This window comes from Cervus elaphus, chromosome 20 (assembly GCF_910594005.1).
Source record: "Cervus elaphus chromosome 20, mCerEla1.1, whole genome shotgun sequence".
Classification (NCBI taxonomy): domain Eukaryota; kingdom Metazoa; phylum Chordata; class Mammalia; order Artiodactyla; family Cervidae; genus Cervus; species Cervus elaphus.
In genome coordinates this window covers 134,573,169-135,679,568 of record NC_057834.1, presented here as the reverse complement: position 1 = coordinate 135,679,568, position 1,106,400 = coordinate 134,573,169, and the positions used below count along the sequence as shown (strand labels likewise).

At 48.5% G+C, this 1,106,400-nt stretch overlaps 3 protein-coding genes, 1 long non-coding RNA gene and 2 other non-coding genes across 12 annotated transcripts; 5 read left to right on the top strand and 1 right to left on the bottom strand.

The window, feature by feature from the left end:
• The first annotated feature begins 17,145 nt into the window (after window positions 1-17,145).
• ASB18 (ankyrin repeat and SOCS box containing 18) lies at window positions 17,146-89,116 on the top strand. Of its 2 annotated transcripts, XM_043878149.1 has the most exons (6): window positions 17,146-17,389; window positions 39,661-39,783; window positions 43,512-43,779; window positions 64,607-65,111; window positions 87,486-87,599; window positions 88,794-89,116. In XM_043878149.1, exons 1-6 carry the CDS (start codon window positions 17,185-17,187, stop codon window positions 88,977-88,979), a joined length of 1,401 nt encoding a protein of 466 aa, XP_043734084.1. In that variant the 5' UTR covers window positions 17,146-17,184; the 3' UTR covers window positions 88,980-89,116. The 2 variants fall into 2 exon arrangements, with proteins under 2 accessions (XP_043734084.1, XP_043734083.1); XM_043878148.1 differs by lacking the exon at window positions 39,661-39,783.
• Window positions 89,117-107,985: 18,869 nt separating this feature from the next.
• Window positions 107,986-111,209, top strand: GBX2 (gastrulation brain homeobox 2). The gene is made up of 2 exons (XM_043877060.1): window positions 107,986-108,952; window positions 109,993-111,209. Exons 1-2 carry the CDS (start codon window positions 108,427-108,429, stop codon window positions 110,514-110,516), a joined length of 1,050 nt encoding a protein of 349 aa, XP_043732995.1. The 5' UTR covers window positions 107,986-108,426; the 3' UTR covers window positions 110,517-111,209.
• Window positions 111,210-141,429: 30,220 nt separating this feature from the next.
• Window positions 141,430-716,466, bottom strand: AGAP1 (ArfGAP with GTPase domain, ankyrin repeat and PH domain 1). 5 transcript variants are annotated; one of them, XM_043877472.1, is made up of 18 exons: window positions 716,275-716,466; window positions 522,612-522,670; window positions 515,583-515,670; window positions 494,443-494,528; window positions 490,703-490,844; window positions 485,290-485,424; window positions 434,678-434,805; window positions 432,937-433,092; window positions 424,963-425,055; window positions 352,506-352,610; window positions 327,865-328,033; window positions 307,852-308,010; window positions 270,945-271,106; window positions 216,061-216,215; window positions 212,682-212,772; window positions 209,591-209,813; window positions 151,870-152,125; window positions 141,430-149,562 (listed from the first exon to the last, which is right to left on the bottom strand). In XM_043877472.1, exons 1-18 carry the CDS (start codon window positions 716,435-716,437, stop codon window positions 149,359-149,361), a joined length of 2,574 nt encoding a protein of 857 aa, XP_043733407.1. In that variant the 5' UTR covers window positions 716,438-716,466; the 3' UTR covers window positions 141,430-149,358. The 5 variants fall into 5 exon arrangements, with proteins under 5 accessions (XP_043733407.1, XP_043733404.1, XP_043733408.1 ...); XM_043877469.1 differs by lacking the exon at window positions 716,275-716,466 and adding an exon at window positions 554,306-555,729; XM_043877473.1 differs by lacking the exon at window positions 307,852-308,010.
• Window positions 583,102-585,069, top strand: LOC122677435. Of its 2 annotated transcripts, none has more exons than XR_006335782.1 (3): window positions 583,102-583,200; window positions 583,576-583,648; window positions 584,935-585,069. It is a non-coding gene; the product is annotated as an uncharacterized LOC122677435 (long non-coding RNA). The 2 variants fall into 2 exon arrangements; XR_006335781.1 differs by lacking the exon at window positions 584,935-585,069 and adding an exon at window positions 584,269-584,339.
• LOC122678509 lies at window positions 663,279-663,379 on the top strand. Its single transcript, XR_006336175.1, has one exon. It is a non-coding gene; the product is annotated as a U6 spliceosomal RNA (small nuclear RNA).
• Window positions 716,467-991,613: 275,147 nt separating the features above from the next.
• TRNAG-UCC lies at window positions 991,614-991,687 on the top strand. Its single transcript has one exon. It is a non-coding gene; the product is annotated as a tRNA-Gly (tRNA).
• Window positions 991,688-1,106,400: the final 114,713 nt, after the last annotated feature.

Here is a 1,106,400-nt window from a genome sequence, read left to right as displayed (position 1 = left end):
AAGCTCTTTCCCGTCTTCTGTAGCATTTTATGGAAAAGTTTGAATGAACTTTTAGGCCAACCCAACAGAACAAGAGGGCAGGGGAAGGGATAATTTGTCCTCTCTGCCTGTTTGGTCCTGGGCCTCAGCCTTTTCCATCCCTTGGATTAGAACTTAAACCACAGGCTCTCCTGGTTCTCAGGCTTTTGGACTCAGGCTAGAGCTGGACCACTGGCTGCCCTGGGTCTCCTGCTTACAGAGACAGTAGGACTTCTCAACCTCCACAATCACGCGAGCCAATTCCTCATCTGCCTCCAGAGAGCTAGTGTGTGTGCTAGTCACTCAATCACGTCCAGCTCTTTGTGACCCCAGGCCTCTAGCCTGCCAGGCTCCTCTGTCCACAGGGTTCTCCAGGCAAGAATACTGGAGTGGGTTGCCATTTCCTTCTCCAGGGGATCTTCCCCACCCAGGTATCAAACCTTATCTTCTGCATTGTGGGTAGATTCTTTACCATCTGAGCCATCAGGGAAGCCCACAGAGCTATTAAAACAATTCAAGTATTTCATGGCACCCGGCCAGGGCGACCTCAGCTTCCTTTTCACAAAACAGAGGCTTTTGCCTGTGGGTCTTTGCTGTTTGCAGTCCAGAGCCCAGAGGTCTTCTCCTTTGAACAGGAGGCCCCTGTTAGTGTTTTTGCCTAATTGACTTTGTTTTGAATGTATTGGTTCATTTAGTCCTTTTATAGTTGAGTCTTGCTGACTGGAAAACTATTCTCTCCCTTTTTATATTTTTATATAACTGTATATAAACCACATCTATTATGTGTTCTCTTATAAAAGAAATAGGTGCTCATTACAGAGAAAATATAATGCAGATGAGTGGACAAAGTGAAATAAAATACATCCTTCAAATCTTTAAATAAATAAACACAGAGTTTTCTTTTTTTTACAAATATTGGATCACAGCATGCATTCAGTTTTAAAACCAGATTTTCACTTAACACTAAACTGTAAACAAATTTCCATGCCATGAAATATCCTCTCATCACAGATTTGCATAGCTCTATAGAATTCCACTGAATCAATGTACCATAATTTATTCAGCCAATTTCCTATTAATTGGATATTTGGGTTATTTCCAACTTGCAGGGGTTCATCAAGTGATCCCTCCCAAAGAAAAACTCCACCACAGAAATGGCTCCCAAGCCTCCAAATGATAGTTTTTCAGCTTCAGCAGTTTTTAGATCTAGTAGCCACTGAGAGCATGTTCTGGTCGTCTCCTCTGCCCCGTGGACCTGTGTTCCCCACACTCGTGCGTGCGTGCTGAGTCCCTTCAGTCCTGTCCAACTCTATGCAACCCTATGGACTGGAGCCCGCCAGGCTCCTCTGTTCATGAGCTTCTCCAGGCAAGAATGCTGGAGTGGATTGCCGTGCTCTCTTCCAAGGACTCTTCCTGGCTCAGGGATCGAACCTGAGTCTCTGATATCTTCTGCATCAGCAGGTGGGTTCTCTACCACTTGGGAAACCCCTCTGCACCTGTACCACACTGCTAATCATTGTCACTTTGTATCATTACCTTCCAAGGAAGGTCCATCTTTTACATTTTTCTCAAAGTTTTTTAAAGTATTCTCATATATGTACAGTATTGGTTGGGGAGGTGATACTTCATCATGATTACAAGAGTATCATTTCTACTATAGAAAAATGAGAAAATTCAGATTTTAAAAAATAATTGTTTAGAGATAGCCACTGTTAACATTTGGAATCTGTCCTTTCAATCTTTCTCCATGCATATAATTTCGTAAGTACTTCACCAAAAATAAAACCTGTAAGAACCTGCCTGCAATGCAGGAGACACGGAAGACTCGGGTTGATCCCTGGGTTGAGAAAATCCCCTGGAGGAGGAAATGGCAACCCACTCCAGTATTCTTGCCTAGAAAATCTCATGGACAGAGGAGCCTGGCAGGCTACAGTCCATGGGCTCGCAAAGAGTTGGACAGGACTGAAGCGACCGAGCATGCACGCAGTATTTTTTTAGTTGATTCACTTGGATTTTCCAAATAACTGTATTATCTGCAAGTAATGTTTGCTCATTTTGATTTCTTTAATATTATTGTTCTTTCTTTCCCCTAGTTGTCACATTGGCTAAGCTTCTTGAAGGGTGTAGAATACTGCTAGAGCTCCCCTTGGCCTCAGGCTTCCACACACCAACCTTGTACTTATGTGATGCTTTTGGCCCCTTTCTAATCTTGTATCTTTCACTCTGGGGGAACTTTATTGGTATCTTTGGGAGAGAATCTGCTTGCCTGGCTTAGGCCCCTCTGGATTCACTTGAGATCTGCCCATCTGAGAATAAGGGACTCTGTGGTCTCTCTGACTCTCTGGAACAGTCAGTCCTCATTGGGTGTGGGTGGGGAAAGTAGGGTCAGGGACTGTGTACCTTGCCTAATTCAGGGATTGCTAGCAAGTTCCTCTGGTTTCAGATCTAAAACCACCGACTTCAGTTGGCTTTCTCAGTAGTGAAGCTAACACTTTGAGTGGCATCTGTCTGATGCCTCCTCTCAGTCGATTCCAAAGTGAGACAAGGAAGATGTAATAACATGATATTGGCTTGCTATTTTGTTCTTAATGGTAGTAAAAACTAATCTCTGTTTTAGCATAAATATGAGGTAGGTTGGCACTTTTAGAAAGATAATCTGTATCATGTAAGAAAGTATTCTTTGATCTAGTCTACTACAAGTTTTGATAAGAAATAGACATTGCATGTTATAAAATAGTTTTCATGTCTATTGAGATGATGTATGGTTTTCTCCTTTGACATATTATGAGATAAAATTTACTAGTGAAAGTAGCTCATTCGTGTATGACTCTTTGCGACCCCATGGACTATACAGTCCATGGAATTCTGTAAGCCAGAATACTGGTGTGGGTAGCCTCTCCCTTCTCCAGGGGATCTTCCCAACCCAAGAATCAAACCAGGGTCTCCTGCATTGCAGGCAGATTCTTTACCAGCTGAGCCAAAAGAGAAGCCTAAGAATACTAGAATGGATAGCCTATCCTTTCTCCAGTGGATCTTCCCATCCCAGGAATCAAACCAGGGTCTCCTGCACTGCAGGAGGATTCTTTACCAATTGAGCTATCAGGGAAGCCCAAAATTTATTAGTAGATTTTTAAAAAAATAAATTTGGCAATCCTACAACAAACTCTACTTGGTCATATAAATTCTTTCAACACATTGCTGGATTTGATTTGCTGATGTTTTACATAGAATTTTTGCAATTATATTTGTAATTGAAATTGGTCTAGTTTTATTATTATTGCTATGATTGCTATCATGTTTTTTGTGTTTCACTTTGGCTTTTTGTGAATATTTTCTTTATTTTTAAACTTTTGTTGACAAAATTGATGTGCTGTGGTTTTCTGTTCCTGCCTTATTTAGTTTTTGTTTCTTTCTACCTTAAAAAATGTTACCCATTTCATTAAGACTTCCAGACAAACTAAAATATATTTTCTTGAAGATTTAAAATTCTATTCCTTATCTACTTATAGCCTCTTTTCTCCCAAGGTTACATATTTTTGCCTTCCTTTTGCTTTTTACTGATCTTACTAGAGATTTTTTTCATATCTTTTTTCAAAATAATGTTGAATTTTTATATCACCTTCAGTTCAGTTCAGTTCAGTCACTCAGTCATGTCCGACTCTTTGCAACCCTATGGACTGCAGCACGCCAGGCTTCTTAACTTAAATTCTTAAATTCTGAAGTTAAACCATCTTAACTATTTTTTTAAGTTATTCTATTTCATTATTTTCTAAATTTATTAGTTCTACTTGGTTTCTTGCTTTCTTGGTTTTATTTTTATATTACTTCTCTGTTGCTGAAATGAATGCTTAATTCCTTTATCTGCATTCTTTCTAGATACACAATAAAAGCATCAAAGGCTATGAATTTTCTTCTGAGAACAATATTAGCTGTCTCACATAAATGTTGTCATACAGCGCCCTCATTGTCGTTCATTTGAAACAATTTCTTACACTGATTTGATTTATCCTATAACTTTTGAGTTGTTCATAAAAAGTACTTATATTTGTTTTAAATATCCAAGTGCTTTGACGATTTTGCCTATCGAAGACTACTGTTACATTTCCATTTTATTCACTTGCAGCCAGAGAACATAAATACATTCACTGGAAATGTACTAATATTTCCTTTATGATCTAGGATATGAACACATGTCCACGTAACCCAGACATGTGAAAAGTCTATGTGCTCTTGATTTAAATTCTATGAAATAAAATATGTATCTACTGCACCTGTGTATTTATCATATAAAAATAGACAGCATATCTACCCTGCCCAAGACACTGGGCAATTTCCTACTGATTTCTGTCCAGTTATTATCTTGGTTAAGAAGAGTTTTTCTTCTTCTCACACCATTATCCAGTTGCAAGTCACTTGCTCATTTTTCTACTGGGCTGCCTGCCTTCTTTTAATAGATTTGTAAGCATTTTCTCTTCAGTGGGCTTGTGGGTACCCAGACCACTAAGAGTCAGCTTCTCTCCTGTGACAGGCCGCTGAGGGGAAGAGCAGAAAGGCTGGGCAGTCCTGGAGACACCAAACATCATCCAAACCAGGCGCTCATTGGCTGGCAGGCTGACCTTTGACACACGGGGTCTGGAAGGTGAGCTAAGGGACCCTTCTGCCCTGGATCAGTCCCCATGGAGGCTCCTGGGGTTGACAGGGGAGTCTTACTCCTGTCTGTCTGGGGGATTTTTTCACTCATCCTCCACCTCCCCCAAATCAGGTCATTTTCTGGGTTCAGAGTATGAAGGAACTCTCAACAAAAGCTGCCCTGAATATTTCTGCCTGGTATCCATTTCAGTTGCTTTTTTCTTTGCAATAGCCTATTGTTATCTTTTTTATATTATAAAGTATGATATATACAGAGAAAGTAAAAAGTGAAGTCGCTCAGTCATGTCCAACTGTTTGAGATCCCATGGACTGTAGCCTACCAGGCTCCTCCATCCATGGAATTTTCCTGGCAAGAGTACTGGAGTGGGTTGCCATTTCCTTCTCCAGAGGATCTTCCTGACCCAGGATTCAAACCCAGGTCTCCCACATTGCAGGCAGATGCTTTACTGTCTGAGCCACCAAGGAAGCTCCTATATATACATCTGAAGTATATACAGAGAACTTCACACTAAACATACACACACTCGACTGCTCGATGGATCATCAGTAACACCCCTGTAACCCCCAACCAGATCAAGAAGTAAAACTTTACCTGAAATTTCCCACTTTCTCCCTCTTCTCTCTCCTGAAAAATCAATCACTATCTTGATTTACATCCTTATAGTTTCTTTTCACCCATTTTCTAATCTTTATGTAAACAGTGTCACATGGAATTCACTCTTTTGTGTTGGGCAACTTTCATCTATTCAACATTGTGTTTGTGAGAGTCAAGCTCTGTTGCAGGTGACTGTGGTAAATTCCCCTTCATCGCTGAATCCTTCCTGTTGTAGGAACACCATTTATTTATCCATTTTACTGTTAATGTACAATCCAATTGTTTCCAGTTTGAGGCATTAGGAGTGATGCTGTTATGATATTTCCTGAACATGCTTTTTATGGGAATGTGCAAACATTTCTGTTGGGCATTTACCTAGGAGGGAAGTAAGTTTGTACCTAGATGTGAATGCTTCAACTTGAGTAAATAATCCCAGTTTTCTAAAGTGGTTGCACCAGCTTATGCCCTAGTAGTTTTTGGAAATTGCTTCACATTATCAAAATTAAATTGCAGGCATTCTGGAGGCAGTGTAGACATATTTCAGTGGGGCTTTAACTTGCATTTCTTGGGTAACTAATGAAAGTAAACAGCAAATAGATGGGGAAACAATGGAAACAGTGACAGACTTTATTTTGGGGGACTCCAAAATCACTGCAGATGGTAAATACAGCCATGAAATAAAAAGATGCTTGCTCCTTGGAAGAAAAGCTATGACCAACCTAGACATCATATTAGAAAGCAGAGACATTACTTTACCAGCAAAGGTCCATCTAGCCAAGGCTATGGTTTTTCCAGTAGTCACATATGGATGCAAGAGTTGGACTATAAAGAAAGCTGAGTGCTAAAGAATTGGTGTTTTTGAACTGTGGTGTTGGAGAAGACTCTTGAGAGGCCTTTGGACTGCAAGGAGATCAAACCAGTCCATCCTAAAGGAAATCAGTCTTAAATATTCATTGGAAGGACTGATGTTGAAGCTGAAACTCCAATAATTTGGCCACCTGATGCAAAGAGCTGACTCATCGGATGACAGAGGATGAGATGGTTGGATGGCATCACAGACTCAATGGACATGAGTTTGAGTAAATTCTGGGAGTTGGTGATGGACAGGGGAGCCTGGCGTGCTGCAGTCCATGGGGCGTCAAGGAGTCAGACACGACTGAGCTACTGAACTGAACCGGCTGAAAGCAAGGCCCTAGACGTTGATGTGTTGCTGCTGGGAAACCCGCTATGGGGACATGTCCGTGCAGGTCTCTGGGATATGTTTATACTTGGTGGTCTCCCTTTTTCTAGTTGATTTGTAGGAATTCTTTATATAGTCTGAGAGTGAGCACTTTGACATCTTGCAGGTATCTTTCCCCATTTTTTTTCTCACGAGATGATGCTTATGAAATATTTTCCAATTCCTTTCATGACTGAAGATCTGTTTCTGATTTCTCATCCATGACCATTAGATTGGCTGAAAATGGAGTTCCTTGAGATAGTATTTTCCCCTCAAAACTTTGTGGGGATTATTCTGTTCCGCTTTATTATTACATGAAGAAAACGCTACCAATTAGGTAATGTGCGTTTTCTACTATAAACCTGTAAGAGTTGTTCCTTTTTCCTTGAAATGCCAAAATGTCATTGGAATACATTCAGGCATATTTCTAAATATCTTTTCAAAAAGTCTCTTGAAGGCTACTTTAAAGACAATTTAATCTTTTATTTTTAAAGATGATTAAAGAGAATTTTAATTTGGAGAAGAGATATTCTTCAGCTCAGGAAACTTATCATAGCCCATTTTTTTGCTATGGACTACTCTAATACTGAGTTGGCCAAAAGATTCATGCTGGTTTTTTGAAAAATTGTATGCAAAAATCAAACTAACTTTTTGGCCAACCCAATAAACTGGAATAGACGGGGGGGCGGGGGGGTGCTTAAAAAACTTATTGCTCACAGCTCTGGAGGCTGGGACGTCCAAGATCAAGATGCTGACAAAGTAGTGTCATTCTGAAGCCTCTGTTCTGGTTTGCAGGGGGCCGCCACCTCACCATGTGTTTACATGGCCTTCCCTCTGTGTGCCCAGGGAGAGCGGTTCTTCTACAAGGACACCAGTTTTATCAGATCAGCCCTGACGCACACTCAGCACCTCATTGAACCTAAGCCACCTGTTTAAAGGCCCTGTCCCCACCAGAGTCACATAAGCCATTAGGGCTTCAACATATGGGCTTGGTTGGGGACACACTTCAGTCCACAGCATAACTTACTTTGTATTATTTCCTTGTTTACATGTTATATTCTCTCTGCTCCTATTTCTCCTAAGATATAATGAAATTCCTGAATTTGTCTTCAATGTTACTTTTTTTTATATGTCTCTTTTTGTCCCCTTTATAGTCTGAGCATGAGAAATTTTCTGTCTGGTCTTTTAAATCACTGATCTGATTTTCTGCAATCTCCAATCACTGTCTCCATTTCATTTTAAGACTTAAAGTAATGGTTTTCATCTCAGAGCAATCTTCCTTGATCTCCTTTTTTCCGTATACACAGTGTTCATCTAGATTCTCAGTGGCACCATGAATCAGAGATTTTCTCAAATTTTCTCTCGTTTCATGCAGCAACTGTTTCATAAAGAGACATTTGCTCTGATAACTTAAAATAACCTATCCTTTTGCTCCCCTGAATCAGAGTTTGTGTTGGTTTATCCTTGGGTGGGGAAGGAGAGAGGAAACAATGAGATTCGTGGCTTTCTAAAAACAGTAGTTCAGGTGGAGGAATAATTATGTATTATTTCATAGCAAATTACCCCGAAAACCTAACAGCATAAAGCAACAAGCACTTATGATTTTTCAGTTTCTGTGGATCAGGAATCCGGGCATGATTCATTGGAGGAGGCTCAGCTCAAAGCTTCTCATGAGGTTGCTGTCATATCAAGACTCAACGAGGCAGGCGATTCCATTGCCAGGCCCCGTCAGTGACAATCGGCAGCCTCAGAATATCCACTTTCAAGTTCACTCACCTGGGACCCTCCAGGATGCTGCCTCATCACGAGGAAGCTGGCTTTCTCCAGCAGGAGCAGTTTGAGAGGGAGAGAAACAGCATCCAGAAGAGAAGCTGCAGGCCCTCTGTGACCTAACCTCCAAAGCCAAGCCATCCCCTCTGCTGTACCGTGTCGATTAGGACCAGGTCGCCAAGTCCACACTCAAGGGGAGAGGATGACGCAGTGTGCGGAGATCAGAGATGGGTCAGCAGGGCCATCTCCCAAGTTGCCCACTACAGTTGCATAGATAATGGACCGTGTGTGTCTGTGAGGTCAAAGATTTTCAGACCCAGACGAGAGAAGTGTGTGTGTGCTAAGTCGCTTCAGTCATGTCCAGCCCTTTGCAACCCCATGGACTGTACCCACCAGGCTCCTCTCTCCATGGGATTCTCCAGGCAAGAACACTGGAGTGGGTTGCCATGCCCTCCTCCAGGGGATCTTCCAGACCCAGGGCTCGAACCCGCGTCTCTTATGTCTCCTCTATTGACAGGCGAGTTCTTTATGGCTAGCACCCTGAGAAGACACAGTTTAACCTTACAGACATGGTGCTTTTCCATAACAGATTTGTGTAGACTTGGAAAGAATCAGTCACAGGCACAGCCTGGAGCTTCACCAGTGGGCAGAGTGTTTCTTTCCAGGCTTTTGTTCATTTGTTTTGTCTCATTTTTTAACATACGAAGTGAAACTGTTAGTCACTCAGTCATGTCCGACTCTTTGCCATCCCATGGACTGTAGCCCGCCAGGCTCCTCTGTACAAGGAATTCTCCAGGCAAGAATACTGGAGTGGGTAGACATGCCTTCCTCCAGGGGATTGTCCTGACCCAGGGACTGAACTTCCATCTCCTGCATTGCAGGCAGATTCTTTCTCATCTGAGCCACCAGGGAAGCCCCTTTTAACATAGAACCGTCTGGAATGGCCGGTGCGATGCTCCCTTCTGAAACATGCATGACTGAAACTGGAAGGCCATCAGAATGTAACTGAGATGCTGATGTTCTCGGGGCACCGGAGGGGCTCGGGGCCCTTCCCCAACCCGCGGAAGAGGCAAGACCCACCCCACACTCAGCCCAGGGCTCCTCTCCACTCACACCTGTGGTGAGCTGGCCCACCCTTCCTCAGTCTTGTCTGCCCTGTTTCTCAAAGAGATTTCCTCAACACTTTTGTCGTGGCGAGGCACTTCGTCCTTAACTTCAACCAGATACACATCTTCTGCACTTTTCTCCCTTTGCTTTATTTCCAAGACTATCTAAGATGGGAGGGCTTAAAACCTGAAAGCAGGTTACAAACTTTGCCCCTGCATCCTTGAATTGGTCAAGGTCAGAACAGGGGTACACAGACGGCTTTGCTCCATCAGGTTGATTTGCTATTTATTTCTTTCTGGCCGCGTCGGTTCTTAAGTTGCCGAACTCTGGATCTCCATCACATCACGCAGGGTCTTTCACTGTGGTGCACAGACTCTCTAGATGTGGCTCACGGGCTCCAGGGCACTCGGGTTCAGCAGTTGTGGCCTGTGGGGTTTCAGTTCCTGACCAGGGATTGAATCTGCCACCTTTGCACTGCAAGGCAGATTTTTAACCCCTGGACCATCAGGGAAGTCCCTATCAGGTGGATTTTAACTTTTAACCCTCAGAAGTCAAACTTTCCACCTTACAATATTGTGACTTGATAGGTGAGGCCCTGTCTCCCCCAGCCGACATCAGTGACACCCACAATTAGCTGGGTCACTCTTGAAAAACCGTGACCCCGGTGGTCTCGGCTCAGCAAGGTGTCTCTTGATCAGGAGAACGCCCTCTAGCCACTCGAGATTATTTCAAAGCACTTGCCGTTCTTTCTTTATCCATTTCCCACCTACGTCACAGTCGCTCCTGGGTCTTTGCTCGCAAAGTCCTTTTAATGTTCCCGGTCCCTGCCTCAGTCCTTGGTCCTCTTTGCTTCCCTCCCATCCCTTCCTCATCTTTTGTCACAAGACTGCATCTCAAAAGAAAGAGCAAAATAGAAAAGAAGGAGGAGGATGAAACTAACAGAGGGCAGATTTGGGCCCAGCGGGGGTCTGAATGCAAAGAATGGCCACACAGTTCTGAAGGGCACATCCCAACCCCTGCATCTGCATCCTAGCTCCACCGCTTAGCTGTGCGCCCACCAGGAAGTTACTTCACTACTCCATGACGATGAGAGCCTCTGCCTCGCAGGATGGTGGAGAGAAGAGGTGTTCGTACATGTAGCATCTTTAGAAGACTGCCTCATGTACAGCAGGACTGTATAAGAAGTACACAGTATATACTATATTATATACATATGCTACACTTTTTAGTATATTCTATACCATATACTGCAGTATACAGTATATTATATACCATATACTACAGTTTTTAGTATATTTATTTTTGGGGGCTCCAAAATCACTGCAGATGGTGATTGCAGCCATGAAATTAAAAGATGCTTACTCCTTGGAAGGAAAGTCGTGACCAACCTAGATAGCATATTAAAAAGCAGAGACATTACTTTGCCAACAAAGGTTCATCTAGTCAAGGCTATGGTTTTTCCAGTGGTCATGTATGGATGTGAGAGTTGGACTGTGAAGAAAGCTGAGCACCGAAGAATTGATGCTTTTGAACTGTGGTGTTGGAGAAGACTCTTGAGAGTCCCTTGGACTGCAAGGAGATCCAACCAGTCCATCCTGAAGGAGATAAGTCCTGGGTGTTCATTGGAAGGAATGATGCTGACACTGAAACTCCAATACTTTGGCCACCTCATGCGAAGAGTTGACTCATTGGAAAAGACCCTGATGCTGGGAGGGATTGGGGGCAGGAGGAGAAGGGGACAACAGAGGGTGAGATGGCTGGATGGCATTACTGACTCGATGGACATGAGTTTGGGTAAACTCCGGGAGTTGGTGATGGACAGGGAGGCCTGGTGTGCTGTGATTCATGGGGTTGCAAAGAGTCGGACATGACTGAGTGACTGAACTGAACTGATACCACATACTACAGTATATAGTATATTCTATACCACATAATACAGTACTTACTGGGCTTCCCTGATAGCTCAGTTGCTGAAGAATCTGCCTGCAATGCAGGAGACCTGGCTCAATTCCTGGGTCAGGAAGATCCGCTGGAGAAGGGATAGGCTACCCACTCCAGTATTCTTGGGCTTCCCTGGTGACTCAGCTGGTTAAGACTCTGTCTGCAATGCAGGAGACCTGGGTTCGATTCTACTAACTAGTTGTGTCAATAGAAATAGAAATTAACTATTTCTTGAAAGTTAGGTAGAACTCATCAGAGGAACTATCTGGAACTGGGTTTAGGGGAGAGGTAAAGAATCTGCCTGCAATGCAGGAGACCTGGGTTCAATCCCTGGGTCTGGAAGATTTCCTGGAGAAGGGAAAGGTTACCCACTGCAATATTCTAGCCTGGAGAATTCCATGGACCAAACAGACATAGACTATACAAGAATCGGACACGACTGAGTAACCGTCACTTCACAGTATATAGTATAGTATATTCTCAGCATATCAAGAAGTGTCTGGCATATATGAGAGGTCAAAAAGTGTTTATTGATGGGGGAATAAATTAGGAATTTGGAATAAACAAATATACTATACATAAAGTAGATAAACAACAAGGACCTACAATATATAGCATAGGGAACTATATTCAATATCTGTAATAACTTAAAATGGAAAAGAATCTGAAAAAGAATAGGTATAGATATTTTATTATTATTGTTCAACACTAAGTTGTGTCCAATTGCTTGCAACCCCATGGACTGCAGCACACCAGGCTCCTCTATCCTTCACTATCTCCTAGAGTTTGCTCAAATTCATGTTCATTGAGTCAGTGATGCTATCTAACCATCTCATCTTCTGCCACTGTCCCCTTCTCCTTCTGCCTTCAATTTTTCCTGACATCAGGGTCTTTTCCAATGAGTTGGCTCTTTGCATCAGGTGGTCAAAGTATTGGAGTTTCAGCTTCAGCATCAGTCTTTCCAATGAATACTGAGGGTTAATTTCCTTTAGGATTGACTGGTTTGATCTCCTTGCAGTCCAAGGAACTCTCAAGAGTCTCCTCCAGCACCACTATTTGAAAGCATCAATTCTTTAGCGCTCAGCCTTCTTTACGGTCCAGGTAAGCCTCGGGCTGGTGAGTCCACTGGGTTAGACAGTGAGATTTGAGCCAAGAGCACTGAGGGCTGACCTTCAAGGAACCTGAGTGTGGTAGGAGTTCTCCAGGACTTAAGAGTTTAGCAAGGGCCTTTCAAGCTCAAAGGAGCACTCAGTCTCAGAAGTGGACCCATTTCACAGTGGAATTTTGCCACGGTCACTCTGAGTTAACCTGGCTATGCCTGGTGCTTGTCCCTGACCTGAAGTCACAATGGGGTCTGCATATATGCAACTGACCGTTTTCTTAAACCATGACCTTCCGCTGGCAACCAACTTATTGAATTTCCTCCTAAGCGAGGCTGAGACTAAATTAGACCCACACTGTTTGCATTTATTCATCAGGCATTGTTGTCTTGCTGCACAATAGTTCAAGACCAGGAGTATTGATAGAGAAAAACTTCCAAGGCTGGTGGTCTCAAAGACATTATATTCATCTCTCTGCACAGTTATACCAAGCTCATCAGATGCAAATTGCGTGATTCAAGAAATTTTAGATAACATTTATGTTCTTCTATGAGGATCTATGTTATTAGTCTTCATCTAACCAGACTTGTACACACAACTTGATGTAAGTCACATACAATATATCACTGAAACCCATGAATCATGGTTGTTCAGTTGCTCAGTCATGTCCGACTCTTTGCAACCCCATGGACTGCAGCACACCAGGCTTCCCTGTCCTTCATCATCTCCCGGACTTTGCTCAAACTCATGTCCATTGAGTTGGTGATGCCATCCAACCATCTCATCCCTCTGTCATTCCCTTCTCCTCCAGCCTTCAGTCTTTCCCAGCATCAGGGTCTTTTCTTGATACTGGGAAAGATCATGAATCATGGTACCCTCTGATGATTATTTAAACCTCCAAGTGGAACAATGAAGCGACCTTTAACTGATCCAGAGAAAGCCAGGATCTCTCTACCATTGATTGCTTAAATATATGCCATACATTTCAAGGACAGTTGGTGAAGGAGAAAGTCAAATACAAGATTTCCAAGAAGTTCAAGGGGAAATATTGGTACTTGGTCCCTTCCTCCTCAAATGATGGCTCAGCCCGTGTGGGACTGAGGCATGGTGGGCAGTTGGGGATCCCATGAACTAATCAAAAAAGGAAAGACAAACAGAAATCAGAAGATTCCACAGTGAAATAAAGAAATTCGTGTTGCCTTAAATATAATTTGTGTTAGTTACATTTCAATTCCTAATTTATACATAGCAGGTTGATAAAGAATTACATTATAACAAAATTAGCCAGAATAATTAGCATAGTATATGTGCTACTGATTAAACACCCAGCAGATAGCTTGATAATTAAGAGCAGTGAGTGCCATATTTTGAGGCTTTGTCATCTTATTATCTGCCTAACAAGTGCTTCATCTTTACCTCCCTTCTGATTTGAAGTTTGATAGCAATCTCTAATAATCCTCATTTTATTTATTTAAGTCACCTTACCCAAATTCCAATCAATTTCCTGTGATCACTACATTTCCTCTCTTTGTATTGACACAAATGAGCTGGTGTTAAATTTCTTTCCAAATGTAAGGCATCTTATGCTACAAAGCATTTGTGTTTGGAATTTCAGATTTAAAATCTCTTTCAAAACCCATCATTCTTTGGTTGGAGAATGAACCAGAGGCCAACCACAGACTCTGCAAGTTAGTCAGACATCTGAATACAGATCCCCAGAGTTCATTTCTCCTTTCCAGGCAGAGCCCCATTGCCAAAGATTCCAGCAACGTCTCCATCAGGGTCCATCAGCAGCCCCTCAAGTGGTCCTGCCTGGTTTCTCTGAAGACCCTAGCCTGTGATGCCACTGTTCCTCTGCTCGAGGAGTCTGGGGTCGGCTGCTATCCTTTTAACATTCAGCAAGATTTTCTAATAGAAGACCAGAGTTCAATTACCAAAGAATGGAAGGCTTAGAGAGTTGACTCACATTCTTTGTCCTATGTCTGTTGCATCTCTTTCAACCAATACCAGGATGTGTTCATGACTTTAAAGGCAGAGTGAACACACTACCTACATCAACCAGGAATACTTTCAGCTGCAAGTCACAGAAAACACATGAAGAGTACTTAAGGAATAAAGACAGGAAGTCTGGAAATTGGCAGCCTGAGGCTGGGACAAAGGTTCAGAAATGTCATCAAGGAACCATCTGTCTTGCCCCCTCTTTCTGTTCCACCCACCTGAGTATGTTGAGACTTCATCTCATGTCTGTCCCCTCATGACTGTAATATGGCTGCCACAGCTCCACACATCATGTCCACGTTCAAGGAGAGAAGAAAGAGAGAGGAAAGAAGCGCCAGCCACTACCTCCCCTTTCAATCAGGAAAGCAAAAAACTTCCCAGATGCACCAGAGCAGATCATGCCTGCTCTTACTGGCCACAACTGTGTTACACGGGAGGCTAAGAAGTCTAGTAGCTAGCAAAGGAGACTAGGGCAGATATTGCTGACTAAGATCAACATAATTCATCACCAGGGGCCAGGCCCATTATCGCAACAAAGAAAACCCAGGCTTGTTAGGTAGGAGGAAGGAGAACAAATATTGGGTAGGAAGTCCAGGGCTGGCTCCTCAAATACAGATGTAGACGTGTCAGGGAAAAGCATCAGCATATGGAACAGAAGCTGCAAAGTCCTGCAGAGAAGCTGAGAGGAGAGGGGTGTGTTATTCAGGGTTCTCCAGAGAAACAGAAGCAAGAGGATGCGGGGGGACTGTGTGTGTATATATATAGCCTTAAAATAAAGATACACAGGATTTATTTTTTAAGAAATCAACTCACATAACTGTGGCAACTAGTGAGTCCAAAACCTGAAGGGTAGGTCAGCAGGCTGGAGACCCAGGAAGAGCTGCAGGTCTAGTCCAAAGGCTGTCTGCTTGCAAAATCCCTTCTTGCTTGGGGGGCATCAGTGTTTGTTCTATGAAGGTCTGCAACTGATTGGATGAAGCCCACTCAAGTTATGAAGGGTCATCTGCTTTACTCAAAGATCACCAACTTAAACATTAATCTTATCAAAAAACCTCACAGGAACATCCAGAATATGTTTGACCAAGTATCTGGGGTAGCATGGCCCAGCCAGGTTCACACATAAAATTAACCATCACATGGGGAGACAGAAAAGAAAGAGGTGGCAAGACTGAGACACAAGTTGAAGGGGTCTCTATAAAAGCCATATGAGTACATACATACATACTGGATTGGCCAAAAATTAGTTCAGATTTTTCCCCCAAATCTTATGTATGGGTTTCCCAGGTGGTGCAGTGGTAAAGAACCCACTTGCCAATGCAGGAGACACAAGAGAGGCGGGTTCAATCCCTGGGTCAGGAGGAATCCCCTGGAGGAGGAAATGGCAACCCACTCCAGTATTCTTGCCTGGAAAATCCCACGGACAGAAGACCCTGGTGGGCTACAGTCCATGGGATCGGCACAGAGTCGGACACGACTGATCACAATACCAATATATGTATAACTGAATCACTCTGTGTGCCCCAGAATCTACCACAACATCATAAACCAACTACATTTCAACTGAAAAACTGTTTAATTTTTTTAATTTTAAATATAGAAAAAGAAAAAAACTAGGTGAGGGCAGAGAAGATATATCACTGGAGGGCACAAACTTGCAACCAGTGAATAAGTAAGTCCTAGAGATCTCGCACACAGGGTGGTGATAATAGACAACAGTGCTATACATGAACATCAAACTTTCTAAGAGATTCAAAAAACTTAAGTATCTACACCACAAAAAAAGAAAAAAACTTGCAAATCTGTAACATGACAGAGGTGTCAGCTAACAGTACGATGACAATCGTATCACAATATATAAATGCATCAAATCAACATAACCTACACCTTGAACTTGCACAGTATTATGTGTTTGGTATATTCCAATTTTTAACGTAAGCAAAAATTAACTTTTAAGCTAAACGGCCCAGCCGGGGCCCCTCAGTTCATCAGAGTACCCAGGCACCTCTGGAGTAGCTGTGTTTTGTGCCCAGGTTGATGGAGGAGATACAGGACCCCTAGAGACAGAGGTTATGGGGGGGAAGCCCCTTATCCCCAAGGAATGCCCAGAGACCAGCATCAGTGCCCTGCACTTCCATTGGGCATGGAATTGGATGCTTTAAGCCGAGGTTAGCATCCTTAAGAAGTACAGAGGCTGCCGCTCACACTTAGGTTACTCGTCTGCGTTCACTTATGTGACAACCTTGTCTTCTCCGGACCAGCCAGTCCACCTCTGAATTTAGAAACCAAAGAGTTCCCTGCATTCTCCTCAGTTTCAAGTCAGGTCAATTTATAGTCAACCAGACTCTCTATTTAGATGAAGTGAAGAGGTACAGTGGTGTATTAATAGAACGCTAGAAAATGTTCCTTTCAACAGCACAGATATTTGCAAGCCCAATCTTAAGGAAAAGGATTTTAAACATTCAGGACAGAGTCTCACTTTGACAAAAGATGTTGATCAGCAGTGCCCTGGACAGCTTGACTTTTTACAACCTGTGCTCTCTGCTTCTCCCACTCACAGACGCCTTTACTGGCCCCCTCTCTAGGATGCTATCGGAGGCCTTGGGGAGATTAATTCCCGTCTCCCTGTGGAAGGGAGCGGGGAGGGCTGCTGGCATGTGGCCAGTCCCCGGGGCTGTAGCTGACCAGTTTCTTCTATTTATAGGCACGCCCACAGCCCTGGCCACACAGCTGCTGGCTTTGGACTCAGTTGAGAAGAACGATTTGGTTAACACACAGGCGACAGTACAATGTCGATCTCTGATCGCCTTCCCGATTACCCGGTCAACTCAGATTTCGTAAGGAAATTAAAGTCAGCCCTGGAAGGCAGGGATGAGGCGAGACTGAGGGACTTGATCTGCGCTGACGTTCGGCACGTGGACGCCGTGATAGAACTGGCCAACGACGACTGGATGAAGGACCCCTCGGCCCCGCTGCCCCCCGGGGTGCTCGTAGGTAACCGCCAAGTATCTGCTGGGTTCCCCACTGTGCACGCGCAAGGGGTGGGCTTTGGAGTGTGGAGGGCGGATGGTTGAAACAGGAGAACGATACATGGCCAGCTCTGTGATTACTATTTATAAACATACGTACACGCTGCCTATATTGTGTATACATATATGTACATAGCATATACCTGTGTGTATATACAGTATGTATCATAGCATATAGCTAAATGTCATAGTATGTATACACATATTTACTATGTATATACACAGTATTCATATACATATACTAGGTTGGCCAAAATGTTCCTTCAAGTTTTTCCATGGCATCTTAGGGAATAAATAATATATATAGGTACCATGTATATAAATATATATAGTATACATACAGATAGATATACATATAAGGTATACTATAAGTATATACATGTATTATATATATATATATATTTATATATACTATGTATACACACGTATGTGTGTGTTAGCTGCTCAGTCGTGTCCGACTCTTTTCAACCCCAAGGACTGTAGCCCGCCAGGCTCCTCTGTCCATGGAATTCTCTAGGTAAGAATACTGGAGCGAGTTGCCATTCCCTTCTCCAGGAAATCTTCCCAACCCAGAGTTCAAACCCAGGTCTCTCACATTACAGACAGATTCATTAACATCTGAGCCACCAGGGAAGGCCTTATACATATGCACACACACACACACACACACACGCAGTATATATCTGTGTATTACACAGGCAATAATTAAAGCAGTACAAAAAGTTTAAAAAGAGAAAAATTAAACTATGGCGTCAGCATCCCAACACAGGGCCTCTTCTCATTTCCCCACTCTTTTTCTGAGCTAGCCTGTTTGCATGTGTAAGTTCCCTCGACTTACGTTCGTGGGGTAGATATAGTTTTGTGCTCTGCTCTATTGAGTTAATATACCTAAAGTGTTTGCCATGTTGCTACCTGGTCTTCTTAATTTCAATCACCTATTGAGGTGATTAACCACGAAATGCTTAAACCAAATTCCTACAAGAAGGGACTGTGCGTTTACATTTTTACTATCAATAATACTGTAATTAGTGTCTTTATTAGCATTCATATGCTTTTTTTCTTATTCAGGGTTGTGTCCTTAGGATAAATTCTTAGGAGCAGTATTCCTGGGACAAGAATAAATTTTCCAAATTGTTCTCTGAAAGGATTTCTATTCCATCAGTGAGTGTGTGTGTCACATCCCACCCTGAACATTACGGGTGATTAATACTCACATTTAAATCTCCAATTTAGCCAGCGTACCCTGGCCCTTCTCTAATGCTTACTCACCCGCCCTCTCTTTACTGCTCAGGACCAAGCCTTATCCACAGGGTTTGGGTTTTCTTTGCAGACCTGTTCACATGTGACTTGTCTAGTCAGGTCCTTGGGCAATATCTCCTCATGTCTTTATACCTTTTTTGACATTTTGTAGGTCTCCTTCATAGATATAATACCGTTGCCACACTTGCTGAAAATATTTTCCCTGACCTGAGATTAACTTTTAATTGTACCAGGCTGCTTCCCAGCTTGTCAAGTGTGCCCTCCGCAAGTCTGTCTTGACTCCTAAGGGATGTGCATGGCTCCCCTCCCCACACGAGACAGATCCTTTCCCAACATATGTGTGTGAGTGCACACACATGTGTACCATTGCATGCGCGTGTACCATCACACACACACACAAACACGTGCTCACTCATGCAGGCAGGGCACCAAAAGGGAACACACTTGGGCCCTTGGTGCTGGCGAGTGGAGCTATAATGTGATGAAGGGCAAGATCAGAGCCTGGAACTTCCGGGCATGATCAGAGCATGGCACTTCTGGGCATGATTGGAGCCTGGCGCTTCCGAGCAAGACTGGAGCCTGGCACTTCCGAGGGGGTGGTCATCCCTCTGCTCCTCCCTCCCCCAGCCCTCCTCACCCCTCCACCACCTCCGCTTCCCCTGTGCTGCCTTTCACTGGGGGTATAAGCAACCTGCAGAAGGCTTTAGGGAGAAACCAGCTCCTGCTTCTTCTTTTCCGCGGTGTTTCTGATACCTGGGCCCCAGTCAGGGCGAGGGCCCAGCAACCGTGTGCCCAGAGAGCACTCCGCCTCTGTTCCGACCTTAGCTCTGCCTGGATGGGCCGGGTCCTCACCGAGAACGCAGACGGTACCGGCATCAATCCAGAAGCCTGCACTGGGGCGTGGAGGGGACTCTGAACTCCTCCCCTGCGCTTCCCAGGGGTGCTGAGCTCTAGGTTCTGCATTTGCCCTCCCGAACCAGCCTGCCCACTGCCCAGTGCCCGCTCCTGGGGTGACTTGGTGAATCGCGTCCTCCTGGCCCCAAGCTCTCTGACCCCTTGATGGGTGCAGCTAAAGCCAGGCTCTGCGAGGAGCGGGGAGGGCAGAGTATTTGCTCTGGGGACCTGTCCCTGCCAGAGGGCCCCTGTGATCTGGCTTCAACATTGGGCCGAAGGCTCAGCCCCCAGGTGTCAGCTCTTACCTCTGGGCTTGCCCCTTCAGACACAGGCAGTGGGCCTCCCAGGGTGCCTCTGGAGACCCCATCGCTTCCCTGAGCCCTGCGTGCCCGCGAGATGCCCTGGATCCCCGCCACCTGCATTCTGCCGGGATTCTGGCTGGAGCGAGTACCCGCTCCTCTTTCACAAACCCATCCCAGGGGGTTAGGGCTTTGTATATTTGAAGTCCCTGAGTTAAAATTTCATTTCTTGTTCTTTAACAACAGATATGTGTGTGTGTGTGTGTGTGTGTGTGTGTGTGTGTGTGTTGGTCGCTCAGTCATGTCCAACTCTGCGACCCCGCCAGGCTCTTCTGTCTATAGAATTCTCCAAGCAAAATTACTGGAGTGGGTAGCCATTCCCTTCTCCAGGGATCTTCCCAACCCAAGGATCGAACCCGAGTCTCCTACCTTACAGGCAGATTCTGTTTACCGTCTGAGTTACCAGGGAAGCCCAACAGCAACCTTAATTTGTTCTTTCTTTATTCACTTCATTCTGGGGTGCGCTGGGTCTTCATTGCTGACCTCTGGGTTTCTGCAGTTTCGGCGCACAGGCTTCTCACCACGGTGCCTCCTCTGGTTGCGGAGGGCGGGCTCTAGGCCTCCCGCTTCAGGAGCTGCTCCAGGACGGCTCTGGAGCGCAGGCTCAGCAGTTGTGGTGCATGGTCTTCTTTGCCCCTTGGCCTCTTGGCGTTCCCTTGGATCTCCCCTGACCAGGGATCGAACCTGTGTCCCCTGTATTGGCAGGCAGATTCATAACCACTGGACCACCAGGGAAGTCCAATCTGTTCTTTCCATTCATTTATTAAATAGCAGAAATATTTTCACAATAGGACACACAGTCAGAGCTACACGTTAATAGAAATTACAGGTAACATCTTACTATTTTAAATAGCTAAATCTCTCAGTATTAATAACATATTTTTACTAATCCAGGATAAAAATCTAGCCTATCCAACAAAAAGTAAAATATCGTTTATTTTCACGTTGCTGATTTCCCTGTGCCACCTTTTTTATCCCCACCTTTTTACTGCGCACTTGAAACCAATGAAATTTGTGTGAAGGGAGCCCTATTCCCTCCCGCAGTGAACCTATAGGTTCTAAATCACACCCGTATATTCTTCTCCCTGCCCAATGGCACAATTCAAAAGGGCAGGGACAGGTCAGTGCTGCTGACAGGCTGTAAGGACTTGGGCTTGTTCTGGGTTGTTTTCGTATCAGGATGCTGGTAACTGAATGATTAAGCGCATGGCCTTAGGGCACATCCTGTTACCAGTGATTTTATTGCAGGGGAAGCAGTCTGGGCTTGAACCTGGGGTGGAGATGCATGAGGCAGCTGACGTGTGAGAATAGGATTTGAAGGCAACATGACAGGTTAGGAAAGAAGATCTAGTTAGGAGGTGATGGAAAGCGGGCGCCCAGGTCCAGACAGTGGGCTAGGTAAGTGACAGACAGAGATAAGTGACAAAGCTGAGAAACGCTGGGAAAGACTTAGCGGGGAGTAGAGGACAGGGACACCAAGTCAGACAGAAATCAGAAGGATCTATGACTGTGACGAGGTTTGAGCTTTTGCTATGAACCCAGCAGAACGAGGGGAGACTGGAAACAGGAATAACACAGAGGATGGCACCCCAGGAGTGCAGAGCCCACCCGGGGTCGTCACAGGTAGCCTGTCAGGCGCCTCAAGGAGCCTTGGAGTGAAATGCTCCAGCGGGAAGCTTGGGTTCTGCCGCCCATGACCTGTGTGGCCTCAGAGAAGTCGCGTTCCCTCTCTGAGTCAGGGCCTTTACTTGTCACTAGTGCGTGAGGTTTGATTACTGCTTCCCAAGCAGGGGTCCCTGAGCAAAACTCCATGGAGGAGCAGACTTGGGACGTGGTCCCTGGAGACCCATGCTGTCGGAGGATGCTGGAGGACAGGGTAAAGGCTTGCGTGGTTTCACCAGCAGTAGGGGGGTGGCGTGGGAGTTGGCAGGTTTGGGGGAGGGATTGGTGGTTTGCAGACACTCTTTGGGAAATATGGCTAGAATCACTGTTGAGGCCCCATCCAGCTCCACGCTTCTCTCAAGCCATGATCCCCAAATCTCACTGTCTCGGCCTAAAATGGAATGATGCTGCCTTTTTCCAGAGTGTGGGAGTAAACGGGCTCTTTTCCAGGGGAGGGGTAATTGTGAGTCGTCGGGCAACACACCTCAGAGGAACAACAGCCGTTTGCATTCAGACGGACACGTGGGGGCTTTAGAATGTGTGGCGAGTGGTCAGAACTTGGGGCAACATCTTGAAATGCTGCACGCATTGGGAGTGGATACAGGAAAGAATTTCAGTTCTCCCAAGGAGGAAGGCAAAGACCAAGGGATGATGAGCAGAAAGACGGGGAGGGACCCAGCAAGGGGCGGGCTCTGAAGATGCCCCCAGACCAGGAAACACAGGGCCAACGATCAGGCTGAAAGGCGTTTCAGGGGAAAGGGAGGCTCAATCGTCCATCCCAAGGATAGCCTTGGTTGAAAGAACTCCGAGTACTATTTACAGGATGATAATTTGCAACAGTAAGATAAGTAGCCATTCTTTCTGCTTGTCAACATAAATATCCAGGGACCATGTTTTGCTCAGTGAGATCCCCATGCTCGTGTGTGAGCTTATTACTCCTGCAAAATAGAGCAGAAAAAAATAATTATTATTTATTTCTGCAGATCCATGTCAGCATCCCAGTAAAAGCATAGGGAAAAGAGGTACCAGCCAGGAAAATGGCAGGAATGACATGTTCTAGAGAGCCCTTCAGGTGTACATGGGGCCCCTTGCAGGGGGAAGAGGACAAAGGAACTTCAAAATTCAGCCTCGGCAGATAACAGGGCAAAGTGCCAAAAATACTTGCCCTGCCTGGCCATGGGGCAGAAGAGTGGGCCTCAGTCAGGTTTTCCCTTAAACATGCAACTCACCTGTGCCCTTGGGAAGCTGCCTGCTGTCCTGCAAAGATGTACCTGGGATGCCCCGTGGGGCAGGGAAGTGCATGGAAGTCTCTAGCGGGCATTCAGTCCCAGTCAGACTCAGATTGGCCTGCTGTGAGGAACCAAGGAGGTTGTCCTGGAGCTGGGCAGTGTGTGTGTGTGTGTGTGTGTGTGTGTGTGATGAGGGGAACAAGCCTCAGCTCCAGTTCATCCCCAATCTGCTCCCTCGTCTTTCCCACCTACCCACTCCCAACAAAAACCTCCCTGCCAGGACAAAACCCAGGCTCACCTAGACCACTGTTTCTCCTAGATCCTGTAGAAGGTCACTTCTCTAGAAAGCCCACTCTGCCCACCCAACACACAGACCCACCTCCTCCCACCAGGAGAGCACAAAGCCCTCAGTCTCCGTTTCTGAAACACAAAACCTTGCTGAGCTAATCTTTATACCCACTGAATGTTTCATTCTCAAATATGACCTCCTTGAGGTCAAGACCTTTGCCTGGTGTCCAGAGCCAGGCAGAAGGTCTTAGCCCTCTGTGTGTGTGCTCAGTCATTCAGTGGTGTCCAACTCTTTGTGTCCAACAAGACTCCTCTGTCCATGGGATTCTCCAGGCAAGAATACTGGAGTGGGTGGCCATTTCCTTCTCCAGGGAATCTTCCTGACCCAGGGATCGAACTTGTGTCTCCTGCACCTCCTGCATGGGCGGGCAGATTCTTTACCACTGAGCCACCCGGGAAGTCTAAGAAGGGCTCAAAGTCTGGATGGCCTGCCTGCATGGGCAGGCCAAACTCTTTTGCTAACATTCAGCCAGGTGGACACAGTCTGCACTTCCACAGACACGACTGGAGTGAACTCTTTCCACAAAGAAATATTTGATTCTACTTTCTGCTAAAGCCAAGTTTGTACTGTTTAGTATTAGCAACAGTGGACACAGTCTGCGTTTCCACAGACATGACTGGAATGAGTCATTACACAAAGAAATATTTGATTCCGCTTTCTGCTAAAGCCAAGTCTATGCTGTTCAGTATTAGCAACAATGGAATTATTTGACCTCACCTCTTTGCAACGCCTATCAGCTCACTGACTTGAGAGAACACAGCAAGGGAGAAAGGATGGCGGGGGAGGGGTGGAGAGACCCTGCTTGCCCCCCAAATGCATCAACTATACAATTTGGTAACTGGCGTAATCAAACTACTTAAGAAACAACTGATTACTAATTGCTATTATTAAGGATGTCAGCATTCCATGATTTTGCTGCTGATATATTATATACAAGTCAAGATGCTACTTGAATTCTTGATTGAAATAGAAAAACTAGAGGCATTATGTTGTGTTTGGGGTAATGGTATTTAAGCATCTGGAGGCAAGTTAAAGAAATGCTAATTGGGTTTTTATTAAGAGAGCTCATGCCGCCACACATATAGGTGGAGAATAAGTGTGGGTTAACGTAGGATGGACAAGGGCCCAATGGAGTCTGCTGGTGGAATTCAACTCTTCATTCAGTCAGCTCGATATTTAGCATGCCATGTGGTCAGGGCTACACCCACCTCCTTCTGCATGCAGGGGAAGGTCCCCCACGGAAAACTCAACAGTTTAATGTAAGTTAAAAAAAGCACAACTCCCACCTTGGAGGACTCACATTTGAATGAATGACAAGCGCGTGTGCATCGACAGTGTAATAGACAAGACAAGAGACTGCCAGTGACGTGACCTGGGTTCAAACCTGGCTCTCCCACTATCTGTGTGGTCTTTAACCTGTATGGTCTGTTCTTCTATCTGAACCCTAATTTCCTCACTTAAAACTATAGGATTGTTGGGAATTCCCATGCAGCCCAGTGGTTAGGACTCAGAGGCCCAGGGTTCAATTTTTGGTCAAGTAATTAATCCCACAAACCACACCATGCAGCAAAAAAAAAAAAAAGAAAGAAAAAAAAAATGGGATTAGTGGGGTCATCTCTCAGGGTGCTTCCAAATGGGACAAACTGGAACTCTAAGACCAACATGTGGTATTTTGGGAGATGGACAAAAACCCTGTTGCCTTCATGGGTGTGTAGAATGGGCCCAACTTTCATAGGAACTGTTGGCTCCAAGTCAGATGGGCAGGAAAGGTGTCTCCTGGTGACAGGTGGGTTTATGAGGTTGAATCACCAAAGAGCAGCAGCCTGGGCCAGAGCCAGCCTTGTTCTGATCGTTAGGAGAACAAGTCTGCAGACTAGAGCCAGTCCATGCTACAAGCAGCCCCAAGTGGAGACAATGATGGAGGAATCACGTGTAGTGAGGATTCCAGTAGGTCTGTTTCCCAAGGACTGCTGTCTTTCCCATTTTCCTGGCACAGGAAAATGAGGCTCAGAGAGGTTGAGTTCCACATCTCAGGTCCCACAGCTGCAGAAGGGGAAACCCAGAGCTATTCCTGCCTGTAATTGTCCTATGGCTGCGTTCCTATAATTGTCCTATGGCTGCATTCCTATAATTGTCCTATAGGCTGCATGCCTATAATTGTCCTATGGCTGCATTCACAGACCAGGACACCAGAGTTCTCGCATTCCCTTACAGGGCAACAGTCAATTAGGAGCAGCACACAAACCAGGTATGTTCCCTGACTTACAGTCAAGGGTTCTTGACACAAACCCACCCCAAGACATGTAGCTGGAAGAGCCATGAAAAATGTCCCCATGGAGGCTGTGACAACTCTTAGAATTTACATTACACACACACATACAGCCACACATGCACGCAGACACGACATCAAGAGCATGGAGTCCATCACTTCAAATAGTTCAGAGTATCAAGAAACACTTTTCAAATAGTATTAAGAAATACTTTACAAATAATAAGAATATTAAGGAAAAAAAATGGGTGAATGAGTGGGTGTCTCGGCTGCAGAATAGAAAACAAAAATGGACAGCAGGAAGTCAGTGATGGCGAGGAAGGATGGGGAGACACGGGCTCTGCTGTCTTGGCTGCAGCCCTGATCAGAGCGTGTGGGGGCAGGGAGACCCTGCTCGAAGCAAAATGAAATTAAACCTTTCTAAGTACTTATAAATCAACACCTAATGACACTATCCCACCACCAGCCGGAGCATTGCTCTTATTACTTTGATTCACAAGCCAGGAAAAGATCCGGAATTATGCACAAATTATTGTCCCATCTTCTTAATTAACGCTGATTGCAAAATTCTTGCTAAAGTCCTTGCTAACAGACTCAATTATGCGCTGCCTGAATTGATTCACCCAGATCAAGTGGAATTTATTAGAAATACACTTTCCTACAATAACATCAGATTATCTTTGAATATAGTTAAATTATTTAGGAATAAAATAGTTCCAGCAGCAGCCCTTGCTCTAGCTTCAGAAAAATGTCTCCCACCACCTAGAATGAAGATATTCCTTTGCTTTCCACCAGACACACACCCTAAGCTCTTTTTTTCCCCAGAAGCAGGTTGAATCGCTGTGATGAGATGAGATGTATGCCTTGGAGCTAATGGTCCAGCTTCAAAGCATATGGGCAGGAAGAAAAATCCTGCAGGGTCACGTCTCAGCTTCCCCCGGTATGAATCGTCACTGCCTGTGGAACACGGTGAAATTGCAATTAGACTAAATCAGGATATTTTCAGAATCAAAATTGAGAAACAGGCTAATAAAGACATAATGTATGCTGATGACACACTTCTATTAGCATCATTCCCCAGCACACTGGAGGGGTTCCAAAGAACAAAAAGAAAGGAAGATGAGAGGGAAGGTGCTTCTCTGCCTTTCCAGGAGGGCAGTGGTCCCTGCAATGAAACACCCTGCTCAGGATAAATATTCCAAGGAAACCAACTGGAAACAGCAAATGTACTGCCCGTAGCCTGGTACCAAATACTAAGCCAAGAACCTGGGCATTGAAAAGGGTCTGGGCTCATCCTAGTGGCCGTACATAGTAAATATTAATAGACAGAACAACATATGGAAGACACTAAAAATCTCCTGGACTGTCCCTTTAAAGATGAATGTGCATCTGATGGGCTGTGATGGAAAGGAAGGGGCCCGGACAGAGGGAGCAGATGTGCAGCATACAGCCCACCCCCCGCCAGGGAAGTGGGACCTGGCTGGAAACAAGGTGTGTAAGTCAGAGGAGAAGGAGGAATCCCTGGGCGAGCAAGTTGGGATTGTATTGTGCGAGGCCACAGATTCTAGACATAGGCGTTTACATGTGTTGGGAAAGGCAGTGAGGAGCCATTCCGCAATGGAATGAGGTCATCTAATCTGGAAAACGTTAAAGTCTCGCACAGGTAGGAAGGATAGAGGTGGAGAGACTGGTGCCCTGAGACCAGCTGCAAGCACCCACTTCCGTCCTCCTTTACCACCAGAGTCCCTGTGGCAACACAAGGGGCCCGGCTGGAGAAAGAACAACACCATTCCTCCCTTGAAGCCGGGGTGGCTGCGTTCTCATCAATAAGGGGCCAAACAGCAGCTCCAAGATGACAGAAGAAAGAGTCGGTGAATTTGAAAACAGATTAAAAGAAAGTATCCAGCCTGAAGATCAGAAAGGAAAACGATTGGAAATAAAACGAACAGGGGCTATGGGACAACACAGATCTGACACATTCAGACAGAATCCAAGAAAGAGACGAGAAGGAGAATGGAGCAGAAAAAGGGTTTAAAGGAACAATTGCCAAATGTTTCCCAAGTGGGATGAAAGATATAAATTTACAGATTCAAGAAGGTTAGCAAGGGCCCCCCTGGTGGCTCAGTGGTAAAGACCGCTGCCTGCCAAAGCAAGAGACACAAGTTCCACCTCTGACCCGGGGAGATCCCACACGCTGTGGAGCAACTAAGTCCTTGCAACCACAACTACTGAGCCTGTGCTCTAGAGCCGGGGGGCCACAACTACTGAATCCATGTGTTGTAACTACTGAAGCCTTCGTGCCCTAGAGCCTGTGCTCTGCAACAGGAGGAGCCACCGCAATGAGAAGCCCTCAACTCAGTTCAGTTCAGTCACTCAGTCGTGTCCGACTCTTTGTGACCCTGTGGGCTGCAGTACGCCAGGCCTCCCTGTCCATCACCAACTCCCGGAGTTTACTCAAACTCATGTCCATTAAGTCAGTGATACTATCCAATCATCTCATCCTCTGTCATCCCCTTCTCCTCCCACCTTCAATCTTTCCCAGCATCAGGGTCTTTTCCAATGAGTCAGTTCTTTGCATCAGGTGGCCAAAGTACTTCAGCTTCGGCATCAGTCCTTCCAATGAATATTCAGAACTGATTTCCTTTAGGATGGACTGGTTGGATCTCCTTGCAATCCAAGGGACGCTCAAGAGTCTTCTCCAACACCACAGTTCAAAAGCATCAATTCTTCAGTGCTCAGCTTTCTTTACAGTCCAACTCTCACATCCATACACGACCACTGGGAAAACCATAGCTTTGACTAGACGGACCTTTGTTGGCAAAGTAATGTCTCTGTTTTTTAATATGCTGTCTAGATTGGTCATAACTTTTCTTCCTAAGAGCAAGCATCTTTGAATTTCATGGCTAAAGTCACCATCTGCAGTGACTTAGGAGAAGCCCTCACACGGCAACAAAGAGCCCCCAGTCACCACAACTAGAGAGAAGCCCGTACAGCAGTGAAGACCCAGCACAGCCAAAAGTAAATAAAGAAATAAGCAATTTTTAAAATTTTTTTATTTTAAAATTTTTTAAATAAAGAAGTTTACCAAACCCAAAGCAGGATAGACACAAAAGAAAGAGACAGATGTGTGCCTGGTACCCGGATGCTCCACTGTTGTTAAGTCAAATTTGCCATGAGAGTTAAGAGCACATTTCACTGCAGTGAGGGGTGGAAAAGGTATGCAGAGAAAGATGCAATCACTTTCCTATTTGAGGTTCATGTGACTTTCCTGCCTGTAAGCCTGCAGGCGTTCCTTACTGCGTATAGCAAAGGCTTGCAAACTGTTGCCTGTTTTTATAGAGTTTTATCAGAACACAGCCCTACCCATTCATTTACATACTGTCCATGGCGGTTCTCAAGCTACAATGGCAGAGCTGAGTAGTTGCCACAAAGGCCATAAGATGCACAAAACCTGAAATATTTATTATCTGACACTTTACAAAAAAGACCCAGCAACCCCTGTCCAACAATGAACAGTTCCAATTTTACAGCCCGTGTCTGAGGGCTTAAAATATGTGCTGTGAACGAATCCACTCCACCACCTCTCCTGGCATCTCTTCACCCACCCTGTACTCCAGTGACTGGTCAATACGGGTGCTACTCACAGCCCACCGAGGGTAGGGCGTGTTCCATAAAGTGTTCGCTGTGACAATTGACAGCAAACCTTTAGAAACATTGACATCAACTTGACAGTTAACATAATACCCACATGTGTGATTACTGGACGTGGAATTCTGCCTTTCTCCATTTTGTTTTTTCTTGTAATTAATTTTAATTGTATCCTGAAAAAGAATCACTCTATGACAAATTGGGACCAAAAAAAAAAAAAAATCCTTGGACTGCCCTGGTGGTCCAGTGGTTAAGATTCCAAGCTCCCAATGTCCAGAGTGGGAGTTTGACTGTCCCTGGTCCCCTGGTCAGGGAAGAGCCTGTATGCCACATGGCAAAAAATTTAAAAATAATAAAAAAAAAATTTTTTAAATCCCTAGTCCTTCACCTGAGGTGGTTGAGAAACCCTGGTCTGCCCCAGGCCTCAATGACATCCCCCCCCAAGCCCTCTTGCCCCTCCTGGCCTTGGGACAGGCCGTCTCTGCTGCCCTGTGTTCACCCACTCTGGCGACACGCCCACCCGTCCTTCCAGGTGACCCAGTTCACAGCCAGGTGATGTGGCTTGCAGGGTGTTTGCTGGGCATCCACACCTGTGAGGGGGAGGGGAGAGGGCTGGATGGGCAGAGGGGAGGTTGACCTGCAACCCAGGCCCCCCCCACATCTCAGCCAGGCCCCAGGGGAGCGTTAGAGCTGACCCAGGTCATGCTTTCCCCACATGAAGTCACCATGGCAGGACCCGTCTACCGGCTCCCTCGGTCTCTAGGTCTGCCCCACTGGGGGCTGTCCCGTCGGGAAGGAGGTGGCTCTCTCCCCAGAAGGAGCTCACAGCGGAGCAACAAGTCCTCCCTAATAGCAGCGTCTGGGCAGCACACCTCTGTGTCAACCAAGGTCTAGGCCCTCGACTCTAATCCCCAGACCTACTGGCGGTGGCTCACTTTCTCCCCAGGTCTCCACTCTGCCTGCCTGGTCTCCTAAGCGCCCACCCTCCAGACTGCACCCTGGGCCCCACCAACACAGCCTTGAGGTCAAGGATGCTTGCCTCCTGTTCAGCCCGGGATAACAGGACACAGGTCCCCCAGCGCAGGCCAAAAGAGGAAAACGGACACCCTTGGGGACCATGAGCCATCTTTTCCTTCAATTCCCTCTGTACTTTACTCAGATGCCACCTTCGGAAAAAGCCTGTCCCACCCCTACTTCCTGTCATTCTCATAACTTCCGTGATCCATACTCATCTTCACACCTGGACCCCTATCCATCAGGGATCTCACTCCACTTGCCAGCTAATAGCCATCTAGTCTCACTCTCTCTTACTAAGTGTAGTCCTCCTTAGAGGCAAGGATTTCTACTCTGAAGCTCTGTAGGCCTCTGGTACCTGAAAAATGCCCCCATCCATGTACACTCAATATAGAATATTTCCAAATGGTATAGAAATTTACCCTTCTACCTGCAAACTCTGAAATATGTTTCACTAAACTCTTCTAAAACTTGATTTTTAAAAAAATCTTTCAGGGGACTTTCCTGGTGGGCTTTTGGTTAAGAATCCACCTTCCAATGCAGGGGACTCAGGTTTGGTCCCTAGTTGGAGAACTAAGATCTCACACACCGCAGGACAACTAAGCCCACTCACCACAACTACTGAGCCAGCATGCTCTGCATCGTGTTCTCCAAAACAAGAGAAGCCTGGCTCCACAACTAGAGAAGCCCCTTTGGGCCACAACTAGAGAACGCCCATGTGCCCCAACAAAGACCCAGCACAACCAAAAACTTTTTAAAATTAAAAATCCTTTCACAATTGGATAGATGAAAAAGATCTCTTTTTCTAACTCGCATTTCACATTGGTAAAATTGGATGTTGTGTATATGTTTTGCAGTCATTTCTATTTCTTATCATGCCTTTTATTTTTCTGTTGGAAATTCAAAGTTCTCTCTCTTTTTTTTTTTTTTTTTTTTGCAAACAGAAAAATAAGGTCAATGAACTTTCAATCGATCAGACATCACTGGGCTGGCTTTGCTCTGTGCAGAGCTGCAAAACAACCAAGAGACCACCAGGCGTACCCCCCCCCCAATTGCAGGATCAGTAAGCTCCTCATTTCTAGGAGGGATGTAAAGGATGATGAGATATAACCATCAGACCAAGCCAACTTCAGGAGAGAAGCATTTTGCTCCCTGTGTGAGATTCATAAAAAACAATCAGTCTGAACAGGCAATTTGTCTCAAGAGGCAGGAGCTGCAATTTTATCATGTAATTAAATCCCCATGACAGTTGTAAAGAAACGCCATCACCTTTATCAGGGAGAGCTTCAATGAGCTGCTCTCCTGCACGGTTCCCCAGAGTCTGTAAATGTCCTTCCAGGGCTGTTTACTCGTGGTTGTGCCCACCGAGGACCAGGCTACTCCATCTCCCCCTCGGCCACCGTGAGGGGCGGCGCTCAAGGGCACCTTCACTTCTGAGCATCCAGAAGAGCCCTCCTGGACTCTGGATGAGAGCAGCTCTTGACCTTTGGATGAGATGGCATTTCTGATGAGAAGTGACCGTGTGGCTTGGCAGGATCTGCCCCGAGCTGGGTCGTACTCTTTGGAAATAAGTTAACGACACCCACCCCCCGCCCCTATTGTATTCTTCCACATGATGGGAATGAGATTTCTTAATAATGTGAAATCAGTACAGACAATTTAAGTCATTATTAATAGATACACTTGGTCTGAGGAAGTGCGATGCTTTAATGTTTTGTTAAATGAGGTGTGCTGTGCTAACATTGTTATTTGGAGAGAAGGTTAGGATACGTCCATGTTTCGGATGCTATGTCTGTGTGACTGGCTTCAGTGAGTGTGGATGTGTCCTGGGCTCCTAAAAGCATAGTCTTACAGGACTTCTCTGGCCGTCCAGTGGCTAAGGCTTCACCCTAAGATGCAGGGAGTGAGTGTTCGATCCCCAGGCTGAGAGCCAAGATCCCACATACCTCCTACCAAAAAACAAAATATAAAACAGAAGTAATATTGTAACAAATTCAATAAATGCTTTTTAAAAAATGGTCCTGAAAGAAACCAGAGCCTTCCATACCTGCCCAGCTTATTATTTTTAAGAAATGTTTTTAATTTTTTTGTGACTTGCTTCTTCCACTTACATATTTTTTGATGTATAGTTGATTTGCAACATGGTGCTACTTTCACAGCAAAGAGATTCAGTTATACATCCATATATATATTATTTTTCAGATTCTTTTCCCTTTTAAGTTATTACAAAATTTTGAGTATATAGACTTCCCTGTGCTGTACAGTAGGTTCTTGTTTATCTATTTTATATATAGTAGTGTGTATGTCAATCCCAAATTCCTAATTTATTCTCCACGGTAACCCTTGGTAGCCCTAAGGGGGAAATTGCTGTCATTTTAAAAAGCTTTAGGGAGGGGGAATGAAGGAAGAGTGGCCTTTAGAAATTAAAAAAAGGAGAGTGAGGATCAAAAACCGTGTGAAAGGAAACCCATAGTAAGACGGGGCTTCCGTGCCCGGCAGGGTGTTATGCTTAGTCGCTTGGTTGTGTCTGCCTCAGTTTGACCTCATAGATTGTAGCCCACCAGGCTCCTCGGTCCACGGGACTCTCCAGGCAAGAATGCTGGGGTGCGGGCCATGTCCTCCTCCAGGGGGTCTTCCTGACCCAGGGATCGAACCTGCTTCTCCCTCACTGGCAGCAAATTCTTTACCACGGAGCCACTGGGAGGCCCAAGCCAGGTGGTACGAATGTGAGACTTAGTCCCTGGGTATTTACAGAAACGATTCATGTAGGAAGCAGAAAACTGACCAGGATAACGGGATGATACATTGGCATACTTGAGAAAGTGCTCAGACTTTCATGATGTCCCCAAAGGGGATGACATCTTGCCCCACTGTCCATTTACTCGGACACTAGACCCCAGAAGGAAGCTAGACCTTGGCCTAACAGCCTAGGAAAGAATCCACACAGTAGCCCTTTTCCAAGAGCACATGGAAACCATGCCTCGTGGCCCAAACACATGGAATGTCGAAGCCCCAAATAAGCAGGCTGACCCTGTAACAAACCCACTAGCTTCACATATCAGGCTCAGCTGGGTTTTCCACAGAATATCATCAGAACTCATCCTCTGATGCTTCTGATGAAAAGAAAATCAATCATTCATCAATTCAATGGCAGGATGCAAAGACCCTGATATCACATGAAAATAATAATTACCATTTGAACACTAGCTTTTGTTTATCTCCTTATCATTGCAAGGTGGATTTTTTTTTTCATCTCATTTGATTGAGAAGCAAAAATTCCCTCTTGTTAGCTACCAATGCTACAAGCCTTGGTGGGGGAACAGTTTTTGTGTCTCCCACGGACAAAACATTATACTTGTAAGTCCCTAACATATTCTCTACAACACTATATTCACATCCGGTGAACTACCTGGCCAGCTCTTAGAGAGATTTAGTCTGTTCAGATTCTGGGCTTCCCTTTCGAGCAAGGGCTGCATGTTAGAGGCATCTGGAAAGTCTCTCACCTGGCTGATTCTCAGGCTGTACCCTCCAACCAATTACATCAGAATCTCTCAGGCATCAGTGTTTCTAAAGCTCCCGTGATTCTGGAATTCAGCAATGCTTTACATGTACCATGTATGTTATTTCTCCAGTTTGAGATTTTTAGCAAGATTTTCCTAAAGAATGACTCGTATTTTCTCCATCTTCTCTGAAAGATTTTCAATCTTATCTATGCCTACCATATCTATGCCTACATCTCACTGTATTTTAATGAGATAAACATGTCACAAAATAAAATTATCTTAGTCCACCCTGACTTCTTCCTAGTGACCCCAGAGCTCCAAGTGCCCCCACTTCTTTTCTAAATACTTCCAATCCAACCTTTTCATGATCCATTTAGGGACCTTGCCCAAGACTGATGTCAGTTCAGGCTTTGAGGAATCAAGTTCTCTTCCCATTTGAAAACTAAAATTCTCATCTCCTGGTCCTTCTTCTGTTTTATTCAGTTCCTCAAAGATTTTGACAATTGCTGAGCAACTTTGCATGTAAATTCACTCTTGAAAGAAACTGTTTTTCATATCAACTGAAGCAGGTAGAGAAGATTAGTCATGGGTTGCATCTTGAAGGCTATATGTTGCCTTTAAAGGAAGCTGAGAAGGTGAGAGTGATGAAAATGAGATACAGACAGTCCTCTGCCTATAATTTAATAGAATTATTTCATTTTTTGGTATTGAGCTGTATGAGTTCTTTATATATTTTGGATATCTTACCAGACATCTCATTTGCAAATATATTCTTTCATTCAGCAGGTTGCCTGTCTGTTTCATTGATGGTTTTGATGTGCAAAAGTTTTCTAGTTTGAATAGGTCCCATTTGTTTTTGCTTTTGTTGCCCTTGCCATAGGAGACATATCCAAAGAAATATTGGTTAGACTGATGTCAAAGAAGTTACTGCCTATATTTTCTTCTAGAAATTTTATGGCTTAAGATCTTATATTTAAGAGTTTAATTCATTTTGAGTTTATTTTTGTATATGGTTTAAGAGAGTGGCCCAGTTTCATTTTTCTCCATGTAGTTGTTCAGTTTTCCCAAAGCCATTTATTGAAGAGATGTTTTCACATCACATACCCTTGCATCCCTTGTTGTAGATTCACTGACCATACGTGCATGGGTTTATTTCTGGGCTCTCTATTCTTTCCACTGATCTATGTGTCTGTTATTGTGCCAGTACCATACTGTTTTAATTACGTAGCTTTGTAGCTAAAGCTGTAGTAATTAAAGTCTGAGAGTATGATACCTCCAGCTTTATTCTTCCTCCTTGAGATTGCTTTGACCGGGAATTCCCACATGTCCAGTGGTTAGGATTTGGTGCTTCCACTGGGGCCAGGGTTCAATCCCAGGTTGGGGAACTTAGACCCTGCGAGCCTCTTGGTGTGGCCAAGAAAATAAAATTTAGAAAAATAAAAGGATTGCTTTCATTCTTTGAGGTCTTTTGTGGTTCTATACAAATTTTAAGATAATTTTTTCTAGTTCTGTGGAAAATGCCATTGATATTTTGATAGGAATTGCATTGAGTCTGTATATTGCTTTGCATAGTATGAACATTAACAATATTGATTCTTCCAATTCACGAGCACCAAAAATCTTTGTGTCACCTTCAGTTTCTTTCCTCAATGCCTTTCCATTTTCTGAGTACAGATCTTTTACCTCCTTAGGTAAGCTTATCCCTAGGTATTTCATTCTTTTTGACACAATTGTAAATAGGATTGTTTTCTTCATTTCTCCTTCTGATAGTTCATTATTAGTGAATAGAGATGCAACATATTTCTGTATATTAATTTTGCATCCTGCAACTTTACTGAATTCATTTCTGGTTCAAGTACTATTTTGGTAAAATCTTTGGAGTTTCCTATATATAGTCTTATGTCATCTGCAAATAGTACCAGTTTTACTTCTTTCTTTCAATTTAAATGCATTTTCTTTCTTTTTCTTGCCTAATTGCTGTGGCCAGGACTCTGTGTTTCTTGAGGGTAAATACCTTTTTGCCTCTGAATCCCCCAAACCCAGCAACACATCCTAGAACATAATATTACACAAATGATTATTGAATGAATAGGTGAATGAATGGGTGGACTTTGGGCCATTGTGGGGGCTTTTTGTTTGTTTGTTTACTTTGACTTTTTTGATGTCATAGTCACACATACAGCTCTTTTTCTTTAGACAACAACCCTGCTATGCTCCTGATAATCTCCGTGTCCTACTTATGAAACCAATTCCATCTACCATGAGCTATTTTTAAAAGCTCTCACAAAGAACCAAGTCTGTTTCTGGACTACTATTCCCTACCCACTGAAATCAAGCTTGGGTATTTAGGGCACTGTTGACAAATATAACACTTGGAAAGCTAAATTTAGCATAGAACACAGGGTAGAATGGCTCTTATCACTGGACTCACCTCCAGGCTTCCACCCCTTTTAAAAATAACCCATGACAACATGCATCAGGTACAAAAGAATGCTCCAGTTTAAAGCACAGTCTCCAGCTGGATCCTGGATTATAGTTGTACATGAAAAGTCTTTCAGAAATGTATCTATTTACAAACTATCAGCCTGAGAATATAACAGGGCAAAATGGCTATGTTTAAAGAAATGAGATATCCAAAGAATTAATATTGCTATTGAAATGAATAAGGCAATGACATAATTGGGAAATGAAAAGGGAAGAGTCAAAGGTTTTGTTTAGTGGACATTCTAGAAGGGAAACGGTCTTCACAGTGATGCATCATTCTCTGTACGCTGCTGTCTCTTGTGTCCAATGAAACCTGTGTGTTCCTTGCAAACATGATCTGTATACTCTAGCGTTGCATTTTCCACAGCACCCAGCAGTGTTCGCAGTCACCCCCATCCCCTACGCTATCTGCCATCCATGTGAGCTCTTCAGCCTTCAAGACACAGTCAGCTCGACCTATTGCCTGCACAAAGGCAACACAGATGAGCAGACAGACGGCCACACCTCTCCTGTCCCCTTCTGTAGAGGAGATGTGGGCTTTACCGTCAGAAGAAGCTCCAGGCCTTGGGTCAGCCTGTGGAATACATTTATGCCTGGAAATCAGGTCTATGATGAGGGTAAAACACATCTTTACTAAGTCATGCTGCTGTTTAGTTGCTAAGTCAAGTCCAACTGTTTTTGACCCCAGGGACTGCAGCCTGCCAGACCCCTCTGTCCATGTCATACTAAAATATTCTTGCCTGGCCCAGGCAAGAATATTGTAGTAGGCTGCCATTTCTTTCTCCAGTGGATCTTCCCTACCCAGGGATCAAACCTGTGTCTCCTGCATTGTAGGTGGATTCTTTACCGCAGAGTCATAAGGGAAGTCCCCTTATTAAATCACGAAAGCCAGTGTTAGTTGCTGAGTCGCGTCCGACTCTTTGTGACCCCAGGGACTGTAGCCCGCTAGGCTCCTCTGTCCATGGGATTCTCCATGCAAGAATACTGGAGCAGGTTGCCATGCCCTTCTCCAGGGGATCTTCCCGACCCAGGGATCAAACCCCGGTCCACATTACAGGCAGACTCTGAGCCTATCTGATACAGCCTATCTGAGCCACCGTAAGAGCCTCCAATTTCCCGTCCACCCTTTACGGCAAGTTCCACTAAGAAAGACCCAGGGTCCTCTGCTGGGTCCCCCTTTTCATGGAAAATCTTGATGAAAGGGGCACCCCAGGGAATATAGGACCAAAATAAAGGCCCAAAACAGAGATCCTGCTCAGGCTTCAGAAGGGCTTAAAGAGAGTAGGGAAGGTCAGTGGGCTGCTCTGGGGAGTGAAGGAGACTGAGAGAGAGGCACGTGGGAAAAGAGGGTGCCTAGGAAGTCCAGATGCGACTAAGGAGAGGCTGCCTCATGAGCCCTGTCCCTTGATGTCGGAGCTTTTTTCCTGCTGTCTCTCTGCTGGGTGTTTGTCTGCAACACCATGCAGTGATGAGTCCCTAGGCTACCGCTGGTACCCAGAGGATGGCGGCCACTGATATCTCCGCTCCCTCCCCCCGAGTCTTTGTGCCTAACTCTCCTGGGCACCGGCTCCACAGCTTCCCCTCCGAGGACCAGGCCGCCCCCTCCTGCCACCTTCCTCCCTGCATCCTCTGGGCACATGCTTTGTTACAGCTCACAGCTCCCGGGAGCCCCACTGCACTGGCCCTTCCCAACTTCCTGGCAGGGGAAAACTAAGAACTGGAAAAATATGTGAGAACTGGGTTTTATCTATGCTTCAAGAAAAAATAACCTCATTAGTCTTTGTTTAAATTTTTTATTGAAGTATAGTTCATTTACAATGATTCAGGGTTACAGCAAAGTGATTCTGTTTCATATATTATATGTATGTGTGTGTGTGTGTGTGTATACATATCTATATACGTATATATTCCTTTTCAGATTCTTTTCCATTATAGGTAATACAAGATATTGAATATAATTTCCCATGCTTACAGCCTTGTTTATCTGTATTATATGTAGTAATGCGAATCTGTTAATCCCAAATTCCTACATGCATACATGCCAAGTCACTTCAGTTGTGTCCGACTCTTTGCGACCCCATGGACTGTAGCCCACCAGTCCCCTCTGTCCTTGGAATTCACCAGGCAAGAATACTGGAGTGGCTTGCCATGCCCTGCTCCAGGGGATCTTCCCGACCCAGGGATCAAACCCATGTCTTCTGTGACTCCTGCATTGCAGGTGTATTCTTTATCTCTGAGCCACTAATCCCAAATTCCTGGTTTATTCCTAATTTATCCCTGTCCCTACTTTCACCTTTGGTAACCATAAGCTTGTTTTCTATGTCTGTGAGTCTAACTTCTTTTTTTATAAATAAGTTAATTTGTATCATTTTTTTGGATTCCACATATAAGTGATATATTTGGCTTTCTCTGTCTGACCCACTTCACTTATGGGGTGATGTATGATAATCTCTAGTTCCAACCATGCTGTAGCAAATGGCATTCATTCTTTTTTATGGCTAATATTCTTATTATATATGTGTGTGTATGTGTGTGTGTGCATGTGTGTACCCACATCATCTTCTTTATCCATTCATCTGTTAATGAACATTTAGGTTGCTTCCATGTCTTGGCTATTGTATGTAAATAGCACTGCTATGAACACTGCAGTGTATGTATCTTTTTGAATTAAGAGTTTTCATCTTTCCTGAACAAATGCTCAGGAGTGGAATTGCTGGGTCATATGGTAACTCCATTTTTAAACCTTATTAATGTTTAGACAATAAAATAAGCCCTGAACTAGTAGCCAGTAACTAGTGAGTTACTAAGAAAGAGCTGTTACCATTCATTAAAAAAAAACGTGGCATCTCTCATCTTCAGCAAGAGAGGCACATCTTGGGATCAGTTCTCAACAGCTGGAAGAAACCTGCAGGCCCCAGATGATGGTGCCTTTGGGAATCCCCAGTCTGTCCTACCATGGGGCCTCTGCCCGGGACACCTGTGCAGACCTGGTCATTCGCAGTGTCCGGCTGGGTCTCCCTGACACAGCCTCAGGGCCGACACCGCCCTCAGAACACACATCCGCTCACCACTGGCCACAGCAGCTAAGGAAGAGGATGAAATAAAAGAAGACATCCTACACAGCAGGAAAAAGCTGCCCGCCTATTTCAGGCTGTCTGCCCGCGTGTTGTGGCGAGCTGTTTGGGAGACACACAGATGGGCCTGGCTCTAAGAGTTAACATGTATACAATCGCAAGGGGGTGGCTGAGCTCTTTGGCGTCTTGGTGGTCACATGATGCTGGTCATACCGAGTGACGGTTATCACATCAGAGCCCACAGGAGTTATAAATACACCACCACCCAGCCCCGGCTGGATGACAATTGAGTAATGACAATAGAAATAGCTCACACTCCAAAAGACCATCTTTCCCCTTCCTGGAGAGCTTTTCTGAGATCATCAGCATTGCAATGGACGGACAGCCAGAGCCAGTTCGAGGGAGGCTTCAGATCTTTCAGAAGATGGAAAAAGAGCCTCAAGCAAGAGCTGAGTCGCCGGTCCTCGAGTACCATGCTGCCTTGGTCACAGGAGACCTGGAGCATCTGAAGCCCCTGATGGACAAGTTCTTCCAGGATGCCAACGTGGTGTTTGAGATCAAGAAAGATGAGATGGTGTGGCAGGTGAAATCCCCGGCCACGTTTGGACTGTCAGGTACCTTTGCTCTTTTAAAGTCCTGTTATTTTTAAGGAGCTGCTAACACATGTCTGAACATATAGCTGCAGCATGTAGACTGCTCACCAGGGTGCTGCATTTAACATGCTTGAAACAAAGACATCGAGAAGCCAAACTCTGCGTGTACGATTTTTCAGACAGTTTCTAGGTGATCAAATATGAGCAATCAGATTGGAAAAGCCAAACAGTGGGTGAGGAGTGCCCGTGCGATGCTGGAAGTGGCCTCTTGTCTTTAAAAAGAGATCTGGTTTGGGTGTTGATCTGCCAGAGCCTGGATCTGGCAGCCAGGGGGTTGGGAGATAAAGCACACCCTCCTTCGAGTGCGCCTGGAGCGGGCCCCCGGCGGGCAGGGCTGAGCATTTCCTCTGTGAATCTGTGAACTCCAGGGCAGAAGCGGGCATAGAGCCAGCCATGGGCAGGGCGAGCCCTCAGGAGACGCTCCTCCTGGATCCCAGGGCAGCCCGGGAAGGGGGAGGAGGGGGAGAAACCAGAGGGCCTCAAGTCCTATATGCCTGCATTCTTGCCGCCTGGACGCTGTCGCTATGCACCAGGCGGGCAAACAATGCCCCCAGGTAGAGAGAAGCCCGCTTGCCCCCATCTGGGGTGGACGGACTAGCTGACCACCAGGCTGCAGTGTGGCTTCCTCAGCTGGAGCTCTGCCCTGGCCACCCTTCCACCCCTGCCTCCCGATGCCACCCGTTTACCAAGAGGGTCCACATGTTGGAACCCGTGAGGATGCAAGGCTCTGTGATCAGCGGGCCAAGGGCCAGGGCCCCGTGCTCTTGACTCGTGAGCTCTGGCAGACCAAGAATGAGGAAGGGTGGTTTCCAGAGCACTGACACAGTCTGCCTGCACCTCACACGGGGAGAAGGGAATAAACCCAGACCCTGCCAAAGGGCTAAGCAGCTCAGAGCAGCCAGCGAGGCGGCAGGGGCTGTGGGGAAGCGGGCACAGGTCTAGTCTGGGCATAACCCCTCCCAGCCAAAGGCACCCCAGCGCCTTTCCAGGTCTCCTCTCCCTCACCTGTCCCAGATCCTGTCCCAGACGGGGCATGCATCTTCCTCCAAAGGGCTGTGGGATGATCCAATCAAGAATGCCAACTGCCTGAATGCCTGATTAATGTATTTTTTAATCACATGCCTCATGGCCCTGGACACACTGGCAACATGCTGGAATGATGTAATTTCAAATAGATATTAATGTCAGCTCGTGGTCTGAATCAAAGTTTCCTTCCTCTTTACCGCCTTAATCTTTCCACCCCTAAGTGTGCTGTTTTTCTGTGGCACATCTGTATGACAGGAAATCAGAGCACCCTGGCAGGGAAGGGATGTTGAGTTATTACCGAGCAAAGCGCAGCCCGGAGCGTTGGTGCTGGCCCGTGGCCTCAGCACGGGCTGGGAAGACAGGATGGACGCTGCTGGCCTCCACGCTCTTTCAGCTCAGCCACCTGACTGCTCCACACTGGTCCAGCACCAGAGATGACCCAGCCCAGGCTGAGAACAGGGGCCCCCATGCTTCCTACGGCCAATTCTGCGCCTCGTGAAGGGAGCCATTGGGAAGGGAAGACACAGGTTCACAGTCGCCAGCCCCTGGGTGCCACACCCACGATGGAATGCTGGCCCCCTGGAGCTTGTGGTCCCGGGAAACCATTCCCATGGAGGATGATGCTAAGGGGTAGCTCAGACGGTAAAGAATCTGCCTGCAATGTAGAAGACCCAGGTCCTATCCCTGGGTGGGGAAGATCCCCTGGAGAAGGAAATGGCAACCCACTCCAGTACTCTTGCCTGGAGAATCCCATGGACAGAGGAGCATGGTGGGCTACAGTCCACGGGGTCCCAAAGAATCAGACACGACTGAGAGTCTAACACTTTCACACACACACTTTTCACACATCACGTGGAGGGAAGCCTGCTTCTGTTTTGCTCCCGGTGGCACAGCCTGGAACAGGGGAGGGGATTATAAGAAGTGGATTGCTGATTCAGGTTTCTGGACTGAGAGAGCTGCCTCAGAAGGGGATTCTCTCGGAGGCCCGATAGAAGCTCATCACCGTCTCCAGGGACCTGGAGGAGGGGGCTGGCCCTAAGCTACGGCAGAGCTAAATGGCCATCCACGGCCTCTTCCTATGAGTCCAGGGGAAGACTTTGGCATCTTGGCTGGGTGAACAGAGCTGCTGATGGTGGGTAGAGTAGAGCTGGGAACTTAGCATGCCCTAGTAAATGGAGCACCTGCTTCCTGGCCCTCAGTACGTAAACTTCCTATCTAGGGAAAATGAGTAGAATCAAGGAGGAGGAGCTGGCCCCTACAAGAATGTATTCTCGCCTGGAGAATTCCATGGACAGAGGAGCCTGGCAGGGGGTCATGGGGTCGCAGAGAGTCGGACGCGAATGTAGGTCACTGTTATCATCAAGGGCCAGATCAATGCCTCCATCAAATCAGACCCAGTGAAGACAGGGGTCAATGTAGGACCACATCCCCAGGGCCTCCGGCCACCATCACCCACCACCAGGACGACAGGCCCCTCTTCTCCCAGCAGTACACAACCTCCAGGCTGGGCCTTGGGGACCCGGGGTCAGGCTAGAACCCTGCACTGCATTGAGGTAGGTAATTATGAGTGGTCTTTCAAAACTGCTCAGCATGGGTCCCATGAAGGAGGTGGCCTGTGAAAAGGGTCTCCTCCACAGCTCATTACAGCCACGGTATCGATTCTTCCATCATTATCAGAAGGCATCCCTGCCATGTGAAATCCTGTCCCTTGAAGTGTATTCACCAGGGACAGCTCTCCCCATTTCCAGGAGCGCTCGTGGCCGCTAACAACCTTCCACGGGCCTTTTGAAAGCCCAAAGTTTTCAGAGAAGTGAAATGTATAGCTCCTGCTCCATTCATCCTTCAAGAAAGAGCAACCTTACACACACACAGACACACACATGCGTGCACACACAAAACCCTAAAAAGCGCAAAGAAACAAACCAGGATTGTGCTCAATGCAGACCACCACATCAAAGGGTGCTTCTGAAACCCGGCCACTTCCAAGACAACTAAACTTTCTGAGTCCTTTTCTTGAGCAGCCTTGGTGATGTGGGTCAGTTTGTTTTGTCTGTTGTCTTCTCCTCTTAATGATAAAGGGGGTGAAATCGGGGACTCAAAAAGAGAGGGCTTGGATTCCAGAAAAATCCACAGCTCACTTTCCACCCTCCAGCTGCCCCAATTCAGAGCCTGGAAAGTGTGAATTCCACCTTGAATGCTCCTGCTTGTTCAGCTTTTTAACTCCTCACATCTTCCCTGAGTCCCCAGTCACCCTCATATTTGGCAAAACCCTCTTGCTTGTCAGTAACACGGCGCTGCCCGCCGCGGCCCCGATCTCCTTCTGTCGCTTCTCTCCCCCAGGTCTCCATCCCTGCCCTCTCCGGTCGCCCTCTGTGCTGGGTCGCCCTCTCCTTCCCCACACTGCCTTCCCTTGCTGTCCCCCTGCCCCTCTCTGTCAGGGCTCTTAGACCTCTACCCCTGAGACCTCCCTCCATCCCTCGTCTGTGGTCCAGTCGGATCTCCCGGTTTCTCAGTCCCTAAGTCCCGAGGATCTTTGCGTAGCTCCCCACATGCCCACCTGGCCCCTCCTCCTAACAGATGGTTTCCCTCTACTTCAGTCATAACGGACACCGCCCCTCACGAGCGCCCCCCTTTCACCTTCCCTCTCCCCACTCGATCCCCAGGCCTCTGGACCCTGGAGTATAGGCGCGAGCTCACCACGCCCCTGTGCATCGCCGCGGCCCAGGGCCACACAGCCTGCGTGCGCCACCTGCTCGGCCGCGGCGCCGACCCCGACGCCAGCCCCGGCGGCCGCGGCGCCCTGCACGAGGCCTGCCTGGGGGGCCACACGGCCTGCGCCCGGCTGCTGCTGCAGCACCGCGCCGACCCCGACCTGCTCAGCGCCGAGGGCCTGGCGCCCCTGCACCTCTGCCGCACGGCCGCCTCGCTCGGGTAAGGACCCGGGGCCCCGCCCTCCGCCCCGGCCCCGACCCCGACCCCGACCCCGACCCGGGACCGCCGACCCCTGACCCCTACCTTCGACCCCGCCCCTGGACTCCCTGCATTGCGCGGCGTCGGTTAGCGCCCCAGGCTCCGCCCCTGTAGGCCCCGCCCACGGGCCTGTGGCCCCGCCCCCAGACTCGGGCCCCGCCCACCGACCCCGTCCCAGTCCCGGACGCGCTCCAGGCCCCGCGCCGTTTGCCCCGCCCCGTATACCCCGCCCCCAGAGCCCGAAGCCCGCGGCCTGCACCACTGTCCCCGCCGTCCATCGCAGCCCCGCGGCGGCCACCAGGCCCGCTCCGCCCGCGCCCCACGCCCGGCCTAGGGCCCCAGCCCGGCCCGCGCCGGTTTAATTAGTGCTTGATTGCGAGCGCGGGGGGGGCGGCGCCACACGGAGGTAATGAGCCGGTGATCACCGGCCCGCAGACGCCCGAGCTGGAGAATGCTAAAAGGCCACTGGCGGGGTTGGAGGCTGAAAAATTAGGGTTTTTAATGATAATTTTATGCAGAATAATTGTCACAGTGTGACATAAATGGTTAGCTCCTCGGGCGGGGCTTTGGAGCCCCACAAGCCAGTCGAGCTGTGCCCGCATATTCTAGCACCACCCCTACCCCCACCCCAGGCCCAGGTGCCGGGGTTCTAGAAGTTCTGCCGGTTCCGGGTCCAGCCCCGTGACTGTCCTTGCGGAGGCCTGTCCGCTTTGGGTCCAGTAAGTCCCGGGAGAGGCGGCAGGTCCCCGTGTTATAGCACGGGCCTTCTCTTGCCGGGTTCCCAGCTTTCCTTGTGTCCATCTTGACGTTTCTTTTAGTCAAAATGTGCTAGTCCCTTTTCTCGGGTTTAAGTTTTCGTGGCCTTCTGTCTCTATGGTGAGGATTAAATAAAAGCATCATGTTAAGTGCAGGCAGGCAGGACTGCTGGGCTCTCAGGAATCAAGATGGGGGCACCACCTACCAATGTCACCCGTGTTCAGAGCAGGGACTCAGGAAGCCACGCGGACCACCAGGAGGCTTGAAGGTGACTGAAAACAATATAATATCTAAAAGCAGCATTACTGAGCTGTAATTGCATGTACTAAGGTGCACATGCTTAAAGTATGCAATTTGATAAATCTGGACACAGGAATGCAGGTGAAACCATCCCTATAACCGAGGTCGCGAACCCAACCATCACCAGCAAAATGTTCCCTTGTCCCACCGGAACCTCTCCCCCACTTCTCCAATTTCCCACTGACTGTTTTTTTGTCACTGTGGTTTAGTCCAAATTTGCAAGAATTCTGTGTAAATGGAATGTAGTCTCTTTTGTCTGACATCTTTCATGCAAAAATCTTACTTTCAGATTTTTTTTCTTGAATCACTTTTTATTTTTATTTTATATTAGAGCATAGTTTGATTAGCAATGTTGTCTTAGTCACAGGTGTTCAGTGAAGTGATTCAGTTATACAAGTCTCTTTCTGTGGTTCAGTCACTAAGTTGTGTCGGACTCTTTGGGACCCCACGAGTAGGTAGATACATATATCTATTATTTTTCAAATTCTTTTCGCATTTAGGTTATTACAGAATAATAATGTAATTAGGTTATTATTACAGAATAACTTAAATGGGTTATTTAGGTTAGAGCAGAGTTCCCTGTGCTATACACTAGGTCCTTGTTGGTTATCTGTTATAAATATAACTGTGTACATATCAATCCCCATGCTTTTGAGATTGATCATACTGTTTTGTGTATCCATAATTCACTCCTTTTCATTGGTGAATGGTATTCCTTGGTACAGAATAACGCAATGTGTCTATCCACTCACATGTTAAAAGACACTTGATCATTTCCGACTTGAGGCTATTGCAAGTAAGCCTGCTGTGAACATTCATGTACCAGCCTTTGTCTGAGTATATGCTTTCATTTCTCCTGGATAAATACCTAGGCATAGCGGTGTCACATGATATGATTAGGAAATGACCAAGCTGTGTTCCAAGTTGGAACTACCATTTTACATTCCCACCAGTTACATATGATTGTTCCTGCTGCTTCCCATACTCACTAACACTTGGTACAGTCACTCTTTAGCTGTTAGACATTCTATAGGGATTTAGAACTATTCCACTGCAGTTTTGATTTGCATCTCCCTAATAACAAGTGATGTTGGGCATCTTCTCATGCACTTATTTAGCATACATTTATTTTCTTTGGTGAAGTGCTTGTTCAAATCTTCTGCCTTTTAAAAATACCGGGTTGTTTGTTTTTTTCTTAAAATTTGAGATTTCTTTATGTATTCTGGGTAAAAGCCCCTTATCAGGTACATGGTTAATAAATATTATCTTCCAGTCTCTGGGTTATAGTTTCTTTCCTTAAAAGTGTCCTTTGGAGAACAGAAGTTCTTACTTTTGGTGGCATCTGATGCCTCAGATGGTGAAGAATCTGCCTGCAATGCAAGAGACCGAGGTTTGAGCCCTGGATTGGGAAGATCCCCTGGAGAAGGGAATGGCAACCAGTATTCCAGAATACTGAAATACAAGTATTCCAGGAATACAAGAATACAGTATTTCAGTATTCTTGCCTGGAGAATCCCAAGGACGGAGGAGCCTGGGGATTACAGTTACAGTGCATGGAATTGCAAAGAGTCAGATACAACTGAGCGCTTAACCCTTACAACAGATCCATTTTTTTATTTTAGGGGTCATGTTGGGTTATTTTCTCTAAAAAAAAAAAAAAAAAAAAAAAAAAAACTTTGCCCAACCATGGCCACAAACATTTCCTCCTATGTTTCCCTCTAAAATTTTAATAACTTTATATGTTACATTTAAGTCTATGACCCATTTTGAGTTAATGTCTGAATATGGTGTGAGGTAGGAATTAAGGCTTTCTATTTTTTCTGTGCATGTAGTTATGCAGTAGTTCCAGCACTATTTGTCAAGGAGCCTTTTCTTTCTCCACGGGTTTGCCTTTGCACTTTAGTTGAAAGTCAACTTAAGGACATATGTATGAAAACAAAACAAAACAAAAAGGGCATATGCATGGGTTTATTTCTGGCTCTCTTGTCAAGTACAGGCAAGACAGGGCAAGGCCTGACTGACTGAATAAAGACCCAAGGAGCCACTCCTAGATGCAGACACTTGTAGCACTTACTTGCACAGTGAGAAGAAACACAGCCACAGGTTCCAGTTCTGCAGGGTCCTTGCCCTCCATGCCCAAACAAAAGGAGACACATTGTGGCGATGTGACTCTCAGGATGCCCTGCTGTAGCACACCCGAATCTGGATGTCAGGTGAGCTTTATAGGCCACAGCTCTGTTCTCAGGCGGGCAGGCCAGGAGTCCCAAACCTCACCAGAACCCAGGAAGTGACAAGAAACATCTCAGGACAGCCTCCCAGGGGACACAGGGAGGCGCGTGGACAAGGGTCTTGTAGCAGCCCCTTAACAAGTTCTGGAGGATCGCAGGGTGCTCTGCCAAGACTTGGACCAGCAGTGGTTCAAACTTTTATTTCTGTGGCCAGTGTGGATACATGCAAGGCCACCAGGGCTCCGTTGCAGAGCTGTTGCTCTGTGTCTCTGTTCTGTTATACCTTGTTCTATTGGTCTTTTTTGACAGCAGTACCACCTTGTACTGAATGCTGTAGCTCTGTAAGAAATCTTGAAGTCAGGTCGCATAAATTCTCCAGCATCATTCAAAGTTGTTTTGGCTATTCTAGCCTCTTCACATTTCCACATAAATTTTAAAATCAGTTTGCCAGTTTCTACCAAAAAAAAAAAAGACCACTGTGTTTTGACTAAGGTTGATGTGACTCTATAGATCAATCTGGGGAGACTTGACATAAAAATATTGAATCTTTCAACCCATGAACACAATAAATCTCTCCATTTATTTAGCTCCTAGTTTCTTTTAGCTTCATTTGATAGTTTTTAGTGTACGACGCTTGGATATATTTTTCAAATTTATCCCTAAGTTTTTAATTTCTGGTGCTTTTGTAAGTAGTATTTTTATTTAAATTTCTGTGGTGTTAGCTACTATATAAATTGATAAGAATTTATTTTTCTGTATTAATTTGAAACCTTGCTAAGCTTAGTATTTGTTCTAGTAACCTCTCATAAATTCCAAAAGATTTCTATGTAAACAATCATGTCATCTTCAGATAAACAGTTTCACTTCTTTTCCAGTCTGGATGCCTTGTTCTTGCTTTATTGCACTAGATAGAACTTCCAGTGCTATGTTGAATAGAAGTAGTAAGGGAAGACAACTTTCCTTATTTCTGTTCTTGGTGGACTGAAAGCTTTAACTATTAAGTATGATATTAGATGTAGGTATTTTGTAGATGATCTTTTTCAGATTGAGAGAATGCCTTTCTATCCCTGGTTTGCTGACAGTTTTTTCTATGAATGGATGTTGGATTTTCTCAGATGCTTTTTCTGCATATATTGAGTTGTTCCTGGAGCTTCCCAGGTGGCACTACTGGTAAAGAACCTGCCTGCCAATGCAGGAGACGTAAGAAACACAGGTTTAATCCCAGGGTTGGAAAGATCCCCTGGAGAAGGAAATGGCAACCCACTCCAGTATTCTTGCTGGGAAATCCGATGGACAGAGGAAATCCCAAGGACATAGGAGTTCACCCTATGTGTGTATTTTTAGTCTGTTAATATAATTATTTACACTGGTTGATTTTCAGATGTTAAGCCAATCTTGCATTTTTCAGACCACAATTTATAAATTCCTGGGTTTGATTTGCTGAAAATTTTAAAACATCTGCATCTACGTTTGTTAAAGGTATTGATCTGCAGTTTTTTCTTGTAATGTTTTTGTCTAGTTTTTATACCTGATTGATGCTGGCCTCAAAAATGAGCTGAGAGGTGCTTGTGTAAAATTATTTTTATTTCTTCTTTAAGTGTTTGGTAGAAATCATCAGTGAAGCTGTCTTGGCCTGGAGTTTTCTTTTTGAGCAGGTTTGCAGCTATTAATTCAATTTAATGGCTATAGTGGTATTCAGGTTCTTTCTTGAGTGAGTGAGCTTTGATAGCTTGTATCTTTCAAGAGATTTATCTCTTTCATCTAAGTTGTTAAATTTATTGTCATAAAGTTGTTTTCTATTATCCTTTTAATAGCTGCAGAATCTGTAGAATCACCACTTTCATTCACGATAATGGACATTGTGGTTTTTATTCTTTCTTCCCTGATCAGTCTATTTTGGGTTTTACTGATTTTCTTTTTTGTTTTACTGTTTTATTTTCCATTGATTTCTGATATGATCTTCATTTCCTCTTTTCTTTGCTTATATTGAATTTCATTTGTTCCTGTCTTTCTGATTTGTAAGATGGCAGCTAATGTCCTTGATTTGATGGGTTTTATTTTCTAATATGACTTCCCGGTGGCTCAGGTGATTGTCTGTGATGCAGGAGACCTGGGTTCAATCCCTGGGTGGGGAACATGCCCTGAAGAAGGAAAGGGCAATCAGCTGCAGTATTCTTGCTGAGAAATCCCATGGGCAGAGGAGTCTGATGGGCCACAGTCCACGGTATAGGCTTTCAGTATTACACATGTACCCACTATGTACTACTCTAGCTGAATCCCACACGTTTTAATAGGTTAAAATTTCCTTCTCAATCAGTTTAAAATATTTTCTGATCTGTTTTTTTCATTTGTTTCTTTTGAGTTTTTTTCTTTGAAAGATAGGTTATATAAAAGTGACTTTGTTTCCAAATAGTTGGGTATTTTTCAGGTATCTTTCCATTATTTATTTCTAATGTAATTCCATTATGGTTAGAGAATTTACTTTGTATCGCTTTGCTCCTTTTAAATTTACTGAGTCTCTTTTGATGATCCAAAATATATTCTATCTTGGTAAAAAAATTTCTGTGCATACCAGAAAAGAATGCATGTTCTACAGTTGTTGGGTGGAGTGTTCTATAAATGTCAGTTAAGTCAAGTTGCCTATATCCTCCCATATCCTTCCTGATCTTCTGCCTACTTGTTTTACATGTTGTTGAAAGAGGGATGTTGAAATCTTTGACTGTAACCCTGGATTTGTCTATTTCTCTTTGTAGTTATATAATATTTCAAAGCTCTATTATTAGTTATCAGTACATAGATGTTTAGCATCATCATGGCCTCTTGAAGAACTGGCATCATTATTTAAAGATATTCTTTGTCTCTGGTAATATTCTTTGCTCTAAAGTCTACTTTGTCTGATATTAAAATATCTAGTCTGACATTAATACACATTTCTTTTGACTAGTGTTAGCATAGTATACTCTTTTCCATCTGCAATAGTAATCTATTGCTATGTAACAAATTACCACAAACTTAGAGACTTCCTACAGCACACATTTATTGTTTCACAGTTTCTATGAGCAGAGTTTGGGCATGGCTTCACTGAGCCCTCAACTGCAGAATCTCTCACAAGACTGCAATCAAGGTGTCAACAAGGGTTAGGGTCTCGAAGGGTCAGCTAGGGAAGGATCTGCTACTAGATTCATATAGTTATAGGCAGAATTTAGTTCTTTAGGACTATTGGACTGAGGGTCTCGGTTCCTGGCTGACTGTTGATTAAAGGCAGTGCTCAGTTTGTGTCTTTATTTTTCAAACGGATCTCTTGGAGTCAGGGTATACCCTAGTCTTTTTTAATCCAATCTGGTAGTCTTTGCCTTTTAATTGAGTGTTTAGATCATTTACATTTAATAAGATTTTAATATGTTTATGATCAAATCAAACAGCCTGTTATTTTTTCTATTCATATCATCCATTCTTTGTTCCCTTTTCTTCTTTTTCTACCTTCTTCTGAATCAACTATTTTTCATGATTCCACTTTATCTCCCTTTTTGATTTATTACATATAACTTTTTGTTCCATTATTTTAGTAGTTGCTTTAGGGTTCATAGTCTACATCTTTATTTTACCACAGTCTGCCCTCAAGTGATGTTATACTACTTCATGTATAATATAAAAAACCATATGACTATTCTTCCATTTCTCTCCTCCTCACCTTTGTGCTATTGATATCATATCTTTTACTTCTGTATATAAGTCTCAGAGTACATTGTTAATATTTTGGTCAAACAGTCAATTACCTTTTATTGAAACAATAAGAAAAAGTTTGTATGTTGATCCACATGGTTCCCATTTTCAGCTCCCTTCATTGCATCTGGGATCATCTTCTTCCTTCTCAGAGAACGTTCTATAATATTTCTTGCAGTGAGGGTCTGCTGGAGATAAATCCCGTCAGCGTGTGTGTGCTTGGGAAAGCCTTTGTTTCATGTGAGTGCTTGCGAGGCGCTCTTGTTGGGCAGGGGATTCTGGACTGACAGGTTCCTTTCTTTCAGTGTTTTAGACACCGGGCTCCGCTGGCTTCTAACTTGCCTTTTTAATGGGAAATCTTCTATCCATCATGTTCTTTTGTATATAGTGTCCTTTTTCCTGGCTTTAATATTTTCTCCTTATCACTGACTTTAAGCAACTTTGTCATGATGTATTTTGATGTTGTTTTCTTTATCTTTCTTGTCCTTGAGATTCATCAATTTCTAAATCTGTAGGCTTATACTTCTCTCAAATTTGGAAAATTGATGGCAATTATCTCTTCACATTTTTTTCTGTATGATCCTTCCTCTGCCTCAGGGAGTCCAGTTGCATGTATGTTATACCACTTGAAGTTGTCCCACAGTTCATTAATACTCTGTTCATTTTTCTCTTATGTAATTGATTTATCATTTGTTCTGAAGTCCCTGATCTGCCATTAATCCCATGTAGTATATTTTTCATCTCAGACACTATAATTTTCAACTTTAGAAGCTCAATCTTAGGCCTTTTTAAAATATCTTTCTTGTCTTTACTTAACATGTTAAGTCTTTCCTCTAGCTTCTCAAATATACAGAATATAATTAAAATAACTATTTTAATGTTCCCATCTATCAATTCTATCATCTGGGTATGAATAACATTTTATTTTTACTTTGTTCCTTTTGTAAATTTCAGATTCACCTAGGCATAATATGTGGGAGATAAGATATACACATACAAGATTCAAGAGTAGAAATGCTTATGAATACATTTTTTGATGATTTTTTAAAAGCTATAAGTAGACAGCCATTCTGCAGGGATACTAAATGAAGATTAACTTCTGCATCATTTTAACTTACAATTTCTATCCTTGAGACATTTGGTAGGTGATTTGCTGGTGTACAAAGTTGCCATCTGATGACAGAATTATAGAAACCCCATCTACTTTCAAAAAGCACAGCTCCCAGGTTTCATTATTGGATGAACCATTCCTACAAGCATTCAATAGCCAATTGTTGAACTCTATGAGGTGCTGGACTTGTGTTACACTATAGTCTATTTCCTCAAGATGCTTTCAATTTCAATGGAGAGGAAGGTAATTTACATCAGTGTGCTAGACACTGGACCAAGAGTATGCAGAATACACTATGTGTGTGGAAGTTGAGGGTGTGGGCTGGTAGATTTCAACTGGAAATTTTCTAGGAGACAAAGGGGCATCAATTTTATTAAAGGACATAAACCAACCAAATCAAAAGAAAATGGGCAAATTATTAGTCAGTTTTACATTTATTTTATTCAGTTTTGATATTTTTATACCTTACAATTTCATATGTTAGAGGTACACATATTGCTACATTTGAGGTCTAGGTTGAACTCTAGCTGTGCAAGCTTGGGCAAGGTATTTCATTTCTCTGTGTCTTGGTATTCTCATCTGTAAAACAGAGATAATATTTGAGCCTTCTACATAGGGTGACCAGGGGAATTAAACGAGCTAGTGTATGGAAAATGCCTAGAAGAGTGCCTGGCACGTAGTTAAGAATTATGCAGGTGCTGATTACAACTGCTGAGGTCTCTTGTACAATCACTGTGCTATCTCATGGGAATTGAAACAATATTTCACTAACTTTAATTAATATGGGGTTTTGTGGTTTCTTTATCTCCATATTTGTTGGTCATCTTTGATTTATTTCCAGTAATATTCCTAGTCAAGAGCATACTCCCAATTTTAACATGTGCCTACAGAAAATATAACCCATCTGATGGTATTCCATGTCTAGGAACACACCATGCCTCCCACCCCCTCCTCAAAAGTCATGTCTATATTCAGTTTTCTTCAAAATTAAGTTCTATAAATGCAGCATGGTATCCTGGATTGGATCCTGGAGCAGAACATGAACATTAGTGGGGAAAGTGGTGAAATCCAGATAAAGTCCACAGTTCCGTTAATAGTATTGGATTGATGTTAACTTCTTAATTTTGACAAAGGCACCGTGATAATATATGATGTGGACTTTACAGGAAACTGGGTAAAGAACATTTGCAAATTCTCTGTACTATCTTTTCAATTCTTCTGTAAATCTATAGTAATTTTTAAATAGGATTTTAATAACCAAGTTTGCTTCATACCTTGGACTCAAATCTTCCACCTTATAGTCTTAGAAAAAAATGTGGCTTTTTACTAAGAAATAAGAACGTATCGCCTACTCAGAACACAAGGGTATTGCAGACCCTAACAGCAGCCCTTAAGACAAGCCAAGAGGCTTACATTCAGTTGTCATAAGGAGCTGAGGCATATGCAGAGCTACTCAGCTTACACAGTGTGATAGGAACTAATTTCCTGACTTCAGTCGGTTTTTCAGAAATCATTCAAATCCAGCACATTGCTTAATAAAGACTTTTAAAATGTCTTTGTATTAAGATGGGCTTTGTAAAGACCTCTTTTCTTTTGTCTTTCTCTTCCTCTTTCTTCTTTTTCTTCTCATTTTCTCTTCTGTCTCCATGTGTCTCTCTACATGAGTCTTTCTCCCTGGTGATTTCATTTGACAGTCTTGACTTATTTAAATCCAAGTTATTGAGGAAAAGTTTAAGATAAGTGATGGACATAGCATAAGTTCAGGCAGAACTATGCAACAGCTGACTCAGAATCCCTTCAATATCAGTGATTTGATGGAAGATGCTGGCAGGTCCCACTGAACACCTCTACAATAATATAGCCAACTCCCTTGAAGGATGAAAGTTAACAGATGTCAGAGAGGGACTGAGCTTTAGACTGCGGCTTTTCAGCTCTGAAGAGTCCCCCTAAAGTTAGACTCCGAGGAGGTCTGGCTTCGGGTAGTATAAACATTATCACTTTGACAGGAAAGAGCGACTTTTTCCAGAATCTTTTTATACATAGTAGATTTTAGGTCATCCTTAATTTTTTTACCTTTCAGTAGAGAGGGGGTCGTTGACCTACATACAGAGCCATTTCATTTTCTTACTCTTGATGACAATGGTCTCCACACCTAGGGACCCAGTTCTGTTCCAACCCCTTTTAGTCAGCAATTCTCCATGGGTGCAGGACTTTAAAACCTTTGAGTCTCTGAGTTCCTGGGATTAAAAAAAAAAAAAAATCATCTGTGCTTCCTTCCAACCCGCAAGCTTCAGAATTCAGAATTCAACACACAAAAAGGAATATCAGAGCTTTAATCTAGGAACCTTTTGAAGAGATTTTCCCAAAAAGAAAAGTTCCAGTAAAGTTACTCTCTTCACGTTAGTAGCCTGCATGCCAGCCTCGCCCTATTTATTACCAGATTCCACTCCTTGACCCTTTTTAAAATTCTGAGATAATTAAAATGAGAGAAGAATTGGCAGAGTCCTGATTCTTTTTCTCATCTAGAGCTGTCTCGATTTATGCAAAAGTGAGGCGAATTCGCTTCCTTCATGAGCCTGTCAGTCAAAAATCATGCACGTTTACTTCTCCATCCCAGCTGTGTCAATTCAACTAAATAAAAGTTCATTTTAAGCCAGAATTGGACTTGTGGAAGCAGCTAATTATCTTAGGAGGAAAAGATTATTGAAGAAAACTACTGGGCAATTTTTTTTTAAACTCAAACCTGGCAGGATCAAATCTTGGCAGAGAAAAATGAAGTATGCCTTTCCCTGAGGCAAGAAAGGCACTTTCTGGGCCGGATTTGAGCAGGAACAATTATTCTGAGTCCTCACCCCAACCCCAAAGCTTCTGCCTAATAACAAGAGGTTTTGTTGCATGAGCACCAGCTCATGGGCACTGATGCACAATCCAGAAAACAGTCCACTTTCTACACCGCAGATGAGTGAGTGATTCATTATTCACATGGAGAGGAGAAAACATGATCCACTTCCACAGGACTGTGAGGCATCTTGAGGAATACCAAAGAACAAGGTGTCAGTGAGGGGCTGCCCCAACTGGATAATTGGATATTTGTACAGGAACTTCACATTCTGAGCACATGCAAGTGTCTGACTTGCTATGATCCTCCCCACAGGCTTGCAAGGCATGGTTATTCCCAGTTTACAACTTAGAAAGCTGAGGCTCACCAAGAGCCTATGTTTTATCAGTAAAATGGAAAAACATGGGCTCTTGGTAAAAGACTACCACGTAGAAACCATCAGAACCAGGTTCAAAAGCCAATGTTGGCTCTTCCCTGGCGATCTAGTGGCTAAGACTCCCCATTCACAATGCAGAGGGGCCCAGGTTTGATCCCTGGTCAGGGAACTAGACCCCACATGCCACAACTAAGGGTTCACATGCAGCAACTAAATCTCCTATGTGCTGCAACTAAGACCCAGCACAGTCAGACAAATAAATCTTTTTCTAAAAAACTGAGTTAAAAAAAGAAAGCCAATGTCATAAGAGAGATAGATGTTGAAAGATAACTTCTCCCTTGTTAACCTAATTTTTTTTCAAAAACCGCGAATTGTCAGAAAGTAGCTCTGCTCATCTCTGATCATGACCTTTCAAACATGCTCTGTCATAGGTTTATCCTCTTTCCTTGCCGCTTATAGAACCTCAGGTGGATCCCTCACCTTTCTGGTTGCTTGCCAAGTTCTGTTTGAATGCATACAACTCACTCTTAGGAATTAAAACAGGTGATCCAGGCCAAATCCAATCTTTACCCTCTGGGCAAAATCAGACACCTCAAGAAAGATATACAGATGACCAATAAACAAATGAAAGGTCCTCAACATCATTAGTCATCAAAGAAAAGCAAATTAAAGCCATGAGGAAATATTCTTTATGTCACACTCTTTAGGATGGCTAAGGCAAAAAGACAGACAACACCAAATGTTTGCAGGAATGTGGAGCAACTGGAACTCTCATACATTGTTGTTGGGAGTATATAATGATGTAACCTCCTTGGAAAACTGCTTAACCATTTCTTTTAAAGTTAAATATATACCTACCAGCAATTCTACTTCTAAAAATTTATCCAAAAGAAATAAGAACATATGCCCACATGAAAACTTACATTAAAATGTTCATAGCAGCTTTATTCATAATAGCCAAAAAGTGAAAATGCCCATCAGTATCAAAAGGAGAATGAATTTTTAAACTGTGGTATAGCTATGCAATTACATGTGACTCAGAAATAAAATAGAATGAGTTACTTGTGAATGCAACAATATGGATGAATGTCAAAGACATGTTACACTAAAGAAGCCAGATACAAAAAAGTAGAAAATTCTAGAAAAGACAAAACATGGGGGAGAAATCAGAATCATGGTTACCCATGGTGACTGACCAGCAGCAAACACAAAGGAACTTTTTGGAGAGATGAAAATATGCTACATCTTGGACATCCCCCATGGTCCAGGGGTTAAGATTCGGCCTTCCAGTGCAGGGGATGTGGGTTCAGTCCCTAGTCAGAGAACTAAGATCCCACCTGCTGTGTGGTATGGCCAAAAAAAATTTTTTTTAATATGTTATGTCTTTATGTCAATGTGCATATGTCAGAGCATATGTCAATGTGCTATGTTGATTACACACATCCTCTGCCAAAATTTGTACAGCTATACTCTTCAGACATGGGCATTTCTCTGTATGGAAATTTTACTTCACTTAAAAAATATATAAAAACACGTATATAAAACTTTTCTCTCATACAAGAGACACAGATGTAAAGAACAGACTTTTGGACTCTGTGGGAAAAGGCAAGGGTGGGATGATTTGGGAGAATAGCACTGAAACATGTATATTACCATATGTGAAACAGATCGCCAGCCCAGGTTTGATGCCTGAGACAGGGTGCTCAGGGCTGGTGCACTGGGAAGACCCTGAGGGATGGGATGGGGAGGGAGGGGGGAGGGAGGGTCAGGATGGGGAACACATGTCCACCCATGGCTGATTCATGTGAATGTATGGCAAGAAACACCACAATATTATAAACGAATCAGCCCCCAATTAAAATAAATCAGAAAAAAAAAAACCATTCTCTCATACAAATCAAAGTTCCCCCACCTCACCCCGATCTTTTTGGTGACTGTTCAGTCATTCTCTTTTCCAGAGGGAGCTGGGGTTCACATCACTACCTAAAATGAGAGTTGTTGTTGTTCAGTCACTAAGTCGTGTCTGATTCTTTGTGATCCCATGGACTGTAGCATTCCAGCCTTCCCTGTCCTTCACTATCTCCCGGAGTTTTTTCCAACTCATGTCCACTGAGTCAGTGATACCATCCAACCATGTCATCCTCTGCCGCCCCCTTCTCCTTTGGCCTTCAATCTTGCCCAGCATCAGGGTCTTTTCCAATGAGTCGGCTCACTGGAGAATACCCTTGAGAGCCCCGTGGACTGCAAGGAGATCAAACCAGTCAATCCTAAAGGAAACCAACCCTGAATATTCATTGGAAGGACTGATGCTGAAGCTGAAGCTCCAATACTTTGGCCACCTGATGCGAAAAAGAGAGTAGAGTCTTTTATTTCACTTCTCTCCTCCTTCTCCTCCCCTCACGCTGATGCCTCTGGGTTTCCCCCTTCATCCAATGCTGGGGCCAGGGCAGGAGAGGAAGGTTGCCCATTTCTTGTTGAGGAGGGGATACTAGTGAAGCTTCCAGAAAGTCAGATACTCCTTCAATGGAAAGCAGGGCAAACAGTGGAACTGAATTCTCAAAGTTTGTTCCTTCAGTCATTCCTCAGTCCACCAAAATGCAGAATTTCACTTGCAGTTTGCGGGGGGCAGGGGTGGGGGCGGACACGGGGAATTTGCCTAAAATATCATTAGCAGCCACAACCATTGAACACTTCAGAAGCAAATTAAATGGCAGCCATTGCTCCAAGGAAAACCATAAGGATAGACATGGCCGGGCAGTTTCCTTCTCCATTCTCCCTGCTACCCTTCAGGATTTGTCCGTTCATATCAGCTATTTCAATTGTGAATATCTATGCTTGATAGTCTCACAGCTGAGCATCCTGGAAGAAAGGGAGGGAGAAGAAAATACAGAGCAGAAAGGGGCGGGCGGCAGGTCCCCAGAGGAGAGGCTCAGTAGAAGGTCCAGAGAAACCAAGTGGGAGCTGCTCCTCCATCAAAGTCAGGGCAGCGGCTTCCCCATCATCCTTCAGCTGGAACCAGCCGGGGAGTCAACGCACAGAGGCAGTCTCCCTGTGATGGCTTCATTGGAAAGCATGGCTGTGTTGTCCCCCCACCATGTCCCCTGTGCACCAACCCCCCCGCCCTGCAGTCCTGCCTTGCTCAGCATCCAGCCACACTGCTGCCCCCACGGATGGACCCAGACTTGGCCCCAGCCACCCTGCCCCAGGGACGTGTCTCCAGCCCATCTGCCTCCACGTCAACTCCAAGGAGGAACAGTAGCTTAATGATGATTCGACATGACTGGTTCATGACACCCATTACTCTCAGCGAACACACTGGCCAGGAGGGGTTCAGGCAGCAAGTACAGGAGGACAGTGAAGGGCAGTCAGGAGGGTCCAAGGATTTCCAGCAAGTGAAGCTACTGCTCCGGAGACAGATGCTGAACCCACCTGACAGAGGGCTTGAAAGGAAGGTCTGTTTCCCCTCGAAAAACATGTAACTGACCTTTGTGAATTTCACCCTGGTTTTGGTGCTTCTTTGTCCTTGTTGTTGCATTGCTCTTTGGGTACCATCATCCTCTGACGACTGTTGAAGTCATTCTCTTCTCCAGCAGTAGCTGGGTTCACATCTCAATCAGGAGGTTCTGACTTGACTGTGGGGTCACCGTTCTCTCCTGGGTGTCTACCCTTGAGATCACTGCTTCAAGCCTCAAAAACCACATCCTCACTGAAAACCAGAGAGAATGGAATCTCCGATGCAGACTTGCCCAGAGGGCTGGGTGAGAAGCAGGTTCCTGTTCCCTGCCCGCTAGCATGAGGCCCACCAGCCAGGCAATGTCCTCAGCCTTCTGTGCCTTAGCATCCTGTCTGAAGGTGGTCCAGGAGCCCCATGGAGCGCTCAGAGAGGAGACCCTTCCCCCTGCCTTGACCTGGTGTACAGAGCATGGAGGATGCTCTCAACTTACTGAATGAACCAATGAATGAAAGGTTTAGAGAGAGCTTCTGGGAAACGCCTAGTGCCTTGCCTGACTCACAGAAGGTGCTCAGCAAACAGTACCTATGGGAGGAGCAGCAGGGCGGGATGACAGAGAACTAAGCCAGACGTAGCAGCCGGGGCCTCTGCTCTGCCACCACCTGGTTGGATGGCCCTATCTGAGTCACTGGTCTTCTTCTGAGCCTCAGTTTCCCCACCTACAAATTCCACCTACAGTGCAGACTTGTCACAAAGCCTAAAGATAACATTCTTCTAAAAAATAAATTAAAAGACCACGTGCGGGGAATGCACTGATGTCCCAGCTCAGAACCAGAGGCTATGAAATACTACTTTTGAGGGTTTTGTGCCACGGGAGGGGTGGGGAGGAGGGAAGCTGGAGAAGGAAAGCCTGGAGCAGGCTCTGTCTCGTGGGGTGCAGAGCAGTTTGGCAGGTGGTGTGAGCGGGTAGGAAGAGGCGAGCGCTGAGGAAGCCGGGCTGAAGCGCTCGGCACCATTTGCATCTGCCCGGTGAGCGGGGATGCGGTGCTATGGAAAGATGCTGGAGGTGGCTCGGAGCTGTGTGCCAGATGAGGGCTGGGAGTCCTACTTCTCTCCTTACAAATAAGTCAAAATGACATTAATTCAGCCGCCCTTGATGGGTTCATCTCTATTAACTCCAGCCTTTTGGCTCAAGCCACTTTTTCTGTGTACTGTCAACCTTGGGCCCCGTAACAGCTTGTCACGATGATCATTATCAAAGACGGGGAGGAGGGATGGTGGGGGGCTGGGGGAGTGTTTGCCCAAGTTGCTTCGTATCAGAGGCTGTTCAGACAACAGTGTCTCCTTCATCTCATAAGACAGAGACAAGTCGTTTTGACATGGTCAGATAAGAATGTACCCTTGGCTCCTGACAGTGACGGTCTCACGCTGTCTGCCAACAGGGAAGCCCATACTGTCTCCAGGCCTTCCGTATTGTGTCTCCCAGGACAGCAGGACATCTGCTCGAGAAAACCTTGCTTGGCAGGAAAGAGCTCAGCCAAAGCAGAGCTTCCCACACAGTCCTGCAGAGGCTTGGGGGACGCTTTCCTGCTGGGCCATTTCTTCCTTGACTGGAGACCCTGACAAACACAAGGTCAGGTCTTTCAGGTCCCCAAGACTGTTACACTGCTCTGCTTGTCACTAAGGACCCTCCACCCACCCCCCACACTCTCCTCTCCTCTCACCTTCTCAGAGGTGCTGCACTACAGCCTTCCCAAGATCTCTGCTTACACCTGGACAGATCAGTGGAAAATCTGAGAGCATTCTGGAAACCTGGAACGCCGAGCTGACATTCTTAGAATCCATGAGCTGTGGCTGGCGGGGGATGGTTCTGTTATTAATAACCTCTGCTGTTGTTCTGCTGTCAGACTGCAACTCTGATTCACTTTGGAAAGTGAATTTGAAAATACTGGCAAGCAAGAAGGAAATAAAAGCACCCTTCACCCCACCATCCAGAGGTGAACACGCTGGCTTGTATGTTTCCAGGCTCTCTTCCCATGCGTGTACATATCTACTCTTTTTTTTAATAGGAGTGTTCGATGCTGTTTCAAACCTGGTCTTTACACATGACCACTGCAGACAGCTTTCCATGTCATTAAACAGGCTCCCACGCCTTCATTTTTAATGACTGCCCAGTGCGTGCCAGCCAAGATGTGCCCCAGTCAATTCGTTGTGTTGTTTTCTCTCGTGCCTGCGGTCTGCAACTTACATCATGACCTGCTCTAAGGAAGTGCCAAGGTTTAGCCAATTAGAAGCTCTTCATTAAAAATGAAAAGAGTATCCTCGGTCCTCCAGAGGCTGGGCCAGTGTCCTCATTCTTCTGAAAGCTATCTTTGTTGCAAAGAGCAACCTGGCCATCAGCCTGTTAGGCTGCGGACATGGAAAAGAGACCCACTCGTATTTCCCGGTGGACTTCTTCAGAGAGGCTGGGCTGCTTTAAAAAAAAAAAAAGAGAGAGAGAGCAGGAGAAAATGTTTGGTAATTGTTTGTGAGCACACACAGGCTCAGTGGCAAAATGAGACGGAACCTTTGATTTCTAACCTCCTGCTGCACTGTTCAAAATTCCTCCCAGAGAGGCACGGAGGAAGCAAACTGAAGCACTCTGATTGTCAAATTTGCATCCTCTCTTAGCTGCTTATTGTCCCAAAGGACGTTTCACATCAAATCGTACTTGTTTGTAAAGATCTTTCACCCAAGACAGACCACTTCTCAAGATACTGCTGATATGGAGGATAGAGAAACATGGAGAGAGGGTTTAAAATATTGCGGGTCCCTGGGTAGAAATGTAAACAGATTTAACGCCAGCGGCTTCCAGCCTGGAAACCCTCAAAGGATCCAGTGCAGAGTCCCAGTCAGGTAAATACCAGGAAAAACAGCAGCCACGCAAAGGAAAACTGAAAGACGTTCATTAAGGAAATGCATTTGTTCAACACACTTTTAGGGAATACCAGTAGTGGGCCAGCCCTGCCCTAGGTGCCAAGAAGCTGAAATAAATACACGTCCATTTCTATACCCAAGGAGCCAACCATCCAAGAGAGACATGCCGAGAACACTTGAAACACTGGTGTGACGAAGGCTGCACCCGTGGACGGCAGCTTAGGCATGAGGAGCACGACAACACGGAGGCGTGACCGAGAGGAAGAGGGAGGGAAGACAGGATGCATCCTCAGAACCACACCTGGCCACGCAGGATCCAAGCACAGGATGGAGCATCGGGAAATAAACCTGGCGAGGCCACAGAAGCCGGTTCATGAGCTGTCCTGTGTCCCAGAGGAGGGAGCCTGGGATTTCTTCAGCAAGTAGGAAGATCCTCAGGGTTTTCAGCATGATTCACACTGGAAAGGCTTTTTCTGGGTAGCATGGAGCTCGTTAAGATTGGTACAGGAGAAAAATTAGCAGATTGTCCACTTTGGGCAAGAAAGGATTTGGGGCTTCCACAGAGGACCGTGACAACAGGGCTGGAGGGAGGAAGCAGTTCAAGTGATTATTGAAGAGATGGAATCGACAGGGCTGAGTGACCAACTGAAGGAGGTGGAGATTGACCTCGGGGAACTGGGAAAAAACAAAGGGTGAGTAACGTACAGAGCAAGACCCCGAAGGAAGCAGGAAAGGACCACACCGGGCCACAGGATGGAGAGGGAGTCCCTTCCTTAGATACATGAAGTAGCGGAGGACGGTCATGGAGAAAGACTCTGCCAGTTGTCAAGGTCGCCTCAGCGGCACACAGCAGGAAGGTCAGCTGACGCTGGGAGAATTGCACTTGCTGAATAAGTAGGGGTAGACTGCTGAGAAGGCTGGGAGTAGAATCAAGACCTCTTGGGATTTCCCTGGGGGTGCAGTGACTAGGACTTCACGCTCCCCATGCAGGGGCCCGGGTTCGATCCCTTGTCAGGGAACTATATCCCACATGCTGCAACTAACAGTTCACATGCCCACAACTAACGATCCTGCATGCCACAGTGAAGACTGAAGATCCCTCATGTCGCCGCTAAGACCTGGAGCAACCTAAATCATCTTTTTTAAATAAAGAAATAGGGTTTCTTGGGGATGGTGATCAACGTGTAGAACAATCACTAAAGGGCAAGGAATGAGGAGCTGGCCTTCAGTCCCAGGAATTGTGGACCAAAGGGCGCTGAGGACCAGTGAAGCGCAGAGGCCAATCTCCATGACGGGGGTTTCCTCCAGGGGCCAAGTGGGGAAGAGAGGGTGGGTGGTGAATGGCTGCCCATAACGTGGCCAGCTGATGCAGGGGATGGCCATGTCCCCTCCACCCAAAGGAACCGAGGATGCCGAGAAGAGAGAAAGAGAGCTGCCCAGGGAAGGAGTGAAGCCAGGAAGGGCTGAGAGGGCCAGGGGCCAATGGGCCAAGTCTCAACAGAGCAGAGATGAGGAGGGCGCCAACAGGAGGGTGGGCTACAGGGACCAGGGTCTCACCCTCTGCAGTCAGCATGTGGGCCCATTAGACTCCAAAGGTGGAGCAAACACGAGGGCAGAAACATCCCAGGAGGCAGCCCAGGAGTAGGGGCTGACGTGGGGCTGCTGTCCTGTCAGTGCCCATGAACGCCAAGGGCCAGCAGATGGAGGAGGGGCTCGGGAGGGTCTGTGAGACTGTCCTGCTCTCAGGCTGGGTCAGATTTGGTTAGTTCCCCACCAGTGTCCAGGGCCCCAGTCCAGCAGGCCTATCAGCAGCTGCCCCCTGGGCTTAGGTGGAGATGCTCCAAGTCCTCCCAGGTGTGTAAGAAGCTCTAAGGACACTGCCCTCCTGGGAGAGCACAGTCTTGGCACCGGCCTGAGGGACCTGGAGGCGGCAGGAGACACCCACCTCAGGGGGAGACTGGCCTCCCCTGGGAGCCGAGGAAGCCCTGGACAGCACAGTGGAACTTAGCTACCTCCAAAATCCACATTCCGTTCAGGGAGACTTCAGTTGAAACAATGATGGTCCTACAGTTAGGCAAAGTTGCATGTTTTGCCCACGCTTCCAGTCCTGTCTGAGGACACCCCAGTGCCAGTCCCCGCGGTGTCCTGAGGGACCGATAGATGTCCTCCCTGGGAGTAGGGCAAGCCTTGCCTCACACCATCACCAAAAGCAGAGGTATATGTCGGCTGATAAACAGCCCAACAGTTTAAGGGGCCCTCCCTACAACCGTGACTTCCAGGCCCTCAACTGCCACCTGTGACAAACAGCCCAGGAAATTTGTCTTTCCAGCATTTGAACCATATTATCTTTTCTCTGGCGACTCAGACAGTAAAAGAATCTGCCTGCAATGCAGCAGACCTGGGTTGGATCCCTGGGTTGGGAAGATCCCCTGGAGCAGTGAATGACAACCCACTTCAGTATTGTTGCCTGGAGAATCCCATGGACAGAGGAGGCTGGCAGGCTACAGTCCATGAGGTCGCAAAGAGTGGGCCACGACTGAAGTGACTTAACACGCACACATACGGTGCTACTTTGAAAGGTGTGTGCTGTGCTTAGCCGGGCAGTCATGTCCAACTCTTTGCGACCCCATAGATTAGCTCTCCAGTCTCCTCTGTCCATGGGAATTCTCCAGGCAAAAATGCTGAAGTACGTTACCAGGCCCTTCTCCAGGGTATTTTCCTGACACAGATGGAACCCACCTCTCTCAGTAGTCACAAATTACAAAGTTTTAACGCTGCATGTGGAGGAAAAATTTCCTAGCTATTTCCACCATTTAGTAACTGGTGAGCCTTGTAGCCTCCACCACCCCCATCCCTAGCTTCGCCGTCACTGCATTTCTTTTGAGGGCCAGTGTGAACTCCTGTATAGCCTGGGCACAGTGGAGATCTGGATTCCTGACCTTGCCATTTGAGCACCAACTCCCCAGGGGAGACGGGCAGTGGGTCCAAAGCCCCAGAAGCGGTAGGCAGGACGTGCGGGGCTGGGGCAGGCAGGGCGCGGATGCCAGCTCACCGCCCCAACCCAGTGACCGACCTTGACCTCCCGCAGGTGCGCGCAGGCGCTGCTGGAGCACGGTGCCTCAGTGCAGCTCGAGGGCGGCGCCGGCCGGGACACGCCCCTGCACGTGGCGGCGCAGCGCTGCCTGGACGAGCACGCGCGCCTCTACCTGCACCACGGGGCAAGCGTGGACGCGAGGAACGGCCGCGGCGAGACGGCCCTGAGCGCAGCGTGCGGTGCAGCCCGGCGGCCCGATGAGCACGCGCGCTGCCTGCGCCTGTGCGCGCTGCTGCTAAGGCGCGGCGCGGCGGCAGACGCACGCGACGAGGACGAGCGCAGCCCGCTGCACAAGGCCTGCGGCCACGTGCGCCCCAGCCTGGCGCGCCTGCTGCTGCGGCACGGCGCCGACACGCACGCGCTGGACTACGGGGGCGCGTCGCCGCTGGCCCGCGTACTGCAGACTGCCGCCTGCGCGCCCGAGGCCGAGCCGCAGCTCACGGTGCAGGAGCTGCTCAACCACGGCTCCCCCACCGTGTGGCCCGACGCCTTCCCCAAGGTAAGAGGACCCCCGGGACAGGCCGCGACGACTCGGCCTGCAGCCCGATGCCATGCTGCGCTTCTCAGACTTTCCGGGGCCGGGGAACCCCCTGGACACGGGTCCAGGTGCAGATTCTGAATCCGCAGGAGACGGGTGGCGGAGTCTGGGTTTCTAGCAAGTTCTCAGTGAAGTCTTGGGACCACACGTTGAGGAGCGAGGGCTGGGAAGCCTTTTCTAGAGTTCCTAGGAGATCAAAAGGTTGGGGTGTCAACGAGCATACTCGAGTGTGACCTTGCCAAAGCGTCCCCTGGGAGTGCCAGGGACTTAGTTCTATGATGCTGTGACGGCTCAAAATATTTTGGCCAAGATATCTTTGGGTGTAATTGGTGAACAATGAAATCAGCCCCTTCTCATATCTGGTATCCGACTTGAAATTAAATACCCTATGTGGTCATCCACCTGATTAATGGGATTACCTCACCACACTCCTGTGAAACACTTCAGACTCCTAACATTCCCCAGCTGGGTGTCGGTCAAGTGAAGTGTCCCATCTAGGGTCAAGGTTGTGCAGGGATCTCAACTCTACTTTGCAGACTTGACTCTGAGCAGCTCCTCGCCTTTCCACATGTCAGATCTACACTGAAATGAGACAGATGAAGAATAAAGATTTCTTATCAGATGGACTTCCCTGATAGTCCTGTCGTTAAAACTCCAAGCCTCCACTGCAGGGAGCAGGGGTTTGATCTCTGGTGGGAGAACTAAGATCCTGCATGCTGACAGGCACAGCAAAAATAAAAAATAAAATCTAAAATAAATTTTGAAGAAAAAAAAAAAGATTTCTCATCAGAGAAAATAATCAGAGACAAAATGTTTCCAAAAGAAAAGTTCTCAAAATCCTGGTTAGGAGGTTGTCCTCCCCAAAGACTTCATTGAAGGGAGGCCATTCTATTAGATGGGCTTCCCTGGTGGTTCAGAGGGTAAAGCGTCTGCCTGCAATGTGGGAGACCCGGGTTTGATCCCTGGGTTGGGAAGATCCCCTGAAGAAGGAAATGGCAACCCATTCCAGTATTCCTGCCTGGAGAATCCCATGGACAGAGGAGCCTGGTAGGCTACAGTCCACAGGGTCGCAAAGAGTCGGACATGACTAAGTGACTTCACTTTCTTTCTTTTTATTCCATTAGATGTAAAATTGGCTATGCTTAATTTAAAATTTATCCCAGTCTTGCCAATCATATGCGAGAGACATATTTTGGCCTGATAGGTCTTACACAAATAGCTTCAAAACTGTTATTCAAAAAGGATAGTATGCTAGATGATCTGAAATAGTGAGATTCACACAGTTCTCAGATGCCAACTTTGCATTGTGGGTGCATACAGAACACAGCTCTTGTCTCTCAAAACATAGGTGAGACATGGAAAATCCACCCAGACAAGTCCCTGGGTGTTCCCTTATTTGACAAAACAGTATGACAATTTCTTATGCCAACTCTTGCACTGTCTTCAAGTAATTCTCTTGAGACACTCTACTCATGCTCTACTAGTGATTTCAATTTCCTGGGCTCTTGAAAGGGAAGAAATGCCAGCATTTTTATAGTCTATAACATTTATTTTACAGACTTCTATAATATATTCATAAGTTACATTTTGACATTTCCCAATATTAGCAGGCTTAGTCCATCAGCTGGTAAAACAGAAACAAATAAAAATCTCCCACCCCTCCAGTTCACACCATGAACCAAGATGCATCTTTCAGCCCTTTTGTTGTGAAACTGCATAAAGAATGAATAAGAAGGCTTCCCTGGTAGCTCAGTGGTAAAGAATCTGCCTGCCAATACAGAAGAAACGGGTTCGATCCCTGATCCAGGAAGATCCCACGTGCTGAGGAGCAACTCAGCCCGTGTGCTGCAACTCCTGAAACTGTGCTCTGGAGCCCAGGAGCCACAACTACTGAGCAGCCCACATGCTGCAACTGCTGAAGCCTGTGTGCCCCAGGTCCTCTGCTCCACAACGAGAGGCCACTGCAATGAGAACCCCACGCAATGCAACTAGAGAGTGACTCCCGCTGACCACAACTAGAGAAAAGCCCATGCTGCATGAAGACCCCGCACAGTCAAAAATGCATAAAATATATATATATTTTTTAAAGAATGAGTAAGAAACAAAACAAGAAAGAAAGACTTTCCACGATGAGCCACAGTGAAAACCACCTGGGGCAAATTCTTTTAAAGAGGAAAAAGTCAATATATGTTAGTGGTGACTAGTCATACCCTTTGTTGGCCTGGAGGTCCTTCGATTTGAGTGATCTCCATCCAGGTGTCTGTCTGAGGTGTAGCACCCCAGGCAACATTCTCGGGACAGGACTTGCAGCCCGTGAACTCTGTTTCCAGGGCTGGAGGAATTGCCCCAGTTTGATCCAGAGATGCAGGGCAAGACCCAGTGCCTCCCCTCCGGGCCTCCAGGGGCCGTGTCCTGGGATCCCCTCGGGGAATCCTTTGTCAGCCACTCAGGAATGGAGCCGGGTCAGTGGGGTGCAGGCTGGGTGAGGTTTGCATCTGGGACCGGCTAGTTGCAGTGCAGAGCCAGGGGCCAGGAGAGGCCCTTGGCTCCTGGAAATGATGATGCATCTCCCAGCAAGTCCACACCACTGTGGAAGGAATCGGAGTTTCTCTGAGAAATCTTAATCTCCAGACGGCTTTCACAGGATAGCCTTATGGCCTGCCCTAAACAGGGCCCGGTGCAGAGTTGGTTGAATGAGAGAAGAGTATTCCAGCAACTTCACCGCCCCAGGGCCTGCACTGAATCTTTAGAAATGGGCGTCCCACCTCTTTATTCTGAAGATCCCCACACCTCCAGAGGGCATCCCCGCATGGGTGCTAAGGGGGTCCACAACCCCGCCCCCAGGCACCAGCGCTAGGAACAGGTTGTGGACAAGAGCGCGTTCACCACCGCCCTGGGCATCCTCCGAGCCAATGTGAGACTCTGGCCTTGCCGCCCCTCACTCCCCACCCCCATACAACCAAAGCGAACACTCTGGAAATCTGGCAGGAGCATCTTCCTCCACCCAGGCCCCCTGCGCGTGCTCCACCGGGGAAGGGGTCTAATCACCCCGCGGGACATCAAAGGGCAGACCCGACTCGCTCAGCAGCCCCGTGGAGCGCGCAGCAAACACGCTGAAACGAGCCACAAAGACGCTCGGCAGGCAGAACTCAGCGCCATGGCGAGGCGTACACAGAAGCACCGGGGAATGTCACAGAGCACGCCGGCCGTGGGCAGCCGCCGCGCTGTAAATAGATGTAAAGAGACACCCACGGAGCTCAGAATTACTGAGGCAAAAGGTTTCACAGCGAGCTCATGACATAAATCACAGTTCCCCCCCACGCCCAGACAAAGGCGCCAGCACCGCGGCGGGCGGACTCAGAGCAGCCGTCGGAGCCGCGCGCAGTGCGCGGCCGCCGACATCAAAGCGGTGTCACGGCTGGGGACACTGGCGTGTTGACAATGCCAGGCCTTTCTGCCCGGCTGACCGCTAGTTAACACCAGAGTCAGGTCGGGGCGCAAGGGCAGGTGCAGGCGCGGTGTTAGGCTGCAGCCAGGTTTGAATCCTGGAAGTTGGGACGGAAGGGTTCCGCCTGGAGGAGAGCCGCCGGCAGGAGGGCGGAGAAACGCACGCGAGGGTGGGTCTGGACTGGTTGCGACTAGTTGAATTCGCAGGTTGGATGCTTGGTCTAGAATAAGGACTTTGCTCACCTTCTGCTGGCCTTCTGCCCCTCACTTGGGCAGTCATAAATAATTCCCGCTTGGAGGGCCTCCCAGGCTTCCCTGGTAGCTCAGCTGGTAAAGAATGCGCCTGCAATGCAGGAGACCCAGTTTCGATTCTTGGGTCGGGAAGATCCGCTGGAGAAGGGATAGGCTACCCTTAGCCCAGTATGCATGGGCTTCCCTGGTGGCTCAGATGGTAAAGAATCCACCTGCAATGCGGGAGACCTGGGTTCCATCCCTGGGTTGGGAAGATCCCCTGGAGGGGAGCATGGCAACCCACTCCAGTATTCTTGCCTGGAGATTCCCAAGGACAGAGGAACCTGGCGGGCTATAGTCCTTGGGGTCACAAAGAGCTGGACATGACTGAGCGGCTAAGCACAGCACATGAGGCTTCCCAGTGGCTCCGCAGTAAAGAATCTGCCTGCCGGTGCAGGAGACTGGGGTTCGGAAGATCCCCTGGAGGAGGAAATGGCAACCTGCTTCAGTATCCCTGCCTGGGGAATCCCATGGACAAAGCAGCCTGGCGGGCTACAGTCCATAGGGTTGCAAAGAGTCGGACACGACTACAGTGACTGAGCACACACACAGACCTGCCCACGAGTTGGAGACATGCCTAAACACCAGTGATGAAAGCTTCCCCCACAGGCATCCTTAAAGCCTTGTTCAACAAACATTTCTAGGAGCAGCTGTGCTCCAGGCTGGAGTTAGTGTTTAGTTGACACATAGAGCTGCCAGTCACCTGGGTGAGATGGCCGTAACTCAGACAACCACATACACCACTATGAAGTTGCTGTGGTGTGAAGGCCCTGCAAACCTTGAAAGTGCCAAACGTGGGGTGGGGGGGGAGGTGCACTGGGGCCAAACCTGGCTGGGCGGAGGTCCAAGGCTCCTTCGAGCTCTTATAGTGCAATCCCAGATCTGAAGGCTGGAGACACAGCTCTGTGGAGAGGGGAGGAGAAATCATTCCAGGCAGAAGGAACAGCAGGTACAAAGGTCCTGGGGCAGGAGGAACACAACAACTTATGTGGGGCGGGGAGGGGAGGGTAACGCAGTAACTGGAGAGGAACCAGCAAAAGGGAACCAGCTGAGCTGGGACACTAGGCAGAGCCCTCCTTCAGAGTTGGAGCCTTTGTCTTAAGAACAGCGGGAGTCTATTACATCATCTTAAGCCATCAAGAAAGTGAAAGTGTTTGTCACTCAGTTGTGTCTGACTCTTGACAATCCCATGGACTAGCCAGTCAGGCTCCTCTGTTCGTGGAATTTTCCAGGCAAGAATACTGGAGTGGGTCGCCATCCCCTTCTCCAGTGACTCCTCCCAACCCAGGGATCAAACCGGGTCCCCTGCATTGCAGGCAGATTCTTTACCAGCTGAGCCACCAGGGAAGTGACATAATCCAATGAGAACCAGGGGTCGGTGGGGGTGGGGGTGACTTCTCTGCTCAGGGGTAGAAAAGATGCTGGTGTAGAGGGCTGCTGGAAACCACAGACTGTCTTGCACACCAGGTGAGGGATGGAGGTAGCTGGAACAAGGGGAAATGGAGGTGAAGGACGAGAATGACTAGGGTTCTAGAAACATCTGCAAATCTCACGTCTTGCCTCTCCTTCTGGTCATTGACCACGCTGCCAATATGGACCTGAAGTTTTTGTGTTTTCTTTTTTACCTAATTATGGAATTTGGCAAGGGGACTTCACACTCCAGTTTCCCAGGGTTTTCTGTGAGGGGAATCTGGGTGGAGCAGTAGTCAAAACCCAGGGCTCCTCCACCTGCCTTCACACAGTGGTGTGTACTCACGGTCCCCCATGTGTCAGGAGGGGTGAGCTCTCAGCAACAGCGCGCCTCTGTTTCCCTGGCTCTTGTTTTATTTCTCCATCCACACAGAAAGCAATGTGCCCGTGTGATTTTTCCCCCCTTAATTTTCTTTCTGCCGCCTCATTAGCCGGAGAGAGCGTGCGCGGACCCTAATGACATCAGCGTTGTCAGAGTGATGCAGCCGCTGCGTCTCGGCAGACAGCAAGGAGGCGGCGGAGATTTTTAAACCGTGTTGGCGTAGAAATAATGAAGGCGGCCAGCTGCCTGGCAAACATGAGGGGGCGCGGGAGTCGGGGGTGGGGGCTGGTCAGGGGGTGGGGAGGGCCTGGAGCCCCAAAGAGGTGGAACAGAGGAGAGACAGGAAATGAATTCCCAGAGACAGGCAATAAGACTTTGTCACAGTCCGTGACCCCGGGAGGAGGGGTCTGGAGGAGGGTAGCTCTTCAGAGGATGGGGGTGGGGAGGTCCAGGTTGCATGCAGTCACTGGGAGCCATTGACTGTTTTGCTGAGAAGTGAGAGGGCTGATGGGAGTGTAGCTGGAGGCTCCAGGTTGGCCTGAGGAAGATCTGAAGATGCAGGAACTGCCTGCTGCTAAGCTGCTAAGTCGCTTCAGTCATGTCCGACCCTGTGCGACCCCATAGACGACAGTCCACCAGGCTCCCCTGTCCCTGCCTAGAATACCTCAGAAGACAAACAGGCTAGATGTGCAGAGGTCCAGTGTGAACTGCTCTCTTTAACGGGGCATTTCCTCCCAACGCGGAAAAGGGGCCGGTGGGGTTCAGGGGCTGTTGTGCTCCGGGGAAATGCATGTTGTTGGTGGCTCGTGTAAGCCAGAAATACCAGCACGTCAAGAGCCCACCATGGGGTGCAAGGCTGGGAGACTGCACGCCTGCCTGGCTCTCCTTTGCAGCCCAGCCTCCTGTGTTCACTCTCTGTCTCTCTCCTTCTCTAAAGCCCACTTAAGCCTGGCCTTGTGACCATCATGGGTTAGGGAAAAAACAAATTTGGGGTAGGGAGGGGACTAGAGATGATAATGGTGATATGATTATCAGTTTCAAAGAACAGCTGCTTCTGTCTTCATGTTAAAGTATCTGTGACGAGATACACAAGAGGAGGGAGGGAAGGATGGAAGGAAGCAGGAGAGGGGGAGAAAGCAAATCCATGCACCAACAGGAAGACCTCATGTCTGAGTCAGGAAGGGCCAATGCACCTCTGCTGCATGGCCCTAGTTTTCTGGTGATCAGGTGGACATTACAGGCAAACGTTCAAGTGGATGCTGGTGGTGGTGCAGTGCATTGTGGGAGATGCAGTGGAAAGTGCAGAGGTGGAAACTGGGGAACCCAGCTTGCGTAGCAACCTGCTGACTCTGCTGCGGGGAGGCGGGGAGGAAGAGGCCTCCTGGTGGAGCCCAGGTGGCCAGGAGAGTGTACAGACTAGGACCCTCCACAGAGAAAAGGACCATGGACTTCCCCTGCGTGTCCACAGACCGCGTGTCTGGATCTCACCTTAATCAGAAATGAATACAGGGAAAAATAAATGGATTCATGGGGGAGCAGGAAAAAAATGAGATAGCATCATGAGAATAGAGAGGAAATCTGTACCTCTCCTCAAAAGATCCAGAGGAAAATCTGAGAAATTGTATGCCTGTGTGTCGTCCTGTATGGAATGCAAGATGATACAGCCTTTAAATCCATAAAACCAAACAAGTTAAGATGAGAAATCAACAGAATGGCATGAAAAGGAAGATGGAGGAGATAAATTTATACCAAGAAAGCAAGAATGCAATGGCAGATTAGATTACATTCAGTTCAGTTCAGTCGCTCAGTCATGTCCTTCTCTTTGCGACCCCATGGACTGCAGCACGCCAGGCCTCCCTGTCCATCACCAGCTTCCGGAGGTTGCGCAAACTCAGGTCGATCGAGTTGGTGATGCCATCCAACCATCTCATCCTGTCGTCCCTTTCTCCTCCCACCTTCAATCTTTCCCAGCATCAGGGTCTTTTCCAGTGAGTCAGTTCTTCACATCAGGTGGCCAAAGTATTGGAGTTTCAGCTTCAACATCAGTCCTTCCAATGAATATTCAGGACTGATTTTCTTTGGGATGGACTGATTTGATCTCCTTGCAGTCCAAGGGACTCTCAAGAGTCTTCTCCAACACCACAGTTCAAAAGCATCAATTCTTCGGTGCTCAGCTTTCTTTAAAAATAAAGAAAGCTGAGATTACATTAAAGGAAGTAGAAGGCAGAACTGATTCCTAAAGAGAATCAAATCAAGGATGCAAGTGAGGGTGCTGTGCTATCTGTCTGTGTGACCCAGATCCAGTCCCTGCTGTCTCTCTCTTCTACTCTGCATCCTGACAGGTTGTGGGCACTGTGGTTAGGACCTTCGAGCTAACACACAGTCCCGTATAGCTGGCTTCTGGCTGGGTTCAGCCAGGGGAGACACCATGGGAAATTGGAGGTGGAGGGAGGAAAAAAGCCAAGGTGTTTCTCATCCTCTTCCTCCATCCTGAGTAGTTTCTATAGCAACACGTTCATCTCCATGGCTCCAGTATCCCCAGACAGCTCCTTCTCAAAGTCACAGCCTCTGCCAGGCAGCCCCTGCCTGATTTGGTTCCAGCCCCCCTTGAATCTCTCATAACAAGAAGCACAGGCTTCACGATTGGTTATTTCTGAGTCTCAATGACATCACCAAAGAACCATATGCCTTCCGAGCTCAGTAAGTCAGCCTTGCCCTCAAAATGGTCCTTTTCTTGGTCCCTAAATGGCTTCCAGCAACTGTTCCAACCAGTTTCCTGTTCAGATCTAGCCTCTTTTCTCTAGAAACTCTGAGGAAGTCCTTCTCTGTGTTTTATTGACCCCAGTTGGCTTCCTGCCCTTCCCCAAACCATTAAATGGTAACGAGAATAGAATGATCATGATTGAATTAATCTAACTGTCTGGAGTGTTGGGAAGTCAACCACAATGTTCACTACAAAGGACTAATGTTAAAAGATCTTAATTGCAAAAGAAAATAAAAGTCAAGAAACTAAAAGACAAAGTGATAGTCATAAAGGGAAGAGAACCAACTCACAGATAAGTGATGTTTTTGAAGAACCTACAACAAATGGATCAGAAATAATCATCAAAGACGTAATAGAAGAAAACATAACTGTGCTGAAAAGTCTCAAAGTATAGGACTTGAATGGATGTTCTCTACAAATCAATGATGGGAGACACATACCTATATACAGTCTAGCAAAAACATTCTAAAAAGGCACAGAAAAACCTAGCAAAGCATCCAAGTAGAAAACAGGTTATTCCTAAAGGAGTAAAAATCAGGCTAGACTCTGAGTTCTCTGCAGTATTATCATGGGACAATTAAATATCATCTACAGATTTTTTTTTGACCATGCCATGTGGCTTGTGGGATCCAAGTTCTCCAACCAGGGATTGAACCCAGGTCATGGCAGTGAAAGCACCAGATCCTAACCACTGGACCACCAGAGAACTCCCCATCTACAGATTTTTTAATTTTTTAATTGAAGGGTAATTGCTTTACAATGTTGTGTTGGTTTCTGTCATACAACAACTCAAACCAGTCATAGCTATATATATATATATAAACTATATATGTGTATAGTTTAATGTATATGTATGTATAGTTTAATGTATATATATATAAAACTATATATATATATTTATATATCCCCTCCCTCTGCAGCCTCCCTCCCACTGCACCACCATCCCACCCCTCTAATTAGTCACAGAGCACCAGGCTTCCATCTACAGATTTTTAAACAAAATGTTTAGATGCTAAAATTGTATATTCAGCCAAGATAGCTTGCATTTTTCTGGCAAAAGAAAGTTTTAGATATCAAGGTTCATAAGACATGCCTTCTGAGTGCTTTTTTTTTTTAAATAAAAACATACTTCTATTTATCCATTATTTATTCAACAGATATTTATTGAGCACCAGCCATTTGCCAGAGTCACACTAGGTGCTTAGGATACCTAATGAGTGACTAGACTGGGGGGAAAGTTTTGCCGCCCTCATGGAGCTTACATTCTAATGGGGGAGACGAGCATTAAACAATGATTATCTATGCTAATGGGCCAATAATAAATAATAAATGGGCCAATAAACTGATAAGGACTGGGAGAGAGGAACCAGGGTAGGAGGCAGCATGTTTTAAAGAGGGTATTAGGATGGATGGTTTTGAGTAGACTTGAGCGAGGTGAGGGAATCAGCTAAGCAGGTGTCCAGGAAAAGAAGAGCCCAGTAGACAAGCCAAAGTCCACGACTCTAAGACTGGAGTGAGCCTGACTCACGTGGAGAACAACAGGGGAACCAGCGAGGCTGAAGGTGGAGAGAACCCATGGGACAGCATCAGGGGGTGAGAGAGCTGGAGGAGGGGACAGACTGTGGGGTCTCTAGGACACTGCAGTGACTTTGGCCATTGGAGTGGTATGGCCTGACTAACATTCTATGAGGCTCCTTGTGGTCTCCATGCTGAGAATCTACTTAAGGAGAAGCAGAACAGAAGTGGAGAGGTGGGTTAGGAGGTTGTGGCCACAGTCCACCTGAGGGATAATGGTGTGGATGAGGGTGGTGCTCTGAAAACAGGGAATGCCTGGTGGCCTAGTGGCTAGGATTCCAGGCTCTCACGGTCATGGTCCAGGTTCAGCCTCTGGTGAGATCCCACAAGTTGTGCGGCACGGCCAAAAAGGAAAATAAATTATGGATTCTGGATATCTTGTGAAGGTAGAGCCAGCAGGATTTCTTGACAGATTGTATGTAGGATGCGGGATGCGTGAGAAGAGGAGTCAGAGAAGACTCCAAGGCTTTTAGCCTGAGATGCTGGAAGGATGGGTGTGCCATTGAGGGGTAAGGGGAAGCTTGGGGGAGAGGAGGTCTGGAGCTGGGGGAGACTCAGATGTTCTGTTTTCAATGCCTTAAGTGTAAGATAGAGCCAGCCACGAGGAGATGATCAAGTAAGCAGTTGGATATTCAAACCTGGAGGTTGGGAGGGAAGTCTGACCAACCTGGAGACAGACTTTAGAAGGTTGGTGGCCTCTGGATGGTGTCTGAAGCCAGGAAATTGAATGAGATCACCAGGGAGGGAGAGGGAACAGAGAGGAGGAATGAGGACTGAATCCAAGGCCATCCCAACATGAGAAGACGCATAGGTGAGAGAGCAGCAGAGGAAACTGGGTAGAAGCAGCAGTGTGGGTGGTGAAGGAATGAACGCGTGGCTTCCGGAAGCCAAGGGAAGAACGTATCCCAGTGGAAGATGTGGTTAGCTGTGTCAGAGGTGCTGATACAGCCCCAGGCGAGGCAGAGCCTTGACCACCAGGTGCAGCCAGCTCAGGGGTGCTCTTGGAAAGGGCTGATGGGGTGGGGGTAGGGGAGGCTGAAGGCCAAATGGAACGAGGGTACTCCAGCTGACCAAGAGATGATGGGGAAAGACTGTCTCAGGAATGGGAAACTCAGTCTGCAGATTCTCTCAACTCAACCTCTTAAATACCTCTCAGTCATCTTTTTCCATCCGGCCTGCCACCAACTGAGTTTAGGCCACCACCATCTCAGTGGTAAAGAATCCACCTATCAATGCAGAAGACGTAAGAGACCCTGTTTTGATCCCTGGGTTGAGAAGATCCCCTGAAAGAGCAAATGGCTACCCACTCCAGTATTCTTGCCTGGAGAATCCCATGGACAGAGGAGCCTAGTGGGCTACGGTCCATGGCGTTGCAGAGAGTCAGACACGACTGAGCGACCGAGCATGCATGCATCTCTCCCCTGGATTGCAAAAATATCCTCGTAACCCAACACTCTGCTTCCAATATGGCCCTGTGGAACTCTTCTCAACACTGTAGCCATGGTGATAGTTCTAAATTAAAATCTGACCCTGTCACTTCACCACTCATCACCCTTCAAGGGCTTTCCGGTGCCCTGAAGATAAAGTCCAGCTTCTTATCGTGGCCGACAACACTCTTCCGGCTCTGACCTGCTGTCCTCTCCCATCTCAATTCTCACTACCCACGCACCCCCCATGTCAAACCTCACATCACAGTCAATATTTTTTATATATGTATAATTTATTTGCTTATATTTGGCTATGTTGGGTCTTTGTTGCTTTGTGAGAATTTCTCTAGTTGCAGCAGTCGGGAGCTACTCTTCATTGTGATGTGTGGGCTTCACACTGAAGTGGCTTCTTTTGTTGGGGCAGGAGCTCCAGGGAGCTTGGGCTTCAGCAGTTGTGGCGCATGGGCTGAGTTGCTCCACGGCACAGGGGATCTGCCTGGACCAGGGATGGAACCCGTGTCTCCTGCATTGGCAGGCAGACTTTCATCTACTGCGCCACCAACGAAGTCCCACAGCCAGCACTTTCTGTCCCCTCTCACCTCCCATGTTTGAGAATTCTTTTCTATACCTTAAACATCCTAGTCTTCAGAACTCTCCGCATCTTTTGGAACTCCCGTTCTGTGTTGTAGCTTGAATTTCACATCCTCCAGAAATCTTTCTTTGACCAACTCACCACGCCATTGCAAATCTAGGTCTGACTCAGGTATCATTTCTAGCACCTGGTGATTCCTCCACCAGAGTACTGTGGCACCTACATATTTATTATCATTACTACTACTACTACTATTATTATTATTATGAGGCTATGTTGCTTGGGACTGTAAAATTCTGTGAAGTCAGGGCTTGCCTTTGTATCACACAAACATAACACAATCTCTAACTGCTAGTGAAGTGAAGTGAAGTCACTCAGTCGTGTCTGACTCTTTGTGACCCCGTGAACTGTAGCCTACCAGGCTCCTCTGTCCATGGGATTTCCCAGGCAAGAATACTGGAGTGGGTTGCCATTTCCTAGGAACTTGATAAATATCTGTGGAACGAATGGCTTAAACAATCTGGCTAAAATAAAGAAAACTTAAATAATTTTAAGGCAGTTTGCAAAACTAAATGCAACTACCAAAAATTATTTCTGAAGGAGATACTTAACATAAAATAAGAGCTTGTACTAATTATAATCTGGAACACAAACTTCAGGTATTATTAAGGAGAGAGAAGGATTAGTTAAGAGAGGGAGACATCAGAGAAGGGATCATGGCACATCTAGAACACAAAAGATGCTATTTTGATGTTCAGAGAAATATAGGTTATTTTTTTTTATTTTGAAGGTAACCACTAGTAAAATCTTAAAGAAGAATACAGAATTCCAAAATATAAAAGATAAATACAAAGAAAATACAAACCTGTATAACAGAAAGCAGACAACAAAGGAAACAAGAAGCATAAAAAATCATAAAGAATAAAATGAGATAGAAATAAGACAAGGTAGATTATAACAATAAATGTGAATTTCTTGTTGTTGTTGTCCAGTCACTAAGTCATGTCCGACTCTTTGCAGCCCCATGGACTGCAGCACACTAGGCTTCCCTGTCCTTCACCATCTCCCAGAGTTTGCTCAAACTCACACTCATTGAGTCAGGGATGCCAGCCAACCACCTCATCCTCCTTTGCCCTCTTCTCCTATCGCCTTTGGTCTTTCCCATCATCAGGGTCTCTTCCATCATCAGGGCCTTTTCCAATAAGTAGGATCTTCACCTTAGGTGGCCAAAGGATTGGAGCTTCAGCTTCAGCATCAGTTCTTCCAATGAATATACGGGGTTGATTTCCTTTAGGATTGACTGGTTTGATCTCCTTGCAGTCCAGGGGACTCTCAAGAGTCTTCTCCAGTACCACAGTTCAAAAGCATGAATTCTTCGGCACTCAGCCTTCTTTATGGTCCAACTCTCACATCCATACGTGACTACTAGAAAAAGCATAGCTTTGACTATATGGACCTTTGTTAGCAAAGTGATAGCTCTACTGTTTAATACACTGTCTAGCTTTGTCATAGCTTTCCTTCCAAGGAGCAAGTGTCTTTTAATTTAATGGCTACAAGTCACTGTCCATTTGGAGCCCAAGAAAATAAAATCTGTCACTGCTTCCAATTTTTCCCCTTCTATTTGCCATGAAGTGATGGGACAGGATGCCATGATCTTAGTTTTTTGGATATTGGGTTTCAAGCCAGCTTTTTCACTCTCCTCTTTCACTGTCATCAAGAGGCTCTTTACTTCCTCTTCACTTTGTGCTGTTAAAGTAGGATCATCTGCATATCTGAGGTTGTTGATATTTCTCAGCAATCTTGATTACAACTTATGATTCATCCAGCCCATTATTTCATGACGTACTCTGCATAGAAGTTTAATAAGCAGAGTGACAATATACAGCCTTGTTGTACTCCCTTCCCAATTTTGAACTAGTCCTCTGTCCATAGAATTTGCTATGCAAGAATACTGGAGTGAGTTGCCATGCCCTCCTCCAGGGGATCTTCCAGGTTCCAGGGATAGAACCTGAGTCTCTTGCATCTCCTGCATTGGCAGGCAGATTCTTTATCATTAGCACCACCTGGGAAGCCCCATGAGTTTTTTTAAGCTACCCTATTACCAATATAGAGACTCTCAAACACTTTAAAATAACATGAAAAAAAAGGTTATAATTAAAGAGTAGGCAGAGGCAATTCTTGGAGAAGGAAGTGGCAACCCACTCCAGTATTCTTGCCTGGAGAATCCAATGGACAGAGGAGCCTGGTGGGCCACAGTCCATGAGGTCATACAGAGTCGGACACGGCTGAGTGATTTAGCAGCAGCAGCAGCAGAGGCAATTCTAGCAAAAACTGAAAATAAAATGATACACTGATCATATGAAGTACAGAATTCCAGGGAAGTGCACAAAATAAGAAGAAAAGATTCACTTGACATTGATAAAGGACACAGTCCATAGTTCCCTGATAGCTCAGTTGGTAAAGAATCTGCCTGCGATGCAGGAGACCCCAGTTTGATTCCTGATTCGGGAAGATCTGGAGACAAGATAGGCTACCCACTCCAGTGCTGTTGGGCTTCCCTTGTGGCTCAGCTGGTAAAGAATCCACCTGCAATGCGGGAGACCTAGGTTCCCTACTCCTGGGTTGGGAAGATCCCCTGGAGAAGGGAAAGGCTACCCACTCCAGTATTCTGACCTGGAGAATTCCATGGACTGTATAGTCCGTGGGGTCACAAAGAGTCAGACATGACTGAGTGACTTTCACTTCACGTCACAGTCAGTAGTGAAGAGATAATCGTTAAGAACCTTACATGCCAAAAAACATTATGTTAAAATGGAGAAGCTAACTGAAAAATAATAATTCTAGATGATTTTTAATTCATATCTCAGTCTTTTCCATAGATGAAATGGGAAAAAATATTTAACAGTTTCAAATCATACAGGTGAGTATACACGTTGAACTTCGAGCCATGCAAACAGAATACAATACTAATACTCCAAAATCAGACATATTTAAAGCTGTAATATAATACACCAAAAAATCAATAGCAAAAGTCAATTCTTAAAAACAATTTAACTTTTTAAAACTTTCATTGCACACTCCCAAATGAATATGGCATCAAGAGTTACTTAATTTGCAGACTAAGAAAGAAAGACAGTGACAACCGTGTGACTCAGAACCAATGGCTCTGACCACACCTCTGTTCAAAGGAAGCACTTTAAAAATTACTGTTATTGTGACTTAAGGCAAAACACTGCAGGCAGATTCTTTACCAGCTGAGCCACAGGGGAAGCCCAGGAATGCTGGAGTGAGTAGCCTGTCCCTTCTTCACCGGATCTCCCAGACCCAAGAATCGAGGAAAAGCTATGACCAACCTAGACAGCATATTAAAAAGCAGAGACATTACTTTGCCAACAAAGGTCCGTCTAGTCAAGGCTATGCTTTTCCAGTGGTCATGTATGGATGTGAGAGTTGGACTGTGAAGAAAGCTGAGCACCGAAAAATTGATGCTTCTGAACTGCGGTGTTGGAGAAGACTCTTGAGAGTCCCTTGGACAGCGAGGAGATCCAACCAGTCCATCCTAAAGGAGATCAGTCCTGGGTGTTCATTGGAAGGACTGATGTTGAAGCTGAAACTCCAATACATTGGCCACCTGATTCGAAGCAGTGATTCCTTGGAAAAGACCCTGATGCTGGGAAAGATTGAAGGCAGGAGGAGAAGGGGATGACAGAGGATGAGGTGGTTGGATGGCATCGCCAACTCAATGGACATGAGTTTGAGCAAGCTCCAGGAGTTGGTGATGGACAGGGAAGCCTGGCATGTTGCAGTCCATGGGGTCGCAAAGAGTCGGACAAAACTGAGCGATTGAACTGAACTGAAGGAAAAACATATTGCCAAGTTAATTGAGCGGTCAATCCAATGAGCTAGGAAGAGAAAAGGAGAAAAGGATTAATAAGATGAAGGCAAAAATTAATGGATTGGAATATTTTTAAAGAGAATTGATCAAAGAAATCCAATAGCTGATTTCTTGACAAAAAAATAATTAAAATAGAATTCCAGCAAGACATTAAATATGCAAAACACAGTGCAGAGACAATCACAGTGAATTTCAAATGAGAAAGGGTGCTTATTCCTAGAGTGCGGATAACTGCCCCCACCCAAATTTGTTCTCCACCTGCATGGACCCATCTGCAAGTCTCCTCGCTCTCTACAGGGCAGTGTCCCAGAAGCAGGGGAGGAAGGAGAGTGAGGTCAGAGGGCGTGTTCACTAGGTACCCTCTCAGCTTGAGGTTGGTGTGAGTGTCCCTCGCCAGAGATCTCTGCTCCTGGTAAGACACCCCACCCCACTCTCTCACCCCGCAGGCCCAGGGGCGGGAATCAGCGCCACTGCCAGCTCTGAATCAGCGCACTGTTCCTCATGGTTTTTCTGCACACACACCTGGCTCAACAAGCCCTGTATCAATAACCCTCCTGGAATAATCCTACCTTAAATGTGCCCTCTGTTTCCTGTTACAACCCTGACCAGTACACATGCAATGCTGAATTTCTTTTTCCAGGAAAGTATAGATGAACAAAATTAAGCCAAGAATAAATCAAAATAAAATATGCCAGTAACTGTGAAAAAATTGAAAATATTATCACCTGCAGCTAAAGGTTCAAATGCAGAGTCCATCATGCTTTCTTATTTCCTACAATTATCTACTTTTCAAAACCTCCCCAAGTATTAAAAAGATAGAAATCGTCTCACTTTTACTGAGTTAACACTTGAGTGACATTAAAATAGACAGTAATGTTAATAGCTCAAAAAGCTAAAACTGTAAACCAAACTTATTTATTAAAAGATGAAAAATATCTTAACAAATTGAATCTACCATTCTATTCGAAGACCAGCCAAACAGAGACTGTTTTATGAAACAAAAATAGGGCAGTACTGGATCATCTTTTTGTAGTGACTTGGCTAGAAAACATTAAAAGCTTAAATCATAAATCTATAATACAAAGATATTTCCTTAACTTAGAACCAAGTATTTATCCCCTTCATGGCTCACAGCCTTGCCATGGCAACTGCTGCTGCTGCTAAGTCGCTTCAGTCGTGTCCGACTCTGTGTGACCCCATAGACGGCAGCCCACCAGGCTTTGCCGACCCTGGGATTCTCCAGGCAAGAACACTGGAGTGGGTTGCCATTTCCTTCTCCAATGCATGAAAGTGAAAAGGGAAAGTGAAGTTGCTCAGTCGTGCCCCACTCTTCGAGACCCCATGGACTGCAGCCCACCAAGCTCCTCTGTCCATGGGATTTTCCAGGCAAGAGTACTGGAGTGGGGTGCCATTGCCTTCTCTGTGCCATGGCAAATGGGCTTACATAACTTGAGGAAGCTATGAGCCATGCCGTGCAAGGATACCCAAGACGGACAGGTCATGGAGACAGGTAGTGGAGAGTTCTGACAAAATGTGGTCTACTAGAGGAGGGAACCCACTCCAGTATTCTTGCCTGGAGAACCCCATGAATAGTATGAAAATGCAAAGAGACGTAACACCAGAAGATGAGCCCCCAAGTGGGAAGGTGTCCAATATGCTACTGGGGAAGAGCGGAGGGCAGTTACTAATATCTCCACAAAGAATGAAGCCGCTGGGCCAAAGCAGAAACGATGCTCAGTTGTGGATGCGTCTGGTGGTGAAAATAAAATCCAGTGCTGTAAAGAACAATATTGCATAGGAACCTGGAATGTTAGGTCCACAAATCAAGGTCAATTAGACACGGTCAAGCAGGAAATGGCAAGATTGAACATTGACATCTTAGGAATCAGTGAACTAAAATGGACGGGAATGGGCAGACTTAATTCAGATGACCATTATATCTATTACAGTGGGCCAGAATTCCTTAGAAGAAATGGAACTATAAGGAACTATATTCCTTATAGTCAATAAAAGAGTTCAAAATCCAGTACTTGGGTACTGGACAGAAACTGTAAGGCCCTAAAAGAAGCAGAAGAGATTAAGAAGAGATGGCAAGAATACACAGAAGAATTACACAGAATGGTCTTAATTACCCAAATAACCACAGTGGTGTAGTCACTTACCTACAGCCAGACATCCTGCAGTGTGAAGTCATTTGGGCCTCAGGAAGCATTATTACAAACAAAGCTAGTGGAGGTGATGGAATTACAGCTGAGCTATTTAAAACCCTAAAAGATGATGCTGTTAAAGTGCTGCACTCAATATGTTAGCAAATTTGGAAAACTCAGCAGAGGCCACAGGACTAGAAAAGGTCAGTTTTCATTCCAAACCCAAAGAAGTCAAAGAATATTCCAACTACTATAGAACTGTGCTCATTTTACATGCTAGAAAGGTTATGATCAAAATCCTTCAAGCTAGGCTTCAGCAGTATGTGAACCGAGAACTTCCTGATACTCAAGCTGGGTTTAGAAAAGGCAGAGGAACCAAAGATCAAATTGCCAACATTCGTTGGATCATGGAGAAAGCAAGGGAGTTCCAGAAAAGCATCTATTTCTGCTTCATTGACTATACTAAAGCCATTACTTCATGGCAAATAGAAAGGGAAAAGTGGAAGCAGTGACAGATTTTATTTTCTTGGGCTCCAAAATCACTGCAGGTGGTGACTGCAGCCATGAAATTAAAAGATGCTTACTCCTTGGAAGGAAAGCTATGACAAACCTAGACAGCATATTAACAAGCAGAGACACCAGTTTGCTGACAAAGGTCCATATAGTCAAAGCTATGTTTTTTCCATTCGTCATGTATGGATGTGAGAGTTGGACCATAAAGAAGTCTGAGCACCAAATAATTGATGCTTCTGAATTGTGGTGCTGGAGAAGACCCTTGAGAGTCCCCTGGACTGCAAGGAGATCAAACCAGTCAATCCTAAAGAAAATCAACCCTGAATATTCATTGGAAGGACTGATGCTGAAGCTGAAGCTCCAATCCTTTGGCCACCTGATGGGAAGAGCCAACTCGTTGGAAAAGACCCTGATGCTGGGAAAGACTGAGGACAAAATGAGAAAGAGGCAGCAGAGGATGAGATGGTTGGATGGCATCACCGACTCAGGGGACATGAATCTGAGCAAACTCTGGGAGATAGTGAAGGACAGGGAAGCCTGACATGCTGCAATCCATGGGGTTGCAAAGAGTCAGACACAACTTAGCAACTGAACAACAACACAAAATTTATGTGAAACTACTATCCAAGATTATGGTGAAAGATTAGAGACAGTCCTATTAAATTTAGGACTAACATGATGATGCCCACTATCAATTACTGTTATTTAACATTGACTTTTAAAGCTCTAGTCAATGTAATAGGACATGGAAAATAAATGTTAATATTGAGGAGGATAAAATATTGTTACTTGCAAAAATGATTGTCTATCTGAAAAATAACCTTAATTTTACCGTCTGAGCCACCAGGGAAGCCCTGAAAAATAACCTTAATTTAAAAAAAAAAAAGTATACTTATAAATCAACGGGGATTCCCTTGTGCCTCAGCTGATAAAGAATCTGCCTGCAATGCAGGAGACCTGGGTTTGCTCCCTGGGTTGGGAAGATCCCCTGGAGAAGGGAAAGGCCACCTACTCCAGTATTCTGGCCTGGAGAATTCCATGGACTGTATAGTCCATGTGGTCGCAAAGAGTCGGACATGACTGAGCGATTTTCACAATGGAAAAAAAGAACACACTATAGAGAAAATGAGCAAAAGACATAATCTAGCAATTCATAAAAGAAAGACAAATGGTTGACAAAAATAAATATTTCAACTTGTATCTATCAAATTTAAATAATGAGATGATCTGGGTAGGAAGAAAGAGGTCCTCTCATACTTAGTTCTTCAAAAAGGGTAACAAATTAGACACTTACAGTTTGGCAGTATGTTTTAAGACCTTTAAAATATACACAGTCATTGACATGCAGTTCTCCTTCCAGCAATTCAGTATAAGCAATCTAAATAAGAATGGCTGGACACAGAATTATATTCAGAGGTATTCATTGTTGCTAAGATCAAAAAATATTGATTCAACTTACAATAGTTAATTCATTGAATTCATTATGATACATTCATACAATATTATATGGCTACTAAAAATAATGTTTAAATGCTCATTTGTAAGTCTTGAATTGTTCACAATCTATTTTGATGAAAAGTCAAGTTTCAAAACAATATGCAAATCACTAGCTCATTTTGTCATATATACTAATTCCTTTCTAAATACATAAAACCTTAGTATATACAAAATGTTGATAGGTGTTATATCTGAAAAAGAGAAATCTGAAATTTTTGAATCTTGCTTGGGCTTCCCTGTGGCTCAGACGGTAAAGAATCTGCCTGCAATGCAGGAGACCCAGGTTCGATCCCTGGGTCGGGGAGATCCCCTGGAGAAGCGAATGGCAACCCACTCCAGTACTCTTGCCTGGAGAATCCCGTGACAGAGGAGCCTGGCGGGCTACAGTCCATGGGTCGCAAAGAGTCAGACACGATTGAGCGACTGACACTTTCACTTTCACTTTCCGTATCTTAAAGGGGCGATACATCTGAAAGAAGCTAGGTAGTGGTTTAGACACTGTGTCCTGTCTGACTTTTGCCACCCCATGGACTGCACCCCTCCAGGCTCCTGCCAGTGGGATTTCCCAGGCAAGAATACTAGAGTGGGTTTCCATTTCCTCCTCCAGGGGATCTTCCCAACCCAGGGATCGAACCTGGTTCTACTGTACTGGAGGCAGATTCTTAACCGACTGAGCCAGCAGGGAAGCCCAGAAAGAAGCCAGGCAGGTTGTAAAGGGGGCAACTGCCTTGAGTGTGTTCAGGAGCCCCCGTGAGCAGGATGCTGGCCAGGCATGCAATTGGTTCTGACTGTTGTCTACTGTGGTTATTTGGTGCCTGACCTCAGAAAAAAAATTGCTTAACCTCAGTTTTCTCAACCAAGACATAAACAGAACAGTTTCACAGCACTTGGTAAATACTAAACCTCAAAAATAGAGAGTAATGAATTTGCCCTCTTGTTATTTAGTCACTAAGCTGTGTCGTGACTCTTTTGCAACTCTGTGGACTGTAGCCCACCAGGCTCTTCTGTCCATGGGATTTCCCCAAAATCAAATCTAAATTCCAGCAAGCTTCTAAATCCAACTACTAATTTACAGAAAGCAGAGAAAAAGCGGCATCCCACAGGGATACAATCAGCAAAATCCCAACAGTGAGAAACTCCACAGGACAAATAACCCAGTTTCTTCAACAAATAAATCACACAAAACAAAAAAGAGAGATCTGAAAATATGTCGTATCAACCAATGTAAAGGTGTTGGTCTTACCTGAATTCTTATTCAAGCAAACAAATGATTGATTTGATACAATGGCATTTAAGAGAAATTTGTGAATTTAAACATAGAGTATATATTAGATGATACTAAGAAACCGGCTTCCCATGTGGCACTAATGGTAAAGAATCCATCTGTCAATGCAGGATAGATGGATACAGGTTGGATCCCTGGGTCGGGAAGATCCCCTGGAGGCGGCCATGGCAACCCATTCCAGTATTCTTGCCTGGAGAATCCCATGGATGGAGGAGCCTGGCGGGCTGTAGTCTATAGCATCGACAGAGTCAGACATGACTGAAGTGACTTAGCATGCATGCAGTAAGGAACTATTGTTAATTTCTCAGCTGTTACAATGATTCTGCATTTGTGTTTCTTCTAAACGTCCTTTAAGAGACACACAAATGTTTACCGATGACATGACAGGCTACACCGAGTTTGCTTTAAAATAACCTGAGGGAGGGGCCTGGAAACGTGGCGAGGGCGGGATGGGCCCTGAGCTGACGGTGGACACACGAGGGTGTACCCTACTGTTCAGTCCACTTTTCTGTGCTTTCAGACTTCTCCATGACGACAACAAAAGAGTTCTACTTTTAAAAAGCAAACGCTCTTTCCATCTTTATGATGAAGCTGATGGACTTAAATTGCAGAATTTGCAAATCAGAAAACAAGCAGAGCCAGTAGGGACTATCTATGAAAATAAAACAGAAAGGCAAAGGGGAGAAAAAAATTCAACAGCGAAGCAACTCTTCTCCCCCAACTTCCTGACACATCAGAAAACAAGCCAGAAATTGGGAACGCCATCCTAGTGCAGACAGACTCCTTCCCCACCCCCCACCCCCCAGCCCACACCCGCCAGCCGTTCTGATTCCTTTTCTCTGAACAGCTCTCCAGACCAGAGAGCCTGCATCAGCATATCCCTCCTGGGAACTCCTTGGCCCAGACTGCTCCGGGACTCCGCCAGGGGCCCGACCACGACCCTATTGTATTGTTACTGGGATGCTGTTGTTCCCTGGGAGGGTCGAGAGGTCACACAGCCAGGAAGTGGCTGAAGCGGGATGCAGGCACCCCCTCCCAGCTCCCCAGCCTCTCCCACCTGGACCCAAAACCCACCCCACCCAAACTGTGCCTCCCACTGTTTCCGACCAGGTGCTGAAGAGCTGCGCCGCGGTCCCTGCGGTCATCGAGGTTCTTTTCAACTCCTACCCTCAGCTCCGCGTCTCTGAGTCCTGGAAGGAGGTGATCCCTGAAGAAGTGTTTCAGGTGAGGAGTGGTCCACTCTTCCTCCGTTAGTACAGACTGTCGTCTTACTTCCGTTCTCCACTGGGGTTTTGCGCTCATATTCAGGAAAGGATGAAACATCTGGGGAAGGAAAGAGAAGGGCAAATCAGGGGCATGTCTGAGTGTTTCTGTTTTTCTTCTGGAGGCTCAGTACTCACTCAGCCCACGGGTCTGGTTGGGGTGCTGTGGGCTGCAAGGACCACCCTGGCTTAGGAAGCTCAGGGCTCCATAACCAGTCTCCAAGGGAGGGTGGGCCACAGAGATCCAGAAGCCTGTGTGTCCACTTCACCTTCTGACATCTCAGGATATGACCGAGGCAGCTGCGGGCCCTGCATTCATACACGACAAAGTCCACAGGTGACTGTTGGTTAAGAAAGGAACTTTTTTTGTGTAGAAGCCTCTAGAAAATGGCCCCTCATGTTTTATTGACTTGAGTCCCATGCAGATTGTACACATGCATGCTAATTCGCTTCAGCCATGTCTGACTCGGTGCGTCCCTATGTCCCTATAGACTGTAGCCCTCCAGGCTCCTCTGTCCATGGGCTTCTCCAGGCAAGAATACTGGAGTGGGTGGCCATGCCCTCCTCCAGCTGATCTTCCTGACCCAGGGATCGAACTTATATCTCCTAGGTCTCCTGCATTGGCAGGTGGGTTCTTTAGCAGGTTCTTTACCACTAGGGCCGCCTGGGAAGCCCCCTGTGCAGATGAGGAATTCGAGGAGATGACCTGTATTATCTGAGATCACCCAAAACAGACTTCCCTCTGACTGGGCAGGAGCCACCCTATGGAAAAGTGCCCAGACCCGCTTTGGGTAGGATCTGGTAAAGAATCTGCCTGCAATGCAGGAGACCTAGGAGACCTGGGTTGGGAAGATCCCCTGGAGGAGGCCATGGCAACCCACTCCAGTCTTCTTGCCTGGAGAATCCCATGGACAAAGGAGCCTGGCAGGCTATATATAGTCCACGGGGTCGAAAAGAGTCGGACACGACTGAGCGACTAACACACACACAAACACACACACAGAGTGACTTACACACGCACGCGCGCACACACACACACACACCATCAGTAGCCACCAAAGGATTCCCCATGCCATCAGGGCTCTTCTCTCTGGGAAAAAGGAAAGAAGTGTGCCGGTTCCACGTGCCCAGACTGACACTCCCTGCCGTCTTTCAGATGCACCGGGCTTTCTACCGGTCCCTCTTCGCCTTGGCGCACACGCCCCGCTGCCTGCAGCATCTCTGCCGCTGCGCCATCCGGAAATCGTTTGGCAGAAAGTGCTTTTCTCTCGTGCCTCTGTTGCCCTTGCCGGAGACCCTGCAAAATTACCTGCTTCTGGAGCCAGAAGGGGTTCTGCGCTGAAACCCAGCATGTGGCCCAGGACACAGTGCTCTTCTGACGGGCCTTGGATGGGACCTCCCACCCACCCAGTGCACAGACCTCACCCTGCTTCAGGCTCACCTGGGCGCGGAGTTGGTAATAAAAGCCCTTTCTCCCTCTCTCAGGGTTGCTTGTGAGAATTGAAACTGTGAATGTCATAGTACATGTATCACAAAGTACCTTTCCACAGTTCAGTTCAGTTCAGTGGCTCAGTCGTGTCCGACTCTTTGCGACCCCATGGACTGCAGCACGCCAGGCCTCCCTGTCCATCACCAACTCCCGGAGCTTACTCACACTCATGTCCATTGAGTCGGTGATGCCATCCAACCATCTCATCCTCTGTTGTCCCCTTCTCCTCCTGCCTTCAATCTTTCCAGCATCAGGGTCTTTTCAAATGAGTCAGTTCTTCGCATCAGGTGGCCAGAGTATTGGAGTTTCAGCTTCAGCATCAGTCCTTCCAATGAATATTCAGGACTGATTTCCTTTAGGATGGACTGGTTGGATCTCCTTGCAGTCCAAGGGATTCTCAAGAGTCTTCTCCAACACCCAACACCACAGTTCAAAAGCATCAATTCTTCAGTGCTCAGCTTTCTTTATAGTCCAACTCTCACATCCATACATGACTACATGGACTGCCTTTCCACAGAGGTTGAACTAAAAGGTGTATGTATTTTTCCCAGAGTTGGTCTCCCTGCTCATGATGGTTCAGCCACAGTCCTGCTGTCCCCACTCCCAGCCTTCAGACCCTCTGACTTAGGGTTGGAAAACTTTACACCCCTTCTAGAGCTCAGCCCCCCAGGAAGACTCTGCCCCCCAAACATGACAGACGTCCACACGCAGAGAGGAGGACGCATGCTTCCGTAACGAGAGCCCTGCCCAGGGGCCTACTGGTGCTTCCAGGTGCATCAGCGCCCAGAGCCCCTCGGAGGACGCTGGCGGGGTGGTGGGCAGACACTTTGATCCTGTGCGAGTCTTCTGTCCAACGGCCCCAGCAGACCCAGCTGATCCAGCTGTGGGGGACAGTCCAGGATGCCAGATACAGACGCAGGTCCGTGGCGGTTGCCCTCAGCTCAGCCTGAGCATCCATAACAGGAGGAAGCTCTAAAGCCTAGGACTGGATTCAGTTCAGTTCAGTTCAGTCGCTCAGTCGTGTCTGACTCTTTGCAACCTCATGAATCACAGCACGCCAGGCCTCCCTGTCCATCACCAAATCCCAGAGTTTACTCAAAATCACGTCCATTGAGTCGGTGATGCCATCCAGCCCCTATCTGTTGTCCCCTTCTCCTCCTGCCCCCAATCCCTCCCAGCATCAGGGTCTTTTCCAGTGAGTCAACTCTTCACATCAGGTAGCCAAAGTATTGGAGTTCCAGCTTCAGCATTAGTCCTTCCAATGAACACCCAGGACTGATCTCCTTTAGGATGGACTGGTTGGATCTCCTTGCTGTCCAAGGGACGCTCAAGAGTCTTCTCCAACACCACAGTTCAAAAGCATCAATTTTTCGGTGCTCAGCTTTCTTCACAGTCCAACTGTCACATCCATACATGACCACTGGAAAAACCATAGCCTTGACCAGATGGACCTTTGTTGGCTAAGTAATGTCTGCTTTTTAATATGCTATCTAGGTTGGTCATAACTTTCCTTCCAAGGAGTACGCATCTTTTAATTTCATGGCTGCAATCACCATCTGCAGTGATTTTGGAGCCCCAAAAAATAAAGTCTGCCATTGTTTCCACTGTTTCCCCATCTATTTCCCATGAAGCGATGGGACCAGATGCCATGATCTTAGTTTTCTGAATATTGAGCTTTAAGCCAACTTTTTCACTCTCCTCTTTCACTTTCATCAAGAGGCTTTTTAGTTTCTCTTCACTTCTGGACTGGATTAACCACGTTTTTATATCTTTTATATTCTGGTGCTTTGACACCTGGGGCCTTTCGGACCGGGACTGCCCCCCACCCCACCAGGGTTAGCCAGTTCTCAAAGACAATAAACAATGTACCCCCAAGTATCCTTTTCAAATACAACTCAACCAGCGCAGGGCTCACCCCCACCACCTCCCTGGTTCTCCTGTCCCTATCCCCCTCACCGCCACCCCAACCAGGGCCACCCAGACACCTGGGGGCAACCCCTCTGCCTCCAAGCCCACTGCAGTTACTGAGATTAGCCAGTCCTGTGCCCATGTATCCATCCCCATGGAAACTGCAATCAAGGCTCCTGCCCACATCTCCTTCCCCCGCCCCCACCTCCTGACCAACCCTGGTTCTCCCCCATGTGGTGTGGCCCTTCTCTTGGGAACTGTAATAAATGATCTCTTTGCTGGTCTAAAGATCTCTCTTCTCATCTGTTGGCCTTGCATGTGTGTGTGCTGTCGCTTCAGTCATGTCCAACTCTTTGCAACCCTATGGGCTATATAGCCGGCCAGACTCCTGTCCATGGGCTTTTTCCAGGCAAGAATACTGGAGTGGGTGCCCATTTCCTTCTCCAGGGGATCTTTCTGATGCAGGGATCAAACCACTGTCTCCTTCACTGCAGGCAGATTCTTTACACTGAGTCACCGGGGAAGCCCTCTGTTGGCCTTACTAGACCTCAAATATTAAACCCCATATTTTAAAAGAAGGACTCTGTGAGCATCCTCTGAGGATAAGCATTGGCTCCATTTCTCTGCAGTTTGAGCCAGTGCACAGTGCAGCTGGGATGAACCTCAGGAGTGGCGGGGACACCATCCCACCATGGCAGTCTGGAAGGGCGCTTCACACCCCAGCAGATGACTGCTGTCTAAGGTGGGATGTTGTCTGCACCATGCGTGAAGCCCACTGCAGTGCTGGAGGGCACCTGGCAGGGCCACCCAGTGAGGGTGGACGTCACAAAAGGAGGAGGCAGGCTGGGTCTTGGGGGATGGTCAGGTTTCAACACAGCGGGTCAGGCCAAGGGAGGCATAGGACAGCTGACCCACCCACACCCTGCCCTTTGAGATGGACAGCTCACCTGACCTATGTAAGCCCAGCTCAAGACCTCACACACACACACCTCACCTCGGGCAGATGGCTCTCCCCAAGCCTCTTCCACACAGACGATCAGGAGCCACCACTGGGTCAAAAGGAAAGTTGAACAAAGGCTGGGCTGCAGGAAAGTGCATGCACTGTGGAGGGACAGTGATTGGGCCCGAGGGGAGGGTCCCCATGCTTTCACGACTGGAAGGAGGCAGGGCTGGAGGAGCTGGGAGGCAAATCGGGAGGACCTCGGCTTCCAGATCAAGGGTTCTGAACTCCCCTGGACAGGCTGTGAGGAGCCATGGAGCAGCAGGTGAGAAGGTGTGGTCCCAGCGAGACATTATGTGTGTGCCTGCTGTCACTTCAGTCATGTCCAACTCTTTGTGACCCCATGGACTTCAGCCTGCCAGGCTCCTCTGTCCATGGGATTCTCCAGGCAAGAATACTGGAGTGGGTTGCCATGCCCTCCTCCAGGGGATTCTTCCCAACCCAGGGATCGAACCCAAGTTCCCCGCATCTCCTGCATTGCAGGCAGATTTTTCACCTGCTGAGCCATGGGGAAGCCCCAGGGAGATACTGGGAAGTTCCTTTGTCCTGGAAAGGGATGCAGTACACTGGAGGAGTCCACGGTGACACCCCAGACGTAGGGCTTCAGGTCCAGGCTGCTCCACCGAGCAAGAGGAACCGTTCCTTAACCAAAGTTGGCTGCAGTTTGCTCAGGTGGGAAGTGAATGCACGCGCACCTCTCGGAATGGGGTAGGACTCAGCGAGATCACGCATGACAGCAGCAGGCTTCTCCACTCTGAAGGGATCTTGTTAAAATGCGGATTCTGACTCTGGCATCCACAGTGGGGCCTGGATTCTGTGGGCCTGGGAACTTTAACATCGCTAATGAGCTTGGGTGACACCCCTGCCCCTGGGTGGTCCTACTGAGTGCACAGAGCAAAGCCTTAGAGCCAGAAGTGGTCCAGAGAAGGAAGACCATAAATGGTTCCTTCTATTATTATGATTCTTTTATTATTAGAAGAAAATAGCCTAATACTGGGATAAAGACTGTAAAAACGGAAAAGCAAAGTGACGTTATTTATGAGAACAAGTGAGGAAGGCAAACAGTAAGAAATACAGCCCCAGGCACCACTCAGGAGTCCTGGCCTCGAAGGATTTTGCAAATGAGAATCTGAGTGAACCTGCCAGCCTGACACAGCCTATTCTTCAAGCTCCCCTCTCCATCTCACCCTCCTCAGAGAACACTTTGGTTGTATTTCTGAAATGTACTAAATTTTAAATATGTTTTGGAGTCCTGCCACAAAGTAGAACTCTTTTAAAACCGTACCACATAGCTTTCAGGACTGTAGTTCCCTGACTAGGGATTGAACCTGCACCCTCAGCAATGAAACCATGGAGTCCTAAACCATTGAACTGCCAGGGAATTCCCCATATTGACTTCACATTTCTAAAACTCTGACGAATAATGACCAATTAGTACATTTCCAAAACATACTTCCCCCCAAATTACTGCTTAAAAACAACATGATTCTCACAGTGAACCTCAGACACCTCCCAGTAACTGCCTGAAATTCCTCCAGGGCTGAAGAATTTGTTTTCATTATTTCATTCCCAAGAATTTTATTGGACAGCAAGCAAGGAAATCAAACCAGTCAATCTTAAAGGAAATCAACCCTGAATATTCATTGGAAGGACTGATGCTGAAGCTGAAACTCCAATACTTTGGCCACCTGATGCAAAGAGCTAACTCGTTAGAGAAGACCCTGATGCTGGCAAAGATTGAAGGCAGGAGGAGAAGGGGGCGACAGAGGATGAGATGGTTGGATGGCATCACGAACTCAGTGGACATGAGTTTGAGCAAGCTCCTAGAGATAGTGAAGGACAGGGAGGCCTGGTGTGCTGCAGGCGATGGGGTTGCAAAGGGTCAGACTCAACTGAGCAACTGACCAACAGCAAAGCAAAAACTAAAATAACTGAAAAATTTGTGATAGTGATGACTGGGTCTAGTCCTGGCCTGTGCTCCACGTGGGAGGAAGTTCCAAAATGAAGGAGACTTGCAGAATTCCACATAGATAAGAGAAAGAAAAGAGGGGAGGAGAAGGACAAGACTAAGAGAAGGAAGAGAGGAGGGAGAGAGAAAAGATATTGGGGGAGAGAAGTAAGTTAGCTGAGAAATATCTGAAACTACCTTCTGCTTTAAAGCTAGAATTATCTTGGCTGACTTCTTTTCCAAGGGAAAAAAACCTACCCTGGTATTTCTTTTATTAAAGAGTAAAAATGTTTTCCATTCTTAAACAGTTCACATAGAACATCATTACTTTTCTCTCTGAGTATATTACATAAACTCAATTCCATAAGACCTAAACTTTCTTTAATTTTAAATGTAGTGTTTAATGACGCATTCACATGGTTCAAAATTCAGAAGGTAATAAAAGAGCAGATGCTCTTTCCACTAAAAAGGAAAAAGATAGCAGAGGAATATTTTCCCTGCAACTTTATTATCTCTGGCTATACAACTGCCATCTGACCACAGAGAGTCACCCTGGTTCTAGTGACTCCAGATGTGCTAAAAAGGATTCCTGATTTATGGCCATGAGTACATGGGACAAAAATGGTGGTGGTTTGGGGGTTATCTTAATCATCAGATGGGATGGAATTCATTGATAGTATTTCAGACTTTAATTCCTGCTAGCAATTTTCTTAAGGAAAAAATAAAATAACTGTGAAAAAATTTGTAGCAGGGATGAAAATACAAAATGCACACATGAGGTTCTCCGCCAGCGATGGTCCTGAGAAGATTCGCCCCTCTGCAGCAAGAGTCACAGACACAGCCCACAGGCAGGCAGGGCACAGACAGGGCCCCGTGTGACGTACCCTCTGCCTAAGATTCTGAACAGCCTTGGGCTCCTCTCTCTAGCGTACTCAAAATCCATCTAATTTTAAGTTACATAATAGGCATCAATTCCGCATGTTTTGAAGAAAATCAAAACGATGCTTTAAGAAGCATTTGCAAATCCCAGTAACTGTATATAAGCACCACAGTTGCCATCTTCGAAATAAACCTTGTTTTCATGTTGATAGGGCAGGCTGTTGAACTTTGGCAAAGGACACTTAACCCTCTACAAAAGCAGTGTAAAATACAGGCTTGGAGAATGAGCCGATCTGCTCCAGTGACCGGTCCTGACAGCGGACGTCTGAGAGAGCTTAATCACTGCAATTGTGGATGTTATTAGCTTGCCAAGTGCTTTTCATCTCTTAAGGGCTGCCCAAGGACCAAGTGATAAACCCGGAATATTGCATCTTTTATTCCATTATTTCAAGAATAAATTATTCCTTAGTCAAATTTTCTATGTGCATTTTGGATATTCATAAGTCCCAAAGTTTCAACTAGGATCAATACTGCATCTTATTTTTGGCTTTCAGTAAGCATTTCAAACCCCGGGGCTTGTCTTGAAATTGTCAGCATCTTTCTATTTTAAAACAAAAATTAATCCCATTACATTGCTAAAATAAGCCTAAGGTCAGTTTCTAGGGTCCAGCCGAAGGATTCCAGTCTTGAAACTTATTTTCATGAAGTCCTGCAGGTGGCGCCATAAGCAAACGGTCTTACCCTGCCCACCCACCGGCTCTCCCCAGATTAAAAAGAGAAGAAAACAAGATTTTGACTCACAGGATAAAGGGGAGGAGGGTATAGGAAAACTATAGAATCGTGACGTATCATATAGAATTGTGCTGCAATAATTTTTAAAAATCGTAATTAAAATATTGATTATGGCGTTGCCTACTTCCTTTGTATTAAATATGCGCATTTTATAGGCAATGTGTTTCTAAATAAATATAATTTTAAGTTGACTCTTTTACGATGCCATAATGACAGCCCAATCCTCATTTGTGTGTTCAACGTGTCCTTTAACAAAATTATACATTCACCACTGCGATGTAACTAGCTGGGTTTTCAGCCTTCATCTCATCTTCCAGAATGGTATTTCTTCTGTCCTAACACTCTGCTTAATCACTCCAATAAAAAGAGTAGATTTCTTTGTAATGCAATTTGTAAGCAATAAACATGATTGAGAATGCAGTATTCGCTGTCGACTATGTTTAATGCAGGGTTTTAATTCGGTGTGTAATTATTCATTCAGTAGGCACTTTTCCCATTCACATATCTTTTCCGGGATCTGGGAAAAGTTGGTTAAGTTGGGAAAACATCGGGGCAACAGGACTTACTCCCACTTTGGGCAAGCAGGAGTTTGATACAGATGTTACAGGAAAAGACATTTTTCTTTTATCTGCTAAAAACAGGAGGTCACATTAACTCCTCTTACAGACACATAAAAATGTGATTATGGGTTCTAAACAGAACGCAGTGGGCTCCTAGTTAACACAATGAGATTTCTAGGAAGTGATGCATAAATTCTTCAAAAATGACACATTTCCACGTTTCATTCCAATTAAATTACTGAGGCAGCTAACAGCGATGAGCACAGAGAACGGGGGTAAAATGAAGGTTTTCTTCTTGTAACTGTATCTCTGTGAAAGTATATTTTTATGAGAAGCAGTTAATATTAAGCTATTATTTTTCAGCTGCGCTGGAAGGGATATCTCGACTGTCTCTTGTCGAGCTCTCCCTGGAAGAGGCTGCTCCTTTGTTTCTTGGGTTTGTTAATAAGAAGAGAGAATTGCTTCGCTGGCTTCGCCCGCCCCCGCCCCCCACCCAGGTCTCTGGAGCGAAAGGGCCCAGCCCGAAAGGGGTCCCAGGTGTCCGTCCCCGGGGTCCCAGGTGTCCGTCCCCAGGGTCCCAGGGTCGGGCCCGATACTGCCCACAGGCCTGCGGCCGCGTGACTCCAATATGCCCGGAGCTCCACTTGGAACCGCGACGCGGGGCCGGGGGTGAAGGGTGCCCGGAACCCCGCGCCCACCCGCGATCCGCGAACACGCGGGGCCGGTCCCCCCCAGCGCCCGGTGATCCACGTCTCCGGATGATCAGTGTCCTGGGACCGGCCGCGCGGGGGGTTCTTAGCCTAGCGGTGCGGGCAGGGGTGTCTGGACGGGGGGAGACCTGTCTGGGCCTCTCGGACTGCCCCCCACCACCCAGCCCCGTCAGGAAAGCCTGGGCGCGTGGGGCCCCCGCCCCGGGACTTCTGGGTTCAGGGCTGCTCCCCCGCAAGCAAGGCCGGAGGAGCGCGAGGCCGCCCGGAGGGAGGCGGGAGGGGGCGTCGGAAGACAAAAGGCTGTGAAGCTTTAAATTCAAAAAAAAGATGTCTTCGAAAGCCTCGTCCTGGGGTTTGAAAGGCGCTCCGAGGACAGCGGCAGAGCGATCCCAATCAGAAATGCGATTTGAAGTCCTAATGAACTTGATTGCGTGAACATTTATAATCCCCCATGGCCCTAAATGAAATCAGATATAATCAGAAGATACAGGGAAGGGAGTGTTTACAGCCGACGCCGGGCGGCTGCGGGACGGGGAGACGCGGCCCCGGTATTGATGTCGAAAATGATGGATAACGCGGGAATGGCAAATATACTATTTGTCTAATGGCTCGGCAATTAAATTCCCCTGTAAATGACCCATGCCTCATTTCATCCTAATCTATGGAATTTTGATTGAATTCGTCAGCTCTAATTGAAAAATACTGCACTTTAATGTCTGCATTGCAGTTTCAGGACGAGAGTGGTTTTAATGAGACAGTGCCCCCCTGACCCGGGAATATTTGAGACTTTTATTCGGAATTTAAGGCCAGAAGATTGCTCAGCTGAGCGCTGCGATACCCGCCGCGGTATCCACGTCCATCTATCTCCAGACGCGATTTAATAACCGCACTCGGGGATAAACGCGGCCCCGACCCTCGCACCCATGTGGCCGCCAAGGGCGCCGCATCCTGAGATGAGAGCGGAGGGGCCTTTAAGGTGATGCCGTGGTGCGCCAGCGGAGGGGGGCTTCCAGGGAGGGGCCTGTCCCCGTCCCGGCCCCCGTGCCCAGTCGCTCTCCACCCCCCACCCCCAAGCACCGGGCCCCATCACTGACCACGGCCTGCGAGACTTCCCTGGCCAAACCCAGGCGTCCCTCCGGGAGGAGGTGGCCCAGCTGGCTGCGACCCACGCGCGCCAGGAAATGGGGGCGGCCTCCGACGCGCTTTATATGCAAATGACGAAGCGAAGCCATCCCTAAGAAATTAGCTACTTGCCGAAGCATATTTACTAGATTGAAATGAATTAAAGAGAAACACTTTAAGTCGTGCAAACGAGATAATTGGGCCACATTAAAACTGGAGATGTTTGCTCCTTTCTCCACACTCTTCCCCCCAAAAAATCAAGTTGAGGGGGGGCGGTAAAAATCGCCCCCCTACACACACACACCTGAGACGAGACGATCAGGCTCCCGCTGCTCAGAGAACGGACGTCTGGAAGTGCGAGGGGCTGGTCCCCGTGCGGACCTGACCGGGCGGCCCTCGCGCCCGTGTCTGGGCAGCCCCGCTCCCCGGCTCCAGGGGGCCGATCCCGGCCTCGGCCCGCAGGGCGCGCGCTAGAGCCAGGTTCCTGCGGCCGCCGACGCAGGGCGCCGGTCCGCCCTCGGGCCTCGGCGGGCGGCTGCGTCCCGCCCCCCAGCTTCGTCCACCTCGGTGTCCCTACGGTGGGATCAGGATGGGACCCTGGGGAGAGGCGTTTGGATGGAAGTAAGAGGCCAGAATACTCGGCTCGCCTCTGTGTTAGTGGCTCAGTCGTGACTCTTTTGCGGCCCCATGGAATGTAGCCCTCCAGGCTCCTCTGTCCATGGAATTCTCCAGGCGAGAAGACTGGAGTGGGTAGCCAGGCTTTCTTCCAGGGGATCTTCCCGACCCAGGGATCGAACCTGAGCCTCCCGCAGGTTGCCGTCCCCCTCCCCCAAAGAGGAATGTGTTTTGAGCTTTGTTCGTTTAGCTCACAGAGTTTACAGATCTTTCATCTAAAATGAAATAATCTGAAACGACGAGAACTCGTCTCCCTGGGAAGGCGGTGCCCAGCGCGCCCTCCTAACGCCAATCTTGGTGATGAGCGCGCCCTGCAGAGGGACCCTCCGAGACCCGGGGCTGTCGGCGCCTCCGCCTCTGCCTCTGCAAAGAGTAGGACGGCCTGCCGACCCAGGGGCGGCGCTTCGGAACTTCTCTCCACCCCGGGCAGGCGTCCTGCGTCCTTAAATACAGTCCTGCGTCCTGACTCATCGGTCAGAGACTGCCCCAAGTTGAGACTGTCACTCTGAGCGCACAGCCTTGCGCCCCTGGCGGCCCCGCGTGCACCCAACACCTACATCACTCCGGAGGCTGGGGGGCCGTGCTTGCAATTTACAGACACCCACCCCACCCCCCACCATCCTCTGCGGGCCAGGCGCCCTGCCACCATGTGCTACGCGATCTACTTGGGTCCCTACGACTACCCGTGACAAAAGTAATCTATTAATTATCTGCGCTTTAGGGATGCAGTCAGACCGTTGGTGAGACAGAGCAGGCGTTCCCGCCCATTACGCAGATGGAAAAACAGAGGCCGGAGTGGGCTTAGAGGTGCATCCAGACCCTATAGGCCCAGATGTCAGAGGGTCTCTTATCCTTTCCGTTTCTAGGCCCTGCTCAGGGTGAGTCCAAGAACCAGGAGAACTTTACATGGACTATAAAGAGAGCCGGCGTAGGTTTTCTGTGATCACGTCCAAAATCTGATCATATTTCTGAATGCCTTGTGTAATCACGGAGGTCTGATTTTTACCCCTCTCATTTGTGACAAAGCTTTCTCTTGTAGCCTAGACGTCTAAAATGGAAAGAAATTGAGACTTTTTCTTGTGCAACTGAAGCCATGAAAAATACAGACTTCTCAGACCTAATCCTGCAAAAGGGGAGCCGCCTTCAATTTCCTTGGAATCTCAGAGCCCAAACAAGCCCTAAAGCAGATGTCATTATCCGCATGGCCCATAGGCGGCGCTCTAGATCCCTGAGCGCTCTGCACACTTGAGGTGTTTTGCAGGCTAATAAGTTTGAAGTTTTGAAGCCTTAAGTAAAACTGGTTCCTGCCTTTTCCTCGTGGATTTATTACATATATGGCACTTCTTTGACTTCTGTTTGCAGATATGAATTAACCTTGTTAGGTTATTAAAATTAAATTGTCAATGCAAATTTTGCTTCCACAATAAATTACTCACTTCTTTACATGTTAAAGCATAAATTTCCAAACAACTTACAATATGCTGAACGCATTGAATTTTAAGGGCTTGGGGGTTAGAAAGAACGTTAAGAACATTAAGAAGTCTCCCCTCTCCTAAGTTTTCTGGGGTTTTCTTGTTTCATTTTGGTTGCAGTTTAAGTGGGTAGGAGAGAAACTTGAGGACAGGGAAAATAACCACCAAGAGATAAGGTAGCCCCAAGAGTCCAGGAGGAGAGTTGAGGGGCAGATGGCTGGAAGGGGGCCCACCGGCCCAGCCTGCACCTCTGCCGGGCTGTGGGGTCTGTGACTGTCCTCCATGGCTGCTCCGCTGTGGCCTGGTCGGAACAGGCAAGGGACACGGATGGAAGCCCCCAGAAGCAGCCTTCGAGTCCCCTGCAAGGGGCAGTAGCCTCAGCATGGCCCTGCTCAGTACCTGGGTGTGAAGGAGCTACAAGAATAAATTACCCCCAATGAGGGGGTTGTTGTGCAGGATAAATACAACATAGTGAGGTTGAACAGCCTGTCTTTAACACCCTATTCATCATTCAAAAACAAAACACTCTTTCAACAAAGCCACATATGCAAGGAGCAACACACCCCAGGAAAAATACTTTCATTTCCTGCAAAATGCAGAAATGTACCCTACGGAATCGTGGGGGACAGCCGCCTGAAGTTTCCCGGGTTTTTCCCACTGGGTCTCAAAGAACTGCATGCCTCTCCCCCTCATTTTCCTGTCTGGTGTTCTCCCGAAATGAAAACCCAGGCTGGGGTGGGTGTGGGCACGCGGGTAGGGGAGCGGGTCTGCCCTCTACCCTGCCTCTTGGTTCCTCCTCTCTCTAGAGTCTGACAACTACAGACTGCACCCTGAAGGAAAATATAATTGCTGATAGCAAACTTATGCAAATTGAGCACTCTGTATGTTTTCAGAAGATCAATGGAGGAAACTCAAAGAGATGCTTCTGTTTCAGAGGCCAGGAGATCAGCATTTGCAGTTCTCTCTCTTCGATCCCCACCCAGGAGGGGTTGCATACTGGGGGGATGTGAGGTGGCAAGTTGTAGAGGTTTGTTTAGAGACCTGCAAACAAGGATTGCCTTCTTCCAGTACCACTCCAGCCTTCTCAGGCAGTGGCTCCAGGCGTTGAGGACAGTGTGTGTGTGTGTGCGTGTGTGTGCGCGCACACGATGAGGACAGTGTGTGTGTGTATGTGTGTGTTTGAACCGGGAAACAGTGCAGGCGTGTCCCAGCCTGCCAAACGCAGAGGACCAGGAAACTGGCTCACCCTTTTGGGGCCCATGACTTACCCTCCGGAGGATGAGCAAAGGAGCCCAGGAAGGCGAGGATTCAGAGTCTTGGGGGTGGGGGTGGGCTGGGGTGGGCTGGGAGCCAGGATTGAGGCCTGTGGCCCGCCTCCACGGACTGCCCTTCTCATGGGCTCTGGTTCTTGGTGGCTTCCAAGTGCCCCCTCACAGGCGAGTCCAAGATCTACACGAGGCTTCTCCAGTGTGGAAAGGATCCACCCCAGCGATGCGAGGCTAAGCCCTCTCACTTCCTGGCCCTGTAAGCCGGGTGCCCCACAGTTAGTGAGGTGTTCCTCTTTACCTTTTCAGAGGGCCTCCGCATCTACTGCGTTATCTCCATTTAATGGTTGATTATAATCAAACAGCTCTCTCCCCCCTCAGGCCACACCCTCTCCTGTCCTCGCGTAGGAAACGTCTGTCATTTAAGACAGACCTTGGAGAGTCAGAGCTGTCCTTCGGGAAAACCTCAGTGGAGCTGGGTGGGTCAGTTACAGACGTACCTACCCTTGAGGTTGCAAGATGAGCTTATTGATAAGCAGACTTTTTACAACGACCTTTCCCCCCCGGAAGTCAGGGGAGGGATTCACCAGGAGGGGCAGAGGCCCTGCTAAGTCTGCCTCCCCATTAAGCCAACATCCCCCGCCTGTTTACAGCCATTGCCCTGCCCTGTCCTGTGACATCCTTTCTGGGTCACAGTTTCTTAATCGAAGGGGGTGGCAAGCAGAGGAAACGCAGCCCTGCTTTGCAAATATCTCCGCAGAAGAGGAGAGACAAGTTCCGCCTGGGAGCATCCCCGGTTTTCCTTCCGTGGCTGTAGAAGCTGAACTCAGAGCGGCCCCCTTGATGTGGTTGGCGGTTGATCCAAACACTCCCTTGCTCCTTGCAATGCGGTTTCCAAAGGGTTAAATGGATGAACTCTAGGTAAACCTCGTCCCCTTTAAAAGACAACACCCCTGCAGGGGGTCGGGGCCCTCCAGGGGTGGCAGCTGAGGCCCCGGATTGGGAGGCCCGGGGGGCCCAGAGACTCCAGTCTGGAGTCCCTGGACTGGGTCTCCCGGGACACAGGATCCCCTCCGGAGCGCTGGAAGCGGAGGACACGCTGGCCATCGGTGGCTTCCCACTTGAGCATCAACTGGACGCTGGCTGCGGCCGGCCCAGGCCCGTCACTGTGTGTCCTCCGCCTGCCAGGACAAGGCGGCAGGGATGGGAGGGGATGGGACGGAGGCGGACAGCAGCTTACCCCGGCGTTCCGGGAGGGGTGCCCGTCCGGCGGTTCCCAACCCAGGCTGGCGCACCTCCTCACCCCTCGGTGCCCTCTGCCCGCCTCCCCGGGCCGCCGCTTCTGCTACCGAGGGATTAGCATCTCTGTGAAGTCCCGGCAAACAATGCCCCCCCTGTGCGGGGAGATGAAAAGTCCGGCGCCGGGTGGCGGGGCGCGTTTGAAGTCCCCGAAAGGTGGGGCCGCGGGGATCCGAGGGGACGGCTGCGTGGAGATGAAGGCAGGTGAGAAGCGCCGCGCGGCCTGCGCCCGCCTTCGCAGCGATCCCAGTCCTGGGGCTCAGGACGGCCGTGGCGGGAGCCAGCCCCCGGGGAACCCCAGCGCGCTCTACTCCCCGCGCCCCAGGCCTCTGCCCCGCAACTACCGCCCTCGGGCCGGCTCCCGGGCCGGCCTCCGCCCGATGCTTCGTCCTCAGAGCCTGGAACCCCAGGACGGCCGGGCTCAGTGCCCGCCGAGGAGCCCCTTTGCGCCGGCCTGGGTGCTTCCACCGAGATGCGCCGGCCCGGGGCTTCCAGGGACAGCGTGGCAGGCAATCCATTACCCCCTCGGCGGTCATGAGACTCCCTCTCCAACCGTCAGGGCTCTTCCGAAAAGGAACCAGGACCCCTGCCTGCGCCCTTGGACGCCGAGACCCTGGCTCGGGAGTCTAGGCCGACGTGGGGTGGGAGAAACCTGGGTCTCCAGGCGTTCGCAGCCCGCGCCGGGGGTGCGCCGTCAGCGCGTCCGCGCCCGGAGCCCCGGAGCTCCCGGGCGGCGCAGCAGCCCCCAACCCACCCAACCCTGGCCCCCAGATCCCACCCCGGCTCGGCTCGAGGGCCACGCGGCCGTGGCTCCGCGCGTTTCTCCGCTCTGGGGTGGCGAGGGCGGCGCAGGTGTGAGGGTCAGGTTCCCCCCCCCCCCCCGCAGGGCCACGGGGAACAATTTCCAACTCTTCCAAGAATATGCAAAAAAGGAAAAAAAAGAAAAAGTCTTCACGTTTCTGGTCGGCGGTTTTGTTTGTGCAGTTTTGAAGGTGGGGACACAGAGCAAAACTTTCTACCTAAGAATGCCGCTGCCCACACGGTCCTGTAAAGTGTTTCTTCTTCAGGGCGCTTTAGGAAGGGAAAAAAAAAAAAAACAAAACCCGTCCTGCTTTCTGCACGGCTAAGGAGCAGAATAAAGAAACCAAAGACTTTTATTTTATAAACCACTTGATCTTTGCTTGGGAAACTCTATTAATTGAATGGGTTTGCCTTTTTTGCCAGTCCCCTTTATCATTATTTATGGGCTTTAAATTGTTTAAAGTTCCCTTGACGTTCAATTTACAAGTTTGGGGACTTTTTTTGTTCTGCCTTTTGTCCTGGAGAAAGACATCGTGTTGGAAGTGCTTTGAAAGGCCAAACACGAGAGGTTGGCAATGAAAGGGAAGCGGGCGAGATCCCTTTTAATTCCGTCCTGTTGGTGAATGGCTCTTTTACATAATTGCAGGCGCTATTTCAAAGCCGGCCAAGGGCTGACTTCACTTAGAACCACATGGAGTCTATTTTGGGCTTTCAGATTTAAAAAAAAAAAAAAAAAGGCTGAATAAAATAGTTTAAAAAGATGAGGCTTCAATGCTTTCTGCTACTTGCAAATTGGTGTGTCTGATGGGGAATTTTACACAAGCACCCCTTTGTAAGTTCGTCTTGGGCTTGGGAGGGACTGTTCTGGGTTAGCTGGGTGTGAATCCCAATTGCCCTTCCATAAATAAAACCCATCCCAAGCTATTTCCCAACTATTGCCAGGAGCAAGGGCTGCGGCAATGACCAAACGATCAGGCCACTCAAAGTCCCTATAAATAAAAACAACGTGGTTGCCCGAGAAACCGGCCTGAAGCCTGGGACTGGGCGCCGGGAGGGAGCGCCCTGCCCGCCAGGCCTGCGGGCTTCTCTGCTCCCTCGGAGACCCGGGGCTCCCACTGCCTTCTCTCCACGACCACCCGCGACCTCGACCCTGGCGGCAGCGTGACAGCGCGGCGGTTCGCGGTGCTTCCTCCTCCGGGCTGGACTCGGCAGGCCACCGCAAGTCAGCGGCATGAATATTCATTTACTTGTGCACTGAGCATTTTATACTCAGGCTCCATCCATACACCTGCGTGCAAAAGCTGACTGGGCCAGCCCCGAAGCGTGGCGACAACTTAATTACCATCACATTTACTGATGTCTGATGTTTTAAGTGGCCTAATACGGTCTTGACACCAGCTTGGCACCGGCCGAGGAAAGTGTCCAGGGGCTGGGCCAACTTCATCCCGGCGGGAGGTTCCCCTGAAAAAGAAGTTCGCGGAAGTTAACTGGAGTTGGAGGACTCGGATCGCCCTACGGCAGCAGCTTTCGGTCTTCCTCACCCGAGAAAGTGGGGCGGGGGCGGGGGCGGGGGAGGGACTCTTACAGGAAAGTTGCAAAGATGCGTGCCGGACGGTTTTCCCGCGCAGCCTGGGCCGCTGAATTACCGAGGGCGCTGCAGTTTGAGGCAGTTGCCAGCTAGGCAGGTCGGAATCGGAAGGATGGCTAAGCCATGTACCTGTCTCTCGCTGCCCATAAATCTCTCCACGGAGCGGAGGAAAAATTCTAAAGGCTTTTATTATCCACTCTCCCCACGCTCTGAACGCTTTGCAGGTTGCTGAGGTGCCCCGAATGAATCTTGTTAATCACGGTGAAACACAGGGATCCTTTTATGACGCCAACAGTCGTTTTCTAAGCAGTTAAGCATTAGATGAGAAAATATGACTGCATTGCATTCCAGAAAAAGCACACTAGTAAATAAAAATTCATATCGATGAGACTTCTCTGAACTCGCTAACAAAAGGAGATTAGTATTATAACCCCTATAGTCAATACTTTCCACGGCAATTTATGGAGGCAAATAATATACCATCAAATTGTTTCAAGTGGACTTATAATTCAATGGACCTAAATCTTCTTGCTGAACTTTAAAGGCAGAATGATCACCAAAATAATCAAAGGCACCTCTGTTTCTCAGAGGGTAATCAAAAGACGGAAGTCCATAGAACAACGTTTATATGCCAAAAGAGGAACGTGGATGGCAAATTTGTTAAAATGAGCAACAGCTTATACAGACATGCCAGTGTCAAGCAGCGAAGGGACCCGGCTGTATCAACGTAAAACAAGCAAGGAGTCCGCGCGTTTTCCCCTTAGTATTCAAAAAACAAGGTAACCGTTCCCAAGACGGTGTGTCTGTTAAGTATCTCATAATGAGAGGCAGTATTTATTATGCTCATAAAGAAATCAGCCTTTTGCCCTGGGCTTTGATTTTTTCTTTTTTTTCTTTCCTTCTGGTTCTTCTTTTGCAGGAGTGAAAAAAGGCGTGCTTACAGAGCCTACACATGCCTCCTTCCCCATGCCTCCATCCCAACGGGAATTCATTTTCCCTCGCTCCGCCTAAGCCACCTCGGGGTCTGGGCGTGAAGGGAGTGGAGGCAATACAGGCAGCGTCCTAATGAATTCCTTTCAAGCCGCCTGCTGCCGGAGCCATCTATTACTGCGGCCTGGAGTGGGGAAACGCGCCGGAGACGTCTTTGTCCGGGTGGTGGTGGGGCGGGGGGCGGGGGCGAAGAAGAGGGCGGCAGGCAAAGGGGCCAGCGAGTTTTCTCAGCACTCCGGGGCACTGAGGAGGCACCCTCCCCTCGCTCCTTCAGGGCCCGTTGGGTGGGCAGCGGGTCCCCGACCAGACTCCCGGCTGAGATGGTGGTCCGGAATTAAGACGTCCCCCCGAGGGGCCTTAGGTTAAAGCCGGAGAAAGAAGAGCGAGAAAGCAGAGCATCAAAGAATCGGGTCGATAAATTCATAAAGATCGATTTATCTTTATCTCCCAATTAAATGTGCTTGTAAGTGATACATAACACACGTCCAACACGGGCCAACTCCCCAACCACTAGCTCCTTGGCGTGAGCTGATTTTTAATGACCAGCGTAACAATGCCCTCTCTCCTCTCCTCCCGAGGTCCGGGGCCTGTCGGCCGTTTCGGGCAAACGTTTAGACCCGGGAAGTAGGAGCTGAGGCCCTGGAGGCGCGTGGAAGCCCCGCGCGCGCTGGCGCACTTTGCACCGTCTACCCTTGCCACGAAACGATTACATTTTAAAAGGGAACACAAGAGCTGAAAGTTTGTGTTTTTACTATGCTGAAGGGGATAAGAACTTTCCTGGCACCCGCTCCCTCTCCGCCAATTCCCCTACTCCCAACTTCTGGGTTTTGGCGGGGGGGGGGGGGTTTGGGGGGGGGGTTGTGTGTTTTTTTACCATTGTCGAGACAGGGAAACTATCCTGAGGGAACGGGCTCCATCCTGCAGTAGGCAGAGGGGAACCGCGCGCCCTCAAGTCCTCGCGCTGGAAACCCGGCGGTGGCGCCGGGGTGAGCGCGCCCTCCGTTCTCAACGTGCTTAATTAGCGCCTATTTACAAAACGCAGCTTTTATTTGAGCAAACATCATAAAGCTTTCATCAGGATAATCTCACGTTATACAATCCGGCGGCGCAGCAACACCCCCCTTCCTCCCCGAGGATGGAGCAGATAAAGGACTCGCTTTATTATCATAATTATCGTGGCTGTTATTTTGGTGCGCGCCGGCAAAGTGTGTAAATAGGTGCGATGATTAAGAATGTCATGAAAAATGAGAAGGGATCGCTCGCGGGCGGGCCCGGCTCGGGATCGGGGAACCGGGCACCTCCCCGCGCCGCTGGGGACGCCGGGGCGCCGTGAGGAACCTGGAGGGTTCCCCGCAGCGGACAAGGGGTTGCCAGCTCCTGGCAGGCGCCCTAGGGGGCGGATCTGAAAGGGCAAGGGCCTCGCCCCCAACCCCGGGAAGCTCGCCCGAACCCCGGGCGCAGCAGCAGCAGCAGCACCCAGCAGGTTTCCTTCCCAAGCATGTATAAAAGAAAGAAAATAACCCGCGGTTTAGCCCCGAATGCTACCCTCGGAGGCCTCCCCGCCTGGGCTGATGCCGCCGAGACCCGAGTTTCGAGCCTCGGAGGTGCCAACCGCCCCTTTCAAGTTTGCGCGGAGCGGGCCGGGCGCACACGCTCCGGCTCGCGGGCCCGCGCGCTGCGCTGGCAGCGCCCACGGCCAGCTCGCGGCCAGTCGCGGTGGAAGGGGCGGAGTCCCGAATTCGCCCCACCCACTCTTGGTGGTAGCCAATCGGCGGCGGCTCCAGGCCCCACGTGAGCGGAGCCGGGCCCGGCAGCAGGCAAAATGTGAATGAGAAAGAAGAGCGCGATTTAAAGGTGCTGGCGGCGCCCGCGGAGGACAAGTGCGCCGGCTTCGCGCGCGCGCTCCCCCAGCGGCTCGCCGGAGGCGACCGACAGCCGGCCAGACAGACGGACGCGCCGACGGCTGCGGGCCCGGGCCAAGGGCCGCAGGAGCGACACGCCAGGGCTCCGGACGTGGGGCCCACGGCGGGCAGCAGCTCCGGAGAAGCCCTCGCGGGGAGGGCCCGGGCGCCCGCTCCACTCCAGGGCGCACGGCCTCACCGCCCGCACCCGCGCCTGCCAGCGGCATGCAGCGGGCCCAGGACTGACGGGGGAGGGGGGCACCTGCTCTCTGGGTCCCGCTCGGCCCCTGCCCGTGACTCCAAGCTGCGCTCCCGGCGCCCGGGGGGCTTCCAGGAGGCGGCGCGGCGCGGGGACGTTTCGCCTCTCGCGGGCCTCTCCCGAGCGCGTCTATGAGCGCAGCGTTCCCGCCGTCGCTGATGATGATGCAGCGCCCGCTGGGGAGTAGCACCGCCTTCAGCATAGACTCGCTGATCGGCAGCCCGCCGCAGCCCAGCCCCGGCCATTTCGTCTACACCGGCTACCCCATGTTCATGCCCTACCGGCCGGTGGTGCTGCCGCCGCCGCCGCCGCCGCCGCCCGCGCTCCCCCAGGCCGCGCTGCAGCCGGCGCTGCCGCCCGCGCACCCGCACCACCAGATCCCCAGCCTGCCCACAGGCTTCTGCTCCAGCTTGGCCCAGGGCATGGCGCTCACCTCCACGCTCATGGCCACGCTGCCCGGCGGCTTCTCGGCGTCCCCCCAGCACCAGGAGGCGGCCGCCGCTCGGAAGTTCGCGCCGCAGCAGCTGCCCGGCGGCGGCGGCAACTTCGACAAGGCGGAGGCGCTGCAAGCCGACGCGGAGGACGGCAAAGGCTTCTTGGCCAAGGAGGGCTCGCTGCTGGCCTTCTCCGCGGCCGAGGCTGTGCAGGCGTCGCTCGGTGAGTCGGCGGCGCGCGCGACCCGGGCGCGGGGGCGCGCCAGCTCCGGGTTCCCTCGGGGGAACGGAGGGAACGGAGGCCATGCCCCCGTGGGACCCCCGCCCCCTGCTCCCCCGGCCAGAGGAGCGGGAAGATGGGGCCGAGCTGCGCCAGCGGGGCCTGCGCGGGGACGGGGGCGGGGAGCGTCTTTTAGAGCCACCCAATAAGTGGGGGGTGGGGGGTAAGAGGGGCGTGCATTTAGCGCCCCGGGGCCAGCTGCTGAGTGGAGCCGCAAATCTCTCCGCCGGCGAGGTTGGCGGAGTCTTGCACGCCGCCCAGCCCCCGGCGCTGTGACCTGGGGTCCCGGGTAGGTTTCAGCCTCGAGGGCAAGAGGGTTGGGCTGCCCATCTCTGCAGTGCGTGTGCCTGAGGGCGCCGAGACCTATTAACCCCCTTTACCGGGTTTGTCGCTTGCCTGGGGGAACGGCGTGAGTGTGCTGGGGTGTCTGGTGGGAACTTCTCCTAAGGCTACGAAACTTCCATTTGACCAAAACCCGACACTGTCTGGGGTCTGCACCCCCTCTGCGCACCCCCTCCCCGGCTCCGGATGCGAAGAAATTGAAGTTCACCGAATTTTCAGGCTGGGTGGGGGGTGGGTGGAGACGGGGGAGGCAGGATGAATGGTGAACTCCCCCTCAGCCCTCACCCAGCCCCTTCCCCAGGGACAAAGAGGACGCTCTCTCGGGCCTCGCGCCGCCTGCTAACTTCTGCCTTAAGCTGCGGGAGACTGGGAGGGTGCGGAGGAGGCCCGGCGGCCCCTTGAGTGATGGTTCTGGGCAAAGGGCCGTCGCCTGTACTGTCGCCTCCTCTCCCCTGAGCTTTCTCACGCCTCCCCTCCCCTCTCTACCCCTCAAAGGCCAGGAAATCACAATGTGTTAATGTCATAGAAAGACAATCCGCTAAGGGGGGTGGGTGGGGGGGGAATGCCCGAGTGACGGTGGGAACGGGGAAGGAAGGCCAGTGTGCGAAATGTAATAAAACGCCGTTTGGTTTTGCTTTCAGTCGGGGCTGTCAGAGGGCAAGGGAAAGACGAGTCAAAGGTGGAAGACGACCCGAAGGGCAAGGAGGAGAGCTTCTCGCTGGAGAGCGATCTGGACTACAGCTCGGATGACAATCTGACTGGCCAGGCGGCTCACAAGGAGGAGGACCCCGGCCACGCGCTGGAGGAGACCCCGCCGAGCGGCGGCGCCGCGGGCAGCACCACGTCCACGGGCAAGAACCGGCGGCGGCGGACTGCCTTCACCAGCGAGCAGCTCCTGGAGCTGGAGAAGGAGTTCCACTGCAAAAAGTACCTCTCGCTGACCGAGCGCTCGCAGATCGCGCACGCCCTCAAACTCAGCGAGGTGCAGGTGAAAATCTGGTTCCAGAACCGCCGGGCCAAGTGGAAACGGGTGAAGGCCGGCAATGCCAATTCCAAGACAGGGGAGCCCTCCAGGAACCCCAAGATCGTCGTCCCCATACCCGTCCACGTCAGCAGGTTCGCCATCAGAAGTCAGCATCAGCAGCTGGAGCAGGCCCGGCCCTGAGGGCCCAGGGCGGACCACGGCCTGGACCACCGTGGAGAAGCCACAGCTGCGGGGAGGGAACCCATGGTGGGCTGCACCATGTCTGAAGCAAACCACAGAGCCACCCCCCAACTTTGGACATCCCAAGCAAATTGAGAGTATATCCATTAACGAGCTCGAAAGATTGCTTTTGAAGGAGCTACAGCTACACCTGGAAGACACACTAAAATATTTATTATTCTATCCTACTTTGTACATAGATATCTATATAGATTGGATCTCAGCTGCAGTATTTTGAAAGTTATAGGACCAAACTGCCCAGTAACCTCCTCCACCTACATTCCCTGAAGAAAACAAAGCCTCCGCTGCAACTTGCCACGCACCGCAGCCTCCTTTCCACACTTTTCCAAAGGTAAACATCACGTGCAAGGACAAACACTGGGGTCACCACTTATTTTTGTTTCTGTTCTGGCTTTTTTAGTTGACTGAGAAGCAGACGTTTTAGGGGGCAGCCTGGAAATTCGCTTTGCTTTGGTTTTGCCTGGCTTTCTTTCCTGGGTTGCATATCCTATGAGCCCTGTCTGAAGCACGTCTCCGTTGTGTTTAATTTATTTCAATGTAGTTTATTTTTCCTATAAGTTATGACATTAAAACAATCTCAGTCTTGTGAATAATAAAAAAAAGAAAAGGAGCGAGAAAGAGAAAAAAGACCAATTCTTGGGTCTCATAAGTATGTCTAGATTTGACTGTTTAGAGGCACCCTCCTGCCTGCCCTGGCCGAGCAGCTGGTCTGAGACCAGCATCGCATGAACACCCCCTGTCCGGGGCCTCCTCAAGCTGGAGGGACCAGAGCCATCCAGCAGCTCACCAGGTTTTAAATAGAGCAATAGCTCCAACTGGGTTACCAATTCGAGAAAACCTAATTTCCACCTTAGACATCTAACCTCTTCCCTTCTGTTCAGCCTAAGCAATATCTGGGAAGCTGGTCAACTTTGGCCAGAGGAGGAGGTGGGCGCCGGAGGAGGGTCAGTGAGTGCGGGTATGGGTGGCTTTGCATAAAGTCTTCATTCCCTAAATCGACGACCGCCTGAGTAGGGGACGCGTTTCCCTCCAAGCATCCCCCGACCTGAAAAGAAGCGGTGCCCGCTCGCGGCGCAGTGCCCAGCGCCGAGAGATCGGGTTCGGGGTGCGATCTTCCCGACAGGGGCAGAAACCCAGCTAGCGGAGCCGGCTTCCGGGCAGCGCGGGGCTGGGAGGCGGAGGCTGGCTGCGGGCGCCCGCGGGCCGGCACCTCCCTCTCCGGGCGGGGTCGTAGGGGGGCGGGACCCGACCACCGCCCCACCCCGAGGAAAGCCAGCCAGTTGCGGGGGGTCGGCTCGCGGTGTAGGGTGAGCCCAGAGCACCTCCCCGCCTCGGGGGTGGGCTGCAGCCCGCCGGGCGCCGGAGGGGAGGGCGGGAACCCCGGCCCACTCCAGCACCGCGGACCGCGCCCCCGAGCCCGGCCCGTTCTGCGCGCGGCCCCTTTTCCGACCCGAAGCACCCGCCCGGACGCGAGCGGCCGGGACCCTCCGGAGAAGGCCGCGGAGAGGCCAAGGGTGACCCAGGGGCGCGGAGCGGGCGAGCGCGGTCACGGAGACCTCGCGGCCGCCGAACCAGCCGCCGGGGGAGCAAAGAGAAGCCGTGGCTTCGCCAGCCTCAGGCTCCCCGGTGGAGGCCCGGGAGCGGGTTTGAGAAGCCGCTGGGCGCCGCGTTCACCGCGGTTCTCTGCCCAAGAGGCGAAACCCATCGCCATGGATCAATACGAATATTGACTTAATTTTTACGGCCTTCAACCCGTCACCTTTCCGCGGCGGAGGGGCACTGGGGACCCCGGTGTCTGCCCGAACTTAAGGCGCAGGGCGAGACCCCGATTCCCGCCGCGTCCCTAAGCTTTCCAGGGACAGAAAATGGCCCCAGCCTGGTTTTTGAGCGCAGTGATGTGGAGTGGCCATTCTCCTAGGGCCTCAGTCCGCTCTTGGCGGCGCGCAGAGCCGTGGGGGCGCCTGGCTGCCCCTAGCCAGCGCCCTGGGCCAGTGGTGGAGGGGTGCGCCCCGGCCGCTCCCCGCCCCGCGCGGCGTCCGCCAGGCCCGGCCTCTCCCGCCGGTCGCCCGCCAGTGAGCGCGCCCGCCCGGGAGGCCCGTTGGCGTCATCTCCTCGGGGAGGCCCTCCAGGCCCCAGGCCGCTGCCGCTGCCGCTGCAGGGGAGGCCCCTGGAGACACGCCGTCCCCACCCCGCGCACCCGGGCCGGTCCGTTCCCGGGCCGCATAGGTGCCCCTTGCACAACTGTGGCCGGTGGCCTGGATTCCCGGGCCTGCGAGCCAGGGCAGCTGCCGCCTTCCAGCGGGGCGGCGATACCTCCACCTGGCACTCTAGCCCTGGGGAAGGAGCCCTGGATGTTGAGAGCAGGACACGCCCCTCCATACACCTTTCCACCATAACAGGTGTGACACCCCTGTCACCTTTTCCAAAAGCTCATGGTGGGGATGAGAGACACATCAGGGAGGGACCCACTGGCCTTGGCTTCACACACCTGAGGGGGAAGTGAAGCTCCCCAGGAATTGGGGGGGCACCTTCAGGGAGCCCTACACAGGAAGGGGCTCAAGCTCCCAGGCCCATCCCCAGCTGTGCTGGCCCTCTGCCTCTGGAAGCTGCAGGAGTGGAGGGCCCCGGGGTACCCCAGCTTTGCAGACACCACACCACTGCCGGGTTGGCCCCTGCCCTCTCTGGGCTCGGTGCCCCCTCCTTACCGACCCCAGGACGCTGGGCGCTCCCTGAGAGCCCAGCCAGAGGAGGCCCAGGCCCCAGAGACAGGCCGAGGGGAGGAAGATAAACAAGCGGCGCTTGATGGCCGCTGTCATCATGGCCGTCATCATGGCTTTCATTTGGCTGCCTAATGAGTCACATCACAGGCAGAGAGAAAAATTGTCAATCGCCCGGGCCCTAATGAATTTTTTTGCAAATTGTAATCAAGCCAGGCCGTCTCAGCTGGCTGATTAATGAGACCCACGAGGCTCGGCCAGCACCTCCGCTTTTTATTCCATCCCGTCCTCCCTGCACTAAATTAACAGCAACTTGTCTGAGCTTCAAATTAACTCCCAATGATTAATTCTGATGGGGGGGCCTGAAGAATAGCTTGTTCTAATAGGCTCTGGCCTGAGATGCTGTTGGAAATTAATACACTTCCCCTTTGGCTGCCGGCTTTAATCCAAGGTTGGGTTTTGACATCACTATATTTGTTGTTACAATAAATTCCACTTACATCTGCAGATCAAATAATTACACTTGGGAGCGCCGCGGACCTGCGCCCCACCCCCTCCCTGCGCTAGGGCTCCTGGGGGCTGTCTGCACCCTGGGTCCACCAGCGGGGGCAGGGGTCTGAAGTGAGGGGGGACTGCAGGAAGAGACACCAAATGGGATGAACCCCAGCCCTAGCCCCTCAGAGAACTGGGTACCCCTGGCCTTTGTAGAACCAAGGGTGCTTTGAAAACCTGAAGTCACATCTCCACTTTCGGGGGCAGGGCCCTCTTAGATTGGTCTCGGGTCTCAAATAACCTCCTCCCCCATGCCCCGCAGGGCCTGGGAGTACCCCTCGAGTCAGCGCCTTGGGCCACCAGTGCTTGGATTTTTCCCAACCCCAGCCCTTGCTGGAATTTTGGAGACTCGGCACAGGCTTCTGTGCGGTTTTCCCCTCCAGTCCTCAGGCCCAGGGTGGTTCTTTGGCAGGGTCTTTTCAGCTAAAGGGGGCGAACTGGGGTGGGGTTGGGTGGGGAGGCCTCCCAGGCCTCTGGAGACCGTGTTTGCCTGGCTGGACCATCCAGATGCCATGATTGTCCACGTGCTGGCCCGGCCACACTAGGTGTGTAGCTGCCGCAAGTACCTGCCTTGCAATATGCCCTTTCTCTTGGGGTCAGTGCCTGCTCCTTCTTGCATCTGTTTGTTGGAGCTTAATTGACTTAATCATTTCAACTGTGTCTGGCAAGCCTAGCACGGGCTTCTGCGGCTGCTCCCTCTGTCCCCAGGCCTGTCCCACGCGGAGACACTCTCTGTCCCCCCTTGGCAGAGGACTCTGGTGAGTAAGAAGCCAGCAGGGACACTCTGGCAGCCTTGGGATCTGGTCACCACCTGATTCTCGCCTCAGGGCCTTCTCAGCTCCGTGTGGAAATCCTGAGTGGAGGGTGGGGTGAGGTCCTGAGTGGTTGGAGCACCGTGCATTTCATGGCCTTGGTGGAAGTGTCAATCTTGGGTGACCCACACAGGCTAATGGCCTGCTAGCACCCAGCCATGGCCTCCCTGGAGAGGATGCTCTTATGTATGCACCCTTATTTCTGTCCTGGGAGACCCCAGGCCTCTGCTCAGACACTCATGACTGGAGCAGGCAGTCTGCTTGGATGCTCTGATGTGCCAACCTTTCCCAGACAGGCAGGGCACAGCAGGGCCTCATCCTGCCAAAGCTGAATGCCAGGCTCTGGGGTCTAGCCGGGAGCCGAGGTCTGGGGTCTACCAGGAAGGAGGTGCCTGGGCAAAGGGAGGTGGCATTAATCTTCATTTCGGGCCCTTATGGTGTAAACAGGAGAAATATGATCTTGGTAACCGAACGTGAATGCAAATCACACCGTCAGAGTAATAAAGCGCTTGAAACTCCGACACACAAAAGCAACACCATATGTATGAAGACAACCTGCATAAATTATAAATCACATCATAAAAATTGATTGCCTATTTGAACAGTTCAGAAGTGAAAGACCTAAGCTGACTTCCGCCCTCTCTGGCTTTGGGGCAAGGTCAGGGAGCACACGTTTGATGGGCTTTGGACCAGGGTACCCAGGCCCACTGTGGACAGGTCTGCTCCTGTGGAGGCGGGGCGCGCACAACCGGCTCTGCGCCACCAGGAGGGCACAGGCTTGAAACTCTGGAAGCCCTCCGGGCTCGGTGCCCACGGGGATCAAGGCCTGGTCTGGCCGCTCCACCAGACCAAGGAATGCTGCCCTTTCAGCCGGCACACGGTGCTGCCCGCTCAGACTGCCAACTCGGATGCAGAGGTCCCTGCTGAGGGCCGCCCTCCCCACAGAGTTAGCAGCGTGATGGATAGGGTGTGCATGCAGGCGGCTGTGCGCATGGAAGAGTGTTAATATGTGTACAGGTGTGAGGTTTCCCTCTCACGTCTAACCCCGCCTGGCCAGGTCTGTTGGTTTTCCTGGATTGCGGGTATCCAAGAGCCAGACACCCCGGAGGAGCCGTTCCCAGGCGCCTGGCACACAGCATCTTCCACCTCCAGAAGCTGGGCCTGCGCCTCTGAGGTCTGCCGGGCTCCTGTCCCACCGCGCGGAGGCCCCCGGAGCTGGTCTGGGTTCCCCACTTCCCACCCTCCAGAGCCCTCCCGCCAACCTCCAGGGTGCGGCGCCCCCCTTTCTGGTCTCCGCCAGTCACCCTTCCCCACCCCCACTCCGCCTCTGGGGTCTCCCCCGGGGTCTGGACTCTGGGCTGCTCTCCTCCCCACCCCGAGGTCCACCCTCGCCCCGACCGCCAGGAGCTCCCCCCAATACAAGTTTGGGGCCTGGCCTGCTCGCCTTCCACTGCCTGGGGCAGCCCCGCCCCGGAGCCGGGCCGCCCACTGCGCCAGGCAGAGGCCCACTGAGCCAGGCCCGGGCCGCTGGAGAGACGCTGCCGGACCGCGAGGAGGCCCTGGGCCTCGAGGGAGAGAGGAAGGAGGCCGGGATCGAGGAGGCAGGGAGGCGGTCGGGGGCGTCGAGGATGCCGCCCCCCTACCCCCGGCGACCTTGGCGGGGACGCTGTCCCGGGTCCGGAGCTCGAAATTGGAGGAGTGCCCCCGCCCAAAGCGTGACCGCGGCTGGAGAGCGGCCTAGGGCCCCCGGGCTTTGGGGCAGAGTCCGGTCTGGGAGGCAGATGTCTCGCTGGGCGCCCCCGGCCCCCCCATCTATTTCCCGCCACTGGACCCGCGCCTTTGTCAGGCCTGTCCGGCTCTGGTGTGGCCGCGCGCCCTCTTAAAGGGCCCGGCCCCCCGGCTCGGGCTCCACGGCCGCCCGAATGACAAAGCCCGAAATGGGATTACACCGACCTGATCCCAGGAAGCCCGCCCCCCGCCCCCGGCCCGCGCTCCGGCGGCCTCACCCCCGCACGTTCCCCTCTGCCCCTCCCCAGCCCGACTTCCGCCCGTGCACCTGGCTCGGCGGGACCCTGAAGCCCCCTGAGCGCCCTGGGGGTTTGGAAGTGGCCGCCGGATCCCAGGGAGGGAGCTCGGCCCGGCTCTGAATGACAAAGCGCGGCCCGGCCACCCCGCGGAAGGAAACGGAGAGGGGCTGCCCCGGCCCGCTTGGAGGGGCCTCCCTGCGGCCCGGTGGGGGCGGGGATGCGCAGCCCGGCTGTCAGAAACCACGGCCTGGTGGTCTGGACGGAAGTTGCCCCGAGCATCTCTCCCAGGGGGCCACAGGGTAGCTGGGGCCTAGGGTGCACGTGGGAACAGGAAGGACTCACCCCTGCACCCAGGCCTTCACCTGCCCGCTCCTCACACCGCCCTGGGGGCCCACAGCCAGACTGGGGCAGTGGGCCCCGTCAGGGAGGCAGTGCAGTGGGGCCTGGATCACTCAAAAACCTCGTCTCTCTCTCCGAAAGCTCTGGGCCCTGAGGCCAAGGCCACTGGCTCACACACCCAGCCCCCTGGGTCAGGGGTCAGAGGCCAGGGAACAAGGACTGGCCTTTTGGGGAAGGCTGGTGATGGGCAACTGTTGGGGAGACAGAGCTTCCCCCAATCTTGTTGGTGGACAAGGGGTGATTGGGGGTGGGGCAGGGCTGGTGATACCTGACCCCTTTTTTGAGTTTTCCTGTTTCTTCAAGTAGAGAGTCCATCATCTGACAAGGATGAAGTTGAGTAGGTCTTCCAGAGAGGGGGGTGCAGAGCAGCACAGAGGACACCGGAGGGGAGTCAGATCTTAATGGTAACCCCCTTAGCTAACCTTGGGCTTCCCTGGTAGCTCAGTTGGTAAAGCATCCGCATGCAATGCAGGAGACCCCGGTTCGACTCCTGGGTCAGGAAGATCCCCTGGAGAAGGGATAGGCTACCCACTCCAGAATTCTTGGGCTTCCCTAGTGACTCAGCTGGTAAAGAATCCACCTGCAATGTGGGAGACCTGGTTTCGATCCCTGGGTTGGGAAGATTCCCCTGGAGAAGGGAAAGGCTACCCACTCCAGTATTTTGGCCTGGAGAATTCCATGGACTTAGTCCATGGGGTCGCAAAGAGTCGGACATGACTGAGCAACTTTCACTTTCTTTCACTAGCTAACCTTGACCAAACCAGCGCACCCAACCTCCCTCCCCTCTACTCTCCCACCCCCCTACTCCCCCCATCCCCCACTCCTCCCACCACCCCCCACGCCCCCCTCTACCCCCACATCTGAACCTTTGTGTCTTCTCCTGATGACCTGGCACAAGGTCCCAGACTTCAGGATGCCTTGGTTTCTGGGGAGGTTAACAATAAAGCACAGTTGATGTGCGTGGTAACATCAGGGCCACCGCAGCAGCCTGCCTGGGGCCTCAGTGCACAGTTTTGAACTCAGACCACCTGGGCTCCCACCCTTGGGGGTTTAACTCTCCGACCTCAGTTTCCCCATCAGCATCAACAGGGCTGATCCAAGGGCCTGATGTGGGCTCAGGGCGCTGGGCAGCACGGGGCACACGGTTGGCATCATGAATCACTGTTTCCATTTTTATTGGAACAGAAGCAGGCTCCCCAGCTGAAGTCCAGGCAGAACCAAGGGCTGCGTGGACACATCTGCCTCTGCAGGGTGGCCTCAAGCGCCTCAGTGAGCCGCCTTCCACCTGTCCAACCCGGGTTAGTCCCACCACGGCCAAGGCCGTTCACTGTTCAATCCTGTCCTTTATAGAGATGGCCTGGAATCAGCGGCTCTGTCTTCACTCACTTGACAAAACAGGTTTAGGTCCTGCACAGGTGCCTTCTGCCCTCAAGGAGCCCAAAGTCCGTGGGCGGAGAGAGCTGCCTGGGCTGGGGACCACCCAGGGCAGGAGGTACCTCTTCAGCCATGAAGACCATCTCAACTCAGACTTCTTCCATGAAACCAAATGGCTTCAGTGATCCATACGTGCTAGCTGATGGGATCTGCTGTGATGGCAGCTAAGTGACAACTTAGACCCGAAGTCGGGGGTCCCTGGGGTGGGCCTGGGGGGAGGCAGGAGTCCAGCTGTAGTTGTTCTGCACAAAGCCCGACATCGGCGGTCTCAGCAGCTGTGTCGATTACAAATAATGATGTGATGTCTTGTTTCAGAAGGGGTTTCATCATGCCTCATATTTGTACAATTCCTCCTCGGCACAGACACTCATCTCCCTCCAGAGGGGCCTGGTGGGATGATTAAGAAAGCTGCCAGGAGCCCCAGCCCTGTAAAAGCTAAGATAAGCTTTTCAATGCATTGTTGTTGCCATCTTTAATCAGAAAATCTCCGAGTTGGGTGAAATCCAGCCACACTCAACATTTGATTTTGTGCTAACTTGGGACACTCGGCCACCCACATGCAGAAATAGCATAGACCTTCAGGTGATCATTCAGAATATTTGTGTTACCAAAGCTGTCATTTCACATACGTGTATATGATGATTACTTTTGGGCTTTAGACTATGGATCATTGAAAAATGTTTATCAGTAGTTTTGAAGTGGATTTCCATTTTCCATGACCATGGCTGGAATTTTTTTCCCCCAATAATTTTCATACTTCAGGATTTTGAGAGCTCTAAATTGGGAGAAAAGAATGATAATTGCCCATCTCTAAGTGAGAGATTGTTAATTTGGGATTTACAAAGGACTTTCCTTCATGAATAATAGTGAAGACAAATTTGTCTTCCTGCCTCATTTTGCAAAGTCACATTTGTAAAGTCAGGAGGTTTCCATTCTTCCCTCTAATTACACTTTCCCTCCAGAAGGCAGTTCTGCAGTCCAGTGGCGGCCACCCGGGATCGACATGAGTGGACCAGAGTGGGACCCTGAGTTCCCAAGAGCATCTTGGAACTCTGCCATCTCCTTACCCTAGCAGCACCTGCAGTCCAGAGCGTCTGTACCCAGGGTTTTGGCATCGCTACCAGGTAGTTCTTTGTGGTATGGACTGTCCCACGAATGTCAGAGATGGGACCCTGTTAAATGACAGCCAAAACTGCCCTCCAGGAGACTGGAGCTGTCCCTAGCTAGGAACACTTCTCCTGGGCAGGGACCTAACAGGACCCTGGGTGAAACACCCACCCTTGGGCACTCAGTGCCAAAGAGGAAGACAGCTTGTCCCAGTGTGGGGAGACCGGTGTGCCCTGAAGTTCGTGGCAAGACCCTCGTCCCCAGCCGGTGTGGGCAAGAAAGGCACGCGGGGCAGAGGACCTGGGCGGAGGCTGCCCCACGAGCAGACATTGACCAGAGCCTGCCATGGAGCTGCTGCCAGCCCCCAGGACTGCCAGCCAGCTCAGCGCTGCTCGCATCACCAACTGCCTACAGCTCAGTGCCCTGAGGGCTCACCTGGTTCCTCTGCTGCTCGGGTGCCCTCTGGGCTCCAGGATCTGCTTCTGCATCTGTGAGAGTGATGCTGGTCACTTGCACGCAGCAGTCACAGCCAACCGCAGCTGGGGACAGCCACATGAGATCTCAGAGCTCCAGGCACCCGGGCTGAGCGCTGACCATGAACATGGGCAGTTTCACCCAGGGAGTTCTCTCTTCCCAAGTCACCTTCCTCTGCAGAGGTTGTCCGGCACTTCCGTGGTTCCACGCCCCATCCCTTGAGCTCTGTGTATCTTGGGGGGCACAAGACCTTCATGGGGGTCCACCTTGGCAGCCCAGAGCTCTTGAGGGGTCTCTGCCGACCTTACTCCCCTTGGGCTTTTCCAGTGCTTCCTCAAAATGAATGAATGAATGATAACAGTAATTATTAATAATAATTGTTCTTTTCCCCTGATACTACCCAGTCACCAAAGAAATGGAGGGGTTTGCAGAGAAACTTGGAGATGTTTAGCAAAGTCCTTGGTGAGAGCAGAGACCACAACTTGCGTGTCATTCAGTCCTTGAAGCCCAGCATCCACCAACACCCTAGTGCTGCCATTGCTTCAGCTGAAGGAATTCAATGGTCCTTTCAGTAATGTTCTCATTAACACTGTCTCTTCTTGGCTGGACCATCTTGGTCTTGAAATGATGATTTAGTCAGATGAGCTCATGTCCCCTCCAGCCCCCTGGTCAGACCCTCCAGCCCAGATGGGGAGAGTTCCAACTCCTCCCTCTCCTCTCCCTATAACCCTGCTGAGAGACATCAGAGGAGTCCCTGGGAGGCCAGCGCGTGGCTGGCGAGAGGACAGGGATGCTAAAGATGTCCGTGCTTTCCAGATTAACTGCTCACGTCAAGGCAATCCCAATCAGAATCCCAGAAGGATGATCTGAAAAGTTACTAAATGATTCTAGAGTACCTCTGGAAGACGGATAAACGGATGTGGTTGGGGAATTACTTTTGGTCATTTTGTTTATTTATTGAAATATAGAAATAAACTGCAACTTTGTCAGAACTTATTGCCTGAATGTGTATTAATGTATTCGCTGCATTTTTTAAGGTAAAGTTGCTATGGCATGTAGTGTACGTATAGAAAGTGAGAAGAAATGAAGACGCAGCAGATTAGATAGAATTTAGCATCAGGTTAGCTTTGAAAAACGATGTTGTCATATATGGATTTTAGCACATGCCACCCTTTAAAACCTCTTCTGGAGGAGATCAAATAGCTGTAACCTGGTTAATTTCGGGCAATGGATATTTTGGACTAATATGGACAACATAAATATGTTTTAGGGCTAGTGGATATACGGCATAAGGATTGATGAGAAAATGAAAACCTGAGCTTTATAGTTTACAATCCATAAACCATTTTATAATGTTCAAAGATAAGATTCCATTATTGATAACATTGAATACAATTACCCTGAACATTGATGGGTCAAAACATTTCACTCGATTATGGAATGTTAACACAGGACTTGTTTTGATTCTTGGATGGACATAATAATGCCAACTAACTTTATTTGCTTTCTTGTTTACATGTGGGGGGTTTTGTTTTTAAAGTTATTTTGTTTAAAAAAGCCTCAGTAAAGATTTATTGCTGTTAATAAATAAAGAAATACATGTAGTTGATTATAACATTGCATTAGTAACACAGCAGTGATGCAGTTACATATTTGAGCTTCTTTTCCAATATAGGTAAGTACCAGATGCTGACTATAGCTCCCCATGCTGGGCGGCAAGACCGTGTTGTTCATCTGTTTTATATACAGTGGTGTGCGTCTATCAACCCCCGGTTCCTAATTTATCCCCCACTTTTCCCCTTTGGTAACTGTAAATTTGTCTCCTATGTCTGTGAGTCAGTTTATTTTTCTGTAAATAAATTAATTTGTATTATTTTTTATATTTCACATGTACATGATATCACATCATACTTTTTATCTGATTTTACTTCACTTAATATGATAATCTGTAAGTCCATCCAAATTGCTGCAAATGGCAATATTTCATTCCTTTTTTATGGCTGCGTAAGAGTCCACTGTGCACTGTTGTTTGGTTGCTAAGTTGTATATGACTTTTGCAACCCTGTGACTGGAGCCCACCAGGCTCCTCTGTCCATGGAATTCTCCGGGCAGGAATACTGGAGTGGGTAGCCATTTCTTACATATGTGTGTATATATAAATACACATGTACATATATATTTGTATATATACATGCATTTTATATATACATTATACACACACACACATACATACCACATCTTATTTATCCACTCATCTGTCAATGGACATTTAGCTTGCTTCTATGTCTTGGCTATTGTAAATAGTACTTCAATGAACATTGTGATGCATGTGTGTTTTCAAATTAGGGTTTTTATCTTCTCCGGATGTATGCCCAGGAGTGGGATTGCTGGATCATATGGCAGCTCTCCTTTTAGCTTTTTAAAGAGCCTCCATACTGTTAAGCCTTTCTGACCAGAATGGGATGATACCTCATTGTGGTTTTGATTTGCATTTCTCTCATAATTAGCAATTTTGAGCATCTTTTCATGGGCTTGTTGGCACACGTGTGTCATCTTTGGAGAAATGTCTATCGAGGGCCTCTGTAGCTGGGGAATTTTTAAAGAGAAGCATAACGAGGAGAGCACTTTGATAAAACACACATCTAATGTCCGTGAAGGATGGGCCCTCTTCTGAGCCCTTACATTTATCAATTAATTGAATCTTTACAACAGCCCTCTGAGCTATGTGTTGCATTTAACCAGAGGAAACTGCTGGTGCTTGCTAGAATTTTTGTATCTGCAAAGTGGCAATTTTGTATCATTGTCATCCACGCTTTGCAGATTAAAAAAACCAGGGCACAGAGAGGTTAAGTACTGCGCCTAGGTCACACAGCTAGCAACTGGTAGATCCAGGATTTACCTCCAGACAAGCTGGCTTCAGGGCTAGTGCTCATAAGATGGTATGATGTAGCTGACAGATTACTCAGAATTAGACTCTACAATATATGAAAATGTGATCTATGATAAAGAAAGCTCCACAAGTTTGTGGAAAAGGAAGAATAGCTGCATCGTGGCATTTGGAAAAACTGGCCAATTAGGGGAAGAGACATCTTTACCTCCCACCTTTACCGCAGATCAATTACAGATGGATTAAAGAGTTCAATGCACAAAAGGAAACCTCCAAGACCTAGAAGAGAGGATTAGGTGAATAATTATCTGCTGAGTGGGGAGGACACCAGGAAAGAATAGCAAAGCCATCTACATAAAAACACTGGAGCTCTTGTTCATTAAAAAGATCATAAAACAATTAAAAGTATAAGGAACAACTGGGAAAATCACTTGTCAGAAACTTGACAAGATGGATTAACACGTTTCCATGTGAAGAACTAGAATACAAGGGAAAGGAAATTGCGGGAGAGCATAGAAGGACAATTCATGGAAAGGAAAAAGCAAACTGATTCCACAAACATCTGTAGAGCACGTATTTCTTACGAGACCCTCTTTTGGTCTTGAGAAGGAACTTGCCTTCTATGGGGTGAGACTGACGTGAAACAGACCAATAAATGAATGTGACCTAATGCCAGGTGTCGTGAAAACAGGTATGTGACAGGAAGGAGTATAAGGCAGAGTGGGGAGACGGGGAGTGGGAGGTGCCATTTTAGATGGAGGGCCAGGGACCAGCTTGCTGATGAGGTGACGATTGGGTACCTCCCAGAAAGAAGTGAGGGAACAAGAAATGCCCAGGTCTGGGGGCAGAGCATCCCAGGCAGAGGGACAGCGATGGGACTCACGCTTCTGGAGCAGACTGGCAAGGAGGAGGGCCATGGGAGCATGGGACCACAGAGGTGGCCAGACTCCCGACCGTGGAAAGCTTTAGAGGCTCTGCGAAGGACCTGGATTTTATTTCAACGGATACAGGAAGACATTGGAGGGGTCAGAGTACAGGAGTGCATACTTTTTCTCTAATTGCTAATAAACATATAAAACTGTCCAGAGATAACAATTAAAAACCAAAGTGAAGCAGGAAGGTAATTCTTCAAATTAGCAAAGTTTATAACATAAAAATGACATAAGAATCTATATTATTCCTCTAGCGCCACCTGGGAAGCCCCGAAAAATTTAGAATGTAAAACAATTTGTAAAACCAGACGCTGATATGGTGTAGGGAGGTGGATACTCATTCATGGCTTGTGGAAGTACATCCATTCAATAAATAGCACTTGAAAAGCCACCATGCTTCCAAAATGAAAAGACAACTTACAAAACGGGAGAAAATATTTGCAAATGATATAACAAACAAACGGATTAATTTCCAGAAATACAAACAACTCATGTAGCTCAATATATGAAAACCTAAACAATCTAATAAAAAATGGGCAGAAGATCTAATTAGACACTCTCCAAAGAAGACATACAGATGGCCAACAGGCATATGAACAAACACTTAGCATCATTAATTGTTAGAGAAATGCAAATCAAAACCACAATGAGGTATTACCTCCTCTGGTCAGAATGTCTGTCATCAAAAAGTCTCAGTTCAGTTCACTCACTCAGTCATGTCGGACTCTTTGAGACCCCCATGGGCTGCAACATGCCAAGCTTCCCTGTCTATCACCAACTCCCGGAGCTTGCTCAAACTAATGTCCGTGGAGTCAGTGATGCCATCCAACCATCTCATCCTCTGTCGTCCCCTTTTCCTCCTGCCTTCAATCTTTCCCAGCATCACGGTCTTTCCAAATGAGTCAGTTCTTCTCATCAGGTGGCCAAAGTATTGGAGTTTCAGCTTCAGCATCAGTGCTTCCAATGAATATTCAGGACTGATTTCCTTTAGGATTGACTGGTTGGATCTCCTTGAAGTCCAAGAGACTCTTAAGAGTCTTCTCCAATACCATAGTTCAAAAGCATCAATTTTTTGGCACTCTAAAAAATGGTCCAACTCTCACGTCCATACATGACTACTAGAAAAACCAAAGCTTTGACAAGACGGACCTTTGTTGGCAAAGTAATGTCTCTGCTTTTTAACATGCCGTCTAGGTTTGTCATAGCTTTTCTTCCAAGGAGCAAGCGTCTTTTAAGTTCATGGGTGCAGTCACCATCTGCAGTGATTTTGGAGCCCCTCCAAAATAATCTGTGGCTGTTTCCATTGTTTCCCCATCTATATGCCATGAAGTGATGGGACCGGATGCCATGATCTTAGTTTTCTGAATTGTTGGCTTTAAGCCAACTTTTTCACTCTCCTCTTTCACTTTCATCAAGAGGCTCTTTAGTTCTTTGCTTTTTACCATAAGGGTGGTGTCATCGGCATATCTGAGGTTATTGATATTTCTCCCGGCAATCTTGATTCTAGCTTGTGCTTCATCCAGCCCAGCATTTTGCGTGATGTACTCTACGTATAAGTTAAATAAGCAGGGTGACAATATACAGCCTTGATGTACTCCTTTTCCTATTTGGAACCAGTCTTGTTCCATGTCCAGTTCTAACTGTTGCTTCTTGACTTGCATGCAGATTTCTCAGGAGGCAGGTCAGGTGGTCTGGTATTCCCATCTCTTTAAGAATTTTCCACAGTTTGTTGTGATCCGCACAGTCAAAGGCTTTGAAGTAGTCAATAAAGCAGAAGTAGATGTTTTTCTGGAACTCTTTTGCTTTTTCGATGATCCAACAGATGTTGGCAATTTGATCTCTGGTTCCTCTCCATTTTCTAAATCCAGCTTGAACATCTAGAAGTTCACAGTTCACATACTGTTGAAGCCTGTGGCCTAGAGAATTTTGAGCATCACTTTGCAAGCATGTGAGATGAATGCAATTGTGCAGTAGTTTGAACATTCTTTGGCATTGCCTTTCTTTGGGATTGGAATGAAAACTGACCTTTTCCAGTCCTGTGGCCACTGCTGAGTTTTCCAAATTTGCTGGCATATTGAATGCAGCACTTTCACAGCATCATCTTTTAGGATTTGAAATAGCTCAACTGGAATTCCATCACCTCCGCTAGCTTTGTTCATTGTGATGCTTTCTAAGGCCCACTTGACTTTGCATTCCAGGATGTCTGGCTCTAGGTGGGTGATCACACCATCGTGGTTATCTGGGTCATGAAGATCTTTTTTGTACAGTTCTTCTGTGTATTCTTGCCACCTCTTCTTAATAATTTCTGCTTCTGTTAGGTCCATACCATTTCTGTCCTTTTTCGTGCCCATCTTTGCATGAAATGTTCCCTTGGTATCTCTAATTTTCTTGAAGAGATCTCTAGTCTTTCCCATTCTATTGTTTTCCTCTATTTCTTTTCATTGATCACTGAGGAAGGCTTTCTTATCTCTCCTTGCCATTCTTTGGAACTCTGCATTCAAATGGGTATATCTTTCCTTTTCTCCTTTGCCTTTCATTTCTCTTCTTTTTTCAGTTATTTGTAAGACCTCGTCAGACAACCATTTTGGCTTTTTGCATTTCTTTTTCTTGGGGATGGTCTTGATCTCTGCCTCCTATACAATGTCATGAACCTCAGTCCATAGTTCTTCAAACACTCTGTCTATTAGATCTAATCCCTTGCATCTATTTGTCACTCCCACCGTATAATTGTAAGGGATTTGATTTAAGTCATACCTGAATAGTCTCGTGGTTTTCCCTACGTTCTTCCATTTAAGTCTGAATGTGGCAATAAGAAGTTCATGATCTGAGCCACAGTCAGCTCCCAGTCTTCTTTTTGCTGACTGTATAGAGCTTTTCCATCTTTAGCTGCAAAGAACATAATCAGAACATAATCTGACTTGGTATTGACCATCTCGTGATGTCCATGTGTAGAGTCTTCTCTTGTGCTGCTGGAAGAAGTTGTTTGCTGTGACCAGTGCGTTCTCTAGGCCAAACTCTATTAGCTTTTGCCCTGTTTCATTCTGTACTCCACGGCCAAATTTGCCTGTTACTCCAGGTGTCTCTTGACTTCCTACTTTTGTGTTCTAGTCCCCTATAATGAAAAGGACATCTTTCGGGGGCGTTAGTTCTAGAAGGTCCAGTAGGTCTTCATAGAACTGTTCAACTTCAGGTTCTTCAGCATTACTGGTTGGGGCATAGACTTGGATTACTGTGATATTGAACAGTTTGCCTTGGAAATGAACAGAGATCATTCTGTTGTTTTTGAGATTGCATCCAAGTACTGCATTTCAGACTCTTTTATTTACTATGAGGGCTACTCCATTTCTTCTAAGGGATTCCTGCCCACAGTAGTAGATATAATGGTCACCTGAGTTAAATTCACCCATTCCAGCCCATTTTAGTTCACTGATTCCTAAAATGCCATTGTTCACTCTTGCCAACTGTTTGACCACTTCCAATTTGCCTTGATTCATGGACCTAACATTCCAGCTTCCTATGCAATATGGTTCTTTACAGCATCAGACTTTACTTCCATCACCAGTCACAGCCACACCTGGGTGTTGTTTTTGCTTTGGCTCCATCACTTCATTCTTTCTGGAGTTATTTCTCCACTGTTCTCCAGTAGCATATTGGGCACCTACTGACCTGGGGAGTTCATCTTTCAGTGTCCTATCTTTTTGTCTTTTCATAGTGTTCATGGGGTTCTCAAGGCAAGAATGCTGAAGTGGCTTGCCATTCCCTTCCCCAGTGGATCATGTTTTGTCAGACTTCTGCACCATGACCTGTCCATCTTTGGTGGCCCTACATGACATGGCTCATAGTTTCATTGAGTTAGACAAGGCTGTGGTCCATGTGATCAGCTTGATTAGTTTTCTGTGATGGTGGTTTTCATTCTCTCTTCCCTCTGAGGGATAATGATAAGAGGCTTATGGAAGCTTTCTGATGGGAGAGACTGACTGTGGTAAAAACTGGGTCTTGCTCTGATGGGCGGGGCCATGCTCAGTAAATCTTTAATCCAATTTTCTGTTGATGGGTGGGGCTGTGTTCCCTCCCTGTTGTTTGATCTGAGGCCAAACTATGGTGGAGGTAATGAAGATAATGGAGACCTCCTTCAGAAGGTCCCATGTATGCACTGCTGCACTCAGTCAATGGCCCTGACCCAGCAGCAGGCCACCGCTGACCCACGCCTCCACCAGAGGCCCCTGGACACTCCCAGGCAAGTCTGTGTCAGTCTCTTTTGGGGTCACTGCTCCTTTCCTCTGGGTCCCGGTGCACAAGCTTTTTTTTGTGCCCTCCAAGAGCCTGTTTCCCCAGTCCTATGTAAGTTCTGGCAGCTCTATGGTGGGGTTAATGGTGACCCTTCCAAGAGGGCTTATGCCACACCCAGCTCTGCTGCACCCAGAGCCTCTGGCTCTGCGGCAGTCCACTGCTGACCCAAACCTCCACAGGAGACACTCAAACGCTCAGAGTCAGGTCTGGCTCAGTCTCTGTGGGGTCTCCTGGTGTGCCCAGGGTTTTGTTTGAGCCCTCCAAGCTTCTCTGGCGGGTATGGGGTTTGATTCTAAATGCAGTTTCGCCCCTCCTGCCATCATGCTGGGGCTTCTCCTTTGCCCATGGATGTGCGGAATCTTCTTTAGGTGGGAGCCAACATTCTCCTGTTGATGGCTGTTCAGCAGAAAGTTGTAATTTTGGAGTTCTTGCAGAAGAAGATCAGTGCACGTCCTTCTACTCCACCATCTTGTGCGTCTGCCACGCCCTGGCTATTGTAAATAGTGCTGCAATGAACACTGGGGTGCATGTGTCTTTTTGAACTGTTTCTTTGGGTACACGCCCAGTAGTGGGATTGCTGGTTCATGTGGTAGCTCTATTTTTAGGTCTCTCTCTCTCTTTTTAAGTATTTATTTGTTTGCCTACACCGGGTCTTAGTTGCATCATGCAGGATCTTTCATTGCCCACATGGTCTCTCTAGCTGTAGCATTCGGACTTAGCTGCCCCAAAGCGTGTGGGATCTTCCTGACCAGGGGTGGGAACTACATTCCCTGCATTGCAAGGTGGATTCTTAACTTCTGGACCACCAGGGAAGTCCCTATTTTCAGTTTCTTAAGGAACCTCCAGGGCTTCCCTTGTGGCTCAGCTGGTAAAGAGTCTGCCTGCAATGTGGGAGACCTGGGTTTGGTCCCTGGGTTGGGAAGATCCCATGGAGAAGGGAACTGCTACTCACTCCAGTATTCTGGCCTGGAGAATTCCATGGACTGTACGCATGTGGTCATGAAGAGTCAGACACAACTGAGTGACTTTCACTTCACTTCATTTCGAGGAAACTCCAGAGTGTTCTGCATAGTGGCTGTATCAATTTACATTCCCACCAAGAGTAGAAGAGGGTTCCCTTTCCTCCTCACCCTCTCTAGCATTTATCGTTTGTAGGTTTTGTGTGGCTGGCACAGCTGTCTTCTGGACTCGAGTGTCCATCTGTACCCACTCCAGGCTGCTCTCTCCTGAGGTCTCACCAGGAGACCAGGTGCAGCCTGGCTGGGCATCCCCTGTTCTCACCCCACCCCACCCTGGTAGGGGCAGACAGTGCCTTTTGGTGGTTTTTGTTTGGACTCAGTGAAGAACTGACTCATTGGAAAAGACCCTGATGCTGGGAAGGATTGAAGGCGGGAGGAGAAGGGGATGACAGAGGATGAGATGGCTGGATGGCATTACTCACTCAATGGACATGTGTTTGAGCAAGCTCTGGGAGTTGGTGATGGACAGGGAAGGCGGGTATGCTGCAGTCCATGGGGTCGCAAAGAGTGGGACACGACTGAGCGACTGAACTGAACTGAGCTGAGCTGACTAGGTGGCTGGGGTGGTGGGCAGAAGCCCCAAACCTCAGGGCTGAGCTGGTTTGCCACTCTTACTGCGGGGTCCGGGCCTGAGATCAGGGCTCCTATATGTCTCTATCAGCTCTGGGGTACCAGGGCAGACCTGTGGGCTAGACAGGCCCAGATGCTCTGAGGGTGCCAGCCAAGGCCACATCCCAGAAGCCAGCTCCCTGGGGATCCTCAGGGAATAAATTCTTGAGAGCAAGGAGACCCCGTCAGGAGGCCAAGGACTCGATGCCTGGGGCTGCTGAGTGGGAGAGTCAGGGGAGGAGGGGCTCGGTGGGTGCTTTCAGCAGGGCTTGGGGTCTGGTGAGGAGGACTTCATGTGCAAGAACAGCTGGTGTGCAGAGAAGGAAGGTCAGGGCATGGAGATGGGGGGAGGTGAGGGAGAGAAAGGAAAGGTCTAGGGTTTTCTTTCTTGGCACCGCACGAGGGCTCTGTGTGTTACTGAATGAATGGGCCAACCCAAGTTCTGAATGGACCTTCCACTGAATGGACTGATGGGCCGACCCCTGTTCCGCTCCGGACCTTAGGTGCTGGGGCTGTGGCTGCCGGGAAGGACATCTGTGTGAGTGAGACCATAACCACCCCCAGTAATACACGTTCTGCAGGGACAATGCCAACCAGAGTGGAGACGACATCCCCGCCTCGCTTGCTATGGGACATGGCCACGTGATGGGGTTCTGGACAGACCGCGAGCTGGAAGCCTTCCAGGAAAGTGCCCTTCCCGCCTCTGGGTCTCTTCTCCCGTCTGCAGCCCGGCTTACAGCCGCTGCCTGGGGCCATAAGAAGGAGGGTTGTCCTACTGAGTGTCGAGTGCTGAGCTCACTGGAGTCCACGTTCCCCAAGGACTCCACCCTCCTTGGCAGGGCTTGAGAATTTTTACTTGATCCCTGATGGAACTTGAGTCTAAACTTTCTGTCTTGTGGCAACCACTGCCGATTTGGGGGCTTTCCATTTCTGGCACCATCTGAAATCTACCCAACACAGTGTGTCCATGAAGGCCTCCCCACCCTGCCCTGGTTCTCACTGCCATCCTGTATTAGTTGGGGACTGTGGGTGGTGCCCGGGGCCCACCACCAACCATGAAATTGGAATCTTCAGGGATGAGGCCAGGGTCCATATTCTCTAAAAGCCCCAGGTAATTCCAGTGAACAGCTATAAGAGTTATAAGGGAACAGCTACAAGGGAATGAGTGGTCTACATAAACAGAGGAAAAATGGAGTGTATTTGTTCTTCCTCCAGCTATTATGACGTCAGGCACTGGGAGCCCATCTCGCTGCCCATCTGGGCAACTGCGTGTGGCAAGCTCCAGGCAGTGAATGAATTTCCTAAGCAATGTGGAGAGGTCAAATGTATTTATTCAATACATTTATAAGCACTTACTCTATGCAAAGAGGAAAGTGAAAGAGTTGACTTAAAACTCAGCATTCAGAAAACTAAGATCATGGCATCTGGTCCCATCACTTCATGGCAAATAGATGGGGAAACAATGGAAATGGTGACAGACTTTATTTTCTTGGGCTCCAAAATCATTGCAGATGGTGACTGCAGCCATGAAATTAAAAGACACTTGCTCCTTGGAAGAAAAGCTATGACCAACCTAGACAGTATATTAAAAAGCAGAGACATTACTTTGCCAACAAAGGTCCATCTAGTCAAAGCTTTGGGTTTTCCAGTAGTCATGTATGGATGTGAGAATTGGACTATAAAGAAAGCTGAGCACCGAAGAACTGATGTTTTTGAACTATGGTATTGGAAAAGACTCTTGAGAGTTCCTTGGACTGCAAGGAGATCCATCCAGTTCATCCTAAAGGAGATCAGTCCTGGGTGTTCATTGGAAGGACTGATGCTGAAGCTGAAACTCCAATACTTTGGCCACCTGATGTGAAAAACTGACTCATTTGAAACGACCCTGATGCTGGGAATGACTGCAGGCAGGAGAAGAAGGGGATGACAGAGGATGAGATGGTTGGATGGCATCACCGACTCAATGGACATGAGTCTGAGTAAGCTCCAGGAGTTGGTGATGGACAGGGAAGCCTGGTGTGCTGCAGCCCATGGGGTCGCAAAGGGTTGGGCATGACTTAACGACTGAACTACAATGATCTGGCTTCCTGGTAGACATTAAAGAAAAGGAGCAGCAGAAAAAGCAAGGAAGGCAGCCTGGTATCGGAGGTGTCCATTGCTTGGATCTGGGTGCAGTGTTGGAGGGAGTGATATGTGGTCAGCTCTGGGAGGTATTTTTGGAGAGGACAGGTGATAAGAAGTCATGGCCAGTGTCTGTACATTTGGACAAGCATCTGGCAAGGGCGAGCTGATGTTTACTAATGTGGGACTTATTGGGAAGGGAAAAATTAATTTCTGCTTTGAAAACAATGCACTTGAGATGACAATTAGATTTCAAAGGCACTGTTAATTGGCTGCCCCAACACCTAGTCCCAGCCTCCTTTTCTGTTTCTCCACCCACGGAACAGAGGCCAGAAAGGATAAATATTTGTGGCTAGTTCCATCACTTTATCCCGTGGACATGAACACAATGTCTGGAGCTATGGCAACTGTCTTTTGACTGTGAGGTAGCTTGTGAAGGTAGTGAAACAGCATGAAAGAAATTGAATTAAAAAAATGAACCAAAATACTGCTGAGCCGCAGCACCAGACCTGGACTATCTGCTTCCAAATACTCTGTTATGTGATACGATTAAATATCTTCCATGCTTACGCCTCTCTTACTTGAGTATTCCATTGTCTATAGCCAAATGCATTCACAACTATACAACATCCAAATACCTACTCAGCCACGGATATAAGAATCTAGAACTCAGGGCAAAGACAAGGTAAGAAATATAAATTTGGAAGTCAAGGGCAAATATTGAAAGCCCTGGGCCCTGATGAGATTGTGAGAAAGAAGACAATAGGTCAAAGATCAAGTCCTGAGACATCTGGCTTTTGGGAATCTAAAAAGGAGGAGGAGCACCCAGCAGAGGAGACCAGGAGGGACCTAGCATATGGTGGGTGTGTGTGCATGTGTCTATACACACACATACACAAGTGAGACCTTTGGTTTGGGGGTCATGTGCTACATGTCTATGCACTGCTCTGCGATCTGACTATTAAAAATTTATTTTATTTTATTTATTTTTGGCTACCATGGGTCTTCATTGCTGGGTGTGGGCTTTCTCTAGTTGCAGTGCAGGGGGTTCTAATTACGGTGGCTTCTCTCGTTGGGGGGCATGGGCTCTAGGGTGCCAGGGCTTCGGTAGTTGCGGCACATGGGCTTACTGGCCCTGTGGCATGTCCTGGAATCTTCCTGGACCAGGGATCAAACCTGTGTTCTCTGCATTGGCATGAGGATTCTTAACCACTGGACACCAGCGAAGTCCTGCAACTTGACTTCTTATTAGCAGTGTATCACAGTCACCTTCTTACCTCACTACATATGAAGTGAGAGTGTCAGTTGCTGTCGGGTCCAACTCTTTGCAACCCAATGGACTGTAGCCTACCAGGCTTCTCTGTCCATGGAATTCTCCAGAGAAGAATACTGAAGTGGGTTGCCATTCCCTCTCCAGGGGTATCTTCCCAGGCCAGGGATTGAACCCAGCTCTCCTGCATTGCAGGCAGATTCTTTAGCATCTGAGTCACCAGGGTCTCAGGTCTCAGAATATAGGTCTACTTTTTTTTCTTTTTAATGGCTACTATTATTCTATTATATGGCTATTCCATAATTTAGGTGTCATATGTTAAAAAATCTTCCATCCTATTGTTTTATACATGGAATTGGTACGATTAGCTAGCCATTTGGAAAAGATAAAATTTTCACAAATGGAAGATGAATGAAAAGCTTAAATGTAATAAAATACTATTAAATGATAGAAGTGTACCACAAGAGAAATTGAGTTTTGCATAACTGGAGTGAGGAAGGATTTTCTATGCATCACACTAAGGGTAAGAACCATAAAAGTAAAGACTGAGTTGAAGACATAGGTGTTAAAATTCTGTACATTAAATAAATCATAAAATTGGAAAAGAAATGAAACAATGAAAAAAAATTTGTAAGTGTTCTATGTAAAGAGCTAATGTCCTTTAAGTTTACACATCATTAAGAAAAAGGTAAATATGCCAAAAGAAAAGTGAGTGAAGTATATGCAAGAGTGTGTTGCTGTTGTTTAGTCACTGAGTTGTGTCCGACTCTTTGTGACCCCATGGAGTGTAGCCTGCCAGGCTCCTCTGTCCTTGGGATTTTCCAGGCAAGGATACTGGAGGGAGTTGCCATTTCCTTCTCCAGGGGGGTCTTCCCAATCAGGAATCAAACTTGTGTCTCCTTCATTGGCAGGCAGATTCTTCATCACTGAGCCACCAGGGAAACCCATATGCTAGGGTAAACAAAAACAAAATGCAATTTGTTATTATGCATTAAAAATGTCAACCCCAATGCTGTTAAAATGCAGACAAAGAGATCGTATTCTTTGCCTTTCAAATTGGAAAAAAAAACAAATGTTAGCACTATATCAGTGACGTGCTGGGAGCCAGAGAGCCTCGTTCCTGAGTGAGTGTTTAAATCATATGAGCTTTTTTTTTTTACATGAAAAGTTGTTCATGCTCATTTAAGTTTAAAGAAGTAGGTTATCATGACAATTAAGAACTCCGTATGATTATTGATTGAATCTTGGATGAGAAGAAAATCAGCTATAAAAGACATTATTGGGACAATTGAGGAGATTTGAATATGGACTGCATATTATATCATATCAATGGTAACCGTCTTGGGAGTGATAATGGTCTTGTAGTTACGACAGAGAAAGTCCTTGTGCTTATTTATTTAAGGGTGAAAAAATCATGATGTTGGTAATTTACTTTCAAATGGTTCAGCATCATGTTTGTGTGTGTACATTGTCTATCTCCTATCTATGTATCTATTATCTATCATCTAATCATATATCATCTATACAGAAATCAATGGGTTAAAATGTTAACAATTGGTGAATACAAATGAGGCATCTCTGAATGTTCACTGGAATATTTTCTTCTTCAGCTTTTCTGTAGATTTGAAAATTTTCAAAGCAACACCTAAAGGGAAGAGTAGGCCGCCAACAGTTTGAAGGTATATATATTTTTAAAAGAAAAGTACACCTGGGACTTCCCCAGCTGTCCAGTGTTTAAAACTTCACCTTCCAATGTAGACAGTGTGGATTTCATCACTGGGGAACTAAGATCCCGCCTGCCACAGGGTGTGACCATAAAAATTTTTTTTAATAAGTAAATAAATAAATCTTTTTTTTTTTTTTTTAAAGAGAAGGATACCTGTAGTTTTTAGAAGCCTGCAAGGACACACATTCAAATGCTATGGGTTCCCATCTCTGGTGTTGGTAGTTGTTATTTCACTTTCTTTCCTTATTTAAAAAATATCAGAAAATTTGAATAAACAGAGAATAAGTTAAAATCGTGAATAATCTAAGAGAGAATCCCTGCTGACATTGGCTGCACGATCTTCTGGAGTGTTTCTATGCACATATACATGTGGTGTGCTAAGTCTCTTCAGTCGTGTCCGACTATGCGACCCCATGGACTGTAGCCCGCCAGGCTCCTCTGTCCATGCGATTCTCCAGGCAAGAACACTGGAGTGGGTTGCCATACCCTTCTCCAATATGTACATGTGCATATATGTAATTCTGTGTATTTTTTTCCAGCCAAAATAGAGAATTCATGGTATGTACACTGTTCGATAACTGGCTTTTTTTCCAAACTCTAACTCTGCGTTATAAACAAACTCCTATCTCCTGTAAGATGTTCATTGCTTGCATATAGATTAGGGGGGATTTTAATTAATTTATTTATTTTGTGTGGTATTGCTTACTTTTTAAAAATGTTAATACATTAATTTGGCTGTGCTAGGTCCTAATTGGGACATGTGGGACCTAATGTCCTGACCAGGGATTGAACTGGTGCCCCTTGCATTGCAAGGGGCATGTGATGTGTGTGTGATATGATATATGGTGTTTGTGTATGTGGTCTGTGTATATGTGGTGTGTGGTATGTAGTGTATGGCTTGTGTGTGGTATGTGTGGCGTGTACTGTGTGTATTGTGTGTGTGGTATGTAGTGTGTGTGTGGTTTTGTGTAGTGTGTGTGTAGCATGTGTATAGTGTTTGGTATGTGTGTAGTGTTCGTGTGGTAAGTGTGTAGTGTATGTGTGTCATAGTGTGTGTGTAGTGTGTGTATGGTCTGTGTGTAGTTTGTGTGCGGTATGTGTGGTGTGTAGTGTGTGTGGTTTTGTGTAGTGTGTATGTAGTATGTGTATAGTATATGGTATTTGTGTAGTGTGTGTGGTATGTGTCTGGTGTGTGTGTAGTGGAGTTGTGTGGTGTATGTGCGTCATGGTGTGTGTGGAGTGGAGTTGTGCAGTATGTGTGTAGTGGAGCTGTGTGGTGTATGTGTATCGTGGTGCATGTGGAGAGGAGTTGTGCGGTGTGTGTGTGCACGTGTGCGTAGTGTGCCCTCCGCAGTGTAGTGAACCAGTCCTGTCCCTCCAGCCTGGTGCGCAGACAGACCTTGAGGCCGGAGCCGAGCGTGGTCAATACCACGTGCAAATAAATAAGTGCTAATTGCCTGCAGTGTCTTTGGGTGTCAGGTGCGGTTATCGGACCACATTTATGGGCCAATTAGGCTCCTCACCGGACTCGCTGGTGATAAATCGTGGCTTAGCGGCTCTGCGAACGTGCTGGGGCCTGGGGGGCTGCCGGCTGTCCCTGCTCCGAGGAGCTGGGGCCTGCGGGTGGGGGTTCAGGGAGCCTGACTGGATGCTGGCCGGGGGCCGGGGACAGGGCTGAGGTCCTGCTGCGGCGGCTGGGGACAGCTGGGGGACCTGACTGCCCACGGGAGGGGCAGATACTGAGCTGGGGGCCTCCCTACAACCTTCCCCCTTCAGCCCCTTCACAGTCACATGAGGTTCAATTTTCTCAACAGCAGAACCACCCAAGAAAATGGTGTGTGTGTGTGTGTGTGTGTGGGTGAACTGGAAATATGGGGTTAGCAGGTGCACACCAGTATGCATAAAATAATCAATAAGGATCTACTACGCAGTGCAGGGAACTACATTCAATATCTTAAAATAACCTGTAGTGCAAAAGAATCAAAAAGTATATAGATAGATATATTATAGGCTATATATAGGATAGATATGGGCTTCTCCGGTGGCTCAGACAGTAAAGAATCTGCTTCCAACGCAGGAGACCTGGGTTCGATCCCTGGGTCGGGAAGATCCCCTGGAGACGGGCATGGCAACCCACTCCAGTATTTTTGCCTGGAGAATTCCATGGACAGAGGAGCCTGGTGGGCTACAGTCCATGGGGTTGCAAAGACTCAGACACGACTAAGCATGCATGCACGGCATATATGAATCGCTTTGCTATACACCAGAAACTGACACATACTGTAAATCAACTATACTTCAGTATAAATCAATAAATATTAAAGGAAAAAGAGAAGACGGTGCCACCGGGACCGCTGGGTGGGCCGTCCGCACCCCAGAGCCCCGGGCAGGGCTGTCTCTGCCTCCTGAGCCCTCGTTCAGGCGATATTTGAGCGGAGCGCAGGCAGTCTGGGGCCACCAGACGGACACGGAGTCGCGGATCCCAAGTGAGCCGCAGGAGTGGGCGAACGCAAGGGGGTGCCCCGTGATGGTCAAGGGGTGCCTAATGCGAGAGTGGGGGCCAGGCGGAGGGGACCCTCAGGGTGGGGGAGACCTCCTTGCGGAAGGGGCAGTTCTTGGGAGACCCCAAAGATGAGGAGGAGCTGGCGGGCTGGTGGGGGGGCGGTTCTTCCCAGGAAAAAGAAAAGATGGACAGAGGTCCAGAGCAGGAAACAGGCCTGAGTGCTAGGGTGAGGGGCCCTGGGGCAAGAGGCGGGGCTGAGAGAGGTGGGGATCAGAGCAGGAAACCCCGAGGGGGTCCCCTTTAGGATGGTGGGCTTTCCCGTGGGAGCTTGAAGAAGTTTCGAGCAGGGGCGTGGTGAGGTCAGGTCCCCAGGAGGACGGGTGGTCGTGGGGAGGAGGGCTTGGAGGGGCCTCCAGTGGGCAGGAGACGAGCTGTGGTCTGGTGGGAGGGGGCTGGCAGGCAGGGACGGAGGGAGGGGAAACACTGGAGCCCCGTGTGCGGGGAGGAGGTGAGGCGGCCCTGGTGAGCCCGACCTTCTGGATGGTTCCCAGCTCTGTGTGCTGAGACTGTGGTGAGGGGTCTGTTTGAGCTTTCTTCCTTCAGATTCTCGATCTCAGTTTGCTCCCAACCTGAAAGCTTCCTAATTTTTAATCGACTTGTTTCCATACTTTATTAATCAGTTAAGGGATCATTTTACCAGTTTTGTTGTTGTTCAGTCGCTAAGTCGTGTCTGACTCTTTGTGACCCCAAGGACTGCAGCACGCCAGGCTTCTTCTGTCCTCCACTATCTCCCAGTTTGCTCACAATCATGTCCATGAATCGGTGATGCCATCCAACCATCTCATCCTCTGTCATCCCCTTCTCCTCCTGCCCTCAATCTTTCCCAGCATCAGGGTCTTTTCCAATGAGTCGGCTCTTCGCATCAAGTGGCCAAAGTATTGGAGCTTCAGCTTCAGCATCAGTTCTTCCAATGAATATTCAGGGTTGATTTCCTTTAGGATGGACTGGCTTGATCTCCTTGCAGTCCAAGGGACTCTCAAGAATCTTAGTATGAGTAAAACACACATTAATAAAAAAACCTAACCACTTTCTTCAAAGTCAGTGGCAAACCGTGAGCTTTAAAATGTACCTCAAAATAACTTTTAAAAAATGCTTACTTATGGGGAACAGGTGGACAGTATAAAGAAGAAAAGAAAAACCACTCAGAACCCCTCATAGAGAGATGCCATTGCTAACATTTTGGATATTTTTTTCTGGATACAAGAATGTCTTTATTTACATTGAAAAAGTCTCTTAATAGAAACAACAGTAAAAAAGAAAAAGAAAAGAATGTCTTTAATAGATTAGTCTTAAATACACTGTTTCCTAATTTTTAAATGTATATTGTATCATTTCCCCAGGTGATAAACACAACCTGAAATGACTTATCTTCCCTTATATATGCATACACATACATATATATATATATATATATATATATGTATGTATACCTGAATCGCTTTGTTGTACACTTGAAACCAACATAATATTATTAAAAACTGTAGCCATGAACATCTTTTACAAAAACGTCTAATTAATCACGTTACTCCTTGGCCACATTCCTAGACATTGAGTTTGCTCATGTAATTAACACATATTTATGGAGCTCCCACTGTGATGAAGGCTTGGCTGGACCCTGGATTCCTGGGCCAGAGGAGAGGTTTTCAGAGCCTCTGCACACAATTTCACATCGCTGTGCAGAAATGCTATTGTACCTGGTCTCCATCAGCAGCGTGTTGGGGGCAGCTCCATTGCAGGCTGACCAGCACTGTAAGTGTTCGCTTAAAAAAAAAATGTGGCTGTAAACTCTAGGCATTCAGTCTCGACTTTGTTATGTTACTGACCTGGCAGAACGTTCCTCAGGCCGGCAAGTTGCGGGATTCAGCTGCCCACCCCTGGGGCTGGAGAAGCTGTGACCTTTCAGGGGGCAGAAGGGATGCTCTGAGGTTGACGCAAGAGCGCCGGAGGGAAGATGGGAGCGGTCAGAAAGTGGCAAACCAGGATGGACCAGGAGCCACCGAGCGACACGGAGCCCAGGCCAACCTGCCCCCTGGACAGCTCCCTGGGAGGGTTTTGGGTGTCGACAGACGGGTGTGTTTGGATGTTGGGGAACCTAAGGGTGGAGGGGCAGAGAGCCAGGGCTGCCCACTCAACAGCTGTTCCCCCTTCCTTATCACCAGACCCGGCCCTACGGCCCCCCTGCAGCCCTGAATGACCCCACGCGGTCAGGCCTGTGGTACGTCAGTGCCACAGGTGGGATTCCAAGGACGCTGAATTAGAAGGGCCAACTAGGCTGCCCCTTCCCTTCTCCTCGCCTAGAAGGCAGGCACTGGACGTGGACTAGCCCTCAGTGGGAACCGGGAAGAGATGAGCACCCACAGATGGTGGTTGACCAGGTGGCCAGGCCCAGGTGGCCTTCTGGTATGGTCCAGGCAGCCCTGGCCTGCCTTCCTCCTCCAGCTGTCTTCCCTTATTTAAGCCACGGTTTTGTAAAATCTCTTACCAAATAGATAACCAGTATGCATGAGACATTACTTTGCCAACGAAGGTCCATCTAGTCAAGGCTATGGTTTTTCCAGTGGTCATGTATGGATGTGAGAGTTGGACTGTGAAGAAAGCTGAGCGCCGAAAAATTGATGCTTTTGAACTGTGGTGTTGGAGAAGACTCTTGAGAGTCCCTTGGACTGCAAGGAGGTCCAACCAGTCCCTCCTAAAGGAGATCAGTCCTGAGTGTTCCCTGGAAGGACTGATGTTGAAGCTGAAACTCCAATACTTTAGCCACCTGATGCGAAGAGCTGACTCATTTGAAAAGACCCTGATGCTGAGAAAGATTGAAGGTGGGAGGAGAAGGGGATGACAAAGGATGAGATGGCTGGATGGCATCACCAACTCAATGGACATGGGTTTGGGTAAACTCCAGGAGTTGGTGATGGACAGGAGGCCTGGCGTGCTGCAGTCCATGGGTCACAAAGAGTCAGACATGACTGAGCGACTGAACTGAACTGATGCACGCGAATGGAACTGACTCCTCCCGAAATCACTTTTCTTTGTCCTTTTGGGGGTTATTTCCCAGAAGACAAGTCAGCTTTGTTATGGTTTGAATTTGGCCTACTGGGGGTCATGTGACTGGATGGCCAGGTGGCATGCTGCGTCCCCAAGGATGGTGTCCCCTTCTGTTGCACAATTTGCAAGACATTTTGTGGTGATGTAGGCTCCCCATGCCATGGGGAAATCTCAACAGAACTAAAAACTAGTATGTCCTGCGATCATGTGGTCCTGTCTTTACTGACATGGAAGACTTGGGAGCGGGCAGGGGAGAAGCCATCCTTCTGTCTGTAGAAAGAAGCATCTGGAAGGTGCTCAACTGACTAATAGTGGTGACATTCTGGTGGTGGCATTTGGGATGAGTTACCTTCTTTATGCTTTTCTGATTTGGGTGGTAAAGATAGGATGTATTGTGCATGAGAAATTTTTTTATACATATATATATTTTTGGGGGATGCTGGAGACAAACATCTCTATTAAAGTCACCAGCAAAATTTTGGCAAATATTTAATAATAGCATCGTGCTAGAATGGGTTTTTTTCCTAGACACTGTGGACACCTTATCACATATCTAGCACAGTGCAGTCCAATGCAAAGATAACATCCAAAACATATGATGTATCAGAGCTTCCCGGACCTGCCAATTCCTGGCTGGAGGAACCAGGGCCTCTTGGAGTTTCTCGTAAATAAAAAAAGTCAGAAGAGCTGCTCCTTGTTTTTTATCTCTTGCCAAGACTACAGCCCCTGGGCCAGTTTCCTCAGGCAAGAGGCTGCCTGACCCTAAGAGAATCCCTTTGGTAAGCGAGTCCAATTAATCATGACAAATAACCCCTCCCCCTCCGCCCCTGCCCCACCCCCAAAACCCAAGGAAAACCTCCAAAGAAGCGATGTAGACATATTTCCATTTCTTTATTAGAAAGAGGCCTCTACTCTATAGCCACCTCTCTCCATTACTTTACACATTTTTCTTTTTTTTTCCCCCCTTAGAATACTGTACAGCTGACACAAAAAATCCCAAGGCAAGAAAATACAAACTGGCATATTTAATCAAAACAAGCTCATATGAAATAACAAGCAAAGTGAAATGTCTGTCAATGGTTTTAATTACAGTACAAACAATATAAATAAAGCATCATTGAGTCATTGTGAAACATAAACTTGCTGAATGAGGTAATATAAAAACAACCGAAAGAAAAAACAACAACAACAAAAGAACCCATCTCTGGATAAACCCCAGGCTACTCTTCCATCTTCTATACACGGCTATTTACAGAAAGAGAGAAATGCGCTAGAATGCGCCGCGTCTAGGCCTTCCCGTTACCTCCCCAAAATGCCTCTTGGTCATCACCTCTGACCTGCTCAGGCTTCCTTCTCGGTAACACACCCAGCCGCAAGATGGGAACCCTGTTCCAAGTCAGAGTCAGGAGAGCGGGGGGTCTGTCTGGGGCCGGAAGCCGCTCCCTGGGACCCACGTGGTGGTGCCAGCGGCTGGCATGGCCCAACACCAGCCCTCCCGGGGCCGCCAGCCCGCATGCCTTTGATCAAGGGCGCACGGCATCGCCAGAATTCGGGCGCTAAGCCAGGGCGAGGGTAGGAGCCTCAAGAATTTGCTGTATTTTAGATGCAAAAACCCGGTTGTAGGAGAGAAACTGTGCTGCTTTTCAACGTTTGGAGGAGGCGTTATTTCTAAGACCAAGATGCGTGAACGGCCATAAAGCACTTTCTAAGGGTACCCTCTGCCTAGCCACTCGAGTCCATCAGCGCGCCTGTAATAGTCCTGGAGAGGAAGGGGCGGGGACCCTGGGGCGGGCCTGGGAGGGGCGTGACGTGCTCACGTGGCCAGTGACAGCGGCCTCCCCAGCTTCGGGCTCCGGCGTCTGTCCTCCCAGAGAGACGTGCCTTTTCCCCAGGTGCACCCCCAAGTACAATGGGCTGCCCACCAAGGTCTCTGTATGAAGCTGGGCCCTCAGGGTTTCTAACACAGGCGTCCATGAGGGATGGGGAGACCCAGGACGTCCTTCGTCCAGCCCCCGACACCCCTTTTAACTTCCACGAGCCAGTGCTGAGTGTGAGCCTCCAGGGGTTGGGCACTCTCTCCGTTTTACAAGAGTATTTGAACCTGCTCAGACATTAGCTTCCAGGCCGGCGTGGGTGCCGCCTGGCAGAAGGGAGATGGGGGAGTGGTCCGATTTGGGGGCAACTGTGCCCAACAGAGAGTGCGTGTACCAATGGGGTTTGCCGCACTCCAAAGGTCCCCCAGCCCTCCCGCATCTCATTTGGTTCCTTTCTTTCATCTGCATCTCAAGACGAAGGTCACGGAATGCTCACTGACCCTGAAATCTGGATCACTCATAAGTGCTAAGGGAGGACGGGCAAGGCTCTCCCCTACTTCTTGACCAAGACCCTCAGGGGGTCCTTCTGGACAGACGCCAGTCAGACCCAATAGAAGACAAGCCTCACGCCCGCCTCTCACTCACACGGGCACCCTGCCTCACCTTGCGCACGGGCAGCACCTGCGTGGGGCTGGGTGTCCCGGGGCTGGGGACAGCTTTCAGGACCACCATGCGTCTTAGCTGGGCACGCCTGCCCCAACCCTACCCTCTCTTTGGCACCGAAGGCCTTTTTGTTTTTTGGATGGGATGAAGGCCTCAGATAAGGACATTTTAACCAAAGAGGCGAAAACCCCGAAACCAAATGCTGTCAACAAAAAAAAAACAACACACTCTTAAGTGAAACGTGGTGAGGAGAGGTTTTCAAGTTCACGGTCACGGCCGCCTTGCTTTGGGGAGGGTGCCTATTACACAGGTGAAACAGAAATATGTCTAAAACATGGGCTGCAAAAAAAGAAAAAAAAAAAAATCACAGATTAAAAACAGACTCTTGTTTTACAGAATCCCCTGCTGATGAAACGTCCTCTAATTTCAACTAGGACCAAGACCACAACAGCCAAACTGGAAAAGAGGGTTTGCTCTATGTTTAAAATCAGCAGACGCCCAAAATGAGACAGGGAATTTATTCATATTTAAAAAAAAATCTATTTCAGGACAGCGTTTGTTTTCTAACGGGAAGAAAATCTGAGGTTTGGAGATAATAATGTCTTAGGTGGCTGAGACAGACGGGGCTGCAAACCCTGAGTGGCAAAGTTTGTCTCTTGGACGTCACAGCATCTTGGGGTCCTGGAACGACTTCCTGGCAGTGACGGGATTCAAAGTGCATCTACCCTAAGTGACCAGTCCCCTCCCCTCCCCGCTTCTCTCATCTGCATAACCGGAAGGAATCTGAGGTCTTGACTGATGGGCGACCTGATTTAGAAACCAGAACCGCAAAGAGCAAAGAAGCTGTGTCGCGCTGGGCAGGGCAGGGGGCAGACCACGCCCTTCTCAGCCAGCCGGGTGCGTATCGGGGACCCCGCCCACACCTGAAGGCCCACCAACCACCAGGCTTCCTGAGGGCACTCACTGGGGGGCGGGGGCTGGTCCAAAGAAGCACTGCTGACTAACGGCTGAGAGAGGAAAAGGCGAGTCTCATGCCAAAGGCCCTTATGTAGCTTTTTTGGTGAAGGATGAGGGTGAAAATGACTCCGAGACACGACTTCACAATGTGAGACCCACGTGTGAGGAGGCAGTTAGAAATAAATTATATTTCCTGGGGAAGAAAGATGTGTCTCTCCAGCACGTTTCTTTCTGTCTGAATTCCTTCCTGACGGCTTTCTCAATTCGTGCGCTTGAAGGACATAAATACAATCCAGGGGAGCTCTGGGAAAGTCGCGATGACCTTGGGGGGCGCTGGAGGGGTGCAAACAGCAGGTTGTGGGGGAGGGCCGCCTCGCCTTCCCACCGTCTGTGCTTTCTGAGCAGCTTCTGAGACCCGGCCCGGCTTGCTCACAGACACCCTCCAGTGCGACTCGGCTTCCGCGCCAACCCAGGCGGGAAGGCGGCGCGCCCCCTCTTGCTTCCAGAACATTCTACATGCAAGGAGAAAGGACCGGCGGGGTTGGAGCCACAGGAGCCCACGTCACCCCCAGGAGCACAGCTCGGGCTGGGGGGTTTGGTCGGGCAGGAAGCGGGGCCCACTCTGAAGGGGAAGGAGGTGACCACCACGGACAGGCGTGGGACAAGGCGAGTGGCACCCCTGAGAAGGAAGCGAGCTCCCGCAGGGTGGGTGCTCACCGACCAGGCACACAGGCTCAGGGAGGGACAGAGGAGAGAGAGAAAGGGAGAAGAAGGCTTTGGAGGGGGGGTGGGTAGGAGGAGGGAGGCAGGCAGTGGAGCCATATCTTGCCAGCCCAGGGTGCCCTGTAAGAAGCTCTAAAGGGAAGTGGGGCAAAGACTTGGATGCTGGGCAAGATCGAAGGCGGGAGGAGAAGGGGACGACAGAGGACCAGAAGGTTGGATGGCATCGCCGACTTGATGGACATGAGTTTAAAGCAAGTTTTCCAGGAGTTGGGGACGGACAGGGGGGCCTGGCGTGCTGCACTCCATGGGGTCACAGAGTAGGACATGACTGAGTGAGTGGACTGAACTGAGGGCAAAGACTCTGAACAGGGTCTGAACATGAGAGCGTCCAGCCGCCTCTGGGTGCCAGAGGAGGCGTCTGCAGGGGGGAGGCCTGTGGCATCAACAATGTGGCAGAGAGTGGGGCAAGAGAGAGGGGTGGTCGCGGCCTGAAGCAGCGGGAGTGAATGGCATGAGGGAGACCCCCAGCTGTCCTTCCCTAGAAATGCGAACTCAGAGGAAGTGGAGGGTGCACTTCAGTGGGTGGGTTGAGGGTGCGGGGCAGGGTGGGCTCACTCCTGGGGGGGCGGCCCTCAGAGCCCAGCTCCCTCCTCTGATGCATGAATGGAAAGGGGCACTGATGGGCTCTGCAGGGACAGGGGCGCTGGACGAGAGGGTCTGGCAAACGGGCTCTGCGGCCAACTCCAGGGGACACTGGCTCGTGGCCGTGTGGCCAGCTCGGGGGGTGGGGGGGTGGGGTTCCTGTCCCGTCTGCGTCCTGTTCTTAATAAACACCCACGTGTTCTAAGCAGCCAGCCCCTGGCTGGGCGTCGGGCTGGCACTCATCACATGGGACCCACACCCTGCAAGGCCACTGGGTTTCACTGCTGCTGAAGGACCCGGGGAAGCTGGAAGCTGCTCAGGGAAGGGCGGCGAGGCCAGGTGAACCCAGGTCTGCTCAGCCCTGGGGCTGACTTTCTCATTGGACTGCTCCCTAATGAAGCAGTGACAGCTCCTTTGCAAGCACGGGGCATGACGCTGGACGTGCGGGGGTGGCACACAAGTGGGAGGCCCCCAGGTGATGATGGAGGCCGAGGCCGGCTGCCAGCAGACCGCTTCAGGCTGCACAGAACCCCAGCGGAGGAGCCAGCTAGGGTCACAGCCACGGCCCAGGGCCCCGCAGGAAAGGGGCTGATGGAAGGATCGCAAGCCCGAGGAACGTAGGAAGAGCTACTCTCTCCTGCACCCGAGGCCCCACGGTCAGCAAGCACCCACTGCCCTCACCTGCTTTCTGGGTGATTCCACACTGCGGGGAGGCTTCCTGGGGGAACAGGGGGCTGCACCTGCTTCTGGGATCAAAGACTCATGACCGTGACGCTCACCATTCATCTCCTGGGGAAGACAGGGGACGAGAGGGGGGACCTCGGACCCTGTCCTGGGGAACCATCCATCTGTCTACCCTAGTATTCAAGGTGCACCCACGCACCGGCAGAAATCAAGGCTCCTTTCTCTGCAGGCTTCCCTGGCCACCAGAGAAATCCAGAGAAGTCTGTGACACCCCCAGGGGCCCTTGTGAGTGGCCACCTGACCACATGCCTTCCCCGGCCAGTGGGTTCCTGGTCAAGAAAAAATTTTAAATTCTGAATAGAAAAGGTTACATGGATTCTACAGCGGTAACTCCCTGGGTCATTGTCATGTCCCTGAACTTACATGAAAATAAGCCATGAAAACGCGACTCCCTTCCCAAACTGGTTATGTCTACCACAGGCCCTGCGTCCTTGCTTCTCTGGCCTTGGTGTCAGTAAGGCTTTACGATGGGAATGAGAACACTGTCAGCAGAGAAAGGGTTTCTAGTTTGACACTGAAACACAGATGAGCCATCTTTCTTTTAAAATAAAACCCTTGAAACCCACTACCACCTTCTCTCTGTTGCCAAAACTTGGGCTCAAAATTTAGCAGGCTGCCTCCTGGAGCACATCACCATAGCTAAAAATAGCAGGAAAGAGGTCGCCTTTTCTAGGGAGGAATCAACGAAGCCCCAGCGCTGGAGGGAGGGAAGGGAAGAAACCAGCGTAGCATACCGGTCGTGAAAGGCTAAGTGAAAAAAGAAGTCATCTGGGAAAATATTATATTATAAACACATCTAATAATCTGTACACACTCATATACATCCCAAAGAGAAGCCTTACAAGGAATTTCATTTCTTTTCAAAAGAAGGCTTCACTATGATAAAGCATTCCTATGATGGGAAGTAACTACAATGAAATAATTTAATAATTTTGTTTATACTCTATCTGCGTTCACTACATAATAACGTCTATGCTAAGGTGGGGGGGCAATGGGTGTGGCTGGATTAGAACAGTAATGCGTTCTTCAAAAATAGGAAGGACTTTCTTTTTTCCCCCTCTATTCACATTTAAAATAACCACACAGTGATGAAACACAGAATTAAAAACCGGGCGGAGGGATTATGGCCCTGTCCTCAAGGTTCCCAGGCCGGAGGCTTGTGCACCTGTTTATCCTGGGAAACGGCCGGATTCCACCGAGCTGCGTGCAGGTGAGAGATGCCCGTGAAACACTGACCCATGGAGAAACTGTGTAAAGCTTTATTTTTTTTCCCCCCACCTACTTTTAATTTTTTTTTTTTTTTTTAAAAAGTCAAAGAAGAGGAAAAACTCTTACAAAATAGAAGGTTTCATATATGAGAGCAAGGGACTTCCCCGGGGGCAGCCGGGGGAGTGCGGTCCTCTGTTTTGGTGCTGCCGATCCTGTGCTATCCTTCAAGGGGACACCCCGAATCCCCATCCTACCACCAAGGGGCTCAAGGCACAGTCGGCCCCTCTCTGTAGCCTACGGTGTCGCCACCTGGTTATGTCTGGCCACCATGCTGGAGGTGGCCCAAGTCTGAAGCAGCCAGAAACCACGACAACGGCAAATCGGGTGACGTACTGAAATGATGGGCCTGGCCACCAGGTTTAAAAAAAGACAAAAAAAGTCTCAGGGAGTCTCATGAGTCAGTCTGTGCCCCCACATTGGCAGCGGTGGTCAGGGTGGACCTTTGCAAAGCGCTAGGGTCTGGGGTTTGGAGTCCCCCGTGTCTGAACACAGCGCTTCCTCGCAGTTAGCAAAAGCAGCGTCGGAGAGCAATCATGCTTTCAGTAATGAGCAATCACGGGCCTCTTCCCCCCAGTATGCTTGCTTTTTTTTTTCTTTCTCCCCTTTCTTGATTTTAATAAGCAAATGGTACCACCATCTTATTCTGATGTGCTCCTTTTTGAAAGCTGTATATCACATTAATGGAAGTGTTTACTGCTGGGAATATTTCCCATGTACAATGATCTGTAACCCTCTTGTCTCAACTAGTTGCATATTATTAGTTCACATCCAGTTCAATTTATAAATTAACAGAGGTGCCATTTGTCTGTACAAAAATCAATGCATATTTATGAACTTCTTTTATTCAAATAGATTTTCAACACATCTCGTCTAAAGACAGAATACAGAGGCCTGCGTGACTTGGGCCGCGTGGGCCCCGGAGTGACTGAGACCCCAAGACACCCACCTTGGCAGGAGGACACAAAATATCTCTCTGGTTTGGGCAAAAAAAAAAAAATAGCCTTTTACACATTTACTGAGTTTACTAAAATGTGCTTGAAATGTCGTGGTTAGCGGAATTCGTGGTTTCCTTTTGAAATTCCAAGTCACTCTTATTTATTTTTTTCCATTTTGTTTTGCACCAAGGAGACTGCAGTCAAATAATACTCAGCAACTGATTTCCTCTCTTTGGACTGAAAAATTAAACAGATACTAAATTATGACAGTGAATTTAGAAAGGAGGGCTCCAAGGGCTTGGGAGAACATGTCTGGGATAATACGCCGCTTCTCAGAGTATTGCGATCACATCGTGGCAATCACCCGAGCGTGCTGTGTAACTACCTCCGCCGCTAATACGCTTTCTTCCCGGTGATGAGTAATCATGTTCTATTAAGCAGCGGTAATGCTGGAAGAACTCAACTACACGAGCGTAATGAAGCCAGTATCCTCCCTGGACAGATTAGCTACAACTGATTTGACACATACCATCATAGGGGCTTCAAACCTGACAAACTCTGCTTGCTTCTGATTTATGCCGTCAAGCTCCTCGGAGAAGAGATGAAATCCAAGTGTTCCGTTTGGTAGAGGTGAAATGTACTGATGTGCTTAACTGCCAGTTAAGGAGAGTCACCCCCTTCCTGCTGGCTGCGTCGCCCTCCCCCACCCCACCCCCCGCGCGCCCCCCCCCCCACCGCCCCTTGTGCCCTGCTCGTCTTCTCCGCCGCCGGATGGACCAGGGGTCCCGGCGCCGGTGTGCTACCATCAAGAACCCAGGCCCTCCGGCCGCTCCTGTGTTGTCGATGAGGGGGAGTCTATGCAAAGGAATCAACGCTGCAGCCTCTTCGCGCCCCTCGAGGGCCGTCTGGGTTTTGTGATTTCGCTGGGGGTGAGGTGGGGGGAGAGGGGTGGGGGTGCGTGGCCGGGGACCACCAGAAGTGAGGGGGACCCGACGGGACTCACGTGGGTGACTCCCCAGGGCGCGCGCGGGAGGCTGCGGGCACACCGCGGTCCTCAGATGACGGTGGGCACCCTCCCGCCGCTGTTGTTGCGGTTAGTGTTCTTCCGGGACAGGTTGGGGGTGGCCATGAGCGCGAAGCGCTCGTCGGGGCAGCCGTATTGCAGAAGGACCTCGGTGCACTCCTGGCTGGAGGCCTGCCGCGCGTAGGCCAGCGCCGTGTTCCCGTGTGCGTCGCGGGCCATCACGTCCACGCCGTACTGCGGAGGCAACAGAGCCGCGTTAGAGTCGCGGGAGGGCGGGGACCGGGCGGGGACCGGGTGGTGGGTAGGTGGGTGGGGTCCACCCCGCGTGCGCCTGCGCGCAGGTGGGCGGATACAGCACCGGAGGTGCGGACATGCGCTCCAGGACGGCTGGGGAGACCAGTGCCCAGTGTCGCTGGCACAGCCTGGCAGCCCGCGCTCCCCGCTCAGGTGTGTGCTTTTAAGGAAACAAGGTGGTTTCTGCGTCCGAAACGGACCAAGGATAATTCTAGTTCTGCTATTTCTGTTTTGACTTTCCCATTGTAAACACAAGAAGATCACGCTTAGGATCTCAGAGGCAGTTCATTTCCATTGTAGGAAATAGGTAAGGAATACCTAAGAGCACAAGAAGGAAAAAAATCACTTATAATCTCGCTATTCAGAGATAATCTTGGTTAATAGCTCAGTGATTTCCTTCTAATGGTTTTCCTTTGAATCTAAATGCATATATGGGTAACTGAGATTAAACTGGCACAAATTACCTTTTTCTTTTTTTTCTTTTTTTTTAACTGAACAGTGCACTCTGGTCATTTTCTTAGGTCATTAAAAATTATTCATATGCGTGACTCCTAAGAGCCACACAGTATTCCTCCCCATGAGCATAATTCAGTTCCTCTGTCCTCGGTGGCTACACATTTTGTGGTCAAGTCGCCACTGGTGTAAACAGTGCTGTGATGTATGCCCTCATGCTGACTCTATCTCAGGGTCTCTGATGGTCAAGAGTGATGACTAGAAGGGGAAATACGAGATTAAATTACACCAATGTTTTTAAGCGTCCGGGTCTTGAGAAAGGGTGGACTGATGATCACTGCTTCCACCACAATGGATGAGAGTCTCATCTCTTGTCTTCAGGAAGCATCAGCATGAAAGGGACTCTTGGCCAATGTGAGGGGGAAAGATGGCCTGTGATTTGTTAATGGAACTAACTGTCTTCTTCCCCCTCAACTTCTTATGTTGAAGTCTTCACCCCTAGTACTTCAGAATGTGCCTGTGGCTGGAGACGGCGTTTTTAAAGAGATAATTAAGGTTAACTGAGGTCATGTGGGTAATGCTCTAATCCAATATGACCGATGTCCTTATACGAAGAGAAAGGGACACCAGGGATGCTCACACACAGAGGAAAGGGCCTGCAAGGACACGGTGAGAAGTCAGCTGTCTGCAAGCCAAGGGAGAGGCCTCAAGGAAAAAAGGTCCTGCTGTCACCCTGACCTTGGACTTCTGGCCTCGAGAACCGTGAGAAAATAGATTTCTGCTGTTTGAGTCCCCTCATCTGTGGTATTTTGTCAGGGCAGCCCCGGCAGATTCATATGCAATTGCTTTTATAAGAGGAAGCTGAACACTGAGTGATTCTGATACCTCTGCGTCTAATTCTCCCATCATACACCTCCCAAGAGTCAGGGAGAATATGTACAATGTAGCATCCTTCTTGGCTGTGTTGGACAGACCATGCCCTGCCCTGGGGGTGGGAGGAGAAGAGCCCCCCCACTTCTGGACAGTGTCCCACTACTGTGAGCACACACCTCCCCTTCCTGCCCAGGGACCCTCTCAGTCCAGCTGCCATCCTTGGAACGGGGGACCTCCCCTGGCCGAGGACCCCAAGGGCTTGAAGGTAGCTGCCGCGCAGGGTGAGTGGGCTTCTCGGAAGCAGCTCCTGGCTGGCACCATCATGTTCTCCCTTTTTCCTCCCCATTCCAGCTGCATGGCAAATGCCTCAATAGAAATGTAAAATGACAAACTTTTCGTAATAGAAATTAATCAGAAGAAGCCCCCTGACAAACTCCTACCACATCAAATCTCAAGGCCTAGGGTCCGACAGTTCTGCGTTAGGTGAATGAAAAACCCAAAGGGGTGGTAATGGGAAAACCACACGGACTGTTGTGTTCATATCCACCCTCTTCACCCCCCCACCCTCAAAAATGATGTGAGTTTTCCGTAAAAGGAACAACAGGGTCATGACCAACTAAGTTTGACCTGAGGGAGTCACTGCAAAGATGAACTTGACAGAAACTGCAGAAAGTGCTATGCAGAGTGGAGCACTCTGCCTGCATGGGGGCGCACACCCCCCTGAGTTCATCCCTCTCTTTTAAATTGGTTTTGCGTGGTCCCTCACAAAGGTGGGCTGAAAGGCAGGGGGCCCACCCCACACCTAAATCCTAACTGCCCGATTCCTAGTATTTCCCACTTTTCAGGTGGATGACCATAGCCTTCACCCAGAAAGACGCCCCTGCCTCGCCTAGGCTCCCCGGCGGGCGCTGGGCCACCTACCCAGATGAGCAGCTGGGCCAGGACCACGTTGCCCTTCCGGCAGGCCAGGTGCAGCGCCGTCCGGCCGTCAGCCTCCCCGCAGGTTTCGTTCACCTCGTCCCGGGAGCCGTGCGCCAGCAGCAGGATGACCGTCCGCAGGTCCTCGTCGGCCGTGGCCCGCAGCAGGTGCTGGCCCAGGGACAGCTCCGTGCAGGGCAGGGGGGCCAGGAAGAGCTTCTGCTCGTACTTGGCCCGGATCCACCGCTCCTTCTCCTCCCTGCAAGAGCCAGCAGACGGGCGCGGTCACAATCCCAGGGTGGGGGATGGAGGCGACCCCTCTGCCCCGCCACCAGCCTGTGTGGTGTGTGCCCAGGAGGCCGCCAGGGGAGAGGGCATGGCAGAGACAAGTGTGCTCACCGGGACCAGGAAGCCTCCCCAGGAAAGCCTGCCCTGCAGCGTACAAAGTGGGTCCCCACCTGGAGCACTGCCTGGGATGCAGACTGTCAGGCCCCATCCCGGCCCCGCCCCCAGCAGAACCCCTGGAGGGAAGCGTTTCACCAGCCCTGCAGGGGATTCTGACACCCTAAGGTGTGAGAGCCTTGATTTCTTTTGCTTTCCGGGTCCGCACCATGCAGGGCGGACGCCACCGGCCAGAGGCCCGAGCCTCACGGTTAAGCAGCCACGGTCAGAGCCAGGACCCCAGAGCACATGGCCAGAGTCCCCCCGGCAGGGTGGAGGGCTGACCCCCCCCACCTGACGTGACCTTGGAGGGCTTAGCTCTCCACGCATCTGCTCAGATGCATGTGTGTGTTGAACTCAGGAGTCCAGACACTCCACATTCCTGGGGAAGAAAATGTGGCTGCAGACCACGTGTGAAAGAGCAGCGACTCCAGTGGGGAGTTTGGGAAAGGATGCAAGCAAAGCTCCTGTGCCTGCTGACTTTTCGATCTCTCCAGACACCTGGGGGAAACCCCAGTGCGGGGTCAACACTTCCTTGACACGCATGCATTCATCACGTGTGACATTTGTGTTTCCCTTTTTGACTTACTCTGCGCTGTATGACAGTCTCTGGGTCCATCTACGTCTCTACAAAATGACTGAGTTTCATTCCTTTCTAGGGCAGGAATAGAGACGCGGATGCGGAGAATGGACCCGTGGACATGGCGGGGTGGGGGGCAGGGATGCTTGGGGGGCACGAACTGGGAGTGTCACTGACACACGTGCTACCACGTGTAACACAGACAGCGAGCGTGAAGCTGCTGTTTATAACGCAGGGAGCTCAGCTTGGAGCTCTATGGGGGTCTCGATGAGCTCTCAAGACAGAGGGGATACATGTATACACGTAGCTGACTCCCTTCACGGTACAGCAGAAACGCACGCAACATGGGAAAGCAATTATACTCCAATAAAAATAAAAAGTTTTCAAGCAAATAAAAAAGACTGAAAAAAAAAAACCAACCACCCCAAGTCCTTCCCGCCAAACAGCAGCTGGGTTTCTGAGGTCAAGTGTGGTGGGGCCCAGTCTACAGGCAGGCGGGTGGCCCCCTGAAGCTGAGCGGGGGTGCAGGAGGACACCTGGGAGAGGGAGTGAAGGTCTCAGCGGGGAGGGGGCTTAAGAATGGCAGCTGCCCCTCCCCCAAAGCACCACCCTGGCTGGGTGGGTGTGGCCACAGGCCCCCCCTTCTCCCGGCTCCAAAGAGGCCAGGGAGCAGCTGGACACACTGGATGGGGGGCTGGGAGGAGACGGGGGAGGGCAGGATGGGAGGAAGAGCTGAAGAAAGAGAAAAAGAAGCCGACAGCAAGGTGTGTTTATACGGACCGGAAGGAAGGGGCCCCAGCCGTCCACTCCTGCCCTCTGGCCGCTACTGGTGGATTTCAATTCTGGCTCCTCAAATGAGGGGTGAAAACCACTGAGAACAACTCAGCGATCCTCAAGATCACAGCGCTGCTAGGGAGGGGGGGAAGGGGGGCAGAAAAATGCCAAAGACAGAAGTGAGACTTCGCAAGGAGCTCTTGAAATGAGAGAGTCCCGGGCACAGAATAAGGCGGGGGCAGAGGTGCTGGGGTGGGGAGGGGGCAGCTCAGGCCCGACAGATGCTTTCTGCTGAGGCTGATGAGAGAAGCCGCAGAAGCCTGCGGATGAGAAGGGACTTGATTACCCGTGGAGGCTTACACATGCAGGGGCCCACAGCTGCCCTCCCCTAAAACTCAGCCTTTTCTTTGGGGGTGTCAGCAGGGCACACAGCTAACAAACCGCTCAGAGGAATCACCTGGGGCCTCCGCCAGGCCCGAGAAAGAAAACTCGTTACCGTGACATTTTTTTCTTCCAGGGAAAAAAAAGACCCTGTTTACACCTTTTACCCGTGTTTACATTGCCCCTAGTGATCCAGTGTCGGGTTAGCCCTAATCTGTTTTTAAATACTTAGGCAAACAAATTCTTCCAGGAGTAAATCTGGATTAGTTTTGCTTCACTTCCCGGTCCATACGAGTGACCCCAGAGCGACCCCCGACCCTTTCATTCGGAGATTTCCAGGAGGAACACGTGGCCGCAGCTGAGAACTCACACCCGCACCCCAGAGCTCGGAGGCCCGCTGCACACCACCCCTCGCCCGGGCCAGAAGACAGGCACAAAAGCGCTGGTAACATCTTGGAAAATAGTGGAGGAGGTGAAAGACAAAAAACCCTGGACCGGCCGTGTTTTTCATGTTATTTAAAAACCTTATTTAAAATGTATTAAACATATGTTGATGCATTTCATAAATCGCCAAAGAGCAAAACGTGAATTAAATGAAAAGGGACAGTGGAGGAGGGGGGAGCATACATCCAGATTTTCAAGTTCCAATCTGCTAGTTCTCATTTTTTTGGTTGGCATTAAAATCAGACGCCTTTTATTCTGCTCTGGTTGATTTTAATACTCATTGCCAAATCATTCAGGGGTAAACCAGAGGACGGAACATAGGAGCTACCGCGCTAACTGCAATTATCCCCTTTTCTTGTTCATGTGCGAATACCCCAGCCAAAGAACGAGGTCAGACCCACAGCCTCTGGCTGCTCTCCTGTGGTCTGTCCCACCCTCCCCACCCCAGCCTCCCAGGCTCACCTGTATTCACTCAACTCACGGCATCTGAATCATGAGTGCATTTAAGCGGTCCTTTGCTTTTAAAAACCAGTGTTGTTCCCAATACATAACAAAGGCGGGTCCAGGTTTTGTGGGGCTAAAAGCACATACCATTTAGGGAGTCTTCTTTTTTTTACATTGGTATGTTGCATTTTCATTTTTATTCAGTTCAAGGCATTTTCTTTTTCTTTCTTTTTTTTTTTGGGGGGGGCCACAAGGCATGTGGGATATTAGTTCCCTAACCAGGGATCAAACTCTCACCTTCTGTGTGGAAGTGTGGAGTCTTAACCACTGGACCACCAGGGAAGTCCCCTGGGGCACCTTCTTTAAGAGGAAGATTCAGGGACTTCGCTGATATTCCAGTGGTTGAGAATCTGCCCTCCAATGCAGGGGACACAGGTTCAATTCCTGGTTGGGGACCTAAGATCCCATATGCCATGGGACAACTAGGCCCTGGTACAGCACTTAATGCTATTTCCAGGTCATGTCCTGTGATTTCTGCCCACGCTAACACGCGGGAGGAAAGCCGAATGCTGTGTGCTTCCTGCAGTGGCCAGAGGGAGGCAAAAGAGAATCGACTCGTGGAGATAAAAGGCTGCGGTTTTTCGGTGTTGGAGACCCCGGGGTTTGGGTGCTCAGACCTTTGCAACGTCAGAAACTTCAGAGCCTTTGTTTCCTCACCTGTAAAATGGGCACAGCGACATATCCGCAGGCAAGGCGGCTTTGGGACTCAAAGTCTCATGTGTGGATGCTGCTCTGCCTGACCAACGCGCTCCCCCGGCAAAGCAGCAGCCGTGGGCGTTGGGATGACTGAAGAGACCAGCATCTCACGATTCTCGCCATGATCGTGCACACGAGAGCTCACCGTGGGGGAGCTGTGGGTGACACGGTGGTGTCGGTGGCAGGAGCGTGGGGCCTGAAATGCCCGCTGGGTACTTTAAGCTGACTGTAGGTAAGAGCTTCTCTTGGGCAACGTGCTCAGCAGGGTGGGGTGGGGTCCCTGGACAGAGGCCTTGACAAACCCAGGGGGGACCTGTGGGCCTCCCACTCCTGGGTGCAGGTGGGCCAGAGAGACTGGGGTGACGAGTGCTCAGAGAATTCAAACCACCCGAGAGCTGCCAGGGCCTCTGGGGCCAAGTCTGGTGGGCCGCTGCCCATGGCCTTGAGATAGCTAAAGTCCTCCTGGATGCTACTGGACTCAATTATACCTGTCCCTCCCCTCCCTGCCAAATCCATGTGTTGAAGCCTTACCTTCCAGTGTGACCGTATCTGGAGACAGAACTTTGAGGAAGGAATTAAGGTTGGATGAGGTCATGGTCCTCATATAAGAAGACGAAGCTTTCTTGGCGTGCCCAGAGCTAAGGCCACGTGGGGACAGAGCCAGCAGGGGTGTCTGCCGGCCAGGGGGAGGCCTCCACAGAAACCAGCCCTGCCCACACCCTGACCTTGGACTCTCAGCCTCCAGAACTGGGTGAGGCTGGCCTCATCTCCAGAAGATAGATTTCTGGTATTGAATGCTCCCCCACCCCCTCGTCCCCCAATTCGTGATATTTTGTTACAAGTGTCATTACAGCAGCTGGTCTGACCAACGCTGGACAGCCACGTGGCCCATCGTCTCCGTGTGGCTTCTATACCAACAGTTAACACGTGAAGGACAGATACTCTGATAGTGACTCCTTTCCTGCGAGCTTTCTTTGTGCACCTGTGGCTGATTCATGTCGGTGTGTAGCAAAAACCACCCCAATATTGTAAAGTGACTATCCTCCAATTAAAATAAATGAATTAATTTTAAAAAGACAAAAAAAAAAATCATTCTGTTTATTTACTCATTTGGCTGTGTTGGGTCCTAGCTGTGGCGCATGGGATCTTTGCTGCATCATCTGGGATCTCTAGCTGGGGCACGCGGGCTTTAGTTGCTCCGTGGCACGTGGAGGGGCAGATCTGAGCTCCCCGACCAGGGATCGAACCCACATGCCCAGCACCGCAAGGCGGATTCTGCACCACTGGACCACCAGGGAAGTCCCCAGAATAGCCTGTCTAAAACCAACTGCCCCGAGAAACCACAATGCCAAAGCACAGGTGCCCCAAAGGTGATTCTGGGATCCCCGGCGTGTCTCAGCCCAGCCTCTCATTTTCCCCAAGGAAGGCCAGTTCAAGAGCAGTGTAGCCAGCAGTAGATCACCTCACCTCATTCCAGTCCCCTGGAGGCCTGCTGCTCACAGCCTCCGTTAGCTAATGAGCTAAAAAATGAATTATTGGCACGGCCGGCCGTCAGCAGAGAGGAAGAGGCCCGGCTGCTCCTCATTTGAGCCCCATGCTGACACACCTTTAAATAAATCAACCGCAAGGGAGCAGGGAAAATGAGAGAACGGGCCACTGATCAGAAGAAAGACACCGGCCCGGTCCCCCCAAAGAGAAGGCAAGACGCGACTGGAGGCACGATGGTAAATATTCTCCTCTCCTTCTTGCCTAAGGGGAAGCCCTTTCCAGGTGACCCGCCGGGCCCCTCTGGGCCCCAGAAGCTGCCTGGTATGTGAGCTCAGGATCCGAGGTCCCAGAGGCCGCGAGTCCAGAGTCCTGCGGGGTCTGCTGGGCCTGCAGCCTGACAGATGAGGCTTTGCCACACGCTTGACCTTGAGGGGTGCAGACGTGGCCGAGGCGCCACCAGAGGCAGTCCCGGGGGCACGCCTCACCTGCAACCCGCAGATTTAGTGCCTGCCAGATGGAGTCAGGTGCGAGCACCAGCTCAGGAGGCGTGGACTCCCAGACGTGGGAGCGCGCTTCCCGTGACGGTGCTGATGGTGATGGAGATGCCGGTGACGACAGTACCTGGCTTTGTTGACGATGCCTGACCCCCGGAGCACCCACCATGTTTTTACAAGTGACCTACGTGTTGTGGTGGCTCAGTTGGTAAGGAATCCGCCTGCAATGCGGGAGACCTGGGTTTGATCCCTGGGTTGGGAAGATCTCCTGGAGAAGGGAAAGGCTACCCACCCCAGTATTCTGGCCTGGAGAATTCCATGGACTGTATAGTCCTTGGGGTGGCAAAGAGTCGGACACGACTGAGCGGCTTTCACTTGCACGTGTCAGAAGCTGGATACCATGCATGTGTGACAGCAGAGGTGAGGCCCTACGTGGGGAAGTCCTGACATTAAGGAAAGCCTTCAGGACAAACGAGATGGGGCATTTCTGCGCCAGGCTTCAGGCAGTGGGGGAAAGGGTGGATTCTGTAACTGACAGACGTGGCTTTTCCTCTTGTGAGCTGGGGCGGCCAGAGGTAAAGGCCTGGGGAAGCCCGCACCATCCAGGTTTGACAGGGCAGACGGAGGTGGCCCCGGCTGGGGAGCTGGGATGAGGTTCCCAGACCTCACTGGCTGTCAAGACTGGCCTGCGGAGGAGGAAGCCCTCCGGCTGGTGGGGACTTGCTGGGAAGGGCAGGGGAGCTTTCTAGCCCACGTGGGCTTGAGCTTGGATGAGCGCTGGCTCTGGTCCCCTCCTGTCCATGGTGGTGTGAGTGTAACTCCCGGGGCCTATTAAATATACCAGGTGACCCCCCACATGGCAAGGATGGCCAACTCAGACCATAACAGAGTCAAGGTTAGAGTCGAGAGGAGATGATGACAGGGGAAATCTGAGGCAGACACGAGCCTTTGTGTTTTGCAGAAGAAAATGTGTAAGGTCAGGGCTGCGGGGAAGGAGCGCTTTCCTCCAATCTCTGCAGCAGTGACCCATGTGTGGGCCGGGCCAGGTCCCCCTGTGGGTCCCGGGGGCTGGTTCCACAGGGGTGAGGCCTGCTGGGCTGGGCGCTGGAAGGCCACTGCGGAGCTCAGCTCTGGGGGGATACGGGGTCACTGGCGAGCCAGGTGAGGTCTGCAGGCATCCAGAAGCCAAGGATGGCACCTGGGCAAGACCAGCCAGGCGACAACAAGGACAGCGTCCACGGCGAGGGCTCACCTGCGCTCATGTAACCGAAGGGGTGTCAGGGAAGGCTGGCTGTCCCCACACTTCAGCCCCTGATACGGGGGCCAGGGCCGCCTTACCCCAGGGAGCAGAAACACTGCAGCGCGATGCCTTGCCCATGTGACGTGACTAGCACGTTGTCCTCAACAATGTTCGCCGGGGTTTTTGTGTGTGTGTAATTTTTTCTTTCTTCCTTCCTTTTTTAAAAAAAGTTTTATTGGAGTAGAGTTGATTTACAATGTTGTGTTAGTTTCAGGTGTATAGCAAAGTGTATCTGTTACACATGTATATACACCCACTCTCTTTTAGATTCTTATCCCATATAGGTCTTTACAGAGTGCTGAATAGAGTTTCCTGTGCTATACGGTAAGTTCTCATTCATTATCTATTTTATATATAGCGGCATGTATATGTCACGGGCTTCCCATGGTAAAGAATGTGGCTCAGTGGTAAAGAATCTGCCTGCAATACAGGAGATGTGGGTTTGATCCCTGGGTCAGGAAGATACCCTGGAGGAGGGCATGGCAACCCACCCCAATATTCTCGCCTGGAGAGTCCCAAGGACAGAGGAGCCTGGCAGGCTACCGTCCACAGGGTTGCAAAGAGCTGGACACGACTGAAGTGACAGAGCAGGCACGCGTGTGTGTCCAATCTCTGCTTGTGTTTTACAGTAAACCTTGGCCTTCCTCATCCTTTCTCAAGCTTTATTTCCTAATTCAGCCTGGGCCAAGCAATGGGCTTCTGGTGATCGATCCACAGACAGGTCACTGCTAAACAGCTGGACTCTGTTCTATATTCTAGGAAAATTCCCAGTAGCATCAGAGCTAATGTTTACTAAGTATTGCTGACGTGTTAGCTGTTGGGCTGAGCAATTATCTAGTTTCACCCTGACAACACCTGGTGGGGCAGGTCCTACCACCGTCCCCCTTATTTTACTTATTTTTGGCTGCGCTGGGTCCTCATTGCTGCGTGTGCTTTCATGTAGCTTCAACAAGCAGAGGCTACTCTCTAGTTGAAGCTTCCATGCTCTTAAGCACTGGTTCAGTAGTTGGGGCAACCCAGCCTGGGTGTGGGATCTTCCCAAGCCAGGGATCGAATCCACATCTCCTGCATTGGCAGGCAGATTCTTTACCCCTGAGCCACCAGAGAAGCTGCCTTCTGTCGTTTTAGGAGGTAAAGAAAATCTTGCTGGGTCCCTGACCTGTGATGGCTACTGTGGCTGCTCCTGGTGGTCACAGCCTGAGCTCTTCCTCTGGGCTCTGCTGCCTCCCAGGTAGGGACACTTGAGCCCGTCCAGAAGGGCATCCCCTGGGTTGTGGGATTCCAGCTCTGTCCCCAGTACCCTGCCTGCCTGCTCTCTTCAGCCATCTCAACACCTGGTGGAGGGTCAGGCGTGAGTGGCTTTGCAGAATCTCGAGCTGTGCCACCCAGGGTGGAGTCAGCACAAGCCACAGACAGGTGTTTAAATTACTCAAAAGAAGTCCAGCTCCTCCAGGCACATCTCCCAGGCCGAGTGCTCAGTGGTGATCGGGAACATCTCTATCACTGGGTCTAGAACACGTTCATCTTTGTAGAGGAAAAGCGCTGATCTCAACAATCTGGCCGGGTCGGGAAGATCCCCTGGAGGAGGGCATGGCAACCCGCTCTAGTATTCTTGCCTGGAGAATCCCATGGTCAGAGGAGCCTGGCGGGCTGCAGTCCATGGGCTTGCAAAGAGTTGGACACACCTGAGGCAACTGAGCATGCATCAGACAATCTGGCCATTTTTCCCTCTCATTTTTTTTTTTTCCTTACCAAAAATTATTTGGGAATGAAGAGAAAGGAAAGCACCAGTGCATGTGTGTGTGTCTGCGGGGGGGCGGTGGGCATGGGGTGGTGGTGGAGGGGCTGAGCAAACGGAAGGCAATGCAGATGCCAGCACTCAGGACAGAAGCTGGGTTCCCGGGGGACCTGTCACTGTGGGTGCAATGACATAACCTGAGCACTGCAAACGCAGGTAGTCGGTGAGCAGCGAAGGGCAGGGCGGGTCTCAAAGGGCTGAGTGAGAGGCGCCCGGACTGGACCTGGGCCACCCTCTTTAAGGAAACCCTTCTTGCTGCGGTGGGTCCCTCATGCGCTCGGGGGCTGGGGGGGCTACAGGATGCAGACGCAGTCCACTGCCACCAGCTGCATCTGGGGTCTGGCAGGATGGTCCAGCGGGCTGCCAAGGGGGTGACAAGGTTAACGGGTTGGATTCCCAGAAAACACTGCTTTAGTAAATAACCAGGACGCTTCCAACTGGCTTTCAGCTCCTTTGTGTGGTCACCAGGGGCAGATGCGGAGCCGTGACCGGACGCCCCCCAGGTCCTTGCCCGTTGCTGAGGCAGGCAGGACGGACGATATTCTGGAAGGATGTCAGGAGTGGTCCTGTGGTGATTCTGGCCTTGGCCTTCCAGCCTCCACAATCACAGCTTTCTCTGGATAAGATTCCGGCGGGGAACAGCTTTTCCCAAAAGCCCGTGCAGTGTCAAATCTCATGCATTCATTTTTACAGGAAACCCACCCCCCAAATGTTAAAGGGCCAGGAACTTTCTGAGTGCTCGCCACCCTGCTCCTTTCAGAAACATCTATTTGCTTCCCCCCCGCTCGCGGAGTGGGGAAGAATTTTTTTCAATGGCGATTTTAAAGGAGATTTCTGTAGCCAAGTATATTGGAGTGGAGGAGTGTCCTTAGGGAGGACGAGGGGAAATTGGAGGAGACCCGCACGGCTTTAACGGTGACCCAAGAGGACAGGAAGAGGGAGGAAAAGTGCTAGCTAGCAGCAAGGAATTTCCCAAGTGTCTTTTGGCCTCAAGCAAAACAGGAACTGGGAGGGGAGGCATGGTAGAGGGGGCTGGAACAATATGTTAGGAAAACAGAGGGGCTTCCTCTCTCGGCAGGGGGAGACCCCGGCCCGCTGCGAGCCCCGCACGCATGCCTTCTCCCCCGGCCGCGTTGCCAAGGGGGCCGGGCTCGGGATGGACGGAGGAGGAGGAGGACCAACAAAGACCGATGGCTATTTATTCCTTAATTACGAAAGCTTTTAAGAAACTGGCCACTGTAAATTCCACACGCGGAGGAGAGCAGGAGGGGACGGACAAGGATTTATGCTCACGGGGCAAAGACAAAATAAATATCCTGCCTGACTTTGGATCGATATTATGAGTGTTTTTGCCAACCTGCGGGGTGCTTTATGAGCTCGGAGGAACAGAAGAGGATCATTATTAATTAAATAAAGTCAACTGTATTAGGCTTATTACAGTCAAGTGTGCCAGGCAGCAGGTGTTGGAAGCGGCTGGGTGTGGGTGGGGCCAGGGGCCGGCCTGGGGAAGCCCAGGAGTGCCATCCCTTGCTCAGTGGCAGGCCTAGGGCACGCGGGCTCAGCCCTGCGTCGTCCTGGAAGGCTGGGGTCCGTGCGCCGGTCTCCCCCTGCATCTCAGGCTGAGGTCCAGGTAGAGGCCTGGGGCCCCTGCGGATTTGCGGTCACAAGCACTGGGAGCCTCCCAGCCCCTTCCTGTTTGGAACTCGACCAGGCTGAGTGGGAAAACATCCCAGGATCCAAGCAGAGATGCAGATACATCATCCCTCTAAACCTTGAGGGCAACCTATGGGGCTATTGCTTCGGAACCTCCAAGCAAGAATAAAGGAGAAGTCAGGCTGGGTGACCAGCTTGCGCCGGCCTGGGAGTGAGAAGGCATTCGGTGAATTCATGAACAAACACTGGCTCAACTCCACAACTTGTCAGGAGTCTGCGATGTGTCGGTGGTCTCAGGTGAGAAGAGACCTGGCCTCTCAGGGACCCCGATTTCCTCCTGGAGAGGAAGTTCAAGGCCCCCAGGGGCATCCGCTCTGGAGGTAAATGATGGTAGGCAGGTCCTCGCTGTCGCCTGGGGACTGGGTGAACCCCACACCGTCACCCCAGACATCTCCCCTCTCATCGGATCTACGCAAAGGGACGCCTCCCCTGAGCTTTCTGTTTGGACAAATACTTTTGTATGGACAAATACTTCTGTACATCAAGTGGCACCCAGGGCAGCCACCTACTCATAGCTTTCAACCACCTCACTGACGCCCAGAGATGTGGCCAGGATGCAGCTGATGGGCCTCTCCAGCATACAGATGCAGTCCCGCCACTACCAGACCTAGACCCACAGAGGGGGAATCACTGAGCCCTTCCCTGGGCAGCCCCCCGAGGGTCTTATCCGCTGGCCTGCTGCGAGCGACCTGCACTGTTTTCTCAGGCTCCATTCATGGGAAAAATTCATCCCAGAAGGAAAGAAAATGGCCAATGTTTACCTGCTGGTTCCTGGATGCAGCCCACCTGTCTCAAACCTGTCACTGACCATTCAGGAGGCCACCAGGTTAGAAAAGGTGGGTGGGAGGGGGGCTGTCTTCCGGATGCAATGGACAGAGCTGGGGGGGTTAGTGAGGGGCCCAGAGGCCAGGTTCAGGGGGCGGGTGGACACGGTGAGGAGGCAGAGTGGGGCGGCTGAGAGCAATTTAGAGAAAGTTTAACTCTTAAGGCAATCATTTCTGAAAGCACGTGATCCTAGCAGAAAAAGGTCAAACATCAGATTCATTCCAGAAGCAGATGAAATATTTTCAACATTGTTTTTCAAATTTTTAAGTTCTCAGAATTTTTATTGAAAATGTTTTTTTAAGTTTTCAACCTTTCCCCCTATTTTCTAACCTATTGAGAAATAAGGCCACAAAACACAGGGAGTGAAAAGGAAACCTCGCTATATCACCCCGCCTCCACTCATCCCCTCTCTTCTGATCTCTGTGCTTCCTCCTTGTCATTTCCACTCGCAGACATATTTCATCTCACTGGGATTTTAGTACAGACACCTCTGTTATTCTGCGCAAAGCTAGTCTGACAAATTAAGTTTGTGAGTTAATTTGCAAATTGAGTGTGTGTTTTCACACAGTCACCGTAGCCGAGCTGCAGAAGCCACGCACGCCCTGGATGTTTCTGTAGTCCCACATTAGGAAAAATGCGGACAACCATTCAAAAGCATAAATCCCGATAAGTCTGTGCCAAGCGAGAGGGAGCCTGAGCCAGTCAAGTGAGGCGGTCCTAGATTCCGCGTAATGTGGCATGAAACGGGACGCACCGCGGTGGTACTCGCGTCAGACCTGGTGCCTGGACCCCCATCACAGAGAATTAAGTTCACCATAACGTGGCTGATGGGACCGGCTTTGGAACATATCACATCATAAACAGATGAGGGAAGAGAAATGGCCCTTTTCCTCCGCTCGGAATACTGTAAAATGGATATAAGCCTCTGCCGGGTGTGCACCAGTGCCCCTTAAACACCAGGGAGCCAAAGCTCCACGGCTCTTAAAGGAGAAATCGAGGGACAGAATGGAGGGAGGCAGAGGGCCAGGCGTGACCCAGTGACTGCTGGCTAAGTGGTCATTAAGCAGAGAGAGACTGAGGTTGCAGGGTGCAAACACATATGGAAAGTGATGGAGAGGTCTGAGTAGGTTTCTAGTAAAAACTGCCAAGTGGTTTTAAGAACTACAGTTCTTGGTAATAATATTATTATTTTTAAGACACAAGACAAATGACTCTGAACAGCAAAGAATCTTAATTTTCCTTTTAGTTTTTTTTCTGGGGGCTGGAGGAAGGGGACTAGAAGAAGAATCATATGGTTCCTCAATGGGGAAACAAACAAAACAACAATAACAAAACAGATTTTAAAAGAGGAAAAGCATTCCAGAAAGCCTGCAAATGGATGGAGGCATTTAAAACATGTGCATGTCATTTTTTTCCTCAAACTATGAAAACATAGAAGCATGCTGAGATACTAACACGATTGGGGGGCAACTTGATCCACACTCACACTCCTTACATAGGGGTGGCCTGCCAGCAGCTACTCACACCAGGCAAGATGAATTCCATTCCAGTGTAATGACAAGTGAAATTTTACTAAAGACTAGATATCCCTCTTAGAGAAGATCCAACAAATGAATAATGCTGGTTTTTCATTCTCAACTAATCTTAAATGTTCAGAACATCAGACCCCAATCTACACATTCATTAGGTAGTTTTTTTTTTTTTTTCTTTTTCTTCTAAATTTGGTTGTGACGGGGTGGAGTTGATCACAAGAATAATGCATCGGAAGTGATGTGAATTTGTGAATTCTCTAGAGTAAGGAAAGCATTATTATTAAATAAGATAAATCCTTTCCTTAAAATCACCAAACCTCTGTCTAATGGGATCAGGAAGCAGAAACAGGACAGATGTTTTATTTTTCACAATTGACACAGAATTAAACTATTAAGACAGTAAGACTTGAAAACATTTGTGACACGGGATTCTATCTGCTCAGCTTTTTCCTGGAGAGGGAATCTTAGAACAGTGGCATAAAGAAGACCTCAAGGATTCACTAGCCCAGGGCTGGTTCCATGTGGGTGCAGGCTCTGCAGCTGGACCTTGAGCTCAGAAGGGGCCTGTGCTTAGTTTAATGGTCTGTGGTTGCTACCTTGAGACTCTTGGTAATTACTGGACAAGGGCCCCACAGTTTCATTCTGCATTGAGCCCCACAAATTCTCTAGCTGGCCTGGGATGGGCCAGTGGCTTTCAAGTATTGCTGGTGGCAAAGCTATCACCAATCCACTGTAGTGAGGGTTCCATAAATCTAGATTTTTATAAGTTTTTAAGGCAGTCTTCTGATGCTACATTCTTTCTGCCTTCTGGATGCTAACATTTCCTTTCACAGAATCACTGTTATAGTAAATGATTTATGTAATTTCCAAGTGAAGAACCAGCTACTACCCCACATCTATCCCCCCAGTACATTTTAAAACCTGACTTAGCTGGGAAACTCCATCTGCCCAGCCCTTTCCTGTGGATGGTTTTGTCCACGGCAGGACCACTTGCTGAGGCAGCTGGGTGACCAGGGCAAGTCTCTGCTCCCAAGACCATGCTCTTCCAATCTGTCCTTCTGCATTAGGATGTTTGAGAGACTTTTAAAAAAGCCTTTTAGAAAAAAAAAAAAAGGATTTCATCGAGACAGTCAACACTCTAGCTTAAATATGTCAAAAGTCCAGACTCTGGGAAAATCCTACGGAGGATCCTCAAAAAATTAAAAAGAATTATCACAGGTTCCAGTATGTCACTCAAGAAGCAACAGTTAGAACCAGACATAGAACAAGACTGGTTCAAAACTGGGAGAGGAGTAAGACAAGGCTGTATATTGCCATCCTGCTTATTTAACTTATATGCAGAGTACATCATGCAAAATGCTGGGCTGGATAAAGCACAAGCTAGAATCAAGATTGCCAGGAGAAAAATCAACAACCTCAGATATGCAGCTGGCGGTGGTGGTTTCGTCACTGTCATGTCTGACTCTTGGGACCCTATGGACTGACTGCAGCCCGCCAGGCGCCTCTGTCCATGGGATTCTCCAGCAAGAATAGTTGTGTGGGTTGCCATTTCCTCTTTCAGAGGATCTTCCTGACTCTGGGATCGAACTGGGGTCTCCTGCATTGCAGTCTGACTCTTTACCGACTGAGCTATGAGGGAAGCCCCACTAAAGAGATATCTCCAAGTGGAGATGCCAGGGACTGAACCGGGGGCCTCATGGATGCTAAGCATGCGCTCCACCACTGAGCTACAGCCCCAACGTGATATGCAGATGGCACCACTCTAAAGGCAGAAAGTGAAGAGAAACTAAAGAGCCTCTTGATGAGGGTAAAAAAGAAGAGTGAAAAAGTTGGCTTAAAACTCAACATACAAAAAACTAAGATCATGGCATCCAGTTCCATCATTTCATGGCAAATAGAAAGGGGAAAGTGGAAGCAGTGACAGACTTTCTTTCCTTGGGCTCCAAGGTCACTGTGGACGGTGACTGCAGCCATGAAATTAAAAGGCGCTTGCTCCTTGGAAGGAAAGTTGTGACCAACCTAGACAGCATATTAAAAAGCAGAGACATTACTTTCCCAACAAAGGTCCGTCTAGTCAAAGCTATGGTTTTTCCAGTGGTCATGTATGGATGTGAGAGCTAGACCATAAAGAAGGCTGAACACCACAGAATTGATGCTTTTGAACTGTGGTGCTGGAGAAGACTCTTGAGAGTCCCCTGGGCTGCAAGATCAAACCAGTCAATCCTAAAGGAAATGAACCCTGAATATTCATTGGAAGGACTGATACTGAAGCTGAAACTGCAATACTTTGGCCACCTGATGCAAAGAGCCAACTTACTGGGAAAGACCTTGGTGCTGGGAAAGATTGAAGACAAAAGGAGAAAGGGGGCGACAGAGGATGAAATGGTTAGGTAGCATCACCAACTCAATGGATACAAATTTGAACAAAATCCAGGAGACAGTGGAGGACAGAGGAGCCTAGCATTTTGCAGTCCATAGGGTCAAAAAGAGTCAGACATAACTTAGTGACTGAACAACAACCAGCAACTTCAATTCTGGGTTTATAGCCAGAAGTGTTGAACGGATATTTGTACTCCTGTGTTGATAGCAGCATCACTCACAATAGCCAAAATGTGCAACTGAAAACGTCATCGACAGAGGAACAAAATGTAGTCTATCTATGCAGTGGAGTATCACACAGCCTTGAAAATGAAGGGAATTCTGATATAGACTGCAACATTTATGAACTTTGAGGACACGAGGCTAAGTAAAATAAGCCAGTCACAAACAGATATTGTATGATTCCTCTTACATGAGGTCCCGAGAGCAGCCAAATTCATAGAGACAGAAGATAGAAGGGTGGCTGTCAAGGGCTGGCGGGGAGGGGGTGGGATTTGGTGTTTCATGGGGACAGAGTTTTGGTTTGGGAAGATGGAAAAGTTTTGGAAAGAATGGTGGTGATGGCTGCATGACAACGTGAATGTACTTACTGCCACTGGACTGTACACTTGATGCTGGTTAAAATAGTCAACTTTATGTTATACGAATTTTGCCACAATTAAAGATAAAATCCAGAATCTGAATGCTCTCTTATTCCCTCACAAGGACACCACTATGTGAGTCTCTGATGTTTCATGCCTGCATTTTGATGGCTCATGTTATTATACCCCAGGAACTTAAAATTAACATAATATTATTACTGATACTAATCAGTGTGGTCCATATTTGGTTTTCCTGTGGCTCAGATGGTAAAGAATCTGCCTGCAATGCAGGAGACGCAGGTTCGATCCCTGGGTCAGGAAAATGCCCTGGAGGAGGGCATGGCAGCCCACTTCAGCATTCTTGCCTGGAGAATTCCATGGACTGAAGAGCCTGGCAGGTTACAGTCTGTGCGGTCACAAAGAGTCAGACACAACTGAACAACTAACAACTTTCACTTTAAAATGATCCCCAAATGTCCTCCAGAGTTGAATTTTTCTTCCAATTCCTAAGTCAGTCAATGAGGAGGTAATGCACTTGGTCACCCCATTTCTTTCATCTCTAATCTAGCAACAGTCCCCTCCAAACGCTCTCCCCAACTTTGGTCTTGCATTATTACATTGATTGTTTCAAGCACTCCAAGTTATTTCTACTGTAGAAGGTCCCCCATCCCGTTTTGTCTGATTCTTCAGGTCACGTCTTTTCCTCGAGAACACTACAAAGGCTCGAGGTGCACCCCATCACATCAGGGGGTGCAGCGCGGGGGCGGTCCCCGATGCCGAGCCTGAGCACAGGGCTAAAGCAGGAGCCCCAGTTCTGTCCCCCATCTGGAACCTTCTTCCCCTGAAAACCAACAAGTGATCGGAGGCAGATACCTCGGGCTGGTGAGTCTCCTGTTCCTCTAGACCTTCCCCCAGGTGTCGCGGCATCACTTGGTGACCCCTGATCAATGATTACCTTCTCAAGGGGCAAGACAGAGCCTTCTCCCATTCTCTCATTCTTTCTGTTAATTAATTGGCATTTTCTGTAAAGAGGCACCCCCCTCCTCCTGTCTGCCTTTCTGGAGTATCACTGTAGACTCTTAAAGACTTTAAAAAATGAAGTGCGTCATATAAACCATCATGGACATTAGGCTGTTTGATTCTTAAATTGTTCTGGGTTTGGCCAGCGGAAGCCCCTGTGTGCAGCCCATTGTCCTATGTGACATGTCAGCTTTTGTCCCTGTCGGTCTCCTGCTTCCTGGCATAGCAGGTCCATCCGACTTTCTCAGATCTGGCGTAAGACATTTCCTTAAGGATTCCTGATTCCTTTTCAGAGAAGTCACCATTCATTTTGCTTTGCTTTTGTAACTTAAAATTGGAGACAATTGTAGATTTACATGTAGTGGTGCTGGTTTAGTTGCTCAGCCTGATCTTTTTGACCCCATGGATAATAGCCTACCAAGCTTCTCTGTCCATGGGATTCTCCAGGCAAGAATACTGGAGTGGGTTGTCATTTCCTTCTCCAGGGGATCTTCCTGACCCAGGGATCGAACCCTTGTCTCCTGCATTGCAGGTGGATTCTTTACCCATTGAGCTACTGGGGATTCACATGTAGTTAGAAGCAATACAGAGATTCCACACACCCCTTACCTAGTGTCTCCCAAGGGGAGCACCTTGAACACAGCATAGTATATTAATCCAGATGGCTTCCTAGTGATACAATCCAGCCATCGTGTTCAGATCTCTCATTTTGCCTGCGGTTGTTTGTATTTGTGTGTATGGACTTAGTTCTACGCAATGTCCTTCCACGTAAGTGTATCTACCTCCGCGTCAGGACATGGAGCGTTTCACTTACAGGGTTCCTTCTTGTCCCCCTTTTATAACCCAACCCACCTCCCCGCTGCCCATTCTCTGCATCCCTAACCCCCTCCACTTTTCTGTTCTGTTTCTACCATTATGCCATTTCAGGAATGTTCTATCAGTGGAATCGTGTGATATGTACTCTCTAGGAACAGGCTTTGTTTACTGAAAGCAATTCTCTGATGACCCATCTAAGCTGTGGTGTGTCTCCCAGCTCACCCCTTTGCACTGCTGAGTACTATTCCGCAGCACGGATGTATCCCAGTTTGTTCAACCCGATCACCCACTGAAGGACGTCTCCTCTTTTGGGCTGTTACAAATAAAGCTGGGTGAATACTACTGGAAAAGGTCTCTGTGTGAATATTAAGTCTTCTTTCTCTGGGATAAATTTCATGGACGGCAGCTGCTGGGTCACGTGGGACTTGTGTGTTTAGTTCTATAAGAAAAGAAGTTTCTTTAGCCGCAACACAGGCTATGTGGGATCTTTAACTCCCAGGGATCGGCCTTGTGGCCCCTGCAGTAGAAGCTGGACCGCCAGGGAAGTCCCAGTTCTACTGGGAAATGCCCAACTGTTTTCCAGAGTAGAAGAAATCAGAATTTCAAAACAATAGTTGATGAAAACCGAATTTTATTATGAAAAAGCCACTGGGAGGGCCTTCTGAGTTAGAGGAACACAACATCCCTGTGCTTGAATGAGAACATGGTACCCTGGGGACTGGGGCCAGCCTCTGTCTTCATCCCCCCAACCCCCCGACACTCCTGGGCAGACGGAGAGGCACAGGTTAGTTTCAGAAAGTAGATGGAACATAAAAATGAGCAGACACGCAAATGTGTGTGTGTGGAAAGCATGGCTGAAGAGACAGGACGCAGGGAAGAGAGAGTGGGTTCACGGGGACTTGCCTGGTGGTCCAGTGACTGAGAGCCAGCTTTGCCATGCAGGGGACCCAGGTTTGATCCCTGGTCGTGGAACTGAGACCCTACGTGCCGAGGGGAAACTGAGCCCGTGAGCTAGTACTGAAACCCATGCACGCTGGAGCCCGTAAGCCACAGCTAGCGAGTCCGTGTGCTGCAGTGAAGATGCCACATGCTGCAAGTAAGACCAGACACAGCTGAAGAAATAAATACATATATATCTTTTTTTAAAGTGGGAGGACTTCTCTGGTGGCTCAGCGGTAGAGAATCTGCCTGCCAAAGCGGAAGACCCAAGTTCGATCCCTGACCCCGGAAGATCCCACATGTCTCAAAGCAACGAAGCCTGTGCACCACATCTGTTGAACCTGTACCCTAGAGCCTGGGAGCCACAGTTCAGCCTGAGCGCCCCAGAGCCAGTGCTTTGCAACAAGAGAAGACATCGCAGTGAGAGTAGCCCTGGCTCCATGCAACTAGAGAAAAGCCTGAGCGGCAACAGAACTAGCACAGCCAAAAATAAATAAATCAAAGTGGGTTCATGCAAACACCGTGGGCTTCCCCGATAGCTCAGCTGGTAAAGAATCCACCTGTAATACAGGAGAGACCCTGGTTCGATTCCTGGGTCGGGAAGATCTGCTGGAGAAGGGATGAGGTACCCACTCCAGTATTCTTGGGCTTCCCCGGTGGTTCAGCTGGTGAAGAACCCGCCTGCAATGTGGGAGACCTGGGTTCGATCCCTGGTTTGGGAAGATCCCCTGGAGAAGGGAAAGGCTACCCACTCCAGTGTTCTGGCCTGGAGAATTCCATGGACTGTATAGTCCATGGGGTCGCAAAGAGTCAGACACTACTGAGCGACTTTCATTACATATACTCACAAGTGAGGACTGAGTTTACAAGGGGGTCAGAAAATGTGTAGCCCCACCTCTGCCGGTTTCCAGTAGAATAAAGTGATGGAAACAACACAGATCTGAACACTGGAAGGTGCACAGCAGACATGCTGGCTGCTCAACACCGTCCAGGGTCTTGGCCCAAACGGGGCCCTTGGGTCTCCTGGCAAAGCCATGTCTTCGTTTCCACACCGCCTCCCCGCCCCTCCCGAGTCTCTCCAGGGCACATTTGGAAATTATTTAAAAAGATAAAATGCCTCTAATCTGTTACCCATTAGAAGACACATGTGAATATTATTTTCTAATTTGTGACTCTTGAGTGTGTGCCTCAAACACCAGAGAGACGTAATTGAAACAATTATGTCTCCTCCTGAATATTTCTATCATGCTCCCGAAATAAGAGGGTGGATGTGTCCTCCTTGCGTGATATGCCCGGGGGTTGAATGGATCCTTGAGAACATCAAAGTGCTGGAGGAGAGCAACCACAACACTGCAATTTCCAGCCCGCCCGGCGTTGGCCTGAGCGGCTGGGGCCCCAGGGCGGGCAACGGCTGAGCCGAGAAGTAGGGAGCAGCGGGGTTTCCCGGTAAATCTGGAATCTTCCCTGTAACCCGCTGGCCCCAAACTCCCCGACCCAAGTGACTCATTTGCAGCGGGAGCGCTGCAGTGTGAGGCAGGAGCCTGATTTACAACATGAGCGGCGTGGATTTTTTTTTTTGTTAAATCCAGTTATAGTGCGACTTGAGTGACTAACTCCTGAAAATTGGTAATTTCTTGGTGGTTAGCAGTAGAAGGTCCACCAATGAGAGGCAAGGCGTGCTAATAAATTTATAGGGCATTATATGCCAATTAGATCTCGTCAGCCATTCAAAAGGCAGGGCCACCAATCAGGCTATCATTCCACAAACGCACCCTTTATCACGGACACTCTTGCAATTCAATCCCTCTTTATGTGTTTGAAAAGCAGCATATTAATGCTGACTGTACAGGAATCTAATTTTCAGAGGCCCTTCCTGGTGAAACCACCTCCTCTTTCTTCTCTGCAAACACCTCTTTGTCCTCCTTGGGAAACCAGGACTTGACATGATGAAATCTACAAGGAACAGGATTCCTTCCAGACTCTGGGTTTCTCCACCAGACACAAGCCCTCAGGGAGCCTCAGGGTTACTGGAATCACAGTGTTATTCAGTCAGGCACCACTCAGTCGTATGCTGGTACCCAAGGCCTCGTGGGCATCCGTGTTCCATCTCATGATCACTGGACGGTACATCTGCTGGAACACACAGTCCAGGCAACTGGGGGACCCGGAGGCACTGAGGTCAATTCATCCTTTTCAGAACAGTGAGGAAACACATAGGTTTGCTCAGGGAAACAGCATGGACGCTTGCTCTTTGCATTAAAGCAGTTGACTGGACTGACTTTAACTTTGTATGTTTTCTTTGAAGGAAAAAAAAATTCACAGAAGAAGTGTATGCTCTTTGAGAAAAGAGCCAATCTGTAGAAAAGTACCAAGTGGGGCTTCCCTGGTGGTCCAGCGGTTAAGAATCTGCCCTGCCAATGCAGGGGACACTAGCTCAATGCCTGGTCCGGGAAGATTCTATATGACTCGGGGCAAGTAGACCGTGTGCCGCAACTGCTCAGCCTACACTCCACAACAAGAGAAGCTGCTGCAACGAGAAGCCCGTGCAACGCAAGGAAGAGCCAGTAAATAAATTAATACAGTAAAAATAACTGAAGCAATAGCTTAAAAACACATACAAAGTGGGCTTGGCCACTGTCACCCAGGTCAGTGGTCGGGCTTGCCCCCTTTCCGCCTGGACATTGCCTGCTCTACACAGCACCAAAAGTACAGTCTGCACCCCTTGTTCTGCAATTCCCTGAAGTGACGGATGTCAACTCCCTTCCGACTCTGTACTTTGAAACACAGAATCCACCCCCCAAAGTGAGTTCTTTGAATGTGATTTGATTACACCATCATCTAATGGCCTGTGAAGCATTCATTCTTTCAAGAAATAGCAATTGAGCGCTCACTAGGAGTGAGGCACTGCACTGAATCAGGTTCTGGCTACAGGTTGAGCAGAGACAGACAGACAAACAATACCTCACAACGGGAAAAGACCTACAGCTGTGGTGTTGACTGTGGAAAAGCAGTTCACAGAAGCCACACACGCTGAATATGAGAGAGAATCCGTGTGTTCTTGGTTTTCAACTCTGCAGACAGACCTGGATTTAGTTTACAAAATTTAAAATGTAGCTAAAACCAGATGAGAAAGGAACACTACTTCCTGGAGCTTAAGAACGGACAATGTATCAGTAAATTTTAGAGCATCTACAACTTGTGATTTGGGCTTCTCTTCATGAGAAATGCTGAGCTGGAAGAAGCACAAGCTGGAATCAAGATTGCCGGGAGAAATATCAATAACCTCTGATATGCAGATGACACCACCCTTATGGCAGAAAGTGAAGAGGAACTAAAGAGCCTCTTGATGAAAGTGAAAGAGGAGAGTGAAAAACTTGGCTTAAAGCTCAACATTCAGAAAACTAAGATCATGGCATCTGGTCCCATCACCTCATGGGAAATAGATGGGAAGACAGTGGAAACAGTGTCAGACTTTATTTTTTTGGGCTCCAAAATCACTGTGGATGGTGACTGCAGCCATGAAATTAAAAGATGCTTACTCCTTGGAAGGAAAGTCGTGACCAACCTAGATAGCATATTAAAAAGCAGAGACATTACTTTGCCAACAAAGGTCCATCTAGTCAAGGCTATGGTTTTTCCAGTAGTCATATATGGATGTGAGAATTGGACTGTGAAGAAAGCTGAGTGCCGAAAAAGTGATGCTTTTGAATTGTGGTGTTGGAGAAGACTGTTGAGAGTCCCTTGGACTGCAAGGAGATCCAACCAGTCCATCCTAAAGGAGATCAGTCCTGGGTGTTCACTGGAGGGACTGATGCTGAAGCTGAAACTCCAATACTTCGGCCACCTCATGTGAAGAGTTGACTCATTGGAAAAGACCCTAATGCTGGAAGGGATTGGGGGCAGGAGGAGAAAGGGATGACAGAGGATGAGATGGTTGGATGGCATCACCAACTTGATGGACATGAGTTTGGGTAAAGTCTGGGAGTTGGTGATGGACAGGGAGGCCTGGCGTGCTGAGATTCATGGGGTCGCAAAGAGTCGGACGCGATTGAGCGGCTGAACTCAACTGAACTGAACTGTGGCTCAAATGGTAAAGATTCTACCTGCAGTGAGGGAGACTCAGGTTCCATCCCTGGGTTGGGAAGATCCCCTGGAGGACGGCATGGCAACCCACCCCAGTATTCTTGCCTGGAGAATCCCATGGATAGAAGAGCCTGGAGGGCTACAGTCCATGGGGTTGCAAAGAGTTGGACACAACCGAGCGGCTGACACATGTGCGCGCGTGCACACACACACTACAGCCTGTGAATCTCTTAAACAAATGTTTTAAGTTCATGGAGGCAATCACCTCCAGATATATCTACCGTCCACTAACCCAAGAGTAAAAGGCAACCTCTCTGGAAATGCTGGCTCACTGACATGGGTATCAGAAGCAGCTGCCGTTTCTGGATGGTGTCAGAGAGTGGCGACTCCAGGGCGGGAAACCACCCGTGCTCCTTGCTGAGTGGTCCTGTGGTTCCCCAGCAGAGCTGGGGCCATCTGACCACTGGAGTCACAGAAGCCTGCACAGCGCTGTTCAGAGAGACCTAGTTACTTGCACAGGAGATTGGAATATACCTCAGGCAGAAGGATGCTTCTGAACTGAAGATACTTAGAAATCAACAAATGCAGGAGAAGGCTTTCTCTGAATGACCTGTATCTGCCTACAAGCAGGTCCTCCATAAAAAAGAACTTCATGGCTGTGAATCCCCTCCCTAGGAGTTCCCAACCAGGGAAGAGGGACTCTGACCCAAGGAGAGATGAGGAGTTGGCACCACACCCACACAAACTTTGTCACAAGCTTTCATGGCTCTCATCTGGTCTCCTAGGGACCCATTTATCTTTCCCAAAAGTTGTTTATTCTATAAGCAGTATTTCTTCGCTTCCCGTTCCATCATGAAGATGACTGGTGTATAAAGCTCTCAAATCTCACCATCCTTTTCATATTTACATCTTTCCCAAATGCCCGATGTATGCAAAAGTAAAAATGAATATATTTATGTGGCTTTTCTCCTGTTAATCTGTCCATTGTCAGTTAATTCAGAGGCCCCCACAGACTGTACCTAAGAGTGTAGAGGAAATGTGTTGTTCCGCTACTTCACACCCTCCCCACTGCTTGTGGAGGGGTGCTGAGACCTGGCAAGGCTGGGACCCAGGAGAGGGTGACCAGCATGAGTGAGGTCCAACATGAAAGGACACTAGAGAAGCCCCCTGCCTTTCTGGAATGGCTATCGCGGAGGCCGAGCCACTCTCTTGCTCCAGTGGGGAATCGGCCCGATCAGCACGTCAACACACTGGACAACCAGGCCTCTGTGAGCGGTCCCTCGGGCTGGGGGACCCTGAGCATGTCTCACATACCTTCCCGAACCCTGGCGCGGGCTTGGTGCTGGTGCTTTATCTGACTTGCCACACCCCATCACTGCCTTCCGTGCAGGCTGAGCAGCCTTAAGGCCTCCGCACACCTTCCTGCAGGAGGCGGGAGGGTCTCCACCGCGCAGGCCGCCTGTGACACGCCCTTGTCCACCAGGATGGCGGGCCTCCCCCCCACCTCTGGCTAGATCCTTCTAGACTCCTGGATAATGATTAATCAGTCTGGGCTAACTGAAGCCCACCTCCCCGGGTTGGTCCTTCACGGACAAAGAGGATGGCTATGTCTCTTGTTGTCACCTAACAGACGCCCCTCTGCACCTCGCACGGAGGCAGAAGAGGGCCTTTACGGAGGCTGGTGATCAGGTGATCACGTCTGGGAGGATCCCTGCCCAGAACCTCAAATGGTCCTGTCCCCACCCCCCACCCCCACTTCAGCAGGAACCTCCCGGCAGGTAAAAGGCAGATGCCCTGAAGGACAGTGTAGTCTTTCCGGGAGGGGGCGTGGGGGGCGCTCCCCTCTCCTGATGCACACAGCCTGACCACCCCCCAACCTGGGCCCCCTCTCACTCCCACTTGGCCCTTAAACGCCACTGAATGCCCATCCCCTGATGGGCTCCATAATGAGAAGCGCTGTCAATCACAGCTCCATTAGCCGGGACAGACTTTCACTTCCTGAAACAATTTATTGGATTCCCAGAAGCAAATGGGCCTTCTTCCTTTTCAGCCCGGTTTTTAGGGAGCTATTCAGAGGGAGTGTGTGTCCCTTCGGCTCCTGCTGGGCGGCTTTGTCTCCTCCATTTACTCATGAAGACAGTTTCCTGAATTTACCTACCTCCTCTGTCCCAACTCCCCACCCCCTGCCCCCCCGGCCCCCCCCACCCCGGAGTATTTGCCAAAACTTTTCTCCCCCCACTGGCTCCGTGGCTACACAATACCCACCAGCTGTTTCCAGCTACAGAACCAGGGAGGGAGCCGTGACTCTTATTTGCAGATTTTTGGAGAGGAGGCGGGGCAGGGTGTGGGGGAGGGGACAGGGGAGGCACACACTTGAAGAAATTAAAACTCAGCCCGAGAAATAAAGGAGCCAGGCTGAAGAATGCGATGGGTCTGAGCTGGAACAGTGGGGTCCTGGGCTTCCCCCACTCCCTTATTTCTGACCAAGAATTCTATAAAGCATAAAGATGCCCGAGCTCAGATTGTTATCGTAGAAGATTTCCAAATTCGGGGACTGTATGCACACTTCCAAGATCTATGTTATGAGTGGCACAGCCTGACTGTGATACGATTTCCAACTGCTTAAAAAAAAAACCCACACGACCTACAACATAAGCACTGCTCCAAGGGTTTCAAAGGTCAGCATCCCTCCCAGTGATGAGTAGAAAGAGAGGATTTGAAATTACATAAAATAATATTTTTCTTCTCCTGCTCTTCTTGAGGAATAATATACACCTTGCAACCACACTTGAGCTGGGAGGCCCTACCCTCGAAGCATAAATCAGTTTAACTTTTAACCTGGGAAAACAGGCTGAAGGAGGCAGAGTTATGTTGTGCCTTCTGAGAGTCACATGTCAATAGTAAATCGGCAGTTGGGGTGTGTGTGTGGGGGGGGCACGCGTGAACGCCGCTGAGATCCGATCAGGGCAGAATTATGCAGCCACGTAAGAAATAATATCTATTAGGCTAATTTAATCACCGAATACTTTACAGATGAATTAGGATTTAGAATCCAATTATTTCCGACATTCCGACTGTCAGAGCCTGTTTCTGAGCAGGAGGGAGAGATAAGGGAGGAAGAGAAGGGCAGATTTTAAAGATACAGTGAACGAACCACATGGACCCTCTTCTGCTCCCAGGCTGCCGCAAGAGTGGACACGTGACAACTGCCATCAGGCTTTTTTTGGCCATCACCCCTCCCCAGTGAACCCAAGGCCAGGACGCGGGATCTGCTATCCCTGACGGACAAGCCATTGTCCCCGGTGGGAGCCCTCCTCCCAGGCTGGCACGCCTTCTCAAAGGAAGCTGGCCCGGCCACATCCTGGGGTGGCCCATGGAGCAGGACTGCTCCCCAGGCCTGGAAAACCACAGAGTGCCCTCGGGGGCCATGGCAGGGGCCTGCCTACCCCTCTTGCAGGAGCATCCTCCCACCCCCGGCTCTCTTTAGAGCCGGGTTTTTTTCATAATGGTCAGGGCCTGGGGCAGACAGAAATGAGGAAAATGGAGCAGTCGTGAATGAGTGCTGGGGAACCACCCCCCACCCCCGCCACTTGCCGGGCTCCGGGGTCTACAGTGAGCCAAGACTGCTGGGGACACGGTCAGTGGTTCCAGGTGTGGGGACATGGGGATGGATGGAAACTGAGGCTCGGCTGTGAGGTCAGCACAAGAGACCTGGCAGGAGCAATGCAAGCGAGTAAACAAAACATTCTTGCAACTGAAATGGGACTGATGAATAGATTTGTCTCAGAGTTCAGAGTCTGCAATTACTTAAATCCAAACAGACGCTTCCCTGGAGGAAAATGACTGGAAAAATAGATCTGCAACTCTCTTTTTTTTTTTTTTTAGGACAGAAATACATAGGAGGCTTTTGCATCATGGCTGTTTTGCAATTCTCAAAAAGCTTCTATATTCTCATAACAGAGTGGGAATGTTTGGGGGCGGGGGTGGAAACCTCCACTTAGAATTCATTCCAGAATGATCCTTACAGCATGAAATGAATGAATGAACCCAGCATTTAAATTTTAATATGCCGGTGGGTCACGGGGCTGGCCGTCAAGACTGAATACACTTGTTTAAGTTTATGGCCACCATGCAGACCCCTCCTCTTCAGAAAGGCACAACTAAAGCAGGTTACAGCCCCTCCCCGCGGGGGCCTCCCAGCCCTACCATCAATGGGAGGGAAGTTGGGGTTTACAGACCATGGGCTTTTACGATGGGGGTGCTTCCTGCCTGCCTCGACAGACAGGTCCACCCTACAGATGTGGTGGGTCCTGTACGCTTTCTTCCGCCTGGCACACAATGCATCCTTATTATCCTTCTAATTACTGAGCTGGACACCCCCTGCTCCCTCACCACTAGAACCTTTGTGTGTGTGTGCACACACACACGCACACACACATCTATCCCTTAGATTTGTTTAATTGAGCACAAGGCATTACAGAGGATCTCAGAAGAGACCTTCCTCGTTCTAGGATGATTTATTACAGCTCTTGAAAACACCTGTTCATCAATTTATCCTTTTGTAAAAAGATCAGACTTAATATCCAGTTTCTTTAAAGTACTTATAAAAATTTCCTATGGAATACATTAAGTTAAAAAACCCCACATAATTATAAGAAACTCTATTTCTCTATTTAAGAGTAATTATAAAAAGCTTCTCAAATTAGAGTGATTATTTCTCTCTGTGTATGCATGTACATACACACACACGATTATATGGAATCCCAGTGATACATTCTTGGTAACAGGGGGTGAGGTATTCTCTACATAGCAAAGGTGAGCTGCTAACTGCTTGAAAATAGTCTCTTCAAAGCAAGGCAACAGGAGAACCACTTGAAACGTGCAGGCCTCCTTTGATGAGTGCAGACCAAAAAAAGTCACTTCTTTATGACCAAACAAAAACTATCCTTTAAACTTTCCCTTAGGAAAAAAGTCAGCCTCCAAAGTCGTAATATCGATACGACAGGGCTGTAGAGGAACCAACCCTGACATGTGACAAACCCAGCTCCCCACACTGATGGTTGCATCACGGGGAACACACAGGACGAGGGAAGGGCTTCCCTTGTGCCTCAGCTGGTAAAGAACCCGCCTGCAATGTGGGAGACCTGGGCTTGATCCCTGGGTTGGGAAGATCCCCTGCAGAAGGGAAAGGCTACCCACTCCAGTATTCTGGCCTGGAGAATTCCATGGACTGTATAGTCCGTGGGGTCACAAAGAGTCGGACACAACTGAGCGACTTTCATTTCACATAGGACAATGGAAAATCCAAGACCAATCCTCCTGTCAATCACGGATTCACCTGTAAATTCACTGAGTCAGCCAGTCTAGAAGGTGAGGCCTCCTTGCGTCTTCCTTTATTCTTAAAATTTTATTTTATATTGGAGTATGACTGATGAACAATGTTGTATTAATTTCAGGTGCACAACAAAGTGATTCAGTTCCACATATACATTTATATATTCTTTTCCAAGTTCTTTTCCCATTTAGGCTATTGAAGAGTATTGAGTAGAGTTCCGTGTGTTATACAGTAGGTCTTTGTATGTTAAGATAACCAACAATCCCCTTTGTTGGTCATCCATGTTAAACAAAGCGGTGTGTACATGTTGAACTCAATTTCCTATCCCTTCCCTACTGGTAACCATAAGTTTGTTCTCTGTGAGTCTGTCTCTGGTTTGTAAATACGCTCATCTGTATCATTTATTTTAGACTCTGCACGTCATACGATATTTGTCTTTCTCTATCTGACTTACTTCACTTAGTAGGATAATTTCCAGGTCCGTCCATCCTCTCTTCTTTAAACTTGGTGAGATTCATAATCCAATCGCCACTGCAGGTGAGCTGTTTGCCCCTGACCCGCCTCTTGGGGATCATCTTCCTTTCTGTGGAGGGGGGTTGAGTGACGCTTCCCCAGCCCTCAGCTGCCTGGATGCCTGGGAAAAGCTCTCCCTCCCTGGGAGATCAAATGGGCAGCGGCCTCCAAGCAGGACCTGGTCCGTGAGCCACCGCCACATGCCTAATTAATGACCCTGCTGGTCGCAGCTGGAAGAGCTGAGCTGGGGGTGATTAATTAAATTAGCTGGCAGAGGAAATTACAGTGGAAAAGCCAAAGTTTGATTGCTCCATAATTAACCGCAGTGCAAATAATATCTGCATCTATAACTTCCAGCGATGAGATCAGAAGCCAATTGAATTTGGCACTGATTGAAGCTGTAAATATCCTGTGGTGAAAAATGATAGGTTTGTTCTAGAGGGAAAACTTACAGAAATGGACAGCTAGCGAATGTGATCGGGGAAAGGGCACCAGGGGAAACCGCAGGAAGGAAGCCTTACCTTTCAAGCTGCCTTTTTCCAACATTAAAACAACTCCATTTTTTTTCATATTTCTTTTGGATTAGTGATGAGGCGTGATACCCCATATACCCTGTCTCTACATTTCAGATTTGACTTCCCAGGCCTGGAACCTACGTGAGGGTTCCATTTCCCTTTCTCATTCCAGGGATTAAAACGCAATCCTCAAATAATTTCATAGGCTGATACGAGGGGATCGCTTTCATCTCCCCCAGAAAAGGAATATTCTATTTAGACCATCAAATGTAGGAGCTATTGCTGCTTTTCTGGATAATGACATTTTTTTTTTCTTTGTAACAATTTCATGTTCAAAATATGGTTTCATTAGCAATAGGATTCTGCTTAAAAGGAAAAAAGTATTTTATACAGATAATTGCCCGGCACAAAACTGCAGAACTTTCAGCAGATGGAAACATGACATGTTCCACCACCCACAAACGTTCACTAGTAAGTCATTTCAAAGCAGAAGTCATGCATTTCTACAGGAAAAGCTCTTGCTAATGACTTGGTGACTTCTGACCAAGAGGAGTGGCATCTGCCTGACAACTGGTCAACATTTTATCCCCATCTTGACATATAGAGAAGCTCTTGGTCAAACGGAAGGGACCCGAGATTAAAAAAGGGACATACAGGGAGTCTGGGATCAGCCGACGCAGCTGACACAAACCTCATATATGGAATGGATTAGCAACAAGGTTTACAGTGTAGCACAGGGAACTATATTCAACATCTGGTAATAAACCATAATGGAAAGAATATGAAAATATATGTATAACTGCATCACTGTGTTGTACAACTGAAACTAAAACATTTACATCAACTACCTGTGCGTGAGTGCTAAGGTGCTTCAGTTGTGCCCGATTCTTTGCGACCCCATGGACTGCAGCCTGCCAGGCTCCTCTGTGCATGAGATTCTTCAGGCAAGAATACTGGGGAGGGTTGCCTTGCCCTCCTCCAGGGAATCTACCGAGCCCAGGGATTGAACTCACGTCTCTTATGTCTCCTGCAACTGGCAGGTGGGTTATGACTAGCGCCACCTGGGAAGCCCCCAAAATACACTCCAATAAAATAAATCTTAAAAATGTGACAGACCGTGGCAACATCTTTTTCAGTTGGAGTGTAATTGCTTTACAATGCTGTGTTAGTTTCTGCGGTATGACGCAGTGAATCAGCTGTATGTATACATATATCCCCTCCGTCCTGAGCCTCCCCCGACCACCCCACCCTCTAGGTCATCACAGAGCGTCGAGCTGAGCCCCCGCTGTTAAACAGCAGCTCCCCACTAGCCATCTGTTTTACACACGGTAATGCACATGTGTGAATGTTGGACAGTGGCAACTATGGTTCAGAAGCGCACGCCCCGGAATTTCTCATGAGTTTCACAATAGTCTACTGGGTAGACCAGGCACGTGTTGCTATTCTCAGCTTTTCCTTAGTGAGGAAGTTGGGGCTCTGGGTGGTCACTGATAGGGCAGAGTCTGACCCAGCCTCCCTGGTCCCAGCCCTCATTCTAGCCTGGGACTCCCCCCTCCCCCGTTTCTAACTTTACGTGGTCTTCCTTCCAAGAGACAGCTCCATCCTCAGCCCAGGCTGGGACGTGCCCACAAGCTCGACCTCTGGATGGAGAGAAACACGCGGGCAGGGCTGCGACTGGGGGTTGGATGGTGGGGTCACAATAACTGAAGAGAAAAGGATGGTGTGGCGGACAGATTAAGACTCTCCAGAGCTGTGCACGACTAATTCTTAGTACATGTGACCACACTGCTGGGGCAGGGGGCTTGGAGTCAGAGGGCCTGTGGGGACAGGCACACGGGTCAGCGAAGCAGAGCCAGGGTTGGTGTAAGCGGGTGCCTTCCCTTGGACAAGGCCAGCAGATGGCTCTAGAAGGAACGCAGACTCCTCGATCCACTTTGGACTTCCGACACTCAGAACTGAGAGACGAGGAATGTGTGTGACTTTAAGGCATGGAGTTTGTGGTCATTTGTTACCGAAGCGGTAGAAATCTAAATCCACACCATCAGGAAGACGATTGAGTGAAACACGTCAGGGAGCGCCCTGGACGTTGGGCAGCCCCCGCCCCTTGTGGACACAGGGTCTCCACGGAACCTTCTGTGCCTTCGGCCTGGGGACTCCACAGGCCCCCACACTGCAAACTGCCCTCCAGATCTCCTCCCCAGCTGCCCCTCCAAGCCGCCAAGTCAGGAGGGTTCTGGACTCTCCAGAACTGAGGCTGGAGACTTGAGGAAAGAGGCCATCTGTCCTCCCTTCCTTCCTCTTGTCGGCGAACCATCCTTCATTGGCCAGTTGCATTTGCATGACCTTCCAGCAGAGGCTTAACTGTCTTCGTGTCTGATTATCTTTCCCAGAGTGCCTGCAGAGGGGACAGCCCCGCATCAGATGGGCTGCAGATGTAAAGAGCTTTCTGCCCATCTCTGATGGGTTCTCCAAGCACAGGGCTCCTCTCCCGTCGTGCTGTGTGTGTGGATGTCATTGGCCCCACTGGGAACTGGGGGGCACCGGAGGGAAGAGCTTTTCTTTATTTTTATTTTTTGGCTGTGCTGGGTCTTCGTTACTGAGCATGGGCTACTCTCTAGTTGCGGAGTCTGGCTTCTCATTGGGGTGGCTCCTCTTGGTGCAGAGTACAGGCTCTAGTGCACGGGGGCTCAGGGCTTCTGCTTCATGCGCTTTGCTGCCCTGCGGCCTGTGGGATCTTCCCAGACCAGGGATGGAATCTGTGCCTCCGGCATCAACAGGCGGATTCTTCAATCACTGGACCACCGGGAAAGTCGGGGCTTTTCTTTGTTTCTGACCCAGGAGTCACATCCTGAACCAGCTCCATGGAGCCGTGGCAGGCTAACTTGCTGCTCAGAAGGACCTCAGACCCTTCACGATTTCCGACTGCGCTGGCCTTGGATGTTGGTCTTCAGCATCAGTGAGACACCTGTTAACGTGTCTGGCCACTTCCTGCCTGGGGTTTCTTTCTCTCCTGGATGAAGCCTCCCTGGGTTTCCCTCCTCCCCTCCTCCCACTGCAGTTTTGCATGTATCACCTTCTCAAGCCTTTTCTCAGCAGGTCTGTCTCCTCCCCCGGCAGCGAGGCCCCCGAGGGCGGGCCTGGTGTCCCCAGGCCCAGGTGTGGGCTGGAGGTCTGTGTGGTGTCGCCCCTCCTGAGGACAGGACTGGAACCTCACCGCTCGAGCTCCGAGGTCACTGCGTGGGGCCACACCTCCTGCTGGGACGAAGGCAGAGTGGTGGCGAGGAGAGGCGGGCAGTGGGGTGGTCGCCCATCTGATCACACGGATGAGGGCTGCTCCAGGTGGAAAGGAAGGTGTGACCAAGGTCAACAACCTGGCCCAGGGCGGGAGCCTTTGGAGAGTGAGCAGTCTGGCTCAAGGACAGGACTGCTCTAACCCAGAGGGCAGACGGGGTCCAGGGTGTGAGAGCATCAAGTTACAGGAGCCAGGTAAGGACCAGAAATGTGAGGATGTCAGGAGATACTGAAGTCGTTCAAGAGGACACTTGGCAGTAATATTTATCCAGGGAGATCATCCCTTACAAGGCAAAAGGACCCAATAAAATGAACCCTCCTCCCTCCAGTAACTTCTCCTGGGATGCATTCTCCTGGCCATCAGAACCCAGGCGGCGATGATGCTCGACTCCGCCTCTCCACTTGTCCAGACTGTGGGGCCTAGCAATTTCACCAAACACATGTCTAGGTGTTACTGTGAATGGTTAACATCATCGACAGTCAGCTGCTTTTAAGTGAAGATCATTCTCAACCAAGTGGGTGGGTCACACCCAATCAGTTGGAGGCCACTGGAGGAGGAGAAACCTGGAGGTTTCCTGGAGGACTTTGGCCTCAAGATTGTGGAACTAACTTCCATCTGAGTACCCAGCCTCTGGCCTGCCCTACAGATTTCAAATTTGCCAGTCTTCACTATCACATGAGCCCATTCTTAAAATACATTTTTCTCCTTGTACATGCATAGGTGCATGTGTGTGTGCACACCTGTGTACACACACACACACACACACACACAGAGTTGGTTCTGTTGCTTAGGAGGAGCCTGGCTGACACAGCAGGTTTCTGGGGAGAGAAGTGATCCGATCAAAGCGGTGCCGTCCAATCACAATCCTGGAGGGGACATGTGGACCAGCTTCAAGAGACTGAGGAGCATGTGGTGAAGGGTGGAGACAAGGGCAGCATGCTTGGCGGAGGGTTGCAGGGCAGAGGGTACCACCTTTGGGGAGAAAATTGACACCATTTAAATTCTTCAAAAAATCCACCACCTTTGATCTAGTAATGCTCCTTCTAGGAACTCTTTCCTTAGAAAGAAACGAGTTGTAAGCCCCTCAAAGAAGGATACACAAATATGCTCATTGCAACCTTCTTTCGGCATTTCAGTACAAATGTTCCCAAAGTCCAAAGGTGAAGGACTGAAATGATGGCTCAACCATCAGATGAACTACTGCGACTTCATTAAAGATCAGGTTGTAAAAGAAATATGCAATTAAAGAAAGCAGATCATGATATAATACTAGTGATGGCTTAAAAAAAAGGCTATAAAATAGTTTTTACAGCACTGTTTCTTTTCAAAAATTTTGCATTGTTGTTGTTCATTTGCTAAGTCGTGTCCAACTCTTTGTGACCCCATGGACTGCAGCATACCAGACTTCCCTGTTCTTCATTAATCTCCCAAAGTTTGCTCAGATTCATGTCCACTAAGTTGGTGATAGAATCTAATCATCTCATCCTCTGTCATCCCCTTCTCCTTTTGCCTTCATCTTTCTCAGCATCAGGGTCTTTTCCAATGAGTCAGCTCTTTGCATCAGGTGGCCAAAGTACTGGAGCTTCAGCATCCGTATATGTAGGAAGACTGTATGTAGTACGTCCTATGCTGACTGGTGGTGACATCACAGATACGTGTATGTAGATGCACAAACAGTACAGTATATGCAGACATATATGTATATATTTTCAGCTCTCCATGGGAGAGCTTCCCAAAATGTGGACCTTGACCTTCAGAAGGTATTTCTTTGGGAAGGTTCTGTTAAGTAAGCCTGGGAAGCACTGTCTTGCTCAGAGCAAAGAGTCCACACCCCTTACTGGCAGAAGCCACTGTATGTTTACTTTGGTTCTCAAACACACCTCTGTTTCCAGAAACACCTGTTATCACTCGCTGGAATTAAAATGCACAGGAGTACGTTCTGGATTTGACACAGTCTCCTGGTTCCTATGCCAAAGAAGGTCTGGCTGGTTTACCGCCCATGTTTAAGACGTTCAGGAAAGAGATGTTCTCAAGACTCCAAAAACCACAAAACAGTCTCCTGATGGTGAAAACAGCCTTATGTCCATCACCAGATCATACTGGGACCTGTGTGTGAAGGAGGCTCACGATGGGGCGGGTGGGTCCCGGTGGAGCTTGGAATCTCCTTCTGGCTTCTGGAGGTTCCTGTGTGACAAGCCAGCCCCATCTGTGACAACCCGCTTCCATCAGGCCTCCTCTGCAACCCCGGCCTCCGGAAATCTGTCCTCATGGAGGCTTCCCCTGAACAGGCTTCTTCTCCAAATGCTGGGTTGGCCAACAAGTTTGTTTGGGTTTTCCCTAAGACGTTACAGGAAACCCCGAACTTTTAGGCCAACCTGATACATTTTGGACCCTGAGCCACCTGCTCTGATCCAGGATTTCAAATCTAGCCCCACTGGCAGCATCTCTACAGCTCGCTGGGTTGTTCACACATCTGTTCTCATGGTCAGAGGCCCCTCTCAAGAGCCGGGGATACAATAGACTGTATTGGAGTCTCAGGAGGAGGGAGTCTCAGGCTACTTCAAGTACCTGGGAGCCCCAGCAGGTTCCCTATTTACCTGAAGGTCTTTGGAAACCTAAGTCTAGGGTTTCCCTGATAACTCAGCTTGTAAAGAATCCGTCTGCAACGCAGGAGACCCTGGTTCGATCCCTGGGTTGGGAAGATCCCCTGGAGAAGGCAAAGGCTACCCACCCCAGTATTCTGGCCTGGAGAATTCCAAGGGCTGCATAGTCCATGGGATCACAAACAGTCGGACACGACTGAGTGACCTTCACTTTGGAAACCAAGGACTGGAGATGGTCCAGAGTCCCCGGCCCTCATCCCAGGCCGGAATACTGTTCCCTCTGACGACTGCGGCAGGAGACCTGTGCTGGTTTTGGGGGCCCCACTGATGTCGCCTTTTCTTGTTCTGTTTTCTCTAGTTTTCTTAATAAACTTAATAAAGCTCCGCCCCTCCCCCCGGGCAGGGGCGGGCAGTACTAAACCTTCCCCCCCCCCAACAGCTTTTTGAGGTGTAATTTATATACAATTCACCCATTTAAGTTTACTACATTTCAACAATTCCGAGGGCATGTACAGGGCTGTGCAGCCATCGCCACAATTCACCGTTAGAGCCTTTTACCACCGGCCAAGGCTCCCCCACATCCATCTGCGCTCAGCTCCCACTGCCACACCCAGGCCGCCACTCACCTGCTTTCCTTCTATGTGCGTGTGTGTGCGGGCTCGGTCACGCAGTCGTGTCCTACTCTATTGTGACCCGTGGACTGTAGCCCATCAGGCTCCTCTGTCTACCGGAGTTCCCAGACAAGAATACTGGAGCGGGTTGCCATTTCCTTCTCCAGAGCGTATTCCTGAACCAGGGACTGAACCTGTGCCTCCGGCATTGCAGGTGAATTCTTCACCACTGACGAACCAGGGAAGGCCCTTCTCTCTTGATGGATTTGCCTTTTCTGCCTGGCTCCTTTCACTGAGGACTCCAGCCCTATAACTATTCCACTGACAACTGTTAACTAAATGAAAACAGGACTTGCAAATAAAAAAAACACATCCGAGGGAGGGCTTTGCATTGAAGAAATATTTGGCCTAATGTTCAACCAATTCAATGAATTTTTCATACCATTTCCACACGTTTGTTTTGGCTCAGAAATACCTACTATATTTAGGTACTAGGTTTTATGTAGACTGTTAGTGAGTATAAATAGACTCTTCTGACATTTAAAATGAACTTGAAATTGCTGAGTTTAAAATCTGAAAAGTAAGAACAGCCTATGCCATGCTGGATAAAACCTGATCGCTAACTTCCCAGAGTACACGATGCGGATTAACCCTCAGTATCTTTAGACATCAACTGGTGATAAAGTTGTCCATTCTGAAGAGACCGTTAGGGTAACTAACCCGAGGATCGGAGAAGTCTCTTTATACGGTGTCTTTATCTACACTCAGTCTAACTCACACCAAAGACATGTAGAAACCTTTTGTAGTGGATCATAAATGGGGGAAAAGAGGAGACTCGAAGACGGGGCTCCTTGGCGGAGCTCTGCTCAGCGTCTGATGGACACTGATGTTAGGAGAAGTGACCCATGCTGACACACGGCTCACACAGGTCAAGAACCTGCAGTTTCTACCAGGTCAGGCCGCTCACTCTCACAGTCAGGCGGTGTGGGAACTCCAGTCTGGAAAGGACTAATGTATTACCAAGGACATCGGGACAAATCTCTAATGAAAACTGTCATTGGACCTTTAATGAGAAGGAGGGCTGGCCACTCTAAAGGACTGTCTGGAAGGCAAAAATGACGGGCTCTTTGTTCCCGGGAAGCTCACAGCCTCCAACCTCCTGCTCTCATTGACGGCGGCCCCGAGTTGCTTCTGGAAGCTGGTGGTTCTGATTTGTCTGGAAATGAGCCTGCAGGTACATGCCACCCCCTGCCCCCAGCCAGTCCTGGCTCTTTGACCAGGTCAGAGTTTGAGGAAAGGGCTAGGGGATGGGATGACGCTGATGGTTCTCAGGGGCAGGCTGGCTGAGGGAGGAAGGCTCTGCCAGGCAGGAGAGCTGAGGCCAGATAACTTCAAGTCCAGGCAGGGGGCCTCGACATATAAGGTCTCATTTTAGCCTGAGATGCAGACTATACTCAGGCTTGGGGACAGGAAAATCATGTCTGAAGATCCAGCTGCAGGGTCCAGGGAACCAGTCCAGGTCCGGGGGCTGAGGGAGGATGCCAGGGCTTGGGAAAATGATCAAAATATAAGACATTCTGCCAAACAGGGATAAGGCGGGAATTCAGGGGGATCTGGGCACAGCAAGGTGATAACGTGTGTACCATTTACTGACCAGGGAGCCTTGGGGGCGCTTTACACACTTCTAGAGCTCGAGATGTTACAGAAGGCCGAGCACCGGAGAATTGATGCTTTCCAACGGCGGTGCTGGAGAAGACTCTTGAGAGTCTCTTGGACAGCAAGGAGATCAAACCAGTCCATCCTAAAGGAGATCAGTTCTGAATATTCATTGGAAAGACTGATGCTGAAGCTGAAACTCCAATCCTTTGGCCACCTGATGTGAAGAACTGATGCATTTGAAAAGACCCTGATGCTGGGAAAGACTGAAGGCAGGAGGAGAAGGGGGTGACAGAGGATGAGATGGTTGGATGGCATCACTGACTCGATGGACATGAGTTTGAGCAAGCTCTGGGAGATGGTGATGGACACAGAAGCCTGGTGTGCTGTAGTCCATGAGGCTGCAAAAAGTTGGACACGACTGAGCGACTGAACAGCAACAAAGGTATGGCAGCAATCTAAGTGCCCACTGGTGAATGGATGGATATAGAGGATGTCATAAACATACACACACAGTGTACTACTACTTAGCCATAAAAAGATGAAGTTTTGCCATTTGCAACAACATGAATGGACCTTGAGGGTATTATGCTAAGTGAAATAAGCAAGATTGAGAAAGACAAATACCATATGATTTTACTCATATGCAGAACATTAAAAAAAAAGAACAAATCAAACCAAACATGGTAATGGTTACCAGAGGGGAAGATGGAGAAGGTGAAATGGTAGAGGGGTTTAGCTTTATGGTGACTGATGGAACCTTTCAGTGGTAAGCACACTATAGTGTATACAGAATTCAAAATATAATGCTGGATAAATTAGGGGTTTGGGATTAACAAATACACACTAATACATATAAAACAGATAAACAACAAAGACCTATGACCTACTGTGTAGCACAGGGATCTACATTCCATATCATGTAGAAAGCTGATAATGGCAAAGGATCTGAAAAATACAGATATACATGAAAAAGTGAAAGTGTTGGTTGCTCAGTTGTGTCCAACTCTTTGCGACCTCATGGACTGACTGTAGCCCACCACGCTCCTCTGCCCATGGGATTCTCCAGGCAAGAATACTGGAATGGGTTGCCATTCCCTTCTCCAGGGGATCTTCCCAACCCAGGGATCGAACCTGTGTCTCTTGTGTCTCCTGCACTGGCAGGCAGGTTCTTTACCACTAGCGCCACCTGGGAAGCCCAATGTTTTAAGCCAATGTTACCTGAATTTTAAAGGAAAAGATGTCCTTACAAAGACTGTTTATACTTAATGGAAGGTTTTCCCAACTTTTACTCTTAGAGCAGTGTTAGCAGGTGGAGGGAGGGGTTGAGGGCGCATTTCCACAAAGGATGACCATTTTCTGAAACATAACTATCTTTTTTTCCCCTGTCAGATGTCACCCATTGATGTGCAGCTATATAATTACTTGATTTCAGGAAGAGCCACTCCATGTTATAGGAACATACAGGGCATGCCCTTCTCTTTGCCAGACCATCTAGGCGGAGACTGATGGCTGACCCTGAAAGTCCAGTGACTGGGACTTGGAATGCAATGCAAAATACCCCAGGGATGGTCACTGCTCTTCAGCTTCTGTGAAAATCACTTGTGACTCCTGAGTATCACCTCATAGGTACCGAACATGAAAGTTACAAGGGATGCAAAAGACGTCTACGAGATGAGTCTGCTTCCCCAGAATCAAAGAAGAAATATCATTTCATTCTGTTCTGCAGAGTCGTGCCACTCATTGGGCCACAGAATGGATCCCATAGGAACATACATTACTTTACACTACATCATAAGAAAATAATTGCATTGTCTTTCCAGAAACGTCGTTCCTGTTTGTCCCAAAGGGCTGGCTCAGTACCAGTAACACTGCAGATACTGATGACGTTCTCTGATCATTCACTTGATTAAAGGACACTGAAGCCAAGACGATGTGTGCACACAATAGTTTTCACATGAGCTTCTTGAACCTGACTCCACAGTACATGAACCTGGAGAAAATTCTCACCCTCTAAATACTTGGTGATTTTTTTCCTTCAAAAACAACAGATGACATTTACCTAGAATTCAGGCCTTTATTTAGAAGCTTAGGTACTTGTCATGGTGCTGCATATCCTGCTCATTTAATCCTCAAAATCATGATACAAGGCAGGCTCTATAATTATCCCCATGACGCCGACGGGGTGACTGAGGTCAAACACACAGAGGTCAAACAGCCCAGGATACATGACAAGTCAGTGACAAACTAAGATTTGACCCCGGTCAGTTGAACTTGAACCTCAGCTTCAGAACCAGAACCATCTGGACATGTACCAAGCTTGACCCATGCATCTGACGTGTACCATGCGCCGAGGTCTTAGTGGCTAAAAAATTAAAAACAGCCACTGATGAGAAACTGTATTTCAGACATTCCTTTGAAAGAATAAGTATGCACACAAAAATACCATTGACAGAAGCAGAAACCTTTTCAAGTAATTTTTTGAGGAATAGATGTCAGCCACAAAAATAGTACATATGCTGCAATGCTATTTATATAAATACTTTGGTCACCTGATGCAAACAGTGGACTTATTGGAAAAGACCCTGATGCTGGGAGAGCTTGAAGGCAAAAGCAGAAGAGGGTGGCAAGAGGATGAAATGGCTGGATGGCATCACTGATTCAATGGGCATGAACTTGGGCAAATTCTGAGAGACGGTGAGGGACAGGGAGGCCTGGTGTGCTGCAGTCCATGGGGGTCGCAAAGAGTTGGTCATGACTTTGTGACTGAACAACGTCTTGTCCTGACAGAGAGCAAATCCATGAACACTGTTTAATAGAGATCAGCTGGAAGGGTCCGAGGCCACTTCTTGGGGTGACAGAAATGTAACCACAGGAAAGAAAGTGACATGTGTATGTGGTTGTCAGAACTGCTGGAACTCCTGGCTCCCTCAGATGCGTGCAAGACACCGTATCCAGAATATGTGTGCATGCTCAGTCGTGTCTGACTCTTTGCAACCCTATGAACTGCAGCCCACCAGGCTCCTCTGTCCATAGGATTTCCCAGGCAAGAATACTGGAGTGGTTTGCCATTTTCTCCTCCAGGGGATCTTCCCAATCCAGGGATGGAACCCACATCTCCCGCGTTGCAGGCCGACTCTATTGCTGAGCCACCCAGGGAAGCCCAGGCAGAACATACCTTGATACAAATGTTTAAAAATTGCCCTTCCCCACCTCACTAAATAATCCAGTAATTGCGAGATTTCAGGATGTATCGCAACAACCTCACAAGGACATTTTGAGTGAGTTTCTTTGTTTACATTCGGACTGAGAATAAAGTATTCAAGGGACTGGCACGGGTCTTGCACACTCAGGGCGGCCTGTGAGCGAAAGCCTCCTGCAGTCCGGGCTTTAGTAAATGGATCTGCAGAGTGAGTGGGCTTTGCTGAGCTTGGGGAGGGAGGAGGCCTTGTGATGATGAGGGGGAGAGACAGTGGACGGGAGGGGTTAGGCCAGGGGAGCAGGGTTTTGCAGGCGGCAAGGCCAAGCCACGCTGGGGAGCATGGTTATCAAGGTCAAGGGTGGTGCCGATGACACCAATAGACACACACGGATGTGGGGCCTTCCGGGCCACAAGATAAACCACTCCATCGAATCTCGGCAGAAGCGCTCCAGGGAGAAGCCACGGAGACCCGCAAGCTCATCTTCAGGGGCGCAAAGGGTGCCCCAGCCGGTGTGTTTGATGGGCAGCACTAGGGTTTGGGAAGGGCACGCCAGAGCCGGTGTCTAGAACGTCAGCCCTGGGTCCCTCATTAAACCACAGCCCAGGTGGCCATCGCAGGACGCAGGGGCTCCGCACAAGACCACTGTCCAAAGAGCCCCCTTTCGAAAAGCACCGGGAGACGGGCTACTGTAGCAACAACCAGACTCCACCCCCTCACCTTGGGAGACAGGTTTGCACTGTAAATACGCACATTCTCTGCGCTCCGGGTCCCCGTGTGGCTCCCCCTTTGGATAATCACCCAAGTGTCCGCGGGCTGGCCAAACACTGGGGCTGTTCTGCAGAGAGCCGGAAGGAGGGTTAGCAACGGGACAGCAAAGCTTGCCAGGCTGCCTGCGAACACATGGGTCAGGGGACCGCTTTGATGGCGGCTTCACGGCCAGATGAAACCCAGCCTCTGGGGGGGTGGGTGGGGAGCGTGTTTCAGAAATCAAGCGCGACCGGCAGGTGCAGAGGACCCGGCAGGCACAATAACGGGGTGAGCGGTGCAGAGGCAGCCGCGGACTCCTATCTCAAAGCCGGCGGCCACGTTCCCTGCCCTTGAATAAGTGATTCAGCCTCCCCCGGCCCCTTGATTTCCAAACCAGGTGGGCAAACATGAGGAACAGAGTCCTCTTCAACCTTGTGCTGAGACCAGCGAGTTCTCAGGAAGCCGTGATGAAGTCGGAAGGCTCGCTTCCATCTCAGCAGAGCACCCCCTCCTCCAGGAGACAGGCTGTAGAAAACCACACGATGGAGAAGCTGCTGCCAGTCTGCCCTTCCTGCCTCTGCCTGCATCTCTCCCCACCTCCCTCGAGCCTCTCTCTGCCCTCCGTCTGCTGCTTCCTGCATCCTGATCTCTGCTCGCTGTGAAGGCTGAGCTGGGATGAAGGCTGCTGGCTTTATCTGGCCTCCTGGGGTTTGAGGGGAGGGGAGTGGTCAGGGTCTAGAGGGACCTCGGTTGGGCTGAAGAGCTGCCTGTGAGCATTTACAGAGGAGGGCAGGCGAGCCCTGGAGGTCAGGTCCCAGGCCAGCAAAGCGGCAGCACGGCAGCCAGTGGCCGCAGACCAGATGCCTTGGTGCCCGGGGCGGGGGAGAGATCAGGGATTGTCCTGGCAGCCCCCCAGCCAGCAGCCACTTCATGGGCAGGGGCCACACTCCCACGGCCGAGGCTGCCCTTTCCGGAGCACTTGGCTGCGGGCTTCCCTGGTGGCTCAGTTGGTAAAGAATCTGCCTGCAATGCAGGAGGCCCTGGTTTGATTCGAGAAGGGATAGGCTACGCACTCCAGTATTCTTGGGCTTCCCTTGTGGCTCAGCTAGCAAAGGATCCGTCTGCAATGTGGGAGACCTGGGTTCGATCCCTGGGTTGGGAAGATCCCCTGCAGAAGGGAAAGGCTATCCGCTCCAGTATTCTGGCCTGGAGAATTCCATCGACTGTATAGTCCACGGGGTCACAAAGAGTCAGACATGACTGAGTGACTTTCACTTTCAGTTGGCAGCTGCCTAGAGCATGCCTGCCTCCCTGCAGAGTCCAGGGAGAAAGGCAGGTGCTAGTCCTGAGTGACCTGCAGACCTCCAGACCCTCAGCTCTCAGCAAAGGTGGCGCATTTGACAAGAGGGCTGCGGGTTAAGGAGGGCAGAACATGTGTCTGGGGCGAGGCTTGGCCTTCACCGTGTCCCAGAAGAACTCCATTCCACCCACGCTATCCACACCGGGGGTCTCCGGGCCTCCCTGGAGCTCAGCCAATGACCTGGGGGCCGCTGCCCTGTCCTGCTCCCGCTCTCCCGCACTGGGCACTGCCGGTCGGTGGGAGGGCCCCACCAGCCCCCTGGTCCCGCCTGCCGAGGTCTCCACCCTGCCTGGGGTGTGGGGACATTGGGTCCGAGAACACTCTGGATAAAGAGACGGACCAAACTCATGCCCAGGGTGGGAGGGGGCAGGACACACCTTCCACCCTTGAGCTGACCGTGTCAGAGGCTGGAGTCAGGACCAAGGCACGCAGAGAAACTGGGCTGGAAGGACACGGAGGGCGCCGGGCCGGCCCCGCTCTCAGCCTCTGCACTCTCTGCAGCCTGAGATGAGCCTCTGCGGGCGGCCAGCGGCATCTTCCCACCTGACCTGTGCAAGCGCCTCGGCAGACAGGCACGGCTGCTCCCACTTTACAGATGACAAGACTGAAGCCTGGGCATGCTCTGCTAACTTGCACCAAGGGGCAGAGGGAGGACCAGAACCAGGGTGGGCCGTTCCCATAGCTACCACCTTTGTCCTCTCCGGAGAGCTGTTGTCTAAGGCTCCGCAACAGAAAAGCCACTATGCTTGTTACCATGAGAATAAACTCCGTGAAGCGCCCTTCCCGACTCACAGATACTTTAGGAGACGGAGATGGTTGGGAGTGGGTGCTCCTTATGAGACAGTGCTGGCCGGGGCCTGGGGTTCACTCCTCACCCGGCAGGAGCCTCTCGGGCACCAGTGCCCGCCTCCAGGCTTCCTGCCCTCCAGTCTCCCCATCGGTGTCAAGCAGGCTGGCTCCCTGCGTCTCCTGCTCACCAAGAGATCTTGCCAAGGAAGGAACCCGCAGTCAGGGAGAAAACCTCCCACTCCCGGGTTACTACAAGTCTACGCGAGATCGGTATTTCTAATAAGCACCCCTAAGTGCCCCGGTTTCTTCTCTTTTCTCATACAAAGCGCTCAAAGGACCCCCAGCCCTTCCCCAGAGCAGACACACAGTCCCAGCCCCAGGCAGCCTGTACTCCTGAGAAAGGCTGACCAGCGTCTCCTCCCCTGAGGAGGCAGGCGGGTGTGACCACGTGTCTGGGGAAAGAAGAACTCAGTGCCTCGGGATGGACGTGCAGGAGACTGACCGGTCATCCCTCGGTGCGTGCTAAGCCCGAACAAGAAACTAAAAACGCTGGCCATCACGTTCTCCGGCCGCCAGTCTCCACCGTGCTCAGAGGGCATCGTGGTCCTCAAGCGTCAGAAAGAAGACCACGTGCCACACGGCAGGGGGTGGGCATGGGTGAGGGTGAGGCCCCTGCCCCAAGCTGCCCGCTGGGTGCGGCAGGAGGTGGGGGGACAGGCCCAGACACACTGCCATCTGGCCATTCTGCGTCCTGCTGAGCCCTGAGGGCGGCTGTGCTGTCTCACGGCTGGCTGGTGCCACAGGCAGTACCCTCTGGCCACTGACCCCCCAACAGCCCCGCGGCAAAGCACGGGGGCTCAGAGTGTGGGTTCTGGAGCTGGGCTCCCGGGGACAGACTCTCTGTCACCGGGTACCTGCCGTGTGACCTCCGGGGGGTTCTGGGAAATGTCGAGTATCAGGATGCCGTGCGACAGCTAGGGGACCTGTGCTCAGGGCTGTCAGGATGTCGGGGGGCTGGCAAGGCAGGACAGTGTCGGGGGGGGCTGGCCTGCCCGCCCGGGTGCTGTCGGAAGTGGACAGCTCGGGGGCTGGCAAGGCAGGACGGTGTGGGGGGGGCTGGCCTGCCCGCCCGGGTGCTGTCGGAAGTGGACAGCTCGGGGGCTGGCAAGGCAGGACGGTGTGGGGGGGGCTGGCCTGCCCGCCCGGGTGCTGTCGGAAGTGGGCAGGCATGCGAGAGCCGGCACACTCGGTCTTCACAACGCTGATGGGCCACATGGATCCACCTGGAGGTTGTGCTTTGCAGGGAGGATGGTGAACGACCGCCTTCTCAGTCTCCCAAGGACTCGCTCGCCACCACCCCCAGCCTTTGGGGCTCAGCTCACCTCTGGCCTTGAAGGCTTCAGGGTGCCGAGTGTCAAGGGCCAAGGTCACCTTGCTTTGGGCCACAGGCTCTTCAGTTGCGAAGGTCTTTCACGAGCTGCGTGAGAGGCAGTGGTCTGGTTTGGGATGGTTCCCCTCAATGGTATTCGTAGACGGGTGGGCTTATTTCAGGACGTTTGATTCTATACCATTGATCTATATGTCTGTTCTTATGGCAGCATCATGATCTTGGATTATTATAATTTTGCAGTAAGTTTTGAAATTAGGATATACGGTTCTTCCAACTTTGTTATTCCTTTACAAAATTGTTTTGTCTGTCTGAAGGCCTCGTGAGTTTACATACAATGTATGGCATCAGCTTGTCCATTGCTGCAAAAAAAGGCATTTGTAACTCTGAAAGAGACTGTGTTGAATCTGTACATTATTTTGGGGAGTCCTGCTATCATAGAAATATTGTCTTTGAATTCATGAACATGGATGTCTTGTCAGTTATTTGTTCTTGTTCAGTCACTGTCATGTCCAACTCTGTGACCCCACAGCCTGCAGCACACCAGGCTTCCCACTGCAGCACACTATCTCCCAGAGTCTGCTCAAATTCACATCCCCTGAGTTGGTGGTGCTATCTAACAATCTCATCCTCTGTCGCCTCCTTCTCCTTTTGCCTTCAGTCTTTCCTAACATCAAGGTCTTTTCAAATGGGTCAGGTCTTCGCATCAGGTGGCCAAAGTATTGGAGCTTCAGCATCAGTACTTCCAATGAATATTCAGGACTGATCTCCTTTAGGATGGACTGGTTGGATCTCCTTGTAGTCCAAGGGACTCTCCAGAGTCTTCTCCATCACCATAGTTCAAAAGCATCAATTCTTCAGTGCTGGGCCTTCTTTATGGTCCAATTCTCACATCCATACATGAAACTGGAAAAGCCATAGCTTTGACTATATGGACTTTTGTTGGCAAAGTGATGTCACTGCTTTTTAATATACTATCTAGGTTTGTCATAGCTTACCTTCCAAGCAGCAAGCGTCTTTAATTTTACGGCTGTGGTCACCATCCACAATGATTTTTGAGCCCAAGAAAAAAAATCTGTTGTTGTTATTGTTTAGTCACTAAGTTGTGTCTGACTCTTTGTGACCCCATGGACTGTAGCCCGCTAGGCTCCTCTGTCCATGGGATTTCCCAGGCAAGAACACTGGAGTGAGAGGCCATTTCCTTCTCCAGGGGTCTTCCTGACCCAGGGATTGAACCTGAGACTTCTGCGTTGGCAGGCAGATTCTTTACCACTGAGCCACCAGGAAAGCCACAAAATCTGTCACTTTCCACTCTTACCCCTTCTATTTGCCGAAGTGATGAAACCAGATGCCATGATCTCAGCTTTTTGAATTTGAGTTTCAGACCAGCTTTTTCACTCTCCTCTTTCACGCTCATCAAGAGGCTCTTTAGTTCCTCTTCACTTTCTGCCATTAGAGTGGTATCATCTGCATGTTTGAGGTTGTTGATATTTCTCTCAGCAATCTTGATTCCAGCTTGTGCTTCTTCCAGTTGGGCATTTCCCATAATGTACTTGCATATAATTTAAATAAGCAGGGTGACAATATACAGCCTTGTTGTACCCCTTCCTAATGTTGAACCAGCCAGTTGTTAGTCTTCTTTAATTTCTCTCAAAGATGCTTTGTAGCTTTCAGTATACAGGTTAAATTTATTCTTCAGTATATTATTCTTTTTGATGCTTTTGTAAATGGAATGGTACCCTTAATTTTTATTTTGGATTGTCCATTTCTTGTGTATAGAGCCACAACTGAATTTCATGTATTGCTGAGGTCCTTTATTAGCGCTAATATTTCATTGTGAATTCCTTTAGATTTTCTATATACAAGATTATGTCATCTGCAAATAGAGACAGTTTTACTTCTTCCTTTCTAATCTGAATGCCTTCGGTTTCTTTTCCTTGCCTCATTCCCTGGCTTGAACTTACAGTACAAAGTCGAAGAGGAGTGGAGTTAGCGGACTTGTCTTGTTCCTGATTTAAGGGTGGAAGCTTCCAGTACTTTACCATGAAGTTTGATGTTAGCTGTGCGTTTTTCATACATGTCCTTTATTAGGTTGGGGAAGTTTCTTTTTATTTCCACTTTGCTGAGTGTTTGTATCATGAAGGGGTACTGAATTCTGTCAAATGCATTTTCTGCATCTCTTGAGATGACTAGTATTTGCCCTTTAGTCTATCAATGTGGTGTATTATTACATTGCCTCACTTTTGACTGAACCAACCTTGAATTCCTGGGGAAAATGACATTTGATCATAGTATATAATCCTTTTGTACTGGGGCAGACATAGAGATATAGCATCTTTGGGATGGCATACTGGATATGTCAGGCCCAGTTAGAGTCTGGTAAAGAAAGAGGACTGATAACCTGGGTCTTCAGAAATGAGAAATAAAGTCCAGGGACTTGGGCTAAGACTGGGAGAGAGACTCCACACAGGCTGCGGGCATTTGTTTACACTGCCTCGTGTAGAGCAGGGCTTCTCATATTTTAATGTGCCTAAGAATCACCTAGAGAGCTAAAATTCATCACTGGGCCCCACCACAGGGACAATGGGGCCCAAGAATGTGCACTGATGATGCTGCAATAAACCACTCTACAGATACAAAGCAAAATAAACACGGACCACATCCTTTACACCAGCACCTGAGGGGGCAAGGGTCACCTGCCTCTCTCACCATCAGCACGCAGGACCCAGGCACAAAGCCGACCGGGTTTTCCAGACAAAAAGAGCCCAGGAAACTTCCTAAATAAGATCCCCTTTCAGCATTAAATCTGCACGATTAAGTGGGTGGATTAATGACTAGTTTCATCTTACAAATGAGAAAATGCCCTGGTTTTTTAAAAATCACTATCATAGAAGATGCTGCCTGTGGAACCAGAACTATTCTCTGGTCCAGCTCCACATTTCATCATGCAGATAATAAAAAATATCAGTGTGAGGCTTTTGGGAAAACAAGCTGAATGTTTTCAACAGACACTGTTGGGTCAGGGATTCAGGCAGGAGAAGGATGTGATTATGGGAAAATCTGGGGCTTGAACCCTTTGACTACACTGGCTCATTCATCAGTTTAGGTATCAGCACTCTTTTTAAAAAAATTTTTAAATTCAGCACTGTTTTCCACAGAAGCTCTAAGGATTAGCACTGACATCGGAAAATTAAGACTTCAGAATCATGACTGAGTAACTTAAAAAATCAGGTCTGCTATATGAATGCAAACTAAAATGAATGATGCTTTATTATCCTCAAGTTACCATGAATGGGGCTACGAGATTTTATACATGGAAAGATATTACAGTTACATTATTATACATAATAAATTTACAGTAATAATATCTAAATGCAGACACAGGCTGGTAGGAGTATGAACTGGGGCCAAGGGGAGGAGACAGAATGGATACGTGTAAATGCAGTGGTACCTCTAGATGCCACAACTGGCCATCGGATGTGGCCACGTGATGCTGAACAGGAAAAGGACAAGAGCAGCTGGAGGACCAGAGATGGGTGTCAGAAGTTAGGTCCTGAGTTCAAATGACCTGTCCCTTAGTCCTGGGAGACCCTAGGTAAATGGCTCCAGGACCCTGACCTCACAATCGCTCCACCTGGGAAATGGGGCGGGGGGTGTCATCCAATGTTGCAGGATGGCTCTGTGCTCAGAAAAAGTGCCGCATACCCTGTGAGCTGGGCTTCCCAGGAGGCACTAGTGGTAAAGAACCCGCCTGCAAATGTAGGAAACACAAGAGACACAGGTTCGACCCCTGGGTTGGGAAGATCCCCTGCAGGAGGGCAAGGCAACCCACTCCAGTATTCTTGCCTGGAGAATCCTATGGACAGAGAAGCCTGGTGGACTATGGTCCACGGGATCACAAAGAGTCGGACGGGACCGAAGCGACTTAGCAATGCACACTGTGAGCTCTGGGCCCAGGTTCATTTGCTTCGGCCTCTTCCTCATTATGAGGAAGAGGAAAGCAGAACCTCCCTCAGAAGAAACAAAGTTTCTGGTGTAAAATGATCCAAACGTCACTGAGAGGAAGGACCCTCTGGAAAGTTCTCCGCTGTGGAGGAATCAAAACACAGGCAGTTGTTTTAGACTATTTCTAGGCACCTGCTTAGAACGTCTCTTATGACACATAACTCAAGCCTAAGGGTTCACCTCCACATCACATTGCTCCGTCTATGATCCCAAGTGGATGTGGGCTCAGAAGTGGTCAGGGCGCCTACAAGAAACAGATGCTGGCCGATGACTGCATTTTCAGCTTTACATGATAGTAAAAATCCTTACACATAAAAAAATTCCTGACTGTCTCCATGGCTACATTTCAGAAAGTAAATGAGAGAGATTTTCAACCCAAGACGGCTCCCTGGTAGCAAAGCTGGCTCCCCCACACTTGGTTTCCTGCAGGATCAAATAAAAGACAGGTTCGTGTGCGGCAGGCAGACGTGATGAACCAACAGCACTATTTCGTCCATCTGTTTCAAAGGCAGATGACAGTAGAGTTATGCTGCAAAACGTGGATCCCACTTTACTTAACCTAATGGAGAACCTTGTTAGATCCGCCTTTCTTATAATTAGGGCCGGTCTATCCCGAGAGCTTAATCAGAGAGTGCTGCCAATGCGTGGATTCCCTCCACACTCCCTGCCAGCAGTTTACTGGAGGAATGGCTCTGTTGTCAACTGTAATCTTCAGGTATTATTTTTGAGGCAGTGTTAATGCACTTCTCATTTGTACATTTCCCTAAATGGTTTAATACTTATAGTGGAATATTTCTGATCTGGGTGCAGAGCTCAGGGAAACCCTAGCTTATTTAGCAACGTGCTAATGAGGACCATCCAGTCAAGGAGAGTCTCTGAGTTACAGCTCTGGGGTCTGATTCCAAGCTGCCCTGCTCCAAGAAGTCACTAAAATATCTGAAGTCAAAGACTAGGTCCCCCGAGCAGCTGCTGGGTTTGCCGAGCCACAGACGTGTAAACTTCACAGGCAGTAAATGTCACTCCTGCGCGGGGGACGGCGTGCCTGTAAACCCAAGGCTCCTTGAAGCCAGCCAGTTGTCCCCACATGCTCAGGACGCTGTCCCCGCCTGGACCTGAGGCTGGGAGGGCAGGCCCCCCCGCTCCGGAGGCTGGGGCCAGGGCATGCCCGCTGACAGGCGCGCCGTGATGACAGAAATGCACCCGGAGTTGCAATTAGTGGCACTGTCATTTTCGGGGGCTCCTGCCAATTAATTAAGCCTGTCAAACAGAAAAACCATGGCGCTCACATGATAATTTATATTGGAAGAGACCAGCCTGCCGGAGCACAGCGGCTCCCTCTGCAAACAGAATTCTTCCCTCCGAGTGCGGAAACGCATAAGAGAAAATAAATAAAATAAAACAACAACACGAAAGGGCGGATGGGGTGGGGTGGGGTGGGGGCTTGGTCCTGCATGGGGAAGAAGAAAGTGAGGCTGTCCTTGGGATAATTGTTAACTCTGATCGCCAGAGTCGAAGACGGGCTGATTAAAACTCCCGAGGAGCCCCCAGCTCTCTGAACCCTCTGCGTCCGTCTGGGATGACAGAATCAGAGGAGTTTATTCATACCATTAAGCCCCAGAGAACTTAATTGAAAGAAGAGCACAGCCCGGACCTTGACAAGCGGGAGGTCACAGTAATTGCTGCCGGACATATTTAACATTAAGATAATCAGGCCATTAATTACCCTTTGGATCATTAAATCAGCCAGTTGCAAAATGAAATTTCTGCCTCTATTACTCACTTGAGAGACCACAGGGGTGGCCTTTAATTTATCAGTGAGCTTGAGATACAAAGGCTGGGCTGGGGGGAGGGCAGGCGGGGAGGGGGGAGGGGGTAGCCCCCCCTGCACCCCCCGACTCCCCCTGCACGCGGTGGCTCGGGCGGCAGAGGCAAGGCATCAATCCGCCATGCTCGGTGATCGTGGCAAATTAACTAGGTAAGATAACCTCCGCTTCCAAAGGCAGAGGCTGGGGGTATGTAAATAGATGAGGGCAGACAGGGAGATCAGAGTCTGCACACCACTTAGCAGGATAATAAAGGAAATCATCCTTGATTATCAGTGCTAATTTGGACACTGCCGGTAGCTTGTTATGCGTGTTCTGAGTAGCATTTAATTAATTCAATTGCTTGTTAATGAGGGAAGTGACATGTGGGGAGCAGATGTCACCCAACTGCAGATGGGTTCTGGTCATCACAGCAAAGTCCTTTTTTTATCCCCCCCCCATGTTTCTCTCCCTGCCCATTTTTCTTTTTTTTTTTTTTTAAGGAAAGAAAATAGGAAAAGGTGTCAAGCATAGAGGAACACTCAAAAGAGACAAAACACCGACCTCAGCGGGGCCAAGAACTGCTGAAAAATAATAAGATGAGACAATCCTGGGGCCGCGTGGGTCCACATGTTCCCCGAGGCCGCATTTGGATCAGTGCATCTTTATGCCAGAAATTTGAGCCCGAGATTACGATATTGTGATCTTAACGATCAAACCTAACGAGACAGAGACGTGGCCAAGTGGGGCTGCTTTTAATATCTCGGAGGGAGCGGTGGGGATCCAATTATTTTCAGTTTGGATACATTTCCCCTTTATCAATATCTCCATGTGCATAAATAAGATGAAAGTGGCGTTCAGAAATCAAAAGGACATGGAACTCGGATCACTGGGTGGACCCGCTCGGCCTGCGAGTGTGCAGTCTCTCCCACGCAGATTCCTGACATCCGGCCCCACGTCCTCCTCCCGGACTGACAGCCGTTTAGAGGTTAAAGACAAGAGGGGTGCCTAGGGGCCCAGGTGAACTGACAAATGACGGAACCCAGAGAAAGGATGCTCAGAGACGGAAGGGAATGCACACCCATCGGCAAGCTGGGTTCCCTTCCGAGTGGGATCAAAGAGATGGCGGATGATTTCAGTTGGGCTCAGAGCTTTTCCCAAGGGCTCTTTCATGGAATTGAAAACGCAAGCTCTCCACTTCCAGGTTCCTTTGATTTCCTAGACCAAACCGGCAGGCCCCCAAAGCACCTTGTAAACAGGCTACCTGCCGTGAAATGCAAACAGCAACTGGTCCCTGCACACCCTCCCGGGCTTTGGCCAAAGCCCGCCACCTGCAGACACAAAGATGGGAGATGAAGAGAGAGAGCCGCTGAGCCCAGCAGAGCTCAGCTGCTGCCAAGAGGAATGCGGCTCCGGAGGGCTCTGATCGGCCATGGTAGGACATTCTTTTCCCTGCAAGTCAATCGAAAAAGCTTCTAAAGTGCAAGGGGGATGGGATCGAGAAGAAGGACCTGCCTTCAGTGATGCAGACCGGCCCCAGAGAACACCAGCGCGTGGCTGAGCGTGAGAGGATGCACACCGAGGCTTGTTGGGACAGTTTCATTGTGTGCTGGTAATTTTGCTCACAAACACACGATGGGCTCCGAGGCTGCAAGACCCCCTGACATGTGTATTCCAAGCTAGGCAGTTTTCTGTCTCACTCATCCACTCCAGAAAGATGCACGTGACTGTTTTAACATCTTTACCTCCGAATCGTGTCCTGACACGGGTACTGGAGCCTTGCCTGGTTGCTCCAGGCCCCGCGGGTGTCCACAAGACAACGTACCGTCAGGGGCAACCACACACTCAGGCGCTGACCGGCCTGCACACAGCAGACAGCCCCTCCATTAGCCCCTAACGCTAGTTCTCTCTGTTCCCACCTCGCCTTTCCTCTGCAGCCCCATTTACAATCAATATTTTAAGTGTGTGCTTAAATGGTATCAATAGCAATTAGAGGGGAATTCTGATTCCACCCCAGATGTAGTTAATTGTTACCACATCGATCTCTAACCAGCTCCTTTCTCCAAATTAAACCTCCATCACAGTGGGATGAAGGGCACCCTCTCCCCTCCCACGACAATAAATTTAATATCGAATGCACCGGGAAAAAAAAAATGGCAGTTGTTGCAGAATCCATCCAAAAAAAGATTTTTTTTTTCTTCCTGGGAGTAATTAAAAGATGCTTTTCTTGACTAATGATCCCCCGGTTTAGGAATGGGAAGTCAATACGACTTTGCCGCCGTCAGCTTCGATTGATCTCAGTGCTGTTCAAGTTTGAACGGCAGTTCTCGGGGCAGCTGAGAATCGCTGGAACCAATTATGAGCAGCCCGAAGCTGGCCTAATCAGGGTGCAGGGGACAGACGGCTGGTCAGAGGACCCCGCTTCCCTGCGTCCTGTGTCACCTGCAGGCCTGGGCGACACCGTGAGAGGTGGCTTCAGGTGTTTTTCTTGGAGAAGGGTCTGCTGTGTTCTACTTCCCCACGGTCCTGAGTGTGTGTGTGTGTGTGTGTGTGTAAGGATCTGCTGTGTTCTACTTCCCCATGGTTCTGAGCCTGTGTGTGTGTGAAGGATCTGCCGTGTTCTATTCCCCCATGGTCCTGAGTGTGTGTGTGTGTGTGTGTGTGTGTGTGTGTGAAGGATCTGCCATGTTCTACTTCCCCATGGTCCTGAGTGTGTGTGTGTGTGAAGGATCTGCCATGTTCTACTTCCCCATGGTCCTGAGTGTGTGTGTGTGTGTGTGTATAAGGATCTGCCGTGTTCTATTTCCCCATGGTCCTGAGTGTGTGTGTGTGTGTGTGTGTGTGTGAAGGATCTGCCGTGTTCTATTTCCCCATGGTCCTGAGTGTGTGTGTGTGTGTGTATAAGGATCTGCCGTGTTCTATTTCCCCATGGTCCTGAGTGTGTGTGTGTGTGTGTGTGTGTATAAGGATCTGCCGTGTTCTATTTCCCCATGGTCCTGAGTGTGTGTGTGTGTGTGTGTATAAGGATCTGCCATGTTCTACTTCCCCATGGTCCTGAGTGTGTGTGTGTGTGTAAGGATCTGCTATGTTCTACTTCCCCATGGTCCTGAACCTGTGTGTGTGTGTGTGTGTGTAAGGATCTGCTGTGTTCTACTTCCCCATGGTTCTGAGCCTGTGTGTGTGTGAAGGATCTGCCGTGTTCTATTTCCCCATGGTCCTGAGTGTGTGTGTGTGTGTGTGTGTATAAGGATCTGCCGTGTTCTACTTCCCCATGGTCCTGAGTGTGTGTGTGTGTGAAGGATCTGCCGTGTTCTATTTCCCCATGGTCCTGAGTGTGTGTGTGTGTGTAAGGATCTGCCGTGTTCTACTTCCCCATGGTCCTGAACCTGTGTGTGTGTGTGTGTGTGTGTAAGGATCTGCTGTGTTCTACTTCCCCATGGTTCTGAGCCTGTGTGTGTGTGAAGGATCTGCCGTGTTCTATTTCCCCATGGTCCTGAGTGTGTGTGTGTGTGTGTGTATAAGGATCTGCCGTGTTCTATTTCCCCATGGTCCTGAGTGTGTGTGCGTGTGTGTGTAAGGATCTGCTATGTTCTACTTCCCCATGGTCCTGAACCTGTGTGTGTGTGTGTAAGGATCTGCTGTGTTCTATTTCCCCATGGTCCTGAACCTGTGTGTGTCTGTGTATGTGTGTGTGAAGGATCTGCCGGGTTCTACTTCCCCATTGACCTGAGTGTGTGTGTGTGTGTGTGTGTGTGAAGGATCTGCTGTGTTCTATTTCCCCATGGTCCTGAGCCTCTGTGTATGTGAAGGATCTGCTGTGTTCTACTCGCCTATGCTCCTGAGCGTGTGTGTGTGTGTGTGTGTGTGTGCGTGCGTGCGTGCATGCGTGCGTGCTGGGGGAGGAACAGCACATTTCTAATTATATGCCACTGTCAGAATGAATCTTCTGAACAAGACAGAATGGACGGAGCTTCTCGGGAAAACAGCTGGGCCCCTTTTCAAAGAATTAGACTGGATATATTGCACTTGGCTTTTCCTCAGATGGAGATAAAAATTTATTAAAATATTTCTTTTTAGTATTACCTTAGGGCCACATTAGCGAGCCCTCCAGCTGTTTGCGCTAGCAAGCACCGCTTTTGCGAAGACAGCGAGGTGGGGCGGGTGGGGGGCGTATCTCTCCTGGTCTTGGGGAGGCAGGGACCAGGCCAGGCATTGCTTCTCACATCGTAGGTGAAATTCCACACGGACATTCCAGGCCAAACTTTTTCATTTTCCTTTCTGTTTGAGGAGAATGCAGGAGGTAGCGGAGGAGGTGGGGGTCTGGGTTTTCATGATGCGATTATGTTGAGTGGTTTCTGAGTGTATCTGAGGCTCTCCCTCCGTCCCACCAGGACCACCACCTTCAGACGGGCCTCCTTGCCTGTCTCCGCCTCTTCCTACGATGCTGCTGGCTGCCTCTGGTCCTCCGGGGAACAGGTGGGACATCCACAAACACATGAACAGCCCCAACGGCCCGCCCTCTGCCCACCCTCAGTGAGAGTGAAAGCTGCTCAGTAGTGTCCGACTCTTTGCGACCCCATGGACTATACAGCCCATGGAATTCTCCAGGCCTGAATACTGGAGTGGGTGGCCTTTCCCTTCTCCAGGGGAATCTTCCCAACCCAGGGATCGAACCCAGGTCTACTGCCTTGCGGGTGGGTTCTTTACCAGCTGAGCCACCAGGGAAGCCCGCCCACCCCCAGAGTTGCTGTCAAAGCACTGCCCCTGGCTCACGAGGTCTTTGCTCTGTGGCCTTGCCCTTCCCCATCCCTCACTATATCCATGGCTCCACCTCCCCAGGGACCCCCAGGCTTCCTTTGGCATTCCTGTCTTTGCCTAAGCCTCCACCACATGCTCCCCACACCACCAGGCCTGGAGAATCACCCCATGATTCCAAGCCCAGCTCAGAAGACATTTCTCCTGAACTTCCCTGAGACCATAGACCACTCCCGTCTATGAATGCTGCTGGGTCCTGGCATCCTTGGCCGGCTCTGAGCACATACACCGATCACTGCAGACCTAAGGTCATCACCTGGCGACCACTTCTGTTCTATGAGAAAGCACTCGATGAGTATTTGCTGAGTTTAATTAAAACTACAACTCCAATTACCAAAGGCACAGTCAATTCTCAAACATGCTTTATCTTCTTAAGAGTTGAACAGAATTTAGAAACTCCAAAGTTACGCTGGGCAAGACCACATAACCATACCATCCTCACCATAGGAAGTTCATGACAATGACTCCACTTGTGAGAAGGGAAGACTCAAATGTCCGTAAGCTGTAAAGATACAATACGTATAATCTTGCACAGAAGGGGAAGTCATACACTCAGGAACTTAACTAAAACACTCAAGACAGAATAATAAAATACTCTTACATACAGTCTTCACTTATGAAGACGAAACTATTAAGAAATATTTCCCACTTAAAAACTTAACCTACATCTTTGTTTCTAATCATTCCAAACAGTTTCTAGTTATGACAGATGGGAAGACAAACTCTTCTAATTCATGGTATTAAAAATAGTGCATATGCTCCTTTTACACACAAACAGTAAGATGTATAAAGTTAATCTTTTCCCAATTTACTTCAACGTTTTCTGCATTCACACATTAAGCTCAATCCAATTTTCATTTTTCTTTTTTCAGATCTAATTACCCTCTAGGGAAACTACATGTATGAAAAAATACATATTAAAACATGAACTACGTGTAAATCTATGGCTGATTCATATCAATGTATGACAAACCCCCCCCCCAAAACAAACAAACAAACAAAAAAAAACACATGTCATTATAAAAAAAAAAAAAAAACATGAACTAATCTTTGAAGAATGCCCCTAGTGGATGAACCAGTAGATTTCCATATTAGCGTTATATCAAATTCTAAAAACTATAAAGTGTATCACTTCTTCAGTTTGTAGGACAGTTGCCCACAGGGCATATTACACGACATAACTTATGTAGGAGCTCACAGCACTGAGCTGAGAGGTTTTAAACAGAGAGACGTCATGCACCTTTCAAGGACCCCTACCCGCTCTCCACAGAGCATCTAATACGAAGAGTAGGGTTAATGACACCAGCTTCATTCTCTCAAGTGAACCAAAGGTGGCACCCCAAATTCATTGTTCAGCGTTGATGAAGCCCACCAACCTGCCACATCATCACTGCTTATCGGCAGAGACCGACTTCTTACCCTTGTGTTTGGCCCACCCATAGACGGACACCCAGGTTTCCTTGTCTGATCACCAGCAAAACACATGAGCGCTGGTGCTGGGAGACCCAGCGTCCCCCTTCACCGTGCACACACCTGAGACGTGAAGGCTGTGCCCACCCACCACACCTCTGCTTCCGACGCCGGAACATGCCCGCTCAGAACAGCCTCGGAGACGGGACAGTCTACCCTGCCTCCGTGAAAGAGGCTTTCTCAGAAGACACGTCATTTTATCACCTCTTAGGTACATTAAATATGCATGTATACTCAAAAACGGCTTATAATTGCTGTAAATGAAAAATGAGAGACACAATGGCCTCAAAATAAACGCGTTTTTTTACACTGGGTAACAATTAACAGTAATGAGGAGCCACCACATGTTACGTACGCCGTGCTTGGTTGATTAAATGTGTTAGGGATACAGTTTAGAAAATAAAATATGTTTGGTTACTATCAACTCACTTAGTGAGAGGTCAGAGGGGAGTGGAGCCAATGGAGTAGATGCTTATTAAAGACATAAGAATAACAAAATCAAAAGAATCCCAAATTCCGTAATTAGTGTTAACAGCACAGCTTATGCCTATTAGAAATGTATTAATTAAAGTGATATATTCATCAGGTTAGAAGCTTAATACGTCTCTAAGAGAGGGAGAGGAATCCCCAAAGTGTAAAAACAAACGTAAAAAATTAAGGAGCTTGAATTATCTGTGCCTGCGGAAGACCGATTTTAAACACAGACGTTTCGAGCTGGGTTATCAGCCTTCCCACGGGTGGCCGGGGCGGTTCTTGTGGTGGCTGTTGCTAAGGTCACTCCCGGTTCTGTTGAGCAGTAAGCCGCGTGAGCACCCGCCTCCCCGTACCCCTACCTTGTGGAGTCCAGCGAGGGCTTCGTCCGCCCCTGGGTGCTCTCCTCCCAGACGCTGTTGGCCAGCTCGTTCCCGATGGACGACATCACCTTGATGAGCTCAATGGGCCAGTCGTCGAGGTCCAGAGACCGGACTCGAGAGAGGTGGGTGCCGAGATTCCGGTGGATCCCTGAGCACTCGATACACATGAGGGCTCCCAAGTTCAGACTGGCCCAGTTGGGATCTGCGGGTGGAGGAAGGGGACGCCAGATGCGATCGGACCGTCATCACTCACTCCCAAGGCCCTTGGATCTCAAGAGCCAAGTGGCTAACCAGACTTCCCACTTCAGCAGTCCCTCCTTGGAGTCAGGGCCTTAAACATGCTCCCTTGGACACCACTTGCAACTGTCTCAGGCATCTCAGGAGGTCTGATGTGATGGCGGCAACTTTCAAACATCTAAGGCTCTGGCCAAGGCCTTAGAATTTCCCACACAATATACAACTGAAAGCATTGGTTTGGAGAGAAAAATGCACGTTTGGGTACTTCCACAGGCTCTCCTGGTGGCTCAGATGGTAAAGAACCAGCCTACAATGTAGGAGACCCAGGTTCAATCCCTGGGTCAGGAGGATCCCCTGGAGAAGGAAATGGCAACCCACTCCAGTATCCTTGCCTGGGAGATCCCATGGACAGAGGAGCTTTGTGGGCTACAGTCCAGGGGTTGCAGAGCGTCAGACAAGACTCAACGACTAACACACCCAGTGGGCAAACCCCTTGAGCAAGCAGACACACAGGGAAACGAAATGAGGCATGACCTGGTGTCTCTCGTGGGATGGCTGCTGATGCAGGGAAAGAGAAGGAAAGAGAGGGACAGCTGGTCATTCCCAAAGCTACAATGCCCCCGGTACCCTCCTGCATCAGGGGCACATCAACGTTCTTAGTGACATGGTGGGCATGCTTGCAAATTTCAAAGATGAAAGAGAGGCACACCATAATGAGAAAGTTGGACTCTCAGTGATCTTATTTAGGGGTAACCAGCCAAGCAGTTCCCATTTCTCCATCCTTCACTGCTGGCAAGATGGTTAGGTTTTGGCTCAGCACGGTCAACCCTGACTCAGAACAAATCGGAACAGGCTTTGGGCTGTGACACTGCACCACAGACATCTCATGAGTCCAGGGAACAGCCCTGGGGTGCCTGGTGTGGAACCGCTGTCCTGGTCAGAAGTCTGAGGACTCAGGCCCAGGGCCGGCTTCATGCTAGAATCACTAGCTGATTTCCAAAGAGGGGGCTGACCTTGACTGTCAACGGCTTTCACCACTGGCAGAAGCAAATAAGGCTTAAATCATCCAGGAATAATCAATACCTTACTCCAGGTAGACTTGAAGAGTCAACAAAAAAACCAGGTAACTGACATCATATTTATTTGGAATCATTCTATAAATGGCAAATGACCAGGAGTGACTTCACGCTAATTCAACAGAAATCAGCCAGCCATTTGTTTAACATTTAACATAGCAAGGCAGGAAGCAGGTGGAGGAGATCATAGGGTGGCAGGAGAAGGGGGGACACACGAGAAGAGGGGTCTGTGACCTCAGAGATGGTCTTGGTTGGGGAAAAAGAAACGAATGCCTGCAAAAATAATAATAATGATAACACATAAAAAGCCAAATGGCTTTGCCACTGTGTCATCTCTTATGCCCTTAACCTCAGTCCTTCTGTCTTCCCCTTGTCTTCTGAGAAAACACAGCGCGGTCTTAGATTAAATCCTGCTCCGTGACTGGCTCTTTTGGTGACCTGGGATGTCTAACTTGATCTTTCAGACTGTTCATGTCCCTCTAGGAGTGGGACCCACTGCAGTGCCAACTATTAGTCACAAGAATTAAGACAGACCATGTCTGGAGGGATTGGACACAGACCTGAGAGATAATGTCATTTTAGAAATGGAAGCTCAGGATCGCTCTTCTCTCCACATTTGTCAAACGTGGCCTCACTCTAAACAAACGGGCCCCAGAGCCTCCCCTGAACCAGTCTCCCCTTCCCACTCACCCTCCTCAGACTGGGCACTCGCCTGCCCGGCCCACTCCCAGAAAACTCTCTTGCCCTCCAATTGGCCACACACCGTGAAGCCAGTGAGCCACGGAATATTCCCTTTAAAGGGGTCTTCCAGATGGTGGTGGAAACCATCACGGACATGTCTCCCCATGGAGGTTCTGAGAGTACTCAGATTTTGTGCTGTTAAGGATCTCTGATAAAAACACACTTCACGTGATGACTTCTCTTCTAACTTCATGGCATGACGTGGCTTGAAAGTAAAATTTAAAATTTTAAACAAAAGAAGATGCTTTAAAGAAGTCCCTCCAGGAACATGCAGAAGAGACCTCTTCTGTCTCCCGGAGGCCACAGACTTGGCCTCACCGTCCTGCTCTTAGCTGCCCCGCCAGCTGGGGTGGTCTCTCTCCCAGGCGGGCTTTCCCCTTCTCTTTGATGTGTGACAGTCCTGAGATCTTCCTGTTAAGTCACCCCAATCCTACCTGAGCAGCAGCTGGCCTCTCCCTGAACAAACCAGAGCCACCCAGCCGTGCGTCCTGCTGCTGCCCTGACTCCCAGCGCCTCCCTCCCCACCTCCGGTCCGGCCCACTTTCTGCACCAAGTCTGCACGGGGTGTCCCCCGGGTGTTGGATACGACACAGAATGTGGGCAGCTGACCGAAGCCCTAGCACCGGTGATGTGACTGTGGCTCATGGGGTTGCCAAGAGGCATCAGCAGGACTGGTGATAAGCCAGAGTGGAAAAGAATATGCAGAAGCATCCGCACAGGGACAACTCAGTCACTCTGCAGAAATTAACACAACACTGTAAATCAACTACACTTCATGTAATCAAAAAAAAAGGAGAGACAGAGAGAGAGAAATACTTATGGTGCCATCAGAGAGGCTTCTGTGAGAAGGGCACTGTGTTCAAGTCCAAACATTGCAAGGCCTTCCATACCATGAAATCACATAACGTACCTTACACACCGGATGACAGACACGGGTCTGCAGCAGCGTGGGCTGCGTGCGACCACCCCACCCCACTCTGTCCAGGGCGAAGCCTCCCGTCCTCACGCATACTCACTCTGGGTCTCGCAGTCCACGCAGTGGGAGTTCCCGCGGATGTTCCGTATCGACTGCAAGGCCATGGCCTCACTCTGGCTGGTCAGCCGGGACTGGGCAAAGAGGGAGACATATAAACGGAAGCCGTGAGGACCCCGAGGTAAGTGTGCATGACTTCTGGTAACACCCGGGAACCACCGATGGATCGTGAGCAGACATAACACGAGGTTAGGTTCAAAAACGGGACTCCTCTCTAGATGTCTTTGGGCTTCCCAGGTGGGGCTGGAGGGAAAGAACCTACTTGCCAATGCAGGGGATGTAAAAGATGTGGGGGTTCGATCCCTGGGTCAGGAAGATCCCCTGGAGGAGGAAGTGGCAACCCACTCCAGGATTGCTGCCTGGGAGATTCATGGACAGAGGAGCCTGGTGGGCTACAGTCCACGGGGCTGCAAAGAGTCGGACAAGACGTAGGGGCTGAGCCCAGCACACTGGCTGTCTCTGGGATGGGGCCCAGCTGATGGAAAACACATCAGGAGCATGTGGTGAGATGCGTCAGATGAGAGACTAGGTGCCCAAGACAGGTCTGGTGGTTCCTCGTCAGGAGACCACATCCCCATCACACTGTGCCTTGGGGACTCACTTCCCATTTCCCGTTCGGCCAGTTGTCACAGCAACAAGGCCACCGTGCAGTGGGGGGTTGGGGGGGTGGGGGTGGGGGTGGGTGGAGAGGACTGTGCGGGTGGCTGGGGGCATTTATACTTCAACACATACTTCGTCGTCTTTTCTGAGAAAGTCAGAAAATACAAAGGGGGAAAAGAACAACATAAAAATGAGAAACTATCAGAGTTAAGTTTTATTAATAATTTGATATCTATTCTTCTAGCCTTTCTTTGAAAAAAGCACATGCATATAGAGAGAAGAGCTTAAAAAAAAAAATGGCACAGTATATGTTACTTTGGAATCTGTCTAATGACATAGCATCACCTCTCAATGGCGTCACATAACCTCTGGCATCATTTTAATTCATTTATTTATTGATGTGATGGGTATTCAAAAGTTTTATTTTTTTTATTTTAAAATTTGATTTTGGATGTTACTGATTTTCAGTCTTTCGGTACGAAGACTTCTTAGAGAAAGTGTCATAATAACTCTGGCATCATTTTAAATGACTGCATAATATTCCACTTATGATGACTTATTTATGAAGCTTTCTTTGATGGGCATTTAGGCTGTTTCCAGCTTTCCTCTACTATCAAGAGTGCTGTGAAGGATATGTTTACTGCTAAAACTTTACACGAATTCACGACTATTTACTAAGGATGAATTTTTCAAAATAGAGGTGGCCAGTAAAAGGATGTACCTTGTAAGGATTTTAAGGCTTATGATGGACACCTTTAATATAATGGTCAAAGCCAAATAAATCCCGGAGGACACTTGGAATAAGCTTGATGTTTGTGTAAAAATTATTCATAAATTGAAGCGTCGTTATGTCAAATTGTTTGCTGTTAAATAATTGATATCTGACCACTTAATCACAAACTACAATTTATTAAGTGCTACCATTAGAGAGCATAATACATCATTATGGTTTTATTCCCTTTGCTTAGATGCCCAAATAGTCAAAGTGTGTTGAACAATTTCTGTTGGCATCTGCAGTGAGTGTGTGTGTGTGTGTGTGCGTGCACGCACACACATGTGACTGCCTCTGTCTACCTTTATAACCTCTGGGATTGCCACAAACTGATAATCCACGGGCAGCTAGAATACCTCACAGCCCATTCTTTTCCCTCCAGCTGTTCCTTGTGGGTATTATTTCCATGTTGTGCACCTGCACGCCTGGTCAGCAAATGCCCAAGGTGAACGGGTACGGGTCTGCCTTCCTCTGTGCCCAGCGAGTCCTCCTTCTAGAAGTGGTGCCTGCCTGAGAAGGCACACGTCCAGGGAGAGAGGAAGGGCAGCATCTCAAGGCTGGTGTTTGCATCAGGCCCAAAGGTGATGCTGGCCATGTTCACAGAGCAGGGAGCTGGGAGGAGACCGGCAAGAGTGTGAACCAGAAGAGGCCAGCGCTGTCCTCCACCTTCCTGAGTCCGATCACCTGGTGTGGGTTCAGAGTCCGATGTGAGCTACTGTGATTTTTATGCAAAATTTGGAGATGTGTTTTGTCTGTTCAGCCAATTCCTGTTCTGAAACCGGGTTCCTGAGCTTTGTGGGTGACATGTATCTTTGGTCCCTACTGACAGGAGACTCAGAAGCATCCTGAGTTTGCTTCAGAAGCCATATCTGTGGCCATCCAGGACTTAAGTAAAGCCAAGGTGCTCAGAAATGAAAGGCCCTGACTCTCCCCACTGTGGGTATAAAACTTCTCTTAAAAAGAGAGGCAAATTACATTATAATAATAATGACTGTGGTCTGGTTTACCCTGGTTAAAGAGGGTAATAAAAATAGATACTCCATCTTTCTGAAAGACAGACTCCCTTCTTAATGACAAAGCTGAACATAAATCATTGGCAGAAATTTCTTTAAATGGTTACAAATGAAATTGCAGGTTGAGAGGCCATGCTCTTTCTCCTGGTTTGTAGTTGTTCACAGTCTAAAAAATAAAAATGCTCTCTAAGACGTTAGTGTCCCAGAGAAGGGGTTTAAAATATCCAAGCATAAAAATAATGATTTTTGAAGGAATACTCTGATTGGAAAAAGAAAATGAGAAAAACGACCTTTGTATAAGGACTATTATGGGGCAGTAATTCAGAAAATGCAGGTTAAAATCTATTTCTCCTGGCTAAACAAATGCAAAGGAATTAATGCTAATTGAATAAAGATACATACCAGGCTTTATCAACAGAATTTAGAAAACAGACTTTTACCTTCCCTGAACTCTCTGCACACTCATATACATGCATACACTTTTTATTGAAGCCAGTACCAAGGGACAGTTTCCTAACCTGAGATGGATTTGAACTGGGCGGGGGACATTTGTGAGAATGGAACAAGGCTTCTTTTTAAACCAGTGCTTCTTTTCCTGAGGGTATTCTGCCTAAAAACAATAAAAACGGATGTGGACACATAAGCCACAAAAGATTCCATCCTTTACAATCAAAGGTCAATACTTTATATTTGGGATGACTTTGGGAGAGAAAAGACTTAAAACAGGATACTCTGCCATCCGGTTGAGCTACGATACTAATATACAATGCAGGATACGCATCGACAATGCTTTATTATCTCTGTGATCATTTCCCTTTCTGCTTGGAAAAAGTGAATGTTCTGTGGCCATCTCACAGCCTCACAGGATGCACCCACCCCCCAACTGCCCGCGCCTGTTTCCCTTTCAGGGTCAGTGGCTCCTGATTTGGGGGCTGGGCTGGGGCTGGGGGCCTGGGGGCGGCTGCTCCGGGTCTTACCTTGTTCTTGCTGCTCTCGCATGACTGCAAGCTGGCGAGGATTTGGCTCTCAATGGCCTGGACCCACGCGTCTCGCTCCTCGTATGTGGTGGCTTCAAAGTGCCACGTCTGGCCAGTGAGGGACACAATGATAAACTCAAAGTTTTCTTCTTGCTCTGAAACACAGAAGAGTGGTGGGGATGAAGAGTTTAGCTTTCATGAGACCGAGGCCCCTCTGCCAAGTCCCCGGTCATGAAAGGGCCTTTGGGTTCAATCGCGCCTGCATGGGGCCGCGGGCACACACAGGACCGGCCGCCCCGCCGCGGAGATCTGAACCCGCACACCTCCAAACACTCCGGATTCGGTTCCTAAAGCCAGCGTGGCTTAGCTGGGTTTCAATCAATGCTCAGGGGAGGAGGAAAAAGGAAAACCAGCGTGTGATGTCAGCGCCTCTGTGCTGGGCACAGATGAAGCGACTCGGGGATATTGTATTGTAACTGGTGTTCTTGATATTGTAAGTCGGTGCCGGGCTCTGAAATTGACAGCGGGCTGAAAATCAAGTGAACCCTGCTCATCTCAGGGTGCAATTTAATTTCCTTACAAGCCCCTGGCCCCGATCCACAGATAACACCAGAGCAAAGACGGAGGCCTCGAGGGCGTCTGTCATTTCAGGGCAGAAGACCAGGTACAGTGGGGAGACTCAGTGTGACAAGCGAGCCAAATACCAGGTGATCTGAAGGGGCACCTTGTGGACCAGGAAGAGGGCCCCCATGTTCAAAATCCTGCCCCACCAGCTGGCACACCGGAGTCTGGACGAGTTCTCAGCTGTCCTAGGCTCATTTCCTCACCCTTACCACGGGGGCAATCCACCTTCTTCAGCGCGTTTTCCACACAGCTCAGGCCCACAAGGGTCTGGGCCAGGAGACACCCCCCCACGGCCGCTGGGGCACGCTGCTCTCATCTACCCTCCTGCCTCGGACACAAAACAAAAGGCAGAGGAGGTGCTGGGTGGAGACGGCACCGCCAGCTGCGGGGAACCGTGAAGACGTCTGCACGTGGAGTTCCGGGCGCCACGTCTCAGACAATCGGTGGTTTCCCGTCACTGGCTGCTGGACGGCGCGGAGTCACCATCTCCTGGGTGAGCGATCGTTATCAATAATGCGAATGACCCAGCGCCCACCTGGCGGACTGCTGCTCTAGTCTCTTGCCTCATTCTTTCTGCTCACATCTGACAAACCTGTCTGCCACGCTCCTGGCTCCTTCAGCCTGTGTCCCAGGCACCCCTCATGGCCTCTGACCTCGGAGGGGCCCGTACTGCCCGGGCTGGCCCCGCCCCTTCTCAAGGCCCCGCCCCTTCCCAAGGCCCCGCCTCACTGGGAGCCCTTCAGCCTCTGAGACAAGGATGCTCCCTGGGCCTCGGAAGCACCTGCAACCACCTGCAGGCCCCTCACCACCTCCCCTTTGGTCTCAGAAGAGAAGCAGCTCTTACTCCTGTGACTGAGAGACCCTCTCATCCGACCTCACTGATCCCGGGCCAGTGGGGGCCAAACACTCGTGTCTGTCCTGGGGCCAGGGGACCGCTCCCCTAAACAAACACCGACTGCTTCGGAAACAGGCCTGCGCCACCTTTTCACGGAGTCTTTATGTATTTTGAGGACGATAGTATCACGCTCTATGCAACATCAGCATCACTGCTCTTTCAGAGCTTAATCTGCTGGTGGGGGAAGCCTGAGTCCACGGATCCTGCTCTGAGCAGCTGGGGAAGGCGGGTCAGGGCTTCTCCCACCAGCGCACCAGCCTCACTGGGTCACGTTTCTCTGACAAGAGGGCCCACGACTCCCACCAGCTTCTCACACGTCTGTGACCTTCCCTCCCGGCAACTCTTCAGAGCTCCTGTGATAAAGGTGCTTTGTGGGGGTATGGAAAAGCGCTGGGGGGAAAGGAGCAGGTTGCAGGCCCACCCCATGAAAGGGGCCAAACTGGGCATCATATGGAGCAGACCCAGGACAGCTCAGTGAACAGGTTGAACGAGAGGGTCCATGAAGCGGGAGGGGAAGGGCGGCTGGGATGCCACTGGACATCCAGAGCCAGGAGGACTCTTTTCCAAGAGCCAGAGTGGAATAAAAATATTTTCATATAAAAACTGAAAGAGCCAATGACCAAGCGCCCTTCTCTAATGGAACTGTAGAATTCGGAAGATTCTACAAAGAAAGTTTGAGCCAGATGGGTTGGTGAGCAAATGAATAGATATATATGTAGATACATCTAAACAAAAACTATACCAAATGCTGATTCTCTTATCATGTCTAATTTGGGGAAAGTACCCACTTCTAGAGAAATTAAAGTGGAGATGGGGACCCAGGAGTGAAAATGCCCTAGGATTTTTTGCACTGTTGCCCAGGAGAGTTAAGGACTAACTTTAGACCTCGGTAAATTATGTACACGTGAGACAATACCAGGGTTCACCTCTATGAGAAAAGAAGTATGTATGACTTCATGACATGAAGCATGTATGACGCCCTAACAAAGAAGACAGAAATTTAAAATATGGTTAAAATCTTTTATCAAACTAGGAAGAGAAGGGAATCCTCTTTCCGTGGACAAAGAGTAGCTATGCAAACCCAAAGAACATTATTCTTAAGGATGAAATGTTAGAAGCAATCATTTCACATCAGTTAAAGGAAACCCCAAGGAATCTACAAATGATAAAAAATAATACTTGCAGTTAGTAAATGGGCAAGATAGACGACCAATATAATGAAACATCCATTGCATTTCTGTATACAAGGATCTAACAGAAATCACATTTAGATGTACCTGTTTATAAATTCATTTCTTTTCATCTGTGAGGGAGGGAAGGAGAGATACAAAGAAATGTGAATGAGCCAAACAGTTCCCTAAAAGCCACAATACGGAGGGTGACTTGGGACTTGTAGTCAGTGTTAGCTGGTGGGAAAGAGAGAACCTCACACCGCATTAAGGTGATGAATTGACTCAAGAGCGTGCGTGGCCAGAGAGGTTTCACTCGTCTGTGGAAGATGAAAGCCTGGGTGGTCCACTAATGATAATGCAACACCAGAAAGGCTCAAAAGAGCAAACGAAAGCAGGGCGTCCCCTGCCCCCAGCCTGGTTGACAGCAGTTCATGAGAAAAGGCTGGGATTGGAAAGGTGAGCCATGGGAACATGCCTGGATGACCCTGGAAAGCAAAACCATGTTTCACGTCCTAATTGAGAACCCACTGTGCAAACACCCCAAACTCAATTCATCTGACACAGTGTCCTTTTGAGAGGGGGAGTCCAGCGGGGTGACTGTCAAGCCAGAAAGGCACACAATTAATTATATGAACAATGAATATGGGAATCAGAACCCACAGTCCCAATACTTCGGTGACCGAGAGAGCCGCAGCCATAAGCGGTAGTGGCTGTGACTGGCCGTGAGTGTGTTGTGTTTCTAGGGTATGAAGCACGTACTCAGGCCCCTCTCAGCCATGAGCAGGTATGTGTCGGGACTTATGGTCAAGGCGTTCCAATCCATAGTAGCTCACTTTGGTAGTGAAACGCTGACCAAACGTTCTTATGTGAATTTTCTCTTGTTTTAAGCGAATGGCTTGCCCTCACCCTGGAGAGGCAAGGGGACGCTCCTTTAAGTTTTGTCCATGGGGGATCAGGCCACAGCTCTGGAACAAAGATGCCTCAGGTGGTGCCTCTGTTGTTGGGCTGGCCTCTCCCCAGCAGGCCACACTCAGAGGCTCTTTGCTGAGCTGCGGATGCGGACATCTGGGCTACCTGGAGGACGGGGCCCAACTCAGCGCTGGGAAGACGGGGAGGATGACGGGATGGACCACCTCCCATGCCATCTCAGTGCAGCGGCAGCCCACGGTGGGGCTACTCCCAGCCTTCTTTTGGATTTCAGGCCCTGGCGAAGATGTCTTTATACAGAGTCGGTCAGCTAGGTGACCTCACTTCCTGAGGAAGGGATTAAATCTGTGCATGGAGTTTAGTTGCAATCACTCTACACCAGCAGCATCCATGGACCCCAGCTTCTGCTGATGGCTTCGTGTGTTTCCCTGGATACTGCTGGTATGCAGCTGTTTTTCTTTTTGAGGGAGGTTAATATGTTGAAAGTTGCTCAGTCGTGTCCAACTCTTTGCGACCCCATGGACTGTAGCCCACTAGGCTCCTCTGTCCATGGAATTCTCCAGGCCAAAATACTGGAGTGGGTAGCCAATGCTTTCTCCAGGGGATCTTCCTGCCCCAGGAATTGAATTGGGGTCTCCTGCATTGCAGGCGAATTCTTTACCAGCTGAGCTACCACAGAAGCCCAACATGTTAACTTCCCTGATGGAGCAGTAGTAAAGAATCCACTGGCCAATGCAGGAGATGTGGGCTCAATCCCTGGGTTGGGAAGATCCCCCGGAGAAGGAAATGGCAACAACCCACTCCAGTATTTTTGCCTGGGAAATCCCATGGACAGAGGAGCCTGGCAGGCTATAGTCCATGGGGTCGAAAATGGGTCAGACACGTCTTAGGGACTAAACAACAACAATATGTTAACACGTACAGATACAGTTAAGAGTTTTCAGAACTGAATTAGATCTGCATTATGACTTTCTTTTGCCTCCCAAGATTAAAAAAAAAAGAAAAAGGATTACAGAACAGTTACATTTTAAATCATGCTACATATGACTTCCATGAAGGAAAACCTATTTCTTTGTAATGAATCTATTGCATGGAATAATAAATATGAAAACAATACTATTGGGCTCCAAGTTTGTGTCAGGAAAAATGCTAGGATTTTCTTGGCATCATCTCATTTACTCTGATCACTTTCTTCTCTCAAGGTGGCCAGCACTGCTTTGTTTCTTAAGAATGAACAAGCATTAAAAAAATTTCTCCTAGGGTGTCCAGTGGGAGGTGGAGGGGTCTCCCCACTTCCAAGTGAATTTTTCTGTTATTTTCCCCTCACTCCTGATGGCAGAACATGGTAATGAGCTCTTTTAAAGGTAATTTTCCCAGAAACTCCTGGTTACTAGGTGCCATATTTCTCTTTTTTTGTATTTTAAAATTATTATTATATTTAAAATTTTTTGACTGCACTGCTTGGCATGCGGGGTCCCAGTTCTCCCCTCCCCACGCCAGGATCAAACCTGTGTCCTTGTCTTGGAAGGCTGAAGTCTCAACCACTGGACCACCGGGGAATCCCCAGTGTCAAATTTCTTTTTAACTCGTCACATCCGGAGAATGCTGGGGACACACGGCTGTGGGTCTGGCAGGCATCAGTTGGGGACGTTCCAGCTGCCGTCTTCCTGCATATCCTGCTCCGTAGCGAGCGATCCGTCCATATGGGGAGGAGGGACATGCTCACGGACACCAGGACAGTCAGAGCCGGGGATGCTCGTGGCCGCTGTGGTCTGTCCTAGTGGTGGGCACATCAACCAACTGCTCTTATCCAAGTCGGGGCCGAAGAACTCCTTCCATCTCATCTGGGACCTCACCAGACACAGCCCACTGGTTATCCACAGGTGGGAAACCCTCTGCCATCAGGGCCACTACCTGTGGACAGGTGAGAACGCTGCTGACCAGCAGAGGGAAGCAGGGGTGGGATGGACCCAGTGCCTGCCAGGTCCCCGGGGTCCCTGCAGCCAGCTCCAGCCACCTGTCCTGCAATTGGTTTGGATAAGCTAATCCATTCTCCTCCCCCCCCTTTTTTTTTCTGCCTAAATCCATTTAAATTTCCATCACTTCCAAACGAGTCCTGATGAATCCAGTGGAGAAAAGATCTGTTCCTAATGGGAGCCTCTGAGCTGCTGCCTGGTCATCATCTTCTTAGGTCAACACATGGTAAACCTCTAGATTTAGTCCTGGCTTGTATTTCTATACCATGGAGCTGACACTCATTAAGTAAACAGCAGATCTGGGGACCTAAATACTAAATATTACCCCTTCGTCTGTGTGGACAGGACATTCACAAGCTCCTCCCCACGTTCATACAGGACTTCTATAGGTGACACAGCCCCATTCCAACCACCAGCGGACCAGAAGGACCCCCTCACATCCCTGAAGCGACTCTGGGATGCTACTTTAGTATTTGCAACCAGATAAAAAAAAAAAATAAAAATAATTGGCAGTGAGAGGCCAGTGAGTCAGAAAGACAGATCATTCCTCTCCAACGTCACCCTCATTTAGAAGATGAGGAATGAGAAGGCTGAAGTTCTCACTGGCTGCGTTTCAAGTGTTTTCGTTTCACTACTACAAACCGGCTCTTCGTGACCATCACAGCGGCTTATATTTAATTCATTTTGTAAATATAGAATTCAGCCTGCAGAAATTCCTGACGACATCTAAGGGACAGGCTGTTTCTCAGCCTTAGATACACAGGTGATCATGAAAATTCAACCCCCCGGTCCCCTGGTCGTGAAAAAAAAAATCAAAGCCCGCCACACCCAGAGCCCGAAAAGAAAGACCAGTGTTGTCTCACAGTGTGACATTCCAGGGCTTAGCGCTTTCATAAAGTTCTGTGATTAGGCTCATAGGGATTTAAACAGTTTTCCGTGTTTAACGGTTAGCTGTGGAAAGTCCACTATAATAGTATTTTAGCACCATGAACCTGTCGAAACCGACCTGCCCAATTATTCCAAACGACATTAATAACACCGGATATTACACTAATTGCGTCCAGTTTCTATGCAGACGAGGCCCCGTGGGGCTCATTTCGCCTCCTTAGGGGCAAGCAACTCAGCCATCAGACTGATTTCACAAGAAATCCCTCCTCATTACACAAGTCCAGGCTGTCAAACTTTTTTTTTTTTAAAGGTTAATGGGCCAATCAGTCATCAATTATTTTTGCGGAATCTTAGCAGGCAAAGGGTTAAAGGGCTAAAGGCAGCTGCAACTGATTTCCACTTGGAGGTTGTTTTCAACAAGGCACGCCTGACAAGGATGCCTTTTGGGGAGCGGTTGGAAGGCGAGACGGACAGAGGCGCGCCTCCCGTCTTGAGGGGCGGGAGGTCCGTCTTGAGCTGCCCACCAGGAGAACAAGAGCCCCGTGCTTCTGCGGAGGCTGAGAGGGTCCGGACCCTCCTGCTGGTCGGATGCACAGTGGCTTAGAAGGGCCTGCCAGTTGCAGGTGTACTGTGTATGGTGATGCCGAATAGATCTGTTTCTCTCCTGCATTTGCAAGAACTCAAGGTGTCTTCAGACATCATTCATTCCACGTTCTTCATTGGCCAGATGAGGAGTCTGGTCCGTGTTCCCCAGTTCCCCTACAAAGCTGGAACCTAGACCCTGATGTCCATTTCTATGCATGAAGCTAAGCGTCCTTCTGGATGTAGTTAAAGACAAATACACGATGAAAACCTGTTACTTTAATGGTGCAGAGATGACAGTGTCCAGGATGGATGGGCCACGTGTCCATGGGTAGAGGTGGCCAAAGAGTCGAGGCGTCACCGACTCCAGGCTTTTTGACGGTTACCCTTTCAAAGTGCCCCGACCATCGCGTAGCCAAGGCTCGCGGGAAACGGCCGTCCTCTGCGCTCGTGACATCTGTTGTCAGAATTGGGACTTCCGTGTTAGGGTTCGGCACAGGACCCTGAGGACCGTGCTAACAGCAACTCATACCATTGGTCACGCACGTCTCCTCCCGAGCAGAGTCTGCAACGGGCTTCTCCCTGCTCCGTTTTCCTCCTTCTAACTCTCTGTTATATGTCGGCGGTAGAGCCGATTAGCAATGTTGTGAGAGCTTCAGGTGCACGGCAAAGGGACTCAGCCGTACACATCTCCCTGTTTCTGCCTGAAGCTCCGCGTTGTCTTTTCTTTGCATCCTTCAGGTCTTGGGCTCCCACTTTTGGGGTCCTCTCTCCCACAGTGCCCTTCTCCCTTCCTGCCCTGCCATGTCCTAACTAGGAACCTTGAGCTGCCCACTTCGCCCGGCTGGTCTCAGCTCAGTGGTTCAAGAAGGAGTGGGATGGACTATGAAGACAAATGTGTGCTGTGCCTTCCTTTCTTTTGCCAGGAAAAGACCTTCATCACCAACCTCAAACAGCCTGATGGAGCCTCAGAATCCTTCCCAGTCCAGTTCTCCAGGCTGTTGTTCAGTCGCTCAGTTGTGTCCGACTCTTTGTGACCCCAAGGACGGCAGTGCACCAGGCTTCCCTGTGCTTCACTACCTGCCAGAGCCTGGTCAAACTTGTGTCCATCGAGTCAGCGATGCCATCCAACCATCTCATCCTCTGTCATCCCCTTCTCCTCCTGTCTTCAATCTTTCCCAGCATCAGGGTCTTTTTCAATGAGTCAGCTCTTTGCATCAGGTGGCCAAAGTACTTGGAAGCTTCAGCTTCAGCATCAATCCTTCCAATGAATACTCAGGGTTGATTTTCTTTAGGATGGACTGGTTGGATCTCCTTGCTGTCCAAGGGACTCTCAAGAGTCTTCTCCAGCACCACAGTTCAAAAATATCAATTCATCTGTGCTCAGCCTTCTTTATGGCCTAACTCTCATACCCGTACGTGACTACTGGAAAAGCTGTAGCTTTGACTATATGGACCTTTGTCAGCAAAGTTCTCCAGGTAGAACTTTTCCAACTTATTCATCTAAGTTGGAAACCAAGATGGAATGCATTTGCTAGTCTGCCCCTTTCCTAGTTCCCGCACAATCTATACCCTCGGAGACTATGCCAGGCTTGGTCAAACACAGCCTCAGGCTTTTATGCTAATTTTGAGGAGTCCTACAATTTATAAAATAGTTCAATATTTCTGCTTTCAAAGCGAATATTCAATAAGCATGTGGTTTAGATATTTTACCCAATTATGATGAAAATGACCCATGTTTAAGATTTCAGCCCAAACCTACCATAACATTGAAAGTCAGTTTCTATTTATTTTCAGTTTTTTGTAAGAAAACATAAATGTGAAGAATACAGTGTCTGGGATTGTGCAGACCCAAGACCTATAGCGAAAAAAAAATTAGTTAAAAAAAAAATGCCCTCTTGCACTTGAGAAGCTGTTCATTTTAAACAAAAAGAAAAAAAAATCATTAGTCTTTATAGACACACACGGGTCATGGTTCTCAGGTAAATATTTTTGCAAGCTCTCAGCTTGGTAAATGTATTTGTTTAGCCCAGAGTCCGACTGAAGTGTTGTACTGTGGCTTAATTTAGGACAAGAGCAGAATTCATGTCGTGAAAAAGCGAGACCCCAGAGGGAGGTCACAGAGTTAGGACTGTTTACTGCTCTGCGTTATCACAGGAAGATCCTCATGAAACACAGAGAAGGTTTTGATTTTCCCAACACATTAGACAGAGGTGCGAGGGCAGCCGGAGAGCCAGGCCACGAGACAGCTGTTGCTCCCCGAACCACTGGGGCCCACGTCGCGACTTCTAAATTACGGCGAGTGATTGGATCCCTAAATGAAACCTTCTTAGGAGGCAGAAGGTGGCTACGTTAACACGCTGCCTGGCACCCGCTCGGGCCCAGGCATCCTGGGAATACTCAAGGCCCCAGCTTTCAGTTTAGAAAGAGAGAACCTAGAGACCCCTGTTGTCATTTCCCTGGTCACTAAGTGATGCTCCATACACTGTTACTAAGTGATTCTCTATGCGCTTCCCATTTGCTACTCATTCTAACTTAAGTTCATCACTTTTCAGAGGTCCCCTGCTCTCCGAATCTGCTGGGACATGGGGCCCAGGACCCTTCCTCTGCCCAGAGCCCAGGGTAAGAACAAGGAGACTCCGACGGGCAGGTTCCGGAACCTTCCACGCTGCCCCCACCTCCAGCTCTCCTCTCCCAGCTGCAGCTCAGCAAAGGGGTGATGACCTGTCTCATCTTCCTTTGAAATGCTGAGGGCTGGAAAAAGCTGGCAGTCTTGCTTCTCTCCCCAGAAAGCCAAATCCTGGAGCAAGCGCCCATGAAAGGGTTTCCTAAATCTGGATTTATCTGTATGAGATCTTGGCCGTTCGTGGTTGAAGAGGGCTGGCTTTGGCCAATCCTGCCCTGTATGGACACATTCCACGGGCCTAAAATGTCTGTGCTTCGTGCAGTGTGTTCCCAGAGATGGTTTGCCATGACGTAAGCCTTTATGACAGTTTCACAGCAACCAGCGTGTACACAGTTCAACAGTCAGGGCTTCATCTGCCTCTCTCAGTTTCCTCTTCAGCTGTGCTTTGACGCAGGTTTTATGGTCTCCATCTTGGAGAAAGAAATCTAAGCAGGGGAGGAGAGACCCAGCAAGGCCAGGAGTTCATGAAGTGGGGACATGGCAGAGCTGGGATCGGACGCAGGCATACTGGACTCAAAAGCCCAGTTTCTACGTCTGATGGGTCTTTGGAGGACGAGGGTACAGTGGAACTGGGAGAGGTAGTGAAAAACGTCTGGGAAAAAGAAGTTTGACTTTTAAAACCCCCTCTTACACTTTCAGGGGCAATACTTCCTGCTGAATCTCAGCTCCTTGCTATGTAAACGATGCTCAACCTTCTGAATTTTCTTTGAGAGTGTCCGTGGCATTTCTGACACTAGGAGCAGTGAAGTGGTGAGTGCGGGCGCCGCGTTACCTGTCTCTGGACACATGACCTCACTGACTGTCCCCACTTTACAGATGGGGAAACTGAGGTGCAGAGAGGGCGTGGGGATGGCCCCAGCTTTGAGCTAAGAAGTGGGGATGCAAGAACCAGACCAGGACTATTTGCTTAAGATAGTTTTATGGTTTCTGAACAGGAACCAGGCTTTGACGACAAGTGTGCGAATGACTTATGGTGAAGAGCCTGGCTGTAGCGTGGAAGGCAGCCTCAGACGGTGGCCCCGCACAGGTCAGCAGGCACACGGGGCTTGGGGAAGGCCGCTGGGGCGGGGGGTGGTCGCAGGACAGGATGCCAGGAAATCTGAGCCCTCAGCCCTGGGGCCCATCAGGGCTCCGGACCCCCGAATCCAATGTGGCCTCAGTCTCCTCTCGACCTCCAGGCCACCAGAGCCTGGCTGGAAATTCTCCTTTCTCACCCTGCCTCAGGATCTCTGTCTGACCCTCCCTGGGCTGACTGTCAGCCTGTCCCCTCCATCTGCCTGGGGTCCAGCTCTGGGCACCTGCATCGTGGCAGGAACCCGGGACCTTGATAGGGGGGAGCACGTGAACATCTCCTGTAACGGAACAGGACCTGGATGAGGTGGGTGTCTCAGATCTATGCCTGAGGGCTCCAGAGGGTGGAGAGGACATCGCAGAGTAGGCCGGCCACAGACTGGCCTGCTTGTGTCCACTCCTAGAGGAGGGACACTGTTGGCCGTCCACTGGAGGAAGCGGGTGTGAGCATGACCGGGGCCCAAGAGACCAGCCGGAATGAAACTTGTGCTTCTCCACAGTGGGGCCTGGGTGGAACCACGGTGCCTGGCACCTCCGAGTTCCCCCATCTGGCCTTCATGCGGTGGCCAAGGACCCCAGACAAGCATCACATGCCTGCCTCTGGGGCGAGTTCCAGATCCACAGACATGGAGTCTACACCAGGGCTGAGCCGGCACTTCGGGCTGTACTGAACCCAGCTGGTACTCAACTGACATGTCCCATGCATACGACGTGGGTGGGCCTGACACCCCCGGAAATGCTCCTTGATCCCCAATATATCTCTTCTTTACCCATTTACGCCTTTCCATGGGCCTTCTTCTGTAGGAGCAGGGAGAGCTGAAAACTCCCAGAAGAGTCCATGGTTGGCCCACCGCACAGTGGGTGATGGTCCGACCCACCCCAACAGTTCAGGGAACGTGAGGACCGAGGACACGCACACGGATCCCGTGTCATTCTGCCCGGGTGATGCTGCTCACAGACCACACAGCTGGCTGCCTGGCCGTGTGTCCTGCTACACAACGTCCGCTTCTGCTCAGGTCTCTCTGTTTCCAGAAACATGTTTCCCTTGGAGTTGAACATTCCCAAGTCCAGCCTCACCCACTGGACTTCAGATACGATTTCCCCTCGGCTTAACAGGCAGCTATGAAGTGAAGAATCACATCACAAACTTTCCAACCCACCTCGCACACAGGCTTCCGAGATGGAAAAAGTAAAGTTGCATTCTTGTTGAAGGAATTTAAATGTCACCAACTTGAGGAAAGAACTGAGTTTTTATAAAGTAAACGGAGGTTTAAAAGTTAGGGCAATATAATACATACAAATGAGGTTTCCAGCTTGGTTTTCAGAGATAATTAGCCCCAGTGGACAGAAAAAAAAGTGGAAGAGAACATATTTTTGTTTGTTTTCTACTCCTGTCCATGTGTGTCCCTAATTAGTTCTGTTTATTTTCATCCACTCCTGATATTCATCCTTGACTCTTTCCACGAGAACCCAGGAGAAGGGTCATGGAGCTGAGAGATCCGGGCACGTGGCCTGTCTCTGGAAGATGCCAGCTCCCGGTCCTGCAGAAAACCGTCTGACTTGTTTAAACTCCTACCTGTAACGAAGTACCTACCTGGCAGTGAAGATTCAATGAGGAGATGTAGCCCTGGGGCCAGGAGAATGAATATGAGCGAGAAAGGGCTTTGGAGTGAGACCGTCAGGCTCATTTCTTGGTCTTGCCCGTCTGTCACCAGCCTGACTCCTGGGGTGAGCCCTACCATGTCTGAGCTGTTCTCTCTGGGGTTTCATGGAGGGGTGTGGACAAGCTCCCCAGACAGGGCCTGCCCACCACCCCTGAAACTCAAGTTCTAACTCCTTCTACAGGAAACTTTGGTGTCAACAGTATTTTATGGGTACCTCTGAACAAGTTACTCAAGCGAACCAGTTTAAAAAACCATTCCATTTGGGGATGGGTATGTTTAGGGGAACACTCAAGGACTCAGGTTACAACAAAAGTTAGGATGTTTGAAACATGACTTCTCATGAAGGGTCAATTTATAGACAGAAAATAGGCAGTGATACCATATAGGAAAAGATGAGAAATCAGAAAGGCATTCTGATATTTTCATATAGTTACATGAATCCAGTATTATCATCTGAAAAGCTGTAAGACATGAGACTTGGTACATACAGATAACAGTCTTGAAAGAAACCCAAAGTAAATGAAGACTGGTCATGTCACTTAACTGAAGATTCATAAATGTAATCGTGTGCTGAACAGAAATGAAGGAAGGTGAGACAGAGAACTGGCCACTGTTTACTCCAGCATCTTCAGGACCACCTTGAGTCCTGGCAGTTGACGGGACCCTGAGTGCACTGCAGTGTTGCCGTATTTAGATTTCAGAGAGCGGAGAGCATCATGGTCCCGCCCCACCCAGGAGTGCTGGGCAGGACGGACTCTGCAGGTTACCTGGTTGGTCACGGCTGAGAAGTTCCCACTTCTGCAAATCGTCACACCTGTTGTGAGACACTTCCCTGCCAGTATCTCCAGGAAGACCCCGTGAGCAAGTCTCAGGGGTGCCTCCTCCCCCCACCCCAGTTTGGTATACAACCACAGGTAAAACCAGACCTCACAAATATTGCTTAAAGGCTGGAAGTCAATCAACAAATCTGTTGTGACAAATGCACACACACAAGAAAAACATATCTGATAGGGACAGAGGGAAGAGAAATGATTCTGAACCTTAAATTGAAAAACTAACATTAAAACATAGTGAATGAGGACACTTAAAACCCTTTAAAAGACAGCAAAAAATGATACTGCAGGTGACTGTTTCTAAGCTTCTATTTCTTTTCTCTCATTTTTGTCTCTCTTGAGTGAATGCTTTGAAAGAAAATACCAAGGTGGGGGTGGGGGTCAAGCTCCATTGGTACCTTAACAGACGACAGTTTCCCCTTGAGGAATGAAAAAAAAGATTATGATTAAAACAATAGGTCTTTAACAAGCCATCATGAAAATGTAATTTTGTTTTTCAGATTCCTATTTTTTTTTTTTTTTCTGGCAGAGAGCTGGGCTTTCGGTGGCGAGACAGGAGTAATTGTGAAAGGAAGGAAAAAAGGATGGTGATATAAATCAGCAAAGGTTAATGATCGGGATGTGAAGAGGGGGACTTGTTTACAGAAATAGCATGCAATTTAAAATTTACAAGAGATTTAATGCCACTGCTTGGCAATCACTAAAATCAACAGCCCAGAAAACAGTGACATTAAGAAAAATATTACAGTTATAATCATCCCCAAATAAGTCAATTAGTGTTAGGGCACGAGCTTGCGATTACTTGACCCATTTGGCTTGCACTTAAGTGAAAAAAAAAAAAGTCCCCCTATTATACTGAGATCGCTGGATTGTGACCTATTTTGCATCGCACATATTATACACCAGCCTCCATTACAAGGGCTGGGGCTGATGGCGGTGGTTTTCTTTTGCCTGGCATCAAAATAATTCTGACCCTTGACATTTGTAATCATAAAAAAAAGGGCAATTTATAATTGTGTTGTTTCAAATGAAGGTGGGGAGGGGGAGAATTCAATCTGCTATTATACAAAAGCAATGACGGCTGTCTTCAGTGAAAAAAGCAACGCAAGTCAATTTGTGAACTTTGGCACCAGACGACCTTTAGAAACACAACAATATACTGAATTTACAAGCGATAGCAGCCCATGCAAATGACGCGGGCCTGGCTGCTCCTGGATTAGAGCTGCAGAGAGCATTACGGAGAATGTTTCCACAAAACAAATTAAGACTCTTACTTAAATGTCACGGCACACTATTGTATTCGGCTACAGATCATTACACCTGATACTAACACTTTTAAAAACTGTAATAACTTGGGAAATATTACACTGAGTGCCCACACGTAGAAAGGGAAAAGAAAAAAAAGAGGAGAAAATAGGTTTCTGAAGTAATTTAAACATCACCAGTCCAGGACGGCAAGGGAAAGGTCAAAATTTAAGTAAGCTGAAAGGAACATGAATGGTAAAAAAAAAAAAAAAAAAATCAAACACACAAACAAAAAGATGAAAAGACCACAAGAATGACTCTGCAAACACAATCGGGGTGCATGCGGCTTTGGGCGAATCGCATTTCCATTTCTGCACCAGGAGGGAAGGAAGGCGGGAAGGACAGGGTGAGGGGTGCGGAGGGTGTGGGGGGCGGGAGGGGGGCGGCGTTACCTTCGGTGTTGGTGCTGCTGCTGTAAATATTTCGCAGGCTACCAACACGGTTTAGTTTCCATGCTTTGCGTTTGGCTGCATCCCGAGAGCAGAGAGGGGAGAGGGGGAGAAAGAGAGAAAACAAAAAGGAAAAGAAACAAATGAAAAGGGGAGAAAAGAAATGTCAAAGGAGCACGTGACATCACCTCCGACGTGCAGTTCCCAGGAGGCAGGTGGGCGCCAGGAGGGGGCGGTTCGTCTCCCAGCCGGGCCTTCCCAGGCCCGAAGCGCAGAGGGACTCGGGCAGGGCAGAGGGAGGCCAGCCAGCATCCTTAGCTTTGCACAGAATCCAGCAAAAGCCCAGACAAGGAAGTTCATGCACCGGCCTCGTCCTGCTGGTTCTACACGCGCCTACTGACAACAGAGCAAAGCGGGCCTTGTCCCTGGGGGCTGGTGCGTGTGTGCGTGCTAAGTCACTTCAGCCGTGTCTGACTCTTTGTGATCCCATGGACTGTGGCCCGCCAGGCTCCCGTGTCCATGGGATGCTCCAGGCAAGAAGACTGGAGTGGGTTGCCAATCCCTTCTCCAGGGGATCTTCCCGACCCAGGGATTGAACCGAGTCTCTGCGTCTCCCAGGCTGGCAGACGGGTTCTTTATTGCTAGTGCGTCTTTTGAAGGAGCTACCGAGGCCAGTAGACATAAGCCCTTGGATCTGGCAAAACGCTGGGTGAGCGTCAAATCAAATAGCTCCTGCATATGCTGCAGACCATAGGTCTGTAACTCCCAGAGCCGTTAAAAAAAAAAAAAAATGAAGTGTTTTCTCCCCAGACATATTGTGATCTGGACAGGAACCTGGACCAGCTAAACTCAACTCAACACGCTGCGGTTGACGGTGGTTCCATTTTCCTTTCTACAGGAGGAGGCTCAGGGGCTCTGAACCGAGGCACCCAAAGAGCACACGCCCCCTTAAGCTCTCCATTCACTGAAGAAAGCATCCAAGAGAAAAAGACAAACATCAAGAGATCCACAGGGCAGCCCTGGGTTCAGAGTGAAGCGCAGGACAAGACCCCACGGGCAAGGCAGGCCCACCGCTCACACTGCGTGTGGTGACGACCTGGAGTGCTAAGCCCCGCTACCCACCTCCCTGACACTCTTCTCCACACACAGGTCCTCACCTCATCAGCCCCACACCCTCCCACCCCCCGACTCAGGAACTAGACACCTGGGGTAAACAGGTTGCCTCCCATCAGCCCTTCAGAGGAGACATACCGTGAATAGCAAACAGTTAGACAAGGTGGTTCTTGAGAAACAAGTCTTCAGGCTAACGCGTCTGAAGATCCAGCCAGAGACCCAGTGTGGACAGACAGGACGGCCAGTCACCCACGCCCCTGAAGACAGGGCATGATCGCATCACTTTTGACTTCCACAGCCAGGAAGAGAAACTTGTCGAGCCTTGCATGAAGCTTTCATTGGATAGAGAGTGAGTGAAAGCCGCTCAGTCGTGTCCCACTTTCTGCGACCCCATGGACTATACAGTCCAGGGAGTTCTCCAGGCCAGAATACTAGAGAGGGTAGCCTTTCCCTTCTCCAGGGGATCTTCCCAACTCAGGAACTGAACTGGTGTCTCCTGCATTGCAGGTGGGTTCTTTACCAGCTGAGCCAGAAGGGAAGCCCACAAATACTGGAGTGGGTAGCCTATCCCCTCTCCAGCAGATCTTCCTGACTCAGGAATCGAACTGGGGTCTCCTGCCTCGCAGGCGGGTTCTTTACCAGCTGAGCCATCAGGGAGAAGCACTTGTTTAATGCAGGTATGAAGGGCCAACCCGGGGAGGCAGGTGTGTGTGTTTCTGCAGGTGTGTCTGAGGCTCACTGCAGGAAGCCAGGCTGATACACTGGGTCACAGACGCGAGGCGTGCACTGGTCAGGGGCCAGGTGGCTCACCCCAACGCATTCCTGGCTTGGGACGGGCTGGCTGGTCTTGCCTGCGGTAGCTTAGGGACAAACGGCTCAACTTTAGATAGAACAGTGCAGGCTGTCGGGGTGTCAAGTTCTGGGGGCCACAGAACAAACAGGGAGAAGACCAGGTCTCCACAAGGACTTCTGCTGCTGACGCGAATGCCAAGCACTTTGGTGCACACTGGACTTCCCTGGTGCGACAATATGAGATATATTTGAGAAACGGTACTCTATAATCAGGATGCACATTTTATGTTAATGAGAGTAAAAACTAGCTGTGAGTTAGTTGTCACCTGATTCAAAAGGAGAAAAAGTGAAGCTGTAACTAAATGACTAAGAAGGACTCTGTGGCTTGAAAACCCAAATTAATGAGAAAAGTCTGGGAGTCTGGGGTTTAGTGGATGCAAACTGTTGTATATAGAAGAGTTAAATAATAACGTCCTTCTATATAGCACAGGGAACTCTACCCAAGATCCTGTAATAACAACGGAAAAGAATATGAAAAATAATAAACATATATGTTGCTGAATCACTTGGCTGTACGACTGTTAACACAATATTGTTCAGTTGCTCAGTCATGACCGGCTCTTTCCAACTCTATGGACTGCAGCACGCCACGCTTCCCTGTCCTTTACCAACTCCCGGAGCTTATTCAAACTCACGTCCATTGAGCCAGTGATGCCATCCAACCATCTCATCCTCTGTTGTCCCCTTCTCCTCCTGCCTTCAATCTTTCCCAGCATCAGGGTCTTTTCTAACAAGTCGGCTCTTCTCATCAGGTGGCCAAAGTATTGGAGCTTCAGCTTCAGCATCAGTCCTTCCAATGAATATTCCGGATTGATTTCCTTTAAGATTGACTGGTTTGATCTCTGTGCAGTTCAAGGGACTCTCAAGACTCCTTACACAATATTGTAAGTCAACTATATTTCAATAAAATAAATTTTAAAAAGACAAAAAAAGAAATGTCATCTCTAACCTAGTAAGGTTGGTGAACAAGTCCCTTCTACACAGGTCCAAATTTAATTTTCCATCAGTGCAGAAGCTTCCCTAATCTCTACACCCTGAAGGTGTCTTATCTATAAGGTACTGTCCCAGGTAACACCATACCTGGCAACAGGGGCTTCAAGTACAACCAGTATTACAAAGATCATTTGAGACAAAAGAAACCAGTCATAGTTTTTAAGAGTTTCCTTGGGAAATGTTCAGTGGACAAATACCAGGTTCCTCAGGTACATGGGGCTTCCCAAATGGCACAGTGGTAAAAAAAAAATCACCCGCCAATGCAGAAGACGCAAGAGACGCAGTTTCCATGCCGGGGTTGGGAAGATTCCCTGGAGTAGGAAATGGCAACCTGCTCCAGCATTCTTGCGTGGGAAATCCCATGGACAGAGGAGCCTGTTGGGCTACAGGCCATGAGGTCGCAAAGAGTCAGACACGACTGAGCACACATTCATTCAGACACATTCAGGTGCAAGTCATATGTTCAGAGAATTAAGCATGTACTCAATAATCTCAACAGCCTAAGCTCTGGCATCTTGGCCTGTGTTTCAAAAGTTCCAGCAAGTCACAGCCACAGAAACTGCACTCCTCAGTGGAAAAACTTACCTCTTTCTAAAGCATTTACATATAAATAGGCAGAATCAGCGCTGGGCACCCCTCTGCAAGGAAGCGGAGCTGGTGCAGAAAACCTCTTTCCTGCCTGCTCTCCACCTGGCATTTTTCAAACCCCAGCCTCCCATTACTGTGTGGATGGATAAGCAGGAAGTGAACTCAAAGCCTGGTTTTCTATTAACCTATTGATGAAATAATCAATTTTAATGTGTAAAATGTCATGCCTTCTTCTTCCTCCTAAACAAATGGACATTTTCTGGCTGATACAGAGGTCCTGAGACACGCATTTGTCTCCTGGGGCATTGATTGCTCTAAATCCACTTGTTTAGAAGCTTCTCAATGAGAAAATACAATCATATTATCATCAATAAAATCTCAGGTTATGTGCAGCGCTGCTGCGTGTCACCTTCTGAGGAAACGAGGATGCTGCACCCAACGGACCCAGCGGTGAGGCAACCTGATGCTGCTGGCTGGATGCTGGCTCCATGGACCAGCACATACCAAGGCCATCACGCTGGAGGCATCCTTTGACCTCAGGCCTTTGGATTAGTCGGTGATTCTTGAGGACTTCATGTGGAACTAGCTCAAATGATTAATTTCCTGGGTAGTCTTTATTTTAATTAAATATTCAGTTCTTAGTAGAGTTCTTGGTCTATTCTTGCCTCCTTTGTCATAGATTAGGTGACCGTAGGTGTGCTGGTCTATCTCTGGGCTTTCTCTCCTGTTCCATTGATCTGTATTTCTGTGTTTGTGCCAGTACCATACCGTCTTGATTACCCAGTGCTCTGTGCCGACTTAAATGGGCAGGAAATCCAGAGAGGGGATGTATGTCTATGCATAGCGGAAACTAACACAGCACTGTAAAACAACTATACTTCAATACATTTTTCTAAAAAAATTTAGCTTTTAAAAATCTTTCAGGAATATAGTTTCATCTTTTTAAACAAAGGCTAACTTACTTTGATTTTCTCATACATTTCACATAAAACAATGATTTTAACATGAGAATTTCTGGTTATGGGACAAAAAGACAGCAGGGTGTGGGCATTCCATCAGTATTTCCCATTCTACTCTTCTGCTAATTGGATAAACAACAGTCTCTTCTGTGAGCAGTTTCCAGGATGCCTTACGTGCTGCGTGCATGCTAAGTCGCTCAGTCATGTCAGCTCTTTGCAACCAGATGGACTGTAGCCCACCGGGCTCCTCTGTCCATGGGATTCTCCAGGCAAGAATATTGGAGTGAGTTGCCAGGCCCTCCTCCAGGGGATCTTCTGGATCGAGGAATCAAACCTTCACCTCTTACATCTTGTGCATTGCCAGGCGGGTTCTTCACCACTAGCGCCACCTGGGAAGCTCAGAATGCCTTACTTAACTATTGAAAAGGCACAGTGCTTCAACACCACTGTCTCCAATGTTTGAGAACACACATGCACATTTTAATGGACACAGACTCAACCCCACGACATAAAATTCCAGATCTAGCGCAAACTAATCGTCAGTCCCAACGTAGATAGTCAGATCTTTGGCCACTCAATGCAAAAGAGGTGACTTGTTAGAAAAGACCCTGATGCTGGGAAAGACTGAGGGCAGGAGGAGAATGAGGTGACAGAGGATGAGACGGTTGGATGGCATCACCGACTCAAAGGACGTGAGTTTAAGCAAGCTCCGGGATATGATGAAGGACAGAGAAGCCAGGTGTGCTGCAGTCCATGGGGTCACAAACAGTTAGAACAACAACAAATATAGACAGTGAGATGGGCCACATATCACTGCAGCCTGCAAATCATTATTTTTCAAAAATTTATTAGTGAATTTGTTTTTTATTTTCTTGGCCGCGCCACATGGCATGTGGGATCTTAGTTTCATGAATCCATGCCTTGTACTGGAAGCACTCTTAACCACTGAACCACCAGGGCAAGTCCCCAGCCTGCAAATTAAGTGGATCTTTCTGAATCCCAGTCTTGGTCAGCAGAAACGTCAGTGGGCCTGGGAAAGGAAGGCTTTAGCTGGACACTGTAGCATTCTCCCCATAATGGCGACAAAATATGAACCATGGACTTGGGTGAAATACCAGGCAGCTGCTGGACTATCACAACAAGAGGTGGTACACGAGGCAGACAGCTGAAGGTTGAGAATTAACAGCAGAGGGGGCGGTGAAACTCAACAGGAGTCTGGCTGGAAGATATTTTCTAAGGATTAAAAGTGTGGAAAAGGCAGGTTAAGACAGTACAGAGACTCATGCTCCAAATTATAAGAAAACAAAAAGTTTACTGCCCTCTGATAACAAGGGTATTGTCAATTCCCCTTAAAACTGACAAACAGCCCTCTTGCTTATGAACACTGAAGGTATTATGAAAACCAACTTTAAAAAAGGAGATCTTTGAATTACAAAGAGAGGAAAAGAGAGGTGACTTTGGTGCAAACGTTGATAAGTATCGGAGCATGGGCACTGGGGGTGTCACGTGACCCTGCCCCTCCAGAGCAGACCTGCTGATGTCCACATCCTCAACTGACCGATTTTCTGGGGGAGTGGGCTGCCAGGCTGAGGGGTGGGTGGCTGCGACCCAGCTCGCCCAAGTCCCGATGGCTGCCAGCCGTACATCTAAAGAAGGAAAGCTGGTATAAAGTCTAATTCATGGAACATCCCTCTGAGGTGTCTGAGAGCGACACACGAGTGTGCACTGCACACTCAACTTCTTATAATTACTAACAGGCATTCACCACCTTTTCAGAGGAAACAGAGAGAAAGGGAAAACGTGCAAATGATGGCTTTCGACTAAGTCAGAGGAGCTGGAATCACTTAGAGTTAACGACTCCCAGTTATTACACACCTCTTTACATTTGGACACTACAGCTTTTCATCCAAGTTCCCCGTGATGATCATAAGGACTTAAAATTTTCTTTTAAAAGAAAATTCATTGTTTCTCTAAAAAAAAAAAAACAACTTTTTTTTTTTAAAACTACAGCATATGAATGCCTGAGAACTAATCACATAGCAAATTCCAACAGAAGAAACCCTTTGAGTAGCTCTCTAAGCGGAATAAACATATTCCATAGTCTGCTGGCATACTCAAACGAGCAGGGTTTTATCCTAAACTCTTCCTCTGTCATTGCACCAGGAGACCACAGACTTATATTAATGTCACCACTGGTCTCCTCCTGACAGCGCTCTTTGTTGATTAGATAAATATTCCTCAGATAGCTGATTAAAAAATGAGGCAGCCAGGAGCGGTGTGTCCGAGCCCTGCCGGCCATGTTGGATGCTCAAGTGTGCGTGAGTTACATCCCTGGCGTGAACGGCGCAGAGCTGAGGAAACGCAGGCTGCAGCCCTCAGAATCAATTATGAGAACTAATAGGATCTCTTTAGCCCGGCGCAGGAAGGGGCTGGGTTGACGAGGGTGTGCCACTCATCTCTAAAGACTGCCTTGTCTCAGCACGAGACAAATAACCCTCTCCCTTCCTACCGGGGAGCGGAAACTTGTACCTCTTGGAGAAGCCAAATGATAAGCATGTTCGATAGCACGGCTCCCTGTCTTCCTTGGACGGGTATTTATTTACTTGGAGAGATGCCACCGGTATAAATGCCGCTGGGGCCGGGGAACTGCCTTGGCTCCGCGGAGCACTGCAGCCGGACCGTAGCACCAGGATGCTGGATAAAGACGGTCCCCCAGGAACCTCTGCAGGCGGGGTCAGACACCGCTGCGGTTTTGTGTCTCTTCCACTTTAGTGCGCCCGGTGTTCCGTGATCTTTTGTCGGAGCAATTTCATTGTGAGGTTAGAGATTGGAGATTCCTTTTGTGTCGGCCATCTGAACATTCATGTGCTCAACAAGACTGGGTAAATGTTCTGTTCTTTTGTAAAAAAAAAAAAAAAGCAGTGGGCTTTTTTTTTTCTCCCATAAGATGCAACCCCGAAGATTCTTCCACTATGTGAACTTACTACTTTAGCTGTGAAGGGGCTTGACATAATGGTCGTTTCCTAGAGGCTACCACACAGAGAAGTAGTCGTGTTGAAACGTCCATTAAAAGGGTCTTTGAGAGGATTAAACAAAACCAGAGGCCAAGCAAAATAGGACAAATGCGGAGACAGCAAAATAACTTCGTCCTTCCCCGAAGACGAGTGCTCTTTTTGTAATCTGAAGCCATAGAACACAAGACAAAATACCTAACGAAACAGAACTCTGAAATAAGGAATCGATCCTTAATTACACAATTTTAATTCCATTTCCAATAACTCATAACGACTTTCCTAACAGCAAATACAATTTCAACATCGGCGGCTTCTTTAAAGCTCTTACGATTTGAAAACTGCCGAGGGCTTCCACATAGTGGGCTGATGTAGACGAGCACGGAAAACACCATTAACCCCGGAAAACACTGAAAATAAAAACGAAGCGAAAACGCCAGGATACGCCATAAAACCAGAAGTTCCAATTAGGTGGAGCGTCGGTTTCCCTTTCGGCCTAGAAACACACTGAGTCGCAGAGCAAGGGTTCAAGTGTACCCACAATTAATTGGGTATTTCAGTTTGACACTGAGAGTGTAACTTTTAATAGGGACTGGAATAAAAAAGTGAGCTGAAGTAGAAATATCCCCACTCTAGGTTTGGCACATTCTCAGATGGAGATGAGAAATACATCGCTAAGTAATGGAAGCGTCTTTCCGTGTCTTCAAGGAGTAGCTAGCTATTCATTTCGAGAAGGGAAGGCTATTGGGGGGTGGCTTGTTAGGACATTGAAATTGGGGCTTCTTGGCCTCTGGGCGTCACTCTCTTCTGGGATGCCACGAGAGTGTGAGAACAGAAGCCACTTTTGGGTGTTGGGTTCTCAGCATCACAAAGTATATTCTGCTTTCTTTTTTAAAGCCTAGTTTTTCAGTGAACAGGGTTGGTTATACGTATTCCGATGATTCTGTAGTATAAGGACTGAACACCTGACCCTCAAAGCAGAAACAAAAAGCAGGGACCTGCCTGGTGCTCCCTTGTTTAAGAATCCACCATGCAATGCAGGGGACTTGGGATCCATCCCTCGTCGGGAAACTAAGGTCCCATCACCTGGTAAAGAATCCGCCTGAGATGCGGGAGACCTGGATTCAGTCCCTGGGTTGGGAAGATCCCCTGGAGAAGGGAAAGCCTACCCACCTCAGTATTCTGGCCTGGAGAATTCCATATAGTCCAGGGGGTCGCAAAGAGTCGGACACAACTGAGCGACTTTCACTTTCACGCTGTGAGGGAACCAAGTCTATGCTCAGCAACTCCTGAGCCTGTGTGCCCCAACTAGAGAGTCCGCACAAAGAAAGATGCCCCGTGACGCAAGGAAGCTCCCGCATGCCTCGTCTAAGACCCAGTGCAGCCAAATATAAATAAATAAGTCAATGTTAAAGAAAGAAATAAAAAGGAAACCAAATTCTCACTTAAAAGAAGTGAGGTTTGAATCAGTCTTTTCAAGCTGGATGGTGAGGGTGAAGCTCATCCTTTGCGAGCCCTGCTCAGTTGTGCTCACAGAGGCAGGCAGGAGCAGGGTTTGGGAGTGGGTTCGGGTCTTCTGACCTGCCCCGTCTCATGTTCCCTCCCCGGGGGCCAGCTGCTCTGAGAAGCGGGCGGCGGGCACACAGGGACCACCTTAGGCTTTCTGAGACCACCAAAATGACCGATAATGGGAAACACTCATCTTTTCTTTTTTCCTCTTTTCTTCCCTCTTTTTCTTCTTCACAATCTCCTCCAATAAAATACACGGCAAGCCTTTTTTCGATTTTTTTTTTTTTAAACACAACATCTTTTTCAGCAGTTCCAGAAAAAAGTTTAATAAAACTTCAAATTGTGCTATCGTATTTCAAAGGCAATGACCAGTTAGAGCAACTAATCAAAGACATAATGATTTAATGACTGCTGCTCGTGCTCCCTGGAAGGGCTGTAATTGAGGGGCTGTGATCACTGGACCACCAGCCTCAACAATGGCAGACGTTGCATTTGATCTGCAATCTTTGCAGCTGACTTCCTACAACCGCGGAGTTAAATGATACACTTTGGGGTTATTCAGTCCATCACGTTCCCCCCTGTGGCCAGCTGAACCTGAGAAGACTGGGGAAAATATCTGCTAGAAAACCTTTTTAACATTTTGCATTTAAGAAGGACTTCACCGGAAATTCTCAAGAGCATTCTGATTTGTGGCTTGAGAAATCCTGGAAGCCATAAGATCTGTGGTACTTACTGAGTCAATCAAGTACAAAGATCAGAGTGGGAAACAAAAGAAGAATGCTAAACTCCTGATTCTTCTTGCTCTTATGGAAATACATTCCTTTAAACACTAACAGATTTCTTCCCCCTAAAACTGCTTTGACTATAACTTCACAACTTCTTAGCATGGTCCTTGGCTAGTGTGAATGATTAAACAATGTCATTATTATCTTAGGAGAAGCCAATACTGTAGCAACAAAATAAAAAATGTCTCATTTCTTTCATATGAAAATAATTTAAATACATCAACTTTTTTCAGCTTCAAGTAAGAACATATTAGAAGATTCTTAAATATTACTGTAGAAGCAAAATTAATTTCATTGTGGTTTAATATTGAGAATACACTATGACCACTCTAACCACCCACTCCATTTTCCTTCTGAAGTTCTTATCCACCCACATCTGTAATGATCAGACTTACAAGTAGAGCTCTGATAGACTTGTACTAATTTTGTTTGTAAGGTGTTAAAACAGTTACCAGGGTTTTTAAAACTGTCCCTTTTAACAGTTGCATTGTGGGATTAACATATATCATAGTTGTAGACATTTGAACTGTAGCTTGCCAGGCTCCCCTGTCCCTGGAATTCTCCAGGCAAGAATAATGGAGTGGGCGCCATTCCTTTCTCAAGGGGATCTTCCCAACTCAGGGATCAAACCTGGGTCTCCTGCATTACAGGCAGATTCTTTACCATCTGAGCCACCAAGAAAGCCCCAGACATTCCTTACTGTTAAACATTTAGTGATCTCTAATTTTATGCCATAGATACTATATAGGTACAAATAATTGCATACAGAAATATTTATAGATATGGGAATATACATGCTAGAATATAAACTGTATTTCTTTATTTTGCTAAATCTGCTGAGAGGACCCAGAAGAAATAACATTCCAGTAGCAACAAGCATACCTAAACCCCAGATCTTGGTTTCTAATACCATTCCCCAATAAATAGAACCAGGGCACCTTCGGAGAAATGGTTAATTCTAGGACTGAGAGAGGAAAAACACAAGATGAGCTTGAAGCATCTTGCAGTTCTAGGAAGTAAAGAACTGCTAAAACAAACAGGGAAACAAAACCCACCTTAACGGGGGTGATGACAAAAAGGCACAGAAGCCAAATGAAAGAGCTCCCAGTGGCTGAAGGCTGCAACGATGTGAGCACGAAGAAAGACAAAGCAGTGCTGGATCACAACCTCAGGTATAAAATAAACAGCCCACCCGGATATAAGTGATCAAATACATTAATAAATGGGGAGGAGAGGCAAATACTCCAGGCCGAAAGAATTTCAAGTTATTTACATCGGTACCCCTGCTAAAGGAGGGGGTGCATAACTCTCCACTCCACCTTGCTGACAGCGCGTAGCCTCGACGTGATGTGATGAAAATGGCACTTTCTCTCTGTGGTCTTCCTCCCCCAAACCTGTAACTCCAGACTAACCCTGGGAAAAACATCAGACAAAGCCCAACTGAGGGGCCTCCTGCACTGTGCCTGACCAGTCCTCCTCAGAATCGTCAAGGTCATCAAAGACGAGGGAAGTCTGAGAAAATGCCCCAGCCAAGAGCCGCCAAAGCAGACGAGAGGATGACGTGTCTTGGGGCAGCCAGGGTGGGGTAAGGATGGGACGGAGAGGCGTTAGGGAAAAACTAAGGAAACCTGAATAAAATACAGCTTTTAGTTAGTCCTAATGTACTGATATCAGTTCACCAATGACAAGAAACATACCATACTAATAAAAGACGAAAGTAACAGGGAAAACTGGATGTGTGTGTGTGTGTGGCATAGGGAGCTATCTGTGCTCCTTCCTCAATTTTTCTGTCTTACATTTTTCTAGAAAATTAAGTCTATTAAAAAAATACCATATGACATGGATGGACATAGAGACTACCGTGCAGAGTGAAGTAAGAAAGAGAAAAATATATTAACACATATATATGGAATCTAGAAAAAGTGGTACAGGTGAACCTGTTTGTAGGGCAGGAATAGAGATGCAGACACAGAGAATGGATGTGTGGACACCAGGGGGCGGGTGCACAGGAAAGTGAAAGTGAAAGTTGCTCAGTCGTGTCCAACTCTTTGCGACCCCATGGACTATACAGTCCATGGAATTCTCCAGGCCAGAATACAGGGGTGGGTAGCCTTTCCCTTCTCCAGGGGATATTCCCAACCCAGGTCTCCTGCATGGCAGGCAGATTCTTTACCAGCTGAGCCACAAGGACAGGGGGTGGGATGAACTGGGAGAACTGAACTGACATATACACACTACTTTTCCAATGACTTGGCTGTTCGCGTCAGGTGGCCAAGGTATTGGCAAAGATCCCGATCCTGGGAAAGATGGAAGGGAGAAGGAGAAAGAGGGCGACAGAAGATGAGATGGTTGTATGGCATCACTGACTCAAAGGACATGAACTTGGGCAAACCCCAGGAGATGGTGACGGACAGGGAAACCTGAGTGCTGCAGTCCATGGGTTCTCGAAGAGTCGGACACGACTTGGCAAACGAACAACTATATACACTACTACGTGTAAAACAGATAGCTAGTGGGGATCTCCTGTATAGCACAGGAAGCTTTTCTCGGGGCTCCGTGACGACCTAGATGAGTGGGATGGGGCAGGAGGTGGGAGGGAGGCTGAAGAGGGAGGGGGTACACATAGACAGGGGCTTCCCAGGTGGCTCAGGGCCAAAGAATCCACTTGCCAAGCAGGAGACCTGGGTTCAGTCCCTGGGTTGAGAAGATCCCCCGGAGAAGGGAATGGCAACCCACTCCAGTATTCTTGCCTGGAAAATTCCATGGATGGAGGAGCCTGGTGGGCTACAGTCCACAGGGTCACAAAGAGTCGGACACGACAGAGCTACTAAACTGCAGTAACAACGACACGGCTGATTCACTTCCTTGTACATCGGAAACTAACCCAACACTGTAAATGATGCCATAATCAGCATCTCTGGGCAGGAGTGTTTATGCCTCCCAATTATTTTGTTTCTTTAGAATAAAATGCCAGGAGTGACATTAACTAAACAAAGGGAAAATCTAACTTGTAATATATACAGAGAGAACTATCTCATCACAGTGTATCATTGATTCTACTCACTAAGCCCACTTTTACAAACTAAAGACCATCTGAATCTTCGGATGGCATCGATATTACATGTCGCGTGCACCACTGAAACTCCTAACATCTTGAACGCCCACCCCAATGGCCAGTTGTGTGAAAAGACGTGTATTTATTATTGTGAAGGTGGGTTTCAGTGTATGTTTGTTAACTAATCTTCTTTAGAAGCAATAATCTACCGATGCTGGTGCTTTGGGTTGCTGTTCTGTTCCCCTGCATTTCATTTAGAATTGTTGATCTTTAAATGATTTTTCCCTTTTAGTGATTTACAATGCATATTTCATAAAAATGCACCATGCCTGGAAAATCCCATGGACAGGGGAGCCCGGCAGACTACAGTCCGTGGGGTCACAAAAATGTCAGAAAGAACTTTGTGACTGAGTGCAGGCAAACATGTTTGAACAAGTTTCCAGCTAACTTTCAGGGTTAGCTGTTAATGACTAAAAAATAAGCTTTGATCCACTGAGAAAAAAGCTTGCTCTTGATAAATTTAGATCTCAGCTTCTAATTAGCACACAAAATCATCCTTTTAATAAAAGTGACAGAGTTTAATGAAGTTAAAGAGGTGAGCCATGCTAAGCTGGCTTCCTGAGATTCCCTGGTACGTATGCCTGTTTATCTACTCCAAGAAGGTCTGAGCTCTGGAACGGCCTCAAGACTGGTCAGGAGACAAAATCAGTGTCTTAAATAGGGATGAACTGTGATAATTACATATGAAAAACAAGTTTGTCATCACCAGTACATCCAGAAAATACTGTCTGACATAGATATGTTTTATCAGGACACGTGATGCGAGGTGTTCTTCTGATCCATTTTGTATACAAAATCCTCAAATAAACAGCAAGGAAAAGAAACTAAACCAGCTTAATCCAAAGAAGTACTGACGTCATGGCCTGATGGTTTTAAGACTCGAGGTGGTCATCCATCACTTTCATGAATGGATAGGGAACATATAAATCTGTACTCCATATGCATTGTTTGGGTTTTAAAAAAAACCACATTATTTAAGCTTCTAATTCTGTGGGAGAGAAAGTGATGTTTTACAGAGTGGGCAGGACCTGCAAACTGCCCAGAAAAGAGCATCAGGACAGCAACGAGCGGCTGCCTCCAGGGAGGAGACTGGCTGCAGGGCGTGTGTCTGGGCTCAGTGGGTGAACCACTGAATTGGATCAGTGCGGTGTCTACACTGCCTTCCTCCCAAATGCCAGGTGTGACAAAGAACAGGTGAGGGAGGGGGTGGGTGGGGAAATGGGTGCTCAGGACTCCTGCCGCCCCACCCAGCAGCAGTGCTGGGTGACCGTGCGGTGACTCGGGGCTCTGTGCCCCCCGTCCCCTTGTCATCACCTCCATCAGGGACCTCCAGCACCTCCAGGGATGCCTCAAGGGCTAAGGGAGATGACACACCAAGAGGGGCAGAAAGTCTGGGAGGTCAAGACCACCCAAAGTACGCAGACCCTGGTAAAGGAAGTCTCCGACAGCTTGAAGGACACGTGGGTTGAACTCGTAACTTGTATGACCTTCTAATGAACCTCTACATGAGTTTATGGATGCTCCATGCTCCTTTTTTTTTTTCAGTGAGCAAAGTAAAAGCAGTGCTGGAAGTATAGCAGGTGTCTTGAGGACGGGCTTCAAATCTGGCCCCTCCTGTTTAAACAGATTTCATTCTTAGAAAGCATGGTTCAGTTCAGTTGGGTTCAGTCGCTCAGTCGTGTCCGACTCTTTGCAACCCCATGGACTGCAGCACGCCAGAAAGCACAGTCATTAAAAAAACAATCTGAGGACATAGTGAACTCAAGACAAGAATTGTATAAATGGAATGAAATGTGCTACTGAAATAGCTTCCTGTAACTTTTGGTACAGTTCAATAATTTTATGAAGGCCAGACTGTTCAACATGACTCTTACGGCATCATCTGTCTATATGTCTCTCCTTTTTAATGTTTAAACGTCCCATCCAGGAAGGACGGAGGATGCAATGAGTTCGACCCTAAAAGGCCAAGAACCTCCAGCAAAGAGAAACAGATGAAAGGCTTTCTTACCAAAACACTCTGTAACAACAGCTGATGACTACATCATGCGGAGTGGGGGTGACACTATTTGTGGACAATTTTTTTTCACATCCTTTTAGTCATAAAATTTGAACCTGGAAGCAGTTTATGAAACATATAGGAGCTCTCTCTCACACATAGGAGGGTTGAAGAGAGGAATTCCAAAAGAAGACTCTGCTAGAATTTAAAGGGGGAAGACCCGAACTGTCCATTTGACTGGACTTTGAATTTTTCAGATAGCAGGAAGACAAATTTTTATTACATATCCTGGAGACTGCACTGGAGCAGCTTAGAAGGTCGCAAAATTACATCTTCTTAAACAATAAACTGAACATTTTGACAGAGATCAACATATAATCAACCACTAAACATATAGTATCCTGGCTGCAGTATCTGACATAAATACTCCGGGAATTGAAGGCACAAGAAACATCCATAACCTTCAAAAAAATGTACGATCAAGGGGAAAAAATACAGATGATGAATCTTAAGAAAGTATGGAGGCATCTCTGACAACTGTAGAAATGCAGTTCAGAATGGTTTCAGGAATTATTATTTTTTATAATTCCCTCATTAAAGGCATCATGCATATACATATGTATACACACACACAGAGATGTACAGACACATCCACACTTCTCCACTCCTGGCCACACAGTGCTCCAGCAGAATCATCAAATGAGGTCCCAACGATAAACTCAGTGATGTCTCTCTTCTGCTTTTAGCTAATGGCAGAAATATATTTTCTAATAAGTTCAACTTGGATGAAAATGTAAAACCAAATTAGCAAAAATCAACCTCTCTTAGTGGTTCCCAATTTTTAAAAAGCATGCATGCCCCTTTGGATGACTCTGATTCAGCAGCATTCTAAAGTGACTTTATTACTTCCTTGTCAATCACGAAGTCAGTACATGCTCACTTGTGACTAGACAGAGGACCCCTTGTCTCAAGACCCCTGGCACCTCCGGAGGTCTGTTACCTGCAGGCTGGGAGCTCCACTCATTCTTTCCTGCCTCCAGACCAGCTGGGCTTGATGATCAACACAAAGTCCCAAACGGGCAGCCTGAGGGTCAGCAGGGCTGCCACCAGTGACTTACCACATGGAGGAATAATACGACGTCTCTAATCGAGATGTTGTGTTATTGTTACTTAGTCGCCTGGTTTTATCCAACTCTTTTGCAACCCCATGGGCTGCAGCCCATGATGCTTCTCTGTTTGTGAGATTCTCCAGGCAAGAATATTGGAGTGGGTAGCCATTTCCTTCTCCAGGGGATCTTCCTGACCTAGGGATTAAACCCGGGTCTCCTGTATTACAGGTGGATTCTCTGGTGCTGACCACTAGGAAAGCCCTCTAATCAAGATGGTGGGCATCTAAATTTAAAGGCAAAAATGTTTAAATAAAAGGCTAGGTGGGAGGTCAGAGAAAAAGCCCATCCAATGACTAGACACCATGTCAAACGTGTGTGTGTGAGCTCAGTCATGTCTGACCCTGCAACCACATGGACTGTAACCGCCAGCCTCCTCTGTCCATGGGATTTCCCAGGCAAGAATACTGGAGTGGGTTGCCATGTATTAAGTCCAATACTGGACTTAAGCGCCCTTAAGTCACTGGGTTGCCTCCTCCAAAGGATCTTCCCAACCCAAGGATCAAACCCATGTCTCCTGCATTGGCAGGTGGATCCTTTAACATAAACGCCATCAAAAAAAAAAAAAATTAGCAGATGGACATCAGACCCTTTTACCCTCTCCCACGTCAAGGTGCCGTGACTGGCAGGCCCAGCATCCTTCCCGCTGTGGGAGGGCTGAGCGTCAAGGTGTCTTCACCTCCCACTCGGGCGGCGGGAGCTGAGTGGTTAAGTACGGATGAGTACACGACAATGGCTGCTACTAATCGTTTATTGAATAATGAAACTGACACACCTGATAAAAGGTTTCAATCTTGAGAAAAATGATGGATCGTTCTTCAGTTTACTGGCACTGCCATTTGTGTGACAAACGGTGGGAGAGCCCCAGTTAATCTCCGCAGACCTCCAGCCCGAAGAGGCAGCTCCCAGGCGGAGCAGCCAGGTAATCACCAAGAGCTAATGCCATGGCTGCACGCAGCCAGCGAGGGCTAGAGACCGGCGCTTTATCAAGGCTGATCTCCGAATCAATTTGCACAATGGATTTTTTTTTTTTTTGGTGATGGGCGAGGAAGAGAAGAGATAGAGAAAAGAAAGAGCCACAACAAGAAAGAAAGATAAGGCCCGGCCAGAGAGCGCACGGTCCTAAACTTGGAGAAATGGAATTGTCAGTGGGATCAAAGCATAAATGACTTCCGATCGGCTCGGGGTGGCAGACAGATTTTCTCGGTGGTAAAGTCTGATCTGTGGCATCAGAGTGCCCTATCGAGGTTGTTTGTCACCCAAGCAGCGCTGCTGTGCTTGGAATCCACCTTCCGCCCGCAACGGACACAAGATGTTCATTCTTTTAGTAGATTTTTTTTTTTCTGTTATTCTATGGGAGAGTAGGGGGCAGGGAGTGTGGCTTTAAGGACATTAAATATACAACACTCAAAATAGCACACTTATTTCTATGGTATTATGTGTTGTGTCTTATCTTAATTTTGGTACAAATCCAATCAATTCGACAGGCGCGTCTTCTTCCAAGAGACTGATGTAACGTGAAAACCAGAACTTGGTGTTCTGGGTCCTCTGCCTCTCCTTCGTGCCCGTATCACCAGATTGGTGGGAAAGTAATTAAAGAAGATAAGGCACAGGGTGCAATTAGTATAGAGTTGGCAGAGAAGAAACAGCCAACATTAGCTGTGACGACAACAATCAATGTTCAAAACAGAAAGGAGCAAGCCTCTACTTACATTGCTATCACTGCCTACTGGCAAGCAAGTTCAAGACACACGTAAGGACAGGCAGGGCAAGATTTCAGTTACATGAACAGAAATGAGTATGAGGTGCCCCTGATCAATTACATCATCCCCATTGACTACTCTACAGCATGAAACAGTCAGGGAACACGTCTAAACGTAACCAGGAATTTCAGGCAGGAAAAAAGTGTCAAATGCAGTAGACTTTTAAGGATGGACATTCTCTAAGATGACGATGTTTGCGGAGATGAGAGAATGAAACTACACAGTTATTAATTAGGACACACGTGGAGAGTGTGTTATGTAACTTTAAGTGATTAAATCAAAGGTTCTTTAACCCAAGCATGAGTGCTGGAGGCATTAAGAGCCTGGGGATCCATGTCTAGTTGGGGACCCTGGGGAAGGTGTCTGTATGAGAAGCACCACCTTGAAAGCCATCATAACCTTCCTTCCAAGGTTAAGTAAGTTAAGGGGGGCGGGGGGAGTTCCTTTCCTGTTTTCAAGTGGAGAACTTCTCACATAGTCTTCAAGTTGCTAATTGCTCAGTTGTGTCCGACTCTTTGCAACCCCATGGACTGAGCCCGCCAGGCTCCTCTGTCCATGGGATTGTCCCATGGGGCAAGAATATTGGAGTGGGTTGCCATTTCCTTCTCCAGGGGATCTTCCCAACTCAGGGATCAAACCTGGGTTTCCTGCACTGGCAGCAGATTCTTTACCACCGAGCTACCAGGGAAGTCCTTTGGTTCATTAAAGGACTGCAAAGAGTCGGATAGGACCTAGCGACTAAGCACTCACGCATATACCCTCTCCTTTCAGCCAAAGTGCATCTAAAACTCCAAGATGGGGCTGGACTAAACAACACTGAAAACTTCTTTAAGAGCATCTTGTTGGATTCACGTTTGATAACACAAACTTTGGAGAACACACTGGTTTATATCACCTAAAACCACCCTCGTCCAAAAGAAATACTTTGGAACCCAATCAGTAGCTTCTGTGGGCTTTTCCTTCTCAAGCTGGGGACACCAGAAAGCGTCTCCTGCCTTCTCCAGCTTTGCATCTAGGTGAAGGGGCAGGGCCAGCCCACGTGAAATGTTTCAAAGTCACATACACAAAACAGCGCTGTCGCTTGGCAGAAATTGACTGTCAACTGAACTGTATAGATCAACATGAGTTGAGGAAAAGATCACTGGGTCCCCCACCAAAGGGCCAGCCTGTCAGGGTACAACCATCAACTGTGGGCATTCTACACACCTCGCTGTCAGCGCCCAGGGAAAGGGTTCCATGTAGGAACCACTGAGTCCAAGATGCAGAGTCTTTAACAAAAGCTCCAGTTTCAGCTCACAAACATGCAAATCCAGGCTTTACAATGAAGCGGTTTTTCTTCACCTTTAATGGTAACTCCTGCCACTACTTTAGTAGGGACCTTCTGTAACCCTGTCATGACATTGGTTGTGATGGTGCAGACATCTCTAAGTTGGCCTCTGTGGGGGGACGGGGGCTGGAGGAAGACAGTGAATGGTTCACCCTGGAGATCCACCAGAAGAGGCTGGAAGAGCCCAAGGAACGGGGCCCACTTCTGTGTGGAAGCAGCTTTAATCCATCCCAAAGTGCACCGGGAATGTCCACTGACCCCCGGGTGGGTAGAGCATTAACGGGCATGGTACTCTGGGTGAGGAGAAGGTTTCATCCACACCACTTACTGGATCACCTCTGGGGGTTACCGCCCGAAAGTGGAAAAGTCGCTCAGCCGTGTCCAACTCTTTGCGACCCCATGGACTATACAGTACATGGAATTCTCCAGGCCAGAATACTGGAGTGGTAGCCTTTCCCTTCTCCGGGGGATCTTCCCGACCCAGGGGTTGAACTGGGGTCTGCTGCATTGCAGGAGGATTCTGTACGAGCTGAGCCACAAGGGAAGCCTGGTTACCGTCTACCACCCTTGACAAACACGGTTTAACTAGAGATCCCTTGAGAGGAAAACAGTGTCCCTGGGCCTACGTTAGGCGAGCTAGTATAAACTACAAACGTACTGCAAGTGATTTGAGTCCTAAGAGCATTATTTTATTTTAATTATGATTTGTAATTTATTTAACTAATTGATTTATATTTGGCGGCGCGGGGTCTTCAATGCTGCGCTCGGGATACTCCCTACTTGGGAGGCGCAGGCTCATCCCTGCAGTGGCTTCTCGTGCGGCGGGGCGCAGGCTCTAGGCGCACAGGCTTCAGTAGTTGTGGTGCACAGGCTTAGTGGCCCTGCGGCATGTGGAATCTTCCCGGACCAGGGATCGAACCCGTGTACCCTGCACTGGCAGGCCAATTCATATCCACTGCACCACAAGGGAGGCCCAAGAGTATGATGCTAATGCATGCAACCTGAATCCCAAGAAAGGAATTAGGTGTTCTGTCCTACACACACGAATCGCAGAACTCACGGCATCCTGACGGCAGTTCTAAGAGGTGTCATCCTTCCCTCTTATAGCTGGGGGCTCAGGGCAGGAGACACAACGAACTGGCCCAGGCTATTCCATCAGGAAGAGGTGGAAACCCGCTCATGATGGCCTGAGCTCCTGACCACCCCCCCAGCTGCCCCGGGTCACTGCTTTTGCCGTCAGGACTCCTGATGCTGTTCGGCCGGTGCCTGCCTGGACTGGACTGGCCGTACACCGCGGGAAGAAACACCAGGACAGCAGAGGCTTGCTGGTCACTGAGGACGAACAGGACAGCCGGGCGCCTGCAATGCTGGCTGTGCCGCCTTCATGGACAGTGGGATTCTAAGCATTTCATAAAAGTTTGAATCTGTGAAGAATCTTTATACTTTTGATCATCCCCCGCCCCCCGCCGCCCCTGACACCGACTCACAATTCAAGAAGATATTAGAGGAGACAAGTAGAGAAACATTTTCTAAAGTTGGAGCAATGAGTAGAAATAAAACCCTCCCAAGAAATATTTCAGCAAAAAGATAAATTTCTTCTTCTTCATTAGATTAAGGAATTGCAGAGTGAAATGCCTTAATTACCCATGAAGTGAGATGGCCTTACGTGATTGCCTTCGCTTTAAAAGCACTAGAAAGAATACCCCGTATTAAATGCTCCTGTCTTTTTCCAGTTGTAAGAAAATTCTCCATCCCATTCAGCAACCTCTGAAAGTAATCCCACACAGAATAAAACTATTTGAAAACTTTTAATCTACTATATTTTCAACTGGTAAAGGGATGCATGTAAAAAGGCATTCGTTTTTCTTCTGCATCCCCTTGCGTGCGGTGGTTCTGTAGACCACTCTTTTTAAAAAAATTATTTATTTTTGGCTGGGCTGGGTCTCCACTGCTGTGCGAGCTTTTTCTCTAATTCCAGCGAGTGGGGCTACTCTCTAGTTGCGGTGCAGGCTTCTCACTACGCTGGTTTCTCTCGTCGCAGAGCACAGGCTCTGGGCGCGTGGGTTTCAGCAGTTTCGGGAGGTGCAGTTCCTGGGCTCTAGATCACGGGTTCAACAGCTGCAGCACATGGGCTTAGCTGTCCCACAGCAAGTGGGGTCTTCCCGGACCAGGGAGCTAACCTGCATCTCCTGCACTGGCGGGCAGCTTCTTTACCACCGAGCCACCAGGAAAGCCCTTTCGACCTCTTTTAAAAATGGTCTGGGGACTGCCCTGGTGGTCCAGTGGTTAAGACTCCGCGCTCCCAGGGCAGGCAGCCTGAGATCAACCCCTGTTCAAGGAACTATTAATAGATCCCGTATGCCACACCTAAGACCCAGCACAGCCAAATAAATAAATAATAATAATAAAAGGTACGCTTTTCTGATTCAATGCGCTGTTTGGAAAGAATAAATCCTGAAAACACAGGAATATAATTGCATGTGGGGAACAAGCTAGAAGATACTGAAATATCTTTCTACTGGCTCTTCTCCTAAAGGTTGGAGAGAGAAGAAATATATGGTGGTGGTGGCTTGGTTGCTCATTTGCGTCCAACTTTTCGACCCCATGGACTGTAGCCCACCAGGCTCCTCTGTCCATGGGATTCTCCAGACAAGAATACTGGAGTGGGTTGCCATTCCCTTCTCCAGGGGATCTTTCTGACCCAGGGATTGAACCTGGGTCTCCTGCTGCAGGCAGATTCTTTTCAGTCTGAGCCATTAGGGAAAATAAACTGTTTCTCCAGTATTTTACCAGCAATTTATAACAGTGAGGTCAAAGTAAAAGTCAGCTTGTTTGAAACAGTATAGCACCACATAAACTTGCATGTAGATCATGACATTGATGAGGGACAACTGTTGCATTCAATGAGGCCCCCGTAACTACAAGAAGAACACAATTCCTTCCCTGGGGACACGCAGACCCCACAGGGTCACCACCCACCAGCCTCGCCTCTGTGGGCTCTCTGCTCTGAGTCTCCTCGTGATCTTTCTTGGCCCCGGTCCCTCCAGCAAATAACCTGATGGACTCAAGTCTTCTTCCTCTGTTTCATCCCATGTCACTGTGTTGATCACAACCTGCCGTATCATACAATGACTATCTGTGACTCATTTTCCATAGGCAACAGCAACACTGGGGGTTCATGTGCTCGCCTAGAATCTCGCCACATTCCTGGTAGGAGGTAGAGTCTATTTCTGCTGCTTGGAAGCAGGACTTGGTTTTTCCCATAGATCACGGTGGAGTGGACGCTGCGTATCCTCCAAGTCTAGACACAGAAGGAAATGGGGCTCCTTCCTGTGTCTCCCCCTTGACGCTTGCCCCCTGCACTGGGAGGACAGCTGGCCACGTGGGAATGGGGGTGCGGGAGGGTACTGTGTAGGTGCCTCGGCCCACAGCCAAGGTCCCAAGAAGCATCACCAAGAGTCAGACACGTGAGGGACCCGGACTGCAGATGCTTCCAGCCCCGGCATTTACAACATTCTGGGTGAGGCCCCAGACACCGAGGAGCAGAGAAAAGGCTTCTCAGCTGTTTCTGTCCTAATTCCCGATCCACTGAGGGCAGGGACGCTTCCAGGGGAGCGCTCTGCTCGGCGGCTGGACGCTCCATCTGTCTATGTGACCGGCTACAGTGGCAGGGCGAGTGGAAAGGGGAAGGTTCTTTTTATTTATTTGCTTAGCTGTGTTGGTCCTTCGTTTCAGTGCACAGATTCTTTAGTCATTTCAGTCATGTCTGACTCTGGGTTGCCGTGCCCTCCTCCAGAGGATCTTCCCGACCCAGGGATTGAACCTGCGACTCCCCCGTCTCCTGCATCAGCAGGCGGGTTCTTTCCCACGAGCGCTGCCTGGGAAGCCCTCGTAGTTGTGGTATGCGGGCTTATTTGCTCTGCGGCGTGTGGGACCTTAGTTCCCCAACCAGGGATGGAAGCCTTGTTCCTTGCATTGCAACGTGGGTTCTTAACCACTGGACCACCAGGCAAGTCTGGCAGGTACTTTTTGAGGGGCAAGACTGCCTTGAAAACAGCAGTTATAACACAAATACAAATTCTGGGGTATTCAACAAAACAGTTAACAAAATTTGAGCTTTTATATGTTTGAAATTTGATTTAAACCAATAAAACTAGGAAAAATATAACATCAATACAACAGAGGAGGGACTCCAATGGCAGAGCACCTGGGGCAGAGTACTGACGTCCAGTGCTCAGAGTGTCCTCGGGGGCCTCCACGTCCTGGCGGGTGACCCACGCTCGGATGTGTCTGGACCTTGGTGTGCGTCCTTGACACTGTCCTAGCTGACCTTCACCTGAAGCACTGGTTCTCAGCCCTGATGAGTTGGAATCAGCGGGCGTCTAGGCTCCCCAGAGGCCAGCTGGACCCAAATCTCGGTTTTAAATCAGTGATTTTAGAATTGTCCAGGGAGCTGGCTGGCCGGCCCCTCCCTTGTGCCTGCCTCCACTGGACCAGAGCAGTCACGTCGTACACCTGCCCCCAGAGTCGCCCCCTGTGACCTGACCCTCCCACTCTTACAGGCCTCTCCTGCAGGCGCTGCCTGGCCTGCCAGCATTTTCAGTCCTTCTTCCCCACGACCGGGGTCCGCTGGCCACCCCATCCTCATTGTCTCCTCCACTCCCTCCTGCCTCCAACCATAACTCAAGGTTGGCAGAAAAAAAAGAAAGGATCGTCTCAGGTCTTTAAGATTCTATTTACTCACTGGGCAGCTCATTACTGGGAAGTGATATAAAAATGCAAGTATCCCAGAGAAGATGGAAAAGCTGACCTCTGCCAGCAAACTGAAACGGGAAGAGACGCCCGCGTGCCTTGACTATGCAACTGCTGCTGCTCGGGTAGAGAAGCCGGGCTATCCGGAGAACACCCATCCTCACGTTTAGAGACTGGTTCCTCATGGGGAAGAATATGGGCTGATGGGAAATTCCAGAGTACCTAAGGCAGGCTGTGACTGACCCGGGGAGGCAGGGGAGGGGAGCAACCATCACTCACGTACCAGTGGAAGGAAGTCTTCACTAAAGATATTTAGGATTTTCTAAAAAGGAAAATGGAAAGGTTTCAAACCACATTAAACTTGTATATTTCTGTAATTAAGAGGCAGCCAAAAAAAAATGGATTCATTCAACTATAGGAGAGCTTCTATTTCCTGCTCTAGATGAGGAAAAAAAGGAAAGTCACAGCAGCAAAAGAAAAGAGGGCATCTGGTAGTTATTCAAAAAGCTACACATACTCCAAAGGCCCAGGGCTTCTCTGGTGGCTCAGCAGTAAAGAATCTTCCTGCAATGCCAGAGATGCGGGTTTGATCCCTGGGTTGGGAAGATCTGGCTTCCCTGATAGCTCAGTTGGTAAAGAATCCGCCTACAGTACAGGAGACCCTGGTTTGATTCCTGGTTCGGGAAGATCAGCTGGAGAAGGGACAGGCCACCCACTCCAGTATTCTTAGACTTCCCTTATGGCTCAGCTGGTAAAGAATCTGCCTGCAATGCGGGAAACCTGGGTTCTATCCCTGGGTTGGGAAGATCCCCTGGAGAAGGGAAAGGCTACCTACTCCAGTATTCTGGCCTGGAGAATTCCATGGACTGTATGGTTCATGGAGTTGCAAAGAGTTGGACACGACTGAGCGACTTTCACTTCTTTCACTTTTGGGACGATCCCCTAGAAGAGGAAATGGCTACCCACTCCAGTATTCTTGCTTGGGAAACGCAAGAGGAGCCTGGTAGGCTACAGCCCATGGGGTCACAAAACAGCTGGGTCAACTTGCTGGCTAAAGGACAACAAGCAAAGGCCCCAGACCGCCCGCCACAGTGGTGGCTCTTCATGCGGGCACATCATCAGGGCACTGAAGGCAGGTGAGTCTCCCCTCATCCCCCCCAAATGGGGTCACTGTGGGCTGGCGAGTCCTACCCTCCCTCTCACCTCCTGCTGTGGGAGTCTGATCCCACGGTGAGGGGAAAAAAAACTAACGTTTTAGGGGGCGGGATTTAAGAAAGTAGTTGACCTAAACTGTTTACATTGTTTAATTAATTGGCCTTTTCAGGGTAATTACATGTTAATTACAGGAGGTATTCTGCACCCGGTGATGATGAAACTGTATTTTCAAGTTATTGGCTCTTTCTCTTTCAATGTGAGCATTGGATTCACTTGTTCAGGTAAAATCACCAGGCTGTAAACAGGTCATCATCATGTATGCCAGTTTCTAAAACTCCTACCTTAAACCTTAAACCATTTTGCTAATTCTGAATTTGCTATTTTCCAACTGTTGTAAAAATATGTTTTTGTCAATGTCAGTTCAGTTCAGCTCAGTTGCTCAGTCGTGTCTGACTCTCTAGGACCCCATGAACTGCAGCACACCAGGCCTCCTTGTCCATCACCAACTCCCGGAGTTTACCCAAACCCATGCCCATCAAGTCGGTGATGCCGTAGTTGGGGTAAAATGACAGAAGTTTTTAATGGCTTGAATATTAACTTATTATAATTAAGAAATATTCTTGTGAGCCTATTATATTCAATACAAGTCTTTGTTTCATATGAATTTAAGTCTTAGGGAAAGTCCTAGATAAGCCAAGATTTGTAGGAGGGAAGACCACTGAAAAGACACGACCTTCCAAAGGGAGGGGCAGTCACCATGGAGACTCAAGTGGGAGGCTCCTTTGAAGGTCAGGAGAGGACACCCGTGGAGGGTTTAATCGCAGGGCTGATGGGTAGCAAGGGGTCAATAAGTGGGTGCAGTGATTATTGCCAACAGGTGATTAACCTAGATTTCCTGTTTTGTGATTTTCTCTTTTAAAGATACATCACTAACTCTAAATTTTGATAAAAGTTATTTTCTTTTCATGACAGTGAGAAATAATAAATCCTCTGCATGTGTGTATGTGTGTGTGTGAGTGCATGTGTGTGTGTGTGTGTGAGAGAGAGAGAGAGAGAGAGAGAGAGAGAGAGCATGCAGAACATGAAGCTAAGGACTCCAGTAGTTTCTCTCAGGGCTGCCGAGTGACCATGCCTACAGTACACCCTGATTCTGCAGATCAACTGAAGAGGAAAACCATTCCCGCTGCAGAAAGAAGACCAGTCCAAATGAAAACCAAGTCAAAGAACGAAGCTGTAACACCTACTCTTCAATTACGAAGAGTCAAATCAGGTTATTGAGGTGCCCAGTGTGCAACTCAAGATTCCACCTTCTACAGCTCCCACACGGGGTGCAACAAGCCCTTGGGAATTTCCTAAAGTAAATCTACCCTGAATATTCCTTGGAAGGACTGATGCTGAAGTTCCAATACTTTGGCCACCTTATATGAAGAGCCGACTCACTGGAAAAGACCCTGATGCTGGGAAAGATTGAGGGCAGAAGGAGAAGGGGGCAACAGAGGATGAGATGGTTGGATGGCGTCACTGACTCAATGGACATTCTACACGCCAAGAATCTGAATTTGGAGGAAGTAAAAAATCTTGATTTACGACAGTTTTTTCTCAAATGTACTAACATGTGCTTAACTAGTAGTTTCATAATAGGCAGCATCAAGCAATCATTCTGGCAGGAAAAAAATCCCATCCTTTCAAATCTCACTAGGTTTGGAGACTGACTGGAGGAGGAAATGGCCACCCACTTCAGAATCCTTGCCTGGATAATCCCATGGACAGAGGAACCTGGTCAGCTACAGTCTGTAAACAGTCAGACACGAATGAGCGACTGATGATGCCTGGAGACCGATATTGGGAGGTACACAGCCGGAGCGAGGACGAGGGGACAGGGGACAGTCCTCTGGGCACCAGCAGCAGAGATCACCACACCCAGGCACATGGACGCACTCCCCACAATGACTAAAGGCGGGTCAGTGGATGGCAGGAAGAACTCATTACTTCTTTTCCTACAGATGAAAATATCGCTAGCTAATTAAAGCTCTTGGCTGAGACGGACACTAACCGACAAGAGATATATCTCCCCAAGCTTGAGACGGTACCTGGATTAATTCAGGAACCCAAACCACTGAGGTCCCATCACTGTGGTCCTCCCCACGCTACACATGCGCTCGGCGGCCTGCGCCATGAAATACCTTCAGCATTCTCCAAAAAGCTCTCATTAAACAGAAATTAGACGGAGACAAGGGAAGCCTAAAAAATTGACTAGGAGTTCGGATGCTCTCAATGGCTAATGTGTCCGTTTTTCACCTGAAGTCTTCTCCAAATGCAGTTTTGCTATTAGGCAAAACTCAAAGAAAGGTAATCAATTCCAACGAAAAAAGCACTTATCCTGGGAGGACAGTATGCGCGGCGCTTCAAACCCCCTGGCTGCCTGCCAGAACCCAGACAACAGCCATCAATGTCTCTGACTAGGCGAGGAGCACAGGGGCCATGCATAATTGACTAGAAGATGGGCTAGAACGGCGGCCAATCAGCGGGTGATCAGAAACGCGTGGAATATTCAGCACCACTTGATTACATGGAGGCTTGTCCTTTCGCTCTCCTCACGAAATCTCTTCAAGGTCCAGAGTACTGTAATAAGATCATTACTGTCAAGCGGTACGGATCGCAGGCAATGAGTCTTCGGATAGGAACTCATACTTCACAAGCTCCCCCGGTCTGTCTCTCTCTCTCTCTCTCTCTTTTTTTTTGTATTTTACTGCATGCAGAGGCGGCAAGGCGACGAGGTGGCAGATAATGATCACATCACCGCACGGCAACTAGAAAGGCACTTTTAAGAAGAAGCAGGGAGACATCAGCTGAAGAGAAACTAAAACATTTCCCCTCTGCCTTTTTTTTTTCCCCCTCCTTTAAAAAAAATTAAATAGAATTAAACTGTGTGCGGCAGTCGCTTTCATGAACTCGGAGATAATGTCATTGAATTTAACCATTTGAGAGATGTTCTTGTGGCAGCAAAGCCCATTACCCCACAGACAAATGGCCAATTTTCTCCATGTCCCGAGTACAAAAGGAGGCTTGTTAGGTTGTGTGTGCATCTCAGGGGCGACGACTGAAGTTTTTTGCTGTACCTTCTTCTTTCATTGGCGGTTAACATCCTGGGCTTAATACCTGCGGCCCCGCTGTGTGTCTGAGATGAGAAAGGGGGTGGAGTTGAAAGGCAGGGGCGCATTAGCAAAGATTCCTAAATAAACACACCGAGTTCATCTCAAGCCACACCCGCTCGAGGGCGAGTGCGTGGAGATCAGACCCGCCAGCAAGATGAGACGGACATCTGATCAGACTTAGATCAGTCCAAGGCAGGGTTCCAATGAATGACGGGGAGCGAGATCAAAAGCCCCCTCTTCCCTCCGATTGTCCTTAAACACGATCACTCCTCAACGCCAAAAGCCCACAAAGAACATCGTCCTCATAATGAACTTAAAAGCTGGGCTGACTGCCTCTGAGTCAAACATCCTTAAGTCCAAAAAAAGTTACGTCATGTCCCCTGGATGTTCTCTAATCCCGCATGTTCTAATTGTCTGCAAAGTAGCTGAAGCAGTGATCCTCAACCTTCCTGGAATGTATACCCCCTGCCACAGACACATGCAACAAGAGCCATGTTGTTTGTAAAGGAGCCGTGTTGTAACTGGGGTCCTGAGAAAAGAGGCTGGGGTCAAAACTAGCAAAGGAATCGCTGCTTCCAGGTTCTTAAGGGCCATGGTGGGGGTGGTGGGCACCCGGCTGAGATGGGGAGAAGCCTCTCCAGGAGCCTCGGGGCTGACCCTGCCTGCAGAAGGCTCCTCGTCATGCCCGAGCCGCTGAGGGCCTGGCAACATGGACAGCACAGGGGCACGGCAGATTATGCAGACTTCTGAGCCCCAGAGGCCTGAGGCAGTCCCCCAATTCACACTCATCTGCCCGCCTCTGGCAAATCACTCAACGTCACCCAGCTGTAGTCCTCACTTGAGAAAACAGTAGATAACGCCACCTCCCCGTCTGACACTGTGGATTGTACGAAGGATGCAATGAGGTAACACCTGTTTAAGAGCTGAAGTCACTGAACCATGGCTTCCTCCCTAGGGGCTTAAAGGCCTATTCCAACAAGGGACCCAAGACCCTGGGGAGGGAGGGGGCAGTGAACACAACAGGTGGTGATTTGCAGAGTGACTGGATCCATGAATCCCACAAACAGGAAGAGAAGATCACAAGTTTTATGAACTGAGTGTCTGTGTCCTCCCAAAATTCGTCTGCGGTTCATCACCCCCAACATGATGACATCTGAAGATGATGGTGGGGCCCCTAGGATATGGTTAGTGCCTTTCCAAGAAGGGGAGAGAGCGCTTTCTGTGCATTGAGCAAAGGCCACAGTGAGAAAGCTGACCCTGCAGGCCAGGAACCCAGTGGGCTTGCACCTTGATCTTGAATGATGCAGCCTCCAGAATGGAAAGGAGTAACTTTCTGCTGTTTAAGCCACCTGGTCTGTGGTTCTGTTATGGCAGCTAAACCAGACTGAGACCCAAAATGTGTGGTTTTTATTTGATATTTTCCATTTGCCGAGTTGCTTTTACACAGACTGCATTTTGCATTTCATCACCATCCTTTTTGTTGGTTTGTTTTACATCTTCAGGAAGAGGAACGAAGTCTCCCCTACACATGAGATAAAACACAGCCCCGTTTCGTTATTGCTGGGGCCAGGGGCACAGACGCAGCATACTTAGCTAGAACATCTGAGTACGCACCTCCTGGGCGCCTTTATCTCCTCAAGTTGCCCGGACGCTTGTGTCTAATGTAGAGCATCTGCGGGTCTGGGGGCTGCATGAGACAGAGACGCAAGAGATGTAGACAGGCCATCATGTCTATCTTCTGAGCATGACAGCTTCCGTTTGCATGCCTGTACCCTTTGTGGTAAAATACACGCAGCGAGGCAAAAGGAGAAAAAGGACACAAGCCGTCCGAATGGCAAAGAACACACCAGGTGGACAGTGCTCTGCCTGCCCTTCCTGGACGTTGGTCTGAGCAGATCACATCACACCCCCGATTTCACGGCTAACGAAGTGCCCTCCAAAGACTCTGACAGCTCTACCATTTTTTTGAGAACGTCAAGAAGATGAGAAATTATTTGAGAATCCCCTAAAAGTCAGTTTGACTTGGGAGGTCTCTCCACCCAGGCAGAATTCAAGTCCAGGGTTCCTGAAGAACAACGCCCATCCTGACTTCTGCTGATGGACACTGGAAGCTGTGAGAGGCTTGTGCAGAAGAAGGACTCCGAGTGTTAGGGTCAGTAAAAGGAGGGCTCTGCAGCAGATCTGTACACGTAGAAAGCAAGCTTGAGAACAGTCTGCATTTTTCAAAGGCGAGTCTACTCGTCTGTGAGGCAGGAAGTGGAGTGTGTCCTACTGCACCAGGAGTGTCAGTGGCTGGAGCTCCAAGCCACCTTGGGTGTGTCTGTCTCAGCTGCTTCAGTCGTTTCTGACCCTTTGTGACCCCACGGAAGCTGTAGCCCCACCAGGCTCCTCTCTCCGTGGGATTCTCCAGGCAAGATTACCAAAGTGGGTTGCCATACCCTCCTCCAGGGGATCTTCCCAACCCAGGGATCAAACCCACTTCTCTCACATCTCCTGCATTGGCAGGCTGGTTCTTTACCACTAGCGCCACCTGGGATGCCCCCAAGCCATCTCATACCAAAATTTCTCATGTGTTCACTTTCTGTACTTTCCCCCCTTTCTTTGGAATAGCAGATATTTCACGCTGGTGCCTCCAGGACCCAAGGTGCTAGGCTGGGGTCCCTTGGGCTCCCTGCACAGGCTGCTCTGATGGCCACAGTTTGTTTGTTTAGAGATCTGCTTTCTCCACTGGAGAGTGGGCATTCTGAAGGCAGGGGCCACCCCAGTCACTCTTCCATCCAGTCCTAGGCATAGCTCCTGGCCTGCACTAGGTGATTAATGCACTTTCATGGAACTCAATCTAACGCTTTCGTTTGCGTGTACTTAAAAAAAAAAAAGGACCAAAAAATCCTTCTCTTGTTGTTGGCTCATCATGATGGGAATCGTCTGATCTGGCTTCTCCTGCTGTGATCAACTCATCTTTGTTTATTTCTGACCCGCAGACTTCCACAAAGGATCTGTGAGCACCGTCAGCTTGTGTGTGTTTGTGTTGGAAGGACTGAACCCTGCAGGATGGCTTTTGAGTCAACTGCGCCCCACCTAGGATGTCAATGTCTAGAGTAAACCCACATCTACTCAATTTTAGCAAGTTCATTCTTGTGGAAGCCAGAGTTACCACCTGAGAACTCTCTCAGGAAAAATGATCTGGTTTGTGGGGAGTAGGCAAGTCCATCAGGATATCCAGTGTCTCCTAACATGCCCGCCTCAAGGGCAAAGAACCCAGCCAACCTGGCCCCCTCATCAAAGGTCCTGCATTGTGGGGAAATTGTCTAGGAAGATGTTAACAGTTCTCGGGGTTTCACATTTGCTCTAATTAACTACTCAGTTCAACGATTCAGAGGCACTAACCTACTAGTTTACTAAGAAGGAGGTTCAGTGAAGGAGTCTTTACTGCTAGAAGGAAATATGGTTGATCACGGAATTTTGATGGAGTGGATGATGGAGACCTCTGACTGTCTTTCCTTTCACGGAAGGCAGCTGAGAAGATTATAACAAGTAGACACACTGCTGCATTGTTTACAAAGTAGGAGATCCAAGAGTGACCCATGATGGTAACACCTGACGGCTTTCCCAGTCTTCTCTGATTTTCCCCACTAACCACTTCCAAATAACACAAAATCCCACGAGAAAGGCCCCATGCTGGCAGCTTCTTGGTCATCATTATGTTTCCTGGCAGTCACGTGTCCTCCATTGCACGTAACATGGAGCAACCAGCATATTAACTGTGCCCACAGAGGGAAGGTGAGAGCATCAAGGTGAAAAGACACTTAAATAACAAAAGAAACGAACTACCCTGCCATATCCCCAGATTAACCAGTGATGCTCCCAACTGCCCGACACTCAGCATCACCCAGTGGTCACAGATGAACCTGAGGCCCCACGCACCTGCGGGCTGCTGCTTTTCTGTAAGAATGAGTATGTAGGGAAAAAAAGTTGTACAATGCTCCTGCAGAATTCTTCATTTCCTCTCCAAGTGTCTTCCAAAATATCAACTAATTAAAAAAACTTTCTCCCTAAGATGAAAAGACACTGATCAATTACAGCAACATCTGTTTTCTTGAGGGCAGGAGAAGGGGACGACAGAGGATGAGATGGTTGGATGGCATCACCGACTCAATGGACATGAGTTTGAGTAAATTCCGGGAGTCGTTGATGGACAAGAAGGCCTGGCGTGCTGCAGTCCATTGGGTCACAAAGAGTTGGACATGACTGAGCGACTGAACTGAGCTGACTGAAGTGAAAATGAAACTGTTTTGTGACTAATCACTACCACTGGGGTTTTAGGCTTCTATAAATAATGACATTTAATGAAAGAGTGATGCCTTTTGTGGCATTTTATTAACGAAGATAACCACTGTGTATTAAATTTGCAGAATCTAACATGAAGTTCTCCATGTTAGCTTTCCCTGATTTTTATAACCCATTGTTGGTTTATCTTTCTTCTGGACCACCCACGCCCTTCTTACATATTCTGCCTGAAATCACAGGTACAGTCCCTGTGAATACATTTTTGAAGAATATATTTATTTTGTTTTCTTTTGTTGTGATGCACGTTGAGCACACGGGCTCAGCAGCTGCAGTGACTGGGCCTAGTACCTCCTTGGCATGTGGGACTCTGGTTCCTGGTTTCCTGACCAGGGATTGAACTGTGTCCTCTGCTTTGGAAGGCGAACTCTCAACCACTGGACCACGAGGGAAGTCCCCCTGATGTGTGTCTTATTCCCACATTAAGACACTGAGTTCCTTGGGGTGAGAGAGGAACTGAGTTTTATTTGTCTTGTTTCCCACTGAGCCAAACACACAGTGCTTCCTCTGTGCTTGTTGTATGATATTTGATGAAAGAATATAATGATTCACAACTCCAGGCTGTCCTTTGAAAGAACGGAGGAAGACTAAGTCTCATCTGACCTCTGCAAACTGGAGTTAACCATGCTGGAGGCCTCACTTTGGATGGCTTAGAGGGTGCAGCTGTGATTGGCAATTCGTTGTGATGTTTCCTCTACAGAGTAATATTTCAGTGTTTATCCATGATCAACCACACAATGGGTCTAAAAAGACCCAGAATGATCAACCAAGGGATGGAGATGAGAAGGATAAAATAAATTCCCTTCTGAGACCGTTAGAACAAAGCACCAAGAACCCAAGGGGACAAAAAAATAAATTTTAAAAAAAAATCAAACAAAAAGAAAACAATAACAAAATGCCAAGAAACAAATAAAAGCCCCAACAACAACAAGATTTCTGAATCCTCTCTTGTTATGATAAGATTGGGTAAATCCAGACTGGTCCTGCATTTTTAAAGAAACATCTTTGCTCTACCACCTCTGAATTTGATGATCCATATAAAAGTCAGGGTCTTTACATGGAATCTGAGAAATATCAAGGAAGCCACTCTGCCTGCCCCACTCCTAGATTTAAAAGCCGCTCCACACACCTCAAAGACTTGCTTTTTGCCTGGTGGAAAGAGCTTGAGGCAGAGAATCAAGAGACTGTTCTGTCACCTACCAGCATCCTGACCCTGGACAAGAAAGCCACTTAACCTCTCTCCACTTCGCCTTGTCACTGGGGAAACAGGGAAATTAGCACTTGATGCAAACTTGCATGAATGTTATAAATCTAACGAGAACTACCCGATTCGGGACCACGGAACCGGGACTGCAGAGACGATGGGCACAGTTGCAGCCATGATAACCTCTCTCCTGGACCCTGGATAAGAATACCCAGAACGAATGGCAGGATGGCAATTCAAAGGCAACGGCAAAAGATGGCAAGTCATTAGTGATCAGCAAAATCCCCACTGCCCAGGGGATGTCCAGGCACACTCCCTTCAACTTAGCTCTGGCCATGAGCCCCCAGCCCCTGGGGCTCACATCCTTCCAGAACCTCGGATCCGCTACGGTGGCCCAACCAGTGCTGGACTTGCCGTAGGGGACCTGGAACCTTGCCTCTCAGGCAGCCCTGGCTCTGACAAAGTATTCCTTTTAATATCTGAGCCAAAATCTGCTTGCTTGAAGGTTCCACCCGCTAGTCCCAATGAACTCCGTCAGGGCTACTCAGGACGCGCTGGGACTGTCTCTCCAAGGCTTGAACACAGTTAGGATGCCCTCACGCCCCTCGTGCTGGGTCACCATCCTCCTTCTCCATATCTGAATTTACTTTTCTTTTTTAAAAAAGCTTTTAATTTTATATTGGGGTACAGCCAATTCACAGCGTTGTGATAGTTTCAGAGGGACAGCAGAGCAGCTCAGCCATACATCAGACATACACACATATCCATTCTCCTCCAGGCTCCTCTCCCATCCAGGCTGCCACATAGCATGGAGCAGAGCTCCCTACACTAACAGTAGGTCCCCGGTAGTTATTCGTCTTAAATAAAGCAGTGTGTACAAGTCCATCCCAAACCCCCTAACTATGAAGTCACTTTGGTTGGTCTGTAATCACTGTAGAGTTTAGCCCCCAGATCTGAACTGACTCATTTTCTTAAATATAACTAAGAATTCTGAGCAAACCAAATTCAATTTAAAATCGAGACTATCACTGATACTTTAATCCCATTGTTCCCAATGGCCTATTAAATAAGAATACAAGTAGTAGTATTCATGATACAGAAGATTTTTTTTTTTAAAGCTAAATGCCGCCTTCACATTTTTCATGGGAAGCCTGGAGGATGCTGGTTTCTAAGAGGCTTACCCTCAAAGTTATACTCAACAGTGAAGTGCCCCATTGCTGACATTCTTCATGAATGGTCTAGTTTTCCCAGGTAAAAACATCACAAAGGTGTTTTTTATCATTACAAATGGGGCCACAGAACTGGAAAATGTTCACGTATTTTTAGAGAATGCATATATGGAAAGAACAGACCTACACCTGCAGAAGACTCCAGGTAGGTGGGTGGGGGGCCTGATGCCCAGTGATGCAGAGGGCACTGGAGACACGCACAAGGTCCTCGCATGGTTAGCACCATGGCAGTCAGCCCCTCGCCTGCCCAAGGACACAGCTCAGCTCTCAGTGCTGGGAACACCTAGACACACACCCACCTTTCCAAGGCACCTCTGGCTTAGACGAGAGTTGGACTATAAAGAAAGCTGAGTGCAGCAGAATTGATGCTTTTGAACTGTGGTGTTGGAGAAGACTCTTGAGAGTCCCTTGGACTGCAAGGAGATCCAACCGGCCCATCCTAAAGGAGATCAGTCCTGGGTGTTCATTGGAAGGACTGATGTTGAAGCTGAAACTCTAATACTTTGGCCACCTGATGTGAGGAGCTGACTCATTTGAAAACACCCTGATGCTGGGAGGGATTGGGGGCAGGAGGAGAAGGGGACGACAGAGGATGAGATGGTTGGATGGCATCACCGACTCGATGGACATGGGTTTGGGTGGACTCTGGGAGTTGGTGATGGACAGGGAGGCCTAGTGAGCTGCGGTTCACGGGGTCGGAAAGAGTTGGACACGACTGAGCGACCGAACTGAATTGAATGTCACCCACACTAGTTTATACCTCGCAGTTCTTCCACACTCAGAACCCCCAACCCCGGAGGGGGCTGGAATACTCTATGATATTGACTCCCTCTATGGGCTTCCCAGGTGGTGCGGTGGGAAAGAATCCACCTGCAGATGCCAGCGATGTGGGTTCAGTCTCTGGGTCAGCAGGATCCCCTGGAGGAGGGCATGGCAACCCACTCCAGTATTCTTGACAGGAGAATTCCACGGCGCCTGGCAGGCTGCAGTCCGTGGGGTCACAGAGTCGGACAGCACTGAGCGACTGAGCACGTGTGAGGGTTGGGTTATATCTGAATCCCAGTGACCATGTCGGAACTCAAAATATTCATGAGGGAACTCTTTGGTCACAGTTGCTACTCCCATAATTTACTCGACTCAATCCATTCATTTTAAATTGTAAATATAGGAAGATGACAACCGTTCTAGTTAATTCAACTATTCTGTGTAGACCTATTCTTCTGCAGAAAAGAACCTCTGTAATCGAGTCTGATGAGGGCCAGGGCAGCGAGGAAGTCAGGAAAGCAAGATCCTTATGGCACCAAGGGCCCCCACGTGGACAGAGAGTTTCTGGATTTTCAGGCAACATAGATATTTGATGAGGGCACACTTTTAGTCTTTACCTTCTGAACAAAGACACCGCAAAGGTAAGAAATACCCAGAGACAGAAACTTGGTGCTCAGCTGAGAGCCTGGGCAGAGAGCGGGGTTCCTTTATGGGCTTCGGGGGGACAATTCAGACGTGCACACGTGGAGCTCCAACCCCTCCCCACAGCAGGGCTCAGGCCAGGCCCTTGGCGGGCCACGGGGGACAGAGACTTCCGGTCTACTGCACTGATGTTAGATCAGGGGCCAGATGTGCCCAGGGGTGTGCAAGAGGCACTGGGAAAGGCACGAGCAATTCACAGCTTCTGCTAGCAGCTCCCCGCGGGCCCTCCACTGCCCTTGGAGGCAGGCCTGGGTGGTGGCGTCAGTAGCTCTGATGTCTCTGGTGTCTTATCGGGTTTGGCCGAGGAGGTGGCGGCAGGGTACCAGAAGCGACGGGGACAGGGAGGCCAGGGGCTTCTCCTGGGCTCCTCACCCTCCGGGTCACCAGATGGCACACGTCCTTCTGTTGAAGGACATATCCCCGGATGGAGGTCCTCCCCAGATGCCTCCCTCTGGGTCTTATAACCAGTCCCTCCTTTCCCTGTCACCCCCTGGGGCCCCACACCATAGCTCTTCCCACACCCTGCCCATGCCTCCACTGACAGTCCCTGTGGAAAATTCCCACCAATGACCCAGCTGAGGGTGCCATATTTTCCATGGAACCCGGAGTGAAATAGCTGACTCTCAGTGGAATTGCATTTTTCTCATACGTTATAGAGATTTGAGTCTAGTCATCTGATCCAACGGGGTGTCTCAAAAACTACACGATTCACCCATTGTATGGACATCGTCTAGAGAACTTGTTATATTTACAATTGCAACTTTTCAGCATGAAGTCAAGCCAAAGAGAATACACTGGCAATAATAAGTCACAGTGCTTTGCAGGAAACAGAAATAGAAATATTTTTAATAATTAAAATTAAACAATCCTCTAAAATATACAACTAGGTTTCACTTTAAGAAGGCTTAGCTTTGATGGTTCTCACAATACACTTTGACTAATAGTTATTAAGAAAATTTTAAAAATTGTGCATCATTGTGAATCTAAAATTATCTCAATTGAACAATGTGTTCTGACTTCAAAGATGTTAAAATGTGGGGGAAAAAATAAAGAATAATATGCCTTGGATATAGCCTGTCTCCCCAAAATGACTCATTTATGGTTGGAAAGGTAACATTTCCTAGGGAAAAATGATCCGTTTTCTTTTTACAGAGAACTTGTCTTACTTTCTAGTGGAAAGATGTCATGGATATGGCATCACAGGGACGGTCCTCTTAACTACAAAGTGAGGCATAGTGTCCTTTCTAGTCATTAGCACTGAACTTCTGAACACACATCAACCGACACCCATCAAACATGCCCGAGATGCTGTTGTGATTTCTAATTTGGGTGCTTCTGAATCTGTCTTTCTGTTTGCATCACCACCTCGGCAGGAAGGCCCCTAATGAAAGGGTCCGTGGCTGGCTTGGGGCTGAGGATCTGACTCAGCCTCGTCAAAGGCTATTGCTCAGAGCCCACGGTACCACCGCAATAACGCAGGAAGTGGAAGATGGAAACATTTCAGGCATCCAACAAGCCTACTGTCACTTCTCGAACTTTCTGCGAACCCACTGGATGACGAGGATGCTGATTTGAACCGGCAGCCCAATTAAATGCGCAACCACTACTAATTTACTTTCAGGCTGGATCTTATTCACACAGTTTTCACTATGCCAGGAGGTGGGTGGAATGAATAGAAAGGATGAAATGTGTGTAATGAAGTGATAGGTGGACTTGATAATCAGTTTCTACCAAGTGGTACCTTTTAAAAAAAAAGTCATTAGTTGGAAACACACGACAAACACAGTAAGATGTTTATCTGTGAAATGGGCCTGAGACCTTTCCCTGAGGCAAATCTTACTCTTCCCCTGGGCCCGTGGGGCACCTGCTCCCCACCTGGCCAGTGGCCACACATCTTCCTGACTTTACCCCAGTCCTCTTGTAGGAGGGGGTGTGTGGCCACCCATCCGTGGCTGGGGGCTTTTTGCTGAAGATTTTGGAAGGCGTTGCATCAATGCTCAGCATCTGTGGGCGATTTATTTTCCAATGGGAAGGCCAGCGGTGTCTGAGTGGGTGCTTTGATCCACAATCATTATTTTTCACCACTGCTGATATAACAGAATCATCCTCATTTATCATAACAGGAGAAAATCGGTTTTTATGGGCTAAACTTGTTAGCAGGAAGCTATGGGAGGCAAAATGGTAAGACAGGCACTGAAAAAGGGCTTCTAGACTCTTTCCTGCCACCATGAGAGAGCCCCAACAAGCTCCCTGACACTCTGAACCTTGGTCTCCTCATTATAAATGAAAATGCCACGAACTCACAGAATTATGGTAAACGACATAGCACGTGTACCGTAAACTCTGCTCCTGCCTTGCTAACAAATGCATCGTGGGTTTATCTCATTTAAGCTTATCTTCAGATATTAGGAAGGAACAGGCACTTTCTTTCACACTCAAACTTGCAGTCTGAATAGTCAAAAGAGTATTTCAGAAAAAGTGCAGCAGAAATAGAGAAAGAAAAGGACGTAAGCTATAAAGGTTGTTTCCGGCATACATGGAATCCTTGTTGAAACCAGATTGTTTTACTCTCACTGGTCTCACCAATCATTATTCATGTTACACAACAATGTTTTGACATTTGAACTTTCCTTTGAAGTATTTCTTTAACTTGTTTATTACAACGTAATAATTTCACCTCCCACCATGCCTGTGTACCTGTGTGCATGTCCACCTCCACTGGCACACCAAGGAATAAAAAATGTAAGTCCATCAGAAGGAGCCACTTCTGAGAGATCATATGGGCCCAGCCCTGAGCATCAAACCTGACTTCAACAAGTCAGAGGAGAATCAAGACAGACGGTGCCCACGGAAACACTAATGCAGCTCACAAAACACCAAGAGTGATGGGCATTAATAGAGGGTGCGGTTATCATCAGACGAAGCTGAAAGCCAGGATCGGAGTGGCTGTCTTAACTTGAAATTAAGTCGAGCCGGTATCAGGGAAGATTGCCACCTCAGGAGGCTGGTCTTTTTTGGAGGACGACACCGTGGCAAGGCTCGGCTGAAGCGGACACACCCGAGCCCAGCTTGCCGAGGTCGGGCAAGACCAAACAACCTGCCCAGATGTATCGGGGGCTGGGACACCAGTGTTACCACGGACCCAGCGACACCTGTCAGGAGGTAAGACAGCCAATGTGGTTGGGCAGTCTGGAGGATCAGTGGGTAGAGAGAGGGCCCCCAGTACCACCTTGTAAACAGGAGGCACACGCAGTGACCTGCACCCCCGAGCGTCTGTGGTTCAGGGTAAACGATGCTACAGATGAGAGGAGTGAGAATGACTTTTCAGAAACGCGAACTCTGCCCCTGCAAGTCCTTGGAAGGTGGGCTGGGGCGGGGGGGCGCCTTACCGTCAGCGGTGCCGGAGAGGCCGTCGGCTTTGAAGTTGCTCGTGCTTTTCTTCCTCCGATGCTTCTTTCTGTTGGCGTGAGGGGAGGGGGGCGGGTCGAGCTTGGGGCTGGCGGTGCTGGAAATGCTGGGGCTTGAGCACAGGGGGTCACCCAGCCCCGGGTCTGCCGCCGGACCGGAAAAGGAAAAGAGCGCAGAGGTCAGCACGGAGAAACCAGGCTCTGCCAAGGACCACAGCAACGTTCCTCCAGTTACCAAGCCCCGGACACAGTCTCCGAACCGCGGCTCAGAGCAAACCTTGTGTTAAAAGGTCAGGGCTCCCCATGCCCGAACATGCCACCTGCCATTCCAGAGCAGCAGCTCCTTTCGGCATCTTCTTTTTGCTCAGGAGAATTTACAGTCCTCCTGTTTTGTTTTGTTTTTTAAGATCAGTGCTTCTCCAACTTTATTACTTTAAAAAATGTGTTATTGGAGTAGAGTTGATGTGAAATGCTGCTTTAGTTCCAGGTGTACCCCAAAGTGCGTCAGTGATACATATACACATACCCACTCTTTTTTAAAGATTCTTTTCCCATAGAGGTCATTATAGACTATCGAGTAGAGTTTCTTGTGCGACATAGTAGGTTCTTCTAAGTTATTCATTTTATACATAGTCATCTGTATATGTCAACCCCAATCCCTTCTCCTTTCCCCCAGGTTACCATAAGCTTGTTTTCTACATCTGTGATTCCACTTCTATTTTGTAGTTAAGTTCATTTGAACCCTTTTTTTCTTTTTTTTAAGATTTCATATATAAGTGATATCATATCATGTTTGTCCTTATCTGATTTATAAAGTTCTCTATTTTGCATGTTTGGAGTTCTGGAAAAGGAAAGTTGGGGGGGAGGTTTTTACTTGTTTATTTTTCTCTTCCCACAAATAATTTGATATATTAGGAACAAAAGAAATACTCAGGAATACATAGGAGAGTGTCATCTTAAATGGGGTTGACTCGTGTGTGTGCTCACACACAAGATACAGGTATTTCTGATTGTCTCCTTCCCTCAACATTCTGTAGGACCAAACATCAGTTAATTACTAGTGAGATGCCACAGGCCACCTCCCTGTCTCACCAATGTCTAGCAACAGTGCTTAGAAGTCCACAGTAGACCCGGCAATTTTTGATTCACTGAACCCTCTCACCAAAATGTTAAAATCAGTGCACAAATGTGATCATTCACTGGAAGTGAAACTCTCAACTTATGATGTCTAACTTTACTTTATCAGAGAAAAGAACACAACACCCTTAAAAGACATGAAATGAACATGCAATTCAGCAGAATGAACAAGTTCACTGAGAAAGGGATGAAGGAACACCACCCAGATACCTCCAAGCTCCTAAGAATTCATCATTTCATGACACAGCGTCTTTGTTAACTCAAAAGACAGAACCTTCTGTGCAACGAATGGATAAACATTCATTCATTCAACGAATGTTCTTCTGAGCACTTACTGTGAGCCAGTCAGTTTTCTAGACGTCCGGGATCCACTGCTGAGAATAACAAAGGCCCCCGTCTGAGTGGCATTTAGACAGCTGAGGGGCCACAACCCAGACTTTGTTACAAGGTGATGAGAGGGGAAAGGAGCCCATGGAGGGTGGACATTACAGAGGTGGTGGAGGGGTGGGGGGGACAGAGAGGGTCTTGATGAGAAGGCAACACATGGGCCAATGCTTAAAGATGGTGAAGACATGAGAACTCACGTGCATACCTTGGGGAGGAGGAAGTTACCAGAATCTGACCCTAAGGCCAGGTGTGCATGCTGGCAGTGTCCCAGAACCACAGAGGGGAGGACGGGAGACTCAGAGAGGGTGTCATCAGAGAGGAAGAGGGGCTCGGACACTGTCTAGGACCGGCTTTTACTCTGGGGAGCCCCTGCAGGGTTTTGAACATAAGGATGACCTGATTTTGAATATAAAGATACTTGAGGGCTTCCCTGGTGCCTCAGTGGTAAAGAATCCTTCTGCCAATGCAGGAGAGATGGGCTCGATTCCTGATCTGGGACGATCCCACCTGCCGCAGGGACAACGAAGCCCGTGGGCCATGACCGATGAGCCTGTGCTCTAGGTCCCGGGAGCCACAGCTACTGAAGCCCGCACACCGAGAGCATGTGCTTCACAAGAGAAGCTACTTCAGTGGGAAACCTAAGCGTGGCGACTGGAGCCGAGCCCCCGCTCGCCACAAGCAGAGAAAAGCCTCTGCAGCAACGAAGACCCAGCACAGCCGAAAATAAGCAAACAACACTTTTATAAAAAGATACTGCAAAAAAAAAAAAAAAAAAAGAAGATACTGCAAATCTGAATTGAAAATACTTCTATTTTCTGAACCTCTGGCACATTTTAGCATGTATTAAGAAATATTAAAAAAAAAAAAAGCTTAGTTTCTTTTAAGCTCTACACCCGGCTCCAGGAATGCCCTAGGAAGCAACTTGCTGACGTCCTAAGACCAGCAGTGCCTTTCCCCTCCCCGCATGGTCAGGAGGGTCAACCTTCTTCCCATCCCCGCATGGTCAGGAGGGTCAACCTTCTTCCCATCCCCGCATGGTCAGGAGGGTCAACCTTCTTCCCATCCCCTGCCGAGCCAAGGCCTCTGGGAGCCTGTCCTGGGAGGGGTGGAAGAGTCAGCCCACAGCTCCTTCCTCCAGGAGAACCTGCCTCCAGGAGACTGGGACTCTAGGTTGAATCTTTATCCACGTGGTCATTTCTTCTTCACTCTCTCCAACTTGCCGCCTGCTCTCCACCAAAGGCACGCCCACCCTGGGTCTGGCTCCCCCCCTATAGACCCTCCTCCCCCTCCAGGTCCAGGGAGCATGGCTAACTGGAGGAGGGTTCACTCTGTTGCTAGCTTTTCACCTTTTTAAATGGTCCCGGTCTTCTGCAATACAAATCTTTTAAAGAGAGCATTTCTTATACACATATTTTTTTAATTTTTAAAATACGAGATCCCACTGTATATAATATACCCCATTGTACATAAGACTGTATGTAGACATCAAGGGGAAAAAAAGGTTAGTCTAGTTGATGTTGTTGTTGTTTAGTCACTAAGTCATGTCTGACTCTTTGTGATCCCATGGACTGTAGCCCGCCAGGCTCCTCTGTCCATGGGATTTCCCAGGCAAGAACACTGGAGTGGGTGGCCATTCCCTTCTCCAGGGGATCTTCCTGACCCAGGGACTGAGCCCTCATCTCCTGCATTGGAAGGTGGATTCTTTACCACTGAGTCGCCTGGGAAGCCTCCAGTCTAGTTAATACTTGTGGACAATTTCAGAGAGTTCAGAAGCTGCCTGATACTGCTGAGGCATCCAGGGACCCCAGGATCACTGGCTGATCCTAAAGCAAACGCTTTTAACATGTTAGTCAGTGCTCAAGCCTTACGATGAATATGTTTGTTATTTACTTTCTGCCCAGGTTTCAAAAATCTTCATGCTCTGACCATATCCTCTCTGACTCTCAAGTGTTAAGAACCCACCCTGTGCCAGGCTGGGTGACAGGCCATGGGGAAACTGGTCCCAGTGACCATCCCCATCCTCTAATAATGGAGGCTGATGGGGGGGTGCAGGCCAAGACAGCTGCCCTCTGCCGCAGCAGGACTAGTGTTTTGCTATTTCCCTCTGTCCCTTGGCACCACAGTTCAAAAGCATCAATTCTTTGGCGCTCAGCCTTCTTCACGGTCCAACTCTCACATCCGTACATGACTGGACTAGAGGATGAAAACCTCTGTCCCGATGGAGTTGACATCTAATGACTGAGAGGATGCCTGTCTGGTCTCTTGCTTGATACCTCCAGGAAAGACTAGATCTCCTGGGCAATCGGAGTTTGAAGAGGGGGAATCAGATCTATGGAAGAAACACCAAGATCCCCTGGACAAGGAAATGGCAACCCACTCTAGTACTCTTGCCTAGAAAATTCCATGGATGGAGGAGCCTGGTGGGCTACAGTCCATAGGGTCGCAAAGAGCTGGATACGACTGAGCGCCTTCACTCACTTTAATCCTATGTAAACAGAAGTGCCACCTACACACAGAGGGAAGTAAGGTGGAGAACCATCCACATGTCCACGGTCACCGAGGCAAGCTGGCTCCGTGGCCTCCCTTGAGAAACACGAACGTGGCTCCAGGAGGAGTCACCAGGACCCAGAGTGTGAGTGACAGAGACAAAGGAACCACGAGCCCGGGAAAGGGCCAGGAGTGAGCTGGCGTGGGGAGGGTGGAGGGCAGAACAAAGAACACGGGTCCTGATCTGGGCCCCGAAGGCGGGGAGGGAGGCGGGAGGTGAGCTTGCAGAATAACTCAGGGCTCTCATCTAGTAAAAGAAACGGTGACCCCAGGGACCAAACCAGAAAGCAGGGCCAGCTGTTTGTGAGCCCCAGGAATCCCGTCTCAGACAAGGAGGGGCATGAATAAAGGAAGTGATGTGCACCCGTTGCTTGGAAACCAAGAAGCATTCCCCGTCCACGGTCTGGCCTGCTGCTCACAGGACCAAGGTCCGCCCAAGAGCACCATCGCCGAAGTCTAGAGATGGCAGGCGAAGCTGGAGCCCCATCTCTTCTCCCCGCCCGGGTCAGTGCTCCAATGCTGGCCCAAGCCCTGCACACGTGATCCCAAGTCTCTCGCTGGAGGAAGGACAGATAACCACGATGTGGTCGGGTGTCCACAGGGGGTGGGCTAAGCGGGAGTCAGGCACAGAAGTCCCTGGGAAAACCAGGTGCCCCACGGTGGGGTCCATGGGGGCAGGCATAGCTCAGGGGTGGACAGCTGGGCACAGACAGGCAGCCGCCCAGGAATGAGGGGTCCTGCCAGGAACAGAAGGCTGCGTGTCGGGGCCAGGGGCCTGACTGCAGCAGCTGGAGCACCCACTATGCAAGCGGCCGGTGTCTGTGGTCCCAAGGACAGGGTTGGGGTGGTGAGTCACGACGGAGCCGAAGCAGGGGCAGGCCGGGTCATGGTCAGGGAGGCCTGGGGCAGAGAGGGTCCCCGGCAGCCCTGGCTGTTCTCCAGGCTGGGTGTCACGTCAAGGATGCTCTGGTTTCTAGTGACCTGGGTTCCGCGTCTGGGTGCTGGTATCTGAATGCCTGGCTCCTAGATCCTGAGAACTCCCTTTCAACAGAAGGTGTTTAAACAGTCCCCTGGTTTAAAATACGACCAATCAAAACACAGTGGGCTTCTGTACTATGCTTTTCCATCTCCGATGACACCTCCTGCCTGACAAGGTATCCCTCAGCCTGAAGAGCCTCTGACAGCCCGACCCCGGACCCCGAAAAAGCACCTGCAGAACACCATCTGCTCCTCCTGAGAACAAATAACGCATCTTGTTTTCTATCAATTAGTGGACAAGGGACAGACGGCCCCGTCGACGGCCTTAAACGCGAGAGGGGGCAATGCAGAGGGCAGAAGAGGGGAGACGGGTAGAGAAGAAAGCCACAGCAAAGGAGAAAGGGGAGCGCCTCATTACGCCCCCTCTCACCCGGCTTTGATGGAGGGACCGGGAGTCCCCGAGACGCGGCACTGAGCCGGGATGGGCCAGTCCTCCGCCATCCTGCGCGCTCAATGCCGGCCATTAGTTCTTCCCAATCGGGCATCAATGTTCAACCCACACCCCAAAAAATACATAATACGAGCAATAATGATAACAATCTGCAGGCTCTCGAGCTTCGGGACGTGAAGTATGAGTCAAAGAAGCAGTTTCACTTTTCACTCGGCGAGCTGACAAGCATGACTACAGGGGGAATAAAATAACATTCCGTCCGCATAAATATCAAGCAGCCCGCTCGAGACTGATGGGCCAGGAATGTATTCTTAGCCATCATTCCGGCAGACAGGCCCAAGGACACTCATAACTTATTTTACAATCATTTAGTTTCAGCTCAAGTGGAAAACGTGACAACTTATCTCTGCTGACAAGATGCCATATCGAACCTTACAATTAACTCTCCTCCGATTATCTGCCCAGCCGATCATTAGCTGGGCCATTTTCGATGAACTGTTGCAGGGAGCGTGTCTCGGTGATGGCCGCCGATGCCAGGTGTGAGGATGGGTTTTTGACATCCCCGGCCGCTATTCAAATAGGCCGGGCTCCGTGCCCCAGACTCCCAAGGCCCTGCTTCTCCCAAGGGTCTCCCAGTGTGTGCGCCAGGTGGGGCGGGGCCGGGGGGAGTCCGTCCGCACTGTCTACGTGCGAGCTGAGCATCCCCATGACTATTAGCATCGCAACAAAACCGGTATCACTATGGCCAGTGCTCCTCCAGTGGACGTGTGCTCCTCACCCCCCAGAGTCTATTTCAGGGAGCCTGGGGCTCTGGAGGGACGCCTCCCACCACTCCTTCTTACTGAGCTTGACCTGCAGAGGGGACACCAAGAATCCCCTGCAGGACTCCCCCAACCTCCCCACATACACGCTGTCTGGAGGGGCTGCTGATGGTCCCGAGGGCAGGCTGACTGTTAATTTCCTACATGTTGAAGAAAGAGGGCTTCCCCGGTGGCTCAGCGGTAAAGATGCCACCTGCCAATGCAGGAGACACAGGTTCCATCCCTAGATGGGGGAAGATCCCCTGGAGAAGGAAATGGCTACCCGCTCCAGTATTTATTCTTGCCTGGAGAAATCCAGCAGATGGAGGAGCATGGTGGGCTACAGTCCATGGGGTTGCAAAGAGTCGGACATGACCGAGTGATGGAACAACGGGGAATGCTTTAAAAGGCATGCTCACAAGAAGCCTGGAGGGCTTCCCTGGTGGCTCAGTGGTAAAGAATCTGCCTGCCGGTGCAAGGAGACACGGGTTCAATCCCTGGTTCAGAAAGACTCCACACGTTGAGGTGAAGGGAAGTCACAATACCAGGGCTCCAGAGCCCGGGAGCCACGACTGAGCCCATCTGCTACAGCTACTGAATCCTGAGTACTCTAGAGCCCGTGTTCCAGGAGAGAAGCCGCTGCAGTGAGCCCAAGCATCACAATTATGGAGTAGCCCCTTGCTGCAACTAGAGAGAAGCCCAGGCAGCAATGAAGGCCCGGCAGAGCCAAAAAATCATAAGTAAATCAAATTATAAAACAGAAGCCAGAATGTCGATTAAAAAAAAAAGGGAAAGGACCATGAATGCATATTAGCTCTTCTTTCTCACTCTCACATAGACCCCACCTTACTTATTTGGCAGGATTAGGAACCACATAGAACTAAAAAAAAATCTTCATGTTTTGGTATTAGGACAAATTCAAAAATGATCAAAGACAGAGCTATTTGTCGGGGATGGGTGGTGGCGGTGGGGGAGATCACTGGAGAGCTAAAACCTTTCAAACACTCAAGATGAAGTCATCGCAGGAGCCGGTCCATTAAAACCCATTTCCTTCAAGACAAAAGCCGACGGTATAAAGCCAATTTGGACCTTCACGAAGGGCTCTGCTCTCCCTGGAGCTCAGAGAGACGTGTGGGCCGGTAAATAAAGAACCAGGCCACCTCTGCCATCCAAGGAAATCACAACATCCCGGGCCTCTGTTAAAAGGTTGAGTGTGAAGCGAAGTTCAAAACCTCGCCCCTTCTCACAGTCCTTTTGACGGGAGCTTTCAACAGGAGGAGGTTTACTTGAATCCCCATCTCTGAAGATGTTTCAGAGCCCGGCACATTGTCCAGCTCCCTTTGCGGCTGGCGGCGCGCGCTCAGAGGGTACGCGGTGTCAGAAGAAGGGGCAGCGGGGACACGGTGGGGGGCCCGGGAAGATGACAGCTGCTGGGGAAACGGGAGCGACAACACAGCGTCAGACGGACTCACAGAAGTGGGAGGAAAGGAAGACAATAGAAGGGGCCGGGGTGAAGGCAGAAGACGGGGAGAAGGGTGTCCTACCCGGCTGACTTCCGTTCCGCCTCGAGGTCTCAGCCGAGGAAGCCGGACGGGTCGGGATGGGTCTTCATTTACCCGAAGCCCTTCCTTACTGACATATGTTTCCAGAACAGCCTTCAAAATCCCCCAGAAATTCTGATCGCTAATTAGGGCATGGGGTTTCGTTCCGAGGCAATGAAGATGTTCTAGGCCTGTGCGACGGTTGCCCCTAAAAGTACTGAACTGTCGGCGATAAATGGGTGAATTATATGTGCTCTCAGTGTTAATTTCAATAAAGCTATTTTCAAGCAAAAGGGAAAAAAAGGCGGCGGCGGGTGGCGGGGGTGTCATTGTATTAAATGGGCTTCCATGGTGGCTCAGTGGTAAAGAACCTGCCTGCCAGTACACTCCTACACGTAGGTTCCTTCCCTGGGTCGGGAAGATCCCCTGGAGGAGGAAATGGTGACCTGCTCCAGTATTCTTGCCTGGGAAATCCCAGGGACAGAGGAGCGCGGCGGGCTACAGTCTGTGGGGTCACAGAAAAGTCTGACATGACTGAGCAACTAAACAGCAACAGTGTATTCAGTGCTCAAAGCCACGAAAAGGAGGGAGACAAAAGAAGGTGATGGGACAGGCTGGAAAGTCTGCAGGTCCGGGGTCAAAGCAGGTGGTCCCAGGGGGACTGGGACATTCAGGAACCTAAGCTAAGCCGTTCCCAAGACTCAGGCCGCACCATCGAGCGCGGGGACTTAAGTGGCTGCCCGGGTCTCCAGACACCCGCCAGGACCCAGTTGGACGTCTCAGATAGAGGGTGGACCCTGTGATGGTCATGCTCTTGAGGGAGCTGCCCCACGCCCCCCGTGTCCTACGGAGGACAGCACATGCCGCTGGGGGGAGCCTTGCTCTTCGCAAGCTCCCTCGTGGTCACCCCCTTTCTGAGCCACACCCCCTCCCCTCCAACCTCCTGGGACACACGCTGCCCTGCGCGCTTCACCACCTTGCCACCTGCCCCTGCCTGCCCACGACGGCAGGCTCTGTAAGTGTCTCCTCGGGTCCCTTTAGTTTTTCTTCCTGCTGGCTGCTCAGCATGTCCTGATACCATCGCCCGATCTGGGGGAACGCGAGCCAGGATTTTATATTTAGGGGTCAAAAATTAAATTGTTCTCTAGTTGATTTTCAGCTGAATCAAGCTGAACAAGTTTAAATTAATCTGGTGTGCTCCCGAAAAATGCAAAAAGGTGCTCTGAGCAGTACCGTTAGGTGGAAATGAAATCATTTCAAGAGACTCCCACCTCTTGGCAGCCTCATCTCTTTTTACATAATCAGCCACAACCCATTTCTCAAGTTGGGCGCTGATGGTCGCTAAATGACAAAGAGATTCTCTTGTACGTGGGAGGCGCCACTGGCTGAGCAGGCTGGGGAAAGGCTGAGACAAGGAAACTCAGTTAAATAGAGAAGTTAATTAAATGCACGATCCTACTTTGATAACATAAATTTCCCATCTTTAGAAACTTAGCTGTTTCTATGAAAAGTTACTTGGAATCAAATTCCCAACTCCTGCACAAGAAACGGTCCTGACGGAGGTAGGAAGGCAGGCTACAGTTCCACACGTCCCCAGAGGGCTCTGTCCAGGGTCCTGAATGTGCTCAATTGGTTCATTCTGAGCAAGACACAGAAATACACGAAGACAAGGCTGTTCCTTCACGGCACATCCCTGCTCTTCATCTACTGACATCATGTGGTTTGAAAAAGTAGAGCAATGGTGCTCCCAGCTTTAAGAAAACCTGATACACAGAAGCCCAGACTAAAACAGGAGGTAATTTGATTGTGACAGATCCTTCCATTGGTCCAGGGTCACAGTGTCAAAAAGGTAAATAAACAGTAGAGTGTGCTTGAGCATGCTTAACTATTTCCCTACTGCTTAGACGGACTGCAAAATTTTTTTTTACCATAAACCAATACTTTTCATATATTTGTAAATATTCATAATTATTGCATGAGGGCAGTTTACAAGGGAAGGGCCCAAGAAAATGAGCTCTGAGTTCCCCCCCGCCCACGGCAGTGTGTGAGGGGTAGCACTTGCTGGCTGACTCCCATTTCAGCTCTTATTTTGCATGCCTCCTGAGAGGAAGTTCATGGTCCTCAGAACGGCTGACATCAAGTGGCCGAAGAGGAAGGCAGATGGGGCAGGGAGAGAACCACAGCATGAGTTCCACGAGAAGAAACTAGCCCGGCTGTCGGATCAGAAAAGCAGCTCAAAATTCCACCTGGCTAAGTGGCTGGGCAACCTCATCTCCCTTGGGTCTCAGCATCTCCACCACATTGGGCGAAAAGGCACCCTGAGCAGCTGGCCCTGGCCGGCCACATCCCAACCGGCCCCTTCTCTGTCTCGGGCGACAGCAGCTCCGCCCTCTGGGAGTGCAGGTCAGCAGCTCGGTCCAGCCTGACTCGACTCTTCCTCTCACACCCCTCAGCAATCCGGGAGTACACAGCGCCACACGGCGCCTGGACTTGTGCTCAGGGCGGCGCTGACCACCTGCCAGGTGGGTGGACAGACAGACCCGCCTGCCCCGGGCAGGCTGTCTTCTAGAGGTGTGCCAGCCAAACTAACACAGCTCCTGTCCTGGAGAATTTACATCCCAGTGACGAGGTGGTGTCAATAAACACGGCGGACACAGACACACACACTCACACAGAACACGGGCGATGGTCACACTGAGCGGAAAGGCAATCTGGGTGGGCGTGAGGGTCACCGGCCTGCTCCTCGCCTAGTCCTCAAAACCCGCTAAACGTGGCCACAAAGGGCAATCAAGTCTTCGTTTTTAACAGTAATCATTCACAAATACCAAGAGTTGGCGGGGATGTGCAGAAAAGGGAACCTCGTTCACTGTTGGTGGGAATGTAAATTGGTGCAGCCACTATAGGGAACACTGTGGAGGTGTCTCAAAACACTAAAAATAGAACTACCACATGAGCCAGCAATTCTACTCCTGCGTATTTATTTGAGAGAAAAAAACCCCACTAATTTGAAAAGATACATGCATCCCAATGTTCACAGCAGCATTATATGCAGTTGTCAAGATACGGGAGCAACCCGAGTGTCCATCAACAGCTGAATGGGTAAAGAAGATGCGAGATATCTACTTATCTACCGAGCTAGCTAGCTAGACATCTATAGACACATACAATAGAATGCCACTCAGCCAGATAAGAATGAAAAGGTGCCACCTGCCACAACACGGAGGGACCTGGAGGGTATTCAGTGAAACAAGTCAGAGAAAAACAAACCCTGGTGTCACTTATATGTGGAGTCTCAGAAACTAACTAGTGAATCTAATAAAAAAAGAAACCGACTCACAGATACAGAGAACAAACTAGTGGTTACCAGCAGGGAGAGGGAAGAGGGGAGGTTGCAAGACGGGGGTGGGGAGTAAGAGCTACAATCTACTCTGCATAGAATAAATGATAAGGACGTTCTGTACAGCACAGGGGACACAGCCAATGGTTTATAATAACTATACATGGAATACAACTTTTAAAAATTGTGAGTCACTACGCTGTATACCTAAATCGAATGTAAGACTGGACATCAACTATGCCTTGACTAAAGAAAAAAAACCAACCATCCAATAAGTTGACACTGAGGACTCTCAACACAGAACTGCAATACCAGAAACATATACTACTGATCCCCAAAGAAGATTATTTGGATGGCATCATTGACTCTATTGACATGAGTTTGAGTAAACTCCGGGAGCTGGTGATGGACAGGGAGGACTGGCGTGCTGCAGTCCATGGAGTCGCAGAGTCAGACAAGACTGAGTGACTGAACTGAACTGAAAGAAGATTATAAATTTAGGGGGCAAAGCTCTGATAGCTATTAGAGAGGGGCTGGGAGCCCAGGACCAGATGACCCTTTCCGTGACATCCTCCCTGCCCCTCTTCCCAGCTCCCACACAACACTGCACCCCTACCACCACCTTCAAAGTGATGTGATCTGATTCTGGGGGATCTCTCCCTTCCATGGTGGTGTCCCTCTGAGCTTTAACTTCTTTATGAGTGTCTAGCAGCAAGTAGACATCAAACACCAAATATAAGTGCTCAGTAAAGTCTTCCAAAAAAAAAAAAAAGGCCAAGACACAAACTGCAGCACAAAAAACCCTACATATTTAAGGAAAGTCTCTGAATGCTGGAAGAAACAAAAAATCTAATATATCTATCATTGTATATTTATGACCTAGAGGATTTAAATGCTGGCTGAAAAATCTGTATTAAATATCCTTCCAGTTTTGAGCCCTTTGGAAAATAAATGATTACCCTATGACGATGATAAATTGTACCTTCTTTTCAAAAAGATCTCAATTTTCCCTTGGGCGTCATCACATGTAACATTATGTTTGAACTCAACAGTGGCTTTTTTTTTTTTGGATGAAATCAAATGGTAATTTGCAAAGTCACAGAAATAATATCTTCTCAACATTTAAAATGATACTTGAAAAACTTCTTGTTCTACATCATCTCACTACTGTCTCCGAAGCCGTGGGATAGGAGGCTTGATTGTGGTTCCCACGCCTTTGTTGAAGGTGGGTGGCAGGCCAGTAAGTGATGCTATCAGGTGCTTCAAACGTCCGGCCACTTGAAAGGGAGGCCCCGCGGGTCTCAGAAACTCCATTCCTTTCCGCACACCTGGGCCCTAACAATTACCCCACTCAAGGGGTTGGGGGATAGGAAGCAGGACCCCCTCCTGCCTTAAGCCCCTCAGCCCACAGGAGGAAGGGCACAGGGCTGGTTTGAAGGGTGGGCTCCATTGGTAATCCCGTCTCAGTGGTTCTGCACAGACCCCTGGAGCTGGAGAAGGGCAGTGGGCAAGCCCTGGGGACCACAGGTGACAAAGCCCCCGCTCAGACGAGCATGATCTGACTACAGATGTGCACAAGACACCAGTCTGCAAGTAACTACCCAGCACCCGCTTTGTGAGAAGCACTGTTTTAGGCCCTGGGGAAACAGCAGAAAGACACTATGTGTTTGCACGTGTGTGTGCTAAGTCACTTCAGTCATGTCTGACTTTTTGAGAACTTAAGGACAGTAGCCCGCCAGGCTCCTCTGTCCATGGGATTCTCCAGGCAAGAATACTGGAGTGGGTTGCCATGCCCTCGTCCAAGGGATCTTCCCGACCCAGGGATTGAACCCAAGTCTCTCAAATTGGCAGGCGGGCTCTTTACCACTAGCACCACCTGGGAAGCCCATGTGTTTAAAAAAACAGATACAATTAGTGCAAAACCAAACAGACCAATTCAAATGTAATTCGATACTGGACTTGAGGAGGCAAGATGTACTCAGAATACATTTATTTAAAATTGCATCATGAGCTGCTGTGGGCACCTGTCTCACACCTGTATACTCTTTCAACAAACATACATTTTTGATAAAAATGTGGATCAACTCTATATTTAAATGTGAGGATTTGTCTTAACGAAATTTTTTTGAAAAGTGTGAGATGACTTCTGTAATGCCACTGAAAAGAGAATATTTCTCTTTCCCGCTGTTTTAGAATTTTGCTAACCTGCTGCTAATGACTAATGACTGTGCTACATATTTTATGTAGATTCCAAGGCTGGGGTTAATCTCTTAACTTCCTCTGCCTGAACACTAGATGCTATCAACTCACTCATGTCTCTAACCAGAGGCAGGTGAGGGTTGGTACTGCATTCATCTGAATAAAGAACTTGAGACATTCAGGTCGTCTGCACTTTGAATTTGGGAATCAGTCTGTGTGGTATTAATAAGAAGATGAGGCTAATGACACTGAAAGAGTGAAAGTGAAGTCGCTCAGTTGTGTCCAACTCTGCGACCCCATGGACTGTAGCCCACCAGGCTCCTCCATCCATGGGATTTTCCAGGCAAGAATACTGGAGTGGGTTGCCGTTTCCTTCTCCAGGGGATCTTTCCAACCCAGGGATTGAACCCTGGTCTCCCGCATTGCAGGCAGATGCTTTAACCTCTGAGCCACCAGGGAAGCCCATGACATTCACCAGGTCACAAATATTAATATGTATTAGGTACGATAACAGAGGGCTTCTCAGGTGGTGCTAGTCATTAAGAAACTGCCTGCCAATGCAGGAGATGTAAGAGACACGGGTTCGATCCCGGGGTTGGGAAGATCCCCTGGAGGAGGGCATGGCAACTCACTTCAGTATTCTTGCCTGGAGAATCCCATGGACAGGGGAGCCTGGTGATCTATCGTCCATAGGGGTGCAAAGAGTCAGGCATGACTGAAGTGACTTAGCACGCAGGATAACAGAAACTTCTCCAAACCAGATGGCAAATGAGTAGATCAGAGTGGGCTGTTTTGTCTCTACCCAAATCTGGTAGCTAAGATTTCTTCTTTGGAAGGAGACTTGTAGCTTTCTACATTTGGCAAGCCCTACATTCCGATGATGCAAAAACTGCCCAGTGCATTCAGGGACTGGCAGGCTGGCGTGGTACAATGCATCGGAAGCCCAAGATTCTGACCACTTAGGATACAAGCATACCACTGACTCTGGGCTGGAATAAAACGAGTAACTCCCACGGATTGTGCCCACGAGGAACAAAGGCTATACCAAAGGGTACAAACCAGTCCATCCTAAAGGAAATCAACCCTGAATATTCATTGAAAGGACTTTGGCGGAAGCTGAAGCTCCAATACTTTGGCCACCTGATGCGAAGAGCTGACTCACTGGCAAGAGCTGAGCCTGATGCTGGGAAAAATTGAAGGTGGGAGAAGAAGGGGACAACAGAGGATGAGATGGTTGGATGGCATCACCAACTCAATGGACATGGGTCTGAGCAAACTCTGGGAGTTTGTGATGGACAGGGAGGCCTGGCGTGCTGCAGTCCATGGGGTCGCAAAGAGTCGGACACAACTGAGCGACTGAACAACAACAAAAGGGTACTCAGATGAGCCAGCTCGACTAGGGTGACAACACCCTGCTTCTTCTGGAACAATCCCAGGTTATGTCTGTTTTGCAGCATAATTAATCACATATGGTCACCACAACCTCAATCTCATTCTGCCATCATTTCTGAAAATGACAAAAAGAACAAAGCTAAAAGGAAATCTAATAATTATGACTATTACGCTTCGGGCAAGTAAGAGGTTTCATGAAGGCTGAAAAGCCTGTCTGAAAACCTGCCCTAAATTTCTGTGTTCTATGCTATTGAATCTCATGACCATTTCATGTCAATCTCAAATCGAAAAGCACATGTGGGACGTATAAAGTTTGTAACGTGACACATAATTTTAACTTGCCTGAAAATCTGTCAAAGATTATATTTAGGATAGCTGCCTCTCCCAGTAACCCCGTGGATGAAGACACCATGAATAATATCTCCATTCAAAACCGCAGACCAAAGACCATTTCATTTCTGAAGTGCTGTTTAAAGTATAGCCTTCTTCAGTAGTTTAATAATATTGGCCAAATGAGTGACTCTTATTTTGTCTTTTTCACAAAAATGAGAAATCAGAGTGTAACATCTAAAATTAATGGTGGTGTTTAAAAACTAATATTAAATTACTTCTGACAAAAAAGCAGTTAATAATTCAGCCTTCAGTCCAGAACATTCTTTAAAAAAGAAAAAAAAGAACTGACTTCCTTCATACTACTCTAGTTTTATCATTTTACTTTCAGTATGGCCTTGGAATTTGGGCTTTGTCCTGGCAAAAGTAAAATAAAATGCAATAGAACACAATAAAGAAGAAAGTGTTTGGAGATCTTGACTTGGATTTGCGGGGAGTTCAAAGCATTTTCTTTATCACGGCTAAAATTTTGTCAATATGGTTCCATCAGATACTATGGTGGATCTTTGGGGAAATTGCTGTAAAATAAAATGAAAGATAAGATTGTGCTCCCAAACATAATAACTGACATTTTTCTCTTTTTCCTTGAGCAGGAGCCCAGCCCCCTGTGGCTAACGGAGGGTCAGTGAAGGATGCGGTGGCCCCGGCCGGGAAGTAGAATCTGCCGCCCGCTATTCACCCGGGGATCGCTCATTCCCATTCTCCCCATGCCGCCTCTGATCCCCGGGGGTGAGGTTAAAAGAAGCGAGCCCCCACAGCCTCCCCAAGCAGGATGCGACCTCCTCGCCTCGGCCAGCCCCCAGTCCTCAGGAAGACGAGTCCTCCCCTCTTCTCCCCGCCCTTCCTCCCTGCAGAAGGTTCTGGCCATCCGTGATGCTCTCTTACACACACTCTCGCCAACTGTCCCTGCCCACACTCCCTGTGATGTCCAAGCAGCAGTCCCCAGCACTTTCTGGCAACCGAGATCGGTTTCGTGGAAGACAGTTTTTCCACAGATTGAGGAGGGGGAGGTTTCTGGATGATCCAAGTGCATTACAAAGACTGTGCCCCTTTTTTCTCTTTTTTTTTTTTTTTTTTTCCTTTTTTCCTTTTTTTTTTTCCTTTTTTTTTTCCTTTTTTTTTCCTTTTTTCTCTTTTGTGGCCATCTCAGGATATCCTGCCTTGACTTGAAGGTTAGGGTTCGTGCTCCGACGTGAATCTGAAGCCACTGCTGATCTGGCAGGGGGTGGAGCTCCAATGGTTATGCCAGTGATGGGGAGACACAGGTGAAGCTTCACCCACTCACTGGGTGCTCAGCTCCCGCTGTGCAGTGCGGTTCCCAACAGTCCCTGGACCACTGGGGACCCCTGTCCCACAGCATGGAGCGGCTGGGACTGGCTAGCTGTCTCCTGCTCATCACTGGGGTTCTGTCACTTTTGGGGGCAGAGGAGACTCTGGGCCCCAAGGTGGGGGGGGAGGCTTTTAGGGTTTCCTGCAAGGTTTCCTACCCCAGGTTCCTCTAGGTCCAGGGGGCTCTCACCCAGGTTAGACCCCACAGTCACCCCGCTTCCCACAGTCTCAGACCCTCCATTTCCTGGCAGCCAAGGGCTCTTGGGAGCAGCTGCTATTTTTAGTGCCCTCTCTGGTTCCCTGGCTCTGGCTCAGAAAAGGAAGAAATCAGGGTATGTATTTTCTTCCTTCTTCCATGAAATTCAAGTTCATTTTCTAATTCTAGATCTCAGGACACTTTTTCCCAGGTGAAGGTGTCTCTTCTGTCCTTTTCAGAGACGGACCTTTGGAACTACAGGTGACTGAGTTCTAAAAACATCCCGGAGGTAGGAGGGCAGCGAAAGGTGTTGGGCTTGCTTGTCTGCCGGGGTGTTTATGTAGCTGGGGCAACTCAATGGGTTTCTGCCCTTATTTCATGAGGGTGAGTGGAAAATGGGGGAAAAAAAAAGAAGATACTGGTATTTGTGAAGAGAGCTGGGGACTTACAAGCTTAATATGCAAAATGGGCACAAGAATGGGATTCGGTAGGCACTCAAAGTGGCGAATCTACACGACCTTGGCTACTTAGGAATTTAACCAGATCTGTTTTGATTGTGAAGAAAGAGATCAAAATGATGATATGGAGACAGAGTGCAGAGAAACAGGCTGAGCTGAGGCGTAATTTGGAATTGCACAGTATTTTCTAGCCCTCGGAAAAAGCACAGCCTAACACCACTCTCTGATGAGGCGCTAGAGCCGCTATTCTTAGAAATTCAACATTTTTTTTTTGGCCGTGCTGAGAGGCTGGCAGGACCTTAGTTCTGGACGGGGGATCGAATCCGGGCCCCTTACAATGGAAGTGCAGAGTACTAACCACTGGACTTCCAGGGAATTCCCACAAATACAACTTTAATACGTGAAAAAAATCAGTAACAAAATGATATCGCTAAGTATCTGACTGTATCTGACTCCACGTCAGAAGAGTCTCTGGAGGAAGCCTGTTTGTTCAAGCCGTGCTCGTGTGGGCAAGGAGAAGGGGTGGGCAAGACCAGCATCCAGAGCCTTGTTCTGGGATCCGGCTGATGAGAACGTGCACTGACTATTGAACACCGCAGTTTGCTCAACGCCATGAGACTCTTACGCTATGGTTCATCCTCTTGCGGACACGTCACGTGTGTGAGTAATTCCAGTTACTCCTGGGGTGACGTCTGCTTCCCAGGAGACGGGACGGGCTCTGCGGCTTCCCCATGGCTTGGCCCGGTGACTCTGAGTTGAATTGGGCCTCCTGCTGTCTCAGTCATGTTCTGCCCTGGGTGGCAACGGGCAGGATGGGCGCAGGGAGCCTGGTGGTGTCCTGACTCTGGTCTGTTTGCCCACCAGGTCCCAGCTCCCCTACTGCCCACCCCCTCCCCCCGCCCCAAAGCTTCAAATCCCCACCCACCCCCGCCTTGCTCTGCTCCTCCTCACTCTACCAACACCAGTCAAGGACCACACCTTCCTGACCACTTCAAGCTGCAAGCTGAACACAGCTCCTAACGAAGAGAAAGTGGAAATTCTCAAATGCTCACCTCTTCACTTGTGCTTTTCCTAACTACAGAATTCACATTTGGGATCAGTTCAGTTCTCAGACGGTAAAGAGTCTGCCTGCAATGTGGGAGATCCCTGGGTGGGGAAGATCCCCTGGAGAAGGAAATGGCAACCCACTCCAGTACTCTTGCCTGGAAAACCCCATGGATGGAGGAGCCTGGCGGGCTACAGTCCACGGGGTCGCAAAGAGTTGGACACGACTGAGCGACTTCATTTTCCTTTTTATTTTCAGTTCAGTTCAATGGCTCAGTTGTATCTGACTGTGTGACCCCATGGACTGCAGCACACCAGGCCTCCCTGTCCATCACAATCTCCCAGAGCTCACTCAAACTCATGTCCATCGAGTCAGTGATGCCATCCAACCGTCTCATCCTCTGCCGTCCCCTTCTCCTCCTGCCCTCAGTCTTTCCCAGCATCAGGGTCTTTTTCCAGTGAGTTGGCTCTTTGCATCAGGTGGCCAAAGCATTGGAGTTTCAGCTTCAGCATCAGTCCTTTCAATGAAAATTCAGGATATTTGGGATATTTTACATAAAATATTTGTAAAGTATTTTATGTAAAATAAAATATTTGGGATAACTTTATGTAAAACATTTTACATAAATAGTAAGTATTCATTTCTGAATGCTGGAGTGAGAACAAGGGGAAACAGTTGGATCTTGTATGACTCCCCCACCCCACACTCTTTCCACTCAGGTGCACGCACACCCAGCCCATCTACACACACGAGATCCTGCCAGCTGCGTGACCCTGGCCAGTTATTGAGACGCTCTAAGACTCAGAGCTGTAACAGATTCAGTGAGCAGTGTGTCTAAAGCACTGAACGCGGGACTACGCAGGGCAGATGACTCTGGTACCTTATGGAAGCCTTCGGGGAGGCTCCCTGGGCGGACCGTGGTGGAGACACACCCCGTCCTCTGTCCATGGCATCTCCCAGGCAAGAATACTGGAGTGGGTTGCCATTTCCTTCTCTAGGAGATCGTCCCAGACTAGGGGTCAAACCCAAGTCTCCCACACTGGCAGGTGGATTCCTTCCCATCTGAGCCACCCAGTCCTCACACCTAAGATGCTTCAGTTCTAGTGGGGAAGATGATAGATAATAAAATCAACGGGTGACTCACAAAGGTTGGAAGGCGGGACGCCGTATGGAGGGAAAAGAGCAGGGAGGGGGGCTGAGGGCGATTTTAGATTGGGGGTCACAGAGGCCTCCTGGACTAGGTGGTATCTGACGGGACATGAGGGTGGGGAGGCCACATGGGTGGGGGAAGAGGTTCCCCAGCTCAGCAGGGATGAGGCCCCGGAGCGGGTGGGACCACACGAGGGTCCTGCTGATGCCGATTCAGAGCATGAGGACACCTAAGCGTCTGTAACATCTTCCCCAGTCATTACACGGAGAGCAGCGTTTTCAGGGCGATGCGGCATCCCAATAAGGGCTTTACTGTGACTTACCTAACCACTCCTCTATTGCTAGTCACAGAGAGTACAGAACCTTAACACATCTATGATTAAAGCCAGTCATGCCATAATCCAACTTTTGGAAATAAGCAGAAACACAGGCACCGGAAGGGTACACATCCCCCAGACTAAAAGTTTTCTGTAGGAGTTTTTCGTTTGTTTGTTTTAAGAGCAAAAAGCTTCTCTGCATTTTAAATTTTTCTAAAATGTAATGCTTTATAATTAGGGAAAACAGAAAGTTATTATCGTCAAAATTAGTGAAGGGATCAGTGAGTTAACCCACTTGCTAGAAGAGAGAAGGCAGACGTCCCAGAGCAGGCTGAAACATACATGACTGACACCCATGTGACATGGTGTTCTAGCCACATGATACATAGATGTCACATCCATTGGTGGCACTTTCGCACCAGCATATCTATTATTAAGGCTTCTAGAAATCAAAGAATTTTAAAAATGAAAAAGAGCATAATAAACACTATGGGGAAAAAGCGAATATTGTTTGAAAGGACAAATAGTTTCTTTAAAAAAAAAAAAAACTGTCCAGGAATTTGTATTCATGTGATTTGATGGCTAACACTTTGGTTTATAGTTTTGCCAGTGCCCTGGAAGGCAGACGTGTATAAAAACCAGGGGCTGGTTCAGGCAATAACCCCAACCTTGACTGCTTTAGATGGTATCACAGGATGATAATTTTTCCAGAATGGGTGGCCCGGATGCATGCTGCCGGCTTACAAATCTCATCTGGGGGCCTGACCCGCGTGTCTTGCTGGCTCTGCTCTGCCTTCTGATTGATGGCGGCCTGACGTGCCCCCAGCCTTCAATTTCTCTCTGCACCCCCACCATAAAGGCGTCTCTCCTGGAGACGGTGGGGTGGTGCTCCTGGACACCGGCTTCCGGGGACATTTTGATGTCAAAGGAAAACAGCACTCAGACAGGAGATTTCTGACGGCAGTTTTGGGCAGTAGAGATGGTTATTTCACCTTCTGTATCATTGCAAAGCTTGAGATGAAAGGAACCAAGGAGCCAACAGCTGGTTGCAAGCTGAGTTTCCGGATCTCGTGAAATTAAGTTGAAAATTTTGCAGTACATTTTTCTGTTTTGTAATTATATAATACATTGAAGCATTTCTAAAGGAGCAATGCTTCCCTCAGTTATAACTTCAGAGCCCGGATAAGGACTGCATATTTATAAACACCATGAAAAACAGAAAGCCCATGTAAAAAGGTAACTGGTATGGTTGTGATCTTGGCTAAATGTTACAGAGAGAAGATTTCCTGTCGGAGATGAAATCCTGAACTGCAGCCAGGGAAAGATCAGGTGTGGGAGTTGTAAAATCTATTTATCAATAATATCATGCTCTTGGATACTGTATTTTAAATGTAATTATAATAATTTTCTTGTAAATAAGAACACATTTTAAGAGACTCTAAAATATATAGAGAAACATTCCTCTGCTAATGCAATGAGATTTTAAAAATCCCACTGCAGAAATAATGTAGCAATTAAAATAGCATTTATAACTAAATATGTTTAAAATGTTTCTTCCTATAAAAGAGCAAAATTTTAAGCCATTTAAAATAACCATCTGTTTCCTTGTGATATAAAATTTTTAGTATCCTTGTGTAATTAATATTAATATCGCTTTCTGTTAATAACCTTATCTGTCAGAGAGTAAAGCAAAGATGTAAGGGAAGATATATTCACTGAAAGAAGTTCAAGAATGCAAAACCAGTGTAATGTACAAACACTAAAGGAGTAGACGCACAGAGAGCCTGAAGATAAGCCTGATCTGCACACAGCTCTCTCTTGACAATCTATCAGCTGCCTATCAATCTATCCCCTATCACTCTACCTACCCACCTACCTACCTACCTTTCTCATTCAGCCGGCCAGCCAGCCACCCACCCCAACCTGTCTATCTCTGCTTAATGATCTATCAACCACCCTACCTACCTATCTAATCTCATCTGCCCCTCGGTCCACCCATCCATCCCCTCACCCACTCCCAATTTATCTCTCTATTGCCATCTGTCATCTATCTATCTACCTACCTACCTGCTGCTGCTGCTGCTAAGTCACTTCAGTCCTGTCTGACTCTGTGTGACCCCATGGATGGCAGCCCGCCAGGCTCCTCTGTCCCTGGGATTCTCCAGGTGAGAACACTGGAGTGGGCTGCCATTTCCCTCTCCACCTACCTACCTACCTATCTCCCTTTAACCATCTTACAACTACGTGTATTTTTACAACCACTCCTCTCTACCATCACTCTCGCTCCTTTCTTTCTATTGGTATTTTCAAAAATTTTAAGCCCTCGAAGCATGTATTTGTAAATTCTACAACAGGAAGCAGGGTAGGGCTGGAAGAAGATCTGATCAAATTTTATTCCAAGAATTGAAAAAGTCGTCAGGGAGACAGTATAACTAAAGTTCCTTAAGCTACCTGATTCCTAGGTTGAGAACCTGAGGAAAGTACAGGAATGCAGAATGAGTATTTTTCTGTCCATAGAGTGGTATAACGCCATGAGAAAATGTCCTGTATTGCTTAAAAATACACAATGTTATAAAATTATATGTTTTAATGTTGCAAAACCTCACTGAAAGTTTTATTTCATTTCTTGGAGAAGTGGCACATATATATTTGATGAATCTTTTCACACTACTCTACTTATATGTCGCTGGATGTTGGGGGAGTAAGTGAAGCTTTCTCTTTCTCTCTCTCTCTCTTTTTTAAATTACCCTAAAATCGAAAGTTTGCAACTAAAACTGCTGGGACCAAACAAACACAAGAAACTAACTGTACAATTTAGTTTTTAGAGTAAAACTAAAACTGACTGTGAAACTTCTAGACTTCCAGGAGAATAAGGGGTTAGGGACCTGGACCCTCTGACTCCCCCCAACACACCTCTACCTCATCGTTCTATACCTATGATCACCCAAGTGGACACAGGAGTTAGCTTGCAAACTGAATTACTCCTCCCTGAGAATCTGAGGTCACTTGACTGCCCAGATTCAAGCCCAAACCTTTTGGGGATCCTTTTTCTAACCATCCTTCCTACCTGGGGGTCTCCCTTCCAGCTAAGTCCCTTCATCATTCACCCCACAAAGCCCCCACACACCACGCCTTTCCCAGCCTGGGACACACACCCTTCCCTCCACCCGGGAGGCCCACATGCCCTCCTAACAGCATTTCAGGCCAAGTAACACGTCTGTCTTCTCCAGGGCCATTTCCAAGCACACCCCGGGGAACCAACACACATAGTAAAGGGCACGATGTGTTTGTTGAATGAATGAATGAACGGATAAACCACTTTTATAGTCTCAGTAGGAAGAGGGCTTAGTAATTCACACATTCATTCAGAACCCCACTTCTGAACACAAACATGTATATCACAGCTACCCCTTACTATCCTCACTTCACTTCTTACCACTTGACCAAGTACATTTCAGTCTGTTTATTGATTATCTTTTTCCCTTTTCTCCTCCAGAGACCCAGGAATTCCTTCTTGATCCCTGGGTCCACTGCCAGGCTCAGGGCAGTGACTGACACACCATAAGCGGTCAACAAATATTTGTGGAATACCTGAGGTTAAATATAAAATTAACTAAATGCCATGAAATGCATTTTCACAACCTAATCTAGATTATCCCTGTTTACTTGAGCACTGACCTTACTTATGATTCTGAAGTGCATTGAGATCACTCAAGGTAGGAAACTCAGTTTTAATCTCTGACCATCAACTAGTTAAAAAATTTGTGCAAGGGACTTCCCAGGTCATCCAGTGGTTAAGAATCCACCTTGCAATGCAGGGATCCGAGTTCAGTCCCTGGGTGGGGAACTAAGATCCCACAGGCTGTGGAGCAACTAAGCCCGTGCAATGACTGAAGCGCACGAAACAACTAGAGCGTCCGCACAGTGAAATGAAAAATACTGCACGACATAACGAAGATCCTGCCTGCCACAACTAAGACCTGATGCAGCCGGAGAAATAAATGTATACTTAAAGAATCTTGCACAAGGTGCCCGCAGGGTCCACTGTGAATGTTTCATGCCAGAAGCTGAAACACTGTTTCCATCTTCTCTGTTCCAGGTAAGGGGCACTGGCTTTGTTAGGAAACAAGTTTCTAGAGGAGCAGGCAAAGCAGTTCTGTTTTAAATCTTAAAAGCTCAGAGAATTATTAGCACAGGAAATTGGCAGAGAGGCCCGGGAGCTCACTTGGCAAGCCTACCACACCACCCCTGTCACCACGGGGTCCGCCCCTCTTTGGGGATCACCCAGCGATGATCCAAGTGGACTCAGGGGTGAGGTCAGCGCATTTAATGAGTGAGGAGGATGCTGTGACAACGTGCGGGCTGTGGTTTCAGGGGTCTGGGTAGACAAGAGGCTCGGGGAGGAGGCAAACGAGAAAGCCAGATGGGGTGACTCTGGACACGGTCACGGGATGGGAAGGGGCAGGGACCTGCTTGACAGGCAGGAGACAAACAGACAAGCAGGTGCAGTGACAGCCACGTCACAGTCAAGCTCAGAAGAAAGGACATCTGGGGGAAGGTGGCTGGGCCATCAAGGCCACGTGGACACTGAGCCCTGAATGGCCATGGTGACTCGCCCAGATCCGAGCAGAGCACAGGCTGAGCCATGGAGAGGGAGCCAGGGAGGGCGTGGGAGAGCTGACAGAGAGACATCGGGGCCCTGGCCAGCTGTCCTGCTGCTAAGCCGCTTCAGTCGTGTCCGACTCTGTGTGACCCCATAGGCGGCAGCCCACCAGGCTCCCTCGTCCCTGGGATTCTCCAGGCAAGAACACCGGAGTGGGCTGCCATTTCCTTCTCCAGTGCATGAAAGTGAAAAGGGAAAGTGAAGTTGCTCAGTCGTGTCCGACTCTTAGCGACCCCATGGACTGCAGCCTACCAGGCTCCTCGGTCCATGGGATTTTCCAGGCAAGGGTACTGGAGCGGGGTGCCATTGCCTTCAGCCAGAAACAAAACCTCAGGAAGACACGCCACGTTCAGCGGGAAGACACGGGGTGTCACATGCAGGCGCTGGCAACGGGGGTTCATGTTTCTTTTCAAGATGCGTTTGGAAGACTTTAGGGAAACAGGAAAAGAAAGAGGCAGGAGATGAGACAGGACGGATGAGGCAGGGCTGCAGGGCGGGTGGCCAGTGGGTGAGTGGCCGGCACGCACCCCAGGAAGTCAAGTCCATAGAACTCACCACAGGAACTGGTCCTTCAGTGTCAGGCTAAGGGAAGACTCGTGTGTGAGTGGCCCTGCGTCTGCGGCTCGAGCCACTGGGAAGATGAGATGGTGGGGAGGTGGGTGAGAACACAGATTTCCAGAAGGACGCCTGGTTCTGCTTTGAATTTAACGAGCCTGAGTGAACTGGCCAACGGCCGTGCAAGAAGGTCACCGGTCACGTGTGTGCAATGGAGGAGGGGGCGGCAGGCTGGCTGTGACCGTGGTGGTCTTCCCTGTTCAGAGAGCTGGCTGGGCCCACTGGAGCAGGGCGTGGGGTGAGGAGAGAGGCTGAGTCCTGAGCAACATCACCGATGTCAACCCCGAGTGGGCCTGCTTGCTGGGAAGGACCCAAGACCCAGGAGGATCTTCTACAGGAAGCAGACAGGGTAACTGCAGGGGCAGAGTCCTTTGGGAGTGAGAGGTGATGGGTCCAAAGCTGGGGGGGGGGGCGACGCTTTACAATGGATGCCCCATCCTCCGTGAAGGCTGTGGCTCCAACTGCAGGGGGGGCGGTGTGGGATTAGTGAAGCTTAGACAGGGTCGGCAGGGGAGGGCGAAAGTGAAAGATTCGAGAGCAAAATGTTTGAAACGGTATGCTGAAAAGTTACGCCGTATCATATTTACACTACTCTGTGTCAAAAAGAATGGCAGAAAGTGAAGAAGAACTAAAAAGCCTCTTGATGAAAGTGAAAGAGGAGAGTGAAGAAGTTGGCTTAAAGCTCAACATTCAGAAAACTAAGACCATGGCATCCAGTCCCATGACTTCATGGCAAACAGATGGGGAAACAGTGTCAGACTTTATTTTTTTGGGCTCCAAAATCACTGCAGATGGTGACTGCAGCCAGGAAATTAAGACACTTACTCCTTGGAAGGAAACTTATGACCAACCTAGATAGCATATTAAAAAGCAGAGACATCACTTTGTCAACAAAGGTCCGTCTAGTCAAGGCTATAGTTTTTCCAGTAGTCATGTATGGATGTGAGAGTTGGACTATAAAGAGAGCTGAGCGCTGAAGAACTGATGCTTTTGAACTGTGGTCCTGGAGAAGACTCTTGAGAGTCCCTTGGACTGCAAGGAGATCCAACCAGTCCATCCTAAAGGAGATCAGTCCTGAATATTCACTGGAAGGAATGATGCTGAGGCTGAAACTCCAATATTTTGGCCACCTGATACGAAGAGCTGACTCATTTGAAAATACCCTGATGCTGGGAAAGATTGAGGGCAGGAGAAGGGGACGACAGAGGATGAGATGACTGGATGGCATCATTGCCTCAATGGACATGAGTTTGGGTGAACTCCGGGAGTTGGTGATGGACAGGGAGGCCTTGGCGTGCTGGGATTCATGGGGTCTCGAAGAGTCAGACACGACTGAGCGACTGAACTGTGTCAAAACTGTCACAATTCCTGTGCTATACAGTAGGTCCTTATTAGTTGCCTATTTTACATAGAGCAATGTCTGTCTTTTCAATACTCTGTAATGGCCTCTATGGGAAAAGAATTACAAAGGAGTGGGTGTGTCTACATGTGTAACTGAATCACTCTGCTGTACATCTGAAACTAACACAACTTTGTAAATCAACTCTACTCCAATACAAACTTAAAAAAAAAAAAGTCACAAATCTTTCCTGCAACTTTGACCTGCCATTCTGAGTTTGGTTCTCCTGATGTACACAGAGTAAGGTTCCTGCTTGTTACTTTGACCACTGTTTGCATGTGCTGTTCACTCCCCCACCCTCCAGTTTCAGAGGAGTGGATCTTAACCCCAGCTGCACCTGAGAAGCCCCCTGGGGACACCCAGGCTCAAATCAGCCCCCCTCCCTGGCCCCAGAGGCAGTACTTTGGAAAAGCGCCCTCCAGAGGAGGACCAAGGACCCCTCCCCCGGCTCCAGAGCCCCTCCCACCTCCCAATCCCTCCATCCCTCTTTCTCTGATGGGGGTTCCAGAGCCTTTTCCAAATACCCCTATCCACTGCTGTGGACACTTCCCCATTTGCCAGTGACCTTCTGGAAACACGGCCCCATGGAAGAGGCCTCTCATCTCCTAGGGAAGAGTAAAAGTGAAAGTGCTAATTGCTCAGTCGTGTCCCACTCTTTGCGACCTCATGGACTGTAGCCCGCCACGTTCCTCTGTCCGTGGCTCTCTCCAGCAAGAAGACTGGAATGGGCTGCCATTCTCTTCTCCAGGGGATCTTTCTGATCCAGGGATTGAACCCACGTCTCCTGCAGGCAGATTCTCTACTGCTGAGCCACCAGGGGAGCAGAGGAAGTCTCAGCATCTCAGGAGACAAGCTATGCCTGGGTCTGTCTGCAGACGCTGGGTTCCCATTCAGCGTGTGCACAGCTGGTGTGCTGAGCCTGAATGCCGAACCTCTTTCCCTCAGCTGCGCTTTGTGGCCTGACCCACCTCGTGGCCTCTGAGTAGGGAGGACACTGAGATGACGCCTGCCAACGTGTGTCAGCCACGTGTTCTCAACACAGGCCTGCAGACAGCCCGGGCCACCCTGGGTCTCCTTCAGGCAGTGTTCCCGGGGGTGGGTGGTTCACAGAAAAGCACAGTGGGTGGAGGTTAAGGCACGGCCTGAGATGGATCCAGCCTCCTGCTATTTCTGTTTTCTCACCAAAGTCGGGATGGCACTAGCCCACCGCCTCTGCCCACCCCGGGGTCCTTGTGCTTGGCAGGCAAGGGGCGTTGGACGGACGCCACGTGACGGCATCACTGGCGGTGGTGGCAGGACCACCGTAGGGGCCAGCCACATGCCCTGCCTTCGGTCTTGAGGGGTGTTCTGGGAAGTGGAGTCGAAAGTCTTGCTGTGGACGAGGCACTGCCATGAGGTTGGATGCAGTCATTCTCTCAAGAAAGGAAACAGCCTCCCTTGCCTTTGGGAAGCATTAGCTGGTGGCTGGGAGGGCCCAGGGAGCCCAAGTCTCCACAGTCAAGTCCAGGGTTTCCTGCCCTCGGTGCTCCTGACTTTGAACAGGATGGTTCTCTGTCTTGGGGGAGTTGCCCCGTGTTCACCAGCTTCTCTGCCTTCTACCCGCCTGGATTCCAGAAGCAAACCCCTCCAACCCCCTCAGCCGCGACAACCTAAACTGTCTCCAGACACTGCCAAATATCCCCAGGGGAAGGACACACAAAAATCACCCTTGGTTGAGAACCTCCGGTCTAGATGAAGATACTGAGGGCCAGAGGGGCCCAAAGATTGGGACCAGGCACCATGGCGACTGGCAAGAACATTCTTCTCGGCCATCTGTTTAAAATGATTTTCAGACGTTTGCCAGGCAACTCGAGAATTGCTGGCCTGCAGGTTCGGAGTCTTCTGCTGTGTCTGATACCGGGGGCAGCATTTCCCCGGGGGCCAGCACCTGCTGCTAGAAATAGCTGGTAGGAAAGAACTGAGCAGGGAAGTACAAAGTAACAATGTTCTGATTGGGAGGAAAAAAATACACCTTTCCCCCCTGTGGCCAGATACCCTAGGAAGCTTCTGCTTTCTCCTCGGTCCCACGCAGAGAAAGGGAAGCGGGTTCCGCAGCAGAAGGAAACTGGGGTCATTCTTTTAATTAGGCCGACCAGCCTGGTGGGGGGAATAGACTGCGGCAGCTGAGCCTGGGACTGCCCAACTCCGAGATGAGAGCCCGCGGGCCCTTTAATACTGAGAGGAGTGGAGGGTTGATGACAACGCCCCGGGGATGGCTTCTGAATGCCAGCCAAGATTTGGGAGAAATGATGAGAAAGGCAAAGTTCAGGATCAGTGAGAGAGGGAAAATGTCTTGTGTTTCTTCCCTTAGAACTAGCAAGCCTATGAAAAGATAAACAATTTTTATGATACTTTGTTTCAATACGAAGAATTCATTCCTCCTTTAAGCAAATAGGAGAGGGCAAAACTATAAGCTTTGGAATCGGAAAGCCCTGGGTTTGAATTCTGGCTATTAAAGGAGTGCGGTCTTAAAGTTTCTAGGCCTTTTCGAACCTCACTTATCAAACAGCGATAATGACTCTCAGGAAGTGGGCATTAGACGGCAGGCACCAGACGCAGAGGGGCCGCTGTACCAACTCAGACTCGGGTAAGATGGCCCACAGGCACACGGAAGATGCTCAACAGTGCTGACGTCAAGAGAAGCACAAATCAAAATGACAATGATGTATCCCTTCACACAGGTCAGAATGGCCAACATCAAAAAGTCTACAAATGATAAATGCTGGAGAGGGTGTTGAAATAAGGGAACCCTCCTACGCCGCTGGGGGCATGTGAGTTGGTGCAGTCACTATTGAAGAACAGGGCTTCCCTGACGGCTCAGCTGGTAAAGAATCCACCTGCATTGCAGAAGACCCCGGGTTTGATTCGTGGGTTGGGAAGATCCCCTGGAGAACGGAAAGGCTAGCCACTCCAGTATTCTGGCCTGGAGAATTCCATGGACTGTGTAGTACATGGGGTCACAAAGAGTCGGACATGACTGAGCAACTTTCACTTTCACTATGAAGAACACTATGGAGGTTCCTTAAAAATTAAAAATACAGCTAACATAGGATCCTGCAATCCCACTCCTAGGAGAATATATCTGGAGAAAACTCTAATTTGAAAAGATAAATGCACTATAGTGTTCATAGCAGCACTCTTCACAATAGCCAAGACAAGGAAGCAACCTAAATGTTCACTGACAGATCAAAGGTCAAAGATGTGGTATGTATATGGAATACTACTCAGCCATAAAAAGAATGAAATAATACCATTTGCAGCAACATGGATGGACCTGGAAATGATCAAACTAAGGGAAGTCAGCCAGATAGAGACAAATATCATAGGATATCACTTAACATGTGAAATCTGAAAAAAAAAAAAATGATACAAACGAACTAATTTACAAGACAGAGACAGGCTCACAGAGGAAGAAAATAAACTTAGAGTTAGTAAAGGGGAAAGGGAAGAGTATAAATTAGGAATTTGGGATTAACAGATACATACTACATATAGAATAAACAAAAAGGAACTATTGTATAGCCCAGGGAACTATATTCGCTATCTTGTAATAACCTATAACGGAAAGGAATCTGCACAAGAATAGATATATATGTATAACTGTGCTAACGACCTGAAGCTCACACAACACTGTAAATCAACTGTTGTGCCCTGGCTCCGTTGCTAAGTCATGTCTGACTCTGTGATTCCACGGACTGTAGCCCGCCAGGCTCCTCTGTCCATGGGGATTCCCCAGGCAAGAATACAGGAGTGGGTCGCCATTTCCTCCTCCAGGGGGATCTTTCTGACCCAGGGTTAGAAGCCCCACCCCCATCTCCTGCACTGGCATACGGATTCTTTACTGCTGAGCAACCTGGGAAGCCAACTATAGTTCCGTAGACTCCCAGGTGAGAGCGGTACTGTCATTCACTACCGCCCCCTGCTGGTCACATGCTAAAATTGCCAGCACAGAAGCCAAGGAGAGTAAAAGAGTGCTCACGTTGTGGAAACTAAAGTCAATGAACAGACAGAGAACATCCCCAGAACCCATGTTTATGGCACGATCTCTGTAATCGCGAATTCAGGGCTGCCTGTCCCTCCTGGAGCTGGCTCTGTGGGGAGGGAGAGACCAAAGGGAGTGCAGGACACATGGACCAGAGCGGAAATGTGTGTTTCTCACAGTGCGTGCATGCTTAGTCACGTCTGTCTCTTTGCGACCCCATGGACTGTAGGCTGCCAGGCTCCTCTGTCCATGGGAATTTTCCAGCCAAGAATACTGGAGTGGGTTGCCATTTCCTTCCCCAGGGGATCTTCCCAACCCAGGGATCAAACCCACATTTCTAGCGTCTCCTGCATCAGCAGGCAGATTCTTCACCAACTGTGCCACCCGGGGAGCCTAAACTCCTGTAAAAAAATGTTCATGATGAAAAAAAAAAATTTGAAAGTTTGCAAATATGCAAATTTTTGCTTCAGATTCAGGACTGGTTGTCTGATAACCACAGATTCAGGTGGGAAGATGTGTGGTTACATGGCGTGAAGGGAGCAGGCACTCCACACCTTCCACATGGAAGCCTGCAAGATGGGTGTGGCTCTTATACATGGGGCTGATGAGGTCGGACAGTGGCCTGGTGCAGGCAGGCTGAAGTGAAATATTCAAGCAGCAGTTGAAGCAATGCAATACTGCCGGCGGCAGGAGATTAAGTGTTGGAGCGAAGCAATCGGGGATGGGCTGGAGCCAGCGGAACAGCCTGACAGCCGGGAGAAGGAACCGGCGCCACGGCTGGCGCTGGCAGGAGCTGCTGGCAGGCCTATGGGCTTGCCGACGAGACACGCAGGGACACTTGCAGGCGGTGCACGTGGCTCACGGCATTGGCTCGGGCCGTCAGCACAGGTGGGACGCCCCTCTAAGTGCATTTTGCCTCGGGGCAAGGTAAGACCACCAAGTATACTACAGATGACCCCCCGAGGGTCCCTGGCTACCCACAGTCATGCTAACTCTTGGCTAACACTTCTGGAGAAAATGACCTATAGAGAAAACGATTAATGCCCCCCCCCCAAAAAAAAAAATTCCAGCCTTCCAAGGAGATTCCAGAGACTCCTCAGCCAATAGTTGTTGCAGAGATAATTGCTCTGAATCTATCAATAAAGCCGAGCTGCCCCTTCATTGACTGCGAGCACCAATTTCTTTCACCCAGCATTATAAGTTGGTGTTCACGGGCTCACTCCTGCCATTACAGTGATAAACAGTTTAAACCACAACAGGGTCTGACATGTAGATCAATTCTGGGTCCATAAAGAATCTACACAACAGGTTCTAGGACAGGAATTTACAGCCGCCAGTTTTTATTCTCTCTTGCTGCAAAAATTACTTCTGTCAAACACTTAGGAGAGTGAGGAAAAATGTAAAAAAATTAATTTTTCATGTACTACCAGAGCAGCCTTTCTCAACGCCGAAGCTCAAGATGAATATGTTTCTGCATTTAAAAAATTACTCGGAGCTGCATGTGGCGCTGAGTGGGAGTGGGTCCCAACCCTCCGCGCTGACTGCGAGCCGGCAGACAGCAATTTGAAACCCTGAGCTGAGCTGTCTGCATTTCCTCTCGGGGCAGCTGTGGGTCTCACGTTAGCAACGCCAAATTATATTAGACATTTAATTTTAAACCTCAGGTACTTAAATGTAAAACCTTACCACAGTAATAGTCATAAAGCAGTGGGGCATTCCATCTCACAGAATGGATTCTTCTTTCTCCTCCCCCCACCCCACTTAATTTAACCAGGACCTCCTGTTTTGTGGTTTTGCACACCACAAAGTCATCTAGGTAATTAGGAGTTTGCTCACAGCTGCTTGAAAGGCAGAAAACCCCAGGGTACCTGTAGGTCCAAAGGGAAGACTTGACAAAGTTCTCTGGAGCCAAAGTCTTAATTTAGAGTGGACGATGGGGTAGAGGAAAATGGAAACCCCACGTTATGTATTATTATGTACAATAAAAATGTGGGATAATAAGAAGGCATATTCACCAACACACAGGCACTCGGATTCAAAAGCTGCTGTCGTCCCCCTGCCCCTATTCCTGCGGCTACCACTGGGTAAGCTTTTCTATGACTCTGACATCCAAACCAGGGACACAGGGGAAAAAGATGATTAATTTTAAAAAAAGGGTGGTGTTTGTATTTCACTGAGACTTAGAGAAAAAACACGACAGAGAGCTCTTAATCACTGTTTCTTTTGTGGTTATTTTCCAAGCGTGGCAGGGAATGCGGATGCCAAGTTGAGGTCCTGAAATCCATTCATAACTGTGTTTTCTTGAAGTCAGCCGTCGGATCCTGTGCCCTGGTTTTTATTAACAATTGCTCGGGGTATGGCAGGATGGTACCATCAAGAGGGAAGCCGGGATGTTACTCTGGATGCAAGTGGGCCCCAGTCGCCTAGAATTCTTGACAACATGTGCTCCGAACCAGGAAGTCTAGCTGGAGCCTGGGACTCTGCGATTCTAGCCAAATTCCAGGGGCTGTCAGATACCACTTAGTCCGTGGGCCACACTTTGAGAAGCAAGGATCTCGAGCGATGGTTGTCAGACTTCAGCCCACAGCATCATTCCATGGAGGGTCTGTTAGCACAGATGCTGCTGGGCGCCACCCCTGAGTTTTAGATTCAGTGGGTCTGGGAAGATCACCTGGAGGAGGAAATGGCACCCCCACTCCAGTATCCTTGCCTGGAGAATCCCTGGGACAGAGGAGCCTGGTGGGCTGCAGTCCATAGGGTCTCAAAGAATTGGACATGACTGAAGTGACTTAGCACCCATGCACGGGACTGGGATGGGACTTAAGAATCTGTATTTCTAACCAGTTTCCAGGGGATATTGCCGTCACGGGTCTGGGCAGCCTATCTGAGAAGTGCTGATGCAGAGAGTCTGAGGCCTGGAATCAGGCCTCCTGGGTTCACACAGCAGCTTCACCAGGAGGTGACTTTGCATAAGCGATACTGAGCTCTTCTTGTACCAGAGCCTCCCCGCCTGGAAATGGAGCCAAGAGCGGCGCCCACTCCACGGCGAGCAGACGTGACGGTCCACACGAGGGCCTCAATAACATCAGCTCTTTCTATCATGACTGCTGTGTCTCTCTTCAATCATATCTTGGGTGTGACACAGCCACCCGTCCTTAGGAAATACAGATGTGAGGGAAAATCCCTGTGAAACTCAGGACCCTTACTTCTGTGAAACATTCTGTTGTCTCTCTTGATCTTTGCTACTTGAAATGTCAGCTCTAAGTTTTAAACAAGATGCTAATTAACTCTGCAATTTAAAAAAAATTTATTTATTTATTTGTCTGGGCTGGGTCCTTGTATCCCTGAGGTGGGCTTTCTCTCCTTGCGGCGAGGGGGGCTACTCCCTGGTTGCGGTTCGAGGGCTTCTCACTGCAGTGGCTCTCGGTTGTGGAGTACAGACTCCAGGCACAGAGGCTCAGCAGCTGCGGCTCCCGGGCTCAGTTGCTCCCTAGCTCTTTCCAGACCAGGGATGAAACCCGTGTCCCCGGTATTGGCAGGTGGATTCTCAACCACTGGGCCACCAGGGAAGTCCTAATGTTGCAATTTTGACCCCTTATCATTCATCTCAAATAGATGGGGAAACAATGGAAACAGTGACAGACTTTATTTTTTGGGGGCTCCAAAATCATTGCAGATGGTGATTGCAGCCGTGAAATTAAAAGATGCTTACCCCTTGGAAGGAAAGTTATGACCAACCTAGAGAGCATATTAAAAAGCAGAGACATTACTTTGCCAACAAAGGTCCATCTAGTCAAAGCTATGGTTTTCCCAGTAGTGATGTATGGATGTGAGAGGTGGACTATAAAGAAAGCTGAGTGCCAAAGAATTGATGCTTTTGAACTGTGGTGTTGGAGAAGACTCTTGAGAGTCCCTTGGACTGCAAGGAGATCCAACCAGTCCCTCCTAAAGGAGACCAGTCCTGGGTGTTCATTGGAAGGACTGATGCTGAAGCTGAAACTCCAGTACTTTGGTCACTTGATGCAAAGAACTGACTCAGTGGAAAAGACCCTTATGCTGGAAAGATTGAAGGCGGGAGGAGAAGGGGATGACAGAGGATGAGATGGTTGGATGGCATCACCGACTCAATGAACATGAATTTGGGTAAACTCCAGGAGTTGGTGATGGACAGGGAAGCCTGGTGTCCTGCAGTCCATGGGGTTGCAAAGAGTTGGACATGACTGAGTGACTGAACTGAACTGCACTGAACTGTACAGACCAAGGCAATCACCTTCCGTGGGAAGAGGCTTCCAACCAAATCAAGCGTCTGGAAATCAGGGAGTCTCTGATGAGACAGAAGGTGCGGGGGTGCTTTGGCTCACACCTGTGACCAGAGGCAAAGAGCTACTGGGTAGAGGGGGAGTTAGCAAGTAAGGCTTTTTTTTTTTTGGGGGGGGGGGGGGTGGGCTGCACTTTGCATTATGTGGGATCTTAGTTTCCTAACCAGAGATCAAACCCGTGCCTCTTGCATTGGAAGGACAGAGTCTTAAGCCTCGGAGCTCCAGGGAAGCCCCCTAGCGAGTCTCTGTGCAAACGGAAAATTTATAAAGAATGGATTTTAGGTTCATATGCTGCTTCCAATGCTTTTCCTAAAAAAATATTCTGAGCATGTGGGAGGCCAACACTTGGGGGTGAAACTTATTCTTCTTTATTATTACATAGTTATACTCCCCAAACATAACTCTTATGGCACATAAAGAACCAAGCCCAAAGGCTGCTGCCCTAGTCAGGCTGCGCTGGGTGCTCAACAATTCTCAACAGACAAGGAAAGCTCTGGCCGGGGGCAGCTGCTGGGCAAGGCAGGGCCAGGGTGGTGTGTGCACCAGGCCGAGGGGGCCCAGGTCAGCTCCTCCTACCCTCAAACACGAGCGCGTCTTCTCAGAAAGAGGGCGACGGCAAAAACCTGCTCAGACAGCAAGACAATGCTAACTGAAAAATGGATACACTGCAGAGAACTGGGCAATGCAATTAAGTGTGTGATGGAGAAGGAAAGGGCAACCCACGCCAGTGTTCTGGCCTGGCAAACCCCATGGACGGGGAGCCTGGCGGGATATAGTCCACGGGGCTGCAAAGCGTCAGACACGACTTAGCGATTAAAACAACGAGCAGGTGGACTACTTGCCCCTCCGGAAAAAAAAAAAAGTGACCGTGGCAACAACAGCACATCTTCTGGGACAGAAGCCACAGGCGTTCGGAGCCCTGCACACCTAAGGACCACACAGGGGCGGGAAGAGCACACCCATCTGAAGATAAGATCACAGAGGTCGCCCGCCAAGGCTGTCCGGTCGGCAGGTGGAGCGGGGAGGGTCTCTGCTGGAAACACAGCCCCGTCTGCTGAGACGCTGGGCCTTCTGGGGCCCCGATGACTGTGAACGCACACGTGTCACCTTATAAGGGAATAAACTGCAGGCGGCTAATGTATAACGATTTCAACCCCATCACTGAATTTCTGGAGTTACTGTCATGATACCAGACGAGAGGTGAAACGCCCAGCCCCTGAAGAGGGTGGAGGCAGAGATTTGCTCTCCACGGAAGCATCTCGTTTTGTCTGAGGAAGGAGCGGGGAGTGGGGTACTGGGCTCTGGGTGAGGCCTTGTGTACACCCCAGGCCCGCGAGATCACAGCATCCTTTGGTGCTGCCTTCCCAGACCCCGCTTCCCCTCCTGGGCCTGGAGATGCCACTCCTTAAGGCCTCTGCTTGGCGGCGGCTGACGGAGGAGTGTGGGGGTAACCGGCGACAAGGAAGCTGTTTACCCAAAGTACACGTCCTGCGGCAGCAGCTGCTGGGTCTACAGGGAAGACCTGATGCTGAATCTTTTAATTAGAACAAATTATGCTAAAATTACTCTAAAACCCTGTCTGATAGATGACACTCTACAGTGGGAATTCCTTTAAATACCGGTGAACAGGCCACAGACAAAAATGCCACAGGCAAAGCATGTTGCGGTAAGCGGGGCCTCGATGCTGCATAATTCATGCACTCACACATATGTCAAGATGGTTTCCCGGGAGCACGTTTGCTTCCCAAGATGTCCACACTTGAAAAAAAGAAAAAAAAAAAAGCAAGGGGGAAGACTCTCCCAAACTTAAGAGGATATACCAGGAACATGGGCCAATGGCTAAGGAGGAAGAATTATGTGTTTTGATTTGATGCCAAAAAAGTGAAGCCTAACCACCTACACTGGTTCCACACTAATGCTGGAACATGAAGGCCACCTCGTGGAGGGACGTGTGAGCAGGGGAACAGCCTCTCCTAAAGCCTCAGTTTCCCAATCTGTCAAGTGGGGCGAACCTCCACCGCGTCCCTCCACTGGAGCGGGACACGGGATGACGTGGGTGAGGCTACCGATCGAGGACACAACTGCTCCACAGGTGGACGGCGGGCTGCACGCCTCGGCAGGGCGGCCGCGCTCACAGCAGAGCGCCACGTCCAGCCCCTGGTTTACAACCGAGGACCGCGAGGCGGCCGCGGGTGCGCGGGGCCGTGCCTCTCTCTTACCACTGCTGACGGCTGTATTTGCAATGACCGTAGCCTCGCTCCACTGGTCGGCACTGGAGACAGAGTAGGACCGCTGCTGCATGCCGTCCGCTCGGCTGTTGAAGGAGCCCAGGCTGACGCCGCTCGCCATCTGAGACCCAGGCGCACTAGTGACATTCCCTAGGAATAAACAAGTCAGGTGAACACCAGTGCGCACCGCACACCCGAAGCCGGCACGAGTTAGTCTAGGGCTACGCGCCTGCGCGCCGTGGACCTGACGCCGCGCGCACCTGGCCTCCGGATTCACGGAGAGGAGAGGCAACGCCGCAAGCAACAACGCTCCGCAGGAAAGCAGGGTGAAGCAAGCCTCACGGTGCTCGACAAAGGAACCCAAGGCTTCAGGTGGCTGCAACCACCGCAAGCCAAGACAAAGACATGCACCGCCATCTCTAGACGGAGCAGCGGTGAAGACAGGAGACCCACTTCTGGGGAAAAAAAGAAAAAAACTACTCCCGGTGGGGCCTCCCTGGGGCCGCAAGGGTAAAGAATCCACCTGCCACTGCAGAAGCCTCAGATCGATCCCTGGGTCGGGAAGATCCCCGGGAGAAGGAACCCACTCCAGTATCTTGCCTGGAGAATTCCACGGACAGAGGAGCCTGGCGGGCTACAGTCCAAGGGGTCGCAAGGAGTTGGACACGGCTGAGCGGCTAAACAAGGATATTCCAGCAGGCCAGCGAGACAAGGTGGATCCTAGAGGAGTCCTGCTGCGTTGACGTATCGGTGCAAGCGAAACCATCACCAATAGGATTCCACTGTCTGCTGCCAGAGTTATTCTCATGGGACAGCCATACTTTATTATCAACACAAATCAGCGTTCCTAGATGCGACATGGGTGGCAGAGTCAGGCTCTTAAACCAGGTAAGTTTACTCTTCACCTTGAAAAGAGGCTACACGGAGGGAAAATAATCTTGGCAACTTCACAGCATGCAGTGTGGTGAAAAATGGGTCCATTTTATACCTAATGATTTGAATCAGTTGCTCAACATCAGAGTGAATTATTGTCCCCACAATTTCAGACCCAAAAATATAATTAAGCGCCTTTCTCTAAAGCTCAGCCAATCACACCTTGCTGCTAGGGAGTTCACTGGATCTATAAGGAGATCTTTGAGGGCATTAAACGTTTTTGTGTTTTTTTTTTAATTCCTCCCATTTTGTTTTTGTATTTTTTAGTTTAGAACCAATTAAGTTCTAAATTGTTTCCATAAAAGGTTTTCATAGCCCACGATTTTAAATACATAGAGCATACTGCTGCTGCTGCTAAGTCGCTTCAGTCATGTCCAATTCTGTGCGACCCCAAAGACGGCAGCCCACCAGGCTCCCCCGTCCCTGGGATTCTCCAGGCAAGAACACTGGAGTGGGTTGCCATTTCCTTCTCCAATGCATGAAAGTGAAAAGTGAAAGTGAAGTTGCTTAGTCGTGTCCGACTCTTAGTGACCCCATGGACTGCAGCCTACCAGGCTCCTCCACCCATGGGATTTTCCAGGCAAGAGTACTGGAGTGGGGTGCCATTGCCTTTTCTGATAGAGTATACTAGTAGTCCCCAAATCTGGCCAATTACCCATGGAGCTTTTTAAAAAACAGCAGCTGCAAAAAAAAATTCAAATTTTGATTCCAACGGTCTGGCGGGTAGAGCTCGAGGGAACACACATTTTTCAGAAGGACTTTGGTGGTCCTGGTGAGCAGCAAGAGGTGGAAACCAGGGCCCAGCCACAAACAAGGCCCTCACTGTCATTGCACGAAGCGATTAAAGAAGTGGAAAGATCCTGCTCTTAAAAATATATTTCTACCTTAAAAAACGATGCCGACTACATGCTGCCGTGGAAAGTGGGTGCATCTCGAATATCGCAAGGAAAATAAAAACTACAGTGGGAAGCTTTTCAGCACCAAGCACCACTGAGATCAGAGATGCTCTTGAGAAGTGCACCTGCCCTGGCTCCTCGGCCAAGCTTCAGGGGTCCTCAGCCAGCCAGCTCCCCGTCTCCCTCCTGGCTCGGATGTTCTGATTCTAGGACTTGCTCGAGCCCCAAGAACATGGAAAGTCTCACGTCCTGAATGATAGCGTCAAAACCAGCGCTGGCACCCGCTCCAGGGGCAGCAGGGGGCCAGGTGTGCGGCATCTCACAAGGGTGGGGTGCCCAGGCTCAGCAAGGCACTGCGAACAGCCACTGCACACGCTCCTCGGGGTCTTCTCCACCTGCCATCACTTAGGGAGCTGTCCTTGGGTGCACTTCGGCCAGATCCCTGCACAACGGGGCACTGTAACAGGAGCTGAGCGGGTGCTCCCCTCGGGCAGCTCGGCAGGGTCTCCCCTGCGCTGACACCTGAGTCTCCCACCACCTTCTGTTCGCACCTTCTCCCCTCTTGGGGAGGACACCCACCAGGCAGCATCCATCAGCTCGGGTACCTCTGGCTCCCTGCTCGGCTGGACCAGGTGGGAATACTGGAGTGTGAAGTGGGGGTGCACATGTCTGGGCTCCCTCCCTGAGCGGGTGCCCAGGGGTCCCTGTGCTGGAGGCTCGCTGGGGGGTCACCCCCCTCCTCTCCCTTTGGGTCCGGGGTGGTCCTGGTGCCACCTGCACTACGCCCTGGCGTCCCTCTGCCCACACCTCCGTCCCTTTGTAAAGAAACCCTTCTGACCAAAAAGGTGTGGTCCTCAGCCTTCTCTTCCCTGTGGGGATGCCCGTCCCACGCACCCACCATTTAAGAGGGGCTCACAACCTCTCCCGAGGCGCTGAGGCCCTTTCTGGTTTCATCAGCAGAACTCAGAAAAACACTAATATTTTTGGGACTTCCCTGGGGGGTCCAGTGGTGAAGACTCCAAGCTTCCAATGCAGGGGGGTTGCAGGTTGGACTCCCTGGTGAGGGAACCAAGATCCCCGCATGCTGGGCATGTGGCCAAGAAGAAAAATGCTAACATTTTTATGGTGGATGAAAGGAAAAGAAAGCAAACAGGAGGAAAAGCACAGGGATAAGACGCATGTGGGCTGTGACCCCACTCTGAGCCAGGCCCCCCCACCCCAGGCTGGGCTGCCCACAGGGATGCCTGCTGTTTAGTGAGAATGTTAAGGCGATGCTTCCATCCTCCCTTCAGTGCCCACCTGTACCTCTGACAAGTCCTTATCAAGGGTGGGCCTGTGTGTACTCAGTCATGTCCAACTCCTTGTGACCCCATGGACCCACAGAAGTCCACCAAGCTCCTGTGTCCATGGAATTCTCCAGGCAAGAATACTAGAGTGGGTTGCTATTTCCTTCTCCAGGGCATCTTCCTGACCCAGGGATGGAATGCAGGTCTCCTGCATTGCAGGTGGATTCATTACCGTGTGAGACACCAGGGAAGCCCATCAAGTGTGGGATTTATCCACAAAATCTCATTTCATACTACCTTTAGGCACACAAGGCCAAAACACCTGAAAAGCCAAGAATAAGCTCATCATCTATCCATCTTTGGGCTGATGAATCGATTAGGTGACTTTTCCTTTGTTCATTCTGTCTGGGGTGTGGCTCCGAGGACAACCAGCCGCAAACCCTCCTGACACATTTGCTTCCATCAAAAGGTGGACGGGATGATCTAAGTGTGTCTATCCCTGACTACTCAGTACCAGACTCCAGGAATAAGCGTCCACACACACTCAGGTGCCGAGCTCAACCTCAACTCCAGATCAGGGACACAGGAAACGTTCAAGTGGAGACATTCAATAAAGGGCTAATCTTAGGATGATTAGCTCTTCATCTTAAGGTCAAACATCTACCATAGGAAAGCAAAGGGGTGGATTCATTACAAATGTACACGCTAATGAAAAACTATGTGATGACGCTGATTGTACAAGTGGTTTTTCAACTTCCAGTTGCTTGCTGAATGACATTTTTAGCATAGTATGCTGCTGGTGGATCCGCTCTGGGGTTCAGATCCTGAGGGGGCCCCCAAGGAACCAAACTGGGGTCTCTGGAGTGAAGAAATTCCCGTAAGGCTGTGTGGTCCTGGTGTCTGATTGTAGAATCTGTATGAGACCCAAAACAGCTGTGTGGAATCCTTAGGCAAGCCCACGCCAAGGGCCCGCCAGCTGGCGAGGATCTTCTTATCCCTACATGCTCAGTCATGTCTGACTCTTTGCGACCCCATGGGTTGTAGCCTGCCAGGCTCCTCAAGGGGATTCTCCAGGCAAGAATACTGGAGTGGGTTGCCATTCCCTTCTCCAAGGGATCTTCCTGACCCAGGGATCTAACCTGCATCTCCTGCAAAGGAGGCGGGTTCTTTACCACTAGTGCCACCTGGGAGTTTCTTCACTCCAGAGACCCCAGTTTGGTTCCTTGGGGGCCCCCTCAGGAGCTGAACCCCAGAGCAAATCCTCCTGGGAGGCGCTAGTGGTAAAGAACCCGCCTACCAAGGCAGGAGATGCAAAAGATGCAGGTTCGATCCCTGGGTTGGGCAGATCTCCTGGAGGAGGAAATGGCAACCCACTCCAGTATTCTTGCTTGGAAAATTCCATGGACAGAGGAGCCTGGAGGGCTACAGTCCATGGGGTCACAAAGAGTCAGACACGACTGAAGTGACAGGCATACAAAAGAATGAAATTCTGCCATTTGCAGCAAGATGGATGGACTTGGAGGGCATTAGGCTGAGTAAGATAAGCCAGACAAAGACAAATACTGCATGATATCATGCATACGTGGCACCTAAAAGCCACAACAAAGTGAGTATAACAAAGCAGCAGACACATGGCCAACAAAGGAGCTGTTACCAGTGGGGAGAGGGAAGGGGTAGGGACAAAAACTATTAGGTATAAAATAAGCTTGTACAACATGGGGAATATAGCCAATAGTTTATCATTCTAAATGGAGTATAACCTTTAACATTGTGACTCACTATACCTGTAACTTGCATAATAACATTGTACTTCAATAAAAAATTTTAAACACATTTAAAAGGATAAAAAAATCATATAGACACGCACCAACAACCCACCAGAACAACATATATAAGAATGTACATGGCAGAATTATTCAGAATAGTTCCACACTAGAAACGGCTGAAATGTCCATCCATCCACCACGGGGATCTCGTGGGAGATCCTCACCAGTAAGATGGAGTGGACCGTGACGTGGGCCACCTCAGGACAGACATCAGACAGAATGTGGGCCCACAGAAGACAAAGCCCAGGGCACCACCAGTCCTGGTCCCCACACAACCATACAATGGGGCAAACCCAACAGGCAAACCCAACTGTGGAGCAGGAAATGAGACGAGGCACCCCCCTTCATGTGTGAGTAGGGGGAGATGCAGGCAGTGGAGGGATGGGACCCAGGGGGCTTCCTGGGCTGCCGGCCACCTGCTGCAACTTGACCTCCACGCTCGTCACCCACATTGTTGTTTAGTCGCTCAGTCGTGTCTGACTCTTTGCGACCCTCGAGGACAGTAGCCCACCAGGCTCCTCTGTCCATTGGGTTTCCCAGGCAAGAATACTGGAGCGGGTTGCCATTTCCTCCTCCAGGGGATCTTCCCGACCCAGGGATGGAACCCACATTTCTGTGTCTCCTGCACTGCAGGTGGATTCCTTACTGCTGAGCCACAAGGGAAGCCCCATACACTTAGCTAGAACTTAGGAGTTTGCGCTTTCTAAATGTATATTCTGGAGAAAGAAATGGCACCCCACTCCATTACACTTGCCTGGAAAATCCCATGGATGGAGGAGCCTGGTAGGCTACAGTCCATGGGATCGCAAAGAGTTGGACACGACTGAGTCACTTCACTGTATATTAAATCAATATCATTTAGTCCCCCCCACCTCAAAAAAAAACTCTTAAAAAAAGAAAAGAAAAAACTCATTTGAATGGTTTGTGAATGCAGAGGTCAGATCAGGAAGCATGAGAAAAAGTCATTAAGGAGCAAGGAGACAGTTTCACCAGCGTTAAGTCCCAAAGAGTGGTCCAGCCCTACGAAGTACGGGATGCTGGCGTCCAGAGGAAGGGAGGCACAAAGGGACCGCTTTGGTATCGTCTCAGTGTTTCCCCCCAGGGTCTGCATTATCACGACAGACATGGTCGACTTCCTGGTCCACTCTGAACTCAGAAGCCTGCTTCCTCAAAGACCCCTTCTCTGGATCATCTGGCCGCTGGCCTTGATGGGCAGGGGTGGCTGCATTACGATGCTAATCCATGGAGCCTCACGCCAGCCCCTTGATATGGAGATGTGTGTGCCCACTGGGCCGGCTGATTAGTGCAAGCTTCCATGTGTCAAAAGCGCCAGATTCTTCCCCAAGAATAATTTTAGCTTTACTTACATCCCTAAAGTGTGAGAGTTGATTTGAAAAGGTACTTACCTCCACCATATGCTATTTTTCTTTAAACAATTTGCATTTCAAAGTGAATATGGCATTTATAGCTGAATGAATATCAGTATGTTGCCTGATCTCACACAAGCATGAAAAAGATGCTGGTTTTCTATTGAACAAGAATGTTTTCATTCGCCAAATGACATCAAAGACAGAATTCCTCTTTTAAGCTATAGGCTTATTACATTAAAATAGCCTGTCATGATTTAAAAAAAAAAATACCCTGAAATAAGGCTTTTCATAGCATTCAAATAGAGATTCATCAACAATCTTTTTTCTTTAATACAGAATTCTGCTCACTGCATGTCCTGAGTTTGGTTTATCTTCAATAATGAGATTTGATCCTTCCTACCAATGCTTCAACTGGGAAAGCAATACTTGGCATTTGGCTTACTGGTGAGTCAGCCTGGAAAAGGGCAGAAACTCTTGGTGATGGTGATAATGAAGTTTCATGCAGTCTGAGAGTGGAGAAGAAAAACCCAAAGAGGATTCTGTGAGTGCGTGAATATGAAACAGACCTTTATTTCCGTTGTGGGACTTTGTAATTTTTTAAAATAATCATAATTATAGGAAAAAGATTGATAGGTACTCACTGTTTCCCCTCGGAGGTCTCACCCTTTGAAATACAGACTGCTCTTGGAGGCCTTTTTTTCATTCCTATGTGGCTTCAAATCTTATTAAAAAAACTCAAGAGTTCAAGGTTACCATGTAAACCTATGGCTACGCCCCAGCCCGCTCTGAGCATGGGAGGGAAAACCAGGTTGGCTGGAATCAGGTTGGGACAGTGGAGGCCTTCCTAACGGCTACATCACTTCAAACTAGGCCTTCGCCATCTGTTCTGTCCTCTAATTATAAACCCAAAAATAATATAATTCACAACACTACCATAAAAAGTGAGATACAAATGATTTAAGTGCCTGTGAGGAGGGCCCATTCGCCTCACTATTTGCATTGGAAATCTGCCCTCCTTTTGGCAACCAGGATTTCAGGCTAAGAGGATTTTTTTTTTTTTCTCCCAAGGACACTTTCAGTAGCTTTTCTTAAAGATGCAGGCGTTCAGGACTCAGCACTATGGGACAGTTGTTTTGTAAAAGAGCGCAGTTCAACACGTTTACCACTGAGATAGGAATCTTGTGTTTCTCAGAATGCTATGCATTTTGTTTTTTTTTTTTTTTTTTGGTTATATATCTTCTGCAGTATGCTTACTGGAGAAAAAAGAATGTACAGAGTCCAGACTCAGGGGTAATGACAAATCTAATTACTCTAAATAAAATATTGTGGCCATGCCCAGAATTGAAAATCCTGGGATTAAGACAGTCCATGGTTATTTCCTAAAATGTGGAAATAGCTCATTTTATTCCAATTTCTCCCTGTTCTAAAGGTGATGCCAAGGGGAAAAAAAATGGGAGTATGCTTTGCTGTAGGAATTACTTATACTTATTTTGCAAGGTTATACAGATATGCAGATAATGTAAATTAGAAGTCTACCAGAATTGCATCCAATAGATCAACTCATTGTTGGACATTACATATTTTTCTTAGTTATGACCACAGAAAAGATGTAATATTCTATTACACTTCTTTAATATAACTTCCCATCCATTTCTCCTTATTGTTCCAAAACCTTCATAATAATTTTAGATCTATAACATCTTACTGATTTAATGGAGATAACTTGCCATTAATGGAGATAACCTGCCATTAATGGAGATAACCTGCCATTTTCTTACCTCTGCATTGTTTTGACTGTTTGAAATTTCTCATTACTATAAACAATATTGCAAGGGACATCTACTTTTAGACAATTCCTTAGGCTGATATCCTAGAAGAGTTATATTAATGATTGGGTCAAACAGCATTAACATCTTTCTGACTCATGATATATGCTATGAATTAATTTTCTTAATGACCAGTGTGGTGTTGGAGGAGACTCTTGAGAGTCCCTTGGACTGCAAGGAGATCCAACCAGTCCATTCTAACGATCAGTCCTGGGTGTTCACTGGAAGGACTGATGCTGAAGCTGAAACTCCAATACTTTGGCCACCTCATGTGAAGAGTTGACTCACTGGAAAAGACCCTGATGCTGGAAGGGATTGGGGGCAGGAGGAGAAGGGGATGACAGAGGATGAGATGGCTGGATGGCATCACCAACTCGATGGACTTGAGTTTGAGTAAACTCTGGAAGTTGGTGATGGACAGGGAGGCCTGGCGTGCTGCGATTCATGGGGTCTCGAAGAGTCAGACACGACTGAGCGACTGAACTGAACTGAGTGGGCTAAAAGAAGATGGAACCTGAACAAACAAGTCAGGTCATAGTTTGTAAAATGGACACAACAGTAACGATGATGATCACAATGATGAGATAATCATAACAGCCCCCTGAGGTTAATAATACAAGGACCAAATTACATAAAGCACTTTGTCAACTGCTAAGCTTCTGAAGATGGTAGTTGTTATTAATTTTGCCAATGGTGAGTTTTCCTTTTCCTTACAGTTTAGTTTTTTTCAGCAAAAATGGTGACACTGATAATTTATGTTTGACTTTAAAATCTAAAAAGTCTGGATATTCTACTCCTGTTTCCTGTGTGGCAGCGTCCTGGTGTGTGTAAGTTGTCAGACTGTTTGCCTTGTATCTGTGTTTCGCTGTTCTAGTGAACACTTCCCATGAGCCCAAGCACTCACTCACTGGACGGTGTTTCTTGAACCCCTGCTCCTGCACACGGACATGTACAGTGTTTAGCCTTGGGACAACTTGACGACACTCTTCCCACTCTTAGTCTCTCCACCAGAGGTAATGCTGAAGTCATCAGAAGTAGAGCAGATAAAGTGAAAGACAGAAAGAGAAGAAATCACGTGCTTGGGGCTAACGCAAGCAAAGGATGAAAGAGAGGACCTCACGGTGAGGACAGGCGAGCTGGAGCGTCCATGGCCCATCCCACTTACATCTCGTCGCTGGGACGCTGCACCACCGTGGGGACGGATAGAATTTGATGTCTGCTACGATTTAGGATGAAACCCTTAAGCCCATCAGAAGGTAAGTTCTAATAACTGGAAATGGCTTTAAGTATTTACTCCAAAGACAAAGCCTGTGTCTTCCAGATGAGTGGTGTGGCATTCATTCTTGCCGATGACACTGGCACTTCTCATCCTGCCTGTTTATATGTGAGTGATGAACACGTGGCAACCACTCATTCTGAAGATGCTGACGGAGAGCAACCACCACTTGTGCTTATTTACATGATGCTTCCTTAGCCACAAGCCATTTCTCCATACAGAAGATGTATTGGCCCCATACAGGTTCTATGAACAAGTTTACATGCAGTGGTTATAATGAGGTATGACAACATTACACAAAAGGAGGTTAACACTAAGGATTTTCTTTTAAGTAATAAAACATGAATTTAACACTCACACAGTTAGTTCAGTTGCTCAGTTGTGTCTGACTCTTTGCGACCCCATGGCCTGGAGTACGCCAGGCTTCCCTGTCCATCACCAACTCCTGGAGTTTGCTCAAACTCACGTCCATCAAGTTGCTGATGTCACCCAACCATCTCATCCATCCCCTTCTCCTGCCGTCTTCAATCTTTCCCAGCATCAGGGTCTTTTCCAATGACTCAGTTCAATAATGTTTTATAATACACGAAGTCCAAGATTCTCATATCTTGTCTTCTAGTTCCTTATTTGGCTCTATGCCCTTAAGAACTTAGTTTAATTGTTCAGTCCCTTCTCTAACATGTTCTTCCTTCTCCATCTGATATATGCAATAGGTATGTTTTGCACAAAATTCCCTGTGACTGAGCAGCGCACTGTTTGAGGGCAGGTGTCTGGCTCTCGCTGCATCTTATAAGCCCTTTCAAGGAGGCGGCCGTGATGCCCACACCACGGCCCCACGCGCAGGCCTGTCCACCTGGACTTCCTCCTCTCCTCTGCAGGTCTCACAGAATCGTCTCTTAGGACTGAATGGAGACCCTATCTGTGAGCAGTGAGGACGCCGAGGGACCCCATGTTTGCAACTGTGAGGATGTGAAGGGGCTACTTGCTTGTGAGTCAGGACATTTGGGGGTTGCCTCCTCACTAGGAATATTCCAGAGAGAGGCAAGGTCTCTGTAGGCGTGGTTACTTGAAACGCCAGGCCACAAAGTTCAGAGCTGGTAAAACATCAGGACGACTTGGTTCTCCTCTGCCAATGTGGGAATGGTTACGTAGCAAGTAGGCCAACCATGGACTTGACTCTGGCACAGAAAGGCTCTAACCTGAGGCCCTGGTCCCAGTCATGGCCCCGGCCAGCCTTCCTGAAGACCGTGGGTCATGTACTGACGTCTGTCTCAGAGCTCTGCCTCCCCTAGCCCTTTTCCTATAGCCCTTCCATGCTGACTATTTTGCTGACCATGAAAGCATCGTATCAACAGCTGAAATCCTATTCTCCACTGAACACACACATTTTTGAGAGGGGAGAAAGTCTCTGCAGCAACTTTTATTTACTTATTGGAATATCTGTTCCCATAGAGATGTACAACTTAGTATTGCCAACATCCCTTGTATGTTTATAACAAAAATCATGAAGAATTAACTTGCTTTTGTCAGTTCTTACAGAAAGGAACACTCCATTTGGAGTTTAAATGACTGAAGATGGTTTCCTTAAACTGGAAGGTGTGGCTTTGATTTTTACATGAACTGTACCCCAATGGTCTGAACCACAGAATACTGCAATGGAGGAACCGTTATCTGAAAGCTGACATAGTTACCCTCAATATTTATCACTTACATCTCACATGACGGGTGATATCCAAGAATATTTACTTCATGCAAAAATAATTGCCAGGTCATGACATTAGGAGAGGAAAACAAAGGAAGAGAAATAGTGGTCTACATCTCAAAGAGTTTACAGTTTAATGCTGCAAACCATATAGTACACATTTGCCTAAGCCTCAGTGGGAAAAACGTATAAACAGAGAAACAACTAACAGTAAGAAGGCATTTCTCCTAAGAGCAGAAGACGCCGAATTAAATAATAGCTTGAGTCATTTCACTTCAGATGTCACCAACTTTCTCAAATTCTAGTCTTAGAGAAACCCCACGAGACATTTTTAACCTAAAAATAATGAATTAGTACTTAGGCACCAAAACCTAGCCCGCTGAAACCTGGTTTATGCAAGCAGACCTCACCATGTGATGCTGACTTGGGGGAGTATTCTGGAGCAAATTAATTCTCAACCAAGAAGGCAAGCGTCTGCAAGCGTTCCGCCAAGTTACAGGAGTTTAGCCGACGCGTCCAATTTATGTACCGGCGGGTTCATGCTGTAAACAGAACCCAGGGTGTGGGCGATAATCGGGTGACCAAGGCAGGGACGGGGTGAGAAGCCAGGCTCTGAAGTCCTAACAAGCCTGAGACGTGACCACCGGGAGGGGATCGCTCATCCGGCTCACGGAACAGGCTCTGGAGTTATTACCATGTCTCCTAGACCATCTGAAACTAAACAAAGAAAAACTTTTGTTTCTACGAGACAACCATGGATCCAGTTTTGATGTTGCGTGATTTTTTTTTTTTTTTTAATAGCTATTACCACTGTAGCAGCAGCTTAGCGATTCGGCGTCTGCAGTGTGAGCAGTTTTGATAAACAGCCTCTGCGGGCCACACAACGGGGATAATGTATCCTTAAGTACCGCCAATGAGCTGCCATTCTGCACAGCCAATTACTTCTGTGCGTCTGTCACTCAAAGGAAAAATGACTGAGCCCATTAGATCAAACCTTTGTCACTGTTCCTAATGCACTCTTAGGCCTCATTAATCTCCGGGAGCAGCAACAGAGCCGGCGGTGTCTCATTGCCTCCCCCGATCAGGCCCACGTGAAGCCTCTCATCTCTCCCCCAAGTGCTCCGCGTTAATCAAGCTCTCCTTATTACCCCAGTCCCTGTCACGGCGGAGAGCGCGCTCCCTCTTAAATGCTCTCATTATGACCCATCTTTAGAGCCGGCTAAGTGGAAAAAAAAAAAAAAAGAGAGAGAGGAGAGGGAGAGAGGGAGAAAGAGGACGGGAGAGAAAGAGGAGAGGAAAAAGCAAGTCCGATCACATTAATATTCATGACAATAATTAGTATTCTAGGTCACTGAATATTCATGCTATTAGTTTGGTTTTTTATGGGTTTGCTGGATGTCCTGATTACTGAAGTGTGGAGGAAAACAGCATGGTTGAGACTTTCGATGTCAACGGCGGTTCAGTCCGCAAAACACGTTGAGATCCTTGCCTCCCCCCCACCCCAGAAAAAAAATCAGCTCGACCCTTGGGGATGGCTTTCCTATTTCGAAACCGCTGGGGGCCTGCGTGGGGGGGAGGTGGAGGAGAAGGGAGGGGAAAGGTTTCCCCCCTTTCACAGAGGTCCCAGCGTCAGTCTGGTGAGGATGAAAACACACCCACAAACATCCAACAAAAGACGCACTTTGGGGACCACAAGACAGCTGTCATCTCGAGATGGAACGCCGCAATCAGGAGCTGGGGAGGACGGGAATAGAGAGAGGGTGGACACACAGAACCAAAGCAGGGTGCCCCGTGGAGATTCGGGGACGTCCTGATGGGGACATCTCCTGCTGCCATCGTGGGCGGAGCTGGGGGGTGGGGGGCAGGGGTTTAGTAAGTCTAAGCCACTAAGTCTACCCAACGGCTAAATAAACACTTCATGGCACCTGCAAAATTAATTCAAAGACCTAATTTCTCAACTCTCTTCCTTTTCTTCACTGGTGATGAGCAGGACTATCATGATGGATTCCTGACACAGTGCTGAAGAGTCAGGCTTTGGAAAGGCACAGGTTGTGTTATCCTTAAAGGGATGGAGGTAGGCACTGTTCTCCCGTTTTTGAGATGAGGAAGTTGGGGGTTTAGAGACAACTGCACAAGGTCCTAAGATGGGGGAGTCAGCATTCAGTTTAGTGACTCCAAAGCCTGTGCTGTTGGCCCTTACGTTTTCCTGCTTTCTATTGAAATGTCAAAATAACTGTCAGAGCTGACATAACTCTGTCTTCAGTCATATGTGGATACAGTTCTACCAACCTGGCCCAAAACTCATGTCAAAAAGTATTTCTGGACATTTGACCACCTTCTCTGGAAAAGTTCTTTTCAGAAAGTTTAGTCGCTCAGTCGTGTCCGACTCTTTGCAACCCCATGGACTGTAGCTTAAAAGGCTCCTCTGTCTATGGGATTTTCCAGGCAAGAGTACTGGAGTGGGTTGCCATTTCTTTCTCCAGAGGATCTTCCCGACCCAGGGATTGAACCTGGGTCTCCCACGTTGTAGGCAGATGCTTTACCGTCTGAGCCACCAGGGAAGTGGAAGTCCTTCCACCTTCTCTGGAAGCATCCCTGAAATGACAGGTAGATTCTCTAAAATGTGACTTCTGATGGGTTCCCTTAGAATGGCAATGTAGGACTTCCCTGGTGGTGTGGTGGATAGGAATCCACATGCCAATGCCGGGGACATGGGTTCTATCCCTGGTCTAGGAATATCCCACATGCTGCGGAGCAACAAGCTAGTGAGCCATAATTACTGAGCCAGTGCTCTAGAGCCCACCAGTGGCAACTACCGAGCCCATAAGCTGCAACTACTGAAGCCCGTGTGACTAGAGCCTGTGCTCCACAACAAGAGAAGCTACAGCCACGAGGATCCTGTGCACTGCAGCAGAGAGTACCCCCCGCTTGCTGCAACCAGAGAAAGCCCGCACAAACCATCAAAGATCCAGCACAGCTAAAACTGAAAACAAATGAACAAAAAGAATGGAAAAGGCACATGCTGCCCTGGGCATCCTGAGAAAGTGATCTTGGGAACGATGAAGGGAACGATGTGATGGGGAAGGGGGAATTTAATCAGGTCTGAATCAATAAATATCTTCTGGATTCTCCTTCTTCTTGTTGGAGTAGATGCTGAAGTAATTTTTTCAAAAATCCATTGAGAGGGAAATGTCCTATATCCATGTATGTTATCCAAAAATATTTTCTTTCTGCCTTCAGACTTGATTGATAATAGTTTGACTCTACATAAGCTTCTAAATTCAAAATGATTTGTCCATGTAACAAATACAAGGTGTTGCTCTTGAGAAGGCCAAGGTCTATAAGAGTTTTCTTCCTTGATAGGTTAACCTCAGTCTTTCCTTAACTTGGATGCTTTGGGGAACTTGTCCATGTTGACAGAGCTTACTCTCCCATCCAATTTGATACTTGACTCTTCAAATGGGAAGACGCTGGCATTTTCTTGGTCCTCTCCAGCATCCTTTCTTCTGTTATATCTTTGATTGCCAGCAGTATCTTTAGCCGTGTGCTTTATAGTTTGTAATCCATTTACTGAAATTTTTATTTTTGCAATTTCCCCCCTTAATTTCTCCTCAGATTTTTCATACACTCTTTTGTTTGCTTCATCTTGTGAATGCAAGAAGCAACCTCTTAAATCTTTCTGATGATAGCACTTGTTGCTGCTTAGTCACTCAGTCGTGTCTGACTCTTCTGCAACGGCAGCCTGCCAGGCTCCTCTGTCCATGAGATTTCCCAGGCAAGAATAGCTGAAGTGGGTTGCCATTTCCTTCTCCAGTACATCTTCCTGACCCAGGAATTGAACCTGTGTCTCCTGCTTGGCAGGCAGATTCTTTATCGCAGAGCTACCTGGGAAGCCCTGATAGTAAGTTGTAATTTCCATTTGCAGTGGAGTTGGGAGCCTCCCCATCTTCACTGCAGCCCTTCTGCTCTGGTTAACTCACAAGTCCCAAAATGAGGCCCAGGCTGGGTCCACAGTATGCAGGTATGACAATGTGTTTTTCCTCCTCCTTCCCAACCCCCTGGCAAAACGTGATGTTAATATCATCAGATTTCCAGCATTTCAATGTCTGAGATGTAGTCAGCATTACAATACTGGCAAACCACTCCCCAATACTAGGAATAGCATAAGGCTCACCCTCCCCCCAAGTAATTTTCTATCCCATTGCCCCTTTTAGACCCACCAGCTTCAGTGGTCTTATTTGTGTGTTTATCGTCTGACTCCTCCAGCCCCCGCTGGCGTGTACAGCCCTTGGAGGGAGGGTCTCGTTCCACCCCCTGAAACTCCAGAGCACTAATCAGGGCTGGGCAGGCAGCAGGCTCAGTGAGGATGGTAAGGGGATGATACAGGAGGCAGAGCAATACACTACCCAAACCATCACACTTGTTGAGATAATCTAAAAGTCAACATCGACACAGCTAGGCATCATGAGACTTGAAACGCGGAATGCATCATGACGGCACACTAGAAAACCAAGAGAAACATCTGGATAATTATTTCAACTAAGAAACAGTTAAGATGGCTGGATATAAAAAATACAAAATCTCAGAGCTTTCTTATTTCTTACCAATTAGATGATATAATAGACACCCCCCCCCAAATATAACTTTCACATTTCACCAAAAATTATAAAGTAATAGAATGGATTAACAGTAATCTGGTCTATCCTAACAGTAATGGAATAAATTAACATACAGAGGGGTATATAATAAGTTTGAATAAATGGGAAAGAAGTGTGTTAGAATAAGAAACTCAATATAGCTAAGATGTCAGTTCCTCTACTACTAATTCATAGATTAACAGCATGACAATTAGAGTCACAATGAGATTATTTTTAGGGGGAAGAGAAGGTTTCAAGTTATTCTGAAATTTATTGGAAAAAAAATAAATGGGTGGCAATAACCAAGAAAAACTATAAAATCAAAGAGTAATAAGAAACTATGTTATAGGTTATATTACCAGGTATAAATCGAGCCATGAATCTAAGACAGCGGAGGAAATCCACACAATGTGGAGAAAGTAGGTCAATGGAATAAAATTTTAAGCTCAGAAACACAACTAATTTGATTAAATGAGTTAGTTGCACAAGAAAGGAGACAAAGAGAGTCAACAGCAAAAGGAAATAACAAAGAGAGAAAGAAGAATTAGTTATGTATTTGAATAAAAAGTTTAACTAGGTTTCCTATTACACATAATAGACTCAAACAAATTAGGGGTTAAATATAAAAAAGGGAAAAGGAACAACAATAAAATTATAAAGCTCTGAAATATATATGTGTGATTTATGATCTTATTTCAGGATTATTAAAGGCTTTCTAAATACCTAAAATAGAAACTATAGGAGTACACGTCTTATGATTTTATTATATACCAAAGGGGGAGAACCTCTATATGTAAATAAGACCATAAAATCAAAAAAGCAAATAGTAAACTGGGGAAGTATCTGCAAAATATATTACAGAGTGTTAATGTCCTTAATATACAAAGAGATCTTACATGTCAATAAGCAAAAGACAAGTGCCTAGTGCAGCAACGGGCAAAGGAGACATCTAAACAATACGAGATAAGAAACACAGGTGGCCAAAAGACATAGTGATGTTCAACCTCAGCACGAACTGAAGGAATCCAAATGAGTGAGGCATGAAATATTTTTTATTGCTTGTGAGATTAGCATAGACTCTAAAAGTGTGTAAAAGTGAAATGAGCACTCACTTTATAGACAGAAGTTTATTTTATATAAAACCTCTTTAGAAATGAATTTGGAAATGTGTAACAAGAATCTTGTAAATGTTTGTATCTGTTTACTGAGTCACTTCAACTACAGGCTTTTATTCTAAGACATTAGTAAGTTATGCACAAAGATTTCAGAATAAGTGTATATCAGGTCAGGCCTATGTGAATGTAAAAGTTACTAGAAGGGAAGGCACAAAACATCGATCTGATTCAATAACATGAAGATAGAAAATGAATAGAAACAAACAAACAAAACAAGCTAAAAAGAAACATCAGTTAATCCAGAGTTCTAGACCAAAGTGGCAGAATTCTAATGAGTTGACAGTGAAAGATGAGGTTAAGTAGTGTGGTAAGATCTTTGTCAAGTTGCTCTAAAATAACTAACGCCTATCTTTCAACTAAAAAAAATCCATCTCTTAAAAGCAGCAATGATTTACTTTGAATTAAGTTTGCTGGGTTGGAATTCTTCCTATGAGACAGTTCTGTGAACAACAGGGCAGAAATCACTCTTGCTGGACCCCCGTTGATGACACTGTCCAGGGCTTAGCTGAGGGTACCACACAGCCGGGAGCCCTGTGACCAAGAGGGGCCTCCTTCCCCTAAGTGGTGCTGGGCTCTGGCGGATGTCAAATTCCCACTTCTGAGTCCCTACTTGTTCTTGTTTTTTTTTTAATTAATTTATTTTAATTGGAGGATAATGACAATACCGTGACGGTTTTTGCCGTACATCAACATGAGTCAACCACGGGTATATATGTGTCCCCCCACCCCCCAATCTTGAATCCCCCTCCTATCCCCTTCCCCACCCTATCCCTCTGGGTTGTCCCGGAGCACCAGCTTTGGGTGCCCTGCTTCATGCACTGAACTTGCATTGTTCGAGTCCCTACCTGTATTCCAAGGAGGATGAAAAATCTACAGGGCTCCCTGAATGGCAATGCACCCAGTGTAGGCTGATTACCAGGTTGTAATAAACCAAGGGTGCGACCGGGGAAAAAGGATTTCGTTTGTGCCTCCCATTCACCCAACAGCAAGCCTCTTAAAGAGAAAGCAACTGGACATTGCAAACTCAATCCCTTGGCTGAGGCCTACGACATAACATCTCCTGCGGATGTGATAAGGTTTATATGGCATTGGTGTGTTTTCTGTTTGTTAACAAACAAGACATTTTCCTTAGGACAGGAAGTGGTGGTTAAGCTCCAAAGAGCACAAATAGCAAGATGACGTTCAAACCCCAAATCTCACATAGCCCACACAGCTTCAAATTGTCAGGACTCTTTCCTCATCCTACTTGCCTGGCAAGTTCCCACCCTTTCTTCCCACACTCACGGACATTCCCTGGAAGCCTTGTCCCATCTCCTGAGGTGCAGCCAAGCCCATCACCTTGGGCCTTCACACCCCCTTACCTGCCCTGACTATGGGACTGCACTGATTCATCTACGCATCTCTCCCACCACCCAGAGGCTGAGATTCCGGAAGGCAGGGATAACACCTCATATTTCTGCTCCCCCGGAGTGCAGGACAGTGACCAGCACACATTAGAAACTTCATACATGCTTGTTGATTTGAATAAATAAATGGAGAGATGTGGCATGATGGTTAGAAGGGGAAGTGGAAAGTTGGTGAAAGGGTGACTGCCTTGCATAGAAGTTCTGGAGGTCAGGAACTTGGGATTCACACAATGCACAATCCCTGGCATGGGACAGATACTCAATAAGTACTTTTTGAACAACAAAAAAAACAATAGATTAATGATGACATCAGCTTTTTATTCACTATAGAAAAAAATTTTTTTCTTGGGTACTTTTCTCTCTTCCCATAAAGTTAGCACACCATCCTGAAAGGGAAAATTCACATATCTCTTGGAAGGAAGGTCAGTAAGCCATGAGATCCCATAGGGTAACCTTATCTGCTTCCTGGAGTGAACTAATGTCTCTGTTACGAGAAAGCCCAGTTTTACTTTGATTAGTAACAACAGTTGACATTTGTGTGGTGTTTATGAGTTTCCGCAGTACCTGCCATCACACCTCTGTGACGGAGGCAGGCCAGGCCGGATCAGCCTCATGGAAAGCGCGGTCAGTTACCTACCCAGCACCTCGCAGCACCCGGCAGTAGAACACAGGCTGGCGGACCCCAAATTCTGTCTCCTTTTTATTAGCCTCCTTTTGCCAACAATGTCATTCACACCGTGGAACGATGGGGTCAGCATCATTCCTCTTTAAAAGCATTTAGCATTTCAGAAAGGAAAAAAGGCAGCGTGTTTAAGAGGCAGGGACACATGTTAGGAATGACTATAGCACAGAAATCTATTTTGAGAAAATCGGATGTAAGCTGGAGACAAGAAAAGAAAAAACTGAAATCTGTGAAGGGATTCCATTTGTTGGAGGAGTCCGAGTTTGTGGGTGGGAAGACTTTAAGTTCTTCTCACCACCTTTCCTCTGATAAGAAATCACGGAAGGCAAAAGCCAGAGCATGGTTTGCTAAGACTCTTAAACAACAATGAACCACAGTACCCTGAAGGGCTTGCGTTGCACCCCGAGGCTGGGAATTTCTCAACACATCTATTTCGAGAAACACTGATTTTCTCTGATGATGAACGAAAGACAAATCCTCCTTTAAAAGAGAATGCAAAAAACCAAAGGTGTGTCGAAGAAGACGTAACAGTGACAATACAAAACCGAGAGAGTCTGAAATTTTGTGCAGGTCCAATGGTTTCCTTTAAATCTTGCTCCAAACTGGTATTTCCGTTTTTCTATACACATTTACGACAAATTAGTTAGGACTAATCCTTGACACTCTAACAGTGAATTGATGATTTTCAGAGGGCCCTTAAATCCTCCATCACGTGTAAGATGCAACTTTCAACCGCCCAGCCCCGGAAAAGCCTAGTGGTCCACGCATCTGTGACTCAAAGAGCCACAGTTTGCTTGTGGGCAGTCCTGGAACCCAAGGGTGTAGGGGGAACAAGCACCCACAGAAGACATGAGAGTGTGTCCCTTAGCCTACAGTCTAATGGGCAAAGCCTCCACTTAACCTGAGAAGCTCAGCACTGTCTCCCACATCGGGGCCACCCATCACTGGAGTCGGGCCGGATCTCTTCGGCAGGTCGGCTGTGAGCTTACCTGAATTTGGTGAAATGTGCAAGCTGCTCATGTCCTTGGACAGGCCGTTGGTTTTCGGGCTGGAGATGGGTGCGCAGGCCGACGTGGCTCGGGGGGGCCTCTTCCCTGGGACTTTCACAGTGGTTCTCAAAAGATCAATCTCTTTACCGTGAACATTCTGCATGTAATCCTGTTCAAAACATTAAACATCCAAGAGAGATTAAAAGGGAGACCTTCTACAATCTAGGACAAAAGGTTCTATGAGACATCATGAGTCGTCATCCTATGACCCTTCCTCGGTGGTGAGCACTTTAAAAAATAAGGAGGCTTTGATCTGTCTTGTCCTGGTGGCGTCATCATTACACTGAAATTAGCTCTGCCTCTGTGTCCTGAACTAGCCCAGGCCCTGGAGATACAGGAGACGCAGTAGATGCTTCTATGCAAGAGGATAAAGACAATAAATAGAGACATGAAATCCTACTCTGTGAGTTGATACTTATCAGATGGCACGTGAGGAGCCTGGGCTCTTCCTGTGAGTTGCAGGGAAAATTCCATGGAGTAGGAACTATTTTGTAATAACCTTTTTGTCTCTGATGGCGACACCCTAGAATGTCTAGCTAAGACTGAAGTTGTCTGCTGGGAACTCAGGTAAACACTCTAAGAGGCCAAGCGTTTTGTTCAGGAAGATGTCTGAGGGGTCAGTGGCAGGGTGCTGAAAAAACATGGAGGTCCCTGATGGATGTACAAGAGCTGGATGTTCAAGCAGAAAGCACATTATTTATATTCAGTATGAGGTTTCTTCAAGGGATTCACTGTACTCAGAAGCAGTGTCTTGCTGCTGTCTGTGTCTTGGAGGTGAACGACTAGCAGTTATCATGAAACTAAAGAGAAGTCTAGGTACACAGTGAGTTCTCTGGGCCATCATCCAATTCCATGTGGAGGAAAACAATACTTAGGAGTCAGCTGATGGACAGGGAGAGAGGAGATGGCGACTGAGAGCCCGGGTGAGGAGTCTCTTGGCGCATTAGGACTTATTGATCTTTTCATGCATTTTTATGGGCAATAAGCCCCCTTGTCTCTGCAGACATATCATTAAACCAACATCACACACTGAGAAATGATGCAGTCTATCTAAATCACTGTTGGGTAACTAATATTTCAAGTGTTTTAAGACTAATCAGGGAAGGAAATGAACAGATTCCTTCCTTGGCAGAATCCTTTGTGTGTGTTTGCTAAGTCGCTTCAGTCGTATCTGACTCTGTGCGACCCCATGGACTGTAGCCCGCCAGGCTCCTCTGTCCATGGGATTCTCCAGGCCAGAATACTGGAGTGGGGTTGCCACTTCCTCTTCCAAGGGATCTTCCTGACCCAGGGATCGAACCCATGTCTCTTATGTCTCCCGCATTGGCAGGCGGGTTCTATTTACCACTAGTGCCACCTGGGAAGTCTGGCAGAGAATCCTGGGGGCATTAGTTTTATGATATCAAAGAAAAACCAATACATGTGTATTTAGTATAAGCAATCAAGTTCAAGTCAATCTAATTTTAGAAGGACTACCAAAGGAGCCAGTATGTGGGCTGCAAGGGACCCAGGGAGACGGGAGCAGCGAGCTGTTTCCTTATAGCTGCCCGTCAACAGGGTCAGTAGATACAGGGAGAGAAGGTGATGGTCTAGCAGCAAACTGCACAGTCAGAGGGACCAGGAAAGTCGGTCAAGGTGTGTGATGGACGCTCAAGAGGAGACACAACGTACTAGGGAAGCCAAGAGAAGGACCCCACTGGCTTCTTTTAACTGCAAGACAAGGTCAGTATTTCAGGAGGTGAAGCAGCTGAGAAGCAGGGACTGGTCTATCCAAAATCAGGAAGTTTTCTGATAGAAATTATGGCCCAAGAAAGAATCCAAAGTCCAAGATTCCAACACAGGGCAAGAACCCAAATTGAGTTGTCAGGACAGACAGAGCCATCCTCTCTCGGCCATATGCAGGAGGGAGGACCAGCTAAGCGTCACACCTCCCCCTGGAATTACGCAGTTGAGAGTCATGGCCACGTGGGGGCCACCCCAAACTCAGGAAAGGGGCTGGGAGAATTCTCAACAGAGGAGGAGGAAGTGGTGGAAGAGAAACTCCATCACACGAGGGGAGCCTGTGATGAGAATACAGAACCCCAGAAGGTTTGGCGAGCACCAGCCCAGCAAGAGAAGATGCAACAGGGTCATAGGTGACCACCCAAGGACAGACCTCATATGGCCAATTCTTAGCATAGAACAGAAGCTCCAAAAGCCACAGCTGGACTCAGGAGGAATGTGGGACTGTAGACAGATAAAGGATCAGGGGCTGCACCACAGCGGGGGCGAACTCAGACCAGCTCCTCCAGGGAGGGGCGAGGCTGGGCCTTCCTCAGTGATGATACACCATCCGGATGGAAGCGCCTGCACCGGCTCGGACGCTGTCAGTCGGGGAAGCCGGGGGCATAGGCGCTGATGCATCCGGGGCTGGACCAACTGGGCATGTCATCTCCCATCTCTTGGTGGGGGGGGACATCTGCCAGGGTTGGCCATGGGCATGTTGGAAGGAGAGTTATCACGGGTTTCAGGAAGGGAGATGCTGTGTCCAACTGGGAACAGACTAAAGACTCCACTTGAAAGTTAAGATGCTTAGAAACTGCTAGAACCTGCCCCCCCACCCCCAACATCCACCACAAATATTATTTACTATGAAAAAATTGTGACTTCAAAAGGATGAGGACAAAGGATAGAAAGAAAGTCGTTATCCTTAAATTAGGCTGAAGGGTAAGGCAGATGGGAGGAAACACCGAGGTCTCGTGATGCAGCTCATCAAGAGGATGGCGAACAAAAAACACGTAGAAGTGACCTTCAGTCAGCACAGGACCAAGGGTCAAGGGCATTGTGAAAAAAAGGTTGTTCTCAAGCAGTTTACATTTACTTCCCTTGATACCTACTGAAGAGGGGCAAACCTCAAGTTTCAAAACCAAAGTTAGGACTTGTAAATAATGAATTCCTTCTTGCATAGTTACTCCTTTAAAAATATCAACTTGCTATAACTTTCTTCTTTAATGCCAATTCTTAACAAATTAAAATACAATAACAGGAGTGTAATTGAGCATTTATGGCTTATGGGCTCTGAAATGAGCCTAATCAGAGAGTGACTAAGCCTCAGCATGGCCTCCTTTTTAATAGGCATGTTTTAACATACAATAACCAGGATATTTTATTTAAAATTATTATAGAAATGTACCAAGTGCCAGCTCTCCAGATCTGAATGCGGCGAAGGGACCCATTTATCTTTGGCTCAGCACGGGCTGAGGGAATCTGTTTTTCCTGCCTGGGTTAGGCACTTCAAAGCACAGAAGAATTAGTTCTTAAGAAATTCAGAGGGTAAGTTTGGCAGTTCCTAAATTTCAAGCCTCTAACATTGCTAAAACCTTTACAAGATGCATTTCCTAGTCCACACAAGTCTTTCAGCTTGGTGTTTTCAGAAACAGGTGGATACCTGAATCAGTGGCTTCTAGCTTCTCCCAAGAGAAACCACACGGGAGTTTTCTGGTTTTGAAAGAATTACCCTTTTCATCTGGCCCCAGCTTGGGACTTGAGGAATTGAAGCTACAACCTCTAAATAATGTCGCCTCTTTAGAAGTGGGACGTGGGGCACAGTGGTCCAAAGTAGGGACCTCGCAGGGCGAAATAAAGCCTGCGAGCTTGATTTTGATATGCAAATGTTCCAGATACATCCCTTCCCCGTGTTCCTGGTAGAAAAATGCTGATCGAGGATAAAAGGGGAAAAAACCCTTTAACAAGGCATGAGGGTAATTCAAAGCCAAGTACTTTTAAACAGCACTTAACAAGTCCCTGGGGCCCACTCAAGAGCCCAGCCCCCCAGAGGTGCCATCTCCTGCCCCTCAACAGCTTGAAAAAGTAGTAATTGCAAACCTATTTGCATTTTTCTTCTCAAGTTGTCCGTGCTCGTCGCCTGGATTATTTTTTGCAAGCAGGCGCCGGAGCGGAGGGACCCATCCCCGACCGGGTGGATGGAGCTCGGTAACCGCGCCTGGCGCCCCCCTGCCACCCGGCTCCGCACCTTTGCCATCCCTTGTTTTTTACATTTTCCTCCTAATTATGTTGCATCTATTGCCGTACACTTAATTAGCTGCATTAATGTGATTTCTTTTCACATAGTCAAGCAATTAAGAGCTATGATTGAGTTTCATTCAATTAGCCTCAACAAACATGCTAATTGATGTCCCAGATGCAAATGAGGTACAGTGAGGGAACCTGCTAGCAACTGAGAGCGTGTCAGGGACCCGCAGCTTCCAGCTTGCTGACGGCAGCGTGGCTCCACGTGGCTCCCACCTTCCTCGGGCCGCCTCTGGAGACGGCGCGGAGCCCCGAGCACCGCGGTGGGTGTACCAGATCCCTCCCGACTGGAGCGTTAATGAGTGCGCCGCGGTAACGGTTTTGTCCTAAAATCTCACGGTTACAACTTTCCAGGACAGGAAGGTCATCACTGAAGAGCACTAAGTCCCAGCCAGGAGACCGGTATCAAATCCCTATCAAACAAACAAACAAACAAACAAACAAACAAACAAAAAACCTTCCAGGAGTTCTCCCCATGTAGCCAAGGGAACAATGTGTGAGTCTCATCTTGGCCATCCCAGAGCCCTCTGTGTGTGTGACGGCCTACAGTTCTCAGTAAATGGTGAGTTCATCTTAGTCAGCTTGGGGGCATTTGGCCCTTGAAGTTAAGCTCAAAATACAGCAATCCATCAATAGTCCCTAAAAATACTCTTACTATATTGATTCTCACTGCTTCCCATCCCTTTGTTACCTTTGGCTGTCTGGTGAAAGATGGTTTGCTTCATGTGTTCATAGGGTACCAAAAAGCAGTTTAACAAGATCTCAGAGCGAAACCCAAATGCATCCATGATGTGATTGGCATCTCAAAGTTAGATCATCAGAATAAAACACATAGCTCTGAAATGCAATCAACATCACTCCAATTTCACATATACTTTTTAAAGGTATTAAGACTATTCGTTTCCATAATTACATGATGGAAAAAATTACAGGAATCTGTATTCCAATTAGGTTTTCTCAATAAGTTCTGGTTCCTAACTGTACATAAAATGTTGAGAAATTTAGAATTTTCTATTACTATCTAATATGTTGTCTAAGTGAGATAACTGTTAGGACAGACCAATGCTTTGCTTTGGTCTTTGTGTCATGGCTAATCTAATCAAGCATTTTCTCCTTGCATAATCTAAGTTCAGCAATCCTCCAAGTGTGGTCTTCAACACCCTATCAGGGGATTCACAAGTTCAACGCTATTTTCAAAACAACCCCAAGACATCGTTTGCTTTTTCCCTGTGTTGAAATTTGCTTTGATGGTGCAAAAGCGGTGTGAGTAATAAATACTGATGACTTCTCAGCATGGAGCAAGACCATGGTAACCAGGTTGTGCTTTGCACATTGTCTTTATTTTACTGATTCCTATGCTTTCAAAATAAAAACAAAAATCAGTTTCATCCAAGGATGTTCTTAATAAACCAAAACCTACTGATTAAAAGCAACTGTAACCCGAGCCTTTAAATTTCTTGGGTGGTGCCACGGCAAGTACACTCCAGGGCTGCTGCTGCACTTTGAAAGCAGGAATGCTCTTCCTGAAGTGTTTCATTCACAAGCTGAATTTGTCACTTGTTTGCTGGGGCAACACTTCTACTTGAAAGAAGGACTATGTCAGACACTAACTGTGGTGATTCAGTCTTGGGTGCTTGGCACGTATTTTCTTGAAAATGAACAAAGTAAGTACTGCAAGGAAAGCAGCTGACAGTATTTGTGGCCAGTGATAGAATTTGAGCTTTCTAGTGATGATGTGAAGTTTGAAAACTTGTAACTCTCACCATGAGATTGATACCTTCCAAATACCCAGAGACTTTTTTCTGACAAGACTGGTGGTGATATTAATGAATGTGATTTGGGTGGTATTAAAAGACCCTGATTTAGAAAAGGCAGAGGGACTAGAGACCAAATTGCCAACATCCATGGATCATCAAAAAAGCAAGAGAGTTCCAGAAAAACATTTACTTCTGATTCATTGACTACATTAAAGCCTTTGATGGTGGATCACAAGAACCTGTGAAAAATTATTAAACAGATGGAAATACCAGACCACCTGACCTGCTTCCTGAGAAACCTGTATGCAGGTCAAGAAGCAACAGTTAGAACCGGACATGAAACAACAGACCGGTTCAAAATTGGGAAAGGAGTACATCAAGGCTGCATATTGTCATCCTGCTTATTTGACTTATATGCAGAGTACATCATGAGAGGTGCCAGGCTGGATGAATCACAAGCTGGAATCAAGATTGTCAGGAGAAAGATCAACAATCTCAGATATGCAGATGACACCACCCTCATGGCAGAAAGTGGAGAGGAATTAAAGAGCCTCCTGAAGAAGGTGAAAGAAGAGGGTGAAAAAGTTGGCTTAAAACTCAACACTCAAAAAATTAAGATCATGGCGTCCAGTCCCATCACTTCAAGGCAAGTAGATGGGCAGAAATGGAAACTGGTTGATTTAAAAGACGCTTTCTCCTTGGAAGAAAAGCTAGGAGAAACCTAGACAGTGTATTAAAAGGCAGAGACATCACTTTGCTGACAAAGGTCTGAGTGGTCAGAGCTATAGTTTTTCCAGTAGTCATGTACAGATGTGAGTGTTGGATCATAAAAAAGGCTGAGTGCTATAGAATTGAAGCGTTCGAACTGCGGCAGTGCTGGAGAAGACTCTTGAGAGTCCCTTGGACCACAAGGAGATCAAACCAGTCAATCCCAAAGGGAATCAACCCTGAATATTCATTGGAAGGACTGATGCTGAAGCTGAAGCTCCAATCCTTTGGCCACCTGATGTGAAGAACTGATTCATTGGAAAAGACCCTAATGCCAAAGACTGAAGGCAGGAGGAGAAGGTGGTGACAGAGGATGAGATGGTTGGATGGCATCACTGACTCAATGGACATGAGTTTGTGCAAGCTCTGAGAGACAGTGAAGGACAGGGAAGCCTGGTGTGCTGCAGTCCATGGGGTTGTAAAGAGTCAGACATGACTTAGCAAGTGAACAACAACTCGATGAAAAGTATTGCCATTTGGAAATCCGTGTACCTCAGTTAAACAAGCTTCCTGAAATGACTGGTGCTGAATGTCACATGCATGGATACAAGTTCATTCAAAGTGCAAGACAGGTCACTGAATTTTAAATCAGCAAGGAAGGAAGAATTCATTGAATTCCTAAGCTTTAAGAAACTGCCACATGTCGAGTTTTGGCGGCGTGTCCGAGAAGACCCACGATCTGAAACGGCTGTTAAAGTGCTCCGCCTTCAACCCTCCTGCACTGCTGGTGGGAACATAAGTCGGCGCAGCAGATGGAAAAGGACAGAGGTTCCTCAGAAAGCTAGGGCTGCTGTGTGTTCCAACAACCCCACTCCTAGTCACTCCATCACGTCTGACTCTTTGGGATCCCATGGACTGTAGCCTGCGAGGCTCCTCTGTCCACGGAATTTCTCAGGAAAGAATAGTGAAGTGGGCTGCTAATTCCTACTCCAGGGGATCCCCCTGGCCCAAGGATCAAACCCCCATCTCTTGTGTCTCCTGCATTGGCAGGCAGATTCTTTATGACTGCGCCACCTGGGAAGCCCAAATATCCAGACAAAAATTATAATTCAAAAAGACAAATGCACACTACTGACAACAGCCAAGACGTGGAGACAACGTAAAAGTGCACTGACAGATGAATGGATAGAGTGGTGCACACAGACAAAGACTGCTACTCAGCCACAAGAAAGAATGAAGTAACGCCACTAGCAGCGACGTGGGTGAACCCAGAGACACCATACTGAGTGAAGTAAGCCAGACAGAGAAAGACAAATATCACATGACGTCATTTATATATAGAAATCTACAGCATGACACGAAGGACCTCATCTAGGAAACAGACTCACAGCCATAGATCGCAGGCTTGAGGTTGCCAGGGGAGGGAGGGGGCGGGAGAAGGAGGGACTGGGAGTTTGGGGTTAGCAGATTCAAACTGTTATACATAGGAGGGGTACGCAACAAGATGCTACTCCACAGCACAGGGACCTATATTCAGTATCATATAATAAACAATATGGAAAAGAATATGAAAAAGAATGTATACATGAATCGCTGAATCACTGTGCTGCAGAGGAGAAATTAACACACCACTGTAAATCAACTATGCTTCAAAAACAGAAAATTTTAAAAGCACACAACATTTTAAAAAAATGAACTCCTCCTTCTTCCAACTAAATATCTTTATGAAAGTTTTTTTTTCACACACTTTAAAAGCGCTTTGAAAAAAAGGAAAACAATACTGCTCTGCTCACAATTTCCTTTTGTTATGGAAAATATCTTTTTCCTAAACAATGTTTGTGGGATAGTATGTAATGGGTGGGTTATTATTATTTTAAATGAATTCTAGAATGTCAAATTTTTTCTGTTCTAATTTCTCCCATGACAAAATCAATAGATATAATCCACAGAAACAAAAACTCATTCAGATTCCTCGATTTTTAAGAAAGTATAAGGGCCCTAGAACCACAAGTCCAGCTTAATGTTCACAAACCAGCCAAGGGCTGGGTGTGTGTGATTTTATGCACCCAACTGGGGGACGAGCAGGTACTAGACATGGTCAGCAAGCTGTCTGTCTTCTCCTGGAGGAGAGGAATAACTCAGTCTTCCCCATTTTCACACTTCACGCATGTCTAGTTTCAAGAGGAACAGAAGTCTGTATAAATCTTATTTTTAAAAACCTTTACTTCTGGGCTCAAAAAAAAAAAAGTATGTAAGAGAAGCCACTGTCAGATGCCCTGCCATTCCCAAACTCTCCTTAATGCTATTTTCTAAGGAAATTTGTCTATAAAGACACACATAACACCATCCCTTCAAAGAGAGGGGCAAACGCTCAAGTCCGACACATGTGAATAATAAACAATAGCCTCATAGACAGTCACCGGCACAGAGGACAGTGACACCCTGAAGATACCATGAAGATATTGTAATACTTCGAGAAATCTTCCAGCCACATCTATTCAGCTCACACACCTCAAAGAGGATAATTTCTCCTTATCTCCACAGGACCACAGTTACAATAGCAAGGTAGGAGGCAGCTTCAAAGAGAAAAGCCTTGGGAGAATCAATTTGGTTTCCCAAGACGGCCAAGAGAATTCCAGAGTCTCACTTCTGGAGCTGCTTCGGAGCAACCACTTGGCCAGTGCGTAACCATGAGAACTCTGGCCGCTGCAGGGAGAAGGCAGCCAGCAAACTGGATGTCTCACAGCGACTGAGGCAAAGGCAAAGTTGACGACGCCTGACTCCGAGCAAAGGCTTCACTGCGCCCGGGTCAGTAACCTAAGACCCATCAGCAGAGAAGGCTGGTGAGGCGTCATGTGAGTGGTGGCACCCTTCCCGTATCAAGGGGCGCTCGACACCCTGGGGCAAACCTCCCCAGAGCACACGCTGTCAGCGCTCAAGTCCATGCTGGGCTCAAGTCCAACATAAGCTCGGTCGCAGGTTAATACGCATGCATGCTCAGCTGCACAGCTGTGTCTGAATCTCTGCGACCCCATGGACTGTGGCCTGCCAGGCTTCTCTGTCCATAGTATTTCCCAGGCAAGAATACTGGAGAGGGTTGCCATTTCCTTCTCCCAGGGATCTTGCTGACTCAGGGATTGAACCCATGTCTCTTGCGTCTCCTGTATTGGCAGGTGGATTTTTCTTTACCACTGAGCCACCCGGGAAACAGGTTAATATAATATACTAAATCAAAATAGAAAACTTCCACAATGAATTATGAATATAATCTTTGTGCTTCTTGATTGTCTCGGTCTTGATTGACCTTGTATATTGAGCTTTACACTGCAAGACAGATTTTTCTCATTTTAAGTTAAATTGAATATTACTCAGTTATAACCCATGCATGCTCAAACCTAGCCTTACAAAATGAATGTGTTGGATATGCAGGTCTCTTCCAGAGGCAAGCATGAGTGAAAGTTCACTGCAGTGAACTTCAAGGAGCCAGCACCATTCCTGGCTCTATGAGTATTTTTATAATTAAATATGGCTTGAAACAACTGGACCCGTACTTAGATCTGACAAAGTCTGAGTTATGTAAGAATATTCACCATAATGATAATTAGATCTATCTGAACCTTTTTAAAACTCCAGATTCCTTGGGATGCATTTGCTAGAATGTGAAGCACTTAAAGAAATAGACTTTTTAAAGACAGAAAAAACACACACAGTTATCTTCCAAGGACACTAATGATAGCTATCTTCTTCTACGGTTTTAACCCAACAAGGACAGAAAAATTCCCACTTCAGTTTTTGCCCAACACAAAATTTCTTCTAATTTCAAAACTTTGACTAGGCCTGTCTAGAAAAAAAATGCTTTTTTGCCTCCCTGATGCAGTTTTGGGAGTGATTCTGTTTTCCTAATGCTATTTACTGCCCACCAAGGTGGTTTACAGTAATATAATCAGATTCATTTCAAATGAAGAGCGGTCAATTCACTGACTAATATAGTTCTCTGGTTTTCTAAAATTAAGACTATCTGCAGAAGACAGAGCTTCTCCAGGCCAGAGGATGGCCTCAGAGTAAGAGCGCCTGGGAGGCTCTGTCTGTTAGGGCTTGTGGACTGTTTCATCATCCCGGGTTCTGATTTCTCATCTTTAAAAATAAGGATAATAATTCTTGCTTCAAGCAATTGTTGTCATGATTAACCAAGATAATACATAAATAGCTTGAAAGAATCCCAAAGCCCTTAATAAATGTTGGCTCATACTGCTCATGTCTAATAAAAATACTGAAATATCTGCCCTGTGATTTTATGTGGGCATTTCCAGAAGTATAGGTGTTATCCCCACTGGAGGTAGCCATTCCAACACGATAAGCCATTGGCGGTGACTTGCAATGCTATTTTTCACTTAGCAGGATATGGGAAAGAAACTGTCCTCTGCAAATGCATGACATTTTCTACTTTTTCTTCCCTTTCTCCTTTTCTTTCTTTTTTTTGGTGGGGGTGGGGGGAGAGTCGTGGGGTGGGGGAGACATGTAGAGGGTAGTCAGACATTTTTATTGCAAAACGCCGTCTGGAAAAGATGCAAAACAAAATTGCTAAAAATGCAAGGGAGAAAAATACGGGAGAAAAACAAAAGGCCCCCTTCCCCTTGCTTATTGAGTTCAAAGGCATAACAGGCAAGCGCCCTGCAGCCAATGGGAAGCTACACTAATTTTAAAGCCATAAAACGCTATCAAGTGCCCTGCGGGGCAGGGCTACACTGAAGCTCGTGGCACCTAAATAAGATTCGGTTCATTTACTTCGCAGCTTAGCCTAATGTAATCATCAGCGGATTCTTAGCCTAGAGTTGTAACAGGCAAATAGCCGCTGCGGCAGAGGCGGCACTCCCAGCCATCGACGGGGACGCCGCTAGATTGCTGTTGATTAGAAAATTTTTCAGTTTTGACAAGCACTTAATGAACATAAATCGCACCTTGATTGGTTTCCATTTGGGGCCACGGGCACACCTGAGAAGAAGCCATCCTCCGAGTCTGCATTGCTCCCTTCCTCCCAACACCTTAGCAACCGGCCGGCAACCGGGTTAGAACCGGAGCAGCACACATTTATAAAGTCTAATGACGAAGCCCCATCTCTCGGCAGCAGGGAAAGAACATTCCCGCGCTGTCCCTCACGTCCAAGCTCTCCCACTGAGAGTTCTCCACAGCGACTTGCTGCCAGTGAAGAAAATGGATGCATTTGATTTATCTACCTTTGGTAAGGATTTCCAGCCACAATTAGTAACCCTCACAGGGCCCCAGTGGAAAACAGAGTGAGCTGTTGCTGTTGTTTTACTTGCTAAGATGTATCCAGCTCTTTTGCAACCCCGCTGACTGTAGCCCGCCAGGCTCCTCTGTCCATGGGATTCTCCAGGCAGGAATACTGGAGTGGGTTGCCATTTCCTCCTCCAGGTGATCTTCCCGACCCGCATTGAACCCGCATCTCCTGCATTAGCAGGCAGATTCTTTACCACTGCACCACCTGGGAAACCCTGCAGATTGGGTATAAGGATGAAATATGCTGTGTACTGATAAGGCAATGTCCCATGGATTCCTCTAGAAGCTTTACTCAAACTCACAAGCTATTATAAAAACATATATATACTTTTTTTTTTTAAAGCAAGAAGGCAGAAGACTTTTTCGATGTAAAAAAAAACATGTTAGGCAGGATCTACCCTATCTGATAGCTTAATTTCTATAGAGACAGGAAGGCTTTCTCTGATCTTGGGCTACTTACGGTCACTCTGTTCTCAACATCAAGACAATGTGTACCTTGGTAAGCCAGCTTTTTGGCCATTTTTTCCCCCTGTAAATCTAAACACTTTCAAACCCTGAGGGCTATATAAATAAACAAGGAATTCCTTAGAGCAGACTTTGATAAAGAATCTAACATTTTTGTGTAAGGTATGAGTTTTTCAGTGGTCACTCTTGCCAACAATAGTTGTAGATATTCCTTGAAAATATTTATTCTACTGTGACGGTGTCATTCCATGGGTCTGAAAGCCTTGATACACAGGAGAAATGATTTCTCATACTATCTGAAACTCGAATGAATGCCAGAAGTATTTCCCAGACTACCCAAAGAACAGAGAAAGGCAGCTTCCCTCACCTTCAGAGGGCGCTCGGCAAACACAGAGAGCCCACGCGCGCAGGGCTGGGTGGGTGTTTTCACACCACGTGGGTTCTAGGCCATCATGCAGGCTATTAGGCCTCCAGAACCCCCCTTGTTCATGAAGGGCCCAGCCAGTTTCTCTGGTATTTCTCAACCAGGGCCTTGGTTAATGTATGGCATCTTTAAATTCAGCTATTCTCAACAGTTCTCCCACCTTGCAGTTTTTAACATTAAAACTTCAAGCTCCAAAGAGGTATCTGTACACCTATGAAACTCCAGTACTTTGGCTACCTGATGTGAAGAGTGGACTCATTGGAGAAGACCCTGATGCTGGGAAAGGCTGAAGGCAAAAAGGCGGAAGTGGTGGCAGAGGATGAGATGGGGAGAGAGCATCACAGACTCAGTGGACAGGCGTTTGAGCAAACTCCCAGGAGATAGTGAACGCCAGGGAAGCCTGGCATGCCTGCAGTGCATGGGGGTCACAAAGAGCCAGACACGACTCAGCAACTGAACAACATCCACAGTAGCCAAGGAGGGAAGGAAGCCAAGTGTCGACCCACAAATGAATGGACACACAGAATGTGGTGTGCATACTGGGGACTGGTTCCAGGACTCCCAATAACAAAATCCACAGATGCTCAAGGCCCTTAAATAAAATGGCAGAGTATCTGCATATAACTTACACAGATTGCTGTGCTTAGTCACTCTGTCGTGTCCGACTCTTTGCGACCCCATGGGCTGTAGCCACCAGGCTCCTCTGTCCATGGGATGCTCCAAGCGAGAATACTGGAATGGGTTGCCATGCCCTCCTCTGGGGGACCGTGCCAACCCAGGGATCAGACCCAGGTCTCCTGCATTGCAGGTGGATTCTTTATCATCTGAGCCACCAGGAAGCCCCTGTAACCTTTCTCTTCCTGTAAATCATCTCTAGACTATTCCTAATACCTAATATGATATAAATGCTATGTAAATAGTTGCTAGCGTGTGAGAAATTAAAGTTTTTGCTTTTTGGAACTCTGGATTTTTTTTTTTCCCAACTATTTTTGATCTTCAGTTGATTGAGTTGTGGGCTGTACATACCCAATGGTACTGTATGTATATACAGTGGATTATTACTCAGCCTTAAAAAGGAGAGAAATGCTACAACACAGATGAACCTTGAGTAGCAGGAGACTAAGTGAAAGCCCAGCCACAAAAAGACAAATACTACGTGATTCTACTGATACGAGGTACTCAGGAGCGTCAAATTCATAGAATCAAAAAAACAGAAGGTGGCTGCCAGGGGCCAGGGGAGCGAGGATTCAGAGTTAGTGTTCAATAGGGGCAGAACGTCAGTTTTATAAGATGAAAACACCCCAGAGATGGATGGAGGTGACTGTGGTACAGCATGATGAATAGCCTTCTCACTCCCGAACTATATGCTTAAAAAGGCAAAGAAGGTAAATTTTATGTTGTGTGTGTAAGTGAAGTGGAAGTTACTCCCTCAGTCCTATCCGACTCTTTGTGGCCCCATGGACTGCAGCCCACCAGGCGCCTCTGTCCATGGGATTCTCCAGACAAGAATACTGGAGTGGGTTGCCACGCTCTCCTCCCAGGATCTTCCTGACCCAGGGATCAAACCTGAGTCTCTGGTGCCTCGTGGACTGGCAGGCGGGTTCTTTCCCACTAGAGCCACCTGGGGGTTCCAGTACCGGGCTAAGACTCTGTGGCATCCATATCACATCCCCTGCGTGTGGGTTCTCTCCCGACCCTGACATAAAGCTAATCTACCTTTTTTTTGGCGGGGGGGGGGGGGGGGGGGCGTCTAACCTGTGTAATGTGGGTGGTTTCCTCCGTTCCAATCTCACCAGGATTTTTAAGGCAGAGCCAGGATTACCAAGCATGGGTTTGGAACCCAGGCCGTCTAGGAGCAAAAGCTCGACGTGAAGCCCCGGTGTGGCCCTGGGCGCGGCCACGAGACCCCCTCTGCGGCGGTGGCCTGCGTGCTGAGCCCACACGAGCCCTAGGCAGACGGGGCACAGGGCACAGTCCTCAGGAGCAGCCAGGGAGCACCTCGCGTGGAGGACGGGCAGGAAGGTCCACCTGCACGATGGACATCAGGCGGGAATGAAGCCAGACTGGAGAGGCGTGTACAGACCCAGGGCAGCTTCTGGCACCACGGCTTACTCAGGGGCAGCAGGACCCCGTAAGTGTCCATCGCAGGATGAAGCGGGCGGAATGCTGCAGTGCCATACGGCCAGGACACGCCAACATCGTCTTCCCAGGAAGAAAGGGAGGCCTGTCTTCTCGGGGTTAGCAGTCCTCCATGACTCAGAGGTTCTACCTCTGGAAATCCGGGCGTGGATTCTGTCTGTCCAGCCTTGCAGTCTGGCTTCTGCAACATTCTGGGGAGACCAAGGCAGAGTTCTTCCAAGTGTAACTCAATTCTCCACCTCAAGAGACGGGGGTCCACCTTCATGGGCATGCAGCTGGCCAAAGGGATTCTCTGTGAATCCTCAATCGTCCAGTAAAATCTCCTGATTTTATGTAAAGATGGGTCATTTTATTTACTTTATTTTTGGCCATGCCATGTGGCTTGTAGATCTTCGTTCCCAACCAGAGATCGAACCCGGGTCCTCAGCAGTGGAAGTGTGAAGTCCTAACCACAGGACCGCCAGAGAATTCCAAGGATTCTGTTATTTTAAATGACAGTTACCAGCAGGGGGTACGGGCAACAGTTGCTCCTCTTACAACAAAAGGTTATCTTCCTTTTTACCTTGAAATATTTCTTTTGAGAAGAATGTGTGCTCTGGAAAGCATCTCACATCTTTTTGTTACTTTGGCATCCATGAAAAAAAAAAAAGTAGATTTCCCCCCCCATGATTTTGAAACTAGAAACTTGTTGAAATCAGCATTCTGATGATAATTCAGAGTCTGAGTCTATTGAGGGGGAAAAAACAAAGAAATGTCAACGGCATACAGAAGCTAAGGCTGTGTGGAAATGGAACGTCTAAGCCACTTGATTAAGAAGGAAGGTGCTATGAGAAGGAAGCGTCCGGTTCTGCAGGGCAGGGGCAAGTGACCGCACTCCACTGGCTTCTCACTCGGGCAGCATATAGAACGAGAAGGAAATCCAGGAAGGAGGATTTCAAAACTGTGAGCACCTCAAGTACACGTCAGTCAGCTGTGTCAGCCAGCCACCCGTACTCAGCGGGAAGCCGGGAGAACCTTCCCGGTCAGGGCCCCGTCAAGTCCTTGGCTCGACCTGCAGCCCCGAGTGAACTCTTGCGGGTCCACTTAGGGATGCCCGCGCACGCGGCTTTGTCAGCAGTTATTTCAGCCGTGCCCTCGACGGCAGCTCCCTCGACAGGGAAGATGAATGGGTGGCCGTGCTGAACTGTGCGGCCCCGAGGGCCCAAGTTCTTTCTCATTATCCCCTCCACTTTTCCATCAAGGTCTCCCTAAGGGCTCACATTCAAGTCCACAGAGAGTGAATCCAAGGCTCTCGGAACCGGCTGCCCTTCACCCACCCAGACCACAAACCAGCCAAGTGTCAGGAAACCCCGGGATGCTCAGACGTGTCTCCTCCAAGAAGGTCAAGCACTTAGGGCTTGTTAAAGGTCTTATAGTTACATAGGTCTTCAGAGAATCAAAAAAAAAAAATACATGATTTGAGAGAACAGCATTGATACATATACATTACCATATGTAAAATGGATGGCCAGTACAAGTTTAATGCACGAAGCAGAGCACACAAAGCCAGTGCTCTGGGACAACCCAGAGGGATAGAGTGGGGAGGGAGGTGGCGAGGGTACAGGACGGGGGACACATGTGTACCCATGGTGGATTTTTGTTGATGTATGGCAAAAATCATCACAGTATTGTAAAGTAATTATCCTCAAATTAAAATAACTTTTTAAGAAAGAAAAAAATTATTTGCCTTTCTTCCTTTCTGTATCTGAATTTTCATCTTTAATAAATACATAATAATGAAATCATGAAAAAAAAAAATACAGACCACGGGGCCGCAGCAGAAGTCAACAGCTTGCTTTTTACTATTTCAGTCTTATTTACGTATTTAGGGTTGTCTGTGCAAAATGCCACGTGTAGATGAAGGAGCAGTGAAGCTGGTCAGTCCTGAAAGGCAGGTGACCAACCTGTCCCAGTTCCCTGGGGCTTCCTGCATTTTGGCACCGAACATCCCGCATATTAGGGCAAACCAGGGCAGTCGGACAATCGACTCCGAGTGCCGACAAAGCCAAAGCAGCTTCGTTACCTTGGCTGAGTTCCTCACGTGCTATCTAAACTGTGTTCTAGGTTCCATTTAATAACAGCATCATTCCAGGTTCTATTTAATAACAGTACTCTTGAGAAAGAAAGGAATCAAATCAACTGCTTTGTTTTCTGAATCCAGTTTTTTGTCTTACCGTGAGACTCATCCCACCCACCAGCATCAATCTTGGGGTGGGGGGCTCCGACTGACTCCAGGAGCCTCCATTTGCTAAGAGTTCTTGGTGGCATTTTTGGACACACACACTCTGAAGAGTCTCAAATGATCTTAAGAAGATAATACTACCACACATCCCCTGGAGCGAACGGACTCTCTCTCTGGGTTTCCCGAGCAGATGCCGTCTGGCCAGTTTCTCAGGGTCTACCTTAAAAGGCATGCTGAGAAGCAGCAGAGCCTGACCCCGTGCAGAAGGGGAAGGACACGGGAGCTGATGCTTCACGAGAGGTTCCGCCACAGGCCAGGGGCACGCGCAGTAGGTTATGGAGGCAACGCCATGGGCGTGCGGGCTCCCACAGCCCTCCCCACCCTGCCCCCGCTCCCGAAGCAACCACCCCGCAGTGCAGGAACCACCGACCGTTAGGAAGCCCTGGGATGAAATCCACCATTCCCTCTCCCGCCTGTGTTCACATCTCCCCCTCTCTACCCATGCTGTAGGAGGGAGGTGGACCCCGGCAGGCCAAGCCAGCCACTGCCGACAGTTCCCGAGACTCTGGGGAAGGGCAGAGTAGGCCAGGGGGTGTCGCAGTGGGCGAAGGGTAGGGTTGAGACTCCCCGGAGCGCAGAGTCAACAAATCTGGGGGCCAGAGGTATCGCTGGTATCAACTTGTAGGGAACGGTTTCCATCTGGGTAGGATCCGTGTTTGGTCAGTTTTCCCTCTAATTCCCAGACGATCACTCCTATGACCTGGCCACGTGTTGGTGATTCTATTCCACTGCTCTGAGAGGGTCTCTTCTCCCTAGGAGGACTGTTTTGGGTTTTCAACAACAGGAAACATGCCTGGGGTAAAAACGCTTCCTTCAACGACGTCTAGCTGAGGTCAGGGAAGGTTCAGGGACGCCTGTGCTGAGTAAGTTCCAGAATGAGGCCGAGCTGCGTGTCAGAGGGACCAAGGACTTGGGGCTCCTAAATAATCTGTTGTAGGATGCGTCTCGGGGTGAGACATGGAAAGACAAGTCTCGGCAGACTTCTTGGGAAGAAGACGTGGTTGGGAGAGGATTTGACGGAGGAAGGGGAAACTGAAGCCACGGTGACTGGTTGGGGGCGATGTCACGGGGCCACCACCTGAGGCCATGAGCTATTCATCTCGGGTACGCGAGTTATGACGGGGCCCGGCCATCCAGGGAGGCCATCGGCAGGAGCTTCCCTGGCAGCTGACCCATCCCGAGCACTCGGGAGGCTCGGCCTCACCCCAAACCCACTGCCTGCTGCAAAGCTGAGGACCCCCGGTTTCACGGCTGGCGGCCTGTTTCTGAAGCCACGGTTTCCAAGAGCATGTTGCTCTGCTAGGCCTCCACAAGCGGGTGCACAGCTGGGGTCAGGCACCCACTGCTTGTTTTGTCCAAAGGCTGGGTTTGTTTTCTACCCCACCAACCTGTGAGAGTCCCCTGGACCGCAAGGAGATCAAACCAGTCCGTCCTAAAGGAAATTAACCGAGTGTTCATTGCAAGGACGGATGCTGAAGCTGCAGCTCCAATATTTTGGCCACCTGATGCGAAGAACTGGCTCATTAGATTAAGACCCTGATGCTGGGAAAGACTGAGGGCAAAAGAAGGGGGCAGCAGAGGATGAGACGGTTGGATGGCATCACCGACTCAATGGACATGCGTTTGAGCAAACTCCAGGAGTTGGTGATGGACAGGGAAGCCTGGAGTGCTGTAGTCCATGGGGTCACAAAGAGTCAGACACGACTGAACAATAGCAACAATAAGCCTGTGTGAGACGCCTGCTGGGACTGAAACTTGTCCAAAGGATGATCTTTTCATAAACACTTCCACGGACACCTGTGAAATAAGGAAACCATATCTGTTTCCCTCGAGGATACAAATGACCTCTTCCGGGAGATTTTTTTTTTTTTTTTTAAGGGCATCCAATGAAGACATTTTAAAAATACAATAGCTGTGTGGATTTTTTATTTTTTTAGCAAATTAGGAAATGGTCAGCTTCCTGCTTCCAGAGCACCCAAAGTCAGCTAAAGGTAGAACCCAATGCTGCTGGAGCATCTTGTCCAAGCAGATGTCTGAGCAAACCACCATCTCCGGCAGCCCGGGGAGCCGATGGGAGGGCAATACGGCAAGGCAGGGGTAGGAAGGGCGTGTGGGGCGGCCCTGTCCAGCAGCACTGGTCAGTGTGGTCATCTGGGGCTTCATTTGTTTTTAAAATTTTATTTATTTTTATTTTTGGCTGTCCTGGGTCTTCGCTGCTCTGCTCGGGCTTCCTCCAGTTGGGGCGAGCAGAAACTACTCTCTAGCTGTGGTGCCCAGGCTTCTCAATGCGGTGACGTCTCTTGCTGTGGAGCACTGTGACTTTAAACTGGCTAACACAGGAGCCCTAGATCAGCTCAGATCAGATCAGGGGGTGTCTGGCCTTGCAGACCACGCTCTCCGAGGCAGGCCACACCCTGCAGGTGATGCATTTGACTGCAGTATGACAATCCAGCACGCTGGCCGTTTTCCATATGACTAGATTCAGTCCTTTACGCTTGCCCTCATCTTCCTCCTATGCAAAGGGCCCCAGATTCTTGGGTTTAACAGGGCATCACGTCCGAGGTGACCAGTGGTGGAGTCAGAGTCCAGGCTGATGGAGCCCTGAGCAGTGCATGTGGGCACAGGAAATAAAATGTCCCAGCAGGAAGAGAGCGCCAGGGCAACAGGAAAATGCTGATTTTGAAGGGGCTGCTGGGGCTGCTGCAGGCCCGCCTAACATCTGTTTGAATCTTACGTTTGATGCATCTTAAGCCTAATTGCTCTCGACCCCCAACCTCCCTATTATCAGAGTATTAATTACCTGATTAAAATTCTGCCCTCATAAAAGCATGCCAGCTTCCTTTCTGATATATAAACCATCTCATCATCAAAAGTTAGGAGGGTACAGGGTACCTGGCACGGGTAGTCCATCGAGGACAACCACAACCTCTGTAGAAAACTCTGTCTGAAAATGTCGTACTGTTAAGCCAGGTTCTTTCTTGTGACTCCCAGCAAAGTAACGGGTTGTAGGATCTGCTACTTGAGAGCAATGTAGGTCCCCTGCTCTGTGACCAGTAAGAGGTGGATGATGGACAGTATGGAAATCGGAAGCTACCAACTTGGGCAAGAGTTCCGCTATACTGAACCCCTTAGGCATTCAGCACAAGTGGCCAATGAACTTAGTGGTCTTTCTGCCATAATACATCTTACCTTAGAAGCCAGTGTGACAGGTATCTGAGACAGTTCGGTTCCATCCCCTTTTGAGGTTTTCCAGACTCGAATAACTGGGCCATTCTCCACGATGTACACCTTTGGGACCTAAATTAGCGCTACATCTGAATGCTCCCGAATTTCTTATTAAGGGAAGTCAGGATTCTGCCCTTGGACATACCCTTGGTACATCTTCCCATCTGGGACCAAAGAACGCACAGGACTAACTCAGCCACGGGGCATCTGTTGTGTGGGTTCAGTCGCTCATTCATGCCTGACTCTTTGTGACTCCATGGACTGCAGCCCACCAGGCTCCTCTGTCCATGGGATTCTCCAGGCAAGAATACTGGAGTGGGTTGCCATGCCCTCCTCCAGGGGATCTTTCTGAACCAGGGACTGAACCTACGTTTCCTGCATCTTCTGCACTGCAGGCGTATTCTTTGCTACTGAGCCCCTGGGGAAGTGATACTGGGCATCTGTGGTTCCCAACACCTTAGACTAGAACATTCCAGCTACCTGCCAAGAAATATACCCGAAACTCACAGCCCTCTAAATGTCCACCCAAAGTTTGGTTGTGAAAACAGACTCTACGAAGGATTACAATGAAAGTCATGACATCTCTGTGTGGTCTAGTAATTCAAAGTCACCACCAGATTAAGCCACTTCCTTAGGGAACTGTCTACCTGCATCAGCACTGCAGCTCCCAGGAGACCTGCATTAACCGAATTGCACTTTAATATGACAATGGCTCTTGCCTGCCATAGAATTATAAAGCCCCACTCTGCTCCTTTGCTATATTCCAATAATATCCATACATACATAGGGAAAAAAAAAGAAAACATGGCACTGAGGACCATCACGAGAAGCAGCCTGTGCGGGAGAACTTCTGAAGAACAGATGGCAACCATATCATCAAGAGGTAGAGATGAAAAGTAAGGGAGTATCGGCCCTCCCACAGGAACATTCCAGAACCATCTCCTGTTGCCACCATCCTTCCCCCTTGACAAGAAGCCGCCAAGGCCCCTCTGAGGGGCTCAGCAGGAGACTGGAATGTGACTGGAGAGGCGTCACCCATCAGAGCTCACTTTCTACAGGTCAGTGAGACCAGCAAGGAGACTGTGACTGCACGTCTCCCTCCAAGGAACAGAGCAAACGGGTCCATAATTAGGTTCTGTTCTCTGATGGGGTTTTTAGGAAGAACTATGCCCGGGAAAAGGCACCTCCCCGTTGATGGAGCAGCTTTGGAGAAAGAACCCCAAAGACCCAGATGGGGGCATGATAGTCACAGGCAGGCCTCGCGGGATAGTGTTAAGTCTCTGGTTTAGGCCACTGGGGAAGCAGCCTGACTCTATGTCCCAAATAACCCCAATAAATCAGCACAAGGAGTCTCCTCAGTCCAAGAAGAAGTGTGTATCTCAAAAGCCTACCTACTGGTGAAGCGTGAAAGCTTCCCCACCAACAGAAGGAACATGCAGAGGGGCCTAAAGACACACTTGCTTTTGAGCCCAGTTCAGAAAGGGGAAGCCCCTGCTGGAAGAGAAGAGGGAAAACGATGGTTCACCCCAGCCAATAACTGACACGGTGAGGATACCATCTGTTTACCGTCCTACTGCAAAGGCTTTCCAAAAGGTAATTCCTCTTCCTGTTTGGAACCAAAGAATGTCGGGCTAACTCAGTCACTGGGGATCAGTAGCTCCTGACAACTTAGGACTAGAACACAGCCACTCCAGGTACCTGCAAGGACTATGAAAGTCAAAGTGGAAGTCACTCAGTCATGTCCAGCACTTTGCAACCCCGTGGACTATACAGTCCATGGAATTCCCCAGGTCAGAATACTGGAGTGGGTAGCCTTTCCCTTCTCCAGGGAATCTTCCCAACCCAGGGATCAAACCCAGGTCTCCCCCATTGTGGGCAGATTCTTTACCAGCTGAGCCACCAGGGAAGCCCTGGAAGCAAATTCACTCCAGCCAGCAAGTCACACAGTGAGGATACCATTTGCTATTTATCCTACTGAAAAGGTGTTTTCTTTTTAACAAAGGTAAATGTTCCTGAGAGTACAGCGGGGGAAAAAGCCAGAGGAGATGAACTGATAGTCTTTCCTAGAATTTGGCATTCCATACCCAGAGCCCATAGAAGCATACCCTCTTCAACTCAGGAAGGCTATGGCTGGGAATGTGTCTGCAGGACACAGATGTGGGCACAGAGGTGTCAAATGAGGACGCTGATCAGAGTGACTCACAATGGTAAACATCACTGAGAAAGTAAGTTGGCTCGCCAAATGTCGGTTCAGTCCACTGGGGGACATGTACAGGAGGAATGTTATGTAACTATTAAGATGGTGGCATACAGGCGTGCTTGCTGACATGGGCAGGGGCCTGAGATCTGGCATCGTCTAGCAGAGCAGGGAACACGCCGTGTGCACGAGCGGGCTGCAGGCCAGTGGAAGGAAAAGGCATAGACTGTAGACACGGCTAGGATACACCTCAAAATGTGAGCACTCACGTTTCTTAGGGGATATCTGGGAGAAGTACATTTTCTTCGGTATGTTTATCTTTAACTTCTCATTAATCACAGTGCAATTTTCAAAAAGTACTTAAAATTAAAAGCTTAACGTTGTTGTGCTTAACAATGATGTAGTCAAATGACCACCTAATACTATATATATTCTAATCTACGCATACACCTACGTGAAGGCAGATCAACGTCACGCAGGGTTCATGGAATGTGTTGTCTGGGAGAGCCGCAACGACTGTCTTCAGGTTTTACCAAAGCTTTCCTAAAGAGCTCCCCATGGGTAGGACGTCTACATTTCTCCTAATAATGAAATCACGTGTCTTTTCCTCTACCTTATATAAATCACCAGGATAAGAGATGTCATTACACAGAGGAAACGAACCTGCCTTACAAACTGGCGTGCGTTCTTGGCGGACAATAAAAACTGACTCTGACACACGAGTTGCGTTCAACCCTTGGTTTTGTTGTTCTCAGCGGCTCAGGCTGACCCTGGGTTTCAGTGCGCAGTGGGTTCCCTACAAAAGAACCGTCCAGTTGCGGACTTTCTAAGATGCGACTGGGTGTTCACATGTGCAGTCACGTTCCTGGCCCACGTGTCTGGTGTCCGTTGTCACACGCGTTCGTCCCCTACAAGTGGTTGCGCTTTTGTGTAACTTACTGCGCAGTACTGTGGAGAGGACGGCAGCGCAGCATCTTTATTTCAGGCCCAGGACGTCTGGGAGCAAGCGTTGGAGCAGCTTGATGTCGCTGGTACTACAGAGAAGGTACCAGCTGTTGTTCTGTATTACTGTGCTTTCCAAGGTACTGTACTGTAGGATTAAAAATGCTTTTCTCATTGTGTTTTTTACGTATTTTTTGGAGAAAAGTATTATAAACCTATGGTGCTCAATCGTGTCCGACTCTTTGTGACCCCATGGCCTGTAGCCTGCCAGGTTCCTCTGCCCCTGGAATTTCCCAGGCAAGAATCCTGGAGTGGGTTGCCATTTCCTATTCCATGGGATCTGCCCAACCCAAACTGAACAAGCGTCTCTTGCGTCTCCTGCATCGGCCGGCAGATTCTTTCCCACCAGAGCCACCTGGGAAGCCCATAAACTTATTAGCGTACAGTACTGTAGGTCGATCGTGTCAGCTGGGTACCTGGGCTAACTCTGTAGGACTCACGAACAACCTGGGCTTGTGATTTCACCCTCAGAATGGAGCTTGTTTGTGTGTAGACTTGCTGTAGTTGTTTCCTTTTAGTCTAGATTTTCAGATAGATTTCTCTTTTCTCTTTGACTATTTGTTCCTGTCTTTTACTCTCATTTAAAATACTACTTTACTTAAAAAAAAAGGAAAAAAAAAAAAGAACTACTATAAGAACACCATACAGACTGAAAATAAAGGGTTATTCTGTTAAAAAAAAATTAGCTAAAAGAACACTGACATATAATATCAAAATAGAATTTAAGGCAAAATCTTTAATTTGGGAAAGAGGAAGACTACATACTATTAAAGGAATGCTCTATTAAGAAAGTAACTTTCATTCTGTTCGTATTATAATAAGATGTAAAATTCATAATATTAGAAAATACTCATTTTGGTTTAAAAGTAAATTTTACTAATTAGAAAAAGGAATAATCTAAAATAAAATAAAACGGTACTTTAACCTCCAACGGAGCTGAAAGGCTTGACTGTGCGTGGACCCCCCTGTGCCCCCACAGCCCAGTGCCTCTAACTTCTCCACGGGAGCGACACTCACATGTAAACTCGGGTGGTAGGTCAGCACCCCATTGTCACATAGGGTGACGTACTTCTTCTTCCATTCCTTGTTTAACGACTTGCCACTGCGCTTCAGCAGCATGCCCTACAAGCGAAAAAGAAGACAGGCGGAAGTTAACATAAACCATCAAGTCCTGCGTACGTATTTTAAAAAAGAGTAGGCACATAGGTAACTTTTAAATTGGTGAACTTCCATTTTCCCTTTGCCATCTTAAAATGGAAATGACACTTATTTTTGGCTTGGTCATTCAGTTTTCCCCTTTCTTTTCCAAAAAATATATATACATCCAACCAATTTCCTTTTGTGTATGTGAGTGCAGAACTTAATATTGTGACATTAACGAGTGCTAAAATGTGCCATTGGTTCAACCAATATAATACAAACCATTGTGATGTGATATATCATACCTTTTCCTATAACTAAGCTGTAAGCACATGCAGCTCCTAAAGGTATTAAAAAGGACTGTAAATTTCCTTTTCTAAAAATAAGACACTAACCATATTCTTCCTTTACGATATTTACAAATAAGAACATTTTGTTTTACAGTTTTTCACTTCAGATCTTAATTTATTAAAAATGAAATTCCATTTGCAAACTTAGCAATGGCATTTAACAGATGAACTGTGTATAATTTACTTTAATCCATTTTTAATGAAATCATATTAGAGCTTCTTAAAAACCATTCAACACTTGAAACCGACACACAAGTATATTTAATCCAGTCTTCCTTAGATGACTGATGAGAATTTGCTCTTGTTTTTACTACCAGTTCCCAGCAAACCTTCTGTCTCATTTCTAGGCTTTCTTGAGTGAAGAAAACCGGAGGCAGCCTGAGCTCTGCCAGGCCCAGCACCTTGAGTCTGCACTTTCTCTCTCCCTGTTGGGGCTTCAGGCCCTCCTGCACGCACGTGTTCTGAGTTGCTTCAGCCGTGTCTGCCTGTGTGTGACCATGGACTGTGGCCCGCCGGGCTCCTCTGCCCATGGGATTCTCCAGGCACGAATACTGGAGTGGGTTGCTGTTCCCTTCTCCAGAGGATCTTCATAACCCAGGAAACGAACCCAGGTCTCCTGCATTGCAGGCAGATTCTTTACCATCTGAGTCACCAGGGAAGCCCCACGCCCTCCTAATCAAGTCAGTTTTAAACTTGAGCTTTCACATCTGGATTTGTCTAACTCCCGTCCACAGAAATGAAGGGGAACAGGAGAACCTCCCTCCTTGCTCTTCCTCTTGCTGCTCACTTATTAATGTGATCAGGGCTTCCCTGGGGTCCAGTGGTTAAGAATCCGTCTTCCAAAGCAGGGACGTGGGTTTGATCCCTGGTCGGGAAACTAAGATTCCACATGCATTGGAGCAACTGAGCCCAGGTGCACCAGAACCAGAGAAGCCAGCACACTGGGACTGCTGAGCCCGCGCGCTCTGGAGCCTGTGCCCCACAGCGAGAGAAGCCTGCCCGCGTGCCGCGATGACAGCCAGCACAGCCAAGACAAGGAGAAGCCCGCGATCATCAGTATGGCCGAGAAAGACTAAGACTAACGCGGGTTAATTCACCCAGATGGAGGCAGAGAGAAAACAGTCAGTCTGAGACAGAGTCTGACACCCTAAGGAGGTGAGGCCTCCGGAGAACTTTTACCAGCCCCCATTCACCTCCTAATTCTATCAACCAGGAACCAAAGTACAAGAAACAACCAAGAAGGCCTTTTTTTTTTTTTGCATGGACTGCAGAAGCCTATTGCATTTGTGACCCCATGGACTGCAGCATGCCAGGCTTCCCCGTCTTTCACCATTTCCTGGAGTTCGCTCAAACTCATGTTCATTGAGTCCGTTTCCCAGTATTATGACATTGCTTTTTTATGGCCAAATAATGGATTAAAGAAAGCCGAGCACTGAAGAATTCATGCTTTTGAACTGTGGTGTTGGAGAAGACTCTTGAGAGTCCCTTGGACTGCAAGGAGATCCAACCAGTCCATCCTAAAGGAGATCAGTCCTGGGTGTTCATTGGAAGGACTGATGCTAAAGCTGAAACTGCAATACCTTGGCCACCTGATGCGAAGAACTGACTCATTGGAAAAGACCCTGATGCTGGGAAAGATTGAAGGCAGGAGGAGAAGGGGATGACAGAGAATGAGATGGCTGGATGGCATCACCGACCCAATGAATATGAGTTTGAGTAAACTCTGGGAGTTGATGATGGACAGGGAGGCCTGTCATGCTGCAGTCTGTGGGGCTGCAAAGAGTCAGACACAACTGAGCAACTGAACTGAACTGAACTGAATTGAGCCACCTGGGGACTCTGACCACAAAGTTTATTGTTTCTGAGGGAAAACATTTCAGACTTTGAGGCAACTAACAAGTAAACCTTTGGAAGATCATTTTTTTTGCAAGTTCTTATTTAAATAAGCACATGACATAAAGCTGCAGACCTGGATTTCTTGGAATCTAATCCTATATAAACCAAACAGGGCACTGAGACCAACAAAGCGAACGAGCTCCACAGAAAAACGTTAGCTACCATCGGAGGTGATACAGGTTTCAGGGCACAGTAAGAACTAGTGTGTATATGGGGTCTCAATTAGTGACAGTGAATTAGTGGCGATGAAAAAGCAACCACCTAACATCATTAAATGTCCCTCCCCAGTGGGATTTCTACGATTTTAAAACTTAGCCTAACAAAGTCTGACACAGGGACTTCCCTGGTGGTGTGGTGGTTAAGAACCCACCTGCTGATGCAGGGGACACTGGTTCGACCCCTGGTCTGGGAAGCTCCCACGTGCCATGGAGAAAGCAAGCCTGCATACCCAGAGTTACTGAGCCCACACTCTAGATGCCATGCGCCACAGGCACTGAAGCCCGTGTGCCCCAGACTAACCCCTGATCCGAAACCAGAGAAGCCACCGTCGCCATGAGGAGCCTGCCCGCTGCAAACAGAGAAAGCCCGTGAGTAGCAGCAAGACCCACCACAGCCAAATAAATAAACAAAATTATACACATTTTTAAAAAGCCAAATAAAATTATACACACACACACACACACACACACATAAACAAGTTCTTCTGTAGGCTCACATTTTCCCACCCTCCATTTCAGATGGAATTCCAGCAATACCAGGGGCCAGGGTTACTGTGTGTTATCATTGGCTAAGAGCTGCCCTGGTGTTTCAGAAAGCCTTTTCTTTTTAAAGATATTTTACTATATTCATTCATTTATTCATTTGGCTGTGCCGGGTCTCAGCTGCAGCCGTGGGCTCTAGTTCCCTGACCAGGGATCGAACCTGTGCCCCCCGTGTTGGGAGTGCAGAGCCAGCCACTGGACCACCAAGGAGGTCCTCCTCAGAAAGCTTTTCCTTTCTTCCTCAAATGCAAGACAGGCCGAAGGTCCCACTCCGGGGCTCCGTGAAGAGGGACACACAGGAGTCCTCAGGCCGTCTTCGGGGCACTTTCAGGAGCAAGTCCTGCACGGCCTCGTGAGGGGAATGAAGACTCCTTTCTTGAGGGAATAAAGGGACAATTCACCAGGAGGCCAAGTGAAGAGGGGACATCATAGTTTTCTGGGGACTTAAATTAGGCAATTTATTGGGTGCTAGGAAAACAATATCTTGCTAAAAAAAAAAAATCCAAATCTTTACAATCTTAAATAAACCCCGTGGTTCACCTCAGAGGATTATCTCTGATTACCTGCACTATTCAAACACTGCAGAATTCAGCAGGCCTGAAGACCACTCTGGTGTGCTCCGAGTCTCATTTCTGTCCTTCAGTCTTGGCCCCAGCTGGGTTTATCATTCCCCCCGTCAGACACCAGGTGGGGACTGACCGAGTGGCTGCCTGGCTCCTCACTTCACACGTACACACACGTCGGGGCCGCCCGGATGCCAGTCTGGGCAGAGGGGGACCAGGTAAGGTGCACGATTCTTTAAGTGGCCTGAGCACGTGCTGACGCATTTCTAAGCATCGCCGCGCGTTCTCTCGCTCACTCGTCCCCCATCAGCAGCAAGGCAGGGGCTGCTGCTATTACTGCTCCCTTGGTTCGGACGTGAACTCTGACCACAGAGGTGAGGGCGCTCATTAGCTGATGGGAAGTGATGGGATCAGCCACCCTGCCCTCTCCACTCCTGCTGTTAGCACTGCGGGCTGCTAAGTTCAGACCTGGAAATGACCACCGCGGTCGAGCCTACCAGTGTCCCCGCCATGGCTCAGCCCAAAGCCTTCAGTCCCAAAGCACCAGGTCCTTCTCTCCTGGCACAAATCCCCAACCCAAGAGCGGCGGGTCATCCAGGATCCTCAGGTCACTCAGGTCGGATTCCACTCCTGAGGGGCGGTGGCCGATTGGTACTGGTATTTCATATTCACACAATGAAAGAAATGACAAGCACCCTCCTAACAGGAACAGATTCAAATGTGCCCCCTAAAATCTACTGCACGTGGACCCAGGGGAAGAAGTTTCTGTTTGCTGAATCTTAAGAGTACCCTGAGAATGTCCTAAACACTGAGTGTCCTTGAGAGAGGGGAGACCGCAATGAGGAATTTATGGAAGCACATCTCAAGGCTACTAAAAAATTCCAGGAAGGGGTGGTCAGGGCTGTTGCGAGTGGAGAAGGTCAGATCTCCTGATGGAGGCTCATTGAGGCCCAGTGAGGCCACCCTTCCAGGAACCGCCTCCCTGAACTGTGCAGGGAACGCAGAGTTTGTGTCTACGTTTCCAGATCTCATGATGAGTCAAGAGAGAGAAAAACTGGAGCTTTAGGGACAGCTCCTTATTGTAGAATGTCGGCAATGGATTATACACTATCTGCGTGTAATTCAGGCCAAGCCCAACACATGCGCAGGTCAGACGCAGGCCCCTCTGTGTTTGTGACCTCGTGCCAAGAGTCAGCAGAAGGCAGCAGCGGAGTCTGGACCAAGGCGCTGGACTCACAGCAGGCCACATGGGACCGCCATCCTATCACCCAGACAACGGCCATCCACGGCCTTTCACTTCCTGGAAGGGGAGTCCTGGATTAATGCCCACAGCTCTAGACGTCAGGGTCCACTTGTGCACATATCCATGTGAACCTTTAGTAAAGGTCAGCCACGACACCAGGAGAAACCAGCATGTTCGGTGGTCTCTCCGTAAATAATGAAGAGAGCCCCATCCTGAAAAACATGATGGGAGGCGAGCTGTTTGATGAATTACGGTAGAAAGCTAGGGCTTCGGAGGCAGCAGGCAGGACGAACTCGTGTAATCAGAGGTTCAGTTGGACTTCAAATGAGGAGACTCAGGAAACAGCTTCAGTGGATTCAAGACGTGTTTCCTGTTGCTTCTATTTTTTTTTCTTTCTTAAATTAATTCTGAACACTGATTTTTAAAGAGTAATTTGTATCAAGTGGGAATCACAGAATAGCAGAATCTCAAGAGGCTCTGAAAGGTGAAACATTCAGTCCCAAATCTGCTAGATGAACTTTTGTGCAGGATCCCTGCGTGGGGCCACCCTGCTTGAGCATCCCTGTGGACAGTGGGCCCACTGGTCTAGATCCCTTGAGCTGCCTGAGCAGGAGTCCATGGGTAAGCAGAGACGGCGCGGAAGGGCGGGGGGGTTGGTCTGAAAGTCTGGAGCAGAGCCTGTCCCAGCATACCCTGACTTCAAGGGACCAAGGCTGGTTGCTACAGATGTCCAGTAAGATATCACAGCTATACAGCCAAGCCTGGTCTTAGCCCCCAACTCCTCTGGAAGCAAAAGGTTCCAGTGCTCTGACAGGGTTTGTTCTCCTCTGAACACAGTCAGGATCCCCCAAAGTGCCAAAGGGGGAGAACCCATAGCCTCCCTTTAGGACAAACTTCTACCAGTGAACCACAATGCTCAAACATGCCAGGAAGCCCTTCACTGCATCTGGCTGAGCCCCTAGACTGGATCCCCCTGTGCTTCTGCCTTCCCGAACTCACACACTTTCTACTCTAAGCGCCAAGGAAAAGGAAAACCCTAAAAATAGTTCATTTTAAACTTTTGAAGGACGTGAAGCCGTGATCCCACCAGCTAGAAGATGACAGAGGCCGGAAGGCGCTCTGCCAGAGACAAGCGGGCAGGCAGAACCCTCGGCGAGCGTAGACAGTCCTGCTGATCCTAAGTCCCTTTGATCCTGTGTGACCCAGGGCAAAACCGCACGGCAGAATGTCAAAATGTATCCTCGGTCTATCTTTCAGATGCCACTTTTGTACATGTAAAAACGATTTCCTGCTTCAGACTGTTTCTCACTGACCATCGACCCCAGTGTAGATGTCAATTATGGTTAATGTTTTATTTGACTCCTGTATGGCTTATGCGTCTGTTTTAAAAAAAAATTTTATTTCAAAACAATATTGGGCTCATTGTGAGCCAGATGCTGCTTTAAGAGCCTCACAAGTTAAGAATTACCCCGCCCCCCCCCCCCCCGAAAGCTTATGACCACCTGCTGGTAATTACTCTGATTATCCCCATTTTACAGACGAGGCCACTGAGGCACACAGAGGGTATGTAGCTTACCCAGGGCACACAGCCAGCCTGGTAGCTGTTCTCAAGATAACTTCCATTTGCACCAGGCTTTGTGTTATTCCTGCCCCTGTGTGAATTATCCCACACTGACTGGGGGATGCCTGAGACTCAACTTACCCAGCAGCAGTGAAGTGATGCTCCCTACATTGAGTTTAAATCTAAAGAAACTCTGACAGCTTCTGCTTTGGGGAGCTCCAACCAAGAAGCCACACTGTGCTCTGTCCATAGTCCTGAGCCACAGAATTATGAGAAATAATAACAGCTTTTTTCAAATCATTAAGTTTTGGGCTTCCCTGGTGGCTCAGATGGTAAGGAATCTGCCTGCAATGCAGGAGACCTGGATTTGATCCCTGGGTTGGAGAGGATCCCCTGGAGGAGGAAATGGCTACCCACTCCAGTATTCCTGCCTGGAGAATTCCATGGATAGAAGACCCTGGCGAGTTACAGTCCATGGGGTCACAAAGAACCCGACACGACTGAGCCACTAACAGACACAAGTCTTGGAGGAGAGTACTATGCACATGAAGAAGTGAAGCTGCTCAGTCGTGTCTGACTCTGCGACCCCATGGACTGTAGCCTACCAGGCTCCTCCGTCCATGGAATTTTCCAGGCAAGAGTACTGGAGTGGGTAGCCATTTCCTCCTCGAGGGGATCTTCCCAACCCGGGGGTCAAACCCAGGTCTCCGGCACTGCAGGCAGACACTTTCCCGTCTGAGCTACCAGGGAAGCCCTATGCACAAACAGATTAGAAAAACAGAAGTAGCATCTGGCACTTCAGTAACAAAAGTCAAAAACACGTAGCACTGGCTTGGAAGCAGGCAGCAGATCGAGGCTGGGGGGACGAAGTAGCTGGGAGGACCGTGAGGAAGATGCTCCCTGAGGCTGGAGAAAGGGGGCCGACGTGGGCACTGGCGGGATGGGCAGTTAGCAGATCTGCTCCCTGCGGGAAGGTGCAGCATAGCCAGGGCGCCCAGTGAACCCCTGGATGGACCTGGCTAAGAGCAGAATGCCAAACACACTACCTGCTCAGCTGAGTTTGGGAGGAGGAAGAGGAATTCAAGGTAGTTTTCAAGCAGACTTAGAAAAAATATTTCTGATTTCAAAACCTTGCTGGTCCAGACCATGAGAAAAACGGTCTTCTCAGCCCCAGCTTCTTCTTTAGCAGAAACCCCTGAGAATAGGAACTGGCCTCAGATCAAAGATCGAATCCAGAGAATGCTAGGAGTGAAAACTGAAATTGTTCATTGCTAATCCGTGTCCTTCTCTTTGCAACGCCATGGACTGTAGCCCGCCAGGTTCCTCTGTCCATGGGATTCTCTAGGCCAGAATACTGGAGTGGGTTGCCATTCCCTTCTCCAGCATATCTTCTGACTCAGGGATCGAACCGGGGTCTCCCACATGGCAGGCAGATTCTTTACCATCTGAGCCACCAGGGAAGCCCTGAATGCCAGGAGATGTGATTTTAAAATATAGACACCACCAAGGTGTGTCATTCAGACCCCTTTCTCCAGAACTCAGAAAGATTTAAGGTAGGCCCTTCATGTTAGAGAAGACCTGTGGATCAGAGACAGGGATGTGTAGACTGGCCTTTGTCTAATGGACAGAATTTGTAATTTGATACAAAAGACACCCATGAGGTTTTTTTTTTTTTTAAGGAATTACACCACTTTGGACTAAAAAGCACAGAGAAGGTTCAAAATGAAAAGAGGTTCTGGGCTTCCAACCCAAGTACAGCAGGAAGCAGGCTGAGGAAGCTACGTAGCTATGAACACAGGCCACTAGTTATGGAGGAGGAAGGTCGACTCAGACAGAGACCAGGACCCAGGAGGATGCCCCTGGGAGCATAACATCCCCTTGCCCAGAGAAGGGCAGACTGGGTGCCCGGCTGGGTTCAGAACTGGGGATGAGAAACAGCTACAGGTGTCCGGTCCCTCTCCTTCTGGGAATAAGGCATCAGCTCCTGTGTATCAGTACCGTGTGAATGTGCATATGTGGAACATTACTTATCTCTTGAGTACCTGGTCCTCAGACGGAAAGGATTCTACCCCAGGAGCCTCATCTACATGCATACCTGACGTGGGTGACAGTCTTGGATGGAAGCCTGATGCCATACGGAATGAGACCCTGTGAATCAGGGTGAGGGTGTTTTGCAGCTGCGAGGGCAGACTGAAGCAGTCAAGTCTACAAAGATGACCCTCAAAAACCCAGCTTGCTGTGTCGTCCCGGGACCCCAGACTCAATTTAACCAATAGAATGTGCTGGAAGTGATGCTATTATTCTGGCCAAAGCCTGAAGGAGGCCTAACATGCTCCTGTTTTTATGCCCTTGGGAGCCCCAGCATATCCTTAAAAGAAACTGGACCATATTGCTAGGAAGACAGAGACACAGAGAGGCAGAGACCCTGAGACCACACAGGAAGAATGTGGGTCTCATGTATGGGACAGTTGTCACTGACCAGTAGGCATCAACCCCCTGCCAACAGGAGCCACGTCTGCTGATACACTGATACAAGTGATGGAATCACCATGGGCATCCCAGCCCTAGAAGGCATTTTGTGGGCAGAGATGAGCTGTCTCCAACATCCCAGGTCCAGATTCCTGACCCACAGAATCATGAGCAATAAGAAAATGGCTACTGCTTTAAACCACTCTGATGTGAGTTGATCCCTGGCAGCAGATAACCACTGCGGCACAAGAGCCAGAAGCAGTAGTCTGTGCTCAAAACCAGACGCATTAATGCCGCCTCCCTGTCAATCATTTCACCCTCCAGACCAACTGCAAAGCTTTCAACATCTTTGGCCTGTTTGCACAGTAAGAAATTGATGGGCTTCCTCCCATTTCAGATTCCCCTTCTCTTACTTGGAAATGGCAAATGCTGGTCTAATTGTTTCCATTTTGTTCTTTGATGCCCCAGAAAGGCTGATTTTTTAATGATCTACAACCACAACATCAGACTCCAGGCAGGCATTTCTTGCTTTCTTGGCCCAAGGACCACTTTCTACAGTGGAGCAAAGAGTAGAATTGTCTTTTCAGCTGCAATCTCTTTATTAGCTGTGTGTAGTCCTGCCTGGTCCCAAGAGGTCACTGAAAGCCAAAAGCAATGTTAAGTATACAAGCTTTAAATAACTTACAAAGTTAATGTAATGAATGTAAGTGGCTTCTGAAATCCATCACTCAGTGCCCGTTGCAGCCCCAAGCTGTGATAAAACACCACTCATAAATTTATATTAAAACTCTGCTCGATAGCAATTATTTACCAACAAAGATTTACTGACTGCGTTCAAGGCTGGGGGTCTTAAGCAGGCAAATCAGTCTTTGTTTTAAGTCTCGGGGACCAGTGGCCTTGGTGCCTGAGAGCCCAGAGAGCATCACGACACCAGGAGAACATTTAACGGCCAGGGTCCTACGAGGCAAGGGAGGACCCGCCCGCCGCAGGCTGAGCCACGGAAAGATCAGACCATCAGCAGACACATCCATGAAGCGCTGATCTTCGCTCAGAGGCAGCATTTCTCATCTGCTTTAACAGCCACTGGAGGCCACACACACATTTGACTGAAAGCAAAGGAGAGTCCGCGTGTGATTCAGCAGTCATATAAATTGAATTATCCCACTGCACTGGAGGGTGTACGACAGCTCCCTAATTATCAAGTTTAAAAAGATGGTAGTTTTTCCAGGGTTTGAATCCATTCACACAAGTTCAGAAATGTTTCATATTGCTGCTTCTAAAAAAAGAAGTGCTGTTTGCATCCTTCTTTGGTTCTGTAAGGGACACTGTTAAGGGTGCCTCAGTGTCATGACGATTCCCGTTCTTAGTAGTTTTGAGTCGATTCTCCTGATAGCAGTTCAAGGTTTCTATGAATTTCTAAAATATCACAGAGGAAAGCTGGCATCTTTACAATAGTCAAAGAGTATCATCACCAATCACTTAAGTTTCACATTTGCATTCAGTACTTTTACTCTCATCAAGATTGTTCCCATAAAATGTATTAAACTTATCTATTTGTGCCTTAGACAGCAGGAGATCAAACCAATCAATCCTAACGGAAACCACTGGAAGAACTGACGTTGAAGCTGAAGCTCCAATCCTTTGGCCACCTGATGTGAAGAGCTGACTCACTGGAAAAGACCCTGATGCTGGGAAAGATTGAGGGCAGGAGGAGGAGGGGAGGACAGAGGATGAGATGGTTGGATGGCATCATTGACTCGACGGTCATGAGTTTGAGCAAGCTCCGGGAGATAGTGCAGGACAGGGAAGCCTGGCGTGCTGCAGTCCATGGGGTCGCAAAGAGTCGGACACGGCTGAGTGACTGAGCAACAACAACAACTACTACTTGTGTTTCGCCGACTTAAAAATAAACTAGAAAAGCGCATTTGGTTGAGAGATGCATTTCATCACTAGAAACTGGGGAAGCAGAGTGTTCAGATGATCATATGAGGGACAGGGACATTCTTCTCCCTGGTCAGGGGCTCCTACAGAAGCCCCCCACCCCTGATCTGGTGTCACTCCCCGCTTGTCTCCCCAGTAGCCTGCTTTTCCAGAACAGAACTTCACTCTCTATCCATCCTGTTCCTGCTTTCTCATTATGCCAAGCTGTCGCTTGCAGAAACAAATACACACTTTAGAGGAACATACATGCCTGGACCCAAAGGAGTGGAAATTCATGCACAGAAGTGTCTGTTGCAGGGGTGGGGTCTGCACCCTCCTCCGCTCGCATCCCTGCATCACTTACACACTGGACCGAGCTGACGCTGCGAACTCCCCTTCTGGAGAGTTGGATGTAAAAACCTGAGCCTCGGGCTCATTCTTGTTTCAACAGGAATCTCAAGGCCAGTGCACCCTACAGAGACTGTTCGCATTGGGAATCCTGCAGGACTGGGGCTGGCAAAGTCTGTCCTGTGAGCCAAATCTACCTTCCGCCTCTTTTCTGTAAATAAAGTTTCATCAGAACGTGGTCATGTCCGTCCTTACATATGGCTGCTTTACATGGCACGTACAGTTCAGGAGTTGCAGGAAAGATGATGTGACTTGCAAAGCCTAGAACACTTACTCTCTGGCCCTGGAACCACACAGAAGCCATCAGCAGCCACTGACTTAATTTAAAATTGGCACATCCTGCTATTTCCCCCCTAGTTCCCATTTTGCATGCTCCCCTTACTCCTTGCCATTCCTGGGGAAGACCCTGTTACACTTATGGAAACTGGGCTTCCATAACCTCTACTGAAACAAGCATCACCTGGTCCCTTCGACAGTGGCTGTTCTGGGCTGAATTACAGCCTCCCTGATTCTGATGCTGAAGTCCTAAGCCCAGTCCCTCAAACGTGACTGCATTGGGTGACAAGGCCTTTGAAGAGCCTGTGGTTAATGAGGCCTTTAGGATGGGCCCTAACCCCATGTGACAGGTGTCCTTATGGGAGGAGATTCGGACACGGGCACACACAGAGTGAAACTGGTGTGAAGACACGGGGAGAGACGACCAGCCCCAAACCAGGGAGAGAGGCCTTGGAAGGAAGGCATCACCGTGACCTCGGACTTCCAGGCTTCAGGACTGTGAGAAAATGAATGACTCTTTTTAAGCCCCCTAGTCCACGGGACTGGAACCAAGCAGGACCCGTCAGGGCCTCCCCGGGACGATGCCCTACGCACTGACCTCCCCCCACCACATGTCCTCTGCCTGCCCCGTGTCTGTAGAAGAAGCTTAATAAACGTTTTAAATACATTTAATCAGAGAAGGGAAAAGCAATGCAGAAAGAAAGCTATCAAGCAAGACAAAACAACAAATTCTTCAGCCATTAAACAAAGTCAGGGAGCTTCAGTTCCTCCTCCGGGGTGACAGGTAACAGCATTCTGCACTAAGTCCTCTCAGCTGATTGGCGGATAACGAAACCCCGACCAGGTGGGAGAAGTTAACTGGAAGCTGCCCACAGCATGGAGACCACAGACCTGTTGCAGCCAGAAGGCTAATGATGCTGAGTCCCGATTACCTCATTACCAACCAATCAGAAGACTGTCCACGGGCCGATCACACCCCACACCCCGCCTCCCCGACCCTGGTTTTAAACGCCTGTCCCTGAAGGCCATCAGTGAATTTGGGTCTTCTGAGCACAAGCTGCCTGGACTCCTTGCTTAGCTCCCGCAGGAAACCTTACTTTCCTTCACCACAGCCCTGTGTCCCTAGACTGGCTTCACTGTGGAAGAGCAGACCCAAGTTCGGTTCTGCAACAGTACTTGGTGACAGCAGCCCTGAAACACTAGTGGAGTGGTGGGCAGACAGGTTGTGAGTTGCTGCAGCAAAGAGAAGTGGTCGGGTCCACCAGCGCCAAGCCCAGCAGGTGGTACAGCCTGGGCTCACCACGCATGCCCCGCAGGTCCCCACGACAGACGGCATCTTCAGCTCTCAAATCCCAGCTCACTGGAGCCTCACTTTTCACTCCCAGCAGGCCGTGTTCCCTGGGTGTCTGTGAGGCACCTCAGATCCAGCATACACCAACAGACTGGGAATGCTGGGGAACCAGGTCTTTCTGAGCTTGCACAGGCTAGCCCTACATAATCACCCCAATTTATAGATGTTCCTAGTTATATAACAGCTCCAAAACCCAGCATGTCTCCATATATCAAAGCAATCCATCAAAAAATCCGAAACCAAAAATAATAAGGCAGGGAGGGTGTAAAACCCCACCACTCAATTAAAACGCCCTCCAATCAAATCAGGATGAGTGACCCACATGAGAGGTTTAACAAGGAAAAAGCAAGTGTGACAAAAATGACAAGACTACATATACTGCGGATCAAAACAGCCTGTGGCTCTAGGTGTAGAAAATACTCTTTAGTGCAAGAGGAAAACCAGTAGTAACAGTTCATTCTATGCAAGAAAATAACCTCAATTAACTGGCTTCCCCAGACCCACCTCAAATGGAAAAAGATTCTAGCAAACTCATACACGTGAGGCTTGGACGTCAGTGTTGGTAAAAGGAGACGGATTGACTTGACCAGGAGCTGCAAGCTTTGCCCCGACTCCTCCATTTTAACTTTCCACCCAGTTTAGAGTGTTTCCATAGAAACAGCAGGAAGCCCATCTTAGCTGAGCTCATTTTTTGGAATAGTGATATCTGCCTCCAAGGCCCCCATCCAGAGGCTCTACTAAACCACAAACGGGGGAGGCTCCGCTCCAGCCTGCGGAGGGAGGTGGGGGAGGGGGCCAAGGGACCAGGCGAGGATTGGGGATCTCTAACCAGCGCCCCCCGCCCAGTCTTGTGATGCCCTCCCCTTTCTGGTTATAATATTTCTGTCATTCTGCCAGGTTGCAGGGTACAAAGGGTCCCACTTTAATTGAGCTGTCAGCATCTCCGGCAATCCTATAAAGCCCCGATTATGCACGGCGGGGTTAGTGACATACTTGTTATTGTGGATGCCCTATTTGCGAAACCCAAGCCCGCACCACGCGCGGGTCAGCTCACCCGCACGACCTTCCTGTCATTAGCCGCCGATTCCTACCTCACCGCTGAGAAAATCACACGGCGCGGCTTCAAAGCGCCGGCCGGGACTGGATTCGACCAGGAGCTAATCACCCACAAATCCAGCTCAAATGGCAATAATTGGCTAAACTGCTCCCCTCTCCAGAGCTCAGCAGTAATTTGGGATAATAAAGAAAAGAATTATTCAGCCAACTGCCCCGGAATGGATGCCTTGTGACCGACACACTTCACATTTTAATAATGATGGACACAGAATCCAATTTAATTCCATGTTAACTGAATAACAAGATAGAGAACAATGATAGAGAAGGGAAAAAAGTTTGTTGGGTTTTTTCACCCCACTTTTTAAAAAACCACGTTGACCTGAGGAATGCTGAAGAGATGTGTACTTCAGGTGAATGATGGCTGAATTATGGCTGAATATGAAGTCCCAGCAAGAACCAAATGAATTCTTCTAACAGGGTCAGGGAAAAAATAACAACAATGAGCCTATTACATACTGGAATAATTTAAAACAAGAACCAAAAACAGTTCTCACATCGAAAGAAAAGACAGGAAGAAAAAACCTATTCCCGCCAGGATGGACAGACCCTTCTTGATTTTTCCAGTTAACATTATATCTTGATCGCCTTGTTTTCCTTCCCTCTCACCCTGCCTCCGTCTGACACCGGTGTTTCAGCAGCTGTGATGAGAGCTTCAGCCAGGGGACGTCTCTGCGGCCGCCCCTTGACACTGACCGCTGTCTGGGGGCCCTGAGGGTGCATGACCGAGCAGGACTGCTCCATCACCACGCTCCATCCTGGGCTGGTCCCGACCTCCCACCCAGACCACCCCTGGAGGTGAGAACCACAAACAAAACCACAGGCTGGAGATGGACTCTGCTAGCTCCGAGTAGGTGAGGTGTTTTGTTTTTCACTAAAGAAAATCAAATTGAATTCAGTCTCCCGACTTGAAAGCCAGGAAAACCCAGTGTCCAGACCGGTGACATGAGGCCAGGGGTGGAGGGACCCCTCCTTGCGACAGACGGTGGGCACTGCCCAAAACACTACACAGAGATGGACATGGCAAGGGGAATTCTGCACTAAAAATAGAAAAACCTGTGGCTGCTTCTTTATCCAAGCAAAGGATCCCTAAACCCAGTCACCAGCACATATACTATACACCCCAGGGCACCTATTAGTGTGCATGGGATTGGGGTGTGTGGGGGCGTGGAAATCGAGTGTGTTACATCAGGTGAGCTACGAGTAGATTTCACATCTACATTAACTATGTATAGCCAAAGCTATGGTTTTTCCAGTAGCGTATGGATGTGAGAATTGGACGAGAAAGAAGCATAAGTGCTGAAGAATTGATGCTTTCCAATTGGGGTGCTGGAGAAGACTCTTGAGAGCTGCTTGGACAGCAAGGAGATCAAACCAGTCAATCCTAAAGGAAATCAACCCTGAATATTCACTGGAAGGACTGATATTGAAGCTGAAGCTCCAGTACTTTGGCCACCTGATGCAAAGAGCTGAATCCCTGGAAAAACCCTGATGCTGGGAAAGATGAAGGCAAGAGAAGGGGGTGACAGAGGATGAGATGGCTGGATGGCATCACCAACTGGATGGACATGAATCTGAGTAAACTCCAGCATACGGTGAAGGACAGAGGAACCTGGCATGCTGCAGTCCATGGGGTCTCAGAGAGTCAGACACGACCATGTATTAGTCTTCTGCAGGGAGATGGGTCTTTTCTCTCTAGACAAACACTTCTAAATGTCTTCTCCTGGGACACACTCTGTTCTTGCTTCTGTCTAATCTCTCCTGTGTGTGTGTGTGTGTGAAGTCACTCAGCTGTGTCCGACTCTGCGACCCCATGGACTGTAGCCTAGCAGGCTCCTCCATCCATGGGATTTTCTGGTCTACCAATTTCTCGCCCACCTGACTCGGGCACCACCCCTGCTCAGAGCTGGTTTCTCTCCAAGCTTTCCCCTGGAAGGCCTCACCCACGGCTGTGGACAGCTCTCTCCGGGGTCCCCGGGAGACTCTATTCCTACCCTATTCAGGCCAGAGCTCCTCATCACACCTACACCAGGCTTCCTCCAGCAGCGCTGCCAAACTGGTGAGAGCTGTCGCCAAGCAAGGCACCTCTGCAGAGCCATCTGCAGGAGACTCCCCTCCTCACGCTGCCTCCTCCCCGTCCTCAGCTTAAGCACCCTCAGCTCTGGACCTGCTCTGCCCAGCCGGGCCACTGTGAGCCCCGAGTGAGAAGCGCGGACCCCGCCTGTGGTCAGTTCTCACATCGGCTGTAGGTGTAAACCACACGCCAGGTTCTGAGAGTTCAGCAGTAAACGAGGAGAACTCTTTATATAGGTTATCTGCGACAGGCTCGGTCAAACAAAATGTATTATTAAGTTTAACTGCACTTTTTTTTTTAAATTCTTCGTAATGTGAATACCAAAAGTAGGGTGTGACTATGTAGCTCACGTTCTATCTGATCGTGCTGCCCGTCCAGATAACATCTGATCCTCCCTGTCGGGCTCCGGCTTCACCGGGGGAGGCACCGTTCTCCTCTGCTCACTGCTGTTTCCTATAACCTGGCACATAGCAAACTTTTAAGAAATGCTTGTTGAACAAATGAACACATAACCATAACACATAACACATAACAACCATCACCACGGACGGTAAAACATTTCATGAAGGTTAAATAATTGAGTAAGGTCATATGACAATCCACCTACAATGCAGGAGACCTGGGTTCAATCCCTGGATTGGGACGATTCCTTGGAGAAGGGAAAGGCAACTCACTCCAGTATTCTGGCCTGGAGAATTCCATGGACTGTATAGTCCATGGGGTCACAAGAGTCGGACTGAGCGACTTTCACTTTCTTTCATACGACCAGTGAGGAGTAAAGCCCAGACCTGCATTCACTTGTTTGCAGGGCTCCGGTCCTATCACGGTAACGGTGCCTGCACTGTACTGCAAAGTTGATTAGAAATATTGTTGCTGCTCAGTCGCTCAGTCCTATCTGACTCTTTTTGACCCCGTGGACTGCAGCACGCCAGGCTTCCCTGTCCTTCACCACCTGCCGGAGCTTGTTCAACCTCATATCCATTGAGTTGATGATGCCATCCAACCACCTCATCTCCTGTCATTCCCTTCTCCTCCTGCCTTCCATCTTCCCCAGCATTAGGGTCTTTTCCAAAGAGTCAGTTCTTTGCATCAGGTGACCAAAGGATTGGAGCTTCAGCTTCAGCTCTTCCTATGAACATTCAGGTTGATTTCCTTCGGGATGGACTGGTTTGATCTCCTTGCTGTCCAAGGGACTCTCAAGAGTTTTCTCCAGCACCACAGTTCAAAAGCATCAATTCTTTGGTGCTCAGACTTCGTTATGGTCCAACTCTCACATCCGAATGTGAACACTGGAAAAGCCATAGATCTGACTATACAGACTGGCTAGAGATGGCAGGCTCATAAAGGATCCCGTCAGACAGCAAGTCCGTACACATAGTCTTACTGTACAGACGCTAAGTGTGAACTGCTACTCTGGATACAAGGAGGTATAGAGAGAAACAGCCCTCATGGCCTGCCCCTCTGCATTCTTCTATCTAACTCAGTAATTAAGAGGCAGGCACAGGCAGAGGAAGGCAATTCGAACATGGACACGAGTTTCTATCGGATAAATCAAGAGGGAGGGATTACTCACTTGGTTTCTAGTTAAGAAAAGAAGAAAGCTTGTGCAAATAGCCATGTTTCGATTTTAAGCCAAGACTTAAACCAGGGCAGCACCCACGTGGTGGGCAGGCTCCCACTGCGCCGCCCACCTGCTGCAGAGGGCGAGCCTCCAGCTCTCTGTAGTGGTGCTTCAGGCAGCCTCCACTGTGCGTGAGAACCAGCACAGAACGGGAATCCACGGCCAGCCAGTCCCTGGTATTGCCGAGTCCCGGTCTCCAGAAACACTCCATGGGCAATCTTTTTATGAGCAGCACAAATATTTCCTTTCATGACTATCTACCATCCCAATGATAATGGTGATGATTGGAAACTGTAACTAATACTACTTAATTTCTTGGAAAGGCTTCCCAGGTGGCTCAGTGGTAAAGAATCTGCCTGCAAGGCAGGAGACCCTAGTTCGATTCCTGGGTCAGGAAGATCCGCTGGAGAAGAGATAGACTACCCACTGCAGTATTTTTGGGCTTCCCTGGTGGCTCAGCTGGTAAAAAATCTGCCTGCAATGCAGGAGACCTGGGTTCAATTCCTGGGTTGGAAAGATCCCCTGGAGAAGGGAAGGGCTATCCACTCCAGTATTCTGGCCTGGAGAATCCCATGGACTGTATAGTCCACGGGGTTGCAAAGAGTTGGATACGAGTGACTTTCACTTTCACTGTTCTTGCCTGGAGAGTCTCATGGACAGAGGAACCTGGTGGGTTACAGTCCATGGGGTCATAAGAGTTAGACATGACTTTCACTTTTCACTTTTACTTAGTGACTAAACAGCAACAACAACTTATGGGACACTGAACCATACGGTGAATTGAATAGACAGTAAAAGAGAGAGACAGAGACAGACAGACCATGTTTCTGGAAAAACTAATCTAGTCATCGCCATGTCCTGGGGCTGGGTGTGCGCTCAATGTTACCACTAAACACCCAGGACGGCAGGGTCCCTGGTGGTCTAAAGAAGATTGTGCTGAGTTTTCACTCCTGACGGTCAACTGCCAGTGCTCCTTACAAGGTGTCTGGCTGAAGGGGGCACCCCTGCTCTCAGTCTTTGTCTAAATGAGTGAGTTCAAGAAAAGATACCCAGGACCCCCCGGACCCCCTGGGGACAGGTGCAAAATGGTTCTCTTCCTCCCACGTGGGCCCGCGGCCTCACATCTAAGATGTCAGGTGTGACTTTTCTACAGATTCCAGTGTCTTCCCCTCAGTTTCAGCGGAGGAAAGGTCAAGTTGCTGAAAATTGTGATCAAATGGATACATGTGCTTACAAATGTGAATACGCATAAGGAAAGTCAAGGGTCATCCCTAGGATCACTGCCTTGGGGAGCAGGAACCGGCGTGCCCACCAGGGTCACCAGTGGGTCTTTTCACAGACAGCAGTCAGTTCATCTGTCTGAATGTACCTGGAGCTAAGGAGAGGGAAGAGAGTGGCCAGCATGCGCACCCCCAGATGGCGAGCAGGGACCACTCTGCTGAATACACAGTGTGTGGTGGTGTCAGAGCTGAGCGTGAGGGTGCGGTGGCTTGCATGTGCTTCTTTTTTTTCCAAGCATCCTCTACCGGTGTGTCTTCTGCTCCAACTTAGTGGGTGTAACAGAGACGGAGAGATGTGCACCCCAAACATGGAGTAAAATCAGTGACGTCCACCACCCCTTACTAACACACAAATTCTGGATAATGTTCTCAACAGCTGTCAAAAATGTGCTTCAGGAAATGTCATTAAAAAAAAAAAAAAATGACTCTACCTGGGACTTCCCTGGGACTCCAGCAGTTAAGAATCCCCTTGTAACACAGGGGATTCGGGTTCAATCCCTGGTCAGGGAACTAAGACCCCACAGGCTGCAGAGCAACTATGCCCGAGAGCCACAACCACAGAGTTATGAGCCACAGAGATCCCGCAAGACACAACTAAGATCCAACCAGCCAACAAATAGACAAATTTAAAAAAATGCTTGCTGAACCAATGACAAGAACAGAGACCAAGTGCCTGAATAATGTATCCTATCAAAAAAGACTATACCTTGTTTCACTCCCAAGTCCTCAAATATCAAAATTTTAAGGTACAAAGGAGGACAAAGTGATGTTCAACCAATCCTCTGAGGCACCACATTAGGAAAAAAATGACTCCAAGGGTTTCACTCTAGCAGTTGATTGTTAATCAGGACAATTTAATGATGAAACACTGCAAATATTGTGTCAGCAAGTTAAAAATGGTCTTGTTGTTTCAATACAAGAATCACTTAGTCTATACTATATACAAAGTATTGTATTTCATGCCCCATTTACTGTAACATATTAGTGGCTTCAGTCATCAAGTAACAACTGTTTCTTTGCTGGGCTCAGATATTGGGGAGGGGGAACCTATGGTGGGAAGAGCCCATTGGGGCTCAGAGGGCTGTACACGCATACAAAGATCTGGTCCTGTTCCTTTATGGGCCCTTCAACAATATTAAATAATTGCACATTTAGATTTTAGCTTATCAATGCTTTTTTTTAAATGCCAACTAACTGAAACACTATTTGACATGTTGCTCTTCATTTAATTATTTAAGATTACTCAGAGAGAAGGCTGGAGAGCAGAGCCTTCTTGCAATGATCTGACTGATTCACTTCACTATTACAATGTCAGAAATATTTATTAGAAAAAAATAGACTGCAACAATTCTCTGCAAAGCAAAAAGCCACACAATCTTTAATTATGAATTGCTTGCAATCTCTGGTCACTTCTTATGTTAAGAAAAAAAAATCCAAAGTTGAGACTAAGACATTTCCTGTGTTAGCTCCTCTTTGGTTAAATACTATCCTAGCTACTGTTCATACTTATCTATGATGTGAAAGTAGAAGGTAGGATGAGACAGTGGTGACTGGAAACCTAAGTGGTTAGAAAAAGCTCATTCATATATTGAATCCATAAACTGCCCCTTGAGAAAACAAGAGAACCAAAATGATTTCAGGTTGGTTAAGGGGTAACTCATGACTTCAGGTTGGTTAAGGGGTTTGCAGGAAATGACCGGTGCTCACATAATGACCCCCCACAGAGCAGAGTTCTGTATTCTCCTTTTTGCCTCGACTGCCAGGATGCTCAGAGATAAATTTTTCCAAGTAGGTTTTCTGATAAATGTCTTTCCCTTAGGTGCCTTTTATTGTTTTCACAAGTGTCTAGGTTTCTTTCCATGTAAAATCGAGTTGAAAGAAGAAAAACAATGGAGAGGAAGGTTTAGCCCCAAACTAAGGGCACAGGAAAGCAGTTAAGGGATTGTTTTGGGAGGGGCGGGAGCCCTGTGGCTGGTGATCTCAGCCTGACTCCCCTCGAGGGGCACTCACGGCGCCTACGCGGCCTTCGCTGGGGCGGATGCAGAGGTCCCCCGCAGGACCCGAGCTGCCCTGGGTCCCAAGCTGTTTGTCACCTCTCGCTGCGGAAAGAGGCTCGGAGCCCGGGCTGAGGCATGTCGGTCTTTGAACTGCTGTGAGGGGCACACAGCGGATCTCCAGACAATAGTTCAGAACTTGCTCGGCAAAGCTTTTTTTTTTCCTTCCTTCAAAGGTTGAAATTTGTTCTACAGATAAAAGTAATGCCTTCAGGGAAAATAACTCTAAGGCATTCCTGGCGAATTCAAGTCCCTCTGAGCATCAAGCTCAGGTACAAGTTGACTGTACCTGTGCCGAGGTACAGTCAACTGGGAATGACAAGTTAGAAAGGGAAAGCCAGAACTTAAAAAACAAAAACAAACAAACAAAACAAAAAACTGCTCAGGAAAAATGAGGAAGTTGAAGGCCTGATGCTCCTTGGTCGTTTCTGTCTGAAAGCTGAAAGGCAGGAGAACACACACACTTACGGAGATAAAACACGCTCTCCTGTTGCTTAAAGGGAAGCGACAAGATAAAGAGATGCTTGTAGGTTTTAGGAAGCTGACTCTAGCACACAAGTAACAGCCATTTTCCCCTAAGGACACCAGAACGGTTCTCTGGCCTTGGCAAATATCTCCTCCCATCTAAGTTCTTTGAAAACTTCTCATGGGTGGAGAGGGAGTTAATAAAAGAAACAATATGTATAAGAAAATGCAAGGTGCCCAGAGTACGGGCTAATGGAATCTGAGGCTGGCTTTAATTTTAATGAAGAAAGTTGCCAGTAGCAACAAAACTGTCAGCCGCCGCTGAGGACCATTAATAAAGACGGGGACGACATTAGTGCCGGGCATCAGTACAAAAGGTTCCCCTCGCTTCATGCTGTGCTAAATTGGCTGCCCAATTTTTCTTAAGTGTCCATTCTATTTAGAAGACAATTTATTAATTTTTGCCATTTATTGTCAGTTGACAGGCCATCATTTTGTAGCCCGAATTTTAGATGAAAACTAATTGAAAAGACTGGCAGTATTTATGAGGGGTATTATTTGTCAATTACAGCAGCAAAGACTCCTTGCTACCATCGATGTTGATGCCCCAGCTCTTTGGGGGTGAGGACTGGTACGGCTGGCATTAAAATATGAGGGAGTCTCTCCCCGCTCATCAGCTCATCAATTTCACAGGCATGAAGGGAAGCCACCTTCACATTATAGGGACCTTTCATGGTAGACGGATACGTTATAACTTTTGACAAAGGGGATGTACACAGCAAGTAAGGAGTACAGATCACAGTGTGCACAAAATATAACTCACGGTGAAATAATTCATATTCATTACTTTTTATTATCTCTGGATAAGAGTCATCCTAACTACTTAAGCCATCTGCCTTCTTAATTTTATACAGTTTAAAAATAATTCCCTCTAAATTGCTACATTTTAAAGAAATTCAAGTAGATATATGTGTTCTGCCTGTCAGTTTTCCAACTTGAAGGTTCAATGTCTTCAAAAAAAAACCAAACCAAAACACTAAGCCTTATCTTTTAAAAGGAGAAATGATTTTAATCAGTAAAAAGCCCTCCAGAATCTTGCAGCTAAGAAGTTTGATAAACATATTTCTCTAAAGATGTTGTGTTTATATGCTACAGTGTTATTTTTTCATGTTTTAACTAATGTTTCCAAAACCTCGGATAAAATGTGATGGAGTAGTGAATATTAATTTATCAACTAAAGAAAAATTAAATTATGTATAATGTTGTATGCCCAGCCTCAGTTTCCTTTCTGTAGTTATGGTGATGGTGGGATTTGAAGATTGCTATATCGTCAGAATTATGTCCCATTTGAATTTATACAAACTTGAAGGTTTTCACAATTAAGATAAGCATTTCCCCCAAATGGCAATACTAAATTAAATGATGTATAATCATGGCATCTTGTCATTTACCCAGTACTCTGGCAGAAAAAAACAAAAATTCCCTGAGATCACCCAGGCAGCCTTGTGGAAAGTAGCCATGCTGATCTAGAAGCACTTAAAACAAAACACTTAAAACAAAAAACACAGCACAGACCAAAAGGGATATTTCAGGATGAACTTTGGTAGACCTCTGGGTCCTTCAGTGCTTTCTTTGCACCCAGTCAATTCCCAAGTGACTTTTACACTGAATTCTTGGACATCAGTTACAGGAATACACAGAACATGCTTCTATCAGTCCTTCCTTACCAGCAACTGGCCGTGTATTTGCTGTCATCCCAAAGCTGGCCTGCTGGCTCAGAGGGGCTCCTCTGTCATGCACACAGGGGACACACGTGGAGAGATGAACCACATGGGTGTGACAAGCAAGCCATGTTTTCATGGGCGTCCACTTTTGCAGTTTCTATTTTAAAAGTAATGGCCGCAACCAAGGTGGTGTGGCCCTCAACGGCCATGTTTCGAGCAGCCCAGGAGGGTCAGGGACAGGAGAGGGGAGGAACCACGTCTGGGGTCCCCATGTGACGCCCAAGAGCAGCAACCCAGGGACAAGCTGAGCCTTTCCCCCGAGCTACAGGCTGCTGGGGCGCAACCCGGGTGGGCTCCAACATGCAAGTCCACACGGAACGCCTGTTCCCACACAAACGACTCTGGGACCAGTAACTAGGGTGGGGTCAGGATGCACATCTTTACGTGTGTCTACAGCGGTGTCCTTGGACACACCACAGGAACCAAGTGGCTCAGACACCAGCCGGCACGAGCTGACCCTTACTTAGAAGAGGCCTTTGGGCTTTAGCCTCAAGTGGCCAGTGCTGTCTGCAGTAACTTTTCTTCTGGTTTTACTGAGAAATAACTGACACTCATCATATAGGACTATGGTTAACTTAGAAATGCTGTGAAATGATTCCCACAAAAGGTTCAGCAGACATTCACTTTCTCATAAACATACAGTAAAAAGAAAAGGAAGAGGAAAAGAGAGAAAGGGGCGGGGAGCTTTTCTTTGTGACGAGCGCTCTCAGGACTCTCTCTCTTAACAACCTGCCTACACACCATAGAGCAGTGCTGACTACAGCCATCACACTGTCCGTCATATCCCTAGTACTTACATAATCGGAGAAAATGGCTTTACAGTGATGTGTGCGCTCCTGCTGACAACAACTCGTATCAGTCATAACTATACATACGTCCCCTTCCCCTCGAGCCTCCCGCCCCTGCTAGCCCCCCACCCCCACCCCTCTAGGTCACCAGAGAGCGCCAGGCTGGGCTCCCTGTGTTAGACGGCAGCTTCCCACTAGCTCTCTGTTTTACACTTGACGGTGTGTATCTGTCAATGCTACTTTCTCAGTTCGTCCCACCCTCTCCTTCCCTAGCTCTGCTCACAAGTCTGTTCTCCATGTCTGCGTCTCCATTCCTTCTTTGCATATAGGTTCATCGTTACTATTTCTAGAGCTATTCAATGAATTTAGTAAAGTTGCAAGATACAAAATTAATACACAGAAATCCCTTGCATTCCTATAAACTAACGACGAGAAGTCAGAAAGAGAAATTAAGGAAGTAATCCCATTCACCACTGAAACAAAAAGAATAAAATACCCAGGAATAAACCTACCTAGAGAGACAAAAGACCTGTATGCAGGAAAGTATGAGATACTGATGAAAAAAATCAAAGATGACACAGATAGAGCGATGTATCATGTTCCTGGATTGGAAGAAGCGATATTGTGAAAATGATTGTACTACCAAATGCAATCTATAGATTCAATGCAATCCCCATCAAGGTACCAGTGGCATTTTCCCCAGAACAATTTTTTTTTTTTTTTACAGTTTGTATGGAAACACAAAAGACTCTGACATAAAGCAACCTTGAGAAAGAAAATCAGAGTCGGAGGAATCAAACTTTCTGATTGCAGACTATATCACAAAGTCACAGGCATCAAGACAGTATGGTACTGGCACTTACTTATCTTCTTAACTGGAAGTCTGTACCTTTTGACCACCTTCCTCCAACTCCCTGTCCCCCTTCCTCTGGAAACCACAAATCTGATTTCCTTTTGTGGGAGTCTCATTTTTTGCTTTCTTTAGAATCCACATATAAGAGAAGTGCTGAAATTTAGTGACAACCCTGGCAGGGACATTTATTGGTGGTTCTCCTGGATTAGCCCCCATTTTCATCCCAGCCTGTGTACACAGGGCCAACAAGTGGCCCTGGGTCAAGGTCACTGCCTTGTCGCTGCACACTGTGTCCCCAGACCACGCAGGCAGGGTCAGAACTGGACCGAAAGGCGGCCCACGTGAGCACCATCTGGGGGCCTTCTGTTAAGGCACTGCTGGCTTAGATGTGGAGACAAGAAGACCTGGGCTTCAGCACAGGAGCATGAGAACACACGGAGCCTGAACTCAGAGCGCACAGCCAGATGCCTCCTGGCGCCACAGTCTGGGGCTGCCCCCTTGCCTCCTTGCTGGCACCAGGCGAGCTGCACTTTTTCATATACACCCTCCCCAGAGCATTTCAGGTGAGCCACCAAGGATGAGGACAAACCTCAGGGAAGGAGCCACAGCCCCAGGGATGCTAGGTTCACATGCACATTAGAAATACTGTCAGTACTTCCGAGACAAGACTGGCCTTCCGGGAATGCAGCAGCCCCTGTGCCTCCAGAGATATCCCCTACTCTCCCCACCAAGGGGAAGCAGCCCATGTCTCTGCAGCATGATCAAGGACGCCTCCTCCCTCCCCAGGTGTCTAGCTCTTCAGGTACCAACAGGACTCCTGGTTTCCCAGCATCATGTGGTCTAGATAGAGAGGTCTGAGTCAACATGTATGGACAGCAGCCAGGTGGCTCAGTGGTAAAGAAACCCACCTGCCAATGCCAGAGACTCAGGTTCGATTCCCTGGGTCAGGGAAGATCCTCCGGAGAAGGAAATGACAACCCACTGGAGACTTCCATGGACAGAGGAGCCTGGCAGGCTATGGTCCACAGGCTTGTAGAAAGTCAGACATAACTTGGTGATTAAGGACTACAAAAACCCAAAGTTCAGGAATAAGTCTAAAGGGAAGACACTCTATTTATATTTAAATTTGGAATCACTTCACTTTTAATTCAGTGTAACTCAGCTTTTAAAACTAAGATAAAATAAGGCTGGAATTAGGTTTGAACTCAATCTGTAACTGACTTAATAACTAAATCGAGAAAATACTGATGATGTTTAAATCAGTTCAGTCCAGTCGCTCAGTCGGGTCCCAATCTTTGTGACCGTGGAATGCAGCACGCTAGGCTTCCCTGTCTATCACGAACTCCTGGAGCTTGCTCAAACTCATGTCCATCGAGTCAGTGATGCCATCCTCTGTCATCCCCTTCTCCTTCTGCCTTCAACCTTTCCCAACATCAGGGTGTTTTCCAATGAGTCAGTTCTTTGCATCAGGTGGCCAAAGTATTGGAGCTTCAGCTGCAGCATCAGTCCTTTCAATGAATATTCAGGACTGATTTCCTTTAGGACTGACTGGTTTGATCTCCTTGCTGTCCAAGGGACTCTCAAGAGTCTTCTCCAACACCACAGTCAATTCCTTGGTCCTGAGCTTTATGGTCCAAATCTCACATCCATACATGTCTACTGGAAAAACCATAGCTTTGACTATATAAACCTTTGCTGGCAAAGTAATGTTTCTGCTTTTTAATATGCTATCTAGGTTGGTCATGGCTTTTCTTCCAAGGAGCAAGCATCTTTTAATTTCATGGCTGCAGTCACCATCTGCAGTGATTTTGGAGCCCAAGAAAATAAAGTCTCTCACTGTTTCCCCATCTATTGGCCATGAAGTGGTGGGACTGGTTGCCATAATCTTCGTTTTTTGAATGTTGAGTTTTGAGCCAGCTTTTGCACTCTCCTCTTTCAGTTTCATTAAGAGGCTCTTTAGTTCCTCTTCCCTTTCTGCATAAGGGTGGTACCATCTGCATATCTGAGATTATTGATATTTCTCCTGGCAATCTTGATTCCAGCTTGTGCTTCATCCAGCCTGGCATTTCGCATGATGTACTTTGTATATAATTTGGAACCAGTCTATTGTTCCACGTCTGGTTCTAACTGCTTCTTGACCTGCGTACAGATTTCTCAGGAGTCAGGTGAGGTGGTCTGGTATTGCCAACTCCTGAAGAATTTTCCATAGTTCATTGTGATCCATACTGTCAAAGGCTTTGACGTAATCAATAAAGCAGCAGTAGAAGTTTTTCTGGAACTCTCTTTTTTGATGATCCAACGAATGTTGGCAATTTGATCTTGAGGCTGGAGAACCCCATGAACAGTATGAAAAGACGTTTAAAGAGAGGACAGCAAAGAGAATTTAGGATTTTAGGTGACATTTCCTTTTAATAAATACACTAATTAGTCTGAAATGCCTGCCACACTACCACGAATCCCCTGGTCCAGCCACATCATCATTTCCTTTCACCCACTAACCAGGCCTTCCCTTCCCTTGCATCCCAAGTGTGACACATGCAACAGCAGCTCATGCATCAGCAAGGCCAGGATCTACGTGGGACGCCTGAGAATAGTGTCTAGTTGAACATCACAAAGGAAGGCCTTCATCTTGTCTTCCTTTAAACCTTTTCTGCTTTGCTTTTCTTTCACAAAACCAGGCAAGGATCCATTAGTCATCCCACTTTAAAATAAATGATGTTGAGGTTTTAGAAGTAACAGAGAGAGAAAAACTGAAAGCTCCCCCTCTGAAGCATCCTCTTGGGATGCAGATCACACCGCAAGAGCCAGCCCACGTCCCGGGCTCCAGCTGCAGAAGTGAACTAAACTTGCAGGGATCAAAACTTCCCAGGACACTGGCTCCAAAACCAAGGAAGACTAAAGAACTCTCTCTCATAACTTGCTCCATTAACTTCTACATTAAAAAAAAAAAAAAGTGGGGGTGGAGTGTGGTGGTGTGAAGAGAAGGGGATTAACCTTTTTTTAAATTGCCTTTTATCCTAAAACGCACTAAATTTTTTATTTTTGGTTGCGCTGGGTCTTCGTTGTTTTTGCTTGGGCTTTCTCTAGTTGCTGGGAGTGGGAGCTACTCTTCATTGAGCTGAGCGGGCTCCTCACTGCAGTGTTTTCTCTTGTTGCGGAGGACAGGCTCTAGGCCGGTAGTTGGGCGCCAGTAGTTGCAGCTCACTCTAGAGCAAGTGCTCAGTAATCGTGGCACATGTGCTTAGCTGCTCGGAGACATGTGGGATCTTCCTGGACCAGGGATTGAACCCGTGTCCTCTGCACTGGCAGGCACATTCTTACCACTGTGCCAACAGGGAAGTAAGTCCTAGCCATTTTTGAAACTTCACTCAGGGTGACAGCCACAGCTCAACAGATGATGCAAGTAAAGCTTACGCTAAGAAAACTCCCCAAACCATGGCACTGATGGGTAGAAGCAGAGGCACCAGGCACCGGGCTGGCTTGGACTCACAGCCTTTTGTTCCCACATTTCTAGGCCCTGAGCTGACTCCCCACCATGGAGTTTGTCTGTGGCTACGACTGACCGCATCTCAATCAGTGGCTGGAGAGTCAGCTGATAATCCGCAGCTGCAGTGCAGCTTCAGAGGAATCGGTTGGCTCCGCCTCTCTGAAGAAGGGCATAATAGCCACCTGGGAAATAAAACTGTGACAGGGTGGCCTGGCTGATGCCACTTAAGGGAGCGACCTCAGGTCCTACCCAAGAGGATGGGAAAAAAAAGAGGAAGATGCATTGTCTGTGCCCTGGGCCACGTGGTTTGCCGACCATGATGCACGGTTCAGTTGGAAGCAGAGAAGAAACATGGTCTTTTCGGTGCAATATTCTATATCTGTTGACCTTGATCAAGTACTGGACCTAAACTAGTTCAGCTGTGACAGAAGTTGCCAAAGCTTGATCATAGGATCACAGGGGTTTTCGTGGGTTTTGTTCTGGGTGTTGGACGTGACCCCAGGAAGTCTGGAAGGTAAGGGGAGGCTGGGTGGGTGGATGCTCCACAGGGTGGATCCACTTTTGTCAGCTGTGTAATTCGGATTCCACATCTTGGTCTTAATCATCCTATGAATCTACACATCTAATTCCTTTTCCTTCCCCCAAAGAAAGCCCAGAACTGGCATATTTACCATACTTGCTTCATTAAAAAAAAAAAAAAAGCCAAAACAAAACTGGAGTCATTAGGTGCAGCCCAATGACAGCATCTGGTATTTCTGTACTGGAAGGTGATGAAGATCATGGGCCTTTACTTTGGCATTTTTGCTACTAACGTTGTTTCCCAACTTAACTCTAAGAGCAGGTGACATTTCCAGCAGAACCCAAAACAAACAACCATCCTACTCTCCCATCTCAATACATCAGCCTAAGGGTTTCTCACTTTGCTCCCCACAAAAATGAACTCATTTGTTCTACAAATTTCAGCACTTGTAAACGCACTTATCATATTTTACTCCCTAAATGAGGTTGAATAATATATTCAGTCTGATTAAATTTTCATTAACATTCAAAATCATGGTTCAGTCTCACGGTCTGGAAAAACATTCTGGCTTTTTGAGTCCTCAAATAATTACCAGAGGGTCTTGGGAAGCGATACCTACTCTGGCGAACAAAGAAAAACAAAATCATGTCCCAGACTGTCTACAATAGGCAGCAACTGGAGATGGAAAAGACAGCAAATCCTTAGATGGACCACATCCCCGGGGGACTGAGAGGTTTATCTGTACCTGCCTTGGGGTTAATGAGAAAGAAACAACTAACACCACAAAGAAGTTGACATTCCCAAGTCCAGGGTTTTTCTGATTCAGTATCTGAAGCAGTAAGAAAGGCACAACCTTGGGCCTTAAAAAATTCCTCCCTTAATGTGCCTCTATCACAAGATTTCTATGCTTGAAATAGAGAAGGGGAAGCCCCCCGCTGCCATACAGTCTGTAGAGAAAGACAGATTTCTTGACACACTCTTGGATTCTACTGCCTACATGTGTACTATTTATTGCTTGTCCTCTGAACATATAGATAGCTCCAGTAAATGGAGAGAGAAATGAAGAAGGTCCTCAAGGAAACGCTCATTGATTTCCCTCCTTTGTGGAGTGAACTACCCAGCTGTTGAAATTAAGGGGTCTTTTGTAAGTTGCCCAACTTTTCGGAGGCACGATCCATCTCCCCACCTCTACCTTAACAACCTCTTTGTTGGAAGATGTCAAGGGTCTATCAGAGACAACGCTGAAGCCGGGACACACAGAAGCGGCCTGGGAGCTATCGGGCTGATCTGGGGTCCACCTCTGTGTTCACTCCCACCGCTAATTCATCATGGCCTGGACAGCTGGACTGATTGCCGGCCTCCCAGCACAAAGCGGGGCCGGCTGACCACCCCTGGGCCCCCGCCGAGGGGGTGGAGAGCTGCCCGCACGGGCTGCAGCAGCCCCGAGATAAGTGCTGGCTGTCAGTGCAAGGACAAAGAAGGGCAGGCCCTGGGGAGAGAAAGGAGATAAAAAAAAAAAAATTCCTCACAACTGCTTTATCTGATGAGGGTTATGGCTAATTAATTATAAACTCAATTACCTAACCCTTACTTCAGCAGTCTCTATTCATTAAGAGATAAAACTTGACTGACGGCTAACTTTCTCTCGCACACAGACACACACGGGCGGGCTTGCTTGCACTCATACTTGCTAACACCCCATTGCCTGGAAAGATCTCCGAAGGCACCCTGACCCGTGGCAAGCTGGCCTGATTCCGGTCCCCCTACCCACCGCCCCCCCCCCTTTCCAGCCCCGGCCCCCTCTGCCGCACCATCTCCCATGCTGAGACCCACACTAAGAGGTGACACCCCAGACAACAGACGAGATGTACACGCGCCCCCCGTCTCTGCTGCATGTTAAGTGGATCCTTTGATTTGGGTGTAAAACTGGGAAATCGTCTGGCAGGGCGGTGTTTCCTCTTTCCCAGAGCAAACCTCCCCAGTCAGGAAGAGGCAGGAGAGGGCCAGGCAGGCGCTTCGTATTTTTACATGTCAGTTCCCACCCCCGCCCCCCTAAATTCTGGACAGGCTTGACCTTCTTTTCAGAGGCTCGCACCTCGTCTCAGAGCCCGCAGCCGCTCACAGGCCCGCTTCATCAATAGGCTCTATTCAGCGAAGGTTGTTAATCTCTTTCACCCTCTCCGCTTTGCCCACTTTAATGTATTTTCATGTCTATAAGTTCTTTTAATAAGCTGGGAGGGTCTGGGAGAGAAATACTTCAGGTTTCCTTACTGCTCGTCGCCAAAATTACCTCTGGCGCGCCGCCGACGAGATGGGGCTTCGTGCATCCCAATAGTGGGCCCCCCTCTCTTTCCTTCCCAGGAGGCGACCAGAACCCCCAGCTTTCAGATCGGCAAGCCTCAGGACGCGCTTCCCACTCTCCTCTTCCGGGTCCACAGGCTCCTGCGCTGGGACCTCCAGGCGGCCTTCTGGGTGTTCAGGGAGGACCAGGCTGGACATCCGGGCACAGAGCCCTGTGCCTTGCCCCCCATCAGCCTGGCCTCAGCTGCTAATTCTCCAAAGTGGGGAGACCAAGGGGTACGGCTGGTGAAGTGACACGCAGGGCAGATAGCACACCCGGCCGGAAAACCCCAAAACCACTGTGGCCCTCACATAGACGCCACAGCCACGCCTGGTGCATCATGGGAGCATCCGGTTTAAGAATAGGGGGTGGGGCTTCCTCTGCCCACCCTTAGCCCTCACCTGGTGCATCATGGGACCATCTGGTTTAAGGAGAGGGGGGAGGAGCTTCCTCTGCCCCGCCCTTAGCCCCTGCCTGGTGCATCATGGGAGCATCCTGTTTAAGGGGAGGGGGCGGAGCTTCCTCTGCCCCACCCTTGAGTTGGCCCTGGCCCGGGTGTTCACTTTTGCACGTCCTCCAAGCCCAGACCCCCGCGTCTATGGCGCCTCGCTTCCTCTCACTGCAAGAGCACGGCCTTCCCGGTGGATGCTCACAGTCAGGACCGATGTTCTGCCGGGCACTCAGCACCACGGGCACCAGCGTTCCAGACCTGGCTGGCGCTCAGAGAGCCCAGAGAAGCTGGCCGGCGGGCCCAAGGCTGACCAGCCGGGAGGACACCCGGAGACCAGGTCTCCGGGACGTGAGAGAGCCCCGTGAATGCCGTCGCAGTCCACACCCTGCCTGGGAGCTGCCCCCATCGGTTGTGGGCAGTGAGGGGACACTGCCTGGTGACACAGGTTGTGCCCAGGGCAAGACCCTGAGTCAGGGACCAGCACTGCCACTGACCCAACATCCCAGGGGAGGACCCCTACCCGCAACAGGTGACCGTCTCCACAGATGGACACAGACCTGCAAGACCACAGATCCCCTGGGATGGCCTTGGTGTGAGTGCGCTGTGGGGTGAGACCATGGAGCTCCCCAACCTTGCTGTACAGTCCTCATCTCTCTGAGTCCCCGATAGCACAACACCTGTCTCCTGGAGACAGTGAGAACAAGAAGGTTGATCATGAACTTGAATACTCTTTGCAAACACACAGCAGCTATCCCAAATGGTTCTGAAGTGTTTCTGGTCAAAGGCTGCCTGCCCGGCAACCACAAGTGAAGAAGAGATGCCTCACCATCACATTTCATTGTGGCCTCTGAATAAAAGCTGCCAGGGTAACGTCACCACAGTGAGTGAGTGTGCATCTGGGATGTGGAGCCCACGACACAGGTGTTGTGGCCCAAGGAAGCCAGGTGATCGTTTTGAGAATTTGAGGAATGTCACTGATTTTTAAAGTAAGATTAGGAAGAAGGGTAGCAGTTAATAACTGTGGCTGCTGCTGTTTCTCCTGTATTTAAATAAAACAGAACTTCTCCTGACTGTATTTGAACTGCTGTCTCTACAGGGTAGAGGGGTTTCCCAGGCAGAATCCACCTGCTAACGCAGAAGAAGCAGGAGACGAGGGTTCCATCCCTGGGTCAGGAAGATCCCCTGGAAGAGGAAAGGGCCACCCATGCCAGCATTCTTGCCTGGAAAATCCCACGGAGAGGGGAGCCTGGGGGGCTGGAGTCCACGGGGTCACAGAGTCAGTCACGACTGAGCACGCACACACAGGGTAGAACGTGTGATTCTTCCTCCACCAGTGTCTGTCTCACTGGTCCCTGTGCAGCATGTTTTCTTCTCAATCACGCTCTAACCCACCCAGGCTTGCTGCAGTGTCTGCATCGCAAAGAGAAGCTGCTGACGGCAGTGGTCCAGGCACACTGGATGTGGGCAGGAGGGGAATTGGGTGTGTGGGCCCCTTGGGTGATGGCTGGGACATGGGGAAGCCTGGGTCTTCTTGGAGCATTAATACATCTTGCTTCCTCTCCATTCTGTATCCTCCACTAACGAGGATGAGTAGCAAAGGAGACCAAGGTAGAGAAGCCAAAGATGGAAGGCAGGACAGGTGAGCCTGGAGAGGCAGAAGGACTGCGTCTCAGGGAGAGACATGACCTGTGTACCACTGCAACAGGAAGACAGTCACACTGGGTGCCAAGAACACATTTTCTTCCCACCCAGGGGTGGTGGGGGACTTGAAGAAGCATGGAAAAACCCTGTGTCCTGGAGAAGGGCAGGGCAAGGAACCAGGTGAGGCAGGAAACTCCAAGCCCTACAGGTAACCACCTGCAGTGGGCAGCTCCCCCAGGTATCCTCGGGGCAGGAGGGTGTCATCACGGTGTCCATGGGAACCCTCTCCAGCCACACGCTGTGAACCTGCTACGCACCCGGGACGTGATGCAGATCCATGCCATGGACCAGCACGGAGGAAAGACCACCGGTGGGAAACGCGATGTCAGCTTGTTTACATCACCACCACCACTACGATAGAAGGATTGCTTTTAAATTTGATTGGAAATGATGAATACTTGGAGAGACATTCAGAAAAAACAGTTAATTACAGTCATATGTGTAGTCATAATTGGGCCTTGTTGGCCAATAGAAGGAAGACATTTGCAACTTTTCCCAGGAAATTATATTCGAGATCTTTCACGAGGTGGACCTCGTCCTTTTTTTCTGAGAAAACTTGATGGCGGTCTTTAGTATTCACTGGCATAATTAGGACTGCAGTTAATTTCATTAAATTCTCTTGCTGCTAAATGAAGCGGATTACGAGACATCTTTTATTGCAAGGCGTGAAATTACAGCCTGTCAGCTGCCAATGGTGGGGTGAAACTAATGAATTACAGGGTAAATAACACCAGAATTAACCAGCCAATTTAACAGAGCGCCACTGAGCAAAGTCATTTTACTTAGAGCTTTAAGGAGTAACATGGCCAGGACACCTCTGAAGCACACGCACGACCAGGGAGCCCTTGCTCCTTCGGACCCCAGACACTGAGAGGACGGCAAGAAGCGAAGAGAAAATAGCCATGGATATGACTCTCAAACAGTGGAAAAGCACTAAGAGCCCAAATGAGAGAAACTGTCCCAAGTATTTACAAGCTAAGGAAGAAGTTAGAGGAAAAAAATGATCAAGGTGCAACTGTGTGTTTCTCACTCGGTTTGTGGAGAGGATCAGGAAAAGTTGATCTGTGTGCTCTGTTGAATGGCTATGTTTGGACACACCAAATACACAAGAACTTTGAAAACAGTAGCTGACAGGTGAATTACACAATCAGTATTAGTCTCATAAGTACTGATCTCACTATGAACATCACAATCAATGGATATTATTTTCAGCATGAATTATTCCCCCCCTTTTTGCTGAATCCAAAAATTTGTTGAGATGGCAATTATTCTTTTTTTTTTTTAAGGTCTGAAAATGCAATATAACCAGCTCCCAGTATTAGAAGAAAGCTGTCTGCCTACAAGGATGGTTTTATTCACTTTATTCAGAATCTCACCAATTGCAGACTCTCACCCAGGGGTGTGCTGGGTGTCTGGGGGGAGTAATATGACGACAGATCTTTCCCTGAAGAGGCTCAACACCACTGGGCAACTCTGATAGGTGAATAGACATGTGCAGGTCTTATAGGAATGACCAGAAATTGATATTAAAGGTTAGTTTTTATTGTTTATTTAGCTGCTCCGGGTATAAGTTGCAGCATGTAGGATCAGGTTCCCCAACCAGGGAATTGAACCAGGGCCCCTACGCTAGGAGCGAGGAGTCTTAGCCCCTGGACCACTAGGGAACTTGAGATATTAAAGACTTTAACTCCTCCTACCCTCACGTACTGACGGGACTGTGAAACTGTAGGATCTTATAATTCTCAGGTAGGAAGTAACTTTAAAGGTCATCTAGTAAAGTCCAGTTTCTCATTCTGATGATGTGAAATGTATGCCAGGAACAGGATAACTTCATGGGGATTTTGTCCTCCTTGGGAGAAGAAATAGTGGAGCGCTGGGGAGGCAGGGTTCAGGCTGAGACACAGGTCAGGCGCAGGGATGTCTGAGGGTCCCTGTCTCGGCAAAGGAACTCGGAAAGGCATGTGCCAGGGTCTTGGAGCCTAACTGGAAGGGTAGGGATCATCTCTTTAGTAGTGCTGGCTGCACTAAAGTCACGACTATTCAAAACTAGTGAAAAGATCTGTTTGATAGAATGACAGATTAAATGAATATGGTTAAAACAGTTGGACTCACTCAAACCATGTCCTGTCTTTTCAAAAATGTAAGTTTCTATGCAGAATGAACTTCGGGCTAAATAATCTATGAAGAGGTTCATATTACTTATGAATTTAATAAAGAGTATATACATCAAACAACAACGTTTTCACTGCAGATCATTTTACTTTTGGAGAAAGTCAAAAGAGAGAGTCAAGTGAACAGAAATAGGATGCTGAGTCTGAGGAAGGTGTAAAGGCCAGAATGGCCACACTCCAGAGCGGGGAAAAAAAGAAAAAGAGAATTGATGATCCAGGATTTTTCAGTGCCGGCTTCCTTTCTAATGGAGTGCTTTTTCCCCCTTTTTTTTTAATGGAATTATCTTTTCTTCCTCAGTTTCTGATTCTGTTAACAGATCCACAATCTTTACAAGGACTTATTCTTAAAACCCAGAGTTTCCCAAAAGGCTCCGTCCCCCTCTAGATTGGAGACATGCCGGGCTCCGGGCCCCCGTCGGCCTGTGTGCCTCCTCCACCGACTCCGGATCAGCTGTCGACCTTCTTGTTCAACGTGTTCAACGTGGGATATGACAACTACTGTACAGTTTTTAACTTCGTGGGGCAAGGGGAGAGGAAGGCCACAGCCCTTCAGAGAACCAGGGCACCTCTTTTAAGAAGGTGTTCTGACAAGCTTTTCCATCCTGTGGTGTTTCCCAGGGTCTGCACATCACCAATGGCTTTCTTCAAAACCTTTCTCCTCTGAGTCCCAGATCCAAACCTCCACTCCCAGTGCACTGTTGAACAAGATGCCTCTTAAACTCGCCAGCGTCTGTACAGAAACACACCTAACTAAACACACGGCCTCAAACGTGGCGAGGGTGATGGAAAGTAGGATTGAGCATGTAGTGACATGGACAGAAAGAGGAGATGGAATTTGACAGACTCAGTGTACCAGGGGTCCTGGTGGAAGACCCACAAGAGTGGGCATGTGGCTGTGGTCACAGCTATGTCTCTTATAGCAAAAAGGATCCAGATTGCAATCAGCAGAGGGAAAAGGCACCCGGGGTGGAGTCCAGGGGAGACGGGCCTGCAAGGGGCCCCTCCTGGTGAACCCACACAGCGCACACACAGTTCCTTCCTCCAGGAGTTGAGACGACTTGTGGGAAGTGCTAGACACCAGGGACCCTCACCAGACTCAGCACTCAGGGCTGGTCCCGTGCACCCTCTTCCCAGCATGGACCCAAATTCCAGGCTCCCTGGAGAAGAGCAGTTGCTCGGCACAAACCACCCTGGTTCTACAAACAGTAGGTACAGCGAGCTGCGCTGATCAGGGATTGTGGGACCCTCCCCACGAAATCCAAGTCCCCAGACGTTAGCCAAGAGCCACCCACAGACAGGCTACTCTAGGGTCAGCAGTCAGGCCTACGTGGGAAGTCTCCTGAATAGCTGGTCAGGAGAAGAGCAGCTGGGCAGGCAAGGTGTTCCACCAGGCGGAAGGCCTGGGCACAGGGGCACCAGGGCTGAGCCAGGGCTATGGAGCGGGCCTCCTGAGGGCACAGGCTGGACAATCAACCAGACCAGGAAGAGTCCCAGGCTCGGCTTGAGTGAGTCTACAAGTGTCACTGAGATAGACATAGGGACGCAGGTGCTAAGGAAAGAGAAGATCCTCTGTAGATAAGCAGGGCGGGGGGCCGTGAGCAGGGCCTGACAAACTTGTGGGCCAAGTCTGCCCCACACGCTGCTCTTCTGGGCTTCCCAGGTGGCGCTACTGGTTAAAAAAACCCATCTGCCAATGCAGGAGACATAAAGGACGTAGGTTTGATCCCTGGGTCAGGAAGATCCCCTGGAGGGGGAAATGGCAACCCACTCCAGTATTCTTGCCTGGAGAATCTCATGGACAGAGGAGCCTGGCAGACGGTGGTCCACAGGGTCACAGAGAGTCAGATATGACTGAAGCAACTTAGCAAGTGTACACACTATTCTAGTAAAGAGTGTTCAGTACAGCGGGTGTATCTGTGTCCCCGGCTGTAACTACCTGCATTCACCTTATTCGGCTCTAGACCCTCTGAAATCACCATAAACAGGATTTGACTCAGGAGGTGGCTGGGGGTCCTTCTCAGACGCCAGGACGGCCCAGCTATGGGCTGCCCCTGAGGCTCCTGAACAGAGCTTTGGTCCAGGACACGGTTCTGTTTCTGCCTAGATGGCCCACCTGGCCTAAGGGCTGGTGGCCTGGAAGCTGCTTTTTCAGCTGTTCACCAAGAGAGCCCAGCAGCCAGGCTGCAACCTCGCCAGGTCCTCGGGACGCGTCCTGTGGGAAGCTGTGACTGCTGCCCGTGACGAGAATCACTGGGGGCGGGGTGGGGGTGGATAAGATAACCCATTGTCAGTACCCAGGGTGCCACGCACCAGGCCATTCCTGTGCGGAGGCTGTGGGAAGAAAGCCAGGAAGGCTTCTGAGGGGAGGCAGGGCTGACGGCAGACTTGGGCAGCAGGCCAGGCTAGGTCGGGGTGTGACAGAGGATAAATGCTGCCTGCAAAGGCACAGGGACGAGGCCATACCTATGCCCGGGGACGTGAGTGGTGGGCACGCCTGTGACGAGGCTGGGGCAGAAGCTGAAAGGGGAGGAAGAGACAGGGATGTCTCTCATACGCCACAGCGGTACCTCACACAAGGTCAGAAGGCATCATGGTGCAGTGGGGACCACAGATTTCTTTTAAATATGGAGACATCTGTTAAATCTGTGCTTTATGTTCTTAACTCCCTGGTGAGTCTAGGTTGTTGTTCAGTTTTTGTCGTGTCTGACTCTTTGCGACCCCATGGACTGCAGCACGCCAGGTCTCCTGTCCATCACCAACTCCCGGAGTTTACTCAAACTCATGTCCATCGAGTTGGTGATGTCATCCAACCATCTCATCCTCTGTCGCCGCCCCCCCCCCCCCTTCTCTTCCTGCCTTCAGTCTTTCCCAGCATCAGGGTCTTTTCCAGTGAGTTGGTTCTTCCCATCAGGTGGCCAAAGTACTGGAGCTTCAGCTTCAGCATCAGTCCTTTCAATGAATATTCAGGACTGATTTCCTTTAGGATGGACTGGTTGAATCTCCTTGCAGTCCAAGGGACTCTCAAGAGTCTTCCAACACCACAGTTCAAAAGCATCAATTCTTCGGTGCTCAGCTTTCTTTATGGTCCAACTCTCACAACCGCACACAACTACCAGAAAAACCACCGCTTTGGCCATACGGACATTTGTTGACAAAGTGATGTCTCTACTTTTTAATATGCTGTCTAAGTTTGTCATAGCTTTTTTCCCAAGGAGCAAGCCCCTAGGTTGAGGCTCCCCAAAGAATAATGGAAGAGGCACTGAACACTCTTGAGGAAGGAGCAAATGGTGGGCACACAAGTGAGCAAACAGGAAACAGTGGGGAAATGACAGCAGGATGAGGCTGTGAGGAGGGATGCATGCTTGAAGTAATTGATTCTTTCAGCAACAGCAGAAGAGAACAGACTCTGAGAACCACCTGGAATTGGCTGTCAGGAAAGTCAACACATTCATATCATAACGCCAAGCCGCATCACGACGCCTGGCACATGGCAAGTGCTGGATAAACACTGGGAATTGTTTATAAGTTGCCAAGTGATAAGTAACTATATTTAAAATGAATGTGTGTCTATTCAAAAGTTTCCTAAGGAGTGAGACTGTTGGTAAGTTCTGGGTAGGCACTCACTGAGATGCATCACTGCATTGCTTATTATTACATATGAATCAGTTCAGTCGCTCTGTCACGTCCAACTCTTTGCGACCCCATGGACTGCAGCATGCCAGGCTTCCTTGTCCTTCACCAACTCATACATATCAATCAGTAACTTCTAGATCTAGTTTTCTCTTTTCCATCACAGGCTTCCTGAAGTCCTGTCTACACTGTCCCCTCTTGCTCATTCTTCACCACCGGCCTGTAATCTGTCTTCCTCCTTGTCCCCTCACTGATATCATCAATGACCTCACTGTCCTCCAAACCAGTGGGTACTTTGCTTTTCCTATTTGTCCTCCTTTTTAAAAGCTGCACCGTCTTTTCCCTATGATGGCACAGCCTCTCAGTTCTTCTCCCGCTGCTCTGGTCATGTTTCTCATTTCCCCATGGGCTCTTTTTCACTTGCCCATTCTTATAACATTCATCTTCCTAAGATGGCATTCCAGCCCCACAGTCCCATTCTGTGCAATTCTTTGACCTCATGCACTCTTATTGTTCTTCAGTTGCCATTTCTGTATTAAATGACCCCCAAGTATACATCTTCATCCCAGGTTTCCCTGATCTAGAAAAACATCCACCAGTTGGCTTGCTTTGGGTACTCAGGGCGTGTAAGCTACACTTGCTGTCTTCTGGGGTCCATCCTCCTGTTCTGCTTCTCACCTTGGGACTGGACCAACTTCTAAGAAGCAGACTAAGCCAAAAATCTCAGCATCGTTCCTTCTTCCTCTATCTCCCTCATCCTCCACATCTAACCAAGCCATCAGTACTGTCCATTCCACTCCCATAACATCTCCCAGACACATCCTCTTCCTCTGATTCCCACAGGTACAACCTCCTCAAGCCCAGGAGGCTCTTGCTTAGAAGCACATGTCTGAATGTCAAACCTGGACCAATGGATGTGGAGTTTTGACCCATCACATGACAAGGATTCCCAAGGGAGGGATTAGAAAGCAAGACCAAGAAAGAGGGGATGGTTCTGTTTCTGGGCGCAGGTGAAAATATGGCAGAGAACACAGGGTCTGCTCCCTCGACGAATGTCACTGTGCTGTCTCTAAGCCGCTGCTTTCCTAAGTAGCATCATGACAGCTGAGGCCATCAACAAGAAAGCGGCTGAGTCTCCTCAGAGACTGGCCATCAACAGGTGTGTCTCCTCTGTGTCTGCGTGGTATTCACCCCACGGTAAGTCTAGGAGCAGAGAAACTGCAGCCCTGGGTTGCAAGGAGATGGTGAGTCCCCCGAAGATCACAGTATGATCTGATTACAAACATCCCTCTCACACATTTTGAATAAACAGCTAATATACTCTTAGCTGGAAAATTATTTTGCTCATAAATTATTTCAGATTTTAATTTTCCCCTTTTCTGGTTATACTGCCTCCCTTCATTGACTTTCTCATTTTAAAAAGAAGTTCATAATTCTTTCTAAGTTTCTCTCATCCTGTGCTGGTGACATCTATTTCTGAGCGGAAATCAAGCTACAAAAATTTCTTTCAAATGATGATCATCTGCAAATAAGGAACCGTTTCAGTGTGAAAGCACAGACACCCCCCTTACCAAGGGCTCCCGGAGAGGAGGCAGCAGCAGCCTCCTCCATCTTTGCCTTGCGTTCCCCTCGAGTAGTGGTTCTTAATGTGGTAGAAGTGAAATCGCTGCGAAGACTGGTTTGAAACCAACTTCCCCTCCCCGGGAGCCCATTCACAAAGCCTGGGGTCTGGATCCTCTGACGCCGTGTTCCGCCGGGTTTGTAAGCCTTCCAGGTGACTCTGATGAACAGTCTTGAGAATCACTTAGAGAATATCATCAGACTCAACCCAGACCAAATGAATCTCGATCTCCGTGGAAGGAGCATGCGTGAGCATCTATGTGTATGCAGAGACGGAACAGATGTATCTCCGAGATGGAAAACCACTGGTGCGGAGGTTTTCTCGGAGTCCCTTGTGCCATATTTAAGTGGAAAAGAACACTTTGTGTTTTCACTTTATTGTGACTCCCTCCTATTGTTTACAAGCTTTTCCCACAAAAGACTGCTTAATGCTAGATGCAGACAAAGTCCCTGGTAAGAGGAATACCACGTGTGCGTCTTCTGACTTCTGGACCTTGGTCACACAGAACATCCAACGTGGTTAATTTGCTAAATACTGAAATGTCAACAACATTCAAACAAATGCATGCCTCATTCACTGGAGGTAGCTTAAAGAAGGGCTTTACGCCTGAAATTCCTGAATGGTAAAATTAAACCGAAGTCTTAGAAGCTGGATTTTCACCGCAAGTCCAAAACCAGTGGGTTCACTTCTAATTTGTGCTTTCAAGAAAAGTCTTTGGTCCATGAGATTCCAAAAGAGAAGTCGTCCTGTTGACTAAATGTCATCTGTGGGAACCCAGATGAGGAGGGAGGATGTGAAATGGTCTTTTCTGGCCCCCGGGCCCTTAGTGCTGGAGTCTGTACACCCTGGAGCTACACAGATAAGCCTGGCTTCCTGCTGGCCTGCAAGTCCCCAGCGTGTAGACTCTCTCATTCAAACCAGGTTTTTTCCTTTTTAAAACTAATGATGGTGGCCAGCACATACATGGGTCAGCAAGGGCCACCTGAAATGATATGCAGCCAATCTGTTGTCGTTCAGTCGCTCAGTCATGTCTGACTCTTTGCGACCCCATGGACTGTAGCACGCCAGGCTTCCCTGTCCTTCACCATCTCCTGGAATTTGCTCACACTCATGTCCACTGATTCAATCTCATGATTGCCTAATATTCTGGAGCACACTATATTGAATTCATTAAGTTTTCTAAACACTTATCCATGGGCAAAATTGCAAGAAGGAATGAATACTTCAGAAAGCACAGTGCCTATTCCTCCCGCTACTATATGAAGAGTTAGAACAAATAATTTTTTTTAATGCAAATAATGTTTTTGGCTTTTAATGCAATTATTTTGAAGGCAGACACTCATCAATGGCAGGCTGCTCACCGCCAGCAGTGCTACTGAAGTATTGGTCATGTGGCTCAGCTATCAGTTACAAACGTGCAAAACGAACATTACAGGTTTGTGATATAACGGTCACTCCACCCTAAACACTTCTTGAACTCTCTACTTACAACGTTCATACTCACTTAAAGTTTCTCCCTTTATCTGAAAGAGCAATACACTTATTGATGAGAAAGGGGAATCTTCCTCCCAAACGTAATTACCATGAGCTCCTAAAGCTCAATGGGCTTCCCTGGTGGCCTAGTGGTTAACAGTCCACCTGCCAGCGCAGGAGATGGGGGTCCGATCCCTGGGCCGGGAAGCTCTCACACGCCGTGGAGCGACTAAGCCCGTCTGCCACAACTGCTGAGCCTGTGCTCCAGAGCCCGGGAGCCACAGCTGTTGAGCTCACTGCCCTAGAGTTCGTGCTCTGAAACAAGAGAAGCCACCACAAGGAGAAGCCCCAGCACCACAGTGAAGCGTAGTCCCTGCTCGCTACAACCAGATAGAAGTCCGTGCAGCAACGAAGACCCAGCAGAGCCAAAAATAAGTAGCTGTTAAAAAAAAAAAGAAAAAAAATCTGCCTGCAATGCAGCAGACTCGGATTAGATCCCTGGGTGGGGAAGATGCCCTGGAGAAGGAAATGGCAACCACTCCAGGATTCTTGCCTGGGAAATCTCATGGACAGAGGACCCTGGTGGGCTATATAGTCTATGGGGCCGCAAGGAGGTAGACATGACTGAGCAACTAAATAACAACGACGACACTGTTTTATTGTTGATGATGCCTCTCCACATACATTTACTTCCGTGCGAATGCAGACACGATGATGGCAGTACTGCATTTCCTGAGCTGTGGCAAGGTGCCATCTACTTTACAGAGGCTTTCTAGTAACTTGTTAAATCCACCCAACAACTCTGGAAGAGGGCTGTTCTATCAATCCTATTCTACAAGTGAGCTACCTAAGGTCCACAGAAAGGGTGAGGCGTTTACCTGAGGTGCACAGCTGGTAAGTTGGGTTTCATTCTGAAGCTTGGATCTCTACACCTTGCCAAAGGTCCTGACCCTGAACATCTGTGTCAAAGCTCGTGCCAGTGCTGAGTGTCGTGATCCTTTATGTTAAATGTTCCATCTCAGTAAACGCTTACTGGTACTTTTTTAATGTAAAAGTCTTGCTGGAGAAGACTCTTAAGAGTCCCTTGGACTGCAAGGAGATCAAACCAGTCCATCCTAAAGGAAATCAACTCTGAATATTCATTGGAAGGACTGATGCTGAAACTGAAGCTCCAATCTTTTGGCCACCTGATGTGAAGAGTGACTCACTGGAAAAGACCCTGATGCTGGGAAAGACTGAAGGCAGGAAGAGAAGGGGACGACAGAGGATGAGATGGTTGGGTGGCATCACTGACTCAATGGATGTGAGTGTGAGCAAACTCTGGGAGTTGGTGATGGACAGGGAGGTGTGGCATGCTGCAGCTCAGTTCAGTTCAGTCGCTCAGTCATGTCCGACTCTTTGCCCCCATGGACTGCGGCATTCCAGGCCTCCCTGTCCATCACCAACTCCCGGAGCTTGCTCAAACTCACGTCCATTGAGTAGGTGGTATCATCCAACCGTCTCATCCTCTGTAGTCCCCTTCTCCTCCTGCCTTCAATCTTTCCCAGCATGGGGTCGCAGAGCTGGACATGACTTAGCAACTGAACAAGGAGGCTCTTTTGATATTTAACCCCAGTGATTCTCAAAACCCTTGAACACATTACCCCTCTGCCTGCCCCACCCACGACCTTCAGTTTACACCGGCATTTGAGATCTGGGGAGAGGAAATCACGAGAACCAATGCTTACTGTTGCAGCTCGTCTCTTCCCTCCTTTCTGTGCTCACATCGCTCTCGCCTTGGCTGTTTCTCTGCCCCTTAGCTCTTACCACGGAGGCCCCTTTAGAGAAACTCCCAAGGGAGCTGTTGGGATGCAAACAGGCCCGTCTTATCAGCGAAGCAGGGGGCTGCCTTCATCATCTCCCTGCAAAATCAATGAGCCCTGAGCTTCTGGAATCGCCCATTTCAACTCGTTACTTTTAAATGCCTGCTCTTAAGAACAGGATGTGCATGAGCACAGTTTGAGATCTGAGGCTCCCAGGGGAGGACCAGTGTGACGGACAGAGCCCAGGTTCACATCTCTGGTCAAGGCCTTGCTGCATGCTGGCTGGAGGTGAAGCCTCACCCGAAGGCCAGAGTTCAGTAGCAGCCCGGGTATTCCCACAGGGACGGGACGTGGTCCCCGGAGGACCACTTCTCTGGCTCTTCTCCCCAGTCAGGTCCCTCACAGATACCCTGGGTCACCGCCACAGCGCTCTGGGTCGCCTGCTGCGGGGTGCTAATTCGACTGTTACTCACTGGATATGGCTTTTGAGCACCCCACCTTTACTAAGGAATTCAGGTAACAGGGAAATATATGGCGATATTTACAGCCTCAAAAGTTTGCTTCATTCAGAAACCAGGCTGAAGGGTTTTAGCGGCTTGCTGTTCAGTTTACTCTTTTGATTGCTTTGCTACTATGTAAATCAATTTGTTAATGTTCCTTACAAAATGCATGAGCCAGTGATACTGACAAACACACAAAGCTCATTCGTAATTAGCAGTTAATTAGTAAGAAGGAACAGATGCTGTTCGAGTTTCAGCAGGCGAACAGGTTCTGTAAACAATGCTTATAAATCTAAATGAATTTATTAACCACAATACAACTGTCAAGATTTTGTTGGCAACCATACAAAATATGGCGGAATCCCCAAAATGTTTCTGCGATGTATTAATAATCGCCGTGACAGCCAGGGCCTTTCCAGCACCGGCTGGCTGCCCTCAGCTGCTTTCTTTGTCTTCCTGAGGAGCCGTGGCTTAGTCGTCCCTTCTCACCTCAAATTCAAGACGGACTGATTAGCAACAGCGTTTAATATGATGCAAACTTTGTACAACTGAGACGTGACCTTGTCTCAAAGCTTCCAGCAGGGCTGGAAGTCAAGGACCCACAGTCCTCCAGGAACTCATGACCATCAGGAGAGCCAGATAGGCACCTTCACCCGGATCCCCTGCCCAAGCAAAAGTTCATGTAATGTGCCTTGCACCTTAGAGATGGGCCATGAGGTGGGGAGAGGCGGGACCTAGGCCTGGGATAAAGACGGAAGGTTTCAAAGGGCAGGGGCTGCAGGGGCAGCATCTTAAGGATGAGAAATCTGAAAGAACAGACGATAGATGGAGTGGAAACAGGCCGTGGAACGTGAGGTGTCCGGCGCACAGGGCCCTGGGAAACCCCAGACGCTTTGTGGGGCGGCGGGAACTCGGGGAGGCTGCAGGAGGCCGGATCCCGGCCGGCCGGAGCCCCCCCGCACACCCTCCGCCACGGGCTTTGGCACACGGGCAGTGGGGAGCCTTGGAAGATTCTAGGCTAAGCACTGACGGAAGCTAATTGGCATTTTCTGAAGGCAGCCTTTGGCTTCAGTGTGGGTCAGGGCTGGAGGGGGAACTGGCTGGGGTGGGGGGCTGTCACGCAGTCCAGGAGAGGAGGGGCGTGAGGGCACAGAGCAGGAGTGGACGAGGGAGGCAGCAAGCAGGTGACAGTCAGGCTTTAAGCTACTTTCTTTGCTACCTACTTCCTCAAAGTCATTACCACTCACCACTATTAAGGAATCCAGCGTTCCCGCGAGATTATGCAAATGAAGCTGGAAGGGCGGAGACTTAGTCTGACTGATGAGAGCCATCCCGATGGGCTTCCCAACCCCGCCCCACTCCCCGCCGCCCATGGTCCTTGCAGCCAACCCTTCACATCCTGCCCAGGTCCCCGGGATGGAGCCTCCCCTCTCCCAGCCTTCTAGCCGGCTCCTCCTCGGGTGACCTTTTATTTCAATGGCATGTTCCTGTCCTCTCGGGGGACCTCCTTCATAACAGTCTGCTAGACAAGTAACTGGCAAACACGGAAGGGGACCTCCAGCGGACCGGGCCCTCCTAGACTGACATTCCGGGTGAAATATTTTCTCAAGGCAGCCACAGGGTGTGTGGATGAAGAGCTGGAACGACGGGCCTGGGCTCGGAGAGACGGGAAACTCTGCCCTCCGTACGCTGGTGGACTTGGCACTGGTGGGTGAGGTCAGCTCTGTCCTCAGCTAGTCGGCAGCTGTTCCACTGGGCCCGATGCTACCAGGATGGTGTTTTTAAAGTGTGTGCGAAGCCAGGTGGTGCTAGTGGTAAAGAACCCGCCTGCCAGAGATGTGTGTTCGATCCCTGGTTCAGGAAGATCCCCTGGAGGAGGGCATGGCAACCCACTCCAGTATTCTTGCCTGGAGAATCCCATGGACAGAGGGGCCTGGAGGGCTACAGTCCATAGGACCACAAAGAGCCAGACATGACTGAAGCAATTTAGCCTGCATGCACGCCATGCCAAGCAGCAGGTCAGAGAATCACTGTAGTGGGTTGCAACCGGCAATTTAAAAAAACGGGGGGGGGGGGGGGGCGGGGAGGGACAGAAAAGAATAGGCTGGAATGCAGTGCACTTAGTAAGTATGATGTCACAGAGCTCTGATATCAGTGAGGCATATATGTGCGTGCACACACACACACAAACACTGCATCCCAACATGAGATGCATTTCCTACTGTGTGATGTGACCAATGAATTCTGAAATATGTCAAAACAGCTGGTAAAAGATCTGTGGTGACTTTTGCACCAATCACACCATATAAATGTGGCCAAAGTGACCTTACATACTCCCTCTCTCTAATGATACCCTGGAGTGTTAAAGGCACACGAGAGAGTAACAAGAGGAGGGCGTGTCACTGAGGCCTTGGACAGGAACTCACGTGAAAAAGCAAAGGGATGAGTTTAAAAACCAGCCCCTGCGAAGCCTGAGTCTGTGGGCTTCAGCGAGGCCTCCCTGCCCTTGCCCCTGGGCTGGGCCTTCCCGGGACCCGCAGGGCACAGGCTGCTGCCCCCTAGACAAGGCTGCTCTCTACTCTGCTCTGGGACGACCCCAGAGCTCGGTCACCTGGAGACCAGGATTTCAGGGTCTCCACCCAAACAAGGTCATTGCAGCCGAACTTTGGAGATCCCACCCTGGAAGACCACAGACAACAGGGACGAGGTCCCAGCCATGACCCAGAATGACCAGGATACCCTATGGTCAGACCACACCCCAGTTTCACACATCCCCATCCTCCTGGCCACTCCCACAGTGTGAGCTGGCCAGGCTGGCCTCTGGACACCCTGGGACAGTGCTTGTGAGCCTGTGACACCTCCTCTGTGCAGACCTCTTGGGTTTTTCCCCAAAGCAGGACTCTGCGAAGACGAAGACCACACAACGGTCTAAGTAAATTGGCCATATCACCTGGCCCGTGGCAAGCTTCCAGAACTATTGGCTATTAATGTTATTTTACAGTCTTACATTCTCCATAGAACATTCTCCTAAGTTCAGTCCACAGAAAATCAAAAAACTTTCTTTTTTCCTTCTTCCTTTTTTTTTTTATGTGTATATTGTATGATTCTATCTATGTCAAGCTCAAGAACAGGCAAAACTAGTCGATGGGAACAGAAATCAATAGCAGCTCCACCTTGCTCAGTCGTGTCTGCCTCTTTGTGACCCTGTGGACTGTAGCCCAACAGGCTCCTCTGTCCATGGGATTTCCCAGGCAAGAATACTGGAGAGAGTTGCCATTTCCTTCTCCAGGGGATCTTCCCAACCCAGGGATCAAACCTGCATCTCCTGCAAGTCTCCTGCATTGGCAGGCGGGCTCTTTACCAGCATTGCCACCTGGGAGCCCTGGCTCCACCTTGGGAAGGGACAGAGGAAAAACTCGGGGAAAATCTCTAGGGAGACGGTGATGCTTGGTGTTTCACTGCACCGACAGCCTTTCTTGATAGCTGGCGTCTCCCACGCATTCCTTAGGGACAGAAGGAAGCTTCACCCCCCAGAGACGCGTGCAAAGCACTCCTCTCCACTCTCTGCAAAGGCCTCTCCTCTGAAGGCACCCTCCTGCCCGATCTCCAAGTTCACTTGGAAACCTGATGGGCGCAGCACAGAGATTCCGTCCTGAGACCCTGACGTTTACCCAACACACTAACAGTGCTGCTCAGATCAGCAGACAGCAGACAGACTCATCAGTCAACAAAAGAGCTTAGCTACCCAGAAGAACCAAACAGCAAAAGAGTGAAAGGATGAAGTTATCGCAGGGCTGGGGAGGAGAGAAGACTTCTAAAGGTAATTAACAAAGGAGGCAACACAAAATGAATCGCTAGTCCAAGTTCGATGTATGAAACAGGGCCCTCAAAGCCGGTGCCCTGGAACAACCCAGAGGGATGGGATGGCGAGGGGGGTGGGAGGGGGGTTCAGGATGGGGGACTCATGTACACCCGTGGCTGAGTCATGTCAGTGTATGGCAAAAACCACCACAGTATTGTAAAGTGATTAGCCTCCAATTAAAATAAATAAATTAATTTAAAAAAGATTCTAATCTCAATGCCCAAAATTACTGCAAATAAGGCTGAAGTCAAAAAATAAATAAGGAACGTACATAATGTAACATATATAAAGGCAAAGGCTTGTTGGAAAAGACCCTGATGCTGGGAAAGACTGAAGACAGGAGCAGAAGAGGTGACAGGATGAGATGGTTGGATGGCATCACCGATTCGATGGACATGAGTTTAAGCAAACTCCGCGAGATAGTGAAGGACAGGGAAGCCTGGTGTGCTGCAGTCCATGGGGTCTCAAAGAGTCTGACATGACCTAGCAACTGAGCAACAGCATAAAAGCAAAGAGTTAACATGCTTAATAAATAAAGAGGATTAACAGGACAGTGACGGAGGTACTAGTAGAGAAATGAGCTAACACTGAAACAGGTACTCCACACAAAACAACCCAAGGAGGAGCCAATAAACATGCTTTTAAAAACTGGAAATAAACAGTCTGTTTTTAAAACAGTAGAATGCAATTCTAACATATAAAAATTAAGATTAAAAAACAAATGTATGTGTACACACACACACAATACCCAAATGCAGATGAAAATATGTAGAAATATCACTTGTGAAAGAGTGAACTGGTACATTTTTTCTACAGAAAAAAATGGAAATATTTATTTAAAGCCTTAAAAGTCTTATGCCCTTTGACTAAGCAAACCTGTTAGTAACATATGCTAGGGAAATCGGGACGAATCAACATAAAAAGATGTGGCTCCCTGGGTGTTGCTGCAACCCTTCTGCCCTCGAGTAATAGCAACCAGGGGTTCGGATGGATCCAGGTAAAGGACGCCTCAAAGACGCCTTCGAGGTTCAAAGGCTGGAAAGCAGAAGCAGGTTCCAAACGCCCTCCCTATACAGAGCGATGGAAATTCAAAGACGCACCGTTACTGCTTCATTCACTCGTTCATTCGTGAAACATTTACAGAGCACCTTTATGCTACTAACTGCCACCAAGAGTCACGATTTCTTCTGGGAGGGGGCCCAGAGCAGGTGAGACCAACTAAGTCACGATTTCTTCTGGGAGGGGGCCCAGAGCAGGTGAGATCAACAGGTGACAGAGGTGCTCCAGGAGGGACCAGGGTGACAGAGATGGGGAGCAAGGGTTCCAGACACAGTGAACCTGGACAGAAGTCTGAAAACATGTGGGTGATCGCTGTGAGCTTGGAGGCTCGACACCACGGGTGACTTCTCTTTCTGTCCTTGTATGTGCTCTCTAGTTTTACGACAGCAAGGCTGCATCCTTTACTTTCTCCCTGTGGTTTACAAAACAATTCCACCCGGGCACCATCCCACCCCGCCCCACCTGCCTGGTCCCCTGTGGCTCCTGCCCCTCCGCAGGCCTGCGGGCTTCCTTCCAGCTCCGGTTCTGCCAGGCAACCACCCAGGCCCCAGCGTCCCCTGCCTGGCTTCTCTCTGCCCTTTAGGCCTCACACAGTGCTCCTGACGACCACCCTCTGCCCCAGCCCGGGCTGCTGGCTGCGGGTCCCCCTGAAGCAGGGCCCTGGCTCCGATCCACAACCCCTGTACCCAGAGCCCACGTGCTGACCGCCCATGGGATCTGCAGCAAGCCGTCCCGCCTCCCTCCAGAGACACTTGCTGTCTGTTCCAGATTCTCTTCTGCTGCCTCCCCCAGGCCGCCAGCCCTTCCAGCCTCACTTCCTTGTGGCCAAGTCTACGCCTCAGGAGTCACACGTGACGTCTCATCGCAGAGGAAACCCTGCCTTGTGGGGAGGGGCAGCTCCCCCTTTACCCACAAAGGGGGTGGGAAAGCCACCTTCTCCCTGGAAACTGATCAGTGCCTTGTGCTGCCTGCCGACCCTCTTATCCAGGGGTACGTACCCTCCCCCGAGGCTCAGCAGGGCTTGGTCCACACCCAGGCATTCCAGGCAATAAATACAGAAGCAGGCAGGCAGGTGAGTGCTCCCCCCGCTGTTAATCACAGATGTTGACACCAACACAGGACGGGGAGAATCATTATCTATGAGAACTTTCACACCGCCCTGAATGCTCGTTATTCTTATTAACTGGAATTAAGTTTAGAATGTCTACACTACATAAACTACAAAACGTTTCACCCATTCTAAATTTAATACAACGTATAAAGTACTTGTAAAAGATTATATATGCTTCTGAGCAATTATGTAATCAGGAGTTGATGATTTTGAGGATGCATTTACATACAGGTTGAAAAGTAAGCAATAATTCTACTAAACTGTAAAGAAGACGCTCATGAAACATTGCAGGCAAACCAAACAAGTTCAAGATGAAAATGGAAAGGCACATCAATAATGACGGCAGGGAACATCAGAGGATAATTATTAGAAGTGGAAGGAGGGAGGATCAAGAGAAAGAGAAAGCAAGCCACAGCCTGGAAGACATACCTGATACAGGAATGTTGTCCAAAACTACCAAGAACTCTTTTTAAAAATCAACAACAAAAAAACAAATGACCCAACTGAAAAATGAACAGGTCTGAACAGAAACCTCACCAAAGAAGGTATACAAATGTCCAATAAAGCATGTAAAACGATGTTCGGCATCACAAGTCACTGTGGAATTGCACATGAAAACCATGCGGTACCACAAACACATCTACTGGAATAGCCAGCACCAGAAATACCGACATCGCCAAGGGCTGGCAAGGGTGTGAAGCAACAGGAACTCCAATTCTCTGCCGGCGGGAATGCAAAATGGCACAGCTGCCTTCAGTTTGCCTGTTTCTCATGAAGCTAAAAACATTCTTATCAACAGCCTCAGAGTCTTACCACACAATCCAGCAATCCCATTCCATTGTACTTACACAAGTGAGCTAAAACTTATGTCCATGCCAAAATCTGCACACAAATGTTTAAAGCAGCTTTATTCAAAATGCCAAAACTTGGCAGTAACCCTGGATATCCTTCAATAGATGAAAAGACAAACTGTTATATCCAGACACAGCAATATCATTCGGCACTAAAAAGAAATGAGCTAACCAGGAATGAAAAGACATGGTGAAATGTTAAACGCATATTATTAAGTGAAAGAAGCAAGTCTAAAAAGACTAGATACTCCATGATTCCAACGATATGACATTCTGAAAAAGGCAAAAGTATGGAGACAATAAAAAAAAAAATCAGTGGTTGCCAGTGGTGGGGGGAAGGAACCAGTGCCCCATGAACAGGTGGATTTTTTGGGAGGTGAATCTATATGATGTAATGTTGCAATGATGGATACATGTCAGTGGAGTTTTGTCTAGATCCAGAGGATGGACACAAGATAAACTCTGGACTCCGGGTGATAACGGTGTATCAGTGCAGGTGTATCAGTTGTAACCAATGCACCTGTGTGGTCCTGGCTGTTGATGGTGAAGGACTCTGTGCATGTGTGGGGAGCGAGTATGCTAGAACTGCCTGTACGTTCAGCTTAGTTTTGCTGGGAATTGGAAACTTCTCTAAAAAAATCAAATCTACTAATGAAGAAGAGGAAGAGGGAGAAAAGAAGAGTGAAATGCTGGTGTGTGCCCATGTGCTGTGCTGAGTCATGTCCGACTCTTTGTGACCCCATGGACTGTAGCCCGCCAGGCTCCTCTATCCATGGGATTCTCCAGGCAAGTATACTGGAGCGGGTTGCCATTTCCTTCTCCAGGGGATATTCCCCGCCGAGGGTTGGAACCCACATCTCCTGCATTGGCAGGTGGCTTCTTTACCACTGTGCTACCCAACCAAATTTAAGCCCCAGGGGTGAATCACCAACAGCTCTGACCTCCAGGGACAGCACCCAGGAGGTGTCCGCATAGCTGTGAGTGCCGTGGGCCACACCCCTGGGCCCCCTGTCGCTCAGTTGCTAAGTCATATCCGGGCATCCTGTAAATGCACGAAAGATCAGCTACCCAGAACTCACCCTACGGGGACACAGTTTCCATAAGCATCTCAGAAAAGAGCCCTCCACTTCAATTTAGAGTGGATAACTGGTGACTGAGCTTTTATGAGTTAAGTGCTGGACTCACTGAGGGGTGCATCTGAGACAAATGTGACTATGAATAGCATCTAGTGTAAGATAAGTGATTTTAAAAATTCCAAGGAAGAAGCATTTTGTAAACACCTTTTCCAACCTGCTGTCAGGCAAGTTATCTGGGAGCAGCTTGTTAATGCTGCTGCTTCGTACAGGTGGGAGCAGAAGACCTGGGCTGGCTTGGGCACCCCACTTCCTTACAGCACAGTTTCTCCCCCAAAATGAAGCCTGAGTCCCTCTGACCTCCAAGGTATCTCAAGAAAAACATCCAGCATGCAACCGCTCCCCTGAGGAAAGGACACTTTCTTTTTTTTTTTTTTTAATTGAAGTGTAGTTGCTTTCCATGTTGTGCTAATTTCAGGTGTAGAGCAAATGGATTCATATATATATATATCCTTTTTCAGATTATTTTCCCTTATAGATTAGTGGGCTGGGTGCTGTGTGCTCAGTCATGTCCGCCTCTTTTGCAACCCCATGGGCTGTAGCCCGCCAGGCTCCTCTGTCTATGGGATTCTCCAGGTAAGAATACTGGAGTGGGTTGCCATTTCCTAGTACAGGATAGTGAATATGGTTCCCTATGCCATACAGTAGGACCTTGTTCGTTTTCTATTTTCTATTTACTAGTGTGTATGTGTGAATTTTTACTGGTGGGTCTCTGAATTATCGCAGGCTTGCTGAAGTGGACACTCTGAGAGAGGAACAGGGAGGGGATCTGACCACTTCGATGCCCTCAGACCAGAGCCCTCCCTGGGCTTCCTTGCACTGGAGGGAAGGTGATGCGTACTGGTGACGGATAGCACATCTTTCCTCACAGAGATTTCCAAAGTGCAAAGAAAAACAAAATCTACTAAATAATTAAATAGCTTGGTTCTTCTTGTTCAGCTGCTAAGTCCTGTCCGACTCTTTGTGACTCCATGGACTGCAGTACAACAGACTTCCTTGTCCTTTGCTATCTCCCAGAGCTTGCTCGAACTCCTGTCCATTGAGTCACTGATGCCATCCAACCATCTCATGCTCTGGCATCCCCTTCTCCTTTGGACTTCAATCTTTCCCAGCATCAGGGTCTTTTCCAATGAGTCGGCTCTTCGCATCAGGTGGCCAAAATATCTGCTTCAGCATCAGTTCTTCCAGTGAACATTCAGGGTTGACTTCCTTTAGAACTGACTGGTCTGATCTCCTCAAAGTTCAAGGGACTCTCCAGAGTCTTCTCCAGCACAATTCGAAACCATCAAATGCAACTAATTTAAGAAGCACCCCGATCCTCCCTCCAGTCCCCTCTCCTGGCATCTTCAAGAAACGCCCAGAGCCCAGTCTCTGCTCGTCCACACCTTCCCGGGGCTCATGCTCTGTCCTTGTCCTCCTCCTGGGTCAGATCACAACGGCCTTGCACTGGTAGCTGCTCCTCGGCCCCCTGCCTCTGTGGTTCAAGAAGGGAAGTACCCTGGCTGCCCCCGGGGGAGCTCTGCTGTCCATGGTCCTGCCCCCAGGCTCCTTACTGTTTTCAGAGAAAGTGTCCAGGTAGAAAGTGTCAACAGAGACTACTTGCCTTTTCCTGAAGCGCCTCCATGGCATGTGTTCCCTCTGCCTTCCCCACGTCCTGCAGGGGCATGTGGTCACCTCACACGTGACTCGGGAAGCCCCAGAAAAGCAAAATTCAGGATCACTACCTATGCTTACCTTTCTCTGGGGTGTGTACATGCGTGCTAAGTCACTTCAGTTGTGTCTGACTTTGTGACTCCATGGACTGTAGCCCTCCAGGCTCCTCTCTCCATGGGATTTTCCAGGCAAGAATACTGGAGTGGGTTGCCATGCCCTCCTCCAGGGGATCTTCCCACCCCAGGAATCAAACCAGCATCTCTTAAATCTCCTGCATTGGCAGGTGGGTTCTTTACCACTAACGCCACCTAGGAAGCCCTTCTTTGGGGGTACTTGTCCTAATTCAGTCAAACACACCACCTTCCTGTGTAAATACAGCCTTGGGTCACCAGTACCCAAGGTGGCCTGGCTAAGCTTTGGGGACTGCGAGGCCACCTGTCCCCAGGAGGAATCCTCCCAACCTCTGGCATTTTTGATTACTGGAAGGTTCTACAGAGGGAGGGCCTCCCCCAGCAGATATCAGCAACCCCTGACCTGGCCCTCTGCATTGGCGTGGGACACAGCCACCCTGCCATTTGTGAGGCTTATGCTTCTCAAATCCTCCGACAGATCTTTGAGTGCAAGCAAGTAATTTTCAAGGAAAATACTCCATGAAAATCTTGGAAGCACAATCCAACCCCTCTGACATGATTTAGTGATGAGTCTTATTCTTAGAGGGGTAGCCGGCCAGGCACCCACTTCCCAGCTCACAGGCAGCACAGGAAGGGGTCAGCACTCCAGCCGTTCCTTTGGGGGCCGAGGCAAAGTATCCTGGCAGACCAAAGAACTTTTCAAAGTCATTGATAAGGCTCATTAATGTATCAAAATGTCACCCACTCAATGTGAACCATTAAAAATTATTAGCACAAGCATTAGTAGAAATAGTCATTAAAGTGCAGAAATATCACGGAGAAATATTTGTCACCTTGGAGCTTCAGGACCAGCACTGACTTCCCACTCCAAAACCCTCAGCCTGGGGTGGCAAGAGATATGCCCTGTGGTCTCAACCCAAGATGCTCAGGTCCGAGCCCTCCTACAGCCTGGGGTTTGCAAAGTCCTCACCTTCACTCGAAACCACGGTACAAGCAAGGTCAGCCATGGTGGACCAAATTTCATTCAAACGTTTAGAGACATAAAATCTATAATTTAACTGATAAATCATAGAAAACATTTATAAAATTGATAACTAATAAGAACCTGTTATATTGCCCAGGAACTCAACTCAGTACTTTATAATGACCTGTGTGGGAAAAGAATCTTGAAAAAAAAAAAAGAGGCGGTATGTGTATACCATTGATTCAGTTTGCTGTACGCCTGAGACTAACACAACATTGCAAGTCAGCTATACTTTACACACACACACATTAAAAAAGGAAACATTCAAACGTAATACATGCTTATGCATTAGAAGACAAAGTTCAGTTCAGTTGCTCAGTCATGTCCGACTCTGAGACCCCATGGACTGCGGCACGCCAGGCCTCCCTGTCCATCACCAACTCCTGGAGTTTACCCAAACTCATGTCACATACATTTTCAGATAAAAATGTTTACAGTGGTGTCCTTCTAATAATCTCTCAAGGGGACGTATTTTCTCTTCTCTGCAACTTGAGGAGAAAGAAACACAAACCCAGACTGCAGGCCGTCCCAGGGTTGTGAGACTCCCCCCACCCATCCCCCACCCTAGGGTCTGTGGTGGGATTCCTGCTGACCTCTCCAAGGGGACCACCATCGGGTCCTCTGCAAAGGGAAGGCAGGTGGATCCAACTCAGTTGAGGTTAGTGGTATGGAGGGAGCTTCTGTGTGTGTGTGTGTGTGTTCAGTTGTGTCCGACTCTGCGACCCTGTGGTCTGTAGCCCGCCAGGCTCCTCAGTCCATGGGATTTTCTGGGCAAGCATACTGCAGTGGGTTTGGGAAAACCATTGTTTCTGGGGTTATGAAACTCAACGTTGGTGTGTTTGAATCAATCTGTAGAGAAAAAGGAAGGGCCCCCTGCATATTAGCTTTCATGAAGTAACTTCCAGGAGAGCTAGTTCCATGAGAAAACACTTCAGGGATGAGAAGTAGAGAGATGGAGTCAGGAACAATATGACCCAAGTGCATGATGATGAGGCTGGACTTTGTGGGTCCCTGATAAACCAGATTATGAGAAAAATGCCAGCAGTCCCAGCTGGGGGTAGCTAGGAGTCTGTAGGAGTGAAGAGCAGAGTGTTCCTTCTGTCCACTGGAGCCAAGAACTAGCCAAGCAACCGTCTCATCTGCGGGGCGGGTACCACGTGAGCCTAGTAACTTAGCCTGTGAGTCTCTCCTACTCCTGGTGCATATGCACAGTCGCGACGGCTTCTCAACGTCAGAGTAGTCCTTCCCAGGTGGCGCTAGTGGTAAAGAATTCACTTGGTTAAGTGAAAATACCTTAGTCATGTCCAGCTCTTTGCAATCCCATGGGCTATACAGTCTGTGGAATTCTCCAGGCCAGAATTCTGGAGTATGTAGCCTTTCCCTTCTCCAGGGGATCTTCCCAACCCAGGGATCAAACCCAGGTCTCCCGCATTGCAGGTGGATTCTTTACCAGCTGACCCACAAGGGAAGCCCAAAATATTGGAGTGGGTAGCCTATCCCTTCTCCAGCGGATCTTCCCGACCCAGGAATCGAACTGGGGTCTCCTGCATTGCAGGAGGATTCTTTACCAACTGAGCTATCAGGGAAGCCCAAAAGGGAGACCTGAAAGTCAGGTTAAACATTACTATTTACTGTATATATTGACAAACATGCAAACATACTTAACTTGGTAAGTGAGCAATTGTGCCAAATTTATAAAGAATTAGATGCAATGCTCAATGCAAACATCTTTTGCTTTTCCTAACCAAAAACAAAATATTACCATCTATTTTTCAAAGCAGACATTGAAATAAACACCAACTGCCCTAAGCTGAGCAAACTATTAAGACATTTATATGTGCAGGTGATCATGAAGGAGAGAAGGGCAGGGCAACAGAAGAAAATAACAAATGGACCTAAAATTAATATACTGATATGTATTTTTTTAGAAAGTCATTTATGGTACTTTTCATGCCATAAGCACAACCAACAAGATGTTAAAAATGTGTTCTCAAGCAGATACATTTTAATGCAATTGTGTATATAAACGACTTTGCTTTTTCTTCCCCCACATCCCACACACAGTCATTTTAATTATCATTTTTGGAGGCTGAATAATGTTTTGTTGTGTTGATGTACCATAATTTACTAAACCAAATCAGTGGATCAAAAAAAAAATATGTTCTTTGCAACGAGGCCAAGGCCACCATGCTGACAGCTGTCCAAAGGGCAGTCAATGCTTCTTTCAAAAATCCAGAAGGATAACAGCGCCTGCCCCCTTCGCAGAAGCAGCAGAAATATGTGCATCCACCCCAGAGCTGTTCCCCATCTGTCAACGAGCAGGCAGGGAGGGGGTGGCCACGACACGGGAGGCCCGGCCCCAGAGGCTCCCCCTGCCAACCTAGGGCTCACGGAGTTCTTCTCGGAGACACGCTCAATTTCAACGCAGAGAAACAGGTCTCATTTTCTTCTCATATCATTTCTAGGAGCAATCTGCACCCGTCTACAAATGGTGTTTTGTACGGTTATTCTTGCTGAATTGCAAACAATAAGAAAAGACTTTCATAAATCAACTCTGCGGACTCTCTCCCTCTGTTGATAATAAAAAGCGGGTTTCCATTAGGAAACAAACAACAAAAACCAGGGAAGCCTCCCTCCGACACGGGACACAGAAACATGCTTCCCTTTTGCTGAGATGATCCAGTCCCGGGAACGCACGGGTTACCGTGATACCGTGATGAGTACACATCAAACAACAATAAGCCTGATGTGATGAAGGCAGATTTTTTTTTTTTGGATTCTGCAAATATGAATGTGGGCAGTCTGATGTGAGGACATATCTGATCTAAGTGAGAAAAATATTTTTATTGCTCTGGGAATAGTCACTGTTAACTGAATGCAACAACAAAAAGAGGGGGGAAAAAAAAGAGCATGCAGACCCGAGGGAATTACCAAATCAATTAACAAGTAATTCAGGAACTAATTTCTATATTGCCTCTTAGCACAAAATTGTATCTTTAATTTCTCCTGCAATAAGCATCTCTACAATGATCCTAGCACACAGTGCCGCGGTAAATGAGTTTACAAGGATCTCTTTTTGATTGGCTCGACAACATTATTTCTTCACAGTTCAGTGCTACTGTAGCCAAGTGCTCTGAAATATTTAATTATACTGGTAGCTACCAGTTACCAATTTGCAAGACCCACAGTGAGGACTGTACATTTTAAAGAACTAGTAATCAACTAATTAAAACCACAGTGAATTCCAGATACTCCAATTACAAACAACTGCTGTGGAATACACTTAGAGGATGCAAGAGGGGACCTTGCAGTAGGACTGGCTGTACCGTGGAGTGTGGACGCCCCCCACCAAAGACCTCGCAGCGCTGGTGCTGTTTTGAAAACGCATCTGCATGAGCCCCTGGGTGTTGTCCTGGGCCTGGATTTTTAGTATAACGTGGGAAGCCCAGTGGTAGATGAGGCCATGAAGTGTGAAGACCACAGGTTTCGGAAAGAAGCAGATTTGGGTTTGAACTTTGCCTGTCACTGGCTTCATGAACCCCATGTAAAGCTGAGTCTCAGCTTTCTCATCTATAAAATGTGAAGAGTAACAGCACGCAGACTCCTGGGGTGCTGGACAAGCAGGGAGGCTGCTGAATAAATGCACACACACACACACACACACACACACACACACACAAATGGTTCTTACTGGGAACCAAGTCCCTTTAAATGCAATGATTTTTATTTCTTCTCTTGCTCCTTTTTAAAAGAGTCAGATCAAACAGTATGAAACTGAAAGATCCAACGTAGAAAAACACGGCCAGTCACAATACAATCAGAATATCTGCAAACATTATTAGTTATTTCTTTTTTTCCTTCACAAAAAAAAGCTCCAAGAAGAAGAAAATGCCCAAGATATTACTGTTAACAGTGGAAGGGACACTGGAGTGAGCTTCCTGCCACGTATTAAAGTGTAGTCTTAGGTAAGTCACTCAACTTTCTCAGGACTCAGTTTCCTATCTGTAAAATGGAGATGGCTTCTAGTTTATTAAAAAAAATCCAACAAAACAGCATATATGTTGTGCTAAGACATTGTAATTCGAGGGCCCACCAAAGAAGAGCATCTGGTCATCTGGGCAAAAATGGGATGACCACAGCAAAAAGTAACTGTTACGGCTAACATACATAATTAATATGCTAATACATAAATATATACATGCATCAATACATATATAAATATACATACTTAGATTCTTCATTCTCTGAGATAAATTGGTGGTTTGGTGATTTAGTTGCTCAGTTGTGTCCAACTCTTGCAACCCCATGGACTATAGCCTGCCAGGCTCCTTTGTCCATGGGATTCTCCAGGCAAGAGTACCAGAACTGGCCATGTGCCCGCCTCCCAAGCCTCTGGTCAGCCTTGGGTCTGGAAGCTGCCCGCACCCTCAGATCTGTCTCGCCAGGTCCACTCACACTCCCAACCCCGCGGCCCCTCCTCTCCCAGTCCTCTCCAGCTCCTCCTCAAAGGTCCAGTTCGGTTCAGCCACTCAGTCGTGTCTGACTCTTTGCGATCCCATGGACTGCAGCACACCAGGCCTTCCTGTCCATCACCAACTCGAGAGCTTATTCAAACTCACATCCATCAAGTTGGTGATGCCATCCAACCATCTCATCCTCTGTCGTCCCCTTCTCCTCCAGCCTTCAATCTTTCCCAGCATCAGGGTCTTTCCCAATAAGGGTCCAGCAAATTTCAGCTGAAATTTCAGCTCAAAGGTCCAGCAAATTTCAAACTATCCCCTTCCCCCTTTCCCCCCAACACGTGAGGGGCTAAACAAGCATCTAATTGGTTCTCAGATGGTAAATCAATGGAAGACTAAAAACAGAAGAGGAAGAAGAAGAAAAAAAATCACACCAGGACAACCTTAGCTGTCCTTTCTTACAGGCTATGAAATATTTTTGAGTTGTACATATTATGACGTCAAAAGGGTCAGTACCAGGCTTCCCAGGTGCCTCAGTGGTAAAGAATCCACCTGGCCAATGCAGGAGACATGGGTTCAATCCCTGGTCCTGGAAGATGCCACCTGCCACAGAACAACTAAGCCCAGGCACTACAGCTACTGAGCTTGTGTTCTAGACTCCAGGAACCGCGACCAACAAGCCCACGGACCGCATCTACTGAAGCCCGTGTGCCCTAGAGCCTGTGCTCCGAAACAAGGGGAGCCACCGCAATGAGAAGCCCTCACGCTGCAGCAAGGAGTAGCCCCTGCTCACCACAACTAGAGACAAGGCGCCCACACAGCAGTGAAGACCTGGCACAGCCAAAAATAAGAAAATAATTTTTAAAAAGCGTGAGTCACTCAGTGTGGCCAACTCTTTGCTACCCCGCGGACAACAGCACACCAGGCTCCTCTGTCCATGGGATTCTCCAGGCAAGAATACTGGTGTGGGTTGCCATGCCCTGCTCTAGGGGATCTTCCTGACCCAGGGACTAAACCCATGTCTTCCTGTGTCTCCTGCATTGCAGGTAGATTCTTTACCCACTGAGCCACCAAGATAGGGTCGTGTAAACTGTTCACATTAGGGGAGTCAGGTGCAGTGTGTGTGGGAACTCACTGGATGATTTTTTTACAGCTTTCCCACACATCTAAAATCATTTCTCAATAAAAAGTTAAAAATTTTAAAGTTCTCCTTTAATCCTGCACCGCATTTACTTGTGTTCCTAGTCATCCAATTTTAAGCCAAGTGGACATAAACTCTCCTGTGCTAATTATGATCAATACAGTTCCACGCTTCCACTTAGTATTTTCTACACACTGTTCACACTTTTAAAGAGCCTTGAAACTGACCATTTTAGAGTCTGTATATCCTACTGCTGTTTAGTTGACGGTCACTAATTTAACTCCTTGCTTGTTGAGTATTTTTAGTTCCCAGGGTCTTAATATTATAAATAAACCTGCTATGAACATTTTTGTACACTTAAAGTTTTCTTCCCCTTGCTCCTAGTGAATTATCCTCTTGGGATAAATTTCTAGAAGAGCAATTACAGGGACAAAGTGAATGTAATTTTTTGTCCTTTATATACTGCTAGTTTATACTCCAAGAGGGCTGGGCCAATTTTCAGTAACACAGCAGAGCATTTCTAAAATTCTGTTTTTTCCTAATTTTTGCTAAGACCAGGGTTTTAACACATGTTCTTAACTATAAGCCTAAGTACAAAATGATTTCTCATTGTTTTAAATTTCTAATAGTCCAGGTATGAGCAGAGAAAGGCCGCATGCCCATCCATATTTATTTCCTTCTTGTGGATCTTCATTTCCAAATCATCCGCTGTACGTTACTCACATCCCCAGTGGTATGTTGGCACAGGTGGTGCATGTTTCCAGAAAATTCTTTGTTTTGCATATTAAAAACAATACAAATTATTTTTCTACAGAAGAATTCTTGGGGATAAACATATTCGTGTTTGGGGGGACAAATTACTATCACAAAGGCTATGGTTGATGTAGACTGAATAATGGGGCAAAAATCTGGCAAATATGAAGACAGTCTAGTTAAAATTTGCGGGTTTGAACGGAAACAATTTTTATAAACAAAATTACATAATGAAGACATTTATTTGGATGACCTTTCTTCTGCAGTGAAAAAGTTTTAGGAGAAGCCAGCTTTCTAAAATCATCTTGATCACTGACAAAGCTTTCACTCTTTGAAGATTAAAAGGTGTACCTCTTGTGCTTCACCTAAATAGAGTAGCCTATGTACAAGAATCAGAGTTAAATTTAGAGAAAGACAGATTAAAATTTATTCTGTATCTTAAACTCTAACAACGTAGAGTATGACCTCTCCGATGTAACACATTCTTTAAAAGAAACATGATACTGTTTCAGGGAAAGAAAAATACCTTACACCACTGACCTACTCCATCTACTTTATATATACTTGCTGACCGACTGGCCCTGCCCTGTGGACCCCTAGGAGAGACCACCGGAGGGCACCCGCCCCACCCCACCCTTCCTGGCGCCCAAGTACGTGGGAGCAGACAGCATGAACAATGCACTTGTCCACGAGGCAGGGAAGACAGAGGCAAAGTCCCAAGACCTAATGAGGTATCAGGGCAGCGAGGAGAGAGGACACCGCATCTCCTGCAAAGGAACGCACGTGACATGGGCCCTGAGAACAGGAAGGCTGTAAGAAGCACAAACTGAGGGGCCAACCAAAGCTGGGAGCTCAATGTGTACGAGGAGGGAAGGGAAGGAGCCCCGAGGGACCCCCGATGCCCGGCCATCTCTTGCTGCTGGCATCTCTCGTGAGCTGGTTCCTCTCTGGCCCTGTGCGTGACCTTGATACGGCTGCAGCCCAAGGACCACGGTTGGTCCAGTGCCAGACAGCATGTGCTTTAGAGGACAGCCCCCCATAAACACCCTGCCCTGCTGGAACCCCACAAGGAGGATACCACTGACGTGACCTTTAGCCTGGTTTAGAAAAGATGGTCAGTGTAGGCACAGATTCAATCAGGGGCGGATGGCAAAGGCTCTTGTGGCAACACGTGCTAGACGGTTCCTGGGTGTGACCCCCCACCTCTGCCCTCACAGCTCAGTAACCTCGGCGGGGTGACCCGACCTCCCTCAGCTCGGGACGCCTCATCTGTCATTGGCAGTAAGTTGTGTCTGAGGTTGGGAGAGAATTAAGTGAGGTCATGTGACTAAAGCATCTAACACAGTAACTGACACAGAATAAGCACCCAGGAGGACTGTCAGCGTTCTTACTATAAATCTAACAACAATGATCTGGTCAATTGTGAAGACTTTCTAAGCAGACAGAAACATTAGTGAACAAGCAGAGCAGGGTACGGGTCTGACCGAATTGGGGAAGACTAGCTTTGGGACGGCACTAAGATTTAATAGTGTTTCCTTTATTTGAAATAGTCCATTTACAGTGTGTTAGTTCCGGGTGTGCAACACAGGGATTCACACACATGCACAAACACACACACACACACATATACATATTCCTGTTTAGATACTTTTATTCTATAGGGTCATTCCAAAATTCTGAGTATAGTTCCCTGAGCTGTACTGTAGGTCCTGGGTGATCTAGTTGAGATACAGTAGTGTGTATCTGGGCTTCCCTGGTAGCTCAGCTGGTGAAGAATCCGCCTGCAATGCAGGTTCGATTCCTGAGCCCGGAAGATCCCCTGGAGAAGGGATAGGCTCCAGTATTACTCCTGTACTCTTGGGTTTCCCTGGTGGCTTAGCTAGTAAAAGAGCCCACCTGCAATGTGGGAGACGTGGGTTCAATCCCTGGGTTGGGAAGATCCCCTGGAGGAGGGCATGGCAACCCACTCCAGTGTTCTTGCCTGGAGAATCCCAGGGACAGAGGAGCCTGGTGGGCTGCAGTCCAGGGGGTCACAGAGAGTCGGACAGGACAGAGTGACTAAGCACAGCACAGTCTGTGTCCCTTAATCCTAAATTCCTAATTTATCCACCTCTCTCGATTTCCCCTTGGATACTCACAGGATTGTTTTCTGTGACTGTGAGTCTATTTCTGTTTTGTAAGTAAGTTCACTTGTACTATGTTTTTAGATTTTACACACAGGTGGTATCATACGGTATTTGTCCTCTGTCTGCCTTACTTCACTTAGTATGATCATCTGTAGGTCCATCCACGTTGCTGCAAATGGCATTATTCCATTCCTTTCATGCCTGAGTACCATTCCATTGAATACATGCACATCTTGTTTAACCATTCGCCTGTTGATGGACACAAAGCATGACATTTTGACAGCCAGTGTGATTCTTCCTGCCAGAAAGCAAGGTGCTCACTTGTTTCAGACTTTCTGTTCACAAAGAACGAAATCCAAGCTGGCCTTGAGTGTGAAGTCACTTCAGTTGTGTCCCCCTCTTTGCAACCTTGTGGACCATAGCTTGCCAGGCTCCTCTGCCCAAGGGATTCCGCAGGCAAGAATGCTGGAGTGGGTTGCCATGCCCTCCTCCAGGGGATCTTCCCGACCCAGGGATCGAACCTGCATCTCTTATGACTCCTGCATTGGCAGGCGCATTCTGTACCACTAGTGCCACCTGGGAAGTTGGCCTTAACAGTCCTAAGATGCACTGTTGGGACAGGGAGCTACAGGCCGAGCAAAAGGAAACATTTCTTTCCTGTGGGCTGAGGGCCTCTCTCACTGCGGTGGTCCCTCTTGTTGCAGAGCACAGGCTCCAGGGTGCATGGGCTTCAGTAGCTGCAGCTCACGGGCTCTAGAACACCGGCCCAGTAGTTGTGGGTCACAGGCTTAGCTGCTGCAAGGCAGGTCGGATCTTCGCAGACCAGGGGTTGAACCTGTGACCCCTGCATGGGCAGATGGATTCGTTCCCATGAGACCACCAGAGAAGACCCCGCCCCCCCCTTAACAGTGTATAAAGCGCTTCATCTGCATCACCTGGTATCACCCTCCTGCAGCCCTTCTGGCCAAGGGAAGGGTTAGGTTAAACTGCTCCGCAGACTTTTACACATAAACCCTGGGTCTTGTATTTTGTGGTGCATATCATTTCTTGCAGCATCTTGAGCATTTCGTACAGACCGCGCCGCCACCCATCCACACGGGCCAAAGCATCAGGAGGCTGTGGAGGGTCTGCCCACTCATGGGAGATGGACAGAAGGAAGTTCCCACCGAGGCATCCAGACCTTCCAGAGTGTTCTGCCAATGATGCTGTGATGGCTGACGAGCCAGATGAAAAGCATGTGATGCCCCCACCTGACCCATTAAATTAATCATTGTAATTGGCGACGTCTGCCGGGATCCAGGCTGGATGCGGTCCTCCCCGGGCGCTGTGCACCCAAGTGAGGTAAATTAGGTTTCAGGGCGCCAGGTCGGCGTCAGCAAATTACCTGCTTCTGGGGAGTGGACTGTGCCCCGGTGGGTGCAGGCAAAGCTGATTTGCCACATGGGTGAGCAGCATCTTCTCAGAGTGCTGGTGCCCAGGGGCCCCGCTGTGGTCAGGGGCAAGCAGGAGCCCCATGGACACGGCCCCGCATGTCCTGGGAGAAGGGCAGGGACCTCTGAGGTCAGGTGTGAACAGGATCCCTGTGGACACGGCTCCGCATGTCCGGGGAGAAGGGCAGGGGCCCTGCTGTGGTCAGGGGCAAGCAGGATCCCTGTGGACATGGGTGAGCAATGTCTTCTCAGGGCACTGGCACCCAGGGGCCCCGCTGTGGTCAGGGGCAAACAGGAGCCCCATGGACATGGCCCCATGTGTCCTGGGAGAAGGGCAGGGGACCTCTGAGGTCAGGGGCAAGCAGGATCCCCATGGACATGGCCCCACGTGTCCAGGGAGAAGGGCAGGGGACCTCTGAGGTCAGGGGCAAGCAGGATCCCCATGGACATGGCCCCGCGTGTCCGGGGAGAAGGGCAGGGGACCTCTGAGGTCAGGGGCAAGCAGGATCCCCATGGACATGGCTCCGCGTGTCCGGGGAGAAGGGCATGGCTGCCCCTTTGCTTCCCTTCCAGTCTCTCTACAGTTTCATCTTGGTCACCAATCTTGCTCCCTCTGTGAAAGCAGATGATGGCTGGATGGCTGACCAACTGGCTGTGAACGGTGTCAGACTTTCTGGGGACGTCGAAAGTCAGTGGCGTTGGTGGCTTTTATTCTGCGGACGTCACACAATCCAGCCCCTCGTGCCTGTTCCAGGTACTAGACCACGCAGGTCAGAGGCCTAACGGCAGGTTGGCCAGGGGATTAACTCGAGGTTCCTTTCACTGAATTGATAACTGCCGCTTTCTACCCAACCGAGAATCAAACACACGCACGGCTTACAGCGGCTCGCGGTGATGGCAGGGCACTGGGGAAGGCCACCACCCAGGCCTCTCTGCCTCTATGTCCTGGGAAGGGCTTCCCCACGGCTTCAGGGGCTACAGGAAAGGCTCTGCTCTCACTGGTGGCTCTCTGCCCCAGGGGTGGCCAAAGTCCCATCAGGGTTCAGGGCCAAAATTCAGAATTTTTTAAAAAGTCACATGAAACCACAAAGGATCTACCGTATAGCACAAGGAATTCTACTCAACATTTGTGATAACCTATAAGAGAACAGACTCTAAAACAGACTGGATACATGTAAACCTGTAACGAGGGGCTGCCCAGCGGGCACTACTGCTAAAGAATCCTCCTGCTAATGCGGGAGACATAAGAGGCGTGGGTTCAGTCCTTGGGTTGGGAAGATCCCCTGGAGGAGGGCATGGCAACCCACTCAGTATTCTTGCCTGGAAAATCCCCATGGACAGAGGAGCCTGGTGGGCTCCATGGAGCCGCAAAAGAGCCTGACACAGCTGAGATGACTTAGTACGCATGTGCGCATACATGTAACTGAGTCACCTGGCTGAACATTGAAATGAATACAACACTGTAAGTCATCTCTACTCCAATAAGATTTAAAAAATGAAATAAGATGCTCCCAACTTAGGTTAATAAAAAAGAGAAAAGAAAAGAAATAGAAAGTCACATGGAGACACTTAGTGTTTGGTGTATCCATGGATCCCAGAATTAAGCAGCTGACCTGGGTCTCCAGCAGCACCTCAGACCCAGGTTCCGAGAAAGTGCACCTGGGTTGGACTAGGCAGAGCTAGGACCACACAGAGCAGGTGGTTCCCGGGCCCGCCACAGCCTAGATCCCCGCACACACCACTCTGCCTGCATCTGTTCAAGGTCAATAGGGACTTCTTTCTTTCAAAATATCAACCGGTGGACGAAACTTAAAAAAAAAAATTCTGAAAGCCGGAAGCAAGCAGATGCGGTGTTTTGCCTGTTAATCTCCAAAAGCTCTCTGAGCCTTGCCAGCACTTAAATCTCCAAGAAACAAGCCACCAGGCCAGGGGCACCCAGCCTCGCTCAGACAGGCCTGTGGGGCCCTGCTGAGGGGTCCTCGCTGCAGCCGGATTTACAGGGGGGCATTTACAGTGCTCCTCTGGAATCTCCCCTCCCAATTAACCTGGGGAAGCCCACCCCTTAGGCCTCACCGGTTAAGGGGGGCTGGGGGTTGGGAGGGATCTTGACCAGATAAACACCATCGGTCCGTCTGCAGGGGGTGGGGAAGGACAGACAGACAGAGGTGTGATAAAGCAGATAGTATTCTTCATTTTTTCATTCTCTGAAACCCCACGAGACAACACTTAGTGAGGCATTCGCTTGCTTCCCCTTTTGTCCTCACATACAAAAGATACATACAGGTATTTTCAACGGTGTGAGCAGGATCAACTGACCAAGAATTCTGTTGTTCAGTTGTTCTGTCGTGTCTCACTCTTTGCGACCCCACGGACTGCAGCAAGCCAGGCTTCCTGGTCCTTCACTGTCTCCCGGAGTTTTCAGATTCATGTGCATCGAGTCGGTGACGATATCTAACCCTCGCATCCAAGATTCTACAAATGCAAATGTTCACCCTCTAGTGTGTGTTACTGGGTGCGAGGTGAGGTCTGTGTTTTCAGGGTGAACATCAGAGGCAGGAGGAGTCGGGAAGGGAAACAGGACAGGCTGAGTATGTGGATCATCATATAGAGATGAAAAAACTCGGGAGAGAGGGAAAAAAAAAAGAGCACACAGCTGCCGTCCCCCAAACAGACCTCCCATCTGCCACCCACGATTTGCATGTCACCTTCTCCGGGCTCATTTGTACTTCATTAACTGCCATTGACTTAACAAGATTTATGCAAATGACACCATAGGAGCTCCCTAACTCCCACTGCAATCAAGTGATTATGTATGTACAACTCTCCACAGCAATGAAAAATTAATACGTGACAAGCCCACTCGCCGCTGAGCCGGGCCTCTGGGTTTTTCTTTTCCTTGCTTTTTGCTTTTACATTTCTATCTGAAGCGACCTGATCGCCATCACTTAGGAGAAGGAGGAGACGGGGAAGAGGAGGAAGACGGAGGAGGAGGAGGAAGGAAAGGCAGACGGAGGAGCAGCAGATCTCTCTGAACCAAATCTCCACTGAGACTTCAGAAAGGACAAAGAACGCAGAGGTGGGCCCAGGTCCTCAAAAAATGGAAGTTATTTTGCAGAAGATAAGTCACATTCTCGATGAGAAAGCTTTCACGGGGGAAGGAGGGGAGACAGGATCACTGCCCACCGTCCGCGGGCAGCTCCTCCCACGCTGGGCCGAGGAGAGCCTCCGTCTCACAGCCAACAGGCGAGCTGTAAAACGTGAGCCGGACGCGGTTAAAATAACCCACTGGAACACGCTCCGTCTGCAGAGACATGCGTCAGGCTGCCGAGCGTGCTGGAGACATGGCCTCGCCCGTGTCCCGAAGCGCCCCTGACAAGACTCCTGTGCGCCTGGGGGTGGAGACAGAGCCTGTGACGATCAAACATACTGGCCCGTCCCAAAGCCCCCCCACCACCACCCGGCCCAGCCCCACGGAGGACAGGGACGAGGTTCAGGACGAGGACTCCTCTGCAAAGGGCCTGTGAGCTGGGGTTCAGGGCCCCAACACGCAGACCCAGTTCCGAACAGGGGCTGAGAGTGGAGACAGGGGCTCAGATGCTGGTGGGAAGGGCAGGCAATGGAGACAGGATGCAGGGACCCTGGGCAACCCCGCACAGAGGCGCGAGGACCTGTGTCCGTGCAGACGTGCGATGCTGCAGGCATATCTCAAAAGATTCCTCTCCTCGGGCACAAGGTATTTGTCTGAGGTTGGGGGGCACACGTTTAAACCAAAGCATCTAACTCTGCTTCCTAAGCTTTTTTTTTTTTTTGGCTGTGCCATGTTGCTTGTGGGATCTTATTTCCTCGACCGAGGATCGAATACCCACGGCAGTAAGAGTGCAGAGCCCTCACCACTGGACTGCCAGGGAATTCCCTTCCTAAGCTTTCTGAAGGCTTCTGGCCAATGGGCAGCATAGGGTGCATGGGCTCACGGGCCAGGTTCGAATCCCAGCCCCTCGGCTTCCGAAGGGGCCTGGTCTGGAAAGCTTGTACCACACAGATTTACTTAAAAAATGAAGACAACATAGCTATGTCAACTGTGGCCATGTTAAGGGTTCAAAGAGATATTACGTGAATGCTTAACAAATACTAAGCAATCACTTAATCATTCAGGCCTGCAGTGTCTAGAACATTCCGGCAGGTGCTGCTCTAACTGGGCCCCATCCTCCATAATCCTCTTGCTTCATTTCTATTAGCTGATGTCATCCCTGGCAGGCTGAGGAGTCCAAACTACCTCTAAGGGTCTCCGTTCCTTTATAAAAATACAAATAAATCTGTACGTCTGTGTGCAAACCCACATCAGCCCGTGCGGCCCACAGCAAGGCTCCGACGAACGTGTCCTGAGCACGACCAATCTGGAAATCCGGCTTTGCCGGATCCTCGCTGGCATCTCCTCATCTCAGCATCACAAGGGACTCAGTATTATCTGGAGCCCAATTCCCAGATGGGGATTCCGAGGCCGGGCATGTTCTGCCTCAAGGGGACTCTGACCCGCCAGGTGTGGTCTCCGGGATGCGGGTTTCCCATGTCTGTACGTAGAGGCAGCTACGAGAGACAGGAGCTGGCTGGGCTGCCTATGTCAGGATGCCCCAGGAAACCAGACCACGACTGAGGGGTAAACTGGATTATTTTGAACACTGACAACTGAAAGGCTTCCCAGGACAGGATAACCCTTGACCGTCAACCTCCAGCAGCACACAGACTAAAAGCCTGGCCTGTGCAGAGGAGCAGGGCGCAAACTGAGGGAAGGGAGGCCCCACCCATACTGGGGCGGCAGCCAGCACGCCCACCCGAACCCACGGGGGACGCCATCCAGTGTTGAGTTCTAGCAGCCCAGAAAGGAAATGTCCCAGGAGGGATATTTTAAATGACAGGAAAAGAATTCAATGACTTTCCCAATTCTCTAGTTGACACAGCATCAACAGAATGAAAATTACACGTTAAAATTGCCTTATGTGGAGAGTTAAGTTTATATCAATAAGTAAAGGCAGAAAGAATAAGCAACCATGCCTGCATCTCTATAGGAAAGAAAACCTTTAGGAACACTCAAAACCAGATTCACAGACACAGAGGGCAGACGTGCCGAGGGGGAGAGGGGAGGGGGTGCAAGTGAAGGTTGGGGGTGTGGGGTTAGCAGCTACAAATTACTACACACGGGACGGATAAACAACAGGGCCCTGCTATAGAGCGCAGGGAACTGGGTTCAGTATCCTGTGAGAAGCCAAGGTGGAAAAGAATACAGACAAATATATATATATGTATATGTATATATGTGTGTCGGGGTGTGTTTATGGGGCTTCCCAGGTGGCGCCAGTGGTAAAGAACCTACCTGCCAATGTAGGAAACATAAGCAACTTGGGGTCGATCCCTTGGTTGGGAAGATCTCCTGGAGGAGGGAATGGCAAACTACAACCAGTATTCTTGCCTGGAGAATTGCATAGACAGAGGAGGGATTCCATAGACAGGGGGCACACTATAGTATGTGCTCAGTCACATCAGTTGTGTCCAACTCTGTGCGACCCCATGGACTGTAGCCCAGCAGGCTCCTCTGTCTACGGAATTCTCCAAGCAAGAATTTTGGAATGGGTTGCCATTTCCTCCTCCAGGAGATCTTCCCGACCCAGGGATCGAACCTGAGTTTCTTATGTCTCCTGCATTGGCAGATGGGTTCTTTACCACTAGCACCACCTGGGAAGCCCTATAAATACACACCCCATAAATACATATGAATGTGTGTGTATGTGTACATATAGACATATATATATACATATAATTAAGTCACTTTGCTGCACAGCAGAAATTAAACACAGCATTGTAAATCAAGTATACTTCAATTAAAAAAAAAAAGTGAGAACAGCAAAGAGGAGGGAAGGAGACTGCTCTTAGGGGTTCTCCATGCCAGCCTACACATCAGTTCCCCAGTCTCTGGAGGCACCTTGTGAAACCCTGTGGACTTCCGCCTCTGTCTCACCTGTGATGCTGGGGCCCGCCCACACCTGCGTGCAGAAACTGCCGGGTCCCCAGGTGAAGCCACAGGCTACCTGTTTCAAGCGGAAAGACTCTAGCCCTCCTGAAGGGTGGCCAGTGCCAACACGAGCTCCTACGGGATCCGTGTCCAGCTACAACTGCAGGGGCAGAGCTGTCATCCTGCCCACGGACTCCTCTTCCCCTTAAGCAGAAAACACTCGAAACCAACCGGCCTTCTTCAGAACTAAAAGACGGCATTTCCAGAAGCCACGCTGCGGGGCTGAACACTTTCATTTCATTTCCCTGGGAACTATCACAGCCAAATAGGTCTTGCGAATTCCCCTTTTCCTTGAGACATAAAGTCATTTGGTACCCAGCTTCTGGGCTAATGAAAACCGATTCCAGGCTAGCGACATAGGCCAAAACAAATGCCTGTGTTCGAGTCCTGTTGTGTAATGAGGAAGTTTAATTAAGGCCCCACATTACAGCTGTAAATGTTCCTTTATATAATAAGGTCTAAATGAAACTGAACCTAATCAAAGTTACAATTCCTTCATTAGCAAATTACAAACAAGAGCGCACAGCTGACACACCGGCTATGATTATCACAACTAATTGCCTCGTTGTTACAAACCAGCCTGCAACCGTGTTCAGATGTCCGTCTGCGAGAGCAAATTAGGGCCACGTCGGGCTATTCCTGTGATCACAAGGGGCTCTTGTACGGGGATCTGATTTACCCCTGTTGCCTGGCGGCCAGCGGCCCAATCAAAGCCGCGCTACAAAGGCAGCCTTTGAAGCCAGCGCAGTCTCGAAACGCACTCCATATGCAGGCGGGCAGACTGCACTTCATTAGGTCTGTTGTCACATTTCCCCTCTTCTTATTCTAATGATCCTATTTTAATACACACAGGAACCTCTTCTAATTGATGTCAAGTGAGTGACTTCTACATTCATCAGCGGAGCACATCAAACAAACCTTGGCGTGCGAGCCAGCCTCACAGCGAGGAGAGACCCGGGGTGTGTCTCCGGCTACAGGGCCGGGCGGGGGTGGGGGGAAGCCGCGTTACCTGTTTAATTGGGATGGCTCGACCGCTCCCGATGCTGTCCGCTCGACTCTCCAGGCCTTTCTTCTCTTTGTCTGGGTCACTCCCTTTCCGAGACTGAAAAGCAAAAATAAAGTTAGCCTTTGGGGAAGGGCTGCGGTTCACAGATTGCGGAGGTGAAACCCACCTGCGCGGCTTCTGCAAAATACACACCTGAAGAAGCCCTGCATGAGCTGTGTGTGTACCCCCATGTACGAGCTGTGTGTGTGTGTACCCATGTGTGCCAGCTGTGCGTGTACCCCCATGTACCAGCTGTGCGTGTACCCACATGGGTGAGCTGTGCGTGTACCCACGTGTACCAGCTGTGCGTGTACCCCCATGTACCAGCTGTGTGTGTACCCACATGGGTGAGCTGTGTGTGTACCCACGTGTACCAGCTGTGCGTGTACCCACATGGGTGAGCTGTGCGTCTACCCACGTGTACCAGCTGTGCATGTACCCCCGTGTATGAGCTGTGTGTGTGTACCCATGTGTACGAGCTGTGCATGTACCCATGTGTACCAGCTGTGCGTGTACCCACGTGTACGAGCTGTGCGTGTACCCATGTGTAAGAGCTGTCTGTGTACCCCTGTATACGAGTTGTGCGTGTACCCACGTGTACCAGCTGTGCATGTACCCCCCGTGTACCAGCTGTGTGTGTACCCCTGTGTACAAGTTGTGCGTGTACCCACGTGTACCAGCTGTGCGTGTACCCACATGTACCAGTTGTGCATGTATCCATGTGTACCAGCTGTGCATGTACCCACGTGTACCAGCTGTGTGTGTACCCCTGTGTACAAGTTGTGCGTGTATCCACGTGTACCAGCTGTGCGGTGTATCCACGTGTACCAGCTGTGCACGTACCCACGTGTATGAGCTATGTGTGTACCCACGTGTACCAGCAGTGTGTGTACCCACATGGATAAGCTGTGTACCCACATGGATAAGCTGTGTGTGTACCCCTGTGCATGCACACATATCCCAGGAACAGACTGCTGGGCGTCCATCGCCACCAAGTCATCACACTATAGGGAATTTTCTAAACTTTCCTTCCCACTTTTCCACTGCAAAATCATCTTTTAATTCTTTTGTAAAGAAGTTCAAAATTCAATTACGAGAAACCAATGGACCATACAGGAAAGTAACGCCCAACAGGAAAACACATTCTGAAGCTGCAGTTAAATCCAGCCGAGGAGAAAAGAACTCCTCGCTGCTTGTTTGGGAAACCTGTGACATAAATGTATATATTTAATTAACATCTGAAGGATCTTAAAAATTCTATTAACGTCTCAGCTGTGCAATTCAACGGGATACTCCTAATTCATATCGAGCTGCCATTAACGTTCCTTTTTATTGCTTCTGGATAGTCAGAAACAAGCAAATTCAAAGTTAAACTGGTGTTAAGATACCACAGAAAATAACCAAGGGGAAATAAAGTTGAAGATATCTTTGGGGGTAAAATATCAGTACTTTGGGGGAAAATGAGTGGCTTTGTTTGCCGAGTTCCTGACAGTTTTCTTGGCAATAATGACGTGTGTGCTCACCCTGGAGGAGGGCGGCCAGCAGGGAGGGTGTCAACGGGGGCCCCAGGGAAGCCACCCCAGGACACCATGACTTGGGGACATTGAAGGAGCAACCACAGCTAAGTCTCCATCGCTTGGTGGCATGAGAAACTGTGAGCACGATGATTTTCTGACAGATTTATTTTATTATGAGAGAAAGATCTGAGACTCGTCCTCCTTAATAACTGTGCTGACAAGTGACAACTCCACTCCATTACTTTTCAATGGGAACATTACTCACGCAATATTGAAAATGGAGAAACATTTTCATGTGCTTTTCAAATCTGAGATGATATATGAAAGGAGCAGACTTTGTGGTGTCCAGTGCGGCAATGAGAAGCTAATGAAATCCAGTTTTAAAGGGTGTGAGATGGAGCTGCTGATATATATATATATATATATATATATATATATTTTAAATATTAAAGGGAGTGATGTCATGGGCTATAAGGAGAAAAGTTCCCACGACGTAAACCTGGATCAGGGACTGTGATGAGCCCATGGGCTCCACAGAAGACAGGCTGCTTTGATGATGCGCAGAAGCTGACATTATTTACTGAGCACCTACTAAGTGCCAGGCACTGTGCACCTGTGTTTCTTTAGGATGCTAGAAGCTTGGAATGAGGTACCAGAAAATGGAACAAGCAACAAACAGAAAGTTGTGGAAGAATATAAAACGTGATGTTTAACCTTTGGGCTCGGCAGGAAATAAATACAGATTTATCAATTCCTTGTCAGGAACTTTAGTTAAAGAGTTAGGGGCTCACTTTTCTCTTTCATTAATTAACTGTTTAATTAATAACCTGTGGTAAGAGCTATGTAACAGCTCTTACATAAGTTCTGTTTTCCCTATGTCTCAGTTCATGAGAAAGCTGGAATGTGAGGTTACTATTTGTAAATGAGATTCAAAGCTCACAGCGATGACATTTAAAATTGTTTCACATCAACAGAGACCACTAATGGTACTTTTGGAATTTTAAGAATTCTGAATTTCTAAATCTGGAAATCCATCTTCATTATTCTCTATTAACCAGAATAATTAACAAAACAAACATTAAAAAAATGAACATCTTCCTCAAGGCAGCACATCTGTCTCCACAACCTCTCCGTCGTCAGAGAATTCCAGATTCCACAGGAAGCAGGATCAGGAATTAAACTCCATGTCTGATCACATACCCTGAGATGAATGAGGTGGAAACTGAGGGAAAACTTCCCCACCAAAATGCAACAGAAATTCCCAATGACTCTCACACTTGGGTGGAGAGAACCGTAAAACTAAAACTTCATGAAAAAAATAAATAAAACTCCATGGACCGAGTGGTGGTAATGTGTTAGGCAAAAGGGTTTACTGTGTCTCCATCCTATAGCGACTTTTGGTACAGCAGTCTGTGATATATATTATAAACCGGAAATCCAACAGCTAAACTAAAACAAACCCATTGGACATAAGACACCACAGCACGTATAGATTCCCAGTAAGGTCTCCTGATATTTCTGCCAGCCCTGAGACTACATCACCCACAGCACAGCCTCACAATGCCACTCAAATGGCTCCTTGAAAGCATCAGATCCAAAGCTGCCCTGGGTACCGCTGCCGGGGGGTCAGGAGTGAGTGTGCAAGGCATCTACCTGAGACACAACCAGAACCCTAACAGGAGTGTATCACACCCATCAGAGAAAAGTCAGAGTGACCGCAGAGCCTCTGCAAACAGTGAGCGCGGCAGAAAGAAAGGCTCGGATAAACCTAATTACCATCTCCTTCGTCAGAGACACGTTCAGCTGCCCCTCAGGTGATAAAGGAAGCTGTGAGGGGCACCCCACCAGCGGCCTGCCCCCGAGAACAAGGAGCTTCACGGCCAAGCGCCCTCACTATCACACACAGGCCCGCCTTCCCCTCCAACCGATGAGGAAGTCCGAGACTGCAGGAACACACTGTCCCAGGATCCACGCTCCCTTCCCTACAGAAGACAAAATGCCACTCAAACAGCTCTGTTTATACTATCCATTCTGCTGCCTTATTTTTTTACAGAGTCTCTGTGAACTGGGCAATGGCTTTTCACAATCTTTGGTTACTGGGTGCACTTGGCTCTGTTCTGGGGTGTCGGCATTATATGGCAAGCTTTGAGAAATAACCACGTTAAGTGACATCGGGATTATAAAGGTTGAAGGCAGGCAGAGCAAGGCGCCGGACAATTTGTGGACACGTGGAGGAAAGAGTTGGCGCAGACGTGGGCGCAGATGACAGACACTGCATCCAAAGGAATGCCGATTCCCGGATGGGGGGTGGGGGGATGGATATTCTGCACTCTTTATCTGTGACAGGGTTATTTCTAGAAGTAGTAGCAGCCGCCGTGGCAGAAAAATGCTCGCAGTCTATGAGCTGCAGGGTGAGTATACGCATGTGTTTTTAAATTCCTATATGTTTGAAAATACGTCCTAATAAAACATTTGAACCACATGTTAATAAATCAGGGCTATGAAACTACTCATCCTAAGAGTATATATTACAGGACTGGGAATTCGATGGATATAGCCTTTAAATATTTCTTATTTCAAAATAATTTTTTTCAAAGAAATAAGCAAGATATGATATCAATTCAGCTTTTTTATTAGTGACTGATGGTTCCTACTGCCTACAGAACACAAAACTTGCTACTATGAGAGAGATCTGCAAGTTTGTAGTCTTTTGTAAAAGGTGTGTGTTTGATTTATTTTTTGCTCAGACTTTTGCTTATTTTTGCATGTGTGTATATACAAACAGAAGCATCTGGGACTGAAGAACGTTAGCCCAGGGCGGCACACTGCAGTCACTTTATAAAATTTATAAGCATGGTGTTTGCAGACTGGTGTGTGTACTACTTAATTAACGCTGGCCTCTTTAGGAAGATCTTCATAAATGAGGAAGCCGAAGCTCCTTCATCTGCGCATTACCGTCCCAGCCTGAGTGGGTTTTTATTCACTAAGATTGGTCGATGTAGGGCACTTCCATCCTCCTAGTACACATTTTTCAATAAATATGCTTTTCGCTAATTGAAGTCAGTGATTACTAACAATTGCCAGGGATGAGGAGGTTATGACATTTTACATATTTAAGAATAGGAGCAAACCGGTAACAAGGAGAATCTAGTTTCTTAATTGGCCACGATTTCAAGATCAATTTGCCTCTTGTCATTCCCTGGGTGACACTGACATCTAGTGGAGTTATCACTTTGAGATCTTCAGCGCGCAACACCCACCCGTCACCATCACCATCAGCGCCGTCGCTTTGTTCAGGGTCAAAACTGGCAGTGATAAGATACAGGTTTCCAGTCTTTTCCTTCAACGCCATGATGTAAACCCGCTGTGAAGGTAGCTTCTTCATGACCCCGATTCGGGGTCATGTTCCCAATAGTAACAACAGTGCAATGGATTCAGCTTCTGAAAGGATTTACCCTCAGACCACTTTCCAACACGTAGAGACCAAGCCTCGATCCTGCCCTGGTTCACAGGCAGGCCCTCGCATCCACCACCAGCTGCATTAATTATGACATGATCCATGGGGATCTCCAGTCACCATAAGGACGGGGCTGCCCTGGTTCTGGCACTGTCCGACCCGGCCTGGACAGCTGGCCGCGGTCTGGGCGCCTGGACTCGGTGTATACACGTGTGCACGGCTCCAACTGTGTGGAGGCAGGGGTCCCATCGCTCTGCTCTCCTCTGGGCAGGCAGAAGCCCCATCCCAGTCCACCTCCTCTCGAACCTGGGCTGACTGACAACACCCACGCCTGATGGAAAACAAATCCGGCCGCGCAGACAGCAGTGGGGAAGGGCAGGCTTATCACCCGAGTTACTGTTCATCTGCTTCTTCCTGCCTTAACATGTCTCCTCTGGCAGGTTCCCAGGACACTACTTTCCAGCACCTTCAGACCCCAGAGGTGCCCATATAGGTGTGGGATGGCACGTGCATGAGCAGCCCCGTTTCAAAGAGACTTCCCAGCTTCTCGCCTCTTGCCTTGAAGACAGACCAAAGCCAATGACCAAGAAAGGTGACCCTGAGAAGCTGTCATGAGCCTGGGTGTCCCTTCCTCCCGCCATGCCCTAGAAGAAGCGGCAAACACACAGAAGGTGCTCTGGTCCACGTTCCAGGGCCCCTCCTCCCCGCTACGCTGGTGTCCCGCTCACGGCCCACCCGCCTTCTCTGCGGGCTCCGCCTCAGGTCCATGGAGCCCTGGGTCGATCCACAGCCTGTTCTCCGAGGTGACCCCGCCTCACCTGGAAGCCCCCACCTGGGTGGGCACACGTGTGACAGGTGGATGGATAAGCCACAAGCGCTGCTTAGGTGATTGCTGCCAGTCTCAGTGTGTCTGAAGAAAGTCCACAGTCCAGCGTCTCGTAGTGGACGTCTTTAAGGATATCAGGTATGCACCTGTATTTTGCACACACCTAAGCACCTCCCTCCCAATTAACTGCTACTTCTGCTTATGCACTAATATAAGTTACTCCGTAACAGCGGGATGGTGAGATAAAAATGAAAGCAAAGGACTCTTCGTCCCTACAGGGAATCTTTCCAGCAACCTCACTGCAACTACTGTTGTTTCCAGTTCAGAGAGGTTGAATTCCTTGCCCAAGGTCACATAGCCCCAGGCAGTAGAGGTCAGAGGCTGAGCCTGTCTGATCCTCTGGCCCTCCAACAGCAGCGCCTGCCAGAACTCACAGGGCACGGGGCAAGGATCCGAGGAAGGGAGTAGTTGTGAGGAGGGAGTGTGTGCTGTTGGCAACAGACCTTTTGGCAATAAGACCATCTGATTGGACAACTGCCGTGGACACGGTGGGAGAGGGCCAGAGGATCTGCTGTACCTGGCACCCTCCTTCACCGTGGAGAACGCCATCTTCAGGGACTTCTGTAGCAGTCCAGTAATTAAGATTCTCCACTTTCAATACAGGGGGCGCGGGTTCGATCCCTGACCGGGGAACTAAGACCCCATGTGCTGTGCCAGACAAACAAACAAAAAAAACCCCGCCATCTCCAAATCAGGGCAGGGGATCAGGTAACAGACTCGTGGCCACCCCTGGAGAAGCCTCCTTAGCTCGAGCCAGGAAATACTGAACTTCTTTGCACCGAAGTCAGTAATAATCAATCAAGAAAAAGTGTCAGTCACTCACTCAGTCATGTCCGACTCTTCAAGACCCCACGGATGGTAGCCCGCCAGGCTCCTCTGTCCATGGGATTCTCCAGGCAAGAATACTGGAGTGGGTTGTGATTCCCTTCTCCAGGGGAATCTTCCCAAACCAGGGACCGACCAAGAGGAGAAATCATATGGCTGGAAACAGGGCACCCTGACGCTGAACGCTAGAGTTGAGCAACTTTCTGAGAGAAGTCAAATTTCCCTTTCTAAGACAAGGCACTGGACGCTGGAGACATCCTCGTCGTGAGGCTGGCCTGTGCGCTGTGGGATGTGGAACGCCTCCATGGCTGGTACCCAAACTAGAGCTCCGCAGGACCACGCCCAGCCCCACCCCCCAGCTGAGGCAATGCAAACCTTCTCCAGAAACTGCCAAATTTCTGGCAGAGCAAAAGCACCTGGATGAGAACCCCTGGTTTGAAAGCCTGTACTTATAATACACAGACCTAGTCCCAGGAAGGAAAGTGTTCTTCTCAAGTCAAATGACTCCAGCCACATGGCAGTAGCTCTGCCTGGAGTGTTGTGTCTGGAGTTCTGGGCTCAACTGCAAAACCTTCTCCACCATTGATGGGTAATGTCTGCTGTGTGCAAGGGAGAGGACAGGGTGGCCGCGCTTTTGTGTCCTCTTGTTGTTAAGGGGACATCCCAACTGCTCAGGGAGCTTTTAAAAAACTACACACGCCTGGGTCCCCTGCACAGATTCTGAGCTCATAAACCTGAGCCCCGAGAGCTGATGTACACCAGTGCCCTGCAAACGGTTCTGAAGAAAAGTCCAAGCGGACAGGCTCGTGTCCGTGAGCCTCTACAGACTCCGAGGAAATCCTCAGCACTCCAGCCTAAGGAGCAGGGCGTTTGTCTATCTATAGGGTTTACACATCTCATCTCGAAGGTTGGATGCACATGTGTGGGGAACCCTGGCAGAGTCTGTCACCTGCATGTATCGAACAGGACAAGTCGTTAGCTGGAGACCAAGGGAGTAGCAGGACCAGGAACACCTTTATCCAAGTCTCTGGCTCTTCATTTCTGACCCATCAGGACTCCCTGCAACTGAGCAAGTCCCAGCTTGCTCAGTACCTGCATCTCGGCATCCTGCAATATTCTGAGAGTCCACGGAACTCACTGCCCTTCCTGTTCATTGGGATCAGACACTACACCCGTCTCTGACCACCTGGCGGCCAGAGGACCACTCAGTGACCGTCTCGGGACCCACGCTCCGAGCCCCGGGGGACACTCACAGTGAAGAGGTTGGACCGGCGCTTGGACTGCTTGCGGACAGGCGTGGGTGTGTTGGCCGCGGGCGGCACGTCAATGCGGAGCTCCTTCTGGCTGGTGCTTGGCGTGGACGGCACGGAGGAGGAGTAGTCGCTCAGGCTCCCGCCCCCGTTACTCGTCTGTAACAATCAGAAGCCAAGGCTGTGTTAGGGACACACTCTGGGAGCCTCACTCACCACCTGCGTGGACCGTAACCCACGGGCCGGCAAATCACACACAGCAGGTGCAGCCGACGGGTGGGCCGGCCTCTCCCACTGGCTGGTGGAATCGGCATGAAGGATGCTTGGTTTCCTTCTAGAAGAGAGAGATCCGCTCAGCGTCATTTCCGTTAAGAAAAGGGACTGAAGGCAGGGAAGTCTCTCTCGTTTAATTTTTCTTGAGAGTGAAAATGTAATTATTTTCTATTTCCTCTGAAAGAGGAAGGGACTGGCTGAACTAAGTGGTTTCTGTGGTCCCTTCACTGTGCTAGATTAGAGGCAGAAAGAGCACAATTGTGCCCCAGAGGACCAGAATCCACATTTTGAAAATGACCTCTTAGCGGGATAAATCGGGGGACTGTGATTGACATATACACATCACTACATATAAAAAAGATGACTAATAAGGACCTGCTGCCGAGCACAAGGAATTCTACTCAATGCTCTGTCAGGGCCGATATGGAAAAAGAATCTGAGAGAGAAGGGACATGTGTATTAATACATGTATAAATGACACTCTGCTATACAGCAGAAACTAACGCAACACTGTAAATCAATTATATTCCAAACAAAATTAGTTTTAAAAAAAGAAAATGGCCTCTTGGAAACGTGGATGCATCTGGAAGACGTTTCAAGATTCAGGGAGAGTTATAGATGCCAGTGGTGGGGATGTTAACAGCCTGGACGGTACCTTCACGGTACCTTTGCAGGGCCCCACTGTAAACGCACTTCCCTTCTCCTCAAGCAACCAAACACAGGATGCCTAACCTTCTCACTAAATCTGTTTAAGAAGTGTCAACATAACACCTGTCTGAGAAATGTGAACCGAAGACAGGAGAGCAGGCAAAAATAAGCCAACACTTCCCCTCTGGGATTTTGGTTAGGTTCTTCAAAGCAACTTTTATTATTTGCTTCCAAATAAATAGCAAAATGTTGCAACAGAAAGACACTAGTGGGACTTCTCTGGCGGTCCAGAGGTTAAGACTTCACCTTCCAGCACAGGGGTGCAGATTCGATCCTTCTTCAAGAAGCTAAGTTCCAACATGTCACACACGTGGCCAAAAAAACCCCACAAAATGTAAAACAGGGGAAGCACTATTGTAACAGTCAATAAAGACTTAAAAAAGTCACTAGTTTCCACAGGGCATAAGGGAAAAGGGGACTCTAACCCAGAACTGCTACCGTATTGAAGCATATTGTGGGAAGAGCCAATGAGATTCACCCACAGCCGCTCAGCCTACAAGAAGACGAGAATGAGGACCAACTCGGGGTCATTTAAATCAACAGCAGAGAAGGCGTGGAGACGGGAGCATTAAAGACTGATTCCCATAAAAACACTGGGCCACAGCAGTTTCCGAAGGAGATGTTACGTCAGTTACGGACACGCTCTTATTTGCAAGTTGGAAGAGAAATCCACCTTGGAGCTGGCTGAGCACCCTCTCCGGCAGGCGTGTCCTCCCCGGCTCGCGCCTGCCTTCCAGCCCAGCCTCTCAGGGGACCGACATACCTGGCTGATGTGTACGGCGGACACCTGTGCGGAGCAGACGGACGAGTGGCTGGGTGAGTTAGGGAGGGACTTGCAGGGACCTATGGACAGCTGCTGCTTCTTCCTCGTGGCAACAATCTTCTGGGCAACTGCGGGCAAGGAGACAGAGGAGGTCTCTGTGAGGTTGCTCTCCAAACCCAGGGCACGTGGCAGGGGCCCAGGACCGTCTCAGTCACCCACCGTCCCCTTGCTCCACAGTAACAGAATTCCTGACTTTCAGTGGGACACAGGACGACCAGGAGAGGTATGACATTCCCTGGGGCTTCCCCTGGTCCATCCTCCTGCCCCCAGCTAAACGTGGCCACACGAGCAAGTTCTGGCCAATAGGATGTCAGCAGGAGGGTCACATGGCAGCATCCCAGAAGCACCCTCAAGAGAGATGCCCTTGGCCTATTTCTCCCTCATGGCCTTTTCCTTCTGGCTGCATAAAAGGCACATATGTTGGCTGTAGCCCTGGCAGTGACCTTGGGAGGTGGAAGCCACACTTGGTGGGACATGAGCCCCTTCTAGGAACTGAGTCTCTGGTTTGACAACCCTGGGCAGACTGTCTCAGAAGCTTTATAGGTAAACCACAGAAAATACATATCTATTTTGTTTAAATCATTCTAATGATTTTTCCCCCCAATTACTTGCAGCAAAAATCATCCTAAATAAGACAAGGGAATTTAAACCAAATCCTTTTGGAAATCAAAAAATCTATTTTATTTATCTATTTTTTTTTTTGCATAGCCTAAAGAATTACTCTCAACTCTACAAGCAACTGCATAGAATTACATTCAAGGACATGCAATTATCTCAAAAGACTTTTTTTTAATTTAAATATACAGCTATACACATTGAGAGTTTATCTTAATCAATACAAATCTAAATTCCACCAGTCATAACTTCTCCTGGCAAATAGGCTGGCTGATAAAGCATACCAGCCTATTTAATTGGAAAGGAAGTCAAGGATTAGAAAACTCTTCCTACACCAATAGGTGTCACTCCAGGAGAATAACCGCAGCTTTTATTTGAATAGATGTGTGTCTTTGGGGACGAGCTGTAATTAAGTTCAATGATATTCAATCCTTGTCTTTGCCCAGAGAGTGGCTATTTTTAAAGACATTCATGCAAAGGAACACACACTGTCCCCAGCAGCGGGTTATGACGCAGAAGGAGCATGCATAGTGGCCGCGGATCATTTCTTGTCCAAATGAATACAATGTTAATAAGGAGCTGATCTGTCCACAGCTTATGGCTTTCATGTAAATGAATGATAGTATAAATATGATTAAGTGAAAATGCAATATATAAAAAATGGCTCACAGAGATGAAACAGCAGCCTCATTAGTTACATCCCACCTCCAATAGGCCTCTTATCATCCTGAAAGGATGATATCAATTAATTTATCTTTCCATAGTGTATTGATCATAACCTTCATCAGCTAATCATGTTTAAATTACAGAGGAATATCGCAACACTCTGTCATTTCAAAGCCATTGGCGTATTGATCTGAGGTCTTTGAAGATGCACATTAGAATATTTCAAAAATCACTATGTGAACTCGAAACTAAAACCCAAGAACAGATTCCAACACCTGCAAAACATGTGTTGTATAGGTGAGCTGAAATTCCAAGACCAAAAGTTAAATAACTTACAATCACGATTGTCAGGGTGACTGCCAATTTACTTCCATTAAAAAACAAAAATAAAGAACTTTTTAATTTTATTTTGATGATCAACTCTAATGCATTTTTATTCTCCTCCTGACCTCACAGCTACTATTCAGTTGGATGACCATACAGGATTTCATCTTAAATCTCACAGAAAAAGCATAAACATCAGAATTAAACAGGGCAAAACTATTTGGACAACTCTATAGACATTCTTGACTTCCCTGGTGGCTCAGACGGTAAAGCATCTGCCTACAATGCGGGAGACCTGGGTTCAATCCCTGGCTTGGGAAGATCTCCTGGAGAAGGAAATAGCAACCCACTCCAGTATTCTTGCCTGGAAAATCCCATGGACGGAGGAACCTGGTAGGCTACAGTCCATGGGGTGGCAAAGAGTCAGACACGACTGAGCGACTTCACTTTTCTTTCTTTCTATAGACACTCTTGGTAAGTGTTTTATACTCTAAGGGGGAGTTGAGAAACTTTCTAAAACAAGTCGAATACATTATTAAAATCCTCATTTTATGACACTCCAAATGGAAAAGAATTTTCTCTCCTCCCCACACGGAGGCTAGAAAGAGCAAGTCCATGGGCAGAGAGAACCTTTACCCATTAAGACTCCCACAAGGGGACCGAAAGGGCCGTGCAAAGCATCAACCACACATTAAGTACTAAGGTTCTTCTGTCCATGGAATTACTGCTTTGCTACATTTATAACAAAATATGAAGTCACAGCCTCTAATAACTCATAGCATTCTTTTAAGCCTAACTAGAACTTTTAAGCCTATTTGTTTTATTTCGCCATTATTTTTATGTCTACCCACAAATGGAAGCGAGGAAATGAGTTCCAAATATTTTGTGCTAAAATACATAGACTGCTTCAGAAATACAGGGTAACCCATAAAAGTGGGGGACACTTCACAGGGGGACAATGGAAGTAGCTGACTCCAGAAGGAAGAGGAGACACAGTGACTGGTTTGTAAGGCTGAGCCTCCTTCTTTTCCACACTGAAAAGCCTCCTGCCCACTGTGGCCACACGTGGATGAGGCCCCCCGCCCAGTAACAGCTCAAGGGAAATGGGGTCCCAGAGCAGGGAGGCTCGGTTCTCCTGTAACTACAGTCATCAGCTCACCTGGTATCTGTTCTCCTGTAACTATAGCCTTCAACTGCGCTTGATACCCAGAACATTTAAGGTCAGTCGACTTAAAACATGAATCTTACTTGACCCCCAGATTACACTGGCTGGGCGATCTTTATGATCAGAGATTTTGTCTTCATTTAATCACTCCACAAGTGAGTGTTACATATTTTATACAAATACACGCGATGAATGAATAAAACAGAAACACAACACTTGAGCTCGCGTAAGAGGCTCCGGAGCCTTTATCATCAAGCTGGATGTTACCTGTTTGGGTGGCACGCGCTTGTATAAAGCTGCCACAGGAGCTCAGCCCGAGTCTGAAACGCTGTCAGGGGCAGACCCGGAAAACGTTTGCCCCTTTCCCGGGTGGTGGTGGTGTTCAGTCGCTGAGTTGTGTCTGACTCTCTGCGACTGGGTGAACGGCAGCATGCCGCCAGATGCGAACCAGTTTCATTAACCTGGTATTTCAATAGTACTTGGTGCTGCTTTAAAAGTCACTTCCTAGGGACTAAGGTACAACATGAGAAGCATAATTAACACTGCTCCTGTTACAGATGAAAGTTACTAAGAGAGTAAATTCTAGGAGCTCTCATCAAAGGAAGATATGCTTCCATTTCTTTTTTATCTATATGCGATGGTGGATGTTCACTAAACTTACTGTGATATCATTTCATGATGCAAGCTGAATCACTGCACTGAGCATCTTATATGTCTGTCAGTTTTAGCTCAATAAAATCCAAAGGGAAAAAATATTAAACACAGTCAAATATAAACAAATGAGTGAATAAGCAAGTGTCACTTCCTCCAGAATTTTGAAGTTTTATTTGGGTGATAAATGCCCTTTAACTGTATCCATAATCTCACTGTAGAAACTTCAAATATAAGGAAGCAACTTCCAGGGCCTAGAAAAGGCCTGAGTGGTTCCTGGGGGATGGCAGAGGCCCCTTCTCTACTGGCGTGATGACTTTGAGATCTTTATTTTTCAGCTGTGCCCTTGAGTATGCGTTCATAAATATATTTCCCTTCTTCAATTAAAAAGAAGTTGATTCAAGAACTGAAGTAACCAGAAAAAGCGAGTTATACATTTACTTTCTCCACAGATTTTGAATTTTCTATTGGAGAGATGATAAATGACACGCTTTAATTAGTGTGTAAAAATAAGACTCTCGGATAGCTCCCAAATAAGACCTCATTAAAACCTGGCCTAATGCCCAATTTCTGTTTCTCCTGGTTCTCAAATCATTCGCACTGAAGGAGGAGCAGAAAGAATGAGTCTGGGCCCCTCAAGGGAATCAGGTCCACCTCTCACCAGGATCTGGGGGCCATCCTCCTCCTCTCACCCCCACCACCTTTGACCCTTACATCTGAACAATGGGCCAGCAGGCTGAGCATCCTGTCTGCTGCTGTTTAGTCCCTAAGTCGTCTCTGACTCTTTGCAGCCCCGTGGACTATAGCCCGCCAGGCTCCTCTGTCCCTGGGATTCTCCAGGCAAGAATACTGCAGTGGGTTGCCATTTCCTTTCTCCAGGGGATCCTCCTGACCCAAGGATCGAACCCGGGTCTCCTGCATTGGCAGGAGGACTCTTTACCACTGGGTCAGCGGTAAAGAGCATCCTGTCTACTAACCCGTTTAATCCTCACAGTCCCATTTCGCAGATGAGGAAAAAGAGGCAAGTGGAGCCATCGGCACAGCAGGGGTTCAGACGCAGTCCGTCTGCTTCCAGGAGTGCTCACAACTCCGCCCTGCCAGACCCCGGCGCGCCCAGGACGGGCCTGTGCACCCTTCCGCCCCGTGCCCGCAGAGACTCTCTCTGACGACCCTCCCTGGTCGTGCTGACCACCGCAACCCAGCTTCTGCCTCTGTGCCCTTGGTTGAAACCTGCCATTGCCAAGCTCGACCTCTGGGCAGCCCTGGGCACCACTGACGGTTCCTCCTCCCCTGACACCAACTCTCCAGGGTCCTCTCTGGCAGAACCTCTTTCTTGGCTTCCTTCGACAGACGTTGGGTGCTGAGGCTTCCTGCTTCGGCCATTTCCTCTTCCAGCCAGGGGCTCCCAAATCCACACAGCCTTGCTTCGCGTCCTTCCAGCTTCTGGGACCGTGGATCCAATGACTGACTCCACACCCCCCTGGATGCACCTTGACGTCCCTGTGGCCCAGCCTGGGTCTCACACCGTCTCCCAGCTCTAACTGTACCATCCCCTGAGACACCAGGGCAGGGACAAAGGAGCCCGAAGAGATGGATTCTTCCACCGGAATTTCTTGTAAATTCATCTTCACGACCACTGCTTGGACCCTAACTCCATCCGCCCGTGGCCGGCTCCTGAAGCAGCCTCTGAAGTCGTCCCCCCATCACTGCCGTCTCCAGCATCACTGCCGCCTGCAGAACACACTGCAGGCAGCCTTGTGAGGGCAGCTCTCCCCGACCTGGTTCTACTAACAGTCCTGCAACACGTCCCATCACCACACCGACGTCAGAGCTGAAAGTTCTCAGCAAAACAGGGCTCTTCCATGTGTAGGAGGGGTGGGTTCTCCACTCCCGTTATTACTTCCCAAGGAGCCAGGGACCCACGGCCCCAACTCTTCTGACCTCTTCCCAAGCCCTCCTGCGAAGGCCCAACCCACTTAAGTGACTGAAGTGGCCGCCAGCTTGGCACAGGCTGTCCCTTCTCCACCCCTGCAATCGGGAGCTGTGTGCCCGGAGCTCGGAGGCAAGGCGTGGGCTCCCCTGCTGCCTGGAACCAAGTCAGTCTGGTTCTGGTTTCCACAGAAGAAAACCCAGATGAGTGTTATTGCTCGGTACAGCTATACCCGTAACAAGGAATCATCTGACCCTCTGGGATCTTATCTCTTAATTGGATCAGAACCCCAGCAGGGACAGGAGGCAATCCCAACTCTATGCGACCACCCTCTGGTATAGTGTCGGCCCCCTGGGCTCCCTGCCCACTGCCACGCCAGACAGAGCCCACCACACCTCCCACGACACACGGCGCTCTCTGAATCCCACTACACAAGCTGCCACCATGGCCCAGACCTCAGGTCAGATCCTTCTCAGAATCCGTACCGCGAGCATCACCTCTCCTAGGTGAGCTGTCCTCTCTAACCAGGAGGTTCCTCCAGGGGGACCCTGCACCCAAAACACCCACAGGTGCTAATGTTTTACCCGGGCCTCGACTGAGCATCACTGCATGTTTACACACACACACACACACACACACACACGGGCAGTCAGGGCCGTGCTGAAGGCTGCAATTCTACTTCTTAGCCCTGAATCCCTGGTGCCTGGGGGTAGGAACTGCTCCTCCCCAACCCAACACGCGATCACTCACACCAGGTCCTGGCCTCCAGCTCTCTACTTACGGGACGAGGCCCCTGGACAGCGGTGTCTCTAACACTCCCTTTGCATTGTACCATCTGATGTCTGCAACATCCATAATTAAGCACCTAATTCAGTTCAGTTGTTCGGTTGTCTCACTCTTTGCGACCCCATGAACTGCAGCACGCCAGGTCTCCCTGTCCAACACCAACTCCCGGAGTTTACCCAGACTCATGTCCATGGAGTCGGTGATGCCATCCAACCATCTCACCCTCTGTCATCCCCTTCTCCTCCTGCCTTCAATCATTCCCAGCATCAGGGTCTTTTCAAATGAGTCAGTTCTTCGCATCAGGTGGCCAAAGTATTGGAGTTTCAGCTTCAACATCAGTCCTTCCAGTGAACACCCAGGACTGATTTCCTTTAGGATGGACTGGTTGGATCTCCTTGCAGTCCAAGAGACTCTCAAGAGTCTTCTACAACACTACAGTTAAGCACTTAAGCTTTTTAAAATTTCATTAGCCATGATGACATTTTTGGCATAGTCCAGTGAGTGTTAGCAAATGTAACCCGCAAGATATCTTCTCTCCTCTGAACGATTTACCGGAATCGGTCAATTAACAGGAATGTTGGAAGTGCCACCTGGGGGCCCAGAGAAGGAAGGGAAGGCAGGCGACGGGGTGTGTGACTTGGTCTCTCGTCTCACAGAGCCCCAAGCCGGGAGCAATGTTCTCGGCTCCTCATAACCAGAGCTCCAAGGTTCTGCCAGAGACAGGACCACCGAGAACCGCTCAAACACTGGGCTGGGCAGTCCCTCTTGCCCCATCCGTTCTTCACTCTTTATTTACCGAGATCCTACAACCCCACCGGCTCCCTGTCCAGGCCCCAGGGGAGCAGGGGCTTCTCCATCAGGCTGAGGACTGGCAACCCTCTCAGCTGCCTTTCCCCAGTTCCCCGAGTGTACAGGAGACTTAACTCATCAACCAGGTGTGTAAGGATCTGCTCTCGGACGTCCCCCACCACGACCCCATGAGCAACGTCAGCGTCTGCTGTGTGAACACTGCTGTGAGGGCAGCGTGGCCCCACGTGCTCAGGCTGCGCTGGGGAGCGGGCGAGTCCGGGCCCGGAGAAGCCGGGGGGCGCGGCTCAGCTCAGCACCGCGGGAGCAGGCATGGCTGACCGACATCCCGGAGCCACCATCAGACGCCAGCTGGAGACTGAGTGTGAACCAGGCCAAGCCTGAGCAAGGGGGTGGTCTTCAGCTACTGGGAAAAGCTGGACACAGGCTGTCGAGACCAGGAAGGGTGAGAGCTCTGAGTGAACAATGTTAGATGGGACTCGAAGTATGAATTATAGATCTATTATGGGACTATTTCAATGTTTATAACAGGCATACTTATACAAACCAACTAGCGTGAGATTATCCTTCAATTAAAAAATTAAAAAAAAATCAACTAGTGTGAGACTCTAATTTTTACTCCGCAAAAATATTTCAAAGGCACAATTTGAGGTCGGGGGTTCATTGCTGTTGTTTTTCAGTAACTCAGTCGTGTCTGACTCTTTGCGACCCCATGGACTGCAGCACGCCAGGCCTCCCTGTCCTTCACTATTCCTCAGAGTTTGCTCAGACTCTCGTCCCTTGAGTCGGTGATGCCATCCAGCCATTTCATCCTCTGCCTTCCCCTTCTCCTCCTACCCTCAGTCTTTCCCAGCATCACGGTCTTTTCCAGTGAGTCAGCTCTTTGCATCAGGTGGCCAAAGTATTGAAGCTTCAGCTTCAGCATCAGTCCTGCCAATGAATATCCGGGGTTGATTTTCTTTAGGATGGACTAGTTTGATCTACTTACTGTCCAAGGGACTCTCAAGAGTCTTCTCTAGCATCACAGTTCAAAAAAGCATCAATTCTTTGGTCCTGCTTACAGGGAGAGAAAATACTCCCCAGACTTCATAATAACAGGCCAGACTTATGTGAGTTTTGGGGCTGATTTTGTCTCACTTTTGTGGTCCAGAAGTTAGTTTGAACCACAAAAGTTAGTTCGAAGTAGACCTTCATGCAAGAGTCAGACTGAAGTGAATACAAATACCTCTGGAAGAGGTGCTCTCAACCCAGGCCTCAGAGAGTTCCCTGAGACAAAGACCACTGATCATGAGTTCACAAATAAACTCAGAAGTGAAGTCACAGGATACGTGAGCAGACAAGGCACGAGGAATGCTGAGTGAGCGCAGACAACAAACAGGAAATCCAAACCTGCTGCCACAGTAATGGACTTGTTGGGGAGAAACAAGAAAAGAGGAATGCAGCTCTTTGGCTGCTTTGCATCTAGGATCTTCATCACCATCTCTCTAAATTCCATATATGTGCAGTACTGTACAGAACTGGTGTTTCTCTTTCTGATTTACTTCACTCTGTATAACAGGCTCCAGTTTCATGCACCTCATTAGAACTGACTCAAATGCATTCCTTTTCTATAGCTGAGTAATATTCCATTGTGTCTATGTACCACAATTTCCTCATCCACTAGTCTTCTGATGGGGGGACACATGTGCACCCGTGGCAGATTCATTCTTCAGCGCTCAGCCTCCTTCACGGTCCAGCTCTCACATCCGTACATAAACACTGGAAAACCCATAGCTTTGACTAGATGGACCTTTGTCAGCAAAGTGATGTCTCTGCTTTTTAATATGCTGTCTAGGTTGGTCACAGCTTTCCTTCCAAGGAGCAAGTGTCTTTTAATTTCATGGCGGTAGTTCATGCCATTGTCTTATTTCTATCTTTGGTGCTACCACCCAGAGGTAACACTGACTGCCTTTGCATTGAAAGGCTCTTCTGTTAGAACCTTGGAGGGCTTACCAGGCAAATACTCAACAAATAATGAAAACCACCAGGGGTTGTAAATTTTCCAGCAACAAATAAAAGGTCCCCTAATGTCTCCACTCAGTTTTAAATTACAGTTTGAGGGATCATTAAACGATCCTGTTAATTAAGTAGAAATTAATTACCAAATTATCCGTGTAGTTCTGAATTTGTGACTTAGGAATTAAAAAAAAGTTTGAAGTGAAATTTTTCTCAACTCTCCAAGTTAATGAACTTTAAAGGGGGGTATTCTGTGTTGTTGGTAATCCTATCCCCATCCCCTAGACGTGTTTTCATCTTATCTAAGTTTTGAGTATAGAGGAAGCTATGCCAGAAAAACTAGCAAAAGGAAAAAGAGAGAGGGAGGTGGGGACTGCAGAAGGAGCTATCTCGAAGGCTTCTTGGGCTCTGTGATGCTTGGTGACAACTAGTGAACCACAGGGACCCACAGCCCTGCCTGGCCCACACTCCTCTGGAAATCCTACTGTACTTGCGGCCAGCTGGAAAATACAGTCAGCTCACGTTCTAAGACGATGCGCCCATCTCATGGGCCTCTGGACGCCTCTGGAAACTCTAGAGAGGATGCTCCATGTACTTTCCAAGGTCAACGCGTTCCTGACCTTCAACCAGCACTCCCCAACTGGGTCAAGAAACGAACAGATGGCTCACCAGAGGGGACGCAGTGAGGACGTCAAGAGGAGGGAGGTGGAGAAGCAGCTTAGAAGGGGAGATGGAAACACACGGGTAAGAATCCCGTAAGCAAAGAAGAGTGACGAGCGCAGACTGTATCCTTCAGACCACAGGAGCCACCGAAACTATTCGTGGGCAAGTGACCAGGGCCATGCTTTGAAAGGACACCTGGTCCACGTGGTTTAGAAGATGCGGGTGACTTCCACCTGGACAGTGGAGACAGGAGGCGTGTGGGGCTGCGTGTGGACAAGAGGAGGGGTAGGGGAGGGGGCTGTGACCGAGCTGCCACGGTCTCCACTCAGGATCCCGGCTCTGAGACATTCTGCTTTGATATCTACCCTTGGTGCACAGTCGCTCAGTCCTGTCCGACTCTTTGCGACCCCAGGGACTGTAGCCCACCAGGCTCCTCTGTCCATGGAATTTCCCAGGCAAGAATACTGGAGTGGGTTGCCGTTTCCTTCTCCAGGGGATCTTCCCAACCCAGGCACTGAGTCTGCATCTCCTGCATTGTCAGGTGGGTCCGTTACCACTGATCCACCAGAGCAGCAGATCTACCCTTAACAAAGATTAATATTTTCAAGGGGGGGTGGAATTCTAGGCTGATTACACATCATTTGATGACTCAAAGTGACCTAAAGGTGTTCTTCTAAGGGGATATGAGCTCAGGGATGTAACGTTAGCTAAACCCCCAGAGTTTAAAAACTTTCAGAGCAGGTTTGGACATTTAACCTCTTCTAAGGTATAGTTCCTAAATCTGAGTTTGCCGATCTTCCTTAGGGAGACCAGCGCTCCTGTTCTTTGCTGGGTGTCAGATCTTCCTGTCGGCACAGCGACCCACCAGGAGAAAGTCATTATCCTTATTCTAGCAGAGCTTTCAGCTTTTCTGCCACTACTTTAAGACCACCCAACCGCTCTGTCTGAAGTCAGCATGACCAAGCCATCCTTCGTAGGGACACATGGCGTGTGTGCTCAATCACAGTCGCGTCTGACTCTTTGCCACCCCGTGGACCGTAGCCCGCCTGGCTCCTCTGTCCATGGGCTTCTCCAGGCCAGAACACTGGAGTGGGCTGCCACTTCCTCCTCCAACAGATACATTATCACTTTAAAAGCAGGCCTGGTCTGATCACGTCCATGTTTCAACAAAACAAACTATAAAGCATCAGAATAGTTTTCTAATTATAACAAGTATTATTAAGGAAGGAAATGTTCCCTGTGACTGAACAGATCATAAATTGAATACAGGGGTATATGGGAAACAAACAAAAAACTGCTCTCCTATGCATTTTCTTTTTGGTTCCTTGTCAGTGAAAACCTAATAAGAAGCTCTGCCAAGAGCCCCTGCGCTCCGAGCTAGTCTTCAAGAGAAAGAGTTTGGTGGTGGACCTCCTCTGATGACTTACCCTGTGGACCTCAGCACAAAATATGTCGTTGCTATTACACTTTATAAAAAACCCTTTTAGACCAGATACTTTCTTAAAAAAAAAAAACAACCCTTTAGACGAAGACAGGCCGTGGTTAAAAAAAAAAAGTCAAACTTGCTTTAATTTCTTCTGGTGAAGCTTTCAAGTTTCCCATGAAGTAATGAAGTCTGAATTCTTAATCTGAGATTCTGTTCTTGTCTGTATTCTTTTTATCTCGTTGTATTAAAACAAATTTATCTTCATTTATGTCGCAATTACCTATTAGGGTTGTTAATTTGCTGGAAATGAAGCTATTGTTTAATTGCTCCTATTAATCGGGGGATTTAAATGCCGACTGTAATAAACAGTTACCTTCAGGACGGAGCAAAGTCATGGCTCCTGACATTAATTTCACAATTTCACAACGAGGGGAAATTTCTACTCTGTTCCCTGCAGCTGGATTTCCCCTGTCCTCACAGAGATCATGAAAGAACATAACATTTTTAGAAACTCAAACTGAAATAAATATGGTCTAAGGAGTGTGTTTTATACGTGTATCCAAGTCTGATGTAAAGTTATTATTTGTGACAAGGGGGACATCAAGTCATCCTGTCGGAAACCACGTCCCACTTTTTTGCGTTTCTTCAGAGCACACTGTCCCTTAAAACCAAGCCCCAGAGTGGAGCTGCCAACATCAGGCTTTGGGACCCAGGTGCTGGTCTGGGGGGCAGTGGGCACCAGGACGCTGACTGCCTGCTGGGATTCTAGGCTCCGAAGGACACAGGGTCCCCGTGTCCACACCAGGAGGACTAGGAACACTCACTTCTCTATAGAAAATGTTTCAACTCACCCCAACACCACGCTGCCAAACGTCCTGCAGCTGGTTTTGCCCGCGGCCAGCCTGCCCGGGGCTGGAATCAGCATTTCTCCGCTAGAAAGAAAGAAGGCATGCCACGCAGCCCCGCCTGGACTCCCCCAGCTTTGCAGCGCTGCCTCCAGCAGCCCCGTGTGCCATCAGGATGCCCAGCAGACGGTCAGCTCGGGACATGCTGACGTCCTCTGCCGCACCGAGGAGTCCTCCAGCCCCTCCGCCCACCCTCCCTCCCTCGGGACCGTGAGCTGGGATTCCAGGCTCCGAAGGACACAGGGTCCTTCTCCAGCCGCTGACCCCCGGCGCCCCCCTCCAAGTCCTTCACCACGTCACCCCTCCGTCGCCGTGCGGACTCCGGATTCCCCCGTCCGGGTGTAGAAAGGACTCCAGCCCACCCCGCATCTGGCACAAATCCGACGCCTGGAGGACACCTGGAGAACCAGGGCCCCTCCTGGGGACGGGCTCAGGCTCCTGCTGAGTCTGAGGCACCCAGCAGACACACGAGCCACTCCAGTTTCCAGAGGGTCAAAAGGAAACGGGCACCACAGCGCTGAGGGTGACTCGGCAGGAACGCAGGGGAGGGAGGGACACCGGGCTCGCCCCCTGCCCCCCGCCACGCCCGGGCACAGGGGCTCTGGGAGACACCTGCCAGGCGCACGCGGTGCAGCGTCCATGCCGGCGACCCGCGCGGTCCCGGGACACGCTCGGCCCTGCCACGGCTCTGCCCGGGAGCCGGCTTTTCCCTCCCACGGGTCGGAGGCGGTGACTTCCCTCTGCTCTCTGGCCTGCCTCGCTCCCGATCTGCTCTCTCATCGCATCTTGGAGCAGCAAGATGCGGCAGGCCGCCTGCCGGATGGGGAGATGTGCGCCGGTCGCCCCTCTGAAGAAGCGGACGGCCCTGCCGTGAGGGCGCCCTTCGGAAGAGACGGTCACACGGCCTCCGTGACCAAGTTCACGAAGGTCTCCCCGGAAGAAGGGCTTGCCAGTCTTGGCCGAGTTCCCGCCAACCTCTCTCCTCAAGCTCGCCGTTTCAGATTGAGCGCCTGCCTGCTTCCTGGATATATGTGTCAGACACGGGACCCGCCGCTGGGGGGTAACAGTGCCCCGAAAAGAGGCGTGTGCTTGTGACAAAGCGGGGATAGTTCCCAAGAGGGAAATGCTGACGGATCAGGAATGTACTACACAGACACGGAGGAATCATCAAAAGCAGGGACTATTTAGGGGAACAAGGGGCTGGGGAGGAAAATAAATTAGGAGTCTGGGATTAACAGATACACATAACTATTTATAAAATAAATAATCCACAAGGAACTACTGTATAGCACAGGGAACTCTACTGAAAAAGTTTTGTAATAATCTGTAAGGGAAGAGAATCTGAAGACTATATACATACTGAATTGCTATCTGTTCACCTGAAACTAACACAATATTGTAAATCAACTATGTGTGTGTGCGCTTAGCTGCTCAGTCGTATCCAACTCTGCAACCTCAGGGACCGTAGTCCGCCAGGCTCCTCTGTCCATGGGCCTTCCCGGGCAAGAATACTGGAGTGGGTTGCATTTCCTCCTCCAGGGGATCTTTGTGGGATGGAACCCACGACTCCCGTGTCTGCCGCAATGGCAGGTGGCTTCTTTACTGCTGAGCCATAAATCCACTATACTTCCACTTAAAAAAATTAAAAATTTAAAAAGGCAGGAAAAATCAGGAAAGCATGACCGCAATGATTACAGGAGCACAGAACGTATCAGTGTCCTGCCTGAAAAATCAGCGACAATCACCACCAGATGAGGGCAGGTCCTGATGAAAAGGAAAATGTGTGTGTGTGTGTGCGTGTGTCCCTGTGTCCCCCTAGAAGCTGCAGCAAAGGGCACGGGTGTGCCTAGCGGCTCATGCCTGAGGCAGAAGAAGATGAGCAGTCTTCTCAGACTCACAGAAGCCAGGAGCACGCGGCTGCTGCTGGCCGTGGAGTCCGAGCATCACCAAAGAGAGATTCCAGGGGCGGGAGCTGGTCCTCCCGACAGGCGAGGAGACCTCAGCAAGGGTTGGAACACTGCTGGCCTCCCAGACCTATGGGAAAAGGACTTCTCCTGCGTAACCTCGCCAGCTCAGAAGGAAGAAAGCTCTACCCTGATTTGCCACACACAGCTACAAGGCTGAGTACCATCCACTCAATGCTCACTGGGCATTCATTACTATGATGCCACTTAATGAATAAAGAACTATGAACACACAACAGCAGAGTTTAAAAGCAGCTGGTGGAGCTTAGGTTAATCGCAAATATAGAAGGATTTGCCTAAAGTGTAAATTAAAGAGCTTTCAAAGAGCCAAGCATTCTGGACTGGGGCTCAGGGATATTCTCGCCAAGACCCTGGAGAACAGGGACTTTCACCCAGATTCGGATCAGGCAACAACGACACCGCGTGTGGATCTGTTCAAGAGGCTAAGAGATGATTAACTTTCTCTCTCCTTTATGCTCAAGTTGGATGCAAATCAGCGTCTTTCAAGACAAGGCAAGTGAAGATCCCAACAAACTGGCAATACAATTTAGATGGCAGACAAGGATCTAAAAGATAAATGGCTTAAACAAAGAGGGGGAAAAATGAACCTGTCACTTCTTCTCAACTCATCAAGCTGTCTTGCGGACAGAGTGGATGATTCTGGAGCAGAGCAGCTTCTGACACCCCTTGAAGGGGAAGGCTCTCCTTGGATGCTTTCCACGGAAGCTCTTTGCCATTGTTCCCGCACCAGGAAGGCTCACCTTTTAGAATTTTTTTTAAAGGCCAAATTACAGGTCACAAAATAGACTAACAACACAGTTATGAGTCAGATGAAAGAAACACCCAGGATACAGGCAAATAAAAGTAGCGATATCAGAAGAATACAATTTACGACAAAGGCAGAAGTGATGCAGGAAAAAGGTGACTGCAATGAGGATTTTAAAACATGGAAAAACAGAGGAGACTACCAAGAAACGGTAAAGCCACAGACACAATTATTCAAGCGAAAGGAACTGCACAAAAATGCAAGGGAAGGTGAGGCATCAGTGCTAAGTTGCTTCAGTCATGTCCAACTAACTGCAGCCCGCCAGGCTCCTCTGTCCGTGGGGTTCTCCAGCCAAGAGTACTGGAGTGGGTTGCCGTTTCCTTCTCCAGGGGATCTTCCCGACCCAGGGATCAAACCCACGACTCCTTTGTTTCCTGCATTGGCAGGCAGGTTCTTTACCACTAACGCCACCTGGGAAGCCCCGGGAAGCCCAAAGGAATATGAGAAGATGAAGATAAATGAGGAACAGGAGATGAAAGAGGCCTGAAATAAGAAAATACACGAGATGTGAAGGCCATAAGCAGATTTTTAAATCGGGAGCCTTGAGACAAATACAGTTAAGCACAGGCACTGGTTTCTCTTTTGAAAATTAATATGGCTCGGTTAACATTGGCCTGACCAAATTTGGGAGGTCCAACTTGCTTCCTGTGGAGACATGCGCTCACAGAAAAAAAGGGAGTTTTAGAAACTTCTTTAATTCTCCCATTTGTCATAAGCATATTCTCCTAGAGATACCATCTAACTTTCAAGAAAAATGGACTTATCTATCGCAACTGAAGCTGTTTTCCTATTTCTGGGAATAGTTATCCTTACAGCAATCTCCATAAAAAAGACATTTTCTTCCTAAAGTGGGGGAGAAGACGTCTTGGTTGGAACCTGGGAAAATGACTCCTCGCTTCCCGGCTCTGTTAATAACAAGCCAGCAGCCCTGCTCCTTGCGTGAGACGCCTTGGAGGAAGTGACAGTGACACGCAGGCTGAATTATACAATGTATTGTGATGCAATTAGGAAGAAGGATGAGATGACAAAACAGATTTCCACTCGGTCTTCAGCAGGGCTGTGTGCATTAAGTCATTGTGAGGCTCTTCCCGCCACCCATCAATTATTATTATTTAACCAGCACCACCACACACAGCCCTGCCCTCTCCAGGAGGCGCACGATTCCTTCGGGTAAGTTTTGCCTTTCATAATATTTAATGCAATACTAGGCATTTAAGTTGGGCTTTCCTGGTGGCTCAGCTGGTAAAGAATCCGCCTGCAGTGCGGGAGACCTGGGTTTGATCCCTGGGTTGGGAAGATCCCCCGAAGAAGGGAAAAGCTATGCACTCCAGTATCCTGGCCTGGAGAATTCCATGGACTGTATAGTCCATGGGGTCAAAAAGAGTCAGACACGACTGAGCGACTTTCACTTTACTTTTTCAGGCATTTAAGTTACACGAATTCAAGGGCCCAAGTAAAGAAACAATACAATCCCATAGATTTAATATAGCATCCTAAATATATAACTAATAAGGACCTATTGTATAGTACGGGCTTCCCCAGTGGCTCAGTGGTAAGAAAAAAAATCAGCCTGCCAATGAACGAGACACGGGTTCAATCCCTGATGCTGGAAGATGCCCTGGAGAAGGAAATGGCAACCCACTCCAGTGTTCTGGCCTGGGAAATCCCATGGACAGAGGAGCCTGGTGGGCTACAGTCCATGGGGACGAAAGAGAGTCAGACACGACAGTGACTGAAGAGCAAGTGTATAGCACCAGGAATTCTCCTCAGTCACTGCAATGACCTGTAAGCGGAAAGAGCGGATGTGTGTATGCGCATGATGGGTGCCCTTTGATGTACGGCAGAAACTAACATGGGCTTCCCGGGTGGCTCAGTGGGAAAAAGAACCCACCTGCCAAGGCAAGAGACACAGGAAACACAGGTTCAACTCCTGGGTCGGGAGGATCCCCTGGAGAAGGAGCTGGCAACCACCCCAGAAACTAGCACAACACTGTAAATCAATCATTCTCCAAAAAAAATTTGAAGCAAAATAAATCAGCATCCTTGATCAATCTTTTCCATACATCACGATTACTGAAGAGTTAAGTACACAGCTTTGAGAAACTTTGAGAAAGTTTTTTCCTTCAACAAGAAATTGAGTGTATCAATTGCCATTGTAATTACTCACAGCACCGCAGGTAATTAAAAGGGATCTAAATCTAATTTTATTTACATTTAGAATACCTGAGGTCATTGCCATCAAGATTTCACGTTTGTGACTAATCGTGTTTAAGTGTTAATTAGAGTTCAGCAGAGAATATTGATTGATCTCTAAATTTGCAATCTGCTGTGATTCAGTCACTATGAGGAAGCCAAACTATCCTTACATACTACCATCCGTTTCTACGAATAACTGAAATCCTTCAAAGAATCCTGCAAGCATTTAATTCTGCAAAGTTTCATTTAAAAGAAACAAAATCACAGAGCTCATAATACTGCACATCCTCCCTGTGAGAAAGCACTTCACATTATATTCAGTGCATCTAGACCCACCTTGGGCTTCCGTTGGAGTTCAGTTGGTAAAGAATTTGCCTGCAATGCAGGAGACCTGGGTTAGACGCCTGGGTTGGGAAGATCCCCTGGAGAAGGAAATGGCAACCCACTCCAGTACTCTTGCCTGGAGAATCCCATGGATGAAGAAGCCTGGCAGGCTACAGTCCATGGGGTTGGGGTTGTAAGAGTCGGACACGACTTAGCGGACTATACCACCACCAGACTCACCTTAACACAAAATACCTACAACAATATTTTAAATGGAACAACAACAGTTTCTCTTTTCCCTTAAATTGTGTAATGCAAATTTATAACCCTGCACCAAAAAATGGCAAGAAATGTCATGTGCACACCCATGTCCACACCACCTAGGTTTTATAACTGCCCCGTGTTGCTCTACTTGGCTTATAACACGCCCACCATCCATCCATTTTATTTTTGACACATTTCAAATATGGGGCAGGCACCGGCGCTCTGCTGCCCAACACACTTCAGCGTGTGCATACTTAACGCATTCATTAAGCGCTAAGGTTCCTTTTCCTGTGATTAAATGTACACCCTGTGAAATGCAAACATCTCAGTTGTACCACTCCATGAAGTGACAAATGTCACGTAACTCAAATCACCATGAAGACAGAGAAGGCTTGCACCCTCTTAGCGAGCAGTATTGTTTCCCCTCCCGGCCTGCGTCACCCCAAACCCTCTCTACCAGCCCTCCTCACTCCCTTGCAACCACTCCCCTGATTTTTTTAACAGCAGATGACTTTGCCTACTGTCTTACTAGAACCTCATATAAATGGAATCGTTCATTTAGTATGAATGCCTGCTTTCACTCACCATCACGTGTTGTGAATACATCCATGATAACAAGTTTTCAGACACACATCAGCCCTGGCACACCGAGCTACCAGAATCATGGTTACAAAGTCTTTTTCTCTTCCCAGTGAAACACAGCAGGTCCCTAGAGAAGACAGGGAGCTTCTCTACAAGTAACACCTAATCATCATAAACTTAAAAAATTTTTTTAATTGGAGTGGAGTTGCCTTACAATGTTGTATCTACCATACAGCAAAGTGAATCAGCTATAGGTACACACAGATCCCCTCTTTTTTGGATTTCCTTCCCAAAAAGGAAAGGTCCCCCTTCATGGATCAAAGCCTTGTGATGGCAAAGAGGCTTGTGTAACTCAGTGAAGCTATGAGCCATTCCATGCGGGGCCACCCAAGATGGACAGGTTATAGCGAAGAGTTCTGACAAGTCCACTGGAGAAGGCAGACTCCAGCATCCTTGCCACGAGGACCCCATGAGCACTATGAAGAGGCAAAAGGTGGGACACCAGAAGACGAGCCCCTAGGCCGGAAGGTGTCCAATATGCTACTGGGGAAGAGTGGAGGGCAGTTACTGATATCTCCAGAAAGAATGAAGCCGTGGGGCCAAAGTGGAAATGACGCAGTAAACTCCAAATGCTGTAAAGAACAAGACTGCATAGGAACCTGGAACGTTAGGTCCATGAATTAAGGTAAATTGGAAGGACATGGTCAAGCAGGAGATGGCAAGAGTGAACACTGACATCTTAGGAATCAGTGAACTAAAATTCACAGGAATGGGCAAATTTAATTCAGATGACATTATATATACTACTGTAGGCAAGAATCCCTTAGAAGAACTGGAGCAGCCCTCAGAGTCAACAAAAAAGACTGAAATGCAGGGTGCAACCTCAAAAATGACAGAATGATCTTTGTTTGTTTCCAAGGCAAACCTCTCAATACTGCAGTAATTCAAGTCTATGCCCCAACCAGTAATGCCGAAGAAGCTGAAGCTGAATGGTTCTGTGAAGATCTACAAGACCTTATAGAACTAACACCAAAAAAAGATGTCCTTTTCATCATAAGGGGATTGGAATGCAAAAGTAGGAAGTCAAGAGATACCTGGAATAACAGGTTAAGTTGGGCCTTGGAGTACAAAATGAAACAGGGCAAAGGCTAATAGAGTTTTGTCAGGAGAACGTGCTGGTCATAGCAAACACCCTTTTCCAAGAACCCAAGAGACAACTCTACACATGGACAATAACAGATGGTCAATACTGAAATCAGGTTGATTATATTCTTTGCAGCCAAAGATGGAGAAGCTCTAGTCAGTGGAAACAACACCGTGAGCTGACTGTGGCTCAGATCATGAACTCCTTATTGCAAAATTCAGGCTTAAATTGAAGTAGGGAAAACCACTAAGTCATTCATGTATGACCTAAATCAAATCCCTTAGATTACACAGTGGTGGTAATGAATAGATTCAAGGGATTAGATCTGGTAGACAGAGTGCCCCAAGAACTATGGATGGAAGTTTGTAACGTTGTATAGGAGGCAGTAACCAAAACCATCCCCCCAAAAACGAGACACAAGAAGGCAAAGTGGTTGTCTGAGGAGGCTTTACAAACAGCTAAGGAAAGAAGAGAAGTGAAAGGCAAGGGAGAAAAGGAAAGATAAACCCAACTGAATGCAGAGTTACAGAGAATAGTAAGGAGAGAAAAGAAGTCCATCTTAAATGAACAAAGCAAAGAAATAGAAGAAAACAATAGAATGAGAAAGACTAGAGATTTCTTCAAGAAAACTGGAGGTATTTTCACACAAGGATGGGCATGATAAAGGACAGAAATGGTATGGATGTAACAGAAGCAGAAGACATTAAGAAGTGGCAAGAATACACAGAAGAACTGAACAAAAAGGGTCTTAATGACCCAGATAACCACGGTGGTGTGATCACTCACTTAGAGCCAGACATCCTGGAATGTGAAGTCAAGTGGGCCTTAGGAAGCATCACTATGAACAAAGCTAGTGGAGCTGATGGAATTCCAGCTGAGCTATTTAAAATCCTAAAGGATGATGCTGTTAAAGTGCTGACTCAACATGTCAGCAAATACAGAAAACTCAGTAGGGGCCATAGGACTGGAAAAGATCATTTTTTGATCCAACCCCAAAGAAGGGCAATGCCAAAGATTGTTCAAGCTACCCTACAACTGCCTTCATCTCACATGCCAGCAAGGTTATGCTCAAAATCCTTTACGCTAGGCTTCAGCAGCACCTGAACTGAGAACTTCCAGATTACAAACTGGGTTTACAAAAGGCAGAGGAGCCAGAGATCAAATTGCCAACATTCTTTGGATCATGGAGAAAGCAAGGGAGTTCCAGAAAAACATCTGCTTCATTGACTACACTAAAGCCTTTGACTGTGTGGATCACAACAAACTGTGGAAATTTCTTAAAGAGATGGGCATACCAGACCACCTTACCTGCCTCCTGAGAAACTTAGACTGAGTCTAGAGCTGAAGCTCCAATACTTTGGCCACCTGATGCGAAGAACTGACTCATCTGAAAAGACCTGATGCTGGGAAAGATTGAAGGCAGGAGGAGAAGGGGATGAGATGGTTGGATGGCATCACTGACTCAATGGATGTGAATCTGAGCAAACTCCAGGAGTTGGTGAAGGACAGGGAAGTCTGGTGTGCTGCATTCTGTGGGGTCAAAAAGAGTCGGACACAACTTAGCTACTGAACAACAACAATCCCATTTAGGTCACCACAGAGCATTGAGTAGACTTCCCTGCTCCGTACGGTAATGTGTGTGTGTGTGTGTGTGTGTGTCTGTATATATATATATATACATATATATATATATATATATATATATATATATATATATATATCGATCTCCATCTCCCCATTCACATCACAGACTTCTCTGGTCCTGCCAAGGGTTTAAAAGGAACATAGTGCCCATTTTTTAAGAACACTGCACATTTTTCTAAATCACACCTGACCTGGGGTATATGTGCTAGCAGTAGATAAGAGGACACAACGACTCTTTAAACCACAGTTCAAAACTCTTTCTACACATGGGAGTCTTCTTCTAATCCACCCTACGAAAACATCCTTCATTAACAAAAACTGAGGAACGTTGCCCTTGGCGACATCATGATTCAAACTCACTGAGAAAAATGGCATTAAAAAAAAAAATCCACGGTGGACACTATGAAAACAAGTCATAGAATTTCTCACACCTCAACCTACACACTTGGCAGCAGGTCACAAAAAGTTATCATCTGTATCTCAACAATGTAAAATGTTGAAAACTCAGCAGCGACATGGAACACACAATTCCCAGCATTTATGGCTGAAGACAGCAAGCTCCTGTTTTTGTTCAGTTGCCAAGTCATGTCCAACTCTTTGCGACCCCATGGATTGCAGAATGCCAGACCTCCCTGTCCCTTACCATCTCCCAGAGTTTGCCTAACGTCATGTCCATTGAATTGGTGATGCCATCCAACCGTCTCATCCTCTGTCACCCCCTTCTCCTCCTGCCTTCAATCTTTTCCAGCATCAGGGTCTTTTCCAATGAGTCTGCTCTTCACATCAGGTGGAGCTTCAGCTTCAGCATCAGTCCTTCCAATGAATATTCAGGGTTGATTTCCTTAAGGATTGACTGGTTTGATCTCCTTGCAGTCCAAGGGCCTCTCAAGAGTCTTTTCCAACACCACAGTTCGAAAGTATCAATTCTTTGGCACTCAGCCTTCTTTATGGTCCAACACTCACATCTGTACATGACCACTGGAAAAACCATAGCCTTGACTATATGGACCTTTGTTGGCAAAGTGATACCTTTGCTTTTTATTACACTAAGTTTGTCATAGCTTTCCTTCCAAGAAGCAATCATCTTCTAATTTCATGGCTGCGGTCAGCATCCGCAATGATTTTAGAGCCCAAGAAGAGAAGTAGGCTCCTACCCGATGCCTAGTCTACGGCTGCAGGATGATCAGTGACGCTTAAGAACACGGGCAAAAGTCACACTACAATTTCAACACATCTTAATGTTGAAAAGTGTGAAAATTAAACACACAATCCCGCTGCTTTAACACCCTTCGAGGTGATACTTACAATGAAAAAAGCAAGTGACTGTGAATTTTATCAAGCTATTCAGTCAAGGAAGCTTACTGTTTGTGGTTCTCTCACTGATACTGCTAATGTGACACTGTGTCTGGTGACGATGTGCATGTTTACACACCGCATACGCTTTTCTGATGAAGCTTTGGGAATTCATTTTAAGAGAAAAGATACCAACGTGAATAGAGAAAAAAGACTGAAATGTCTGCTAGTTAATAACCCAAGCCATTAGCATCTATCACAAGAATTAGAGAAAACAATTTGAGAGGAACACCCTCTCTTCACTGCTGACATCCCAAATCCATCGCTGGCTCAGACACAGGGGTAAAAGGCAATCACAGCCTAAAAACTCAACGTTAAAGAAGGGCATGGTCAGAGACAGTTTAGAAAATCCAGACTTTTTTCCTTCTTCCAAAAAAAAAAAAAAATATGTAAGGATAGATGAGAAAGGTATCTAACACAGATTTCTCTTTTGATGGGCAAAAATACAAAAAATGAGGGAGATAAAGTGTACAATAGCTAAAGTGAAAGTGTTAGTCGCTCAGTCGTGTCCGACTCTTTGTGACCCCATGGATTATAGCCCACCAGGCTCCTCTGTCCAAGGAATTCTCCAGGCAAGAATACTGGACCGGGTTGCCATTCCCTTCTCCAGGGGATGTTAGCGACCCAGGAATTGAACCCACGTCCCTGATAGCTCAGTTGGTAAAGAATCTGCCTGCAATGCAGGAGACCCCGGTTGGATTCCTGGGTTAGGGAAGGTCTCCGGGAGAAGGGAAAGGCTACCCACTCCAGTATTCTGGCCTGGAGAATTCCATGGACTGTAGTCCATGGGGTCACAAAGAATCAGACATGACGGAGAGACGTTCTGTTTCACTTTCCCTCCAGTGCAGGCAGATTCTTTACTGTCTGAGCACCAGGGAAGCCCCACAGTAGCTAAAGCCACCCTTTCAGTGTATTACCAGCCCCCCACGCATCCCACGCATCCCCCCCACACACAATGGCTGGGCATCCGGGCCTGTGAAGCTAACGACCATGCTTTCGCCTTGAGCTGGTGGCACCCCGCGCAGCTCCATCCGTGCTCCTGGGCTGAGGCTGGCCCCTCAATGGAGAGTCCTGCCATCCCGTCAGAAGCCTTAAAACAAGCCCACAAACACCAGTAGCCCCACCATAGACAGAGGAATGCTGCTGTGTCCCGGGTCTGCAGAAGAAGGAGTCTGTCACAGTGGGCAGCAGTCACGGCCTCAAGCCTCCTGGGTCCCACAGAAGGAACCTGGGATCTCCTTACAAAGCAGAGGCGTTCCGCCCAAGAAAAGGACGCCTGGTGAGAAGGCTCCTTTAAGAACACATCTCCAAAAGCAAACTGGTGTCTGGAAGACCGACATATGGATTTTCCCAGCAGCTTCCCCTGGCTGTGAAATGGCTCAAAGGAGGGTTTGGGTCCTCCCTGGCCTCTGACAGCTCCTAGGCACCTGGAGACCGTTAACAAGACAGGAATTCACAAGCATCCCCTGAAAAGATACCTGCGCTCCGAAAGCCTGATTTACTCTCTAATAAAGACTTGACCCTTCGTTTGTGACTTCCTGCCCTTTATCTGCATTGAACTGCTGTTAATATCTCTAGTTCAGCATACAAGAGGCATCACAGGACGTTTATTATAAATCTTGCAAAACACAGAAGGCCCCTTTGCACTTTAATCATGTGCTAACAGTTACAATAAGATTGTATTAAAGATTTAAACTGCCCTACTTAAGCCATTTACCTTCAAACGTCCATTTCCAGGGAATGAATCTGAGGGGTATGAATGTCGAACCCGTGCTCAGATTTATGGCACTGGAGAAAATTCCTCCTGATATAACTCTGATGACTGAAGTCTAATGACTGTAGTTTTATTACTTTTTAAGCACTTAATGGGAAAATTTAGACATTTTCACAAGACCAAGCTCCAACAAGAATGGTGCATTTAAAAAGTGACAGGCTAGGGAAGGTCTCAGAGATGACTTTAGAAAATAACGGGACGAAACACCATTGGTGGGAATTTTAAGGCATCCCTAATAGCATACGTTCGCCTCTGACATTATTAGTTTGGTTTTTTTTCTTCCCCCCTAACATCTTTAATAGTCCAGAGAATATTTAGGAAAGAGTAACCATAGAGAATTTTATTATTCTCCATGTAAAATTTTAAAGCCATTTTAAAAACTCCACAGTCTTTAATTTTTTTCCCCACACTTATAACCACCTACCATAGGGAGGTTACAGAACAAATACCATAATTATCACCATGTAATTACCCAAGCCTTGGCAAGGAACAACTGTTTCTATCACCAACCAGACTGTCAGCGGGAAAATTATCTTTCAAATGTTCAGAAGCAAATCTGAAAGTTTCCCTTTTACTTGAAGTAAACCCCCCCACTCCCACCAACTTGAGCCCACAGCTGTGATCCCTCAGGTTTCAATTAATGCCGAGGCAGTAATCCTATCAATCACCGAGGACTATAAATTTCTTATCTTTCTCATTAGCTACACCGTTGCACAGCTTAAATATAAACATACCTTGCCACCAGGCTGTAAATCACCCAGCACCAGGCACTCTGCCCACCGACAGAAGGGGCAGGATGAATTCTGCAAACCCGTCGTGTGCCCGGGACAAGAAAACTGATTTACACGTCTCAAAAAAAAAAAAAAAAAAAAAAAAGCCAACCCAGGAAGCCACCGAGGTTCACACTGACAGCAGACCTCTTTGAGTTTGCTTATTTGGCTTAAAACTCGGGAATGACCTGTCTTTATTAGTATTACTAAGTTTTATGTGCAAAATCCAATTTTCTGCAGAAATGAATTTTTTGCTGCGTCGGCCAATGATTATCTGGTGCTGGTTACCTGTAGCTATTCATTTTTCTAGACCTACATTCTTCAACTTATTTTTTTAAAGCTGCAAAAAAGAAAAAGGAAGAGAATCAACTATCGTCTGGAAATAAATCGGGCCCATCTGTATCAAGAGAGACGGCAGACCCGGTGTCAGGGGAAGGGAGAGCCCCTCCAGGGGACTTGCCACCTTCTGTTCCAGACAACTTTATGAATTGACACACTGATACCAATATCCTGAGCCTCGCGCACTCTGCCACATGTTCATCTAACGCAACTATGCAGTGCGACCCTTTAACAAGAGTTCAGGCTGCTGAATTATCTCCCCATCGGGTGCAAACTTTATAAAGTGTCCGTCCACTCAGAGGAGCTGGAGAGGATGCTGCCCAAAGCAGCGCAGGGGCTCGGAACCCGGGGTCCTGCTGTTTCGGGAGCTGACCGTGCCTCTGCCGTGAGCTTCCGGTTCCCTATCGCATCCCCTTTCTGCCTGACTTAACTCACTGTATCTTTCAAATGAAAATGGATGTGGAGCATCACCTCACCACCTTCAGTCTGCAAAGCACCGAGTTGATTATCTCACCTGAAAGGAAGACGAGACCAGACCAGGCGGCTCTGGTCTGCCTGAGGCAGGGCTGCCATCTAGTGGCCGCCTCTGCCATTGACCTTCCAGAGAGGCTTGGACTCCAGGACTGAAATCTTTCTGAGCATCGAGAACTGTCTGGCATGTTCTCAGCTCAGGTCAGTTCAGTCGCTCAGTTGTGTCCAACTCTTTGCGACCCTATAGACCACAGAATTCCAGGCCTCCCTGTCGATCCACCAACCCCCATTCTAGGGCAGCCAAATATGCTATTTAAAGAGCTTCTGGATAAACTGTGATGAGAAATACTTACTTGGCAGGGTATGGAAAACAGATGACATTAATCACAAATTGCTCTCAGATTACAAACATCCATGACTTGCAGCTAAAAGCCCAAATTTCAAAATAAAAAATAAACAGGTAACTTTTTTTGATGGCATTGAACTGGATCTCAGAAAGATGTGGATTCCATCCCTCAGTCAGTCAGTAAGATCCCTTGGGGTAGGAAATGGCAATCCGTTCCAGGACTCTTGCCTGGAAAATTGCAAGGACAGAGGCGTCTGGCGGGCTACAGTCCATGGGGCCACAAAAAGTTGGATGAGACTGAGCACTCACTTACTCACAAACTGTTATTTAAAAAAAAACAAAAAACAATTCAGTAATGTTTCTATTAAGATTTCCTTTCCTAAGTGCTCTAGTGAGGGTTCCTCAAGTTCCTGAGGATTCTTTGCTGATGACTCCATTGAGATTTTTCGCAAATATTTATCAGTCAAATTACTTTGTCCAACCAGTTCAACCTAAAGGAAATCAGTACTGAATACTCATTGGAAGGATTGACGCTGAAGCTGAAACTCCAACATGTTGGCCACCTGATGCGAAGAGCTGACTCACTGGAAAAGACCCTAATGCTGGGAAAGATTGAAGATGGGAGGAGAAGAGGACGACAGAGGATGAGATAGTTGGATGGCATCACCGACCTGATGGACATGAGTTTGAGTAAACTCCGGGAGTTGGTGATGGACAGGGAGGCCTGGTGTGCTGTGGTCCATGGGGTCGCAGAGTTGGACACGACTGAGCAACTGAACTGAAATGAACTGATTAGTCTGTCATAAAGAGAAAGATTAAGTCAGAAAGAAAGAAAAAAAACAAATACCATATATTAACATATATATGGAATCTAGAAAAGTGGTACAGATGATCTATTTCCAAGGCTTGAATAGAAACCAGTCGCAGAGAGCGTGTGGACACGTGGCGAGAGGTGTGGGGACCAGCCGGGAGAGGAGCGCTGACGTGTCTACACTACCGCGTGTAAAGCAGACAGCTAGTGGGAAGCTGCTTGCAGCACAGGGACCTCAGCTCGGCGCTCCGTGATGACCTGGCGGGGTAGGATGGGAGGGCGGGAGGGCACATCACGTGTACACGCAGCCGATTCGCTTCACTGTACAGCAGAAACTAATGCAACGCTGTCAAACAATTATATTCCAATGTTTAAAAAACTAATTTGTCTTTAAAAGTATTTACAAGGCAGTCAGTGCAACAGAGAAGCGCCTGGGTGCCCTTCTCAGCTCTGCAGTGGTGACCCAGATTCAGGGCCTGGTTCCACCTCCGCATATGCCTCGCAGGAGAGGGGGAGTTCGAGGAGTAAGTCATGTGGTGAGACAGAGCACAAGAAATGAGCCAGCCTCGTGCAGAGGGAACACAGGCGCGGGGATGACGGGGATGAAGACGGGGCGTGGAAGGGCTGACTGCGGTCTGGATGCGGCACCTGCTCTCCTGGAGTTTCCAGTCCAGTCGGGGAGCAGGGCCCCTGGATGGGCCCTCACCACGAAGCCCGTGGAGTCCTTACTCTTTATCAGGACCCGCTCTGATCTTTGTACCACGACCAATTCACGGCAGGTGCCCTCTGGTCACCTGTTACCTGCGGGACCCGGTGCCTCACCCCGGGCACAGGGGCAGCAGAGAGGCAGGCTTCAGGGTTCAGATCCCAGATCCGCCCTCTGGAGAAGAGAGGGGCTTAAGGGACCAGAGGCGAGGAGGGCGTGGGGGGAAGTGGGAGGAGCCTGGGGCAAGGAGGAGGGTGGATGTGGAGAGGTGCAGGGGCTGGTGGGTGGGGGGAGCACGGGAGCCAGGAGCCTCTCAGGACTCTCAGATGGGGGTCTCCACCCGAAAAACAGTGGGGAGTCTCATAAAGACAACAGGAGGTGCGCAGTCTGATTAGACCTGCAGTTTAAAAGCACAGCAGAAAGGGACTTCTCTGGCAGCTGAGCGGTTAAGACGCTGTACTGCAGGGGCTGTGGGTTCGATCCCTGGTCAGAGAACTAAGATTGTGCAAGCTGAGTGGTACAGCCAGCAGAAAAAAAAAAAAAAAAAAGCATGGTAGAAGGACTAGAGGGGGAAGGGGAGACATCTACAAAATGGGAAGTGCAGAGAGGAGCCTGGGGGGCAGGGCAGCGGCCCAGGCCAGGGCACTGGGGGTGGTGGTCACATAGTCAGTGCCCAGAGAGCTGGGCAGCTAAACCAACAGAACTCAGTGAAGGGCACACAGGAAGGAAGGCAGAGAGAGGGGGAGAATGGCCCCAGCTGTCCAGCCTGAGTGAAGGCGGAGATGCGCCGGGACCCCCAGGATCAGAGGGGCACGTGCAGGGCTGTCCTTAGACGAGCTCTCAGAGCAGAACTCTTGGCTGAGCGTGCAGATGTCTTAGTTCAGCAGGAACAGGGTAAGGAGGGAAAGGCCAGGATGGAGCCAGGAGGGTCCCGGACGGCGCCCCCAGCCCCAATCCACAGCAAAAACAACTCCCGGCTCCTCCCCAAATCTGCTCTATGAAGAACATTTTTATGTGGAAGCGTAAGTATTTGTCTTACTGCTGTATTTATTAGCTGCATCAAGTAAGGAGACTATCGTTTCCCTTCAGCCCTAAATATTTAAAACACATCCTTTCTTGGAGCAGGGACTTTTTCCCAACAGCCACAATGCCATTGGTCACCCACGGGTGGGGGGGGGTGTCTACGTCCATGTGCAGGAGTGGAGGTGGACAGCTGAGATGACTTGCTGGACAACATCCATCCCCAGGGTCAGGTTCTGAGATGCCGATGGAGGTGGGGGCAGGCTTGGCAGTGGGAAAGTCACCTTTTGTGCCAACAGCAGGCAAAGAGCTCAGCCAGCCAGGCCACCGAGGAGGCTGGAGGTGGAGACAGAGGGGGGCTTCTCTTTGTCCCCAGGGCCCACAGAAAAAAGCCAGGGTCCCTGCTGACCACAGGATGGCGTGTGTAGAGCGCTACTCCATCGCAGTTTGCCTGCGTTGCTGCCATTTCTGCGCTTTTCATCCCCACAGCCCGGGAAGAGCCCGGGGCATCACATGTCTTGACACCCTCATTTCTCTGCAAAATCCAGCCCGTCCTCCCCAGAAAGAAGATACAGTAAAGGCCCTCCCAGGGACCCCATTCTGGAACCGCAGAGGAAATGCACAACAGTAAGGCACAGGCGGCGAGCTGGATGTGCACCAGCAGGCTGGCGGAGCCCTCGTCTCGGGGGAGGAAGGACCGCGGCGCTTCTCAGCCTCGAGGGGATAAGCGCTGACCTCCCGGCCGTCGGAGAACCAGGCTGCTGCCCGAGGAAAGCACGGCCTACGAAGCTTCCGTGGAGGCTCGTCCTGGAGATGCTGCTCATCTTTGCCGGCACGTCCAGGACAGGAGAACGGCTTTGATTCATCTCCTAGTGAAACCCTACTGCCTCTGCTGGTTTAGAATGCTCTCACGGCAGTTACACCCGCCACTGGGGCTCAAATGAAGGCAACATCAATGCTAATCTTCTCCCATCGAGGGTGGCCCTTCCCGAAACTCGGCGCCCAGTGTTACAGTTCCTCTCCGTCATCTCTGGTCCTCGAGTGGACACCGGGCAGGGCCGGAGGCTCCAACACGGAGCTCTGTACTTCCCTCCTTTGCGTCACGAGGCTGCTGGCCGACGTCCAGTCCAGCGCTGCATTCTGAATTGAATTGAATTGAAAGTCACTCGGTCTTGCCCGACTCTTGTGACCCCATGGACTGTAGCCCGCCAGGCTCCTCTGTCCATGGGATTCTCTAGGCAGGAAGTCTGCAGCTGTGTTCGACCCACCGTCTTATTTTTATCACGACACCTTGAACTCCCCCTCGACCATTCTCAGAATTTACAGTGGGGGGCTCCTTTCCATGAAAAATCAAATTCGTATCTCAAAGATCTGAGTTTCTGTGAGCGGCACGTACACGTGAAATGTGGCCTCTGGAGGTGCAGGCAGTCTTGTTTTCATGGTCAGGGAGGAACTCTGACCTCCCTGGGGGACGAGAGTGAACGGACCAGCCCAGATTCAGAGCATCTCCTTAGGGTTTTTCCCCCACTGCCATGCGTCTCTCTCATCTTACTTCTCTTCCACAGGGAGAAAAAGGGTGAGTAATTACTTTAAAACCATCTGCTTTTGACTCTGAGACTTCGCCGAAAATACCAAAATAAGATCATTTGAAAGCTCTTGATTGGAACCCAAGCACCGACCATAAAGATAAAGGCGGTCTGCCGGAGCGAAGGTAATTAGGAGACGCCTGATAACTATTTTAATTACTGCATTTACACCCAGCTCCACTTCCAGCCCCAGCGTCATTTCCATTTTAAAGGCTGCATTTCCTAGTTGCTGCTTTGCTTTGCTATCAGCAATGTTTGGGATACACACTCCAAGGCTGCGATCTCTGATTTGTGCTTCTCCATCACTTACTCGTCCTGCCTGAATCCCCGTGGAGCTGAGTACAGGACCCTGCAGGCACTGTCCCTTACAAAATCTGGAGACATGTGCACCCACGTCTCAGCCGAGCCACTTACCCTGTGGTTACAGGCCCTCTGTCCACAGCGCCTCTGCCTCCGCATCCAGAAACAGAGGTAACAGTGCTGAGGATTCTTAAAACGACCGTGGGTGTGGTGCTTGCTTTGTGAATTTTCCAGCTGTGGGTTCTGAATTAGATGTATGCCATATTCAGGGGCCGGGGTAGAGGAAGAGAACTGTGTGACATTCTGAGAAAAGGCATCTATTATTTGAATTTCTGTTTCAAAACTTAATACAAAGCAGCTCCTAGGTCTGGATGTTTCACTGCAGAATAGATCAGTGTGGGAAAGACTACAAAATTTAGCTTTTATTCAAGTAGTAACTAGAGACTACGTACTATCTCTCCATGCTGTTCACTTTTTGCTAAGGATTCTAGGAAAAGAGGCCAGTGGAAATGATCAACAGGTGAGATGAAGAGATATTCATCTTAACCAAGAAGGAAAAAAGACCTCTTCAATGAATTTTTGGTAAGTTTATAAGAAGGTATAAACTTCATTTTTCTTTAGGTATGAGGAAAAGAAACGCAACCAGGAAACTCAGTTAATTAACAGTAGATACACCGCGGCTGGGCCTTCCCTGCTGGCTCAGCGGTAAAGAATCCACCTGCAATGCAGGAGCCACGGGAGACCTGGGTTCAATCCCTGGGTCGGGAAGATCCCCTGGAGGAGGGCATAGCAACCCACTCCAGTATTCTCGCTTGGAGAATCCCACGGACAGAGGAGTCTGGCGGGCAACAGTCCATGGGGTTGCAAAGAGTTGGATATGACTGAAGTGACTGAACACAGACAGACAGACAGACAGACACACACACACACTGTGGTTACCCAGAGACACTCCCTCTCCCTGGCCAACTCAACCCTGTAACAGAGGAGAGTGACTTATCAGTCAACTCAACAGGTCCTCTAAAATCAGTTTTAATGAACAAGTAGGTGTGATTGAAAAGAATCAAAATTTATGGTGAGTTGGTCTGCATCGAGAACACAAGGGGGAAAGCAGATAGAGAAGACTCAGGGCATTTTGTCCTACATCCAGGTAAGGATGTAGGACAGGTAAGGAGGGGGCGAAGAGGTCCAGGACCTCCCGGAGGGCAAGCGGGACCAGCTCCCATCTCTGAAAGCCCAGCTCCCAAGGCCGTCTGCTACTTCCAGGATAGTCAGGTATTCTCTTCCAAAGTCCTCCAAGCAAACCCCAGATGCCTTACAGTTATCCTGGGCATCCCTAGGGAGAAGGAACAATGGGCAGCGGTCCCCAATCCACAGCTGGGTATGCTGAGGACGTGATGGGCTGAATCGTCAGGAACGGCAGGAAGATGAAGATGGAGCCCAGTGTTCTGTGGTCCAGCCCAGCATCCATCCCCAGGCCACCCGGAGGCGATGCTTTCTTGGTAAGGGACTCAGCACCACCTGAGATGATGACTCAATACCTATTGAATTCACGAGCCCTTGCGCTGGTAGAGATTCGGTAACAGCTGTCTTTGTGGGATTAAGCAGGAAGTTCATCAAGAGAAATTGAAGTTCCTCGGCATCTCATGTCATTAGCAACAGCTCAGCTTGTCTTGTCGTTAGCAAAGTTGTAAGAAACATCTGGGTTTTGAGATGTTCCATTTACTTCAACCATCGTCTGACTAAAATAGTTAAGTAATTCCACCTGAGTTCTGTGGCTTGTTTTTCGAAACCCTGGATGAATCTGCTTTCAATTCCCATACCACTTATCTTGAAACAGGTAGAAGGGTTAATGATAAAATGCAAAACGTAATAAAACTAAAATGGAAAACGTTCTGAACCCTGGCTGCAACTGTTCACTGGCTCAGTTGTGTCTGACTCTTTGCCATTTCCTCCTCCAGGGGATCTTTCCAACCCAGGGATTGAACTTAGGTTTCCTGCATTGCAGGCGGATTCTTTACCGTCTGGGTCACCAGGGAAGCCCAAGAATACTGGAGTGGGTAGCCTATCCCCTCTCCAGGGGACCTTCCCGAACCAGGAATCAAACCAGGGTCTCCCACATTAAGGTGGACTCTACCAGTTGAGCTACTAAGGGAAGCCCCTCTGAACCCTGGACTCAAATGCTTTCCCAATCATCTACAGACTTTCCCAAACCAGCTGCACGATTTTGGGCATGTCTCTTTCTGTTCTGAAAAAGCTAGACGGGGCAGATAACAACTGCCAGGTTCTGCGAAGGCTGAACGCGCACGTTCTGGCCGGTACCCACTGTGGCTGGCCAGCATCATGTGGACCTGCGGTCACTGTGGTACCTCTGCGTGGCGGGCGAAAACCTGGTGTCCTGTAGCCAGCATGCTAAGGTACACACACGGCACTCAGTAAATGCTGATGGAGGTCAACTCGGGCCAATACCAATGGTGGGTCTCCGCACCGCTTTTCCTAGCTGCCTTGCAAAAGCACCTAATGCAATTTCTTGTGCATGAAACCCATCCATTGAATCAATGAAACGGATCTGCCACTGAGATGACCAAAGAGAGAAGACACAGGGGCCCAGGATCGGGCCTCAGTAAATTCCACCGTCAAGAAGGAGGCTGGGCAGGGGAGAAGCCCACAGACGAGGAGGATGGGCAGCTGCTCCGGGAGGGGGTGGTAGGTGTCACGGAGGGTGACAGGCGAGGGCAGGACCAGCATGGAGAGTGGCCACTGGACCGGGGCCAGACAGTCATGGGCGAGCTGGTGAGAGCTGGAAGGCCTAGTGGGGAAGGGAGTGCGAAGCGGGAAAAATTAAGACAAAGAGCCCCCCGATCGCACAAGGGGTCTCGAGCCCCGACTTCATGGAACTGCTGAGAAATGGCCAGCAGTCTGACCACCCTGCCCGGCGAGGGCCTGCGTCGGCCCCTGCAGGTTGGGTCACCCTCCTAGGGAGACCCCCTCGGACACAGCATCACCGGGCTCGGCATCTCCACCGCAGGCACGTTTCCTCCTGCCTTCCCGCGGCAGCCGGCCCCTTTCCGTGCGCAGGAGCTTATCCGGGCCGCCCTAACAAATCCCCACAGTACTGGCAGCTTGCAATCAGCTGAAGTCTTTATTCTTTCCCGGCTCTGGACGCTGAGAGCCTAACATCTGGGGCTGAGGTCGGGGTGCTTGCAGGGCTGGGCTCGCCGGAAGCTCCAGGGAGAACTCGTTTCTTGCTTCCCTGGCATCTGCTGGCTTGTGGCTCCATCACAGCGGCCTTGGGATCCCTCCGCCCCACCCTCCCGTGGTCCTCCACTGCGCGTGCACTCGGATCCGCGCTGCCGCCTCCTTACGAGGCAGCTTAAGGCAGCTCCTTTCAGGGCCCAACCGGGATGGTCCACGATCCATTATCTGAGGATGCTTAACCACCCTTCAAACCCCTTCCTGCCTCTTAAGGTAGATCCACATTGCCAAAAAATTGATGCTTTTGAACTGTGGTGTTGGAGAAGACTCTCGCGAGTCCCTTGGACTACAAAGAGTTCCAACCAGTCCATCTTAGAGGAAATCGATCCTAAATATTCATTGGAAGGACTGATGCTGAAGCTGAAACTCCAATACTTTGGCCACGTGATGTGTAGAACTGACTTGTTGGAAAAGACCCTGATGCTGGGAAAGGTTGAAGGCGGGAGGAGAAGCGGACAACAGAGGATGAGATGGTTAGAGGGCATCACAGACTCAATGGAAACGAGTTTGAGTAGGCTCTGGGAGTTGGTGATGGACAGGGAGGCCTGGCGTGCTGCAGTCCATGGGGTCGCAAAGAGTCGGACACGACTGAGCAACTGAACTGACTGACTGACAGGCCAGGGGTTCAGACGTGCACACTTTGGGGGCTGGGGCAGGGGGGAGGTACATCTCTTGCCCGCCACACCATCTCAGGCTGCAGCTCTGCAGTCTGTCATTTCAAGACTAATTTTCCCAGCACTGATGGGGGAGAGCCCACCAAAGGCATACTCCCTCCCTCCGCCACCCAGCAGCTTTTCTGGTTGGTTTGAATAAAATTCTGAAATGACTGTTTTAAGACTTGCCTCTCAATTTAGGCTTCTTTTTTCTTTTTTTTCTTGTAAAGAAGGCTTTGTATTTGGGAAAATGGATACATGAGATTTAGGAATGAATCTTTATAAAGTGAGGCTTACTTTTGCTAATCTGCCAGAAAAGAAAAGGGGATCCATAAAAGGAGCCTATTTGGCAACCCTTTGTGATTTTTGTCAAAAGTATCTAATGGTATCAATTCCTTTATTTCCCAAGAGAAATCAATGCACCAAGGAGATAGACTTGCTTCTTCCAGTCTACCGACCTGCAGGTCAGTCTGTAAGCACAGCTCCCTGGTGATCAGAGATGCAGGAAGGGGGCCGCGGACAGGTTAAGGATGTCGCGTGCACACGGGCAGCAGGAGGTGTACCCAAGCCTCCTGGACTTCATCCTGCACACACACCACTCCCAGGGGGAGCGGGTCTCAAGACTAGCCTCCTGTCTCCAGGGTTGGTGAATCCAGGCTGGCAGATGCTGGCAGAGAAAGGAGTGCTGAGAAGTCATAAAGACACTGAGGAAAGTGAACCATGTAGAAACTTTTCCCAGGTCTTTTTAAAGCAGGTTACTAACAAGGATACAGAATAAAGTGCCAACTTTGCTTCTGAAGTATTAAATGCCTAGTCTGACTAGATGGTCATAGAATGCTTACCACGAGGTAGTGGGATCACAGGTGATTTTAACTGGCTTCCTTCACACTTTTCTGTATTTTTACAAACAAGTGTTATCCCAGTCAGGAACAACATGAACATTTAAATATATGTAAACAGATGATACATGAAATATGCATGTGTATTTGCATGGAAATGGGTGTGAACCGGGACTCTGAAAAGGAAGAAAGTGAAAGTTGCTCAGTTGTATCCGACCCTGTGTGACCCTATGGACTGTAGCCCACCAGGCTCCTCTGTCCATGGGATTCTCCAGGCAAGAATACTGGAGTGGGTGGCCATGTCCGCCTCCAGGGGACCTTCCCGACCTAGGGATCAAACTGGAGTCTCCTGCATTGCAGGTGGATTCTTTACCAGCTGAGCCACCAGGGAAGCCCCTCTGAAAAGCAAAACTCCACAGAAAGGGTAACAGTTTAGCAGCCGATGGTTATGTGCCCCCAGCTGCCCCCACAGTGCAGGGCTCACTCATGTAGCCTGGGCTTTGTGCAACCTGACGGGGAGCAAAGCTACAGAACAAGGAGCCCCGCTGCCCTATTGTTACCTGGCCAGGTGGGCGGGGGGCACACGCACCTGAGCCCTACTCCTGAGACTTGGCTCTTTTCCACGCTCCCTCCTTACCTGGACCATGGTATTTATAGCACGTGAGTTAGTGACGTACCCCCTGGAAGGATTTCCTTGGTCCATCATCTTATCTCCTCAACGTCCCACCGGTTCCTGCAGCACGGAACAGTGAGACCCGCACGTCTAACTGCGTTTCTCTGGGAACCACGTGGGGACAAAGGGCAGGAGACACAGGAGGGATGTGGCCCTTGCAGAATGAGGGACAGGCACCCGCAAAGGGCCCCCCAGGAGGGAGACACCCTGGGGAAAGGCAAGGTCTCCAGGAGAAGAGCCCCTGCTCACAGTTTCCAATCTATTTTATGGGCATTTTCACCCCTGTTTATTCTGAATTACCTGATTCACCAGGATATTCGCTGAAGATATTTCATCCCCGGGGATGTGCTTATGAGATCACTGTTCTTCCATGTGTCCTCTAGCAGCAGACTTTCCTTCTTTCGGAAAAACTGCATCAGGCAACACCAACATGGAAAGATGCAGCTGACTGCTCTGGCTGAGTTGGAGTCCAGCCCCCTGGAGCCCTCACTCAGAATACGAGGGGTCCCAGGACCATGTCCATGCCCACTGACCCTCAAGGATGTGTGTGTTGCCAGCCTCACTATGGAGCCAGGCTCACTTTCTGCCAGGCCTGTGGACCCACCTGGGTGCCTTTGAGAGTGGTTTCATGCAGGAAGTGTGTACTGAACTCAATGGAAATACCTGCAAACTTGGGCCCCGCCCCATCTCCACACACCCCACCCCCACACACCCCAGCTCTGGTCTCTCACAGGCAGGGGCTGGTAAACAGTCTCTGGTTCTGAGAGCCCGTTCTGTGAAAGCTGTCCTCCAAGGGGATCTCACATCTCATTCGGGTGAATGTACCCACTCCTACCCAACTCCTCTTCTTGCTCAAAATATTCTGCCCCATTCCAACTCTCCTGAGGACTGAAAATCGTGGGACCCTCCAAATTCTCTTATCAATTCTGAACACTCCATTTGTAAGTAACCCAATAAAAGAATACCTGTACAGAAAAGCCTGTGGCTTGATATGTTTCTCACTGGAGGCACCCAATGTGTAACTAATACCATTTTCCAAATAAACTGAAAATTTTCTGAGCTGAGATGCTACCATGTCTAATGGGAATTATGCAGTGGGAGAAAATAAAAAGGTGAAAGCAAAACATAAATAAGTGGAAAGTAAGAGGGTGAAGTTATCAACTTTAGGGGGGGAAATGAACTAATAGAACAGGACAAAATAAAGCAAAATAACAAAACAGCACCATGTCAAGAAACTCAAAGACTGGCCCAAGGTAAGTGCATCATTTTCTACCAGAGACTCTCCTGTCCGCATCCCCCAGCCCACTGCTGATCCGCAGAGGAGGCAGCGACTGCCTGTTCTCTGGGAGGGCCCCCAACACCGCAGGGGCCTACAGACCGCCTCAGTGAGGCTGCTCACCTGTGCAGCAAAGACCACCGAGTTTTCCCCAAACCGATCAACCCCCTCCCTCCTGCCCGGGAATGTCAGCCTGACTGTCTCTTCTCTAACTGCCAGGCTGCGTGAAGGGCCCACGGCCTCCCCCAAACCGGGAGGCTGATGGCCGGGGCTGCACCCCAGTCCTACAGAGACACCTGCCCTGCCTGGGTGCCGGTGAGCGGCCAGCGTGCCACCTGCCTTCAGATGCAGGGTGCAGACCCCACAGTGCGGCGCCTGGGCCAGCAGAGCTCTTGGCTTCTGTCAAATGAGAATGATGGACCAAGGAAATCCATTTACTATACTAATTTATTCTAAGTGTTATTTATTATAATAAATCCATATATAAAAATAAGTGTATCTTTGGCCGAAACTTTCTTTGCTTCTTCTGTAAAGTTAGATGCGAGACAAAGCTAGGAAAAAAGGGATTTGGGTCCCTTTAACCACAGACTACATGATCTCATCTTTGAAAATTTTATTGTCCTCCCCATTCCAATAAGCAGATGAAACTTCTTTTACTTCTGCCTTCGTGCACTGCTGATCCAGTAACTTCACATACTTTATGGAGTGGATCTTATTACAGGGCTCTAAATCGCCTCTTAAACCAGTGTGTTAGTTTTATGATGTCTGTATTCTGCACGGAGATGGCAAAAGGTACAATTATGCGAGAATCATCCTTATGAGCGCTTCGGATGCCTCCTAGTGGCAGCTCACTAAATTGTAAAACTGAGTACTTGTCTTTTGCTGTTATTTTCATTGAATCTCAGAGATCCTGTCACAGACCTAGTTCTATTGCCCACATATCCTATCATATAAAGAAAACAGTCTGTGTGAATGTGTTTTTGTTAGGTAGCATATCAGAAATAATTCGTGATTTATAATTCAAAATTATAGCACTGCATTTAAGCCAAGATTCCTCACAGGTGAAATGGCTTTTATTAAAAAATAATCCTAAAGGAAATCAGTCCTGAATATTCATTGAAAGGACTGATGCTGAAGATGAAACTCCAATACTTTGGCCACCTGATGCGAAGAACTGACTTGTTGGAAAAGACCCTGATGCTGGGAAAGATCAAAGGTGGGAGGAGAAAGGGACGACAGAGGATGAGATGGTTGGATGGCATCACCGACTCAACGGACATGAGTTTGAATAAACTCTGGGAGTTGGTGATGGACAGGGAGGCCTGGCGTGCTGCAGTCCATGGGGTCGCAAAGAGATGGACACGACTGAGCAACTGAACTGAACTAAATGATCACTTACTGGAGCACTTTCGTTCACTATCGGGTTTAAAAATATAAGAATTACATTGTCAGGACAAAGGTGAAACTTGTGCTGCCAACAGATACAGACCTCATTTCCAGTTTCTGCTTTGCTCCTAAGGGGGCTTCCTGCCTGGACTGGCCCCATGAGTCCTGCTGGCTTGTTTATAAAGCTGGGGGTGAACAGACAAGGCCTCGGGTCCTTCCCGATGTGAAATCCTACAAGCCTGAAGGTCAGGCAAGAGAAGAACTTAAATGCAGAAGACTGGTATTTCATTTAAGGTGCAATCTTGGTGCGGGCAGGGGAGTATTCCCTGGCATCCAGACGACTGCACCAGTGCTCAGTACTTTTTCATTCAATTTACGGACAACGTTACACATGGGGAGTTTCCTGAAATCCCAACGTTCACAGGAAAAAAGCCTCCTTGAACTATGGCTGCACTGGGAGCAGGGCAGGGTCAGGCCACAGGGCTCCCTGTAGACAGAGATGCACACGGGACAGAGAGACACAGCCCCGGGCACCCAGCCAGGGGCATGGAAATGGGAGTGGGTCCAGACGCAAGGGCCTGGGCCCTCCCTGCTTCCCTTAGAAGGCACCCAGGAGGCCTTTCTCCACGGTGACACGATGACACCGGCAGGCCGGTGAGAAAGGTCTGTGGACATCCAGCCGCCGAGGTCACAGCTCTGCCCAGGGCTGGGGGTGCTGGTGCTCAGAGAACCTGCCTGGTCCCTTGAGAGGGCAAGGACCTCTGTAGGAGCAGCAAGGGAAAGATTATCAAAAAATAATAATATTTTTATCCTTCCCGGAAGACTGGCTGCCACCTCCTCAAAAGTCAGCTGACTGCAGGAAATGTGCTTATCTCTTATATTAAGGGACAGACCTGTTGGAAGTTAATATCTGACCAAAACACTAGAAGGTATGGTTATTTTCTGTCTATAAACAATAAGCGCTTTTCAAATGAAAATATCCAGGGTGGCCAGTGGGCAGAAAAGACATCTGCTGGAGGAAACCTGAGTTGGTTCAGACTCCCTGTAAGGCTGAGGGTTTAAAGCTTTGCAAGTCGCTGACCAGTAGTCTGACGTCCAGAGGTGTGTCCCAAAAAAATGATGAAGGATGGAGATGAAGCTTTAGGCAAAGAGTCACCACTGAAGCATTAATTCTAAAAACAATAAATAAATGCCGGGGTGGGTAGGGGCACATGACCATGAAATGTCTAATAGAGGACTGGGCCAAAAAGCTGTTATAGTGACTCAATGGAATGCACTAAAAAAAATTAGAAATTACTTTGTAGAAAAAGTATTTTTGTGGAAAAGCAGATTGTAAAACATTACAAAGCCCAAGACTCTGTCTATTCAGACACATGGGCACCCATGTGCATATACCCCACCAGGCTTTAACAAAAACAGCCACTGCATGGTGATCTGACCAGTGGTATTTATTTCCATATTTCCCATCCTTTAAAAACTATTTCTCTTTTCTTTGGCAAGTCTCATGAAACCCAAAACTTATTCATCAAGGTTTTTACACCTTTGTCTCTGGTAAGACAAATCTACAATCCATTTTCCACAGTTTACTTTTCCTGAAATCAGGGAAGATCACGGATCAAGGTATTAATGCATTGCTCCCCTCTTCACCAAGTTCCCAGTGCTCTGCACTAAATACACAAACTAACCGCAGACTCCAGAGCCTGGTCTCTGGGGACCCCTAGCATCTGCTCCAAGCCTGGCTCCCTGACTGACTCCTGGAGCCAGGGTCTGCCAGGCTCCCTCAGTACACAGCATGTAAAAAAATACCCAAGTCCATGGGGACAAGGTACCATGTCCTGCATCAGAGCATCTCACCATGTAAAAGTCAACCCCCCTTGAGGACTACTTTCACCTTTCACGAAATGAACCGATTTGGTGCTGCTAACCTGGTGGGTACTGAGCGGTTCCTCAGTGAGTAAAGGTTGCCCAAAGTCTGGCTATGTCAGAAAACAGACCTGTGGTTGCGAAGTGGGAGGGGGCTGGGGGATGGATGGGGTGGAAGTGGGTTAGCAGATGCCACTATTATATACAGAACGGACAAAAACCAGCAAGGTCTTACTGTATAGCACAGGGCACTATATTCAATATCCTCTGATAAACCACAACGGAAAAGAATGTATAGATACACACATATATATATGTATACTCATATACACATGTATATAACTCAATCACTTTGCTATACACCAGAAATGAACACAACATTGTAAATCAAAGATACTTCCATTTAAAAATACCTGGCTAAAGTCCATGCTCTATAAGTGAAAAAATGTTATAAAAAACAGAGGACTTCAAAAGAACTTGGAAACATCAGCCAGAGATGGTAACAACTTCTGACTACCCTAGGGAAGTCACATCTTCATGTCCTTTTGATCAGACACTCTGTTGGAGGGTTAAATAGGTCAAAAAGTACATCACCGTTTAATCATCTCAAAAACATTAGAAAGAGCAGAATGCCGTGGCATTATGAACAGATTATGAACAAAAATAAAAGCCATTTGTATGCTTTAATGATACATCAAGCTAATTCAAGCTGGCTAAAGCCATTAGGAGGACTCCTGGGGCAAAACACGGCTCTGATGCCACACTGCAGCAAAGTAGTCAAAGAACCATTTTCGATGGCATTGATAAAATTAATTCTATGAGCAAAAGATAGGCTCTGAACAAGAGTATCTAAACAGAGCACATCTACTAATAGCATGTTTAATGACCTTGAGTTGGCAGTGTGGGAGTTAATTCAGGCATTTCTGCGCACACATGAGCATCGGGGCCCACTCGACGCTCCCAAGGAAAGCAGCACAGCATGAAAAAACCCCAGACTTAGGGAACCAAACCGCCAGAAAAGATCAAAGCGTCCATCAACACAACAGTCCAGGACACCGTGAGGCAAGAGATGGCTTCCTGTCTCTTGCTGTTTATAATAACATCATCAATTTTAACGAAGATTTTAAGATGACGCCTACGCTATGTCTTAAAGAACTGAGAGGCCCCTCCTTGAGATGGTTCCTTCTACATGTATCAGAAACTAGTTTAAGGACTATCAAGTTTCATACCTGATTGGGTATCACGACGCCAGTGGCTGCAGTCTGGGGAGTATGAACCGCACTGATAATCTAGACATTCCCCTCTACCTAAAAACTGTCATTTTGGATAAATGATTTTTTTAAAAAGGTCTTATAGGGCTCTAGGTGCTTTACAATGTCATGTTTGATTCTACTGTCCAGCCAAGTGAATCACTACATGTATATATACACCCCCTCTTTTTTGGATTTCCTTTCCACCTAGGTCACCCAAAGCATCGAGTGGAGTTTCCTGAGATAAACAGTAGGTTCTCATCAGTCATCTATTTTACACGTAGCAGCGTGCACATGGGCTTCCCTGGTGGCTCAGTGGTAAAGAATCTACCTGCCAACACAGTGGACGCAGGTTCGATCCCTGCCTGGGTTGGGAAGATTCCCTGGAGGAGGAAATGGCAACCCACTCCAATATTCTTGCCTGGGACATCCCATGGACAGAGGAGCCAGATGGGCTACCAGTCCACGGGGTCACAAAGAGTCAGACACATATAAACAAAAAGTGTATAAATGTCAATCCCAATTTTTTAAGCAAATCCATCGATAGTCTAAAGAGGTATAAAAGTCAGTCCTCTGGGCCCTCTGAACATAATGTGAGATAAACTCTTACTTCTAGACAAAGAGACTTCAGATAAGGGACAAGCTGATTACATACTGGTGACAAATTAATAATCATATTTTACGACACTTGGGTTATGCAAGGTTCATCACCTCTTAGCCCCACATTAGGGGATGCAGACCGGCTATTGGTCCCACCTTGACACATTCCCCACCTGTTCACTGTGTTTGGAAGATCTGGTTACAAATCACGTGCCAGATAGCCGGCTTGCCTGTAACACGTGGGTTTAAAACTTCCCACCCCTAAGAACTTGAACTCAGGTTTTTTTTTTCCTGAAGAGTAACTCAAAAGTTTTTCTTTTGTTTTTGTTATCTCTGAGAATTCAGTTTACTACACAAAATGCTGCTGTTTTAGTTTTGGCATTCATGCATTATTTCAATTTGTTAATTTCTTGCTTAAGAAATTAACTGAATTTGAAAACGCACATACAAGTGGTACTGACAATGTCATGCTTTATAAAAACAGTTACTATAAATCATGTACACACTTTCTTATTCAAACATAAACAAGGGCTACAATACCAACAGGGCCCCCCCCCCAAATCTACACCCCCACCCCCCACTATACACATACACACACACCCTCCGCCCATAGGTTCAATCAAAAGTCTACTCCACATCAGGGATCTTTGAAATTTCGTGAAAAATTATCAAGGATGGAACAATGTGGCCCTTTTGGGGACAACTTGCAGATTCTAATTTCCAGTGGATCAGACCATGTAAAGAGCTACCAGGCAGGGACAGCTGATGACACCCGTGGTTAAACCAGGGTCAGAGCACCTTCTTAGACTCAAACAGCTAACTTAGACAAACCTGATGACCGTTTTCCTTTTCTACCTACCCCTGCTCCACTGAGCATCACCCCAGGCGGGTAACCGTTTTCATGTCTTCCCTGCTCTTAGAGAATTTTAAACTAGTCAGTCAGTTCAGTCGCTCAGCTGTGTCTGACTCTTTGCGACCCCATGAACCGCAGCACGCCAGGCTTCCCTGTCCATATCACCAACTCCTGGAGTCCACCCAAACCCGTGTCCATCTAGTCAGTGATGCCATCCAACCAGCTCATCCTCTGTCGTCCCCTTCTCCTCCTGCCCTCAGTCTTTCCCAGCAAACTAGTAAACCCCCTTAAAAAGTGTAACTCAAGCAGCTGAACCCTTCTCGCCCCATCCTAACAGGCACTAACCACCCATTTGGCCCAGGAAATTCTGCATATCCAGCTTTCGCTGCAGAGCAGGCTGTGGGTGTGGGTCAGGGGAGGGGGTGAGGGGACATGACCTGATGGGCACAGAGGTACCATGAAGACAAAAAAGGATACACTGGCCCAGCACCAGCAATGTGATGTGACTTCAGGAAGCCAACCCTTCAGTGAATACAGTGTCCAGGCCTCCTAAGATCTGTCTAACATCACAAGCCCTTAAACTGTGATATAAATATCAGTCACTATTACAAATGATAAAAAGGACGTATTAACAGATGGCAACTCACTAGTTCACCTTGTCAATATATATTAAACATATTTATATGTGTGGACACACATGGCTTGCTTTTGAACATGAAAAATCTTTGAAAGTACTCCTTTGGAAAAGAAAATACATTTATACATTGGAGCCACTTTATTATTTCATCTATGGCTTTTTCAGTAGTCATATACGGATGTGTGAGTTGGACTGTAAAGAAGGCTGAGTGCAGAAGAATTGATGCTTTTGAACTGTGGTGCTGGAGAAGACTCTTGAGGGTCCCTCGGACAGCAAGGAGATCAATCCAGTCCATCCTAAAGGAAATCAACCCTGAATATTCATTGGAAGGACTGATGTTGAAGTTGAAGCTCCAATACTTTGGCTACCTGATGCGAAGAGCCAACTCATTGGAAAAGACCCTGATGCTGGGAAAGATTGAAGGCAGGAGAAGGGGGAGACAGAGGATGAGATGGTTGGATGGCATCACCAACTCGATGGACATGAGTTTGAGCAAACTCCAGGAGATAACCAAGGACAGGGAAACCTGGTGGGCTGTGTAGTCCATGAGGTCGCAAAGAGTTGGACACAACTTAGCGACTGAACAATAACAACAATATATACATAGATATACAGACCCTGGTTCGATTCCTAGGTCGGGAGGATCCCCTGGAGAAGGGATAGGTTACCCACTCCAGTATTCTTGGGCTTCCCTCGTGGCTCAGATGGTAAAGAATCCACCTGCAGTGCGGGCGACCCGGGTTTGATCCTTGGGTCAGGAAGATCTCCTGGAGGAGAGCAAGGCACCCCACTCCAGTGTTCTTGTCTGGAGAATCCCCATGGCCAGAGGAGCCTGGCAGGTTACAGTCTGTGGGGTTGCAGAGAGTCAGACACAACTGAGCGACTAAGCTCGTATATATAAGTACAGCATATATATGTTTATATATATAATATACATATAAATCTTTTCTGTGTTGTGTTAGTCCCTAAGCACAGCATGTATATATATATATGAACAATAAATTGGCTCAAATGTAACCTCTCCTAAACTAAAGAAAGGAGAAAAACAACAGCAATGATACCAATAAAAAAACAGGTCACCTCACTGGTGAAAATTAAGCTGGTTCCAGGCAAGAATGGGAGAGACCTAACCGACGCGTCCCTCCCCAGAGAACAGCAGACTGTGGGGTCGGGGACAGGACAGTGTGAGACAACGCCCGCCCAGGAGAGGAGCCCGGAAGCTGCTCACAGTCATGACGCCCTCACATCTGCAATCAGGTTGCACAGAACGGGCTCGCTAACACAGCGGCTGCCCTGGTTCCCGACCCCGCTGTGATTCGGGCTACGGACATCGGATGTGAAACGGGACTCTCGGGGCACCAGCGTGTCCATCCTTGGCAGGAAGGGCTGGGAAGCAAACTGAGGCTTGTTGAGGGCGTACACGACCTGGGGCACGGCTGTGACCCCTCGGGGCTCAGGCCTCCACGCAGGGGAGCCACACGCAGGGACCGTCCCCAGCAGGGGTGAGACCCAGACGGAACAGCCTGCAGGAAAGTGCTTTCCAGAATGCGGACTGCAGCGAAAGGATAGGAAGGTGGGAGGTGAGGCCTAAAGACTGACGCCAATCTTCCTACGATGGGGGCGGCTCTGGATCAACGCTCACCCCCGGGACCACACGAGGAGGAGCCCCAGCCAGCGATGGTCTGGCGATAAGCAGACACAGCGCTTCAAATGCGGTCACCCAGCTTTTCTACCCGGCTACCTAAAACGAAGTTGTTTCTTTTAATATAAGTAACGTGGATCCAGCCTAGAACAGAAGGTCTCCCACATGAGATCACTCAACTGCCCTTGACGTACAACCCGGTGACAAAATCCAGCAGTCTTGGTGAGAAGGAAGCGGATAGATGGCAATCCGCCGTGTACCTGCGTCTTGGGCCCTACAGTCTTGAGCTGCTCTAACGATTACCGTCAGGGCAGACTTCTGCACAGAGGTTTCCTACCGTTCTATGAACACAAGCTTAAGAAGTCCAACCTTCAGTGGGGAGTAGGCCTTAAATGCGTGTAATAGGATGTTCTGAGGATTAACAAACAACCACAGTTTTAGAATACATGTGCAAGAATATTAAATCCTGCATACAACTGATGCTGGGAGGAATAACAGAACAGCATATATATATATATATATATGCAGAACGCTCCCAAGAGACATGGGTAACTTGGTCCTGAGTCAGAGTCGCCCACCCAGCTCAAGTATGAGCAGGGAGTGTATTACTTCTCATAGTGAAGGGAAAGCACATATATAAAACAAAAGTGTTTACAACTCACACACATCAATACCAATTCATTCCAGTGAGTGAGGTGGAGGGGGGGGGTGGGGGAGGGCAAAACAGAGCTCGGATAAGGGGAAATTAAGATGGGTTTCTGTCCCACCAGCTGGTTCCACTTCTCATTCTGTATGAGGCCACTCCTCTTTAGGCATCAGGAATCTTTAAAATACACAAGCCAGATGCCATAGTTTTAGGTGGCTCAGTGGTAAAAATCCACCTGCCAACGCAGAAGACACAAGAGATGGGTTCAATCCCTGGGTCAGGAAGATCCCCTGGAGAAGGAAATGGCAACCCACTCCAGTATCCTTGCCTGGAGAGGAGCCTGGCGGGTTACAGTCTGTGGGGCTGCAAACAGCCGAACACAACTGACCGCAGCACAGCACAAAAATGACGACATACACCACCAAAACCTTAGAGGCCCATTCGCTCTTTTTCATAAACGCCAGGACAAACAAAAAACGGATCCTCCCCTGTCCCTAGGCAAAGATACCCATTCTGTGACACATGCCCTACTTGCGCTCACCCCACGTCCATCACACACCACTGCCACTCATGGCAAAACCAGCCACAAACACGGACACTGGGTGTAAGGTGGGGGATTTAAAGCTGTTCAAAGAATGACTGAAATCCACACTTTCCAAAATCCAACCCCAGGAAGCTAAAAATCATGGCTGGTCCATCATGAAGACCCTCCTCCTCCCAAGATGGTTCGGGTAACCCTCCACGGGGCACTTTCACCACCCACACCAATGTGTCCTCTCTCCCTTTAAGCCCTGCTTGGTCTTCGAAGGGTAGAATTTGCTTCTGTTGTTAACTGGTCTTTGTTTTAGGTTATCACCAAACATCTAGGCTGGAAACTCCCACCACTGCCACCACCACCTTCCCTTACCTGCCCAGAGGCTGAACTAAAACGCCACGAAAGGTGTGCTCAGCAAGGCCTTCTGCCACTCACACCTGGTTCTTTTACAGAACGTGAAACTTCTCTTTAAAAAAAAAAAAATCAGGGCACCAGAACAATCACACCCGTCGAGAGTGAACTTGACTTCCTGCAATCCTGTTTCTTCCTGTATTCAGGCCCTAATCTGGACAGATGACCAGGGACTTTCAAAAAATTTAATGCCAACCACATGCAGAAATCACCATCTTAGCAGTAACACTAGGGCCGCCTACACTTCCTCTCCCAGACATGGCCAGGGCAAATACAGGGCACAGAACGCCCTGGGCAGTCGGCAGTGGGCGCAGAACGCTCCCAAGAGACATGGGTAACTGGGTCCTGAGTCAGAGTCGCCCACCCAGCTCAAGTATGAGCAGGGAGTGTATTACTTCTCAAAGCGAAGGGAAAGTCGCTCAGTCGTGTCTGACTCTTTGTGACCCCATGGACTGAATTCTCCAGGCCAGGATACTGGAGTGGGCAGCCTTTCCCTTCTCCAGGGGATCTTCCCAACCCAGGGATCGAACCCAGGTCTCCCATATCGCAGGCGGATTCTTTACCACCGAGCCACCAGGGAAGCCCCCGGTGCTCTGTTTTAACAACATGCTTAAGGCTCTTGGCTCCCAGACTGGGTCTCAGTGAAGGCGAGTGCCTTTAGTCGAGCTACGTGACTCTGCTTGAGTTCTCTAGCTACAGAACTTCCCAGTTGCTTCTTTTTCCTCTTGAAGATTAAAGTGGATGGCTGTTGTTAATTATTTCTAAGTCCTGAGAATATTCCCCATTTGGCTGACACCTACTTTTACCAACTAACAATGATCATTAAGAGCCGATGATCAACAAATTAAAACACATGTCATCTGATTATTGTATAAAATAGAGGGTTTCCCTGGTGGCTCAGACAGTAAAGCATCTGCCTGCAATGCAGGAGACCTGGGTTCGATCTCTGGGTCAGGAAGATCCCCTGGAGAAGGAAATGGCAACCCACTCAAGGACTCTTGCCTGGAAAATTCCATGGACAGAGGAGCCTGGTAGGCTACAGTCCACGGGATCGCAAAGAGTGAGACATGACTGAGCAACTTCACAAAAAAAAAGCAAAAACAAAAACCAACTTTACTTTAAAAATAACTTTCATATAAATAAAAATATTTTAAGGATAAAAATCACAATAGAGATGGAAGTTGCAGTAGTGCAGATGTTATTTCCTTTGCAGACTCTGTATGATTCAAATACTTAATGGCAATTTCTAAAATAATAACAAAATAGATGGGAAATACAAGCCTGTGCACACACTTCGAGTTGAACATGCCTCACCAATGGAATCACTGAGCAGCTGTCACAGAGAGGAGACATTGTGGGCTTCTACCAGATGACTTCTGGAAAGATCCCTCATCCTGCTCCCCTTGCCCGGGGTCCACTGTGAGGGTGAAAGAGGCATGCCCCAGCACACAGGGGGCCTGCCCACTTCCTGGGACATTCTGGAAGCCTGGTGGGGAAGCCTCGTCACTCCTCATCCCTGATGTTAATTAGTTTATTACATATGAGATGAATTCCTTTATTCATGGAGAGTTAACGTTTGCAAACCTCAATGTACAAGTAAAGTCGTCACATGGAGAAGACATTCATCCATACAACTAAATTCCCATCCTCTTTGTCGGAACTGTGGTGTTAGAGAAGACTCGAGAGTCCCTTGGACTGCAAGGAGATCCAACCAGTCCATCCTAAAGGAAATCAGTCCAGAATGTTCCTTGGAAGGACTGATGCTGAAGCTGAAACTCCAATACTTTGGCCACCTGATGCAAAGAGTTGACTCATTGGAAAAGACCCTGATGCTGGGAAAGATTGAAGGGAGGAGAAGGGGACGACAGAGGATGAGATGGTTGGATGGCATCACCGACTCAATGGACATGATTTTGAGTAAACTCCGGGAGTTGGTGATGGACAGGGAGGCCTGGCGTGCCGCAGTCCATGGGGTCGCAAAGAGTAGGACACGACTGAGTGACTGAATTGAACCAATGCTGGGGATGGGCAGAAATTCTACAAAAGACCACGGAGCAAGACTCCGGGACACGGGCAGCGAGGGAGCCTCTGATGAGAACTCACCCAGCCGGCTGGCTCGGCCCCCAACACGTCTCAGCACCAGAGCTGGGGATGCGAAGCTCCATCTAACCCAAATTCACCCAGAAGAGGCAGCAGCCAAGGATCTGCTTCCCGTCCCACCCATCAGAAACAGGACCCTTTGCCAGGAGCATCCTTGTCCCAGGCCTGGGATGCTAACCCACCCCAGACCCTCCAGTCCCGACCTGCGGGGTCGGGGAGATCGCCCCCTCCCTGGTGCCTCCACAACTCCTACCCCCTGCTCCTCTCCACCTGCAATACCCCCCTCGCCCCCAGCCTCTCATCTGCCATCAGGAGCCTGTCCATGACTGTTTATCCCTTGGGCAACCTTCGGCTCCTTCAGGATAATTTCCCACCTGAGGCACAGCTGTCCTGGAGGTGAGAGATCAAGACTGAGGCAACAAGAAGAAGTAACTTCCAAAGGCTGGCACTGGCTCCCGCCACCAGGCCTAAGGCGCTGTTACTTTTGGCCAGACCCGACTCTGTTCTTTCCGTTTCCCTCTGTTCTTTCCGTTTCCTGTCTTCCTAACATGAAACCCTTCAGTTCAGTTCAGTCACTCAGTCGTGTACAACTACTTGCAACCCTATTAACTGCAGCACACCAGGTCTCCCTGACCATCACCAACTCCCGGAGCTTACTCAAACCCATGTCACTGAGTCAGTGATGCCATCCAACCCTCTCATCCTCTGTCATCACCTTCTCCTCCTGCCCTCAATCTTTCCCAGCATCAGGGTCTTTTCAAATGAGTCAGCTCTTTGCACCAGGTGGCCAAAGTATTGGAGTTTAGCTTCAGCATCAATCCTTCCACTGAACACCCAGGACTGATTTCCTTTAGGATGGACTGGTTGGATCTCCTTGCAGTCCAAGGGACTCTCAAGAGTCTTCTCCAACACCACAGTTCAAAAGCATCAATTTTTCAGCGCTCAGCTTATTTTATAGTCCAACTCTCACATCCATACATGACCACTGGAAAAACCACAGCCTTGACTAGACGGACAAAGTGATTTCTCTGCTTTTTAATATGCTGTCTAGGTTGGTCATAACTTTCCTGCCAAGGAGTAATCGTCTTTTAATTTCATGGCTGCAGTCACCATCTGCAGTGATTTTGGAGCCCCCAAAATGAAGTCTGCCACTGTTTCCCCATCTATTTTCCATGAATTGATGGGACCAGATGCCATGATGGTAGTTTTCTGAATGTTGAGCTTTAAGCGAACTTTTTCACTCTCCTCTTTCTCTTTTATCAAGAGGCTCTTTAGTTCTTCTTCACTTGCTGCCATTTAAACCTTTTTTTTTAAAAGGGGTACGAATGAAGACTGAGCGTCTACAGTGAGGCAGAAACGATGCATGTGTGTCCTGCACGTTCTGTGCATAAAGAACGGCCCACGATAAGGGTCCATCTGTGCACAAAGAGGTGGCTGACGGCACACACGGAACTGGCTGCCGGCCTGCCTCAGGGCGGATGCTCGCCGGCCCCGAGTGCGGCCCGGCGCCGAGGGACCCCTCCGGCAGGCAGGGCCCAGGCTCCCGCCCCCCGCGCATGCCCCGCACGCACGCGCGTACGTACCGTCCTGGAAGACGCGCTCCACGTTCAGCCCGTAGGTGGCGCACGTCTCGTAGTACGTGCACCTCTTGAGGTCGCTGGAGAGCTTCCGCGCCCGGGCGTCGTCGATGACCCGCGGGTTGGTGGAGCTGATGGCGTCTGCAACAGACGGGCAAGAAGAGGTGACACGGTGACCCCGAGCGGCCTGAGGACGCCCCGCCCCCCGCGGCCCCTCACTCAGCAGGGAGGGGATTCTTCTCAGGCCCTGGAGTGATCAAAGCATCGCTTATCCCTGCTCAGCCCAGACGTCAGATGGCCAGCTGTCCCAGAGGGCCCTGTTCCTGGATATGAAATCACAGCATGTCCGCAAAGACCGGGAGGGGAGGGGGAAATGCAACAATGTTAGTCGCTCAGTCGTGTCCGACTCTTCGCGACCCCATGGACTGTAGCCCGCCAGGCTCCTCTGTCCATGGGGTTCTCCAGGCCAGCATACTGGAGTGCGTTGCCATATCTTTTTCCAGGGGATCTTCCAGACCCTGGGATCGAGCCTGGGTCTCTCGCATTGCAGGCGGATTCTTTACCATCTGAGCCACCAGGGGAGGGAAGGGTAAGAGTTAAATAAACGTGGTTCCTGAAGAAAACACGGTCACTACGTGCAGTGGCCATCTATGCACAGGCGCCCATGAAACACACCCCGCCCAACAGCACCAACCCCTCCAGGCACCCTCTGCCCGCTGGACACACGCTCGCGGAGCCCCCGCAGGTGCCTGTCCCGTTCCGGCACAGGGAAACCCCAGCGAACCAGAGGGACAGAAGCCTGTGCTCTCACGGAGGGGGCGTCAGGTCAGCCGGGGAGGGGGCAGAAAGTGAGACAGAGCCGAGGAAGGGCCAGGGGTGTAGGTGGGCTCAGGGCAGGAGACGGGTCGGGAGGGCAGGGGTCAGGGAAGCGCGCCTGCAGGAGATGGCGCAGGGCGGCAGGGGTCCGGGGCAGGGGGGGTCCGAGTGTCTCGGGTTTAAGGGCGATCCAAGGCTGAGAGCAAGAGTGGGAGGTGACCTGGGGCACTGGAGGGGGCCACAGACAAGTGTGAGCACCACATCGGGTCTGAACAGATGGCTTGCGTGGGTGGGCGGGCAGGGGACCCCCCAACCTCCTGCAGGATCTGTGTACAGATGGGGAGATATGGGCACCAGCCACTAGTCTCCTGATAGAATGAACCCTGCATCCCCGCTATTTTTTTTTTTAGCTTGGCCTGCGTGAGCCCTGTTTCCATTCATCCCATGACTCCCGAGTTACAGGGAGGGGCATGCGGTGGGGGGACAGCCACGCGCCCTGCACACAGGACCAGAGGAGGGGCCGAGATGCTCCAGCCAGGTGCTACCGTGAGACGAAACAGGCTTTTCAGGGACTGTTCCGGACGTGGCATTTTTCCCGCGGGCGTGAAGGCTCCTGAGTCACAGGAAACACCCAAGAGCTCTTTAAAGAACAGGCCCCCAGAGGGAGTCTTCTCCGCTGGTCCAGGAAACAGCAGCAGACGAGACAGGAACAACCTCTTAGATGTTTGCTGCAGCACAGGAAATGCACAGGCGCTCAGCGTTCTCAGCGTTAAACCAGAGCAGCGTCTCCAGGGACCGATACACTGATTCTGTTTTCACTTTCTCTTTCTCCTTATTCCCTGTTTGCTTCTCCTAGCCCCATGGAACAAGTTTAACTGACAGTTCTGAATGACCCCCAGGAAAACTAACTATGACTCAGACCGCTGGCAGGGCCTGTCAGAGGGATTAATTCAAACAGTATCTGATCCTGTCTCACCCTCAGATTAATAAACCTGACTTGGATTTCATAACACCTAAGGAAAAGAAGTCTTTTTTTTTTTTAAGGTGTAAACATCTTTTAAGAAAATGGTAGAAAAACAGTTAGAAACCCAGGATTTTCAAACCCTGTGATGTATGTAAACTAGAAAATAAATGCATAGAGCATTAATCCAGCTTAGAACTTATCCTGACTGGGGGTTCCCCACAACCCCCCAGGTCTCCTTCCCTGGTGGGTGCCCACCCCATTTCTGTCCCACTCCGGCTTCCACGACACGGCGTCACGTGTCAGAAACAGACCCTACACTGGAGCACTCTTTTTGTCTCACGTTTCACTCCTGCAACTCTACACGTTTTATCTTTTTTTACAGCTCAGGTTTCACCCTCAAATCAATGCGATCCGCCCGTCTCTAAAACAGGCCGTGTTTAACAAACACCATCCCCTCGGCCCTGATGAATGTCCTCCAGCTCCCCAACAGGACCCGGGAGAGAGCACGTCCACCCACCGCTGGGTGAGGCCCTGCACCCCACGTGTCCTGGAACAAAGAACTTGATTCTCCTTCATCTGCTCCACCCCAGAACCTCCGACGGGGCCACAGGCCCCCAGCACCGCGGGCGGGGGGTGAGGGGGACCTGAGCTGCCCTCACCGCTGTCTCTGGTGCCCCATGCAGTCTGCACAGCAGCAGGATCTAATGGTCCCTGAGGGTGGAACCTTCCGGAAGCCCACACTCACTCCACCTTCCCGCCACGGGGGCTTCTTGGGTGCTCTGGGAATCAGAAGTCTGGGTAATGACCCCTCAGGTGAAGACTGTCCCTTCTGAAAACACTCAGGTCCTGCTCCTTTGGGGCGCGGCTTTGCTGAAGTCGGAACAAGTCCGACACAAGCCCTCCAGCCACAGACTCTTATAAAACTGAGGGAATGAAAGGGGGCTGGTTCCTGCCCTCAGGGCACCCGGCAGGACTTCCCCAGCCTATGGAGCAGTCTCCGGGGCACCCCGAGACCCATATCATCCTGGCGGGAGACGAGCACGGACTCCCTTTCAGCTGGGGAGGGCCACACAGAGGCGACATGCACCTTCAAGGTCAGCGGCCGGCAAACACAAGCGCCAAGCACCCCAGCAGGACCTCAGGGGGTGGGCCACTCATGGGACAGAAGGGAGGGAACCAGCTACGGGCTGGACACTGCTGTGCCCATGGATGCCCCCAGGACCCCGGGAGACTTCCTCCCTCCAAGGCCTGGCAGCGCCAAGGTCAATGGCGGCCCGGGGGGAGTGAGGCCGGGTCTGCGTGGCCCCCAGACTCACCACTCTCTACACCCAAACACACGGCTGCAGAAGAGAGCAAACTGGTCAAGGCGGCTTTCTGGCTTGGACTGAATGCCTATCTTTCCTTTACTCCAGGGACCCTACTGCACAAAGACATTCTGCGTCCTGAGCGCAGACCCCCGAACCCAGGGAGCCGGTAAGGAGATGCCCACACAGACTGCGCTTTGGCTCAGAAATGCCCTGGGCAGGCCTGCAGGGAGAGGTGGCTTGCTGAAAATTAACTGCCTCCATCTCCAGGCAGCTTGGAAAAGCAAGATCTGATTTTAGACGAGCTGCCCACTATAAAACGTTTCATGTCAAGAAGTTTTAGTCCCTTCACTGTACATCCAAAAGTATCACAACACTGTCTGTTAATCAGCTATAACCAAATACAAAATAAAAAGTTAAAAACAATTTTTTCTTTAGGAAGTCAAACACCCAATTCTGCACACATCCGACCGAACACAAACCAAGGGCTCGTGCGGGTGCGCCTTGTCTCGCAGTGACCACTAGAGGGCGCGCTGGGCATTAAAAATCTCTCATGTCAGCTGAGTGCAGAATTGATGCTTTTGAGCTGTGGTGTTGAAGACTTTGAGAGTCCCTTGGACTGCAAGGAGATCAAACCAGTCCGTCCTAAAGGAGATGAGTCCTGAGTGTTCATTGGAAGGTCTGATGTTGAAGCTGAAACTCCAATACTTTGGCCACCTGATGCAAAGAACTGACTCATTGGAAAAGACCCGGATGCTGGGAAAGCTCGAAGGCGGGAGGAGAAGGGGACGACAGAGGATGAGATGGTTGGATGGCATCACTGACTCAATGGACATGAGTTTGAGTAGATTCCGGGAGGTGGTGATGGACAGGGAGGCCTCACGTGCTGCCGTCCGTGGATTCACAAAGTGTCGGACACGACTGAGCGACTGAATGGACTGAACTGAACTGTTGTCCCAAGTTGGTCTAAACCCACCTCTGCTCTGAAAGCTTCAGTTGTGAGACCACTGATCATGACATATATGCTTCGAGGGGGGAGGCAGGGTTGGGGTGAGGTCCTCTCCATGAAACCCCAACTCACATTTTACATCCAGCACCCTGAGAAGATGCCTTTAGTTTATTGCACACTTCTTTTTCTCCCAGCACACTTCCCCACTCCATGATCCTGGATTATCCTGCCAAGGCGTGGATTACCCTGCTCTAAGTTCCATCAGGCCTGGTGCCTTGCATATAGCTAACTGGTCCTGCTGCTCAAACGCAGAGAGTTTCTTATCTGGAGAAGTCTCACATCAGGGCATGCAAGGGCAGACCGGATGTGCTCATTCCAAAGGAATTAACAAAAACAGAACCTGCACCAAGAAATGAAGGGATAAATCCAGGGTTTCTTGGATGTGATTATTATTAAGTTCCTCATTCTTCTGACAAGGCAGTTTTAAAGTTAACCTTCATCTGACTTCCCTGGTGGCTCAGCTGGTAAAGAATCCGCCTGCAATGCGGGAGACCTGGGTTCGATTCCTGGGTTTGGAAGATCCCCTGGAGAAGGGAATGGTTACCCACTCCAGTATTTAAGCCTGGAGAACTCCATGGACTGTACAGTTCATGGGGTCGCAAAGAGTCGGACACGACTGAGGGACTTTCACTTTCATCTGACTTTCTAAAACAATCCCTGTGACCCCTTAGTTAAGTCCCCAGCAGATACCAGCAAGTCAATGAATTTATGATCAAGAGTGTCCTAGGCTCCGCCCCCTCCCGTCCCTGCCTACAGGAAAAAAAAAAAAAAAGAGTGTCCTAGGTGATGTCACTTTACTAAGAGATCAAGTTTTTACGTGACCTAGGAAAAAAAAACAAAACGTACCCATGCAGTAAGATTCTATGCTCTCTGAGGGATCTGCTAAAAATGAGATTTGGATCATAAGACATTAAGAAATACAGCAGAATAAACGAAACTCAGCAATGTATCAAAAATCAGTATTAAAGGTGCAAACATTAACAGAAGTAACTTTTTAGGTTGCTTATAAATTACATTACTTTATGATAGAGAGAATTAAGATGTCCTAATATAGAAATTAGACTTCCTTTCTTTCTGAAGCCCTTGGGGGTGTAGCGGTGTGTTTTGTTTTGAAGTTGCCAAGTGATTTCTCCACTGAACCAAATGAGGAGACGGGCTGATTTCTGTTTCAGGGATTCTCCCTGTAAAAAGTAAGACTTCAGCAGGAAATTATTTCTTCTTTAAACCGTCTGCAAACCGCCCCCGTCTCTGAAAATACAGGCCAGGAAGCCACCGACGGCTCAGTGGCCAGAGCCCCGTGAGCCCAGCTGCCCGGATGCCACTCACCCTGGGTCCCCACCAGGACCAGCGGGATCTCGCTTGTGTTGCGGTAGTTGGCCATGCGGCTGTAGTAGTGGTAGACAGTCTGGAAGCTGATCTCGTCCTCCAAGCTGAAGACAAATATGACGGCGTCCACCCACATGGCAAACTGGGGAGAAAGAGGGCAGGTGAGCAGGGGGCGAGGAGCGAGGGGACAGGGAAGGAGCAGCATCGGGTCAGCTTCGTGAGCACAGGACGGGGGGCGGCCACGCGTGGCATCCGGCTCCTACCGAAACCCGCTTCTGAAGCATCGCTAACGCCCTTCTCATCCTTAGCACAACACACCTGGGCCGGGGCCCGCACCCGCTTCCCACCCAGGCCACCGTGTCTCCAAAGTCAAACCAGACCTTCTTCCCCACGGGAACGTCCACCCCCGTCCCGACTCAGCCGATGGAAAGCAAACCCAGCACACACAGAGCCGACCTGGGGACCAATACGTGGGGTGACCCTGCAGCTTCCTGCTACACCCTAAAATCCCCCCAGAGGCCCCCCAGGAAGCCATGCTGGGACTCCTGAGACGGGGCTCCTCCTCTGGGCAACCACAGCTCAGAAGTCCTCCACCCCCAAGGCCAATGACTCTGTCAACAGAAGAGGTCTTCGTATTGTCAAGATCTGCTGTGGATGAATTACGGCACCCTTCCAGGGAATTAGGACCCACTGCCAGAGACATTAACCAAACCAGTGAACGAAATGAGCAAAAAGGAAGGGGAGAAAATGAAAACCCCACAGCGGCCCGGCTCTTCTATCATTTTATTCTTGTTTTACCTGCATCCAACTGAACTCATATCAGACCCTCTTTCTGGTAAATCAGCCGGAGGCACACGTTAGCTCATGTGATACCCACAGTCACCTTGGAAGTCTGGAGACAAGTGAGCAAAGCACCCCGGGACTCAGAGCTCCCCAGGGTCACACACGCGGCACCAGGCACCGTCTGGAGCCAGACGCCCTTCTCTTTAAGGAAAGACCCAAGTGAAAATGGTGGGGGGGGGGGGGGCGGACATCCCATGTGTTTTCTCTAAAAGAAGCTGCAACTAAGACACAAGTTCTGACAGTCAAGGCATCAGCTCTGATACATTCGGGGAAAGTTTCCATTGGGTAAGCTGGTGTGCTAAGTCGCTTCAGTCCTGTCCAACTCTTTGCGGCCCTATGGACTGCAGCCCTCCAGGCTCCTCTGTCCATGGGATTCTCCCGGCAAGAACACTGGAGTGGGTTGCCATGCCCTCCTCCAGGAGATCCTCCTGATCCAGGGATCAAACCAACATCGCTTATGTCTCCTGCATTGGCAGGTGGGTCCTTTACCTCTAGCGCCACCTGGGAAGCACAAGCTCTGACTTCTACACATAAATGAGAAGGGGATTCAGTTACCTGTGGAGATTTTCTGTGACAGGACAGAATTAAACCTGAAGTTCAGATGGTAACGACTAAACAACAATAACAATAGCAATCACGGCTGATGAAACCTTCAGGGTGGGTGGTGCTCTGAGCCCCCAATTCCTCGAGCTGGAGTTCCCTCTCCAGGGCAGACCTGGAGCCCTTGGGGCAGGTCTCATCACTGACTAACTCTGGTCCAGAGCGGCCGGCTCGCTGGTCTACCACTGGAGTCAGGAAAAAAAGCACCATGTCTGTGCACCTGTGGACCCACCCGTGTCCATCCCGGGGCAGCGACCCTGGACAGCAGCGGCCCTGAAGCCACTCAACCAGCTCCAACATGCATCTCTGCACATCTCTCAACTTTCTTCTTAGACTCTTAACGGTCGGAGCCGAGGTGTGCTCTCTGAGTGTGAAATTACCCCTGCACACTCCAAAACGTGTATGAGCTGGAATGGCGGAAAATCACCCCCAGTGACTCCCACACTTCACTGCTTCATTCACCTGTTCCCAGCGCCGCTGAGGGAGCCGTCGTGACCGCAGGACAGATGTCCCATGGGCGAAGGTCGACTAAGACAGACTCATTGAGCTTAACTGCCCTCACAAACCTTCCAGGACAGTCAGACGCCGGGCCCTGCCCCGCTCAGAGTAACTGACATGTCCTGACCATGAGCTCTCCCAGATTCCTAACCTGCTTTTCTCCACGTTTAACCGGTCTTTAATGTCTCCTTATTACTATCACTGACTATGCTGTTTCATCAAAGCTAAAGAAATTTCCATACTTTCACATCCTTGCGATCAGAACGTACCTTAAGGCCTGCTTTGTTTCAGGACTCGACAGTATTTTTCTTTTAAATACTGGCAAAGCTTATAATCAGTGACACTTTAGACTCACCGGAACGTGGTAACTCCGCACCATTTTTCTGTCGAGCCACACACCCCTCAGCGTATGGACTGCCAGAACTTTAACCACCCCCATATTCAACATCGTTCACTTAAACCACTCAATTTAAGTGCACTGTCACAGACGGGTAAGTTCAAGAAACAACACCAGGGATGTTTTTAGTGCTAAGTTTGCATTAATCAGTCTTGACTATTACCAGCCCTTAGCTCCTTTAAAGTGTTTAGCTGGTAAATTATCATAAAAATAATGTCATAAACTAGGGAGTGAGTAAACCAAAGAAATTTTTCACACTCAGGCTGGTGTTTTTTTTTTTTTCTCCACAATGTCCATTTTTCAAGGAACTCTCAAAGAGGTCACAGCAGGCTGCAGCCTCTGGTTTTCAGTGGAGAATGACCTGGGCTGTGAAGCCTGGTGGGCAGCCTGGTGGTGGTGTTCAGATTTCCAAATTCCACCCAGGTTTCTAAGTGACTGCACTGCTCCAGAGGAAATGGCAACCCACTCACTCCAGTATTCTTGCCTGGAGAATCCCTTGGACAGAGGAGCCTGGCGGGCTACTGTCCATGGGGGTCACAAAGGGTCAGACACGACTGCAGTGACTTAGCATGCTCTTGAGATGAAACACTTATAAGAAAAGGGTGGGAAGCTATAGAAACTTCCAGATGCCAATGCCACTGAGTTGACAAATAAGTGCAAAATCTGCTCTTCCTTCCTTCTTAGAAACACAAAAGGAAAATCAGCCACACAGACCAAACTGCCCCTCCAGGTTTCTGTCTGCAGGAAAACAGGATTAGCCTCTCCCCAAAACTAGACAGCATATTAAAAGTGCAGAGACATTACTCTGCCAACAAAGGTCCATCTAGTCAAGGCTATGGTTTTTCCAGTACTCATGTATGGATGTGAGAGTTGGACTATAAAGAAAGCTGAGCGCCAAAGAATTGATGCTTTAGAACTATGGCGTTGGAGAAGACTCTTGAGAGTCCCTTGGACTGCAAGGAGATCCAACCAGTCTATCCTAAAAGAGATCAGTCCTGACTATTCATTGGAAGGACTGATGTTGAAGCTGAAACTCCAACACTTTGGTCAGCTGATGTGAAGAGCTGACTCATTGGAAAAGACCCTGATGCTGGGAAAGATTGAAGGCAGGAGGAGAAGGGGATGACAAAGGATGAGATGGCTGGATGGCATCACCAACTCAATGGACATGAGTTTGAGTAAACTCCGGGAGTTGGTGATGGACAGGGAGGCCTGGTGTGCTGCGGTCCATGGGGTTGCAGAGTCGGACACGACTGAGTGACTGAACTGAACTGAAAAGCCTCAGTCACAGGAAACATCTTCAGGGGCCTCTCTCTCAGCTCTTCTGCGCACACCTGTGGAGTCAGAACCTCAAGGAGGAGCCAGAGGAGCACGCTGGTCCCGGTGTGCGCGCTGTACTCACCTGGGCCTCCGGGGGGCCGCCTTCATCTCGGATCAGCAGCAGATAGCTTTGTCCGTCGACGACAATCTCTTTCTTGAATCTGCCACCTGCCACACACACACAAAACACCTTGTTACCCAGGAAAGACAGAGCGTGGGGAGGGCGAACAGACGTGGGCTTCGCTTGTGGGAAAATACACCCTAGACTGCGGCCCTGGATGCAGCGCTGAGTGTTTTAGGAGTAGCTTCAGATCTGTCTCCAGCAGCCAGTGGGCTTTGCAAGGACTACTGCCACTCCAGATTCCAATAGCCATCTTTAACCAGGATCGTCTGGGGGCAGAGCACGCAGGCTCCACGCAAGGCCAGGATCGCTGGTGGCTCAGGAGGGGGAGTGCTCCTGCGGGCTTTGTGTGTGGGTTCGGGATGTCTCTCCCGCCCTGGGAACCCTGCTGACACGGAGTCCAGAAACGGAGAGCACCGAAATTCAGCATTCTCTCCTTGGGTTCAGGAGACCGAAACCAAATTTTCATGTGCTGTGAACAGGGAGGGGGGCGGCCTGGTCTCCACCACGTGGGCGAATCCCAGGGCTGAGAGTCTCTGTATTCTCCTCAAGGGAAACCCAGTTCTTGAAACGCACACACAGAACAGCATGGGGATGGCGTGTCCGGGTTCACAGGGCACAAGGGGACGGGCTGCTACCACACACGGTTAGACAGAAACTACGGACGACACCTGCGCGAGACAGAGGGGGGCAGCTGGCGACAGACAGCGTTAGAGACCACGCTGGGTTAGGAGCGGGGAGCCCCGGGCCCCCTCCGGAACGCCGGCGGGGGCGGGGGACGGCCACGTGGACGGGGCAGGCGCTGACCCCTCCAGCACCTCCCCTCGGCGTCCGGGGTCGGACTGCCAGCCCTTCCTCTGGACAGCGGGAAATACACACACCGCTGGGCTCCTCTGCCACCCCAGAGCCAGACCACCTCTCCACCTTCTGCGCGCTGCGCCCACCCCGGTCAGCCCTATCCCCGGGCTTGGGAATTCGCGGTCTCAAAGAGAGGAACGCGGCTCATTTCAACTCCCCGGCCACAGGGGCCTTCCAGAAATACCAGCGAACTGAAAACTCCCAGCAACTGGACGCCTCCCGAGAACCACGCTGCCAGAACATCCCCTCCGGCCCCAGAGGCTGTGGGTCGAGTTCCTTGCTAGCCCGAGTCACATCTAGTTCGGCGCCACAGTGACCCCTGGACCATGCCGGCCTTCCCTCCCAGAGTTCCGGGGTTTGGGCCACCCGGAAGAAGGATCGGAGGCCTGCAGGTGGGCTGAGGCCCCGTGAGGCTGGGGTGGGGGGCTGGATGGGAGGTCACAGGGGTAAGTGAGCACGCACACACACACGGGGTAAGTGAGCACGCACGTACGCACGCACAGCCACGCCGACTCGGGCCCCCCTGTAACGGGCAAGACGCGCTTGCTTACACGGCAAAACTCAAACACCGAAGAAAGCCTTCCAGCATGAAGACGGATAAACCCTCATTTTGGTCCCCCTCACTGTTGGTACGGAAAAAAAAAAGAAGGCGCACTCCGTGGAGAAGCGCTGGAAGGACACACAGGTGATGGCGCTGTGACAGCGCGTGCGCACTGGACCAGAGGCCTGCGCGTGCGCTTCCGGCTCTGGGTGGACCCACAGTGGGGTCCCTGCGCCCCCGCAGCTCTGCAAACAGAAGGCGCCGTGACCCCTGGCATCTTAGCACACGCGGAGGCCGGCCGCTGCCTCGTGAACACAGGTTCCACCTCCACGAGGCCGCCCAGCCGCCCCAGGCATGCTGGGCTCCCGTGGCCAATTCCTCACCGATCTGCGGGGTCTCTAAGGCAGGAGGGGGAGTTCCCGCAGGACCAGCACCCCTCTGCTGCCAGCCGCCACCCCCACTTCCCTGGGGAGCTAGCACCCGGCTCCCCAGGAGTGACGCCTGCTGTTGGCCCTGCCCCTCCCCTGGTCTCTGCGCCCTCTGTCTTACAGGGTAAGCACTCGATGGATTTCACATCTCCTGTTTCATTCACCTTCTTTGATATGTTTTTGTAGAGTTACCTTTACAAGTATGTGTCCAGATGAGTAGATCACAATATTAACGTTAAGCAAGGTTTGCTCAGAGTTCTTTCTGCTCCTCTGTAACCACAAGCAAAGGCCTCTGGATCTAATTTGCATCAGATCTAAAAGGGCGGGGTGATTGTCTTCTCCATCCCTAAGGACACTTCCCATTCTAAAAATCACTATATATTATTCTCCTCTAAAACATGTAGTTAGTATGTCTCTTAAATATTTCACAATTGCAAATATTAGACACTTGCAGTGGACTTGTGTGTGTTTTCTGGGGTTGTATGTACATCAGGAAACAAATGAAACACTCAAATGCATTTGCCATGAACCCAAAGGTTTGATAATTAGGTAAGAATCAGCCAGGTGTTTAAGCACCCAGATTGCAAGAAAGAATATGATTAATAAGGTTATATGTAAACAGTAAGCTCCTACTGCTGGTAGACTGTCAGGCTCAATGGGAACACAGATCACTGAGTACTGCAGAAACAAGCCCAGCAGGTAAATAAAAGAAGACTTTAAAAGCCATTTTCTATAGTTTACTTTAGAGACACAAAGGGAAAAGGCCTTGGGATGAAGGCGTGGGTGGCAGCAAGCTGGTTTACACTCATCAGGGGCCATTGCCCTTGTTTTGTGAAATTCAAACCCACCATCTGATCCTAGCCATTGGATCTCTTCCTACTGTAATGTTAGAGCACACCACCAAACTCTACGTCCAATTTCATGTTTAATGTAGATTTATAAATGCCTGTTTTCTAATCTGATTTCCAATAAAGTCATCCCTCGGAATCCACAGGGGGCTGCTTCCAAAATCCCCTACATAAAATGGTGAAGAATTTTCACATTACCTACGCACATCCTCTTGTATACTTTAAGTCATCTACAGATTACTTATAATATGTAATACAGTGTAAATACCATGTAAAGAGCTTTAAGTACAACATAAATGCTATGTAAATAGTTGCCAGCATGAGACGAATTAAAGTTTTGCTTTTTGAAAACTTCCTGTAATTTTTTTTTCCCCCCACATGTTTCGGATCCATGGTTGACTGAATCTGTGGATACAGAACTATCTACACAGAGAAATGGCTATATCTCCCTGCGGGTCTGTTTGACCCAACTTTGCAACCACGGCCCCACCCTATAAACTTGTTACATGAACAACTGTCAGCCTTCTCTGACTGCCAAATACTATTACATAACCTTAAATCTCCCAAGGGATCATCTTATTTTCAGAAAGTGCGCCCAAACCTGACCCCCGTATTGGGAGCCCGAAAGGCACTTGGCTCAGCCCACCTGCCCACAGGTGTGCAGGGTCCCCTGCACCGCTGTTTACCCACCGAGTCCCCGGGGAAGGCAGGGCTCTCTGTACCTGTGGTGACAACTCCATGAGAAGGGAAAACAGAGAGCCCTCCTGCACTTTGGTCGATTCCTTCCAAAGATGGCTTGTGACCAGCAGAGGCAGACAGCACCACGCTCACACAGGTACAGATGGGCGAGCAGAATCAAGTTCGTCTCTGCGCTTTGGTTTTCTTGAGTTTCACTGAGCACCAAGATCGCGTGCATCTCACGGGCACACAGAAAGGGGACGTTCTTCCTGCCTAAGTTCAACCTCATGCCTGTGCTTGCTCAGTTGTGTTCAACTCTCCTGCAACCCCATGGACTGTAGCCTTCCCAGGCACCTCTGTCCATGGGATACTCGGGGCAAGAATACTGGAGCGGGTTGACCATTTCCTCCTCCAGGGGAATTTTCCCAACCCAGGGATCTAACCTGCATCTCCTGCATTGGCAGGTGGGTAATTTACCACTGAGCCACCTGGGAAGCCCCACGTGTAATTTTTTAAATTTCAGGTTCATTCAACGGTTAGTTCTCAATTTCCACCCAGAAAACTGCCCTGGGAGCCTCTGCTGCCCTTGAGCTTGAATTCTTAGGCGGGTCAAGGTAAAAGGTAGACCTGAATGTACCAAGAAGCAGGGATGCTGACATGGATGTGTTACGAAAAACTTACCGGAGAGAAAAGATCTTTTTTTTTTTTTTAATATCTTAAAAAAAGACTTAAAGGAGTCTGTTACAATCCACTGTGCTGTGCTTAGCCAGTCAGTCGTGTCCGACTCTGTGACCTTTTGGACTCTTTGGAGCCCACAAAGCTCCTCTGTCCATGGGATTTTCCAGGCAAGAATTCTGGTGTGGGTTGCCATCCCCATCTGCGGGGTATAATCCACTGGTGACCAATTACTCTCAAGATTTCAAGGTTACTCCTGCATCCTGGTCTCACGCTGGGGGAACCAGTTTTGAATCTGGGATGCTGATATAGGTCAAAACAGCTGAGTTCCCTCTACTCTTTAAACTTGAGCTAAGCAGGATGGATCTACAATGGAATCTTGTTAAATATAGGGGTGGTCCACATCAAGAGAGGTATAACCGTCTCACTTGGGTTGGCATTTCTGCTTTAACAAGGGAAAAAAGAAAACCGAATTTTCCTGTTACCAAAAAAAAAAAAAAAAAAAGTTTTGTTGGCAGTAAACACTCCCAACAGATGTTTGACATTTCTATTCTTTTGGCTAATTGGACTAAAAATTATTAACATATCATTAACAGGTCTCCAAGAAACAGCAAGCCTTATACTTTATAGTTTACAAAGCACTTCTCTTCCCATTTCATCTCATCCTCCTCACAGCATCTTATGGTGCAAATACCACCAGGAACACCCACATCTAACTGGGTGGATGTTCAGACACTGACCAATCTGCCCCCCCGCCCCCCAGACAGGATGGGGAGAGACCCAAACCCACGCACGCCGCCTGGTTCTCACGTCTTCTCTCTCTGTGTGGACTTCTGCTGAGACAGTTCATGGCACACACTATCTGCAAAAGAGCCTGGAAGCCTTCATGTAACTCCCTACACCCACAGGGCAACACCAAGGATGCAGGTGGTGGGGTGTGTCTCTTCGTCGATCCACTCACCACCATGGAAGGGAGCTGTCTTCAGCTGCAAATGATAGTCTGCCCTGTGCCTGCTGGCTAAGTCACTTAGTGTCTGACTTTGCGACCCCATGGACTGGAGCCCACCAGGCTCCCTCTGTCCCTGGGGATTCTCCAGGCAAGAATACTGGTGTGGGTTGCCATGCCCTCCTCCGGGGGATCTTCCCGACCCAGGGATGGAACCTTCTTCTGTCTCCTGCATTGGCAGGCAGGTTCTTTACCATTAGCGCCACCTGGGAACCCTTAGGAGACTTAGTGCTTAGGAGACTAAAAAGAAACAGACCTGCGAACACTTTTTGTGATAGGGAAAACACCTTTGTATTCTGTTACAAGTTTATCACGAAAGGGATACTGCCTCAAAGACTAAATGATACATAACGGCCCATCTCTGGGAACCCTGCCTCCCAGGTAATGAGCATTAAGCAAAAATACCTGTGTTTAGCTCACAGGAAACATCCTGACCAGGTCCACCTGTGAATAACCGCAGACAGGAAGAAATTAACACAGCCCCCTGCAGAGGCTGATCCTTGCTGTTGTTCAGTTGCTAAGTACTGGCCTTCAGTCCTGACACCCTCTCCGGGGCTCCAGGTCAGGAGCACCTGATTTTCCTAGAGGGACAGTTTCGAGATTCTTGTTGTTTCTGACATCTGCCCAAAACATTCTTCTTACTTAGCCTAGTAATATAATAGAATATCTGCGAAGGGGGTCATCTCCTAATTATTTAGGACTGGTAAGATGAGAGGAATACACTGGAGACAACAATGAATCTTTTCATTTCTCCCTGGGAGAACATAAAAAATTTAATCATGTGCCAAAAATTTCTTAAAATGCATTTCGCTCTTTGATAAAAATACTGAAGCCCACTACCTATCGCTGAGATTTTGGGGAAGTTTTGTATCATGACTTTTAAAAGAATTTTGGATCATATATTTACACTGGGAAAGAAGTTTTATTGGTAACATATTCGATTACAAAATTTAACCAAATCAGACTTCATTTCCTCTGCCAATTTTTTAAAAAAAACTTACATTGTTTTTAAAAAAATCGAGGTGGGGAGGACGACTATAAAAATGTACTAAGAGTAAGGATTCAATTAATGTATGGTGATTGGTAAGTTAGTTCACAGGTGAAACGCTGGCAGTTATGACTTAAGGTGAAATGGAATTTAACACAAAGGCTATGGTCTTCTTCAACAACTTCATTCCATCTAGACCTGAGTACAGCAAAGACGAAAGATCAGGAAAGAAGTCAAAGTTCCAGGGTAAGAAGAAAAATTCAAATTTTGCTGTAACGGAATTTTCCTTTCTCCCATTTCCAATAAAAGAGGTGGGCGAGGGGAGGGGGGTTGAGGTAGTGAAAAACCAGGAAAAAAAATTCACCATCGATCAAGAAAAGATGCAAAGCGTCACATAAGCAACCTTGAAATCACTGGCCTTAAGAATAAAAAGGAGCGGGGAGCGGGGGGCGGGGGTGGGGGGGCGGTGGGTAAAAAGGAGGAGACTTCCTTGGTGGTCCAGTGGTTAAGAATCCGCCTGCTAATGCGGTAGACACGGGTTCCATCCCTGGTCCCAGAAGATCCCACATGCCGCAAAGCAACTAAGCTCTTGAGCCGCAAACACTGAAGCCTGCTCACCCGAGAGCCCATGCTCTGCAATGAGAAGCCTCGGCAACGAGAAGCCGGCACACAACAGGAGAGCAACCCGCAAGCAGGACCGCAGAGCCGGGTGGGGAGGGGCTCCTGGTCCCCGAGGGAGGAGGGATGCTATGCCGGGAGCAGAAGGGTCTTCCTGTCCCGGCCCGACCGCGGGGAGGCTCCGAGATGAGCAAAGTGCCTGCAACACCCAGACGGCATGGAGGGGCCCCAGGAGGAACAGCACCCACACCTTCCCACCCGCCTCGGCGGCGGGTGCCCAGCAGGTTCCTGGAGAGCAGTGGCCGCCTGTAACAGCAGCTCACCTTGGTCTGGAGGGGACGCCCTCAGAGAACAAAGGGACTCATGTTATACTGAGATTCTCAGGGAAGGGAGCACCCAGCCTCAGCCCCGTGTCCAGCACTTCCCGGCAGGGGGCAGGGGGTAGGGGGTGGATTTCGGAGGTCCGGGGAAACGGGAGCGGACAGAGTGGGCCAGCCCTCTGGTCCAGAGAGGTCTCCTCTAGCCTGTGTCCTGTTTCCCCAGGAAACCTGATGCCGGTGGGGGAGCTTCCCGGACCACACCGGGGACGATTCCTAGCTACGAAGCCCTCAGGCGGCCGCAGCCAGCGTGAACCGCCTGAGAAGCGCATGCGTCCTTGCACTGGACTGCCGTCGGGACCCTGCCGATCTCAGGAAAAGGAAGAAAAGGAGGAAAAAACGGGCAGGGGACTGTGGGAGTTTCCTGATGGCCTAGAGGTTAGGATTGTGGGCTTTCAACTGCTGTGGCCAGGGTACAATCCTTGCTCAGGCAACCGAGATCCTGCAAGCTGCGTGGCATGGCCAAAAAAATTTTTTACAGGGTCAGTGGGGGAGAGTTGCAAAGGAGCCTGCAAAACCCAAAGGGCAGATGGAAGAGAAAATAAAACTCAAAAAGCAGAAGGAAATCCCTTCCAGTCGCTTCCCTCCCTGATGCCACTTATTAACAGGCAGCTTAACAAGACAAGAGCTCCAGGAGAAGAATCTGAAACAGCGTGAGAAGAGATGGAAGCCTCTAGAACGTAGGACCAAACCGGCATTTTGGAACAAATGAATAAAATGTGGAGAAGTAAGGGAGAGAAGAAAACACTCCTCCAAGCTGAAATTCTGACAAGGAGGAACGGCAGGAAATAAACTCCATGAAGGAGACGAAAAGCAGGAAGTTAACTGACAGGAAGACAAAGGAAACTAAGGAAAGGAGAAGTGCTACCTCTGACAACAAATGCCCAACTAGAGAACTCGGGGGTGAAGGACAGAGGGACTGTCCTGAAATGCAGGAAGACACGAACCTGCAGATCAAAAGAGCATTCGATCTTCCAGGAGAAGACGACAGAGACTCTCTCAGGATGGAGCCTCGGAGGCCCTGCTGAAGAGCTGTCACGCCAGTCAAGGTGGGGGCTCTTATCCTGCAGTGGGGTTCAAGGTGTACCCCCAGGAACATTCTCCAGAGCCTCTGTAGGGGGTTGGAAAATGGTCAGTGTAGTATTTTTAAAGATATGTACAACTGGTTCTGAACCTGTGACAGTAACAAGCAACTTGCACTGACCAAGCATGTTACACTGCAACCCACAGACCAAGATAGTGGCGCTGGCTGCATCAGGTAACCTCTCTGCAAAGGCAGAACCCACTTCTGGGGTGTGGGGAGGGTTGCACCATCACCCCAGCCTTCTAAAAACCAGCAACCTGCTTTGGGACATGTCCCATCTTCTTGGGAGGGACAAGCCGGGTACATATGCAGTGCGTTTTTTGTGAGATGCAAGTCAGTTAAGCAGCAACAATCAAATAGTTACCAGCTGACTCCTGGGGATGTCACTGTGCCTTTAGTGAGCACCATGGTCCATGGGGGCCCTGCCTGAACAGCTTTAGGGAATGAGGCTGGCTGATTTTTATTAATTCAACCTGGAATTCCAAGAATCTCACTGTTCCTACTGCTTCAGCACTTCTGGATCTACGTCATGGAAGAGTAACCTTGAAATGGCAGATGAAGTGAATATATCTTTGAAGTGTCACTTGTGTAGTTCAGGTTTTCTTGACATCAAGTACATACAAGCCAAAATTAACTGGATGAAAAGGCAGATGTAAAACGGAAACAGGAGACCCTAAAGCCCTATTTTGTGTTTATAAAAACAGCTTCATTGCCATCCCTGACAAGCAGTGAATCAAATTTATAAACTAGAACTTGTACAAGTTTTATTAATGGAACAGCGCAAGGTATCAGAGGGCTACTTAAAGCATTTCGTAAAAGTGGTACTGCTGCTCAAAAAGAAATCGGAAATTAATGTTTAAGGAAGTGGCTTGTTGCTCAATAGTTATACTGAACTTCCTTACATCTTAACTTCAAGAGCTTTGAGGAAAACGTAAATTGGCAGCTTAACATGTGAAACCCGTTAAGAGCTCTCCCCTTCAAACACCACCTTTTCAAGACCACAGTAAATACGGAAGTCCTGGGCAGGAGTCAGCTGGCTGATCGTCATCTACTAAGGATAGACCCAATTCCACCTTCATTACATTTTATTAGCTTTTCCTCTGCGGGAGGAAAAAAAAAAGGTGGGGGGCTTCCCTGGTAGCTCAATGGTGAAGAATCCGCCTGCCAGTGCAGGAGACTCGGGTTCCATCCCTGGCTCAAGAAGAGCCCCTGGAGGAGGGCATGGCAACCCACTCCAGTATTCTTACCTGCAGAATTCCATGGACAGAGGAGCCTGGTGGGCTACAGTCCATGGGGTTGCAAAGAGTTGGAAACAACTAGAGACTGAACAACAATGACAAAACAACCATCTGCAAAAACCCCACTAAAACTGCTGTAAGATAGCATGATCACAACAAAACATGTCTCTGTAATCATGGCTGCAGAATCTCAGATACTGCAGAGAGTAAACCACGCCCTGCAGCATCAGTAACCCCAGAAGGCAGGCAGGTCCCAGAGCCCAAAGCATTCTTTTTCTTGTGACGGTGTCCAAGCGCTCTACGGTGGAAAGGGGACACTCGCTGCACAGACAACCTGGACTCTGCCGTCCTCAGCTCACGCTCTAGGTGTGATGCCAACGCCTGGGCATGTAGCCTGTTCCCTTGGGCTCGGGGCCCCAGACCCACTTAGGCTGCCCTGGCTCCACATGCTGGGACTCTCCTGCAAAACTGTCTTGGGAAGCTAGAGCCCGCCCCCTACCCCCAAAGTTCAAACACTATCCTTCCACGAACTGGGTGCTTCTCCCAATAACTCAGCGGCTATTCCAAAATGGACAGGCAGCCTGCACGGTCCAAACCTCAGGAGACTTGGGGTGACCAGAGGTCTTACTGAGGCCCCTGAATCTGGCAGCTGAGCCATTAAGCTTGGCTCTCGGGACAGACACACACTCTGCTGTCCTGAGAGTGGAGGCTGATAGAGAAGCCTGGTGGGCTACAGCCCGTGGGGCCACAAAGAGTCAGACTGAGCAATTAACACACACGTGGTGTGTTCCTAACCTTAGCTGGGGACTTCCACCTCAGCAAGTGATGCCGGGAACACAGTGAACAAGACAGTATTTTTTTTTTAATATATATTTTCTTGGCCACATTGCACAGTTTGTGGGATCTTAGTTCTCGACCAGGAATGTAACCCACACCCCTGGAATTGGAAGCGTGGAGTCAACCACTGGACAGCTAGGGAAGTCCCCAGGATTTCTGACTGTCAAGGCTAGGAGGAGAAAAAGGAAAAGGATGAGGAGAGCCGGCTGGGTGGGAAATGGGAGGGGACTGGGCACCAGGAACAGACACAGTCCGTGTCCCCCAGAACATACTGGGAACCCCCTGAGCAGATGAGACAGGGGGGCGTCTGGTTTTGAATCAGCTCTCAGAAAGAGAAAATAGCCATTTCTCCAAAATGATGGGCACCTCCATATATTAATAGAATCTAATATTCAGGTGCTCCTCGGAGCGATTGTGGGTTCAGCTCCAGACCACCACAATAAAACATCGCAATAAAGTGAGTCACAAGAACTTGGAAGGTTCCCAGTGCATGTAAGTTATGTACTGTACTGTCATAGTCTTTTATGCGTTCAACCGCATTATGTTTTAAAAAGCCAACATAAGTACCTTAATTTTTAAACAACTGCTAAAAAAAGGCTGACCAAATCACCTAAGCCATCAGCCAGCCACAACCTTTTTGCCAGAGAAGAGCTTGAAATATTGCAAGAACTATCAAAATATGGCACAGAGACATGAAGGGAACAAATGCTGCTGGGAAAAACAGTGCTAACAACTCACTCGATGCAAGGTAGCCGCAAAACTTCAATTTGTTCTTTAAAAAAAAAAAATGCGGTATCTGAGAAGCGTCAATAAAACGAGGGATGGCTGGGAGACCGAAGAGGGAGGCTGCTGGCTGGACACCCAGTGCCGACCGCCAGGGCTGTCCGTGAACCTTCCAGCATCGACTCCTGTCTCTGAAATAGTCTGGTGGTAAATGGAATATATTTAGTGGTGCACATCTGTTTCCTTGGGCGAAAATGTACTTAAGGTTATTTATTTTTAGTGTCCTGTGCATTTATTTTAAGCATCAAAAAGGACAAATTACACAAAGGCGTGCAGCTGCAGGACACAGAGCCGACCTGCTCACCTGGCGGCTTTAAACGAGGCCAGATCCCCCGGCCGGGGCCCGAGACGTGTCCAGGGCCAGCACCTCCGCAAGGCAGGCGTGGGCTGGGCTGGGCTGGCCTGCACCCACCTGAGGCCGACAGACGTGACCGCTCTCAACTAGTGTTTCCTGGTGTGAAAAGAACTTATTTAAAAAAAAAAAATTTGTGTCACGTGAACTCTATTTTTGAACACACGATTTAAAAATAAACATAGAACTGTCGGTTCACACACAATCCTCTGCATCTAACTCAGGTGTTTGTTTTGAGAAGACTAAAACGGGCTGGTGGCCGTGAGGTGGGACCCCGTGGGGAAGCCCAGAGTCCTCTGCAGGTCAACTCACGACATGTGAACACACGGAAAGGCAGGGGTCCCAGACTGTCTCCGGGAGGGGTCGCCGGACAGCCAATACTCCAGGCTTTGTGGGCAGTAGCCTTGTTTGCCTGAGGCATTTTGTTTTTGTTTATTCTTACAAGCATTTAGAAATGCAACAATGCCCCCCCCACAAAGGTCTGGGGCCAGCCAGGAAGCCAGCATCTCCCCCTCCAGGCTTGCTCCCCTGAGAGACTGCCCAGCGATGGTCCTGTTCTTGCCTTAAAACTGGAGAGAGGAATCCAGGGTTTGCACTTAGCAAAAGACTTTAAAACTTTAAAAAAAAAAAAAAAAAGAAGTACATGACCTATCACTTTGTATAAAAAGAGCAAAAAGGATTAGTCTCTTAAATTTTTTCTTTACCTTCTAGGAGTAAGAAGACATAATAAACTACTGTCTGTCAAAAGCCCGTATATATGTAACGTGGTTGTTTTGTAAATACACGTTTGTGCAGATTGCAAAAAAGAAAGAAATGCACCAGTACTTCGACATCACAGACTGGGGGTGACTGCTATGGGACAGCTGTCTGCCCTCAAGGTTCCTGCTGGGGATGAGGCCCTGAGAGTTGGGACTGTCACCTCCCATTTCTGGGGGGGGGGGAGGGGCTGGAACACTCTCAGGAACCGTCTCATTCCCCTGGAAACAGTGTCAGGACTCAGCGGAGGGCGTCCAGCCGGTGCGTCTTAGGACGAACACGCTGGCGGGCAGGAGGGGCGGTGTGCACCGGATGGCGTCAGCTCAGACAGACCCAACTGTTGTCTAACGTGCAGTTAAGTCCCGCTCTGACTGGTAGCTCAGTCGGTAAAGAACCCACCTTTAATGCAGGAGACCAGGTTCAATCCCTGGGTCGGGAAGGTCCCCTGGAGAGAGGAATGGCAACCCACTCCAGTATCCTTGCCTGGAGAATCCCACCGACAGAGGAGCCTGGTGGGCTACAGGCCATGGGGTTGCACAAGTTGGACATGACTTTGGGACTAAACCACCACTTGAAGCGCCAAAAAAAAAAAAAAAAAACCATCTTGAGACTTAACATTTCTCTAGAGAAGATGATCTGTCATTTTGACGGTGAAACTTTCAAGACCCCAGTCTCCTTTTTCCTATGAAGGAAGTGGTTTTGTCTGTCATCTTTGAAGTCAGGAGGTGTCTCAGGGAAGCCCCAGCTGTGTCCCCCAGCACACAGGCTACTATTGCGGGGCTCTGGGGGTCAAATGACACGATGGAGCATGTGGAGATTGCCCGGGGACGCTTCCCGGGCGAAGCCAGCGCACACAGCTGCTCAGCCGACCAGGTGTAAATGCCACCTGGAACTGAAGCCATTCATCCTGAAGCCTCGTCTCCTCTCTGGAGCGCCCGCCCCGACCGCAGGCGCCTTGCCCAGCTCTCAGCGGGCCCTCGGTTTCCCCCTGAATTAATTATAACAATACAGGATGGTGTGTTCAGAGTTCCAAACAACCGGCTCAGAGACACATTTTGTCCTGCCAACTCTGTCCTTGCCAAAAACATAATCTCCTTACTCTTAATTTTACGGCCTTCTTTTTCTTGTTAAAAATGAAGCAGAACCTGCTTTCTCTTTATTTCTTTGAAGTGCCAGTGATAATTTTAGCCTTCTTCGCCTATTTTAAAGGCAACATCTGATCCTCAATATGGCTTATGTGCGAGGGGACAGAGTTATCTGGCAGGCTGTTTACACAGATCAGGAGGATGACAAGGGTCAGTGATAATGTCTATGGTTAGAGACCGAGTTAGCATTTGAAAGAATTAGGGAAGGTGGCTGAACCACTGCTTTACCTACTAAGCCAACCTACCAGAAGGCTCTTCATAAGGTTTCAGATACTCCTCATTAAAAAATTATCATGTACTTTTAATCACTTGGTTGCAAGTAACATGGTAAAATTATGTGGAAACACTGAACTGGCTAGAGTTCAAAACTCCTCAAATTTTATTAGCATTTACAGATTTCGTTCATTGGAACATTAACCAGCACCCAAGAATGCATTCAGAAATAGGCCTAACATCTGCTGAGCAGTGGTAGCTGACAAAAAAAATTTTTTTAAGTTTATTTGATTTGGAAAGGATTTTTGGAGCTGACGGTTTAAATGCATTTCGTATGTCCCAGAAAATAAGGCTGGTATTTACCACATGGCTTGTTTCTAAGTAACTAAGTAAACATTCGTTCTAAACAATTCATTTTTTTAAAAAAATGATTTAAGATACACAGGCTCCTGAGAAGGCTTTTATTGCCCTGACGATACGTGCATCTGTCGGGGAACAATTACAGGGCGTCCTCCAGGGACGCGGGGATTAACAGAGAGACATCCAGCTCGAGGTGACCTGACCGCAGCAGACCCCTACTTCCAGAAGATGTGACCATGGCCAGCAAGTGACATCCCACCTAGGAACCGGTGGGGCACGGCGGCAAGCCCAGGGCCAGTGACCCTCGCGGGGCACCGTCCAGCTAGACACACTGGGGAGGAGAAGGCAAAGATGGGGGGCTCCTCACCCCCCCAGGCACTGAGGCCACCTGCAACCAGAGAAGCTCCTGACCTCCCCCACAGCTCAGACAGCAACCCCACCCGGGGCGGGGCAAGAGAGAGAACCCACGGAACTCAGGCCCAATCCGCACCACCGGGGACGTGGTCAACTCACTATTTTTGTTTTTACTACTTTTATTTATTTTTTATTTGGCTGTGCTGGGTCTCAGCTGTAGCACGAGGGGTCTTTGCTTGCGGCATGAGAACTCTCAGTTGCAGTATGTGGGATCTAGCTGCCTGACTTGGGGGACGGGCGGCGGTCAAACCCGGACCCCCCTGCATTGGGAGCACGGAATCTTAGCCACTGGACCACCAGGGAGGTCCCCAGCCCACTTTAAATTCTCTTCTTTTCTCTCGTTTCCATATGACCACGAGGTAGGTCCCAGGCATCTCACACAGAGCCCTACCGTCCTGACCTGAGCTGCGCCTAAAGCTGCTGGAATACCTTGGCTGGTCATGGGAGCCTGGTCAAGGACAGGCTGCCTGGGGCAGGGGCAGGGGGCAGGGGGCCACGATCTTGCTCCTGGTGGACGCGAGGTCCTGAAGTCACACCCATGAGAAGAGATGAGGAGGAAGGCTGTTTACCTGGAGCAGAAGACACAGCCCCAAAGCAGCAGAGCCCGTATGGGCCAGCTGTGCACCCCTGGGCCCCAGCCAGCTCTGCGCCAGCACCAAGCAGAGTCGTCCACGGGTTTACCCTCTCAGTCCCCGCAAATGACTCTCGGGAGGAAGAGGGGGCAAGGCCACATTCAGGCGGCTGGCTAACTCACCCTGGGCCTCCAGGACCAAGAGTTTAAGTGGTCGAGGCTTCAACCACAGGCATGTAAGTCGCGGGCCCTGGCACGGAGGCTCAGGGCTTCCAGGAGGAGGGCAGTCCCATCCCTGGGGACACTCAGGCATCCAGGCTGTAGTGTCGGGGGGAGGCGGCCCCCAACCCCAGCCATGAGACCCCCCACCCCAGCCGTGAGACCCCACGTCCCTGGATGCTCTGGGGCTCCCGGGTCACCAGCTCGCCTCTGTCCTGTCATCCTGCGCCATCCTTGAAATCACTCGGCCCTCCTCCCCCACCACACACCACGTGGGCCCACAGGCACTAAAGGCAGCACTGGGCATGTGCAGGTCCCTCTCCTGGGAAGGCGAGCCAATTCCCTTCTTCCCCTGAAACCTCTTAAGTCTTTATCAAACTCCGAACATCCATACAAACAAGAGAAACAGCTGCAGGCTCCTTTCAGCAGGGTTTTTAAGAGTCAAGACACACCCCAGGGCATAATTCAAAAGCACATCCCACATTCTATGACTTATGTTCAGAAAGCCTGACTTCTCACCTTGACGTATACAGATCACCTCAAGTTTTCCTTGAGTAGCCGTTATCTTGTCCTATACTTTTCCTTACTTCAGTGAGACATTCAGGTTTCTTCCGTCCCCCTCTTCTATTTCAGACCTTCCTCTTTATGCAGAAGACAGTCCCTCTCCTCTTCCTACTTGGGAAGGACAAGGGCTTCCCACCCCACCTTGAGCACGTCCCTGCGGGAAAACCCACCTTTCATTCTCTGCCTACACTCTTCGGACCATCCTAGTCTGTTCTGCTTGTCAAAGGAAGGGTGCAGAGCCCAGATTCCTACATCCAAGTCCATGTTTTCTGTTTTGGGGTGGGAGGGGGGCTGCCGCACGTGTGGGCTGGAGGGACCTGAGAGCAGAGATGGATGGAGGCATCGCCCCCCCCCCGGCACCGTCACAGCCCACCACCCTTAACATCTACCACTCCATCCGCTGGACAGTTTGATCCGTCTCAGAGCTGATGGGTCCCTTCCCCACCCCCGCCCCCCACCACCGGGAGGACAGCTGCTGGGGACCAGCCTATCCAGGCCCCAGGTCCTCTGTGTGGCCCGTGGCAGCAGACACGAGGGAGGAACACAGAGATAGATGCCTGATGCTCAAAGCCCTCGGGGACACCACGGTCTCCCAGCTGCAAGGGGATGCATCTCAGGCTACCCACATTCTCCATCAAATCCCCACATAATAATACCGGGCAGCCTGAGTTTCCTTCCTTTCTCATCTTGAAGGGAGTTAAAAACAGCGGCAGACACGAGGGGTCTGTGGCGGGGAGGTGGGGGTGCACGGGGGACATCGAGCTCACAAACACAGGACCCGAAACTCTAATTACACGCCCAGATCCTCCTTCACTGGCCTCATTAGCAGCCATCAGCAGGGCACGGATGGCAGAGCAGTAATTTCCATCCAATTCTTTTCATCGGAAGTGAGTGACATCTGTGAAATTCCATCATCGGTGTGAAGGGCATATGTAAGCTGACCGATTCTTTGTGACGTTCCATGAGACCAGCGCGGGCCGGCCACTGAGGCCTGGGGCAACTCCAAGATCTTTGTGTCACTAAGAAATGATGGGGCAACTTCAACACCAGGGTGCTTCAACGCCCAGGGTGTATTATACACATGCTGCTGTGGGTTAACTTTCCCTAAAAATGTGATCCATTCCAAACCCTCGGTACCTGTGGGCCAAAATCCAGAGCCGGCTGTCTTCATGACATGAGGGAAATGTGGACTCAGACACGGGGAGGAGCACCTGGACGACAAGGCAGAGACTGCAGACGCGGCCACAGGCCCAGGACCGCCTGGGGCTGGCAGGAACCAGGACCCGGACTCTCCCGAGTTCCCTCCAGAAACAGCCAGCCTGTGAATGCCTTGCTCGCGGACTCTCGGCCTCTGGAGCCCTGAGAATACAGCTCTGGTTTCAAGCCACCCAGACTGTGGTCATTTGTCAAGGCAGCCCTAAGGACTTAGATACATACACACACATGATTAAAACGGTTATGTGCATGCCCCAAAATTTTACTCTTTGGATTATTAATACTTTCGTGGACTTACAGGTTCCCGACTGAGTTACCTACTTTTACATTGCGGAAAGTGTTAGTCGCTTAAGTCCTGTCCAGCTCTTGTGATCCCATGGATTGTAGCCCACCAGGCTCCACTGTCCATGGGATTTTCCAAGCAGGAATACTGGAGTGGATTGCCATTTCCTATTCCATGTAAATCTTCCTGACCCGGGATCGAACCTGGGTCTCCTTCATTGCAGGCAGATACTTTACTGTCTGAGCCACCAGGGAAGCCCTGTGCATTGCTAATTCACTAATTATAAAAACACACATAATATTTAAATTCATTCCCTCACTTCAAATTGTATCTTTAAAATAATCTAAAGTGGATGTGTCAGCTATCTTTGCCACAAGAACAAAGTATCAACCAAAATGAATCACACAATGAACACACGACAGATGTCATTCTCTGTAAGTGGATGAAACCTGCACTCAGGAGAAGGTTGGGGATGTGAAAACAGAAGGCCCTGACCACCTTCTCCTTCTCAGCCATCTAAAGATCCCCACTGCCATGGGTCAGAGTAACACTAAAGGATCGTTGTCACTCAGTCGTGTCCAACCCTTTGCAACCCCATGGACTGCAGCACGCCAGGATTCCCTGTCCATCACCATCTCCCGGAGTTTATTCAAACTCATGTCCACTGAGTCAGTGATGCCATCCAACCATCTCGTCTGCTGTTGCCCCCTTCTCCTCCTGCCCTCAGTCTTTCCCAGCATCAGGGTCTTTTCTGATGAGTCTTTGCGTTAGGTGACCAAAGTATTGGAGCTTCAGCTTAAGCATCAGCCCCTTCCAATGAATATTCAGGGTTGAATACACTGAAGGATTTTTACATATTAATTAAAGCAAAAGGACAGCCCTGTGCAGACAGGAGAAGCGCAGGGAAGCCCCAGTGAGCTACGTGCACAGACAGAGCCCACAGCAACATGCCTCCCACGGAAAGCTGCTGCCCACGTGGGGATGGCAGTGCTTCAGTCCAGTCACCGTATAAGAGGCAAGGGGGATAAATCGGTAAGCTTCCCTGGTGACTCGGTGGTGAAGAAGCCTCCTGCAACGCAGGAGACCCAGGTTCGATCCTGGGTTGGGAAGATCCCCTGGAGAAGGGATAGGCTACCCACCCTGGTATTCTTGCTTGGAGAATCCCTTGGGCAGAGGGGCTGGAAGGCGACCATCCACGGGGTCCCAGAAGAGTCGGACATGACTGAGCGGCTAACCTTGTCACGCTTTCGATAACAACAGCGAGGAAATGGGAGGGTCTCACAGCGCACCCAGAGTGCAGACCCCTCAGCCCGGCACCCACCAGCAGCTGTGCCCCAACCTGACCCTTTGCTACAAAAGGAGCTGCAGATGCAGCTGAGCGGTAATGGTGTCACTGACTTCCGGCGCCCCCCTGGAGAGGATCCCACTACTCCCGCCTTCTCCATAAACCTGGGTGGCGACACGGTACCTGAAAGCTCCAGAACATTCTGTGTTAAGCTTCTCAAGGAACCAAGCATGGGTAACTGGTGGATGTTAAGGCGTCCGGCAAGGATTGAAAACACTTTGCAATTACAGGTTCCCGGACCAGGAGCAAGGACTCTTTACCTGCCACGGCTTTTCTCACGCACTTCTTTTCAGAAACAGCTAATTCTAGGCCCCTCCTACCACCACGCGGGACTTGCCCTAGCACGTGGATGTCAGTTCCCTGGTCTGGAGAAGAGATGCAAAGATGCACCCACCCCGCCTGGTCCCAGGGTGGCGGCCCCTCAGAAACAGGGGTTCATCGTGGGGAGGAGGGGGCTAAAGACTTCCAGGCACCAGGGGGTATCTGCTCACGGTTCTTCCAGGACCCAGAGGCCCTGACACATGTCCACCGTGGGCACCCCTCTAGGCTGCTGGCAACGCCAAGAATAATCCCTTGACCCGGAATCAAATGGTGAGAGGACAGGTGGCCAGGCGGCAGGGCCAGCCCCTGAAGGGGAGAGCAAAGATCGCAGACACTCTTTCCCCCGACCCAGGAGCCCCTGGGCACCGGCCCTGCTGAAGGGTGAGACACTTCCACCCTGCAGATGGAAGAAAGGACGTCCCAAGAGTGAACTCGAGATGCCTCCCCCCTTACAATAGCGGTATTCTGAAAATCACAGGACACCATGAAATTCGCATGTTAAGAAGTACTGCCTGGAAAAAAAAAAAAAAGACGTACTGCCTGAAAAGTGGAGGAAGTAGGGCTCCTAAGGGTCACGTTTAGGTCCCCCCCACTGGGGACGGTTTTACTTTTGACGCATAAGCACGAGAGAGAAAGGCTTCCGAGTTCATCAAAATCTAAGGGTCCGCCACAAAGAAAGCACAGCGAAGCCCAAACGTGGTGGCAGACACTGGAACGGCAAGAGTCAGCATGATGACAGAACACACCACGGACGGGGCAGGGGAAGCCGGCCCCGGCGGGAGAGCTGGGGACCCCCGCCAGCCACACCAGACGCCACGTCGGGCAGGGGAGAGCCAGCATGCGGCCGCGAACCCAGGGCCCAGACCGCGTAACCTCCAGGGCCCCACCCCCAAGCGAAACCCGGCGTATCCCAGGGCCCACAGGCAGACTGGCTTGACAAGGTAGGGTCATCAACCTGCACAGCCTGCCCCGAGGAATAAATAGAAACCCAAGAAAAACAATCTCTTAAAAGACTCTTGGGTGTAATCCAGGTGACCACGGCTAAAACCCACACTCAGACGCAAAGGCACATGTACACCAGCACACCCCGAGTACAGAGGCCAGGAGAGGAGAAAGGGGGCCACCTTCATCGCCTCTCTAAAGCACGCAACTGTCCAGCACCTGTATCCATTTTCCTGTGTCTCAGTATGCTTTTCCTACTTGACTCCCCCATCCAAGCCTTCACCCCTAATCTCCCTGAAATCATCATGTCGATATGGATAACAAAAACGTGGCTTTCTCCCTCACGTGTCCACCGAGAATTCTGCAAAATCATAGCAGAGCCCCAAACAAAGGTGGCCAGAGAATTCCACCTTCCACACACTTCTGAACAATTACGAGGTACCCAGCAACGAGAGTTAAATACTAGAACAGGTGTTACAGGGAACATGGGAAGCTACTGAGAACTACTGCTAAGAAGACATCTAAGGGACAAAACAGGGTGAAATGTTTAACTTAAAAAAAAAAAGAAAAGAAAAAAGGATAAGATGAAAACAAAATAGGATGGATAACACAGAACGAGGAGGCAAGGGAGGGCTACAGTACAGAGTTGGGTCTCTCCTCGCTCTTCAAACAAGACAAGCGCTGCCATGAAGGAAATGTATAGTTACCTGCATCCATATCTGCAAAGAATGGAACAGCCAGTAAGAAAAAGAAGGAACCAGAAATTCAGTGTCTCAGCGTTGGATTTTTAAAAGGTTACACGGAGAGAAAATATAATTTAGAAAACGGTGTGTGTACACTCTAGCTGGATTTTGGGGACATGGAAGCTACCTGGTTTCCTAGCCTTACTACCATCGTTTTTATTTAAAGCGAAAAACAAAACGTGGATATGTTAAACTGAAGAAGTAAAAGCCTCATGGCAAAAGAAATAGCTTATTCTCATGCAAAAATGATTATTCAATGTTTAGAATATAATATAAAAGGGCAAAACATACTCAAATGTATGGTGGTGGTCATCTGAAATACTCGGGTCTATGACTATGGAACAGTCCATACAAATTATATTATAAACTCAACATCCAAAATGAAGACATGTCCAAGCAGTAATATTTAAAGGCATGACACTGGACTCATATGTGAAGGGACAGAACCACCAGGTAAGAGGCATATTTAACAGTATTCATGGTTTCACTCTATTGTTCCCAATGCCAAGATGACGTTAACGTAACTGGCTGGCTGACAATACTACCGAAAAAGCAACATAGCTACGGATTCCTACGGCTTCGTATTTTACTCTTTTTCTTGACATGGGAATTATGACAGTCGTGATTTAGAATATGCTAACGAAAACCTTGGCCAACTAAACTCTCCTGAGCTGGAGACTGTCTGCCAAAAGAGCATACCTTCGGGAGACTCCTCCTGGACATACGTGCCGGTCAGGTAGCGGTGCACCAGGGCCGACTTGCCGCTGGCCAAGTTACCCACAATGCCCTGCAACACAGAGATGGACAGTCACTAAGGAGCAGTCAGTGTACCACGCTTTCAGCAGCCTGCAAACACAGAGGGTTGGGACGCACAGCAATCGGGAACATCATCTCATTAAATTCTTCTCCGGGAGAAAAGGGGATTCCAGCACCCTCAGTTAACATCACACATCTCTATCAGTCTCCACGGCCTAAAGAATCAACACGGTTTTGGACACACGTTGGTTGTGGCATTTTTCTAGATCCCATGAGTGCTGGTTACACAGGGAACAGCCTGCCCATGTGTATCGGGGACCCTCAAAACTCTCAACAAGGCACAAACGAGGTGAAAGAGGACAGAGAGGCAGCACTGGGTCATAAAGAGAGGAGGGGACATCCTGATACGCTCCATCACGACCTCAGGGCAGGATCAGGAGTCCAGGAGGGACTGGAGGGGAGGAAGCCGCACCAAGGCAGGGCGGAGGTGGAGAGCTGGCCTGGTCTCTGGACACGGGGTCCCACACTGCAGGGCTGAGACGAGGCCACACCAGGGGCCCGCGGTTAAGGCGGCCGAGGCGTTCATGCTCAATGAAACGTGGCTCGAGAGGGATGTGAGGGACCACTGTCCCCGCAGGTAGGACGCACCATCTCCGGGGGCAAGGCTGGCTTTATCCCACCTTCCGCCAGAGACAGCTCCCCCGTGAACACAGCTGACACACCTGGACGCAGGGACCGCCCCTCGGGACTCCCTCCCCCTTCTCGGGAGCTCATCCCCCCCCCACCTTCTGTGTGAAGACCCTCCTGCATGATAACCTCTTCCTCCCCCACTAGGACTGCCCCCCAAACCCACACTGAAGCATCGAATCAACTCCTGCTTAGAAAAAGCAGGACAAGAGCCCTGCCCTGCACACAGTCTCCTCCCAGGAAGAGTCTGCCTCTCTCTCCCGCCAGCCAGGCATCTGGGGTACACCTGCTCCCTCCCTGCTCACCCTGACACCTCCCCCCCAAAAGTTTTTGACCCTATGGCTTCAAAGACACTGCTCAAGGTCACCGACAACTTTGGTTTCTGAAACCCCTCACCTTCCCCTTGCCCTGACCCAAACCCTTCACAGGAAGCTGTAGACGAGGTTCCCTTTCTGCAAACCTCTGCCTTGGGTTTCCTCTTGGAATTCCGTCTCAGCCGTCCCTAGATTCCCTGGATTCTGGATTCTAAAGCCCACCCGAGGGAGCCAAGGCCACATCCCACCTCCTCGTAAGAAGCTTTGGATTCCCACTGTCATGCCTCAGCCCTGCCCCCATTCAGGTAAACCCACACACACCCAAGGCTCTGCATGGACACACCTGACTATTCTCTCTCCAATCTGTTCAGCATCCTCTGTGACCACATCCTCACCCCGCCTCCCAAACCAGACACCTGGAAGTCGTCTCTGATTCCCAACCCGCCTGGAGGACAGTTTGTGAGCATCTCCACCGCCCCACAGGGAAGGCAGTGCAGTCCGTCCACTGGAGCCTCCATCCACTGGAGCTCGTGACAGCCTTTAACTTGTCACCCTGCCTGGGAGCTCCCCCTCCTCACCCCAAGAATACCATAGATTCATTACAATCAACTCTGCAAAAATGCGACGCCCTCATTTCACAACTCTTGGGAAGCCTCCCACTCTGGCTGCAGGCTGGAGTTCAAGAATTTCATGAAAAGATAACAAAGTGTCCCCTCTGCATCCTTACAACCAATCTTGCTGGAGGCACCCTGGCCAGGCGAGAAACACACCCACGCTTCACTCACCTGGGCCCTCCTGCTCTTCTTCACCCAAGAGTTTAGGATGGCCTCCGTGCGTCTCTGCACACCCAACACACTTCACCCTGCTGATGTTCCTGGCTCTACCTCCCACCACATCAGGTGCCCCAGGACCAAGAACTAGGTCTTGGATACTCCTCTGTATCCCTACACTCATAGTTTCTGGTCCCAACAAGGTGCTGGGAAATATGGGATGTATGGGTGAGTGGGTGAGTGGGTGGGTAGATGGGTGGATGGGGTGGGCAGGTGAGTGGTGAGTGGATAGATGAGTGGGCAGGAGGGAGGGAGGAGAAAGATATGTTGGCCAGTTGGATAAATGGATGATGGAGCCAATAACTAGGACAACAAACATATTCAGAAAACAGAACACATTTGACATCGTTAAAATTCGACCTAAAACCCTGAACCCATCCTGTCCTCACCAGTCAGGGTCCTTCCATCCTCAGCTTCTCCTTCCCTGCTTCACAGTCAGCGTGCCAGTGACCAAACCCCATGCTCAGCCTCACCAACTCTGTACACCTAGACCTCTCCCCATCAATTACTGCCCGAAACAAACTCTTATGCATGCATCAGCAAGCAATTCAGATGTCACCTCCTCTGAGAAGCCTTCTTAATGCCACAGCCTGAAACAATGCCTCTTCCCAAAGCCCCCTTACCACCCTCCTCACTTCACCACCTTGTCTCTTACCTCTATTTGCCCAACATCGTATGTTGTGGGTCTGACTCTCTCCAGTGCTGACAAGTGACTGGCTCTCAAGTGTGTCTGGTTCTCTAGCTCCCAGCACGGCCCACGGCAGACGGCTGCCGCCCCCACAACACTGGGCAGATAAATGAATGACTGACTTAACACCAATGAGTAGAAATGAGATGCTTTATCACTACAGCTCCAAGCTCCAGAGATGTGGACAGAACCTAAATAAAGCTGTTTCCTTCCTGATTGGACTCCTGTCTTCCCTCTGCCGTGGGCCTCTATAATCTGAGAATTTTCACCTATTAATTATTCTTTTGCTCAAGGGCACCTGCTGTTTGTCAGCTTCACGCTGAGAAAACCCTAAACAGTATGCCACAGAATTGAATTTTTAATTAAGATTAGGCTGCTTCTTTCCCGAGGAGGAGAGTGCTCGAAATCAAACAATACTCAGTCCGTGTTTTCTATGTGTGAAAACACTCTCTCCTTCTGACACGTCAACGATTTGCAAAGAATTAACTCACCCCTTGCAAGGATCAAATCACTCGATCCCCCAACACGGGGCAGGGGGGAAGGTGTTTTATTTGAACTGAATGGTCACCTCAGACACCTTCTTATGTGTGCACACCATGGGCTTTATTTTAATTTGAAACACTGGCAGAAACTAACAGCCAGCTGTGAGGAGGAAATAAAACAGGGGATGAAAATGCTCTTTAAGCTGCAAAGCTGTGCTGGGATCTGTGGACGGCTCCTGGATACAAACCAGAGAAGATGGAATCGAGCCAGTCTGGGTCCCAGGCTCGGGGAGAAGCAAGGTAACAGGGGTAAAAGCGCCCTGAAATTTACAGAACTGTGTGTGCTGGTGGCGACACGTGACCTCCGTGGGCCTGGGCATCCTCGGGGCAGAACTGTCAACTGTCACGCCGCACGAGGTGTCTTTCTAAATTGATTTCTCTACTGCCCACACTCCACTGCTTACCTGCTAAACACGGAGTTGGCTGAAAAGAAAATTGAGGCCTTTGGTTAAAAATCCCAGTTGGGAATTCAACGAAGACACACAAATAGGATGTGACAAGTTGCGGACTGCTGCCCTCCTCTATGAGGCCAGCGATCTCAGGAGTCCTTCCCTTCCTGCTTGGAGGTGAGCGGTCAGTACGTGCTGCCTGCAGACGTCCACAGGGCCCCAAGGCTGGCTCCGCGGCAGGGAGCCCCAGCGCGACTGGCCATTCATCATCTCCCCACCATCTACCCCACCTCGGGAAGCCGACAGCCTGGCGCTGCCCCTCTGGAAAAGGAAGCCAACACTAGGGAATTCCCTGGCAGTTGGGTGGTTAGGACTCGATACTTTCACCGCCAAGGGCCCAGGTTCAATCCCTGGTCAGGGAGCTAGGGTCCTGCAAGCTGGACAATGGGGCCAGAAAGCAAGCAAGCAAACATTGACATTTTCCTCTCTGACAGGTTCCAGAAGATTTATGGTCAAACACAATATAAAGAGTCCATTTGGGGCTTGCTATTATGTCACGGACCTGCTGCATTTCTGAAATGGAGTCGGGGTTCTGAGGGGCGCTGACCTAAGAGGCCACCCGTCCTGGGTGCCGTACCCAGCAGGACACAATCGCGGCCCTCTGGGCACACACAGAGGTTGCGCTCGAACAAAGGAGCGTTTCTGCAGATGCTGGGAACGCCTTAGCACAGAAGGGGTCTCCCGAGGAGGCTGGGCTGCCCGCTGCTCCTCCCCACAGCAGGAGGGCACCAGTGGGGGTCCTGGCCCACTCCACACAGCTGGGGGGTGGGGGGGGGGAGCACCTTCCCCAGAAGAACTCCAGAATCCTTTGCATTCACTTGTCCAAGAGATGCAGTCCACCCCTCCTGTGAATTCCAGCCAGCTTTACGAGAGAGTTCTGTTTCAGGATTGTAAATCCACCTGTTAACACGGCCACCCCCCCCCCCCCCCATCCCAGGCACTGATTCCAGAACACTGCACGCTTTGGAAATACCAGCAGAGAACAGGTCTGGGTGGGAGGCACCCTCAGTTATCATGGGCTGGTGTGTGGCTCTGGCAGAACCATCAACACCGTCAGTTCCCCAAACTGGGTCTAAACCAGAGGGTCTGATCCTCAGATGACACTTCAATCCTCAGCTCCCCGCCTCCACTGGCCACACTTCAAAGGCTCCACAGCCACACGGGTCCCACAGCTTCCACCTCGGGCAGCGAAGAAAGAGAACCTTTCCACGCTGCAGAAAGTTCTGCCTGCAGCGCTGATCAGACACACAAACTCCTGGCTCAAATCCGGCTCCACCTCGTACTAAAGTGACATTCGCTCAGTCATGTCTGACTCTTTGCGACCCCATGGACTACACAGTCCATGGAATTCTCCAGGCTAGAATACTGGAGTGGGTAGCCGTTCCCTCCTCCAGGAGATCTTCCCAACCCAGGGATCGAACTCACGTCTCCTGTATTGCAGGCGGATTCTTACCAGCTGAGCTACCAGGGAAGGCCACATAGTACCTGGAGCTCTTTGGGCACCTTCTTTATTCAACTTTTTAATATTTATTTCTTTATTTTGGCTGCATTGGGTCTTCATGGTGGTGCACAGGCTTATTTACTCCATGGAACACGGGGTCTTAGTTCCCAGATGAGGGATGAACCCGTGTCCCCTGCACCGCAAGGCAGATTCTTAACCACTGGGCCACCAGGGAAGTCCCCTAGGGTGCGTCTTAATGTCTGAGGCTCAGTCGTCCGCTCTGCAAAGCGGGGACAACTCCGGACCCATTAGAACTAAAGGGGTTGGCTCCCCCAGACAGGGGCCCCGCGCCCCACACAGAGAGAGCACCTTCCTCATCTCAGCACTGTTCCTTCTGTTTCACTCTGCCGGCAGAACCTCACCCCCTTCGGCTGGCTCAGGAGGGCCCATCTGAAACTGGGAAACCTTCCTGGAAATCTCTTGAGGAGCATCTCTGGCTGCTGGCCCGAGACTGCTGACATCATTTCCTGACCAAGGCCCATGGGATCAGCCCTCTGCTGGGGACGTGTCTCAGAGCGCATGGGACAGAGCGGCGCTATCCCGCAGCTGGGCTTGTGGAACCCACACTTCTGCAGCGCCCTGGGACGGCGGGCCGCGTGGGCTCCCCCAAGAGCCCATACACACATACACACACAAAAACACATACATACACACATACACAAACACACATATACACACACGCATACACAAACACACACACCCAAACACACATATACATACACACATAAACACATACATACACACATACACAAACACACACACACACATATACACATACACAAACACACATATACACATACACACACACATATACACACACAAAAACACATATACATACACACATACACAAACACACATATACATATACATACACACATACACACACAAACACATACATACACACATACACATACATACACACATACACAAACACACATACACACACACACATACACACCTATACACACACAAAATCACATATACATACACACAAACACACAAACACATATACATACACACACAAACACATATACACACACAAAAACACATATACATACACAAACACATAATACATACACACATACACACAAAAACATATACAAACACACACAAACACATATGCATACACACATACATATACATACACACATACACAAACACACACACACACATCCTCCAAATGCCACTTATCACACAGTAACATGGTCATTTAATAGTTCTATTGGTCCTTGCTTCCACCTTAACATGACGGGTGCAAAGTGCGGAGGGGCTCAGAGGTATGACTGCAACAGACTCAAGTTATTTTTTATGTCAGTCTATTCCTAAGCTTTAAATTTCCAGGAGATAGTGGAGGACAGAGGGGCCTGGCAGGCAACAGTCCACAGGGTCACCAAGAGTCGGATACGACTTAGCGACTGAACAGCAGACAAAGGTTTGAGTAGCCTCGCTGAATTATTAAAGTTCATAATGAGAACAAAGCTTTTAATTTTTCACTGCTCCTTCGTTAACAGTACATAGTCACATTTTCTTACTAATGAATTACAATTATGACTTGATGGCTAGCACAGAGACTTCCCATGACATCCTGCAAAGGACTAGTAAAGCTGTGGGTGGGTGGGTGTGTGAGAGACAAGCCAATGAGTCACACACACACACACACACACACACGAGACAGAATGGCAGGGGGGCACCCAGCCCTGCACACAGGCCATCTGCCCGGCCATCCATCATGACCATCACAGGCACCCTTGGGGCTCCAGCCCTAACCTCAGCCTCACCTGCAGCCCCTCCACTCCGCAGGACACACCAGACACACCTCTGGGCCCCAGGGGAGGAGACAGCCCCCAGGATGAAGACTTGGGGTGCTCACAGGTCACACCGTGCCTTTTCCTAAGCCCATTCCGAGCCCCCCTCCTGCAGTTGGAGAAAAAACCATGCTCAAGGCCAGAGCGACCACTCACCACTTTGAGCTCCGGGACGGATCGACTCAACGTCCATTCCTGGCTGTTCACGAAGGCATCTGTAAAATAGGAGGGTGAACGCAAGTGAGACGCCGTGACTTAACAGGAGGGCAGGGTCAGTACGCCCCCAAGGTGCCACTTTTCAAACCGGAAAGACATGGAAGGCGGTCCAGTCCCTGGCCTGGGATCACGTCCCCCGAGCTGTTGAGATCTGCCTGCCACACACGGCTGTTCTAATGCCAATCCGTAATTGTCTGTTAAACCTCATCACCCTCTCCGACCCAAGACCACTAAGTCCTGCCCCAGCCCTTTAGGACCCACTGTCCTGGGTGTTTAGACCCTTCTGACCCTAAGTGTGGGCCATTGGGAGGACAATGGAGGCTCTGGCCTTTCTTGAACTGACCCTGATGCCACCCAACTTTGGGTCTCTGGGTTTTCCCTAAAATAATCGTAACTTGTGTGAAATTCCACCAACAAAGTTACAGTAGCTCATGACTGGATTTTGAAAATCCAAGTGTTTACAGCATGTTATGCTTTAGAAGACCTATGTGCTGGACTTCCGATCCTCAATGACACAACAGACACTGAAGATCCAGTCAGGACACTTCGGGGTGATGTGTGATGTGTCGGAAACACCGGGGGTGCCCAGCCACTCTGGGGCCCTCGGCAGGGCCCGGCCCCCCAGTCAGCACTCTCGGGGCAGCCTCCCCTGACCGTCTTGGCCTCTCACCCCCACGTGTATGGGTGGAGGTGACCGCCCCACAGAGAGGACCCCGATGACCTGATTCCCCGTGTCCCCCACCTGCCATTTCCCTTCATGGCACCCCACCCCACCACCCCATCTGTGTACTTAGGGATGGACAGACAGAGCTGGTAATGAACACGACAGCTACCCCGGCGACCACCAAGCGGAAGGCAAACATCTCTCCCTCCAAAGGGCCCTCCCTCTCTATGCCTTTTCTGAAAATTCCCCAGTTCCTTCATGCTACATGATGACCAAGAAGTCAAATCACAAACGGCCTAAAAGTCAAGTAATGCCAGGGTTTCAAATAGATGCCCGACTTTCTAACCCAACGGATGCAGCAACAGGGCATCGACGTACCCCGTTCAGCTCCACTGGGGGCACCGCAGAGAAGGGCCAGAAAACCCTTGGAGAAGAAAGACAGTGACGCCAAAAACTAGACGCCGCCAGCCCCGCCAAGACAGAGGCTGAGGTCTGCCGGCTCAGAGGTCTTCCTCACATCAGAGGAGGACTTCTGGGCAGAGAAGGATGGGACTGGATGCACCAGGAAGCTGGAAAGGGCCTCCGAGGCTCAGCTGAGAGCTGGCGGGGACGGGTGTCCGACAGCAGAGACGCTGGACTCTGGGGACTCGAATGCCCGGCCAACTGGCAGAGAGTGAGCGGGCCCACTGGAAAGGAGTTCAGAAGGAAAGATGCTCATTCAGGAAAGGGAAGGGCAAGGGCCACTGCTCCCTCCACGGAAGTGAGCCAGCTGGGGGCCACATGTCGGGGGGCGCACATTAATTTGGTACCTGCACACCCACTCTTTGGCCGGCGGGCACCACCCTAACGTGTCCCAGACAAGCTGTCCCTGCAGACAAGTTAGCCGTGGGTGCTCTAGCACAAGGCCTGCCTGAGCCCTCGTGCGCACTCAGCAAACAGTACCCAACATCACACCCTCCCAGCAGTGAACAGAGTGATCAAAGAGGTCACCACTCACTCACTCTCTGTCATCAGCTGATCTCTCAGGAAAACAGGAATGCGGATTGTAGGATTGGGGGTGGGGTGACTCCAATGGTCCAAGGAAGTAGATGCCAGTTATTCCATCAGCATGAAATACCTGTACCAAGAATATCCCCCAAAGCCGGGCTGTTGCCGTGCTTCTGACAACCCAGGGCTGGTTATGTGCACGTGGATACATTTCTGTGTTCACTCAGTCACGTCCGACTCTCTGCGACCCTGTGGACTATAACTGGCCAGGATCCTCTGTCCATGGGATTCTCCGGGCAAGAACATTGGGGTGGGTTGCCATTTCCTTCTCCGGGATACATTCCAGTAAGGAAGGCTAAGTCGCCAACAAAAGCCTCAGTGTAAAAAGTGCAACCATCCCAAAGCCACAGTGATGTGTGTGTGTGTGTGTAACCCAACACAACCTTGTCCACGCTAAGAACACTTTCAGAAGCATAAAAACTTCACAGTTGCTGATCTAGGGTTAAGGAACCAGCTTGGGGACAAGGTAATGAGACTTTCTTGTCATTTCCACCTTTCAGTACCCCTCAAATTTTACACCATCTGGCATATAAAAAAAAAATTCAATAACACAGCTTTTAATACTCTTAATACAAAAACAAAGAGGGTAACATGGGAATTAAAATGAGCTTCATTCACGAATGCTCAGCTGATTTTTAAGCACATGTCACCAAAAGATTATGTTTATCACAACAAATATTACATATTCATAATAACTTAAGCAGGGCTCCATTAAATAAAGATGTGTAATTATATAAACACTGGAACAACGTGTGCGGTGCCGTCTTGCTTGCAAATAAATCTTCCCTCGAGTGGAATACATTTGCCTGTGAGAACTAGATTAATAAAATTAATGCTTAATTTAACTGACCAGAAAAACGCATCTTCCATTTTGAAAGATGTACTTTGAAAACGTTTATTGCCTCCATCATTGCCCGATCAGGACAGAATGCCGTCTCCAAAGAGGTTAAACAAAAAACAACAAAGACGCAGCAAAAGCGGTGCACGCCAGAGACTTCTACGTGCTCCTTTATGGATCGGGGCCTTCCCAGGGCTGCACTCACTAAGCGGGGATGACAGAGCTGACAGCACATCATGGGGTGAGCTGGGTGGGGACCATGGGGCCCAGACCAGCCGGCTGCCTTGTTTAATGTCGTGATCTGGGCGTGGCTTGGAAAAATTTCCAGACAGGAGGCAGAATGAGAGGGGAATAAAGTTTATTAGAGTGAGAGACGCTGTTAGAACAGTGGGCCAGCTCAAGGGAGAACCAACGTTGAAGAGGGCTCCTCAGTCCACTTTTATACCCAGGGTATAAGGAGTGGGACAGGGGGTCTTGCGGGTCATTTGCTGATTGGATGAGGCATGTATACTGGGTGGGGGGAAGAGTAAGGCAGATACCTTCTCCCTGGTGGCTCAGCTGGTAAAGAATTCACCTGCAATGCGGGAGACCTGGGTTCGATCCCTGGGTTGGGAAGATCCCCAGGAGAAGGGAAAAGCTACCCACTCCAGTATTCTGGCCTAGAGAATCCCATGGACTGTACAGTCCATGGGGTCGCAAAGAGTAGGACACGACTGAACGACCTTCACTATGGGGTAGGAGGGGAGGTGGGTTATGCTGCTCAGGAGGACCTGAAATCCGTGAATAGTTAACGACACGGGGGAGGGAAGGACGATAAGGGTCTGGTTTTTCCCTTTCTGCATTCCAAGACCCTCCTTGGTCTTATCTGCTCTTCAGTCCCTGGGTCACCACATTTAAGTTCCACGGTGCAGCAACCCTTGAAGGATAAACACACACGCTTCTGGGGCACATACCCTGGAAGCCTGTGTGTGTGCCTGCGAACATGTGTGCACGTGCCCGCGTGCTCGCAGGGCAGTTAGAATCCCAAGCCACAGAAGATGTGCCATTTCAGAAGGGGCCACTCTGAGCGTCACTCGACTGCCCTACTTAGAGTAGAATAATATTAAGAAAACGCATTCCCGCACGCTGATGGAAGTGCAGCTAATGTTCAGTCGCTCAGTTGTGACTCTTTGTGACCCCATGGACAGTAGCTGACCAGGCTCCTCCGTCCGTGGGATTTCCCAGGCAAGGATACTGGAGTGGGTTGCTGTTTCCTTCTCCAGGTGATCTTCCGAACCCAAGGATCAAACCTATGTCTCCTGTACTAGCAGGCAGATTCTTTACCACTGAGCCATTTTGAAAGCCCCTGGACTGGAATTTAGAATACAACACGGCTGGTGACCACTGACTGACTGCACTTAACCTGTGACACCAAGGCCTGTTTGGATGATGTCATGGGGGGCGGGCAAGGGCCCAGGCTGCAGAGGACCCTGGGTAACTGCCCAGCGGAGTTTAGGAAAGGAAGGTAGTTTGTCGTTTCTTATCATTAACGTGGCTCCACTGCAGATTCCATGTTATCTTTTCAATTTAAATCGTTAACAGTGAAAAGAAATGCTCAAAGAACACCAAGATTAGGGAACTTAAAGTAACAGGGAACTTTTATCAGGAATGAAAAACCTGGACTATCAGCTTCTTCAGAACAGAAATCTGGAGGCAGTCAGAGGAAAAAAGTGGCCTCCCCGCAGGTGGTGGTCAAAGCGGCGCACAGCACACAGAGGTGGCTACACCAAGGGAAGGGAAATCAACACAACTTGACATGGGGTGGGGGGAACGGCACAAACATTAAGCAGAAACGCTCAGCCCGGTTCTTCTAATATGCATGCATGCTCAGTAGCTCAGTCGTGTCTGACTCTTTGCAACCCCATAGAGCCCACCAGGCTCCTCTGTCCATGGGGTTCTCTAGGCAAGAACACTGGAGTAGGTTGCCATTTCCTCCTCCAAAGGAATCTTCCTGACCCAGGGATCAAACCGGCATCTCCTGCGGCTCCTGCGTAGGCAGGCAGGTTCTTTACCACTGGGCAACGACCAATATATCTGAAGTTGAAGGAAAAGACACCAGCTCCCCGCTGTCACCCTGGTATGCCCACGGGTCACACGCACGGCATGTTATTATTTTACGACTTGAGAAAGGCAGTCCCTGCATAGCTAAACAGGGACAGCGGTAGAATTCCTGACCAGCTTAACTCTGTATTAAGACAAAGTCCAGGGAAGGTCGGATTGGGGAAGTGCACTGTGACCACACAATTCACACTGGCGCTATGATGCCGAGCAAACGGGAAGCTGCCAGAGCTGCACTTTCCAAGGAAAAGGTGCCCGGGGTTGGGACAATCAGTGCCGAGCCCCAAGAAACGTGAGATTCTCACTGTCTGGGTCATCCACGTACAGAGTCCTCAGCAGTTTCCTTGTTGTTTTTTTTACATTCCCCTTTCATTCATTTTAAGTCTTTTAAAATATACAACAGTGAGCCCTAAAGGTGAAATACAGATCTGGGGAGACTGCGATGTGTCAGTGGAGGTTCTGCCCTGGTAAAAGATGTACTGTTCTGGGGAGTGATGTTGCTGATGGGAAGGTGGGGGTGGGGATGCGGAGGGGTAAGGGAAAGCTCTGTTCTTCCCTCTCAATTTTGTTGTAAACCTAAAACTACTCTGAAAAGATAAAGTCTTAAAAGACGTTTTTACAAAGTACACATACACATGCACACACACACACAAAGTAAGGGGTGCCAAGTCTGGACCCGGAAGACAGCGGACGCAGATGTACTGACACCACCACACTGTATTCACTCCTGTTTTGGTCCTGACACTGCTGACCACGTGGGTCACTGAGGAACACTCGCAGCGCGTAGGAGAAGACACTGCCGGGAGCCAGCTCCTGGTGCCGCCTGGCCCGGGGGAGCCCCGAGGGCATCAGGCGGGGCTCCTGCCGGTCCAACCAGCCTCCACCCAGCAGGCGCCTTAACAAAAGGACCACGTGCTGCAGAGCTGGACCACCGGGCCCCGACCACCTTGGGGAGGTTGGCTCCCCTTAGCTCCCCGAACTCTGCACTTATTTCCGAGGGAGGTGGGCCTTGAGGCCTTCTCAGGCAATCTGAATGCCTGATGCAGGAGGAACGTCGTCATTATACAAACACTGGAGAAAATCCTTTCCTCCGGGCTGGGTTCCTCCTCCTCCAAGCGGGCCTCCGTCCTCCTCCCCATGGGCTGCTGTTTTTCCACACTCACAGGCACCTGCATCAATGTGGCTTCGTCCTCCTGCGGAACAGGGTCCACCTGGCTCTGCCTGCTGACCTGTGGCGCGAGGGCAAGCAGACAGCCTTCCACGGAGGGGCTCAGACAACCTGCAGCTGGAAGTAAAAGCTGCCACCATCTACCTGGCAAAGGAAGGACTTGGACCCTGCGGGGGCGGCCCCCCACTGCACCCTGTCCCCCAAAACACTCATGTGCACCCTTTCTCTGAAACAGCCTGTGCCCCCTCCAGAGGACACACACAGATCAACCTCGAGGGGTTCAGGAAGGCATCTTAAGCGTGCACCCCGCAGACACCCCAAAGCCCCCTCCCTGTTCTTCTGAGGGAAACACAGCCACAAAGGACTCAGGCTTATTTCAGAGAAAAGCCTCTGTCTGCGGCAGCAAAGCAGCTTTTCTGGGCTGCTGCACAAAAGCAAAAGACGGAGGGGGCTTTCCTTCTGGTAGCTCCCCTTCAGGGCCACCTCCAGCCCCATCCTGGCTCCTCCTTCAGAAGGGACAAGACTCTGGACCCCACGGAAGGCTGCTGACACCCACAGAGGGGAGGACAGACCTAAGAGGATCAGGGGCAGGGAGCAGAAACAGACACAAGTCAGATCCAGTAACAAAGCTGCTCAGCTGTTTGTTGTCGCTCCCAGGAGAACTGTGCTGTTTCCCTTGCCCAGGACTTTCTTAAAATTCATCCTGACTCCAAACTCCTTTCAATCCCAGCTTGCTAATAGCATTTAAGTGAGGGACTCAGCCCTGGTCTGTTTTCAAGATGATTCATATGCAGAAAGGCGCGTTTAACCAGGAAATGTAAGGCTCTCCTTATACCACCCACACAATAGGCACTCAAGCCATAAAGGTTCCCCACTTTCAACCCCCCTGGACCAAAGAGAACACAGCGGGTGTGGGTGGGCAGGGACAAGGATGGATTCCCAATTCACAACTTGCTGCCCATTAGGGATCGTGACCTCATCACCTAATTTCTAAGTGCTAGGAAAACAGGTGAGAAATCGTCCAGCAAATATTAACCTCCCACTGGGCAGAAAGCCCCCGGCGCCCCCTTTTCCCCCTGGTGCTACCGGACTATTTGGTATTACTACAGCACCAACTCTTCCACTCTCTTTACTTGACTTGGTGGATCAAAAGTCAAGTCTTAAAACCAGTTGGATTTTGCAAAGTCACTAAAAAAAAAAAGTACTTCCTGTCCTTCAGCAATTTCTTCCAATATCTTGGGAGTTTATTTAATTGCAGGGGATGAAGATGGCTGCAGACTGTATTAACCTTTGGACTCCACCAATAACCAGGAACGCTGACTTAAGATCTTCAGGAAGATTATCCCTTCATTATGTCCATTTCCGCTGAGCCTGGACCAAGCAGTTACACTCTGACATTCAGAAGAGAAGCATCAAAGCTGTGGCTGGACTTCCTTCTTGTGCATTTCATGCTAAAAATGAGCACCATGTAAGAACAAACACAACAACTGCCTGGCATAATACACACCTTGGGGAAAATGATTAATTAGGAGGGACAATCTTAGTAGCCTATCTGGTAGGGGGACTAAAACCATAATAAAAACTTCAGTCGCTCAGTCGCGTCCAACTCTTTGTGAGCCCATGGACTGCAGCATGCCAGGCTTCCCTATCCTTTATTATCTCCCGGAGTTTGCTCAAACTCATGTCCACCCAACCATCTCATCCTCTCCTTTCCCCACAATTCCATTAGGATCCGGTGACCACAGAGGTTCCAGCCAAATCTGAAATTATATTCAGGGGTTAAAAAAAAAAGAAAAACTCTGAAAGCACAGATGACTTTTAAAAAACAATCTATTATCTCCAGGACTGAGATGTTTGTCTGAAACATCAAATTTCCAAGAATTTTTTCTTTTTTTTTTTAACTCTTCTTTTTAGGAACAGAAAAGTGAGGGAGCATATATTTTTAGCTTAAAGCATTCAGAATCCCAAAATATAAAGGGAAACAACAGGGGGGAAGAGAAAGCACAGCTCCAGAGAACAGGAGCGCTGGCAGGCACCAGGGCTCCACTCAGCCTCCTTTCTGAGCCGAGAGAGGAAATGCGTGTCCCTAATAAAATAAGAAATCCATTTCAGTGCATCAGGAAAGAGCCACACTGCAGGCTGGCTAATACATTAATACGCCGATGACTCTCCAATGGAGGATTTAACGGAAGCTCACTGGCAACAGTGTTCCAAGGGATGATGCGACTTCTTATTTGAAAATCCTGCATCTCTATAATAAATGGAATGGACCATAAATCTCTGGGATACCAGATTCGTTCTGGAATTCCCTGGAAGTTCAAGTTGCTTTCCAGGGGCCTCAAAGACCCTCGACGTGTTAGGGGAAACACACTGCCTGAAACTGCCCACCCTGGCCAGACACTGCAGTGAGTTATTTTATTTTTAGGTGAGTTATTTTACAAACAGGAGGTCCTGGTAAGGCACACAGAACTAACAAGTCACCACCAGCCAGCTGGACGAATTCGAGGAAGTCAGGAGGAGACACCGTGTGTCCCACCACCTCCCGGAATCCTTCTTGCTGACATCCGCCTTGACTGAGCAACAGGCGCACCCCTAGGAAGGGCTCTGAGTAAGAAAGATTGGCCAAAGGCAGCCGGGAAGCTAATCTCATCGCCAAAAAACCTGAGACCATGGGCCACTCGGCACAGCAGGTCTCCTGGGCTCCCTCACCCTCCTACTCTCTACCCGGGTGCCCCTTCCCAGTAAAGTCTCTTGCTTTGTCAGCAAGCGTGTCTCCTCGGACAATTCAATTCCAAGCGTTAGACAAGAGCCCCCTTTCTGGTTCTGGAAGGAGCACCCCCCTTCCTGCAATAGAAACAGACAATGTCCTACTCCCACTCCGAAGGGCCCCTCAGTGCAGGGTGACCCATGCCAGGCCACCCAGAAACAACCCAAATCCCACCATCGTCGACACGACTGAGGGTCCACAGTCCCAGAGCATCTTCTCTCCCCTGAGCCCTGATGTGGCTCAGAATCCTTCTCCACACGACCAGCCTTTGATGGGACCCTTTCCCTTCTCCCTAAGGAGCCCCCAAGGCAAATGCTGCCTGCCCAGATGAGCTGCAGGGAGGTGTGCAAGCTTCTCACTTCCCGGAGGAAAGCTGATTCCCTTCCCTCCCATAATGAAGGATAAGCGTCAAATGGATGCTTTTGAACTGCAGTGTTGGAGAAGACTCTTGGGAGTCCCTTGGACTGCAAGGAGATCCAGCCAGTCCATCCTAAAGGAAATCAGTCCTGAATATTCACTGGAAGGACTGACGCTGAAGCTGAAGCTCCAATACTTTGGCCACCTGATGTGAAGAACTGACTCACTGGAAAAGACCCTGATGCTGGGAAAGATTGAAGGTGGGAGGAGAAGGGGACGAAAGAGGATGAGATGGTTGGATGGCATCACTGACTCGATGGGCCTGAGTTTGAGTAGATTCCGGGAGATGGTGATGGACAAGGAAGCCTGGTATGCTGTAGTCCATGGGGTCCAAAGAGTCGGACACGACTGAGCGACTGAACTGAACCCTTAAGGTGGCAGATCACAATGTGGCCGCGACTGTTCACTCTTTGGAGGCTTATTTCATGGCTCTAGGAGTGGATTTTGGCCACTAAATGCCCCAGGGATTTTCAGAAAGAAGAGTCACCAAGTGTGTGGAGGTTCCATTTCACCAGCATTGAAAAGGGTCACAAAACTTTGGAAAGCAGGAGAGTACCTTCTACTTTAAATATGTGTTAGGGTCGCAAGCTACAATGTTATAAAAGGTCAGCTCCCATTCTTCCTGTTAAGCCAACCGCTGCCACCTGAAACCTTCCTATTTTATATTTCAGTTTTGCACACCAAGGCGATCGTGGACCAAAGACTCTGCTGGCATCTGCAGGGGGCCTCCCAGGACCCCGATCGCCTGGCTCAGCCCCACTGATGTCCCCAGGCCTTGGCAGTGACACTGGACCCTCCCCCCACCAAGGAAAGATGCTGAGGCGGGAAGGTGGTCTGAGTCTGGGGTCTTGGACACCTCGCCTAGGCTAACCTTTTCCATCTCTCCTTCCCAAACGAGCCTGGGCTCCGGGGCTTTATCAGATGCCCACTGTGGTCCAGGTCGCTAACACCTCCTGCCTGGCCCACAAACCAGCCCCGGACTCAGGCCACCTTCAGGCTCCTCTCTGTCTCCGGAGCACCACCAACGGGAGCTGGATAAAGACCCAGCCAGGGTCTTAGCACAGAGGAGATGGTCAACCTGAACTGCATGGGGACTTACAGCTGAGCCTGGGTAACTGCTTCTGGAAGTGGGAAGATTAACAAGAATTTTCAAACGATGGTTGGTGTGATGAGTAACAGAAACCGTAACACTGGCTGCCACACTTGGGTCCTGAGACAAGGGTCCTAGGAACACAGAGACCTGGTCCCACCACTAACACACCAGCTCAAGGCCAAGGACACACAGCCTCTTGCCACTGGCTCCTGGCACTTCTAAGCAGCTGTTGGCTGTTCTCTTTATTAAGTCTGAGTCGACATATATATTAAAAAGTAACTTCTACTGTGAAGCTCAGATGCTGCTGGTGGGAACATTCAGTTTCTTCGTGAAAGTTAAGACAGAGTTGAAACAAGAAAATTTTCCTGGTTAAAATAAATCCAGGGGAAAAAGAGACAGCTTCTGTGCATGCTAAGTCACTCAGTCATGTCCGACTCTTTTCGACCTTCTGAACTGTAGCCTGCCTCTGTCCATGGGATTCTCCAGGCAAGAATACTGGAGTGGACTGCCATTTCCTCCTCTGGGGGTTCTTGCCAGGGATGGCTTAGATGTTTTCAATTCATAAGCTGCATTTCAGTCCATCCTGTGCTGGATATAATTGAGTCTGACAGTTTTAATTTCATAAAGAATTGTAAAGAGTCAGGAATATTTTTTAATTCATGGTGCAATTAATGTTTATAATAAGGGGAGGCTTGCTAACAGATCCAATCCAAACCAGAAGATGACTACAGAATGAGCAAGCAGAAATAACTCCTTTCCTGCATGCGTACTCTGTTGTATCCAACTCTTTGCCACCCATGGACTGTAGCCTGCCAGGCTCTTCTGTCCATGGGATTCTTCAGGCAAGAATACTGCAGTGGGTTGCCATCTCCTTCTCCAGGGGATCTTCCCACCCAGGGATCGAACCTGAGTTTCCTGCGTCTTCTGCATTTGCGGGCAGGTTCTTTACCAGTGAGCCTCCAGGGAGCCCATGAATTCTGTCCCCCCAAAAACTGTAAGGTCAGCAGAGGAGTGGACGCCATGTGGCCGGTGGGATCCAGGACCGCACACCCCCAAGAGCAGGGGCAAAATGTACAGAGCCCACTGTGTGTCTGTTGCCATGACCTGCCCATCGCCAGCACAGAGTCAGCGCCCACCTGGGCCTGTAGGGGACACGGGTAAGCGGGCGTGGATGTGGTCAACCACTTCTGAGCTGCTCCAGGAGGCTGAGCATCTGAAGCAGGAGACAGTAACCAGCACTGCCCCAGCTGAAGGTGGGAATTCCTGATTCCAGGAAGCATGTCATTTGGCCTCTTGGGGCCCCATTCCTTAGCCTGGAAGACAAGAAGCCTGCACCTGGTCCCTTCAGCCTCAATCCTAGAATCTTCCCTTCAAGGAACTCCATTCCTTACAGACCCTCAGTGCCCTGGTGCATGGGGCAGGCCAAGCCTCTCCCAACTTAATGGGCTTGCGCTGACCAAAAGGGAGGTTTCACAGACCTGGGTTCCTTGTGATGGGTTCAGAATGGCCTGTGGCTACCATAACCCCTGACTTACCATAGATAAAAAGCAAATTAAAGCAACAAGTGTTGGGATAGTTCTCTTTACAGGGTGGGGACGGGGCTTACCTGGAGTTAGCGTGCATGACTTTCTCCCACAAATAAGCCTGCCGCCCTTGCACAGGGAAATAGGTAGTGATTTCAGGCTGCCCCTACCAATGCCAGTGGCTGCTTTATAAGATTAAAACAAATACTGCCCATGAGGCTGTAATGTCCAGCAAATCTAATCACATTCTTGCAGAAGTTCTGTTGAGTCAGCTGACAGCCACGGATCCGGGCCTCCTCCCTGCAGGCTTGGCTTGGGGCCTCCTGTCCAAGAGATGAGGACACAAGCCGCCGAGTGCAGAGATGAAGGCCTGCTCCGTCGTCACACCTGGGTGTCCACCGAGCACTCCAGGGCCTGCGTGACCCCTGGGCCCCTCTGTCACTGCCTTCCAGGGTCGGTATGGGTCACATGCAATGGATGAAAAATTGGAAGATAAAACAAGTGTGCCAAGTCCCTCTCCACTGGTCATCCCCACACTGCCGGCCCTGGTACCCGCTCTCCTACGTCCCCGCGCACGCACCATCTTGGGCTCCTCTCCTCTTTCTCAGTACAAAAGAACAGCCAGTGGTTACAGAGAGGAATGAAAACCTGAAGCTCACGACAGAGGGCTGGCAAGGGTCACAACATCATGTGTACCCCCCAGCATCTCCGCAGGACTCCACCTCGGTCCCCTTCAAGGGGCATCCTGGGAAGACAGCCCCACCCTGCTCCGCTCCTCTGCTGCAGGCTGGGTGCCCAGCGGTCCTGCATACACGTGTGCACCCACTTCCTATCTCTTGCCCCGGCAAGGTGCCCCCCACTGCACCTCTGCCTGTTCACATAGCACAGACGCGGCCGTGACCCCACGGCGGCTCGAGTGCAGAGTGCGCACTCACAAAACGCGACCTGGGCGCCGGAAAGCCCCAGCACAGCTGCCGCGCAACACACCGAAACGGGGTCACGGGATGGGTGCCCTCAGCCCGCGCCTGGGCACCAGGTGACGCGTGAGTGAGCTGATAAACCACAGCACAAAAACCACGGCAAGGAAGGTGGTCTGCAATGACGGCCACCGCGGCGAAGCTCGCTGGGCGATGCCTCTGAGGAGGAAGAGGCGGGGGGACGCGTCTACTGGTTTGGGCCCTTCTTTACCCTGGGCGTGGGGGTTATCTTTGCTGTAAGGAAAGGTAATAAAAGAGATGCTTCCTTCGTAACGGAGTGGTTCCTTGTTATGCCTTTAAGAACCACAGGAACATGAGAGGACTCTCCCACACGGTCACCACGGTAGCAAAGGAGCAAGGCTCTGAAGGTCGGCCTCAGGGTCTGAGCATCAAACTAGGGAGGAAACAGAGGAGACGGTCCCCACTGTTTCTGGATGTCTTAGTCCTCAGACTCTGACTGTCAGAGATCCGTTCAGACGGTTGTGAAGTGACCAGGTCCATTGAGGGAGTAAAAGAACAGATGTGAAATTTTACATGTCTCCTAGTGGCTCAGCCAGGAAAGAATCTGCCTGTGAGGCAGGAGACCTGCGTTTGATCCCTGGGTCGGGAAGATGCCCTGGAGAAGGAAATGGCAACCCACCCCAGTCTTCTTACCTGGAGAATCCCTTGGATGGAGGAGCCTGGCAAGCTGCAGTCCATGGGGTTGCAGACAGTCGGACATGACTGACCAATGGCAGCAGGGCATATGTTTGGTCCCCAGCTCTGGGGGGCTGCCCATCATCCCCCCCCGACCACCAACGCCCCGCCGACCACAGTTCAAAGCCACTGCAGGAACCAGGCTACACAGGGAGGCTCCATGTCAACGTCTTACCGGTTAAACCAGGAGGAAGAAATCTGAGCCCCCACACGTCCTGGCGCTGACTTACTCCTGGCATTTGTCCTCTAGGTCTGAGCTGTGTTTGCTTTCTAATAACACACGGCCGCTCCGGAGGGAAGGAGTCCCGTGTAGACACAAACAAGGGAGGTGTGCAGCCGGACAGCTCCTGGAAGGGCTGGAGGAGATGCCGAGCAAGGCAGACAGGAGCAAATGCCCCCGGGGGCCCAGGAGATGCACAGGGGGTGCTCCCTGATCCTTTTCATTCCTTTTCCTTTTCGTCACTAAATTTACACCCAAGCGGACGGTCGCCTTCTCGAACCAGACGTGATTTCTGTCACTTGCTATAAAACACTGATTCTTCCGTTAAATCGTCAGGCATCCAAACTGCATCACTTTCCAAATGGAGAGGCCATGACCTCCCACCTGCTAGGGAGCCGCTCACAGGACCTGCTTCTAACTTCACAGGAACGGAGACCATTTCTGGCAGAAAGGATTTTCTGCAGGCAAGGAAAAGCTAATTTAAGATCAGTTCTCAGGGAACTCCTCTATTTAATCTCTGTGTCCTCCTACACGATGCCGAGTACAACTCGGATGCCCTTTTCACGAGCGTTTCCGACTGCACCTTCACATGACCATGGAGGGCGGGTCTGGCCCTCCCTCCAGCCCTGGGGTCCGGGTGTGGGGCGTGTTGGTGGCGGACCACATCCTGATCCCGACGGGATGGCCAAAGAGAGTGGCCTAGCTCAAGGACTCAATCCTTGGACAGCTGACCATGGGCGGGTAACGGGCTTAGAAAAGCCTGGCCCCTCTGCCTAACCTGGACAACTCTAAGAACGTCCCCGGCTCTGACGTCCCCATCCTCCCCACCTCCTTGGGGTGCCTGAACCCCGTGTGGGGCCCGCTTGGGAGCCTGCGGCCATCCTCCCATCATGCAGCCCACCTTCCTCCACGAAGGGGGAGCCAAGCGCCCGCAGCCCCAGGGGCCGGGCTGCCTGCCTTCCAGAGCCTGCAGGCGAGGAGCTGATCTCCGAGGGCTGGAGAGCACGGCAGCCCCACCAGGAAGCCCCCGACACTACCGGGCCAGATCTGGGGAGCATCTTCTGACACCCCACGTTGGGTCACGGGTAACCGTGCCCCTGGGCCCACAGCACCCTGCCAGTCCCTCACCCAGCCGCCCACGCCTGTTCACTTATCTCAGGAGCCGGCAGGGCGCCAAGGAGCACGCAGGACCAACTCCAAACCGGCCCCACCCTCGAGAAGCAGCCTTCTAGGGCGGAGTACCAATGAGCACACAGGTCTGTAAGCGCAGCTCGTGACGCTGTCAGGGCAGGAGCTGTGGGGACCAGGGCAAGGGATGGGGAGAGGCTGCCCCGGGGAAGACAGCAAGGGGCCCAGAGGTGCTGGCATTTAAGCCTGGGACCTGAGGCTTCGCAGGTGGTAAAGAATCTTCCCAGTGGCAAAGGATCCATCGGCCAACACGGGAGACACAGGAGATGCGGGTTTGATGCCTGGGTCTGGAAGACTGCCCTGGAGGAGGAAATGGCAACCCACTCCAGGATTCTTGCCCGGAGAATCCCATGGGCAGAGAGGCCTGGCGGGATACAGTCCACGGGGCCACAAAGAGCCGGACGTGACCGAGCACGTACACCTGAGGATGGGGGGCTGGCAGGGAGGGTGCAGGTGGGCAGCTGAGGGCGCGAGGGGAAGGGACAGGATGGAGAGCAGGGCGCAGGGCTTCTCACAGGGGTGATGCCACCTGGCCTCTAAGCGTGAGAGAATGACACGAGTCCAGCTTTCGGGCTGGTGTATGAGACGCGCCATAAAGTGCCGGCTGCAAGTCCCCCCTGCTCCCCGTGGGCCCAGGCCCTGGAGGTGTGAAGGAGAAAAGCAGAGATAGAGAGGCTCTCCCCGGACCTCTCAGGGAGCAGGTTCAGGAGGGGCAGGCCGGATGTCTGGCTGGAGGTGCCAGGTGGAAGGTGGGTGCAAGGTTCTAACACGGGGAAGGGGCCAGGGACGCACGTAGGTGGAGGTGTCCACACCTGCTGGGCACAAAGGGGCCATCCCTGGGGGGTGCCTGCCAGGAAGCCCCCTCGGGGCTGGGCTGTACATACATAAAACATCTCCGAGGAAAGCCTCTTCAAAGGACATGCAAGCTCAAACTCACGATGAACTTTTGGGGTCTGAGCTTACTCTGTTTAGTTACATCCTCTGGAGATACGGTCACGATTTTTGGCAACTTGCTCTACCTTAAGTGAAGTGAAGTCGCTCAGCCGTGTCCGACTCTTTGCGACCCCATGGGCTATAGCCTACCAGGCTCCTCCGTCCATGGGATTTTCCAGGCAATGGTACTGGAGCGGGTTGCCATTTCCTTCTCTAGGGGATCTTCCCAACCCAGGGATCGAACCCGGGTCTCCCACATTGTGGGCATGCTCTACTTTGCCACTGGCTAACTAGCTAGCTGTTATGATGGTGCTCACCCCTTGGAAAGTTTTCACAACATAACTGCCTGTCTATTTCTAGGAAATTTAATTCTGCATCCCTGCCCTGCCTCCCAAGAACCCAGGAGTCATTGACCACGTTCCCATGCTTGGCCAGGGCTGCAGCCCCTGGGGGCGCGGCCCGCATGATGGGGGCCTCATTGAGGTCAGAGGAGAAGAAAGGAAGGGAGAGGCAGGTTCCCAGGGCAAGAAGTGCCCCAACCCCCATCTCTCCGTCCTTGGGGTTCCTGCTGATGTGAACCCTCAACAGCCAGTAAACTTCACTGAAGGTTCTCCCGGAGATTGCTTTGCAGCACTTGCTGACACGTGACTTCCCTGCGGTCACACCCAAAAGGGACGACGGTGACCTGATCATCTCACACCCAGTGTTGCCCTGTGGAGGGGGACGGAGGGGACGGAGGGGAACCGGAGCCAGTCACAGACGCACCAGCCCCACCTGGATGTTGGCACATCTCCAATGATGAACCCGAGGCCATAAGCAGACTTCGAAGCTGTGCTAAATTTACTTTTGCTTATCGCAATGGAAATGGGTAAAACTTCCCACCCCTGGGCGACTGTCACTGGTGAGCGCAGGCTTTAAAAAGGCCCACCTCTCCCCACCCCCTTGACAAGTGCCAGCCACCTGCAGACACCAGCCCGGCTCACAGGCAGAAGGCACCCGGCACCTAGCACCCAGGTCCTCAGAAAGAGGCTCTCGAGGGGAGAGAATCAGACTCTTCCAGTCAACAGCCCCCACCCCAGGGCTCGGGTGCTCTCACTGGAGAGCTCTGAGACCCCGGCTCACAACACAATCAGAAAACACCCGGCAGTGGGCGGCTTCCAAGAAGGCTCCCGACATATTTAAAATAGCCACGAACCCCTGCCAAATCCCAGGCCCAGACTCCCAAGTGTTTATACGGCTGGATTTAGAACTCTGAAAATAAAACCATTGATTTGGACTTCTCAAAACCAATACTCACACTGGACTGGACGGGGCAAAAAAACCATGAGCAGAGGGAAAGAAACACAATGACCTCACCCAAAGATACAGCGAGAGCAACGCACCCACCCTGAGCTGACGGGTCCAGCGTGCGGGGAGGCCTTGTCTCTGTCAGAGGAGCCCCTGCATCGTGCCCCCAAGCACGACTCCTGGGCCAGCAGGGTCACGTCAGTCTCACGTCTGCCTGCAAAGACTGCAGTGTTCACCCTGCCCACCCAGGGGCTAAGAATAAACTGCGCCCTGGGACTTCCCTGTGGTGACAGCTCTGAGCTTCCACTGCAGGGGGCGCGAGTGTGATCCCTGGTTGGGGAACAGGGATCCCACACGCTGTGTCGTGCAGCCAAAAAAATTAAAGATAAAAAAGATAAGACTAAACCGTGTCACTTCCTGGTTATCATTTTTTTCTTTTAAACTAAAACGTGCTGAAAAGTTTCAAATGCAAAGCATTGAATGTTCGGATTGGAGCTCTGAAATTAAATGTAACCTACAGAGCCAGGCCTGCAGGGGGAGTGGGGGGTGGGGGGAAGGAGTGACCTGCCTGTGGCCACCACAGTCTCAGAAGCCCACCTGGGCCAGACCTTTAAAAACAATGTTCAGTTCAGTTCAGTTGCTCAGTCATGTCCGACTCTTTGCGACCCCATGGAGTGCAGCACGCCAGGCTTCCCTGTCCATCACCAACTCACAGAGCTTGCTCAAACTCATGTGCATCAAGTCGGTGATGCCATCCAACCACCTCATCCTCTGTCATCCCCTTCTCCTCCTGCCTTCAATCTTTCCCAGCATTAGGGTCTTTTCCAACGAGTCAGTTCCTCACATCAGGTGCCAAAGTATTGGAGTTTCAGCTTTAGCATCAGTCCTTCCAATGAATATTTCAGGACTGATTTCCTTTAGGATAGACTGGTTGGATCTCCTTGCTGTCCAAGGGACTCTCAAGTCTTCTCCAACACCACAGTTCAAAAGCATCAATTCTTTGATGCTCAGCTTTCTATTTTATAGTCCAACTCTCACATTTTACAGACTACTGAGAAAACCATTGTTTGACTAGACTTTTTTAACTGAAAAAGGTGTTTTCACCTTTAAAAGGTGTGGGGTGGGGCAGGGGTCAAAGTCCCTGTAGCTCTAACTTTGCAGGGTTCTTTGTTTCAGAAATCAGTATTTAAGCCCTCTGAGCAGTAAAAGTGAAGCCAGTGCGTTGACCCCAGGCACCCATGCATTTATTATTGTCTGACTTTCATTATTTAAAAGCAGAGACATCCCTTTGCCAACAAAAGTCCATATAGTGAAAGCTACAGTTTTTCCAGTAGTCATTTACACATTCGAGAGCTGGACCATAAAGAAGGCTGAGCACCCAGCCGTTAAAAAGAATTCATTTGAACCAGTTCTAATGAGATGGATGAAACAGGAGCCCATTATACAGAGTAAAGTAAGCCAGAAAGATAAAGAACATTACAGCATACTAACACATATATATGGAATTTAGAAAGATGGTAACGACAACCCTATATGCAAAACAGAAAAAGAGACACAGAAGCACAGAACAGACTTTTGAACTCTGTGGGAGAAGGTGAGGGTGGGATGTTTCGAAAGAACAGCATGTATACTATCTATGGTGAAACAGATCACCAGCCCAGGTGGGATGCATGAGACAAGTGCTCGGGCCTGGTGCACTGGGAAGACCCAGAGGAATCTGGTGGAGAGGGAGGTGGGAGGGGGGATCGGGATGGGGAATACGTGTAACTCTATGGCTGATTCATATCAATGTATGACAAAACCCACTGAAATGTTGTGAAGTAATTAGCCTCCAATTAATAAAAAAAAAAAAAAAAAAGAAGAAGGCTGAGCACCAAAGAATTGATGCTTTCAAACTGTGTTGCTGGAGAAGGCTCTTGAGAATCTCTTGGATGACAAAGAAATCAAACTAGTCAATCCTAAAGGAAATGAACCCTGAATATTCACTAGAAGGACTGCTGCTGAAGCTCCAGTACTTTGGCCACCTGATGCCAAGAACTGACTCATTGGAAAAGATCCTGATGCTGGGAAAGTCTGAAGGCAGGAGGAGCAGGGGACGAGAGGATGAGCTGGTTGGATGGCATCATCGACTCACTGATCAAACTCTGGGAGATGGTGATGGACAGGGAAGCCTGGGGTGCAGCAGTCCATGGGATCACAAAGAGTCAGACACGACTTAGTGGCTGAACAAAAACACTTTTATCAAACATACACAGCTGTTAGATAAATTTACTATCAGATAAATTCAGTCCAGGGAAAAAATAGTAAATAGAAGAAATATTTTTAAAAACACTGCCAACTTCCCAAAACATCCCCAAGTGTTTCATACAGCCTGGAAGGCAAACCAGCCAGCCCAAGCGCACCGGCAGCCTGGGGCTCAAAACCCAGCTCACTGCCCGCCTGCCTGGACAGCATCGGCCTCAGCCCTGCCGGCCCAGACTCCACAGGTGTGAACACACACATGCACGGCACACACACTCGCGCGCCGATCTACCACCATCCCAGCTCCGAAAGCCAGAAATCACGGGGGAATCTAGGAAAACCGCCTTGACCTTTTCATGACGGGTTTTGGTTCGGGAAGATGCCCCAGAGAAGGCATGGCAACCCACTCCAGTATTCTCTCCTGGAGCATCCCATGGACAGAGGAGCCTGGCGGGCTACAGTCCATGGGATCACGAAGAGTTGGATATGACTAAGCGATTAACACTTTCAACACTGCGGTGCCAGAGGCAAGGTAGGGAACATCCCTGTTAAGGGACTGACAGCTTGAGGCCCATGAGAAATTACATTTTCGAAATAAATGACAATAGAAAGGGGGGTGGGCAGTAGAACAAAGACCTGAGACCGGAATCTACCCCAGCTAGAGACCACCGCCCCACACCATCCCCTCCCCGCGGCTCACAGACCCGCATGCGCTCTCCCTGACCCTCTCTGTGTGGCCCCCAAGTGTGGGTTCCCGGGGCTGTGAGGAGACACACTGCCGTTGCTAAACCCTGTCTGTTCATGAAGATGCCCAATGCTGCGTCAGGGTCTAAGAGCCTAAGAAGACGAGAGCCTCTGGCCCCGCCACCCGAGGGGCAGCCTGTCTTCCCACCACTCGCCTTCCAGCCCCCAAGCCCCCGGACCACCTCCGTGCAGCAGGGAAGGTCATCGGAGCAGCAGCTAAGCTGGAGCCTGGGTGCCCCTGACTGATGGGGGCTCGGGCACCCTTCTCAATCTCCCCGTCCATCACCACAGACCTCTCTCCACTGATAACCCATCGGTCCTGTTGATCTGAGGTTGCAGGAATCAGTGAATCAACAAAAGCAGAGTGCTCCCAACAGCCCAGCCTGGAAAACATCACGCAGGTGTGTAGCGGCTGCTAACTGCCTTACTGTGACACAGCAAAAACAGCTTAAAAATAAGCATCATTGAAAAAAAAAAAAAAATAAGCATCATTGGCTTGGTCCTCAAACAGCAGAGTTTAGTGGCAGGAGCTCCCCGGGCAGGCAGGGGATGGGGGATGGCCTTGTGGCCCCCTCGGAGGTCCTTTCACTGCACGATGCTGGGCAGCGCTGGACAGCCCCGCCCCTTGAAATAAACCACAGTTTCTATTTCAGCTGCGGCGATCCCGGTCCAGGCCGTAACAGGCACGAGCCATCCGGCACAAGCAGGACAAAATTCTGTTTCACCAGAAACGACACAACAGACTCTCGAAGGGCCCGGGATGTGAGCGGCGGGAGCCAATCTTTCTTCTGAAGGTGGTCTGCACCTGCAGGGCACACTGAGAACCCAGGGAAAGACAGAAAGTTCCAGAAGCGTGTTATGAGGCAGAGGGGCTGGCGCTACGAAAGGCAACTAAGCTGCAGGGCCCTCCCTGACCCGGAGACCCGGGGCATGAAGGGACACGGTTGGGGCAGGCAAAACACGCCCCCCATACCCAGGACCCCCCAAAGGCATGCTGAGACCTGACACCTCGACAGGCCACAGGCCCCAAAGACGGGGCGCAGTCCGGATCTGACTGTCCCAGGGCAGAGACCAGAGGAGAAATCCAGGGAACAGCTGTCTACGACAGAGCCTAAACTCCTGGGCACGGGCGCTTCCCCTCAAGAGAGATGCTTGGGGCTGAAATCCTGCCCTCTGTCAAGTCTGCCCAGATAAATCTCTGGCTGTGTCCTGTGAAGCAAGAGGGCATTCCTGTTTATTTTGGAAATGGAAGAATCGAAAAGCTGACAGGTCATCTAAACAAACAAGCTGCCTTTCAAAGGCTGGTCACCAGGATAAAGGGCTTTTATCTGCAAGTTTTACCAAGTTGCAACGGACATGCACCAGGAACATCTAAGTCTGGAAATTCACCTGAAATGGATTGTCAGCCGGTATCTAAGGTGAAGGACCCTTCTAGGATTTACCGGGCATTATACGCACAAATCACATTATCACCCCAAAGGCAGACCTGCTACAAATAAAAGTCAGCCTTCAGGGGTGGCTGGAGGTAATTTCTGGACATAAAAGGTATTGGTTAACACCTGCCACCCAGGAAGCTTATACGGAAAGCCTGACTTGACCTGATGGAACCTGAGGGCTTAATCTCCTTCCCAGAGATCGGTAACACTCTAAAGACTCAGAAGAAAAGGAAAATGCCACAAAAATTTCCTGCAGTGTGGAAAACTCATGCCTCAGGAATGCAGATCTGTTCAATACCAACTACGTGGGCTTCCCAGGTACCACAGTGGTAAAGATTCTACCTGCCAATGCAGGAGACGTAAGAGACATAGGTTTGATCCCTGGGCCGGGAAGATCCCCTGGAGGAAGAAGTGGCAACCCACTCCAGTATCCTTGCCTGGAGAATGCCATGGACAGAGGAGCCTGGCGGGCTACAGTCCAGGGGGTCTCAGAGAGTCGGACACGACTGAGTGGCTGAGAGCACACACACCCCTGGATCCTTCAGCTGAGGATGGCGCGCACTTTCAGGGCTGAGCTCCGACACTTTCAGAGCTGGGGTCCACCCCCTCCTGGCTTCCCTGGGCAGAGGCTGCTATAGCCCCCACCCAGCTGGCCTTCAACCTGCAGGTCTGAGAGGCATCCCCATGTGTAATAATGTCATGGGACTCATCAGGATGGAGCGCACGGGGAACTGGGGAAGGAGAGTATGCAAAAAGCTTTCCTCTGAACCAGAATTTGGAGGTGGCCTTTGAATCTGCAGGTCAGTGGCTGTGTCCAAACCTCCCAGGTGGTGTAGGCAGGCAAGTACCCTTTGCGGGGGGAAGGAAGTGAGCTGCAAGGCTCAGCACGTGTAACTCTCAATCCCAGCTTCCTGGCCTACCGAGTAAGGTACTCGTGAATTTTAAATTTTTAACTAACTTAAATACTAAGTATCAAATGTACTATTTTCTGAGTTATAAAATGTTATATATGTGTGTAACGTATGAGTTGTAAATAAAGTAAATATTAAATACTAACCAAAATTCAAACGTGTATTTCAGAGCAAAAAAAGAGGCAAGTACACTTGGAAGAGAAAAAAAGAAGTCAGTGGAACCCAAATTGTAACTTCTTTCCAAGGGGTCATTATTTTTACCCATTTCACCTTAAACAGAAGAAATGAATCTTTGACTGTAAAGGAAAGTAAGACTTCTCACATACATAGCTCCCCACTCGCCCTGCTTACTGGCCAGGGTATCAGCAGCCCCCACGAGGCGGGGATGGGGGGACACGTTCTTGGCGTCCCTGCTTCTCTGAGCCAGAGGGCAGCACACACGCTCCCTCAGGCCCACCTCTTACCCTCACTTCCAGCCCGGAGCTGCCATCAGCCCCGACGTTCCAGGAACACAGGAAACCGAGGTACAGACAGGCTACAGGACGTGCCCGAGGACGCACATCCAGAAACACAGCGATGCCAGCAGCCGCGGCCCCAGCCGACAGGCCGCATGGGACCGCGACCAGCCTGAAAGGGCTTCACGATGTGCCCGCTGGCACCCCAAGAGAACATAGGAGACCAAACACAGCGGAGCAGCGTCACAGGGAGAAACGTGCTCACCACCGAGCCTCGGCCAGACATGATGTGACGTGTCGTGGGTGGGACCCAACACATCTCCCGGTTAGTCTCAGGCTGATTCATCTGTGAATGATCTACTCCAAAAGGTCAATAATACCCCACCAGAGTCCCCGGATCGTGGAAGGCAGGGTGAGGACGCAGCGCTCAGAACAGCTCTTGGAAATAAACACGTTTGGCTCCTATCAGGAATGACATGAATCCATGTGCTGCAGATGGAGCTAAGTTTTCCAGTTATACAAATGAAGGGGGGCAGGGGGGTTGGGAGAAGAAGCCAGAGAAGAAAAAAAGACCACTTATAAACTGAAGGTTTATAACTGCCCTCCCCACTTATAAACTGAAGGTACAACAGTCAACAACTTAAAAAGAAGCAGTTAAAATGAAGATCATCAAAAAACACAGGATGAAGCAGCGGAAACAAAATACAAGGTTAATTCATACTCATAGTTTTGAGAATGCATTTGCCCCACTTGGGCAAAGTTACATGTCAGAGCAACCAAAAATCCAAGCATATCCACATATGTGAAATGTTCTATTTTGGGGTCTTTTGCTAAAAAAAAAAAAAAAAAAATACAAGCAATTATTCTAAAGCAAAGCTGCTGGGCCACATAGCTTAGGACCTTTTATTCATACTCATTCTGATCTTCCTGAGAAGGAGAAGGGGATGACAGAGGATGAGATGGTTGGATGGCATCACTGACTTGATGGACATGAGTTTGAGCAAGCTCTGGGAGATGGTGAAGGACAGGGAAGCCTGGCATGCTGCAATCCATGGGGTCACAAAGAGTCAGACTCGACTAAGCAACTGAACAATGACAACAACTGGCCTTCCTGAGAATCAGCCACAGGGACTCTAACACCTACTTAAATCAACAAGGCAGCTGGACCTCAGGGCAGTGAAATGACTTCTCAGGGCACCTTGAGCCTGTTTGCAGCCAAGACCAAACGGATTCCACTGACTCCAGAAGCTGCACCCTCTCCACGTGGCAACGTCTCCCACGATAAACAGAACATTCCTTCCTGCCACCATCATCGTGTAACTCACATACCTGAAATCAGTTCAAGGCAAGAACGCTAAGAGAAAGCAAAGAAAGAAAGGAGCACGGGCTCCAGGAGAATCAGATTAAGGTGAGGCTGGGACAGCACCCAGCACCTTGAAGCCAGAAGGACAAAGGACATCAGGATCATGGGGGGTTCGGTGGCCCAACAGGAGCCCAGGAAGCAAAGCCAAGCCACTGGGGCAGCTGCCACCTGTGGGAGTGGCCTTGGGGGCGCGGGGGATGGGGCCAGACTTCCTTCGAGGTCTGAGATTGCCGCTGCCGTGCTGCGCTCGATCGTGTCCGACTCTTTGTGACGCTGTGGACTGCAGTCCTCCGGGCTTCTCTGTCCATGGGATTTCCCAGGCAAGAATACAGGGGTGGGTTGCCGTGCCCTCCTCCAGGGGATCTTCCCAACCTAGGGATCAAACCCAGATCGCCTACATTGCAGGCAGATTTTTTACCATCTGAACTACCAGGGAAGCCCAAGACCACCAATTCCAGGCCCCCAGACAATGAACACAGCCCCCGTTTCAACATCCCCTGACTCTGCTGTGTGTGGAAGCCTCCGGGGACCAGGAACAAGCCGTGTAAAGAGGCAGCCAAGTCCAAGTGTGAGGGCTGGCTTGTGAGAATTGCCTTCTAAGACCTGAGTCAACCCTTGCCTAACGCATCTCACTCACCAGTGACTCCTGGGTCCATCTTGTGTCTGCTTCTCAAAAACTGGGAGACAAGTCTCCAGGCTCCCGGGTTTCCCTTCCAAACTAAAAATCCCTTAGTGTCTTTGCATGAACTGAATGACAGGCACAGGGGGCGACAGGGAACACAAGATGCCCTTTGACAAGCATCTCAAACAGATGAACATCCACGCGCATGAATGTGAATCCCAATGGCACCCAAATGCAGCCCATGGAATAAACGGAGCGGCCCTACAGGTCAATCAAGCAACTAAGTCAGGCAAAACCTTGCACCTGATGATCGCACCAGAAACAAATTAGATACTTCCAAACAATTCTCAACAAAGGATGGGAAGAAAGGGACCCCCTTTTTCCCTTTCCCTCCCACCAGCTGAAGTGTGCCTCTTTAAATTATCTTCATTGGTCAGATAAGGAGAAGCCAAATAATTGCTTCCCAAGCCTCTGGCTGGTACACCCTGGTACTGAAGGAGTGACTGGGATTCCCATCCTCCAATTGCACAAAGGTCACTTCTTTTGTAAGCTTTCTGAACCTTCAGATCCAGGAGGGATGTCAGAATTGAAGAACCAATGCAAAAAAAAAAAAAAAAAGGAAAAGAAATCAACAAGAAGACATGAGAAAACAAAAGGTCAGGACGCATCTTTGAATTACAGCCAGGCAAACGAACAGATGTGTGCTAACACTTTTTAAACTCTACAAGCATATACAGTTTTGTCTCAAGCAAAGTATTAGCAACAAGAGAAAAGAGAACAAATGGGAAAGCCAAGTTCAGTGGAAATGTATGAGAAAGAGAACGTCTCAGACGGTAACCTACAAACAAGTATCATTGCCACACTACACTCTAATGTGAGCTGGACAAAACCTAGACCGAAACGATGTTGGGCAGATGGCACTTTCTCTCAAAATGATGCAAAGACAATAATCGCCCTTCTTTGTGCTAATCTGTTGACCTTAATACCAATTCTGTTCATCACCTGGGGATGTAACTGCAGCTGCACATACTTTATCTCAACTGATGCCCTAAATAAATAAAACCTCTTTTTCATGATTTTACTCACTGTGTCACCATTTTAAATGAACATAATTTTTCAAATAATTACAGAAAAAGAATAACAATAGCCTGAAAGCAATTTCCCATCATAAACAAAAAACTCAAGCCAAAAAAGGAAAAAAGGATAAATAAACCTCCTGGAAACAAAAACATTCTTTTTAATACCTGACAATGGCATTAGTCATATAGATTGGAGAAACAGGAATCTTTTTTTTTTTTTAAAGGCATTAATTACAGAAATCTCAACCAACTTACTGATCGAGAATCTCCTCTTTTCTACCTGGTAAACTCCTACTGATCCTGCAAGACCCAAATCACTTTATCCCTCTGGGAGGGCTTCATTCACTCCATCCCCTCTTTACGGCCATTTACTCCCCTTTATTGTGTCCTCTGGTCATTTCATTAGTTCTTCCCACAAACACTTATTACAAGTCTATGTGTCAAGTCCAGTCCTCTTCATTCTGCAAAAGGAAGAGGAATAGGACACCCAGAAGGGGCTCACTAGCATTAGACCTGGAAGGACATTAGACCTTCTGACACAGTGGGATTAGTGTTTAGACAGTAAAGAATCCACCTGCAATGCAGGAGACCAGGCTTTAATCCCTGGGTCGGGAAGATCCCCTGGAGGAGAGAATGGCAACCCACTCCAGTATTCATGCCTGGAGAATCCCATGGACAGGGGAGCCTGGTGGGCTACCGTCCACGGGGTTGCAAAGGGTTGGACACGACTGACTGACTAACACTTTTTCACACTTTTCGATAAAGTGCTCCAATGCTCCAGTGCTCCAAAGGAGGTCTGCTGTGCAGAGAAATACAGTCATAACTTCCCCAAAGTACCCATGAAGCTGTGGTTCACAGGATTCACCATCTTTCCCAACAGGCTACGGACCTTGGAAGTCAGGAACTGTGCCCTACTAAGCCCTGGCTCTCTGCAGAGCAAACGATAGAAACTCAAATGCCTCTTAATGCAACAGAACATGAAAACAACCAAAAATACAAAGTGGAACCAGTGCTTTATAGTTGGGTCTTATACTTACAAACATTTTTAACTGTATAACCAACCAGATGGCTGCACTGGGCCCATGTGAAAACTGGAGGATTCTTCAGCAGAGGCCCTTTTGAACATTCCTTTGGGGACAGGATATTCCAAGCCCAGGTTGAGATCAGGAAAGACACTGACAGGTGACTAGGCTGAAACGTGGGCTCCAACTAGAGAAAATTAACACGGCAAGACACAGCCCAAACCTCTGGTGCCCACAGAGCATCCCTGGCTGCCCAGCGAGGCTCTGCCTGCGTCCCAGGTGGGCTGTTCTGTCTCCAGGAAAACGAGTCATCAACCTCATAACTAAAATGATGGGGATTTTCCTAAATGGCTACCTGGAATCCTTAACTTTTTAAGTGAATTCCAAAATAGTGAGTATGTAATTAGTTCAAAATGTCTCAAACGAGAAACTTCAAGGGACACTCTTTCTTTAAAGCCCTAAATGTCCTTCTCAGCAACAAATCAAGTTTCAAAGTGTAGCATGGAAACATATACATCACCATAGTGAAACAGACAGCCAGTGGGAATTTTACTGTCTGACGCAGGTAGCTCAAATCAGGTGCTCTGTAACAACCTAGAGGGGAAGGATGGGGAGGGGGGTAACAGGGATGTTCAAGAGGGAGGGGACAGGTGTATACCTATGGCTGATTCATGGTTGATGTATGGCAGAAACCCACACAATACTGTAAAGCAATTATCCTTCGATTAAAAATAAATTTTAAAAAGGTACTCAAAAAATGGATCAAGTTATTTTAGTTGTTTCATTTCATTGTCATTTTACCTCGCCACTGAAGTTTTTTAAAAAACAAACTATAAAACAGTCTCTTTGCCTACACAAATTGAATGATGCAAATCAAGAGAATCAAAAATTAAACAGCAAAGCCACTCATCAAAACGTGCTGTCAAAAATCAGTTGTAAATGACTGATTTAAAGAGCTAATCTCAGTCCGGGCTATCAACGAATCACTTTATTGTTGTAATCAATCCTCCCAGACAGCAACTTAACACGCCGAAAACACGTGTGGCCCTGGCCTGGCATTGCCTGCAGCTGGTCCCAGAGAGTATCTGCAGGCTGGCCAGGCCAGCGCCAGCGTGTGACACCCTACAGCCTAATGAATCATTCATCATTTGATCTTCCTTTGTATTAAATTATAGTGGTGTCAACAGACTCTGCCCCGTTACATGCATATCAAGTAATAGGAAACTGCCCTTGATCTGACATAAGGCCTCTCTGAAACATTCTTCCTTGTTGTTGTCAGTGTTCAGTCCTCAGCCATCTCTGATTCTTTGCAACCCCATGGGCTGTAGCCCGACAGGCTCCTCTGTCTATGGGATTCTCCAGGCAAGAATACCGGAGTGAGTTGTCACCTCTTTGTCCAGGGGATCTTCCCGACCCAGGTGTCAAACCCTCATCTCCTGTGGTTCCTGCATTGGTGGGCAGGCCCACTGAGCCACCAGGCGAGCCCCTGAAACATTCCAGGGCTTCCTAAGAGGAATCTGAGGACAACAGCCCTGGAGCCCTGGGAGGCGATGGATACACATCACCGGGAGAAAGGGGAAGAGCGTTCTCAATGGGCAACACCATTAGGGATTAAAAACTATGCGAAATCATCCCATAATAGTAGGAGCTTTTAATCTTTAACCCTCAGTTCAGTTCAGTCGCTCAGTCGTGTCTGATTCTTTGCGGACCCCATGGACTGCAACACGCCAGGCTTCCCTGTCCATCACCAATTCCTGGAGCTTGCTCAAACTCAAAAATCTTTAACCCTAAAGCCTTGAATTAAGGTTATAAGAAATCCATAGCAATGTGATGTGTGAATCCGTGTGCATTCTTAAAATCAGATTCTAACCATCTTACAAAGGTACCCGGTCCAAGACTAAGCAAATTCACTCTAAGAGGCCACTTATATAATAATCAGGTAATCTTTTAAAGTTCCTTTCCAAGGGTCAATTCAAAAATTTAACAGCTGAGGGATTTCCTAGGCAGTCCAGGGGTTAAGACTCTGCACTCCTGATGCAGGGAGCAGGGGTCTGATCCCTGGTCAGAAATGGCATGGCCCAATTAAAAAAAATTAACAGCTGAAAGAGTGTAACTAAAGGAAAACTTGCCCCCTCCTCTAAGGCCCTTTACACTTGAAAGGACATCAAAGTTTGCCACAAAGTGGCTGAGATTTAAAGCTAGTGACTGCTCCTCTGCAAACACATCACGTTACAGGTCTGCAACAGCTTACCTGTAACTCTGAAATCCAAACAGGTCTGAAGATGGAAGCCTGACTCACAAGCGTTTAGCAGCCTCTTGGTGGAAAAGCGTATTTATCACACGGAGCGTGAGCATCTCCAGCTTTGCTGCCCTTTGTCAGTGTCTGATTACAGGGTGCTGCCTGACCTCACAGGCCGTGTTCTGCCACACACACCACCTGACCTTCCTGAAATCCTCATCTTCCAAGTCTGGCAAACCCAACTGGTTCCGTGGTTTAAGGCGCTACGGACCCTCCCGCTGCGGACATTCACAGGGAGACTGGGCCTGGGTTCCATGGCCTCAGAAAGCCACCCGAGAGAGTTCTACCCAAAATTCAAAACCTCATTTAAACAGCACCTAAATTGTGCATAATCTACATCACAGGAAGCAAGTATGATAAAACGAGAAGAGCAAAAAGCGGTGGGGCTGCACCTTTTCCTTGGAATTAGATACAGGCCTTACAAAAATCCTGAAAACACGCTTCAAGCCTGTTCGCCAAAAGACAGGCGAAGGAAGTAGTTCTGTGATTACCTAGAACTGTGAAATAAGGCCCTAGAGTTCTGACTGCGTGTCCTCTAATCTAGTTCGCGAACACTGGTTTTCCCACACAACCCACAATGCTAGAGGGTTACTCAAATGAAAGTAATTCCACCCTGAGTAAGGACCACAGGGACAAAGCAACCAAGTGTGATTTCAATTATTACTATTGCTACTATTTTATATACTGCCCTAGAGAGAAAAAACATTCCCGATACACTTCACGCCTTTACTATTCCAAATCCACCATCAAGCCATTTGACCAGAAAGGAGACACCCGAACCCCAAAGCTTTTAACTTGCCTGGATAGCCGCCACGACGGAGCACCTGCCTCCTAAGTGCTGTGTGGGCCAGCTCCACGCCCCCCACCGCCTTCCCCCGACTGGAGGTGTACTTGTCTGGAACTCAGGCAGCTAATTACTATTTTCTACAAAGCCCGTGAGAACAAAGATGCAAGCCTGCTATCAGAGTAAGAACTGCCTGCCTGCAGAGCTGAACTTCCACCAAACACAAGTGATGGCAGAGGTAGCTTATTACAAACCAAGGGTCTCAGCTTTCAATGAGTGAAATAATTCGCGTTGTTTTTAATATTTTAAGGGCATGTGGGAAGGGATGGGAAAATGGTGGGAGTCAAATGTGGTGCCTTCTAAAAAATTCCAGGGCAGGTTAAAACAAAAGGTGTGTGCAGCAAGTTAACTACAGAGAACTGCTATACTTTCATGAATCAAAAAATTCAGATTTTAACACACTGCACATTCGACGGCTTGGTTCCAAACATCTTCCATCACCTGAGGATGAACCGGAGCGGATGGGAACATGACATCACCTGGCTTCAGTTTACCTTAAAAAGAACTTCAGAGAGGGCAGTGGTTTCTTTGTGTCGGCTGGTTTTAATATAGGGCTTGGCAGTCAGCTAACCTGTGAAGTCCACTAAGGAGGAACAGTGTCTCCAGGGGTGGTGAGTTAGCAGTTGAGAACCTCTAATTAAAAATCCACACTACAGTGCTTCACCCACCTCCGTCTCTACTGGCAGCAGAGTTTGGTAATTAGCAGAAAGGACATTACTAACGATTTCTCGGTGGTGGAAAAGACACCCCGACGATATTCTCAGACATCGCTCACAGCCCTCCCTGTGAGAAGAAGGGTGCAACAATCCAGCCATCCCCGTGCCCCCGGCCTCTTCCCTTTAGGGTGCTGCCCAGGCATGCAGAGTTTTGCTGTTTCTGGAGGATTCTGACTCCCAAACAAGTACCAGAAGGTCAGGTGATTCTTGCAAGAGAGTATTACATCTGCCTCCAGAACCTTCTCTGCAAGCCCTCTGGCAGAGCAGATAACTGAGATTTCAGAATAGGTTGTGGGGCTGTGGTTTTCCTGCCTGAATGCCAGTATACATTCCCAGGAAACAGTCGGGGCACAGAGGGGCTCTCACTACGTGATACCACTTGGCAGGGAGACCGTGGGCAGAGACCCAGCTCTGACCACTGGAGTGAACCCTCTTAACCAGCAGGGCGATAGGTGAGAGCTGCCGGGTGAGCGAGGCCACACAGCAGCATTCGCAGACGGGGGCATCTGCAGAGACCAGGCTTGGGACGCGGGAGGAAGCCGCCTCTCCCGGCCAGGCAGCATCACCCGTGTGGTGGCTTCAGGGGCCAAGCCGGGGTCCCTGGGGCAGCCCACGGGTATCACAGGCGGCACACACGCAGTGCAGCCCGAGCTCATGGAGAAAGACACCGATGGACAAGGTGATGTCTCCGCAGACAGGCTCACAGTGGCCTCAGAGACAGACCCTGAAGGGCACTAGCACACGCGGCCGGCGGCAGGGGCAGTCAAGAACTTCCGGACCCGCAGGACGACTGGGGGGGGGGGGGGGAACCAAAAAGACCGCAGTACCGGAGTCCACTCCCTGCACGGCCACCTGCCGGTCAGTGACCCGGGAGGGTCGGTCCCTGATCGCTCCCGACCCAGCCCCGGCGTGTTCTACCAGGCAGGCCGCTGTGGAGACCCCCGCCGGTCCCCGCCCATCCTTCCCCTCCCGGGCCGCGCTGCCCACCTCTGCGCGGGGACCCGTCGATGCTCTCCGCGCTGGACGAGTGCGCGTCGACCGGGGCCCGCCGCAGGCTGCTGAAGTAGCCGCGCGACCGCGACGCGCCGCTCCGCGGGGAGGGCCCGCCGCCCGGCGCGCCGTCCCTGCGGGCGAAGATGCCGCTGAAGAAGCGCAGCAGCCGGTGCTCCGACGCGGCGCCGGAGCCCGCGGCCGCCGCCGCCGCCCGCGCGCGCTCCAGCCGCTGCAGGTCGCTGTTGTCCAGCGTGCGGTTCTTGCTTTTGCTGCGCTCCCAGCGCTCCAGGTCCGAGAGCGCGTCGTTCTTGCTGAGCACCTCACCCACGTCCAGGGTGTTGCGCTTCTCCGAGGGGGGCTGCCCCGAGGCCGCGGGCTCCAGGGCGGCCCCGGGGTCGGCCACCTCCTCCCCGCCCGACGCCCAGGCCAGGCTCCCGGAGCTGCTGTGGCGCCTCCCGCGGCCCAGGGCCCGACCCCGCGGCGCCTCGGGTCGGCTCCAGTGCCGGAAGCTGAGGCTCCGCCGCAGGGGCGCGGCCCGGGTCCCCTCCACGTCCGGGCTGCCCGGCGCGGGCGAGCCCGACTCGTCCTCCTCCTCCTCCATGGCCCGGGGCCTGCCGGTCTGGTCCTCGGGCTCCGGGCCGCGTGCGCAAGGCCGGAGCCGCCCGAGTTCCAGCTGCCCGGTGCTGCGGGTGCGGAAGGTGCGGAAGTCCCAGGCGCGCGGCGGCCGGCGGTCCTCCGGGTCCTCAGCGCCCGCCGCCTCCTCCACGAGCCGCCTGGGCGCGTCCGGGGAGCGCGCGGGCCGGGGCCTCCGAGTCGGACGTGGGTCGGGGCCGCCGGGGCCCGGCGCACCCAGCTGCTCCTTTCTGACCATGGTCACGGAGATGCGGTAGACTGTCTTCCTGGGGGGCGGCCCGCGCGGCATCGCGTCCGCGGGCGGAGACGCGGGTTCGCCGCTGCCGTCCAGCAGGTACATGTCTCCCCGGGCCGTGGCCTCCCGCCAGGGCTCCGCCGCATCCAGCGCTCCGCGGGCCGCCGGGCCGCGCCGGTCGGGGCCCCGTCGCCAGGCGAGGCGGGGAGGGCGGGCGCGCCCAGAGAGGGTCCACGCCCCCCCGCTCGCCGCGAGGGGGGGCAGCGCTCAGGCTGCAGGAACGGTGCCCCTGGCGCCCGCCAGCCCCTGCGCCGCGCGGCCCGAGTGCGGGGGTCCCGGCCCGGGGCGCCGAGCCATGGGCTGGCGGGACCGGGCGGGCGATCAGGCGCGGGGCCGGGCTTGCCGGCAGGTGCGGTCGCGGCGCGCGGGGCCCGGGGCGGGCGGCGGCGCCTGCGGCTTCATTGTCTACGGCGCGGGGCTCACTCGCATCCTCCGGCCTTGTCCACAGAGTCCGCAGCCTCCGCCACTCCCTGGGTTCGGGACGCGCGGGCAGCTGCGCGGGCCGCGGGCGAGGGGCGGTGGTTTAAAATGGAAATACGCGCCGGGGCGGGGCGGGCGGGGGGGCCCGACCAGCAGGGATCGCGGGCCGCGCGCCCGGCCCGGCCGCCGAGTGCCGGGAGCGCGGCGGCGGCGGCGGGCGCGCGGATGCGCGGCCGGGCCCAAGCTCCGGGGTGGATCGCCGCGCGGACCGGAGCCTGGGGTCGGGGACCGCAGATGAGTGTGGGAGGGGGCGGTGAGGGCTTGTTTTGCAAAAGAAAACAAAATATGAGGCCTTTGTCACCTCCTGAGGGTTTTTACGAAGATCCTATCCTCATCAAGGTGCTTAAAGAAGATACAACGCAAAAGGCTTGTTTTAAAAAACAAAGTATCTTAGGTATGGGTCCTAAAGGAGCAATAATGCATTCCTGGTAAGGGCCCAGGAAGGCAACATCAGGCAGGCGATGGGAGTGCAGGTCACACCAGAGCCCTCCAAACAAAGGACCCGCAGTTTCACTCCTAATTAATATTTTGGAGCATTTTCCCAACGTGGAGGGTAACCTCCTGACAGGCAGGCATCTGCTGTCTGAGGTCAGAGGCAAGAGAACCCAGTGAGGAAGAGGAGAAGGAAAGCTGGCCCGTTCCAGCCTTGCACCTGTTAAGTAGGGATGGAAAAGGGAACAAACAAAAAAAAAACAGTACCTAAACTCTGAGCATTCTTGTGAGGACTGAATTAGCTAAGACGTATGTGCAGGCATTCTGTGTAAGCACCAAGTATTTGCCTTTAATATCTAATGTTGGTGTCTCTGCCATCTTTTCCCCACCTGCTACTTCTTGGCTCTCTAGATACTGGTTCTCTGTATTATCCAACGCTGCACGGTATTCAGTGGGCTTGATCCACGTATTAGTTCTTCATGACGTCCTGAGCACAGATCTCTCCAGTTCGCTTGTTTGAAAGTTTCAGAAAGAAAATGTCTCATCAAACTGGATGCTTTTCTACAGGCTTCTCTAGGCCTGGAAATGCCAAGACTGCAGAGAGGTGGTTTCTAGGAAAAGTGCTGGAGGCCAGACCAGGTGTGACCGTGGGATTAGACAGCTGTTTGCAAATGCTGATTTCCCTTCTTTAATCTCTTTAATACTTACGGGGCACTTACTGTGTTTATGGCATGGAAGATGATATAAAGATGAATCGAGGTCTCTGTAGGAGAGAGGTTATAATCTAGGAAATCTGAATTTTAACTCAGTGAAATGAGATATTTGGACTTGATGAGATAAAAGTTAGTTTATTTTTTAAGAGATACTTTATGGCATAGAGGACTTTAAGGGCAGTGAAAATACTGTGTACCCTGCATGATAGATACGTGTCATCACACATTTGTCCACACCCATAAAATGTGAACCTAGAGACTATTACACAGAGTAAGTCAGGAAGAGAAAAATTGTGTATATTAATGCGTGTACATGGACTCTAGAAAAATGACACTGATGAACCTATATGCAGGGCAAGAAGAGACACAGAGAGAACTGACCTGTGGAAGAAGGGGAGAGGGCGACGGCTCAGAGCAGCCCTGACGTACGTGCACCGCCGTGTGAGACAGACAGCCCGGGAGGAGCTGCCGGACGGCACAGGAGCTCAGCTCGGGGGCTCCGTGACAACAGACGGGGGGTGAGGGCTGGCTCAGGAGGGGACACACGTGTGCTTGTGGTGATCCATGTGGCTGGACGGCAGAAGCCAATGCAATACTGTAAAGCAATTATCCTCTGATGAAGAATAAATTTAAAAACTTTTTTGAAAAAGAGTGAACCCTAATGTAAACTATGGACTTTGGGGGATGATGAAGTGTCAGTGTTGGTTCATCAGCTGTAACAAACTTAGCACTCTGGTGGTGGGATGCTGATGTGTGGGATGGCGTGTGCGTGTGCGTGTGGTGGGAGTATGTGTGTGTGTGTCTGTCACTCAGTCATGTCAGACTCTTGGCCACCCCATGGACTGTACAAACTTACCACTCTGGTGGTGGGATGCTGATGTCAGGGTGTGTGTGTGTGTGTGTGTGTGTGTGTGTGTGTGTGTGTGTGTGTGTGTGTGTGTGTGTGTGTGTGTGTGTGTGTGTGTGTTAGTTGCTCAGTCGTGTCAGACGCTTGGTGACCCCATGGACTGTAGCCTGATGTCAGGGTGTGTGTGTGTGTGTGTGTGTGTGTGTGTGTGTGTGTGTGTGTGTGTGTGTGTGTGTGTTAGTTGCTCAGTCGTGTCAGACGCTTGGTGACCCCATGGACTGTAGCCTGATGTCAGGGTGTGTGTGTGTGTGTGTGTGTGTGTGTATATGGGTGTGTGTGTGTGTGTGTGGTAGTGGCTCAGTCGTGTCAGACGCTTGGTGACCCCATGGACTGTAGCCTGATGTCAGGTGTGTGTGTGTGTGTGTGTGTGTGTGTGTGTGTGTGTGTGTGTGTGTGTGTGTGTGTGTGTGTGTGTGTGTGTGTTAGTTGCTCAGTCGTGGTGACCCCATGGACTGTAGCCTGATGTCAGGGTGTGTGTGTGTGTGTGTGTGTGTGTGTGTGTGTGTGTGTGTGTGTGTGTGTGTGTGTGTGTGTGTGTGTGTGTGTTAGTTGCTCAGTCGTGTCAGACGCTTGGTGACCCCATGGACTGTAGCCCGCCAGGCACAGGGGTGGGATAAATGGGAAGTCTCTGTACCTTCTGTTAAATATTGCTATGAACCAAAAGCTACTCTAAAAAATAAGAACCGTTTTTTAAAAAGTACTTTAAAACACACTTGACCGCCCTCAGAGGTCTACCTAGACACATAATCACCACCATCACCGACTCGAGCTCCACCCCCTGCCCCTGGCACCGGAGGATTCAGGAGTGGCGCCTCTAACATGTCCTCACTGAGAAGATGGGCGCCCCGAGCAGATCAAGTCTTGCCAGCTTTGATAGGACCCACAAACCACCAACCTCTACCGCTAGAGCCGGGCAGGAGTCATCTACCAGAACGAGGTTTCCAGAACCCACAGGTCAGGGGAATGTGGAGGCTCAGAGAGGGTGTGCGCTTTTCCCAAGGCTACACAGCTCATCACCGGGAGCAGAACCGGGGCGCACACTGCCCATGTCCACGTCCATGCCTCCGGGCCATTTATTTTGTTAGCTTTCTGCTTTGTGGACATCAGAGAAATGGCGACTATTACTGAATTTGACACTAACTGAACACAAATGATACCTCAACATCTCCGCAAGTCTTCATTTATTCATTGCTCCATTTGTTGAATTTATTCATCAAATATATATATGGAGTATCCACTGTGGCACTCCGCAGTGAGGAGGCAAGGTCTCTGACCTCCAGAATGCACAAACCCGTGAAAAAGGCTGCAGTCCTCAAGTCCAAGTGATGGAACACACACAGATAGGAGGCTGAAAGGACGGTACAGGTACCCTTTAACGGACGACAACCCAGAGACAGCGAAAGCCTCCAATCTTACAGCTGTCGAGACCTAAAGGTCCACCAGGTCTGTAAGCAGAGAGACTAAAACTCAGTAATGCAGAGAGACTAGATCTCTGTTAGGACCAGGATCCAACACCTGAACTTAGCCTGGGGTCTGTTCTCACCATGACAACTTCAAAACATTGAGATGAATTTTAACATGAAATCAGCTGGCCCATAATTAAGATATAAAATATATCTTGATATCTGCGGCACTCACAAGAGCCCCATAATTGGAGGGGGGTGGCCAGCATTTCTTTAGAATGTGAATACTGTGCAGTTGGGCTTCCCTGGTAGCTCAGCAGTAGAGAACCCACCTGCCAAGGCAGGAGACATGGATTTGATCCCTGGGTCAGGGAGATCCCCCAGCGGAGGAGATGGCAACCCACTCCAGTATTCCTGCTTGGGAAATCCCACTGGACAGAGGGGCCTGTTGGGCTCCAGTCCCAGGGGTCGCAGAGAGACAGACTAGACTTCGGGACTAAACAACAAGCAACACTGGACTGTTAGGGTCCTTCCAATCCCTCCGTGATTGTCTGAAATCCAGCCCGGGTTTTGCACTTTGCCGTTGGAGGACGCAGGCTGCAGAGTAGAAGGTTCCATTTGATCCACCTTAAATGACACTGAAGGAGTGAGCTGTCTCTGCTCCAGCCGGTGCTTTCGGTGCTTTCGGCTTTCGGTGCTTTCAGCCTCACTGGCAGCACCCGTTTCCCACCCCAATTATAGCGATTCCACGTGAGGCCCAATGGTCTGCACTGGAAAGCCTGGGAGAATGGCTTCTCCCTACTGCTCTGGATACGTGGGCTCTTCCGAGGCTCAGCCAGAACCTGCCACTCCAGAATCTAAATCCTCTTTCTCACAGCCAGACCTGCCTTTGAAAAATAAAAATAATTATACTATATGTGTTCAGGTGGGCATGGCGCTTTCATCTTCCTGTTGCTTTTTAAAGCAGCCCCTCTAGGCCCTTACTTCTTGAATTTTTCCCAGTCATGGAGTATATCTGTATCACCATTTGGGCTTTTAAAAAAAGACAGAGAGACTGGAGTTGATCTTACTGCCACATCAAAACCGAGCAGCAGGCAGGCAGACAAGCAAAGCCCTGATACTGCAGAGATGCTGGTGTCAGAGAGCGAAGGACTGCAGGGGGGGTCCGGGAGAGGTGGCCGGCCCTATCTACGCCCCCAGACCCCCATTCATCACCCCTGGCAGCTGAAGTTGCTCTCCCAGCCCCAAGCTGATAAAGGTCCTTCGGCCACCCTCCCCTGACATTCCGGTCCCGAGCCATCTCTAGCTGCCTACAAATGAAACATCCCTGGGTGAAAACGCGATCTCGCAAGCCTTCCTTGAGCTGATCAGCCTTGTTTAAAAGGAAACCCCTGGTAGTCCGCAGAGCCATCTGCTCCACGAGCTGCCTTTCCAAATAACAGAACATGCCAGCCAGTCATCACCTTTACAGCATCTTGGCAGAACCCCATCTGGGGCCACAGAAACCGCCCGCCACCCCCCGCTGACCTTGTCCTGGCCTCTGCATGCCCACCCCCCAGGAGCTGACAGACAGCCCTCCCCGCCATCACAGGGCCTGTGACGCTCTTTTCTCGCAGCAGGCTGACTGACCAACACATACAGGAAGCAAAGAATGACACGCATGGTTTCCGGAACAATTCCCCAGCCATCTCTTTCGGCCAGAGACTCAAGTCAGATGGAGGAGAGCAGGAGGAAGACTTTCTAAATCTCAGATCTGCTGCGATGCTCAGCCCCGGGCACCACCCTGCAGGGACTGACCTCGTTAGGGACTCCACTGCCCCTTGTTTTCTAAACTGCAGGTCAAGCTGGGACTCGAGTGGGAGACCCTTGAATCACAGAAGGATGAAGCTGGTGCTCAGTCCATGAGGCAAGGACGTTCTGATCCAGCAGGATAAAGACCACGGGGGGCCTCCGAGGACCTTGGCAGGATCTTCCCTCAAGGACCAACAACAGTGCAGTCGCCGCCAGCCTAGTGATGGGACCATGTGACATGTATGGACACACAGACACTGAAGGCCTGCGCTCCACACATCCGAGTTCTAACAGGAAGCCCCCATGGCGTAACCGCAACGGGCAAGACAGCCATGCTCCAGACTTGCGAGTGAGAAACCAGGTCACCACTACTGCTCACCACCGAGCCTGGTTTGACCGCAGAAGAAAGCATCGTCTCAGTCCACGCCTGTCCGAAGGCATCCTCGGATCTGAGACTCGGGCAGTTCTGCCCACATGGAAGCCAGACAGCTGGGTGCCCCTGCGGGTGGGCCAGGAAAGAGGAGGATGGGAGAGCCAGCCCCGCAGTGTCCTGCCAGCCAGGGTTTCCCCGCGAGCCCTCCTGCGGATTCCAGGTGACTGCTGACTGACAAGATGCCGGCAGTTGGCACCACGCTTGCGCAAGGGTGCTCACACTTGACTCGCAGAGGATTTTGCATTTGAGATGAATCAGTGGACCAGGGGAAAGTGTGACCTGAGTTAAGAAGGAGGTGGGTAAGAGAAAGGCAGGACACTAGTATTTCTACCTGAAACACTCAAGAAAAGGTTTCCAAAAGGGGAGTGGTATGTGGCTTTCATCCAGACTTTCATCCACAGAAGGGTGCGTCCACCATGGCGCTCTGGGCATCCCGGGCTGGGTCCTTGTTGGTGGGGACAGTCCTGTGCATCGTAGAATGCTTGTTGAGCAGCATCGCTGACCTCTAACCCACTGGACGCCAGTAGCAACACACACAGACAGACACCCCGCACCCCCGCAGTTGGCAGATACTGGCAAATGTCTCCTAGGGGCACAATGCCACAGGTGGGAAACCACAAGTCCAAAGGCACAGGCCAGACACTCTCAGGTGGAAAGGAGACAAGGGGTTCCCGGTATTCTCGACGTTTCATTTTACCATTTTACTCATCCAACCAGTCCCGCCTGCTTCTGCATGTAATCAAGAAAAGCTCTAGACAGTCTCTCTATAGAAAGAGAAGCAATTATTTCCAGCAGATCTCTCCCAAAATACGAAGAACAGCAGCAGTTACAGAGGAGGCTGTCTGTGATAGACACATCATCACTTACGATTTGTTTAAATGAATAAGCATCAGGAAAGTGATTAAAATGCTAGAAAGGAAAAACATAAGGTTTCACCTACCTTAATTATTTAAAATGCAAAGCAGGGTGGTATTGTGTTTAATCAGAAAATGTCCTAAGCAAGATGCTTGAAGGTTTGGACCCAGGAGTGCGTCCCAGCACGGCCTAGGTGTGGACAGAGTGCCTGAGCACGCGTAGGAGCTCAGCGCCGCCAGGAGCCCCCGCAGAGACTGCGTGCAGATCGGACGGGCCACAGCTCAGACGGTCCCCTCCTGAACCAGCTCAGGGTGACCATCACTCCATTCTTCACAAATGGGGACTGCTGTTCAAATTACAGCTAGCGAGGGCTGGAAGAGATCTTCAGTCAGTTCAGTTGCTCAGTCGTGTCCGATTCTCTGCGACCCCATGGACTGCAGCACGCCAGGCCTCCCTGTCCATCACCACCTCCCGGAACTTGCTCAAACCCATGTCCATTGAGTCGGTGATGCCATCCAACCATCTCATCCTCTGTCGTCCCCTTCTCCTCCTGTCCGCAATCCTTCCCAGCATCAGGGTCTTTTCAAATGAGTCAGCTCTTCACATCAGGTGGCCAAAGTACTGGAGTTTCAGCTTCAACATCAGTCCTTCCAGTGAACACCCAGGACTGATCTCCTTTAGGATGGACTGGTTGGATCTCCTTGCAGTCCAAGGGACTCTCAAGAGTCTTCTCCAACACCACAGTTCAAAAGCATCAATTCTTCGGTGCTCAGCTTTCTTTATAGTCCAACTCTCACATCCATATGTGACTACTGGAAAAACCACAGCCTTGACTAGACAGACCTTTGACCCATTTCATAGATAAAGCAGCTGACTCCACGGGAAACCACCTGCCTGAGGCCACAGCAGAGGAGCAGAGGGCCCTGCACACAGCTGGGCCAGGAGCCCCTGGGAAAGGTCTAAAGTGAAGCAGAAACCTCAAGTCCACTTAAGCAGGCCAGTGACGAGCAGCTTTTGATTTCAGAAATATGCCTGTGTCAGGAATGAGTTAGGTCCTCACTCCCGAATACAGGAATGTGTCAGAACATCTTCATGGTCTTGCTAAGTGTCAGGCAAAAGAGACTTAAGCTAGAATGAAAGCCAAGCCTCTTACCTGTCACTTTATAGAAACAAATACCAACCCCCGCTGGAGTGACAACCACAGCAGCTCCCGCCCACGGCCACCATGGGGCTGCAAGCAAGGGTGCTCCCCTTTCTTCCATCCGGCCTCCAGCTCTCTGCAGCGGTTCAGCCGAGGAGTCAGAAGGATTTAATCAAGGGCAACACACAACGGTGCACCTGTCCCTTGAACAGCTGCAAAGCAGCCCTGGAATGTGTGTGGAGCAAACCCAAGCAACTCCTACAGATTACCTAATCCTCCCAGCCTGCGAGGGCAAGAGGGGCTGAGCCCACCTGCTAACATTTTCCTCTGCAGGATCCCACAGGAGGGACCCCCTCATAATAACATCTGCCCAATGGGGCGGTCCTACAGACACAGCAAGCAAAACCCCTGTAGGGACCCTCCTGACAGCCTCTGCAGTGGGAACCAACGCCAGGAACTGGCGAAGACCAGCCACCTGAATGTGTGTGACAACAGCTAGGTGTTTTCCAAGCTGCTCTTTGGACCCACAGACTCCAAAGAGTCGTAAAATCCAGAACTCCCGTGAAACTAAAAGTCGAGGACACAAATAATGCCCTGGGAATTACCAGCACGGTGACAAAGCTCACCTTTATGGATAAAAAGCCTATTTGAACAAGAATTCTCACGATTGCAGCCCATGTGGAATCTGGCTGCAGAGATATCTAGAAATCTTTCATCTGTGCCCAGGGGACGTAAAGGTTTGATATGTTTTTCTCTGAATGCTGAAAACAGCATGTTTAAGATGCCTATTTGAAGCTCAAATCCACCCCCCTACCCCAAATCCACAGTGGGAGACACGTGATCAGCCTCCTGCCTTCATTAGCCAACGTGTCACCAGCTCCCTGGTCCCCAGGCTGGGAGGATAAATGCCCCACAGCGGCTGGCAACAGCAGCCACCCCCCTCCCCCCCAGCCAGTAGATAACAATTTGCATAAGAGCTCTGGGGACAGGAGAGAAGTGGGTCACCAGGATCAGTTCTGACACAATAAGATGGAATAAAACGTCCACATCTTCGCATCTGCTCGCTACACCCTGGTCATCAGCACCCAGCCTGCAAAGATCAGGGGTGAGGGGTTCCTGGAGCAGAAAGCTGAGGGGTGCCGAGGGGCACGGGGGAACGCAGGGCTGGGGGTCTTGGCCCAGGTGACTCCGGCAGGCTCCCAGCTTCTGTACCTGGTTATGAAGTTGTGCTAGGCGTGTCTCCTTTAAAAACAACCGCCACCAGCCCTAGAAACTTCCATGAAAAGGGATGGACCAAGGCGGGAATGATGAATAAATCAGCCGTGGGCAGGCGATCTACAGGACCCAAAATCTTGACTGAGTCTCCCCCTCCTGTCGTTTCTGGCCCCCTAGGAGTGCTGCTGAACTGTGAACCTGCCTGGTGACGGACCAGCACAAAACTTTCTAAATTTGGAAAAGGAGGCTCCACCCGCCAGCTCTGGGCACCAGGTGGATCAAAGGTGGCCTGAAAACCTCTACAAACAACAAAGTCCGATAAGCACCGAAGACACGAGCAGCTGGCTCAGCAACGAAGCGGGCACAGAGAGGGGCTTTGGGCACCATGCCGGGGGATCTCTCTTCCACTCCACCACAGGGAGGCGGCCGGGGCAGTCCTCAGTCCATCCAGGTCGCCCCCGCCTCTCACCCCGCAGGGGTCCTGTCCTTCACTGGCCTCCTGGGCCTCCTCCCACAAGGCCACATGCTGAGCTAACGCCATCCTACCATCCTGGCCTCGAACATTCTCTGCCCGCAGCCTCCAGGCTGGCCGTCCTCTCCTAGAACTGCCACCAGTCATTATTTCAACACAGCCTCTCCTCCCCAGTCCTTCAGGCCCTTGAATCCAGCAAAAGACGAGCGACATCCCGCTGTCTACACCAGCCACGACCCTGGCAGCCCCCCGAGACCACCCCCCCGCCCACACTCACCCCAACCTCCAGCCCCTGGACTGACGCACCTCACAGCGTGTCCACTGGCCAGCAGCACGTGGCCCTCACCCAACCCTCCGCATCTCCAAGAGGCTCTCGTTCAAGCTCAAGTGCGGGGGCCCCAGGCCGAGTGCAGACGATCGCACAGCGGGCGGGGCTGGGCACCACGTCCTGCAGACCCCACTGCGGCCCTGGGCCCCCCCCCCCCCCCCGCCGCCCCATGCCAGCGATCAGCGCTGACCGCCTCCCTGAGGGCACCAGGCCTCTCAGGAAGCGTGCAGGGCAGTGGTCAGAGCAGTGGCTCTCCAGCCTCACGACCACACCCTTCTCTCGCCTTCTCAGGGTTGGCACGTCCATCACAATCGCCTCCTCGCCTCAGGCCAGCCAGCCCATGAAACTGCTCAATCATCACCCGCTTAATGAGACACAGAAACAAGAGCCTCCCTTCCATCTGTCTGCCCTTGGCCTCTCCCAACGTCCCCCCCCAAATGAGGAGTGCCCACTCCGTCCCCAAGTATCTCCCATCCTCACCGTCCTCCGCTGGGTGCCCTGGGCAGGCAGGCCTGGCACGTCACGCCCCCGGCATAGCCAACTCTTAGGCAACCACCCTTTCTGCTGCAATCACAGACTTTCAGGGCACAATGCCGCCCAGACCCCCCAAGACTCCCATCACCTGCAGAGTCAAACGCCCCTTCGGCACCTGCACCCCAGGCCCCGGACGGCCCCCCACCCACCCCCCTGCAGACCCCTGCAGCACAGAGCAGCTGAGGTGCTGGCCTCCTGAAGGGTGCAAATTCTGCGTGACTTTGGGAAAGTGACCTCGGATCTCCCCATCAGCCTCACTGATGCCATAAGGTGACAATCCCAGGGCAGATGTGAGGATCAGGTGTGATGAAGGCTGTGAGGTCCTGGCCCCGGGGCTTGAAGCACATGCGTGTGGGCTGAGGCATCCAAGCCTTCATCCCAACACGTCTAACCGCTTGCCAGTCCGGACCGGGCCGTATGGAGCCTCCCCACCACACCCTGCAGGATCAGCCAGCTCCTCTCATCACTGGAGCCCCGGCTCAAGTGTGTGTGTCCATCCCCCCAACACACACACACACACACACAAACACACACACACACACACCTGTGCACACCCCTTCAGGGCATCAGTCACTTGCTCTGACCTGACACTTGCCATGTGCCATGGACACAGCCACCTCCCCGCAGAAGATCAGGGCCGGCAGCTTTCTCTCTTAAACCCCAGCCTTGATCAGCGCTCTGCTGAAGAAATGCTGCCCAGCAGTTAAGGTCATTGATCCAGGGGGCTGATTCCAGCTGAGTTGGGGGCGGGGGGAGCAGCAGGGCCCCCATTACGTCACAAGTACCAGCAGAGGTCAGCTGACTCGCCAGGCCCCGCACCTGCTCGGATGCTCCGGTTTACTGGGCCACATGGCAAGGCCACCCCCGCCCCTTCCAGTGTATCTAGGAAGTCTCCAGCAGTTTAGAGAGAAAGGCGCAGAGGAGAGGGTGAGTCATCTCTTCCCCTGGCCACAAGAAGCCTCAGCTGCAGCGGATCTGGGGTGGCTGCCCCCTGAGAAAAGCTGCCCCTCCCTCGGTAGAAAAGAGGCAAACTCGATGGGGGGAAGAGGAGAGAGTACCCAGAGCCTGACTGCCTGGGGGCGGCGGGGGGCGGGGGGGCTCCCCATGACAGAAGCTTCGTTTTAGGGAGGAGAGAAGGACTGATGCTGAAGCTCCAATCCTTTGGCCACCTGATGTGATGCTGGGAAACATTGAAGGCAAAAGAAGGGGACAACAGTGAATGAGATGATTGGTTGGCATCACCAACTCAATGGACATGAGTTTGAGTAAACTCCAGGAGTTGGTGATGGACAGGGAGGCTTAGCGTGCTGTAGTCCATGGGGTTGCAAAGAGTTGGACTGAGCTGAACTGAACTGTGCCTGTCAGAGGGGACAAAGTCTGCAACCTGCAGAAAGCTTTCCTTGGAGGTTTCTGGGAAGGTGATGCTCCTTCCCCACCCACTCCAAGGGCCTGAGTCTTGGTCAGGCCCACTATGCAAAACAGGGTGGGTGGAGATTCACCCAGGAGTTCCCAGCCCCCCGGAGATGGGGGTGGTGGGCAGGTTCACTGGGACGCTGCAAGCAAAGGCCACCTTCCCAGCCCTGGGCCCTTCCTGTGTGCACGCGTGCTCTGTGCTCAGTCGAGTCTGACTCTTTGCAACCCCCTGGACTGTAGTCCACCAGGGTCCTCTGTCCCTGGGATTCTCCAGGCAAGAATACTGGAGTGGGTTGCCATTTCCTCCTCTAGGGGATCTTCCGGACTCTGGGAGGGAACCACAGCCTCCTGAAGGTCTCCTGCCTTGCAGGCAGATGCGTTACAGCTGAGCCACTGGGGAACAGAAGGAAATGCAGGCTGCTGGGCCAAATGCTTAGAACACCCAGGAAGAAATACAACACCTGAAATAATTCAGAACTCTTTACAGAGATGCTACTGATGAGACCTCCCCTAGAGTCAATGCAAGGATCCAGTGGCTCTGAGTACCTGGCATTTTTCAGAAGAGTGGTTTTCATCACTTTTCAAATGGCACATTCAGGGAAGGCCTGGGAGGCTGTAGTGAGCCCACAGAGATGGCCACTCTGCAAACACCACTTCCTTGCACCCAAAGTGTCCAGGAAACAACAGCTGTCACTGGACATTTCTGGGCACACACAAAAAAGTGACACAAGGCAGCAAAATGTTCACGCCAAAGGCCTTCTTCTCAGGAAGACTGCTCTCTGGAATTACAAAAGTTTATGCCTGAGGAGATTTAGCACATGAGGTGGAGATCCAGGAAAGCCACCAGCACATTCCACCCCCCCCCCCACACCCCAGCATTCACAGGCTGCAGTGAAGCCAAGGGATGAACCTGGGCCTGCAGTCTGCTCACACCGCCCTCCCCAGGCCTGCATGGGGCGGGGCGGCACTAGCCCACCTCCTGCAGCCAGGCCAGCGGGGGTCTCACTCTGTGATAGAGACTGGAGAGCAGCGGCGTGGCCAATCTTTGTGAGCCACGCACGCAACACACTTTCAATTTACCAGCTCGTTTACAGACAAGATATAAAAAGGTAATTCACAGTGATTGAAAATTCCCAGGACCAAAGCCTCCTTGTGGAGGGGGGTGGGGGGGCGGGCCGCCTCCCCGCTACTAGAGGTTTAACCCCAGGCTTTAAACCCCAGCACAGCAGGCAGGGTGGGCTGGCCCACCCCCAGCCAGACCTTCTAGCGTTTCCACCCAGACCCCCAAGGAGCCGGCTCCCCACCACCTTCCTCCTGCAGCCCAGGATCTCCAGGCTCAGCCAGACCAGCCCTGGGCTCCTCTTCCCAAGAGGACCAAGGCCAAGGCTGGAGGAAGGCTGGCCAAGGCCAGGTTCAGCTGGGGGGCCCTTCACAGATGTCAGCACAGTTCATCCCGTTTTATCCCCTAAAACCCCTGTGCCCTGGGTACGGCTATCATCCCTAATTTCACAGATTTGGAAAGTAAGTCGCAGAGGGCATGAAGAGGTGCCCTGGATCTCCCTCCCGGTGTGCCCTGCCCCCATCCCCTCCCAAAGTACCCAGTGCACCCAAGGCAGGGGGTGTGGCTGACCCCACTCTGGGGTCTCCCCACTTGCAAAGGGAGGCTGGAGTGGAAGTTACAGTGGAGAGGAGGCAGGATGAGAGGGCTTTTGGGAAAGCAAGTCAGAGAACATCACTTTGCTCTGCTTAGGGAGGGGGGTGGCGGGGTAAAGAGGTAACAGACTTTGGGAGCAAGCAGGCAGAGGAGCCAACACACACACACAGCTTCTCCCCGAATTCCAAGCGGGGAGGGGGCACTGAAAGTTCCAGGCAGCCTGGAGTAGGACAGGCTCCCATTCATCTGAATCTCCAGGGACAAGGCACCAGTCCAGAAATCAGGATTATCCCCAGATCCCTCCATCCCTCCGTCAAGACCCACCCCGCTCCTTCTTAAGTTCTAAGAAAGGCTGAGCAAATATACCTCTCCACCCCCCCACCCCCACACTGTCCAGGCTCTGAAACTGCTTCCGCCTCCAGCCAAACTCCAGGGCATGTCTCCCTGGAAAACTAAGTGGCCCCAAATCACCCGGCCACTGCCCAGTCCATCTGTGGAGCCCCCCTGCTCCTGGGGAGCCCTCTCTCACCCTCCTGACCTGCCCCAACCCTGGGTGCTCCCACAGCCCTCTCCCCCCTCCTCTTCCCAGCCCTGGACCCTGACCCTGAAAGGCTGCAGGGGAAGTCTGTATGATGCAGCTTTCCCTTTCCTAAAGCGGAAGTGCTCACTTATGAAGCCATCAGTTCTTAGCATCAGACACACTCCAGGTACAATCAGATCAGGACCCAGGCCTGGGCATCAAGAAAGCTGCGCGTGTCCCTCAGGAGACATCCAGACCTTTCTCGGCTTTGCCAATTCACTCCCTCCAAGGGTTACAGTATCAGCAACATTACTTCTGAAGCAAAATCTCAATGCTCCTAGCAACAGAAGACATTTATTTTGTTCACAGGAAACGGTGTGCACAAACAAGCAGAAATGCTTTCCAAAGGAGGTCAAAGTGTAAGGGAAAATGTCCATGAATGTCTAAGTGGCTACCAAGGTTTTAATGACCTTGACAACCAAGACAGTTTAATGCGTTCATGATGGCATTTGAAACAGCGCTGCACCCACCTGCTCCGGCTGCGGTCACAAAGGATCACAGACCAGGGGATTTAAACCACAGAAGTGTGCTTTCTGGCAGCTCTGAAGGCCAAAAGTCTAAAGTCAAGATTTCCCCCTCTATTACTTGTAGGCAGTGTTTTCTCCCTGGGTCTTCACGCCATCTTCCCTCTGTGCCTATCTGTGTCCTAATCTCTCTTCTTATAAGATCGGACGCCAGTCTTATTCAATTAGAGGCCATCTGAGAGCCCTTATTCTAATTTAATAACCTCTCTAAGGGCCCTGTCTCGAAGTGCAACCATATTCTGAGGGGGTAGGGCTTCAACATATAAATTCTAGAGGGGGACACAATCCAGCTCACACCCAGATGTGCCATAGTTAACAAATACCAACGTTTCCTGTTTGTTTGTTTTTTTAAATACGTGCTAAGTTGCTTCAGTGGTGTCCAGCTCTGTGCGACCCCATGGACTCTAGCCCATCAGGTTCCCCTGTCCACGGGGATCCTCCAGGCAAGAACACTGGTGTGGGTTGCCATGCCCTCCTCCCCGGGATCTTCCCGACTCAGGGACTGAACCCACATCTCTTACATCTCCTGCACTGGCAGATGGCTTCTTTACCACTAGCGCCACCATTAAATCTGTCACAGTATTTTGCTTCTGCTGTTTACGTTTTGGTTTTTTTGGCCATGAGGCATGTGGGCTTTTGGCTTCCAGACATGGATCCAACCCACATGCCCTGCACCGGAAGGCAAAGCTTTAGCTACTGGAGCTCCAGGGACATCCCAACGGTGATTCTTAAAGAACAGGGTGCATTCAGTGTACAAGAGTCCCGTCTGGATTTACAGAGGGCATTTTTCACAGTAAAGACTCCAGAGAAACTCTGACTTCATCCAGGCACGGCCACGCTCACCTCGGCTCCTGGCTCCTCAGGCCCCAGTGGGAGCAACAGTCACGAGCTGGTGAAACTCCAGACAGACACACACACACACTTAGGCTCTTCCGGAGGAAGAAGAATCTCACCTCACAGGCTCACTGCCATCATCTCGGGGAAATAAGGAAAATTCACGGCACACGTGTGGGCTGAGATCAGTATGGACTTTTGTGTCTACCTTTCCGTGAACTCTGCTACTGGATGCATTTAAAACTAGTCATGTCTCAAATATGAAACCATAACTCACGCGTATGACCAGCAATTTCAAGTAAAGACCCCCTGACACCGAGCAGAAGGCACTGCTTTCCCTTTTCTCTTGGAGCTACTCTGTTCAGACTGCGTTGTTCACTAGGTATAAATCAAGATTTTACACTTGAAGCTCGGGGGTTTTTTGTCATTGTTGATAAGTCGTGTCCATCTGTGTCTTTGCAACCCAACGGACTGCAGCACGCCAGGCTCCCCGTCCTTCACTGTCTCCCGGAGTTTGCTCAAATTCACATCCAGAGTCAGTGATGCCATCCAATGATCTCATCCTCTGTTGTCATCTGCTCCTCCTGCCTTCAATCCTTCCCAGCATCAGGGTCTTTTCAAATGAGTCAGCTCTTCGCATCGGGTGGCCAAAGTACTAGAGCTTCCGCTTCAGCATCGGTCCTTCCAATGAATATTCAGGGTTGATTTCCTTTAAGATTGATTGGTTTGATCTCCTTGCAATCCAAGGGACTCCCAAGAATCTTCTCCAGCACCACATTTTTTTTTAACGTAGCCCTAAAAACAAGTGTCTGGCGGGCTACAGTCCATGGAATCGCAAAAGAGTTGGACACGACTTAGCAACTAAAGAACCACAAGACATGTAGGAGGTCCAGCCTGCCAAATAAATGTGTCACATTCAAACCTGGGTATCTGTCTCCACGGTGGTAATAAGGCCCCAGGATAAATGGAAGCAGCACTCTCTCCCACCTGGCGTGCTCATTAGCCATCAGCAGCAGGCCTGACCTACCCCTGGGAATGGGCTGTGGTCATGCAGGGGATGGCTTTCCTAGACATGACACTCTCTTCGCTTGTCTGACTGAGCCTGTGTGACTTTTTAGAAGGATCGAAGCTCCCCGCTGCCTTGCCTCAGTCTGCGCTGCCCACTCCCTCCCCTAGAAATCAGTAGATCACAAAGCAGGGTATGATTCCAACAGAGATTCGCCCATAGAACAGGACAGAACCGCCATGGGTGGGGGTGACTGGAAATCTCCACGGAGCAAATTCAAAATGAATAAACCACTTTGGTGGGGGAGGGGTGGGGAGAGTGTGTGTGTATTAATATATGGTTAAAGTAGATTACTCCCCACAAAGGATCCTGTTTGGAGGCTCCGAGGCAATCCAGGGAGCAACACGGGAGCCACCTGCTTCTCACCAACGTAACTGCTCTGCTTGGGACCCAGCTCACACAAGCCTGGCCTGGGAAACACCCTGTTATAATACTGATCAGATAAGAGCTCCTCCCCATCCCCCACCCTCACTTTGGACGTTGAGGGCAGGGAGTGTAATATTGGTGAAATAAAGCGATGTGGATCGAAAGTAAGAGTGAGGTGAGACCAGGATGCTTCTGGACACCTAATTAATTCCATGTTCTCAATTCCAGCATGAATTAATTTTTAAAGCATACGTCTGCTTTTAAATCTATGCTGACCTTGGGTGGAATGCACAAATGTTTCTGTTACCACACAACTCAAAATAAAAAAAACAAAAACACCTAGGAATCACTCTGGAAACAGTAATTAATATTCTTTATTCATGAAAGAGCTTTGTTTGAAATATATGATTCAATCAGAAAGTCATTTTCTTTCCAAGTCTGCAGGGCTTCCTATATGAATGCAAATCATATGACAAAGACACAACATAAGGATTGAAAACCACACGGCTTACTCCTTATAAATGTTCAAATTTGGTCCAGATAGAGCTGTGAGAAGCAACTCAGAGATTTCTGATGGAATATGTTGGATATTTTTATTCTCGGTTTCTTGAGACTATTTGCCTTCGTGAAAATGAAGTAAAGCGCCATGATGGAGGCTTTTCAGATGAAATTATCATCAAGCGCTGTCACGTGGGATGAGAAGAGACAGTCTTTAAAACAGTCCTGTTTTAAAGAGACAGTCTTTAAACAGTGGGTGAGGACTGGAGCAGGTCCACTTTGGGACTGGCCGGGGGAACTACACTGACTACCAACGTCCAGTTCCTGTCACTTGAAATGTGTCACTGCTCTGTGATCACTGCATCCCCACTAAATACACACTCGGACTGCTGAGGACGACATGCACTGGGCGAACCACTCTCCACTCTGGTCTTCATCTTCAGACAGTGATGGTGTACCGATTCAATTTTTTTTTTTTTTGGTCATCATTCAATCAGCAGTACCCGGGATGCAGGATATGGTGCCCTCTTGCAACCAGTCCTGTATCAAAATATTCAATTGGAAAGTCTGTTTCCTTCATCTTGCTATTGTTGTTACATAGTTAAGCAACCCCAGCTGTCCAGGAAATACCACCACAATGAACACATTATTGGGCAGGGAAGAATCAACTGAGGCTCCTGACAACCATTCCACCCGCTACAAAGAAGCCAGGAAAAAAAGAGCCCACGTTAAATACACAGTTATGAATAAAATGCCTCCACTGCCTTTTATCACCTCGTCACAGGCCAGATTGAAATGAGCAGCTAGAGAACACTGATTATAATCTCCTCAGTAACAGTAAGATGTTTCTTCTGGTTCTTTATCTGTATTTTTCTGAAACTGACATGTTTTCCTTTGAATAAGAAAGGCTATTTTTTTTTTTTTAAGAAAGGCTATTTTTAAACGTTAGACTTGGATGTAGGCAGGATTTTTAACAATTTTGTTTATGCTCTGAGTAAGATAGTGGTTTTTTTAACTCTAACATCTCTCTTGTCAAGCCAGCCACATTTAAATCCTTCTTGGAATGTTTCCCCTTTACTACTCAGTGAGAGTGAAAATGTTAGTCCCTCAGTCGTATCCAACTCTTTGTGGCCCCGTGGACTGTATCCCACCAGGCTCCTCTGACCATGGAATTCTCCAGGCAAGAACACTGGAGTGGGTTGGCATTCCCTTCTCCAGGGGATCTTTCTAACCCAGGTATCAAACCTAGGTCTCCCATATTGCAGGCAGATGCTCTAGCTTCCCACTAGGGAAGCCTACCTAATCCATCCAATAATAAACAAAATTGGGATGGATCAGGTAGAAGTGAGCAGTGATGCTACACCACATTTCCTGCAGCAGCAAAGGGGGGAACCACAGAGCGGTTGGGCAACATTCCCTCCTTCCAGAGGAGGAAACAGGTCAAGGATGTGCTCCAGGCCAGACAGCTAAGGAGTGATGGATGAGAGATTTCCCTGAGGCCAGCCGACTCTAAAGCCATGCCCCTTTCCTTCCCTGGGCTGTGCTGCCTTCTCCCTCCTGTTGATCACTGGAAGAACAGGTATTGCTGTCTTTTATATTTTTGTTTGTCTCCAGCATGAAGCCCTCTTCCCCGAGGTTTCAGCAATCTTTGGGCAACAAAGTTTTGGAATCTCCTGTGTTCACACACATGCCGCAACCCCAGCTGTTCTCTTAGCTCAGTTCAGTTTGGTCACTCTGTCCGATTCTCTGTGACCCCATGGACTACAGCACGCCAGGCCTCCCTGTCCATTGTCAACTCCCAGAGTTTACTCAAACTCATGTCCATTGAGTCAGTGATGCCATCCAACCATCTCATCCTCTGTCGTCCCCTTCTCCTCCCGCCTTCAATCTTTCCCAGCATCAGGGTCTTTTCAAATGGGTCAGTTCTTCGCATCAGGTGGCCAAAGTATTGGAGTTTCAGCTTCAGCATCAGTCCTTCCGATGAATATTCAGGACTGATTTCCTTTAGGATGGACTGGTTGGATCTCCTTGCAGTCCAAGGGACTCTCAAGAGTCTTCTCCAACACCACAGTTGAAAAGCATCAATTCTTCGGTGCTATTCTCTTAAGGCCTCTTGATGAAAGTGAAGGAAGAGAGTGAAAAAGTTGGCTTAAAGCTCAACACTGAGAAAACTAAGATCATGACATCTGGTCCTATCACTTCATGGCAAATAGATGAGGAAACAGTGGAAAGAGTGTCAGACTTTATTTTGGGGGGCTCCAAAATCACTGCAGATGGTGACTGCAGCCATGAAATTAAAAGACGCTTACTCCTTGGAAGGAAAGTTATGAGCAACCTGGACAGCATATTAAAAAGCAGAGACATTACTTTGTCAACAAAGGTTCATCTAGTCAAGGCTATAGTTTTTCCAGTAGTCATGTATGGATGTGAGAGTTGAACTGTGAAGAAAGCTGAACACTGAAGAATTGATGCTTTTGAACTGTGGTGTTGGAGAAGACCCTTGAGAGTCCCTTGGACTGCAAGGAGATCAACCAGTCCATCCTAAAGGAGATCAGTCCTGGGTATTCATTGGAAGGACTGATGTTGAAGCTGAAACTCCAATACTTTGGCCACCTGGTACGAAGAGCTGACTCATTGGAAAAGACCCTAATGCTGGGAAGGATTGCAGACAGGAGGAGAAGGGGACGACAGAGGATGAGATGGCTGGATGGCATCACCGACTCAGTGGACATGGGTTTGGGTAGACTCCGGAGTTGGTGATGGACAGGGAGGCCTGGCATGCTGCGATTCATGGGGTCGCTAAGAGTCAGACACGACTGAGCGACTGAACCGATTCTCTTAAGGTGTAATCAATATTGTCACCCCACAGGCCCGTGACCAGGGAATTTGCTTAGGGCACTTTCTTGAGGGTGAGTGAACTGACAGGAAGAATGTAGGGGACATAGTCCCAAGACATAGGAATCCAGCATGTGGGTGGGCAGAGCCTCAGTGGGTGCTGGACCGAGACTGGAGCTGACCAGGTGGCCTGGGTGGGGCCCCGCTTCAGAAAGGCTGCTCAGCTAGTCTGCTGTCCAGCCCAGGTGTGTTTGCAAGTGAAGGCAAGCCCACCCTCTGGCATGATCTGCATGACTTGCGCTAAGGCACTTCAGCCATGTCCACCTCTTTGCAACCCTGTGGACTGTAGCCCACCAGGCTCCTCTGTCCATGGGATTCTCCAGGCAAGAATACTGGAGTGGGTTGCCATTTCCTCCTCCAGGGGACCTTCCTGACCCAGGGATCGAACCCACATCCCTCTCTTAAGTTTCCTGCGCTGGCAGGTGGGTTCTTTACCTCTAGCACCACCTCTACAGTTGACATCATTCTGTATTTTCCCCCCAGCTAAATAACCATTACAAAATTGATTTCAAAAAACAAAGGGGTGCCCAAATCTTAGGCATTTCCTAGTAGAAGGAGTGTAATGTAAGGCTGATTTTCATCAAGAGAAGACATTTTCATTGATGGTATCTTGCCTTTAATTACCCATCCATCCCTGTAGGCTTTGAAAAAAAAAAAGGGGTGGGGGTAGATATTCAAATTAACCCATCAATCATTGTAGAAATCTCTATTTCTTTAGCTTAATTCCGAGAGGCATAATTTCTGGGTCAAAGTGTACAAGCCTTTTATCCATTCACATTTCCAACCTGCTTTCTAGGAAGGGCAAACATTTCAACTCCCCATCATTATCTGGGGGGCTCTCGGTGTTGCCCCACCTACAGCAACACACAGGCTTCTAGTCACAGTCCAAACCACCCCCAGGACACGATCACAGAACGGACATTTCTATATCATTTTCATCACTGTTTTCACTCTCTGCTTGCTTGTTCAACACTGGCATCTCAGATTAATTGCATTTTATTCCTTTGCCTATGGAATCTTCATTTATATTTGCATGAGCTCTATAAACATGAAGAATGGCCATTTGGCTGTAACAGTCGGCGCAAGTATGTTTTCCGTTGTCAAATGGAGATCAGAGTACATCAAAAACATGGATTTTCAAGAACGCGGATGTGCAGACACCCTGGAGCAGTCTTCTCGACGGCACCAGCTCGCCCGCCTGGTTGGCTCTGCCCACAGAGTGGCGGCCCGTCTTGTCTCTGTCTTGGCTGGTCACCAAGGATGCCAACAATCACTGAGACTGGCATCCTCCTGAACCGCTTGCTGGCTCTTCTCAAGAAACATTCTCTAATAAGTCTTTCTGGACATATTACGGGCAGTTGAAGCGAAACTCACAGGTTTGTAATTTGCACGGACCACCTTTTTTTTTCCCTACTCCTAAAATCCATACTTTCCCCCCGCCCCACATTGAGTTTTCTGTGCCCTGTTTGGAAGGTATTCTTCAGAACAGCAGGGTTGGGGTGGGGGTGGAGATCAGGATCATTTGCAGGATCCTCCCGGAGCTCAGAAGATGGGCAAGCTGTAGTATGTGCCTTGAGTTTCCCCTTCTTTCTTCTCTGCTGTGTCTTCAGTGCCTAGAACTGCCCTGGAGAACAATGGACACATAATGGATGCGGGGTGGGGGCTAAGGAGACTGTGGGATGGAAGTAAATAATCCCGCATGCGCCCCCCGCCACAGCTCTCAGAGCAGCCAGGGGCTCCCTCACAATCTCCTCACTCCTCCCAGGTCTGACTGATGCATATTTTCATCTCTTCCATCCAAAGATAACTCCCCAATCGAAAAGACATTTTTCTGATCATCCACTGACATGGGTCATTGTGTTTGATTTACTGAATTCTCTTGCCTTGGAAACTCCACAAATAAACCTGAGCTAGAAATTAAAAAGCCACTACCTTTGATGTAAAAGATACTCTGGAGTAAATAATAAGACAAACCAGCCCATGACCTAGATGGAAGAGCTGAAGTGCTACTAATTGGCTTCACATTTATCAACCCCATGACACTTGGGCACAGCCCAGATTCTTAAATTAGTGACACCTGATACACTGTACGTTCTGCTGCTGTTCACTGTTCAGTCACTAAGTCACATCCAACTCTTTGCAACTGTAGGAACTGCAGCACGCCAGGCTTCCCTGCCCTTTATTATCTTCCAGAATTTGCTCAAACCCATGTGCATGGAGTCAGTGATGCCATCCAACCATCTCATCCTCTGTCGTCCCCTTCTCCTCCTGCCTTCAATCTTTCCCAGCATCAGGGTCTTTTCCAGTGAGTTGGCTCTTCGCATCAGGTGGCCAATGTATTGGAGCTTCAGCTTCAGCATCAGTCCTTTCAATGAATATCCAGGACTGATCTCCTTCAGGATGGACTGGTTGGATCTCCTTGCAGTCCAAGGGATGCTCAAGAGTCTTCTCCAACACCACAGTTCAAAAGCATCAATTCTTCAATGCTCAGCTTTCTTTATAGTCCAACTCTCACATCCATACATGACCACTGGAAAAACCGTAACTTTGACTAGATGAAGCTTTGTCGGCAAAGTAACGTCTTTGCTTTTTAATATGCTGTGTAGGTTGGTCAAGCTTTTCTTCCAAGGAGTGAGCGTCTTTTAATTTTGTGGCTGCAGTCACTGTCCCTCGTGATTTGGGAGCCCAAGAAAACTCTGTAGTGCCCTTTAAAGCCCTGGAATCTCCAGGGCAGTGTTCCTTGGCATGTGGTCCCAACCAGCAGGATCCGCAGAGAGCGTAGCACAGGTGTTAGAAATGCAGATGCTCAGGCCCAACCCAGACCCCCTAAATCAGAGTCTCTGGCGGTGGAGCCCAGGACTCTGTCTCGAGAAGTCTACAGATGCTGCTCAGGCATCTCCGATCACGTGTGCAGAGCACTGCTCCAGGACACAGAGGGTGGACGTCCTTCCTGCCACTTCTGATATAACAGACCACTTTAGATGAACAGTTTAGCAAATGTCTTAAAACAACCGATTCCATAATGAGCCAAACGTTCTATTTTCCCCCACCCTTTCTTGTTTCACCTGAATTCTGGAAGAATGGTACAGCATTGAAGGATCATCAAAGTCACACATTTTTAGAAGACACATAACAAGGCTTTTAAGTGTGGCAAAGTCAATGATGGAATAATGGAAAAATTAAAATCCCCTGGAAGGAGAGGGCAGAACTGCACCCAAAATGTCACCAGGACTTATTCTGTAACAGAAAAATAAACATCTCTGCTAGACTCAGGGGAAACTGAACTTCCCCTCCGCCCCAGAGTCCTCCAGGCCCAGAGCTCTCTGCCCAGGGAATGCACCCAACCTCCCACTGGCGGCCACCTCCTCCAGGAATCGCCCCCCCCCCCACCCGTCCCTAAACAGCAACACAACTAAATCCTAGCACATGTCAAGGGTTTTCTTTACTTGGTTAGTTTCTTATTGGTTTTGGGGGATGGACAGGGGGCCCTATGTGTCACGTGGGTAGTTCTCGGACCAGGGATGGAACCCGTGCCTCCAGGATTGGAAGCCCGAAGTCTTCACCACTGGGCCACCCAGGAAGTCCCTCGGGGCTTTAAACAAGCTTTCTGGAAATCCCTAACTGCCCTCACCAAAGTCAGATCATTCAGAGCCCTCCAAGATCTAGAGGAGCCACCGAACTGACCCTAGTCAAAGTTAACTCCGCAGGTGCTGGAAAACCCCAGGCATCTGGGCATGCACATTTTAGATCTGATCACAGCCTCCATCAGCTTTCGGAGGTGGGTACCATAACCCTTCTCCTTTTTCCAAATAAAGGGCCAGAGCCTTGGAGGGGCATCACTCACTCACACAGCAATGCAGGGAGGGAAGGTGCAGAAATCTGAAGCTATGACTCCAGAGCACCAGCTCCTGCTTTAAGAGACGAGAAACTATAGGAGGAGGAGAGAGTGTTTGGAGGGGAGTTGCCTGGATCAACCTGTCCCTTGTCGGCCACGGCTTTAGCTCAGGGTGCCAGAGGGGTGCCCCACTTCTCACATCCTGGAACCAAGCCCCACAGCCACGGTTCCGCTGTGGCCTCTGCTCCTGTCTTCACGTAGCTTTAGCTTTACAGCAATCACGCCAAGAGGGCACCAGCCTGCTGAGGGGGAAGTGCTTTTCAGGCTGTGGCTGGATACACAACGGACACGGAAAACCCTGTCTCCAGGGCGAGAGCCACTCAGGGGAAGTCACCTCGCTGCTGACTTTAAGGCACTTTGATTGAGAGTCTGACAGTCACCTGCAGTCTCCTCAGGGACCCTCATGATGCAGTGTGAGGAGGGGGCAGAGCTGGCCTGTCCACGGCCCATCAACAGCCCGGATGCAGGGCGAGAGCATCATCACAGTTTCACGACCTGCCCTGAATGAGGGGCTGACGGTTGAGACAGAAACCAAAGCCCACTGCCGGGGGTAGGGCAGGGGGGAGGCGGTGTGGAAGGAGGCTAGGGATGACCAGGCAGCTTCAGGAAAGGAAGACAGAAAGAAGAGAAGGGAGTAGCCCTACGACCACAGTCAAAGCCTCGCCAACACTGGCCCGAAACTGCAAGGCTTTCTAAGAATAAAGGGAGGGTGAGGCTCAAGAGGAGAAGTCACTTGTGCTCATCTCAGTCACCCCAGAATTCCTGACCTTCTTTTATGACTGTATCTGGGGGCAGAGGAGGGGAGGCTGCATTAACTAGAGATGGAATTTTCTGAAATGCCAACAGTCTGCTCTAGACTGATGGGGAAACAGTGGCTACATGGTCCTCGGTGAAGGAAGGGGGACCCCCACGGCCCACCTTGGTGAAGGAAGGGAGACCCCCACATCTCACCTGGGCCCCCCTGAACTGGTCAGCCATGAGCATCGACCATAAAACGATGAGATGAGACTACAACTTTCATGAAAGTTCATACCACACCTAAAATTCTACCATTTTAAAAAAAAATTTTTTTAAATTATTGAAGTATATAGTTGATTTACAATGTTAATTTCTGCCGTACAGCAAAGTGATTCAGTTATACATATGTGCACATTCTTTTTTTTATATTTTTTTCCATCACGGTTTATCAGGAGAAAGTGAATATAGTCCCCTGCGCCACACAGTAGGAGCTTGTTGATTCTATCCATCCTATATGCACCTGCTAGTTCCGAGCTCCCAGTTCTTCCCTCCCCCAAATTCTACCATGTTAACATCAGGAAATCAACCCTGAATATTCACTGGAAGGACTGATGCTGAAGCTGAAGCTCCAATACTTTGGCCACCTGATGCGGAGAGCTGACTCATTGGAAAAGACCCTGATGCTGGGAAAGATTGAGGGCAGGAGGAGAAAGGGACAACAGAGGAAGAGATGGTTGGATGGCATCACTGACTCAATGGATATGAGTTTGAGCAAACTCTGGAGATAGTGAAGGACAAGGAGGCCTGGCGTGCTGCAGTCCATGGGGTTGCAAAAAGTCGGATACAACATAGTGAGTGAACAACAATGAAATCGGGACTCCTTTCCGAGGCCATCACAAGTGATCCCTCAACTGAAAGCCTCAACAGAGAAGGTTCAAACAGTCTGATCTGAAACGTTCTGGCGACTGAGGTGCCCTCGGGTAGATATTTTCTCCCTACTCAGCAATCCACTGAAATACTCTAAGGGCAAGGTAGACTGTGATTAACTGTCAAGACAGTAAGCACAAACTCATCTGCATGCAGTTGTGACCAAACATTTAACCAGCATCTTCAAAAACAGCAATCCGAGAGGTGCCTTCTGGGGCTTCCCTGGTGGCTCAGTGGGAAAGAAATCTGCCCGCCAATGCGGGAGACACGGGTTGGATCCCTGATCGGGGAAGATCCCACGTGCCTCAGGACAGCTTGAGCCCGTGAGTCACAACTACTGAAGCCCAATCACCCTGGAGCCCATGCTCTGCAACAAGAGAAACCACTGCAGTGAGAAGCCCCCACCCCTCACCACAACTAGAGGAAAGCCCGTGTGAAGCCAAGAAGACCCAGCACAGCCGTTAATAAATAAATAACTTCTAAAGTGCAATTTTTATTAAAAAAAAAAAAAAAGGTGTCCTCTGTATTGTCACTGGGCACCGTGCACTGTCAGGACACAGACCCCCCAAGTCGACTTTCCGGGGCAAGGATGACGGTGCTCCCCCCACCTCCTTCATGGGGGAGCTCACATCTACCTTTGTGAGCAACCCCAGTCCACCTGTGCTTTCCCATAGAGTTAATTATCTTTCTGCTCTCCTTCTCCTCTCTTGTCCGAGGGCAGGGCACAGGGCCACAGTCAGCAGCCCCCTCCCGGACGGGGTCCCCCTGACACTCAAAAGGTGTTCTACACAAGCCATTCTTTAAAGTCAGCACCCTCGGCCTGCCAGGGGCATAACGCCAGCCTCACGGCCACAGTCCACTGTGTGCATCTCCGTCCAGTCTCAGATCCCCGAGCCCCTTCGGCCAGCTTCTCAGAGGCTGTCTCGTGGTCCAAGTGCCAGACTCAGCTCAGCCTTGTGCTTATCCCACATGGACGGTGTGAATGATCCCTTCCAGGTGGAGACACTGTAGATGACCTCGAACTCAGGAGACCGAACATCTACAAGTGAACTGTCTATTCCGAGGCAGACTACAAGCTACTCGCAGATCAATGGGGCCTCCCCTGTGGTTTCATGAGGCCGGCTCCCTGGAAAGGCCTGTGTGAGCACCAGTGAGTCCGAGAAAGAGCAGCCAGACCTAGGAAGTCCCCCAGGGACGGGTGGATGGATGCGCACACACATCAGTGGACATGCCACGTGACGGGGACGGGAGAGAGCTGGCCTGGAGCTCCGCGCCCCCATCTCACTCCGCCTCCCGATTAGCTAATCGGCGAGAACTCTGGCTGCTCTTGCAGACTCTCTTCTCCCATCCTCCCACCCTGCCTCCAAGGAGTTGGTCCCGACCACCTGCAGCGGAAACAGCTGAGAATCCCTGGACGTCTGCAAGGCTGATCTTCCAGGGTCAGAGAGCTGGCCCGTTTTCGGAGCGGGAAGGCTGCCTGCAGTCCGGCACCCCGCTCTGTGGCTCAAGGAGCCCCCTTCCTGCCCGCCCCCAGCCTCCTCCACCACAGGGGCACCGGACAAAGGCAGCCTGCACCTCGGGCTCCATCGCCTGCTTCCTTTGATGAGATCACTGGTTTTTTATTTTCTCGGAAGAAGATCACAGGATGTGGAAGAACCCAATATGAGCGCTGGCTCAGACACCGGCGACTCCTTGAAGAAACAGCAGGAGGGGAGAAAGGAGTCACTTTTAACAAAGTCTACTTGTGAGTTGTTTCCACCTCAAACTTGTCAACTGCTGGCTTACCATCCGAAGAAAAGCAAAGAGAATTGCGCTCAGACCCATACGCAAGATGACCTGATCTCCTGGGCCCTGCGGATGGGATTAGGTAAACCCCCAGAGATGCAGTGGGTCTTCCCAGGCAGCACTGAACAGGGAGGGACCCTTCTGTGTCACAGAGAGAGGGTTTCCAGTTGCCCCCATTCTTGGTTCACTATGATCACCCCCGCCCCACTTCCCCATCAACAAACACAATGAAAAGAAATGGTAAAGGGCATGAAAGGGGAAGCCTTTTCCAGCGCGCCGTGTTCACAGGCTTCCCCTCCCCAGGAGGGCAGCCGCAGTTGGAAGATGGTTGCTACAGTCCCGCCCAACTCTGTGTCTTTCCCAATCCTCCGAGGAAATCTGCTGCGAAAAGTGATCCCAAGTCACTTTTTTTTTTCATCTGAAAGCAAGAATTACATCTGCACTTCCTCATCAACAGAGCCCTTGGCCGCCTGGGACTTCCTGAGTCCAGAGGAGCCCCCACTTGACCTCCCAGCGCGCCGCCTTCGCGGGTGGGTCTGACTTTGCACAGCTGGGCCCTGTGGACGCCTCTGCTGACAGCTGTTAGGACATGGGGGGGAGCGGGGGGGGGGCGGCGTGGAGTGGGGTGAGGGGGCAGGGCGAGTTCTGGCACAAGCACCCCTGCAGTCTTGGCCAAACCAAGCCCAGAAGAATCCCTATCTGGATGCCTGAGCTATAAGGCTCTCCTGGGGGTAGGGGTGGGGGGGCGGTCTGCCTGACATCCCTGCAGGAAAATGCAGAAGGCTCCCCGCTGTCCCAACCCAGGCCTTCCTGGCTCCTAAAGCCTCTCCTCCTAAGGTTATCCTGAGGTCAACTCCATCAAGGCCCGTGGCGGCAAGGTCATTCCCCTCAATGCAGCCCAAGGGCCCAGGAAGGAGGGGTGATGGGTGGTGACGCAGAAGGCCCCAGCCTCCTATTTTTTTAGAAATCCTCCCCACCAATTGCCCCAAACCTCAGTGATGAATGAAATGCACACATGAGCAGCGATTCCACTGCACAGGTAGTGGGACCTGCGAGGTGAATCCCTGGCAGGAGGAAAGCTGAGCTGAGTGGGTGGGGGCATGCACCCAGGGGGTGGGGCCGCTTCGAGATGACCCCCCTGCCCCCACAGAAATTAACAGGAAAGCACAGAACCTCGCATCGCTTCAGCCCCAGGAACCCACACTGGGACTTCAGGCTGAGCAGACTCAAAGTGCAAGGAGATGAAGGAAGAGATGGTCCATCAATAGCGAACAACCTAGCTGCTCACCAAAAAGGGATCAAGACAAACAGATACACAGACAGACACACCGATGCAGGCATGTCTGAGATAATCTTGCGCCCCTGCTAAAAGGATGACCCTGACAGCTGAGCAGGTGAGACATCTTTGTTCAGTTCAGTTGCTCAGTTGTGTCCGACTCTTTGCGACCCCGTCGACTGCAGCATGCCAGGCCTCCCTGTCCATCACCAACTCCCGGAGTTTACCCAAACCCACGTCCATTGAGTCAGTGATGCCATCCAACCATCTCACCCTCTGTCGTCCCCTTCTCCTCCTGCCTTCAGTCTATCCCAGCATCAGGGTCTTTTCAAATGAGACATCCTAAGGTCATCTAATCACACAGAAGAACAGGCTGGCAGAGCACACGGGGAAATGAACACACATCACCTGCCAAGTGGGCAGCATCAGACAGGGGCACCTGCTCTGTAACGATTGTTTCCTACAGTGCAGTAACCATGTTACAGCAATAACATCATTCGTGAAAGAGGTAACATGCGTATTATTTTTTTTTACATTTAGAGGTCGATGTCACTGAAAGTCGGAGGGGAGAAAAGCAAAACTCTGCATGGGAACGGAAGGCAGCGGCAGGGAGACCAGCCAGTGGCCACGTGGGCAGGACCGGAACCCCGGCGCCCAAGAAGACGGGGCACCACCAGCTTCAAGGCCCCAGCTCCCTGACATTCACCAAAGAGCTGCTTGAACTGCTCCCAGGAATGCTCAGGCAGGCTTTCATCACACACATACACAAAAGGCATTTCTTTTCTAATTACAAGTTTCCCTAAAACACAACCAAGACATATTTTAAAAAGCAAAAAAGAATTCCACATTTGGGAGCCAATCACATATTTCTGTAGAGTTGCATGTGCCTGAACTGGATCTATAAGATTAGAGAGTTTTGTTTTTTTAAAAAAGTTTAAAACTCCCATTATACATTGTCTCAGTTAATGTGTAGGTCTGCATGGCTAAAGCTGGCTGGTGAATGGTTTATGGAAAATACCGTCCGATCATAACCTGGTTATGATCACAACCCTGATCACAACCCTGATCATAACCAGGGCTGGGGACTGTTGGCAGGCGTCAGGCTGGCCATTACAGAAAGGCCGAGACCTGGTTTTTGGGCAAGAACTCACTCAGAGGCAGACAGAATTGCTTCCTAAGCCACCTCAATCCAGCTCAACAGGTCGGGGCTCTTCTCCCTAGTTCTTTCTGTCCCACCAAACATCACAGGGTTCTCCTTCAAGGGCAAAGACCACACCTGTCTCCCTGCTCAATCAGGCAGGCTTCCCAAGGTGGCAAAGGGTCTGTCCTTTAGAGTTCGCCCCCAACATTTTCTTAAAGGATGACGGGGGGTAAAAATGGTGGCAGGTAAGGGAACATACAAATGACTCACAGATGCCAGCCAGGCCCGTTCACGGCCTCTGCTGCACACACTCCCAATCAGACAGCTTAATTACAGACCTTCACTGTTTATGGACTAGACGTGCCAGGAAGCAACCAGGAAACGCCACTCGGGACTGCTCTCTCATTCAGCTGAGCCTGTCTGTCTACCAGTGGTAGAGACAGTTCTTGGGAGTTTTAGGATTTCTTGACTTCTGAGCTCTGAGATGGGAACTCTGGGGTGGGACGGAATGTGCGGTTCCTTCCTTTTCTGGAAGACAGTCCCTCTGCCCTGTGGCGGGCTGGCCTCTGCTGACCCTTGATCTCCTGAAGGGAGGACGGACAGCACCTTCCCTCCTGGCCTGGAGCTGCAGGGGACAGTGGGGGTCATTTTTAACTGCGAGGGAAACCATCTGGAATCTCGGGAGATGGGCCAGCTTGTCTCCAACAGAGGCAGGAAATGTTCCAGCGGCCCAGGCTCTCAGACCATGACGTCTCCGTACACCTGGGAGTCCAGCCTCTGATCGACCAGACCCACACGCCCAGGCACCTCTGGGTCGGGGGATGGTCTTTGCAGTGAGTGATGCTGTGATGCCCACCACCACCCTGGGGGAGGGAAGGTGAAGAGAGGTTCAAGTGCCTGTGAATCAGGCTGCCCTAGAAGCTGACCGCCACTTCCCCAGGGGACACCAATAACCCAGCGGGGATCCTCACGTCAAGGGACACATAAGTCTTCTTGAGCAACTGTAAGTCTCCGAGTCCTTGATGGATAAGTCACAACTAGAAACGATGCAGATTTCCCCCAAAGGGAAACTGTCTAGTCCGCATGATCTTATCAACTCCTGGGTCCCTCAAGACCTCGAAAATAATCTGAAAAGGAAGTTCCAGCACAGTGGCCTTTGAAGTTGTTCTTCTCTGCTCCGCAAAGCAGAACTGGACGGTCCAGCCACACAGTGGGCTGAACCACGCCGCTTGGGGTTTGACAGACCAAGGTGCGGCAAGCCTCTTTCTGCTCTGCTGTTATCTCTGGGTGAGAGAGACTCCCTGAGATTCTTCGGCAAACAGAACACACCTCGTGTGCACCCAGAAACACAGTGGACACCCGGCCCCTAGGGGCTGGGAGAGCGGGGAGCAGGGAGAGATGGACACAGGACGCTCCGCCCCGTGAGATCATCCCTGACGTGTGTACATCTGCCCTGAGCTTCGCCCCTCGCCCCCAGCAGCTGCTGAGCCACAGCTCCAGCTGCAGAAAGAAATTCCCTTCTTGGCCTCCTCCCCTCCTGCCCACCCTGGAAACACTGGGATTTCCCCAGGATTCTCTTCCAGGAGGAGCTCACCCACCCCCGTGGCCTGCTCTCCATCTCCGGATGACCTTCACACGGACACCCCTGCTCAGAGAGGAGCTTGGGGGCCACTGGCTCAACAACCTTTCCCGCTAGCCCACTCAGCTGTCCCGTGGAAGCTCCTAGGCTCAGCAGGAGCATGGCCAACTCGGAACTCAGCCGGGTCCCTCCCGAAGCCTGAGTGCCACCGTGACCCACCCAGCTCCCCGCCCGCGGCCTTTCTCTGCCAAATGCAATCAACCATCAAGTCCTGGAGCGGCTCCTCTGAGATCTCTCCAGAACTGCTGCCCCGCCTCCATCCCCACTGCCATCTCCAGGCCAGTGGTTCTCGGCGGGGAACACCGGATCCAGGCTGTCTGCAGACGTGTCTGGTTGTCACATCTGGATAGGGGTGCCTTGGCACCTAATGGGTGGAGGGGCCAGGGACGCTGCTGACCACCCTGCCGAGGCCAGCAGGCCAGGTCAGCCGGCCAGGGGAGCAGGACAGCCCCCCTGCTCCAAGTGTCAAGAGAGCGGACGGTGCAGATATCCCTGTCTTGGGCCACCACCCCCCTCTCCTGGATTACTGCCAGCTGCCCCACCGGACTCTCCCCACCTCCAGTCCCTGCGTGCCCAGACTGTGCCCCGCAGGGAAGCCGGGGCCGCCTCTGGCTCCAGGACACACGTGACCACAGTTTTGTGTGTGTGCGCTCAGTTGTGTCCAAGTCTGTGCGACCCCATGGACCGCATGGAGCCCGCCAGGCTCCTCTGTCCACGGAATTCTCCGGGCAAGAATCCTGGAGTGGGTAAGCCATTTCCTTCTCCAGGGGATCTTCCTGACCCAGGGATCGAATTTGCATCTCCTGAATTGGCAGGCGGGTTCTTCACCACAGAGCTACCTGGGAACTGGATCGCAGTTTACTCTCCCCTCAGTCCTAGAAAGCAGGGCCAATAACAGGGAATCTCCCCACTCACAGACAGCTGCTATTCACACTGCAGTTTTTTTTTCTGGTCTTTTATCTGGATGGATGGATGGATAAGATAGACTGATTGATTGACTGACTGACTCAGGCTTGCCAGGGGCTCAGGGATAAAGAACCTGCCTGCAAGAGACCTGGGAGACACAGGTTCAATCCCTGGATTGGGAAGATCCCCTGGAGAAGGGAAGCGCAATCCACTCCAGTACTCTTGTCTGGAAAATCCCACGGACACAGGAGCCTGGCAGGTTATAGTCCATGGGATGGAAAAAGTCAGACATGACTTCACAACTAAACAACAATATATAGACTCTTTTAATGTAAGTGGGAAAAAAAACACCATTTTTTTGGCAAAATTGAGATAGTATTCATCATACTGTTTTGCAGCTTGTGGACATTCCCCCACATCATTTTGCGGTTTATCTTTTATCAGCTTATTCACAGTTTTGAAGCAGAGCAAACACCAGTTTTCCTCGCTCTTTCAGTCAATGTTTATGGGACGTCTGACGTGCAGTCAGGGGATGAGACTAAGCGCGGGTCCCCCCAGGGGTTCCCCTCCCAGAGGTGCAGCCACGGCAGTGCCAGGCTCACTGTTCAAGGCCCTAACAGCACGTGGCCAAACGTGGGCATCAGGTCTAACTTCCTGCTTCATGGCCAAGGGCGCTAAGGCCTGAGGAGGCAGGAGGGTCGGTACCCAGGCCGCAGAGCTGGTATGTGACCAGCATCCCGACGCCCGCCCCTTCACTCCCCTGGCTGTCATCCGGAGAGATCTGAAACACGCCACCCTCTGGCCTGGAGCGTCCATCGTCATGTTCTCCTAAAGACCATTCCAGTTCGTGATCCCGTGAGATGCTGTGCACCCTATGACCCTACAAGGCAGGTCTTATCTTCATTTTACAGAGAAGGGGACCAAGATCTAGAGTGAGTGCCCCACACCATGAGTGGAACCGCACACTGAGTCGGCCACATTTCCAGTTTTCCTGGGGCTGCTGTGTTGAAGCTCTTCAGCTGGGTGCCGTAAGCAGCAGAAATTTATGGTCACGCAGGCCTGGGGGTGAGGCGTCCAGCAAAGTGTCTGCAGGGTGGGGGTCCCTCTGGGGGTCTGAGGGAGGACCTGACCAGGCCTCTCCCTTCTCTGGGGGGTCTGAGGGCCAGTCCAAGTACTCCTTGAATGGCAGCTCTCTTGCCTTCACCTTCCCAGGGTATTCTCCCCTCGATGCACAAATCTCCCCTTTTTATTAGGATACTGGTCACACTGGATCAGGGTCTGCCCTATTCCGTAGGACCTATTCTTAACTAATGACATCTGCTATGACCGCATTTCCAAAGAAGACATCCTGAGCTACTGGGGAGTCAGGACTTCAGCATATGGATTTTGGACGGGACACAGTCCAACCCACAACAAGTGGTGGACATAAGGATTCCAATGGGCTGACTCACCTCCCAGCCAGGAGGTTCCTGGGAAAGCTGGGTGCAGGGCCCCAGGGGATGGGTTGTCTAGAAGTGGGTGCTCAGGCCTCTGCAAGGCAGATGCTGGGTTCTGGACAAGGCCTCTTCCACCCCAGCATTTACCCGGAGGGCTGGACACCCACATCCTTTTCCAAGGTCATGACCATTCCCACAATCAGAGAGCATTCCCCTTCTATTCTGTCTCTGAGTCCAGCGACCACAGAAACTCAGCAGGGTTGTCTTTATTCTTCAGAACAGTCAGCCGGAAAATCATAGTGCACAAAACATCCCATCTCTCCGCTTGTGGCCAAAGCCCCGAAAGGTGTTCCAAGGAGCAAAGGCCCAAAGCATTCGCCTGAAGAAAAGGACAGCCGAGCTGGATGGCTCATTCTCCAGACCCTCTTCTCCGTAAGCTGGGATTTCAAAGCACTGAAAGAAAATCACTATCTACACAGGAGAACGCTGCTGTCCCCACACCCCAGGACGCCGCTCCCTGGGGGCACAACTCTGGCGGGAGTGAGAAAGCGCTGGGAAAGGCCTCATCCACAGCTCTGACACCGACTCTGGAAAAGTCGCTCCTCTAGCTGATTCTTCCTAAAATGAAACCCAACTGCACTCCCTGCTTGTGTTTCCTTGTTTCTCAGGGACTGAACCCACTGAGGCCAAACCATTTAAAATAATCTCAGCAGGACTTCCCTGGTAGCCCAGGGGTAAAGAATCTGCCTTGCAATACAGAAGACTCGAGTTCGATCCCTGGTCGGGGAACGAAGATCCCACATGCCATGGAGCAACAAAGCCGGAGCGCTGCAATTACTGAAGCCTGTGTGCTCCGGAGCCCATGAGCCACAACTACAGAGTCTGAGTGTCTGCGTCGAAAGATCTCGCATGATGCAACAGAGATCCTGCATGACGCAACAAATGCCAAAGCAGCCAAATAAAGAAAATTTAGAAAATAATCTCAGGAATTGGAATTTTTCTGAATGATGGATGAAAGAAATTAATCCATTTTCCATACCTGAAAACTCTCCCAAGCTTTTAGAGCAACTGGCTTTCCTAAGAAGACTACCAGGTAAGGTGAAGGTCAAACCTTATGGCAGCAAACAGGGGAACTAGAGGATACGCCCGCATCTCAGGGAGCTCACCCCTCTCTCTGGATCACGTGACCCTGGGCAGGTTTCTCATTCCAGCTTTCAGAGAGGGCAGCAGAGGCTCAGAAAGATCAGATGTCTTACCCATGGCCAGGCAATTGAACTCTGAGTTTGTCGTTGTTCAGTCGGTCAGTCGTGTCCAACTCTTTGCGACCCCAGGGACTGCAGCACACCAGGCCTCCCTGTCCATCACCAACTCCCAAAGTTTACTCAAACTCATGTCCATTGAGTCCGTGATGCCATCCAACCAACTCATCCTCTGTCGTCCCCTTCTCCTCCTGCCTTCAATCTTTCCCAGCATCAGGGTCTTTCCCAATGAGTCAGGTCTTTGCATCAGGTGGCAGCCCTCCCAATGAATATTCAGTATTGATTTCTTTCAGGACTGACTGGTTGGATCTCCTTGCAGTCCAAGGGGCTCTCAAGAGTCTTTTCCAACACCACAGTTCAAAAGCATCCATTCTTTGGCACTCAGCCTTTTTTATGGTCCAACTCTCACATCCATACATGACTACTGGAAAAACCATAGCTTTGACCAGACAGACCTTTGTTGGCAAAGTGATGTCTCTGCTTCTTAATATGCTGTTCGGGTTTGTTATAGCTTTCCTTCCAAGGAGCTCCAAGGTCAGGATTCAAATTCAGGACACCTGCTGCTTATAACAACAGGTGCCTCCTGACCACAGATCCTGGGGCACCAGGTTGTGCAAGATTCGTCATCAGGGAAGAAACATTCACGCTTCCGAGGGGAAGCCGGCCTGGACTTGAAGCCCCTGAAAACCCACACAGACCTGACAACACACAGCCGCCCACCACGTGCACACTTCAGAGGGCTCGGGGGAGGCGGGGGGGAAGACAGGGACCACTGCATTCATCCTACGGTGGTCAGGTACGGGGCCCTAAAAGCCAAAGCATTTTAGCACAGGCTCCCTCGCTAGAAATCCAATGCTCTTTTCAACACTTTGGAAAAAGATTCCATTTTGACCCAAATAAAAACCAGCATTCTCAGGTTCAACGGGATGATTAAAGGGAGAAAGGGGAGAAATCCGATGAAAACATGGCCACAAAAGCAAGGGGCTCGGGCCTCACTCCGGCTGGGATGCTGACAATCGCCAACGCAGCAGAGAAGGTTCCTCGAAGCCCCTGGGAGGCTCAACTTTTCTGACTGTCTTCTGGGTGGGGGACACCCAGCTGGCCCGCAGCACACGCGGTGCGAACGGTTAGAGGCGGCCTCATTCACAGCCTGAGCAACTCGGTTTCGACACAAGGAATAACTTTCTGACGGACAGTTTCTCGGCTCCGGTTCCCGTGAGAAGCTGTAAACAAGCGTCCTCTGGTGGGGTCGGGGGTGGGGGTGCCGGGGTGGGAACTTCGAAGGCCGGGCTCGCCGCTGTTTTACCGTGTCACCCAGAGGGGCACAATTACGAAAATGACAGTGCTGTGACTTGCGTGGAGACTCCTAAGGACGTGAAATGCAATGTGAACACACGTCCACCATCACCTTGTTTACACACACAGCTCTCAAAAAGCAGAACTCTCATCCAGCGACACGCCAGTGCAAACTCATCCCACAAACGACTCCCAGCACCCCAAGGAGAAGAGACACAGAGGTGGGAAGAGCAAGGGAAAAGCCCCACCGTCTGTGTTCAAGTCACAGCTGCTTGTCTTCAAGTTCCAGTGTTCAGGCCCTGTGCTCGGGTCTCCCCCCAACCTGAGGCTTAGGGGAAAAATCAGCACCCCCTCACTGCCGCTTTTGTGAGAGGGGCTCAAACAAAGCAGAACGCAGAAGCCCACCAGGCTCGCCCAGAGGCAGTGGTAAGGCTGCCCGCTGGGCTGCTGACTTTGAAACAGAAACGCCTCCTACGCGAGTTAGGGCCAGGCAGATCTGCCAACCCGGCTGTCTCTGTTTTCCAGCCGCTGGGCTCCAGCACCTTCCTCTGAAACCATGATGTCCATCCCAACAGGAAAACCAAGGTGACAACACATGCAATAAAGCTCCCCCAGCACGCCATCGGGCACCACGAAAGGAAGGCTGGGCAGACAGCAGCCAGCGGCCGGCTCTCCTGCCTCCTGATTAAATCGGCAGGCTATGTTCTGCCGCAGAAACACAACCACCTCATCAGCAAGGAGAGACGACAGAGCCTTGCTCCCCGGAGAAGCCAGGTGGAACTAGAAAAACAGAAGCATCCGGAGCTTCTCGTTCGCAGCCGTGACCTGCCCAAGCCTGCCCGATCGCGGCTCAGAAAACCAGCCGTGTAGAACTCAGCCATCAACAGGCGGTCGCCTGACAGCCTCAGGTGTATCTGGCAGCTCACCAAAGCCTGGACCATCATCACGGAGCTGGCGAGGCAGAGGGGCCACCAAAAAGCACATCTCGCGGCCCCAGAACACAGCCTGTGGGTCTCAGCTGCGGCCAAGCAGTCCTCTGGGAACTCAGCTCATGGGGTGAGAGGTTCAGTCTGAAAGACGGACTGCTAATTCAGCTTGAGACACCAAATGCGGGGGCAGCCAGCCTCCCAGGTCTCCTGGACACCACGTTCTCACCGTGTATGAACCAGAGTCTGCGGGCCATACATGCCCGGGGACCCTGACGAAGAGCGGCTTAAAGCAGCCAGAAGGGCAGGCCCCTCCCGTCAATGGAGTGTCCAGGTGGGCTGTCCCAGGTGAGGCTGGGGGGGGGGGGGGGTGCGGCGCGCTCCACAAACCTGGACCCCTTCCAGCTCCAATACGGAAGGGGCCCCAGGAGGAAAGAGCTGGGTTCAATCCCTGGGTCAGGAAGATGCCCTGTAGGAGGGCATGGCGACCCACTCCAGTATTCTTGCCTGGAGTATCCCATGGACAGAGGAGCCTGGCGGCTATGGTCCATGGGGTCGTAAAGAATAAGACACGCCTGAGCGACTAACATACACACAGAGGAGAGAACAATCAGAGAGGAAGGGGCAAAGGGGCGAAGGGCCCCCCCACCCCCTGCTCTCCTGTAAGAAGGTCGACCAGAAGCTGCCACATAGCACCCCAGCTGTGTCTCAGGGGAGCAGCCACCCCCCACAGCAAGAGGGGAAGCGTGGGTCTTGGCCTGGGACCGAGAACCACCTCTACCCCATTAGCATTTCCCACCTGCCACAGGCATGCCCAAGCGAGTTTCCAGGCAGCCTTCATTGCGTTCTCACTGCAAGCACGTTGCTTGGATAGTACCCCCCTTTTCCAAGGCACACGGAGGCGCTAACGTCTCACCCCAAAGTCCAACCCATGGCAGCTGCTCCTGAGGGCTGATTGTGCGCCCTGGCAGGCCTGGCCCTCCCGGAAAAAGCACAGTGTTAGGAGAGGTGATCCCCGAGTCCAGGAACTGCTGGTGGGAAGGCAGGGCAGCCACGGCGGGCACAGCGGGGACCACACGTTCCGGTTCGTGGGCATAAGGCCCCTCTCGGCCAACGATGCCCAGCCAGCCGGCCGACCCCACCCCTCCCCACCCCCTTAACCCAGCACCTCCCTGGCGACTTCTGGCTGGTCTGGCTGGTCAGGGGTGGCCAATCCATTGTGCTTCTGGGCGTCACCCCACAAGCCTCACGTGGCTCTTCAGTTCAGCTGTCCTGAAGCACCCTGTCCGAGTCCTCAGGGGGACACCCTTTCATGATCCCCGCCCCCCAGGATCTGAGCGTCAGGACCGATTCAGCTATTTACACATGAAATCGGAAACAGAGCCTTCTCCGCGTGCTGATCTGCAGGCGGGACAAGCCCTGGTGACGTGGGCTGCCCCTGCCCCCCACTTCAGATTCCCACTCGGGGGTCGCCCTGGGATCCAGGCCCTGCCGGCGTATTTGCATAAGAAGGCGCTAGCCGGTTGGCCCTGTCAAAATATTTTTTGACGGACCAGAGACGCGTTTGATGACACGGTTCACCGTTGCCAGGGAATGTGTTCACAATATGTTTCCACAATCTGCCGCGGGCTCTCGGAGGCGGGCTCTTTGTTTTGATCGGCCGCGCGCGGGGCTGTCCCTCAGGCTCATATATTATGCAGGCCGGGGAGGCCCACAGGCCTAGGTTCAAATAATTAGGGGGAGGCGGGGCTGACCGTTGCCATGGCGGCGCTACATGCAGATGAAGGACAGGTGCCTGCCGCTGGAGCCACTGGGCTGCCAAACGCATCAAGGCCGCGAAGCAGCAGAATCACTGAAGGTGAAGACTGAGGCCTAACAGTGCCCACTGCCCCCTCCACGTGTCCCTAAGCCCTTGACAGGTACACAGAACACGGCTGGGCCACGTTAGGACATGACACGGAAGTTGCTCCGGCCAAGAGGCTCCGAAATTCCCCCTCAAACATCTCGAGGAAGAATGTACAGAAAAACAGTTAGCAGAAAGTCCAGCAAAACAGTAACGATCCCATGTAAAAGGTTTTCAGGACGGTAACTTTCCTTTCAACGTGTGCTTTACTTGGCATAAAATCTCCCTATGATGCTCTACTTTGTAGTTTCATATACATGTATTACTACTCTACTGGAAAAAAAAATGCGATGAAGTCTTCCATACACAGTGGTGGAATGGGGAATACCTGCTTCAGAAGTCCTTCGGACTCATGAGGCTTCATAAAAATCTGCTGAGTGATGTCACTGGCTGCCTTCCATGATGTCCGCCCCATCAGGTTAGCAGCAGTGGTCCCCATGCTGGACGCCTGGTCCCCAGCCTGGAGATGCTCCCTGCCACGCGTCCGTTCTATTCTCCTTCTGCTCTGCAGCATCTGCCTGTGGCCGCACCCTCCTGACCCACCCCCTGCCCACCTTCCTTCCGCTCCTGGAGCCTCATCAGATCACACCTCACTGCAGAGGCCCACGGGGGCCTGCCCACCCGCACACCCAGCCTCCATCTCCCCTCGCTCCTCCAGGTCTCTGGGCATGTGCACCTGCTCACCCATCCCTCTGCCCAGACCACAGCTCCAGGCTGCCCTTCTGCCAAGCCCACCCCCAGAAACCCAGTGAAGAGCTCTTCCGTGCCGGCCCCACCCTGCCTGGGGTCCTCCAGGGGGGACACCAGGCTCAAGGCCACAGCCACGGTCCGGCTTCCTGCCCTCTGGTCCAACAGCAGCTGGTCCGATTCAGCGAAAGCATGGAAGGTGACGATGCTTCATGAAGTTGCCTCCATCCATGCCGACGGACTCTCTCCAGAGCCTCCCGAGCCCTGACTCACTGGGGTCTCACGCCCCCTCTCCTCCCACCACAGCTGCCCTGGAGGACGCTGGCCCAGCAAGTGAGTGGGGGCCGGGCCGTCTGCCCACGTGGGCCAAGCACACGGTACCCACTCGGGGCATCCCTCCCTTCTCTTCAGCAAGCACGTCCTTCCTAGGTCCACCCTTCCTCTCTCCAGTCAAGACTTCAGGGCGCATTTCTCCAGTTCTGAACCATCCTCATCACCCTTCAGGCAGAATTCAAAAATAACATTCAAACCACTGAGAAAAATACGCCCCCCCCCAAATTCCCATTCCCAGCAATAAACATGAGCCCTGATGGTGCCCTCTCCCAGGGTGGCGGAAGGCTCGGTTAGGGACACGTTTTCCTGTGACATCCCCGGAATGATGAGCAAGCAGGCGCCACTCCCGAATGAAGACTGGAATGGACTTGGTATCTCAAGGGCCAGCACTGGAGGCTACAGAGATGAGCACGACCAAAGACTCCAACACCGCACCCCTGGGCGCTGTCAAACCAGAGCAAAAGGACTCAGCTCCCCTCATGAGAAAGGCTGAGCCTTTGTCCCACAAAGTCTCCACAGCATCAAATTAGATAACAACGCATGCAGTCTAGTTGGAAAGGCAACTTTATGAGAACGATGAGAATAAACTCAGTATACATACGTGGTGGTTGGGCCCCTTTCTGCTGGATTTCAACCACGAAACCCACCAGAACCTACGACAACACAGGTTACAAAGCGATGGCCCGTGGGCTGTATCCAGCCTGGTGCGGGTTTTTGTGAATAAAGTTTTACCAAAACTCAGCCATGACCATTTGCTTACGCATTTTCACAAAGCAGCTGAGACGCCGCTTAAGGACTGGACAGCCCGCAAAGCCTAAAATACTCACCGTCTGGCCCTTCCCAGAAAGGGTTCACTGACCTCCGCAGAACTTCTAACCTCAACGGTATTTTGTTCCCAAGAAAAGAAAATGTTACTGTCATTCAAGCTACTTCTTCTTATAGAACTTTAAGAAATACATGATCCTCAAGGAAAAGAGAAGTATCTGTGTAAGAAAAAAATAAAAGGGGGGAAAAAAACACCCGTAAAACCCACCGTCATGACCACAACCATCCTGATGGACTATCCTTCCAAACTTCTAGATGCAGCTGTCCTTTTACAAGATGATGGCATTAACCTCACATCACCACTCACCAAGCACCAGGGCCTATCCCGTGGGCCTTACCTGGGCCTCCTCACTGATCCATCAAACAAACTTACAAGGGAGAGTGTGCACCTGTATTCGGTTATCTCTGCTCACAATACAGACATAAACGTGGACACCTACATTTTCCCAAGTTTTGACTCTAATAAAATAGAGCAACAAATACTTGCGCCTTCTCTCTACAAGTATCTCTAATATTCTACTTTCCTGTAATACTGAATAGAATATTCAGTAGGAAAGAGTAGTCCTAATAGAATATTATAGCAAAGTACACCATTCTCAAATTTCTAGACCAGACGTGTGAACATTTTGAAGGCATCGGCCCCTTGCTGTCACGCTGCCTTCCAGATGATCTGGCCAATGCATACTCCCTGCCAGGAATGTGTGACAAGGCCCTAAATTATTTCATGTTAACCTTCCATCAGGAACAGCATTAAACAACGATCACCCTGAAAAGTTCTGGCTGAAACTGAAAGCAAGACAGTGTCGTCGGCAGTTCACAACTTCATACTAGAGTTGTGCAGACACCCTAAATACACGTGCAGACATCATAAATACATCCTAAATACGCACCCTTATGTGTGTGCCATCTTTTAATTCCCTTTCAAGCTGAAGCTTGCAAGGAACTAAAATTTGGTGACAAGGCTGAAAAACTAGGTATTTTGTTGGGGTAATAACAATGCATTTTCAAATAAGAATGGACACAGTCCACAGTTCACTCCCTTTCGGACAATCGGACCCACCATTCCCCCTACCACTGGCAACATACCTTCCTCACGAATATGCAGAGCCACCCTGACCCCGGTCACATGGACCCCCGGGAGGCTCTCCTGCTGCCTCCGCCAGGCTAGTCCAGGGCCCGAGGGCTGCCGGGCATCACACCTTGTCCAGGGAGCCTCAGCCAACCCACCCCGCACCCCCCACGACTGCAGAGGCGCCATCCCAGAGCCCGAGGTGTGGCTCTCCTGTAGCACCCTGCAGCAGTTCAGGTCCAGGCAGAGGTCACTGCTATGTCTAGGTATGGGGAGAGGTAGCTGCAGATGTCAAGGTTGGGGAGGAAAAGAGACGCACCCCGAGTCCCGACTGGGGACCTGCAGCAGCTCTGGAGGGGCTGTGGCCCAATGCTCTCAGTAGGACCTGAATTCCTCTTAGCCACACACACACACACACACACACACACACACACACACACACACCCCTCTAACACACATGCACTCACCGTACAGCATACAGGAAAAACATTTTAATATTCAAAAGTCTTTACTCGTTTAAAGAAATATATAAACATTTAACTATGAAATTAATTCTAGCTGGAATATCCTTTTTTATTTTTTGGCTGCACTGTGCAGCTTGCAGGATCTTAGTTCCCAGACCAGAGACTGAACCCAGAGCCCCTGAAGTGGAAGGGTGGAGTCCGAACCCCTGGGCTGCCAGGGAACTCTCTAAATGGAATATTCTATAGCAGGTAAAACGAAAGAACCAGAATGACATGTATTTCTATTTGTTTATTCATTTACTTATTTCTTTGGATGTGCCAGGTCTTAGATCCTGTATGTATGTAGTATGTATCTTGTATGTATATATACATACAGATGCTATACGCATGAAGCATACAGGACCTTTAGCGGCATACAGGATCCAGTTCCCCAACCAGGGATTGAACTCCAGGCCCCTGCATTGAGACAGTGGCGTCTTAGTCACTGGGTCACCAGAGAAGTCCCCAAAATGATGGGTTGTTTTTTTTTTTTTCATTCACACTGCAGAAGGACACAGTCAGTGTGCTACCCCATGGGTTCTCACACAGAACACCGTGTTCTAAGGACACACACTCGGGCCACAGTCTAAAGAGATGCGGATGGAAAGACACAGACTGCCGTCAACACGGATGGAGCAGGTGGTGGCGGTGGGCCTCCCTCTGCGTCGCTAACGCTCTTTGACAAACACAACCGCAACCACACCCCACAGAGCAAAAGCAAACGGAATTTTTACATCAAGGAGGTGCACAATCCCATGGGCATGGTCTTCTCTCTGGATTTGAGAATCTGAACTGTTTAATACTCTCAATGAGTAGGATACAAGGTTCTCTCAACGGTTAAGAAGCTGCTTTTCAGCAGAGAGCCCCTTGGGACCATGGCTGCAGAGAGCTGCTCTCCGGCCACCAGCTTCAGGCCGGCTGGCCATAGCTCCAAGCTCTTCTGTGAGTGATTAGCGATGACCAATTCCCCTGGAGGCCCCGCTTCTGGACACATGTGGTGTGATCTAACTTATCCATGAGGCAAGCTCACACTGGAATTATCTTTCCAACGGAAACTCAATATTCCTCTGGGGTACGATACCTTATTAAATCTGACCTTTTGTCGTATTACAAATACTAAGTGTTTCATAAAAGCTGGAAAACACTACAATACCCAAGAAAAATCTGACGTAGAAGGCTAATAACTTGGTGTGGCAGAGAGCAGAAGAGTGTCACTGATTCAGAGAAGAACGTCTAAAGTGAAAGGAGGGGTGAAGAGCCAAAAGTCTAGAAATCCATCCCAACTGTGTCACTGGGAGGCACGCAGACCTTCCACTCTCGCCCAGCCTTGCTGCAAGGACCATGGGGCTGGCAGCCGGCCTGGGAGCCCCACGGGTGGCGGGGACAATCCAGCACAGGGCCGGGGAACAGGAAAGGTGCTGAGCGAGGAGCAAAGACGAGGTCCTGACCCGGGAAGGCGCGGGTCACCCTGAACCCTCCAGGCAGGAGCTCTCAGAGCCACCACGTGCCGAACAAGCAGAGGCTGATAACCCGCTATTTCCAAATGAACTAATTTTCTGTTCCCGAAACATGTTTTGCGAATGTTTACCCCAGTTGGCACGAAGCAAGGCAAATTCTGCTGTGTAGGCTGCCGCCCGGAGATTGCTGTGTTGTGAGAGGCATTCTCCATCAACAGGCAGAGGTCAGCCTACAGCACACGCGAGAATCCCCAAAGCAGTCAGTCAGTACGGATGCATTGTTTCTGCAGCTGCGCTGGAAGGTCCAAAGGAAAGGAAAGGCCCATGTATGCACACCTCTCCTGGCTGCGGCGGCCTGGAGAACATGAGGCAATCCGCAGGAAAATGAGCTCAACTCTAGAATCCGCTCAGATGCAAACTGATGAGCACCGCAGGTAACCCCTGTTCCAGTCCCCTCCCCACTCCCTCCAGGGAGCAGGTGGGTCCCAGCTCACAGGCTTATGCTGACCACGCCTTCCCCTTTCTTGGAGCAATGCTTCCAGCAGGGCTTGAGGAAGGGGGTGGGGAGGGGGGCACGTGCCTGGAGGCTCACGAGGGAGCAATGTACCACTGTTGTATTGCAGAAACCAACACATTTCCCCGCCCGCACCCCTCCCCGCGCCCCCCCCAAGTTACAAAGACATTTAAACAAAAAGAAAAGATGCTGCTGGCAGAAGAGCCTAGATGCATCACAATCTACTTTCTACAGGGACTGTCCAGCGTGTGCTTGTGCAAGAAGCAACACGGGTGCACTTCCTGCAAAGGGAAGGTGAAAGCGAAGTCGCTCAGTCGTGTCCGACTCTTTACAACCCCATGGACTGCAGCCCACCAGGCTCCTCTGTCCATGGGATTCTCCAGGCAAGCATACTGGAGTGGGGTGCCATTTCCTGCAATCTCTGTCTGTGTTTCAGGGGTTGGGGTAAATGGTCAGGGCTGAGAACAGAGCCTGGCCCACAGAAACATTATCTAGTGTGGTCCGAATGATCCATGAGACCTACGTGAGTGGCCACAGAACTGCTTCTGTACTGGCTGGAGCTCCCAGCGTTATACAGATCTGGTTGTCAAAACCAACACTGGCGTTTCAACGAGTCAAAGTTGACTTTGGTGAGCCTACAACTAGGACCCTGGGAGTTTAGTTAAAGAAAGCATGGCCAGACCCAAGGCCATCCTCTCCTACAAGTGTCATCAGACCACACTTACCTGGCTTTGCAGAATGGACCCAGACACAAGATCTAGTCTCTGTTCACCGACCTGAGTGCATGTGGGCACGCAGGTGAGAGGAGTGTGCCCAGTACTTAGAGGGTGAGGATGCTACAGACCGCGGACTGGCCAGAGGGTGTGAGAGAGAGTTAATTTGCTCATTCCAGAACCTGCCGACCATCTGCAAACACTCTATAAGGCCAGCAGGGAAGTCAGGGTGGCCAGGACATGGACCGCTCTAGAAGTTCTTGTCTCAAAGGGTGAAGAGAAATATCAGCTTTTAACCTGAGCTAATTCTACTAAGGGGCTTTCCCGGTGACTCAATGATAAAGAACCCACCTGCCAATGAAAGAGACATAGGAAATGTGGGTTCAATCCCGGGGTGGGGAAGATCCCCTGGTGAAGGAATTGGCAACCCACTCCAGTATTCCAGTTGGGATAATTCCATGGACAGAGGAGCCTGGTGGACTATACTCAACGGTGTAGCAAAAGAGTCGGGCACGACTGAGTGTGCACATACACACACACACACACACTCCCACTAAATCTTATTTTGTGTAGCAAAACAAACCAAGAAAATCATTTTGAATGGCTTTCTGTCTATAGACTCCACACAGAGGAGAGGTGAACAGGATTTTACGCTGGGCAGCAGCAAGCTGACCGCTATGCAAATTTGGAGTCCATTCATCAACTGCAGAATCTATAAAAGGCAGCAGGGAAAAAAAAAAAACCTATGGATACCAATGGGCTTCCCTGGTGGCTCAGATGGTAAAGAATCCACCTGCGATGTGGGAGACTCGGGTTCAACCCCTGGGCTGGGAAGATTCCCTGGAGAAGGAAATGGCAGCCCACTCCAGTATCCTTGTCTGGGAAATCCCAAGGACAGTGGAGCTTGGCGGGCTACAGTCCATGAGGTCGCAAAGAGTCGGACACGACTGAGCGACTAACGCACACAAACATGGATACCAAGGCATATACGGGGGTGGAGAGACTGGGGCTGAATCACATACACTATCGATATATGTATGAAACAGATACCTAACGAGAACCTACTGTATAGCCCAAGGAACACAACTCAGCTCCTCTGCGGCAACCAGAATGTGGAGGAAACCCAAAAAAGAGGGGATATATGTATACATATACCTGATTCATTTTGTCAGTAGACAGTAACACAACATTGCAAAGCAACTATTCTCCAATAAATATTAATTTTAAAAAAACAAAAGCAAAAATCTCCTGAGGGTAGAATATGTTTCTACCCAATCCTTTACCTAGGTCACAGATAGAGGTTATAACTCAAAAGCAAAAACGTTCTTCACAACAGCAAAGGCGGCAGGAGCAGGAAGCACAGCCCTGATTTGGGGCTTAAATATTTCAACCCCACTCCCACCCTCCTCTTTAAACCCCAGTGATTCAAAAATGTTTGCACATGAACAGTCACTTTCTGTGTTCTGGACAAAACAAATGCTAATTCTCTGGACATTTTAACCTCGTTTTTAAAAAGTAGTATTTTGATTGCTAGTCTTCATCTCTTCACATATATTTGGGCTGTGTTTCAAGAATGTTTTTTCCTACATTACAATTAATCCTTAAAATTATAAAGTTACAGTCCCCTGGAAAGGCCACTGCAGCATGCCAAAAATGAAAGCAAATGTTTCCCTTCTTTATTGCAAATTCATAAAATGTGAGCTCTGCCCAATCCCCCAGGAGCTGGTATGACTTTGACTTTTTAATTCATCCGAAGTAAAAACCAAAAAAAATTTAAGATTCACATTTGTTCAGTTTACAAGCATCTTCAGGGACGTTAATGATGGCGTTTATAAACTACACAATATATTCCCCCCTCACTTCAAAAATGCAACTAAAAATGCATCTTTCCCAAGCTTTTATTAAGCTATAAAGTGTTTTGTTTTTTTTTAATTATTATGTTCAGGATTTTTAACTATTACTTTTTGAAAATTTGTTCAGGGCAAAAACATGTATGAAAGGTCCCCTCCACGCCAGGCATCCAGTGATGTCAAGCTGAACACAGCTGGAGCGGGGTGATGTTTTCCATAGTCTCACAGGACTGCTTCATGTATTGAGCCAAACTGGCAAAAGGGTTAAGGGTTGGTAGGCAGAAGTGGAAAATGCTAGGTCAAAGGCCACATACCTTGCTAAGGCTTTTATTCCATTCTGTCAGTTTTTTTTCCAGAAGGGCTATCCCAACACACATTCATTCCTTCCACTCATGTAAAATGGAAATCCTATGGTCTGAATGTCCCCCTCAAAACTCACAGGTTAAAACTGACCCCCCACCAAGGTGATGGTACCAGGAGGCGGGGCCTTTGGGAGGGTGGAGACCTCATGAATGGGGTCAGCGCCCTTGTAAGAGAGACCCCAGAAAGCTACTCTGTCCCCTTCAGCCACACGAGGACATAAGGAGAATTCAGGGACTCAGCAGACAGCCTTCAGCTCACCATGCTGGCATCCGGATCTCAGACTTCCACCCTCCAGAAACATGAGCTAAAAACTGTTCTTGTTTATAAGCCATCCAGTACGGAGTAGTTTGTTAACAGCAGTTGGAATGGACTAAGAGGAGGACCCATTTCCATATACCTTAGCCAATATGGGGTCTTTGTTTTTAAGACTGCACTTAACTAGATTAACTAGATGATGAGGTGGTTGTATGGCATCACTGACTCAATGGTCATGAGTTTGTGTAAACTGCGGGAGTTGGTGATGGACAGGGAGGCCTGGCGTGCTGCAGTCCATGGGGCCACAAAGAGTCAGTCATGACTGAGCGACTGAACTGAACTAACTAGATTAAAAACTCACCTCACCCAGTTAATGTTCTTTAAGTAATGCAGCTAAATATATGTATATATTATTTGCCCCTTTATTTCTTTTTATGAACCTGTGCCTGCTCCTTTTGTTGAGGAATTTGCTTTTCTTATTGTTTTATAACAACTCTTTACATATGGAAGATAATCCTCTGCCATATGTTGTATTGTCCCAGTTTTTTATTTGACTTTGTCATTTGCTTAAAGTGTCTATGATGTTCAGAAGTTGTTCACTTATTCAGATGTTATCAAGGCAAACTTCCTTTTTTTATTTTCTGCTTTTGATGGCCATCCCAAGAATATATGACTTTCAAGACCTGTTTTGGAGGAAAGGATTCTGTCTTTGGAATGGCTATAGGCAGAAAGAGAAAAACAATCATTTGACCTAGTTTCATAATAGCCCAGCTCCCCAAGAGACGCAGGATGCATAGTTATCCTGTGAAGTCAGGAGACCCGAGGAGAGCTGACCCCACTGGCTTAAAATACTTTCTCTTGGCATAAAAGTAGGCTACAATGGCTCAGAGATGAGAGCAATGCCAAATGTACATCTGACCCAAGCTTACAGATAAATTCAGGCAAAATGTAATAAGTGCTCTGCCTAGAAACACTAGAGAGATAATGCTTTGAAAAAAAAAAAATATCAGGCTGTGAGTAAAGAATGGGATTGTTCCAGTTTTAGGTCATTTTAGATCATTCCAATTTTAACAATACTGGCAAACTCCTCGGTGGGCCAGTCAGGAGTGTACAGGCGGAGCAGAAAGATGAGGGATGCCGTGGTCAGATGTCCTGTGAAGTCTAGTTCTCTGACCCCCAGGCCCAGGACCCTGGGTGACCGAGCAGAGCCAGGGACGAGGCTCTCCACTGCCAGTCCCTGGAGGTGACAACACCCGCCTCCGACCACGTGAGGAAACACAAGGCGTCACCCCCTCCCACTCTTCACGGAAGAGCTCCGCTCACTTGCGTTTTAGGAGCAGAGAGACAATCCAACAGAGAAGGCACTCAGCTGGCGGGGAATTCCTCCCGTGGGTGCACCACCCCCGGGCAGAGGTTCACTGGCTGCGGGCGGCTGGAAGAACTGAATCTGCTGTAGGAATATCACATTTGGCAAGCGCTCCACGTCGAGACAGCTATGCAGTTAACATTATTCTGCAGAGGCAAAGAAAACGGGAAAGGACAGCACCCAACGTCTGCTTCCACGTCACACAAAGGACTCCCAGTAAAGGCTGAGGGCGTGGCTCCAGCCTCTTCCCCAACCACGTGGCTGTGAGCAGCTGCCCCAGATCCGACCCCAGGCTGCCTGGGGGTGCAGGGTGGGGGCGTGGGGAGGACACACCTAGGGACCCTCGGTGCTCCCCACGTTAAGTGAAACTGACAAGGACTTTACACCAGAAACCTCCGATAACTTCACAGGCTTTCTAAAGGGCAAGTCGGTAACCTGCCCCACGCGTCTTGCACCACCACGAAGCTGCAAGGGACTTCTTCCACCTCCTCAAACACACCCTTGTGCACAGGGCCTTCACACATGCTGCCCCAGCCTGGAAGACATGCACTCATGCCCCCTCTGAGACTGAAAGAGGAGCAGCAGTTTCTTAAGCTGGGTCACCCCCCGCCGTCCTCAGAAACCCTCTCCTGACCCCGCTGCTGGCCTGGGTCCCCCCCACCCCACCCCTGCACCATCCACCTCCCCTCAGAGCAGCACTCATCTCACCGAACCGTGTGGTCATGGGGGCGACTCTGACCCCCCCCCCACCTTCCCTTCTAAGTCTCCAAGCACCTGCCTGAGGCCAAAGACCTCATGCCTTAGCTCACCAGCACCCACAGGGTGCCGAGCGCATTCACAGATGCTCCATGAATATCTGGCGAATGAATAAATGAACAGACATGAACGCAGAACATTTAGGGGCTCTCGTGATCATTCAGCAGAATACTTGTGTGTGTCCCTGTATGTTGTGGGTATAGGGGCAAGTATCTACAATTTTAATTGTAGGAAGAAAGATTTCTGACATGGCCATACGTTCCTAAACGACAGAGAAGTCTTACAGGCGGCTGCCAGCCAGGTGTCACCCTGGTTCCCCATACAGCAGATGGGCGAGGACACCCGTGGTCCACACCACGCTGCAATATGCTAATTCACTGTTAATTACAGCCCTTCCTCCAAACTGCCAGTGGACTGGCAGGTTCTATGGGGAGGGCTGCGCCAATTAGGCACATTCACAAAGGAATATTTTGAAGTAATTACCCATTTATTTTAAAGAGTGCCTTTATCAGTAGATTACCTGGAGTAAAATGCGATAAAGTAGTTCTATTTACATGTGATGCATTTTCCTCTTTTCTAGCAGCTTTTTCTCCCCTTGACAAAGGAAACACCCATGTGCTGTGCTCAGATGCTCAGCTGAGTCTGACTCTTCGCCATCCTGTGTGTGCGCTCAGTCGCTCAGTTACGTCCAACTCTTTTGCAACCCCGTGGACTGTATCCCACCAGGCTCCTCTGTCCATGAAATTCTCCCAGCAAGAATACTGGAATGGGTTGCCATTTCTTCCCCTAGGGGATCTTCCTGACCCAGGCATCAAATCCAAGTCTCTCACATTCCATGCATTGGTAGGCAGATTCTTTACCGCTAGCACCACCTGGGAATCCCATGGACAAGAATAGGGTTGAGCTAAAAATCCTTTCCCTAGCCTTTCTCTTTTTCAGGGGAATAGGGTGTTCTGCTAGTTCCTGAATCCAGGGTTTCTATTCAAACAGATGTAATACATGTCATTAACAGCAGCTGAACGTTTTGGGGGGACTGGGCTCCTGACATAGGCATTAAACAAGTTTAGATTACAAGGCAGAACTTGTTATACTGTAAACTTGCCAAATTATTAAGGTACTTATATCCCTAGGACTATCTGCTTCAAAAACTCACATGAAGAGCATTAAATGCAAACTATTTCTATACAACGTGTATTTATTTGCTCACCTTGGGCAACAGAGCATCCACGTACCCACCCATCTATAAAAATGCCCCTAATCATGAAGAGTGAGCAGGACACCTAAAAGATGAAAGGGCACCCAGGGACTTTGAAGAAAGCTGAGCACCGAAGAATTGATGCTTTTGAGCTGTGGTGTTGGAGAAGACTCTTGAGAGTCCCTTGGACAGCAAGGAGATCCAACCAGTCCATCCTAAAGGAGATCAGTCCTGGATAGTCACTGGAAGGACTGATGCTGAAGCTGAAACTCCAATACTTTGGCCACCTGATGCGAAGAACTGACTCATTAGAAAAGACCCTGATGCTATGAAAGATTGAAGGTGGGAGGAGAAGAGGGTGACAGAGGATGAGATGGTTGGATGGCATCACCGACTCAGTGGACATGAGTTTGAGTAAACTCCAGGAGTTGGTGATGAACAGGGAGGCCTGGCATGCTGCAGTCCATGGGGTCACAAAGAGTTGGACACGGCTGAGCGACTGAACTGAAACTGAACTGAAATCATGAGAAGTGAGCAGGACATCTAAAAGATGAAAGGGCACCCAGACAACCCAGACTAGGAGTTTCATGTAGACGCAGCTGCTGGAATTCAGAGGGGTGGGCACACATGCCCACAAGGGCACGGCGCCAGCCGGGAGGACGAACCTGAGAGAGAAGCAACGTGGGTGGGCGCGGGTACACCTGAGGCAGGACCCCCCCAGCCCGGCTCTCTGTCCACGGCACAGAGAACCGCCACCACACCCCCAACCAACCCCGGACACACTGCTGACACCCCCAAACTCTGTCCCACCTGAACACGGCTCCTGTTACACCCACTTCACGGACTGGCAGGTTCTCAGAAGTCAAGGGGGCTTCCCAAGGGGCTCCAGTGGTAAAGAACCCGCCTCCAGTGCAGGAGACGTAAGAGACACAGGTTCAATCCCTGGGTCGGGAAGATTCCCCTGGAGGAGGGCACGGCAACCCACCCCAGTATTCCTCCCTGGAGAATCCCCACGGACAGAACAGCCTGCGGGCTACAGTGCATGGGGTCACACAGAGACGCCCACGACTAAAGCGACTTAGCACGCTCGCACGCAGGAGTTGGCAGGGAAACCCACACGGGGCCACCTCGCTCCTTCCCTCGGGTGACAGGCTGTGAAGCGTGTCTCTGTCGGCCTGAATAAGCACGAAGGCAAAGACCAATCCGGCAATCGTCTGGATGGTCCAGGCCCCCACGGCGTCACCCCTGAGACCTCATTACTGGGGGCAGGAGCCGGGCTGGCTTGAATTATTCACTGCAGCCCTGGCCCCCTGATGATGCACATGAGACAGCTGCAGGGCAGGCACATCTGGACCCTCGCTCCGCACAGGCCCCGTCCAGCGGCACTGGCTCGAGCCGGGTGAAGGGTGCAATCCATCATCGAGCACCCCGAAGGCCTGCCAGGCAGGAGGACAGGAGTGCTGGGATGACACCCGCCCAGCGCCCCCTCCAGCATGGCAAACCCGCCCCACAGGCGCTTGAGCAGCAGACACAGGCTTCGCTGGGGAAAGCCTGAAACCATGAGCAACTGGGAAAACAAAAATCCTGCAACGGCGTTCGAATTATGATTAGAAAATAAAGCATGTCTGATGGCACTCCAGTGAGATGGCAGGCTGCAGAGCAGAATAACTGTACATAACGATCGACACCACCGTTGACAGAGAACATTTTGCAGGCGAGTCTGGGGTCCCTGACCAATGGCCTAAGAGGTGGTTTCAGCCCCTGAAGACCCAGGGACTATGTGATCTGAAACTGGGACAGGGAGATGGAAGCATTTCTCTGTCCGAAGTGTAAACATATTTATGTGGCAGCTCCCACAGATGCATGAAATTCAGATCATGTTTACGACTGACAAATGCTTTTTAAAGAAATGAAGATTCTTATGCCAAGCTCCAATTTTAGCAGGAACTCCAGATTGTATGTTTTATTCTACCTGCAGCAGAGGATGAGACGGTTGGACAGCATCACTGACTCATGAATATGAATTTGAACAAACGCTGGGAGACAGTACAGGACAGAGGAGCCTGATTGCTGTAGTCCATGGGGTTGCAAAGAGTTGGACATGACTGAGCAAATGAATAACAACCAATGGATATACAGCTATTTGTTTGTTCTTAACGAGCTCAATCTCCAGCTTATCAATGAGGAAACCCCCCCAGGTGGCGCAGTGGTAAGAATATGCCTGCCAATGCAGGAGACTCAAGAGACGTGGGTTTGATCCCTGGGTCAGGAAGATCCCCCGCAGAAGGGCATGGCAGCCCACTCCAGTATTCCTGCCTGGAGAATCCCATGGACAGAGGAGCCTGGGGGGCTACAGTCTATGGGACGGCAAAGAGCCAGATACAACTAGGCAATTAAACAACATCACTGACTCGACGGACATGAGTCTGAGCAAAGCTCCGAGAGACGGTGAAGGACAGGGAAGCCTGGCGTGCTGCACTCCACGGGGTCGCAGAGGGTTGGCCGCAACTTAGTGACTGAACGACAACAACAAATCTCAAACAATGTTATCCCAGGTGGCCCCCGAGGGCTTCCAGCTGCCTCCCCAGCTCTCCTTCCCTCTGTCTTCATCCCCCTGGCCCCATCACTTTGGGGCCCCCATGCCCCCACTGGGAACACAACCTCACGCTTTCTCCCATGCACCATGGGTCTCCCCACAGCTGATCTTACGATTAAAATCAGGGCTCAAGAAAAAGTGCTCAGAGAGCTGCTTCACAGCACCTGGCCACAAACTCTTCCCCACACATCAAGACAGAAAACCACCAAAAACAAGACAAAAAAGGAGGAAGGAAACCACAAAGCCCTCAGTAATAAGCATCCTTCGAAATGACACAGCTCTGTGCAAAACTACCTACTCTGCAGATTTTAAGCCCTGCTTCCCTTTTCTACGGGCTCCTAAGTTTGCTCTTTTGTTGCTCAGTCGCTCAGTCGTAGCCGACTCTTTGCGGCCCCATGGACTGCAGCACAGCAGGTCTCCCTGTCCAACACCCTCTCTCAGAGCTTGCTCAAATGCATGTGCATTGAGCGGGTGATGCCATCCAACCATCTCATCCTCGGTCGTCCCCTTCTTCTCCTGCCCTCACTCTTTCCCAGCATCAGGGTCTTTTCCAGTGAGTCTGTTCTTTAGTTTCTATTATCCCATTTTTATCATCATTATTACCACCGTTAATCACCGGCTACAACTGCTGCTGCTACTGCTGTGATGACTAGCATGTGAGTCAGCAGGGGTCACTTGGAAAATAAAGAGAAAGGGAGAGGGTGCGTGACCCAGGGTGGGTGATGCTACGTCGAACCTTCCCTTGCATTACAACGTCGCCTTCACTCTTGACCCTGCTCCTCCGAGGCTTCCAGGGCTTTCCAGGTGGTTCTAGTGGTAAAGCACCCACCCGGCAACACAGCAGACATAAAAGATGCTGGTTCGGTCCCTGGGTCGGGAAGATCCCCGGGAGGAGGGCATGGCAACCCACTCCAGTATCCTTGCCTGGAGAATCCCATGGACAGAGAGAGCCTGGCGGGCTACAGTCCATGGGGTCGCAGAGTCAGACACGACTGAAGTGACTGAGCATGCACACAGGCTTCCAACACGCTGACCTCAAGGCCCTGCGCTGGATGCCTGTCATGGAAAACTGCTCCTCCCAGCCCTCTGAAATAAATAAAAGTCCAGGGACGGCAATCTGCTACTCCGCAGCTGGGTAGCAGCGGAAGGTCAGGAAACGAGCTCAGCACCTCTGGTGCCCCTGGCCTGGGATGGCTCCACTTTCCAAGGAACCACACCCTGCAGATTCCTCGCCAAGCCCTCTCAGCTGGGAACTCCGACCGGCAGGGTTCTTTCCCAAGCCAGGTTACAAAGGGGGGCCAGAAAACACACGCCTTGGAAATTTACAGAATACAGCCGGCCGGCTTTGACTGCAGCTGTCTGCCTGCCCCGGGCCAGAGATTCCTCCCTGTGACGACAAGCCTGGACGTGGATGGAGGCCAGGCAGAGGGGTAACCCTGTGAGAGTGAGGGAGGGGCGTTGCCAGGCAAGTCGGCTCTGAAAAAGCTAAGAGGCAGAGTCTTGGTCTGGAGACAGAGTCTAAGCCCCCACCCCCCGCATGGCCCCCGCCCACCCCCCCCCCCGACAGAGCACGAAGCGCGGGGCTGGGAAGTCACGGGCTGCCCCGTGGCCGGGACACAGCGGGGCTCACGCGTGCATTTCTAAGTCAGGCTCAGCAGTTCCGGGTGCATTTTTGTGTCTAACATATTTTCAAAAGAACAATATTTGTTTTGGTGGAACACAACATCGAGATATCATCTATCCCTTTAAAAATTCTAAAACCCTAACAAACCCTCAAAGAATGTTCCCACCACAGCTGTCTTGGAGCCTGGGAATCCAAGCTTCTGGCAGCAAGAATCTCCTCTCTGCCGCCCCATCTCCAGGAAGATGCCCGGAGCTCGAGAGTTTGGGGGAGACTCCCAATCCATCCCCTGCAGTGGGCAGGGGGGCCGCACAAGGTTCGGAGTCCAGCACCTTTGGGTGAGAGAAGCGCAGGCTGAGAGGGGTCTAGAACAACACTCAATCCCCCCAAGAGCGCAAAGCTAGGCTTTCGGGCTCCCAGCCAATCCCCCCAACACGCGGAACACCCTCCTCCTGCGCTGGGCTCCTGCGCCCTCTGATTCCTGCAGACAGCACTGAAGGGAGACAATGATTCCATCTAACAGTAGCCGAATTTCCACATAATTGGCTAGAATTCAGGAGTTCCCTCGTGGTTCAGTGGGTGAGAATCCGCCTTCCAAAGCAGGGGGTTCAGGTTCCATCCCTGGTGGGAGAACCAAGATTCCACATATCAGCCAGTACAACCAGAAATAAACACATAAACATATATTTTTTTAATTAGCTAGAATTCATGAATAAGAAGGTAAAGGTAATCCAAGCACACTGTCTCCAGATGACAGCGGAATGACTGGAACCCAAGGACCATTTGGCTACATCGTGCTTTGGTCTTCTATAAAATCTCCCGTTTCCCACCTGAGACGCTCCCCTGCTTGCTTCTGGGAGCAGCCTGGGGTCAGGGAGAGACGGCTCTGGCCTTAGAGACACTGGGACTCAACCATGTTGGTCCCAACTCTGCTCCCCGGGGACTTGGGGAAAGCCCCTCACCCCCCTGACCCTGTTTTCCCATCCAAAGAATGGAAACAAGAACTGAACACCCACCCATTCTTCCCACCTCCCAGCCTCACTGGGTGAATGAGATAATGCGTATAAAATAGATTTATAAACAAGGATAATTTATAAGAGATGCTGCTCCTTGCTTTGCAGCTCCACGCATCAGTAAGGGCGTCTGCCATTATTCTCCCAGGACTGACGTGTGATTCCTTCAGCAACGTGCATGATCTGCCGTGATGCCCCAATATCGTTTCTGGGACGAGGTTCACCCAGAATGTTAACACAAGCCCTGGTGACTGTTTAATTGAAGCAGGACGTGGTCTCTGAACGTGGAGAGCAGTCTCCCCGTCAGTCACACTGTCTTGCCAGCCCTCCCGAAACCCAGGAGCAGACACATGGGGAAATGACGTTCACCTTGTGAAAACCAATTTGGCTTTCACTAAAAGCTGACCCATTGGACCTCAGCCGTCTAGTGGAGAACGCAGCCCTCTCGCCACCCTCCTGGCCTGCACCAGATTCGCCAAGCGGTTAAAAATGGCCATGGAGGGGGTGGGGGCAGTGGCACACACGTCTGGACAGGAATGCCAAGTGCGACAGACGGCAAGGAGGCACCTGCCGCAGCAGACGCCTCGACTCACACCTGGGAGACGGCCAATCTTGGTAATCAATGATCGATATGTACTAGCATCCAAAGAATTCTTCTCTCCAGACAGATAAACACAGTTGCTTTATTGTGTCCATTATAAAACGCATGCTTATCAGAGGAAGTCTAGAAAATCTTTACGAGTAGAAAGGAAAAAACCAGAATTCCAGCTGGCAAGCACCTCTCTGTGCCTGCGGTGTTCTGTGTGGCCCCGCGAACCACAGGGCTGAAGCTGCAGGAGGAAGGGGGCACGGCCGTGAGCACGGTGACATGAGGCCATGGAGGGTGTGCACGGCTTCCCCTGAGCTCCTCAGATCTCTGGCTGCAACTCCAGGGTCATTGACTAATTGCTGGTTGAGAAGAAATGTTACACAACAAAAACGTGCTGACGGGGCAGAGCTGGCAATTTTTAGAAAAGCGGCGTTTCTGCAACTCCCGGTTTCTGATGCAGAATAAGTCTAAAAATTTTGGCCTTTTGTAAATGTGCTTACATGTCTTAAAAGCTGCCTTCCTTATGTTTTTCCCTTAGGGCGTCTCGATCATCAGTGTTTTGCACCTGTTATACATCCACATTTCATTTGGCAACACGGAAAGAAGAAAATAACTAACAGTGACAAAAATAATATGATGCCAAAGGCTCTAGTGCTGAGTGATAAGCGCAAAAAGGCTCTGATCAGATGCTAGGTTAGGTCCCAAGTGGCAAGTACCATCAGGGGTTAACTGTCCAGGCCTGCGACAGTTATCAACCCCTCAGCCCAACTTTCCCCTGTAAAATGAGGATAATATAAGGATACTAATGAAGATGATGGACATGCAATGCACAGCACAGAACACGGACAGCACTCAATATTTAGCCCCACTTATTAACTTTCATTATGACTATTATTAAATATTATTACCCAGAAAAGAAATATGCATGTACAAGCTGAAGCCAAATTTTACAAATGGTATAAGGTGAAAGGCAATATTACCTTTATATGTGCTGGTTGGAGAAGGAATGATAAATGTGAACTTAAAACAGGTGGGTTTGGGGTGGGTTGGATTTTGTTTTGTTTTCCTTTGCTTTTTGGCCACAGTACGTGGCTCGCAGGATCTCTGACTAGGAACTGAACCAACACCCTCGACAGTGAAAGTGCAGAGTCCTAACCACTGGACTGCCAGGGGATTCCCTTTAAAAAAGAAGCTTTTAATTCTATTTCTGTTGTCAAGTTATAGCTGGAGGTTTCCTCAGTTCCTAAGGCAATGGTCATATGTATCTCAAAAGCAAAACAAAATGAACAAATGAATTGCATCATCTGAGATATTTTAATAAGATCCCCCCGTTATCTCAAACAGTTTTTCTTCATCTAAATTCATAAAGAATCAATTAATAGCAAACTTCCCAAAATCAACAGAAAACTCACCCTGGGGCGTAAGCACTGACAGGGAGCTTGTATCCCCTGAGTGCCAGGACCGGGCGGCCAGGGATGACCAGAGCATGTGCGCTGATGGACGCGTGTGCCCCTGGACATGTGAGCTGATGGACACGTGTGCCCCTGGGCGCATGTTCCGGTGGACATGTGCGCCGATGGACGCGTGTGCCCCTGGACATGTGAGCTGATGGACGCGTGTGCCCCTGGGCGCATGTTCCGGTGGACATGTGCGCCGATGGACGCGTGTGCCCCTGGACATGTGAGCTGATGGACGCGTGTGTCCCTGGGCGCGTGTGCCGCTGGACATGTGTGCAGGGGGTTACACACAGCCACCTCTGGCCTACATGTGGGCAACCAGCCCAAAGCACTCCTTTCTGACACAATGGGATAAAACTAATTCACTAACCATCCAGATTTCGAGGGAACTGTTTCCCCATGAAATGTTTCACCACCAAAACATCTACTACACAAGCAGGGCTTGGCGGAGAAGGAAAATACTCACATATGTGGTCAGATACTTTTTTACTTCTTAAAAAAAAAAAAAATCACTGGAAGTTTCATACTTGCAGAAGCTGCTTTTTAATACACAATGGGAAGAGGTATCTCACAAACATTTACCTACCTCCCCCAGAGCACCTAAACTGCAAACACTTATTCTACACTGAGTCTTCCCACGGATTCAGACTGAACACTACAAGAACGAACAGACTTCTGATCTCGGTGTTTGGGCCCAAAGAGACAAAGACCCCCGGGTCCTGAGGAATTCACAGTCCAGTGGTGGTGGGACAGGTTGAGAAACAAGCTTAAATTTTAAATTAGTGTCGGATGGCTGACCAAGCTGGAAAAGGGAGCCGGCAGGGAGGCAGGCTGGAGAGAGGACGCAGCGCTGAGCAGCTAGCAGGCTGAGGTCTCAGCAAGGACTTGAAGGAAGTGAGAATCCCGCCAGGAGGAGCCCTCCAGGCAGAGGCCGCAGCCAGAGCCACAGTCCTGAGGTTGGCACTGGGAGGAGCCGAGGCCTGGCTGCAGGCGGGGGCGGGCGGTGGGGGGCACAGGCCGGCCGGGGTGGAGGCCGCCGCAGCAGGGCTGGTAGCCCTCTCCCGCCAGGCACCAGAGAGTAAACAGTTTAGGTTTTCCGGGCCAGGAGACCATCTAGGATGTCACAGAGGTCTCCAACTCTGCCGCCATTGTCTAAACTCGGTCACGGAAGGTATGTAAGCAAATGACGTGGCTGTGACTCACTTGGACGCAGAGATGTGAATTTCACTGGACTTCCGCGGGTCCCAAAATATTTTCCTTTTGATTTTTCCTCCTTCCCCCAGCCCTTAGGCACTCTCTAACCATAAAAACCATCCTTAGAGCTCAAGAGCAGATGCAGGGGACTTCGCTGGTGGTCCAGGGGCTAAGAAGCCACCTGCCAATGCAGGGGACACAGGTTCGACCCCTGGTTTGAGAAGATCCCACGTGCTGAGGAGCAGCCACAACTACCAAAGCCCTTGTTCTGCAACAAGAGAAGCTACCGCAATGAGAAGCCCACGCGCCATAACCAGAGAGTAGCCCCCACCCGCTCCAAGTAGAGAAAGCCCACACGGGCAGCAGTGAAGGCCCCGGGCAGCCAAAAATAAATGCAGTAGAAAAGCAAGGGCGGGCGCAGGACGGACTGGCTCCTGGGACTTGGTAGGGCCCCTGGAGCTTGTCCCGGGCACAGAGGCCGTGGTACGCGCACACTCGGCAGTAACACGAGTGACGTGGGTTCCAAGCATCACCGAGAAGCTCCCGAGAACAGGCCCCGGTGGGAGGGGCGGAGGCAAAGGGGCCGCTCCACGGGCAGTCACAGCCCTGGGTGCCCGGGGTGGGCGGGGGCTGCAGGACTCTTCCTGTGCCCAGGGTGCAGCCACGTGGGGGGTGCCGGCTCGACCGGAAGTGGGGGACAGTAAGAAAAACGGAGGAGGCATGGTGGATGACCCTGGCTCTAGGGTCTGAACAACCCACAGGGGAAATGAAATGCCCGCCAGCTGAGATGGCCAGGCTACAGGCAGGACACACGGTGGGCCGGGGGGGCTTCAGACTGGAGGTGAGGAAGCTCACACACCACCCCCACCCCACCCTTAGGAGCAGCCCAGAGGCAGGCGCAGGGAGGCGTCAGTATCCACAACAAGGGGGTAAAGACAGGCCCGCGGCGCCTCGTGTGAGGTCATCGGGTCTGGCTTTGCTGCCAAGTGAGTTACAGAATATTTCCATTCTCGTGGCTTTCTGATGCGAGACCAAGGGCTTGAACCTTGACTTGCTGAATAAATAAATGAAAGACTCCAAGGGGGTGGGGGTGGAGGTAGGGGGGCTCCCTGAAGGCTGTTTATATGCCTCTGAAAGTCGGCAACCTGAGGTTTACTATGGCTGCGATCTGTGCCTGATGGTTCTGAGAGTCTGGAAGGGATGGCCTGTTTCCAAACCTCCTCTGGAAACAGGGACTGGCCTGAGTCAGACACGCAGAGTGACTCTCCTCACGGTTGCAGCCCATTCTGGCCCTTTGCGCCTCTGTGCCCAAGGTCCAGGCACTGCCCTCGCCTACCAGGAAGGACCCCCCACTCACTGTCCTGGCCTCGGGTCAAGCAGGCCTGAGTGCAGGTGCCTAGCCAGCCACAGAGCGGGTGCCCCCTCCCCGGAAGGTCCTAGAGAGCAGAGCAAGGACAAAACCCCTCGGCAGTCTGAGCCAAGCCAGCAGTGGTCAACGGGAACTAGGGAGGTCCACAAAGGCCCCACAGGCGCAATGTCCACAAGCGGTCCTCAACTTTCTCTCTTTCTTCCCGGCCTTGAGATGTGACTCATTTGAAAAGACCCCGATGCTGGGAAAGATTGAGGAGAGGAGGAGAATCGGATGACAGAGGATGAGATGGCTGGATGGCATCACCGACCCAATGGACATGAGTTTGGGTAGACTCCAGGAGTTGGTGATGGACAGGGAGGACTGGCATGCTGCGGTTCATGGGGTCGCAAAGAGTCAGACACGACTGAGTGACTGAACTGAACTGAGATGTAATTGACAGATAACACATGTAAGTTCAGAGCTGACAGTATGACGATTTGACGCACGTACATACTGTAAAACGATTATCACAGTAGGTGAGTTAACACCTTCACCTCATCACATAAATTCCCTTTTTTGGTAGGAACATTTAACATCTACTCTCTTAACAGCTTTCAAGCACATAACCCAGTAATGTTAAGGCTTTCCAGGTGGCTCATCGGTTAAAAACAAAAGCCTCCTGCAATGCAGGAGACGTGGGATGGGTGGGTTCTATCCCAGGAAGATCCCCTGCAGAAGGGCATGGCAACCCGCTCCAGTGTTCTTGCCTGGAGAACCCCATGGACAGAGGAGCCTGGTGGGCTACAGTCCATGAGGTTGCAGAAGACTCGGACACGAGTGAGCGACTGAGCACAGAACTGTTAAGCCAGCACGCTCCACGTTAGATCTCAGAACTTAGCTAATATCTCACGGTCTTCCCTTTCACTGACATCCCCCCCACTGCACCCTGGCACCCACCAATCTGTTCTCTGTTTCCGAGGTCTTTCTTCCATGTGGACTTTGCTGAGTTCACATGTAAGTGAAATTGTATAGTATTTGATTTAGTTCTTTTAGCACAATGCCCTCAAGTTTCACCCATGTTATCACAGAAGGTAGGATTTCCTTCTTGTTTATGGCTGAATAATAATCCACTGCGTACACACCCCATTTTTGTTATCCACTCATCCATCCGTGGACACATAGCTTCCATGCCCTGGCTATTGTGACTGGTGCTGCTATAAATGTGAGGGTGAAGCTCTCTCTTCCATATACTGTTTTCGTTTCCCTTGGACATATGCCCAGAAATGGGGCTGTTAGATCACATGGTGGTTCTATTTTTCATTTTTTTGGAGGCTTCTCCATACTGTTTTCCATAACGACTGCACCAATTTCATCCCACCACAGGGCTCGAGACTGCCCTTTTCTTCACATCCTCACCAACACTTCTCTCCTGTCAGTTTGATAAAAGCCATTCTAACAGGTGGGGATGAGATCTCATTGTAGTTTCTCTAGTGATTAATGATGCTGAGCGTCTTTTCATGGACCTGTTGGCCATTTGTTTGTCTTCTTTGAAATAGTCTATTCAAGTGCTTTGCCCCTTTGTTAATCAGATTGTTTGGGGTTTTTGCAGGTTTCTGTTTCAGGGCTGGAGAAGGGGCTCTTAAAGCCATTTCTGGAAGGTTCTGTAGGTATGAGAGCAGTGGCCAGAGCCCTGACATCCATCATGTGCAGTTTTCCAAAGCTGAGTGACCACAACCACTTCTTTATACAGACCCTGACTTGGCAGGGATTCTTTTTTTTTTTCTTTTTCTTTTGGTAGCCACGGAATAAAGCCTCACACGATTTTGCAGTCATTTCTAACACACAGGGAAAAGCCACCACCAATTAACACCCTTCCAGTCTGGCTGATTAATTACAGCAAACACCCCCAAGGCCCTCCACAGCTCACCCCCAGGGTCCATCTCTGGGCCCCGCCCACCCCTCTGTACTGGGCGCCAGGACAACAGACAGAGACCGTCTTCCCGGCCTCCTGACTCCCAGCACCCCCACCTCCTGGTCATCTGATTCCTCCTGTGCAAAACCAGGGCAGGAAACAGACATGCCCCCTGCACACAGGCTAACTCCCTCCAGCTCCCACACTCCCACACACCTGCAGGGGCTCTCTCGGCCCACGAGGAAGGCACCAGCTGTGGTACACTGGGGTGCCCTCTTCCAGAAGTTTCTATCTTGGCTTCAAGTCAGTCCTCCAGGAGGAAAAAACACAGGAAGCATTTCAAACTGATTCAGCCCAGCATCCAAAGGCCTGGGGCCACGCAGTTCACCTGCTGAGAGGAGAACAATGGGCTCATCTGTGCGCCGCACCAGGAGGCCGGGATCCGCGGGAGGAAGCCGCTGACTGCAGCGGCCAGCCAGTTACAGGCAGCTGAGCCCCTCCGCAGCCCCGAACGCTTACATCGCCAAGCTTTGCTTTTTCAGTCTCTTCTTTATTTATTTTTGGCGGGGGGAGCTACATAGTACTCGTTTGGTGACATCCTATTTGGTGGGCTCACTGGTGAAGAATCCTCCTGCCAATGCAGGAGACTGAGGGTTCGATCCCTGGGTCAGGAAGATCCCCTGGAGGAGGGCATGGCAACCCACTCCAGTATTCCTGCCGGAGAATCCCTTGGACAGAGGAGCCTGGCGGGCTACGGTCCATGGGGCCACAGAGAGTCGGACACAACTTGGTGACCGAACAAAAACAACAAGGGTCTCAGTGGAGGCATGCAGGCTTCTCTCCAGCTGTGGTCCTGGGCTCGAGAGCACAGGCTCAGGAGCTGAGGCCCACGGGCTGAGCGGTCCCCCGGCATGTGAGATCTTAGTTCCCTGAACAGGGATGGAAGTCGAGCTCCCTGCATCGGGAGGCGGATTCTTAACCACTGGGCCACCAAGGAAGTGGCTTCACACACTTTCTACATAAAGGGACTACGTTAGTGTGTTTGCCCCATGGACTGCAGCCCTCCAGGCTCCTCCGTTCATGGGATTCTCCAGGGAAGAATACTGGAGTGGGCTGCCGTTTCCTCCTCCAGAGGATCTTCCCCATACCAGGGATCGAACCCACGTCTCTTGCGTCTCCTGCATTGGCAGGCGGGTTCTTTATCACTGGCGCCATCTGGGAAGCCCACGACTTTGCTGTTCACAGCAAGTAAGAAAGGAATGGGGGCCCTGACTCTCACCTTTCTGCACATAAATGAGAAATAACCAAACCCTCCTCTCTGCCTGGGGATGTGAGGGTCCTCTGCTGAGTCTGGACCACCAGTCCTGCCTGCCTTGAGCACCACAGAGTTCCAGAGCTCTCTGCTCCCTGACAATAGGCGGGGGGTTCTAATTTCTCACGCCTGCCTGCCATGGTCACCCTCCCGAGGCCCCCACCATCTGCCTGGGTTTCTGATGTTGTTAGTCAGAACCCCTCCTGTGTAATGTACTACGTGTTCAAATGCAAGGCCTCTGGCTGCAAATCCATGTTTCCTCTAACTTACTTTTTAAACATGATGCCTTCATGACGTCTCAGAAAGTGAAGGCCAATCAATACTGGGTACAATGGCACAAGGTTCCCAAAAGGTCGTCAGGAGGCTTGGTCTTGGCTACCTGCAGGGGTTAGGCACTTTGGTTCAAGCATTTAAGGCGTATCGTGAAAAACCAACGACTTTGCCACGAGTCCACCAGAGGGAGCTGGGGAGGTAGAATGTCCGTCAGCCCAAGGAGGGGCGGCCAGCACACGGACAGACCGCAGCCCCACTGACCGCACCAGTCACAGCGGGGGGACTTAGTTACAGGAGTAGCAGCCCATCAGCAACAGAATCACAGGCACGGGGGCAAACTAGTGGTTATGGGGGGGAGGGGACCGGGACGGGGGCTGGAGATTAAGAGGTACGGACGACTAGGTGTCAACAACAGAACAAACAAGCTACAAGACCGTATTATACAGCACAGGGAAAGGCAGCCATTATTTTGTAACATCAACAGCTTTAAATGGAGTGTGATCTACATGCTGACTTACAACGCGGTACACTGCAACTCAGCTTCCCTGGCGGCTCAGAGATAAGGAACCCGCCTGCAAGGCAGGAGACCTGCATTCAGTCCCTGGGTTGGGCAGATCCCCTGGAGGAGGGCATGGCAACCCAGTCCAATACTCCTTTCTGGAGAACTCCGTGGGCAGAGGAGCCTGGCGGGCCACAGTCCATGGGTCGGCAAAGGGTCAGACACGACGAGCAATCATGCAGCAGCACGCCTGAAACTAGTGTCAACTATGCCTCAGTAAAGAGCGACGGACGCCCATGCAAAAGCCCCTCCATCCGACGCATCACACGCTTCCCTCTCATCTCACTGCATTCAACTTAACTTTTGGACTTATAATTGGGCTGTCCAAGAGTGACGAGCACAAGAAGGCAAAAGCTAGCTCTGTGTGCACGAAGCGACCACAAATGAGCCAGCTGCAGGCGGCAGAGCCCAGCAGCACTCCCTTCGCTGTCAGGCATGGTTTTGAGCTGAGGCCCTGCTCCAGGGTGTTCTGGCGCTCGGGGCTCTGGTCCCGGGAGACACAGTAACCACCCCACAAGAAGGACAGGAAGAGGGAACAGCAGCAAACCAACAGGTGCCTCCTGGGCGGGCAAGGCGCGGCCCCGGTGTCTCCTCCTATAAGGAAGCAGATCTCATCATCTCCAAGTACCAGCACAGTGGGCACGCGGGCTTCCACATCTGGGGAGCGGGGCAATTCTGTCCCCAGCACTGGCCTTAGGAAACACTAGCTTTCTTTTTCTTTTTGGCCATGCGGGGTCTTCACTGCTGGGCACGGACTGTCTCCAGTTGAGGCAAGCAGGGGCCACTCTGTAGCGGTGAGCAGGCTTCTCATTGTGGTGGCTTTTCTTGTTGCAGAGCGCCATTTCCAGGGTGCCCGGGCTCAGAAGTTGTGTTACACGGACTTAGGTGCCCTGTGGCACGTGGAATGTTCCCGGACCAGGCATCGAACTCGCGACCCCTGCACTGGCAGGCGGATTCTTAACCACTGGATCACCAGGGAAGTCCCAGGAAACATGAGTTTTCTGGTCTCAAGGATTGGGGTGGAAGAGGAAAGAAGGCTTAGAGTTGATTCCCTGGAGATCTACAATTCTGTTGATTCTAAAAACTGATTTAACAACCAGATCTATGTGCACAATCCCAACAAAAACAGCCACACAACACCCAGCACCCCGAAGGCCAAGACCCTCAGGGTCTCCCAGGCCCCACCTGCATCCTCCAGACCAGCAGAGGTGCTGCTGAAATGAGAGAAGAGTTGGTGCTCCTGGGTGGTTTCCACTGAACATCTCTGCTCTCCCTGCAGGCTATCTGGGCAATCATCACTGTGTTTACACAACCATATCCAAGAACACAACCTCCTCAGCATGAGAAACGCCTGACGCCCTGTGAACGACGTTCGTAAAGCAGCATGCCCTTGCTTCCCTCCGAAGAGGAAACGTTTTAACTTTGTGGTTCTCTTTAATATTTTAATAATCTGCCCTAGTTTATGCTGATTTATTCTTAAAGGGCTCCAAGGCAAATGAATGCACGTGTTTTTTCCTTAATTTAAAGACAGAGAGGTTCTAAAATAAGACTTCACCACTTCACGCAGCTGTCAACAGCTAGCCTTTGTTCATTGCATGTAAATCATCGATGATAAATATCTCAGCTATATCTGCAGGGAATCTTATTAGTGAGCTCGGTGTGAGCTCGGTTTAGCAGCGGATTTACACCGACAGGAAGTGGTGGGGCGGTCACTCCCCTCTGTTTACATGTCTCACTCCCTCCATCTACCGGTGGCTGCTGAAAATGAGTCTCAGAAAAGTCTGGGCTTAAATGTTTCCATAATGGACACTGGCAAATCTATACAGCCCTGTTCCCCCTGGTTATACATAACAGCATAATTTAAGGCACTGTACTTCATTTAAAAAACTGAAACCAAAAAAAACAAAAAACAAAAAACTGAAACCCTATGAGCAGACAAATCCAGGCCATAGTGGAGCAGCGTGTAAAGGAAGGTAGATTCGAGATTTCAGGGAGTTGGATGTTCTGAGACTATGTTTCAGTGTGTAGGCTGGACTGGGGGGGCCCAGGGTTGCTATCAGCATTTCTGGCGGTCCAGAGGGCATGCTTCTACAGGAAATCTGCTTTTCTAAGTCAGCGTCAGCTCTGGGAATTGGTGATGAGCCCAGCAGTTGTTTGTGAGGCGTCGTAACCATGCTGGAAAAGACTCTTGAGAGGCCCTTAGATTGCAAGGAGATCAAACCAGCCAATATCAACCCTGAATATTCATTGGAAGGACTGATGCTGAAGCTCCAATACTTTGGCCACCTGATGGGAAGAGCCAACTCATTGGAAAAGATCCTGATAAGGGAAAGATTGAAGGCAGGAGGAGGAGGGGACGGCAGAGGATGAGATGGTTAGATAACATCACCAACTCAATGGTCACAAGTTTGAGTAAACTCCAGAAGATAATGAAGGCCAGGGAGGTGGCCTGGCTTGCTGCAGTCCATGGGGTCACAAAGACTCAGTCGTGACTTAGCGACTGAACAACGACCACCGTATTCGCTGGTTCCCCAACACGTCCCTAGTTTTCACCGGCTTCCCCTGGGTGCTGGGCTGAACTTTTCACTCCTCCGCCTGGGGCACTTACTCGATGCTACCCTCTTACTCTCTGAGACCCCTCCTCTAGGGAAATCTGAGCGAGTTCTTCAGGCCTGAAATAGACTCCTCCAGGCTCCACACCCCTCTCACCTGGCCCGTCCCGGGAATCCCAGGAGCCTCAGACAGACGGACAGCCCTCCTTCCCTTCATCAAGGCCATCCAGGGGTCCTGGCGCCAGCCACCGCCTCTCAATAGGCTAAGATTAAACTTCTTTCAAAACTATTTCGGTGTGTCTGCAACTGTGTTGAGATCATATTTTTTTTAAAACCTAGAAAACTACACACCAGATTCCCAATCCTTTAAAATAACAATATTGTTCATGGAAGGCGGATCGTGGTTCCCAGCACACAGACATGCTCCACGTGAAGGAAGGATGGAAGGACAAAGTAAACGGGTCAGGACCATACGATCATTATAAAAGCCAGAACAAAAGAGGGACGAGAGAGCTATTCCTATGTTTATGACAGAGAGGGACAGAAGAGACCACTGCTGATTTCAGTTTTCTTTTTCAGGCTTAATAATAAAAACAGTATTTAAATAGAAAAAAAAAAATCAAAATGCAATTTTGCAACTAAGAACAGGAAGCATTAGAATATGCTTAATCACCAGAAGGGGGCAGCATCTTAAAGACTACGTAAGTCCTTTTCTGTCTTGAGTGAGCTCAGACACTAAAAGCCCATACGAGGCTAAAAACACACTAGGTTTCCGTTTAAATATCTCACTCTTCGCTACCTTTATATCACTTAGAAATATTTTATTACCTGAAAACCTACAATTAAAATTTTAATTAACATGACACATAGTTATGGAAATCCAACCAGTCAATCCTAAAGGAAATAACCCTGAATATTCATCGGAAGGACTGATGCTGAAGCTGAAGCTCCAATACTTTGGCCACCTGATGTGAAGAGCTCACTCACTGGAAAAGATCCTGATGCTGGGAAAGATTGAAGGCAGGAAGAGAAGGGGACAACAGAGGATGAGATTGTTGGACGGCATCACAGACTCGATGGACAAGAGTTTGAGCAAACTCAGGGAGGCAGTGAAGGGCAGGGAAGCCTGGTGTGCTGCAGTTCATGGGGTGGCAAAGAGTTGGACATGAGTGAGCAACTGAACAACAATAGTTATGATATAAATCGATGCAATTATTGGTACATCCATTTCCTTTCAGAGCGGTGGTGCCCTCTTACATTACATGAAAACATTTTTTGAAAATCTCAAAGCCACAGGCAAATCTGATGTACCCTGCCATCTCAGGGTGGCAGAGCTACAGAGCTACAGCCCCACAACCTGGGCCGCATCGTCTGCCATCATCTCACTCCTGGCCAGGGGAACGAAGGCCCTACGCAGGATGGGGCGTCACCTCAGGCTTGTTCGAGGAGTTCAGGCAGCCTTTGAGGCCCCCCTCCAGGAGTCCCATGACCCCCACCCCCCGTCTGATCATCACTGACTGGAGCGCTCAGACATCTCTCCTTCCATGGAGTCAAAATGTGCATTCCTGGGATCCCAATATTCTTGGGGCGGCTTGCAAGGAGAAGCTGCACGCATCCCATATTCGATTTCCCAGTTGGTCCTCTCTTCCCCAGGAAAACAGCGTCCCCCTCCCCCCAGTAGCTTCAGCCCTGAGAGGGCATGGATTTCCAGCCACTACCCTCAGCAAAATTCCATGTTCCAGGAGTAGCTCACAGTAGCAAAGGGCACAAAGGAAGCTCTGGCTTCCCTCTGTCTCAACTCTGCAACAATTCAACTGGTGTCAACTCCCTCCCAGGCATGCCCCACCTGTGAACAAGGAGCCCTGCTCGGAATCACTGATCACACCCACAGCGAGGGGGGCCTGAGTCATTCCCGGAGCATGCTCTGTAAGTCTGGTCACCAGCCACAAGCCCCACCCAGGGTCCTAGTTTCAAAACTGCCAGTCTGGAACCAGTCTCTTCTGGAGCCCAACCCCCCCCCCAAAAAAAAAACCACTGGAAGACACCATCTCGTGCAAAGGAAAGGTCCCCCTCACTCCATCAGCACCAGGCCCCTTCTAGAAGCCGGGGCACGTCTCCTGGCTCAAGAGTGTGGCGCCCGTCAGCAGAGCCCACATCCCGGTGGTCTGAGCTCTGGGGGACAAGCACCGTCCCCGTCTGGGGTGGAGGGGACAGGCACAGCTCATGGCCGCCTCACCGACCCTCTCCGTCCTCCCAGGCCTGGCCCCCTCAGAATCAGAGCCGCTTCCATTCACTCCATCTCAGACGTGAGGGAAACACACACAGCACGTGGGACATGCTGACTCCCTGGGGACAGACATGTCATCGAGAAAAAGCGTGGCTGACTCTCTGAACCCAAGCCCATCAGCCTTCAGGACAGGTTCCCCCAAGGACTGTGGTCAGGGGTTCTAGACCCAAGACCAAGTGAAGTGAAAGTCGCTCAGTCGTGTCTGACTCTTTGCGAACCCATGGGCTATACAGTCCGTGAGATTCTCCAGGCCAGAATACTGGAGTGGGTGGCCTTGCCCTTCTCCAGGGGATCTTCCCAACCCAGGGATCAAACCCAGGTCTCCTGCACTGCAGGCGGATTCTTTACCAGCTGAGCCACAGGGAAGCCTGAGAATTCTGGAGTGGGTAACCTATCCCTTCTCCAGCGGATCTTCCCAACGCAGGAATGGAACCAGGGTCTCCTGCATCGCAGGCGGATTCTCTACCAACTGAGCTATGACCACGACGCCACATTATTTTCTGCTCAAGTCCATCACATCGAGTCAGTTCATTGCTATCACGTGTATGGACTTTTAAAAAAATGTCTCTGATCTTTACCTTTGGATCTGATGGACCGGCTGTGGCTGAGGCCGCAGGTGCGATCAGGGGCTATGCTGGTCCTGACCTTTGGGGGAGCCTCCCTCTGCTTGGTCCCCGTCCCAGTATCATCTCCCAGTGAGGAAAGAGGCTGTAGCGGGGAGGGGAGCACTCTGCCATGACCCCATCCATCAGCAGTCCCACATAGAGGGCATGCCCCTTTCTTTGCACCTCATCCCAAAATAACAGGTAAGGTCCTTCTCAGAGCCTTTTATAATCGTGGCCGGGCTCAGCTTCTCAGACACTTTTCTCCCAGCTCGTCACTCGCGTTCATCCACCACCAGCCTCGTACCGGTCCTCACACACACACCCGGACGCAGGGAGCTCAGCCTCTTTGCCCACCACTAGAGCGTGCACACACCCACAGCCCTGGGAGACGCAGCGCCCGAGAGCAGGGAGGACGCGCCGACGGGTTAGTAACACTCATCTTTGTGGGAGAAATTACGGTGGCTTTCTGTTTATATTTGCATGATTAAAAAAAATAGAACTAGCTTTAAAAATCCGAACCATAAAGAAGTTTCCATTGAGTAAAAACTGGGATAGATGCTGACAGCAAAAGAAAACATACATTCTAATCCTTCTCAGACCTTCTCCTACAGGATCTCGCCTCTTCCTTCCTCTGGACTCTGGAATTCCGTGTCCCTTCACCCGGATCATCCCCACCTTCTCCCTCCTGGCAACACGTGATGACAAGAACGCCAAGGTGACCATCACTTCCTCTAGACCATCTTCACTCTAAAGCAGCCATCCCAAAGGGCACATGACACCTGCAGCTGGCAAGGCCCTCTTCACCATGAAGAGCCAGGAGCAACATTTGAAGAGTTCAACTGGGGTGAAAATTCAAACATCAGACATTGGAAGAAAGGCATCTCTCAAAGCGTAAGGGTCAACAGCATCCTTTAATGAGGGCTGGATCCAGGAGGGACCAGGGAAGGGCGTCTGCAGAACTCCTGGGGAAAGGAGAGCTTGGAAAATGTGGCAGAGAGATTCTTCTAGATGGAATGTCTGTGCCTACCCCCACCCCTCAATTCACATGTTGAAACCTAACCCCCAAGGTGATGGTATTAGGAGGCAGGATGTTTGGGAGGTCATTAGGTCATGAGGGTGGAGGAAATTAGTGGAAATATTAGTGGCTCAGAGTCTGACTCTTTGAGACCCCATGGACTGTAGCCCACCAGGCTCCTCTGTCCACGGGGATTCTCCAGACAAGAATACTGGAGTGCGTTGCCATTTCCTCCTCCAGGGGATCTTCCCCATCCAAGGATCGAACCGGGGTCTCCTGCATTAGCAGGCAGGCATGAAACGGATTAACGCCTTTATAAATGGGGCTCCAGAGAGCTCCCTGGCCCCTCTGCCACAGAAAGACACAGTGAGAAGACGGCCATGGAGGAAGCACAGCGCCACAGGGCACCAGATCTGCTGGGGCCCTGCCCTGGGACTTCCGGCCTCCACAAGTCCTGACTGACTGATGCAGATACAGTCCAGGTGAAGGAAGCACAGCTGAATTTCAATACGGACACAAACAAGTGAGCGCCCAGCATGAAGGAAAGCAGGAAATCCAAACTGCTGCTAACCTTAGGGGCTAGTTAAAATTCCGAAATAAGCTCGGAGAACAAGCCACGTGGGGCCCGCCCGTGCTGGAAGAGTCTTGAAAGAGTCCCATCAGTAACAACAATCTCCCACATCACCTATAAAGGGAGCCCAGCTGTAGTCACTGAGCCCCGGGATAAATTTTAGTTAAGTCATGACGTTTCCGGCATTCTTGATCTGTAATTTACACTAATAATCGCCAAGTTAAAAAAAAAAAAAAGATGCAAAAGGAATAGAAAGAAGAACAATGTGCATCCCTCTGTGAATTTCGAGAAATCCAGAAATTTTCCCCAAAAGGAATTGAGGCATTTGAACGGAGAGAGTGTAACTTCTTAACGACTCGTCTCTGGAGGCCTGTTAATAGCTCTCCTAAAAGCCAATTACTATCCTAAATCAGGATTTCACTATGTGGAGGAGTTAAACGTCATCAGAGGCCAGACCTGACGGGCGTGCAGGCAGTCACGGTGAGTCACGGGTTCTAAAGAGGTCTGCCCATCTCAGCACGCAGGACAAGCACCAGGGTGAGGGGAGGGGCCCTAGGGGGTTGATCGTGGAAGGCTGCTAGAAGGAGAAAGAACCTCAGCTTTCCCTTCATTCTTAAGATATCTTATATTCTTATTAAGATATCTGATGCATAATAAACTCTGAGAACTACCCTCCCCCATGACAATTTTCATTTAGCAGGGGCTTGAACAAAATCCTCCAGGTAAAGTGATAAAGTTCCTTACACTCAGCAAAGGACTGGACTTCAGCTCCTGGGAAGCTATACAGGAGCCACAGGACCTAGGGCTTCCCACTGGGTCCCCACCTCCACGGAGGCGGCTCCATTCACGACGACCACTGCCCTGAGCATCCTTCCAATACAAGAGATCCCTGTGCCACAAAGGAAATCCCGTCCTGCCAGTCCTTCAAGGAGAGTAAGGCCCCCGGTGAGCTCCGAAGTCAAGGCACACCTCCAGGCGTCACCAGGAAGATGCAGAAATCAAAGACAAGTGTCGTCTCTAATTTTCTCTAACTCTCCAGCTGCCTGTATCTCCATGTGCTTTAAAAGACAAGACTCGGTTCTCCTTTGATTGGGACTCCTTCCCATGTTTCCACTTGTTCATCCCTAGGAGAGAGCTCTCCACGTAATGAGATAAGAGGTGTTCATGTAATTAATCAGTGACATATCAGTAACAGGGGTTCTATTATTATGGCCATGTTTATATTTGGGTAAGACCTCCCTACAAACAGTTCAAAAATTATTCAGTTCGAGGCACTGACTCATCCACTCAAACAACGATTTAGCGAGTGGTTCCCCAGCAACCTGCACAAGGACGGACTGACCACGGAGTCAGACAGAGCGTCTGTCTGCAAGGGTCTGAAAACTGCCGCCTTGGCCATTTTCTGTGTCTTGACGGGGTTGCCAGTGACATACAGGAATCCTCCTGGTGGAAATTCTTCAAGCTGAATTGCACTCCAGTGAAACGTGCACCAGAGAGCTGCCACGTGAGCACCTTCCCCAGGCCACTGTCCAGCACCCAGTGGGTCCCACTGCACCCAGAACACGCTTGCAAAGGGAGGCGGCAGAGGTCAGCCCAGGTGGTCCGCCAGGGATGGACCAGTGGCTTCTATTTCTCTCAGATTACACGCCCTGCAGGCGACCTGAGGGCCCAGCCACCCCAACTCCTGCACGCAGGTGTGTGTGTGTGCAGGCGTGTGGGTGTATATACACACACACGTGCTCCCACGCCACAGTGCTGAGTCATACCGAGCCCAGAGCCAACGAACATCCTCACACCTACTGTTTAAACAGGAGACATCACTTTTCCGCCTCGCTTCCCCGACCTGTACCTGACTAGCTGATGAGCCCAACTCCCCTTGGCCCCGCCCACATCTAATCTGTAGTCAGAGCCTGTGTCGACCTACCCGGCGGAGTCTGCTGCGATCCGTAACCTCAGCAGTTCAGTGGTTCCTCCGTTTAGTTTTGGCTGGCACAAACCCGGCAGTGTGTGGCTACGGCTTTTCACCCCCGCCCCGCCATCTCGAGAACTTCTCCAACTAAACAGAAGTGACCAGGTCAGCTTTATTTGGGGGATCTGCACAAAACAAGGAGCTGACCACCCCCAGAAGAAATTAAGATGCTGGTGGATACCAATGGCTGAGAACGTGGTGTGTAATAGATCTGAGTGTACCTGTTAACTTTGGGGTTTTTAGGAAGGAAAAAAATATATTTAGTAAAAATGGACGCACTTCTGTGGGATCTTTTTTGAAATCTCTCCTCCAAACCTACCTATGGCCTCCAGCCTCCACAAGACAGCTGGAACACTCCTTCCACAGACCAGACTCTGCCCTCTTCCCAGCAACTACTGGCCCGAGACAGCCACTCGGGTCCAAACTTCAACAGTGATGGCCACGCGGGGGAGGCCTACCCAACCCTGGCCTCCTGCAAGCTGCTCCAGGACCTTGGCGTTGGCCTCTCACCTCTATGGATCAGGGAGAAGTGAGGATTATCCTGGAAAATGTGCACATGGGTCTGGAGATGGCCAGTTTACTAGGGAACCATTTCAACTTTAAAACACAGGGGCACCCAGGAGGTTCAAATCCTACCAATAGTTATAAATGAATGGAAAGCCCTTTTGAACATTTGCCCCCAATTCCAGAAACACATTTCATCAAAAAAAAAAAAAAAAGTTCTGTAAATTCTTGCCGAAGCTGCTGGCTGGGGTCTGAGTGTTAGAAAGGAAACACAGGCCCCGGCACAGCACGCTGGGTTTCCCGGGACGCTGGGAGGAAGGGCGCTGACCCCAAACTCTGGTTCCCAGCGATGGAGAGACAGGCTGAGTCCCCGGGTGCCCGAGTTCTGGTGGATTCTGGGCTCCCTCGGGCCATCACTCTGGCAGCAAAGATCCTTGACGTCTGTTCCATGCTTTTGATACAAGTCACTGCTGAGAAACATGTTTGCACGTCCTTCTGAAGAGATCCTGCCCTTCAGCGTGAGAAGCCCACTCTGGGCGTCCCTTTGATCTCCAGGTTGCCCTTGAAACCTGACCACATGACTATGCACCGAGCCCATGACCCAGCAGCAGTGGGCTCTGTCAGTGCCAGGAGCTGCTGCTGCCTCTAAGGGGGCCCCGCGTGGCTCTCAATGGGCCGTCGGGGACACCTGGGGCAAGACCAGTCTCCAGAGCGCAGGCCAGGCCAGCACACTGGGACCAGGCAGGAGTCCTGGCCTCGGGGCGCTGAAGGCCATGCTGTAACACCCAAAACGGCCACCACACAGGTCACACCGAAACCTGCAGCAGCACCGCCCAGCCGAGAGTGGTGAGCGCAGCACGCTCACAGATCTGCCAAGGTCAGGATCAACCCGGGGCCAGGATGGGCTGAAACCACGACCAGGAGCCCCGGGGCCACATCTGGGACCAGAGGTCTCGTCTCCTGCAGGGCTGGCATCACCTCCTGACTCCCCCAGTCTGTGTCCAGCATCACCCCGTCACCTCCTGACTCCTCCAGCCTGTGTCCAGCATCACTCCATCACCTCCTGACTCCTCCAGCCTGTGTCCAGCATCACTCCGTCACCTCCTGACTCCTCCAGCCTGTGTCCAGCATCACCCCGTCACCTCCTGACTCCCCCAGGCTGTGTCCAGCATCACCCCGTCACCTCCTGACTCCTCCCGCCTGTGTCCAGCATCACCCCGTCACCTCCTGACTCCTCCAGTCTGTGTCCAGCATCACCCCGTCACCTCCTGACTCCCCCAGCCTGTGTCCAGCATCACCCCGTCACCTCCTGACTCCTCCAGCCTGTGTCCAGCATCACCCCGTCACCTCCTGACTCCTCCCGCCTGTGTCCAGCATCACCCCGTCACCTCCTGACTCCTCCAGCCTGTGTCCAGCATCACCCCGTCACCTCCTGACTCCTCTAGTCTGTGTCCAGCATCACCCTGTCACCTCCTGACTCCCCCAGTCTGTGTCCAGCATCACCCCCATCACCTCCTGACACCCCCAGGCTGTGTCCAACATCACCCTGTCACCTCCTGACTCCCCCAGTCTGTGTCCAGCATCACCCCGTCACCTCCTGACTCCTCTAGTCTGTGTCCAGCATCACCCCGTCACCTCCTGACTCCCCCAGTCTGTGTCCAGCATCACCCCGTCACCTCCTGACTCCCCCAGTCTGTGTCCAGCATCACCCTGTCACCTCCTGACTCCCCCAGTCTGTGTCCAGCATCACCCCGTCACCTCCTGACTCCTCCAGTCTGTGTACAACATCACCCCGTCACCTCCTGACTCCTCCCGCCTGTGTCCAGCATCACCCCGTCACCTCCTGACTCCTCTAGTCTGTGTCCAGCATCACCCCCATCACCTCCTGACTCCCCCAGTCTGTGTCCAGCATCACCCTGTCACCTCCTGACTCCCCCAGTCTGTGTCCAGCATCACCCTGTCACCTCCTGACTCCTCCAGTCTGTGTCTAGCATCACCCCCGTCACCTCCTGACTCTTCCCGCCTGTGTCCAGCATCACCCTGTCACCTCCTGACTCCTCCAGTCTGTGTACAACATCACCCCGTCACCTCCTGACTCCTCCCGCCTGTGTCCAGCATCACCCCGTCACCTCCTGACTCCTCCCACCTGGGTCCAGCATCACCCCCGTCACCTCCTGACTCCCCCAGGCTGTGTCCAGCATCACCCCGTCACCTCCTGACTCCCCCAGTCTGTGTCCAGCATCACCCCCATCACCTCCTGACACCCCCAGGCTGTGTCCAGCATCACCCTGTCACCTCCTGACTCCCCCACTCTGTGTCCAGCATCACCCTGTCACCTCCTGACTCCTCTAGTCTGTGTCCAGCATCACCCCGTCACCTCCTGACTCCCCCAGTCTGTGTCCAGCATCACCCCGTCACCTCCTGACTCCCCCAGTCTGTGTCCAGCATCACCCTGTCACCTCCTGACTCCCCCAGTCTGTGTCCAGCATCACCCCGTCACCTCCTGACTCCTCCAGTCTGTGTACAACATCACCCCATCACCTCCTGACTCCTCCCGCCTGTGTCCAGCATCACCCCGTCACCTCCTGACTCCTCTAGTCTGTGTCCAGCATCACCCCCATCACCTCCTGACTCCCCCAGTCTGTGTCCAGCATCACCCTGTCACCTCCTGACTCCCCCAGTCTGTGTCCAGCATCACCCCGTCACCTCCTGACTCCTCCAGTCTGTGTCTAGCATCACCCCGTCACCTCCTGACTCCTCTAGTCTGTGTCCAGCATCACCCCCATCACCTCCTGACTCCCCCAGTCTGTGTCCAGCATCACCCTGTCACCTCCTGACTCCCCCAGTCTGTGTCCAGCATCACCCCGTCACCTCCTGACTCCTCCAGTCTGTGTCTAGCATCACCCCCGTCACCTCCTGACTCCTCCCGCCTGTGTCCAGCATCACCCCGTCACCTCCTGACTCCTCCAGTCTGTGTACAACATCACCCCGTCACCTCCTGACTCCTCCCGCCTGTGTCCAGCATCACCCCGTCACCTCCTGACTCCTCCCACCTGGGTCCAGCATCACCCCCATCACCTCCTGACTCCCCCAGTCTGTGTCCAGCATCACCCTGTCACCTCCTGACTCCCCCAGTCTGTGTCCAGCATCACCCCGTCACCTCCTGACACCCCCAGGCTGTGTCCAGCATCACCCTGTCACCTCCTGACTCCTCCAGTCTGTGTCTAGCATCACCCCCGTCACCTCCTGACTCCTCCCGCCTGTGTCCAGCATCACCCCGTCACCTCCTGACTCCCCCAGTCTGTGTCCAGCATCACCCCGTCCCCTCCTGACTCCTCCAGTCTGTGTACAACATCACCCCGTCACCTCCTGACTCCTCCAGTCTGTGTCTAGCATCATCCCCATCACCTCCTGACTCCCCCAGTCTGTGTGCAGCATCACCCCCGTCACCTCCTGACTCCCCCAGTCTGTGTCCAGCATCACCCCGTCACCTCCTGACTCCTCTAGTCTGTGTACAACATCACCCCGTCACCTCCTGACTCCTCCAGTCTGTGTCCAGCATCACCCCCATCACCTCCTGACACCCCCAGTCTGTGTCCAGCATCACCCCCGTCACCTCCTGACTCCCCCAGTCTGTGTCCAGCATCACCCCGTCTCCTCCTGACTCCCCCAGTCTGTGTCCAGCATCACCCCGTCACCTCCTGACTCCTCCCGCCTGTGTCCAGTATCACCCCGTCACCTCCTGACTCCCCCAGTCTGTGTCCAGCATCACCCCGTCACCTCCTGACTCCTCCAGTCTGTGTCTAGCATCACCCCGTTCCCTCCTGACTCCTCCCGCCTGTGTCCAGCATCACCCCCATCACCTCCTGACACCCCCAGCCTGTGTCCAGCATCACCCCCATCCCTCCAGGCAGTCCCATCTTCTCTGGATGCACAAACAGGCGTCATTCCTGAAAGGCTCTTGTACTCCCTCAGGTTCTTTCTTGAAGACCTTAGAGATCTTCCAGGGTAAACACAGAACAATAAAACCTTCCTGCTTGCTCTTCAAACAACCACATTGCACAGCTTTCTTCTTACAGGTTTCAAGCTTTGCCACCAACTGTGGTCATACTTCAGGATGTCCCTGTGGTTGAAGGATATCCATGGTAACCTCATTAGGGTTTTTGTTTTCTTTTTAAAATGGCTTCCATTCACGCATTTCCATCAGTTTCACACTCAGTCCTTTAAAAACTGAGCATTACAGATAACCATCCTATTTTAGAGTCAAATTCTGTATAAACCAGGGGGTCAGAAAACAAGGTTGGGGCCTTAGCACCTCAGGTCCCAGTGTACGATTTCAAAGCATCAATCTCTTTGAGCATCAGTTTCTTGGTAAGAAAACCCCACTCCATACCTCACACACTTATCAGACAATGTAACAAGCTCTGCAATAGTGCTGAGCTGGGAAGTCACGGTGTAAGGGCAGCAGGTTAGCAGCTGCTCTGCACCATCACCATGGCAGGGCTGCCTCATGACGGCAGAAACTCTAGAGCATCTCCTACCCACTGCTCAGAAACAGAGAAAGCACCTCTCACAGAGCCCAGTTAAAAGATTCTCTCTTGACCTTTTTTTCACCTTCCACCCTGGAGGCTCAGACAGTAAAGAACCCGCCTGCAATGCAGGAGACGCAGGTTCGATCCCTGGGTCGGGAAGATCCCCTGGAGGAGAAAACGGCAATGCACTCCAGTATTCTTGCCTGGGGAATTCCATGGACAGAGGAGCCTGCTGGGCTCCACAGGGTCACAAAGAGTGGGACATGACTGAAGCGAGTAACACTTTCAGCCTGTAGCTGAGCTGTTGGGCATTACTGACGTACCACTATCAAAATATTAGAGGCCAAAGAAACAAAAAAGAAGTAAACACAAAACATCGCTACGATCAATTAATTAACCGATTCCAGATAACTAGGAAAAACGAAGCGGTCTGAGACATCAGGGCACAGGGAGATGAAGGTCATCCGAGTAGGAAGCAAAGCCACCACCTGGTAAACCTTCAATACCAGCCTGGTCCCCAAAACGCTCCTCATGTGGCCTCACGGTGAGACCATCAGGGCTCCCAGGACGCCTCCGGCATAGAGAAAAGGGCGTGGCTCCCAAAAGCCGGCTGCTCCTCGAGGAAGCCTTAGTGGTTCGGGGGCTTCCCTGGTGGCTCAGGTCAGAAAAAATCCACCTGCAAGTCAGGAGATGAGGGTTCAATTCCTGGGTGGGAAAGATTGCTTAGAGAAGGAAATGGCAATCCAATCCGGCATTCTTGTCTGGAGAATCCCATGGACAGAGGAGCCTGGCGGGCTACAGTCCATGGGATCACAAACAGTCAGACGCGACTAAGGTACTAAACTTTTCACTTTCACTCCCGAAGCCCTCACTGGGCAGACTCTTCCAAGTCTGCAGCACACCCTTACCTTACCTAAAAGCTGTAATTTGGCCAATAAGCCCTGAAAATGGGACAAAAGCTGAGGAATCCATCACTTTGTTTCCTGATTTTCTTTCCAAGGTGATTAAACTGGGTATCTTTTAACTGCCACCGGTAATAACAAAACCCTTAATTCTTCTAAAACTCAGACTATCAAAGAAAAGAAAACAATTTTAAGATATATATTTATACATCTAGACAGAAACAGATGCCTAAGATGCAGGATTTGTACAATAGGCAAGTAGAAAGGCATACATTTTAGATGGGTAACTTTCACCCTAAGAACTGAAAAACTGTCAAGCTTTAACACAAATATTTAAGCAGTGCACCGTGATTTTTTTTTTAAATTTTGGTGAAAATATACACATAACAAAAAATTCACCACCCTACACACGTTTAGCCATGGAATTCAGTGGCGTCAGGGACACCCATCATCATCTTTAAGGTCTCCATCCTCTCACTGCGTGTGTATTATTAGTCTCTTAGTCGTGTCCAGCTCTTTGTGACCCCACGGACTGCAGCCCTCTGTGCGTGGGCTTCTCCAGGCAAGAATACTGGAGTGGGTGCCATTGCCTTCTCCAGGGGATCTTCTGAACCCAGGCATCAGACGTGGTCTCCCACACTGCGGGCAGACTCTTCACTGTCTGAGCCGCCAGGCAAGCCCACTATGTCCCCGGCCCGCCCTCCTTACTACCCCTGGCATCCTGGTGAGAAGACAGTGCCGTGATCATTGATGGTTTCTCACAGAGATGCCGGGAGTGGTAAGGCGGGCAGGGCATGGGACCCACAGGGAGGCTGCCCAGCGGGTCCCGGGGCCCAGGCAGCTCCGAGCTCCACTCCCACCATGCTCCGGCTCTCAGAGTCCAGTCCAGATACAGGGTGCCCTGCCTCTCAGGACGGGTGGTCCTGACGAAGCCCTGATCACCGCTGACCCTGGGACAGCCCCTATGAACACTGCCCCCTGCTCGGTAATGGGGACACCTCCCCCTACCCCCCAACCCTATTCACACCAGGCCCAGCTTGGGTTTTTTTAATGCACACAAAGGCCATCTATCAGCTCAGAGCCGCAGACATGAGGCTTTTGTGCAGCGCTGACAGAGGGTGACATTTCAGGAACGGCCAGCCCGCCCTCCCTCCTGGAGGAGGGGCGGACAAGCCCGTGATGAAGGCACTTTTTGTTTGGGGCTCAATTAGCCCAGAAGCCATTGCAGGGTGAAGACAACACACTCCGTGCTCAGAAGAGTCACCCAGAAATACCCCCAGCGCCGGCCTGCCCACCGACCACACAGTCGTACTCGGAGAGGACTCTGGGCCACAGCCAACCCCAGCAAGTGACCTGAGAGCGTTCCGTGGCTTCCAAACATACACGGGAGTCTGTTCCAAGCAGGCAGGCAGCGAGGCAGCATGCATCCCGGCCAAGGCTTCGGGCAGAGGGTCAAGACAGCTGGGGTTAAATCAAAGCTGTCCAGCGGAGGCCACCGGCCATGGGAGTTGAAATGAGGCAGGTTCGACCCAGAAGTGCCGTGAGTGGACAGCACCCCGCAGTCCAAAGGCTTGGGACCAACAGGATGGAACCCACCCTCCCCCAGCAAATCCCAGACTGCCCGGATCGGCAGGGTGGGACTATGGGGAGTGCGGAATTAGACACCACGTATTCACATCTCAGGAAAACTCATTCCACCTGCTCCCTTTCAGTTTTTTACGTGGCTACGTGAGAATTTCAAAGGACTCGAGGTTCACATTCTGCTTCCACTGGGCAGATCTGCTAGGAGAAGGCAAGAAAGTGGATCGCAGAAAGACCGCAGAGGTGGAGTGCGGCGGGCAGGGTGTGGATGGCCGATGGACGTCTGTGAAGGAGGCAAGAAGCAGCGGTGACCAGAGGGAGAAGCCAAGGGCAGCTCTGCCAGCCCCCAGGGAGCCCAGGAAAGTGTGCATGCCGACGCGGCCAGACCGTCATGTCAGGCAGCCTGCTGAAGGAGGGTCCAAAGGGATGCGCCTCTGCGGTGCTCACAGCGGCCGTCCGCACACAGCATGACCGCTGGTGAACATTCCAGAGATGCACACAACGAAGTTCTCAAGACCAGATGCCGGGTCAACTCATCACAGAGAGGCGAAGGTCCCAGGTCACAGACAGCACAAACGTCCCCTGAGCACCGCCTGCGTCCCTGGCTGGAATAACACCTCACAAACGTTGGTGCAGCTGGAGCCTGCGCTGATGACCACACACAAACATCCTAAGTGCACACCTCACACCCAGGGTACCACTGCCCAAACAGCGGCCCAATTTTAAAAGCCTAGAGAATGAGATGAGTGTCGAGATTGAGGGATTGGATGCAGACCCACGGCACACAGGTAAACGACGCCCGAACCCTATCCCTGCTGCAGAGAGCATCGCTCCTGTTCCTCCTGGGAGGAACAAAACAGAGAGTCACGTAAGATGCAGCTCTAAATGCCATCCCCAGGCAGAGAGAGGAGGACAGATCCACGTGTGCTGGGGAACCCTGGACCGGTCAAGATGTCAAGGGATTAACACAAAGACATCCCTTATTCTACCTGACGCTACTAAATAAGAAATACACACAGATATAAAGTGTACTTGAAACCTTCTAAACTCAAACTGCCCCAGGAACCCCATGTGACCTTGCCCTTACTCACATGCCCTGCCCCTCTTTGATGTTACATGTGTGATGCAGGGAAATGAGTTAGTTGCCTCCAGTAAGCTGCCCTGTGAGCGGACAAGGGCTCTGGACTGGCTGGGAGCAGGGCCGGACGGTGTGGCCGGGACCAGTCGTCCAGCAGCTGCCAAGCACAGGGGGTGAGTCACCCCCAGGGTCCCGTGGCCCTGACGGGAGAGTTTCACGGTACCCAGGGGTCAGACAAGGGCCGCAAACCTGCTGTGCGGATTCAGAGTCTGTGGCGCCTTCTGCTCCGGGCCCTTTGGCATCACTGACTGAGACATTTTCCATCCACAGCAGTTCTGACACCAAACATGTCGGTCTCTTCCACATCAACAACTGATGGAAAAGTTCCAACTCCCGGTCATCCACGTGGTGCCTGAGATTCAGCACACTCTCCCATCCAAGTAGTAACCAGGCCCAGGCCTGCTCAGCTTCCAGGATCAGAGGAGATCGGGCGCGTTCAGGGCGGTATGGCCGCAGGCTTAGATTCAGCAGTGACACTACCCAGAGCTGGTGTCAGGCCCTACAGGCTACGGCCTGGACCCACGAGCTCGCCCCCACCTCGGATGCCAGCGAGAATCACTCAGGCGCCTGCCATCCCTCGGCACAGCCAGCTCTGATCCAGGGGTCCCCACCTCCCGCCCTTGGGTTCCATAATTTACTAGAAGGGCTCACAGACTCTGGAACAGTCCACCTACCCGTTTATTATAAAGGATACAAGTGAGGAGGAGCCGGATGGGGGCCATGTGTAGGCAAGTCATGCGGAAGGTGCATGGGGCCCACCCTCCCGGGAGCTCCAGGTATTCACTGCTCAGGAGTTCTATTTACAGAGATTAATCTCCAGCTCCTCTTCCCTCCCCGGGTGTCGGGGAGGGGAGGGAAGGGAAGTCTCAGCTCTGTTTACCTGATCGGTCTGATGACCACTCCGTGATGATCATCATGATCATCATGATCACTCTGATGACCGCTCACTCCGTCCCGAGGCTACCCAGGGCCTCCTCCTGAGTTACCCTGTCAGCACCAGCCCAGCTACCATCCAAGAGGCTCAGGAGTAACCAAGGGTGCTCCTATCACCCAGGAAATGCCAAGGGTTTTTAGGAGATCAGTGCCAGGAACTGAGGACAAGACCAGATACATTTCTTCTTAAGAGACCATACTGGAGGAATAAGCCAGTGATGGCTACCAGGGCCCAGTCACTTAACCCGCTGGCCCCTAAGAAGGAAGAAACGTGCTCTGTAAGCATCCCAAATTGGGACGTGGAAGGTGACCATCCAGAGGGCGAGAAGCAGAACCAGTTATGAGGCTTCAGGGAGCGGAAGGAGGGGAGGAAGGAGCAGGTGGGAACTTCTGCTTTCCATCACAAGCCCTGTCTGTCCCATTACACCAAGAATAAGGAAGAATGAACCACCACCGAAGTGGCAAAAACGTCAACTGAGAGAGGAGGAAAAACCAGCGAAATCCCATCAGAGGGGACAGGCAGCTACTCTGAGCTGGAGCAGCCTCTGTGGTCTCCCCGTCCACGCCACCTCATCCACCCCTGGGGGTCACTCCCCCCACACCTCCAGCTGTTTCTAAACTATGGAAATGCCCGGCCCCAGAAGCCAAATGCACTCTCTTGTCCAGACAGGCTCTTAACAGCTTGGATCACCTGCTTCTCCGCACCCCGCCCAAGCACGCATCGCTCCGCACTCACAGGTGCCAACGCGCATGGGGCGGGGAGCCGGCCCCCCAGGGCCCCCCTCACCACTCCTGAGCAAGACCCCTTTCAGCAGGGAAGGAAGAGGTGTTTCCGCTCTCAGCAGATTCTGAGCTCCTTTCCTGTTTTTCTTTTTTTAAAGTTTATTTATTTTTAATTGGGGGATAACTGCTTTATGAATACTGTGTGGGTTTCTGCCATGCATCAACAGGAATCAGCCACAGGTATACATATGTCCCCGCCCTTTCGAACGTCTCTCCCACCTCCCACCCTATCCTGTTCTGTTTAAGCTGTAAGATTTTTTTTTTCATGAACCCTTTCTAAAGTCTTTACTGTTTCTGTTTTAGGTTTCGGTGTTTTGGCCACGAGGCCGGTGGGATCTCAGCTCTCTAACCAGGGATCGATCCTGCACCCCTTGCAATGGAAGGCGAAGTCGTAACCACTGGGGCACCGGGAAGTCTGCGTTTGTTTCATCTTTATGCCCAGGTCGCATGTCTGCTGATGAGATGCCGAGAGCCATATCAGCCTCGCGATCGTCCCACAGTGCCCCACACAAAGACGCGCTGTCGGCTACCATACTTTGAAACCTGACGCTCTTTTATGTGGCTAAGCGACCCTCCCGTTCCCCATCCCCCCAACACGTGTGCACCCCTCCCCTAGGTGAGGTCTGAGGCACTGGGTTGGCCACTTTTCCCAGGCTAATCAGATACCACTGAGATCCTACGGAATGCCCAGGGGTCAGCCACGAGCAGCCGATGGCAGGAACCAGAGCCTCTGCTGGCCTCCCTTAACTTCTCCCTGCTTTGCCAGCCTTGGCCAGTTTTCCCACTCGTTGGGCTTTATGTAGTCCTCGCCCTCGCTGTTTTGCATGTAGGTACTCAATGACACTCAACCCCTCAGGCAGCGTGAGCTGAGCCCTTCCTAGACACCTTCCCAGCCGTCCCCACGCACTTTCTCCAGGGCCTCCTCTTCTGCCTTCCGACTTGGTCCCAAGCGCCGTGCCTGCTGGACCGTTGCCCCTGAACCAGGGGTGGCTGAAAGCATCGCCCATCAGGGAAAACCCCAGCCGACGCCCAGAACAGACGGCTGTCCCGGGAGCCCCGATGGGACGCCCAGACAGACCTCAGGCTACTGGTGTCTCTGCCTTCCCGGGGGTCACTGCAGGCTGGGCAGCAATGACCAGGGAGGCCTGGGTCCTGAGGACAGAGGGAAGGCTCCCGTGGGAGGGTACAGCTTTCTCAGAAGAAAAATCTCCCTCTCCCACATTTTCTTCTCGTTTGAAAAGAAGGGAATACTTCCCCTGAAGTCAACAGGAGGTTGTTCGAGACAAGCCTCCCTCTCCCATCTCAGGAAAACGTAGTGACTTTACAGAAAAAAGAAAAGGACACCAGAAACAGAGAAAAGTCAAGATAAAAGAAAAGACAACTCTTTCCAATAAAGCAAACATCTAGAATATTCACTATGCAAATCTGTGCGTTTATACTTTTCCCCAAGGCAGCCCCTTCTCCCAGGTTACAGGAATGCGGAAGCGGGTGAAGGGACAGGCAGGTCTGTGGGTCACCAGGGCCAAGCACCTGGCCCCCCAGGGCGTGGACGGTGCTGCTCATGAAGCCAGACAAGAGACAGGCTGGGGGCAGACAGGGGTCAAGGGCGAGGAGGCCACCCACTGACACTCTCCTCAACAGCTTATCCTCAAATCGGCTCCTCGAAGCTTCCCTCAATTGTGTGGCTGCCTGACCTGCTTCCCAAGCTTCAAGCATCACGTCCCACCTGCATGGTTCTCTGCCACCTTCGGGTCCCACTTGGATGCTGTCACTTATTCCCCTTCAATCAACTTTAAACCTTTTATAGAGTACATTTAGCTCAAGTAATATCACTTATGCCACAGAAGATTCAAGACCCTTGGACTGCAAAGAGATCAAACCAGTCCATCCTAAAGGAGATCGATTCTGAATATTCACTGGAAGGACTGATGCTGAAGCTGAAACTCCTATAGTTTGGCCACCTGATAGGAAGAGCTGACTCATTGGAAAAGACCCTGATGCTGGGAAAGACTGAAGGCAGGAGGAGAAGGGGACGACAGAGGATGAGATGGCTGGATGGCATCACCGACCCGATGGGCATGAGTTTGAGTAAACTCTGGGAGTTGGTGATGGACAGGGAGGCCTGGCGTGCTGCAGTCCATGGGGTCACAAAGAGTCAGACCTGACTGTGCCACTGAACAACATTACTCATGAACTAAAGTCTAGGCTTCTTTTTAATACATATTGGAAGATAAACAGAATCAACCAACATGGCACCCAACACAACTGAGGAAGCCCTCGATCATACCAGCTGTGATGGGCTCACCACGGCTGGAGCCCCCACCTGCGGGCAGAGAACTTGGTCCTCAAGTGCCTGCAGTGTGTTTCCAAACCTCCTTACATCCGCTGTACTTATAACTAATCACATCATTTAATTAAATATTACACAAATCGATTAAATGGAAGTTTTAATAAGAGTAACCATAATTACATCATTTGATTAAACATTATACAAATTGATTAAATGGGAAATTCAATAAGAGGGATTTTTTTTTGCTTTGAAAATGACATGGAACGTTTTGGGAAGATTCAATGAAGACGAGCTGCTTCTTTAAAAGAAAACGCTGTTTAAGCAAATATGCTCAAGTGAAAGAAAAGAAAGTGAAGTCGCTCAGTCATGTCCAACTCTTTGCGACCCATGGGCTGTAGCCTGCCAGGCTTCTCCATCCATGGATTTTTCCAGGCAAGAGTACTGGAGTGGGTTGCCATTTCCTTTTCCAGAGGATCTTCCCGACCCAGGGATCGAACCTGGGTCTCCTGCACTGCAGGCAGACTCTTTACCGTCGGAACCACCAGGGAAGCTCAAGATACCTTTCAAGAGAGGGAGGAGGTGGCAAAAATCAAACAGAGGCCACGATGCTGCTTCTGACTTAGTCACGTGCATCTGCCCATGTCCCAGAGGGGCCTCGGGACGACACTGCCGGCCTGCCGCAGCCCCTGCCAATGCCCCGGGACCGCTTGAAGGCTATGCTTGGTCTTGCTCATTTCTGAAGCCTCGGTCGGTCTCCAGCACGTGCTTAGCACACAGTAGGTTCTCATCAGCTTGACTGAAGGCAGCGAAGTCACACACACACACACACACACACACACACACACACACACACACACACGACAGCCGGGGACCCTGGAAGGCTGTGGAGAGGCAGCTGCAGACATTTCAGAGGGGACCCGGACTGAGAAGATGGGGAAGGACATGGCTATTTCCCTGGAGACGTGAGCACTGGGCAGGCCCCGCCCCCAGGTGCAGACAAGGGGAGGCGACAGCAGGTGCAGAGATGCTGGGGGCGGAGGGCGGGGGGAGCAGAGGAAGGGGGGAGGATGCAGGGGGTCCAGAGCAGGGGGAGCCCCATCCCCTGGAGAACCAGCCCGACCCGCGAGGACCGGGGACTCGGGTCCTGGGCTCTGAGCACTCATCCACACGGCAGCCACCTGCAGGGAGGCCTCAGGCCACAGTCCCCACGGAGCTCCAGGACAGCGGTCGTCGGGGCAGGCGTCAGTGCCGCTAAGCCAACCGCAACGCCGAGCTGTCCTGAACGTCCTGGCTTCGTGCCGCTGTCAGAAGCTGTCGCATCGCACACACTCAGGGCCCGGCAGCGGGGAAGACGGGCTGGCTGAGCCCGAGGGGACGAGGCAGAACCCAGTCCCGCAGGGATGCGGAGGAGCCCTCAGTGACGCTAGGAAGTTAACACGTCTGTCCACTGCAGCTGTCCAGCAAAATGCAGTGATGCTCAAATTCAAACAGAGGTTGAGCCCAGGCCAGAGCCGGAGCACAGCGCTGACCGTGGTCTCTGGACCTCCAGGACAGAGTTGGGGGTTGGGGGTTGGGGGGGTCGCCCGAGCGGCCACTTCACTCTTGGGCCCCCTTGGCCTCTTTCCATAAGCCAATCCATCCTGTCTTCTGGGAGAGCTGTCATTACGACAAACAGTCACAATTTCCCTACCATACAAAAAGGGTTTTCCCAGTAAAATACACATCAGAATAGGACCTGGGAAATGGATTTCTATACAGGGAGGCAAGGGGGCCAACCTTTTAACCTTCACCACAGACAGAGGACCACATCTCCGTCATCTCACAGTGACGGAGACACCCCTCAGCTGCAGGGTCCAGTGGGGGAGCCACCAGCCCCACGAGGAACTGAACTTCTCATTTAACTGAAATGTAAATAGTCACTTATGGCTCAGAGTGGCCCCACTGGAGCGCGAGGTGCTAGATAATACATTTATATTTAAAGTAGTTTATCATGAAGAAGAAGACACCTGAAGTTCCTGGAGTCATACTACTTGCTAGGCACTGTCCTAAATAACCACCTGCATGGACCATCATACCTAACCCTGATAAAGGTGTTCTCATAATAAAACACAGTAAAAAAAAATAGTTCAGTGGCAAACATCCTTTGAAGATTTTTGGATATCCGTAACATGAGCAGCTATGGGTAGATAGACACTTCACAGCGGCCTCTCAGGAATCCTTTCATCACAAAAGACAAAGCAAGTGCATTTTCATAACATCACTAGAATACAAGAGCCTGGCAGGTTCCTCTATGAGTCCCCTTCCACGTGTCACACCGGCAGGCAGGTAAGTCACTCAGTCGTGTCCGACTCTTTGCGACCCCATGAATCGCAGCACGCCAGGCCTCCCTGTTCATCACCAACTCCCGGAGTCCACCCAAACCCATGTCTACTGTGTTGGTGATGCCATCCAACCATCTCATCCTCCATCATCCCCTTCTCCCCCTGCCCTCAATCTTTCCCAGCATCAGGGTCTTTTCAAATGAGTCAGCTCTTTACATCAGGTGGCCAAAGTATTGGAGTTTCAGCTTCAACATCAGTCCTTCCAATGAACACCCAGGACTGATCTCCTTTAGGATGGACTGGTTGGACCTCCTTGCAGTGCAAGGGACTCTCAAGGGTCTTCTCCAACACCACAGTTCAAAAGCATGAATTCTTCAGTGCTCAGCTTTCTTTATAGTCCAACTCTCACATCCATACACGGCCACTGGAAAGACCATAGCCTTGACTAGATGGACCTTTGCTGACAAAGTAATATCTCTGCTTTATGCTGTCTAGGTTGGTCATAAGTTTCCTTCCAAGGAGTAAGCGTCTTTTAATTTCATGGCTGCAATCACCATCTGTAGTGATTTTGGAGCCCAGAAAAATAAAGTCAGCCACTGTTTAACACTGTTTCCCCATCTATTTGCCATGAAGTGATGGGACCAGATGCCATGATCTTCGTTTTCTGAATGTTGAGCTTTAAGACAGAGGGCACTAAATGATGAACCTTTTAAAAGCATCCCTTTAATGCCCTTAAAACGTACTGCAAAGCTAAGCATGGCTCCTTCACCTTGGTTTATGACACTGCCGGAGGGCACAGAGCCCCACATGAGGGGGCTGGTGCCAGAATCCAGGGGATGAGGATGCAGGCTGACACCGGGCCCCAGGTGCGGCTTACAGCCGGCAGGCCCCCACTGTGTTCAAAGGATGGACAATCTGCCAAAACCCAACGTTTAGGAGAGGAAAGCGTGGATACTTCCTCAGAAGGAGCAGAAAGCTGGTCTCGGGTATTCGGCCTGAGCCAGTAGACTGAAATCCTTCCCCTCCGTGTCGCCCTAAGAGGCCTCCTTGGCCCGCTGTACGTCAGACAAGGGCTGATCTCTGAAGACCACGCTCAGAGTAACAGCAATCCCCTCCTCGTCCCGGAGGGTCTGACTGCTTGGAAAGCAAGGCTCAGGGCTGCCATTTACCCCTGGCTCCTCGGTCCAAGGAAGGCATCCTATGTGGTCATGTCTTGGTCATCAGTAGCTTGACCACTTTAAGATTCGAGGGGTAGAGGTCAGGGTCGTGATCATTAAGAGGCTTTGAAAGGTTGTGCAGGATGAACTGCCAAGAGAAGAGCCCCTGACCTGAGAGCTCACGCCCCTCAGTGGGGACGCAGGGCCCACAGCGGCGCCCCCCTGACCTGAGAGCTCACGCCCCTCGGTGGGGACGGCGCCCCCCTGACCTGAGAGCTCACGCCCCTTGGTGGGGACGGCGCCCCCCTGACCTGAGAGCTCACGCCCCTCGGTGGGGACGCAGGGCCCACAGCGGCGCATCCTGCACAGTCGCGGGGGCGGGCCTGGGGAGGCGCACGGCGCCCGACCTTGGGAACAGGAGACCCGCATGTGTGACAGTCTCACTGCAGCCATGTGACCGGGAGCAAGTGCCCCAACCTGCCCGGCCTGTTTCCTTATCTGTAACAGATGGTTGATACCACCCACTTCATGGGGATTTTGACAAGCATTAAATCAAACAGCACCTTCAAGGAGCCGGCACCCCACTACCCATGAGACACTCAGTAAATGCTGGTTCCTTCTCTCCTCTTGCAGGGCCCCTTCCCAAGCCCTAGCAAAGCTAACTAGGATCAAGAAAATGCAGCGACTTCCTAGAATTTACCCAGAAATTAAAAAAAAAAAAAAATCACCCTACCAAAAACAGGATAATTCATTATAACAAGCCAAGTCCCCCAGGGTTATAATCTATGGAGTTCTAAAAGGACAACAACTTCCTGTCTGACTGTAAAAATAGAACAGTGTTTGTCAAAGACGCTGGATCCAATTAATGTGTTCATTTTCTCCGCTGAAGGAGCCACAGCATCTCAGTCTGAGCCCACGGGGAAGGAAATGGGGGCCGATGAGGGGGTGCAGGAAGCTTCCGGGGGGCATGGCTGTCCACCTGGGTAAGAGTGAACGCAGGTGTGGACCGAAACACAGCCCCCAGGAGGAAGGCATGAGGCAGAGCCCAGAGCAAGGCGGGATGAGGCCACCCCAGGACAGACAGACAGACTAGCCATCCCAAGGGGCGGGGGACACGGGGCAGGTCCAGAGCTCAGAGGTGTGGTCCCGGCTGGGCATGGTCCGGGGGTGCAGGCAGGGCTGGGAGGAGACCCTACAGTGTGGGCAGCGGGGAGCAGACAATCCTGTGACTGGCAAGGCAGCCCAGGAGGTAGAGATGTGAACCACAACAGCTCCCCCACAACCCACACACACACTGCAGATGGGGAAGCGGAGCAGCTGACTAGCCCCCGCGTGTCACCCATCTAGAAGGGGCAGAGCCCGGGGCAGCCAGGGAACTCTACAACAGAAGTTACAGGGCAGGAAGGGTTCTAGAAAAAGACGGAAAGAAAGCCCCTGGTCTGGATACTAGCAGGCCTCTCGCTGCAAAGCTCCGGGCATGGGGAGAGAGGTTCACGGTGGCTGGGGTTGAGGAGGGAATTGGGGGCTTGGGGACTCACAGGGTGGAGGGGCCCAGGGACCCATGTGTTCAAGAGCACAGGCTCCAAAACACAGGGAAGAGGCCACGTCCCGCCCTCCCCACTGTCCCGGAGGACCCGCCATCTCCTCCTCACTCCTCAGCCCCACCGCGGCAAAACACGCACTCGCACCGTATAATCACTTGATTATAGCCATAATCTGGTACGATCTGACTACACTGCCGGCTTACTACAGCGTGAGAAAACACAGGAAACGTTTCAATTATGCCCCGTGTAACCGATGTATAAAGGAATCGCTGTCCATCGTGGTGAACCTTAAACGCTATTTCCTTTAAGATAAGCTTGCGACGTCTTCGACTTACAGAGACTTGAAAAGACTACACACATCCTGATCTCTTAAGCGCACAGATGTGGTCTCCATGTGTTAGGAGTTCTGAGTGTCTGCTCATCTCGACAACGTCCCAGAACCGGCTAGTTTATTTGGGGAAAAACTTCAAGCTGGTTCACGGAAGAGCCCCGCGGGTGAGTGAACATGTACAGCCTTGCGTTTTATGAAACAGGAGAAAAGTCAAGCTCAGAGGACATAAGAGAAGGTGCCTTTCAGCCTGGACTGGCAGGCGGCCCCTTCCTCTGCAAGGAGAAGCAGCTTAGGTTCAAACCTGTCAACAGTTTTTAAGTCAAAGGCCTTCGTTTCCGCCTTAATCGCTAAGTCAATTACAGCTCTAATCCGAAAAAGGTATTTAATGGGCCTTTATCTAAGTTCACGGATATTCTCCCCAAATACTGAATTAGCAGTGTAATCTTCTTGTATCCGCACCAGCCAGGCAGATGGCAAGGGCCTCAGAAACTGCCCGGGGCTGTGACGAGGGTCAAGGTTGGCTGAGGAGGGAGCCGGGCCCTCCGCCTGCACCCCCAGGTCAGTGGAGAGGAAGTCCGAGATAAGGGGCACTCACTGCACACCTGGACCCACTAGGGGGAGTTGACAGCAACCCCAACATGTCAGCCACCCCCCACCGCCCCAGATCAGTGCAGGAGATCTGTAAGCCCTCCCACTCCCTCCAACACGGCCTGGGACACCTCAACCTAGAAATAACACCGGAAATGGTGGCTAGGACCACACCCCACTTACAGAGGCCTCTCTGGCCCAAAAGGACACAGAAAGACTGTATCCACTCCAGGAAAACAAACTGGAAAGTGGAGTCAAGGTTAAGACGATGATGAGGGAGGCCCGGCAGCACCCAATCCGGGGACAGCTCACCTTGGAGGCCTCTCCCCTCCCGTGGCCTCTCCCTGGGGCCTGGAGGCCACAGAACAGCGCGTCCTTTAAGGAAGCATTCAAATCCTCTGTGTGCACTGAGTCTGATCCTTAACTTCTGTGACTCTTCCGACAAGACACAGGAACTCTGAGCAGGGTGGGGGCGCACCCACAGCACCCTGAGCATCCCAGAGCAGCAGGTGGTCCAGCAGAGAAGGAAACACCTGATGCTTACTTACAGCCTGCAGAAAGTGGGGGCATATTCATCAGAAGAATGCTACCACAACCAACGGCCTCAAACTCGGTGCCTTGAAACAACACTCACTAGGGATGTCCCGGGTGGTCCAGGGGCTAGGAATCCGCCTTCCACTGCAGGGGGACGTGGGAGCGATCCCTAGTCTGGAAACTGGGAGCCCACGTGACATGGGGAACCAGGCCCACTGGCCTCGACTAGAGCCCATGGGCCACAATGAAGACCCAGTGCAGGCAAAAGTAGAAAAGTTACAAAACAAAATCACATTAACTGACCACCTTCCCATTCTGGAAGTCAGAGCCTGACCTGGGTCTCACAGGGCTGAAATCAAGGCCCCAGGGAAGAACTCTTTCCTTGCCTTTTCCAAAAGCTTTCAGAATCCACCCACATTCGTGGTCCTGCTTCCGGCATCAGAGCCAGCACCCCAACATCAGCGTGAGCTGACCTTTGCCTGCTCACACCTCCCTCTCTGAACCCCCCCGTCTTCCTCTTTCACCTTTAAGTACCCCTGTGATTATGCCGGGCCTACCAGGTAATCCAGAATAATCCCCCATCTCAAAACTGTTAATCACACCTACCAGGTCCCTTCTGCCGTATCAGGTAACACAATCGCGGGTTGTGGGGATCAAGGCACGGCTCTCTAGGGGTGATTACTCTGCCCACACTGTGCGGGGAGAGATGAAGGCCAAAGCGCGTTAACCCTTGGGCTTAACCTGCTTCTCAACACACGCTCCAGAGCAGTCCCTGGAGCACTGCTTGTAACTGGGGGCAACAGAGAACAGACCACGGGGCACAGAACAGGGGTCCAGTGAAATGGGGACAGCACCTGGCCAGAAAGCAGGACCACGGAGGACCTGCGAGAGAGAAAGAGATGCGCCACGCTGGCGTCCAAGCGCCACGACGGCAGAAAGGGCAAGCTGCAGAACAGGAGTTACGGGGTTCCACTTGTCTTTCAAAACGAAAAGAACCAACCCTATCTTACGTCATACACAAAAATTAACTCAGGACAGATCAAAGACCTAAAGGTAGGAGGCAGACCCATACAACTCCTGGAGGGAAACACAGGATTAAACATTCAGGGTCTTAGGCAGTTATTTCTTAAATGTAACACCAAAGCCCACCTGACCAAAGGGAAAAAAAAAACAGACAAACCGGACTTCCTGCAAAACTTTCCTATGCCAAAAAACACCATTGTGAAAATGGGAGAAAACATTTGCAAATCATGTGTCTGATAAGGGCCCAGTATTCAGAATATACAGAGAACTCTTAGAACTTGACGATAAAAAGACAAATAACCCAATTAAAATGTGGACAAGAGATCTGAATGGGCATTCCTCCTAAGATCTGCAAACGGCCAGTACGCACGTGAAAAGGTGTCCAGCACCACCAGTCTTAGGGAAATGCAAATCAAAACCACCATGAGCTGTGGCTTCACATCCACTGTCAAGACGACAGGTAACAGCAAGTATTGGCAAGGATATGCAGAAACTGGCCCCCAGATATAGCTCAGTTCAGTTCAGTCGCTCAGTCGAGTCCGACTCTTTGCAACCCCATGAACCGCAGCACGCCAGGCCTCCCTGTCCATCACCAACTCCCGGAGTTCACCCAAACTCATGTCCATCGAGTCGGTGATGCCATCCAACCATCTCATCCTCTGTCGTCCCCTTCTCCTCCTGCCCTCAATCCTTCCCAGCATCAGGGTCTTTTCAAATGAGTCAGCTCTTCGCATCACAGATACAGCCAGTAGGGACTTACTCAATGACCAAAAGTGTCCACCCATGGATGAGTCCACAAACAAAATGCAACACCCACATATGCAATGAATTCAGTCTTAGAAGGAAGGAGATTCTTTTCATTTTTTTTATTGGAATATAATTGAGCTACGTTGTTGTTAGTTTCTGCTGAGCAGCAAAGTCAAACAGTTATACGTGTCATTCATCTACTCTTTTTCAGATTCTCTTCCCATATAGGGCTTTACAGAGTATTAAGTAGAGTTCCCTGTGCTATTCAGTAGGTCCTTATTCCTTCTCTATCTTATATATAGTAGTGTATATACATCAGTGAAAAGGGAGGAAATTTTGATATACGCTACAACAGGGATGAAACTTGAAAGCATCAGGCTAAGTGAGTGAAAGAAGCCTGTCACAAAAGACCACAACTTCTATGATTCTTATTCCACGAAATGTCCAGATTAAGCAGAACCCACAGACAATATTAGAGAGAATCTGCTAATGGGTACAGAGGTCTTCTGGAGTGACAAAAACGTTCTGGAATTAGATAGCGGTGGATGGTTGTACAACTCTGGAAATACAGCAAGACCCACTGCAGACTATACTTTAAAGTGATGAATCTCATGGTAGGTGAATTACATTTCAATAAAGCTCTTATTTTTTAAAACTAAGAAAACATACCGGATGTCATGGGCATAGAACACCTCAGGAAGCGTCTCCAACCAGTAACAGTAGTAACTTACTCTGGGAACTCGGATCCTGGAGGTCCTTCAACTTTAACATCTGCAGTTTCTCCGACAGTGAGCACACACCACTCTCATAACAAAAAATGGATTAAAACTTTCGAGAACACTCCTTACAGTGAAAGAACCTTCCACCAACACCAGCATCAGTCGCCCCTGCCCAGCACGAGGCGTGTTGTGGGCAAGGCCTCACCCCCTACCAGAGAGAAGGTCGCCAAGACCCTAGACGACATCAGTGCTCAGCTCCCTGGACGATTCGCTGTCCCAGGACACGCAAATCACCCCCATCATCCTATTCTTGTGCATTCTAAGCTGGCACATATTTTAAACTTAGTCTTCAATGAAATGCGCAATGAACTCTCCCCCTTAATTATAAACAGACCCGTCTGAAGCTATAGTAACACGTTCACAAGCTCAATTCTGCACATACTGAACTTCACCCCACAGGACGTCGGGGCTCCTCGTGAAATCACAGCAGACAGCACCGTGTGGCTGAGAGTGTAACAGTGCTATTATAAACTAGAGCAGCTGAATGTTGCTGCAACTTTCTAATCAAGCCTTCTGAGGCTGCCTCCCTCGTCAAGAACATGGCCCCACCCCTAGTAACACCAGCAGACGCAGACAGGGCTTCCTGGACAGCAGGGCGAGGCGGGGTGGGCTGCACTCTCGGGGGCCCTTGTGCTCCTGAGGCCAGGACTGGAGGGTCGCTGGGTTCAAGCAGAGCGAAAGGACATGGATGGAGCCGGGAGAACATTCTGGAAGGGCTCTGAATATTTTCCAGGGCTTGGGAGGTCAGGTTTCAACACATGTGGTTTTCCTGGTCACACTCTATTCTTAGAGTCCATCATGTGCATCAAAGGTGCCGGGAGGCAGAGACACAGAGGCCCCGGGAGCAGAGCCGGTCAGACGCGGACGGGCAGACACGTGTCCACGGGGGACAAGGGGGCTGCAGGGGAGGCTCGAAATAGGGGGAAAGCAGGTGGCTGATGTCGTACGGGGAAACATGCTACGAGGGCAACAGAGCCAAACAAAGAATAAATAACAGAGTGAGGGAGACGGGGGACCCGCGCCCAAAAGGGCCGGACGCTTGGGGCTCCTCACCACGGGAGGAGAGCGCGGTTACACAGCACACTCACGCAGCACACGCAGAGACACTCAGACACACACAGACACACACTCAGAGACACACACTCAGAGATGCACACTCAGAGATGCACACTCAGAGACACACACACACAGATACACACACACAGAGACACTCAGAGACACACACTCAGAGACACACACAGACACACACTCAGAGACACTCAGAGACACACAGACACACACTCAGAGACACACACACAGAGACACACACTCAGAGACACAGACACACACACTCAGACACACAGAGACACACACTCAGAGACACTCAGAGACACACACACAGAGACAGAGACACACACTCAGACACACATTCAGACACACACTCAGAGACACACACACAGAGACACTCAGAGACACACACTCAGACACACATTCAGACACACACTCAGAGACACACACACAGAGACACTCAGACACACATTCAGACACACACTCAGAGACACACACTCAGAAACACAGACACACACACAGACACACACTCAGAGACACAGACACAGAGACACTCAGAGACACAGAGACACTCAGAGACACACACTCAGACACACAGAGACACACACTCAAGACACACACACTCAGAGACATACAGCACAGAGGAACGCACACAGAGACACACAACACAGAGAAACACACAGAAACAGACACACAACACAGACACACAGCAACATACACGCATGTGTGCACACACACACAGACACACAATACAGAGATACACACAGCATGCACGAACACTCACACGAGACACACGGAAACACAAGCACGCGTGCACACACACACTAGAGACATACAAAGATGCACACAGAGACACACAGACACACAAGCATGCAGACACACAGACACACACAGGCTCATGCAGACACACGCAGACACACACAGGCCTCATGAGGAGCTGAACAAGTTCCGGGAATGTGAGGTTCACCACGTGTCCCCCGAGTACAGAGCGACACCCTTTCCCAGGCAGAGGGTCTCACCCCTCCACACAGAGGCCCTGGCCGGGTGCCCATTACCCCTCCTGCTTCCAGACGGGGCCTGAGGCTCAGAGGCACTGACCGCCAGGCCCCGGGTCCAGGGACGTCTGCTCCCACAGCCCCTGCTCTCAGGCCAAACCCACCCCGGTACTGCCAGGTGAGCGAACCTGTCTGGGACCAAAACCTCCGTCACACGAGGCGGGCCTGCAGAAAGCACCCACGTGTCACTCACAGCTCAGTGCAAATCGAAAACACCTCTGCGACCGAGCCAAACAGTCACCGTCACACGGGACCAGACACACGGGCGGGAGCTGCTCTGGGTCAGGGGATCTGGGTGGGCTCTGGCCCCACTGTCCACACTGTGACCCATGACAAGACCAGGAGGCCCGCTCTAGTTACGGACTGGTGGGAGGATTAAGTGGGTTCCTCCAGGTTATGCTCTCAAGAGCTCTTGGCACAGAAACGGCCAATAAACGTCATTAACATGACTGCCATCATCATCATCTCTGGTTCTCCATGTTTCATTAACTCTTGAAAGCCAGCATCCCTGGAACGAGTTCAGACTCCATTCCTCTCACCAAATCAGGAAAACCCCAAGTCTCTGCCCCGCACCGCCATCTCGCTGAGCTGTTGGAACCCAGCAAGCCTTTTCAGCCCTAAAGAAGCAACACAGCGCGAGACACAGCCTCTAAGAGGAAAGACGTTTGTGAACTGCGGGGAAGGCGCGTGCGCCTGGGAGGGGTTGGGCGGTCCAGGTGCCCAGCCTCCCCTCCCCTCCCCTCCCCGGAGCAGCACCCGGCCTCCAGGCTCCGCGCTGAATGCCAGCAGGAAGCAGACCTGCCTGGGTGGCAAGGCCACAGACCCACAGGCTCCAGCAGCCTTCCCAGACCAAACCACAGCCCCCAGGGCCCTGCCAGCTGGGAAACCCGGGGCCACCTCTCGAGTTTCCACCTCTGATCTCCAGAAAGCCAGAGGGCCACAACGGTACCTGCTAAAGACTTGGGTCCTCGGAAAATGATCCAGCCCAGCTCCAAAACACCAGTCTTCAGTTCACACCTGACTTCCACTCTGCCCATGAGAAAGCAGAAGACCACCAACACATGTGTTCAAAACACACGTCCACACACAGTCCCGAGGGTAAGTGCACACCGACACTGCACCCCCCTCACTAAGCTCAGCACACAACCAAAATGATCCTACACTCCTGACCTCGTGGCTTGGTAGAGAAAAAAGTTAAATGTAGCTTCCCGCACTTGCTAAAGCAGCTGGGAAGATTAACACACATTGGTTTGGATTAAGTATACGTATGACTTTACTCCAAGCTTCCCTGGTGGCTCAGCTGGTAAAGAATCCGCCTGTAATGCGGGAGACTGGGTTTGATCCCTGGGTTAGGAAGATCCCCTGGAGCAGGGAAAGGCTACCCATGCAGTATTCTGGCCTGGAGAATTCCATAGACTGTATAGCCCATGGGGTCGCAAAGAGTTGGACACAACTGAGTGACTTTCATAAGTTTACTCCAATGTGCACCTGTAGAGCAAGGGACAGACAGAGGATGGAGCCCCCAGACACCCTCCCCGCCCAGCTGGGGGTCTCTCACAGGTCCTGACATCCTGGCCAGTCTGAGCGCTTAAAGGGTGAGGGTGAGGGCACTTGTGGCCTCACTCCTGATACCCCTGTGGGGCTAGGCACCCCCAGATTCCCACAGGAGGGCTCACCCACAGGAGGACAAGGGGCCAGGAGCCGCCCCCAAGCACTGCTGCACCCCAGATGGCCTAGGTGTGGGCAGCTGGGACAAGCCTGGCTAGAGCCATGGGGCGGGTCCTCCTGTCTGTGGCCGTTGGAGTAGTGGCCGAGCCCTAGAAGATGGGGGTAGGTCAGGACAAAGGGACCTGAGGAGTCCCAGGCCTGTTCCTGAAGCAGGGTTGGTGGGCAGTGTGGGAAGAGGGAGCTGTGACCCCCCCAAGCTCCCAGGGCGCAGCTCCAAGGAGCCCGGGCCACCTCTGCTGGTCAGCCGCAGGCGACCGTGCACACACTCAGCATCTCAGCGGCCCCCCTCTCCTCCCTGAGAACCCCCAGCATGGTTCTCCCCCGAGGCTCCTCCAGGGAGCAGACCCCACCCAGCCCGCAGACACACTCAAGGTCAGCCAGCAGCTGGGGGGCTTGCTTTCCAATCTGAGGGGCCTCGCCTGGCCGCATATGGCAGAGTAGGTGCCCCAGAGGTCCATCCAATCTCCTACCTGCGGTGGCCACCGGCCAGCCTCTGATCCAGCCTCCCTACCGTGGAGCTTTTTAAACCTCAGATACTCAGAAACGGGTCGCGACCCCCAGGCCTGTTCTCCACATCTCCGGCCTCTGCTCAGGTGTGAACCTCAGAGCAGGCGGCCAAGGTCAAAGGTGGGGGGGGGGGGGGTCACACCTGTGCTTCTGGGCGACATCCTCCCGCCTCGCCCAAAGCAACCTGATGGAAAGACACAAGGGCTGGCCCAGCGGGGAACACCCAGCCAGCTCTCCCTGCTGTCCACCCGGGCCTGCACACCCAGACACGTGTGCGCCCTCTTGGGAGGCACAGGGCATCTGCGGGTCAGTTGAGCATGTCCCCCTGGGCCCACAGCCGGGCATCAGGCACTGCACTGGGGCCAGGCTCCATTCACAGACTCGACACAGAGGCCTACAGGATGGGCACGAGTGGCCCGGGAGCCCCCTCCTCGGGGTCTCAGCCAGGCAGACCCACCCTGCTGGCTGCTCGGCCCAGAGGGCAGGACCCCAGGCTCTCCATGAGACAGAGGGATGGCACGGCTACAGGAGGGGCGTCACAGAGCAGGCAGACCTCTGGCCCCTCTGAGAAGTCACGCTTCCCTCCATAACCCGGATTCCTGGGAAGACGATCCAGCCGGAAGAGCAGACCCACCGAGCCGCTGCAGCTCTGCCTGGGGGCACCAGGGCCCCTCCATCCCCTCCAGGGCTGCCCCGGGTTCTAGGACACTGAGCACCAACTGCTCACCGCCACCCCGGAAAACCACCTCCCCGCACCTCTCTCTACAGTTTTATGGGCTGGAGGGAAAGTTTGTTTGACAAGCACAAAAATATATTTCCAAACGGGCTCAAGGCACACAGGTGTGTGGATGAAAGGCTCTTTTCCTCCCCGATCAGAGTTGGGGGGCGGGGTGCCCTGTTGGTGCCCCGAGAGGCTGGCAGCGGGGGGCGGGGGGGCGGGCCCGGGGGCAGCAAGGCTTCTGGTTACAGGGCTAGAAGGGCGGCCGGGACCTCGATCCCTGTCAAGCCAGGGAAGCTCCAAGCGCTGTCTGGGTGCTCGGGAGATGCTGGCCCGCTCCCAGCCAGGGGCTGGAAACCCAGAGCCCCACCCGCTGCAAACTTGCCACCGAGGAAACCCAAGTCAACCACGAGGTTGGTGAAGCGGGGCCATGCGCTCTGCTGCTGCAACGGCACGGACTCCACCCGGCAGAGCAGGCTAATTAAAACGAGCTGCTCGAGATGACGGCTCCCAGTGACCTGCCAATTAACGCGCTGCCTCGCAGACTCCCAAGCTCCTCGTCCCCAAAGCCTACCTGCAATAAATCTTTCTATTGCTGAAGATCACGCTCCCTAGAGCCCTTCTGCAGGCCTCCCATCCAGACGCCACCAAGAAGCTTTCCTAGACTTCTGGCTGGAAGGAGATGAAGCCTTTGTGCACCCAGGAACGGAACCCAGAGGAGCGGACCGCAGCTCAGGGGCGCCATCAGCTGGGATGGAGGTGGAGGAGACAGCGTCTCTGGGGGTCCCTAAGCAGAGGTTCTTTCATGCGTCAGTCAAAGCTCAGTGAAGCCACTTTCGAAGGGTGGAAATACGACTTCTACTACAAGCAGCACCAACCAGGAGGGCCTCACACGCTGACAGATGCCCTGGGTGGCCCCTCTCCCCCAGGGCTGGAGTCCCTGCCCTCTGCTCACTTGAGAACCCAAGCCCTGCCAGGTGGGAGCCCAACCCACGGCCTGACTGAGGCTCCAGACGGATGCGGTCCCTCAAGTCTCAGGGACCAGGCACCACTTAGCATGCAGACTCGCAGCCACCAGTGGCCAACCAGCCAGCAGGGAGATGGGCCAAGACTCGACCCGCCCTTGAGGACAACAGTGACAAGGTCTCAGTAGCAGCTCCTTACTGATATTAACCGTGGGCCTGCGTCCCGGAAGCTGCTCTCCTTAACGAATCTGCACAACAACTTGGGAAAAGATTCTGACGCTGCGAAAGATGGAGTGCAGGAGGAGAAGGGGGCAACAGAGGATGAGATGGTTTGAGCATCACTGATTCAATGGGCATGAGTCTGAGCAAACTCCGGGAGGTAATGAAGGGCAGAGAAGCCTGGAGCACTGCAGTCCCTGGGGTCAGAAAGAGACAGGACTGAACAACAACAACGCAACAGAGGCGTGAGTGCTCCTTGCAGAGAAAAGGAAACCAAGGCACAACTAGAAGGTCATCACACTCCCACCCGGACACCCACCGTGTGTGTGTGTGTGTGTGTGTGTGTGTGTGTGTGTGTGTGTGAACCCTCCTCATCGCCCCTGCCTCCGCCCTCTGGGTTCGACCCTCTCTGCACCCACCGCAGCTCCGGATGCCTTGGCCACACCTGGCTGCAGACCTCCGACAGGTGTGTCCACCTGCCCACCACCGCCTCCCCGCAGCCCGATGTGTGGGCGCTGCTCTCCTGACATTCTGGGTGAAGGGCAGATGGAAGAAACTGCCCCCCTTCCTGGAACATCCAGCCCCTGGGGTTCTGGACTTTCTCCAAACAGCCAACGGTTCTCCCTGACCGTGCGACTCCAGCGGGCTTCCCGCCTCCACCACCAGCCAGCGTTCAACACGCCATGAAATCCCACTCGCGCTGTAAGCTCACCAGGGAACTGTCCCAAACCTGGTTTCTGACGCTATTTCCACTTAAAGAACGTTCCCTTGATAGAATTTCTTGGCTCTGACTTCTTTTTCCCTTCCCTGAAATAACTGGTATTTTCAACACCAGCCCTGTGCAGAATTGGAAGTGGATCTGAGCAGACCCCGACGATGAATGTGGCGGAGAGGAGATTCAACTGCCATTGAGACGATGCTCCAAGTCATCCATCCCAAGTCCTGCTCAAGGGGGTGGCAGGGCCTGGATCCAAACCGTCCGCACCTTAACTCCACACCAGAGTGCTTCAAGGCACTCTGTGAAATTCCTGTATCTTTGTAAAACAGTTTGGGGCGGCTTGACATAAGCACCCTCCCGTCCCCAGCCTCTTGCTCCATCAGGCTCCTCCCCGGTCACTCAGGTCAGCATCCCTGAAATGCCAGCACACAGCTCTCCACTGTCCTGCACACAGGACCCCCCGCTTCACCTCCCAGACCTGCCAGTCGAGGGAAGATCAGAGGTGAGCCCCTCTCTAAGTCCCAGAGAAAACCCCCGGCTTGTCCTTCTTGAGTCTCTAAAGGTGCCCCCCTCACAAACCCTCAGCATGTGCCTGCCAAGAACACGTCTGGGAAAGAAAGAGGATTCAAGTGTTCTCATCAAGGAGCCTGAGACTCTGCCTAGCTCCTCTCTCCCCACCTACTCAGAATCAACTCTGGAGACATGGAGGCCTGGAAACCCCCTCCTGGAAGACGGCAGGCAGAAGGGAGCCGAGTACAGCTCTGAAGAGCGAGACAGACAGGGCCACCTTTCCCGGGTGGTCCCACCTGTGCGGGGGGTGGGGCTCAGGTCATGCCCCCATGTGCCCTCGGCCACCTTTCCCGGGTGGTCCCACCTGTGCAGGGGGTGGGGCTCAGGTCATGCCCCCGTGTGCCCTCGGCCACCTTTCCCGGGTGGTCCCACCTGTGCGGGGGGTGAGGCTCAGGTCATGCCCCCCTACCCCCGAGTGTGCCCTCGCTACCTTTCCTGGGTGGTCCCACCTGTGCGGGGCGTGGGGCTCAGGTCATGCTCCCCGAGTGTGCCCTCGCTACCTTTCCTGGGTGGTCCCACCTGTGTGGGGGTGGGTCTCAGGTGACGCCCCCGCCCTGTGCCCTCCCCCAGGGACCAAGCATTGGCTGCCAAGTCGGTCCCGCTAAGCCTCTGCCTCTCTGCTCTGGCGTCGATTGGCTCCTGATAAGCACTGTTCCATCACCAGAGCGTGCGCTCACGGCTCAGCCACAGGAAGAACAGGGGCTCCCGCCACCCTGGGCATGGTGTCTGCAGAGCCCGCCCCTCGGGGGGACAAAAGAAGATGCTTCGATGCAAGTCCCGCGGACCGTCAGCGCCACCGAGGCAGACACCCGCCTGCACCGCCAGACGGGAGCCCACGGCATTTCCCGGGTCCGCGGGTCGGGGGCAGGGAGGCCGAGAACTGGCATTGCTGACAGCTCTTGGGGGGCATCACGCTGGCACTGGGGGTGAAGAAGGAAGGGCTGGACCATGAGCCGAGGAGCCACTCTGCCCGCCCCGAGGAGCTGAGTTCTGTGGGAAGAATGGCTGGGGGGAGCCCAGAGGGCTTCCGTTTTACAAAGAGCTGGCAAGGGGAAGGCGGGGAAAGCGCCCCAGAGGAGACTGCAGGCACAGGCCCCCGAGTGCCCGAGAGCCGCCCGCCTGCAGCACGCCGGGCACTGACCTCTGTGTCCTTAGGGCCTGTGGTCCCAGCGGCCACCCTGCCCAGCACTCTGGCCCGGACGGGATGTGCGCCAGTCTCACCAGCCCTCCCTGAGACCCACCCAGCCTCCTGAGGACAAATACTGATACAAGGACAGTCCTCATGTTAAACAGCGGGGCCCACCGAAGAGGCAGCCAAGTTCACGGGGCGGAGGGCTGACCGCCCCCCCCGGCTCCTCCCTCGCAGGGGCCCGCACACCTGAGCTGCAGGCCCCCGGGAGAACCCAGGGCCCCTCCTGGCCCCCCACCTGGACGCTCCCATCCCCCACTCACTCAGACAGCTCCCCCTCTCCCTGCGTGACAGGTGGGGGCCACCAAAGCGGGGCCCCGCCCGCACCAGGTGAGCTGAAAGCTGGGGAACAAGAGGCAGGGGTGCCGTCACCACGGGATCAAGGTGACCTTCTGACACCGGAACCCGTCACGGGCCTGTGGCAGCTGGTGACTGGGTCCCTCTGCACAAAGGCTCCCGTGAGGAGCCCTGGGTGACAACAGCCAGGCCCCCAGGAGGGTGACCATCCCTCTTTGCTGGCGGCATCTCCGAGCGGTCGGGGAGCTCTGTGATGAGACCGGAGGCCGGGCGGGAGGAGCCGCCCACTCCTGGGCCACCGTGCCTCCCTGGGCGGTGCCCCACCGTGCCGGCTGGCACAGGGGCCATGACACCTTTGGGGGGACTGTACCAGGGCCAGAGGGCCCAGCGGCGCTGCCCTGGTCCCCCTCCCGGCCTGCTCCTCACAGAGAACAGATGGCTGACGGATTAGAGGGCTGACCAGAGACTCCCAAACTGTTAACGTGTCCAGGCGTCCTGTGGGGATCCAAACGCAATTACAGCTCGGGCACTCATCCTGCGTTTGTGACATGCTCCCGGCGGGGGGCGGGCGCTGTCTTCCGATCACTCATGTGTCCGGCCTTGCGTCTTGAATGAACAATTCTGAGTGGTTCAAAGCAGCGGTTCCCAACCTTAGTGGCACCAGAGAGGCTGGTTTTGCGGGAGACAATTTTTCCACAAACCCCCGGGGGGGAGGGGGTGCGGTGGGAGGAGGTGGTTTCAGGATGATACAAGGGCATGACATTTCTTGTGCACTTTGTATCTAGTCTAATGCCGGCGGTGACCTGACAGGAGGTAAAAGTGCTTGGCCCAGAGGTTGGGGACCCCTGGTTTAAATGGTTCTCCGATACAGACCGACACTGGCACTCCTAAAACACCCACATGGATGCTCGGAAATATCGATACGCTACAGACTACCCATGCCCTAATGAAACACGTGGATGATTCCGTGGTCAACTGCAAAGTGCCTTCAGGTGCATGGACCCAGAAAGAACCCAGGCGGGCTTTTGGATTTCCTGGATTTCCGGAATCCACGTGAGGGGCTGTAGGCCTTTACCCACCAGTGTTTCTGGAAGTAAGTTAAAGAAGAAGTAAAGTCACTCAGTCACGTCCAACTCTTTGCAACCCCATGGACTGTGGCGTGCCAGGCTCCTCCATCCGTGAGATTCTCCAGGCAAGAATACTGGAGTGGGTTGCCATTTCCTTCTCCAGGGGATCCTCCTGACCCAGGGATTGAACCACGGTCTCCCGCACTGCAGGCAGACTCCTTAACATCCGAGCCACCAGGAAAGTAAGTTGGGGGGAGGTGAGAGATTCAAGAGGATGAAACAAGGAGGAGAAAAATGAGGCCACGAGCACTGTCTTTCAGAGCATCTCAGCACGTGGATCCCGCACCGGAACACAGAGATGGACACGGTGGGAGGCAGATCCCCTGGACACCGGGTCAGGGTGCCACCGCCCCTGGAGGGCACACGGCAGCCCATCAGCTGAGCACTCGGGGCCCGAAGCGCTGGACCTCGCTCTGGAGCTAACAGGACCCTCACAGCAAGCACTGTTTCGCCTTCTCACTTGAGAATGGACGTGACTATTTCCTGTGACATCTGGGCGGAACCAGCAACCGAAGGCCCACCTCCCGAGGCCTGGCTCACAGACCCCCACGGCACCTGTCACACCCCACACACATTTTCACAAAGCCGCTGCCTGTCGGGATTGCCCCAGGCCCTCTTCTTTTCGATGCACAGACACCAAGTGCCTGCCTGCCCCCAATTCCCACAGTCACCCCAACGTCACAGGCCCAGCCTCTCAAGGGAAAAGGTGAGATAAGGCCCCCGACAGGCTAAAGGGCTCTCACAGGCTAGGATGCAGTCGTCTGGGAGGCTGACATCGTGGGGCACTGAGTGTCCTGGGGGAGACACACTCCTTTCCACACTGCACACGAGATGCATGCTCACCACGCCATCACTGCACACAAGCCCCGGGGTGAGTCTGCAAGGCTGGCGGGGGTGCGGGAGAGATGCGTAAATCTCACGAAGGGAGGCCACGGGGACGAAGCAGCCTGGAACACTGAGGGTCCACCCCCCACTTCCATCCGATGTGCTCGCCTCGGCTTCGCTAACCTTTGTGTTGATGGATTTCACGGCCCCCGCTGGTTTGGCCTGTTCCAGGATGGAAGCGTGGCTTCACATGCCTTGAGGTTTCACTCATCTCTGTGCAGTTTCCCTAGGACTGTAATCGTTCAGCCGTTCAGTCGTGTCTGACTCTTTGTGACCTCATGGAAGGCAGCACACCAGGCTTCCCAGTCCTTCACCATCTCCTGGAGTCTGCTCAAACTCACGTCCACTGCAAAGTGCTGGAAGAATGTGGCTCGTTTCTCTCACTATGTTATAGATGTTCTCAGCAGTAAAGTGATGTTCACAGAAGCTGGACCAGGAGGAGCCAAGGGAATTTGAAAAGTCGTTAGAAAAGCCGATACGGCAGCCTGGAGCTTTGCTCAGCAGTTGGGAAGCGAATGGCAGATAAGACACAAGGGCAAAGGTTTGCTGAAAGACTTCTTAAGGCCTCTGAACCACAAGAGAAAGCATGTAACTTCGGCAGGGCGGGTACCACGTGGCATCCCGGGGGTGATGACACAGGGCCCCCCTCCAAGTCCACTGCCGCCTCTGCCTCCCTGCTCTGACGGGCAGCAGAGAGCACCTCCCTACGCACCATCCTCAACAGCCGTGTCCTCTTTACACCGGCAAGTGTCTCTCTCTGCCCACGTGGTTCCCCTCTGCACGGCCTTCTGGGTAACAGCAGGCCCACCCGGGCCAGGCGGCGTGCACGGCAGCGGCCTGCTTCCACCAGCTGCTTGGCTCCCCTTAACCTTCTCTCACTTGCTTCCAGGCTCACAGCAGGGCTCGCTCCGGCAGCGCAGAAGTAAAACCGCGAAGATACGCAGAAGATGAGCGCCGCCCCTGTGCAAGGACGGCACATAAGTTTGTGAAGCGTTCCCTATTTTTTTCCATATATACACTACTGGGATTCCCTTGTGGCTCAGCTGATAAAGAATCTGCCTGCAATGCGGGAGACCTGGGTTTGACCCCTGGGTCGGGAAGATCCGACCCAGGGAGAAGGGAAAGGCGATACCCACTCCAGTATTCTGGCCTGGAGAATTCCATGGACTGTATAGTCCGTGGGGTCGCAAACAGTCAGACATGCTTGAGCAGTATTTCTAAATCACCTACACTATCATGTGTTAAACAGATAGCTAGTGGGAAGCTGCTATATAACACAGGGAGCCCAGCCTGGCGCTTTCTGATGACCCAGAGGGGTGGGACTGGAGGGGCAGGGAGGCTCAAGAACGAGGGAATATATATATACAATTATGGCTGATTCACGTTGTTATACGGCAGCAACCAACACAACATTGTAAAGCAATTATCCTCCAATTTAATATGGAGGAAAGAGAAGTCGCTCAGTTGTGTCCAGCTCTTTGAGACCCCATGGACTGTAGCCCACCAGGCTCCTCCGTCCTTCTGATTCTGCAGGCAATAATACTGGAGTGGGTTGCAATTTCCTTCTCCAGGGGATCTTCCCAACCCAGGGGATTGAACCTGGGTCTCCAGCATCGTAGGTAGAAGCTTTATCGTCTGAGCCACCAGGGAAGACATACACACATACACACACACACACACACACACACACACACATACATACACACACATACACACATATATAAAGCATTTCAAAATAAATGGCAAGAACTGTTGACATAAAAAAAGATTCATGGCAGCATCTAAATAAAATCTTTTCAATTCTGTCACAGGAGAAACTGAAGACCACAGAGCTAACGATCACTCGAGGCACAGTGAAGCACACGAGCTTCCAGACCAGCAGCTCCTTGTTCTGGTTCACAGGAGGGCACCCGTGTGTGCTGGACTCAAGGACTGCTGGTGAGATCAGACAAGCCATTGCCAGCAGCCCCCAGAGACCCCCCCATCACCTCCAACACCCACCCACCCCCAGCTCCCACCCCATCACCATCAGCTGCAAAGTAACCTCCATCTTTGCTGGGAACCGGTGGCATCTTGGAAGGACCCCAGCCCTGTTTGTCGACAGAGATCCATGAGAGATGCGCTGATGGCAGGCATGGTTCTGAAAACAGAAACTCCTCCTCTTGGTGGGATGCCAGGAACCACCAGGAGTTCAACCTGGCTAATCTACAACCAGGCTACTTCCAGACCACAACCTCCACTTTTCTTATCCCTGCTGTTCCTGAAAATCAAGACCTAGAAGAAGTAAGGCTGACCCCACTGCAGGTGGCAGAGGTCTGCAGGGCACTCAGCCGTGCGCGCCCCTCAGTTCCACTCTAGGCTCCAATGAGCGACATCCACACGCAAGGCAAAAATCCAATGGAGCTGCCCGATCGGTCCGGCCTGCCTTGGTGACAGCTGTTCCCGTGTCCCTGAAATTCTGCCCCTGACCCCTCCTCACAGACAGACCCTTACAGCTCAGCACGGAGAACGGCTCCCCACGCGAGGCAAAGCTGGGCCACATCCTGAAGAATGAGGAGGGTCCAGCCATGACCCTGGGGGTGGAGAGGCTGACCTTCAAGCAGGGCGGACCCCTGGAGGTGAACATCTCGTGTGACAGAGAAAGCGTGCTTCTCAATTCATGTCTCATTACTGAGTGAGAGCCACCCAGTTACACCCGACTCTCTGCGACCCCATGGACAGCAGCCCGCCAGGCTCCTCTGTCCATGGATTCTCCAGGCAAGAATACTGGAGTGGGTTGCTATTTCCTTCTCCAGGGGATCTTCCCGACCCAGGGATTGAACACGAGTCTCCTACATTGCAGGTGGATTCTTTTACTATCTGAGTCACCAGGGAAGCTTACTATTAAGAAACATTTCTAAGTATAGACAGGTCAACTTAAAAAGCGTCAGCAAACACATGCTTGACTTTATCTTACACTCTACAGATAAGACATTACAATGTGTAATGAATCCATACACCTCTTCTAAAGGAATACCCAAGACAGAAGTAGCAATAAAGTTATCAATGACAATCATCAACCAGATGAAATAACTTAAATGACACTTATCTCTCTCAAAGAGATGGGGACTGGGCAAGTGGTAGGGAAGGAAATACAAGGTGCTTTTAACTTTGCATGAAAACAGTTCCATGTTGCTAAACATACTTCTGCATTTGCCAAATAAATCCTCTACTTCAAATTACCATCCAAATGCTTAAACTCCACTTCTGGCCTTTGTTTTGGAATCTGTCACTTTTGTTTCACTATTTTCTGTCCTAAAAACTGTTTCATTTTTTTCCCTCAATCACTCTCCCTCGTGAAACCTGAACAGCAGAGATACATCTGTTTACATCCTTTGGCACACCACGACCATTGTCATATCTAGGATTTCTTTTCCTCCTCCCAAGAGCCAATTTTCTCTGCCACTGAGAATGCATGCTATAAAGGGATTACAAGCAGCCTGGCCTGCTTTGTTTAATTTATTTGACTGCACCGGGTCTCAGCTGCTGCACACGGGATCCTTAGGTGGGGTATGCAAACTCTTATGCAGAATCTAGTTCCCCAACCAGGGATTGAACCTGGGCTCTCTCCATTGGGAGCACATAGTCTTACCCACTGGACCAGCAGGGAAGTCCCCATCTTGGGCTGTTTAAGGAAGAAGCATGGACCTTGCTCTGCCAGCTAGTGCATGCCGGCCATCTGTGGCCCACCCTGTCCCCCAGGGTCGGGGGTGGGGGGCGTCCCCTTCTGGGCCCTGCCTGCCCCACTTGGCCTGAAGCCCCAACCTCGCTCACGCTCTGTATCCAACAAGCACTCAGCAAGCACTGATTGACACTTGGTGCTCTGGCAGATAAGAACATGCACGAAAGGTGCTTCTGGCCCCTGGCACTGTGAGAACCAGCAGAGCCAGAACAGAGTCCAGCCTGTCCATCACAAAGCAACATCCTATGGGGCCGGAATTAAAGCAGCTGTCTCTGTCCGTCTAGTCAAGGCTATGGTTTTTCCAGTGGTCATGTATGGATGCGAGAGCTGGACCATAAAGAAAGCTGAGAGCCAAAGAATTGATGCTTCTGAACTGTGGTGTTGGAGAAGACTCTTGAGAGTCCCTTGCACTGCAAGGAGATCCAACCAGTCCATCCTGAAAGAGATCAGTCCTGAATATTCATTGAAAGGTCTGATGCTGAAGCTGAAGCTCCAATACTTTGGCCACCTGATGCAAAGAACTAACTCACTGGAAAAGATCCTGATGCTGGGAAAGGTTGAAGGCAGGAGAAGGGGAAAGCAGATGATGAGATGGTAGGATGGCATCACCGACTCAATGGACATGCGTTTAAGTAAGCTCTGGGAGTTGGTGATGGACAGGGAGGCCTGGTGTGCTGCAGTCCATGGGGTCGCAAAGAGTCGGACACAACTGAACGACTGGACTGGACTGAACTGCAGGAGACAGAAGGCTGGGCCGTCGGGGCAGCTCCCTCGAGGTGTGCTGGAGCTGCTAGGTGTTGATTCCCACAAGGAGAATCCACAGGAGAGCTACAACTAACCCTAGTGACATGGCCTCCCACCTCCCCACAGCAAACACCCGACATCTCCAGGAAGTAAATGGCTTCAGGAGATACTGAGTGTGACCACACGTTAGAAGCAAAAAACTCCACCCACCTCTTCCCCTGCTTCATCAGCAGCAGTTGGAAGAGACCCAGATAGGTTTCAGCTCAGTCTCGAATTTCCTCCAAACAAACCTCACACTAAGGTTTCCCTGGTGGCAGAGACGGTAAGGGATCCACCTGCAATGCGGGAGACCTGGGTTCGATCCCTGGGTCGGGAAGACTCTCTAGTGAAGGGAATGGCAACCCATACCAGTGTTTGTGCCTGGAGCCTAGCGGGCTCCAGCCCATGGGGTCGCAAAGAGTCAGACATGACCGGGTGACTAACACTTTAAGGTTTCACACCCTGGCCCGAAAGGACTGTAGTTAGGATGAATGTGTGGTTTCCAGGAAACCCAGAGTCTTTGAATAATCATCCTGTTCTTCCAAAAGCAAAATGCTCATGCTCTGCTGCACAGGTGCGTGAAGCTGGGTTTCACCAACAGCAGTCTGGAACACTTACACTATTTTCGACAGGACAAGGAAATGAGGGTCATAATGATTTTAACCCCCGGCACTATTATTAACAAGCCCTTTGAAGCTAGGTGGGGCATTCGGGAGTGTCAGCCTCACTGAGAACACAGTATCTCATTTTTCCCCGACAGTGGATCATCGAAAGAACAAAATGGCAATAACCAGGATGAGAGAGAGGAGGCTGAGTAAAGAGTGTAATTCTACTACATAGGCTGTATTTACATCCGCATGTTGAAATGACTGCTCATCTCATCAGAATATGTTTTAACTCAAGCTGAAATTTTATAACTATTGAAAACCTCTAACCCCAGACTCCAGGACCACTGAGAAGATTTGGTAATGTGACCCTGGACCAGTCCCAACCAGAAGGAAACAAAAGGAATTCTGAAACCTGACACAGAAGGTTCTCCAGAGTCAACATTCCAGCAGGAAGGCAGATTTTCCTGGTTAATCAACTAGAAATTCAAGTCTGACAACTTTGGAGGGGGGGGGGGCCGGGGGAGGGTGTGTGTCCAACAGACCTCTGCACCTCCAACAGGCCAGGAACACACCGGCCCTCCCTGGGGGCGGCAGGCAACAGCCCCACACACATCTGGGTTACTTTGCTGTAACTTATGGGGAAGGGGGCTCAAGAGCTCAGCTCCCACCCTTTGAGAGCCTGACTTTCACAAAGCCTACTTCCAGCCCCACTGACTGTGAAAAGAATCCTATTTCTACCCCAGGAAGGCCAGTGATCACCCAAAGAGCATCCTTCTTTGGAAAACTTACCTATAATAGAAACTAAACACACATACACACAAAAGAAGCGAACCACAGACCCATCTAGAGCGGGGGAGTCAATCGGCGCAGAACTCGGGACCTTGTAAGTGATCCTGGGGGGTGTGAGGCTTTCACAGAGGTGAACAGCACCCTCTGTGTCTCTGCTGGCTCCACTCTGTCCTGCCCGAACACCTGATGGACCACTGATGGGGACCTCTGCCACTCATCTCCATCAAGTTCCTGAAACCAGTGTAACACACATCTGAGTCCTCAATCATCCTCACCGAGATGGCCACGCATGTGTTCGTTAAGCATCTGTTCACCTTCAAGGGCTTCCCTTGTGGCCCAGCTGGTGAAGAACCCGCCTGCAATGCGGGAGACCTGGGTTTGATCCCTGGGTTGGGAAGATCCCCTGGAGAAGGGAAAGGCTACCCACCGCAGTATCCTGGCCTGGAGAATTCCCTGGACTGTATAGTCCATGGGGTCGCAAAGAGTCGGACACGACTGAGCGACTTTCACTTCACTTCACCTTCAAGGTCAGCCTTATAAAAAATGTCCCATGGTGGGGGGGGGGGGGTGCTTCCCTGGTAGCTCAGTGGTAAAGTATCCACCTGCCAACTCGGGAGACATGAGTTCAATCCCCGGTCCAGGAAGATCCCACGTGCCGTGAAGCAATTACGCCCATGAGCCACAACGTCTGAGCCTCTGTCCCAGAGCCCAGGAACCACAACTACTAAAACTTGCGAGCCTAGACCCTGTGCTCCTTAGAAAGAGAAGCCCCCACAAGGAGAAGCCCCGTGCACCCCAGCTAGAGAGCTGCCCCTGCACCCCACAACCAGAGAAAAGCCCTCACAGCAACGAAGCCCAGCACGGCCAAATTAAAAGTAAGTAGAATTATTTTTAAAAAGAAAATGTCCCACCCAGGTCACTCTGTATTCAAACACTTCCTTGAATGGAGGGAGAGAGAAAAGCCAGGACCTGAGAACAGGGTATGGTCTGAAGCACTCAGGCCCCAGTGGTGCCAGGGGCGGGGGCAGAACACGCGGGCACTGTTGGAAAAAAGCCTGCCAGGCCCTGGGTGGGATGTCATCTCAGATGCATGCTGTGACCCCCAAGTCCATGCGTTCAGAGGACACATGCCATCCCCGGACGCCCCAAAGCAGACCTGCCGGGACATCAGGGCTCAGAGCGGCCACGGCTCCTGCACACGCGTAAGACCCGAGCTCACGGCGGGGTCACGGCTCCGATTATTCTGTAGTCCCGTGAGGAACTAAGGAGCCAAAGAGAACCGGTCACAGACTCGATCTCGGCTCCCACGAGCAGAGCCTCAAGGCTGCCGACTTCCTGCTCTTCCCAGGAGCCCTCACCCTGCTGAAAAGTGATCCAGAAACTGCTAGAAAACGGTGCGGAAAATAGGATCACTTTTTTTTTTGGCTGCACTGTGTGGCTGTGTGGGATGTTAGCTGCCTGACCAGGGATTGAACCCGAGCCCCCTGCATTGGCAGCTCGGCGTCTTAACCACTGGCCCACCAGGGAAGTCCTGATCACCGTCTTCTCTGGCTCAGTCTGTTCAGAAACAGAACCTCAAACCGCACTGTCTGACCCCACCGAGGAGGAAGCCACATCACATCCGTGGGAGAAGGTGCTGGTGCCCTCTGAGTCTATCTACACCTCCCCCCCCAACCCCGCTGAGAAGGCTTCCTGCCCCAGGGTATGGTTGCATCCCAGCCCGCCAGCGTTCGGGTCAGAGCAGCAGGTTCCGAAACACTCCAGGCAGCCCCAGTCCAGTGGCAAGCTCCCTCCAACCTCTCACCTAGATGCTCTGACAGTCTCCCGGTGAAGACGCAAAGCTAAGAATTCTTCCCCAGGCACAGTGAGCGTTAGGAATGTCAACCAGAGTCCCAGACTTGGATTTAACAGTCTCCCATTGTGCATGCTCTGCAGGAGTGGAAACTTAATAGCAATGAAGCAGATACCTTGCTTCCTGAAGACCGGCTACACTGTAACTGGGAGGTACTTACTACTGATGTTTCAGCACCTCCCCCCCAGCTCCCTTCCCCCCCCAGAAACTGCCAGTGACACTGAGCTCCTTTAGCTGGAGCCACAGCCAGCCCTCCTCCTCAGAGCCCAGCCTATCCACTTCCGGGGGCGGGGGTGGGGTGGGGGTGGGGATGATGGAAGGGGGTGCTGGCTGGAGAAGGGGATTCAGCTAGCCCATCACAGTGGGGTGGGGCCACATTGCCCAGGGAAGGACAGTGCCTTGACTTGCCCCCTTGGTCCAGAAGAAAAGCCAGCAAATGGGTATACAGGATGCACTCGATCAGATCATCCCCAAGTCCTGAGAAAGGACAGACTCTCAGCTGCACTGGACCCTCCTGTTCCAGGAGTTCAGTTCACACGGGTGAAAATAAAAATGCAGAGACTCCGGAGCTGCTGGGGAGCTCGGCAGGCAGGCAGGGCTTGTGAGGAAGGCCGGCACAGGAGGCCTGGTCAGTGTCCCACGATCAGTGGGTACCGAGGAGGTACAAGCGGCAGAATCCGATGCTGCAACGTCAGGGTGTCTACAACGCAGCCTCAAAGGTCCAGTAAAAACAAAGACGAAACAACAGCAACGAAAAATTTATACAGGTGGTGGTTGTTGTTTCATCTCTAAGTCTTTCTGACTCCTGTGACCCCGTGGACTGTAGCCCGCCAGGCTCCTCTGTCCATGGGCTTCTCCAGGCAAGAAGACTGGAGTGGGTTATCACGCCCTCCTCAGGGAATCTTCCCAACTCAGGGATTGAACTCATCTGCATTGGCAGGCAGATTCTTTACCACTGAGCCACCTAGGAAGGCCAAGAATTTTCGTTTACATAAAGGAAATGTGGCAAACCATTTTTTTAAAAAGCCTCAAAGAAATTCAACTTTCTTTTTAAGATCATCTGCATGCAAAACATATAAGTTTATAAGCACTTTTACAGACACATCAAACTCATGTATTAGTATCTGATGGGTGATGAGGATTTATGGAATTTTTTTCCTGGCCATTTTTTTTTTTTTAAACAGTGAACAGGTATTTATCAGAAAGAAAATAAGATTTTTATTTTTCGGTGATGGAGGCTGGGAACTGATGGGCTCTTTTCATCTAATAGAGAAAGTGCTGCCTGAAACCACAGGAGGAAACAAAGTCCATTGATTGCTTCCTTTTCATCTCAGAATTCACTTCCACTCTCCTGTGTGCAGACAAGGAGAGGCTCCCCGAAGCCAAGGTCGAGGCTCCAGCCCCCGCCCTGGCCCCCATGCTCAGGGTAGGTTTCTGCTCTCTGGCTTCCAACACCTGACACCTCTGGCTTCTGGCAACGGGCCCACAGGAACCCACTCTTTGAACTGCACTTTGCTCCCTGGGTCCCCAACTCAGGAGATTTGTTGCAATAAATGAAAGTGAGAAATACACAAACAGTTCCAGCCCAAAGAGCAGTAACCCTGCTTCCACAAAGAGTATCAACTTCACTCCTGGAACAAAGGGATCATTCACAATCTGGGCCCTTATCCGCTTTCTAAAAATGTCAGATGGACACCGAGGGCCAGCAGAGACAAATGGTGCAGCCGTTAGAAAGAGGAGGACAGAACGCAGTGGCGGCCTCGCTGCCTAACTCTTCGCGGGCATTCTACACGGCACTCAAAATGAGAGCAATTTCACTTTCAGTAACCGACTCAGTAACTGAAACCACGCACGGGCTGGAGAAGCGAGTCCGAGAAGCACACCCAGGCGAAAGACGTGTAAGTGGCTAGCAGTAAAGACTCTGCCTGCACTGCAGGAGACCCAGGAGAGGCGGGTTCGATCCCTGGGTGGGGAAGATCCCCTGGAGGAGGGCATGGCAACCCTCTCCAGTATTCTTGCCTGGAGAATCCCAGGGACAGAGGAGCCTGGTGGGCTACAGTCCACGGGGTTGCACAGAGTCGGAAACAACTGAAGTTACGGACACACACACACACACACACACACAATCTTCACGAGGGTCTGTGTGAGGCAGATCCACACGTCCTGCTGCAGGACTGTGTCCAACAGTCATATGTCCGATAAAGCAAACACGTTTTGCTGTTTCAAAGCAAGAGATCAATGCCTATGTAAGATGAGAACATTTCTTGAATAGTACAAAGAATATTGATCATAATTACTTTGCTATCCATACTCCTTTCCCCCTCCATTTGTGAGCAAGTATTATTTTATCAAGAAAAAAAAAAATTCTCTTCAAATCTAGGTCTATCTAGACCTTGCTCAAGCAACTGAATGACCATTTGGGGAACCATGCCGGGGAAATGATGGCTACAAGCATCCCTTCAAATCCACACTTCTTTATTCCATGCCCCCAAATATTGAAAATCCTTTTTTTCTCCATGAAGCTGAGTGCCTCCTCCTCACTTCTTACGCTGCCCTCACTGCGAGGCTAGAACCAGATGAGCACGCTACCTTCGGAGAACATGCCACATCCACCTGTCCTTGCATCCCACCGTCACAGTCTCCTCTGCAAAGCTTTGCACACTCTGCTCTCAGACACAGAGAGGTCCTGTAGAGTTTTTCTCCAGCCTCCTCGCTCCAGAGAGGGCACACCCAGGAGGTAAGCAGAGGCTTTCCGGAGTCTTTAAAAGCATCATTTCTGATGCTTTTCTGATAACCAGGCTTTGCCCTTTTTCATCTTATTAAATAAAAACGACGCGCTCTCCTCAACAAGGACAGAGAAAAGGGTTGAAAGGGAGGACAATGGGAAGTGTCCCCACCGTGTCTGTTTGTCCCCTGCCCGCCCGCCCTCCAGGGACCCCGAGGGAGGAAGCAGGATGCGTTGGCTCTCGGGGCAGGCCTGGCGTCCACTGTCCACTGGGCCAGACTCAAGACCACGGGGGGACCAAGGTGGAGCTCCAGGCGCAGGTACCAGGGGCTTCCTTGGCCCAGACAGAAAGGCCTTAATTTTTTAACATTTTGTTTTTATGTGGACCCTTTTGAAAGTCTTCACTGAATTGATTACAATATTGCTTCTGTTTGACGTTTTGTTTTTTTGTAGCTCCCCGACCAGGAATCAAACCCACATCCCCTACATTGGAAGGCAAAGTCTTAACCACTGGACCACCAGGGAAGTTGCAAGGCCTTGAAATCAGTCCTGAATATTCATTGGGAGGACTGATGCTGAAGCTGAAACTCCAATACTTTGGCCACCTGATGTGAAGAGCTGACTCATCTGAAAAGACCCTGATGCTGCTAAAGATTGAAGGTAGGAGAAGGGGACAACAGAGGATGAGATGGTTGGATGGCATCACCGACTCAATGCACATGAGTTTGAGCAAGCTCCAGAAGTTGGTGATGGACAGGGAGGCCTGTGCTGCAGTCCATGGGGTCCTAGCAAAGACTAGGACATGACTGAGCAACTGAACTTAATGTTTTATACTCAGCATCCTCATGGAACAGAAACCTACATTTCCCTGGCTGCCTCGATGACTCCTTCACATGCACCCTCGCACCTCCCCAGGGCACCCAGCACTAACTCCCCGCGCAGACTCAACTGGAAAGTGTTTTGCACTGAAACATCTTGAAGCTTCTCTTCTCAGAAACAAGTGACTTGTGGAAGGAAGACTCAGTGACCTTTGTCCCACAGGTGGCACCTCCAGGACCGCCCTCACACCTCAGTGTCCCCCCTTCCATCTGATGGGGGAACAGAGAGACTGGAGAGGAAAATTACAGGAGTAGGTCCGGACTTCTTCCCTGGTGGTCCACTGCAAGTGAACACAGGTTCCATCCTTGGTTGTGAAACTAAAAATCCCATGTGCCTCTCGAGATTAAAGAAACAAAAAAGTAGGTTCAACATGAAAACTAAACTACTCATCATGGAGACAGCACGGATCCTGAAAAGAACCCAGAGTCGGAGGCAGGAGGCCAGCGCCCTTCAGCTGAGCCAGAGCCCCTCCCTGGGCACCCCGAGCAGGGACAAGACTCATGCGCATATCTCAAGAGTGCGGGGTTAAATTAACAAGGCCCCCAAAAGAGCAGATGCCTGGCACAGTTTAAGATTCCAAAGCAGTTCCGTGCTCTGCATTCTCGATGCTAACCTCTTTAAGCAAAACTAACGCAACGCATCATAAAATTTCAGCCACAGTGGGAACATTCCTAACACTTTCTCCAAGGAGAAGCTGTGCAAAGCATAAGTTATGAGACGTGGCCGGACGTTTGCACACCCACTGCTGCAATGCCGCACGGGGCCTTCCAGACCAAGGGAGGTCAGCAGATTTGATGAGAAAAAGGCAGGTGTGTGTGCGGGTTCACTGTGCTTCCTCATGATGTCTGAGAGCTTGCACTTAAGAATGTAGCTCCTCCTCTGTGAAAAATACATAAATGCAAAACTCACACTTTAATAAGTGGTTGATGAGACCTGACCAAGTTTTTCTTTCTGCCTCCCACTAGGAAAAAACAAAGTTTAAAATACTACAATGAAGTAGCAGCAGGGACTTCCTGGTTGGTCCAGTGGTTAGGACTCTGTGTTCCCAATGCAGGGGGCCGGGGTTCAATCCCTGCTCGGGGACCCAGATCACACATGTCACAACTTTAAAGACCCTGTGTACTGCAATTAAGAATCGATGCAGCCAAATAAATTTTTTTTTTAAGTAACAGCAGGTTCAAAAATCAGTGTCCACTGACTTTTAAAATGGTGTCAAAATGCTACAATAAAGCAACAGTACATTTAAAAACCCTTTCCTGTTTTTTTTCCATATGGTAATCTGACTCCCCCACTGGTATTCCTTGTCCAGTTCTTCTCGCATGACACACTTCACCAAAGTCCTCCACAAGGCAAACTCATCCACAGGCGGGAACACCGGTGAGGAGGCGGGAAGGCAAGCTATTCGCAGAAGGACTGACAGCCTGAGACGTTTCGGTCTGGGCCAGAGGAGCGGGGCGGCGCCCTCAGTGGGGGGCAGCCAGGCGTTAGTCTGCTCCAGGCACTGGGCGAGGAGCCAGCAGGGGGCACAAACCTGTGCAGGGAGAACTTCCCGGAGAACAGGATCCTGGGCTAGGAGCAAGCCCCCATCCTCTGTGCAGCGGTGTGCAAGCACACACACGTACACATACACACGTGCACACACACAATGCACAAACACATGCACATGTGCGCACGCACACAATATACACACGCACATGTGTGCGCACATACATGTACACACAATGCACACGTGTGCACACATGTACACAATGTACACACACACATATACACACACCAGCTGGGGCTTTTCCTCCAAAGCCTGGGAATGCGGTCGGCACATCCTGGGACAGATGCTGTGTGTGTGCAAGCCAATGCAGTCTAGGACTGAATGACATTTATGACATAAAAATAAGATGCCAGCCCATCACAGGCATGGTGTGCGTCAGCCAGAAACCACTCTGGTCCCTGCCCTGGAAATTCAGATTTTACACTGTAAGTCAGGAACACCGAGTCTGCACAACCAGAAACACTCAAAGGCTCCGAATAAGCTTATAACCCTATTTTCTTTTCAACAACGTCACAATATGGATCAGGCTTCATAGCTGTCCTCTGAATTTCTCCTGGGAGGCAGGGGATAAGCCGAGGTTTAGCTTTTATCTCAAATGTGCAACAATTATGACTACCGGGCATATTAGCAGCTGCAGAAAATATGAATTAAGAGTTAACCTGAAGCTACTCCGTGTGGCTGGTGAAATATATTAGAAAAAGCCTTCAAGCCTGTCCTTCAGGGGAAAGCATGCTAGTTTTTTCAATGATGGAGGCACAAAATTTTTAATGTGGCTGACAATGCCATGCAGAAAAAAAAAAAAAAGGAGGGCAAGAGAAAAGCAAAAAAAAAAAGCAAGTGATTTCCAGCAGCGAAGCCCGAGATCACTAGGTGACTTTGGCCTTAAAGCATCCATGACCCGCAGCCCATGGCATCTTGATTGCTGAGATAATTACTGGATTGGATTCAGGATTCAATCATTTGAACTTGAAAGCTCCCACAGGTTCAGCACTGTTAATATTAGAAGTGATAATTAGATTCAAAGTGACAGTGTTCATATGGAGGGCTGCAGGCTCCGAGGACTTCTGTTTTACTCGTGGCTGGCAATGGGAGGAGAGAGGGAGACGCTGGACCCCAGGCCATGGGTTCCTGCACTGCTACCTGCTCCCAAGGCCCAGACTGTCTTCTTCCCGCTGCTATTTGGTCCACACAGACCCTCAAAGTCTGGGCCAAACTGCTTCTCTGAGCTTTACTGGTCCTCTCCTCTGCCCTCCTGTGTTCCCAAAGAGTCAGGGCCCTGCCCAGCTCTGGGCTCTGCCCTCCCCAAAAGGACAGATCCATCCATCCCTCCCTGCAGGGCTGTGACAAGCGCCCCGCTCAGCAAGGCCCTCCCTGAGGCCACTGCAGCTTCAACACCCCCACCTCAAGGCTCCCCACTCCAGTATTCTGGCCTGGAGAGTTCCCTGGGCTGTCTAGTCCATGGGGTTGCCAAGAGTCGGACACCACTCAGCGACCTAAAAGAGAAGGAAAAAAAATAACCTCACACACACTCACGCCCCTTCCCTGCTACCTGCTGTCTGCTTCTCCTTGTCATTCCCCCTAGCTGCACGCTTGACTAGCATTTTACTGACCTCTATTTGTCTGTAGCCTCCATCTACCCCCAAAAATACTCACTCCAGGAAGATGAGCTTGCACCAGGTCATTCACTGTTGACCCCCCAACGCCTGCAACCACATACCCAGTTTAAACACTTCTGTGTGACATTCCGGTTAGAGCCTGCCTCTCGGGGGACCCGGCTCCCGCCACCCATCCACACACAGGTGCTGGGCCCTGCACGCAACAAGCTCCAAGGTGCGTGCTGCGGGGACAGGCAGGACCGGACAGGGTGCCGCGCCTCAAGGACACTCGTGCACACACATGTGCTGGGCTCCGCGTGTCTGTGCCGTAAGCAAGGAGATGCCACAAAGAAGGCACACAGCCCCTCCCCATAGGGGTAAGTGAAAGTGAAGTCACTCAGTCGTGTCCAGCTCTTCGTGACTCCATGGACTGTAGCCCTCCAGGCTCCTCTGTCCACGGGATTCTCCAGGCCAGAATACTGGAGTGGGTTGCCGTGCCCTCCTCCAGGGGGATCTTCCCGACCCAGGGATCGAACAGGGTCTCCTGCATTGCAGGCAGATTCTTTACCGAGCCATCAGAGGAGCCCCATGGAGGGAAGGAAAATAGTTTTCATAGGAAACTGGACAGTATATCTGCCCTTGATGGATTATTAAGCTTTCCACTAAAGGAAATGGGGATTATTCCGGATGGGGGGGAAAAAAAGTCAAAACAATGGGAAATGCAAAGTGCTTTAGAATGACAAGCTTTAAAATTAAAAGGTGACGGTCCTCAAAAGACAAGCAAGGAACGTGGATGAAGCAGGGGTCTAAGTCATACAGGACTTGAAAGCCAGAAATCCTGGAGAGCTAGAAAGTAGCCCAGCCAGGGCCCTGGGCTCCAAATGCATGTTCACCATGGGAAGAATGTTCCAGAAAGCCGATCCACCACCTGCCGGAATGCATGGTGCCAGGCTCCATCCTGTCCTCCCAGCAAACCTGCCTCCAAGTTCATTGCATGCAGTCCGGCTCACTTATCAGGTGTGAAAATGCAAGTCTGTTCAAGGATGCGGTTAAGAAAACTTCCGAAACGCAAGCGCCAGCCTGGAAGAGCTGGACTTGGGAAAGCACCACAGCTCTGAGCCAGTGAGCGCCCCCGCCTGGCAGCCCCAGCCCAGGGTCTTCGAGGACACGTTTCACCACGACCTACCTCCTACCCGCCGCGCAGAACAGAGAAAGGGGAGGATAAAGCGGAGAGACGGCCGTTTCAAGTGGCATTTCCATGACCAGGATGCTATTCTGAGATCCATTCATCCCGCGGGGGAAGGGGCAGTCACATTCTCACTTCATCTGCAGTGAGGACATAATGAGGGACGGCACCAGCGACCCCCGGGGCCTCTTCCATGATCTTGGCTCTACACACACAGTCCCTCCTTTCTTGAACTCAGTTCAGCCAGAGACCAGCGTGCGCAGGGACCACTGGGACTGAGCTGGAGGCGCCAGACCCTCCCCGGGTCCCTGCCAGCACCTCGGCTCCCTCAGAAAACTCTTGGCTGTGGAAAGCTGTTCAAGTGGACGGCTGCTCTCCTGACACGCAAGCCCGAATTCTAGCTCAGGAGGATGGGGAAGGGGGCGGGAGTTCCCTACAGGAGGAGAGCATCCTCCCCGCTGCCCCGGCAGGCTGGCCATGGCCCCCAGCCGTTATTTGCCTGGGCTCCGTGGCACCATTGTGTAAGAAAGGCCAATACTACGGCTCAGAACTCATCCGGGGAGCCCCACGCAGGGCAGAACAAGGTTAAAAAACACAATGCCTTGACCCTCTGAGAAAGAGAGGAGCCTGCCGCCCTTCCTGGGCGTGGGCTGATCTGTGCAGGGGCTGTGGTGAACACACGTCCGCAGTCACTGCACTTGAACATCCAGACGGATGCCGCTCGAAGGAGGTGACACCGCTGTCCCTGGTGTCCCAAGATGAGGAAACAGAGGCAGAGCGCACCCCCTGGGCGTAAGGAGGCCATCTGCAGAGGGCGTGTGCTGCGATCAAACTGAACAACAGAATTCACATGCGGATACGTGGCTTCCCTGGTGGCTCAGAAGGGTCATGAATCTGCCTGCAATGCAGGAGACCGGGGTTCGATCCCTGGGTTGGGAAGATCCCTTGGAGGAGGGGATGGCAAAGCACTCCTGTATTCTTGCCTGGAGAATCCCATGGACAGAGGAGTCTAGCAGGCTATACAGTCCATGGGGTCCCAAACAGTCAGACATGACTAAGCAACTAACTTACACTTATCAATAAGCTTCTCCTTTGACTACATTTCAAGCATTCATCAAAAAAGGTAAATAAATGGCCCTGAAGCCAAGATGGGTTCTGGACACAAAAGTAGTGCAATCAAGGGCCCCGGCAGGACTTCCCTGGTGGTCCTGTGGTTGCCACCTGGTGGAAGCTGACCACCACTTCCCAGGAGGTCCCCTGCCTGCTGGTGTGGGGGACACAGGTTCGATCCCTGGTCCAGGAAGATCCAACGTGTCTTGGAGCAACTAAGCGCGTGCGCCACCACCACAGACAGCCTGTGCCCCAGAGCCCACGCGCTGCAGCTACGGAAGCCCCCCGCCCTAGAGACCATGCTCGGCCACCAGAGAAGACACTGCGATGAGAAGACCACACACCACAACCAGAGAACGCCTGTGTGTAGCCAAAAATCAATAAGACACTTAAAAAACATTTTTTTTTTTTTTAATTTTTAAAAAGAGCAGAGGGGAGGAAGCACTGGGGCTGATCAGTTCCCACACGTGAGAAAGTCTCACAGTGGCCTCCGTGCCGGCCTCCCAGGGCCATCTTCTGAGCTTCTCATTCAAGCAAAAGACAAAAGAACAAAGACCCAACTGGAGTAGGATGCTTGCCATGTGTTTCATCTCAGCCAGAGCGTCCTTTTGCTCAGCAGTCCAAGCAAAACCTTTGATGTGATGCTCGGCACAAATTGCCACCCAGTTTCTAATGATCTGCGGTGCTTCTATACAATGGTAATTACAACAGAGTAAACTAATGAGGAGTGGATGCACACCCGTCCCTAAGACCATTCTCCACTCGGTGGATCCAGAAGAAAAAAAAAAGGCATGAAGCTTTCTTACATAATTTCCTATTAAAATCCGCCTGACTTCCTGCCTGCCACAAATTTTTGGATCTTCATTAGTTCTAAGAGGAAGAAAGGCGAAACCTCTCTCATCAGCGTGTGACTGACGGTGGTTTTTAATGAGCTTGACCATTTCCGATATTTAATGGACTATTACTAGATTGAAAAACAATTCTTTCAAAGCAAAGGCATCCAAAGTAGGGCTGTGACTCCATGCGCTTGATGCTCATTTTTTAAACGTATATTTCTTCATTTGGCTGCACCCAGGTCTTAGTTGCCATATACAGGATCCTTAGCTGCGGCATGCAGAATCCAGTTCCCTGACCAGGGATCAAACCTGGACTCTGCACTGGGAACGCAGAGTCCTGGCTCCTGGACCACCGGGAAGTCCCGCCTCTGACGCTCATTCACCGCTCACCTGTATCTCCCTTCATTCTCACTATATGGGTGCCTCGAAAATATTTTTTGTTTGGTTTTGTTTTCCTTTCTGAAATCAGTAGCCAGAGATGTTTCTTTTTTTTTCCCCCTTCAACTTCCGCCACGACTGACCTGAAGCACCAATGACAAAAATTGAACCGAGGAAAAAGCAAAGTGTGTTTGTCAACTGACAGAAGCGGCAGTGACTGGCAGGGAGATCCCGCCGTCCAGGCTTCATGCTGAGGACCACGGTTCCCCGTCCACTCACCAGGGCCAGCAGGGAGCAGCCTGGCCCATGGCCTGTGCCCCCCCCACCCCCGCAGACAGGGAGGTAAACAGAGGCAGCAGCTCTGGGTTTTCTCTTTACCTGTTTTAAAACATTAATTGTTGTCATTTTTCACTTAACACACTCAAAACTTCTTCTTTAAGCTACGTTGGGATGAGTTAATTTCAATACATCCACATACTTAAATATCATGCAGCCATGAAAAAGACTGTTGAAGAAAAGGCAAGGAAATGGCAAAATGTCATGGTTAACAAAGATTCAGTAGGAAAAACACGGGACACACCACTGTGTAGGTGACACATACCAACCCCTGTAAAGCCCCCAGGTGGGGAAAAGAGAAACCTCCCCAGAGTAACAGCAGCTGAGGGATCATGGGCCATTTTTCTTCTTCTTTAGCGTTTCCCCGTTTTCTATAAGGAGCATGTAACATGCTAATAGTCAGAAAAAAGGTTGGTTCATTCATGCAAATTCTCCTCTTGGTGATCAACTCTGTCTTCTCCATTTTCTCTTCTTCCTGTTGAAAAGTCTAAAACCCAGGCAAGCATCGGCCAGGCGAACAATGTAACCAAGGTACCATTTCTCAGGGTCAGGGCTCCTGCTTCCCTTACCTAGAGGCAAAGGTGGGCAGAGGACCACGGTCTCCCCTGCTAGAACCAAGGTCGCTAACCCTGTCCCACCGAGGAGGACACGTGCAGGCGTCACCACGCATCTCAGAGCAGAAAGTGGCCTAGTGGAGAGGATCGGTCACAAGTGACAGGGCTGGAGAGCAGAAGACCATCCAGGAGACGAAGACACAGCCCCCGGGGGTGAGGCCGAAAGGATGGCAGATGTTCCTGCAGGAGTGGGGAGGGGACGGGAGCAGGTCCAGAGCCCCGGCCCCTAGGGACCAGGGAAGGGGCTCGCAAGAGGGTCTCTTCACGCTGAGGAGCTGGGGGGCGAGGCCCCTGCAAGACAAACGCCGTCTCCCCAGCAAAAGGGAGCCTCCAGTTGGTGTGGGACAGTCAGGGGCTTCAGTCTGGACCACGACGACAAGCTCAGGTTCCAAAGCCAGCCTCTTCACGCTGAGTCCAGGCGTGCAGTCCCCACGTGCTCATAGTCCTCACGGCCACCCAGAACGCTTGTTTTCCAGCCCTGCCTCCAAAACTGCAGTGGAAGCTGGCAGAGAGCCGGGAAGCCTGACACTCAGCGGTGCCCCCGCCCGCACCCTGTGTGAAGAGCGGAGCCCCAGGGAGGCTGAGCCCGGCAATGCCCAGCCTGCACCGCAGGAGAAGAATCACCTGCAGGGACCCTGACCCCGGTGGGAAACAGAGCAGGGGGCTGTGGTGGGTAGAAGAACACCCCCCACATCCTGAGACTGTGTCCCCGACAGGGCCACAGGGACTCTGCAGACGTGATTAAGAATCGATTAAGAAGCAGGGGGATTATTTTGGATCATTTTCAAAGTGACCGTGAGGGTCCTGAGAATTCGGAAAAGAAGAAAAAGAAGAGGTGATGGAAGAGGGGGTCAGAGAGAGATCTGAAGGCTTTACATGGCTGGCTTCCAGGATGGAGGGAGGAGCCAGGAGCCAAACAGCACAGGCGACCTACAGGAGCTGGAAAAGAGCCGGGAATGAATTCTCTCTAGAACCTTTAGACGGAGCACAGCCTGCCGACACCTTAATTTAGGACTTCCGACTTCCAGAACTCTAAGAGGATAAACCTGTGTTGTTAAGTCATTAAGTTAGGGATGACTTGTTACTGCAGCACCAGGAAGCTAATACCGGACCAAGATCACAAGAAACCCTGTCAAAGTCCAGGCAATGACTTGCTCCGTGGAGTCAAGCGCAACGTAACTTTTTTATTTGTATTACATTTGTCATACAGCAAACCAGTAGCCCGCAGAAGACCTCAGCCATGAAGACTGAGAGACCAACACTGAGAACTGGCCACACTCACTCCAGACAGCTCGGGAGCCTGGCAACAATTTGGCCCATAACTGCATCTTCCAGAGGTTACTGCATCTTCTAGATGGACCTGCATCTTCTGGACGTCCTCCTCAAGTAGCACTTCGTGTCCAACTCTTTGTGACCCCCTGGACTGTATCTGCCAGGCTCCTCTGTCCATGGAATTCTCCAGGCAAGAACACTGGAGTGGGTTGCCACTTCCTTCTCCAGGGGATCTTTCCATCCCAGGGACTGAACCTGTGTCTGCTGCATTGTAGTCAGATTCTTTCCCGTCTGAGCCACCAGGGAAGCCCCGGGAGCACTTCAGTGAGGTTTATGTCAGAGGTACTTCACAGCTCACATCCTTTCTCTGACACAAACTTCAAGGCTTCTGGCTCTGCCCACTTCAGAGAGAAGTGATAAATGTCTGGACACAGAGAGGCACATGCACCGGAGGGCTGCCTGCAGTACTTGGGTGCAGATTCTTGCCTCCCCAGCCCTACTTGACCCCCAACATCACACAGAGGCTTAGTGCAAGGGTGCCACACACCTCCCGAGCCCTACAGGACAGGGATTCTGGAAACCCAGCCCACCACACAGTGAGGCGCACACAGCCTCTGCACGGCCCCATCACTGCAACCACCACAGCTCCATGGTCTTCCACCTGCTCGGGCGGGCAGGCAGCTGGGGGCCGGAGATCGGCCTGCCCAGCTTCCCTTCTCTCCCCCACCACTCAGCCTCGACTCCTGCTACGGCTGACAGCCCTGACTCACAGGTCACATGCATGACGGTCAGATGCGTGTGCAAATGTGAGCGCCTCACAGAGGGGATCCCAGGTGGAGACGGGTTAGCACAACAAGGGGAACAAGCTGAATGCGGAGGGTCATCATTCCCTTCCAGCTCTCCGACCCAAAGGCTCAACCCGAGCCCTCAAACATAATACGCCCACTCCCCGGAACTGCTGAGTGGGATGCTGGCTGTGCCACCTCTGCCCTGGGCCCCACGGGTACCATCTGCAGTGGACCCCATGGGCTCTGTGGTCAGGCACCCCCGGATACCAGGCCTGGTTTCTCCATCCACCATCTGTAGAACCTGACACGAGTCTTATCTCAGTCTCTTAATCCTTACTTGCCACGATAACGGGGATTTTATACATTATTATAATAGGCAGCCAACGTACATAAAACTCTTGGCACACAGTAGATGCCCACTAAATTGCAGCTATTACACCACCAGCACAGAGCAAGCTCCAGCATATGATACAGAAATACCAGGTCCCCGGAGAGGACTTACAACAATTGCTTCCCACGACATAAAAGGACCAGTGTTCTAACTATGACGCAGCAACAAACGGGCTTTCTCACAACCCAGAGAGAAACCTTACCAGGCCCCAAAGGCGGGGTTTGGAGCCACTCCCCACACGGAGTTAGATTCCCGAGCAAGGGGGCTTGGAAACCATCGGCATGGCCGACAAGGAAGAGAGGAGAAAAACGCACAGGAAGAGAATCAAGTAACCAACAGCCGAACAGCGATGGAAACTATTCATCACACACAAGGGCCTGCACACACAGAAGCTCCCAAAGAGCGTGCGCGTGCTCCCGAAGATCCTGCGAGAAGCAAGCTGGGGAAAGACTATGACAACTGTCACCAACTATGTGACAAGGGCAGTCTCAACCATTTCTCCCCAGGCAATTCCCACCTGGCCTGGGGAACTTCTCCACCCCATTCTCAAGTTCTAGACCTAAAAGGAGAAGTCCGTAAACAATACCATTATTGCGTGATATCCATAATTAACTATGGATATAATTATGATACCCATAGGTAACTGAGTACACGCTCAGTCGCTCAGTCATGTCCACCTCTTTGCTGCCCATGGACTGTAGCCCGCCAGGCTCTTCTGTCCATGGAATTTTCTAGGCAAGAATACCAGAGCAGGTTGTCTTTTCCTCCTCCAGAGGGTCTTCCTGACCCAGGAGTCGAACCCAGATCTCTTGGGTCTCTTGCATTGGCAGACACATTCTTTATGAAGCTGAAGAAATCACAAAACACCAGTGGAACGATCTGTGTGTGGAGGTGGCTGTCTGTCCCTGGGGGCCTGCTGGGCGAAAGGACAGCCTCGGTCCAGCCGCTGGGCGGGCAAAGACCCCGCTTTCCACCCCTTCCCTCTAGAGTGTGTTGCCTGGACATAGCGGTGGGGAACTGACTGTCTATTCTCCTCGTCAGAGGATACATTGATAAAAATGTATCCTTTCTGGGATCAGTGCAACAATACATTATTTTCATTAAAGAAAAAACCACGTTGATAGAACAATTACCCATCGAGGTCAACATCACAAAGAAATAAATGCTCAGCGCTGTTACTATGAAAATGTCCTTTATTGCATTGTTTAGAATAGCAAAAACTCAGAAGCAACTTTAATACCCAACAATCTGCAGCTAATTCGAAGAAGGCAATGGCACCCCAGTCCAGCACTCTTGCCTGGGAAATCCCATGGATGGAGGGGCCTGGTAGGCTGCAGTCCATGGGGTCGCTCAGAGTCAGACACGACTGAGTGACTTCACTTTCACTTTTCACTTTCATGCATTGGAGAAGGAAATGGCAGCCCACTCCAGTGTTCTTGCCTGGAGAATCCCAGGGACAGGGGAGCCTGGGGGGCTGCCGTCTATGGGGTCGCACAGAGTCGGACAGGACTGAAGCGACTTAGCAGCAGCAGCGGCTAATTCTGAAATGTCTGTTTACTTGAAAGTGTGATAACACATGCAATCCGGCAAAGATGGTCTAGTTTATTACCAGATGTTAAAAACAGGGTGTGAGGCGCTAAACACTGTAGGAGTCTCTACTGTAAGATGTGAGTGGAAGCAAAGACCATCTGAAACGCACAGGAAAACACCTAAACACAGATCCTGAAATGCCTGCTTGTGGACTTTTTTTACCCCTGTCCCTACTTTGAATAACCCTACAATGAACACAGATTATAAATGTCTAAATAGTCTACTCAATAGTCTGTTTAAAAATAACAGGATGGGGACTTCCTAGCAATCAATGGGTTCCACTGGACTCTGGGCTTCCACTGCAGGGAGTGAAGATTCAACATCTAGTCAGGGAACTACGAGCCCACATGCCTCTCGGCACAGTCAAAAGAACAAACAAATCGAGTCTGAAAAATAAATGAAGAATCAAACTCACAAGATGGCTATTTTTCAGGCATTCTCCCCACTTACTATTAACGTCTTGACTTGAGTAGGTTTAAATGCGTCCCACGCCAGACCTCCACACTGATAATCAAGCCTGGCCAGGAGCTGGACAACCCAGATCCTTCTCCTAAAATCAGACACTGCCCCCCACTTGCAGTTTCGCGGGTTTGAAGTCTCCCGTCCCACGCCACTTCCTACGATCACTGCTGCCACAGAAGCGCTACAACTTTACTTCCCCAGCTTCCCTGGGGGCTCAGACGGTAGAGAATCTGCCTGCGATGCAGGAGACCTGGGCTGATACAGTTTCACGGAAGACTCCAGCCTGGCGGTATTTCCATTTCAGACGAAAATCAAGACAAGACCACCACCATCCCAAAAGTATGAAGAGGAACACTTCCCAAAACAGCTCACTCTTTTATCGGCTCCACAGTTTCGTCCCATCAAGTCTGACTGTACAGTTCTGGGATAAATGCTACCAGAACTCATATACACTCACTCACAATCTGCGAGGAAGACAGCGGTCCCTTCACTTTCAGGGGTCTTACGTGGCATCACTTTTCTCAACCCAAAGAAGCATCAAGGGCCTCCAATTTCCAACCACAGGACAGTGGTGAACTTCCTCGCATCACATAGTCCCTGTAATTCACACCCTCATCTGCACCTCCTTTTGACTTTAATTTATGCACAACAATCTTGCCAAGCTCCTACTGCTGGTAGGTATGTGTTTTCTAAAGGTGTTTTTTTCTTCTCTAAAGAATTCATTCCTTGTTACCATAACTTATTGACAAAAGGCTTTTTTGTGCAATGTAAATCATTTTCCATCCCAGGATTACAAGGGTGATATTCCACATTTTCAGATGATTTTCTTGCTGCAAAAAATAAAAATCTAACTCCCAGCCTCCAAGTAAACAGAGATGAATTATAAGCAGAGGCAACAGCCCTGCGGAGCCTACCCCTGGGAGGAGACAGGCCAGGACATCTGTGCTGCAGCGAAGGTCTTCCCACGGGGCTGCTCTGGGACAGCCGTCACAGCTGCTCCCCAGGTCTGCATCGCAGGAACATCCCACGCCTCTGGATCCGTGGTGGAGAGGCCTTGACTTTGAAAAATAGCCATCGGACAGAACACCCACGAAGCCTACCCACTTCATAAACCAGTCCCCTCTCTCGTGATGGAGACATTCGCTTAAGACCACATCAACATCTCCAGTTTCAAAGCAGACATCGATGCGACACAGGAATTTAACCATCAACAGTCACCACCCCCAAAACGGAGGCAAAGACCATTAAAGTGATCAATTTCAATTTTCTTTCCTAAGTTCACAGCTGCCCCATCTCATCACCTTAAGAAAGGTAACCCTGACATTTTAAAATGACATTCACACTCTGTGGACTCAGGAGGAACACATGATAAATTTTCAAGACATTTTTTAAATTAAAAAAATATTCGTATTTTGCAATGGAGACATTTTACCTAGAATTTGCACACGGAATTAGCGTAATGAGAATGTAATACCTAGTCATCAGGCAATATCCAAGAATCGCCCCAAGAAGAAACCTGACCCCTGAAGAGTCCCTCCCCCGAGCATCCTCTTGGATGTGCACCCCTAGATCCCCCACTCAGGGAGCAGAGCCTTGCTGAGCAGGCTCTCCTGTACAACCTTCTATTTTCCTGCTTTGTGTGATGAGCAAGTCTCCTGGAACCGAGGGGAAGGGGGTGCACGGCTACCTCGGGCTCTGGGGGAAAACCCGGGGAGTGTGCTTGGCGGGCGGGGCGGGGGGTCACACAGACTGGCGGGCGGAACCACGGAGGCACCATCCTCGGACCTCGGACCTCGGTCGTGAGCCGCATTCCACCAGCATCCTCTCCTCCAAGGATCCGCACCTCAAAGGCTCTGCACTTCGCTCCATCGCTCACCACCCTCGGAGCCTCGCTACAAAGTGGACTGTAAGCTTCCACCCTGTCCTGTTCCGGTTACATCTGCCACCACCCCCCCACCCCGCCTCACCCCCGGCGTAACCCGCTCGCTCGGAGTAGGACGTCTTATCAATGTGCGTGGGTGTCGCTGGGTCGCATAGGGTCCACCGCCCTAGCCGTGGGGAGCCAAGTACAGCCAGCTGTCACATGACCACGGCGACTCCCCCATCCCCCACTGTTATGACCCTGAGGCTCGTCACCGGAAACACAGATTAACAGCGCCTACACTGTCCCAGGAGAAGGAAACTGCAGCCCACCCCAGCATCCTTGCCTGGAGAATCCCATGGACAGGGGAGCCTGGTGGGCTACGGTCCGTGGGATCGCAAAGAGTCGGACACGGCTGAGCACATGGCACACGCTGTCCCAGGCACTGTGCTCAGCGCTGGCGTGAATCACCCCTTCCAACATCACCCCTTCCAACACAGCACGCCTGGGAGAGATGGACAGCATCGTCCCCGACGGACAGGGGGGCGGGGGCAGGGGACAGTGCCACCAGCCGCTGAGGACACAGGGTGGTCCAAGCTCAAACTGAGGCCATCTGGCCACTGACCGCCACGTCCACATCCACCCTCTCGGTGTCTGCCCCGCAGGCATCCAGTCCGGACAGCTCTGTCCCTGGGCACACACTTGCTGTTCTGTCCCCGGATGCAATGAGACACAGGGCTTCCCCAATGGCTCAGTGGGAAAGAATCCACCTGCAATGCAAGAGACAGGTTTGATCCCTGGGTCAAGAAGATTCCTCGGAGGAAGAAATGGCAACCCACTCCAGTATTTTTGCCCAGGGAAATCCCATGGACAGAGGAGCCTGGCGGGCTACAGTCCAGGGGCTCGCAAAGAGTCAGACACCGCTGAGCACACAGGCACACACACACACCAAAAACACAGCTCACAGCTTATCCTGGTGAGGGTGACGAGGGCTGGAGTGGTCACTTGGCGGATGGCCCCCACGCTGGAGTGGGAACCTGGACCCCACTCCCAGAAGCCAGGCCCATCCAAGCAAGCCTGCATCTCTCGTCCTAGGCACTGATAAAACCGGCGTGGAGGAGGCTGCTTTCTCCCCCTGCGAGGCGTCGGCAGTCACCATGCCCCAGAGATGAGCATGCCCCAGATCTGCCCGGGGAAAGAAACACTGCCTCCCCCAAGGGCTTCCCAACAACGGGAAAAGAAGGAATTTCAGAATCACAAAGTCTCCATTTTGCAACCTCTGAGCGTGAACTCATCCAGACGACCATCCAGATGCTCAGCACATCAGAGAAAGACAACTCAAAAGGTCGTGCCCGATGAAGCCCAGCCTCCACCCAGGAAGTCGTCTGGCCAGACAAAACCGGAACGGCTGACACCAGCCTCCGCAACTACCAATTTATAGGAAAACACAGGGGCGGCATGTTCAAGAATTCTAAGGGGCTGCATAGAAAATTCCAGACCAAGGAAGTGTCACCAGGCGCACCAGTTCCGTTAAGAAATCAACTCCATGAGAAGAGAAGGAAGACAGCTGTGGGACCCACCCGTCGGAGGGGACATGGGAGATGCCTCGACCACCTGCACTGTGTGGACATTTACTCAGATCCTGCTTCAAAGAGACCGAAAAAAAAAAATCATGAGAGTCCCGAGACAATCGGAAATTTGGACACCAACTGGGTATGTGATGATATTAAGAAACTGTTCTCTTTTTTTTTTGACTGAGAGGTGTAGCATACAGGATCTTAGTTCCCCAGGGATCAAACCCGAACCCACTGCAGAGGAAGCTCAGAGTCTTAACCACTGGGCCACCAGGGAAATCCAACTGTTCAATTTTAAGTGTGATAATGGTGATGTGGTCACATGTACATTTTTTTTTTTTAAGAGTTCTCCTCTTTAAGAGGTGATACTGAAACATTTATGAATGAAATGATAGGATGGCTTGGACTTGCTGCAAAACAATGCAGATGGGTAGCAGGGTGTATAGAGCAAAGAAGGCTGGCTACTGGGTTGATAGCTACTGAAGCTGGCTGGTGGGTGCCTGGGAGGTGGTTTTGCTATTCTATGTACATTTTATGTGTTTGAACTATTCTGTAAGTTTTAGAAAGCAACACTTCACTCAGAACATTCACACCTAGACTTTTCTTCTACCTTCAGTCACTACACACACACACACAGCATACGTATACATGAAAACACACACACACAATTCTCTACTTTCTGTGCACACATGAGTGAGTACTCCACTCTGAGCCTCAAGTTCCCACATCGACAAATCGAGAATCCTACCTGTATCTTGGAGTTGCTCGAGGATTAAATGGATTAATAAACATAAGCTGATTAGCATGATTCATGTCCAGTAATCTACAAATTGTTACCATTAACAGAGCCAGTTTCAAACATGCCAAGGTTGTCCACTCTGACAGTTCTGCGGTCCCAAACGGTGTGGGGAGGCCACCTGGCCGTGGCCTCCTGCTGCTGCAAGAGTGATGAGGCCCACAGTATTTCGAGGATTTAAAAGTGAATAACCCTTCTTTTTTATTCCTTGGTTTGCATGTGGCTTGGAGGTTGTTTTTTCCAATGAAAACGTCCAGAGTTTGACCTGCTCATCTCTCTCCTTGGACGACAGGAGGAAACACCAGCTGAGCCCAGCCCCACTCCCCAGGGCTCACTGTGGACAGCTGAGCGCACTGACCCGCACCAGCCACCCTGGCTTCTGGGTCAGGACCCAAGGGGATCAAAGTCAATTCCAGGAAGCCAAGGGGGGAGGGGCGTGACAGAAAATGCCTTTGGGAAGACGTAATTTAGGGGGCGTGGAGCTTGGGCTGATGGCCAGTTTTATTTCTGTCACCTTTAAAATTCTGTATTTTTAAAAAAGTATTTGAAGAGAGTAGATGAAAAAAAAATCAAAGTCGTGAAACTGTCCAGTGCTGGGTTTGGAGACTTGTGAGAAACTCAATGAAACCAATTCACTGATCAGCAGCATCAGTGTTTTCTTGGTTCTTAGCTGGATCAAGAGCCAGAGCTGGCAGGAGGCATGAGGCAGAACCGTCATCTTCAGACAAAGGGAAGACAGCCGGCCCCACGCTCTCCTCTGGACGCTGTCTCTGGGCCAAGCTGGAAGGATACGCTGCTGGGTTCACCCCTGGGGCACAGAGCTTGGACCTCCCTACCTGCCCCTTGGGCAATAACCCTCAGTGTGGGGACCCAGTGAGGCAACCAGGGACTGAGGTCTCAGGGCCAACAATTATTTCTACTTTTCACTAGGCTTCTTTCTGTAACCAAATTTTATTTTTTTTATAATTTTATATTTTTTAAAAACTGCTTTGATCTAAACACATACTCTGTTTTTAATAAACCCGTAACCTCACAGCCACTATTTTTTCCCCAGTAAAATTAGTCTCTGCAATCTCAATGAAGACAGAATTATAATAAACGTATAAAAATACAGACGTGATAAATATAATTAAGGATAACATAAGTAAAGATATTATGGGGGTTTCCCTTGGAGAAGGGCATCGCAACCCACTCCAGTATCCTTGCCTGGAGAATCCCACGGACAGAGAGAGGAGCCTGGCGGGCCACAGTTCATGGGGTCACAACAGTCGGGCCTGAGTGAGCGACTAACACTTTAACTTCAAAAACATTATCAAAGAAGTAATGACGTTATAAGAATAAGTTATAATAAATAAAACACATAGCTGTGTTCGAGTTGGGAAAGTCACTGTCTTCTGGTCTCGCTCACTTTAGGGTCAAGGACTGCCTGACCCCACACCTGCAGTATCAGAGACCTGCCTGATCTGAGTGCATAATGAAACCCCTGTGATGCTGTAGAAACAACAAATCCTCGGGTACCACATACGGGTGAGACGGGGGAGGCCGGGGCAGGGCAGGACACCGTTATGGACTGACCCGTGTCCACCACCACCACCTCCCAATTCCTATGTTGAAGCCCTACCCCCCTCCCCATGTGGCTATATTTGCAGATGAGGCCTTTAAGGAAATAAACAGGGTTAAACAAGGTCATCAATCCAACAGGACTGGCGTCCTCGTAAGAGAGAGACACCAGGATGTGCGCACAGAAAAGGCCACATGGAGACACAGGGAAAGAGGTGTCCATCCACAATCACGCCAAGGAGAGAGGCCTCGGGAGAAACCAACCCGGCCGACACCCTGATCTCACACTTCCAGCCTCAAAGCTGCGAGATGATCAACGTCCGTTTCCCAAGCCTCCCAGTCTGTGATGGCTTGTTAGGACAGCCCTGCAGATGGACCCTGACACAAGTCCTTCCAATTGGCCCCAGTGTCCCCAGGCAATCAGATCTTACCCTGCAGGACCAAGGATGCTTCTGCCTGCATCCGTCCATCAACAGCAGCTGAGTGGCCGGCTTCTGGGTCAGCCGCATTAGGGAGGGTGACTCCCCCTGCAGAGACGCGGCTGGCGGGGGATCGCCCCCCGCGGTGCACCCTTGCCAGCTGAGGATCCACACTGCTGACCTTCAGGACATGGAGAAGACCTGCAGTCTCCTGAGGGGCCCAATGAATGCGTGTCCACTCAGCAGACCTCCGTCTGAGCTGAGACAGCGGGCGGGGAGGAGGCTGGACGCCCACTTCCTCCAAGAAAAGGAGGAGAAGACAGAGGCTCAGGATTTCAAACAGCTTCCCCAAGGGCACACAGATAGAAAGAGCAGGGTCAGCCACCACTCAAAGACTCTCCTCTGAGAGTTTGTGCATATGTATATGCGTGTAGCATATGTACCACCCAGTCAATAGTTACACAACAGAGCAGAAAATGCCAGCGTCTGCTCAGTCACTCAGTCACGTCTGACTCTTTGTGGCCCCACAGACTGCAGCCCACCAGGCTCCTCTGTCCATGGGGATTCTCCAGGCAAGAAAAATGGAGTGGGTAGCCAGGCCCTTCTCCAGGGGATCTTCCCAATCCAGGGATCGAACCCAGGTCTCCCGCACTGCAGGTGGATTTTTTCACTGCCTGAGCCACCAGGGAAGGCCAGAGAGGAGGTTCAAATGAGAACGTGCCGGGTATGAGAGAAAGAAAGGAAGAACACAGCACTTCTGCTTTATTCCCAGGCCTGGAGCGCAGAGTGGAACAGTCAGGAAGGGCTCCTCCCCCAAGCATTCACAGGGCGTTTATTACTGCCAGGCATGCATGCAGCTGGGGTGCCAACGGCCCAGAGGGACAGGAAGACACAGAGGATACAAGTGTAAGGCCGGGCCAGGAAGGAAGCCCAGGCGATGTGTGCCCGCGGGAACCACCTGGTCCACGGGAGAAGCAGCCAAGTCCGGGGCGGAGGGAGGGGGGACCTGGAGCACCGAGGCAGCCCAACCATTTCTCACCATGGGAGCCCACACTCAGCTCAGCGACCCCTCCCTGCACCCGCAGGCCGAGTCCCCTGTCACTCAGCCACCCCATCTCTGGAAAGCATCTCACTTCCATGAAGACTTAGGATGCACCGCTATACTGGGACCGTCCCACCAGCCCAGTGGTTAAAACTCCACCTTCCAATGTAGGGGGTGCGGGTTTGACCCCTAGTCAGGAAACCCAAGGTCCCACAAGTCAGAGGGTGGGGCCAAAAATTTAAAGGGAAAAGAAAAAAAGCCTGTTCCCTGGACCCTTTCAGGGGCCCTAGTTCAGTCCATCACTAGGCCTGGTTCGCAGGCTGGCTGCCCAGGCTCAGAATCACCCCCCCATCCTTCCATTAAATTCATCTGCTGGAATCTGCTAGAATGGGATTCTGACATTTTCAATCAAGAACCCAAACAGACCAATTTACCAGGCTCCCCAGCTAAAAGGAGGAGAAAAACTCTATTCTCAAAGGCAAAGGCCACCTGCTGAGGGTAAAGACTGACTGAATTCAGGAGCCTTTTTAGCGCCCTAAACTCTGAAGGTCATCCCAGAACGGCAGCTGGTAACTGCAAGTCCTGGGTACCCGCCTCGCGACAGGTTACTAGGGCTGCAGGTCTCCTCTGTGCTCAGCAGGGGGGTTCCCCAGGGCCACACATGGCCTCACTCCAGGGAAGGCGCCGTCAGGAGCCTGGTCCTTCCCCGCTCACGCAGTCAAGCTCCACGGAGCTACAGCCACACGGCGGGTCCTCCGTGGGACACTGGGGTCTGGTCTGTGAGGTCCCCGAGCACCTGGAGCCCACGCTGGGGAGACATTTGGGGGTGTGGGTGGGCACGATCAGGGCTCAGAGCACAGGCTGCCTGCCTGGCGCCACAGCCAGGAGACACCCGAATATCCTCCAGGGAACACTGCTGCTGCTGCTGCTGCTGCTAAGTTGCTTCAGTCATGTCTGACTCTGTGCGACCCCATAGACGGCAGTCCACCAGGCCCCGCCATCCCTGGGATTCTCCAGGCAAGAACACTGGAGTGGGTTGCCATTTCCTTCTCCAATGCATGAAAGTGAAAAGTGAAACTGAAGTCGCTCGGTCATGTCCAACTCTTAGCGACCCCCTGGACCGCAGACTACCAGGCTCCCCCGTCCATGGGATCTTCCAGGCAAGAGTACTGGAGTGGGTTGCCATTGCCTTCTCCTGACACAAGCTGAACAGTGAGGACGTCAACTGGGTTAGGAAAAGAGGAGGCACACGCCTGCCCGAGGCCAGAAGCCGGACCATCAGGGCCCGAAGCAGAGCCCAAGATGACAAGGTAGCCCCCAGGGAACTCTCTGCAGAGGAGGTACCCGTAGAGAGGGGCCAGAGCCAGCAGGCCCATGGTCAAGGGCCCCGGATGCTAAGGGAAGCAACTCCACTTTCCTTTCTTCATTTACCCCAGGACTTATTCTAAAAAGGCTCAGGGCAGGGTGAGGCCAGGAATTCCGCCTTCATTCTGAAAGCCCTGGTGAGCCATTAAAGGCTTTTAAGCGGGGCAAGGCCTGGCCAGATTTGTTTTGGAAATCTATTTATGGGTGAGCTAAGCTGTCAAACACGAATTACCACATCAAAGTTCCTGGGCCATCTGAGTGCAGAAGCGGAGACAGGCCTGCCTGCACCGAGGGAGTCTGGGAAGGGCCGTCCTCCTGCACCATGTCAATATAAATACATGTTGACTGCGTACTCATCAGAGATTGGGGACAGCACGCGACCTGTGAAGTGGGCCCGAACGCATCTCGGCAGCCTCCTAGGGGTTATCACACTGTGAAAACCTGAAACCCATGAAGTCATCAGTTATACGGAAGAGCTCGGTAATTCGCCAGCAGGTTTACTGTGGGGGGGAGGGTCTGTTATGTTGTCGGGCCTTTTGGCTTTTTAACTAAGAAAGGCGGGTGACAGCGTGCAAACTCGGGGTGTCCCACAAGAGCAAACCCACACCGGTTTGCTTCTTGACTCCGCTGGGCCCCCCGCCCACCTACAAGGCCCAGGGCCACGGGGACTCGCCGCGCCTTGTATCCCGACACCAGGACTGGGCCACGTGCAGCAGCAGCCCCATCGGGCGGTGGCAGGGGCACCCCGGGAACCTGTCAAAGCAGCAGCATCCCGGGCCCACCCCCCCAGCTCCTGGCTCAGCGCCTCCGGCGGGCCCAGGGCTCACACGTGGTCCGGGTGACCCTAGGCCTCCTGCCATCAGAGGACCTCTGCCCTCAAGGCCTCCAGCCCCATGGCCAGGCCCCAGGCTGGGGCCAACCAGCCAGGACAGGCGCAGGGAGGGAAGAGAGAAGGTTTAGGGCAATGTGGGGAAAGGTGGGCCTGCCTTACAAACCCGCAGGAGCACACAGCGGCTCCTGAACGAGAGCGAGGCCCCCGGGCAGGGCATAGACCACTGAGGCTGTGTCCTCCGATTTCACGATCTCAACCCTTTAAGACAGTCTGGTGTCAAGGAGAAGCTCGTGAAACCACGCTTTGAACTAGAAAAGCATAAACAGGCTCAAGCAGACTGTAAACCAGACTTGCAGGGACGTGGCCTAACCTGACGCAGCCTGGCCTGTGGAACGACCCTGAGCGGACCTGGAAGGCCGGACTCCAAGTGCCGCCAGGGACGAGAACCCCAGCTCCACAGAGGGGCCCGGACCAGCCAGGCCCCCCTGCTCTGAGGAACACACAACGCCGCTTCTGACAACATCCCAGGCACCTGGTAATATTCTCCCTCGTGAACCTTTTCATTTCCTGGAGACGGAAGCCAAGGGCAGGTTCTCCGGCTGCTGCAGAAGTTAAATGTGGCCCTCGAGGGGTCATGGGGCTGCCGGGCAGTCCTGGGACCCCCAGAGACATTAAGGTCTGCTTCCAGGTCAGAAGTCAAGGTCTACTTCCAGTTCAGAGGTCAGGGTCAACTTCCTGTTCAGAGATCTCAGTCCAGCTATGGGCACACAGGAGACACTTCCCAACAGAGAAAGTGAGGCAGAAACGGGGAAGGAAGTGCAGGGGTTATTTTCTTATTCCTGTGTCCAAAAAAAAAAAACAGAAAAGGCGTTTCCCACCCTGCTATTATCCCTCCAAAGTAAAAAAGAAAAAAGAAAGAATAACACCGGAACTCCCAAGCAGGTAAGTCAGCTCACAGCACTTTGCTGACAGAGGAGGACGTGACAGCTGAAGTGGACAAGGGCTGTCATCAGCCCCGACACACACACACACACACACACGGAGCCCCACCAAGAACACATATGTGGAAAGCTTCATAGAAGCAAAATCCACGACTGGAGGAAAGTACACGGAGTCTTCTCCCCACCCCTCCAAGGAAAAGAACTGCCAAGGGAACTCTCCAGAACGCAGAGTTGTCAAAAAGATTCACATAGCGAAGTTTCCAGGAGGTTTACTCTTGGCCAGAGGACAAGAGAGTAATTTCCCTGAGCCAAGCAAAGGTTAATAATCAAAGGAGTTCGTTAAGCCCGCCCTGAGCTCAGGCTGCCAGGAGGTTAGTCATAAAGCGCTGGATGGAATCTGCCTACTCAAGCAGTTGGAGGAGGGGCAGGAGAGACAGGAACATCCTCACCCGGGAGCCAGTTTCCTAGAAGACTTCCGGGAGGAGGCTTCCCAGCGGGGCGGGCGCTCGCAGGTCCCCGCCCGCGTCCGGAGAGGGTCATCAGTAGGGGGACAAGGCCAGCCTCCCCAGCTGCAAAGTGCTTGATCCCAGTGAGCCTGCAGGCCCATGCACCCCACCGGGCATGCCCACCTGAAAAAGCAGCGTGTGCCAGGGTGACCCCTGGCCAGCACAGAGCTGCGCACGGAAGATCGGAGGCTGGCAGGAGCCGCAGAGGTCGGGCCAGCGGACCTCAGCCCAGCACGACTGAGCTTCCAGCCATCCCATGCAGCCACCCCGTGCACCACCCACCAGGCGATGCTCACGCCTGCCTCCCCAGAGGTGGGGCCACCAAAAAAAGTCCTGCAGACATTGCCAAATGTCCTCTGTGGGCTAAATGTGCCCCCTCCCTTCGTTCAGCACCACAGATCTTAGCCACACACTCGCATTTTGGAGAGAAATGGGGGTCAGGGGTCACAAAGTGCAAGATACCTCCCAACCCAGAAGACATCCTCTTCCCCAAGGACAGGTGTGGTCCTCAAAGAGCCTACCGACCTGACCCTGGAGAACACGCGCTGACTCCCGGAGCGAGGGCATAAGACAGCAGCTGATCTGGGAACAGCTTGGAAGCATTTTTAAAGTTTAACTGTGCCCCCACCGTATCTCCCACCCACTCCACCACTAGGTATTTACCCAAGAGAAACGAACATGAATGCCCCCAGGAAGAAGCGTACGTGAGCGTTCACAGCAGCTTATTTGTAAGAGCCAAACACTGGAAACCGCTCAATCAAGATCCAACAACAGGATAAGCAGTGGTGAGCGCAAACTGTGGAATACGATTCAGCGATAAAAAGAAGACCACATGACTGATGCACTCGACTGGGACGGATCTCAAAATCCTGATGCTGAGTGAACAAAGCTGGGTGAAGAAAGGTTCCACCAGGGCGTGATTCCCTTTCTGCTAAATTCTAGAAAGTGCAGACAAATCCACAGTGACAGACAGGTGACCCGTGTGAGCAGATGGGGTGGGGCTGGGGGGCGGCTGGGGCAATGCCTCGGGAGGTGAGAACACCCAGCATCTTGAGGGTGGTTCCGGGGAGGTCTGTCAGAACTCCTCAAATGCAAGCCTTCTGGGGTGTGCAGTTTCTCTTACAGAAACTGTAGGTCTATAAAGCAGTGGAACACAAGAAGTGCAGAAAGAGCACTGCAGCTATAAAATCCACCTCTGAGAGTAACTGTTCCATCCCATGGGGGCACACGACCTTACAGGTAAGTCCTGCCCGAGCAGGTGGGGACTCTCAGTAACAGAACTACACTCCCTCCGCCCCGCCCCACACCTGCTGGGAGGATGCCAAGAGGATGGGGGCACGGCCACCACCTGTGCTTCCCACTCCTTCCCCAGCACCCAGGGACCCGGCCCACCGCCCCACCCCGGTCTGCCCCGGCACAGATGGGGAAGCAGGACTAAGCCACGCCTGCAGGCGAGTCTGGCCTAGAACCGAACAAGAATGCAGCCGGCACCCAAGGCCCCCGGAAGGGACGCTGCGGACAGCGCACACTGCACAGAACTCAGAGAACCGCCGGCCTGGCGAAGGCAACTACTGGACAAGCCCGAGTGAGCCGCCAGCCTCCTGCCCCAGCGCCCGCCTCTCTCTGAAAGAGGGACGGAGCCATCTGAGCCGCTGACCACGCCCACCGTGGAAGGCAGATCCTGGGTCGAGCCCCACATGGAAATCTGGCCCGCTCCCCCACAAACCAGCACTGGGCGAGCACTGGACTTGGCCGCTTCCGGCTCTGCAACCTGGCTCTGCGTGACCTCAGGCCAATCACACTGCCTTTTGCGGGCATCAATTCCTCCCTATTAAGTTAATTATAGCTCAGAGAAAAAGCAACTTCTATTGGCACATGTTCAAAATGAACTGCCGACAAAGGTCCATCTAGTCAAAGCTCTGGTTTTTCCAGTAGTCAGGTATGGATGTGAGAGTTGGACCACAAAGAAGGCTGAGGGCTGAAGAATTGATGCTTTCGAACTGTGGTGTTGGAGAAGACTCTTGAGAGCCCCTTGGACTGCAAGGAGATCAAACCATTCAGTCATAAAGGAAATCAGTCCTGAATGTTCATTGGAAGGACTAATGCTAAAGCTGAAGCTCGAATACTTTGGCCAATCTGATGCGAAGAGCCAACTCACTGGAAAAGACCCTGATGCTGGGAGAGATTGAGGGCAGGAGGAGAAGGGGAAAGCAGAGGATGAGATGGTTGGATGGCATCACTGACTCAATGGATATGAGTTTGAGCAAGCTCCGAGAGACAGTGAAGGACAGGGAAGCCTGGAGTGCTGCAGTCCACGGGATTGCAGAGACGGACACAACTCAGCAACTGAGCAACAAGAAAATGAACGGCTCACCAGCATCTGGATTGTTAAAATGTCACATAATTCGGGTGCCTTAAATTTAAGAGCTATAGTTTCAAGCAGCCTGGAATCAAGGTGTCTCAGATCTCCTGAACTCCGGTGGAATCTTCATAACCATGCTGTTTGGAATCGCTCCCTCCTCCCGCCTGGGAACTTGTCACCACAGGCTGCCAGCTGGAGCTGCGTGTCCTCCCAGCGTGGTCCCTGCCACCAACCATAGCAACGGGGTAAAAGCAGGCTGGCAGGTACGGTGTTCCCTGGACCCACGGTGGGAAGACAGCACTTGCGGGAGACACACACAGACCACGGGGAACCCCCAGCCCCGTACAGAACTTGGGAGGGGCTGAGAGGTTTCCTTTCTGCATCATTAAAACGTCGCAGAACTTCCCTGAGGTGGTCCAGTGGCTAAGACGCTGGACTCTCAATGCAGGGGGCCAGGGCTCAAGCCCTGGCCAGGGAACTAGATCCCACATGCCCCAGCTAAGAGTTCGGTGTCGCACTAAAGATTCTGTGCGCTGCAAATAAGACCCGGCACAACCTAATTAGTTAAAAAAAACTTTTTTAACTTAAAAAAAAATCATAAGGGGAGGGAGCAGGCAGTGTTCATGTGTGAGTCCCAAGTTCGAATCTGGACTCAGCCACCTTTAGGTGTAGATGCATTTGGGGCAAAGCTTTAAACCCCAGGCCTCAGGCTCCTGGACTATAAAATGGGCGTTTGGACCACCTCTGTCCTAAAGGACACACAGCATGTTAAGTCCTCAACAGGGGGGTCCCCCATGCAATGAACAGGTGGTGCTAGGATGGATTTTATTAAGGAAGGGAAAGAGGAGAAGCCAGGAGGGTGCTCATGAATGTTTCATAGAAATTTCTGGAATCCAGAGCAGGCACGGCTGTCAGGGAGGAATCCGGGCAATGGTGTCCCTTACAAGGCAAAGCCACGCCGGAGCAGAGCTGCGCCCCAGGTCTGCAGGCTGAGCCAGACGCCTCCACCTGGACGCCCGCCGAGCATCTACCGCCCTGTGCCAGCTTCTCCTGACCATCCTCGCTGTGCAGGGCATTTTTAAGTACCTGTTGACGTCCTCTGTCCCCCCAAAACTAATCCATAACTAGAGTCTGAAATGGAGCCGTTGGGGCAGGATGAGGTGGGGGGGTGGGGGAGGAGGTGCGGACTTCAGGCCAGCTGGCCTGGGTGTGAGCCTGGCTGTCCACTGCCCAAGTGACAGATCCCAGACAGCTGCCTCCCCCCGGGAGGCTTTCCAGGCACAGGAGCCGGGCCCAGAGAGGACCACGCGTGATTGCAAATGGTCCCCCAAACGAAGAGCAGGAAGTTCTGGGAAAGGGCTCGGCTCCAAGCGGGTCGGCCTGGCATAAGCGCAGCCTGGGTTCTCGGGGAGAGGAGCTTTAGGAGAAGACTCGGCGGGACGCTGCTCCCTTGCAAACTCAGAGGAAGGGCCGGAACCTAAACAGCAGGGATCGTAACACATACAGCAGACAACCGAGCGGACGGCCAGGGTTGGGGGGTCTCTCTCCACTGCGCCCGGGTCGGCCGCCAGCCCCGTGTCCTGCCCCTCTCTGCACAGTGAGAGAAGCAGAAAGAGGACCACGTGGGCTTCGGTCGCAGAAAACACAGGAGGCGCTGGGCCTTCGAGGGCCTTCAAGTCTCGGGGACCCCGCTCGCGCGGATGCAGCTCCTCCCGGCTCCTAACCAAGAACGGTCCTGGCAACAAGACGGCTTCAAGCCGAGAGAGAAACTCACAAATAAACTTAAGTTTCTGATGAAAAGTTTTATTTCCGGCAAGCTCCAAAAAGGCAATCTCAAAGTCATCACTCTTCAAGTCATGGGTTGTTTGTCTTTTTTCCCCAATACTGGAACCCAGGCTTTAAAAAAAAATCCCTGTATCTGAATCTAGAAGGAGTTACGTAACAACAGCCGATGTAACAGTAACTAGGGAAAATGGATCTTCCAGACACAAGTTTCTGGAAAAGTCGCTGCAATTGGCTTGTGCACAGTGTCTTCCTCCAGGATTCTCAGGCAGCGGCTGCTGAACAATCAACGTGCGGTCACAGCAGGCTGGAGAGTCCTGTTCCTAGGCTTCAAGACACGAACCCCCATTGAGACAACCCTTGTGTCTAACCAGTGATCGCTAAGGCTGCCAGGGGTGACTCTGGGAACAAAACAGAACTAGACCACATGCTCCTGTCCTCTCAGGAAAAGACATGCTAACACACCCACACAAATACCACACTCACAAATGTAATTATACATCACATTACATTTCTATGAGAGACATACCGGGAGGAGACGGGGGGCCAACGGGGAGCTTGGCTACAAGGGCGAGTGGGGTGACCTCCCCATTTAAGGTAAAGTCACACACAAGTGGCATTTTCTTTTTAACACATGATTTCATTTGTCTCTGGTTGCACTGGGTCTTTGCTGCTGCATGCAGGCTTTCTCTAGTTGGGGTAAGTGGAGGCCACCTTCTAGTTGTGTCTCCCAGGCTCCAGAGCACAGGCTCAGCGGTTGTCACACACGGGCTTGGGTGCTCCGTGGCACGTGGGATCTTCCTGGACCAGGGATCGAATCCAGCTCTCCCGCATTGGCAGGTGGATTCTTTACCACTGAGCCACCAGGGAAGTCCCTACAAGTGGCTTTTTAATATGTAGAGGGAGCCAAGCCATAAGAATTCTGGTAGCCTGTTGTTGACATGGACAAGCAAGACATCTGAAATCTCCTTCCACCATGAAAATGTGCGAGGGAGACTGGGCATTCTTTTTAACCTAAACTGTAGGAACAAGAGGACCCCCATCCCATCAGCAGGTGACATGGTGGACTATTAAGCTTCCTCCCGCTTTGCAGCGAGAGGCGATCCCCGTGAGCAAGTGAGACGGGAAGGGGGAGGAAAGGGCGGACACTCGGGGTGCGTGGAAGGTCACCCCCACCCAGACGAACGACAAGTGAAGAGGTGACTACTGAGATTCATCCTGCAGTGAGTCCCCCTCCCTAAAAAGCCTGCCTGGACTCAGAAAAGATGAGGGTGACAAAGTGGAGATTAAAAGCCGGGGCTCTGGCTGGGTATTTGAGACTCCACAGGCTCAGCATACAGAAGTCTGGTTTGGAAGCAAAGGCAGGGCGGTGGGCTAAGACGGCCTGAAATCCCAAGTCAGGGGAGAGCAAAGCCTGATGGGCCGGCCCAACCTACGGGCATCCTGGAGTCAGCCCATGCTGTGGAGACAGCGGCCGTAGGGAAGACGTCGGAGGGACTTCCCTGGGGGTCTAGAGGTTAGGACTCCACGTGCTCTTGCTGTCGAGGACCTGGGATCCATCCCTGGTCGGGGAACTGTGATCCCACCACAAGCCTCCCAGCACGTCCCGAAAAGGAAAAAAAAAAAAACAAAAAAGGAGGTGGAGGAAAGATGCTGAGAGACGATACAGGGAAGGAATACGCTGACTCAATTCCTGGAAAGGCCGTGTGGTCACAGGCCAGCTCTGGGCAGGATGTGGAGAGAGCTGCAGGGGGTCAGACAAGGAGGAGGAGGAGGAGGCTGGGACGGCTGGCCCTCGGTGAGGTCACTGCTGGATCACGGGCAGCCCAGGAGACACGCCGCACGTGGGCCCAGTCGGGGGAACGGGAACTCGGGGCCTAATCAGGTTCTGTAATTAACACTGCTAAGTCAGAAACCACAGTGCCATTCTGCTCCGAGTTCAGCCTGGGATGTGCCCAGAACTCTTGAAGCGGAGAGGTGAGGAGAGCTGAACTAGACACCCACCACACAGGCCATGCACACTTGCGCACACACACACACACACACAGAGGTGCATTACTCACACCTGCAGCACTGACCGTGTGCTCACAATGACACTGCTGTGCCATCAGGATTTGGGACAGCTCCACACCTGCTCCCGCTCTCCTGGCCGACTCGGGGGAGCCAAGGAGAGATGCTGAAGGCTGTCCTCACGGATGGGGTTCCTCCTGCTGCCCCTGCACACCCCCAGATGTCGTGACAAGGCCTTCGAGGCTGTGACCCTGCACGTCACTCTGCTTCCAGGAGGTGCTCACGGTGTAACACAACCCAACAAGAAAGTACCCGTGCTCCGCAGCAAATCACGGGCTGCTCCGAAAAGCAAAGTCCTAGACACAGAGGATGGCAGGCCATCCCCTCAGCGAAAACCACCACGGCCCAGGGAGGGGCTGCCCTCCCAAACACACACGTGGTTGGACACAGGATTCAAGTCAGAGCTCAATCCGAAGTTTCCCTTTGGGTTCAAGGCTGAACTGTATCAACATTAACAACAGAAACCACTCTATATAAAACAGAAAACCAACAAGGAGCCACTGTATAGCACAGGGAACTACACTCAATATTTTCTAATAATCTATAAAGAAAAAAGATATGAAAAAGAATATACATGTACATATGTGTAAATGAACCACTGTGCTGTATACCCGAAATTTAGACAACACTGTAAATCAACTATACTTCAATAAAACAAAACATAAATTAAAAGATTAACAACAAAAACCGTGCTTCCAAAACACAAGTTCAGCCAACTGCTCCAGCAGAAGATACCTCATATTTTGCTGTCATTGTCCAGTCACCCAGTTGTGTCTGATCTCTGCGACAACATGGACTGCAGCACAGCAGGCTTCCCTGTCCTTCACTGTACCCTGGAGTTTGCTCAGTCACACCCATGGAGTCGGTGATGCCATCCAACCATCTCACCCTCTGTTGTCCCCTTCTCCTCCTGCCCTCAATCTTTTCCAGCATCAGGGTGTTTTCCAGTGAGTCAGCTCTTCGCATCAGGTGGCCAAAGGACTGGAGCTTCAGCTTCAGCATCAGTCCCTCCAGTGAATATTCAGGGCTGATTTTCTTTAGGATGGACTGGTTGGATCTCCCTGCAATCCAAGGGACTTCGTATTTGATGCACAAGTAACAAGTACCTTGTCCCTGCTGTGTCCGCACCGCACCTGGAACCTGACACCACAACATCCAGATGGTACTGCTTCCAGAAATCCTCTGGATTCCAAACCAACGTGGAACTAGCCTAGGAAAGCTCTGCGTTCTGTTACAAATAACAGCTGAATGGTCATCCTCTGGATAGAGAGATATACAAAGCAAGCAGAGAAGCAAAGTGATGGGTATGTAAGACTTCACCCTGAACATTCTTTCAACTCTTCCATATGTTTGAAACTTTTCAATACAACATGCTGAGGAAAAGAGATCTTCCCTGACTTGTAAACATGACTTTCATCTCTCTCAAGAGCAAACGTCTTGTTCACACAAATCCCAGACCCCAGGCTGTGGGACAGACACCCAGAGGGGTGCCCACAGCCCACCCAGGGGGTCAGGGCTCTGCAGACTCAGGTGCGGGGTCTCCCTTGCCATGCCCCGAGCCATACCAAGCGCCCAGGTGTCTCCAGCAGTGAGCGCAGGGTCCCACCGTTCCAGACCACCCAGAGATTCTTTAATCTCCAAGCAGGTGATCTGGAAACCGAAAATCCTGAGCGTGCCCCCCTCAACCTGCATACCCCACCAGAAGCAGAAGTTCGAATTCTAGAAAAAAAAAAAAACACACACACACACAGGCTCCGAAGTCAAAGTCTAGAACTCTGAGCCACTCTCAGAAAAGCAGCACTCCCACAGGTCCAGACCCTGCTCACCGGCCAGGCAAGGTTGCCACAACTCTTGGAAGCACATGACCCAACTGCCCCCCACTGCAAGATTCTCCTGCCAAGTGAGTTGAGCGAAAGCACTTGGGGTTTGGGATATTTGAGGGGGAAACTCTAGATTTAGGCAGTAGGCAGAAAGAGACAAATAATTTTCTTATGCCCCAATATAAGATGATCAAAAAAACAAGTCCAAATTGAGAAACCTGGGTAAAACAGAAATTTTTTTAAGTGGAAAAAAAAAAAAAACATTTTTGTGTGAAGACACGGAGATTTCTTTGGGCAGAGATGAGTTTTCCAAGGCCTCCTTGGGAGCTGAGAGGCCAAGGTGTCCTGTCAATGACTGCTCCTCACCCCACCCCACCCCATCCCCAGTGGCATGAGCTTCCCATTTTCTGGGGCTCAAATACGGCTTCCTCCAGGAGCTCCTGGCTTCCACTGTGGCTCAGACGGTAAAGAGTCTGCCTGCAATGCAGGAGACCTGGGTTCAATCCCTGGGTCGGGAAGATCCCCTGGAGAAGGAAATAGCAACCCACTCCAGTACCCTTGCCTGGAGAATCCCATAAACAGAGGAGCCTCGTGCGCTACAGTTCATGGGGTTGCAAAGAGTCGGATGCAACTGAGCGACTTCACTTCACCAGGAGCCCCGTTCAGCCTTCCCAGCCCACTGCACACGCAGCCTGAGGCCCGCGCCCGCCCTGACTCACACAACAAGCGGCCTGCTTGCCTCTGCACTGCCTGCACGTGGCCTCTTCCTGTCTATGGACTCGAGCCACCGAGTGAAAAGATAAACACCTGACAGGCTGAGTCAGAGAAGGAGACAGAGGCACCAGCGGAGTGCCAAGTGACCTGCGCTCTGGGATGGGGACACCCGTCCAGGAGACTAACCAGTGGGGTGAACAGGACCTGAGCGGCCACTGCGGCCCAGGCTCAACTGCACAGGTTTCCCCCCCACAAACCCCGGGAAACAATTCAGTCCCTGGAGAGAGACACTCCCCAGGGGCTGTCGTGCCCCTGACACCCACCGAAGAATCTGCAGAGGGGGAACTGATGGCCCGTGAAGTCCAGATGCCCGCCCCCCAGCCGGGGTGACAGGCAGGGTGACTCCCAAAACCATCCATCGGAGCCCCCCCTGCAGGGGCTGGGTGCTTCCTCTCCAAATCCCAGTGCCTGGGGAACCACTCCTGGTGGCTGAGCACCCCTCCTACCCAAACCCCGGGTCCTTCAGGGCATCTGGAGGTAGAACCCTCCTGCCCCAACACGGGCCCACTCCTGCGTTCCCAGGGTCAGACCTCGCTCCGTCCATCTGGCGAGTCACAGGCCCCTTCGCACCTGCACCTGCCTCTTCTTTCAGGGGGCACATCTGTTTCCCTCCCTGCTCCCCTGCCCAGCCCCACCTTCCCTCACAGCAGCCCAGTTCTGAACCTGCCGGCCACTCCCCCACCACCATCGCGGCCACCGCCTCGCTTCTGTTCTGCCTAGCAAGCCCCGAGCATCACCACCCCCCCCCACCCTCTCCAAACGGAAATCCATAATCAGTAGTTTCCCACGGCACAATAAATAAAAGCACTCCCAGCCTGCTCTCTGGGGCTCATGAGGCCCTTCTTCATCTTCCCACCAGCCCCTCCTCCCCAGGTCCCCGCCGGCTGCAGAGATGGGGTTCTGGATGGTCCATTCCTACAAGCTACCCGCCCGGGGAGCCTCAGCCCTCTGCCCGTTTCCTGCCAGCCTCCCTGTCCTGTAATCCCACTGCTCCCATCTGTGTACCCCAGTCCGCACTGGTGGGGCCTCCTGGGCTAGTTCCCACTGCCCTGGGAGAAGCACTCGGGGGGCACCCGTCTGCCTGCACCCCAGAAGCAAAAGACAGCGCCCTGCCCACAGTCCGCACGCCATAGCATCTCACCTCCCGGACTCCTCACATGGGCCGCTTCCCACGCTTGCTGAACAAAATGAGGGGAAGCCCGGCCCTCCCCACTCCCATCCCTCAGAATAAATATTTGCATTGGTACCGCCGGAGACTTCACAAGGCACACGCCCCTCTCTCTCCAGCCCCCGGGTCCTTACATGCTTCTTCGGTTGAGTGTGGCCTTTTGGGGGTCGGGGAGGGGCAGGGCAGCTCTCAGGACACAGAGGAGCAAAGAAAAGAACCCCTTGAGAGTAACAGAGAGCTGGCAATACTTAGCTTTTTTTCCTTTTGTGTCTCCACATAATTGCAACAAACAGCAGAGACTGAAGAGAGCTAATATGTAACCACTCAGACCGCAGATCAGTTTGAACCGAGAGTTGCAGAAGGCGTTTCCCTTCAGATAGCAACATGGGCACCAGGCACCAGGGTGTGAGATGGATTGGGAGGGGGGCGGGTCTAGACTCAGCCACGAGAGCCCCCACTGACCACTGAGGTCAAGCAAGAGCCAGGGAGAGCCGCCGGGACCCCAGGGGTTGCTCTGCATTTTCAAGGAAACCATTTCCTGCTGAAGGGTTGCACCTCACTGCTCCGTGTATAAAGCTGCAATTATTGCACTAACCAGGAATGAAGAGCCCATTGACAACCCTAACTCTAAAATCTTAACATCTGAGACAGCGCCGGAAACGTATCAGGCACTTGACTGTTTCTGGACAAAACACCTGGAAAGGCAAGGGAGGGAGGCAGGCAGGAGGCAGCCACCATCCCGAGGTCTGCGATGCAAACCCTGAGCTGCAAAGAAAGGCTCCTCCAGGCAGGGCCGCCGACAGAGTGGGTTCAGGAGCAGCTTCGCTGACCTGGGAGAAGGGCTAACAGGACACTAACAGCCCCACCAGGAACAGGGAACCAAAGGTGCCCTCTGTCAGGTGTCCTGATAGGCAGGCCTGTTCCCATGGCCCCAAACAGGAAGCCACCCACATGCCCATGGCTGGGAGAGCAGCTGAGCAGCAGAAGCAGCCACCTCCAACCACACACAACACAGAGTCTCACCCTGCGCTAGCCAACTTCGCTTTTCTGATCCGGATGCGGGACGTACCCATGTGGTCAGTTTGTGAAAACACCCTCCCTTAAGACCTGGGCATCTACGTCCTATGCCCACACCCCCCAAAAAAGGGTCCCCAAAAACTACCACGTCTAAAGTGGTCACAATCCCTCCAACCCCAAACTCTTAACAGTACAATCATATACAGAAAATCGGAGATCCAGGCTTGACGGTCCAAAGTATAACTGAAACAACTGTTTGTTGGTCTGAGACCAGGTTCACTAGCTTGAACTAAGAGGAGCAGTGTCAGGATAGGAGGAGACCGAGTCACTGCTCACAGCAGCACCCAGATCCATAGAAACCGCAGTGAAGGGCGGGCGGGCAGGCTGGCTGGCTTACGGAAGTGCCCTCCCTGGAAAATGGGCCAATCTTCCCCTCCAGACAAGGATCCCTGGAAACATAAACAGCAGAATGTCAGCCCACTCCACTCTCTCCGGACCCACTTCTATTTATCTCATTATAAAAGCGTGCCCGCGGTCACTGCATCTGTAACACTAGCTCCTGCGGCAGCAGCAGTCACGTGGAGAATGTGAACGAATAAACTCAGGAAGCGAAGGGTGCCTTGTCTTGGTGCAGGCACGCATGCAAAAAATTTTTTCTAACTCCTTCAAGTATCCTCAGTAGACCTGGTATAGTGTGTCCGTATCAACTAAAAACTCATTGAGTTAAGACTACATCCACTTCCTAAAAGATCCTGCACCCTCTTTAAGACTATTGTCTGAGAATCTGTTAACGGGAGCTTTGCATGCTAAGCTGGAAAGCAACATGGTTCTATTTGCAAGAGCCTGCTGGATGTTGACACTTCTAAGACCAAACACAAATCGTTTGTGAACATGGCCGGTAATTATTTGGAATTCTTCTCCCAGAACCATGAAAAGTGTTTCCCACCCTTTCAAAAAAAAAAAAAAAAAAAAGGCAGCTTCGAAGAAGCACGATGCTAATGACAAGCAGACAGTGTGAGCAGTTTTTAAGATGACACAGTTGCTTGTGTAGAAACAGTGCGCAAACACTCCAACACTGCAGCCCAAAAAAGACAATCCGAACCAAACAGCGAGAGAAGTGTGAGAACTGCAAATGAGCCCCTGGCTAAACAGACACACCAATCTGTTCCCGGAGAGCTCAGGGTGGCCACCTGTTCCGGCTGATTACCAGTGGGAGAAACAAAACGGGGGTGATGACAGCCCCCCCCCCAAGCTCAGGCCCTGGGCCCCCCCCTCCAGCCTATATTTAGTCTGCTCTTTATGGAAAATGTCCCAACCTCGCACACAGACAGCTATTCGGCTGGTTACCCTAAGGGTCCATTAACAGACCTCTTCTGCCGGCACTGGTATCTTCTCTCCCTCTCCCCTTAACTCCCAGGTGCAAGTAAGCCCCTCCTGGCCCGGGTCAGTCATGACCAGAGGCAGAGGGGAGGGACGGGACCCATCACAATGCCGGCCCTGCCCCTGGACAGGTCATCCCTGCAGCCCGTGTGCAGGCTTCCCACCCCACAAGACAGGAGACTGAACGTCCCCCTTGGCCCTCAGAGGCCCCGAGCTCCCGGAAGGACGTGGCATGGAGGAGGCCCAGTGCTCAGACCCCAGGACAATCACAGATCCTGCAGAGATTAGAGACAAACATCTGTAGGGTGCGTGTTCCTTCTCAGAGCGAGGTACTTAACAGAGGGGAGGAATTATGTGGCTAAGCACCCGATCAGAGCCCCGAACCCTGGATTTTAAAAATAACTAAGCCTGATCCGCTTTGCCAAACTCAATCACTTAGGCCTCAAAGAATCCGGAGTGTGGGGCCGGGGGTGGGCGGCACGGGACAGGGGTTTGCTTGAACGTTGAGAAACAAGAGACAGGACCAAAACAGTAGTTAAAACAGCCCTAGAGAGACTCACCAACGATAAACACCTGCAGGGCACGCAGGAAAAACAAAGGTTGCAGGACAGGGGATTTCAGCCTCAACAAAATAAAAAGTCAGCTTTGGACAAGAAACAGAGGCGGCAGTAAACAGGGCCCCAGGCTCCGCGTGGAGGCTGCAGCTCCCTCCGGAGTCACTTCCTCCAGGGCCCCCCAACAGCCCTCCTAAGCTGCTAATAACACATAGCTCTCCTTCTTAGGGAAACACTCTTCTAGCAGCAAAACAACAAACACAAGGATGTATCACCTGCCAAATTATCATAATAAGTGAATACGGAAGAACCTCACTTAAACATGCAGGAGATTTCCCTAAAATTCCACCATCACAAGACAGGAAGGGAACTCCAGGGAACCCCAGGAGTTTCAGGGACTTCTGGTCTACCATCCCTCAGGGACTAAGGAGCGTGTGGTTTAGTCGCCAAGTCGTTTCCAACTTCTTGCAGCCCACCAGGCTCCTCTGTCCATGGGATTCTCCAGGCAAGAATACTGTAGTGGGTTGCCATGCCCTCCTCCAGGGGAGCTTCCAGGAATCGGACCCAAGTCGCTTGTGTCTCCTGCACTGCAGGTGGATTCTTTTCCATAAGCCAAAGGGGAAGGCCCGCCCTCGGCGATGCCCATCCTCCACCCACCACGTTCCTTGCAGGGCACTTAGGATCAGCATCATCGTGGAGGCGAAGTGAACCTGGACTTGAACCCATTCAAAGCTGGGCTTCCATCCCTCCTCCACTGTGTTTAAGCTGAGTCACCAGGAGCAATGAGGATGAGGCGACACCCCCTCCACTGTTTGAGAACGATGCCCAGGGAAGGTGCCCGGTCCGCCGCTGGACTGCCCTCCCCTCCCTGACCATGCTTCTCAAAGTGCGGTCCCTGGACCGCCAAGCCAGCATCCTCTGGAAACTTGTCCACAGCACGCTCTCTGGCCTGCTCCAAACCTACAGAACTAGCAACTCTGCTTTCCCAAGCCCTCCATGTGATCTGACTGCACACTGAACTTCAAGAACCAAAACTCTCAACGTTCCACTGAAGATACTACGGTTAGCCACGCAGACCTGTCAGTCATTCGTCCCTATCAATGACACAGACTCAACACCTGAAACTCACATACACCAGCAGAAAAGGCACCACCCTTCTGCAGACAGTTGGGATGAAAAAGTTGCCAGGCTTCATCAAGCAAATCTTTCTCTTCCCCTACATGCACTAGAAAAAAATCTCACTGCCACCCAAACACCACACCCAAGTTAACCACCACCCCCTGACCCCAAAGCACCCCAGTCCAACCATCTGTGCTCTCGTGACAAGTTTCAGAGCACCCTCTCTGCACGATCAACACCGGTCAGATCACCAGTGAGGAGCAAGAGGACCCAAAAGCCAGAGAAAACCTGAGTCCCTCCTCCAAGTCACACCCTTGACAATTCCTGGACATCCTCCAAGGGCCAGACGCGATACACAGCATCGCTGAGGAGATAAAAACGTGCATCACTTGATTTCCCCAAAGAGCCCCCAGTCCTCAGGCTGGACTGGAGTAAGGAGATGAGCTTTGTGCAGGGAGCTGGGACAGAGAGCCTGGGAGAGGCCAGGAACACGCTCACTTCAGCCAGGTGGAAGGGATGCCTGGATTCTGGAAGGGTCAGAAGCCACTAAGGTATGAAATTTAATCCGGAAGGGACAAACAACCACCTGAGAATTAATTTTAAGGAGGAGACTGTGATACTCATATCAATAACCATAAATCCCCATAGTTACAACTTTGATGAAGCCTGAAATATTATGAATACAGTCAATAGTGTCGAAGAATTATGCTCATCTTATGGCAGGGAGAAGGTATTTGCTCCCTAATCCTGCAACAACCAGATTAAATAAATTTCCATAGGAAAACAGGCTCTTACCACAGTTTTGCCGAGGTAAGCAACTTCACAGAGAACATAAGACCTCCAGCTACTGGCAGCTTCCGCAAGCCCTTCTTCTCTTGGATAAAGGGGGACAGAGGCGCGGATGATTTGTACATTCAACTTGGGGGAACTGTGAGTCATCAGGAGTTCCGTCGCTCACTCAGAAAGGGCTGGAGAGTCAGCATTGAGGTTGACCAGCCCTGCTCATTTCTTTCAAGCAAGTTTCCTACCCTTTCTGGCCCTAAAGTGAAGAGCAGAAGTCGCTCAGTCGTGTCCAACTCTTTGCGACCCCATGGACTATACAGTCTGTGGAATTCTCCAGGCCAGAATACTGGAGTGGGTAGCCTTTCCCTTCTCCAGTATATCATCCCAACCCAGGGATCGAACCCAGGTCTCCCACATTGCAGGTGGATTCTTTACCAGCTGAGCCACCAGGAAAGCCCAAGAATCCTGGAGTGGGTAGTCTATCCCTTCTCCAGCGGATCTTCCTGACCCAAGAATCGAACCAGGATCTCCTGCATTGCAGGCGGATTCTTTACCAACTGAGCTATGAGGGAAGCCCTCTGGGCTTCAAAGGTGGCATCGACATCACGGGATCATCATAAGATGGGTGGAGACATGCAGGTCAAGCACTCAGCTCTCTGCTGTACATGATGCTCAATGGAGCGGCTGCATCGTGGAAGGAAGGGGGGGCCCCTGCCCCATCTTCCCAGGTCCCCCACATGCCGAAGCTCAGCCCTTGAACACCCCCCGTGAGTGCTCTGACCCGGGATGCCAAGCAGAGTTCTCCCGTCGAACACCGGGACTTTTCCAAACCCTCAGAGGAAGCCACACAAACCACCAATGGGGCCAGCAGGGCACTCGGTTCCCCCTGAGCTGCTGCCTGGTGGGTGTGGAGACATGAGACCAGTTAGAGGCTCAGCCATGGCCCAGCTGAATAAGCTGGCTGGGTTGTCATCCTAATCGCTGTTCCACTGCTGGCAAGCTGAATTACAACATGCAATTGCTAATAGAGGCTTTACCCATGCAAGAAGAGCAAGCTTTTTTATCTAACAAGAAAGGGAGCTGATGTGTTTACCTCAACCCCATCAACTCCAGATGTGCTTCTTAAAGAAGAACTGGAGCGGGGACCCTAGGCAGGATGCTCACCCTGGAGACAGCTGGTCCCAGCTCACGTCCAGGTATTGAGAACACCTGGGGCACCGGCCACACCTGGGGGACACCCCAGAAAACTGATGGGGTAAATCTGAGAATGGAGGGCAATGCCTCCTTAAGACTCCAGATACTGGAGGAAAAAAGTAAATCTCTCTTAAGCAAATATTTGAAAAAACACTTTCTTCTTTTTTGGCAAGGTGAACGGCAACCCACTCCAGTGTTCTTGCCTGGAGAATCCCAGGGACGGAGGAGCCTGGTGGGCTGCCGTCTATGGGGCTGCACACAGTCGGACACGACTGAAGTGACTTAGCGGCAGCAATGTTTCAAAACAAGACTAAGAATTAAATCACACGTCCCGTGCCTTCAAACAGGGTCACAGACCCGCTCAGAATTGGGATTCTCGGTAAGCCCTTTCAACTAAAATCTATACAATTTGGTCCATCATTAAGAGATTTTCCAATCCAGACTCTCTGGGAATCACTTTGAAACAAGCATGAGCGGAAACTTCCTGCCCTTCGACGAGCCTGCTCCTCTCTTCCACAGCAAAAATGCTTCAAGATGCCAGAAAACAGGAAACGTTTCTGTAAATTATGGCACAGTCAAATGCTGGAATGTTATGCCAAGGTGAAAAATCGTTATCTTCAAAATTTTTCGTAACATGGAAAAGCGCTCACACTGTGCCAATCAAGTAGTTTTGTGAATCTGACTCCAATTCTGTGCATCTACAGAGACAGAAGATAAAGCCAGGCTGGATATCCTCTAAAAGGCAGATGATCTTCTCTGTTCATTGTGACAAGCGATTCTTAAACGACTGACTATGACGCGCATATACTTCAAAATTCTAGGAGGTGTACATTTTGCCACAGTACCATCCTCCCCTGCCACATTCACAGGCAGGGGCAGATGTGTGTGTTCCTTGGGGCTACTGGGATGCTCCGGAGCTCAGGGGCTACTGGGATGCTCTGGCACAGAGCTCTGACAGACGCATCCGCAGTTTGCATACCCCAGGGCCATGCTCCCCAACCCGGGGTGAGGGAAGAACCCATGACCCATGCCCCACACAACCACAGGAAACTGCTTCGGTGTACTTATCTCGTCACAGGAAAAATGTCGTCCTGCCACAATTGAGCAATCTTCTAGGCTTCCAAGATATCAATGGCACAGATAGAAATCACAACTGCATCCTAAAACTGGCACATCAGTTCTCGGCCTTTTGGCTAAGATCAAGTGTAAAGCTGGCACGGAGTGGGGGAACAGTTCATTGTAACAACGAGATTGCATTAGTAGGAGCGGCGGAAGGTGGCTGGGAAGGCAGGGGGGAAGCCTGCAGACTTGGTTTCCAAGGATCCTTTGGTTCAGACTCACCTCTGACCTCAGTCAAATGTTCAGGAGGTCATTAACCTTCCCTGAAGCTCCATCCTCTATAAAATGAAGCTGGCCCACATTCTCCCACAGGGTCAGGACTGCCACACAACGAGCTTGTGAATATAAGAGCATCCTTACTAAAGTTCTTCTGTACAAATGAAAGGTGCGATCATTGTTAGTAACGCAAAGAAGGGAGGCATATCTGAATGGTTCTTAAAGCCTCATTAAATAAACCACAGCCCTGACACAATACAGACATTCCTTTTTCTTTTAACAGAAAAAATAATAGCCTTGTCAAAGTCCCAAGCAGGATTCATCACTGATTCTGAGTCTCATCAACAAACGACAAGGCTTCCAGCCAAGAAGGAGCTTAAAATCTCAGAGAGTACAGGCAGACAGACATCGAGTTACCAGAAACCATCATCAAGGAACCACACGGATTTTTGGGTTTCTTTTTTTTTCCAAAAAAGAAGAATGAAACCACATCCTCTTGCTAGAAAGTCAAACTGGTGCGTGGGGAGTGCCTGAGACCCCAGAGCTGGGCTTCAAGATGGGAAATGGACCCGAGGCAGGAGGAAGGATGCTCCAATGAGGTCTTTGCATGGAGACTAGGCACTCTCGGCCAGGTGCATCCAACACTCGGGATCAGCTTTCTGAGAGTTTCATCAGACTCCCGTGGATGCTGCCAGGAGAGAGAGAGGAGCAGGGAGCCTTTCACATGAGTGGCCACCACGCCGGAGCCCAGACCCTGAAGGGACATTCCTGCCCGCTTGCCCAGCATCAGCAGCCCTGCGCTGGTCCCTCAGGCCTCCCACAAGTCCTGCCAGAGGCACACGGGAGCCTCTGCCTCTCGAGGAATCTGGAAGCATCTTAAATTGCCAGCGGGGCGGCAGGTGCTCTGACAGCCAGGCCCACAGAAGGCTGGAGCACGGTCCAGATCCTTCCCGGAATTAGCAAGTCCCCTATGGAGACAGGACGCGGATCGGGCAGCCGGGCTGGGACGCGGTTCAAGTCCGTGGGGCCACCAGATGCCAAGGGCATCGACACCACCTTCTCCATCTAACGGGCCAGGCATCAAGCCCAGCCACTCTGGGGTGAGCCATTCAGGCGGCACAGTGCCCTGGCAAGACTGCCCCCCAGCCAGGCCGATGCCCCCTGCTTACAGATGAACCAGAGCTGGGCGATGCCTAAGCTGGGCTTTGGACACACTCCTGGCCAGGCCTCAGAACATCCTCAGCGCTCCTCAACGGTGGCCAGAGGGGCTCTTCCTTGGGACAATTCTATGTTATGGACAACCCACCCTTCAGACCTTTTACCATCACTGGCCAACGGCAATGAGAGGGGGGAAGCAAGGGGATAAACTGGAAGCCCAATAGCAGAGAAATAAGAACCACAGGGATCCAGAGAAAACACAGGCCCCAGAGAGGCAAAAGTCCCCGGCACCTCTCCTGAGGACCTCTGCCTCGCCTGACTCGCAGGAAGCCTGGGTGACATCCCAGTGCCAGGCGTGTGAAAGTGACACCCCCCCCCAGGGAGCGCTCTTCTGATCTGATCCAGGATGTCGGTAGAAAACACTCTGTAGAGGAAACCAGACTCTGCGCAGGGACAGGTGGGTCGGACCTGCGATGCTGCCAGCAGCCGGGGCTGGCTCTCCGCTGGGGCTAAGTTCCGTTGCCTCCACTGTGCCCCCGAAATGGGCAAACACACCAAAGGGGTTGGCCCTACCCTGCGGAGGAGACCCGCCAGCCAGAGCCTCGCCCCCAGCAGCAGCACTTCTCCAAAGACCTCTTCAACGTCCAGCAAGACGCTCGGCCCCGGCCTGATAACCTGTCACACGGTCCGGGGGCGCCAACCGCTCCGGCCGCCCTGGGGGCTTACGGCTGGGCCGGGTCACTCGGTTGGCCCAGGACACGGCCGCACAGAGTCACTTTCTCAGCGGAGACTCCACAGCCCATTAGCACATTATCGCCAGCGATCCATCTCTGGCGGCGCGCTCGCCGGCCCTCTCGGCCTTCCCCTCGGCTCTCGCCCAGTCTTGCGGGGTGAGAAGCACCGCAGTGCCCACTCGGTGGGGCAGCCGCGTGCCATGGCCCGGCGCGTGTGTACACACGCACGCACACACACGCTCGCGCGCGCGCGCACCCGCCCTCCAGAAACCCCGCGGCGGCCCGGCCCTCACCTTCGATGGCGATGACGTGCTCCCGGATTTGGTTCTGCAGCACCGGCTCCTCCACGCGCTCCAACAGCTCGTAGATGGAGTAGATGTTGGGGTGGACCGACTCGAAGCGCTGGATCTCGGCCCGGATGGCAGCCGAGTTGGCCAGCTGCTGCTGGTAGTTCATGGTGCAGGCGCCGCGCCCGGAGCCGCGCGCCCCCCGCCGCCGCCGCCGCCGCCCCGCGCCCCGGGGCCCGCGGGCCGCCGAGCCCCGGGCGCCGCAGCCCCCGGGGAGCCGGGCCCGCCGGGCGGCGGGCGGAGGAGGCGCGAGAAGAAAGGAGCGGGCGGAGCAGGCGCGGGGCCGGCCCGCCGACTCAGTTCATGGCCGGGACGCGCGCCCGGCGGGCGGGCGGGCGGGCGAGCGAGCGGGCCCCGGCGCCCCGGGTCAGCGGGCCCCCATGGAGCGCGCCGCGGCAGGCGCGGCCGGCCCCCGGAGGACGCTCGATCGGGCGCCTTCCTGCGCCGCAGTCGCCTTCCACCCCTAGGCGCTGCCCTGCCGAGCAGCCATTAAAGCCCAGGCGGCCGCCGCGCTCCGAGCGCCGGGGCCGAGGGCCGGCCCGGGGGCAGTGGCCGCGCCGCTCGGGGCGCCCCGGCCGCGGCGTAAGTCCGCGCGCTGCGTCTTGCGCCGCCCGGCGCGCCGGGGCCCCCCGCGCCGAGCCTGCCGTGCGCCGCCCGCCGAGCCGGGACCGAGCCGCAGGCGCCGTGCAAGCCGCGGAGCCCGCTCCGAGCGCTGCCCGGCCAGCCCCCTCCCTGGCACGCAGGGCTCCGGCCCACGTCGGCCCCGCCCCCGCCCGCGCCCCGCCCGCGCGCCCGCCGCCCGCCGCCCGCCGCCGCTGCGTCCTCCGCGGCGCTTCCCAGCGCGCCGGATCCCGGGGAATTGCGCCAGGCCCCGCCCCGCGCCTGCCTCTGGGCTTCCTGGGACTTGTAGTCCGCGCCGCGTCGGGGCCCCGCCGGGACTGCGGGGAGGGGGCGCGCATGACGCCCCCGGGCCGACGCGCGGCCGGACCCCGGGGCGAGGGGCGGGGCTTTCCGACTCGCGGCCCCGCGCGCGGCCCCGGCTCCCGCCCCCGGTCCCGGCGCTGCCCGGCGCGCGTCCATGCGCCTCGGCCCCCGGGAGGCGGTGCGCGACCCCTCCCGCGTTTTTGTTAGTCTCTAAGTGCCTGGTTGGAGGAGCTGCTGCCGCTCGCCTTGGCCCCCGAGCGCGCTTTGTTACCTCGCCTGCCCCCAGCCCCATTTTTAAACTTTCTGTCTCCTTTAGCGAAAGTGACACGAGCGCTTTCTCCTTAATAAACTTAAATTTCTTTCCGAAGGCGAAGAGTCTCCTTAGCCGTGACGGCGCGGGCATTCACACTCCACGAGTGTACTTTGGACCGGCACGCGGCGAGGTGCGGTGACACACCACGGAGGCTCCCTAGGCGTCCTTTTCCCTTAAAATTTAAAAAAAAAAAAAAAAAATGAGCTGTAGGTCTGGGAAGCTGCAGCCCGCTCTGCGTGGGTCCCCAGGCTATGCACCCACCCCAATCCCCGCGTCAGTTCAGCCCGCGGGATCCCCGGGGGCCGGACCGCATTGCAGCAGGGGCCCCAGCGCGCAGGGGGGCTAATCCGAAAGGTTTGAGGCGAACCGGATTGGTGCAGAGGTGCTGCGCTCTGGGGCCAGGTTTGCGCGCACCTACAGGCCTGGGCCCTGCCCCCACCCATCCAAGTGGCCTTTTGGAAATAGGGCTCTGCCGCCTGTCATCCCTGATGAAAGCCCACTGAACCTTCACCGGGTTCAGTTGCAGCCTGTGTGGCTTCTGGACGCTGGTATCCAGCATCCTTGAGTTACACTCTCTGGGCTCACAATTCCCCCAGAAGAATGTGCCGTTTGCCTTCAACACTCACAGCCTTTGCTCACCCCCTCCTCCCTCACCCCAGTCCCTCTGGTGTGCCCGGCGCACTGAGGCACAGTTCATGGCCCCCTCTGTGATGCGCCTCTGGCTAATCTCGCATCCTCAGTAACTGTGGTATCGGAGATGCGGACAGTTGCGGCTTCCTCTTTCTTAACCTTTCAGCGGTCAGTGATCCCTCCCATCCTTGAACCCCTCTTCTCCTGGCTGCTGGGACAACGTGTTCACCGGACTTTCCTATTATCTTCCTGGCTTGTCAGCCCTCTTACCCTCTTAAATACAGAGAGCTGCTGAGTCTCTGGGTCTCTCTTCTCTTTTCTGTATGCCGGGATTTCTATCTTGGGCTTTGAATGTCCTATACAGGTTCAATTCAGTTCAACCACTCAGTCGTGAACAACTCTTTGCCTCCCCATGGACTGTAGTACGCCAGGCTTCCCTGTCCATTACCAATTCCCAATTACCAAGAGTTGACTCAAACTCTTGTCCATTGAGTCAGTGATGCCATCCAACCGTCTCATCTTCTGTCATCCCCTTCTCCTCCCACCTTCACTCTTTCTGAGCATCAGGGTCTTACGCAGGTTAGTGAACCTCAAATTCATATCCAACTGTCTCCTCAACATCTGTTGGATGCCTGCTGGCAATGTCAGTCTGACTTGTCTCAAGCTGATTTCTTGTTGTGCTCTTCCCCTGCTCCTCCTGAAATTTTCTCCATCCTAGTTATGGATGGCTCAAGACAGTAAAGCGTCTGCCTGCAATGCTCAGGCCCCAGGTTCCATCCCTGGGTGGGGAAGATCCCCTGGAGAAGGACATGGCAACCCACTCCAGTGCTCTTGCCTGGAAAATTCCATGGACAGGGGAGCCTGTTAGGCTACAGCCTAATGGGTCGCAAAGAGTCAGACACGACTGAGCGACTTCACTTTCACTTTTCAGGCCTCCTTTTGCTGGGGCTAACCACCTGCTGCCATCCTTGGTGCCTGTCTTCCACATTCCAAATAGTGTCAGCTCGACCTCTCCAAGACCTAGAATCTCCAGCTTCTCACCACCCCACTGCCCCCACCCCGCTGAACCTGCGGTCTTCTTGCCTCTGTTTTGTTGCTAGGAAATGGATCTAGCAGTTTGTCTCCTTGCTTCTAACCTTGTACCTTATCGTTTATTCTCAAAAAGGCAGTCCTAGTGACCTTTATAAAACTCAAGTTAGGTCATGTTAAGCCTCTGCTCAGAACCCTCCTGTAACTCCTGTCCCACTCAGAGTAAAATCCATCTCCTTCCTCTGGTCTCCAAAGCCATACACGCACTTGTTGTTCAGTCACTAAGTCATGTCTGCCTCTCTGCGACCCCATGGACTGTATAACCTGCCAGGCCCCTCTGTCCATGGAATTTTCCAGGCAAGAATACTTGAGTGAGTTGCCACTTCCTACTCCAGGGAATCTTCCCAGTGCACGGATTGAACTTGAGTCTTCTTCATTGGCAGGTGCATTCTTTTACCACTGACGCCACATGGAATGCCTCCTCTGATAACCTGTCTAAAATAGCATCCTTCTTCCCCAGCAATCCATGTCTTCCTTCCTTGCTGTGGCAGGAAAAATAATGGTCCCCAAAGATGACCACATCCTAATCTCTGAAATGTGTAAATACGTTATCTTACATGGCTTTGCAGATGGGATGAAAAGGGGCTTTGCAGATGGGATGAAATTAATGATGTTGAGATGAGATTATTCTGCGTCCAATTTAATCACAAGGGACCTTCTAAGTGGGGAGGCATCGGGGTCAGAGTCAGAGGAGGAGCTATGAAGATAGATGCATGTTTGGAGAGAGAGAGAGAGGTTGGAGGATGCTCCACTTCTGACCTTGAAGTTAGAAGGACGGGGTCATGAGCCATAACACAGGTGGCCTCTGGAAGTTGCAAAAGGCAAGAAAATGAATTCTCCTAATGGTTCCCCTGCTATTGTTCAGTAGGTAAAGAAACTGCCTGCAATGCAGGAGACCCAGATTTGATTCCTAGGTCAGGAAGATCCCCTGGAGGAAGAAATGGCAACCTACTCCAGTATTCTTGCCTGGAGAATCCCATGGACAGAGGAGCCTGGCAGGCAACAGTGCATGGGATTGCAAGAGTCGGACACCACTTAGCGACTAAACCACCACCAGTCGTTCCAGAAGGAACCCAACCCTGTCAATTCATTTCTGACTTGTGACCTCCAGAACTATAAAATAGTAAATTTGTGTTGTTTACACCACTCATTTTGTGCTAATCTGTTACAACAATGATAGGAAGTTAATACACTTGCTTCATTTTTTTTCTTAACCCTTATCCCATCCTGATACAGTACATACTTTATTGACTTCTCTTGGGTGTATTCTGTGTTCCTCACGAGAACATAAACTCTATGAGGGCCAGGATTCCTATCTGCTCTATTCCCTGTTCTATCTCCAGCACCTTTAAGTGTCTGACACATGGTAGGTGCAGAATCATTGCTTGTCGGATTAATGGCTTCCCCCATCAAATTGTAATTTCCATAAACACCTGGACCATTTCCCTTCTGCATAGTCCTGGAATATTTCTGCATGAATATTCAACAAGTTAACCAATGAGCAACTACCTCTCCTACTGCAAGCGCTCACTTCTCATCATACTGGGCATGTAGTAGATGTTCAATAAATATTAGCTGAATTTAAATGAATGTTAGGGGACTTCCTCAGTGGTCCAGTGGCTAAGACTCCACGGTCCCAAGGCAGGGGGCCCAAGTTCCATCCCTGGCCAGGGAACTAGATCCCACATGCCATCTGTAGTTGGGAGTTCATGTGCTGCAACTAAGATCCCACGTGCCAAAACAAAAAAGATTTTGCGTGTGGCAACAAAGGTCCCGCATGCCTGAACTAAGACCTGATGCAGCCAGATAAACAATTTCTAAAAAGATACCCTGAGAGATGCTCAATGATTCTTGTTGTTCTAAGCCACTAAATTTGGGAGTGACTTGCTCTACAGGAATAGACACTAATGGAGAGGAAATGTTGGAACCTGTGACAGTGTATGTGAATCATGATATACGTGAAAATACATGACATTTTTGTTTCTTGGTTCATCTTTTATTGAACAAATAAGAGGCCCCTTGAGAAAGACTCGGGCTCCTCCATCAGCTCTGCTTGTCATCCCAGGCTTATCTGTGCCCATGGCTTACCTTCTGAGACAGGTCGTGGGTTTTCTGTTGCTGCCACCAACAACACAGATGTATGGTTGGAAGTCTGGCACGGGCCTCAACAGGCTAAAATCAAGGTATCAGAGGTCACGTTCCTTTCAGTGGGATCTGTTCCTGTGCCTTTTCAGCTTCTGGAGGATGCCCGCCCTCCCTGGCTCGTGGCCTGTTCCTCCATCAGTTTCACAGTCAGCAAAGGTGAGTTGAATTGTTTTCACATCACATCGATCTGACCCCTTCCTTTGCCTCCTCCCACTTCCCAGGACCTTTGTGACTATATTGATCGCATCTGATAATCCAGGCTCATTTGCCAATTTCCTGATCATATGATTGATAACCTTAGCCCCATCTGCAACCTTAATTCCCCTTTGCCATGTAGGGTAATATATCTATAGCTTCCAGGCATTGTGATATATTCTGTGTGTAACACATTAATAGACTCTACCACTGTCCAGTATGTGTTTTCTGTTGACTATTTGGGGTTGTCGGTATAATAGGAATTGCATTTGAATCTACCTATGTGTAATTAGCAGGGTTTTCAAAAGAAATATTGGGTTGCCAGAATCAGCCTTGGACCCACCCACACCCACACCCGTAGTGCCAAGTAGCGCTTGAAACTCTTGAGATTTGTGTAACCTAAGTCCCCTACCACTAACAAGCTCAGAATTCCCCATAGGAACCCACTGCTCCGTTGCAAAGGAATGGAAAACAGAAACACAGAAGAACACAGTCTTCAAAGACCTCATTTCTTTTGCATCTATATTTTTAGGTTATTCACAAGGTTAAAAGAATATCTTTCTAATACAGAGAGTAAACAAGGTGAGCAGTAGTATCATTTAGTCCAAGGTCATTTTAAAAAGATTTTCATGTTTATGGAATAGCTTAAACTTAATAATGTATGATATATAGTTTTTATCAAGATTTTCAAAATCCCACTGAAAATGCAAAAGGTTCCTGTATGAAACCGAAGTTTTTTGCCTCCAACTGTCACTCAATTGGGAGTGTGGTTCTTGAGGACTCTTGGGAAGCTTGGAGCCACAGAAAGTGGGACTGGGTAAAGTTCAGCGTCAAAGGGAGTAAATCGAAGCTGAGCCTCTAGTGTTACACTTGCGGAAAGTGTCTTGGCTTCTGCTGTCACTGTCGCTCCTGACCTTTCTTCTCCTTGCTCCTGAGACCAGTTGCTCCTTTCCTCCCAGTCCCAGTTACCCTGAGTCACCAGGAAGGAATCTGCCCCAAACCAAGAGAGTTTGTTGTTGTTCAGTCGCTAAGTTGTGTCTGACTCTTTGACCCCATGGACTTCAGGTTCCTCTGTCTTCCACCATCTCCCAAAGTTTGCTCAAATTCATATCCATTGACTTGGTGATGTTATCTAACCATTTCATCATCAGAGTTTCCCAACATCAGGGTCTTCTCATCAGGTGGCCAAAGTATTGGAGCTTCAGCTTCAGCACTAATACTTCCAGTGAATATTCAGGTTTGATTTCCTTTAGGATTGACTGGTTTGATCTCCTTGCTGTCCAGAGGGCTCTTAAGAGTCTTCTCCATCACCATCGTTTGACAGCATCAGTTCTTCAGTGCTCAGCCTTCTTTATCGTCCACCTCTCACATCCGTACATGACTACTGGAAAAGCCATAGCTTTGACTATATGGACATTTGTGGGCAAGGTGATGTCTTTGCTTTTTAATATGCTGTGTAGGGTTGTCACAGCTTTCCTTCCAAGGAGCAAGCTTCTTTTAATTTCATGGCTATAGTCACTGTCTGCAGTCAATTTGGAGCCCAAGAAAACAAAATCTGTCACTGCTTCCAGTTTTTCCCTTTCTATTTGGCATGAAGTGATGGGACGAGATGCCATAATAGCTTATGACCCTTTAAGCCGAAAACAACAACAACAACAAATCACTATATTTTCTCCAATTAAGGAGTAATTGTTATTCAGAGATGCATTCTATGGGTCACAATTCTTTGTGTTGTATTTAGTTGCTCAGTCGTGTCTGACTCTTTGCGACCCCATGGACTGTAGCCCACCAGGCTCCTCAGTCCTTGGGGATTCTCCAGGCAAGAACACTGGAGTGGTTTGTCATTTCCTTCCACAACTCTTTAAGAGGTTGCAAAACCAATCTTATCAGAAAATAGAATAGAATAAATAGTAGACTATCAATGCCTCATAGATAGTGGGTATGAGTATTTGTTTAAAGGAACAATTGTTCTGTGAAAGTTTGGTGATTTGTGAAGACAGTAAGGAAATGCTACTTCTCAGAGGACAAAGTGAAAGTGAAAGTTGCTCAGTCCTGTCCGACTCTTTTCGACCCATGGACTATAGAGTCCATGGAATTCTCCAGGCCAGAATACTCAAGTGGGTAGCCTTTCCCTTCTCCAGGGAATCTTCCCAACCCAGGGATTGAACCCAGGTCTCCCGCATTGCGGGTGGATTCTCTACCAGCTGAGCCACAAGGGAAGCCCAAGAATACTGGAATGGGCGGCCTATCCCTTCTCCAGCAGATCTTCCCAGCCCAGGAATGGAACCCTGGTCTCTGGCACTGCAGGCGGATTCTTTACTAGCTGAGCCGTGAGGGAAGCCCTTTCAGAGGACAAAGGTATAAGCAAACCCCCCACGCCACCCCCGCCTTCTCTCTGGGTCTTTGCTAAGCATAACTTGCCTGCAGTTTCCATGTTGTTTCCAATTCTAGTGCTCTTATAACAAATTACTGCAAACTCACTGGCTGAAAACAGCACATACTTATTATCATAGTTTTGGAAGACAGAAGCCTTAATGGTGTCATGGGGTAAAAGTCAAAGTGTTGGCAGGCCTGCCTTCCTTCTCGAGGTTCCAGGACAGGGTCTGTTTCCTGGCCTTGTCTAGCATCGGGAGGCTGCCTACAGCCCTTGGCTCATGGACCCTTCCTCCATGTTCAGAGCCAGCATCATAGCATTTTAGAATTTCTCTCCCACCCTCCAGCCTCCCTCTTTAAAGGAACTTGTGATTGCATTGAGCCCACTGATGACCCAGAAGAATGTCCCCAACCCCAGATCCTTACGTTAATACATCTGTAAAATCCCTTTTGCCACGTAAGGTAGTGTCTTCACAGACTCCAGCATTAGTACTCAGATACCTTGCCAGGCCTTGAATCTGCCTGCCATTGATGCCGACCTTGCAGTGGAAATAGACTTTGCATATTTCACTGAGATATATAGTGGGCTGTTCCTTTGGCTATATCCACATCAACAGAGATTTAGTGACCACCCTCACAACAAAAACGAAAATCCCAGCCTCTCTGTGGAAAATCTAAGCACTCCGAGTTCTTCTCATGCTTACCTAAATTTAATCTAATATAAAATCCATTCAATAAAATGCATGGGATTATGAAGGGAATCCAATTATATTAGAGTTTTCAAGATATTTAACAATTTATTATTAAGAATATATGTTCTTCTTTATTAACATATTAATTTACAAGGTGTAGCAGTCAGTCTACAAGCAGAACTTTGAATTGCTGATAAGCCTAAACAATATTTTAAGAAATTTATGGTATTTGTGATAGGAAAATATCTGATTTTTCTCACTAACAAAATCTCAGATATTGGTAATACTTCTGTGATTTATCAGTTACATCTAAAATGGAAGGGAAGAAAATGGTAACTCACTCCAGTATTCTTGCTTGGGAAATCCCACGGACAGAGGAGCCTGGTGGGCTGCAGTCCATGGGGTTGCAAAGAGTCAGACATGACTTAGCAACTAAACAACAATTAAAACTTAGTGAAATTAAAGATGTAAATACTTTCCCATGAGAGTTATAGACCCCCTGTTTAAGAACAGGACAAAGTGGGCAAGACAAGGTGCCCAGCCCAGGAAGAGGGTTAGGGTCTTCTAAAGCAAGTCTTTTTTTTTTTTTCCATTGTGGTAAAATACACATAGCATAAAATTTACCATCATAACCAATTTCAAATACACAATTCAGTAGTTAAGTATACTTACATTTTTAAGCGTTCAACCTCCAGATCTCTTTTCACCTTGCTAAGCGGAAGCAATAAACACGTTAAACAACAACTTCCCCTCCTCCCTTCCCCCCAGCTCCCGGCAGCCACCTTTCTACCCTTCGCCTCTGTGAATCTGACTCCTCTAGGTGTCTCCCGTAAGTGGAATCATGCAGTGTTTGTCTTTTTGTGGCTGGCTTATTTCACTGAGCATAATATTTTCAGTTTCAGTTCAGTTGTGTCCAACTCTTTGCGGCCACATGGACCGCAGCACGCCAGGCCTCCCTGTCCATCACCAGCTCCCAGAGCTGACTCAAACTCATGTCTATCGAGTCGGTGATGCCATCCAGCCATCTCATCCTCTGTCATCCCCTTCTCCTCCCGCCTTCAATCTTGCCCAGCATCAGGGTCTTTACCAATGAGTCAGTTCTTCACATCAGGTGGTCAAAGTATTGGAGTTTCAACTTCAGCATCAGCCCTTCCAATGAATATTCAGGGCTGATTTCCTTTAGGATGGACTGGTTGGATCTCCTTGCTGTCCAAGGAACTCTCAAGAGTCTTATCCAACACCACAGTTCAAAAGCATCAGTTCCTCAGTGCTCAGCTTTCTTTATGTTGCAATATGTGTCAGAATTTCCTTTCTTTATAAGGCAGAATGATATGCACACACATATGTATGTACACACACATATATATGGTTATGTGTATATATTCCCTGGTGGCTTGGTGGTAAACAACCCACCTGCCAATGCAGCAGACCCAGGTTCGATCTCTGGGTCAGGAAGACCCCCTGGAGAAAGAAATGGCCACCCGCTCCAGTATACTTGCCTGGAGAATTCCGTTGGCTGAAGAGCCTGGTGGGCTACAGCCTATAGGGTCGACAAGAGTCAGACATGACTTAGCAACTAAACAATAAATATATACATATATATATATATATGAATGTATACTACACTTTCTTTATGCATTCATCCACTGACTGACATTTCAGTTGCTCCCATCTTTTGGCTGCAGTGAATAATGCCGCTGTGAACATGAGTGAGCAAATATCTTTTGGAGATCCTGATTTCCTTTCTTCAGGGCTTATACCCAGATGTGGGGTTGTTAGACAAGGCAAGTCCTTTTCATGGTTGTTACAGTGATACTCAACTCTACCAGGTTCAGTGTGTTTCCAGACCAGGATTCCAGCTCCTAAGGTTCGTGCCAGAGAAAAACAGTTAGAAGTCTAGACTCAGGGACTTCCCTGGGGGTCCAGTGGTTAAGAAGTCACCTTTCAAAGTGGAGGACACCAGTTTGATTCCTGGTCAAGGAACTAAGATCTCACATGCTGTGCAGCGCAGCCAAAAGAAAATTTTAAAAAAGAAATCTAGTCTCAGATTGTCACGGAATAGACACTACAGAAGGACTTCAGAGTCCCTTTCATGCACCAATAAACTGAGGCCCCCGTGGGTGAAGTCATTTCCTGCCCTACTTGTTAGAAACAGACCCGGGAGCAGGACTGACCCTGTCAAAGTTACCAAGCCGTGAACTCACACAGGGTGGGGACCAGCGTGGCTGAGGGTGGTGCTGGCCCCAGTGCAGACACTCCAGGGGGCGGTGGAGATGCCCTTCCCCTTGCCTGCTAGGAAAACAGTCACCCAAGAGCTGTGTCCCTAGAATTTTCCCGCCGAGCCAGTTGCTGTTTCTTCTCTTTTTTCCAAATGAAGATGAAAGGCAAAGAAGCCTCATTCTCCTAGCAACCCGCTCCAGCCCTCTTCTGCATGTGCCGCACCGAGAACTCTGTTTGGTGTTCATGTTGGCTCCTGGGGGCGTGAGAATGCACGCCGAGCTTGGATGTTAAACTGGATGTTTCTAGAGGCACAAGCTAACACACGTGTGTAAATCATTCCTCTGTATACCTGAGTGCAAAATGCATAATAATTCTGAGTATAAGAACTCTTCTCCCATAAAATGGAAGATTAATGTGCTTCTATACACTCTGTGAGCTGATTAAAAAGCTGGTTTCATACACATAGCTGTGGCTGATGAACAAATTAGACATTGAGAAATCAGATGCAAATGAGTAGTTTACAGACAGTTTTGAAATTATATAATCTTCTCCCGGATCATATGAAAACCAAGTAACTGATTTAGGAAGGATCTGTTCAGGCGTCTGCAAGGAGGGTTTCCGTAATGTTTACCAACTTTTTTTTTTTCTCTCATCACATTTGCCATGTATTTTTGCCAGCGTCTTTGCACTTGGGCTTTGTGTTTGTATGTTTTATAGATTATTTGCTACAATATCTTCAGGGGTTCTGTTAAACTTTAGGATTGAATACATTTGGCAAACTGTGCCCTTTGCTGTCCCCTCCAAATATACACAAAACAACAGCCCCCCAGAAGGACTGTTTTTCTGTTCTTCAATTTTTACTTGGTTTCCAAACATAGATTCAGCTTAAATATGTATCAGCTGGCTGCTAAGTCCTTGGCTGGGCACCTGTCAAAGTCATCTTATTTAATCTTTTAAGATATAGCAGGGAAGTGAATGCTGTCCACCAAAGAGGCCCAAGGGTCAGGCAGGAGGTGACCCCCCAAGGCTACAGCCAGACTTGACACCCAGAGTGTGAAGCCCAGTTTTCTGAGTGTGAGCACATGTGCCTTGCTTCTGTCAACTAAAAATATGCACAACATGAGAAGTTGTGTGAAGTGTATTTGGGGCAATATGAGGAGTGCCGCCCGGGAGACAGCAGCTCAGACAGCTCTGAGAGACTGCTCCAAAGAGGCAGGGGGATGGACAATATGTATGTGATTTTGGTGAAGGGGGAGTCCATGGAGTCAAGCACATGTTCTTTGTGGAAAGTTTCTCCTGGTCTTGTGAAGCTTCTCTTAGTCACGAGAAACAGTCGCCACCATGAGGGATTTCAGTGCTTTTCTTGATATGAGGAGCTACAAGCATTGGGCTCATAGAATCAGCTCCTGAGAAGATCTAACTACTAAAGACCTGTCCTGCCAGTTTGCTGGAGCACAGAGGGCCTCATTTCTGCTCTCCACCCTGACCTCCTTCAGGGCGTTGGAGGTCGTCAGCTGCAGCAGCTCATGACTTAACCCTCGTTGAGGTAGATGGCAAGCCCACGGCAAGTGCCAACTTGTGGTTGACACCTTCTAACTACATCAAATCTCCTAACATGAGGGGGGATTCCCTGTGGTCTAGTAGTTAGGACTCGGAGCTTTCACTGCCTTAGCTCGGGCTCCATCCTTGGTTGGGGAACTAAGATCCTGCAGGCGGTGCCGTGCTGGCAAATGAAAACAAAAAGAAAAAACGAAGGGAATGTTTCATCAGTGTGATCACAGAGATGAGCCTGTTATAAAACACATCGAGGTCAACCGGCATGGTTTCTGTGGAAGAGAAGAGCATTTTCCAGCCTTAACCTCACTCTCTCTTGTTCTCACCAGACTCCATGTTTCGACGTGGGTTGATGCTTTTCTAAGCTGTGACCTACCCAGCTCAACATGCTGCCTGACAGTCATCCTCTCCTGCGTGTTGCCCTCTGCCCCCCTGTGTGAGCCTGCCCTGCAGGGGAGCCCCGTGCCCAGGTGGGGTCCAGGGCACATGGCATCCCGCACGCCCGCCAGCTTCCCGCGTGAATCTCAGGAACGTGAGACTCTCAGCAGCAGTGGCCATGTGCTCAGACTCACTCCCTCTTCCTGGGACAGTGGTCATCAGGCTGTGTTCCCTGGAGCCCCTTCAGGAAGCCTGCTCACTGAGGGGGTGGGAAGTGAGTATGTGGGGTTCTCCCTTACCCCCAACACAGGCTCCACTTTTTAAATATGTTTTTTAATAGGTAACAGGCAAGGTTCCCCATTAGATTCACTTCAGGACAGTGGAGTTAGTTACTAGGCAAAACACACCAGTGTTGTTCTTGTTGTTCAGTTGCTAAGTCGTGTCTGAGTCTTTGTGACCCCATGCACTGCAGCCCACCAGGCTTCCCTGTCCTTCACCATCTCCTGGAGTCTGCTCAAACTCATGTCCATGGAGTCGGTGATGCCATCGAAGCATCTCATCCTCTGTCGTCCCCTTCTCCTGCCTTCAATCTTTCCCAGCATCAGGGTCTTTTCTAATGAGTCGGCTCTCTGTATCAGGTGGCCAAAGTACTGGAGCTTCAGCTTCAGCATCAGTCCTTCCAATGAATATTCAGTTGATTTCTTTTATGATGACTTTTTTGATGTCCTTGCTGTGCAAGGGACTTTCAAGAGTCTTCTCCAGCACCACAGTTCAAAAGCATCAATTCTTTAGTGCTCAGCCTTCTTTGTGATGCAACTTTCACATCCATACATCACTATTGGAAAAATCATATTTAGATGATATTTTAAAAGTCAACAGAAGACTGGTTTGTAACATTTGCAAGTAAATAAAATCCAAATTTTGGTGTCTAAATAAAGTTTTATTAGCACACACATGCCCCTGTGATTGCCCATTGTCACTGGCTGCTTGCTTTCACAAAACACAGAGTTGACTGGTCATGACAGAGACCCCAAGGTCTACAAAGTCTAAAATACTGCTGGGCCCTTTGCAGGAAGAGTTGACCCCTGAGCAAATTTCAGAGGGTCCTGCCTAGTTTTAGAGGGGTTTCTGGAAGATATTGCCTTAACAGTAGACTTTTTTTTTTTCCTAATTAAAAAAATTTATCATCTTATCCCATTGACCTTTCTCTCGCTTGAAGAAAATCTGAAAAAATGATGTTTGCACAGCTGCTTTCTAAGTACCCAAGTGGGTCAACAGCAGAAATTTAGTAGTAACAGAGCAGGGGAAATCCTGAGAAAATGCCAGGGAGTCCTTACTCTGGACTCCCTTTTAACCACGGCTATTCTGTGGGCATCCTATGAATACATAATAAAGGAGTAGCACAGTGAATATAGAGCCTTTATTTTGATGCCCATGGGACTGAGTGCGCAGGAATTTTATGAATATGCTGACAGTATTCACCAACCTCAGGCAACTCATTTTCAGTTTCATTGGTTATGTTGTGCCAACCAAGTCTCTGAAACAGTTATGTAATAAAAAAGCAAAAAAAGCTTATTGAGTATCACACAAAGCTGGGTAGAACTTGGTCAGTGACTTGGAAGGAAAATAATTTGGTGTTCATCAAACCAATATTCAGTGAATAGTTAGTGGATGTAGATGTGAAGCTGGGCTATTCCAGGAAGGTAAAAAGAAAAGTGTCTTGGAGTAGCACGAGTCAGCCTCCTCTCCACTACAGTTCAGCTCTGCCCCAAACCTGCATCCCTTATTCAGAGAAGCAAAGCTCTGGAGGAAACTGGAAACCCCCATCCTAAAGTGCTTTGAGCGTCTCAGCTCCATCCAGTTGGATTCCTTCAGAGGCCCACTCTGAGAGGGTTTGAGGGCACAGAGTTGATTTGGGAGGTGATCTCAGGAAGCCAGGATCCCAGGAAGCCTCAGGAAGGGTGGTTGGAAAACACGATAAGGACGGGAAGGAAGCCCGCTTCAGATGGGCTCCTGAGGAGGGTGTTGCTGTAGGCAGCTGGGCCTCCATCTCCCAGGTCCTCTGGAAGAACACATGGGGGTCACCCCACAGTGGTTCTCATCCCCGACAGATAAGGAAACCCTGGTATTGGCCACCACCAATTTATCCTTGAAGGGCTCTCCTCTGAGGCATCAGTTCCCTGACGTTTTTAACCTAGCGGACTCCTGTAGTCACAGGGATCTCAGGTTCCCACCGGGAAAAGCCCGTGTGTGGGTTTGGGAGGTGCACCTAGGGCATAGGAAGCTGTGGTCCCCACACCCTTCTCCCCAAGTTGTGTGCTCCAAGAAGCACGCACCCCGCAGCTCAGTTCTCACGCAGGGGTGGGTGCTGTGTGTCCCCGGCTGCCTGCTGCTCTGAGAGACCACACCACTGGCCCGTCCTCCCCCCATCTCTGGGGCTGCAGGATGGAGAAGAGAGTCTGACAACTGGGGGGCGGGGCTGGTGCAGATAAGGAGCAGAGATGAGCCTCAGGTGGGTGTGGGGGTTGGGGGGACTCCTCTGCCCCAGCCACCACTTTCCTGTCACCTGGAGTAGAGACTTCCTCTCCTGGGCTACGTCAGATGGGCCAGAGGACTGTAGACCAGTGCCTCTCAAACCTTAGTGTGCACACAGGTCACCCGTGTGTGTGTGTGTTAGTCGGTCAGTCGTGTCCGACTCTTTGAGACCCCACAGGCTGTAGCCTGCCAGGTTCCTCGGTCCATGGAGTCCTCCCGGCCAGAATACTGGAGTGGGCTGCCATTCCCTTCTCCGTTGTAGATCACCTGGAGTCTCATTAAAACTGCAGATCCCGGTTCAGTAGATCCCAGGTAAGGCCTGAGATTCTGCGCTTAGAAGGTCCAGGTGAAGCCGTTGGTCTCATCTGTGATCTCATCTAGTGGAGTCAGCCTCTAGTGCACCTGGTTCATCAAAAATCTCTGCTTGGGCTTCCCTGGTGGCTCAGTGGTCAAGAATCTGCCTGCTGAAGCAGGGGACACAGGTTCGTATTCCTGATCCTGGAAGATCCCACATGCCGAGGCGCGACTGAGCGCGTGCACCTCAGCCCCTGAGCCTGTGCTCCGGAGCCCGCAAGTCTCAACCCCCGAGACCACGTGCTCCTGGACTCCCGGAGCCCGTGCTCCCCAACAAGAGGAGCCCCACGATGAGAAGCCTGCACACCACAACGCAGATTGCCCCCCTCTTGCCACGACTAGGGAAAGCCTGTGCAGTGACGTAGACCCAGCACAGCCAAAAATAAAAATAAATACAATTTGAAAATCTCTGGTTAACCAGAATGGTTATAGAAATGGGGTCTTTCAACGTCACGGCTGTAAATGGAAACATTTTTGTGGTTGCTGTTCTAATCCTGGCAATTAAACTTCTCTCTGAAGTATTTTAGACTGTAGACCTGTTTTCAGAAGCTCACAGTATTTGTAAAAACCAAAGAAGCTTCTAGAAGTTTCTTAGAAATGAATGCCACCCCTTTGTCTTTCCCTCAGAAAGCTAATTTCTCTGGGACTCCAAAGTGCCTGCTGGGCCGTCAGCCCACTTGCCGCCTTCCTGGTTACTAGAGGCACACGATCAGCGACAGGTTCACAGGATGATGTATCCTAAGGAGGAGGAGAACTGGTGTTCTAGCCAGTTCTTCCCCCAAGACCTGGAGTGGGACCTCACGATCCTTGGCTTCTGGCCATGGCCCCAGGCCGGGCAGTTCACCCACCTCCGCCTTGCCAGCAGACTGGACCACGGGCTGGCCCACTCTGCCAAACCACCCTTCCTGGAAGCAATGCTCAGCTTGACCAGTCCTGTGCTTGTGATGTCCCCACGCCAGACCCCTGTGCAGCACCTCCAGATGGCTCTTAATTATGGATGAGAGAACGGAGGCTTGAAGCTAGCTTCAAGTCACCTAGAGCAGAGGGAGCAGTGGGACCAAGGGTCTGGTCCAGGGATCTATCCAGGGTGCCCCTCCATCTAAATGCAAACAGATCCTGCAATACGTGATTCAAACTATGGCTACTGTTAACTTCGTGACTTGGGTGAATTCATTACTGAATTGGGCCTTGGTGTCCCCACCTGTAAAATGGAACATATGATTATGTTTCTGGGGACCTTATTAGTAACACTGGCAATCTTATTAGTAACATCAGCTATTAATTCAAATTACACATATGCAATTATGTTATTCTTGGAATAGGAAATGGCAACCCATACAGAATTCTTGCCTGGAAAATCCCATGACAGAGGAGCCTGGTGGGCTACAGTTCATGGGGTCCCAAAGAGTCGGACACAACTGAACAAAAGAGCAGACACGCAGTTATAATGTTTAATGCCCTTTTACATTTGTTTTCAAACTCAAAATACATCTGAATTAGGTTATGCGTGCCCTTTCAAATACCCACTCCAGTGTTCTCTGTGCGAGGCAAGCAGTGCTTTGGAGATTTGGGACATGATGGTAAACAAAAGTGAGTCACTTCCGTCTCAGCGCCGTCGGCAGGGATGGAGGTAAGCAAATACTCTCTCATCACTCATTAACTCATTTCAAGTGTCACTCCAGGGGACTTGAGGTGAAGTACTCTTTATATCCGCTTCAGTGTCTTCTTTGGCCCAAGTGTCCAGGCCAGATTTCTGTTTTCCTTTCTTTCAGGTTCATGTATTGATTACCCTGGAGCCCCTGACCTTCCCTTTGACCTTGACCATCATGGGAAAGATAAGCTGAAGGTCTGGGCTCGAGGAGCAGAATCTGGTCGAGTTTTGGCAGAGGACTGAATTGTTTGTTTGGGAGAGAGGAAGCCAACATTTGCAGAAGAATAGAGTTGAAAAGCCTTGGATGGTAGAAGGTGATTTCAAGGCTCTGTGGGAAGAGATGGGGAGAGTGAGAGACTCAGTGATAAAAAATTTGGTCTAAAGTCTAGAGAGAAAAGTAACATGGCTAATGGGGAAATTTCATTAAGTTTTACTATATGACACATTCTTTTCTTTCCATGGAAGTCAGTAAATTCTGCATTACATGCTCGTGGGTTGGACCCAGATGTGGATTCCTTTGCTGGATGGAAGGAATGTTGAGACTGGGTCAGGGACTATGCAGCATCACTCAGGGTTCCCCTACAGGTACGGGTGTGTGGATAGGGTAGGAGCGGGGTTCCTGGCCTTGCATTTTGTTTACGTAGTCGCGTCTATCAGTTCTGGGTTTGGAGGCAGAAGAACCCCTGCAGCCAAAATGATCCACACAGGGCAGCCCAGCGCTGAGTGGCCAGGATATACGGAGGGTTCAGCAGGGGATGGGAGGCGCTAAGGGGCACCTTTGCAGCACACTTCATCTTGCCTGCTTGTGTGGGATGTTTTATCGTGGTGATGGAGCGGCAGGGTGGTGCATAGGTTCTGAATTGGGCAGAGTCCGGGAAAGCTGATGTAATGCCAGCTAATCTTTGTGAAGCCAACTCCTCTGAGTTCAGCCCAAGCTCTTGTATCACCTGTCTCCAAGATGCTAGAGCTCTCCGGAGGCCAAAAAGGCTTTTAGAGATTCTCTAACCAAACACCCTCGTCTTCATGATGCTCTCCCAGGGTCCCAGGGAAGTGGGGAAGGTCCTGGTGGTAGTATCAGATCAACCTAAGATCTGAAAAGATTGGAGATGGGAGAACTTGAGAGCAGATTGTTGAGAGTCAGATTCAGTCTGGAATGTAGAAAGCTCTTTCCCAATGTGCTTCAGCTGAGCTCGCATTTGATGATCGTCTGCTCCAAACAAAGCAGGCTGGAGTCAGGGTCCGGGTTTCAGTATGGAGATCCAGCGTTCCCTGCCTCTGTTTTGTGGTCTGTCCCCAAATCTCTGTTAAAGGTGGAGAGCTCTTGGTTTCTTCTTACACATGATACTCTGGCTTTTCTCCAGAGAAAGGGCTGTTGTGCTCATATATCCTTAGATGGAGCTGGGTTCAAATGGCCCAGGAACTTCTTTAGTGGGCAAGTCTGATGCTACTCCAAAATTCATATGCTGAAGCCCTAACTGCCAGTGCAACTGTATCTGTAGATAAGGCTTTTAGGAGGTTTAGGGTTAAATGAGGTCATAAGGGTGTGGTCCTAATCCAATAGGATTGGTGGTCTTATAAGAAGAGGTGGGGAGATCCTGCCTACCTCTCTCCACTATATATGGACACAGAAAAAAAGTGGCCTTCATCAAGCCAAGAAAAGAGCTTTCACCAGAGCTCAACCGTGCTGGCCCTGTGATCTCCGACTTTCAGCCTCTGCAACTGTGAGAAATGTTTTTGTTTTTCAAGCCACCCAGTCTATGGTATTTTGTGACAACAGCCCCAGCCAAGACAGCTACTATCCTCCTGGCTTTGTGGTTCCATCCCTGTCGGCAACTTACATGCGCTGAATACTGTCATATCCTACCTGGAAAGCAATGAGGCAACATGTAGCAAAAATGCTGTGTCTTTGGTCTTGTCATTTCAGTCCTGAGTATCTTTAGGAAGTAATTTAGCAGGAGGGTAAAACTGTGTACATTGAAGAGGTTCACTGGAGTAGTATCTTTCAGGTTCTGAAATCAGAAGTATCCCACCATATGATCCAGCAGTCCCACTACTGGGCTTGTACCCAGAGAAAACCACAATTTCAAAGGATGTGTGCACCCCAATGTTCATTGAAGCACTCTTTACCACAGCCAGGATGTGGAAGCAATCTAAATGTCCATGGACAGATGAATGGATAAAGAAGATGTGATGTATATGTATAATACAATGGAATATTACTCAGCCATAAAAAAGGAACAAACTGGGTCATTTGGAAAGACATGGATGGACCTCAAGACTGTCATACAGAATGAAGGCAGAAAGAGAAAAACAAATATCATATCTTTACACATATATGTGGAATCTAGAAAAATGGTATATTACCTTATTTGCAAAGCAGTGATAGAAACACAGACAAAGGACAAATATGGATACAGAGTGGGGAAGAGGCGTGGGATGAACTGAGAGATTGGGACTGACTCCTATATGCTACTGCGTATAGAACAGATAACTAATGGGAACCTACAGTAGAGCTCAGAGATCTCTGCTCCGTGTTCTGTAGTGATGGAAATGGGAAGGAAATCCAAAAGAGAGGGGGTTGTGTGTATGTATAGCTGACTCACTTCGCTGTACAGCAGAAGCTAACACAACGTTGTAAAGCAACTATACTCAAATAACAATTATTTTTAAAACATCAGAAGTATCCCACAGTGTAGACTAGGCAACGGGACAACAGGGTGTCACCTTGTACAACAGAGATGTGGCAAAGACATCTTCATACCATATGGTTTAAAAAGGAAAAATGATACATTTCATATACATTTTAGTTAGAAATGTGAAACCTTTGAATCCATGTGCAGGAAGAGAGAAAGAGGGTATGGCAAAATCGAATGAGTTAATTTAGAGGAGTGGGATGTTAGGGAACGTGAAAAATTTAGACATTTTCCCTTTATTGACGTTTCATTGTTTCTACAGAGAACAAAGCAAGGCTTGTGCTTGTCAGCTTCCAGCCCGGGCAGTGCCTCCCCCAGCCTGTTTGTCCCCTCCAGGCTGAGCTTCCAGACCCACAAGAGGCCTTCCACGCCACGCCAGGGACTCTGTTTCACAAGAGAGCATCCACTTATCACAGGCATTGCGTCCTCCTTGCTGGGTAAACTGTCCCGTTAGTCCTCGATGGTCTCTTTTGCATCTTTCCATTAACCTCGCACCTCGGCTCACCTCTGGTTAATGGAAAAAACCTTCATGGGGCCCAGAGCCAAGACCAATTTCACTTTTCCACAACTTTACCCTGGTCTGCCATTTCTCTCTCTGGGGTGTCAGGCGATTTGCTCTCAATGACAAAACCCCCTGGAACCAGATCCTGGTCTGAGTCGGAGCTGGGTCCTCCTGCTGAGCATCCCTTAGAGGAATCAGGAGATGCCTAGCCTGGTGTTCTGACACCAAGACAGCAGGACTGGGTGCTCCTGCTTTCAGCGCGTGTTGGGGCTGAGTTTCGGTTCACGGCCTCAAAACTCACCCCAGTCCCTTTGTCTGCATGACTGGGGTAAATACCATCTTTCCGGAAATGACTTCAGGTGGGAAGTGATGGCTATTTTCCATTTGTGCAGCACTTTTATCAAGTTTTGAAACGATGTCTTTTCTAATGTAAACAAATGAATGTGAATGATAAAACAGGCACAAAAAGGTCAAAAGAGAAAAATAAAACTACGCCTCCTCTACTAGTCTCACTCGTTGAGAGTAATTGTTAGCAGATTCTTGTATACTCTTGTGTCTGTGCATATTTGCATATATGCATCTGTATGTATATTCTGAATATCTTCAAACCAAACCAAACTAGGATCATACCATGCACTGTCCTAACCTATATATCTTGGTGATCTTTATTAGCACATGAGTTTCTTTAGGGGTGGTTGTGTGTTTTTTACCTCTTTTAAAAACAAACAACTTTTAATTTTGTATTGGAGTATAGCTGATTAACAATGTGATGATAGTTTCAGGCAGACAGCAAAGGGACTCAGTCATACATACACATGTATCCATTCTCCTCCAAACTCTGCTCCCACCCAGGCTGCCATATAACATTGAGCAGAGGTCCTTGTTGGTTGTACATCTAAAATACGGTCGTGTAGCAGCACAGGTTTTAACAGGCGCTGCTTCCTCGATGTATGGCTATAGCATGATTTAGACTGTTTAATAAGCCATTTGATAGATACTCAGGTTTGTTTTGCTGTAATAAATAATGCTGCAAGTGACCGTTTTGTGCACATAACTTTGTGCACATTAGCAAGGTTATTTGTAGGGTACATTTTTAAAGATGGAAATACTAGGTCAAAGGTAACATGCATTTTAAATTTAGATTTCCACTGATGAACAGCCTCCAAAGAGGTTGCTCTGTTTTATTCTTTTGCTGACAATGTATGAACCCACTACACTCCAGCTCACAATGCATGCAAACTTTAAAATTTTTTGCCAATGATAGTTGAAACGTGGGCTCCTCCATTATTTAATAATGGCTTCATTATTAAATTTGCATTTCCTTCATTATGAGTGAGGTTAAACATCTTTTCACACATTTGTTGGCCATTTATATCTTTGGTTCTGTGAAATGCCTGGCCCTTATTCTACTGGGTATTTGTCTTTTATTATTTTATTAAGGAAATTAGCTCTTTATCTGCTTAAGGAGTATAAATCTTTCTCTGGTTTTTCAATAATGTTGGTTTATGAGGTTATTTTTCATGCAGAGAACATTTTAAACTTTTACTTAGCAATTGGAGCCATTTTTCTCCAGTCTCTAGGTTTTAGGGTTGAATTTAGATACTTCTTTTTTTTTTTTTTCTTTGCCACTCTGCACAGCCTGTGGGGTCTTAGTTCCCTGACCAGGGATTGCACCCTCACCCCCCTGCAGTGGAAACTTGGAGTCTTAACCATGTACCTGCCAGGGAATTCCTGATTTCAAGATTATAAAATTTGTGTTAATTTTTCTTCTAGTGTTTTAATAGGGTAAGTTTTTACATTTAAACTCTTGAACCATTTAAAGCAGCCTTGTTCAACAACTTTCTGGGAAGATTAACGTGGTCTGTGTTGTCCAGTGGTAGGCACTAACCATATACGGTTCTAGAGCACGTGAAATGGGGCTAATGTGATTGAATAAGTGAGTCTTCACTTAGTCGATCAGTCATGCCCAACTCTTTGTGACCCTTTGAACTGTGGCCTGCCCAGGCTCCTCTGTTCATGGGATTTTTCAGGCAAGAATACTGGAGTAGGTTGCCATTTTCCTCCTCCAGGGGATCTTCCTGACCCAGGGATCAAACCCACATCTCCAGTGTCTCCTGCCTTGCAGGCAGATTGTTCACCCATCGAGCCATCATGGAAACCCAAATGAGTCTTTACTCTTATTTAACTTTAATTAATTTAGATTTAAATAGCCACACATGGCCAGTGGCTACCATATTGCAAGTCATGTATCTAGAATTGGGCTTCCCTGATAGCTCAGTTGGTAAAGAATCTGCCTGCAATGCAGGAGATCCTGATTAGGTTCCTGGGTCGGGAAGATCCACTGGAGAAGGGATAGGCTACCCACTCCAGTATTCTTGGGCTTCCCTTGTGGCTCAGCTGGTAAAGAATCCACCTGTAATGTGGGAGACCTGGGTTCGAGACCTGGGTTGGGAAGATTCCTCTGGAGAAGGGAAAGGCCACACAATTCAGTATTTTGGCCTGGAGAATTCCATGGACTGTATAGTCCATGGGGTCGCAAAGAGTCGGACATGACTGAGTGACTCATTTTCACTTACCTAGAATTTATTTGGGTGTTGATATTGCAGGAAGAATCTCTTCTCCTCTCCTCCTGAAGGCCTAACCAGGTGTCCCAATGTCACCTATGGAACCTATCTTTTCCCCTTGATTTAAAATGTCACCTTTATCATATCCTCAATTCCTGTGTGCATTTGCGTCTATTTTTGGACACTCTGCTTCCTCCCTTGTTTACACAGAATCTTTGTACCTGCAAAGAGCTTTTAGAAGCTCCTCTACTTACAGCATCTCACAGCGTCAGGATTACTTAACGAAGCATCTATTTGTTAATCTGCATAGGAAATGGTGCTTCTTTCCTTGTTTTCTCCTACATTTTCTATCCCGCTCTATTTTTGACTGTAACATTTAACATTTAATGTCTAAGCTAAGTGATGGCAGAGAACAGGGGAAAATAGCTAAAGGATTGACATGCGAGATTTTAAGAACTAAAATGCACACACACATGAACACAGATGGATTTTCCAAAGAGTTCTTGGGGAGCCAGCTCAAGGCAAGCGGGGACGGGGGTGAAGGTGGGCTTCAGCACCTTCAACTGTATATTTCTGGGCCCTCTCCTCCTAAGCAGCCGTTACTCCTTGTCCATCCCGAGCCTCTCGCAAAGCTCTTGGTCATGACAGGTATCTAAACCCTGGCTCATTTGTCCCACTCAAGGCGTCAGCTCTTCAGAGGGTCTGTACTCTGGCTGATTTAAGTTTCCTCAGGGGTCCACCCCACAGCCTTTTACAGCCAAGGTCCCTAGGGACTCAGATGCCACCCTCTTGGGTGGATTCCCATAAAGTCAGCTCTACCAGGCTATCTTTTCAGCATCCCTTGGCCCAGAGGACACTTGTGCATTTTGGTACCACACGTTGGGGTCTGTGCTATTGGACGACTGCCCTGTCTCCCAGCTCTGCCGTTTCAGGGGTCCCAGTCAGCCCCCCAGTCAGAGCCTCCAGTGGGAAGCAGTCTTCAGTGTTCCCAAGTACCCCCCCACCCCCAAGCTCCAGCCCGGGCAGCAGGGTAGCCGTGAGCTTCTGCATCTCAGTCACTATCCAGGTGGGAGAAAGATATAGGCGCCAACAGCCTCTAAAGAGAAATGTCTCGGAGCCTTTGGGGTTTGGAGGGAGGGTCGTGAGAAATGCTTTACACCCCCTCCCTACCGGCCAGCCCTGCTCCTTTGCTACCTATGATCTCCCATGAGCTCCAGTCTCCGCCGAGACAGCCTGCTAGGGGGATTTTGAGGGTCACGGAGCCTGATCAATCAACTCAGGGCAGGTCCCTGGGGGATGTGTCTTGTTCTCTATATCAGAACCTGAAGTTGGTTATTTCCTACAGTCCTCGGGAATGAGGCCTTCCGTGAAATTCCAAGGTAACACAGGAAAAACATCATGGGTCTAGCCCAGAGCACCTCACTCCACTGCTTTGACTCTTCCCTAATTCTCTTCTCCCTTCCTCTCAACCTTTTAACACACCCTAGTTCTTTTCTCAGAGCTCCTAAGATCATTTTATTTTTAATTAAAAAAAATTTTCTACAAATTTTAAAGGTTACTTTTCATTTTTAGTTGTTGCTAACCACCGGATGTATTCCCCATGTTGCTCAGCATACCCTTGAGCCCCTCTCACACCCAACAGCATGTACCTCCCACCCCACCCCTGCACTGCCCCTCCCCACACTGGTGACCCCTAGTTTGTTCTCTGTATCTGGCGGTCTGTTTCTTTTCTGTTGCATTCACTAGCTTGTTGTAGTTTTTGGATTCTACGTATAAGTGATACCACACAGTATTTGTCCTAAGATTATCTTAGGACAAAGTGCGAGGACAATGTGTTAGTCACTCAGGATTGTTAGTCGCTCAGTAGTATCCAACTCTTTGCGACCCTATGGACTGTAGCCTGCCAGGCTTCTCTGTTGATGGGATTCTCCAAGCAAGAACACTGGAGTGGGTTGCCATTTCCTCCTCCAGGGGATCTTCCCGACTCAGAGATCGAACCCAGGTCTCCCACATTGCAGGCAGATTCTTTACCATTTGAGACACCAGGGAAGCCCACTAGGACAATAGTATTAATAAAATAAAAAGAGAAATTAAAAAGAGTTGGCAAGTACTGATATCCATTATGAGGCTATTTTGCTTAGTATCATAATCTCTAATTACATCCAGATCAATTCAGTTCACTCACTCAGTCATGTCTGACTATTTGCCACCCCATGGACCGCAGCACGCCAGGCCTCCCTGTCCATCACCAACTCCCGGAGTTTACTCAAACTCACGTCCATTGAGTTCGTGATGGCATCCAACCATCTCATCCTCTGTTGTCCCCTTCTCCTCCTGCCCTCAATCTTTCCCAGCATCAGGGTCTTTTCTAAATGAGTCAGTTCTTTGCATCAGGTTGCCAAAATATTGGAGTTTCAGCTTCAACATCACTCCTTCCAATGAAGGAGTTGATTTCCTTTAGGATGGACTGGTTGGATCTCCTTGCTGTCCAAGGGACTCTCAAGAATCTTCTCCAACACCACATTTCAGAATCCTCAATTCTTCAGCTCCCAGTTTTCTTTATAGTCCAGCTCTCACATCCATACATGACTACTGGAAAAAACCATAGCTTTGACTAGATGGACCTTTGTTGGCAAAGTAATGTCTCTGCTTTTTAATATGCTGTCTAGGTTGGACAGGTTGGTCATAACTGTTTTTCCAAGGGGCAAGCGTCTTTTAATTCCATGGCTGCAATCACCATCTGCAGTGATTTTGGAGCCCAAAAAGTAAAGTCTGTTACTGTTTCCACTGTTTCCCCATCTATTTGCCATGAAGTGATGGGACCAGATGCCATCATCTTGGTGTTCTGAATGTTGAATTTTAAGCCAACTTTTTTACTCTCCTCTTTCACTTTCATCAAGAGGCTCTTTAGTTCCTCTTCACTTTCTGCCATAAGGGTGGTGTCATCTGCATATCTGAGGTTATTGATATTTCTCCCGGCAATCTTGATTCCAGCCTGTGTTTCATCCAGTCCAGCGTTTCTCATGATGTACTCTGCATATAAGTTAAATAAGCAGGGTGACAATATATAGCCTTGACGCACTCCTTTCCTGATTTGGAACCAGTCCATTGTTCCATGTCCAGTTCTAACTGTTGCTTCTTGACCTGCATACAGATATCTCAGGAGGCAGGTCAGGTGATCTGGTATTCCCATCTCTTGAAGAATTTTCTAGTTTGTTGTGATCCACATAGTCAAAGGCTTTGGCATAGTCAATAAAGCAGAAATAGATGTTTTTCTGGGACTCTCTTCCTTTTTCAATGATCCAGTGATTTCTGGTTCCTCTCTCTTTTCTAAATCCAGCTTAAACATTTGGAAGTTCGCAGTTCACATACTGTTGAAGCCTGGCTTGGAGAATTTTGAGCATTACATTGCTAGCGTGTGAGATGAGTGCAATTGTGCAATAGTTTGAGCGTTCTTTGGCATTGCCTTTCTTTGGGATTGGAATGAAAACTGACCTTTTCCAGTCCTGTGGCTACTGCTGAGTTTTCCAAATTTGCTGGCATATTGAGTGCAGCACTTTCACAGCATCCTCTTTTAGGATTTGAAACAGCTCAACTGGAATTCCATCACCTCCACTAGCTTTGTTTGTAGTGGTGCTTCCTAAGTCCCACTTGACTTCACATTCCAGGATGTCTGGCTCTAGGTGAGTGATCACACCATCATGATTATCTGGGTTGTGAAGATCTTTTTTGTACAGTTCTTCTGTGTATTCTTGCCACCTCTTCTTAATATCTTCTGCTTCTTTTAGGTCCCTACCATTTCTGTCCTTTATTGAGCCCATCTTTGCATGAAATATTCCCTTGGTATCTCTAATTTTCTTGAAGAGATCTCTAGTTTTTCTCATTCTATTGTTTTCCTCTATTTCTTTGCACTGATCACTGAGGAAGGCTTTCTTATCTCTCCTTGCTACTCTTTGGGACTCTGCATTCAAATGGGAATATCTTTCCTTTTCTCCTTTGCTTTTTGCTTCTCTTCTTTTCATAGGTATCTACATCCAGGTTGCTGCAAATGACATTACTGCATTCTTTTTTATGGCGAGGTAGTATTCCACTATATACACGTACCACATCCTCTATCTTCTTTGATCTGTCGACGGACATTTAGGTCATTTTTATGTCTTGGCTGTTGTGAATAGTGCTGCTATGAATATACAGGTGTGTGTGTCTTTTCGATTTAGCGTTTGGCCTGGATATATGCCCAGGAGTGGGGCTGCTGGATCATACGAGAATTCTATATTTAGTTTTCTGAGGAGCCTCCATACTATTTTCGTAGCGGCTGCATCAATTTACATGCCCACCAGCACGTTGCAGCACAGCAGAAGTGAACACAACTTTGTAAACCAACTGTACTTCAGTGAAAATAAAGTTCTTTCTGTTTTGGGTGCCTTTGGGGAGGCTTTTTCCCTCTCTGGCAGAATTAGCTTCCATTCCAGCTCCTCAGGGGGCTTTCCCAGTGGCTCAGCGGGTAAAGAACCTGCCTGCCAGTGCAGGAGACCCAGGTCCGATCCCTGGGTTGGGAAGATCCCCTGGAGAAGGAACAGGCCACCGACACCAGTGTTCTCGCCTGGAGAATCCCGTGGACAGAGGAGCCCGGTGGGCTACAGGCCATGGGGTCACAGGGAGTTGGACACGACCGAAATGACAGAAACCAGAACAACACAGCACAGCGCACCAGTTCCCCAGCGAGCACGTGCCGGCAGCATCCTACCGGCCAGGAGCTGCCGCTGGCGGGACCCAGCCCCGGGAAGCCGGTGCAGCCCGGGCGCCCGGCAACGCTTAGCGCAGCTATAGGCTCTCCCCATGGGAACAGGCAGAAATTATGCTGTGCTCAGATAAGAGGTCTCTAATTAATAAGAAGTTTAAAGAAGACCAATTTGTGCTCCACGGCGCACAAATTCCAGAGGCCCGTGGCTATTTAGGGACCACACAGCCATAATGGGCCTAATTGTCCTTTATTGAGGAACGGTATGGCACAGCTAAGAGGCAGGAAAGGGGCTCTGGGAAATAGGTATCACGTGGTTTCACATTCATTTTCTTCAATTGCTCGCGAGCAGAGAGATTTTCCTCGCTGATGAAAGGCAAAGTCTTGTTTTCCTCTGTACCAGTACTGAGTTTTGGAAATCAGGTTGGAGGGCTTTTGATCTTGTGTTTAAGTACCGGGAATCTATAGCTGACTCCTGACGGCTTTGTCAACGCTGGGACACCAGAGCGTGGCCCCATTTATATTCAATTCTCTACATCCTTGTGTCTCAGGAAAAATTGTCTCATACTGATAACGAGCTCCCGGGTGAGCAGAGGCAGGAGGAGAGAAGTGGGTTGGGAGATGTGGGTTCTAATCCAGGTTCTGCGTGCACCTCTGAACCCCTTCGTCTTAGAGTCTTGGGGCTGCTGAAGCATTAGCCCCGCAACGTGGGCAGCTGGAAATAGCACAGAGTCCTTCTCTCCTGGTTCCGCATGTCAGAAGTCCCAGATCAAAGGTGTCGGCAGGGTTGGGCACTTCTGGAGGCCCGAGGTCAGCTCTGTGCCCCTCTCAGCTCTGCCAACATCTGTGGGGTTCCTTGGTTTGGGGAGGCATCGCTGCGTCTCTGTCTCTGTCGGCTCCTGGCCTTCTTGAGTATGCCTCTGTGCCTCTTGTCCTCTTTACTTTAAGATTTTTTTTGGATGTGGATCATTTTCAAAATCTTTACTGAAGTTGTTACAATATTGCTTCTGTTGTTTTTGTTCTGGTTCTTTGTCTGTGAGGCATAAGGGATCTTCGCTTCCAGACCAGGGACTGAACCCATACCCCCTGCATTGGAAGGCAAAGTCCTAACCATTGGACTTCCAGGGAAGTCCCTCTTTTCCTCTTCTTATGAGGATGCTAAGTCGTGTTGGATAAAGGGTCTATCTATCTTAGTCCTAGATAACCTCCACTTAATCTTCCCAGGTGGTTCAGTGGTAAAGAATCCACCTACCAAGCGGGAGATCTGAGTTCGATCCCTGGAAGATCCCTGGGAGAAGGAAATGACAACCCACTCCAGTATTCTTGCCTGGAAAATCTCATGGACAGAGGAGCAGGGCGGGCTACATCCCACGGGGTCACAAAGAGTCAGACACGACTTAGTGACTAAACAACAACTAACATCTTAATGACATCTGAAAAGACCCTTTTTCCAAATAAAGTCACATACGTTCATACCAGGGCTTAGGACTTCAGCCTATCTTTTGGTAGGATATGGTTAAACCTACAATAGCCTCTAACCCTGGCCTCCAGTGTTTGAATTTTTGCTGTGAGTTTTATGAGGCAGATCTCTGGTGCTAAGAGTGGCTTGATCAGCTGTCCTGATTATAACCACCTACATCATCCCCAGGGCTCCTGGAGAGTGTTCCTGGCCCCCACTCCAGTGATTTTAATCAGGGTTCTTCATTTGGTTGCAAAAACCGCAAATTGATGCCTTACAAAGCAAAAGCAGAATGTCACAATTCCGAATTGAAATTAATAAGGTCTTTTTAAAAAAAATCTCTCCCCCATAAATGCCAAATTCTTTTTCGCCGCTGTCCTCTGGGCCAGCTGAGTTAGGGTACTTGTTCCCTTGGCATCTTTCTTTCCTCTGAAGGGAATTTCCCTGCAAGCACCTCCTTGCCATGTTTCTTCTGCGTTCTGGTCCCTTTAATGCCGGGGCCTTGTGGCCAACTCCCGTGCTGTTTCCTGTCTAATAGGCCACCGGCTTTGCTCTTATCAGCGCTCCCCGGCAGCGTGGCTCTGGGCTGTGTCCCTAGATAGGGTGTAATTTCCCCTGGTGCTCGTGGAACCTTCCGTCTGTCCCACCTCCTCTGCTGGCCTCTCCTCGTGTTCAGTGCGGAAACCTCACTTTGGCCCCTGCTGGCGGTCAGGGCGGCAGGGGTGACGCGAGAGCCATACAAAGCCCAGGAGCCTTGCCTCCACGGTCACCTCTTCGTTGCTTTTGCAAAACTGGATCCCAGTCTGACCTTGTCAGTTTCTTCTGATGGCTGGGCTGTGTCGTTGGGAATTGCTGATGTTAACGTCTTTGTCGGTCTTCCTGGAGGCGAGGCTGCTGCCAACATCCTGCCTGGAGTTGCAGGAAGAAAGGGGTCTCAGCCTCCAGGAGATAAACATGTGCTTCACGTGCCTGTCATTGGTGGAAGGCCCTGCCCTCACTGGGGCCTGGGCACCCCGTCCAGAGGCCATTTGCTTCCCTCTCTCCGGAGGGTCCACTTCCAGGCTTGGCAGGGGTGGGAAGGGGCATTTCCTCTGCTGGGAGGAGGGCTTACCTGAGCCCTCACTCAGCTCTCCCTGGTTGAGCTCCACGCCACCCCTCACTCACCCCAGTTCCTAGACTTCTGGGGGACTCTGCCTCTTGGTTCTTAGAATCCTCATCGCCAGCGTGAGGCTTCTTAGCTGTCAGTCACTTGTTCCGTTGCTCAGTCGTGTCCGGCTCTGCGACCCCATGGACTGCAGCACGCCAGGCCTCCTGTCGTTAGTACTCCTCATTCTCCTTCCCAAGTTTCAGATCTTATTGCTGCTGTTTACTTTTCCATTTTTTCTTACTCGTGTGCCTTTAAAAAAAGCCCTTTGCTCTTGGATGACTTTATTGTAATATATTTAATCAGCTGTTGTTTTGGATAGTCATATTGTTTCCATTTTCTGTTATTATAAAGAAGCTGCATTGAATAGCCTTAGGCATATCTACTTATACAACACTTATTCTTATAAATTCTTGTGAAAGAAATTGGTGGCTACATATACATATACCAACACATGTTAACTATATATGACACATATGTAACAAGACTTGTGATTTTATATAAGTTCATATATATCATATTAACATATACTCATAGCATGTACTCATGAACTCACACGTGAATGTATGTTTATATATACTCATGCATACTTAATGAGTTTATCATGCTAAGTATATACTATACTGCAACCTAGGTTTGGTATTATCACATATGCTTTTTATTTAAAAAAATGTTTATTTATTTATTTGGCTGTGTTGGGGTCTTAGTTGCAGAACATGGCATCTTCAATCATCACTGCAGCACATGAGATCCTTAGTTGGAGTTTGCAAACTCTTAGCTGGGGCATGTGGGATCTAGTTCCCTGACCAGGGATCGAACCCAGGCCCCCTGCATTGGGGAGTGTGGAGTCTTAGCCACTGGACCACCAGGGAAGTCCCTTCATTTATGTATACACACACACACACACACACACACGCACACATACATGTACACACACATATACACACATGTACACACACAGATATATATTTATTTTTGATTGAAGTATAGTCAACTGACAATGTTGTGTTAGTTTCAGGCGTACATCAAAGTGATTCAGTTATATATATATATATGTGTGTATATATTCATTCATTTTCAGATTCTTTTCAATTGTAGGTTAAGATATTGGATGCAGTCCCCTGTGCTGCAGAGTCGGTTCTTGTTTATCTACTTTATATAGAGCAGTGTGTATCTGTTAATCGCACACTCCTGATTTATTCCTCCCCCCATCCTTCCCCTGTGGTAACTGTCAGTCATATGTGCTTTTCCCTCATTACTTTTAGGGCTCGGGGGTCAGCTGTTTGGGTTCAAGTGTCCTCTCGTCCAGCCCTGGTCCGTGTGACACGACCTGGCCTCTCTGCGCCCCCGTGTACTCTCTGGGAAAGGGAATGACTGAGTGTCCCCTCGCTGAGGCAGCAGTGAATGCTCACGTCTATGCTGAGCGTTCCTGTAGGGTCCTGGCTCAGCGCCCTGTGCCCAGCCCTCGGGAGTGGGCAGCGGTGCTTGCTCTCAGGGTCAATAGTGGCACTCCCCTCCCACCTGAGCTCTGAGTCACAGTAAACTAAGACAAGACAATCAGCAGGTAGAGGCCTGGATGGCACCTTCTTCACTGACGAGGCCGGGTTCAGGAATGGCCGGCTTGCTCCCTGCCTGCAGGGAGAGAGTGAGTTGTGTCTGGCTGACAGGCCTCGCCCTGTCCTGCCTCCAGCTGGGCTGGTGGAGGGAAGGGGAGACAGACTCTCCGGGTGGAGAAGACAGCCGGCGAGTTGCTTCAAGGCAGCACCTGGTACTGGAGGCTGGCATGCTGCCTGCCAGCCTTGCTCTCCTGCTGGCAGTGGGGCTGGGTGGGGGCAGGAGGTCTGGAGGGCTCTGGGAGAGCCCCTCCTCTGGAAAGTCAGAGGGGTTCCCCCCAGCCGACTGTCCTCTGCACCTGCTGGGCCAGTGGGCAATGGAGGGCAAGCCCCATCTCCAGGGCGGGGGGACCATCAGGGCAGGTCTGTTCCCCCCACACCAGGCCACTGGTCTTTTATGGTTTCCCTTGGGAACTTTAGGAGGCTTTCTCTGGCGGCTCAGACACTAATGACTCTGCCTGAAAGGCAGGAGTTGGGAAGACCCCTGGAGAAGGGAACGGCAACCCACTGCAGTGTTCTTGCTTGGAGAATTCCATGGACAGAGGAGCCTGGTAGGCTGCAGTCCATGGGGTTGTGAAAAGCTGAACAGGACTGAGTAACTAACACGCCCTTAGGAACTTAGCAGCACAGCCTCTGCCTCTGAATAGCTAAGTCAGCTGAGTTCAGTCAACTCCAGGTCACGCTCCCCTCAAGGTCACGTGCTCAGTTAGGTCTAGCCCTGTGTTTGACATTCCTATCAGAGCTCCTGCAGTGTGATCAAGTGACATCCTCAATAGCCCCAAAATTAAATAAATCACCTCCGATTTGAACATAAACCCTCTCTTCATTAAGAAGTTCCTGGGGATAACGTAAACCCAGAAGATTAAGTCCCCTTGCCAGCCAAACTTCAAAGAAGTGGAAGTCCCATGGAATCAAAGTTGGAGTTAAACTTTTTGTCCTTGTGAGTTGGGAGTCAAAGAACTGAAAGACCAAAAGTCATGCTCCTGACTTCTAATTCCTCTCAGCTCTGCCAGGGACCTTCTTGCTGGGATGACAGGCAGACCCCCAGAAGGGCAGCTGGCGGCGGGGGAGTCTCTTCCTCCGGAAAGTCAGGGGTTGCCAGCTTGACCATGCAGGGTGGTCAACTGGTGCGTTTGTTTCCAGGGGCTGCTGTAACCTAGAGCCACAAACTGAGGGGCTTAAGAGAGCAGACATTTATTTTCTCACAGCTTGGGAGGCTAGAAGTCCAAAACCAAGATGCTGTCAGGGTCGGTTCCTTCCAGAGGCTCTGAGAAAGAAACCATCCCCTGCCTTTGCTGGCTTCTGGGAGTTGCTGGAATCCTTGTCGTTCCTTGGCTGTGGGCCCGTTCCTCCAGCCTCTGCCTCTGTCTTCACGCCAACTGCTCTGTGTTTCTCTGTGTCCCTTTCTGTCTCTTATGCAGGACACTCTCATCGGATGTACCACCCCCCAAGTCAGTGTGCTCCCACCTTGATTGTAAACTAATTACATCTGCAAGCCCATATTTCCCGGTGAGGTCGCATTCTGAGGTTCTGGATACACCTGCGGATTGCGTACAACTCCCAGCGCCCAGGCCGCGTCCCATACCTTTTAACCCAGGGCCTCTGGGCTGGGACCAGGTTCCAGGTCCTTCTCAACGCTTCCCGCCTGATTCCGACGTGCAGTCACACTTGAGAAGCTCACTTAGGTCTCGGCAGGCCGAGGGAGTCTTTTTTTAAAAGAGACAATAAACTGTGGAAAATTCTTTAAGAGATGGGAATACCAGGCCACCTGACCTGCCTCTTGAGAAACCTGTATACAGGTCAGGAGGCAACAGCTAGAACTGGACATGGAACAACAGATTGCTTCCAGATAGGAAAAGGGATATGTCAAGGCTGTATATTGTCACCCTGCTTTTTAACTTATATGCAGAGTACATCATGAGAAACGCTGGGGTGGTTGAAGCACAAGCTGGAATCAAGATTGCTGGGAGAAATATCAATAACCTCAGACATGCAGATGACACCACCCTTATGGCAGAAAGTGAAGAAGAACTAAAGAGCCTCTTGATGAAAGTGAAAGAGGAGAGTGGAAAAAGTTGGCTTAAAGCTCAACATTCAGAAAACTAATATCATGGCATCTGGTCCCATCACTTCATGGGAAATAGATGGGTAAACAGTGGAAACAGTGGCTAACTTTATTTTTCTGGGCTCCGAAATCACTGCAGATGGTGATTGAAGCCATGAAATTAAAAGATGCTTACTCCTTGGCAGGAAAGTTATAACCAATCAAGACAGCATATTGAAAAGCAGAGACATTACTTTTTTTTTTTTTTTTCAGAGACATTACTTTGCCAACAAAGGTCTGTCTAGTCAAGGCTATGGTTTTACCAGTGGTCATGTATGGATGTGATGGTTGGACTATAAGGAAAGCTGAGTGCCGAAGAATTGATGCTTTTGAACTGTGGTGCTGGAGAAGACTTTGGAGAGTCCCTTGAACTGTAAGGAGATCCAACGAGTTCATCCTAAAGGAAATCAGTCCTGAATATTAATTGGAAGGACTGATGTTGAAGCTGAAACTCCAATACTTTGGCCACCTGGTGTGAAGAGCTGACTCATTTAGAAAAGACCCTGATGCTGGGAAAGATTAAGGGCAGGAGGAGAAGGGGATGACAGAGGATGAGATGGTTGGATGGCATCACTGACTCAATGGACATGGGTTTGGGTGGACTCCGGGGGTTGGTGACGGACAGGGAGGCCTGGTGTGCTGCGGTTCATGGGGTCACAGAGTCGGACACAACTGAGTGACTGAACTGAACTGAGGTGTTACAAGGACTGGAATAAAAGTGCACCCATGTCATATCTGCCGCCCTAGTGAGGCAGGCCAGTGCTCGATCTTGTAGGGAGCCCAGGGCACTTGAACAAAGGGTGGGGATGGAGAGAACCTTGCTCCCCATCCCACCCTACCCCATGGGCTGCCTGTCAATCTATGAGCATTGGCTCAAGTCCTTGACCTCTGAGTTACAGTCAAGTGAAAGAAATCTGCCATTGAGACATTATTTATTTTTGAATTTGAAGTATAGTTAAATTACAGTGCCATGCTAGCTTCTGGCATACAGCAAGTGATTCAGCTATAAGAGAAAGTGAAAATGTTAGTCGCTCAGTCGTCTCTGACTCTTTGCAACCCAGTGGATTATAGCCCATCAGGCTCCTCTGTCCATGGGATTCTCCAGGCAAGAGTACTAGAGTGGGCAGCCATTCCCTTCTCCAGGGGGTCTTCCAGGCCCAGGGATTGAACCTGAGTCTCCTGCATTGCAGGCGGATTCTTTACCGTCTGAGCCACCAGGAAATACACATATGTATAACTTGTAGGCTTTCTGATGATGGCCATTCTGATCGGTGTGAGGTGATATCTCCTGGTAGTTTTGATCTGCATTTGTCTAACATTTCTCGATGTTGGACATCGTTTCATGTGTCTGTTGGCTATCTGTCGGCCTGGAGACATTGTTACTGTGTGTTCGTCTCATCTGGGGAGAATCCACCTGTTCTCATGGGACACGGCTGCCTTCTTGCAGAAAGTTCACTGTCTGAACTGCAGCCTAAGGCCCATTCCAGGGCTTGTTTGCAGCCTCTCCCCGCTCTGCATAAGGAGACCTCTGGTTTGCGTGCCTTGGTACTTTGAGCAGTTGCTCTGCTTCTCTGCTCCGAAGGCTCCCTCTGGGGGTCTGCCCTTCCATGCTCAGTGGCCTGGCTTTCCCTCCACTGTCCTCATCCTCTTGAGGCCCTCCTGAGCTTCCAGCAGTTAAAACTACTTTCCGAATGGCCCCCTCTCCTTGTCCCAAACACATGGGGTTCGAACCCTGGGCCCAACCTGAGTGCCTTCTTTCCTAATTCCTCGTGGCTTTGGTTCTAACGTATTCCTCCATCCTCTGCCTTGTCAACTGCTGAATGAGCAAAAGGAAATAAGATTCCAGGTCTGTGATAGCCACTCACTGTTCTGCGTTCTCATCTCCTTACGACTCTGTTCCCGAGTGGGTCATTCCACTGGGGAACGGGCTCCCAGAGGACGAACATTTCAGCCAGGCTGGACCTGATCTCATTTCTGTCCTCCTGGCTCAGGGCATCTTGGCTGTACCTTCTCGTAGAGCCCTTGTTCCTGAGCTTGTCCTCATAGGGCAGGATGTCCTGGTCCCACAGTGACAGTGTCCCCTTGAAAAGCACCTAAGGAGGCTGCTTTGAGTGTTTCACACTGGTCAGAGTGAGTATCTCGCGAATCTGCTCAGACTTTCTTTAACCACTTGGAATCACGTTCCACCCAATGTCAGTGGTGGTTCTCAGTTGCTCTCATCACAGACTGATGCCGAGTGCCTCCCCCCAACCCCCGACTTTCTGTAACCACTTGGAATCACGTTCCACCCAATGTCAGTGGTGGTTCTCAGTTGCTCTCATCACAGACTGATGCCGAGTGCCTCCCCCCAACCCCCGACAAGGTGGTCCTCCCAGCAGATGAGGGCAGAGATATCAGATTTCATCGGATTCCACTCTTTCTGACCTGTTGACAACCAAGATCATGTTGACAACACGCCCCCATTCCCATTAGGCCTAGAGGTACATCTCCTACTCTGTTTGTATCCTTTCCTGGCCCGGAAATCTCAGTTATTCCTTTAGTACTGTTTTGGCTGTTGCTAAAATCCCACTCTTTCTCCTAGCTGTTAATCTCTCTCCAGTTGAATGCTCCCAGTCTGCCTTATTATATTGTTACTTTTCCTGTCCTGACTATAAGCCCAAACCATTTTGTTTGATTAATGTCACTCTGATTTCTCCTCGATTTTCTGAGCAAATAAGATTCTTCGAGGCACGGGCCTTTCTGGCTTTCAGATCTGCAGCGATTTCACTGAGTTGACTCTCTGCCTTCACACAAGATGACAGCCATTTGTTTCAGAAGAGATCCTGGTTCTTTTTATTTGTTACTGAAAATCGATCACCTCCGGAAGGTGCGTTGGTTTGGTTCTCTGTATTCAAAAGCCAGAGTCAGGGCTTTCATAATGAAGGCGCCTGGAGCCAGCTCGCAGCCCTGTGGGGAGCCCTTGATTAGAGTTTAGTCCCTCCAGTCTCTTCTTTGGTTGTGTGTGCAGAATGAAATCAGTGGCCAGTCAATCTAACGCTGTCTCCCCAGGCTCAGCACCCACATTCTAGCACTGCAACTAACTCTGCAACAAACGCAGAGCTCAACTGCCTTCCAGTTTAAAAGCAGACGCTGTTCTACCCACCAAGGTCAAGGTCAAGGAGGGTCTCCTCCAGCCTCAGCCTCACCTGGCGTGCTGGTGTGTATATTTAAATGTCAGCTGCGTCTGCATGGCTCAAGGTCAAGCTGCAGCAGCTGGCGTGACCACCACCCACGCAGCTCATATTTGGCTAAAGCATCTGCTTTGTTCCCAGAGGCACACGTCTTCGCTAAGGCTTGGGCTCTGCATCCTCCATTCACTGCCCGGGTTTGCTAAGGCTGTCACAGACAGGGAGCATCTGCTAAGTGTCCGTAGCCTGGACTGGGTCAAGGTCAGAGGCTGTTGCCCTTCTTTTTGAAAAACAAAACTGCCCAAAGCTGCAGTGACTCAGCAAGGTCAAATCTCACTTTCATCATTGCTGTTCAGTCATTCAGTGGTCTCTGACTCTTTGGGACCCCATGGGCTGTAGCACACCAGCCTTCCCTGTCCTTCACCATCTCTTGGAGTTTGCACAAACTCATGTCCTTTGAGTCAATGATGCCATCCAACCATCTCATCCTCTGTCACCCCTTTCTCCTCCTGCCCTCAATCTTTCCCAGCATCAGGGTCTTAGGCTTAAATTTGCTTGAAATTGTCAGTATCCACAATCTTTGATTTCTGTCTTACCTAAAGCTTCAGTTATCCTGAAGGTTGCAAACCTCATATGTGATCCTGGACTAGGAAGGCTTGGGGCTGGGAGGAGCAGACCAGAAATTCTACTCTCTGATGGCTGGAGGAGGATGGGCTGGCTGAGCATGCCTGTTCTCTTTCTCTGACTTTCCAATCAGGTCAGGGACCCCAGTTCCCTAGAGAAAAGTAAGAGAGAGGACAAGCAGTCTGAGTGTTGAGGGAAACATTCCTCTCATGGAAACCAGTGTAAATGCTATTAATAGCATTATTCTGTTATTAAGGAGGAGGGGCTCCCTGCCTCTGGATATATTAGTGCTGTTGAGAGGTTTTCACTGATAAGTCTTAGATTAGCTTGCGTAATATAGTAGGCATCACATCCCATGACCATGTAAACCTTGGGACTTCAATCATCCTGTGTGTGTGTGCTCACCTGCTTCAGTTCTGTCTGACTCTTTGTGACCGTATGGACTGTAGCCCACCAGGCTCCTCTGTCCATGGGATTCTCCAGGCAAGAATACTGGAGTGGGTTGCTACTTCCTCCTCTAGGGGAGCTTGCTGACCCAGGGCTCCAGCCTGTGTCCACTGCACTGCAGGCATATTCTTTACTATGGAGCCACTGGGGAAGCCCCTCAACAACCCTACTGAAATGTTAACTCAAATTTTAGGCAACACTTCCACCTGAAATGCAGTTAGTTGCCACGGACTGGCACAGCTCCAAAGTCAATAAAGTATAAATTTAGAAACAAAATTCAGTGTAGTAGATGCATCTTAATTTATCTGAATCCTGGCCAGTCATAACATTTGGAGAACTGACGGTTGTAATTTGATCACTTTCTCTTTTGTGTCCTTGGCTTTGTGATCAAAACACAGGACAAAGGTGATCTATTTTAAGTTGTGGCATTAGAGGAGAAGCTTAAATGATGTGGACTTCTGAGGGATATCCATGAGACCCCAGGGCTATAGGCTGGACCGGAGGCTTCTGGAGTGTGGGTTTTGCTGTCATTTCCATGTCACTGGTAGCCTTGCCCATGTACTCACAGGAAAGGCTAAAATGAACCCTGTGGTGTTGAATTGGGATCAGAGGTATTAGTATAAACTCATGATTTGATAGAGACAGAGAAATACGGATGTGCATCTAAGATGGGTTACGATGCACACACACATGCATGTATGTCTTAGCTCTGTCCCTTAGAGAGCCTGCAAGCAATGATACCACAGTAACAAGGGCGACTGCTTCCCAGATCCTGGTCTCTAAACACCAATCTCCAAAAAATGGAATCAGGGGAAAGCGGTTCATCCCAGTGCTGGGGCAAGCAAAATGCAAGACGAAGCTTGTGGTGCCAAAGTAAGAAAGTGCCCGAGAAAAGAGGGCACCACATAGAAAGACAAGAGTCAATGTGAAGGAAGTCCGCATGGCCAAAGCCAAAACATTTGGTCAACAGAACAGGTGATGATGGTGTTGAATTTTAACATATAGCACAAAATTAAAAGCCATCATGTGTTCATACTGGTATAAATAATTGAATAATGAAGTAAATAAATAGGAGAGAAGAGACAGTGCTGCCTTAGAACAGAATATCAATTGCTAAGTAGAGACAAAAAGAGGGAAATAGAGAATAATCATTAAGCAAGCATCTCAGTGTTAACTGTCGCAGTCGAGATCCTTCAATGCTAAAATTAGTGTGAGAACGTTTGAGAAGTAGGGTTTGCATAGTCTCCAAGTAGCTCCCTCAGCATTCTTATCCACTATGGAGAAGAGAGAGTGACTTCACAATGGAGAAACCCAGCCAACAGTAACTTAACCAAATGATCCAGGTAAATGGCACAGCTAACAATACATCTTGGCATCATGAACCCCTTGATAAGATGCACTGAAAGGTATGATGTCATTTAGCCTGTATTTGCTCCAGTCATGAATAAATGTTGGCCAAACCTTTACTGAGGAACGTCTTACAAAACAACCAATCAATATTCTCCCAAGGTGTCAAGGTCATGAAAGACAGGGAAAGACTTCGGATCTGTCATAGACTAGAGGAGACCAGTGTGACTGAACAATGAAATGCAATATGGGATCCTGGGCAGGACCTGGGAACAGAAAAAGGACATGACAGGAAAAATCTCAGACTCTAACAAGGTGGCAGTTTAGTTAATAATTTCACAGCAGTATTAATTTCCAGTTCTTGATTAAACTATATGTGTGTTAATAGTGGCTGGAAACAGGATATGCTACTTCTACAGCTGTTTCTGTGTCTAAATTTAATTGTGGTGCTGAAGAAGACTCTCGAGGGTCCCTTGGACAGCAAGGAGATCAAACCAGTCAATCCTAAAGGAAATCAACCCTGAATATTTATTGGAAGCACTGATGCTGAAGCTGAAGCTCCAATACTTTGGCCACCTGATACGAAGAACCGACTCATCAGAAAAGACCCTGATGCTGGGAAAGGTTGAGGGCAGGAGGAGAAGGGGACAACAGAGGATGAGATGGTTGGATGGCATCACCGACTCAATGGACTTGGGTTTGACCTAACTCCGGGACATAGTGAAGGACAGGGAAGCCTGTCATGCTGCAGTCCATGGGGTTGAAAAGAGTCAGACGCAATTTGGTGGCTGAACAATAGCAACAACAACTTTTTTTGAGTCTGAAATTATTTCAAAATATGGAGTTTAAAGAGAGGGGCAGATCCAGATTTTGTGGGCCCTGAAACTTGTACAATTTTGGAGGGCTTCATTAAGAAGAATACAAAATGATAGATATAAAATTAGGCACCAAATGAGTATAAAGAGTAAAGAAAGTGCAGTAGGTTTTTTGATACATGCAGTTTGGTAATTGAGTTGCTCTCATACTACAAACACTGATGCGGAGAAAAATATTGTTTTTGGTAAGAGCCTTGTTTGCTTTTACCATGTTGCTGCTCGGTGGCAACTTCGCGTGCTGTTTCATCTAGAACCGTTGGACTTTGTAAGGATGAGAGATGTGAGCTATGGGGGCACATGGTCGGAAAGTTCAGTTAAGTTCCGTTCCGTTCAGTTCAGACGCTCAGTCGTGTCCAACTCTTTGCGACCCCATGGACTGCGTCTATCACCAACTCCTGGAGTTTACTCAAGCTCATGTCCACTGAGTCAGTGATGCCATCCAACCATCTCATCCTCTGTCGTCCCCTTCTCCTCCTGCCTTCAATCTTTCCCAGCATCAGGGTCTTTTCTGATAAGTCGGTTCTCTGCATCAGGTGGCCAAAGTATTGGAGTTTCAGCTTCAACATCAGTCCTTCCAATGAATATTCAGGACTGATTTCCTTTAGGATGGACTAAAAGTTGGGATGGGTAAAATACACATCTTTATACACAGATGTGCCTACCGTTTGCATTAGTGTTGCAGGTCAGTGCAACTTTCGTAGAAGTTCTATTGACACAATTCCCTTGGATAAAGAGACGGTATGGTTTTTCTGTAACTGTATGTGTGGCATTGTAGGAATACTCCTGATGGGAAAGAATTTCTACTTTAGCTGGACATCCACGAGAACTATATCCTCAGCTTATAATATTAATGTGTAATGATTGGAAGGTTTTCACAGACTAACTACTGGCTTCTTACTTTAAACTTATTTTCACTCCTCTACGCATCTATCTGTGATCTGGGCACCCAAGGACACCTTCATGCCACCAAGTGGCCAGCGTCGGGGGGAGAATGGATATATGTACATGTATGGCTGAGTCACTTTGCTGAGCACCTGAAATTATCACAACATGGTTAATCAGCTGAACTCCTATATAAAATAAAAAGTAACAAACAAACACACAAAAGCCAGAGTAGCCATCGGTACATCATGGAGTCCTAGAACAGGTGATCCGGTTATTCCTGGCAGCCATCCATCTGCTGAGATAGCTAGAAATACTGTAAACTAGAAAAATATATCCAGTTAGCCCCCAGTGAATTCCAGTGCTGTGGATGTGAGAAGCTGACTGACAGGAATAAGAGTAGAGAAAGAGAGATGGTAACCAACTGGAATTAAAGCATCTTATTTTTGCAGTTTTCAAAAACAGGTATGACTGTGTCAGTGCATTAGTCAGCCCTTCCTAGAATCTTGGAAGGGCCCTTGCAAGCCAATGGCCCCAAAGCTTGGAGCTCACCGGCTTCACCCTGAGTCAGCCTCAGTTATCCCCCTGAGGGGAAAACTGACCTTTCCTGAAGCTTACTTTTCTCCCACTTTCTGTCCCTGGTTTGCAAACCAGCACCTTGCAGACATTTGGCCAACAAGCCTGTCCTGTCTCTGTTTCCCATGTCCCTCTTTCCTAGTCCCACATTATGGGGCTGTCTTTGTCTCTTTGGCTTCCTTTGTTCTCTTTAAGATGCCACAAGGACTTCCCTGGCAGTCCAGGGGTTAAGACTCTGCACTTCCAAAGCAGGGGCCATGGGTTTGATCCCTGGTTGGGGAACTAAAATCCCACATGCTATGTGGTACAGCCAGAACAAAAAACCCAAAAAACTAAACAAACAAACAAACAAAATGCCATGAACAAGAATCCTTTCCCGGAGGAAGCTAGAGACATGGGGAAGATGAGCGTGATCCTGTGTTATGATTTCTTGTCTGTGTTTCATGCTGATAGTTGGGTTTCTACCATGTGAAAGTGAAAGTCGCTCAGTCGTGTCCAACTCTTGAGACCCCATGGACTATATAGTCCATGGAATTCTCCAGGCCAGAATACTGAATCCCTTCTCCAGGGGATCTTCCCAGCTGAGGAATGGAATCCAGGTCCTCTGCATTGCAGGTGGATTCTTTACCAGCTGAGCCACTGGGGAAGCCCTTCTACCATAGCCATCACCTATTAATGGCAGCTAGATTGTATGCAGTGCTAGGTGATTCCTGTGTTTTATCCCCACGATCCTCCATGCCTCCTTGAGAGGGGAGAGAGTGGTACTCTCAGTTACTCAACCACAGTAGGTCTTGAGCAATGATGATCAAAAGCAGATTTGGCCACTGCGATAAAGTGGTCTCAGAGGTGTAAAGCCTTTAATTAAGGGAGAATTGAGGGAGGATCCTGGACAAAGAGTGGAAAGAGTTGACTTGGTGAGAGGTTCAGGCAGAGATGAGGACAGTGGCTATACACCAGCTGAAACAGGACTGTTTCAGCATGTTTATGATCTTCTGGTGCTAACAGCTGAACACCAACCATGGAGATAGGAAATGATGTCTTTATTTGGCTGAGCTGAGAAAGAGTTTGAGAAATGTTGAGTAACTTGCTCAAGCTCACACAGTGGCAGCTTGTGAAGGCAGGAGTTCATACCTGGTCTCAATCATTGGCTTCAGAGCCTCTAAATTGAAGAGTCTCTAGCCTCTGGCCACTGTTGCTTATTCTGTCCATTTTTGGTGCTGTGTGCTGTGTTAAGTCATTTCAGTTGAGTCCGACTCTTTACAACCCTATGGACTGTAGCCCACCAGGCTCCTCTGTTCATGGGATTCTCCAGGAAAGAACACTGGAATGGACTGACCTGCCCTTCTCCAGGATATCTTCCTGACCCAGGGATCAAATCTGCATCTGTTATGTCTTCTGCATTGGTAGGTGGGTTCTTTACCACTAATGCCACCTGGGAAGCCCTTTTGGTGCTGTTCAAGAAAATTAGAGATACCAAAGGAACATTTCATGCAAAGATGGGCTCAATAAAGGACAGAAATGGTAGGGATCTAAGAAGCAGGAGATATTAAGAAGAGGTGGCAAGAATACACAGAAGAACTGTACAAAAAAGAATTTCATGACCCAGATAATCACGATGGTGTGATCATTCACCTAGAGCCAGACATCCTGCAATGTGAAGTCAAGTGGGCCTTAGGAAGCATCACTATGAACAAAGCTAGTGGGGTGATGGAATTCCAGTTGAACTATTTCATATCCTGAAAGATGATGCTGTGAAAGTGCTGCACTCAATATGCCAGCAAATTTGGAAAACTCAGCAGTGGCCACAGGACTGGAAAAGTCAGTTTTCATTCCAATCCCAAAGAAAGGCAATGCCAAAGAATGCTCAAACTACCGCACAATAGCACTCATCTTACACTCTAGTAAAGTAATGCTCAAAATTCTCCAAGCCAGGCTTCAGCAATACGTGAACTGTGAACTTCCAGATGTTCAAGCTGGTTTTAGAAAAGGCAGAGGAACCAGAGATCAATTGCCAACATCTGTTGGATCATCGAAAAAGCAAGAGAGTTCCAGAAAAACATCTATTTCTGCTTTATTGACTATGCCAAAGCCTTTGACCGTGTGGATCACAATAAACTGTGGAAAATTCTGAAAGAGATGGGAATACCAGACCACCTGACCTGCCTCTTGAGAAACCTGTATGCAGGTCAGGAAGCAACAGTTAGAACTGGACATGGAACAGCAGACTGGTTTGAAATAGGAAAAGGGGTACATCAAGGCTGTATATTGTCACCCTGCTTATTTAACTTATATGCAGAGTACATCATGAGAAATGCTGGGCTGGAGGAAGCACAAGCTGGAATCAAGATTGCCGGGAGAAATATCAATAACCTCAGATATGCAGATAACACGACCCTTATGGCAGAAAGGGAAGAAGAACTAAAGAATCTCTTCATGAAAGTGAAAGAGGAGAGTGAAAAAGTTGGGTTAAAGCTCAACATTCAGAAAACTAAGATCATGACGTCTGGTCCCATCACTTCATGGGAAATAGATGGGGAAACAGGGGAAACAGTGGTTAACTTTATTTTTCTGGGTTTCAAAATCACTGCAGATGGTGATTGCAGCCATGAAATTAAAAGACGCTTACTCCTTGAAAGGAAAGTTATGACCAACCTAGATAGCATATTAAAAAGCAGAGACATTACTTTGTCCACAAAGGTCCATCTGGTCAAGGCTATGGTTTTTCCAGTGGTCATGTATGGATATGAGAGTTGGACTATAAAGAAAGCTGAACACTGAAGAATTGATGCTTTTGAACTGTGGTGTTGGAGAAGACTCTTGAGAGTCCCTTGGACTGCAAGGAGATCCAGCCAGTCCATCCTAAAGGAGATCAGTCTTGGATGTTCATTGGAAGGACTGATGTTGAAGCTGAAACTCCAATACTTTGGCCACCTGATGCGAAGGGCTGACTCACTTGAAAAGACCCTGATGCTGGGAAAGATTGAGGGCAGGAGGAGAAGGGGACAACAGAGGATGAGATGGTTGGATGCCATCACGAACTCAATGGACATGAGTTTGAGTAAACTCCGGGAGTTGGTAATGGACAGGGAGGCCTGGCATGCTGCGGTCCATGGGATCGCAAAGAGTCAGACACGACTGAGCGACTGAACTGAACTTAACATAGACCTAAGTGCAGCTGGAATGGTCAGTACATGCCTTAAAGGAGCTTAGAGATGGTGAGTGCCTCCCACTGGGAACCAGGAGCCAGCTCACAGCTCCGGGGTAGGGTCTTTCTCACCAGAGGGATGAGACCCGCAACTGCTCATCCTCTGGGTCACTGAAGCCCAAACTGGACTTTGCAAAATTGTTAAAAACAACAACAACAACAACAAAATCACACACTGTAGATATGCCAAGAACAGGCTGACAAAATTAGCACACGTGCTGCCGTTTAGTATGAGAATGTCTTCCCCCAAAATCTCATCAATACTGTTGATCTTCCAACTATTCAGGCTTTGTCAGGAAGGCAGGTGGGAGAGGGAGCTGCGATGTTGGCTTTTTCCCCCCTGCATTGTTGTTTTGACTCATTTGTTTGTGAGTGAGATTGAACACTTTTAGAATAAATGTTTAGGAGGGCAATTTGTTCATCAAAACTCTAATTGTCTGTACTCTTTTACACATTAATTTTACTTGCAGAAACGTATTTTTTATTCTTGCAAAGGCTCACAACAATAATATTCAATAGTCACTGAGTCTTTATAATATGCCAGGCACTGTTCTAAATGCTTTCCATTATTATCTCTTTTCATCTTTGGGACAACCTTTGGGGAAGTAGAATTTTTATTCACATTATACAAATGAAAATATTGAGATAGAGACATGAATTATCCTGCCCAGAAGACACAAAGCTGGTTTATCTTAGCTCTGTATGTAATCATAACATCTAGAGATAATTCACATCGATATCAATTAGGAAACTGGCTAAACAAATTTTAGAACAGCCATTCAATGGAATACTGAACAGCTGGTTGGAAGAGTATCCTAGATGCTTATTTATTTACCGAGAGGGAGAGAAGTCTAAGATCTAAATCTGTATCTACCCATCAGCTATCTATCTATCTACCTCTATCATCTATCTATCATAAAAAATCAAGTGGCAAAATAGTAGTAGCCCACTTAGATGGAAAAAACTATGTATTACAAATGTGTTAATGTATGGGTCTGCTTCTGTTTGTATAGACATCATCTAGAAGTATATATTAGAAACCTATACATGTTAGATAAACCTACTTGTTATTAGTGGGTTGGCCACGAAGTTCATTGGGCCATAACATCATATGAAAAATCTGAACAAACCTTTTGGCCAACTCAATACTTACGGAGCATAAGTGTTGGGAGGGAGAATGAGATCATTTTATATGTTTCAATAGTTTGATTAAAAAAATGAGTGTGCATTAGTTTATAAATTAAAAAACTAACAAAACTATGTTTCAAATGGATGTAAGGGGCTTTCTCTCATAGTGCTGTTTTAAGAATAAAATAGGATGATGATGAAACAGCCTAGCCGTGTCAACTTAAAGGTCGATCTCCGTGAGCACTGATTCTGAATCTAACCCGATGCCTGGCACAGGGCACACAGGACATCATTCTTTTTTTTTTTTTAGAAGATGCTTAAAATTTCACTTATTACACTTTTTTGTAGCCAGAGAAGACATTGCATGTTTAACACCAACACCCACCAATGTCTTTCAAATCCTAATAGAGCTACAGTCATGACTGTGAACCCTCTTAACAGAGAAGAGCTTCAGCCACTCATAAGCCAGTAGGAAGCCTCCCGACCCTTGTCTCAGAGGAGAGTGGTTGTACTCTGTGCTGCCAATGTCTGCTGGGAGACAGGGGCTCTCGTCACGCTCCCCCACGGCACTGAGAGACAGCAGCTTCTTCATACCCTTGCAGGACATCGCTCTTGACTGAAGAGTGGGGCTCAGGGGCCAGCCTGGAATGGAAGGGCTCAGGGCTGTGCTTTGAGCAAGGACCCGATTGCTTGAAATCTAAGGTGCTTTTTAATGAAAATAACATAAGAAAAGTAGCATCTGGCTGGTCTAGGTCAGGCCTGTTACAAGGATAAGCATGTTATAGAGAAAATAGCCACGAGATTTGGCCCTGAGAGCTGGGTTGGCATCTTAGCTCTCTGCCCCTCACAGGTGTCAGCCTGTGGAGGCTGTGGGAGCCTCGGGTTGCCGTGACCATCAATTAGATAAAGTGTCAAGGGAAAGGCTTTTGTCAATGATAAAACACGACTCATACATTTTGTTTGATGTATGTAAAAGTATCGTATGAAACCATTCAACCATCAAATGTTACAGTCACCAGAAACAAAACAAAAATTAACTCACAGGGAGCCCACAGAAATGTATTCAGTTTAAGCCTTTAATAAAACTTCTTATTCTTTTCAGAAAAGGCATAAGGGTGGGGGAGGCCCAGGCTCTGTTTATGATGTAGGAAGGTGGGAATAGCTGTGGTCCCCCCAACAAGAAAGACCGACAAAAGGCCTGATGTCTAGGGAGTGACTCCGGACTCCGGGAAGGGCAGGGGCTGGAGCACCTGTTTTGGTCCCACCCAGGAGAGGATGCGCTGGCTGACACACGGCAGGTGGGACGATCTCCACCCAGAGCGTTAGCTCATTGTCACGAGCTCAATGCGGGCCCTTCTGAGAGTGTGGAGTCCCGGGAGCCGGGGACCCCAGGGAAGTCACTCTCCTGTTCATGGTTCTTCTCCACAGACCTGGCTGCTGGGAAAGATGGGAGGGGGTGGGAGAGAGGAGAAACCTGCCCAGGTATGGGCTCGGGGAGGGCAGCTCCGCCAAGACCCTCTCACCCAGGAGGCAGGAGCCCAAGTGGGCAAACCCTGTTGCCCCTGCCCAGGGCTCAGATCCACAGTCATTGTGTCGGGGGAAGGCAACAGAAAAGAAACCATCCTGGACCTAGAACATAAGAAATCTTCTCCGGGGGAGACAGAGAGGAAGAGAGGACCCAGACCCAGGGAGCCAGGCCTGCCCGAGAGACTGAGGATGGACCAGGACACCAGCGGTCCACGCTTGCTCTCCCAGGCTCAAAAGTGTGATAAACAAGGAGCAGGCTCTCCGAGGGGATTGGGGAGGGGTGGGGATGGGTAGGGCTGGAAAGAGAAGAGATTTTTTCCAACTTAAAAAAAAAAATACAGATTAGTGCTACATTTATATCTGCCTGTTTAAATTCTGTCAACTTTTGAGCATGGTAAGTCATGTTTTCCTTTCAGTTAAGCATTAGTCAGGGCTTCCCAGGTGCACTAGTAGTAAAGAACCTGCCTGCCAAGGCTGGAGGCACAAGAGACGCAGGTTCGATCCCTGGGTCAGGAAAAGCCCCTGGAGGAGGGCATGGCAACCCACTCCAGTATTCTTGCCTGGGGAATTCCTTGGACAGAGGAACCTGGTGGTCCATACAGTCCAAGGGGTCACGCAGAGTCCAACATGACAGAAACAACTCAGCATGCACACAGGCAAGCATTGATAATAGAGTATCTGGTGATAATAGGAAATAATTCTGTACTTGAGTTTTTTACTCAGCACAGATGGACCGTTCCCCATCTGTAATGTGCCCCAAATGCAGCTTCATTTTCAAGATACCTTGATGCAAAATACAGCGCTTCACCATTAGGTGCAAACACAAACAAACGAAAACCTCAATATTGGCAGAAAAAGCCTAATGTTGAGAGTAGAACAGGAACCCAGAAGAACGCTCCGGTGCCCCAGGGTTTGGGGTCTGAGAGGAGGGTGGAGGAAGGCTGCCTGGGTCTTTGCTTACCTGGTCCAGCTCTGGTCCAGCCCAGGTTGCCGTGTGCATCCACCTGCCGGCTCTCCCGGGCACAGGTGAGTACCTGGGGCTGACTGCAGGCCCCCCGCGGCTCAGTTCTCCAGCTCCCAGCTTGACCTCCCGCAGCCCGGATTCTGGCCTTCATCACACATCTCACAGCCACCTCCGTGGGGGCCTCCTCTCCAGGCACAGCTCTCTCCAACGAGGCCCTCGCTGCCAGGCAAGATGAACAGAAATTACTGAAATGAACTTCTAACTAGTTTGAGAGTATTATCCTATCCTTGCAGAAATGTTTGTGCCTCCCAGTTTTTCATAAAACTGATTTTCTTTTCTCCCTAACTACAAAAGCAATCTACGGACGTTGACAAGTACCAAGTGTGGAGAGAAGGGGAAATGTCAGAACCAAACCTCAGCCTAACAGCTCACATCTAGTGATTTGGCTTCCATCTGCCTTTCTCGCTTTCTGCCACCCGCTCTGTGACCAGCCAGGACTGCCCTCTGTGTCAGGCACACCTCTGTGTCTGTTGCTGATGATAAGCCCTCCCCACCAAAGGGCTTTAAACTGAAAAAAAATAAAAAAAAGTTTGAATATGGTTTAAGCTTGTATAGTTACTTTCCAATGTTGTGCTAGTTTCTGCTGCACAACAAAGTGAATCACTGTATGTATACATATATTCCCTCTTTTTTCGGATTTCCTTCCCATCTAGGTCGCCGCAGAGCATTGCATTTGTGCTATACAATAGGTTCTCATTAGCTATCTATTTTATCGTGTTTAGTTGCTAACTCATGTCTGACTCTTTGTGACCCCATGAACTGCAGCACGCCAGGCTCCTCTGTCCTTCACTATCTACTGGAGCGTGCTCAGATTCATGACCCTGTAGCTGCTTTATCATGCCCATGTATCATTTTATACAGAGTGTCAATCGTGCCCGTATGCTCAGTCGCTCAGGCGTGTCCGACTCTTTGCCGCCCCGTGGGCTGTCGCCACCGGGCTCCTCTGTCCATGGGACTTCCCAGGCAAGAACACTGGGGTGGGTTCCCATTCCCTTCTCCAGGGAACTTCCCGTCCCAGGGGTTGAGCCTGCCTCTCCTGCATTGGCAGGTGGCTTCTTCACCACTGGCGCTACCATAGGGTGTGTATGTCAATAAGAGGGCTTTAAACTTGCCGCAAAACACCCAAGCACTTCACTTTCTCTGAACTCTATTGTCTTCCTCCCTCTCCCAATTTATGCTTATGTGACTTGAATGAGCTATCTTGACTAGAGCTTTCGAGAGAAAAGCTCAGCCAAGCATCCTTTCCCCAACAGAGGCAACAGACTTTGATATTTTCCAAACCCCTCTGGGAAGAAGCAGGATGGTGGTACCAGAATCTCGCCACGTATCGGAAGTGAAACAGATTTCTGCAAGCAAACTTTCTCCAGGGAAATTAGACCAGGCATCCAATGGCCTTGAACCTTAGTCTCTCTCTCCCTTTGTTGAAGCTAAGTTGGAAGGAAAAAGACCCTTGCTAGCATCTCTTCCTCCTTTTGATCTTCTGCCACCGTTATGTGACTCCAGGCTTGGCCACCTGTGCCAGGGTGGGGGCTGCCCAGAGCATGAAAAGTGACTCTAGTGGGCTCTGAAGACTGGCTCAGATGGGTTTGAAGCACTTTCCACGCTACTGGGCATGAAGTTTGTTCTTCACCTTAGTTGAAAAAAAATGTGAGAAAGAGATTTCCCAACATGTAAGGCAGACATTCCAGGTGGTTCAGTGGTAAAGAACCCACCTGTCGATGAAGGAGAATCAGGAGACATGGGTTCCATCCCTGAGTCAGGAAGATTCCCTGCAGGAGGAAATGGCAACCTACTCCAGTATTCTTGCCTGGGAAATTCCATGGATAGAGGAGCCTGGAAGGCTGCAGTCCGTGGGGTCACGAAGAGTTGGACACGACTGAGCTCACACGTGTTATATTATCTTAAGATGAGCTATACCCTCAATGGAGACATGTTTCTTTCTAACTCCTGCCTGCTCTTACCTGCGGAGGAGGGTGGTCAGGCTTCCTGTCCTCTCTTCATTTCCCCTTTACCTTGAAATCTACAGGTTTGTTTTTTTTTAAAGTTTGCTGTTATTATTATTTAAATAATACTGGATCCTTCCTGACTGCTTAACAGTGGCCGTGACTGTGACATGACCAGCTCTTCTGAATCTTACTGTTTTTCTTTACTTTACACATCAGTTGTTTTGCAAACAGAAAAGTTAGCATAGTTATCTGAGTGATTGGGCTACCAGGGAGTAGGTTTCAGTGCTAATTTCTAACCTGTAAGTTGAAACGATCTTTCCCAAACATTCTTCTATGGAACACTGGCAGGTGTTCGTGGCTATTCCATGGGCAGAGCACCCTGTGATTTAAAACAATTGGTAAAAAGATTTATGAATATTGGTGATTCATGTAGAATAAATATTAGCATTTTAAAGGCTTGTATAAGTGCTGATATAAAGAAGTCTATTTAAAACTGCTAAACCTAGAGTTTTTTTTTTTAAAGGTTATTTGACTCTGGAAAAATTTTCTTAAAGAATTTTCACCCAATTTGAAAAATTCTGAATTGTATTGAATAAATAAAAATTATATATATGTGTGTATATATATATTTCTTTTAACTGGGCCTATTGCTTCACAAGCACTATAGATGTAGGTTTGGGTTACTACTATAAGAAGAAATTCTGAGCTCTCATTCAAACTCTTCCTAATGATGTCCCCCTTCTTCCATGTGCCACTTGTCCTTTGGGCCCCAAGTGTCTTGTTTCTTTGTTCATCCATCCATCGATCCGTCCATCCACCTGCTCGTTCACTCATTCATTCATTGATATGTTTGTACTTAGGGAATCCAAAATGTTTGCCCTTAGAGTCCACTTTGGTGAACCTAAAATCTAGAGATGAAGGACATGACCAATGACTCCACTGAAGGACAGAGAAAGGATGAATAATATTGATTAATCAGTTAATTAACCTGACAACTAAATAGATATTTACTGAATGTCTACCGTGTGCACATCGACATTCTAGGAATCAGCAAACTAAAATGGACTGGAATGGGTGAATTTAACTCAGATGACCATTATATCTACTACTGTGGGCAGGAATCCCTTAGAAGAAACGGAGCAGCCATCATGGTCAACAAAAGAGTCCAAAATGCAGTACTTGGATGTAATCTCAAAAATGACAGAATGATCTCTGTTCATTTCCAAGGCAAACCATTCAATATCACAGTAATCCAAGTCTATGCCCCGACCAGTAACGCTGAAGAAGCTGAAGTTGAACGGTTCTATGAAGACCTACAAGATATTTTAGAACTAACACCCAAAAAGGATGTCCTTTTCATTATAGGGGACTGGAATGCAAAAGTAGGAAGTCAAGAAACACCTGGAGTAACAGGCAAATTTGGCTTTGGAGTACGGAATGAAGCAGGGCAAAGGCTAATAGAGTTTTGCCAAGAGAATGCACTGGTCATAGCAAACACCCTCTTCCAACAACACAAGAGAAGATCTACACATGGACATCACCAGATGGTCAACACCGAAATCAGATTGATTATATTCTTTGCAGCCAAAGATGGAGAAGCTCTATACAGTCAGCAAAAACAAGACTGGGAGCTGACTGTGGCTCAGATCATGAATGCCTTATTGCCAAATTCAGACTTAAATTGAAGAAAGTAGGGAAAACCACTAGACCACTCAAGTATGATCTAAATCAAATCCCTTATGACTATACAGTGGAAGTGAGAAATAGATTTAAGGGACTAGATCTGATAGACAGAGTGCCTGATGAACTATGGATGGAGGTTCGTGACATTGTACAGGAGACAGGGATCAAGACCATCCCCAAGAAAAAGAAATGCAAAAAAGCAAAATGACTGTCTGAGGAGGCCTTACAAATAGCTATGAAAAGAAGAGAAGCAAAAAGCAAAGGAGAAAAGGAAAGATATTCCCATTTGAATGCAGAGTTCCAAAGAATAGCAAGGAGAGATAAGAAAGCCTTCCCCAGTGATCAATGCAAAGAAATAGAGGAAAACAACAGAATGGGAAAGACTAGAGATCTCTTCAAGAAAATTAGAGCTACCAAGGGAACATTTCATGCAAAGATGGGCTCAATAAAGGACAGAAATGGTATGGACCTAACAGAATCAGAAGATATTAAGGAGAGGTGGCAAGAATACACAGAAGAACTGTACAAAAAGATCTTCACGACCCAGATAAACACACAAATGGAGGTACTGCCAAAACAACCATGAACAAATAAAATCCCCGCCCCTGGGAGAACTAGTAAGACACACAGCAAACAAACAAACTGGTGAGATACACAATAAACAAACGCTGACATGTCAGAAGCTGCCAGTGTTACAGAGGAAAGTAAAGCAGGCCCAGGGACAGCAGGTCCCAGATGGGCAGGGTGTGAGGCTTGGAGTGGTCAGAAAAGGCTTCCCTGAGAGGTGACATTTTGATTAAAGATGCAGAAGTAGGTAAGGAAGGCGTCTCCAAGTTTCAGCTTAGCTGAAGCATAGTCTGTACTCAATCAAATGTGTTTATGGAAGTGATTAATTATACAGAATAAAGTTGAGTTGCATGGCAGAGCATTGAAATAACTGGCAAAGGTGAACTGCTCTGGCAAACCCTGGTGGTGATCATGAAAATCAGGCGTATGCCTGAGGACCCAAGAGGGTACGACATAAAAACATTCGAAATGGAAAGAGAAGGAAGGGATACATGTGTGCTGAGTCACTGCAGTCGTGTCCAACTCTGTGCGACCCTGTGGACTGTAGCCTGCCAGGCTCCTCTGTCCCTGGGATTACAATTATAGAAAATTTGGTGTGCTTCCTGAAAATCTTAAGATCATAATAAAGGGTTGTTTGTGAGGCAGTCATTAGGAAGCCGCATGTGTCCACTTCACGGGTCATGTTGCTCTTTTAAAAAATGTTTTTCTTTTAATTTTTGGCTGTGTTGGATTTTCTTTGCAACGTGCAGACTCATTAGTTGTTCAGTTGATTTGCAACTTGTGGGATCTTCATTCCTCAACCAGGGATTGAAACCAGGTCCCTTGCATTGGAAGGCAGAGTCTTAACCACTAGACCAGTAGGGGAGCCCCACATGATGTTCTCACACCAAGCCTTTTGCTGGTAGGGAGATTGGAGGAGCGGATGAGTAGGTCATGGAATCCCAGGGATTTGCCTGGAAGGTTTCTAAAATCTTCATGACATCACTGTAAGGAACTCACAATGTGTGATGGATTCTGATTCATACAATCACACACAGCTGTTGAAAACCTGTACCCACAGAATGGCGATAAATTGACCCATGTCAGCATAAAGGATGGTTCCTTGTGTTGGTCAACATTAAAAGAACCTGAAGCCCCTTACTCATTTCCAGGGATCTACTCTTTGGAATATTCATCTTAAACACAGTTCCTTAGCTCAGATCAGCCATGGACCTGGCCTTGCCCACTCTCCCCTTCTTGGTCCTCACGAACACCAAGGTGGCCTGTCTCCCAAGTTCCGTCATGGCCACAACACTCAGCGGCTCTTCCTTGTTGCTCAGCCTGTTCTCAGCAGTGCCAGTTCTTCCTATAGGCTTGGCGGCCTTCTTAGTAGTGAGCTTGTTATTAAAACTGGCTAAGAGGTTTTAAAGACTGTGCTGTGCTTAGTCGCTCAGTCATGTCCGATTCTTTGCGACCCTGTGGACTGTAGCCCTCCAGGCTTCTGTGTCCTTGGGATTTTTCCGACAAGAATACTAGAGCGGGTTGCCATTTCCTTCTCCTTTAGAGGTTCTGCTTTTAGCCAAATGAAACATCCCATGGATGCCAAGCTCCCCTGTGTCCTTCACACCACGCTTGGTTTCCATAACAGATTCTTTGATGTAGGATGATTTAGGTTTAGGGTGGAATCACGTCCTCTGAAAGGCCGCACTTTCTGCCTCCTTAGGACAGTTCTGGGGGGAGGTTTCTGCTGCCTGATCAGTCTCCTTCCCCTCACTCCTCTCTTCCCCAAACTGGTTTCTCCTCCTCTGTAGACACAACTGTTGCTGCTGCTGCTAAGTCGCTTCAGTCGTGTCCGACTCTGTGCGACCCCATAGATGGCAGCCCATCAGGCTCCCCGTCCCTGGGATTCTCCAGGCAAGAACACTGGAGTGGGTCGCCATTTCCTTCTCAAATGCGTGAATGTGAAAAGGGAAAGTGAAGTCGCTTAGTTGTGTCTGACTCGTAGCGACCCCATGGACTGCAGCCTACCAGGCTCCTCATAGGCACATCTAGAGGCTCCCAATTCTGCCTAATTCAGCCAACACGGTTTAAGGAAAGTTCAGAACAGATCTCCTTAGGATAAAAAGTGAGAATTCTTTTTTTTAAATGCACCATGAAGCTTGTGGGATCTTAGTTCCCCCTGCAAGGAAATGTAGAGTCTTATCCACTAGACTGCCAGGCAAGTCCCAATAATTCTCCCTTTCTTTTTCTTTTTTTAATTGTAGTATAATTGCTTTCAATTATGAGCTGAACCTCAACCATTTTTGACAATTCCAAGATTACTTCCCTTGTAATGTTTTAACCTGCCAAAAGATCATGAATGTACAGGGAAGTGTTTTGTAAAAATCATTTATTTCTTGATTTTTGGCCAGACTGGGTCTTTGTTGCTGTACCCGGGCTTTCTCTAGTTGCGATGTGGGGGCTTCTCATTTCTGTGGCTTCTCTTATCGTGGAGCAGGGGCTCTAGGGGCACAGGCTCAGTAGTTGTGGCACACAGGCGTGTGGGATCTTCCCGGGCTGGGGATTGAACCCAGGCCACCTGCACTGGCAGGCAGACTCTTAACCACTGGACCACCAGGGAAGTCCCACAAGGAAGCATGTTATTTAAAGTCGCGTTGGAGCTGATGCTCTGAGCTGTGGTGTGGATTTTATTTGGGACCAGGAGGCACAGTGGAAGTAGTGTCCCTTCTGACTCTGGAAGTTATTTTCCTATGTCCCAGGAAGTGGCGGTGGGCAAGCTGAACTTGATTCATGTGTGTTCATTACCAGGGGAGAAAGCCCGCCTCCCGGGGTCCAGCCGTGTCCTGCAGAGTCAGTGTTTTTCTTGGCAGTGGCCAGCTTCTGTGCCCTTATCCACTGTGGTCGTTCCCTTGGGTCCCTTCCAACAGGATGGAGTGGGCACACAGGTGCCAAATGACCCAGAAAGAGGCGGTGAGCTGAGTGCAGAGTGGAAAATGCCTTCCATCCTGGCATTCACCAGACAGCCGCATGCTCCCCACCACGGCCTGAGCAGCAAACAGGAAGAAAACCTGCTCACGTTCCCAGCACGGAGCAGGGTGAGTGCCTTCTCACGCTTGCATTGTCTATATTTAGGCTTTTCCTTCGCCGAGGGAAACACCTGCAGGTCACGCTCGCGCTCTCTCAAGGTGCTGACCGTTTTTCCTCCAAAAACTAACACGTCTAGGCGTTGATATGTTGCAGTGACACAAAAATAGTCTCACGCCTGCTACCAGTGAAATATGTTAGGGGACCCAAGAAGAGTCAGTGCTTGGGAATTGCCTCATGAATGGATTATTTCTTACCCAATAAAAGCTTGTTTTGAAAAGTTTGGACTTTTAAAAATTATATGTATTCATTGCTGAGCTATCAGAAGCTACAGATAAACCAGGAGGAAAAGTGGGAAAAATACTTGTGATACCAGAGGTAACCACACTTAAGCATTTGCTGTACGTCCTTTTGGAATATTTTCTACATTTTTTATGTATCAATGATACACACCATTTTATAATGTGCTTTTCTTCTTTCAATACATCATGAATAACTTTCTGTATCAATGAATTGATTTCTGCCACTATGATTCTGGTTCCACTGCCAATGTGTGGTTCTCTCCCCACCCCTCGCCCCACCATAGTTCAGTTCTGTTCAGCTGCTCAGTCACGTCCGACTATTTGCGACCCATTGGACTGCAGCACGCCAGGCTTCCCTGTCCATCACCAACTCCCAGAGCTTACTCAAACTCATGTCCATTGAGTCAATAATGCCATTCAACCATCTCATCCTCTGTCGTCCCCTTCAGCTCCTGCCCTCAATCTTTCCCAGCATCAGGGTCTTTTCAAATGAGCCAGTTTCTTCACATCAGGTGGCCAAAGTATTGGAGCTTCAGTTTCAGCATCAGTCCTTCCAATGAATATTCAGGGCTGATTTCCTTTAGAATGGACTGGTTGGATCTCTTTGTAGTCCAAGGGACTCTCAAGAGTCTTCTCCAACACCACAGTTCAAAAGCATAAATTCTTTGGCGCTCAGCTTTCTTTATCGTCCAATTCTCGTACACGACTACTGGAAAAACCATAGCTTTGACTATATGGACATTTGTTGGCAAAGTAATGTCTCTGCTTTTTAATATGCTATCTAGGTTGATCATAACTTTTCTTCCAAAGAGCAAGCATCTTTTAATTTCATGGCTGCAGTCACCATCTGCAGTGATTTTGGAGCCCCCCCAAATACGTCTGTTTCCATTGTTTCCCCATCTATTTGCCATGAAGTGATTAGGTCCGGATCCCACGATCTTAGTTTTCTGAATTTTGAGCTTTAAGCCAACTTTTTCGCTCTCCTCTTTCACTTTCATCAAGAGGCTCTTAGTTCTCCTTCACTTTCTGCCATAAGGGTAGTGTCATCTGCATATCTGAGGTTATTGATATTTCTCTCGGCAATCTTGATTCCAGCTTATGCTTCATCCAGCCCTGCATTTCGCATGATGTACTCTCCATATAAGTTAAGTAAGCAGGGTGACAATATACAACTTTGAGATACTCCTTTCCCTATTTGGAACCAGTCTGTTGGTCCACGTCTGGTTCTAACTGTTGCTTCTTGACCTGCATACAGATTTCTCAGGAGACAGATCAGAGATGGTATTCCTATCTCTTGAAGAATTTTCCACAGTTTGTTGTGATCTACACAGTCAAAGGCTTTGACCTAGTCAATAAAGCAGAAGTAGATGTTTCTCTGGAGTTCTCTTGTTTTTTCAATGATCCAACGGATGTTGGCAATTTTATCTCTGGTTCCTCTGCCTTTTCTGAATCCAGCTTGAACATCTGGAAGTTCATGGTTCACATACTGTTGCATCCTGGCTTGGTGAATTTTGGGCATTGCTTTGCCTGCATGTGCGATGAGTGCAATTGTACAGTAGTTTGAATGGGAGACTAGAGATCTCTTCAAGAAAATTAGAGATACCAAGGGAACATTTCATGCAAAGATGGGCACAACAAAGGACAGAAATGGTATGGACCTAACAGAAGCACAGGATATTAAGAAGAGGTGGCAAGAATACACAGAAGAACTATACAAAAAAGATCTTCATGAGCCAGATAACCATGATGGTGTGATCACTCACCTAGAGACAGACATCCTGGAATGTGAAGTCAAGTGGGCCTCAGGAAGCATCACTACAAACAAAGTTAGTGGAGGTGATGGAATTCCAGTTGAGCTATTTCAAATCCTAAAAGATGATGCTGTGAAAGTGCTGCACTCAATATGCCAGCAAATTTGGAAAACTCAGCAGTGGCCACAGGACAGGAAAAGGTCAGTATTCATTTCAATCCCAAAGAAAGGCAGAGCCAAAGAATGTTCAAACTACTGCCCCCCACACATCCGAGTGACTCTGGGGTACGAGGCAGGGGTCCTGCCGTGGAATTCGGTTTGACTGCTTACCGGGTTGTGTGTGTGCGTGTTCGTGCTGTGCTCAGTCGCATCCAATTCTTGGCGACCCCATGGCCTGTAACCCGCCCGACGCCTCTGTCCATGGGCCTTCCCAGGCAAGAATACTTGAGTGGGTTGCCATTTCCTTCTTTAGGGGCCCTTCCAGATCCAGGAATCTAACCCTTGTTTCCTGTATTTGCTGCATTGGCAAGTGGGTTCTTTACCTGGAGATGACATCATATCCCATCAGTCGAGGGCTCCATCCCTCAAGACTGCCCCTCCCCGCTCTTCAGATGCCAGTCATAAGTCCAAGCAGATGGTTACTGGTGCCTTTGACCTGCTGGCTATAGATGAATGATTTGATTATTTTGCTGTAGGAGCTCGCTGTATTTAGGGTAACATTCTACTTACTAGGTCACTGGTTTATTATACGAGGATGCAACTCGGGGACAGTCAGATGGAAGAGATGCATAGGAAAAGATACAGGGAAAGGACATACTTTCTGAACCAACCACTCTTCTTGAATATACATGTATTTACCATCCCGGAGCTCTCTGAACCTTGCCTGTTGGGATTTTGTGGAGACATCATCACATAGGCATGATGGATTAAATCATTGGCTATAAGTGGATGACCTTGATCTCAAACCCCTCTTTCCCTGCCCTAAGGTTAGGGAGTGGAGCTGAAAGTCCCAACCCTCTACAAACGTTGGTTAACTCCCTGGCAAGGAGCCTCCATCCTTAGGTGACTTTGGGGTTTTCCCAAAGCCTTTCATTATCATAACACAAAAGGCACCTTTATTACTCTCCTTACAGGAAATTCTAGGAGTGTTCCAACATATATATTTCTTAAAAATCACAATATCATAATGCAGTATAGTTTTTAATGACTGTGTATTACTTTACCATAAGCCATAACTTATTTGATTGGTCCTTTAATTCTTTAATAGCCGAGTAGCGTCTAATCTCTCACAACTATTCCTATAACAAAAGTTGTATGTTCATCATTTTTAGTTTGTTTTGTATCTTAGTGCACAGAGTTGGACTGCGCATTGCCTCCAGCTCAGGACGCTCTTATCTTCACTCATCCACTAGAAATATTTCATAGCTTTTAATTCTAGCTTCTTCTTCACCCCATCCCAAGTCTCATTCCCTTATAGATCCTCCTTTTGGATATTTTATGTGTGTCCTTCTGATCTATTGGTTTGGCCAAAAAGTTCACTTGGGTTTTCCAATTTTGGCCAACCCAATATTTTCCAAACTTTGATTTACACACCCGTGTAATTTGGTGAAGTGTATTCTAATTTGTGTGTTTTAAACTTTGCAGTCCTTAATTTTCATTCAGTGTCATATACTGAGCTTTTCTCTCCTTGATGTATGTAGCTCTTGTTTCTCCTTTTCTGGAGGGTACTCACCATGGGCACCCACTGTTATGTATCTGTTTATTTCTGGTTCTGACCTTTTAGGTTATTCCTTACTCTATTTTGTCATAAACAACACTGCAAAGAACATCTTCAAATGCGTTTTTTAGTGAAAGTTGTCTTGGGTCCTGGAGTGGGACTTCTGGGGTAATACTGTGCAATTTTCACTAAATATTTTCAAATATTACTCTCTCAAAGAGCTTTGCAAGTTTTTTACTTCTACTAATGGTGTGTGAGGATTCCTGCCTCTCATTTTCCCCAATATTATCTCCTTTTCAAATTTGGGCCTGTCTGTTAGGAACAAATGATAACTTTTATTGATTAAATTTATGATTATTAATAAGCCTATTTCATTCTATGTTTTGTAGCTGTTTGTTTTTTTTCCCCAATTTGAGAATAAACTATTCATAGCCTTTTCTCATTTTCTATGTTTTCCAGATGTGTGTATGTATATATATGTATTTTCATCTTTCTTATAAAAACTTACAGGGACTTTGCTGGTGGTCCAGTGATTAAGACTCGGTGGTTCCACTGCAGGGGGCATGCATTCTATCCCTGATCAGGGAACTAAGATCCCACTTGCCACATGGCACAACCAGGGGGAAAAAAAAGAAATCTCAGAGTTCATTTTTAATTACATATGCTAAAGTATCATCTTCCAATCAGTTATGTGCTGAGTATCTCAGAATTGAAATCTTTGCCTTTCAGTTGATTTTAAATCAATTTTCCCCATATGGCTTTGTCTTTCAGAATCTTGTGCAATAAATAATTTCTTACCCTTTCTTGGTTAACTGTATCTTTGCGGTTGTTACATTCACTAAGTCACGTCTGACTCTTTGAGACATCATGGACTGCAGCATGCCAGGCTTCCCTGTCTTTCACTATCTTCCAGAGTTAACTCAAACTCATGTCCGTTGAGTCGGTGATGCCATCCAACCATCTTATCCTCTGTTGTCCCCTTCTCCTGCCGTCAATCTTTCCCAGAATCAGGGTCATTTCCAATGAGTCGGCTCTGCATCAGGTGGCCAAAGTATTGGAGCTTCAACTTCAGCATCATTCCTTCTAGTGAGGGTATATTATTTAGAGGTGGTATTTTTTGGACAATGAATGTACATCAGAACTCTTTGGTTATAAGTGAAAGAAATTTAGCTCAAATCAGCACAAAGCAAAAAAAGAGAAAAAAAAATTGGCTCACTTAGCTGAGATGTCAAGGTGTGGTATTAGTTTCAGGAAAAGCTGGATCTAGGGGTTCAACGTTGTTATCAGGGCACTGGCTCTGGCTTCTTCTATCATTTCCCTGTTCTTCTCTGTCTGGGCTTGGTTTTTCAAGTGAGAATTCTCAGTGTGGTGTCAAAAAGGAACACCATCCACTCTTGGCTTATCATGTCCATAGAGATTGCAACTGAGTTTTTCCTGATAGCCCTGGGAAAAGTTGTGAGGGAGACTTTGCATTATGGATGGAGTCTCATACCATCCTTGGGAGTGGGGAGAAACACGTCTTTGATTTGAAGCCCTAGGAAAGTCCCCCAGAAAAGAACAGTGGTTTCCTAGACAAGTACTTGCTGGGCAGTTAAACATGTGCTCATATTTCTAACATTCATTTTTTGATAATACCGATTCCAGAATGGTTGGTGCTCCCCTGGCAGATGAGCCCGCTCCACCAACAGAGTCCCCTCAGCCTCAGCAACTGCAAGCCTCCTCCCACCTCCCTGTCTCCCTCCTCCGGTCTGGGTCAGTCCTTCCTCCTGGGCAATAGGGTCCATCAGGGAAGGTCCACCTCTTCCGCCTTCATAGGAGACTCGTGGTCATGGCAGCTCTCTCTTGCACCACTGGCTTCTCCTCTCCACACATTTTGCCCCCCAAATCACACAGAGAAAGAGGGGTTGCTTTTGTGCCAAGTCAGCCCCCCACGGTCCCCTAAGGTGGTGTCTAGATAGCCATACTCTCCAGATCACTGTGCTCTCCCCATATTTGACTGTCTTTGTTCAGGAATCCCTTGGAACCAGCAGGAAATCCAGAGATGCTGGGGAAGATGGCCCCTGAGTGGGGCCGGATAGGGCCAGACATCACCTAGGAGTTCTGGGCTCAGCCCAGCTGATCTGTGCTGTGACTTAGGGCTGCTTTAGCTTCTGGGTCACAGGTCAATTCGGGGAGAAGAAGCGGAAGGGTCTGGGGGCAAGGGGTGGGGCTAGACTGTAAATGCAACTTGATGCATCAATTGTAATTATTTAGGGCCTGATTGTCCATCTTCCCCCTAGTTCCCTATCTCTGTCTGGCCGGGCAGGCTTGGGACACCCAGTCCAGCCTTCATTGTGATCCAGAGGGTATCAGGTGCCTTTCTCTTTAGAGAGAACCTGTGTGGGGGCCGGCTCTGCGGCTGTCTGAGGGTCTGGGCTGTGACTTCCCGATGGAGGAACGGGAGGGCAGAACTGCCTGGGAGACGGCACCCGCTGAAGATCTGGTCCCCTGCCGTCCTCCATGGGGCGAGGCGGATGGCCCTCAGGTGAGACAGAAAGTGGGCATCCATCAGGTTACACAAGGGCAGGTCACAAGTTGGGTGATGGGTTTCTGGAGACAGCAGACCAGAATGGACTCAAGATGCAGAAGAGACCTCATAGGAAACCATGTGCTCGCTCTGCTGGATGGGAGATGGGGGAAGAGATAACGCTTGTCCCTGTCGTGGAGGCTGACCGGATGTGAGTCCTCTTCATGGTCCTGATGTGGGTGGAGGCGTGGGTACCACGCTAGTTCTGAAGTGTGCTTTGTGAGCGCTGGATGCTGAGGTCCCCCTGCTGGGCCCCACAAGGATGCCTGGGGGCAGGTTACGTTTTCTGTCTTGTGGGCTGAGATGCCTAATAACCAAGGATTTGTACGTTACTTACGCTACTTATGACCTGGCGCTCTTACTAATATTCACCAACAGCTTCTAAAATGGAGTATTCATAAACTACAATTGAAGGGTTACTAGCGTACACCGAGATTTGTTTAGTTGGATTCTGGATAAACTGGCTGCCGTTTTCCCACCAAGCCTGTGTCTGTGTGTATTATCAAGGTTCTCATTTAGGGGCAGGTTGTTTTCTTTTTTATCAGTATGTTTTTCATGCTGTCTTCAACTGAGCATAGTGATTAGTTTTAGCAATCAAAAATCAACTTTACTAAGGTGTACTTTGCATACAATAAGGACTTCCCTGGTGGCTCAGACGGTAAAGCGTCTGCCTACAATGTGGGAGATTTGGGTTCAGTCCCTGGGTTGGGAAGATATCCTGGAGAAGGAAACGGCAACCCACTTCAGTATTCTTGCCTGGGAAATCCCATGGATGGAGGAACCTGGTAGGCTGCAGTCCACGGGATCGCAGAGTCAGACACGACTGAGTGACTTCACTTTCACCTTCTGCATACAGTAAAATGCATCCATTTTCTGTGTACAATTTGGTGAGTTTTGACGTGTATTATCCGTATCACCACCACCTCGACCAAAATGTAGATTATTTCCAGCACTCCAGAAAGTTCCATGGTGTCCCTTTGCCGTCATTCTTCACCCCCACCCCTCCAGGTAACCACTCATCTGAATGTTTACTGAGTATTCAGGAATTTGTGGTGCTTAAACACTTTGCAACACACTCACAAGGGGTCTGTACTGAAATCTCTCAGTTGGCTGTTGTTCACAGGCCATTAGTTCATAATGGAGAGTCCTGTGGAAGAGCACGTGTTCTCCTCTCATTTGGTAACACTGGTGACTCACTCCCCTCTGCCTTTCACTTCTACTACAGGTGGGAACCCTGTGAGAATAGCTAGAAGCCTTGGTTTAGAGCTGCACCCTTTCTGAACCATCAAGAGCCTACAGACAGTGACAGCTGAGCATGGCCTGTCCCCCATCTACCCCCCAACGTTTCCCTCCTTCCGGCCACCAATCATTTCCCCTCTTCCCTCAGAAGGTACCTGATACCTAGACCTGTGTCTTTTATACCAAGGGTCATGACCCTCTGGGATTCGTGCAATCCATTTGTAGGGTTATGATCTGCATTAAAAAAAAAAGAGATGCAATAGAGAAAACTACTTAGTGCATTGTATTAAGGAAGAGTGAGCTTCCCATTGGCTCTGTGGTAAACAATCTGCTTGTGATGCAGGAGCCATGCAGTAGACATGGGTTCGATCCCCGGGTCAGGAAGATACCCTGGAGGAGGGCATGGCTACCCACTCCAGCATTCTTGCCTGGATAATTGCATGGACAGAGGAGGCTGGTGGGCTACAGTCCAGGGGCTCACAAAAAGTTGGACATGACTGAAGCGACTAACACTTGTACTAAGGAAGAGTAACTAATGTATTATGAAACTCTTGCTTCATTTATGTTTGTGTGTTTGCATGTACATAGATGTGTATGTGTGAATGTGTGGACATAATGGGTTACTATGGAAAATGTATATTTTACTGTGGGTCACAGACAAGAAGAACATTTGAAAAGTACTGGTCTGGAAAAGCCCCACAATCTCTGTCTTCATCTTGTGCTGAGGTTACCGGCTGCAGAGGTGGGCGTGGATGTGTCTATAGAAGTCACCCTGGGGTCACCCTGTCCCCACCCCGGGATGTTCTGGCTGCCCTTCCCTCCTGCTGAGGACAAAGGCAGGCAGGCTGGTTGGCATCTGTCCTGCTCTGGGCGGGTCCAGTCCATTGTAACTCTGCTGCACCCCCTTGCCCCAGACTCATCACCACTGCCCTGCCCCCAAGGACACAGCCACGGCTCTTCTTCCAGGACTCCATGGTCTCCACACCTGGCTGGTGGCTACCATGGCTTTTCTTGTCCAGCTCCAGCTGGCCACTCTGGGCTGCTGCTGATTCTGCAGGGCTCAAGCCAGATGAGTGTTTTTAGAGCCTGGGGACCCTGGGTCCCGGCCCAGACTGGGTGAGAGCTACCTGGTTGTGGCCTAGGGCTACCCCATGGGGAATGGTGACTGAGGACAGAAGGCTCCAGGAGTGGGATTAGGAGAGGAGGAGGCAGTGCGCAGATGGTGGGTCACCAGGTTGACTTTGGGGGGACTTGGAGTGATCTTGATGTGCCTGCAGGTCAACCCAGGAGGGACAAGGATGGGTTCTGTGATGGGCAGAGGGGGTCCTCTCCAGCGCGACACTGGACATCTTAGCTGGAGACAGCCCCGGGGGCCAGGAAGCTGGCAGGCCCTGCCTCTCTGGAACAGGAGTGGGAGAGCCTCTTGGACTGCTCCTCCTCTCAGAATCAGTCCCTACTTACTCCGAGCATTCTGCCCCAGCCGAGCTGGAGCTGCCCTTCTCCCCCTGCTGGTTCTTGGAGTGTTTCTTATCCTTTTCCATCATGGTTTATCAAGGGGTATGGAATGGAGTTCCCTGCGCTCCACAGTAGGACCTTGGTATTTATCCAGTTTATAAAAAAATTGTTCACATCTGCTAATTCCAAGCTCCCAACCCACCCCTCCCCCTCCCCCCCCCTCAGCAACCACAAGGCGAGGTGTGTGTGTCTGTGTCGTAGATAGGTTTCTTTGTGCCACACTTTAGATCCCACATATAAAGGATATCTGATATTCGTCTCTTTGTGACTTACTTCACCAGTATGATAATCTCTGTCCATCCATGTTGCTGTAAATGGCATTATTTCATTCTTTTTTGTGGCCAAGTAATATCACTGCAGATGGTGACTGCAGCCATGAAATTAAAAGACATATACTCCTTGGAAGGAAAGTTATGATCAACCTGGACAGCATGTTAAAAAGCAGAGACATTACTTTGCCAACAAAGGTCCATCTAGTCAAGGCTATGGTTTTTCCAGTGGTTATTTATGGATGTGAGAGTTGGACTGTGAAGAAAGCTGAGCGCCAAAGAATTGATGCTTTTGAACTGTGGTGTTGGAGAAGACTCTTGAGAGTCCCTAGGACTGCAAGGAGATCCAATCAGTCCATCCTGAAGGAGATCAGTCCTGGGTGTTCATTGGAAGGACTGATGCTGAAGCTGAAACTCCAATACTTTGGCCACCTCATGCGAAGAGTTGACTCATTGGAAAAGACCCTGATGCTGGCAGGGATTGGGGGCAGGAGGAGAAGGGGACGACAGAGGATGAGATGGCTGGATGGCATCACTGACTTGATGGGCATGAGTTTGAGTAAACTTCGGGAGTTTGTGATGAACAGGGAGGCCTGGAGTGCTGCGATTCATGGGGTTGCAAAGAGTCAGACATGACTGAGCGACTGAACTGAACTGAACTGAACTGAATATTCCACTGCATATCTGTACCACGTCTCCTCTATCCATCATCTGTTGATGGACATTTAGGTTGCTTCCGTGTCTTGGCTATCATGAACAGTGCTGCTATGAACATAGGGGTGCATGTATCTTTTTGAACTATAGTTTTGTCCAGATATATGCCCAGGAGTGGGATTGCTGGATCGTATGGTAACTCTATCTTTAGTTTTTTAAAGAACCTCTCTACTATTTTCCATAGTGTCTGTACCAATTTACATTCCCACCAACAGTGTAGGAAGTTTCCCTCTTCAGACTTGGATTATCTTAACCTAAAATGCAGGTGTTAAATCAAATAAATTCAAGTGTTAAACCAAATGTAATTGGAGCCCCAAACACTTCTTGAAGACATTCTACATGCAATTTAGGGCTCCCTATGCAAAAGGGCTGACTCATTGGAAAAGATGCTGATGTTGGGAAAGATTGAAGGCAAGAGAAGAAGAGGACGACAGAGGATGAGATGGTTGGATGACATCACCGACTAAATGGACATGAGTTTGAGTAAACTCCGGGAGGTGGTGATGGACAGGGAGGCCTGGCGTGCCGCAGTCCATGGGGTCGCAAAGAGTTGGATATGACTGAGTGATTGAGCTGGATTGAACTGATGATAAAGGGCTTCAGGACGCCCCAGAATCCCTGAATTGGACCCCAAAGGAGAATTCCAAGTTCTACCCAAGGTGTGACTGAACATTCAGTGGGAGGCACTGCTCTCAGGCCAGCTCTTGCTCACTGATTCCGTGTTTCTAAGGATACAGGACATTGTCCTGCTCTGCAGCCGTGGAACTCCATTCTGCAGTCAACACATGAGCTCTGCCACCGGTCTGCAGGAGAATCTTTCCTGCCTCCCATTAATAAACACACTTCATTTAGATGCATGCTTTCTTCCTCTTCAAAACCACACGCGCTTTTGAAGGCTAAGGAAACACATCTTCCTCTTTTATTGCCCATCACAGCCAGGCACATGCACACAGTGGGTGCCGGTTGACTATTTGCTCGGTGGAGCTGCAAAGTCCAAGGGGAATGTTCTCCCTTCCCACAGTGGACTGTTTCTCTTTCTAAATCTCCACCAAGAGCTCCATCATGGTTTTCTCCACGGAGTATGAGTCTGATGAGTCTGTGTCAGCTCTGGCTCTTCTGATGCAGGAAAGTATTTTTTTAAATTTTATTTTAAATAACTGCACCTCCAGTTCTGAAACTTGCCTTCTTAATGGAAAATAGCTCCTATGTGTACATGAATTCCTTGCTGGGGAGGCGGTGTGGGTGTTGGGTGGAGCAGGGGGAGGGACGAGGTGTTAAACACCATGGGAACAGGATGCATTGAAATAATTGAAGGGTGAGGGTGGTGGCTGTGTCCTCCCATTTAATTAAGTGACTCAGACAGTCATTGGCTAAATGGAGCTTGGTGCAGTGGATGCCCCAAGCTGTGTGACTCTGGAGATGGAGGAAGGGCTGTAGCTTGGAATTCAAGAGACCAAGGGATACCCCCCACCCAGAATTCAGCCTCTAAGTCACTCAATGATTTGGGCAGATCACACTTTTGTATTCCAATATCCTCGTCTATAGAAAGTAAAGAATCTGCCTATACTGCAGGAGACTCAGGTTCAATCCGTGGGTGAGGAAGATCCCTGGAGGAGGAAATGGCAACCCACTCCAGTCTTCTTGCCTGGAGAATCCAATGGACAGAGGAGCCTGGCGGGCCATAATCCATGGAGTCACAAAGAGTCAGACACGACTGAGCAGCTAACACTTCCATCCTCCTCTATGAAAGGGTTGGGTGAGTGACCTCAGAGCTCCCCTTCCTCGCTGACACTTATGAGCCTGTGACATCCTTTGGGCTCTAACATTCTCTGGTTGAGAGGGCAGAACAGAGCGGAACAGGACAGACTCTGAAGTTAGGCACAGCTGGTGGAGGCCCCAGCATGACTGGGGTCAGTGTCATACACAGCATGGATGTGCAAATGCAGGTCTGACCAGTCCCCCAGCACTCTAAAATTCTCAATTCACCAGGGTGCTTAATTATCTAATTTTTCTGGTTTTCCATTAATGTAGCTATTGAGGGCATTTATGAAAATATCTTCTCATGCAAACAGTTATGCCAAAGGCTTTTCTGTTGGGGTTCAGTATTGTACAGATAGGGCTTCCCAGGCAGCCCTAGTGGTAAAGAACCTGGCTGGAATGCAGGAGACCTGGGTTCAATCCCTGGGTCAGGAGGATCCCCTGGAGATGGGAATGGCTACCCACTCCATATTCTTGCCTGGAGAATCCCATGAACAGAGGAGCCTGGAGGACCATAGTCCAGGGAGTCGAAAAGAGTACGATGACTGAAGCAACTTAACACACACACATTTACACATTGCACAACTCAGAACAGACACATCTCCCAAGAGCAACTGTGCCTTGAAAAAAATAACATGTAAACTCTGTGTGTAACAAAACCAAAAATATTGAACATTGAAGTACTCTTCCATGTGAATAAGAAGGAGCACAGTGCCTTGTGCAGAGTCAAAGCTCCAAAAACGTTAGAAGGCACGTGTGTTCTCTCTAAGTTAGAGACCCTGGAAGGCTCCAGAAACGTGGAGCTATGGTGATAATGTGTAATGAACTCACTGTGTATTGTGGTCGCAGGAGACGTCTCTACCATATGGTATATGGGTTTCTTCAAAAAATTAACTGTTGTTAATTGTGATTAACTGATAAACTATAAAGAGAAATGGGCTTTTTTTTTGTCACAACTGTAATGACCCTACTTTAAGAATAATGTGAAAAAATAAAGTGAAAATGTTAGTTGCTCAGTCGTGCCCCACTCTTTGCAACCCTGTGGACTGTAGTCCACCAGGCTTCTCCATCCATGGGATTCACCAGGCAAGAATACTGGGGTGGGTTGCCATTCCCTTCAACCAGGGGATCTTTCTGCATGAGGGATCAAACCCAGGTCTCCCGCATTGCAGATAGACTCTTTACTGTCTGAACCATCAGGGAAGTCCAAAAACAAATATTTTGTGTAAATATTGTCTTAGCCTTGGCAAAGAATACCATAGCCTGGATGCTTTTAAACAACAGAAATGTATTCCTTACAGCTCTGGAGGCTGGAAGTCCAAGGTCAAGGTGCCAGCAAGGTAAGTTTCATTTGAAGCCCCTGCTCTTGGCTTATGGGGAGCGCCCACCTCACTGTGTGCTCACTCAACCTTGTCCTTGTACCTAACTGGGAAGAGATCACGAACTTGGAGTCTGTAGCCCCATGAGTGGGGCTTCACCCTTATGACCTCATTTGACTCTAATGGTCTCCCAAAGGTCTCATCTCCAAATACCATCCCACTGGGGGTTTAGGGTTTCAACATTTGAACTTGGGCGGGGAACACACACATTCAGTTTACATCACATATAATATGTATCTGGGTTTCCCAAGTGGCTCAGTGGTAAAGAATCCACCTGTCAATGCAGGAGACATGGATTTGATCCCTGGTCTGGGAGAAGGAAATGGCAACCCACTCCAATATCCTTGCCTGGGAAATCCCACGGACAGAGGAGCCTGGTGGGCTACAGTCCATGGGACCACAAGGAGTTGGACACAACTGAGTGACTGAGCACACAGACAACCCCCAGACACTTCACACGGTGAGTCCCGGCCTACGTGTCGTTTTCTCTTTGGGGGACAGTGATGCCCACCTAATTCTCCCTCCTCCTCCTGCCCTTGGCTGGGGACCAACTTCTCCACGACCACACAGCACATATTCTCTGTGCCATGTGAACCATCACAGATTCCCCGTGCATCAACAGTGAGATTTTGAGGTCCCTCAGGTCAGGGGAAAATACAGTCAAATTCCTCTTTGAACTTGCCCGGTTGCTGAGAACCAGGCTAGGAGGAGGCGCAGGAATGTTTGCTGATTGCATCAGGCCCTTAGCCCTTAGTTCTTGCCAAAAGCAAAGCAAATGCAGTTGGAAATTTCTCTCCTAGACCCGGGGGGCATATTGTCATTGTTATGAAACATTAGCAGTTAGGAAATTCATGACAACATGCTACTGCAAAACCATCACCAGTCAAGTATCAGGAGAAAGAGAAAGGAATCAAAGTTTATAGGTGAGCACCAACTGACAGGTTCTTTTCATATGTTGTTTAATTTAATCTTCACAATAAGCTGACGAATTAGTATTTGGTTTCCCATAGTATAGATGAGGAAGCTGGGCTTTCTGGAGATTATGCAATCTGCCCAAAGCCACACAGTTAACAAGCGATAGGGTAGGGAATAAAACTTGGACTTGTCTGATTTATAAATCTATGCTTTTTTCTTATATTAGTGAACCTTCCAGTGTACTATACATATTTAGGTATATTGATCATGGTAAATCTCAGATTCCTCTTTATTATCAGGGATTAAACACAGTCCTCAGAGCTTCTCCCCCTGACAGTGCAGGGGGGTCTTTGCCCAATTCAGTAGCTCTGACCAATACCTGTGCCTTTTCTGGTTCCACTAATACATTACCTGTTAAATCTGAAATGGTGGTGCTCACCTCCTTTATGTCACCTCTTTTTTAAAATAATAGTTATTTGTCTGGCTGGACTGGGTCTTAGTTTTGGCATGTGGGCTCTAGTTCCCTGACCAGGGATAGAACCTGGGTCCTCTGCATTGAGAGCGTGGAGCCTTAGCCACTGGACCACATGGGAAACCCCCTTGTCACTTCTTAAGTCAAGAAGTCAGGCATTTGTTGAGCTGTAAGGAGGAACTTTAAAACAGGAAGAAAGAGCCCATGAAGGGATGCTCACTATCATAAATCATCAGGGAAATAAAACAGACACAGTGTGTTATCACTTCCTCCTCAGTAGGATAGCTCTGATCAAAGATAGAAAATAGTAAGTGTTGGCAAATATACAGAGAAATTAGAAGCATGCATTCTATGGTTGGTGAGAATGTAAACTAATGCACCTACTTTGGAGGAGAAGGGGATGACAGAGAATGAGATGATTGGATGGCATCACCGATTCGATGGGCATGAGTTTGAGCAAGCTGTGGGAGTTGGTAACAGACAAGGAAGCCTGGTGTGCTGCAGTCCATGGAGTCGCAAAGAGTTGGACACGACTGAACTGAACTGAACCTTATGACTCCGAGCTCCACTTGCAGGTGTATACCCAAGAGAAATAAAAACACAGGTCTGCACAAAGACTTGGGTGTGAATGTCCATAGAATTATTACTATAAGAGCCCCAAAGTAAAAATAACCTGTCCATCAGTGGATGAATGGATAAACAAATGTTGTTTATTCATATACAATGGAATATTATTTGACAAAAAAAGAATGAAGAACAGCTTCAGGCTACAACGTGGGTGAAGTTGGAAAAAATTATGCCAAGTGAACAAGTTAGTCACCCAAAACCACATATTGTACAATATTTATTTTTGCCACACCTGGTGGCATGTGAGATCTTAGTTCCCAACCAGTGATTGAACCCACATCTCCTGCAGTGAAAGCATGGAGTCTTAACCACAGGACTGCCAAGGAAGTCCCCATATTGAATAATTTTATTTCTATGAAATGTCCAAAATAAGCAAATAAGCAGGCAGTAGACAAGTGGTTTCCGAGGGCTGGGGAGGAGAGGGAGCAACTGCTAATGAATACAGAATTTCTTCTTTGGGGTGACAGAATACTTAAAAATTACGTAGTGAAAATGGTTGTGCAATATTGTGAGTGTACTGGAAACCACTGAATTATGCCCGTAAGTGGTTGAATTGTATGGTATGTAGGTCGTATTTCAATAAGCTATTATTAAACAAACAGGTGACGCTAATGGTAAAGAATACGCCTGCCAACGCAGGAGACTGGGGTTTGATGCCTGGGTCGGGAAGATCCCCCTGCAGAAGGGCATGGCAACCCACTCCAGTATTCTTGCCTGGAGAATCCCATGGACAGAGGAGCCTGGTGGGCTAGAGTCCATGGGGTCACAGAGAGTCAGATATGGCTGAGTGACTGTGCACACATACACACAAACAAAAGGATGAAAGAAAGGAAGGAAGAGAGAGAGAAAGAAAGGAAAGTATCTCCCTCCTGTCCTTGCAGGGTCTGGGGTCAGTGAGGGGCCCCTCCTGCTCTGAGTCCTTCAGGCGCCTTCCTAACACCGTGCCTCTACCCCTCCTTCTCCTCTCCTGGGATGCTCTTCCCTCCCCATCTGCTTGGCTGCTTGGCAGACCTACTGTTCCACCATCAGGTCCCTGCTCCCCCACACCCACTCTTCTCTGTGGTTTTCCCGGATCAACCTGGCAAGTTGCCTTACCCTTTCTCTGTGCCTGAAGGCTGTGCTCCTTTTAGACACATCACGTGGTATCGTGGTCCCTGGCTGCCTGTCCATCTTCCTGCTGGCCCTGACGGCCCTCCTGGGGGGCTGAGACGCTGTCCCATCTCTCTACAGGTACCCAGCAGCTGGCATGGGGCCTGGCAGACAGCAGGGGCAAGGTGGATGCTTGCATGGCGAACCACACAAGCCCACACAGACACCTTCCAGAAACACACATCCCTGGGGAAAAGCCAAGGCGGAAGTCACTGAATTTCTCCTCTACCAATTTCCTCCTCCTCGTTCAATTTTGGGCAAGCAGTCAGGTATATGCGTTCCCACTGTGGTTTAAAAAAACCCCAACAAGCCAGATTTGAAATTCAGGAAACTGGAAACACGGGCCACTTAGGGCTGAGAAAGGCTGGCAGATTCTGCTAGAAATTCAGAGTGCCAAAAACGTCAAAGGCAATTACCTTAAAAATAGCAACTTACCTTGTGCTACAGGGCTATTTTTCCTTGTGTACCATAAACAAAATTGAATTCATTTAATAATTTACTTGCCAATTCTGAGAGAGCTTGGTCAGAATAGTAAATAATTTCAAGGAAGATAGTAATTGCTGCTAAGCTGCCAAATGAATTTGTTTACTACTTAGATAAATTCTTTAAAGGCTCTTGACAATATTGATGAAAAGTTCTGATTCCTAATTGATCAATTACAGCTTGTATTACTTAGGAATTTTGGTTGCAAAGCCCAGAAAGTCATGTGAGCTGTTTAAATAAGAAGGGAAACTGAAAAAAGTGAAAGTGAAGTCGCTCAGTCTTGTCCTAGTCTTTGCAACCCCAGGGACTGTAGCCCACCAGGCTTCTCTGTCCATGAAATTCTCTAGGCAAGAATACTGGAGTGGGTTGCCATTCCCTTCTCCAGGGGATCTTCCCGACCCAGGAATTGAACCTGGGTCTCCTGAACTGCAGACAGATTCTTCACCATCTGAGCCACCAGGGAAGCCCCCTCCTAAGTATATTCTTCAACAATTTGCCTTTTAAGTTTTAAAGTAGATAACTACATGGTGCTCTATCATGTGAATACACTATAATTTATTTTAGCATTTATATGGTTTTCAGGATTTTTCAGCTGCAAACCACGCATCCATGTTTATATTATTGCACATTTGTGGGAGTTTCTCTACAGGATAAATTTCTGGAAAGACAGTTTCTGAGTCAAAGGGTGCGTGTTTTAGAAATGCTGGGTGATTTCGCTAAATTGTGCTCCCAGAATGCAACACCAACTTACACTCCTAAGAAGGGTCTATCAGTGCAATTTATGTATTCATTCACACATGCATACATTCAATCAACCAATTAATCAATCACCCAGTCAACAAAGTATTTATTGAGTTGTCTTCTACGTGTCAGGTAGTCAAGTGGGTATCATGTTGAGGGAAATAGAGACAACTCCTGCTCTAGTGGGGATGACAATATGGTGGGGAGATAGATGTGAGTTATTTTATTTGCTTTGATAAATGTGATAAGAAAAAGGTGTGGGGACTGTGAAGCCCAGAGTAGCTGGTAATATCTACTTTGGGGGCGTCAACCTACATTGCCTGTGAGATTGACCATCTGGCACACCATATTTTAACCTCTCAAAAACTAACAAAAAACTCTCTCTGGCCTGTTTTTCTTCCTTTTTTCGCACTTTGGTTCTTATTAATTCCCTCTAATTCTGTATCCCTAGGAACAATTTAACCTTCCATTTTTCTATTTAGCCTTCTTTATTAAATAGGACCAACTGTTGACAACTTTATTCCCTTTTTTTGGGTAAATTGTTATGCTTTTATATAATGTTTAGACTTTGAATTTTTTGGAAAAGATTTAAAAACTTTAATTGCAGTGAAACACATAACATTAAATGTACCATCTTAACTATTTTTAAGTGTATAATTCAGCAGTGTTAAATATATTCACATTGATCTCTAGAACTCTTTCATCTTCCCAAACTGAAACTCTGCTCCCATTAAAGAACAATATCCCATTCCCTTTTCCCACAGCCCTGGCCCCTGCCATTCTGCTTTCTGTCCTTGTGAATATGACTGCTCTGGGGATATCATAGAAATGAAATCACAGGGTATTTGTCTATTGTGGCTGGCTTATATCACTTCACAACATCACCTAGCATAATGTATTCAAGGTTCATCCATATTGTAGCTTGTAGCAGGGTTTTCTTCCTTTTGAAGGCTGAATAATATTCCATTGTAGTGCTATACTAAATTAAATATTGCTTATCTGTTCATTGTAGTGGAACCTGGGTTGCTTCTTGTCGCCGCAGTTCAGTTGCTCAGTCATGTCCGACTCACTGCCACCCCATGGACTGCAGCGTGCCAAGCTTCCCTGTCTTTCACTATCTCTGGAGTTTGCTCAAACTCATGTCCATTGAGTCAATGATGCCATCCAGTCATCTCATCCTCTGCTGCCCCCTTCTCCTCCTTCGCTCAACCTTTCCCAGCATCAGGGTCTTTTCCAATGAGTTAGCTCTTCGCTTCTACATTTTGGCTTTTGTGAATAATGCTGTTGTGAACACAGATGTACAAATATCACACGGAGACCCTGCTTTCAGATCTTTTGGGCATACACCAAGAAGTGGGATTGGTGAATCAGATTGTAATTCTGTGTTAATTTTTTGAGGAAACACCATGCTCTTTTCCTTAGTGGCTGCACCATTTTACCTTCCCACCAACAGTGCACAAGTATTTCAATTTCACCACATCCACCCCAACAGTTTCTCTTCTCTGTTTTTCTTTGATAGTAGCCATCCTAATTGGTGTGAGCTGGTAGCTCACTGTGCTTTTGATTTGCATTTCCCTACCGATTGGTGATGTTTAACATCTTTTCATTTGTTTCTTGGCCATTAGTATATTTCTTTGGAGAGCTGTTTATTCAAGACTTTTGCCCATTTGAAAAAAATGGGTTGTCTTTTGTTTTTCTTCCATTTTAAGATACAAACATGCAGGAGCAAGTAGGGTGAATTTTGAAAGATGCCTTTGAAGCTTTTTTTTTTGAATGATAAGTCCTAGCTTGTGGCCCTGGGCAACATTCTCTAAGGAACGGTCATTGCTTCTGTTCAAAGTTCCAGGAGTTCAACACCCACGGAGTTGTTTTCAGAGCCCTGGCCAGAGGCTAGAGGGACATTGGGTTCCTCCAAGAGCTTTATGGATGGTGCTTCCTGCACTGTTTGCTCCTGGTTGGGAAGGGTCTCCTAAGAAAGTTCTCGCCAACCTTGGGTCTCAGAAGAGCCCCTCACAACCATGCTCCATACCTTCTCACTCTCTTCCTTAGAGTCCTTGATGAACCAGAGCAGGACTCCCTAGGTTTTCCTCTGTTCTCTGTTTCTTGTTTGTAGGATATAAACTTCATTCAGCCTCCCACACCTTCCCTGAGAGTCAAAGGGCAGATTCAAACAGTTGCTCATCTGTATGCAGGTCAAGAAGCAACGCTTAGAACTGGACATGGAACAACAGACTGGTTCAAAATTGGGAAAGGAGTACATTAAGGCTGTATATTGTCACCCTGCTTATCTAACTTATATGCAGAGTATATCATTGGAAATGCTGGACTGGATGAATCACAAGCTGAAATCAAGATTGCATGTGTGCTCAGTCGTGGCTGATTCTTTGCAACCCTATGGACTGTAGCCTGTCAGGCTCCTGTGTCCCTGGAATTTTCCACTCAAGAATGCTGGAGTGGGTTGTCATTTCCTATTCCAGGGGATCTTCCCAATCCAGGGGTTGAACCTGGGTCTCCTGCATCGCAGGCATATTTTTTACCTTCTGAGCCACCAGAGAAACCCCTGGAATCAAGATTGCCGGGAGAAATATCAATAACCTCAGATATGCAGATGACACTACCCTCATGGCAGAAAGCAAAGAAGAATTAAAGAGCCTCTAGATGAAGGTGAAAGAGGAGACTGAAAAACAGGCTTAAAACTCAACATTTAAAAAACCAAGATCATGGCATCTGGTCCCATCATTTCATGGCAAATAGATGGGGAAAAAACTGGAAACAAACTTTATTTGTAAAGTGACATACTTTATTTTCTTGGGCTCCAAAATCACTGCAGATGGTGACTTCAGCCATGAAATTCAAAGATGCTTGCTCCTTAGAAGAAAGGCTATGGCTTATCTTTTGTTGTTCAGTCACTCAGTCATGTCCGACTCTTTGTGACCCCATGGACTGCAGCACTCCAGGCTTCCTTGCCCTTCACCATCTCCCAGAGCTTGCTCTAGCTGATGTCCATCGAGTCAGGGATGCCATCCAACCATCTCATCCTCTGTCATCCCCTTCTCCTCCTGCCCTCAATTTTCCCAGCATCAGGGTTTTTTTTTTTTTTTTTACAAAGAGTCAGCTCTTCACATCAGGTGGCCAAAGTATTGGAGCCTTAGCTTCAGTCCTTCCAATGGATATTCAGGACTGATTTCCTTTGGGATTGACTGGTTTGATCTCCTTGCTGTCCAAGGGACTCTCAAGAGTCTTCCCTAGCACCATAGGTCTTTAGATAGATATTTTCAGGAACTGATTTCATGATCCCAATCCTTACATTTCCTCCTATCTAGAAAAGCACTAAACCCCTTCGTGGTGACATCAACTCTTTGTGACTAGCATGAAACCTTTTATAAAATGAGTACTTAATTGCACTGAACTTCCCCTTCACCAAAATCTTATATACTGACCTTCCTCTACTGCTCTTTAGAGCATTCTCTCAGAGCTCTCTGAGGTGCTAACTCTTGGGCTGCAGTCCTCATTTTGCCCCAAATAAAACTTAACTCACAGATCTCATGTTGTGCATGTATTTAGTTGACAGTTATGACCTAAATCTGCAAAGGCGATGTAGGCTTAATTCATACCAATCCGAACAAAAGGTGACCAAGAGCACATGTGGAGAGGAGGCGAGAGTGGGAACACGTCCTCTCCAGGACATCAGAATTGCCAAATCAGAGGTGGCCTCGATGACCTTGACCCGCGTCCGCTCCTCTCCAAATTCCCTTCTCTGTGTTTCTTCCCCTCCGCCTTACTGTAGCCATGTTTGTTCTCACACATCTCTTGCATCCTTGGAGGAGACTTCAGGTCCTTCAGATTCTATAAGCTGAACTATTGCCAAGGCAAACAACTCTTCTTCATAGAAACATCAATCGACTGTCAGTGCATAACCTCCAGTCAGTGAGTTAGGCGAACAAAGTCTTTGTTCTTAAGAAATTTGAAAGCCTAATTAGCTTTATTAGGTGATTCATGAATCAGGCAGCCTCCCATCAAGTGATGGGACCAGATGCCATGATCTCAGTTTTTTGAAACTACTGCACAATTGCACTCATCTCACACACCAGCAAAGTAATGCTCAAAATTCTCCAAGTTAGGCTTCAATAGTACATGAACGAAAAACTTCCAGATGTTCAAGCTGGATTTAGAAAAGGTAGAAGAACCAGAGATCAAATTGCTAACATGCATTGAATCATAGAAAAAGCAAGAGGATTCCAGAAAAAACATCTACTTCTGTTTTATTGACTATGCTAAAGACTCTTGACTATGTGGATCACAACAAACTGTGGAAAATTCTGAAAGAGATGGGAATACCAGACCACTTTTCCTACCTCCTGAGAAATCTGTATGCAGGTCAAGAAGCAACCGTTAGAACCAGACATGGAACAACGGATTGGTTCCAAATCAGAAAAGGAGTACGTCAAGGCTGTATATTGTCACCCTGCTTATATAACTTATATGCAGAGTACATCATGAGAAATGCTGGACTTGATGAAGCACAAGCTGGAATGAAGATTGCCGGAAGAAATATCAACAACCTCAGATATGCAGAAGACACTACCCTTATGGCAGAAAGCAAAGAGGAATTGAAGAGCCTCTTGATGAAAGTGAAAGAGGAGTGAAAAAGCTGGCTTACAAGTCAACATTCAAAAAGCTACAATCACTGGAATAGGTTAGGTATTAAATCTAGGTTTCATATTATGGGCTTTTGCACAAGTGATGCCATTTTAGGCCTGTTCTTTTTCTACAATACCAGGAAGGCAGATTGGAACGGAAGAAGGCAGAGGGATCCCTACATAAAAGGAAATTTAAAGGAAATGCTCCATTGATTTGAAAAAGGAAAGAAGGAAAAGAAAGAGAGGAAGAAAGGAAGGGAAGGAAGGACAGACACAATAAAAAGTGATGCTTGGAAACCAGCACTCTTGGTCAGTATCAGCGGTTCAGGTTGCAGAGTGGAGACTCAGGACCACTTGTGGGGAGGCTGGTGTTGACTTAGAAAAAAAAAATAGTCACAACCTATAAGTTGAGAGTTATGTTTTATTTGAAAGGGATTTTTAGAACTTCAAGCTCGGGAGACAGAATCTTCAGTGACCCTGAGAGAACTGTCCGGAGGAGGCCGGGGTAGGGGGAGTTAGGAGTTGGGGGGAAGGAGTCAGGTTATACAGAAGTTTGCAGCAAGGAACAGGTAGTCTGAATGTCAAAAGATTGCTGTTCATTAAGGAAAATGAGATGTCTCAAATTAATGAATTTAGCGTTTCTATGTAGGGGAAGATGCAAGAGTCTGGACTTACTGAAATCACTCCCTTCATATGCATCTCAGTCATCTGGAGCCAGCGTCCTGTGATTTGATTTTTCACATCCTTACTTAGTTCCTCACTCACTGAGAGAGTGGCACAGCTTCAGAGCTGCAGGCTTTGTTTTTTCCTGGGCACACTCTGGACTCAGAAACACATCTGGAGGGCCGAGTCGCTGATGGCCATGACATCCGTGCTTATTCACATGGCAGGAAATACTGCGTTTCACACTGGTGTTTGCTCCATTTGAGGGCACTGCTTTTTCCTTCTGGAGACTGGGATAAAGTGTTTGTGCAGGGTTTCAAGGCTGTCATCCTTGATCTCCCTTTGTGGAAGTGATGACTTCTGAGTAGTTAGGAGCCCAACACTGGTTTCTACACAGTTTCAGCGTGAACACACAGCTGTGTCTAGGGCCCAGGGAGGATGCCCCAGCTGACCCAGCTCTGTTCCCTAGAGAGTAGTGGGTCACCAGCCCACTGTTAGTGGTGAACTCTCTTGTCTGCATTGAGGACCATGGCACCAGCTCTTGCTGCCATGACCTGCAGGAAAGGCAACAGGACCCAGAGAGTTCGTGCAAAATTGTGTGTGATTTCACATCCACTTCCCTGATAGCTCAGTTGGTAAAGAATCTGCCTGCAATGCAGGAGACCCCGTTAGAGTCCTGGGTGGGGAAATTCCACTGGGGAAGGGATAGGCTACTCACTCCAGTATTCTTGGGCTTCCCTAGTGGTTCAGCTGGTAAAGAATCTGCCTACAATGCCGGAGACCTGGGTTGGATCCCTGGGTTGGGGAGATCCCCTGGAGAAGGGAAAGGCTACCCACTCCAGTATTCTGGCCTGGAGAATTCCATGGACTGTATAGTCCATGGGGTCACAAAGAGTCGGACACGACTGAGCGACTTTCACTCACTCACGTCCACACTTCAGCTCCCCAAACATGAAGGTTGTTAGAGGAAGCCTTTCAGCAGGCCCTCAGAGAAGGATTTCTGCGCATTACTTAAAAAATTTCTAGAGTTGGCAATAAATATCTGGTTATTAAGAGTCAAAAGATAGTTTGGGTGTGGTTCCTGGGTGGCTCAGTGGTAAAGAATCCATCTGCGAAGCAGGAGACATGGGTACAAGCCCTGGATCGGGAATACCCCCTGGAGATAGAAATAGTAACCCCCTCCAATATTCTGGTCTGAGAAATCCCATGGACAGAGGACCCTGGAGGACTGCAGTCCATGGGGTTGCAGAAGAGTCAGATACGACTTAGAGACTAAACAACAGCAACAAGGGCTGAGAACTAGAGAAGATATCTACTTTTTTTTTTTTTTTTTTTGCTAAGTATCTATCTGTATTCTTTCCTACCTGAAATTTTTATAATAAGTACATATAGTGTATTTCTTTTTTAATACAAAGCCACATGTGTATAAAATCTTAAACATGATGTAGGTATTAGGAGGATTATTTTCATCAGGAGAAGGAATCTACAGTTTCAGGACTGTGATGCAGGCAGGAAGCAGTGAAATTGGATTTCTTAAGTCATGGAGCTGATAACCCATCCTGACTGTGCTGCCGACTGGCTTTGGAGTAAATAATGTTTCCTCTCTACCGTCCTCATAATAATACATTATATTTAAACTGCTTTCGAGACTCACCGTACTTAATATACTTCAGATGGACCCTGTGACTTCAGGAGGAACAGGTTCTTTTTCTCATTTTACAGCTGAGGAAACTGAGATCCAGAGAGATTTAGTGACTTATCAACACCAAGATAGAAAATGAATGTCAGAGCCCGGAGCTGAGATTTTAAAAAAATACTATTTATGCTCTTCCACACCGGGGATTGACAAACTCTTCCACCTGCTTGAAGACACAGAATCTGCACTTGGTCTAAACATTTTGTGTCTCAGGCCCTCTGTGTTTCTTTCTGTCTCTGTTCTTCCCTTGGGGCTCTTTGTAGAATTGAGCTCCAGGCAAGCTGTACCCTAAGTCTGCAGTTTACAATCAAAGGGCTTCCTCCTCCTGAGGGCATTTGCATGTGGGAGTTTCTATCTAGCTTGCAATTCACCCTATTGTATATTTACAATTGTCTCTACATGTGCCAAGTCCCTTCCGTCATGTCCGACTCTTTATAACCCCACGGACTGTTTCTCACCAGGATCCTCTGTCCATGGGATTTTCCAGGCAAGAATACTGGTTGCCATTTCCTCTTCCAGAGATCTTCCCAACTCAGGGATCAAACCTGTGTCTCTCAGGTCTCCAGCACTGGCAGGCAGATTCTTTACCACTAGTGCCACCTGGGAAGCCTTCCCACAATCGTCTAAGGGGGTAGAGTAGATCGGATGCTAAGTTTTTTTTTTTAGTAGTTCTTTTTCTTTTTTAAAATTATTTTATTATTCTTACCATTATTCTATTTACTTTTTGACCATGCCACACTGCATGTTGGATCTTAGTTGCCTGATCAAGGATTGAACCCATGCCCCCTGCGTTGGAAGCACAGAATCTTAACCACTGGACCACCAGGGAAGACCCTAATGCTAAGTATTCTTAACACCAATGATAATAATCGTGTCTCCTCCCCTCGGTTAATGTCCACTGGAACCTGCGAATGTGACTTATTTGGCAATGGGCTCTTGCAGACGTAATCAAGCTAAAATGAGGTTAAACTGAATTAAGTGGAAAGTGAAAGTGCTCAGTCATGTCTGACTCTTTGTGACCCCATGGACTATACAGTCCATGGAATTCTCTAAGCCAGAACACTGGAGTGGTTAGCGTTTCTGTTCTCCAGGGAATCTTCCCAACCCAGGGATCCAACCCAGGTCTCCCGCATTGCAGGCAGATTCTTTACCAGCTGGGCTATCAGGGAAGCTCATACTGAATTAAGGTGGACTCTAAATCCACCGTAGGGCTTCCCAGGTGGCACAGTGGTAAAGAACCTGCCTTCCAATGCAGGAGACACAAGAGACTTGGATTTGATCCCTGGGTCGGGAAGATCCCCTGGAGTAAGAAATGGCAATGTACTCTAGTACTCTTATTTGGAAAATTACCTGGACAGAAGAGCCTGGCGGGCTACAGAAAATGGGGTCGCAAAGAGTTGGACATGATTGAGCATGCACGCATGCACACACACAGAATCCACTATGACCAGTGTCCTTATAAGAAGGGGGGAATTTGGACACAGAGACAAAAGGAAAGAAAGCCACATGCAGACCAAGACTGGAGTGACACGGCTATAAGCTGAGGGGTGCCAGGGTTGCCAACACCCACCGAAGTTAGAAGAGGTGAGACTTCCCTGGTGGCCCAGGGGTTAAGAATCTACCTTCTGATGTAGGGGATTCAAGTTCAATATCTGGTCAGGAAACTTAAGATCCCACAGCATGTGGGATGGCAGCTAAGCCTTCTAGTTGCAGCAAGAGAAGCCCATGCACCACAATGAAGACCCAGTGAAGCCAAAAAAAAAAAAAAAAAGAAAGAAACTAGAAGAGGTAAGGCAGAATTCTCCCCAAGAGCCTTTGGAGAGAGCCTGGCCCCGATGACACCTTGCTCTTGGACCCCCATCCTCAAGAGCTGTGAACAAATAAATTTCTGTTGTTTTAAGTCATGCAGTTTATGGTCATTTGCAATAGCAGCCACAGGAAGCTAACATACAACTTTTCTTTTTTTAAATTAAAAATCGTGTGGTACATGTATATAACGGAACATGACTCAGCCATAAAAAGGAACACATCTGAGTCAGTTATAATGATGTGGATGAACCTAGAGCCTATTATACAGAGTGAAGTATGTCAGGAAGAGAAAGACAAATATCGTATATGAACACACATATATGGAATCTAGAAAGATGGTACTGATGAACCTATCTGCAAGGCAGCAGTGGAGATGCAGAAATGGAGAACAGACATGTGAACACAGTGAGGGCAGGAGAGGATGGGATGAATTGAGAGAGCAGCATGGAAACATACACATCACCATATGTAAAATAGCCAGCGGGGATTTGCTGTAAGACGCAGGGAGCTCAGACTGGGGCTCTGTGATAACCTAGAGGGATGGGAAAGGGTGGGAGGTGGGAGGGAGGCTCAAGAGGCGGGGGACATATGTGTACCTGAGGCTGATTCAGGTTGATGTATGACAGAAACCAACACAACATTGTAAAGCAATTATCCTCCCATTAAAAATGAATAATAAAAAATTGTGAAGTGGGTAATATGAGGAGGGACTTGTAGCTCTTCCTAGTGAGAAAATGTTCCCTGACATTTTTGAGTTTGGTACATTCTTCTGGTATATTTTAGTGCTCATTTTAGTATGTATATAACCACCACCCTTGCAAACGCTCAGTGCCTGCATCAAGCATTTTATGGGAATATAATTTGTTTACCAGTATCTTCTTCTTCATCTTGGAACCTTCAAAGTCTAGCAAAACGTCTGATAAAAAATTTATCTGTTTTCTTTTTTAAGCAAGATCCATGTTTTATGAACAGGTTACTCTCACATGTCTTGGTGACAAGTTTGGTACAAAAAATCATTCTTAATAACATTTCTTGAGTGAATGAATGACTATAAGAATGTAATCTTTTTCTTTGCTGTGAGAAATCTATGACAATTTTTACATTATACAATCAAGTCTGTATCCATGTAGGATACATGATCTCTAATATTGACTTATTTCAGATATGGAGAATAGCAGTTAGGATGCTAAACTTTTCTGAAGACAGAGGCCAGATTCTTACTTCGAAAGAGAATAGGTCTGGACTGTTTTAGGACGTATGTGGAGTGGAGAGAACTTATTTTTCCTTCCAACTTTAACGACATAAGGTTAGACCCTCATTCAGGTTCAAAAAGCAGCTTTGTTGTTTTCAGGAACAGAAGATTCCAGCTCATCTTTTTGGTGTGATAGCTTCTGAGTAACGACTTCATCTTTGTTCTTTACATCAATTCATTTCAGCCTTTATAACTGGCATATCACACAGTTTATTGGATTGGTCCAATCTCCTCGAATTCTTTCAACCTAGTCTATACTTTCCTGAGTCTCATACTGACCTGTTCTCACTAAATACAATTTCTAGTGGTTAGAAATTTGAAATTCAGGATAAAGGGAATGTCTATTGTCTAGGAAAGAAAAGAGAACAACTTTAAAGAGGCATAGAATTCACACATCCTTTTAGTAAAAGAGAAAGGGAAGTCATTTTCTAGTTTTGACACGGAAAAATACTTTTGTTACTTATTGTCCATAAAGGTAACTTAAACTCTACTTAAAAACAGCAGGAACAACAACAGAACAATTTCGTATAATAATATTTGTTGGGAGCTTTTCCTTGGCGGGGATGGGAGTGGAGCACGGGGAACTGGGTAGCCGTGCCGGCCGGGAATTTTTACTTTCTTGTCTGTATATTGCTTGAGCTTTCTAAAGCGAGTTTGCAATACTTTGGTGATCAGAAAAAGCAATAAAGAGAAATTATTTCCTTGAGGGTAGAAGTGTTTGGGAAGGAACGAGGCCTTTTAGAAAACAATTTCTGGAAAGCCTTATAAAATCTCAGGTAAGCTTCTGTTGCTAGGGAGTTGCTAAGGAGCATCAAGTTCTAATGGAAATCTACTAGCAGTGATGAATGGGTGAAAGAAAACGCTATCCCCCTCTAACGGGTAGGAGAACATTCTTGCCTTCTGATTGGAAGGGATCCAGGCTAAGTTCTGTGGCTGTGCCAGAGACAATGTCAGCTTTGCCTTCTGGAAAGCCAGTGAGCAGAGTGAGTGCTATAGAGGTGGAAATAAACCGCGAGCCACCTGGCAATGCCTGTGACACATAACCTGGGCTGATGCAGACACTCACGTATTGTTGAGTCTTACCACCAAAATGGAAAATCACTGGGAGACGACTTTTGATAAAAACGGCAAAGGAGAACAGTTGGAGAAACGGACTGAAATGTTCATATTCAGCAAGCATTAACTTACTGTCGTTAATCAGTTCTGATGTCCCCCAAAGCCAGGTTTAGCTTTGGAGCATCAAATTCAAGGAAGGATTAACTGTTGTAAATTACAGAGATAGATTTTAATCCACGTCTCTGCAAGATAGAGTTGGAATTGGTTTACGCCGATTTAGAAATGCTGATGAACGGACCAAATTAAAATCAGACATTTTTATACTTTTAGTCATTACTGGAGAGCAAGAAAAGGAGTGGGCTGGAGAAATTTTCTCCAGAGGCTTGGGAAATGAGGTAGTGGCCAGCACCTGGGTCAAAGCCCCCTGGTGACTCCAAATGCCCATTTTACAGGAGGGCTAGGCCTGCTTGACCATCAAGTGTCTGAGGACAGGAAATTGTACTGGGTTGGAGGGAGACAAGGCAGCACTCAAGAAAGCTGGCTCACAGGATGGGCTGGTCGAGGGTGTGAACTCCAGGCATTAATGGTGTGAGACCACACTGAAGTCAGGATGATTGTTGTCGTACAGTCTCTAAGTTGTATCTGACTCTGCAGTCCCACAGACTGCAGCATGCCAGGCTTCCCTGTCCTTCCTGGTAATTGGACTTCTCTGGTGGCGCTGGTGATAAAGAACCCACCCGCCAATGCAGGAGACGCAAGAGACATGGGTTCAATCCCTGGATCAGGAAGAATCCTAGAGAAGGATTCCCAGTTATCACTCCAGTATTCTTGCCTGGAGAATCCCATGGACAGAGGAGCCTGGCGGGCCACTGTCCATAGGGCTGCAAAGAGTTGGACACTACAGAAGTGACATAGCATGCACGCATGCAATCACAAGAAGTCAGGATAGTGCCTCAAAAGGGTAGAGTTCAGGGAGCTCCCTCGTGGCCTAGTCGTTAGGATTTGGCACTTTCACTGTCGTGGCCTGGGTTCAGTGCCCAGTCGGGGAACTAAGATCCCAGCAAGCATGGCCAAAAAAAAGAAAGAAAGAAAGGCTAGAGCTCTGCATGAGATCAGGGTCATAAGAAGCAAAGAAAGTCAGGCTGAGTGCCATGGTCATCTGAGGGTGCCCACGGCTTTCGTTTTCCTGCTGGTTGTCATTGTTGTTGTGCGGTCACTCAGCCGTGTCCGACTCTTTGCGACCCCATGGACCGCAGCACGCCAGGCTTCCCTGTCCTTCACCATCTCCTGGAGCTTGCTCAAACTCATGTCCATTGAGTCGGTGATGCCATCCAACCATCTCATTCTGTTGTCCCCTTCTCCCCCTGCCCTCAGTCTTTCCGGGTCTTTTCTAATGAGTCGGCTCTTCGCAACAGGTGGCCAAAGTATTGGAGCTTTCCTACCGGAGCTTACAGCATATTAAGATGAGCAGATTTAACGGGAAAATGCAAACAAGGTATGCTTCCAGGGGTCGTTAACCTGGATTTTTGGACTGGGATCATGGAAAGGCTCTGTGGGAACCTCTTAAAATTGTTTGCAATATTTTGTGAATGGATCCACCTTGTTTATTTCCTGCTCTCCTCTGGCCTCCACCTCTTAGCTGCTGCTCCAGTGAATCTCGTATGTGCCAAGGCTGCAGCCGCCAGAGGTCTCCAAAGCTGATGGCTCGTCGTGTATCAAGAGTGGAACTGGGTTCAAGACAGAGGTAAGAAGACGAGCCTTTCCCCCAGTTCAGTGCCACACTGTCATGTGCTCCCTCAATGCTCTGTTGTGTCCAGAGGCTCATGTGGTTCTTTTATAAAAGCAATTCTATTATCTCCCAGCCCAAGCCTTCTAAATATGGAGCCTCAAAATTAGTTCAAGGCACGGAGGTTGCAGAAGTGAACAGAGGCCCTTTATTCTTCCTTCTCTTTCACCTGCGATGTTGACCCTTCTTCCCAAACTGAGTCTCCCCAATTATTGCCTGCATGCTCAGTTGCTTCAGTTATGTCAGACTCTTTGCAACCCTATGGACTGTAGCTGCCAGGCTGCTCTGTCCTTGGCATTTCCCAGGCAAGAATACTGGAGTAGGTTGCCATTTCCTCCCCTAGGAATCAAACCCATGTCTCCTACATAGGCAGGTGGATTCTTTACCACTGAACCACCTGGAAATCCTTTTAGTGATATTTGGGGAGCTAGTATACCTTGGCCCACCACACAATCTAGAAGTCTTCACGTACAAGTCTACACGATAATTCAGGTGGAAGGTATGCTTGGCTGCACTAAGTCATAAAACCTGGGGCCTGTCCCCCGGATTGAGAGAAGCTTTGGAGGATGAAGCTGTCCTATGGGAGACACGAGAGGGTAGATCCTATGGGTTGGGGTCTCTCCACGGCCATCTTCAGTATCATACAACTGGAGAGGAGAGAGTTAATGAGAGAAGTTGAATAATTCACTGAACAGCGGGCTAGGATGGAGTTCGGGTGTAGTAGCACTTAGCAGAGACTCCTGCGGAGTTTTGTAACGGGGCTAGAAGAGAGGAGCAGGAGGCAGGTGACCACAGGAAGGATGGACTCGGGTGTCTTATGGTAGCTGGAGGCAGGGCGGGCAGAAATGGGGCTGGAGGGGGTCCTTTCCAGGTTTTGCCTTCGCGTGGTCAAGTCTTCCACACCTTATCAAGTGGCCTTCAGATCCTCCCGCAAAGAATGGACTCTTCCTAATTACTGTTTCATGTCTGACCTCAGAGGGTGCTTCGTGGTGGGAAGGGGTGGCAGTGGAGGTAGGGTTGGTGGGAGAGACACTCTTCCAGATGACAGAGTGACGTGACAAAGTGGGGTGAAGGTTTGGCTGAGGGTCAGGATAGCAAAGGCTGTAGCTGCAAACCATGTGCCTGTAGGTTGGCAGAGAACAAACCAGTCAATGTGACCGTGGGGTGGAAATAACAGTTTTAATCTGATGAAAGTCCACGATAGTGTGAGCGTTGGTGAGAACACAGGTGACCTAGACTTCTTGCTCCGAGGAGCAGTAGCAGCTGCAGCTGGGGAGAGGACTTGGTCGAATTTTAGAGTTAGAACAGGAGCTGGAGTGGGAGAGCTTGAAAAAGAGGATGGAATGATGGTGTTGGAATGGGAGCGGAGATGGGGGTGGCCATCAGGACCCGCAACTAATGAGCAACAGGACCCTCAGAGCAGAGGACATCACCGGCTTGGGTCCAGAGTGTATGTAGTCAAGGTGGAGTCTTTCCAAAATCGTGGCTTTTGGAGACCATAAATTCCTTCTCGTAGAGAGCATCCCTGAGTCATAAGACGGTGGACTGAGTTCCTGACAGTATCCAAACCCTGGGCTGGTGCAGGCTCTCAGAGGTGGCCTTTACCCTTTTCCTGCTCTTTGGGAAAAATTCAGGGGCTGATGGGAGGCCCTGAAACCACAAGAAATCCACCAGCAGAAATGTCTCATGAAGAGGTGGAGCTGGCAGTGGCCACGCAGTGGTGTCCTCTCCTGCAAAGAAACATTCACCTTCTTGCTCAGCTAGGCTTGCAGGACCTGCCGCTCTGGATGTTACCCACTGTTGCTGCAGCCTGCACCGTCTGAGAGGCTGTCAGCACACTCAGAAATGGCCCTTCCTTGGATGTTTTATAGCTTTCTGCTTTTATTTAATATGATTCTATGAATTCTAAGTAAGCTCATTCATCACACCTTCCCTGGGTTGTGTGCAAACAAATGCGTCTCAGGTCCTCTGCAAGCCCTTCTGTGACAAATACCTTCTTGCTGAAAACCTGCGGACCAGAGCTCATAGAATGGGTGAATGTCTCAGAAGAGCGTTTTTTTAGTTAAAAAAGTTATGCACACACGTCACAAATGTAGACAGAGCTAAAGGATAGATAATGAAGATAAAATTCCTCCTTTTACCCCAGGAGCTTGACTTTCCTTCCCAGAAGGACTCCTGCCATTTCCCTGGGGGATGCACCATTGCATTCCAGAAACTTCCAGGCATGTACCCATTTTTGAATTAATGCCTTTTCCAAGCACTGATTGTTATTTTTCTCCAATGACTCGATCTTCAAACCTAGCCGTGGCCCCAGGGAAAGGGTGAAGAACCCCCTGCAGCAGTGACAAGGAAGGAAACATGTCAATGGCATCAGTCCAGACGGTGACATCTGGCTAGGGCAGTGGCTCCCAGCCAAGGCCGGGGGTGCCCAACTGAGGATGTCAGTGGGAAGCTGGCCTCGGAGTTGCTCTTCAAATGCATGGCTGTATTTTTCTTTGCTGCTGAGGGCTGTCTCTTTCTGCTCAAAGGTATTACTAGATTCACCCCCAGACTGAAATAGTGTTGTGCTGGGGACTGTCAGATCACCCTGCCATCTCTGGGACTCCACCACTTGGTTTCATAACCTTTCGCCTGCGAGGTCGGAGGGAAGTACTAACCCACCCCTTGCTCTTTGCAGAGCTTGTCCTTGAGTGCACATTGCTGTCTCGACCGTGAATTTATAGATTGTGAGCAGGGAAGGCTGTCGTTAGGGCACAGTTTGCTTCACGAAGCTTTACTGTTTTTATGACAGCTGCCCGTGGAAAGATGAAAATCCCGAGGAAGTCTAAACAGTCATACCCCCCCACCCCATCAAAGAAGTCAGGCCAGACCCAGTGCTACAATGTACTCCAATCTGTTGATATGCCTCTTAACTCGGTGGATATCCGCTTTGAATTATGTGTACCAAGGGACACCCAGCTGATGTATTTATACTTCGGGATGCCTGGGAAGCCTTGTCTTCACGGTAATTCATTTATTTACGGAAAACAAACATATGGCTTGGTGATGTGTTGGATATAAATTATATATGCATATATATTCCTATTTTTTATGTCTATATCTCAAGCCATAGATGATTGAAATGGAAATAGAGGATAGAGATCATCCTTGACCTCATAGATTTCAGTTCTACGCTTCATTTTAAGGTGAGAGAAACAAGAACCTGGAGAAAGTAGATGACCTGCTAAAGGGGGCAGAGCTATTTGGTGGCAGAGCCAGGCCAGAAGGCAGGAAGGCGCTCGCCCTCGGTTTCCTGCCCCCCACCCCACCGCGGCATTCATTGTCTGCTCTTCTCTGCCCTCTGTGCGCCCTTGGCGACTAGGCCCTCTAGTCGCATTGCCCTCCCCAGCTGGCTTCTGCTTGGGTTTGACCATTGGGAGGTACCCTGGCATTAGATGAGGGAGGGGCAGGAAGAGAGAGAGGCTGGGGCATTCCTCCCGGGGCTCCCTGTTTGGACATCCCATCTCCGGTAGTAGCTCTGACCCATCACCATGACTGCGCCCTCTTTCCTGGTTCCAGCTCTCACCCGTCTTCGGTCATGCCTTTGGCCCCGGGATGGTGATACTGCCCTCTGTGGCATGTCGCTGGGTTCCCCACCATCTCTCCTGTGGTCCCTCCGCCCTGCCCACACCTCTGCACCCGTGCAGGAGTCCTTTCACCAGAGTCTTTCCATCTGGACTGCGTTTCCTGCCAGATCCCCGATGGATGGATACACCAGGTGTCCTGAATCCCCCCCACACACAGGTCTTTCTTACCTTCACATGCTGACTGGTGTGGACATCTTGGCAATAGGCTCTATCACAGAGCTTAGCACACCAATGTGAGCAAATGTTTGAGGAATGATTTAACAAATGCATATGTACTCTAATCAATGCCTGCAGAAAAATTAGCAAAAATGGGATGCTGTCTCATATTTAAGCAAAGTATATTCATTTGAAGCATCCCTAAAATTGGAAAATAATGCTGATGAGCAAAAGTGCTGGTATAAGGGTGCTTTATCTATAGTATCCAGGACATGGAAGTCACCTAAAGGTCCCTCAAAGATGAATGGATAAATAAGTTGTGGTACATATTTATTATGGAATCTTAGCCATAAAAAGGAATGATATTGGGTCATTTGTAGAGATGTGGATGGGCCTAGGGTCTGTCATACAGAATGAAGTAAGTCAGAAAAACAAAAACAAATATCTTAACGCATATATGTGGAATCTGGTAGGCTTCCGAGGTGGCACTAGTGGTAAAGAATCTGCCTGCTGATACAGGAGATGCAATACAGATGTGGGTTCAACCCCTGGGTCGGGAAGATCCCTTGGAGTAGTAAATGGCAACCTGCTCCAGTATTCTTGCCTGGAAAATCCCATGGACAGAGGATCCGGGCAGGCTACAGTCCATGGGGTCACAAAGAATTGGACACGACTGAGGGACTGGCCACTGACACTACATGGAATCTAGAAAAGTGGTTCAGATGCACCTATCTGCAAGTCAGGACTAGAGACACAGACATAGAGAAAAGACTTCTGGACTTGCTGAGGAGAGGGAGTGGGGTGAACTGGGAGACTGGGATTGACAGATACACGCTACCAAGTGTAAAATGTCAAGGCGCTGGTCTTCCCAGGGGTCACGCAGAGCTGTGAGAGCTGGACCATAAAGAAGGCAGAGTGTCAAAGAATTGATGCCTTCAAACTGTGGTTCTGGAGAAGACTCCTGAAAGTTCCTTGGACAGCAAGGAGATCAAACCAGTCAATCTTAAGGGAAATCAACATTGGCTATTCACTGGAAGGACTCATGCTGAAGCTGAAGCTCCAGTATTTTGATCATCTGATGTGAACAGACGACTCATTGGAAAAGTCCCTGATGCTAGGAAAGACTGAGGACAGGAGAAGAGGTGTCAGAGGATGAGATGGCTGGACGGCATCACTGATGCAGTGAACATGAACCTTGGCAAACTCTGGGAGATGGTGAGGGACAGGGAGGCCTGGCATGCTGCAGTCCAAGGGGTCACAAAGAGCCGGGCACAACTGGGCCACTGAAGAACAACAGCAATATGTAAAATAAGTAGCTAGTGGCAGCCTGTTGTATAGCACAAGTGCTCGGTGCTCTGTGATAACTTAGATGGGTGGGATGGGATGGGGTGTGGGAAGGAGGTTCAGAAGTGGGGGGATATATGTATACATATAGCTGACTCACTTCAATGTACAGCAGAAACTAATATAGCATTCTAAAGCAGCTATACGCCAACAAAAATTAAAAAGAAATAAGAAATTACAAAGACTGTCCAAAGAAATTCACTATGACTTATCAGAGAGGTGACCCGATTGGTACCCTATGCTAGGAAAGCTCAGCAGGTAGATGACGTGCACACGCCAGCCTGCACATGGCTGTCCATAAGCCCAGCAGGAGATGGTCTGTGAAGGTCTTAGAAATCTCATTCCACTTCCTGATTTTACAGAAGAGAGATCTGTGGTCCAGAGGAGTAGAATGAACTGGGGAGAATGAATAAGAGGTCCCCAAAGAGGTCCACTCCCTAATCCTTCGTAGCTGTGACTGTGTCACCTTACCCGGCAAAAGGGACTTGACCACTGTGATCAAGTTAAGGACCTGGGAGCATTATTATCCTGGATTATCTGAGTGGGCTCAGTGCGATCATGGGGTTCTTGCATGACGGAGGCAGGGGCTCAGAGTGATAGGAGATGTGATGATGGAACGAGGGGCTGGAATGACATGAGAGAGAGAAGCCTGAACCATGGAACACAGGCAGATCCCAGAACTGGAAAAGGCGAGGAAGTGGATTCCTCCGTGATGCCTCCAGAAAGATCACAGCCCTGCTGATTTACACTTGGCCTCCAGAACTGCGAGGTAGTAGGTGTGTGTTGTCTAAAGCTGCTAGAGTTTGTAGTGACTTGTTACAGCAGTGCTATGGACTGAATGGCATCTCCACCCAAATTCCTATCTTGAGGCCCCAACTCCCAGGGTGACTATATTTGGAGATAGACTCTTTAGAAGGTAATTTAGGTCGAATGAGGTCACACGGGTGGATCCTGGTCCAGCATTTGTGTCCCTTGTAAGAAGAGACACCAGAGTGCACACGTGTGTGCTCTCTCTCCTTGCACTCTCAGAAGAAACGCTTTTCAGAGAACGTGGCCAATCGTAAGTCAGGAAGAGTGCTCTCATCAGGAACTCAGCCCCACTGCACCTGAATCTGGGATGTCCAGCCTCTAGAACTACAAGAAATACATTTTGTGATTTCAGCCACACAACCTGTGCTGTTTTGTTATAGCAGCCCTAGGCGACTAATGCGGTTACACAGTGTAGTCAGAAAAGCCAAGGGCCTTTCCCAAGTTCTGTCCGTCACTCAGGTTCTCCACTTTCAGGTGTGTGTGTGTGTTTAATTAAAAAATTTTTTTTGGCTTCACTGCATGACTTTCAAGATCTTTGTTCCGCAACCAGGGATCAAACCTGTGGCCTCTGCAGTGAAAGCACAGAGTTCTAACCACTTGGCTTCCAGGGAAGTCCCTCTTCACTTTTAAAATGAAGCTAACGGCAAGGGGCCTTGAGCACTTCATCAGGAAGCTCTAAGGTTCTAGTGCAATAAGTAAATGCTCTTTCAAAATTTTAGAGTGTTAGACAATTGTAGAGTGCAGCATTTTTTTTTTATAAGCTAGAGGCTTTGAGGGGTGGTGTATTATACTGAACTTGGGGATACCCAGGCACCCAGGTGGATGGGAGGCATGGATGTTTGTGATGATGAAACCAGAGCTGCCATTTCCAGACACTAATTCTTAAAATAACGCTTTAGAGAAGCCCTAAAAACTGACTTTGGACTCTGTCTATTTGAAAGGAGATTTGGCTTTTTAAAATAGTTAGCCTAGTCAAAGGGCCTGACCATAAACTAGAATTGGAAGGACTGATGCTGAAGCTGAAGCTCCAATACTTTGGCCACCTGATGGGAAGAGCCGATGCATTAGAAAAGACCCTGATGTTGGGAAAGATTGAAGGTCGGAGGAGAAGGGGATGACAGAGGACGAGATGGTTGGATGGCATCACCGACTCAACGGACATGAGTTTGAACACACTCTGGGAGATGGTGGAGGACAGGGAAGTGTGGAAGGATAGGAAGGATAGGATGGTGTGCTGCAGTTCACAGGGTCACAAAGAGTCAGACACGACTGAGCAAATGAACAACAACAAAACCATAAACTCTCAGCTGTTTTGCCTTGGTTTTTGGGTTAACTAGAAAACTGGAGAGCAACACGGTGGTCAAAGTCCTACAGTAGGGACTTCCCTGGTGGCCCAGTGGCTAAGACTGCACTCCCAATGCAGGAGGCCTGGGTTTGATCCCTGTTCAGGGAACTAGATCCCAAGTGCTGCAAGTCAGAGTTGGCATGCTGTAACTAAGAGTTCCTGTGCTGCAACTAAGACCCAGTGCAGCCAATTAAATAAAAAATGAATGGTAAAAATAAAGTCCTACAGAACCTCCCATGCACACAGTGATAGAGGCATAGGTGGAGAAGAGAATGAACTTTCCAGGGATCAGAGGATTGTATCTCAAGGCTGAGAGAGGCTTCTACGAAGATGGGGCCCGAGGGCCTTCACAAGAGGCTGGTTGGTTAAAACAGTGTGGATTTGGTGCCAAAACAGACAGACAGACTGAAGGAACAGAATGGACTAAAGGAAGGAAATAAGGAGCTCAGAGACAGGTGTAGCTATATGTGCAGATCTAATATATAATGAATGTGGCACCATTCACCACTGGGGAAAGACAGGCTGCTCTGAAGGTCCTGGGAAAACTGGCCAATGAAATGGAGAAAGACGAAACCAGAATACCACGCAGCAAAGATGGAATCCACTTGAACCTAAAGGTAAAAGGCAAATTATAAAGTTAATTGTGTGTGTGTGTGTGTGTGTGTGTGTGTGTGTGTATGTGTGTGATGGCGTAGATGAAGCCAACTGCAGCGCCCACCACTGGGAGCTGAGATAAAGAACATGGTAGACACACAAGCCATAGAGTCTGTGCAGGACTTAAAAATGATGGAGGAGATGCTCACTTAGCAGCATCTCAAGTGTGGAGTGAAAACTTAAAAAGCATCTATGCAAGGCAACCCTATTTATAGAAATGAAAAATACCTTTCTACAGAAAGCAATAGGCTCATCTAAATTAAAGAAGGTATTTACTAACCCATTGGCATGGTTGCTTTGATGGGGATGGTTGAAAGAGTATAAAATGGGACAAAATAAGTCACGTGAGAGAAGAAAGATAATTTAAACAATAATTTATAAGGTTTTGTTCTCCTCAATTCCCAGAAAAGCAACCTGTGACCTAGTCCTGGCTCTGTGGTGGTGTTGTTCAGTGGCTCAGTCATTTCCGACTCTTTGCGATCCAATGGACTGCAGCATGCCAGGCTTCCTTGTCCTTCACCATCTCCTGGAGCTTGCTCAAACTCATGTCCATTGAGTCAGTGATGCCATCCAACTATCTCGTTCTCTGTCATCTCCTTCTCCTCCTGCCTTCAATCTTTCCCAGCATCAGGGGCTTTTCAATGAGCCTGTTCTTTGTATCAGGTGACCAAAGTATTGGAGCTTTAGCCTCAGTATCAGTCCTTCCAAAGAATATTCAGGATTGATTTCCTTTATGATGGACTAGTTTGACCTACTTGCTGTCTAAGGGACTCTCAAGAGTCTTCTCCAACACCACAGCTCAAAAGCATCAATTCTTTAGATTTCAGCCTTGTTTATGGTCCAACTCTCACATCCATGCATGACTACTAGAAAAACCATAGCTTTGACTAGACGAACCTTTGTTGGCAAAGTAGTGTCTCTGCTAAAAAGCTGTCTAGGTTTGTCATAGCTTTTCTTCCAAGAGCAAGTGTCTTTTAATTTCGCGGCTGCAGTCACCATCTGCAGTGATTTTGGAGCCCAAGAAAATAAAGTCTGTCACTGTTTCCATTGTTTTCCCATCTATTTACCATGAAGTGATGGGACCAGATGCCATGATCTTTGTTTTTGAATGTTGAGTTTTAAACCAACTTTTTCACTCTCCTCTGTTGACCTGTGTAGACTTTAATTTTAATGAACTCAAGCAGCCCCTTGAGAACCCTTCCACAATGCAGGTCCCTGGGCCAGATCTTTGGGGTTTGTTTTTGGATTGGTTTGGGGTGGCAACCAGGATTCTGAATGAACAGCCTCGTTCTGCGATTCGTACAGATGTGGCCGATGTTCCACTTTAGGAATTTAGCAAGACTCACTGTCCATGGCTCACGTGCTTCCTCTCCTTGCCAAGTGCTATGGGAGTTGGCCTCCATCTGGCCTGTAGATTCTTGGTCACCCTTGCCCCCCCGGGATCTGCCATCTGCTCTATGCTAATCAGATGGCTCTGGTCTGGCCCCATGCTGCACATGGCCCTGGCCCCTGACTCCTCGCCTCACTGGTTTTCATGATGGCTATCACTCCAGCTTGATACCTGCAGCTCCTGCAGCCCCATCCTCAGGAACCAAGACAAGGTGACCCCTCTGGCCTTTGCTGCAAGTGAGGGCACATCACCTGGTCCTGGACTGAGAGTCACCGTGGGCCCAGATAGCCTCCAGGAGCCCCTCTGCACACGGCAGACACTGCGTGGTTTGCACGGCCCTGGGAGCAGGGGAAGGACAGACCATGGCTCTTCTGTCTGGGTGGCACATATCAGCCTGGCAGAAAATCAACAGCCATCATGTGGTCAGACAGCCACAGAGGCTTTCAGAGGGCAGAGGGGGACTCACAGGGTAGAAACGCAATGTCCCCGCTCAGGGCTGCCAGGCCAGATGACATGCCCTTAACAGTCTCTGCTTTATTTCTGGGGATCTGAGCTGCATCACGCACATCCCGGCATCGAGCCCCACCAGCCATAGAGACAGAGGCCTTTTCTTCTGCAGGCTGGTGACTTCATTACAGATTTCAAGACGGTGGGGAGCTCGGGAAGGCTCTCTTCCGCCAGGCCTGGGACAAAGGCTGGGAAAGCAGAGGAAGCCGCTTGGGTCGTCTCCGGCCGAGAGGGGGCAAGGGAAGAGGCTGGGAGAGGGTGAACCCACATCCAGGGCCCCGATTGCCACGTTAGTCATGCCCCGCCGTGACCGGGCACAAACACCCCTCTGTGCATGGGTATCGCTGGGGTGGGGGCTGATGTCCTCTCTCCCTTCCCCAGGGAGGAGGTGGAGGCGGGAAAGGGCAGGTAGTGAGGGATGATAGCAGAGCGGGCACAGGGGTCCCCAGCACTGGTTGTGTCCTGGTGGGGACCCGAGTTCACATGGATGTCTTCCCAAAGTTCCCTGGGAAGCTTCCACCATAACCAGAAACCAGGATATCCTCCTCCTAGGGTGACCATAGGATTCAATAACAAAGTAAAAGTTAGGAATGAAAAAACTCTTCCAAAAAACTCTACCATGGGTCAGACAAATAAATCTTAAAAAAAAAAAAAAAAAGAATTACTGATGTATAATGGTAAAGAACTCACCTGCCATAAAGAACCCGCCTGCCAATGCAGGAGACTTAAGAGACACAGATTCGATCTCTGGGTTGGGAAGATCCCCTGGAGGAGGAAATGGCAACCCTGTCCAGTATTCTTGCCTGGGGAACCCCATGGACAGAGGAGCTTGGTGGGCTACGGTCCACGGGGTTGCAAAGAGTCAGACACAACCGAAGCCACCTAGCACCCACACATAGTTGATTTGGGGCTTCCCTGGTAAAGAATCTGCCTGCAATGCAGGAGCCACAAGGAGACACTGGTTCAATCCCTGCGTCGGGAAGATCCCCTGGAGAAGGGTAAGACAACCCACTCCAGTATTCCTGCCTGGACAATCTCATGGACAGAGGAGCCTGGTGTGTTACCGTCCATGGGGCTGCAAGGAGTTGGACAAGACTGAAAAGACTTAGCATGCATGCACACATAATTGATTCACAATGTTGTGTTAATTTATGTCGTACAACAGAGTAACTCAATCACACACATTTATATTCTTTTTCCTATTCATTTCCAGTATGGTTTATCACAGGATATTGCATATAGTTCCTTGTGCTCTATCGTAGGAACTTGTTGTTTATCCATCCTATATATAACTATATATTTTATAGTTTGCCTCTGCTAATCCCCAATTTCCAATCCTTCCCTCCCTCTCCCACCCTCTCCCACACCCCGCTGGGCAACTACAAGTCTGTTCTCTATGTCTGTGACAATTACAGACAATTAGATCTTAGCACTGGTGAATACAATGCCACGACAGTTTACACAAGCGCTCTTATTTCATTTGGACAACCACAATGTGGACAAGCGCCGTGAGCCCATTTCACAGATGATGAAATTGAAACCTGGACAGTTCAGGTAATGTGTTCACAAAGTTGCCTTAGTTGGCAGATTCTTTATCTCCAAGTTGAATGATTCTTCCCGTGAGTCAACATCCCAATTGTTTACCCAGCTGAAAATTCTTCTCCTTCTGAAGAACTCGATCTAGCCCCAAGCCCAACAGGAAAGCAGTGCCTTCTCCGATTACTCTGGCTGGTGCCAGCCCAGCACTCAGCCTGGCCGGGTCCCTTCCACCATCCCTCTCCCTGGGGCAGATGCTCAGCTTTCTCCTGAGCTGTAGCTCCTCTTTGGGACCTGTCACTTCTCCTTTGGCCTGATTTGAAATGATATGAGTACCCTCTGCTCTAGAGCCAGCACCGGTTAGTCCATTTAGGCAGGTGTCCAACCCTGGCCATGGGATTCATCCATCAGCTGTGTGTTCTTGCAGCCCACACCCTCGGAGGACAAATGCTAGCTGGTCCTCATCGTGGGGGGCCTAGGGACTTCCCTTGGCACGTGGCAGGATGTAGATCTCGGGACAGCAACTCTGGGTGCTGGTCTTCTTCCTGACTTTAACACGATGTGTCTTATAGAGACCCACGTGGTAGAGTTCCAGTTCCTCGTCAAGACGTGAGGCCCTTTTCTTTATCAACTAAACAGCTGAGTGCATGCGAGTTCCTGTCAAGCTGTAATTGAACAGCAGAAGGACGTCACAGATTCACTCAATAGCAGAGAACGCAAGGACCAGGTGTTGACATGCGACAGGAGGGAAGCTGGCGTGTGCTCTCCAGAAGTCTCAGAACTGCTGTGCCCGTGGCTGACACCACCCACAAGGAGGGAGGGTTCTGCCAAGTGTGAGAAGCCACGGGCACCTGGAGCATCAGCGCATCTCCATGCGTGGGGAACCTTGTGCCATTAAAGAACTCGACACGCTCTCCCTGGGTCTGTCGGCCCCTTTAGTTCATCCTTCCCCGTCATTATTCTCTGGCAAGGTGAATGAGCAGGCCAGCGTGACAGCGGCGTGGCGTGGTGACCGAGCATGTCGTGTGTTGGAGGAGACCGGGTGAGTCCCGGTCCTGACACAGGTGATGTGAGCTTTGTTAAGTTCACTGCACTCCTCTGGACCACCTGTCTCTTTTCGTGAAATGAGTGTATTCACTTCCTATTGCTCCTTGTATCAGTTAGAGTTCTCCAAAGAAATAGACCAAGAGATTATGTGTGTGTGTTTGTGTGTGCATGTGTGTATGCGTGTGTGCATGCCTGTATTGCATTTATATACATATAAAGAAATTTATCACAAGAAATCAGCTTACATGTGGTGGAGGCTGAGAAGCCCCCAAATCTGCCATGGGCAAGCTGGAAACCCAGCAAAACTGATGGTGTGGTTCTGGTCCCAAGCCTGACAAACTGGAGACCCATGAAAAGCCAATGTTTCAGTTCGAGTTCAAAGGCAGGAAAAACTCAGTGTCCCAACTCAAAGCCAGTCAGGTGGCAGGAATCTCCCCTTACTCATGGAAGGGTCAGACTTTTGTTCTGTTCAGGCTTTTAACTGATTATAGGATTCACCCACATTAAAAAGGGCAATTGCTTTACACAGTTTACTGATTCAAATGTTAATCTTGTCCAGAAACACAGGCACATTCAGAATGTTTGACCAAATGTGGGGACACTTTGGCACATCACAGTGACTTTACCTAAGAAGTATGCTTTATCCTGCAATTACACTCATCAGCTTTCTAGCAAGTTATGAGAACTATCACAACCAAGGCAAAGACTGAAGCACTAGGCTTATTTTTGGTCCTAAGATAGCTCAGTACAGGTTTCTAGAACAGATGGATTTGAGAAAATATTTGACTCCAGAGTGCTCCTCCTGTGTTAACCACCCAAAACTTAATCTGATGTGAAAGACAAGGGTGGGATGAATATCAAAAACTGCAGATTTCTTATGTGAAGAACAGGAGCCAAATGGGAGAGAATGGGCAGAAATTCTGTCCTTAGTTTTGAGAAAACAGTCTAGTCAACCAACCAACATAACAACCAACCAAGCATCCAACCAACCACTAACCAATCAACTAACCACCTACCAACCAATTAAGAACCAACCAACTAACTGAGAACCAACCAGCCACCAACCAGCCAACCAACCAGCTAACCACTAACCAATCAACTAACCACCTACAAAGCAATGAAGAACCAACCAACACCAACCAACCAGCCAACCAGCCAATCACTAACCAATCAACTAACCACCTACCAACCAATCAAGAACCAACCAAGCAATCAAGAACCAACCGACCAACCAGCCAACCAGCCAATCACTAACCAATCAGCTAACCACCTACCAACCAATCAAGAACCAACCAACACCAACCAACCAACCCACCCACCAACCAATTAACCAAGCCACCAACCAACCAACACAACCAAAGTTGTTATTGAGTGGAAAGTACCAATCCCCTAATCAGTAGTTTTTTAAGATTCTGTTTTGAATTTCCTGGTGGTGCAATAGGTAGGATTTTGCCTGCCAATTCAGGGGACATGGGTTCAGTCCTTGGTCCAGTAAGATTCCACATGCTGCAGAGCAACTGCACCCATGAGCTGCAACTCCTGAGCCTGGGCTAGATTTCGAGAGCCACAATTACTGAGCCTGTTCTCCACAACAGAAAAAGCCACTGCAATGAGAAGCCCATGTACTGCAATGAAGAGTAGCCTCTACTCGCTGCAACTAGAGAAAGCCCCCACACAGAAATGAAGACCCAGTGCAACTAAAAATAAAAATATAAAATAAATAAAATTCTTCATCAAACTGTGTTCTACTGACTGTATGTATCTGAAGCATTTGCTAAAGACACAGAGTGCTCAGCCCCACCTCATCCCTGTTGGGCCAAAATTGCTGAGTGTGGTGCCTAGGAATTTGAATTTTTAGTGAGTTTCCCAGGTGATTCTGATGCATGCTACTTGAGAACTGCTGCCTCGTGTGTGCTGAGTATACCGAGAGCTTTGATGTACTGCAGGTATGAGATTTCTTTTGGATCTTGACCTTCACATTTTGAAATAAGTAGATTTGCTTTTATATCACAAAGAAAAGGCTTAGCCCTCCCTTCCCACTTCATTATTCACTAACTTCAAGAGGAAATTGCAAAAAAAGAAAAGAGATGCATTTGAGAGTGGCTGCCATGATTTCTCCCCAGAACATGTTGGCAGGTGTAAAATTGCAGATTGAATCTGTCCCACGTGTGGGTTGTATCTCTGGCTGGTTTTGATCCACATGCCTGTGTGCTGCTCTGTTTAGACCCTTCAACATTCTGGTTATATTTTATTCCTTAGAGTCAAGTTGCAGTCAAGCTATTGATTTGGCTATTTTGGGGGCACGAGCTTTATTTTATGTTGTCAAGGACCCCAACCTCTGGATGATGAAAGAATATTATGAACATACTTATTCTTTCATATACTTTAAAATCTTCATATTTGTTTTGAAAGAGAGAAAAATTTGGAAATATTTACTTATTTTTGTACCACCAAGAAGTAACAACTGTTAATATTTTGACAGATTTCCCCCGTCAATTTTTAATTTAAAATTGAAGCCATTATCTTGTACCTGTCAGACTGGTCCTCTCCTCACTATAATTCTACATCTTTTTCTTTTCTCAAAGCCAACCAAAAGTTATGACAAACCTAGACAGTGTATTAAAACTCAGAGACATGTCTTTGCTGACAAAGGTCCGTATAGTCAAAGCTATTGCTTTTCCAGTAGTCAAGTACAGATGTGAGAGCTGGACCATAAAGAAGGCCTAAAGCCCAAGAACTGATGTTTTTGAACTGTGGTGCTGGAGAAGATGCCTGGAAGAGTCCCTTGAACAACAAGGATATCAAACTGGTCAATCCTAAAGGAAATCAACCCTGAATATTCATTGGAAAGACTGGTGCTGAAGCTGAAGCTCCAATACTTTGGCCACCTGATGCAAAGAGCCGACTCATTGGAAAAGACCCTGATGATGAGAAAGATTGAGGACAGGAGAAGGGGATGACAGAGGATGAGATGGTTGGGTGGCATCACCGACTCAATGGACATGAGTTTGAGCAAATTCCGGGAGATGGTGAAGGACTGGGAAGCCTGGCGTGGTGCAGTCCATGGGGTCGCAAAGAGTCGGACATGACTGAGCGACAGCAACAAAAACAGTCTCTCTCACGAGGTTGTTACATATCCTTGTGTTCCACTTAAAAATAATATAAATATATATTTGTATACAAATATGTATATAGTATTGTTTTTAAAAAACTTTATATATAAGTGGCACATATTATTCTGTATCTTGTCTTTCTTGACTTGGTTTTAAGTTTTTGAATCTTTGCAAGTTGTCTTGTATGGGTTTAGTGCATCTCTTTTAACATTTCTTAAATTTTTTTATTTTTTAAATTTTTGGCTGCATTGTGTGGCATGTGGGGTCTTAGTTTCCTGACCAAGAATTGAATCCATGTCCACTGTCGTGGAAGCTTGGAGTCTTAACCACTGGACCACCAGGAAGTCCTGGTGCATTTCTTCTAACAGCCAAAACTTGTATGTCTACATTTATTTTATTTGCCCATTCCCCTACTGGTGGTTGTTGACTTTCAGTTTCCTCTGTTGCAGACAAAGCTGCAATGAACACTGGAGCTTCTCTCTCTGTATATAGAGTTTCTCGAGGATATCAATCTAAAAGTTAGATTGATGCACTGTGGTGCAGTCTCCATTATAATAAGTGTTACAAAATACTCTCCAAAAGGCTGAGATAATTTATTTTTCTCACCAGCAGTGTGTGAGAAGGCCAACCCTCCTTCTCTTATTTTTGCTAAACCTAAATTTACCTAATTTTAGCCAGTCTGTTTGATAAAATGACACCATGCTGTTCTAATTTTTAGGTTGTACTAATCATTATTGAGCTTATCTTACAGGTTTTTACAATACTTTTTGATGAGTAACTTAAAGCCCACACCTATAGATTAGAGAGAATTTGTAAGAGGAATAGTTTAGACTTTTTAAGAGAATATTTCAGTAGAAAGTAATGGATTCTTGCCAATAAAAGTAACAAAACTCTAAAGATTGGGAGGAAGTAAAATCCTCTGTGCTCATCAATCCATCAAGCTCAAGGACCATGTGATTCATCATCTATAAAGGGACACTCATGAGAGAAGATGTCATTTCTCAGGACAGTGGTGGGAGCCAGGACTGCCCCCAGGCAGCAGCTGCTGGGAATAGCTTGTGGGTTTTGTGCTGTGTTGAGTTGATCACTGTGTTCTGAAACTTAACAAGCTATTAGGGAGACATCTTTCCATGCCTTTTCATGAGATAGTGATTTATTTCATTTTTTTTCTTTGAAAAATTTCACTTGTAGAAAGATTATAAGAATGAGGTAATGCATTTCTATATTCCTGTTACAGTTTTGCCATTTTGTTAACATTCTGCTGTATTTTGCTCTGTCTCTGTCTTTCTATATATGTAATGATTTAAAAAAAATGTTTCCTTTAAAAAAACTATTGCTTCATTTTTGGTTGCACTGGGTCTTTGCTGCTGTGGGAAAACTTCCTCTAGTCATGGTGACTCGGCTTCTCGTTGTGGGGGCCTTCTCTTGTTGCAGAGCATGGGCTGCAAGTGCCCAGGCTTCAGCAGGGGCCCCATGAGGACTCTGTAGTCGTGGCTTCAGTTCAGTTCAGTTCAGTTCAGTTGCTCAGTCGTGTCTGACTCTTTGCGACCCCATGAACCGCAGCAGGCCTCCCTGTCCATCACAAACTCCCGGAGTCTACCCAAAACCACGTCCATTGAGTTGCTGATGCCAGCCAACTGTCTCATCCTCTGTTGTCCCCTTCTCCTCCTGCCCTCAATCTTCCCCAGCATCAGGGTCTTTTCAAATGAGTCAGCCCTTCACATCAGGTGACCAAAGTATTGGAGTTTCAGTTTCAACATTAGTCCTTCCAATGAACATCCAGGACTGATCTCCTTTAGGATGGACTGGTTGGATCTTCTTGCAGTCCAAGGGACTCTCAAGAGTCTTCTCCAACACCACAGTTCAAAAGCATCAATTCTTCAGTGCTCAGCCTTCTTTATAGTCCAACTCTCACATCCATACATGACCACTGGAAAAACCATAGCCTTGACTAGATGGACTTTTGTTGACAAAGTAATGTCTCTGCTTTTTAATATGCTGTCTAGGTTGGTCATAACTTTCCTTCCAAGGAGTAAGCATCTTTTAATTTCATGGCTGCAATCACTATCGGCAGTGATTTTGGAGCCCAGAAAAATAAAGTCAACCAGTGTTTCCACTGTCTCCCCAACTATTTGCCATCAAGTGATGGGACCGGATGCCATGATCTTAGTTTTCTGAATGTTGAGCTTTAAGCTAACTTTTTCACTCTCCTCTTTCACTTTCATTGAGAAGCTCATTAGTTCTTCTTCACTTTCTGCCATAAGAGTGGTGTCGTCTGCGTATCTGAGGTTATTGATATTTCTCCCAGCAATCTTGATTCCAGCTTGTGCTTCCTTCAGCTCAGCATTTCTCATGATGTACTCTGCATTGAAGTTAAATAAGCAGGGTGACAATATCCAGCCTTGACATACTCCTTTCCCTATTTGGAACCAGTCTGTTGTTCCATGTCCAGTTCTAACTGTTGTTTCCTGACCTGCATATAGGTTTCTCAAGTGGCAGGTTAGGTGGTCTGGCATTCCCATCTCTTTCAGAAATTTCCACAGTTCATTGTGATCCACACAGTCAAAGGCTTTGGCATAGTCAATGAAGCAGAAATAGATGTTTTTCTGGAATTCTCTTGCTTTTTTGATGATCCAGTGGATGTTTTCAATTTGATCTCTGGTTCCTCTGCCTTTTCTAAAACTAGCTTGAACATCTGGAGGTTCACGGTTCATGTATTGCTGAACCCTGGCTTGGAGAATTTTAAGCATTACTTTACTAGCGTGTGAGATGAGTGCAATTGTGCGGTAGTTTGAACATTCTTTGGCATTGCCTTTCTTTGGGATTGGAATGAAAACTGACCTTTTCCAGCCCTGTGGCTACTGCTGAGTTTTCCAAATTTGCTGGCATATTGAGTACAGCACTTTCACAGCATCATCTTTCAGGATTTGAAATAGCTCAACTGGAATTCCATCACCTCCACTAGCTTTGTTGGTAGTGATGCTTCCTAAGGCCCACTTGACTTCACATTCCAGGATGTCTGGCTCTAGGTGAGTGATCACACCATTGTGATTATCTGGGTCGTGAAGATCTTTTTTGTACAGTTCTTCTGTGCATTCTTGCCACCTCTTCTTAATATCTTCTGCTTCTTTTAGGTCCGTGCCATTTCTGTCCTTTATTGAGCCCATCTTTGCATGAAATGTTCCCTTGGTATCTCTAATTTTCTTGAAGAGATCTCTGGTCTTTCTCATTCTATTGTTTTCCTTCATTTCTTTGCACTGATCACTGAGGGAGGCTTTCTTATCTCTCCTTGCTGTTGTTTGGAACTCTGCATTCACATGGGAATATCTTTCCTTTTCTCCTTTGCTTTTCGCTTCCCTTCTTTTCACAGCTATTTGTAAGGCCTCCTCAGACAGCCATTTTGCTTTTATGCACTTCTTTTCCATGGGGATGGTCTTGATCCCTGTCTCCTGTACAGTGTCACGAACCTCTGTCCATAGTTCATCAGGCACTCTGTCTGTCAGATCTAGTCCCATAAATCTATTTCTCACTTCCACTGTATAATCATAAGGGATTTGATTTAGGTCATACCTTAATGGTCTAGTGGCTTTCTCCACTTTCTTCAATTTCAGTCTGAATTTGGCATGGGGGCTTTAATTGCGCCACAGCATGTGGGTCTTCTCGGACCAGGGATTGGACCCATGTCCCTTGTATTGGCAGGTGGATTCCTACCTACTGCACCACCAGGGAAGTCCTGTAATGATTGTTCTTATTACAGAGTCATTTGGGAGTGAGTCAGGGACATCATCATCTTTTACCACTGAAGTCTTCCGTGTGTATCTCGAAAACAAGGATATTCCTTTACCCACGCAGGGTACATGTCATTTTCAGGGAATTTAGTATACATACAATATCCATACTGTCTAATATACACTCCATAATAAAATCTCATCAGTTGTCTTCATCATGTCCTTAATTGCAATTTATTATTTTTCCTGATTCAGGATCCTATCCAGGTCACGCATTTTGTTTGCTTGTCAGGTCTCTTTGAACTTTTTAACCTGTGACTGTGGCTCATCCGTCTCCATGTTTCATGACACTGAGACGAAACAGACAGGCCAGCTGTTCGGCAGAATGTCCCTCAATCTGAGTTTGTCTGATTGTCAGCTCGTTACTAGGGTCAGGCCATTCGCTTTGGGCAGGAACACCGGGTAAGTGATGCTGTGTTCTACGTAGTAGATCCCACCAGGAAACTCCTGATGTCAGTCTCTTTCAGCCTCATTCCTTTTAACAGCTGCATAATAATTACATTCCATCCTGCGGATGTAATATAATTACTCCAACCCTGCCTCTATAGATGAGCTTTTGGGTTGTTCCTAGTGTTTGGCTAATGAAAACCATGCTGTGATAAATGTGACAAAGTTGGGGCGGGAGATGAGAGTGAGGTTCAAAAGGGAGGGGATACCTATGCATACCTGTGGTTGATTCATGTTGAGGCTTGACAGAAAACAACAAAATTCTGTAAAGCAATTATCCTACAATAAAAAAATAAAGAAACTAAAAAAAATGTTACAAAGAGTGCCAATGTTAGAATCATTGGAATGAGCGTGATCAGGGAAGTAAGAGAGTGAAGAAAGAACAATGGAGGACATAAATTTGAGTGGATTGGGGATGGTGGACTCGTGTGGGTAGTGGGATGTGATGGTAAAAGACACGATCACTTCGGCTGCAGGAGGCAGGTTGGGTTGGGAGGAAGGAGGATCACTGCTCAAACAGTCCAGGGAAGAGAGAGGAAAGGCCGGACGTTGAGCAGTGTTGGTAAGTAGCTGGAAAGAAAGAGAACAATTAATAAACATTTACAGGGCCTTCCCTGGTGATCCAGTGGTTGAGACTCTGCCTTGCAATGGAAGCGACGTGGGTTCGACCTCTGGTCAGGGAAATAAGATTCCGCGTGCCACATGACAACTAAGCTCAAGTGCCACAGCCAGAGAAGCCTGCAACATAGAGGCCCTTGTGCCACAGTGAAGACCCAGAACAGCCAAATAAATAAATAGGAATAACTAAACATTTACAAGTACCGACACACACTGCAATCTGGATGAACCTTGAAAACCCTGCACTCAGTGAAGGAAGCCAGTCACTGAAGTCCCCAGGTTGCATGATTCATTTGTGTTTCTGCCTCACCACGCATCTTGTGCGATCTTAGTTCCCTGACCAGGGTTGGAACCATCGCCCCTTGCAGTGAAGCACAGAGTCTTTCCCACTGGACCACTAAGGAAGTCCTGCGTGATTCTTTTTGTATGTTATCTTCAGAATAGGCAAATCCAGGGAGAGAAGGAACACATTACCAGGGGATGGGAGGATGGGAAACTGGTACAGAGTTTTCTGGTTTGGTGAAAAAGCTTAGAAGCTAAAGAGCATGGTGGCTGCATGACTTTTGTGAGTGCACCGAATGCCCCTGAATGGCACACTTCAAAATGGTTAACTCTATGTTATGTGAATTTCATCTTAATAGAAAAAATAGGAGATTAAAAAAACCTCAGGACACAGGACTTCATGGACATTGTGATGTGGTGAGGAGGAGGGAGAATTGGCTGTGTTTGACTTCTGGTTGAGGCCCTTGTGTAGAAGGTCTTACTTATTAACTGAAACAAGGTTTTCAAGAAAAGGAACAGCTCAGAATGGGAGAAAATGATGTGTTCAGATGATTAAGAAGCTATGTATATGGTAAAATATAAAATATATACAAAAACCACAGAGCAGGTTAATGAAACCCAATGTACACAATACTCAACTACAACAATGACCAGTCATGGCCAACATAGCATCATCTGTACCCCGTCCACCATCCATTCACATACTATTTTGAAATAAATACCAGACATCATATTCCATCATCCATTAATAGCTCAGGACGTTTCTCTAAAAGATGAGGAATTTTTTTTTGATGAGGAATTTTTTAAATGAACTTTCAAAGTACCATTAATACAACAAAAAAAATTAACAATGATTTCTTAATATGATCAGGTTGTCAGCCAGTGATCACATTTCTAATTGTCTCATAATTTTTTCTTATTATTTCTTTGAATCAGGATCCACATAAGATACAATTATTGTGACTGAATACTGTGCCTCTTAAATCTGTTTTTATCTTAAAGCCCCTTCTCTCTCTTTTATAATTTACACGTTGGGAAATTAGGTTATTTGTCACATAGAAGCTCCTGTGGTCTGGATTGTACTGACTGCTTCCCTATGATGAATTTTACATGCTCTCCTACCCTCTTGTATTTTCATAAATTAATTGGTAGTTGGGTCAAGACTTGATCAAATCTGAGTTTAATTATTTTTTAAACAAGAATACTTTATAGGTGATGGCATGTTCTTCCATCAGAAGACACATAACACCCAGTTGCCTGTGTGTGTGTGTGTGTGTGTGTGTGTGATGTTAATAGTTGTTGTTGGCCAATGTCTAGTTAACCCAGACAACCTGTTCCCAAATTCCTGATCCTTTGAAACAATGTGAGAAAATACATGTTTATTGTTATTCTAAGCCATTCAGTTTTGGGATGATTTGTTATGCAGCAATCCAACCAGTCCATCCTAAAGGAAATCAGTCCTGAATGTTCATTGGAAGGACTGATGTTGAAGCTGAAACTCCAATACTTTGGTGGCCTGATGAGAAGAGCTGACTCATTTGAAAAGACCCTGATGCTGGGAAAGATTGAAGGTGAGAGGAGAAGGGGACGACAGAGGATGAGATGGTTGGATGGCATCACTGACTCAGTGGACATGAATCTGAGTAAACTCCAGGAGTTGGTGATGGACAGGGAGGCCTGGCATGTTGCAGTCTATAGGGTCGCAAAGAGTCAGACATGACTGAGCGACTGAACTGAACCGAATAGAAAGCAAATACAGAAAAGTTGGATAAATATCAGGAGACCCATTAATATAATTCATCATACTAACAGAGATAAGGATAAAAACTTTAAAAGCCATCTCCAAAGATGCAAAAAAAAAAAGCAAAAACAAAGCTTTTGACAAAAGGCAAAACCCACTCAATAAAATAAGATGATGGGTACTTTCCTAATATGCCAAAAATAAACACACACATATTTTATGTTCCCAAACTAGCACTTTACTTAGTCAGAAACCACTTGAGGATTTCTCATTAAATGAAGAAAATATGCTCACTATTTTCACTATAATTTAACAATATGTTGGGATTATGAACTCCTGCATTTGACAAGGGAAAGCAATAAAAGCCATTGGTATTGGAAAGAAAAACTAAAACTATCCCTATTTTTAAATTTATCCAGAAAACCCAAGTAAATGATGAAAAGGCTATTAAAAAAGAGAGCTTAGAGAAATGACCAGTCATGAAGTTAATGCATAAAATAAGGGAAGGGAAAAATAAAATAGCTAGAATAAACGTAAGAAAAGCCTTAAACCTGCTTAAAGAAGGCTATAAGACTCTCTTGAAAAATACAAGGTAGAACTTGAAAAAATGGAAAGACATACATGTGCTTGGGTAGAAAACTCAACAACGTAAAAGATTCGAATTTTACATATTAATTTATGCACGTAATGTGATTGGAATAAAAATACCCACAGTTCCCCACCCCCCAGAATTAGGCTAGTTAATTATAAAGTACATTGGGAAGAATGATCAAGCAAGAATAGTTAGGAGAACACTGAACATGATCATTTTCGTCTCAGTGATGTTTTTCTCAAGTGCTTGTGGGTTTGAGAGGCCAAGTAGAAATGCACAGCTGGGTAGATGACATGCAGGGCTGCGGCCCAGCAGTCCCCAGTGACCCATCTGGGTGGCATAAGTCTAGGAGGGTGCCTGGCCTTTCCCTGGAGAGAGTGGATGGGCTTTTCCAGGAAGGGTGTATGGAATGGGTTGAAGACTCAGGAAAACTAGACTTGGAGGCTGCAGTAGTGAGTGGGCAGGTGATGAGGGTGGGTAAAGGTCAGAGGGAGAGCGAAAGAAAGGAATAAAAACTAGGGAAAAAGGAAGAGGACCAAGAAAGATGATGCTACAAAAACCAAGAGTGTGCAGAGTTCTCACGAGGAGACAACAAGAGCAAGCAGCTCAGAGTCTTGAAATGACAGCTATTCCATCTGCATCTGATAGGTAGAGATCCATGCATATATACGAGGTGGAGGCGTGACTGAGGTCACTAGTGACAATCACTTCCAACATCTTCGTGGCTTTCCTCCCAGACCTTGCTCTGTGGCTACATATGTGTAGCATCTACATACATAATTGCAAATAAGGTCATCATGCTAAGTTCTGTAATCATTTTCCACTCAGCGGTGTATTGTGAAACTCATGAAGTCATGCCTTAGTCACCTAGTTCAGTTGCTCAGTCATGTCCGACTCTTTGCGACCCCATGGACTGCAGCACCCCAGGCTTCCCTATCCATCACTAACTCCCGGAGCTTGCTCAAACTCATGCCCATCAAGTTGGTGATGCCATCCAGCCATCTCATCCTCTGTTGTCCCCTTCTCCTCCTGCCTTCAGTCTTTCCCAGCATCAGGGTCTTTTCCAGTGAGTCAGTTATTTGCAGCAGGTGGCCAAACTACTAGTTCAGTTCAGTCACTCAGTCGTGTCCGCCTCTTTGCGACCCCATAGACTGCAGCACGCCAGGCCTCCCTGTCCATCACCAACTCCTAGAGTTTACTCAAACTCATGTCCATTGAGTCAGTGATGCCATCCAACCATCTCATCCTCTGCTAAAGTACTGTCTGACTTAGTAAAAACTTGGCAGAAGTGGACTGAATTGGACAGATTCATTCATTCATCTGAATATTTAATGAGTGTCTCGTGTGTCAGGTATTAATCTGGATGCTTGGGACGTTTGGTGAACAAAACGTTCAAAGATCCCTCCCATATGGAGCTTCTGTTCTGAACAGACAATAAACAGTAAATATGACAAATAGGCACATATGTAGATGGTAGTAAGTGCTCTATGGAATAAAGAGTGGGTCGGGGAAGGGGGATTGGGAGAGAGCAGGTAGGTGGTAGGCTGCAGTTTTAGAAACGGTGATGGGCAGGACTCATGAGAAGCGGGGAATGTGAGTAGAGCCTGGAAGGAAGTGGGGCGCTTGGAGATGCAATTCACAGAGAAAGGTACTTCGCATGTGCAATTCATATGGAGGCAGGTGGGGGATAAATGATGATATTTCTAAGTGACACTTCTCAGGTGGCATTAGTGGTAAAGAATTCACCTGCCAATGCAGGAGACATGGGTTCAATCCCTGGGTCAGGAAGATCCCCTGGAGAAAGAAACGGCAACCCAGTCCAGTATTCTTGCCTGGAGAATCCCATGGACAGAGGAGCCTGGGGGGCTGCAGTCTATGGGGTTGCAAAGAGTCAGACATGACTGAAGCGACGACATGCATGCACTGCATGTGGAATTCCGGCCCTGATAGACATCAGGGAAGGAGACGTCTTGCAGGTGGTTTAGAGTGTGGGGCTAGAGCTCACAAGGCGTGTTGGCCTGGAGCAAATGGCTGGGAGCTTTGGATGCGATTATGGACAGTGATGGTTTCCAAACTCCAGTGTGCTTGGGCTCCAACTCCAGAATTTCGGATTCAGTAGGTTTGGGGTGGGCCCTGGGGATCTGCATTTCTTAGCAAGCTCCAGGAGGTGCTGCGGGTCCAGGCAGTACACTGTGAGAACAGCTGGGGTTGAGCAAAGAAAGCTGAGCTAGGAATTCTTAGAAAAAAGGGAAACGGGCAAAGAGGGCCTTCAAAGAGGACTGGTAGGGCCAGGGGCTAAACCAGAGCAGATTCCCAAATCCAAATGGGGCTAAATCTCAAGGAAATGGGGGACGGGGCTGCAGAACTCAAAAGTCTGACACATAGGGCAGGCAAGTGTTGTCTAGGTATGGTCATCGGGGACCTGCATGAAAGCTATTTTAAAGGTCTGGGATTTGGAGTGGAAAGAAACGAATTCTCCTTTAAGAAGCAAAGGAAAGGCAGATCTGATGACCAGGAGGCATGAGGTTAGATCTGAATTAAGAACTCTTTCTCTGTTTCATTGTGCTTTCTTGGTTACTACTTTGACCCGAACGGTGGAAACCTTTCACAAGACATCATGACAGAAGGAGAAAAAGATGTCTGCTACACCGACTAGTGTAGGCACATGTTCTTTAATGATAATTGTCGAAGCTGCTACAAGGAACATTTGATTTGAACTTATCCATAACTTAGAAGCACGTTTCTCATATTTGTAGGATAATTGATTGCTATGAGCAACTACTGCTTCTTACACAGTGACAGAATGTTTGATGCACTAAAAATAGTGCATCTTAAAAGTAGACTCAATCAGTATTTAATTACAAAATATACTGATAGAACATAAAATATAGGACAACATAGCAGAAGCAATTACATACACATCAGTTTAAAACAGAGTTTAGTAATGAGATACTGTCACCCAAAGCAGAAATCATAAAGCAAAATATTGGTAGATATTACTTTGCAAAAGAAGACTTACATTATATTGAAAGATAAAAGGTGAACAACAAATTAAAAGAATTTTAAATATATATTGCATATGCGTGTATGTAAAGAAAAGTCAGTATCTTCATAAGATTAAAACATTATTTGAAATCAGCTTCTTTTACAAACACTGCATTAGACAAATGATCAAAAGATAGAAAATTCTCAAAGGAAGAATTAAAAATTGGCAATAAATATTTTAAAAAGTATGTCTTCATTAATATTCTTAGGAATAGAAATGAAAGTAATAATCAAATTTTAGCCTTTCAAAACGATGAAGATTAAGAAAATAAAAAGTGTTAAAACCCAGTATTCTCACCAGGCAGTTGTATGTTGTGGAATTTTTCTGAGTGGAATTTTATTTTTAATTCTGTAGGATCACAATATGTTTAGGATGGGATAAAGTCAGGAACAACCGGAATGTTCAGTAACAGGAGATGGATTTTATGGATTATGGAGTAGACTGCAACCCTGAGAAATGATGCAGAAGGCAATGGCACCCCACTCCAGTACTCTTGCCTGGAAAATCCCATGGACGGAGGAGCCTGGTAGGCTGCAGCCCATGGGGTTGCTAAGAGTCGGACACGACTGGGCGACTTCAATTTCATTTTTCACTTTCATGCATTGGAGAAGAAAATGGCAGCCCACTCCAGTGTACTTGCCTGGAGAATCCCAGGGACGGGGGAGCCTGGTGGGCTGCCATCTGTGGGATTGCACAGAGTCAGACACGACTGAAGCGACTTAGCAGCAGCAGCAGCTGAGGAATGATGGTATAGGAGGAAGTCATCTGGCTTGGTGAGTGACCTCCTCCCCCCCCACCCCCAGCTGGGTTAGTGTGTCCAGGACCAGCTCTGCAGGATGTGTGGCAGCCCCCTTGGGTTTCCAGGCAGGCCGCCTCTCCTTTGCTGACTAAGCTCTGTTGGAACTTCGCTGACCATTTTAATGGAGACCTGTTCACCGTGTGTGGCAGTGATTTATGCCTATTGGTGGAAGAATTGATGCTTTTGAACTGTGGTGTTGGGGAAGACTCTTGAGAGTCCCTTGGACTGCAAGGAGATCCAACCAGTCCATCCTAAAGGAGATCAGTCCTGGGTGTTCATTGGAAGGACTGATGTTGAAACTGAAACTCCAATACTTTGGCCACCTGATGAGATGAGCTGACTCACTGGAAAAGACCCTGATGTTGGAAAGATTAAGGGTGGGTGGAGAAGGGGACGACAGAGGATGAGATGGTTAGATGGCATCACCAACTCAGTGGACATGAGTTTAGGTAAACTCTGGGCGTTGGTGATGGACAGGGAGGCTTGGCATGCTTCAGTTCATGGGGTTGCAAAGAGTCAGACATGACCGAGCGACCGAACTGAACTGAACTGAACTGGTGTTTGTAATTGACAACAAGCTCTTCCATTGCAAGGATTCTGTCTTACAAATTTCTCATCAATTCCCTCCCTAACCCCCTCTGCACTGAGCAGAGTACCCAGCCCACGGAAAGTTCTCAGGACATGAGTGCAGCAGACCTTGAGGATGGAGTTGACACTGCATTTTTGTAGCAAGGCCAGAGGGCACAGAGTGGGAAAGCCAGGATCCACAGGCTGGCCAGTGTTGAGACTTGACCCTGGTCAGAACTGGCAGGGATGCTTCAGAAACAGATGACTCACAGGTTTTAAGCCATACTGTGTATGAGCCTAGAGATACGTTTTTTCATTTTTTGGCTGCACTGTGGAGCTTGTGCAATCTTAGTTCTCTGACCAGGGATTGAACCTGGGCCACAGCCATGAAAGCTGCCAGTCCTAACCTTGAGGCTGCCAGGGAATTTCCAGGAAATCTGCATTTTAAACTCCTTCCGCAGGTGAGAACGCTGCTGCTGCAGAACCAGTTCAGGGTCCAGAGCTGCGTCTGGGGAGCCCCAGGCAGAGCAGGGGCTGCACAGAGCTGGCTGGAGATGGAGGAAGTGGAGGGAAGAAACTGCAGGTGTGTTGGGTGATTGCTCAGAGTCTGTAGGAGGGGGTGCAGGTGAGCCGTTTGATCTCTGTTCCTCTGGGAAGAGGGTTTCAAAGAAAACAGGACTGGGGAAACAAGATTGGCTTTCTGCTGGAGCCAAGACATTGAGGCGGATCTTTCCATCCTGGTTCAGTTGGTAAAGAATCTGCCTGCAATGCAGGAGACCTGGGTTTGATCCCTGGGTTGGAAAGATCCCCTGGAGGAGGGAATGGCAGACCTGCTCCTGTATTCTTGCCTGGAGAATCCCATGGATAGAGGAACCTGGTGGGCTACAGTCCGTGGGGTCGCAAAGAGTCAAATATGATTAATTGACTAACAGTTTGTCCTCCCATCCTGGTGGAGGAACCTGAGTGAGAGAGGGAACTGCTTTGCCAACAGGTTTGGAAGTGACAGGGCCCAGAGTCCGGGCTAGAATAGAGGGGGTGAACAGGGCGTGGGGACCTGCCTGGTGGCCCTGACATCACACCCATGTGTCACAGCCCCTGGGGCCTGGCTGTCTCTACCACGCCACGCTCTGGGACTGCTTTTTGCCTCTGGCTTGCACATAATGCCAATTATAAGGATAGCAAACACATCCTTAATGCTATCACAACAGAATCTCTGAATAATTATTTTTACTTTACTTGATTATGTTGATCCAGTACCCCAGGTGTGTTGGGTATAATCTAGCAGTTTGTTGTGGTGGAAGATGAGTCACTCAGGGCCGTACTCACTCTGTTCCCGGGGCAGACCGTCCATGCAGGGTGTCTGTGACTGGGGGCCCACACTTCTGTGAAAGTGCAGTGACTGATGAGGATGAGGGCCCGTGGCTTCCATCAAATCGGAAACTTAGACATAAAAAGATCAAAGGATTTGTTGGACTCTTGGAATATGGTGGGCTTACTGTCTTGGGAGGAGAGAGGCCATTTTTGCTTAGTTTGTTATTCAGTCTCTCAGTTGTGTCTGACTCTTTGTGACCCCATGGACTGCAGCACACAAGGCCTCCCTGTCCTTCACCATCTCCCAGAGCTTGCTCAAACTCATGTCCATCGAGTCAGTGATGCCATCCAACCATCTCATCCTCTATCACCCGCTTCTCCCACCTTCGATCTTTCCCAGCATCACGGTATTTTCCAATGAGTCAGCTTTTCTCATTAGGTGGCCAAAATTTGTGTCTTGACAAAGAAACAGCCCTGTGCCCCTGAGCTGGGGTCAGGCTGAGTTCAGAGTATGGCCAGAGGGTGGGGTTTTCTGGCGTCACAGAGTCTCCCTCTCTGGGGAGAGCTGCACTGTGATGTTAGGATAGCCGACTCTAGGAGGACAAGGTCTTCTGATTCTGAATCAAGTTCAAGTGTGCCACTCAAGATGTTCCCTGCCCAGGTCCAGGTTTGCTCCAGTCCCCTCCCTTCCTCTTTGTTCTGCTCCTCTCTCCACCCAGGAGCGGGGCCAGACAATCGCTGTCCCCTGACCATGGTCTTCCTCCCTTTGACTTGGTGCCTGCCTGCCTGGCTCTTCAGGAGCCCCTGTTTATTTCTGAGATTCACAGTCCTTCACGGCCCGAGCCAAATGTCATCATGTGCTATAAGCCACCCTCCTGCCTCCCAGTCACGGGATGGAACTTTCCCTTCCCTTCTTCCAACCGGCCTTGCATCTTGACTGTTCCTCCTTCACACCTCGCTGCTTCACCTTCACTCCTGGCCTGGGCTGAGCTCTCCTGCTAAAGGGACAAGACCTCCCTCTTTGCTGGGCAGGGCCACATCTACGGCAGCTGTCAATGCTTGCCCAAGACCTAGCGGGAGAAGAAGTTGCCCTTTGGAAGATGTCAGCAGAAGAAGACGAGGGGAATGGAGAGGATCCGGGCTTGGGTAAGACTGGCTTTTATAAAAGAAAGTTGGCCCAGGTTTCCTACTTTTCCCACTCTGATTACCAGCCCTCATAGACTTGGATCCAGGTCTCTCTGCCCTTGAGCGCTGCCAACTTGTGAAAGGGCACAGCTAGATTTTATTTCCCTATTTTATTTAGAAACTCTTACATAAAGAGGCAAGTTGTTCATTCTAAACGATTTGTACGTGTATCAGCCTCCCTCTGCTTCCCAGTGGGGATGACTCTTAAAAATGTGATAATTTGTTTTGCTTGGAGCCCACGTTTTGAGTTCGGGGTGTGTTAAAACCACGATTCTGGTACTCTTCACGATAACACTGTTGTCCTTGCTGGCAAAATGAGCAAGGACCTACGTTAGTGAAACTCGGCTTCTCTTACTTTGATGCAAATTCTTACAGATTGCTTCCTGCTCCTTTTCCTTGCAAAAACTAAAGCGTACAGATGGGGATGAAGCCTTAAAAATAAACTATTGTGGAGCTCCAAATACTGAAGCAGTATTTTCCACTTTAACTGTGGCTATTGACAGATGCTCTTCCTTGTGGTGTTTGTTAGATTTCCCTGAGGTATTTCTCTGACATGTAATAAGACATGATTTCCTTAGTCACGCTCCTTACCTCCCCACCCCCCTCAAACAAAGTGTTAGTCATTCAGTCGTGTCCAACTCTTTGCAACCCCATGGACTGTAGCTCATCAAACTCCTCTGTCCATGGGATTCTCTAGGTGAAAATACTGGAGTGGGTAGCCATTTCCTTCTCCAGGGGGTCTTCCCAACACAGGGATCGAACCCGTGTCTCCTGCATTGCAGGCAGAATTTTTTGACTTCCCTTGTGTCTCAGACAGTAAAGAATCTGCCTGCAATGCGGGAGGCTTGGCTTTGATCCCTGGGTCCAGGAAGATCCCCTGGAGAAGGGAATGGCTATCCACTCCAGTATTCTTGCCTGGAGAATACCATGGACAGAGGAACCTGGAGGGCTCTGGTCCATGGGGTCGCAAGGAGTCAGACACAACGGAGGGTGTCACACAACGGTCACTTTCCTTACCCCGAGTCACTTCCCAGATGGTAAACGCGTAAGGATTCCAGTTCATTATCAACAGGTCAGCCCTCTCGGCTTGCCTCGCTTTCTAGCAGACATGCACAAAGGAGATGGGTCCCCTGCGGACCTGCTTCTTTCCTCTCTGACCACATCCTTGTTCAGACACCTCAGTGGCTTTTGTATCAATGGCCAGCACCCACGTGTCTCCACGCGCATTGTGGTCCTGTTAATAGTAGTACATCAAGCGGAGACGTGAAGATCTTTATGTCCCTGTGTCATCCCCTCAGCGGCCTGCTTTCACCCCCCACCGTTGGAGGAGAAGAATGTGAGCCCGGGACGCCAAGCTTGAGTTTTCAGAGCAGGACTTCCCTGGCAGTCCAGGGGTTAACGCTCTGAGCTTCCACTGCAGGGGATGTGGGTTCAGTCCCTGGTGGGGATCCCGCATGCCATGCGTGGCCAAAAAAAAGAGTTTTCAAAGCTGACATAGACCAAAGCCTTTTTATAGGCGAGGATTCTCCAATCTGATGCTTTTGAACATGAAACTACATGATCTAGTTCTGGCTGAAAAGAGACTGTGCAGGACAGGGCACAGAGAGAGGCACTCTGGACGTGTGCTGGTCTGGGGGGGGAGGCAAGGCGGCTTTGGCCTGGTGTGCTGGCCGCAGCGTGAGTGTTGTCAAGTTCTGGGTATGTTCTGAGGGTGGAGCTGATGGGATGAGAGGAGTGAGAGAAGAGAGGAGACGGTGGTCCCTAATTTTTCTGGCACCAGGGACCAGCTTCACGGAAGACAATTTTCCCGCAGAACCAGGGGTTGGGGGGAATGGTTTCCGGATGATTCAGTTCAGTCACTCAGTCGTGTCCGACTCTTTGCGACCCCATGGACCAAAGCATGCCAGGCCTCCCTGTCCATCACCGACTCCCGGAGTTTCCCCAAACTCATGTCCATTGAGTCAGTGATGCCATCCAACCATCTCATCCTCTGTTGTCCCCTTCTCCTCCTGCCTTCAATCTTTCCCAGCATCAGGGTCTTTTCCAAAGAGTCAATTCTTTAGGTGGCCAAATATTGGAGTTTGAGCTTCAGCATCAGTCCTTCCAATTCAGGACTGATTTCCTCTAGGATGGACTGGTTGGATCTCCTTGCAGTCCAAGGGACTCTCAAGAGTCTTCTCCAACACCACAGTTCAAAACCATCAATTCTTCACCACTCAGCTTTCTTTATAGTCCAACTCTCACATTCATACATGACTATTAGAAAAAAACCATAGCTTTGACTTGACGGACCTTTGTTGGGAAAGTAATGTCTCTGCTTTTTAATATGTTGTCTAGGTTGGTCGTAACTTTTCTTCCAAGGGACAAGCATCTTTTAATTTCATGACTGTAATCACCATCTGCAGTAATTTTGGAGTCCCCCAAAATAAAGTCTGTCACTTTTAGGGGTCAGTTGGCCATTTTCAGTGGGAAGTCATTGGTGACCTCCAGCAGGTGGACTGGATAGAATGGAGTGAATGAATGGAGAGTAAGGACCTAGAGGTATGTATGTGGACACATCTTTTGAATAGTTTTGCTACCAAGAGCCAGGGGGCAAGGGCAGGCTCAGGGTCCAGAGGTAACTGGGCGTGTTCGAACAGTTTTTGAGATCTTGGCTCCCGCCCCTTCCTGGCCTGCTGCCCGTTTCCTCTGGGGACCCATGTGGCTCATGCCCATGGAAACTTGACCTAGGGCAGGTGCTAGAGCGCATCCTTGGACTTAAACGAGTACCTTGTTAAAGCTGACACAGCAGCGGTTAATGATGCCTTGTGTCCTGATTCAAAAGCCCTGACTAAAAATAACAACACTGCCGAGCCCTTGCCCAGCGCTTTGCCAGCTAATTAGCTCATCCGTGCCCCTTAATGGTTTGATTTATGTGTTTCCTCCCTCAGTGAGGCGGGCTCCCAGGTGAGGAAATGCTGAGATGCTGGTCACGTGCCCAAGGGTGTGCGGAGCCCTGGGTTTGCCAAGCCAGGCCCAGCCCTCCATCGCCTTCCTGCTGACGGCTTCTCGGGCCATGGGTGGCCCCTGTGCCTGATCAGTTTCAGGCTGGATGGTCAGGAAGCCGTCCTTCCTGGGGAGCGGGAAGATGCTCAGACATTCTGGGTGTCGGGAGTTGTAGGGGTGAGCGTGGGCAGAGAAGAGTGAGGGAGACGGTTGAGAGGGAGAGGAGACAGATGTTGGGGTGCGGGCATGCCCAGCTCATCCAGCCCCTCCCTGGCCCTCCCCCACCCTGCCATCACTTTCCAATGAGATCATACAGGGAGCTCGGGTCTGCTTCCTCGCATTCATGCCCTCAGTCTCTCTCCCACCGTGTTCCAACATACGGGGTCCTGAAGTACATTATGGGTGGTTTCCCCAGTGCCAGGCTGGGAAGGGCTGGGAAGGATACAGTTGTGAATGCCAGGTGCACCTTGGTGGGGAGTGGTGGTGACCGCAAGTGCTCACGTTCAATTCCCTTTGAGCAGCTTGGCCAATTCCTCAATCACCCCATCCCTCTGGACTTTGTCAGCCTGGGTAGCTTGGCCCACAGGGCTGTGATTTAAGAGGAAAATGCTGCTGCTTCTACATCTCCAAGATCCCATGGCTCTCACGCGGTAAGTGGATGGCTGACGGACAGCAAGAAAAGAGAATATTTGTGGGAGAAAGTGGCCACGGTCCCACCTTTCTGGGGGAAACTCTTCCCTAGATTAAAAGAAACTTCACTATGAAATCTTCCCAGGGGCATAAAATAAATATAAAATAAATATAGGTTTCTCTGGTAGCTCAGATGGTAAAGAACCTGCCTGCAATGCAGGAGACCTGGGTTCAATCCCTGGGTTGGGAAGATCCCCTGGAGGAGGTCATGGCAACCCACTCCAGTATCTTACCTGGAGAATCGACCTGATTAATGCTAAATAATTATAGCCCTCCTTGCCTTGAAGATAAAGTTGAGAAACCCTTCTCCTGCAAGGGAAGGGGGAACCTCGGCCTCTCCTCGTGTTGTTTAGGAGGCCTGCTGTGCTGGGCAGCCAGCTCTGCTTTGGAAGCTTCTTGGGGAGGAAAGCAGGCGAACCCCAGCTCACCAAGCCCATCCTGGTTTTGGCCGCCAGTGCGGTTCCTTCTGGCGTCACTGGACGCCAGGCCTGCCCCCTGCCACGTGTCTGCTCCTGCCACCAGGGTGCCCTCTGTGCCGCAGGTCCCTGCCCAGCTTGTCGGTCCAGCGTGCTTTACTTTACCTCCTGGGCTCTGACCCTGGGACTGGAGTGGGGCATCTCCTGGCACTGCTCTTCCCTGCCAGGCCTGGCAGCCCTCCTGCGTAGACCCCTTCCCCACAGCGACACCCGCTCCCTTCCCAGTTCTTGGATCCTTTTCCTGCTGGTGAGCCTCAGGTGGGAGCTAAGGGAGACCCTTAGGAGACCGCTGGAGTACATGTGTTCACCTTTTAAGGGGACACACGAAACTAACAGGTTAGGGACACGGCTCTTAAGCAAGTGATGTCACGCTTGCTGTGCTTTTCCTGACTCTGGGCTGTAGATCCTCACAGACAGCAAACCAGTGCATCCCAGAAATGGCTGCTTCAAGCAGGAAGATTGATTTAGACTTCCTGCTGTCCTTCCCCTCCCATGTTTCTTTTTTCCTTCTATGTGGATGTCTCCAGGTGGTGCTTGTGAGGCGAGCAGAAGTAATGCCATGGCAGGCAGCTTAGATTAGGAGTAGGCCTTCCTACTTCTGGGTGGCAAGATTATCAGGCCACCTGGATACAATCAATCAGCTTAACACTGACCGCTGTTTGCCAATTAGGAACGGGGTGGAAACCCCCGGGGAAAGTCCCGCGTGCGAAAGTTTTGACCAATGAAATTGCTTTATCTGCTTAAACCAACTACCAATGGCGTGTGCTCACCCTATAAATTTGTGTAACAGCTTGGGCTCGGGGCTCTCTGACCCCGTACCACTGCGTTGGATGCGGCAGGAGCCCTGACTCGAGTCAGCAATAAACTTCCCTTTTTGCGAGTTGCATCGTCTTGGAGGCCTTCTCTCTTCCCGCTCTGGGATTCGGACATCGGGCATAACAGTGCTCCTGGTAAAGAACCCACCTGCCAATGCAGGTGGGTTGGATCCCTGGGCTGGGAAGATCCCCAGGAGAAGGAAATGGCAACCCACTTCAGTATTCTTGCCTGGAGAATCCCATGGACGGAGGAGCCTGGTAGGCTACAGTCCATGAGGTGGCAAGGAGTCCAACACAATTGAAGTGATTTAGTATGCATGCCTGCTCCATGAACAGGTTATGAAGAAGCTTATTTTTTGCAACTTGAAGAGGGAGAAGGAAGTGAAAACTGGATTTTCGCTAAGGTTTTGTGACTTTTTGTTCTGGGGTGTGGATGGAGAACTTCAGACCCTCCCCTGTCCCGCCCATGGGCGGAAAGAGACCCTAATGATCCCTGCTGGCCTCGCTGAGCAGTGACCTCCGTGGCTTTTTGGGAGACCCTCTGGGTCTCAGGCCACTCCAGCATTGAAGGTCTCCATCCTGAGGGAGAGGTCGGGGCAGTGTGACAGCTTCTGGAAGGAGCATGACGCTGCGCTTGACAGGAGATGGCAAGCAGAGAAAATCCTTTACCTGACTTCTGTCCATGGTATCCCAAAGGGCTGTTTTCCTGAAATCAACATCATCAGAATGACTGGTCTTTCAGAGAGAACGCAGCCCCTGGTCGGGTGGACGCTGGGCCAGACCATGGTCCAATGTGTCAGGGAGAAGAAGCCAGATCTCAGGACCTTTCAAACCATCAGAGTCCTGCTGCCCCTTCCCCGAGGTCATGGCTAGTTAGTGACATTACTTCCAAGGTACAAGGGAGGCCACTCCAGTAATTCTTCCCAGGACAGTGAGGTCACTCCCGTCCCCAAGTCAGATAAGCAGCCGGTGGTGCTAACGGAGGCTACTTGCTGATCACTGTCAAACCTCCTCTCGCTAACAGTCCCCCCACCCAAAAGTAAAGACAGCGGAGAATGGAATATTGTTAAGATCCTACAGCTGGTTGGCGATTTGACAGAGACACGCCTTTCAGATGGAAGATCCTTGGCCTCTGGAGGCAAAGAGGTTTTATTTTTAAATAGCTTTATCTCTTTATTTGGTTGTTCTGGGTCTTCCTTGCTGTGCACGGGCTTTCTCTAGTTGTGGCGAGCAGGGGCTCCTCTAGCTGTGTTGCTTGGGCTTCCAATGGCAGTGGCTTCTCTTGCTGGGGAAGCAACAGCTCTAGAGATTTGAGACTTCGGTAATTGAGGCACATGGGCTCAGTAGGTGAAACTCCCCGGCTCTAGCGCACAGGCTCTGTAGCTGTGGTGCTTGGTCTTAGTTGCTCCGAGGCACGTGGGATTTTCCTGGATCAGGGAACGAACCCATCTCCCCTGCATTGTCAGGCGGATTCTTACACACTCAGCCACCAGGGAAGTCTGGCAAATAGTTCTTTTACTAAGTATTGGAAACATTCTCAGTTGCACGCCCTGTGACCCCATAGGTGGGTGTTTTCAGCACACAGTATTTAACCCTTATTACGCTCCCTCCCTCCCAAGGTAATTGTCTTGCCCGGGCAAAACAGGCTGTGATTTAGACGTGAAGGTGATTCATTCCGCGGCCAATGAGGTTGCCGCCTGGCCTGCTCCCATCAGCCCTTTGCAGATATCGACGCTCATCTTGAGGGTTACTAACCCGGAAATGGAGCGCGCTGTTTCCGGGGAGCGCTATTTTGCTTCCCTAGTGTGACGTTTCTCTTCCGCTGTTTCCCGCTGAGCCTGGGGTGTTTGTTCTGCACGTGGCATTCACGCTGCACCTTCAGCCTCTCTGGCGGTTGCTGGCGTTCTCTGTATGTTGGCAAAGCATTTCTCAAAGTAGGTTCCGTGGAACACTGGTTCCGTGGGATGTTCGTGGACAGAATAGAAAAAGTACCATTTTGGGGGAAATGCTGGGTTCCTTATGTGACCAGGTTCCTTCGTCTGGTATGGTAGCATTGCTCAGTTGTGTCAGACTCTTTGCAACTCCATGGACGGCAGCCTGCCAGGCTCCTCTGGCCATGGGATTCTCCAGGCAAGAATACTGGAGTGGGCTGCCATTTCCTTCTCCAGGGATCTTCCTGACCCAGGGATTGAACCTGGGTCTCCAGTGCTACAGGCAGATCCTTTGCCGTCTGAGCCACCAGGGAAGCCCAAGACCAGGCTCCTTAATTGTGTGCAGACGTGTGTTTTCGAAGGAGGGAGGGAATATACTGCACTTCCTAAGCATATTTGAGGACGGAGAGCTTCCGGTGGAGAACACCTGCTGGGACTCATGTTCTCAGGAAATCTTGCATCATCTTTACTATCATTACTCTGCATGCTTTTTTGGGCAGATTAAACAGATGAAATGTTAATACTGTATTACATAAATTATACTATGTAGTAATATTCTAAGTATTATAAAATATATGTAGTACATATACAATTTTACATGACGTGTGACTTATATAAAAATATGATTGTTTCAAATGTGATCAATATAGAATTAATTAATTTTCGGCTGCACTGGTTCTTCATTGGTGAACTCTTTGCTGCAGTGTGCGGGCTTCAGTAGTTGTGACCCTCAGGTCCTAGGGCACAGAATCAATAGTTGTGGTGCCCGGGCTTAGTTGCCCTACATTGTGTGGTATCTCCTAGACCAGGGATCAAACTCACGTCCCCCATATTGATAGGTGGATGCTTATCCACCAGACGGCCAGGGCAGTCCCAGGTCTGCCTCTGAGCAGGGCTGAGGGCTAGTGCTGTAGGAGGGAATGATTGATGGTCTCCTCCCACTTTCCAGAAAGCATGACGTCAATGGGTGGTACTTTTCTGGTTGTAAGCGCTTTTGTACGTTGTTAGTTAAAGCTTGGTGCATGCCTGTGCTTTTCTGCCAGTGGGTGCTCATGGGCCGTGTGGCCAACTCCACAGAAGGGAGTCCTCTCTGGCAGCTGATGGAGCCAGTAAGTCTCCTTGTCTGTAGCTGGATGGAATCTCTGCCCCTCTTCCTGGGCCAGTGCCTCATTCTCCTCGCCCCCAAAAGCCCCCCAACCCCTTCAGAGGACTGCTGGGTAGAGTCCGTGCCTTACTGCGCATGTTCCCAGCTCTGGATGGGACCCTTCACGTCCGTACCTTTCCTTTGCTTTCTGGTCCAAGGACCCCCCCAGCTAATGGTTAGGGGCCAGGTTATAAGAAGCTCCTGTAGTCACCGCTCATTATGGTCCCTCGTCCTATGGTGAGCAGGGCCCGATACTCTCCCCTCGGATCTGTGCCACCAGCTGCTGGCCTCCAGCCCTGGGCTTCCTTGTTGCCATGGAGATGCAGGATCCCAAAGGACCTGGAAGGCACCCAGGCCTGCACGACCTGGCAAAGACCTAGCGTTGAGGAGTGGGGCAGAAGGTTGCTGACTGTTGTTCAGTCACTCAGTCGTGTCCAGTCTTTGTGACCCCATGGACTGCAGCATGCAAGGCCTCCCTGTCCTTCACTATCTCCCGAGTTTGCTCAGACTCATGTCCATTGAGTCGGTGATGCCATCCAACCATCTCATCCTCTGTCACCCCCTTCTCCTCCTGCCCTCAATCTTTCCCAACATCAGGGTCTTTTCCAATCAGGTGGCCAAAGTACTGGAGCTTTAGCTTCAGCATCAGTACTTCCAATGAACATTCAGGGTTGATTTCCTTTAGGATTGACTAGTTTCATCTCCTTGCAGTCCAAGGGACTCTCAAGAGTCTTCTCCAGCACCACAGTTTGAAAGCATCAATTCTTTGGTGCTCAGCCTTCTTTATGGTACAACTCTCACCTCTGTACCTGACTACTGGAAAAACCATAGCTTTAACTATAAGGACCTTTGTTGGCAAAGTGGTATCTCTGCTTTTTAATACACTGTATAGGTTTGCTGGAGGTGGGGGTGTTAAGGTGGATCTGTTATGTTTCTGAGGGTGGAGGTGACTAAGTGAGACTCCTGCAGAGTTGGCTCTCTAGCAGGAATGGAGTTCTGGGCACTTACCAGCAGAGATTGCTGAAGGTAAACTCAGTGATGGGTAAGGCTGCTGGTCAGTGGGGAGGTAATGAGGCTCAGGGATCTATTGATGACTGGATGGATGAGGGTTTTCTCAGGGGTGAATGAAATGGACAGACAATTAGGATAAAAAGTTGTGTTTCATACTGTGCGGCAACTAAGCCCACACACTGAACTACTGAACCCATGCACTCTGGAGCCCCTTTGCCAGGGAGAAGCCACTCTAAACAGAGAGAGGCCTGTTGCCGAAAATGCAAAGATCCTGCATGCCGTAGCTAAGACCAGATGTAGCCAAATAAACAGATGAATAAATATGAAAAAAAAAAATAGTTGTGTGTGTTGACATGTGTCTCCCAGAAATCTTCATGGAAGTCCCAACTCCCTGTGTGGGCATCTTTGAATGTGACTTGGGAAATAGGGTCTTTGTACATATAATCAAATTAAGAGGAATTAGTACTGGCTTAGGGTGAACCCTAAATCCAGTGACTGGTGTCTTTATAAGAAGAGGAGGTATGGACACAGACACACAGGCGAGATGCAGTCATGGGGAGGAAGCTCATTTCAGGGGTGAGGCAGGGCCTGGAGTGATGTGGCCACTAGTCAAGGACTGCCAACAACCACCAGAGGCTGGGACAAGGCTCTAGGGGAGAGTGAGACCCTGCTGACATCTTGATTTTGGACTCCAAGCCTCCATAGCTTTGAGAGAGCAGGTTCCTGTTGTTTTGAGTCATCCAGTTTGTGAGGTTGGTCCCGGCAGTCCTGGGAGCTGATGTGAAAGTCAAGAACCAGTGAGTAGGAGGTTCTGTCTGCAGTCACAGCAGGAAAGCATACCCTTCGTGCAGTTCCCAAATCTAGGTGAGTTCACGGCGGTCCCTGTGGTTGTGGTCCTGCCCCTGATGCATAACTGGGCTTTGGAGCTGGCAGAATTGCACACCCACGCCCAGGTGTGGAGTAAAAGTATGGTAGTAGAAAGGACCGCGTCGAAGCAGTCAGGACACAGTTGACGTGCTCCCGCAGCATGGGCCAGCCTGCAGTCTCAGGACGAGGTTCCCTGCCAGCCTGGCAAGGGGCCTGTTGTAGTGGCTGTCCCAGGTCCCTTGGGCTGCAGGCAGGTAAGATCCAGAGCACTCACCTTTCTCCTGCATCCCTGGGCTCTTTCTCCTTCTTCCTTGTGACCGAGCACACAATGCAATAGGCCACTCAACCTCACATCCCTTGCTAACATATTATTAGCCCTTTCTCCAATACTCTGGCCACCTGATGTGAAGAACTGACTCACTGGAAAAGACCCTGAGGCTGGGAAGGATTGAAGGCAGGAGGAGAAGGGGATGACAGAGGATGAAATGGTTGGATGGCATCACTGACTCGATGGACATGAGTTTGAGCAAGCTCCAGGAATTGGTGATGGACAGGGAAGCCTGGCATGCTTCAGTCCATGGGGTCGCAAACAGTCAGACACGACTGAGCGACTGAACTGAACTGAAGGCAAATCACAGGCAAACATTACATTAAATAAATTGGTCCCAGGCATTTGGAATTCGGACTCTTATTAGCAAAATTTCAGTCTTTGAAGCATCCTTCTGAGCCACCTGTGACCAGTGAGAGAGTTATTGTCAGTCTGTTCGCCTTCTTGATGTCCTGCTGATTTCCTGGGTCTGCGTCAGCCCTGCCGGGTGTAAAGTGAAGTGGAGCAGGTCAGTGACTCAGTGAATCAGATATAAGTCCAGATGAGAAAGCTTCTGGTAGCTGACTGCATGATCTCAGTGGGCTGTCTCTCTCTTCCGAAAATATCTTTCTGCTTTGTATCTCAGGCGGTATATCTCTAAATGCCTGAATGATGTTGAAGGGGACTCCTTGGAAGACATTATTGCAGCTTCCATGAAAGAGATTCTACCCTTTGGTAAAACCGAAGCCATGGAAGATAAGTTTGCAATAAAAGAACAAATCTGACTCCATATTTAATCTGTTTCTTTTACTTTAACCTTTGTATTCTATGTTGCCTATAGCTTGAAATATATAGGATAGCGTGAGCGTTAGTCATTCGTTTGTATCTGACTCTTTGCGACCCCATGGTCTGTAGCCCATCAGGCTAGCCTGTCCATGGGATTTTCCAGGCAAGAATACTGGAGTGGGTTGCCATTTCCTTCTCCAGGAAATACGTAGGAGAGCTGGTTCTCAAGGCTCTGACCTTTAAGGGTATGACACTGTCCCATTCGTATGGAGATTAAAAAATGCAGAACAGAGAATAAGAGTTGTCTTGTTGGAGATTTACAGGAATATTGTAAACTGACCTGTGTGGACAGCTGCAAGAACAAACGATTCCGACACCAAGAAGTTTGCAACAACCAATCACGCCCCTCCCTCACCTCGCCTTTAAGAACTTTGCTGATCCCACTCCTGGACAACTATCCGGAGAAAACACTAATTCAAAAAGATGCATGCACTCTGATGTTTAAAGCAGCACTGTTTACAATAATCAAGACATGGAAGCAACTTAAATGTCCATTGACAGATGAATGGGTAAAGAAGATGTGGTGTATATATATATATATATAGGAATACTACTCATCCATAAAAAAGTATGAAATAATGCCATTTGCCACAACATGGATAGACCTAGAGATTATCATACCAAATGAAGTAAGTCAGAGAAAGACAAATATGTGATATCACTTACATGTGGAATTTAACATATGATACAAATGAACTTATTTACAAAACAGAAACAGACTCAAAGACAGAAAATAAACTTATGGCTACCAAAGGGGAAAGTGAAGTGAAGTGAAAGTATTCGTTGCTCAGTCATGTCCAACTCTTTGTGATCCCACGGACAGTAGCCCGCCAGGTAAAAGGGGAAAGTGAGGTGGGAGATAAATCAGGAATTTGGGATTGGCAGATGCAAGCTCCTGTGTGTAAAATAAACAAGATACTACTGTATAGCACGTGGAATGGTATTCAATATCTTATAATAAACTATAATGGAAAATAATTAAAAACATAAAAGCGCTTTGCTGAAAACCTTTGGGGAGTTTGGGTTTTGGGGGGCACAAGTCACCCATTCTCCTTGCCTGGCCCTGCAATAAACCTTTCTATGCTCCAAATGCCAATATTTCGGTTTGTTTGGCTTCACTGTGCATTGGCACGTGAACTTGCATTTGGTTAACAAGTTCATTGTATAAAGCCTCCTGGAGACTAGGTACCAAAAACACTGGAGGAAATCATTTCCTTTTGCGTCTCTACCTATGTGATTTTCTACGGCTGGTCAGAATCAAGAGACAAAAACCTAACCCATACAACCCAACACACCTTAAAAAAAATCCTCAAACCAGCAGCATGTGGTACAACCCTTAGTGTCTGAACCATGGGCTTGAACTGCTGAAATAACAGCAAGAGGAAGAAAGCAGGAATCACTTCCACAATCAAAGGCTGTCTTAATATTTTACTACATTATTTAAAGCTTGGAAAGGCAGGAGCCTTCACAGAAAGCTACCCTTTGAACATATAAAGCAGTTTTAATGTAAAAATCAACTCTGACTTTAGATCTATTTTAATTTAGATTTCCATTTATTAAGGAAGCAATAAAATACTCCAAAAAAGATCAAGTTTGACATCTGATTAAGACGTCCAACCAACCTCTTTACCCATTAGTCTGTGTAAGATGTGAGTCTGTATCTTTAGGCATCCTTTAAAGAATTTCATTGGCCAGCTTTCATTACCTTTCCCCTTTTAATACCCTCTAGGTACCAATCTCGGGAAATGTTTGTGATCTGGTAGCAGAACCATTTCTAGTTCCAACACTCCATGAGATGATGAAGAAGTTGATGAGTCAAAAGGTCACTATAAAAATTTAATACAGTCATGCGGCTAGGTTAAAAAAAAACCTGCCTGTGGTTTGCTAGCCTCTCATTTATCCCCTCACAGTAACCTCTGTGTTACCAATGTCATAGCATCAAGATGGAAGGGAAGAAAACATATGTAAGTAATAATGCTGATGACACTATCAGCAAACATAGCATTTGTTTAAAATTTTCCGCAGGGTTACTGACGAATTTGCCTTGATCTCTCTATATACCTGGCTTCATCTCTTGGACCAAGGTTTCTCACTTTCAGCACTACTGACATTCTGAGCTGAGTCCTTCTTCACCCTTCTTTGGGCTGGTTCAGCTTTTGGACTGTCCTCTGCACTGCAGGAGGTTTACTGATCTCCCTGGTCTCTACACACCGACCAGATGCACCCACTGCTACCCACGACTAGTATCTACCCACGACTAGTAGCACTTCCTCGGCCCAATTGAGATCATGGGAAACATCTCCGGATGTTGCCGCATGTGTCAAATGTTCCTGGCGGAGCCAAGGGGAGTTCAGATCCCCTGCTTTGTCGTTATGGCTTGCAATGCTCTTGGAGGACAACCTCCCTTACTTTCCCCTGAGAGTGAGCAGGTTTCAAGGTCAATTAGGCCAATCTAATAGTTCTCTTTTTGCAGGATTTACACGGGAGAAGTGGGAGGAGGAACGACCAAGGACAGAAGGAGGGTGTGCGCAATTCTCTTTTCACCCCATTGGAAAGGGTAATATGGGATTTGTGGAACGCTTCTTGGAGAAGTTGCTCTCAATCTTCCTGGACTAAAATGTCAGCTGGGGGTGGAGAGGGAGTTGGGGGGGGGAGAAAAGAAAGGGGGCTGTGTTTTATCTCATGTCTGCAGCTGCCCCCTCCCACCAGTGCCTGGCACACGGTGAGTACTCAGAGACTGGTCCATCCACAGAGACTGATGGTAAATTCCATCCTGAGTCCTTCTCGCTCAGCAGTGGTTGTGCCCCTCTAGACCACGCTCAGGGGTGTCCATCCTTATGCACAAGTAGAGGGACTTAAGGACTTCCAGTCTTGGGCAAAAACCACCCAGCAAATATCATGTCTTTTTGTATAACTGATGGGTATCTTCCTTTGCCACTTTCTTTCCCACTAAGGACATTTTTGTCATTCGTTTAAGTACTAATGACTAACTGGCTAACAGATTTCTTCTAAAGTTGTCTTTTGCAATGATGGTAGTTGGCTGATTGGTTAAAACTGTAACAGAGAAGAAGAAACCTGACTTCACATTGGATGGATCTGCCTCTTTTACTCTAAAGTGGAAGCAGTGACAGACTTAATTTTCTTGGGCTCCAAAATCACTGGGGACAGTGGCTGCAGCTGTGAAATTAGAAGATGCTTGCTCCGTGGAGTGGACGCTATGACAAACCAAGACAGTGTATTAAAAAGCAGAGATATCACTTTGCTGATGAAGGTCCATGTAGTCAAGGCTATGGTTTTCCCAATAGTCATGTACGGATGTGAGAGTTGGACCATAAGGAAGGCTGAGTGCTGAAGAATTAGTTCTTTCAAAATGTTATGGTGGAGAAGACTCTTGAGAGTCCCTTGGACAGCAAGGAGATCAAACTAGCCAATGCTAAAGGAAATCAACCCTGAATATTCATCAGAAGGACTGATGCTGAAGCTGAAGCTCCAATACTTTGGCGACCTGATGCAAAGAGTCAACTTACTGAAAAAGACCTTGATCTGGGAAAGACTGAAGGCAAAGGACAGACAGAGGATGAGATGGTTTGATAGCATCGTGGACTCAATGGACATGAGCAAACTCTGGGAGTTAGAGGAGGACAGAGGAGCAAGGCATGCTGCAGTCCTTGGGGTTACAAAGAGTGGGACACAGCTTCATGACTGAATAACAAGAACTTTTACTTTAACCTTTGTATTCTATTGTTTTTGTCACCAGTTAAGAATGTTACCTGTAGCCCGAAATATACAGAATAATCCATTCTCAGGGCTCTGTTTAAGGGTATAACACTTTTCCATTATATAAAGATAAAAAGTGGCAGAAGAGAGAATAACATTTGTCTTGTTAGAGGTTTATAAGAACACTTTGTGATCATACCTACATGGACAGCTGTAGGAACAAAGGGTTCTGGTGCCAAGAAGTTTACAATAACCAACTACATCCCTCCTCTTTTAGTATAAAAGAAGTCTGAATTTTAAACACAGGTGAGGTGGTTCTTTGGGACAGTAGTTCACCATCTTCTTGGTCTGTTGGCTATCTAAATAAAGCATCTATTTCTTGCCTCAACACCTCATCTCTTGACTTATTGGCCTGCTTGTTAAAGCCTGGCTTCAGTTACAAAAACAATTTATCTCCAGGACCTTGCTGAGGCTTCCCAGGTGGTGCTAGTGGTAAAGAACCTGCCTGCCAGTGCAGGAGACATAAGAGACATGGATTTGATCCCTGATCTGGGAAGAGCCCCTGGAGAAGGAAATGGCAACCCGCTCCAGTATTCTTGCCTGGAGAATCCCATGGCCAGAGGAGCCTGGCAGGCTGCCGTCCATGGAGTTGCAAAGAGTCTGACACAACTGAGCAACTTAGCCCACAACACATCACATGCTGTGGTTCAGAGAACATATTCCCATAGCAGGGCTCAGAACGCACCGCCCTGATCTAGGCTGGTTTATCCTGAGGCTGAGAGTCTAGAATCGACAACTTTAGCACTGACCTCTCTCCAGAATTCCAGACTTTCAACTTGACTTTCCCGCTTGGATGCCCAGCAGACTTTCCCAACCTACTAAGTTTAAAACTGACTTCTGATTCAGTCCCCTGACCTGCCCGCCAGCATCCTCCTGTCTTAGGTGATGGCATTTTCAGACTTCCAGTAACTCCTGCCAGAAAATTTGGAAACCTTCTTCATTTCTCTCTGTCTCTCCCCACATCAAATCCGCAAAGAAATCTTATTAGCACCGCATTGACTTCTGAACTTAGCCAGAGGCTGACCACCTTCCAGCACCCTTTGCTGCATCCCAGGTTCACATTATCACTAAATTTCTCCTATTACTGAAATGAGAACTCTCTCATTTCATCCCTGAACCCTGTCTTCTCTCTGACCCCAATCTTTTTTCAACACAGTCGACAGAATGATCCTTTTAAAATTAAATATAATCAGGTCACTCCTCGGCTCAAAAATAATCTCTCAGGGATGTTTTCCTGTCTCATTAGAATAGAAGCCATAACTAAGGCCACTGTGTCTCCCCCACCCCCATTGTGGCTCAGCTGGTTAAGAATCCTCCTGCAATGGGGGAGACCTGGGTTTGATCCCTGGGTTGGAAAGATCCCTTGGAGGAGGGATAGGCTACCCACTCCATATTCTTGAGCTTCCCTTGTGGCTTAGCTGGTAAAGAATCCACCTGCAATGAGGTAGACCTGGGTTTGATCCCTGGGTTGGGAAAATCCCCTGGAGAAGGGGAAGGCTACCCACTCCATTATCCTGGCCTGGAGAATTCCATGGACTGTATAGTCCATCGGGTTGCAAAGAGTTGGACATGACTGGACGACTTTCACTTCACTTTCACCCCATTGCTCCTTGGCCTCATCAGTGGCCACTTTTCCCATCACTCTTGGCATCCCAAGGTGCCTCGTTATTCCTTGGCCGTTCCAGGCCCTCTCATCCCAGGGCTCTGTGCTCGTTCCTCTGCCTGAGATGCTCTTGCCCAAATCACCCCAGGCTGGAAACCTCCCCCTGCCAGTCTTTGCTCAAATAGCATCTTGTCACCTTGGTCCACTCAGACCACCCTATTGGCACCTGACCCTTTCCCCCTCATCCTGGGACCTCCAGTCTCACTTTCCCCCTTTCCTGCCACACTCACTGTCTTCTCATAGCTATAGCCTCAATGTGTGGTCTGTGGCTCCAGCCACTATGTGAGCTGAGCCGGGATCTTTGTCTCTTTTGCTGCCCGACGAATCACAACACCCAGCAGAGTCTGGAACCCAACAGGCTCTCCAAGAGTATTTGGTACATGAATGTACATGACGGAATTAGTCTCGCATTGCTCCTTCAATTCCCATCTTATCTTTTTCCTTATAGTCCTGGAAGCATTTTCCCATCTGCTCGATTAGGTTACTGTTTGCTTTTCACAATGCACCATATACTGCTTTGGGATTTCCAGGTGGCGCAGTGGTAAAGAATCCACCTGCCAGTGAAGGAGACCCAAGAGACTTGGGTTCAATCCCTGGTTTGGGAAGATCCCCTGGAGAAGGGAATGGTCACTTACTCCAGTATTCTTGCCTGGAGAATCCCATGGACAGAGGACCCTGGTGGGCTACAGTCCATGGGGTTGCAAGAAGTCGGACACGACTGAGCGACTGTGTACGGCCCACAGCAAACACCTTTGTTGGCAAAGTAATGTCTCTGCTTTTCAATATGCTGTCTAGGTTGGTCATAGCTTTTCATCGAAGGAGCAAGCGTCTGTTAATTTCATGGCTGCAGTCACCATCTGCAGTGATTTTGAAGTGCAAGGAAATAAAGTCTGTCACTGTTTCCATTGTTTTCCCATCTATCTGCCATGAAGTGATGGGACTGGATGCCGTGATCTCAGTTTTTCGAATGTTGAGTTTTAAGCCAACCTTTTCACTCTCCTCTCTTATTTTCATCAAGAGGCTCTTCAGTTCCTCTTTTATTTCTGCCATAAGGGTGGTATCACTTGCATATCTGAGGATATACATATTTTGTATGTATATACATATATATGTGTGTATGCATATGCATATATACATGTACATGTATATATAATATATGTACATTTTAATATCAGAGGATATACACATACTGCATATCTGAGCATACACATATTTTCCACATAGGTCTCCTTTAAATTTGAAGTACCTCTTTTTTTCCCAAGATAGCCTGCTTTGATTTTAATAGTAGGGTCTTTTCAAACCATACTGAGAATGTGTGTGTGTTAATCACTTGGTCGTGTCCAACTCTTTGCAACCCCATGGACTATATAGCAGCCCACCAGGCTCTTCTGTCCATGGAATTCTCCAGGCAAGAATACTGGAGTGGGTGTCCATTCCTTTCTCCATGGGCTCTTCCTGAACCAGGGATCAAATCTGTGTCTCTTGCATTGCAGGCAGATTCTTTACTGTCTGAGCCACCAAAGAAGCCCTACTGAGAACATAGCAGAGTTTTAAAAAAAATGTGTTCTTCTCCTTGCAGCAATTCTTTTATTGGGCTTAAGTTTGACTGACATGGTCGTCCCTTTGGAACTGGCAAATCTCTTAATAGGCTCAGTAATCGTCTCCTCTCTGTTGACACTTGTTGGGGCTTAGTGGCTGAGATGGGCTCCATCAGAGACTGTATAGGTCACGGCTCTCATCTTTTAGGCACTGTCAAGAGGGAAAGGTTTAGGTTGGTTGTATTTCACCTTGACTGTTAAAGCAACCAGCCATTTTTCCTAAGCAAGGGGCAGAGCTGTAGGAGAGCCCTCCAACCGTGCTGTGGGGAGCCTGCCCTCCCAGCAGGCTGAGCTTGCCCCTCCTACAGTGACATGTGGGTCCCCTCCACCACATCTCTGCTCTCCTCTGAGCACGAGGGTCATCCCTGCCTCTTGCAGCCCCAGGCAGCAGGCTTCAGGCTGTTTTTCAGACTCTCAGGTTAGCATATGGGGCTGAACCAACATGTCCTCAGTTTGCAGTCTTTCCACCTTCAACTGTCCATCTGTCCTTATTCCTCCTTGTCGTTTACTTTGCTTGTGTCCGACTCTTTGCGACCCTATGAACTGTAGCCCGCCAGGCTCCTCTGGCCATGGGATTCTCCAGGCAAAAATACTGGAGTGGGTTGCCATGCCCTCCTGCAGGGGATCTTCCCAACCCAGGGATCAAACCTGCATCTCCTGTGACTCCTGCATTGCAGGCAGATCCTTTATCACTGAGCCACCAGAGAAGCCCATATGCCTCCTTACTCAGGTCCAAATAATTTGAGTGGCTTTCTAGGATAAGCGTGGGGAAGTGAGAATTTGCCCAGACTTGCCCGCCCTACGTTCTGCACGGAGGCAGGTGAGTCCTCCCCGACTCCTGCCCTGCCCCCTTCACTCTCAGGTATGCCGTGGGCTGAGCAACCTCCCTGAGTTTCCAGGAAAGCATTTTGGAGCCCTTTTCACTTCCAGCCATGTGTCAATGTGTCTTCCGTTAACGCTGGTGGGAGGGAGACTATAAGCGAGTGGGTAATGATGTCTTGGTTCTGCATCTCAGGTTGCTTAGTAACTACCCTGTGTAAGTTGCGTGTTGTGCATTGCAGGGTACCCAGGAGAGTAACGCAGTCTCCAGACTCGCAAACCGGGATCTGGTTGGTGCAGAAGGTAGGTCTTGTGAAGCTGCCAGCCTGCTCGGGTCCCATCCGCTCAGCTGCATCCCCAGCACTTAACTCAGCCTCCTGGCCGCTCTTACTGACCTCCTCCTTCCCCTTGACCTTTGACCATGTGCAGCTGTGGTATCTCCAGCCTCTTGGAGCCCTTGACCATCTCCTGCTTCCTCAGCATTGGGTCCTCATTGTCCCATCATTAATCCTCTGTGCTCTCTCTTTATTCCATTCCCTTGACCTTCCATTCACCTGTCTGATTCTGCCGTTGCTGGAGTCCACACCCGTCACTGGAGGCCGTGTCTTGGGGAAAGGTTTCTCTCCCTTCTTATTCTGCAATTCTCTCTGCCTGGTGTCCCTCCCTCCAAACCCTTAAACCCAGTTGGGCTCAGTTCATCTCCCTCCTGCCTCTCTTCCATTTCCATTGCATTCCATGTCCTCTCAAATCCCTTTCCGACAGCACATTCTTCCCTCCTTTTTGATTTCCCTGCTGTGACTGTGGTTCAGATCCTCAGTGCTTCTCTCCTGGGCGATCGTGTCTTCTTATAACCCGTCTACCTGCCCCCGCTTCGGCCACCCTCCAATCTAACTTGCACACCCAGGCTTCGGTTTGATCTCCCTAACTCACTGCTCAGATCATGTCGTTTCCTCTGCTCAAGAGTTTCTTGCTGGGCAAATGAAATTCCCATTTCCTAGCTCAGAAGGGATGCCCTGTGGGTTTGTCCTTCCAAGTCCACTAAAGGGTGTTCTGTTCTGCACACACAGACGGACTGGGAGCTGGAGGTTCCTGGACGTGCCTTGCATGAGTCCACGCTGCCCAGGGTGCCCTCCGTCTGGGATGCTTGACGCCCTGACTTTGAATGTCTCCATCCCACCTCCCTGTTCCACTTCCTTTCTCCCAGGTATTCATACACACACCATTCTGCCCCCAAACCTGCTTCCTCGCTCATTTTATTTATGTGCACAGTACGTTACACAGTGCAGGGCGCAAAGAAATATTTGTCTGATGAACAGTGATCAAATAACTGCTACAGGGCACTGTTGACATTCGTGGGGATTGTGTCTTGAGAACTTTGAGGGGCTAAGAGCTGTAGTTAAGAGCATGGACTTTACAGGGTGACAGGTTGGGGTTTAGGTACCAACTGTGTCTTTAGCTACGTGATCTTGCTAGAGTTAATCTCTCTGAGCATCAGCTCCCTAAAAATAACAACTCACACAGAGTTTTGTGAGACGAGGCTCACAGGCCCTCACCGCAGCAGTGGTCCTGTAGCAAGGCTCACTGTCAATATTACGTGTGGCTAAATTGCTTCAGTCGTGTCTGGCTCTTTGCAACCATGTGGACGGTAGTCCGCCAGGCTCCTCTGTCCAAGGGATTCTCCAGGCAAGAATACTGGAGTGGGTTGCCATGTCCTCCTCCAGGGGATTTTTCCAACCTAGGGATCAAACCGGTGTCTCCTGCATTGCAGGTGGATTCTTTACCACTGAGCCACCGGGGAAGCCCAACTGTCAATATTACTGGCGTTTATTTCCATGCAAACACAAAAGACAAGTGACCCTTCAGACCTGTATCCAGTGATGAGCAATGAAAGAAGGGGAGCTGAGAGGCCAGTGCTGGGCAGGTGGTCAGGCTTCTGAACCTGCTTTTCAGGGCCCCTAGTCCTTGCCTGGATGCCCAATTATTCACAAGCTCTGGACCTTTGGAGCCCTGCAGGACTATCTGAAATTGAGCAGAAATTAGGTCCAGGCTGTGGAGATAGAAGTGCCTCCCTGGGGAGCAGACCAACTCAGCAACCGATTCTTTTTTTAAATTTTATTGAAGTATGGTTGACTCATATGTTGTGTTAATTTCTGCTGTGCAGCAAAGTGAGTCAGTTATATATGAAGTCACTCAGTCATGTCCAACTCTTTGTGACCCCGTGGACTGTAGCCCACCAGGCTCCTCTGTCCATTTGATTCTCCAGGCAAGAATACTGGAGTGGGTTGCCATTTCCTTCATATATATATATATACCCTTTAATATTTCCCTTAAGATTAATACAGTGGAAGTGACAAATAGATTCAAGGGATTAGAGCTGATAGACAGAGTTCCTGAAGAACTATGGATGGAGGTTCATGACATTGTACAGCAGGCAGTGATCAAGACCATCCCCAAGAAAAAGAAATGCAAAAAGGCAAAATGGTTGTCTGAGGAGGTCTTACAAATAGCTGAGAAAAGAAGAGAGGCCAAAGGTAAAGGAGAAAAGGAAAGATATACCCATCTGAATGCAGAGTTCTGAAGAATAGCATAGAGAGATAAGAAAGCCTTCCTCAGTGATCAATGCAAAGAAATAGAGGAAAACAATAGAATGGGAAAGACTAGAGATCTCTTCAAGAAAATTAATGATACCAAGGAAATATTTCACACAAAGATGGGCACAACAAAGGACAGAAATGGTATGGACCTAACAGAAGCAGAAGATATTAAGAAGAGGTGGCAAGAATACACAGAAGAACTGTACAAAAAAGATCATGATGACCCAGATAACCTCAATGGTGTGATCACTCACCTAGAACAAGACAACCTGAAATGTGAAGTCAAGTGAGCCTCAGGAATCATCACTATGAAAAAAACTAGTGGAGTGATGGAATTCCAGTTGAGCTACTTCAAGTCCTGAAAGATGATGCTGTGAAAGTGCTGCACTCAATATGCCAGAAAATTTGGAAAACTCAGCAGTGGCCACAGGACTGGAAAAGGTCAGTTTTCATTCCAATCCCAAAGAAAGGCAATGCCAAAGAATGTTCAAACTACCGCACAATTGCACTCATCTCACATGCTAGCAAAGTAATACTCAAAATTCTCCAATCCAGGCTTCAACAGTACATGAACCATGAACTTCCAGATGTTCAAGCTGAGTTTAGAAAAGGCAGAGGAACCAAAGATCAAATTGCCAACATCTGTTGGGTCATCGAAAAAGCAAGAGAGTTCCAGAAAAACATCTACTTCTGCTTTATTGACTATGCCAAAGCCTTTGACTGTGTGGATCACAACAAACTGTGGAAAATTCTTCAAGAGATGGGACTACCAGACCACCTTACCTGCGTCCTGAGAAATCTGTATGTAGGTTAGGAAGCAACAGTTAGAACTGGACATGGAACAACAGATTGGTTTCAAATCGGGAAAGGAGTACGTCAAGGCTGGATATTGTCACCCTGCTTATTTAACTTATATGCAGAGTATATCATGTGAAATGCTGGGCTGGATGAAGCACAAGCTGGAATCAAGGTTGCTGGGAGAAATATCAATCACTTCAGATACACAGATGACACCACCCTTGTGGCAGAAAGTGAAGAAGAACTAAAGAGCCTTTTGATGAAAGTGAAAGAGGAGAGTAAAAAAGTTGGCTTAAAGGTCAACATTCAGAAAACTAAGATCATGGCATCTGGTCCCATCATGTCATGGCAAATGGATGGGGAAACAATGGAAACAATGACAGCCTTTATTTTGGGGGCTCCAAAATCACTGCAGATGGTGATTGTAGCCATGAAATTAACAGACACTTGCTCCTTCAAAGAAAAGCTATGACCAACCTAGACAGCATATTAAAAAGATGAGACGTTACTTTGCCAACAAAGGTCCGTCTAGTCAAAGCTATGGATTTTCCAGTAGTCATGTATGGATGTGAGAGTTGGACTATAAAGAAAGCTGAGCACTGAAGAATTGATGCTTTTGAACTGTGGTTTTGGAGAAGACGCTTGAGAGTCCCTTGGACGGCAAGGAGATCAAACCAGTCCATCAGTCCTGGGTGTTCATTGGAAAGACTGATATTGAAGCTGAAACTCCAATACTTTGGCCACCTGATGCAAAGAGCTGACTCATTTGAAAAGACCCTGATGCTTGGAAAGATTGAAGGCAGGAGGAGAAGGGGACTATAGAAGATGAGATGGTTGGATGGCATCACCGAGTCAATGGATATGAGTTTTAGCAACCTTTGAGAGTTGGTGATGAACAGGGAAGCCCTGCGTGCTGCAGTCCATGGGGTCGCAAAGAGTTGGACATGACTGAGTGACTGAACTGAGCTGAACTCACCCTTTAATATTCTTTTCTGTTATGTTTTACCCCAGTATATTGAATGTAGTTTCCTGTGCTATGCAATAGGACTTTGTTGTTTATCCATTTTGTTTCTACTACTTTGCATTTGCTAATCCCAAGCTCTCAATCCACCCATCTTCCACCTCTCCCCCTTAGCAACCACAGGTCTGTTCTCTATGTCTGTGAGTCTGTTTCATAGATTATTTCATTCATGTCATATTTTAGATTCCACGTATAAGTGATGTGTGTTTGTGTGTGTGTGTGCTCAGTTGTGTCTGTCTCTTTGCAACCCCATGGAGCCCACCAGGCTCCTCTGTTCATATAATTTTCCAGGCAAGAATACTGGAGTGGGTTGCCATTGCCTGCTTCAGGGGATCTTCTTGACCCAGGGATTGAACCTATGTCTCTTGCATCTCCTGTATTGGCAGGCGGATTTTTTTTTCTTTTAACCACTAGTGCCACCTGGGAATAGCTAACTTTTAGTGAATCCTTAATCCATGCATGTGTGTGCTCAGTTGCTCAGTCACGTCTGATTCTTTGCGACCCTATCGACTGTAGCCCGCCAGACCCCTCTGTCCTTGGGATTCTCCAAGCAAGGATACTGGAGTGGGTTACCATTCCTCCTCCAGGGGATCTTCCCAACCCAGGGATTGAACCCTTGTCTCCTGCGTCTCCTCATTGCAGGTGGATTCTTTATTACTGACCCATCGGGGAAGCCCTCATGTAAGTGGTATCACATGGTAATTGTCTTTATCTTCCTGACTTACTTCACATAGTATGATCATCTCTAGTTCTACCCATGTTCTCAGCACCCATTCTGATCTCTGAGAGCCCTGCCAGGCTGGAGCTTCTAACACATGCCCCGTGATCTTAAGCTCACGTCTACCCTGCTTGGGCAGATCAGTGACCTGATGACTGACACTAGGTCACCAGGGGCTGAGGCCAGCTCTGGAGACTTCTTTCTCTTCTGCATTTACCTACCATATAACGTTCTCTTCCTAGGTGTCACCATTCTAAAAAAGGGAGAAACATCACTCTCCTAGGGAAAGGCATTGCTTTATCAATAATATCGCAATATTGGACTTCTCTAGTGGTCCAGTGGCTGAGATTCTGAGCTTCCAATGCAGGGGGCCCTGGTTAGATTTCTGCTTGGGGAACTAGATCCCACATGTTGCAGCTAAGACCCTGAATGTTGCAACAAAGATTGAACATCCCGTGTGCTGCAACTAAGACCCAGTAGAGTCAAATAAATAAATAAAATATAAAAAAGCTATAATAGGTCATGCATTTAACAAACATTCATCACAATAAATCATAGTAGGTTCTGGTCATGGAACTAAAGGCAGAAACTTGTGTTTTTTTATCTTATTTTTAGATTCTGTTAGATACAGAGCCATCTCTAATAAAAAGAAAGGCATTCCCTTTAAATCAGATTCTAAATGACTGTTTAGAATCGGTAAAACAGTATTCACTGAAATGACCAATCTCTTTCACAAACTTTGATGTGTCTCCTTTCTTCTTGGGCAAGTCGTGCAAAGTCCATGGATGAGATGGTTTTTTTCCTTAGGGAAAAAAAAAGCTTTTTGTATTGTTCAGTTCAGTTCAGTTGCTCAGTTATGACCAACTCTTTACAACCCCATGGACTGCAGCATGCCAGGCCTCCCTGTCCATCACCAACTCCCGGAGTTTACGCAAACTCATGTCCATTAAGTCAGTGATGCCATCCAGCCATCTCATCCTCTGTCATCCCCTTCTCCTCCCACCTTCAATCTTTCTCAGCATCGGGGTCTTTTCACATGAATCATTTCTTCACATCAGGTGGCCAAAGTATTGGAGTTTCAGCTTAAGCATCAGTCCTTCCAATGAATATTCAGGACTAATTTCCTTTAGGATGGACTGGTTGGATCTCCTTGCAGTCCAAGGGACTCTCAAGAGTCTTCTCCAACTCCACAGTTCAAAAGCATCAATTCTTTCACGCTCAGCTTTCTTTATAGTCCAACTCACATTCATTTCTTTTTAGATGCCATATACATGGGATGTCACGGAGATCGCTGTTTTCTTATTGGTCCTCTGAAAGGTGAGTGACCAGTCACTTTGGAGCTTCCTGACTGGGGTTTCTGAGTCACAGGACCTGGTCAGGTTTGAAGGGATGGGGACTTACCACTCTCGAGGACACACCAGGCATCAGGTAGGTGAAAAATCAGTGGAAAAGTGAGGATTAATTGCAAAGAAAGTCTAGGGTTAAGGAGACTGCTGGAAGGTTGGGGGCTGGCTTTAAGTTCCTAGGGAACATTTAGACTCTGGTCAGGGTCGTCTAGGTCACTTGTGAAGAGTTCTCTGTGAGCGTGGGAGTGCTGTGGTTGGGAAGCTGCAAAGCAGATTCCAAACTATGAGTGATCCTGGTCTAGCTGGGGGCCCGTGGGTCCTGCGGATGACAAACAGCCTGGAGCGGGTTACTGGTAAAACGATGTCCTTGATGACGAGCCAGGGTGTGGGAGGAGCCTTCTGAGAGTGTCTGGTGATGTTGGAGCGTAGGTTTCCAAAAGAATGGAGGTTCCAGAAGGCAGAGCAGAGAGGTTTTGAAGGAGGAAGGTGGCTGGCGGAGCGAGGGCAGAGCCGAAAGAGGAAGGGGACTCGGGGGCAGAGTTGACCGGAGATGCTGGCCTTGGGGCAGGCACAGCCAAGGCAAGCACTGTGGGGTATAAGTCGCCTTGCAGATTAACAGGGTACATGCATGAATTGGTTCACTCAGCATGCTCTTCCTGAAGCTTGGATGAAATGCCAATTTAAAGGGGGGAGAATGAAAGGGGAGGTGTTGTGTGACCTGGATGTATCAGTGGGTTCTGACAAGACAGAGGTGGGCTGTGCAGGTTGGGGCATTCCAGGAGGCTTTGATGAAGGGCTACTTGCAAAGGTGAGAGAAGGTGCCAGGCGCAGGGCACCATCCTGGAGCTAGCAGTGCCTGCTGGGGTGTTCCTATCTCCCCCATGCCCCCAGAGGGACAGAGGACAGCAGTGGGCCAGGACCTTCTCTACTCTCAGATGTTAGGTCAGTGAAGGTAGGCAGCCTGCCAATGGCGACCCCATCCAGGGGAGCAGGGGGAACCTCGTAACCTTCCCACCTCCTGCCTGGACTCCCCAGGGCCGGCCCCCCAGATCCGGGGAGCCCGTAGCCCCAGGGCAGATGGTCTACACTGGCCACCCGGGGCAGAGGGTGGCTCAGTGAAAGGTAGAGGGTGGATCTGGGGAGCAGACTGGGGCTGAGGGGTTGAGGTGGAGCTGGGCTACTCTTGGGGTGACCACTACCCACCATCTGGGGCCACTTCCTTGGATATTTTGCACAGGGACAGACAGCTCTGCTTTTTCTTTGTTGAAAGAGCCCCAGAGCAAACAGGCTGCCATCAGCCCCACTCACCCCTGCGTTCCCTCCATCACTCTGCTCAGGGTGGGGAGGAAGCTCGCATGACCTGACATTCAAGGTGAAGTGCTGATCCCCGCCCCCGGCCCCTGATCCCGGAGTGGTACCGTCTTCCATCCTCCGCTGCCAGCAGTCAGGGAAGCGCCTGCTGCCCCCGGGATCTGAAGTCCATTCCTGGACTTTCCTTCGCAAAGTATTCTGAATGTGGGACTCGAGAGACACACCTGACAACGAAAACCAGAGCTTGTCTGGAGAAGTGAGATTCTGCCCGGGCTCTGGGAGCTGCAGGAGGGTCCCGTGGAAGAGTCTCCGCTGTTTGCAGCTGCCCCGGCGGGCCCGCACGGGAGAGCCTGCCCCGGGAAGCAGGGAGCGGCTCCCTGGGAGGGGAGTTCTCTGACATTTCAAAACCTGGTGCGTTTACAGAAACTGATGGAAAATTTTGAACTTTAATCTGCCCTTACGTTGCCTTTGCTGATGTTGCTCAGAAGTGTATTGATTGGATAATTTCTATTTCCAGCAGAAAAGAAACTCACCTTTGAGTTAGGCCCAAGCTGCGAAAATGACATTCAGAAGGAATGCTCAAAAAAAAAAAAAAAAAGGAAAACCTGGTTAATAGGGCATCAGGGAGAAATCTCCTCAGTCATCACTCGGCCTCCCTGAGTGGATGCTGTTGTCTGTGTGTAACACACACAACCACACACACACAAACTTCACTGTATTTGCCACAACGCACACACATATACCTCATACCACACTCACCACACACACACACAACCATGCACACACAACCACACACACTAACTGTACTGTACTTGCCACAACACACACACATACCTCATATCACATTCATCACACACACACATACACACACAACCATGCACACATAACCACACACACACAAACTGCACTGCACTCACCACAACACACACACACACCTCATATCACACACACCACGCACACACACACACAACCATGCAGACACAACCACACACACAGACTGTACTGCACTTGCCACAACACACACTCATATTTCATACCACACTCATCACATACACACACACAAAACCATGCATGCAACCACACACATGCATAGCCATACACACACAAACCCCTCATACCACATACAACATGCACATGGAAATACACATATCACCAAATATATACACACAACCACACACGCATACCTCATACCACACTCACCCCACTACCACTATCACCCCATATGCAACACACATACTACACAACATACATATATACCGTATACGTTACACACACCCCACAGCACATATATCCATCTCACACACACACACACACACACTACACAACATGCACATATACCGTATACGTTACACACACCCCACAGCACATATATCCATCTCACACACACACACAGACACACACCCACTACACAACATGCACATATACCGTATATGTTACACACACCCCACAGCACATATATCCATCTCACACACACACAGACACACGCACACACAACTGCCCCCTACCCCTCCCCTCTTCTCCTTGAGGTCAGACTGCTTGACAGGATATCAGATTTTCAACAGAGTCAAGTGATTTTCTCTTCCAGAGAGAAGATGCTTGAGGAAGCCATCTGAGCTGCCGCAGATCATAAATTCACAAGAGCCTCGTGCCATCCTAACCAGATGCCCCGTTTTGACGGCACTCAGGTGTGAACTGATGTTGTGTTTGTTCAGTGATGCCTTTGACCTTTACCTCTTCCTCTGGTTTAGCAGCTGAGTGTGTGCGAGTGTGAGAGTTTATGAGTGAAATGGTGTGAATGTGTGTGCATTAGAGGGTCTGCATGCCTGCTTGTGTGAGTATGTGTGTCTGAGAGTGTGTGTCTGTGTGTGTGTGAGTATATGTGTGTGTCTATGTGAGTGTGTATGTGTGTGTGTGAATCTGTGTTTGTGTATCTGTGTGAGTGTGTGTAAGGGTGTGTGTCTATGTGAGTGTATGTCTGTGTCTGTGTGAGTATGTGTGTCTGTGTGACACTGTGTGTATGAATGTGTGTGTGTGAGTGTGTGTGTGTGAGTGTGTGTGTATGTGTCTGTGTGAGTGTATGTGTCTGAGAGTGTGAGTGTGTGTCTACATGAGTGTGTATGTGAGTGCGTGTGTGTATCTGTGTGAATGTGTGAAAGGGTGTGTATGTGAGTGTATGTCTGTGTGAGTATGTGTATCTGTGTGACACTGTGTGTATGAATGTGTGTGTGTGAGTGTGTGTGTATGTGTCTGTGTGAGTGTATGTGTCTGAGAGTGTGTGAGTGTGTGTCTACATGAGTGTGTATGTGAGTGCATGTGTGTATCTGTGTGAATGTGTGAAAGGGTGTGTATGTGAGTGTATGTCTGTGTGAGTATGTGTGTCTGTGTGACACTGTGTGTATGAGTGTGTGTGTCTGTGTGAGTGTGTGTCTACATGAGTGTGTATGTGAGTGTGTGTGTGTATCCGTGTGAATGTGTGTAAGGATGTGTGTGTGTGTGAGTGTGTGTGTGAGTGTGTGTGTGTGAGTGTGTGTGTGTATGTGTCTGTGTGTGTTTGAGTATGTATGTGAGTATGTGTGTGTATCTGTGTGAGTGTGTGTAAGGGTGTGTGTCTATGTGAGTGTATATCTGTGTGTGTGTCTGTGTGAGTGTGTGTGTCTGTGTGAGAGTATGTGTATGTGTGTGTCTGTGTGAGTGTGTGGCCGGATGACGGGGGTGAGGGGAGACAGGAACCACACATGTGGGAACAGGGCTGAGTACAGTCAGCTTCATGAATGATTTAGTTAAACTCTTTGGTTTCCAGGAATATGTTTGAGTCAATTGCCGCATCCACTTTCACTTTGACCATCTGTGTTTAAAAGCTCAGAAGGAGCATGATATCAGATTTCCAGATTTACACTCTCCTTGCACCTTCAAGCCCAAACCAAGCTCTTTCCTATTCAGATTCCCCGTTGCTGCCTTCTGCGTGTGGGAGAACAGAGCCCCGGCTGTAAGTTGTCTTGTGGATGGGGCACCGTCCAGTCACTGAGGCTGGGAGTTTTCAGTGGGAAGACTGAGAGGTCCCTGCCCACGCCCCTCGTGGGTCTCCAGGAGGCTCTCTCTTCCCCTGCAGCTGGTTTGCTGTGATGGGCTTAAGGGATGCTCCTCCAGGCATCCTGGCTCATAGGAGAAGGGCGGTACCCAGGATAGAGGAAAGGTGAGGGAAACATCTCACCAGTGATTCCTAAACTGGGTGAGCATTAGCATCATCTGAGAGCTTTTTTACAAAGCACATCGCCTGAGCCACTTCCAGGATGTGCTAACTCAGAATTTCCAGAAGCGAGCCCAGCCAGGGTATTTCCAAGCAGCTCCCCAAGGGAGGGTGAGATGAACACTAATCCATCTCGAGGGTTCTCTGTGGTTTAACCCAGCTCACCAGGGGAGGAAAGCAGGCATTCGGAGCAAGAACTCCATGTTGAAACATGGGCTTTGGCTGGCACGTACCTTGTTACTTCATTTTTGGTGTGAAAGACCCCCTTTCACTCTTTGCCCAGTCACTCCTACCCATTCTGTATACCTCAATTTATACCTGCCACCTTCTCTCATCCCATAACCTGGGTCAGGGACCCTTTGGTATGGTCTCATGGCAGTCTGACATTTTTCTACTCTAGTTTCTAACCTTCTGATTTATTACTTTTTTTGTTATTCATGGCTCTCACCAAGCAACAACAAGGTAAGGATAATGTTTTGTTTGCATTATACTCCTAGAACCTGGCAGAGAGGGAGTCAATAAAGATTTTCTGGGGGGAAAACCCAAGCACTGAGTGGTAGAAAGGAGGTGGAGGCATAGAAACCAGGCAGGACAAGGAACATGATTGACACCTGGAAAGCTCCCCTCATTTCCAGGCACTGGCCCACAATAGCATCGTTGTAATATGTATCTGTCAGCTATTTCTATAACAATGCTGTGTAACAAACCACCCAGAGCCCAGAAGTTTAGAACAACAATCATTTACCCTTACACTCACGGGTTCACTGCAGTGCAGCTGGACTTCATTTCAAGTTGAACTCAAGTTCCACATTTCTCCCTCTGGCTTCCAGGCTGAATGGGTCATGAACTTGGGGCACATTCCTCTCCCAGCAGAGATCAGAAGATTCCAGAGACCAAGCCAGACTATGGAAGGTTGTTTACAGCTTCTGCCTGCATCATGTTCACTGAAATTTTGCTGGCCAGAAGAAGTCACAGGGCCAAACTCAATCTCAATGAGGTAAGATGGTATATTCCATCCACAGTGTGAAGGGAAAGAATGAACATTTTCTGAACAACAATTCAAACTGTCAAATACCTTAATTCTACTATCTTCAGATTTTGATCATTTTTTTCCTTAAAAGGGATAACAATGACAATATTTAACATCTGTTGAGTCTTTTTTAAAACTTGTTTACAAATAAGAGACTTCAGTTCAGTTCAGTTCAGTTCAGTTCATTTGCTCAGTCATGTCCGACTCTTTGCGACCCCATGAACCACAGCACACCAGGCCTCCCTGTCCATCACCAACTCCCGGAGTTTACCCAATCTCATGTCCATTGAGTCGGTGATGCCATCCAACCATCTCATCCTCTGTCGTCCCCTTCTACTCTTGCCTTCGATTTTTCCCAGCATCAGGGTCTTTTCAAATGAATAAGCCCAGACTTACTTTTTAAAATATTTATTTATATATTTGTCTCCATTGGGTCTTAGTTGTGGTATGCAGAATTTTTGTTGAGGCCTGTGGGCTTAGTTGCCCTGCAGCATGTGGGATCTTTGTTCTCAAACCAGGAATCAAACCCACGTCCCCTACACTGGAAGATGGATTCTTAACCACGGGACCACCAGGGAAGTCCCTGTTGAGTCCTTATTAAATGTTAACCATAGTTCTGTGGACTCCGCAGACATTTTCTCAATGAATCCCCATAAAAATCCCAGGCGGTAGGTACAACGCGTGTGTGATCTGCCTGGGTCACACAGCTGGAAGAAGCAGGGTGTGAACCAGCAGGTCTGACTTCCAAACCCAACTCATCTCACTGCTCGAGAGTCTTCCTGTTCTTTCATTTTCAGGCCTGAGTTTCACTTGCTGCCAGGGCTTTAACCTTGGTGGAAATGATCTGAGCAAACTTATGGAGGAAAAGATGGAGAAAGAGGTTCTGAAGTGGAGGCTGGAGGAGTCGCTGAAACACAGACAGAGCTCAGAGCCAAGTTCTCTCGTTTCATTACCTGGTCTTGAGCTCACCCAGAATGAATACACATTTCCAAACTAACAGTGGCCAATTACCAATAATGTAGCCTGTGGCAGATGGCAGGTTCCAGGAGGTTTATTCCAACCTCCTAGTTTTACAGATGAGGAATTGCAGCCTGAGTGAAGGGAAGTAACCGCCCCCCCCCCCCCAGGACATATGGCTCATTAATGGCAGGCCTTGTAATTCCTCGTGGAGCGCTCTGTTTTCCTGCTTGCTCTGTGGGAGCCATGAAGGGTGGTACTGGGTACCACTGGCCTGGGAGGGGTTTCTGGTTAATTGATCCTGACAGAACACGCTATTGGTTCTGCGGAAGCCGTCAAAGCATTTGCATGGTGAAGTCCAACCAAGCAAATAGACTCAAGTCTTCAGTTTACAGCTGCTTGCTTGGCATCCTGTAGGCACTGCTTTGATGAGATTTACTTAACGTGTAGCCACCTGGCATTTGTACATTCTCACAAATGATTCAGTGGTGGTGATGTAGATATTAACTGTCAGTTCACATGTTTTATTTTATTTGACAGTGAGGAAACAAAACTAATTGAGTGATAGTTTTAGATAGGCAAAATTGCCTAGAAATTCAGTTTATAGATAATATTTTTACATATTTAATGTTTGCTTTTCTCAACAGCTATATCAGAGTGGGATTGTTGGGTTGGCTGTGGTTTATAATGGCAAAGGGGAGTCAGGGAAAATGAAAGGAAGAAGTATGCAGAGCCTTTACAGACCTGTACCATTCACTTCCCAACCTCAGAAGTGGAGGGTTTTTATTTTTATCTTCTTCTAGCCCTCAGTGGGGGCTTCCCTGGTGACTCAGTGGTAAAGAATCCACCTGCCAATGCAGGAGATGAGGGTTGGATCCCTGGGTCGGGAAGATTCTCTTGGAGGAGGAAATGGCAATCCACTCTAGTATTCCTGTCTGGAGAATTCCATGGACAGAGGAACCTGGTGGGCTACAGTCCATAGTGTTGCAAAGAGTCTAACATGACTGAGCATGCACACATGTAACCCTCAGTGGTTCTTCTTTTGTTCTCTGTGGGAGATAGGGCTCACTGTCCTTCCTCTAGATCAGGGATGCCCATCGTCTGGGCTGTGGATCAGTACCTCCTGTCAGATCATCAGTGGTGTTAGGTTAGAAATAAAGCACACAATAAATGTAATGCATTTGAATCATCCTGAACCATATCCCCCATCTGTGATTCATGAAAAAATTGTCTTCCACAAAATCAGTCCCCAGTGCCTAAAACGTTGTAGACCACTGCCTGAGTGGTTTAAGACTTTATTTCCTGGTGGAATAGGGACCAGGGGGAGCTCCCTGTCTTTCCTGCATCTGTGCCTTCTCCCTTCCTCCATGCCTGCACCACTGAGGAAGCTATTTCCAGTCTCCTCCCCAACCCCTGACCATTCTTGTATGCATTTGCTGGAAGACTGTGGAAAGAGCCTGCAAGTGGGTGCCAACTCCCTTGATGTCTGCTGAGGCTCTACTCTCTCAAGCAAGCCCATTTCTAACTTTGTAGTCCCTTAGAGCTGTGGCTGAATACTTCTCACCTCTTCATAAGATCTCAGCCTCCTCTCCTCCCATGCTATGCCACAGGTGAGCAGCTGCCGGCACCTTACCTTGGAGCTCCCTTTCCATCTTTGGATTTCAGAATAGTTGGTTGCTCTGCAACCTCAGATCTCTGATAGATCAACATAGGTTATGATTTTGTAATTGATCCTGCTTCCTCTCATCATGATGGTGGGAGTAATGGTTTTTCCAGCTTTCTACACCCAGATGAAAGCAGAACACCACATTTCTCCTCCTGTTCAACTTTAGTCTTCCTTTGGGGTTTTCTTCCAAAGACTTTTGAAAAAAAAAAAAATCTTGATTTCTTCCCAAATTTGATGCTGGGGCTGATGGAGCTGCCAGAGTAGCTTCTGTTTTGCAAGTCCTCTGAGTCTTTGTGCTGAAGAGAAGCCCTCGTAATTGCCTTTAATTTTTAAATTTATAGCACTTTTAACCTTGTAATTAAAGGCTTTTGAATGACCCTAAATTTCTTTCAAACCCGTCAACTTCACCCATTTTATTGCTTCATCGTGATGAAATCTGTTTAACAAGCATCTGAAATTGTCCTCCTCTGGGCCCTTCCCCTTATTACCTAAAGCAGCCTTTCTTTTCTTTTCTAAATATATCCTGGAAATACAGATATTCAGGGAAACCTAGACCAAAATGAAGTGCCCAGAAGTAGAAATCCAAGGAGGCCTTGTTGACCCAGCTGTTCCTGAATTCCGAAGCTGTGGCTCTTGTTCTTGATGAGAAAGTCGCTTCTCCTTGCAAACTTCTCCATGTCAGGTTTTCTCTGTTGTTACATACAGGCAGCTCATGGCATCTTTGAGCCGGCAGTCGAGAGGGGAGTGGGGCCTGACTGCTCTGGGGTGCTCACGGCAGCAGTCTCTCGTCCTCTGATCCTCTCGTAAACACAACCTTCGAAGAGCCTCAATAAAGTCTCACTTGAATGGCCATGGGAGTCATTTCCAGGACCAACTCTTTAGGGTGGCAATTAATTTATGGTTAATTAGCTTTGGGGTTAAGCTTAGTCTTGGCAATGATGCCTGATCTTTAAAGAGGAGTGAGGGAAAGGAAGAGGAGGAGGGCTTACCCGGACAAAAGACAAGAACAGCTGGAGGAGGCACAAAGGTAAACAGGAAGAATTTATGCAGGCGGATTTTGTATCACGACTTCTGCATGAGGGCGCTTCACTTAAATTAATGCCCATGGTTAGAATAAAGTGGCAAAACAAACTTCTTTTGTTTGACTAAGGGTATTAGTCTTAATGAGCAGTTTTTAAAGAGCCAAGCAGGGCTCTTTATCAAGGAGGGAGACTCGTTAATAACACCGTTCATTATCCTGGTGCTTCCTCCCGGAGGTGGGGATAAATGATGCTATGGGATGACTGACTCATGAAGACCGTACAATGGCCTGGTAGTTCTGGACCTGGTATGCGATCCAGGGCCCAGAGGAACTTGTGTAGATCTCACTTCCAGCTCTGGCAGGGTGCACAGGCTAAGAAGCCAGCCTGAGGCGTGGAGAGACAACAGCTAAGCCATTCAGGGCCTGGAAATCCCCGGACAGAGACATCTCTTCACTCCCTCATCTGATACTGATGATAAGTGAGAAACTCATCATCAAACCTAGACAGCATATTAAAAAGCAGAGACATGACTTTGCTGACGAAGGTCCATCTAGTCAAGGCTATGGTTTTTCCAGTAGTCATGTACAGATGTGAGAGTTGGACCATAAGGAAGGCTGAGCACCAAAGAACTGATGCTTTTGAACTGTGGTGCTGGAGAAGACTCTTGAGAGTCCCTTGAACTGCAAGGAGATCAAACCAGTCCCTCCTAAAGGAAATAAACCCTGATTATTCATGGAAGGGCTGACGCTGAAGCTGAAGCTCTAATACTTTGGCCACCTGATGTGAAGAGCCAACTCATTGTAAAAGTCTCTGATGCTGGAAAAGATTGAGGGCAGGAGGAGAAGAAGATGACAGAGGATGAGATGGTTGGATGGCATCGCTGACTCAATGGACTTGAGTTTGGGCAAGCTCCAAGAGATAGTGAAGGACAGGGAAGCCTGGAGTGCTGCAGTCCATGGGGTCACAGAGTTGGGCACGACTGAGTGACTGAACAACAGTGAGGAGATCATCCTAAGAATGTCTTGGGTATAGGTTGGAAAACTATAGTTAGGGGCCACATCTGGCCCACCACCAGATTTTATAAACAAAGTTTTATTGGAACACAGCTATGCTCATTTGCTCATTTGTTTAAGGCTATTTTCATGTTACAATGGCAGAGCTGAGTTATCACGACAGACACCGTTCAGTCTGCAGAGAAACAGTCTGCCAGTTCCTGCCCTCTGTCACAGAAGTGGCAAAACACGGTGATGCCTAGAGGTGGAGATCCACCCAGGATGCACCGTGCATGTTGCCTTTGTCCTTAAGATGAGAATACAAGGACAGTCATTTGACTTTCAAAAAAAAAAAAAGTGGGGCAAGCCACTGGCTTCAGCATGGAAAAGCATCTTCACCCCCACCGGAGTCCAGAGGGTATCATGGTATGCTGTGTTGGCAGGATGATCTTAAGCCATCAGGAGAATAATTTTGTCTTTTTTTGAGTTGTTTTAATGTTTTTTCTTACTCTCTGGCTGGGAGCATTGATTCTTGCAGCTGTCACTTACACCTGTCTCGAAATACCCTAACCCTTCTGTTAGCTGGTTAGTTCAATGCTTCTAACCAAAGAGGTCAAAAAAAAAAAAAAAAGAAAAGAAAAAGAAAAGAAAATACGCCTTTGTGTGGAGTCTGTCCAAAGTAAGTGGGAAATGGCTGCTCCTAATTGATTTATTCCAGGGCCCCCAGGGAGGGTACTGACGGAGGGAGACCCTGCTTGTTCTCTTCTCGCCATCTGGTGGGGGAGCCGGTCACTCACCTGTCTCCCAAGGAGGGTTTGAACAGACTGAGGAGCGGGCTCTGACAGAACGGAGCCCAGGTCCTCCCTGAGTGCATGACTAGGCTCGAGGCCTCACGGGGACAGCTTCGTGGGGAAGGAGGAATTGCCCGAGGAGGAGGCTGGGGTGGACCCTGACGGGGAGGGGTCCACAGTGGCTGCCAGGCTGCAGGGGGAGCCCTGGGAGGTGAGGTGGGGGCCCTGGAGACGGTGGGGGGCAGCTGAGACCCTTGAATGGTCTTGGGGTGAGTCTCAGCAGAGCTGGTGGGCAGGGAGAATGATGGGATTCAATCTGCCTTTTCCCCGGAAGGATCAGAGGAAAGGAGGAGCCAGCGAGGACCTCAGTGTTTCAGATGGAGCACTCAGATTCTCAGAGCCCCTGAGACCAGGCCTGGGCCAGGGGAGGCCCTCCCTGGTCACGGGACCTTTCTTGCTAGCACCCAGAGGCCAAGAGAAGCTGCTGGGAAAATACTGAACCTCCATGCTGCTCTCAAATGTGTCAGTAACTCATTGCATGAAATGAAAAAGTACCAAGTGTCTGAGACCCCTTGCCCCTGTCCCCATTCCCAGAACTCCTTTGACCAGGAGACTTGTGCTGGGCCAGTTACGCGCAGCGCTAGGCAGGAAGCAAGAGGGGCTGGGATATCAAAACAGATGTATCTCCTCCTCGGTGCACATATCACAGCCGCTCCCTCTCGGCTTCCAATAGGCCAGACTGAATTTATGAGTCGGTTCTTCTTTTTGCAAAGCAAACAGCCACCATCTCTAGATTGCATTAGTGTTGTTGTGTTTCCAAGAACACAGGGAACCAGACAGTAAGGTGCTTGAGCATCACTCTCTGGCTACCCAGACGGTACCATAAACGGCCTAATCGGGGCTCATTCACTATCATTCACTAATGTTCAGCATCCGGCTTTCAACTTCGCATCGTCACAAACTCCACTTTGCCAGTTTTCCCCTAGCCTGTGGATCGGCCCATCTCCCCCAGGCTGGGGCACCTATCCACCCGGGGCTGTTGTCACTGAGCACAGATGCTTGTAGGCATGCTCACTAACGTGTGTGAGCACACGCATGCCCACGCATGGAACACATCTGCCAGATTTCAGGAGAAACAGGCCTGAGAAGGAAGTGCTGGAGACAGCCTGATCTCAAGAAAATGCACGGAAAAGGTGGTTTCCTGGGAGCCCGCAGTCAGCACAAAGGAAGCTGGTTGATCTCAGAAAGGTGGTCTGAGTCACTGCCTCTCAGAGGTGGCCTTGCCAAATGAGTCCTTATGGTCCGAGCTAGTGCAAGCTAGCGTCTGCAGCGACAGTGTTTTGCCCTGGCTGCCGTGAGAAAGTGCCACAGACAGGGCAGCTGATGCAACCGATGTGTCTTTTCTCATGACTCTGGAGGCTGGAAGTCCAAGATCAAGGTTTTAACAGGGTAGGTTTCTTCTGAGCTCTCTCTCCTCGGCGTGAGGATGGCTGACTCCTTCCTGTGTTCTCACACGGTCTTTCCTGCGTGTGTCCGGGTCATTTTCTCTTCTAATAAGGATGCTGGTCATGGTGGACTAGGTCCCACCCGAACGACCTCATTTTACCTCAATTACCTCCTTACAGACCCTGTCTCCATGTACTTGTGCTGAGATACTGGGGGTTAGTTCTTCAACAAAGGAGGTTTGAGGGGAGACAGTTTAATCCATAACATGGTCAAATCTAGGACACCAAGAATGTTTGCTTCTAAGAGTCTCTCTCTTTTCTTTAAGGAAACATTGATTGCCACTAATGACCCACCCCTCATACAAATGGGCTGTGATACACATGAACATATTTCTGCTCATTACACGCCAATTACAACACAATCCTGCCTTCCTGAGGCTTCTCTTGGTTGGTCTTTTGGATGTCCTCAAACTTTCCTGTCCCACATTGGCCACCCGTCAGCTGGGTCCCTCAGATGGCTAATCACGCCCATTAGGTGAGAGTTTTGCTACTTAAGCTGAGAGAGAGGCTTTATGTGCAAGTTCTCTGGGAGTGGCTTTCCTGTAGCCATCCCCCCCACAGTGCCAGCAGGTGTGACTATGTTTCCAGTCAGTAAGACAAAAAATGTAAACAATGATTGGACCAGGGCTATGGAAATCACAGGGAGAGAAATCTGGACAAAGAAAATATCTACTTCTGTGGGTGACATGATGTTGGAAGAAATCCCCAAATATGCTGACATGCTGGAGCCATGGACTGACTCTGATGAGATGAAGTCTGATTGGGACAATTGTGCAGCCTGGTCCTTGCCTTAAGACAAGCTGGCTGGAACCCACAAGGCTGAGAAGAGGTTGCGTGGCGGCAGGGACATGATGTAGAGACTTTGTTTCGCAGTGAGTTTGCTGGGAGGCAGCCATGTGCTTCAAAGCCCAGAGCCACTGCGAGCTTAGACCCTGCGATGGTGGTGTTTGTCTAAATGAGGGGGAAATAGTCTCACTTTTCTTGAAAGAGCTCAGAGTACTCCATAGCCAGTTCTGTCAGGTGTGGCCACCACATTTGCAGGCAGTGATAGCAAAGTGGAATAATGTCCTGGGGAAGGTGTCACCTGGGGCGACAGAGGGTGTTACTGAGAGAGGACTTGGGACGGGACGAGCATGATGGACTAATGAGAATATTTGCATTGCAGTCGGATCCAAGACAGATGGGACTCGCTCTGTGTGGACGTGACATGAAGACCGCCAGGTGGGACTTAACGGGGAGCTCTGTTATTTACTGATACAGTGTCTAACAGATACATCAGAGGTGTGAGATGTTTGAACAGAAACTGGACTTGGAGAGAAACTTGGAAGAGATGTTGTAGAAGAGAGTTAATTATTGAGAATAAGCTCTAAAGCATAGTATAAAAAATAGAAAACAATATAGAAGAATAAATCCAAAGTACATCAATAACGGCAATAAACACGAATGCATGAGTGCTGCCATTAGAAGATGCATAATCCAGGGGCTTCCCTGGCGGCCCAGTGGTTAAGACTCCATGCTCCCAGTGCAGGGGGCGAGGGTTTGACCCCTGATCAGAGAACTAAGATCCTGCCTGCCACATGATGAGGCCTGAAAAAAGTCTATCAGAAAATGTATAATCCAGACTATATCTTGTTTACAAGAGTAAAATATAAGATCACACAAAAAGGTTGAAATTAAAGAGGTGGAAAAAGGTACACTGGATAAAAGTAATAGAAAGAAGCTAGTTGCTTGCAGCTAGAAAGTAGCAATGTTAATATTAATATCTATATGGTTCAAAGTTACACTTAGTTCTGTATTTAAATTCTCTTTAAGGCCTGTATTATTACCTGACATTTTCTGCCTTCCTCTACTCCATGTTTTGGCCTTCCCAGGTAGTGCAGTGGCAAAGAAGTCACCTGTCAATGCAGGAGACACAAGAGAGGTAAGTTCGATCCCTGGGTTGTGAAGATCCCCTGGAGAGGAAAATGGCAACCCACTCCAGTACTCTTGCCTGGGAAATCCCATGGAGAGAGGAGCCTGGCAGGCTACAGTCCGTGAGGTTGCAAAGAGACAGACACGACTGAGCTACTGAGCACAGTACACTGGTCCATGTTAGACTGTAAATTCCATGAGAACGGGAAAGTTTTTATTCTGTTTGTTGCATCTTGAACATTTCTTAGACCACAGAAAAGACTCAATAGGCATTTGTCAAATGAAATAAAGGCTCCTAGTTCTTTTCTTTTTTTGAACACTGACTTTCCAGGATGCAGGGTGTGTGAACCAAACTTTGTTCTGGTTAACTATTTCTGCAAACACACCACCCCAATACTTGGTGGCTTAAATACCAACTCGTTATTATCTTCCATGGCTCTGTTGGGTGGGCTGGGCTCACCTGAGCAGTTCTTGTATGGGCTGTTTCATGCAGCTGTGGTCTGCATGGCGGGGGCTGCAATTATTTCAAGGCTCCACTGGACTTGACATCCAAGATGGCGCACTTGCATGCCTGGTGGGTGATGCCAGTTATCAGCTGGGAGCTCAGCGGGGTCTGCTGACCAGAGCGTCTTCATGGGGCCTGGGCTTCTCCCAGTCAGGTGGCTGGAACCCAACGGCAAGTGTAAAGACCAGAGGTGGAAGCTGCCCCTGTCGACTGCAGACTGGTGCTTGCCAAGGGCATTTGCCGTCTGCCTCTGCAGAGACTGAACCCTGTACTGCTGCAGCTGCTTTTCACGCCCTGGAGGCAGTTCAGAGTGGAGAGTGAGGCACTCTGTGCTCCAGGAAAATTGGTGGAACAGGTCTTTAGAGAGTTAGATATTTTCAGGAGCTGATTTCATGATCCCAGTCCTTGCATCTCTTCATATTTAGAAGCTTACTAAATCCCTCCATGATGACATCAGCTCCTTGTGACTAGCAGAAAGCCTTTTGTAAAATAAGTCCTTGATTGCACTGAACTCCCCCTTTCACCAAAATCTTATATATTGACCTTCCCCCGCTATGTCTTTGGAGCAGTCTCTCAGAGCTATCTGAGGGGCTGTCTCCTGGGCTGCAGTCCTCATTTTACCCCAAATAAAACTTAACTCGCAATGCTCTCGTTGTTCATCCTTTTAGTCAACAAGTCTCTCAAGGCTTAAGCTAGAGGACACATCACCACTTTGTCACAATCTACTGGGCAGTCGTGGAGTCCACCTTGATACATGGATGGGGACATAGATCTGACTTTCATTCCCTTTCTCAATGGGACGAGTGTCCAAAAAAATCTGTGATCCTCTCTAATCTACCGCAGACCTTCAAACCAGGGAGACTGCTTCATGTCTACAAATGACAGTGCTTGACATGACGGATAAGATTTCCTGAGTCTGAGGCATATCTTTTCTCAGGGAAGGGCACTTCCATCACGGAAAGAAGAGCATGCTCCTCTGGAATCTCTGCAGGGTGTGTGGGCTGGACGGGATGCCCCCCCAAGACCCATCTCCAGTGCTGACATTCTTGGGTGAAACCTCAGCGTCAGACTGGGGGGGAAGTCATCGTGACTCAGTGAAGCCTCAGAGGGCTGTGGATTTCACGGAGGGTAAGAAGCTGAGGTCTACCACTCAGTTACTCACTTCCTGCCTTCTCCCTTCACACCAGCTAAGCCCTTCTGTCTAGAGCCGCCCATCTGAAACTCGATGCTGGAAACAGCGCTGTAAGGATCCATCACCCCAAGACACATCACCACTTTGTCACAATCTACTGGGCAGTCATGGGGTGTTCCCTGTCTTGGGGACAGTAACACCTTAGAAAGCTGTACAAACACTGACAATGATTTGTTAAAAAGCATCGGTGAGCTTTCAATGCTTTTGTTTACAGTTTATTTTTAGATATTGGATCCATTTTAGAAATTGCTAGTTAATTTCTTTGGCTTTCTCACATCTCAGAATTATGAGCAATGTGTCTGTCCTTGGGCAAGTTACTTGACATCTCTGTGCCTTTGTTTTCTCATCTGAAAAGAGAAGTATAATACTAGTGTATATTTCGTAGGGTCACCGTGGAGTTTAAATGAGCTGATATGCAGCTCTCCTTTAAGACTTTACAAGGCAGGGCTCAATAAATTCCAACTATAGTAATTTTTCTTTCAACACAAGGCTTAATAGCTGCAGAAGAACCCACTCTCTGAATGTTCTATAAGTTATTTTACCCATCAGTGAATTTTGTGTTTCTGTATCTTTGCCACTGTGAAAATGACATCATGAATATCTTTATGGGTAAATCTTTGTGCCGACCACTTAGACAACATTCCTAGAGTTGGAATTTTTGAGACACTTTTTTTGTTAATGCATAGTGGGAGTTAAATAAAGTTCAAAATAGTCAAGTGAAACGGTGTTTGAGTTCTATAGGACTGGCACCTCAGTTTACGTAGGAAAATATATTCATCACCATCCACAAAACAGAACACTACTATGGTTGATACCCAGATTTGCCCTGGACACTCACAGCCCCTCTAACTCTGCAAGGGATCATTAGATTTCTCATTTCCTATTTTCCAAAATAAGTGTTTTTTCTTTATTCAGTTCTTTTTCTAGATGGTCCTTTATTCCATTCATCTACAACTTAGCCTGGCTTACACCAAATTATTTGATAGGTCAACCCAACACAATGTTAATATTAAAAAAAAATGTTTTCATTTATTGACTTCTTTACTGCTGAGCGTCCGGGCTTCCCAGGTGGCTCAGTGGTCAAGAATCTGCCTGTCATGCAGGAGACGGAGGAGATGCAGGTTCAACCCCTGGGTGGAGAAGATCCTCCGGAGGAGGGCATGGCAACCCACTGCAGTATTCTTGCGTGGAGAACCGCATGGACAGAGGAGCCTGGTGGGCTGCGGTCCGCGGGTCGGCATGAATAAAGCACTTGAGCACAATAGCACACTTATTTTTGACTGAGCTAGGTCTTTGCTGCTGTTCGGGCTCTTCTCTAGTTGCAGCGCACGAGCTTCTCACTGCAGTGGCTTCTCTTGTGGAGCAGGGGCTCTGGGTGCCCGGGCTTCAGTAGCTGTGGCTCACGGGCTTCGTTGCTCCGTTGCACATGCGATCTTCCCAGACCAGGGACAGAACCCGTGTCTCCTGCATTGGCAGGCAGATTCTTTGTCACTGAGACACCAGGGAAGCCTGATGTTAGTATTTTTAATTGGTCCTCATATGTAATAACAACTTTTTTCTTCCAGTGGGAAAGATGAGTCGTGTGGATCAGTTTTGAATGGGAGAAGGATGCGTGTTCTTCAGAGAACCAGTCCCTACATCTCACATGATCAGTGGATGTAAGGTCTCACCCAGATCTCCTTGATTTCACATTCACTGAGTAACTCCTGTGATCTGACCCTGCAAGTCATCCGGCCCCTCGGGCGATCTCTTCCCCCCTAAAGTAGAAGCACTTGCCTCTCTGTCCGTCTACAAGGGACAGAGTCCGTCTTCCTCTACCTGGAGATCATTGCCCCTCTGGCCTTTCCATTCACTGTGTCCTCTGCCTGGAATGGGCTCTCTGGCTCTTCCATACCCAGTTCATTCACCTCCTTCTGAGTTCAACCCAAATGTCACCACCTCAGAGAGGCCCTCCCTGACTACCCCCTAAAGCAGCCCCTCCACAGCCCCTGGGGGATCACTCTGCTTCTCTTAAAGGGTTTTCAGGAAATAATCGAAAGCTCTCTTGCTTTATGTCGATCTTCCCTGGTAGGTTGAGAGCTCACAGTGGCAGGGACGCATCTGTTTGGTTCGCGGCCGTCTCCCACGGCAGCAAGCACTGATGGAGGGAATGGATGTGTCCAGGTGAGTCCTGTGGAGCGTAGTGCTCTAAAGATACTTGTAAAGGTGTCTGTGCTAGTTTCCTATGGCTGGGTTCTGACAAATGACAGAAAGCGGAGTGGCTTCAAACAACATAGATTTATCATTCTGTGTTGCTGGCGCCCAGAAGTCTGAAAATGGGTCTCACGGCAGAGTCGTGTCCACCTGGGGGCTAAGGATGGAATTTTTTCCTTGTCCTTTCCAGCTCATGCTCCCTTCCAGCAGGTGCCTCAGTGGACCCAACCTAAAATCCATGGTATGGTTAGTTCTTTCCCCTCTCTCATCCGTCTTTCCCCGCTCATCCTGAGCAGCCTTTTCCATGTGTGGGGAGGGAGAGGGTTAATGTGCAGAGATGTCAGTGGTCTCTATTAAGCATGCACCGTCCCAAGGGACTATTCCCTGCCATTCAGTGAGTTCCCATGAGGACACATGCATCTCCCCTGGAAGCCAGCTAGCCGTGGATTTTGCTTTCCAGAGACCCAGAGGTCCTCTTGGCTGCAGAGCAACCCCTGGGCTTTCAGTCGGTTTTCAGGCTTCATTAATGCTGCTGATGGTTGACCTGGGGGAAGGGTGGGCTGCAGGATTACCTGGCAGGCTGATGGCCGTCCTGCTTCTCCATGCCTCACTCAGGAGGGCCGTCCCAGGCTGAGCCGTCCACCTCAGGCAGTCTCTCTGTGTTTAGCTTAAGCGGCAACAAGAAAGAAAGATGACCATATGCTTAGGTTTTAGTTTATATCACAAATGATGGAATATATCACTGATAGCTTGGAGAACATGAAAGACAATAAGAAAAGCAGTAGAAAAATGTCTGCTTGTTTATGGGAAATTTACAATAACGAAGAGTTGGTCATGGTTGCCTTGCCAACACGTACACTGGGGTGAGGGGCCCATATTTCTATTTCTTTTCATCAAAACCTTTACCACTGTCAACCTACAATGTAATTTACTTCTTTTTCCTCATCCTCTTCCCCTTCTTCTCCTATTCTTCCTCTCCCTGCTCCCTCCTTCCCCTCCTCCTCCTCCTTCAGAGTAGATGGTAGATCCTCAGTAAATATTTGTGGAGTGAATAAATGCTGGTGGGGGAGTTTCTCAGAAAACATCACATGACATTGATTCACAGGCAGTGAACTCCTTACCACCTTTCTGAGTCTATAAATGTGTGGCTTGTTCCAGAAAGAAGTGAGATAGGAATACAAGGAAGTAACTCTGCAAAGGAGTCCTCACTAAGAAATTACATTAAACACAACTTCATACTGTTAGTTAATCTATTGCATGGATGAACTGATCCATTTTCCTATCAGTAGGGTCTTCTACTGTGCGGTGGGCAGTATGCAACCTGTAGCTCCTCAAGTTTGGCCTTAGGGTTCATTTCTGCATAGCTGTCGTTAACCTCACAGGAAGCATCCTTTAGTTGTTGCTGTTGTTCGGTCAGTAAGTCATGTCTGATGCTTTGTGACCCCATGGACTGCAGCATGCCAGGCTTCCTTGTCCTCATTATCTCCCGCAATTTGCTCAAACACATCCATTGAGTCGGTAATGCCATCCAACCATCTCATCCTCTGTTGTCCCCTTCCCCTTCTGCCTTCAATCTTTCCCAGCATCAGGGTCTTTTCCAGGCACTTTCTTAATTAAATATCAGTGATCACTGCGTGGTTATTCTCTGCCCCATCCCTCCCTACCCATCCTATAACCTTCCCTGCTCTGCGACCAGGAGGCTCACTCCCAGAGTCTGCACTGCTGTCTTCCTTGTCGGCTGGCTTCCCACTGGCTTTGGCGCTTGGGAGGCAGCAGCTGACAGCTGGGGCAGAGAGAGGGATCTGGGTGGACCCTTGCCTCTCCTGCTCTACTCTGGGCTGTCTTCCTCTGGCAGCAGCTGGAGCCCTGTATGACTCTGGTTCCTTGCAGGCAGCCCCATCCCCATGGCTGCCACTCTCACTGGGCTTTTGTTGGGCCATTTCCACCCCTTCGACCTTGGGTGGTGATGGCAATGACAATGCCCACCCCTGCTGGGCTCTGGGAGCCACGGCATCCTCAGTGTGTCTGCTTATTCCATCCACAGCTCTTGATTCATTCCCCTGGAAACATCTGAGTTGTATTCTGTGTCCTGCCAGGATGCTGGCTGGTACAGCCACTGTGGTTTCATTCACTGTAGGGCATGATAACCTTGTTCAATGCACCAGATTGTCTTTTGTCTGTGTTCTGCATCCAAGATCCATTAGGCCCATGTGGACCCATCATGAATATGGTGACGTCTCTCTCCTTACAATACAGTGATATGGAGTAAACATCTCTCAGAAAGAGGCCTTAACCAGGTTTCTATTTATACGACAAGCTAGGGAGATGATGCTGAAAGCAAACAGGAATTGACTTGTGGGGGTTGGCAGCAAGATCCTGAGATGGGGACCCCTGCCTTTGTGAGATTCGCTCAGTCATGTCTGACTCTGCAGTCCCATGGACTGTAGCCCACCAGGCTCCTCTGTCCATGGAATTCTCCAGGCAAGAACACTGGAGTGGGTTTCCATCCCCTTCCCCAAGGGATCTTCCTGACCCAGGGACCAAGCCCAGGTCTCCTGCATTGAGGGCAGAGTCTTTCCCGACTGAGCCACGAGGGAAGCACTTCTAAACCACATGCATTTAGACGTGTACCCCTGTTAGTGCCGGCGCTTATCGTGTTTGCCTCCTCCCTGTTCGTGTTCATTTCTGCCCTCTCCTGGGGACACTGCTGCCTTCAGAGGCTTGGGCTTTGTGCGCTGTCCCTCCTTGAGAGCTACTGCACTTTCACCATCCGCCTCTCCTGGAAAAGAGGCTGACATTCAGCTAGAGAAGAGCCACGCCTTTATCACAACCTTCTCTTGGATGGTAGTTATGTGTTCCTTTGACTCGGAGATTGGTGGGACCTCACTAGTGCGGTCCTGAGAAACAGAGGAATTTGACACCTGCAAGCTGGGTGATTTCTGTATTCTGAAAGATCCAGGCTCTTTTTTAATGAACTCTGGGCAAAGATCCCAGCACATTTGCAGGCGAGGCTGAGTTCCTCTCTGGGTGTGACCTGGAGACCTTGTAGAGTGGCTCCTCCACTTCCTCTGTGGCGGGCCCCCCGCCCATCATGATATTTACAAAGAGGAACCACGGGATAATCACATGAGAGCCAGGAGGAGAGGGGCGCATTCCGGGCACCCCTCCACAGTGGGCGGGTGCCAAGCAAGGGCAGTGAAGTGGTGATGCTTCAGACCTGGGCCTCTGAGTCAGGAGGGAAAGCACACGTGTGCTCGTTTTCACGTGGGGCTTGTGTGTCTTGAGTCCCATAGTGATTGCTTTAGCCACAGTGAACTAAGGGCTTGTGGATGGACGTTGTCTTGTCCTACCCCCTGGAGACTAACTGTGTTCAGCTTCTTTAGAGGTTTCTGGGCCACCTTAGGTCTTTGGGTCTCCTCCATGGCTGTCTGTGGAGGGGTGGCCTGAGTCTTCCTGGGGTCAGGGTTAGGTCACGGTCAACAACATGTCAACAACGTGGAGTTTTGTGTCCAAGGGATCCAAGCTTCTATGGGAGAATTTCCATACCAGGGCAGGCTTTCTGTGGGGCAGAATGCACCTGATAGATGCCTTGAGAGAGATGAGTTGGGCTGAGGGCAGCTTCCAGAGGATGGTAGGCCTCCCCAGGCCCAGAGGAGCTATCCTTCCATGCAGGGCACAGATGTGCTGACCTTTGGTGCTAGGAGACTGGATAGCTCCCCTATCCCCAGCAGAAGACAGAAGCCCTAGACTCTGGGTGGAGGCAGGGGAGAGTGTGGCCAGGAAAAAGCTGTACTCTGAAAGCTTTGAGGGCTTCTGAATGCACCAGCTCCCTGGAAGGCCGTCTGCATCATCGGCCAGAGGGTGAAATGGACAGGATCTGGGACACGGGGTCCTCCTGGCCCTCAGGAGCCACTAGCTCCCAGGACTGATGGCTGGCACACCCTGCCAGGTGCCCACCTTGCCCCAACACTTCTTGTGTTTTCCTTACCTTCTTGGGACCTCAGGTGTCAATGACCTTAGTCTTAAATTGCCTCTGGGGAGTGTTGGATTATTGTATTGAAACAATGATTTTGATCATATGGTCTTGCTTATTTTATTTAACTTCTAATTCTTTTTTAATTAAGAAGCTTTAGAATTTCTATTCTTTTCTTGAAAATGGTTCTTCTTCCAATTTTTGAAATTTGTGCTTTAAAAATTAATTTCTAAAGAGTTTTAAAATAATTTTTCACTTCTAAAGTTGCCATTCAGTAGTCAGTCATTTCGTGTAAGTCAAATCACTATGCTGTACACCTTGAGCTTATACAGTGCTGCATATCAGCTATATCTCAATAAAACTGGAAGATGCAAATTGCCTTTTACTTTGTTACATTAATATTTTGTAGATTTCTGTTTTGAATTCTCATCACTTTGTAGGTTTACTATTTTTATACTGGCCAGTAAAATGTTTAGATTGCATTTGGGTTAAAATGCCCTTGCCCTTTAATACTTAATGATAAAACATTTCATCTTTTGTCATACTTTTACTTATTAAATAAATTTTTATTTTATTTCTCTTCAGTGTCCTTTTACATCTTTTCAGAGTGTTGAATGTTGTAGATAACCCCTCACAAATTTCATGTATTTGAGGTCTAGTGCTTCACTATTTCTGAAAATTCCTGTTTGACACGTTTGCAGGCGGAGAGCAGCAACGTGGTTTGAAGAGTGAGAGAAAATCCATACCAATACAGCAGGCTGTATTGGTTTTTGCTGCATGACAATGAACTTGCCACAAACTTAGCTTAAAAGAGAGCTTATTTATCAGCTCCTAGTTCTGTAGAACAGTGGTCTGGTAGAGGCAGGGCTGGTCCTCTGCTCAGGGTCTTGTACTGCAGAAATCAGGTTGCTGTCAGGGCTGTGTTCCTCTCTGAAGGTTCTGGACAAGAATCGACCTCTAGGATCATTCAGGTTGGTGCCTGAATTTAGCTCCTTGTGGCTGTAGAACTGAGATTCCCGTTTCCTTGATGCCTGATTTCTGCTTCTGGAAATTGTCCCTATTCTTCCTCAGATGGCCCCCTCTCCATCTTCAAAGCCAGCCACAAATCTCTCTCGTGTTTTAAGTCTTCTTCCCAGAAAGAGCCTAATCCATACTTTTAAAAACAGTTTTATTGATATATAACTCACATACTATTTGGTGTACAATTTAGTAGTTTTTATATATTCACACAATTGTGTGACTATTATCATGGTCTGATTTTAGAACATTTTTATCACCCTCCCCAACCAAAGAAACCCTATACTTCATTATCAGTCAATTCCCATTTCCCCCTAGTTCCAACTAGTCAACTTTCTGTTTCTATGGATTTGTCTCTTCTGGACATTTCATATAAATGGAGTTATGCAAGATATGGTCTTTTGCGATTGCTTTCTTTCACTTAGCAAAAAAAAGGTCACTCATGTTGTAGCATCTGTCAGTACTTCACTCTTTTTTGTGGCTGAATAATATTCCATTGTAAGGATATACCACATTTTGCTAACCCATTTATCAGTTAATGGACATTTGAGTTGTTTCTAATTTGTGGCTGTTATGGGTAACCTGTGTACAAGTTTTTGTGTGGACATATGTTTGCATTTGTCTTTCATATACACTTAGGAATGGAATTGCTGAATCAAATGGTAACTCTCTGTTGAACTTAATAAAAAAATTTCCACACTGTTTTCACAGCAGCTGCACCATTTTATATTCTCTTCAACAGAGTATAAGGGTTTCAATTTCTCCACATCTTTACCAACAGTTGTTATTATCTATCATTTTTGATTGTAGCAATTTAGTGGCTGTGAAATGGTATTTCATGTTTGATATGCCTTTCCTTATTGACTAATAGTACTTTTCATGTGCCGATTGGTCATTTGTATATCTTTTTTGGAGAACTGTCTATTCAAATTCTTTGTCCATTTAAAAATTGAATTTTTATTGAGTTGTAAGGGTTCTTTATATGTTGTGTATACTAGACCCTTACCAGATACTTGATTTGCAGATATTTTGTCATAGTCTGTGGACTGTATTTTCCTTCTTGATAGCATCCTTTGAAGCATGCAAATTTTTAATTTTGGTGAAGTCCAGTTTATCTGTTTTTTTCTCCCTTTGGTTCCCTTTGCTTTTTGTGTTCTATCTAAGAAGATTCAGCCTAACTGAAAGTCACACAGATTTACTCTTAAACTTTCTTCTATGTGTTTTTATCACTTGAGCTCTTACATTAAAGTCTGTGATTCATGTTGAGTTCATTTTTGTATGTGTTATGAAATAGGAGTCTGGCTTCTTCGGTCTTTTGCATGCAGATATCCAGTGGTCCTAGCACCATTTGTAGAAAAGACCACTCTTTATATGTCGTGTTGGCACCCTTGTCAAAAATCAGTGGACCACGGATGTATGATCTTTATGCTTATCTTTATTCCAATACTAATTTGATTACTATTACTTTGCAGTAAATTTTTAAAAAGGAATGTGTGAGTTCTCCAACTTTGTCCCTATTTTTAAAAATTTGTCTTGGCTTTTCTTACACTTGCTTATGAATTTTAGGATTAATTTGTCTATTTCTATAAGAAATAAAGTTGGGATTTTGATAGGGATTGATTGAATCTGTAGGCTGTTTGGGGGAGTTTTACCATCTAAACAATGTTAAGTCTTCTAATCCATGAATGCAGGATGTCTATTTAATTTCTTGCAATGCTGTTTTATAGTTTTCAGTGTTCAATTCTTCCATTTCTTTTGTTAAATTTATTCCTGAGTATTTTATTTTTTGATGTTATTGTAGATGGGATTGCTTTCCAAAATGTCATTTTAGAATTGCTAGTGTAGAGAAAAATAATTGATTTTTAATGTCAATATTTTATCCTGGAACTTTGGTGAACTCTTTTATTAGTTCTAGTAGTTCTTTAGGATTTTCTATACACAAGATCATGTCATCTACAAATAAAGATACTTTTACTTCTTCTTTTCAAATTGGTATGCCTTTTACTTCTTTTTCTTGCCTAATTGCCCTGGCTAGAACCTCCAGTACACTGTTAAACAGAAGCGACAGGAAGGTCATCTATGTCTTGTTCTTGATGTTAGGGAGGAGTTTTTCTTTCCTTCATTATTTAGTGTGATGTTAGTAATATGTTTTAGAAATTGCTTTTATGTTATTTTTTATGAGACTTTGAAATATTTACAGATGAAATGAGGTGATACCTTGGATTTGCTTTTAAATAATCCAGAAAAAATAGAATGGAGGGTACAAGCAAAAGGGAAAGAGCCGTATGTTGATAATACTGAAGCTGAGTGATGAGAACAAGGATTCATTATACCGTTAGCTCTAATTCTGTGTGTGCTTGAAAATTTACATAATAAAACTTAAAAAAGTCCTCATTCTTAATTCAGTCCCCAGAACCTTGTAGGACATTGGTTGAGGGCTTGAGAATGAGATGGAACCTCAGATGGGTTTAATTATAAGCAGCATGATGTAACACATGTCCAGCTCTAGGTACAAAGCAGGAAGAATAACTCTGGTTGAAATATACAATCACTGTGTCTCGGCACAGGTCTGGCCCCTTTTGGAGACCAGGGTGCACATATGACCTAGTCCTGGGTGAGTGAGGGGTCAGTGAAAGGGACCATCTTAGTCCATATTCTTTGAATGACGGCTCTGGGTGGGGCAAGGATTCCAGCTCCAGGAGTTTGCTTGGGAGGTAATCCTAGGAAACCTAGTGGAAAATGGAGACGTGAGATGAGGACGGCAGGAAACCCAACAAACACTGCCTTGTGAAGCCAGTTGCCATGTGGGACCCTGGACCTTAAACTGCGAGGAGCTTTGGGTGAAAATACAGAATGCGTGTCGAGTCCTCCCAACCCAGGCTTTGGGGAATTTTCAAACTGATTCCACCTTTTGTTGAGAGTTGATTTCTGGGAGCTTAGATTCTCCAGCAAAAAACCCTCAGGCAAGGAGGTGCAGATGCTGGGGCTGAGAGTGGGGTGGGCACACCTTCATTACAAAGATGAGGCTCAAGGCCACGGAGGGCAGTGACGGCATCTGCCACAGTGACATTTCTACCTGATGGCATGTTTACCTTTAATGCACTTCTATCATCGTTCTGTCCTGCAATTAACCTTGGATCTCATTTAAGCATTCACTCAGAAATCCATCTCTTTCCCAGGAAATGGAATACAGAGTAGTCTTATTAGCCACTTACTTCAACTTCACCTTTTCATTCAAGGTCATCCTGCAGGTTCCCAGAGAAGCAATATTGAAAATGAAAGAAAACCAAGATGTGGTCTTTTGAGCTGTCTCAGACATTTATTATGCAGTTTGAGTCAGTGAAAGGCAACAGTAATGACTCATGTTTTCAAGGCTAAATGGAACAGTATCTCTGATATAACCTCTGGCTTCAGTCACACTTTCTGCTGGGAAATCAGGTCCCCCGCAGCACCATCTTCTTGGGCTCTCCAGCAGCCTAGGAATGCAATTAGGAACCACGTGTTTGATTCTCCTGGCTGCCAAGAGATGACCCAGCCCCATGTGTATGTGGATAAATATTTAATAACTAGCTCTATGGAAAAAAAATCCCAAAGCTTGGGTTTTTAACATTTGCCCATTTCCCTGGTGTAAACGTTCCCACTGTGGCTGATTTCAAATAACCAAGAGTTTAACAACTGACTTGCAAGATTACTGAAGATTTACTAATTGGATCTTGTGAGCTGTTAAAATCTGTCTCCAGCACACCACAGCCGCCGAGGACTACTCCTCTCCTGGACCCTTGTGATTCAAGCCACTCTTGGCAAATCCTGCCAGCAGCTTCGACAGCATGAAAGGTACCAGCTCTGATGGGACAAACCAGAAAGCAGTGTCTGGCCCCCACTCCTCTGCTAAGGGAACCAGACTGAAGCTGAGCAGGACCCCATGGGGCCTTCCCAGGACAGACACCACCACACCCTCCCTCCGACCCTGCCATGTCCTCAGGCTGCCTCTTGTCTATAGAAAAACTTTAGTCAAAGGATAAATTTCATCAGAGACATGAGAAACTAAAAAAGTGAAGGAAAATAGTCAAACAAGACAAAAAAAATGATTTGTTGTTCAGTCGCTCAGTTGTGTCCGACTCTGTGTGACCCCATGGATGGTGGCACGCCAGGCGTCCCTGTCCTTCACTTACCTCCCTGAGTTTGCTCAGACTCATGTCCATTGACTTGATAATGCCATCCAACCATCTCATCCTCTGTTCCCCCTTTTCCTCCTGCCCTTCAATCTTTCCCAGCATCAGGGTCTTTTCCAATGAGTCGACTCTTCCCATCAGGTGGCCAAAGCATTGGAGCTTCAGCTTCAGTCCTTCCAGTGAATATTCAGGGTTGATTTCCTTTAGGATTGGCTGGCTTCAGCCATTAAACAAAGTCAAAGACCTTTAGTTCCTCCTCCACTTCTATAGACAAAATTCTGAAGCATATCTTTTGAGCTGGTTTGCAGATACTAAAACTCCGATGAGCTGGAAGAAGTTAAATTCATGATGTCCAGATTGTAGTCATGACATAAACATCCCCATCTTGCTCAATTCTGAGAACTGGCCTCAAAGAAATGGGAATAAAACAGCCCTGGAGTTGAAGGTTAACTGTACTGAAAGCAATCAAGATGACATGATCAGACCGCCGCACGACCTACTTCAAGGTGATTATCTGAGCTCACTATGCTGCTCTGCATGTAGCCCTCTCCCTCCTCCTATATGCCCCCGAAACTCCCCTTTAGGAGCTCGTGGTCCTGGTTGGCAGTGGGGAATTGGCTTTTGGAGATGAGCCCGCCTTCTCCCCAAGTGGCTGACCTCCTGGATACAGCAATGTTTTCTTACCTGCTAACACTTGTCTCTCGAGTGTTGACTTTTGAGAGGCGAGCAGTTGAACCTGAGTTCAGTAAAGACCTCACGGCAGCCTTGCACAGATCCCTGGCAGATAGATGCTGAGCACTGGAAAGATGACTGCTACTGACCAGCAAAGGCAACAATGCAGAAGTCCATAGCTCCAGGGACAGCCTTCATCACGCTAAAGGGAAAGGTTGTCATGGAGACTGTTCTGCATCTGCTAATGGAACATACACAGTCCCAGCCCTCTGCTGTCTTGGTCAGCACTCTCTGATGGAGGTGATGGAACCTTACTGATCTAACATAAACTTCGTCTGAGTTTGGGAAGCATATAGTCACTCTTCATGAATTCCTTTTTGCTTTCCTTCAGTTCAGTTCAGTCGCTCAGTCTTGTCTAACTCTTTGCAACCCCATGGACTGCAGCACACCAGGCCTCCCTGTCCATCACCAACTCCCAGAGCTTACTCAAACTCATGTCCATTGAGTCGGTGATGCCATCCAACTATCTCATCCTCTGTCGTTCCCTTCTCCTCCCACCTTCAGTCTTTCCCAGCATCAGGGTCTTTTCCAATGAGTCAACTCTTCGCATCAGGTGGCCAAAGTATTGGAGTTTCAGCTTCAACATCAGTCCCTCCAATGAACACCCAGGACTGATCTCCTTTAGGATGGACTGGTTGGATCTCCTTGCAGTCCAAGGGACTCTCAAGAGTCTTCAACACCACAGTTCAAAAGCATCAATTCTTCAGTGCTCAGCTTTCTTTATAGTCCAACTCTCACATCCATACATGACCACTGGAAAAACCATAGCCTTGACTAGATGGACCTTTGTGGACAAAGTAATGTCTCTGCTTTTTAATATGCTGTCTAGGTTGGTCATAACTTTCCTTCCAAGGAGTAAGCGTCTTTTAATTTCATGGCTGCAGTCACCATCTGCAGTGATTTTGGAGCCCAGAAAAATAAAGTCAGCCACTGTTTTCATTGTTTCCCCATCTATTTGCCATGCAGTGATGGTGCCAGATGCCATGATCTTAGTTTTCTGAATGTTGAGCTTTAAGCCAACTTTTTCACTCTCCTCTTTGACTTTCATCAAGAGGTTCTTTAGTTCTTCTTCACTTTCTGCCATAATCATGGTGTCACCTGCATATCTATGGTTATTGATATTTCTCCTGGCAATCTTGATTCCAGCTTGTTTGCTTTCTTTAATAGAAGCCAAAGTTAATTTTCGAATAATGGACGGAGCCCAGTGTTTGGCAGGACAGCTAATGGAGTTAAACAGGAATGCCCATTTGCAAGTGAAAGTGGATCTTTGTATGCAAGAAGACAGGAAGTACAAACTCTGGAAAACTTCACGTTCAACCTAATTTACTATATGATTACAGTTAAATTAGTTGGCTAATTATATTTAAATTAGTTGACTAATTTTTTTATTTTAAATTGGTATTTTGCTAGAACATCAGAAAATGTGAATTGAGGGGAAAAACTGGGTTAGAAGATAGTATTTTAAAAATGGCTAAATATAGGAGAAATTATTTTTGGAGAGTCTCCTGAAACATTTTATAATTAAAGAACATGGGAAGACGAGAATAAGACTCTTCACTCCCAACGCAGGGGGCCTGGGTTTGATCCCTGGTTAGGAAACTGGATCCCGCATCTCACAACTGAAGACCCCAATTGCTACAGCTAAAATATCCTGCCTGCTGCAACTAAGATGGAAGGTCTTACGTGCTTCAACTAAGACCCAGTGCAGCCAAATAAATAAGTAAATATTTTAAAAGACGATAGATTTAAAAAAAGGAGCATGTCATTTTGTTTGAGCCTAAGTTTTTGATGAAATGAACACACTTGCAATACAAGACAGTATTTGTCCACTGTGCTAAACTGACAGGTCAGAGTATTACGTTTCTTTTGAAAGCTAAAAGAGGCTTCTATTGAATGTAAAACCTTTTAAAGCTTCATGGTTCTAGGCTGAGTAGAGATGGCCCCAGCTAACAAGGCTGACGTTTCCTCCTTTTGTTTGCTGCTGCAGAACTGAGAGATTTCTCTTTCATTCACAGGTTTCCACACTAGGAAAAAGCAAGTGGTTCTGTTCATTTTTTCTCTGTGATATAATATCTCAGTGCTTCAGACTGGAAAAAACTAGGCAAAATTAAAGAGAAGGAAAGAAATCCTCTTCACTTCTCCCCCAACCCCCTGGCGATAACAGTGAACCTGTCAACATCAAATGACATATGGTTGAAAGATACCATGTAAATATCACCTGGGGGGGGGTGGGGGGTATCTTCCTTACATTGATTTAAAGTTGAATTTTAATGCATACATCATCTTTTGAAAACACTGTCCCTCTTGCACATGTATCCTGCCTAATCAATTATCACTAACAAATGACATCTGCCAGAGATGATTAGACACAAAATCTTCTCTTAAATGTGCTCCAATTTGACCTCAAATATGTGTTTACTGGTTTCACCATACAATCAAGGAGATTGATTGTATGGGGAGAGAGAGATTGAGATTGAGAGCAAGATTAACTGGAGTTCTGGAAAAGAAGATTTGCTAGGGTCATCTTTGGGCGGGGCAGTTTGGCCCTGCCCTACAGTCAGATCTCATGGCAGCGGGTGCAAGAAAGCCTGGCATTGATTTCTCAGAAAATCAGATTCTGCTCCCCAGAGCATCTTCCTCCCTCCCTCCCTCCTTCTCTCTCCCTCTCTGTCTCCCTCTCTTCCCTGTATGGAGCAGGTTGGCAGGTGTGGGCCTGGGGAGAGGCTGTCAAAGGAAGAGTGACGAGATGTGGGAGGATGGGGATGGGAAGCACGGTTTCTGCCTGGCCTCACCCTGGACTGGCCCCTCCCCACCCCGGGCTGGCCCTATTTGTCACTTGGACCCCAGCACCTGTCTGTAACGCATCTACCTGCTATCACGCTGGCCTATTCCAATCATTTCCCACCCAGCCTGGAAGCCAGAGGGGACTGAAAAAAACCCACATCTCCCCACGTCCCTAGGCTTCCTGAGGGCTGTCCTTCTGGGCCTGGATGAAGCCTGGCATGCTGTACCCCCTACCCTCCTGCTCCATCTCACGGCGCCTCCCCTTTCTCAGTTCCTTACACGTGCTCATTTCTTCTCGCTGCCTGGATGGTCCATGCCATTTCCTCTGGAATGTTTCCCACTTCCTCTCCCAGCGGCGGCCTCTCTCCATTTCTCCAGATCTCAGCCTTGATCCCGTGCTCTGGAGAGACACACAACCAGCGATGTCTCGGAGGTGCGTTTGAGGATCCCTCACTTTAGCCCCTTGTTCCCTTCAAGTCATTCCCCTCCACTTGTGTTATTTCGCTGTGAGTCTGTCTCCTTGCTATCACTCTTGCTCTCCTGTCGCAGTTGAAGACTGACCAGGTGGGCCCACACTGTCACATCCAACACGGTGTTCACAGCACCTCCTGTGGGGCTTGGGGCAGAGCAGACACTCACGGACTCTTTTTTAGAGCAAATGTCTGGTCAAAGCTATGGTCTGTCCAGTAGTTGTGTACGGATGTGAGAGTTGGACCATAAGAAGGCTGAGCACTGAAGAACTGATGCCTTCAAGCTGTGGTGTTGGAGAAGACTCTTGAGAGTCCCTTGGACTGCAAGGAGATCCAACCAGTCCATCCTAAAGGAAATCAACCCTGAATATTCACTGGAAGGACTGATGCTGAAGCTCCAATACTTTGACCACCTGATGTGAAGAGCTGATTCATTGAAAAAGACCCTGATGCTGGGAAAGATTGAGGGCAAGAGGAGAATGGGCAGACAGAGAATGAGATGGTTGGATAGCATCACTGACTCAGTGGACTTGAGTTTGAGCAAGCTCCAGGAGATGGTGAAGGACAGGGAAGCCTGCTGTGCTAAAGGCCACGGGGCTGCAAAGATCAGATGTGAGAGCAACTGAGCAGCAACAACAGTGAAGAGAAACAGGATTTTTACAAAGAAGGACCCTGGACAGAGTCTAGTTTGGAGGTGAAAGATTGATTTCAATTTTGAAGAAAGCATTGGCCTCAGACTCTTAATTTTCACACCAGCTTATAGGGTGGATCTCCTCAACTGTATTACCAGTGAGGGAATGGAAGGTTAGAAAGATTCAGGGTTTGCCCAGGATTATTAGTTGCCAAGGAACCACACAGGCCTCCAATGGGACAGGCTTGGGTGTTCCTGCTGTACCTAATTCACACTGAGTTTGAGAGAAAGGGTCAAGTTCAAATGCAGCTCAGACCATATGAAGAATGGGGACCCAGGCTTCAGATCCATGTACCTAGAGCTGTGGTTGTGTCTGTGGACACTGGTGGGAACACCAGGGACAGAAGATGCAGATTAGAAAATTTTCCAAAGTTTTCCAAAGTCCACCTTTCACAATTCTTCAAGGTGTGATGTATCCAGGTGGATCCATGTGTCCTTCAGAGGCCTGCCTCCATAGCTTGTGAGTCCCTCCCTCTGGTGCTGGCCTGCAGAATGAAGTATAGTGGATGGGGAGAAATCTGAAGAAAATCAAGAGAGGGTCAGTTTTTGCTCTTTCCAGAAATCAGCCATATGAGATCTTTCTGGGCTTACACACCACAATGAGTAACTGATGAAAGCTAAGAATGTCAGATAGCATCACCAACTCAATGGACAGGAGTTTGAGCAAACTCCGGGAGATAGTGAAGGACAGGAGAGGCTGGTGTGCTGCAGTCCATGGGATCACAAAGAGTCGGCCATGACTGAGCGATTGAAGAACAACAACGATGACGACAATAAGAACTTTATAGAGAATACACATTCATTTTCACGTGTGACATTAGCAGCATCTTGGTTCCCCTGATCACCCTCTAGAGGTTCCTTGGGAGTCAGAGATGCCAGATTAAACATGTTCACCCCAGGGACGTCCCTGGTGGTCCAGTGGTTGAGTTTGCCTTACAGTACAGAGGGAGTGGGTTCAATCCCTGCTAGGGAAACTAAGATCCCACATGTCTTGTGTCCAAAAATCCAGAACATAAACAATAGATGTGATAGTATAACAAAGTCAGTAAAGACTTTACATAAAAAAAAGAACATTCACCCCAGAAGAGAGATAAGAAAGCCTTCCTCAGTGATCAATGCAAAGAAATAGAGGAAAACAATAGAGTGGGAAAGACTAGAGATCTCTTCAAGAAAATTAGAGATTCCAAGGGGACATTTCATGCGAAGATGGGCACAATAAAGGACAGAAAGGGTATAGAAATAACAGAAGCAGAAGATATTAAGAAGAGGTGGCAAGAATACACAGAAGAACTATACAAAAGAGATCATCATGACCCAGATAACCTTGATGGTGTGATCACTCACCTAGAGCCAGACATCCTGAAATGCAAAGTCAAGTGGGCCTTAGGAAGCATCACTATGAACAAAGCTAGTGGAGGTGATGGAATTCCAGTTGAGCTACTTCAAATCCTAAAAGATGATGCTGTGAAAGTATTGCACTCAATATGCCAGCAAATTTGGAAAACTCAGCAGTGGCCACAGGACTGGAAAAGGTCAGTTTTCATTCCAATCCCTAAGAAAGGTAATGCCAAAGAGTGCTCAAACTACCATACAATTACACTCCTATGGTAGTAAAGTAATGCTCAAAATTCTCCAAGCCAGGCTTCAACAATATGTGAACCGTGAAATTCCAGATGTTCAGGCTGGATTTATAAAAGGCAGAGGAACCAGAGATCAAATTGCCAACATCCACTGGATCATCAAAGAAGCAGAGAGTTCCAGAAAAACATCTACTTCTTCTTTATTATTTTATTTCACCAAAGCCTTTGACTGTGTGGATCACCACAAACTGTGGAAAATTCTGAAAGAAATGGGAATACCAGACCACATTACCTGCCTCCTGAGAAATCTGTATGCAGGTCAAGAAGCAACAATTAGAACTGGACATGGAACAATAGAGACTGGTTCCAAATTGGGAAAGGAGTACGTCAAGGCTGTATATTGTCACCCTGCTTATTTAACTAATATGCAGAGTACATCGTGCAAAATGCTGGGCTGGATGAAGCATAAGCTGGAATCAAGATTGCTGGGAGAAATATCAATAACCTCAGATATGCAGATAATACCACCTTTATGGCAGTAAACGAAGAAGAACTAAAGAGCCTCTTGATGAAAGTGAAAGAGGAGAGTCAAAAAGTCGGCTTAAAACTCAACATTCAGAAAACTAAGATCATGGCATCTGGTCCCAACACCTCATGGCAAATAGATGGGGAAACAATGGAAACAGTGAGACTTTATTTGGGGGACTCCAAAATCACTGTAGATGGTGACTTCAGCCATGAAATTAAAAAGACTCTTGTTCCTTGGGAGAAAAGTTATGACTAACCTAGACAGCATATTGAAAAGCAGAGACATTACTTTGTCAACAAAGGTCCGTCTAGTCAAGGCTATGGTTTTTCCAGTGGTCATGTATGGATGTGAGAGTTGGACTATAAAGAAAGCTGAGCGCTGAAGAATTGATGCTTTTGAACTGTAGTGTTGCAGTCCCTTGGACTGTAAGGAGATCCAACCAGTCCATCCTAAAGGAAACCAATCCTGAATATTCATTGGAAGGACGGATGCTGAAGCTGAAACTCCAATACTTTGGCCACCTGATGCAAAGAACTGACTCATTGGAAAAGACCCTGATGCTGGGAAAGATTGAGGGCAGGAGAAAAAGGGGATGACAGAGGATGAGATGGTTGGATGGCATCACTGACTCGATGGATGAGTTTGAGTAAACTCTGGGAGTTGGTGATGGACAGGGAGGCCTGGTATGCTGCAGTCCATGGGGTCGCAAAGAGTCAGACATGACTGAGCGACTGAATTGAACTGAACTGAATCCCAGAAGATCTTTTCCAGTAACATTGGAGAAGGGCTATGTCTGGACACTTTCTTGATCAAAGTTCCCAAGTGTGTCAGAAAGAGATATTATAAAATGCCTTAAGTCTGGGCACCTCCACATTCTACAGCAGAGTTCAGGGTGGTATTGAATACCTGTTTGCATTTTTAAAAGAATGCTGTTCAGCTGTTCATCAAGAAAGGGTGATGGAGATCAGAGGTGCAGAGCGGACGTCAGCCCCTGTGTGTGCTGGGGCTGTGTGCTCTAGCCCGTGAACACTGGGGTGGTCACTGGGCCCATATACACTGCAGGATCCAGATCAGCATGAAGAAGTGCCACGAACGCCCCACTGCAGCCTGTTTCAGAGTGTAACCTTTGAGTCTGTTTCTTTCAGCAACTTTGTGAATTCCTTCATTCCATCCTTTATGACCTTTGCCATGTTTCTACCTCCTGGTGAAAGCAACGGAGCTGGGGTCAGACAAATGAGCCCAGGTGACAGAGCCTGTTCCTTGGGGCCACCCGGTTATCATCACACGTATAGGTGTCACTTTCAAGAGGTATTTAAACCTCAGTTTTCCAGAGAGCGCCTATTGCGTGGTCCATCTACAGACGCCCTATTGAGAGAATTTTGGGGTGAACAAAGCATCTTTTAGGATAGTTATATAAACATAACTATTTATAGATAAGGGGTTGGAGGAACTCAGGTTGGTGATTGTAGGACTTGATGAAGAGGAAAGGAGAGAGGAGTCCTTTCCACCCAGCACAATCTCAACTCATTTCAGGGAACTTGGCCCATCTGTCTTTTATTCTGTTTCTTGCTCCCCACAGGAGCCACCCCGACAGGCCCGCATGACCTCACGGGCTGGCTGACGTGGCCTGGGCCTTCCATGGGCACTTGACTCAACGCGGGCAAGAGTGCTTGGTGTGGGTTTTGGGTTTGGAACAGAGGAAGAGAAGTTAGTGCTTCCCGGGCCCTGGAGTTGAGACCTGCAGCTGTGGCTCCTGCCTTTGGGCTGGAGAACTGAAGGGAGCTGGGTAGGGAGGTGGGTGACGGAATGAGATGCCAGAGACTGTGATGTTCCCCCAGATTCATCAGTTGCCAAAGTCTGGGTGGATTTTTCTGGAGGAGGGAGGGGTGGTAATGGGGTCACTCTTTACTGAAACACAACACGCATGCCAGGGGAAGTCCAAGGACGTCTCTAGAACGGGGTAAGACCCCACCCTCTTCCTCTACATGTTCACCCAGGCCTGTGTGAGCCAGCGCCCCCGTGCTGTGTCTGGGTGAGGATGCAGGCCTGCTGGTCTCGGTGGGGACCTTCCAGGTACATCTCGGTTCAGTAACATGGCCCCAGCCATGGTGGGGCCCAGGCCACAGGCAGTGCCGTCTCCTTCCACATTCGGCTGGGCCTGGCTGCTCTTGATATTCTTCAGCCCCTCCTGGTACGCTCCATGGAGACTTGGATGGGAGACGTAAGCAGTTCATGGTTCAGCTGATGGGCAAAAGGAGCAGATGGTACCTCCAGCCCATGTGGCCTGTGAGCTCACTGTGGACCAAGGCTGGATGCAATTTTACTATCGAGTTCCTGGGCAACCCCAGGATTAAAAGAAAAATACACCCGTAGGGGAATTCCCTGGTGGTCCAGTGGTTCAGACTCCATGCTTCCAATGCAGGGGACACAGGTTTGATCCCTGCTCTGGGTACTAAGGTCCCACGTGTTATGCAGTGTGGCTAAAAAAATAAAAAATAATAACAAAAATATATGCCCCTCTTTTTGCTTGTATGACTTTGAGTTTGGTTTCTGTGATATGCAACCCAAAGAATTCTCACTGTGGAAACAAGAGATTCAGGGCCAAATCAGTCTAGGGCATAACCCCAGCTTAAATGAGGGGAACACTACTCACGTAGGGCACACAACGGAGGTACAGGTCTCTGGATCACTGAAGGCGGGACAGGAAACTTAGGAATGGGATGTCTCAGAGGCTGCAGAAGGCCGGGAAGGGGCTGGCCATCTGGCCTAAAAAATTGTGCTCAGAGAAGGATTCTCAGGAATCTAGCCTCAGCCCAGAGCACAGTCCCGGGACCCCACTGTTTCTCTTTTGGTAGAAGAATGTCTTATTAGACACATTCCCTTTGTGAACCAACGTGTCCTTGTTTTTTTTTCCCCCCTAAATAATTGATATTACTGAACATGGCTATCACAGTGCTAAGGGTATTGATTAGAGATATCATAAATGGAACTGCTCTGGTGGCCCAGATAGTAAAGAATCCACCTGCAATGCAGGCGACCCAGGTTCTATCCCTGGGTTCAGGAAGATCTCCTGGAGAAGGAAGTGGCAATCCACTCCAGTATTCTTGCCTGGAGAATCCCATGGTTAGAGGAGTCTGGTGAACTGTATAGTCCATGGGGTCACAAAGAGTCAGACATAACTTAGTGACTAAACAACAACAAAAGCTAATGACTCAATAGTAGAACTAGGGTTGATAATCTTCTAAGAAAGCTTTAGATGCAAAGACTCAAGGTTGAATATTAAGTGGATGTGAGTTATAGGTGACAGACTCTAGCTCACATAAGGAAAAAGGAAAAACAATTTCAAAGCATGGAAATACTTGTGGTCTCAGAAAAAAATGTGAAGTATGCCCAGCATCTGGCCACGCCAAATAGACTTTTTCCTGCTGGCATTCTACCCATTGTCTTCCCACGAGGTAATCTGAAGACCTAGGAGAGGTGCCATCTCATGACACCTGCTCTTTAGGGGAAGCTGGCAGCTCAGTACATCCTCATTTTCCCCCTCCTCCAAAGAGGCACTGTCATCATTAGATGAAGAGACTGAAGCCTGGGGAGAGGAGAGTGTTGATGATAGTCCTTTGGGTGAGAGCACAGCCCGGATAAGGGACGAGGCTTCCAAAGTTCCAGACCGCTCTCCCCGCATTACTGTGCTTTATAAAGAGCCTGTCATAGGTTCCCAAGGAAACTTAATTTGCTTCAGAGAAAGGTGACAGTTGTAAGCCATGCACTCCTTAACTGGGAATTAATTAGCAAATAAAAGTGTTCCAGCTTCCAGAATGGAAGAGGTTATTATAATACTTCTGGTTATGACTTTGTATTAAAGAAACACTGCTCACCAATGTTCTCAGAGTTCTGTATAAATATTAACTCCTTAATCTTCTTGTTGGCTCCACAAGACAAAATTCTTTTTTTAACCTGGGAATTACGCTTTTGCTCCCGTTCGATTCAAGGCCATCTTAAGAGTAAAAACTCATGAAACAAAACACAATACCTAGAAATAAATCAGAAAATTGAGCTAGCATAAGGAAAATAGTCCCAGATGAGTCATTTTCTACAACAGGGTGCTGTCTTTGGCATTAATATTCCTGGTTGTAATGGCAAAAGGGAAGTACAACTTCCATTTTTCATGCATGTACCCAGGACAGACTAGTTTTATTTTCACTTTGCTATCGGAGAAACACAGGAATTTATTTAACATGTGTTCTTAAGCAAATGATTTGGCATTTTTCCCCCCTTGGTTTACTTGTATCTAGTATCAAGGTGGTAATGGGTGATGCCCCCTTCCCAGGGAAAGCAGGATTATATTAATGAAAATTTAAGTAGCTTCTCCGGCCCAATGCCATGCAGACAAGCCCTTCAGAGAGGTGAGGGGAAGTAGGAAAATTTGGTTTTGTAGTAATAGTCATTATTTGCAGCAGCTCATATAGTTCCTGTTTTTCCAGAATCTTCTGCAGAAATCATCTGTCATCTAACCTCAGTTCCTCATGACTCAACTCCATTTGTGTGCCTTCTCTTTGGGCTTTGCCTCTTGTCGTGGTAGATGACCCCTCATCAAGGACCCCACGCCCGAGGGCCAGGTCCCCGCACTGCAGACCTATCCCATGTCAGTCAGAGCACTGGGATATGATGGAGGGTGTCTCATAAAAACTCCACAAGGAAGCAACTTAATAGATTTGTTACTGAGCAGGGAATTGATATCCAGGGACTCCTGATTTCCCTTTATCTGCTTTCCGCTCTTGTAATGCTGCATCTTCTGAGGTCACCAATGACTACAAGGTATCATGAGAAAAGTGACAGACTGATCAATTAATTTTTATAAAATACTTTTTTTAGTGAATATGAGAGTAATATAGTTCTTTGAAAGCATAGGAAAAACATAACAAGAATACAGATAATTATGAAAATACCCGCAATCATGCCAGAGATGTAGTAGCCCTGGAGCTGTGTTGCTTTAATCTTTCTTTGAGAAAAAACCTTGCTGTTTAGCTGAAAGTGGGCCGTTAGTTGGCCCTTGGGACCTGCCTCAGTGTTGGAGACAAGACCACTGTCTTCTTGGGTTGTCGTTTTTGTTGTTGTTTAATTGCTAAGTTGTGTCTGATTTTTTTGTGACCCAATGGACTGTAGCCTGTCAAGCTCCTCTGTCCATGGGATTTTCCAGGCAAGAGTACTGGAGTGGGTTGCCATTTCCTTCTCCAGGAGATCATCCCAACCCAGGGATCAAATCTGCATCTCCTGCATTTGCATCTTTACCACCTGGGAAGAACAGCTTAGGTGGTATCCTAGGGGAAAAATGAATGGCCTCCAAAAGTGATGTGTTTCATATATAAAATCAAAAGGAAGCAACAATGAATGAGCAGGATGCTGAGGACTGCTGAGGACTTTTTTCTAAGAAAGAGTCATAGACTCTTATTGAGGTCTGAGCAAAGTCCACCTTGATAAAGAAGATGTGGTACATACGTACAATGGAATACTACTCAGCCATAAAAAAGAGAAATAATGCCATTTGCAGCAACATGGGTGGACCTAAATATTATCACACTAAGTGAAGTGAGTTAGAAAAAGAAAGACAAATACTGTATTATAACACTTATATATGTAAGCTAAAACATGACACAAATGAACTTATCTAGGAACAGAAGTAGAGAACAGACATGCTGTTGCCAAGGTGCAGGGGAAGTGGGAGAGGGATGGAGTGGGGACTGGGGGTTAACAGATGGAAACTAGTACATACAGGATGGATAAACAACAAGGACCTACTCTATATTCACTATTATTTGATAAACCATGATGGTTTATCAAATATATAAATAATATAAACAATATATTATTTGGATATAAACAATAACGCATACATTCATATATAACTGAATCACCTGTGAAAATTAACAGAATGTTGTAAATTAACTATATTTCAAAAGAAAAACAACAAACAGCAAAGACTGCCTTGGAAGGTGTCAAGTGGTTTGGTGAATCTTGGGACCGATGAATTTCATAGTAGGAAGAACCACCATATCATTTCACTGGATCACAGAGTGATAGCTACTGTAGGGGGGATGGTTAAGTGGAAGCCCTGAAACTGCATCCTACTCCCCACCCCAAGGTAACAAACAAAATAATATCGCAGACTGTGATGGAAGGAGGTGTAGGAAGCATTAGTACATCATCAAAGACCTATAATGTAGGAGTGGCAGTCCCAGTCATAATCCCATTTAATTCGCCAGTCTGGCTCCTGCAGAAACAAGATGGATCTGGAGAGTAATTCTAGACTACTCCAGTTTCAGCCAAGCGGGAGCCCCTTTGCAGCTGCAGCCTTGGATCTGGTATCGTTGCTAGAGGAGTCAATACAGCCTCGGCACACACTGCATGATCCTTGACTTGGTGAATGTGTTCTTTTCTATCTCAATCAGAAAAGAGGATCAGAAACCATTCGTATATACCTGTTACAGACAATAATACGCACTCACAGTTTTCCCCACGAGTTGTATTAACTCTTTTGAGGTTAATACATTTGAGGGTAATACATTTGTGCATCCGTCCTTCTAGAAACTGCCAGCCCCAAAAGTGCTGAAATGGTCTGTGAGGCAGTGGTCTGAGGATGGGGTGCAGTGCGCGTGCTGAGTCAAACTCTGTCACTGTAGTTAGCAGGCTGAGTCCTGGACCCAAGCAGAAGCAGGAGTGCTCCTTCTTACCCTGATTTTCAGTGACCCACTGGGGCTGAGTGGTCCTTGTCCCTACATCTCTGAGCTTCTCAGGGTAAGACATTCTGGCCCCTGGACAGGGTTCACTCCTGCCGGGAGCTGCATTGAGCTGCAAACTTGCCTACTGCTTTGAACTCCTTCTGTCCAAAAGTCAGCAAGCAAGAGGAGTCTTCATCTTGGCAGGAAGGATAGACCCGGATATGCCGGCGTGCTGTGACACAGCCAGGCAGGGAGGACACTCGAGGAACCCAGATGGATCACAGGGGCATCCCTTGGTGTTTCCTCAAGGATAAACAATCTCACTTTTCGAAATGATACAGATGAACTTGTTTACGAAACAGGAAGAGATTCATAGACTTAGAAAATGACTTTACAGTTGCTGGGGTGGGGTATAGTTAGGGAGTTTGGGATGGACATGTACAAACTGCTATATTTAAAATGGATAACCAACAAGGACCTACTGTATAGTACAGGGAACTCTGCTCAAAGCTATGTGGCAGCCTGGATGGGAGGCGGGGTTTGGGGGAGAAGGGATACATGCATTTGCATGGCTGAGTCCCTTGGCTATTTACCTGAAACTATCATAACATTGTTAATCGGCTATATCCCAATGCAAAATAAAAAGTTTTTTTTTTTTTTTAATCTCACTTTTCATCAATGTAACTTCTGCATGAATTAAAAATGAAAGAAATCAAATATAAAAAGCTGGAAGAAATGAAAACTGACAACTGTAGAGAAGAACAGCCTTTCTAAACTTAGAAGTGACAAAAGAAGCCAACATATCTACATGAATGAAAATAGAAAATCATGAATATAAAAAAAAAAGCAAAAATAAAAAGTCAGACAATAGTTTGGGACAAAATAGTTCTAACAGATACCAAACGTTTGTTTTCTGACGTTGGAGCTGTGGATGTTGTCTATTTTCCATGTTTTCTCCAATGTGGCCATGTAACTCTTCCAAGAAGTATATATGTATATTCATTTCAAAAAGGGAGGAAGTAAAACACAGCATTTTTGTTTTTTCTGAAGTAACCAAAACTGGAAGTTTAAATAAGTATTAAATAAGTATCCAGAACCTTTTTAAAGAATCTATTTGTATACTACCTCCAAACTCTTACTAATATTGAATTGAAATGCAGCATTTCCAGTTTTGATTTACTTTCCTTCCTACAGAGCAGATGGAAAGCCCTTCATTACATGCATTGTGTGTTCCCTTTCCGTCCAAAAGCAGTGAAGAAAACTCTGCATGGAGACGCAGGCACGTAAACATTTCAGGACACCTAACGTGGGATTAGAACCTTCACTGTTCTTTAGCTAAACAGGCGGTAACCAGTGACCACACGAGAAGGTGGGAATTTTAATTTGACTGTTAAGCTACAGCAAAGCCCCCACCCTTTCTGGCAAGGACAGTGCGCCTGGTTTTCAGACACAAAGGGCTCGAGCGGGAACCTACAATTTCCATTTCTCTTTACTGAGAATCTGTTTTCCCAGGGGTAACAACTGAGTTAAGTCATCCTGCAAGAGTGGCTCATTAATTGAATTCCCTACTAGGCTGACTCCAGGACCCGGGAAGCCTAGAGCTGGGATTAGCAGCGGGGGTGCGCACGGCTTCCGTGATTAAAATGATGGAGTCAGACTGAAGGAGCGTCACTGCTCTCCTCGGCGTCACTCAGGCAGGCGGGGCCCCACGCGGGCCCCTGCCCAGGACGGCCCCGGTACGTTCCGTCTGCACAGTGACAAGGACCAGCCGACTGAACGAGCGCGCTGCAAATCACAAGAGGCTCTCCGGGCTCAGAAAGCTTGCGACTTGGGAATTAGGATTGCATGCTTTTTTGAAGAGACCAGGCAGTTGGTGCTAATGAATCCCAGCGGCTAATTCCAAGGAGGGGAAACAGACTGGGGCAGCTTAAAGCACCACGGACCCACTAGCTGCCTTTGTGTCAGCTTGCTACGCAGCTTGTCCTTGGAGGCAGCAAAGCAGTTCTGTAGTTTCAGCTCAGCGTGCCTGCGTGATGAGTTGCTTCCGTCGTGTCTGACTCTTTGTGATCCCATGGACTGTAGCCTGCCAGGCTCCTCTGTCCGTGGAATTCTCCAGGCAAGAACACTGGAGTGGGTAGCCATTCCCTTGTCCAAGGGATCTTCCTGGCCCAGGAATCGAACCTGAGTCTCCTGCACTGGCAGGCGGGTTCTTCACCGCTAGCGCCTCATCCCCGCAGCTCCCAGAGATGTGAACTGCGCATCCTATGTGACGTGTCTGACAATGGTGTGGCTGGAGGGAAGCACACTGCCCCGGGAGCAAACACATCTCCTGTCCCCTGACGAGCCTGAGCTCTGTCCCAGTGTGGTTTTCACAATAAATGAGCCCTCTCTGTCTGCCAGCTGCTCTCTGAGGCACCGTCCCCCTCCTCAGGTTAGCCAGAGCTCCTACATCATTCAAGTCACTGCTCACATCCAAAATACATATATTTTATGATGGTCGTCAAACGGTGATTTTCTCCTCTAATTTCCTGTTTCTTAGCTGGCCCTTTACTGCAAGGAGGAGATTTTTCTTCCCCACTTTGTTTCATCTGTCAGTATTTTATTACTAGTTGTTTTGGTGCTCAGATGGTCCCAGATTTGGCTCCTGGGCGTGCCTTCAAGATGGTCCCATATCCTTTGTCTTGTTGTCATCCTTCTTGGGGCAGACCTTGTGGTCAGACCAAAGAAGATATTTCAAGCTGCTTCCCCAGATCTGGCTTTGAGTCTTTTCCTTCTTCAGACCTGAAAACAGCTGTTACTCTAAGGGCCCCGGTTCCTTTTACGGGGGAAAGTTTTAGAAATCAAGACCTGGATAATAGGTTTGCTCATTACCACTTGGTATTATTGCTTCTGGGCCCTCCTTAGCAGACAGAGTGAAATAAATATATCAGTATTTATCCACCCATCCAGCTATCTATCAAGTGCTTATACTGATGCTTCCAATGTGTCACTTCAGGGCATGAGAAACCTGGCTCCTATGATTCACAATACATGTCCGTATTTCTTCCACGCTAGAGTATATCATTTAAAAAGTGCTAACGTGTATCAGTAAGAACACAGCTTACAGCTGAAGTCCAGAGTTTGTTGAGTGTTCTTTCAGTCTCTAGCCCAAAGACATAGAGTCCAATACTGCGTTGGAATGTTATTTAGTTCTGTTCTCCCCTTCACCTCTCAGCGTGGTTGTGTTGTTATTCACCTGAAATCACACAGTGGTTGAGCTCCTTGGTGAGTGAAGTTCAGTCTGTGCTTGACTCTTTCTTGATCTCACTCTAATTCATCTTGTTTTTTGAACAATATTTATTTATTTGGCTGTGTAGGATCTTCTGTCTTGATTGTGGCATGTGGGATTGTCATGAGAACTCTTAGCTGTGGCATGTGGGATTTAATTCTCTGACCAGGGGTTGACCCCAGCTCCCCTGCACTGGGAGCTCAGTGTTAGCCACTGGACCACCAGGGAAGTCCCTTTATAGATTTTAAGTACATGGAACATTAATGTGGTCCCCAAAGTCAGAACTGACTTGTAGGTATACTCCTTCCCCGTACTTTTTACCCCATTCTCTGGATGTAAACAGTGCTATTAATATCACTTTTTAGCCTTTCTTTCCTGTGTCTCTTTCTGCACAAATGTGCAGAGACACGTACATTTTCTTGTTATTCCTTTATTCTTTTTTTTTCATTTATTTTTATTAGTTGAAGGCTAATTACTTTACAATTTTGTGGTTTTTGCCATACATTGACATGAATCAGCCATGGACTTACATGTGTTCCCCATCCCCATCCCCCCTCCTGTTGTTCCTTTATTCTTATGCAGAAGGCGCACTTTGCGTTTTCTTTTTCTAATGTAATGTCTTCTGGAAATCCCTCCATATCATCTTATGGAGATCGTTGCTATTCTTTTCTGCAGCAGTGTAGTACTCTACCGCTGGATGTACCATACTATATCCACTCTCCTGGGTGTGAGCATCAAGGTTGTTCCCAGTTACAAGCAGTGCTGCAGTGAATAACCTTGTCTCAGATGTCAGATTGCTAGATCACAAGGTGAACACATGTATGTAGTTCTGCTAGAGCTTTCCAAATTCTCTCCCAGAAGGACTGTGTTGGGTTGCATTCTCATCAGAAACATAGGAGAGAGCCTGTTTCCTTGTAGTTTTGCCAACTGAATGTTCTGTGATCCTTTTGAACTTTTGTCAGTCTGATAGATGAGAAATGAAATCTCTGGGTAGTTTTAATTTTTATTTCTCTTATGGGTGAGACTGAAAACATTATCACATTGGTTGTCATTTTCATAAACGACAACACGTTTGTTGTGTGTGCCTTTTGCCCATTTTCTATAAGGCTTTTGTTAACTTTCTTTTCAATTATTAAGAATTCTTTATAATAGGGATATTACCTCTTGTCCTTGATATATCTTGTGAGTAACCCCAAATGTCATTTGTCCTTTAGTTTCACTTTTTTTCTGTACAAAAGTTAAAAAAAATTTATGGAGCCAAGTTTATCATTCTTTACTTTCATTGTTTTTCCATCTTGTATGATAGCTACAAAGCCTTTTACTCCACTGTGGTTAAAGAGAATTATTCTGTGTTTGCAGGTACACGGCTTCATGTTTGTACATTTAGATCCATTTGGAGTCTATTCTGGCATATGGTGTGAGATTTGTATCTGGTTTTATCTTTTCCCAATAGTTACTTAGTTGTCCTAGGCTGTATATTGTCACCCTGCTTATTTACTTACATGCAGAGTACATCATGCAAAATGCTGGGCTGGATGAAGCACAAGCTGGAATCAAGATTGCTGGGAGAAATATCAATAACCTCAGATATGCAAATGATACCACTCTTATGGCAGAAAGCAAAGAGGAACTGAAGAGCCTCTTGATGAAAGTGAAAGAGGAGAGCGAAAAAGTTGGCTTAAAACTCAATATTCAAAAAACTAAGATCATGGCATCCAGTCCATCGCTTCATGGCAAATAGATGGGAAACAATGGAAACAGTGACAGACTATTTTCTTGGGCTCCAAAATCACCACAGATGGTGACCGCAGCCATGAAATTAAAAGGCTCTTGCTCCTTGGAACAAAAGCTATGACCAACCTAGATGGTATATTAAAAAGCAGAGACATTACTTTGCCAACAAAGGTCCGTCTAGTCAAAGCTATGGTTTTTTCCAGTAGTCATGTATGGATGTGAGAGTTGGACTATAAAGAAAGCTGAGCACTGAAGAACTGATGCTTTTGAACTGTGGCATTGGAGAAGACTTTTGAGAGTCACATAGAGTCGGACACGACTGAAGCGGCTTAGCAACAGCAGCATGTTATTCCTCTCTGTATATTTTTCAGTACTAATGGATTTTTTGTTGTTTGGGGGTGCATTTTTTGGCTGCACTATACCACGTGTGGGGTTTTATTTTATTTCACAAAATAAAACCTGCTCATGGTTTAAATAACATACAGAGGCAAGAATACTGGAGTGGGCTGCCATTGCCTTCTCCAGGGGATCTTAACAAACCAGGGATCAAACCCAGGTCTCCTGCATTGCAGGCAGATTCTTTACCGATTCAGCCACTAGGGAAGCCCCTGCAGCCTTTTGCTATAATCTTTATTTATTGCCTTTTGCTGTAGTCTTTTTGAATATTTTGATTTATTTAAACCATGAGCAGGCTTTATTTTGTGAAACAACAAATAAGTTAAAGATACAGATTTCTAAACAGATCAATAATGGTCAAAAATAAGCCCTTAATATGTATATCTAACCTCTTAAGGCTTCAGTGAGAGTACTGTTGGAGCTGATGTCTAAAGACGCAAGGGAAAGGCAAACGCTGAAAAAAAGAGGGTGGATGAAGGAAATGGTTAATTCAGAAGCCGGTTTAAATGCCAGGAGTGAAATTTATTCCATGCATCAGTGTTCTAAAGTGAGAGGGGGATTTGTCAGCCAGCATCAGCTGGCTTCTTAATTACATCCTTGCTGATCCAAGACCCATGGAGGCGTCAATCACCCTTATCCATGAAGTCATTCCCAGGACAAAAAAGCCATTATTTAACTAGCATCTTTTATTTATGGAGGCTCTAGAGATGTCAGTGGACAAAACAGCCAGTTAAAGGGGAGGAAAAAAAAAAAACCAAACCACAGCTTCTCCAAAGGCTGTTTTGCTTATCATTGTTTTGCTTATTATTTTTTGAAGCTGATGGGCTATTTTGATGTTAGGTAGCTGCAGTCTCAGAATCTCTAACGGCTTGAACTGGAGCGATGTCGGCGGAGCTGGGCAGCTGTGGCTGGAGCTGTGGGAATCACATGCTCCCAGTTGGGGTGGTGACAATCAAGCAGGCTCAGACGTAACACAGGACGACACCGTGCCGGCCGCCAGGGCCGTTTAATAACCATCTTCCTTCTCCATAGTGTCAATCATTTTACAACCGACTCCGGGAAGAGTCAGCATCTGCAAGTTCACGCTGAGTGGAGGGGGCCGATTAATTGAACATACCCATCTATATATTCCAAATAGGTCCGATAGATTTATTTCAAGCTCTGGCATCAGTTTTTGCAGCAAACGCCTGGAGTGTGGTTCAAAAAGAGTTTTGCTCATTTCACTTCACATAATGTCCTCTGGGTTCATCTGTGTTGTTGCAAATACCAGAATTTCCTTCTTTTTTATTTTATGTTTTTAATAAAGCATATGTATTTAGAGCAGACAGCATGGTGATTGGCACACATATACTATTGACAATTACTTAAGGTCAAGGTAATGCATCTTCTCCTCACACTAGTGTGTGTGGAGGGCACCTGAAATCTGATCTAAATGAGCAAATTTCCAGTACAAAAGACCGTATTACTAATGAGTCATCATGCTGTACGTGAGAGCTCTAGACACATCCATCTTACTTGACTGCACCTTTGAGCCCTTTCACCAAGGATTCCCTTCTTTTTTTAAGGTTAATATTTAACATTCCACTGTAGAAAGAGATTTTTATATTAAGAAAAGGTACAATCCAGGTGCATTTGTCATAGAAGCTTTTACATACCAAACACAGTTACTTAGTATAGAAAGTGCGTGAGAATTAAAAGGAGAACCTGATTGAACTATACCGGAGGATAACACATCACCCTCATGGTTCGACAGATCAAAAAGAAAACGGTGATGCAGGTACTTAAATGGTACAGCTATCAAGCACACAGATACGTAATATACTTGATTTTTAAAAATTGGAGTATAATTGCTTGATGCTGCTGTGTTAGTTTCTGCTGAACGAGGAAATGAATCAACTGTATGCACACATACGCCCCCTCCCTGTCGGATCTCCTTCCCACCCACCCCCTTCCCACCCCCTAGGTCATCACAGAGCACAGAGCTGAGCCTCCTGTAATTTATAGCAGCTTCCCACTAGGTATCTGTTTTATGTATGGTAGTGTATAAATGTCACCCCCAGTCTCCCAGTTCGTCCCGCTCTCTCCTTCCCCTGCGGTGTCCAGGACATGGAAACAATCTAAATGTCCGATGACAGATGAATGGATAAAGAAGATGTGGTACAGATATACAAGGGAATATTACTCAGCCACTGAAAGGAACGCAATAGGGTCATTTGTAGAGACATGGAGGGAACTAGAGTCTGTCATACAGGGTGAAGTAAGTCAGAAAGAGGGAAACAAATATTAATGAATATACATGGAATCTAGAAAAATGGTACAGATGAACCTATTTCCAATGCAGGAATAGAGACGCAGACAGAGAATGGACTTGTGGATATAATGTACTTTAATGTTGATTCTGTCAAATATTGCTGAACACCTACTTGCTCTTCTATACCAGGAAATTAGCAATGAATAAGACAAACATTTCTGGTTCTCAAGGAGCTGGTGGCAAGCTGGCTGTATGTGTCAGATCTGCTCTGCAGGGCTGGCTGCCTCTAAGTTGTGAGGGAGATAAGGAAATAGACTTTGGGGTGCTAATGGCCAGGGTGGGCTACATAACTTTCAGGATCTCACACCAAATGAAAAGGTGGAGCATCTTGCTCACAAAGTAAGGGAAAAGCTTTTCCTTCCTTCTGTATTCTCTCTCTCCACATGTCATAATGTGTTTTTATTTGCTATGTAGCTTCAGAGATGGGGATGCTCGTGAGGAAAGTGCAGACATCCCCGGTGCCTGGCCCTGCCCCTGACTCAGTGTGGGGCATACTTGCTACCTGTGCCCAGGTCCCCACTTGCAGTTGAGGGGTGGGGGGAGAAGATGGCTGAGCATCTTTTGGTGGGGCAGGTAGGAGAGGGAGGTGAGTGGTACACACTTCATCGTCCCATTGGACTTCATTTGTAAAACACAAACTCAAAGAGAAAAACATGAAGAATTTTGACTCAAATGACCCCGGAGTATTAAACCCCCAGGGGAGGCCCTCTTCTGAGGGTATTTCTCTGTGTGATCCCGCATTTGTGAAGGCAGCCCTGTTTGTGGTGTCTGTACTAGAGGCAGACAGAGGGGCAGGGGCAGGAATGGACGTCAGGAGGTCAGAGCTAGGGCGATGGCCGCCTCGTCATGAGGGAAGGCAATCCATCTCTCGGAATTTTTAGCAGCCTGGCAAACTGCCGAGTTAGTGACTGGTACTAACTCAGAGGTTAACAACCCAAGGCATGTGGGCTATGCCTGAAAAGCCAGTGCAAGAAATTCCTTAACACTATCCTGATATTTTTGGCCTTACTTGTTTCATTTGGAATTAAGACTGAAGGGTAGTTTTGCCTAGAATATGTAATAGGAAATGTGAATACCGGCATAGTAGACCCTTTCTACTCTATGTTATGTTTGGAAGCCAGTTGCATCTCAAAAATGTATTACTACCAATCTAAAAAGTGTTTTTAAAGAAATATTAATATGTGTTAATAAGTCTTTTTGAGATCTCCTATTATCACTTGAGTGTCTCAAGTGATATTCTTCTCAAGTAATACTCAGTCCACTCCAAGTCTTTGTTCCTGTGGTTCTTATGCCTCTAGGATTTTTCTTCATTTTTCATTTTTTCCCATCACTGCATCCTGAATACCTGGAATAGATCCTGGAACATAGTTTTAGAACATTTGCTGAATGGCTGCGTATATTTTCTCAGAATTGTTACACAGGTTTTATAAGGCAACTTACGTGCCTTACAAGTAAAATCAAAATAGAAGAGCTGACTCCTTATTAGTTAACTCATTCATAATTTTTAGAAGGGTTTCTTTCCTCTTGTTGTTTTGTAATAAATGGATATAATTTATTTTTCAATTTGTTTAAATGTGGAATTGATTAGGACTCCTTGTTTATTTTAGTTTTGGGTTGGGATGAAAAACTTACTTTTTACAGTGGAATTATGAAAAGAGGTCAAGTTAGGCATCTTAGATACTGGGTCGAAAAGCCCTGGCTCAGTCAGGACTGAAGCTGAGAGCCAGAGTCTATAACCCAGGTACCTCCACTCCAGTGCCCAGGCCATTGCTCTCTGGGGTGCTGACTAGCAGGGAAGAACTCTTGCTATTTGCCCTCCCAGCATGTGGTCAGAGATAAATGAGTAAGAAAGTGAGCTCTGTTGCTAAATCTAGAGGCCTATCTACTAGGAAAAGGCAAAAAATGCCATTGTAACCAGTACCCCCAGTTTGCACAAGCTTGGGGTACAAAGTCTGCCTTATAGTGAAGCCTGTACTACCGTGCTAAGGTGCTCTACTGTTCCTGTTTTGGCTAATCAAGGGGCTTTCATCCTGAGGTCCGGCCAGTGCTTCTGGCTCTGCATCAGTGGAACAAGGGTTCTAGTCCTCCCCGCCTCCTGGCCAGGATGCCAGTCATCCCAGACATGACCTAGAGCTCTTCATGGCTCTTGGAGACCGTGCATCTGAAGATGAGTGAGCCCGGAATGGAGCCATTGCACCTGGAACAGAGCACGCATGGTTACCGCAGGGTGGGGAGGAGAGGACTCCATCCGGCGCTCTCTGGTAGAGGCTATGTTGACAGAGGGACAAAGGAGCTCAAGAGTCTGGAAAGGGAGTTCCCCGGTGGCTCGGTGTTAAAGAATCTGCCTGCCAGGGCAGGAGACATAGGTTTGATCCCTGGTCTGGGAGGATCCCACATGCTGTGCAGAGGTAAGCCACAACTATTGAACATGTGCCCTAGGACCCAGAAACAGCAACTCCTGAGCCCAAGTGCCTAGAGATGGTGCTCTGCAACAAGAGAAGCCCCCGCAATGAAAAGCCGATGGACCGCAACTAGAGAGTGGCCCTCGCTTGCCACAACTAGAAAAAGTTTGTCCACAGCCCACAGCAATGAAGACCCAGCACAAGGGAAAAAAAAAGATACTGCAAAGAGTCCTGAAGCAAGACGGTTCTGACAGCTGAGTGTTGGAGCTGGGGTAAAACACTTGCCCTTCTCACCTTGGCTACCCAGGAAACACATGCACATCACCCCCCAAGAGAGGAATTCCTGCCACGGCCCCTCGGCTCTTCCTGGATCCCCTTGCTGTGGTCAAGGAAGGCAAAGTCTAGGAGTCACTGCCTCCAGAAATTCATGATGTCAGCAGAGTCATCGCCCAGGCTGTGGGCACAGTTCGAGCCTTTGCTGTAATGGGTCTCTGGATTTCCATAGTTTTCAGGGCATTTTTTAGACCAGATGGGTAGCTGTTTCTCTTTTCTGAGCCCTGTAGTGTAACATAGTTGTTCAGTTGTGTCCGACTCTTTGCGAGCCTGTGAACTGTAGCCCACCAGGCTCCACTGTCAATGAGATTCTCCAGGCAAGAATACTGGAGAAGGTTGCCATTCCCTTTTCCAGGGGGTCTTCCTGACCCAGGGATTGAACCTAGGTCTCCCATATTGCAGGCAGATTCTTTACGGTCTGAACCATCAGGGAAGCTCTAGCTATATTTCTGAGCACTATATGCAAATAAGATTGGATCAAGCCTCAAGTGTTCTGGCCCCTAAATATTAAAAGTGATCATTTTCTCCTCGGATCCTTGTGTTAGCTGGGCCTACAAACGCCAAGGTGGGGTTAGACAGGCAAAGGATACATGGTGGGGAAACACCTGTAAAGGATAAAAGGGAAGCCAGGAGGAGGCTGGAGAACCTGTGGACCATAGGTAGGTCTGACTCCTGGAAGGAGAGAAGGAAAGAAGGAGGGTAGGGTGGAAGAGTCTTTCTACAGTGTCATTACAAGATTGTCTTGGCCAGGCTGAAGGGGAGTCATTGAACCCTAAGTCAGCTTGGGTTGGGGCTTCCCTAGTGGTCCAGTGATTAAGAATCTGCCTTGCAATGCAGGGGACATGGGTTTGATTCCTGGTTCAGGAAGATCCTACATGCTGTGGGGAATTAAGCCCGTGAGCCACAACTATCGAAGCTTGCACACTCTAGAGTCTGTGCTCTGCAACAAGAGAAGTCACTGCAATGAGAAGCCTGCACACCACAGGCTAGAGAGTAAGCCCTGCATGCCACAACTAGAGAAAGCCTGAGGGTAGCAATGAAGACCCAGCACAGCCGATAAATAAATAAGTAAAGTTTAAGAAAAGAATATATATCTTTAAAAAGGTCGCCAGCTGTAAGACTTTAATATCTGCCAGGAGTGGGCATGAAGTAATATCTTCCCCTGGTACTCAGGCCTCGTCCTGGAGCAGCTGGTAGCAAGTGCGGCCTCTATAGGGACATGATGGTGGATCCATCTGGGGCCTTCAGTCAACTACACTCCTTGTGGCTTGAGATCATTAACAGCTTATTTCTACGGCTGCCACAGCTCTCTTTGCTGTTTCTTGCATCCCGGTCTTGGGCAGAGCCATCCTAGTCTAAAGGGCAAGTTTTAGGAACTTGGAACTTGAAAAGTTCTTTGTGAAGAGATACAATTTTGGTAGGTGTGATTCAGATGACCCTTGATGATTTCCATCTCCTCCTATTCACACCATTGTGCAGTTCCCTCCTTTTGAGTGTGGGTTGGACCTCATGATATTCATATAATAATAAAACATGGCTAAAATGATGGGGTGTCACCTTTGTGATTAGCTTATGAGAGACTGTAGCTTTTATCTTGCTAACAGACTTGCTCTATCATCCTCTCTCTTGCTGGCTTTGGTGACAATCCTTGGAAGAGACCTCCGTGGTGAGGATCTCAGGGCTACCTTTGTCCAACAATCAGCATAACACTAAGACCCTCAGTCCAGCAACCTGCAAGGAACTGATTCCTTCCAACAACCATATGAGAGTGGATGGGAATACTTCCCCAGTCAAGCCTTCAGATGAGAGCCCAGCCCTGGCCAACACCTTGATTGTAGTCCTGTAAGACCCTGATCAGAGGACCCAGCTAAGCTGTGACCAGACTCTTGGGCCAGAGATGCTCTGAGATAATAAATATGTGTTGTTTTGAGCTGCTAAATTTCTGACAATTTATTACACTGTAGTGGATAGCAACTGGAAGGGTTTAGTTCATCTTTGACCAACGGCATCTAAACCCTGAACTCCCTGGATATGCTGGGGGAAGTTATCAGATCCCTTCCATGCTAGAAGTGTGAGGCCCAGTCCTGCTTCTAACAAGCACTTTTATTTTAGAACATTGGTTTAATCATTAGTGAAGTGAAGTTGCTCAGTTGTGTCCGACTCTTTGTGACCTCATGGACTGTAGCCTGCACCAGGCTTCTCTGTCCATGGGATTTTCCAGGCAAGAGTACCGGAGTGGGTTGCCAATTCCTTCTCCAGGGGATCTTCCCAACCCAGGGGTCGAACCCAGGTCTCCTGCCTTGCAGGCAGACGCTTTACCCTCTGAACCACCAGGGAAGCTTAGGTTTAATCATTGGCTATACAGTAAGCATACAAAGCAAATATCCTTGCTGTTGTGTCAGAGTTCTAGGAGCAAATGCAAAATTCAATCAGGAGTAAATCCTGCTAAGCCTCTGTTAATCAGTCTTGCTTGGCACCTGTTCAGCTAAGGAAGAAAGCCTCCTCCACATGGCAAGTGTGCAGAGAAACAGCAAAGGAAATATTTGTCAGCAAAGCTGAAGCAATAGAACCAGCTAGACTCCTAAAGATCCCCGAACAAAAGAAAGAAGTTCACAGTGTGTAGACAATTTTTTGCCATGGTTTTATCCTAAGTATACCTCTGTCTAGAAAATGATTCATCCCTTTTCTGAAATGTATACATTTCTCAGAAAAAGATAGCTTCCAGAAGATCTCTTACAGATGAAAACACTGAAATTTTCATGAAACACCCCAGATTTTTAAAAAAAATCGGTAACCCAATTTCTAAAAATAATTTGATTCCAACATCAGAACTGTCATCTCAAAAGTTTTCATCCTTAGCAGGAATAAAAAAATGAAAAAAAAAAAAAGGGAGTTCCAAATGCCAGATCTTGGTTCTAGAAAAGGTGTCCATTGTAGGATGTGTATGCAGTCATGCCTGCACACAAGTGGAATTAGGAGTGTTCCAACACTTTGTAGCAGAAACATCCACAGAAAACCATGTTTTCTTTTCTAGAGAATTTTCTATGTGGGCCCATGTTTCTTTCCTGCATATAGAAAAAGACTCAGGAATGACCACGGTCCTCTGCCATGCCTGCATTGAATGCTCTTACTTACCCATGCAGGCTCCGTGGGTGCTCATTGGTATTAAATCGATCTGTGAGTAAGGGGCTGGATCATCGTCTACAAGTCTGAGAGTGAAGCAGGGGCAAATGTGGGAGTCTTTAAGAACCCCTTTGAAAATCTAAAGGGGGCAGTCGGCACTCTTTCCAGACAAATGTACACTCAGGCAAGCACACACTTTGCAATGAATTTTGAAAACAGATTCTTGGTGTCTGTGAATTTCAGTGTGTATGGACCTCAAGGGCAGGAAAACCCCCAGATAAAGGAAGTTCTTGCCTCTGGTTAGGCCCACTTTCTAGGGTGGCTCTTTGGGGCCCTTGCACTCTTCTCACAGAGGTCCGTGAAGACCCCAGGAACTTCTCACTAGACTTTAATTTGCAGAGTAGCTTCTGGGCTATGACCCCAGACTGGCCTGGGCATGGTTTGGCAAGAGTGCCAGAGGGAGACTTTCTTGGTGGTCGAGTGATAAAGAATCCACCTTTCAATGCAGGAGACTTGCATTTGATCCTTGGTCCGGGAACTAAGACCCCACATGCTGGGGGGCAGCTAAACCTGCGTGCTGCAGCCACTGAGCCTGCTGTGAGTCACAACTAGAAAGACCACGGGCTGCAGTGAGGAGCCAGCACTCTCAACGAAGAGAGGACCCGATGCAGTCAGCAGCAACAGGAGAGAGTGCAGGAGGGAGGGCCCGGGTTTTCCTAGATACCGCCCCCCTCCCTGACTGCATGCCAGCCTGCTTTCTAATTCACTTATTATGCAGATCAGCCTGGAGAGAGAAAATGCTCCAATATCTATTTCGTGATTCATTATGTCGTTCAATTTGATAATTCTCCATCACTGTAAATTAATAAATTGACATCATGACTGCCCAGATTACCTACTGTGAGCCAGATTGAGTTTTAAAATATTTAAAAATTAATGGACTTCATACTTTAGAACACATTTAGATTTACATAAAAATCATGAAGAGTTTCCACATCCTCCTTCTCTCCTTCATGACTTCAGCTACTAGTAACATCTTGCATTAGTGCAGATGTTTGTTACAGTTAATGAATCAATATTGATACACAGTTATTAATTATTGCCCATAGTTTGCCTTAAGGCTCATTTTTCATGTTTTACGGTGGTATAGGTCTTGACAAAAGTGTAGTGTCACGTGTCCACTGATACAGTATCATACAGGTGATTCTGCTTTACCCCCAAATACCCTCTGCTTCCCCCCAGTCCTGGCATCTTTTGATCGTTTCATTGTCTTTATAGTTTTGCCTGTTCCAGAAGGTCATATAGTTGGAATCATAAGATATGTAGCTTTTTCCAGACAGCCTTCCTTTACTAAGAAATGTATGTTTAAGTTTCCTTCATCTCCCTGTGTGACTAGTTAGTGCATTTCCTCTTACTGCTGAATAATATTCCACTGTCTGGATGGACCACTGTTTATTTATCCATGAACATAATAAAAGGACATTTTTGTTGCTTCCAGTTTTGGCAATCATGAATAATACTACTATAGACATCCGTGAGTCAGTTTTGTGTGGGGTAAGTTTTCATCTCCTTTGAGTCAATGGGGTGGTTGTACGATCTTGCATTGCCAGCAGCAATGAAGCGTAATACCCTCCAGGTCCATGCAAGTTGTTGCAAAAGCTAAATTTTTATTTTTTTATGGCTGAGTCATAATATTCTATTATATAATATAATATTATCACATCTTCTTTATCTATTCATCCATTGATGGGCGTTTTCATTGCTTCCAAATCTTGGCTATGGAAAACAATGCTGCTGTGAACAGCGGGGTGCACGTATTTTTTCAAATTAGTGTTTTCATTTTCTTCAGATATCTACCAGGAGTGGAATTGCAAGATCATATGGTAGTTCTGTTTTTAGATTTTTAAGGAACTTCCATACTATTTTCCACAGTGGCTGAACCAATTTACATTTCCATCAACAGTGTACAAGGGTTCCATGTAGTAAGTCTTAAAACCAGGAAGCATTATCCCTCCAATTTTGTTCTTTTTCAGAGTTGTTTTGGATATTCTAGGTCCTTTCCATTTCCACTAGAATATTAGAATAAGTTTGACAGTTTTTGCTAAAACTCATCCCGGGCTTCAGATTGGGCTTGCACTGAAACCACAGACCAACTAAAGAGATGAAGTGTCATTCTTGTCATATCTAATCGAGGGTACATTCCATCAACACAGCTTATTATTGGTGATGTTAACCTTGATCATCTGCTTAAGGCAGTGTTAGGTTTCTCCTTTGTCAAATTACTCTTTTCCCCTCTTAATACTCTGCTCTTCAGAAGGAAATCACCATGCAAGGCCCATACTTAAGGAATGAAGAATTATGTTCCCCTCCTACTCCCTACTTTGAGAATATTTACATAATTATTTGGAATTCCTCCCCATGGGAGATTTGTCTATTCTTCCCCCTTATTTACTTATGGAATCATTTATTTATGCAATATGGACTCAAGGATATTTATTTTATACTTGAGTTATATAATCCAATACTATTATAAATACTACTATATTTTATTGTATATTTTATTTACAATTGCTTCTTGGCACGAAAGCTATGACAAACCTAGACAGTGTGTTGAGAAGCAGAGACATCACTCTGATGACAAACGTTCGTATAGTCAAGGCAATGGTCTTCCCAAAGATCACATATGCTTGTGAGAGCTGGACCGTAAAGAAGACAGAATGCCAAAGAATTGATGCCTTCAAACTGTGGTGCTGGAGAAGACTCTTGAGAGTCCTTTGGATGGTAAGGAGATCAAACCAGTCAATCTTAAAGGAAATCATCCCTGAATACACATTAGAAGGACTGATGCTGAAGCTGAAGCTCTAGTATTTTGATCACCTGATATGAACAGCTGACTCATTGGAAAAATCCATGATGCTGGGAAGGATTGAGGGAAGAAGGAGAAGATGGTGTCAGAGGATGAGACGGCTGGACAGCATCACCAATGCAATGGACATGAACTTGGGCAAACTTCAGGAGATGGTGAGGGACGAGGAGGCCTGGCAAGCTGCAGTCCCAGGGGTTGCAAACAGTTAGGCACGAATGGGCGACTAAAGAACAACAGCATTTTATTGCTCATTTTTTTCCAGATTTGGTCACAGGGAACCCTTTCAGTTGGTCCCTATGCTTCTTTGATATATCCAAAGCATTGTGGGTTCTTTTCCCCATGTTCTTCATTACTTTCTGGCAATATAAGATGTTCCAGATTTGTTTTGTGTATTTCCTGCTTCAGGACTAGAATCAGCCATTTCGCCAAGAAGTTCTGGTTCCTTTTATTGGAGAATGGTATTAGACACCAAGATTTGGGAAATAACTGTGCTCATCCTACTGAGGAGTTGTGCTTCTAGCCTCGCTCAGCTGACAGAACAAGAAAATACATGCATGTGCCTCTTTTTTTTCACAGCTGCATTGTATTCCATTGTATGTATGTGCCAGAGTTTACTGAAACAATTTCCTTGCGTGGGCATTTTGGTAGTGTCTGATATCTTACAATTATAAGCCATGCTGCAATCAACAACCTTGTACATTTGTATTTTTATATTGTTGGAGGTAAATTAGGGTAAATAGGCTTCCCTGGTAGCTCAGACAGTAAAGAATCTGCCTGCAATTCAGGAAACCTGGCTTCAATCCCTGAGTCAGGAAGATCCCCTCGGAGAAGGAACTGGCAACCCACTCCAGAATTCTCAACTGGAGAATCCCATGGACAGAGGAGCCTGGCTGACTACAGTCCATGAAGTCACAAGGAAGTTGGACACAACTGAGAGAATAACACTTTCACTTTCCTCATTTCTTCAGGATAAATAACTAGGAATTGCTAGGTTTAAGGGCGAATGAATAGGTAGAGTTTTTGGATATTGCCAAATGCCTTTTCTTAGTGTCACACCATGTTTACATTCCCATCAGCAATGTATGAGAATATCTGTTTTCCACAACCTTGCCAACAGAGTACATTGTCAAACTTGGGAATTTTTGCCAACCTGACAGGTGAGAAGTGGGTATAGTGGCTACTCAATTCCCATGGAGGAATGTAGGCTTTCTAAACTAACAAGCTGGAAACAATGAGCTAAGACAAAAGAATCCAAAAGCTAGGGGATGGGGGAGGAAAATGCCTCTCATGGGCTCCACTCTTCTAGAATGTTCAGAATAAGGCATAAATAGATAATCCCATTTTGCACGTACACAAGGAAAGCGAAGATTTTTGAACAGTGACTCACAGACCCAAAGAAAACCTGCCTTTTAGTAAATGTATTGCAATTGTGTGGCAGCTTGTGATAGCAAGTTCTTTGTGGCTGCCTGCAACCAAAAGCCAACTTCCTCCAGGATGCTTTGTTCGTGTGGCTGCCCCCTGAGGTTGCAGTGGTGTCGTGGCCACCCATAGTTTTTATTCTGTAACTTCTCTGGCATCCAGGTTATGGTACAGTGGCCTGGAAATTCAGTACTCACTGGCCAACACACATCCTTTCCATGACTTGGGATTTTTAACATGAAGCAAAGACTCCAGATACACCAGGAGGAAGTTTTCCTAGAAAATATCCAATTGTACCAAAATTATGAACAAAATGTCACCTCAATTAGCTGTCAGTTGTCACAAGGAGAAAATGCTATAAAATAATGTCCATCACTGGTATTCAGTGTTGGTTTACTTTTTCAAACCATTCTCACAGTCTCATCCAAGGACCTCCCCCCACCAACCTTTAGTGAGGTAGGGGGTACAGCAGCACTCATTCCCCCCTATATGGATGAGGAAAGAGTTGGTACAGACGGAGTAACACAAATAATTCAGTTGGTGAAAGAGCCAGGAAGGCACTCCATCCACCAAGCAATACCACTCAGGAGATGGACTTTGTTATAGAAGAAAAACAATGGTCAGAAATAGAGTCTTGTCTCAGTGAGATGTCTCACTCAGCATCTCAGTGAGATGCTATGGCATCTCTTTGGGTCTCAGTCTATTGTTCAAAAAGGGAAAAGGTATAGATTCTAAGCTTCTGTCAAATGGAGGCCCTGGCTTATGTATACAGAGGAATGGAATCATTCATATCTTGCTATACTACACTGTACTATTCATTCATTCATGAATGTCGATAGTCAGATTGGATTGCAAGTCAATGGCACGTGTGGCTGTGGAGACCCATGTGGGATGTTGTGAAGATGTAGTTCCATCATGCTTAGGAGCATGAGATAAACTACCTATGCACTTGGTACCACATCCTCCAAATTCTACGTTAACAGACACACAGTTATTCAAATCATAAGCAGAACTCCCAAGAGCTTATTTTTCAGTTCTCTAGTTTACCTCCCTGGGTTACACATCCCTACAAAGAGATTTTCATCTCCAAGCTGAGTTTTGCGATTTTTAGTTTAATATTGTTTAATAGTTTAATTCAATATTTAATTTCTCACTCTTTGAAGGAAAATCAAGCTGCTGTGTACCTTTAAAAGCTGACAATATTTGACTATGAAAGCAGAATGGATTCTTGAAGGGTTCTGGGGTGAAATGGGGCTTCCCGGGTACATGCGTGCATGCTAAGTCTCTTCAGTCGTGTCCAACTCTTTGCGACCCCAGGGACTCTAGCCCTCCAAGCTCCTCTGTCCTTGGGATTCTCCAGGCAAGAATGCTGGAGTGCGTTGCCATGTCCTCCTCCAGGGGATCTTTCTGACCCAGGGATTGAACCCTCATCTCTTATGTCTCCTGCATTGGCAGGTGGCTTAGTGGTAAAGAATTCACCTGCAGTGTAGGAGATGTGTGTTTGATCCATGAGTCAGGAAGATCCTCTGTAGAAGGAAATGGTAACCCACTTCAGTATTCTTGCCTGGGAAACCCCAAAGACAGAGGAGCCTGGTGGGCTACAGTCCATGGGGTCACAAAGATTTGGACACGACTGAGCACACACATGCACTGGGGCTAAATAAACCTCAGTTTAATTGGGAGCATGAGGCACTTTGTGAGAGGCCCAGGACTGAAGAGGCCCTCCGCTGCCCTCTACAATGAAATTCCACTGGATGCATGAGCCTCCATCCCGTTCACTGGGTCTTAACCGGGAGTCTTTGGTAAATGCTGTTGGAAGGATCAGGTGGTCATTCAGCGGGTGTATCCATTTAGCAATTACCAGCATTGAATTCATATTTGTGAGAACAAGAAGGCTGGAGCCCTTCCAGGCAGAACATTTGAAACTAACTGTATTGAAGTAATGAAGGTCTTAAAAGCCCAGGCAGAATGGATGTATTTAAAGGTGGAAATAAGACTGAATACATCACAGAGAGTAATGAGATTCTGAGAGTAGGCAAACCGGCTTGTATAGTTCCTCTCACTGGTTAAGGGCAGAGGAGAAACTGTGCCAATTATAAAATGATACTTTGATTTTTCTCAAAATCTTCTGTCCATTTAAAGTAAATGGAAAGCAAAGCAGGAGGAGGGAGAAAAAAGGGTAAAAATGAAAAATATTAGAGTTGAAATTTTAAAGTAATTTTAGCTAGTTGGTTAAAAGAAAGCCCTCTTTTCTCAATTCATAAAAGCAGAAAAGTTGAGGGACACAAATAATGGTGATAAATATAAATTTGCTAAGTGAAAATATGTTAATGTTGGGAATATATTTAGCCAAGAGAAGAAAAAAAAAAGCTGAAAACATAGAAAAATCACCTTAAAAATAGTAACTGAGAAGTGGAAATATGGAAAAATAACCAGAAGGCATCACTGCAACCCTTCAGTGACTTCTGAGTAGGCAAGAAATTTTAGTACCAAGCATTTTGTAAAAAGACGTTAAAATAATGCCTTTATTTCCCTCTTTAGACCAAGAATATAAATGTAGGTTTCCTACCATAATAAAGTGTAGCAATTTCCCTCCAATAGTTCTGGACCAGAAACCTCGATGAAGCTAATGGAGTCCTTGATTACCAGAATGTCTTGAGGAGAGAGAGTGCCATAGCAACCTGGCATCTTCGTTGCAATGGGCACTTGCTCCTCTTGGTGGAAGTTCAAGGCTGGCACTTCCATCTGTGATGCAGAGAAAGACTCAAAGGGAAGGGAGCTTCCATCACGTGAGTGCCTGCTATGTGCCACTCACTATGCCTGCCAGACACTTTGGCCACAGTATGTCATTTAATCCTTCCGTGTGCCCTAAGGGACCATGGTCATTACCTACATTTGAAAGAGGTGGAATTTAGGATTCAGAGAGATTAGTTTGCCTATGGATATGCAATTAGAAGGTCTTTCCGGGTCGCTCAGATGGTAAAGAATCCCCGTGCAATGCAGGACACATGGGTTCAATCCCTGGGGCGGGAAGATCCCCTGGAGAAGGGGATGGCAACCCACTCCAGTATCCTTGCCTGGGAAATCCCATGGAGAGAGGAGCCTGGCAAACTGCAGTCCATGGGGTAGCAAAGAGTCGAACAGGACTAAGTGAGTAAAGAAAGTGAAGTCGCTCGGTTGTATCGGACTCTTTACGACCCCATGGACTGTAACCTACCAGTCTCCTCTGTCCATGGGATTTTCCAGGCAAGAGTACTGGAGTGGGTTGCCATTTCCTTCTCCAAAGAAAGTGAAAGTCACTCAGTCGTGTCCAACTCTTTGTGACCCCATGGACCATATAGTCCATGGAATTCTCCAGGCCAGAATACTAGAGTGAGTAGCCTTTCCCTTCTCCAGGGGATCTTCCCAACCCAGGGATTGAACCCAGGTCTCCTGCACTGCAGGCAAATTCTTTACCAGCTGAGCCACAAGGGAAGCCCACATGACGAAACATGCATGCAATTAGAAAGTAGTGGAACCAGCATTTGGAGGCTTGTGGTAGAAAATGACACCGTATCTGCTGGAGGCTGTGTTCTCCTTCCACCACCCTCACATATTCATGTGTTGAAGTTCTAAGGACGCTCAGGACTTCAAATTGTGACCGTATTTGGAGATAGGGTCTTTCTGGTGTGAATGAACCTGACTGGTGTCTTTAGAAGAGCGGGAATCTGGACACACAGAGAGACACTAGGGATGCACACCCACAGAGGAAAGGCCACGTGAGGACACAGAAGGATTGCGGCCACCTGCAAGCCAAGGAGAGAGGCCTCAAGAGACCAACCCTGACGGCACCTTGGTCAGGACTTCCAGCCTCAGAACTGCTCAGTTATGTTAAGGTTTTGAGACTCGGAATGTGTTCTTGCATAGCTGTTGTTCAGTCGCTCGGTCGTGTCCAGCTCTTTGCGACCCCATGGACTGTAGCACGCCAGGCTTCCCTGTCCTTCATCATCTCCTGGAGTTTGCTCAAACTCATGCCCATTGAGTAGGTGATGCTATCTAACCATCTCATCCTCTGTTTTCCCCTTCTCCTCCTGCCCTCAATCTTTCCCAGCATCAGGGTCTTTTCCAATGAGTTGGCTCTTCACATTAGGAGGCCAAAGTATTGGAGTTTCAACTTCAGCATCAGTCCTTCCAACGAATATTCAGGATTGATTTCCTTTAGGATTGATTGCTTTGATCTCCTTGCAGTCCAAGGGACTCTCAAGAGTCTTCTCCAACACCACAATTCAAAAGCATCAATTCTTTGGTGCTCAGTTTTCTTTATAGTCCAACTCTCACCTCTGTACATGACTACCTAAAAAACCATAGCTTTGCTATATGGACCTTTGTTGGCAAAGTAATGTCTCTGCTTTTTAATATGCTGTCTAGGTTGGTCATAGTTTTTCTTCCAAGAAACAAGTGTCTTTTAATTTCATGGCTGCAGTCACCATCTTCAGAGATTTTGGAGCCCAAAAAATAAAATATGTCACTGTTTCCACTGTTTCCCCATCTATTTGCCATGAAGTGAAGGGACTAGATGCAGAATATTTTTAGTTGCTAAATCGTGATTGACTCTTTTGTGACCCCATGGACTGTAGCCCACCTGGCTTCTCTGTCCATGGTAGTATTTCCAGGCAAGAATACTGGAGTGGGTTGCCATCCCCTTCTCCAGGGGATCTTCTCAACCCAGGGATTGAACCTGTGTCTCCTGCATTGGCAGGCATGTTCTTTACCACTGAGCCACCAGGCAAGCCCCGCAGAATATTTTTAATGTTAAATTGAAATAAAATACATGGATTCCTCAGAATAAGACAAATCTACCTGGACTAGCAAACATGTTTTTGTCATAATGCTATTAATATCTGGACACAGAGATGATCAAGAGGAAGAGACTGCAGGGTCTTGATCTTGAGAGGCTGGGGTAGAGATGGGAGGATTTTCTATGAGAACATAGTTGGGATCAGGAAACAGGGGTTTGGGTGGGAGTAAGGGGCAGGCATCAGCCTGCTCGTGTGAGAGCACCGGCCACTACTTCTTCCTGTCAACGGGTTGGAGCCAGAATAAACACACCTGTCCTGCCTGCTTTTCTGCATGGAGGGACCCTAGACCCTGAAGAGCATGGAGCTGCGAGAAACCCAGGCAATCCTGGCAGCTCTCTCTCCTTGTCATCAGTGAAGAGGGCAGAGTCCACTCAGAGGGAGTGAGAGTGGGTGTTCACACAAGCGAATGTCGTCATTGGAGGTTAGCTTCTGTTTTTTTTTTTTTTTAAAACTAAATAGAACACGAGTGAGTCAATAGAATTTAATTAAAAAATTAATTTTTCTAAATAAAAAAATAAGATTTAACTACATAAATGTGAGTAACTTTTTAATTCTCCATACTGTCACACAATTAAATGGCAAATCAGAAACTGAGGATTAATAGCTGTCAGATCTATGACAATGGGCTCAAATAATTACTACACAAATAATATTGTGAAGACATGAGAGGAAAAGCCAACACCCCAGTAGGAATGGTTAGCTTCTGTTTGGAAGCATAACAGCAAGATCCCAGAATACAGAAGAATTATGCCTGTAATGAATTTTAGGTCTCAGTTTGTACTAAGACTGTGTACCCTGACTGAAGACGACTTAAAATGAGATTAAGCGAGACTGTGTGGAGCCCCAGAGTCCCACAAGAAATGTGAACCAATGACACTGATTGATGCTGGTGGGATTCAGCTACACGACCTGCCAGATCTGCGTTTCCCCGCCTCGGAGCGGGGAATTGGACGAGAGTCTGTCATCCCAAAGGCATAGGCGTGGGATATGGTTTCAATAATGGTGGGCTGCACCGAGCCATCCTAAAGCATTGCTTTACTTATTAAGCAAATGGAAATTGATTATTTACTGTGAGTCATTGTGGTTTGTTCTGGGGATTCAGTGGGGAGCAAGTCAGCAAAGGGAGACAGTAACACGGGATGTGAAGGAATGTTTGTAATTGTGAAATCTGCTTGTAGCATCATGAGAACACAGAATTCCTTTTCAGGAGAAAACTGCTCTTTGTTTAGGTGGAAAACCACAATGGCCATGTAAGGTGATGGTCCCTTTGCTAAGCCTCACTGGGAGAGGTTCAGATGGAGAGGGTAAAAAGCCTCTGCATTTGGGGAGACTGGGGTTCACAGGCAGGAGGAGTGACTCCAGGATGGAGAGAAGAGGAGGAACTGGCGAGGGGAGATCTCCCCAGTAACACAGCAGGACCCGGTCTGGTTGAAGAAGGCACAGTCTGGAGGGATGCAGGGATGTGACATCCCATCTGAAGACTTTCTGCTGGTCACAAACATCTCTGGCCCTGGAGCTTTGCGCTGGTGGTGCCGTGTGGGGGACAGAGGGGGAGGTGGTGGAGAGTCACAGAATGACCAGCCACAGTGACCAATGAGGGCCATCTAGATGGACTCAGGTGGCACATGGGAGTCTCCTGCTGAGCCCAGATATCTTTACATGGGTGACCCTCCACGGGGTCCTTCAGGAAAGGCTGGGGCTCGAGCCATTTTGGGTCTTCTAGGAGGGCACAGATCCTGTCTCAACCCAAGGAGAAGGGGTTTCTGAGACATGAAAGCCACCACTTGGCTGGCCTGCAGGGACATGATGACCTTTGGCGAAGAGACGCCATGCTGGGAACACGTGGACGAGAAGGTGGGGACCGGGGATGTTGGCAAGGGGTGGAGAGCAGGATGCAGAGGGCACAGGGGAAGGTCAGGTGGATGAAAGATGTGGGTGTCCAGTGAGGGGCAAAAAGGATAGGATACTCTGGGATGGAGGGTGGGCTAAGGCAGAGGGGGCGGGATGTCGGGGGCGCTGCAGGGAGCTTGGGAAGCCGCAGAGAGAGGAATTAGCCTCCCAGTCTCCTGTCCCGCAGTGGAGATGGGGAAGGAAGTCTCCATAGGACCCCTGGACCCGCAACTGCCGCCCTGCCTCCGCTCAGTGGTCGACCTGCGTAGTTTACACTCCACACTGAGTTCCCCTTTCACCAGAGGCCCGAGGGGACCCCCGACAGCTCCAGAGTGCAGGGCTCCGTGCTGGGGGAGGTCCCAGCTGCTTCTCCTGACCACCAATGGCTTGGTGTCAGGACTGATGTTCCCCTGGGATGGGCATCAATAAACCAGGAGCCGGATATTGGGTTCTCCCTTTCCCATGCCAGGTGGGCACTGGGCTGACCCTACAGTTCGTCAGGCACACAGCCCATCTTACAAGTGAGGAAGAGGAAGCCAGGGCAGCGAGGAAACTCGCCAGCGGTCAGGGAGGGGGGCAGAGCAGAGCGCAGCCGAGGCCGGGGGACCACTGGGCCCCACCGTGTGTTCCCGTCCCCGCTCCTTCCCCCTCCTCTGTGCCACACTCCGCCTCTGTACCGGCATCTCTCTAGTTGCCCTGAAGCTTCTGGCCCATTGGTGTCTTCGCTTCTTTGGTCTGACGTCCCCTCGCAGCTGTTTGGGGATGGTGAACTCTCCCCCAGGTAAAATGGGCCCTTTCGTTCAGTGCTCTGCCGCCCCTGGGCTGGCGGGGGTGGGGACAGATAGGCTCTAAAGAGCTCAGCCCACAGAGGAGGGCGGGTTCAGGGAAACCCACGAGGGGGTGGAGCTGCCCGGGCTGGGGTCGGGGCTGGTCTTGAGACGCAGCAGTGGTTCTAGGAGAGACCTCCTGAGAGAGAGGGGGACGCAGCCACACCCGCCCACAGCCCAGCAAGGCGGGGCCCAGAGCACTGACTGCCTCAGTCCATTTCACTCGCTCAGTTGTGTCTGATTCTTTACGACCCCATGAACCTCAGCACGCCAGGCCTCCCTGTCCATCACCAACTCCCGGAGTTTACTCAAACTCATGTCCATCGAGTCGGTGATGCCATCCAACCATCTCATCCTGTGTCGTCCCCTTCTCCTTCCACCTTCAATCTTTCCCAGCATCAGGGTCTTTTCCTATGAGTCAGTTCTTCGCATCAGGTGGCCAAAGTATTGGAGTTTCAGCTTCAGCATCAGTCCTTCCAATGAATATTCAGGACTGATTTCCCTGAGGATGGACTGGTTGGATCTCCTTGCAGTCCAAGGGACTCTCAAGAGTCTTCTCCAACACCACAGTTCACAATTCTTCGGCACTCAGCTTTCTTTATAATCCAACTCTCACATCCATTCATGACTACTGGAAAAACCATAGGTTTGACTAGACGGACCTTTGTTGGCAAAGTAATGTCTGCTTTTTAATACGCTGTCTAGGTTGGGTCATAACTTTTCTTCCAAGGAGCAAGTGTCTTTTCATTTCACGGCTGCAGTCGCTGACTGCCCGGTCCCACCCTCTGAGCTCCTGCCAGTGCCTCCCCTTGGCCAAACCCACCAGTCTGCGGAGGCCCAGCCCACACTCCCTGCCCGGCCCACCCTCCCTCCCGGAGCCCAGGGCCGGGTGGAGGCCGGTGGAGGCTGCCCTTGCATGCCTGAGAGCCCCAGCTTCAAGGAAACAGCATTGATCCAATTATTTTACAGCTTTAATTACGTTCCGAAGTTAATCATGCATTTCATTCTAATGTGCTACAGCTTCTTAATCATGGCCTAATGAGCATTATAAATTGAACACTCTGTCTGGAAACTTAAGGATTTCAGTGCCCTATTCTACACCCGATCGCTCCTCCTGAAATCTCCTCCCATGGCATGCAACTTTCAAAGTCTTCAAGTCTCCCAGTTTCAAGTGTTCCAGTAGTGATGGTCACGCTAATTTGATTCAGTATGTTTACCTGTCTCACCCAGTCAGTCCAACAAAAATGCAATGTGGGCCTCAAATGAGGGCCACACACGTAATCTAAAATTTATTGGAAGCCGCATTAAAACTGTTATAACCCTGTATGCTTTTGGAGCCCTGACTCTGTCATCTCTGTGCTGTGTGATCCTGGGCAAGTCACTTGCCTCCCTGAGTTTTGGTGTCCTAGTCTGTAAAGTACGCAAAACATACCTACTCCTTATGGGTTTTGTGATGTTTAACTGAGTCACTGTATCTAAAATGCCACCTCAAAGTTTGAACTCAGCAAGGGGTAGCTATTGTTCTAGATTGTTGAGAAGCAGACAGAGAATAAAAGAGGAAATGGGTAGATTAGATCCACTGCTTGCATCTCCCAAACAGCACAGATCCTCCAGGTCAAAACAATCATGTCGTGCCAGTGGTAAAGAACTCGCCTGCCGATGCAGGAGATGCAAGAAACATGAGTTTGATCTTTGGGGCCGGAAGAGCCCCTGTAGAAAGAAAATGCAACCAACTCCAGTATTCTGGTCTGGAGAATCCCATGGACAGAGGAGCCTGGCGGGCTGCAGTGCATGGGGTTGCAAAGAGTCGGACGTGACTGAATGACTGAGCACACACACAGTGGCCAGTGCAAATGAGAAAAAGTCTTCTGTTTAAAAACTACTGTGATCCAGTGGTCAACAGTCCCCCTGCCAATACCTGGTCTAGGAAGATTCCACATGCTGTGGAGCAACTGCAAGTCCACATGCCTTAACTACTGAAGCCCCAGTGCCCAGGCCGCGCTCCACGGCAATGAGAAGCCCGCGCACCGCAGCAAAGAGCAGCCCTTGCTCCAGGCAACTACAGAAAGCCCACGAAGCCTCAAAGACCCAGGGCAGTCAAAAATAAAATAAATAAGTATCATTTAAAAACAACGGGATTGTTCGAGAGAGCTGGTTCTTGGCTCTGATAGACGGCCCGTCTCGTGACAGCTCTGGGTGGTGGGTAGGGGGGGCGTTAGAAATAGGAGCTGAGTTTCGAGACGCTGGATCTGAGGGCTCCCATCTCAGACAGACAAGCCCAGAAGATGTCACCGCAGAAGCCAGGAGAGAAAGTTGCAGGAAGTAAGAGAGAGGAGCAGGGTGGACCCCTGTCTGCTCCTCAGGAAACCCGATGCCTTCCTGAGCCACCCTGACGGACTGGAGCGTCACGATGTTGATTCTCTTTTTTAATCACCTGTGTAGATTATGCCAAATTTTTTTTCTTGTGTGCTCAGACTTGTCCCACCCCTTGCGACCCCATGGACTGCAGCCAGGTTCCTCCATCTGTGGGAATTCCTAGGCAAAGAATACTGGAATGGGTTGCCATTTCCTTCTCCAGGGGATCTTCCCAACCCAGGGATGTAACCCACGTTTCTTGCATTGGTAGGCAGAGTCTTTACCACTGAGACACCAAGGAAGCCATGTGCCTGTTTAAAAATTAAAGGACAATCACCCCTGGGGAGTGGAAATCAATCATCACGTACAAGAAGAAATCTGCTTCATATGATTTTAATGACAGAGGTAAAGAAATCATTTGTCCTCTTGCTCTTCAAAATAAGAAAAGCAGACATGCGACTTGGTTGGAAAAACATGACCACTGATGAACTAAATTCTACAGCTCTATGTTATAAACAGGTAAAGAAGAGAAGCAGGACTATGGGAAAAAAAAGAGGGAAAATATAAAAATATGAAGAGAAAGAATCATAAAGACCAGCTAATCCAGCACATTCCAGTTTGTCCAGCTTTCAGGTACAAATAAAGATGCTGTTGTTTTTAATACAAGTGGCGGAAATTCACATGAAACTGACTTAAGTAAAGAAACATATATTTTAACATTAATTAATTAATTAAAGCACAGTTGCTTTATGACGTTCTGTTAGTTTCTGCTGTATAGCAAAGTGCCTCGGGTTTGTGTATGTGTATTCATCTTGCTTGCGATTTATTATAAGATATTGAATATAGTTCCGTGTGCTATACAGTAGGACCTTGTTTATCTCTTTGGCATATAGAAGTCTGGGTTCCCTGATGGCTCAGTCTGCATGGTTACCAGAGAAGCTGCTAAGTCGCTTCAGTCGTGTCCGACTCTGTGCGACCCCATGGAGGGCAGCCCACCAGGCTCCGCCGTCCCTGGGATTCTCCAGGCAAGAACACTGGAGTGGGTTGCTATTTCCTTCTCCAATGCATGAAAGTGAAAAGTGAAAGTGAAGTCGCTCAGTCCTGTCTGACTCTTCACAACCCCATGGACTGCAGCCTACCAAGCTCCTCTGCTCATGGGATTTTCCAGGCAAGGGTACTGGAGTGGGTTGCCATTGCCTTCTCCTTACCAGAGAAGAGTGGGTATAAATTAGGAAACCTATTCTTTTAAATGCGTTTACTGGCAGTCTGAGGGTTAAGTGGCTGCAGGCACAGTGGAGTCGGAGGCTCAAACCTGCTAAGGGCTGGGCTGGGCTCCTCTCTCCCTCTCCTAGGTCTTGGCTCCACCTTCCCTGGTGATGGCGTCATTGCCTGGCAGGAGGTGGCTGATAGTCACAGGAGGCTCACAGTGCTGACAATGTCCTTGCCTACTGTCCAGATAAAGCGGGGGGTGGCATTCCTTCCTGGGGTCCATCTCTGTGCCCTGGAGGACTCTGCCCCTGTTTGCACCCCTTTTCACCCCCTTGACTGATGACTGGGGTTTGCAGGGGAGCCAGGGGTCCTCAGATGAGCCCCTGTGGGCAGACACCCACCTCCAGGCTGCAAATCTGCGCTCATGGAAACGTGTGGTTGCACTAAAGGAGGAGGAGGGGCTGCCACCGGAAGAGCAGGAAGGAGTGGGCGGGGCTTCTGTCCCCGCCCACAACTCTGAGGCCCCGCCCCAAACCCCTTAGGGTCCGCAGAGCTCAGTTCGAAAACCATCCCACAACCCTCCCTCCTAACCCTTTCCCCAGCATGTTTTGCAGTCAAGAGATTCAGACCAAAGAGGAGGATCAAAATACAGCCAATCATTATTTGCGGACTTGCCTACTTATGAACATTTATTTGAAACCCTCAAATAAATACTCCTGGTGCTTTTGCGATTATTGGCGGACTTCCTCAGAGCCTTGAAAGACGGGTCACCCAACCACCTCCTTCCCAGCGGCTCTGCCTCCCTGTCTCCCCCGTCACACTGGAGACAGGGGTCCTGTTCAGTCACTTTAGTGCCACACTGTTCCCATTTGGGGGCTTTTTCTTGGTGATTCTGCTGTTTAAAGGAAAACACAGGGCTGAAGTGCTATCTGGTGTCCTCAGCTCAAGACGGCTGAGATGTCCCACATGGAGAAAATATGAGTGTTAGGTAAAAGCTTTGTTCTGGCCTGAGTTATAGAGCTGTTGGCCGTGAGTTTAATGTCAATGAATCAACAGTGTATTAAAGAAGATGTCTTTCACACACATAAAGCAAGGTTGACCAGAGGAGTGTGGGAAGCCAACCTTGTATTTTCCCTACAAGCAGTGGTTCGGTGTCACTGGTTCGGTGTTGGCGGTGATGTTACAGACCATCACCATCCCTCTATGCAGCAGGAGGACCACCGAGGAAGCCGGTCCACCACTCCGCCACTCCACCATGGGCAATAAGGGGCAGAGGTGCAGTGGGGAGACAGTCAGGGAAACGGTGATGGGGAGATACACGGGAAGAGTCAAAGGGAACAAAATTGAGCCAGGAGAGAGGTGAACGTCTGTAGGTTTAAGGCTCTCCACCGCCGCCCCCAGCATGTCGCACCGGGCAATGCTGCAATGGCTTTGAACCTAAGTGTAGGGTTCATGTACGGGATGAGATTTTCATCAGACTCAGATACTGTAGCTGAGCTTTGTGTAAAAGTGTAAAACTCCAGCCACACCTTCTATAGAGCTTTATGAAAACCCTCCCATGCTACACAGATGCTCTTAGCAGGTGAAACCTCTGGTGGGAAATAATGGAGGTGGCTTAAGAAATAATGGAGGTGGGAAACAGCAAATGTAAAACACAACGTTTAACTCAATATGTTCTTAGTCTCTGCCTTTTCAAAAAAAAATTTCCTAGTCTGCTTAACACTAAGGGCAAGAAATTTTTGTGTGATTTTGAGGTTTGCATTAATACTTATCTTCCAGAGACAGGGGGGTCAGTAATCTGAGCCAAGCAGGAGTATCATAGAAGCTGCGTTTGTTACAAGGCTTGATGTGAAAAGCTGCTCTTAGTAACTTCTAGTCATAAATTACATGTGTCACAGGAGGGTGAATTTACTGACCAGGCTGCGACATGATTAAATCATCGACTTCACCTTCTCTGATTCTGTCACGTCTAACCCACCAATGCATCAAACCTCGCAGGAAAATCTCCTCCCTGATGAAAGTTATTTTGATAAGTAAATAAGTGAGTGATACCAACAGATTAATACCAAAATATAATTTACACTTTCAAGGCACTTTCTTTCACACATATTTCGTCTGACTCCCTGCTCTTTGAAACTTTGATTCCAAAGTTTGGATTTCAGTATCTTGGAAAGGGTCCTTTCTTGACCCCAAGAAAATTGGATGCTTTTATTTTTCAACTTCAAAATGCATTTTTTAAAGATAAAATTTCACTCATTTCACTTTCTCAAGGAGTTCCGAAAGATCTGAATATGTGTGAATGAAAAATTAAGAATTTCGAAAGGTATCACACAAACTTATCATTATCTGGTAATTGGATGTGTTTGCAATTCCCTATTTGTATACACAGACTGTGGTTGTTGTTGGGTTTGTCTTTGGTGATTTTGCACCTGCTTCCATGGAAGATGCCTTTGGGTTTTATCTGGAAATAGCCTCTGTTGTTGTTGCTTTTCAGTCGCTCAGTCGTGTCTGACTCTGTGACCCCATGGACTGCAGCACACCAGGCTTCCCTGTCCTTCACTATCTTCTGGAGTTTGCTCAGGTTAATGTCCATTGAGTTGGTGATACTAACTATCTCATACTCTGCCACCCTCGTCTCCTTTTGCCTTCAATCTTTTCCAGCAGCAGGATCAATCCTACAGGAAATCAACCCTGAATATTCATTGGAAAGATGGATGCTGAAGCTCCAATACTTCGGCCACCTGATGGGAAGAGCCGACTCATTGGAAAAGACCCTGATGCTGGGAAATAGTCTCTATGTAGAACCATTTATCAGCCCCCTTTTCCCAAGCAAATCTGAGTGTTCTCTTACATTGACCTTTGAATGACAAGCACTTGGGAAAATGCTTGTGTTGCTGGTTTAAGTGTTAGGGGCGGGGTTATGGAATAGCCTCCAGCATCAGGCCTAGTCCCAGTAGGCACCTATAAGCCTGGAGGAGCATTCTTGCCAGGGCTGTCTGCTGATGACTTGGGGGAGGGTTTTCCCCTTTATTTACTTTCTTCTGCCTTGTCAGTAACCACTGCCTCTTCTTTAGGCCTCTGTCTCCTCTTGCGGGCTTCTACTTGAGCTTCTGTCTGCACCACGTGTGGAATCCTGAGAGGGGTGGGCCTTCCTGTCTTACTGGTAGCTGCCCCCTGTCACCAGCAGGCTCAGCTTTCCCAAGGCCACTGTGGCCCTGCCTTTGTTTTTGAGCATCATCCACTCACCTTTCAGCCACATGCCTTTCTTGCATGGCCCGATCCTTGCAGTGGCCCAAATCACCTCTCAGAACATTCCAGAACACTCAGAACTCTGGCCTTAGCCTTCCTAAGTGATCATTCCATTCTTCAGGTCTTTGCCCAAAAGAGTGAGGACAGCGCGAATTGAGGGCAGGGTGGGCCTGGTGACCTCGGTGATGCACAGAAGAGGTGGATGGCTGGCTGCCAACGAGCGGGGCTGGCCGTGGTTTGGGAGACTCGGGCAGTCTGGCCATGCTGCGTGTCCCTCTCATCCTCCATCAAGGTGTCCTGAACAGGTTGTCATAGCAACGGCACAAGGGCAAGGGGGAGACGGGCGGGGCATCCTGAAGTCTAGGTTGAAACTGGGGTTCTGCTACTTCCGCCTATTCTATTGGCCAAAACAAGTCACAGGCCCAAGACCAACATCAGAAGGCAGGCTAGGGTGGATGAAGGACTGGGACCACGGATGCCTTCAATTTACCAGACGTGTTGCCTTTTAAAGTCAACTACAGACTCAAAAGGGAAGCAGTGGTAAAGAATCTGCCTGCCAATACAGGAGATGCAAGAGACATAGGTTTGATCCCTGTTGGGAAGATCCCCTGGAGGAGTAAATGGCAACCCACTCCAATATTCTTGCCTGGAAAAGCTCATGGACAGAGGAGCCTGGCAGGCTGCAGTTTATAGGGTTGCAGAGTTTGACATGACTCAGCAACTGAGCACACACATACGCACACACACAAAGATTCGAAGGCTGATTTTAGTCCATGGGAAAATAACTGGGGTTTTCTTTTTATGTTGAAAAGAGGGCATTGACTTTGATGTCCAGCAGTTGAGTTCTAGTCTGGAGTTACCCAGTTCCTGACTGGGTCACCTCATGTACATCACAGACTTTCAGGATCCTGGTCCACACGTGTGAAATGGGGTAACTAACTCCTCCTCATCGTGCAAGTGTGTGTTCCGAAGCACAGGAAAAGACACTCGGCGGTGGCTGCAGGTATGAGGGAACCTCTCCACTCATGAAACTCCTGCTAGTCCAGGCAGGGAGAACGATTAGGACCCAAAATAGACTCAGAACATAAACAGGAAAAGTACAGCTTGACATCAAGCGACATGTAATCCCTAGACATAAATAAGTGACTTGCATGGCATCTCTGGTTCTTTATTTCTTCTGCTTAATGTTTGGGGTATCCTGTGTTCTTTCCCAGGGCAAGACCTTCTCTTAGATCAAAGAATCTGTCCCCTTTCCTGGAAGAAGCAGAAAACACTTGATCCCAAGGGTTACAGAGGTGGGACCCCTGGCCTCATGAATTATTTCATCACTGCTGCCCATCTCCCAGCTGGGCTGGCTCCTTGGAGAGGAAGCAAGGCTTACACAGTGGTGGGAAGGGGGCTTTGAAACTGGAAGGAAGAGGGACAGTGTGTAGCCCCCAGAAGAGCTGGGTGTGATGCTGGCAGCTTTAGGCAAAGGTGGGTCTTCCATGAAAGCCGCACGGTTGCCCGACAGACTGCATCAAGGTGCTGCTGGCTTGGTGCTCAGGGGAGGACCCGTGCTTCATGATGGGCATGATGTGGGGAGATGTCCAGGTGAAAGAGGGCAGAACTCTGAGGTTAAACACCCTCAGAGGCTGCTCAGGGTGTGTACTTCTCAACAGACAAGACAGTCCAGAGTGCTGAAGCTGAAGCTCCAATACTTTGACCACCTGGTGTGAGGAATTGACTCGTTGGGAAAGACCTTGATGCTGAGAAAGATTGAAGGCAAGAGGAGAAGGGGGCGACAGAGGATGAGATGGTTGGATGGCATCATTGACACAATGGATGGATATGAGTTTGAGCAGACTCCAGGAGCAGTGAAGGACAGGAAGCCTGGCATGCTGCAGGCCATGGGGCTGCAAAGAGTTGGACACAACTTGGTGACTGAGCAATGAAGTGCACGCAAACTCTGAGCCACAGACACGAGAAAGTGAAGAAAATTTTAAGGGCGTGGAGTTCTGGAAGTGCATCCTGGGGACGGATCAGGGGCCTTTTTTTTTTTTTACCAAGGCCTTAGAACCCCACTTGTGGAAGGAGCAGCCAGCCCAGGACAGGCAGGGCCCCACAGCCCTGGAAATGAGTGACATGGGGTGTCAGGCATTGATGGGCTGCCCAGGGCCCAGGAGGAGAGGGCCTTCAGGTGGGTGGAGCACAGACTCTAAGGGGTCCACTCCAGGGTCAGTGTCAGAGAGCCTGGACCAGTCAATGCACAACCCACATGCATCTTATAAAAATTTAAGTATGGAATTTTTTGAAACAATACACTAAAAGATATGTGGCTCAGTGGTGGTAAAGAATCTTCCCACAATGCAGGAGACATGGGTTCTATCCTTGCATTGGGAAGATCCCCTAGAGAAAGAATTGACAATCCACTTCAGTATTCTTCCCTGGGAAATTCCATGGACAGAGGAGCCTGGCAGGCTACAGTCCATGGGGTTGCAGAGAGTTGGACATGACTTAGAGACTAAACAATGAGGCCAAACCCACTGAAAAATTATGAATTTCACTTCACCTTATGCACATAATTTGATATAAATCCTTTTTAAAAAGTCTGTGAAAATTAGTCTTGAATGAAGCAAAGCCTTCCAAAATCCACCTTTTGCCTAAAATGAGACTTCCATGTGTTTTTCAAGTTCAGAGTCTGGGAACCTGAAGCTGACTGGAGTCCTTCAGGGTGGCACCCAAGAAAGGCCCCCAAACTTAGACTCAGCTGCCTTCCAACCAGGTGTATTTTTTTTTCAGGCCCTGGGGTGTAGCTTCCTGAAATTTCATACAGTTAAATCCTAAATTGCCCTCTTTTCTAATCACGTTCTTTATAAACTGCCCACTGCCGTGTAGAGCAATGAATAGAAACAATTACTTGCATGAGCAGCAATATGTATAGCCTCAAGAACTTGTTCACAGCCTCCAGCCAGAATCTGGATATCTCATAAGGGCTTTTCTATGCTTTACTGGTACCCACTGAATGTTGAATGAATGAGTGAGTGAGTGAACTCATTATGTTATGTGAGCCTGGCAACATCCCTGTGAGGTATCGTTGTTTTACAGAAAAGGAACATATTGTACAATTTGAAAGCATCAGTCCTTCGGTGCTCAGCCTTCCTAATGGTCCAACTCTCACATCCCTACAGGATTACTGGAAAAGCCATAGCTTTGACTATACAGACCTTTGTAGGCAAAATGATGTCTCTGCTTTCTAATATGCTGTCTAGGTTTGTCACAGCTTTCCTTCCAAAGAGCTAGCATCTTTTAAATTCATGGCTGCAGTCAGGAGAAGACTCTTGAGAGTCCCTTGGATTGCAAGGAGATCAAACCAGTCAATCCTAAAGGAAATCAATCCTGAATGTCCACTGGAAAGACTGATACTGGAGTTCCAATACTTTGGCCACCTGATGTGAAGAGCCAACTCATTGGAAAAGACATTATGCTGAGAAAGATTGAAGGCAGGAGGAGAAGAGGGCGACAGAGGATGAGATGGTTGGATGGCAACGTTGACTCAATGGACATGAGTTTGAGCAAGCTCCAGGAGATGGTGAAGGACAGGGAAGCCTGGTGTGCTGCAGCCCATGGGGTAGCGAAGAATTGGGCATGACTTAGCCACTGAACAACAGCAACCACAATACATCTACATGCACATATTGTACTGTTCAAGGTCCTCCAGAGAAACGAAACCAACAGGGTGTGTGTCTCTGTGTGTGTGTAAATGGCTTCCAAGATTGTGGAGGCTGAGAAGTCCCTTCATCCGTGGTTGGTAAGCTGAGGACCCAGGACACCCAGTGCTGTAGTTCTCATCCAAGCCTGAAGGCCTGAGAACCTGGAGAGTTGATGCTGTATGTTCCAGTCTGAAAGCAGCAAGGAACGAGTGTCTGAGCTCAGGACAATCAGGCAGGAGGAGTTTCCTGGTGTGTCAGCCTTTCTGTTCCATTCAGGCCATCAGTGAACTGAATGAGGCCCACCCACATTGGGGAGAGTCGTCTACTTTTTACTCTGTCTACAGATTCAAAATATTAGTTTCATCCAGAAACACACCTTCACAGACATATCCTGCATCAGTTCAATTCAGTTCAGTTGCTCAGTTGTGTCCAACTCTTTGCGACCCCATGAATCACAGCACGCCAGGCCTCCCTGTCCATCACCAACTCCCAGAGTCTACCCAAACCCATGTCCATTGTGTCGGTGATGCCATCCAACCATCCCATCCTCTGTTGTCCCCTTTCCTCCTGCCCTCAATCCCTCCCAGCATCAGGGCCTTTTCCAATGAGTCAACTCTTCGCATCAGGTGGCCAAAGTATTGGAGTTTCAGCTTCCACATCAGTCCTTCCAGTGAACACCCAGGACTGATCTCCTTTAGGATGGACTGGTTGGATCTCCTCGCCGTCCAAGGGACTCTCAAGAGTCTTCTCCAACACCACAGTTCAAAAGCATCAATTCTTTGGTGTTCAACTTTCTTTATAGTCCAACTCTCACATCCATACATGACCACTGGAAAAACCATAGCCTTGACTAGACGGACCTTTGTTGGCAAAGTAATGTCAGCTTTTTAATATGCTGTCTAGGTTGGTCATAACTTTCCTTCCAAGGAGTAAGCGTCTTTTAATTTCATGGCTGCAATCACCATCTGCAGTGATTTTGGAGCCCAGAAAAATAAAGTCAGCCACTGTATCATGTTTGACTAAATGGGTACTCATGGTCTGATCAAGTTGACACATGAAATCAACCACCACATGTGTTTCTGGCCATGTCACATGCAGGATCTTAGTTCCCCAACCAGGGATTGAACCCACGCCCCTGCATTGGGAACGCAGAGTCTTAACCACTGGGCCACCAGAAAGTCCCTATCTCACACGTATTTTATAAATGCATACACTGCTTACATTTACTTTCTCTTCCAATAAAGTTCATTTCTTTGACCTGGGATGGTATAGTTGCCTTTCGTTTAGTAGTTGTGCTAAATCACTTCAGTCGTCTTTAACTCTTTGTGACTCTATAGGCTGTATTTCACTAGGCTCCTCTGTCCGTGGGATTCTCCAGGCAAGAATACTGGACTGGGTTGCCATGCCCTCCTCCAGGGGATCTCCCGACCCAGGGATTGAACCCACATCTCTTATGTCTTCTGCATTGGCAGGTGGGCTCTTTACCACTAGCACCGGTTGGGAAGCCCATAGTTTAGTTAGTACTAAGGAAGAAGTTTTAGGAAACAAAAACACAAAATCTTCACCTGCTTTCAGTTTGCACAACATTTACTCCAGATTTATCTTTTCACGGAACAGACGCCAAGATCAAAGGTTTTCTAGGAGTCGGAAGGCTTGTTGTGGTATGTGGCAGGCTTTCTACCATAGAACAAATGAATGAGCAGGTGAGCTGACGTCAGTTTCAGCATCTAAATGAATTTTGTGGGCCTGTTTTTCTGACATTTCATGGCCTCTCATGGAAAGCCCTGTGGTCCTGTTGATGACTCATCCTTCCCATTCTCCTTGAGATATCTCTGCCTCCCCTGAGAGTACACAGTGGTGCTCTGTGTATGATGCTTAGGAAGGGCTGCGGGACTCGGGCATCAGCCAAATGAATCTTTGTTTCAACCTGGATGGTGCCCATAGGCATTCCTCACACAGACAGGTAGAACCTGGCCATCTCCCTGTTTGTGTGCAGGCAACATCCAGTCAGAGTGAATGATGCAACAGCTGTCTTAGATTTTTTGGTTCTAGCTCAAAGATGGGTAGGTAGGTGAGGATAGAGCAAAGATGGAAAAAATATATAAATAAAAAGAGGAAATCTGAATAATCAAGGAAGGTTCAGAACAGGGATAGATTTATGACCCGAGCAAAGAGAGCTTGTGATGATTCATCCTAGTGCTGGTTTTCCACCATGGACAAACTCCGTGTTTCACTCCACGGGTCTCTCTCCTGCCTAGTTACCTTCTGGCCACCTTCTCTGAATCTCGGTTCTAATCCTGAGAAATAGGGACTCTGACTCAGTCTAAAATTGAACTTGTCTTCTTAGCTTACATGTGTTCAATCTGACCTAGCCAGCTCTGGCCTGGGGGTGGGGGATGGTGGGGGGGGTGTCACATGGCACCAAGATGGCCCCCTGGCTTCTATCATAATGGGGTGAGGACAAGGCCAGTTCCAATAGAAAGGTCATGGGCAGGGCTGCACGCCAACACATCCTTGTGTGTGCTGGATTGCTTAATTCAGGTGTGCCTGTGCAAACTCATATCAGGTCATGAGAACTGATTGAAATTTCCAGGAATTATGTAAGCCAGTTGTTAAACACAGCCATGATTAAAAATTAAATTGTACAAAACTTTCAGTAAAACAAAAAATACTAATTACTTTACTACATTTTGCTATTATCTATGACTCAACTGATGCTCCAAAACTTCCATCACTTGATGCAAAGAGTCGACTCATTGGAAAAGACCCAGATGCTGGGAAAGATTGAAGGCAGGAGGAGAAGAGGACGGCAGAGGATGAGATGGTTGGATGGCATCACCAAATCAATGGACATGAGTTTCAGCACACTCCAGGAGATGGTGAAGGACAGGGAAGCCTGGGATGCTGCAGCCCATTGGGTTGCAAAAAGTCAGACATGACTAAGGGACTGAACACACATTTCTACAGCCACCATGAATAGCCCAAGAACACTGAGGAAATTTCTTCCAATATTTAGTAAAAGTACTATCTGATTGAGCAAAAGTGACTCACATCATTGACAAAAAAGTTTCAACACACAACTTCATTGCTTTATTTTTGTCTTTTTAAATTAACTTTTAATTTTATACAATGTTTTTAAAATTTTTATACAATTTTTAAAGGTTATAGTTCATTTACAGTTATTACAAAACATTGGCTACATTCCCTGTGTTGTACAATACATCCGTGAGCCTCTCTTACACCCAGTAGTTTGTACCTCTTAATTCTCCACCCCTATGCTGTCAACATCAGTGAATATGCTTATTTTTTGTTATATTCACTAGTTTGTTGTGTTTTGTATATTCCATAAGTGAGTGGTATCATTTAGCATCCAAGTTTACCCATGTTGTTGCAAATGACAAAATTTTGTTCTTCTTTATGGCTAAGTAGTATTCCATTATATGCATAAGTATATATGCACACAATGGAATACCACATCAAAGAAAATCTCAAATAATGTTTGTCTCACAACTACACTCATTTATCACCTGAAACCATTGGTTGGCTGTGGATACAAGAGTTCACCAAAAATCAAGTAGGTATTGTGTCAGAGTCAATTGGCTATATAGAATTGACAACAAAGATATTGTATATCTTAAAATTTGTAAATTGTGTTACACATTCTTTATATCAGTAAGGTTTATGATAACCACATACACATGTATGTAAAGATGCATATTCTCTTTTAGGGGGTGACAACAGTCAGATCAGATTAGGGCTGACCCTAATGATCTTATTTTTAACATAATTACCTCCTAAAAGACCCTGTCTCTACAAACAGAATTTGAGGAACCGAGGATTAGGACTTCAATATGTGGGTTCTAGGGAAATAGAATTCAACCTATAGTAATGTGAGTTCCTGAAAAATTTACATTTTTGTTTTGGGTGCGTTTTTTTCTAGTGAAGTTGGACATTGGTTCATGTTTGTATAGTCCTATATTTTATTTCATTTTCTCTCCCATGAAATGTGTTTCTATCTTTATTCCCAGCTACTCTTGAGTCGTTGATCTTTTCCAAATTGATTTGTTGGAGCTATTTTAAACATATATTCTATATCCTGCTCCATTCCCTGCATGTGGGTTGCAAATATCTCCCTGCAGTCCGTTCCAGATGTCACACAGGTAGCTAAATGAGTTTCCCCCATCTTTATTGAGGTATACTTGAGAAATACAAATTGTATAGCATTGACGTGTGTCACTTGATGTTTTCATATTTGTATACATGATGAAATGATCACCACAGTCCAGCTGATTAACAAATCCACCACCTCACACAGTTATGGATTTTGTGTGTGTTTGTGGGGAGAACACTTAATATCTATTATTAAATTTCAAGAATACAATCCCTTACTGTTAACTGCACTCACCATGGTGTCCGGGGCTTAGTTACCTTGCATCACTAAAACTGTGTACCCCTTGACAAATGTCTCCCTGCTTCCCCAACCCCTAAGCAGCCACCATTCTACTCTCTGCCCCTGTGAGTTTGACTATTTTTATTTATTTGTGTTTGGTTGTGCTAGGTCTTCGTTGCTATGCATGGGATTTCTCTAGTTGGGGCCAGCAGGGGCTACTCCTCATTGTGATGCGTGGGCTTCTTACTGCGGTGTCTTCTGTTGTGGAGCACAGGCTCTGGGTGCATGGGCTTCGGTAGTTGCAGCGCTCAGACTCAGTCATTGTGGCACGTGGGCTTAGTTGCTCCGTGGCATGTGGAATCCCCCCAGACCAGGGATCAACCCCGTGTCCCGTGCATTGACAGGCTGATTCTCATCCACTGTGCCACCAGGGAAATCCAAGTTTGACTATTATTATTAGATTTTGCACAAAAGCAAGATCATGTCAATGAATTTTTATGAAGTAACTACAATCACATGATAAGCACCATGTCAGGAAGCAGAGGGTTTCCTGGTACCAGGGCCCCCTTTGTGGATCCCCTGATTTGCTATTCTCTTCTTTTCCCCCAAAGATAAACGCTATCCTGATTTACAATATGAACTGATTAAGTGTGGCTATTTTTGGATTTCATATAAATGAAATCATATACTATGCCTTTCTTTGTGTCTGACTTCTTTTAATCAACAATATGTGTCTGAGAATCATTTGTCTTAATGCATATAGATTAGTTTGTTTTCATTGTTGTATACTAGTTTATTGTACTGTTATACCACAATTTATTTATTCATTTTGGTCTTGGTGGACATTTGGCTTGTTACCAGTCTGTGACAATTACAAATAATGCTTCTATGGAGCTTCTTGAATAGATACACGTGTATATGTTTTGTTGAGTATAAATCTAGAAGTAAAATTGCTACACATGTTTACTATTGTTAATATAGCACATAAATTTTCAAAGTGGTGGTAGAATCAATACCTCTTGCCAGCAATAAAGGAAGGTTTCGATCACTTTACATCTTGCTATGTCTAGTTTTGGGTTGGGACGGTTTCCTGGAGGAAGGCATGGCAACCCACTCCAGTATTCATGCCTGGAGAATCCCATGAGAGAACAGCCTGGTGGGCTGCTGTCTCTGGGGTCACAGAGTCAGGCACAACAGAAGCGACTCAGCAAGCATGCCTAGTTTAGTCAGTGTCTTTAATTTTACCCATTCTGCTGGGTGTCCACTGATACGTCACTGTGGTTTTAATCATACTTCCTTGATGACTAACGGGGATAAAAACCTATTTGTGTTTATTGGACACTTGGATAGTTTCTTTTGTGAAGTGCTTATTGAAAGTCTTGCTATTTGTTATTAATTTGTGAGACTATCATGTGTTTTCTGGATATAAGCTCTGTGTCATTTATACATGTGTTGCCAATATTTTATCTCACTCTATGATTTGCCTTTTAAATCTCATGATGATGCCTTTGATTGAGCAGAAGTTCCTAATTATAACACAGTATGTCAACAGTTTATCAGTCTTTTCCTTTATGATTATTGCTTTTTTGGGTTCTGTTTAATAAATTTTGCAATCTCAAGATCATGAAGATCATCTGTGTTTTCTTCTAGAAGTTTTATTGCTTACCTTTCACATTTAGAATTACACTCCTTGAGACTGAAGTTATGGGGTAGGAACGGAGGAGATTCATTATGCTCCAAATGAAGATGTAGCTGGCCCAGCACAATTTAGTGGAAAGACCGCCATTTTCCTATTGATCTGCAGTGCCATTTTTGCCATGTATCAAGTGTCTTTTTACGTGTGAGTCTGCCTTTGGACTGTACTTGGTTCCATTGTTCCATCTATATTCGTCTGTATTTGGCCCAACACCAGTTAGCAGAGTTTATCCTTCAACTTTGTCCTTAATTTTCAGCATTATTTTGCCTTTTCCTGGCCTTTTCTATTAACATATGTATTTAAGAATGTACTTGTCATGGTCACGTACACACTGCTATGTTTAAAATAGATAACCAACAAGGCATCTATTGTAGAGCACAGGTGACAATGCTCAATGTTATGTGGCAGCCTGGATGGGAGGGGAGGTTTGGGAAGAACGGATACATGTTTTTGTATGGCTGAGTCCCTTCACTGTCCACCCGAGACTATCACAACATTGCTTGTTAATCAGCTATACCCCAATGCAAAATAAAACGTTTAACTAATGAAAAGAATTTATTCGTCAATTCAAACACACACATTGCTCCCCTACTCACACCCCTTGTTAGATTTTGTAGTGGGTAAAATGGTATTGAATGTATAGAACAACTTGGAATAAACCAATATCACTGTAATATGGAGACTTTCAATACACAAGCATGGTATATCTCTTCATTTATTTAGTTTTTATTAAATTTTTCTCATTAATATTTGCCAGTTTTCATTATAAAGACCTTGCATATCTTTGATAAGATCCATTCGTAGGTATTTGATAATTTTTGATATTACTAAAATGTTCTAAAATTTAATTTTTTACTTGACTTGATGATATAAAGAAATAAAATTGGTTTTTAAATACTGACCTTTTTTCCAGTGACTTTGATGAATTTGCTTATTAGTTCTAATATTTAATCTAGCTTTCCTTATGGACATCATGTTGTCAGCAAATAATTGCAGTTTTATATCTTCCTTTCCAATTCTCATATCATTTTGTTACCTTGATTTGTTGCACAGAACCTTCACTGATGTTTGGAAGAGGAGTGAGCAGGCATCTTTGCCTTGTTTCTGGTCCAGAGGAAACAGTTCAACAACTCACATTTAACCACCAAGTTTACACAGGTTCTTTGTATTTCTTTTATTTTTTTTCTTAATTTATCACATTAAGGAGGATCATTTTACTGTCAGGTTGATGTTAACTTCTAACATGAATGAATCTTGAATATTGTCAAATGTTTCTGCAGCATCTAGTGCATTTATCAAATGATTATGCATTTGTATTCTGTGTATGTGATGTATAAAAATGCTACTGAAGGTTGATCTTGTAACTGAAAGCTTGGAAAATGATCTTTCTTAGCTCTAATACTTTGTTTGAGGAATCCATTTAGTTTTTCTGGGTAAATAATTTTTTAATCTGTAAATAATAATTTTAAAAATTTCTTTCTCCATAATTCTTATCTTTACTTTTTCTCCTCTGCTATTGGAACCTCTGCCAGTATCTTCAACAGTACCTGTATAATGGACATTCTTGTCTTGTTACCAATCTTGAAAGGAGTGTGTCTAAAGTTTCTCCATCAGGATTATAAGACCGACTGCAAGTTATCAAGTTATGAAAATTCATTTCTTCTTCCAGTTTGCTAATAACTTTTTGATTTATAAATTGGTATTGAGCATTACTAAATATTTTTCTCTATCAGTTGAGATGTCCCATGCTTTTTTCTTCCTTATTCTGTAACTGTTCTATGTTATTATCTGAAGCTAAGACTGCAAATATATTGCACTACTGAGAATGGCAGTCTCTTTCTTCAATAATTGGGCTTCCCTGGTGGCTCAGATGGCAAAGAATCCACCTGCAATGCGGGAGACCTGGGTTCGATCCCTGGGTTGGGAAGAACCCCTAAAGAAGGTAACGGCTACTCACTCTAGTATTTTTGGTCTGGAGAATTCCAGGGACAGAGGAGCCTGGCAAACTACAGTCCATGGGGTTGCAAAGAGTTGGACACAACTGAGTGACTTTCACTTTCTTTTCACTTCCTTCAATAATGAATCCAAGATGGCAGAGTAAAAAGATGTGCGCTCATCTTCTCCTGCAAGAACTCCAAAATTGCAACTAGCTGCTGAACAACCATCGGCAGGAAAATGTTGGATACCACCAAAAAAAATACCTCACGTCCAAGGGCAAAGCCACAACAAGATGGTAGGAGGGGCGAAATCGTGTTTAAAATCAAACCCCATACCTGCCGGAGACGCTTGGAGAACTCAAATAAAATCTTGTGTGCAACAGGATGCAGAGACCCCCCAGAGACTGAGCCAGACCTGCCTTCGAGTGTTTGAGTGTCTCCTGCAGAGGCACGGGCCAGCAGTGGCCTGCTGTGGGGATGGGCTCTGGCTGCAGCAGACCTGAGACATGCAGTGTGTGGCATCAGCCCTCTTGGAGGAGGTTGCCATTAGCGCCACCATAGAACCACCGAGCAGACAATCCAAAAACTGCAGAACTATTATACCAAAGAAACCCTCACTCTGTTAAGAAAGTTCTAGGACCCACAAGAGATTTCCCAACCTGGGGATCCGGCAAAGGGACTGGAAACCCCCAGGGAATTTCACTTTGAAGGCCGGTGGGATTTGATTACAGAACTTCCACAGGACTGGGGAAACAGACTCCTGGAGGGCACAGGCAAAACCTTGTGTGCACCAGGACCCAGGAGAAAGGAACAGTGTCCCCATGAGGGACTGACCCAGACTTGCCTGTGAGTGTCCAGGAGTCTCTGGCAGAGGTGTGGGTTGACAGTGGCCTGCTGTGGGGTCAGTTCAGTTCAGTTCAGTTCAGTCACTCAGTCATGTCCTATTCTTTGCGACTGCATGAATCTCAGCACACCAGGCCTCCCTGTCTGTCACAAACTCCCGGAGTTTACTCAAACTCATGCCCATCGAGTCCGTGATGTCATTCAGCCATCTCATCCTCTGTCGTCCCCTTCTCCTCCTGCCCCCAACCTCTCCCAGAATCAGGGTCTTTTCCAATGAGTCAACTCTTTGCATAAGGTGGCCCAAGTATTGGCGTTTCAGCTTCAGCATCAGTCCTTCCAATGAACACCCAGGACTTATCTCCTTTAGGTGGTTGGATCTCCTTGCAGTCCAAGGGACTCTCAAGAGTCTTCTCCAATACCACAGTTCAAAAGCATCAATTTTTCAGCACTCAGCTTTCTTCACCATCCAACTCTCACATCCATACATGACCACTGGAAAAACCATAGCCTTAACCAGATGGACCTTTGTTGGCAAAGTAATGTCTCTGCTTTTTAATATGCTATCTAGGTTGGTCATAACTTTCCTTCCAAGGAGTAAGCGTCTTTTAATTTCATGGCTGCAGTCACCATCTGCAGTGATTTTGGAGCCCCAAAAAATAAAGTCTGACACTGTTTCCACTGTGTCCCCATCTATTTCCCATGAAGTGATGGGACCAGATGCCATGATCTTAGTTTTCTGAATGTTGAGCTTTAAACCAACTTTTTCACTCTCCTCTTTCACTTTCATCAAGAGGCTTTTTAGTTTCTCTTCACTTTCTGCCATAAGGGTGGTGTCATCTGCATATCTGAGGTTATTGATATTTCTCCCGGCAATCCTGATTCCAGCTTGTGCTTCTTCTAGGCCAGCGTTTCTCATGATGTACTCTGCATATAAGTTAAATAAGCAGGGTGACAATATACAGCCTTGATGTACTCCTTTTCCTATTTGGAACCAGTCTGTTTCCATGTCCAGTTCTAACTGTTGTTTCCTGACCTGCATACAGGTTTCTCAAGAGGCAAGTCAGGTGGTCTGATATTCCCATCTCCTTCAGAATTTTCCACAGTTTAATGTGATCCACACAGTCGAAGGCTTTGGCATAGTCAATAAAGCAGAAATAGATGTTTTTCTGGAACTCTCTTGCTTTTTTGATGATCCAGCAGATGTTGGCAATTTGATCTCTGGTTCCTCTGCCTTTTCTAAAACCAGCTTGAACATCTGGAAGTTCTCGGTTCACATATTGCTGAAGCCTGGCTTGGAGAATTTTGAGCATTACTTTACTAGCATGTGAGATGAGCGCAACTGAGCATTGAGCATTCCTGGGATTGCCTTTCTTAGGGATTGGAATGAAAACTGACCTTTTCCAGTCCTGTGGCCACTGCTGAGTTTTCCAAATTTGCTGACATATTGAGTGCAGCACTTTCACAGCATCATCTTTCAGGATTTGAAATAGCTCAACTGGAATTCCATCACACCCACTAGCTTTGTTCATAGTGATGCTTCCTAAGGCCCACCTGACTTCACATTCCAGGATGTCTGGCTCTAGGTAAGTGATCACACCATTGTGATTATCTGGGTTGTGAAGATCTTTTTTGTACAGTTCTTCTGTGTATTCTTGCCACCTCTTCTTAATATCTTCTGCTTCTGTTAGGTCCATACCACTTCTGTCCTTTATTGAGCCCATTTTTGCATGAAATGTTCCCTTGGTATCTTTAATTTTCTTGAAGAGATCTCTAATCTTTCCCATTCTGTTGTTTTCCTCTATTTCTTTGCACCGATCACTGAGGAAGGCTTTCTTATCTCTCCTGGCTATTCTTTGGGACTCTGCATTCAAATGGGAATATCTTTCCTTTTCTCCTTTGCTTTTAGCTTCTCTTCATTTCACAGATATTTGTAAGGTCTTCTCAGACAACCATTTTGCCTTTTTGCATTTCTTTTCTATGGGGATGGTCTTGATCCTTGTCTCCTGTACAATGTCACAAACCTCTGTCCATAGTTCATCAGGCTCTCTGTCTATCAGATCTAGTCCCTTAAATCTATTTCTCACTTCCACTGTATATTCATAAGGGATTTGATTTAGGTCATACCTGGATTGTCTGGTGGTTATCCCTACCTTCTTCAGTTTAAGTCTGAATTTGCCAATAAGGAGTTCATGATCTGAGCCACAGTCAGCTCCCAGTCTTGTTTTTGCTGACTGTATAGAGCTTCTCCATCGTTGGCTGCAAGAATATAATTGATCTGACTTCGGTGTTGACCATCTGGCACGGATACTGAATTCAACAGTGTGGGCGTAAGTCCTTTTGAAGGAGGTCACCATTGCCACTATTACCCCTACCGTAGTTTGGCATCAGGCCAAACTAGAGGGGTGGAATGCAACTCTGCCCATCAACAGAAAGTTGGATTAAAGATTTACTGAGCATGGTGCCACCCATCAGAACAAGACCCAGATTACCCCACAGTCAGTCTCTTTCATAAGGAAGCTTCCACAAGTCTCTTACCCTTATCCATCAGAGGGCAGACAGAATGAAAACCACAGTCACAGAAAACTAGCCAAACTGATCACATGGATCATAGCCTTGATTAACTCAATGAAACCATGAGCCATGCTGTGTAGGCCATCCAGGACAGATGGGTCATGATGGAGAGTTTTGACAAAATGTGGTCCATTGGAGAAGGGAATGACAAACCATTTCAGTATTCTTGCCTTGATAACCCCATGACCAAATTCACTGCAGATGGTCACTGAAGCCATGAAGTTAAAAGACACTTGCTTCTTGGAACAAAAGCCATGACCAACCTAGACAGCATATTTAAAAGCAGAGACATTATTTTGCCAAAAAAAGTCCACCTAGTCAAAGCTATGGTTTTTCCAGTAGTTGCATATGGATGTGAGAGTTGAACTATAAAGAACGGTGAGCGCCAAAGATGTTTTTGAACTGTGGTGTTGTAGAAGACTCTTTAGAGTCCCTTGGACTGCAAGGAGATCAAATCAGTCAATCCTAAAGGAAATCAGTCCTGAATATTCATTGGAAAGACTGATGCTGAAGCTAAAACTCCAATACTTTGGCCACCTGATGGTGAAGAACTGATGCATTGGAAAAGACCCCGATGCCGGGAGAGATTGAAGGCGGGAGGAGAAGGGGACGACAGAGGATGAGATGGTTGGATGGCATCACTGTCTCGATGGACATGAGTTTCAGCAAGCTCCAGTAGTTGGTGATGGACAGGGAAGCCTGGGGTACTGCAGTCCATGGGGTCACAAAGAGAACTGATTGACTGAACTGCACTGAACTTCTTCAGTAAAGACATAGATGTGTGATTTGATTAAGTGAACCATACTGTTTTTATTTATTTTTTCCATGGTTGCAGCATTAAACTTGTGTTCAGAAGAGGGCTCTTTCAGATTATAGTCCAGGATTATAGGTTCCTGGAGTCAGCTTTTGTGTTAATTTTTAGTTTGTCTGAAGCAGCTCTGTGAATGATTTCTCATAACTGCCTTTGCGTCTCCTTGGGCGTTGGCCTCAGACCTTAAATTGAGCTCATCGCGGTGGAAGATGCTGGCACTCTTCATCCATGAGGACGGTCATGTGGCCTCTTCTCTTCACAGCAGCTCAGACCACAGCTGAGATGCTGGCTGGGAGAACTGGGCAGCCACCAGAAGCTATCCCAGTAGAAGCCAGAAGTAAGTTTGTGGCTTCTGAGATGTTTTAAATCTTCTATGAGACTAAATGCAATCTATTGAATAATAAGAAAAGGCACCCTTAAGCTCTCTGCTTAGTTTTTAGTAGACAAATGCCATTTCTTGCTGTCGTTTGTGTTTTTTTTTCCTTTGGTCTCTTTTCAAAGCCAAGTGTGTCATTTTGGGGATGTCATTATATTTAAATCTGCCCCCCCAACTTTGAGTTAGCTTTGTTGCCAAGTCTCATAAATACTGAGATGCACTATTAACATAAACTGAAGGCTGACAGGTCACCCCATTTGTCCGTCAGAAATGAGCGTGTTTTGTGACCGTGGGAACAGCCTGCTCTCTGGAGAGGTGTCTTTCACTTCCGGTGGTGGGGGATCGGTCTCTGTCTCAGTTATAAAAGAAAGGCTCTCCTCTCTCCCTAGTTCCCACGTTTGGCAGGAAGCCTTCCTCTGTCACATTTGTTCCTGCTGAGGTTTCTGTGGTTTTTTTTCAAAGAGAGCAGAAACGTTCAGCCAGCCTGGTTTCCTCTCTTTCTGAAGGCCCACTATTATCTGCTCGGGGACTGGCATTTTGTAAAATCTGCCTCTGAAAAGCGTCTGTGTTGTAAAACGTTTCCATCCACATCTGGAAATAACCTGCTGTAACGTCCGCTGTCGGACCCTGCGAAGAGTGGCTGTCGGTTCTGTCGGCGTGATTTCTGTGCTGCTTCTCATCACCCACAGGCGTGCAGACAGCCTCTGTGGTTGACTGAGGGGGTCCTGCCGGGGGCCGTGGCCTGTTGAGAAGCCCCCCTACGTGGGACAAGAGCGGGGTGTTGGCTGCATTCATTCCTCTAACTCATTGTGAACCTGGGCACACCCTCCCATTTTTCAGGCCTTTGACTCCATCCATAACAGGAAATACGACTGGACGATCTCCAAGGCTGCCTGCAGCTCTAACTCTGCAATTTCATTTCTTCTCCTCACTGTTGCTTTTATTTCTTGGAGATACACTGAACTGTAGAGGAAGCGCGCTCACTTTACTGAGTCCCCGTGACAAACAGGTGCCTGATTCATTTCCAAGGCTCTGGGAGATGGGTCTGAGTCACAGCGGTGGGTCACGTCTAAACCTGTCTCTCCAGAGGCCATTTTGATAAGGTCCCCAGAAACTCCATGAGCACGTTCTTCAGTTTGGCAGAATAGCTTTCTGAGGGGCAGAGGGTGGTTTTTCCTCCCTTGCATCTCTTTAGTCACTCTGCCCATTCAGGCTGAAGGCGGCTGTGGATGTATCTGCACCCGCCCCCGGTCTGGGAGGGGTCCCTGACTCCTGTTTCCACCGCTTTGGTAGAGATGGACGTTGAGGGTAGGTATCATTAAGGACATGGAATGACACTGTGTACCTTCAGGGAAATGCAGATAGAGGACTGTCCAGGGGTGATTCTAAGAGATGGGAGAGGGACCGAGGTCCCCAGGCTCTGCTGGCCAGAAGGGGGAGGTTGTCTCTATGTCAGTGACCCGCACGTGGCTGACTTCAGAGCGAGGGCAGGTAAGGGATGCTGAGCTTGAGGGTCCAGGGAGGACATAATGAGGATGACGGATAGGACCTACCCTTCACCCTGTGCTGTGGTTTTCCAACCCCCACCCCTTGTGTGACCCCTGTGCTATTACTTTTAGGAAATAAAAGTGGTTTCTGTTATTTATTTTTTACTGAAGTATAGGTGATTTAAAATATTTCAGGTTAAATATTTAAAATATTTAAAATGTTTCAGGAATACAGCAAAGTGAATCATATAGTTACATATATGACTATGTATGGCATAGTCATATGTATACACATGTATGGTTATGGATGCATATGTATTGTTGTTGTTGTTTAGTGGCTAAGTCTTTTTGACTCTTTCGTGACCCCATAGACTGTAGCCCTCCAGGCTCCTCTGCCCCTGGGATTTCCCAGGCAAGAATACTGGAGTGGGTTTCCATTTCCTTCTCCAGGAGATCTTCCCAACCCAGGGAATGAACTCACATCTCCTACATTGGCAGGTGGATTGTTCACCACTGAGCCGCCAGGGAAAATCCATACATGTGCGTGCATGCCTGATAAGTCACTTAGGCGTGTCTGATTCTGTGACCCACCAGGCTCCTCTGTTCACGGGATTCTCTAGAAAAGCATATTGGAGTGGATTGTGATGCCCTCTTCCAGGGGATCTTTCTGACCTAGGGATTGAACCAGCATCTCTTTCGTCTCCTCTGTTGGCAAGTGGATTCTTTACCACTAGCGCTACCTGGGAAGTCCATACTAGACATGTGCGTAGTTACATATATATTCTTTTTTAGATTCTTTTCCCATACAGATTATTACAAAGTATTGAGTACAGTTCCCTGTGCTATACAGTAGGTCCTTGTTGTTTATCTATTGCATATATAGAACTGTGTGTATGTTAATCGCAGTCTCCTAATTTACCCCTCCCCCGACCTTTCTCCTTTGGTGGCCATAAATTTGTTTCCTATGTCTGTGAGTCTGGTTCTGTTTTGTAAATAAGTTCCTTTGTATCTTTTTTATTCCCCTATATTCCACCTTTAAGTGATATCATATGGTATTTGTCTTTCTCTGTCTGGCTTAAATGTGATTTTTCTTGTATACCTGAAGGTGGGGCCCGCAATCTGTTTCTGCCACAGTAGTTCCCAGCATCCCAGGAAGGGTATCCCATGTTTAGTGAAGTCTGTGGAAAGTTCTGAGGTCAGTAGATGCAGAGACAGTTAGGGGAGTGTGTGAGCCACAGGGCTTGCAGTGAAGTCTGGGGGACCAGGGGATCAGGGAGCAGGAGGAGACACCCAGGTAGGTAGGGGAAGAGGGGAAACTCAGCGCCCTTGCAGGAGGTGGGTTAGGACGGTAGAACCCAGAGGTGTCCTGATGGGGACATGAGCTACTTTCAGGGAGCTCCTGAAAGTTTCCTGCTGCCCAAGAGCCTGGAAGAAGCCCTCAGTGTGAGCAAGACCAGGCAGATGGAGAGACTGCTAGTGCGAGAAGGGGTCCATGGTTTCAGCTGCAGTTTATTTGACGCTGGTGTTTAGACAGATGGCTGAGCATGGGGGGAGAGTGTGGACCCTGGAGCCAGCCTGACTTTCCCCAAACAGCTCCTCCATCTTACCAGGGGCTGGTCACTTACCTTGCCTGGAGCTCAGCTTTCTCACTTCTGCAAAGTGATGATGACTCACAGTCATGACAATTAATTGTGTTGACCACTCTGGGCCATGGTGCCCAGAAGTTTGGTCAAAAATTATCCTAGGTGTTTCTGTGGGGGTGTTTTTTTTTGGGATGAAGTTTGCATTTCCATTGGTGGGTTTGGAATAAAGCAGGTGATCTTCCAGCACATGGGTGGGCCGCACCTGATCAGTTGAAGACCTCAAAGACTGATTTCTCCCAAGCGAGAGGGAGGTCCCAGCAGATGGCTTTTGGTTTGAACTGCAACTCTTCCCTGAGTCAGCCTGACAGAACTATCCCCTCAGATTGTAGACTCACTAAGCCTCCACAATCACATGAGCCAATTAAAAGAAATCTCTTTGTGTATATACATGCACAAACACATTCTGTTGGTCCTGTTTACCCAGAGAACCCTGCCTAACGTGGTAGTACCGCTCACACCTACAGCACTGTGATCTCTATCTGGGATGCTCAGGTGAAGAGCAGAATGGTGGGATAGAGCAAGCTCAACACACCTAAAATAATCCCTTAAAAAGCAACGGTATAGACTGAGGGTTGCCAGGGGCTGGGGAACAGTTGCTAAGTGGGTACAGAGTTTCCTTTCAGGGTGATGAAAATGTTTTGAAACTAGAGATGGTGGTGCACATTGCGAATGTACGAAATGTCACTGAATTGTTCACTTCTAAATGGTCAATTTAACTAGAGCTACCCTATGACCCTGCAATCCCACTCCTGGGCATATACCCAGAGAAACACATTGTCTGAAAGGATACATGCATCTCGATGACATCTCAGCACTGTTTACAATAGCCAAGACCTGGAACCAACCTAAATGTCCTTCAACAGAGGGATGGATAAGGAAGATGTGTTACATGTACACAACGAAATATTACTTAGCCGTTAAAAAGAATGAAATAATGTCATTTGCAGCAACACAAATGGATGTTGAGACAGTCATACTGAGTGAGGTAAGTCAGAGAAAGAGAAATATTTCTTTTGATATATGATATGATAGCTCTTATGTATGATAGCTCTTATGTATAAAATCTAGAAAGAAATAATACAAGTGAACTTATTTATAAAACAGAAATAGATGCACAGACTTAGAGAACAAACTTATGGTGACCTGGGGAGGGGGTAGTGGTAGAAGGGTGGGGGAAAGGGATAGTTAGGGAGTTTGGGATAGACGTGTACACACTGCTGTATTTAAGATGGGTAACCAACAAGGACCTATTGAATAGCACAGGGAACTCTGCTCAATGTCATATGGCAGCCTGGGTGGGAGGGGAGTTTGGGGGAGAAGGGATACATGTATCTATATGGCTGAACTCCTCTGAGCTGCCCATCTGAAACTATCACAACACTGTTACTTGGCTACACTCCAACATAAAACGGAAAAGTTAAAAAATAAAAACAATGAGACCAAAAAAAAAAAAAAAGGTTAATTTTAAGTTATGTTAATTTCACCCCAACACAAATAAAAAAATACTCAGTGTTCTGGGGAAAACAAAAAATGGTTTAAAAGCCAAAACCCTAGCCAAGTTTGGTGTATGTCAGAAAAAAAATCGTCTTTGTGTTAGCACTTTTCGTGGTTCAATTGCGTCCCCTGCAAAGATGTCTAAGTCCCAGCCCCCAGTACCTGTGGATGCGACCTTATTTGGAAATGTTATTCTATGATGATCAAGCTAAGATGAGGACATTAGGAGGCCCTGGTGGTGTCTGGTGTCCTCAGAAAATGGGGACATGTGGGCCCAGAGACAGACGTGTGCAAAGGGAAGGTGGTGTGAAGACACGGGGAGGAGACATCTACAAACCTAAGACAGCTGAGGCCACAAGGAGCTGGGAGAGGGGCCCGGAGCAGACTGCTCCTCCTCAGCTTTCAGTAGGAACCAACCTGCCAACCCTGCGACCTTGGCCTCTGGCCTCCGGACAGCAAGGAAACACATTTCTGTTGTTAAGCCTCCCAGGTGCTTTGTTAGGGCGGCCCCAGGACTGGTGCCCTCTTTAAGAAAAAAAAAAAATTGTTGAAGTGTAGTTAATTTGCAATGTCGTTTTTAATTTCTGCTGTATAGCAAAGTGAGTCAGTTATACACAGGCATATCCCTTTTCCTGTTCTTTTCCATTATGGTTTACAACACAGTATTAATACAGTCCCCTGGGCTGTCCAGCTGGACCTTGCTGTTTAGCCATCCTGTATATAACAGCTTGCATCTGTTCATCCCAACCTCTCAGGCCTTGCCTCCCCTTCTTTCCCCCTCCCCTGGGAACCACAAGTCTGTTCTCTATGCCTGTGAGCCTATTTCTGTTTTGTAGATAAGTTCACTTGTGTTGTATTTTTAGATTCCACAGATAAGTGATATTTGGGCTTCACTGGTGGCTCAGTGGTAAAGAATTCACTTGCAGTGTAGGTGATGTGGGCTCAATCCCTGGGTTGGGAAGATCCCCTGGAGAAGGAAATGGCAACCCACTCCAGTATTCTCGCCTGGGGAATCCCATGGTTGGAGGAACCTAGAGGGCTACAGCCCATGGGGTCACGAAAGAGTCGGACATGATTTAGTGACTAAACAACAATATAAGTGATATCATATGGTATTTGCATTTCTCTTTCTGACTTGTTTTGCTTAGCATGATAATCTCTAAGACCGTCCATGTTGCTGCAAATGACATTATTTCATTCTTTTTAATGGCTGAGTAATATTCCATTCTGGTGATCTCAGTGCCTATGTTGGCTGCCTTGCAAGACCTAATGCTCCCAACAGACTCCACTTCTAGGAGGATAGAAAAATAAGGGATCTTCTGCCTCTGTCGTGGGCTGCATGTGGAGACCTGCTGCTGGCCAGTAGGATGTCAAAGCTGGTGGGAGACCATTTTCATAATTAAGTTACGTAAAATGGTGGAGTCTGTTCTGGGAGCAGACTGTCCCCTTCTCCTGCCTGCACACCTGGATGGAGCCAGTAGTCCTGTTGGGGGGCAGTGAGGACTGCGTCCTCCCAACAGCTGGGGAGCCGATCACTCCCCTGTCCACCCTCCATGATCAACACCTCCTTGACACCTTGACATCTGTCTGCGGGAAACCCTGAAGAGAGGCTGCAGCAAAGCTGTGTTCAGACTTCTGACCCACAGAAACCACGAGATGGAGTGCTTAAGCTACTAAGTTTTGATGTAACTTGTTACACAACAATAGATAGTGAATACACACTCCTGATAGATTATTGATTTTCCTGAGCGTGTTTGGCGCTAGTGGTATAGAACCCTCCTGCCAATGCAGGAGACTCAAGAGACTCGGGTTCGATCCCTGGGTTGGGAAGATCCTCTGGTATTCTTGCCCGGAGAATCCCATGGACAGAGGAGCTTGGAGGGCTACATTCCATGAGGTCGCAAAGAGTCAGACACGACTGAGCCCGCACCCCAGTCCCCTTCCGTAAAACCTACAGGGCTCTGTTTCTCTAACTCCCACCAGTCCATCACTCTCATCTCAGATCCTACCTGGATCTCATCCTCTCCCTCCGCTCCTGGGTACCTCCTGCCTCGCCACTCCTGATCAAGCAAGACACAGTGGTGTCCTGGGTGAGAGAAAGACACTGAGGTGCAAAACTCATAAAAGAAGCAGAAAATAGTAGAATGAGAAGGAATCGAAGCTCCTCTAGCTCCACTTCACCATGGAGTAAAGAGACAGAAAACCAGAGAAAATGGGCTTTTCCTGTGCCCAAGCCGGCCGGGAGCCGTGCTGGCATAGTCAGGTTTCCGGATTCTTGTCCAGTCTACTTTTAGTTGCTAACTAAGAATATAAGAAGCCTTTGTCAGGGCAAGATCCAGATTCAGAATGCCTGTGGGGAGGGGAGGGGGGCGGTGTGGGGTGGTGAGTTAGGCAGTGGAGCAATCAGAATGAAGGCTGGTAGTAGAAAACTTGTCCTGGACTTGGTTTGCTCATTCTTTCAGATGGAAGAACATTATTAACCATATCAAAGAATAAAGCCATCACTCACACCCACGTTTCCTCAACAGGCTGCTTGCTCAAGGAAATGGAGCTCAGAGAATCATGTTCAACCACCCAAAGACCCATCACTGCAGTGGCAGCTGTTTTTCCATCCATGAGTTCTGTAGCTTCGTTTGTTTTATGGCTTTTATTGAACGTTCCTATGGTTTTCCACCAAAAATCAACTCAAAACGGATTTTGTGTCCTTTTGGCTGAGATCCTAATGTGTTATATGGACAGATTATCAGTGAGAAGTAGAAAAAAGGACTGAACACGGATGACTGAACTCTCTCCTTAGTTCAGTTCAGTCGCTCAGTCGTGTCTGACTCTTTGCGACCCCATGGACTGCAGCACGCCAGGCCTCCCTGTCCATCACCAAGGATGTTAATAATAGAAACTGAATATTAAATATTAAACAAACGTGCAATACCTGTGGACTTTGATCTTAGAGGTCTTTTCATTAAAAAGCCTTTAGTTCACTTTTGGTTTTTGACTGTGGTGGCGTTAGTGGTAAAGAACTCACCTGCCGGTGGAGGAGAGGTAAGAGATGTGGGTTTGATCCCTGGGTCGGGAAGATCCCCTGGAGGAGGGCACAGCAGCCCACTCCAGCATTCTTGCCTGGAGAATCCCATGGACAGAGGAGCCTGGCAGGCTACAGTCCATAGGTTCAGAAAGTCAGACACGACTAAGGCGACTTAACAGGCCTGAAGGGTAGCTCTGAACAGGCTGCGTGTTGTTGAAAGGGTTTTGAGATGTGGCAACTTGGCCAGCCTGTGAAGCCAGTTCATATCACCTCCACACTATTGCCATAATGAAAATGCCTTCAAGCCCCACCTACCCATTCATTCATTTGTTCATTCAGAACGTGTTTACCAAGTAGAGAAGATGGATGCTCTGGTGCACACAATCAGACAAGCTTTCTGGCCTCATGAGCTTCTGGTTCGGTTGGAAAGATAGACATTAATAGTCAAGCCACACTATGGTGTGCTCTTAGGGAAGGCCTCACTCAGAGTGGCTTGATTTATGCAGAGACTAGTGCTTGGACTGTACCCGGGTGGGTGGGAAGGAATTAGACAGGCAGACTGCGAAAGGACGGATGCTCTCGGCAGAGGGGGGAGCAGGTGCAAAGGCCCTGTGGGCGGAGAGAAGGGAGTAAGCAAGTGAGGTTGCTGCGTAGTGACCCAGACAGTACAGTGGCTCTGCCACTTCCTGACGGGGTGGCTGTGGGTGAGTTATTCCCCCTTCCCAGGATCCGCTTCCCCGTCTGTAAAATGGGAACAGCAACGCTATCTACCTTACAGGGATGCTGGGAGGGTGGAAGGGGTTACTATGGCAACACTTAGACAGAATTTATGGGCATTTAATGAAATACTCTCATTGACCTTTCCATCTATTAATATTACACACAAGTTAATGACGAAGAATGCTTTGTGGGTTGAAATCTTTTGTCCGCCTATCCATTGGATCTTTACCTTTTTTTCTAATCAACTTCTGTGAGCTCTTTATGGAGTCTGGATCTTTGCTGGGAATATTTTATTCCAGCCTGTCCTCATTTAGATAGTTTAAACTATTTTTTATTACCACATCTTTTGAATGTCTCTTTGGTGATTTTAAAAAATGAAATTAGAGCCCATAAATTAATCTTACATCTAAAATCTAATATTCAGTAACATTTTTTAAAGATATAGTTTGATTTATTAGTATAACTCTATTTCAATATATAGTGTTTTATTTTCTAAATAAGTTACTATTACATCCTTCATTTCATTTGTTATGTGCTTATTATTCAGAAGAGAACTTGAAATGTTGAAGGGGATGGCGTTTCTTTGGTTCAATATTAGGCACTGGGGTCATAAATATGGATTGTAAGATTTCAACTTCTTTAAAATTTACTGAGAATTTCTTTATGACCTTGAGAAAAATGTAATCACTCCCATAAATATTATTTTGCATCTTGAAAATAACTAACACTGTAATGCAGCTTTCTAGTTTACAAAACCTTTTGGTTTCTCTCATGATCCCCCAGACAAGGCAAGGTGGTTGCTATTATGTTAATTCAGACAACAATTCAGAGTTACAATCTCATATAGCAACTGCATTTTTATTCACTTCCCTTTTATGTCTAATAAATTTTCCTTTGCACATTTTGATGCATGTCGTTCTGCACATGAAATGAAAAGGAAATTTATTGAGCAGCTATTATTCAGGTGGCATCACTGACTTGATGGACATGAGTTTGAGTAAGTTCCGGGAGTTGGTGATGGACAGGGAAGCCTGGCATGCTGTAGTCCACACCATCACCAAGAGTCGGACATGATTGAACGACTGAACTTTTTATTCAGGTTCTTGTGTGAGTGCTTGCATCAGCAGTTCATTCAGTTCCACAGCAACTCTGTGAAGTTTTTCATGGTGTTTCTGCTGTTAGGGATGAAGCAAATGGCACAAAAAGAGCCTGGTGCTCCCAGACTCTTCTGGCTGACAGCAGGTCAGTGGCAGAAAGTCTGAGGATGGCCTTTCCTGATTAAATCTATAATTCATACCTCTAAAATGACATTTCTCACAATGCATTTTCTTAATAGACTTTAACTTTTGTCTTGTATCAGTAGTTGAGGTCTGCCTTCTCTTTGCTTTCCCGGTGTCTCTTTTCCATCACTGGTGGTCATTTTGTTGGGAGAACATCAGGTTTTTTTTTTTTTTCTTCCTTCTTTTAGCATAATCTCATTAGAACATTTTATTTTTAATATTTGTATCAAGATTGCTTAGATTCATTGCTATCCAAGTTCACTTTTATTTTAATGTGCATGAGAACAAAGGTAAATGGTGGTGCCCGGGTCTTAGGGTAGGAAAGTGGGGAGATGCTGGTCAAAGGGTAGAAACTTCCAGCTGGAAGGTGAATGAGTTCCGGGATCTCAAGCACAGCACGGTGATTATAGTTAAAAATACTGTATCAGAGACTTGAAAATTACTACGAGAGTAGATCTTTAACACTTTCAGTAAAAAAAAAAAAAAAAAAATAGCAGTTATGCCTTGACTCAGGGCTTCCCTGGCGGCTCAGTGATACAGGATCTGCCTGCCAGCGCAGGAGACACTGGAGATGTGGATCAGATCCCTGAGTCGGGAAGAATCCCTGGAGAAGGGAATGGAAACCCACACCAGTCTTCTTGCCTGGAAAATCCCATGGACAGAAGAGGCTGGCGGCCTACAGCCCATGGTGTGGCCAAGAGTCAGACACGACTGAGCACAAACACATGCACTGACTCACTGCAAAGATTCTAAGCTTTTGACAGCATATATAGTGTGTCCAGACTGGAATTATATACAGGTGTAATAAATGCTTTCCTGAAATGTAAAAAAAAAAAAAAAAAGCAGTTATGTGACCTGATAGGTGTGTTAACTAACCTTTGTGGTAATTGTTTGAAAATATGTGTATGAAATCATCACATTATACACCTTCAACTTATACGATGTTGTAGGTCAAATATATCTCAGTAAAGCTGGGGAAAACTAATTAATAAAATAAAATGTGCACTAGAAAGTTTTGTTGGTTCTTTTATAAAACCTCATTGTAGAGATTTTGGGAAATACTGTGAAACACCAATGACCCCTTTAGCCAGATAGACTCATTCTTAACATTTTTTGGTTTGAATTTTATATAAGAAATTCAGTTCCGTTCAGTTGCTCAGTCGTGGACTGAGTCCATGGACTCAACCCATGGACTGCAGCCTGCCAGGCTTTCCTGCCCATCACCAACTCCCGGGGCCTACTCAAACTCATGTCCATCAGGTCGGTGATGACATCCAACCATCTCATCCTCTATCGTCCCCTTCTCCTCTTGCCCTCAATCATTCCCAGCATCAGGGTCTTTTCCAAGGAGTCAGTTCTTTGCATCAGGTGGCCAAAGTATTGGAGTTTCAGCTTCAGCATCAGTCCTTCCAATGAATATTCAGGACTGATTTTCCTTTAGGATTGACTGGTTTGATCTCCTTGCAGTCCAAGGGACTCTCAAGAGTCTTCTCCAACACCACAGCTCAAAAGCATCAATCCTTTGGTGTTCAGCCTTCCTTATGGTCCAACTCTCACATTTGTACATGACTACTGGAAAATCTACAGCTTTGACTAGACAGACCTTTGTCAATTAAGTGATGTCTGTGCTTTTTAATGCACTGTCTGGGTTTGTCATTAGCTTTTTTCCCAAGGACCAAATGTTAACTTCATGGTTGCAGTCACCATTTGCAGTGATTTTGGAGCCCAAGAAAATGAAGGCTGTCAGTTTCCACTGTTTCCCCATCTATTCACTATGCAGTGATGGGACCAGATGCCATGATCTTAGTTTTCTAAATGTTGAGTTTTAAGCCAGCTTTTTCACTCCCCTCTTTCACCTTCATCAAGAGGCTCTTTACTTCCTCTTTGCTTTCTTCCATATTGGGGTATAGCCTATTAACAATGTTGTGATAGTTTCAGGTGACCAGCGAAGGGACTTAGCCATACATATATTAATACACATATCCATTCTCCCCCAAACTCCCCTCCCATCCAGGCTGTCACAAAACGTTGAGCAGAGTTCCCCATGCTATACAGTAGGTTCTTGTTGGTTATCCATTTTAAACAGAGCAGTGTGTACATGTCCATCTGAAACTCCGTAACTATCCCTTCCCCCATCTCCTCCCCCAGCAGCCATAAGCTCTTTCTCTAAGTCTGTAAGAGACTCCAGTTTTCTAAATAGCTACCATTTGCCCCAAAGTCCCAAACTGCCGTTTTAGACAGGATGAGCATCACCATAGGGATTAAAAATTATAATGGGGATAAAACTTTCAGCATTTTAGGAGGCAGGGGATTGGGAAAGTAGTTTACAATGAAAAGGCTTTGTAGTATTTATCATCCTCAGAGCTCAGACGTCAGACCTGGAAGCGAGGGAGGTGGGAGATGGGAAGCGTCAAACGGGGAGAAATAACACATGGATCGTTTGGAGCAAGGACCATTTCATTGGTCATTTGTGCTCGTTGTGGTTTCTAGGCTGAATAACTTCACATTTAGAGCAGAAAGAAAAGAGAACAGTTCTGAATGGAACCCCAAGGAGCATCTTGGGTGAAGAGCCTGTACCCACCCAACCCCTTGCAAAAAATGCTTCTTTTTTTCTCTGGAGACTTCATTGTCTCATGGGAGCAGATTGCACAACAGGGAATATTTTCCTAAATATGTCTTCAGAACATTTTGCAAAATAGCCTCTAGCTGGTTTTTTGACAGACGCTAGCTGTTTGTTTGCGGGTATTTGAGAGTCCAGCTGCCTTTTAGAGAGCCCTCACTCTCCTTGCAGATGCCTGAACCTAACTGAAAGATGCCAGAGGTCACCGGGAAACAGAAGAGTTCTATGATGCGAACCTCAGCCTTTACCTTTCATAGCAGCAGCAACTGAATGGCTCCTGGACTTCCCCTTCATGAACGTGAAATTGCTCCACATTGAAAACATAATTAAACTGTCCAGCAGCAGCAGCATACTGTCAAAGAATAATTCCACAGTGACTCTAGCAGAGTGATTTGCAAAATCACTGTATTATATTTTTAAGAGAATTCTGAAAGTTCCTCTCCACCCGGCCTTGCTAAATCCTTTCACAATTGGTGCCTTTCTGGGCATCTCTCCAGAAGCTTCTCAGTTGTCACATTTTTAAGGTCAACTGTACAAATATTAGCTTATCATCTACTTAGGGCTTCTGAAACATGGTATTAGTTATAGGGAGTGATCTAATTATGGCTTTGTTTGGAAATAGATAATAAATTCCTAGTGCTTCTGAGACACTGCGCATTCCAGGAGCTCTAAACCTTGTCATAATTCCTCAAGGGTGGAGGATTATCAACTCTCCCTTGAGGCTCTGAAGAATGGAAAACGAGGAAGAAAGAAAGGACGTTAAAACGACAGAAGGAAGTAAGGAAGGCAGCAAGGAGGGAGGGAGGGAGGGAGGTAGGGAAAGGAATTGGCTTTGCTTTCGTGGCTCCAGGGTCAGGCTTAGATCCTCCTGGGGGTAACACACGCCCGCTGTCTGACCCCTCCTGTTTGCCCTGCCTCCCCGTCCCCAGTTCCTCTTTGGCCTCCTCCCTCTTTCCCTTCATTGCACATTTCTCCCTTCCTTCCATCTTTGCCTCTTATTAACCCTGATGGGGCAGGCAAGATGCTGGGTTAAATCAGTAGCTGCCTTAAGTTTCCAAGCACCTAGCGATGCCTCAGAACACAGCTCGGAACACAGAGTACTTCTCCTCATTAGCATCCGGAAGAGGCTGACATCATGGGAACTGTTTCTTTCCAATGCAGACAGCCAGGAGTGGGCTGTAGCACGCGAAATCTGAGGGTGCTGGGCTCAGGCTGCCCTGTGTTTGGCCGAAGCCAGATCTCTGGAGGACAGGCCTTGAGCCTCTGTCACCTCTGACCCTGACCCAGAGTGAGGGCTGAAAGAAGAGCCATATAAGGGGGCAGTATTATATTAAAACAGTCTGCTGTCATTGCGGTTTTAAAATAAAGTGCACATTCCCAGAAAATTAAATGCCCATGATAACGACTTAGACAATCATTCAAACAGAACTTACATTCTTCTGTTCTTGTTGTGCATTCAGTACAAGCGAAAAACACTCAAAAAGTCACACAAACAAACAGGGAAAGCCTTGCAGGCCTGCTGGTTCTCCGCATCTCGGCGTAGATATTTTCCCCAAGATGACCTTACACACTCCCACACCCCAACTTCCACTCAAACCCTACGACTCCCACCAGGCTCAGCTTCAGGTCTCTGTGTAGGGTATTTGAAATAAGACCATTCCAGAACACTCAGCACTGCATGTGAGCTCAGTCGCTCAGTCGTGTCCCACTCTCTGTGACCCATCTAAGGACTGTAGTCGGCCCACCTGCTCTGTCCATGGGATTTTCCAGGCAAGGATACTGGAGTGGGCTGCCGTTTCCTTCTCTGGATCCTCCTGGCCCAGGGACTGAACCTGTGAACTCATGTCTCCTGCATTGGCAGGTGGATTCTTCTGCCTGAGCCACCAGGGGGGCCCCATATGTATATAAATATTATGGTATTTGAAATGTGTGTGTATAATTTAAATTCACAGACATAGTGTGCTATAATTGAATTTTAGGCGAAACACAGAGGTGGGTCTGAGAACGCCTAAAGCTGGCGCTGAAGGGAGCTGGGACCCCGGGGCGTTAGGAAAGGCAGCAGTCTGTATGGCATCGCAATGACCCTGATGGCTTTAGCTAACGTTCCTGTGCTTGCCAGGCAAGTGCGTTATCCAGTTTAATCCTCAGATAACCCTGCAGTGTAGTATCATTCCCCATGAGGAAACAGAGGCACAAACAAAGCTGAGGGGCCTTGCCCAGGGTGAGTACACAGTCAATGTCTCAACCTGGTGGTCTGACTCTAGAATTTGCAGGCATCACCTCTCTGTCTCTGCCCATCTCCTCTTTTTCTCTCCAGTTTGTGAATTTAACATGTTCATTCAAATAAATCCGTATACAGAGTCCATGGAACTCATGGGATTCACTGTATAGAGATTCAAATTGTCCAAGGTTGAGCTCTGTGGTGACCACTTTCTAGAGTCTCAAAAACCCAGAGGAAACCAATCAAACAGAACCCTGCAGGCTACTCAAGTGAGAATGTCTGTGGTCTAGAAATCACTCGGGGTGAACAGTCAAAGCCGTCTACAGCTGGGGCCCACACAGGGATCCCACACTTGAACAAAGGCTGCATGGTCTGGGCATGTTGCTGTGTTAGACTGGTTCTGCCACCTTGTCATTAGACTAGCATCTTGGCACCAGCTTTTATCCCTGGGCTGGGCAGCTTGCCTCTTGTCCACCCATGTCCACTCACCAAAGAGATGTGGTATTTCTAGAAAAAAAAAAAAAAAAGCTTGTTTGGTGCTGCAACAGTGAAACAGGATCCTTTGTAAGTTTTGCTTCTCCCTGTTTCCTCCTCGAAACAGTTCAGCAGGCTGGCATTGGCTAAAGGTCGCTAATCACATGGTGCGTCCATCTGGTCAACCTCAGGCTCTGGAGGGAAACCCGCCTGTGATGGGGATCAGAGCTCTCCAGGCTTCGTGGCCAACACCACATGACTCTGCCTCAACCCACAGAATTGTTCTCTGGCTTACTTGAACTTGTGTTCAAACCCAAACAAAATAATAAGCTTTCCCCTTAAGATGGAACATAGATATTCTTGGAAACTGAAACTCCACGAATTCAAGGAGGCAGGACTGTAAAACCAAGCTGGTCCTAGATAAAGATTCTAGGGATTATCCAGGCTTCTAGAGGCAGTGGCTATTTCTGGGTCAAGTAGAAACTGACTGTCTGAAGCCACAGGAGCAGCAGTAGAAGGGGCAGTGACCACAGCCCCAGTAACAAAGTTGTGCAAGACTTCTGGGGACTGAGGACAAAAACGCAGGGAACTTCAGAACCACATCTCAGGTATTTTGTCCATTTCTGTCCACTTGACCTCTCTGAAATCCATTCTTATCTCTAAAATGGGAATAACAATACCAACTCAATTTGCAGTGTCTTTTGATATTGGAAATGGTCAGTAAGGAAAACAGCTGGATCGGGTATGTGGATGGCTGGAATACAGGATGCTTAAAGGAGCTCATCAATATGACATATGATTTATAACCCTATACACAGCTCTTAAAGACAAATAAGGAAAATACAAATAACTCAACAGAAAAGTGGGCAGTAAGGATGAACAAGCAATTAACAGAAGAAATATAGCCATTAAATTTGAAAAAATGTTCAAACTTACTAGTAATTAAAGAAATGAAAATTAAAGCTATGAAATATTTTTTTTCTGCCAGAAAAGTATCACTCTCTTTGGACACAGAAGACAGTGATAATGCCTAGAGCAGTGAGAGCATAGGAAATAACATCCAACGTGACTGGGTGAATTGGGGTAAGATTTTCAAGGAGCAGTTTCAAATCACACATCAAAGTTGTAAGTTGCCCACCCTTTGATATGAGAATTTCACTTCTAGGAATTTAAGGTTAAGGAATGATAGTGTAAGTGTCTAAAGGTATATTTAAAGATATTTTAAAAAGATGATGTCAGGAGGGGGGAAAAAATCCCTGTTATTATTGCTGCAAGTTCTGTGAAATAACAAACCCCAAATGTGGATGCTTAGGAACTCAGGACGGGGCACTGTGTTGAAATTTCTTCCCTATTGAGCTAGGTTAAACTGTATTCAGCAAGGCAAAATGTGAATTATAGCTTAACTTCATGTCTCTTTGAACATACCCCAACTGTGGTTGCATTTTTAATCTTTACAGTAAGTTTCTGGAGATGAAGCAGAGCAAGTCTTGCCAAGAGTAGAAATTTGTGTCTGGGTACAAATTAGACCTTGCTCATTTTGCTATGGTGACTCCACCATTTAAGAAATTGTAAACTGATATCTTGGAAGAGTTCACGAGTACCACACAATGACTGGATTACATTCAGAGGAAAGATATTGGCTGAGTTTCTGAGAACAGCAGTGAAATTACTGAACCAACAGATTTCTCTGCACTATGTGTGGTTTGGTCAAACTTTGTGGTGAAAGAGATGACACCAGAGGCAACTTCACTCCACAAACTGCTCTGTAAATTGAAAAAAAGCTAATACAGCTCTCTTGTCCTTATTTACATATTCCATAAAAATGCTTCAGAATGTGTAAAGTCATGGACAACTTAGATACACAAACAGCATAGTGCTAGAATACATTAAGTGCAAAGCATTAGAATTGCTAGGAGAAATAATCAAAACAGTAATTATGGAAGACATTAATGCACCAATTTAGAATCTGCCAGATGGAGACAAGAAATAAATAAGGAAAGACAAGGATCATCACATGGCAATTAACATGTTTATTTTAATAGACACATATTGAATTGTGTACCCTACAAATAGAGGCAAGACTTTTTAGAAAAACATGGAATATTTACAAGTTTTGGTTATATATAGGCTAAAAAAACATGGAATATTTACAAAATTTTGTTATATATAGGCTAAAGAAAAACTTGACTACATATTCTAAAGCAGAAATTACACTGGTCACACTATTTAACCAAAATGTGCTAACTTCAGAAATAGTCTGCAAGTAGATAAGAAAAAATAAATTTTAAGTACTGGGACAATTTTGAAAGCACTCTTTCAAATAGTCTTGAGTCAAAGAGCAGATCAATTATTATCAAAGTAAGTTTATAAATGATTAAGAAATTAATAATAATAATAAAATACAAATAAAACCTGTAGTGTGTTGCCAGCTCCAATTCATAACTTTACAAATCTTTGCTATTGGAAAAGAAAGATTTTTAAAGAGTTAACTAAGTATTAACTCAAGAACTTACATAATGCTAAAAATAAGCTAAAATGCAGGTATTGATCATGATAAAAAAAACATGATACATTAGAGGTAAATTGCAGAAGAAATAAAGTCAAGATTCTGTTTAGAAACATGAAAGAGAAAACAGAGAAGCTTTCAGGAAGTACAATCAAAGGGGAAAAAAGAGAAGAAATTAAGACATAGCAGGAGAAAATTTTTACAGAGATAATAAACTAGAACTTTTAAGACAAAGAACATGTTTTTTTTCCCCATAGATGAAGTGTTCTTAATGTTCATCAACAAGATAAATCAAATGTGGTATAGCCATTCTGTGGAATATTATACTGCTGTGAAAAACAAGCAGACAGGTCTTTGTGTACTAATATGGAAAAATCAAAACTGTACATATGGAATGCTTTAATTTGTGTAAGAAAAGGAGGATACATTTTTGCGTTTGCTGCCATCTACATTATAAGTCTCTAGAAGAATGTATCGGAGATTGATAGCATTGTATATATACTTGGGTGTCCCACATGGCAAGAAGCGATCAGATGAGGAGCAGGAGAAAGATGGAGATATTTATTATATACACTTTTATACTTTTTGAAACTTGTAACTATACTACATATCCAGCAAATTAAATAAACAATACTACAGACATAATATAAGCTAATAAATTTAGGAATTTGGATGTGGTTGATGTCTTAGTGATGTCTTTTCAACGTATTATACGTTGTCAAAATTGGTCCAAGAAAGGTAGAAAATCTAAACAGACTGACATTTCAGCCTCATCCAGTGATCTCTTTCTTACCTACTGTCTTTACTGAGACACCATGCCAGGCATCATCTCTTTTGGAAGACTTTTCCTAAGCTGTCCCTTCATATCTCTTTACCTCCTGCCACTGTTCTGGGCTGTGTTAGGAACCAGCCCTCTGACCAGGCTCCCTGCCTTGGCCACTCACCCCATCACCGTCTTGTAAAACCGCTAAGATCACCAGCTTAGACACTGAAATGGCAGGGTGAGGGTGGACACCTTGACTCTGTTACTTAGCAGCTTCATGATACTGAGTTGATGTTACCTTTCTGAGCCGCCAGGCTTCATCTGGAAAATGGGAATAATTGTGAGAGCACCTCCATTACAGGACGACTCTGAAGGTCAGATGCAAGAATGAAGCGCTTCTTGGAGGATGTATTCTGCGCTCAATAAATGCTAACTCTTGCTGCTCACACACTCAGCTCTTTCTGGGGCTGACATGGAGCTCCACTGCTCAGCCTGGCCTTCTGGAAGAGCGTGGTCTCCCAGCGGTCTCCACCCTGGGGCTCCTTAGGTGCTCATCTCGGCTGCCGAGTCCAGGTGGTCCTTGAGGAGGCCCCAGACTGTGACTGGGCACAGTGAGGGCCTGGCCAGTGCCCACAAGTGAGGCCGCCTTCCGCGGGCAGCCCCGCAAATGGGCAGGGGAGAGGCACTGCCTGCTGTCCCCCAGCGCGAGTGCTCCCACGCCTCTCCTCCCTTTCACAGATCTCTCTCCCCAGTGCTCCTCTTGTTCTGGTCACTCTGCCTCGGCGTCTGCTCCCGGAAGAACCCAACCTGCAGGCTTATCAGTTCAGCCTACCAAACCCTTTGCAGCTAAGAGGTAAAGTCCAAACTCAGAGTGTTGGCTCTGAGCCTCAAAGGCCATTCCCCCATTTCTTCATCCTACAAGTTCTACTTATCTTTGTGGAGAAAGATTTCTTGCTAAGTCTTCCCTGAGGTCTCCAGACAAGCCCCCTCCAATGATCTTCACATCATTCACAGGCTTGCCTGGGTTGACAGGAAAAACAGGGGTCTGCCAACCCCTCCCACTGGGGTAAACTCAACAGCAATAATTTGCCTTAATTTCCCCGGTGTTGTCCACATCCTCAGTAACAATGATGGGCTGCTGAATTTAAATTAGAACTTTCATATGCAAATCAAAACTACAAGGAGGTATCGCCTCATACTGGTTGGAATGGCCATCACTGAATACTTACAAATAATAAATGCTGGAGAGGGTGTAGAGAAAAGGGAACCCTCCTACACGGTTGGTGGGAAGGTAAATTGGTGCAGCCACAATGGAAGACAGTATGGAGGTTCTTCAAGTGTTGTAGCCACGCATTCTGGGAAACAAACTCACTCAGAAGGACAATGCAGATAGTGGAGTGCAGTTTATTACACCGGTGGGTCCAAGGCAGAGTCTCCTCTTAGCCAAGGACCCCGACCAGCATCTGTGAAAATCTTTTATACTCCATGTGTACTTGTCCGAACACACCACCCCAAATTCCTTGAGGCTTACATAAACTAAGGAAGGGTAAATACAGTCCCATTAACCCCATCACTCATGTGCCATGTGCTCAGACAGTTAAACAATTAGCCAATAATCAATAAGCACGAGGTTACACTCCGATAGGTACAGAAAAATTTATGGCCTGTCTGGAGGAAGGGGTGATTAGTGTATGTGTTCTCTTAGGCGAGGAGTAACCTGGATACGATCTTCAAGATTCCCCTGTCCGGAGAACAAGATTCCCCTTATCCTTCTGTTGTCGTTTCCATAGACACTAAGCACAGAGTTGAGTCCATTGGAGAGGTGGCGGAGCACGATCAGCATGGACAGGCCTGAGACGGGGTCCAGGCCCTATGAATTCCTTCTTCACAAGAACTAAAATTAGAGCTACCAAATGATCCAGCAATCCCACTCCTGGGCATGTATCTGGACAAAACTATAATTTGAAAAGATACATGCACACATATTGGTTCACAGCAGCACGGTTCACAATGGAAACATCTGTCCATTGACAGATGAAGGGATAAAGAATATGTGGTGTGTATAGAATGAAATGGGATACTCTTCAGCCATAAAAAAGAATGGAATAATGCCATTTGCAGCAACAGGAATGGACCTAGAGATTATCACACTAAATGAAGTAAATCAGATAAAGACAGACACCATATGACATCACTTATATATGCAATCTAAAGTCTGACACAAATGAACTTATCTGCAAAGCAGAAACAGATCACAGGCAGAGGACAGACTTGTGGGTGCAGGGTGGAAGGTTGAGGGAGGGCTGGGTTGGGAGTTCAGGATTAGCAGATACAAATGATTATATATGTGTGTAACTGAATCACTTTGCCATACATCAGACAATGTTAAGCTTATAATTTTATAAATCTATTAAAGGAAGCATTGTAAATCAACTATACTTCAATAAAATAAATCTAAATAAATAAATAAGTTTCAAGAGATAGATTTTTCTCTTCTTCCTTTCACAGAATTATCCACTGGGTAGGATTATAAACGTAGCAGTCAATATATTCACCATGTAATTCTAAGAGATGTAACATTCTGGTTCCCGTGGGCTGTGCATATTTGCACATAGTGCTGGGAATGGTTTTAAAAAATCTGAAGTGAATCAAATTCCTTCCTATAAAATCTTAGTAAATATGTTTGCAAAGTCATCGTACATACACAGCCCAAGGGGAAGAGTGTCCATGTCCAGGGTGTCACTTCCAGGCTGATTAACACAGCAAAATGCTGGGAGGAGGCCTGGATTCCTGGAGTGTGAACCGCTGAGGAGCAGATGGTAAGATCTGAATGCAGAAATCAATCTGAACTCTGGGGCATGACTTTAGCTGGGTGATTTATGTGTTTCTTTTGATCAACAACCTTTAAGCAGACCTCTGAATTCAAAGGAGGGTGAGAAGGGTGTGAGATTACTTGGGTCCCCCCTTCATGAGCCCCAGTATCCTCTCTGTAGACATGGAGATGCACTAACACCCCTTTCCTGGGTTCTTCAGAGAGTGCACGATGAAATATGCCCTTAAAGCTCTCTGGTGGAAAGGGTGGATTAGATGCACAGAAATTTGAGAGCGGGAAGAATGTTAAACATCATGCAGTCCGGTCTCCTGAGATTGTAGGTGAGGAGACAGGCCCAGAAAGGGGAAACAATTTCTGAGCTAGTTTCTGGAAGAGGAGCTCTCAGGAGCCCTGTCTGTAAATTTCTACTCATTCCTATGCCTGCCGTCACTCTCTGCCTCACTAATGAGACTTGACTGACAATTATCACAGCTAGTGTTTACGGTGTTTATGGACTATCCCATGCCAAATAGTTTTCATTCATTGTCCTAATTAATTCCACCAACAACCTTATGAAGCTGGTAACTATCATTTTTTTCATATTGTATTTTTTTCCAGTTTGTTGAGATGTAATTGACATAAAACATTGTATTAGTCCGAGGCCCACAGCATAATGATTTGGTATATGTATACAATGGGAAATAAGTTACAATAAGTTTAGATAACATCAAACACTCACATAGTTACAAAATTTTTTTCTCATGATGAGAACTTTTAAGATCTACTCTCTTAGAGACTTTCAAATATATAATGTAGTGTTGTCTGTACATTTATATCCCCTGAGTTATTTATCTTATAACTGAAAGTTTTTACATTTTGACCACCTTGAAACTGGTGCTGTGGTGTATGCTTAATTGTTCAGTCGTGTCTGACTCTTTGTGACCCCATGGACTGTAGCCCGCCACGGGATTTTCCAGTCCAGAATACTGGAGTGGGTTGTCATGCCCTCCTCCAGGGGATCTTCCCAACCTAGGGAAGGGACCCAGGTCTCCCACATTGCAGGCAGATTCTATACCGCCTGAGCCATCAGGGAAGAAAACATACTATTATTATAGGATGATTATATATATTATGAAGCTGGTACTATGTAGAGAAGGAAATGGCAACCCACTCCAGTACTCTTGCCTGGAAAATTCCATGCGATGGAGGAGCCTGGTGGGCTACAGTCCACGGGATTGCAAAGAGTTGGACACGACTCAGCAACTTCACTGGTTCACTGATGACATAGTAATTGCTACAAAGCTGTACAACTCGAGAAAGTGAGTTGTATCATATGCAAAAAAAATCATAAATGAGGAAACCTAGGCTCTGAGAGTTTGGAAACTTGCCCACGCTTCAGCAACTAGTAAGTGGTGTTGATGGATCGGATCCAGCGGTTGCATCCAGAACTCGGCCCATGGCCATTCCTCAATCAGGCCTGTGTCTGGGAGAATCAGTACCACCGCCAGTCTCAGCAGTTTCAGGAAGTGTATTTCATTCTCCAAACAGATGTCATTTGTGCCGTAGTTGGAGCTGGCACATAAAAATAAGAACAAACATATTGCATCTCTACTTAATGCATTTTTAAAAATGACTGTTACTAACTGTACATTTTTCTAAATGTATTTTTCTTTTACATGGACAGTTTTCCTAGTTTTATGGCCTTAGGAAGGAAAATAGAAGTCAAGATCCACATACACATAAACACGTATGTGGTTCCCTTCCTTTCTGGTTTCTCTTTTAAAAACATCTAACTTGTTCTTTCCTAAAGACATTTATGCTTTAATTAAAATGGCTTAAGGCAAAGTTCATTTTCCTGGGAATGACTCCTCACTTATCTTCAGTTCTAAGCAGTTGCTATAGTTACATCTGAATTAAGCAAGACACACGAGATAATAACTCTGCAATGTAAGACTTCTCCCTGCAAGGTGAACACCCTTTCCCTTCTGCTGGGCACGCTGAAAGGCTTTTCAGAGTTCCACTCCCAAATCAGCTTCAAGATTAGTGGACTATTTTAATAAACACAAGAAAAGCAGGGGTTGGGGTGAGATGGGGGTGTCAGAGGGAAAATAGGAAGGTCATTCTAGTGATCACTTCTTCTGTGCGCCACCGCATCTTTCGTGAAGATGTTGAAAACAAAAGTTACCCCTTAACAAAATCTACACATTAGTCACTTAATTAGCAGCAACAAAAATTTCTGCTAAGGCAGAGGTGGGAGGGTCTTTCCCCCTGGGTACAACTTGGCAGTGTGGTGGGAAGCTTGTTTATATTTCCTTCATGATCTCATGAGAGGACAAGACCAGAGATAATTCAACCGAATCTAACCTCTTTAGGGAGCAAAGATGCATCTGTATTCTTGAAGTGTCAGCTCAGTTATAGGGTTTTGCTTCTCAAAGTCCCTAAGCCAGTGTGCCCAGTCAGCTCATTGGAATGAAACCACTTCATGGTGCTGGATCTCTCTGTTGTCCCCCGGTGACCTCCTGGCCCTGGCGGGTAGGGCTGAGATGGGACGTCATCAGTCAAGTCCTACCTCAAGGTTGGGGAAGAGGTACCGACTTAAACACAAGATCCTTCCAGGCAATTATTACCAAAATTTTATACACAAAAGCAGTTAAGTTCTAGAACAGACTCAGGGATGGTTTTCAATTCCTCTTTCATCTGTTGTCCACAGCTTTTCCAACAAAATTGGAGAAGAGGTCGTGTGTGTCCTTTGACCCACTCACCTCCTCCTCCATCTCCTGCTCCTTCTGTCCACTCAAGATTCCAACTGTCATGCCCCTTCATGCCCCCTTCTCATGCCCCAGACAATCCATCCCTCCTCTGCCCACTTACCTCCAAGCATAGACCTTTCTAAACCCCCCTGACTTGTAATCCATGTGGAAAAGTTAAAGGCATCACAATAGCAAGTAGAAGAAAGATCAGCAGGCTTCCCTCCTCAATGGGGAGATTTGCAACCTCACCCTAAGAAACCTCCACAGGAAAGCAGTGGGTGCTGAAATGTCCTAGGGCTTTGGAAGAACCATAATATCCAAGGCCTATGGGTCACCCATGGGTCACCCATGCCTCCAGAGAGTGAACAGGAAGGGAAGGGCTTTGGGAGGTGGCCTCGGGCTCCTGTCCCAAGCTCAGAGTCCTCCAATGGGGCAGTGGGTGGCTCTCGAGTGCAGTTGTGAGGTCTACCCAGGCCGAGAGGGCAGAGGGAAATGAGAGTGCATGGTGACCTGGGTCCAGTGATCATGGAAGTGGGATCTGTCACCTGAACAAAGGTGAACAGCTCTGCAGTGTGAGGATTTTGGATAATGACCTCCAGGGGGTCCTGCAGGGGCACGGAAGGACAAATGAAGCCACCATGCCTCTCTGCCTATGTGTCCTTAGTCACAGCAGGCCATGTGCCTGAGCCCATTCAGTGTCGGGGGCAAAGGGGAGTATCCTGCACCCAAGGGAGCCAAACAGGGAGTGGGGGGAAGAGCTGTGAGCCCCATCCAATGATCCACCCTCACTCCGGCCTTCCAGAGACGTCTGCCCACTGCCCCTAGCTTAGTTTGTGTGCCCAGCCCTGCCTAAACCTCCGGGAGGAGAGATCCAAGGCAGGACAGTTCTTACCGATGGAACCAGTGGTCCCGCATGAGTAGGACTAGGCACTGAGCAGATCTGAGATCTAGGTTCTTTGAAACATACAAGTCAGATGAGGCAGACGTTGGAAAAGGCCCTGGTATTTCAAGGCTAGTGAAGCAGGAGGGGGGATGGAGAAGGACCCTTCCAGGACAGCAGAGCCAGCGGGGAATCCCAGGGACCCAGCTTCTCGTTGCCGTAGCGACAGGCTGATGAAGGACTGCAGGCCACCTGAGAGGCAGTGACGTCATTTGTAAGGTGGTTTGTAGGATGAAGAGCTACCAGCAGTTAGTCAGTTCAGTTGCTCAGTCGTGTCGGACTCTTTACGACCCCATGGACTGCAGCACGCCAGGCCTCCCTGTCCATCACCAACTCCTGAAGCTTGCTCAAACTCATGCCCATCGAATCGGTGATGCCATTCAACCATCTGTCATCCCCTTCTCCTCCTGCCTTCAATCTTTCCCAGCATCAGGGTCTTTTCCAATGAGTCGGCTCTTCACATCAGGTGGCCAAAGTATTGGAGCTTCAGCTTCAGCTACCAGCATCACTGATCAAATGAGAGAGAAAAAACCAACGAAGAAGCCAGGAACCATAGGTGTCAAGTGTCAGAACAACCTGAAAGGTAGGCGCTGCTATCTCTGTTGTTCAGAAAACAGTCTGGAGAAATTCTGTGATTTACTCAAGAAAAGCATATTCCTTCTCTATACCATCGGGTCTGCCCAAGTTAGGCAGAGATGCAGGAAAGGAGACAGAGGCATCTCAATGATCTGGATGATGAAACACTTTTTTTTTTCCTGTAGAAAAAGTTATCACTGTGGTCAAATGGTTCCTGCTTTCTGCAGAGATGATGACCTTACACCTGCTTCATAACAAACAGAAGCACAGATGGGAAGAAGAGTCACAAAGAATGCGCTGCAGAAAGAGGCAGAATGGCATGGTCTAGACCCAAATGGGGACGGGGCAGAGCCTAGAATAGACCTTGAATTCTCAGCTCCCAATCTGGACGTGGTCTGCCCTGGCATTGATTTCAGCAGTTAGGTCTCACCTGGAGCCTGTCCAGTGCGTCTGAAAAGTAGTGCATATCTAAAAAGCCTGAGGCCCCGCCCCAAATCTCTGGATGTTCCCCTACAGCTGTTTTGGGGTCAGTTGCATCTTCAAAGGACCTGGGCGTGGTCCGACAGACGGGATTCTTCTCTCCGCAGCCCCGGAGCACTGTCAGCCCTTAATCGAGATATTTTCAGATGCGTGTTCACCTTCCTCTGCACTCAGGCTTCTGTGATCTCCAGGGGAAAACACCAAATCTGTGACTACAATTTCCATGGTCTGCCCTTTGATCTGCGGAATCGTCTGCTCCTTCGAAATAGGCCCACGCTGCCTAAGTTCTTTATTCCTAACCTTTTACAAAATGAAAGTGTTCTCCCAGCTTCAGACATTTTTGAAGCGGATATAAAATGCACTTGAAAAAACAAGCCGTCCTTTCTCATCTCCAGCCTAAGTGGCTGGGCTTGCACACGCGGGGTTTCCGCCGGGGCTGCGGGGCAGCTGCGCGCGTGGAGGCTTAATGGGAGCTGTAATAAATGGGGCTGAGAAATCAAATATTCCCCCTCCAGACTGTCCGTGTGAGTACTTAGAGCTATTCTTCCAGGCCTGCAATTTACTCAGCAGGAAGAGCGATGGGACAGGGGAATTAGCTGAACCTTGGGCGGGGGCACGGGGGAGGGGCGGGTGTGCGCGGAGGGCGGAGGAGGGGCGGCGGTCCATCTCCTGTCTTCTCTCACCCGGGCTCCGCAGCTCGCAGACCCCACTCTATTCAAATAAGCCAAGGAGGATTGATTTTTAAAGCCAAGCTTTTCATTTTGAGGCAATCCCCGCCATTTGAATACGAAACGGTATCGGATTCTATCAAGAAATTGCTGTATTAGTTACGTTAGGAGTTAAGAGTGCTGAATTACGATTGTGTAAGAAAATGCCCTTGCTTTTAAAGAAATACACACTGAGGATAAAAGAGATGTTATCTGTTGTCTGGGATTCAGTTAAAAACATTCCAGAAAGAAGGAAGGAAGGTAAATAATGTGGCAATTTCTTGATAATATTTGAATAGAGCTGATGGGTATATGAGATCATTGTGGACATAGTTTGGAGAAGCTTGATAATTTTTATGATTAAAAACAAGCAACTCTTCAATATCCCTAAGCTATAACAATGAGATATATCGGCTTTAAGAATGAGGTGAGCAGAAAGTAACAAGAAACAGGGACCTAGGATAAACAGTTAAAATATCAAAGATCATTGTTACAACAACCAAAAGGAAAATTTTTGCCTTGTAATTAATTTCACTGAACATAGGAAAATTTTAGAGAGGGGGTAATTATCTATTTATAACAGATGAAAAATACAGTATCTTTTTAAAAATATGAGGCTGGAAAAGGAAAATAAGGCATCAGTCAGTTCAGTCCGTCAGTCGTGTCCGACTCTTTGCAACCCCATGCACTGCAGTACGCCGGGCCTCCCTGTCCATCACCAGCTCCCAGAGCCTGCTCAAACTCATGTACATCGTGTCGGTGATGCCAAACAACCATCTCACCCTCTGTTGTCCCCTTCTCCTCCTGCCTTCAATCCTTCCCAGCATCAGGGTCTTTTCCAATGAGTTGGTTCTTCGCATCAGGTGGCCAAAGTACAGGAGTTTCAGCTTCAGCATCAGTCCTTCCAATGAATATTCAGGACTGATTTCCTTTAGGATGGACTGGTTGGATCTCCTTGCAGTCCAAGCGACTCTCAAGTGTCTTCTCCAACACCACAGTTCAAAAGCATCAATTCTTTGGCATATATTGAACCAAACACCATCATTGTTGGAAGGTTTTATTTTTAAATGGCACTTCAGAAAGTTAAGCCAGCAATATGGAAAATAATCTCAAGGGTATAGATCATAGTAAAATATTCAGAGAATGATGAGTTTTAACTTTTCATTCCTTTTGTTTTAATCAAATATATCTAATAGTGAGTATATATAAGTTCAGTTTTAATTGCGCCTGTTTGTAACAACCAGCTTCCTAACATGTTAACACTCGACAGTTCTGAGCCAGCCTGAAGCTGAAAGCGCTGAGACACTTGACCCCAGCAGAGCCTCCGTCTGCTGCGACTGGCCCCTACGAACGGCCGGGGAGGGAGAGAATAAGAGTCAGATCCGTGTGGTGGTTAAGGCCGGGGTCCCAGGAGTGTAGGGGATGTGTGTTAACAGAGAGAGGACAGCGTGAAAACCAGGGGGGCTTCTATGTTTCATCCCCTTAAGGGCTTGGGGAGGGAACCCAGGGTCAGGAAGGGACGTACTCCAGACAGGCCTTTCCTCGATACCCTTGACCTTGCCTTGGGGGAAAGGCAATTAGAGATTTCTGTTCATACCCGCAGGGGGCACTTAGACATCACTGAAGTTTGCCAGGGAGGTTTCCCAGAGGAAGGGGCCAGTGGGGTAAAATGACCCCCTAGGCAGGTAGATATCAGGGAAGCTGGGTGAGTGGTGAAGAATCCACCTGCCAATCTGGGTTCAATCCCTGTGTGGGGAAGATCCCCTGGAGGAGGAAATGGCAACCCACTCCAGTATTCTTGCCTGGGAAATCCCAAGGAAAGGGCAGAACCTGGTGGGCTACAGTCCATGGGGTTGCAAAGAGTCAGACACGACTTAGTGACTAATCAACAATAACAGGGCAGCTATATAAGGGAGCGTGAGCCAGCTCCGGGAATGGGTGATGGACAGGGAAGCCAGGCGAGCTGCAGTCCATGGGGCAGTCCACGACTGAGCGACTGAGCTGAACTGAGATAAGGGACCAAACACGTGGGCTAAGGGCTGAGTGGGGACCATGGTCAGCCCCTAGGACAGACACCAGGAAGGGCTGGGGTGGAGCCCCTGGTCAGCAGAGCTGCTGGGCTGTGAACAGGCTGGGAGGGAAACACTGGTTGTGCCACCAGAGTCTTGGTGGCAGAACATCAAGAGACAAAGGCGGACCAACCTCACCCAGGGCCCCAGGCAATGCTCCAGAGGATGCCAGGGCCAGGGCTGCCCTTCCTCCAAGACCATGACATCATTTACATCCCCTTCTCCCCAGAGCCAGGGGAGCCAGGAGAGAGGTCTTCTGAGCTCTAAGTGACACGCCAGAGACCAGCTGTCTCAGAAGACCGCCTAGATGATTGGATCAAAAGACGTTTATTAAATTAGATGAGAGCATCATTTTTTCCCCTGCTACTCAGCTCCCACCGAGTGCCAAATATACAAAGGCAATCTAGTTTCCTTATTTTCTTACTCTAGTAAATGTAAATTGGAACCTCATGGTAGAATCTTCTTTGGGTGCTGGGAAATTCTATATATTAATAAAAAAGCAATCTGTTGTCCATTTACAGTTATATCTGGATTAAACAGCTGATTGTTCTGGAAGGATGTCTAGTGAGTGTTTTGAGTGGGAACCCTGGGAACCAGAAGCAGACAGAGGTTGGGTCTGGGGGTGGGGGTGTGAGCTGGCAGGATGCTGACAGCTTGGCTCCTCTGACCTCCAGAGGCCCCCAGTTCTGGGGAACGCAGATTCACCCTACCCCAGGCTGGTGACAGTGAGGACTATGCACCTGGGGTGGGTGACTATCAGATAGGTCGGGCTGGAGTGATTCAGAACATGAACCAGCACCAAGAACCACGTCTGTGGATCGACCAGTGATGGCCAGAGCTTTGCAGCTCATCTGTGACCCCTGCTGTGTATCTTAGGGGGGACCACTGAGAAACCTCGAAGCAAATTACCTGGAAGCTTCCTGCTTTCTCTTCATTTTCAAGGTAGCTTCCCCAAACTCAGGGAATAGTTGTAGGTTTCCCCTCTCTTAGAGGTTCGCAGGGGGCCTGGGACCACCAACACATTGGCTCAGTTCCTGCTTCCACTCCAGGGAAAGCTCACATCACCCCTGGTTGTCTGCTCAGGGGGGCGGAGAGAGGCCTGAACTTCATGGAGCCAAGGAGGCATTTACCACCCAGGACTCCCTGACTTGCTCTGAGAATACTTGGAAAGAAGTGTTCTCACATTTGGCCATGTAATGAGTGTATTTATTTACTCTGAGTTTTGACAGGAAGTGAAAATCCCTCTTCCCGAAAATCATATGAGGACGTAGAGGGCTGCTGCGTGAGGATCGTCGGTCTGTTTTGTGTTTTATACCAAGCAGGGTTTGGTCGACACCCACCTGTTTTTAATGCATCCTTGGTCTGCTTCCCAGGAAGCTCCCCAGGGGTGAGGAGTGGCTATCCACCCACAGCCCGGCAGGGCATCGCCCGCTTCCTGGGAAGGAAAGAGGAGCCTCAGAAGTTTTCCAAAGCCAAGATGTCACATCTGTTTGGCACTGAACCCCTTCAAATGGAATTCCCAGGCAAGAGAGTGTTGTAGCCCATCTATGTGCCGTCTCTGGTTTCCTGAAACGTCCTGGGAGAGAAGCTCCAGGATATGCGTAATGGGGTCTCTGCTGATGGCCCCTGAGTGCACGCCTCGGCAGCCGTGCCCACCAAGGGCCGTGTGTCCACTCACCTTCGTCTCGGATCCCATCAGATGCTGTGCATTCCCACCCATCACTGCCTTCTCAGTCTGCATCGTGCCCGGGCAGATCCTCACTGAAAAGGCACCAGGATCACTCCCTGTCTCATCCTCAATGTAAAAAAAAAATGCTCAGACTTCCCTGGTGGGGCAGTGGATGAGTTCGCCTTCCCGTGCAGGGGACACGGGTTCGATCCCTGGTTTGGGAAGATCACACCTGTCTCTAAGTCTGTGCGTCATGACGACTGAAGCTGGTGAGCCCAGAGCCTGTGCTCCGCAACAAGAGAAATCACTGCAGTGAGAAGCCCGCGCAGCGCAGCCAAGAGTAGCCCTCTTGTCTGCAACTAGAAAAATGCTCAGCAATGAAGAGACCTCGTGGCCAAAAACTAATTAATTAATTTAAAAATGCTCATCTTCAAATCCCCACCCTACATTCACAGTCTGTGCGACTCTTCCTTTACATTTAAAAAAGAGAAATTATTTTGTCCCTTTGCCCCTTTCTCCTAGAGCCAAAACATGTCTCATTTTGAATTTGCAGAGTCCCATGAACCAGTAGGGACCCTCAAAAAGAGAAAAAAAAAAATCCAATATGAGGGGAAATGTTGTAAGCTTTATCTTCTTTCCCTCGACCTGGATTGATTCATGGACTCTCATGATTGAAACAGAGGTCATTTCAGTGGATGTATTTTTGAAGACGGCTGATTTATGGCAGATGGATATGAATCATGGCTGATACCTCTGAGCAAAAGTCTATCTCCCGTTAGGGTCCTGTTTTCAGAAGTCACACACTTTAGTGGACCGTGGGCATTAATTTACACAGTGGGGAGGGTGGTGTGCTGAGTCCCTGTCTATAAACCAGTCTGTAGGTTCTGGATTATGGCCTGAAAAGTTAGGACCAGAATATCAAACTCCATCTGATGCATAGAGGTGGGATGTGGTTGTTCCCAAACAGTGAGGAGAGAGCTCTGCATCAGTATTAGCTAAAATGGGAAAAGACAGGATGATAAGGAAAAGACAAGCCAAGGAATGGGAGAAGTGTTTTCAAGATAAATATATCTGACCAAGGATTCATATGTGGAAAATATAAAGCTCTCTCACATGTTGACTGATGAGGGCTTCCCTGGTGGCTCAGATGGTAAAGAGTCTGCATTCTATGTGGGAGACGTGGGTTCAATCCCTGGGTTGGGAAGATCCCCTGGAGAAGGAAATGGCAACCCGCTCCAGTTCTCTTGCCTGGAAATTTCCATGGACGGAGGAGCCTGGTAGGTTACAGTCCATGGGGTTGCAAGGAGTCAGACACAGCTGAGCGGCTTCACTTTCCTTTTCCACATGTTGATAGGAAAACAAGCAAATTCAGCAGAAAGTAGGCAAAAGACCAAGTATTTCATGAAAGAGGCTTCTCAAATGACCAAAGCATATACCAGTCAGTCTTACCAGTCATCAGGGAAGTGCAGCATAAGACTGCAAGGAGACGGTGCTACATTCCCACCAGAATGGCTGAAACTAAGTATACAGGTGAGACCAAGCATTAGTGAGGATGTTAAGCGTCTCATACACTGCCCATGGGAGTGTGAATGGACCCAACCATTTTGGAGACCAAGTATACACATGGCGGTTCATAGCCTATTACCCAGAAACTTCACTCTCAGGTAGAAACAAGAGAAATGCACATGAATGTTCACCAAAAGGCATGCATACTGGAATGCTCATAGAAGCAGTATTCATCATAGTAACAAACTAGAATCACCCCAAAAGCTCAGGAAGAGGTACACACGGTAGAACCTCATACAGCAATGGAAAGGGACAAATCAAAACCATTCACAACAACAATGTAAATGAAGATGCTGAGATCCTATTTATGTGAAGTTTGAAAGCTAGCAAAGCTAATCTATGATGTTCAAAGTCAGGATAGTGGGCAGAGGGGACTAGTTAATGCAAGTGGACATAAGGGGGAGTTTTGAGGTGCTGGGAACTTTCTGTTTCTTGATCTAAGGGGTGTTCTGCCGATGACCTACATGTCGGTTACATGTGTGTTTATGAATATACATTCATCAGTTCACTATTTGTGCATCTTTCTGTATGTGAAGTATCTTATAACGAAACTTCGATGAAAAGTTTACTGAAAATGAAAAATAAAATTCAGAAGATTGAAGAGGGACTTGTTGGGATTTAGTCATAAGCCCTAAGTCCCCTATGAATTAAGAAATACTGAGAAATAAGATACAAGTACCATAGAGATGGAGTTGTAAAACCAGCAAAAGGGATGTTTGCTTGTTTAAGAGGTAAACATACTGAAAAGTTTAATTTGAATTTATGTCCCCAAAGTATCACTTCTCATTAGCTTCTTCCCCAAGACAGCCCTGGTGCTGGCTCGTATGGAAGAGTTTTGAGATCTGCAGAGCAGGGGGACTCCGTCATGTGGACACTGCGTCCCCTGCCTGGGGACAGAGGGGGGCATCCTGACCTGCCCCTGACCCAGTGTGCTTACTGCAGAGGGAGCCACTTTTAAGTGACTGCTGGATTGTCCCACTCCCCAGTCCAACCAGAGAAGTCTCGGGAGATGGGAGCGAATGCAGATGAGGTCAGCAGAGGTTCTCCCGGAGTTTCTCTTCCCGGGACAGAACTGGGAGTTCCTTCCCACACTGGTCGGCGGGGCCAGTCCCACCATTCTTCCCCCTGAGCATGTAGTAGCTTGCACTTCCCCAGCGTGTGCAAGATTAATGTCACAAGGTGATTATCTTAGGAAAAGGAGGCGTGGGTGGGTTGGGCATGAATTCTGGGGGAAGTCTTTAAGAGTGAATGAATCACTCACAGCGCTATTCATGTAGTCAAGACATAGAAACAACCTAAATGTCTATCGACAGATGAATGGATAAAGAAGGTATGGTACATATACACAATGGAATACTACTCAGCCAGAAAAAGCATGAAATAATGCCACTTGCAGCAGCACAGATGAACCTAGAGATTATCATACTAAAAGAGGTGAGTCAGACCAGAGAAAGACAAATATCATATGCTATCACTTATAAGTGGAATCTAAAGTATGACCCAAATGAACCAATCTATGAAACAGAATCACAGACATAGGCCACATACTTAACGGTTGCTAAGGGGGAATGGGGGTAGAGAAGGAGTGAATTGGGAGTTTGGGATATAGCAGATGCAAACTATTATATAAAAATGGGTCAACAAAGTCTTACTGTATACCACAGAAAACTCTATTCAATATCTCATGATAAACTGTAATGGAAAAGAACATATAACTGAATCGCATTGCTATACAGCAGAAATTAGCACATTGTATTAAGTATAGTTAAATAAACTATACTTTTAAACAAATACTTTTAAAACTATACTTTTAAATAAAATTTAAAATTTTTTATTTTTAAAAATAAAATAGTAACTATTTTAATAAATATTTTAAAATATTTAATAAATAATAAATAAAAATGTTTATAAAGAGTGACTGAGGGACTTCCATGGTAGCCCATGGGTTGAGAATCCACTTTGTGATGCTGGGGACGCAGGTTCGATCCCTGGTCGGGAAACTCGGATCCCACATGCTGGGAGGCACCTGAGCCCACACACCACAAGGAAGGATCCCGCATGCCGCAATGAAGACCTGACGTGGTCAAATAAATAAATAAATAAATAAAGTATGCTTTTAAAAAGAGTGATTGGATCACCAGGTGACTGACAACATCTTACTTGGTAGAGTTGCCTCCTTCCTTGTGGGCCCCTGAGTAAGGGCAAGGTGCAACAGAGTAGCCTTGGCAGTCTCTGAGGGTCACGGGCAGTAAGCCAGATACAAACGCTTGTTGTTTCAAGCCCCTGAGGTTTTGTGTGTGACAGCCATGTATCGCGGCCCACACTGACCACTACCTCTCCCCTCCGTGTAGGTGTGAGGGATGAAGGATGAGCGTTCACCCCTCGGTTTGTGCTCTCAGCCCTGCACTGTGCTATTAGGCTGTGGCCTGCCAGGGCCTGGTGCTGGACCCTTGCGAGAAAAAGAGCCTAGTCTATCAGTTCAGTTCAGTTCAGTCGCTCAGTCGTGTCCAACTCTTTGCAACCCCGTGGACTGCAGCACACCAGGCTTCCCTGTCCATCACCAACTGCTGGAGCTTGCTCAAACTCACGTCTGTCGAGTTGGTGATGCCATCCAACCGTCTCATCCTCTGTCGTCCCCTTCTCCTCGAACCTTCAATCTTCCCCAGATCAGGGTCTTTCCCAATGAGTCAGTTCTTCACATCAAGTGGCTAAAGTAATGGAGTTTCAGCTTCAGCATCAGTCCTTCCAATGAACACCCAGGACTGATCTCCTCTAGGATGGACTGGCTGGATCTCCTTGCAGTCCAAGGGACTCTCAAGAGCCTTCTTCAACACCACAGTTCAAAAGCATCAATTCTCTGGTGCTCAGCTTTCTTTATGGTCTATCATGGCTGTCTTATCTTCAGGTGGCCGCTCCCTAATCTCAACCACAGCTCCTGACTGTGTCCTTCAGGGACCCAGTGAGCACCAGTGAGCAGTTCAGCCCTTCCCCGGGATGGTTCTGAAATGGTACAGAACAGTACTTTAATCACATTTGCCTCATGACATATTGTGCCTGAGGCTGAAAATATACTCTCTGTTGCAATAACTGTCTTAAATTATGTCCAGCAAGATGTACTATACAGCTCACCAGAGGCTTCGCAATGTGATCAGAAGATGAAACTGAAACGGCGTTGAGATACTCCAAAAATGCAGAGCCAGCAACGTCTCCAAAGGCCATCTAGAGATGTGTGCATCTGATAGAAAGAAGGCAGACAGAGGGAATGTGAAAGGAACGGTTCTCGGCTTCACTCTTGCTGGAGAATGTGTGTCATACGCTCATAACGATAAGGAACGTGGTAAGTTGGCGTGTGGGACTGGGCCCTTTACCCACCCTCTGTAATAGATTCCACACCCAGACTTTCCATGTGACTTTGCAGTGCTTCTCATGAAATACTTGGAGGATAATCTATATCCCCTGTTGGTTTAGAGCTTTGTCTCAGGACTTGCTTTTGTTGACCAGTGCAATGTCAGCAAGTGAGACGCTCATAGAGGTCTCCAGAGTGCCAGCACTGTTGGGCTGGACTTCTTGTTCTTCTGCCAGGAAAGGAGCCTGCCTTGTCAGGCACTGTTCTGAAGAGAGTGAGGAAGTGCGCTGAGCAGACCTGAACCAAGCCCAGCAGAGCCACCTGCACATGAACCTATGGACCTGTGGACAAGAAATAAAAGTTGAGGTTCTGGGCTTGTTTGTTAGCCAGCATTGTTGTAGCTGTCTGATACAAAGTCGAAGAACCAAACACGTGTGTCTCCTCTATCAAAGAGTGATATCTTGCGATATCCCATCTTCTTGTGAAATTTAGGGAGTTTATTGATGACACTCCAATCATCAGGTCTTAGACTGGGTTCCTTTTTGCACATTCTGAGTGTAGGAAGATTTTCCATTTCTGCTTCTCTTTGAGCCTGTACTTCTAGCCCTTGCGTGTTGCCTTCATTATTGTTCAGTCATGTCCGATTCTTTGTGGCCCCATGAACTATAGCCTACCAGTCTACATGGGATGCCATTTCCTCCTCCAGGGCATCTTCCTGATCCAGGGATTGAACCCGCATCTCTTGTGTCTCCTGTGTTGCAGGCGGATCCTTTACCACTGAGCCACCTGGGAAACCTGGGTGCTGCCTCAGTGGTGGGATGTTTAGTGATAGCATCTTGGCTACCATGGCTGCTACCACTGCCTCTTGCTTTGGATTTGCTCTGCCCAGTGAAATCTAACTCCCAGAGGTCCATGCTCCCTCCTTCTCAGCATCTGCTTCTGCAGGAAGATTGTCCTCAGCAGAGTCCTAAAGAGCAGCTGCAGTTCCTTTGCAGGGCCCCTGTGGCCTGCTGGGGCCAATGAGTCTGCCGTCTGTTCCCCCCCAGACCTAGCTGTGCTCAGCACTGACTCTGCAGACTCGAGGCCAGGGTGGGAGTGGGCGGGGTCTGGACTTGTCTCTCCCTTTTCAGTCCCATCCCCTCCTGAAATGGTTCCCGCTGCTGTTTTAGGTCTCAAGAGTGCCCATGTCATCTCTTCCCACACTCAGATGTTCTGGATACAAGCCTCATGGGAGGTTTATTCTGCCCTTTAGATTTATATTAATGTCACTCAAATTTACTTCCGCTTCCTTCTCCCCTGTGGGTCTTTATGCAACTCCAATTATTTGTTAAAAAGTCCTCCTGTGCCTTGTGGGTAAAGCCATCTCTAATTTCCAAAATTCAGAATCAAAATGAGCACATTTCTGTATTAGAGTGAATGTGGAGCAACGACACGACTACTGGATAAAACTGCTTTGACTTTAGATGAAGGTCAGAGAAGATGGAGAGGAAGATACCAAAATTCTCTCAGTGTAAACACTGAGCTGGCTAGGAGGTTGGAGAAAACCAATAAAAGCACCTGCCCACTGCTGCCTGAATAGTCCACACTGGCAGCTCTGCCTGGCTGGGGCCCCAAGCACTCTTTCTAGTGCCTGCTGTGACCCAGCCAGGCTCCAGTGAATTCAGATCAAGGTGACTGCAGAGATCAAGGCAACCATCGTAAACAAGTCCTTGCTGGTTACTCACCAGCCCCAGCTCTGCCTCTCTGCACGTGGAGCTCCCTAGGCTGTAAGGAGCTACCCTGTCCCGGCGCAGAGTTTCTGTCTCTCCAGCTATGAATCTTCACCCCCAACTCCAGGACCAGTTCATTCCAGCCATCTCTCCAGTTTATCTCACTCCCAAATTACCATGGGCTTTCCGGGTGGCTTAGTGGTAAGAAAACCACCTATCAATGCAGGAGAAATAAGAGACGTGGGTTCAATTCTTGGTTTGGGAGGTGCCCCTGGAGTAGGAAATGGCAACTCACTCCAGTATTCTTGCCTGGAAAATTCCGTGGACAGAAGAGCCTGGTAGGCTACAGTCCATGGGGTCACAAAGAGCCAGACACAACTGAGCAAAAGAGCACACACGCACATAAATTCCCAAGCAGTTGAAAGTCAGACACAGAATTTGGACATCCGGATGCAATGAATCAGCTTTTGTACTGGAAAAGCTGGACTGGAGCCCTGAGCCGGGATCTGGGGCCACAGTGCAGCCTCTGATGCCCTCAGCTCTCCATTGCCTCTCAGGACAAGGGCACAGGAGTTGTTTGGCTCTCCTGAGCAGACCCGCTTGCCAGGAGCCCCAGAAGGCAAGATGGGTCCGAGCCCAGTGTGCTGAGCGCAGAGTGGCAGGAATGCAGTGGAAGAGGACTCTACAGGCACCAAAGAGAGGAGAGGAGAAGGCCCGGTGGGGCTGAGCATCCTCTGTGGACACCCCCCTCCTCTCATCTCACCTGGAGAGAAGATGGAATTAGCTAAGAGGAGTAGGCTGGACCTTTGATCCAAGGGCTGGGTCCTTATGAGAAGAGGCAGAGAGGAACACAGGGAAATCACATGATGGTGATGGAGGCAGAGATGGGAGTCATGCATCTACAGGCCAGCAATACCAAGGATGGCGGGCAGCATCAGAAACTATGAAAAAGTCCTAGAATAGAGTTTAGATTTTCCCCTGGAGCCTTCAGAGGGATCATGGCCCTGCCCACACCTGATTTCAGACTTCTGGCCTCCAGATCTGTGAGAGAATAAATTTTGTCTGTCTGTTTTAAACCCCTGGATATCGATGGTTTGTTATAGCAGCTCCAGACAACAAAGACCTGCCATCAACATGTCAATGGTCTAAACCCATCTAGCAGGTGGCATTAGTGGTAAAGAACCAGACTGCCAATGCAGGAAACGCAAGAGATGTGGGCTCAATTCCTAGGTTGGGAAGATCCCTTGGAGGAGGAAATGGCAAGCCATTCCAGTACTCTTGCCCTGGGAAATCCCATGGACAGAGGAGCCTGGCAGGCTACAGTCCATGGCGTTGCAAAAGAGTTGGGGACTACTTAGCAACTAAACAACAACATTAACTGTGGTGTTGGGATAATGATAGCAATGGGTACACAATTCATATCCAGGAGACATAGGAATATGATATATCATAACAGTGGCATTTTGAATCAATAGATAAGGAAAGAGTTGTTCAAAAATTGCCTGGAGAAATCAGTGATTTGGAATTTTGAAAAAATTTATACTTCAAACCCCATGTTAAAATAAATTCATGTTGATATATGGCAGAAACCAACACAGTATTATAAAGCAGTTATCCTCCAATTAAAAATAAATAAGTTAAAAAAATAAATTCTAGAATGATTCAAAAGTTAAATATGAAAACTCAAAGAAATCCTTATTTCTTGAGATTGAAATGTTAAAAAAAGGAAAGTGAAGTGAAATTCGCTCAGTCATGTCTGACTCTTTGAGACTCCTTGGATTATACAGTCCACGGAATTCTCCAGGCCAGAATATTGGAGCGGGTAGCCTTTCCCTTCTCCAGTAAAAAAAGGAAAAAAGTAGATAAATTTGATTTTTATACATAAAAATGCTGGTATAAAAATCTGAGAAGAAAATGCTAAATTGACAGTTATATCTTCGACAGTGTTGGCAAGCAACTAGCTAGTAACTACATTAAAGTCTCATATAAATAATGAAATAACACGAGCACTGGCCACCTGATGTGAAGAGCCAACTCATTAGAAAAGAACCTAATGCTGAGAAAGCTTGAGGGCAGGAGGAGAAGGAGGTGACAGAGTATAAGATGGTTGGATGACATCACCGACTCAGTGAATAAGAGTTTGAGCAAACTCTGGGAGATGGTGAGGGACAGGGAAGTCTGACATGCTGCAGTCCATGGGGTCGTAAAGAGTCAGACACGACTTAGCAACTGAACAACCATCTACTGTAGGTAAAGCACAGGAAGAATTTCATGGTGGTCATGGAAACGCATCTCTCAGATCTCCAACCATGGGGAGTGTAATTGACCAGAGCTGGCTCTGAAATCCATCATAGTGGTCACACTGAGGCCAGACTGCTCCCAGCCAGGCCAGGGCAGCAGGGCCACTAAGGCAGGTTACTATCTCCGGGGGTGTGTGGGGCTCCTCTGGGAGACAATGTTGGCCCTCGTACGCCCCTGGAACACACTGCAGTGGAGCACACCTCCCTTACGCCTTCCTCCCTTCCCACTCTCCTTCACGTGGGGTCCAACCATCATGCTCTCCACCTCTCCCACCTCCCTCCCAGTTCTTCTCATAGGACAGCACACCTCCCTTATGCCTTCCTTCCTTCCCGCTCTCCTTCACGTGGGGTCAAACCATCATGCTCTCCACCTCTCCCACCTCCCTCCCAGTTCTTCTCATAGGACAGCACACCTCCCTTATGCCTTCCTTCCTTCCCGCTCTCCTTCACGTGGGGTCAAACCATCATGCTCTCCACCTCTCCCACCTCCCTCCCAGTTCTTCTCATAGGACAGCACACCTCCCTTACGCCTTCCTCCCTTCCCACTCTCCTTCACGGAGGGTCAAACCATCATGTTCTCCACCTCTCCCATCTCCCTCCCAGCTCTTCTCATCGGACAGTGCCCTGGTGACTCTCCGGCCAGGTTAATTCTGTGTTGACATCCTCCTCTCAGAAGAAGCATATTAGCAAATGTTTACAAATGACCTCTGGTTTAACAGCTTCTAGAAAAAAAAGTCTAGCCTCCATCATATTCAAAGACCTCATTCAAGTTGTAATAAATAAATATCAAGATGAATTTTTTTTCTATTTAACTAGATGGCCCTAAGTAGACCTATTTCAAGGAGCCAAGCTTATATTGCTGGGTGAAGCACAAAATGATTCAGATGTTGCAGCAAAAAAATGAGCCCTGTGTACCAAGAATCTTAAAAATGATCATACTTTTGACCCAGGAAGTTCATTTTGGAGTCAACTCTTAAGCAATATAAACACTTGTAAGTAGGCACTAAAGATGTTCGGCATTGTTTCATTCATCTTAAAGAAAATAAGCAGACATTTAACTTCGTGTTGGCGATAAAATGGGACCTGACTCTAGAATGGTGTTTGTTTCAGCAGTGGTGGAGACAGTTTGCTTCAATCTCCTGTCAAGAAAGAACATTCCCTCAAGCCCGAGGATGCAGTGAGTGGGCAGCCTCCAACTGTTCACACCTCAAGGTCAACTGCAGGTTTGAAGCTGAGACCAGGCCCTTCCCTGGCTCTGGGGCCTGGGCACGTTTGCCTATGAAGAGCTCCCCTAGCTGGCCGTCTTTGCTCTGGGGTCCCTTCTGGGTCGCCCAAGACTTTCTCAGGTCTGCATTGCCCATGAAGCCCCTCCCTGCCCAATCCAGCTTCCTCCCCATTCTCTTTCATAAGCGTCAGACCCCCATCACCGTGCAGATGCTTTTCTTCCTCAGTCGTGCCTCCCCCTGCTCTGTCCTCCACTGGACGTTTCTAACGGGTGACTTTGGTTCGAGGACTCTCCATTGGCTGGCTTGATCTCAGGTGGGATTGTGCTGCAGCCTCAGACTCTTCCTGCCCACCCCTCTGTGCTTCTCTCTCTCCACCACAGGTGGCAGGCCTGCGGAAACCTAAGGCTCTCCCCACACCTCCTGTTCATCCCACTCCATCCGCATGGTGCCTCCTCTGCAAACTCTCTCGCACGTCCAATCCCATCTTGGCATCCGCTCCTCAAAGGGCCTGAGCTAGCAAACCGTCCTTCCGAACAATTTGACTGGGGGGAGGCTTTCACTTCCCTTCTCTGCACGTCAGGGCTCTACGGGGCTTCCAGTTTCCCAAGGGGATGGTGTGTTGCTGGGGCTCCATGAAGTAATATACCAGCAACAGCTGCCTCCAGCAGTCTGTGAACTCTGCATCCAGACATCAGCAGGTAAAGGAGGAGCCACCGTCTCAAGAGTGGGCGGGGGTTCCAGCTGCCCAGTGGTCCCCCAGCCACGTATCTCCTGGTGACATATGAAGACGCCCAGGGAGCAAGCGGTGGACAGTGGTGGTCTCGGGAAAGCAAGACAGGACTTGCCAGGTGGCTGCAAGTGTGCCTCGGGCTGCCATCCTCTGGCTCGAAGCAACTTCAGATGCCATCTTGGCTTCGAGAAAAGCCTGCATTCTTCCAGGGCTGCCTCAGGCAGTGACTGAGCACCGCAAGTATGAGGACCAGGACGTTTCTGCCTGGTGTGGTGATGCCTGCCGCTCGGCGGCTGAGACCTGCTTGTAGCTGCATCATGGTCTGAAGGGTCACCCTGCCCAATCCCATGTCTTCCCTCTCTCATTTTTCAGGGGTGTTAATTCCCAGTAACCCTCTTGTATTAGTGACTGCGCCAGCAGCTGCTTCTTGGAGCATCCAACCGGCACATTAAATAAAATAAATGAAAGACTGGATGAATAGCTGCCTGGATTAAATTAGCATGCCAAAGACAACACACCGAATAGTAACAGCATTTGTCTTTGAGAGATTCTTTAGAGGCAGTAAGATATTTGCCAAATTTTTCCTGATGGAGAAAACAAACAGCAAACTTTGTTTTTAAATAATAATAACTAACATTTATTGGCCTGCTATGTATCAGGCACCCAGGCCAATGCAACGCCAGCCCGGGAAAGCAGGTGGCCCCGCATGGTGGCCGCAGAACACGGCCATGCCACCCTGGCTCTTGGGAACTTGCGACGGGCTGCTGAAGGCCGAGCCGGCGTCCACCGTCTGCGTGGGACCAGGGCTGAGTGCACAGGCCCTGCCCTCAGGGAGCTTGTTCTCCACTGGGGTGGGGGTAGGGGGCAGCAGCCCTACAGGGACACACGGAAAGCACCATTCCTGGCTGTGAAGAGGGACAGTGACCGACTCGGGGGAGGAGCAGACAGGCAGCCCTGATGTGGGGGAGGGTGGATGGAGAACGGCACCTGTGACCCGTGCAGGGGAGCAGCAGGGGGTGAGGTGGGCCTTGACGGCGGTTGGTCCTATTCTGTCCGTGGCGGGAAACACTATGAACTTTGTGCAGCAAGACAGTGCTTGTGGGGAGCCCACTGCAGGCCTGGGGGAGCAGCGGCCACCCCCTCTAGGGGCCAGGGGCTTCCATTCAGTGGATGTGGCCGGGGCAGGGTTCAGATCTGGGGGGCGGGGATATGAAGGAGGGATGTCTAGGGCATCAGTGACTGGGGGGGAGAGACTGGATGGGAGTAGGTGGTAGGGGTGGAGGTGGGGAGTGAATCTCTGAGGAAAAGAGGAGAGGGGAAGGAGGCAAAAGGAAAAAGCAGTGGGATTCAGGAACCGTAGGCATGGGGTCAGCTATGTCTGAGTCTTTGCCACCTCATGGACTGTATAGCCTGCCAGGCTCCTCTGTCCATGCGATTCTCCAGGCAAGAATAACTGGAGTGGGTTGCCATTTCCTCCTCCAGGGGATCTTCCCACAGAATGAACCCACGTCTCCTCCATTGGCAGGTGGGTTCTTTACCACTGAGCCACCTGGGAAGCCGTTCAGGGGCCAGGCCACCCTTCAAACAAGGGGAGAGCATTCTAGGATGATTTATGCTCTGTCCTAATAGGATGAGACCCTGCTAACAGGAAGAAGGTATAACGTTGAGCTGCAGTCTGTTTATTTACAGAGTCATAACACACAGCTTGACTCTCTTCATTCTTCATATCTCATGATGTAAATCTCAGCCTGTGGACTGGAATCCAGGAGGCACTGGCCTCCCACCCAAAACACCTCTCCTGTTCTCCCTGGGCAGAGTTCAAAGAGGTGTTCTTTCCTCAATTCCTAGATCTCAGATAAAAAGGATTGAATATCAGCCTTGCTCTCCCTGCAGCGTGTTCAAGGCTCCTCACAGACCTAGAGAAGACAAACGTCCAGGAGGAAGAGTTCATCATGTTGTCAATGAAAATGGAGTCAACCCTGCACGACCCTAATACCTCAAGTGCATCAGTGGCAGAAGGTGGAGCAAAGCCTGTGACACCCGAGTGACAGCGTGGCTCTCACTACCTCCTGTGCGTCTCCTCTGAGGGACACACCAGTGGTCTAATTTGGGGTCTTCTTTCCAAGGGTTACCCCCCCTTCCCCCCAACACCCCCGGAGTTCTGGTCGTTTCACTCCATAAGCCTTTCCTCCCCACGTTCTGTTCCTTAGGGCTGCTGGTTGCGGCCAGCAGCACCTTTGGGCACTGGTGCTCATCATTTTGAGTCCTGGATCCCATTTCACTTTGTCTCATGTCAATGGATGCTTGATCTGCATGGGGGTTCAGCGGCAGGCGCTCAATAGCACAGAAACCCTGGTGACCCCAGATCGTTGGTACCAACTACCTAAGTGGCAGTTCAGTTCAGTCGCTCAGTCGTGTCCGACTCTTTGCGACCCCATGGACTGCAGCACACCAGGCCTCCCTGTCCATCACTAACTCCTGGAGCTTACTCAAACTCAGGTCCATCGAGTCGGTGATGCCATCCAACCATCTCACCCTCTGTCGTCCCCTTCTCCTCCTGCCTTCAATGTTTCCTAAGTGGCAGGGCTCAGTGCAAAATGAATACACAGGACTTCTTGTTCCAAAATTGTTAAGCATTTCAGGAGGGCAAGCACACAGTGTTAAACCAGTGCCGGCCCTTCTGAGCTTGGGGCCTGGTGCACCTGTGGGGTCACCAGGCCATGCAGCTGGGTCTGCGAGTCGAGTCCTTCAGCAGAGTAAGAAAGCAATAAGTAAGACAAGACAGACCAAGATCAAGGCAGATAAAGTCCCCGTGCTTGAGGAAAGGAATAGGCAAGATCAGCTTCAGCTCTGTGTCCTGACTTCAGCTTCTTGGGAAGACCACTTCTGTCAAATTGAAATCCTAGGGACTTCCTTGGTGGGTCCAGTGGTTAAGACCCTGCACTTCCAATGCAGTGGGCATGGGTTCAATCCCTAGTCAGGGAACTAAGATCCTGCGTGCCGTGTGGCAAGGCCAAAAAAACAAAAAGGAATTTCTAGGCTCTAATTACAGCATTTATTTCTGGCATTAGTATTTATGTGCACATGCCCTTTTCAGCAGGGGAGAGAGAAGAGGGGATGAATCCTAGGTGGGAATGTTAGTGCCAGAGTTTTTATGTTTATTTCACGATTGAAGCAACTTAGCAGCAGCAGCAGCAGGTCTCTGATCCAGAGCTGACCAGCTGGTGAAATGAATTTGCATTCAGAGATTGGCCCTTCCACCAGCTGCCTTAGTGAAGGCACCAGTAGGGAGAGAAGTGAACTGTTTCAAACTGTTGGTGCTAATCCAGCCCAGGATTAAAATCTATTAAACATCTCGCACTGTGTAATAGAAAATCTGGGCTGCATCTGAGTCCTTCACTCTGAAATGCCTGAACACGCGGAGCTGCTTTTCTGTACTGATCCTAACAGTTCTTGCTTCCCAAAAAGCAAATCTATTCTCCCAAAAGGGGCTTAGACTTTGGACAGAAAGAGTCAGAGATGGAGTGGTACCCAAGTTCGTGGCTTCTCCCGAAGCCGCCGGCTCCTGGTGCAGTGTTCCCTGCTGCCCACCTCCTCACTTTGCTGTGACAGGCATCTGCTGATGGGCGGGCACTTCCAAGGCACTGCCCACTCGGAAATGTCTACCTGGGCAGCCGCATGGCAGAAATGGACCTGGCAAAGCCGTGCACGAGGCTGGTCCTCAAGTAGGATGCTTGCACCCGAAGGTGCCGCTTGCATCTGGTTTCATCCGTCGGCCATGAAACCCAGGTTCAAGGGAGAGAGAGGAAGCTGGTTGTAATCAAGCATCGCACAATCCTTTGACCATGGTGAGGGCTTGGTGGGGGGTGCAGGCTGTGAAATGTGGATAATGCGATATACCAGCCCAAGAGACACCGAGGCTAGGAGGGCTGGGGGCCTCAGGAGGCAGGTCAATGCAGCTCCATCTCACGTGCATCCTTCCTCCACATAAAACACGATCGTCCTGTGATGGGTACCCTCCTTAGGAATGGGGACGGTTTGCAGTTATGAATTGATTTCGGCTCTCCAGGGAATGTTTTTAAAGGGTTATTTGAAATATCAATGAAATACTTTTCAAAAACCTTCATGAGATCTCAGCAATGACTCTCCCAGTTGTGATGATATGTCCACTCATTAAAAATGCTCATGAAAGGATGTTTTTGTAATGATTTGCCATGATCTGAATCACATTCTCTCTTCTGCACTTTGATTCAAATGCTTAGGTGGTAGTGTCATGGGAATCAGACTCTAATCCGGCTCATAGACAAGATGGGGGCTTCGTTTGCTGTGTCCCTGTAGGCTCAGCCTCCCTGTCAAGGCCAGCATTCGTGGGGAAAGAATTCTTAATTCTCAGAAAGTGGCTGGAAAGATAAAAGTTCTATGTTAATGTAGAGAAAACTTATGCCTTCATAATCCTTTTTCATTTTACTGGAGAATCTGGTTAAATCAGCAGGACTGTCTGTGGGGCACATGAATTCACACCCCAGAAACTGAGGCTGAACTTGGCTTGAAAGGAAGCCTTTATCAAAAATGGTCAGGACCTTCCAAAATTTCAATCCCCAATTCCAAGCTCTCAATTTCAGGCCAGTTTCAGGTCAATTTGATGAAAGGATTATAAGACAAGACCCATATGAAACATTAGCCAGATTGGGTAGTAAACTGGGATGATAAGAGGGAATAAAAAACTAATCGGAGGTAGCAAAGAGGAGGGTTTGGGCACTTCTAGAAAAGGGAGTTGGTCCAGGGGTCAAAACCCCTGAATCTTGTCCTCTCTGCCACTTTCCTAAACCAATCGCCTAACGACCAAAGGCTGGGTGTTTCTTTCACTCATGTCTGAAAGAGCAACAGGAACCCCATCTCATCTGGCTCACTTCACAGGGTTCTTAAAAGATGCAAGTAAAAACATAGGATTTGAAACTGATTTTAAAAAAGAACAAAATAATTACCAGTATGCTTGGGGACAAGATGGGGAACAATTCTATAACAGGATTAGGAGGGCAGGGAGGGCTGACTACCCAGGGAGACAGGCAGGAGGCTGGGCCCCGGTGGGGAGGACGTCCCAGGCCGGCCAGGAGCACAGAGCTGGCAGGGTGATGGAGGGGAGGAGGCGGCCCTGTTCCCCGTGGAGTCCCAATGTCCCTGGGATGGCTGGCTCCGAGGGCTGCGGGATGGGCCCAGGATGGTGGCAGCATAGATTCAGGGGAGAGAGAGAAGGAGGAGGAAGCAGGGTCAGGAATTCACCGAGAGCTGTGGCTCTCCCTGACCCGGAAGAGGATCAGACCCAGAAGCAACAGGTGGGGACAATAGTAACATCTGAGTTGATTCGCCCAGATGCTGGTAAGGGCACCACTCAGGGCTGAATGCCAGTGCAGACGCTCTTTAAATCTATATGGATGTCCTGGCAGAGAGGACCGACCCCCACCCTGCCCCCTGGGGCCCGGGAGCAGACACTGTGGAAGACGGCTGGGCAGTTTTCCCCAAAGTGAAACATAGTCTCAGCACAAAATCCAGCAACTGTGCCCCAAGATATTTACCGGAATGAGGAGAAAATTTACCCCTCATGAAAACTTGCCCAAGGACGTTTGTTTGCTTAGTCGCTCAGTCGTGTCCAGCTCCGATGCCCCATGGACTGTAGCCCGCCAGGCTCCTCTGTCCGTGGGATTCTCCAGGCAAGAGTACTGGGGTGGGTAGCCGTTCCCTTCTCCAGGGGATCTTCCCCACCCAGGGATCGAACCCAGGGCTTCTGCATTGCATGGATATTTATAGTAGCTCCACTCATAATTGCCTGATTTGGATAGCAGCTCATCAATCCTTCAATAGATGAATGGATAAACAAACTGGTACCTCGAGACAATAGAAATCCAGTGAAAAATAAATGAGCTACTGAGCCATGGAAAGACATGGAGGAGACAAATTCATGTTGCTAAACGGTATAAGTCAGTTTTTAAAGTCTCCATACTGTATGATTCCAATTATAAGACATTCTGGAAAAGGCAAGACTACAGATGCAGTAAGAAGCTCAGGGGTTGCCAGGGGTGGAGAGCACAGAGGATTTTTAGAGCGGTGAAATGATTCTTGATGACACGGTCATGCTGGACACGTGATATTATCTGTTTGGCAAAACGCACAGAATGCACAATACCAGGAGTGAGCCCTAAGGTAAACTGTGGGCTTAATTCAGTTACTAACCATACTGGACCAGTATCTGTTCATCAACTGTAACAAACGTACCTCACTAGTGCAAGGTGTTGGACTTTCCTGGTGGCTCAGTCAGTAAAGAATCCACCTGCAATGAGGGAGACCTGGGTTCGATCCCTGGGTCAGGAACATGCCCTAGAGGAGAGCATGGCAACCCACTCCAGTATTCTTGCCTGGAGAATCCCATGGACAGAGGAGCCTGGTGGGTTGCAGTCCATAGCGTCGCAAAGTGTCAGACACGACTGAGCGACTCACCATACAAGCACATGGTTCAAGGTGTTAATAATAGGGGAAATTCTGTGTGTGGGGGGTGGTGGGGTGAGGGTTTTATGGGAACTCTGTATTTTTTGCTCAATTTTCTATTAACCTAAAACCTGTCTGAAAAATAAAGTACACTGATTTAAACATTTCAATCTCATCTCAGTAGTGATCATGGAGAAAATTAGAATATTGGTGAATTTCTTTATACTTGTTTTGTTTTTTTCTTCCAGTTCTGTGGCTTGATTTCATCTGGAGGGTAAGGGGGCCACCATGATTGTTTGTTCGTGTTCAGGTCCCCCAAAGGTTAATGAACACGTCCATCTCCAGTACAGGGGAAGCAAAATGGTCTTTCTTTGCTTAGAGCAACAATGAGCGTGATGTGGGGCTCCAGCAAGAGCTTTTCTGCAGTTTGACACATTGTCACCAGAGTATAATCATGGCGGGTGCATTGCTCCCTCTGAGTAATGAAAGCCTCTGTTCTCCAACAGCCTGGAGGGGCAAGGATGTGAAGGTGATGGGAAGAGTCACCTAGCCCATGACATCACCAAGGATCCTAGCCCATGACATCACCAAGGATCCTAGCCCATGACATCACCAAGTTTCCATCTCGCTCAATGAGAAGAGCTACTGGCATAGAATTACCTTCATTATATATTGAGTCCAAGGGGGCCAAGCCCCAGTGAGCCATTCTGTGCATCCCACCTCTCTCACAGGGACCATCTTTATCCCCGTGAGGAAACATTTAATGGGAACCTCAACAGTAATCACCATAAGGCGGCCCCCAGGGACATCCTTCCTTGGTGGTCCAGCGGCTAAGACTCTGCCCTTCCAATGCAGGGGGCCTGGGTTTGACCCTTGGTCAGGGATCTAGCTCCTATATGGTGCAACTAAGACCTGGTGCAGCCAAATAAATAAATATTAAAAAAAAATAAATAAGGCAGTCCCCAGATACCAGGACCCAGAACCACAAGTGAGGGGAGGTTTTCTCCTTGGAGAAGACAAGCAAGGTGATGGAAAGAACACCAGTCTTCTGCATTCTCCACTTTTGAGTATCCTGAATCTGCCTGCCCCTTCCCTTTAAAAAAATGTAGTAAAATAAACATAGCATAAAATTTACCATCCTAAAACCATTTGTAAGTGTATTAAAATACAGGGAAATTAAGTCCCTTCATGTTGCTCTGTCAGCAACTCCCTCATCCATCACAGAACCCTTTTCATCTAGAAAAATGGAAACTGTCCCCTTGAAATGCTAAGTCCCCATTCCCTCCACCCCAGCCCCTGGCTTCTTTCTCTAGGAGCTTGTCTACTTTAAATACCTCACTTATAGGAATCTTACAGTATTTGTCCTATTTCACTTAGCATGATGTCCCCCAGGCTCATCCAGGTTGTAGCATGCCAGAATTTGCTTCCTTTGGAAGCTGAGAAAAGTCCATTGTGTGTATATACCACCATTTGTTTACCCATTCATCCACTAATGGACCTTCCACTTTGGGGCTATTGTGAATTACGCTGCTATGAACATGGGCGTATCAATAAAAATACCTCTAAGTTCCTACTTTCCATTCTTTTGAATATATATCCAGAAGCAAAATTGTTGGATCCTGTGGTAGCTCTCTATTTAGTTTTCTGAGAAATCTCCATCCTGTCTTCCACAGTGGCTACAACATTTTACATTTCCACCAACAGTGCACAAAGGTTCCAATTTCTCCACATCTTTGTTAACACTTGTAATATTCTGGGATTGGTTTTTTTGATAGTAGCCACCCTGATGGGTATGAGGTGATATCTAGCTGTAGTTTTGATTTGCATTTGATGCTGGGAGGGATTGGGGGCAGGAGGAGAAGGGGACAACAGAGGATGAGATGGCTGGTTGGCATCACCGACTCGATGGACAGGAGTTTGAGTAAACTCCAGGAGTTGGTGATGGACAGGGAGGCCTGGCGTGCTGGGATTCATGGTGTCGCAGAGTTGGACACGACTGAACGACTGAACTGAACTGAATGGTTAGTGATTCTCCCTAATTCTCCAAGCCAAGTTTCAACAATATGTGAACCGTGAACTTCCAGATGTTCAAGCTGGTTTTAGAAAAGGCAGAGGAATCAGAGACCAATTGCCAACATATGTTAGATCATTAAAAAAGCAAGAGAGTTTCAGAAAAACATCTATTTCTGCTTTATTGACTATGCCAAAGCCTTTGACTATGTGGATTACAAGAAACTGTGGAAAATTCTCAAAGAGACGGGAATACCAGACCACCTGAGAAACCTGTATGCAGGTCAGGAAGCAACAGTTAGCACTGGACATGGGACAACAGACTGGTTCCAAATAGGAAAAGGAGTACATCAAGGCTGTATATTGTCACCCTGCTTATTTAACTTATATGCAGAGTACATCATGAGAAACGCTGGGCTGGAAGAAGCACAAGCTGGAATCAAGATTGCCGGGAGAAATATCAGTAACCCCAGATATGCAGATGACACCACCCTTGTGGCAGAAAGTGAAGAAGAACTAAAGAGCCTCTTGATGAAAGTGAAAGAGGAGAGTGAAAAAGTTGGCTTAAAGCTCAACATTCAGAAAACAAAGATCATGGCATCCGGTCCGATCACTTCTTGGCAAATAGATGGAGAAACAGTGGAAACCATGGCAGACTTTATTTTGGGGGGCTCCAAAATCACTACAGATGGTGATTGCAGCCATGAAATTAAAAGACCCTTACTCCTTGGAAGGAAAGTTATGACCAACCTAGATAGCATATTAAAAAGCAGTGACATTACTTTGCCAACAAAGGTCTATCTAGTCAAAGCTATGGTTTTTCCAGTAGTCATGTATGGATGTGAGAGTTGAACTATAAAGAAAGCTGAACACTGAAGAATTGATGCTTTTGAAGTGTGTTGTTGGAGAAGACTCTTGAGAGTCCCTTGGACTGCAAGGAGATCCAACAAGTCCATCCTAAGGGAAATCAGTCCTGAATATTCATTGAAAGGACTGATGTTGAAGCTGAAACTCCAATAATTTGGCCACCTGATGCAAAGAGTTAACTCATTTGAAAAGCACCTGATGCTTGGAAAGATTGAAAGCAGGAGAAGAAGGGGATGACAGAGGATGAGATGGTTGGATGGCATCACCGACTCAATGGACATGAGTTTGAGTAAACTCTTGGAGTTGGTGATGGACAAGGAGGCCTGGTGTGCTGCAGTCCATGGGGTCGCAAAGAGAAGGACATGACTGAGTGACTGAACTGAACTGAGTGGTTAGTTATGTTGAGTTCATCTTTCCATGTGCTTATTGGCAGTCTGTATTCCTTCTTTGAACCTCCCTTATTTTTGAAAGGAGGAGCTGGTGGGACCTTGAAGGGTCATCACTGGGCTTCCTCTCCTCTTCCCTGTGTGTCTCCTTGTCTCTGCATCAGGCTTTCTCTGGGCCCTGGGGTCTTGGTCCTCAGCTTCGTACCCCCTGCTTACCTCTCTGATTTCCAAAAGATGGAAGGAAGCTATACTTTATCTAGTGACTCTGCTCCACATCACTTTTCAGCTTAGCTTTCTCTCTCTTCTTTCTGCTTCTGCTTTTCAGCCAGAGGTGCTCTGAGCCCATGAGGCTGGAAGAAACACTTTCCGCAGCTTCTTGAATGAGTCATCTCAGCTTGTCCACATAGCATCTTCACTCAAAACCTTCTCCTGCCTCATCCTCCATCCTGAGCTCCTTTCTCATCCCCAGACCAGCAGTATGAGGCAAACCACAGAAGACCTAGCTCATTTTCCTCTCATTGATGTCAGTTAGGAAGGGGGAACCTAAGAAATGTGGCCTTTCCCTCTTTTCACCAGGTACTCTTATTTCTGCATTTTCCTTCTCAGACTGTCTATCAACTAGCCATTCCCCTGATGCAGGACATATCCAAGTTCAAATGTGTTTAATACTCAGCTCTGGGTTTACTGCTTCAAGAGTTATCTAAATCCAAATGCGGCATTCTTGTTCTTCTGGAATTCAACAGTTACATTTACAGCTACTTTGCATGCCCAGGAAATTTCTCCTAAACACCTAGAAACATCTCTCACAGACAAGGCATAATTTGTTGTTCAGTCACCCAGCCATGTCCGATTCTTTGCAACCCCATGGGCTTATCTTCACTTAGAAAACAATCAATGGGACCAATAAAGATGAAAATACATCATAAGGAACTTTCCTGGTGGTGTAGTGGACAGGAATCCCCCTGACAATGCAGGAGACACGGGTTCAATCCCTGGTCTGAGAAGATTCCTCATGCCGGAGGGCAACCAAGCCCATGAGCTACAACTACTGAGCCTGCGGGCTCTAGAGCCAGTGTGTTCTACAACAGAGAAGCCACACAATGAGAATCCCGAGTGCTATAATGAAGAGTGGCCTCCACTCACTGCAATGTGGCAGTGCATTGCATGCAGCAGCTAAGACCCAGGACACCCATCAATAAATAAGTAAATAAAAACCATGAATTTGAAGTGTCTGGCATGTTTGTCGCACCTTGATAAATACTTTTCATGCCAGTAGGATTTAATTTGATAACTACAAATAATCCCTAAAATTGAATAACATGCTCCAGTTTAATGGGCTTTCTCATGCTTTACCTTACTCAATCTCCATAGCAACCACATGAGACAGTCATTGGGCCACTAGGAAGGATGCCAACTGCAAGTCATCTTTAGCCTCGAGATATTTCTGTGCCAAGCAGTGGCTATCAGTAAGACTTTAAGCTCTTCAAGCTGTATTCTCTCTTTTTCCAGAGATCGTGAATGGTGTAGACTGAGGGAATTTTCCAATTTACTCATGGCCAAAGGCATCCATCTCTTCATATGGTTATCTTCCAATTGTCTATCCCCTGCTTGCTGTGACTCAGCTGGTAAAGAATCTGCCTGCAATGTGGGAGACCTGGGTTTGATCCTTGGGCTGGGAAGATTCCCTGGAGAAGGGAAAGGCTACTCACTCCAGTATTCTGGCCTGGAGAATTCCACGGACTGTAGACTCCATGGGGTCGCAGAGTCGGACATGACTGAGTGACTTTCACTTTCACAGATCTGGGTTTTTTTATTTTTTGTGTGTGGAGGTGGTTTTTGCTACTCCTTTCTGCTCCTTCTTCTCCTTCTCTTCAGCAGTAATAATTTCTACTAGAAGTTCCCTTTTTCTATCCATTTATATCATCTCTGAAAGACATGGAGGAGAACTTAGTTAACTGACCTATAGTGCAAATTTAGGCAGCCTATCTTTTCTGGAGAGAGAGAACAGAAATCAAACAGAACAAAAATCTGTTTGATCACATAGCATTCATTCACTGCTGAGATTCCTAGAGGAATATTTTCTGACAAATAGTCAACTCTCACATAATATTCATGGCAGTTTACTCCAGGAACCTCATGGATACCAAAATCCACAGATGTTCAAGTCCCTTTTATAAAACATCATAGTATTTGCGTATAACCCATGTGTATTACCCCCCCAACACTTTAATCATCTCTAGATTACTCATAATGTCTGATACAATGTAAATACTATGGAAATATGATTTCCAAATATGATTGCTAGCATATGATAAATTCAAGTGTTGCCTTTTGGAACTTTCTGGAATTAAAAAGATTTTTTTTTTTTAAATTTTCAGTGAAACCACAGATGTAGAACCTATGGTTATAGAGTCATGACCATATGAAGAAGATAAATCTTTACATCAAGAGTCCACAATAGATACAGATGCTACTGTACCTTTAACCAAAATATAAGATGTTTTGGTCAAGCTGCTTCTCTGAAAGGAAAGATTGGAAGTGGATGAAATTTCCAATCCTGCAGTAAGCACAGGACAGGCTAGGGTCAGGATGAAAATGCTCAGCCTTGCTTCTGCAGAAAGAAATCTGTAGGCACTTGGAAACCCTGCAGAACTCTTTGGAGGTTTTCTGACCTCAGATGAACCGCACATGGATGTTAGGCATAGAATCCTTTCTTTGCCAGAACAGATAAGGGAATGATGAAATGTTCATCAGAGGTGACCTCACAGCCTTGTGGACAAAGGAAATGACGTAATGGGGATTCAACTCAAATAGCTTTGGAACATTCTGGAATCCTTTGACAGAATGGAAACCTCAACTAGAAAAGTGAACTCGGGGAAGCTCTGAGTCTATGGTTTTACAGATACCTTAACACTCATGGTTTTCAGCCCTTTATCTCCAAAACCAAACACTGACACCGAATGTCAGGGACTATTTCACAGTTTCAGTTTCTTTTTCAAGACCAACATCAGCAGCTCACCTCTGAGCAGGTGAGTGCCACTGCTGGCCCCTGAACAGACAGAGGTGAGAGGTTGCACAGGTTTGTGTGTGGCTCCACTTTGTTGTTGCTTTTCATGGTTTTTTAAGGCAATCAAGCACAGAAAGAATACACTGTGAGATGCTTTCCCCAAACCTTATGTAGTGCACAGCTGGGTGGGTTTTTCTGACTCACCTTGTCCTTCCTCCAGCAGATTCCGATCCCTTGATCCTGGCTTTCTGTAGGCTCCACATGGTCAGCCCTCTCAGCTCAGGAAGGAAGAGCAGCTTCTCACTGGACCTTTGCTCCTCTCCTTCCACCCTCCACCCAGAGCCCTGTGTCCTCATCCCCTCACTACTCCTCCTAAAGTTTGTTCTGTCTCTTCCTTTTTCTTTAGGTCACAACTCACAGCTTGTTAGACTTGCTAACACTGTAGGTAGTTAACACTGTAGGTAGCTGTCTTACGAGAGCTGCTGACAATGCAACCTTCCAAGCGTGGGTGTATGTTTAAGCCACATTTCTGTAACGCGTGCATGCTAAGTGGCTTCAGTCATGTCAGACTCTGTAACCTGCCAGGCTTCTCTGTTCACAGGATTTCCCAGGCGAGAATACTGCAGTGGGTTGCCACACCCGCCTCCAGGGGGTCTTCTGGATCCAGGGTTGGAACTATTGTCCCATATGCCTCCTACACTGGCAGGTGGGTTCTTTACCACTAGTACCCCCTGAAAAGTCCTGTATTTACATTTCTGTAGTTTGCAATTCTTTGTGGAGAAGAAAGGCACAGCTTGTCCAGAGAGTGTGGACAGTTTAACTATGCTACACTGGGGAGTGGAGTAGACAGCTTGCAAGACAAGATCCACAAAATTAGACCTGGACCATTTCTCCCACTTGCAGTCTAATCACCACATGACTCTAATGACCTATGACCCCCTAATCTACAACCTTTGCAAAACAGACTTTTTCTCCCCTATCTTTTCACTCAGGGGTGCTACATTTGGGGATTTATTTTAACAAAGAAGAAGTGGATGTGTTCAGAACTCTAGGGTCCTTCTTTGATTTCTGGATATTAAGCCAACCTTGCATTCCTGAGATACAACTCACTTGGTCACTTGCATTCCTGAGATACAACTCACTTGGTCATGGTGAGTAATCCCCTTTACATGTTGCTGGGCTAGGTTTGCTAGTATTTTGTTGAGGATTTTTGTATCTATTTTCTCAAGAGATTTTGTTGTTCAGTTGCTCAGTTGTGTCCAACTCTTTGTGACCTCAAGGACTGCAGCACATCAGGCTTCCCTGTCCCTCACTATCTCCTGGAGTTTGATCAAACTCATGTCCATTGAGTCAATGATGCCATCCAACCATTTCAACCTCTGTCACCCCCTTCTCCTCCTTCCCTCAATCTTCCCCAGCATCAGGGTCTTATCCAGTGGGTCAGTTCTTCCCATCAGGTGGCCTAAGTATTGGAGCTTCAGCTTGAACAGTCCTTCCAATGATTTTGGCATGCAGTTTCCTGTCCCCATGATATCTTTTTGTCGGATTTTGGTATCAGGGTAATGTCATCCCATAGAGTGAGTTGGGATCTGCTCTGACTCTTGCTCCTCCCGACCAGTTTTGATTCAGTAGCTAGAGTAATGTTTTAAATGGAATCCGAGTCACTTCTTGTCCTGACCACTGTCTCCAATGGCTGCCCATCACATTCACCATCCAGACCACTTATCAGGGACTCCAATACCTAGATCTACATGGGCCACTTGGCCATTATCTCCTGCCAGTTCACTCATGTTCCCTTTCCTGGAGTCACACTGTTCTTTCCAAAGTTTTTACAATCCACCATGCTACTATACACCTAAGGGCCTTTTCCCTGCCTGTTCCCTCTGCCTAGAATGCATGGCTCCATCCCATCAGGCAGGTATCTGTCTAAGCATCACTTTGTTAAAGGCCTTCTCTGAAGGGATCAGTAACATAGCCTCCAACCATGGTCAATTTCTGCCTACTACTCTGCTTTATTTTTAAAAAACACATCATTTGAAATCACATTATTCAATCATTTTTATTTATGGCTTATTGCCCCTACTATTATGTATACTCCACGAAGGTGAGGGTTTTGTCCTGTTGGATTCTCAAAGGGATGCATTTACAGAAGCTCAGTAAATGTTGGATACATGATTAAGGTGGACAAATAGTTCTGTGCAAGGATATTCATTATTTATTGTGGTGATACATGAAACATGACATAAATGCCCAACAGTCAGGGAATAGTCAAATCAGGGACAGTGTATCTGTAGGATAGAATGAAGTCATTTGAAATGATGCTTTCAAACTGTGGTGCTGGAGAAGACTCTTTTGAGTTCCTTGGGCAGCAAGGAGATCAAACCAATCAATCCTAAAGGAAGTCAATCCTGAATATTCATTGGAAGGACTGATGCTGAAGCTTCAATAATATTTTGGCCACCTGATGTGAAGAGCTGACTCGTTGGAAAAGAACCTAATGCTGGGAAAGATGGAGGGCAGGAAGAGAAGGGGACAACAGAGGATGAGAGGGTTGGTTGGCATCACTGACTCATGGACATGAGTTTGAGCAAACTCTGGGAGAGAGTGAAGGACAGGAAGCCTGGCGTGCTGCAGTCCATGGGACTGCAAAGAGTTGGCTGTGACCTAGCAACTGAACTGCAACAACAAAGTGGTGTTTAAAAAACTTTGGTGACATGGGAAATTGTGCGTGATATAACGTTACACCGAAAAGATCAGGTTATAGTTCTACATACAGTTTTGTCGTTTGTTGTTCAGTCATCAATTTAACCAATTATATTTTATGTTGTAAACATACTTATGAAAAGAAATGTAAAAATTTTAAAGGGAAAAACCGAAAGCTTGACAGTGACAATCTCTGAGTAGTGTGTTATGGGCAATTTCAATGTTTCCTTTATTTTTTTTTTTTATATATTTATTTATTTATTTGACTGCATGAGGTCTTAGTTACAGAGACTTAGTTACAGCACATGGGATCTTGTTCCCTGACCAGGGTGTGAACCCGGGCCCCCTGCATTGGAAGCAGAGAGTCTTAGCCACTGAACCACCAGGGAAGTCCCCCAATGTTTCCTTTATATTATCTTATATATATAAATTTTCTCTGATGTGCATGCATAATTTTAATAATAAAATATTTTTTAAAAATTATGACTGCTAAAAAATTTATGATTGCTATAGAATCAAATATGATATAGCTAGCACATATGTAGTACATCATTTTGGAGAGTAAAAGTTTTCAAATGGAAAGACATACCATCTCTCCTGAGTTGAAGTGTTCCCTTTAATAATTTTTCAAGTAGAAGTTTCTAAAATGATTCTGAATATGTGGTGGATTAGTGGTTTCCTGTGTGTTTTGCTCACCCCTCGACTGAGTGAGCAGGTCCAGGAGATGATTTGGTTTGTTCTTTTTATAAAGGTCCACCAAGCCTTTCTCCTGGCTTCCCTGGTGGCTCAGTGGTTAAAAAAAAAAAAAAATCGGCCAGTGATACAGGAGACTCGGGTTCAATCCCTGGATGGGGAAGATCCCCTGGAGAAGCAAATGGCAACCCACTCCAGCATTCTTGCCTGGGAAATCCCATGGACAGAGGAGCCTGGTTGGCTGTATCCATGGGGTCGCAAAGAGTTGGACACGACTGAGCGACTAGACAACAATAAGCCCTTCTCCCCTTCAGATTCTGACTCCTGGAGCTGAGCCTTTGCCCCCATGGCTTTCTATCCCTGCAGAATCTATGCAGTGCCCGGCACCCGCTCCTCACTAATGATGCTGCTAACACAAAGCACAGACCCGCCCTCCCCAGCCTTGCTCTGTAGCTTCAACTTGCTCAGAGTGGAGACGACAATTGGCCTTCTTGTTAGGTCTCAGAGCCTCAGGAGTGCCCCCAACACATGTTCTTGTGTTTTATCTGAAGCAAAATGATCTGTCTAATGCCAGGGAGCCACATTAAGTATCCTGTCTGCTCTCCATGAAAGAGGGGAGCCCTGTCAACCTAGGGCTGGTGATCAAACCGTATCCAGGAGGGCTCTGCCCACCACGCATGGACTTTTTCACTTGCTCTTCCCTTCACCGATGCCTGAAGCATCTCTCAATTCCAACCTTGCTCTTTTTTTCAATGTGCCCAGCGCCAGCAGGAGCCACAGAAACAGCTGCCACAGTGGTCAGGGAGGCTGGTTGGAGCCTCTGTTTGGCTGAACAATTCATCTCTTAAGAAAGAACTACATTCTCTCCCGTGGAAAGTCCCCTTCCCTGCACCGGGACCAGCCTGACCTGCATGGGAGTCCTCTGACAGTTGGTGTTCATTTCTGAGTTGTGAACAGCTACCAGTCTGCACTATTTTGATGACAAGGAAACATTCAAAGATTTTTGCTAAAAAAAAAAAAAAAAGAAAAAAAGAGTTTTGCTGAAGACACAGGCTTAAGCAGAATTCCTAAGGCAATGGGTATAAAAAGAGGCTGAAGCATCCAATAGATTCTCGAAGGCTCTGTGCAATCTTTCTCTTTCACCTGCGTGAATGTCCATGCCAGTTACCAGGCCTCTAGAATCTGTGAAGAATTAAAGGCATTCCAGGAAGGACCCAAACCCCCACAAATACCCCAGAAGTAGCCAAATGACTGAGATGTCGAACAAAGTCCTCAGAGAGGACTAGGGGGTGGTGCAAGCACCGCTTGCAGCTTGCAGACAGAAGAGGGGGTTTCAGATGTTTTCTTCTTGGACTCCCTCCTTAAACTGCTTATAAAATTAAGTTAGCCAAGACATTTTCTCTTAAAAGTGTAAAATGTGTGTGTTAGTTGCTCAGTCCCATCTGACTCTTTGCCAGCCTATGGACTGTAGTCCAACACGCTCCTCAGTCCGTGGGGTTTCCCAGGCAAGAATACTGGAGCAGGTTGCCATTTCCTTCTGCAGAAGATCTTCCTGGCCCAGGGACTGAACCCACGTCTCTTGTGTCTCCTGCATTGACAGGTGGGTTCTTTACCACTACTACCAACTGGGAAGCCCAAACGTGGAAAATGGGCTGACACTAACAATCGTTAACACTGAGCACTTTTTACACCTGACCTGGCATAGACACTTCACGTGGCCCCTTCTTGTTCAGAGTAAAAGCCCAAGTCTTCCACTGGATCTAAAGACCTCATGTGTTGCCCCTGCCCCAGTGCCCCTGGGCCTCCTCCCCAACCCTGGCTCCTGCCCACTCTTCTCCAGCTCCTGGTCTCCTCGGTCCCCCTCCTCAGGGTCTTTGCACCTGTGCTCCTCTCGGCCTGGATGGCCCCTCCCCAGACTATGCACAGAGCTCCCCCTCTGGATCCCCCCTCCCGGGGACACCTCCCTATTGCACAGTCTCCCGCGGTCTCTGTCCATAAAATCTCCTCCTGGCCCAGTACCATCTCTGCCTCCAACCCTGCCTGGTGGTTCTCAGTAGCATTTGTCCTCACCTCACACACTCGTGGTTTCAGTCTTGCTCTGTCTTCTCCTCGTAGAATGTGTACCCTGGGAAGGTGAGGGTTTGACCAAGCTCCCAGGTGACTTCAACCCTTCCAGGGAGAGCTGACCAGCACCCCACCTGCTCAGGGGACCTGGACCCAGAGCTGGCCTGCATCACCTTGTAGGAGTACATCCCACAGTCTACCTCGTTAGGAAGCAGGAAAGTGCAGAAGGCAGAGCCTGGTGGGACATGGTGTCAAATGGTCCCCTCTACTCCCCAGAGTCTAGCAAACAGGGGCCTGGACTCTCCAAACTGCACAGCTGATAAGCACTCCAAACCCTCACTAGGATTTCTGCAAATTTCTTGGGGACTCATATTCTCATGGGCTTGTGTTTTCCATTGCAACATAACAAATTGCCATAAACTTAGGACTTACTTAAAACAACACAAACGCATGACCTCACACCTTCCCGGGTCAGGAGTCCAGCACTTTGTAGCTGGGTCTGCAGCTCACCCTCCCACGAGGCTGAGATCCAGACGTAGGGACTGAAGCAGGGACCTCTACCAAGCCACTCACCTGCCACAATGTGGCCCTGTCTGACGGAGGAGACAACCACCATCAGGCCCTGTCCTGAGACAATGCTGGACACTGTGCCCGACCCTGACCTCCCTGTGTTCACACCCATGTCCTGGCCAGGGCTGGAGGCCGACAGCAAACACAGGCTGCCCAACCCCAGGCAGAGCTGCAGTGGTCTTGGTGGGGGAGGGCATGGGGCAGGGGCGGAGCCGGGGGCACCCAGGGAGGCGGGGAAGCCAAGCCCCTGTCCCACGCTCCATCATCCCATCAGATCTCACCTACGGCTCAACATCCAGTTTTTTCTGACCACCTCTGACCTAACCAGACTCTCCAAGGCAGTGATGGGGGTCTGGACACTTATGTCATAATCCTTATGACATGGCCTATGAGGGAAGCATGACTCACCGGCTGAAGGTGAAGCATGAAACACCTCCTCTGTCTGTTTTTAGCGACCCTGACCTCTGCAGTCTCATTAAACCAGGGGCAGACTTAGGGTTCAAGAACAGGCAACCTGCATTCAGTCCAGCCCCCTACCATGTAGCTTCACACAGAAAGGGCCCATCTGGGAAAACAAGTGTTACCCTGTCCCTTCAGAAGGGCTTTTCCCAGGAAAACACAGGGAGAGGCATCAGCTGAGTCCTGTTAATGCAACGGGGTTGGGATGAGGGAATACCCCTTGTCAGGAACCCTGATCCCCGACCCCAGCAGCTCTTGGTCAGTTTGCAGTTCAGCTGTTGAACCCTGAAAACTCTAGGTTGGAACCTAACACAATTCCGTCTCTTGGCAAAATGGTCCCTTGTTCATGATCCTTATCATTCTTATTTCCAAGCGTTTCCTTACTTCTGATGTAATCTAAATAAGTCTCTAGATAGATGAACCTAGAGACTGTTATTTGAAGAGAAATAGGTAAAAAAAGAAAAACATATATTGCATGTTAATGCATATACATGGAATCTAGAAAAGTGGTACTGATAAACCTATTTGCAGTGCAGTAATAGAAATTCAGGCATAGAGAACAGACTTATGGACACAGTGGGGGCAGGAGAGGGTGGGACAAATTGAGAGAGTAGCATTGAAATATATATGTATTAGTCCCTTGGACTGCAAGGAGATCCAACCAGTCCATCCTAAAGGAGATCAGTCCTGGGTGTTCACTGGAAGGACTGATGCTGAAGCTGAAACTCCAATACTTTGGCCACCTCATGCGAAGAGTTGACTCCTTGGAAAAGACCCTGATGCTGGGAGGGATTGGGGGCAGGAGGAGAAGGGGATGACAGAGGATGAGATGGCTGGGTGGCATCACCGACTCGATGGACATGAGTTTGAGTAAACTCTGGGAGTTGGTGATGGACAGGGAGGCCTGGTGTGCTGTAATTCATGGGGTCACAAAGAGTCGGGCACGACTGAGCAACTGAACTGAACTGAACTGAACTGAACCATGTGTAAAATAGGCAGCTTATGGGAAGTTGCTGTATAACACCAGGACCTCAACGGTGCCCAGTGACAGCCTAGAGGGGTGGGGCTGGAGTGGGCTGCCATGCCCTCTTCCAGGGGATCTTCCCAACCCAGGGGTCGAACCCAGATCTCCTGCATTTCAGGCAGATTCCTCACTGTCTGAGCCGCCAGGGAAGCCCTCAAGAGGGAGGGGACATATGTATACCTATGGTAGTTTCGTGTTGATGTATGGCAGAAACCAACACAACATTGTAAAGCAATTATCTTCCAATTAAAAATAAATAAATAATAATTTTTAAAAATATTAAAAAAGATAAACCAGTCTCTATTCTTGCAACCAGGAGAGGCTCATCCCCATTTGACAGATGAGAAAGCTGAGGTTCAGACTGGCTAAAGTGATGGGCCCAACATAAATGTAGGCTGATTCCCTGAAGACAGCAGCACCCAGAATGAATGTGACCACGGATGGGCAAAGGAGAGATAAGGGCAGAAGTTACTGAGTTTCCTTGGTAAATCCAGATCTGAGGTCAGCAGGAGGATCAATGCCCTAGATCCCTACCACCGTGACCTGAATGCTGTATGCCTGCATGCTCAGACACGTCCAACTCTCTTGCGCCTCCGTGGACTGTAGCCTGCCAGGCTCCTTTGTCCACGAAATTTCCCATTCAAGCCCAGGCAGGAATACTAGAGCGGGCAGCCATTTCCTTCTCCAGAGCATCTTCCTGATTCGGGGGTTGAACCGGCATCTCCTGCCCTGGCAGATGGATCCTTCGCCACTGTGCCACCTGGGAAGATTCCTGGCTGCAACGCCCACCTCAGCCTGTTGGGGCGCTGAAGGGGCCTTAGGAGTAGCCCCCAGCAACGAAAGCAACAGCCTGGTACTGAAGCTGCTGAGAAGGAATTTGCTTTTTCCCCCTCTAGTGATCCAAAGGGGCAGCATATTAAAAAGCAGAGACATTACTTTGCCAACAAAGGTCTGTCTAGTCAAGGCCGTGGTTTTTCCAGTACTCATGTATAAATGTGAGAGTTGGACTATAAGGAAAGCTGAGCACCGAAGAACGGATGCTTTTGAACTGTGGTGTTGGAGAAGACTCTTGAGAGTCCCTTGGACTGCAAGGAGATCCAACCAGTCCATCCTAAAGGAGATCAGTCCTGAATAGTCACTGGAAGCAACTGACTTGCTGGGAAGGACGGATGCTGGAAAAGATTGAGGGTGGGAGGAGAAGGGGGCGACGGAGGATGAGATGGTTGGATGGCACCACCGACTCAATGGACATGAGTTTGAGTAAGCTCTGGGAGTTGGTGATGGACAGTGAGGCCTGGTGAGCTGCAGTCCATGGGGTCGCAAAGAGTCGGACACGACTGAGCGACTGAACTAACTGATCAAAAGTGGAGAAGGCATCCTGTGGCTGAGACTGTAGATGGGGGCTCAGGTGTCGCCTCCCACAAGCAGGCTGAGGGGAGAGAGCCAGTGTTTCATGGGGGTCCCAGTTTTGATGCCCTTGCTCCCCTTGCTGCTCTGACTTCAGTGGCCTGTTGTGGTTCATGCACACAGATTTCCAGGATCTTTTTAGAACTTTCACTCACGACATCTTTCCCTCTGGGGTTTGGCAAGAGTTGCTTGGTCTGAGTTTTAATAGCATCTTAGCAGTCGATGCTATTGAGCAGGTTCCAGCGATATAGAGAGTGAGAAGTGACTCGTGGGAGTTCTGACAGCGAACCCCGAGGTCTTGTCTTGGGAGACCTTTTCTATCAGTTGCTTGGATGGACATCCTGCGCTGGTGCGGGAGAGCCAGTTCATTAGAAAAAGGAGCCCTTCCCTCCAGGCCTGTGCGAGCTGCTTGTCTGTCCCAACTGATGGCTCGACTTGAGCCCCAGGTATTTATTTGTTTTTAATTCTCCTCCTTGGATTGAACCTGTTTTAAGAAACAGATTATATGGAATATAGCAGAAGTTCACTTTTGTTCCAATAAACCAAAATCTTCAGTCTAGAGTGATAACCTATAAAAGATTCAGTGCACTTGGGAAAATAAAGTTGCTGAATAAGGCCCTGAGGCCTTGAGAACGTGCCTTCAGAGGCCCTTGGGGATCAAGTGACAGCATTTTTCTTGTTTCAAGTCTCGGGTTTGTAGGTCAGAGGTAAAGGATGTGACTAACAGCCCTGCTGATCACTTTTTTTTTTTTTGTGGTCACTTTTTAATTCATAAGAATGTGCACAGAATTCTCATTTCTCTTGGCTAAAATCGAGCTCCCCATTGAGGAGCAAGCCACGAATGGATTGCACGGGACTGCAAGAAGTGGCTGAGCTTGCCTGGCCCACCAGGCTGGGAGGCCTGCGATGCTCAGCGCTCGAGTCCACCAAACCCAGAACAGCTTGCAGAAACACAGGAGCTGAGCAGAGGGTGGGCTCAAGGCATCCTCACTCCTAATTGAAATACTAGGCACAAGCTCCCGAATGACGAGGGTCCATGAGCAGTGGGCCTCTCTGCTCTGATGAACATGAGTATCTGGGGATAAGCTGCTCTGTCCACATTTGCCAGTTGGTCCCTCCTTGGCTGTGTTATCAAGAGCAGCATAAGGTAGCCACCCAGTCTAGAGGGCCAGTAGCCTGGAAGACAGGATTCACTGGCTTTCTACATCATCATCACCATTATTATCATGGCCACCACCATCACCACCACCAGCGTCATCTCCATCATCATGGTTATTACCACCACCACCACCAGCATCACCATCATTACTACCATCACCATCATCATCACCATCATCACCACCATCACCACCACAATCACCATCATTAGTGCCATCATCATCACCATCATCACCGTTATCACCACCACCATCACCACCACCAGCGTCATCTCCTTCATCATGGTTATTACCACCACCACCACCAGCATCACCACCATTACTACCATCACCATCACCACCACCATCACCACCACAATCACCATCATTACTGTCATCACCATCATCATCACCATCATCACCACCATCACCACCACAATCACCATCATTAGTGCCATCATCATCACCATCATCACCGTTATCACCACCACCATCATCACCACCAGCACCATCTCCATCATCATGGTTATTACCACCACCACCACCAGCATCACCACCATTACTACCATCACCATCACCACCACCATCATCACCACCATCACCACCACAATCACCACCACAATCACCATCATTAGTGCCATCGTCATCATCATCATCACCATTATCACCACCATCACCACAATCACCATCATTAGTGCCATCATCATCACCATCATCACCGTTATCACCACCACCATCATCACCACCAGCACCATCTCCATCATCATGGTTATTACCACCACCACCACCAGCATCACCACCATTACTACCATCACCATCACCACCACCATCATCACCACCATCACCACCACCAATACCACCACAATCACCATCATTAGTGCCAGCATCACCATCATTACTACCATCACCATCATCATCACCATTATCACCACCATCAGCACCACAATCACCATCATTAGTGCCATCATCATCATATCATCACCGTTATCACCACCACCATCATCACCACCAGCACCATCTCCATCATCATGGTTATTACCACCACCACCACCAGCATCACCACCATTACTACCATCACCATCACCACCATCATCACCACCAGCGTCATCTCCTTCATCATGGTTATTACCACCACCACCACCAGCATCACCATCATTACTACCATCACCATCAGCATCACCATCATCACCACCATCACCACCACAATCACCATCATTAGCGCCATCATCACCATCATCATCACTATTATCACCACCATCACCACCACAGTCACTGTCATTAGTGCCATCATCACCATCACCATCATCGTTATCACCACCACCATCACCACCACCAGCATCATCTGCATCATCATTGTCACTGCCACCACCGCCACCTTCACCATCCCCATCCTCACCATCCTCACCACCATCCCCAACCTCACCATCCTCACCACCACCATCATCATCTTCAGCATCATAGTTCTCACTGGCACCCTTACTTTCATGCCAACACAGAAAGCATTGGCCAATATCAAAATCTAGTTCCATCCTTGTAGGTGAACCTAGCAGAACAGCTATGTCATTTCCAGGAAAGGGGACTAAAACTCAGAGGGATGAATGTATTTGCCCTGCTCATTCAGAACCTCAAAGAGCTTTTCCTGGGGTGACTCTTGAGCTAACATTGGGAAGTGTTTGTCAGGCAGAAGGCACAGAAAGATGTACGGTGTATGCTGTGTATCTGTCTCTCACACAGCTCTGTGAGTGTGTGTGAGAACAAGTACGTGTGAGAGTGTGTAGTGTATATAGTATTTGTGTATGTGGTGTGTATGTGAGTGCTGTGTACTGTGGTGTGAATGTGGCGTGATGTGTGTGTGAGTGCAGTGCGGTGTATATATCTGGTGTGTGTCTGATGTGTATGGTGTGTGTGTGAGTATGGTGTGTGTGTGGTATGCTCTGTGTCATGTGTGTGTGGTGTGTGCGTGTGAGGGTGCTGGGATGTCTGGTGTGTGTGATGTGTGTGTGTGTGAGTGCAGCATGTGTGTGAGTGCAGTGTGTGTGTGTGTGAGTACAATGTGATATGTATGTCTGGTGTGTGTGTGGTGTGCTCTGTGTGTATGTTGTGTGAGTGTGAGTGTGAGTGTGTGTGCTCTGTGAGTGTGGTGCGGTGTGTATGTCCGGCTGATGTGCGGTGTGCTCTGTGTGCTTGAGTGTGTGTGCTCTCTGTGTGTGGTATGTGAGTGTGGTGTGAATGTGAGTGTGTGAGTGTGGTGTGTATGTCTGGTGTGTGAGTGTGGTGGGAGTGTGAGTGTGTGTGTGTGGTGTGGTGTGTATGTCTGGTGTGTGTATGGTGTGCTCTGTGTGTGTTGTGTGAGTGTGGTGTGAGTGTGAGTGTGTGTGAGTGTGGTGTGGTGTGTACATCTGGCTGATGTGTGGTGTGCTCTGTGTGATGAGTGTGTGTGCTCTGTGTGTGTGGTTTGTGAGTGTGTGTGACTGTAAGTGTGTGAGTGTGGTGTGAGTGTGAGTGTGTGTGGTATGCTCTGTGTCATGTGTGTGTGTGTGGTGTGTGTGTGTGAGGGTGCTGGGATGTCTGGTGTGTGTGGTGTGTATGATGTGTGTGTGAGTGCAGCGTGTGTGTGGTATGTGTGAGTGTGGTATGAGTGTGAGTATGTGTGTGGTATGTGAGTGTGGTGTGGTGTGTATGTGTGTACATCCAGCAGGTATGTGGTGTGCTCTGTATGTATGAGTGTAGTGTGTGTGTGTGAGTACAATGTGATATGTATGTCTAGTGTGTGTGTGGTGTACTCTGTGTGTGTGGTGTGTGAGTGTGGTTTGAGTGTGTACGTTTGGCGGATATGTGGTGTGCTTTATATGATGAGTGTGGTGTGTGTGATGTGCTCTGTATGTATGAGTGTAGTGTGTGTGTGAGTATAGTGTGATATGTATGTCTGGTGTGTGTGTGGTGTGCTCTGTATGTGTGCTCTGCGTGTGTGGTGTGTGAGTGTGTGTGTGTGTGTGTGTGTGAGTGTGATTTTGTGTGAGTGTGGTGTGGTGTGTACATCTGGCTTATGTGTGGTGTGCTCTGTGTGATGAATGTGTGTGCTCTGTGTGTGTGGTTTGTGAGTGTGTGTGAGTGTGATGTGGTGTGTATGTCTGGTGTGTGTGTGGTGTGAGTGTGACTGTGTGAGTGTGGTGTGGTGTGTATGTCTGGCTGATGTGTGGTGTGCCCTGTGTGTGTCGTTTGTGAGTGTGGTGTGAATGTGAGTGTGTGTGATTGTGGCCCGGTGTGTATGTCCGGCTGACGTGTGGTGTGCTCTGTGTGTATGTGTGTGTGTGCTCTGTGTGTGTGGTTTGTGAGTGTGGTGTGAATGTGAGTGTGTGTGATTGTGGTCCGGTGTGTATGTCCTGCTGACATGTGGTGTGCTCTGTGTGTATGAGTGTGGCGTGTGTGCACACTCACACACGTGTGAGGAGTGAAGGGAAGATGGGAAGCCTGAAGCGAAGCCCGGGCCCAGCCAGCTTCCTGAGGGAGTCTGACTCTGTCCTCCTCACTCCGCCATGTCTAACCGCCGGCAGACCACCCCCGCGGCTGCGAGTCACCCCGGGGGTACGGCCTCAGTCCCTGCCGGAGCCCTCTGTCCCGAGCGTTACTTCCCGATATGCCCGGGGCCCTCGGCCTGAGCTCCTGGGGCCGGGTCCCAGGGCTGGGCCTGTGGGAGCCCGCGGTCAGCGGTGGCGGCCCCTGTGGCAGGCCGAGGGCCTCCGGGGAAAGCCTCGCGCTGTGGGGTCGGGCTCTCGTCCCCTTAGGGGCAAAGAGCCGGCTTCTACTCAGGGTCCTGGGGGCCGAGGGAGGCCGAATGGCTGGTGGGGAGAGACATCCTCAGAACAGGAGGAGCCGGGCCAGAGGAGGCAGACAAGCAACCAAGCCATGATGTCAGGGGCAGCAGGACTCGAGAACTGCCTCCTGGATGGGGACCGACTGTGACGCGCTGCCCTCCCCGCCCCGCCCCATCCACCCCGAACCGGCGACCGGGGAGGCGGACGGCAGCTCATGATGCTCAAGGCTCATGATGTCCACAGCAGGGCGGACACCCAACTGGTGTGGATGGACTAACAGGGCTGCCCGCTACAGACTGAAACAACGGAAACGTATCATCTCAGAGTCTGGTGTTCTGGCCTGGAGAATTCCATGGACTGTATAGTCCATGCAGTGGTGAAGAAAACAACTGAATGACTTTCACTTTCACTTTTGGGCTTCCCCGGTGGCTCAGTTAGTAAAGAGTCCACCTGCAATGCTAGACACCTGGGTTTGATCCCTGGGTTGGGAAGATCTGCTGGAGAAGGGAACGGCTACCCACTCCAGTATTCTGGCCTGGAGAATTCCATGGCCTGTATAGTCCATGGGGTCACAAAGAGTCAGACATGATTGAGCGACTTTCACTTTCACAGTCTGGGGGCCGCAAGTCCAAGATCAGGGGTCTCAGGGTGACCTCCCCAGGGACGTGAGGAAAGAATTGTTCCTGCTTCTCTCCTTGGCTTGTAAACTGCAGTCTTCTCCCAGTGAGCCTTCTCCCTATGTATCTTCTCCTTGTGTGTCTTCCTTCTATGCAAGTCTGTCTCTGAGTTCAAATTCTCCCTTTTTATAAGGACACCAAGTTTACTACTCTAGTATGTTGTAGTGGTCATTCAGTTGCTCAGCTGTGTCTGACTCTTTGCAACCCCATAGACTGAAGCACACCAGGCTTCCCTGTCCACCATCTCCTAGAGCTTGCTCAAACTCATGTCCATTGAGTCGGTGATGTCATCCAACCATCTCATCATCTGTCATCTCCTTCTCCTCCCACCTTCAATCTTTCCCAGCATCAGGGTCTTTTCCAGTGAGTCAGCTCTTCCCATTAGGTGGCCAAAATACTGGGGCTTCAACTTCAGCATCAGTCCTTCCAATGAACAGTCAAGATTGCTTTCCTTTAGGACTGACCAGTTTGATCTCCTTGCTGTCCAAGGGACTCTCAAGAGTCTATGATGACTCTAGTATGACCTCATCTTAACTAATAACATAGGCAAGGACCAGGTCTCCAAATAAAGTCACATTTTGAAGTCCGGGGCCTGTGGCTTCAACATATAAATTTTATGATTCAGTCTGTAACAATCACTGCAGCCTGAGACATGCCGGCCCCTGGCCCAGCTGCTGTAACATGTCCAGGGGGACACATCACACCACCCAAGTCTCAGGGCATCAGAAATCCTGTGCCCCTGACACAGGGGCCTTGTCAGGTGCCCCTGACACCCCCATGCTGTGTCACCCCAAGGCCAGCACGGAGCAGCCCTCCAAAGTAGTTCTGAGGGGTCCCAAGTCACGGAGGGAACTTGGTGCCAGGAACAACCGGGAGAGCAGCGTGGCAGCAGGACCTCGCCTGACACATCCTTCAGCCTGGAAGCAATGTGTTCCGTGTGCACACGCAGACCCTGGAGACGGCTGGCGGGAGCAGAGATCTCTGCTCGAGCACAAAGCGGCTGACGACCGGGCTGCTGACAGCACACGCCTTCCGGTCTTACTGATTCGTAGGATAATTAAGGGCTGGTTTCTGTCTTAATTCGTCTTTGTAATCCTAGAAAATAGCACAGCACTGGTGCCCAGTGTGTTTGTGGAGAATGAATGGGTGAATGAGAGACACAAGGCATCTTGGACACCTCGAAGGAAAATCAATCTGTCAACTAATCATTCTATTAGAAACTGTGAAGAACACCCAGAAATAGAGAACATGGCCCATTAATTCAGTCACTGACTCGGTAAACAGTTCATCAAGTGCTTTTTCTGAGCCAAGGGCTCCGTGAATGTTGGGGCTACAAAGATGGACCGAACCAGGCACTCAGATGAACCATCATGAAGCAGATAAAACTGGAATAAGGGAGCCCAGTCTCTTGCTGGCTGTGCAGCCCTAATGGCTGGGCTGTGATTAGAGTTCAGCAAAGAAGGAATCAGGGCTTCCCTCGTGGCTAAGAATCTGCCTGCAATGCAGATAAACGCAGGTTCGATCCCTGGGTTGCGAAGATCTCCTGCAGAAGGAAATGGCAACCCACTCCAGTATTCTTGCCTGGGAAATCCCATGGACAGAGGAGCCTGGAGGGCTACAGTCCATGGGGTCGCAAAGAGTCGGACACGACTGAGCGATTAAAACCAAGAAGAAATCAAGGAGGTGAGAAACTGGTCAGAGCCTCAGGTTAACAGAGGGAGGGCACAGCGCAGGGGGAGGTGCAGGGGTGAGCGTGGAAATGGACCGGAAGTCAGACGAGTTGTGTTTTTGAAGCAGGGTCGTTTGCCTCATGCACAGCAAACCAAAACGTGACAATGGCATTTGCAGCAAGGAAAGGCTTTATTCATGGGCAGCCAAGTGAGGAGACAGGAGAAAAAGTCTCAGATCTGCCTTCCTGAGGGTGACAAATATCCCTGAGATATTTATGGGATAAAGTAGCAGAGTGGTCTCGGGTGTGATGAAAGGTGCCTGAGGGTCAGGGAAAGGAGAGGTGATCGGTGTTCTGTGCAGACGAATCTGGGTGGCAGTCTTCATCATGGAACCACGGGATGGTCAAAACCGAGGGCACTCAGCATGACCCGAGGGGGAATTCTCAGTCCTCTGACATAAGCAGAAAGGGGCCAGGACCCTTGGGGATCAGGCAGCTGCGCCTAAGGCCCCTCCCCAGAGCCTCCGACCCCAGCCCTCCTCTAGGACCTGCTATCTGATGCCGACTCCTCCAGACTCTCATGGACCACCACGCCCGTCACTCCTGCTTCCTGCGAGGCTCGATGTGATCGAGGCACGGAACCCACTCCTGGCTAGACAGTTTGGACTTCGATTTTGTGAGGACCTTGGCCTTTGGAATGTAACACCCTGTCGTTTGTAATTTGTCCTGATCTCCAAGGGGTACTGTTTCCTCTGGCTGCCCTCCCTGAGGACCATCCAGGAAACACCAGTCACTTCCCAGATCGGAGCTTGGGGATCTCGTCCTCCCTGGCCTGGCTGGGCCCACCCTGCTGCACGTGGGCTTCGTGGAAGATCCCGCCCAGGGCCTTGCTGAAGTGAAGATTCTTGGTTTGGAAGCTCTGGGTGGAATCCAGTTTAGAATTCTCTGATCTCATTGCAGGCATTAGATAGGGTGCATCTGGTTAAGAAACCACTCTTGAAACCACTAACATACCCTAAAAGGGCTATACCTCGGGCTCTGGTGGGTCACTTAGTTCAATCCCAAAGTTCAGCAGGGCTCTGGGAACCAGCTCTGAGGAGGAAGGAAGCTTGGTGTACAGTAGACCTTTGGAAAATCCAGAGGGCAGTTCAAGGACCCTGGGACCTTGGGGTGGGGAGAGGGTGGAGAGGTGGGGGCAAAGAGCTCACCCCATTACCAGTCTGCTCAGGGCTGTGCTGCTCAGGGGGCAGTGGATCTCTCTGCACCTTCCCTGCCTGCCGTCAGCCAGCTGGTCAGTCCTTAAAACCCAAGACCAGCCGGGAAGCTTAGAACATTCAGCCTACACTTCTCCCATCCTCTCTCCCATTCTCCTATCTCTGCATCTCAAGGGAGAGTCCCCATCTTCAAAAAGAGGTGTGGATGGAAAGCGGGGAAGCAGAAGAGAGTGGTGACCCCAGGTGAGCTGGACACCCCTTGCCCTCCGGCCCCTAGACCCCACCCCCCCACCTATGTCCTCACCCCTCGTTACCGGTTTAGCATCTGAAGTGGAGTCATCCGTGGGTTGCTGAGCACTCCTAATGCTAAATGCCCTCCGTTTGTCTATCCATCACCCCTCTCCCCTCTCTCTCTGGCCTTTGTGTCTTCCCACAGCCCGCCACCCCGTGTTGCTTCATCCGGGACTCGTACGTGGGTTTTGGCTCCGGACAGTGTCTTCCGTTTGAGGCACTGCCTAAACCATCACTCACAAGCCACATGCTCTTCCCAAAGAAGGAAGTTCTTTCACGTGCTCCCTGTTGCCAGGGCAACCACTTCCTTTGGATCCAAAACATTAATGTCTCTCTCCCTTGCATCTGTTTTCTGGTCAGATTTTTTCCTGCAGTGACATCTAGTGACCACAGGAAAAAGAAAAAAAAGAAAAAACACCATGATTTATTATGTGTGGCCTTGGTAGATGTAGAGCAGGAGAATGCAGGTGATTCTCCAGGTGCTGACATCCCTGACCCCACCTGGGCTCCCCCAGCCCATCCCCTCGCTGGGAGCCTGTGCCCTGAGACCTAAGTGTGCATACTTTAGACATTTCAACGTGTGCTCAGTAGCTGCTTCAGGCCATGGATCCTTAGCTATTGTTGCTTAGTCACTAAGCTGTGTCTGACTCTGCGATCCTATAGATTGCAGCACTCCAGGCTTCCCTGTCCTTCACTATCTCCCGGAATTTGCTCACATTCATGTCCACTGGGTCAGTGATGCCATCCAACCATCTCATCCTCTGTCACCCCCTTCTCCTTTTGACTTCAATCTTTCCCAGCATCAGGGTCTTTTCCAGTGAATCTGCTCTTTCACATCAGGTGGCCAAAGCACTGGGGCTTCAGCTTCAGCATCAGTCCTTCCAATGAATAGTCAGGGTTGATTTCCTTCAGGATGGACTGGTTTGATCGTAGCCTAGAAGGTGCTTCTGGACCTCTTTAGCTGGTGTATGGTAACCTTGGCATTGACCATGCAGATATTTCTATTTTGTGGCTCATTCCAGATCTGAGGGTGCCTTTTTCTGACATCCAGCAGGAATCTGGACTTCCTCTTTCAGGTGGCAATCACTGCTGTCAGAAGGATATAGAGACCTGACCGTCAGGCTAAAGATACCAGCACAGATGGTCACTTGATGGGTCACTGAGGATGGTGAGGCAGTGCTCCGTTAGACTCCACCCATGACCTTGAGCAGGGACATGTGGGGACACAGCGCTGATAGAATCTGCCCCACAGGCCAGGTGCCTCCCATCCTGGGAGGAATAGCCCAGTCTCTTCTCAGGGGAACCCAAGAGGAGCGGTCGCCAGCCCAGAATGACTTCAGGGCCCGGAAGGTCCTTCCGTTCCTAGGGAGACTGTTTCCCCAGGTCAGCCTGTTTCTACCATTGTCCACCACATGGCAGTTTCACCCATGGCCACAGTCCTTCACGCCTCCTGACCTTCCCACCATTCACAAGATGACTCTCCTGCTCATCCCGTTAAAAGATGGGATCACGAACTTCCCACTAAATTGAAAACTGCTGAGAACCTAGACAGCATTTTAAAAAGCAGAGACATTACTTTGCCAACAAAGGGCCATCTTGTCAAGGCTATGGTTTTTCCAATGGTCATGTATGGATGTGAGAGTTGGACTATAAAGAAAGCTGAGCGCCGAAGAATTGATGCTTTTGATCTTTGGTGTTGGAGAAGACACTTGAGAGTCCCTTGGACTGCAAGGAGATCCAACCAGTCTATTCTAAAGGAGATCAGCCCTGGGTGTTCATTGAAAGGACTGATGTTGAAGCTGAAACTCCAATGCTTTGGCTACCTGATGCTAAGAGCTGACTCATTTGAAAAGACCTTGACGCTGGGAAAGATTGAAGGCTGGAGGAGAAGGGGACGACAGAGGATGAGATGGTTGGATGGCAGCATTGACTCAATGGACATGGGTTTGAGTAAGCTCCGGGAGTTGGTGATGGACAGGGAGGCCTCGTATGCTGCAGTCCATGGGGTGGCAGAGAGTCGGACACGACTGACCGACTGAACTGAGAACTGGATAAACAAGACACAAACAACCCAGGCCTGTGAAGCTCTGGGAAAAAGATCGGTCCAGGCTCAGGGGATGCCTATGGGGAGGATGGAGGTGGGAAAGGGCTCAGCAAAAAGTGCTGGGTGAGGGCGAGGACGCCCCTGAGAGTACGGACAGACTTTAGACGGCAGTGATGTGATCCAAGCTAGGTTTGCAAACTCTCTTTCTCTGGATGTTCGTGGAGAGGACTGGAGAGGAGAGACAGGCGGTGTTCAGGAGGTTGCTGCTGTGGTTTGGGTCCGAGGTGGTCCTTGGACTAGGTGGGTGTCAGCAGGGACTGGAAGGACAGAAGAGATTCCACATCTTCTGTGGAGTGGAACCTGCATCCCACAGTGATGAGCTGGAGGAAGACGCTACAGGGACACAGCACTGAACGGTTTGGTGGGTTGTGGGGAGCTTGATGAGATACAGAAGTGACGGCTGGAGTGAACTTGTGGATGGTGCTGTGACTTGCTGTGGCTGGGAAGACCTGAGAAGGAGCAGGTGGGACACAGGAAAAGAGAAGAGATGGGATTTGCCATAAGAACAAAGCTTGAGGTGCCTCTGAAATGAAACAGAAATGGAACTATCCAAAAGGTAATAGCAAGTATTCAAGTGGGTATATATGATCTTGAAACTCAGAGGAAAGGAATGGACTAGAGATGTAAATTCAGGAGTCATTAACATATAAATGGTTTTGAAAGCCATGTGCAAGTTATCAAATTAACATATTCATGTGGCTTGAATTTGCACTCTTTCAAATATTGTGACCCAGGCTGTATCCCTCAGGTCCTAGCAGGGGGCAGGCAGCATCTTCAAACTAGGACAACTTGAAGAAGGTTTAATGAACGTGGTTGGCTGTATGCTGCTGCTGCTGCTAAGTCGCTTCAGTCGTGTCTGACTGTGTACGACCCGATAGATGGCAGCCTGCCAGGCTCCCCTGTCCCTGGGATTCTCCAGGCAAGAACACTGGAGTGGTTGCCATTTCCTTCTCCAAGTTTGGCTGTATAATGGCCCTCAAAGATATCAGGTCTTCCCTAGGAAATGTTACCTTCAGTCAGTTCAGTTACTTAAGTTGCTTAGTCGTATCTGACTCTTTGCAACCCCATAGACTGCAGCACACCAGGCTTGCCTGTCCATCACCAACTCCTAGAGTTTGCTCAAACCCATGTCCATTGAGTTGGTGATGCCAACCATCTCATCCTCTATTGTTCCCTTTTCCTTCTGTCTTCAATCTTTCCCAGAATCAGGGTCTTTTCAAATGAGCTGGTTCTTCCGAATTATCGAAGCTTCAGCATCAGTCCTTCCAATGAATGCTCAGGATTGATCTCCTTTAGGATGGACTGGTTGGATCTCCTTGCAGTCCAAGGGACTCTCAAGAGTCTTCTCCAACACCACAGTTCAAAAGCATCAATTCTTCAGTGCTCAGCTTTCTTTATGGTCCAACTCTCACATCCATACATGACTACTGGAAAAACCATAACTTTGATTAGATGAACCTTTGTTTACAAAGTAATGTCTCTGCTTTTTAATATGCTGTCTAGGTTAGTCATAGCTTTTCTTCCAAGGAGCAAGTTTCTTTTAATTTCATGGCTACAGTCACCAACTGCAGTAATTTTAGAGTCCAAGAAAATAAACTCTGTCACTCTTTCCACTGTTTCCCCATCTATTTGCCATGAAGTGATGAGACCGGATGCCATGCTCTGTTTTTTGAATGTTGAGTTTTAAGCCAGCTTTTTCAGTCTCCTCTTTCACTTTCATCAAGAGGTTCTTTAGTTCCTCTTCACTTTCTTCCATAAGGGTGGTGTCATCTGCATATCTGAGGTTATTGATATTTCTCCTGGCAATCTTGATTCCAGCTTGTCCTTCATCCATTCCAGCATTTCTCATGATGTCCTCTGCACTTAAGTTAAATAAGCAAGGTGACAATATACAGCCTTGATATACTCCTTTCCCAATTTGGAACCAGTCCATTGTTCCATGTCCAGTTCTAACTATTGCTTCTTGAACTGGGTACAGATTTCTCAGGAGGTAGGTATGGTGGTCTGGTATTCCCATCTCTTTAAGAATTTTCCACAGTTTGTTGTGATCCGCACAGTCAAATGCTTTGGCATAGTCAATAAAGCAGAAGTAGTTGTTTTCTTGGAACTCTCTTGCTTTTTTGTTGATCCAACAGATGTTGGCAATTTGATCTCTGGTTCTTCTGCCTTTTCTAAATCCAGCCTGAATATCTGGAAGTTCTTGATTCACATAGTGTTGAAGCCTAGCTTGGAGAATTTTGAGCATTACTTTGCTAGCATGTGAGATGAATGCAACTGTGTGGTAGTTTGAGCATTCTTTGGCATTGCCTTTCTTCGGGATTGGAATGAAAACTGACCTTTTCCAGTCCTGTGGCCATTGCTAAGTTTTCCGTATTTGCTGGCATATTGAGTACAGCAATTTCACAACATCATATTTTAGGATTTGAAATAGCTCAACTGGAATTCCATCATCTCCATTAGTTTTGTTTGTAGTGATGCTTCCTAAGGTCCACTTGACTTCACATTCCAGGATGTCTGGCTCTAGGTGAGGGATCATACCACCATGATTATCTGGATCATTAAGACCTCTTTTGTATAGTTCTTCTGTGTATTCTTACCACCTCTTCTTAATAGCTCCTGCTTCTGTTAGATCCATACTGTTTCTGTCCTTTATTGTGCCCATTTTTGCATGAAATGTTCCCTTGGTATCTCTAATTTTCTTGAAGAGATTTCTAGTCTTTCCCATTCTATTATTTTCCTTTACTTCTTTGCATTGATCACAGAGGAAGGCTTTCTTATCTCTTCATGCTATTCTTTGGAACCCTGCATTCAAATGGGTATATCTTTCCTTTTCTCCTTTGCCTTTAAGTGTCTCTTCTTTTCTCAGCAATTTTTAAGCCCTTTCCAGACAACCATTTGCCTTTTTTGCATTTCTTTTTCCTGGGGATGGTCTTGATCACTGCCTCCTGTACAATGTCACAAACCTCCATCCATAGTTCTTCAGGCACTCTGGCTATCAGAATCTGTTTCTTTGAATCTATCTGATTCTTTGAATCCATTTGTCATTTCCACTTAGATGGCAAAGACTCTATGAATGTGATGAAAGATTTGAAAGTGGGGAGGTCTCCTAGATTGTCCTGGTGGGCCTTGAGTACAGTCACAGGTGTCCTTGTGTGAGAGAGATGGCAGGAGTTAGACTGCAGACAGAAGAGAAGGAACACAATCTTGGAGGCAGAGATTGGATTTGTGCTGCCATGAGCAGGAATGCAAAGATCAGGGGAATGCCAGCAGCCACCAGAAGCTGGTGGATTCTTCCCTGGTGCAATACCTGTGAATTTCTGACTTCTGACCTCTGGAATTATGAAAGAATAAATTCTTGCTTTAAGCTACTAAGTTTGTGGCAGTTTGTCTATGCAGCGATAGGAAGCTAATGCAATGGAGGAACTATTTACAAAGGTATTTGCCCCACGTTGGGGCTTCCCAGGTGGCTCAGTGGTAAAGAATCCACCTGCCAATGTGGAAGATGCAGTAGACACAGGTTCTACCCCTGGGTCGGGAAGGTCCCCTGGAGGAGGAAATGGCAACCCACTCCAGTGTTCTTGCTTGGGAAATCCCATGAACAGGGGAGCCTAGCGGGCTACAGTCCAGAGGGTCGCAAAGAGTCAGACTCAGCTAAATGTCGGACTTCCTGAGCACACAGGGAAACATTACGGCTCAGAGTGGCATCCTTAGGCTCTGCAGGAGGAGGGGAAGGGGCAGCCACAAGAACTTGGAAGAAGAGGGAGGAATAAAGAGATGTTCCCCTGGAGGAGTTGTGACAGCCAACCTGAGGAGACCTGCCCAAAGGGAAATGGAGGGGATAAAGACCACAACCTCCCCCTCCAACATACTTCTGGGGCTCCCCATTGGCTAAACCTCTGAGTCAGAGGCAGGAGGAGAAAGGGGTGAACCAGTAGGGTGGGAGATAGAAGGGAGCGATCCAGCTCCTGCCAGGCCCGGGGGAGGGAAGATGGCAATTGACTGATCCATGATCAAAGGCACAGTAAGGACACTTTCTAGAGATGTGAAGCATTTCTATGGCTGATTTTATTCTGAGATAACCAAAAAATATCAGACCTGCTTTTTATTAGAAAAGTTAGTTACTTGTTTTTAATGAAATTTCAAAGAATTGATAAGCACTACGGAGAGATGTGAAACAGCAGAACTGTGTCCTGCCGTGCCGCGTCCCTGTGACCCGTGTCGTCACGGCTCTTTCTCACTCAGCGCTGCCTGCGGGCATGTGCCGCTGATGCTGCATACGAAGCTCCCCTCCTTGCTGTAACTGGCACCCTGGCAGCGTGTGAACTTAGTGACCTCACTAAAGGTGCAAGGAATTAGGGGACAGCCCTTGACACACCACGTGTGTCTTCTGACATCTAGCTGCCCCCAAGCCCGCCTGTCCTCGCTCTCCACCAGGAAGTGTGATACTGCGATTGACGAGAAGTATCTGTTTGGTCTTTAACCCCTTTCTGGTGCAGAGCATCTAAGACCTTTGGGACTTCCTAAGTCATGAATGACCAAGACATCTTTTGTTATGTTAATGAAGTGACTCTGGGGGGCATCTGAAGATGGGGGCTGGATGCCAGGAGCCACCAATCATGTGATTAGAGGGCTGGAACTTTCGCTCCCACCCCCCACTAGAGGAGAGAAGCTAGTGATGGTGGTGGTGGTTTAGCTGCTAAGTCGTGTCCGACACTTGCGATCCCATGGACTGTAGCTTGCCAGCCTCCTCTGTCCATGGGGATTCTCTAGGCAAGAATACTGGAGTGGATTGCCAGGCTAGAGGTTGGATCAATTGCTAATGGCCAGTGATGTAGTCAACCACCCCTGCATCATGAAGCCTTCAAGAAAACCCGAATAGACAAGGTCCAGAGAGCTTCCAGGCTGATGAACACCTGAGATCTGGGGAGAATGGTGCCCAGAGAGGGCATGGAAGCTGTGTGTCCCTTCTCCAAGCCTCATCCCAGGCGTCTCTTCCATCTGCGTGGTCCTGAGTGATGTCCTGTTAAAACAAACTGCTAATCTAGCAAGTTAGTGAATTAAACGTTTCCCTGAGTTCTGAGAACCCCTCTAGATAGCTGACTGAAACCAAGGAGGGGGTCTTTGGGTTCAAATCTGTCAACAGTAACCTGTTTGTCAGAAGCTCAGCTGATAACCTGGATGACTGGCAGCTGAAGTGGGGATGTGGACTGAGCCTTACCTTGTGGGATCTGACAGCATCTCCAGGTGGAGAAGGTCAGAACCGAGTTGAACTGTATGACACCCACACTGTGGGGGTGTAAAGCTTAACCCCCACATCCTAATGGGGTCCCCAGTTTGATGAATGGCCCAAATCAGATCCCATCCAGGAAATGAAAACATCTTCACAAGGAATAGGGTCACTTGCTGCAGGAAGCCCCTACTGGTTAAGCTGGTCAATGTCATTAAATAAAAGCAGGTAAGAGAAAGGTAAGAAATTGGGTGGCTGAAAGTTTTCCTACAAGACATATGATGAACTCTGTGTGTGTGTGTGTGTGTGCGCATGTGTGTGTATGGTCTGTGTTTGTATGGGTGTGTCTCTGTGTATGTGTGCATATATATTTGTGTATGTGCATGTGTTTTGGTGATCGTGGGGTAACACATCTGTTTTCTCCTTTGTACCTCTGTTTGTTGTCCAGTCACTCAGTCATGTCTGACTCTTTGCCACCCTCATGAACTGTAGCACGCCAGGCTTCCCTGCCCTTCACTATCTCCCAGAGTTTGCTCAAACTCATGTCCATCAAGTTGGTGATGACATACAACCATCTGGTCCTCTGTTGCCCCCTTCTCCTCCTGCCCTCAATCTTTCCCAACCTCAGGGTCTTTTCCAATGAGTTAGCTCTTTGCATCAAGTGGCCAAAGATTGGAGCTTCAGCATCAGCGCTCCCAATGAGTATTCAGGGTTGATTTCCTTTAGGACTGACTGGTTTGATCTCCTTACAGTCCAAGGGACTCTCAAGAGTCTATGACTGTGGCCAGAAAATTAAAAGACACTTGCTCCTTTGTGCCTCTCCTGGTAGGTAATTGGTCTTTGGATCCTTTGAAAAGGATACCAAAATAGCATCCAGGGAAAGAGGATGTGGCGGGCAGGGGGTGAGACATGAGCAAGTGAGCCAGCCCACGTCCTGAAGCAAAAGACTGAGGTAGATTTGTGGATGAAGGAAGCTCTTACATTGACCACCAGCAGGGGAGCTCAAGGAGGATTTGTGCTATCTGTATGCAATTATTGTTGATGAATTTGCACATTGTAACAATTCAAAGACTTAGGTTGGTTAATTGGATTTAGTCCCCAAACTGGATTTGGATTTCTAACCAGAGGGAAGAGATCTTCAAGTTCTTTTACTGAAAGTTAGAGTGGAGAGTTTCTGTAAGAAAAGAAAGCTTTCTGCAAATGCATTTGGAATCTTTTCATCAGCTGTTCTTTGCTGTGTCTCTACTCTGGTCTCAGAAAAGCCCATCCCCAGGGAGACCACTGTTCTCAGCCTCCTTGGGGAAAACTCACACAAATCATTCCCTACTCAGATACCCCAGAGATTCAGAAACTCAGGATGTTCAGATCTGTGTGTTAGAATCAAGGCCCACCTTAATCTCTGCAGGAGTCACTGAGAATAAGTATTTCCTTGAATCATTCTTTCCAGAACATTCCACAAAGTAACCCACCCAAATCAGGAGTCCACCTGATTTTCTCCACCTGGAGAATGAGAGATGAGATGCGGGTCTCAGGCACATGGCCAAAGAACGGTACAGGAAAGGGGGCTCTTTCTCATAAATGTTTAAGAAAAGGACAGAATCTCAGGCTTTGCTTCCCTCTGAGGGCCCGTCAGCGGAGGAATAACCCATTGGTGGCTTGTACCAGTTCACAGAGGCTAGCTGCTAAAGCTCCAGGAATTTTGTGAGCGAGTTGTTAAACACAGCAGTTATTAAAAATCAAAGTAGATAAGCTTAGCAATAAATTTTATTTTAAAAATAGTGTGTGTGGAGTGTATTAGTTGCTCAGTCATGTCTAACTCTTTGTGACCCCATGGACTGTAGCCCACCAAGCTCCTCTGTCTATAGATGTCTCCAGGCAAGAATACTAGAGTGGGTAGCCATTCCTTTCTCAAGGGACCTTTTGGACCCAGGGATCGAACCTGGGTCTCCTGCATTCCAGGCTGATTCTTTACCATCTGAGCCACCAGGGAAGCCCCCAAAGAAGTAATAAGTACTCAAAACTCATCGCTTCCTGCTTATTTCACAATTATCAATGGTTTCGAGGCTATTTACATCATTGTGCTGTGTGGCAGAAATCCTACATAATGGTGATGGTTATTGTGCGTGTCTTCCCAGCTCTGAATTAGGTGATGTCATGTTGGTATTTTGAAATAGGTACAGCAGGGAAATCAGTAAATATTGATCAGGACTTTTTTTCCCATCCAGGAGCTGCTTGGTTAATATTTACCAACACACCACAGCTCACCCTCTTTGCTACACAGAGGCGAAGGAGAAATGAATGGATTGGTGTGATCCCAACAGCCCAGGAAGAAAAAGATGCAGAAGAGAAATACACACACTCACACACACACACACACACACTCTCACACACACACACTCTCCTTCCTCTGGCTGGAGGACGCCCTTGGAAATAGATGGCTTACACCCAGCTCCCTCATTTCATACGATGCACACTCGCAGGGCACCCTCCATGCCTGCCTTTCCCAGCTGCAGCAGAGAAGTCATTACTGGGCTCACAGATGGAGCCCAGATGACAGCATCCCAGGAGTAGCCATCACGGACTCTTTCTCCCCAGAACTCCAAGCCCTCCATCTGCAGTGAGCCCCGCCTGGCAGATGCTCCACTGGGCAGTGGGGGGCCTGGAATGGTGGGAACAGGAGCCGAAGAAGTGGTGTGTGCGCTGCGGCAGGGAGGCAGGTGTGCCCTGCCTGCCTGTGCCCCAGAGCAGGGCTCTGCAAGAGAGATCTAGAAATAAAAAACTTGCATGCTGAGCCAAGCACTATTTTTAGCTGCTAACAGGGACACGTGAGGCTGGGAAGAAACGTGAGCGATCTTCTGGAATGAGGTAGGATGGAGCTTTGTGACCGGTGGGCATGGGACTTCAAATCCTGACATTGAAAGAACACGAGGAGGCAGAAAACCAGAAGAGAACCCAAGGGGAGGAATCAGCAGATGTCCTTGGAGAGATATGCCCTCAGAAACGGAATCTCAGGGGGTCTGCCTTGGTGAGCGCAGAACTGAGTCAGGAAGGGAGACACCTAACGTGCTCACGTTAGAAAAAGCAGAAGCGGGGGTGCTCGGTGATGGCTGTTTGATCTAAAATCTTAGCATCTGTGGCCCAGAAGCTTCTCATACAGACTCTGTCTCACAGACGTTGGCAGCTGTGAGAAAGAGCCACAACCTCAACGAGCCTCAGTTAGGATCCCGTGTCTCCACACAAAGGAAAACTCAGCAATCGTGGAAAGAACGTTCTAGATTTGTCACTCCAAACTTAGAGAAATGTCTACAATGTGGACTTCATAAACTAGAGAAAGTAGGAGAGAGATATGCCTAGATGTGCCTAGCAGATGCTGGGAGTGAAAAATACCCAACTGGTACCAGTGGGAAGATTTGGGAAGCCAGGCTAGGGAGACACTTTCATGTCTATGTCATACACTTTTGTATTGTGCATGTGTTGTCTTTGCTTTAAAAAAAAAAAAAAAAAAAAAAAGGTAGGAAATCTGCTTAAAGCTCAGCCAGGCTGTGGCAGACTCGGTTCTTTGTGATTGTGGAGCTGAGATCCAGTTCCCTTGCTGGCTACAAACTAGAGCCGTTCTGTTTCTGGAGGCCACTGCATGCCCTCGGCCCTGGTGCCTTCTTCCTTCTCCAAAGCTAGCAAGGGATGCTGAATGCCTCTCACACTTTCTTTTCTTTTTTAGCATTTATTTATTTATTTGGCTGGCCGGGTCTTTGTTGTGTTTTCTTTTATTGAGGAGCTATGATGTGCCAGGCAGAACCCACAGTATTTCATGTATGTTATCACACTTGGTCTTACTGATAGTTTTGTGAGGTGGACATTATTTCTCTTTAGCAGGTGAAGAAATCAAGAATGAGGGAGGTTCAGCTCAGGAACACGTGCTAGGAGGTAGGAAAACATTTGTCCTGAATCGCTATTCTCCATTTCTACACACATATCTCAGATAAATAAAAGAGTCTTCACTCAAGAAAATCCACATAGTTGATCTGCATCTCTGCAAACCCCTTGCATCCAGAAGTTTATCCAAACATGGCGTAGGCCTGTCATCTCAGGACAGATGGAAGAATACTCAGATACAATAAAAGAAGCAAGGATCCAAGGATTGGAGGAATAAACTTAATGCTAGTAAAGCTTTACCTGTGAATGAACTAAGTCTTATCCTCCCAAGAGGCAGCTAGTATTCAGTTGGTCAAAAAGATCATTTGGGTTTTTCTGGAAGATGGTATGGACCCTTGAACAAATTTCTTGGCCAGCTCAATATTATCCATCATTGGCCTCACTTCAGTCTTTAATATTTAAAGTTGGTGGGTTTTACAATGGAGATGATGTTATATTCATCTGTTCCCTGTTGTGATGATACATTTGGTTTATTTGTGAATGAATTTATGAAATGAGGCAAATGTTCTAGAAAACGCAGTACAGCTAAGAAGAACTAGACAGGTGAAACTGTTGAGAATGGAAACCCACAAATTTGAACATGTTATTTCAGTGGGAAGTGCTAGGTCTAGAGGGTGGATGGAACACTTGGTTTACTCATCTTCCTCCTCAAATTCATTTAAGAGACAGAAGAGATATTTAAAGAACAGGGGCATTTAAAAAATGTAGTATTGAGTACAGAGGAGTTCATTATATTATTTTCTCTGCTTTCTTGTATGTTGATTAATTACCTATTGTAACTTGAAAAGAATTAGGGATTGAAGATCTCACAGCACTGCTGGAAAACACAAGAAATTTTTTTTTTAATCTAGGAATCTTATAGAGTGAATAGGATGGATGTGATAAAGGTTAGTCAGAACTGAAGCATCTCACAGCCTGACGGAGGTGCAGAAATGTAAAGAGCCTGCTTTTTCAGTAACTTCCTAAAGTCAGGGAGCGGCAGGAGCTGAGAGCCGGTGCTGGCTTCTGGAAGAGCTCCAGGCCTCTGGGGTAAGCCTGCGTCCTCATTAGAGCATCAGGGCTCCTTGTCCCCATTAGCTTCTGGCCACCATGTGAGCATGCCAGGCCGTGCGAAGTCGCTTCATCGTGTCTGACTCTTCACAGCCATATAGACTATAGCCCCCCGGGCTCCTCTGTCCATGGGATTCTCCAGGCAAGAATACAGGAGCAGGGTGCCATTTCCTCCTCCAGGGCATCGTCCCGATCCACCGACCAAACCTGCATCTTTTAAGTTTCTTGCAGTGGCAGGTGGGTTCTTTACCACCAGGGCTACCTGGGGATGTGCGACATCAGCATAAAAGGGTAAAAAGCCAGGAGACTTCACCTTCTGAGTTTTGTTTTCTTTCTCTTCTGTTTTTGGCCCTCTCATGTGGGATCTTAGTTCCCCCACCAGGGATCAAGCCAGTGCCTCCTGCGTTGGCAGCACAGAGTCTTAACCACTGGACCACCAGGAAAGTCCCATTCCATGCTTCTTTTCTTTTTTTTTCTCTGCAATCTAGCAAATTAATCATTTTAAGCAGTTTTCTGTTGATTACAATTGGTTCAGACATTCCTAAAACAGAAATCTTAAATCTTCTTTTTGTAAATTAATTCATTTATTTTAATTAGAGGCTAATTACTTTATAATATTGTGGTGGTTTTTGCCATACATTGACATGAATCAGCCATGGGTGGACATGTGTCCCCATCCTGAACCCCCCTCCCACCTCCCTCCCCATCCCATCCCTCTGGGTCATCCCAGTGCACCAGCCCTGCTCACCCTGTCTCATGCAGCGAACCTGGACTGGCGATCTGTTTCACATATGATGATATACATGTTTCAATACTATTCTCTCAAATCATCCCACCCTCGCCTTCTTCCACAGAGTCCAAAAGTCTGTTCTTTACATCTGTGTCTCTTTTGCAGTCTCACACATAGGGTCATCGTTACCATCTTTCTAGATCCCATATGTATGCATTAATGTACTGTATTGGTGTTTTTCTTTCTGACTTACTTCACTGTCTATAATGGGCTCCAGTTTCATCCACCTCATTAGAACTGATTCAAAGGGATTCTTTTTAATAGCTGAGTAATAGTCCATTGTGTATATGTACCACAGCTTTCTTATCCGTTCATCTGCCAATGCATTACATGCTTCTTACAGTGTCATCCATGTCATCCTGTACCAGCAGAATCAGCAGCCCCGGGGACATGTTAGAAATGCAGGTTCTCAAGCTGCACCTCAAACCCTTTGAATCTGACAGTCAGGACAAGAGCCCAGCAGGCTGTGCTCAGCACATCCCCCAAGCGATTCAGATACACGCTCACATACTCTGCCCCCAGGCTCACTCCCAGCTCTCTTCCTTCACCAGGGAGAATCCACAGTCCACTAGCCAAGTTCCCACCCACACAAATTACAGAAAGGCCCCCCTACTGGCCAATATTTGCCTCTTACAGCCCTGGACAGGACACCCCCAAGCTGTGCAGCCAAGCATTGCCCTCTGGGAACATACACAACCAGAGAATTGAAACAAGACGTCATGTTTACCCAACATGTTCGCAACAGCTACTGATACCCATAAATCTTGATCTTCCTTCACAAATATAGACCCACGCACAAGGATGATAAGACTTTGAAGGAAAATCAAGTGCCTGAACATGCTAAATGCAGCTAATGGCTTTCAAGAAACATGGTTAAGACAAAAAAGAGGAAGAAGTCCTTTCAAAAGTCTAAGCAATATCCTCAGAGAGTGTTGAGAATCAATCTTCATTCATTAAACAATGACACAATGCTCTGAAAACTATCAGTTAGAGGATAATAGGCAGTTCCTGGGTGGTAGCGCTCATGGTAAAGAATCTGCTTGCCACACAAGAGACTCAGGTTCGATCCCTGGGTCAGGAAGATCCCCTGGAGTAGGAAATGGCAACCCACTCCAGTATTCTTACCTGGAGAGGCCCACGGACAGAGGAGAGCCATGGGTCTGCAAAGAGTTGGACATGACTGAGCACAAAACAGCAGAAGGTATGGGAACAAGAACCTCGGTGAAAGAATTGGATCAGGAAATGGATGTAACTGAAAACAAATTCGCGTTTTAGAATGCAGCACATAGAGCACAGTTACAAAGAGAGCAGTGTTCTGGAAGAAATTCACAGCCTGTCACCTGCGACTAGAGGCCAACGGAGGGCTTCCTGCTTGACTGCCGACTCTCCCTGTTGTGTGAATTGTCTCCAATGAGCATTTGCAGAAAAGCAGTAAGCATACACTTGAATAGAGGAAACCCATCTATGAAAATTGTACGTGTGTGTTTCTGCATGACTGTGTTTAAAGAGTGGTCACAGAGACGTTTACTTGCTCTTTTCCCCGAGTGGTGGAGTTTAATAGCTGTGTCTGACTTGAGAAGTAGGTATTATTCTTATAGTAAACTTGAACTCCTCCAGTGAAGACTATCCAGTTTGCAGATAACTGGCCATGTGGCTTTGGAAACTGGGAGATGGCTCACTTCTGAGACGGGCTGGGGGAGGGGGGGTGAATGCTGTCTGGCTTTTGAGTTAGGAGTTGACTGAGCTGAGGGATCAGGAGAAGACACTCTGATGGGAACTTAACAGGGATGCCGAGAAGTCCTTCAAGAGTGAAGTGAAAGTTGCTCAGTCATGTCCGACTCTTTTCTACCCCATGGGCTATACAGTCCAGGGAATTCTCCAGACCAGAGTACTGGAGTGGGTAGCTGTTCCCTTCTCCAGGGGATCTTCTCAACCCAGGGATTGAACCCAGGTCTCCCACATTGCAGGTGGATTCTTTACCAGCTGAGCCACAAGGGAAGCCCACGAATATTGGAGTGGGTAGCCTTTCCCTTCTCCCAGCAGATCTTTCTGGCCCAGGAATCGAACCGGGGTCTCCTGCACTTGGGTCCTTGCCACCTGGGAAAAGCAGGGCTCTGTTGCTGTTCAGTCACTAAGTCCTGTCCAACTCTTTGCGACCCCATGGACTACAACACGCCAGGCTTCCCTGTCCTTCACTATCTCTCAGAGTTTGCTCAAGTTTATGTCCGTTGCATCAGAGATGCTATCCAACCATCTCATCCTCTGCCACCCTTTCTCCTTCCACTTTCAATCTTTCTCAGCATCAGGATTATCTCCAATGAGTCAGTTCTTCGCATCAGGTGGCCAAAGTATTAGAGTTTCAGCTTCAGCAACAGACCTTCCAATGAATATTCAGGGTTGATTTCCTCTAGGATTGCCTGGTTGGATCTCCTTGCTGTCCAAGGGTCTCTCAAGAGTCTTCTCCAACACCATAATTTGAAAGCATCAATTCTTCTGCACTCAGCCTTTGGGCTCTGCTTCATCATAATTACAGCTTGTGCACCACTCAATGCTGATCATCGTTTGGGTTTGATTATGACTTTATGCCATCTGTCATCCATTTGCCTTCAATGATTCTGTTTCTAAAGAATTAACAGTTACTTCATTGCTGTGTAACAAACCACCCCCTAACTTTGAGTGGTTTAAAAAAGCAGTCATGTATTACTTCTTCTTTTTTATGGAGTATAGTTGCTTTGAAAAGTTGTGTTAGTTTCTGCTATACCACAAAGTGAATCAGCTGTGTATTCATATATCCCCTCTTTCTTTGACCTCCCTCCCACTCACCCCCCGCCCCCATCCCATCCCTCTAGGTCATCACAGAGCACTGAGCTGGGCTCCCTGGCCCATAGTTTGCCTGCCGAGGCTGAGCTAGGCTTACACATACGTCTGCAAGCTGGCTGGAGGCTAGGTGGTCCAGGATGATCTCAGCTAAGAAGATGCAGCTCTGTTCCTTGAGGTCTGTCATCCTCCAGCTGCTTAGCCTGGGCTTGTTCTTATGCTGGAGGCAGGGGTTCAAATGCGAGAGAAGAGGAGCGCAGACATCTGGAAGCCGAGGTTCAGATGCTTCCACTACGTTCATGGGCTAGAGCAAGTCAGAGCCTGGTCTGCATTCAAGCGAAGCGGAAGATAGAGCCCAGCTCTCAGTGGAAAGAGTGCAAAGTCACGAGATTGTGGGATGGAGTGGAAAATTGGGGCTATTTTTGCATTCAATGCAATCAGTTATGTAACTCTGCTGGTGTGGCCCACACTGTCCACAAAAGGGTGTAGGACAGAGCTTAAGTACTCACACCATTGGGCCTTTTGTGAACTGCATTTTGTCATTCAGGTAGCTTTCTGGATAACAGAGTTCAGTTGTGATGGGTGTCCGAGACCCCCTCTCTCTGGACAAGTGTTGCTTCATGTTTCCCATCCCATCTGTCTTCTCCCACCCTGCCTTCTCCCCGGGGAGCCTCTCAGAAGGCCACGGAAGGTCCAGTTTCCCAGACCAAGTCCTCATGGTCCTCCCCAGGGATGGGCTGGTCATGCCATTTGCCTTCTTCCCGCAGAGCACCCGCACACACACATGTGTCCCCCTCAGTAACACTGACCACCTCTCATCTCTCACAAAATAAGTTCCTTGCTTTACTGCCCAAAATGACTTTTTTCACCAAAGGTAAAGATGGAAAGCAACAGTGGAGTCAAGGGGGAGAGGGAGACCCATTCCACCAGACGTGCCATTAAAAAAAAGAAGTAGAACTCTTTCTTTCAGAATGAAAGGAAAGCAGATGACAGATGGAGGAACCTCCTTGGAAATGCTGATCGCGTCCGCAAAGCCAGTCCACCGATGTTAAGGGTCCTGCCGTGTTTATTGGCTACGGATTCGCTTTCTTTTCCCTGGAAAAAAAAGATGAGCACCTCTTCCTCTCCAGCATCTGTGTCAGGGAAACAATGGTGTCCCCCATGCCATTGGTTCTTTTTGGAGCCGAACGATGACATCATTGAAGCATCTGATTTTTTTTCCCCCTTACATAAAAGAAGATTAATGGCTAAAACCACAAGAGGGACTATTGTTTTGCCAGCTTTGTCCAAATCTGGTTAAAATACTTGCTTTCACAAAATGCAACCCTGCCCTCAAGGTAACAAAAGCCCCTTCTTCAATGACGCTATGTCCCTTCCCTGAGAAAGACCACACACGGGGAATTGAGTCATGTGTGTGCTCAATGCCCCTGACTGTTCCAGTCCAGGGGCCTCACCGTGAGCCCAGCTGCTGGGAAATCAGAGCCTCATATGGAAAAGCCAAGGTGAAATCAACCCACTTGGGCCATGGTCAGAAGATGAGCTTCAATTTGTCGAATCCAAGGGTATTTAAGGATGCTGGACCTTGAAACAGAGAGGGTCAAGGTTGACTGCAACCTACACTTTATCTGTTGGACTTCATGCTCTTTCTCCCAAAAGTGGTGAGTGAAGACAGCCTCTGAAAAGCAATGTGCATGCTTATTTCTGAGATAGTGATTCCAATCTGCTTATTGTACTTTACCTATAGTGGCACCCCTGGCAGTTTCCCAGCTATGAGCAGAGTTCCCCCCTCAGTTTCTGGGGTCCCTGCATCTTGCAGCTGTTTACAGGAGTTTGCCAAGCCTGGGAGGGCTGTGGGTCCCTGCAGGTGGCCTCCCCACATGGACGGCCGTATGACTTCTCCAAAAACTAACAGTGACTTCTCCAGGCTGTCAGGCAATCTGGTCCCTGGGCAGCTTCAAACATTAGTTCTGCAAAGTGAATACAAGATTGGAATGGGCTCCGATTTTAACTAGACTTGGCAAGGATGCTAACGTTTACATCAACAACAGTGAGAAAGACTGCCCATGGCTTTAAAAAATGCCTTTCGTCCAATACAGTGAAAAAGTTTCCATTCTGAAACTCCAGGTTCTGAATCCTGTACCGGTGCTGTCCAGTAGTATTTTCTGAGTTAATGGAACCATTTCATGCCTGGGCTGGGCTGTGTGGTAGCCACTAGTCATGTGTGGCTATTGAGCATTTGTAATGTGGCTACTGAAGCTGAGGACCCGACTTGAGAATTGTATTTAATTTTAATTGGTGTGGATTGCCACATGTGTCATCTGTACAGTTTTACAGTCTCGCAGTTCCTCATAAAGTTTAACAGACACTTAACATCTGACCCAGCAATTCTACTCCTAAGTATTTATCCAGGAGAAATGAAAACATATGAACACATAATTTTATCCAAATGTTTATAGCAAGTTTATTCATAATAGCTAGATACCGGAAAAAAAACAACAACACTCTGTCTATGGACTGATGAGTGAAAAATATATTGTGGCTTAGCCATACAGTGGGTACCACCCGGAGGTAAAAGGAACTCACTTCTGATACAATGTTTCACTCAGTGAAAGGAGTCAGGCTGAATAATTGTAAGATCCAGGTATCTAAAAGAGGCAGGGACCTAAAGCAGGTCAGTGGCTCCCTGGGGGTGGAGCCTGGGAGGCGTGGGCAGAGAGGTACCAGGGGTCTTTCCGGGGATGGGAACACTCTATAGCATGACTGTGGCCGTGGTCCCATGACCGTGTGCGGTCGTCATAAAACTCACTGAACTGTACACTTAAAGTTGGTGTTTTATTTTACATAAATGTTATGCCTCTAAAGATGATTTTTAAAAAGACTCCGCATGGCTTGTTTTTTGTTTTTTTATGGTTTTGGTTTTTTAAATTAATTTTATTGGAGTAGAGTTGCTGCAGATGCTGCATTAGTTTCTGTTGGACAGCAAAGTGGTCGGCTGTAGGTGTACATATATCTCCTCTTTTTCAGATTTGCTTTCCATTTAGGGCACCACGGAGCATTCAGTAGAGTTCCCTTTGGTATACAGTAGGTTCTCATTAGTTACCTATTTTATATGTAAAAGTGTATATATGCCAGCTCCAACCTCCCGGTTCATCCCACCCTCTTCCTCCTTGCTAGCCATAAGTTTGTTCTCTATATCTGTGAGTTTATTTCTCCTTTGAACATAAGTTCATCTGTACCATTTTTCTAGATTCCATATATTAAAAAAAAATAATAAATGTTTACTGTTTTAAACCCAAAAGAGAGAAAGTGCTCAGTAAATATTTGTGGAATGAATAGATAAATGAGTAAACTAGTTTTAAATGCAAAAAACTCCTTGTAGCTTTTAAAATGAAAATTGTGACATTTATTTCCTACAGGTTTCTTACGTACCTATTTAGATGAGGGTCAAAAAAAAAACCCTAAGAGGCAAGTTGTTGGAGGCCACTTCAAGCCAGTTGATGAATTTATAGCCTCCTGGCTCTCTCTGGCCCATGATGTGAAAGAATACAAGTGATTTTCACAATCACAACCTAACACACTTGGAATCACAGTTCTGTAAATGTGACTGTGAAGTCAGGCGAATACTCAGCGCGATGGCTTCTCCAGCTGCCTTTGCACTCTGAATTCAAATGCTGACACTCAGGGTGGACTCAACCCCGGGGCCACAGAAAGTGCCCTCTGGGAACTGCTGCTCCTGGCTGGAGCACAGGAGAGGGACCAGTCCATCTGAGCCGGTGCCCAGACCATTTCTGCGTCTCCAGGGCAGGGGCTAACCTGGGGCTCGCCAGGAACGCTCACAGCACCCAGCAGCCTGAAGTCAGAGAGGACCAGTTTTCATTAACACAAAGGACCTCACGTTGGGGACTGGTTTGACTGCACCAAGGGCTTCCCAGGTGACCCAGTGGTAAAGGATCACCTGCCAGTTCAGGAGACGCCGGTTCGGTCCCTGGGTAGGAACGATCCCTTGGAGTAAGAAGTGGCAACTGTTCCAGAACTCTTGCCTGGGAAATCCCATGGACAGGGAGCCTGGTGGGCTACACCCTTGGGGTTGCAAAGAGTCGGACACGGCTGAGCACACTGATGTGTATTGCGTTGAGTGCACCAGACTCCTGAGAGGCACAATCCTAGCGGAGGGTGCACTAAAGGCATTGGGTACCAGCCCTGAGGACTGCGGGAAACCAAGCCCCCCACTGGGGCCTGGTTCTGAGAGCCCCTGAGTTTGGTAGATGTTTACTGCGCGCCAGCCAGATGCTCACGCCAGCCCCCAGCAGCCACATCCCAGTGGAACGATCACTCCTCACACCCAGGTAACCTCTAAGAGGAAGTCTTCTCCTGCCAGGAAGTGTCTTCATAGAAGCTGCACTCCAGGTAGAAGTTTCAGGTCACAGGGGCTTGTAAGAGTGACATGTCGGAGGGAAGTGTCCAGCAAGAGTCGAAGAATTGAACATATGTGTTCACTCTCCCCCCAACCTCGCCTTATTCTCCCTTGAAACCTCACTGAGGTGGGAGGAAGGGTTTTCACTTTTGTTACTTGTTTTATTTGTTCTTTAATCATCAATCTCCAAGGGCAAATACAACAGAAGACAGTATGATAAACTTGAAAACAAATTGAACTAGCCAAAAAGAAAGGGAATCTGAAATCGGCAGCTGAGAAAACCCAGCAGGGCTGCAACTGTAGAGCTGGAACGCTCAGAAACAGGTGCACCTGGGACCCTGGGAGGGGCGGGAGGGCGGGCCACACCAGGGAGGATGGGCTGAAGGCGGCTAACAGTAAGATGCTATGCGGATGGGCTGAAGGCGGCTAACAGTAAGATGCTATGCGGATGGGCTGAAGGTGGCTAACAGTAAGATGCTATGCACAGCATCCCCGCCCTTGTCTCCACAGCCAGGTGACTCCTCCCCCCTCCCGGCAGAAGACGAGAGGTTGGTCTCCGGAAGGCAGACCAGATGCTGGAAGAAGCATCGTCTCCTGCATTAAGGGCTCCATCTGAAGGCACCAGGAGAGTCAGTGGACACCACTCTGCTTCTCCCAGGAGGCTTCCAGAACCTCCGGCTTTCAGCCTGCTGGAACAAGATTGTTGGAGTCTAAGAATCTGAACCAACACAGAAAGCAATTCCCCAAACTGAACAGCTCATACAGACCCCCCTACCCACCCACCCATAGCAAATCCACATGGCTTAAGCCCCATCCACCTACACAGGAGATCTAGCAGCTTTTTAGAATATCCAGAGAGACAAAAAGCCTAAAAAAGGTAAAACTATCAAAATCCTCAGGGGAATTAAAAAGCTATTTCTTCTATGAAGCAAAACCGCGATGTTTCAAAAATAATTTTAGAAAAGTAGTATACGAGAACAACAAAGCTCCCGGAATTAAGAGAGAGAGAGTAGAAATTTAACACTCAATAAAAAATGTGAAACTGGAGCTGAAAAAATTCCCGGAAAGCAAAGCAGAAAGAAAAGAGATGGAAGCCAAGAGGAAATAAGATCAAAAATTCGAGAACTGATCCCAAAGCTGCAGCAGCCTAATAGTGGGAGTTCAAAGGAGAGACCAGGATGGCTGGAGGGGTCATCAGGTTCCAGAAAGGAAGGACTTGAGTTTCTTTTTTTAAAGTTTTTAATCTAAAGTTGTATTTATTTATGTATTGGCCACGCTGTGTGGCACGTGGCGCCTTAGTTCCCCAATCAGGGATCAAACCACGCCCTGTGCAGTGGGAGCCTTAACCATTGGACAGCTAGACCTGAGTTTTTACATGGAAAGGGGGGCCAGAGACCGGCATGATGGAAAGCAGAAAACTCCCAAAGCACATTGTCATGGAACGTCAGAACCCTGTGGGCTAGAATAGCCCCGTACAGCTTCCAGCGGCTGGACAGCTTTCTTACAGAGGGTCCAGAATCAGGACACTCTTAGGATGTGTCAAGGGTGGCAGTGGGAGCTGGCAGACAATAAGACAATGCCCTTGAAACTGAGGCAAGGTGATTTCCAGCCTAGAATACTGTAGTCCTCAGTCTGAGAAAAGAAAAGACATTTTCAGACATTTAAAATCTTGGGAAATTTTTCTTGTCACCTTTGTCTGGATTTTAATGTTGAATTTTTTACTTCAAACTCAACATTCAGAAAACTAAGATCATGGCATCTGGTCCCATCACTTCATGGCAAATAGATGGGGAAACAGTGGCTGACTTTATTTTTCTGGGCTCCAAAATCACTGCAGATGGTGACTGCAGCCATGAAATTAAAAGACGCGTGCTCCTTAGAAGAAAAGCTATGACCAACCTATACAGCATATTAAAAAGCAGAGGCCTTGCTTTGCCGACAAAGGTCCGTCTAGTCAAGGCTATGGTTTTTCCAGTGGTCATGTATGGATGTGAGAGTTGGACTACAAAGAAAGCTGAGCGCCAAAGAATTGATGGTTTTGAACTGTGGTGTTGGAGAAGACTCTGGAGAGCCCCTTGGACTGCAAGGAGATCCAACCAGTCCATCCTAAAGGAGATCAGTCCTGGGTGTTCATTGGAAGGACTGATGCTGAAGCTGAAACTCCAATACTTTGGCCACCTGATGGGAAGAGCTGACTCATTTGAAAAGACCCTGATGCTGGGAAAGATTGAGGGCAGGAGGCAAAGGGGATGACATGAGAGGGTTGGATGGCATCACCGACCCCATAGGCATGAGTCTGAGTAAGCTCTGGGAGTTGGTGATGGACAGGGAGGCCTGGCATGCTGCAGCCCATGCAGTCACAAAGAGTCAGACACGACTGAGCCACCGAACTGAACTGGACTTGTCCGGATCCTGAGGAAGCTGTGCTCCACGCACCTGGCGGAGGAAAGCAGGCAGGAGGGGGTGCAGAATCCACGCTGACCCGAGCCTCAGAGAGTCCTAGTTGTTCAGGGTGAGGAGGCTGAGCTTCCGGACAGATGCTAACGGCCTGTGTGTGTGTGCACTCCAAGGGCTCCCCAGGAGGCCCTGCTTGATAAGAAAGAGCCAGACATCTGTGTATGATGACCAATACCCCACCGTACTGCCGCCTGTTTCCCAAGCTCTCTAAGCTGTGAGCAGGTCTGTTCCCTTTCCTAACACACGTGTGTACTTCCGTGTGTCAGACCAAAGACCAGGAAATGTGACCTCATCCTCCCAACCACACTGCAGCAGACAAGCTGCCAGGCCACCCTGAAGCTGTGTCCGCTGTCACCCCCGGAAGGTGCCTGGTGAAACCTGCTGTCTCTCGTGCTGAGCTTTATTTTGGTTTTGGTTTAATTCATCCTGTTTTAAGTTTGTCAGTGGCCTCCAGTCTTTTTTAAAGGCCTAAATCAAAACGGCAACAAATTTACCAACGCCATTTAGTTTCAATGAGTAAGTACAGCCAAGCCCCAGATGATAAATTAGCTTAATAACTAGTCATTATTACTTGCCTATTGAATTTCTTTGGGACTTTAGCTGAACATAAACTGGAACAAATTGTTTTAATTTAGGAGACAGAGAAATAAACAAACCAGAGATAATTTTGGAATTGCTTTTCAAAAATGGCAAGAGGACCATGTGATTGGCAGAATAACAACTTTTCTCCTTCCCCTTAAAATGTCCATGATCTTAATCTCTGAAACCAAATCTCTGTCAGGATCTTGAGAGAGAGACTTTTCTGGAGTATCTGATGCAGTGAAAGAGGTTTTTCTTTTTTAACTTTTTGGTTTTTTTCCCATTTTGACCATGCAGCATATGGGTGGGATCTTAGTTCTCCGACCAGAGATAGAACCCATCCATAACCCCTTGCAGTAGAAGCATGGAGCCTTAACCAGGGAGGTCCCAGGAACAGAGTTTCTATGAGAGGAAAGCAGGAGTCAGTACCAGAGAAGTGATGACGGAGTCACTTTGGAGATAGAGGAAGGGTCGCAAGACAAGGAAGTTCGCAGGTCCCCCTAGAAGATGGAAGAGGGAAGGGAACAGACATCCCACTGGAGCTTCCAGAAGGAGCATCGTTTGGCGGACATCTTGATTTTAGCTAAGTGAGGCCCATGTCAGGCTTCTGATCACCAGCACTGTAAGATGTAAGGTAACACATTAAGCCACTGAGTGTGTGATATGTGTTAGGGCAGCAATAGGAAGCTGACACAAGCCTGTGTAGTACCATAAAAGGCTCAACCTGAAAAGTGAAGACCCTCTGAATATACCCTGAACTCAGACTCTAGGTAGATTGAGTTTCTCCTCCTGTCCAACACCGATGCCTCATCGAGACTCCGAAGTAACAAGAACATTCTAGACCCTTGAAGCTAGGCACAGCCTTAGTGACCTTAGGGAAGGCATGGTGGCTTAAATGGGAGTCTTCTTGGCCCAGCTCACTTGCTGTTCTGTGCCGTCAGAAGGACCTGGGCAGACCCACCCGTTCGTGATTGGGGCTGTATCTGCGGTCCAGCCGGGCCGCTGCAGTCCTACCCGCTGCAGACGGTCTTCACTCCTGGCTCCGCCTGCGGGCCCCCTGCACCCAGCCCACCCTGCACACATCCCCATGTTTTGGGATTCCGACAAGACCTCTTTGGGGAACTTTAATCTGTCTACTGCAGGGCTCTACGCCATTCTTGAAAAAGAATAACTCTGATTAAAATTTTAAAATGTTCTCTTCCCCTGTCTCCCAAATTAGAACAATTTATTCTAGTGAACGTTTAGCTTTAGTCCCAAAGAAATTTGATATGCCACCAATGATTATTTCTTAGGGTCATTTTTCATGTGGAATTTTGGGGAGTTGGAAAGACTTTGGGGAGGCCTGACCAGGGGTCTCTGGGGAGGGAGGCATGGAGCATGGCACGTACTTGGAAAGTTTGGGAAGGGTTTTCCAGACTGGTTTTTGGAAAAAGCAGGCTTCCTTGTCAGTGTTCCTTTTCTGGTATGAGATCCCATCCTGCAGGTGGAACTTCTATTTGTTGATTTGTTTATTTTTCCCAAGTGGACTGTGCATTCCCCAGGCAGTGGGAGGATGGGCTGGGAGCCAACTGTAAGACAAGGTCTCTGAAGGGCCTTTAAAAGAATAATAAAGGACTTCCCTGGTGGTCCAGTGGTTAAGACTTTGCCTTCCAATGCAGGGGGTGCAGGTTTGATCCCTGGTCAGGGAGCTGAGACTCTCCAGGCCTCCTGGCCATAAAACCAAAACATAAAACAGAAACAATATTGTAACAAATTCAATAAAGACTAAAAGTGGTCCACATTAAAAAAAATCTTAAGAAAAAAGAGACTAATAAAAGTAAAAGTCAGTCTGGTTTTTAATATCACCATGTGCCAGTAATTCTAAGTAGTGCCAGTGATAAAAAAACTCTCCTATGGGGATCTTTTTTGTCTAAGCTGTGAACAACTGCAGTGGTCAATAACTGTTTATTGACCTATAACTTCGGTGGTCAATAACTGGTGGTCAATAAGCTGTTTCAATAACTTCTAGGTAAGCGTCAAATGTGATTTGTCGTTGTATAGTCACTGAGTCATATCTGATTTTTTTGCCCCCATATACTATACCCCACCAGGCTCCTCTGTCCATGGGATTTCTCAGACAAGAACACTGGAGTGGGTTGCCATTTCCTTCTCCAGGGGATCTTCCTGACCTAGAAATCGAACCCGAGTCTCCTGCATTGGCAGACAGATTCCTTACCTCTGAGCTACCAGGGAAGCATCTGTGATACTCAGACTTTAATAAATATTGTATTCTAGGAGGATTTAATTAACCATTAATTAATAATTTGAAGAACTTCCAATTATTGGATGGAATTTTGCAAGCACACTTCGGGTGCCGTTTGGGTCTCCAACTCTGGGGTCACATGTTCTGTCTTTACCAGAAAGTTTGAAACAAACGATGGCAGCAGAGAAAGACAGAGATGAAGACTCTAGTTCCTTCACTTCTTTCATGCTTATTTTAATTCATACCATTCAGTCTTTACTGGAATCTGAAAATGAAATGTATCCTTTTGCCATTGTCAACTGTTTCAAAAACTAAAGAGTACATCGAGATCAGACTCTTTGAGATCCCGTGGACTGTAGTCAGCCAGGCTCCTCTGTCCATGGGGATTTCCCAGGCAAGAATACTGGATTGGTTTGCCATTTCCTTCTCCAGGGGATTTTCCCCACCCAGGGATTGAATTTACCTCTCCTTCTTGACAGGCAGATTCTTTACCATTGAGCCACCTGGGAAACCCGTCAAGATAATAAACTTTACCAAAACGGTGTGATTTAGTAGTTGTCTCAATTGTCGCTTTTGTAGATGTTTCCATTTTATTAAAATTCACGTACTGGTTATTGGACTATTACATACATAAATTATTATATTATACTGTAATCAAAAGATTGTTGACCTGAAACAAATAGACGGCTGGATATTTCTCCAGAAAAGACGGGTTTACTCGAGATCAGCAGAGAATTTTTTAATTTGGCGTTGAGAATTGCGAGCTACTTGCAAGTCCCCATATGGCAAGGGGAGGAGACTGCTTTTAGAGAGAAAAGCGGGTAGGGAGGATGTAAACAAAGATCTTGGCTTTTCATTGGCTGAGCCGTTGCCGGGGGAAGAAGAGGCTTTCTTCTTCCTATTGGGATTGCTCTCATCACAGGGTGCAAGAGCGCCCCCTACTGGGATCCCAGATGTATTTACTTAATTTTGCTTAGTTGCTCAGTGGTCTCCAACTCTTGTCGACCCCATGGACTGTAGCCCACCAGGCTCCGCTGAACATGGGATTTCCGAAGCAAAAATACTGGAGTGGGTGGCCATTTCCTCCTCCAGGAGATCCTCCCAACACAGGGATAGAACCTTTCTCTCCACATTGCAGGGATTAATTTTTTACAAAATCAAAAGTTTAAGCTGTCATATACATTTTAAAATGGTTGGGGAAAGACACTCTTATTTCCCTTTTTATACCATGACATGTGTTTTTGCTTTTATTTATTTTTTTTTTACTGGCGCAATTTTATCTACGAAATTCAGTAAGAGAACATGTTCACTGGTTAGGTTTCTTTCCCGGCCATTATTAATGCTTGTTCCATTTCATAATTTTATGAAAAATATTTTTGTTGTCTGAAATGGGAGTGTTGCTCAGTGCTCTGTGATGACCTAGAGGGTTGGGGTGGGAGAGAGGCTAAGAGGGAGGGGATATATGTATACATATGGCTGAGTCAGAAACGAACACAGCATTGTAAAGCAATAATACTCCAAATTAAAACATAAAATAAAGAAAATAAAATAGTGAATTACCCTAAAAAAGGAGGGCCATGTTGAAGTACAAGCCACTCTAGGGATCAGATTTGCTGGGTACGCCATGTGGCCACCCTCCCTCAATGTTCCCATGTGTCCACGACCTTTTGGGTTAGAACACCTAAGTCCTTGGGTAGGTGGGAGAGAAACAGATCTGAAACCCCAGCTCATCAGCTGTCCTCTCAAGTACCAAAGCATTTGATGCACTCAGTGTGGTTGCCTTTTTACTTTCTAGAATCAGGCATTCTGTTTCCCAGTAATATATGAGCTCGGGGCTCAGGTGCCGCAGGGTTGTTCCAATTATCTTTATAAGGGTGGAATTACTCCCATAATGGAAAAGGGGGCTAAGACCCTACTCACCTCTAATTCAGGCTCAATAATATTGAAAAATGCCTGAGGGACTCAGTTCAGTTGCTCAGTCATGTCCGATTCTGTGACCCCATGAACCACAGCACACCAGGCCTCCCTGTCCATCACCACCTCCTGGAGTCCACCCAAACCCATGTCCATTGAGTCAGTGATGCCATCCAACCATCTCATCCTCTGTTGTCCCCTTCTCCTCCTGCCTTTAATCTTTCCCAGCATCAGGGTCTTTTCCAGTGACTCAGTTCTTCGCATGAGGTGGCCAAAGTATTGGAGTTTCAGCTTCAGCATCAGTCCTTCCAATGCATATTCAGGACTGATTTCTTTTAGGATGGTCTGGTTGGATCTCCTTGCAGTCCAAGGGACTCTCAAGAGTCTTCTCCAACACCACAGTTCAAAAGCATCAGTTCTTCAGTGCTCAGCCTGAGGGACTGGACTGGCCTTAATTGGATGGATTGAAAGAAAGGACCCCACGTGTGAGAAACACACTCACCAGCCCAAAATCAAGGGATGGACTCAGAGACACGAAGCACAGTGAAAGTGGGAGTCTTAATCAGGGTCTTTAATCGGGTGTCGGGTGGGCAGGCACTCCCGGGGCGGGTACAGCCAGCCCTCATTTCCTGGCTCATTGATCCCTCTCCAGGTCCTCACTGGCTGAGTCCTGTGGGGTTACACTCTTCGCGGGTGTCACCCAAGTCTCACAGGGTATTCTTTCTTCTCCCTTCCCGTCCTAAATCCATGTTTCTCAACAAGGACTTTAGGGTATCCCTTCCCAAACATCCTGTCAGCCCAGAGACTCTCCAGGCGTAAGCTGTTAGGCAAGACTAGCTTGCCAGTGATTTTTCCAAGACAAAACTAGCCAGCTCTGAGTGGAAAACCATTTGTTAATAATTTTCCACTCAAGGCCAGCTCTTTTGTCCTGAAAACAGACCACCCCACATTCCATTTCATACCCCAGGGTTCCTGGGAGAGAATCTGGCACAAGAAGGGGAGGAACCTTGTGGGCCTCTAAGGTTCTGGTCAGGGATGTGGGAGCCGGCTCTGGGTCCTCTGGGTGGTTGACAGGGGCCACCACTTTGATGGTTCTAGAAGCCCTGGAACCATCGTGCCTGGCGGAAGGGGCTCGTCTCTGTGGGATGCCCCGATTCCACATCCTCTTTTTGAGGAACCATTGAAAAGTTGTTGCTGAGCCACGAAAGACGCTGGGATGCTTGGCCTCTGGAGGAGAAGAATTCAGTCTGGGGCCAGAGACGAGGCTTGATCACTCAGAGCTTTTGTGTCATAAAGTTTTATTAAAGTATAAAAGAGATAGAGAAAGCTTCTGACAGAGACGTCAGAAGGGGGCAGAAAGCGTGACCCCTCGCTAGTGTTAGCAATGGAGTTATATACCTTTAATTAGTTATTACAGTGAATCAAAAGAATGTCTGGAGGTTGAAAAGACCTTACTAGACCCACTCCCATAATTTACATGTTAAGATAACAGGATTAGCCAGAAGGTTTTTTCCTGGAACTGTCCTCAAGCAGGACACATTATTGTTATATAATCCTAAGGAATGTAGAGGGGAAAAAAACATTCGTCCTTTCCTCCTCCTTGAGAATTCCAGACCCCTCTCTCTTTGGGGACCCCCGGACTTCTTACCAACCTGCCTAGGAACTGACTCTCTCATCATCACTCTCTGTTCACAAAGGGGATGGTCTGCCCCACCGTGAGGGGAGCAGGCAGCTACGGGACTGCTCAGATGGACTGATTTGTGGACTGGTACAAGCAACTCTAGGCTTCTTGGGGAATATCTGAGCAGGGAAATATTCAGCAAACTTAGGATTCGTCTCAGAAGTGCTAGTGGGAGCCATGCTAGTTTGGGCATAAATGTCAAGGTGACCTCATTTGTATTCCAGGCTGGCAAAGACTGCAGCAAAGTATAAGGTATGTGTTTTGAAGCCAGGCCCCCCCGAAGCAATGGAATCCGGGTAACCTTATCCACACCGTGGGTCAGTTGCTCATAGGAACTATTTAATTTAGCTAGTCGCAGTCTACTTCTAGAGAAACTGTTGTGTGTCCAGACACTGGGCTATATTCAAGCAGTAAACATGCTTGCTTCTTCCAAATAGTCACAAACGTTTCTGATCAATAGATTCAGTTGCATCCAGAAAAATGTCAGCGGGAAGATGGCTCTCAGATGAGGAGTTTTTGAGAGGTCAGAAGTGGGGGCGATACAAGACTGAGACCAAAAAAGTGAGCCAAAGCCAGGGGGAGAACAGGCTGAGGATCACATAACAAATGTGGAAACGTGGTTGCAGAGTTCCGGGATTAAAGGAAGAGGGGGGAGCCTCTCAAAGGCACCTCTAGACCTCAGCCTGGGCTGGACCCCATGCTACCAGGACAGGGCTGGAGGCACAGCGGCACCTCTGGGACCCCAGGGCATTCCTGTCTGCTGTGATGTCCGCTGTTCCCAACAAATGGTCCTGACCTCCGTCTATAATCCCTCTGACTCCCCAGCACCCCTGCTACCATGTCAGCCTCTCGTCTTCCCCAGAGGGACCCCTCCATCTCCAAGAGAGGGAACTGACTCAGTTCAACCTCCTCACCCACCTCTGGGCACTCGGGGCCAGCAGCTTCCCAGTGCTTCCTGCTCAGTCCTGAAGCTCTGGCCCTTCCCTCTGACCCTGGCGAGCAGGGGGACTGAGCTGATCTGTGGGAGGAAGGAGGCTGCCCATTGAGGGGAGTCAAGGGGAACTTTATAGCAGCCCTGACAAAGGGGAAAGGAAGTCCCCAACAGACCATTGAGCCTGGTTTGAATTTAAGCCACAGCTAAAGAACTAAAGAGCTTCTTGATGAAGGTGAAAGAAGAGAGTGGAAAAAGTTGGCTTAAAGCTCAACATTTAGAAAACTAAGATCATGGCATCCGGTCCCATCACTTCATGGCAAATAGATGGGGAAACTGGCTGACTTTATTTTTCTGGGCTCCAAAATCACTGCAGATGGTGACTGCAGCAATGAAATTAAAAGATGCTTGCTCCTTGGAAGAAAATCTATGACCAACCTAGACAACATATTAAAAAGCAGAGACATTACTTTACCAACAAAGGTCAGTCTAGTTAAAGCTGTGGTTTTTCCAGTGGTCATGTATGGATGTGAGAGTTGGAGTATAAAGAAAGCTGAGCGCCAAAGAATTGATGCTTTTGAACTGTGGTGTTGAAGACTCTTGAGAGTCCCTTGGACAGCAAGGAGATCCAACCAGTCCACCCTAAAGGAAATCAATCCTGAATATTCATTAGAAGGACTGATGGTGAAGCTGAAACTCCAATACTTTGGCCACCTCATGCGAAGAACTGTCTCATTAGAAAAGACCCTGATGCTGGGAAAGATTGAAGGCGGGAGGAGAAGGGGACAACAGAGGATGAGATGGTTGGATGGTATCACCGACTCGATGGACATGAGTTTGACCAAGCTCTGGGAGTTGGTGATGGACAGGGAGGCCTGGCGTGCTGCAGTCCACGGGGTTGCAAAGAGTTGGACACGACTGAGCGACTGAACTGAACTGAACAATGGTAGTTAATGAAAGTTATTAGCAAAGTGAGTGTCCACTTAATCGATACAACCTGTCATGAAGGAAACAAATGCTAAACATTGTCCACTAATAATCAGTCACAATCTGAAGACAGAGAGTTGTTTTATTTGGTGGGAATGTTTAGGACTCTGAGCCCAGGAGACAGCATCTCAGGAGCTCTGAGAAAACTGCTCCAAGGAGGCAGGAGGGATGCCAGGCTATATACTAGTTTGTGACAAAAGGAACAGGCAGTCTGAATATCGAAGATCAGATACCAACTTAGGGAATTTAGCATCCCACGTGTGGGAAGGTGCAAGCCTCTGGGCTCACTTTATTCGTTCCTTTAATACACATCTCAGCGATCTGGGGCCGAATCGGTTTCCTTGTTCACCTTACGGAGTGGGAGATGTGGCGGAGGGCTGCTGCTTGCACTTCCCCAGCTCCTCAGCCGTCACCGTGGGGGGTGGCAGTATCTGCTGGATGGCAGTTTGGGGAGTCCTCATTCCCATTTGGGGCTTCCCTTGTAGCTTAGTCGGTAAAGAATCTGCCTGCAATGCAGGAGACCCAGGTTTGATCCCTGGGTTGGGTAGGATCTCCTGAAGGAGGAAATGGCAACCCACTCCAGTATTCTAGCCTGGAGAACCCCATGGACGGAGGAGCCTGGAGAGTTATAGTCCTTGGGCTCACAAGAGTTGGACACGACTTAGTGACTAAACCATCACCACCACTCCCATTTGGAGGCCAGAAACTGCTGATGGCTGTGACATTTCTTGTTTATTAATATGGCAGGAGGTATTTTCATTTCCACAACATAAAATCCTGAGAATATGAAAGATAGCTGGTGATATTTGTCATTGGCATAATAAACGATTCTGGTTTTGCTCACTGAATATGCTCTTTTTTTGATCCATATTTTTTATTGAAGTATAGTTGATTTACCAGGCTGTGTTCATTTCTTCTGCAGAGCTGAGATTCCATTATACACATATATACATTCTTTTTTAAAAAAATACTCTTTTCCACTTATCATGGGATATTGAATACAGTTCTTTGTGTTCTTTAATAAATACTGTTCAGACCAAGGGGAAACAAAACCAGATGGACTGTGTCTCTTTAAAGAAAAAAAGGCCCAGTCCCCCAGGCACTGACCTCCTAAGGGCCCGCACTGACCTCTGAGTTTGTGTGGACACTAACCATCCCAGCTCCCAGAATCTCCAATGAACTGGCCTCCCCAGATCTGCCCCCTCCCAAGGGAAATTAGAGTCTGAGGACAAAAGAAGAGATAGAAGGAAGAAAATGACTCTTGTGGACACTGGGGAAATGAAGGAGACTCTCAAACCACTGGGCACTTTGTTTCAGATTTCCTGGGGCGGGGGCGGGGGTGGGCAGGAAGCTATTTCTAGCATTTCACGACTTTAATATGGAAAGCAGTCACTAAGTTTTATCTTCATGCCTAGGGAAATCGCTTTATTACCAATAACCAATCAGCCACGCAGACAGATAACTACTGCTCTGAGAAAACAGATGAGCTGTGACCAGTCCCACCTGAGCCCTTGTTAAGTAACTGGGCATATTCGAAGGAGCTGGAAAACTGTGGTTGGCTTTAGATCTTTAAAAATACCAGTCCCACGTTAACAAATGAAACTGTCCTCAAATCGCCTTTATTTTTAGGAAAAGCATTACTAGACCCCCATCCACTCACACACTGTGATACCATTTATACCTGTGAATTGTGTCGAGAAGAGGGAGAGTTGCAGTTAAAAGAACACCATGCCGTCCTGGTCCTGGCAATCTTTCGTTGCATGACCGTGTTGGAGTCTAAATTTCGAGGACGGGCCCAACTCATTCCACTGGGTCCCTGGTATGGCTTTGTCTCGCCCCAGCAAGAGGAGGGGCTAAGTCGCTTCTCCTGGAATCTTGGTTGCTGTTAGTGACTGGCTGGCCAATAGAAGGAGATGGAAAGATGCTCTGGAACTTTGGGCAAACAGAAGGGGAATAATTGGAAACAGTGGCATTTAATTTTCTTGGGCCTCAAAAATCACTGCAGATGGTGACTGCACCCATGAAATTAAAAGGCGCTTGCTCCTTGGAAGGAAACCTATGACAAACTTGGACAGCATATTAAAGAGCAGAAACATCACTTTGCCAGCAAAAATCCGTATAGTCAAAGCTATGGTTTTCTTCAGTAATCATGTATGGATGTGAGAGTTGGCCCATAAAGAAGGCTGAGCACTGAAGAACTGACGCTTTCAAACTGTGGTGCTGGAGAAGACTCTTGAGAGTCGCTTGGACAGCAAGGGGAACAAACCAGTCCATCCTAAAGGAAATCAATCCTGAATATTCACTGGAAGGACTGATGCTGAAGCTTCTGATGTTCCAATACTTTGGCCACCTGATGCGAAGAACTGATTCATTGGAAAAGACCCTGATGCTGGGAAAGATTGAAAGCAAAAGGAGAAGGGGGTGACAGAGGATGAGTTGGTTGGATCGCATCACTGATTCAATGGACAGGAGTTTGAGCAAACTCCAGGAGATAGTGAAGGACAGGGAAGCCTGGCAGGATGTAGGTCATTGGGTTGCTAAGAATTGGACATGATTTAGCGAATGAACAACTGGAAGACAGGGAGCTTCAGGCAGTTTCACTCTTGGAGTCGCACTCTAAGAGCCCAGCCTCTGAGCTGTGCAGGGGACCTTGTCGGAGCTCTGGCCAGAGTCCAGACAAGCTCCCAGGACACAGGCCCAGGCGGGCACCATGTTGATGGCCAGTCCAGTGGGCCTTGAGGTGGCCTCAGCCCCACCTGACATCTGACTTTGAACTCAGCCTAGTCACAGAGCCATGAGAAATAAGAATAAACCTTTATTTTAAGCCATTGCATTTTGAAGTGGCTTGCTACAGAGTAGTAGATAATGAAACAGGGATTTGAGGCGAGCCCCTCAGCTTTTCCCTGGTGACTCAGCTGGTAAAGAATCTGCCTGGAAAGCAGGAGACCCAGTTCGATTCCTGGGTCGGGAAGATCCCCTGGAGAAAGGACAGGCTACTCACTCCGGTAGTCTTGGGCTACCCTGATGACTCAGATGGTAAAGAATTAGCCTGCAGTGCAGGAGACCTGGGTTTGATCCCTGGGTTGGGGAGATCCCCTAGAGAAGGGAAAGGCTTACCCACTCCAGAATTCTGGCCTGGAGAATTCCATGGACTATACGGTTGCAAAGAGTCAGACACAAATGAGTGACTTTCACTTTCATTTCAGCTTTTCAGATCTTGTTTTTGCATCTATTAAAAACAGAAAGAAAATGCTCTTCTGGTCTGGTAGATACTTAAGGCTTTCGTGATGATAAAGAAAAAGTATTTTAAGATCTTTAAAGTACTTTATTACTGCTTCTGTCTCTCTATCATTTCTTCCTTTTATTACTTTTATTATATTCATATTGCTTAATTTTTCTATTTAAAAAATTTCTGCTCTGATTACAACAATAACACAAGTTTACCATAAAAATTTGTCAGATAAGCAAAAGCTGCAGAAAAATATTATAATTACCAATAATTCTTTACCAGAACTAGAACTGTTGACATTTTAGAATATTTACCATCAATCTTTTCTATAGATATATTAATATTCCCAGGAATAATATACAGTAGATGCTGTTGATTCTAACAGTTACAATGATTAGTTGGTTGGTTAATCAAAAAAGGGAAAGTAGGGAATCACTTAAAAAACACATAATACATGTTGCTTTGAATATTTTATTGTTATTTAAAGCTTGCAACAAAAATAGAAAATATTTTAACGTGATGCCTTGGCTCTGACTGGAAGTTTGAGTTATTTTTCTACATAAATCATGCCACTGATGCATTCTTTACGATGGATCACTTTTTTTTTTCTGTAAAGTCAAATAAGTCCTGAAGGATACCCATAAAAAATCAAAGTGCAGAACTCTTTTACCCTTATTTCCCCAAACTTTACATTGATCTCACTAGCACCTTATCACTGAATTCCATATACAGGCAGACCTAGTTTATTTTGATTCAATTTATCATGCTCCACAGATGTTGAATTTTTAACAAATTGAAGGCTTGTGGCACTTTTGTGTCAACAAGTTTGTATCATTTTTCCAACAGTATAATTTTAAAATTGAGATATGTACTTTGATTTCCTAGACACAGTGCTATTACACATTTAATAGACTACACTATAATGAAAACATGACTTTTACATGCACTGAAAAACCAAAAAAACTTGTGTGACTTTATTGTCACATTCACTTTATTGTGGTATCTGGAACTGAACCCACAATATCTCTAAGGTATGGCTTTTATTTTTAAATAAATCTGTCTTGTGTGTCTTTCCAAAGTATTCATTTTAGATTTCATAGAAATGCCATTTCAGTGCTCAGAGTTCATTTGTTTATTATACTTTGTTGTTGTTGTTTAGTCGCTCAGTCGTGTCCGACTCTGCAATCCATGAACCGTGGCACGCCAGGTCTCCCTGTCCATCACCAACTCGCGGAGTTTACTCAAACTCATGTCCACTGAGTCAGTGATGCCATCCAACCAGCTCATCCTCTGTTGTCCCCTTCTCCTCCTGCATTCAATCTTTCCAGCATCAGGGTCTTTTTTAATAAGTTAATTCTTCCCATCAGGTGGCCAAAGTGTTGGAGCTTCAGCTTCAGCATCAGTCCCTCCAATGAATATTCAGGACTGATTTCCTTTAGGATGGACCGGTTGATCTCCTTGGAGTCCAAGGGACTCTCAAGAGTCTTCTCCAACATCACAGTTCAAAAGCATAATTCTTCAGCATTCAGCCTTCTTTATGGTCCTACTCTCACATCCATACATGACCACTGGAAAACCCGTAGCTTTGACTAGGTGGACTTTTGTCAGCAAAGTAATGTCTCTGCTTTTTAATATACTGTCTAGGTTGGTCATAGCTTTTCATCAAAGGAGTAAACGTCTTTTAATTTCATGGGTACAGTCACCATCTGCAGTGATTTTGGAGCTAAAGAAAATGAGGTCTGTCTCTATTTCCATTGTTTCCCCATCTATTTGCCATGAAGTGATGGGACAGGATGCCATGATCTTCGTTTTTTGAATTTTGAATTTTAAGCCAGCTTTTTCACTCTCCTCTTTCACCTCATCAAGAGGCTCTTTAGTTCCTCTTTGCTTTCTGCCATAAGGGTGGTGTCATCTGCATATCTTCAGTATGAAAAGGAATGTCTGAAGTTATTGATATTTCTCCCAGAAATCTTATTTCCAGCTTGTGCTTCATCCAACCCAGCATTTCGCATGATGTACTCTGCATAGAAGTTAAATAAACAGGGTGACAATATACAGCCTTGATGTTCTCCTTTCCCAATTTGCAATTAGTCCATTGTTCCATGTCTGGTTCTAACTGTTTCTTCTTGACCTGCATATAGGTTTCTCAGGAGGCAGGTAAGATGGTCTGGTATTCCCATTTCTTTAAGAATTTTCCAGTTTGTTGTGATCCACGCAGTCAAAGGTTTTAGCATAGTCAATGAAGCAGAAGTAGATGTTTTTCTGGAATTCTCTTGCTTTTTCTATGATTCAATGGATGTTGACAATTTGATCTCTGGTTCCTCTGCGTTTTCTAAATCCAGCTTGTATGTCTGGAAGTTTACATACGGTTGAAGCCTAACTTGGAGAATTTTGAGCATTATTTTGCTAATGTGTGAGATGAGTGAAATTGTGTGGTAGCTTGAACTTTCTTTGGCATTGCCCTTCTTTGGGATTGGAATGAAAACTGACCTTTTCCAGTCATGTGGCCACTGCTGAGTTTTCCATATTTATTGGCATATTGAGTGCAACACTTTCACAGCATCATCTTTCAGGATTTGAAATAGCTCAATTGGAATTCCATCATCTCCACTAGCTTTGTTCATAGTGATGTTTCGTAAGGCCCACTTGACTTTGCATTCCAGGATGTCTGGCTCTAGGTGAGTGATCACACCATCGTGATTATCTGGGTCATTAAGGTCTCTTCTGTATAGCTCTTCTGTGTATTCTTGCCAACTCTCCTTAATATCTTCTGCTTCTGTTAGGTCCATACCGTTTCTGTCCTTTATTGAGCCCATCTTTGCATGAAATGTTCCCTTGGTATCTCTAATTTTCTTGAAGAGATCTCTAGTCTTCCCCATTCTATTGTTTTCCTCTGTTTCTTTGCATTGTTCACTGAGGAAGGCTTTCTTATCTCTCCTTGCTATTCTTTGGAACTCTGCATTTAGATGGGTGTATCTTTTCTTTTCTCCTCTGCCTTTTGCTTCTCTTCTTTTCTCAGCTATTTATAAGGCCTCCTCAAACAGTCATTTTGCCTTTTTGCATTTCTTTTTTAAATGCTTAATTACAGTAACAAGTACAATAATAATACACAATGACAAAAACAGATTTGGAAACAAATAAAGTGAATTCATCAAATTTAATTAGAAGAAATGAATGACATAGTCACTAAGCTTGAAATGTACCCCCAATACTAAAGAAAATTATTTTCAAGTGCTCATAGAATACCTGCAAAAACATTGATCATGTTTTAGATCAAAAATGACCTAGTAAATTCCATTATGGAATACATTTTGAAATAAGTAACAAAACCTAAAAAAAAAAAAAATCCCATGTTATTGGAAGCTAAACAATGTGTTTCTACATAAATCAAGATTTGGACTTAAAAATAAACATCTTTAATGAAATTCTTAGAATTGGATAATAGTGAAAACTCTGTGGGTCAACATTTTGAAAAACAGAGAAGTCTCTACTTACAGAAAAGTATAATGTATTTATTACGGGAAAAAAAGATCACAAACTAACAAGTTAGGCATTCAACCTAGAAAGTTAAAAAAGAAACCAGACCAAATACAAATCAAAAGAAAATGGAATAATACACATAATGCCAGAAATCTATGATAAAGATAATGCCAGAAATAGAATAAAAATTGAGAAAGTTAAGTTTGTTCTACAAGAAAAAAAATAGACAAACCTCTAGCTAATTAGGGGGATCGGGATGGGGAATAAGTGTAAATCTATGGCTGATTCATATCAATGTATGACAAAACCCACTGAAATGTTGTGAAGTAATTAGCCTCCAACTAATAAAAAAATTTAAAAAAAAGACTAATAAAAGATCAAATATGCAAATAATCAAAACAGAAAATGAATAAATGGAAAAACCACATTTGCTCTAGGAGCCTGTGGTTTATTTGCGCATGTAGAACTGTGTGCAAGACAAGTGATCTATTTTTCAGTCTGCTAGTTGTACCTCCTTTTTTTTTTTTTTTGGTACATAGTTTAGGGACAGTTCTGGGCTTTTCAGTCAATTAGCACATTTAAATCGCAGCCCCGCCACTAACTACCTTTGTTGTGGAAGGTAAGACTTTTTTTTTTTTGAGGCTTCAGTTTGTCACCTCTAAAATAAACCCATCAGACAAATGATTCATTCACTAGGAGTGCAAAAGTAAAAAAAAAATAGTGTTCCAGCAGATTTGTTGTTTATTTATTTTGTTTCTTTGATTAAAATATTAATGGAATTTCCAGGTGGCACAGTGGTGAAGAGTCCTCCTCCCAATGTAGGAGACACAAAAGAGGCAAGTTTGATCCCTGGGTCGGGAAGATCCCCTGGAGAAGGAAATGGCAACCCACTCCAGTATTCTTGCCTAGAAACTCCCATGGACAGAGGAGCCTGGCAGGCTATAGTTCACAGGGTCTAAAAAGAGTCAGACATGACTGAGCATGCACACACAATTAAAATATTTACCTACAATATGGCTAAAATGGCAGATTTTTTCACCTTGGCTGAAATTGCATCAAACTAATTTAATTTACTTAATATATGCTGATCAGCTCAGATGGATGAGTTTTATGCGTAAAGCTGGCTTCTAAATGTAAAAAGCATCATTCATTAATACATGAAATTTGGAAAAATAAAATACCTTTCAAAAGACTCTTTTTATTTATACAGCATCACTAAAACATTTAAATTGCAAGGCCACATACAACATCATAAGTAGAGAGGAAAAGGAAGAACAAGGTCATATTTTAAACATGGAACCAACGGAGAGGAAATTATTCTTCCGGGGGTGAAAATTCTGAAAATAGGCTAGATTTTTCTTTCTAGTCCTTTCACAATGTGCTACAGTGGATTCAGGGAAAGAAAGATTACAATTGTTACAACCTGTTTATTTCCACCAGGGGGAAGCATAGCACTGCAAATACAGTGACATACTTCAACAGTGTGGTAATATGGAGATGTTCAACTTCCCAAGTCCCACACTGCTGAGCACGCATGCTTCTCAGCCTCAAAATGCTGAAAGAACAATGTTGCTGTCATTGTTCAGTCGCTAAGTCGTGTCTGACTCTTGAGATTCCCATGGACAATAGCCCACCAGGTTCCTCTGTCCTTGAGATTTCCCAGGCAAGAATACTGGAGTGCCATTCCTTCTCCAAGGGATCTTCCCCACCCAGGGATCAAACCTGCATCTCCTGCATTGCAGGCAGATTCTTTATCGCTGAGCAACAGGAGAAGCCCTAAAAGGATGTAGGAAAGGAATAACTCTAAGACCAAGGGAATAGCCCTGTCTTGCTTAATTCTTGTACCATGAAAGAAGGACTAGAGAAACTCTCACGGGAAGATTCAATAGTTTGTCCTGCTTCCTCCGAAAAAAGTCATACTATGCTACGATTTTGGGGAAAAAAAAATTATATTGCTATAAACCTCACCTTTGTATTCAGTTCAGTTCAGTCGCTCAGTCATGTCCGACTCTTTGCAACCCCATGGACTGCAGCGTGCCAGGCCTCCCTGTCCATCACTAACTCCTGGAGTTTACTCAAACTCATGTCCATTGAATCGGTGATGTCATCCAACCATCTCATCCTCTGTCATCCCCTTCTCCTCCTGCCCTCAATCTTTCTCAGCATCAAGGTCTTTTCCAATGAGTCAGCTCTTCGCATCAGGTGGCCAAAGTATTGGAGTTTCAGCTTCAGCATCAGCCCTTCCAATGAATATTCAGGACTGATTTCCTTTAGGATGGACTGACTGGATCTCCTTGCAGTCCAAGGGACTCTCAAGAGTCTTCTCCAACACCACAGTTCAAAAGCATCAAGTCTTTGGTGCTCAGTTTTCTTTATAGTCCAACTCTCACATCCATACATGACCACTGGAAAAACCATAGCCTTGACTAGATGGACCTTTGTTGACAAAGTAATGTCTCTGGTTTTTAATATGCTGTCTAGGTTGGTCATAACTTTCCTTCCAAGGAATAAGTGTCTTTTAATTTAATGGCTGCAATCACCATCTGCAGTGGTTTTGCAGCCCAGAAAAATAAAGTCAGCCACTGTTTCCCCAACTATTTGCCATGAAGTGATGGGACCGGATGCCATGATCTTAGTTTTCTGAATGTTGAGCTTTAAGCCAACTTTTTCACTCTCTTCTTTGACTTTCATTAAGAGGCGCTTTAGTTCTTCACTTTCTGCCATAAGTGTGGTGTCGTCTGCATATCTGAGGTTATTGATATTTCTCCCAACAATCCTGATTCCAGCTTGTGCTTCACTCAGCCCAGCGTTTCTCATGATGTACTCTGCATATAAGGTAAATAAGCAGGGTGACAATATACAGCCTTGATGTACACCTTTGTATTACCTCTTTCTAATATATATACATCATTTCCAAGTAGCATCAATTTCAATTTGTATCAAGGCTAATTGACCTGGTAGAAGAGTTCAATGGTAATAATGGTGGATTTAAAAACAAGTTTAAACACTTGGGATTTACTAACCGCTGGTCCTGGAGGAGAGAGGCGTGAAGGGCTGCTGTCCAGGAGGCACCTGCAGCTAAAGGCTGAATCAGCTGGTGCTGCAGGACGGCAGAGGTGAGAGGCAGAAAGGCAGAGTGTTTGGGAGACTCAGGGAGGCCCAGAGTCTGTGCTGTTCACCCAGGGGGGCAGGAACAGGACAGTTGGTGGCAGAGGGGCAGGCCTGTGGGGAATCAGGCAGGATCACGGTGTCAGAGGCCCAGAGAGGCAGGTCTAAATGCCAGGCCAAGGACGTGGTTCAGATAGGTGGCATTAGGGCGAGTAGGAGAGGACGGTGTACAGTGTTTCTGAATCTCTACGAGATAGTCAGCCAGCCCCAGTTAACACTTTCTCCAGCTCACATCTCTGCTCAAGTTAAAAAGAATATCTTACACACTCTTATATGTAAAATAGATAACCAACAAGGACCACTATAGCACAGGGAACTATACTCAATATTGTATAATAACCTTTAAGGGGAAAGAATCTGAAATGTATATAATATGTGTAACTGAATCACTGTGTTGTATACCTGAAATTATGGTTTTTCCAGTAGTCATGTACGGATGTGAAAGTTGGACCATAAAGAAGGCTAAGAAAGCACTGAAGAATTGATGCTTTTGAACTGTGGTGTTGGAGAAGACTCTTGAGAGTCCCTTGGACTGCCAGGAGATCAAACCAGTCCATCCTAAAGGAGATCAGTCCTGGGTGTTCATTGGAAGGACTGATGCTGAAGCTCCAACACTTTGGCCACCTGATGTGAAGAGCTGACTCTTTGGAAAAGACCCTGATGCTGGGAAAGATTGAAGGTGGGAGGAGAAGGGGGCGACAGAGGATGAGATGGTTGGATGCCATCACTGACTCAGTAGATGTGAGTTTGAGTAAACTCCGGGAGCTGGTGAGGGACAGGGGGGCCTGGCGTGCTGCGGTCCATGGGGTCACAAAGAGTCGGACACGAGTGAGCGACTGAACAACAACAACACTTGAAACCAACACTGCCCTGTAAACCGACTGTACTTCAGTGACCAAAAAAGTGAAATAAGACAGAGACCTCATATAAAGGAAGTCTCAAAAACAGCCGGGTCATGAATGATTATTCAGCTGGTTTTCTCTGCCTGTTGAAATGAGAAAACGTGTCAGTGATCCACTGGGCCCTCCCACCTCCCACAGTATACAAAGTAGCTCTAAGAAAAGAAAGTAAAAGCGAGACTCACTCAGTCGTGTCCAACTCTTTGCGACCCCATAGACTATACAGTCCATGGAATTCTCCAGGCCAGAATACTGGAGTGGGTAGCTGTTCCCTTCTCCAGGGGATCTTCCTAACCCAGGAGTCGAACCCAGGTCTCCCGCATTGCAGGCGGATTCTTTACCAGCTGAGCCAACAGGGAAGAAAAGAACTTACGGGAAAAATGCTTCACACCCTGGGGCTCCACAAGTTCCTCTTCGTCCTGTCTCTTTGATCTCCATCTCTGCAAACCCCTGAACGTCTCCAACACCAATCCTCTGCCTTTTCTGCTCTTCCCCCATCCCCAGCTTCCGGTTCCTTACTATAAGAGTCATCTTAGCCTTTCTTCTTTCTTCCAGGTTTCTTCCTTTTATAACCATCACCAGCGACTTCACAGCCAAAGAGATCTGGAGTCTGACTCCAGGCAAGTTTACCACCAGCCATGTTGCCAGCGCTGCTTATATTCTGCATTGCCTTTGCCTGATGATATGGTATTTTAAATATAAGGTTTCACCGGTATTAATACTATTTCTATTTTTTGCTCGAATCCCTCATGTTTTGCAGCAGCCTCTGCTAAAAGGACGGCAAGGTAAATGATACTGTGGCTTTGGCTTTCTTCATAGCCCTTGCTCACCACCAATGTCTGTTTCAAGGACATGGATTTTCTCGGGTTTTTCAGCAGAGACCACCATGGCTTGATGGCTCAGATGAGGTTCCGCCAGGAGATAATAACAACATTAAAGCTTCAACACAGTGATGGCTCAGTCATTCAGATGCAAATGAGCAGGAATGTGGTCCCCATAATTTTGTAAAAGAATGGATAGAAATTTCTGTTGACAGTTAAAATGTCCCCATCATATGATAATCGCCTGAAGACAAGCTAGAATTCACTCTGTTTGCCAGCTTTGGCATCACATTTCTCTGTGATTTTTTTTTTTTTTCAAAGTTTGGGGAGGATCCATTTCACTTGGTATGAGATTTGATTCATCTTTTCTATATAGCTGGTTTTTACTTGTCATCATCCAAACTTGAATACTACATGGAATGGTTTTTCCTTTGCAGCATGAAGGAGGTGGTGCAAGTGAGATGAAGCTTCAAAGAAGTCTGGAATCCAGTCCCATCAGTTCAGTTCAGTTCAGTTGCTCAGTCGTGTCCGACTCTTTGCAACCCCATGAACTGCAGCACGCCAGGCTTCCCTGTCCATCACCAACTCTAGGAGTTTACTCAAACTCATGTCCATCAAGTTGGTGATGCCATCCAACCGTCTTATCCTCTCCCATCCCCTTCTCCTCCAGCCTTCAATCTTTCCCAGCATCAGGGTCTTTTCCAATGAGTCAGTTTTTCATATCAGGTGGCCAAAGTATTGAAAGTGAAAGTGAAATCACTCAGTCGTGTCCAACTCTTTGTAACCCCATGGACTGTAGCCTACCAGGCTCCTCCATACATTGGATTCTCCAGGCAAGAATACTGGAGTGGGTTGCCATTTCCTTCTCCAGGGGATATTCCCAACCCAGGGATAGAACCCAGGGATTGGAGTTTCAACTTTACCTGAAATAGGTGGGGATGAGTTTGGGGGGAGGTTCTGGCAGAGTGAAGGAACTCAGAGGTGCTTAGCAGGGGACGCTGAGTGACTGAGGCAGCTTCCTTGCCTCCTGCCATCATCCTGTGCCTTCAGGGGGGCCAGTGGAAGGTCTGGAGGATGCTGGGGGTCATCTCTCCATCACCTCCCTGCTAAGAAGAGGTACCCAGCTCGATGTCTGTATTTAATGCCGCCCAGGATCATGGCTTCCCAAACAGAGGGGCCGCCTGGGAATAAACCTCTGAGCCAGGCACGGCCCTTTGCTCAGGGACAGGTTGACTGCCAGGAGTCCGGAGAGGGACAGCTCCGCTCTGCTCTGACTTCACTCGTATTGGGGAAGCCTGCTTTCCTCCCCTGTGAGGAGCTGCCTGGGGAGGTGGGGCGGGGAGACCGGCTGCGATCAAGCTTGGGGAGCAGACTTGGAGACAGATAGCATCTTCCACTAGGGAGAGCAGAACTCGCTGATATGAAGAGACAGAGACTGAGAAAATGTAAGGAATTGATTCACACGGTTTTGGGGGCCGACAGGTCTGAAATTCTCCGGACAGGCCGGCAAACTGTAAGTTCTGGCTAAGGTAGATATTGCAGCTTGAGTCCAGATAGTCTGGAGGCACAATTCCTTTCTCTTTCAGGGGACCTCAAGGCCCCTTAAGGTCTTCAACTGATTGCACAAGGCCCACCCACATTATGGAAGGTCATCTACTTTACTCAAAGTCCACTGATCTAAAGACTAATCACATCCAAAATATACCCTCATAGCAACATCTGGATCAGTGTTTGACTAATATCTGGGCACCACAGCTGAGCCAAGCTGACACACACAAAATCAACCTTTGCACCGAGCAAGTCAGTTTTTGCTACTTTGAAAATTGATGTCACATATTCAGCGTCTGAGTTTTCATGATTTTCAGATCTGGGGGAAAGTGAGTAAAGGACTTGGAAATGACCAGGCGGGACACTGGGATGAGCTCGCTCCAAGCTGCGGCCTCCTGGTATGTTTCTCAGATTTCTATTTCAAGCGAGTGGAAAGGATCCATTTGCATTTTTATCCTTCACAGCATAAAAACTGTGCCACCTCCAGGGAATGAAAGGCCAGTCTTGGTTTTAATAAGATCGCAAATCTACGCTGGCAGCCTCAGCTGAAACTTTAGCTTCACCCTGAAATGCCTTTCTGTTAAGAAGCTGGGAATATGATTTCTGGGACAGAGGCTGCCCTGTGATCCACATAAAGGGTTTCAGCATCTGAGTGCCCGCTCTGGGGCTCTTTTGCCCAAGAAGCACATGCTCTGCAAGGCTTGGGTTATCTTTTCAGGTGTATATCACTCTTGCTGGCTAGAGATCTTCCCTGAAAATCTGAGGAGCTCATTTCACTGGACAGTCCATCGTGTGACACTTCTCCACTAACAAGTATACCTACCACAACGTAGGAAGGAAAGCTTTATAGGAAGATATAAAAACCTACTATTACACACTTTTTAGAATAACCAAAATCTGGAACGCTGACACCGCCGAATACTGGCAAGCATGTGAAGTGACAGGAACACTCATGCATTGCTGCTGGGAGTGCAAAACGGCTCAGCCACATTGGAAGACAGTTTGGCAGTTCCTCACAAAGCGAAGCATATTCTTATCATGCAATGCAGTGATTGTGATCCTCAGTCTTTTCTCAGAGGAGTTGAAAACATGGGACCTTGTGCTTAGTTGCTCAGTCATGTCCAACTCTTCGCGACCTTTTTTAAAAATTTTTTCCAGTTGTAGCCACCAGGCTCCTCTATCCATGGGATTTTTCAGGCAAGAATACTGGTGTGGGTTGCCATTTCCTCCTCCAGAGGATCTTCCCAACCTAGGGATCAAACCCGAGTCTCCTGTGTCTCCTGCATTGCAGGCAGATTCTTTACCCACTCAGCCATCGGGAGAGCCTGGTGAAAACGTATGTCCACATATAAATCTGCCACTTTACTCATAATTGCCAAAACTCGGAAGCAACCAAGATGTCCTTCGCTAGGGGAATGAGTAAATAGATGATGGTGCATCCAGACCATGGATTATTAGTCAGTTTTAAGAGGAAATGAACTTCTGAGACATGAAAAGACATACAGGAATCTTAAATACATATCACTAAGCAAAAGAAACTGAGCTGAAAAGCCTACATACACTGTATGATTCCAACTATACAACATTCTGGAAAAGGCTCAATAAGGGAGGCAGTAAGAAGGTCAGAGGAATGGGGACCATGGTCTCTTGGTGCCCTGGCCCAGCATCGCTACTGAGCCTCATAAAAATATTTTTTGATGATTGAAAGAATGAACAAATGTGTGCATTAGTAGCAAGTGTCAGGGTACAGGGGCTTCCCCGGTGGCTCAGACAGTAAAGAATCCCCCTGCAATGTGGGATCAGTCAGTCAGTTCAGTCACTCAGTGGTGTCCGAGTCTGCAACCCCATGAACCGCAGAATGCCAGGCCTCCCTGTCCATCAATGACTCCCAGAGTTTACCCAAACCCATGTCCACTGAGTCGGTGATCCACCCATCTATCTCATCCTCTGTCATCCCCTTCTCCTCCTGCCCTCAATCTTTCCCGGAATCAGGGTCTTTTTGAATGAGTCAGCTCTTCGCATCAGGTGGCCAAAGTATTGGAGTTTCAGCTTCAGCATCAGTCCTTCCAATGAACACCCAGGACTGATCTCCTTTAGGATGGACTGGTTGGATCTCCTTGCAGTCCAAGGGACTCTCAAGAGTCTTCTCCAACACCACAGTTCAAAAGCATCAATTCCTCAATGTTCAGCTTTCTTTATAGTCCAACTCTCGCATCCATTCATGACCACTGGAAAAACCATAGCCTTGACTAGATGGACCTTTGTTGGCAAAGTAATGTCTCTGGTTTTTAATATGCTGTCTAGGTTGGTCATAACTTTTCTTCCAAGGAGTAAGCGTCTTTTAATTTCATGGCTGCAATCACCATCTGCAGTGGTTTTGGAGCCCAGAAAAATAAAGTCAACCACTGTTTCCACTGTTTTCCCATCTTTGCCATGAAGTGATGGGACCAGATGCCATGATCTTAGTTTTCTGAATGTTGAGTTTTAAGCCAACTTTTTCACTCTCCTCTTTTACTTTCATCAAGAGGCTTTTTAGTTCTTCTTCACTCTCTGCCATAAGGATGGTGTCATCTGCATATCTGAGGTTATTGATATTTCTCCCGGCAATCTTGATTCCAGCTTGTGCTTCACCCAGCCCAGCGTTTCTCATGATGTACTCTGCATATAAGTTAAATAAGCAGGGTGACAATATACAGCCTTGATGTACTCCTTTTCCTATTTGGAACCAGTCTGTTGTTCCATGTCCAGTTCTAACTTGCTTCCTGACCTGCATACAGATTTCTCAAGAGGCAGATCATTTGGTTTGGTATTCCCATCTCTTTCAGAATTTTTCACAGTTTATTGTGATCCACGCAGTCAAAGACTTTGGCATAGTCAATAAAGCAGAAATAGATATTTTTCTGGAACTCTCTTGCTTTTTTGATGATCCAGCAGATGTTGGCAATTTGATCTCTGGTTCTTCTGCCTTTTCTAAAACCAGCTTGAACATCTGGAAGTTCACGGTTCATGTATTGCTGAAGCCTGGCTTGGAGAATTTTAAGCTTTACTTTACTAACATGTGAGATGAGTGCAATTGTGTGGTAGTTTGAGCATTCTTTGGCATTGCCTTTCTTTGGGATTGGAATGAAAACTGACCTTTTCCAGTCCTTTGGCCACTGCTGAGTTTTCCAAATTTGCTGGCATATTGAGTGCAGCACTTTCACAGCATCATCTTTCAAGATTTGAAATAGCTCAACTGGAATTCCATCAACTCCACTAACTTTGTTCATAGTGATGCTTTCTAAGGCCCACTTGACTTCACATTCCAGGATGTCTGGCTCTAGGTGAGTGATCATACCACCATGATTATCTGGGTTATGAAGATCTTTTTTGCACAGTTCTTCTGTGTATTCTTGCCACCTCTTCTTAATATCTTCTGCTTCTGTCAGGTCCATACCATTTCTGTCCTTTATTGAGCCCATCTTTGCATTAAATGTTCCCTTGGTATCTCTAATTTTCTTTAAGAGGTCTCTAGTCTTTCCCATTCTATTGTTTTCCTCTATTTCTTTGTGTTGATCACTGAGGAAGGCTTTCTTATCTCTCCTTGCTATTCTTTGGGACTCTGCATTTAAATGGGTATATCTTTCCTTTTCTCCTTTGCTTTTCACTTCCCGTCTTTTCACAGCTATTTGTAAGGCCTCCTTAGACAGCCATTTTGCTTTTTTGCATTTCTTTTTCTTGGGGATCATCTTGATTCCTATCTCCTGTACAATGTCACGAATCTACATCCATAGTTCATCAGGCACTCTGTCTATCAGATCTAGTCCCTTAAATCTATTTCTCACTTCCAATGTATAGTTATAAGGGATTTGATTTAGGTCGTACCTGAATGGTCTAGTGGTTTTCTCCACTTTCTTCAATTTCAGTCTGAATTTGGCAATAAGGAGTTCATGATCTGAGTCACAGTTAGCTCCTGGTCTTGTTTTTGCTGACTGTATAGAGCTTCTCCATCTTTGGCTGCAAAGGATATAATCAATCTGATTTCGGTGACTCTACACATGGACATCACCAGATGGTCAACACCGAAATCAGATTGATTATATTCTTTGCAATGTGGGATACGGGGGTTCAATCCCTGGGCCGGGAAGATCCTCTTGAGAAGGGCTTGACAACCCACTCCAGTACTCTTGCCTGGGAAGTCCCATGGATGGAGGAACCTGGTGGGCTACAGTCCATGGGGCTGCAAAGGGGCAGACACAACTAACACACACATGTAATAAGGTACATATATCCAATGAGATATTGCTAGCCGTGAAAAGGAATGAAACTGCGTGGTTTGTGGTTTGCAGAGACAAGGATGAACCTAGAGTCTATCATACAGAGTGAAGTAAGTCAGAAAGAGGGAAACAAATGTGTATTAATACTTCGTGGTGGTGATTTAGTCACTAAGTCGTGTCTGACTCTTGTGACCCTATGGACTGTAGCCTGCCAGAATCCATGGGATTCTCCAGGCAAGAATACCGGTGGGTTGCCATTTCCTTCTCCAGGGGAATCTTCCCAACCCAGAAATCGAACCCAGGTCTCCTGCACTGCAGGCAGATTCTTTACTGACTGAGCTATGAGGGAAGCCCATATTAACAAGCAGATGTGGAATCTAGAAAAATGGAACTTATGAACCTATTTGCAGAGCAGGAATAGAAACGCAGATGTAGAGAGCACTCAGGTGGACACAGGGAGGTAAGGGAGAGGGTGGGATGAATTGGAAGATTGCGATTGATACATATGCAGGGCCATGTGTAAAACAGCCAGTGGGAAGCAGCTGTGTCTCATGGGGAGCTCAGCTTAGAGCTCTGCGAAGACCTAGGCGGGCGGGAGGCGGGAGGAGGGACAAGTCCAAGAGGGAGGGGATGTATGCATACATAGAGCTGATTCACTTTGTTGTGCAGCAGAAACTAGTGCAGTATTGTAAATCAATTATACTCCAATTAAAAAATAAACTGAATCCCTTTGTTCTATACTTGAAACCAACACGACATTGTAACTGTACGTCAGTAAAAAAATACTATAGAATTACCAGCCTAACCACTTCTAAGTGTATAATTCAGTGGCTTTAGGTGGATTCACACCACTGGGCAGTCATCGTCACCATCCTTCTCTAGACTTCATTTGGTCTTGCGGAACTGAGACTCTGAACCCAGCCCTGGCAACCACCACTCTGCTTTCTGTCTTTATGAATCTGTCTCCTCCAGGGACTTCACAGGGGCTTCCCCTTGGCTCAGCTGGTAAAGAATCTGCCTGCAATGTAAGAGACCCTGGTTTGATTGCTGGGCTGGGAAGATCCCCTGGAGAAGGAAGGAATAGGCCACCCACTCCAGTATTCTTGGGTTTTTCTGGTGTCTCAGCTGTTAAAGAATCTGTCTGCAATGCAAGAGACCCTGGTTTGATTGCTGGGCTGGGAAGATCCCCTGAAGAAGGAAGGAATAGGCCACCCAGTCCAGTATTCTTGGGCTTTCCTGGTGGCTCAGCTGGTAAAGAATCCACCTGCAATGTGGGAGATCTGGCGATCCCTGGGTTAGGGGAAGTCTTACTTCACTTCCAATGTCCTCAAGGCTCATCCGTGTTGCAGCGTGTGTTTGAAGTTCTTTCTTTTTAAGGCTGCATGATATTCCACTGTGTGGATATATCACACTTTGTTTATCTGTTCATACTTTGATGGACATTAGGAGTTTTTCCACCTTTGGGCTGTTGTGAATAGTGCTGCTATGAACACGACTGTGCAAACATCGTTTGAGACTGGCTTTCAATTCTTTTGGGTATATTCCCAGAAATGGAGTTGCAGAAACACATGGTAATTCTATTTTGAACTTTTTGAGGAATTGCCATGGTGTTTTGTAGCAAGTGGTTCTGAATGGAAATTATTCCATAAATGGGTGTTCCTCTGCAAAGCTAAACTATGAAAGTCCTTTAGGGTAAGGACCAACTTCTTGGTCCAGGGAAGGAACCAAAGGTACATGTTTTGTATCCTTGGAGTATGAGGCTTGACAGATGTCAGAAGCTATGGTTTCCACATTTCTACTAAAAAAAAAAAAAGAGGCTTCTCAGGTTTGACTGGGGAATTATTGGAGCCAATAGAGACTCTTACAGGAAAACCAGTGTTGCCATTTCAAAGCTGCCTGTTGTTCACTCATCAAGTTGTGTCTGACTCCTTGCCACCCCATGGACTGGAGCATACCAGGCCTCCCTGTCCCTCACCATCTCCTGGAGTTTGCCCAAGTTCATGTTCATTGAATCAGTGATGCCATCCAATCATCCCATTCTTTGAAACAACCCTTCTCCTCCCGCCTTCACTCTTTCCCAGCATCAAGATCTTTCCCCATGAGTCAGCTCTTCGCATCAGATAGCCAAAGTATTGGAGCTTCAGCTTCAGCGTCAGTCCTTCCAATGAGTATTCAGGGTTAATTTCCTTTAAGATTGACTGGTTTGATCTCCTTGCAGTCCAAGACTCTCAAGAGTCTTCTCCAGCACCACAGTCTGAAAGCATCAATTCTTTGGCACTCAGCCTTCTCTATGGTCCAACTCTCACATCTGTACGTGACTACTGGAGAGACCATAGCCTTGACTATATGGACTTCTGTAGGCAAAGTGATGTCTTTGCTTGTTAATACACTGTCTAGGCCTGTCACAGCTTTCCTTCCAAGACGGAGTCATCTTCTAATTTCATGGCTGCAGTCACTGGCCGCAGTGATTTTAGAGCTCAAGAAGAGGAAATCAGTCACTGCTTCTACCTTTTCTCCTTCATTTTCCATGAAGTGGGGCTGTCTCTCTAGGTCATTTCAGTGCCTGAACCTCCTTTTTAATGGGGTTGTCAGCCAGGCTGAAATGTCTCACCACCCTTCTCTGACCTGCTGAGCAGTGCATGTAAAGCTGTGGTTTAAATAGACTGAAAATTGGTAAAACATCAAGGACATCTGAGTTTATTACTGTGTATGTCCTGTGGATAGGTTATGCTGTCTGAATAACAGATTAAGTAACAACATACATAATTCATGAGTGATCCATTACCCATACAGTTTTATCTTTCCTTCGTTTCAGCAGAAGTCACTAATTTTGTTGTTATAATCAATATTTCCATACAATTTGCATTTTATTGATAGTAGTGACAAATTAGACAAACTTTCTTGAGTCATTAGGGTTCTTAGATCATTTTTTATTAGTTTCATTTGAAAGGGACTTTTATCTGCTGAAGCTCTAACAACTGGAATTGTCAATAAAAGCCTTAAAGCAAAAATTAGATTCAGAAATGAAGCAGGAATTTACACGTCTCCTTCAAACATTGTAATAGGGCTGTAAGAAATAGATTATCATTGTAGCAGAAAATAATGCAAACCGCTTGAATTTTATCATGCAAATTATTGCCGTGCATATGATTTTCAGCACCCCTGACAACAGTGTCAAGACTCATGGAGAAACATGAAGAATCGGTTTTGGCAACATGCATTTATATCTAGACCTATGTTAATTTGCATGTATGCAAATTAGAAGTGAAACAGATGGTTTAATATTGGAAAGCGCCCCTCTGCCACTAGGCACAAGTGCTCCAAGTAGTCTGCGTGTCCAGGAATATTTCTGGAGTCACTAAGAAGAGGAGGAAGAAAATGGATGCAGGGCCCTGCGGGGCAGTGACGCTTCGGTACAGAGAAGCGATTGCTCCCAGCTCTCTGGGAGGGGAATCTGACAAGTGCATTACCTCTGACGTGCCCACTGACTCAACAAACATGAATTTGAGCAAATTCCTGGAGGCAGTGAAGGACAGAGGAGGCTGGTGGGCTGCAGTCCGTGAGCTCACAGTCGGACATGACTCAGCAACTGAACAACAACATGCCCACAGTCTCCTGTGTAGCGATCATCTCAGTCCACAACTTAACAAACCATCACAGCTTTAGGACAAACTCACCTTTGGTCTCCAGGCCACAGACCCATGAAAAAGCCTTTCCCCGGGACAAGGATTCGGGAGAGGTGAGGGGGGTTAAATCTCGCTGCACATATGCTAAGTGCCAGACCCTGAACAAAAGGGAGCCTGTGTTAGTAAGTTTACTGGGGGTGGAGATTGTTTCTAATAATTGTGTCCTGTAAAGCCTTTCCATACTGTTCATGGGGTTCTCAAGGCAAGAATGCTGAAGAATGGTGAAGAATATTGCTGAAGAGTAGTGAGGCCCAAGGGGCTTCCCTGGTATCTCAGCTGATAAAGAATCCGCCTGCAATGCAGGAGACTCCGGTTTGATTCCTGGGTCAGGAAGATCCCCCGGAGAAGGGAAAGGCTACCCACTCCAGTATCCTTGGGCTTCCCTAGTGGCTCAGCTGGTAAAGAATCCGCCTGCAGTGCAGGAGACCTGGGTTCGATCCCTGGGTTGGGAAGATCCCCTGGAGAAGGGAAAGGCTACCCACTCCAGTATTCTGGCCTGGAGAATTCCATGGACTATACAGTCCATGGGGTCACAGAGAGTCGGACACGACTGAGCGACTTTCATTTCATTTCATTTCAGTGCCCAAGGACCCAGCAACTCTCGCACAGATCAAAGACAGAATCAACAGCATCTTTACCCGAGAATTAGACCAGTGGGATCCTTGTACCCTTGACTTTAGGGATAGTGCGTGCATGCGAGCCAAGTCGTTTCAGTCATGTCTTTGCGACCTTACCGACCGCAGCCGGCAAGGCTCCTCTGTCCAGAGACGAACTGAAAAACAGGCTTCCGAGGCCAGCAGGTGGCGCTCGCTCTCCAGCCAGAGGCTCTGGGTCCGGGGGAAGCCCCGCCCCAGCCCAGAAGTGGGGAGCGTTGATGAATGAAAGGGAGAGAAAGTGGGGGTCACTGTCCATGTTATCGACTTGTCACTATCCATGCTTCACGTTAGACCCCTGACCCGCAGCTACTGAGATCTGAGACTGCGTGTCCTAACTACTGAAGCCTGTGCGCCTGGAGCCTGTGATCTGAAACAAGAGAAGCCCCCACAGTAAGAAGCCCAGTGCACTGTGAAATAAGAGCAGCCCAGGGCTGCTGCAAAGCAGCGGAGACCCAGCGCCCTCAAACATAAATGAATAAATAAAAAATTTAAAAACTGCTTCTTACATGCTGCCTTCTGCGCGGCTATGATCCATTTGTCTTTATCAGTGACCCCCCCCCACCCCGCAGAGGACACACACAGCCCCCCTACTCTGGCTGCTATTTGAAGGCGGTTCATTTTCATAAAAATTGCAGCCTCTGGTGGAGGAGGAGGAGTTGTTGAATTGTTTCATAACCATTAAGAAACTGACATTTTTGGTGGTGGTGTTGTAATTTTAAATTTATTTTTAATTGAAGGATAACTGCTTTACAATATCGTGTTGATGTCTGCCAAATGTCAACATGAATCAGCCATAGGTATACATGTGTCCCCTCCCTCTTGAACCTCAACCTCTCTCCCATCTCCCTCCCCTTTTATATTTATTTTTTAAAAAATCACCTAAGGTACTTGTTGAAAATGCAAGTTCCTAGGCTTCGTTTAGGACCCTTGGAGGTTCTGATGCTGGTGGTCTGTGGACCCTGCTTGTAGAAGTGTTGCTTAGATGAGGTTTTTCACACTTCAATCCCAGCTAGCTGTGAGGCTGGACCAAGTCTTCATGCCTTAGCATCTCCAGGTCTCAGCTGCCTCACCTGAAATAATAGGGTTAACGTCAAGCCGCTCCCTGCAAACTGGAGTGGGGCTCCAGGTGCAGAGCGTGGGGTCCAGGCACAGCTAGTGTGCAGTTAATTGATGTTTCCGTTATCTTGACATATGCTGTCTGGGGGCATACCTCGGGGCTTAGTGGTAAAGAACCTACCTGTCAATGGAAAAGGGCTGTTTGATCTCTGGGTCAGGAAGATTCCCTGGAAAAGGGAATGGAAACCCATTCCAGTATTCTTGCTTGGAGAATCCCATGGACAGAGGAGCCTGGCGGGCTACAGTCCCCGGGGTCGCAAAGTGTTCGATGTGGCTGAGTGACTAAAACAACAATGCATCTGGGGGCGGCGGTGGCGGGGTGGGGGTGTGTGTCTGGGGCACCCAGGAAGGGATCCTTCAGGATGGTTAAAGAAAGGAAAAATGAGGAAGCAACTCAAGCATTCAGTAGCAGGATTACCAGGCAGTGGTTCATTGAAGAAAGCTGTCATCGGAAAGGAACCTAGTGAGAAAAGAAGAGAAAATAGAAGCCTCGCTGGAGTGTAGCGATTCAAGTGCAGAAGCGGTGGGAGCCAGGGCGTTGCGCCCCTGTGCAGCATCCTTAGGGGTTGGGGTGGTGTTGGGGATCAGGAGAAGCTGGTCAACAGGTGGGCGCTCCCCAGGCGGAATCCCACGCCCAGAATCCCGACAGCAGCCCTGGAAGCCAGGCACACGGGCTGGTCCCTCTGAAGTGAGTTTTCCCAGGATACCAGCTTCCTTTTCCATAGATAAGCACTGACATCCTCCCCACCCCAACCCTTAAATAGAAACACTTATTAACAAAGCCCAAACTTCAGTGTTGCCTCAAACAGGATCACCAGTCTCTCAGGCCTGAAGAAACAGCTGGAATCAGGTCACATGTTTATGTGACTTGGTTTAAAGTAATTCAAAAGGTCCTGATTATATCTTCTCCCTGTTTATCAGTTTGGTGTAAACCAAAATAAAGAAGGAGAAAAAAAAAAAAAAAAACCCACCCCCTAGAAAGGACTGGCTTGAGATACTTCTCTGCACAACAATTTCTTCTGCAAGATAAATACCTTCCTAAAAATTGCCAGATAAAGCAGTGAGTTACCAGGCAGAAGGATTTAACCCTCAGCATCCTTGGAAAACCCTCTTCTGATGTGAAGAGCCAACTCACTGGAAAAGACGCTGATAATGGGAAAGATTGAAGGCAGGAGGAGAAGGGGACGACCGAGGATGAGATAGGTGGATGCATCACTGACTCAATGGACATGAGTTTGAGCAAATTCCGGGAGAAAGTGGAGGACAGAGGAGGCTGGCATGCTATAGTCCATGGGGTCACAAAGAATCAGACACGACTGAGCGACTGAACAGCGCCACTCCTCGGAAAAGCATGAGTTCAGGCGGCAGCTCCTCTGAGGACCGGGGTGTGTCTCCCAGCTCCTCACACCCAGAGAGGCAATGTTGATCGGAGCTGCCCACTTCCCTGATTATCTTGGCCTTTATATGTAGGACCCGTGGTCTCTTTCTCATCAGAAGAGCTGGGAGGTCGAGTTTTAGAAGCCATTTGCCTCCTGTCTTTCTTCACGACTCCAGTGGCTACAGAGATCAGGACTGAAGAGCCGGAGAGCGATTTTCGGCAGCTCGCTCAGCAGCCCTTGCCCTGACTTCTCCGGGCAGGGTTGCTCTTTATGGTGAACTAATGTTTCTCGGGAGGCCAGGAGTTAGGTCAGTTGATTTAAAAGTGGACTGCTTGCCCCATCAATAGCATTTACGGACAGACGGTCTCAGTTGGGTAGGAGCTGTGAGAGTCTGCTGTGATGGAGGAAGAGATCGTCCTGGATGGCGGAAAAGGAAGGGCTGGGATGATGCTGGAGGGAACCTGGAAATGTCCTCGTCCCCTAGGGTCCTTTGCTCACGGTCCTCCTTTGAAAAAGAACCTCCCCCGGACATATGTCCTTATTAAGCCGTAATTACTTGTCCACTTGTATATCCAGTTCCACAGCGAAGAGCATCGGAAGAGAAGCATTCTCAGATCAGAGTGCTTGTGAATCCACCCCCAGGCCACACGGAAGTCAAGTTTAAACCGGGCGGTCTTTGTTTCTCTCCTGTGAACTCCACGTGCTCCGCACTGCCCGTCACCTCCATCTGGGGGTCAAGAGGGACAAGAGAGGTCTCCCTGCTGCTGCTGGTCTCGTGGTCTTCACCTCACCCCACCTAGGACCCTGCCTGCATCACAGCTGTTCATTGCCTGAAAGTCCAGGGTGGCCCCCTTAGAGCGAGGCTCCCCGGCGTCTCAACAGGGGCACATGGTCTGTGGAAGGAGCCTGTGGCTGGGATGAATGTGTGCCTGGCTCTGGGCTCCCCACACACCCCACGATCTCAGACTGTCCACCATCTCCCCAACCCCCGGGCCATGCCTGATACCAGACGGGCGTTTGCATTCCTCTGGAGGAAGAAGGTGTTTTCCTGCAGGCAGCACAAGCTACCAGCCTCTCCCCACCAGGTCCTGCATGGCTCTCCTCTCTCCCAGGCCTCAGACCCTGGGGAGGACCACCTTGCACGAGGGTCCCTGCCTTCCCAACAGCAGCCCCCATCCTGGCTCCCCACCAACCCCCAAAGTACACAGAACTCAGTAGAAGCTCTGACAGGATGGGCTTTGCTTTATGCCGGGCTGAGTCAGCGCTTGGGAACCACGACGGCTCTTTACAAAGCTGACAAGAGGTTTCTTTCCAACTTGATTTTGTGTGTGGAGCCCTAGTCCTCCCCCAGGTTGGAAATCACCTCTTGAATCCAAAACCTCCCTTGTACAAATGAGAGAAGGGAGGCTCAGAGAGGGACAGTGACTTTCCTGGGGTTGAAGAGCAGCCAGTGGCAATCATTCAGTTCAGTCGCTCAGTTGTGTCTGACTCTTTGCGACCCCATGAATCGCAGCATGCCAGGCCTCCCTGTCCATCACCAACTCCCGGAGTTTACTCAAACTCATGCCCATTGAGTCGGTGATCCACCCATCCAGCCCTGTCATCCTCTGTCGCCCCCTTCTCCTCCTGCCCCTAATCCCTCCCAGTATCAGGGTCTTTTCCAAAGAGTCAACTCTTCACATGAGGTGGCCAAAGTATTGGAGTTTCAGCTTCAGCATCAGTCCTTCCAATGAACACCCAGGGCTGATATCCTTTAGGATGGACTGATTGGATCTCCTTGCAGTCCAAGGGACTCTCAAGAGTCTTCTCCAACACCACAGTTCAAAAGCATCAATTTTTCGGCACTCAGCTTTCTTCACCATCCAACTCTCACATCCATACATGACCACTGGAAAAACCATAGCCTTGACCAGACGGACCTTTGTTGGCAAAGTAATGTTTCTGCTTTTTAGTATGCTATCTAGGTTGGTCATCACTTTCCTTCCAAGGAGTAAGGGTCTTTTAATTTCATGGCTGCAGTCACCATCCGCAGTGATTTTGGAGCAAAAAAATAAAGTCTGACACTGTTTCCACTCTCTCCCCAGCTATTTGCCATGAAGTGATGGGACCAGATGCCATGATCTTAGTTTTCTGAATGTTAAACTTTAAGCCAACTTTTTCCACTCTCCTCTTTCACTTTCATCAAGAGGCTTTTTAGTTTTCTTCACTCTCTGCCATATGGGTGGTGTCATCTGCATATCTGAGGTTATTGATATTTCTCCCGGCAATCTTGATTCCAGCTTGTGCTTCTTCCAGCCCAGCGTTTCTCATGATGTACTCTGCATAGAAGTTAAATAAGCAGGGTGACAATATACAGCCTTGACATACTCCCTGTCCTATTTGGAACCAGTCTGTTGGTCCATGTCCAGTTCTAACTGTTGCTTCCTGACCTGCATACAGGTTTCTCAAGAGGCAGGTCAGGTGGTCTGGTATTCCCATCTCTTTAAGAATTTTCCAGTTTATTGTGATCCACACAGTCAAAGACTTTGGTATAGTCAATAAAGCAGAAATAGATGTTTTTCTGGAGCTCTCTTGCTTTTTCAATGATCCAGCGGATATTGGCAATTTGATCTCTGGTTCCTCGGCCTTGTCTAAAACCAGCTTGAACATCTGGAAGTTCTCGGTTCACGTATTGCTGAAGCCTGGCTTGGAGAATTTTGAGCATTACTTTACTAGCGTGTGAGATGAGTGCAATTGTGTGGTAGTTTGAGCATTCTTTGGGATTGCCTTTCTTAGGGATTGGAATGAAAACTGACTTTTTCCAGTCCTTTGGCCACTGCTGAGTTTTCCGAATTTGCTGGCATATTGAGTGCAGCACTTTCACAGCATCATCTTTCAAGATTTGAAATAGCTCAACTGGAATTCCATCACACCCACTAGCTTTGTTCATAGTGATGCTTTCTAAGGCCCACTTGACTTCACATTCCAGGATGTCTGGCTCTAAGTGGGTGATCACACCATTGCGATTATCTGGGTCGTGAAGATCTTTTTTATACAGTTCTTCTGTGTATTCTTGCCACATCTTCTTAGTATCTTCTGCTTCTGTTAGGTCCGTACTATTTCGGTCCTTTATCAAACCCATCTTTGCCTGAAATGTTCCCTTGATATCTCGAATTTTCTTGAAGAGATCTCTAGTCTTTCCCATTCTGTTGTTTTCCTCTATTTCTTTGCATTGATCGCTGAGGAAGGCTTTCTTATCTCTCCTGGCTATTCTTTGGAACTCTGCATTCAAATGGGAATATCTTTCCTTTTCGCCTTTGCTTTTTGCTTCCTGTCTTTTCACAGCTATTTGTAAGGCCTCCAGTAATGATAGCTTAATTGCAATGGGTTGGAATTGGCAAACCTAGATTTGGCAAAGCTCTCTGATCCCCCTTTGAAGAGTAACAGCTCCTTTCCTGGAAAGGAAATGGCCACCCACTCCAGTATTCTTGTCTGAGGAACCCCATGGACAGAGGAGGCTGGCAGGCTCCTGGGAATAACTTTTATTAGGCTGGGGAATTATTGGCAGAATGTTTCAAAACTAGGAGAAAACTGAGGGAACATTTTGCTGCATTTCCTCATTTAATAAATTCTAAAACTGGAAAACCGGAAGTCATAAAGTTCCTGGTCCAAGTCAGCCTGCCGGTAAAGAAAGGGCCAGAGTCAAGTTTTGTGGTTTGTTTTTTTTTTAACTCTCAACACGGTGCTGTTTGTTTCATGTGATGTACTGAGGGTTTTCAAGCTTTTAATGCAACAGCAGCGACCCTTCATTCTATGATAGATGTATACAGCTCTTTTAAAGAACTCTCCCCCACATCAATGGAGCTGGCTTTCTGATGTGATCTGTATTCTTTTTCTGCTGTTACATAAGAAACTGGCACCCACTTGGCAGCTCAAAAGCAGCCACATTTCTTATCCCGTCGTTTCCGTGAGGATGGTTGGCTGGGTTCTCTGCTTATGTTCTCACTGGGCAGGAATCACGGGGAGGCCATGGGAGCTGAGGAAATCCCCGGGGTCCTCGTCCAAGCCCACCTGCTTGTTGGCAGAGCCCAGTACCCGGCCTATATTCAGTGGCAGTCAGCTCCTGCAACCTCCCCCAGGTCCATGATCTGTGGTTCCCCTCACAATCATTTCCTTCTTCCAACAGGTGCGGAGTCTTAAGAGAGGCTCCCTAGGTCATCTTGTTACGTAACGTCACCAAACATCCGCCCTTTCCCCCATCCTCACATGATTACTGGCGGGGGTGTCAAGGAGACAGAGGGCTGCCTGCAATATCAGTAAACAAAGGATGTTACAGCCATCCAGCTGTAACATTATAGTCCCCACAACGGTGAGCAGGGCAGAGACCGGATGCCCGCCGTCAAGCCATGAGCCGTGGCAGCCACCCCTGATGATGAACCCCGAGGAGACTCAGGTTGACAAAGCACAGGATGCTGGCCCCAGAGAGCTGAGGTGTATATTAAAGGAAGGACTTCAGTGAGCCCAGACTCCGGGTTCAATCCCTGGGTGGGGAAGATCCCATGGAGGAGGGCATGGCAACCCACTCCAGTGTTCTTGCCTGGAGAATCCCCATGGGCAGAGGAGCCTGGGGGGCTACAGTCCATGGGATCACAAAGAGTCGGACACAACTGAGCAATTAACACTAATGGATCCTTGCATCTTCCCGTATGCAAAAAGCACAAAATTCATTAACTTGAGATGTCTGTTTTTTTTTTTTTTTTTAATTAACAGGCATCTTTTGATGCTCTGACTACCTGGTCTTCAGTGCAAAAACACCTATGTATCCTGATGGCTCCCTGACCTCTTTGGAGCAGTCCCACAGAGCTATCTGAGAGGCTGCATCCTGGGTTGCAGTTCAGTTCAGTTGCTCATTCAGTTCAGGGTCTGACTCTCTGCGACCCCAGGGACCGCAGCACGTCAGGCTTCCCTGTCCATCACCAGCTCCCAGAGACTGCTCAAGCTCATGTCCATTGAGGCAGTGATGCCTTTCAACCATCTCATCTTCCGTCATCTCCTTCTCCTCCTGCCTTCAATCTTTCCAAAATCAGGGTTTTTTCGAATGAGTCAGATCTTCACATCAGGTGGCCAAAGTATTGGAGTTTCAGCTTCAACATCAGTCCTTCCAGCGAACACCCAGGACTGATTTCTTTTAGGATAGACTGGTTGGATCTCCTTGCAGTCCAAGGGACTCTCAAGAGTCTTCTCCAGCACCACAGTTCAAAAGCACCAATTCTTCAGCGCTCAGCTTTCTTTAGAGTCCAACTCTCACATCCATATATGGCTACTGGAAAAACCATAGCTGTCAGTTTTGTCTGCCAAATAAAATCTGATTCTTAACTTGCAGGTTGTGCGTTTTCTTCAGTCAATGGGTTATACTCAAGTCTACACCAGGGGGGCTGGAATCTTGGGGTGTGTATATACGTAAGTCACTCAGTTGTGTTTGACTTTTTATGACCCCATAGACTGCAGCCCTTCAGGCTCCTCTGTCCATGGGATTCTCCAGGCAAGAATACTGGAGTGGGTTGCCATTTCCTTCTCCAGGGGATCTTCCAGAAACAGGGATCGAACCTGGGTGTCCTGTATTACAGGCAGATTCTTTACCGTCTGAGCCAAAATCTTGGGAGGTCCCCTAAAATCCTGCTACAACACAACCTGATCTAACTGCTGTCTTTCTGAGGCATTTCATCAGGATTCTTTTTAGTTGGTTTTCTACATGATTTCTGAGAAAAACTTCTGCATGCACATTTGTGAAAACCTCCAAGTCGACCTTTCACAACTATTCAACATTATTTCACGGAGATGTTATGCAGACCCCTCTTTGAACCTGAATATGTGGACTCCCACCATAAATGGTATGTTTGGAATGGAATTTAGTTTCATATCATCCACACCCCCGACTGCCAGCCCCGGCAGAGCTATCTCTCAGGGAAGCGCAGGGATTTTATTTTCAAAAACCCGTTTATACTCGGTCTTCTGGAGCTGTAAATGCTCTCCGAGTCTCTGACTCGTCCTGCCATCCTCTGGTGGCCTCCACCTCCTCCGGGTTGACCTTAAACCTCCTTCCCTGGTGGAGGCCCCCACGGGGAGGAAGATGCTGGAGAATCAAAGAGCTTCTGCAAAGGTCTTTGTTCACTTTGATGTTTTGGGAGTTCCATGATGAAGGAATACAAAGTTCTTTTGTTTCTAAGGAGCTTAATTAATGAAGAATCACCAGGAGGCAGAACTGAGGGATTAAATCAACAAATTCCGAATCTAGGAAGCAGATGCCTGGGCGACCTATTTATTTATTCAGCCTGTGTGCGGTGGGTGACTTGCTTCCATAAACCCTCTTACGGGAAAGGAACTCCTCCTCTGAGAGGGTTTTACATGAGAGAAAGAACAGTCTCCTCTGCTCTCCCAGTTCCTTTGATGCAAAGTCCTTGGCTCTGGGTCCCAACCTTCAGCTGATAAGCCAGCTTGTCACAGCAAGCTCCCCAGAGAATAACACAGGTTATCAACAACTACAAAAATGGCTTCCGTTTGCGTTTGTCTCTAAGAAGAAACAGTATTTCTCTATTAAAGAAAAGTGGCCTTGTGCTAAAAGGTTATTCCACCGTAAAAGATCTCCAGATAAAATTATTTTGACTGAATAAGAAGTAATGACTTTAGAAAGTTTAAGGGATTGTGGGCAGTACCTACTGTAAACTCATAAGAGAATGATTTTTATTGCATAGTTCTGGATTTATAATAAAATAAAACTCTGATTCTCAGAAGGCTTAGAGATTTGATGCTCTGGTTAATTTAATTTTGGGGCAATGTAAAAGCCAATCTAAATGTTGGTTTCGGTGCTTGTTGTTGAAAATCTTTCTAAAATTCAGTGGTTGGAAAATGTACAGATTCCCTTTTTGGAAAAGAAAATGTGGTTAACTCTCTTGCCTTACACATTTACTGGGAACTGGAGCCCTCTAAAGTCCCTCTTGATAGATACATTTTGGGATGTCTGCCCAGCTCAAAAGGGCTGCTTGACACTGTCCTGCCCTTGGGAGCTCTGATTGTGCTTGTGACAATAGCCTTGGCCTCTGGCTGCATGGAGTGGACACCCAACTTGGAGGCCCACTTAGGACCTTTTCCCTGGGAATCTGGGACTAGGACGAACAGTGAGAGGACAGTTTCTCCCAGCAGCAGTGGTAACCCGTGAACTTGGGAGCTGGTGCAGCCATTCTCTGTAGAAAGTCCACTGTGTGGACGGAGCAACAGAGAAAGGCAGTCTGTTAGGGGAGAAGACTGGGACAAAGGTGAAGGAAGGATAGGGTGTTCTCCCTGGCCCCAGTTCCAGCTCCTTCCTGAGGTCTCTCTGCATTTCTGCCTTTATCTTCCAAGGCCCCCCTCCAGCCTTCTAGAAGATCACCCATTTCCCGCTGAAGCTCATTCTTGCTGTCTGATGTTACTGATGTTTCCAGCATCCCAAAGAAACAGAACCCAGTCCCTGAAGCCACTGGTCCCCCGGGGGTGGGGAGTGCTGGGTTAAGCTCCTCTTTCTCCTCCTCTGTTTTGTTCTGCTTCTACCACCTCTCATCGTCCAGGCATGAAAGTGGGATGTCACCTTCAATGTCTCCCTCTGTCCCAGAGCCAGTCAGACGCCAGGATCCACGGATTCCTTCTTTCTCCCTCTCTCCCTGTGCCCACTTAAAATTATATTTTTAGTTTGAGAAAATTCTTAAAGAGACAGGAATACCATATCTGCTTATTTGTCTTCTGAGATACCTGTATGTATGTCAGGAAGCAACAGTTAGAACCTGACATGGAACAATGAACTGATTCTAAACTGGGAAAGGAGTACGTTCAGGCTGTATATCATCACCCTGCTTTTTAACTTATATACAGAGTGCATCATGCAAAATCTCGGGCTGGATAAATCACAAGCTGGAATCAAGATTGCCGGGAGAAATATCAATAACCTCAGATATGCAGATGACACCACCCTTATGGCAGAAAGTGAAGAGGAACTAAAGAGTCTCTTGATGAAGCTGATGAAAGAGAGTGAAAAATCTGGCTTAAAACTCAACATTCAAAAAACGAAGATTATGGCATTCTGTCCCATCACTTCATAGCAAATAGATGGGGAAACAATGGAAACAGTGAGAGACTTTATTTTCTTGGGCTCCAAAATCACTGCAGAAGGTGACTTCCATACAGCCATGGAATTAAAAGACGCTTGCTTCTTGGGAGAAAAACTATGACAAACCTAGACAGCTTACTAAAAAGCAGAGACATTACTTTACCAACAAAGGTCCATCTAGGTCAACGCTATAGTTTTTCCAGTAGTCAAGGATGGATGTGAGAGTTGGGCTGTAAAGAAAGCTGAGTGGTGAAGAATTGATGCTTTTGAACTGTGGTGTTGGAGAAGACTTTTGAGTGTCCCTTGGACAGCAAGGAGATCCAACCAGTCCATCCTAAAGGAACTTAGTCCTGAATATTCATTGGAAGGATTGATGCTGAAGCTGAAACTCCAATACTTTGGCCACGTGATGCTAAGAGCTGACTCATTAGCAAAGACCCTGATACTGGGAAAGATTGAAGGCAGGAGGAGAAGGGGATGACAGAGGATGAGATGGTTGGATGGCATCACCACCTCGATGGACATGAGTTTGAGCAAGCTCTGGGAGTTGGTGATGGACAGGGAAACCTGGCATGCTGCAGTCCATGGGGTCGCGAAGAGTTGGACACCATTGAGTGACTGAACTGAACTGAACTGACTTTTTTGGAAGAAAAGCTATAACAAACCAAGACAGCATATTAAAAAGCAGAAGCATCACTTTGTCAACAAACGTCCATACAGTCAAAGCTATGGTTTTTTCAGTAATCATGTACAGAAGCGAGAGTTGAACCAAAGAAGGCTGAGTGCCAAAGAATTGATGGTTTTGAATATTGGTGCTGGAGAAGACTCTTGAGAGCCCCTTGGACAGCAAGCAGATCAAACCAATCAATCCTAAGGGAAATCAACCCTGAATATTCATTGGAAGGACTGATGCTGAAGCTCCAATACTTTGACCACCTGATAGGAAGAGTCAACTCATTGGAAAAGACCCTGATGCTGGGAAAGATTGAGAGCAGGAGGAGAAGGGGGCAACAGAGGATGAGATGGTTGAATGGCATCACCGACTCAATGGCCATGAGTTTGAGCAAGCTCAGGTAGTTAGTGAAGGAGAGGGAAGCCTGGTATGCTGCAGTCCATGTGGTCACAAAGAGTTGGACATGACCAAGTGACTGAACAATGACAATGGCACATTCATATGTGGCTGCAAGAAATAAGACAGAGACATCTTATAAATCTTTCAGCCATTTCCTTAAAGGTAGTGCCTTGCATAACTGTAGCACAATGCCATGGCCAACATGGTACATGACGCTGATACGGAGACAGAGGAGAAGAGCTTGGGAAGGTCAGGCAGTGGTGGCATTATGCTTCTAGAAGCCAGGGAAGACTATGGCCATGGAAGCTGTGAGAGACAAAGATTCTCCCCTAGACCTTCTGGGAGGAGCATGGCTCTGCTGACACTTAGCCGACTTCTGCCCTCAGAACCCAGAGATAACAAACGCCTGCTGCCTTCAGCCAGCTGGTTGTGCTGTTTTGTTGCTGCAGTCCTCGGAACTAAGACTAACTTCACTTGTGCTAAGTCGCTTCAGTTGTGTCTGACTCTTTGTGACCCTGTGGACCATAGTCCACCAGGCTCCTCTGTCCATGGGATTCTCCAGTGGAGAATACTGGAGTGGATTGTCATGCCCTCCTTCAGGGGATCTTCCCAACCCAGGGATCAAACTCAGGGCTTCTGCACCTCCTGTATTGGTAGATGAGTTCTTTACCACTAGCGCCACCTGGGAAGCCCAGCCTCACTCAGGCTGCCTCATTTATGAAATGCACTGTGTGCGTGCTTGCATGCCTGCATGCTGAGTCACTTCAGTCATGTCCGACCGTGTGCAACTCCTTGGACTGTAGCCCACCAGGCTCCTCTGTCCATGGAACTCTCCAGGCAAGAATACTGGAGTGGGTTGCCATTTCCTCTTCCAGGGGACCTTCCCGACCCAGAGGTTGAACCCAGGTCTCCAGCATTGCAGGTGGATTCTTTACCGTCTGAACCAGCAGGGAAACCCTGTGTGCTTGCTTGCTTTCCCGCAATTTTATTTTGTGTGCGAATTTGTGTGACCATTACAGTAAAGACACAGAAAAATCCCATCCCAAGGATCCCTCGTGCTGCCCCGTCATAGCCAAAGCCACTTCCTTTCCTTCTCCTACCCTCCTCCCTGGGGATCACTCATCCGTTCTCATCTCCATAATTGTGTCCTGTCAAGAACATAGTATAAATAGACTCACACAGCGTGTGTATCCTTTGAGATTGGTGTTTTTTCCACTCAGCATGATTCCCTTGGGATCCTTCTTAGTTGTGTGGATGCCAATGGTTGGGTCCTCTTTTTATTACCAAGTAGAATTCCAGAGTATGGCCACGCCACCACTTTTTAACTATTCACCTGTGAGGGACATCCTGGTTATTCCCAATTGGGGACTATTACAAAGAAATCGACCACCAACATTATGTAGTTTTGAGTGTGCAAAGGCATTTTCCTTTCTCTGGGATGAGGGCCCAAGAGTGCCACATCTGGGTCGTATGGTGAGCACATGTTCAGTTCTGTAAACAGCTGCCCACGCTCTTCCCCAGTCTGGCTGTATCACTTTACATTCCCACTAGTCTTGTGTGAATGATCTGGTTTCTTCTCAACCTCATCAGCATTTGGTGTTGTCATCATTTTTTGTTTTAGCCATTCTTATCAGTGTTTGGTCTCCTAACTCACTGTGGTTTCAATCTACATCTTTCTGACTGATGGCATTGAGTATGTATCTTTTTGTGTATTTGCCATCTCTATGCCCTCCACTGCAAAATGTCTGTTCATGCCTTTTTGGATTGTTTATCTTGTTACTGATGCGTTTTGAGAGTTCCTTCATTTATTCTCGATGCAAGTCCTTTGTCAGATATGAGGTTTGCAAAGCTTTCCTCCCAGTCCATAGCTTGTCTTTTCAATCTCTTAACAGGGTCTTTCGCAAAGCAAAAGTTCTAATTTTTGATGAGGTCCAATATATTGGATTTTCCCCTTGTCGATCATGTTTTTGATGTCACATCTCAGAACTCTGCCTGAATCTAGGTCCTGAGGGTTTTCTCCTAGGTTTTTTCAAGAAATTTTTTTCTTTCTCTCTTAGATTTTTTTTTTATTAAAGTTAATTTATAGCTTTGTGTTAGTTTCAAGCGTACAGCAAAGTGACTGTTATACATACATATGTATGTGTTCTTTTTCATATTCTTTTCCTTTACAGGTTATTATAAGGTTATTAAGTATAGTTCCCTGTGCTATACAGTAGGTCCTTGTTATCAGTTTTACATATAGTCGTGGGTATATGTTAATCCCAAACCCTTAATTTATTTTCCCCCCTTCTCTCTTTGGTAACCGTAAGTTTGTTTTCTATGAGTCTGTTTTGTAAATAAGTACATTTGTATTATTTTCTCAGATTCCTCATGTAGGTGATATATTTGTCTCTAACTTTCTTCACTTAATATGATAATCTCTATATCCATCCATGTTGCTAAAAAATTTTTTTTCATTTTACATTTAAGGCCATGATTCACTTTGAGTTAATATGTAAGGTGTGGAGTTTAGGAGGAGGTTTATTTGGGTGTTTTTGAAGAGGAGGGGGTCTGCGGATGTCCACAATTGCTCTGGGCTAGCTTTTAATAATTGGTCTCCATCCAGCTAGTGTTCCTTCCATATTTCACTCCTATAGGAGCCCCTTGCTTTGTGTGAGGTAGGGATCATGAGGGGTGTGTGGAAGGTTGGATTGGGGAGGTAGAAAGGGGAAAAAAGGAAAGGGGAGAAAAGGAGGTTGGTCAGGGGTAAGGCATCAAACGACCCAACAGCATAACCCTCATTGCTGCCAATGACCTCTGTGAGGTCGTTGTGAGGGTAACACGGTGAGGATAACAATGTGAGGATAAACTGATGACATGTATGAGGAACTACGGGCTTCCCAGGTGGCGCTAGTGGTAAAGAACCTGTTTGCCAGTGCAAGAGACTTAGGAGTCTCAGTTTTGATCCCTGGTTTGGGAAGATGCTCTGGAGGAGGGCAGGGCAGCCCACTCCAGTATTCTTGCCTGGAGAATTCCATGGACAGAGGAGCCTGGTGGGCTACAGTCCATGGGGTTGCAAAGAGTCGGCCACGACTTAGTTACTTTGCACGCACACGTGAAGAACTATAACAACACGGCCCTGAGCAGACCTGCAGATCTTTTTGATGTGAGTCCCGTGTGAGGTCAGGTGTTACAGTGGAAGCCCTCCAGGTCACTTACAACCCTCCTGTACTTCTAAACTCTAGTCCTCCTAAAGTGCTTTCACATCCTGTCTGCCTTTGCTCTCAGAAATATTTATTCATTTTCAGGCAAAAATACTGAAGCTATTACTTACCCATCTGTGTATTAAATCAGCACTTATTGAACATTTACTTGTGCTTACAGCGAAATTAGAGAGAAATTAGACCTAGGAAGCAAAGGAAAAGCACAGATATTTACAGAAAAGAATTGGCACTGTTGAAAAAATGATTCCTCAGTGATCACAGACACTGAGTTTCCGGGGCTAGTGAGCTGGCCTCCAGGCTGCAGAGCTGGCCTTACAAGCAGGTGCCCCTGGGGGCTCGGACCTCAGTGAATTCTCTGTACTTGGCTTCCAGTTCTTGTTTCCAGAACCTGATTTAATTACTGCCCTGACAGACCCAAGTTAACTAGACTCACAGTGACTGATGTATAAACCCAGTGCTGCTTTATCTGTCAATCAGGGAAGATGTGATTACTGAAAGGATGACATGTCTCAGCTTATGGGGTTGGTTCTTCTGCAGGCTGGTCACGAGGGCATCTGGATGACAGATGTGGCTCTGTCCAGAACAGAATTGAAACAAGACCGGTGTGGGGATGTGGAAGCTCTCTCACCTCCTCCTAGCTAGAGTTCCGAGAATGATTAGGCAAGCTTCCCTCACCGCCCCCACACCCTGGCGTGGCTCAGATGGTAAAGAATCTGCCTGCAACACAAGAGACCTGGGTTCGATTCCTGGGTCAGGAAGATCCCCTGGAGGAGGGCATGGCAACCCACTCCGGTATTCTTGCCTGGAGAATTCCATGGACAGAGGAGGTTGGTGGGCTACCATTCACGGGGTTGCAGAGAGTAGGATACAACTGAATGACTAACACTGTCACCTTCACCCTCACCCCCTGGCAGGCCTGGCACGACCCTGCCCATGTTTGAGCCCAGATTTCTACACCTGACCAACAGATTTCTTCCTCTGACACGGCCTGAAACAATTCATCAGGTTTCTGTTGCATAACTTAAAACCTTTGCTTCCCCAGCATCACTCCTAGCTGGGGTCTGACGTGTCCCCCCGCTCACCCTCTGCCCAGTTTGGGGAATCCTCCAAGCTGGTTGACTCAGCGACGTGATGACCAGTGTGCGGATTTGACCAGCTCGACTCCAGGTTTTCAGGGAACCATGTCAGTGCAGCCCCGAGTTCCGGCTACAGATGGACACATGGGGTCATCTGTTACACACGGGGTTGGCATTGGCTTTCCGAAATGAAAAATTGATACTCAGGAGGGGAGAAACTGGGTGCTTTATTACAGTACTTTTTCTTCTCTTTTTCTCTGCCATGGGTGGGCCTCTAGGGCTTTGTCTGAATGCCTTGTTCCAGAATGGCAGCTCATCAAGAAGAAAAGACTCATGGACCGAGAGGGAACAAGCATGCATCTCCAGACAGACACTGGGGCCAGCCTGCTCTGGAGGGGACAGTGGTACCTGGAGAACACTTGTCCTTGTTTACATCACATCCCTCTGGGACCCGGCCGCTGAAGAATACCTGCCGCTATCCCCAGATCCCGGTAGCATGGTTCTCAGGAAGGCTTCATGCTACAAGGAAATTCACATCTGATTAACGATCAGTTTCTGCCGGAGACAGGCAGCCCCTGCGGCATGGCTGTAGTGGTCTGTGCAGAAAAGGGTCCATTTTCAAATGCTCTTTCACAAATGTATTTCACTCAGAGCTCATAATCACCCCCAAGGGCAGATAAAAGTATGCGTTGCATGTGAGAAAATAAGGCACCGTGACTAAATAAAAGCTTGCCCAAGGTCATTCTGCAGCTGAGACGAGAGCCTGAACATCTGTCTTGGGAGCCAGGCTCCTCGAATGTCCTAGGGATTGCTCTGCACGTTCTACAGTCTGCCTTACTTTGACCTAAAGTGGAGTGCAAGAGCAGAAACAAATGGAATTTGCTTGGCCCACCGCGGTCTTGCTGCTGGTTGGAAAATATTTGCTGGAGGGGGTTGTGAATGGGAGATGGGGACGACAGGGTGTTCATGAACACCATTAAAATTCCGTGTCTTGGCAAAGTTATTAAACTTGTGAAATTTGCATGGCCTTCAGCAGATGTATATGGAGATCTGGCCCTTCTTATGTCAACACAAGGTCCTAAGAAAACTTAAAAAATGGGGATGGGGGTTGTAAATTGGCCTGGAGAAAAGTCAGCCAAGGATTCTCAGGACAGAGGTTTCATGTCCTCCTTCTGGGGCAAACGGGCCAGAGCCTGCCTCTGACCTTCTTTGGCCTCACGCAGAGGGTTTAGAGTTGACTCCAGGCCCTGCGTGGTCCCCTGCAGACCTGATTTTCTGTGCAATTGAGAGCTGAGCTCGATGGCTCAGCAGTAAAGCGTCTGCCTGTGATGCATGAGACTCAGGTTGGATCCCTGGGTCGGGAAGATCCCCTGGAGGAGGAAAAGGCAACGCACTCCCTACTCTTGCCCCGAGAATTTCATGGACGGCAGAGCCTGGCAGGCTACAGTCCATGGGGTCACGAAGAGTCGAACACTTTGGTGAGTGGCTTTCCTGCTGTTGCATGTGGAGAGGGCGCCATCTGGCCCTGAGCCTGTTTTCAAGGACTCTCAGGATGGGGAAACAGTAATTCCATCCTCCCAGCTCTGATCCTCGTGCCTCTGTGGCCCCACAGCTGAGCCCTCACGCCTCTGAAGCCCTGTGCCTGTGTATGTGGACATGGGGTGGGGGAGAAGGAGGGCACCGGGGGGCAAGTGTTTTACGCTGATATAGTTTTGTTTTTACTACCCCAGCACCACTACCGAAGTTCAGGTTTGTCACTCAGTTGTGTGCGACTCTTTGTGACCCCATGGACTGCAGCACACCAGGCCTCCCTGTCCATCACCAACTCCGGGAACTTGCTCAAACTCATGTCCATTGAGTCGGTGATGCCATCCAACCTTCTCATCCTCTGTCATCCCCTTCTCCTCCTGCCCTCAATCTTTCTCCCAGCATCCGGGTCTTTTCCAATGAGTCAGTTCTTCAAATCAGATGGTCAAAGTTTTGGAGTTTCAGCTTCAGTGTCAGCATCATCTGCATCACCACCGAAAGCAATCTATTAATAATTGCAATTTTCCTGTGGCTCTTTTGCCCTCAAAATATATCTCACTGGAGGGTACACAGAGTAAACCTTTCAGTAATCACTTGAATTTGCTGTTACTTTTCTCTGTGGTTAAGCTATCAATTTGATCTATCGTTAGAGTCATCTGTCTCGGCTTGTAGTCAATTGTATTTGATCCCAATTACAAAAGCCCAGAAAAATAAAAGAAATGTACTTTATATAAAAGACATGTTACTTTATATAAAACATGCACACAGAACCACAAAGAAAAATTTTACTCAGGAAAGTCAATTTCAATTAAACAGAAAATATTTCTCAAGAGATTTACTAACATAGGCTGACCAAACTTATGTGCTTTTCCACCACTTTTTAACAGATGTATTTATTTATTTTGTTATTTTTTGGCCGTGATGGGTCTTCTTTGCTGCGCCCAGGCTTCCTCTAGTTGCAGTGAGCGGAGGCTACTCTTTCTCATCGCGGTGGCTCCCTTGTCGCTGAGCACAGGCTCTAGGGAGTGTGGGCTTCAGTAGTTGTGGCTCCCAGGCTCACAGTAGTAGTGTGCATGGGCTTAGTTGCTCCTTGGCATATGGGATCTTCCTGGACCAAGGATTGAAATGATGTCCCTTGCATTGCAAGGCAGATTTTTAACCACTGGACCACCAGAGAAGCCCCTCCATCACTGTTCTTTTGAGCTATCTTTGGAGATGTGGAAACTTCCTAAATAGTCACACAATGAACAAGGGCAAAGATGAGTTTGAGATGCAGGGGTAAGTCCTAAAAGATGATCATGGACCAACCAAGAAAGGAAAAATACTGCCTGCAGAAGGAATACACAAATACTTAGTAGTCTCAATGGATGCAAAATAATATAAAATAAACCCAGGTATGCACCAGACACTGACTGGCCAGACAATTTTTTGACTTAATACCTTCTGTATTAAGGTATAGAAGTAACCAACAATACAGGGTCACAGCAAATATGCTGTTGCCTCGTTTCTTGTGGAGACGCCGCTGCCTTTTGACTCACAAATTGTTCTGATCAAAATTTGGCAGCTCAGTGACTACATAACATCTTTATTTTCCCAAAGTATAATACCTAAGCTTAATTAAAATTCAATTCTCAAGTGATTCATAAATTCTGTAATTTTCAAACTTTGTGATCTGAATCAGGCTGACCTCCCCCCAGGAGCTACACTGTACGTATAACAAGGAAATTAAAATGTCAGATGTGAGTGAAATATGCTCTTCTGCCTTAATAAACAACTGAATACATGCACACTGTGAATTCAAATCCATTCCCCTGTGCCTCTTCAAGTTACCTAGCAAGACCACGATTCATCATCCTGGGTTTCCCTGGAAACCATTGATAAGATTTCAAAACACTTCAAAACAATGTAACCCTTCTCTGGAGATGTTTTCTTGGTTGCCTAGGAAACCTGTCTCTTGTTTTGGCTCCAGAGTGGATGGAATGAGATTCCTATGCCAGGAGCAAAATGGTATCTGAAAATTCCTGAAAGGTGGGTTGGCCCCACGCATGAGGGTCCTTAGATGTTTCCATCACTCCGCTCCCCTGGATGCAGTCCACTCTCCTCCTGTTAGGGGCCCTCCCACCCAAGACAAGAGGGCTGCCTGCTCCAAAGTCCACCACCCTCATTCCTCATCATCTTCCCGCACAGCTGGAGACGTCACCCTTTGGAAAATGTGTAGGTGATTCAGTGTGTTGTTTTCCTGGCTTTCCTGCTGTTATCTTGGTTTCTTACTGTTATCCAGATAATTCATAGAAACTGAGTCTGCAAAACCAGGTTCCACCCTCCCCTCTTGCTCCAGCCCAGAAAGTTGTGGTTGTGGGCAGGGGGTCTGGGGTGGGAGGCAGGAAGTGGTTAATGACACAGGGAGGAAATGATCACTGGTGTGGAGAGCAGAGACATCCATCAGAGCCTCATCGGGCGGTCCCTTCCAGCCAGGGTTTGGACCCTGCTCCCAGCTCCCCAGGGAGCAGAGGGGGCATAGAGCCAAGGTCAAGGTCAGCTTCTTCCTCTGGTCTGATCAGAAAGTGCCTCCGGGCTGGGTGGTGGGGGGTGGGGGGGCAAGTGTCCCATGGGGATAAAGACAAGGGGGCAGATGGAAGGAACTGTGTGGAGACCTGAATGGCCATGTGCATCCAGGGGTGGATGTGACCGGGCAATGGGCCAGGGTGGGCTGGGACCAGAAGTTCAGGAGTCCAACCCCTACTGACAGGAGGCTCCCTAGGGGAGGGGTGGGAGGAGGGGCCCAGGAGGAATGTTCCAGGAGGAGCTGGAAGCATCTGTGTCCAGCCACAGGATGAAAAGCCTCCCCACAAACACATAAATCCACATTTTTAGAGAAAGCACAGCACTTCTTAGGAAAGTTAAACTGTGTCTCTAAGGCTCAGTTTGAGTGATGAGTTTGACTCAGGGTGAAGCTTGACTCCCAGGTACCCCAGCCCTGTCTGAAGGCAGCAACAGGCCCACGGTGCCTGGGAGGGCAGAGGACAGCTTTGGCAGCCTGGCTGGCCCTGGGGAACACAAGGTGACCGGACACCGCTGAGTCCTCAAGAGACTCAGGCAGGTGGGTGGGGGACCTGGGGACAGTCATGGAGGAGGGGACGCTTGCCTGAAGCCTGAAGTTAGGTGCCCTGTTTCTGACCCTTGAGAAGGAAGGAAGACTGTCCAGGAGTGGTGTGATGGGGGAGTTGGAGACCCAGTGTCCAGAGCTCAGTGTTCGAAAGGGGGAGATACAGGTGGGTCCCAGCAGGTATGGAGAGCCTCGGGGCCCCTCTGTGGACAGTTGACGTAGCCCACAAACCCAGTGTTGGCTTCACAGCTGCCGAATATGCCCCCCTTGGAAACATGGGGGATTTTCCCACCTTCAGGAGAAGGGGGATGAAGGGAGGATTCGGAGGAACCACAGGCCGGTGGTGGGGACAGCTGGCGTCGGGTTTTTCACATCCTGCAGAGGGGCCAAGACTGCTGTGTGCGCGGGCCGGTGTGTAAGGGAACCTCAGGGTCCCAGTGAACCCAGGCACCCACACCCCTCTTACTGAGGACCACAGGTTGTCGGGCGGGGACAAGGCTCCTTCACAGACAGGGCTGATGCTCCGCACGTGGAAGGAGACTCAGTTTGCTCTCCCAGCTCCCTCCCCGCTCCTCAGGGATGTCAGTCCTGAATCGCCCTTCATTCTGTCATTCTGCATAATCAGTGTTTCCAGCTACGGGGTTATCCCCATTGTCGAATAAGCTAGACACACACACACCAACAGCCACAACCTGGCGACCTTACCGGCTCCTCTGGTTGTTCCTTGTTTTTTCCTGCCCTTCGGCACTCAGCCTCCTGAAAGAGCCGTCTTGACTACTTTCTGCCCGTTCTCTGCTCCCAGCTCCACATGCTTCTTCTGTGCTCGTTTGAGCCCCATATGCCCAGAGCTGGATTAACCACGGTCCTCGATGCCTGCTCTAACCGTCATGGTGGCTCCATGGGTGACCCACGCTGGCTTATTTACTCGTTAGTCACCCTTAAGCACCTTTGGATTCATCACCCAAAATGAAAGCTGGCACGCTGACAGTGACTTCCCTGTTGCCACGTGGTTTTCTCTGCTTGCCCGTCCTGCTCCTGGCTCCTGCTTCCAGAGGCTGATCATCACCCTGAACCCTGAGTCCGTCTTTCCCCAGCTTTCCTTCCTGTGTAGCTTTACCACCTGGCTGGGTAATAATGAGCAGGTCATCTCTCCCATTGACCAGCATGAGGGCATTCCCACATCTTTGCTAAGGCCCCAGGGCTGCAGTGAATGCTTCTGTGCAAGTGTCCTGCTGCACAATCTCTAGGGCTCACCTCTCTTCTTTCTAAAATACTGTATCCAGAACTATTTTCCATGCACACATATCTTTCTTCCTCGGGAAATGCACGCAACAGCATGTCCTGTTTCTACCGTCCTCAGGTAAAGTGGTCGCAAAGTCCACTTCATGGATGCGGCCCTTTACCTCTAACTTCCTAGTAAGGAAGTCATACAGCAGCATGATTTATGGCTGATGCAAACGATCCCACCATTAGCATACTGATGGCATAACTTCCTGCGAATTCAGATTTGTGTCCCCTTTAATTTTTTATCATTGACCTCATGGATTACACAGTCCATGGAATTCTCCAGGCCAGAATACTGGAGTGGGTAACCTTTCCCTTCTCCAGGGGATCTTCCCAACCCAGGGATCGCACTTAGGTCTCCTGCATGGCAGGTGAATTCTTTACCAGCTGAGCCATTAGGGAAGCCCAAGAATACTGGAGTGGGTATCCTATCCCTTCTCCAGTCTTCCCGACTGAGGTCTCCTGCATTGCAGGTGGATTCTTTACCAACTGAGCTATCAGAGAAGCCCTTACAGATAATTGAAGAGTAGTAAATGGAAGTTTAGCAAACAAATAAAGCAAATGGCTAAACAGGGATCTTTCAACCCTCTCAACTGTGTGGCTCTTCAAACCCTCCATGGGTTTTCTCTTTGGCTTGTTTTCATAGATCTGTAGAGGCTGACTATGTTTTGTTAATAAGTAATTGAAAGGTGCTCCCTCTCTTTAGAAAGGACAGGAAGCGTGCAGAACTTCTCCAGGCATAACATATGGCAGGTGAAAGAGAGGGATGACATCAAGAAGACAAAAGGCTCTCCACCTGTGTGTGGAGACTGAGGAGCAGAGCTGCCATGCAGTGCCCCATCTATTTTGCTAAAGAACAAAACTCCCCGAAAAGTCGAGGTGGAAAACAGCAACAGTCGAGGTAGATGTTTCATTCGTGTGGATTTTGTGGGTCAGGAACTGAGGCAGGGTAAAGGGGAAGGCTCATTGCTGTTCCACCACGTGACTAGGATCTTCTGGATGCTTCTGCACTCACATGTGCCTTGAAGGCTGGGGTTTGACCAGAACTGTCCCCATGGCCTCTCATGTGACTTGGACTTTTTACAAGCATGGCAACCTCGTAGGCCTCCTTATGTGGCAGTCAGGACTTCAAGAGTCTTTGGGAAGTCTCAGACGCTAGGGGGCCCCTCCTGTCCTGGATTCAGACGTCACATAGCATCACTTGCCTGCACTCTGCAGGGTGAGGCAGTCACAGTCCTTGTAGCTTCAAGGGGAGGGTGCAGAGAATGCAGAGCAGGCTGGGAGGAGGGACCAGGTGTCATTTAAAACTAGAGATAGCAAAGGAAGGAACCTTGGTCTCAAAGGGCAGCTCTACTGTTCTGAGAGTCCCAGCAAAGAGCAGAGTGGGATAGAATTGGGGGTGCTGGGAGCCCAGCCTGGGGAGCTCTGAAGACTTCGCGCCTTGACGACGTTCTCCCAAAACATGAGAGCTGGGTGGCTCCACAGCATCCTTAATCCAGCCAGGCAGGGAGAAGGCCTGACTGTCCTGACTCAAAACTGCTGAACAGTCCATGATTCATGCTCTTCAAATGTCCTTACCACTGTGGTCCAGGCTTGGCAACCCCTTCCCGAGTAAGATAAAATGAGTTGAGAGTTCCCTGGACTAAATGCATTCTAACTAGAAAGAACACCATGAAGTTAAAAGACACTTGCTCCTTGGTAGGAAAGCTATGACAAAGCTAGACAGGATGTTAAAAAGCAGAGACATCACTTTGCCAACAAAGGTCCATATAGTCAAAGCTATGGTTTTTCCAGTAGTCATGTATGGATGTGAGAGTTGAACCATAGAGAAGGCTGAGGGCCAAAGAATTAATGCTTTCAAATTGCATTGCTGAAGAAGATTCTTGAGAGTCCTTTGGATTGCAAGGAGGCCAAACCAGTCAATCCTAAAGGAAATCAACCCTGAATATTCATTGGAAGGACTGATGCTGAAGCTTTAATGATATTTTGGCCACCTGATGCAAAGATCCGACTCATTGGAAAAAATGGTGATGCTGGGAAAGATTGAAGGCAAAAGGGGAAGGGTGTGGCAGAGGATGAGATGATTCAGTAGCACCACCGACTCAGTGGATGTGAGTTTGAGCAAACTCTGGGTGACGGTGAAGGACAGGGAAGCCTGGCAGGATGCAGTTCGTGGGATTGCAAAGAGTCAGACGTGACTGAGTGACCGAACAAAAACAACAACAAGAAAGAAGAGACTCTGACAACTCTAGTGAAAGAGTGCTTGGGATCCACTGGCTTTTTGGCAGGAAAGAAGAAAGAAGGCTGAGAACCTGGCAGAGGGGAAACGGAGGAAGGAGGCATCCAGTGGCTTTGATGGAGCCGTGGGGCCAGGAGCTGAGCGGGGTGACAGTTTCTTAATAGTTAAGGTAGGAATGAAGGGCTCTATGTGGATATCCTGAAGATAAAATAAGCATCTTATTTGAGTGACTAGTAGGAGAATTGTGTGCCCTTCACTTTTCTGACTTTTAAGATGTGGTTTCACCTTGGGGATCTTTTAAAGAGACGTTCTGGGACCTGGAGCCAAGCAGGGACCAGGTCCTGCCTTCATAGCACTCTGGACTCACCCTTCTCCATGCGTGTGTAAACATCAGTGCTACCATGGCCACTAGTGGGGATCCATCCGTGTGTCCCTCATCATTCCAAAGGGGACTCTGCATTGGAATCCCCTCAACCAGTAGATGACAGAAACTGGTAAAAAGAAAAAAAGCAAAATGTACTCAACTCCAAAAGAGGTCCTTGATGAGGACCTGCAGCTCAGGGGGGCTTCTAATGGAGGGAAATGGAGACACCTGCCCTGAAGGGGTTCAACACATTCTGGGGGTGGGGGTCAGGGTGGCAACAGTCACAACAGAGTTCCTCAAGTCTTTCTTTCCTACAAAGTTCCTTGGGGGATTTTCAACATTTTTCACAAAGATGCCTGGATTACTAAAAACAATTTTTACATTGCTTTCCTTTGAAAAAAATCTTTTGGACAAACATTCTTTTGGTAGCAGCACATTGTACCTCTGAGAGTACTGACCCCGCTGTTTATTGGGGTCAGGGCTCCCGTGGGCCAGCCTGACTTGCGCTCATCCCGGGATTCAGACAGACTTGGGCATGTGTCTGTGACCTCCGGGCTGACGCCACCAAGATCATATTTGCTGAGAGACTCTGGAACTTCCTGGAAGATAAGTTATCTGAAGAAGAAGGAGAAAGGAAGAGAACAGGGTGACCAACAGCTAACTCCAGAGGGGAGGGGCCTCTGTGATTCAGAACGGTGTGTTCCACAAACTGTCCACAGCCCAGGCCACAGAGACTCATGCCTGTGTCTTAGGAAGAGGTTCTGGAAATGAAAAAGTAAGTAGGAATGAATAGACTTAGTGTTTCACTAAATTTCTCCCATTTTGCAGTGTGGACCATGGTCGGGAAAGGATGTGCAGTCTGGCGGCTTTTTAGGCTGTCCATCAGTGAGCTGCAATCAGGGACCAACATCTCATATCTCCCTGTGGCCCAGAATGTGGAGATTGTTCCAAGGAGCTGTGCATGGAATGGTTTCTGCATCAACCAGTCCTGAGGGCCTGAGGAGAAGGCCAAGACAAGGAATAGACCAGAGATGATCAAGACTCAGCGAGGAGACCTGAAGAGGTAGGGAGATGAATCACAAAGGAATCCCTTGACTTGAAAAATAAGCAACAAATAACACTGACCAATTAAAACAGAAGGCTCTCATTTCTCAGTTAGGACATTGGCAAGGATTTTTTAAAATTATTTTTCTAAGGGACATCTAAAACTGTTAGGTGAAAAGCTGGTAGGCTGACAATGGCTGATCCCACTCATCTGTCTTAATGTTGCCAAAAGTGGGATTGCCAGACATCAGCTACCCACTGAAGCTCTGCAATAGGAGGGTTACAGCCCCACCAGTGAAGTATCATTATGGATAGATTGAACCTGAACCCAGTCGAGCCTCTAGGACTACTTGCCCGTTCATAGTTAATGTGAAGCTGAGAAGAAATTTAAATGATGCCCAATGAGTCAGCCAGCCAAAGCCAGAAGTGTGACATTCTGTTGGGCAAATGACCTGGAAAATGATCAGATTGTTTCTAACAAATCACTGGCATGGAAAAAAACAGAAGAGGAGGCAAACTGTTAAGATTACAAAAGAATTAAGAGTCACATTATCTGAAAGCAGAGAGTAGAGCAAATGAACCCTAAAGGCACTTCTGAGACAATCAGGAAAAACTGTAGATTGGTTATCAGGCAACATAAAGAGATTATTGCTAATCTTTTGGGTGTAATATGGTGTTATGTGTGTGTGTTTAAACTTTGATCACTTATTTCTTAAAATGAACACTGGAATATTTAGAAGTGAAATTATATGATATCTGAGATTTGTTTTCAGTACTCCAGATTTTTTTTTTTTTTCAAGTGTTCAGAGGGCAAATGAAACACAAAGTAGAATCTGGGTAAATGCTGGAAATGAATGACAAGCCCTGGAAGATCATCACCCTCTTCTCTACACTCTAGTGAATGTTTGAGATATTTTCATACTTAAAGATAAAAAGAAATGGTTCCTCTGAATTTGCAAAGGTGTGGAGAATTTTTAATTTCATATTTGTGTTATCCAGCTTACTTATCTGTTTCCTTTTTTTTTTTCATTTATTTTTATTAGTTGGAGGCTAATTACTTTACAATATTGTAGTGGTTTTTGCCATACATTGACATGAATCAGTTGTGGATCATTTCCTTTGGTTTTATTGTCTATTTCTCTCTTCTTTATGTTCTTATTTTCCTTAACAAGCTTAAGCATATTTATAAAAAGTTTTAAAGTCCTTCTCTGCTAATCCCATCATTTCTCCATTATCTGCACCATTTCTGTGCAGAACTCTATCCTGGCGATGTGTCATATTTTCTTTCACCTTTGTTTGTCTAGTAAATTTTGATTGGATATTGGACATTATGACTATTGAATGTCCAGATTTTTTTTTGACCTTCCTTTAAATAGTATTGCAAGGTTTTCTTTTTGGCAGGCAGTTAAATTATTTTTTAATCAGATTGATATTTTTGAGTCTTGCTGTTAAGTGTTTAGTAGACAGGCTTACTCTTGGGCTGTTTTTATCTATGACTAACGCATGACCTTTCTGAGTTCTTTTCTGAATGTCCTGTATGTTTAGTTAGTTCTCTCCACTTGAGTGGTTGGGACTATGTGAGCTCTAGAAATGGTTAACCTTACAAATCCCCTAATAGTTGTTCTTTCCCTGACCTTGGAGAGTTGGTCATATGTATGCACAATATAATTTCCCCCCAGAGACTCAAGGACGTTGAAGGAGACCTCCCAAAGAGCATTTTTCCCCCCTGTGTGGTTCATTCTACTCCAGTACTCTGCTCCATAAATTTTGGCTCCCTTGGCCTCTCTGAATTCCAATTCCTAATGCTCGAGTCAATGAAACATCCATGACTTGCTTGGATTCCCCCTCTCTCTGCTGTGATCCAGAAAGTGCCTCCCAGTAGAAATCTGGGGCCATGGTGGCAGTCATCTCATTTGTTTTCCTTCTCTTAAAATCATGCACTGACAATCCCATTCACTATTGCAACAAAAAGAATTAAATATGTAGGAATAAACTTACCTAAGGAGACAAAAGAACTGTACACAGAAAATTATAAGACACTAATGAAAGAAATCAAAGATGACATAAGCAGATGGAGATAGTCCATGTTCCTGGGTAGGAAGAATCAATATTGTGAAAATGACTATACAACCAAACACAATCTACAGATTCAACACGATCCCTATCAAATTACCAAAGGCATTTCTCATAGAACTAAAAAAAAAAATGTCACAGTTCATATGGAAACACAAAAGACCCCGAATAGCCAGAGCAGTCTTGAGAAAGAAGAATGGAGCTGGAGGAACCAACCTTCCTGACTTCAGATTATACTACAAAGCCACAGTCATCAAGACAGTATGGCACAAAAACAGAAATACAAACCAATGGAACAAGATAGAAAGCTCAGAAACAAACCCATGCACCTATGAATACCTTATTTTTGACAAAGGAGGCAAGAATATACAATGGGACAAAGACAGCCTCTTCAATAAATGGTGCTGGGAAAACTGGACAGCTACATGTAAAAGAATGAAATTAGAACACTTCCTAACACCATACACAAAGATAAACTCAAAATGGATTAAAGACCTAAATGTAAGACCAGAAACTATAAAACTCTTACAGGAAAACATAGGCAGAACACTCGATGACAAAAATCAAAGCAAAATCCTCTATGACCCACTGCCTAGAGTAATGGAAATAAAAACAAAAGTAAACAAGTGGGACCTGATTAAACTTGAAAGCTTTTGCACAACAAAGGAAACTATAAACAAGGTGAAAAGACAACCCTCAGAATAGGAGAAAATAACAACAAATGAAACAACTAACAAAGGATTAATTTCCAAAATATGCAAGCTGCTCATACAGCTCAATGCCAGAAAAATAGAAAACCCAATCAAAAAATGGAAAAAAGACTTAGATTTTTCTCCAAAGAAGACATATAGATGGCTAACAAACACATGAAAAGATGCTCAACATCCCTCATTATTAGAGAAATGCAAATCAAAACTACAATGAGATATCACCTCATATCCATCAGAATGGCCATCATCAAAAAGTCTACAAACAATAAATGCTGGAGAGGGTGTGGAGAAAAGGGAATGCTCTTGCTCTGTTGGTGGAAATGTAAATTGATACAGCTACTATAGAAGATGATATGGAGATTCTTTAAAACACTAGGTATAAAACCACTATATGACCTAGCAATCCCACTCCTAGGCATATACCCTGAGGAAACCAAAGCTGAAAAAGACCCATAAAACCCATTGTTCATTGTAGCACTATTTACACTAGTTAGAACATGGAAGCAACCTAGATGTCTGTCCATCAATCAACAGGTGAATGGATAAAGAAGCTATGGTACATCTACACAATGGAATATTACTCAGCCATAAAAAGAAACGCATTTGAGTCAGTTCTGATGAGGTGGATGAATCTAGAACCTATTATACAGAATGAAGTGAGTCAGAAAGGGAAAGATAAATATCGTATTCTAACACACATAAATGGAATCTAGAAAAATAGTACTGAAGAATTTATTTACATGGCAGCAATGGAGGAACAGACATAGAGAAGCGACTTATGGCCATGGGGAGAGGGGAGGAGAGGGTGAGATGTATGGAGAGAGTAACATGGAGACTTACATTACCATGTGTAAAATAGATAGCTAACGGGAATTTGCTCTATGGCTCAGGAAAGTCAAATAGGGGCTCTGTGTCAACCTAGAGGGGTGGGTGGGGAGGGAGATGGGAGAGAGGTTCAAAAGGGAGGTGGGTATATGTTTACCTATGGCTGATTCATGTTGAGATTTGACAGAAAACAACAAAATTCTGTAAAGCAATTATTATTCAATAAAAAAAATAACTTAAAAAAAACATGCACTGACACTCTGACTCTGCTCCAGTGTCTGAAAACTGCTATTTCCTGTATTTTCGTCCAGTGTTCTCATTGTTTATGGTGGGCAGGCAAGTTCAGATCTGGTTATACCCTGTGGCTAGAAACAAGTCCAACTTTATCATTTCTTTTTTTAAAAAAATGATCTAACCCATTTAGAAGCTTCTTCTAGGACATGAACCAAGGCAGAAATGAGGTCTAGACCATAGGTTCAGCACTGTGGGGAGGTGAGAGGGAGGTTCAGGAGGGAGGGGATGTGTGTATACGTGTAGCTGAGTCACTCGGCATACAGCAGAAACCAACAGACAATAGTGCAGCAACTAAATGCCAATAAGAAAAATCAGGATCAGTGTTTTATGGCCAGTATGAGGGCCACTGAAGCGAAAAAGTGACCATGACTCATTACTTCTTCATTATCTTTGCAGGGAGGGAAAAAAAAAGATGGAAACAGCCAACAGTAAACCAGAATAGCAGAGGGAACCAGTTTCTTTAGGCCTGAAAGACTTTTAAAGGAATTCAATCCTTAGAATGAATAATGAAAAAGCTCCCTAGTTAAAAACAAAAACAGAGACAGATGTATCCTTACTCCCCGGCCACAGACCAACAGTAAGTCCAGCGGACCTGATCTACTACCCACACATAATAGTAATCGGATTCAATACGTTGTAAACTTGCATTGATCTCCCTGGCACACACAGACAGCTTCGAATTTCTCATAACAGTACTTGAGTGGAGAGGTGTTGGTACAAAACCACTTTTATTAAGAGTGTGAATTCAAAACAAATGAGCCTATTCAAGAGCAGTCAACAGGGACAGAGAGGATGAGCAGTGACATCCCGCACATTTTCTCTTTAGGAAGCTCTCCCCCATCCTCCCTCTCTCTTTAAGTCCTTGGGTCCAGGGCAAACCAGGCTTCTCTAAGAGCTGGGGGTGTGGTGGATGTGGCAGAGATCACATCAGATCTTCCAGGATGTAAGTGGGTTTTCTAGAATGCAGTTCAGCCCAGAAGGACACTGGCCAGCTTCTACCACTCAGTCAATGGATATAGCTGTTTCTCCAGCATTCTGAGCCGACCTCCTCATGGATTCACACTTAAACACGAAGAATCAAATATCTCCCCTGATGTGAGGTTCAGGTTGACTTCACAGAGGTCATGCATGTTGTGTGTTTCTTCCCTTAACATGGGATGTGCATGTATTAATATAACTCAGGAAGAAAGAGCAGCAATGGAAAATATTTGCTGCAAGCAATGGCCAGTTATTGTCATTTAGTCCCTAAGTGGTGTTCGACTCTGCAACCCCACAGACGGTAGCCAGCCAGGCTCTATGGGATTCTCTAGGCAAGAATACTGGAGCCAATTGCCATTTCCTTCTCCAGGGAATCTTCTCCAAATCAAAGATCAAACCCTCGTCCCCTGCATCGGCAGGTAGATTTTTTACCACTGAACCCCCAGGCAAGCCAAAGAAGGCTGGCAAGAGCAGTTAAAAGTCCAGTGTTGGCACAGAAGACTGAAAGGCGCTTCAGTCAAGCTCCTGTCTACGGCAGCCCTTCATTTTGACAAAACTGAGCTATAAAGCCACAGGTAATGGGATTCGAACCAGACGCCTGCAGGCAATTTTCAGAAACCTACCATGCATTCAGATCTCTGAGTATAAAAAGTTTTTTTTTTTTTTTTTTTTTTACAAAATATGATGGCAGTTTTGTTTCTTTAAGCCACTCTAAGCACGATGGAAGACACTGCTTGAGAGTGACATTAAACAAGGGGAAGGCGCAGCGGCAAGGAAGCTGGCTGAATTCTAGCGCTCAGGCTGGCGTTGATGGGCTGTCTGCATTTGGATAGAATCAAAGCACCCAGCAAAGTTCATGCTGGGTTTGGCTCCAGTTTTGAGCTCTGTAGGGCTGTCAGACCAGAGCGTCCGTGTGAGAATTTGGGGGGCTCATCAATGTGATATCCGCCTCCCTAGCAAGCTTCTCTCCTCCCCTCCTTTCTTCCTCCATAAGCGTTTATGGTGCAGCCAGGGGTGCAGTGGTGAGCAGAGCCCAGAGTCTCATAGGGAAAGCAGAGGTCAAGGAGGCAATCACATAAAGATGATTCTTAAACTGAGCTTCCCCTGTGGCTCAGCGGGTGAAGAATCCACCTGCACTACAGCAGACACTGGAGAGGCGGGTTGGATCCCTGGGTCGGGAAGATCCCCTAGAGAAGGCAACGGCAACCCACTCCAGGATTCTTTAAAGGACCCGACCAAGGCCAGGATGGAAGAGCATCCCTAAGACGTGCTGGGGAAGAAGCTCGCTGGGGGCTGGGCAGGAAGGAGGCGATGGAGGAAGCCAAAAGAGGGGACACCCCTCCCCACTGTGTGTGTGCCCCGAGGGATCAGGGAACTGAAAGCAGCTTCCAGCTGTGATTTTTCGGGTCTCAGATGTGACCTTCCTGTTCATCTTTAACTCAAAGAGATCTCTTCTTTGGTGTGGTCCTTTGCAGGCTGACAAGATGTTAGTCTGGTCCTCCCAAGCCTGTCCAGATAAGGGGATTCTGGCTGCTTATCAGGGTGACCCCAGCACCTTGAGGAGGGGCTGTGCCAGACACCCAGTACATATTTGTGGGCTGACTTCAAGACAGCCCTTACAGCTCCTACATTTTTTACAGAGTAACTCTTTCATTTTGTATGCAGCTCCCACGGGGACATTTTAAAAGATTCACAAGCTGTCGTAGAATGCTCCAAAATGCTCTAAAGAATCAGACTACATGAAATCCACCTCTTTAAAATATTTTAGAGCTGTGATAAACAAAGAATTTTTATGTTTAAGAAACAAGGATAGATTTATCCTCAGGAACTAAATGAAAAGACTGATATTTTCCCAAATTATAGACTTTTGAATCACCCCTACAGTTATACCTTTGGGTGTATAGGAAACATAAATCAAAGGTACTTTTGGGAGATTTTAAAAAATACCGTCATGTGTAACCAGGAAAGAGAACCTATGATCTGAATTCCCTCTCAAATAATCTCTCTAAAACATTGAGCAAATATCCACGTATTTTGAGTTTTCTCTTTTGGAGGCAAAGAAAACGTCACTCTTTCTTAAGCTTTGGGTATTTCTGTAAGGATATTATACTCAATGTTCTTTTCCTCATGTATTAAATCTTGATCTAACTGATCTACCATGTTCAGGACAACCCTTATATTGTCATAAACAGGAGGGGAAACTTTAAAATACAAGGTTTTCACGTTAAAATTTGGAGTTCATGTGAAGAAAGTGGAAGCTTTTTAAGGAAGAGAGTGCTTTTGAATTTACACTCATACTTAGATTCTGCGGAGATGCTACCATTAAGTAGAGGATGCTTGACCTTTGGAGAAATACCACGCTGCAAACATTTCTTAGCAAACATTCTAAAAGGGAAGGCCATATAGCCAAGAGCTTTCCTGGCAGCTTGATGAGTGCAGCTTGAACTGTTGGACTGTTTGGATCACAGGAGAGGGGGCTGGGCTGTGGCGGGTGTGATCATAGGAGGCTGGCTCTTATCCTCCGGAGAGACTGCTCTTAGTTAGAATACACAATAATAATAATGTCAATGTTTTAGACACTCGGCCATGTCTGACTCTTTGTGACCCCGTGGTCTGTAGCCCGCCAGGCTCTTCTGTCCATGGGATTCTCCAGGCAAGAATACTGGAGTGGGTAGTCATGCCCTCCTCCAGGGGATCTCCCTGACCCAGGGATCAAATCTGGGTCTCCCACATTGCAGGCAGATTCTTTACAGTCTGAGCCACCAGGGAAGCCCCAGTAATGTCAATGTTACTTCCTTAAACTTGAATTCTATGTCATTGTCTGGACAGTCGCTCTCTGTACATCTGGACCCCTGTTTGGTCATTTACATCTCATCACTTCCAGCTGCCACTTTTCTTCCAACCAAATGCTTCTCTGGTGACCCAGCTCACTGCCTGCCTGCCCCAGGCTTCAGGCCCTAGTTGGGAGAAACCCACCCTTGCTGGCTGGTAGCTGGTGGTGTCTAGAATGAGAACTCAGAGAAGAGGCTTCCTTGTTTATTTTTCAGAGTGAGGAATGTGAGCCAGGCTCATAGAATCTTTTGTCGATAATGAGGTGCCCTGGAGAGGGTGCAGAATTGGAACTTTGGGTGAATTAGGCACAGGTGGCTGCTTTATTTATTCTTTTCTGGTAGGTCAGTTCAGTTCAGTCACTCAGTCGTGTCTGACTCTTTGCGACCCCATGGACTGCAGCACACCAGGCTTCCCAGTCCATCACCAACTCCCGGAGATTGCTCAAATCCATGTCCATCGAGTCAGTGATGCCATCCAACTATCTCATCCTCTGTCATCCCCTTCTCCTCCTGCCTTCAGTCTTTCCCAGCATCATGGCCTTTTCCAATGAGTCAGTTCTCCGCATCAGGTGGCCAAAGTATTGGAGTTTCAGCTTCAGCATCAGTCCTTCCAATGAATGTTCAGGACTGATTTCCTTTGGGACAGACTGGTTGGATCTCCTTGCAGTCCAAGGGACTCTCAAGAGTCTTTTCCAACACCACAGCTCAAAAGCATCAATTCTTTGGCACTCTGCTTTCTTTATAGTCCAACTCTCACATCCTGGTCTGGTAGACCACAGCTCATCTGGTAGGTCATTTTTATTAAAATGCATTTTCCATTCAACTTAAAAACTCGCTAAACTCATAAACCTTGAACTTACTGCTGCGTGTCAATCGTATCTCAGTTAAGTTGAAGAAGAAACACAGCTTGCTTTATTTTCGTAATTTTTATTTATTTAAAAATTTTTATTTTTGGCTGCTCTGGGTCTTTCTGCAGTTGCAGCAAGCAGGGTCACTCTTTGTTACTGTGCGTGGTCTTCTCATGTTGCGGAGCACAGCTCTAGGTGAACTGGCTTCAGTAGTTGTGGCTCTTGGGCTTAGTTGCTCTGAGGCAGCTGGAATCTTCCCAGACCAGCGCTCG

Excerpts from the sequence above, each read along its gene's own strand:
- ASB18 (XM_043878149.1), top strand. The coding sequence starts at position 17,185 with ATGTCGATCTCTGATCGCCTTCCCGATTACCCGGTCAACTCAGATTTC. Across the intron at positions 17,390-39,660 it reads GCCCCCCGGGGTGCTCGTAG|GAGACCTGGAGCATCTGAAG; the intron begins GTAACCGCCAAG and ends CCTTGGTCACAG. Across the intron at positions 87,600-88,793 it reads TCCCTGAAGAAGTGTTTCAG|ATGCACCGGGCTTTCTACCG; the intron begins GTGAGGAGTGGT and ends GCCGTCTTTCAG.
- GBX2 (XM_043877060.1), top strand. The coding sequence starts at position 108,427 with ATGAGCGCAGCGTTCCCGCCGTCGCTGATGATGATGCAGCGCCCGCTG. Across the intron at positions 108,953-109,992 it reads GGCTGTGCAGGCGTCGCTCG|TCGGGGCTGTCAGAGGGCAA; the intron begins GTGAGTCGGCGG and ends TTTTGCTTTCAG.
- AGAP1 (XM_043877469.1), bottom strand. The coding sequence starts at position 555,284 with ATGTACCTGCTGGACGGCAGCGGCGAACCCGCGTCTCCGCCCGCGGAC. Across the intron at positions 308,011-327,864 it reads GCACATTTCACCAAATTCAG|GGAATGTCACTAGTGCGCCT; the intron begins GTAAGCTCACAG and ends GTTTATTCCTAG. Across the intron at positions 216,216-270,944 it reads CCTCTCCGGCACCGCTGACG|AGCAAGAAGAAAACTTTGAG; the intron begins GTAAGGCGCCCC and ends TCTGTGTTTCAG.